Source organism: Chaetodon trifascialis, chromosome 4 (assembly GCF_039877785.1).
Source record: "Chaetodon trifascialis isolate fChaTrf1 chromosome 4, fChaTrf1.hap1, whole genome shotgun sequence".
Taxonomy (NCBI): domain Eukaryota; kingdom Metazoa; phylum Chordata; class Actinopteri; order Chaetodontiformes; family Chaetodontidae; genus Chaetodon; species Chaetodon trifascialis.
The window spans coordinates 21596160-22426159 of NC_092059.1; the positions used below are offsets into that span (position 1 = coordinate 21596160).

The 830000-nt window shown below is 41.7% G+C and overlaps 34 protein-coding genes, 1 long non-coding RNA gene and 3 pseudogenes across 50 annotated transcripts in view; 19 read left to right on the forward strand and 19 right to left on the reverse strand.

The window, feature by feature from the left end:
- Positions 1–5293, forward strand: part of meltf (melanotransferrin) — a 6804-nt gene extending 1511 nt beyond the window's left edge. The window contains exons 4-16 of the mRNA XM_070961319.1: positions 203–388; positions 468–624; positions 1329–1396; positions 1521–1705; positions 1958–2123; positions 2386–2528; positions 3265–3361; positions 3447–3641; positions 4021–4174; positions 4287–4354; positions 4448–4635; positions 4739–4931; positions 5165–5293. Coding sequence (XP_070817420.1) covers positions 203–388; positions 468–624; positions 1329–1396; positions 1521–1705; positions 1958–2123; positions 2386–2528; positions 3265–3361; positions 3447–3641; positions 4021–4174; positions 4287–4354; positions 4448–4635; positions 4739–4931; positions 5165–5232 — 1868 coding nt within the window. The 3' untranslated portion in view covers positions 5233–5293. The remainder of the gene's footprint in view (positions 1–202; positions 389–467; positions 625–1328; positions 1397–1520; positions 1706–1957; positions 2124–2385; positions 2529–3264; positions 3362–3446; positions 3642–4020; positions 4175–4286; positions 4355–4447; positions 4636–4738; positions 4932–5164) is intronic.
- A 3029-nt stretch (positions 5294–8322) lies between these two features.
- LOC139330698 (protein NCBP2AS2-like) lies at positions 8323–8772 on the reverse strand. The gene has a single exon (XM_070961753.1). The coding sequence runs from the start codon at positions 8770–8772 to the stop codon at positions 8467–8469; it is 306 nt and encodes a 101-aa protein (XP_070817854.1). The 3' UTR covers positions 8323–8466.
- On the forward strand, positions 8581–11560 carry fkbp2 (FKBP prolyl isomerase 2). The gene is made up of 2 exons (XM_070961752.1): positions 8581–10032; positions 11079–11560. Exon 1 carries the CDS (start codon positions 9580–9582, stop codon positions 9994–9996), a length of 417 nt encoding a protein of 138 aa, XP_070817853.1. The 5' UTR covers positions 8581–9579; the 3' UTR covers positions 9997–10032; positions 11079–11560.
- An 11668-nt stretch (positions 11561–23228) lies between these two features.
- On the forward strand, positions 23229–25494 carry ncbp2 (nuclear cap binding protein subunit 2). Its single transcript, XM_070961102.1, has 5 exons — positions 23229–23367; positions 23649–23735; positions 23946–24040; positions 24230–24368; positions 24966–25494. The coding sequence occupies exons 1-5, from the start codon at positions 23293–23295 to the stop codon at positions 25062–25064; spliced, it is 495 nt and encodes a 164-aa protein (XP_070817203.1). The 5' UTR covers positions 23229–23292; the 3' UTR covers positions 25065–25494.
- A 30493-nt stretch (positions 25495–55987) lies between these two features.
- Positions 55988–162379, forward strand: LOC139330459 (contactin-associated protein-like 4). The gene is made up of 24 exons (XM_070961380.1): positions 55988–56303; positions 77316–77426; positions 95834–96027; positions 103239–103386; positions 106083–106286; positions 114365–114540; positions 115016–115162; positions 117007–117274; positions 117767–117916; positions 120501–120672; positions 127339–127445; positions 132730–132849; positions 133060–133260; positions 134442–134604; positions 137534–137661; positions 138350–138520; positions 141874–142092; positions 147273–147512; positions 150226–150450; positions 152216–152349; positions 153615–153702; positions 158180–158395; positions 158944–159015; positions 159976–162379. Exons 1-24 carry the CDS (start codon positions 56219–56221, stop codon positions 160170–160172), a joined length of 3936 nt encoding a protein of 1311 aa, XP_070817481.1. The 5' UTR covers positions 55988–56218; the 3' UTR covers positions 160173–162379.
- Positions 162380–195404: 33025 nt separating this feature from the next.
- On the forward strand, positions 195405–197698 carry LOC139330111 (methyltransferase-like protein 27). The gene is made up of 5 exons (XM_070960850.1): positions 195405–195521; positions 196100–196228; positions 196792–196927; positions 197184–197276; positions 197469–197698. Exons 1-5 carry the CDS (start codon positions 195405–195407, stop codon positions 197696–197698), a joined length of 705 nt encoding a protein of 234 aa, XP_070816951.1.
- Positions 197699–243409: 45711 nt separating this feature from the next.
- Positions 243410–255603, reverse strand: cp (ceruloplasmin). Its single transcript, XM_070960851.1, has 24 exons — positions 255506–255603; positions 254220–254464; positions 253911–254123; positions 253150–253323; positions 252981–253072; positions 252446–252608; positions 252190–252328; positions 251925–252064; positions 251206–251346; positions 251051–251095; positions 250732–250946; positions 249934–250084; positions 249615–249827; positions 248443–248647; positions 247812–247951; positions 247575–247703; positions 247206–247312; positions 246976–247031; positions 246717–246788; positions 244418–244509; positions 244182–244321; positions 244030–244086; positions 243749–243854; positions 243410–243648 (listed from the first exon to the last, which is right to left on the reverse strand). The coding sequence occupies exons 1-24, from the start codon at positions 255601–255603 to the stop codon at positions 243623–243625; spliced, it is 3159 nt and encodes a 1052-aa protein (XP_070816952.1). The 3' UTR covers positions 243410–243622.
- Positions 255604–256866: 1263 nt separating this feature from the next.
- Positions 256867–263396, reverse strand: tm4sf18 (transmembrane 4 L six family member 18). Of its 2 annotated transcripts, XM_070960009.1 has the most exons (5): positions 263313–263396; positions 262940–263163; positions 259779–259847; positions 259028–259170; positions 256867–258120 (listed from the first exon to the last, which is right to left on the reverse strand). In XM_070960009.1, the coding sequence occupies exons 2-5, from the start codon at positions 263117–263119 to the stop codon at positions 257922–257924; spliced, it is 591 nt and encodes a 196-aa protein (XP_070816110.1). In that variant the 5' UTR covers positions 263120–263163; positions 263313–263396; the 3' UTR covers positions 256867–257921. The 2 variants fall into 2 exon arrangements, with proteins under 2 accessions (XP_070816110.1, XP_070816109.1); XM_070960008.1 differs by lacking the exon at positions 263313–263396 and having other exon boundaries at positions 262940–263303.
- Positions 263397–265968: 2572 nt separating this feature from the next.
- Positions 265969–276046, reverse strand: LOC139330293 (glutathione hydrolase-like YwrD proenzyme). 3 transcript variants are annotated; one of them, XM_070961127.1, is made up of 12 exons: positions 275841–276046; positions 275324–275477; positions 275092–275245; positions 273913–274119; positions 272082–272234; positions 271910–271997; positions 270477–270648; positions 269431–269587; positions 268713–268895; positions 268439–268523; positions 267939–268034; positions 265969–266460 (listed from the first exon to the last, which is right to left on the reverse strand). In XM_070961127.1, the coding sequence occupies exons 1-12, from the start codon at positions 275938–275940 to the stop codon at positions 266315–266317; spliced, it is 1695 nt and encodes a 564-aa protein (XP_070817228.1). In that variant the 5' UTR covers positions 275941–276046; the 3' UTR covers positions 265969–266314. The 3 variants fall into 3 exon arrangements, with proteins under 3 accessions (XP_070817228.1, XP_070817232.1, XP_070817231.1); XM_070961131.1 differs by lacking the exon at positions 275324–275477 and having other exon boundaries at positions 275082–275245; positions 275841–275976; XM_070961130.1 differs by lacking the exon at positions 275841–276046 and having other exon boundaries at positions 275082–275245; positions 275324–275463.
- Positions 276047–276095: 49 nt separating this feature from the next.
- On the forward strand, positions 276096–282283 carry tm4sf4 (transmembrane 4 L six family member 4). The gene is made up of 5 exons (XM_070961337.1): positions 276096–277257; positions 278106–278195; positions 279761–279909; positions 280879–281065; positions 281546–282283. The coding sequence occupies exons 1-5, from the start codon at positions 277087–277089 to the stop codon at positions 281561–281563; spliced, it is 615 nt and encodes a 204-aa protein (XP_070817438.1). The 5' UTR covers positions 276096–277086; the 3' UTR covers positions 281564–282283.
- A 4125-nt stretch (positions 282284–286408) lies between these two features.
- Positions 286409–288680, forward strand: LOC139329878 (transmembrane protein 69-like). The gene is made up of 3 exons (XM_070960483.1): positions 286409–286507; positions 287364–287408; positions 287513–288680. The coding sequence occupies exons 2-3, from the start codon at positions 287364–287366 to the stop codon at positions 288299–288301; spliced, it is 834 nt and encodes a 277-aa protein (XP_070816584.1). The 5' UTR covers positions 286409–286507; the 3' UTR covers positions 288302–288680.
- Positions 288681–289264: 584 nt separating this feature from the next.
- LOC139329877 (mitochondrial adenyl nucleotide antiporter SLC25A24-like) lies at positions 289265–667981 on the reverse strand. Of its 2 annotated transcripts, XM_070960481.1 has the most exons (11): positions 667966–667981; positions 299120–299355; positions 297658–297784; positions 296926–297013; positions 294261–294372; positions 291877–292035; positions 291427–291579; positions 291204–291311; positions 290811–290978; positions 290531–290681; positions 289272–290438 (listed from the first exon to the last, which is right to left on the reverse strand). In XM_070960481.1, the coding sequence occupies exons 2-11, from the start codon at positions 299297–299299 to the stop codon at positions 290257–290259; spliced, it is 1428 nt and encodes a 475-aa protein (XP_070816582.1). In that variant the 5' UTR covers positions 299300–299355; positions 667966–667981; the 3' UTR covers positions 289272–290256. The 2 variants fall into 2 exon arrangements, with proteins under 2 accessions (XP_070816581.1, XP_070816582.1); XM_070960480.1 differs by lacking the exon at positions 667966–667981 and having other exon boundaries at positions 289265–290438; positions 299120–299648.
- On the forward strand, positions 301412–655889 carry LOC139329891 (EEIG family member 2-like). Of its 3 annotated transcripts, XR_011602110.1 has the most exons (12): positions 301412–301663; positions 305090–305210; positions 306009–306038; positions 306425–306541; positions 307586–307632; positions 308481–308575; positions 310967–311068; positions 313104–313338; positions 313434–313570; positions 314061–314130; positions 314438–317251; positions 655878–655889. XR_011602110.1 is itself a non-coding variant. In XM_070960511.1 (11 exons), exons 1-11 carry the CDS (start codon positions 301518–301520, stop codon positions 314478–314480), a joined length of 1143 nt encoding a protein of 380 aa, XP_070816612.1. In that variant the 5' UTR covers positions 301412–301517; the 3' UTR covers positions 314481–317596. The 3 variants fall into 3 exon arrangements, 2 of the variants coding, with proteins under 2 accessions (XP_070816612.1, XP_070816613.1); XM_070960511.1 differs by lacking the exon at positions 655878–655889 and having other exon boundaries at positions 314438–317596; XM_070960512.1 differs by lacking the exon at positions 655878–655889 and having other exon boundaries at positions 310970–311068; positions 314438–317596.
- Positions 317651–321855, reverse strand: henmt1 (HEN methyltransferase 1). The gene is made up of 9 exons (XM_070960513.1): positions 321772–321855; positions 321354–321466; positions 320842–320976; positions 320492–320674; positions 320194–320380; positions 318971–319220; positions 318685–318787; positions 318371–318522; positions 317651–317987 (listed from the first exon to the last, which is right to left on the reverse strand). Exons 1-9 carry the CDS (start codon positions 321853–321855, stop codon positions 317887–317889), a joined length of 1308 nt encoding a protein of 435 aa, XP_070816614.1. The 3' UTR covers positions 317651–317886.
- Positions 328169–329624, forward strand: LOC139330115 (trace amine-associated receptor 13c-like). The gene is made up of 2 exons (XM_070960853.1): positions 328169–328335; positions 328811–329624. The coding sequence occupies exons 1-2, from the start codon at positions 328169–328171 to the stop codon at positions 329622–329624; spliced, it is 981 nt and encodes a 326-aa protein (XP_070816954.1).
- LOC139330116 (trace amine-associated receptor 13c-like) lies at positions 332482–334043 on the reverse strand. Its single transcript, XM_070960854.1, has 2 exons — positions 333877–334043; positions 332482–333409 (listed from the first exon to the last, which is right to left on the reverse strand). The coding sequence occupies exons 1-2, from the start codon at positions 334041–334043 to the stop codon at positions 332482–332484; spliced, it is 1095 nt and encodes a 364-aa protein (XP_070816955.1).
- LOC139330117 (trace amine-associated receptor 13c-like) lies at positions 359197–360621 on the reverse strand. The gene is made up of 2 exons (XM_070960856.1): positions 360455–360621; positions 359197–360010 (listed from the first exon to the last, which is right to left on the reverse strand). Exons 1-2 carry the CDS (start codon positions 360619–360621, stop codon positions 359197–359199), a joined length of 981 nt encoding a protein of 326 aa, XP_070816957.1.
- Positions 383857–391259, forward strand: LOC139330118 (trace amine-associated receptor 13c-like; annotated as a pseudogene).
- Positions 413716–415269, reverse strand: LOC139330121 (trace amine-associated receptor 13c-like; annotated as a pseudogene).
- On the forward strand, positions 423714–425162 carry LOC139330123 (trace amine-associated receptor 13c-like). Its single transcript, XM_070960860.1, has 2 exons — positions 423714–423880; positions 424349–425162. Exons 1-2 carry the CDS (start codon positions 423714–423716, stop codon positions 425160–425162), a joined length of 981 nt encoding a protein of 326 aa, XP_070816961.1.
- LOC139330124 (trace amine-associated receptor 13c-like) lies at positions 433092–440563 on the reverse strand. The gene is made up of 2 exons (XM_070960861.1): positions 440397–440563; positions 433092–433896 (listed from the first exon to the last, which is right to left on the reverse strand). Exons 1-2 carry the CDS (start codon positions 440561–440563, stop codon positions 433092–433094), a joined length of 972 nt encoding a protein of 323 aa, XP_070816962.1.
- Positions 443563–450324, forward strand: LOC139330125 (trace amine-associated receptor 13c-like; annotated as a pseudogene).
- Positions 469513–470934, reverse strand: LOC139330126 (trace amine-associated receptor 13c-like). Its single transcript, XM_070960862.1, has 2 exons — positions 470768–470934; positions 469513–470323 (listed from the first exon to the last, which is right to left on the reverse strand). The coding sequence occupies exons 1-2, from the start codon at positions 470932–470934 to the stop codon at positions 469513–469515; spliced, it is 978 nt and encodes a 325-aa protein (XP_070816963.1).
- Positions 484114–485575, forward strand: LOC139330129 (trace amine-associated receptor 13c-like). The gene is made up of 2 exons (XM_070960864.1): positions 484114–484280; positions 484762–485575. Exons 1-2 carry the CDS (start codon positions 484114–484116, stop codon positions 485573–485575), a joined length of 981 nt encoding a protein of 326 aa, XP_070816965.1.
- LOC139330130 (trace amine-associated receptor 13c-like) lies at positions 497010–498454 on the reverse strand. The gene is made up of 2 exons (XM_070960865.1): positions 498288–498454; positions 497010–497823 (listed from the first exon to the last, which is right to left on the reverse strand). The coding sequence occupies exons 1-2, from the start codon at positions 498452–498454 to the stop codon at positions 497010–497012; spliced, it is 981 nt and encodes a 326-aa protein (XP_070816966.1).
- On the reverse strand, positions 531834–533286 carry LOC139330132 (trace amine-associated receptor 13c-like). The gene is made up of 2 exons (XM_070960868.1): positions 533120–533286; positions 531834–532647 (listed from the first exon to the last, which is right to left on the reverse strand). Exons 1-2 carry the CDS (start codon positions 533284–533286, stop codon positions 531834–531836), a joined length of 981 nt encoding a protein of 326 aa, XP_070816969.1.
- On the reverse strand, positions 556565–557839 carry LOC139330133 (trace amine-associated receptor 13c-like). The gene is made up of 2 exons (XM_070960869.1): positions 557673–557839; positions 556565–557375 (listed from the first exon to the last, which is right to left on the reverse strand). Exons 1-2 carry the CDS (start codon positions 557837–557839, stop codon positions 556565–556567), a joined length of 978 nt encoding a protein of 325 aa, XP_070816970.1.
- Positions 622885–629723, reverse strand: LOC139330682 (fibronectin type III domain-containing protein 7-like). The gene is made up of 13 exons (XM_070961727.1): positions 629670–629723; positions 629469–629484; positions 629036–629287; positions 628176–628436; positions 626713–626976; positions 626265–626528; positions 625641–625895; positions 625264–625521; positions 624560–624814; positions 623812–624066; positions 623206–623466; positions 623076–623105; positions 622885–622916 (listed from the first exon to the last, which is right to left on the reverse strand). Exons 1-13 carry the CDS (start codon positions 629721–629723, stop codon positions 622885–622887), a joined length of 2457 nt encoding a protein of 818 aa, XP_070817828.1.
- Positions 630736–640367, forward strand: stxbp3 (syntaxin binding protein 3). Its single transcript, XM_070960807.1, has 19 exons — positions 630736–630810; positions 632004–632053; positions 632241–632322; positions 632447–632523; positions 632650–632722; positions 632963–633063; positions 633485–633630; positions 633916–634009; positions 634264–634388; positions 634515–634613; positions 634701–634758; positions 634855–634920; positions 635308–635388; positions 635731–635866; positions 636263–636369; positions 636478–636576; positions 638389–638474; positions 639118–639266; positions 639694–640367. Exons 1-19 carry the CDS (start codon positions 630765–630767, stop codon positions 639795–639797), a joined length of 1779 nt encoding a protein of 592 aa, XP_070816908.1. The 5' UTR covers positions 630736–630764; the 3' UTR covers positions 639798–640367.
- On the forward strand, positions 642315–648857 carry ankmy1 (ankyrin repeat and MYND domain containing 1). Its single transcript, XM_070960871.1, has 20 exons — positions 642315–642509; positions 642613–642759; positions 642848–643042; positions 643316–643360; positions 643434–643672; positions 643847–644063; positions 644296–644457; positions 644557–644630; positions 644835–645375; positions 645457–645641; positions 645745–645916; positions 646111–646251; positions 646363–646470; positions 646744–646851; positions 646941–647063; positions 647391–647492; positions 647677–647833; positions 647970–648039; positions 648184–648338; positions 648570–648857. Exons 1-20 carry the CDS (start codon positions 642315–642317, stop codon positions 648731–648733), a joined length of 3300 nt encoding a protein of 1099 aa, XP_070816972.1. The 3' UTR covers positions 648734–648857.
- On the forward strand, positions 650376–656013 carry LOC139329890 (E3 ubiquitin-protein ligase RNF14-like). The gene is made up of 7 exons (XM_070960510.1): positions 650376–650782; positions 651034–651164; positions 651395–652375; positions 653424–653502; positions 653873–654085; positions 654429–654601; positions 654759–656013. Exons 1-7 carry the CDS (start codon positions 650629–650631, stop codon positions 654897–654899), a joined length of 1872 nt encoding a protein of 623 aa, XP_070816611.1. The 5' UTR covers positions 650376–650628; the 3' UTR covers positions 654900–656013.
- On the reverse strand, positions 659846–678630 carry zmat3 (zinc finger, matrin-type 3). Its single transcript, XM_070960479.1, has 6 exons — positions 678479–678630; positions 670601–671343; positions 670370–670510; positions 669142–669308; positions 668811–668914; positions 659846–666178 (listed from the first exon to the last, which is right to left on the reverse strand). The coding sequence occupies exons 1-6, from the start codon at positions 678600–678602 to the stop codon at positions 665970–665972; spliced, it is 1488 nt and encodes a 495-aa protein (XP_070816580.1). The 5' UTR covers positions 678603–678630; the 3' UTR covers positions 659846–665969.
- A 1272-nt stretch (positions 678631–679902) lies between these two features.
- pik3ca (phosphatidylinositol-4,5-bisphosphate 3-kinase, catalytic subunit alpha) lies at positions 679903–706016 on the forward strand. Of its 2 annotated transcripts, none has more exons than XM_070960437.1 (26): positions 679903–680300; positions 680736–680804; positions 685152–685258; positions 685506–685674; positions 686192–686318; positions 686694–686903; positions 687386–687480; positions 687639–687794; positions 688267–688512; positions 689060–689145; positions 689791–689896; positions 691781–691933; positions 692055–692189; positions 695117–695241; positions 695572–695653; positions 695869–696033; positions 696361–696464; positions 696588–696759; positions 697541–697647; positions 697785–697906; positions 698372–698450; positions 698583–698753; positions 699033–699150; positions 699673–699824; positions 700351–700513; positions 700615–706016. In XM_070960437.1, exons 3-26 carry the CDS (start codon positions 685203–685205, stop codon positions 700720–700722), a joined length of 3207 nt encoding a protein of 1068 aa, XP_070816538.1. In that variant the 5' UTR covers positions 679903–680300; positions 680736–680804; positions 685152–685202; the 3' UTR covers positions 700723–706016. The 2 variants fall into 2 exon arrangements, with proteins under 2 accessions (XP_070816538.1, XP_070816539.1); XM_070960438.1 differs by having other exon boundaries at positions 697547–697647; positions 700615–703299.
- Positions 706017–707032: 1016 nt separating this feature from the next.
- kng1 (kininogen 1) lies at positions 707033–712219 on the reverse strand. Its single transcript, XM_070960872.1, has 8 exons — positions 712154–712219; positions 711332–711478; positions 710650–710763; positions 710335–710410; positions 709015–709184; positions 708802–708912; positions 708614–708709; positions 707033–707347 (listed from the first exon to the last, which is right to left on the reverse strand). Exons 1-8 carry the CDS (start codon positions 712217–712219, stop codon positions 707033–707035), a joined length of 1095 nt encoding a protein of 364 aa, XP_070816973.1.
- Positions 712220–714616: 2397 nt separating this feature from the next.
- On the forward strand, positions 714617–752049 carry lamp3 (lysosomal associated membrane protein 3). Its single transcript, XM_070960101.1, has 7 exons — positions 714617–714677; positions 715371–715475; positions 722335–722417; positions 750006–750131; positions 750848–750920; positions 751039–751209; positions 751910–752049. Exons 1-7 carry the CDS (start codon positions 714620–714622, stop codon positions 752047–752049), a joined length of 756 nt encoding a protein of 251 aa, XP_070816202.1. The 5' UTR covers positions 714617–714619.
- LOC139329722 (uncharacterized) lies at positions 741704–745426 on the reverse strand. Of its 2 annotated transcripts, XR_011602094.1 has the most exons (5): positions 743349–745426; positions 742734–743196; positions 742557–742641; positions 742094–742469; positions 741704–741780 (listed from the first exon to the last, which is right to left on the reverse strand). It is a non-coding gene; the product is annotated as an uncharacterized lncRNA (long non-coding RNA). The 2 variants fall into 2 exon arrangements; XR_011602093.1 differs by having other exon boundaries at positions 742734–745426.
- Positions 752050–753149: 1100 nt separating the features above from the next.
- On the forward strand, positions 753150–761757 carry mccc1 (methylcrotonyl-CoA carboxylase subunit). Its single transcript, XM_070960641.1, has 19 exons — positions 753150–753458; positions 754066–754109; positions 754493–754632; positions 754776–754871; positions 755089–755210; positions 755426–755573; positions 755664–755785; positions 755909–756020; positions 756464–756545; positions 756634–756761; positions 756836–757019; positions 757326–757435; positions 757559–757775; positions 757912–757998; positions 758915–758964; positions 759054–759191; positions 759883–759990; positions 760085–760156; positions 760246–761757. Exons 1-19 carry the CDS (start codon positions 753403–753405, stop codon positions 760381–760383), a joined length of 2154 nt encoding a protein of 717 aa, XP_070816742.1. The 5' UTR covers positions 753150–753402; the 3' UTR covers positions 760384–761757.
- Positions 761758–767387: 5630 nt separating this feature from the next.
- On the reverse strand, positions 767388–815620 carry atp11b (ATPase phospholipid transporting 11B). 8 transcript variants are annotated; one of them, XR_011602104.1, is made up of 32 exons: positions 815302–815620; positions 806953–807069; positions 805791–805880; positions 803296–803376; positions 802819–802926; positions 801217–801345; positions 799408–799511; positions 797481–797528; positions 797132–797196; positions 796654–796735; positions 796409–796559; positions 794625–794822; positions 794363–794521; positions 793801–793988; positions 791331–791399; positions 791087–791160; positions 790479–790582; positions 789708–789889; positions 787729–787932; positions 787017–787170; positions 786680–786782; positions 786443–786588; positions 786199–786258; positions 785526–785653; positions 785061–785199; positions 784422–784445; positions 782896–782961; positions 782525–782628; positions 781168–781333; positions 776245–776381; positions 773086–773249; positions 767388–767783 (listed from the first exon to the last, which is right to left on the reverse strand). XR_011602104.1 is itself a non-coding variant. In XM_070960305.1 (32 exons), exons 1-31 carry the CDS (start codon positions 815326–815328, stop codon positions 776294–776296), a joined length of 3444 nt encoding a protein of 1147 aa, XP_070816406.1. In that variant the 5' UTR covers positions 815329–815620; the 3' UTR covers positions 773126–773249; positions 776245–776293. The 8 variants fall into 8 exon arrangements, 6 of the variants coding, with proteins under 6 accessions (XP_070816403.1, XP_070816405.1, XP_070816399.1 ...); XR_011602105.1 differs by lacking the exon at positions 776245–776381 and adding an exon at positions 779941–780026; XM_070960305.1 differs by lacking the exon at positions 767388–767783 and adding an exon at positions 779941–780026 and having other exon boundaries at positions 773126–773249.
- Positions 815621–830000: the final 14380 nt, after the last annotated feature.

Here is an 830000-nt window from a genome sequence, read left to right on the forward strand (position 1 = left end):
AGATAAAGCAGGCGTGTTCTGAGTTATTACACCTGTTGCTCCAATGAGGACCTCTGCGCTGCATGTGGGATATTTCACTGCTGCACTTTGATCTCTGATAGTAAGAGCACAAAGTTAGATTGTCATACAGTACATTGGTGTCAAGGTACTGACAGAACGTACTGTCATATGTGTGTTAACACCTGTGCTGTCCTTGCCACAGTTACTGGAGCCTCCTACTATGCAGTTGCTGTGGTGAAAAAAGCGAATTCCGGCATCAACATCAACAATCTAGCAGGAAGAACGAGCTGCCACACAGGGAAAGGCCGAACAGCCGGCTGGAAAATGCCGATAGGATACTTCATAGACCAGGGCTACATGTCTGTGGAGGGCTGCAAAATCTCACAGGGTAGGAAACATACTTACTATACATGCATACACGTACATAGATTGCACATACAGAGAGCTGTGATTGTGTGTGTGGTCAGGTGTGGGACGTTTCTTCAATGCGAGCTGCATCCCTGGAGCAAATGAGGCTGGTGACCCTCCGTCTCTGTGTCAGCTGTGCAAAGGAGATGGTAAAGGACAGCACATATGTGAGAAGAGCACTCAAGAGAGATACTACAGCTATGAAGGAGCTTTCAGGTAACTCACATTCATACTTTATATACCTTATACACACAGAGGTGAGAGGTCTGCAGGACATTATATTTCCATGTGGAGTGGATGGCATTTCATCCTCTACATAGGATTCAATTATGACTCCTTTTTAAATCGGAGCCTTCAACAGTTTATTAATTATGCAGCTTTATCTAAATGAAGGTGCAGAATGTGTCCCACTTGCTTACTATATGTACATTTAACATCATACAGTATAAATAAAGTTTCAGGGCTGTTTTACGATAAAGTGCTGGTGCTCCAAAAGTTTAAAGTTCTGTTGCAAAGATATTTTTGCATTCAACAATTGTAGCACTGAGAAAAACGTTTATCATAATGAATAATTTGAGCTAAATGCTAATACTAGCACGACAACATCCTCACTGTGACAATGCTATAACATGCTCACATTCTTAGTTTAGCGTCTTCGCGTGCCTGTCATGAGAGGAAGAGTCAGGGAACAAAAGTTTTAAGATTCATTGTCTGGAAAGTTCAATGACAAATCACCAATAGTTGTTGAAATCTTTAATTCTGGACCAAAGTCATGGACCCTGCCAGCCGACATTGCTATCGGCAGAGTCACACAGCCAGCAAAACACATGCAATCACTTTGAAAGGAGCTTGTGTGAAATTGTGCAGGTAGCTTCATTGCGCCTTTAATTCTTGTCATCTTTTTGTTTTGATCTCTGTAGGTGTATGGTTGAAGATGCAGGAGAGGTGGCCTTCATCAAACACACGACACCAATCGATAACACTAACGGTAACGTCTGACTTAGTCTGTAATTATTTGGTTGTTACAGTAACTGGTGACCCGTTCAGCCACTTTATCAGAGTCAGTTAGCTTGTCAGCATGTCTGTTGGCTAACAACTTCTTATTTTGCCAGGTCATGGCGAAGCCTGGGCAAAACCTCTGCTGTCATCGGACTATGAGCTGTTGTGTCGTGATGGCAACAGAGCTCCCATCTCTGAGTGGAAAACATGCCACCTGGTCCGCATCCCATTTCGTGGGATTGTGGTCGGCAATGACGTCACTCCCTCTGTGGTGTATAACATGCTGGCGGAGGGCTTGGTACGTCCACTCAGATCACTGTGTTAACACCTACAAACACGACTCCTCCTCGTACATCAATAGCACCTAAGAGTCATTTTCCGCCTGTCACCTGAGTGGAATAAAAAATGTCATAGTTTCATTACCCTGGACAAAATAATCTTCATGTACAGTGTTATGTAGATACAGCCAAGCAATCTGACATTTTACACATTATGACATACTGTGAGATTCTATTTGTGAGGTTGATGGAACGTCTCTTGCTGTCTGCAGAAAAAGTCGAACTTCAACATGTTTTCGTCTACGGAGTACGGAGGAGGAACCGTACTCTTCTCTGACTCGTCCGTCACGTTTCAGGGGTCGGAGTCAGAAGACCCCAAGAAGTGGATGGGTCAATTATATTACAATGTTCTGACAGCCATGGACTGTAAAGCTGAGGGTAAAACATCAGTCAATCTATAATCTAATAATATTTGAAATATTTAAATGGTGCTCAAACATGAAAATGACTTTGTCTTGAGCAAAAGCAGCTACTATCACAGGTGAAATGCAACTAACTTATGAGGAGAAACAGCACTCATGGCTGTCTTGGCAGCTTCTGTATGATTTTATTTATTTGGTTTAAATCTTGTCTGGGGAACTGGGCTAAAGACTTACCTATCTACCTTTTCTTCTTTTCCACCCATCTGTCTATATCTCAGATGTTCTGCGGTGGTGTGTGGTGTCCAGCGGCGAGCAACAGAAGTGTGGTGACATGGCTACGGCTTTCCAAAGTAAGAGCCTGACTCCAGCCATCAAGTGTGTCTACGGGGACTCTGTGACCGACTGCATGAACAAAATCAAGGTAACAGATGTTTCAAGAACAGCTGCGGTGGTATTCAATTCAAATTAAAACATGAATTGCTCTTAATATTTCAGGGAAAACAGTCCATCAGTGCTGGTATGTGATATCTCAGATTATCACACTCAGATGTTAGAAGGATAACAACATGCAAAAGATTCAACTCAGAAATCACCAAACGCTGTCACTGTCACAAGAATAACACATCAGTGTACGCTTGATTAGTTTGTTTTTAAATGATGTGAAGTTTATTTGAAAGTAATTATTTATTTATCCTACAGTCATGCTCGCAGCACTGTGGGGCTGCACTCAGGCACAGCAGTGCTTTGAACTAAATGCTAATATGAACATATGATCAAGCTCAGGATGACAACGCGAGCATGCAAATGTTTATGTGAGGAAATGTTTTCCCAGATTCACCATCTTAAGCCTGCTAACATTTACAACCCCGCTTTAAGATTTGACTTGAGACATCAAGGCAAAGACTTGTGACTGGAAAAACTTTGTCCCACCTCTGCCACAGACATATCTTCAGTATTTCTGTAGTACAATTTCCTGTTAACCATCAGCCATCATATACTGTGTGCCTGTGATAAGATTATATCAGTCATATTGATTCATCCATCAGGCTTTAGTGGTGCATAGAAATCTGTCACAGCTAAATAAAAAGACCAAATGATGGCTTTTTCTAGCAGTTCTGGCATCTCAGGCTCTGATCTTTCTTTTCATATTTGTGTAGAACAACGAGGCTGATGCTGTCACTCTGGATGGGGGTGACATCTACACAGCGGGCAAAGAGTACGGCTTGGTCCCTGCCACCGGCGAGAGCTACACAGGTAAAAGCACAAAAGCTGAGACAAAAGCACACAGTCACATGGTTTTGTTTCAAAGAAGACAGATACAAGCTTTATTTGTCTCCAGAGGACCGCGATGGTTCCATGTACTATGCTGTGGCGGTGGTGAAAAAGAGTAGCCAAGACATCCGTAACCTTGAAGACCTGCGTGGCCGCCGCTCCTGTCACACGGGATTCGGTCGCACAGCTGGCTGGAACGTTCCTGTAGCAATGCTGATGGAGAGAGGCCTGATCAGCCCAAAGGACTGTCAGATACCCCAAGGTCAGTGTGTGTGTGCGTGGGGGGGGAAGCTGTGTGCTATAGTAGTTTGAAATCATGGTGGTCAAGTACTGGAAATCGAGAAAATGGAAGAAAGCATTGCAAATGCCCGCCACAATTTCCCAGATCACAATGACCAAGGACATTTTATATTTGTTTATGTGAGTTATTTAAAACAGAGATGAGCCACATAAAAAGCTGGAAGCAAAGAATGATTCATTTGAATAATGACTTGAACTGTTAATGTATTATTGGACTGATTGTCTGTTGATTTACAAATTAATCAGCAAATTGCGTCAGCAGTAGTTTTTGTTTAGGGCTCAAAGCCTGAAATTTCCTTTCAGTCTTTAACTTTCTATGTCCTGTTTCCCATGATGCTTAGCGGTGGGAGAGTACTTCAAGCAGAGCTGCGTACCAGGTGCCAATCAGCCCGGTTTCCCCAGCAGCCTGTGTGATCTGTGTGTGGGAGACAGCTCAGGACAGAACAAGTGTGAGAAGGGAAAAGACCTGTATGATGGATACGACGGCGCCTTCAGGTACTGAACACTGCAACGTCCTAATGAATGATTTAGTAACTCTATGGCCTCCAGAAGAAAAGTTAGTAAGTTAGAACTTATGCATCATGTGTTCACCTGTCTGTCCATTCAGGTGTCTGGCAAAGGGAGATGGCGATGTGGCTTTTATTAAACACTCCACTGTCTTCCAAAACACAGATGGTAAGCCAAGTCACTCCAAGATAAAAAAGAATATTCCCCTTAACAGAGTCTCATAGCTTTAAGGGACCTAATCATCTTTGTGTGTTTGTTCAGGTCACTCTAGTGAATCGTGGGCAGTGAATCTCCTGTCTACAGATTTCCAGCTGCTCTGTTCTCAGGGCAGTAAAGTCGAGGTCTCGCAGTACAGACAATGTCACCTGGCCAGAGTCCCTTCCCACGCTGTGATGGTGCGGCCTGACACCAACATCCACGCTGTCTATGGACTCCTGGACCTCGCACAGGTAAGAGTGTTCATAGACTAACTGGAATGCAGGAAATCAGTTTTGTTGGTGAGGTTTGGTGATTAATCAATTAATCTTAATCTTTGTCTGTGGTTCCCTGTAGACATATTTCGGCAGCGATACAGCTTCCGGTTTCAAGATGTTTGACTCGCAGGGCTACACGGGCACAGATCTCATCTTCAAAGATTCCACTGTTCGTCTCGTGGGTGTTGGTGACAGGAAGACCTACCAGGAGTGGCTGGGCCAGGGCTACATGGACTCACTGGTTGAAATGGAGTGTAACTCATCAAGTGCAGGTAAAGGATTGCATAAATCATTCCTTACGATCCAATGCCAATCAAACTGACTGCTGCTGTTAAGTTTGAAATAGATTTTTTTTCCTCTCATTATGTAAATCATGGATCTGTCTTCATCCACTGCTCAGTGAAAGGAAGCTACTGCCAACTTTTTACATAAACCATTGCATAAAATGGCCACTTTGTCAGACTGTGTCAAAGTGTTTAATATTGTCCAATTTCACTTCTGACAGTGATGTCCTCTGCGTGGCTGCTGCTGATGGCCCTGTCCAGCTTCATGCTGACCAACGTCTGGATGTAAAGACATACTATGACACAAGCATTCAGCCTCTGTTGCTGCTCCCTTCCTCCCCCATTATCTTTATCCCTCCCCCCTCACCTCTTTACATTCCCCGTGCCATTGCCCTCCTCTCTCTCCACGCCTGGCTCCTCTGTCCTCTTTTCCTCCCATTGTCTCCAATTTTCTCCCAGGAATCTTCAGCTCAGCCTTACTTTTCTGGAGACCCACTCCCTCTATCTTTGAATATGTGTTTTTTTATATATAATTTCTGCCTGATTGTGGGTTATTTTATGATACGAGAAGATGGTGTGTTGGACCTGCCTTTGGATTTAAATGGCGCTGAAGCAAACAAAGCATGATGTCTCTTGTTTTAGTGGCAGAGAACAGAGTTAGTTGCTGAAGGACTTTAAACTAGTGTGACTCAGACACGTTGAAAGGTGTTGATGCTGTTGTGTTTACTGAAGGTGAGCTGCCATATCAGTGTGTCTGCTGCCACCTGTTACATTGCTTTAGTAGGATAGTGCATCCCTGTCTCTCCAAAGCTAGTTTTGCAAAGAGCAATCTGATTTTGAACCGCACATGAGCCACAGATAATGTTTTAGCTTCTGCTCACGTTGAAAAAATAGCATTTTAAAAAACTGGACAGAAGCATTCATTCTCAGAAATGCTGCATAATTCATAGAACACGTCAGCATGTGTCGAGGTAAAGAAATGTAAATAACTGGGAACTGCTTCAGCAGCAGATAGTGAAAATTCTTCACCGTGTTTCACACCGTTTTAGCATCTCGGTTTCTGCATTTGAACACAAATGGAGTGAAGAGGTCTGACACACAGGTGAGGTTCCATCAGATTAGAGGCGGACGTAGAGAAAACTGTGGTTTGTGCTGGAGAGTAACTAGTTGTTTGATTGTCTGGATGGTTTTGAGTCAAAGAGGAGTTTGTGTCAGTTGAAGAAAGACTACAGGCTTTCATTTCGTTGTGTAATTCCAACGTTTAAAGTTAAAGAAGGTAGTTTTACTTGTGTTATGTTTATCTTAGGGTATGGAAATTGACTCCAGGTTGACTTGGGAAGAGATTTAGCTTAAAATCTTTACTTATCCAAGAGTTTAAAGGAATAATTGAGGGAAAAAAAACCCCTCTGTCAATCCAGAAATGTCTCTTTCTAACCAGTTCCTGTCATATCTACTGTACTTCCTGCTGCTCGATGCGGTTTCCTGTTTTAAAATGTCGATTTGGGTGTGTATTTTCCTATGTTGAGAGATTTATTTTTATATGAAGTTCAGGTGCCATATCAGTGTATATGTACTGACTCATGCTGTCAGAAACGACTGCCTCCTCTTCCTCCTAATAGAGATTTATTTCAATGTGAAATGATAAAACATGTAACTAATATTTAGTTGCCAGGCCAGTGCGTCTGCATAAGTATTACTACATAAACCTGCCAGCTGCTTTTTGCTTGTTCCAACGAATAAAAGTGTGCGTTGCAAAACACGAGCTGTTCTTTTTATACTTGATTTTCTGCAGGTCTTTCAAACTGTTTCTCTCATCTGATCTGTCACTTCAGCATTCTTTACAGCTACTAGAACTGTTTTATTTTCTGTTTGCATCAGAATAAATGATGGCTGCACTTCCTCAGACACAAAAGGTTTTATTTTCATCTTTTTTGGAGCAGAAATCTGATCTCCTTTCACACCTTTCTGCACATTTTACTGATGCTTCTTGCTGCTCCATTGCTGCTGTAATGCTGCAAATTCCCCCACTGTGATTAATAAAGGAGGATCTTATCTTGTCCACACGTGGAATTTCACTGTTTATTTGTACAAATAATAAGACCACCAGTAAAATGTGTTCTTTTATTGTTTTACAGTAGTCAAAGTAAAGCTGCAACGAACAATTCTTTTCATAATCAATTAACCTGCCTGGTATTTTCTTGATTAATCCATATAACATGAGAAAATGGAAAAAGCAAAACCAGTGACGCCTTTCAGCGATCACATCTTCTATTTTGTACGAACAGTCCAAAACTCAGAGACATTCAATTTTCTAAGATACTGAGAAGCGTGAAAAGCCGAAACCATCAAATGTTTGCTTGAAAAATGACTCAAACGATTCATTAATCACCAAGATGGTTGTCAAATAATTTTCTGATATTCACCTCATAGATTTATCACTGCAGCTCTAAGTGACAGCACTTGGGTCGAGGCCAGAGTCTGAGGATGGATGAAATATACTCAGTCATTGAACATGTTCTTTGCCACCACAGAGACCAAATGTCAGCAGGAGCAATAAAGTGTCTTTATCTGTGTTTCAATTCTTTACAGTGTTTCATGTCTGATGCTACTTTTCTCGTCCACACTTGCAGTCACACAGACAAACAAAAAGCTATGCTCTAATTTAACTATCTAAACTTGGAAAACATGGCCTGAGTCTTTGTCTTTCTTAAACTTGCTTTATGCCCGGAAATGTAACCTATCAGTGGCACAGAATATCTACTGACACTAACAGTCAAAGTGCTGTGTTATACATTATAATCTTTATTTATACAGTCAACACAAAATGGTAAATTCAGTCTCTATACATACCACACCTCTCTATATATTTACATTTAGGGCCAATACAATTATTTACCAGGTAACTTAATGTACAAATCCATAAGAGCTCTTTGGCAGGATTTGGTGTCAAGTGTGTAAATGCTCATCAATTGAAGGGAAATTTAAAAAAAAAAAAAAAAACAGCTTTATCAGAACATCGTCAATTGAACTGTGTGTTTTTACATGTGAGGAGGACATCGTTAAAAGGAGTCTGTTCTCCTAAGAAGGTTTTATTTATTGAAATTACAAGTCATTGCTTTAGAGAGCTGGACTTGACCTCCACATGAATCCACAATTACACTTAACATCTCCCAAGACACTTCCTACTTCTCAACAGGCTTTCTGAAAGGTTCAATATTTCTGTGTGTTCTCAGCTTTGTGGATACAGTGAAAATATTCAATGATTAGAGTTCACCATAAATGGTGTGACCACAGATTCCAGATCAGTGCAGCCCTCTTCACATTATTAAAACCAGTGATCACTAGGTCACTGGCTGAGGCACACCGTTCAAACATCACCTCAATTTTTTCTACTTTAATAACTATTCAACCGGAAGTCGGGTGAGGTTATAAAAACATGAGATGTTGTCAGCTTGTCAATAATCAGCCACGAGCCAAGTTGGACTCCCAGTTTCTTTAGCCCGCTCCAGCCAGCCCGTCCTCTTTACTTCTTGATCTGTCTGGAGCCGTCCTTCCAGCCCTCCTTCACTTCATTCACAAATGTGTCTCTGACCCTCCGGAGCCGTCCGCCCACCTCTCCCATGTCACCCGGGACTTTGCCGACCTCCTCCCGGACCTGCCGAAGCGTCTGAGACCGCAGGACCCGCTTCGAAGCGTCCTTGCCGGCTATCTGAGCCTTGGTGATGGCGTAAGCTGTGATCTGGGCCGCCCTGCGAATCGGCCGAGATTCTGCCAACTTCTCGACGACGTGGAGGTTGTTGATGAGGCTAAATAACAGCCGAGAGAGCATTCTGTCGATTGTTTCCCACAGACCCCCGCTGACACGTTAGCTTAGCAAGCTAGCAGTCCCGTTCAACTCCCGTGTGTTTCAGTCCTGTAATGACACCAGCGTTCACCGTGAGTTAGCTGGAGGATATACATTTATCGACAGTTGCTTATACTGCCATTATATTGCAGTTCTGGTATTAATTTCAATGACAATACATAAAAAAGTAAACTTACTGCAGCGGAGCCGGGTGACCGCTAACTTACAAGGAATGACTTAGGAGACAGTGAGGTGAAATTGAAGTTAGCTTCATATTCATAGAGAGAGCGAGGCGGGGACACTTCAGAGACAATTCAGTTCCTCAGTGTTTTGATACTACTTTAGTACTCCTCTAGTAAATGACACCTCTACTTCAAAAGGGCAACTTTTTCACACGTTGAAAGTTAGCGGATTATGAGTTAAGATATTTAAAACAAGTTGAATTAAAGTTTCACAAATTTGGAAAGGGATTTTAAACTGCTTCTATGATGCTCAGCTCTAAGTGATGTAACAATTAAACGCAGTAGAGAAATTCATTTTAATTTACGTTTGACGAAACCTTGCTCCTACGAATCTGAAACTAACTTCAGCTGTGTGATAGACTTTTCTCCGGACGTTTTTGTTGGTAGCACCAGCCGGTGAAATTCGTCCGGGTCCGCATCGTATGTTCATCCGCTTCCGGTAACTCATTTCCCCGGCTGACTTCCCTTATTCATCCGCGTGATTTACTCCCTGGGCATTTAGCTCAGTCTTCTCCAAACGTGACAGCTGGAAACTGAGTGGACTGCAACCATGCGTGTGTTTCTGTTGTTGGCCGTGACTGTGCTCTCTCTGAGTCCGGCGGAAGTGAGCGGAGCCGAGAAGAAGAAGCTGCAGATCGGCATCAAAAAGCGAGTGGACAACTGTCCCATCAAGTCTCGTAAAGGAGACGTGCTGAACATGCACTACACGGGCAAGCTGGAGGACGGAACCGAGTTTGACAGCAGCATTCCCCGCGACAGGCCTTTCACCTTCACCCTGGGCACAGGCCAGGTGATCAAAGGGTGGGACCAGGGCCTGCTGGGCATGTGCGAGGGCGAGAAGAGAAAGCTGGTCATCCCCGCCGAGCTGGGCTACGGAGACCGGGGAGCTCCTCCGAAGATCCCCGGAGGAGCGACGCTTATCTTCGAAGTGGAACTGCTCAGCATCGAGAGGAGATCCGAACTTTGATGAAGAAGAGATGGCAAGAAAGCCAAATGTCAAAACGTAAGTTAATTACAGATTTGTACCTCCGAATAAGCTTTGGATGCGCGGGTTGATTCACGGTCCCGAGGGCCAAAGTTAGCAGCCCGGACCCTACGAACCTGCGGTACTCCTGCATGCATTTTTACTGGAATAAAATCTAGCCTCAGGTTTCCTGTGAGGTCCTGCGATTAAACCCTAATTAATGTAGGAACACACACCATGTAAGATGAAGAATAAAAGTCTTAAAAGTACATCTGTTCTCAGAATTACTCTTCAGTTTTCGGTAATAAAGCAGGATCCACCTCGGCGTTTTCATAAAAGCAACCCCCATTTTTGATACTATTTATGGTCTGCATTTTCCAGCAATACCCATCATAATATTTACTTGCAGTCATTACTTCTCTTTGTAGGCGTTTTTATCTTCTCTTTGTTGCGTTTTATTTTTGTTATTATTGTCCCTTTGGATTCAAATTGCCTTCACAGACAAGAGTTTTTCATTAACAAAGACCACGCTGATATGGAATTATAATAGTGTCATGTTTAGTATGGATGGAGGAGAGCATAGGTGGTGAATGATAAGGATCTCCACATAAGGATGAGGGGATGAGGAGTGAGGGATGAAGGAGTAGGGTGTGGGATGAGAGGGTGAAGGCAGAGATCCGAGCTATGGATGGATGGAGTGGTGCATGTTTGTTGTCTGTTTTTGCTGTTATTTTATTTGATCACATTGTAGTCGCTGTCATGTGTGCTGTTCACTGCTGCTGCTCGACATGAAGAGCGGATCAGTATTGAATATGTCAGTAATGGAACAAGAAGGACTGGCTGCAGCGAGCCAAACAGCTGCAGGCGACAGGAAGTGAGAAAGGGGCCTGTTTTAGCTGAAACCTCTGGACTGTATCAGTTTCAGTTTTCAAAGGTTATCCTGCTCTTACTAGATGTTCCATTAACATGTCAAATTAATATACTGAATTGCAAATACAGTGACAAAGCACAGAAAGAAAAAAAAAAAAAAACTGTTCCACCTGCTGTTTTTAATGATGTGATTGCTAAGTGTCACTTTGTTCCAGGTTCCAGGAGCTGGCTGCAGCATTACGTGCAGACATGTGACATCTGATGAAGGCGACATGGCAAATATGGGAGAAGAGTTGGCAAACCTGTGTCAGAGCCACCATCCTCCTTTTGCCCGCGTTTAAACTGGTTATTGTGCTGATTTGTTGAAATGATGTTGTTATATGATACAAGAAGTGACTATGTCTTTCCTAAACGTTAGTAGAATTGACAGTGAGCAGCGAGGGCCAGTATTTGGTCGTGAGCTGATGAATGCTCATGCCCTGCCGTTTCTTCTCACCTCAGTTTAATTTTCTGTGATTTCTAACTTCATTCATATCTTTACATTGTTTACACACATACACACACAAATTAAGTTGTTAATTGTTAACAATTAGAATTGTTGTTAGTTGTTAATTAATTAATTCAGAAGCCAAGCCGGGGACAGTTTAGGATAAATCTTTTGTTTATGTTTATGATAATAAAATGTTGACCTTACTGGAAACTTTGCTGTCTTCAGTGGTTTTGTTGGACAAGAAAAGGACAGTTTGCCTTTGCCTCATTTATGTGTATTTTATGGACCTTTTTGGTCTTTGCATTAAGGTTGATGCCTCTTTATGTCTCACATATACTGTTCATTAGTTCTGTAGTTGCAGCCTTTAAAGCCAACACAGCGTCACAGCAGGTCTGTGAACACTTTTGACCTGAAGTCTGATTCATGCACTGAAATATTCTGCTAATTACACCCTGCAAATGTACTATACACATTATCATGAAGGTTTCTCAACCTACCATTGCATGCATACGGAAAGGGACTGATAATGTGTGGATAATGCCAGTTTGGACTTAGACTTTACTGATCCCAACTGGGAATTTATTTTGTTGCAGCAGCAGGTTAAACATACACATAAACATAAAATGTATACTATAAAGAAGAATAAGGATGAGAATAAAACTAAGAGAAATGAATGTTCCTAAAAATAAATATATAACTAAGTATATCAACATATAACAGCAACAACTGTTAAAATATAACTAAAGCTTTTTTGCGCCACGGACCGGTTTCACGTAAAGTAATAATTTGCTCGACCGGCATAGAAACGAATAAAAAATACAACTCAACATTAGCCTGAATGTAAGTAACTGTTATAAGTGGTGGGAGCCCTGCGCTTGTTTCTTCATTGCCTCATTTGCCAGCCTGTCGCCACATATTACGCAGAGCGGGTTTGGTGCGCGAGAATCAGCTGAAGCGATAAAGCCGTGTTTTAAGTAGGACTGCTGATATTTTCTCTTACATGCAGCTTTTTTTTCGACGTTCGTTTTTTTTACTCAACTTTGCCAACTTGTGGGCTTACTTTTTAATACCGTATCACTTAAGTACCGCTGTGTGCGGGGGAACAGGTGGATGCACACGCCATGCATATGTGAAATTCCTCCCCCGCTTTTAACCCATCCATGGTCAGTCGTTCCTCCGCTGCAGACCAGGAGCGGTGGGCTGCCAGCCGACCGGCGCAGGGGACCAGTTCCTTTGTCGTCACCATTGGTGAGGTCACCTGACTTTCTATAGTTGTGCCACCTGACTCAGGTGGTTATATTAAATAAGCCTTTACCACACTTAACCTCCTTGCTGTTGACTTCCAGTCAGTACCTCCATCACACAAGTCTTGCACATGAAGTAAATAAACTCCAATCCCAGGCTTAAATCGAAGATTTACACACGTGAAAAACGTCCCACGGCAACAGCAACGAATGGACGATTGATGCCCTGCAGAGGACCAATCAACTACTTATAAAAGAAATATCTACAACACAAGAAATCGGGAAAAAATCCCCAAAATATAAGAATGTAATAATAATAATAATAATAATAATAATAATAATAATAATAATAATAATAATAATAATAATAATATGTAGAATAATAAAATATCAGGCATTTTAACAATATCGAAAAATATATATTAGTAAAATATCTAAATAATCTCAGCAAAATAGGCGAATTTCTAAAAATATATTGGTAGAGAGCTGCTGATTCAGCTGTATTGCATTATACTGAGAAGTGTTTGTGTCATTTAGCTCACCTTCACTGATATAATATCAACCATAGTGTCAACCACCTCCTGTATTCTGTATATGTTGCTCAGATGCCTGTCGGCCTGTTTCAACATGCTGGCTTTCAAAACTGTTCCCTTTGATATTTTGATAAAATCAGATTTTTGTTGCATGAAGTATTTATATAATAATGTATTAATTGATTTGAGGGCATCCAGCAGGGGAGGCCAGTTAGGTGGATGATGTTTTTGAAGCATCCAACCAGACCTGCTGCACAGGCATGGTCACTGGAGCCCGTGTGTGTGGCAGCTGCACTTGGACTGTCTACAGGTACCAAGGACGGGGCGCCATCACACCTGTCTGAGTGCGCGGAGCCTCCGTCACACAGGTCCTGGGTGCCTTTCTCTTGTCTCTTTTTCTCTTTTTGCCCTGTAAACAGAAACAGACCATCTGGTGTCAGCTGATGAACTCTTTGCAGTGACTGTGTTTCTTCGCTCTCGTGCACTGATGTGTGAGCTCAATGTACTTGTACTCACTGACTACAAAGCCACACCCACACCCTGTCAGGATGACACCGGCTTCCTCAATGAGCTAAATAACTTCTTCAGAAGGTTTGAAGCTCTGAACAACAACCCTGCGAGGAAAGCTACCCCCCACCCCGACGAACAGGCACTCAGACTCGAAACCACTGCAGTGCGGAGAGCCCTGAGGAAGGTCAACGCACAGAAAGCTGCAGGCCCTGACAACATTCCAGGACGGCTGATCAAGGAATGTGCAGACCAGCTGGCCCACGTGCTCACAGACATCTTCAACACCTCACTGAACCAGGCTGTTGTCCCCCCGTGCTTCAAGTCAGCCACAATAATTCCAGTGCCCAAGAAACCAGCCATCACATGCCTAAATGACTTCCACCCCGTAGCACTCACATCTACCATCATGAAGTGCTTTGAGAGGGCGGTTAAGGACCACATCATCTCCATACTCCCCCCATCATTCGACCCGTTCCAGTTCGCATACCAGCCAAACCGCTCCACTGAGGATGCCATCTCCACTGCTCTTCACCTGAGCCTGGAGCACCTGGAGGAGAAGAACACCCACGTACAGATGCTGTTCCTGGACTTCAGCTCAGCATTCAATACGATCATCCCCCAGGACCTGGTATGCAAATTGGAGCCCCTGGGTTTCAAAACCTCCCTGTGCAACTGGCTGCTGGACTTCCTCACCGACAGAACCCAGTCTGTCCGAGTGGGTAACAACACATCCAGTGTCATCTCCCTGAACACCGGCTCCCCCCAGGGATGTGTTCTGAGCCCTCTGCTGTTCACCCTGATGACCCACGACAGTCGCCCCAGGTACAGCAGCAACCACATCCTGAAGTACGCGGACGACACGACACAACGAACTGGCTTACAGGGAGGAAGTGCAACATCTTGTGGACTGGTGTAAGGTGAACAACCTGGCTCTGAATGTCGACAAAACTAAGGAGATCATCGTGGACTTCAGGAGATCCAGACCCAGCCACACACCCCTCCGCATCAATGACACAGCCATGGAAGTCGTGAGCACAACCAAGTACCTGGGGGTACATATCACCTCGGCTGGTCACTCCACACCTCCTCCCTGGCAAAAAAGGCACAGCAGCGCCTGCACTTTCTGCGGTGGATGAGAAGAGCCTCCCTTCCCCCTCCCATCCTGACCACCTTCTACAGAGGGACCATCGAGAGCCTGCTGACCAGCTGCATCTCCATCTGGTCTGGGAGCTGCAGGGCCTCAGACTGGAAGTCTCAGCAGAGAGTGGTGAGGACAGTGGAGAAGATCATAGGGACCCCGCTCCCCACCATCCAGGATATAGCAGATAGCCGCTGCCTATCCAGAGCCCACCGGATCCTCTCTGACCCCACCCACCCCCAGCATGGACTGTTCTCCCGCCTGGCGTCTGGCAGAAGGTTCCGCAGCATCCGCTGCAGAACAGCCAGACTCAGAAACAGTTATGTCCCCCTGGCCATCAGACTGCTAAATGCCAAATAACCCCCCCCCCCCGTACACACACACACACCGACCCCACAGACAATATCTGAATATCTTTCTGATCTTTCTGATGGACAAATATTTCTCAGTGCACTTTTTCATTATGGACAATATTACTGTTATAGACAATATTTCTGTGCAATATAATTATGGAGGGATGGTTTTTTAATCACCTCTTATTTGTGCAATAACCCCCCCAGCTGCTATAATGTTTCTGTTCCCACAGTTTACATACTGGTTGTTCTGTTTTTCTGGTTATTCTCGTTTTGCTTCATTTGCTTCATTGTTTTATTCTGTTTTTGTTTCCACAGTTTACATACTGGTTATTCTGTTGTGCACTATTTATTTATTCTGCTGTTTACATTCTGTTTATCTATTCACTCTCTATTGCACTCATTATTATTTAGCTCTTGTTGTTTTCTTTAGTTATATAGACTATATTTTTAATTTCCATCTCTGCTGTAATCCGGAAGCCAAGCAACGACATTTCGTTGCCAAAATCTCACTGCTGTGTTTTTTTGTGCAATGACAATAAAGGAAGTCTAAGTCTAAGTCTACTTACATAGTTTTCCCCGCTGGTCCACTCCGGGTGTTGCTGGGCGTGGAGGAGTCGTTCTCTCTTGGCCTGCTCGTAGTATTTGGCCTGCTCCTCCTCTGACAGAGACTTCCACTGTGGACAGAGGACAGCACGGCGTCAACACACACGCACATACCAGCATAAGAAGTCAAACATACAGGAGCAGCACACTTACTCTCTGACCCAGAACTGCATTCACAGCCGCGCTCCCTCTTCTGCTGACGTCGGCCTCCATGTTTGGCCTCTGCTCCTTCATGAAGAGCATGAAGGCATTTGGCGGCTTTTTAATGTACGGCCGATCGTCCTGCTGCTGGATTTCACGCTTTCTCTTTCTATGGGACAAAAACAGAGTGAGGGCTCATGGTACTGCTGTGGAAATGTTAAGAGAAGCACAATAATACAAGACATGTAAATGTAACCTTGTATGTGCTGTGCTGTGCATTAAAGCCATTAACAGACACTGATTCAACAACAGCTGATAGAAGTCAAATATAAGAGGACTGTGATTTGATGATGAGTCTGGCTTGTTGATGGTGACCACAGCCACAGATCAAGGACAGATCAGAAAAAAAGAGAAACATCCATTTTGATCCAAACTGTCCAAAGCAAACTTACTTTGAGTTGGAGGTGATGGGCGTAGCAGCAGCAAAGGCAGATGGAGGGCAAACCTGTGGGAGCTCATACAGCAGCTCTCCATTCCTACACAGAAAAAGAGAGACAGACAGACGTATTAGACAGTTGAAAGAGTGTGTGTGATGATGCAAACTGAAGCTCAGTCTCTGTCTTCACTTGTGTGTATCTTTGCATTGATGTGTGTGTGTTACTCACAGTTGTCCAACACAGCGCAGGTTTTGGGTGAATTCGTTAGGGAGCCTCACCACTGGTACATCGTTATTCTGGTGACACAAACACACACAGAACAGGTGATTGGACGAGCTGCAATGGTGTCATCTGTCCACCAGGTGTCAGGATTTCCCCTCCCTGTAAACTCTAAGAACTGTTTGAATGAGCTGCTGTGACATCTGTGGAGTGAAAACACACATGGAGAATCTGCCCCACGCAGGTTTACAACCATAATAAGTCTGAATGTTTCTGCTGGGGGTCACAGAGGTCAGAGGTCAGGAGTGTGTTTTCATGTGAAGGTCATGTGACCACAGCGCCAAAAGCTAAACCAGTTGTTAATGCAGCGTGTTTTGGGCCTTCATCTGTATCTGCATGTGTATCAATACAGGTATTGATCTACTCCTAATGACTTCATCTATATTTAGTAGCTTACCTGTCCCTGCCTATAAGCCTGATGGTAGGACAGGTGACCTGGCTGCACGATGTTGTTTGGGAACAGTGGTGGTCCATAGTTCATGGTGGGAGCTTCCATGAATGGATTTTGGTGCTCAACCACCTGAGGAACTGCTCCTGGGGGGAAACACCCACCATATCCTCGACCCTGATCCTGCACAGGTTCAGGGGAGATGTTGAGTTCCAGCCCAACAGGAACAGGAGGAGGAAGTGTCGATGGAGCAGGTGGAGGGTTGGCCATCAGGTCATAGATGGCCGCCTCCAGAGTGGAAATCACCTCATCCCACTCCATCTCCCCGACAGCACGGTCGAACTCTGCCCTGAGATCCATTACAGGAGCAGAGACGATTGTCCCGCTTCTACCTGTCCCTGATCTATTCCAGAAGGCACTGTCTGGTTGACTGGTTACTGGACTCCTGTCACACACAATGATAGAAAGCTGCTTTTTAGACACTTGACACTTTGATGGAGAGTAACATCATATCGTACAGAGCATTTTACACTCATTAAGTTCAAAACATTTATGGAGCAGGTACAGTTACATATGGATTTTACATGAATTTAACTCAGCAACATATAAAGTTGTTGAATTTAGCTTCAAGTGGACCAGCTGCAACATTAAAATGCTGCTTACATGTTTATGCATCAATAACAACACTCCAAAATTATAATTATGTCATAACGTGAGTCTTTGAAAGGATGATGACAACTTTTACTTTTAACACTATTTTTACATTTCTCTACTTTTAGCTCAGTGAGATTTGAAGGCAGCTGGAACATTTACTTGTATAATGAAGTATTCTCACATTACAGTATTAGCAATTTTACTTGTGTAGAAGATTTGAATATCAGTGACGGTTTTACAGTCAGTACAGTTTTGAGGTACTGCTCCATTTTCTTCTACTTTATATTTTTATTCCACCACATTTCAGAGGCTTAAATTTTACTTTCCATACTACATTTATGTAACAGCTGTAGTTACAAGTTGCTTGGCAGATTAACGTTTAACATAAAAAAAGTAATGATTAATTTATAAAATATAAAGCATTATTACAGGTTTAACTGGATCTGTTCCCGCATGTGAAAGTTTGACAGTTTGTGCTGTTGAAGTACTTACTGAAAAGATTTGATGCTCAAGGATCGCTCGTTTGGTTCTCTGATCTTGTCTCGATACAATGATTTCTGTGTTGGCGATGTGAAAGCTGTGAAATCATCTGGTGAAATGAAGCGGCTCTCTCTATATATACACTTGGTATAGAATGGACATCATGATGTCATGTGTTCTGTCTTCTTATTCTGATTCTGATTCTCTGAGTCCATTCTAAAGCATCGCCTGACAGCCAGAGTTCATTTGTAGTGACCATTATCAATGTCCCCATGTCTCTCCCCAATGAGAAAGTCTTGATTTCAGTCCATGTGCACTTTAAAAGTTGTCCACTCTGAGCAGCGGGGGCAAATGTTCACACTAAACCTTCATTATATTCAACACTTCATACCTGAGCTGCAGCTCAATGTGCTGAACATAACATTTCATAAAAACAACAACTAAATGTTTAAAATAGTGCTGTCAAAAATATCGCGTTATTAACACGTTAACGCAAATTAATTTTAACGGCGTTTAAAAAAAAAAAAAAAAAAAAAAAAAAATCATCGCGCGATTAACGCTCTTTGTGACCTAGTGAACTTGTAGTTTTTTATCTGTGGCCGCTGCTAGTAACGTCACAAAAGCTACAGGATCCGATTGTAAACCAGAAACAAAACAATAGGCACGCCCCTCGCACGTGTTTGGCCTTGCCTGCTCGCGAGCCGTGAAAGAGTAGGCTACCGGTTTGTGTGGATGTCAAGCGCGAAATGGATGCGAACAAGATTCTGAATGGAAAGTTTAGTTTCAAAAAGTTGCCAGATGGGTCGACTGACAAGACCAAAGTTATCTGTGTGTATTGTTGGTGTGAACTGAGTTATCACCGCAGCACATCCAGTCTGAAACACCACTTGATGGCCAAACACACGGCGAATTGTCAAAACCAGGCGACAATGGATGTCTTTCGACAGAGGCATATGGATACCGCAACTAAGAGCAAGCTCACTGCAGCCATAGCCAAGAAATGTTCATTGTTTCTGGAGAGAAATAAGAGGCTGGGTTGATAAGCCTCTGCTGAATAAACAGAAGAGCGTCATAGTCTGACTGCTTGTATGTTCAGAGGAAACTTAAGAAAGGAAAGTTTAAGCCATGGTTTACTGCACTATAGCCTGAGTCCTAGTTTACAATGATGTGCAGTGTGCACTTTGTAACTTTATCTTGTATCACCCTGTTTTGATCCCTTAGAAAGGGTTGTTGAAGGGGCTTTTTTTGTAACCAAGTATTTATTTTTTTTGTCATCTGATTATTGACAGTGTTAAATTGTGTGAGATTTGATTCATTCAAATGTGAATGACTGCTCAAAGTGAGAATGTTAGTGTGAAATATGACACTACACGTTTTCAATAAAAAACATTTGCACAAAGCAAGCCTATCCACTTTTCCACGTTGATAGGAGTATTAAAATTATAATTGATGGGGACATTTAGAATAGATAAAAATGTGAGATTATTTTGCGATTAATCGCGAGTTAACTATGACATTTATGCGATTAATCGCAATTAAATCGATTGACAGCACTAGTTTAAAACACTGAAACAGACAGTCAAACAATTTCTAACACAATAAAACAGAGCAGAGCTAAAACATTTCAGGGAGATTTAATGGGAAACTGACCACACCATTTAATTATGAGCCTCAAGCACATTGAGATGTTCATTAACGCCATTTTCAACAAGCTGCATTTATTTGCCTCCATAAAAGTGAAACGTTTGCTTTTATAATACATCTGTGGACACAAGCACGTGTAACACCTGATGAATCCAATATTTTACATCTAACAGAGGCATTAAACAGTTTTAAGATGAAGAAATACATTTCAAAAATAAACTTGAGTCAAATAATGTGCAGTATGAAGAAGCAGCTCCTCTGTATGGAGGCACAACACTTTCAGGCCATGAATTGGTGTGCTACAAAGCAGACCTGGTTTGCTTTAGAACACAAGAAACATGTCTAGAGACACCCTCTGATCACAGGCTGCAGGGTCAAGAGATCAACCTTTATTATGTTAAGAGCTGCTTTTTGCTAATTATCATTATGAGGAGTAGCAGTGGAGGAAGTCACAATATTTATTGAAACATCCCTAAAAAAAACTAAAACATCATTCTGATTTAATAACTTAAAGATGGAGTACTATTAAATGTATCATGGACATGAGTCTGTGATTAGAAAGCTTTGTAGTTCATGGTTATATTTGGTTTCAGAGAAACAAAACACTTTGCATATTAATAGAAACTTTTTCCAAACTTTTCTTCTGATATGAAGTCACATTTTTCTGTTTTCTGCAGCTAAATTGCATGAACAAGATTTTTGACTGACTTTTGAATGAATGAGTCGGCAGGCAGTGTAAATATTTCACTCATGCCAAGCCGGCATCATCAAATAGTCAACAATTCATTTCTATCAATATTAATCATGTCAAACTCTGTGTATATTTATTTGCTTTCTAACTCTATGTGCAAGTTTTTACTTGTGTTAAACTGTGTGAGAAACACACAAGGACACAAGTAAACAAAATTTGCTGTTTCCAGTGAGAATTTAAAAATTTAAAGCATCTCTGAACACACACACACACACACACACACACACACACACACACACACACTACAAGCCAAGCCAGGTTCATGTACCTTCCTTTCCCTCAATACACATCATGTGTGTTTTTCCTTCTGTGGAGTTCTTGCTGATGGAGAACTCCAAAGTTTGTGTCTCCTCTTCCACCCAGCCACGTACCTGCGAAGCAAGAAATTCTGAATTCATTTAATTTCCTTGAAGATCTTCTTAATCAGCCCACATAGAGACACATATATGGTAAGAGCTATGTTGTGTAACTGCTTGTGTTGCAACCAGGGCGAGGTAGGCCGTGGTGACAGCGCGGTCCTTGAAGCAGCAGTACGCTCGGCCTTATTGAGGGCGACACAAAGAGCGCCACTTGTGGAGAAATCCAGCTGATGACAGAACCTGTTGGGGAGAGAGAAAATGATTTGAGACTGTGACTCTTGGTGAGCATGATGTATGTGAATTAATCTGGTGTGATTCTGATCTGAATCCATAGTAGGCGCTAGGGTCTGCCAGCTGAGGGAAGTGTTGCTGAGGTCACGGTGTGTTCCTCATACCACATCTTGCTGTCAATGCGGATGTCCCAGTGCTTGTCCACCATGATGTCGTCATCACTCTAGTACAGCATACGCAGGCTCTCCAGGTTGGCAGGCTCTGTGCTCATCATGCTCAGCCTTTGACTGACACCTCTCATACAGCCCTGCAGAGACAGTGTGGTTGTCTTCATATTTCACTGTGTAACTCTCATTTTGACTAAATCAGGCAGTGGTGCAAAAAGTACTTCAATCAAAGTATAAATACAAAAATGCAAAACAACCCTACTGAAAATAAAAGCATCACAAGCAAAATGAACTTGCATAAACACAAGTAAAATTCCTTATTATGGAGAATGTCCTCTTGCGACATTATCGCTTTACTATTATTGATGCCTTCATGTGTTGGCAGAATTTCATGTTGTAGCAGTTCTGAACTTATTCGTAAACTGTTGGTTGGTTTAGTCTGCAACAATATGTCATAGTATATAAATCATATGTTTTGAGTGTGGATATTATGCACAATATCAAGTTTTAAACAAATGTAGCTGTAAGTGGAGTGAAAACTACAATATTATTCTCCCTGAAATGTAGGGTACAAGAAGAAAGAAGCATACAATGGAGGTAAAGTTAAAGTACCTTAAGTTGTAGTTACACATACTTGAATAAATGTGCTGGAATCAGGCAGGAAGAGAGACCTACACTGCTTCTTTATTCATCCCAATTTGGGAAATTATTCTGTTGCAGTAGAAATTTAAACATACAGACAAAAACAAAATATGTACAGCAATTGTTTAAAAATGTGGCAAAATATATAAACAAGAACAACAGCAGTTTGTGAAAAATATGACTGAGTGTAACTCTCAATCTCAACTCAATAGTTATATAATATATATTATGATGTGTAATGCATATGATATCAGAATGATAGACTAAAAATACAATACAACTCAGTATATAAACAAGAAGATTGGTTCAAAATGAAAACACTGACTGCGAACAAAAACGACAAAGTTGTAAAACAGCCTCATTGACATTAGTGTAAAAGAACATCTTAACCACATAAACAGGAACACAACATCCAACTCAACATTAAAGTTAACGTGAGAGGAGCAGGTAGCTGGTTGTAGCCTCTCCTACAGCGGACACAGTGTTCTTGTTTATAATAAATTTAGTGTGACACCACCCCCGCTAACGTTGCTTTAAGGAGCCGGAAAGATAAGCTAGCATGTTAGCAACGTTGGTTTGCTAACGACTGTATGCTAACATCTTATGATAACGAGCCATGTGCTGGCGTCATAATACTGCGACTCCCTGGTTAAATATCACCAATAACTAGACAAGACAGTACTTTTGATATACCAAGAGAAAACGTACATTTACAAAAAGTTACAAGTTTACAGAGCTGGATTCAGTGTGTTTGGGTGTAATATTAGAGGCAAATAATATAGAAAATATTAGAGGCAAAAACAAGAAACTGAATACATTAAAAAAAAAAAAAGATCTATTAATGAATTTGATTACAGATCAGATGTGCTGCTCCATTTTTCTGTTGCCATTATGGGTTAGTTTATGTCTTCTCTGACCGTGAGGTATTGCTAGTTTTCTCATGAGCTCTGTAATTCACTATAAATAATCTGACAAATTTGGTACATCAACAATGTAGTTCCTGCATTCAAAATAAAAAATAGAAGTACTTCATGAGATTAAATGTGTGCAAGTTTCAGAGATAGGAATGAAAGAGTGTCATTATGATGGGTGTAGTCATGTTTTAATTCTGGACTCTGACAATTTTTAGGTCTCAATTTGTCATGGTTCCAGCATTTATTATTATTATTTTTTGTATTAATTAATGAGTTATCAATATTTTACATCAAACAAAATCAATAGCTCAAGGACATACCAACAGGGGACGCTGCTCACGTCGGCGTCAACACGTTCCCTCCGGAATTCTTTAAAGGACGGACACATGACCCGGAAACGCCATCAACGCTTTTCCGTAATGCTTACTGTCGAATAGCCGCTGGACGTCGTTTCGTGATTTCTTTAAAATGTCTGTGAAGTTAAACGCTTTGAACAGTGATTCTTACATTGATATTAGTCAGTACAGAGACCAACATTTTAAGGTAAGTGGGAAAATATTCTGCAGAAATATTTAAGGAACTCAGGGTTTTTAAAGTCATTGTTAATGTTGTAAGGTAACAGTCAACAACCGCTGGCTAGCAACAAAGCCGACACTCATGCTTTGTATGGATCGTTTATTTCCTTCTAACCTTAGACTTGAAATCTCTGAGAGGTGCTGTCTTTGATTTCGCACAGTGAATACCAGTAAGTTGGCCAGTGTCCTTAATGTTAGCTTCCAGAGAGGAATGCTTACCCTTATCTTTGACGTTACCTGTGTTTCCAGGGAAACCGCTATGATCAGGAGAAGCTGCTGAAGCAGAGCCACACTTTGTATGTTGGGAATCTCTCCTTCTACACCACCGAGGAGCAGGTAGGACACACTTCTATTATTTCTGAGCACATCATCAGTTTGAGTCCTGCATCATATCTGGAAATTCAGGATCTTAATTTTGTGAAAAATCCAGTTTTGCCTTATGAAAAGATCTGTTTTTACTAGTTTTTCATCTTTTTTGATGGCCTGTGACTTTAGTTTCTGGTCCTCAAGTTCTCACTTTTGTCTGTTGTCTTTAAAAATAAACAGGTACATGAATTGTTTTCAAAAAGTGGAGATGTCAAGCGTATCATCATTGGTCTGGATAAAGTCAAGAAGACGGCCTGCGGTTTCTGCTTTGTAGAGTATCCTTTTAAAATTAAAATTTGTTTAAAAAATATTTAACAGCAAATGCACCTCAATATCAAACCCACAATCTTCCTTGTTGCCTGGTTACTAACCAACATACAGTACATTGTTATGAGTGCAAATTTGACCACAATAGGCATGAAGAGTGCGTGTAGTGTGACAGACCTTAACCCCTGCTGTACCAGATACTACACACGCGCAGGCGCTGAAAATGCCATGCGCTTCATTAACGGCACAAGGCTGGACGACCGTATCATCAGGACAGACTGGGACGCTGGATTCAAGGAGGGACGGCAGTACGGCCGTGGCAAATCTGGAGGACAGGTGAGGATTCTTGTTTGTTTTGAGCGCTTGTATGAGCAGAGAACTTGTTCCAGCTGGCTGCTTGTGTCATGGAGTTCAGGGTCTTTTGACCGTTTTGTCTGTCCTTCACATCAAAATAGTTTAGGCTCTTCTGCAGTACAGCATTTTTGGAAATCTACATAAAGCCCAGCATGCTATGGCATTTGAAAAATTACATATGCTGAAATGGCTTTCAAAAAAAATCAATGCTGTAAATCATGACATTTTAATACGTCAGCATGATATTTAGAAAGCGATACAACTTCTAAAAGAAATTGTGCATGATTAACCATGGCCTTTGAAGAGACGGCATCACTATAAGGTGGCATTTAAAAAATGAGTGCATATTATGCTGTTAACAAATACAACGTAGATAATCATGTCCAATTTTGTTGTAGTGGTGCACAGGGAGCCTTCTAGGAGAGTGTAAATAAGGAAACATAAATAATTAAGAGCTGCCTTATTGTGGTTTGGAGGGGCGGGGTTGGGGGGATACTATAGAATAAGACTGCTCCACTAATATAATTAGAGACGTGTGTGCACTCATGCCTCCAGGTTGTGTTTTTGTTTCTTCTGTAGGTGAGAGATGAGTACAGGCAGGACTATGACCCAGCCAGAGGCGGCTACGGTAAGCTGGCTCAGCAGCATCGACCCACAGAGGCACGTAATACTTTTTAGACGAAAGCACACAGCAGCAGTCTGCCTGGACTACACGGAGCCCCACCCTCAGACCTGGACCAGATTAATTCTCCATCAATACTACAACAGATTGTTTGTCTCAGTGTTACCATGAAACACTCGCATCGACCACTGGACCCCCGAAACAAGCAGCTGGTATTTCTTTCTTTTGGAGGCTTGTTTTCTGTTCTGTCTGCCTCCACAGTTACTGTTTGATATTTAGTGTTGATGTCATCATCCTGCATATAGACAAGTGATTTGGAAAGGCTCTAATAACAAGATAAAATGATCTTGAATGTCCATGTCAGGATAAAATGATGGTCTGGGGAAGTAAGAGGAAGGAAGCATTCTGTTGTAATCTTACTGATTTCAGTGAATGAAACTTTGTGTTCCAAATTGTGTATACTTTTTTTAAATAAAGATTTTTTTTTGGACACTTTTGACAATTTGATATGTTTTTCTTAGTAATATCGAAGGGTCTGATCTGAATTTTGTGAATGTCATTCAACTTCGCCTTTACAGAGCAGAATACAATTACTTTTTCCTGTAATGTATCAGATCAGTGGAAACAAGCTTTTAACAGTTGCATGTTCTAACACCTAGCAGACACAGCACTCTCTCGAATTATTTTTTATTTTTTGATTAACTCAAAAAATATTGATTATAGTGGCTTTAAATCAACTGGGATCTTGAATAGTTGTGTATCCTGAAGCTATCCTGACATCTGTCTTCCCTGGGTGAATGACATGTATACTCTTTATACTGGCAGCGGTTTGATGCTGTGAAAAGATGCTACAGCCTTCTCTTGCTGACAGATTACTGGTAATCTGTGGTTCACAGATGCATTTAGAACATCCATACAGCACTCTGCGAAAGCGAACAAGGTGATAGTTATCCAAGGAGGATTGATTCTAGTCCAAATGGACTTATTTGTAGAAATTTTAAATCATTTTGCCTCTCATCCAAGGAGGACTGAGTCATGGGGAGTCCCAGGTATTTAACCTGCGGGTCCTTCCGAAGGTTACTGATACCACTTGGGTCGTTAGTGCTCCTCGCTGTGACACAGCAGTCGTTAGAGCTGTGGAGTCACCTCAGGCCAAGTGTAAATGACAGTCGTTGGAGTTGTCACATGAAGCCAAATGTGAAAAGTAGTTAAATCTCCTGAGGAGGGATGAAAGGACACCAATGTAGGTGGGGGATAAATTGTGTCATAAACCTCCTTCTCTGCTGAGGGATGGTTACTCTACTTTTATGTAAATAGCCTCCCACACCCCTCTTTCAAACCATCTGACTTTCCTCTCCAAGATGTGTATGTTGCTGTCTTTGATTGAGCATCCCTTATCTTTCAGGTGCAGGTAAACTGCTGAGTCTTGACCCATGTGTTTATTGTAGTTTACAGTACATTCCCCACAAGGTGACTGTTGCATATCTTGGCTTATAAACCAGGTATTTCATGAGAATGTTCAAGGCTCAGATGCTATGAAACTTGTCCGGGATTTGAACCCGGGATCTCTCATACCCGAAGTGAGAATCATACCCCTAGACCAACAAGCCCTCCTTCACAGGCACTGCTCTCTCTATAACCAATCAGGTTCTCTGTAAAGCAGATGTTGGGGTTGGTGTAAATTTGAAGGCTTGCATAACAGTTATACCTTACCACTCTCCAAGCAGTGAAGCTGTTGTCACTTCATGCAATGAATCCTTGCTGGCATTAAATACCTCTGCTGAACTGTAGCTATGATTTTCACGTGCAAGATTTTTATGTTCCAGTCTCGATGCAAGCATACTGCTGTCTGCCATCATAGTTAGTATGCAGAGTGGTATCAATCCCTGTCACCTAACTCTTAGCAAGAATCCAAATTTCAGGCAGGTGGGCCATCAGCCGAAGGTACTATATATTGGCACTGGGAAAGTCTCCAAGTTTTTTAATTTTTTAAAATCTTTTTATATATATTTCTTCTGTAAATATCAAATGCATGTGGTTGTATGCTTTGTGATCTCTTAATTGCAGGTGGAGCTGTCACTTTGATGGACCAAATACCAGCTTTTGAGAGATTGCAAAGTTTTTTTTTTTTGCAGCCAATTAATTTTTTCTGTTCCTCAGAAAGAATTATAATTATACAGGTGGCCATTTTGCTGAGCAGTTGGTCAGGGCTCCATTCCTGTACAATCCTCTGTAATAAAGAACATGGCATCTTGGCAATTTATAAGGAGTCAGCTGGTCTCTTATTTCAAAGTGAGCTACAGTCGTGAAGTGAGGAGCAGAATACTGCACAGGTGAAATTGGCTCAGCTTCAGACATATTTTTACATTATATCCCCACCACTGATTCCTGCCACCAGCTACTATACATCACACACTCTCAAGGAGATTTTGAAAATGAACACAAGATGGCAGAAGAGGAGGTGGAGTTCCTTGGAATAATTAGAGACAGAGAGATGTGACAGTGACTGCAATGGGAGAAGCTCCTAGTTCCACTCTGAGCCTGTTGTAACCTTTATTAGCACCAGAAGCATTCACACAAAAGGGGTCACCCAGGAGTTTATCTCAATACCTCTTGCACACAAAGTGAGAATGATGTCAACCATCAAGCCATCTCATTTGGGTTTTCTCATGTCCTCCAGAAGAGCATTCCAGTGAGGGGTACTTTTACTCCACGGGGTTCTTACACACTTCACTTGCCACAGCACATGTAAAGACTGAAGAGCAGCAATTAGAAGAAAAGTTAGTTTGACAAAAAGCATTATTATAATTGTACTGGTTCTATCATGAAACCAAACCCCTGCCCCGAGCTCATAACGACTCATTTTCTAAATCAAGTTTGAGCAACTGCATGTTTTGGCTGAATGCGGATTGTGATTGTGAGTCGTCATATTTCTACAATTGGCTATGTTTTGTCAGTATTGACCTTTACTGCCATCTACTGGATTGTAAGACATATTGAATGTACTCTGTCAGTATCAAACACACAATCTCGCAATGTTAACAAAATGTGCCACCGGCCGCCAGGTGATTCTGATCGACTCCAAAGTTTAAGGGATACTTCCTTGGCCCCTGCTGCGGCCTTCCACCAAGTTTCATGGAAGTTGGGCCACTAGTTTTTCCATAATCTGGCTGACAAGCAGACAAACAAACCAAAAAAAGGAACTGAAAATTCAGTGGAGGTTGTAATTAGCTAAAATTATTGACAAAACAGTTAAAATAAGAATCTAAAATTAAACAAATTAAAAAAAAAAACAACAACAACAAAAAAAAAACTGTCCACTTTTCTGAAGTACTATTTAACACCCTCATTGAGGTCATTCAACAAATGAACAAGGTGTGATGAATGGCAGATTTATAAGGCAGTGTTTGTCTCCTTCGCACAGCAAAGGTGTGCACAGGAAATGTAGCACAGACAAGGTGGACACTGCCAGCACTGTTTCAGGCCCTCTGATTATGCTACAGCTGGGTCAGAAGGAGCTTTTTCCTCAACACCTGAATGGATTGCAAAAGGATTTCATTCTGCCCTCAATACCATAAACACCCTGCCCATGATCCATAAAAGCTCCATACATCCAAATGATGTGTATTTGCCATTGTGTGAGCCTGGAGATTTATCCATTTCCATGCTTCTGCTGTAAAAGAGGTGAAGCTCACTGAAGGTCCCGATGTGCCCCACATTACACGGTTCTTGCGGATTTACGACATTAGCTGTTATCATAGTCAGGTTCAGAGAGTCAAGTTCAAGTTGGGTCAAGTGAGAATTAGACAGTGCCAAGGCCAGAGCCAGAATTAATGAGACATTATGCTAAAGAGAGAGCTGTTTGGAAATACGGAAAGAAATAGCAAAATCCCCTGCTTTGTCTCACTGAGACACTCATAACTAAGGCAGCCTGTTATTGGCTGGTTACAGATGATGCAGATAATGATCCACCATTACGATGAATAACAACTCTCAATCTCAGCCTTTAGTGTGGTGATACTCCCCAACTTGGTCATTAATTCATAATAAAAGGTGCTTCGTGGGTAAACTGACTGACTGGGATATTTCAGAGTATAGTGTGCTTCCAGCTTTGTGTCAACAGCTTTGGAAACATCCTTTTCTGTTTAAATGTGATGCTTTCACAGTGCAAAATGTCACATCTTCTGACTTTGGTTGGGTAGAACTTGGAAGAACTGCACAGAGCCGTGACCTCAACCCCATTCAACATGTGCAGGATGAAGTGGAATGCTGACCGTGAGCCAGGCCTTATTGCTCAACATCAGTGGCTGACCTCACTAATGCTCTTGTGGCTGAATGGGAGCAAATCCCTGCAGCCAGGTTCCAAAATCTGGTGGACAGTCTTCACAGAGGAGTGGATGCTGTAGTAGCATCATGCTTGTGGATTTGGAATGAGATTTTCAACACTCGAATGGGTGTAATGTTCGGGTGTCCACAGGCCTTTTACCTATTGGTTAGCTTCTTGTACTTTTGGCCATATCATGTATATAATTCCAATTTAATATCTGATATTGCTGAAAAGTTTTATCTGGAACAACTTTACTCACATCCAAGCCACATGAGTACATTTGGGATTTCACAGTGGTTCATCAGTAGCATCATAGTGAGAGGTCATAATTCACATTTTTAATTCTCACCAGCTTGTAAATTAGTGTTATTTTTTACCCAGTGAGGAGACAATGTGTAACGTTTAGTAAATCTAAGAATTTTGGATTCGGACCCAAGACCCTGTTAGAAAAACCAGCATCATTTCCATGCTGGTCTATGCTGGTTTATGCTGGATTGATGCTGGTTTAGCTGGTGAGTCAACATAGCTATGCTGGTACACCAGCATGCTGTTGCTAATGATGCTGGACCAGCATAACCAGCATGGAATGCTGGTCACCAGCATCAAAACACAACATATGCTGGTATAACCAGCATATCCCATGCTGGTTTTGCTGGTGGCTAGCTTTGCTGGTCTATGCTGGTTTTTCTAATAGGGAATCTGGCAGCGAGGCAATGCCATCACGCTGCTTAAGTGCAGGGAAAATTAGTGGAGTCAGCCTCAGGTGCTGCCTGCAGCACCGCCAGGCCACACCTCCACTGCAGACACAGAGGGAGAGAAAAAAACACAGAGACAACTAACAGAATGACAGAACAAAATCACAATCACACACCACAACACAATGATTGTGTGAGACACTCTCGAGCAAAACCAGCTAATAAATAATATTAATATGAATGCAAAATTAGTCTTTTTGGTAATATAAATTAGCAGGAAGGAATGTGCCTGTGAATATTCTCATTCATCCAGGTCATTGTAAGCTTCAGGGCATTCATTCGATCGCAACTGGACTTTGTCAGTTTGTCTTGGAAGATGTTTCGCCTCTCATCCGAGCAGGCTTCATCAGTTCATGCGCACCGGACTAGATAGGACAGCTCTAGTCCAATGAAATGGTGTTAGGTTCAAGTATTTATCCTCTGAGTGAGGCCAACCCCCAAAACCAAGGATAGTATCACTCTATTGTGAGGCAAACGATCCCCCATTAAGGCGGGGTAGGGTGCGACCCTTGGGTGTCAACGACGGAACGGAGCAGGAAGGAACGTGTGACTGAAAGCTCTTTGCTAGAGTATGTAGAGCAGGTGAGAGCACTGCAGGGAGGTGACGCGCTACACTGTCATTCATCGAACTGTGGAAATCGTGATATATTAAGGCAACATTATCATTCTACTAGTTGCTAATGTTACCTCAAGCCACGAATCTCAAGTAGAGATGAAGCGAGGGCTGTGGTGGTCTGGTCAACTCACTTTCTAATTTCAAACCACCAGATTTTTTTCATTTCAGACATCTTTCTTCACATATGCAGCAGTACACTTACTTTAATGTGTAAAATCAGTGTGTTTAATTTAGTCACCCAAACTTTGTAATTATAGTATTATGTTATAGTTAGCCGCCTTGGAAAAAGTCATAGTTTTTAAAGACTAATGCTTTTGACTGGGAGTTTTTGCTTTCCATAAGTATTTTTATTAACATTTTATCCATTTTCACAGATAAATCTTGTGGATGGGAGGAGGAAGACATGTTTAATGTAATTTAGATAATAAAGACAGAAGCTAATGTTCTCAAAACAACATGAGGTCATTATACATTATAACCTGAGGCCACTGATTGACAAATACTTCCATCATCGCTCTACAGTGTCAGGAGAAACATTAACCTCTTCGATATATTATTTCCTCCAGGAGAATATCAGCTGTCGGCATTTCAACCAGTCCAGTGACTAAACATGCAGATTTCCTGTTATTGAGGGGGATCTCATTAAAACAAAGTAATTCACTCCTCTGTGATGGCCAGTTTGGAAACACATCTACGCTGAAGAGCTGCAGCGTGCCCATAAAGAAAGTAAATTAGCGAATGGTAGCTTGACATTTTGTGGCCAGAGGGAAAGTGTTTGTGGGAAATGAGGTGCTTTATCTGGTGGCATGTGTTACATTAAGCCAAAATGTGAGCATCAGGGTTGGTCTAGATCGCAGCTGAGGAGTGCTGTGTGATTAACGCTGAAGAGGAATCGCCGACAAGGATTTGACAGGTAGCAGCTTGGGGTCAAGGTTTAAAAAGCCTATCCTTCAACACTGTTGTACAGTGTTTCATCATCTGTGGTTTTATTTAGTCTGCTTCATATGTCATCCCATACACCATGACCAGGTGATGCATGAACATGACAACACAAGTTTCATGTCATTGAAAATAATGACAAGACTTCAAGCCAGCAGTATAAAATTAACATCAGGGGACAGAAAGAAAGAATCATGATTACATGAAATACCTTCCCCGCTTTGGAGTGGGCAAACTGCTTTTATTCAGCTGTCAAGGGACTTTGAAACACGTAACCTTCGAATGAACAAGCGTCCTGTTGCATTTCCACTTCGGGTGTGTTTATTCTCACTCTGTCCCTCAGTAGGTTTGTGTGGCGGATCAGGCCTCTGTCTGTCAGCAGGTGATTGACTAAGACAGAAGATAGTAACCGCTGGAACAGACAGGTGCTGCGTGGAGAAATAAGCACAGCTGGGAGGGTGAGTGAGAGAGGAGGGAGGACGGGGGAGGGAAAAATAAATTACAATTCTGAGGAGAAAACCTCTGACTAATGGAAAATAGCCTGGTGCAACATAAAATGCATTAAGAGTGAACAGCAAGCAGTTGTGTTATTACCAAGGATTACAGGGAGATGACATTTTTAGAAATGACTAATTGTCCAAATTGTGCAGCATTTATTTCCTTTAAGAAGGACTAGTTACTCCAACTACAACAGTGGGTTGTTTGTAGCTTTGTAGTAGCCTGCATGGTGTTTGTCGCTGCCTGCCAGGCTTTCTGTTCCCACCCTGTGTTCATCATAATAAAGGCAGATTTACCACTCACAACTGTGACCTCCTCCCGTGTGGAAAACTGAGTGTAGATGAGTGTAAGTTGCAATTCCAGGATAGATTCATACTCGTCTGTTTGGAGAGCACTTCTAACTCTCCGCCATCTTTTTCTCTGTCGTGTTCCGGCTGAGAGACGCTGTCTGTCATAGCTGCTGGACTGGTGATGCTCAAAGGTCATTATGGCTTGTAGACCTCTTGGTGGGAAGCGCTGGCCCTAATATCACACTCCACAACACTCTCAATACCCCGCAGCTTTCTGGTGAGCTTCACCTCATCCTCGGTGCTCAGACGGCGCCCCAATACATGTGTTCCTCATGCTCATTCACTGAGCATCAATGTCAGCTGAGGGGAAACACAAGAGTGAAATTTGAATACACATACCTCTGAAACCTGAGTGGCTTTCTAGTGACAGACTTGCTGGCAAGCTCAAGGCTTAAAATGTCTGCCCCAGTGTTTCTCCTCTGATACCTCGGTGACGTTAAACGCGTCGCTGTAACTGTAATCTATGTGCAGACACAATTGTCACGCTTGAGCTCATCTTGCTTGAACCACAAAGTACCTTGGTCCCTCCAGCAATCATGTTAAGGCTAATTGAACACAGTTGTGATTACAGGAGAATTTTTCAGTCTGTTTCAGTTTAGTACAGTCCATTTCCTGCCTCTGATCGATCTGCCTTCGTCCTCCCAGTGGTGCTGATGACTATCTTTGAACATCAAATGCACACAGTAGCTCACAGATTCAAAAAGCAGGTATGACCCTTCTGTCGAGCTTTCTATCCCTCCCCTCTGGGTAAACACCACTGAACCATCCATCACTGAAGAACAGAGAGATATTTGGAATAGAGAGATCTTTTCTTCTGACAGAAATGGGATTTTACAGTAAATCTCAACTGAAATCCTTTTGAGAAATGGGAGGATAGCGCAGGATGTCAAGGTAGCTTCCATTTCACTTACACTCGCTTTCCCTTATACCTGAGGAAAACATCCCATTCGCTGGTATATTATTCTGTGTTTTACGATTAGGTCAGATCAGTCCAGCAAAATTACAAAATGTTCTCACATACTTGTGTCTTGGGTACATCTAGTGATGCCAAAACTGTAACGGTACTGCTGCACTGTACTGCAACTTTATCTGCGAAGGAGATTTGTGTCTCTGCCCCAAAACAATGGAGATGAATGGATTTTCAACAACATCTCTCTCCAAGATCTCATCTTTGCGGTGTCCATCATTACATTGAATAATCCACTGATGGTCCACACTCATCATATTCAATGGAGACAATTTTTTGGATGAAAAATTGATTGAATCAAAACTGTTCGCAGCTAGTTCTGTTGAATATCCGCAGTAACTACTGGGGAATGGTTTCTGGAAAGATATGTTCCTGTTAAAAGTTTTTTTAATCATTTGTTAAGTTATGTCCCTTGCTATATTGTCCTTCAGTTCTCTTTCTTTCACCACAGGCAGAACAGGCAATGATTTCATACCAATGCTTAACGAGGAACTCCACACCAAATAAACTCTTGCACTCTACTAATCACAAAGATTCTTGTTGTCATATGATGTTAATACAAATGATTTTGAACAGAACACACATTGAGTGCAAAAACTGCCTTTTCTGCTCAGTATTAGCTTGTATGTGTCTGCTTGGATTTTAAGGTTTGATTCAGCTGAATTCTCTGGCATCTACCTAACCAGGACAAAACAGGCTGTAGGGTTGATGTTACCATCAAGCAAGCAAAGGCAGCAGGGACAAGACATTTTACTAAAGAAATTTTACTCATCTGGGAAATGCCGGCTGCAGCTTTATAGGCCCAGCCTGAGCCACCGAAGTGTTGTAAGTGGTCCACAGTCACATTAGTTGCGTCATTTTTGTGTATGTAAGTTGTTTTCCTGAATTGTCTTCCAGCTTTTAGGTGATTAAAAATATGAGGTCTTTGTCAGTGTATGTTTGCCAATATTGAGTAATAGATAAGTGAGAGAGTATTGCATGCTGTTGTAGTCTGGCTTGTTTGGTGTCTAGTGCTGTTTATGGTGCTAATGCAACTGTCACAATGTTAGTTTTAGTGACTTTCACTGGTGGAAAATCTTTGTGGTCACAGGAGGTGACAAAATAAAAGAAACCAGTCCATCCAGAGAAAACTGAGCTCACCACCAACAACAGAGCCTCTTCATCATTTCAACCCTGAAACGCCTCTTACTCATTTGTTCCCCAATCTTCTGCTCATCCATGGAGAAGATTAGATAAGACTGGTGCTGTTGGTGGGATGTTGCTAGCCGCCTCTCAGCAGGCCGGGGTCTTCCTTATCATCCCCTCAGGTTAGCCGCTGATGTCCAGGCCTGGGCTGCAGCTGACAAATGAGCAGAATCCTGCAGAGCCAATGTCATCCATGGGTTCATGTCGTACCTTGTCAGCCCCCATCTGTGCAGGATGCGAGACCTATATTTATCCTCCCTTGAAATGTCTGTCATCTTTCCCTCTGTCAGTTTGTGTGTGTGTGTGTGTGTGTGTGTGTGTGTTTGTGAATCCACCTGAATCTCTGACTGTCTTTTTTCTCCTTGCCGACAATATACTGGGGCACCCGAGGCCAGTTTTTACATTAGACTCTTGCTTTGAGGGGTGACAGCAAGCTTCGTGCAGCAAATTGGAAATACAGCAGTTGTGAAAACGTGCTTATTTGAGTTAAATGAACAAACCTAATATGAAGCTATAGCCAGTAGCTAGTTAGCCCAGCTTAGCTTAGCTAAGGGGGGACTGGTACCTGGTGCAAAATCCACTATACCTACTAATTAGCAAATGTTAGCATGCCAACATACAGTAATGTTGAACATTATGCCTGCTAAACATCAGCATGTTAGCATTGTCATTGAAAGCATGCTGACATTAGCATTTAGCCCACTGTGCCCATAAGCATCTATACTTTTGGCTGTAGCCTCTCAGACCTGCTGGCGTGGGTTGAGACTTTTGAGTGTGGTTGAAAATAGCATTTTTGCTTTATGACTACCACATACACATGCTCACATTCTCACTTGTTAAGGGACCTTTTTTGTTTGTTAATGTCTATTATTTTTTCAGTAATGTTCTGTCCAGTCCTTCTCCTGCAGCTCTGTCTCCTATAAGCTGTTCTACACAAGCACCTGAGTATCAAATGTGGTCCCAGAAAATGTTATCAGTCCACCTGAGCACATGACCAGGGCTTCCTACAAAGGAAATATGAGAGATTGAGTCCAAGTCCAAATTTTCACTTTGAGCAGTTTAATAAATACAGACCTAGGTTTCTGCAGAAGAAAATGTTGATTTGTTACCGCATGTGAATGAAATGATGCTTCTGTCACACCAGATAAATAAATAGAATAAAGTAAAAATAATACTCCAGATCAAATAACTCAGTGCTTGGCATCCCGCAAAGAACATATGGCCACTGTCAACTCCTTCTCAAACAAGGAATCTCAAACGTTCTTTTGATCCCTCAATGGGTCTTTTTGCAAGAAAAAAAAAAAAATGGAGTTCTGGAAGTATTTTTATACTTGTGAAAGTATAAAAAGTCTTTATGTCGACATGGTTTTACATTTGAATTTTAATTAAAGGTGGAAGGTATTTTCTAACAGTTTTTCCATCTTTTGTACTGATGACTGAAACAGTTTCATGCTCCAACTGTCAGTCACTTAACAATGTCTGTAGTGGCAATCTAGCTTTAAAAAAGCCACTTGAGGGAATCTGAAGTAATTTCCAACTCATGGTGGTGTGTAAAAATGAGGTCCTCCATGGATATGAGTTTTACACTTTATTCACTTACAACTCTTTAAAGCAAAAAACACCTACAAAAGGCCAGGTGCTAAAGACTTAAAAATGAGCTCGTACAAAAGGACAAAAATGCTAAAAATGTGACAAAAAACCATTCAGACGTCTCACACACACACAGACAAGGTTGAAAAGCTGTGTGGCTTCCCTGATCCTGATTCCCTCTCCTGATTGTGTCTCCCTCCTCTTACCTTAGTGTGCCTGATAACCACCCATGCCCACAGGTGTACAGGTAACCCCTAGCAACCATAGTGCCTCACCAACGACACACCCACATTCATTCACCCACACAAATCCAAACTGGCTATGTCTTTGCATAGAATTAATGAATCCTTTACTTCCAGAACAATTTATATAGAGGACGATTGTAACACTGTTAATGCAAGTTGTTCTAATGTTGTACAGGCCGTGTTGCAGAAAGACCAGGACCTGGAGCATTATCTGAAGTCACTCTTTTTCTTATTACAGCTGTTTTGTTGTTGCTGGTTTGTTAATTCAGTTTTTCTGTAATCCTGTGTGCTCAACACAACACTCAAAGTAAAATCTCTGTTTGGCTAACAGTACGTTTCCTAGATGAATTACTGTGTGCTACGTCCTCTGGGACTGAGTATTGTTCTTTAAGTGACGATACATTGTTTGTCCCCAGCGTGAGGAACCAGTATCTCATTTCAAAGTTAGTCTGTACTTTGTGAATCCCCTTTTCTTGTACTGATTAATGTTTACAGTGGCTTTGGTCTAGCTGTCATGTAATGCTTATGTTATTGTCTGTCTCGATTTGTAATCATGTTCAATGTGCTCTCAACTGTGTTTTTTAAAGTGGCACAAGTGCTTCCAGTAAAAATGTCCAAGGCCAACTGCTGTCTTCAACCTTTACTGTGTGTCTGGATCACTGCATGGCTGTGATCTACACGCACAACAAAGGCAAGAGACCACTGATTAGAAACGCCATGATACCAACATTTAATTACTGTATGATGTGTGAAATGCAGAATTGGTCTTCTGTTCATCATCTTCATTCTGACTCAAGCAGAGTTGCCTTCCAGCAACATGCAGGTTAAACTCTGAATAATTTCTTTTGAACAATCTTTTAATTAAGTAGGTGAAATTGAATGCTATTTTTAGACGTAACGTGAAACATTTTCCCTGTGGATTATAAAAAAAAGACAAAAATCCATTTTCAACCAGAGTGAAAGCTAGAAACTCTCTCGTTACTGTGTCGCCCAGATCAATGAAGCAGCTGTGGGGATATCATCTTGCTGTGGTTAAATGGATGTTATGCCTCTCTGGTTCCATAGAAACAGCTTGCGTACAGTTATCACTGTATAAGGCACACACTTAAAAATGTAATTAATACCAGCTAAATGGAAGGAAAACTGCTATCTGTAGGAATCCCGAAAGAGCTGAATCCCCAATATCAGCACCATTAACTGTCTCTGGGGGAGGAGCGCAAGAGATTCAGATTGAACTGTCCGTCTGACACAAAGCACTCACTTCACAGTGAGGGAAGTCAAAGAGCTGTAGCTACTGCTTGTTATTTGGGATTTTTCTCAAGCACCTATTTTGGGGGGGTTCATATCAGACAATCAATGTTTGTGATGTTATTAGTGATGATGTCATGCATGCAGAGTCGAGCCAGCAGGCCGCGAATCAGCCATCCTCAGGAGGCGTGTTGCCTGATTGACAGCAGTGAGCCATACTTAGAAAAGAATGACTCCTGGATAATAAATAAATAAATAAATAAATCATAGATAAAGCTGAGGAGAAGTTCAGAAGAGGCTAGCGTTTTCCTGGAAGATGAACAAATCGATTTAAGAAAGGTGTTGGTAAACCTGCAATATCAGAATGTTTCAAGGATGAGCCAGAGGAAACATGAATACTGATATCACTTTTATAGACTGTTGTTTTCTCTTCTCTTGTCTGACCTTGCTTTATAAATCCAGTCTCATAAGTAACACCTTGAGGCTGTGTTTGTTTTCATTACAAGGGTGACTGGGCAGAGATGTGAAGCAGCTCTCAGCTTACTGACAAAACCCTTACAGCCCAGAATATTTCACAATTGCCCAGTGCCAGTTTACACTTGGATTATTGGACATCAATAATATAATAATAATAAATAATAACTGATTGCCCACAGGTATGAAACTGAGTGTTGGACTGGGCTTCTGCATATGAACAGTGTATCTCTTCCTTCCACTCAGTGCATGCTGGGATAGATCTCCAACTCCATGTGACCCTGAACAGGAGTAAGTAGGTTTGGAAAATGAATGAATAAAACATAAAAGGGATGTTGAGGTTCTTCCAGGAGAATGCGGCAATGGAGACACTGAATATTTTTCCAGCCAAATGACCTGCCAAAAGCTCTGAGAATCTAGCAGCAGATGTTGTGAATAAAAAGTTAGAGGAAGAGTGCATTGATCACTTGGTTGACTCCATTTGGTTTGCAAAATAAATAAGAGCACGTGGGGAAAAAAACGAGGACTTGGAGATTGTAGAGTGGTTCAGGAACAGCTGCGAAGCAAAATGTTTCATTTAATTTAGGAGCGAATTAAAGCATCATATCTGGAGTCGAAGCTGGATAGGCCACACTGCCTATTACTCCCTTATCACTTGACCCTGCCAAATGATTTGCTGGAGTTGAATATGAGCACACTGGAAAATGTTTAAAGTGTTGATTATTTGATGTTATCTTCATATTACTTTACACAGGGAAGCTTTGCTGAGCACACATTCTGGTTTTCAGCAAAACTGAATACAATTTTCCAGCAGTGGGAACAAACCTGGGAGCAGTCCAGACTCTCACTATTTGCCCCAGAGCAAGTCCAATTATGATGATCGGCACGACCACCGTTATAAGGTCTGATATGAAATTTCATCAGCTCCTATCAGCTGAACTCAACCATAAAGGACACTGGGGTGAAATAAGCTCCATTTTCTATCAATATTCACACAGTGAGGCACACTGACACATAACTGCTGAAAATCCTGGAGTTAAATGTACTGTGCTCTAAAATTCAGCCATGAATATTGCATTCTGGCTAATTGTATATCAAAATATGTGTGAATGGATTCCCAGACCCAAACCTGCAACTATCACAAACCCCAAAGCCCACCCCCACTCATCTTTTCCTCTTTTCACCCCCCATCATGTACATGTAGCAGTGGTCCCCATCCTTTCTTGTCTGGCTTTCCTCCACAGCCATGTCAGATGAACTCTTCATGGACCCTTTCACTGATTTCAAGCAATGGCATTTCACACAATTGACTCTATGGAAGTGGATATTGTAATGGATATAGCATTTTTTTCATACAGTCCAACTGTCAATATTTAAGCTGGTCGCAGCACCACTTGGAGTCTCAGAAGCTGAATGTTGCAGCGCTTTTTGGTGTCACTTTTTAAGGCACTGGGTAGACCTTTACTGCCATTTACAGCGCAGACAGTGCGCTTATGCCCAGCACCTCAAATCATGCAGTGTATAGAGCAAGAAGAGTCTGCGTTTGAAAGAAGATGGGGTGGTTTGATATGTCAAGCACAGAATTTTCATCCAGGAGACCAGGGTTTGTGTCCTGTGTGAAACCAAAAGAGGTTGGTTGATTTAAGTGAAGTATTGTAATGTAATGAAGCATAATGTGCATAAGTAACAAATGAAAACTTCTGTACTTATTTTAAGTCAAACCATGATCTTTTCCTAAATTGGACACATAACCATCTTCTACAATCATCACAATGGACCTGTTCAAGTGAAAATGATTTTTTTTATGTTGCTATCATTTTGTTATTAGATACCAAGGCGTTTACATGCTTGTATGAGCTGCCTTTCCCTCAGATATACTCAAGCGAACTCATCATGTCTACATCACGGTTCCACATTTTGATTTGATTTTGATTTGATTTTATTTACTTCATGCTTGCAGTGGAGCCAGGACTCCACTGAAAAAACGCAGAAATTTACAAGACAAACATTAGAAAGCAAAAAAACTACAAAACAATTTCAAGATTAAAAAAGCTAAATGAGTAACTAAAATATTTCAGGGCAGTGAAAATCGAGGGCAGTTAGCAGTCATGGTGGCCATGCCATGTCGTTTTATTAATATATATATATATTTTTTTCGTTTAAAAAGTGTCATTATATAGCCTAACTGCTGTGTGTAGCGTTGAGTTTCTCAGCCTGCTGGTCTTGGCCATGGGTTCAGCCAGCTTGTGCTGGTTCCTCAGTGTCTTGGCGGTGCAGTTGCCTCGAGTTGGAGGTAGCAGGTCATGCAGAGGGTGTTGCTCATCATGCATGTCCCTGATTAACTTCACTGCAGCCTCCTCCCTCCTGATCTGGAGTGATGGTAAGGGTTGTGAAAAATTACCAGCTCTTCTTCTGATGATTTTGCAGGCACATGTCTGGGCCCGCTCCAGCTCTGCTTGTTGTTTTTTTGAGCAACCCACCAAGAGCACTGAGCTGTATTCAAGACATGGCCTGATGAGAGTGGTATAAATGGTGATGAGGTCATCTGTAGGTAGACCATATCTTGCCATGACAGTGAGATAATGCAGCCGCTTAGAGGCGGTTTTTACTGCCTTCTCAATGCGTACATCTCCAGTCAGCTTTTGGTCCAGGTGGTATCCCAGATATTTTGTTGTTTCCACAACAGGTACCACCTGTCCCCCCAGCACCAGTGGAGGAGGTTGTGGGGGGTCACGTGCAAAGCATATCCGAAGTTCAACCGACTTTTTCCCATTTAACATCATGTTGTTCTTTGCTGCCCATTCGTCCAGCCTTTGTGCCTCCAGACCAATTGATGTGTCTGTCTTGATGTCACATATGGGGATTGCTCTCGACAGCCCAATGTCGTCCGCATATCCCACATCAAGGGTGTCCTCAAACACAGTATCCCAGGTAGCCATATAGAGGAGGAAGACATATGGGGAGACTACACCCCCTTGTGGCACCCTAGATGTGACTTCAATCCAGGGGCTGTAGGCCCCATTTGCTACCACTCTTTGTCTCCTCCCTGTGATGTAACTGTGTATCCAGGCTGTCAGAGATGGGTGCAACTTTAAGTCCAGTATGTTTTTCATCAGGGTCCCATGGTCAATTCTGTCGAACGCCTTTGACATATCTGCCAACAGTACTCTCACCATTGTTGGTTTGGAGTTAGTTTCAGTGAGCCAGGTGTGCATTGCTCTAACTAAAGCTGTTGTGGTACTGTGCTTGGGCAGATATGCATACTGATTTTTACACACGTCGAGCACTGTGGGCATAAGCTTCTTTAAAACGAACCGTTCTACACAAGAAGTTAGAGAGATGGGACTGCTACTGCTGCTTCACAACATCTCACCCAGTCTGTAATGGGATGTTCAGATCACGGAGGCCTTAACACTGCACACAAGTGCACTCATCAAAAATTGAAATAGAAGAATTACATGACATACTGCATGAACTGGGATTCACAGCATATGAACCTGATGCCTTTGGGGTTCGCCTCTCCTCTCCCTTTGCCCCTCCCCTCATTTCCTTTTTGGATGTCTCAAATTTAACTTCTGGACCCATGGCTAGAAAGGCCTCCCAAGACAGATATGTCATTTCTCATTGAAATTTACATTAATATCAATTGGTTGAAATTAAGCAATTTTTTTCAAGAAAAAAAATCTGTTACATGGCACAACAAAAACAATATCTCCTCATCTTACCTTGACTGCAATAGCACCATGGCTGTTGAAGAGGGTGACACATAACATCCACCCTGTCTTTTGTCATCCTCAACCTTAAATATTCCCTCAGCAAGGTTAATGTTAATACACTTTAAATAGTTAAGCAGACTGCATGTATGGTGCCAATACATAATGTTAGCTCTCAGACATTTGACACCACCAGTGAATAGCCAATTTGTGTACACCTTATCATCACTACTGCATACAGGACGTGGACAGATCAGCCATAAATATTACTGACTGAAGACTGACCTCTGCACTTATCAATCACCAGCTTCTCATCATTACATCAACTTACAGTGTTGTTTATGAATATGAGTGTAACTAAATGTGACTCATTTTAAACAATTAGATATATTTGCATTCAAACTCTACAAAAGATATGTAGATCACATAATTATTGGCCGATTGTGTGCTCTACATATCTTTTCTGTGTTGAGGCAAACATTTTGGATGCAAACTCTGCTGCCCTCTGGTACTTTTAACAGGAAGAGTTTGACCAAACTAACTCAGAGCTCAACATGGCAGTTCTCCTAATTATGTTAGGTATCCTAATTATGTCTTTTTCATCTTTGTTACAGGTTGTGCATTTTCCCGGCTGACAGATCCCCAAGCAACAAACCACTCCACCATGGGAAAATCCCTATATGTTTTTTTTTTTTGACAACACACTTTCCAACAATATTGTTAGCAGTTGGCCCACTGGTGCTTTCTTTTTGCCAAATGCTTGTTACACAGTGGACAGAGCACAGATGCAGCACCATGAAGTTGGGAATCAGTTCAATGCTCTGGGTACACTGAAATATTCTCCTTATATTTGCCTTGTTAACATTAAGATTAAGATTAAGATTTCACTTTATTAATCACCGCACACACATGATACAGGGAGAAGACTGCACACACGCCATGCTTCGTGAAATTATTTTCTCTGCATTTAACCCACCCTGGGAAGTCTTCCTCCACGGCAGACCAGGAGCAGTGGGCTGCCAGCGGCGCCCGGGGACCAGTTCCTCTTTGTCACCATTGGTCAGGTGGTGATCTTCTTGCATGTTTTTAGTGGGGGTATTTTTATGGAGGATACCCCAGGTGAGCACAGGGAGAACATGCAAACTCCACACAGAAAGGCCCTTTTTTCCCCTTGAGCAGCAGGCACTGAAGGCATGGTGGAGGACACGCCACCAGCGCCCACAGTGGGATTCAAACCGGGACCTTCTAGCTGTGCTGTCTTTATGTTCTTTGCCACTCTCTCGTCTATTACTTTGCACAGCATTGGTCCTTGTGTGCTTGCTCTTCACCTTGACATAATCTTACCCATCTTTATTAGCTGTCTCCTCAAGGCTCCCTCTTTCATGGACTTTTCTTCCTTAACATAATATCCCAGAATAAATTAATCTAAATCAATCTTAAGAATATTTATTTCTAGCTTTCTAAAAAGCTACAGTGCAAATATGAGCTTTTCTTGAATCAACCACTATGAAATCACACTGTAGATTGCAGTAATGACTGCAGGATTTAGCAATGAAAAAAGTCTTAAATATTAGGACATTGTTGGTTATGATGGAGACAGGCTTCTGGGAGCTCAAAGTTCATTGTTAACAGTACCTGTATGAAGCACCTCTGTCCAGTCAAGTGTCAAGTGTAATTGAGGACCAGTGCTCAGGTTAATATTTACCTCACTAAAACCATGAAAAATTAAAGACTTGATAAAATCTCTACCCCCAGATTTTTTGCTAGAGGTCTGTACTTTTCTGTCTGTGGCCTTGAAGTTAATATAGAAATATATTAAATTGTTACATTTAGGCAGAATTTGGACTCAATAACTGACACGCAGACAGGGAGAACGAGCAAAACAGGAAGTTACTGAACAGGCAATGAGTGCAGACTCCAGGTACACAGGAAATTTGTGGCTGGGAAGTCCTGAGAACAGCAGATTAGGCACAGGGTAGTGAGGTGGAGAGCAGCTCAGGGATGCGCTGGAGTGCATAGAGCTCAGGTGGTGTGAGTACAGCGTTGAAGGCATGCAGTGGTAGAGGCACAGGTGAAACTAAGTTGTGATGGTTGAGAGCTTGAGGCTCAAGGCAGGTGGAGGCAAGAGGTTGGTTGGCGTGGTGGCAGAGATGCTGGAGCTGGAGATTGGTGCAGGAGAACTTACTGAACAAAAGGGGGAACCAAAAAAAAAAAAAAAAACAGGAGATCAGGCACTGGTGATTACAATGAGAACATGAGAACAAAAACTAAAGATTCATTTATACACATAGGCAGCACTGATAAACGAACAATACCACTAAGCATCAGAAACAATCTGCTGAGTCCTCTGCAGTCCACAGTCTTTATGCTGTGCTTGACTGTGATTGTGATTATGTTCATAATTTTCACTAATATGGGCAAGTCAGCACAAAGGTGTCATAAAGAGTCTAGGAGACACTGGTGAAAAACACAAAATCAGGTACACAGGATGCAACAGACATAAAGAATCTGGCAAATAGTAAGAGAAAGACAGGGCCTTAAATACACAGGGGAGGGAAGACTAACAAAGAACAGGTGAAAACAATCAAACAATCACACAGGTGAGAAAATAAAGCAAAACACAACACGGGTGGTAACTTTGATATGAAAAAGGAAATAACAAAACCAAAAATCCAAATAATGACAGAAAGCAGTGAAAAACAGCATTGGTATTGTGTCATTCAGACTCTAATTTATTGACATTCCCAAATGAAAACTCTGTGGTAAAGAGCCAGGGCATGAAGGTGAGCTGAACACACTCTTACTGTCAACAACTGAGAACAAAGACATCGCTGGATCAATTAATTCAGTTTTATTCGTATAGTGAAAATCGCAACAGAAGTTGTCTCAGGACACTTTCCATAAAGAACTGATAGCAGCTGCAGTGGATGTTGGGCAGGGCCATGGCAGGAGACATAACCATAATCTACAATCCAGGTTCAACCACTATCCATGGGAAACTGCGAAATGAAAAAGAGACTCCGGTGAAGAAGCTAAATTTGTAACACCCCTTGGTAGGACATGAATGCATACAGATGGAAAGCAAGAGAAGAACAGGGGAGCTCAGTGTGTCATATCCCCTGGCAGTCTAATCCTATAGCAGCATAACTAGGGCCAAGGCAAGCCTGAGCCAGCCCTAACTGTAAGTTTTATCAAAAAAGAAAGTTGTAAGCCTTCTCTTAAATGTAGGGTGTCAGCCTCCCAGAAAAATGTTGGGCTTGTATGTTGTAAACATGTTTATTTCTGCTGTAAAGTTGGGCATTTTAATATGGTGATCTATGGGGAAGGCTGCACGGTGGCGCAGCAGGTAGTGCGCGTGCCTCACAGCAAGAAGGTTGCCGGTTCGATCCCCGGGTCAGGCGGGGCCTTTCTGTGTGAAGTTTGCATGTTCTTCCCGTGCATGCGTGGGTTCTCTCCGGGTACTCCGGCTTCCTCCCACAGACCAAAAACATGCTCATTAGGTTAATTGATGACTCTAAAAAATTGTCCGTAGGTGTGAGTGTGAGTGTGAATGTTTGTCTGTCTCTGCATGTGGCCCTGCAATCGGCTGGCGACCGGTTCAGGGTGTACCCCGCCTCTCGCCCATTGTAGCTGGGATAGGCTCTATGGGGATTGACTCTCTGTTGAAGTGAGCCTCATGTGGCCATTCAAGGAAATGCAGTTTTTGGTGCGTCCATGTTTGCGTCATTTCTGCCTCAGCGGTTGCTGCTTGATAAAAACAGAATGCAATCATTTGCAAGCCAACTGTGTTTACCAACAGCTGTTTAAGAAAAGTGTTTGTGAGCCCATGTAATGATATCCTTGATGCAATTTGTTTGTGATTGACCAAACCTTTTGAAGCTGCCCCTTTCACACCCAATCATTTTAGCTAGCTTGCCAAAGGTAGTGGATACAGCAAATGGTTGAATATATTATGCCAGTTATCTATTACATTTTGCTAGCCGATTCAACCATTTATTCATTCCTTTTAGCTATCCATTTTTATCCTTTATGTTGAGCTAGCTAGCCTATTTCAACCATTTATTTGTTAGGCTACTTTTAACTAGCTACTTTAACCATTACTTTTAGGTATCTCAACATTTAGTCATTACTTTTTGCTGTTTCAAACATTAAAGCTATTCATTACTTATAATTAATTACTTTTTTAAATTATTTCAAACTTTTTTTTTTTTTTTCCCCAGCTAGCTCTTTCAACCAAACATCCATTACTCCATGGTAAATGTAGAAGTACACCCTGGGGTACAAATAACCCTCATCAGGAATCACTCAAGCATAGAAAGAACATGCTGAAATGCACTCCAGTGCCATTTAAAAGCCAACGTTAGCCTACTTCTTGTGTGATTCAAACAAAGGGCATGGCTGTACCCAGCTCATCTATTGAAAATGTGTTACCCAGAGAGTTGAAGAAAAAGAAAAAGCAACGCTGAAAGGAAAAATCAACAATAGTAATGTGAACAAATGAAGAATTAGATGCCCAGTGGGGAGCAGCCATTACTGGACTCACTGTTGTGAAATCTAATGCTAACTTTGATGCTTGATAAGCAAGAAACAGCATTGTGTTGATGGAGGAATTTCTGTGTGTGTGTGTGTTTGTGAGGGTATGAGAAAGCTTAACTATGTGAGCATGCATCTGTTTACATATTAATGCAGGAGGATTTCAATATCAAAGTGAAGCGGATGTCTGGGTAAATGAGGCAATTATTTTCACTGACTCCACTGAGACTCATTTGCACTATATGCTAACTAGGGCCAACAGCAGGTAAGAAAGGAATGAATACTAACAGTAGATGCTATTTGACACAGCAACTTAATTCTGTCCCTGAGATAGAGCTGAGGAAGACTCTATTTAAACTTTGCAAAACCTTGTAGAAAACAAAGATATGAACTGTTTTGGGGATAAACACGTTTTGTGTGCATATTATTATGTATAATTATCACCCACCTGTATAGTTCCCCTCAGCTTTATTGAGCGTTTTGGCATCTTTCAGTTCATTGTTTTGGTTTTATAGTGAGCAGCTTTACTGTTTCGATTGACTCTCACTGCTCTCATTTGTGTTGTATTTGGCAACATGTAGTTAATGGTTAGCCATTGAATTCAGTTGTTAAAGAGCCAGATATTTCTGTCAGAAGTCAGTGGAGACGCAAAAAGAGCAAAAGAGAGTAAATACTGGACTTAAATTTGTCAGGTGGAGAAAAGCTCAAAATTAATGTTGCTCTCTGTCTGCTGGATGTGAAAATAGGCAACTCTTTGTTAAAATGTTCACCTTACATAGGCCTATTTCAATGTCGTGTTTCTGCTTGTTGCACTACTTCAGATAAAGATGCCCAACATTTGAACTTCTCTTCAATTTCTTTCAAAAACATTGTTTTATTAAAGAAACAAAAAAACAAAAAACAACCTTTTGTATGTTTCTATTCTGGATAACAATTCCAATTTTGTCTTCATTGTTTGTCTTTGTTTATTTGCTTGCTTTGTTGTGTGCTCTTATTGTTTGCTTCCCTGTAGAGTACATTGTAACATTGGGAGGAAAAGTGCAATATAAATATTCATTATTTTTTCATAGAGCTCTGAAAAAATTTGTTCTTGACTCCTTCCAGGACTAATGGTCTGTGGCCTGCCTGACCTCTAACCTCTTTGCAGGAGCAGAAAGAGTTTCTCTGAGGAAAATCAATAAATTATCAGCATCTTCATTCAGCCTTCTTCATTAGGTGAGACAAATCATTCTGCACAATAGAAACAGAAAATGTCTCTCTGTTGAACAGGAAACCATTTAACAGTCAACAATTAAAGAAAGTTGTTGGGTTTTTTTTCAATCAGCAGCGGCAATAGGTTTCATGATAATAGTGACTCTTTTCCTTCTTGTATTTTTCACTTGGGCTCATCACTAAGCCAGGAAGCTTTCACTTCTTTGCCTTTGCTCATTGAGGTTTGACTCTCCCTCTGGAGGAAATCTGCCAGAGTGTTAGCATGACTAAAACTCGCAGTACAGAAACCTGTACAAATGAGTTCATTTCGACGGACAGATCCGACATGAACCCAGCACAACTTACTGTCTCTGCACCTCCACGTCATGCCGTAGCCTGTTTCCTCCTGTCACCAGGACTTATAACTCTACAATTTTTTTTTTTTATTATTCCTTTCAACTCTGGTCTCTTTGCTGTTTCCTTTTAAGCATCCCTTTGAATGAAAAGCACATTTGAAATGGAATTCATGCAGCACATACTCATTAGATAAATCAGAGAAGTAACTATATTAACAATAATATTACATCTTTGTATTCAAAGCAGAATGGGGAGTATTTTCATGTTAATATTTAATAAGCGTCTCTGAGAGCGAATGAGTCAGCCGGCTGAGATGAGACGATGTATTTTCACAATGTGTGAGAAATTACTTTTCTCACACCTCCACTGCAGAATGGTTTCGCATTCTGTGTGATTGTAAGGCAATTTCATCAGATCTTTCAGATATGGCAACAAATAATCAAGAGGACAAATAGCACTGGTCCAATTTTTCAATTTTGCTTTTCACAGGAGGACGGGATGGTGATGGTGGAATTATGTTCACATATATGGCACAATGTAAGACTGAGAGAGGGAGTGCTGCTTTTTGAATTTTTTACAAGCGTTTTCTCTACCTCACAAGTGTTTTGTAGGGAGAGGAAGAGCAAAGTCCTTGAGGGACCAAAGCTGGTGAGAGAAGAGGGATAATTACAGACACAGAAAGACAAAAAACAAGAACTTTCTTACTTCACTTTTGATTTGGAGAGATGTTTAAAATGTCCAACTTTTTATGGACACAAACATCTTCTCCAATAGTCAGGCCTCTTAAGATAATGTATAGTTGTGCAAGATATTGAGGGGGAAGCTGGTACGATTCTTTTCAAGAGGCTAAATGTGTGAAAGCTTAACACCAGCTGAAAAATCTTATCACTCAGTGATATTGTAAAAAGGCCACTTATTGAGAAGGCAGGAGAGTTTTATGTTTTATGGCTTTGGTTGGTTGTGTCATTGATTGTTATTCCACCAATCATGTATAACGGAGGTGACTGCAGTGCAGGGAGATTGTCGGCACCCAACATGTGCATGCAGAGAAAAATAACATTTCATAGTTTGGCTCTGGGGCTTCAGTTGCCTTATGTTGTTGGTGTGCTGTCCATGGTGTGCATACAAGAAAAGTATGTAATAAATGGCCTTTATGTCAGATATAGAGTTTGAGAGACAAAAAAGTTATTATTTAGATTTTCACTTATACTACCAAGTTTTTTCCCACTTCTATTACTATTTTCCCACTACTATTACCCTATGACAGAAAAAAGACTAATAACAACAAGGTTAAATATCACTCCCTCTCGCCTTGTTATTACTGGCCTAGAATGCTGTGTATTTGTCCATATAACAATAAACATTAAAATCAAAAATGTGATTGTGATTGTGTAATAACAATAATAATCAGAATCATCATCATCATCTTAAAAAAAAATAAATAAAAAATATAGCATGTTTTTAAAATATTGATGTATGTCTACTGTGTTTGTGCACATCTTACACCATTTTCTGCTTTTTCAGTTATTAGAGAGCACATAGTTCATTGATTCCTCTACTGTCAGTAAGTGGAACACTAAGAGGCTGCTCTGTGTGTGTGTGTGTGTGTGTGTGTGTGTGTGTGTGTGTGTGTGTGTGTGTGTGTGTGTGTGTGTGTGTGTGTCACTCCCACCACACTCAACCCTCACTCGTATAACCTGCTGTCTGTCTCTCTTCTTCTCATGTAATTTCCATCTGAATATAGTGCACAATTCAACAAAATTTACTGAAAATCTGCAAAAGAAAATGCAAATTAATGTGCATTTTAGAGTCTGAACTCATCAAGAAAAGCTTGTGGTGCAAATTTCTTCAGTCAGGTGCCAGTAAAACCTCAAATGGTGCAAAACAATGTGGAAAATGGAATAGAGATGTGTCATTTATGTTAATTCATGGTAAACATTTCATTCTCCTTATCACTCCACACAGATCTTAGGTTTTCTTCTGTGCCTTCTTTCCTCTCTTCAGTGGATGTCTATATATGTTTCATATATGTCAGGATTTTTACACCAACTTTTCTGCCTCATCCAAGCATAAAAAGAGTTTTGTGATATTGCAAAGTTGTTGTTTTGTTGTTGTTGTTGTTTGGTTTTTTTTTTTTTTTTTTTTTTGCCATTTCCATCCAGCTGTTTCATGTGCAAATTGAAAATGCACATAAAAACATGTGGATGGAACCACATGTAATATTCTTCACCGTCCCTCCTTAACAGCCTATGAACATGTGCCACCTCTCATTTGTGCTGCCAGATATCATTCCTTAGCGTGCATGCTTTGTTGAATATGATAATGCAGCAGCTTCATCAGTGTTGGCAGCGCACTGCATCAGTGGGGAAATGAACCAGTTGCTGTGCTGCTCATTCTGGCGCACCACTGAGGTCTTGTTAGTGTTCATTTGTGGAGTACAGTAAAGCAGGAAAATGGAGCCATGCACGGTGGACTTCAGCCAAAATAAGCCTCTCTGCACCTGTGTGATCATGCATATGCAAATCTCTTGACTTTCTCCTCTTTCTGTTGACATTATGTTGATTTTCTAGGTGAGGTGAGACTGTGATGGATTCCCTAAAGCTTCCAAACGTAAACCTGATATTTCTGCAACACTGTTTTAAAGGTGGTATTTGATCATTCAGAATGGTGCCTATCACTCACTGTGAGTCCTTCTCTTTTGTGTTTAATACACTGTCCTCACCAGAAAATGAGTTAATAGTTCAAACGCTGACTCGAAAATAAACTATGTTTAGACTTTGACAAACAACCTGTTGGTGTTGTGTGAATAATGACCGAAGCAAAGGTTGGAGTGTCTTAGCTTCGGCTTCCGACTACTTCTTCTGACTGGCTTCTAACACCAAACACAGTTTGCAACTCGTCTCCTATCAGTCATTAGCTGTGTTTCCATCTATCGTCCGACGAATTTCAAGCGAAATTTTGGAATTATGTTAAAAGAAAAGAAGAAGAAGTAAATGCAAATTAGGTGTGTTTCCAGAAACTGGTTTTGAGTGAATAAACTGGGCCACGCAAAACACTGTTGTATCAGAAATGATATAAGCTACGTTATGCATGACAATAATAAACAGAGCAGAAGAAGATTGTTGAAAACCCGAAACAACACGAGTCCCCATCTAAGAGAAAAACTGACAGAGGTCTGCAGGAATGTCTTAATGTGGGCAGGTTGTAATTGTTCTTTCATGTCACCCAGTATTGGCCATGTTTCATGCTGTAAAGATTAGGAAGATGGATGTAATTTTATTTCTTACAGACCCAAAGCAATCTCTCACCAAGCTACAAACCCTTCTGAATAACTATAGCATAATATCAGGCTACAAGATAAACTATGAAAAAAGTGAAATGCTTCCTCTAACTAAAGTTGACCAAACTGATCTATGCCGAACACTCCCCTTTAAATGGGCACCAGATGGGTTTACTTATCTGGGTATCCAGGTGGATAACAATCTGAAAAACCTCTTCAAATTGAACTTCCCTGCACTGATCCAAAAAATAGAAGGAGACCTCAATAGGTGGATAAACCTACCCCTCACTCTGTGCGGCAGAATCAGCTGCATAAAGATGAATTTTCTGCCAAGAATATTGTATTTATTTCAATCACTCCCCATCCCAGTCCCAAATAATGTCTTTAAAACCCTTAACAAATACATAACCGAATTCATCTGGAATCATAAAGTACCTAGACTAAGTCTAGAGAAGCTATCATGGGACTACAAGATGGGCAGCCTCCGACTACCCAATTTAAAATTCTACTATTGGGCAACACAGATTAGATTTCTCTTACCCTTATTTGGACAAGACCCTGCTCCCTCTTGGACACAAATCGAACTGTATGATCTTGATGAAGAGGTGATGTCATTTATAAATGGGACCCCAAAAGTATTACGAGTAAAACCAAGAATCCACTCACTATCCACCTGATCAAATCTTGGCACGAAGTTCATAAAATCATTGGACTAAATGTTGATTTATCACCCAAAACTCCCTTGTGGAAAAATAAACTCATACCAATGTTCTCTGACAACAACATTTTCAAGCTATGGCATGATAAAGGAATAAGGTACTTCGAACAATGTTATAATGACGGGATCTTTATGTCCTTTGAACAGTTGAAAGCTAAATATGATCTATCCAACAAGCACTTCTTTTGTTATCTACTACTGAGAACTTTCCTGAAAAAAAAAGTGGGGTGAACAAATGACATTGCCTAAGTTGACGACGATGGAGGAATTATTCCACAACATCAAAGGCCCAAAACACTTTATTGGCCAGATGTATTTAACAATGATGGAGGAATATCCCAAAAAGAATCTACATAGATCAAGAGAGAGATGGGAGTCTGACCTAGGCACTACAATACATGAGGACCTATGGTCTAAGTTATGTCAAAACAGCTTATTTACCACTATGAATGCCAGATTCAGATTGGTCAACTACAATTTTCTTCATCAACTTTACCTCACCCCTCAAAAACTGCACTGATACAACCCCTCAATATCTAACACCTGTTTTAGATGCGGTATTAATGAGGGTACAATGCTACATTGCACATGGCAATGCACCTAAGTGACCGCATTTTGGCACGACCTATGTGACACATTGACTAAAATCATGGGCACAGCGATTCCGTTGGACCCGGGATTTGACACATTAGGAAATGTGTCAAATTTGAAACTGAATCAGAACTCCAGGAAATTTACTGGCATAGCTCTTACTGTTTCCAGAAAATGCATCGCACTTACCTGGAAGCCAGACTCCTCCCTCTCTATATCAAGATGGATATCAGAAATGAAAGCCTGTTTACCCTTAGAGAAGATCACATATTCCATAAGGAATAAGTATGACATTTTCTTGAAGATCTGGCAACCTTTTATTGAATATATGGAAACATTGCCTCTAGCTGCTGTGGACTCTCTATAAACCTTTTACTGGTGCAATCATAACTTAGCAATAATGTCCAGGTACAGTATTAAGGATATCTTAATCTCATTTAATTTTTTTTTTCTTTTTCTTTTGTGTAGACCTACCTTGTTTATTTTATTTAATTTTATTTAATTTTATTTTATTAGTATATTTATTTGTACTTATATATATATATATATATGCTGCACGGTGGCGCAGCAGGTAGTGCGCGTGCCTCACAGCACGAAGGTTGCCGGTTCGATCCCCGGGTCAGGCGGGGCCTTTCTGTGTGAAGTTTGCATGTTCTTCCCGTGCATGCGTGGGTTCTCTCCGGGTACTCCGGCTTCCTCCCACAGACCAAAAACATGCTCATTAGGTTAATTGATGACTCTAAATTGTCCGTAGGTGTGAGTGTGAGTGTGAATGGTTGTTTGTCCTTGCATGTGGCCCTGCAATCGGCTGGCGACCGGTTCAGGGTGTACCCCGCCTCTCGCCCATTGTAGCTGGGACAGGCTCCAGCCCCCCGCAACCCCGAAAGGGATAGGCGGTATAGATAATGGATGGATGGATATATATATATATATATATGTGTGTGTGTGTGTGTGTGTGTGTTTGTGTGTGTGTGTGTGTGTGGGGGGGGGTAATTATTTTTTAATCACATCTGTATATTCCTATTATTATTACTGTATCATTTACATTTTTGCCTGTGGGAATGAGTTGTATTGTTCTGCATATTTGAAAATTTCAAAATAAAATATTCTAAAAAAAAAAAAAAAGATTAGGAAGACGAAGACTGTTATGGGAATATGCAGGAAGATGATGACAGTGGAAATGGCTTCTTCTTCTTTCTCATCTTCTTCTTCTTCTTTGGGTCAAAAGCTGATCAGTCGTGGGTTTTGTTCGCCATGTCAGAACTTATTCAGCAAAGGTTTTTCCATCTATCATTATCACTTTCTCAGAAAAAGAAAAAGCCACCTCAAGGGAGCGTAAAAGCTTTTTTGTGAAATTGAGGACATTTTTTTGACATCGTGCTTTTTGAATGCTATATTTCAAAATGTGCATAAAAACACCTTGATGGAATGTCAATGTCTGTTATTCAACCACAGCCTTTCCAGAACCTGAAGCAAGTAGTTAGATGTTTCTTAGCCTGTCATTACACAATACTCATACCACACTGAAGTTTTATTGGTCACTGTTGTCATTCCTAAGAGATCCCCTTGTTGCATGAATACATTTGTGAAGTGAGTATACATGAGGCTCTAAACACACAGTTAGTATGTGTTTGTGTTTATGTTTGTTTTTTCTTCCAGCAATCCAACTACCAGGACACATCCCTCCACAGAGAAGGACTGTCCATGAAAACACAAATAAGCACAGAAACGACATGAGACTGAAGCCTCAAGTTAGCTTCAGCTAAACTTCAGAATGTGTTTTTGTATTTTTGCAAGTGTCACAGTGCCAAACCAAACACACTATGCAGGTCTGTCATTTTTTCTATCCTGTCAGAACAATAGATTTGTAGTTCTGTATGTGTTGTTAAGCTAAGGTACTATTGCACCATGGAGCCCAAGCCTTTGGGACTAACTTAATTTTGCAAACTGAATATATTTATATTTATATTTTCCTTGGAGGGTTCCGACAACCCCACCCCACCCAGTACACCCCTCCTCAATGCCTAACTGATGATTTCGCCCCCTGAGGTGGGAAATCAATCTCTTTTGTGTTGTGTCCTCCTCTAGAAAGACCCTCATCAAAGGGAGACTGTGCTTGCATCCTGCAATACATGACCTTGATAAGAAACAGCATGCAGTTGAGAGCAAGGATCAAAGGTCATGTGGCTGAACAATAGCAAGGCTAAACGACTGCTGCTCCCACTGCTGACCTTCACAGAGAACAACAGAAGTCCCATTGTTGTTTCTTGGTGGTTTGAAGGTCAGTGGTGGTTAAAGGGTATTTGTGGATGACTGACATTTGTGGGTGTTCATCTAAAGTTTGCAATGTCTTTGTACTGGCCGATGTAGGACCCAGCGAGCTTTTGAAACTCAAGTCCTTACTCACTGAATATATAAGAAAAAAGTACATACATAATTATAAAGGTGTTTAGGTCCTTTCTGCCAAATATTCTAATTGACATCAGAATGAGTGATGAGGTGTCAGACAAGAATATTCATTAATCTGAGGTCTTCATAAATATTCAGACTTTATGGTTGTCAAAGGTGTCTGTATTTGGCTGAAATGCATTGCAGCTGTGAGGCTGCAGGGCCAAATACTTTAACTAGTTATGCCATGAAATCATTACCTTTTAGGTTTGCATCATATTATTGTGCATCTTGAGGGGAGGATTTATAATCAGCTGAATTTTGTTACATTTCTGTGAATTTAAAATGAAATCAAATTGAATATAAACTATGCTATAAATATAGGTATTTACAAGCCAAGAAAGTGCTCACAGTTTTCCAGACAAACTTAGGAACTCATAGCACTTTGTAATGGCCTCAAGCAGTGATTCAGTCAAGTTTAAAGTCCCCCACCACTCAAAAATTTGCATTGCCACTTCACTTGGATGTTTGACCTTCACTGTGCCGAATGATGTATGTGCAGAGTTGGACGCAAAATACCCTCAGACAATTGTAAAGAGAAGCAAAAAGACAGATGGAAAACTACTACAGACAGACACTAGACAAGAGCTGCAAAACGGCCACAAAGAGACATAAAAAGTACTTTTAGAGTCGATGTCTTGCTTCTATTTTGGAGGGAGGTCCTCTACATGTCTGTGCGCAGGGGCCCATCATAATCTGTCCATGAGTCCCATGCTAAGAAATGTCAGACTCGTGTTGCTTTCAGATGATTGAGACCTATAGCTAACAGCCGCATTAAGAGTCAGAAACCGAAACAGCAATCAGCCACATGCTGTCCCTGCGCTGTACTGACACCAGTGCTGGGACTCCCTCCAGGAACTCTGAGCTTCTTCAGGACCTGAGTGCGGGAGGCGGTGCGCTCTGCTGGACCCGCAACAAAAAATCCCGCCCTCCTCTTTTCCCTCCATCACTTGGCGGAGGGCTGGCGGTGTGAGAGCATCCTCCCTACCGGCTACCGGACGGCCTCTCCGCACAGTGGCAGCAGGGCTTCTGCAGCGCAGGGCAGCGCAGCGCAGCGCACCGGAGCGGAGCTGGAGGAGAGCAGCGAGCAGGGGTAAAGAGGAGAAGAGGAGGGGCTGGAAGAAGGACGGGACTGTCTCCGTCCGACAGGCGGGATTATACTCTGCAGCTTCCCGTCGCTTCAACATGCCTTTGGGGAGTAAAGGACTCGCTGGGATGACTGCGCTGCTCGCCTCGCTGCTGCTCGCCTCCTGTGGGACAGGTGGAGAAGGTGAGCGGCTCTGTGCGCGGGATGTTGAGCGCGTTGCTCTGTTGAAAGGGACCCCCGTGGTTTATTGTTGCACTAAGGCACCAGTGGCTGTAAGGGAGTGCGCTAACAATGCTGGGGGGCAGCGGTCGCCTGTATTTGATCGGTTGTGTCATCAACTTTGGCTGTTGATGCGACTTTTAAGTGTCTACATGATGAGAGTCAAAATCATCTCATGGAGACGGAAAAATTAAGTTTTTTTTTTTCCTTCTCAGTTCTGTGTTAATATAACAACTAATTAAGTGGTCAAACATGATTAGCGATACTTTCATTAAGATTCGGTATCTATCTTGATTAATCAAGAGAATCCAGACTATTCTAGGACTGGGATTATTTTCATTTTTGATTAATCAGCAGCTTCACTAATTAATCATGTAATCTATGAAATGTCAAAAACTGTGAAAGAATTCTAATTACAATTTCCTAAAGCACAGGATGTATTTCAGATGTCCTGTTCTGTCAGAGCAGCAGCCAAAACCCCAAAAATATTCACTTGTGCAGTGCACTTGTGTACAGTGATGTACAGCAGAGAAAAGAAACTGTGATTTCAGCAACTGCGCTTGAAAAAATTGACTTCAACTATTATCAAAACGGTCCTATTAATGATTGCTTAATTTTTTCCAGCTGTAGCCTTTTGCGCAAAAAAGTCTGACTTTCTTTTTTTTCAGTTTGTAAGAGCTCTCTCTTTCAAAATAAATGCATGCAGCATGAAAGAGGGAAATTAAGGCAGCAGCTGCAAGTTGGTTTTGATCTGCGCTGCAACGTGTTTCTCCAGATTGGGAAGAGGTGCTGTGGCTCATGCAGTTTATTCTGTGAATTAAGTGAATTAAACAGTTGGCTGGGTCTGATCAGACCACCGCGGGGGCTTGTTGTTGAAAGGGAGCACACATCCTCTGGGGATTTACGGCTGTCAAGTTTTAAGAGACAGTGACTCCCACAAGTTGTGTTCTTATTTTAGCATTTCCAGCATTTGATGTTTTCTCATGAGGGAGAGAGAGAGGGTGGGAGATAGTGGTCTGGAGATATGAGAGAGCTGCACGGGGGGGATGCTGCATCTTTTTCAGCTCCAGTTTTACACTCAGAAAAGATCCCAAAAGTGGGATCCTGGGTAAAGGGATGATTTCTGGAGTGAAATGAAATGAAAAAGTTGCTTATTTAGCTGTGTGAGACCACTGGTTTTAAGGAACAAGAGAATCTGCCTTGCAACAAGTCCCAGAGCCTTTGTTTTCCTCTCAGGAGGTTTTAATGAATAGTTCCAGTTGCTGCACTGTTGAGGTAGTGAAATCCGATGACCCTTCCTCCCCACTGCATACTGTACTCCCCCGGACTGATGCTGTAAATAACAGCAGCCTTATCCATCACATCCCTGCAGGCACATTGACAAAGAAATCACTAACAAGCCTGATGGATCAGAACGTTTGCACACACACGTTGTTAATCAGCTGATTGAGTGGATGGATGGATGAATTATGATGGTGGATGTGGAGGACAGAAAATAGGAGTGGATGCATTCATAGATATTGTGGTTTCTCAACAGTCTGCCCAAGACCAACAGACAAATCACAAAAGCTGAGTTTTTACAGTATCACTCCACTGCACTACATACATTGTGCTCTGCAGGATACTGTATATCAGTCAGAGCCTTTATCATCCACTTAATGATCTGTCCCTGTCCAGATTATGCCTCCTAAGCAATGGAAAGGTGTCAGCTCAGGAAAGAACTGTATCAGTCATCCTGTTTTGTACATGGAGGACAGGAGGTTTCTGTCGTTATCACATCAATCATCTTGTTATAGTGCCTCTCTTGCCCCCCCCCCCCCCGTCTCTCACATTTATGCTTACTGTAGGCTGTCAGTATAGTTCATCACAAGTGGATAGCTGAGCAGCTCTTGAACCAGACGGTATCCAACAATTTCTGTAACTTTCTGAAATCGTCAGACCAACGTTAATTCAGGGCCACTTCATGCAGTGATTGGGCAGCTGTGTGGAGGTGAGAGAGCTGGCCGGGTGTGAACTTCTCTCTGGAACTCTTTTCTTTCATTAGTTCCAAGTATTTTTTCTCACTTTTCATGTGTACAAATGCTAAGTGCAACACTGTGAATGCCTTCCAGGAGAGACTGTCTGACAGTGTGCACCATTATCCCCATGTTTCAACATTTATTGCATCTCCTACCTTCCAGCGTAATCCAGCCTAAATGCTTTTGTAGATCCCAACCATTATCCTAATTTCACCTTAACCTGATTTCTAACCTAAGTCCAGAAGTATAAAACCACACACAGTTGTTCCAGTTTAAGCTGCAATGTAGAATGTGTTTTACAGACACTACAAAAGCAAAGACAAACAGTTTCAGGTGAGAGAATATAGGACAAATCCAGCGAGTCTTCATACCTAAATGACAAAATAGATTGTCAGTGCCTTGCAAAAACACTCTATTGGTCAATTTGGCTCTTTTATGCAATCTGCTGCCTCTGTGGTTAAAGTTTGGTTAAGTGTATTCAGCTAAAACTCGGTTATGGTTAGAAAAAAATCCCTTCATAGGTAAAAGACCCAAAGAAGCCACCTGTTGGTCAGACCCATGGTTAAGTCATATGCTTTGAATGCCCACATGTTCACTTGGACCTCTTTCTAAGTGGTTTTGAGCCATTATAACAGCGTCATGCTCCTGCTGCCTAGTGACAGAGAAGAATAATTACTTGCATGACTGCAAAAGGCCACATGTCAGAAAAACACAAGTCGTTCTAAGCATGTGAGCAAATGACCAATGTTGTCACTCTCAACACATTCTCATACCTCACACCATCATCTTCATCATCACCAGCTTCAACGTTACTGACCCCAGTGGGAAATTTGCCCCTCATATCCGCATACTCTCCTCCTCCTTTGTTTTGCAGTTATCATCTGTACCACCTTACCACAAGCAGTGTTCAGGTAGACACATTTACTCTGCATTTCTCTAAAACATTACAGAAAGCACAACCTTGTGTTCATTTGGTTATTGCAGCAGTGTATCAGCAGGGTAACCTCAGGAGCGTCTCATCTCTCAGATGGCTAAGACTGTGGGTTGGATAGATGTGTTTGATTATTGACTAGCTGAGGCTGAGGCTGAGGGGGAGTATTAAGGTGCTGTTATTTTCTCAGACTGCTGGAAATTCATCTCCCCCAGTCCACAGCCAGACAGAGAATAAGTTGGGAAGAAATATGCTGGGAGAGGAGTTGATTTAAATTTGGGCCGAGCTCCCTGCTTCATATGCGAACAGCCCTGTCTCATCAGAATTTATTACTTTTCAATGAGCTGGTGGTTTGCACTGAGAGAACATAAACCTCTGAATAAAATCAATTTGGTGTAAATGTGTGAGACATTTTCTCTGCAAACCCTGCTGTCCTTTATTCTTCACGAGAGGGTGGTGTCTTAGAGAACCACCATAAGGAAAGCAAAGTAGTGCAGGATAAATTGCCCTTACTTTTCTTCTTTAGTGTCATTTATGAAAATGTGTTTAGTAGAAGTGGAGTCATGAAGAGGTTCTGCTAAAGTCAAGGTTACAGCAGCAGCGGCTGGTGGTGTGAGCCTGGAGCTGCCAGTCATGAATCTAGATTTATTAATCCAGGGACAAGTAGTTAAGCGATAAAAGTGACAGAGAACTGCAGTCCATCCATCTGCCTTTGTGACCTGTGGGATTTTGTGTTTGCCCAAGGCCGGCTCCCCAGTGAATGTCTGCCTCCCTAAAAACAGACTCATTCATCAAATGGCCCTGTCATTATATCAGATGACTTGTTATCGGTCCAAGAATCAGCCACATTCTGCTGAGGTCACTATTCACTGTCACTGTGCGAGGAAAGTAGAAAGTGAGGGCATCAGCTATTAGCAAATATGACTTCATCACCTCTTTGTGTCAATCTGCCTTTGATTTACATGTAACACCAAAATATTAAAACAGTTGATATCCAACACATAAAAACTTTACCAATTTTTTGTTCTGTTCCAAACAGCAGAGATGGTGAGAAACATCTCTCAGGGAATAATATGCATATATGCTAATACTTAGTAAAAGTAACACATTTTAATGTTGTAGCTGGTGGAGCTGGTACGTTTTTTTTTTTTTTTTTTTTTTTCCACAACAGCTACTAAATGGACCTTTTTGTGAGGTTGTTCTCTCAACTGCTCAAGGCCCAAGGTCAAGATTGAACTTTGAACCTCATAATCAACAATATATGTATTTCTATACTCAATCATGATACTCTCACCTGTTACCAATGAACCTGTTTACCTGTGGAATGTTCCAAACAGGTGTTTTTGGAGCATTCCACTGCTTTCCCAGTCTTTTGTTGCTCCTGTCCCAACTTGTTTGAAACATCTTGCAGGCATCAAAGTCAAACGTATATTTACAAAAATCAATGAAGTTGATGAGGCAGAGCATTAAATATATTGTCTTTGTGCTGTTTTCAATTGAGTACATGTCAAAAAGGATTAGCAAGGTATCACATTCTGTTTGTTTAACTGCCAAGGTGTCAGAGGATGAACTGCCTTTGTAGTCTGAGCAGTAAATATGTGTGAAAGCATCTACAACATATTCAAAAAGAAAAATATGACAATTCCAAACAATATACTCCAACTAAGGTCTCTTTCCCTCTCCTCTATGTCTAGACTGGCTTTCCAGTTTTATAAAATCTAGTTTCTTCTCAAAATGATCCTGTGGGATCCACTTTGAGCCACATGTTTTTCTCCTTCATTTACTTTTCATGCGATGTTACTGCTTGTAGATGTAGCTACTTGCCAACCCTCCACATTCTCCTAAAGGTCCCATTTTTCAGTGTCCCCTTTACCCTGTCCTCCCAACAGCAACAAAATTAATCCATAAATTCACTAAAACACCTCAACAGCCTCTGAAATGAACAGTTTTCTGGGGGAAGATTCCCAGATGGATACTGTTTGGTTTCCTGAAGTATGCTGATCAGAAGGGCTGTAGAACTTCTTCTTAACTGGAGCAGACTGATGCGGTCCTTCAGCCAAAGTAATACATAAGATGGCCAAAATTACATTCATGATTTAGGGCACAGGTGGTCAGTGGACAAAGTTGAGCCAAAATCCATCCATCCATCCATCTATCCATTTTCTCCCGCTTATCTGGGGCCGGGTCGCAGGGGGAGCAGTCTGAGCAGGGACGCCCAGACATCCCTCTACCCAGACACTTCCCCCAGCTCTTCCGGGGGGATCCCGAGGCGTTCCCAGGCCAGCCGAGTGACATAGTCACCCCAGCGTGTCCTGGGTCTTCCCCAGGGTTTCCTCCCGGTGGGACATGCCTGGAACACCTCCCTAGGGAGGCGTCCAGGGGGCATCCGATAAAGATGCCCGAGCCACCTCAGCTGACTCCTCTCGATGCAGAGGAGCAGCGACTCTACTCTGAGCTCCTCCCGGGTGACAGAGCTCCTCACCCTCTCTCTAAGGGAGCACCCCGCCACCCTGCGGAGGAAACTCATTTCAGCCGCTTGTATCCGGGACCCCGTTCTTTAGGTCATGACCCAAAGTTCATGACCATAGGTGAGGGTAGGAACGTAGATTGACCGGTAAATCGAGAGCTTCGTCTTTCGGCTCAGCTCCTTCTTCACCACGACAGACCGATACAGCGACCGCATTACTGCGGCCGCTGCACCGATCCGCCTGTCAATCTCACGCTCCATCCTTCCCTCACTCGTGAACAGGACCTGAGCCAAAATATTTTAAGTAAAACAGAGAAAGGGCACATCATTTCTATTAGTGTGATGGGGAAGAACTACAGCAAGAGTTGGTAGAACAAAAATGAGTAGTGTACAAAAAATGAGAAGAAGTGGAGGAGTTTGGTTCAGTGCACTGTGTGGACATTCGTTGTACTTGACCTTCGTCTTTAAGCCGTGCAGTGACACTCCCAACTCCTTCTCTCATTTCACCCATCAGTGGGTTTTCTTTTTTCTTTTGTGTGTGTGTGCGTGCGTGTGTGCGTGTGTGTGTGTGTGTGTGTGTGTGCGTGTGCGTGTGTGTGTGTGTGTGTGTGTGTGTGTGCGCGCGTGCGTGCGTGCGCGTGCGTGATGTCACATTCATTCGCCTAACTCCCCTCATCTCACCTTCACACAGCTGCAGCTCTGTGGTGCACAGCAATACAAGTTTCAGCAAGAAGTCCCGCTCTCCTCTCCTGCCAGCGGGGTGGCATTACTTTAAAATGATTTTTCAATGCAATTACCTTTTCTTTGAAGAAAACCTTGCGGTTATGAAATAGGTTAAGTGTTTCATTTGAAGACATTGTCATTTTCTTCATGACAATTATCCCAATCCATGAGCAGAACTAAATTCATGTGAACTGTATCAGCACAATGGCAGTTTCTTCTCGGTGGTTTCAATGTTAAATGGCCTGTCGGGATGAAAATACTGTTTCTAATATGACAATAATGAAGTTGGCGTCCACGTATTGATCTGTTTTGTTTTGTTTTTTTCAGCTTTGATTGTTAGAGTAAACCGATAAGTGCACTATTGTGGTTTCTACCTCAAAGTGAAGTCTTTGCACTTGTTAAGTTAGGGGCGCTGCCTTTGTTCAGGAAAGGAAATAAACCAAATGAATCATTAAATCAATGATCAGTCTCATTAAAGGGAATTCTTTTCAATACACTGACGTCTGTCTTGCCTAAAAGAACACACTCAGACTGCTTCTTGGTGGTAAATGAGGAGATTTATTTAGAGTCAAATGTCTACTAACAACTAAATTAATGAAGGTTTAATAAAGAAGACATCCAATGAGGAAAATAAACAACTGAATACAAGATCTTACAGGGACACCTCACATCAAAAATACATTTTTTCTTCTCTTGTGTGCAGTGTTGTTTATCCATCTGGATCGCTTTGCCGTGAGTTCTGGTGATATCGGCTAGAGATGTCTGCCTTTTCTCCATTATAATGGAACTGATGGCAGTGGGCTTGTGTTGCAAACAAAACAAACCAAAACAGTTTGATCGCAATACAATAAAAAATTAACAGTACAACCAATACCAGCAAGGTTAGCCTAAATTAAAAGCCAAATTAAAATGATAGTCTTTAATTGTCTTTAGCTTCTTTTGAAAAATTCCCATGGACTTAGTTGTTCTGTCATCCAAGGGGAAGGTGATCCACAGTTGAAGGTAATTAAAACAGAAAGCAGCCTTACCAGATTTCTTATGGGACAATTGAGGGCAGTGGAAGATCTGAGAATCCTTGTTGGGGCATTAAATGAGAGGCAGTCACTGATATACAAAGGTGCTGGATTATGTAAGCCTTTATAGATAAAATCAGTTCTAAAAGATACAGGTAGCCAGTGCAGTGATGCGAGCAGAGGCGCAATGTGATGTCTTTTTTTTTGCATTGGTTGCAATGCTGGCTGCAGTATTCTGAACAAGCTATAATTTTATTAAAGTCTTTTTAGGGAAACCAGTAAAAAGAAATTTGCAATAATGTAAATGGCTTGTGATAAAAGAGCATAGGCACATTGTTGTCAGTGCTATGATAGTTTGATAGTTGGGCGATAATATCAGCACCTGTTGTCCTACTAAAGGATCTTTGTGATCAGCTCCACTGTCTGTCGCCCCTGTGACAGATTCTTTTTAACTGACAACCAACAGCTGTTAAGGTCATTCGTGAGGTACTTTTCCTTGTCTTTTCTTAATTCTTTAAGGAGCAAGCTTGTAGTCTAAGGCTCATTACAAAAGGGGCAAGAACCTATAGTGGGCCCTTATACAGCCTGTAGACTGTATTGAGATGCAAGACAGTTCCCAGGAGGAACTTTTATGAGGAAGGAGAAGGAAGGGCAGAACAGAGAGAAACAGGGATTACAATGAGGTGTGCTCTTTCAGCACAATGGACTGTGCCACGGATTTATCATTAAACATCGACCTGCTGATATGTAAGCAGCACACCTGCCGATCAGCGGTCAGCGGCATGGATTCAACCAATATTTTTCTCAAACCTCAGGTAGATAAAGGATAAAGAAGTAAGGAAGACTTAACTGGCAGGGCAGGAAACCAAGGATAGCAGGCAAATGAATACACAGTTTGACATTCAGTGGTGTTGGATTTCCATACAGTCTCACAGCCATATAGATGACACAATCAGGCCACATAATCAACTCACACAACAACAAACTAGAGGTGCACAAGTGATGTGTGGCCTGCTGTTACTACAATAACAAAGCAGACTTGGCGGTCTCCAACACAATCAGCAACAAGCAATACTATGTTTGAAAAAGACCAGATGCCTATGCCATCACAAATCATAAATATGAAAGAATTTTCCAATGATATTTTCATCCAGCAGCTGTCAGTTTCAGTCGAGTCAAGCAAACATGACATTGAATGTATTGTACCCTACATAAAATGTCCTAAATGTCCAATATCCAAAAACAAAGTTTGAACACAAACAAGCACCATCCTCCTCTCCTGCATCTTCACAAACATTTCAGCCACCTTCTTGTTATCCCTCTGTATGGATTGGTAGGTGAGGTTTGAGAGTCTGGCCTCCTTTCACAGATAGTTTTTTTAATGAACTTCAGGTGGCTGAAACTGCATCCCGCATTTGCACTGGTTGCTTGTAGTGTTTTGTAAGTACAATACAAAATAGTGATGTTGGGAAATGCCTTTTCCATATTGTTGCCAATAATGAATTGCAAAACAGCTTTGGTGGTGTTGAGCGTTATTTCCAATTTGCTACACATAGCACAGAAACTAAGGGGGTGGCATCAGCAACAATACAAACAGGCTACAGTTCCCCCGCTGGTGCAGTTTGCTACACAAGGCGAGAACCCCTTGGCAGTAGCAGGAGCTCGTCTCTGCTCTGCAGAAGACACAGACATGGTCCAAGTCAAGTCTTATTTTTTTTGTCACTGTCAAGACACACAAACAAACTTTATTCAAAATAGTCAATTAAATCACAAAACTGCATGTTCAGTCAGGCAGGCTGGACTCTCTGTAGCTGGAGACAACCGTGGGCACAATACAGGGTGCCCATCATTCACCATGAACAGTTACAGTGCACCAGCAAAAACAGTGAAGAAGAAAACCACAAGTTATTACACAAGGATGTAAAAAAAAAAAATGCAGCTTTCACAATGCTAAAAAAAATCAAAAATCTGCTTATTGGTCAATGTTTCATGAGGAAGGGAAAGCTTACAAATGATAGAACTGACAAGTGAAATTGGCAAAATAAGAGCCAAGATGTAATAAACTTGAATTTTCTTTGAAAGTACTACATGCACTACTTAAAAGGCTCATCCTTACATATACACAGTATCACATCAATCAATTAAACAGCAAATTGACATCAGATTAGTTAGAAATACAGTAAATAATTATCTAACCTGCCACTTTGACCTTCCGCCTTTCAGATTTAATGACTGTCTTCATATTTGTTGGCTTGAGGAGTGGAGTGGAGCAGTAGGAGCGGGCCATGTAAGTGCCTCTTGAAATAAATAGTAATTATAACATCAGGACTTCTAATCACGCACTGATACTCTTCTGACCTCCCTCTCTTTCTGAAAAGAGCTTTATGTAATGACACTGAGCAGAAGGCTCACCACATACCAGGCACCATCAAGCTAATATTCGTGAGATCTTACTCCCGCAGTTTTGGTCATGACCCCATTTTCTTTTGATAATATTCTACTTGGGGCAACCATGCAAACAATCAGATGTAGTTTAAGTCTTGTTATTGTAGTTAGTTATCATAACCATGAAGCCATAACCATGAATGAAAAACTACTAAAAGAAAGAAAGAAATCCCGTATTCTACATTTTACAACAAGGCTGCATCAGTGATAGTTATTATTTAGCTGGAGAAGAGGCCTTGGGGAATTGAGCAGTTTTTGAATTGCTGGATCTTATCCAAGTAAACTCTTTCCTTGCTCACAAATCAGCAAACACAACAGAATATGAATCAGTAATATGAATCATGTAGATACAGTGTTTCAGTCTTGAACTTTGAACATAGAGGAAATGATTTTCACACAGTGCCTATAAAACTCAGCATTTATTGTTTTACAACAGCGAATAAAAGTATTAAATGTGACTCTGTTCAACAGAAAAATACATAAGACATGTTTGTATAATTAATCATCCAATAACAGGACACGTCTACACCTGCATTTGGAGCGGCTGAATTTTGGTGGCAAAAGCTACACCATGAAGACTCTCACATTCCAAAAAACTCAGAGAAAAGCTGATTGGAAAGCACCGATTCTGCTGCAGGAATGAGTCCCAAAATGCAGAAATGAGTTGGCACTGTTGCACATCCAGTTCCCTCATCTCAACGTCAGTGGGTCATTTAAATAGTTCTTGCTTAGATGCCTTAATTAAGGTCCGTGGATAAATCAAGCTTTCGTCAGGTTTTCATGTTTTGTTCTGTCACATAAAACACTAAAGTAATCCAAACTCATGAATTTTGAAGCTTTTGTGTATTGAAAAAGGTGGTTACTTACAGATGGCTAAAAGACTACAGAGGTCGTCTGGGACATTAAACGTTGTTACACCAGACATGGAAACTCATCTGCTCCTCAGTCCACCTTTGGACCTTCATTCTGTTTATACTCACATTCTTGCAAACTGTTCCAACTCAAACTTTCTAACTTGTAGATTTAAAAATTTAAGGGAAGTGTGTATAGTATAGTGTCGTAGGAAACTTATGGTGACTGAATTGTAATTCATTATATAGCCTAAAGTTTGCTTTTTACTTCAGCATGATTGAGTTTACGCTTCAGCCATCATAATAGCGGCCTTCATTTGTGAACATTATCTTGCTGAACAAAACATGAGTTTATCCTAAATTTTTGTTTTGCATAGAGTCACAATGTAAGCAAAGGGAGGAGGTTGGGGTGAATGGATAGGTCAACAAAACATCAAAACAAGAAGAACGCTGCTGTTTGTCTCCGGTTTTCCCACCAACAGCCAGCGTTGGTTTATTTTAACCGTGACTGGTCGTTAGCTGACCCTAACCCAAGAAAGGCTCTTCCCTCAGCCAAACCAAGTAGTTCATCATCCATCATACAATGCATTTATTTTTCCGTAGTGATTTGCAACAGTTTTGGAGTGTACAGATAAATGTACCATCCAGCCAATGCAGACGTCAGATCAGGAAATGCTTATACATGTCATCCAACAATTAGGGGGACTTTTTTGAGGGGGGCAGTTTACCCACTCTGTCCTATAAAGTCTACGTGGCTCAAGGTTCAAGGTCTGCACAAACCTTTTTTGGCTTTCAGAAAAGAAAGCAATGCCAACCCGAAGTGCTGCAGGCAGAGTAGACAGAAAGGAGAGCACAACAATTTGTAGTGTTTTTTTTTTTTGTAACAAAGTGACTTAATGTCTTCTCAATGACAGTGTCTGCAAAGAAAATAATGCCATTCAATTCCTTCTCCTTATTTTGAAATGCAAATATGATCCGTTAATGAAATGCTCATCACATACCACACACATCTCCCCGAGTCCATTAGCAGAAGTGATGTAACCTGCAGCAATCCACCCGAATCTGCATCACCCTGACATATTTTCTGTAAATGATTCTGAATCTTATCTCCTTTACTATTGTGTTTGCGTTCATGTTTTTGTTGCTGGCCTCAGCACTCAGCATGTGTGCTAATGTGATGAGGGCTAAATCGCAGACTCTAGATAAATGTTTTAATTGCGGCTTCGTCTCTGTGCAGTTTTCTTTTGATCAGTTAATTCTGCTCATTAAGAGTGCCTCCCATGGAGCCACATATTAATGTAGTTAGCATGGAAGGAATTACAGCATTGTTTTCAACCAGTTTCACAGAGAAAAATTATGTGCAAGTGTACAAGTGTACTGTAAATGTAATGTTATTTTCTAACTAGGGACGTCTTAGATAGTGAGAGTCAGCAGAATTACTGGCCTGCCTGGCGCGTCACCAGCAGACAGATGAAGGGCTGCAAATGAAGAACAAATATTTTGCTCATTGTTAGCAGTCAGCCGCCAGCAGAGTGTCTTAGTTAAGCTGTCAGAGTGTCAGGCTCCAGTCTGCAGCCAAAGCAGGCACAGGATTCACATCAGCCTCAGCCGCACTGCTTTACCAGGCCAACCACCGCTTTGACTTCCACAGCCACAAAATACCAAAAAGTATGGATGGCTCAACACAACACTTTTAGGTGACATCTCACAGACAGGAACTCACAAACTGAGAAGTTTAATTATGAAATCTTTCCAAAATCAGTCACAGCTGACTTATAGTGTCAAGCAGTGTTAATTTTGACAAGGATTTAGTTTTAGTGGCTTGCTGAAAGTGCAGTTGGTTAAAAGTCACGTTTTTATCTTGTTTTGTTTTAGTCAAGATTTAGTAAGTGGAACTTAGTCTAATTTTAGTCTATGTTTTAGTTTCATGTTTAATGACACTGTGATGGATTTTGCTGAAGGATGTTTCTCATGGCTGTAGTTTTGTAATTTCAGTGAGAAGTAAATGTACCTTGGACTGTGTGTTTAGTCACCTTGGCTGAGGATGTGTTACTGACTTGTTGCTGTACTTCTTTCATATTATAGAAAAATTAACTTCAAAATTTTGCCATTAAAAGTGCAATATAACAACTTTTCCTTCACAGGTCATGTTTACTCTTTACCTTTAACAGAACAATCCTTTGTGGCCTCTGCATGTTTGGCTGTGCAAAACAATCTCATGTGATTGATTGTTGATATGATTGATGTTATAGTAATATATGAGTTATTGATGTCACAGTCAGCCTACAACGAATTATAGGAAAGGTCAGTCTGCCTTATTATGTTTAGTTTTGCTTTGTGTTTAGTTACTGAGGTTTTCTTCTAAATTCTACGTCTCTAACTCAAAGATAAAAATAAAAATGTATTAAATGAATCATTAAGGCAGATTATCATAATCATCACATCATGTTTATTCACTTTACACAGAGCTAAAAAGTGATACCAAATTATATAAAATGTTCACCAAATGAGTCAGTGTCTATTTATGTCATAGATGATGTTTTATAAGAAAAAACACATCATCATTGAGGAAGATGCATGCAGGCGGTGAGAAGTTGTACTTGCACTTGCAGATAAATGATTGGTTAAAAAGGAAAATTGAATTTTTTGGCTAATATTTTTTCATTAGGGGCACGGGGCAATCGCGCCGAGCACTGGTCACTGCAGCTATTTTGTACATTGTTGTTACTTAGGCATGAAATAAAAGGACGTCAACAAACAAAATTTCCCTTGACAAAAGTAACAGTCAAGTGAATATTTCGTCTCTTTTTACATCAGAAATAAACCCTGGTAACCAGCTACTTAGAAACATGACTGCTGCCATGCTTGTGGCCCAGTGAGGCTGAAATGTTAATTGCAATTATTTTTTATGAAAATCAGATCAGAAGGCTGAGATTCGACATTTTGTTTTTAGGAGGGACATACTGGTCTGCTTAATGGTCAAATGGACACAACACATTTTGGATGGATTGATATTCATGATCCCCAGGGGATGAATTATGAATCTAGAGTCAAAATTTCAATTCGTCCAATACTTTGGTTCATGACCAAACACTTGCAAAACTAATGACATTCATATAAGCCTCAACAGTAATTTAGATTTAGTCCTAATTACCAAATTAAGATGTTGAACATTATAAAAAAAATATAGCTGCTGCGCATCATGTTTACATTGTTATTGTGACCATTTAACTCCAAGCACTTCTTACCAAAATTCAGCCTCAGCATGGCTGTAGACCTATTGGTCCTCAGAAGCTGTGGTGAAGTAGATTTAAAGAATGACCAAAGGGTCTTGTGAACATGAAGGTCTGTCATCCTATAGCAGAAGGGTTTATCATGGTTTGAGCTGTAGCTTGAGATGTATGGGTCATTTGTGTTACCATGGTATAAGCAGGACATTGACAAGCTGCTTACCTAAAATACATTTTCATTACTTTTAACTTTTTCTTACAGCAGGCACAGTGAACCAGATTTTTTCTTGACATTTTTGCAGTGACGTCCTTACTGAGACACTTAAACACAGAGAAGACAAGACCTGACACAGATGACATTGTGCGGTCATACGTGTTGTGGCACAAAGATATTTTGGTCTTCTGTCCCAACACTGTGTCACATTAAAATCACAAAATATAGAGTTTTACACCACGAGACAGAGCTCTGTTACTCATTGTCAGAATCATTACTAAGTGTCAGCTATCTACATCCTTCAGATTTGTTTCTCTAGGTACATGTGGGACCTTATAGATTGTCATGTTTTGACCCCTTTTAGTTTGAGTTTGTGCGTCACCATCTCAAAAACCATCCAGAGGACAGGACAAACAAACAAAGTGTCCAAAAATAAACTCTAATTTTTTACATCCATTATCACGAAGACAACAGAAGCACAAGTTTTGATGCCAAGTGCTTAAGGGCATGTTTGTAGTTTCAGGCAATAAATCGGAGTTTGAATTCATCGTTAGATATGAGTTATGTTAGTGTTATCTTTTTTGGAAAAGCTGCTTAGTGTTGGCGGAGGCTTGTGCTCTTGTGCACCTTTTAGTTTCCAGCAGTGTTTCTACAGGCAAACAGTCACACAGTGTAAAGCAGATGAACCTTTGTCTGCTGGCCCCTCTTCTGTAAAAGGTGAGAAGTTTGTAAAGAGACACAAACAAACCAAACACGGACGGCTGTTTTCACTTGGCGGTTAGATTCTTCTTACTGTGAGAGACAGAGAGAGAGAGAATGAGATCACGCCGATCAACAAGTCGACTTTGACTGTCTGGGCACTTACACTGCTCTGAGAAGTCTTTTTTTTTAAGTTTGTTGAAGTGATGGATGGCACTCATCAGTATTCAGCATCTCTGGATCTGTTGTCGTCCCTCTGGGTACTCGGTTATTTCACTAAAATAGTAAAAACTGGATGGTGCACTGCAGAAGGATATACTTGGACTGTCCTGTGAACGTGTGCCTTAAGTGCAAAACACACTGGCCGCTTCACAGAGGGCTGTGATATGACTCACATCAATTGCTGCTTCATGCAAACAGAAGTAGTCAAGGCACAGAGGCTTATGGAAGCCCTAAAAGGCCATGGATCAACATAATTTTTTTTTGCTCCGTTTTACCGTGATAACAACATAATATTCCACCGTTTTATTGTTATAACGAGTTAATTTTCCAGTGTGGTAGGATGTCAAACCAACCCGCCAAAAGTACAAACAAACACGTGAACATGCTTACCATGCACCGGGATTTGATTCTGGTTCACCGATGGGGGTGCTGTTGCATGGATGGCCCTGGCCCGGGTAGCTAGAGAGCTTTACACCTTGGTGTGGAGCCTCCTGCCTGCCTGGGCTGGGGTGGTCCCTGTGTCAGCGACCCCGCAGTCATGGACCATGATTCCTCTCGGTGTGCATGGCCCCCAAAGGCAGCTTCTTCCTCACCTCGGTTCTCGGTGCCCAGCCATGTCTCCTCAGCAACAGTTAGTGTATGTATGTGGGTGTGTGTATGTTTGTGTGTGTGGGTATGTATGTCTGTCCGTATGTCTATGTATGTGCGTGATTGTGTATGTAATTGTGTATCTGTGTGTATATTTGGGGGGTGGGAGGTTTCGGGTCACACTGTTCTGTAATGTTCTGTTTTTTTTGTTTTTACCCCCTGTGAGGCACTTTGTATTACTGTAAACGTATGAAAAGTGCCATAGAAATAAAGTTGATTTGATTTGATTTGAGAGTATATGCTTGTAGTACTGTATGTCTAAAACCATATACCCCCAACTGGATATGATAGACAGGCTGAAAAGGGTAAGTTTAAGGTTTTTAGGTTTCCACTGCAGTAGTTTTGGTCAATATTGCAATGCATTCCCTTCGGCTGTCAGTCTCTTCTGTTGCAAAGAATTTAGTAACCGTGCATTCGTTGCAGCTCTGTCGTAGAAATACCTTGTAGTTACATGTTTACATGTCTGACAAAGCCCCCGTCAGTGGCTGGCACTTTAGCAGCCTTTTACCTTCATTCTCCTCTAAGCTTTCTCTATTTGTGCTTTACCTTTTTCCTCACAGTCACCTCTTAAATGTCACTACTCCTCCAAGGAAAATCAGCCTTGCCTGTTCAAACACCTCTGCTTCTTTCATCCAGCGTTTCTGAGCCAAGGCCGTGCTCTCATGACACATTATCCACTGAGGTTTTACATTGCTCATTTCACCTCTACACTAATTCAACTGTATTCTGCAGGCGGTGCCCTGCTATTATCCACAGCTTGCTCTGTGCCTCTGGCAGCCTTTCGCCTGACTGGATGAAGATGACGAAACAGCAGCATTTTGAATAGTGTTAGGACCAACATTTACACAGGTTGTTTTCTTTAGTCGGAACTGGGTTTTTGGTGTGCTGGTAGATTGAAATAGCTCATTTAAAGAGGCTCGTTGAATAGAATTTTGTGAGATTAGAAATCGTCTGAGCTCTTTGCTCTTCTGAACAGCAATTATCCAAATATAGCGAAGCAACCAAAGGCTCAGAAGGCCGGTCAAGTGTTGGACTTCTTTGCATGTTTAATTGATGTGCATGTTGCTGTGGCAATGAGCAATTTGAAGAGTTTGGAGTGTGTTATCTTTCATTTTGGCCTTACGAAAAAAAACATAAGAGCAAAAGTGTAAGGTGGATTAAATGACATGTTTAGCTGCTTTCAGATTTTAGATTAGATTGCTATTTACAGTAGCCTAATAATGAAGCTGAATGTGGCAAAGTTGAGGAACTAGGCAGACTAGTAACTAAAGCTTTAGCGCTCTTAACCTTTAAGTAGAATTAAAGAACATATATAAATTCTAAGAAATATAAGATGAGAACCTGAGAGAGGGCTGAGTGTTCCCACCCAAAGCAGGTCCACTGAGGGAAACCCACAATCTCCATGCAGGCCAAGTCCACTTCCCCAGCTCTGTCTGCAGACTCACATTCAGAGTTAAAGATACTGTATATGTGAAAAATGAGGCAGCTTAGGAAAATAAACAAGCAGTCCTATCCGATGACCCTGGACAATCATGAAGGATTCTGACAGGAAGGAAATCGTTTTCCATATAAGCTTGGGACAAGTGTCCCCTTTGCTGAGGCTATAATGGCCTTAAAAGACACAGACAGTGAGGGATTTCCACATCATCTGCTGCAGTCTAGTCTAACTTAGGCAGACTGGCTGGCCTACGGTGACAGTAAAAAGGCACTGTTGAAATCCATGCGTTCTTTTTTCTTTGGAGCTTGAAAACAAGTCATGCAGTGTTTTTAAGTTGAAGGAAGGAACGAAAGTGTCAGAGATAAAGTAGCACAAAATGTGCAAACAGATCCCGGCGCAGGAGAGCAGCCTCACTCACCACCGTTGCTATTGAAATGGGAAAACCTACAGATTCAACACTTCCTTTGGCGTCCAGAAACATGGCTTTTAGAGGTCTCGAACCCTAACAGAGAAATTGACACAAATAAGTGACATTTTCTTGGAACCCTGGAGCGACTGGGTACTGGGTATGACATCATATTAAATGAACCTTGTCAGAGACTGAGAAAGCACCAACAACAGGAGAAAAAAATGCAGACTCATTATCTCTCCGCTGACAGAATGAATTTCTTGATATATGTGGTGCCCACGGATTAGAAGCCATTCTTAAGGAGAGGAGGGAAGCGACATATTATTGTACAATATGTGATGGTCAGCCTGACACATCTCACAAGGAGCAGAATGTGATTATACCAAGGTATGTTTGACAAACAAGTTGAAGAATGGGAAAACTGAAGAGCGGTTTCTCAAATTCAAAGAGTTTGAGAAGAAGACGGGAAAAGGAATAGCTGAGATGTTGGTGAGCACATGTTCATGTTGCAGAGCGCTGTGGTCAGGGCTGTGATAATGGCTGTTTTATGTCAGGAAAAGCAAGAGAGCTGCAGGCTGCATGTTAGAGCCAAATCCATGAGCAACTTTCTCTCCATGTGCATCACATGTCCTGAAGCTACTTGGGGTTCACGCAGCCCAGTCATGCCCTGAAATAGGTTATACGCATAATTTAGTGTAAGCCCCCCCAAATTGGCACAATTTCCATTGCAAGGTGTTCCCTGCATCATCTGTCAGATATGCACAGGAACGCACATCCAAAGATGTTGCGTCTGATTGATATTGCTTAATGCCCCAGACAGTCTGGTCCCCAACTGCAGCCTGACCAGAGGTCAGAGATCAGAGGCAAAATGATTGAAAACATATATCCAGTCATATCCACTGCCATTTTGCTTCTCACATTGTGTGATAGATGTGCTGGTGAGTCAAGTGCATCATATCAAAAAATCTATACTGCAACTTTTCTGGATCTGCGTCCACGGAAATGCAAATCGCAGCTCCAAGGTATCTGTGGAGACCTGTGCACACTGCTGTGCATCATCCTCACATTACAAATGACCGTGATGGGGGGTGAGGGCACATTCAGCAAAATGAAACTTATTAAAAACTATATGTGCTGCACGATGAGCCAGGGAAGGCATAATGGACTTGCCATCCTCTCCACTCAGAAAAAAACTGGTCCAAAGACTGGACTTCAAGGACTTGCTTGCTTGCTTGCATTTGTACCTAAACACTAGTAAGCAGCACATCACAAGTCATACTGTAAGATGCAGCTGCAGAGATGATTACAATATAATAAGCTGTACATGTGGATAAGCCTCTTTTGATGTTATTATTGCAATCATTTCAGCTGACTGTCGTATACTCTATATATTAGTCCAATTCTGCGCACAATTTGACCAATGCTTTGATTAATGAATTCTTTGAAGAGTAAACTCTTTTGTTCACCGATGATTTGATCTCATTCCCTTCAGTGAGGGTTTGATTTTACTTTTCTCTAATCTCTCACTCGGTGGAGGGTATTCTTTCTCTCCTTTTGTTATAACTGTCATGGTCTAATTAGAAATATTTCTTTCTTTGTGTTTTGAAATAACTGACTTGACCTTTTGTGCTTTATCATCATATTGAGTATGGGTGTGCAAAGAGCATGGATGGGTCTGTAACACCGGATTTGGAAATGGTCATTAGAGATTCCTTCTGTGCTAATGGCCAAGAACTTTTCTGAAATGACCCGTGTTTGTGTTAGGGCTAAGGGCAGGTGGGTGGCGGTCCTGTGGCTGGCCTGCCTCGATGTCCTGAAATCAGCCCCATTGTCCTTGATTTGATCCATTGTCCTTGATTTCAGACTCAAGGACTTCAAGTGGTAAATCTGACACTGTTACCATTGTAAACTGCGTATGATCCATGTGGAAAGCTTGACAGATGTGGCAGCAGTAAGTATGAGGGCTAGGATTTAACGAACAATCAATAGATGTGTCTTTAGCCCTTTTAGTCAGGAGGATTTCACCTAATTCTGACTATTTTCCCTTTCTTCACTCTCTGAGCATTGCTATCAGTCAGCATGTCGTCAGTATCAGACCACGGTCCTTGAAACCATGACACAAACCAGAGATCTGACTGGGATGTTGTCAGGAGTTTCCTTTCTTACTGGGAGCAAACATGCAGCAGTTTGTTTGGCAAAGACCTGCATTTTAAGGTTTTTTTTTGCATCTGAAAACAAAACATTAACCAGAGTTTTGAAAATTGAGGCCTGGGAGGACACTCAATTTTATTTTTGACACATGTAAATACTGATTAAGAAACACATCAAAGGTGATCAGAGGAGAATTGACAGCAGTGATGGTTATGGTATTGTGCACTGCCGCACAAAGCCATGAGTTTCCTGCAGGTTCCTCCCTGTCTGAAGATGCAGTAAACGACCTGAGCTTGAATGGAAATGCACAGACAAACTCTGAAGTGCCTGCAGAGGAGAGTTAGAGCAGGCAGACTTAGGTGGACATCACAGGCTATTCAAAACTGTCAACAGTCTGTGGTTTATAGTCTCAGGTAATGAAAATCCCTCTGTGCTTGAAATGAAGTCCAATAATGTTGACAAAGTAATCTCAGGTTGAAGCCTTGTTGTCAGAGTAGGGAGACAGCACCGGGCATTTCAGAATGCAGTGTGAATAATTTCAGCTGGTTGTCTTCTCAGTGGTGGAAAAAAACAACCATTAAAAAAGAGATTTTAGATTACACTTACGTAGTAATCTCAGAAATAAGTGAACATTTCATAATTAGTTAATAATCAGGTATTCTGGGGAAACAGCTTCCCCGTGGATAAATGACAAAATTAGTCACGGCTCCTGTTTCATAACTGCTTTTTTCCAGCTACAGAACAACAGTAATCATGTTTGGCACAGCTCTCTTCTCTGTGTTTTTGCAGTTTTTAAGCCATTGAGAAGTGGCCCTGACTGCAGTAAAGCATAGAGACACATTAACAATAGAGTGTGCTGATAATCAGAAGTCTGCATGTTGTTTTGTGTTCCACTGAAAGAAAAATGTATTTAAAAGTTAGAGAAAAACAGAAAAAAATACTTGTTTATAGGATGAATTCTTTGTTCGGTTAGCTTTTTTTTTTCTTATCAAGCAATAATGCTGTCATATTTGACTCGCATATCAGTGCTTTCCAGTAAAAACTGTCACACAGTGAAATATTGAACACTGAACGGACATTCTAAAGTGTCTGATAATATTTAACACTGGAAAACTTGTATCCTTTATTCTGATATCTCATGGTTTCATCAACATAATGTGTGCATGCATCTTAGTCATCCATAACCGATACAATGCTTCATGTTCATGTGTCACAGTCAATTTGTACCCTTGACATATAAACGTCAAAGTACATGAGGCATGAAAAGGTCTCCACTGGCTTTTTATTCTCACTGAAACCAAGTTGTCTTATTCTTATTCTTATGTGTTATGGGTACTCAAGAGAGCATCAAGTTTAACCTTTCCATTAGAATAAAACTTCTTCACTTCCCTCAGTCTGCTTTTCCCCAGTATTACAGTGAGATAACACACTGAGAATGATTGGTCCATTTGTTCAATGAAACATCCATGTGCCTGGATATTAATCCCTGTCTTTTCTGCTTTGTAATTGGTTAACAGAGGCATGTGACAGCCCACTGGTGACCAATCTGCCGCCATCATCATTCAGAAGCTCCTCCCAGCTAACTGGCAGCCATGGGCCGGTCTTTGCTAAGGTCAACAGGAGAGAAGGTGAGGAATCATTCATTGCTATGTCCATTGTCCAGCCTAAATATTTAACCACTGGCACTGACGGCACATTTCGAGATGGATTCATACCCTGAACATTGTCATGAATAATGTCTGAGCTGATCCGGGCACTCACTGTGGTTCATGCAGGCGTACTTTGCTTGGTGTAGGATTTTGTTTCAGTGTCTCATATTTAGAGCTCCCCTGGAGAGCTATACACCTCGCCAAGCCCGTTGAGTTTGAAAAGTTTGAGTGAGTTTATTGCCCAGAATTCATTAGTCAGACTTAATCTAACATAGCCATAAAATTCTTTGACATAAATGTCTTATTAGCAAAAGAGGCGGCGCCTGTGATTCAGTGGTGATGAATTCAGGTTTCCCTCGCTGCAGATTAAGAGACTATTTTCTGTGTGGCCTTTCACTTTGTGGGACGACCTCATTTGACTGACCACACACATAAAACACCCAGCAGACATTTACTTGGGTAAACACATTTAAGCATTTTGATTTACAGGGAAAGGCCACACCTATCTGTTCCAGCCATCATTTTAGATTTTACTTTATATTGTGTAATTTTACTTCATTTAGAGGTTGTTTCCAGAAGTCCAGTCTGTGGTTTAAACCAGCCGCACAAAAACATTGTTTCAGTATGAAGCTCCATGGCTGCATATGTACAGTATGGTCCCTGTATCTTGTGTGCCCACATGGTGCAGCACATTGCTGTTGGCCTTGCAGCTACACACACACCTCTGACATTGGCTTAGGTTGGACATTGTCCTCACGTACCTTCCTTTGTAAATTTGTTCTTAATTTTTGGTGTTTCTGTGTTTGGTAATGTACTTGATTGGGCCTTGCTGGATTATCAAATAAGATGTTTCCACTGGAGGAACTTTCTTAGCCCTCAAATCTGACCAAATGACAGTTTCTCTCTCTAAATTATGTAGTTAATTTCATCTGTTTGTCATAAGATTCCTTGACTTTGTTCGCAAATGGCATCTGAACACAGAAAATGAATTTTGAGATTTTTAAAAGAAAAAAATGTGATGTTTTATTGAACTTGTGTACACCCTTGGTCTTCCCGGTCATTAAAAATGAATGGGTAAGATTACAAGTAGCGTATAAAATAGAGGTGTGTGTGTGTGTGTGTGTGTGTGTGTGTGTGTGTGTGTGTGTGTGTGTGTGTGTTTGTGTGTGTGTCTAAATTCATTTCTGTGGCAGCACAGTGGCTGAGGCCTCAGATTATTTTTTTGACCAAGACAGTGATGAGAGGGAGAGGGGAGGAAAATGACATCGAAGATGCTTTTGAAGAGGAGGTGTCAGAAGATGAGGATGACACAGAATATGATGCAGACAAAGAGACCACGGATGGGGAACAATCCAGTGTAGAGGATGCTCCTGCTGTGGTTACATTCCAGTCAAAGAATGGGACTTTGTCCTGGTGTTCATCCCCACCTGAGAGGAGAGGTCGGCTGTCAGCAGAAAATGTCATCAAGAATACTCAAGGGTCAAGGTATACCATATCCTGAATGACGTAAAGTCCTGCTTCAAACTGTTCCTGACAAAGGAAATCCAAACAATAGGCATGAACATGACCAACCTGGAGGAGAGATGGATGTACAACAACGCCTGGGAGGAGGTAGACCGATTGGGCATTCAACCCTACGTGGGTATCTCGATTCTGTCTGGTGTCAACAGATCCAAGAATGAATCCACCGTCAGCCTATGGCATAAAGATTCTGTAAGTAAGTAGGAGTTTGCAATCTTTCGAGCCACAATACCCCTGAAGACTTTTCACTGTCCTGGGTGTTGCATTTCGACAACCGAGACACAAGAGAGTGAGAGATGTTCGGGCCTCAGAAGCAAGAGCCACCAGGAAGAGGAAGAGGTGCAAACTGTGTGCACCAAGAGATGTCAAAACCAGCCTTTTTTTGCTTTTCATTTTTTCAAAAGGACCCAGAGAAACAGAGAATAAGATTTGTTTTTGCTTGGGCTTGATTTTGTTCGCATATATATATATATAATTTCATTTTGTATATATATATTCATGGATTTATAATCAGCTAGAGGGGAACGGTCAATTTTGACTGGGAAGACAAAGGTAGTTAACAGGAAACGAAGACAACAGGAGGGCTAGGGGACCAAGAACCTTTTCAGTAACGATAGGTCCAACTGTTCCCTGCTCCAGAGCTGCTACTTTCTGATGATTCAACTTGTCTCTAGTTTCATTCACAACATAAGGAGGGACGTGGTGCCACCAGTACTAATTTTAGGACATGGATATGTCTTGGGGTGGCACGGTGGCGCAGCAGGTAGTGCGCGTGCCTCAGAGCAAGAAGGTTGCCGATTCGATCCCCGGGCAGGGCCTTTCTTTGTGAAGTTTGCATGTTCTTCCCGTGCATGCGTGGGTTCTCTCCGTGCACTCCGGCTTCCTCCCACAGACCAAAAACATGCTTCTTAGGTTAATTGGTGACTCTAAAATTGCCCCTAGGTGTGAGTGTGAGTGTGAATGGTTGTTTGTCTCTGTATGTTGCCCTGCGATCGACTGGAGATCCAGGGTGTACCCCACCTCTCGCCTGTTGACAACTGGGATAGGCTCCACCCCCCCCGCAACCCCGAAAGGCGGTATAGAAAATGGATGGATGGATGGATATGTCTTGGTATTTATTGTTAAAAACAAAGGCTTTGTTTGTTTGTTGGCTTCCCGACTAGCGAAAGAGAGAGAGAGCAGGGAACAAGAGAAAAAAAGCTTTATTTGCTAATAGTTTCATTTATCAGAGATAAATTATTGTCTAACAGTAAATTGTTTCCTGCAGAGACAGACATTGTTGAGTTTTCAGCCTCCTTTTTCATCTCTGTACGTCTCCTTTGTGTTCATTCATTAAATCCAACTCCAACATTAGAAGCATGCCACAGTAAACAGTAAGAGAACATTGTTGTTTCCTCATGTGTCAAAATTGCATTTAAAATACCTTTTTAATCCACCATGGGTCTACTAATCTTCACATTTCTTCAGATGTGGTGGGAATGGGAATGGAAATGTGCCAAATGGACTTTACATTTTCATTCCATTGATTCCACAGTTCCTGGAAGTATCTGGTCAAAAAGGGCTAAATGTAAGAGCTTCCTCAAGCTCTATAGTTAAAACTCCTCTCTACCCTTTTCTGCTACAGCTGTGACCTTTTACTTTTTCTTCACAGCTGTGTTTCAAAGCAGAAACACAGTGAGGGGTTTGGAGTGCTGGCTATCCTTAAAAAAAAGTTTTGCCTGGTGCACCTTTAAACTTTCTGCACTCGGTCAGTTGTTGACATCAGCTGTCAAGAGGCACCTTCAGGCCAGTGAAATGCTAGGATCAGTCTGAGAAAAAGCAGTGTCCCTCGACTGAATCTCCCTCTTTCTAATGAGATGTGTTCTGTTCTGTTCTGTTCTGGTTTGTTCTGTGGGCTGCAGTGGTGCATTTTCCCCTCAGTGCAGGAGAGAGTCTTTCTACAGGACGCAGAGCACAAAACATCAAAGGCAAACCTCAGCTGGATTCACACAGTCTGAGATGTACCTCTGTGGTGGCTATGGACAGAGAAAGGGAGGCAAAAATAGACAAAAACAGACAGACAGACAGACAGACAGACAGACAGATAGATAGATAGATAGATAGATAGATAGATAGATAGATAGATAGATAGATAGATAGATAGATAGATAGATAGATAGATAGATAAAAAGGACAGCAGTTACTTCCAACCATCTGTATTGTATATAGAAATGCATTGGAATTATATTAGACTAGTACATCAAACCCTTCACAGGGCCACCTCCTCTTAGTAGGGATATAAATCCGAGTTGTGATTCACCCACTGCAATAAAAATTCAAGAGGGAGCTCTCTACTGGCTGCTGATGTGGGGTTTTGTGAAGGGCTATCATGGCTTGTTTTTGAGCTTTCTTGAGGGAACAGCTTGCAGATTTCTTCATTTACAGAGCCGAGTGGCTGACTGTACTCAGAGCAGAGAATCATGAGGGAGACTGGGATTTCTTTCGCTTTCACTTCTACTGTAAGAATAATCTGACCAACAAATCGAAGATAACCTGGCAGAATATTGTTTTCTGAGTAATTTCCATTACGAATGCTGGACAGTGTTTTCCTGTAAACACATTCCAACACACTGCAAGAAATTAATTTGAGAGAGGAATTGTTGTCCTCATCTCTTGGGTCTGTAGACACCGCTGAAATATAAAGCCAATCATACAGCTGGACCAGCTCCAGCAGCCTACAGCAGCAGTTCCCAAAGTGGGGTGCCATGAGGACAAGGCCAGGGTGCCACAAGGTTTATTGTCCAGTTATTTTGAGTTTTTTAATAATGTTTCACCACATTTGAAAGTTTTACATTAATAACATTTAGTATTATGTTTTCCAACATCAAAAAAAAACAAAAAAAAACAAAACCATTTTCAACATTTCCACAATTAATGACTCAGCGATGCCAGCTGTCATAGTAACACAACACACTTTATCAGGAGCTCAGCAGTCAGAAAAATAAGGACAGTCAGAGCAAGCGATGGATATATTGGAGCCAGTAAAATTAGCTCAGAGATACATCTCAATCCTCAATCCAGTCTGACACGACTGAATCTGAGCCAACCGGCGATACTAAAATCTGACTGACAGGCTGAGCATTACTTGGCTAAAAGGGTAATAGACAGGTCATCGTATAATTGTACATTCACTGTGGTATTGCATGTTCCCAGCATCATATGAGTGATCTGGCTTTCTCATCCCTGGTATACATGAAAGCAAGACAAGAAACGAGCTGTCAGTGAAGTCCGCCTGCAGGTTGTTCTCCATCACATCAGAGAGTTGCACTCTCTCATGTTATGTCCTGTTAAAATGCCTGCAGCCTATTCTTGTTCTGTTTTATTTGTTCAACCTTGTACACCATATAGGCTCATTTAAATTTTAGAATACAGAAATACCATCAGCACACAGTATATAGCATAACTACGTCTTGTGCATATTTCTGTCAGGACAAGTTCAGGATAGATCTCAAATTTTCTTGGGAACCAGAAAATATCTTCAATATGTGTCAAATATGTGTGTTTGGAGGAACTACAGAAATAGCATCCTTTTGTTTTGCGTCTGATTGTCCCAGCTTGTGACTTCCTCAGGATTCTACATCAGTGACTCTTGATATTCACGGTTTAATCCCATCACAGTGATGCCTCCACTATAGGTATTGTGCCCTATTATGGCTGGACGCTGTAAACAGAGCCAACAGCAACAGGAGGAAGCACCAGCCCTGCACTGGCATTAAGTGTCATCAGTCCACGGTGGATAACAATGTGCAAAGTGGACAATTAGCCTTGACACGGAGGTTGGCAGGGGTGCACTAATAGCCGCTCAGGTTTAGAGGCCAAGGAAGCATAAGCTCACAGCTGATGGTCTCAGCAGAGTGTTGAAGATGAGATTTTTTTATTTAATCAAGAAATGGCAAAATGAACTGATGTTGCTTCTGCATCATCAGTGTATGGCACCTGAAAAGGCAGCTGGCAGAAAAGAGCATGAACAGTCGATTGTGATACAATGCACCAGTTGCTAGTTTGGGCAGTTGCCTCCCCCATTCTGCTTAAGTGTGCTATTCCTTAAAATATAAAATAATGAGGCCAGTCATGCTAAAAATCTCCTGAATACTGACAACCTGGTTTGCACACACAGATGGGTGCAGATTGGATTAATAGGTTAGAAAAAGTGCTCTTTATACAAGCTGATCAGTGCTGCTGCAAGCCTTCAGTGTGAGGTCAGGAGCAGGAGGGAGTCTGCAGTGGAGGGTCCGAGACCGGGGCTCCTCCGTCCCCTGGTCTGGTGGGACAGCTGCTGTTTTCACTCTAAGCAAGATGAAGCTACAAATGGCGTCAGTGGAGAAACTCACAATCCACAGACAGACCTTGATCTGACATCAAGTTGATAAAATCTACTGACTGGATGTAACTGTCTCTTCTAAAAGGCGCACGCTGTTGGATGCTTAACTCTCCATTCTGCTGCTCATGTGATCTCATTTGTTTTACTCTCCCCTTTGCCTCCTTGCTCTCTCCTCCCACCATCACCTTCCCTCTCTTCATCATTTGCTCCTGTATTTTCAGACCACGTCCTGCCCTACTACTCTCTTGTACTCCTTGTCAAAGGTGAACCACTCATATGTGGGCTGCCAAGAAAACATTGGGATAACTCCATTCCATCTTATAGCCAAATGTTAATGACAACATTTAACATTTATCGGCAAATGTTAATGGCAGTATTTAACATCTAAACGGTCTCTGTTTTTCAGTGGGCTGTACTGATAATTGCACATTAGAACCACTGTAATTATGCTGAAATAGGCTTGGAACACTTCATCAATCCCCAGTAATCATTTTCTGGAAGTACTAATTTAGATTTGAAAAGGGGATTTAAACATTAGCAGAGGGCTGTAGGTTGAAATTAACCATGCGGAGGGAACCGTATGAGGAATTGATCTTTGTGTGATGTTTATGCGCCCCCTCTGCCTCTCCAGGTGCCCATTTAATGCTGCTCTTAAACACCATATCTAGTTAAATTCCACAGCTCCTCCGCTTAAATCCTCTTAATCTGAGGTAGTCACTCTCTCCATAAATCTAATTATAAGGGTAAATATTGCCTGATTCCTTGACAAAATGCAGCGAAAAGCCTCTCACCTTAGCTTTCTGGCTATATTGCCTTAAAATCCCTCACTCAATTTACTGATTATAGCCCGTGTTGTAAATCCATGAGAGCTCCTTAAAAAACACTTTAACAGATTTTTATGCTGTGACTACCCAACCGTTTTACTGCTGTTACTGAACCATCATGTCTATTTTACCAATACTGAGTCACATTAATGAAATATATTACAATAAACTTTATATATAGAACACTTTAAACCAAAAATGGAGCTCAAAGTAGTTTTTAAGAGAAATGAACAGGAAAAACATAAAAGGAAGAGCAGGCAATGCAAACAACTGTCACATCATTTATCAAATGAGAGAATAATGTATGAATGAATGAATAAACACTTTTAATGCCTTGTGAAACTGCAAGTTTCATTGAGTTATTCTTCTTGTCATCAACCCCCTGTCAGTCAGTCCCATTATTTCAATCCTGCCTCCCACTTTTTGTTGAAATTCCCCAAAGTCAGCATCTCCAGGGGCTGCTCCTAATTTTGCTCTGTGTCAGTTTGCTCAGACTCCTAAAACTGGTTTCTTTGCTGTTCCAGCTGTCAAGCTCTGTATAATGGACATGACCTCGCACACGCTCCAGTGGCCTGCCATGTAAAAAAATGTCCCTGTTAGGACTTGCTTCTTATTTTGATCTGCTGCTTCCCATCTCTGAGAATGTTAATATGGCTTTTCCATTGCTGTGGTCATTTATATATTTAGCTGTGCATTATCTCCCAGGTTGTCAGAAAAGCACCTTAAGCTCCACCTAAAATCCACTGCAACTCCAGTATATGACTCTCCAACTCAAATCAGCTTAAAGCACTTTTAAATCCCTGCAAGCCCACACAGACACATTTACAAATCTTGACCTGGTTATACTGTCTGTCACTCTGCCGGGCTGTCTGTGTCTTACTGCCTCTCTTTGAGACCCACTGACTTTTGGAGATTTTTCCTCTGTTATCTGGTATCCTTTTCCCCATCTGTCCTGTTTTTGTCTTCCTGTCCCCTTTGGTGTCTTCACCTTTCCATCAATGGATACTGTGTGGAAAAACGGTGCATCAGTGTTAAACAAACATTACTTTTATTTGGCACGCACATCTGCTCTCTCTAGTGAAGCCATTGCCCTGACAAGAGTTGTGTCAGCCTCTATTTCCCTGTCGACACTTACATGGTGGAGACTGGAATTAGAACTGAATAGATAGACATAATGTGCTGGAAGTTGTGTTCTTTTACTGTCTTATTAAGAGAGACGAAAGCTGAAGTTAATCCTCATTGTGGAGAAGGCTCCGTCGGACGCCAGGAGGGACTCGTCCAGCTGTGGTGTTACAGAAGCGGACTGATAGCTTGAAGGGTCTCGCTGTGGTCCAGCCTCCATTAACACTTTGTGGTAATAGAGAACAGATTGGATTGCTCCACATATTTAAAAAGTCAGCAAATATGAGTGTACTGTACTGTAATATACTGTAAATATATATAGCCCATTAAACACAAACTGACTGTATCAAAATGCAATATTGTTGATGAAAAAAGCAATTAAAATGTATTTTTTGTCATTGCCAAAAATAAAAGTTTTAGCGATACATAAAACTTGACAGCTAACCCTTTGTAAATTTGGATTTTACCTTATTTACATATTTACATTCATCATTATGTACTTCAATTAGTAGTATTCATGCAAATGAGCTGGAAATTATCTTATTAAGTTAAACTAAGCAACACTATTTAGTGGCAGAGATGTATTGTCTTTTTAATAATATCGTTTAAAACTTTCCAGTTTTTGAACTGCATTTTAATCCAATTTCAGTGGGGACAAAATTTTATTTTACCTCCTCTACTCGTCACACTCAATGAGTCATATATAACCTAATGCTTTCCCAGTTAGTTCAGCTAGCTAGATTGCTACAGTTGTGCAACAGTTATGGTGCAATCTGGCTGCAATTCAGCCATGCCTAATTCTCCACTTAGTCAACTCTTGAATATGTTACACAATAGTTAGGGCTAACGCTGAGTGAACTCTTGTCTGGTTTGGGCTTTGTGGTTCACAGCATCATGTGGAAAATAGAGATTTTTACAGCTTATTGCAGAAGTGCTAGAATGCATTCAGCTGGGAAATTGAAAATCTTTAACCCCAGTGAAGAACAAACCAAGATAATGCAGAATATATGTGGTATTTCTTTTTATAGTATAAAAAACCTGCATGTGGCTTAACATCTTGAACCTCAGGTTGTTTTGCCATTTATCTACGATTATTACATAGTCACGTCATGTTTAAGCCAGTCTTACCAAATCAGGATAGGTTAGGCTGCTCATAAATGTCAGCATAAGTAGTAGTTCCCTTATTATATACACGTGCTATACATACAAGGGTTGAAAGGCTTAAAGTAGAAGAGTTCCGGTTTCACAAGCTCGCATCTTGTGTCAGGTTTTGTTCTTTTCTTAGATAGTGATCCATACAGGGATCAGTATTAAAATCTGCTCCACATTTAAACTAATCCCAGTGGCATGTGGAGGTTTCCCAGTTGGCTCCACAGATGCAGATTCTTTTTTGAGTTAAGAAGATGTTAGGCACTCAGATGGTGCTCTTATCTGGAGAAAATCAAGAGCACTTGTAAAACACTTGTGGTTTCTGAACTGGCTGCTGTGGGAACTGAACTTGTTATCTCTGAGTTTCTGTTCCATCTCCCACCCCTGCCACCATAAAAAAGTCATAATCCAGCCTTGACACCACTCGTCCTTGGCCTGTATCCACTGTGCCAGGATGAAGCATCCAAAATAAAATTCCCTTTGATGCTTTCATACTAGCCCAAATAAATCCATGTATGATTTGCAATGATGACACATATTTACTTCTTTTGAGGAATGTACTAATTTTAGAGGAAACTTGTTGGAAAACTTAAGTAAATGAGAACATGGACGGCAAAATCCCCTCTGTACACTCAGCAGATTGGCAGAGGATTGACCTTTTAGCAGAAAACTGTATTTTATTGGCCCCTGGATGAATTCATTTTAATAATAAAACATTCGGCACTCAATACTGCAATTTACTTAAGTTTATTTTAAAAGCTGTTTCTGTTGAGCAACCATCAGACTTCAATTGATTTTAGCTCCCAGCACTCTCTCTAACAGCACATCCTCAGAAAACAAGGTCGCACTCCAAAAGCTTGTGGTTAGAGAGACCTTTTATGAAATCCATAAATTCATGATTGTTGACTTATTCTTTGATCAGCTAATTTTAGACTAATTAAATATTTCCAAGTCACCTTTTACAACCCTAGTCACCCAAAAATTACTTTTATATAATATTAATTTGCAACAGCAAATATGTTTTTGGACAACTGTATTGCCACCTGAATTTCAAGGAGCGCTAAACCAAACTTGCAAACCCAAAGGTTTCTCCGAAACAAAGGGTGACTAGCCCTCCAAACCTTCTCAAGACTCTTCACAAGTTAACTATATTTAAAGAAAAAAAACAAAGAAGAGTTGTGTCAGGCAGCAGTGACCTTGTTGTAGTATCCATATGTGATGTAAACACCACAGAGCTGCATCACCACTCTGTAACACCCCTGAAAGCCAGAAGGAAGAGAAAACATTAAACATTCATTAGGATTTCAACATTAATTGTTCATAACACCATAAAGCCTGTACATGAAAATGATGATAAACCTTACATCTATTAGCGATACATAATGTCACCGTACCTCATTCAGCACCTCCACCTCAGTGGTTCTCATCTTAAAGAGGACATTGTATGTCTGCTGCATGGCTCAGCTTTTAGACTTGGCCAGTCACACAGCTGCTGGCAGGCAGATGAACCACAGGCTGCAGCACTGACTCAACAGGCAACAGGCCCACAGTGGATGCTTGGAGTGGAAATGCTTTGCCACATTATACCATCCATCCATTATCTATACCACCTATCCCTTTCGGGGTTGTGGGGGGCTGGAGCCTATCCCAGCTACAATGGGCAAGAGGCGGGGTACACCCTGAACCGGTCGCCAGCCGATTGCAGGGCCACATGTAAGGACAAACAAACATTCACACTCACACTCACACCTACGGACAATTTAGTCATCAATTAACCTAATGAGCATGTTTTTGGTCTGTGGGAGGAAGCCGGAGTGCACGGAGAGAACCCACGCATGCACGGGAAGAACATGCAAACTTCACACAGAAAGGCCCCCTGTTCCAAACAGGTGTTTTTGGAGCATTCCACAACTTTCCCAGTCTTTTCTTGTTTGAGTCATGTTGCTGCATCAAATTCAGAGCTAAAAACTCATTTTTATACAAATTCTAAATCCTTGCCATAAGTTGTCATCACACAATAGCATAATCAGTTATTTAGTTATTTCTTCAAATGAGCAATCCGTTACTTTTCAAATATTACAGCATTTTCCTGTTTCTTTTGCTGCCATTAACTGAAGAATTGAATTGAAACACAATGAACTGAAGGCTATACTAGCCAGTGTTTTATTGTTTTCTAGAGGCTGGCATAGGCTGTACCTATATGCCTCTGTCCAGTTTGCTAATCGTGAGCAGCAAAAGGGTGCACAGGTGCGAATTGTCAGGTGGGCTACTAGGGTACTAGGGCAATTGGAACAATATATTGGCAATATGCCACTTGTTTTTTGGGGGGCCAATTTTTGTGATTTTAGTTTGCTAATTTAATGTTCTGCCTCTGAAGATCAAGTGGGAGCTGCTGCTCAGCTGGCAGCTGACAGGTAGAGAGCAACAGTGGGGGAAAACGTGTTGAGTCCTACAGTACGTGCCAACAATGTGGGAATGTGTGCATGTGATGCATTTTCAAGTGTCAGTTAATTAAGAAACAAGCATCCAAATCCAAGCATCTGCTTGGACCCCAATCATTGCCACTCACAGCTTCCTATATTTTCTTTTCTTTTCTTTCTGTCTGTCACCATACACCCCCACCTGCTCCTGGTGTCATCTGTAATAACTGTTGTTTTAATAATTGTGAGCAGCACAAGCCTTCCAGATGGTTTCCTATAGTATTTACTACAAGTATTACAGGAGTAGTAACCTGATTAATCTGCATTGGTATGTGGTGGCAGAGAGGTTTGGACCACATTCAGCCTCTCTGTCATAAACAGAGTAAAGTTCAAATGCAGTTTTGGACCAGTAGTGGCATTTCTTTACTGTATTGTTTTGATCCTGTCATATTGTTTTGCTGACTTTATGATGATGTCATGCTGTTGTTTTCAGTGTTGCAAGAGCAACATGAGTTTATTCTCAGAGTGTCTTGCACGCTTTTCCTCTGGATTGATGCCCCTCCTGCCCATGTCTCCATGCTCAGAGCACAACCGCCCCTGTGGCTGTTTGGTTGGTTGGTCTTCTGATATGGTCGACCCCAAAAGTCGCGGTCTTCTTACTTGTTAATTCATTGTGCTAATGTGCCAATTTTAATGTCCAGCAGTGCAGCGATGCAATGTTCCTGACCTGTTTTTAACCTCAATTACTTCCCTGAGTGGGGAAAAGGCTTTGGTATCATTACAGACAGTTAGGTAGAGAAAACAAGGAGATTTACTGGATCAGAACTGACAGGCATGCGTGACAGAAGCTATTGTTTTGGTGATCAAACAAGTGATGTGTGACCAACATGGTGGATTTAGTGAAGAATGTTTTCCACTCAGATGTCCCTATATACACTCTACTCGCCTTCATTTGGACCCTTTCTGCTTTCCTCTCTTCCTAATGAGCATAGGTGTCTACCTCTCTTTGTTTCCTTCGTTCTTCCTCTTCTCCTAATTCCTCCTCTGCCATCCTGTAGATGTCAGTTTATCTGCTTCTCTACCTCCATCACTTTTACTCTATTTCTTTTGTCTGTGTTCTGCACTTCTCTCATCTCAGCAGCAATGAGTAAAGGTCAGTGTGCCAGCTCTCTCCTGTTGTGCTGTCAGTGTTCATGTCTGTTACTGAGGTACTTATTAGCTCTGGCCTTTAGCTGCTGCCCTAACGAGCAGGCAGCACAGCAATGAAACAGCTGGTGGAGGAAAAAAAAAGAAATAAAAGCAGAAGCCAGAGGAAAGAGGATGACCTCAGACATTCAACCCAAAGGATAGTGCATCCATCTCCCATCCATAAACCTGATTTTAAGCATTATAGAAACAAAGGTAACAGAAAGAAATCAAGCACTAAAGTCACAATGACATGAAAAACAATTTTCAAAGTGACAGGATAACAGCATGATGCAGTTTTGTGAAAGCTGTTTCATTTCCTTCCCAAAGGCAGCTGAGTCATATGCCAGAAGTTCTTCTCCTTTCATGCATTTTAATGATGATAACTGTACTGTTTATCAAGTTTTAAACAGTATTTACCCAAATTAAATTAAATCTCAAACTCAAAATTCCAAGTGATCTGAATGTACACACATTTATAAGTGCATAATACACAAACATATTATTGTCTGATGATTGTCTGATGATTGTAATGCTCATTCCATACCAGATTTTTATTTTATTTTTTTAATGAATAAGATGTTGCTCACCTTAGATCATTACCAACAGCTCATGATACCAAGTTTTGGGCTCAAAAGCAGGACTCTGGCAGGTAGGTTTAACATCAGAGTTTACTGAGTCAAACAGGCAGCCAGAGGGTGGCAACATGTACACAATCAAAGCTCGCAGAGTCCAAACAGATAGGCAGGGTTGAGAAAACAGGGTGGGCAGGACACAGGTGAGGAAGCTCAAATACTTTTGCTAAGATGCTTCAATGGACAATCAGGCAGAGAGTAGGTGGAAATACACTGATACGGTATATGTATCAGGACACTAATAGGTGAATGGTGTACAGGTAGGTGAAAGAATCAGGTCACTGGAATGACAGGTGAGTTTGACTAACAGACGGAAAAGCCTTTTCCATTTGGAAAAGCACAGGTAATAACATTAATTAATGTTCTAGTAAGCTGTGGCAGTGAGCCAGCATGAGCAACACCAGGACCCTGAAACTGAAGCAGCTAAATAGAATTCAGCCATCATTAATTTAAATATGTATGCGTGTGCACTTCCTTCTATGACTTGTCAAAATGGCTACAATAAAAAAGCCGATGGGTGGGCACGGAAGAAGTGTGCCAAAAATTAAGAGTCGGGCAAAAAAAGTGAACTTCTTCTTGAGAATAGTGCCAGAGGGAAAAAGTTCTGTGTCAACCTGTTCTCATTAGTGTCAAATCCTGATGCTTTGTCACGCCCCTCTGCATCTCATACAGATGCACGGTGCCTTTAGCATCCATATAAGAGCACCAGGCTTTCAGCAAACTCCACTGTTGACCCATCTGTGTCAACGTTAGACACAAAACAACTGCTACAAGTTCTCATCCCAGCGATGCAAAAAACCTCTCCTGCTAGAAGACCTTCCTAACAAGCAGTTAATGTGGGTTTCTGAAAAGATTGTTCCTTTTTTGTGTTTCACAGGACATGAATCCTGGTCTCCTTGGAGACAATGTGTATGACCCATCACTAAACCCAACCTCCAGCCCTCTAAGGACTTTTTTCCTCTCTACACTATGTGACCTCTCTATGAGCATGTTTTATTGCTCCAGATGGGTTTACAGTGGAGTTAGCTGAAAGCTCACTACATACAGGTGCTAAAGCTTATCCTGTGTGTCTGTATGAGACGCCAGGGGTGGGACAAAGCGCCAGTATTTGACACTCTGGGAATGAGACCAGACTGTCTGTACGATGGCTGCTTTGGGACATCTCAGACTCAGCTTGTCAAGGTCAGCGAAGCTGTACCCTGCCAGTGTGCCGTGCACTAAAATTTCTTTTGTCCACTGAGCTGAATGCAAAGTTTAGATTGTCACACAGCTCACAGTAATCTGGGGATTAGGCACACTGTGAATGTCTGTGTCAAGTTTCATGGCACATTCATCCAGTTCACTGTAAAATGCCATTTACAATTTACAAAAGCCCTTCTGTCATTTTTTTCTATTTGCTTGTTTTGACCAACCAACACTCCAAAACCTAAACATGTTCAGTTTGGTGTCATGAATGTATAACAAAGAAAAGCAGCAAACCCTGACATTTATGAAGGTGCCATGTTTTCCTGAGAAATGACCGGAACCATGAACAGACACGTCAGCTGTATAAAAAAAATATCTGACCCACTGCACATATGTGGAACAATCCTAATGGGGTTCATGGTCGGCTGTGTGACTACAATAACCGTATAAGTAGCCTCATAATAAATGTGATGAGACGAGGGAGTGTGACTGCTTCAGGCTGCGTGTCTGGAGTGTTGTGGTATTGATTGTATTGGCCTTGTGTCAGCATGATATCACCTTGGCAATGCAATCTCAAGTGTTCTTTAAACTGGCTGTTTTATCATGTGTGTGACTCTGTGTGTGTGTGTGTGTGTGTGTGTGTGTGTGTGTGTGTGTGTGTGTGTGTGTGTGTGTGTGTGTGTGTGTGTGTGTGCTCTGTAGGGGAGAAATCCCTCCATCTGCTTTTCGGGTGCCATGGATTTGCTTTGTCCTGACTCAGCACTTGTCTTAAACATGCACGCACACACACATACACACACACACACACACACACACACACACACACACACACACACACACACACACACACACACACACACACACACACACACTTCCCAGTATTCAAAGTGTTGTTATCTTGTAGCAGCCTTTTCCATCACCTCCAATGTTTCTTCATTATCAAGTTCTGCTATAGCTCTTGATTCTCTCTCTCTCTCTCTCTCTCTCTCTCTCTCTCTCTCTCTCTCCCCCTCTCTCTCTCTCTCTCTCTCTCTCTCTTTTCTTTCTGTCTCACACACACACACACACACACACACACACACACACACACACACACACACACACACACACACACACACACGCACACACACGCGCACACACACGCACACACACACACACACACACACACACACACTCCTTTGACTAGGGGTTGCCAGCAGCATCCAGAGCAGAAATGAAATTGCAGCTGGGTGAATTTTGCCGATGTCGCTGCAAAGCTTAGCTTCAGTTCAAAGGCACAACTTTCACTATCGCCTCCATTTCTTCCTCTGCTGTCTCTCTTTCTTATGCATGACACAAACCACTCAGCTGTCCTTCCTCTCGCCCTGTCCGTCCCCATCCTGACTTTCTGCAACAGGTTCAGCATCTCTGAATTAAAGCACATCCTCCAAATGCAGTGTGGTATGTTGCAGGAAAGAGTCCAGCATGGTCCTGAAAGTTCCTCGTTTGCTTCCGGTTTGGGCTGACCGTGACTTCTCAGTGAGGTTAATTCAGAACTGGGGACTTCCTTTTTCCGAGTCAAGCCATTTTGTTACTTGCTTCTCTTTTTTGCTGAGTCGTCAACATTAAATACCATGTACATTTATTTCACTTCTTAAAAAGATGAGTGTGCCAAAAGATTGAATCAGAAATTGGAGCGTAAGACATTAACTGGATAGAATCAAGATGTTTAACTGGAGCTTCCAGTCAGTTTAAAAAAAAAGAAAAAAAAAAAACAAAAGAAAAAAAAAGGAAATTATCAGGGTTTATTTTGAATGTTTAAAATTGAGTGAAAAGATCTAAATTGACACAAACCACACAGGACTCACCTTTACCTACACACACAATGGTTTAGTGTGTTTAATCAGCATTTGTGCTCAATGTTTCTCTTCACTTTCTTAATACATATAAGCTTTACATGTAATTAACAAAATCTGAAATGTTTCAGCTACTTCACAGTTTTTCTATCACTGAAACCCTTATCAAAAATATACTGTAACTCACTGCAGTGATACAATTCAACATATACTACATGATCCTTTGCATTACAGAAATTTTTTTGGAAAAAAAAAAAAAAAATCAAAGTAGTGTCCAGATGTGCAAAGCTAATAGACACATCCACTCAGACTCAAGGCAGATGTTGCTGAAGAAGCATCTTCTAAATGCTGACTTGAAGGGGGTGCTTGTGTGCAACATTTACAGTACACAAGTACAAGTACAGTATATTGTATTATATATTTCTAATTAATTAAGATCACTTTATAAAGACCACTTCTTCACTTTAAATCTACTTTGACTCAGTGTTCTAAGCCAATAAAACAGCATTTTACAAGGGGGTGAACATGTTTAGATGCATGATTTTGACAAGCTGTGCGTCTGCTGATATTTAAAAGCTGAATTTTTCAACATATCAACCTGTATTCCAGAGAGGATAAGAAGAAATCACACTTTACATTGTCTGTTTATTTATAGCATTCAGTTATTTTCAATACAAAATGTTAGAAATGATCAGTCACACTGAACCAGGCAAAGGATTATTGTAATTCATATAGTGGTGTCAAAATGTAATTATTTTCACCATGGCAAAGAGTTTGCCATTGCAGTGACAGACATCCTACGCGGTTGTTCAGTGAACACAGTGTGAGTTCAGCTCACACGTCCCTGGATGTCCTCTCTAGCTGCTGCAACAGCTGTCGCCTGGACAGCGAGAGGATGTTACCCCGAAAAACATAGGAGGAACGTCAGCTCTACAAATCACTGGTGAAAAGACAAAAGCTTCAGCTCAGTGATTTAGGCCGTATCAGCGTGGAAACGTGATGGAACAAGTTATTAAATAATTTCTTAGCATATTCCACATGGCCTCTGAGCGCTGGCACCCTGGCAGCCCCATAAAAACCAGAGCAGACACATTAAATGGCGGGACATATCTTGACAGTTGTGGAGAGTCATCAATTGCTTTAAATACCATCTTGGTGCTTCACAGTCTAATTCATTTCCTTCAAGTGTTTGTGACTCAGATATATCCCACTTAATGTCTTTGATGATGAGGATTTATTATTTGTCATCATGAAACCAGTCTTTGACAAAGTGCAGGGCTTTAAATCTGTGAGCATGTAAGTGGACTTAAGAAATGGGATAAACTATGTTTTTTACTATCTGAAGATTCTCAAATGTCATCTGGGTCATGGTTAATTACAGAGGGTCTAGGGCCTCTCATCCAAGGGGCTCCTTCAGTTCTAACTGGCTGTAGGAATTTAATTTCTTTGGGGTCACTGTCAAAGTCATTGATACCACCTAGTTCGCTAGTGCTCCTTGCTGTACTGGCAGTTGGCAGAGTCACTGGCGGCGACACGAGGAAATGGTTCGTGGCTGTCATTTCATACCATTCTAAGGGTGTTCATCCCAAAATGGGAGAAGAAAATGATTTCAAGTATCTACAGCTAATTCCAGTTAACCTACATTCGACCCTCCTTGGACGTCTAACGTATTTTGCAGCATTTCAACTAAATTGCTGGGTTTTCTTCTGAATGTGCTGACTACTAATAACTTCACAAACATGAGTGGAATTGCCTCTCCAGTACCTTAATTCTTGTCTTTGACATTCCAGTCATCCACAAACTCCTCACCGCTAATCTATGGACATTACTCAAGCACATAAATAAGCAGTTTGCATTCATGTACAAACTGGGGGATTTATTATGGCCGGATTTACAATCATAGCACGGAGTATCCACCATAAACTCACAGTTTTAAAGTTTGATTTCAAGTAGATTAAAATGTAATGAATCATATTTTACTTCCACAATTTGCCTCTCGATCCTCGCTGTCTATTCTGTCACCTTCGCTGGCCTCTGTATCTCCTCCATCACACACTCAGATACACTCTGAAACACACACACATTATTACATGAAGTGAAAGGTGGTTCTGGTCATTAACACACATCCTTTGTCTCTGTCCCCTGTGCAGGAGCTGGGGGTTGGTCTCCTCTCGTGTCAGACAGATACCAGTGGCTGGAGGTGGATCTTGGGAGGCGGACCCAAATCACTGCTGTTGCCACGCAGGGACGCTACGGCAGCTCTGATTGGCTAACAGGTTACCTGTTGATGTTCAGCGACACAGGACATAACTGGAGACAACACCGGCAAGAAGACAGCTTAGGGGTAACTCTAAAAATAGAAAAGAAGAGCACAACTAATTTTTAATTGCAAATACACTTTTAAAGAAAGTGGACACCACCTGGACCTTACTTCAGCAACATCATGAGAAAATGTCATTTAAACATTATTTGCCAGCATAAAATACTGACTCTGAACACATCATTAAAATGTTCACTGACCCTCTTGCTGAACACTATTTGCTCAGGGCAACTAATGCATTATTAAAGTTTATGGTTATGTTTAGGCACTTAAAGCACTTGGTTGAGATTTGGGAAAGAGGGTGGCCTTGGGTGAATATTGAAAATCAATAGTGGCTCAAAATATATTTACATTTGATCAGAATCACCATCTTTTCCTAACCTTAATCAAAGTGCTTCAGTTAAGAAAACCTCAAAATCTTGAACAACCAACATTTAAAACGACCACCAGCCTCATAGCCGGTGAACATAACCCAGGCAGCAATTACATATCCTATCAAATGTAATTCAGAAAACATTAGTAGTACATCAACATAATTTCTAGGAGACAGGGCTGCCTATACTGTACGCGCAAAGCTATTTGAAAACTTCATTCAGGTTTATTTCTAACTGATGAAAATCTGATCAGTCTGCAGGTGTCACATAATGTGAAATTATCTGCAGGAAACCTTCGCAAAGCAAATAAAAACATGTTTTGGTTGGCCTATAGTTTCTTTCTCTAACGATTTCAAGGCACCACAAAAAAGTTTGGTTTTGCGCTGAAATGTGCTGAATTCAAACAGAATGGCAGAAGAAAAGTGATCTAAAAACTGAAAATATTCTGCAGTGGACTCCATTAGCAGTTATGTGGATTTAAAAATACACACTTATATACCAACATTATGTATTTCAACAGCTATGAAGACAGTCTGGGCAGGAGTTCAACTCAGAATGTGGTTCATACAAGTTAAAACACATTTGGCCTCACTGTCATAGACATAATGTACATTTCTGTGGGGACTGGTACCGCCTGCAGCGCCAAGCCTGCTCACCAGGAGCCTTTCACTCTCTATTAATAATGGATAGAACAATGAAAGGAACCTGGGCAGGGCTCTGTCGACTGCACGGAGCTGCTGTCACACAGTTAAACCTCTGCTGACAGGAGGTTGGGGCTGTTGTTAGAAAGACTGCCTGGTGCACAAAAAGCCACAGCTTTGATTCCTGCAGCGGCAAGCGCGTCTATCAGCAGTCTCCAAACAAGTTGCCGATGGAACGCTTGCCATCTCCGTCGTGAGCTAGTCCGGATAAGAGTGGCAGCTCAGTGCCTAAAATGTAAATGTGAGACATGCATGTGGTGACTTAAATATTCTGTAGTGCAGCTGATACGCATGTATGAAGGCCCCGTCTGCAGACTGAGGAGAGATTCACAGCAGAGGCACTTTTCCTTTAGGTCTTTTCCAGCCTTTTATAGCATCTTTAGAGCTAATGCCCATCCTATGTTGTGGTAAAGAGACAGAATACTAGACTGCAGAATGACTGATCACCACCAAGCTAACTGCTGTATGTCAGGAAGCCATGCAGACTCAGAGGCAGTCAAGCATCTCCTCTCTCCTTTATGGAAGACGCTACACCCTCCTTGTTACTGTAGCAGCCTGGAGAACAGCTTTTGATTCCGCTTTGACAGGATACGATTTTCTCACAGTGAAGGATACAAACTCTCTGAAGCCTGGGAGTCATCACTAAAAAGAGAGAACAGGGTGTGACTTCTTGCAGCTTAAAAAAATGTTGATTTGACACTCAGCATGAAAGGTGATAAACCCAGATCAGCTCTCACAGTGTTTTTTAAAGCTCCATATATTAGTCAGGCCAGCTTAGTGTGTCGGTTAAGGAGGAGATTTGACTGCAAAAACAGCTGTATCAGTCAGCTTCTCAGCTTAGATGCTTCATCTTCTCCTTTTGCTCTCCATTGCTGGGGAAAAATGAGTGCATTTACTCAAGTACAAGCCTAACTCCAAGAAAGTTGGAAAGAAAATTTGTGTAAAATGTAAATAAAAACAGAATGCAGTCATTTACATACAAACTGTATTTACCAACAATAGTTTTATGTAGAGTTCCTGAGCCATGTAGTATCTTCATACAATGTGTTCACAAAGTGGTGAACCTTTCTCCATCCTTGCTTGTGAACGACTGAGCCTTTCCAGGATGTCCCTTTCATACTCAATCACCTGTTACCAATGAACCTGTGGAACGTTCCAAACAGGTGTTTTTGAATAATTCCACAACTTCTTTAGTTGCTCCTGTCCTAACATGTTTGAAATATGTTGCTGCATCAAAGTCAGAATAAACAGATATTTACAAAAATCATGAAGTCAAATATTAAATATATTGTCTTTGTACTGTTTTCAACTGAGTATCTGTCAAAAAGGATTAGCAAACTTTGACAGTGTGTTTTATTTATGTTTTACAAAGTGTCCAAACTTTTCTGAAATAGAGGTTGTACTCAAGTACAATTTTGAGATACTTGTACTAAGTAATTCAGAATAATTCCACCCACTGTGCTACTTTATACTTCTAATCAACTACATTTAAAAGACAGATAAATACATTATTGATTTAGGGCTGCATGGTGGCGCAGCAGGTAGTGCGCGTGCCTCACAGCAAGACCTTTCTTTGTGAAGTTTGCATGTTCTTCCCGTGCATGCGTGGGTTCTCTCCATGCACTCCGGCTTCCTCCCACAGACCAAAAACATGCTCATTAGGTTAATTGGTGACTCTAAATTGTCCTTAGGTGTGAGTGTGAGCATGAATGGTTGTTTGTCTGTATATGTTGCCCTGCGATCGACTGGCGACTGGTCCAGGGTGTACCCCGCCTCTCGCCCGTTGACAGCTGGGATAGGCTCCAGCCCCCACCCCGAAAGGTGGTATAGAAAATGGATGGATGGATGGATGGATGGATGGATGGATGGATGGATGGATGGATGGATGGATGGATATGTCTTGGTATTTACTGTTAAAAACAAAGGCTTTGTTGTTGGCTTCCCGACTAGCGAAAGAGAGAGAGAGAGCAGGGAACAAGAGAAAAAAAGCTTTATTTGCTAATAGTTTCATTTATCAGAGATAAATTATTGTCTAACAGTAAATTGTTTCCTGCAGAGACAGACATTCTTGAGTTTTCAGCCTCCTTTTTCATCTCTGTACGCCTCCTTTGTGTTCATTCATTAAATCCAACTCCAATTATAATAATAATTGGTGACTCTAAATTGCCCCTAGGTGTGAGTGTGAGTGTGAATGGCTGGGATAGGCTCCAGCCCCCTCGCAACCCCAAAAGGGATATTCGGTACAGAAAATGGATGGATGGATAATATTGATTTATTTGACAGCTATAACCACCACTTTTGAGATTTTTTTCCTTTCATATAAAACATTGGATCAGTACAATGTATTGTTAATAAATAAATAAATAAATAAATAAATAAATAAATAAATAAATAAATAAATAAATAAATAAATAAATAAATAAATAAATAACAATAAAAAATATTAATAAAGTAAATAATAATACCCATGTACTTTTCCCTCAGTAACTAGGCAAACAGTTACAGTTTTTTGTACTGGAGTATTTTTACAGTGTGCTGTTGCTACTTTTACACCAAAAAAGGATCTGAATACTTCCTCCAGCACTGCTTGTTTCAGATGTCTATGAGTTGTTAGCAGTTCCACATAAGACTGCTTTTCCCTTTAGACTTTAGAGGAGGAGGTGGTGTAATTTACTAATTCATTTATTTATATGCTTTTAATTTGTTTTTAAAGCAATATCTTTCCATTCACAAAAAAATGCTTTTATTTTGACCCATTATGTTGTTGATTGGTTGAAACAAAAACTATTAAGATAAAGAACAAGATCATTTTTACAAAATACATCAGTCCCAGACTTTTGAACAGTATCACATTCCCACAGCATTTGTACATATGATGTGACTCTTAATTAGACGAGCATCTCCAGCGAGTGCTATCTGGCCTTTCACCAACTTTCCACATCCTACTTGAGTCCAGTGATACCAGCCTGAGCTCTTGTCCAGACCTCGCTTAGATCCATACTCCAAGACCCTATTAAAGCTTGAAAATCAGATGATATTTTATTAATACCCTCTTCACACATCTCTTGGTAGCAAACATTCGTCCCAATAGGAGGTTTCTTGAGGCTTCTTCAGCCTGATTCCTAAAAGCAGAAACTGCACTCCTCAGTTGCAGGTCCCTGCACCGAGGTGTTTGTTTTGGGATTGATATTTTAATTCTAAATTCACGGTTGGGCAACCTACTTTCAAAATGTAATATAGGACATATTACTAGTTACTGCCATTTGGAAGTAAAGGATAAGTAAAGTAAGTAAAGTAAAATATACTACATGTCAAAGTATCCTCGGAAGATACTGAACCCCAAACTGCTCTCACTGCCATAGCTGTGTGAGTGTGTGTGAATGGTCAATGTTCGTGATCAGCAGGCCTAGCCACCATTGTGTGAATGTGTGTGTAATAATGGGGTGTTTTCTCTGAACGATGAGGCAGGCATCGGTGTAAAGAGACAGTTGGCAGGTGACCATGCCCAGATGCTCAGACACAGACAAAGACACACAGCAGGAGAGACAGAAAACACACATGACACAACAGGGAGGGGAAGCAGAGGAGACGCAGGGAGACAGGCAGGAGGACACTGCCCAATCCTCACAGTGTGTGTGAACGGGTGACTGCAGACTTGTGTTGTAGAAAGCACATTGAGTGAAAAGCGCGATATAAATACAGTCCGTACAGTGCCATTTATTTTTAGAATGTTACCCCCAACATTGTCTATATTATTACATGGAATTACATTAATAAAACAGGTGGTTTAATTTAAATGGCCTGAGAGGCCTAATGAGGTAAAACTATCCAATATTTCACAAAAATGCAAAAATTAAAAATGGATCTTTAGAACTCTTTAAAGGAGGTGCTAACCTTAACTTTGGAACAGCTGGACTAACATAGCGACCTGTATGTGAAGTAGGGCACTCAAAATTGGACAAAAATGACATTTGATTATTCCTTTTGATAAAACACATATGTTCAAACCATTCAGTCACATATTATTGGATCATGGACCCTACGTTCTCATGTATTCCTGCGTAAGTGATTAATGGGGATATCTGTTTTTGAAATTGGTTCAGTGCTGCTTCCAATGTAACCCCTCCAGATGTTTGTACACCATCCACTCAAAGTGTTTGTCTTTACCACTGACAGGCTCAGATTGCGGTTCTAAGTGTGTGACATCATGGAAAGGGTCCATACAGAGATACCTTTTTGTTAAAGAGTAAGCCTCTTTTTGTTTAGAGAGAAACAGCCACAATATCTCTCTCACACAAGCCACCAGACTCCATTTACAGAGACAGAAATTCTATCATTGCAAAACAATGAAGGAAATATAAGGACATGTCTAAGTGTTTATGATTGTATTTGTTAACTATAGCTCATAGTACACACAGCAGTGATTATATACGATACATGATTCACATGTTGAGCTTTAGGGTTCATTCTCAACCTTGAAAAAGTTGCTCAACAAATAATGCTCAACTCAAGGTCCACTTATGAGATTTTTTCTGAGGCTTTGTGGGCCGCTATCAGCTGACAGAGTTAGCCTACCTATTATGCAGAGTAAATATGTTATCACAAGTGTAGTTTTAATAAGTTCTTCATTGATTAACATTTTGGCATTGGGACCTCACTTGCCCAATGTTAAATTGTTTTTAAATGGAGGGAGAGCTGCCTCCATTACTCCCTCAGTGGATTACAGAGATGATGCAGGTGCTAAAATGAGAGAAGATGACAATAGAAAACATGTCGTCTGTGGCACAACTGGAAATTTAACTTAAACTGGGAGTCTTTGACACATAAATATGGTCACAAATATAAAACTCTCCACAAAAGCTTCCGGAAAACCTCCATCTCGGTAAAAGGATTCTGCCGACATCAACACTTCAGCAGTTATAACATTCCATTACAAGCAACTAAGAGGTTTCATCTCAAGTGAATGCAGCATGAAGTCACACTTGTGCCCTTGTGTAATCCCAGCAACAGTAACTGTATGTTGAAATTAACCATGTCGACTCAGTGAAAGTGGAGGTTCAGTGTTTGAACTTGCGTGTTGCAGGTGCATCCGGCTGCTCCACTTTTACTTAGCACTTTTGCTTGTAATGGAGTATTTTTACACTTTTGTATTGGTACTTTTACTAAAGTAAAGGACCCAAGTACTTCTGCCACCACTGTTCTGTGATTCTTTCTCGTGCCCTCCTCATCCTCCTCTCTGCCTCATTCTCTACCCTCCTCTCTCTCCTTGACTGAGGTCTTGTCAGAGGCTACTCATATTTCAAAACATGCTTGGGGAAGTAAATGAGATGCCACTCTCCTCAGCCTCCTCAGCAGGAAACAGAGCCGTTTGTTGAGCTTAACGCTTCGCTGGCCAGCCGGCTCAGCCCTTCAAAGCACTGAAGACGGCACTGAGATCACAATTATGCAGAGGCAGGGAAGCCAATTTCACTCACATTGCCTCATCAGTACATGACACACACCCTCAAGTAGGGAGGGCAGACACAAGCAAAGCACATGCACTCGAATGCAAACACACACAAACCACAAATGCATGGCTCACAGATGCTGATGCTCTGGGTGTGCTATTTGTGTGTCATCCACTGAATCCCACTGAAAAATGGAGGCCATTAGTCTTTTTAAGAGAGGTTCGGTGCGGAGACAGAATAGGTCCCAGTTATTGATCACTGGACACAGAGAGGGAGAGACGTTATCAGCAGTGAGGATCAATGGCCCCTGTGAGCTCAAAGTTTGGAAATCCAGGAAGACTGTCTCTGAATCAGGAAGGTTGGGGAGAGTTTTTCTCTCCTCTCCAAACGTTCATTTCAGCAAGAAGTAATGCACCTATTTCTATTAAGGATCCCTTGATTACAAACAGGAGCATGAGTAGAAGGTGATAATGGAAGATTTTAGCATTTAGCCTCTGGGATAGCCACTAAACCTCAAAAGAGAATACTTTTCCACAGTAAGCAGTTTGATAATGAGCATCAAAATATATAGAAAAAAAACCCTCTCTAAGCTACTTGAGGGCAATTTACAACCAAGAGTTTGCCATCAGAGCTTCACTGCTGCAGCAGCCATAAAAACATGGATGGCTGGATGTATAAATGAGGCAAACCAACATGTTATTCTGCTGTTTCAGGCTTTTCCAGGTAACAGTAATGCAGACACTGTGGTCCTGTACAAACTTAAACAGCCGGTGATAGCCCGCTACCTCCGCCTCATTCCTCTGGACTGGAACCCCACTGGGAGGATTGGACTCAGACTGGAGATATATGGATGTCGATATAGTAAGTTTCTGTATTTGAATTGGTGGGTTTAGGCTGGTGCTAATCCTTAATTGAAAACAACAACAACAACAACAACAACAAAAAGATTATAATCATGCAGTGACGTATCTGGATTTTTAAATTTCTTGTTCAGAATTATTTACCGTAAAGATTTTTACACAATAATAAATTGTGTAAAAATGCTAGAAATATCAATAATTGTGTTTTTAGGCTGTGAAGAAATCAAAGAATCCTGCACTCAGCTCTTGAAGCTGTTTCAGTCCTCAAATCAAGTAAAATTGGACAAAATTTAATTTTCCCTGATGAAGGCCTGCAAGAGCAAAGATACTAATCTGAGTACAAGTGGTCGACAGTGTGTGAAGATTCTTCAATCACCTTTGATGACAGCCAGAGCTTCTGGGGTCATCTTTTATGTGCTAAACATAACATTGCTTTTTAATTGGAGCTGTGAGGTTTGAGAAACAGAGGTAACACATTTCCTCATATCTTACGATCCTCATGAAATGTGCTTTCACAACAAAAAACATTTAATTACTCTCCCCCGTCTTTTTCTACTGGGCTGTAGTCATTAGCAAAAAATAGACCATATGGTTTTACAGTGGTGTTCGTAGGGGGCAATGGGCTCACAGCTCATTAGAAAAAGTTTTTTCAGAGAGGAATAAACAACAATAACAAACAATAAAACAATAAAAATACTGTCATGAACCTGAAAACATGGGCTGTTGTTTGTGAGGTTTACCTTGTCCACGCTGTAGGAAAACACGTCTTGCCACCATCACTGCTGGGTGGAGCCTTTGCTGTTAGGGAAATGGGTACAGTGCGTACATTTAAAGATATGTACACAGAGAGTACACTCGCCTTTTTCAATCAAACTGACATAAAAGTAATTTCGACAGAAGACACTTTTTAGTTAATTTCTAACTCGTAGTTTTATCTTCAAAATCTACCAATTTCCCTCATAGATTTTATTTTTGGAACCAAAGCACTGGGTTCAGGTATTATTGGACAAATTTGCAGCAAATTGAAAACACATAATAACTTCCATTTGCACTCACTTAATAGCCTGTGGGGGGAGGATATGAAAGGTCACATATCAGACCCCTTATGGCTCATTTTGGACAGAATACAGTCCTTGTTAAACTGTATGAGACTGTATGTTATTATTCATTGCAAAATAGTCCATCTGCTCCACTGGTGGATGGCTAAACTGTCATAGTTCAAGTCTGACCTGGAGCCTGCAGGAACCTGCCACCCTCATTCACATGTTCTGGAGCTTAACACATACTGGCAAACTATTTCTGATATTTTTCCAGAGGTCACTGACACGCACACACAACCTGCAGCCTTTACAGCAATATTCAGGCTGATATCTCAGCAGAGAATCTTTAATTAACAAAGCTAATAGTAACAGTTTGGCTTTGGAACCTGACTTGCCTGATGTTAAATTCCTTTTAAGTGGAAGGAGAGCTGTCCTCCATCACTCCTTCAGTAGATTAGAGAAACGATGCAGACTGCAAATTTTACTTAACATGGAAACCTTTTGTCTCCTTTGTGGGAGATTTGCACTCATCATCATTTCTGCATTCCTTAAAGTTACCCCATCAGTGTGATATTACTATGATTTTTTTCTATTATTGCCTTTGTACTTTACATGGCTCCGATTGATTTGAAAGGTTCTCTTTCATGTTCTGGGAATGAGGGTGAGATGTGTGTGTGTGTGTGTGTGTGTGTGTGTGTGTGTGTGTGTGTGTGTGTGTGTGTGTGTGTGTGTGTGTGTGTGTTGGGGGGGGATCACAGAGGGAGGGTAGACTGTCAAGTTTCAATTTCAGCACAGACATGACATTCACATGTGGAATAGTCATATTGGAGTTAATGTAATGCAAAACAACAAATTAAGTCAAACACATCGTGCAACAGCTTTTTGTACTGCTTCATATAAGGAAAACGTGCAAGGTTCACATTTTCCATGACTAATCTAGAAGAGAAATATGTCTTATATTATATAAATTTGTCCAATTTCAGTGTTCTTGGATAACCATTTGACGGCTACCATTAATGAGTGATAAATGAATTTCTTTAAGATAATATATTTGGGCCTTTAACATTTTACATTAACCTCTTAAACACATGTTGGTGAATATAAGCTCCTACTTTTCAGCCAAACATTGTTCAAACTGAACAACTGAGAACTGAAAACAACTGAGTTTTATTTTAAATTCTAGACACCAAAACTGTCAGGCTGAATTTTGGGGGGATCTGTATAAAGTTATGTACAACACATCTAAACTACTTTCATTTGATGTGGTCTTTGGTTTGAATATTTCACATAGCTTCAATGAACAGCTAGAACAAACCAACACAGAACAGATGTGAAACTGTCAGATAGTGTGGAATAAGATTTTTCTAATCCTGAATCCACTTGATGGCAGAAAAAGGAAAAAAGCCAGATGCTACATGCTAAGTAGCTGTACTACCATCTATATTCAGTGACATTAGTAAACTGCACAGCACACAGATGAGATGATTTGGACTCATGGCTGTCGGACAGTTTGTTTTAGCACTCTATTGATATTTGTCTCTGTTTCAACCTCCCTAGAAAATAAAGCTTTTAAGGTATAATTTCACATTAAACTGTTAAACCGTTAACTGTTGTCTGTATGATAAAGCTCTTCCTCCTTCTTTCTGCTGTCCCGAAGCCTCTGATGTGGCCAGCTTTGATGGCAGCAGCAGCCTGATCTACAGGCTGAGCGTGAGGCCGAGCTGGACATCGATGGAGGTCATCTCTCTGAAGTTTAAAACCCTGAAGAATTCTGGGACGCTGCTCCATGCAGAGGGACAGAGAGATCACAGCCTCACTCTGGTGTTGGAGAAAGGACGGCTGCTGCTCTACCACCAACAAGGTACAACGTTGTTCTTCCAGTATTTACTTGGGTGAGATGCTGAACATCAAATTGCATTTTAATTGTGTGGTCGTCATTTTCTCACTTAAGTTTCAAGTCCTACTGGTTTTATGATTGACGTACTGCGCAATCATGGACTGTTTTACACCTGGAACATCAAGTTTTTCAAGGTTTGTTTGGTTGAACAAACAACAGCACTAGTCGACTTCCTGAGGACAAAGACTGAAAACCTGTGATGCAGGTTGGCTGAAACTGGATATTTAAATTGAATTCAGTATTTTCAGACTTCTCTTGGACAACTTGTTTGGCAGTCTCTGCAGCTGTATCTGTCTGTTCACTCATAGTTCCTTGCTTTGAGTAAATGTCAGCTAAACGCCTAAATCGTACTGTGTAATTATGCACTCAGGCTCCAGAGTGTCCACCATCCTGTCTGTATGTAAGGAATTTAGCATCGAGCACATTTCTGTCCCCACAGTGAAATTGGGGGAGCTACAAGTCGATCTCCGTCCATCTGCTGGTTTGTCTGCCTGTTTGTCACATGTGATTTCAAAGATGCTACTGATCTAATTTTGAAGAAACTCTGGGAATTATGCTTCTTTCTGCTTATGCTGATTAGCTTAATGCAGCGTTTATTTGTTTATCCATATGTCCCGAGCAATATCTAGAACAAATCTAATCCTATTTTGGAGAATTGGTGTCGCTCACCATTGCAGCTATTATAGATCAGTGCAAGTAAACATACATGCTGTTGACTCATGTGAAGCATCATTTGTTGGGGATAACATATTGTTTTTTCATAATTTTTTCCTCAGTGTTTTCCCTCCACTCATGTCCTCACTTTCCAACTGACATCCTCTCTCATATTCTCTCTTTAATCTACGATGGATGCTAGTAACGTGTGTTAAGGGTGAGCTCTGTGGAGCACAGTGGGTTAGCACAGCATAGCGTGATCCACGGCCTCTGCTGGCACAGAATGGGGCACTGTGCAGATTGTGGGAGGAAACGTGTGTGTTTGTGTTGCTGTAAACGAGGTTAAAGCTGAGGTGTTGTCGGACTGCCGGGCTGTTGCATTATCACCATATGGCAGATCTCTCATCAACCATGCCATCTGGCTGATGGAGTACTCTGCCTCTCTGCTCACCAACCGTTCCTCTCCTCCCTTTGTTTTTGTTTGAAGGTGTTCCTTAAATGATGACATCTCGAAAATGTAATGAGGAAAAAGAGGATTCCATGGCAATGCTCAGCCAAGTATTGATACATTTCACCATGTGGACAGTTGGAGAAACAGAAGTATAACGACCATCATTAAAGTGCTGGCCTGAGTTTGCAGTGGCAAGGAAGGAAAATCCGTCACATGAGACATTTTTGCATGTTCTTTCAATGAATTTGAGCTTGGCAGAATTGTTCCTGGATATTTAGCTTGTTTTCCTGATGAATGATACACTGCACTAGCCTCCATCTTGCATGTCTGATTAAGTCATGTATAAAACTACAAAGTTTACAGATTATACACTCCACTCTGTTGATGCTTAGTTATTCTAAAGGTGAAGATGTGTGGCAGCTTATTTAGTATTTAGGAGTCGAATTTATGACTTTTTTAGATAGTTGACATGAAACAAATGGGGATTGAGATGAAACAAACGTCCCCTGCTGGATGCAAACTTAAATGCTGTTTTTGAGCTGCCATTTCGTCATGAAAAGTAGTTGGCAGAAGTTGCTGGAAATGTTGATTGTTATATTACAGCAACGATGACATTTCAAGGTTGGAGTTACAGTGAGTCTATACAGTGAGTTACAACAGCTGCATGTTTGAAGAAAATTTTCTTAATTCAGTACCTTTAATATGTGACCACACATGCTGAGGGCTGTTTGACTGAACGGCAGCCGGCAGCATGAGCGGAGGGAGGGGGCTGTTTGCAGCGTGTGTGAGTAGTGATTGACAGATGTCAGACACTGCCTCAGGCGGTCTTCTGGCTCTGATTGGTTGTTTTGTGTCGGGCGTGGTGGATTCTTGCAAGTTGCTGTAGGAGCAGTAGGTGGGACCAATGGAGCTGGGCCTTTTTCACAGATCACATGTTTCATGTACTGCTGTCTGGGCATAGGGACAGTTTTAGCAAATATGACAAAAAATTACTTTTATGCATGTTACCTACTGCAGCTTTAATACCTCTTTCTCTCTACTTCCTTTCATCCTCCACACTTGTCTTCACCCTCCTCTGTCACTCCCTCCCGACATTCCTGCTATAAAAACAAAATTTTGTCCGACTCCTTCTAGTTGGGAAGCGGTGGGAGAGTATTCATTCCCTGGTGGTATTGTCTGTCTGTCAGCGGTAGAGAGGTGTTATCTGCAGAAGCCATCAGTCTGACATCAGCTCCCTAAGTGACGCCTGTCAGCTCCCTGCTAGACCTGAGCTGATAGTCAACAAACTGCTCAAAGCGCTCTGGATGGCCGGGAACGAAAATAAACACGGTTCGGGATTGTAAAGGAGCAGAGATTAGATTGAGCTATGATAATCCAGTGATACAGTCAATAGTGAAAAAAAGCATCCTCTGCCTCAATCACAGTGCTGTCACTGCATGTTTCTGTCTCTGCCTCTCTTTGTTTCGCTGCCTGCCTGTCTGACTGCCCCCTTTCTTTTTCTGCCTTTTCTATTTTCTACTCTCTCCTTATTTATCACAGCTTTTCTCATATGTCGCCCCATTTCTGCCCCTGCTAGATATTTTTTTTACAGAGGTGATTCTTTTTTCACAAATGCATGCTCTTTGTCTTTCTCTCTCCTCTCTTTCTTTCTCCCTCTCTTTCACAGACTCACACTCACACTCTCCCAGGAGTTTGCACTCGGTAGACAGTATAATTTAGATCAATGGCTCGGAGCACCTACCCTGAGTCACAGCGTGCTCCTCCACAGTCAGCTGTTGGCTAAGAGAAGAGAAGCTCAAATGAGGGGAGCAGAGATGAACCGAAGATTTAGATGCATTATCTCCATAGTTCCACACTGTTAGCTATTCTCCAAGGCTTCTTGTACTTATCTCCCCCATTTGGCAACCTGATCCTGTCTGTCCCAGGCCTCTCTTTAACAGTGATGCATGTCGCATCATGAGGAAAACAAGCTGGCTGAGGAACAGAGGAGCAAAAGATGGCTAATGACAGCTAACACCAAACATTAGGGATATGTGTAGCGCATGTATAAACACAAGCATAAAGAGCTCTGTCGGAGCAGATGTGTTTTTTTAGAGACAGTGTAACAGCCATTAGCATAAATTAATGATGAATGAAAGCAAAAGACAGACAGCAGTACAGTGGACCAATAGGCAGACAGACTGGAGAGCAAACAGATAAATGATAGAGTGAGACGCCCTCTCTATCTCCCCGTGGCCGTCCTACCAGTTGGAATAAATTGACTCATTAAGATTTATGTCCGCTATCCAAAACCATCTCATTTCCTCTCTGCTTTACATTTATCAAAATGTCAGTTTGCTATAATGTATCTCACTGCTTCATAATTCAGTTCAATTCTGAACTGTCACTGGGAAGCTGTAATACAGGGCAGTAAATACACTGAGGGCTAGTGTGTCCTGCTCCAGTGCGCTCTGGACGAGCAGCGTTAAGCATTGCTGACTAAATTAGGATGGCATCAGAGAGGCGTGCAGGGCAAGCTGCATGTTAAGTGAAATTCTGTCTTTTCTCTGTATTCATGATAAGTACATGCTGTGGCTGGATCCTGCTTGCTGGTTGTGTTTTCAGTGCAATGAAACACCAAATATTACAGATTTTACAATGACAAAATATCAGCATGATCACAGATGTTTCCACCAATCGCACAGAGCAGCAACAGCCACAGCTGGATCATCCCAGAGACGTCTGTAGAACATTGTTGAAAAGAGATGAATTTCGCTGGACGAAGCCTGCCAGTTGGCAGCGAAAACTGAAGACAGTGAATTGTGGTGATTACTGTTGCATTTGCTTACTCTAGTCCACTTTTTCTGCAGTGATTTACAGGGAGCCTCCAGGAGTTTCTGTTGTAAACAGCCTCATAAGACTCTCAGCCAGCAGCCTATGTGTTTCCAGAGGAGCGTGAAACTGCTAAGATAGCCATGGGACTCTTACTGTAACACACTCTCCTGCTCCTGAGTGCAGCAACAATACAGCTTGCGTCTCAAAAAAAAAAAAAAGATGATGAGCCACGCACAGATTCACAGTCAAGAGGGAAATGTGAATGATTGGCCACTCTGGCTTCCTCTGAAGACAGTGGGACAGCGAGAGAGAAGCTGTGTCCTTTTGTGTATGTTTTGGCCATTTTTCAGCTTTATTTTTGATGGCAGATAATCAAGAGGCAACAAAAGATAAAAGGAGAGAAAGGATGACCAAAGGTCCATGGTGTGACCCAAACCTGATACACTGTGATTACATGATCAGTGTCTCAGGTTACCAGGATGCACACTGACACATTTTAACCAGATTTATCCAAACTTCATCCCAGTATATCAACAGTAGTTTGAGCTGGAGAGACAGAGACACCTGACAGCAGTGGCATTCATGCCATTAATATCGCTGTGCTGTTTTTTTTACAGTTTGCTTTATGATGCTATATGCTTTATAATAAAATCAGTTTCCAGCTTTGGCTAAAGCTGAGACTTGGTTCAGAGACAGTGCATTAATTTAACAGTCAGTCTGTATTTGAAATAGTTGCACCACGTGGCGCTGAAATGCCGAAACAATTGTAACAGTCTGTCTCCTGATAAGACCTGTCATTGTCGTCCTTCATAAACAGATTTAGAGCTTGAGCAAAGAGCCATAATGGAATAGCAGACAGAATATGATAAGGTGATATTGCCCCAGGGAGCTGTCTGGAACGGTAGACTCCTGGAAAGTGGAAACTAGTGTTCTGCGCACACTCCTCAGATTAAAGACAAGAACACTCAGTTATTAGTCTACTCAGTATGGATAAATCAAGCATTTATTGCCTCACACCGTTCTCACAGCCATGCAGGGAAGGAGAGGAGGAGTGAGGGAAATTAAAACTGACAGACGCTGAGAAAGGGAGAGGGAGCTTCATGAATGAAAGTTACGTGTTTCTATAATTGTTTGCACTCAGATTTCTTGTATTGATCACTTGCTCTCTTTTTCCACCTATTAAATGTGTAACCAAATATGTCACTTCGTTAAATTGCCTAATCATGAAAGGAATAGTTTGGGGAAATGCTCTGATCAGCTCTCATGTCTGTGTGTCAAGTATGGAGCTGGAGCCAGAAAATTATTAGCTTAGCTTAGCATCAAGACTGGAAGCAAGGAAATAGCATGGCTCCATTTAAAGTTCCCAAATATTTTCACAGCACGTCGTTTTAAGTTTGACTTTAACTTTTTACATTAAATGAATGATTAAAGATTGCCCTGTGATCGGTTGGCGACCAGTTCAGGGTGTACCCCGCCTCTCGCCCGTTGACAGCTGGGATAGGCTCCAGCCCCCCCACAACCCCGAAAGGGATAGGTGGTATACAAAATGGATGGATGGATTAAAGATAAGTTTATGCTGCCAAGTCTCTGTATGAGAATATCACCATCTCTAAAGCTCAAGCATGTTGGCAAGCATGTCCCAGCTGTGTGCAACGGTTTCTGTTGTTATGTTGTGTTTTCTGTATTTGCAGATATCAGTGTAGATTCTCAGTCATCCAGGTCTTAGTTATATAAGGAGCGTGATTCCTGGCTATCTTGGCTTGGTTGTGGTACCGTGAAGACAACCAATTAACAATTAACAACCATTCACATTGCTGGTACACTATCAGCTCAGCATTGCAGGTTTCAGACAACTCCAATTTGTGCGCCAGTGGGTAAGAAATCAAAGAGTAAGTATTGGTCTGTGTGTACTGGCCTCCTGTATATCTCAATGTGGAGGCTCCTGTCCTCTTCAGTTTGTATGGCACAGTCCAAAGAGGTCAAGCTATTGTTCCTGACATCCTCTGGTGTGAACTTGATGTAATTGTCCACTGAGTTTTGACCCATGTACGTCTTTGGTTTGATTGTTAAGGTTGATGTCTTGGAGCAGTTGTTTCCTTATGGTTTCCAGAGAGGTCACATCACAGGACACCGTGGTTTCATCTGGGTCCAGTTTCAATCTTCAAACCTTGCTCACAAAGTCCATGGAGTTTTGGATATGGGGAAGCATGTTGGCAACCAAGGGGGCTAAGTTGCAATGTTGTAACTAACAAACTTCATGCTTCTGATAATGGGCCTGAGAGGGGTTCTTTGTGAATGTTAGGGAACCCTTACATGCCTGTATCTCCAGGATAGAGGCAATGATATTGTTCATGATTGATGGTTTTCTCCTTATGTAGCTTTTGTAGACATTCTATGGCCATTTTCTTGTATCCACTGGTGGGATCTGGTTTCAGTTTTTCATATGTATTAGTGGTGACCATGGCATGGTTCACATGGGTTCATGTCCCATGTGAAACCAAAAGTGAGATTTGATTTTTGTAAGTGAAGTAATGTAATGCACGCAATTGAATGTACATAACTAAAATACTTTTTTAAAGCCCAAACATGGTCTTTTCCTAAGCCTACCCAATTAATTTTGGTGCCTTAACCTAAACATATTTAACCATTTTACAATGTTAACCATGTATTTTTTTATTGCTCTCAGCGAGCTTTATTTTGAAAGAGTAACTGGAGTAACTTGGGAGTAAGAATGTGTTGACTTTCACTGTAGAACCTAGATGTAGGCTGGTTGGTATGAGTCTTTGTTGTTGTTGTCACATTGAATAATTGGTGGTTTCTGTTGTCTGCTAACTCTGTATTCTGTATTTGCAGCCTTTTTCAAAATGCTGTGCAATTATTGTCAAATAGGTAAAGATGTTTTCTTAATTTCCTTGTGTTTTGTCTGTTTCCATGTGTTTTCTGGCATTTCAGAGCTCTGAGAGCCAATGTATGAATCACCTTCTGGCAGCACCGTACTTGCAGTAAAGCCCCTGAAACTTTGATTTAAAATAATGAGACATTGTAATAGAGTAATAACACCACTGTTGTTAAGATTAGTTCACTATAAGCCTTGCTTTCACTAAGCAATTTTATACATCTTCCTGAGAAAATGAAGGCTGACTGGTGATCCAGTCCATATGTCACCATTTCTATCTGCATTCATGTCTGCATTATAGATTAAATGAATGGATGAACTCATTCTTTTTCTCCTAATGTTGTCCTCACCCCCTCTACCAGATGCCAGTGAATGTGCTTCTTTCCTCCCCAAATTTCCATAGGTGGTGTTGATCATTTGTTGATGAAAATTTGACACAAATGCAGTGTGTCCTGTGTTGTTTGTAGCTGCTGGGCTCTGAGGGACAAGGAAAGCAATCCAGTTTGCCCCAGCAAATCTATCTATCTATCTATCTATCTATCTATCTATCTATCTATCTATCTATCTATCTATCTATCTATCTATCTATCTATCTATCCGTTTCCTTTGAAGAAAATGTCCTTCATAATTAATTGCTCTGTATCTCGCTCCTTCTGTTCTAGCTCCTTCTGTCAGCATAAACTTTTCCTGTCCCACCACATTAGGGGGTGCAGAGATGGATCCACCAATTTGGACCCTCTGGTGTTGGTTCTGTCATTAATTATGTCCTGCTGTCATTTTGCAGCATCATCATTTATTGTGGTGGGTCCTCCTCCCTCCTAGCATACAGATATGTGCAGTCTAATGAGAGAGGGTGACCTCAGTGGCCTGCGCCCTGTTTGAAACAAAGATTTGAAATCCGCCTGAAGCTGCAACATTTCCACGTCTTTTACTTTTGACAAATCCAAAACGAAACCTGCCTTTAGGTTTTACTGCTCCAAGACGCAGGAGGTATTTTACAATGATTTCTTCAGGCATGTTTGTCCTTGTTAAAAATGCATCATGGAGCGGGACGTGAAGAATGCTGACTTTGAGTATTTTGTAGGTACCTCAGTAAAAAATCTAAGCTCCTCAGCAGGGAGTGCACATAAGAAGATTCCTGCATTAGCTGGAGTCGTTGCGCAGCTATCAAATGCACCATCATGGTAATGTAATTGATTGTTTTTCACACCCTCACCTCTGTTGCAGGTGTGAGTTCCCCGTCAGGTGGGCAGCGTCTTGTTTCTCTGGGAAGTCTGCTAGATGACCAGCACTGGCACCATGTGAAGCTGGAGCGGCTCAGCACTCACCTCAACCTCACCGTCGATAAAAACACTCATCAGGTGCACATTCCACCTGAGCTCAGCCACTGGGACATTCACCAGGTAAGGGACACTTTTTGGCACACAAACACGTGCATGTACTTTAAAAGGTGTGCTGCATTTTAAAGTGATGTTCTATTCAGCATCTTTTTAGTGCCAAGCACGAATTTCCTGTAGTTTGTAGTGTCATTCTTGATGGAATATTATACGGCACTCCAGCTGCCTACAGTTTGGATTGAAGTTTTCTATGGTACATGTAGTTTACTGGTCCGCTCCAAGGCACAGCTCTCCTTATTTCATTTATTGTCTAAGCTGCTCCTTAATTAAATCTTAATTAAATACCAGACTCAAGACAGTCAGTTTTCCTGACCAGTAGTAGTGAAGACTGTTGGACATACTGAGTCTATCAATGAAGAGACCGTTTCTATTGGTGTTTTGTTATACTCTATCCGCTGTAACCTATCCACTTTAACCTTTGAGGACAGGATGTTACTTATACATTTGTTTTTACATATGTCACATGTGTTGCGATTTGCAGCTAAGTCTCGGAGCTGTCCAGAGCCATGGACTGCAGAAACCCATCCTGTCCAACAGGAACTTCCATGGCTGCCTGGAAAACCTCCTCTACAATGACGTCAACCTGATAGACCTGGCTAAAAAGAACAACCACCAGGTCTTTGTCATGGTGAGTTTCAGTATCTTTGGAGCATCATTATGGAAATCTGCCATTCAGTGGCCATCAGAAGGACAAACAAGTGACTGTTGAAGGTGAAGTAAAAGTTTTCCACAGTGTATACAGTGATTCCCAACCTTGTAGGCTTGTGACCCTTTATAGAAAAGTTTTCTCTTTACATGATATTTATATATTGAAGTTCAGTATTTATAATGTATCTTCATTATAACATAACATTTTGGTCTTGTATCATTATGCACTATAATGGTACTTCAAACTGTGTCATGATATGTTGTGTCTATAGTATGTTGCCTGGTGTCAGTGTCAGATCTTTTACTTAAGTGAAAGTACTAATACCACACTGTAAAAATACTTTGAAAATGTTACTTAAAGGTATGTAGTATAAGTATAATCAGGGAAATGTCCTTAAAGTATTAAAAGTAAAAGAACTCAATGCAGGAAAATGCAGCCCCATTAAACTATTATATTTCATATCATTAGATTATTATTACTCATGTTTTAATATAAAAACAGGATTTGACGGTTACAGTTGATTGAGGTAGTGCTCATTTTTAACTATAGGACTGCAACTTCATTACGGATTAATCTGCAGATTTTTAAATGTCAATCAACTACTTCAGAATCAGAATTCCTTTATTGATCCCCGAGGGATCGTTGCAGTGCTCCTTACACTGTTGGCTGTTGGGTGTTTTTATTTATAGCAAAACATCATATTTTATAAGCTCTTCATATGGTGTGTGCAACAATCTTAATATGTAAAGTAAGTTGGAAATAAAGCTGTTAAATAAATGTAGTGAAGTAAAAAGTACAATATTTCCCTCTGAAACGTTGTGGGGTAGAAGCAGGAAGTGGCATGGAAAGAAAAAACCTCAAATAAAGTGCATGTACCTCAAATATGTACTTAAATGTACCTCTTAATCGCACCACTAATTAACTATTTTTAGCCCATTTGTTTTTCAGTTATTAACATCCTTTATTGGCACTCTAATCAAATGCTGCCATAATGAGAAACAAGTGGACTGTTTTATTCATTTCAGGCTTTTTCTGCTCCTCCTTCCACTGCTTTCTCATCTTCGTTCATTAATGTCATTATTATGCTGATGGTCACTGTCATGGTTATTATTGTCATTAGCATTATTTTCATCATCCTCTTTATTTTTATACCAGCCATCACCATCATCATCGCTATTAGCATTAACATAATCTCTGTCATTATCATCACGAATGTCATCATTTGCGCATTTTGGAGTTAGAAAGCCCAAAGCGAAAAACTACAGAAGACAAGAAGAAACTTGAATCAGGGAGGAATGAAGGTGGAGTGAAAATGAAGGGGAGAAACTGGCTCTTGCTGATGCATATTAGTCTTCACAGAAAAGTTTCTTTCATATAAATGTAATGTTAGCATGAAAATGAGTATTAACCATATTATTTATCCATTGTGCTGAATGTCAGTAAGTTATTCAGTTTCCGTGATGGGTTATGGAAATTTCAATGATGCTAATGCCTCCGAACTTTGGATTGAACTGCAATGTTTCAGTATCAGTTTATCCACTTTATCATTTCTCCTTCCCGAAGCCATGCTGCAGTCATGAGATGAGAGACAAGTGGGTGCAAACCCTGTGTGACCCTTCAGGTTGCTTCGGGCATCTTATTTAAGCTGCTCGACTAATATCAATATGGTAATACAGCTGTCCTTTTTCAGAGGGCTGCTGATCAGACCTCTGTGACACCAAGTCAAACCGAATCAGCCTGTGCAACCAATGAATATTCATGTTTTACTCGCTCTTTATAATAATTTCTCTCTCTCTCTGTGCTTTCCCTCCTCTCTTTCTCAGGGCAATGTGACCTTTTCTTGTTCTGAGCCACTCTCAGTCTCTGTGACGTTCACTGACTCCCAGAGCTTCCTCCAGCTGCCGGGACTGACGGCGTGGTCGTCGCAGTTGGTCTCTGTGGCACTGCAGTTTCGGACGTGGAACAAGGCGGGGCTTCTCTTGACCTTTGACCTCCTGCAGCAGGAGGGCACAGTCTCACTGTACCTGAGTGAGGCCAGACTCCGCCTACAGATCAGTAAAGGTGGCAGGGCCTCGCTGGAGCTCAGCGCAGGTCGGTCCATTGAATCTGTTGTTCAGTTGCGTGACAGAGGTGTCATTAACATGTGTGATAGCTCAGATTCATTTCTTGACCTTGGAAACAGTCTCAGCATTGTCTTAAGATCCACATAGTAGTTCGCTGGGGCTTTGACCCACGTGTCACAGTTATCCTCAGAAGATAGTTTGCTGTTATTCGGTCACATGTTATCCTACATGGTCTTTTGTGGGGAAAAGTCATAACCCCTGTCTGCACTGGGAGGCTGTGAGATGTGTTTGGAAGCTCCAGTAAAGTGAATGTCGAGTTTTTTATTTTTTCAGTGCTTCAGGCTAATTATAATCTTGAGATTTAATGGCCACTCAGTACTGCACAGTAATAGCTATAACTAACAAGTGTATCCCATACACACCTCCACTCAGGCTAAAACACCTCCACTGATTTTAAGGAACTAAAAAAAGGAGTTTAATTAATTTTGCCTTTATGCTCATGTCTGTTTTTTGCACAAAGGCTCAGGTCTGAATGATGGTCAGTGGCATTCTGTGCAGCTGAACGCCAGACAAGATCATCTGAGCATCACGGTGGACAAAGACGAAGGAGCCACCGCTCACACCAGCATCCCACTTCTTCTAACTGCAGATAGTCAACTCTTCTTCGGTGGTAATGAAAGAATACATGCATCGTGTGTATTGTCTGTTGTGTGTGTGTGCATAGGTGTGCATCTGCAAGTAAAAGCCTTCAAGTGTTTTATATTGCAGCTCAAGTATTTTGCTGTGAAAGATGAGAAAACTGCTGACATGGATATTTAAGGACTGGTTAAAATTCATGGAGGTACTCAGGTATTAATTATCATCTCCAGATCTCCTTTGGAGGTTTAGTGCCACCCAGAGAGGGATGAAGTCATAAAGCTGCTTAGTCTCTCCCTCTCTGCTCCCTCCTCCTCTTTCCTCTCTCTTTCTTTGATGTTTCCTTTCTTCAAGAGGTCTTTTTCCTCTACGTTTTTTCTCGCCACTCTCCTTTTTGCTTTTTGCTCTTCCCTCCTCGATGCATCCCACTGTCTCAAATCACCTTCCCCTTTAATTTTTTCCTCAAGCTCTCTTGTCTCCTTGTCCCCTCTCTAGAGTCTGCAGTGCCTGTATGTTCTCCATATATCCAGTCAAACTCTTGCACACTCACATACAAATAAAGGCTGTAGATACAAAACATGAAAACAAAAAAATAATTAAAAAATACAGTGAGTTTAACCCCAATATTGATGAATCATATGAATAGTGATGATCCTGTGAGTAAGTGAAACGTTACTGATGCAACTCTATGACTCAGTTCTATGACTTAGTTTATTGACACAACTTTTCAAAAACTTGTTTAGCTGCCAAAAGGAAAACACCTCCAACAAAAATTCAAAGTGACAATAAACAGTGACTCATCATTCCTCCTTCCTCTGCTGGGGGGTGTCGAGCTGTGCAGCTGATGGGCTGCCTGTAATTAGAGCAATGCAGAGCCCGGAGCAGGAATGCTGTATTTGGCCACAAGATGCCACCATCCAAGATCAACCTCGAGCATGAATGACTGATGGATAAGACTCAGAGCTTGTTCACATGCATTCCTGAAGAATGGCTTAATGTGACAGCCACCGTGCACCAAGATAATGAAGGAGAACAAAAACGCTTATGAACTTAAAACTTGCTTAAGAGTGGATTGTGCAGCGATCGTGGAATATTAATCCTCTTGCCCACATTGAATCTTAAATGCAACACTGCTGAGGGGAACAGGAGCAAGGAAAGTTTTCCCTCTGCAGGGGACTAGACAGCAGCTTGATGCAGTCTTCAGAGAGGAAATTAGTCCACAGCACTGAATTGATCTCTTTTAACAGGACATGCTGAGAGTAGATTGTTAAGATAATGCTGTGAATTATATAGTGTCTGTGTCATCCTGTATCACAAGTGTGTCAGATGGCTATGAAATGAATGAACCCAAATGCACAAACCAGGGAAATCAGGGAAGCAGTTAAAGGTATTTATTGCAGCATGTAGAATATGACAACTGAAGTTAGGGAAGGGGAGCCATTGTAGAGATCCAGGGACTGGAGCTTGATTGAGCAGAGTGAGGCTGAAGAGATTCAGGTCCTGAGAGGTTCCAGGGGAACTGGATGTATTTGGATCTGAGACAGGCTGGCACAGCAGCTGACTTAGAAAGGCGAGGGAGTGGAGGCAGGGTTGGAGTCAGGAGCCGCAGGATTATGAAGACGTGGAGAACAAAGTTAGTCACGGGAATGAAGAACACAACTGAAGCAAATCACAAAGAGCAGCATACACAGCCGGAGCAGAGTAACATTAACTGGTAGACAAGACTACGATCTGGCAGGGTGGAGACAGCAGAGCTAAGTAGATGCAAAGGTCCTGATTACAGTGATGAAGTGCAGCTGGCACACCTGCAGACAATCACACAGACCCTGTTGACTCCTGACATTAACGTGCGTCTTGGGTGATCCAATCACACTTGGACGGCGCTAAATACAAGTGCAGACGACCGAGACACACTGGGATCCATCCATCCATCCATCTTCTATGCCGCTTATCCCTTTCGGGGTCGCGGGGGGGCCGGAGCCTACCTCGGCTGTCAACGGGAGAGAGGCGGGGTACACCCTGAACCGGTCGCCAGCCGATCGCACATACACACATTCACATTCACACCTAGGGGCAATTTAGAGCATGTTTTTGGTCTGTGGGAGGAAGCTGGAGTGCCCGGAGAAAACCCATGCATGCACGGGAAGAACATGCAAACTTCACACAGAAAGGCCTGACCCGGGAATCGAACCTGTGAGGCACGCGCACTACCTGCTGCGCCACCGTGCAGCCCCACACTGGGATCCAGTCACATAAACCACTTACAAAGGTTATCTGAGACACGTGACCACATAGCTTTTGTAGTGCAGTGATCACTCAAGATGTATGTTAATGCCCGGTATCAACACGGTCATAGACTCAAGGGAGACGAGGTTTCTACAGTTCAGATGATGCTCCAGGGTCAGACGTAACAGAGTGAGGTCTGAGAGGAAAAACGTTCAAATGTTCTTCATGGTCAGGAAGGATTTCACACTGGGATTTAAAAATAAACCACACAGAATAAGTTTAAATTAATTCAGTCGCATGTTTATTGATCCTCCCACTAAGAAAACAGAATTAAAACAAACACAAAGCTGTAGCTCAGCAATCGATCGATTGTCATGTGTTTCCCTCCTCAGGTTGTCCGGTTCAGGACAGCAACCCGCAGTGCAGGAACCCCTTCGAAGTGTTTCAGGGTTGTATGCGTCTGTTGATTCTGGATAACCAACCTGTTGACCTGATCAAGGTGCAGCAAAGGCTGCTGGGAAACTACAGCCACTTGCAGATTGATATGTGCGGCATCATCGACAGGTCAGTCTCGTTTTCCTCACTGCTGTTTAAGCCACACACCCCGCAGTGTCTGAATGTGAAGCCATGCGGGCGAACATTCAGATTGTATTCCTCTGACACGGTTTCTCCTTTTACGTTCTCAATAAGATACACTTGGAAATTTTTATTTCATTAGTTGCTGTCCTCTTTGAAGTCAGTTGAGAACCCACTTACAGATCGAGGCAGGGGGCTCGAGATGTTCACACGTTCCATTTGTTGACCAAACAAGGCTAAATAACTAGACTTGGCAAATATCTCAACATCTAGACAAGGGAATAATGATCTAAAGGATAAGTCTGTTGGCATTCTATATCTTTGTTATTATCTGCAAATCCCATGAAAAAAACAAACAAAAGCAACAATTAATTGATTCACGAAGAAACACTGACTGTGTATCCAAAGCCTGCTTATCCCTCTGAGCCAAAAGCTATTGAAAATCTATAAGTGAGCGCACACTTTTATCATTTGCTTTCATGTTCCAAAGTTACAATAAAAGTGGTCTCTATGGTTTATTTTCAATTAATCATATAGACATTGTCCTGCTGCTGTAAACACTTGCTAGAATACCAGATCCTCAGCTGAAAAAAGTCTCCAACAAATACACTTTGTACTTCTACTTTTTAAAAAATGAAAGTATGTATATTCATGAAACATTTGCATTTCCAAAAGTAACAAATGGTTTTGAGGTGTTTGGCTGTTTGGAGACACAACAACACAAGGGAGTAATCGAGGCAGACATACTAAATAGCCACCAGGACATAACTAGGACAGAGTATATTCACCTTCCCCAGACAGATGAAATCAATAGAAGACATGGCACTGATTGGCTGGCTGAGTGGCTGTCAGTGTGGACAGAAGCTGCTACCTTGGACAGCTTCCTTTTCCTCTGCTGCTGGCTGCCTGCAGGATCAGGACGTTGGAGAGCGCTGCAGCTTGCAGTCTGCACCCTCTTTTCAGTGTTTTCTCCAATTGCAGGCATATTTGTATCTTTTAAAACCCATTCGTGTCACAGAGGTGTATACGTGTGCTCTGTAATGGGTGCGCTGTGTGATTTTTGCAGTTCTTTTTTTTCACAGTTCTCATCACAGGGCACTCAGCACTCAAACAGACAGGTAGACAGAAATATAATACGCATTCACTTTTAAAGTGGTGAGGTGAATGAAAGGTGAATACCAAATATTGCTTTTAATGGGCGTCCTCTTATGTTATGATTAAAGGGATGTCAAAATACAGCATCTGACATCGGGCTGTCAACCTTTTACTCAAGGAAAAGTTCTTATAACCCACCCTCCTCCCTCCACACACAGTTATGTACGTTTCCAAGTCTGAACCATCTCTCTGTTTATCACTTGTTTATAAGATAGAATGAAAAAGACCATATTGGCAAATCCTTCCCTGAGGCACAACAAAAATCAGGGACGGGAGCACCAGTATCCATTTATTAATCCAAAACTCGTGGCCACTTGACACACCGGCTACATTTAACTGCATTACTTGCGAGAGACTGAGAGATGTTCTGACGTGGCACACAGCAGAGGGTCCTTTCATGTAATGATGAAACCAGCTGAGGTTGCGTTGGACTATGAAGTATGGAGATAATATTAGCTCAGGCTGCACGAGACTACATAAAAAGGAATGTGAAAATACATCCAGTCTACCATCCAATTATTTAATTGGCTTCCAATGAGGCTTAACGTGCACACAGTTGCTCTTGGCTGTCCCTCAGTATTGAATACACCAACATTGCTCCAATGTGTGGGGTTGCAAGAGATGCTGCTAGCTAAGTGAGCTTCAGAGGTAAAGAAATGCGGTTTCCATAGAAGTCTCCACAGTTTCAGTTTTGGAAAATATAAAAATTGTTGGACAATTTGACCTCAGATGAGTTTTTCTTTCGGACACACTTGCTCTCTAATGCTGCAGTGTCTCTGAACGTAATACTCCCTCTGGCCAACCTCTCTCCTCACTGTATGAGTCTATGTTTTTAAGCGAGATAGAATAAACTGTCAGAAGGCAGCAATTCAGACGTCTTTGCTTCTGTCCCTTTCCTGGCAACTTAACAATACAGCTGATCAAAACACACACACACATCCACAAATAAAAAGAAACACAGGTCACCAAGAGGTCTCCCCTCTTGGTGTGTCTGACTGTCTCTGTATCTGTCAGCCAGTGACTTTATGACATATCTGTTGCTCACACAAACCTCTTATCCTTTACACTTCTGTAATTCCCAAACTCACTCCTGTGTGTGTGTGTGTGTGTGTGTGTGTGTGTGTGTGTGTGTGTGTGTGTGTGTGTGTGTGTGTGTGTGACCAGCTGCAGAAGAGACTGAAAGGATAAAATTACATACCTTTCCTCTTTCTCTCTCTCTCCCATGCTGTTCAGCAGACTGCAGTTATTTGAAGTCTTTGTACGATATCCCAGTCTACCTGTCGAGTAATACTGTGCAGATTGGGGGGGAGGCGCTATGCTGTGTTGGTTTAGCCAGAGGCAGTAATAGAAACCAGGGAGATTGGATGCAAGCTCTGTGATCCAAGCTATGTTATAGGACACTGTCACACTGCACCAGAAAGTTTTAGATAAGCTAAAAAGTCTCTTTGCTCAGTTAATCCAGTTGTCCTGTGATCTAAGCTTTGGTGCAGTACGTGAAGCTAGGAGCCCTCCAGAGATTTATGAAGGAGAACTTTTAGCCCTGAACATATTTATTGTAGATTTAGTGATACAGGCTACAGTGCAAGTCACCATTTGACCTAGAGTCTGATTCTCTCTGTTCCTGTTTGAGGCTGCATGGGGCAGGACGCTGCGGAGCGCAGGATGTTGAGACAGTGACACCGACACTGGTGGAAAAAGTTGCCCACTGTGGCTGCAGATGCCTCTTGCCAAGAAAAGTTGAATTTTCCCAACTCTGGCCAAGTCCAGTGGGAATAGGGGCAAAGTGATTCTTGAAAAAAATGGGTGCATGCACAGGCATTTATCTAGCTACTCTTCTTGTCTGCTCTTACAATGAAGATAAAGTATTTTCTCCAGGCATTCATTCTGGAGGCTGCATGGGAGAAGAACTAGCCTGATGCTAAATTGTGTTTTTTTTTTATGTGCTTGGTCTTCAATTAATTTCCAGATGAAATTGGGTGTAATAGTTTCATCACAATGTTGACAGTTAGTCATCCTGGGTATTGGACAGGAAGTGGAAGAAATATAATGATTGGTTATAACATGAACCAAGTTTCCCTCATATTGCCTTCTAATGATCACACTTCTTCTTTTTTAAAGTCACTTTTGCGGTAAGAAAATTGATCATCCATTGACTGACCGCCATGATCTCAACCCCTATTATTATTTAATCCAAGTTTTAACACAGTTTCTCTTTCGGTCTGTCTCCTGCTCCAGACCCGGACATCATTTCCTCACATTCGCTGTCCTCATTGTGGCTCTCTTCAGCCATCCTTGCCTCCACCACGCTCTGTCTCACCTCTTCTTCACACCGTCACCGCTGCTCTCTCCTTCCGTCCTACACCACCCAGGCTTTCTAAGTCCTAAATCCTCTGAAGGCACCTCCTTTCTTTCATCTTTTTGGAGACCTAGCTTTGCTGGAGGAAGATTTTGTGTCAGTGTTTGTATGCTCTCTTGTATTTATACCTTTGTGAGGGCTATTGTGAGTTTTAGACCTTGAGAGTAAGGACATTTTGCTGAAGGATGGGGTAATGGTTGGGGATAGAAATGTTATTATGATGGTGAATGTTAGGCTCAAGGCAAGGAAATGCATGGTGTCAGGGTAAGTGTAGAAGCACAAACATATATGTGTGTGTGTGATTGTGTGTGTTGACAATCTGGTTTTTGAAGAGAATGTTGTTGTTGAACTACTTTTCACTCCTGAGAGGCAACAAATATATAATTCAATTTCACTTCATTTCAAACAAAGCTTTTCATTTGTAAATATTTCTATTTTAAATTTATGATGAGTACTGCAGTACTTGTTTTTTCCCTCTTCTTTTCTCTTACTTTATTGCTGTGCAAACACCAAGGCAGATTCATTGTATGTGAAACCCTATTTGGCAGTAAACCTGAGAGTAGCCTATGCATGGACCAGTGTTTCTGACTCACCCAATTATGTTATTTTATCCACTTTGCACGCAAACTCTGCTGGAACTGTACATTCATGTGCAAGCCTATGCATTGAAAAAAACATTCTCCTTATTGGGTGTTTATATCAGAATCACTGCTGATGCTGTACATTTTACCAACGTAGCTGCAAATTAGCTTATTAGTACTCAACTACAGTCAATTTCATTGCAATTGGTCCCAGCTAAATATGCAATTAATTAAACAGCTTTGTAGCTAACTTCCTAATTTTACAGGCTGCCAACAGCAAAGGACCTCCCCTCACCTCCACTGGCACCATTTCAAACACTACAAATACACTCTCATCCTGTGTGAAAGTCTATGAGCATCATCCACGGCACTAGCTGGATGGATTGCCTTGTAACAGAACAGGGTGGAATTAAGTGGTTTCTCCACTATTCTAAGGATGAACTAGCCAGTTAGCATGATCAGTGATAGTCACAGATGAGGAAACTCACCCCTTCTCATCTCAGTCCCACCCAGTGGCCCAATTCGGAAAGAGGGAGGGGAGAAGGCGTGGAGTGGGTTTGGCACAGCTAAGTCAAATTTTCACCAATCACAGCAGCTCCTCGCCTCACCTTTAAGAACGCTGCTGGCAAGGCGCATGGCAAGTTTGGAGGATGACTGAGACCCCACAGGAAAGTGTCCGACGCCCAAACTTCTCCCAGGAGGAGACTGACGTCACTCATGTCTCTTGACATCCGTTTGTATTACTTTGCACATCCTTTTGTATATACTGTTTATTTTTTCTCAGTATATATATATTGTTTTATATTCTGTTCTATATTTTGTGATATATTTTGTTTATATATATATATATTCTCAACATAAATATTTTGTTTTTATATTTGCTTTTTATATATATAGTTCTCTCTCTTTTCTTTCTTTTCTAATTTTATTCTAATTCTTTTCTTGTAAGGAGCACTGCAATAAAAACAATTTCCCCTCGGGGATAAATAAAGGATTTCTGATTCTGATGTCTAAATATGAGGTCCTTAGAGGGTAAATCCTCGGCCTCCTCCTCTTCATCCTCCTCAAAGCAATGATGTACTCCCTCTTTGTAGATAACGTTAAGCATTACAATGATAGCATTTGTATTTGGAATGAAATGACGTGGGTAATAGCGGACAACGATCATCACTTACGTTTTTTCCATGTGTCTGTCTCTCTCTGTCTCTCGAGTACTCTGAGATAGATGCAGTATATATGCTCTGTAGGACGCCACGGCTGTTTCTGGCTGGCACAGCGACGTTAATTGATTAGTTTGCATCCCTGATTCACCTGTGTACATTCGGTCACGTTGAGTGACCATTATATTCAAAATATATAAATTTAGGTCTGACTGTATGTGCTGACTCAGATATTTGCATTGAATTGCGGCTGTTGCTAATTATCAATCGCAGTGAAATGCCAGACACTTTGGAAACCTGACTGTGAGGTATTGGTGACGTGAGCGCACGACTCCGCCGGGTTTACGAAAAACCACTTGCCTGGCGGTGTGCCGCTGGCGCACAGAGTTGACCAGGTCTGGGGTGGTGGGCTTTCAGCGCACTTTTACGCTGCCGGCGCAGAGGAAATGGTCGAAAATCCCAATGCGCCGCCTCATTATGCCGACACCTCCCCCTACTGCGCCGCAACGCCCATCCTGGCGCACCTCTGTACGCCTCGGTTTACCAAAATACCAAGTGCGCCGTGCGCCTGCCTGTGCTGCGCGAAAATACCAGTGCGCCAGTGGCGCAGCCTGCGCCCCTCCGGCGGCGGAGTCGAAAATAGAGCCCAGAAAGTCAAACAAATTAACATCATTGTATAGGACACATTGATAAACAATACAGCAGCTGCCAAGATGGTGCCTGAACAAGACAAAATATCTAAATTACTAAAAGACGGGATCTTATGGATTCTGCTTTTATGTTGTGTCTATCTAAATGAGATAAGAGCTTGGTAGTGTGGAGATTGGAAACTGATTAGAAAAACGTGTCTTCTGTGTATCTCAGCAGATGGGAAATTAAGGAATGAAAGAAGGTTCCATAACTCGAAAAAGATGGTGTTTGTTGTGTGGCCCAAAAACATGAAAATAAATTATAAAATGTGACTTTGTTCTTTGAGAGATGGTCTTTGTGGGAGTTCAAAAGGTTTGTCTCTGGCTGATGCTCTGTTAGTTAACAGGACTGACAGACGTGTTTCAAACCAGCTACTTCTACAGCTGTGCCCCACTTGACATGAAAAGAAGGTTTGGGAAATTTTCTTTGAAAAAATTGAAACTTTGTTTGTTGTTTTCAGTCTGCTTTCATTCAAGTCCCTCCTACACACCTGCTCACCAAAACAGTCAGGTGTGCTGGAGGCCTGTTGTTCCTTTTCATATCAACATCCTTGAAAAACTTTTTAAGAGAAACTATAACTTTTGACAGACAATCCCTCTCTCTCTCTCTCTCTCTCTCTCTCTCTCTCTCTCTCTCTCTCTCTCTCTCTCTCTCTCTCTCTCCCTCCCTCCCTCCCTCCATCCCTGTCTCTGTGTCTCTGTCTGTCTCGCAGGTGCTCTCCCAGTCACTGTGAACATGGAGGCAGATGCACTCAGTCATGGAGCACCTTCCACTGTAACTGCTCCAACAGTGGCTACAGAGGAGCCACCTGCCACAGCTGTAAGCAACCAGCAAATGGGCATCTGCAGGTCTTTAAAATGCTATAAGTCTGAAATATGATGATGAAAATAGACGTGATTTAAGTGTTGAAATGTGGTCAGTAATTTTTAATGGTCTTACTGTCAGCTTTAAGGACAGGATTTTGTCAAATTAGTCCATTTTAATTAAAGCTGCATGAATTCATTTCTTTTCCTCCATTTTTTGGCCATTTGTGGGTGTGCAACATGCCATAAATACAGTACTGACAGCGACAGAGTATTATCAACTGCAAGTTGGTGAATGTGTTAGCAAACAGATGCCTATTTACATATTTAGCAGACATACAGAGTGAATGTAAATACAGCATTCATTCTGTTTTATCTCTGTTGTGGTGCCAACCTTTTAATGAATTTCTTCTCAAACACTTAAATGTAAATAGCAGCGATGTCTTCTTGATTCTTCCTATGTGTAAAGTTATGTTGCAGTATATGCTAGAAGTTAATAGATAAGGAAGTGCATAAAGAATTTCAAGCTCTACACACAGTGGCTTTAAATCCACCGTGCTCTCCTTTATTTTGAACTAGTAGAAAGTACATTCAATTTGAAAACTAAGCTGTAACTTTTAACCCAACACATAATTGAAAAATGATGGAGAATTCATACAAAGAGCTTGTATCTCGAGACAGTAGAATTTTGGTTAAGATGGAGAACTCTGACTGACTCTGTTAGCATACAGTACATGATGACAGCAGTGACACATTCATTTCATGAGCTACTGCTCTGCTTTTCTTCAAATACAATACAGCTGAGGACATATTTAACTGTAATGAAATTATTGTTTTACTCATGCTAAGAACGCTACAGGTGATTAAATGTTGTTTTTTTTCTGCTTCTTAAATAGCTGAAAAGGAATACAAAAAAATACAATAATGTACAATGTAATAATGTCTCAGTGCAACATTTTGATATTCAGCTGGATATGAAATGTTGGAGAAACATTGAAGAAAATGTGAATGAGGTCTTAGATTAAGAGAGAATAGGATTAATACTGTATTCTAGACATGTTCTCATTGCATCTGCTTTCATAACAGTGCGACCCCATATCCCTTAACACTTAATTTCCTTTTGTTTTTTTCTACTCCATTGTTTCAGAACTTTAATTGGCCGTGTTCAATCGGGAATAGACTTAACAGATTGGTGGTACTTTATTATGCTGAGTAAGTTAGACTTCCATTTAATTTAAAGTCTTAAACAGTCTTATTTTTGGCTGTCTGACACCTGCAGATGGCCCGCTATCACTGGTCGTCTTATTTCATTTGTTCATTTTAAATGTGTGCATATTTTTGTGATGTATGGGTCCAACTCTGGCCCACTTTGTAAAATTAGGTGACAAGCTGCTTTTCGCTCAAGTCTCATTGGACACAATGAGGTAAAAGTTCATCCTGAAATCAAGCACCCATCAGTCAAACTGTATCACGTTGTCACAGACAATGAACCATTTCAACAATGTGAACATCATCTGCTCTTTAAAGTAAAGCAAATGTAACTAGAATGAAGTGATTTCTGATATTTGGGAGTCTGAACACTATACTGTATGAAAAACATGAACGTGATCTCATCTCATTTTTCTCAACAATTCTCAGAGGAAAACTATTTATTCTACAGAACAACTGATGTAAAGAATGGCACCAGGTGGTTTGCAGAGATGCATGTCTTCAAAGAAGCATAATTCCAGTTTAAGAGTTTGCTGTAGCAGCTCTTTGAGGCTGCACTCAGAAAAATACTGAAGTCAGCATGCTAATATGCTCAGAATTACAATGCAGATATGCTGCCGTTTGTAATATTAAAATACTTATAATGATTGTTCACCATATCAGTTTAGCGTATTAGCATGCTAGCATTTGCTAATTAGCATAAAACACAAAGGTCTGGGATCATCGATGTCATCAGGTGACAGTCCATGTCCCTAGGACCAGTCTGTGAAGCATCCAACCTCAATGCCTGTCCTGTGAGTGATGAGCACATTAAGGTGGCAGTTCTCTCAGGAGAACTTGTTCACGAGTGATGGTAAAATAGAGTCTGAGATGGACAGGCAGATAAGTGCAGCGTAAGCAATGATGTGGGCATTGTGTCAGACTGCTGTGGAGAAGGCAAAGCTTTTGATTTACCAGTTCCATTACTCACCTATGGTCATGAGCTGTGGTAAGTGACTGAAAGAATGACACTGTGAATATGAAGGGCAGAAATCAGTTTTCTCACTTGGGTAATTAGGCTCAGCCTTCAAGATAGGATGAGGAGCTGAGACATCCACAGGGAGCTTGGAGTAGAGCTGCTGCTCCTTTGCGTCAAAAGGAGCCAACTGAGGTGGTTCAGGCATCAGATCAGGATGCCTGCTGGGTGCCTTCCTTTGAAGGTTTTATGGGCACATTCAACTCAGAGGACACCCCAGGGTAGACCCAGAACTTGCTGGAGTGATTATATATCTCATCTGTCCTGGAAAGGCCTTAGGATCCTTCAGGAAGAGCTGGAAAACATTGCAGGGAAGAGGGACAATTAGAATACCTCACTTAGCCTACTGCCACCACAACCTGACCCTAGATAAGCAGAAGGAAACGGACGGATGGATGGAAAATCAGTAGGATTCATCCTCTGAAGACCACAAATATCTGTAGAAAATTTCATTGCAATCCTCCCAAGAGTTGGTAAATATAATGTATAATTTGTGAGAAAGAACCCTGAAGTTAATTACTGAATTTTTTTATCAAATACTTTTTAAGAATGTAGGCTGTTATATTTAGTCTTGACAGCAAATAAAATGTAACATATGAAACAGTTTTGTTGTAATGAGTTCTAAATATTGCTATATGGGTCAGAGCATTTGAACTAGAACAAAAGGCTTCTTGTTAGCCCCCCCTGGCATTATCAGAAAAACAATAGAAATGGAAAGGAGAGTAGGGTAGAGAGATCAAACCAAAAAAAAGAAACGAGGACTGGAAGAAGTCATACAGAGAGAAATATAAAGAGAGCGTGAGGATAGGAGCAAGAGGAAGGCACACAGCACGAGATGAAGGCAGAAAGCATGTCAGAAAAAGAGAGCGAGTCCTGAGGCAGACTGTTCTTTCTACATAAATGGATTTCAACTTAGAGACTGCCTACAGTGTTTTAGGTGAGTCAAATTAGAAATTAAAGAGATTCTGGCTTTGATTATACTGCCAAGCATTGATTGAATCTTTCTACGCTTTGGTGGTGTGATCAGCTCTAGGCTGGATCAGGGCCAGTTCACCCCTCCAAACACACACCTCACCTCTGTGTTTGATTGTTCTATTTGGGTCAAAACCTTTCTCGAGCTGTATCAAGGGACTGTCTAGGTTAAAGTCTTCAACTGATATGAGAAAAAGAAAAAGAATTGTGCGTGTTCAGTGTGAGGGAAACTTTCTTCCACTCTTCATAGACTGACTCCTGTGGCTTCTTTTCCTGAACTACATTGTAGGGAGTGTGTGTTAGTCAGTATGTGTGTGTGCTCCTGTACTGCTCATGTTGTTGGGACATAAATTTGTTGACCTATTGTGGAGACTCACCTCACTTGTGAGGACAAAATGCAAGGCCTCATAATGTAAATCATTCAATTTCAGGGTGAAGACTTGGGTTAAGTTTGGGTTAGGCTAAGTCTCTAGGACATGAATCTAAGTCTATGTAATGTCTGTACACACACTGTAGTGTGTGTGCGTGCGTGCGTGCGTGCGTGCGTGCGTGCGTGCGTGCGTGCGTGCGTGCGTGCGTGCGTGCATGTGTGTGTGTGTGTTCTACAGAGTAAACATTATGTAACCGGATGGCTTTGTGTAATTTGTTTTCAACTATTTTAGCTCCATATTTACCATTTTTATTGTTACATAACAGTTTTTAATTGATTGATGCCTTTTTTAAATTGTTAATCTCATTCACTGCTTTTTTTCTACATTTATTTAGAATACAGCACTAATGCTAACAGGGTGAGGGATGTGCTTTCCTCTGGCACACAGGAATGAGTCTGATTCAGATTGTGCTCATCAATTTCAGTTCATATCAAAACCTAGTTGTGATTTAGTTGATTGGGAGACATTTACAATCATTTAGAGGGCATTTTATTATTTTGGTGATACTGGTTCAGACAAATATGAATATTGTCTGTCTTGTGATGAATGCACACTGAATGTAAACATGCTTTACTGATTTACCAGGATTACCATGATGATTGCAACTGGGTAATTTCCGGTCATATCAGATGGATTGCTCAATAAACTGTGGCAGCGTACTGCTATATTTATGTAAGCATCGTGTGTGTTCAGGCCGACCACTGAAGTTGCTCTCACGTTCCCTGTTTTGTGTCAGATGTCACAATATCATTGACTTATTGATGCATCATCTGTCTCAGAACCAGATGATTAATAACATTCAGCCACATCATAAATGTGTTTTATAAAGTCTCAGAGTTCACCATTACGCTACTTGCTCCCTCTACTACCCAAACACTTCCTTATGCAATTGAAACTCTGGATTTATTATCATTGTTCTATTATCCATTATTCTTTATTTGGATGCCCATTAGCTCCGTTAGGGTGGTCGCTCATCTCCCTGGGTCCACACTAAAACAATAACAAGAGAAACAAAATCATAAATGACCAATTACACAAGAAAGGCCAAATACAATCATGAAACAAGTCAGAAAAAGGAGGCAATAGTAGCTTACAATAAAAACAAAAACGAAATTGAGACAAATAATTAGCAACAAAAAGAAAATTAAAAGCAACCAAAACAGCAATAAGTTACATCTGAGTGAGAATCATCAATTTTTGTTTAGGCTGCCACGACCTTTTGGAGGAAAATCTCCTTTTTACGTGTCTAACGTTGGCAGGGAGCAAATTCCTCCCTAACCTCTGTGTTCATGTATGTTTGCATCTATCAAATGCTGTGCAATTATGTGCTAGTGCAGCGCGTCTGCACAGTCATTGGCAGTAAATGATCAATTTCTTTGATAGATGTGTCATCTGGTTGAAATGAAGCCAGTGATGTGGATGGAAGTGTAATAATCTCAAACTTTGCTTTTCAGAACTGATGAGATCGATGATTCTTCACAAATCCTTGGTTCCTGTTTAATTTCAAATGCAGAACTGGTTCTTGTGCTTTGTAATGCAGAAAAACAGATCTGATTATTAATCGACCCTCCGTTCCATCTATCGGTGCTGCCCTCTGCTATGCGTTTGACACGTTGGATAGTTATTCAAGTATTGTTATTGTTGATATCTTTTTATCACATTGCCTTTCACAGCGACATACGAACAGTCATGTGAGGCGTACAAACACAAAGGGAACACGTCAGGACATTATTACATAGACGTGGACGGCAGTGGACCAATCAAACCCCAGCTCATCTACTGTAACATGACAGGTAACACATAAAGATACACATCTACACACACACACACACACACACACAGCTTCCAGTGCATCACACAAGTCAACTCACTAAATCTGTTCACCTTTCATTTCATGCAAATTCCACACAATTGATTTTTAGTCTGAATGATTGGAAGAGACCATCTTTGGCATCATAATTTATTCTGTCTTTCTCTGCCTCTTCTTTTTGTCTGTCCAACAGAGGACAGGGCGTGGATAGTGATCCAGCACAATAACACAGAACTGACCACAGTGCATTTGTCCGCAGAGAGAAACCAATATTTAACCCACTTTGACTACGCTTCTCGAGAGGAGCAGTTAGCAGCCATCATCAGCCAGTCAGAGCACTGTGAGCAGGAGCTGTCTTATCACTGCAGGAAGTCCCGCCTCCTCAACACACCAGGTAAGACTTGAGATCTCTGATGTTTTCTATGGGTCTAATGGTGCATGGTGCACAAATAAGACAGAAGTGCTACTAAACAGCATCTTACTACCTGTTCACTTGTGGTTATGCGGAACAGCCATCTTGGATTTTGAGATCAGGGTTGATGAGGCTCTTCTTACTTTCTGAGTCAGAAACCTGAGGGTCCAGTTTTCCCAGTTGAACTTCCCAGTTCAAAGGGAAATACTGTCAGTTACTAAGTTTCTTTGTTACTGCTGAGCACTGAGTGTGCTTGTGTGTGTTTGAGATGGAGGAGGATGGTGTGCTGGAGTGATGCTGTTAAAGTGAGGCAGAAAAGATCTTTGTAAAGCAAGTTTTTCTGCATCTGAGGGATCTATATCAGGAACAAGAGAGGAGTCATATGAATTGCTGATTTAGTCAAGTTAGTAACTAATTAAAACATCAATTACATTTCTGTTGTGTATTTTCTCCTCCTCACTCCACTGCAGCAACTAAAAGTTTATCTGCACCATGACTTCATTCCTGAACTGAATCATCATTTGCTTCAGTGTCTGGGTTCTTGTTTTTATTCTGTCTTTAAAAAGGACTTAAATACAGAAGAAATTGTGTTTGCAATGGACAGGCTCAAAGTAGGCACTCATCTTTTTGCCATGTTCCTACTTTTACTCATATACAATAAGGGTAAAAATCAAATACTTGAGCTGTGAAGCACCGCTGTGCACACTATAAAGCCAACTTATCACAATGCTTGTGTGGGAGACGTGTCTTGATAGAGTAGCCATTATCTGTCCAATTTGAGCAGGGCAAACAGCAGTGATCTACGGTCAAAGCTGAGCAGCAAGGCTGTAAGAGTTCAGTGAGGAGCAGCTATCGAGGAGTGTCGGTTTATGTTGAAATCCTGAAGAGATGGGCGTTGTTAGACAGACAGATAGAAGAAGATGAATAGAAGGGGGGAAGGAAAGGGACAGGAGGATCCACCTATGTGCCATTTGATATGCAAGTGCTGATACATCACCAAAATGTGTGATGACTGACAGGTCTCCATTTGAAACATTTGCTTTTCAACTGTCGGTCGCTGTGGGATTCATGGTCTCTTTGTTGATTCATGTGAAATTCTTCTTTTTTTTGCAGTATAAAAAAGGATTAGTAGTAAATGGTGTGTATTTGTGTGTGTGTTTCAGAGGGTGCTCCTTTCAGCTGGTGGGTGGGAGGTCCAGGTCCAGGTCAGGTCCAGACGTACTGGGGCGGGGCTCTGCCAGGCAGCCGGCAGTGTGCCTGCGGTCTGCAGGACAGCTGTATGGATTCAAATCACTACTGCAACTGTGATGCTGACTACGACCAATGGTACTGTTCTTTAAGATGTCCCTGAGTACTTACTGTATAACACACATAACAAACTGTTGTGACGAATTAGGAAGTTCTCCAGAAATATAATGAATACACTATCACTATCACAATTTAAAAAAAAAAAAAAAAAAAAAACTGGAGTCACAGGGAGATGGTCTGGTTACCAAGTGCAGGACTGTCACACCAGAATCCAGGGTTCAGGTCCAGACTGTGTTCGGTTCAGGCAGAGAAAGATCCTCATTGCTGCTGACTTTTTTTAATATTAACCATGCTGTCAGAGCCTAAACACAACCACAAAAAAGCTGAACAATACTGGAGTCACTATGAGTGCATAGTGGATTGCAAAGATTGCCCATTTTGATGGGAAACATATGAAATACACTACCATTGAAGCAACATTTTTCAACTTGCCATATGCGTTTATTAACAATATTTCCTCATTATGTTAATAAAAAAATGTAATCAAGTCTGCATTATGTTTCCCTCAAAACACATTTGCTCTTGATAATTTCTTGGAGGCTCCCTGAGGATGAATCCTACTGAGGTCGGTGATACTCTGACTTTTTCTCGAGTGCCACCAGTGGGTTGACATTTTATGCTGTTCATGAAACAGCTTCTCAGCTAATGAATGGATCAAATTTGTTACAGATGTTCATTGTATCCAGATGATGCATTTTAATCACTTTAGTGATCTGCTGACTTTTCCTGTAGTGCCACCAGTAGGTCAAACATTTCAATCTATTGGATGGCTTGGCACACACTTTTTCAAGGGAGCCCCAGCTTATGACCGAATACCTGCAGAGCTAATGACGTTGCCATCAACCTCTGCTGTACTTTGAGTTTTGTGCTACACAGTGACTCAACTTTCGTGTCTATAAAAATAACAATTTGGTTGGACCAGCTTTTAAAAGAAACATTTTGATGTCTAATGGCCAGAAATAAAATACTAGAGTGTGAAAATGGATTTTGAAAAGACACCTGTTGCTCCCGAGTCTCTTCAGGGAAATGATTCAGTGAAATCTGTTGTATTGCTGTAATTAAGCTGCTAATATGATTGGAGTGTGAACCATCATGTCCTGCCATACTGGACAGAGAAGAGCCATGAGACAACCAGGACAGATCCCAAGATATTTAAACATTTTTCCCCATGTTTGATCCAATCCTGTGTTTAAATCCTTTTTATCCAGGCTGTAAGCAATTCTGTATTTAGGTCACCTTTCCCAATCAGTTCTGCAGTTAGACCCATTTTCCAATATTGTAACCAATCCTGCTACTGTCTGCATAGCCAAAGGTCCTTCTCTCTATTATCTCCCTGCCTAAATCTGTGCGACTCCTACTCTATTTTTACAGACTCTCTCCTGCCGTCAATATCTCGTCAGCTTCACCGGCGCTCTGTGCGCCCACAGTCCTAGATTTATTTTTTGACAAAATTTCACAGCAACCGAGCTGACTGTCGGGATTCAAAACACTGCTGATTTCAGACAGTGTGGTGAATGTGCAGATGAATCACTCAGCCTACGTTCATTCGGAAAACGGTTCCACAAAACATCGGCTGAGACATGTTGTATCAGCTGAAATGCTTGTCTTCATCTGAACGTCTACCTGTAAACCTCAGAGCGCAAACAAACAGAGAGATCGAGTGCTAGTCATCTAAATACAGCCTGTCCCACTTTTTCTCACACAGTTTAGTTTGGCACAAGTTTTACGCTGCTTCTGTGCATTCAGCTTTCTAATGTTGATATCTTCGTCTTCACCTCCCTCTCCTGCTGCTCTTCTTCATTTTGCTTTCCATTGCCTTCTCTCCATCTTACTTTTGTAATAAACCTCTTCTTCTTCTTCTTCTTCTTCTTCTGCTTCTTCTTCTTCTCCTCCTCCATCCATTTGTTCATCTTATAATCCCTGTTCTCCTCTCCTCTCTCTTTCCCTTTTCCTTCCTTTCATTGTTCCTTTCTTCTACATGTTCACCTCCTTTATCTTCTTCTTCTGTTCTCATCACATCCATTCTTCCTCTCTTTCTCTATGGCTCCCATCCTTCTTTCTCCTCTCCTCTTCGCCTTCCTCTGCTTGTCATCCTCCTCTCTCTCATCTTTCTCCTTCTTGACACCTCCTTCTCTTTTCCTTTTGTTGTTTTCCATCTTCTCCATCTGTCTCCATCTTTCTCCTTTCTTCCCCTTTTCCTGTTTTTCTTCTACTTCTATTCCTTTATCATCTTCTCCTGTGCTACTTGCTTCTCTCCCTCTTCCTCCTTTTCTTTATCTTTATCCTTCTCCTTCCACTCATTCTTCTCCTTCCCCACCTCCTCCTGCTGCTGCTTCTTCTTATCCACCCTTTATCCCTCTCCCCTCCTTCTCCATCATCCCTTCCACAACTCCTCATTTTTTCCCCTTACCATTTTGACTTTCTTCATTTGCTTCTCTTTCTTCTCTTTATTTCCATCTGGCCTTTTTTCAACTCCTTCTCCTCCTCCTCATTCCTCTTGTCCTTTTCTTCTTCCCCATATTCTTCTTCTTTCTCTTGTCCTCATTTTTCTTCTTCCTCTCATCTTTATTCTTATGCATTTCTCCTTCTCATCCTCATCCACTTTGTTCCTCCTGCTCCTCATCCATATTCTTTCCCTTGTCTTTCTCATTATCCTTCTTTTTCTTCCTCCTATTTTTCACTTTCACTCCACCTTCTCTTCACTTTTCACCTCTTCCTCATTGTCCTTATCATCCCCTTTCCATTTCTTTCATCTCCCTCTCCTTCTCCTCTTGTCTTCCTCCTGTTCCTACTCCCGTTTCTTCCTTTTGTCTTTGTCTTGATCGTTCTCCTCCTCTCCTTCCTCACCTCCTCTTTTTTGGTCCTCATCATTCTCCTCCTCTTCTCTCGCCGTTGCCTTCTTTTTCATATCCCTCTTCTCCCTCTGCTGCTCCTCCTTCACCTGCAGGGCTAATGACTCAGGCCTGCTCACCCATAAGGAGACCCTCCCAGTTCGGTCTCTTGTGCTCGGTGACCTCCAGCGACCAGGTTCAGAGGCTGCCTATAGAGTCGGACCCCTTCGTTGTCATGGAGACCGTATGTCCCTCTCAGTTCCTGGTTGTTGATTTGATACTGGTGTCCATGTTGACATTTTCTCCATGTGTATTGTTGCCTCTTTCATTTTGCTATTAAACATATTGAGGGATATTGGCATTGTTTTAATGGATATTATTCAAAGAACTGGTTTTATTCAACTATACAGTGAACAAAACTAAAGGAATCCTTTTATCTAATCGTCCCCCTGCCATTTCATTTGTTAATGTAAAAGTAGGCTGCAGCTAATTAAACTATAGTTAATTAGCAGACCAGTAGCTAAAATATGACTCCCTCTGTGCTCTTTAATAACAACTTCTAATGAATAGATGTATAATAAACTAACCTAAGTGATATATTTTACCGTGTTTTAATTGGCTCTAATTTCAGCCTTCAACTTAATGAGCAAATAAATAAATAAATAAACATCTTGAGAGATAAATCAACATAAATGAGATAGCATAGCTGGAGTTATGCCTTTGTTCCTGGCTAATTAGCTGAACAGTTGCTTCATTTGTTTACTACCAGATTTTCATTATACAGCCATCATGAGATTTCTTTCAGTAAGCTTTGTTCCAGAGTAATATATCCACTTTTGAGAAAGAAAGATTTACATCCGTTTATATTACAAAACCAAAGATAAAGAAGGATATGAAGCATTTAGGAAGTGGGGCCTTTGTTTGTGTCTCAGACAACTTCTGGAATGCTGCGTTTTTTGACAAGGAGACATCCTACCTTCACTTTCCCACCTTCCACGGGGAGCTGAATGCAGACATCTCCTTCCTGTTTAAAACACCATCCTCCTCTGGGGTCTTCCTCGAAAATCTGGGCATCAAGGACTTCATCCGGATCGAACTCAGCTGTGAGTGAGAACTCGTCTCAGTCTCAGTCTCATTATTATACAAATGTTTTCTGGTTTGGTTCTAAATAGCTGGTGCTGAAAACTGTGCGTTTGGCTTATTGTTACTAGAAGGCTGTTGAAGGGGGTATGTTTGTCTGCACTCACCTTAAATCTGAGTTAAACACATGTACATTCAAACAGGATTTTGTGACATCACAACTAGTGGAAGTCATTCATGGTCCAAGAGACAACCCACACAGGCGTGATGTGGAAACCTCCAGGTCACAGATGCTGAAAATTGACTTTTAGTGGAGCAGAAGACAGCTTGTGTCCAGAGGTTAAACTGAAAAAAATGTCCATAGATTTTGTATTTTTCAGTGAGAGAATAGTACATGTGTGCCTGCAGAGGATCTTTAATGGTCAAATGACAAGCCAACTAGCGGCTGTAGGCATGATCACTCAAAATAATGTCGAGGTGGATTGATGAGTCAACATGATATCAATGTTAACATGAGAGAGTGCTATTTGCCCCCTGTTTTCTACTGACAGTCAATGTGGGTTGGTCCCCTAACTTTAATGAAGTAGCACAAACTACAATGATTCCAGTGAACGTGCTCATGTTTGTGGTGAACAGTGAACTGAATGAATCCATTCACAACTAATGAACTTGAACGTTGTTAACTGCCAAGAGTGTTTACAGCACCTGATGTGCCTGACAGCAAAGGCATGTCCTGCCCTTCACTGCCTCTGATTGGCCTACTCTGATATTCTTACCCTAACAGTCTCATTCCTCATGCCTAAACCTAACTAACTACATCAACAAAGACAACAAGTACTAGCCCGTCAGAGGCAGAGTAGGGTGGGTCATGACTTCACCATCCTGGGAAAAAAAAAATTACTGCCAATTCAGACGCATCTATGAATATTTGAGTTCTATGAACAGATTCAGTTGTAATTTTTATGCACACTGTGCTGGTTGGGTCTGAAAAAACAAGTCTGAGCGTCAGCCACATCAGCAACAAATTTTAAACAACACATTCAGGAATGTTGATCACAATCGTTAACTAAGAGTCAGACCAGAAATTCCTCCATCCAAATTAAACCCATAGCATTTTGTAATGGACTGTTTACCTTCATTTCCCAACAAGTGGACAGACTTGTAACTTACTAGACCACATTGTAGCAGATCTGCAGCCTTGCAGAAAATGATGCTTTAATGTTAATTTCTTTGATGTGAATAGAAAAGAAGTCTGTAGCATAAAGTCCAAAGAATGAATGTCATAGTACTGGGCAAGCTGTTCAACACAAGATGTGTGGGATATAAAGCATAGTCTATGTCTCTTTTTTACTTTCTCTCTGAACACACACACACGCACACACACACACACACACACACACACACACACACACACACACACACACACACACAGAACAAATGGTGTCCGTCCTCCTTGGGGAAACCCTGGCATTGTTACATCAGAGGGTCTCTTATCTGGATGCAGCACTGTTACTGCTGTTATTACTGTATGACAGCTGCCGTTGAGATGACTACCTATCATTATTACTGCTGTGAACATGACTGGAGCCGGGCTAGAGAGCAATTTTCTAAATTAAGTTACGCCTCTGGATTTTTCTATCAAATGACTCAAGATTCCCACGGCTTTCCCTCCACTGTCAGCATCATCCATGAGGGATGATGTTGTGTCCGTGCACAGATGTCACCGCTCTGCTAACTCCACCCCTAACTGTGGAGCGTAGGCATGCTGGCAGTGTTATGATGGATGAAAGGACTCCACGTGGCCTTCAGCTCACCTCTCTTTATTATAGGTTAAGTTTTTCACTTAATAGAGCTGTGTAAATGCTGTTAAGATTAATGACTACAGCATGCTAGCCTAGATTAGGTTTGGAGGTTCAGTCCCACTGGGATAGCATATACTTACAATGTATATCTTGAGAAGAAAGTTGCAAAACATTCAAGTTTACTATTACTGCAGGTTTACTAAAGTAAAGGTAGAATCACAGTTAAGACTCTACAGCTGCATTATCGGCTCTCTGAGGCTGTACTTAGGCACAGTGGTGCTTTGAGCTAAATGCTTGTGTCAGCATGCTAACATGCTCAAATGCAGTTCCACCAGTCTGATTTTAAATAAAACAAGACTAAGACTACTGCCATACTGACAGATTTGCAGGACTGTACTACAATGACAATGTCAACAGGCGGACAGCTTCATGGTAATCCAGTTGACCAGCGAATGCCATAACTTTCCATCAGAGTCCATCCATCCAAATGAGATAATTAAGGCAATGATAGCTAGATTACAAATACACACACTCACATGAAGACACAAAGTGATGTAAGTCTGTAGCTACAGCCTCTTTCTCTAGCCTCAGGCTGGTCTCTGAATCATCTCAGATCCGTGTCCGTCTGTCTGTCCATCCGGCCCACAGATGGACGGGTGGGACGAAGTCACTTCACACTTCTGCCAACATATGATGATGGAAGAGCATGACTGACTAATGAGTTCAATGAAAGATGGCACAGAATGGAGCCAATCTGAGGAAAATGCTTCTCCAATGAACAATGTGACAAAAACACACCTGCATTTTTATCCCAGTCCGGAGCATTACTACCACTGAAAATATGGTTCGAAAACAAAATGAGATTTCTCGTAAGAAAAATGTTATTCCTCAGACGCCTTTTGTTAAATTCAGCAAGATATTTTTTTCAAACAAAGACAAAGAAAGTAACACCTTGTACTCCTCCCGCTCCACTCACACAGTTAACCGCCCATGAACAACTGACAGGACTGGGTCTTCTTACTTCTGCCATAGACTGTTCCTCATTGGTTGGATGGATTCCACACATTTCACTTAGAACATCAGACAAATGAGGCAACTGCTGGATCTGAAACATATTTTCTTTCTTATCTTTGGTGAGCAAATTCATTTCTATCATTCATAAATAAGTGTTAAAGTAAATAAAACTGACTTAACATAGTACCACAGCTTTGAGTGTCAACATCATTACTCACAGTGCCATGAAGGATTGTTTTAAGTGTTTCTCTCGGCGCAAAGATGGGGCTGCGACGTCTTTGGAAGTGACATAAGGGATTTGCAATGTCTCAGTCATGAGAGGACATGGTTATCTCAGAGTGTCAGGGAAGGTTTGTTAATCAGCCGGTTAGAGTTCAGAGGGAACAAGTCAAACTGTCAAGCTGTGACAGTCACCCAGTCATCCAAATGCTTCTCACATATTCTGTGTTTACAACTGCCTCTGTCTTTTATGGATTATCTCCCTCTTTTTTACCCCCCAACAAATTAATTTTTCAATCTTACCTCACCTGAACTGCTCTGATCTGTGCTCTCCTCTCCAGCCTCCTCAGAGGTCGTCTTCTCTTTCGACGTGGGTAACGGCCCACTGGAGGTGCGAGTGGAGACGAGTAGCCCGCTGAACGACAACCGGTGGCACAGCGTGCGAGCCGAGCGGAACGTGAAGGAGGCATCGCTACGTGTCGACGGGTTCCCGGCTGCCAAGCAGGAGGCTCCTGCCGATGGACACATTCATCTGCAGCTCAACAGCCAGTTATTCATCGGTGAGAAGCAAGAGTGTGAAGCTGTATGTGTTTTTCCAAAATGCCTTCAAAATGTTAGACGTGAGGAAAATTCAGTGAGAGAAATTAAAAGGCTTAGTAGCATTAGGATTTTGGTTTTAGGTAAGAAGGGTTAGTTTGAGGTTATAGTAAGAATTAAGATGAAGCATGTAGAACTGAGAGTTATGGTGTTTGAACAGTCACCTCATTAGCAGCTGAGTGCTGGTGATAATTGATGCCACATCTTATCCTTTCTTATCTGAGACCGTGACTCTAACGACACACGCACACACAGACGAGCATGCAAATGTGTAAAAACAAGGGCTCACTGTGAAAAACACATTTTTGAGGGAATCAGGAGATTACAGTCGCAATAACTCATCCTGAAGCAGGCAGAAGTTGAGAGAAATTAAATCTCGGAGGACTTTTTTTCTCTTACACAGTAAATTCAGCAATTTCTGCCCACTTTGCCATTCAGTTCATATTAGGCAAAAGTTTTGCAATGCAGGGATAAAAGTTTTGCACTGCACCACAGAAGTCCCACATGAGCAGCTGTGGAGTTTAGGAAAGCAGGCAGCTGCATTCGTCTCATAACAGCAAACCTCATACTCAGAGTGTGAACAAGATGCTGATACTGAGAAAAAACATGTGGCGCCATAGTGGAAAAGGTAGACACTGGGGCCATGCTGTTTAAACACTGGACATTAATTAATAAATAAGCTGACTTTTGGTGTACTGACAGAATAGATGACGCAGTGACTGTATTGGTGTGTATAGCCTGTGAAGCTGCTTTTGTGTCTTACAAGAGCCATTAAAGGAAGAATTGTTTTGCACCCTTAACCAGACAGTGTTTATCTGTAATTCCAACGAGCAGTTGAGGGATGTGTACAGTAAGCATTTTGACTCTCATATCGTATTCTAACTTCACTTCCCCGTTTGTCTCTCAGCCCCAAGCCCATTTATTCCTACTGAAGACATACATCTTAAAAACAGGTCACAAGTATATGGTTTTATACTTAAAAAAGCTGGGAAGTGTAGATTTAGCAAATCTGATTTGTCGTGTCGAGGAACTGAATAAACCCAGAAGCAGGACTCAGAGGAAAGAAAATGCAGGATATTCACAGTTTATTGTGCACTCAAAAGTTGACTGTTCAGTTTTTTGAGCTGAGCCAAGCGGGCGTTGGAGAGTGGAAGTGAGGATCACAGGTAGGCAGAGATGGAAAAAGAGTTTGGCTGGTTTACGGCAGTGGGTCCAGGTGTGGTATGGCTAGAGGCGGTCTGAGGCAGAGAGGGAGAAAAATCAGCTTCAGAAAACATCCAAGAACACAGGAGAATCCAACAGAACAAAAAAATCTCAGAGAGAACACAGAGCCAGAGCCAAGGATACTACCACTTGAGTAAACGGGCGATCTGGCAAAGAGTGGAGCGAAGAGTGAAGGTTATATGCAGTGGTAGTGATTGCTAGACGGGCCACAGGTGTACAGGTAGATAGGCAGCAGGAGGAACCAGGTAACCACACCCAGCTCAGCACACACACAACCAAGCCACTCAGGGAGAGAGCGACACACAGGAAACATAAGGAGGGGGAACACATAGAAATTCAGTTGAAAAACACAGGCAAAAAGCCACATGCTGACAGTTTTTCTCAAGGGTCTCAAGGGACAATAAGACAAATATTGAATATCACCAGCCCTATCCATCAAAATCAAGTTAAACTTGAATGAATGGCTGCAAGAAACAACATTTTTCCTCGTTTCACAACTAAAGGTAGATTTTGGGTCATTCTGAGAAAATAAACTTTACTTTGTTTCTCTCAACTTCATCAGTTTAAACTCTCTTATCTTCACTTCATCTCTTCCACAGACCTTCTGTTTAACATCATCTTTTATCTGTCAAACTGTGTTTAAATCCCATCTTGTATTGTGATGATTTATCCTTCTGCAAATATTATGGACATTCGTTCATTTGCAAACAAACATTTTGAGGAGAAAAACAACCAACAAATAATGATGAGATTGGTGCGATGCAGAGAGATAGAGGTGTGCATTGATTGGCTAGCTGTGTCAGGCTAATAATCCTCTCTGAACAGCCGGGAGAAGTGACCATGAGTCGTTCTCATTATATGGGCAGAGCTGTCCTGGCTTATGTTTACTGGCGGTGAAGAGGGATTCATATATTTGAATGGAAATGTGATGGGATTATGAAATAGACTGCTGTGGGAGAGTATGTTTGTGTTTGACAAAGACTTGATTTACTGCAAAGCAATACGCATTTGGGTGTCTCTGCTCTCTTGTTTTGGAAACTGAAGGGCTGTGTGCTCCAGAAATTGTTATTGTTAATCCACGATATTATCAGCCTTTTGTGAAATCATAATTCACAGCCCGGTAAAGACATTTATATTGCTATGAATAGCGCGTCCCATTTGAAATCAATAAAATTGCCTTGTATAACTTAATAAGACAGAATATTCCATATCCAGTTTGAACTGATAAACCTAATATTGCCATAAGTGATTATATATGATGTAAAGTTATTCTGGCTCAACATTTTTTGCCATCAGAAAGAATTAATTACATATTGTGTAACACTGTGCAAACTGTTGTCAAAGTATTACTTGAACAGACAGTGTTCATGACCTCATGTTTAGTTATTTGGGTCAAATTAAAAATGCACGGTCAGTTTAAGTGTCCAGGGATTACAAATTACATTTACTCTTTTTACCATAAGGAAGCCATTGTTTGCATCTTAAACCCTGCTAAACTGTGTTACAATGAAACAAAGGAAGGAGCCAAATCAGCAGATGCAGCAGAGAGGAAGCTGCTGTTGTATCTGTGGCCACAGGAAGGCAGAGCTCCAGGGAGATGGCACTGCGCACCCAGCTGACACTCATGTATGAAAATCATACATGTAAATGCATGTGCTCGCTGGCTGAGTGTCAGAGGTGTGAGGGGTTGAACCCAGGCCAGGACCAGCAGTTAGTAAACAGTACGTAAAATTTACCACAGTGCAATGCAATTAAGGATGACATCACTGACGTCATTGATGGCATTGTGGGTTAGGGTTTAGCATTGCTGCAGCTCTGGATAGTTAAAAAAGTTTGCACCTACTTTAATGAACCCCTGAGTTGATGCACCACCTGGCACGCTCAGTAACCCGATTCAGACACACCCACCATGTTCCACAACCAACAGGTGCATGCTGGGTGTAGCTGAAACACTCGTCAACTCTAAATCGTAGACACGTCTTTGTGTTGTCAAACATGGTGATGTTTTGTTTTTTGTTTTTTTCCTGCTGGTAATTTCATATTAACTCTCTCAAGCTCTTTTTAATTTCTGTAGCCTAATAATGCTTGTTGCACCACTGTGGTGCCCATGACCTCATTTCTATTTATTTTCCATCATTTTTGTGTATTTGTCGTTGTGTTGTGTTGTCGTCTTCTGGTTACTGGTAAGAAAGCGGTTGTATATTTATAATTGATAATCAGTTGAACACAGGCTGTTGGTTTGGACATCAGGACTCTGGCTCTGTGTATGTTGTTTTGCCAGTATCTATTGACATGAAGTGTAATTTATAGCCTAAAGATGTTCTTATGTATTATATTATATTCTATATATAACATTCTGGTACTCCATCCCTGACAGCAGTATGTAGCCTCTGAAGCAGCTTAAGCGTCTGACATTCTCACAGTCATATGGAGGGTTTTTCTTTTGACTCCCACAGGACTTCTTGCTCTAGTAAATCTTGTCCTTTGTTTTTCTCCCTTGGTCAGAGGTTCTGTCCCTCAGGAGTCATTGTTCTTTTAGCCGAAGTCCTCCAAGGATTTGATCTTTTTTTTTTTTTTTTTTTTTTTGCATAAAATCCTTTTTCAATATACTCTGCATTCTAGCTTCTGCTGGTTAAACCGTTGTTTACTAGGAGTTCGCGGTGCATATGTTTCATTTAGTGTAATCAAACTTTTTTTCTTTTTGAGTCGTTCAGACAATGTTTAATTAAATTTCTCGCTCTTAATGCTCTTAATGTGTTGTCTGTGTCTAACGTGTGCAGCAGAAGGAGACTCGGGCCTCACAGAGGTTTGTGATATGAAAAGCTGCTCTGGCTGTGCATTCGAAGCTTTTCCAGACTCAAACTGTGAGAGTAACACCCTGCCAATTCCAGTGTGCGAGAACAATAACAACTGTCACGCATGCATATAAAATAAGACATTGCCAGCTTGGAACTCCAGGAGAAATGTAATTTTGCCAAGTCTAAACTCTGTGAACAGTGTGAGGTCGCTACACGATATTACAATGATAATTGTCGGGTGAAAGGAGGAAGAGATTCTTCCTCTTGCCTGCTAGTGGAAAGGATGAATATCAGAAACCAGATGGCTCATCAGCAAGGCAGTTAGCCAGTCAAGACAGCAGTGATATAAGTAGTGTCTCAGCGACTCAGTGCCCTGCAGAGCAGACATGGTCTTGTTGTGCTGCAGTGGTAACATGTGGCTGTCAATCATAATTTACTAAAGGGAAGACAGATATATTGATTTACAGTCATAGAGAGACAAAATGAGAGGAGAAGCATGATCATTGTTGCCAGATTGGGTGGTTTTCTGCAAAAATTGGCTACTTCTCATTTTATTGTTCAGGTAAAATTTGCTTTTAGCCAGCCAGCCTGTGGCTGCCATAACAGAACTGAACAGAAAATCCAGACTGTAATGTGCCTGAGTTTGTGTGTTTGTGTAGGTAAAGTTTGAGAATGCAGTGGGTGTATGGTGTGGAATTCATGTTTGTATCTGTCAAATCTGATGTTTTCTGTCCAGTTTGATGCATGTATATGTGTAAGCTGAGGTTGTATGGAAGCGAGGGAAACAATTTCCCTCACAGAAAGACAAATAAATCTAAATTTCACTAATCAGAAAGTCAGTGGTTCAATCCCTGGCTCCTGCAGCGTCAATGGTTATCAGCCCTGATGTTCAGGTGGCACCTTGCATGGCAGCCTCTGCCATCAGTGTATGAATGTGTGGGTGAATGCTGAATTGTGTTGGAAAGCACTCTGAGTGGTTGGTAAGACTAGAAAAGCGCAATGTAGATGCAATCCATATACCATCCATTTACTTGATCTCAGTCAAATCCGACTCATGTCAGCTGAGAAAGAGAAAGCTAGTACTAGTGTATCATGTGCACAGTATTTGTTGTTCTTGGCAGGAGGCACTGCATCCAGACAAAAAGGCTTTCTGGGCTGCATCCGCTCTCTGCAGCTGAACGGCGTCACTCTGGACCTGGAGGAGAGAGCGAAGATCACCCCGGGGGTCCGACCTGGATGCCCGGGCCACTGCAGCAGCTACGGGTCGCTCTGCCAGAACCAGGGTCGCTGTGTGGAGAGAGCCAGTGGTTTCTACTGTGACTGTGGCCAGTCCGCCTACACTGGATCCTTTTGTCATGAAGGTAGATACACACACTGGAGACTCCCTGCCAGTAAATACACAGATCCAAAGACCAAAGCCCTGACTAGAGCAATGAACATATTTTAATGTCAACAAAACACATTTTTGCTGCTGCTTACAGTTCCACTTTTCAGGCCACTGGTAACTCAAACTTTTATCATAGCTAAAGAAGCTTACACCAGATCTGTGAGGTTTTAAGTTCACAAGACATTTTAAGATCCAACACCCTCCAGACAGATCCAATTATATTTGACAGACAGATATACACACTGGACGATGAAACCTGAGAAAAACATAGTCTGATATCATCTTAAAAGTGAAAAGAAGTCTCTACTTCAATTTCAAATTGGCTCATTTAATTTCTCGTCACTACAATTGCCTTGACAATTTCACTTCCTAGTGCATAATTTTGCATATGGTCCATAAAAGTGTGTGTCTAAGGAAGGCAGATGCTGTAAAACCGCTCCGGAGATCATTCATGGGGTATACAGATTGACAAAGAGGACCATAAGCTGGACTTTAAAGATAACATTTATGCTCTAAATATCATCATTATAAGCCCTGTATAATACTCCTATAAGATTAAGGGACCTAGGACGTACCTGGGTGTGACTATAATAGAAAGATTTTAGTAGCTAATTACAATAACAACAATATTATTACACATAGGGTATTTTCTGTCTCGTAATAATGAGTTAATACCCCAGTACCTTCATCATGATGCACTACACCAACACCTACTTTTTTGTAGTAATTCCTTCATGAGGTATCAGTATAATAAATGTTCAGATGGCAGCGTATTCTCCTGCTTTTTATTCCCTTTTATTTCGCTGGCTCAGTCTGTGTATCCTTTTCAAAGGTTCTGCAGATAAAGAGAAGAAGATTTGTTTGTCAGTTAGATATGGCAGTCACAGGCAGTGATGCATTAATCATGCTCACAGAGGAATAACACACCTACAGTTAGGAATGCCACATCGACTACGATGGAATGTGAAGGTCCTGGCACAGAAATGTCTCTTTGTGACATATCTTTAGCAATTATTTAAAATTCTTGAAAAAGTAATATCTGACTCACCACCCCTTGTTGTTTGTGAAACTAATGAGAAACAGCTGACAGTTTGCTAAGCCCCAACCCCTCATCCCTGTCAGCTTTTCACTTTGGCACACATATTTAGTTTACCGCAGTGGCAGATTCACGACTCAAAGTTTCCGGTAATTTCTTTAAACAGTGACAACTGTTGCTAGCTGATTTCATCAACTGTAGCTAGCTAGCTTATTAAGCTAACATCAGCTCCAGAACTTGTTGCCTGCCTCTGGTTGACTTTTTATGGTTTGCAGCTCAATTTTAAAATGAGAATCTTGTAAAAGTGTCTTAAATATGCACCTTATCATGTGAAAAGATAAAAGGCAAAAAGTCAGCATCCTCAGCAATTGATGCACGTAGAAAATCATTAAAATACAGACACAGCATTGTTCTTATACTGTAGAACAAGTTAGGTCTGCTGTTATAAGTATAATGAGAAATGTGAGATCAGACTATTCTTTTGTACTAAGATAACCATACTGAGCTGCTTAGTTCACACTCTTGGAAAAGCTAGATAGGTTAGCTTTATTGACCAGTGTGTTTGTCTAATTTAACACAGTATATCTTGGATATTGAGTTTTGCTAGGGTTGCTGCAGTTGAAATTAGTTAAATTTAACTAAATCCAACAGAGCTGCTAACTTTGGCCCACACCCTGCAGCAACCAGGACACACAATGGGGAAATATTGCACAGCATGGAAATACTGGTCATGCATGAGGTTTTAATATAACCTATAAGTCCACAAAATCTCAAAACTTTCAAACAAGCAACTAGGAAAAAAAACTACAACAAGGTGACTTGAAATGCAAGTGCAAGTTTTGATTTGTGTGTAAGCTGACAAGCTGAGAGGTTTGTGTTAAAACATTACTAAACACAACTTTGTAATGACCCATCATGCCCTGGTGCTTTAATGAGGAGAAAGCAAAGATCAGACATCTTTCTGAAGAGGCTCCTTCAGCAGACATTAGACTGACCCCGACTGTCTCGTTCACTGTCTGCACCGCTTGGCCTCTCAACACTCGTTTTGAGTGAGTCATAATGAGCCATTCTGTCCTGAAGGTCAAGCATCAGGATTATCTTAAACGACTCTTGTAGCCCACCATACCACTGTGTCCGCAATGTGATGAATCAAGGGCTCTGTGGGTAGTGTTAAAAGTCAACATGATGTCACACTAAGTCAATACTGTAGAAATATTTTGTGCCATGTTGTTGAAGGAATAGTTCAACATTTTAGGAAATTCTTTCATTTTCTTGTGAGAAGATCAATACCACTCTCTTGTCTGTTCTGCAATTAGCACCCGGTTAGCTTAGCACAACAACAACTTTAAAAAAAAAGAAAAAATCTATATGTGAAGACCAAAGCGTAAAAACATCAATTTGTGGTTTTACAGGGGGTTATGTGCGGGACTATTTCTTGGCTGGTCACAGTGACTGGAGTTTTGATGTCATTGTCAAGTTGCCAAGCCAAGAAATAGTCCTGTACATAACGGATATTGTCTGCGTTGGTGGTGCAGCCAGCGACTGGTGTGTGCTTCATACTGAACAGACACGAGAATGATATCAGTCTTCTTGTTTTACTCTCAAGAAAGCCTACAAGCATATTTTCAAAAAATATAACTTTAACTTTCAGAGGTTTCAGCCAGCTTTAAGTCAACTACATCCATCACCTACATCCTCAAGGAGCCCTATGAACTGAGCAGGAACAGCAGTGCCTTGCCTTCCTCCATTTACTCTGATATGACACTGAGAGGAGAAAACATCTCCCTCGGCTTCAGGACCATTCAGAGCCCTGCTCTGCTGCTGTACGTCAACTCTTTCTACAGGGAATACCTGGCCCTGCTTATCAACAAACATGGTGAGGACACTGAATTACATTTTCTTTTCTTTTCTTTGGATTTAACAAGATTGGCCAAATTAAACAACTTTTCTTATCTTATCCATCCTGCAAGTTCATTTTCCTCTCCTCTCCTCTCCTCTCCTCTCCTCTAGCTCTGTTTCTTTCTCCCTCTGGATTAAGTGTGCTGTCCTCTGCTGCCGCCTTCTCCGTGCAGCCAGGCTAATTGTTATGCACAGTGTCAGGTTCAAAGAAAACATTTGGAGCAGTTACTATTAAATGATAATTCTGTTTTCAGCAGGATTTTTCCTTCTCTTCTTCTTGCCATTGTGATTATTTATTGTGTTCAAATTTTCATCACTCGCCTCGCTGCAGAGCTCCACATAGCTCCAGCAGGCAGGAAGCAATTCCCGCATTCCTGCATAGCATAATAGGATTTATGATTATCCAGTGTGTGTAGCTTGTAAATATAGCTGATATTATATGTTATTTCAATTAGCGTGAAGGTTGAGTTGAAGTGTTGGAGATTTCTTGTGTAATATTGAATACAATTGATTGTCATTATCACAGCAAAAGGCAAACTGAATCCTTTGGTGAAAATATTTGGTGGTATCCTTTCAGCTTTTTGAATAACTGAGTGGATACCAGGTTTTGGGATAGTTGATTAAGTCAGGTATCCACACTCTTGCTGAAGTATCTAATTCAATCAAAGAGAGGGCATTCTTTTCTTTTAAAATGCGTTTCTCATATTTTTCTCATTGGCTGCAGCATGAGCCTCAGCTACAGCTAGAGACTATACTGTCTAAGTCACTTGCTGAGGGCATGCCCTCTGCAAGACTGTTTTTATTATCAAGATGTGCTCTTGTGATAAGAGATTTGCTCCCTATTAGTCTGTGTTGGAAAAAGAAGTAGCATAGTGAGTCATAATTAGAAAAAGAAAATGGGAAAGGACATTAAGTATGTGTTTGGATTATTAATAAAAGATTATTTCCTATCATTATGGCTCATCGGTAAACTCTGCAGACATCTAGCATTGAAATTATCTCCGCAATGTGGAACTTTAACATTGTAAAAAATTGGGAAATTAATTTGATATCATAGAATGTTATTCATGGAGATAAAGTATTAATCCTTGTAGCATGAAATGATTTGTATCTTCTTAATTCAGCAGCTGCTATCTTAGAACATCAGATATCTGGATGAAATGTTCTTTCTTTGAAGGAGTGAATACTCTGAGATGGTCAGAGCTAAGAATGTGGAAATGTTGGAGTAACATGGCTAAAGTGCTTGGTTAATTATCAAAGAGCAGTTACATTTTGTCTTGGGTCTTTAACTTTGTTTGCACCTGTCAGCAGCACTCCAGAGATTTGAACAGATTATCTTTTTATCGTTTCACAATATGTCCTTTATTGTTGGCTCGTTGTTGTTAAGTGTTCTATTTACCTCTACAGTTTTCAGCAACCTCTTGTATTAGATCTGTTTTATATCTCAAGGTAATAATCATTATTCAGTGACCTCTCTCTTGAAGTCAGATCGCCCTTTAGGTACAAATAAAGCTATACTCTTCTGTAATGTAATAGGTATAATCTGAGGTTGCACCACTATGTGATGGATACAGAGTAAAAGCACTTTGGCTCCTGGAGTATATAAGATAAGGCTCTGCTGGTATCATAGCTTCTCTCAACAAGCATTGACAAAGACTGGACATTTGTCAATGAACTCTTTGATTCTGTATGTGCTTGCATTAAGGATTGTAAGACTGTTTCGTTGTTTTGTGTTTGCAAAGATGAGCTGGAATTGAGGTACAAGATGCACAGCAGCAGAGATGTTGAGGTGTTATGGAGCAGAGTCACGAACTTGGCTGATGGACACCTGCACACAGTAACCATCAGGAGACTGGCAGACACCGTCTCTGTTCAGGTGAACACACAACACATAACTCACACTGTGTCACACAGATCACTGCAAGGAGGGATGTGTTCAGACATAAACACTGTGAAGCAAAGAAGAGGAGGAAGTCTTCTGTGATTTATTTCAGATGCTCGCTCAGCCACACATTTAAATTTTAATTTAAACAAAAACACCTGATAATGAGAGGAATCTGCAGGCAGTCTGCACAGGGACACTACTGGGGCTGACATTTGTTGTCATATTATTAATTGACACTGCTGGCCAATTCTTATGTTATGACCCCACAGATCACTCCCAATGCAAATGAATCATGCATACAAGGATATACTTTGTACTTATGTTCCACGCTTTCATATTGTTATATAATCCAAAATGGGACAATCCCCGTATCCCTGCATTCTTAAGTCCAATCACACCAACAACAAAAGACAGACAGACAGCATCCTGAAATGAAAATGAAAGTCAGGTTGTCTTGAACAGATTCACACAGACCAATCCAGGTATTTCAGTTAAAAGGTATCAGCTATAAATCCAGATGTTGTTGTTGAAAAAACATCCTTCTGTGCTCCGTTAAAACACTGAAGTCAGCAATTAATGATATGAAAATGAGCATCAGAGAGCAACAATCTTCAAATGATATTATAATAGACTGGAAATGTTACTAAATTGTAAAGAAAAGATCAATCCCCTTAGGCGTGCCAGAGGAAATGTTGCCTCGGGCCCCAAAATGTCCAGAAACAACTGCGACCACATGAAAGCTTTTGGAAACCAAATAGAATAAGATTCCATAAATGCTACATTTCCTGTTTTCAAGCTGCTCTCTATTTCTCTGCTTTCTGCAGCTCCACCTCAGTCTCAGGTTGATTAACATTAGCAGATGTCTTATTGATAAATGATTCACTGAAGCCCAAATCCCTGTGTTTGCAGGTAATACATTACACCCTCTCTGTTTTATAATACAGGGTGTCTCATTCTGAGGAACTGAACACCTCAAAACCTGCACCACTTAGACTTCTCTGCTCAGCTACTGTGAACCACTGCATCTCAAGGGTCAATTGGTTTCCAGCTTTGGGGCTGAATCTCATTTGAATATGTAGGGAAAAGCAGAGGTTGAGCCTCCTCTGCAGCCATTTGTTGAAGTTTCTTCCCAGAGCAGCACTTATTTAAACACTTAACAGTGACAAACTGTCAAGGGCAGATTTCTATTGTTGTCAGTCGTTGCTTCCCACTGCTAAGCTTTTACCTTCACGGATGTGACATACATTATCTTTCAGATCGACCAGCATGCCAGAGAGGACTTCAACTTGACATCTGATGTGGAATTCAACAGCATCAAATCGCTCATTGTGGGCAGAGTGCAGGGTAAGAGCGGCTCTCTTAGTGCAGACTCTAGCACTTTGACAGACTCATTTGAATAACAGCGCTGAGATGTTTGGCCTCATGCGACAAAACACTGGTCTGAAGCTCTCTGCAGTTTTCTGTTTTTCACGTTGGGTGGACGAGTGGGAAATCGGCAGTCTCTGCAACAGCTGTGGTGCTTAAAACAAAACAAAAAAAAAAGAACGAAAAAGATGCTAAATAAGAACACAGTCATAAATGACTAAAGGTGGAGTTGTTACATGGCATTAGATGCATTTTAGAGCCACATGGGTAAGTAAAGTCTTTGTGCTAATGATGTTTTTTTCACTTATTGTTTTTCACCAAGTTCAGAAAATACAGCATACGTTGGTGAACTTTCCTCTGTGTTATTGAGGTGGTGAATAATTCAGTCTTTATGTCTGTCTAGCTGAGCAGGGCTTCAGACAGCTGTAATGGTAATAACTTTGGAAAAGGTCCTTCACTTTGTATGGTAATGAGAAGAGATTGAAAAGAACAAATGATTTAGAAGATTGGAGTCAGCACCCTGTGATTCAGCATAACAACCAATAAGTCTCAGCTGCTGTGGGTGGGGTCAAATGAAACCAGGAAGTCAGACAGTACAGTTCACTCTCTCTGTCGGACTGAACATTTTACTTTCAAATCACTCCTCTGCAGGACTGATCTGTCCTCGCCAGGCTTCTCTTAAAGGGTAAAGGCTTTGTATCACAGTTACAGCCTTTGTGTTTCCCTTTGTTACATCTAATATTTACTTTTGGATAACACAATTTGAGACAAAGTAAAAAAGCTACACACCCCCATCCCTAAACGACTGAATGTGTTCATTGCCAGTGACTCCCAAAATGACATATATCACCGTTGGAGAGTACAAGCAACAGGCGCACTGGACCTTCTTCGTACTGGATTTTCATTGTCATGTGGTTTACGTTGTCAAAAGGTCGTAGTTTGCTCAGCTTTAAGCACCAAAGGTTAGGTTTAGGAAAATGATGAAAATGACAGTGATGGTTTGTGGCTGATAAGACCTACAGTACAGCTCAAACATGATGGTACAAGTTAACAAAGGTGGAAGAAGTTTTCCATACGAAAGTAATGGCACAAGGACCGTCCCAGGTGCTGAATGATTACAGTGCATACCACATGACCACAATGTCATTGGTTCAATTCCAGCTTTGTTGCATGTCATACCACCCTCTCTTCCCGCTCGTTCCCTGTCTATCTCTTCAATATCAGTCTCCTATTTTTATGGATTATTATAGATTTAGCATCCATTAACGTTGGTGACCGATGCTACAAGAAGTTGGTACTGCTTCACAATAAATCATTCATTCATGTGTTAGTTTTTTTTTTAACGGATGTCTACCTGAAAAAGATGCCACCAAAACTCAGCAAGAATCACGAAAATATCTCCATCCATCCATCCTTCATTTTCTAACCGCTTATCATGTTGAGGGTCTTTTGGCTCTGGAGCCTGTTATACCACACATTGGGCGAGGGTCAAGATATGCAGTGAACAGCTTGACAATCACAGGGCCAACTGGCTCTTAAAGGATGCCTGATTCTGCTAAAAATAAGGGTGTTTTTGCCAATTTTTTGTTTCATTCTGGTTCTTTCTCAAGTAATATACCAGAAATAGAAACCAGGAATCCAGAAGAAGTAGAATCAGAATCGATAAAATTGTTGAATGTCCCAAACCTCGGCTGAGAGGATGAACAGTTTTTGAACTACAGTAATGAATACATTTACACATTCAAAAATACTATCTATAGGTCTCATGCCCTCCAATCAACTCCAACCACCACATGGTGCACATGTGAGAAACAAGTAAAATTGATGCCATTTTTACTTCAGCTCCTTAATCCTTTAAAAAAAAACAAAACAGGTCATGTTAGTATGTGACCCAGCCTTCTCTCTGCTGAGCCAGAGGACTCAGGCAGTCATATCAGTATCAGAGAGGCAGCAAGATAGTTGATATACTGTCACTCCCTGCCAACGCTGTCATCCATCAGCCTAACTAATGGACCAGGAAAGAATGGAGAGACTGAGAGGCTCACGGACAGGAAGAGAGAGAGATGATGAAGAGAAAGGGAGAGTTGGAGGTAGAGAGCAGCAGCTGGGCGGAGGTGGACGGTAATCTTCAGTTCACGGATACAAGCTCAGTGCTGTCAGTGTGGGGTTTGACATCCAAACTTCCAATCATCTGTCTTGGTGAGGGCAGAGATTCTATTCAACACTAACACTCTACATTCTAGGATCTCCTGTGCTTCATTTCAGTTGTTTCATTGCAAATGTTTGGTTCTTTTTTTGGACTATATTCTTGGATCTAGGTAGAGATAAAGTGTGTCTTCTTTAACAATGGAGAAAAAGTACAGTACACTAATGCAGTGCTCTTATTTTACATCTGTTACTTAAATCTCTAAAATCTCTAATCTCTATTAACTATCTCAATAATCCCCCACTTCTTGCAGGCTGTTCAATAAATATCCATATTTCACAAGATACATATTTCAAAGTTGAATTATTTCTGCTCGAAAGATTTAAAACTAAATCAAACCTGATCAAATACGTAGCTAATAAACAGCCCTCTCCAGCCAGGCCACTCTGTAGTGTCCCATTAATGCGGTGAAAAGAAGTATCTGTCAGGTTATAATGATGTGCTGGGTAATCAAACTGCACTGCAGGAATAATTATAGTTCATGCTGACATTTATTGAGATTTTCATTTAGCCTGTGCCATCACAAATAGTGATGTTATGAGTACATTAACTGCAAGTGACACACAGTTTTGTTATGGCAGGTGAGAGGCAATCCAGTGACAGACAAAAACTCAAGTTTTACCCATAAAAATATTGTCTCTGACATTCAGCACAAACACGTAAAAGCATAAACATTTTGATCTATGCATGTAGATCATAATATCCTGCCGGACAGGCTTATTAGAAATCATAACATCAATTTCCATAATTATGCAGACGATACCCAGCTATATCTCTGTAAGCTCAAACGACTACAGTTCTAGCAACAGCTTAATTGCATATATATCAGACATCAGCTTGTGGATGACTCAGAACTTCTTACAGTCAAAACAAGACAAAACTGAGATCCTTGTTATTGGAGCAAAAGCTGAGAGAGAAACTGTCTGAACACCTAAATCTATGTGCACTACACACCAAGGAACAGATCAAAAACTTGGTGTTATCATAGACTCAGACCCAAATTTTGAACATCACATTAGAAACATGTCTACGGTGTCCTTCTATCATTTAAGGACTATTGAGTCAGAGGATACTCATGGTCCCAGGAGGATAAATCCTAATTTTTTTGATGACCCCCAAGAACTTTCTCTCATTACACTTTCACACTGAAACCTGGACTTGTACACAAGAAATCTAATAATGTAAAAGGCAGATTACCATGAAACTTGCTCAGCATATTCATGCTCCAAAGGGAATAAATCCTTTTGATTTTAATGACCCAAATGCCTCCCCTCCAGCACCACCGTTACTGTTAACACTCTAAAAATAGAAAAGTAGCTGTTATGTAGCTTGTTTCACTCACTTTCATATTGTAGTGTGGCTTGAGACTTGCTTTATATATTAAAACCGCTACTTATGGTGTGTGGCACTCAAAAACTAGCTTCTATTTCAACAAAACAGGTCAACATCTTGTCTCCTTTTTCGATTGTGTTTTCCAACACAATGACAGAACACATCCCTAATCATTCATTTGAATGAGGTGGATCCGTTGGAGTCTTCCAGCAAGAGAGTTGAACCTCCTCCTTTAACTGGATTTTCTGTATTGTATATTATTGTCTCACTGGCACCCAAAAACAACAAGCCCCCACTTAAACAGCCCCTGGCATTTTTTTAACCCAGTTTTCCATCTGAACACCCACTAGGAAAGAGAAGGTGCTGATCTCCTTACTCAAACCTTTGCAGGAACACAAGGAGTAGAAAACCGATCGGAGGATCAGCCGGTCTCCCCAACAGTAATGTTCAAAGATAGAGGAGATGTCAAGTGCGAGTATTAAGTGCTGATGCAGAAGTAGTGCAACCTCTATGTACTGTGGCATGACAAAGGGAAAGGATACAGAACATGTTTGATGCTGGACACTGTGATTCATGTCCTCAACATGAGCCATTGATGTTTAGATTTTAAATTTAAGTAGGACCTCCAACAAGCGTCTCAGTTGCCTACAGTTGCCGTTACCTTAACCGTAGCAGACATGAATGTTCTAGGAACAATTTTTCAATATCCTCCACCCTCAGGGGGAGGGTTGGAAAACTCAAAATGGATATTAAAATGATCAAGACATAGATAGATAGCCCTTATCATCGCATACGTGGTCTCATCAAGATAGATGTTTATCACTGCTGTATTTTAATTGTGTAACTGTAACTTGCTGATAACAAATGCATCTTCTCACTCTGTCTCTTTTGTGTGTGTGTTTCTCTCTCTGCGCTCAGAGTCTGATGAGTTGGATGAAGAGTTGGCCGGGTTGGCCTCTCTTGGTTTCAATGGCTGTCTGTCAGGTGTTCGCTTTAACTCCATCAGTCCTCTGAAGGCTGCTCTGCTGCACCCTGACAGCCCTGTTAGTGTCACCGGTCCTTTGGCCCAGTCGAGCTGTGGTTCGTCCTCTCCAGCTAATCCCTACGCTGCAGAAACCACACGCTCCTTATCAGGTACAAGGATCCGACTCAGCCCTTATGTCTCATACTATACTACAGAACATATATGTCATTAGCTAACCACCCAAGCCTCTCCCAGAGTGGGAATCTGTCTGGTGTGCCTGCAATATTATTCTTAGGGCTCTTCATTAGACTTTTTTATGGGCTCATTAACCATCGTCCTCGGTAAGCAGGCAGAGCATTGGCACTACAGCAGATGAGATTAGTCAGACAACTGTAGTGAAGTCCTTTGAGGCTGAGCTGAGGTTTTCCACGAGCACTTTTTGACTGATGTTCTCTCGCTGACTCTACCTTCTCCTCATCTGTCCCCATACACTCCTTTACCTCATCTTTCTTATTTTTTTTTATTCTTTTTCACATTCCTTTCTAGCTTCTCATCTTTCTTGTCCCCCACTCCCTCCTCCTCATCTCTGCCTAACCCTAACCTCGTCCCCTAACCCTTTCTTCTCTGTGTCTTTTTCTGTTAATGTTTTTGCCTTTGATTTCTGGACCCCATTTCTACTATTTGATCTTTTTTCCCCTTTCTGTCTTACTCTCTACAGACCAACCTGGTTCAGTGGATCCAGGTCAGCCTTTAGTCAACACCATCAGGAGTGACTCAGCTCTAATCGGAGGTAATGAAATCCATCATGGCACTCAAAACTTCATATTTGGGAAGATGTGGCTTAAAAACAGTCTGACATTGTAAAGAGAATCTTTGAGGGTGAAGAAAAAAAAGGCAGAGGGGAAGAGGGGAAGCAATGGTTTGGCTGTTTAATGATAAGATTTTGGGCCTGAATTCACACAATGCATGAAAACTTTGCTGACAAAAGGATTTCAGATTTTCCCATTTCCATTTTTAAACCACTTTATTGGAAGATTCAACTCAGTCAAGCACTATTTTGTCTCCCAAGTTTGCTTTAGAAATCAAACTAGAAGATTTAGTGATTTCAATTTGGGGTTTTTTTATACCGAAAACAAAACTCTGGAAAAATGCTACAGGTAGGATGCATAATCCTCTTTTGGGGAATGGAAATCACAAAGGAAAACCCCGTAATCCTTAGTCACAACCTTGTGCTCACAGCAACTGCAGTGTTTTTACAGTTTTTAATGTGGTATTTTAAACTCAGATGAAATGTCAGGAGGGTGAAGATGCTAAACCAACAGTGTCTCAAAACAACACCCATTAAGATACCAATGCTCCTCTGCAATGTCATGCACGGTGATACTGGATGCAGTATTTACAATGTAACAGAGGACAAAAATAGTCTGAATTAATCTTAAGACTTTGTTCTTTAAATGTAAATAGCTTTTTTTCAATAATATACATTCTAAAAGAAACAGACATAATCATAGAAAAGAAATTACTCAGGGTCAGTCTGTAAAACTGCTCCATAGTGCTTCTGCAGGTCAAAACCTCCACAGGGTACCCTTAACGCACAGATATGAGATATCAATCATTCCATCAATGTAGCTTTGCCAAGAACATAAGCAGATTTTGCAAAATTAAGTATTCCTTGAAGAAATCAGGTTACCTGCATTCATGCATGTGACTCTGAAGCAAAAGTCATCTCTCTGTATTTTTGTGCTTTAAGGGGTAATCGCTTTGGTGATCTTCGTCACTGTGTCCGCATTGGCCATAATGGCCAGATTCATCTGCAGCAGGAAAGAGACGTATCGAAACCAGGAAGTGAAAGCAGCTCAGCCTGAAGATGGCCACGAGATCCCCTTCAGCAGCCAGGCGGACTCTCAGGGCGCTCCCGGTGAAAACCAGAAGGAGTATTTTATTTAGCAGGAGCCCTGACCTCCAGCTGACCTGACAGGACAGAGTGGGAGGATTTACCAAGAGCTCAGTGCTTTACTAGACACAGAGCGCCTCAGCCGCTGGCACCAGTGACTGAACAAGATGTGAGGTCAAAAACAGAACAATTCATGATTTACTTTCCTTCCGTTCTGGTGTCACTTTGAGGGTGTCAGTATTTAAAAATGTAAATGATTATTTGTGTGCTTATACTGTAACACTATTTCTCTGCCATATTGAAATGTTTAAAATAACTTATTAAAAGGCAATGTGCAGAATAGATGTGATGATCCAAACACAACTTTGTTCCGGTTGAACTACACTTTTGGACTCGGTGTTCATTTCTAAACAAAACTTTTTCTATGAGGATGATGTGAGATGTCAGAGCCATATACTTTGTGTCATAATGCGGGAAGACTGGAGGACATCACATCAACACAAAAGAGCTCAGCCATAGCACAGTCCCAGAATCAACTAAAATCCATCTGTTATAACTGAACAGAATTTCAGCACCTGCTGTATATATAAATACAAAATTAAAGTCAATGGAAAAACTTAACTTCCACACTTTATCTTTGAGTTAGTCAGGAGGCTTCTATGTTACTCGCTGTGCTTTATATCATGAGAAAATTAAAGATCTACACCAAGTTTTTACATTCACGTCCTGCCTGTTCACCTGCCGTGAGCAGCCAGCATCAAAACTCTTTCAACAGTGAAGTTTAAGGCAGCGTGGACTATAAAACGCAGACTGTCTGTCACTTCCTTGGCTCTGAAAACATTTAATGTGTTTTTGCTGAAGCACTAATCTGTGTTTGCCTGACAGGTAGACGAGAAGAGATAATCAGAACAGGAAATAAAAAGAATTGAAGAGAAGCTGACAATGAGACATAAATAATGCAATGAAAACCAGCCATCCAAATATTCATATTGGATATTTATACTCCACTGTCTCTGCAATAGTTTGGATCAAGGGTGGGTTTTAAGAGGAGAGAGGTAGAAAATGCGATTTTCCCATCTCAGTATGGGTTTATGCTCAGTGATTTTACCTCATTACTGCTGACTTGAGGTATTTGTTCTTTGTTTCTCTCACACAACTCTGTCTCCACGATGTTTCTATTGTTAAAATAATAATGTGCAACATTTTCATATGAACATGTCTCTTTTGATACTCTTTAGCACAAAATAATCCCACACAATAGCGATATATACACTTCATGAAAGCGCTTACATTTGAACACCTGCTGCCTGGCACCTCTTTCTCTGAAAATTCCTGTGGCGCATTTAAAGCAATTCATTTTATATTTCCTGGGTGGTTAACAAGAGCCACGATTGCCGCCGTGCATGAACAATGAAAGGAGTGCCACAAAGCTCAACTAAGAAGTCCCAAGGAGACTGTTTGACAGGAAATGTAGAGCAAAAACACCAGACACCAGCTCAGTGTTGAAGATGTTCATGTAATTGACCACTTTCTTGACTCGACTTGCCCGCCCTGCTGACCCGACACATTACTCGTTACAGAAGTGCTAAGACAAAACTGTGTTACCCTTGAAGATGACCGACCATTCATCCAAGATGCCTCATTAGTACGAATAATTTAAACCTTCTGTGGCTCTACTGGCTCAGAACAAATCTTAAAAACTGCCTTCCAGACTAAACACAGTTTCAGTTGGGTGATCACATTTAGATCTGACATTAACACGTAATCTGTAGATCCCGTCTTGATAAGGAAAAACACATAATGCAAGGTGTATGTGCACACAACATAGATTTAAAAATGATGGCTGTCCGTGGCTGTTATCTGCTATCCTCATCTTACTTTTCATTATTATTACTGTACTACTATAATATTAACTAACTGATCAGGAATCAAGACTTAAGCCAGGTGTAAATATAAAGGCCAGTGCTGAGATGTCATTAGCCAAATCAAGAGTTTTCATGATTCATACATTGACTGGTGTCATTTGTGACTTCCAGATCATTATTAGGCATTCTTTCACTCTGATCAGTGTCCACATAATGTAGAAATTGCACAAGGAACTGTGCTCCAACAAAACGTCAGGTGGGTACCTGGCCTCAGTAACCTCCTGAAGTCCTGAATGCACAGAGACATACACTTTGCTTCTCCAAACTAATGTCAGCCAGCCAAACAACTGCTTCTCAACTTTTTCCAGATTAACCTAATTTAACAATTCACCGTGCTTATAATAAGTTAATTGGGAAATTTGTAAAAACCTGCCTCATTGAATGAAAGTCACAGCAATATGTTTAAATCCACCCACTACTTCATTTAGCTGTTAATGTGTGTTAATGTCATGTGCCTGCTCAACACTTACAGTTACAGTTTGTCAGTCGTTACCTTCTTGTTTAGACAGCAGTAGCAGTGTTGTTCCTTTAATACAGTATGTGTTGCTCACATGTGAAACAGCTTGTGCATTAAACAGTATGGTGTTTACATTTATAAACCATGCTCCTATATGATGTGACCGCTGTCTGACTCTGCATGTCTTACTGACAGCATGGAGACTATGAAACTAACAGATCAAGGTGTTTACACGAGTCAGTCACAGAATCCCAGTACCAGTGTGCATGTAATCACAGCCTCGTGGTCATCTGTCAAATCCCTCTCAACAGCCTGCACATAGATTTGTATAGCAGGAGTTTTCTATTTTAAAAACTGGCTTTTCAGCTGCTGTTTTCTGAATGTTTGAGGAGTCATGTCCATTTTTGACTGGCAGTGGTTACTTTGTGCTGACAGGAGCCGGTGGAATTAAGCTGAAGAGCTGTAAGAACAAAGTAAAGATGCTGTATTTGTGAATAATTGTAATTTCAGTGATCTCCTTTGAAAACAATCTAGCCTCTTCTTTATTATGATGGTTTGCTTAACTAGCAAACTCACTGCTCCATGATAATAAAACAGCTTTTTTCAAATACTGAGACGTGTTTGATTTTCAGGGAAATTTCCTGTTGTGTCCGTTTCTTGAGGCATGACAAAATAATGCAGATTGATGCAGACACCTTCCACAGTATATGCAGTATTTGGCATGTGTTATTGATGGGCATATGGCAGGCAGGTGCAGTCTTAGACATTATAATAAAGCCAAAATGCAGCACTGGCTTAATCTGCAATCTTAGCTGTAAAGAATGACTCAGTGGGCATATTTTACCTATTTTTATCAGGTTTATTATTTTAACTGTTGAATTATTCACTAGAGATCTTTTGTGTGTGTGTGTGTGTGTGTGTGTGTGTGTGTGTGTGTGTGTGTGTGTGTGTGTGTGTGTGTGTGTTTCCGCATGTACCCCATCAAAGGAGTGTTTGAGGGTTAGCATTTGATTTCAGGGTTATGGTTGGAATTAGGGAAAGGTCTCGGAAATGCTTTACGTCAATAAAGGGCCTCAGATTTTTACACACTGACCAGTATTGCTTTGAGGAGGCCTCTCATTAATTTACAGCCATTTTTTAGCCCTTAACCCTCATCCTAATTACCACATCTACATGTCTATCCCCATTCCATATCCTTGGCCTAATTAACCTTAAAACTCACTCTTAACCCTCAAACAGAGATCATAAGATCAAGATCGTAGCACAGATTTTTTCGACATACACACTTCAGCAGTATACAGTGTGCTGTATTTGACAAAGGTCCAGCAGAAATACGAAGCACAGATGTGTATTTCTTATGAATATGGTGGTTGTTGTCTACCAGCTGGTTGTTGTTACTGTGAGTCCAGTTGTTGGAAGCAGACAGTTCAAACATGAAAAGCTTGCTGTGGGCTCTGGTGGTTAAAGAAGTTAAAGGGTAATACGTTCCCTCCTGGGTGCAGCTGAGGAAATGAGATGATAGGAGCTGTGCAAACCCTCTTTCAACTGGCATAACAGCTACTTAACTACTCCTTTCTAGGCGTTTATTTGTCTTTTAGAGTCTGAGTCTTTGATCAGTTGAAGTGATGTGCAGCTTTTTATCTGCATCAGCCTGCTGGTGGAACCCATTATGACTGATGGGGCTGCCCTTGATATCAACTGAAATACTGAAAGTGTTTTTGCCACTGACATATCGACTCAGATTGTTATACTTAGTGTCTGACAACTTTATGGAAAGGATCCCAACAGAGATAGACCTTGTTGCTAAAGAGAAATATCCTTTTTGTTTAACCAAAAACAGCAGCTGTATCTCTCTCCTCAAAGCCACCAAAATCCATTCACAGAAACAGTCATTTTATCATTGTAAAACACACTTCATTCAAACTCAAAAGAAATAAAACTCACCAAAACCACCTTGGTTTGTTTTTTCACCATTCCAACGGTTCCAGCTCTGGTTTTGTTGAAATAAACCTTTAATTCACTGAGTTAGATGTGAAAATATTGGGAGGAGTGTGAGGGAGGTCGGACATCAGAAAGGCAGGGAGAGAATATTCGCACCGCCTGCAGCGCTCTCTCTCAATGCTGGACCATTTACCAAAATTGTTCTCCCCTTTTTGGACACAAAAACATGGAAAATGGGCCGATGTTGGAACATACAGACATACTGTTTGATGCCTGTTGTCATATACTGTATATACAATACTGAAAATAAGGTACTGTACATTCTGACCTGCCTGTTGGATATGCCAATAATTGCTGCTGAGGGCCTCAAAGTAAACTTTCACGGATTGTGTGCAAATTCAAATCCTGTTGTAGAGAAAAAAGGATCATTACAGTAGCAGAAAATGCAGTGGAAAAACAGTGTTTCTAAGCAGCTGAGGTCTTTTATTTCCCTGTTAAATGAAGCTGAAACACAGCAACACTTTCCCTCTCTACAGCAAATTAAATTAGCATAAATTTACATTACAGATTGTTTTTTTCTCCTAAACTTTTCAGGGGAGGGTTTTCTTTATGCACTACATGACATTATTGATGGGTATTAATATTCTTCTGTCTGCAGAGTGGAGATAAAGACGGCTGACTAAATGACTCAAACTGAAACATCCAGGAGATGGAAATGTCAAAGTAATTCTTTATGATGATGAAATTCCCTCTCTGTTCCAAAAGATTCAGATTCAGAAACACCCCTGACACTGGAAATGAAGCCAGCTTTGATTTTGTAGTAAGTTACACTGTACAACAGAACTGAAACAAATTAAGCAGCTACTTTTTTTTTTTTAGCATTCCCCTCAATAGCAACGAATATAAATCTGATCTAAGCTTTGGCAAATGATTCACTCAATACAATTAAATCTTCAAGAACTAAACTCACTTTTAATGAAGGCATAAAACAAACCTGGCAAACACACAATCAAACAAAGTATGCAAGTTAGAGCACTTCAGGAAACTTCAATTTCCCAAATCAATGTGAATTTTTCACTTTGAGTATTTAGCAACTTGGATACACCAACTACACACCACACCAACAAAATCTGTTTGAATATACTGTACACCATATTAGATGCTGTTCATCATTAAATATATATGAATCAGGACTTAAACATCAACATGTCATCTATCAGATATGAAAAAAACGTTTTAATCTTAATCCACAAGATGCGGTAACTTTCAGGCTTTAAAGTTCAGCAACATGTCAATTTTTCACAGGGTAAGAAACAAGGACTCACACTTCTTTGTAAGGAAATCTGGCTTCAGTCCAAATTGATGAAAAGCAATGAAAGGCCGTGCACACACACAAACACACACACAGGTGTCTTGCGAGTAGACCTGTGTTCAGCTGGCTGGAGCTACACAACACAGCGCTGCCAAAAGCTCTGCCAAAATCAAGGACCAGAACTAGCTGCTTAGTCAACAATGGAAGTAAGTGCTAATTTATTGTTGTGCTAGCTGCTGATGTTAATATCACTTGTGGACTTCATGTATTTGTTTACAAGATTAATTACTCTGTTTCCTGTGGGGATTTGATGGTTCTGGCATGAAGCACAATTAAACTAGCTTTCATTTGACAGTCTATACATGTATGAATTGAGTGTGGTTGTTACAGCTAACTCTTAGTCTGATTTATAATGACTATCATTGAGGTTGCACAGTGTCCAAAATGGTTTCCACAGTTTCACTTTTTACCCCGATACTGTACAACATAACGTCAGTAAATAGCACAAAGCATGTTCACATAGCCGATCTGAAGCTCATATATATATTAGAGAAAAACAAAAGAATTAAAGAGACAATAGATCAAACATTGCTGAATACTACAGCTTTCTGTGGACAGAGTGCTGCTTCCTGAATTATAATCCGCTCTTAGTTTCAGTTCATCACTCCTGACTCAACACCAGAGCTTCATTTGGAGCAAAAGGTAAACCTGCAGCACCCCAAGAGAATTCTGATTGAGCTTTTTGATTTTAATAAAGCAGACATACCTGCAAAAACTTTTTACTATGTTTGCTTGTTATCTGCATGAGGTTAGAGCCCCCCACTTTAAAGAAGACAGATTCAAAGTGGACATGTGGCACAGAGTGAGATGACATCCAATTATCCTGTAATGGAACCATGGGGAGTACAGGTCTGACAGAGCGTCCATTGTAACTGGAATTAGGAACAATTTAATTAAATATCCTCTGTATGTCCCCCAGGTACTTAAAATCCTATTCAGTGGGTCATTTGAACTCAGGGAATGATCACACTAAATGAAGTGGACACACTGTGTGTTTCTAGATCTTTGACCTTCACCCTTTGCTCTACTTTTCTACCCTCAGCAGCCTTCTTATGTGACCTGTGTTAATACCTCCTCATGATATAAATAGTGTGTGACTGAAGGAGATGTTGAGTGGGATGAATGATTTTGATAGATGCTGTTAAAATTGAGAAGTTGCCCACAATTCTTGAACTTCTAATGTATAATGGAGCAGTAAATGCTAGTAGATGTTACATGAAATCAGCTAGATTTAGCCTGTGCACCAGGGTTGCTACTTTTCTGAGTCTTATACTTTGGTAGATTAGACTGTGTAGGAGGATACAAGGGAGCATCCAGGCTGACATGAGGGGATTGACCTGATTTGTTATCAGCCACTGATGCAGCACACCTGAGAGACAGATGCCATCAGGGTTGGGTTGTGCCACGCTGAAATGATCCTGCAAAGGTGAAACGTTTGTTTCTTTGCACAGTGTCCAAAACGGTTTCCACAGTTTCACTTTTTACCCTGATATCGTACAACATATCAGTACAACATCATACAACACTTTTGGAATTTCCCCTTGCGGGACAAATAAAGATATATTGAATTTGTTTTCAACTGTCATTCATCTTCCATCCATCCATCTTTAAAATGAAAACCTGAAAGGCCTAAATCAAGAGAGGAGCAGGCTGGACAAAAGCTAAAAGAGTGTTACGGCCGCCACCGTTCTTGTGTGTGTTTGTTTGTGTGTGTGCTCTTGTGCCCTGCGTGTATGTGACTAGAAAAAGGACTCCTCCTCCAGAAGAGGACGGTGATTGGGGAGGAGACAGCCGGTGTCCAATCCCCTGCAGATTTGTCAGAGCTCTGCTCATACATAGTTATATTGTTTGTTAGCTTCAATACGCTTAGGGGTGCTATTCCCTTTTGTATTTTGGTTTTCGTTTTTCACCTGTATTGTAAACCCTCATTTAGGAGGGTTTAATTTCCATTTTCGTTTTGTTTGTGATTCAGGTTAGCTCTCCTTTTTGAGAGTTCTCTTTTGGTTATGATTATTTAATTTGTTTGAAAAGCACCCACCTGCTCTTTTCATTGTTTTTTTGTTACTTCCCTACTTAGCGAGCTGGGTCGTAACAAAAGCTACTAACACTATCATGCCTCATAGGCACCCTTGGCTCCTGGAAATGGCATTTATATAGTACTAAACATAATCACCGCCTGGCTTATGATCAGAGGCACATGAAATAGATGCAAATATTGAGCAATTAATGAAATGAAATGCATCGTCAGTGAACATTTTACTGATACGTTCATGATCAGCATTCTTGCAATGTGCCAGATTTGTTAATTAACATTTCCTTTATTATGTCAATAGAAACATCCACAGGAGAGGAGCTTCATATCTGAAGGCTCTGACTCCCACTCTACTTTTGGAGACTCTAGGAACCACAAGTGGTCTAGTAGGGTAATAGAGTACCATGAGCTCTTTAAGATATTATGGCATCTGACCATTAAGGGCTTTGTGAGTGAGGAGAAGGATTAATTCTATTCTGGATTTTACAGGGAGCCATTGCAGAGACACTAATATGGAAGAAATATGATCTCTTTTCTTAGTTCTTGTCAGTGCACCAGCTACACCGTTAAAAGCTCATTGGGGCAGCCTGATAATAAGAAATTGCAATAATCCAGCCAAGGAGTAAGTAATGATAGACTAGTTTTTCTGAATCTAAAGTTACTCCTAAAATTTCTGAATTTATTCACAACTGCTCTGGCAAAAATTAATATTAGAACAGAGAAAAAAATCAAAGTCCTCATAGTGGAGCAGTGGCCATTGGGGGGGAGGTTGGCACGTTAGAGGGTTACCTATAAATTTCCCACAGGAGCATAATGTTTTGTATCAACAAATGTAGTGTGTGAAAGAGACAGTGAATTTTCAGAATGGTAAGCAAACTGTTTAAATGGGGCTCAGACTTGTCCTCCTGTCCTCCTTCCTGTCACCTCCCTTCTGTTTGTTCATTCTCTCCACTCTCCTGTGGTTAGTATGCACAGGAGCCGCTCTCCCTCTGGATCTCATCAGGTGGTGCAGAATGCTGTGATCTGATCATCTCCAGGTATTTTATTTACCCAGTGGGAGTCATTCGAGCCTCTCGTCAACAGCTCCCTGGGCAGAGGACAGAAAAAGCCAAAAATCCAGAGCAGAATTATTGCACCCTGGCATTGCCCTAATACACGTGTAGCTATTTATAGAAGTTTGTTTTTTTTTTTCCAGCTTTTATTATTCTAAGTAACTGAAGATGAAGAAACTTTGATGGGGAACTGTTTATATTGGAAATTACCTGTAGTGTTGTAAAAATCTGACAACAAATGTTACTTCTCTTTAGTGATTTATTGCTCTTTTTCATTGTTTCTTACAATGAAAAAGTTACTTGAGTGGTGCCGTAATAAAGAAGTGGGTTGAATGTTAATAACAGATGGAATCTGAGCCTGCTGCTGTTAGGCCCTCGGGGACTTTTCATCTGATAATCCATCTACAAATTAAACACTGTCTACTTGACATGGAGAGAGGCTTTTGGATTAGTTCTTTGAAGTCTGAAATGTGGACCTCTGTGCATTCAATGCATGTCATTGCTCGCTTTTGTTCCTGAGATGCAGTCATTCTAATGTTCTTTTTCACTCCAACAGCACATTCCTGCGGGTTCAGCTTCACTGCATGCAGTATTTCAAACTGCACTGCCGTCACAAATCATTCTACAATCCATCAGAGCTTCCCTCATATCTGCTGTCATTTTTGAATAATCATTGCGTATCTGTATCACCGCATGCTTACATGATTCAACATTACCCAAATACCATAAGGATTTCTCTAATGTGACATGTGGGCTCGAGCATTCCACGGCTCACTGGAACGATAATTGAATTTAACTCGCTGGTCACTCAAGGTTGGTGTCAAGTGTTATGAATAGAAGGGCTCTCGCCTGAATGAAGAGAGTTGATTAATGCTTCTCCATGCAGATGAAACAGCAGCAATCAGCGGTAAGAGAGGAGGCGGGTGGAGAGTGCGCTGACTCTCTGCTGCTGTTTCCTGCTGCATTCTGGAGGTGGGCTAGATAATTACCGGCAGCCTGCTCCCTGATTAGTGATCTGATGAGACTGCAGCGCTACGAGCGGGAACAGCATCGCCACCCACCTGATTATAAACGACATGGCAGTTCTCCATTGTCAGTTTGTATCCATCATAATCATTCTGGGAAATGTATGAAGCATGACGATGTGGCTTTAATGGTGGCAAAACATTGTGCAATGTTTAAAATTACAACAGAGGAGACTTTTAATCTTCTAGCAGAGTGACTTTCATGTGGACCCCATTCCCCTTTTTATTGCCATTATTCACTGTTTCATCATGTGCAGTATGAAGAGTATGTTCTGTGTGCAGTTTGATTCCATGAGGCCAAAATTAAGCAGGAACCAGTGTTGGGTCAGAGGTTAGACTGCTCCTCAGAGCTACTTTTGTCTCTGCTACTTTTTTGTGTCTTTATAATATAAAGACATATCACTGGTGAGGATCATCGACTTTATTAGTAGGGAGCAATTCTTCACCTCCTCGCCACCTCCACAGTCTCCTCTCTGCAGGCGCAAGAGGATTTAATATTCATAAGTATATCTACTATGGTGCTACTAAGGACTTTTACTTGCAATTAAGTATTTTCACAGTGTGGTATTGCTACTTTTACTAAAGTAAAGGACATGAATACTTCTTTCTCAACTGCTCCAGCTACATATTAAGTATCACTATCATCCACACTGGGGTTCAACATGTGATAATAAATGAATTTCTCTGAAATGTTTTTCAACATCCCCTTTGTGTCTTATCACAATGGCAGCTAAGTGTGAGGAAGAAGGCTCATAGGGCTGATGTTTGAAGCAGTGGTTGGTTTTTGACATGATCTGCACACCGTGGACTATTAATTAGGAACATTGCTACATCCTGTCCCTGCCCGGCAAGCGTTCACTCCGTCAGCGATCAGATAAGAGTACAGGCATAGATCACTAGGCTTTGCTGCTCCACTGATTACATCTTCAGCAGCATTATGCAGAAGGAGCTCCATAAATAAAAGCAATCTGGCGGACACAAAGTCTCTAAACACCTCATGTTTTATTGATATTCTGCATGAAACAGTGAGAGTTTATCCCTCAGACCGTTCAATGCTTCAGTTCATCTCTCAGGATGTCAGCAGGACCTCAGTCGCACCTCCTCATCCTCGAAGTGTCTTGACAGATGATGGAAACTGGATGTGTTGCAGTAACATGCAATGTGTGAAAGCCATGTGGTTGTTTGCTTGTGATACATACAAGCAAGAGGTCACAAAGAGTAGCTGTAGCATCTGTTTCAAGACTATTATAAAGTCTGAAGGATGTTAACATTGTGTCTTAAAGCTGCTTATTATAAAACTTTCGCAAGCAAGGACAGGTTTGGTCGACAAGGAGCAAACAACCTTGTAATCCTCTGCAACACTTTTGTGAACTGGAGGAGAGAGTAGAAGTTGTGACAAACAGAGGTGACAGTGTGAATGACTGCATTCTTTTTTTCATGAAAAGTGTCTGATGTTCTTACAGAAAGCAAAACAACAAGCCGAATGATGATATCCCACTTTCTGTGTGCTGCAATGTGTGTGACGGTGAGCTACTTCTGGTTCATTTTAATCTTTTGAAAAGAGTACTGCAATAATTTGCATTTCTCGCTCATGTTTCCAGAAAGAAAGACACAGTTGAATGACTTCTCGCTTTTTAAAAGCGACCCTGCAAATGTAACTAGTATGTAAGTTTAACTGCAACTGAGACTTTGACTGTTTATGTACATTCAAAAATATGAAAACATGTTGCATTTGTGCCAGTGGGTCTAAGTTTTGCATTTACAATGCGTGGCCCATTTTTAATTTACATTAAGATAATGTGTGCTTTGTTTCATTGTGCTTGGTCATACGTCTTACTTGTTCTCTGGGGGAAAGAATTATTAGTGAAATTCTGTGACTTTTTTTTTTTTTTTTTAATTAAAGTATCTTTATTCTATTGAATGTTAAATGTCCAGGGAAAATCACATTTTTTGATGAAAATACAACACAAATAAAACAAAACCACAGTACAAAGGAGTTACTGACATTTTACTGAAAATTAGCGTTTGATATTGTCGTTATGTCAGAACATGAGCTAACAACAAACTACAGACTATAATATTGTTCTTTCCAAGCAGCAGGAATATTCTCAGGTCAAGCAGACTCCCTCCAAATCATATTAATTGCAACCATTTCCCAATGCTGTCATGTTTTGCCAGCAGTGTTGCAGTAATGAGTGTTTAATTTGCATTTAACACATTTAACACCAAAATTAAATGGTTTTAGTTACCTTGCCTTAAACTCACATAAACTGAAGTACTTTTGTATATGTTATATTGTCCTATATGTTGATTTCTCAAAAACAAAACTGCCACTGACAGAAGTCCAAATTGTGCTTTCTGCATCCTCAGGCCACAGAACTGCAGTATGAGTGCGTCCTCTGAGATAGCTTTGTCATATACTGTTAGAGTTAATGTGACTGGCTCGTCTCTCCTCAAATCTCTCATTTAGTCCATGGCATGAATCCCAGCAGATAAACCTGCGCTCTGGCACAGTCTATAGCCTCTTGTTTGTTGCTGCCATACAGTGAGGCATGTCCTGATCAAACAGGACCTCTATTTTTATTCTCTCCAAAATCACTTCCTCAGCAGGTTGTCATTGTTTCTCTTCCTTCCATCTCTTTCAGCTTTATCTTTGATAACCATCCTGCTAAATTAATTACTTCAGTGCAATGCTAACTGAGAGAATCCAAATGACAGTCACTCTATTAGCAATGCACACTCAGGTAGAGGACAGGTACTGTAGCTTGTCTGTTTGAATTGCTTTCACGAAAGGGACTGTGTGGGTAGTTTACTACAACTCAAGCAACATTGAAGATCTGCCCTGTCATTTGTGTACTGCAGCTTGAAAACAGGATATAAATCATACAAACATACCTAAGAACTAAGTTTCTTTTTGACGGTCAGAACACAGTCTCCACTCTCAACCTCTGCTCCTGTGTTTAACATTGCTGTGCTGATCACTAATGGCCCTCATAAACACCACCAGCCTATGTCTTATATAAGCTGCAAACCTGAAAATCTAATAATCATAAAACCCAAACCCCAAAATAAGCTCTGGGTTGCCATCTATGAGTAAGCCTTCCTGTGACTCTGGCCAAGTCTTGTTTAACCCATATGCTTTCAAAGCCAGAAATGGCATGGAGCTGATGCGTTTAAATATTAGTCTGTGTAATCAATTTACAAGAGATTTTTACTAAATTCTTGTGTCACAGGCTGCCCCCGATATCTGGTTCAGAACAGAAACCTGGCTTCAACAGAGTATGCATGAATTTGATGTTTCTTTGCAGAACTATAACGTGTACAGAATAGACAGAGTTGGAAGTGGGTGGTGTGGCTATATATGTGAAGTCATGTTTATCTGTGACTGCTTTATACTGTAAATATAACACATTATTTTAAATGTATTACTCTGAAAGTTGACTTATCTAGAAATCATTAAATGTAGTGGATGTATACAGACCACCCTCAGCTGTCTGCAACTACTTGCTCAGTACAGTGGCTCAGAGATTCTGGTTCTAGGTTACTTTAACCTCAACGGGTTGACAAATGATTCAAATCTAAAACAGATGTGTAAAAATCTCACCTGACAGATTAGATTCTGTGTAATAAAAAAGGCAGAATTACTGACCATTAGTGACGACTGAACTCTAGCCTGCGTCAGAAGTGCCAGACAGGAAAGATCAAGCTCTAGAATTGTTTTCAAAAGAAAATCAACCTGTGATTAACAGGATAAAGAAGAACAAGAAGAGGAATCGGAGGGACAATCCCCTTTATTCATCGCACAATTTTACACACTCATGCACACATACTCCATGCAATTGGTGAAACTTGTCCTCCGCATTTATCCCGTCCTGGCCGTCCTTCCTTCGTGGCAAACCAGGAGTGGTGGGCTGCCATCCAACCAGCGCCCGGGGACCCAGTGTTAGGGGGCTGTACAGCCGGTTGAAATAGGACCCAGAGATGCAGACCTGAAACAGAGGTTGTGTGAATCAAAACAAATTTATTAATAAAAAGGAAAACAGAAAACACGCTCAACGAGCGGATAATCAAACAAAAGACGCACTCAAACGGAGTGGATAAACAGAAGGAGCACCGACGAAGCGGGTATGACACGAGGCATGCGTGGAAGCGGCAGGCAGACACTGAAACAAAGGAAAAACACAGCTCACTTAGAGACTGGAAAAATGTGGACAACAAAAAACGTAAATCTGATTGAGAGAGAGAGACTAAAGACATGTACTTAGGAACCATATGACCAAACATCGACAAGGAGATCGAGGAATAATCCAGCCAAGGAGAGGAGCAGGTCCATGCCTTAAATACTCTCCCTGATCAGGGAGAGTGACTGCAGGTGAGTAGCAGTGGGAGGAGCTGGCAGCAGGTGAGGGGCTGCCCAGCCCTGGATCCAGGGGTAGACAGACAGACACATACACAGGGAAAAAGGGAGAGGAGACACACAGGGAGAGACAGGAAGCCGGGATCGTAACAGTACCCACCCCTCAAAGGTCGCCTCTCGGCGGCCTAGCAGGACGATCTGGGTGTGTCCGATGGAAGTCATCGATGAGGGACTGGTCTAGGATGAAAGACCGGGGTACCCAGGAGCGTTCCTCCGGCCCGTAACCCTCCCAGTCGACTAGGTACTGGAAACCCCTGCCACGACGTCTTACGTCCACCAGGCGGCGGACAGAGAAGACAGGATCCCCGTCGATGAGTTGGGGGGGGGGGGGGGGGCTCGGCTGGAGGGCACAAGGGGCTAGAGGAGACCGGCTTTAGCTGAGAGACATGGAAGGTGGGATGAATCCTCATGGAGTCAGAGAGCTTCAGGGTGACGGCTTGAGGGTTGATGACCTTGATGATGGGGAACGGACCGATGAACCTGGTAGACAACTTTCTGGATTCAGTCTTTAATGGGATGTTCTTTGTAGATAGCCAAACAGACTGACCTGGCTTGTAATTAGGAGCTGGAGTCCTGTGGCGGTCAGCAGCACGCTGTTTCACCCCCTGTGTAGAGAAAAGAGGTGGCTGATAGCCAGGAACCTGGGGCTGAGGCTTGGGCTGGTAGCTGGGAACCTGGGGCTGAGGCTTGGGCTGGGGCGCTGTGCCTCCCTGACCACTCCCTTGATTTCCCAGGAGAGGGTAGCGATGATGCGTTCCTGAGGAAGGATGCTCACAGGTACCCCAGAGTCCTCTGAGGGGGAAAAATGCCCGGAGAGAGCGTCTGGCTGCGGGGACCAGGGAAAGGTCCAGTGGCTCAGGAGGTGTGGCGGAGACTCCATTGTCTCCCCCTGTGGGAGGAATAGCTGAACGGAAACAGTTAGCGTGACACAGAGCGCTCCAACCCACAATCCTTCCCTAGCTCCAGTCGATTTGTGGGTTGTGTTTCTTAAGCCAGGGATGCCCAAGAACGAGGGGTGAGTGTGGTGAGCGGACAACAAAAAGGGAAATCTCCTCGTGGTGGTTACCAGAGATGGTTAGTTTGATGGGTGTGGTACGGTGTGTAACCTTGGCCATAACCTCACCATTAAGAGCGTAGGCTTTAATAGGCTCTTCCAGCTTCTCCAGAACGCAGCCCAGGTCGGCGGCCAAGTGCTCGTCCAGGAGGTTCTCCTCCGCGCCAGAGTCTATGAGAGCCAGACAAGAAACAACCTGCTCTCCCACACCCAGAGAGGCTTGAGCTTGCAGCTTGTGAAATTTGAGGGGTTGAGAGTTGGGGTCGATAAGGCTCGTCAGTACCCCCAAACATATTGACGAGCCCTGCCTTTTGGGCCGAATGGGACAAGCAGGGAGGATATGGCCAGTTTGTCCACAGTACATACACTCACCCGCGGCGATCCTCCTCTGGCGTTCCGCGACGGAGAGCTGTGCCCTGCCTAGCTGCATGGGTTCCTCTCTGTCAACAGGCGGAGGCGGAGAGACGGGGAGCTGGACAGTCTTGGGCTCCGGGGGAACGGTCGCTGATCTCTGCCAAAGGAGTGGCGGCTGAGCAGGGGGACGAGAAGAGCGGCGCCGAGACTGTTCCCTCCGGTGGTTGTCTGTCTGGACTGCCATGTCGATGAGAGCATGAAGGTCTGCGGGTTTCTCCCGGGTGGCGAGTTCCTCCTGCAAAAACTTGGAGAGTCCATGAATAAATACACCCTGAAGGGCGGTGTCATTCCACCCGGAGTCGGCGGCAATGGTGAGGAATTCAACGGCATAATCAGCGGCGGCTTGGGAGCCCTGAGTAAGCCGAAGTAAACGGCTGGAGGCATTACCCGCGTGGTCAGGATGGTCGAAGACTAATCTCAGCCTCCTCTCGAAGTCAGAAAAAGTCAACGAGCTAATGTTCACGGACGAGTTCAGTGCCTCTGCCCACGTCAACGCCTTGTCTCGCAGTAACCCAAATATATTATAAATATATATATATTTAAATATATATATTTATTAATAAAAAGGAAAACAGAAAACACGCTCAACGAGCGGATAATAATCAAACAAAAGACGCACTCAAACGGAGTGGATAAACAGAAGGAGCACCGACGAAGCGGGTATGACACGAGGCATGCGTGGAAACGGCAGGCAGACACTGAAACAAAGGAAAAACACAGCTCACTTAGAGACTGGAAAAATGTGGACAACAAAAAACATAAATCTGATTGAGAGAGAGAGACTAAAGACATGTACTTAGGAACCATATGACCAAACATCGACAAGGAGATCGAGGAATAATCCAGCCAAGGAGAGGAGCAGGTCCATGCCTTAAATACTCTCCCTGATCAGGGAGAGTGACTGCAGGTGAGTAGCAGTGGGAGGAGCTGGCAGCAGGTGAGGGGCTGCCCAGCCCTGGATCCAGGGGTAGACAGACAGACACATACACAGGGAAAAAGGGAGAGGAGACACACAGGGAGAGACAGGAAGCCGGGATCGTAACACCCAGTTCCTGTTTGTCACCATTGGTCAGGTGGTGATCTTCTTGCATGTTTTTAGTGGGGGTTTTATATAGAGGATACCGAGGTGAACACGGGGAGGCGACAGTGTTGCCACCGTCCCACCGTGCCACAGACGCCATGTTGACAGAAGTATACATCAAACCCCTCTAATACCAGATGTAGAAATGACATTGAAATAGTTAGAATAGACAGATCAAGGCCCCGATTTAATTATCAATGATGTTCAAGATGTTGCACAAAGCTTGACTTTTAGACAACTCAGAAAGAAATATACTCCCTCCTTTAGAAAAGCAAAAATGTATCCATTCCTTTTTAGGTTAAATCTAATAACTGCTTGGTAAATAAGTTATCATTACAGCACACATTTTACTCCTGCTGGGAATCAGTTGGATACGGTTTACCCAAGGTCTGCTCTTAACAGTCAGCCGTCAGCTCATGTGCCTTCCTGAAACTGTACCTCTCAGCTCACCCTACAGGCCTTCACTTTCCCAGTTGTTAGTGAGGCACTTCAAGCTATTGATTGCAGGAAAGCCACTGGGGAGGAGAAACTTGACCCTTACTTTTTAAAGCGATGTGCTCCATTCATTGATGAACAAATTACTTATCTATTTGATCTCTCCATTTCTACAGGAGTATATATCAGGTCTGGAAATCTGCACATGTAGTCTCATTGCATTGACCTGGGGCCCGTTGCACAAAAGTAGGATTAAGACATCCAGGATAAGTGACTGAGTTGGGTTCAACCAATCCAAAACATGAGTGTCCAGGCTTAATTGATTGCACAAAGACCAAGCCAGGATGAGCAGACACCGATTCAACAAGCCAAGTGAAACCTATCCTGGATAATTATGTGCACACGGCTTCCTAAAATAGACCCCGCCATCGATCATAGATTCACCGATTCACCATGGCAACTAGAGCGGCGCACTTTTCCCCGACAGAGGCAGAAGTCCTCATGGAGGCTTAGGAGGAGGTGAAGGACCAAATTAAAAAGAGAGGCAACAACGCCACAGTTTTAAAACGACAGAAAGCATGGCGAAGTATTCCAGACATGCATAACATGCATGACTGCTGACTGAGATAAGATAATATAGAGATAATATAGATAATATAATATATTGGTTTGACCCAAAGTCCTGTAAATGGTTTCCGGGCTGCCTGTCTCACAGACAGCAATGTGTGATTTTGGAAATGATCGTTCTCTATTTAACAGTGTCAAAGGGGTTCCACATGGTTCCGTGCTGGGTCCAGGCTTGTTCACAATCTCTGTTATTCTACTATTGCCCTACTGCATTGCTATTCTAAATGTAAATTTTATTTTGCAATAGAACATCTGCTTTTCTTCAGAATTCAGAACTGAAAGGGCTGGAAATCATGTAAAGGTACGTAACATCTACAGCAATGTCTAAAGCCATTAGGAGGAGAAGAAGAAGAAGAAGAAGTAGAAGAAGAAGAAGAAGAACTTAATAACTACATTATTAATCACAACTAGTGCTGTCAGGCGATTAAAAAAAATAATCTAATTAATTACAGGATTTGTAATTAATTAATCTAATTAATCGCATTTTAATCTCTAATCTGCTAAAGGTCCCCAAATAAAGAATTTGAATTCTAGGACATTACAAAATTGTAGTGCATGACTAATCAATTGAATACATCAAGAAGAGAAGATTTGATATCCACATTTTTATTGGTGAAGTGTGCTTCATAAATGAAATTCAGATGACGCTATCTGAAACGCCTCTTTTAGGCCCTCGTCTTCCACGATTGAAATCGGCCTGCAATCAGCAGGAACCCACTTTGCGATTGAGTTTGTCAATTTTTCTGTCGTGGCTTTGCTCATTCGTTTTCCTAACTCAGCAAGTGTGGGTTGGCGGAGTGATCTCACGGTAGCACTAGCGGCACTAGCAGCAACTACATGTTTAGCGTTTAAATGATAATTCAGGCTGGAGCTGCTACGGTGATAGGAAAATTCTTTTTTTACAGAAGGTACAAATCACTGCGTTCTTGTTAATAGTCCCGTCTTTGTTCTTTTTATAAATAAACTTGCCGTTCAAAGGTCCAAGTAGGCTTGCCTCGCTCTCCGGTGTCGCATCCATGTCTGTTGTCACCCTGCTTTTGACTAGTGGCGCAGGTAGGATGCGACCTGCCGCTGCAGCCTACGGGTCACTCAAAGGGCCAAATTTAAAATGCTTGCGCATTGACTTGCCACTCATGATTAATTGCATTAATTTTTATAGCACGTTAATTTGCAGCGTAATTAATTAATCTAATTAACGCGTTAAACTGACAGCCCTAATAACAACACATGCACATGCCATGCTTTTGAAGAACAACCACACATCGTGCACATGCTTCAGTGAAATTATTCCTCCGCATTTATCCTATCCTGGTAAGAGTTTGAAAGAGTTATGAAAGAGAAGGGGAATTCTGATTGGTCTGTAGTTGTTGATCAAATCAGGGTCCAGATTATGTATCTTTAAGCCCTGTTTTCAAGGATGAAAGAACAATTCCACTCCGCTCCATAAGAGAGCTGTTTGATATCTGTAGCAACAGTGGGCTGAGGATTGGAAAAAGGTTCTTAATAAATTTTGAAGGAATGGGATCAAATAAACAAGTAGCAGGCTTGGAGGAAAGTAACAAAATAAAGCAGTAAATGTAATGTGTAATATATGGTGCTCCATATAAAACTGCTTTATAAAAAGATTGTAAACTTAGAGGGCATAAGAAGTACCTCAAAGGATGTAAAAACAGTGGTGTTGGATTGATTGGATCTAGCATTAATGATCCAGAGTCATATATCTGAGTTATGTCCCATCTCTTCTTGATTCACACGACTCTTGAGTTCTATAATTGTAGCTCTTTTAACATCACAGTTTTCTCTAATTATGTCAGGGATATGGGTGTAGTTGTGGAGTGAATGTCACCCATACTATAGGGATGTTTTGGGACTTACCAGCAATTATTTGGGGTTTTATCAGTTAAATGGGTCTAAGCAGGCCATGAGCCATCATGACTTCATTGCTTGTTGAGGTCATGATGGAATGTGGGTCAGACAAAGTTAAAAGCCATATAGTTGATTGACAAATTGAACACCAGTTTCTTGGTCCCTTTCCAGTTTGGATATATTCCATTAGTTATAATACAGGTCGTGCTCAGTCCAAAATGAGTTGAAAATGTCTGGCCTGATTATATAGACGTTTTGCAACCACTGATGGAGGCTAAAAAGAAACGTTCAGAGCTGGTTGACATGTGTGACACGGCGTATATTCTCTCTTGCAATGCACCGAGGGAAGAAACGGCGTGCATGTCGCAACCATCCCCTAAACTGTTCTCCTGTAATATCTTCACATGCAGCGTCCATTGCATGGAGCAGGGACCTCTGATTTTGAGCCTGATGTTCATACACTCTCCACCTCCAAGTGGAGAAAAACTCCTCAATAGGATTGAGGAAAGGAGAGTAAGGTGGTAGGAACACCATGACCATCCTTGGATGAGCAGGCCACGGTGGAAATTCACATTGTCCCACACAATGGCATAGTTTGGTAGGTGAGGCCCTATGAGACCTCTCTCATTTTCAGGGATCAAATCAGAATAAAGGCGTTCCAAGAAGATGAGGAGCTTCTGTGTATTGTATGGGCCAAGACTGGGGATGTGAGTGGCCACACCATTCTCAGAAATGGCAGCACACATAGTTATATTGCCCCCTCGCTGGCCTGGGACATCCACCATGGCCCTGTGGCCAATAATATTACGGCCACATCTTCTGCCCTTGGCCAGGTTGAAGCCGGCTTCACAAAGATGTGAGGGGTCCTATTTCCTTCCAATGCCATTATAATTAAAATACGGAAAAAAACTAAATCTTCAAATAAGTCATACAGAAGAGACGCTAGAGTAACACACAATTACATAGGAGTGTTCTATGTTCTTCTCCACAAGTTCAATATATTACTGGCCACTACTCCAGTGGTTCCAAACCTGGGGTACATGTACCCCTAGGAAAAGGCCCATGCAGAGGTACTACAGGGGGTATCTGAGAGAAAGGGAAGGGGGAAATTATCAATGACTAGACTTACTGAAATGTTACAGAAAACCCACAGTATTAGATTTGCTTGGGTGGCACTAATTGCAGCTCCTTGACCCCTTTTCTTATTGTATGTTATATTCTTCAAAATAAAGATTCTAATGATAATTGTATCACACAGTAAGCTGCAGTTTTCTGTTGCAGTTTTTAGGCAAAATGTTGAAGTCAGATAAAGCAAATACTTGGATTCAGAAATCAGGTAAAGGGGGTACTGAAGCCAAAAAAGTTTGGGACCCACTGCTTAATTGTAAAAAGGTTGTAATATAGACAACCAGTAACTGACTACATTTACATACTGGTACCGCAGCTCTTTCACTCTCACTCAACTCACTCATTTCTCTCAAATGGAACCCTGTACAGTTGCTTCATGGTCATCTGATGCTTGTTCACGATCTGGTCTATTGTGGAGATGCTTATAGAGTTGACATTTTGGAATATGGCATTGTCTTGTAGGATTGCAGTACAGATCTGTCTCAATGTGATGGCATTATTTACCATCACCATGTTACAGATCTCTTGTTCTTGCTGTTCATTGAGAAGTTTTCTTCTGCCACCCGTGCAAGGTTTTCGTCCAATCCTAGACATAGAATTCAAAGGACAACACTATATTACCATTTATAATGTATGCCTTATGTATTTCTTACAGAATGAGTTACCATTGTAATTGTATTGTTGTTTTACTTACAGTAACTTTACCAGGATTCTAATGCATCACTGCACAGTGACTGGAATACTACTGTAAATTGTATCATCAATAATTCCATAGTTTATTTTCTCCAATATTTTTCTTGTCATTTTTAGTATCATAACATCACGTTGAGGTAAGATATTACTGTAGGCCTATAACACACACACACACACACACACACACACACACACACACACACACACACACACACACACACACACACACACACAGGTAAATGAGTAAATAAATACATTTCTTGCTTTATGCACAGTGTCCTGTCCTATACAACATATAATTCCATCATTGACTGAGTACATACCTGTTTTCCCTGCGAAAGGTTTGCATGATGGAGGAGTCTGTAGAGCAAAGCACATTAGACTGCACTCGGTGATCTACCTCTGCTATTGTGAGGCGATGGTTGATAACATGGTCTATAATTGTGGCCCGAATTTCATCCGGAACAGCATGGTGTCTTCGTGCTCCTCTGCCTCTTCCCCCTGTTCCACCACCACGCACCCTTACTCCTCCTCCTCTTCTTCCTCTTCCTAAAGCAGGCAGTTGCCCTTGTTCATTTACTTGGCCAGATAGGTAGGTAAGGTAAGTAAAAATTTGTTGTCTGTGTCACTCACATACTGGTGTGAACTGTGGTATGTTTCAGGCAGTTGGGCTAGTAAAATGATCAGAAGGATGAAAACAGAGAAAAACTTTGGCAGCATTGTAGAATTGTGCAAAATGAGTTCATTGTTTACTTTGTAGTAGTCGTAGCAGTCAGGCCAACAACCGTCATAAAATAAAATAAGGTGCTGCAGTCCAACATTCAAGGGCTGGAAACCAGGCGTGTGCTTTCCAATGTCGCGGTCATCCAGCTTTGGAAAAAGGTACAAATGTATGGTTTCACTCTATGAGGAAAGTGGAAACAAGTTGTGAACACAGCATTGTGATATCATCACCTTCTAAGTTGATATATTGAAACTATTACCAAACATTTGCAAATTTATGCAGACGATAATGACGGAGCAATATTAGCCTTAATTTGGAGTTGTGTTTCTAACCACCTGGTATATGTAAGTCCAATATTCACTGTCTTTTATCTCTGTTTTGGTATATACCAACACCTGAGTAAAATACTTGGCTCATAAACTGCTAAATATTCCAGTATGCTCACCAGCTAGTCTCTAACTGCGTCTGTCTGTTTCTGTCAATGCTGAAGGTGTTTAATAAATTTGAAGGACAGAATGTGGCACACAGCCAGCTGTGGACAACAAACAGAGGAACAATGTTGATGTGTCTGCAAAATCCTGAATACATTCAGTGACACCTGAACAGTCACATTAATAGTTGTATTTTGATTAACATTTCAGTAGCTTACGTTATATATGCAATACTGATTACACTGTTTGGTGCTGAACACTGGATGTCTCTTAGGCATACATTACATACAGCACAGTGAAGCAGAAATACAGGAGTTTGAACTCCAAGCTAAATCACTGGGGCATCAATCAGCCCATATAATCATATTTTAGGAGAAGCACTTTGAAGTGAGATTTGGTGAAAATTGGGAGCCAGTAAAAACAGAAAAATAAAGAAAAACGGGCATGAGGTGGTGAACTTTTAAGAGTTTTAACTTTGGTTTTGAGAAGTCTGAAAACAGGGAATTCCCGGGACATACCAGGAATATATCACCCTATTCAAAAAGGTCACAATTTTGTCACTAGTGTGATCATGATAAAATGTTATAATATATCAAATACACCTTGCTGACATTTAGAAGCGCAATTCTGAGCTCCTAATATTTTATTATTGCTGTGAACTTTCAATATTTGTTTATTCCTGTCTGTTCTGATCTTTGTAAAGCTGTGGTATTGGTGGACCAGATGTCAGAGGAGAAGGTACAGATAGCAATTAATAAATATATAAGTCAGGGTGAGTTTGTGTGGTTCATTTGTTCAGACATAGAGGCACAGCTGTAGAAGCAGGCTGGCCCAGGTGGGGCTGAAAAATACAATTTAATTTCACCATCAGGCAGATTGAACGGTAGCTGCAATAAACACTACTCCTGCTCCTTTCCTCTGTATGCAGAGAAGAAGGTCACATCAATATGTATGCACAAATGCCGCAATTGAATGTTTCCTTGCTCACCAGCACAAACACCTGTCGTGTCGCTAATGAAAATGAAAAAGGATGATTTCAGTATAAGACATATTGTGAATTTAATGGTGGATTAACTGTTCGCCCTCTCTACACAAACAGTAGAACTTATAACAAGGATCACTTCCACATAATACAAGACTCAGCCGATATGCCCACATTGTTAACACCATGTATTGTTAAAGCCCCAAAATAGAGCAGAATGCAATTTGAGTATAAATCACAGACAACAAAGTATGACCTACGCTTGCTTTGTAATGTGACCATGATGTCGACATGAAAGTAACCACATTTCATCATGTTTAATCATGTTTAGAATATCCAGCATTTGAACATCATGCATAATGGGGCATAATGCTGAATAATGCACCCCCATCAGTTGTGGCAAACTCGCAACCTGGCAGTTGCTCTGTGTTTTTTTATTAATTAAATTTCCATTACAAAACTGGATCACGATGCTGTATGCCCTTCCTTTTTTTTTGTTTTGGCAACCAGAACGATATCGCTTCAGGTAAGAAAACAGCAATTGAGCCTATATCCTGGCCCTGAAGAGCAACACCCTTTATTCTCAAAGTTCTAATCTACATACCAAGGTGCCTCCAAAGATGAATGAGGAAATACTTTGGTTAGCAAAGTGAACTTAATCCAAGCCCTCAGGTAAGGTCTGTATATTGGGTAATGTTACTATTTCTGTCACCTTCCTAGACACTACAGATGTAAATCCAGCATGTTTACTGTCACAGGCTGGTTTAGGACCCAAGAGCTACATCAACTGAACCCGGAAATCTCTGAGAGTCTCAACAGAGGGAACCTTGATGCTCAGTTAGGAGCGAACAGCTGATCCAGGAAATGCCTGGTGAACCAAACAGCAAGCAGTTCTACTGAATCTTGAATCCAACAGGGGCAAGGCTAGAGATGTAGTCAGAGACAGAAGGTGAAGGTAATTACCTGAGGTGCGGAGAACAGGCAAGCTCAGGGACAGGCGAGGTCGATACTGGGAGATCAATCCGAATAATAATAACGCTGGAGAGTTTTGCATTAAGGTGAAGAACAATCTGGCACTGTATGAGTGGAGGGGAACTGCTTAAGTATGGTGCTGATTGGTGATGAGTCCCAGGTGTGCGTCAGGTGATTTCAACAGGTGGGCGTGGTTGAAGGGTGCTGGCTGAGCTAGTGAGCAGATGAGAGGGAGAGTGGTAGCAGGTAAAGAGCTGACAAGTGGGACAGTTTACATCTTATATTCTTAATATATTATATTATATTATATTATATTATATATTATATTCCTTGTAAATAATGATGTTCATTACTGTTCTCTGTCTCTATCAAGTAAATAAATAAATAAAATGTAAAGTCACGTTTTATATTTCTAAACTAAAAATAAAATTCATTTTTGCTAAGTTAAAGACCCAATATCTCCTTGGTGTTTGTTTCCACTCTTGTACTTCTTTGATTGTGTAATTAAGTCAAAATGTTGAAGACAAAGAAGACATAAAATCTTAACTTCAGGAGATGGCTATGACTCAAAAGGTATTGAGAAAACATTAACGAAAAGTCACATGTTAGCTAATGCTGCAAACATTAGCTAATGTTAGGCTAACTAGCTTCGACTTTGCAAGCGGAATACAGGTCATCTTAAATGTGTTATGTTGCAAAGGATTGAAGTGGAAAGGAATTATTAACAGCTGATAGCAAACTGATACTATGTACAGTCTAGTCTCTAGTCTGTAGTCTACTCAGTTTCTCCAGTTATTAGAGCAACACCGGCTCTCAAAATGGAAAACATATACACCAGCATATTGCTGCTGCCATTATGATTTTCATTACAAGACATGAGGTTCTCTTCATGTTATGACAGGAAGTTTTTCAGAACATATGGTAAATGGTAACCCAACTGCATTCACCTATTCACACACACATTCATACAATGGCTGGGTGAGCAGTATCATACTGATGTGCACAGCATGGCACAGCATCGAGATTCTGAACTCCAAATCTCTCTCGATGCTGTGCCATGCTGTGCACATCAGTATGATACTGCTCACCCAGCCATTGTATGAATGTGTTGGAGTTCAGAATCTTGATACTTCAACATTTAGACTGCTGAGGCCAGGGATCAAACCATCGACCCTCGGAGAGGTGGGCGATTGCTCTACCTCCTGAGCCACGGCTGACCCCATATATCCCTATTATAACATGAAACTCATTTTAACTTGTTAGATTACAAAGCTTTTTCCTTGCTTCACAGCATTGTGTATCTCAATAAATCAAGAATCATTTACTGTTACAACAGGATAATTTAATCATAACAAGAAGGTTCAATAATTTTTGTTTTTTGTTGGACACAATATGTAGCAGCAGAGTAGCTGTGGTAAAATGTTTGCAGTAAAAAGTTTTCATCAAAAGAATTAAGCAAGTGCTCAAATCTGAGTCTCACTGGTTCTCGCAGTTATAATGTGCTCAGATTAACCAACACTATTCTATGATCAGTCTGTCAGCTAAGCATTTTCATACACAGCACACTCATAGAGTGTTTTCCTTTGCAGTGTGACAGCTATGGATCCTAAACCATCTACTTTTTGCTGCAGACTCATCATAATCACCACCCACACTGACTTTACCCCACACAAAATCAGATTTGTAGGTGTATCAAGATTCTAATGACAAACGGTATTTATACCCATCCATGTTGGCAACATCCAGCCTGTCGTGCTGTGCGTCAGATCCCTAAACTCGTCTGTGTAATTATTCAGTCTCTGCTTCTGTAATACATCAGTAATGCTGTTTATGGCCCAAGGTCAGAGCAGAGGGGCCAGGGAGCCAAGCCTGTGATGGATTAATAGTTTCCACGGCTTTGAACTCTCAGAGACAGTGTCAGACACATGTCAGCAAATCTAAAAAGGCCCCTTTTTTAGACTCTAGACACTTGAGAGGGAAATATGGCTTCAGTGCTTCACTTTTCAACCAGCAAATACAAGGCTAAATCACATCACACTATTGTTAGATAAGGTAGGGTAATGCATGTGTGAAAGAACACCAACACTTCAAATTTGTTACTTTTTCAGAAATCATAATCCATCTATATGATTACCTGAAAATGAATTCAGGTCAGTGTTTTAACAGGATACTGATAAGACTTTTCATTCATATGTCATTATTGTGCTTGTTGAGGGTTTAGAGCACTGATGCAGTTCACCCATGAGTGATTATGCCTTGCACTTCTTTTAATTTACAACTTAATACCTAATCATTCAGCCTTGTTCCATCTCAAAATCCAGATTAATTCTTGTTTGTGCTGCTCATTACTCACTAAATAATCAGCCTCATTGTGCCTGAAAGATGTTCAGAATGCCATGAGAGATCTCTTGGCATCAACCTTGAACTTGAAAGCAAAGTTGTTTTTGCTTTGGGCTTCTTGTTCAGCCGCGGTTCAGTTCAATGCACATACAAAATAAAGGAGCTTGTTACCTCCGCCTCCAACATTTCCCTCTGTGGATCGTGGCCTTGCTGCAGTTTAAATTTGTTGTTTGCAGCTGCAGTCTCCAGGGTGTTAACCTGAGTTGGCACAGTTCAGTGCTCAGTAGGAACAGATGTCGAGGGTTTTGAGGTTTCTAGAATGTTCTGTGGCCATGAGCTTTAGTTTTGAATGTGGACTCAATACACATGATGGAGGACAAACTCTTCTGAATAAAGTGGCCTACAGTTCATATTTCTTGAATGTATCATCCAGCTTGCTTGTTTGTTGTTGCCTGGACTCTTTCACAGTGCAGATATTCTAATCCCACATTTACATCTGGTGCATTGCTGTCTTGAATGGTCCATATAAGCCGTGGGGAATAAAGTATTTGATACCAAATAATTTGCCAGATGGCTGCTTGCTTAACCCTGCATCCCAGCTACACCTGCCAAGCTTTCTGTTCTTACACAGCATGTTTTCATGATAACTGTGAATGGGCAGGGAAGTTGGTTTGGTTACCAACGGCTGGTTAATTGCCTGAATGATCATTGATCTGAATGTCTGATGAGGTCAGAAATTTTGGTCAGTGGCTCCAAGGTCAGATTTCAGATTGTATGCCTGTTGTCAAAAGTTTAATTCCAAAAATGCTGCCTTTCCCTCTGTTTGGCAGCACTGAGGATGCAGTTGATTTAATAAACTTTATTGAAATTGTCAGCGGACAAAAACCACTGTACTTGATAAGTACAGTGCAGCTTTAGTAAATTTTGAAAGGTCCTTGATTTCAGACAGAGATAGACAAAAGCAGCTGCTCGTTTCTAGCAGCTGAATGTTGATTTTGCCAGCTGAATTGACTGTTGTTGTTGGGAGAGTCTATCAGCTGTATTTAGCTAGTTATTTAAGCTAACAATTTCACATGTTGGTTGCAAACACTGTATCATGCTAACTTATTGATGTTTCCAGCTTTTACAAGACTAACCTACATGTTTAGCAAACCTAATGCTAACTCTGATAGAACTTACACAAAATGTCTTGATCTCCTGCCCGCACACACTAAACAACATTAAAATGCAAATTAACTTGTATTTCCAGTAGTTTATTGACCAAGTACTTTTATACTTCTGCTTCAGTATGTTTATCAAATGATTATTTTTGCTCCTACTTTTACTTGAGCAATTTTTGTGCTAGTAATTGTGGTTTTACTTGAGTACACATTTTCAGTACTCTACCTACCCACCATAGGTTACTACTTAGGTCATAAATTTCAGTTTAAGTTACAGCAGATAAACACATATATTATATTATCCATTCCTTAAACTTTTGCTCTTGTACTTTGGGTCTTCACAGACTCCACTCTCAAAACTCTAAGTATAGCCCTATGCACACTACTTCAATGTGGAGAAATGGGAAGCTTGACAGGCCTGCCATGCCTGGTTAGGGTTGCTAAGCTATGACTGAAAAATCACTGTTCGGGGAAGGGTTCAGCAAATGGTCAACAACTTTAGATAACTACACTAAACACCAAGCAACTAATTCAATCTGCTTGCTGCCACATTTCTATAAACATTATTTATTTAATGCCCACACATATTTCATTTTCTCTCCGATTTCGTTCCATAGATATTAAATGAGGGCCAAATTGTTTGCTTTCCTGGCTACTTAACACAAAAAAGGAAATGCAAGTCAATTATTTGGTTAGTTCTTCATCACAATTACAGCCTCAAAAGGCTTAAACATCACTTACATTGCAACACATTAAACAATATATGAAAATGACAACTCACATTATATCCTTATTGGGGAAGAAGAAAGTGTTCTATTAAGCCATGATGAAGAAAAGAAGAGGAGGAGACCTGTGAGGAAAAGCCTCACAGAATTGGAAGTAAGCCTACTTATTTACACAGGCCTTTTTTAATAATGTCAATAAATGAGAGGCAAGGTGAGAGGTTGTGTGGGAAAGTTTCCCTGTGATTTTTAACACTAGCAATCTCAGCTTCGGAGTCTCAACGAGAACATTATATTTATACCCAGACGCCTAAAAGGGAGAATGACACGTTTACAAGCTGTGTTTCATCCTGACAATTTTTTTCCTGTTCTCAGCTTTATTGGAGAGATAAGACAAACCCTCCATGAAACGCTTCGACCACCAAACGCATTTACACATTAGTGTCCCTTTGTGATGTTTATAATGTCAAGTTTTTCAATCATTTCATTTGGGCAGAATAAAGTGATTGGATGGGTGTATTGCACTGAATCTGTCCGCCCTGCTGTTAAAGATCTCATCCTGGTCTCTGTTTCTGTTTCTCTGGCTCAGACTCAAACTCCACCCCACTGAGTTTCACTTAAATGTCCATGCACAGGGTACAGTGACAGCCAATGCGATAACTATTTCTCTATTCGGCCAGCACACTTATCAAAGGCTAACTGCCTGGCCAAGGTGATAAACCTAGCCAGAAGATAACTGCTCAGTGTGTGAGTTATGAGTTTGACTACTGTATTTATTCAGTTGACTGTCAATATGTGTCTTGTTTTCATAAAAGAGAAACGTTTTTACATTTAATTCTTCCTGTTAAAAAAAAATGATGCATTTTTTTGTGCAAGCCATTTCATTAGTGCTATATGTTACTGCATAGAGTATGGGCCAGAGCACACACAATAAATGGTAGTTTTATGTCAGACAGTTAAAAGCAAAAGAACGTATTTCACATGCTCCCATCCCAGCTATCAACTTTGGACTAAGTCTAAGGCAGCTAATTGAGGGTAGATAAGTCCACACACTGCAGCCAAATTGCTTATTAACTCATACATTTGTTTCCAACCAAATAACCCACGACTCTTAGTGTAGCCTTATCTATTAGGCCCACAGGAAGGTGCTGTGCAGTGTGTGACTATTAAAAAGAAATGGGGAAATGTCAGCTGGTGAGAGGTTAAGCTACTTGGCTCAGCAAACTGTTCCGGTGATTCTTCAGATGTAGAGTAAATAAGAACTCAAAGGTGGAACATAAAGCCATGCTGTCTTTTAATTTCAGTGTGGCGTGTGTGCCCCATAATGATTTAGTTTGAGCCTGTTGGAGAGCAGATTAAACACTGAAGGCTGCTGTTTGTGCAGTAAAGATCTCAAGCTGCTTCACTCTACAGGCCTTTTCTTTGAGCTCTGGCTGAGATGATTGTCAGTAGTATGATACTTTGCTGACAGAAACTCCTAATGTATCATTCAACCACTAATGTCTGGTCAGTGGCGTGCTGGTCGTTTCAGCTGATACTGCCTTCTTTTTACATTTGCCACTTGTGAAAGAGGGAATGACATCAGGGGAGCCCTCAAAGGAGCCTGAGGAAAGGGAACATGGAGCAAGTGTCTTTCTTTCACCTTTGCTGCCACTCACTGGTCCTCTCATCTCTGGTCCCTTTCCTCTTGTAACCCACGAGGGAGGGAGGGGTCATAGGTGGCGTTCTGCCTCAGAGCGCTCGCTTAAACTTCATTATGCAGATTTCCTCCATTTTGGGATTCTAATGCCTCATCCTCCATCTCCCCATTGAGTCTGGAGTCAAATCATTAAAGGTTGGCAAAGGGGAATGATGTCAGGGAAATCAGTATGTCAATGAATCTCTGGAGGCTCATTCCTGGTCTGGCCATTTGAGGCTGTTTATCACTCAGATGCACACACAGGCTAATCACTGTAGAATGAAAACTGACTTTCTCAGTAGAAGCTAATAAGCTTAAACTTTCTGGGTTAAATATAAACTTAGCAGCACAGTGGGTCTCCTCAAATGTTTATTGTTGGAAATAACAGATGTCTTAAATCACTAGTGGTATATAACCAATGCTATGTTATTGATTCAACATCTTGAATCAGTGTAGGTGGCTATAGGTGGCCCAATCAGTACCGCACCACAGCTGACAGTGCGACTTCCAGCAATGCTGGCTATCAAATGTTAGTCTCCCACTGACACCACGAGACACAACCCCAACGCCTCAGGAGCTTTTCCCACAAATATGTCCAAAATAGTTGGGAAAACTGTAAAAATTATTGACAATATGTGCATCATTAAAGTTATTTAATATTTGAACTAAATGACAGCACATTCTTACTAACATGACAGCTAGTTTCATTCACAGAAGCATCCTTATTTGTCTTTTAAATAGGTACATACAGCGTGTTCTTCTCAGTTTAGCTGAGAAAGGCTCAGTAGATTGGTGCTTTATCATCTCCAGCTGAGATTTCCTTCAGCGAGCGTGAAGTGAGCTTTTCCTGCCTGATTGTTTAACAGCTCTGCAAATAATTTAACAAATGACCGCAATGTACAATTCACATGAAGAATCACTTATTTGGTCTGTTGCACAGTGAATATGTAACCAGTATGATTTTACATAATTAGGACAGGATATGATTGTATTGTGTTGTAATTACATGGTTTTCCTTTTTTGGAGTGGGAAAGAGTAGCAGGGATGTGTGAATAGCAATGGCCTCTTTTTGGATTTGCAAAGGGTATTGAAAAACCATTCCAGGCTTTTATCACTATGGCTTCCACAACAAACAATATGAATTGTGTCAAATTTTAGGCAATATTGAATATCTGCACATTTCAGCTTTGTGTTAAGCAGGAGTGGGTGGTAGAAAGGAGAATGTAGACGAGGGAAGGAAAGGAGAACAGAAGAGGGCAGCAGGGAATGAAAGAGGTCTGAGGATGACAGGAGGCATGGGATCACCACCATTAACACCATTATTGCTTATGTTTTTTATTCTGTATGGTTTTTGTCTGTTGATTTAGCCTGAAATTCCTTTTAGTATTCGGTAACATTTTGGTGAATGAACGTTGCCCACAAACGGAACAGATCAGGCAGATTCAAGCAGCCAGTATAGCCCATCAAAAGCTGTGTCTGACCACTTCTCTAACTTTCTGAAAACAACAAGCTGACGTTCATGCGAGTGATCACATGGGTGCAGTATGTGTAGGTTAGAAAGATGTCAGTTTCAAAACTACTTCTTCACTTCACAATGTGCTCAAACAAGTGCAACACTATGTATGCCCTTCAGAACAGACAGTCTAAAAATATGCTTTATTCTCCCCGCCTCTCTTTGCCCTCCAGCTTTTCAACCGTTCCGTTATATTTTGTCTATATGTTAATCTTTATGAGCTTCCACAAAGTCATTTCTTGTCTACCTGTTGTCCACACAATACAAGAACAATAAAAAGACGACAAGCACAACAAAAATGCACAATACAAGCCAAAGATCAAAAAACAAGTGAACTGACTTTAACATAGTTTAAGACTTTGTGTTGAGATTTAATGTCAGCAGAACGTCTTCCGTGCTGCCTTCACACAAAGCCATCACCTGCACTCTCCTGAGTCTCCTCCAGGGTTTACTGTGCTGTTAAACTGAAAACACTAATGTCAAACCAACAAAGTGTTGGGTCTCAAATGAGGATTTAATATCAGGTTTGACAGGCTTATTTCCCCATGGAATCCCTGACTTGTCAAATCCCTGCTTATCCCTGTGAAACTAAACTATGAAACTAACCACACTCGATGGTCAGTGGCAGGTGTTGGGGGTGGCCTCTCTGGAAGTCAACAACAATCTCCTTGGTGTTGCTGACATTCAGCAGGAGGTAGTTGTTTCTGCACTACATGCACAGAAGGTTGACGTCCTTCCTGTAGTGGGTCTCGTTGCCCTTGGTGATGAGACCCACTAGAGTTGTGTCGTTCACAAACTTCACGATGTGATTGGTGCTGTAGGTTGTTGTGCAGTCGTGTGTCAGCAGGGTGAAGAGCAGGGGTCTGAGCACACAGCCTTGGGGGGCCCCTGTGCTCAGTGTGATGCTACTTGAGGTGTTGTTGCCGACCCGTACTGCTTGTGACCTCTGACTGAGGAAGTCCAGCAGCCAGTTACAGAGGGAGGTGCTGAGCCCCAGTTTGTCAAGTCTGCAGATTAGTTGTGGTATTGTGGTGTTGAATGCTGAACTGAAGTCTATGAACAGCATCCTCATATATGAGTCTTTTTTGTCCAGGTGGGTGAGTGATAGGTGAAGGGCAGAGCAGATTGCATCCTCTGTGGATCTTTGGCTCAGTATGCAAACTGGTAGGGGTCCGGGGGGTGGAGGGGTGGATTTTATGTGTGACATGACTAGCCGTTCGAAGCACTTCATGATGTTTGGTGTCAGTGCCACAGGGCGGTAGTCACTGAAGCAGGATGGAGCAGCTTTCTTCGGTACAGGTATGATGATGGCGGCCTTGAAACATGATGGAACAATGGTTTGCCTCAGTGAAGTGTTAAAGATGTCCGTGAAGACATCCGTAAGCTCCTCTGTCCTGACAGTCCTTCAGCAGTTCTGTGGTGCGGGCTTGTAGTCCGTGGTGGCCTGAATGCCCTGCCATAGGCTCTGTGCATCTCTGCTGTCCTTGAAGTGGGAGGCTATCTTGTGTGTGTAATCCTGCTTTGCTTTCCTGATGCCGTGGTGTAGCGTAAATACTTTGGTAATCTCATGATCCTTATTGCACATGCCTCTTTTCAAAAGAATGTCCTTCACAGCGAGTCGTAAAGATAACGTGACTGGTGAAGACCAGCTCTGACAACAAACAGATACTTTTGTCTCCTCTCTTCTCTGTTTATGATGCTCGTTACATCAGTTCCACGCATAATGACAACACACACATACATGTTGTTTATCACATGTCTAGATCCTGCATGAACTCTGTCAATCTGAGACCAGTGCTGCATTGTTTTATATGTGACCTCAATAAATACTTTAGCTGTGAACTGAAGACCGCTTCAGACCGCTCTTGGGCTTCTAACAAAGAATCAGGGCTAACAGCGGGCAGGTTGGCTCTCGCTGTTCTCTGGCCAGATTCATCCCCGGCTCTCAAGGCATTGTCTCTGGCCCTCAGCAGCCCATGGACGTCCCCTGTCAGGCATGGCTTCCGGTCAGCCTGAGTGATGATGCTTTTTGTGTGGGTCATATCATCGCATCGCATCAAAGCAGTCTTGAAGAGCAGAGGAGGCCCCCTCTGGCCACACTCTTACCTGCTTCTGAACCGGTTTGGTGAATTTCACTCTCGGTCTGTATGCTGGCATTAGCATAACAGTGATGTGGTCAGAGAGTCTGATGTGGGGGAGGGGGGTGGCTTTGTTTGCTCCTTTGTGAGTAGTGTAGACCAGGTCCAAAATGTTATTCCCCCTTGTTGGGAAATCAGTATGCTGGTAGAGTTTTGGGAGGACAGTCTTGAGATCAGCAATGGTTAAAATCCCCGACGAGGATGATGAAACCGAATGATTATTTCATCCTCATTCCACAACTTTCCATGCACAGGCATACTTACGAGACAGCAAAGTTTTCATTTGATTCTCTGTCTATTCGCAGATGTGGAAGTCAATATCCAGAAACCATTTAGCAGATGGTGTGGCAATATCCACAAGCCACCTCAAAAACAGAAATCTGTTTTTCTTCCCCAACTAATAAGCTTTGTGACCTCAGCCTCAGAGATTTTTTGAGCCTGTCTGTGCAGTTGGTATGATGACATGCGCAATATTGTGTCTCTCTTCTGCCTTTTGATTGATATCTCTGCATGTTGCTTCAGATTTTATGGTATTTTCTGTCCCCAACTCTCCCTCCTAGATGTCCTGTTGTCTAATGGTTCATACTACACAATATTTCTGTTTCTTTTTTTATTTTGACCTCTTCATGTCACTGTGCTTGTTCTCTGTAATACTCGCTGGCCGTAACGGCTAAATTTTTTAAAGTCTTATCTTGTCTTATCAAAATGTCCACTGAAACCTGCCAAACCTTTTTTAGTCAACTGTCAAGTCTTCGGGGCGTGATAGTGTCACAATCTCTCCCTCATCTGCATACCTGCTCAGCCAGTACACACCTGATGCTAATCACAATCAGTGCCATATTTAAGCAGCTTCCTCACACTCCATCTTCGCCAGATTGTCCTTAGCTCTCATGCAAGACTCGGCAGCATATACTTTCGGACAGATTCCCCGGTTTTGACCCAGTCTGCCTTTGACCTTGTCTGTTCTCCTGTTTCCCAGTAAAGACCTCTGTTTCTGTGACCCCGACTACGAGTTTCGTCTTGCCCCCTCTGTACCACAGTATCTGAGGGACTCACATTGTGTCGGTGCTGCATTTGGATCCTGGTATCGAAGTCGAGGGCTCAACATGTCACGCTCTACCAGAACTATTCAAGATGTGGGGAAGGTACTGAAGTCTCGCAGAGAATGTGAACAGGAGAAGTTGACTGCATTCTTTGACAAATGGGCAGGAGACTATGAAAAGGTCAGTTAAATTTCAAAAGTTATCTAGAAGTATTTGTTTTGTTGATTTGATTTAAGATCTTCTTGCAGTTTTGGACATTAGTTAGGGACTGTTCAAATAAAGCAGTGAGGCTTGCTCACATTCATCCTCACAGAAACTGTTTTAACCACTACTTTTACTTTTACATTGTGCATTCTTGCATTGACTGTGAACTGTTTTGCTTTGCTTTTGTACTGTTTCTGTTTTGTTTTTTCAGTCTTTCTTTTTTGTTTTTGCAGTTTCCTTGTTTTTGCACTTGTTTTGCTTTGTTGTCGGACCTCATGTTGTCCTTTTGCACCTTATGTTGCCTGCCTTGTTTCTGCTGTCAATAGCATGCATGTCACATCTTGTCCACTTGACAGTGGATCTCATCAGGTGGATCTCTCTCACAAACATACAAAAACACAATTGCTCTCCTCTGATTCCTCTTCATCTCCACAGTCTTATGACAACTTGTAAATGAAGCAAATATTTCAGATAACTGCTGACCACAGCATATGATGGGCTGGTATTGATTGAATGGTTTAGATGTCTTATCTTGAACATTGTGTCTTCAACAGGATTGCAACATGTTGGACTACCAAGGACCAAATCTGGCTGCAGCTTTGATTTCCTCCAACTTCAGTGGGAATCGAGAGGCAGCCCTGGTTTTGGATGTCGCCTGCGGGCCTGGACAGCTACCTAAATTGGTGAGTCTGCAGATGTAAAACTCTGCTACTATTCTTTCAATGAGTCCACAACTGATAATCATCAATACACAGAGACTGTAATGTCAGAGCAAAAATTTCAAATGTCAGGTCATACACCAGTGTTAAGGACCTTGTCCAGTAATGAATATATTAACCTTCCCTTTCACCCAGCAACCTCCAACTCCTCAGCAATGTAGCCAGCTTTGCTTTGTCCTGAAAACTACTCACTCTGTGTGCAGCACGAAATCAGATTGTAATGAATTTTTTTCGACAAATTTCTTTATCAAAAAAGTTGTTTGCATTGTAAATAGATGCTTCACTTGTTCTTTTGTTGTATTTCGACAAAGAAGCTTTTGTATTAAAGTGCACTTGCTATTACCACAGTAACCATGGTTGTCAACAAATCAGCCAGGACTGAAGTCTTGTTTGTTTGTTTGTTTGTTTGTTTGTTTGTTTGTTTGTTTGTTTGTTTGTTTAAAAAGACAAAGAATGTCAGACTGAATGACTAAGTGATAACAAATACTGAGTCTTATCTTGTTTGTGTGTTCCTCGGCTGTACATAGATGTATGAAATGGGCTTCAGGCACTTTGTGGGGATTGATTGCAGTCAAGGAATGCTGGACGAAGCAGCTAAAACTGGTCTCTATGAGGACCTTAAACTGGTCAAACTTGGAGCTGAACCGCTGCCTGCACAAGCTGGTAAAATATGTACACATTTATACAGTCATATTATTTGCATTAATGATAAAATGTAAATAATATCTTTGTAATAGTAGTAGTTAAAAAAAAAAAGTCTAACTCTGATCATGTCCTTGTGTGGAAACTCATCTGCTCTCTTTTTTCTTTATTTCCACTCCAATCCTCCTCCACCATTGCTGTTATCTGTCTTCTTCTCTACTCCCTTTGTTTCTTTCTGCATTATCCCTCCCTCCCTCCTCATCTTCTCCTGGTTCAGGTACAGTTGATGTGGTGGCCATGATCGGCGCTCTGCAACCTGATCTTGTACCGTTCAGTGTTTTGAGGGAGTTGTGCAAAGTCACTAAACCAGGTAACCAGTAGCAGGTCCAATCAGGCTTTGTGTTGCTGTACTTGTGCACACTCACTTTCTTTTTATGTGCGTTCCTGTCTTCAAGTTATTTTCAAAAGAATCCCTGGGATTTGATCATCACATCAAATTTCCACAGGTGTTGCAACGCTCACCAAAACAGAGACTTCAATGACGTTTTGTCTTTTCTTGCAGGTGGCTTGATTTGTGTCACAAAGGCTCAACACAGTACTGATCCTCAAGGCTTCACTGGTGTTTTGGAGAGAGAGTTCAAGATCCTGGAGGATGAGGGACTGTGGCATCTCATAGATGTCAAGACGTCTGACCAGTACATTAGAGATGCGAGTCTGATAGGCAAGAATGATGAGCAGGATTTGGGATTTACCTGTGGTAGAGCATACTTGTTCAGAACACCTCTCATGTGATCCTGCAGAACGGAAAGCATCAGAATCACTGGCCCAAAATTTTCACATCCCACAATTTAATAATTCAGAAGTGGTAAAACAACTGAAACAATGAAGCTGTCATTGTACACATCTTAATCAAGTATGTTCGATATATTTCTCATACTGTCAGTTTTTCCTGGTCTGTGAAATAAACATTGATGGAAACTATACAAACAATGCTTCATGCCTATAATATGCTTCCAACAGAACCAATGGAGCCCTAACTGTCATGTTCAAGCATTCAGGCCTGTATTGTTCTCTTGGTGTACCCACATATGCATTTCTCCTTGTCAAAAAAATGGTGATAGATAACACGTCACACATCTCATGTTTTCCCCCATTTCTGTTGACCAGTGTCACTATGTCATTGTAACACCTGTCACGCTGATTCTTCAACAACAGACCTTGTCATTCCACCTCCTGCCTTTGTCAATCACCTGACACCGCTGTTTTAACTCGTGTTTCCCGTAGATATAAATCTTGACCTAAGGTCAACTGACTGTACATGTCACACTTGATAGATGTTAATAGCTTAATTTTATCATACACTTCATGTGTGTGTAAGCATTTACTTTTGCTGTTTCTGCATTTATTTGTTTAGGTTTTCCATGACTCCTGTCTGTATGATTTAGCAGTATAGAGCCAAAGTGTGTTACATCAGCCAGCTCCTTTTCTGCTGCTGCTGCCCCCCCCCCATCCAGCCAGTGCACACCTGAGACCAATCTCAACCTGTGCCATGCTTAAGTGGCTCCCTCACATTCACTCTTCGCTAGATTGTTCTTAGCCCTTATGTGAAAAAATCTAACCAGTGGCTGGAAAAGGCTGGACTGAAAGATAGCACAGAAGCACTAATCATGGCTGCAGGACCCCAGGTGCAGGCTGTGCAAAGGTGCTCCTGAGACAGTTCAGCACATAGTAGCTGGAAAAGGGTACATGGAATACCATCAACAAGTGGCAGGCATAGTGTACAGGAACATCTGTACTGAGTATGGGTGGGACGTCCCAAGGTCAAAATACAAGACACCACCTAAGGTGGTGGAGAATGGCTGAGCCAAGATCTTGTGGGACTTCCAGATCCAAATTGACAAGATTGTGGTTGTTAGCCAACCAGGCATCGGGTTGGTAGATAAACAACAGTAGAAGGCAGTAGTGATAGACGTATTCCAGGAACAAAGTCCGTCCAGAGGAGAAGTCCTAGGAACAGCTAAGATACTGCGCAGAACCCTCAACGTACCTGGGTACCCGAGTTTGGGTCTGGAAACAATTAGCACACGGCTAAATCATTGGTGATAGCGTCTTTTTACTGACTGATACAGTCAAAGCTAGGTTAATGATTAAAATGGCATTTGGATAGAAAGGTACGAAGTTAAACATTACTTTCACACTGTTAAATTTAGGTAAAACAATACACAATTGTTTATATTAGTAGTAAGAGTGAAATTTTCACAGATTGTTGACATAAAAGTGTCAGAATCTGGAAACAGCGACATTCTTTATGTAGGAAGTAGTTGTTTGCTGCTACATTATTGTTCAAAATCCAATTTTAAGAAATGTAAGAAATTTTAAGTGCAGTACTTGAGTAAATGTGCTTGGTTACTTTGCAAAACTGCGTTTACAAAAGAACAAAAGAAGGCAAACTTTTAAATCAAATACACCAAGATAATCATGTGGTTTGGTTATAAGCACAGACACCAGTGGAGCAGCATGGATCCCCCACCATTTGCCTGACATCCACGCTTTGTTTGATAAATTAACCTGGGGTAGAGAATGAGGTGGACAGAGGAACAAGCACTGATGTCCAGTGCAATGTCATTACACCTCTAATCTTATACAATACACTGAAGCGAAAACCCTTTTCCTCTGTCGAGCCCAGTAATGTTTTCTTTGTCTTTCTTCTGTGGAGTTAGAAAATACTGAAACAATCCTCTTTCAGGTAGGCTGACACACCCATCCATCACAGAAAACAAAAAGATTCCACATGCCCTAACATGCACTTGCAATCAGACTGCAGAGCCCATCTGGTATGATGTCTTATGTCCAGGGAAGTCTGAATCACCTTCAACTGTCCTTATTTCTGCTACTGGAGAGCCCATCTGTAAAGGAGAGAACAAATGAAAACACAGAGATGTAAATACATAAATGCATTTAAAGCAAAATGTTGTCCTTAATACAGTTTGTCAAAGCACAAATACATTAAACTTGTAAACTCAAAATCTGCTAAAAGGAGCAATCTGCTGATTGCTGTCACTCATTGGCTAGGCACCAGGACATCTGATGTCACATCTGTCAAACAGTTGGAGACTGAAATTTCAAAGACTCTAACACTTACTACATGCTTACAAAACATTTGAACACTATGCACAGTCAGATGCAAAGTGGCAGATATCAAAACAAATCAAGACCAAATAAGGCTGTCACTGATCATCTTCATCGATTGGAGAACTTTGCTCGAAGATCTTCTCTGCATTCTGTTTTCCTGCAGAAGGGAGACAAATGGGTTGATGCTACTTCGCTCCTATGTCATTTAACTGTCTGGTTGCCAAACTGCTCTTCCCATGGGAAAATGGAGATAGAGCAGACTCATCGGGTTTCAAGAGTTCTCTCTTCAAGAACTCTTCAGACTGCTGGTGACAGAAAGGCAATAATGGAGGAATACAGGAAGGCAGAGTCGTCAATCTCTCATGGCAAGCACAAGCTGTATTGTTTGCAGAGTACTCAGCTGCAACTTTTCAGCACAGGAACACTTTCTTGCATGTTTTCAAGCTCTTATAGGGAAAGACATTCATACTTGTCTGACATCATGCTGCCAAACTGAAAGCCATCCAATAGGAAGACAGAGCCATTTGAAGCACCAGCGGATGCCAAAGATTTCCTCCTCTTAAGAATGACATATTTACTTCTTCTGTTCTTTTAACCATCACTGACCCAAATGTCTTTGGTTGAAGTGGAGCTGATATTTTGTCTCAGTTCACCTGTTGGAACAATTCTTGTTTAAGAGTTAGATTACAATATCTATGTTTTCACTTGCTTTAGTGGAGGGGTGGTGGAACTTTTTCCAATTAAGGGCCATTTCAATTGCAACACCCTTTGAGGGCCCAACTCAGTGGCACCCCCAGAAACTTTTCATATGGGTGGCACACACCGGGGGAAGGGGTCACTGGGCAGCACCTGAGAATCTTATTATGTGTATGTGATAGGAAGAGGGGGTTGCTGACTTGGAGCTGCGGACATAAGTTGTGTCAGGGTGGCCTTGGCCCGCTTGCCCCCCAGCAGCACCCCAGGTCATAATAGGTCATAATAGATTTTGGAAGTCTTGAGCAGAATCGCACCTTTGCAATAGTCAGTTTTGAACTTTGCAGCTCAGTGATTTCATGTTTTAGGTCGCCAGACACATCACATCAGCTGGTTCCACATTAAATGGTGAAACAAATGTTCATTTCCTTTTGTTTACTTTTCATGTCCTGAAACCTCTCACCAAATGGCTGAAGGAGTTGTGTGTGTGTATATACACATGTACACATAATATGTATATATAACCTTGGTAATTCTGTGACAACGCCGTAGTACAGACAGTGTGCTGTAGACAGGGAATGGCCAACCAACCTTGATGGTTGGTCCGCGAAGTAGAGAGAATGGAGTTGGAGAAAGACAGACTTTTTCACTCAATGCCAGGTCTTGGCAAGCTAATCAATGATTACTCTCAGGATGGATTTGGCCTCATCCACGGGTGAGCATAATGTTAGATATGCGCATTTTCTTTTCCAAGACAAGGATGCCGTTCATCACCAGGTCTTCTAATAGAACCCCTTGTTCCAGCCATGAGGCTTTCTTTATGTTGTTGTGACAGTGATACAAATGGAAAGAAAACTCAAAAGCAGTCTGCAGGAAGAAGAGCTAATTTGGTACAGACAACTAGAATGTGGGATTACTAACTACTTTTGTAACAGTATAACAAACAAAAAAAAAACAGTCAATTTCTACAGTTCAGTGACATATAAAAAGCACTTCTTGTACCATCGTCTCTTTGCTTGACCCATGATGACAAGGGTCAATGGAAAAGATGGTTTTGGGGCTACAGTGAGAGGAAAATAAAAGCAGAGGGTTAGCTGTGATGCCTATCTGAGTCCCCACAGAGTGGTTTGAGTGTAAGGCCAGAGGTGAGGACTGTGGCTCAAGATGAAACTGGGACTTGGGGAGAAACCTGTGAGAGTGTAGGGGTTTTGTCAGAGCAGAAAAGGCTGAGAAGCCTCAAGCTGAGGAGTGGAGGTATACAAGAGCTCCACATTTGAGCAACAGCTTCTGTCTGATTTATGCATGTTTGCAAATAGAATGAAATGTACATTTCCAACTGTAACTTTCATTAATACACAGCACAGTTGAGCCCTAATGGGCTGAAGTCTTTGTATAAAAAATTCCTGAAAGTTGGTTGAAACTGCAGGGCTGCACGGTGGCGCAGCAGGTAGTGTACGTGCCTCACAGCAAGAAAGTCGCCTTTCTGTGTGAAGTTTGCATGTTCTTCCCATGCATGCATCTCTCCGGGCACTCTGGCTTCCTCCCACTGACCAAAAACATGCTCATTAGGTTAATTGGTGACTCTAAATTGCCCCTAGGTGTGAGTGTGAGTGTGAATGGTTGTATGTCTCTATATGTTGCCCTGCGATCGGTGACCCTGGCGACCGGTCCAGGGTGTACCCCGCCTCCCGCCCATTGACAGCCGAGATAGGCTCCGGCCCCCCCGCGACCTCGAAAGGGATAAGCGGCATAGAAAATGGATGGATGGATGGATGCATGGTTGAAACTGCCACTGTTTTTATTATTCACCCTGTGAACACCGCACCCTGTTTTTATTTTATTTTTATTGTAAAGATTTTCAGAATAATCCAGTTAATACAGTTAGATTTCTGCTGGAGACCATATCTTCATTATATAAACTGTGTCCAGTGCTTCCAGTTGATAATTCTCTAAACTCCCAGTGACCTCTTTCAGATCATCAGTTACTTGTTAATGGTCACTGATACATTGTTATTATGAAAATATTAATCATAGCCGCGTTAAGACTTGTGTGCAAAAGACTTTTTCAAATCCAAAAAGTTAGAAAAGGGTGGCACTTAATGTGCTACTTCTTTTGCATAGTAGAACAAAAAATGTTTGTGCTGTTAACAGCTGGGAGCAGCTAGCACCTGCTCTTCAAGAAGTAATTTAGCAGAACTTTTCAATGCAAATCCAAAAACACAAAATGAACAATAGAATTATATTCTATCCTTATATACTAATTATATAATAATATATATTTGTGTAATTTCCATCCGATCGTCAAATTTCCATCCAATCCATAGTGAAATGACTATAATATGTGACTTGACGTTTTTTGGGGTTTTTTTTCTTAATAAGGTTAGTTACCTGCAGTTTCAGCTAATTTTTCTGCTTTGTCCAGATTAACAAAGATGTTTAAGGCACTAACTATGTGCAAACTAAACATTTTCAACTTTGGTAAACATCATTTGGAGCAGGTTGCTGTACCTTGTGGAACAACAGACATGCTCCTGGACTTCTTCTTCTGCATTAGCAGAATTGAGTGTTAAATTGGAAATCCATGAAGCACAGCATACAACACAGCGGGCCTCTGTGTCACTTGTCAACAAACAGGAGAATATGGGAGAATAACAGGAGAATATGGCTCCATTCTGTGAATGAATCAAAAAGACAGATGAAAATACAAAAGCCAGTTGGAATAGATTTATTATAGATTGTGCTGTCAAACACTGAGGCACATATATAAATGAAATACCTGGAGAGGTGGCAAAGTGGCATGATTGATAGCAAAAACACTAACACAAAAGCACAGACATGCAGACACATAAATGGACAGGTAAAAAATGCACACACAAAAAGTCATACATACATATATATGGTATACACACACATTCTCAAAAGATATAGAGTCCTGTCACTGGTGTTGATATGGCTTTTCTACCGCCTGCCTATAAGAATAATGATTGGGCTGAGGCAGATACCTACACACCCTGCTCATCTCCGTGTCTTCATACACAGTACATTCATCTTCCCTGCTGAAGATTTCAGGATTATTTCCTCCACGCAGTGTAATCATGTCTGTGCCTGCAGAAGAGAGACGAGTTGGGTCTTGTGTTTGTGTATGATTTGGTACTTTTTTTTTCCAGCTGTGGGTGAAGTGAAGAAAACATTACAATTTCAAGTAACGTGCAGTTTCAGTGGAAGCCTGATTAACCATTGTGTACTTCTGACATTCGTAGTAGATATCTGCAAAACAGGTTTCCATTGATAGTAATTTTGTTCTAACTGGTCGTTGGTTTACCTGTCTGTACAACATCCTCTTCAGTCAACACAGTAGCTGCATGTGTGTCATCTGTGGACTTTTAGCTCTGCATTTAGCGTGCTAATAAAACATGTCGTTAGCAAGATGTTGAGTTTCATCTATTTGTTATTTCATTGTCTGTGTGCACTCCAGACTGCATGGCCATCAAGCCTCTCAAATTCTTTGATTTATACTCCATCAAGATGTCTTCACAAATTAAAAATGATGAACCTGATCCAAAATAGACCTATAGGAAAACCTACCTGAAACCCTATGTGCATCAATTAATGGAAGACTGAATCTGAAATGGACCTGAGGATGTTTATGCTCTAACAAAAATGTCCTTCACTTCACAGTTCTCACATTGCTAATTTTTTTTTTTTTCTCCTGCATTTTTCAATGCACCAAAGGATTAGAACTAATAGCCATTCTGCTCTGATCCACTTGAGTATTAAATATACTGACATGCAGCAATACAGCAGGTTCCTTCCTGACCTGATATGACTAAATAGAATTCGGCCCCGCCTATCTGACCATCAGAAGGAACCAGAATATCCAGTGTTTTGTTGCATTACATCACAGAATAATAGCACTACGAACATTAAAAATGTTTCAGCTGTGGGTCTGGCTTTTTGGCTGCTATTGTTGCTGCAGTCTGCTGTGTTGGCTGCGGTGGTCAGTGTGACTGTGGGGTCTGTGACAGTGACTGGCCTGCTGGCTAGTTAGCTACCCCTGCAGACACTTATGGAGCTTCTGTACCCTGCAAATGTTGCACTTTTACGATTTGTCATTAGTTTTTACCAAACTACCAATATTTGAAATCCACACAGGCAAGGTAGACCTGTCCGATGCATACTGGACATTTTTGCTGAATCAGTCTGACATCTGGGTATTGTTTGCATACTTCAGATTTTGCTTTTGTTCAGGTACTGCATACTACATGCAACATTTTGTTCATGTTGTGCAATAACCTTTGCAATAATCTGTGTATACTACCGGTACGTAACAGTCTGTAAATACTATTTACAATTTTTTTAGGATGACGTTTTTCTTTCTATCCCACCTTTTTCTATATACTTATACAAGTACATACTGCTAATATGGTTTTGTATACATCCTGTGTGTGTGTGTGTGTGTGTGTGTGTGTGTGTGTGTGTGTGTGTGTGTGTGCGTGTGCGTGTGTGTGTGTGTCCTGGTTCCAGGCTCTGCTCCTCCTGCACACCTGCCATCAATCATCTTGGTACCTCTCTCAGCTGCCATTCATCACTTCATCAGCCTTCCATTGTACTAACCCAAGCTCTTCTCTCTTGTCACTGGATCATTGTTCCAACCACCGTGTTAGTTATCTTCAAATGTAGTTTGCCTTGTGACTTTTGTGGTTTGTGTGTTCTCACCTGTTTTTGCCCATGTTACTTAGGATCGCCTCCCACCTGCATTTTTGCCTACTATCCTTGCATCTCTCCCACCAGCCACGCTCCACTTCACCACATTCCCCCTGTATTTTATGATAAATGTCTTTACTTCACCTTACCGTTTGTCTGTGTCCTGCAATTACTTTAATGACTGCAACCACTTCATAATAGGTTATAAGCAATGGAAATTCCAAGCATATAAAAGCAACACATCGGAGCTATATTACAGTGATTATGTAGAAATCATTACTATCTGATAAAAACATTTTTGAAGGAATGTTTACAAACTTCCTGCATGCTGAGACTTAAAATATGTGACTGCTGCAAGATTAGATGGTGGAAAGAAGAGAGGGAGATGAACTAAAACTGGAAACTAAACCTAGCACTTAGGGCATGCAGTAGAAATTTGGTTTCTTGCTCAATGATTGCTTTAATGGCAGTAAGAAACTCAATCTGGGGTACGAAATGAAACACTGAGATGAGTCGCAGCAGGTATCTACCATCAAATTCACCAGCAGTGTGCCCTGTAGACGTATGACTCAAATCTTCTATTGTGAAATGTGCTTAAGAACACAGGTAAAGCAAGATCAAAGCAGTATTCCTGGTGTGCAGCACAGCACAGAATTCCTTTGTGCTTTCTTTGAAATTCTGTTGCAATTGGAAAAAAAATGAGAATTTACAAAGAGCCCAAACCAGATATCTATTGGTATCATTCTAGGAAGAGAGAAAGATTTGTATAGGAGCTGTGAAAAACAATCTGTTTTTATGTGATTACTTTCTAATGCATGAATTCAAAGGGTATTGAGTATTACAGAGGCTGACTGTGAGCAGCTTAGAGAGAAGGGAAACAGAATATTCAGTGAGTTTAATTTAGGAAAACAAAACTGGAACACATTTTGTTGGACTCAAGGTTATATTTTAAAGTCCCATTCCTGTGCTCATTTCCAGGTTTGTACTTTTATTCTGGGTGTCTGTAACCTAATGTTTGCTTTGCTAGTTGTATACAAGCTAGCAAAAAGTACTAAAGTAAGTAAATGGTCCCTGTCAGTTTTGATATTGTAAATGATGTTTTGAATTAAAGTAACTGCTGCATTTATATGTTGCATTTTACTGCTGTTGATGTTTAAGGTTGAGTTAATTTTAACTATTTTGTTGGGTCAATTAATGTAAAGCAATACATCATATTCTATAAGATCAGCATGAATTTGTGGCATCGCTGTCCTGTGAGAACCACGTGTGTAACAGCCTGCTTTCATCTTTCATCTAAAATCAGTTTTAAAGAATCACTAAATCTGGATGTCCATGGTTTTTACTGGACAGGAAGGGCATGGAAATGCGTAAACTGAAAAATAATTAGTAGCTGAAGCTCTCAGACAAATGCAGTGGAGTAAAAAAAAAAAAATGAGATGAACGGTGTAAACTTGTATAAAATAGAAATGCACAATTAAAGTAAAATCACCTTGAATCAGTACTTAATAATTATTCTTGACTAAATTGTTCCAGTTCACCACTGAATATGATACAGGACATGTTTGTATAGGTAATTCAAACTGTGACTTCAAGTACCAGTCAGTTCAGTGGCCTACATTTACCGCTGTCAGGTGATCAGTAATATTGATGGGATCAGAAGTAGGACAGATATCAATGAAAAATATTCATTATCCTAGTGACAGTAATCTGAAGGTTAAATGCTCTCTAAGTCATGATGCCACTGGTCTGTTTCTGCTAAATGACCTATCGTGACTTGTGGATTTTCTCCAAGACATCACTGACCCTTTCATCATAACTATGAGCCTCCTTTTGAGAATTGTGTTCGTAGTATATGGTCTTATATGAACAAAATCTAATCAAAATGACCATTAATCACTTCACTTCTTCAGTTGTTCAGTATACATGTATTTATGTTTAATGTGATACATTTTCCTGTAAAAGTTGTTAAAGAAAGCTTTGTAAAAGGATTTGAAAAGCACAGTATGTTTATTTTTTCTTTTTTCCTTGAAAGCTCACTCAGGCATACTGCAGCTTTTAACATGCTTTGATGTACAATGATGAAAGCGTTTTTTAAAATTATGCACTTTTTGGTCACTCTATGGTATTAACATTTAATAAACTTGTAATGAATACATTAAATCGCAGCTCAAATACTAGCCTACTGCATGTTGAGTTACTTTTTATGAATGCAAGTGAATAAAAATAGAAAGTCTTTGTTGTCACTGCACACAATACGATTAAATCAGGAGTGGTACTCCTGATCAGTGCAATAAAAACACGCAAGGAAACACCACAAAAACAAAACAGCCTCAGGAACCATCCAAAACTGATAACTCTGGTTCTATAATGATAAAGTAAAATAAATTAATAAATACCATGTAATGTAATGTATAATGTAATCACACTGGAACAGGTGTATTTTATTTGTGTGTGTGTGTGTGTGTGTGTGTGTGTGTGTGTGTGTGTGTGTGTGTGTGTGTGTGTGTGTGTTATATGCAGATAACCTTTTGTCATATCATAAGCAGACATAATTGAAATAATAGAAATGAAAAAATCAATTTAGCTGATAGGAACTTTAATTAACTGAGCTGACTTATTTATCAAGAATGAATGGAAAAAGATCATTTGAAACTCTTCACTTTGAATGCTCAACGAAGCTATATCCCACATGGTAACATATAGCTAGCATAAACTGACAGAATATGTTAAAAAATTATAAATGGTATACTTTGCTTTAGGCTATTATCTGCTGGTTAAATGAAATGTCATAAACAATTTAAAATATGTTCACTGTAGTAATCAAGTTTTGTTTGAAAGCCTGTAGCCTAAAAAAAAACACAACAATTTTAAATTAGCACTGTGCTATCTTGTGTTCCGCTAACATCTCGCCCCAACCCTCCTGGACCTTGACATGATGGGTGGGCTTTCTATCAATGCAAGTATATATTTTGCCAAATAATTTGGAAATGTTCAACTAAAATATTTCCGGTGCTCTGCATTGCAGATGGATTCTCCATTGACCAGGAACCACAGCAGTGGAAGACAAAAAGTCAGGGTACGTACATCAAAATCCTCTCTACTGTTATGGTCTGAGATGTTGGCTGAACTCCAAATGCAGACCGCAGACAATGGAGGATTTGAGACAGAAGGAAAATATATGAAACTGTAGTAAAGCACAAGGATGAGCAAAGTGGCCCAGAATAGTTACCAGGTTAGTGAGTACATCACTCTTTCAAAGACTGGTGAGGAGATGCTGGTTTTTGTCCTGTGGTTGATGAGTGTGTATTGGCTACAGCTGTGGTGGCTGATTGGAGCTGGGAGCAGGTATAGGTGAGCAGAGATTGCAGGCAATGCTCAGTCCACACACACACACACACACACACACACACACACACACACACACACACACACACACACACACACACACACACACACACACACACAAGCAGAGACTGACGTGACACGGAGGGATAGGGGAACGCAGGCAAACACAGGGTAAGGGAGGAGGAAAGAGGCTTCCTGACATCTACATCACCTGCACGCACATGCATGCTATGCCGCACACTCCTATTGGTTGTGTTCAGCTCCATACAACCACCCACCACTGTCATTTTCAAACACAGCAATAATTCTGTCTGCTTTATGTGGACATTGTGTCTGAGGTTTGTCTCCATTTAGCCTGTTTCGTTACACTTTAACATAATAATGATCAAATAACCTGCCTACTGTCTGCCCTTCCTTCAACTGCTCCCATGCATTCACACTAGACACACAGCCTGCTCTGCACTCCCTGTTCCTCACCCACATCCCCCCAGACACACCTGCCAGAGGAATGCACTCCTGAATGCACTCTTCTAGGTTATTTCTAGTGTTGTAAAACACTACAGCTATAAGGCGATATCAGTTAGCAGATATTTACTGCAATTTACACTTGTCATATCCAAGTTTAAGGCTTTTGATATGACGTTACCATGTTGGTAAGGCTCCTGTTTCCACTGTAACATTAGAAACAGCTTGGTTAACCATGTGTTGCCATGTTGTCTTTAGCTGTCCCACTTTTTCTATGGGATTTTCAGTAGCTAATTTGCAATTAGTGCATGTGCAAAAATGTAATGACCTGTTACATTAGCAGCCTTTTTACCTGTAAATGAAACGGTACCCAGTTTTATATAGCAAGGAATGCCAAGCTCTTCATACAAGGGGTAACAATTTATTGCATATAATAAGCCTGTATATGACTATAAAAAGCTAACTGGAAGGATTGTGTGGGCTTGCACTGGGAGAGTCCTTGGAGGGCTTGGTGTAATTTTGTTGGCAGCTTTTGGCAAGAAGCTTCAGAGACAGCAGGTGATCTTCGTCTTTCTGGACAGGTTTTGTCTCCCAGAGGAGAGGCTTTTTGAACAGGTGGTTGCCTGGGTGGAAAAGGTTGGTGACAGTCCTTGCTGCCCTTTTCTTCCTGCCAGTGGCATTAGACTCGTCAATGAATGGCTGCTGACAGCTTATGACCTGCTCAGCAGTGCAGACAACACTCTGCAGCTCAGCATTGAAGCCAGAGGTGGCCTGCTGATTGATAGGTCTGGAGGGCATCTGAGAATCTCAACTAATTATGATTAATGCCTCGGTGTCTGCTGGATCACAAACTGCAGATGCGTGAAATTAACTTTAATTACTCAGTTTGTACAGTTCAGTTGTTTTTGTTTTGTTTTGCTCTGATGGAACACTGACTGAGCTACTGTGTGGATGAGCTAAATACATCAACCGTTTCAAAATGGCTCAGGGTGTGCATTTAAATGTACTATGTAAATGAAACATAGATACATGGTTTATTATTAGTAATAACAACTGAAGTCATGCATATTTTAAATTTATATTTTACATACGTCATCAACATCGAAGTCCTCCCCCCAACCAGTAAAATGTGCTTTTCTTATTTTTACTTCACTTTGATGTTTGACCTTCACTGTGCAGTGCGATTAGTGCAGAGTGTGACACAGAAGTCTGTTTTCAGTTTAAGGTTTAAGCATGTGTGTACGTGCCATATGCACTTTACCTATATTTGAAGTGGAAACCTCCAGTCCACATCCACTGAGAATGGACTGTTCAGCAAAGTGGGAGCTCTCTCTGAAATACGCAGTATTGGCATATTCATAGATTCCCGATTGTAGGCCTAGATGTAATCGTAATTGAACTGTTTTGGTGGAGAAACACTAGCAAAGACAAATTATTGTTCCAAGCATACCATCTTTATATGTCTCGAATCATGTATGAAGAGGATTTTTAAATATTTGATGTATCTGGACAATGTAAGAGGCACCTTCCTGGTGCTGCTAGACTGCTAGAGAAACAATCTTCTCCTCTTTTTCCATTTCTGTCCATATCTTTCTCTTGGATGTTTAATGTAAGCTGACAAAGCCTGACCTCTGTTTCTACCCTGCTGATTCAAATGCTTATTGTGTTGCTCAAAATCTTTATGCTCTTAACTGGCCCATCCTGGTATACAAATCCTATACTTGGTTGTCTACATGTCAAACAGCCCTACCTTATAAATGGCCTCACTGATGTGAACATGATAAATACTCTTTTAAAGCCACATTAAACTGCATCATTTCATGGTGGCTGGCTCAAAGTTGCATGTATCACACTTAATGAAGTCATAGGATCTCATGTAATATTCATGCGTTCCTCTCACATTCAGCCAGCTTTATCAAAATACCCTGAGTGACTCTTCAAATTTTCAAATACCTGCGCTCTCTCTCTCTCTCTCTCTCTCTCTCTCTCTCTCTCTCTCTCTCTCTCTCTCTCTCTCTCTCTCTCTTGTTTCGTTGTGTCTTGCTGTCAATTTTCTTTTGGCTGATCAGCAACTTGAATCATCATGTGTTCATTTAATGTCAGTTGCTGACGACTGTATTCTAATGAGTGACCTTGTGTCCCACAGCTACATTCATAGTGAAGGTTCCGAAGACAAATTTCCTGACTGGACATTCAGGGTCAGATTTATTTTTTTATATTATATATTCTTATATTATATTTTTGCACCGGTTATTTAGAAGGAAACATGGTGTTCAAACACACCATGTTAAATCAGTAATCAGGGCTAAATACACACAGGTTACCTGCACAAACTCAACGAAAACCTCAGGGGACATTTCTGTGACGGCATTTACTTTGTTAATGTGGCCTTCAGTATTTATCTTTTGTTGGAATTCCTTTTTTGCTTTTTTGGTTTTGTTTTTTTTCCTCAAAGCTGAAATGGAAGTCATTAAAGACATTTGGCAGATTCAGAGGGCTCAACAGCTACTGAGCATGGACATCCATTACTTCTCGGTTATATCCGGAGATAATCCCTGTGGGTGACTCAGATCACATGAAGTCCCCAATGTTATTCTGGTCCACTTCAAACAGGACGTTTGCCAGAGTTGTCTCTGTGTGGATCCTGTTAAACATCCCACCAGCATGTTGTTTTCTAGCTGCAAGAGAGGGACAACTGTCCAGAAATAAAGCAATGCCACTTAGTAGAAAATTTCCATTTGCACCTGAATTTAAATTAAGTGGTTAAGCTGTAGATAAATCCAATTCAAAGGTCCAAGTTGCATGTTAATGGCAGGGATAAAATTGAGTTTATTCTTCAGTCCAATAGAACTGACTATAAAGCTGACTATGGCCATTATTTATCACCACCCTATTTATTATTTCCCACCGGGGTTTTGCATAGCTGTGCACTGCATACTCCCAACTTTTCACACCATGATACAGTTCAGGGTCCAGAATTTATGTTCTCCACTGCTTGAGTTTATATAAACATATTTCAGGACGTTATGGTGCACTGCTTTATGAGAGGAGAGGTGCATTGTGGGGAGATGTGAGCGTTGTTTACTATTGTGCTTGATACGCTCGAAGCAGAGTCCCATGGAAAAGGAGCAGCAGTAACAAAAGTAATTTACAGTGATGAAGAACACTCTCTCGGTTAATGTTTTGGAATAAATGCTTCAAGGCAACGGTGTGGACCATTTGTGAAGTTTATCTGTGGATTTATGGACAGTTACTGAAGTTGAAGGCCTTCCCTTAAAGGGTTATTGTCATGCTACATCAGGTGAAGTTAGTGTCAGCCATCTGTGCCATGGAGCTTATTCAAATATACTCCTGTGTCTCTATGAACTAGAGTTGGAGAATGTGCTCTCTATTGTCTATTTGGATTTTACTATATTTACTGCATGGGAAGAGGACTTCCTGGTCTTGTTCAAGATTTGTCAGCATTTTCTGAAAGTGAACATGTGTATATGGAGTTTGAACTCACTGGAAATACAGTCCTTCCTACAAAAATAGATATCACAGTATAAAATATGGACATGTGGTTTGTTTACATTGAAGCAAGTAAAACCCAGTCCCCAAACTAATTAAGCCTAACCCCAATCAAAATTTCTTTCCTTGACTTTAGCCAAATTTAGCCTAAAAAACTTTCTTACCAGCCTTTTCTGGGAGTTTGCAGTGCATGCACTTCATAACAACAGAGCAAATTCCATCTTCTGAGGAGGTTTGAAATTCTCACTTTTTATACAATAGGTGGCAAATACATGAAGGTCACAGCATGGTTTGGATTCCGCAACTAAAACACCTGGTTAGGGTTCAGGAAAGATAGGTTAAGGTTAATGAAAGGAGGCATCTTAACTGCAGGTCTTTAACAAGATACAAACTCTGGACTCCAACATGAAAGTCAGACATGACATCACGCTCTGGGACTGAACTTTACGTTGTGAGGTGTAGAAAAATCCAATACAGACATTCTTTGACGTTCTCCCTCTAAAAATACCGGGCTGTTTCATACGATGTGTGTGAATGGCCCTGAGGATTTGTTTGGAAACATCACTGCACCATGTCAGCGAGGCAGCTTCCCTCACAGGATCGAGCTAAAAAGCAAAAACGTCAATATTGTACACAGTAGATGTTTCAATATTTTGTCTCTCACTTAGCCTGACTCAAAAAGCAGGTGAGAATCTGAGTCACACTGTACCTGCTACATTCCTGTTTATGTTCCTATTGATAATGTTAATGCATCAAACAGCCCCCTTTCCATTTTCTACATACCATAATACTTCCAGGTGATTAGTATTTGGGAATTTTGGAGAAATATGTTTCTTGTTTTTTTCTCAGTCTTTTCTTATTTATTCTTATTTATTTTTTCTTCTTTCTTTTTTTTTAAACTCTTTATTATCACTCAGTAGATTCTGTGTGTAGTTACTGTTTGCAGAATTGGTCTACTGCACCAATAACATTCATTCCTTTCATCTCTTACTCTCCTCGGGGAGGACTATTGGTTGACACTTGCATGAATTTATATTCAAATGAAGCCTAAACATTTTTCTTAATATGCCCCTGATACAGATTTGAACTAAACCATTTTTCATGTCCTAGAGAACTTTAGAAAAACAAAGAAAAATTGTGGCGAGGGTGTCAGTGGTGAAGAGAGTACTAAACATTCGATTAACATGCTGGGTATTGCTTTAGATTACAACCCATAGTGTACAGTATCATTCTTCCCAATTTACAGTGGACATTGTTGTTAATTGGATCGCTTCGGGTGGACACTGCAAATAGTTTGCACTGTGAAGCTATTACAATCCAGCAGATGGCAGTAATGCAACAGTTGTGGATGCATTTGCTATAAAACTCAACTAAGACAACCATCGTCACTGGTCATTGATACATATTTCTTGTCTACTCGTTTTTTTGTCAAGACATTTGACACAATAAAATAACCTACTATGAAAGATGTCCAAATAAAGAAGACATTCAGCAGCTACTTTGATGTTCCACAACCTACAAAGAAATACCAAACTGACTGAAGAAAAGACTGTTCTCTGAAAAGTGGCTCCAAGATGTGGAGATGTTTAGATGTTGAAGCTAATGATGTGGTGCAAGATATATTGTTCAAATCCACATTTCGCGGACCAAACAGGTGCATTTTATACAGGCTCAAAGAGTTTCAGTTGTCCATTATTTGATACACACAGACAGAAACAAGCATATGAATGTAGCACATCAAACTACTGCTAACAAACAAGCTACTCAAGCTGGAGAGTCCAGTCGGGCATCCTATGTCTTTCAATGCAATTTTAATTTTGACATTGTACAATGACTCTTAGGGAAGTTTTGTAATGACTATAGTGTTCTTATCCTTTACTGTTCATGACAGTTACACTGTGACAGGACATACCAGAAGAAGAATTAATGCTGTATAGTGCAGGCCATAATCTGAAGTTTTACCACCTGGTGTTTGTGTCTTAACTAGACATGACTTATTGTAGTGTCCACTTGTCCTCATTATGCCCTTGTGATTCAGAGCGCCATCATACAAGATAAGAAATGACCCCCAAAAAAGCAGATAGTACATCGCTGTGGGCAGGCAGATTAATCAGCGCCTTCCCCAGAATTCTCTGATAAGAAGGAAAACAGTCAAGTCTACAAACACACGGAGGGTGAACAATGAGGAGCTCACATATGATTATAATTGGACAATAAATCCTTTGACTTCTCAACATGGATTTGTCTGATTTCTTTGCTGTTATATGGGCTTTCCATAGTTGATTAATCCCTCATTCGCTTGACTTTAGTGCCACTGAGAACAAAAAAACAAACTCATAGAAGACACGACTAAAACAGCAGCAGCAAGATTGAGTGTAAGTGTGATTCCAATCTTGAGCTTTAGTACTTATTCATCCCAACATTATGTTTCATATCCTGAAGTATAATATATGTGACAGAACATTAGAATTTTATTAGGAATCTGTCTGTTACAGCTTCTTACTTGTAGATGATAATAGTGCATTTTTTGTTTTTGTTTGTTTTCAACAGATAGCAGCCTAAGATAGGGTCAGATATGCATCAGCATCCCAGCATCAGAAGAAAATCAGTGTTTGGCTCAAGGACACTTCAGCAGGGTAGATCCTTGTCAAGACAAACATATATCTGTGTATCTATATATACTGGTAGGCTATGGTACAGAACCCAATAGTTATTGTAGGTAAAAAAAAAAAAAAAAAAAAATCATGGCTAACTGTGGAGGTGTATTTAAAATCTAGTCTCCTGTTTTTCATGCAAAAACATAATTTGGAATAATGCACCCCACTTTTTTTCACCCTGCTGCTTGCCTGGCAAACTCACAGCGATGACAGGTTTCTGGGAAGTCACTGCTCCCTTACAGTTACAGCCCACATGTAAAACCACCTTCCCCAGGTTTTTACATTTCTGTTTGTGCATGAATTAAAAGATCAAGATAATATTTTATTAGTGAGCATCAGAAGTGTTGGTAGCAGATTTCTGAACCTTGGATAGAGCCAGGATTGCTGCTTCCTAATGCTGCCAGTCTTTATGCTAAGCTAGTTACCTCCTGAACCCAGCTTCATACTTTGTGGACCATGGATCCACAAAGTATGAAAATTGGGACAAATGCTGTACTGCAATAAAAATGCCCCCATAAACCACCATTATAAAAGAGAGATCTGCAAAACTATTGACATGACACCTCCAACTGCGAACCTGGTCAGTTATTACTCTTTGTATTATGAGAGTATTTTTTACTTTCCCAGAGCCTAAAAGTTATTGATGTGTATCATGGCATCCCATTTGTGGCCCAAGCAGGACTGGGTTGTCAGGATGAGTGAGAGAAGAACTCACACCTCTACAGTCAATGCAAAAGCAAACCAGGTTTTGAAATAACTTTTTGAGTTATGTCTTATTTTGTTTCAAATTCTTATAATACATCCATGTAATACACAGATATGAGAGTGTTATCTTCTGTAGTCTTCTCACAGCAACAAATCATATAAGTGTATTTCCCATAATATGGAGCTATTCCTCATTAAGATATCATGGTTATTATGCTTGTCCTCATTCTTTCCTCTCCCAATGTTTGCGCTTCTTGATCACCATATTGTGACCATCTTCGGGTGCAGAAATTATTACAATTTCCATCATCTTTTCACTGACACCAACTATGCTCTATGCAAAATTTTGGTAGTATGTTCAGCCTTGTGCATGGTCATTTCACTGTCCAAGACAGAACAGTGTCCACAGTCTTTTCTGTAGGACATCCAGCCAGTTGTCAGAAAAACTTAAAGTGTTCAGGAAGAAAGATAATTTTCAGCTCTCTACTCCCAAGACTCTCATTTAAACTAGCACACACACTCACACACATAGAAGGAGTTTGGTTTGATCCCTCCAAGGGAGTAATTAGAAGTTGGCCCAGTCCATCTGGGAGCCCCCTCAACACTCCCAATTGCACACACCCACCCAGCAGCAACAGACAGCACAGCACTCGATTGCTGCTGAATGAGTCACCAAAACATTTTAAGGGGAACTCAGCGGCATAAGATCCAAACAGGAGATCTCAGGATAAAAGGTCAGCTCATACTCCAAGACAGCTCCATCTTTCCCAGTCCTCAAAAAAGGTCAAGCTCTCTCCATGTCTCCTCAGCAGTACAGAGCTCAGGGAGGGAAACAAGGGGTCATGGACAGGGTATAAGTACCTTAGACTGGTTAAGGGTGAGTTCTGATTATTCTGCTGTCAGTAGAAGGTGCAAAGATCTGATTTAAAAAAAATAAAAAATAAAAATCTCCTGGATAAGCCAGGGGTCATTAAAGTTCCTCTACAGGGACACATTCATTCAAAAATCCTTTTTTGATGGTGCTATAGGAAAGAGCTGGTCTAACCTCATTAGTCCATTATGATCCCATGACCGAACCTTATCTGTCAATGACATCTTGGGCTTGATGGAATTACCACTACAGTACACTGATCTGGCTGATAGGACCCTGATAAACACACATAATATAGATGCTGAATAATGTGTTGTTCAACATCTAGAGGCAACAGAGACCATGTTTTAATTGATATATCCACTAATGTCTCTGTGTTTTAGTCACTGAAATGGTGCAGTTGTCAAATGTATTCTGTATTTATTCTGTATAGAGATTTATCTTCCTGCCAGTACATAGCTAATGTGTAGACAAACTGCTGAACTACTGATAACAGTGACTTTAATGTATCTGCAGTTAGTTAGTTAGTTAGTTAGTTAGTTAGTTAGTTAGTTAGTTAGTTAGTTAGTTAGTTAGTTAGTTAGTTAGTTAGTAATCATCCTCTTAGAAATTCTCTTTGTGTCTGTGGCAAATGCAACCACAACATTAAAGGCATTTTAATTTCAGACAGACGTTTAGCAAAAAAGTGCTCCACAGTAACATCACCAACAATCTCGAATTAAGTACAACAAAATGCAGGTGACACACTTGATATAACCAGGATTTGTTGAACAGAGCTATACCAGAAGGTATAAAGGTTTTGCAGGCAAAGGCGGTACCCTCTATCCTCGTATTCATTGTTGTCATTGTGTGATACATCACTGATGATTATAACCTCTTTTACCTCTACTCATGACCCACAAAGCAGTTTCACACTGTGTTTACCTGCACACTTGCTAGACATATAACAACCTTATTGAGTTCATCCTGTTAACTACAAACAGTGCAAAATATCAACCCACAAAACAGAAAGTGAGAATAAGTTGTGGAACTTTTAATTAACACAGAAGCCAGCTATAACTTAATTAGTTGTACATATACATAAATACTGAGTGCTGAATGTCTTGTGTCTTTTGGGTAGGACAGTGAACATAAGAAGAATGTTAGCATTCAGGGAATATTAGTGTTCATTTTGTTCATGAAAACTATGATAAAATAATTCGCTAACTTATATATTTTGGCATATACATGTGTCCTTCACATTACAATCAAAAATAATTTGATTTGCCATCAGAATGAATTTGGACGTATCCCTTAAACTGATCAGAAAAAATAAAATGATGAGATTATTAAACCAGATGCTTTCTGCAAAACTTGTGTTTTTCATCAGATGTTAAAATCTCATGTGAAGTTTCACTAAAATGACCACAAATTTTTGGTTTTGGCTTGTTTGACTGAAATGTCTAATAAAATCTGATGACTGAAAAAGCTAAAACAGTCTTCACTGGCTTTTTCTTGTTGTTTTCTTTGACTAAAATGAGCCTAACTTGCCCAGATGTGAAGTCAACTGAACCTTGACAAAGAAAGAAAAGAAAAAAAATAGGTTAAGATTGTGTAATTATGATAAAAAAACTAACAAGGACATTTCAAGCATGAGACAAGTGAATGAAGTAAAGATAGTTGTTTATTATGACAGATGATCTGTGATAATTATGTCTTATCAGAAAGTCTTTGGCGCTGCTGAATGGCACTTTGGCACTCTACAGGGAGATGTTGTAATCAAGGAGCATCTGCCCTGAGCAGGAGCAAGATAATTCACCCCATGGAGTCCATATACTGATGATGGTGGTGGTGGCTGATGATTCTGCTGAGGCTGATGGGGATGAAATGATGAAGCTGAAGACTGACCGACCGAGAATCATATTCAAGTAGACAGCAGCGAGATGATGTCACTGTGCAATTGCATAGATATGACCAAGTGATGAGAACAGCTGATATCTCAATTGACAGCTCCAGACAATGATGGCAAAGAAATTGTGAGTGAGCCTGCATGAGAGGAGTGAATGCTGGATGGTATGAAGAATAAGCTACAGGGCTTAGCAGAAGAATAGTCCTGACTGAACTGTCACTTGAGCTTCAATGACACAGAACTTCAGCTAATTAGAAAAATAGCTGACAGAATTAATGCTAGTGAATGTATGATGATGATAATGGAGTGAAAAAATGTATTTTTCCTTCAAGGGGGATTAATGAAATAAAACAACACAAAAACCTGCAGTGAAACATAAATTATTGTCAGATATCCACATGCTAACATCTTGCTATACTGAAGGTTTAAGCTGAGAAAAATTCAACGTTATCATCCTTAAAAAGCTCATATGTTTTGCATTTGTAGAAGAACAGCACACCTATAACACTTTCAAGAGGCTCAGCAGTGAAACAGCTTCACTATTATCCAATAATTACTTCCTATCCTACAGATAACTTCACTGACCGCGCTCACTGATGTAAAAGAGACAGAAATTAAATGTCTACTCCTTATTGACCTGCTTCTGTAGGGTCCTGTTTGTTTCCTTTGTCCCTGTGTTGCATGGAGCGGCTGGGACCGAGGAGGGAGGAAATAAAAGCTTTTCTGTTCCTGTCTGTCAGCTTTTCCTCACAGCTCCAGTTGGAACTCCCAGATCTCGCCTGCAGCTGTTGCTTTTAAACACAATGCCAGTGTCTCTCCTCTGACAGGAGCCTTCTTTACCATGTTATATGGAAACTGGTTTCACTGTGGAAAGATAAAAATAGGGTTTGTTAGAGGAACATGGAAACAATAAGCACAGCTACAAGCAGAGAAAGCTAACCCTAACCCTTCATCCACAATACAAATACAACAATAACATCAGAGAAATAGCCTTTAGTTTGAAACTGACACATTTAAAGCAATTTATTCTCATGCACATAGTCCAAAACACACAAGATATACAGCACTCACAGCGTATGTATTTAGAACTGGGACACAGCAACCAATTAAGTTGTAGCTACTGTGTTAATTAAAAGTTCATGACTTGATAAATGTTTTGTCGTCAAGCTGTCAAATAATGATGAAAAACAACATTTTTACTGATTAATGTGCTGCAGTCATAACAGAAAATAAACTGTGGCTACATGCTATTAAAGCCAGACAGAAAATAATCATAATCATAGCCATTTATAAATGTAAGTCAAACTAAGCTATGTATTTCCCTTTAACACTGCTCATAATGAGCTGTTTCCATTAGTGGTTTTTCAAATGAATTCTTATGCACATTAACTGGGAATAATGTAAATAGTGTGTTTTCCATGTGAGCCATGTTAAACAGTTCACAGGAATTGTGCAAAATAGGCTGAAACTATCCGGTTTTTTAGTTGGGGGTAGTTTAAAATATGACAGAATAATAGATGTCCCATTTGTTAATGTCCTGGCCTGTCCGTTGTATAATTTGTTGACTGTAACTTTGGTGTGCTGTCATTGTTTTATGCACTGTAATCAGGGGGTCACTTGCTCGCAATGGCTCCCCTTTCAAAAAAAAAAAAAACCTTATGATAACCAAAAATAAATAATAACACCTGACCTGTTTATAATAAAAGAGAATGACCGTTGGCAGACATCCTTCAACAGAAACATTGTGTAACAGGGCCATGACACGGCGAGGAAAATGAAATGTAAAATATTCATAAATTGTGGTAAAGTCCCTGGGAATCTATCCTGATAGAAAATTGCAAAGCCTTGCCTGGCAGTCAAACCCGTGGCCTCTCACATTCTCTGCACCTCTTCTACTCCACATAATTCATGTTGCATTTTCCAGTAGCTGCCTTTTGCCTCCCATGTAAGTGCTCCCTATATTTCATCATATTTTAGCCAGAAGCCAGGGAAGAGCACAGAGATGAAGGTACCTTGAGCAATTAGGATGCTTTGGGGTGCTTTCTGGCACGGAAGTGTAATTTCAGCAGAGGAAGTTTAGCGGAGTGTTGCTGGCTGGACAGAGAAGATCCTGACATGCCGGGTTCAGAGTGAATGGAGCTGTACCAGACTCTGTTCTGAGAAATCAATATTCCTGTAGCTAACTTAATGACGGTTTCCTCCAAACAGCACACCAAAAACTCTCCAGCATATCACAGAGACAAAATAACAGTGTTTGAGCCCTTCTATAAAACCGATGTTGAATTCAAATGCTTGTTGCTGTGAAACCATCGGGCAGAAGTTTGCCACATCAAACGTTTCCAATGAATGTCAATGAGAAAGGGTTATGAAGTGGTAGTTGCGAGACCGCTCAAGGCTGAAGAGGATGGCGGCGGGATGGCAGACGGTGTGTGTTTTCCTAATGTACAGAATAACATTAAACTCTACAGAATCACCGATACAGCATGATAATTTTGTCAACTCTCTCTCTGGCTTCTCCCTGAGCTCCAGCCATTACAGCAGCGCACAATCACATGCATGAATACATCTGACTACAGTCAACGATACAGTAAATTCCCCTCACTGTGAGCGTCGCTGAAAGATTTGTTTAACATGGCAGTCAGTTCTGCTTTTCTGTGTTGTTCTCATTAGATGGGCAACGGAAACAGAAAGACGAGCAGACAGATTGACAGGTTTCATTAGAATGTTTTGTTAGGGGGCTTATAATTAATCCTTCTGAGACCACTGCAGACTATCCTCTTGACCGATGGAGAAATGAAGAAGTATATGGACTGAATGCAGATACATACATTATGCTGTTGGAAAGTGTGTCCTTCCACAGAGAGTCACTGTGCAGACTCAGAGGATGAGCTTGTGCTGTGATTAAATATTTGCTGCTTTAAAAGAATTATTTCTCTTTCTCGCTCGGCGTAACATGACAAGGTCTCATAAAGGCATGGTGATCACATTGCAGTGTAAGAGACAGACACAGGAGCAGGAAGGATCCAGTTCTTAGCTGCATGGTGGCTTTATCAAGACTGTTTCACCAGAAAAACAAGAAATGTTCATCTGTCCCGCAACCTGCAGTATGATGATGAGGACTTACAGGGTATGTGTGGATAATGACTGCTGTCTCAGAGCAGCAGTGGAGGATGAAGCATGATGTTTTTATTTGTGCTGCAAAAGCATGTGAGTTTGAGATCAGACTTTTTTTCCATTTCCAAACCCAACTTTCACTGCACAGGTGGCAGATCAGACCATAAAAAGGAACTTCACCTGTTTTTTTTCTTTGTTTTCTTTAACTAGTGGGTCATTCCGTGTTATTTTGATGATAACTTCTAAAGGTCTCCACATTTTTAAAAACATCAGTTTGTTTAAATGCATTAAGTTAAAGACCAGGGGCTTTCAGAAAATTGGATCACTTTTCTTGAAAATGCAAAAAAACATGATTGTACTTGAAGGCATCAAAAGAGCCAGAAACCACTATCCTTATCTGAAAGGAGCATTTTATATTCTGTAACAATATTATTTACTTTATTCTGTTAGACCTCTTCATGATGTTCTTATTTTGAAATGTAATCTAGTTTTTCATGAATAAATATGTCACATTCCCCGTCTGTATTTAATGACTATGTGACCAACTTTCAGAAATGTTGAGAAGTTTTATTCTTTTCAGGTCTTGTAAAGTTTATTTTCATTCTGATATATACAGCAGCACTTGAAATGTAAAGAAGAAATACGAGGTGGGTGTCCAGTAATGAGCATATATAACCCACAAGCATCATTAACTGCCTCCTGTTGAGAAGGCTCAGGACAGGGGGAGTTATTAAATGTTTTAGTGGAAAGGTTTTTCCTGTTTTTCAGCTTCCATGTCAGCCCACTCTTGTTATATATACAGGTGCATCTCAAAACATTAGAATATCATGGAAAAGTTCATGTTTTGCTGTAATTTAATTCAAACAGTGAAACTTTCAAATGTTTTAGATTCATTACACATAAACTGAAATAAACTCAAGCTTTTTTTGTTTTAATTTTGATCATTATGGCTTACACATCATGAAAATCAAACATCTGGTATTTAAAAAATAGAATATTTTGTAAGATCAATCAAGACAAAAGGATTTTGAATCCAGAAAAGTCAAACTTCTGAGTATTAAGTTTTGACATTTATGCACTCAGTACTAGGTTGGGGCTCCTTTTGCACAGATTACTGCATCAATGCGGCGTGGCATGGAGGCGATCAGCCTGTGGCTCTGCAGAGGTGTTATGGAAGCCCAGGTTGCTTTGATAGCAGCCTTCAGCTCATCTGTTTTGTGGGATCTGGCATCTCTCATCTTCCTTTTGACAATACCCCATAGATTCCCAGGTCAGGCAAGTTGGCCAGCAAATCAAGCACAGTAATACCATCATCAGCAAACCAGTTCCGAGGAGTTGTGGGACTGTGGGCAGGTGCCAAGTCCTGCTGGAAAAGGAAATCAGCATCTCCATAAAGCTTGTCAGCAGATGGAAGCATGAAGTGCTCTAAAATCTCCTGGTGCACGGCTGTGTTGACTTTGGACTTGATAAAGTGGACAGTGGACCAACACCAGCAGATGGCACGGCACCCAACTCATCATTGACTGTGGACACTTCACACTGGACTTCAGACAACTTGGATTCTGTGCCTCTCCACTCTTCCTGCAGACTATGGGACCTTGTTTTCCAAATGAAATTCAAAATTTACCTTTGTCTGAAAAGAGTAGTTTGGACCACTTAGCAATGGTCAGGTTCCTCTTCTCCTTAGCCCAGGTAAGACGTCTCTCATTCAGGAGCGGCTAGCAATGTGACACATATGTGTGTGTGTAGTTCTGATGAGGTTGTCTGCAGCAAGCCAAATTAATTGACCCATTCAAGTGTAGGACAGGTGTGACATGTCCAATCAGAGTGCTCAATGTGCAGGACATGAATGAAACAAGACACTCAGATCAAATTAATCCATGCAGAAAAATAGTCGTTCAGAGGGAATCTGTGATGCTAGAGATATGACATCCTGCTGAGTATCTGAAGACATCCTGGCTAGTTTAATTTGACATTCTGTAAAAGTTGTCTATTCTCAGACACAGATTAGCAGGACAAAGCACAGGCATTATGCTGAAGACCCCCCCCCGAGGTCAACTTTATCCTGTGTCCTCGATTGAGGCTCATCTCTCTCAGGTCTGCTTCTCTTTAATCAAACAACAGCAGCCATGAATCCTGTTTAAGGGCTGCAGCAGTGAAAGTGATTTTGTCTCCAGCGTCTGAGTAGCCTTTGTCTCTTTCTGTCTTTGTCTCTTCTTTTTGACAAAGGACCAAACAGGATGCAGGATAAAAATGCTGCTCCGACAGAATAAGTGCTGATACTGTAGATGTGAAAGGTCAGCAGTATGGACAAGCGGAGGAGGGTCATTAGGAGGGTTTCAGAGCCGTCTGCCTGTCAAAGTCATTTCCTTTGACATGGGATCTTATTCTTCAGGGAAACCAAGACAGACTCATGAGCAGACCTGCATGCAAGCAGATCAACAAACACAGTGCAAGACAAGCAGGAAACCACTAAGGCGAATACAGAAAAAAATAGAGACATACATGTGAACACACAGTGGGACACCAGCCATAGAGAAAGTGATATGTAAGCAGACCATCAAAAAGATGGCAACAGTTTTTTTGGATGATGCTGACAATATTTCCCTCAAGCTGTGCCTTTGTGCAGAAGCTAAAAGATTATGATGAATGGACCATGAGTTTTCAGAAGGAAAAGTACTTTTTATTTTTTATTGCCATTGCTAATCTACAGCATACTGAGAGGAAACGACAAGACTTTCCTGGTGGCTTTCTCAGATGCTTTAAAATGACCTACCGTATATCTAGTGACTATTCTCATCAAATAGAACCACAGCATTGGATGTATGTTTGCCTAACACAGGGGCTGAAAAAATGATCTCATCTTGTTCGCGCAGTTGTGCGACGATCCAGCATGACTCATTACTGTCCCAATGTCCACTGGCAGGGAGTGTCTGTTCTTCAGCAGCCATAAAGTGCCAAGGTATAGCTTTTAACAAGCGGTCAAAGTAGTGCAGCCCTCACTAAAGAGAGGAGGGGGTTTGAGACACCACCTGTCCCCACCTTCCAATGCTGTGTTAAAAACTATACAAGCTATAGTGGAGCCATCCTTCACAAGGAGGAGGAGAGTCACTGAGCGGCTGGGAACACCAATCTTCAGTGACATTTCAGTAGCCATGTGACTTTAACGTCTCACATCATGTGCTGATTATGTGACCTGTTTGTGTGTATTCTTTATCAGAGTTACTCCCTGTCACTTTTTACAAATGATGATGGTATTTGGATGAACTCCAAAATGTCTTGTTGATTGTTCTTTTTAATGGTCCAGTGATTTTGATTAACCTTTTTAACATAAATGTGAATTTCATGCTTCAGAGATGCAAGTTGCTCTGGCAAACACAGTGTAATAATAATGTGTAAAGATAACGGAATGGAAAATGGAGCCACACATCAGCCATGAGTGTGACTCGTGGGTCACGCGTGTGGCTGTCATACCGGCTAGAATGGCAGTGGATTATCTCCAGCAGGATGCAGCTGCATCCGTTGGGGGAGAGGAAGGCGGTCAGGACTGGCGGGCAAACAAACGCTGTGGATGTTCACGCTGGAGACAACAGACCACACTCCCTCCCCTGCCAGCGGTCAAAGCTGGTTTCTTTTAACCTTGAAATCAAACCTTCCCTGAATTCAATCAAGACCAAAATCTTTCTCTGCCTTGATGGAGCACTTTAAGTTAAATGAACCAGAGGTGGCAAATCAGCACTGGTGGAATGTAACTGAGTATATTTACTCAAGTATTGTATTTAAGTACTTATGCTACTTTGTGCTTCCACTCAGAGGGCTCTTGTGTAATATTGTGTTTTTTTACTTCACTACATTTATCTACCTTACAAAACATATGAAAATGTACTGTACAAACACAGACACAATTAGTTGCTTAATTGTATTTTGTTAATCATTTGTCATTTTTCATGCAGCTCGTCAAATGTGAGGATTTGCTGCTTTTCATTTTCATTTCATTAATTTTGATTTAGTTTAATTTAAAATTCTGGACCATGGCTTGGACAAAACAGGTTGTCACTTTTGGCTCCAGGTAATTGTAGATTGGGGTTGAGCAGATTAAACCATCATGAAAATAATAAGCTCCACCTCAACCATCTACATCTGTAAAGTCAGGCTTTTACATTAATGCACGAGTTATAATAATGATATAATACATGATAGTATGATAGTCAAAGCTGCTGTTTTCTGCATTGAGTACTTTTACTTTTGATATTTATACTGATTATACCTGCATACTTTTCCTGAAGTAGCATTTTCAGTGTGGTCAGGATGGGAAAGGATCACATGTTGCTGCCCTAAGGTCAGCTCCCCTCCTCACCCCAGAGCTCCTCTTCCTCTCCCTGATAAGAGTAGACTAATAACCCACTGCCAGCTCATAAACACACTTTATTCTCTCTGGAAACTGGAATCTTGCCACAAGTCCATTGTTTTTCTGAAAATGAAACCTATTGAAGGTAAGGCTCGGTAATAGTGGAGTAATACTGTAGCTGTGTGATCTATGAGGTACCTGGTATGGAGGGGAGGCTGAAGAATGAAAGCGCAAAATAATACACAGGACCTTGGGAGGAAATCAGTTGCATCAGTTGGCCATTCCTCATACTGTAATTACAAAGTGATCGTTGGATTCCCAGCACTATCTGGAATCTGACCAGGGCTCACAGGAACATGAATAATGGAAGTCCTAAAGGAGTCTCAATTAGATTTTTATATTGGGGGGGAAATAAATGATTCACATCTTAATATCTTCAGTGCTAAAGAGGCTTTTGGAGATCTCTGACAGATATTGTGTTATATTAGTAATAAGTTATTACCGCTTATTCAGCTGCAGCAACTTGGCCCTAAAACCATCAGGATTCACTGTCAGAGACAAAGTCAGAGAGGCATGTTATTGTAATTCCACCACATCCATTTATGTTTCATTAAACAGCTTTATATACAGTGCATGCCAACGATGGATGAGGGATATGAAGGGCATAAATAATAAAGGAGCAGACATTGATAGTCAGACGAATGTATGTGTGTGTGTGTGTGTGTGTGTGTGTGTGTGTGTGTGTGTGTGTGTGTGTGTGTGTGTGTGTGTGTGTGTGTGTGTGTGTGTGATTTATGGGGTGCTCGCGAGCACACCTCACTGCTCTTAACCCAGGGGGAATGCCAGAGGCCAGATGAGTTGAATGTGTTGACATGCAGTTAAGTCCACCAGAGGGTTCATTACAATGAGGAGACAAGCCCAGAACAGACAGGCTTTTAGTCCATGTCAGCATGGGTTACTTTCATACATCAAAGGGCCTCTGTCTACTATCAAGAGGGATGTTCTTGGATAGAATAGAAAGAATACAGAGTCACTGTTAATTTGCGTTTGTCTCATTAATATTAAAAACTATATACATCTTTGTGTGATCTGACCCCTTTTTGCTTTATTCAGACACATCGCTTTGTTCACTTTCGGATATCATCAGAATACTGTTGAGATAGCTGACAGTCCAGGTAATCAAAGAGCACAGAAAGAAGCTTAAACTAATAAAAACAAAGTTAGTCTCAACTTGTGGTGAATCGCTAAGTATGCACAAAAGAAACAGGTGATGCAGGAAATTGGACAGCCCTGACCTTATTTTACAACTGAGTTAGTCTATAGGTCACTGTGATATTATGAGTGCCCAGGTTTGTATTTAGTGTGAAGGTGTTTGAATATTACAAAGAGTCAAAAATGCATTTGCAGACACTAATCCAGAGGTTTCTTTGTGTCAGTTTTTGTGACCTAACCATATTTTATATATCATCTATTTGAATCAGGCAACGACAGAAGAATGAATGATGAGTTTAAGTTTTTCATCTTCTAGCTCTTCATACCCCAAATCTTGTATAGGCTACTTCACAGGACATTAACTCTAGATGCAAACATGAATGTTGAAAACACTGTACCATTACACAAAAAGTGTCTTGCCTCTGTTGTTCCACGCAGACACACTTCGATTGAATGTATATAATGCTGTTACAGTATAATAATTCACTATTAAAGGAACCAACTCTGAGGTTTGTGTTAGTCTGGGTTTTAAAAAATAAACCCTGCTTTCTGTTCCAAATGCTCCTCTACAAAGGCAACAGTGTGCAACACAAGCTAACAAGTTATCTAACATCTGCTAACCCGCTAACATCAACAAATGACCACCACCCCACAAGAGTCCAACACAAAGGCCAAAGTCAAACCTTTACTACATTGCTGCAAAGCATATAAAATATATTATGATTTTGTATAGTGCTTGCTAACATATAAGAATGACTCTGCCACTGGATGTGACAGCTAATGTTGTACATACTGCCACCTGCTGTACTGGAGGGAAATGTGGCAAAGCGGGAAAGAGGGGTAAAATACATGACAATCCCAGGAAAAACAAGGGTTGTTATTATTATTTTTTTTAATTAAAGAATGTGATCTGAATCTTGTCGCTCCTGTCGTTTTTACATTTTTAAACTAAGGAAGTGATTCACAGACTCGGGGAATTGAGGCTGAATGAGGAGAACATAGAGTGAATAGTAAACTCCTACAATGAGCAAGAAGTGTCTGGACTCTAAATGTTTGATCAGCTCATTTTAATTCTCTCTGCATCGAGGGCAAAGGTGCTAATTTTCTCTGATATTCTGGCTTGGTGAGTGACAGCAGATGGGTGTGTTACTGAGGTAATGAGAGCGATCCACAAAGGTCATCCTGTTGATCGACAATGAATCCACTAAATTTTTTCACATTCAGCTGGATCAATACACAGCTGGAACAGAGAGACACTGGGGCTACAACATTAGAACAATACTAATACAACAAGCTAAACGTAACCAAGAGAAGAGTCATATGTGTTATACGCTCCTGAATTATGTGTTCACCATTTCACTTGCTGTTGTAGGTTTTGCTTGCTGAGTCATTAGAATGCAGGAAATTAACTGTCTAATACTCAGATTTTCCTGGAGGACAACCATGACCCCCCGCATAATACCACTGATGAGAGTGAACTAAAAACAAATTGCAGGCCGGAAAGCCAAAACAATGAGCTGAAAGATGCAGTAAATCTCTAAAACTGCAAAGTCGGGTGACAATTTTCTGAGGATGTACCACTACAGGCAACCTATTTCACATGTGTTGTACAAGCAATCAAGATCCATTTCCCCACTGTGGGACTTATAAAGGTATATTTTATCTTATCTTATCTTATCTTATCTTATCTTATCTTATCTTATCTTATCTTATCTTAATATAAATGTATTGATTATAGTTGTTTTGAGATTGAGAGAACAGTCAGACACTGATACACAAAGAAGAATCATTTGTACACCTGAGTATTCAACTCAAAAGTGAGTATTCAACAAAGCCCTAATAAACTAAACAACGTCATCTGGAGCTAACCACACTCACAGAGATGAATCATGGTAGAGTTTAATTTTAAGCATATAAATCTATTTGATTTTATTTAAATACAACTGCATCAGAAAAACAAAATTAAAACCAAATCAAAAGCCATTTCTGGCAACATTTTTCCTTACCCTGACAAAAATAGAGGATAAGCAAATACAGAGATTTGTAGATCAAATTAACTCTATTATTCCTTACAATCCTCTAGTATAGATTTTCTTGAGTCAAGGGCAGCTTCACTAAAAAGGATGAGTGCTCGTTAATGAAAAAAAAGCCTTCAGGGATGAGCCAAGGACAACTGGAGAAAGCTGCAATTTCCAAGTGGGAGCATTTCTATCAGAATGGCTTCTTAACTGCAGATCATCAAGGAAAGTTACACAGTTTCTGATAGTTTGAGGAAAATACTGTGGAAGCTGGTCGTCATCTGTAAAATGAATGTTTAAAGAGTTTCACTCTCAATTGAATGAAGGTTTCAGCATAAAGTCAAAAAGTTTGTCTTTATTGGAGCCAGGTCAAGGTTGGTTTGGGCACGTTCAAATCTGAATGAAAATGTATATATATATGTTTCTTTTTTCCAGGAAGCAGTTGATTTCGATTCACCTCCATGTGATTCGTTATTTTACCTGCAGAAACTTGTAAATGATGATCCAGCACAGTGAACATCATGTCTGCATTTATATTTTAAAATTCATCTCTGTTGTATAGCAATCCATTGCACCTGTCATATCAGTCGGCACTTATGCCTGCATTGCAATGTAATGATAGTAGAACATAAGCACATTTCAAGTCTCTGCCAGTGGATTTCCATACCAAACAAAGGCTGCAGAGATGAAACGTATTCCGAAAATGAATGCACACCTTGCAATTGTATGTGCTTTGATGTAAACAGGCTGAAATATGCAACATTGCTGGTACAGCATATAGCTTTGGTGGAGGAGTGGTTGGAGAATGTGGAACTGATGTTTACTTGTAGAAGGAGCATGGACTCCTTCAACCCTTGTAGCAGGATACTGTCAGTGCATTCAAACACCCACACAAGTCAGCATAACAACCACAAATAAAGCTGTTTTCTGAGTTTACAGCACGATAGTCAAGGTTTGGTTAGGTTTAGGCAGAAAAATGATTTGGTTGTGGTTGGGGAAAGATCACGTTAAACAGTGAAAAACATTGGTCTTCTGTGTCAAAGGGTGATGTTTTGTCGACCCACCCAAGCACCCTGACTACCTCCCTCGATGGGCTCCATAACAATACTTTATTTCCACCTTTGCTCTCAACGGACAGTAGTCATTATTGCTAAGGCCACACGGTGGATTTTGTCTTTTAAAAATGAATAGCATTACTGACCCTATTATTTTTCTTGAGAAGGCAGTCTTGACTTCTTTGTGTGTAGTGTATCTTGTTTTTAACACACAGAAACTTTGGCAACTATACTAAATAGAATAAACATCTTCATTAAGCATATGCGGTATTGAGTTTGAGTCCCTGAGTCTAGACAGTCAACAGGTGGTTGATGGAAACTCTCAGTTGAATCTCCTTAAACATGCTGGAGTTCATTGTGTGTGGTGGGCTGTACAATAGTGGGTCTTCAAGACAGAAAGACAGTATTTGAGTAGTAAAGAATGGTGTCCAAGGACAAATTGGATTGAAGGAAACCCACAGGTGGATCATCTTGGTCAAATATGGTGATGTCAGAACAATGACTGACAGTGTGGGAAAGTGGAAGTGACAGAGAAGATTAGAAGAGGAAGAAACAGCATAAATTCATAGGGGAATAAAAGCAGAACATGAGAGGATTTAGAAGCTAAAGAGGTCACATCAAAATGTGTTGTGCTGAAACTGAAATCAAAAGTATGTTTCTGCACAAGGGGTCATGCAGCAGGGACTTCCTGTCCAATTCTAGCTAATGTAATGTCTTCAGACGCTTAAAATGAGGTGGTTTAGGGTCACTGTGTTACCAGAGACACAGAGGTGTTGATGGACATGCAATATACTGTAAGGGTGAAATCAGTTATCTGACACTCTGTCCAACCAACAGACTGCTTTGCCACCCACCATCTGCCCTCCAGTCTGACTAAATCAGCTGTATCATCCTTTCGTTAGCTCATTGTTCATTCAATCCTTTTTAATACTGCAAATCCTCTGCACTCAATAGTTTCCATTCAGTTTGATCAGGCTTAGGGCAGAGGACAGAAATGATTTATGACTTTGTGACTTTAAACTGCTCACGACAATGGATTCATAATTACTTTTAAGGTGGGCTGAAAGGTTGCCAGTGACCCGAAACAGAGCAACCATTTCTGGAGAAACTGGCTGAAACTGATGGGGTGCTGAGTGGTATAAGGTGGTGCTTACACCAAGTAGAGCTTAAACATAATGGCCTGTTAAACATGCAATTTGTGAAAACTGATAGCTGCTAATGAAGCCTGTGTGTTCTAAATTAGCTGAACAACATGCAGCAAGTGAAGCCTTTTATAGAAAAACAAGAGGAAAGACAAACAGGACATCTGACAGCAGTGGATGTTCAAGTCTCCAGGGAGTGTTAATCTGCTGTTATCGAATGTTGCTGAAAAACTTGAGTCTCGAGAATCAAAGTCCCCAGATTCACAAGCACATTGTTTCAGAATTTGACAGCATCAAACAAACCCAAGGTCATTCAATCACAGCAACACACAAGAGGTGTTTTTCTTTTTTCTTTTTATTTTTTGTCACCAGGAGAGTCAACTACAGAGAATATAAATGTCAGACTGCATAGATGTCCTTGGCTAAACTCCATTCGAACTGTCTATTTTAGACAAGATGACCAGCTGGCACTTCAACAGAAAAGGAAAAAGCAAACTTCAAACAAAATTCCTGCTGGACTTCCAATTCCCCAGGCAGTCACTTTGCCTTTTCCTTTTGTATGTGTCATTATAACTCAGGATAACGAGAACTAAGTCCTGTCAGGAAGACTGCTTTAATCAATATTTGTGCACTTTCAAGTTGTAGTCTCACTATAATAATCTGGCATCAGCTTCTGTAAAAGAGAAAACTCTCCACTGTATGTGTAAATGTTTGTTGCTACAAGTGCTGCTCTTGTCTTTATCTAAAATTAAATCTTTTCATTACACTGGGTTGAGTATGTCTGCACCAATCTGCTTAAAAGCCTCAGTTCTTAACATTTCTTATGAAGAGTGAAATTAGCATTCTACTCTCATATGTTCTGTAATCATCATCCAATTATCACAGCACCTCATGTGAACAAGGTGACACACCACAGGCATCATTCTCTTGTAGTCTGACTATGTGGCCAAAAGTATGTGGACACTCAAACATTACACTATAGCATTGCCTGTCTCCCAAAAACAATTATCCTCCCAGTTTGAACAGTTGGAAAGAAGCACAATGCCTCCTGGACTTGTGTTTTTGCAAATATTTGCATAGTCCTAAAATGTTTGTACTGAATGTAATGCATGCCCTCTCTGTCAATATTCATTTTCAGCATAATTGATGTTTTTATGGGTATATTTCGGCAAGTCAAAGTTGGTTAAGGTGAGGGGAAGTTTTTAGTTTTGGATGAATATTTTAAGTCAGCACTGACATGAAGTGTTAGAAAGGATGTGTTTTCTTTTTCAGTATTGAACTAAAACCACCTGTTTCCAAGGGGAAGAATAAACTGTCAAGTTACTGTAAAGAAAGCTGCGACAATGCAGGATGTTCACGCAAGCCTCAGGTGTCCTGGGCTTTTTCAATCTCACTATCTACCTCTACGACCTCCCTACAATAACTGTGCAGAATGTAACACTTCCAGGATGGGAAAACTGCTGCCAGTGAAGGTAATCTTGGCAGTAATTACGTCTCTTCCAAAAAATATATAGCAAAGCCATTTAGTAGTGTTTAAAGGTGATTTGGGAGATTGGGAGGGTAATTGATGAACATTTATTCCCAAAATCTTTGGCCTTGGCCTTTTGGACTTGGCTGGAGGCATTTGTGAGGTCACCCACAGATTCAGGCCTGACTCACAGTTGGCTTCATCCCAAAAGTGTTGGTTGATGTTGAGATTATAGGCAGGCATGTTTTTCCACACGAAAATGGAAAAAAAAAAACAAAAACAAAAAAAAAAAACAGTTCTTTGTCGAGCTGGTTTTGTGCAAGGGGGCATAGTCATTTTGTCCATTTTCAACCACCACCAGATGAAGAAGCTCTGAAGAGAAGTGTACTGCTTCACCAAACAACTGCTGTTACTACTGCTGAAAGATCAAAAGTGATCAGATTCTATCAATAATTTTCAGGTGGTCTTTTCTTACTGTGAATTGTTTTTTTGTTTTTTTTCAGGTTACATTTAATTTTTTGTGTACTTCTATTTCGAAGTTGGTGTTTTGGAGGTGCAGCATCCTTTAGAGCCTGGTCATCTATGGATGTGTCTGGCTCTCATTGGATAATTGGTGACTGGGCCTTCTTGGAGAGTGTACATGAGGCTGTGCTGTTAAACATTCTTTATGTTCCATGTTAGTTAAATAAAGATTCTTCCAGTTGGTCAGCTAGCTGAGTTGTCTATGCACAGCAGGCTGATGTGGTCCAGAAATTCTTCTCTCGAGCCTCCAGCTCCCCCTGTGGGAACCTAATATATTCCCAGGCCAGATGTAATCCCCGATGTGCTGTGGGTCTGCCCCTAGGGTCTCCCCTCAGATGGATGTGCTCAGAAAACATCCAAAGGGAGTCTTTATCAGCTGCCTGAAGAATCTCAACTGACTCCTTTTCAGCTGAGCTTCCTTCAAATATCTGAGCTCTATGACTCAGCCCAGCCTCCCTGCGAAGGGAACTAATGTCAGTCACTGATATTGTTCTGTCAGTCAGTACAAAATGGTAATGATCATATCTTCACCTTCATGCCATCTCCTGCATCACTTCCCTCGCTGCAAGACTACAAGACAGTTGATCTTCTTCACTTGGGGCCATGACTCCCGATGTTGCCTAATCTATCCAGTTGCTCCATATTCAAATGCAAATCCCTCTCTCATTTTAAAGCACTGGACACCCTTTTAGAATCATTTTTCAACATGCAGGGTCCAATAGTTTTCTATAAAGAGCCCATTCTTACCCCCAACATGTCAAATCACGTAGTTGGGTTCCTGTTCAGTGTGAAACCAGTGAATATCAATTCCTTTTATAAATTAAGTAGCATTATGCACATAACCCAATGTATGTAAGCAAAGAGTGTAACTAACATACGTATTATAAGCAAAATCATGATTTCCCAAACCTTATCCAGTAGGTTTGTGCCTAAACCCAATCAAAGTGCGACAGCTTCATAATGTTAATAACACCACTATTATTTATCTGCATAAGCTTTATTTTGAAAGTGTAACTGGATGTTGCTAAGCAGACATTGCAGACTTTTTATTATTGCTAAGTTGACTGTAGAGCCCTGCATACTGAAAAATGATCCTGAAGGAGCACCTTCAGGATCAAGTGACAAGTGACACAGGTGGTCCTGACTGCTGTGATGAGTTGAGAGTGAAAATGTGTGCCCAGCAGCAGTTGTAGAAGTATTCAGATCTTTTACTTGAGTATTAATACCACGCTGTGAAAGTAAGCAAAGTGTACTGAACTTAAAAGTACCCGTTAAGCAGTGGAATGGTCCCTGTTAGTGTTATATCAGATGTTTTGGGTGTATATTACTGCATATCTGTGTTGAATCTTACTGCTGTAAATGTTTAAGGTTGAGCTCATTTTAACTACTGTATATATTGCTAGGACAATGCATGATTTTCTAATCGTGATCATCAACTGCCAATCTGCGGGCCGCATCAGGCCTGCAAAATTTTAGTACATTCAGAAAGAAAAAACGCATTACTCACCAGTGGAAGAGGCCCAGTCCCACCTGACAGTGATCATTAAATAGCTAGAAGAACCTCTGGCTAGAAGAACCTCTGGCAAATGACCGTAGTTCATAGATCACTCTACTCTCGATCATTCTACAGAACTGGGCACTGACTGCCTCTTTAGCAGAGGCTAATAAAAATAACATCGATCTTGTAAGGAAGTCAAAATATTAAACAATTACCTGTTAATTAGACTTATATTTCTTATAATAATTATTTGAAAATCTGGCACAAGCAGGGTCTGCTTAGAAAAATGTAGTGTAATGTTTACTGCACTGTTGTCCAGTGAGACACACCTATCTTGAAAGTAAACATTCACGATCTCAGAAAACAATGTGTAGCAATGCCTTTTCCAACTAATCCAAGAGGGCTTTTAAATAGTTTATTGAGGTGGAGAAGCAGAGTAGAGAGTTTTCTCAATGGAACACTTAATCTTCAGTCTATCCGAAAAGTTGGAGGTTCATGATTTTCACCGGACAGGAAGAAAAATTTGAATCTGAAAAGTAACTGGTGACCAAACCTGTCAGACATTCAGTGGAGTAAAAAGCTCTATGTTTGCCTCTGAGGTATGGTGGCGTAGAAGTTAAAGGAAATACTCAAGTGAAGTTAAACTACCTCAAATTTGTACTTACAGTACTTGAGTAAATGTTACATTTCACTAGTGACAAGGAAATTGACTTGACATCGATTACATTGTGGGAGACCTGCAGCTTTTACAGCTCATTTAAAAACAGGTGGAAAAAAATGAACATGAAGCCAGTCATTTTTTGGACTGTGAACTTCAAAATTCAAAATTGTGAACTGAATGTCAACTAGTTCATTTTAATCCATCTGAACTGAGCTTTGAGCTTGTTCTTGTAAGGCTTTCACAACACAGCTTGAGACAAAATGTCATACACTTTAGCAGCGTTTACAGTTTGGTTATTGAAGAATGTGATTAACAGTTCCAACTGGCTCTTATAATATACGCAATATGTTTCCAGGCAATGTTTTGTAGAGCTCTTGAGTAACTGTATGTCCATCATCGATGGAAAAGATCAAGTATTGTCTTTAAAAAATAACAGTTAAACACAATGTGTCAATTTATTTGCTTTCACACCTAATTCAATGACAAAGGAAGAGAGTATGCCAAACCGAGGCAAAGATGGTACTTAATGCCCAACAACAGATGGCTCGCACACAAACTGCAAGCGGAGAAGCACAGAGACACAGGAATGGCTGAGTGGAAGAACAGATTCAGGACAAAGTCTCCAGCTTCCTGACAGATGCTCGTGGGATTAGGGTGATTATGCATTTCAACAGTGGATGGATTTTATTGCAAACTGTTGCTGTGTGGTTTTATCCATCAACTACCCAGACTCATACCTGGCCTGAGGGGATTTTTCATTCTGCTGACAGGTGGCTGGTGTTTTTCTTCTCATGGGAAAGCAAGGAGATGATAATATGGTGTGTTTCATAGGGTTTATATATTCAGAATGAGAGCCACAGAGATTACCCATGCTGTCCCCTGACATCGGACCTGCTCTGTTTCCATAGAAATGAAACAAGTCCACATGCCTGTCTCTTTCCAGCCTCGCCAGGGGTGGACAGGACCTTTCTTCTTCTGTGGTGCAGGAAGGTTGTTTGGTAGTGAATCATCATTATCACAGTCATCACCATTATGGTTGGTCTCAATTGGTCTCTGACCCTGAAACTGCAAACTTTTAATCTGCAAGTGTTTTGTGTGCATTGTATTACTGCACCTCTAACCCCTGTGTACATAATGTTAGTGGTTTGTCACACGACTGTCAACTTTCCTTGTAAAAATTTTGGATGTTTTTGGTCATGTATTTTAACTTTAAAGCCCCTTAAAGCTTAAGAGGCTTTAAATCTGAAGGATTTCTCAAATAAATCAATACTAAAATAAATAAATATTACGTGACTAAATAAGAAAAAACGTGGGGGATAAAACATCCATCCTTTTTTAACACTATAAACTGTACTTAGTCAAGGTTAATCAACACCAAGCGGGGGTGGTTTAATTGACAGTGCTGGCAGCACAAGAAAACAACCCCACAACTGTCATCACATTTTGAGTCAAATGTTACTAGATTCTGACTGGTGCACGGAAATACCTGACATCACCTTGTTTCTCACTGAGCCCCACCCACTTCAAACCAATCAGAAAAGCAAGGACAAAAGCACAAGTCTCTCATGTGAAGCAAGCAAAAAGGTTCAAACTGATTCACAGCAGAAAGCTTTTAATCAAAAGATTGTTCTCTGCAGATTAGAAAATAATAATAAGAATAACTGTCAGACACGCTACACACCTATCCACCATCCTACATCCATATGGATGTAAATCCACTGTGCTGGTCTAGGCATCCACAATGCTGAAATGTGCTGAGCAAGACACTGAATCACTACCACCTCGAGGACTAATGCCTGCCAGTTCAGTGGTAAACAAAAAAGAGTGGACAGAAAATATGGTTACAGGAATTACTGTATAAATATTTTTCTGGCTTTTAAATTTGTATATTTTTTTATGCAAATGTGGCATTTTTCAAATAATTAGTATTTATCCCAGAAGGCTTGGGTCACATCCATACTGTCTACCATAGAGTTTTTCTTCATACTGTACGAGCAGATGGTGCCTAATTCTCCATAAGGTGCCTTTAAACCTGCAGTGTGGAACTCTTGTCTCCCTGCTTTCCCTCCCAGTGTGAAAAATTTGCCACACTCACCAGATATAAAACTTCTGGTATACTGCAAAATACAGAGATTTACATGGCTCATTTGGCAAGCACTTGAAAGTAACGGATGTTCAATTATATGTAAAAACCTGCACTACCGTTTTAAACAGTATTGAACTGGTGTACAGGTTTAGATTTTAGCAAAACACTAATATGAATTGAGCTTGCAACACCCAGATGTTCATTTAATAACACTGAAATCTGGCTAAAACAATCTCCCCATAACTCTCCTCTGGCTCGTTTTTTCGTGAGTAATCAGTTCTTTCAATTAATGTGAGGGCATTCATTTTCCCCCTCTAAGTGCTCTCACGACAAGCTTACAAGGAAGCTAATCTTGGTTAAAAGTTTCATGCCAATTCATAAACCAAACTTTCTTTCAGAGGCAAGTAGCACAGCCAAATCTGCTGTGGCACCTGTGTTAAAGGCAAGGAGAGAGGTGTTAGTGTGAGTAATGTGTTTTGGATGGATGGATCTAGAGACAATAAGTTGTTGAGGCATTGTGAAGCTCAGGTGGCCCCCTGACCCCTTGGACCTCTGCCCAGTAAGCGTGTTCAGTAATCCATCCATGGTGTTTTGGACTAACAAACTCAAATCAGCCCAATTTTATTAATCGAACTTGACTTGCATATTTTTCAAATGGTTGACTACATCCAGAACAATTGGCTGCCTCCATAGTGTGAAGGCTCACAGGAAGCACAGCCTTCAATAAACATCTGCTTTGTTTGGTTCTTAAATGTGCAACTTATTTCTTGCTCACAGCATGCTGTAGAGCTCACACTGGGCTGATCTGAGTGTGAGAGACACAGAGAGAAAGGGAGAGCATTTGGTAAAACATGTGGTAAGAAATCCCTTCACATCATATTACGAGCCAGTTTAGCTCTTACATTTGGAATTCACGCCTGTCTCCATGCTCCTTTTAACGCCTCTGCAGTTATCAAATCATTAATTAAGCTTATGTCGAATCTACCCAGAGAGCCTGGCGTGGGAGAGAGATACATCTGCAGGCACCACCAGCCATCTGCTTCCAACATGATGATGTTGCAGGCGATCTGTCCTAATAGGCCCTCTGTCCAGGCAGAGCCAGCATTTGTTTCAGCAACAAACTGACAGGACTGATTCAGGGCCTGAAACTGGATAGTCTGCATCAGAAAGCATCCCACTATAAAAGACCATAGAGACACCTACATGAAATGTAATTACCCACTCAAAAATAGATGCACAGATGTACCACAACATGCACATAATGAGCCCTCCGGAGAGCTGATTGCATACCTTTAAATCCACTAAATTAGGTTCTTATTTCTGAGTTTAACACTAACACCTCTCTCCTTTAATTTTAAATTAGGTTCTGATTTCTGAGTTTAGGTTGCACTTTGCTCCAATTCAGCCTAAACTACTTGAGCACATTAGAGTGGGCGCATCCTGCTCTCCCATTGGCCTGGAGAGCCAGTCTGTCTCCTTTATTGGCCACCTGAATCTGCACTTCCTATAAACCAGTGGAAGAGCAGGTCAGACTTATAATCTGCATGAAACAACAAACTCAAGAGGACTATGTGTGAAGGTTGAAGCAGAAACTGTGAATTTTGCCAGTCAAATGGATCACTGGTGAACTGATGAGATGGATATATTTTGGATATGTTAGGTGGGCCTGAGAGCTCAATGCACTGCAACCTATGAAAACATATGCAAATAGACAAAACACAAGGTGTTCACCAGTTTGACAAGACATAAGCAGCATAATGTAACTGCAGGAAAACACGACAAAATACAGAAACATGTGTAGATAATTAATACTTAAAAGATCAGTTTTGGATGGAGTACTGCTTCAAATGAACATGAAATCCATGTTTTAAATGTACAATCCAGAGGTGACTGAACGATACAGTATAAAGGTATATTGTTGTAGAAAACCTCTCACACTTAGACTCAGAGTTAGACTTAGACTCAGCACGTGTACACTGTAATTTATCTGTTGTAAAACAGCTGTGTTTGTGTTCACTGGACTTTATACTGTTAGAAAATATAGACACACATTTATGAATAACTTTTATATCACAGGAAAAAAAAACATATGTGAATGTACATACGTGATGAGGGACGCTAACCTGTACAGTCACTTTTGACTATTTTATTGGCACAGATCATTGCTAGCGAGAGGCTGATATTTAACTGCAACACACACACACACACACACACACACACACACACAGACACACATACACTCTCTCCATCATGTCACCAAAGACTGATCATACAATAATAATTCTACAATACTTTAAATCTTTTAAGAAAAAATGATACTGTAATACTATAAAAATATTGTATACAACCCAACAAACACAAAGCTGGATGTGTAAACCTCATCAACATCAGGCTATGTTGTACCCATATGACAGTGTGCCTGGGCTGCTCTGGGCCATCTATCTAGTATGGTGGAATGGGCATGTTGTGTCGTACGTCCAGCGCATTGCTGTAGGGGCCAAGGGTAGCATGTTGATGGACAGCACCATGGCGGTTAATGGCTGTGCACACAGTGCACACAATGTTCCCTCCTCACTGGCCACAAATGTCCACAATCCATTCATACCAGTGTTTTCCATTGAGCACACCTCTGTCCAGTTGGCTCTTAGAAATGTCTATTTACATGTGGTGTTTGTGTGTCACTTGAACATGAAATATTCTTTTTACATACATTTTGCACAACAACATAATATTCCTTCAAATGAGTTTCCTTTTGCAGGCGATTTGCAGAGGTTTGGCTTTTGTGCTTGTTCTTGGACTTCTGCAGAGCTCTGAGGTCACGGGTTTTTCAGACAATGTCTGTAAACAGAGAAAAACTCTTCTAGATTATAGTATGTATTTCTGGCATATCTTATTTGGTTTGCTTTCTAAATATCTTCTTTTCAAGGTCCACTTCCTTTCATGAACACGAGCACGTGAACTCTGCCAGGTGTTGGCAATCTGGAACTTACTAAGTGGAATTAGAGGGAGGGAGGAAGCCTTGGGATTTTTTTTCTTTGTGCTTGGTATTTTCATTTTCCTGTCAGCTCTAGCAAGACTAACTCCACCTTGAATATGACACTCTTGAGTTATTGCACAGTTAGATGGCAAGGTAAATGAATACTGTACAGCTACAAACTTCATTTGGTTACCTAACTTGACTGCTTTAATTGTCTTTTCACACCCATCTGATATGTAGGTGGTTTTGACCAGGAGGTAGCCTATTTAAAGCTGCTATTTGATTCATGTGCCTGTTTTGTCTGTAGGGCAAGATTACCCCTCTTTTTCTTAAAGTAATGATGGCTTTCACTGTGAATGTAGTCAAGTTGCAAAATACTACAAAAAAGCTCTTAACCAAATTTCTGGGCTTCTCTTCTCAATGATAGTGCCCTAAGTTTCCCAAAACTGTTGGCTCCAGGACTGTGGCTGACAAAGTTAAGCGCTAAAGTTGAGCCATGTCTAAAAATGGGCTTGACAAACTCAGTCTGGCATGTCTTAACATGCCTACAGTACAGATGATATACCCATTTTATCTGGGTATCAACATTGGTCTTTCCTCTGCTGACATTTTCGAGCCACACTTGAGGTTTTTACACCTCTAGTGGTCAGCGTATGACAGAATTGTCCATTTTTCATCCATGAAACTGTTGTGTTTCTGGTTTGCATGAACATCAGAGCCTCCCATGGTGTTTGCATGGATTTCATGCTTTTTATTTTGTTGTGTAAAAACTGACCTGTCAATCAGACAGCAGTGTCATGCTCAGCTGGCCTCAACAGCATCTAAGAAGAGATGCACAGTATTTTGGCCAAGCAGATAGACTCAGGTAAAGTCACCATAAGTGAGAGCGAGTGTCAGGCAAAGTTTCACTAGTTGTATGTGACAGAGCTGTTAGCACATCATTGAGATTCAGTACAGGTTTAGATCAGAACTGGCATTATTAGTACCATTTCATGGTCTGAATCTTTTAAATTCCATTTCCTTGCCAGCTAATGGAGGACTGCAGGTGGCTGCTGAGACACTGATCTGAACTCAGTACAATGCGTGTGTGCGTGCGTGCGTGCGTGCGTGCGTGCGTGCGTGCGTGCGTGCGTGTGTGTGTGTGTGTGTGTTCAGTGATACGTAATCCTCACAATCTGAGAGCCCTTTTTAAACAATGGAAGAAGGGGCAAAATCAGAATAAAGTGGCTGCTCGCAAGCCTGTCAAACTGCATATTTATTTAAAAAATGTATTTGCAGCTTTTATCTGAGTCTGAGACATCCAAAGTGACTCATTGCACTGTCTATTTATGGGATAATTTACAGAATACTAAACTGCATTATCGAGCACTTTCATCATGACACTAGACTCCAGGAATCACAGAGAGAGCTTGCAGGATATGTGGCAACCGTCAAATGGAATGAGTGACTGAAGTAGTTTCTCATCAGCACTATTTCTCCTATTGGTACCAGTTCCCCATAAATGTCCCTCAGTGGGACACTGACTGGCTCAAAGTTGCATCACCTTGAAACCCCATAAGTCAGTGTACCTGAGGTGATTGTGGATGCCTTGTCCGCAGTGACACCTGCTGGAAGAATAAAGGAACAGCATGAGAGAGTCTTCAACTGACCTGCTGTATCACAGAGGGTGAACCACACCAAAGTGCTCCTGCATTGACAGTATTTCTGTTATTGTGTACATGTTTGTAGAAAGTCAGACCATCACACTGCATGAAACAGTCACAGTCCAGCACCTACAGAAGGATCTGCGTCAGCGACATCTGAGCTGCCTCACACTGATGACTGTGACTGTAACAGACAAGCTGTGCAGGTCACTGAGTGCTACCACTGCTCAATTCCAGTGCATTGAAGTCATTGTTCTGCCTCCTACTGGGGAGCTGAGACTGAACCTTTGCTTGTCTCAAAGTATGATTCCTAGAGTTTAACGCCCCTTAATAAGACAGGTCCTACAGATGATGTAAAAGTGCTGCTTTAGTTGATATTGTAATTGTCAGATTTCCTAACATTTGCAATAAAATAAAACTGCCCAAACCAACTGACATGCAGTGAACCTGAGCCTTTTTAGGTGCCCCTGGGCATTAATCCAGCCTTTTTATTTACCAGAGTTAGGTAAATACAAATATCAGAATATTTAAGTATTGGTCTTGAAATCTGGGCCCAGAAAAACTTTGGGGGCATACTTGGCTGACTGTCAATATTCAAAGGCTCTTCCCTTGTAGGTTCATAGTTATTCATAGGTCATAGTTATATCGCTGCAAACAACAATGTTCACAAGCGTGACTTGCTATACTCTCAGGTTATAGTACCCTCTGCTGCCTGACTGCTGTCATTACAGGCCACACATATACAAAACTTAAATTTGACTTTGAGGTTTTCATTTTTCTTTATTTTTTCAGTAGTCTTACAGTCTCAATTGTCTTATAAAATATCAAGTAAGAAAATTCCAAAAATGCGTATTTTAATATAAAATGACACTTTGGTTGTTACTTTTTATTCTAACTGTAGTAATTATATCAGCTTTGCAAAGAGAGTTCAGTGAATTGGGAAACTGAAATTAAATTTGATCCGGTCTCTGTTTTTTCTCTGAATCCATTTTCCTCAAGTGTTCAGCCAAAGATTCCCTTCTTCTTTGCTGTCAAAGAGAAACAAAAATGTTATGTCCAGAGCATTCTCATTATCCTCCATTACTGTTTCTCTCAGTCCAAATTTGTCTCCCTGCCCTGTTTCCTTACCTTTTTCAGTAACAGTATACATCGCCTCCATGCCACCTTTTATGTGGTCAGTGACGTGACAGTGGAGCAGCCAAGAACCAGGATACTGAGGACGCATCTTTACTGTCTGAACAGGAAGAAGATGGGAGCACGGGAGCACCACATGAATCACTTTGATTCATTTTTAGTCATGTTATTCATCTCAAGCCTTCAGAGACATTTATTTATTTATTTATTTATTTATTTATTTATTTTCAAAGAGAAATAAAATCAGATGAGAAGAAGATTTTTTGAGGTTTTACCTGGAAGGTTGCTGGAAACAGCTCATATGCATCTGTACGATGAGGACCTCCACCCAGCTGAAGAGAGGTAAGAGTGGCTATTTGTACAACATTGTATTTGTATAATTTGTGATGGTGTAGTCAAGTACTGCATGTTTGCATATTTCATATACCTTATATTCCACACTGTGTGCGTGCCAGTGTACGGTGTGTATGTCCACATCATTGCCCATTGCCATCAAGTACCAGTACACCTTATCACCCACCTCCATGTTCAAACCATTCAGATTGGCATACATATAACCATTAATGCCTGAAAAGCACACAAACACAAGCTTCACATCCTTAGATGAAGAAACAAAAATCTGTCAAAATGATGCTGTTCATTTTGTGTGTATGTTTATCTCACTGTGCATCTTGTTGCTCTCTATAAAGGTTTCATCGTCCTTCAAGTTTGTGCGAGGAGTCCTGATGTGGGTCCTGATATTTTCATCCAGATACCTGGAATAACAGCAATGTTGATGACTTGCAAATATTGCCATAATCATAAATGAACAGCAGCTTTTTTTTCCCGGCACTGCTGCAAAAAGATATCCACACCACACACAGAGCTATACAGTGTACTCTGACAATGATGTGTACAGTTGGCTTAGTTACTGTAGCTTATTCCTAATACTAGACTCAATGATTATTTAATTCAAAAGTCTTGCTCTTAGTCTTTCACACCAAATCTGGAAAACACCACAGCTAACACTGTTCATAAACAGATTGATAACATGTTGTAGGTGATTGTAATGTTCATATGGACATCGGTAATGATAGCCATAGTGCTGTGTTTATCTCATTATTAGATTCAATTGGCTTTTGTCAGAGTATACATGAACCCACTCACTGTTTTAACCACATCCGCAATCTTGTTCTGGTATGTGGCACTGAAACTGAATATTTAAAAGTCTTTCTTCAGAATCTTCTTTTATCAGGCCCTTATTTAATGACATTTGAATTCCTATTACTTGACTCATTTGGCAAAATTTTCCTACACTGGATGTCTGTCAGAGTGCTGTAGCTATATTTGAGGAAGTGATTCCATTCAAGGCCTCAATATAACCCCTGTTAACCCCATGCTAACTTTAGTCCCTCCCTAAATGATCATCTGGTTGTTCATGCTGCAGGCTCACTGCAAATGACACTCGACTCTACTGACCCCGTAAAAAAGAAAAGATAATAAAACAGAGGAGGTTCACTCCATGGTATACCCCCCAAACCCACAAATTAAGCAAACATTACGGAAACTTGGAAGGAAATGGTATTCCACCTTTCGGGAATAATCTGGCACGATAGTCTTAATACAGTAAGAAAAGGTACCCCACAATGGCAGAGTAGCCTTTTACTCATAAAAGCAGCCCCTGGTTTCTTTTCAGTGCTGTAGCCAAGCTGACAGGGGGTCATAACTCTGGTGAGCCATGTGTTCCTTTAGCCCTCAGTAGTAAGGACTTAATGAGCTTCTTTAATGTTAAAATTCAAACTATCAGAGACAAAATTCATCACCCCCTGCACTCAACTGGTATTGACTTATTTCCAAACACAGGAACCCTAGAAACGACTGTAAAGCCTGATATAGTATATGTAAAGAAACAAGTTAGACACAGTAAGTGGGCTATTTAGAATTTACGGTGAATCGATGTCACTGCTTTTGTCTCAACGTTCATTTCAATGTTCGTCCACAGGTTTTAAGAGCAGGTTTAAAACTTCCTTTTTGGCAAAGCTTATATTTATTGCTGGCTCAGGTGAGACCTGACCCATCCCTCAGTTATGCTGCTATAGGCTTAGACTGCCCGGGGATTTCTCATGATGCATTGAGCTCCTCTCTCCTCCTCTCCCTCTCCATTGGAATGCACTCTTATCCCATCAGTGCATACTACTAAATGGACATTTCCTCTCCCCCACAGTTTTGTGCTTCCTCATCCTTCTCCTCTCTCCTCCTTTCACTTTCTGCAGGTTATTTTGGCCTCTGGAGCTGAAGAGTCTGTAGTAGTAGTAATAGTTAATAGCAGTATTACCTCTATGTGGATATGTGGATTTTGCATTGTGCTAATGTAACCCAACCCAACCAGTTGAGGCATATGGCTGCCCACCCAGAGCCTGTTTCGCTCTTCCTTGCCACTGTTACCAACGGCTGGCTGCTATCAGGAACATTGGCCACCTCTCTGTGAAAATCATGGTGTTGCTGTCCATAATTTATTTACGGGAGATGATCTGCGGCTGCAGTGCATCCATTTTGTTTGCCAGAGACCGAACATTGGCAAGGAAAATGCTGGGTAGAGATAGCCAATGAGCAGTTTTGGCTTAGCCCTCATTTAATATCTTGACACCCACTGCAAGCACCAGCCAATGGAGCGAGGTTGGCAGCCACCGATGTCTTAGCGATCTCTGGTCACCAATATAATTTTCCTGGTTATGAGATTCGATTTTCCAAAGTTCCTGTCATCTCAAGGCAACATAAGCAAGACTGTTCAGAGTAAACAGACAGACTGAAGAATCTGGAGAGACGCTGAACCTCTTCAACCAAGATGGCAGCGCATGGTCTGTACACTCAATATTTTTCACTGACCTATTTTCTACTGACAAAACTATCCCAATGAAAAATACTGATAGACAGTTGAGCAAATTGTTATTGTGTGGGAGTGTATTATCAACTTTTTACTTACCAACTCTCATTTTCATCAAAAACCAGGAAAAGCAGTGCAAACTCTTCTACTTCCTTCTTCAAACCAAAAGTTCTGGAAGCAGTTTATAAAACTGTACATTAGCACTACAGTATATTTGTTGTGTCATGCAATACAAACTCATCTATCTGCACTTGAAATCACACAAGCACACTGTGTACAGCATAAACTTAATAAGTAAACTAGTAAGCAAACTAGTTCAGAGTAATTCTTTATTAATGTACAGATGTACATCACGCACCTGCCCCAGCTACGGCGACAGATCACCAACGGACCAACCAGACCGCTGTACAGGTCCTGGCAGACAGAAAGGCACCATAAGGTTCTGAATGCTTCTCTGTGTGTGTGTGTGTGTGTGTGTGTGTGTGTGTGTGTGTGTGTGTGTGTGTGTGTGTGTGTGTGTGTGTGTGTGTGTGTGTGTGTGTGTGTGTGTGTGTGTGTGTGTGTGTGTGCGCGTGTGTCTTAGCATACCTTGACAACATCAACAGTGGAGTAGTATGCTGACACAGAACACTCTTCTTGCTCTGTAGTTGGTCCTGTATTCTTTGTAACATACCAGTAGTAGGTGTGAGTCTCACCTGGGAAACACATTGTAGTTTTTTTTAAGGTTTTGAGTATTATGATATATTAAGAAAAGTTACACACAATGTTGTAGAGCTGTGTGGAAGGACAGATACGTTCAGAGACCAACAAATACACAGGAGCCATACATGTTTTAGTATTATTACACAGTAATAATTAAATAAATCCAATGTTAAAACAAAGTATTTGGGGATTTTCTATTTACAGTATTTCTTTATTGACTGCCTCCCTGACACCTGGTGTTCTTCCTTTCTGTACCTGGTTGGGTGTGGTAAACATCAGGGGTCTCTGTCTTGACTCCGTGGGCATGGATAGAATACGCCCTGGATGCCATGTTTTTAAAAACCACCTTCACCTTATCGCCCACATCAGCATGAATCATTGGACCTGGGTGAAGGGAAAGAGCTCCAATTACCAACACAAGTCAAGCTTAACAAAAACTTTTATTTTATAGTCACAGTTTGTGCATTTATGCTGCTCTGCTGCTCTGCCTACCCATAATGCCAAGGTGTTCCATATCGGCTGTTCTCTCCACCTGCTTGGTGAACTTGTCACTGGTGAACTGGCGATAGACTACTTTCTTGTAACGGGAGCCTATAAACCCACCCTGCTGATCCAGGAAAACCGGAGCAGGACTGCAGAGGGAGAAAGAAAGGCTTATTTTGCAGAGGAATACTTAAAGGTTGGTGTGTTTGCCATGTTGCACTGCCCTGTTTCTACAGTAGCCCAGAATGGACAAACCAAGCCCTGGCATCAGAGAGCACCATTCACATTTTTCGACATGTGCTGCTAAATACTTTTCTTCATCGTGTACTGCCATGCCTTAACTCTTGATGCAACTATGGTTTTCAATGGGGCGAGAGTCAGGACAGCCATCATAGCCTTCCCGATGTAAGTGGCAAGCTCCGGGGACATGCCCCCAGGCTTAGTGGCCATAGTAGAGACAGCTAAGGACAGCGGCACTGCGAGGTTCTGAGCTGCAGTCTGAGTGGCATGAAGGCATCCTCTCACCACTAGATCTCCTCTAGATCTTCATGACTGCACATAAGCTCTTTTAGGGTGAAGCCTATTCAAAATAGAACAGCTCAGACTCACTGTAGTGTATCATGTGCAGGTGGTACTGTACCTGTCTTGACCACGGAACATCTCAGTCTCCCAGGTGCGGTTTGGAGAGTAGTCCCAGTCTGTTTCCATGGCAGCGATGTAGTAGGTTTTTGAGTGGAGCATAATTTCACCTTGACGCTGAAAGAGGCTGCACTTCTCTACGGTGTAGTTGGCTCTCATCCCACCACGATAATGGTTCACTGTAGGAGACACCACTTCAAACTGACCTGAAACACACAAACATTACATGTGTGAAAATATACAATGCACATGCCAGGCTTGATCATAAGCCCAGACATCAGTCAAATGTAAGTTAGTTTGTTCTTCTCGCCAACCTGTGTTCAGTTATTCTTCTGTATCATAAAACCTGCTAAAACCTTCTCCAAATCCTGGTCCATCTGTCACTGTGAAGGTTTGACTAAAAAGCATTTTTACATGTACTACGTAGGCAGATTTCATAATACAAGCTAGAGGAGTGCACATCTCCATCAGGTGTGGGGGCATGTGAGTTTAGCAGTTACCTGTCAAGTGAGTGAGGAGTCAGCAGTCAATGACAGTATAAAACAGAGCAGTCAATTAGATGAAAATAAAAAATGACAAATCATTGCAACCATGAGAGGTCCTTGAGCATACGGTCATAAATGTCAACAAAAAAAAATATTAGGCTTTAGGGTTCATATTAGTTGTGGACAAGTACACACAGGTACAGACACAAACACACGTTCCAAGTCTACGCCTGGCGGAGACAATAACATGTATGAAGGTTCGAGACTGTACTTGGACAGAGCACTGCTTTGAATTGATATGTTACTGTCATCATGCTAATATGCTGCCAGTGACAATGACAACATGCTGGTGTTTAGAAGGTATAAGGTAAAATATAGCAGTAAACAGTACAGCCAAGGATGCTGGGAATGTCATTAGTTTTGCAGGTAGTTGGTCAAAAACCATGTTGGACAAATTTTTTTGGACCTGATGATGGCGAAAAGTCAGGGGGTCACCAAAGTGATTACAGTTGATCTTGACTGCAACGGATATCTGTATCAAACTTCCATCCATCCATTTTCTATACCACATATCCCTTTCAGGGTTGCGGGGGGGCTGGAGCCTATCCCAGCTGACAACGGGCGAGAGGTGGGGTACACCCTGAACCGGTCGCCAGTCGATCACAGGGCAACATTCAGAGATACATACCCATGCTGTCTGGCTGCATGGTGACAGTATGTGAGATGTGAGGGAAGACGCTGATGGAGTCCCGTCTGTTCTGACGGTAGATGAAGCGGTTTCCCTGGAAATAAAGGCTGTTGATGTCGGTCTCTGAACCCAGTCCTGACAGGTGCCACGTTACTTTGTCCCCATTACACATAGTCAGACCTGGGAGGTTCCTGTACACAAACCCATTGATGGCTAAAAGAGAGACACAGAAATAAAAAAGTTTTTCTTCATCACGAAGGACTTTAGTTCAATCTGATCCTCCTGATGATCAGTGTGCGAATGTGTGTCTGCTACACACCGTGCATCCTGTTGCTTTCCATAAAGCCCTCATCCTCCTTGTTAACGGTTGTGGGAGCTGTGGCAAAGGTCCTAATGTTGTCATCAAGATACCAGCTCAGGTTCTCATCAAACACTGTAGCCATGAGGTGGAACTCTTTGTCATAGTTCTTCTACATGAGGAGAAGTGAGACAAAAGAAGAGGAAACGTGTCACACTGTGGTTTCACTAATACCTTTTTTCTCTTACAAACTGGTTATAGTACTTATTTGTCATCTCAGCAAGGATTTGTAGTCTTTATGTTTCTTGAATCAGCACACAAGTATGAAGCTCAGCAATCTTAGCAGCAAAAACATAACAGCACTCACTATGGCTCCTTCCCTCTGTCACAGGGTGTGTGTGTGTGTGTGTGTGTGTGTGTGTGTGTGTGTGTGTGTGTGTGTGTGTGTGTGTGTGTGTGTGTGTGTGTGTGTGTCCCAACCCCCCAAATCAGCTTTATACTGAAGTCAGCACATATGGTGCCATCATGTTGGTCCATGATTCATAGTTGTGTTCATGGACATATGGAATTATCCAGCCATGACCGGTTCTTTTCATTTGAGTCTTCAACTTCAGTACAAGCAGTTTTAAGGTTTTTAACTTTGTACTGAGATTCTCATGTGGCCCCCTTCCGCCTTCTTCCTTGAGTGATGCAGTACTTCTGATATCACCGTTCATACTAAGATCATATTGCCACAAACCAGATATGTATTAGATTAATGTAATCTGTTCAAACACTCATCATATAATTCTAATGCATATAATATATATTGTTTCTGACCTGCGCTCCTTTTTTAAGAGATCCTTCTCGACAGACAAGGAGTGGTCCAACCAGCCCAGAGTTGGTGTCTTTAACAGGGTCAACTCCAGAGTAGTACAGATAGGTCAGACAGTCAGCTTCACCCTGTACTGGACCAGCACCCACTGGCACCGTCCACTCATAGGTGTGCACTGTCCCAGGTCTGACCAGAGCAGCAGGGGGAGGGGTGACCACTCCTGAGTACATACATTTCCAAAAAGAGATATAGTTATCATTATAAGTTGATTTTTGTTAGTGTGCGATTGCTTAGACTGGTACTGAAATTTGGGGTTTAACTGACTTGGTAGTTTTTTTAGCTCCCGTAGTTTCTGTTCTGTATAGGACTCTGAAGAGAGGAAGAGTAGAAGAGAAAAGACAGCAACACATAAAAAAGGATGAGGAAGCTCTTCATGTATCATATGAAACAATGAGCGCAGCATGTGTGCATGTATTAACCTTCCAGTTCATTGTGATAGAGCGTGCCGTCCTGTTCCACACTGTACTGAACACCATGTGGTTGTATGCTGTAAGCCCGGCTGGCCTTGTTCTTAAACACCACTCTGATCGTGTCCTTTTCTTGTGCTCGCAGCACAGGACCTGCAGATGTGCATGCACACAGACACACAAGCACACACAGGGTTGTTGGTTTATTTAATTCAGGACAAAGGACCTTTAGCTCAGCTGTAGAATTTAGTCAAGTTTGATTGACATTATAACCTTTATATAGTGAAAATATTCTAGTTGTGTGATTGGCCTCACTTGGATAGGGGAGCAAGACTAACTAATCTCCTAGATCACAGTGGTGACTTGTAACTAAGTAAATGTACTCAAGTACTGTACTTCTAAGTACTTTGGCTTTATTTGAGTCTTTTTAAACTTTCTGCCTGTACTTCACTACATTTCAGAGGGAAATAGTCTACTCCACTACAATTATCTGACGGCCAGGTTACTAAATTAAAATCATCAACAATATACAAGTACAGTCAAAACAATTAGCACATTAATGTGTCATGCAAAAACATTTTATGGTTTCAGTTTCACAAATGTGAGGATAATCCTATCCCTCATTTTCAGGTTTAGACACTTGTGTGGAAAAAATTGTGACAGTTTATTTTTTGTAAAGGATACTGAATACTCTGAGAACGTGCTACCAACCCCAGCCCAGCCTGGTTTACCCAGAATTCCAAGGTGTTGCTCCTCTGGCGCACGCAGCATCTTTGTTGTAAAGGTGTTGTCAGTGTATTCCACATAGCGAACCTTCTTATAGCGACTTCCAATACGGTTTGGACCTCTGGTTACAAACATGTCTGCTTCACTACACACACACACAAACAACAAATACAAATTATCAATGGAAATGGTGTCTTACAGAAACATCAAGACCCACCAGGAGCCTTTCTGTGAAAATGTGTGTGTGCATGTGTGTATACAGTAACCAACCTATCAGTAGGCAGCGTAGGGGCATAGTCCCAGACATCTTCTTCAGCAGCAATGAAAAATTGTCTGAGCTCACCGTGTGGTCGGGGTTTATGGACGTTGGGGAAACACTTCTTGATCTCAAATATAGCCTGCATTCCAGCTGCACAAAAACACGAACACAAACGACACTAAACAGAACTGACAGAATGTCTCATCTGAGTCAATAACTTTTGTGAAATGGCCGACCTCATGTCAAGAATGGGGGATGTGAGCTCACCCATCAGATGGTCATTGACAGTGCACGTCAGCAGCCAGTGTCCAGGGTTGTCAGCCACCATTTCTGCTGTAGTGGTGGAGGCGGGGAAAAGACTGACCGTGTCTGTATGGTGGTTCTCTGTGGTCAGGATCTGACCATGGAAATGAACTGAATGCATGTCCACCTGTTGTAGACAGATGACGTTTAAGGTGGGTTTAGACAAGGTGCTTAATATGCCTAACACCAAGACATGATGGAGGCTTTTTCCGAACAAGGTCTCACATGTTCTCAAAATACTTTTTCAACTATTAATAGGTGTGATTGAGAGAAACAATGTAATTTTGACATTAAGATTATTAAAGAACATTGGTGAAAGAGACGGCAACAGACTTTTAGCTATAAAAACAGCAAGTGTGAGATGCATATTTAAATTCATCACCACATAAGCATAGCTTAAAATTTGAGACGTGAAAGTTAAACGTTACACATGCAATTTTAAAAAATCCCTCCGCCGTCAGAGATACTGGTTAGTAGTAAGAATAATAATGACACTTACCTCATTGCCTAAGCCAATCATATGCCAGTGAATCTTGTTGCCTTGGCACATGCTCAGTCCGGGCAGGTTGCCATAAAGTAAACCATTTATACCTGCAATCCACACTCAGAGTTAAAGGTATTTGTATGTGAATGTGGATATGGGTGTGGGTGTGGGTGCTCCCCCTCACCATGCATTTTGTTGCTCTCAATGAAATCCTCGTCCTCCTTCAGACCTCTGGCAGGATTCGCAATGTGCGTCCGGATGTTTTCATCGAGGTACCAGCTGAAGTTCTCGTCTGTCACCATGAACAGCAGAGCATACAGATAGTCTCCTGACCTGTCTCCATGTAAGTCCAGAGTTCCTACAGAGGAGAGGAGAGGACATTTCCAGATAATGTGCATTGATGTACTGACGAGTAAACACACTTAAAGACCCTAAAGAAAAACTTTTCCTTTTCCTCATTTAACATCTTATTATTGGTAGAATTTATTTATTTGTCTCTCCTCACTGGTTTGAAGAGAGCAGGGCTTGGTCAGGAAAAGGTGATGTCACATACTTTCATGCAGCAATCAGGATTTCGCAATGTTTGAATGGGGTTTTGATGACAGTTGTTTGGTCACTGATCTGTTAGATCAGCTGCATTTCTAACTCTTGTTAAATAAATCCTAAATATAATAAGTTTGGTTATTACTTATTTAGTCACGAATAATTAATGCCATAAAGAAATAGTTTCCCATTGCTTCAAAGTTTGTCATAAAAAGTTAATGATGGAAAATTCACTTCTGTTTTATCGAGCTATGTTTTGTTCTTACACACCTGTTGATCCACAGGTGTGCAAAAGTTCAGCCCTTTTAACAAAATGGAAATGGAAACCTCAAAATTATGCTCAAGTGCAGTCCATGAGTAAATTAGTTCCAATATGAAATATCATATTAGAGGTCTGGTTACCTTTCTTGCAGACGGTGAGCGGCCCTATCAGTCCTGAGTTGATGTCTTTAGGTGGGGAAACGTGGGAGTGGTAGAACCTGGTCATGCAGTTGTTGTCCTCAGATGTTGGGCTGTGGCTGTCTGGGATTGTCCACTCATACGTCACCGTTGCACCAGGAGCCACTGCATCATCACGCTTCAGCTCTGGACCAGTACTGTCTGGGTATAAGGCTCCTAAAGAGACAGCACATAAACACAGAGACATCACCTCTCTCAGTCCGTGAAGTCTGCCCATACACTGATCTGTGCATCAAGTCATGACGCCCTCACCCTCATTGCCCTTGCTGTAGTTCAGCCCATGTGGGTGAATGCTGTAAGGTCGGGACGCTGAGTTTCTCAGGTGGACGATCACTGTGTCTCCATGCTCGACCATCAACAAGGGTCCTATGAAGCCCAGCCAGTCTGACTTCACCACCTCTGTCCTGTAGGTGGCGTCGCTGTACTGCTTATACACAGCCTTCTTGTAGGTGGGGCCAATCCGCTGGGGGCCCTTTTTTAAAAAGACTGAGGCTTCTCTACAGAGAGCGAGAGAGAGAGAATGATCTGACTTTTGAAAAGCACAGATGAAACACATTTTGCTAACAATGGCTCAGTTCCATTAAGACCCCCAGTTAGCCATGACAAGTGAGCCTGCATACACAGTACCCGGACCCTGCAACTCGCTCACCTAAATAGAATTCAGTCCTTTTTGTTTTTTGTAACAACTACACCGGTGCTTTTCCTGCCATGGCATGCCTAATCATCTAGACAAAGACTGTGAAACTGCAGTAGGTAAATGAATCCAGCCTTTATTTATTTATGTGCTTTCTTAGTGTGACATGTTAAAGTGACTTCTGTGAATTATCTTGAAACATGTCTGGGGAAAGATTTCCATCGACTACACGATACTGTGATGTATTCTGCTGGTCTAATGTGTGTGTGTGATGTCTTGTGCTGGCCACAGTGCTTTTACAGAAAGGTTTAAAAGTAGAAAATCAAATGAAGAATAACAAACTGATTAAACAGGTAAAGGTTAAAAGGCAAAAGTCCTTTTGCACACAAATGACAGTAAACAGAATCTATAGAAAACTTTGCTGTCCAAAGAAAATCCCTAAATTTGGTGGTACTGAATTTTTCTTAGATAAACTAAAGTGCATCATAAACGATTTGGAAACCAATCAATTTTCACAGCAAAAAATAAGGTTGTTTTTCATACATTAAAAGCCATTTGGATATGGCTTTTAGTCCTGCTAATATGAGTGTTGACTAAAAAGGAACTGCAAACACATGGGACTTAAAAACGGCAATACATGGAGGCGACTTGTGAAATTGAAGATCTAAGCAGTCTAGGATGATCATTCAAAATGCTGAACTATCCATGGATTTTAATTTAGAGCTTTAAATGAAGACCAGTTGAGGAATTGAGGAAATTGGAAATTATAAACAGAGTGTAAACACTTTAACATTTAAGGGGAAGCCAGCAGACAGAACATAGTCTTTTTTCAATGAGCTTCAGGAGGGCTGATTGACTGATTGACTGCAACATGATCAAGACAATGTCCTGTCTTTGTACTTACTCATCCTCCTGCAGTGTGCGGTTTTGAATGATGTTCATCCCACTTGGGGCGTAGTTCCAAGACACCTCCTCTATCCTAAGGAAGTACTCTCTCCTCATCCCAGACACACATGCTGCTGCACAACACAGCAGCAACACCAACCGAGGCATTTTGAAGATACTCCACCACAAACACCAGCAAGTCCACAGCCAAAATGCCAACGAGGAAGACAAGTCTTGATGTGAGTTCAGTGAACAAGCCGATGATGATGATGATGATGACAAAAAGAGCAGACCACTGACAGACGTTTATCAGTCTCTCTGCGAGACTTTAGACCCTCTGTGAGTCTTTATAGTCCCTCGGCTGACTGACAGCTGACGACAACCAAGCAGGGCAGAGGGTTCACTGACCAACAGGCAGGCTTTGAACCAAACTTTCTATTTGATCAAAAGGTTGCACTTGCATAAGAACAGAAAATGTTTCACTCTGCGTCATCCAAGTTTGATTGCCCAACCATAAAGAGGTCAGAATTAAGTTACATTTATATCAGAGTTCATGTTATGTGTTTTTGATTGGAACATAAAAAAGCAGATCTGTACCACAGTGAAAACACTTTTGATCCAGTCAGGTCTGCTGTTCAATGTTCACTGCAAAAAGCTGAAAGAAACAGTGATTCCTGATTTCCTTGCTTAGATTTGAGTGTTTCACTGTGTTGAATTAATCCAGACAATCAGCCTAACCAAGTAGCTTATTTACTTTAACACTCAGTTGAATTGCTTCCATCTGCCTCTTAAAACAATTATGGCCAATTAATTCTACTTTCAAAACTGGTTTATTAGTGTTTAAGGTTTATCAAGCATTTTTATTTCTTACTTACTTACTTAGACAGAAAGGGAAATATTCTCCACACAGCTATATTGTGATATTGTGTGATTGTGTTTGCTGAAAAGTAACTAATGGGTCAGTTTGGGTCCTTATATGGATCAATACCAGGCAACTCTGGAAATTCCAGGACAGATACTTTAGTCCAGGAATTGATTACAACATACTGTGTACTACACACACACACACACACACACACACACACACACACACACACACACACACACACACACACACACAAACCAGCATTCTGACCTATCATACCTAAGCTAATATTGCATTTGTGTCAGAGGCCCTCCTCTTATGACATTTACAGAAAAAGCTCAGGGGAGGTGCAAGAGGGGAGTCAGACAGGCATACACTCATACTTACATACACATCTACTGTGTCTCTGCCGCATGTAACATACTGTTAACCACCAAAAACTTTTTGGGATTTCAGAGCGCAATTGCTGAATGTCTTGAGAATGTCCTGACTATGAATTAAACACTCAGTGGATATACTTAAAATGGAAATAGCTGGGGTTTTTTTATTCAAGGCAGCAAAAACAAACATACATTACAAAAATATGTCACTAAAATATATATAAAATGTCTGTTATAACACTGATCAACAATCTGAAAGATGCAAAGAAACCAATTTATAACAAAATGCTCTGAAAATGAAAACAAATGTACAAACACACACACATGCACACACACATCTGCTCATAATACTTCGGTAATCCAACACAGTGTATAAACATTGGAACCACAAGAATAAAACTGGACAGAAAGGACACTTGCTGGTTCATCAAGATAATCATGTCAGCCAAGATGCTGGTGAAAAACTTAATTACTGGAAATGACTTCTAGCAAAGAAGCCATCAACAATGACTGAGCTGATGTCATTTCCAACATTATCAAACAATATGTGTCCACCATCTTACAGTAAGTATACGAGTGTAATTATATTGATTTAAATTCTAGCATCATCTGTTTATGCAATACAAACAGTAGTGTGGCTGTTGGGTTTATGAAGGTATACAAAGTATACAGTAAACAATGATAACAAAGACTGCTTTGTTGTTATTGCTTGTACATGTTGGTCTGCTTAGTCTCCTTTCACCAGGGAGAAAGTAACCCTCTCTATGTTTCTACAGAGCATTCAGGACACATACACACAACCGCATTATTGTGGACTAATGACCTGTTGCCTTAGACATTTTGAGACGCGCTGCAGCAGAAAAACTAATCATCAATGACTGCAAAGTGATTTTTGCCACTTTAACAGTTAAAATCAAAAGCCTGAAAATGTAATAGTTATGCTGACATGGCTGTCAGATGTTCATGATACTGCTATGGTAAGTGTGTCTATTGTAAGTATAAAGGTGTGTTGTACACACATACACACACACACACAGCACTGGGCAATGAGGCTGTGTGTGCAGACTTCTGTGTATGCATGTGTCCATTAATGTCCCGTGTGTGTGCATACATATTGAAAGTGTGAATTTTTGTGTGAGCACATGCTCTTGTGTTTCAGCAGGTGAGTCGACATGCACCTGTGTGTTCATCTAAGCATTGAGACTGTACTCCTGCTTATAGCAACAGGGCCGGCAGACAGCGTTGACTAAACCATTTCCCAGCTGTAAGAGGCAGATGATGAACTCCAGCACAGCTAGGCCCAGTAACACACACTGCAGAGTCACATTCCACTCTACGATATGAACCGGCTGAATACACTGTGACCAAGTCTCTGGTTGTAAGAGATACCTGGAACAGAGAAAGATCAGTCAGTAACAGCCAGAGTGAGGCATAAACAATGTAAAAATGTTGGTAGAAATGCAGCTGCTGTGTGTGGCATTATATTCTTAAAATGCTCTGCTCAAATACTAATGGGGTAGAGATGTCTGTAAGTGTACGCTGATGACTTCAACGACATAAGTAAGCAATAATGCATGACAAGGTGTCCTGTGATGCACAAAAAGAACATATAAGGTCAAGGCAAAGTCCATTATTTTCTATATTAGGGCACCTTGTTGTCTTGTATCACAGTTATACCACAACCATTTGCCACAGGCAAAAGACGGAACTGAGGAAATGTTTAAAGTTTTAATGTAGTCAGTTTTACCTATGGTTTGATCTGTTTCACCAGTACACATTACACAGCATGAAGCACTGGCGCATTTTTGCTATGGTTATTTGCAGTTCAATATACTTTGCATACTTTACATACTTGTGTGTCAAGTTTGACACTGACCTGTGACCATCAGACTAGCAGTTATAAGACAACTGCTAGTCAATCCTATACAGAGTAGCGGAGTACTGCTATAACACAGTAAAACAGGTGAATATCAAATTGAAAAATATCAAGTTGACACGAGTCCTTTAGCTGGACTGAAGTTGGTCATTTGGTTGACACTGTATGCACTGAAGACACATAGTTTTTAATTGTTAGCTGTTTCAGTCTTTTGTGATCATATGATGAACTTTTATGTATGGATAAAACAAGCAATTTCAAGATGTCACATGGCTCTGGGAAATTATGATGTACTATTTTTTGACATTTTATAGACCAAATGCTAAATCATTATCTGGATCATTAGTTGCAACCCTAGAAGACATGCATACTGTATGTGCACGTTCTCACACCACCATGCATGGTACAGTGTCTCCCTACCTGCCCCCCTGGTCTGCAAAGGGGTACGACCATCCCAAACGGGTGAAGCACTGGGGACCCTGCACCAAGGCAAACCCTGATATGATGAAACAGTAGCCAGACCCTACCAGACCGACCACAGCTGCCAACACTGACCCGCACATCTGGAGAGCAGCACAGACACACAAGTGATTTTAGAAAGGAACGTGCGTGTGTCGTGTATAAATATAAGATGTTTAATATATCCATTTCATAGATAAGTTACAGAGGCAGCTGCTATACCCACACACACACACACACACACACACACACACACACACACACACACACACACACACACACACACACACACACACGTACACATGCACAGCTGCAGCTGTGCATGTGGCTTGAGTGATGTGAGCCAAGCTTACTGTGTTGAGTGTTAACTAACAATGGAACCCTTGTTGAATTGTCATAGCTGGATTAGCATTAGCATTCCACCTCATAAGGACACAGTGTTAGGTGGTTTAGTGACAACTGTGCAGTATTATTTCCCAAGTGGTGAAGAAAAAAACAGGAAAATAGAAACACTATGAAGAGTCACAAAGCGTCAAAGACAGTTTTGGGGCAGAAAATGTCATATATTGATTTAAGAAAAAGGAGAATACCAACTGCAGCTGAAAAGCAGACCATAAGTAAAGGTCAACCAATCAGAAATAAAAGGATCAGCTCAGCATTTTATACCTCCTGTAGATTTTGAGTATTATTGATGGTTTGGTGAGTCCCTTACCATTAAGCTCTCATTCCAGCAGCAGCTACATTTTCCCAGAGTGATGAAGACCACACCTGGAACCAACATCTGGAAGCACAAAAAAGAATAATAATAATCACCATCCTTGTTAAAAGCAGGATTGTTCAGTTGGATATAACCTAAAAGACTTTTCACCTAGGAAGTAAACACATCGATAGTGACACAAGCAACATGAGGCTTTAATGTCCATAACACTATAAGCAAACATTTGATGGATTTAAGTTTGGCCTGAGGGTGTTGTCACTGTAAAAGTCAAGTTGTCACTGAAATCCGATGGAGTTTGTTTTTTATATGGGTCCCATTTTAGGATATGTAAGACTCAGCCATGTTCAGCCTTATACAACAGATTAGGCTCAGCTTTCAGCAGGCTCAGAAATATTTTGTCTGCATCAGCTGTGCTTAAGCCTTGCTGTGCTTTGAATGGAAGCACAGGCTAACAGTACGGTATGTAGCATGTCAAATAACATGGCAGAGGGTTAAAGTGCATAATGAGTGAACAGGGAGTTATTATGGATGCAGCCTTCAACTATTAGCATGCTATGTTAGCATTAACATAGAAAGGAGATTTGAAGATATGATCAACTTAATTGTTGCATAAATTCAAATTTTGACCTGTTGGTCCAATGATCACCAAAGTCATTAAGATTCATCCTCTTGGGGGCCATATTTAATGAAAATTGGTCACATAAACAGTCTGTTCTGTACCAACAGCTTAGGTACAGTGCAATTATGAGGAGAGAGAGAAATAATGGGAATTCCACATTTGTTTGTTTCAGGGTTGTATTCTTTTTCCTCTCCTCCTCCCTGCCCCAGCAGCCAAGGACTTTAAATTGCATCATAACAGTGGGAGGGAAGTTCCCAAGGCTTTACACACACACACACACACACACACACACACACACACACACACACACACACACACAAAGATCATAGGCATCGTTACATACACATCCTGGATGTCCTCCTGAAAGCGCTATCTTTTAGCAGAAGCAGACAGAGAGAGACTGACAATGCTGAGGGAAGTGCACAGCGAGAAAGGAAAGGAGGAAAAAGGAGGGAGGAAGAGTGAGGGAGAGGAAGACAGGGAGCTAAAGATAGATTTCTCTCAGAAGGTTTCAGTTTGCTCTTTGACTCTTTAGTGTTCTCATTTCCACAAAGAAAAGAAAAGCCCAAAGAGAAAAAATAAGGACAGCAAGACAAAAGTAATCGTAGCTCCTGTGTTTGCAGAGAGGTTGTTTTTCCAAGTAACAGATGCAATAAGAACATAAGAATACTTTATTTGAAGCAAGAGCCAAGCCATTATTTGAGATAGGCTCTTAAAGGGTTTTTTTTCCTAAATTCCCCTGATTTGAAAGGTATCATCATGTCTGAATAGCAGGCAGTTTGCTGCTGTTTGATGTTAAGACAAACTCAACACATACTTCACATTAGGAACATTCCAGAAGTTCAAGGCATGATAGCTTCACTTTTAATGTGAAACACCTGCAAGAAGCATCATTTTCAGTATGTGAAAGGAACATTTTAAGTCTTGGATTTGGATTTCTCGTCTTAATAATTCCTTTTATCATAGTTTTGCATCCTCTTCCAGTTTTGAAATGCTTGGTCTCCCATTTCTGTGCAGATTCATCAGCTCAAAAAATAAAGATTTCTAACGAGCCGTTTGGTACATTATGCCTGTTTTGACAGCTTTACACTAAACTTCTGCACAAATGAAGGATTAAATTGTCTTTCCTCTCCAAAAGAAAGACAAATATTTGTAGATGTATACTTTAAAAAACACTATTAGGCCAGATGTTAAAGTGGGAAAAGACACATGTCTGTCCATCCACTGTTTAATTTACTTTTCATGTACCAATTTCTTTGCAGTCTGTGTAAAATATTGAATCTATTCTAGATAGATGATCTATTTCTTGTCATGTGCTAAGATGCTCACCTGCACAGACAACAAACAAAGCACAAAAGAATCTAAATATTATAGAAAGTGAAGCTTTATATACCCAAGAAAAAAGCCCTGCTGGTCAACAAGGTTAATTTTGTCTGAGAAAGTACAATCTCTCCTCTGTTCCTCCTTAAAACCAAACTAAAAGAACAGCTCCTTTCTGCTCAGTCAGAGCATAACCCCATCAGATCAGCAGCATGTAGAGCAGACAGATTAACTGTGAACGCACACAACGCTCAATTGTTCTCAATGAACAACTGCAAATACACTCACACTGAGCAGTGTTGAAGGGGAGACATCTGACATTTAACCAATTTTTCATCTAAAATCATGTTTTCCGGAGCCTAAAGTCTATCATTAAATCAAAACGGTGGGAAAAAGAATGTAAAAGCATAAATGAGCATTGGCCGCATATGATAAACACTAACTAAGAAAAAAAGGCTTCAGTATACATACTAGTACACAATGTATCAACATGTACCATAGTCTATCTCAATTACCATTGAATAAAGGAGGTGATACGAGTTTTCAGTGAATGTGGCCTTAAAAGTACTTTTGGTGGAAAGTTTAGTGTCACATGGCTCACATACTGGCAAAGAATCTCATTCATTCTATAAACAGCCGTAAAGACAATTACTCACTTTGGTTCCAGATAAAAAGTGAATCTTTTACTTTTAATCTTTTAATTACTTTTAGTTTCAGTGAATTTCTCTGAGGTCCACCACATGATACCAGTGACCTCAGTTAAACCTGCATCCACATTGTTTTACCTTCCTCTGCCAGGCAAAATAATCCAATCATCCAATCCGATTATTTGTTTGGAAAGATGCTGCCACATTGCAGCAATACCAAAAAGTTCCACTCTTGTAAACAACATACCATAATGGTGTACAAACAGAAGCAATAGTCTGACTAATAATGACAGCTTATTGTCATATTCTTCTGAATTCCCCTGAATCAACACTCATAACATGTTGAAATAAACAGCCAAAACCTGCCACAAACACAGATTCTAAACTTTGAGTAAACATAAAGTTCATATTTGTAAAACAACAGGTCTGCACAACTAACTCACCCTCTGACAACGCACTGAAGTGGAAGAACATGGAGGAAAGGATGTGCACCAAGTGGATCTATAGCTATTATGTTTCAAGTTTTGAATTATAAATCATTTTTGTCTAAAATCTTGTTTTTTACTCACCAACAGTCCCCCTCCTCCAAGTCCACCAAAGTACCAGGTGTAGCTGGCCAGGCGGCCCTGCTGGATGTAGGTGATTTCTCCCATAGGAAACAGCAGAAGCAGGTTGGCCAGGATACAGCAGAGGGCCAGAGGCAGCAGGGCCAGACCCAGAGACCTGGCGAAACCCACGGAACAACACATTGCTCACCCAAAAACACTCACAACCGCCGGCAGAGAGGAGAGAACTGGAATGGATCAGGGAGAGCAGAGAAAGAGAGAACGAGGGGAGGGAAGGGTCAGAGCAGCTGGGGAGCCAGGAAATGAAAACTAGTGACGAAAGTCTGCTGTGTGCATGTGTGAGTGTGTGTGTGTGGAACAGATTCTCCTTCCTTACAGGGGGAGTTCTGCAATGACACAACGTGCGCCAGGAAACGCACTCACACTCACAGGAAGAGGCTGACCAACGGCTACACAGAGCTCAGCCAGAAATATGAAAAATCCCACGAGAGGGAGAGAGAGAGAGAGAGAGAGAGAGAGAGAGAGAGAGAGAGAGAGTGTGTGTGTGTGTGTGTGTGTGTGTGTGTGTGTGTGTGTGTGTGTGTGTGTGTGTGTGTGTGTGTGCGCGCGTGCGTACGTGCATTTCCCACAGCCTCTTAGCCAGCAGGGCCTCATAATACAGCACTCTAAAGAATTAATTTCCCCTGGAATGACTGAGTCACTGCAACAGGTCGACATGTTTAAATACATCAGCTTGTTTATTCCTAATATAGCATTTCCACATGGGGTACACACAGTATGTACCTTTTTCTTAATGACTACTTATTTTATTGATTATTATCATTTTGTCTATAGGATTGTTAAAAAAAATCAAAAAAAAATCTATCATGCTATTGCTTGTGCTGTCCAAAAAAAGTACTAATCTGTACTATACGAATAGCATTATATTAGAGCATCTTTTCACTTACAAGATAAAGAATAGGAGAAAGAACTCCAATGTCAAATCTAAAACCCACAAAGTATCTAGTAAACAAACAGATTGGTAGTAGCACAAAATGGAAATATTTCCTCAGAGCTGCACCTAATTTTAGTACTTGAGTAAATGTGATTAGTTACTTTCCAACATTTGCAAGGACATTGCTGAAGTATTAACTAGACGGTGATAAACATTACAGTCTATTAATGCTTTTGAGTGGGAAAAGACAAATCTTTATGGCAGCATTTATATAGTCTATTAAATCTGAATTAAGTGTTAAGACCTCAATGATTTAAGATTTTTTCACAAGGAACAATCTGATCCAAAATGTTTCATAGAAGTTCCCGAATTCAGCGTAGTGCCTATAGGTAAGGACGCCTCTTTGTAGGTCAGGATGATACAACAGCTCAGCAGGTCTATGTGGGGCAATAGGGCACAACATGACTCCTAATAGTGCTGTGTCAGAAAGGCTCTGTATGTGTACATATGTGTGTTTCAGGGGCCCAGCATGTTGTGAGCTTTTAATCCAGCAGGAATGCAGCATATCCAGATAAAGTGAGCTGTAAGCTTGAACTGCCACTAACTAACAAGCTGCTTCAACCAGTGTTAATTAAGGCAGATTATGTAAACCAGAGTGTGTTCGGGTGACAGAACACATGGCTCTTTATAGCAGTAAACGGCTGGTACCAGCTGGGCTTTGGAACCGTAAGGAGATCAACTAAGAAACAAAGTCCAACATCATGTTTCTACATCAACAGATTTGTGTTGATCATGTTTGAGCTTCCTGCTCCAGGATACAAGTGGTTTTCAAGCTGTTTACCAACTCACCCATATTTTCAACATCTTTTTTTTTTCACACAATCCAGGCCACTGCATATACTGTGATATAATTTATCCTGTCTGTCTGTCTCTATATTTATCCTGTCTGCGTGGTACGCTGAGAGGCGTCTCCCGACAGCTAAAAATTCGCTCAAAGATAAAACTCGTCCAGCGTGCTTGAAAGCATGCAGCAAAGAGCTGTGCCAGTGGAAAAGGCCATGCAGTCATCAAAGTGAAAACACTCTGGAAGTTTAATGCACTCTGTTAGTTTCATGGTAATCTGCATGATAAACTGTGGGATATCCTTAGCTGACATTTTGGGTTGGAGGTGACAGACCATTGCTCAGTGTCTGAAATAGAAATGGGTTTCCTCTGGGCTGCATGAATGTGCTCAGGAAATTTAATGGCAATGTGCCCATTAGACTGGTTTTTGATGGTGGTGCTGGAGGAAAGGTCAAAGAGGCAAATAATACAATGATTAACCCTCTTAGGGATTGACTATATTGTGAATATACATAGCAAACAATAAAATCCAACCACTAGTTGTTCATATGTCTTCTACAAGATGTACAACTTTACACTAAAGCACGCAAATAAACAAATAAACAACAACAACAAAAAAAACTATATAATATCTATAATACCATAATTCCTAACACTATAAATCACTCCTGTTAAAACATTGAACTTTTCTTTATGTATGAAGATATTTTGAGGCTCTTCATCAGGTACAGAGGAATCTGTAGAGGCCTATAAGACTATGAACAGAGAACCTTGACAACTAAACATCATTTGAAAATATTAATTTATTTGTCATTTATAAAAATGTACAAATTCATGAATAGATCCAGCACATTTCTTAGATCATTTGAAATACAGACTGTTAAATCAGTTTATTTCTAAAAGCACATACAAACATACTTTAGGAAAATGTTCCACTGACTGACCTGAGTGACATTCTTACATTTTCTAAACTCAATTTGTTTGGAAAAATGTTGCAGCTACAATTACAATTTATTGATAAAGGAGGACTTTATACTGCATGTAATGACATGATTCTCACTTCTAGCAAACATCAGATCAGCAGCAATTAATTAAAGAGACTAAAACACTAAAACAGATAATTATCTTAATCAAAAGACAGAGCTGAGGAAGGCCATCTTTGGTATGTAATGTAGTGTCACACAAAGATTTGTTTTCCTATTTGTTGTTCTGCATTAAGAGAGCAAACAAAAGATTCTCTATCTTATAAATGTGGAGGGACAAAATGACTGTGGTGCCAATGATTCCATCACAAACTAATTATGAAACGTGGTGATTAGTTTTAATTCAAACTGTTAAATGCATGTGAACTGCAAACATACAACAGATTCAATGCCTTGCTTTGATGCTGTGCTGTGACTGTGTTATAAACCTGAGTTGCTGTCAAGTTTCTACCTGATAATGAATTCAAGCAGCTAATTAATGAAGTTAATATTAACTGTGACTTATGTCACAGCCAAATATTTATTGTGTGAGCTCTACATCCCATATCTAGGAATTTGCCTACAGAAAGCTTTGGGATCAATTTATCTACGGGAAAGACGAGAGCAGGTCATATCTGTTTAGTACCCCTGAGCGCATCCATCCCCTCTGGGGTCTGATCCCGCCCACAGCACCCTGGATGGATGATCAGCTTGACTGACAGATGAGTTCCACCAATCCCCCATGGTGATGATCTGTCCCCGCCCAAACTGAGACCTGTTGTGGCCTGTGTGTTTCAATGAAAAGAAAAATGAAAAGAAATGCACCGATCCATGAAACTGTCCCATCTTTTATCTGTCACTGATGCACACTGTAAACCAAAACATCCTGCGTGTCATTAGCATGCTAAGATCATGAGATGAAGGCCTGTGGTTTGATGGTGCTCACAGAACAGGGCCTTACAGTTAGGCAGTAAAGAAGGTACACACAGGTCTATTCTCAAGTGATGAGCAGACAGTACATGTGGTTCCTTAAATTTACCATATTTTTTAATGAATGAATGATGTTAAAATCAGGAGTGTCATCACTTCAATCCCACATGAGACCAGTCCAAACAGGCCAGAAGTTTGTAAAAAGGCTCACAATGGCTTCACTGCCAAACTTGAAAATGAAGGGTAGTTGAACATAATTCAGACAGTTAGGAAGAACAGGTTCATTCTACTTTCCATTTTTCTATAACTGATACCCTGAAATAATATTAACAAATATTAATAAGAATTCATTTCAGGAATTCGGGCTGCACGGTGGTGCAGCAGGTAGTGCGTGTGCCTCACAGCAAGAAGGTAGCAGGTTCGATTCCCGGGTCGGGCCTTTCTGTGTGAAGTTTGCATGTTCTTCCCGTGCATGCGTGGGTTCTCTCCGGGCACTCCGGCTTCCTCCCACAGACCAAAAACATGCTCATTAGGTTAATTGGTGACTCTAAATTGCCCCTAGGTGTGAGTGTGAGTGTGAATGGTTGTGTGTATGTGCCCTGCGATCGGCTGGCGACCGGTCCAGGGTGTACCCCGCCTCTCAACCGTCGACAGCCGAGACAGGCTCCGGCCCCCCGCGACCCCGAAAGGGATAAGCAGCATAGAAAATGGATGAATGGATGCATTTCAGGAATTCAACATTTTACAGTTAATTTCATTAAAGGTGCAACATGCCCTAGAAAATCAGTACATCACTGCAGCATTCATTTTGTGACAGAGTTGTCCTTAATAAATGTCCAGGAGGACTAGCAGCCATAAGCTTCCTCACTGCTTTATACACTGTGTGTTACTGAGCTGGCAGATGGCAGAATCACACCAAATATGTTCACACTCTTCAGAAAATCCAGAGAGAAAGTTGAGGTCATCCAGAATTATGCCAGGGTAGGGAAGAGGAACTAATGACAACATCCTGTTTGTAATAGGAAGCTACAAAGTCTATGGGAAGTACAGTCTAATACCACTGATTTATGACTACCAGCTGTTTCAGCTTTGTCTATGAATGTCACTAGACATCAATATAACAATGAATGTAACCCCTGAACTTCTGAGTATGCTACATGTAGCACCTTTGCAAATTTCAATGACATCTTGCACCGCTGCTTATTAAGGTCATGTTCCCTTTTTTTTTAGTTTTCCATTTATATTTTATGAATGAATAAATGAGCCGACAATACCCTTAGACAATACCATGCAGCCACTCCAAACAGTAATGGTGTAAATAAATAACAGGCACCTGTGATTGGCCAGTTGACTTTGTGGCCCCGTCTTCTCAGCTCCTCAGCCACCTGCTGGTCAACCCCCTCCTCCAGATTAACCAACCACTGATCAGCTAAACATACAGAGTGTCCAATCAGAATATGATTTTGATCTTTAAGGCTTTATGAGCAGCACACAAGGTTGACACATACACTGTCTTCTTTTAACAAAACCCCAGAATTCTCATCTTGTGTACAGGTTCAGATAGAGTTTACAATGTGATATAACAATGGAGAGAGTTCATCTGACCACCACCCTACCATGTGATGAGGGAGGCAGGGACATCTTCTCTGGCTGAAACATGAAACATGAACAGTTTTCTGTACTATGTACTACTACTATCCTGTGACTATGCAGAATATGTGTGTGTGTGTGTGTGTGTGTGTGTGTGTGTGTGTGTGTGTGTGTGTGTGTGTGTGTGTGTGTGTGTGTGTGTGTGTGTGTGTGTGTGTGTGTGTGTGTTTTGGGGGGGCATACTTTTATGGTCATACTGTACATAAACTCTTGGTGCATCCAAAGCTTGTTGCGGATTCATCCCAAATTCCAACATGTTCAACAACACCTAAACACAAGGGCAACATCAGATAATAACTCACTCACACTCACAATAACATAATACTCTCATAACATTAAGTAAAGCAGCGTTTAGCAGACTTAAAAAAAAAGATGAAATACTCAAAAAAAAAGAGAGATCAGCGTTCATGACATACTAAGTTCATTTTCTGCACCTCAGTCTGCTCTTACAGCTTACCTGGACATGTCCTTGAGGTTGCATAAAAGCCCCCATCACCCCCAGTGCAGCTAGGAGTTGTGGCTTTTGTGATTTGGTTGCACAGTCGGTGAGAAGTGCAGGTATGATGGTGTGATACGGCCTCTTCCCCCCAGCGACACAATTAACATGGTCATGACGCAGAGAAAAGCTGGCACCCCGATTCTGAGAGATTGTATATAATGATACACATCAGACACCAACCTTTGAATCTCCTCATTTACTTCTATGCTTTTTTGTTTTAGTGTGTTTCTTGGAAGCATATTATCATGTGACCACAGACAATGTGTCTGTAAAAGTTTAGCCTGTAATTTAAAGAAAAAAAAAAAAAAAAAAAGTTTCCAGGACATAGAGACATATTTACACAGACACACACAAAGCACAAGCACACTATACATTCCTGGTCTTTTAAGCTAACGTTAGCATGTAAAACAGGATTATAAAATAGGAAAATTTGCAACCTCTTTATCCACGCCTGGTGTTTTACATGTTCTTGTTTGTCTTGGCTTCAGCAAACATAGACTGCACTCAGTTTGTCACCAAATATTCCCACACTTACACTGCTCACCTAATGTCACACTGAACTCTTCATCGAATTCCAATGATGTTGCGATCTACTCTGCAGTGATGAGACAACAGTACATCCCTACCTCACATGCACTCAAATGCACACTCATACCGTTTTTCTGACCCCTCAGACCTGTAGTGAGAATCCACAATCCTTTGGGACCAGCCCACTCCCAAAGCCCATATAGGTGCTGTTGACAAATGAGCAGGCATTGCCCTGACGGTCAATCACACAGAAATAGACTGTGTCACCTCCTGCCATCAGGCCAGGCTCCACTCCCTCCATGGCCCTACAGACACAAACACAAACAACAACAAAAACATGCATGAACCATTATTGTTGTTGCTGTTTTACTTTAGGAAAATCAGATATTTTAAGTATTCCTTAGAGTTTTGAAATGCACTGCCAGATAAATAATGAGGCAAGGTGGTCACTACTTATAACTAAATATAAATACTATATGTAAATTGGAATATAAACATTTTTATCATATATAGGAAAATAAAGGTCCCAAGCAGAAGCACATTGTCCCAGCTGCCAACTTCACATATTAGAAGTACCGGCTATAACTTAGATAATGTTTATGATGGTTTGCTTTCCCACTTCCTGCCCTCTCACAGCGCTGCCAGACTCTACGCTCCAAGCACAACAAAAAACCTCTCAGCCTGTAGTGCCACATATCCCTAATAAACCACACTCTTTGTAATTTAAGGCTATTATAATTAATATAAATGATGTATTACTATAATATAAAACAACAGCAGCATTTAGCACCACAGAATATGTGTGTGTGTGTGTGTGTGTGTGTGTGTGTGTGTGTGTGTGTGTGTGTGTGTGTGTGTGTGTGTGCGTAGGTGTTTACTGTATGTGCACATTTACAGATCATTATGTTGCTTTATACTTTTATTGTCTGTCTATTTCTCATAGTAATAATAAATCTAAGTTCAAAGTCTACAGTAAATACACACTGTTGCCAAAATAAACACACACGCACACACACACACACACACACAGAGCAGACAGAACAGTGGTGTTGGGACAGTGTCGCATGAAGGGATCGATCTAAGGTCAGTGGGAAGTGACAGTCTACAGTCCTATCTAAAGTCAACAAAGCACCACTGGTACGCAGTGGTACTAACAGACATACACCCTCTTACACACACAGAAAACGCACACACCTGTCCATGGAGATGTGCTGCGCTCGCTGATGGCTGTAGCTCTTGTCCAGTAAGATTTCCAGAGGGATGGTCACATGGTCTGGATCACCCAGATAACGCAGAGCATCTGTTAATGCCAAGCGCACAGCCTCCACCAGTACATGGATGTAGTCAGAGCTGTTATGGCCTTCAACTACAAACAAACACACACAAACACGCACACACACACAACCAATGAACAATGCTTAAATTTTGATGCAACAGATGAGTACAAAAATTTAGTATTGTTTCACTTTGAAGCAACAGAGGAAAGGATGACAGCAACTCAAATACAGCTGATAAATAAATGACTATAAAAACTTCATTATTACGTGATTTCATACATTTCATGTCATTTTTAGTGAACACAATCTAGTGTAATTTTCAAGTCAACATGTCATCGTCCAAAGCTCTAATTGCTGTGCTGGTCATCCCTCCACTTGCCAGAGATGAGTTTTCAGTCGGTGTGTTCAAACATACAGTGCTGTGTGTGGCAGAGGAATTCAAAGTTCTTTTGCTATAAACACTAGTGTGTTCTTTGTTGGGACCAGTTTGAGGTGGCATTCTAGTCCAAGATGAATCAGAGCGAGTGTGAGACGTATAGTGATTCATGTGTGATTCATGTCCCATGTGTCCAGAGACTGAGTCAGCTGTCACTGGCACTGGGTTGGTATCCTGAGGGCTGTCATTGTTCCTGATTGAGGATAAAAGCTAATGGAATTCGAATGGAGTCATTACACCAAAGTCGACTAGTTTTGCCATAATAGTGACGAGAATGAGAGTTTTTGTGAGTGAATATGGCTTTTTTCACATTTGGATATGTGACTGTGGGAAAACCACAGGTGTAAATACAAAAAAGCTGAGTTTCAGCATCCTGGTATTGTGCATGTTGGCTCACTGTTACACTATCATGGCTCACAGGGACACTTATGCTGCAATCCATTGTACTCATAACTCCAAAAATAATTACCTCCAGCATGGAAAAGTGCAGTGGAACAGTGATACTAGTCAGATTTCGAGGCAGAAACTCAGGAAGGATCCATCTAGCCCAAGTTTACTGACACAAATGCACCTGATGTCACAGTGAGTTTTACTTTAGACAGTGTTTGTGTAGTAAAACATGCTGTAACAACTTTGTACTTGCCACTTTCATTCAGTGGATTTGTGCTTGATTGAAATCTGAAGCTAAGATGCATGTGAAGTTCAGAGACTTGTCATACAAACATCAGTTTGTTGTGGGTGTCCAGGAGCCAAGATTTCTGCTGTCACCCAAACACAATAAGGGAGGAAGGAATTTTGTTTTTATGTGGTGCTAAACATGTTGCAAATATTGCACATTAATATCTATATTTGAAATTCTCTAGTATGACACCATGATGTATCTCTGCTGGTATGTTCAGCATGCCAGTGAATACCTTTGAGAGGGAAGTTCTCCAGGATGTTGAGCAGCAGCAGGGCAGCCAATCCCTGACTGTTAGGAGGAGGCTCCCACAGACGCACACCCTGAGCACACAATGGAGTCATTCCTTCCGCTGACCATGTTATCAAAATACAGATACAATAAACGACCATAGTCGCTGACCTCACCTTGTATTCTGTGCTTATGGGGGTGATGACCTCACTGTCATGGCTGCTGAGGTCATCCAGGGTCATGATTCCTCCATTTTGGCTGATGACATCAACAATGGCTTGGGCCACTCTTCCCTGGTAGAAAGCTGGCTTGCCACGCTCACCCAGCTCCTGATGACACACCGGTCCATCAATCAATCTAACTATCAATCAATCAATCAATCTATCTATCTATCTATCTATCTATCTATCTATCTATCTATCTATCTATCTATCTATCTATCTATCTATCTATCTATCTATCTATCAGCTGATCTCTTTGCATTTTGCTTTTCTGCTTTGCGTCCATATTTCAAAACCACAGTACACAATGCAAAAGGATTAAAACTATCATGTTTTATATGACGTAATGCGGCACGAGTCTAATTTGAAAGATATGTGGGTGACGTCTCATATCTACCAGTCCAATCAATGTTATCAAATGAACAGGACGCTGTGTGTGAATGTGTGATTTTTCACCACAAGGAAGTAACACACATTGTCATCGCTGAGGAATGACCATTATGATGCCATGGAAACCATCCATCAATGAGGCTGAGGTCAATGCTATTGTTTCTACTGTCTGAGGAACATGTGTGTGTGTGTGTGTGTGTGTGTGTGTGTGTGTGTGTGTGTGTGTGTGTGTGTGTGTGTGTGTGTGTGTGTATGTGGGGGCATTGGGGAGTTATCATGGGAGTACTTGGCAGTGTTCCTGCATTACTACTACTACTACTACTAAGCATATACCACTTTTGTTTGCTTGTCATAGGTATAAAAAGTGCAAAGTACAAACAGAGGCAGTGTATTTAGCCATTGTTTGGTACATTGTAATAATACAGAATTTGTGCTGCAGGAATGGTCTGTAGATGGTTTGGTACTTTGTCCACAATGAAATATTGACATTTGAATTAGCTGTCATCAAGATCTGTTGTACTATACTATAATATGGAGCCATTACTGTAGCAAAAATATACATAAATATGAGTGGAGAATTGTGTAAGAGTATCTCAATCATTGCTATATTTATGCCAAGCCAAAGATCTGTGACTTCATGTGACGATTTACAAATGTGTGAGGAGATTTGTTTGTTTGGCTAACTATACAGTCTACACATCACCAGTCAGTGGCCACACCAGTAATTTTAAGCGTGATGTTGGGCTGCGATTGTGTATCATTTTTCCAATCTACTTTAGATGTAACCAGGAAAATAGGTGCACTGAATTTGATATACTTACTGTTTATTATTAAAGTGTTTCTGGGGACAGGTGCCAAAAAGTGATAGCCCACCAAAAACTCATCTGCTTTAAAGATAAACTGTTTTTAAATTAACTGTTTTACATCAATGCTCTAATTCCTCTAAAACATTTTTTTGTTTTTACTATGACCACCTGTTCTTGTTTCCTTCTCCCCACTCCTCTCTTCCGACCATTTTATCTTTGCATTCCAATCATCGCTGTCTGCCCTTCCTTGTCCTGCTTTTACTGCCTACCCTCCACCCTTCCCCTTCTAGTTTCCTCATTTACTGTCCTTCCTACTTTGCCTGCTCAAGCACGATGTACACTCATCCGTCCCTCTGTCTACCTTGTTTTCGTTCATGGAGTCTAACACTTTCATGTGTTCAGGGTTAATTACCCACTATGCCCCTGGCTGCATCCAACGTTTTTCCATATAGAAGGTTAAGTCAAGTTTAGAAAAACAACTTCTGGGAGGATGTGGAACCAGTGCGCTGGTTTATCTGTGGCTCTACATTGTTCTGTTTCCTTCTTGTCTAAATAACACGAGTTCAGGAAAAACTCTTTCAAGGATTTACCTTCATAGTCTGGGCCAGGGCAGGGTTTCTGAATACCTGTCCACACCTGGGCGCATGACCATCAATCAGCAGGTCTCCACCTAGTTCCTTCCCAGCATCTCTCAGAGCAGACACCCAGTTCGCCCAGTGGTGAGCTGCTACCTCGGCAACAGGAAACCCCACCTCTGCGAGCTCCACCGCCCCGCTCAGCACCTCCTGCAAGGACAGCTATGGAAACAGGGAGAGGAAACACATGCTTATTACCTCATAGGAAAACTCACTGAGCAGGAAGTGTGAGTCATTGTTTTGAGATGAAATGTGTGTGTGTAAAATTAAACTAAAATTGGTTTGTAATTTCCTTTGAGGGCTTTCCAGACAGAAAAAAATCTAATAATTGTTATCAATTAGGGCAAGACAGGGGACACTTTTTCTGATGGGTCATAATTCCCTTAATATTCACTACTCACTGTTTTCAATTCAACAGTTTCCAAGACACATTCTGACAACAGAAAACAAACAGTGGTGAACTTTTAGAGAACATTTATCTCATCCCTTTATACGTGAGCAGGCACCACTGCTGTGATAGCAGTGTAGTGTAATGAGAGTATTTTAATTTGAGAAAAAATGAGTCATATATCTAATTCAAAACATTTAGAGCATGTTTTTGTGGCAAAACTATTTTTGCTGATTTCTCCTGCCATGAATCATCCTCCCTCTATGAGTCAAGAAAGACACTTTTTTTTTTTTTTTTAAATTTTGAGGGACTCACACCAGAGTTGAACCTTTACTGCTGTTTTAGATTACTGGACTGCTATTATTAAAGTCCAGTTGTAGCTGTACTGATATCATCACATTAACTACATTTACTTTGTATTTCAAGAATTCATGGGAATTAGAAGACTAACAGTCTGAGACCCACATTTTCCTGGATCTGTAGAAACTATAGATGGTGAAGATACTGTTGTTTTCACAAAAAAAGGTCCACAGAGCCCAAAGATAGTTTGTCCACTCTACGCTACTTTGGGCATGTTTGTGTTGGTGCTGTATGTCCATGTAGTTCCTTTTGCAGTGTTTATATTTAGGTAGTTTATTTCATGTAAATATGTTAGATGGCCCTAATGGGCTGCCTAGGTGCTGCAAAACACACATTGCAGTTCTATACAAATGGATGAACAAAGACACACACAGACAGTGTCAAACCTTGTGACTACCGAACAGCTGTACAGTATCACACCAGCATGCAGGGGCCCCTGGTACTGTGACATTCAAGGCATCAAAGGGTGAAGGAGGGGCCTCTGCACCGTAGCCACATTCTTCCAAGAAGTCCAGGGTTTGAGCCCTGGGTGAACGACCACTGAGGACACAGAGAGAGGCTCTGTGAATCATTCTGAATTATGAAGAAACAACCACAGTGAGAGAGAAGAGTCTCCACCTGCCGTTAATCGCTCTGATGTCTCCAGTGTCTCCACTGTAGAACAAGCAGAAGGCATCTCCACCAGGGCCAGTGCTGCAGGGCTCTGTTACCGCCAGCGCTGCTGCTATGGCAACTGCAGCATCTGCTGCATTACCACCACGCTTCAGGATGTCTGAACAGAAATACACATCCATGTGTGATTAAAAAACATTTTAGCACAAAACGATTAACTGATTAATCGAGAACACTAGTTGTATGTTCTTTAATGAATATAAGCTACTGTCACACACAGTATGGGGTCTGACAGCACTTATGTGCTGTGTAAGTATGAAAACAATATCTTCTGCACCAAGTCATCATAGTGTTTTGGTGTTTAGGTTAATATGTCCAGGCCCACCCAGCACTTTCAATCTCTTTCTCTCGCTAATGTTCTGTGTTTCTGTCCTTCTCCTTCGTGGCAGCTGTTCTAATCGTTCAGTAACTACTTCTTTAGCTGTTTAGCTCGAGATTTCCATGGCAACTGATTTGCACTCACCCAGTCCTATACTTGAAGCGAGCGGCTGGCTGGACGCCGCACAGCCGTGTAAACACACCACAGGTGACCGACGAGAGGAGAAAGTCAGATCGGTATCCATCCCGCCTTAACTGTCAGCGACTGTTTACAACAGCAGGGTAAAATAAACAGACAAACTAAAACTGTGCGGGACTTTTAACTCCAGATCGGTTACTCGGGGATCGATTGTGTTTGGCTCAACTAGGAAAGGCAGCAAAGACAAGCGGATGCCAGATTACATCGATTGATGTTTCAGCATCAGAAATGGCTTTTTGTTTGAGGATTTGAAAACTGAAATCTTGCAGCATGTTTATTCTTATTCTTCGGCTTCTTTCTCCTTATATTAAGAGTCATTTTTATCATTCAAGAGACCTTTTGTTACTGTACTGTACTTTGTGTTTAATGGCCACATGACTCAGCTGGGTGCATGTGTATGTGTTTGTCTTTTCCATCACACAGAGAGCAATTCACAATCAGTGATTTTATGATGGATTCCTTGTTTAGCCCAATTAGTAACAGACGTGGTAAAGTGATATCCAGGCATAATTGCAGTCATTTGATCTTCAATTTGTTCTTCTACTAGTTTTGTTTTGTTTTGTTTGACAGTTTCAATGTGTTGTTATTATGGATTAACTGATGAAGATGAAGAAGTCTTTCTTGTTACTCACTAAACCAGTGGTAGGTGCAGGTCAGCCATGAGGGCTCTGCTGGATCGATCAACTGTCCATCATTTCCTCTTCTGTCTCCATGCACACTAAACATATGGTAGATCATTAACCCCTGCCTTCACTGGTGTGTCTGTGTGCACAAAACAGTGATCTCACTCACAGAGACAGGGTGGGTGGGGTGGCGGGTATAAAGGCTCAACTCTAGCACCAACCATCCTAAGAAACAGGACAGGTGAGGCAGACAGGATCATTCAGGGGATTCAGTAAAGTGGATAGAGCTTTTCAAAGGAACAACCAAGGTTGAGTTGGAAATTGTGTTGGGAAGCTGCAGGTGAAGGGTTACTATTCTCGGGCATCTCACACCCAACTGAAGTGGAAAGGACCAAGACTGGACCAGATTTAAGTCTAGACCTCAGTTTCAGAACCAAGACATCCTTACCTTGTCAGTTTGATATAATTCAGTTAAAAATATCAGGATAAGCAGAGTCTTGAAGCCCACACGATATTTTTAAAACCCAAGGAGTTGTACTAGCAGAGGAGGTTGAAACATCAGTGTCAGAATGTGTTCAGGCAGTTTTGCCAAGTGTCTGGGGATCACTCTGATGCCTCTGTCGATTGTGTGTGTGCTGTGTAACATCCTGCTCTTCTTCCCTGGGGGAAAGTCTGTGGAGAGTGAACACATCACAGAGCAAGTCTGGTATTTTGGAGGCATCCTGGGATCTGGAGTGCTGGTGAGTATGTTAAAATTACAATGCAATGTCTGGTGAAATCCACAATGCCACTATTGATTGATTGAGTCCAGGATGCACTGTGCCTAATATATGTTGCTTTTATCATCGTTGAAAACAACTTTTCTGGATTCTTCTGAATTTTGTACAGTTTTTCAGATTTTATAAGTTGCTAATATAGCAGACGTACAGCATATTGTCATCATTATAGCATCCATGTAACTCATGAACACAGTAAATTGTGAACACAACAAAAATTCATCAGGGCTGCAACTCACAGTTATTTTCATTCTAGATTACTCTGCAAATTATTTCCTTGATTAGTTGATTTATTGTTTATTCAATAAAATGTCTGAAAAAAAAATGGTGATCCAAAGGTCAGATTGCTTGTTTTGTTCGATGAACAATCCAGTGCCTAAAATTATTCAGTACTCATCACAAAAAAGGCAACTGAAGAATGTTTTTGCCGAAACTAACTGTTTCAGCTCTAAAATGTATACACCCAGTTGTGCATCACCTGAAAGAATTAAGGATTTCATGAGATCTTGTACAGTCCAGCTAGTTCACATTAAAAATTTTGGAAATACAACAGAAGATTATCATAGAAATGCTTCCTAAAGAATCTATGCATCAGCCACTATGTCTAGAATTATAGATGGGATTTTATCATTCTGATTGCATATTTGCAATGGCAAATGGCACATTTAGGTGTTGAATAATACTGGTTATCTTAATAATTAATAATTAATTGGGACGTTCATTTCCTCCTGCAAACAGCAGAGGAACAAAGGCTTCATCTGCTCAGCTGTATCATGTCTGTGTTTGTGTGTGTGTGCATGTTTGGGCCACAGATGATATTTCCAGCTCTGGTCTTTCTGGGTCTGAAGAACAATGACTGCTGCGGTTGCTGTGGCAACGAAAGCTGTGGGCGGAGATTTGCGGTGAGAAGATGTTTCCCTGTTTAACTTCTCGCCATACTGAAATGATTATTCACAGCTGTGGCTTTCAAAAGTCAGAGGACAGGATGATTAAAATGGGTCCCATAATAATTCTGCAGAAACAAAAGTCTAATGTAGTAAGTATTCACATGCCTCAGTATTCCAGGGCAGGCTTAATAAAACACTGAGGATTTGATGTTAGCCTATTTTAGAAATGCAAACAAGATGGTCTGATGGCTTAACAATCGAGGTTGTTTGCAGGCACATTATCAAAACACTAAAACTGAAGCAGTTAAATGGAGTTCAGCCATCATTAATTTTATTATGTCCATCTGTGCTTTTTCCCACCGTTACGTGTCAAAATGCCTTCACTAAAAAGGGCCTATTAAACTAGCCTGTTGCTCATGCAATGAGCTCAAATCACATGACGCCCAAGAACCCAAAAAGTCTTTGTTCTGTGTACATCCTTCACAAAGCCATCGATTAAAAAATAGCCATTCATGCAAAAGGACATTTAGCCAGAGAACAACACCTGCACAGGAAGAAGAACTTGTGAAAGGGCTGCCATGCTTGGGCAGCTCATCACTTTTGATATTTGCCACCAAGAACATAAGGTGAATGGCAATTATTTGTTGCCTTTGCAAGTCTTTGCATTTAATTGGTGTTCATTTTGAATTGAAAACAATTGGATTGAGAAAATCAAATTTGGGTTATCAGATTATGAAATACCATTTGCACTGTAAGTTAACCTAAGTTAAAACATTAAAAAGTTATGGTTTATTTTGCTCTTATTATTATCAGTAGCTTGTTTGCCTTTGGGCCACATTGTTGTCTTTATATCAAGTAAACAAGTAAAGTGACTTCTTTCTGAAAATAGATTTAAAAAATATTAAATTCATGGGCCTCGATGATATATTCATGTGTTGCTGTGTTGCATTTCCACTCCACTCCCTACCTCCACTTTCACCTGTTAACAGTTAAGTCTAATGACTGTGAGCATGTCAAACAAACACAATGACACTATGTACACACCCTGCATGATTTACACAGCAATAAATGCCACACACACACACACACACACACACACACACACACACACACACACACACACACACACACACACACACACACACACACACACACACACACACACACACACAGAAATTGATGACATTTCCATCACCGTAACAAGAAATTCCCCAGATGGGAGTTTCACATGACTTTAACACACAGAGCGTGTATTGTTCTGGTTCGGACACACATACTGATCAATACTTCAGGAATGTGTAGGTGTGTGAGAGTGTGTGTGTGGTCCAGCAAAGAATCAGCAAACAAAAGTCTGTCAGATTACAGTACACACACACACACACACACATACACACACACACACACACACACACACACACACACACACACACACACACTTGGTGCACCATCTTGGTGCTCTCTTCATGACCCTCAGCCTGTTCTCTGCACACCCAGAGAATAACTTCATTGTTGTCACAAAGGTTCAAAGAAAGATTGTTAAAAGTATTGATTCTCAATAACTGTTCTCTCTCTGTGTGTAGATGCTGAGCTCCATACTGTTTGCAGCTGTGGGTGTTTTGGGGGCTGGTTATTCAGTCATAGTTTCTGCTGTAGCCATTAACCATGGACCGGAGTGTGTGGTTTACCGAAACAGCACAGACAAGTTGTGGAGCAGTCCGTTCTCAAATGGGTGAGACACACAGCCCTATTAAGTCTTAAAACACTTATTCTAAATACCATTGCAAAGATGGGACATGTAGCTTACTGCAGTGACAAACCTAAACCACATTTTCAGTGCCATGGAAATCAATCAACAAATTTGAATTTTACTTTTCATAATTAGTTTTTGTGAAAGGAATAGATAGGCATTTTGGGGGCTGCACCACTCACAGGTATGTGCAATAACTGTGGAGCAAAAGCTGGGAGTCTGCAGCTCTGGTGGCTGACAAGGACCAGGGCCGGCTACCTGGCTCTGTTGCTACGCTGGTTCAAAAATGTTATTATAGCCATAAAATAATATGAATATTGGGGGGACCAGATCTAGTTATTTTCTGCATGTGTTGTCAACCAATGAGGGCCACCAGTAAAAGCCAAACATATTCTACCCTTACTACCATCAGTAACAATAACAAAAAATATTTTTCATGAAACTATGTATTATAAACTATGTACCACCCCAGGGTCCTCATGGACCACATGCCTCTGGTCTTTGTGCTAAGTGAAGCTAACTGACTCACACTTCTAGCTCCATAACCCACTTAACTCACAGACATGAGAGCGGCATTAATCTCTGAAAATAAGTGAAAAATTGTATTTCCTAAAGTGTCAAACTGTTTCTTTAACAGACTGGTTGTGGATGTAGAACAAAATGAAGGAGAGTAGCATTTTCCCATTCAAAGATGCACAGACACAAGGGGGCTGTTCCAGCTTTGGCTGGACTGACTGATGTTTCTGCTGTTTTTGTCCAAGGTCCAGTTAACCACTGTAGAGCTCTCCACAGCTCATTATGTGATGTCTTACAACACAGCAAAACAACAACAAAAAGCTCCCAAAAATTTAAGCTGTATACCACTTTGCTCACTCACTAATCAACCTGCTCTGCGCAGGTTTAAAGTGTCTACACATAAAAACATATCTCTTTTTCTCTGTCTCTTTCCAGTGACTACCTGTCCAACAAAACTGCCTGGTCGATTTGTTTAGAGCCTGCCGGTGTGGTGTCCTGGCATCTCTCTCTGTTCTCTGTGCTGCTGGTCATGGGTTTAATCCAGATGGCGCTGTGTGCCGTGCAGGTGGTGAATGGCCTGCTGGGAGCTCTGTGCGGAGACTGCTGCGGCTGCTGTGGAGGGGTCAGTATCTAGACTGAGATGAGATGAGTGTAGTTTAGTCTTTTTATTAAAAGAACTGGATGCATTTGAAGGGAAATGTGCACATTTCAGTTACTATATTATTATTATTAACATTGCAGCCATAAAAGAAACACAGGTGTGAGAAAAGATATGACTGTGAGGAAATAGATATTTTTTCTTTTGGATTCTTTTCCAGAAAAACACTGATCAAAACTGTAGATAAAGGAAGTTTAAATAAGCTTGCTTACCTGGTAGAACACTTTATTTATTCAAACAATTAAAATGTAATTGAGATTCTGTATATTGGCCATTTATTTCAAATTTCAAACTTAGTTAATGAGTTATTGTAAGATAACTTTTATTTACTAACTAAGTGAATTATGCAACTGCTCATAGCTTTAGGATTGGTGTTAGTAAACAGAGATGGACTCCATTTTTAGAATAAAACACATGAAAATGTTGATAACGTTTGTCTTTTAGAGTGACGGAGCTGTCTGAGCACTTCCTGCAAGAGTCTGAAGACGGCTGTTTCCTGTGTTTATTCTGAGGATGACAGCAGTCTCTTGCTTTATATCATGTTTCTGCATAAGAGCTCATTGATTACATTGTGTGTATTAAAGACACTGGTGAAATGACAGAGCTCTGCTTTAAAGGGCTTCCCTTTTACTCTGCAGCAAACATTAATTCCTCCATTTTATCTTCTTAATAAATCTTTTTTTTTTTTCCGCTTTAACTATTTTCCAACACTAAACACTGTAGTGAATAATGTTCTTCATGTGCATTTATTTGTATCAGTTTTTGAAAATAATGAATAAATATCCTATTTTTGATATATGAGATATATATGAGAATCAGATGGGAGCACAAGACAGCATAGCGTCATGTTACTGCTTTGCATTATTTTTGCTCTTTCTCTTTTCAGATATTTCTGTTGCATGACTGCCCCCTGCTGGGCATGTAGGTGTTGTAAGCATGCGTATGATGGGGGTTTAACAGGTTGTAGAAATAGACTCACATGATTACAATCTTACATCGTGTATCTTGTCATCAGTAGTCATAATGAATGTGTTTAAGTGTTTTTGTTGCATCGTTCACTGTAGGGGTGGATGTAACTGTCACTCAATCACCTTTCTTTCATGCAGGCTTACACATGTAGACCTCCTCATGAGGCAGTAACTTGTCTGATGTGTTATTAAAGTATAGTAAAGTATGACTTTCTGCAAGTCTATTGATGACTGATCTGATCCCATGATGTTTACTGAAGAATTTGTTATTTTTTACTAACATCAGCAGCCAGCGGTAATTACAGTACTAACAGTTCATGGACATTAAATATCACTGGGTTAAAAATTGACCCAGCATGGGTCAATATAGACGCAACGTCGTGTTGTTATGATGTGCATTTAACCCAGGACCCATGGGTAGAACACCACACAACAGAAGGATTGTTTTGATCCAGTAACTCAGCAGTAATGGAAGTGTAGCACCAACACTGGCTAAAGTTTACCCAATGTTGGGTCGGTGCTATATTGACCCAGGCTGGATCAATGTTTAACCCAGTGAATTTTAATGTGTGCAGAAAAAAGTAACTTATGACAGTTTATTGACATTTGAAAAACCACAGACTCGGCCTAATTTAAAGAAGTAAAAGTCCTCATACCACACTGTGAGAATAGTCCATTACAAGTAAAGGTCCTGCATTCAAAACCTCTGTTGAGTGAAGTTATCAAAGTATTATCAGCATAATGTGCTTAAAGCAGGGTTAGGAAAAGTAAAAGTACTCATTGTGCAGTAAAATGATCCCTGTCAGTGTTTTACCATAATATCTGATGTGCTTGGATAAACATTACTGTTGCTGAATATTTTACCTTTAATGCTTAAGTACATTTTGACTACAGTACCATACTTAAAGTATACATGTAGACACACACACACACACACACACACACACACACACACACACACACACACACACACACACACACACACACACACACACACACACACACATTTACATATGTATAAAGTACTTATACTTCTTATACTTCAAAATTCCAAATGGACAGGCATCAGGAGTGACTGGTGAATTTTCAATTTTATTTAAGCTATGGTGACTGCAGATTAGTGACATTTAAAGAAGCAGCCATCACAGTTAGACCCTTGGATAACATAGTCCATCTTTTGATTTACAGTCATTCCAATTACTTAAAAAATAGTATTAATACAGTAAACTATAGTAGTAGAAATAATTAACTTGTGTATAACTTATCATAGATGCTAAAGCTGAGATGGCTGAAAGAAAACCTTTAGACAGTGGACAGTTTTCTTGATATGTATCTGTTTGAATTATGAAATGATTCAAGAACAGGCAAGGCATGGTGGTGCAGCAGGTAGTGCGCGTGCCTCACAGCAAGAAGGTCGCCGGTTCAATCCCCAGGGCCTTTCTGTGTGAGGTTTGCATGTTTGCACTCCGGCTTCCTCCCACAGACTAAAAACATGCTCATTAGGTTAATTGGTGACTCTAAAATTGTCCTCAGTGTGAGTGTGAGCATGAATGGTTGTTTGTCTGTATATGTTGCCCTGCAATCGTCTGGCGACTGGTTCAGGGTGTACCCCGCCTCTCGCCTATTGACATCTGGGATAGGCTCCAGCCCCCCCGCAACCCCAAAAAGGTATAGTTGGGTATAGACAATGGATGGATGGATGGATGGATGGATAATTCAAGAACAAATGAGAGTAATTTTCTGACTGACTTGTATCATCTACATAAATGATGTGTGCATCTGTCCAAACAGAGCTATGTATTTGTCATTGTGTGATGGTGTAACAGTTGGTTTGCCCGAATTACAAAATTGCAACTCCTGTTAAAGTAAGACAAGGAAGGAGAAACTACTTTTTATTTTTTCCTCACTGAGAAGAGACAGAAAGTGACCTTCCTAAACCTGCTATTTCGATTCCAAAAAAGTTGTGAAGCTGTAAAATGTAAATAAAAACAGAATGCAATCATTTCCAAATGAACTGTGTTTATAGACAGCAGTTTGACAAAGTGTTCCTGAGCCCATGCAGTAATCTCCTTTATACAATCGTGTGTTCACAAAGTGGTGAACCTTTCTCCATCCTTGCTTGTGAATGACTGAGTCTTTCCAGGATGCCCCTTTCATACCCAACCATGATACTATCACCTGTTACCACTGAACCTGTTTACCTGTGGAATGTTCCAAACAGGTGTAGATGGAGGTAGGTAGAAAAAAAAAGAAGAAGAAGAAAAAAAAAGGTATTTTAGCTCCCTGCAGATCTTCCTCTCAGGCTGCACATGACTCCAACAAGCTCCGCTAATAAGAACATGAGCTTAGCTTATATCAGGCTGAGAGCTGCTTGTAATGCTTATCATGGTGAGAGAATGGGAACAATTGCAGGCAATAAGACTTAGATAAGTCTTTCAGTGTTAATCTGAGAAAGTCAGCATACTGTACTGGATAGTTCCCTGTCAAACAGTCAAGATACTACTGAGGCCACACAGAGCTGATCAGCAAACAAACCATTAAAAAAAATAGCATGTATAGTTACAGTAGACAACTTTAAGATATGACTGTGATCATAGGAGGCAACTCGAACGGAAAAAACCCATACCCTAACCCTAACACTTCCGAGTCATGACCAAGTGGTTTTTGGCTCCTAAACCCAACCAAACCTTAACCACAGCACTGTCAGAACATAAAACTGAAAATTGAAAGGTAAAGTTTGAACAGAAAAAATGTGAAGAAATGTGATATGTTAATACTCAACTGAAAGCAGCGCAAAGACAATATATTTAATGTTTGACCTCATCAACTTCACTGATTTTTGTAAATATCTCCTTATGAATTTGACACAGCATGTTTCAAAGAAGTTGGGACAGGAGCAACAAAAGACTGGGAAAGTTGTGGAAAGCTCCAAAATATATTTGTATGAAAGAAAACTGTTGACTGGATCAGTGGCCAACTGTCCAGCACCATGGGGTCCAAGGGTGGGTTCAGAAGCCCCTCCAGGCTCTGGAACAGCAGCTTAGGATACTGTGACAGGACAGCTGAGAGCATGACAAAACAAACCATGACTGCTGAGCAAAGGTGACCCCCTGCTTCAGATAGACACATGATAGACTCACCATCCATGGGTGAGCCAGGAAAAAAAGTCTGCGCTTGTATATGCAACACTTGAAACTCGCCTTTGTCACAACACAGGGAAATGTGTTTGTGCATCTACAACAGTGTGCTTTCTTGACTCTATCAGCCATGTGTTGTACTGTACATTTTATGTCTTGCATGTCACCATTGTAAACACCTCTAATTTTGTGTTACCTTGCTTATCAATGAAAATGCAAGCCTTGTGAAAAACAACAGTTCTATTTATCTGTTTGTTTTACCAAAGCATAATCTCTGTCCACAGTATTTCAGTAAGGAGACAAGAACTGCTGTGATGGCAAATGGTAATACCTCAAAGTGGAAGTGACTCCCTCCCCTCTGATGGCCCAACAGTGTCGTCCAACCTAGCTGACACTGAAATCTATAAGCACAAGAAGAACTGATGTGTGTTTGACTTCCTCAGGCAGACATTGTAGAGTAAACTGAGAGTGATACTTGTGAAAATATGGATTAAGCTGAACATTTTTTAAGGGTTTTAATTTCGTTTCTTACACATGTGTGTACAGTAAATGACTGTCTGATGAAAAGTTTTTTTTTGGGGGGGGGGGGGGAGTTTTACTTTGCTGATGATGCTCAATGAGACTTTCCCCTTTCGTCTTCACCACAATGGCTGTTGCTGCTTGATTTTCTTCACGTTCTCATGACTTTTTTTTTTCATTGCTCTTTAGATTTTTGTTTGTGTAGGCCTAATCCAAAGAAAATTAATTTCTCCCATTGTGTGTTTTCATCTGTCTTGCAGCAAAACGAAGTGACTGATTGGGCTGAGTCTACTTATTAAAACGTTATTTTAAATCTCTCTATAACATTGAATATTCAAGGCTAAATAAGCATTATCTAATCTGTTTCATCAGCGCTGAGTGGGTATGATTTGATCACATTTCATTGTCTATGGTCGACTTCAGTATCACACATGAAGATGACCGTGAGGAGTCGGGTATGATTCATAAATGAACAGTGAGTACTTTTCTTTTATGGTAGCCAAAGACGAGAGATCAACCATCTCCCATCTCTCTGCTTAAGCTGATCTTTGATAAAAATTAGTAACAAGAGGAAACATTTTGTTGAATTATTCATATTTTATTATTAGGCTACCTTTGCTTCTGTTTAGAGTCACTGTATTCAAGCGGAACTGTATTTCACGGACGCCCTTGGCGAACACGGAAGGAATACATCGCGTACCAATGTGTTTCCTTCCACCTACCGGGTGACCCCGGGATGAACGAGAAAGTGTAAAGTGTGATGTTTTCAGCTTGAAACAGAGGTAATTATGTGGTGTGTGTTTCTGGGATGTGGTTTCATATTGTAGTCAGATGCTAACACAGGCCCGAGTTGTGAGTGTTAACTGTTAACTCGGTGATGTTGTGTTTGTTGATTAGCGTAGCTAGTTAACGTTAGCCACTCTGCAGTATAAGCAAGCGCTACAGATAGGTTTCTCACGTTATCTATTACGTTTTGTCAATCTGAGCTGGGTCTACAGCTGTAGTCAGCTGCCGCAGACACTTCGGGGTGTTGGTATGGCTGAGAGAGAAATCTGAGCCGGTGACGATGAACCGAGTAAAGACTGCTGGTTTGACTGGTTTCTGTACCTGGTGTACTGGGTCAGGGTCTGACTTCTGTTCACATGTTTCTTCTGTGTGCATTTTCGTGTGTGTCTGTTGGGAGGTTGGCAGAACATTTGTCTTTGAAAACATTTGAACATTTTTACAACTTGTCTGTTTCCTGTTATTATCAATTTTACCCTCATTTACATTTGATATTAATTCTGGAGTTGAAACGATCACCTGATTGATCTCCAGCATCATTTCACTGGTTCCAGCTCTTCAGATGTAAATAGGTTTTGGTTTGCTTTCACTATAATGATTATGTTTGGCTTCTGAACTCAGACAAAATGTGTCAGCTGGTTCTTAAGGAAACCATGATGGGCATTTTTCACTATTTTCTGACAATTTATAGACGATCAATGATTGATCAAGAAAATAATCAGGAATGTCACAAATCAGTAATGAAAGTAATCTTTAGTTGCAGCCCTAATCCATTTGAGTTTCCTTGTCTTGTCAGTTAACCTTTATTTATGTGTTTTGCTCTGTCTCATCTGATCTGTTTACTCTTTTCATCAGATGTTTTCTATTATATTTAGAAGAAGCACCTTTGCAGCCCAGAAGGTAACAGCCATTTATGAGTCCCTTTCTTCAAAAGCTCATATTTCTAATAAGTTATCTTTTAATACTAAAACATATTCTAAATTTTAATATGAATGTCTTTTTAGGTGTGGCATTGGGCAGGCCCTCCACAAAGATGCTGGACATCAGCCCTGACTGCAGCCTCTGATGGTGGATCCACATCCCTGCAAACCTGCTGGGCTTCAACAGCAAGGTCTCCATTTTCAGAAGGGGACAATGGACGAGTTAAAACTCACGCTGTCCTCGGTTTCAGGAGGATTGACCTCTTCCAGAGGATGCTGCCTCATGCAGCTCCGTGTTTATTGAACAAACAACATTTCCACTCCTCTGCTGGGAGGCTGAAGAAGCGACCACAGCCTGAACCTCCCCCAAGAGAGCTGGATCTGCTGCGGTATGACATGAGGGACTTGGTGAAAAGTCCCAAACCTGCCCTGTACCTGGGGTTTGCAGGGCTGGTCCCCTTTGTTGTCCCCACACTGCTTATGGCTATGACTGAGATCTACTGTCCGGAGTTAGCGTATGCTCAGGTAGCTTATGCTGCCGTCATTGTTTCCTTCGTGGGTGGAGCTCGCTGGGGCTTCGCTCTTCCTGAGAGCAGCCCAGCTAAACCTGACTGGATAAACCTGGCCAACAGTGTGGTTCCCTCCCTGGTTGCATGGGGCACCATGTTGATGAGCGACAGCATTGTTTCTGCAGCCGTCATGGTGACCATGGGACTTGGAATCTCATTGCATTATGATCTGGCTCTGCTGCCCACTTACCCCAGCTGGTTGAAAGCCCTGCGCTCCATCATGACCACCATCGCATTTTTTTCTCTTCTTGGTACTCTCATAATCCATGGAATATACCCAGAAAAGAAGATGTTCTCGGATTAAATATATAGAAATAAAAAAAAGTAGAAAGCCATCCTGTTTTTATTTTGGTGGTCATATTTTAACATATTTTACTTGATACTGTCTCACACAGGCCTGTCTGGTCTTGATCTGTGTGGTTTTCTAGAAGTTGTGTATTTTATACATCATGCCAAAAACTGGCCTCTGTAAAAGCAGAACAGTAGAGTAGAATTAACATCTACTTTGCACTGACTGTATTTTTTCCCTCATCAGGCCTTACATTAAAGCCTCTGTGTGGAAGTTATATGTCACTGTACCAAGTTATTCCAATGAAATAAGTTTGAGTGATTTTTATTTTTTCAAACTACCACCAGGAATCTCCAAAATCAGATTTTTCAAATGCCTCACATTAAAGGAACTGAACAAAATAGACTGAAAATGTGGAGCAAGATCTTTCTCATTGAATATCAAATAAATGCACCATTATTCATGAGCAGTCATTCAGTGCACATTATCAAGTTACCAGAACCAAAAAATGATTCCTCCTGACAGCCAATTGTTACATGGAGTGAAAAGAAACAGAGGCTGCAACCAAGAAATGATCTGTTTTACTGATTGCTTTCCTTCTGCTGAATGACCGGCAATGTTCTTTCAGTCCCTTCTTTAGTCCAAGGTTGCAAATTAGCAGAGCCACTGTTACTGCATCCTTTTACGTGATCAGGATCAAACAGCTAAAGTCAGAAGAATTAAACATCACAGAGGAAAAGGCATTACATAAGACCTTAAGTGGAGTAATCTCTACTTAAAGCCTCGGGGTCAAATGCGCACCATCAAATGGCAGAACACACGAGGCGCGAGTGAAAGCTTGTGCTCAGTTTGGCATACATTTTGGTTTACGCAGCAAGTTTTCAGATTTATGAGGTTTGAGATTACAGCAGACTCACTGCTTGCCTTGAGATGCTGTACTACACATTTCTGAATTCAATGAATGTACTCAAAACGTCTCACTTTTGTATTCAAATGTTTTATTCATGTAAACACCAGCATCTAATTAACCAAATATTGAAAAGAAAGGCAAGAAAAAGTGGAGGGTGTAGAAGTCCATGGACAAAAAACACATAAGGCACATTACTCCCCTGTTCACCAAACTCACTGAAAATGTGCAATGATGACATCATATAGAAAAGAGACCTTTGTGGAACTGACCACACTTGGGTATAACCCATTTTAAAAAGACCCAAAGTGTCTCCAACAGAGTGTGAATCACCGATGAGAAAATACAGTATTGCACCTCACAAGGTTCCTCAGATATGTCAGTGAAACAGCTCCCCACTCACAAGTAACATCTTACACAATATTCTGGGAAACTACATGATGTCTGGAAATAAGTGGAAGATATGAATTTTCAACCTTTGGTCTTCTTTTGGTAAAGGTAGCAAAAAAAAGTGTGTTTGGATTGGTGCAATAAGGTGCCTTTTGGTCAAATATGAAGAACATGAGACATTTATGGTGTGGTTGCATAACAGGACCCATACTTCAAGAGAGCGATATAAAAAATTACATTTCTACCCAAAGCAACAATTCCAAAAAACAAAATGTCTCAAATGAAAATTAGCCACTAACCAGTGTTTTTCTCATGTTCTAATTTGTAATATCCACCTCTTTGGTTGATTAGACTGAAAGTCAGTTGATCCAAACTGGGCCCAGATGCTGACTGTGTGCGTAAATCTGCGTATAAAAACACTGTAGAAGTCTTATTAATCATTAGCAGCCCTTTGTGATACTGCAGGATTTCTTTTTCTAGAACGGCTCAACAGTTCAGCCAAAGTGCTGCAATCACTTCAAGGCCTTCTACAACATCTCCATCTGCAGCAGTTTGAGCCCAGACTGTGGTGACCTACATGTAAACAAGCTCTTTATATGACAGGTTGACATAAGACAAAATGTTCCACATCCTCTAACTCAAGGACAAACATAGGGACAGATGACGCTGCTGCCTACTTCTGAATACCCAAGCCAGACCGCATGTACTCGTACACCACGTAGCTGATGCTGACAGCCGGTATGACCTTCATGAAATTGGGTAGGATACCACGGTAAAGTCCAAAGAAGCCTTCCTTCTCCAGAATCTTCTTCACCATCAGGTTCATGGGCAGCTGCTCGGTGCCCTCAAGTGAAGCTGAGAAGAGAAATGAAAAATTAATGTAAACCAGGTACCTCTGGTCAAGAACATGGAGCCCTGTGTAAATGCCAGCATTTGCTTCCCTGTACCTTGTGCCTGCATCCTGGTGCGGATCAGAGCCAGGGGGTAACTGGCCAGCTGGCCACACGTGCTGGATATAGTACCACAGCCAAGCAGCACCAAAATGCCGGGGTTGGCTGTGTCTTTGGCGTAGTGGGACAACCAGAGGTTCTTCAAGCTCTGGTGAGGACAGGGCATGTAAGAAAGGAGTATTATGTTTCACAAAATCAAAAGAGTGGCATGTATAATACATGAGAAATGGAGGTTTTAATGACAAGCGATGCATATGGAAGCAGTATTATCACGTACCTCATACACTGCCAGATCTATGCCAGCGTAGGGGATGATGCCCAGAATATTGGGGACGTAGCCCTTGTAAAATGCTTTCACTCCCTCCTTCTTCAGGATTTTCTTGGTACAGTCAAACATCCCAGAGTACTGTCCGGTCTTCCTCAGGGTCAGACGGGTTTTCAGCACCTGAAAGGACACAGGTGATCAGTGAGGCCATTCATTCATATGTCCAAGTCCTGCACTGCACCTTTAAGGGCTTTAGGTTTCTATCCTGAGTGTTAAACATTATTTACAGTTTAGACTGAAAGGGGCAGGATTTTTTAGACATTCTGTCTAACCTGACAGCTGTACTCAGTCATAAAAGAAACCACGCACACAGATCCACCTGGAAACACCTCCACCTGTGCTCACCTCCATGGGGTAGATGGCAGTTTGTGCTGTGGCTCCAGCCAGCGATCCAGCCATGAACCTCTCGTGGGTCTTGATCTTCCCTGGTTCACTGGACAGCAGCTTCTTATACTAATGAAACACATCAAAATGACTCTCAAATAGTCATTCAGCAGTGACAAAAGGACTGCTGGTGTCAGTACTAAACGGCCCGAGGTGTATACTGTAACCAGTGCAAAGGCTTTACCTGCTCATACGCCATAAACTTAATGGCAGTCTCAGGGGCGATCTTCAGTACGTTGATACCATTTCCTCTCCACAGAGACGTCAAGCCTCCTTCTTTTAACATTTGCTTAAAACCACCGCTCAGGCTGATTTTATTGCTCTTGGAGGCATGCACCTGTAGATGAAAACACAGAGCAAATGTTAGCCATTCGTTTCAAAAGGGAATACATTTATAGTGCATTAAAGGCAGCATATAAAATACTGAATTACTTTGACTGTTGCCTCATTATCTATAACAGCTTTTCCACATTCTATCATCATTCTGTTGTATGGAAGAATTATGTTGCATTGGCCTTTTACAGAGTAAATTTCATGACCGCCGCAAGCAAAAAACATTCAGAATATTATTCAAAATGTGATTTATGGCGAAGGCCCGACAGAGGGGATATGACAGCCAACAGCTGACACACACCTGCATGAACACCTTCATCCTGTCCAGCGGGGCAGTGCCGGTACGGGACACGGCGCCTGCCATGGCCCCCGCTGACAGCTGCTTCCACCACAGACCGGTCGTCTTCTCCTCCTCTGTGAACTCATCTGGGATGGCGAGGCTGTCGCCAATGTCCAGCACCTACACACAACACAATATGATGACACAGCAAAAATCAGGAGTGAGAATCTGACTTTCGCTGGAGCTTCGATCGGTTCAAATGTCATTTTCAATCCCATGGAAGCCTGTGAGTGAGACTCCTTTAAGTCAACTGCACAGTTTCGCCTTCAGCTTAATGCCTGGCAGGACCAGACAAGCACCATGTCCTTTCCGAACATCTTACATAACTACAGCTCCATGCGGTGAGATCAATTACATCACTGCACGGCACATTACAAAGCCTGTTGTTTCAGTAACATAAAACCAGAAACACTTGTAAGACTATGCACCTCTAATCTGAACAGACAGTGATATGAAGGCTTGTATTGATAATAGTGATGTATTTATTGCAACGTATTGCCTTGTGCACAGACCACGTCAGTCTTTTCTGTCGAAGCATTACATAAAAGTGCAACACATCAACAACTTTTTGAGGCAACATGCACATTATCACTTTATGGTCAAGTTGAGACTGGAAAATAGAATCAAATCTGTCCTCATGTCCTACACCAGCATCTGTACTGTGTAATAAAATGGAAAATAGTATCGCAACAAGACGTCCTACCTTCATAAATCTTACAATGTTCTGACTAATCAAGACTCAGAGATGTGATGATTTATTTCGAATTCTCAGGGGATTTTGTGGCTGTTTGACTCATTGTGCAGAATATTATGCACACCTTACAATATAATTTCATTCTGCTCCACCACCGACTACCTCCTCAAAGTCGGCGTTGAATGAACGCCTTCCTCCCGTAGTCTCAACAAAGACCGAACACTATAAGCTGTCGTACTGCATCAGAGCAGCTCGGGTGTTTACGTTGTTTCCGCACCTGTGTATTGGCCTAGAAACGCTCCACAAAGCTCCCTCAGAACTTGTCTGTGCGACGTGTGTGTAAAGTGGAGCCCACCCTGTAACAGACCTCTGAGGGCAATACTGATGTCAACATTTGAGAGACATTTTACAGCTGATAAAGAAACTTATATGTGCCCCCTAGTGGACAAAGAACATAATAAAAATGCTGTTTTAAAATTACTTCAAACATATTTTCTCATTCCTTTACTGCAATTTCTTGTAATCTATAACATACATCTTCTGATACTGACATACTATATACACCCATGCTAATATTCAGCATCTGTGATGTGATCTAATGATCTGTTTCTACTAAAAAGACAAATAAACCAACTTTTTCTTCATAACCTGGACTGAGAGGCTGAACACACGAACCTACCACGTCCACCTCCACCTCATAGATCCCCCCATCATCTTCAAAGTCGATGAAAAACCAGTTCCTCTGTTGCTGGGGTGGCAGCAGAGCCATGGCCATCTCAAGCCTTTGATAAAGCTGCTGATCCAGTTCGATACAGTACCCCCTAAACTTTAACTCTCAGACTGATCGGGGTCGAGGGTCTGCAGATCTAATCCAGCCTGAGGGCAGAAAAGCTGAATCCAGAGTGGCCAGTAACCATCTGCGTGAAAACTGGAGACAGTGGGAAGCTCTCGCTGCCATAGATGTCACCACCAATGCCTCATGTGAGCTGCCTCGCTCCCATCCTCTTCTGGACTCTCTCATCGAGCCGTCCCAATCCCACTGAGTGAGCTAATCCTACTTTAGGTCAGACTCAAATTAGCTTATCTCTGCTTCAGTTTAGCAGCCACAGGTTTATTTAACCTCTGAGGTTGTGCCAGTGAAGACAGGCAGCAAACGTCAGAGATTAGCCATTGACTGGACCTGGCTGTGTCTCTGACATGCAACCGTAGCGTGTTTTTCTACACGGCCAATAATATATCACCAAAATTTCAGCTAAAAGGTCTGAATGTTCTTTATTAGGCTGACGAGCAGCGAAAAAGTTAAGGGATGACATACTGTATTTAACATTAATGTTCATCATTAATTAAGAATATGTTTCTTTGCCACTTCTAAAAAACTTTTTCCAAGAAAAGGTCAGCACATTACAAACTCTTGCTTCTCTCTTCATGCTCTTTCTCCACCTCCCTCCCTCCCTCACTCCTTTCTTACCTCTTCTCTTGCAATGAATGAGTCTAATCTCTCTCACTCACACACACACACACACACACACACACACACACACACACACACACACACACACACACACACACACACACACACACACACACACACACACACACACACACACACACACACACACACACACACAGCCCTGCCCTCCCCTCCCCTTACCGTGCTGTGCTTCCAGTAGCGGATAATCTCCTGCAGGTTGGTGGCTGGGTTGAACAGGAAATGCTCCCTCCATTCATTCCAGTCCACAGTCATGGTGCCATCCACATCTATACTGTACAACAAGGACAGACACACAGACAGACGGCACTGACAACGAGACGAGTGAAGTAACTGGGCCCACTTATTGGCTCCTATGGCCGAAAAATGACTTATGATTTGAATAAAATGGACTTTTTGGTATTTTATTGTTCAAAGGAAACAGCTGGGGACACACAAGCAAACGTCACCAATAAGGGATAGAGGATTAGGAACAGCGCTGATACTCGAGTCCAGATCCCATTCACTTTCAAGACTAATTAAGTTCCTCCTTTCTGGCCAGAAAGAGTGAGAGACATTTGCCTGATGGCAACAGATAGAGGTGTGGCAGCATGCAAACAAGAATTGCGTCACAACACATGAAGCCTGAAGTCATCTGAATTGCCACCAATTCTAGCAAGTCCAATTTCAGAATAAACTGGCATACAAAACAGCCAAGCTGATATATTTCTCATCACATTTTTGACAATCTGACAGAAATTCCTAAAAATACAGAAATTATGTGTCTCGTCCAGCTTTGCTCTCATCTATCATCGGTGCTTGTCAGACCTCAGCATTCATCTTTCATTCATTTCCTTCCCTCATGTCAGTTAGGCTGGCTGGCACTCATCAGTTCCTCTGTGGTTTTCGAACAAACCTTTTCTGTCTGAATCACAGTCATGTGATTGCCGTCCTGCTTCACTTCTCTCTCTCAGGCCTCACTGTCATGTGTGCTCCTGCATCCAACTTGAGGTATGCAAATACAGAACGTACAGTGGAGCTCACTGCCTGAGGCTGACCTGCTGTACTACAGCAGTTTAGTTCAGCAGGTTTGAGAACTTTTCATGAGCATGACCTCCATACTTCTGTCTGTGAACAAAGTGTTTCAATGGTGGAGTGATGATATATTTATTATTAAATATAAATGATCACTTTGGCATCAGACTGCATTTATGAACCCAGAACAAAAGCAGGAAACCAAAACACATTGAATATAGCTACAGGCCTGTCCCAGCTCTTTGAATAAAGCTCTCATATCCAGCAGTACGTGTTTGTTGAAGCCTCAGCTGAGGAAGCCTGTCATACACTGATACGCAGGTAATTCAGGTGCAACAACTCGTCTGGCATTCCGTGAAGACCCGCCCTACTCCGCCTCTGATTGGCTTAGTAATTTAGGTTTAGGCAACAGGAGTGGTGAGATGGTTCAGGTTAGAAAAAAGATGTCACGATCTGAGCCAATCAGAGGCAGGGTAGGGGAGGGTCTTATTTGTGAACACAGAAGCACTTTGAAGCACTATCGGATGTAAAAACATGAATTATGCAATAGCAGCACATTTTGTTGGATTTAACCATCTTATTTCCTCTCTTAGATATATTCATAATTGATAAGGTATCATCAGAGGTCATTTCAATGTCTTCCAGTCCAGCAAGGAACACTGTTGGACTCACCCGAGGACCCTCATGGATTGAAAAGAGATGACCTGAAGTGTTCTCTGTAATGTGCCTCTGTTTATTGGATGTTAAGATAGTATGAGGCATGACACCTGCTCTTTTTGTCACTTTGAAGTTACGTGATTGGCTGCAGATGCTGTCACTGTGTTTTCTTAAAAAGACATTCGCTGAAGGTCCCTAGATGATGTTTCTGCGTCTCACTGTGACTGTGGCCTGAGGGCCAAAATGTCCTCTCAATGACAGAACTGACACTTTTCTGCTTTTGTTATTTGGTCATTAATAGCTGAACATTTCCCATGTAGGATCCTGGTAGACGTGCGGATGATTAAACACAAATAACGGCCAAAGTGAACAAGCTACATTTTACATTTTCATGAAGAAATTCTTATGTGTTTTATGTGTGAAGCCAAAATGGGCAATTATTTCGCACAACTATAGCACTTACAGAAGGATTCCTAAGCTGGTGGAGGAAGCTCTTCTGCTTATCTGCACAGGCTTGTTGCTTAAGTAGAAAATGCAGGGAAGTCACCGGTACACTTACAAAACTGGGATTGCATCAAAACTTGTGTCCTTGGCTTTGATGGTGTTAATGGAGCAAATCATTTTCTCTTATATTACCGGCCTAACAGAAAAAATGTGTTTAATGGTTCAATTTAAAATCAAACATCAGAGCAAACTCTCCCCTTAATGATCATGTTCCATCATGTCTGTACACTCACTGACTCACACATCTTGCCGGCTCACTATCATGAGCCATCAGCCCACTTCCCAGCCGAAGCACAGACTGAACTGGTTATCAGTCTGCCACACTGGGCCCCACCTTCAACATCTTTCTTTCACTTTTAGCTCGGGTTCATGGGGGTTTAGTCTGGGTCCACGAGGGAGAGGAACAGAATCACGTCGTGAGTCTGTAGAGCACAGAAAGCACCACAGAGCGACCTTCCTCAATGAACTACACGTCCAAACTATTTCATCGTGTAGCTGCAGGTTTTTCCTCCAACCAATCAAGAGCACGCAGTCTGACCAATCAGCTGTCTGAAGACTGAGATCAGCTGAAGAAATGAGTCAAGTCTGGTGTGCTGCTGCTTGGTTGGAAAGAAAACTCTGAGCCACTCGGCCCTTTGTGGAGCAGGAATACCTTTGCAGGATCTTCTCTGCCTCCTCTTTGCTGATGTCCAGCCCCAGATCAGCAAGCGACTGCTTTATCTCCATGAAGTCTACTCGACCTGTTTGAAATAGAAACACAGTGGTCCTGACACTCCTCACATGGCGCATTTCCATTACACAGTTCCAGCTCTACTCAACTCGGTTCTACTCTACTTGCTTTGGTTGAGTTTCCATTACAATTGAGTACTTCATAGTACCTCCTCAACGTAGGTGGGGTCGTCATACCACGGCTGCGTGAAACTGCCATGACGTCAATTTGTACGCGATGCAAACAGAGCCGACCTCGTCGACGGACCACGGTGAGATTTTACGAGCAGCCATTTCCCTCGAGTGAGAATAAAGAATAAAGTCAGCGGTTGTTGTTGCCCGGCGTTACAATGGAGGGGGCAGGATTGTTTTTCCGGTGTTGGACGTCGCAGACCAGTGACGACACTCTCCGGCCAATCAGTGGCCGACAGGCTGTTGACGTCACACATATAGTATCGCATCTACTCTACCTCGCCAGAGTAGGTACTAGTAGCTACCCGGTACTATTTTTAGTAGGTACTAAAAATAGTACCGGGTACCAGGTACTATTCCTAATGGAAACACAAAACAACCGAGGAGAGTAGAGTCGAGTCGAGTCGAGCTGCGCTAGTGGAAATGTGGCAAAAGATAAATCCCCCAAACATTACTGCTATACATTTATTTCCTCTTATCATACCGTCATTGTTCTTGTCCAAGCTCTTGAAGGTGAGCCGTAACTTCTTCTCATGCTCCTTCAGGTACTTGGTGAACTCGCTGAAGTCGAGCTCCTCGTCCTTGTCTTGGTCTCCAGAGGAAACTATTTTCTGAAGGAGACACAGAGCATTAGCAAAGCGGAGTCCTCGTGGGTGAATGAGGCCAGTGCCTGTTAATTACCTCTTTATCATATCATTATCACATGATTGCATGTATAGGCGACGCTCCTGTTCTACAACACCTGGCTACACTGCAGGGTGCTCTGCTTACCTTTTTCCTGAATCATACTTAAGGCATACATCAGGCTCGCTGATGACCCAGAGGAATGTGAGATTATTTAATCAGCGAAGGTGGGACCTTCCTCCTGAAGTCGCAGCCCACAATAAAAGCTCAACTACACCTTGAACTTTGAGACAGTTTGAGAAATTGTGCCATTTCTTCACCCACTCTGCTGTTATTTCTCGAGAGAAGCCAGACGAATGAGACTCAAACGGAGGTTCAACGCTTTCCTGAAGGCCACTTATGGCTATATTTGTCCAAATAGCTTCTTTCAATCTTTGTGTGTGTTTTTGATCTGTCAAGAATGAACTTCAAATGAAAGTGTTAAAGTCCTCTTGGCCAAGAATCCATAAAGTGCAGAGAGAGAGAGAAAAAAAAAACACTTGAAGATACAATTTCATGACAACAGGGCAAACTGCATCTGCCCACGAAGATCATGTGATGTGATCAAAAGCTCCAGAACTGCCCCAAAATTAACCTCGTGATGAGTTTTAGTCCTCACTTCTACAGAAATGTCTGATAATAAGGCAGCAATACAAGCCTATTACTGGACACAGGGCATATTTACACCGGCTCAGGGAACCACTGACATGACAGTCAAGTGGTGTCGAAGATGCAGCTGATCAATGAATGACAATTCTGTTAATGCTTTTATCATTTCGTTTATTTCTCCAGCAGAAATGGTCACGATACACTGGTGCCAGCTTCTCAAACTTTTAGGTTAGCTGTGTTTCTCTGCTTCACACCATCATAAACTGAATATCTGAAGCCTCTGGACAGCTGGTCGGACAAAACAACACATGTGAAGCTGTCATCTTGGGAAGCTAACAAACCGTGATGAGCCTTTTTCAGTGTTTCCTGACACTGTGCAGGCTAATCGATTTATCAGCCAATCAAAACTACAATCGACTGATTAAACGACAATAAAAAATAATTGTTAACTAAAGTAAAGCAAACAATAAAGTATCTGTATGTCAAAGTGTACTTAGGGACAAGGCTTGAATGAATGTAGTTGTACTTGTCCCTGTGAGGCCTGTAATAAATATTTAGGGTTACCGAGGGCTGATGGAGGCTCACTTCCTTCAGGAATGCAGCGCTACACTGAGCACTTGTGAATGTCTCTGTAAACCTTTCATATGCGCTGTTGACTGTGTCCTGGACTCTACCTGAGCTGCTCCTGCCGTAGTCTTGATGCCCATCGCAGCGAGGCCTGCCTTCAGCTCGGACACATCCACTTTTCCATCCTTGTTGGTGTCCAGCTTGGCGAACAGCTCCTCGTACGTTTTCGTCGCATCTTCGGCGCACTGGCAGTCCGTGAAAAACAGCTTCCTTACGGCTTGATACATATTTGAAGTGAGGATGAGAAGTCCTGGCCTGCAAACACACACACACAAACAGATTCCTGCGGCTGGCACTTCTGGTTTGAAGCAGTGGGATCGTCCCGTGTGATTTCAGAGAGATTTCCGCAGCAGCGCTTGGAAAACTAGTCGCAGGAAAGTCCTCATAAGTTGTTGTCGAGTCAAGTCCGATCTCTCAGTGACAGAACGTAGATTTACGGCGGACAGTTTGCGGATGAGGTAGACTGGCAGCTCGGAGCGAAAGGGTGGGGAGAGCCGGTTTAGTTTGCCTCAGAAGACCTCCTCTTTTACTACACACACACATACACACACACATACACTAGACACACCCTTCATCAAGAACAACACAGTCTCTCAGTTTTGTCATTTCATGGTTCATGTTTCCATGAAAAAGCTACTTGAATCGTCATTTTCTTCTAACGCTCCTCTTCTACTTCTCCAAGCTTTTAGTTTCTGCTTTTTCAAACGTTTGTTGAGGTTTTGTGGCGTACCGCTCCCCCACCCCAATTCTACCCCTCGCGCCATGCACGCACGCATACGTGTTCATACATAGATCACCGGTATAGATATAGTTCCTGCTACTAATGGGCTCCATACTGTGCACTCGATGCTGGCAGTCTGATTGAGTTCAGTGAGTCATAGCCACAGGAATCTGACAGCTGGTCCAGGCAAAACATATCCAAAAAAACTTTTTAATTAAGGGGCCGCTGCCTAAGGCGAGGCACAGACCGTGACATGAGAGGGAGGCAAAGAGCTGATGCCCCGCAGCCACTTTAAGGACACACATTTGGAAACACTGTGCAGAATGATGTAGGATGATGCATATGTTGAATAAGGTTGTTTTTTTTGTGTGTGTGAATGTACTATAAGAATCATATGGTACGATGTTCAACAAAGTTGTACCACATGAAGAAAATGTGATGAGTTATTTATTTATTTATTTATTTATTTTTCTTTTACCTAAAAAAAATAATTAATGATCAAATGACACTGGCTCGAAACGTTCAGTTCAGGCGCCTCGACTCGACCACTAGGTGGCGTCAAACGTTACATAACTGCAGCTGGTTTCACTTTGTTGTTGTTACATTGTCCAATGGGAGCTGCTATTGTTCTGATTGACCGCCAGGGGGTGACGGAGAGTGGGGCGGGCTTCTTTGAACCCCAATCAAGCTGGGAGCTGTCATTAGTGTACATCCGTTTATTCCATGCTTTAAAATAAAAGAGATGTGGACTCGTTTCAGTCAGAATGTGATAAAATTGACAGAAAATCAGATTTTAACAAAACTTCAGACCTACACTTAAGTTTTCAACCCCTGAAAACACTATGTGTTGTTGCATTACGAAGTTAGAAGGTAAGAGGTTAACAATGGGGGAGAACTTGAACATAATATATTTCTGCATTTATTACACTAGAGAGATAACTTTATTTCCCTAATAATTAAAGAGACTTAAAAAAAAAAGTGACAGAGGTACTGACAGAGGATTAGAGGTGGATGACGCAGACAGCTAAATGTAAAAGTGCATTTATAAATTGCTTTCAAGCTCTCAGGTTAACAAACACCAGTACTACATTTATTGTGTCTCACTGGTGGAAGAAGCATTCAGATCTTTTACTTAAGCAAAACTGACAAAACTACAGTGCAGAATTACTGTACAAAATACAGTACAAAAGTATCAGGTTCAAAATACACTTAAATTACAAATGGCCCATTTCAGAATCACATACTGGTATATCATATTGAAGGACTTTAATTACTGGTGCATTTTAATGTTGCATCTGATAAAGACTGGATGAATTTTAACGTGGAAAAATGGAAAGTTTATAAAGATATGTAATCATTTGTAGCATTAGTTGATCTGCATTACAGCCTTCATCACTGCAAATTATGAACAATAACACAGACAGCATCAAGACCTATTTGCGAATGTCTGCTTTTGCATCAGAAAGTATAAACGTGGTATCAATCTGTTGCGCAATAAATCAGTACTACAAACCTGATTTTAATATGCCATGGAGTTTAATGCACATGCTTTTATTTTGAGGACCGGGAACAGGAAGTACTCCATTTCCCCGTCAGGTGCTTTCACTGATGGCTGTTATCGTCATCCCGCAACACAACACTGAGTCTGTACTACAATGCAATGGTGCTGTAATGTCAGCGGCGGCCGAGATTAGAGCATCTTCACAAGAGCGTTGAATCTGTTTATGGATTTAATGATGATGAAAAAGAAGAAATTCAAGTTCAAGGTGGATTTTGAGCTGGACGAGCTCTCGTCGGTCCCCTTTGTTAATGGTGTCCTCTTTTGTAAAGTCAGGCTGCTGGACGGCGGGTTTTCGGAGGAGTCTTCTCGGTAAGAATGTTTGGTCTTAATACAAAAGCGCTGAGTGAACCTGCCGTCTTTAGCTCAGAGGCTAACGTTAAAGTAGCTCAGGAGCGTTTGCTCAGTGTTCGCCAATGTTCGCTCGCTAACCAGCTAACAGGCTAAAAGCTAGCTAATGTCGGTCAGGGGTCTGACACTGTCACGGCACAGTGGTGTTTTGATTCTTTGCATTCAGCCTTTCCCTCCAGCCAAAGCTGTTTTAACGGAGTGCGTTCGTGCTCGGCGTGAGTGTCGTCTGAAGAAAAAATAGATTAGCATATGTCTCAACAGGGGCTTAGTAAAGCCATTAATTAGTTGACATTTTCTTCAAGTACGTGACGACATGTGTTTCATTTCACAAGCTAACTTCCTTGCTGGTTGTGGACGTCTGTCCTTTGATTAGCCACCTGGTTTGTCTCATAACTCTTATGACCTGGTTTGTCTGTGGTCCCTGATTGGTCATGATGTTATGATTTACGTGGAAGGTGTCAGATTGTCCTGCTTTGTCTTGTTCTTCATTATAACTAATGAGGCAAATGTGAGGACAATGCACAGTTGTGAACTCCTTACAGTCACTGTAGGACAAGGCTGTCGCAAGTGATTTCTGTCTCATAGTTTGACAATATTGTCCTGCGTAAATAAATAAGAGGAGTGTAATATCATGGCTGTCTTAAACGATACTTTATTTATTTATTTATTTAATAGTTTATAATGAAAGGATGTGACTCTACAGCCATTGGTTCAGATTGTCCCTGTGGTCCACAGAGGTGTCCTGATTAGAGCTGCAACACCTAATTGATTAATGTCAACTATTTCTTAAATTTCCAGCTCTTTTGGTAATCAATTTATCGATTTGGGTAATTTCTTTAAGGAAAAAAGGTCAAAATTTTCTCTGATTCCACTTAAATGTGACTATTTTCTGCTCCTCTATGACAGTAAACTGAATATATTTGGGTTGTGGACAAAATGAGACATTTGAGGACGTCACCTTGGGCTTTTGGGAAACACTGATTTACATTTTTCTTCATTTTCTGACATTTTATAGACCAACCAACAAATCACTTAAATGAGAAAATAATCAACAGATCATGATAATGTTATTATTACTGTCCAGCTAAAACGAGTGAAGACAAGTCATCTCCTCTCTTATCTGTTTGAGTCTGGACTCATAAATTACAGTTAAAAGTGGCTTTAATCACTCGTAGCCTCATAGACTACAAATGGAAAAGCAGGTAGGGCTACAAGTGAGAGGTATTTTTATTATTGACTATTTTCTCGTGTAATCCATCAATCCTTCGATTCTTAAAATGACAATTTCAGTTTCCCAAAGACCAAGGTGATGTTTTCAGTGATTTCTTTGCAGAATATGGTTTATGTTTACACTGACATCGATGTTAAAAGGAAATAGCAGATGGGATACCAAATAATTGGCCACTAAAGGTTGAGACATACAAAGACCGTAATCTCCTCTGTAATCTGTTGGGTTTGTGTTCATAAATTAGACTTGGAATTGACTAATAGACTAGAATTGGACTAACGGAACAGCATTTGTTTTGGAGGGAGGCTGCAGAGATTAGATGGCTTCACCCTGTTATATAACAAGCCCTCTGTTTGGTCTGCAGTAAGTAGCTCTTATAAAATGGCTTTATGGAAAGACTCAGTGTGTTGGACTCTGGGAGTCAGGATGCTTCTGAGGTCATGGCATTAAGGTCATTTTAATATAGCTGCAATTAGCTTTGTCATTTTCTTCACATGCAAGCAGCCTGTGCAATTAGATGAAAGTGAATAAATGCTGGAAGAGGTTCTTTAATCCAATAACCCAAACAGTGAAGTTCATATGAGTGAAATAAAAAAAAACATCCTGCTCTCGCTCTGAAATTTTGTCGCAAGCAGAATTTGTAGTCACAAGTCTGAGTATCGTTAAATTGCTTTTTTTTTCTGCTGCAGTTTGATTAGTTAGAAAACCTTACAAACCTTATTTCCTCTGACACTCTTTGAGTCATCCCAACTGTGAGTGTAAGGGAAGTGCGGACTGTTGTTTTATGAGCCTTTCTTTTCCTTTGGTGCGGCCCGTCACCAGGACTGCACCATTGTTTCCAATCAAGACAAGTTCTCTTTTATTGAAAGTCTAACTTTTTTAGGACAAATTCAGACAAAACTCTGCACCAAAATCATGTAAAAAAGATTTTTCTGTCTGATGGTGGTGTTTACGCCTGAAGTGACTGCAGTTGCCTTTTTAAAAGGAGAGCAGCTGTAGTTTTAACAAGATATCTGACCCATGCGCAGAGATCAGAGAGGCGACCTCTTCTTGTGCTGAAAAGCTGACTTACTGACGCTCGCTAATAGCATTTTGCCTCTCTGAGACGTGCTGTGAGTTACAGTACATGCAATTCCCGACGCACACAGTGTCCAGTTGGCTGGGAGTTTCCTCTCCGACTGTGGGAGTTCACTCTCGGAAATGTATCAACCTCAGGATGAAGTCAGCATTTGTTAAACGTTGGTCACGCATCTGCTGCATTTTATTTATGTGAGGCGAGGTTACAGCGCACGACACGTTCCTGCATATTCAGTCAGTCTTAACCGTCTTAGCAGGGATCTGCACACCCTGTAAATGGTTTAAGTCTTATGTCATCAGCACTCTTGTACGACTACATTTTCTCTCTGTATCCTACAGTCTTATCTCTTTTTTTGTCACCGCGCACATGCAGGCACTTGTCAATTCTTTTTGAGTCATTGCACCATTGTAATTTGTACTGTATTAGAGAGGAAAACCATCAGTTCTGCTTGCACTCATTTCCAGCAAAGTCCATCAGAATGAATGGCGTGTGGGCTGCCTTAACAGAAGGGAGATGGTTAGGTGAGTGGGAGAGGAGAGGATGCCAGCGAAAGAGAGGCCATCTGGGGTATCGTAATGCTGCCCACGCAGAACACGCTTTCCTCTGTCACTTCATCCCATTCTTTCACTGAGAGGAGGCTACACCTCACTGTCATTTTAAATTCTATTTATTGGCAGAGGATGTGTGCACGTGTTTACCCTCATGCCAAAATGAGCTACACCTGCCGCCAACCTTTGGATTCAGCCATCGAGTGAATCATGAAGTGAAAACAGGCCTGTAATTCATTAGCTTGTTTATTTAGTGGCCAGAAAAATTAGAGGCTAAGCACATGGGCTTGTATTGGCAACTTGAATCAGTAGCCTTAATTGGGGAGGAGATGAAAGGATTATTAATCCAGTAGTCATAAGTGGTGCTCGGAAGGGGAGGGTGAGGGCAGGGGTATTCAGTTGGTTGTAATATGACAACTCGCAGTTGTAAATTGGCATTTGAGAGCTCAACATGCACAGCAAATGCATGATATCTGACCTGACGGAGTGCTTCAAGATGGTCTGAGCCTTTATGGTTTTCACTTCACTTCCAGGGAGCCAGTACAGGCCAACTGTGTTCGATGGAGGAAACGGTTCTCTTTCCCCTGCAAGATGAGTGCCAACGCAGGCACAGGTGTACTGGACCCTTGTGTGTGTCGCGTGTCTGTCAGAAAGGTACAGTATGCGGCCACTGAGCTCCACATTTCAGACTTCAGAACATATGTACCTGGTGTTGTGGATCACAATCTAACGTTTTGCATGTGAGGGTTCAGGTGAGGCTTTTATGCCAAACTAAAAGCCATTGTGAGTGTAGAAACAGGACAGCCATGAAGAGAAGAGTCTCATCCTTGCTTGCACCTGGCTTATATTCTGGTATTGGTTACACAGACATTTATGAGGCAAATTGAAACTTGAGCTTGAAATGTGAACTCTAAAACAGCCGTCAGCATTCTGAGGAAAACAGACTCATCACTTGTGAAATCTTGAACCACTCATCCCTTTGCTGTCCTTTAGCCTCTAAACATGAATGTGCTCTGTACTCTAGTTAATTGTGTCATAAAACAAGTAAATAGTTGTTATTTCTAGTGTGTGCTGCCCTTTTCGGTTAGACACCAAGCAAGCCAAGTACCCAGAAAAACCCTTGATATTTAACCCTCAGCGGTGTTTCATTAAGGAATTGCTTTGCTGTTGGAAAGCAGCATGATTGGAATATTTTACAATTACAATCTCCTCGTCCAGTTTTAAGATAGTAAGTTAATATTCTTATGTTAAATAACATGAATAAGGACACATTCACTTTGATTTGTACAAAGCCAAAACGTTTCTTTACACTTCCAACATACAAGTATGTCAGTACAGTCGGTCTCAAACCCATTTGAAGGGTGGATGGTGATCAGAACTTTTTTAACTTAATTATGCTTAAATGTTTTTCAGGGATGTTTTAATGCAAGTCTTTCTGCTTCTCCTCTTCAGGAGCTGAAAGGTGGGAAGGCCTATGCAAAGGTAAGTCCTCACATACTCATGTTATCCAACCTCCATCCCCTCACCCAGCCTCCAGGTCACCTAGATTTACACTAATCATTCATATTTATGCATCTCGCCATGTGAGCCTGCAGCCAACAGATGGCCTTCGCTGCCTGAAGGTTGGCTCGTCATGTCGTGTGCTCTCGCTTTCATTGTTTGAAAGTCATCATTTGCTGAGCCTCTTCTTGTGGATCTCCTAGACTAGATAAAAGCTAAATATTCAAATTGGAAATGAAGTTTGAAGTTTCCTTCACGCTCTGACCGCTGTCATTTTATACCCAGAGATTGTCACAGTGCTGACTGGGCAAAACATCAGTCTCCTGAGAGAAAATGAAGTTCACCCAGTGTCATTCTCTCTCCTGCAGCTTGGTTTTGCAGATCTGAATTTAGCAGAGTTTGCCGGCTCAGGGAATACAACCCGCAGATGTCTGCTGGAAGGCTACGATACCAAAAATACTCGCCAGGATAACTCCATTCTCAAGGTAACATTGAAGCAGCCGCACCAATCTGATGTGACTGTGGTCAGAGGATACCTTGGTGTTTCATACCAAACAGTTGGTTTCGGGTCTGGAGGTTTCGGATTGCTTACCAAAACAATGGCTCGGTTCCCAGGTAGTGCATTAGACTGCAGCCAGAAATAAACCTTTATCAAAGAGAGACATTTACTGTGGAGTAGGCAATGCAGAATTGGGGCTTACCACAGCTTTCATCTGCTTCATTTCATACTAATGTAATAATAATACACTTTTTGTTTAGCACCATTCGTACAAGAAATGCACCTCAAAGGGCCTTACAGCAGAGAAGTTCTGTCCACCAAGTGCTTCAGAAAAAAGACAATGAATATAAAAACAGGGATGGAACATGAATGTAAAATAAGATGGAGTATGAAATCCACTTGATAATAACAGTAAAGATGGGATGAAAATGGAACAAAGAGAGTGTCTAAAATAAAGTAAAAAAAATAGAGAACAAAGAATGCATAGAATCAAGTAAAATACAACGCTGTAAAAGAAATGCATCAGTGTGAGGCAAAGCCAAGAAGTTTCAGGCCTGTATCAGGAAAGTCAAAGGCGAAAGTGAAGAGATAACTTTTTAGCTTTCTTTTAAAAATATTCAGCGTGCGGCTTCCCCGATATCTATGGGTAGTTTGTTCCAGAGTTTTGGGGCATAAGTGACAAAGGCTGCATTCCCAATTTTCTTTCGGCTGTTTCTGGAAACCTCCAGTAAACCAGCAGCAGATGGTCGCAGTGCTCTTGAAGGCAAATAGTGAACTAGAGGTTTAGCTGTATAGCTTGGTCCTCACCATTAGGAGCTTAGTTCTCCATTGACTTTTGGATTTGCATATTACACTTATTACATTTTACACAGTTGGAATAAAGTGCAACCATGCTTGAACCAAAACACTTTCTGTTTCTTTGTTTGTTTGTGTGTTTGTTTGTTTGTTTCTTCTAAAGAATCCATGCTAATGGGAATAGTTGAGTGCAAGTCAAATTTGAACCAGTGAACAAGTCTCTTTCTTTTCATAGGTTGTCATCAGTACACAGCTCATGTCAGGGGATCCCTGTTTCAAAACGTAAGTCAAAGTATCACTAGTCAACTTCAATATGGTGCTGAATCTGCTTTGGTCTGCACTTCATGCTGTATGAGGTCAGTCAGGGTTGGTGTCAGCTGACTTGACACTCTTAGCCATATGATTTGGATTGGATTGGAAAACCTGTTCAGAGGTGGACATCTACAGTCTCCTTGACTCCCCTTTAACGTGATGTCCTCTTTGTGTTGTTAGGGCAGCCGTAGCCATTAATAATTACACGGTAAAATGCCTAAAAACAATCTTTTGCTGACTGCAATTGTTTGGAAGCTGTTCCACGATTGCTGCCGTAGGCGTGGTGCTGACATCTGTCAGCTCTGTGCTTTGTCAGACTTGGGAAAGTTTCATGGGAACCAAACAATGTAGAATTATGCAAGCTTAAATAACTTTAAGCTAATCAGATTCTCACATGTCAAAAGCACTGATTGATTTCATCCCGCAGGTCAAATACAGTACTATAAGCTGTTGTAGTCCTAGTTCCTGTAGGTGAAATGTACTTTTCAGTCAAAGTATGTATCACATACCATAAACACAGACAGAGAGAAGCGCTGTTTTACCCCAGGGCAAAATTTGACCTAAAAATGATTCAGCAGCCTTTTTATTTATGCCGCAAGCTGCACTGCAGTCGTATATATTCACATTTGGCCATAGCTGGATGCTTTTCTGAATGCTAATATTTTATTACCTAACTTCATGAGCTTTCCCTTGGTGAATACTTTCGTCTTTCTGACCTTGCTTTGCATTTTTCCTCTTTCTTGCAAATCATTTGAATAATTAACACATCGAAATCCGAGATAGGAGACAGGGTCTTATTGTCTTTCCGCTGTCACCAGGCCTCCGTCCACAGCCACAGTGATCGGGATCCAGGGTGATGGAGAGAGCCTGCTCGAGGAGAGGAGGGGAGGAGACTCACAGAAAGGCTGTTCTGGTGAGAACAGTCACGCTACATTACACTCCCTTGCTCTGCTTAGTCATCCCGTTGGCTTTTCCGAACACTTACAGTACAGCCGCCCGATGGAGCACATAGTGTTTGGTTTACTGTAACAGGATCCCTGTTTTCGAATCTGCTCTCATTTGCTGTGTTAAGATCCTGCTGATAATTGGTATAGATGTACAGTGGAATGATAAAGACACATCCCTAATAACATTCAGGTAATCAGCCTTGTAATCACAAGGCTGAAACTGATTTTCATTTGGCTGAGATCCCAAATGGTTTTGTAAGATCGCTGCACATGAGCAGCTTTGGTCAACTCATCAACTCTGTTGTAGCGTGAATTGCTATTCTGTGTGGCTTTGTAGCTAAAGCAAAATCAACCAACAATCATGGAAACAAGATGATTGATTCAGAGTAACCAGTTTGGCTGCTTTTACAATTTTAGCATGGTGATAATCCAAGGCCTAATTCAGATTATGGGAGGACATCAAGTAGTCATTTCTGATAGGGCGCTCTGGCATATTGAAAAGATCATTACTTTACTGCATCTTTGGCACTTTGCAGCAAATAAATGTACCTACATCAACTACAAAATTAACAAAAGCATAACCTCTGATTTACCTGCCCTCTTGACATATTCCACCCCGCCCCTGAAGTGCTGACACTGAAACCACACCGAGCACTCGCTGCTGATTCAAACCAACCTTTACCTGCTGCTGTTTTACATTATTAAAAGTTTTAAAAGGTGCAGACAAATTTTGGTACATTTTCTGTACTAATTTGTTGACGTACAGATCAAGTAAACTTGTTAGGAAAGCTGTGGGTGACGGGCAGGCATAGCAGGTGGGTTGTTGAAGTCAAACCTCCAATACAAGCACTAGTTTGACCGTGCTGTCCTGCTGTCCATGCTGAAAAGCACCGGTGCATTTTGTGCTGTGATTGAAACAGTTACTGTAGCTTTATGGAAATTAACCTGAGTGCACGAAGCAGTCACACTAAATATGTTTATCTCCCATCCAGCACTATGAAAATATTTCTCTTGCAGCTGCTTTCATTCTTGTTTCACCCCCCTCTCTCTTGTTCTGTGTGTGCTCATGTGCGCAGTGTTGAATGCTTGTTCCCCCTGGAAGCTTCAGAGTGTATTGCTGCTCTTTCATGTATAATTTACACTCATCCTCTTTTAGATTACCTACAATCTGCTCTGACCCTGTAGGCTCTTACATGGTTAAAAATAGGTCTGTGTGCAAGTCTGTCTAGGGGAGGGGTTGTGTGTTTGCATGTGTACACCACATGTGTGTTTGTCTGCTGAAGACGATGCTCTTTCCCATCAGCGTCATCATGTCTTGGTCGTGCATGTTTGTATTGGATGCATAGGTCACTGGAACCTACAAGCTTCCATAAGAGGGCCAAACATTGTCTGTATCATTAGAATTATATGGTATGTTAATTTTTGCACTAAATAATAATTTCAGTTCTACACAAAAATGATAAAGATTTGTAATATTTGTCATTTTTAAGGGATTTTAAAAGAACAGGGTAAGAAATTTGTATTTAAACCACCTGCTTCTGTCAGTGACCATCACTTACTGGTTAATTTACACGAAAGTACGCATTCTGGTTAGTTTTACTTGAGTTAATGTGACATTCTTGCCTTTTCACATATCCTTGGAATATCAAAAAACAAGATTTTGAAACAAAACTGCTATAACTTTGCTTTTTGGTTATATTTTTCTATATGTTGGAGATAATTTCTTTTAGTTGCAGAGCCACCTGAACTCTGATGTGTTTTTTTTATCATGGGCAAAATTTTCCAATTTTCAATGCCAATAAATGGCTTTTGTTTTTCTTCATAAGTTGTATGTGTATTAAACTATTATGCTTATACTATGATAGTGGCATAAAACTAGCATTAAAAAGAGCTATGGTGAGTACACGGCTTGGCCCTTGACAGGTTTTTTGCTTGTTTGCAACCAGTTTCTCTCTGACTCTTTGAGGAGGCATATGAAAAGCTGTACATGCTTACAGAGGCCATATATTCATTTCTAGGTTTCTAGGTCATTCTGTTTTGGGTGTCTACCAGAAAAAATTAATATGCTTTTACTGTTCAAAAAACACATGACTGTTATCATACTGTCCATCACTGCAACAAATCTAATGCTAGTTGAGCTAGCGCTGCAGTATAAACACAAGAACAGTTACTCTGCTTTGGGCTTTGTAACTTTGCAGACATTTTGAATGCATAGAAAGCTATATGACATAATAAAGGAAAGGGGGAACCCAAAAAGCACAATATGGCCTCTATAAATTATGCCCATTTTTAGCAACAGACTTCTGTAGAGCTTTCAGGCTTTCATCATCCTCTGTCTGTCTTTTCTTCTAATCCAGCAGAGATTCGAGAGGGGAAGTGTCCTGTTGTTTCTGATGAGCTTGGGGGCTGCGGTCACTCCCGAACATCCAGCTACGCCAGCCAACAGTCCAAACTCTCAGGTAGGGGCACCCCACATTTAGAAAATGTAAAGTTTTTTCAGATTTACTGTTCTTGACCTGGTGTGGATGGCAGGCAATCAGGACCAGTACAAAGTACGAGCTGGCTTGGTGAGTGGCAGAATTACAACTAGTTAACAGCCTCAACTACATAACACTCGTCTTTCACGCTCAAAAAGCGTTTTACTGGAGAAAATGTGTGTACAGTCGAACTGAAAAAGCTTTCGACAAAGGAGAGGGGAAGTAATAGAATTATTTTGCAGCGACACTCCACCAGAGCAGTTGAACCTAAGGCCTGAGTTTCCATCACAGGCAGATCAGATGACTGGAATAAAAGATCAGAGGAAGTACAGAGATGCATGGAGAACAGCTCTAATGACCCTCTTATTCTGAATTAGAAAACATGTATCAGTCTTGATGGATTTATTTGAACCTCATATTAGTGTATGGTAAATTTGCTCTTCCATGGCTGCAGTGAACAGACGCCTCGAAATTTGTCCCGGCTTCCTGCAAACACGACGAGTGAGTGAGTGAGTGAGTGAGTGAGTGAGTGAGTGAGTGAGTGAGTGAGTGAGTGAGTGAGTGAGTGAGTGAATGAGTGTCTACTGAACTGCTAAATCTTTTAACATCCTGCAAGTTGCAAATCTGCTTCACAGCACAGTAAAATGGGTTTTGCCAGAAAAGAAACCCTAATACTTTATAACATTAACATTCACTGATTTCTGATTAATTAATGTTTCCTTCTACATTTGTCTTCCATTAGTAAAGCAGTTATTGGATTTTTGTGTGCATATATCAAAATGATGCCCTTAAATGTAGATTAGACCACTGCTGCTATCACTATATAGATGTATAATATAGATGCATGTGTAACATTATGAATGTACAACCCCATTTCCAAAAAAGATGGGACATTGAGGAAAATGTGAATAGAAACAGGATGTGATGATTTGCAAAGCATGGAAACTCCATATTTAATTGAAAATAGCACAAGGACAACATAGTAAACGTTAAACCTGAGAATTGTCATTGTTTTTGAGACTGATATCCTCATTGAGAATTTGATGCCAGCAACATGTTTCAAAAAGTTACAGCAGTGACAGCAACAGACTGGAAAAGTTGTGAAATGCTGAAATAAAACAGCTGGTGGAACATCTCACAATGATTTAGGTTAACTGGCAACAGGGTAGTAACATGATTGGGTATAAAAAGCGCATCCCAGAGAGTCTTTCTGAGGAAAAGATGGGGAGAGGTTCAGCACTCTGTGACAGACTGCACTGCCAAGTAATGCAACAATTTCAGAATGTTTCTCAATGTAAAATTACAAAGAATTTGGCGATCTTATTGTGTACAGTACATAATGTCTTTAAAAGACTCAGAGAATCTGAAGAAGTCTCTGTACACAAGAGAAAAGGCCGAAAACCAACATTGGATGGCCTGCTCTCCCTCTGGGCCCGTGGGCCAGTAGAGCAGAGAGGGCAAAATGTGAAGAGCTGCTGGTTAGAGAGGAAAGGTCTGATAAATCTGAGAGCATTTTAGCTCATCAGATCATTGTTAAACTACGCAGCGACTTCACTGTCGGCCCAGTCTCACCTTGCTCACAGCATCATTTTCACCAGCATTTTCACAGAAAAAGCTTTAAAAAAACAAAAGCAGTGAAGCTGGTTGAGAGAGTGCCAACATTGTGTGCAAAGCTGTCATGAAAGCAAATTGTGGGGATTTTTAAGAATAGAAAATATGTAGCATATTGTGCTTTAACACTTTTCTGTTTACTACATAAATCCCTGTGCACTATTTCAATGTTTTGATGTCTTAAGTATTAATCTACAATGTAGAAAATAATAAGAATAAAGACAAACCTTTGGATGACGAGGTGTGTTCAGTCTACAGCTTTAAAGGTGACATGTCAATGTTGTGATCACAACTTGTCTGCTGCCTGCAAGTAACCAAAAAAAAAAAAAAGAAAAATCAGTTATGTGCACTGTTAAGAGCTGCTACTGTATTATGATATTAGAAAACCGTTGCCTGTCTTTCTCAGGCTACAGCACAGGTCACTCCCGCTCCTCCAGCATGTCAGAGTTCAGCCACCGGAGAAACCATTCAGTGGGCAGCGCCTCAACGGGCATCGGCAGCATCCCAGAGCCCAGCGAGGACCAGGACAAAGAGTCCAGACCCTGTCCTGCTCTGCCTGAGCACCCAGTCCCCACCACCACCACTAGCAACCCAGCGGGTACCCCAGTGCGGAGTGCCTCGTCCTGTGAACGACTCAACAGGTGAATCCTAATTTATGTGGCAAGCAGAGGAGCACAAGGAAGTGGTCCTGTATTTAATTAACAGAAAAAATGACTCCCCTGTATTCTCCTCCTAGACACCCAGTGAAGCAGGACTCCATGGAATCCCAGCTAAAAAGGATGGACGACACACGGGTGGACGCTGATGATGTTGTGGAAAAGATTCTCCAGAGTCAAGACTTCACACCCAGCCTTCTGGATTCCAGTGCTGAAGGTAGTAAGGTGCCTTTAGATTTCCTACATCTGCAGGTTTTTTTGTTGTGTGTTTGTTCCCAGGCAGATTTCCCCCAGCTTCTGTTGTCTCTTCAAGGAAAGGTTGAAGTTACAGCGATGATGATCAACTAATCAAATAATCTACTCATCATTTCAGCTCTACAGTTAAACAAATCTTACTCAGTTCAATCTTTAGTTGCAGCCCAACTCTGGAGTGTCACTGTATGTGTTACATGCACAGCTGCTTTTATAACACAATGATTCACTTGACAATATGGCGTTACTGCATGAGTTAGTCTGAGTACTTTGAGGAGTAAGGCATTGTTTTTCTTTTCAAGGTCTCATCTAGCTCAAAGCTAGGAAAAGCTGCTGTCAATACATGATTATTTTTAGATTGCCTAGCAACTGGCTGCTCCTCATGACAAGAATTACACAGAAGGGTGCGGGTGCTCTCTGTACTGACCAAATGTTACTACAACTGTCTGTTTCAGAGGAAGGCTTGCGTCTGTTTGTTGGCCCTGGGGGAAGCACAGCCCTTGGAAGCCATCACCTTCCCACCAGGTGAGCCTGGGACACTCGCTGAACTGAGGTCATATGAAACAACGTAATAACATTTACTGAGAGGGTGCTGACCTCGTAGACTTTTCTGCTTTCTTGGTAATAGGGATCATGGGGTGTATTTCAGAAGGCGTTGCTAATTAGTGGCTATCATTAAGACTAATGAAACCAGGTCCAAATGTTCCAAACTAAATGTTCTGTGTTACACATTTTAACATTTAAAAAAACAGGGAACATGCATTGTGAGTGTGTCAGCTCTACTGAGTGGTTTCATTGAGTTCCTAAATTTAGTCTTTTCTCATTATCCCAGGGTTGGTGCTGGAGCATATGAGCAGGTGGTGATGAAGCGTTAGACGCGCAGCCTCTCCGAGGTGGACTGACACCGCTTACATCGAAAAAACTGGAGGCGAGGCTGCATCCATTTCAACCTGCATTCCTACAGCACACATTACCTGATCTGCACGGCGTCTGATCTGATGCTCTGTGAACAGTTGACATTACAGCAGCGCCCTCCTGTGTTCGTATCTCCTACGTGACGCCGTAGCTCCCTGATAAGATTTATAAGAGCAAGAGGCGGACAGTTATCGTCTCAGTGTAAGCATACAGATGTGAATTAAGAGAGACAAATCTTTTTGAGGTCAGCTTCTTGACTCCGCATCCATACCCGCTCGATTTAAACAGTGAGGAACTGGATGAAAATGAGTCAATGTCGTCTTCAGTGAAGGACGACCAGGACGAGCTGTGTGTGTGTGCATTGTCAGAGCAAACTGAAATCTACAGAAGAGGAGCACGCAATGCGTTTTCAATACATTCCTTTTGTCTCTGTGTTTGTTTTGGACTTGTGTCTCAAACAGGACATTCTATTTAATATCTGCCTATAAGCTGCTATAAAGCTTTAGCTGTTGGCACTCTGACAGTTGTTGGTGTTTTGAAGGGGAGTATATTTTATTGTGCAGACGAGGTATCAGACTTGAACTCTTTGACATGTGAACGTGGAGGCTGTGAGTGTGTGAGTGTGTCCACTGTGTGGGAAGACCACTTTTATTCGTAGTAACAGTTATCCTGGATGAGTGGACGGATGTGCGATGTTAATACTTGGAAAGACAGAATTGAAGAAAATGGCAGTTTGCTTACTTGATTGCATCGAGGTCCTTGTTCTTATTTCTTTGGCACTCTGCTGAGGATTGTTTTAGAAGATTCCACAGTACGAATCTGCCCTACAAAGGCAAAAGGTAACAAAGTTTTTTACATTTTCTTCGCCATATAATCAAATATAATGTTTAAATTCTTTTAAAATTTGCAGATACCAGAAATTACTAATCCAATCCTCAGTCACTGCATTCTTTGTTTTGAGCCCTAGAAGCTATTGAAATGCCTTCGCTAAAGGCAAAACTAAATTTACTCACTGAGGAAAATTGAAATGAAAAATCAACATTTCGTCAACCCGACATCTTTGTAATTCAGTTTCTTATTCCACATAGCTAAATGAGGTAGTATTTAATTACAGTAATGATGGCAATAATCCAGCTAACCCTCAGCTGTTTTAGCAGATCTCAGTAAAAATCCACCTTTGCTTTGGAGTGAAATGTATGAACTTCAGTGTAATTAAGCTACATAGTTTCAAATCACATATTTAAATGTATTTTATTGATTTTGATATATTAATAGATGTACAGATACCCATCGAAACAGATCAGTTACTTCCTATCATCTATTGACTATAAATAATCTAAATAAAGTTTATTTTCTTAAACTAGTTTAAAAGCAAAGCTGGAAGAATACATTTTCTTGGTACACACTGTGTTTTCCCCTGAAGATCATCCCAACACTAGTTTTTTTTTCCCCATAGTATTATGTATGATTTTTGAGGTAAAATAATCTGTTTGAAATGTAAAAATGAAGCTGTTACAGCTTCTGTCTGTTTTTCTCTGCTTCTCTGCCTTTGTAGAGCAGTAAGTACCAAATAGGGGCTTTTATGATGAATATCACTATAGAAGGACATATACCTGATGCCCTGCATTTCAGCTATGTATCCATTGTATACTTACGCTTTGCAACACAACTACATGTGTCTGAGCTGTCCTGTTGACCGGGAAGCTTACATTAGTGAAGAAATGGAAGATCCTGTAACGTTATAACAATTTTGTTGATGTGCATCTGATGCTTACTGCAGTTTGTTTCATTGTACAGTGAAGGACTAGTTAAGTAATCCACTGCCATGAAGAAAATACTCAACAGCAGCTGTCCTTAAAAAGACCTGAGGTAATAGTTTTGTGTGTGTACATCTCCTAACATCAAATCAACTGTTAGAATTGAGAACAGCCTAATAGCCAACGCAGTCAATGCAGGATCAGTGCTACAAGCAGAGATATAATCGAACAGTATAGTGAATCTGCAGTTTTAAAAAGCTGTTAGTCTCATGCATGTGATGTATTTCTAGCTCAAGAGGAGATTAAATGCACCATGTATTCAGTTTATTATGAAATTAGCCAAAGTACAAAAACACACTGCTGTTACCTGGGAACTGTCAGGCCTATGCATAAGGAGATTAGACACATTGTAACTAGTGACAACAGACTACAGTATCTGAAATCTCCTGTCATAAGCCATAGTAGAGGTATGATACTTCCTCTTCTGGATGAACTGTATACATTATTATCAGTATCTGCACAGGTGTCATCAGTGTATGGTGTTTTAACTATACGTGTGTGTTCTGTTTGTGTGTCCGTATGTTCTGCATGAGTACAATGTCCTTTTGTTAGTCTGCAGAACTTGACGCATCGTCATGGTTTTCCTAATTTGATATTGTGCCATCTTTTAATCTCAGTATTTCCACATGGAAGGAACAGTTTCGCTTGCCTACTTAGCATGCTCAAAGTCATTTAGTTCTCATTACTTCACGTTGAAAGCAGATGTCTGCACAGTGTATGATGTAACTGCAAGTCAGTGTTCTCATTTTGTGTTTTTATTTTTGGCACGGTTTAAATGTCCTCTGTTACATCACATGGAAACGACATCGTCTTTGTTTTGGAATCTTTCATTGCTGATACTGTGCCATATTTTTGCTAAATATTTGATTGTTAGGGACAAAAAAAGTGTTCTCACATAGTTAAGAGTGTTGAGTGTGAGTTATGGCCACCAAACATCAACTATTGGAAATTGTTTTGTGTGTTTTTTGGATAAAAATCTGTTGTTTTACCTGTCTGACACAGGTGTGTTCATCTTGGTACCTAACATGTTGTTACAAACATGGTTTCTTCTTCTCTTCTGTGAAGCTGTTGTCTATATGAAACTGTACTATGGATCCTCCTGTAAAGTGATGTTCTGCACTGTTCTGACACTGTCCAGTGTTTCCTGTTACAGAGTTGTCCTTTCGACCAACATTTGCTTCCTTAACAAGTGTAATGGATGCTTTAAATGTTTACCTTGCACTGTTGAATAAAACCATCGAAAACCTTCAGCGTGTATTGAGTGGACACAACAATCACAACATGAACATTTCAGTAAACTCCTTTCACACACCAACTGATGTTTTATTTTCACTGGTCTGCTGTAAGACATTTGTTTCATACTCTAAACAAGCCATCAACACATCCAAAAGTAAAGCTTTCCACGGTGCAGCTTGGGCTTTTATTTATTCATTGCAGCTTGGGTACAACTTGTACAGTCCAGAAGTCACTAAGGGAAACCATGTGCTCACTCAAAATGGTAAATTTGAACAAGTAACCTACTTGTGCCAACAACACTGCATCTTCCAAATCAAACATTTGCCTCCCAGTCTCCCTCTTGCTCAGCACTGTGGGAACACTGACTGGCCTCTCCATATCCACTGTCCTCCACATCATTATCCTCCTCCTCTTCTTCAATGTCTAAAAACACAAATGAAGGACCAGTGTCACAACCACAGAAAACCACTCAGTTATATTCATTGGATAAGCAGAAGAGCAGGAAATAAGCACTGCAAAGTCAGCCGATGATGCATTTCATGCACTCAGCTGAGCTGTAGAGAATTGCGACTGTGAAAACCACATTTTGCTGAAAAGTTCATTATTCTGAAGCATTGGTGACATCTGGTGGGCAACATTTGGTAATGCAGTTGTACTGGAAGATCACATAACAGTGAGTCACCACTTGAAGAGTAATTTGCCCATTGATTTTAACATCTTATACAACCTTCCTCTCTCACTAAAGATCTTTACATGTTGCACATATAACAGATGTTGTGTTTCAGTGTTAACAGTACCTTGCTCCTGCAAAAGCACAGCAGAGCCGTCCTGGCTCAGTTTAACATTGGGCTCATCCATCAGGAGATGTCTGAGGTTACTGAGACTTCCACTCAGGGCACTGACTTTGGGACAACAGGACCACAGCACAGCCAGAGGTACAGACACACTCCTTCCAGAACAGACGAAAAAGGATGTTACAATGTGAGACCAGTACCTCTACAGCCAGTCAAAAGTACAGACGCCACAGAAATAAGGCCTGTGTTTGTTATCTGCATGACACGTACTGCTTTCTCACTTACTGTTCTTCATCATCTTCCTCAAGGAAACACACCTGTGCAGTATGCAAGACTCCTGTTGTCCTTTCCTGTTGGTCCAAAACACATCTTCATCCTCTCCTTCCTGAACCTCCGGCACTCCTCCGCTACACTGCTCCACTGGATTATTATTTTTTTTTTTTTTTTTTAAAGAAAAAACATACTGTCAGCATTTTATGTGACAAATCACACCAAATACACTCACTGACCATTTCCATTTTAGCCAAAACCGAGACCATTTCTGGTCACTTTCTGCAGCTTTTAATATTGTTCTTTTTATATTATCAACCCAACCATACACACAACAGTTTTCAGAACTCTCTGGATGTTCACCTGTCTGTTTCTCCTCCATCTCCATGCACTGCTCTGATGCTCTGAGACATTCCTCTGCTCCTTCCTCAGTCTGGGACAGCATATAAGCTTCATCCCTCTTGCCAGTCTTCTCCTCCATACACCTTCTCTTCAGCTTTTCTGCCCAGTACAACACCTCACTCACCAGGACCCTCCGCAAGATGTTGTTGTCACGCAGGCTGGGGTAGTTTATACTATACAGCTGATACAGAAACAGATGAAAAGACACAGATTACATTATCATAGACTCTGTTTACATCTGGCATTAGCATGCGTCTTGGGTGACAGACACAGATGCGAATGGCGACGTGTCTTGGCTGTCCCATAGAAACTTTTACTGGCCTAGACCCCTGAATCCACAATACACAGGGACTATAATACGCTGTATCTCAAGAGCCGAATATGGTGGCTAATCAATAACAGTAAGTCAATTATCACATAGCCAGGTGGCTTTAAAAGGGGATTTTTCTGCCTGTAACTCAGATCCCAGTCTGTTGAACAGCTGCTCTGACCAGCTAGTTTACTCATCCATAATGAAAATTTTATTTTTACTTTGTGTTAATTGCAGACTTTTATTTTTAAGGGGGCTGCGCCTCAGACTTACAGTGCATATGCAGACTGCAAGACTGCACATGTTGTAGTTACAGATGGTCAGCAGCAGAGGCTGACAAAGGTAATAAAGTGCTGAACATCCATTCTGACAAACTTTTTTCTCTGGTTTTTCATACATGACTTGCGGGGGGGGGGTATTAAAAGATACAAGAGATTTCAGTATAATATGTTTTGAAAAATAGTCTGAAAGAGTGCAGACTCTGATGCTTTGTATTGAAAAATGGGTATTGACCTTTTTTAGCCATTAATGGGTTTAGATGAATGACTGAGGAAACATCTCCTGTAACAACCAGCTGAAGACATTACAAAAAAAAAAAAAAAGGCGAAAAGATGTCACCTATTTCTGTCAAAATACACGAGAGTCAATGTTTTAAGCTCCCATCTTGTTTTATGTTACTTTGGCCTTTAATTGATAGTGAAACTGGAGAGCAACAAGAAATATGGCGAGAGAGAAAAATCATCATGAATCGGACACATGGTGATTACAACTTATGCATCTTCAAAGACTGGGCCCACATGACACCCGACTCAGAAATGACTGACGTATAAAGAAGTCTACTCACTAGTGTGTATGAAAATACATCCTCTGCATCATCGTCAAACAACGTGTTGCAGCTCTTTCTCCCCCCGAGCCGGTGAAACACACCAATCTGGGAGCAGAAGCCCACTCTCTCGTGCTGGCCTGGCGGGGCCTTTCCAACACCAGTGAACTCCACCTCATAACCGTACTGCAGACACACCTTCAGAGCCCTGAGGAGGGATGTAATGTTAACAGAACTGTTCAATCTTATTGTTCATTGAAAGCGCTGGCATGTTTGAGAGCGGAAACAGACTGAAAATGAATCCGTGAAAACATCATACCAGGACTGGAACTCCGCTCTGGTCCACTCAAACTTGTGGTCACTGTGTCTGAAACCTGCCAGTACAGGTAGAAGGGGGTTGAACTCAAAGTTTGGGGTGCTGACAATAACTGCCACTGGGGTCATGTAACCAAACACCACCTCAGAGAAGCGCTCCACATCATCAAGAGTGAGGTGCTCTATGCTGCAGACAACCAGGGAGGAAATATGGTGATAAATAATGGCACAGAGGGACACAGACAAACAGAAAGATGGAAACCACACAAATAGAAAGACAGAGCAAGGTAAACATGGAGAAAATGTTAAAAAAAAAAAAACTGTTAAAAACTTAACAGCCAACCAGCCCCTTACAGCTCAATACTGGTCACCAGATCAAATCCTCTGAGGCGCATGTCTTTTTGTGTGACTGAGCCCTGGTAAAGCTCAATGCGCAGCTGGTCATAACTTGGCTGCAGATAGTCAGTTGATACAGGAGCTAATCCATGCCTGAAGGAACATACAAGCAGACTGTACTCATAATCAATAAACACAGTATGAGAAAACACAATACACACAAGGTACTTGAGGGGTGAGAGATTCTGCAATGCTTTGATCATCACTTGCACAAACATTCATATTTGAGAAGTTACAACCAGCGAAAAATTTGCCTCATTAAACAACTGAAACAATGTATGACCTGAACTTTTTTTTTTCTGACCAGAAGATTATTTCTCTGTTGTGGATTCATCAATAAATAGACAGATCCACCACAATATGCAACACATTGATATCAGAAGAAAGCTCTCCAGTTTTAACCACATGCCCGCCCCTGAGTGAGTAACAGTGAATACTCAGTCACATCTTTGATTTCTAATCATACATACATCTTTTTTTTTATTATGGCACCATTGAGGTCCACTCCAACCAGGAGTTCAATCTCACGGTGAAACTTGAGTTTTTTGAGAAGGCAGCACTCACTGCAGCCCAAGTCCACCACCTGAGGAGAGACATTCCACACATACACCTGGACAACAGTCTTATTCATGTGAAAGTTATCACGGCAAGTAACCCAAACCACTATGAAGGTAAAGGTCAGCTCATGTCTTGATTTGGGAAAGGCTAAAGTCAGGTTAGCCTGTGTTAACTGAAGGACGCGCATGAAAAAGTTAAAAAGTCAACCGAGCTAACGCACGTGATGGTTTAGCGTTTGCATTCATTTATCGTGAAACTTTGCTCAAACAAACTCTGGCTTTGACGCTAAAGTCATAAATCCGTTTCTCATGAAAACAATAGCTAATTTACCTTTTTGGGTTTATGCCTTTTGACAAAATCGATGACAAACTGATGTCTCTGTCTGTGAAGCGGCGGACTGAACACTGGAGTCATCTTTAGTCAGCGTCTCTACCGCCGCCGGACAGCAGAGGGCGCTGTTGTAATTGAATTTCACACTTTTTTTTTCTAAGTTTGGACGACAAGACGATGGTTGCAAAAAGGGGAAGACTTGTGCAGGGTAAGAGCAATTTTATGTAATGTAAATGTACATGTATATGCGTGTGTGTGTGTGTGTGTGTGTGTGTGTGTGTGTGTGTGTGTGTGTGTGTGTGTGTGTGTGTGTGTGTGTGTGTGTGTGTGTGTGTGTGTGTGAAATAGCTCTCCACAAGACTACACAAGAACATGAGGTCAGTGAGAAGATGAAACACACAACAGATCTCTCTTTCTCTCTTTCTAAAAGTGATGGTAAGCTTTCTAGGTTGGATCCTCTGATGCTGATTGGCTGTTCAGTGTTATCTTCATTTATTTATTTGTTTCCATCCATAAGTTGTTCAGTGGTGTGTCTGTCCAAGGTCAAGTTGAGTATGACAGCAAGGCTGATGGGTCCTGTGATGTGTCCTGTTCCACTTGATTCCAGTCTTTAACAATCTGCCTATAATTTTGTGTTCTCTGCTCATATCTTCTGTACATATTCTCAGCATAATCCCATCTTTTCTTGACAATCCTAAGAACTGACGCCAGAAAGCCTCAACTTTGTAATTGGTTAGTAACCCTGAAGGTTACATCTGTAGAGAGAAGAGCAGAAGAACAGCTGGCAGTGCTTTTCCCTGAATCATGAGGCAATTGGGTCACAGCCATCAGTTAGTCCTCTGGTCATACATGGGACATACAATTAATTTGATCTACAGATTCGTTTACACATCCTTCCTTCCACCTACTGGTCTTCATTGTGTGTGTGTGTGTGTGTGTGTGTGTGTGTGTGTGTGTGTGTGTGTGTGTGTGTGTGTGTGTGTGTGTGTGTGTGTGTGTGTCTCAAGGGTCTGTCCAAATGCAGTGGAAGAGATTGAAAATGGCTCCCAAGACTGGATGGCCTTGTGGTGGGATCCGGGTCTAGGGAGAGAAAATTTGTCACTGAAGACAAAGCACTTGAAATTGTATTCACTCTTCTTTGCACTCAAAACAGTCTCATAGACCAGCTGCTCATGCATAATCACAAATCTGAAGTCATATTTTTGAATAATGTGTGAAATCTTAACTTCATAATGTTTTATATGGTCACAGTGACCTTTGACCTTTGAGCTTGTGAATGTCACCCTGGGCATTGTCTTATCCATAATAATACATTGTAAGTCATTTGTCAATTGTATTTTCTGTATTAATCTGAATCTGTAAAGTTATTAAATAATGTAATGGAGTAAAAAGGTACTTTCCACCGCTGTTGCAAATGTATTTTACATTATGGGAGCAGCCCCCCTTTCCCAATAAAATGAATTAAACAAAACTGCTTAATGCTGTCTCTACACCACGCCCTAGAAAAAAAATACTACGTAGTAGTGACCCATGGCGGCGAGATCAAAGAGTGCAGCAACTCTCTAACTCAATGTGCTGGCGGTGACTTATGGTTTTGTTGAAATGTAGGTTTTCCATGTTTTTTTTTCTCTTAAACCTCTTTTTGGATGCTTAAAAAGCAGCTCGAATTCTTATTGAGAACGTAAAGATGAATCTTTGGATCACAAAGTGACGAATGCCCAAGAGAATATGATCTTCCCTGCACTGAGAAAATCATGTCATCATACAACAAATAATGAGCAGTATTGCATGGCAGCCTGTTCACACCTTGATAGATAATGATGTCTACAACCACAGGGGGCATGCCTCCAATCAAAGGTGTTAAGAAAACACATTTTAACATAAACACATCGTGCACATCTCCTCATTAAAAACATGATGCAATAGTTTGGAAACGGGGAAAGTTGTATTCCCAAAATAGTATTAGTGGGGCGGTTAAGCTCATATATATCTATATACCATGAACTTTGTTTTCAGACGTGGAAACACTTCTGAATTGACCTCTGGAACTTGTCAGAGGCTGTACAAATTTCGGTTTGACAAAAACATATTTTTTTCCACTTTTTTGCAGGTACAAAAACAGTATATCAAAAATAAGAGTTCTGGAACCCTCTAGTCATCATCAAATTGCTTTAATAGGTGGAATCAGCTGTATATGATATGTCAATTGAGTTTCATGTCATACAAACACCTCACACAAAGTCACAAACACAGACTCAAAAATCAGACTATTTGTGTTAAATTGGATTGAGTATTTGACATCTCTTAAAGTTAACATAGCCTAGCTGTAGTAAATAGTGCCTACCCTACAATGACATTATTAGTGAGGCCTAACAGTCTCCTGAGCATGCGCAAAGGGCAGTACACTTCAGAGCAGCCTTTTTGCATGTGCAGCGCTTCGTACACCCTTTCTTGCAACCACAATGGATCAGTTCGTAGCAGCTCTTTGAGGCTTCTGGAAGGGTGGTCCACAGTGGCTGCCATCCCATTTCTTCTTTCACCCAGCCCCAATCAGAGGGGCTTGGCAGCTGAGGGTCAGGTTCCAAAGCTTTGCACCAAACATTGGCCTGATAGGTGGCCCGTTTGATGTGTTGCTCCAGTGCAGCCTTCGTTGGTGGCATGTTCTCCAGAGCCCTGGATTTCTGAGTGAAGAGCTGTTTTCTAGCTTCATTTACCTCTGTGGTTTCACTTGTCCTGTCATACATCAGTACGACAAAGCGCTCCAACCGTGACTTGGACAGCTCACTCAAATCACCCTGCATCTGCAGGAGCTCATCGAAAGCCTCAGTCACTTCAGGGAAAGCCTTCCAAGTCTCCCGTGCTGTTTTCTTTCCTCTTCCAGCAAATGCTGAGACTGTGTCGCATCCTGTGAATGCGTGGAACAATGGGAGAGCAGCACAGGTGCTTGGATCCAGCTTGTTGGCTATTTCATGAACACTAATATATCGAAGTTTGGTTCCACCACCAAGAGCAATCCACATTTCCTCTGGCTTGATCTTCTCAAACATGGCCACAGCCAGGACAACAACATCAGTGTCAACAGTACGAATAGTCACCTTCTTGCAACCCTTCTGAACAGCATCTGACACATGCAGAAGCAATCTTGTGTCTGCTTCCTCGTGAGACACATATGGACACAAAGCCATGGCTGAGCAAGTGAATGTCTTTATTAGAACAAAACTGCCATTTTAACAAACATATATATTATTATAATGGAGAATAATGGGATTAAAAGTGAAAGAATGCAATGCTGAAGTCAATAACCCGTCAAGGTCACCAGAGGTCAAACAGAAAGTGTTTCCACGTCTGAAATCAAACCTTTGGGTATATATGCTTTATTCATAAAATGCACAATTGGTTTGCTTAATCGCCCCACTATATGGGCTACTTAGTATTTCAGCCACATAATCCAAAATTGGGTTACAAAGTCAAAATCATGGATCAATGCAAAGGAAGTGGACAGCAGACCACAGTGAACATGAGCCACAAATTTAAGTTTGTAACTTAAAGTACAGACACAACACTTGACTGCTATGGCTCAGTTCATTTTAATTACTGAAATGTTGTTCTATTATTTTAGATTTCCCATTGCCAGGAGAAAAGTTTGCTGTTCTTTTTTTTCTGGCGTGTTACATTAACCATAACCAATGCACCGGAAAACAGGGAACAGCAGAAAACAGCGTGAAGACGTGACAATATAATGGTGATCACTTTTTTTCTATCTTTAATTAGATGAAGATGGTGAAAAGGAGTGTAATGCTGCTGGATATTCAATTGATATCAGACAATGCTAACGTCTGAAACTTAAATGAGCGCCATCAAAAGGGGTGAAAATTAGTGCGTCTGTCCATCTGGGTGTTATGTTTCCATCACTGCAGAAAAACAGAATGCAGTTTCACTCTTATTTCTGCTGATTTCACAGCACTGAGGCTGTGATAATCAAAGCCACCTCAAGTCTTCTAGAGTGCCTTGAGCACTGAGTCAGTATGTCAGGCACTTCAACGCGTCGCCTCTTTCGTGGAGAGGAGAAAGTTTTTAGTTTTATTTAGTGGATCATTCTTGTCTACTTATCTGTTTAGCTGTCTTCTATTTTCTGTCTACATTACCCCCTTCATCATATTTTGCAAAAACACAGAGTGTTATATCACTGCCATGCTAACAACACACAAATGGACCTCCCTTTGAGACCTGACGGACCTGATTTGCTGAAACACCTGTTTGACTGCCTAAATGACAAAGTTTTGTATGGCTCATGACTCATTAAACCTAAATGAGAGTAAGATGGGAATTCTTTTTTTTTTTAATCTCCAAGTCTTGGTAAAAATCTAGTCTGTGACCTCAGACCACTGTCTGACTGTCTTGGCAGTTTAATTGATAAACATAATCAATGCTTTTACTTCTTCTGGATAATTGCAATGCACTATATTTCGGGCTTCACATGATCCCCAACAGGGATGGTGGACACATTTGGGGACTGCAAGGAAGGAAGCCAGACCTAGAGGTGTATTTGGCGATGAAATTATTAAATTGAAATGCTTCTCTGTGGTTGGCCGACAGAACCAGGGACACAGGAAAGGTGTGATGAGAAACTTGAGCCAAAATCCAACCATCTAAAGCAGCAGTGAGAGCAGACACAAGCAGTTCTGAGGTTATTCTACCTCTATGGAGGGCTAAATTTCTGACCAAGAGCAGTCATCAGCAGAGCAAGGAGAGGTAAGGGGAGCTGATTGTAACAAAGGGTTGCTTGGATTAGCATTCTAGGATGAGATGGGAACAAAGAGACACTCTGGCTCACTTTTACCCCCACTGCTACTGCTGAGCTATTCCTTGTGTTATGATTGTTATGATTTGTTGCATTTGTTTGGTGTATCCGGGATGCTGTGTGTGTGTGTGTGTGTGTGTGTGTGTGTGTGTGTGTGTGTGTGTGTGTGTGTGTGTGTGTGTGTGTGTGTGTGTGTGTGTGTGTGTGTGTGTTTGTGTGTGTGTGTGTGTGCTCTGCTCTCTCTGCCCTTATTACAGGTTGGGAGACGTGATTGGTCAGTGCTGCTACTTAGGGGAGGTCGGTGGACCGTCTCCCTCTCCTGCTTATCCTTCCGCTTCCAAGAGACGGCTTTGTCAGATGGTGTTGCTGCCGCTGTGGCCGGTAGCTGAGATTGTGTGTGTTTGTCAAATGTTATTGTTATTATTGTAAATACTATAAATATAATATTAACATTATCCTAATGAGGTGAGTCGTATAGTAGCTGTAGGGGAGGGAAGCCGTTTAAGTTACTTGATTTTTTCCTGTTTTGGTTAGGGACGATTAGAGTTTTGTAATTCATTTTATTTTACTTTGGACAGGTAAGATTCAACAAAATGGAAGTCTTTTGTTTGTTATTTTGACCATGCCCTGCCCAACGCCATTGTTACTTGATTAAATAAATAAAAACCTTGTTAGATTGCAGAAAGTTGTGACCGGTCTTTCTTGGGAGCTGGGAGGAAGAGGGGAGCCTTTTTGTGTTGTGTCCTGGTTCCCCTAGTCTGGGGCATAACACTTGGCTGACGAATTGTTGCTGAACCAGCACATGATTCTTGGTCTGGTGTAAATAAGTGAACTAAATGAGAAGGAAAAAAAAATGAATGAAAAATGAGAAAGCCATCCTAAAAACTTATTACAAGTCTGCTTGGGTAAATTCTATGTTCAAGACAGATCAATAAAATCTGCATTACCACTGTAGCACAAGGCTAGGGGTTGTAGCCTGCTAGGAGATGCAGAAGAACTGCAGTTTGTTTCTGTCAAACTTGCATAAGAAAAATAGAAAGAAAAAAGGGCTGTTGATAAAGCGTTAGGTCTATGTGAGCCTTGAAACAGAGGAGTAAACAGACTGGCAGGGGAGATAACCTGGGAGTATGGTTCTGCATCAACCAACCAACTGAGCCATCATCTTTTTTAGTTAAAAGGTCCTGTCTCATTGTGAGTAGGGGCAAATTAACGGAAGAAAAGACCTAGATATCATAATAATATAAGTAAAATCTAAAATGAGTCTCTAAAACAGACTCATTTAATAATAGTTGGAGATAAATGTAAAATAAATAAGTGTATAAAAAACTGAGGTTGCAAGCATTGAGAAATGAGAAGAGGAACAGTTTTTTGTTTTCTTTGTGCTTATGTATTTGCTTTGATATTTGTAATATTTCTTGTCAAAAAGCAAGCTGATGGGAGGACGTGTGGAGAAGATGAAGGGGAGGAGAGAGCTGATGGGTAATAGGAATGACGAAATGTAGAAGAGATAAATATCTCATCTCATGAAAAGGTCAATCAGAGGGCTGCTACACCTCTGCAGCTCTCTGTTCAGATCCACAGTCACTATCTCTGATGATGGAGTCAGTGGAAACAGCTGATCTCTGTATCCCTCCACTCAACACCTCCTGCAGGTCAATGTCTGTTACTCCTGAGACCATGTTCATCAAAACACTGCTGTCCTGTATCACTCTGCTCACAGTGACACTCAACTTGTTGGTCATCATCTCCATCTCCCACTTCAGGCACAGACACTGTTCTTGAACTATAACAGCTAATAGTGTGTATGAGTTTAATTCATGGTTGGAAGCTTTGTTTATTTTATGCTGTTATATATGAACAAGAGCGACTCTTTCTCTGAGTCATCATCTATACGGCTGTATTATTAAAAGTCGAAGACAAGCCAGAAATCTACTTTCACTTGTAAATGAAAATGTTATTCTCATTGTTTTTTTGTGTAAAATGTGTCACAATTGCAACAATCATTATGAAAATCTTCTTAATAATATCACCAAACTACAGTAGTAATTGGTTCATAAACTGTTGCTCAGTGATATTATAGAGCTTTATGTGGCATGTAGGGTATGTAGAGTTTGGTTTTCACATTGCTGTGTTGACAAGAGTAAAATTCCATGTTTTGTCTGTATTCTCACAATGATTGCTGTCCTTTAAAATCATTTGCACTGAATATGAGGCACTAATCCTAATCTCCCCCTCCAGGCAGCTCCAGACACCCACCAATCTCATCCTCCTCTCCCTGGCTGTGTCTGACTTGCTGGTGGGCCTTACAGTGATGCCATCTGCAGTCATCCTGCTGCAGTCCTGCTGGTTTCATCATAAAATCGCATGTGCTCTTATGTTCATGTGTGGCTTCATCATCATCTCTGCCTCTATTGGAAACATGGTGCTCATATCAATGGACCGCTATGTGGCTATTTGTTACCCTCTGCGTTATTCTTCCATGGTAACACCAAGCAGAGTTAAAACCTGCGTGTCTCTGTGTTGGACCTGCTCTGTTATCTACAATGTTATAATACTGAAAGATTACTTGGCACAGATAGATTTGTCTAATTCCTGCTACCAAGAATGTGCAATTGTCATAAACTACATTTCAGGGGCAGTAGACTTGCTTCTCACCTTTTTCGGCCCTGTTACTGTGATCATAGTTCTCTATGTGAGAGTGTTTATGGTGGCTGTGTCACAGGCACGTGTCATGAGGTCTCAAATTTCAGCTGTCAAATCAATTACTGTGACTGTTAAGAAATCAGAGATGAGAGCTGCTAGAACTCTTGGTATTGTCCTTCTTGTGTTTATACTTTGTCTGTGTCCATACTACATTCCTTCTATAACAGGACAGGACACCACAGCTGGTGAAGAGTCATCAGCTCAACGTTGGCTGTTCTATTGTAACTCCAGTTTCAATCCTCTGATCTATGCCTTTTTCTACCCCTGGTTTAGAAAAGCAATTAAACTCATTGTCAGCCTTCAGATACTGCAGCCAGGTTCCAGAGAGGCCAAGATCATGTTGAGATAAGAAATATAATGTACAGAGACTGACCAAACACAGGACAGAAAAACAGAGAAGACAGAAAAAAAGAAACACATTCAGGATGTAAACCACTATACTCTGAAACAATCATTGTCAGGGAAGATGGAGGTATAATTTGGTTTGGAAAAGCTACTGAATATTCAGTTGTGCAGGAATAGTCTTGTATTGGATCAATATGGATATATGGATATATGTGGCATAATTTGTTTAAAAAGCCTAACACAGTAGATGCCAAAATTGAATTAATTATGACCTATGTTCACAATAATTATTATCTGTGCTGCTGTGTTCTATCCAGAGTACACAAAGCTCAGACAGAAGGCATGATTTGGAACAGAAGTAGTGTCTCTTATCCACAAGCTTGTTGTCAGAACAAACAAAATTTCTACTTTATTGTAATGGTCAAGATGTCAAATCAAATATGATGCTGAAAAACATTACTATGAAAATTGTTGCTGTAACATAAAAGACCAAATGATTATTTTCACAACATGACTGTACACTGACACTGTCAAGACATAAATTGTCATGTTGAATTGATAATTTGCGCACTTGGCATTTTGGTAAACCAAGGTGCACAGTCACGCCAGGAGGGGCGTTGTGGCGCAGTAGGGGGAGGTGTCAGCGTAATCAGCCGGCGGATTTGGATTTTCGGTCCATTTCGGTCCACACCGGCAGCGTAAAAGAGCGCTGAAACCTCGCCACCCCAGACCTGGTCAACTCTGTCACCACTGTGCAAGTGGATTTTCGTAAACCGGTGGAGTCGTGCGCCCACGTCACCAACACCTCACAGGCAGGTTTCCACAGTGTCTGGCATTTCACTGCGATCAATAATCAGCAACAGCCACGATTCAATGCAACTATCTGAGTCAGTACATACAGTCAGACCTAAATTTATATATTTTGATCAGTATCTCATCTGACCACATCGCAAGCATGTTTGGCACGCATAATGGTCACTCAACCTGACCGAATGTACACAGGTGAAACAGGGATGCAAAATTATCAATTAACGTCGCTGTGCCAGCCAGAAACAGCCGTGGCATCCTACAGAGCATATATACTGCATCTATCTCAGAGCACTCGAGAGACAGAGAGAGACAGACACATGAAAAAAACGTAAGTGATGATCGTTGTCTGCTATTACCCATGTCATTTCATTCCAAATACAAATGTAATCATAGTAATGCTTAACGTTATCTACAAAGATGGAGTACATCATGGGCGAGGCTAGCCCTTTTTTTTAAAAATTGAAATTCAGCACCCCAAAAACCTGGAGTAAGAAATGTTGTTATTCTAAAAATTTAATTCACATTTGACAGGCTTAGATAATGTCCAAAACTCAATCCATAGTTTGTGGTTTAAATCTATATTTTAAAAATGAAAATGAAAACACCCCCGCCTAATGGTATCATCCTCTTTTCACTAACGTTACTTCTCTTCAAAGTTACCTGCAGTTACCGCTCTAAAGGACCACAGTCCGTTGTACAGCACAATACAGACACTCTGAGAATCCGCTTAGTTGTTGTTGTGAATGAAGTAAGTTGTTCCAAAGCTGTCTCACTCTTGTTTCCTTTTAGAGTTGTTCAGATTCCGATACCAAATCGGCGAGTAACGTTACTAGAGGTCAGGCACCGTTTACCAGTTAGCGTTAGCTCAGTTAGCACCGTTAGCTGCATTAGCTCTGTTGGTAGCACGGCTACAGTCGAACTGCAGCGATCCGAAACAAAGAGCCGCTACAAATAACCAAATAACTGAACTTCCGGTCAGTCGTCATGGAGACACGAAGCTTTGCCAGTGCTGCAGCGTTTGGTCCAGAGTGAAAATAAACGTGTGTACGAGCTGAAAAACGAAATGACATATCACTGTATACCACCAGTCTGTGTGAAAACATTAAGTCTTGCTGCTGCACACAGGCAGTTTTTATTTATTCCTAGATTTATCTTCTTCTCAGTTGTGTGTGTCTGACTATCAAACTAGACAATAAAATAAATACATGTTTTTCTTTTGCTGTATTTATTCATTTTTAATTTAAATCAAGGGTTTAACCTGACAGGCCTTACAACAATAATAATCACAACACACACACACATATACACACGGCTATTTATAACACACTGGTATGTGATGGGCATGGTATGAGATGTGTGAAAGATAACGCCTTGCATTTGTCTGTCATTTGACAGATGTGAAAGTAGGTTAGAGATGGCCATTTGTAAATAATCTACAGAAAATGTAACAAACACATATATTGTGTTGTGCATATATACAGTATGTGATGGCTTTGTGGCATTAAAGTTTTCATTGAAATTTTCAAAGACTTGCACGTCTTTCCAGTCCGTTTTTTTTTTTCCCAAAAGATGATGCTCTTCTCTCATAAATGTCATAATGATTATCCAAAATTATCATTAACATCATTGCTTTGAGGAGGATGAGGAGGAGGCCATCTAAGGACCTCCTCCTGGGAGAATTTTGGGTATCGGACAGTCATCCTTGAAACTTGCCATGTGCCTTGCCAGTGGCATTCTTAAAGGTGAGGCGAGGAGCTGCTGCGATTGGTGAAAATTTGACTTAGCTGTGCCAAACCCACTCCACGCCTTCTCCCCTCCCTCTTTCCGAGTTGCGCCACTAGATGGGACTGAGATGAGAAGGGGGAGGAGATGCGCCAGTCTGCGCTGCCACGCCAGCAGCGGAGTCAGAAATAGAGCCCTATGCGTTAAAAAGAAGAAGAGAAGGAAAGTCATACCAATGTGCCTTATTGGAGTGATGCAGGGACAATGAACCAAACAAATTGACACAAAGGGACATTATTGTCTCTGGATAGGTAGCAGATAGCTGCTGCCTATCCAGAGCCCACTGGATCCTCTCTGACCCCACCCACCCCCAGCATGGACTGTTCTCCTGCCTGTCTTCTCTGTTTTTCTGTCCTGTGTTTGGTCAGTTTCTGTACTGTACATGATCTCAACATGATCTTGGCCTCTCTGGAACCTGGCTGCAGTATCTGAAGGCTGACAATGAGTTTAACTGATTTTCTAAACCAGGGGTAGAAAAAGGCATAGATCAGAGGATTGAAACTGGAGTTACAATAGAACAGCCAACGTTGAGCTGATGACTCTTCACCATCTGTGGTGTCCTGTCCTGTTATAGAAGGAATGTAGTATGGACACAGACAAAGCATAAACACAAGAAGGATAATACCAAGAGTTCTAGCAGCTCTCATCTCTGATTTCTTAACAGTCACAGTAATTGATTTGACAGCTGAAATTTGAGACCTCATGACACGTGCCTGTGACACAGCCACCACAAACACTCTCACATAGAGAACTATGATCAGAGTAACAGGGCCGAAAAAAGTGAGAAGCAAGTGTACTGTCCCTGAAATGTAGTTTATGACAATTGTACATTCTTGGTAGCAGGAATTAGACAAATCTATCTGTGCCAAGTAATCTTTCAGTATTATAACATTGTAGATAACAGAACAGGTCCAACACAGAGACACGCAGGTTTTAACTGTGCTTGGTGTTACCATGGAAGAATAACGCAGAGGGTAACAAATAGCCACATAGCGGTCCATTGATATGAGCACCATGTTTCCAACAGAGGCAGAGGTGATGATGAAGCCACCCACGTACAGAAGAGCACATGAGATTTTATGCTGAAACCAGCAGGACTGCAGCATGGTGACTGCAGGTGGCATCACTGTAAGGCCCACCAGCAAGTCAGACACAGCCAGGGAGAGGAGGATGAGATTGGTGGGTGTCTGGAGCTGCCTGGAGGGGGAGATTAGGATTAGTGCCTCATATTCAGTGCAAATGGCTTTAGAGGACAGCAATCATTGTGAGAATACAGACAAAACATGGAATTTTACTCTTGTCAACACAGCAATGTGAAAACCAAACTCTACATACCCTACATGCCACGTAAAGCTCTATAATATCACTGAGCAACACAGTTTATGAAACAATTACTACTGTAGTTTGGTGATATTATTAAGAAGATTTTCATAATGATTGTTGCAATTGTGACACATTTTACACAAAAAAACAATGAGAATAACATTTTCATTTACAAGTGAAAATAGATTTCTGGCTTGTCTTCGACTTTTAATAACACAGCCGTATAGACGATGACTCAGAGTCGGTCTTGTTCGTATAACAGCATAAAATAAACAAAGCTTCCAACCATGAATTAAACTCATACACACTATTAGCTGTTACATTTCAAGAATTGTCTGTGCCTGAAGTGGGAGATGGAGATGATGACCAACAAGTTGAGTGTCACTGTGAGCAGAGTGATACAGGACAGCAGTGTTTTGATGAACATGGTCTCAGGAGTAACAGACATTGACCTGCAGGAGGTGTTGAGTGGAGGGATACAGAGATCAGCTGTTTCCACTGACTCCATCATCAGAGATAGTGACTGTGGATCTGAACAGAGAGCTGCAGAGGTGTAGCAGCCCTCTGATTGACCTTTTCATGAGATGAGATATTTATCTCTTCTACATTTCGTCATTCCTATTACCCATCAGCTCTCTCCTCCCCTTCATCTTCTCCACACGTCCTCCCATCAGCTTGCTTTTTGACAAGAAATATTACAAATATCAAAGCAAATACATAAGCACAAAGAAAACAAAAAACTGTTCCTCTTCTCATTTCTCAATGCTTGCAACCTCAGTTTTTTATACACTTATTTATTTTACATTATCTCCAACTATTATTAAATGAGTCTGTTTTAGAGACTCATTTTAGATTTTACTTATATTATTATGATATCTAGGTCTTTTCTTCCATTAATTTGCCCCTACTCACAATGAGACAGGACCTTTTAACTAAAAAAGATGATGGCTCAGTTGGTTGGTTGATGCAGAACCATACTCCCAGGTTATCTCCCCTGCCAGTCTGTTTACTCCTCTGTTTCAAGGCTCACATAGACCTAACGCTTTATCAACAGCCCTTTTTTCTTTTTCTCTATTTTTCTTATGCAAGTTTGACAGAAACGAACTGCAGTTCTTCTGCATCTCCTAGCAGGCTACAACCCCTAGCCTTGTGCTACAGTGGTATTGCAGATTTTATTGATCTGTCTTGAACATAGAATTTACCCAAGCAGACTTGTAATAAGTTTTTAGGATGGCTTTCTCATTTTTCATTCATTTTTTTCCTTCTCATTTAGTTCACTTATTTACACCAGACCAAGAATCATGTGCTGGTTCAGCAACAATTCGTCAGCCAAGTGTTATGCCCCAGACTAGGGGAACCAGGACACAACACAAAAGGGCTCCCCTCTTCCTCCCAGCTCCCAAGAAAGGCCGGTCACAACTTTCTGCAATCTAACAAGGTTTTTATTTATTTAATCAAGTAACAATGGCGTTGGGGAGGGCATGGCCAAAATGTAAATGTAAATGTAAATGTGCTTTATTTATACAGCCCTTTACAACAACCTTTTGGTGAACCAAAGTGCTTTACAATAAAATGAGTAAAAACAATGAGAGACAATAAAACAATAAAACCAAACAGAATGAAATACAATAAATAACATACAATAAAACAAAGTTAATGTTATCACGCTACTGGGTTGTGAAAGCCATCCTGAATAAATAAGTTTTTAATCTAGATTTGAAGAGGCCCAGATCAGAAGCCAGACGTATTTCAGCGGGGAGCTTATTCCAGAGCCTGGGAGCAGCAATGGAGAAGGCTCGGTCACCCCAATGTTTGTATTTTGACCTGGGCACTTCTAACAAGAGTTGGTTGGATGACCTCAAGGCTCTACCAGGCTCACGAACAGTTAAAAGCTCAGATAAATAAGGTGGTGCGAGGCCATTAAGAGCTTTAAAAACGAACATTAAAAGTTTAAAATCAATTCTGTATTGGACAGGAAGCCAATGAAGGGGGTTAAGAACAAGAGTGATATGCTCTCGTCTGTTTGTGTTGATTAAAAGACGGGCCGCAGCGTTTTGCACAAGTTGAAGGCGACTGAGAGAAGACTGGGAGACGCCGACATAAAGTGCATTGCAATAGTCTAATCTTGAACTGATTAGCGCATGGATGGCTTTCTCTAAGTCGTGACGGCTTAAAAACATTTTAACTTTGGCCAGTAGACGTAGCTGGAAGAAACTAGTCCTGACAACATTGTCAATTTGTTTGTCAAACTTCAGAAGACTGTCGAAAACCACTCCCAGATTTCTGACGGTCGGACTGAGTTTTGAAGACAAGGTGCCAAAGCCAGCCGTCATGATATCCCCAAACACAATGCATTCTGTCTTATCATCATTTAAGTGAAGAAAGTTTTTTGCTAGCCAGTGCTTAACACAAGCAAACAAAGAATTCTTTGCAATGTGACTGTTAGGCTTCATGGGCAGATAGATTTGTAGATCATCTACATAACAATGAAAAGAAAGGTTGTGCCTTGCAATAATTGACCCAAGTGGTAACATGTATAGGGAAAAGAGAATAGGGCCAAGAATAGAACCTTGTGGGACCCCACAGGAGAGGGAAGCACTGGAAGAGGACAAGTCACCAACCATAACAGAGTAGGTTCTGCTGGATAGATACGATATGAACCACTGCAGAGCAGTGCCGTGGATACCAACATAATTGCTCAGGCGTGACAGGAGGACTGAGTGGTCCACCGTGTCGAAGGCTGCCGTAAGGTCAAGCAGTACTAGGACAACAGGGCATTTGGCATCCACAGACAGCGCAATATCGTTGTGCACCTTTAACAGTGCAGACTCAGTGCTGTGTCGAGACCTGAACCCAGATTGAAACTTTTCAAGCACAGCACTGTTTTCCAGAAAGGACTGTAATTGTTTAAAAACAACCTTTTCTAGGACCTTAGAAAGGAAGGGCAGATGAGAAACAGGTCTAAAATTTGATAAAACTGAGGGGTCAAGATTGGGCTTTTTAAGAAGGGGCCTGACCACAGCATGTCTAAAAGCAGCCGGGAAGGTTCCTAACCTAAGGCAGGTGTTAATAAGAACCAGAAGGCTTGGCCCCACAGTATTAAAAACAGATTTTAGCACTTTGGGAGGGACAATATCCAATAAGCAATTTGTAGGTTTTTAAGGATTTCACTACATCACCTAAACAAGAAAGAGAAACCAACTCAAACTGGTCGAGTACAGCAGAGTGAGTTGGGGCAACAAGCAAGTCCTTATTAACACTCATGTTAAAACTTTTACTAGTGTCTTGTCTGACAGAGTCCACTTTGTCAACAAAATAACGCAGAAACATCTCATAAGTGGCGGTTGAGACATCAGTCACAGCAGAAATGGATGGGTTAACAACAGCATTAATAGTATTGAATAAAACCCTGGGACAATGATCGCTGCTAGAAATAATATTAGAGAGGTACTGAGATTTTGCTTCCTGTACAGCCCTTTGATAGTCAGTAAGGGAATTCCTTAACATTTCCAGTGACACATGCAGTTTGTCCTTCTTCCATCTACGTTTGGCCTGCCTGCAGCGTTGCCTAATAGTGCGGGTGGTGTCGTTCAACCAGGGATCCGTTCTTAGCTTGGCAGATTTTTCCCTGAAAGGGGCAATGGAGTCCAGAATCCCAGTGCAAGTGGAGTGGAAGAAGGAAAGAAAATTATCAGGACAGAGAGTGGAAGCCAAGCCATTCGAGGCAAATAACTGTGAGTCCTTGAAAGCAGCAGTAAACTCATCAGCCGTGTAGGAAGTGATGATGCGCCGCTGACAAGATGGAACAAGAGGTTTGCTAACTGACTGGGGGGCTGACAGTTCAAAAATAACCGGGAAATGATCTGAGATTGCAGTCTCAGCAATGTCTTTGATGGAAACTGAAAGCCCAAGCGAAATAACAGGGTCCAAGGTGTGCCCAAGATGGTGCGTTGGTTTATCCACTGATTGTGTCAGGTTAAAAGTTTCCAACAGGCGTTTGAAGTCAGTGGCGAGTTGGTCAGATGGACAGCAAACATGAACATTAAAATCACCGCAAATCAGGAGCTTATCACATTTTGGGAGAGTATCTGCCAAAAACTCAGAAAACTCATGAATGAAGTCCTTGTTATATTTCAGAGGGCGATAAACAACACCGCACAACACAGGACTTGTGAACTCCACCACAAACAGCTGCAGTTCAAAAGAGGAGTATGCATCTGAGGGAAGAAGCCGGCATTTAAAACTGTCATTGAACACAGCAGCAAACCCACCCCCTCAACCCGAAAGTCGTGGTGAGTTGAAGACAGAACAGCTGGGTGGGAGGAGCTCAGAGAGGGCGCTGTTTTCGTGTGGTTTCAACCAGGTTTCAGTCAAAAGGAGAAAATCCAAAGAATTCGAAGTAAAAAAGTCATTTAAAATGAAAGTCTTATTTACAACAGACCTAGGGCTCTATTTTCGACTCCGGCGCTGGCGCGGCGCATTGGTATTTTCGAGCGGCGCAGGCAGGCGCATGGCGCATTTGGTATTTTGGTAGACTGAGGCGTACATAGGTGCGCCAGGATGGGCGTTGCGGCGCAGTAGGGGGGAGGTGTCGGCATAATGAGCCGGCGCATTGGAATTTTAGACCATTTCGGTCTGCGCTGGCGCCGTAAAAGTGCGCTGAAAGCTCGCCACCTCAGACCTGGTCAACTCTGTGCGCCGGCGGCGCAAGTGGATTTTCGTAAACTGGCGGAGTCGTGCGCTCAAGTCACCAGTACCTCACAGTCAGGTTTCCACAGTGTCTGGCATTTCACTGCGATCAATTATTAGCAACAGCCGCGATTCAATGCAACTGTCTGAGTCAGCACATACAGTCAGACATGAATTTATATATTTTGATTGGTATTTCATCTGACCACGTCGAAAGCGCGTTTGGCACGCGTAATGGTCACTCAACCTGACCGAATGTACACAGGTGAAACAGGGATGTCTGGTGATCTGTGACTCAAATTGCCTGGTGACAAACGTGTATGCCACTTTCCCCGGGTCGGTACACGACTCGTTCATCCGGCGAATTCTATCATTCAATTCAATTCAATTCAATTCAATTCAATTCAATTTTATTTGTATAGCGCCAAATCACAACAGAAGTTGTCTCAGGACACTTTCCATATAGAGCTGGTACAGACCAAGCTCTTTTATCTACAAAGAAACCAACAATTCCCCCATGAGCAAGCACTTGGCGACAGTGGCGAGGAAAAACTTCCTTTTAACAGGCAGAAACCTCGAGCAGAACCAGACTCTGGGTGGGCGGCCATCTGCCTCGACCGGTTGGGTGAGAGAGGAAGAGCAAGAGAGGGAGAGTGAGACAGACAGACAGACAGACAGACAGACAGACAGACAGACAGACAGACAGACAGACAGAAATGCAGTCAGAGAGAGAGAGAGAGAGACAGAGACAGAGACAGAGACAGAGAGACAGACATGCAGTCACAGTAACAGTGACAGTGGATGTAATAACAGCAGTAGCAGTTGCAGTGGATGTCAGGCAGGGCCAAGGCAGGAGATGCAGCTGAAATCCACAATCCAGATTCAGCCACTGTCCATGGGAACCTGCAAGACGACAGGGGGACACCCCTTTGGATGTGTGGCTGCTAGGTAATAACGATTATCCACTGAAAACGTGATGACGCCATATATCACACCGTCAAAAAGATGGCAGCGTGGTTTTAACGGTGTTTTCAGCAGTGCTCGGTCAGTCATCGAACACACACTGCGATCAATAATTAGCAACAGCGACGATTCAATGCAAATGTCTGAGTCAGCACATACAGTCAGACCTAAATTTATATATTTTGATCAGTATCTCATCTGACCACATCGCAAGCCGTGGCATCCTACAGAGCATATATACTGCATCTATCTCAGAGCACTGGAGAGACAGAGAGAGAGACACACATGAAAAAATGTAAGTGATGATCGTTGTCTGCTATTACCCACGTCATTTCATTCCAAATACAAATGTTATCATTGTAATGCTTAACGTTATCTGCAACGATGGAGTACATCATTGCTTTGAGGAGGATGAGGATGAGGATGAGGATTTACCATCTAAGGACCTTATATTTAGACATCAGAATCAGAATCAGAAATCCTTCATTTATTGATATTAATTGTTTTTGTTGCAGTGCTCCTTCCAAGAATATAATTAGAAAAAAAATAGGAAAGAAAGAAAATAGAGAGAACTATATAAAAAGCAAATATAAAAACAAAATATTTATATTGTGTGTGTGTGTGTGTGTGTGTGTGTGTGTGTGTGTGTGTGTGTGTGTGTGTATATACTGAGAAAAAATAAACTGTATATACAAACAGGTGTGCAAAGTAATACAAACGGATGTCAGAAGACATGAGTGACGTAAACCACTATACTCTGAAACAATCATTGTCAGGGAAGATGGAGGTATAACAGTCTTGGTTTGGAAAGCTATTGAATATTCAGTTGTAAAGGAATAGTCTTGTATTGGATCAATAGATCATGTGGCATAATTTGTTTAAAAAGCCTAACACAGTAGATGCCAAAATTGAATTAATTAAGACCTATGTTCACAATAATTATAATCTGTGCTGCTGTGCTCTATCCAGAGTACACAAAGCTCAGACAGAAGTAGTGTCTCTTATCCACAAGCTTGTTGTCAGAACAAACAAAATTTCTACTTTATTGTTGGTCAAGTTGTCAAATCAAATATGATGCTGAAAAACATTACTATGAAAATTGTTGCTGTAACATAAAAAACCAAATGATTATTTTCAACACATGACTGTACACTGACACTGTCAAGAAATAAATTGTCATGTTGAATTGATAATTTGTGCTTTGTTTTTCTTCCCTGACACCTGCATGACTTTATATCAATGTGTCCTTAAATAACACATTCAGCACACTCTTTCTCACCAGATTTTTTTATTCTTTCTTTTCCGGGATTGTTAACAAAGGACTGTCAGTGTTTGCAAAATGATGACTGACATATTACATCATAAAGAAAATAAAATGTATGGTTTTAAAAAAATCAATAAGTTCTTTGTATGTCCAGAGAGACCAGTCCTCTTCCACAGAGTCAACACATTACACCACCATGTTCTACAGTAGCCCAGAACAGACAAAAGGCATTTTACATTTCTCACATTCTAAGCAGCCAATGTAGGAGAGGGTGAGGTGAGGGGAATTCAGTTACTTTCAATCTGACCTAACCACTAGATTGCCACTAAATCCTAAGAACACGTGTTCTTTGCACATACTGGGCTCTATTTTCGTCCCCGCCGCTGGTGGGGCGCAGGGTGCGCACCCCACGCAGTGGTATTTTTGTGCAGCGCAGGCGGGCGCACAGCGCACTTGGTATTTTGGTAAACCGAGGTGCACAGTTACGCCAGGATGGGCGTTGCGGTGCAGTAGGGGAGGTGTCAGCATAATCAGCCGGCAGATTTGGATTTTTGGTCCATTTTGGTCCACACCGGCGGCGCAAAAGTGCGCTGAAAGCTCGCCACCCCAGACCTGGTCATCTCTGTGCGCCAGTGGTGCACTGCTGGGCAAGTGGATTTTCGAGTTGTGCGCTCACGTCACCAAGACCTCACAGGCAGGTTTCCACAGTGTGACCTACTTGTCAGATTGCTCTCATTTTGTACGCGTTAATGACAACTCCTCTGTGCTCGCTAAAGTCAGCTTTGGAGTTCCGCAGGGTTCTGTGCTCGGACCAATTCTATTCAACTTATATATGCTTCCTTTAGGTAAGATTATCAGGAAGCACTCAATAAATTTTCATTGCTATGCAGATGATACCCAGCTATATTTATCAATGAAGCCGGAAGAAACCAGTCAGTTAACTAGACTACACGCATGTCTTCAGGACTTAAAGACCTGGATGACCTGCAATTTTCTGATGCTAAACTCGGACAAAACTGAAGTTATAGTCGTAGGCCCTAAACATCTTAGAAAGTCACTTTCTGATGACATAGCAGTTATGGATGGCATTGCGCTGGCCTCCAGCATCACTGTAAAGAATCTGGGAGTCATCTTTGACCAAGACATGTCCTTTCACTCCCATGTAAAACAAATTTCAAGGACTGCCTTTTTTCACCTACGTGATATCGAAAAAATCAGCCGTATTTTGTCTTGAAATGATGCAGACAAACTAGTCCATGCATTCGTAACTTCCAGGCTGGATTATTGCAATTCCTTATTATCAGGCTGCCCAAATTCGTTGCTGAATATTCTCCAGTTGCTCCAGAATGCTGCAGCATGTGTTCTGACAAAAACCAGGAAGAGAGATCATATTTCTCCAATACTCGCCACTTTGCACTGGCTCCCTGTAAAGTTTAGAATAGAGTTTAAAATTCTCCTCCCTACTTACAAAGCCATAAATGGCCAGGCACCTTCTTATCTTAAAGAGTTCATAGTACCTTATTACCCCACTCGAATACTGCGTTCTCAGAATGCAGGTCTACTAAAGGTTCCTAAAGTCTCAAAAAGCAGAACAGGAGTCAGAGCTTTTAGCTATCAAGCTCCTCTCCTGTGGAACCATCTTCCAGTCTTTGTCCGGGAAGCAGACACTGTCTCTACATTTAAGAGTAGGCTTAAAACTTTCCTTTTTGATAAAGCTTATAGTTATGGCTGGCTCAGGCTGGTCCTGGACCAGCCCCTAGTTAAGCTGCTATAGGATTAGACTGTCGGGGGACCTCCAAAGATACACCGAGCTCCTCTGTCCTTCTGTCCCTCTCCATCTGCACGCTTTCATGTCCTACCACGGCGTGTTACTAACTTAGCTCCTTCCCCGGAGTCTCTGTGCTTTGTCGTCTCGCAGGTTCCACAGTGGCTGAATCTGGATTGTGGATTGCAGCTGCGTCTCCTGCCTTGGCCCTGCCTGACATCCACTGCAACTGCTACTGCTGTTATTAAATCCACTGTCACTGTGACTGCATGTCTGTCTGTCTCTCTCTCTCTGTCTCTGTTATGTGAGTACACACACCAAGACCAGAGGAAGGTGAACTCTCAGGGATGGCTTGAGAGAATTCAAAACTAAGGCAGGTAAATTCAACAGAAGGTTTATTAACAAAAGGTGTCCACAAAAACGGGTAAACGAAAAGCGAGAGCACAAAAACACTCTGCAACGTCCAACTAAAGGTGTCCTCCAAAACGGGAAAAACTAAAGGCGAGAGCAAACAAACACTCTGCACAGAGCAACTAAAGGTGTCCACAAAAACTAAAGGCGAGAGCAAACAAACACTCTGCTGGAAGCTCCAACTCCTCTCACGACCGAGGCTAGGCTGGGCTGAGGGCTTATCCACAGGGCAAAAGGCTCCTGGAAGAGGGCAGACAAAAACACAGGTCAGAATGGACCGGACGCACACAGAAGTAAAGTCTACTGACAGAGGAAAGACAGACTACCACGGAGGTAAGCAGACGAGTACTGGAGGGAAAAGCCTGGGTTAAATGCAGCTGCTGATGAGCTGATGATCTGCAGGTGTGAGAGGAGGCAGGCAGGTGGAGCTTGACTGGCAGGTGCAGCCTTATTGCACGGTCCTGGACAGACAGGGGGAGACAAACAGACAAAACACACTGGGGAAAACAGGGGAAAATGACACAAAAGGGAGAGACACACTGCCAGGTCCTAACAGTCTCTCTCTCTGACTGCATTTCTGTCTGTCTGTCTGTCTGTCTGTCTGTCTGTCTGTCTGTCTGTCTGTCTGTCTGTCTCACTCTCCCTTTCTTGCTCTCCCTCTCTCACCCAACTGGTCGAGGCAGATGGCCGCCCACCCAGAGCCTGGTTCTGCCCGAGGTTTCTGCCTGTTAAAAGGAAGTTTTTCCTTGCCACTGTCGCCAAGTGCTTGCTCATGGGGGAATTGTTGGTTTCTTTGTAGATAAAAGAGCTTGGTCTGTACCAGCTCTATATAGAAAGTGTCCTGAGACAACTTCTGTTGTGATTTGGCGCTATACAAATAAAATAAAATTGAATTGAAATTGAAATTTTTTGAGTATTCATCTCAAATGTCCCAGAAATTGTGCATTTATGTGTGCAAAAACCAAATTGTTGCGGTGTGCAAAGGTGGGGTGGGGGCCAGGGATTTCTTGCTTGGAGCCCCAAGAGACCCTAGCAACACCACTGATGCTGATGATACACAGCTGTATATTTCCATGTCTCCTGATGACACAGGGCCACTCGATGCCCCTTTTAACTGTATTTTAGACATCAAATCCTGGATAGCAGAAAACTTCCTACAGCTCAACCAGGACAAAACTGAAGTTTTAATCATTGGTCCTGAGGCCCAGAGGGTGAAACTTTTACCAAAGCTGCAAACATTGTCTTTACATCCATCCAATCATGTAAAAAATCTGGGGGTCATTTTTGACACTGAGCTCAATTTTATTCAACACATTAAATGTGTTACAAAAACAGGATATTATCGTTTAAAGAATGTAGCCAGAGTCCGCCCGTTTCTCTCTCAGGCAAACACAGAGATGCTGATGCATGCTTTCATCTCCAGTCGTATTGATTATTGCAATGCCATGCTTTCTGGTCTTCCGAAAAGAAATATCACAAGTTTACAGCTTCTACAGAACTATGCTGCATGTACCCTTACGAGGTCCAGAGGGCAGGCACATATTACATTGGTTTTAGAATCACTGCATTTGCTCCCTGTGTGTTTAAGGATCGATTTCAAAGTTCTGGTAATGGTTTTTAGATGTCTTAGGGGTCTTGGGTCTTCTTATCTTTCAGAATTGCTTTTACCTTATGCACCCTCGCGGACCCTGAGGTCCTCTGACACCGGCCTTCTATCTATTCCCAGAGTAAAGACGCAAACGCACGGTGAGGCATCTTTCCAGCTTTATGGCCCCCGATTGTGGAACAGCCTGCCAGAGGACCTGAGGGCCGCAGAGAACATTGATACTTTTAAAAATAGGCTCAAGACCTACCTTTTTAATTTGGTTTTTAACTCATGTTCTTAATATAGTTCATCTGGCTTTTAATGTTCTTCTTATACATTCTAATAATCTATACTTTTATTTTGGCTTTTAACTAAATGTTTTTAAATGTATATTAGCTTTCATTGATGCCCTTATATATTTTTATTTTAAATGTTTTTATATTTTTATCCCATATATCCAGTGTTTCCTCAGTGGGGGCCCTCTGCGCTGGGGGCTGTTATCAGCTGGTGCTGGGATGTCTCTTCTTGTGGGGCACACTGGGTGGGGTGGGGTGGGTGGGGGCTCTGTGGCTCTGTGGTGGTGCTCCGCTGAAGTGCTGTGGGTCTACCTGATTTTTGTTGGAGTGCACCCGAGCTGTGGCGTTTTGGCCTGGGCTGTGGGCAGCCCCCAGTGCTAGCAGTGCTGTTTTTAGCTTCAGCTGGTTCCTGTGTATTCCGCCAGTGTGTGTGTGTGTGTGTGTGTGTGTGTGTGTGTGTGTGTGTGCTTGCGTGCATACGTGCATGTGTGTGTACGTGCGTGTGTGTGTGTGTGTGTGTTTGTGTGTGTGTGTGTGTGTGTGTGTGTGTGTGTGTGTGTGTGTGAGAGAGGGAGAGATTGAGAGAGAGAGTCGTGGGGTGGGGGTCTGGGGGTTGCGGTGGGGGTGGGGGGGTGCTTTTAACATGTAAAGCACTTTGTGCTACATTTTATGTATGAAAATGTTCTATAAATAAACATTGATTGATTGATTGATTGATTATGTCTCCCAATTACCCAGGTGAAATGAATTCATGCATAACATTTGTTTGGCGCTATGACAGACAAGACATTTGCTGTGTTGTCCGTTTCTTGTCTAAAACCTGCATGTCTACGTTTTCAGAATTGTCTGAAATAATTTTCAAACAAATTTGACACAGAACTTCCCTAGGCTACGCCTTGTTCGACGCCACTGGCAATACGCCAGAGAGTGTAGAGCACTCCAACAGGACGGACACAAACAAGCCCGTATTTCTGATTTGTTCATCAAGAAGAGAGTCATTTGAGGTCACGAAAATTTCCAGGACAACCATGACTGACTACCAGATGAGATGATCTGTAATTGCTTAATCTGTGCCGTTGAAACTGGAAAATGCAAACGAGCCGCCTTTGTCATTTGTGGAGAAGACACCATGGAATCAATGTTTCTTGCCAAACTTTAAATCGAAGGTTACTTCTGCATGGTTACTGAGCAAGACGAGTGACCAAGTGTCCACACCTAACTGTTCAGCACAGAGTTGCTCGACTTCACTGGGCGAGGGAGCACAAAAGATTACAGCTTGGGCACTGGTGACATGTTATCTTTATGGAAAAGAGCCGCTATATCCTTAACCATGCAGATGGATGACGACAGGTTCTGCAATTACCTGGTGAAAACCTTTGCGATGACTGCATCCATGAAACCCCTCAAGGTGGTGGCGCCTCAGTGATGGTATGAGCCGGTATTTATAATGGAGGAAAGACACCATTGGTGGTGCTGGATGGAAACGTCAAAGTCATTGTGTACAGAGACATCCTAGAGAACAATACGTCCCACATGCAAGGCGAGTCTATGGGAACAACTTTCATCTGCAAGACGACAACACTAGAGCACATAGGGCAGCTGCAGTGAGAGAATATGTTGATGCAGAGGAGGTGCAGCAGATGCCATTGCCACTTGCTCCCCGATATGAACCTTATTAAGCATACCTGGGATGCCTTAGGCCAAGCCATCAATGGGAGGGAGAATATTCCTCAAACTCTACAGGAGTTAGCACAAGCTCTAACTGAACAGCAGGATGCCCTGCCCACTGACAACATCAACAAGCTTGTGGACAGTATGCCACTACGTCTTAATGCACTGTTCCGTGTCAGGAGTGGCCATACTTGATATTAGTGACTGTGTGACATTGGAAAGAGTAATATTGGACGTTCATATGCGTGAAATCTTCTCCAATATGTGTTTCCTGTTAAACTGACCAAGGCTGAAGAATTTAAACAAAGCCTTAATCCTATTGTTTCAATATCCCAAATTTTATTGTTATTATTATTAATTCAGTTTTGAGAAGATATACACTTTCTCTGTCATTGTCACAACCATTTCATGGAAAGAGGTAAAAAATATTTTATTCCAACTTTAGGAGCAACAGTGTACAACAGGCTTGTCCCTGTGACAATTGTATGATGATATAAATTCACAGATATTTGCATATTTATTTATTAAGGATGTAACAATTTAAAGAATCAATATAAATTCTGTATACACTAATTTATAAATACATGTTTTCAAGTCATTTTTCTTTCTTTCTTTCTTTCTTTCTTTCTTTCTTTCTTTTTTCTTTCTTTTTTTTTTTTTTTTTCAATTTTGCAATAAATATCATATCATGGACTTTAAATCGGCATATTATCATACCGTGCATTTTTAGTATCATTACATCTCCACCATGCAGTATATTTTCCTTCTGGTGTACGATGTAACTACTCACATGACATCTTTTTAACAATACCAAAAATGAATAAAATAAATTTTTGAAACATTAAATCATCCTACGGAGCCCCTATAAAGTCCTGAAAAGGTATATTTTTTTATCTTGTGCGAACAAGTTATTATCTTGTGCGCATAAGATAATTAAGTTGTGCGAACAAGTTATTATATTGTGCGCACAAGATAATTAAGTTGTGCGAACAAGTTATTATCTTGTGCGCACAAGATTAATATATTGTAGGAACAAGTTATAATCATCTTGAAACAATTTAATATCTGCATAGTAAAGGCATAATAGGTACGTTTTGAGTACTACCTAAGTTGTGTTTATAGCTTTTAAGAATTTGTTGATTTCTCAAGTATTTTTGAAACATGGCAGCATTTTATTGCTTTCTTTGACCAGTCAGTTTGATATGTTTTTGGTGGGTTAGCTGGTTGAAGATAGTCTATGTGATTGTCGTCTTCAGTTTTCTTTTAGATTATTTTCGGTAAGTTGGGTGCAGCCGTGAAAACTTTTGGTTCTTTGCAGATCTTATTTGTAGCAAAAACCCACTTCAGTCAGAAAAAGGTGCATTTTGTCCTTCTGTCCTCCCTGGAATGCTCTTGGGGCAAAGCCCAAGAGTAAATCAGTTGATATGGGGAGATGTCCAACAGGTAGAACCCAGTGCCCGGAGATCTGTGATGCGACAGGCTGGCCTGCATTAACATCCTACTCAACACCTGTGCAGAGCTCTCAAACCAGCTAGTGTGCAGTTACAAAATCGGTTTGCTCTACTACTGCAGGACCCCGGATCCCTAACTAAAAACCTGGATAACTTCTCGGACTCACAGAGAAGGGTAAGGCCTGACAGGAAGTCAGAAGCTAGAAAGCTACAAGGAAAGCTACTGACTGGTCCTGAGACTCTGATTGTTGGTGATTCTGCTATTAAAGATGTGGGAAGAATGTACAACAGAAACACAAAAGTGTTGTGCTTTCCTGATGATACAGTCTCCAACATGACCGACAAAATCCTCAGTATTGTTGCAGAAATTCCAACTCTGAAATACCTTGTACTGCACACAGGGGCAAATGATATTGTGAAACAACAATCTGAAGTGCTCAAATGAGATTTAGGTAAACTGCTAAATACAGTGAGCTCTCTGAATGCTGAAGTCTTCTTCAGTGCGCCTTTACCACCAGTCAGAGGAGGAGGAGAGAGATTCAGCAGATTGTTGGCAGTAAACAGATGGCTTTCAACTGCATGTGATGTCCACTCAGTGCATTTTATTGACAATTTCAACTTTTTCTGGGACTGCAGACATTTTTTCAAAGGAGACGGACTTTCCCTAAACAAGTCAGGAGTAAACCTTTTTGCCACCAACCTATCTTTCTTCCTGCGTCACACTGTTCCCACTCCCAAGGACAAGAGACAAGAGGAATCCAAACAAAAGCAGCAAACACCAAAACATGAAGGAAAACCAACTCTCCCCCCACCTGTGTGCTCTAACCATGAGGGATGCCAGAGCAAAAAAGCAGATGCCTCATGTCCTCCACCAGAGGCCACTGCTCGTGAGGATTCATTGACTCCAACCACTAAAACTCCACCTAGGCCACCATCTCCAACTGCTCAAACTCCATCCAACTCATCATCTTCACTGGGTATCCCATCACCCTCCTCCCCCCTACTGGAGTTTACTGACCAAATGAACAAACTTGTCAGTGCTGGTATCAGGCTTACTCCTCGCCCATCTGGGATCCTGTCCCCCCAAATTCCACCCCACCCCCTCCAACCACTCTGTCCCCCTCCACCACCACAGCGCCAACGGGCACCCCCTCCACCCCCTCCTTGGCTTGATCTGAACCTACTCCAGTCCCCTAGTAAGAGCCCAGCACAGCCACCTATTTGTGTTGGTAACTGATGTGTTCTGGGTCCAGCTTTTAAGGCAAATGTTATGCCTGACTTTTCCAAGGAAAAGCCAGGGCCCATTGTGCCGGAAGCTTCATTGATTCATGTCTCAATAGGTAGGGGGAGAAGATCGGTCCATCTCTCCAGAAACATCACATCATCGAATTTAACATGTATTCCATGTCAGCCACAGTATGTTCTAAAACATGGGAATGTTAGACTTTTTAGCACATTTAACTTAGCTCTTTTAAATGTTAGGTCTTTGGCAGGCAAATCATTCTTAATCAATGACTTTATCAGTCAGTTTGAATCTTTTAAATATGTTGCCATTCAATCAAAGTTTCCCTGTCGATCAGTCTTCATAACCATCTACAAGCCCCCTAAATACAATGCAAAGTTTTCTGATGAGTTTGCCAATCTACTGTCTGTTGTTTGTATTGATTTTGACTGTGTTGTGTTAGTGGGTGACTTCAACATTCATGTTGATAATCTCAAAGATGGATGTGCTAAAGAACTTTTAAACATCCTGGATCATTTTGGCCTATCTCAGCACGTAACACATTCAACACATAACAAAGGGCATATATTAGATTTGGTTATCTCCAAAGGGCTTAATATCTCTGAGGTTGTGGTGACGGATGTTGCTCTTTCTGATCACTACTGTCTCTGTCTGTCATTTAAAATGGCCACACCTGCTATTCTTGACAAAAGTGGAAAAGAGGTAATCAAAAAGCGTTATATTAATGATAATACCTGTGCAGTCTTCACTCAGTCTTTTATACCATCACCAACACTGCCCTCAGCTTCAACTGATGACCTTGTAAATAATTTCAGTTCCAAAGTTATGACTATTATTGACTCCATTGCCCCATTTAAGACCAAAGTTCTGTCAGGAAGGAAAAAGGCACCTTGGAGAAATACCACACTGGTCAAAGTCCAGAAAAGAGTCTGCAGACTGGCAGAGCACAGGTGGCAAAAAAACAAACTCCACGTTAACTATGAGATTTACAAAAACTCCACACCTATAACCATGAACTAAAGAAGGCAAGGCAAGCATTCTTCTCAGAGATTATCAACAGAAACTGTAATAATGCCCACACTTTGTTTTCTGTTGTGGATAGACTGACAAACCCCACAGCATCAGTCCCTCCTGAGCTGCTATCCAACAAGTCATGCAATGATTTTGCAGCCTTTTTTTACAGATAAAATTTCAAGGATAAGACAAACAGTGTGCAGCTCCAACTCAGGCAAAATGATAAGTCCATTTGTGCCTTCTTGTTCTCCAGTTAATCTAGCACATTTCAACCTTCGGGATCATACAAGGCTGACAGAAACTGTATCACAGTTAAAATCCACAACATGCTTCCTTGATACTCTGCCAACAAAGTTTTTTAAAAATGTTTTTAATTGCATAGCTCCAGATGTGTTGCAGATAATAAATAATTCTCTTCAGTCCGGTCAGTTTCCCCAGGCCTTGAAAACTGCAGTAATAAAACCTCTCCTAAAAAAGACTAATCTGGATGCTTCAGTAATTAGTAACTACAGGCCAATATCAAATCTTCCCTTTCTAGGAAAAATTATTGAAAGGGTTGTTTTTCAACAAATGCATGCTTTCATGATGCAGAACAATATTTTTAATGCATTTCAGTCTGGATTTCGTCCACACCACAGCATTGAGACTGCACTTATCAAAGTTTTAGATGACATACATCTGAATAATGATGCTTCCAAAACCTCAGTCTTAGTATTATTAGATCTCAGTGCTGCCTTTGATACAGTTGATCATGACATACTTCTTGACAGACTGGAAAAGTGGGTGGGACTAACTGCACTGTACTACACTGGTTCAAATCCTATTTACAAGATAGAGACTAACTACTTTCTGTCAATTGGTGAGCATGTGTCTGAATGAAAAAATATGATGTGTGGGGTGCCACAAGGGTCCATTCTCGGACCACTTCTTTTCAATATTTACATGTTGCCCCTAGCTCAGATTATGGAGCATCATAATATTTCTTATCATACTTACGCAGATGATACACAACTTTATATTTCTGTGTCATCACATGACTACAGTCCCTTACTTTCACTGTGTATTCATCAAATCAATGAGTGGATGTGCCAGAATTTTCTCCAGCTTAATGCAGATAAAACAGAAGTGATTATTTTTGGTCCCAAAAATGAAAGGTCAAAGATCAGTGCTCAACTTAACTCCATGTCACTGACAACAACAGATAAAGCCAGAAATCTTGGTGTAATTATTGATTCGGACCTGAATTTTAACAACCATTTAAAGCTGATTACCAAATCAGCCTACTACCACTTGAAAAATATAACCAGAATCAAGGGATGTCTGTCCAAAGAAGACATGGAAAAACTGGTTAATGCATTCATTTTCAGTAGGTTGGACTATTGCAATGGAGTCTTTACCGGCCTAAACAAAAAATCAATTAGGCAACTACAGCTGATCCAAAATGCTGCTGCATGAGTCCTTACAAACACCAGAAAAATGGACCATATCACACCAGTCCTCAGATCACTACATTGGCTTTCTGTGAGTCAAAGAATAGACTTTAATATCTTACTGTTGGTCTACAAAGCATTAAATGGTCTAGGACCAAAATATATTCTAGATTTATTAACTCCATATGCGGTATCCAGACCCCTCAGGTCATCAGGGACAGGTCTTTTGTGTGTTCCCAGAATGAGAACCAAACAAAGTGAAGCAGCTTTCAGTTATTATGCTCCTCACCTGTGGAACATTCTCCCTGCACACCTGAGGTCTGCACCCAGTGTCAGCTCATTTAAATCAGGGTTGAAAACATTATTATTTGCTACAGCTTTTACTTAAAGTAAATGTATTTGCTCAATGGTTTTAATCATTCTAAATGCTAAATTATTGTCTTTTACTGGCTTCTGTTTTTAATTTTCCTTTAATTGTATTTTATTTTTAATTTTATATTCTCTTCTATTTTCTTTCTTTCTTTCTTTCTTTCTTTCTTTCTTTCTTTCTTTCTTTCTTTCTTTCTTTGAAATGTGTGATTTTAATGTATTTTTATGCTTCTGTAAAGCACTTTGAATTGAATTGTGCTATACAAATAAATTTGCCTTGCCTTGCCTTGCCTTAATATCCACTATAGTTTGAAATCATGGTATGACAGTTATGCACACATTGGAATAATATAGCTGTAAGGTATTCATTTGAATTTTAATATTGGTCATGGGGCCTGCCATATTAGCCTCAATGAGCGAGCACAATTTGCTCTACAACATCGATCTGTTTACTCTTTCACTGTTAGGGAAATGGAGTCTTCTTCCTTTTGGATTTTCTTCGTGAAAGGAAGATTGAGGAGGCCATCATCGCGAAAATTGTTGAGGACAATGTAAGTTTGGTTTAAATGGATAAATAAAAACTCATGCAGACATACAAAGACCTAAGAGCATGTCAGAGAAAAATTTTACGAATGAAGGAAACTGCCCATTTCTTGATGTGGATTGTTGATGGGGTTATTGTACTATACAAATTCTTTACTATATCCTATATTAATCCCTCTAAATGTTTCCTTGTTGCAGATTGATACCACTGTGATTCCACTTATGTCAGATCATGATCTTGCCAACTACGTACCCCGTTATGGTGACAGAATTGCAGTTGTGGCCTTTTGTCGTCAACATCAGTCATCAGAGGGAGACAAGATGGACAGAAAAAAAACACTTGCTAGAGAAAGTAAGATCAAGACTCTGCAACTCTTCCACAAAGAAAAAACGCAGAGAAGACCTTTCACACAAACACATGGGAAACTCTTATGCCAAGAAGAAAACCAGGAGAATTGAATTAGGCTGGATGAACTACACCCAGATAGCAAAATACAGTGATTCAACGTTGAATTTTGGTGAAATTGGTTATTTTTGGTTGAAGTTGAAAAATCTATGTTTATTCAATATTTAATTAGAGCTACCATTTCAACATTTGAAAAAATGTTGTTGAATCAGCATTATAAAGATGCTGGGTTTTCAATGTTGAAATGTCAACATTAAATAGACATGGTTTCAATGTATGGCATGCTGTGGCTGTGCACCTGTGCCCCCGACCACGAGACTTGCTCTCTCCTGAGACCAAACCAGTTCAAACCAGTCAACAGTTGGCAGCGGTTGGCAGCTTTTAGCGGCTTTTATTTATCTTCGAGTGACAAAAGAAGACAAACTGGTAAGTCCTAATGAGAACTCAATGTATTTTCACCAGCATGTCAACTTTGTGAATTATTACCATGAGGTTGTAGCTTATTAGCGTCGTTAGCATTAGCTAGCGCTAGCATTCTAGATAACGCTAGCTAACGCTAGTGTGTCCATGTGCAGAGGCTACACTGAGGGTTCAGGGTTTCCCCCAGTGTATTATAAGCCTGGCGGGCCACCAGGCTTTACTTGCCCCCTGCCAGGCTAACGCTACGTTCCCACCAAACGCGATGAAAATTATTTAATCGCACTCCAAATGAAATCGCGTCGCGCCAGACGCTCCAGTTTTGACGCTGGTACAAAAACCCCTTGCGGCGTCATCACGTTGCGCGACAAGCCCGCCCAACAACAACATTTCTTCCGCCATTTCATTCTCTCGTCGACCACGTCCGTACGTCAGCACGTCGATGACGATCTCAACACTGATAGGCTGTCGTGGCGCGAAAGTTCATCGCGCTGCGCATCACGTCCATTGCGTCGCCCGGCAAAATGACGCTTCAAATCGCGTATGCTTCATGCAATTTGCCTTGCATGAAGCATATTTAAAACCTACAGATGAAGGCTGAAAAGTGGTGTCATGGTCCTTTAATTAATAACATTGTTGCAATGTAGAATCAATGTAATTTCAATGCATTTATAAATGAATAAATATTGATTCTATGTTCAGATTAATTGACAATTCTACATTGTTTCAATGTTGAAAATGATGTAGTTGAATAAATATTGAATCAATGTTTAGACTGATTGAAAATTCAACATTATTTCAATGTTGATCATAACGAGCGCTTTCAATGTTACTTTCAATGTCTGACATCAATGTTGATTCAATTTTAAGCCATGACCATATCTCAATGTTGATTCAATGGATTTTTGCTTTCTGGGATGGCAGAGAGCTTGTTTTTCCAAGAAGGGAAATCAAGTATTTTGGGCTCAAAAATCTTCAATCTGACATGCGGGACATCTGTCACAAGCCAATTGATGAAGAGTTTACCATTGAAAAGTTATATGAAGAAACTAAGGTGAAACTACTGAGAATATAGCTTTGCACCAGGAAGCTGGAGAAGATACACAGTTCTCCTAATCAAACAGATGACATCGTCATCTCATCACCTGAACATACACCTGATGAAGATGAACAACCTCTTCCAGATGACATTCAACAGACCAGTGAAGAGCAAGAACCAACTGTCCTTGTGGTTTTAGATGAGACATACTTTGAAGACACAAATGTTGTGCAAGAACCGCAAGACCTGATGAACCAAACACTGTATGCTATGAGTGAGCACAATAAATGGAGAGAGGAAACAGGAAATGGGACAAATGCTGGTTCAGAGAATGGCTTAAATGTAAGTGACAACCAGACTGAGGACAGCTTTAATGAGGTTTTCATAGGGGCAGCCTTTCTTGAGAGTGAATCTGGCAATCATGATGATACCATTCCAGTGGAGGATATATATATAATCCTGCTGTGGTTGTTGAAGTAAGAAGAGGGTTTTGTCTCACTGACCTAATAAATGCATTTGGTGATCCAGCAATTATGAACAGAGAAGTGTCAATCAAAATGAAACTTCCTAATGGATCTTTTGAAAAGGGAGTAGGCTCAGGGGTATTCCGAGACTGCTTGTCTGAATTCTGGAATGAGTTCTACAGCAGATGCACTGTGGGTGTCAATGTTAAGACCCCCTACCTCAGACATGAGGCTGGCTTGCAGTACAATATTTCCCCATACAACTTCCACTTCCATTCTTGGAGGAAGCCTTGTATGGCACAACCTACAGCAGTATCAGAGAATCTTTCATGTCCTACATATCAAAACCAGAGAGAGAAATCCTTGAGCAGGCACTACAGAACTTTGGATCTGTTGATCAGGACACCCTCATTGATGTTCTAGATTCACATAAATGCCATCAGATTCCAACTGAAGAAAACATCTCTGTACTTGTGACACAGCTGGGTTACAAAGCCCTCATACAAACTCCCATGTTTGTAATTGAGTGTTGGAGGCCTGTTCTGAAGGGTCTTGCTGCAGCTTTGACACCACAGAAATGAACAGAGAATGTACAAGAGCAAGTTCCAACACCAAAGCGTGTGAAAGACATCTTGAAGTTCCCACTGTCCATGAATGCAGCACAGAGATGTGTGGCCAGACACCTGAAGAAATATGTTGGGGAACTGGGTGAGAATGGCTTACGGCTCTTCCTTCGCTTCTGTACTGGGGCTGATCTTCTGTTTGGAAGTGACATCACTGTCCACTTCATTGAAACCAGTGAATTTCAGTGTTGTCCTCAAGCAAACACATGTGGATGCTATCTCATGTTACCAATTAATTATCAGAACTATCCAGACCTCCGCAGTGATTTCAATGCGATTCTAAACAGCTCAGTATGGGTGATGGATATAGTATAAACCTCAAATTGCTCAGTAGCCGTGCATGCGTCTGAGATGTTGACGTTCACACTTCATGCTTGTTTTTCATAATACAAATGGCACAATTGAGCACACAGTGTGTGCTTTCACTGAGACGTTGTTCACTTTGGTCAGTCAATTACATTATGTGGAGAAGCCAATCACAATTTACTTGCATTACAATAATGAATGCTGATGTATTTTGGTTGCCCTGCACAATATTTAAGCAATGTGGTGATGCCTCTCATGTTGTGTTCCTGCTGTAACTTGCCTTTGCCTCAGCAGACTGTCAAGAGTAAAATAAATAACTTTGCAATAATAGCTTTGTACCATTAAGCAAAAAGTTTGAACGGATGAAGTTGAAGAATTTCAAAGTATGAAGAAAAAACAGTTCAGACTGAGGGCTTGCACATCTGTTCTAAAGATTTTGATTTTGATATTACAGCTGTCAAGAAGTATGGTACATACAGCCATTTGAATTGTACTGGTCTGCACTTTTACAGTTTTATAGTTCTCAGTAACATCAAAACCAAATGTCAATAAGTGAGGCCTGGCTTAGCATTCCAGTCAAAACATTTTCAAAGTGTAAACCTGTCTTCTATGCCAAATAATTATACTGTAAATTACTTTATTATTTACAAAGCACATACATGTGGACAAAGTTTTGTTTTGTTTTCATTTCATTTATATTTTGTTAAAAACATCCTACATCTGTCAGCCTTGAATAAAAGGTCAAGAATGCAGTTTTTATATTACAGAGTCAAGTAATGTTTTCAACAAAATTCTGTTACAGGTGTAGGTTTGTAAATTATTTTTGTAAAAAGAAAAAAAATGAAAGAACTGCAGTGTATGAAAGCAGTAACTTTTTTTTTTTTCATTTGCTGAAGTATATGTTTTAAAAACATTTTAGGTTTGTACAGACACAACAATCCCATAAAGCTTCATGTTTACTGTTCAAAGTGAAGTGTTGAACCATATTAAAGCATTTTCAAATTGACCCTCTGGACTCTGTTCTCAATACAGTAATAGACAAATGATAGTGTTGTTCATGTAATACAGAAATGTGAACAATCGCTTTTTATAATTCACAGCAGACAGCACTTTCAATTTCCTGCATTTCTAAGTAGGCCTAGAGTTATTTATTTAATGCTATTTCAAATAAAACAGATCACTGTGTGAATGAGTTCTTTGCTACTGATGACACACGGGTGAGAAAGGTATAGCTTGTAGGCTAAACTACAAAAAAAATATCTAGTTATCACTGAGTTGTATGTTGATGGCATTCCTTAGTGTTAAATATAGGTCAATAGCTTCCAGAGGGCTTTTACAAGGGAACTGTAAGCCGAGTTCCTCCACAAGTATCATACAAAGATCAAATATGTCTTCATCGCAAGGAACACAACTGCGAAACACACATTGTCCTTTGCACAAGGCTCCTCTTGATCAAGTGGCATGGCACAGTCCTCAGTGTCCCATAACTCTGGGGTGGAGTACATCACATTTGGGATTCTATATGGCACATTTGGGTTGGACGTAGGTCGGATTCGGTGCGCATTCCAAACATCCTTAATGTTATTCAGCTCTTTCTAAAAACAAACATAAAATGTCTACTTTAGTGAGCAAAATGAAAACATACTGGATAATCACATTCATGGCTGAGTAAGTCATAGTCATGAGTCATTTTATTGCCTGATATAATGTTTTGCAATAGTCCTTGTGTGACCACATTAACACCCAATAATCATACCTGAATTATTCCCATTACTCACAGCTGAAGTATGGCCTTGTCCAGTAAACCTCCATCAAACTCTCCTTCATCCCGTAGCTCCCCAAGGAGCTGTATCCAATATTCCATACCCTCTTTCCGGAGGATTCCCCACCAACTCTCAATGCGTTGGTTTGCTGTACTCACTCCAGTGAGGTATTTTCGGTCTCCCGACAAATCGTCTCCATGGGTTGTGCGTAAATGTCTCTGCAGATCTCTCACAAGGCTGTTTTCTGTGCCACGGTCAGTGTGCACAAGTTTGGGACAGCTAGTGTATCTAAAGCTTCTACAAAATTGCTGCCGATAACTCTCGGGTCACTGCTGGTTTTGTAGGCATTGAGCCACATTATTTTCCGGGAATAGCCGTCTATACATCCATTAATGCACACACCAAACGGTTTTAACTTGTCATATGAATCGATGTGCCAGAGATAATTGGGTCCCTTTGAGAAGTACTGTCTCCTTTGAAGTCTCCGCTGCTGTCTGTATGTTGACCTCTCAGGATCCAGCTCAGCTAATATGATTCTAACTTCTTCTTTTTTTGCTTTAAGGCCATTTTGTCGGCACTTCGTAAACATCCATCTATAGCCATGCATCTTGCCCGGACCCTGTAATTGTTCCTGGACGAAGTCAATGACACGGTCTAAATCTGCATAGTCCTTCCGCCGGCTGAGTCTATTGTCCTTCAGTATACGCAGCAAATGATTTCTGCTGATGATAATCCCGTGTCTACGTGCAAGAGCAACAAGAATTTCATTGTATGACATTCCAAGGTTAAAATAAAACTTGATTAGCTGAGTTCTCTCCATTATATGGTGGCTATGTGCATGTTAAGTCGTTAGAGACGCATGTGAATATATAGTAAATTATCTTGTGCGCACAAGTTACTATCTTGTGCAAACAAAATCCATATCTTGTGCGCACAAGATAATTATCTTGTGCGCACAACTTAATTATCTTGTTTGCACAAGTTATTATCTTGTGCGAACAAGTTATTATATTGTGCGCACAAGATAATAACTTGTTCGCACAAGATAAAAAGATATACCTTTTCGGGACTTTAGGGGCTCCGTATCATCCCTCTTTGTAACCATTAGCACTGAATAAATAAATAAATAAATAAATAAATATATATATGTGTGTGTGTGTGTGAGTGAGCATCCGGGTGTGTCTATCTTGAGCTGAAATGAATTATAATTTTCATAATCAATGAATTATTGTTTATTTTCCCAATTAATTATTTGGTCTATAAAACATGATTGAAAAATAGTCCAAAATCGAAAGACAATCAATGAACTATAATTTAATAAAAAAGTGACAAATATTAATAACCTGAAACTATCAAATATTTGACAGCTTCCCTTGACAATGACCAAAGAAAATAATCACTTATTAAATTAGTTGCCTATATGTCTGTCCATTGCCAGTAAACTGTGGGTAAACATTTTTCATTTTCTGATTGGTGTGGCGTTTGACCCCATGTGGTCAAAGTCAGATGTACGTTCCCGATTTCTCTTTTCTTACAGGAAAACAAAACTATGGCCAACAGCAGCCAGTCCCGGTTTGGGTAACAGTAAAGCTGTTATTGAACATAACACACCAAGACAATGTGGTACCTAAATGTTTTGTTCCTGCTTTAAATTTTACACAACCAGGATTTATAAGTCAACAATGATCAGAGCAATGACAAATGTTATTTCAAGCAGTATTTAATACCATGTACAAAAGGAAAAATGTTCTCAACTATAGGCTACATAGAAATGCCAATTTCTGCTCTACCAGTGTTGATGCATTTATATATCATAACATTATGCTTTCACTGTGTTCTTTGAATATTATTGTGAACTGAGTGTGCAGTTGGGAAAACTAAATACATTTACTTCACCATGACTTAGACTGACTTGTATAAAATACGTCAGTTTATGAACTGTAAAACATTTATTTCGACATGATCTTGGCCTCTCTGGAACCTGGCTGCAGTATCTGAAGGCTGACAATGACTTTAACTGCTTTTCTAAACCAGGGGTAGAAAAAGGCATAGATCAGAGGATTAAAACTGGAGTTACAATAGAACAGCCAAATTGGAGCTGATGACTCTACACCAACTGTGGTGTCCTTTCCTGCTAGAGAAGGAATGTAGTATGGACACAGACAAAGTATAAACACAAGAAGGACAATACCAAGAGTTCTAGCAGCTCTCATCTCTGATTTCTTAACAGTCACAGTAATTGATTTGACAGCTGAAATTTGAGACCTCATGACACGTGCCTGTGACACAGCCACCACAAACACTCTCACATAGAGAACTATGATCACAGTAACAGGGCCGAAAAAGGTGAGAAGCAAGTCTACTGTCCCTGAAATGTAGTTTATGATAACTTTACATTCTTGGTAGCATGAATTAGACAAAATTATCTGTGACAAGTCATCTTTCAATATTATAATGCTGTAGATAACAGAACAGATCCAACACAGAGACACACAGATTTGAACTCTGCTTGGTGTTACCATGGAAGAATAACGCAGAGGGTAACAAATAGCCACATAGCGGTCCATCGATATGAGCACCATGTTTCCAATAGAGGCAGAGGTGATGATGAAGCTAGACAGATACATAAGAGCACATGAGATTTTATGCTGAAACCAGCAGGACTGCAGCAGAGTGATTGCAGACGGCATCACTGTAAGGCCCACCAGCAAGTCAGACACAGCCAGGGAGAGGAGGATGAGATTGGTAGGGGTCTGGAGCTGCCTGGAGGGGGAGATTATGATTAGTGCCTCATATTCAGTGCAATGAGTATCAGATCACATCTATTATCGTAAGAAAATAGACAGAATACAGAAAGTGAAATTTTACTATTACAGACACAGCAATACGAAAACCAAACTCTGCATAGCCTACATGCCACATAAAGCTCTATAATATCACTCAGCTCCACTGTTTATGAACTAAATACTACAGGAGTGTCTTGGTATTATTATGTAGATTTTCATGGTGATTACTTTTATTGTGGCAGAAAAACAGAAAAACCCAGTGAGAATGACATTTTCATTTGCAAGTGAAAATAGGCTTCAGAGGACACGTTTTAACTTTGGTCTTTTCAGCATAGAACAGCATAGAATAAACACAGTTTCCATCCATAAATTAAGTGTATGAAAAATATTAGCTGTTATATTTCAAGGAAAGTGTTTGTGCCTGAAGTGGGAGATGGAGATGATGACCAACAAGTTGAGTGTCACAGTAAGCAGAGTGATACAGGACAGCAGTGTTTTGATGAACATGGCCTCAGGAGTAACAGACATTGACCTGCAGGAGGTGTTGAGTGGAGGGATACAGAGATCAGCTGCTTCCACTGACTCCATCATCAGAGATAGTGACTGTGGATCTGAACAGAGAGCTGCTGAGGTCTAGCAGCCCTCTGATTCACCTTTTCATGAGATAAGATATTAATCTCTTCCACATTTCGTCATTCTTATTGCCCATCATCTCTCTCCTCCCCTTCATCCACACATGTCCTCCCACCAGCTTGTTTTTTCCACAGCTTAGAATCGTCAAAAACAAATGTATCATTCAGTCGCCCACTCCATTGTTGTCCTCCCAACAACTATCACGCTCTTTCAAACAATCATGACTGTGATTGACATCCCTCGCACCCTGTTCTCCGTCTTTGTAAATCTTTATTTAGTCATTGCTTTGACTATATCTATCAGACGTTGATATGAATTTACATTACCAATGATGTGGCACCGTGGCGCAAGCAGGTAATGCGCGTGCCTCACAGCAAGAAGGTTGCTGGTTCAATCCCCGGGCGGGGCCTTTCTGTGTGAAGTTGCATATTCTTCCCGTGCATGCGTGGGTTCTCTCCGGGCACTCTGGCTTCCTCCCACAGACCATGCTCATTAGGTTGATTGGTGACACTAAAGTGCCCCTAGGTGTGAGTGTGAGTGTGAATGGTTGTCTGTCTTTGCATGTTGCCCTGCAATCGGCTGGCGACCGGTTCAGGGTGTACCCTGCCTCTCACCCGTCGAAGCTGGGATAGGCTCCAGCCCCCCTGCAACCCCGAAAGGGATAGGCGATATAGAAGATGGATGGATGGATTACCAATGATAAATTGAAACCCCCCAAAAAGTGAAATAACTTGCTAATCCTTTTTATCATACTCAGTTTAACAGTATCAACACAATATAATTAATGTTTTACATCATCAACTTCACTGATTTTTGTAAACACTGTTTACGCTTATTCTGAATTTGACACAGCAACACATTTCAAACAAGTTGGGACAGGACCAACAAAAGACAAAAGTTGTGGAATGCTCCAAAAACACCTGTTTGGAACATTCCACAGGTAAACAGGTTTAGTGGTAACAGGTGATAGTATCATGAATGGGTATGAAAGGGGCATCCTGGAAAGGCTCAGTTGATCACAAGCAAGGAAGGAGTGAAGTTCACCACTTTGTGTACACATGATTGCATGAAAAATATTATAACATAGGCTTGGGAACACTTGGTAAATGTGTTGCCAGTAAACACAGTTCATTTGCAAATGGTTGCACTCTGTTTTTATTTACATTTCACAAAGCTTCAACTTTTTTGAATTAGAGTTGTATTCTTGGATCGATGATGTTCTTGTGATGACCATCACATCAGCTCATCATGCGATGATCATTTAAGCTGTGTCTTGAGACTGAGATATTGTTAATTGTATAATATGTATATGTATACTGTATGTAGATGTGGCAAAGGGAGGAGGTGCGGTACCAAGTTATGTAAGGAAGGAACACTGACAACACCACCTGAGGAATGGCACCCCAGGAAATAATACCTCAAAACGCGATGGTAAAAAAAAAAAAAAAAACTGGTAGGACACAGGTTCGCTTCTGAAACAGGACAGAGACATTTCTGAATAAACCAAATATTCTTTATTTAGTATCCACAACTAAACAGGCAGGGACTGGAGCTGCAAAAGAGGAAAGAATTAACAAATTGAAATAACGTCAAATCAATAAGGGGGGTTAGAAATACTTTTATTACAATTACACCATCTAAAAAAGGCCTTAACAATACAATTTTAAAAATCAGCAGATACATAGTAAAATATCTAAAACCCAGTCCAGCATAAACTAAGCAAACTAAGAATACAGTGGGCAGAGGCCACTAGTGGAGAGGCAGACTACACTGAGGGGTGCCTAGGGGTGCTACCACTACTCACCTCAGTGAAACACAGCAAACACATCCACACAGCCATTATAGTGTAGTCAACAATTGTGCCCCAGTGCTTTCACTCACATACATTAGGTGAAGGAACCTCACCAGGGGTGCCTAGCCTCCCCAACAAAATGGCACTCCACCTCACTAAAAGAAAAGATCTAACAAAATTAATAAATATAGCAACCCAGTTACTTTAATATTCAAAAGATTAACTCAAAATGAAACAATACCAAAACAAACAGTAACAAAGACAAAACAATACACTAAAGGCAAAACAGGGCACTATGGGCAAAACAGGGCAAAACAGCAGCAAAGCCAAAAGGAAGCCTATAAAGTAAAGAAACTAAAGTTAATGTGGTTCACAACACTGTATAAAATAGAGGCCATAACCCTACTCACCACCTTCAGTATGGGGGTCACTACACTGTGGGCCATCCAACTAAACAGGATGAAAGAGGAGGATCAACTATGTGCAGAATAAAAGGGTTACTGTCAAATAAAATGGCTTCCTCACATACCTGCCAACACACAAAACAATAGCAGCCACCATGTGCACCAGGAGCAGGAGTCAAAGGGAGTGATCATCTGCTCACTGGTGCTTTATATTATTAAAATACTTTGAATTGCCTGGTGTATGAATTGTGCTATACAAATAAATTTGCCTTGCCTTGCCTTTATATAGCCTGATATCTAAACGCACTCACCAAATCAACCATACCTTTTTCCTTCCTTTTAGCCTCTAACAAATACCAGTCAATCTCAGGCCACACAAGCATCCATGGAGCCACCTCTGGATAAACTACCATTGGACTTACATTCAAATTGAATACTCCAAATTCTTTTGTGATATTATTCGCTTCTCTAGCAAAGTTTTGTCTCTGGCTCCTCCCATCCTCCCAGCACTCCTGCAAGACTCCCTTCATGGGATGAGAATCATTGTGCCCCTGCAAATTAGCCTAGTAGTTCATCATCAATTGCCTTCTCCTGATTTCTAAAGGCATTTCACCCAATTCTACCTGTAGGGCAGGAACTGTTGAAGTCTTAATTGCCCCACTACACACTCTCAGAGCCTGTGCCTGAATCACATCCAGTTTGTTTAAGAGAGACATAGCTGCTGACCCATAAGCCACACTGCCATAATCAACCACAGACCTTATCAATGCTATATATAGCCTCTTCATTGCTGAACAGCTTGCACCCCATTCCCTTCCAGTCACACATCTCATAACATTTATTACCTTTTTGCACTTTTCTTCAATTCTCCTGATATGTTAGCCATGAATCAAAAAGAACTCCGAGAAATTTAAATGTTCCAACTCTTTCTAAAGTTTCCCCACACATCTTCAACTTCATCCCTTCCTAAATTCTTTTCCTGGTGAAAAATACTGTTTGTGTTTTTTCCACTGAGAACCTGCACCCCCAATCATACCCCAACTCCACCACTTCATCAATTGCACCTTGAACTTTCCTTATAGCGTGCTCCATGTTCCTTCCTCTTTTCCAAAAGGCCCCATCATCTGCAAAAAGTGATTGACCTATATCTGCTGGCACTTTTGAAAATACATTGTAGATCATGATGATAAAGAGTAGTGGTAGGGGCTTATCACACTCCCTGGAGGTGTACCATTTCCAACTGTATACTGACCTGACATTTCTGACCCAATGCATACTTGGATTTTTCTTCCGAATAGAAAATCCTTTATCCAGTTTGTAGCAGAACTGGCCTCTAACTGACCTTCTCTTACCCTCTCTGCAATACTCCAGAGAAATGGAGTTGTAAACCAGTCTAACTGGTTGAGTTATAGACCACCTGGTTTGCTTACAAGGAAGGTGTTAATTTCAGAGACAAGATGTCTGGCCAAGAGGAATCTCCTCCATGTTTTCTTCTCGGGGGAAGCCAGAGACACAGACACCTCAACATCAAAGGTTGCCTTCTCCTCACCTTCTCCTCACTATGTTTCTCATGGCAACGCTAATTCTCTCCTGATAGGCTATCAGGACCAACCATGAGAGATCAAGACAATTAAACTGTCTGGAGAGACAAATGACATGCCTCAGAGGAATCCACAAACCAGATAGGGCTGATGGGTTGTAAATTGGACCTTCCCGAAGCAACTTCTGGCATAGGCTGTGTGCTTTTTCTCAATACTCCAGGATAACCAAACTTCTATGTTACACTTAACTTTTGATGTTTTCACCTTACAGGACTCATTGTACGCATAACATTGGTGTTTTCCCAGTATCTCTAACCTGAAGTATGACAAAGTTGTGATTTTAAAGGTTTTATAAAGTTTGTCTGAATTTTTACCATAGAACCATACTGCCATCCAGAGGTTCCTAACCGTCAGATTGAACATGCTTGACTTGACACATTTATCAATAAGTAACCGTAATAGTGATACTCATTTTGGCAAATATAGTCTGCCTTTCTTTATTCCTTTATCTTTATTTTTGTATTAGTTATACATTGAGTCATTATACATGTTGGGATGAAACTGTACCATGATTACCATTTAATGTTGTCACCCAACCATAGTAAGTGCCTAATGCATGCTGTAAACAATGTTGAAATGTCATTGAAAATTTGTCATTTAAAATATATGTAGTTGACCATAATGAGAAGCAGATGAGCCCCTCGTATGAGTCATTAATTAATTCAAGCCCCATGAGTCGAAACTACACTGCGCGCGGCAAACCGTCTCATGTGTTCGATGGCCTGCCCTTTTGACACGCCGTGGAGCGACCATTAAAAACTGCGTGTCGTCCAGTTCAACTCAGTTCTGTTTTATTTTTCTTCTTTCTAACATCTAGTTACTCTCAGCTGAGTTCTTTTTCCTTTCTTCTTTGTCTTAAGTTTTGTACAGTCGTTTTGCTCTTTAAGTTTTTCATCTTCGAGCTACTCAAAGCCATCCCGAGTAGCGTAAGTTATCTTCAGAAGACGTATTCTTATAATTTGCCATAAGCTTTCAAGTTAACCTTTTTTTTTAGCCAAACGTTTTGTTTTAAAATCAGTAAAATTTAGGCAAGTAATACTAATTTTGTAGCCTTCTTCGACCAGCCATCGAAGAGACTCTTAATTTGTACTATCAGTCTAAAATAATCCATCACGGACTCAACCGAACCAAACCCTGCAGCCAGCTGTTGATCCTTGGTCCGGCTAACAACCATCCGGAGCCATCCCTCACCTGTAACCGACACCGTAGAACCAGTTCCAGAGATGTCACCGTTCAACATCAGCTCTTCACCTTGGTGTGCCTGGGCCTTCCACCAGACCACCAAGCAAACCGAGCCACAGACGAACATCTGGAATGTCTTCGAGTTAGTTCGGAGCAGGACTCACCGGGACGCCATCAATCAAGTAGGCACGCTAAGCGGGTTTGAATAAGAGTTGGTCCGTGAGGTTGAGAGATGGTCAATTTGTCCAAAATTCTCTCCATTAATCGTTTAATCCCTTAACTCTACGTTCACGTCCCCATTATTCCCTTTCAACTACTTCTCACTATCGCCAACTTATTTACCATTGTGTTGCCATAAGTTTCTTGTGTGTTCTGTCATATCACCTCATATCTTCTGTTGTATTATTCATGATATATCACTCATTATCCATAATTCTGCTTAATAAATGATATTTTGATTTAAGTCCTGGTTAGACAGTGTCCTTTTGAACTGAATATCTACGATCCCTGTATCCAGAATTTACACTTCAGGTTATCAAACTGGTTTACCGTTAGTTCATTCGTTAGTATTTTATCAGCGTTATAGCAGTTAATTTCTGCAGTCCTTCTTATCTGAGGAAAGTGGTGCCCCGTCATTTTATCAACAAATGCAACATCAAATTAAGGTAGTTCCCCTACAAGTTGAAAACTCTCCCACCAACACCCATCTTGTGTATTTTTATCAACAACCCCTCCTTCCACATCATGTCATAGTCTTTCTCAATATCAAAAAATACTGCAGTAACTGAATCTTTATTTGCCTCAGCCTTCCTTATTTCAGACACTAACCTTACCACTGTATCCATGGTATTCCTGCCTTTCCTGAAACCACTCTGATAGCTTGCCAAAAGTCCCCTTTTTCAAGTTCATATGACAACCTTTCCGTTATCATCCTTTCCATTACCTTGCACATATTTGATGTCAATGCTATTGGCCAATAACTAGTGGGTTTGGAAGGATCCTTGCCAGGTTTTCTTATTGGAATCACTACTGCTTCTTTCCAGGCTCTTGGTAAGCTTCCCTCCTCCCACAGTCTGTTAAAGCTGCAGCACCTTCACTAATGCTCCTTTCCCCAAATACTTTAACATGCTGTCACACACCTGGGGCCTCATGTGCAAAGGGTGCGTACACACAAAAACGTGGCGTACGCTCTTTTTCACAGCAAAGTTCAGATGTATCAAGAGTGAAATGACCGTGGAAATGTGCGGTGCCTCACGCCAACTTCATGGCTGGCGTACGCACGTTTCTACAGCTGTTGATCCTTTGGTGACATTAGAGGTGATGCTGGGATGTGCACATCAGAGACACATGAACAATTAACAATGATGAGCAATTAACACACCCACGTGTCTGCAATTACATGAGTGGATATAAAAGTATGCGCAAAGTGGTGCAAAAAATACCGTTAAAAACAATGGCTGCTTTAGCAGTATTAGAAGATATTGCAAATGGTGCAATACGAAGAGAGCATGTGGTCAGAGACAGAAAGGATTTACTGGCACATGATGACAACTGGCTCATCAGCCACTTTAGATTCCAGGGCAATCCTCCTGGAACTGTGCACAGAGCTGCAGCCGGCCTTGGAGCGCAACACAGCGAGGAGCCATGCGCTGCCTGTGCCGATACAGGTGCTGACCACACTGGGGTTCCTAGCAACCGGGGCATTCCAGAGGGAGCTGGCCGACCGATCGGGACTGTGCCAGTTGACCCTAACAGTCATGGATTACCTTTCCCCAGTAACAAAGTCATTTAAAATGTCACTTACAACGATGTCATCCCTTTTAAAACATTCAGCGGAGGGGACAAGAACCCAAACACTTTGTTCAATACAGCTGGAGTCAAGAAACCAATACCAGCCACCTCACTCACAGCTCAAACCATAACCACGACCATAAACCAGCCCAAAAATGACAATTACAATGTCCTTAAACAATCCAGTGTTGCACTATTTCAATGCCAGGTGATAGTTATACCATATGTATTTTTTTCTGTAGCCATCTCTGCTTTGACAAGACTTCATAGCCTGACACTTATTGCAGCTGGACTAAGCCCCACTGGTGGCCTACGGCAGCTTTCCTGGGGAATCATCATCAGTAATGTAGCAAAATAGCACACTGAAAATTTACATTACATTACATTACATTGAAAACTGTTAACAAGGAGGGTGGGCCTACGCTGCTCCACCAGTAGATCATGGCATCAAAACTGCCAGGTGCAGGGATTAGATTCCCTCTGTGCCACTGCTGGCTATTGTTCATAAAACTGTCTTGTTTTCTTCTTGTAGTTCATGGAGAGGCTTTACTTTAACCTCACCTTATTTAGCCTTTACAAGCAGTATGTTAGCTACTTCTTACTTTTCAGATTACAACTTTTCGCACCCTTTCCGTTCAGTGAAATCTCAAAAAATTTGGTGTTTTGGAATTTTTCTGGCATGTGTTCCTTTGTGGGCTGAGAAAATTCTTCAGCTAAATAAACTGTTTAGAAATCCTCCATCCTATTAGTACTGTTGCAAAGCTGAAAACAGGGCTAAGGTGCCATTTTTGAAAAGCATATTTCTCACAGGACAGTGACTGTACAAACATATAATGATCTTATAGAATATGATGCATTGCTGTAGATGAAAGTACAGCTAGCAGTAAAATGCAAACACGTGAATGCGGCACAGGGTCAATATCAATGCAAAAACATAAGAAGTTATAATAAGCTACATATCACAGGGTCCATTTCTCTGCATAACTACTTTTACTTGACGAGGCAGTTTGATTTTTAAACATTAAAATCATTCTGAAAATGCAGGATTTCATATATCTTAAGACATGAAGCTCAAGTTTTGAATGTAGGTCTTTTCCTTTGCATGGACTATTTTCTTAATACTTCTTCCACCATTGTATGCACATCCAGACAGGCGTTGCCTGCACAGTTATCAATTGTACAGTGGTAGAGGAAATTTGTGGATTGCCCTGCCAGCCCGTACGCCTTTTAGCTGCCTAGCACGTAACCTTATTCAGGCTTATTTTCTAGCTTGAAATGCTTTTGCTTAAGTTTGTGGATATAATTTCCAAGCTGTTCTCCCAACTTTAGGGCTGTTTTTTGAGTTTAGGAGAATGCGTTTCTTGTTTGTTCCCATTGTTACTTTTGCATTAGTTTTTATTTTTTTTGTTCTTGTATATAAACCGTTTGTGTTTCAACGGCTGCCTTCGTTTCCGTGCTCATTGTCTGGTTTAACAAGTAAGCATCAAGAGTTAAAATATACATTCACACTATCATATTTTGATTTGACTGAAGCCTTTAAACCAGGACAGACCACTCAAAGAATGACAAAGTTGTCAGTATAGAGTGTGTTAAAGGAACTCAGGACACTCTACCTCATGCTAACTTATCCGGAGAGAGTGCCACAAACTTAGAAGTTCATTTCAGACACGTTTAAGAGTTGAAGAGTCAATGAAATGTGAAAGATGTATCTAAAACCATCCATCCATCCATCCATCCATCCATCCATCCATTTTCTCCCGCTTATTCGGGGCCGGGTCGCAGGGGGAGCCTGACTTCCCTCTCCCCAGACACTTCCCCCAGCTCTTCTGGGGGGATCCCGAGGCGTTCCCAGGCCAGCCGAGTGACATAGTCACCCCAGCGTGTCCCGGGTCTTCCCCGGGGTCTCCTCCCGGTGGGACATGCCTGGAACACCTCCCTAGGGAGGCGTCCAGGGGGCATCCGATAAAGATGCCCGAGCCACCTCAGCTGACTCCTCTCGATGTGGAGGAGCAGCGACTCTACTCTGAGCTCCTCCCGGGTGACAGAGCTCCTCACCCTTTCTCTAAGGGAGCGCAGCTGGGATGGAGGTGCTGACTCTCATCCCAGCTGCTTCACACTCAGCTGCGAACCGCCCCAGTGCATGCTGAAGGTCCTGGCTCGAGGGAGCCAACAAGACAATATCATCTGCAAAAAGCAGAGACGAAATCTGACGGCTCCCGAACCGAACCTCCACCGGCCCCTGGCTGCGCCTAGAAATTCTGTCTATAAAAATGATGAACAGAGCCGGTGACAAAGGGCAGCCCTGCCGGAGTTCGACATGCACCGGGAACAGGTCCGACTTACTGCCGGCAATGCGATCCAAGCTCCTGCTCTGGTTGTACAGGGACTGTACAGCCCCCAATAGAGGGCCTCCAACCCCATACTCCCGGAGCACCTCCCACAGAATGACGCGAGGGACACGGTCGAATGCCTTCTCCAAGTCCACAAAACACATGTGGACTGTTTGGGCAAACTCCCATGAACCCTCAAGCACCCTGTGGAGGGTATAGAGCTGGTCCAGTGTTCCACGGCCAGGACGAAAACCGCATTGTTCCTCTTGAATCCGAGGTTTGACTATTGGCCGGATTCTCCTCTCCAGTACCCTGGAATAGACTTTCCCAGGGAGGCTTAGGAGTGTGATCCCCCGATAGTTGGAACACACCCTCCAGTCCCCCTTTTTAAAAAGAGGGACCACCACCCCAGTCTGCCAGTCCAGAGGCACTGTCCCCGTCTGCCACGGGATGTTGCAGAGGCGTGTCAACCAAGACAAACCTACAACATCCAGAGACTTGAGGTACTCAGGGCGGATTTCATCCATCCCTGGTGCTTTGCCACCGAGGTTGCGAACTACCTCAGTGACTTCAGCCCCGGTGATGGATGAATCAACCTCCAAGTCCCCAGTCTCTACTTCCTCTACGGAAGACATGACAGTGGGATTGAGGAGATCCTCGAAGTATTCCTTCCACCGCCCGACAATATCCCCAGTTGAGATCAACAGCTCCACATCTCCACTGTGAATAGTGTTGACAGAAAGTGCTTCCCCTTCTGGAGGCGCCGAATGGTTTGCCAGAATTTCCTCAAGGCTGACCGGTAGTCCTCCTCCATGGCCTCCCCGATCTCCTCCCAGACCTGAGTTTTTGCTTCTACAACCGCCCGAGCTGCCGCGCGCTTGGCCTGCCGGTACCTGTCAGCTGCCTCAGGAGTCCTATGAGCCAGCCAGGCCCGATAGGACTCCTTCTTCAGCTTGACGGTATCCCTTACTTCTGGTGTCCACCACCGGGTTCGGGGGTTGCCGCCACGACAGGCACTGCCGACTTTACGGCCACAGCTACGGACGGCTGCATTAACAATGGAAGTGGAGAACATGGTCCATTTGGACTCAATGTCTCCAACCTCCCTCAGAATCTGGTCGAAGCTCTCCCGGAGGTGGGAGTTGAAAACCTCCCTGACAGCGGGTTCCGCCAGACGTTCCCAACAGACCCTCACGATACGTTTGGGTCTGCCAAGCCTGTCCCGCTTCCTCCCCTGCCAGCGAATCCAACTCACCACCAGGTGGTGATCAGTTGACAGCTCAGACCCTCTCTTTACCCGAGTGTCCAAGACATACCGCCGAAGGTCAGATGATACGACTACAAAGTCGATCACTGACCTCTGGCCTAGGGTGTCTGGGTGCCACGTGCACTGATGGACACCCTTATGCTTGAACATGGTGTTCGTTGTGGACAAACTGTGACTAGCACAGAAATCCAATAACAGAACACCACTCGGGTACAGATCGGGGAGGCCGTTCCTCCCAATCACACCCCTCCAGGTATCACTTTCGCTACCCACATGAACATTAAAGTTCCCCAGCAGAACAATGGAGTCCCCGGTCGGAGCACTTTCCAGTACCCCTCCCAGGGACTCCAAGAAGGCCGGGTACTCTGCACTGCTGTTCGGCCCATAGGCCGAAACAACAGTGAGAGACCTATCCCCGACCCAAAGGCGCAGGGAAGCGACCCTCTCACTCAGCGGGGAGAACTCCAACACATGGTGGCTGAGCTGGGGGGCTATATTAAGCCCTGTACAACATAGCCTCTAGGATCATTCAGGTGCTCAAACTTCTCCACCACGATAAGGTGTCGGTTCAAGGAGGAGTATCTAAAACCACAATCTCTTAAAAAAATGAAATTGATCATGAAGTTAAAACTACTTAAACACACACAGAGCAGAATGCATACTCACGGACAACTTCTCTTGGTAACTAGTTTTTCTGTAGTTATGTGTTTTCACAGTAACCTTTGTTTTTGATCCTGACCACATTAGACAACCCAACATTCATGTTCGTCCTCTTGTTTAAAATTTTCCAAACCTGCACAGAAAATTTTGTAAGTTTTACTCTATTTGAGTAAAATTTTACTCCCAAAAAGATAGTATTTGGTCCAAGTCCAAAAGGAGTAAAATTTACTCTCATCAAAGAGTTAAATTTTCAGTTATTTCTGCTCTATCTAGAGTTCATATTTTACTCCACAAGATTAAAATGTACTCAATTTAGCATAAAGTGAGAACTTTAACACCATTTCACTCAATACAGAGTTGTATTTTACTCTGTTCAGAGTAGTAACTGCCTCATAAGAGTTCTATTTCTACTATTAATAGAGTTGTATTTTACTCTGTTCAGAGTAGTAACTGCCTCATAATAGAGTTCTATTTCTACTATTAATAATGTTGTATTTTACTCTGTACAGCCAATAGATAGGGTTGACGGCTCTCTGTGATGCTATCCAGATGCCCCTCAACACTGGTCCCAGTCTGTGACAAGAAAACTTAGTCTTTTTCAATTAGTCTTGCTATTAAAAATTAATCTGTTGCAGTTAAGGGCCCCATCATCACCACCAGAATCACGTTTTAATCCAAGTTAAAAAGTGACTCATCGCCAAAACCTGAGTCCTTGGGCAAACACGCCTCAAGCACACCTAGGTCTGGTTTCATTACAAGAAATGCAAACGCATCCTCATCAACTTCAGTGTTGAGATCATCATAGACTTTTAAGTCCAAGGTAGGAATTTCAAATTTCTTGGAAACTGTTAAGACAAAACTATAACACAAGACTGATATTCGGTTGTGCAATTAATCTTATTTTTATTAGAAGGTCACACATCAGCGTCACTTTAGATCTGAACCACTTAACAACGATCTTATACTATACAAAAATAGCAGATGGGCTTTGGTCCGAACCCTTGGAACAATCAAAAGGCCGGTGCCAGAGGACCTCAGGATCCGCGAGGGCTGGTATAATAAAAACAGGTCAGATAAATAAGATGGCCCAAGACCGTTAAGACACTTAAAAACTAATAAAAGCACCTTAAAGTCGATCCTGAAACACACAGGGAGCCAATGCAGCGATTCTAAAACCGGTGTAATGTGCTCCCGCCCTCTGGTCCATCTTTGTTATATTTTTAATATGAGGAATAAAACTAAGCTCAGAGTCTAAAATGACGCCCAGTTTCTTAAAAGATTGTGATGGTGTAAAACCTTGTAGTTTTGGTAAAAGTGTCTCTCTCTTGCCTTCAGGACCAATAACTAAAACCTGTGTTTTATCCTGGTTGAGCTGTAGGAAGTTTTCTGCCATCCATGACTTAATGTCTAAAATACAGTTTAAAAGGGTATCAATCAATAGGCCCCATGTCATCAGGAGACACGGCAATGTAAAGCTGTGTATCATCAGCGTAGCTATGGAAACTGATGCCGTGTCTCCTGATGACATCCCCAAGGGGAAGCATGTAAAGATTAAAAAGTACTAGACCTAAAATTGACCCTTGGGGTACCCCACATTTCATTTCACGGGTTCCGGAGGAACATGTATCCAAACTTACATAGAAACAACGGTCTGTGAGATAGGAGTAAAACCATTTAAAAACAGTACCAGAGAGGCCCACCAGGTTTCTGAGTCTATTTAATAAAATGTGGTGATTTACTGTATCAAAGGCAGCACTTAGATCCAGTAGCACCAGGACTGTGAGTCTTTGTGAGTCCGCATTACACCTGATATCATTTAAAATCTTTAAGAGGGCTGTCTCGGTACTGCGGTTCACTCTAAAACCAGACTGATATTTCTCTAAAATGTTAGTATTTAAAAAATAATTTAGTTGGTTAAAAACCAGCTTTTCTAAAATCTTACTTAAAAAGGGTAAGTTGGATACGGGTCTATAGTTATTAAGAATGCTGGGGTCTAAATTGCTCTTCTTCAGAAGGGGCTTCACCACTGCCATTGTTTTACTGTTTTATTGTACGATTTGAGTTGTTCACGGAGTATTTCATAGTGAACTGTGAGTTTGTTTTTTCTCCACCTTCTCTCTGCAATCAACGTGCAGGTTAAAATCGTCAGTTATTAAAATTCTGTTATAAGTGGTGTGTATGATTGATAAAAGCTCTGAAAATTCACTGATAAAAGCAGAGGAATGATGGGGTGGTCTATAAACAATGATGCAGAGAACAGGAGGACTGCTAAAAACAAAGGCGTGATACTCAAAAGATGAATAATTGTTAAAAAAGACTTCCTTTGACAATAAAATATTATTAAAAATTGATGCAGTCCCGCCTCCTCTCTTGCCTCCCCTGGTGGAGAATAAAAAGTTAAAATTTGGTGGGCAAGCCTCAGTGAGAACAACTGCTGCCTCTGTGCCAAGCCATGTTTTTGTTAAAAGTAACCCATCTAACTTGTTGTCTAAAATCAGGTCATTTATGATAAAAGATTTGTTTAAAAGAGAGCGCACGTTCAGCACAGCCAGGTTAATGTTCTTGCTGAACGTGCGCTCATGATCACAGGGAGATAAAATGACCGGGAGTATGAGGTTATCCCTGTTAAAAGCACTCTGTCTGTGAGTCCGGGGAAAACGTCTGCCTGTAATGGTTTGTATAATAAAGATGTCCGGTTTCGGTGGTAATGACAGCTGTGGACTGTAGGGGGGGCTAGTGAGTGTAATAGTATTGTGAACAGCTAGTGTGGACGGAGAAGAGAAATTTGGGGAGGGGGTGTGACAGGTAAACAGTCAGTCTCGTGGAGCATACTGGACGGCGTGGTGAATATTAGCAGTTAGCATTTGGCTGCCGAGCCTGTTGGGGTGAACTCCGTCGGCCCTATAAAAGGAGGGACGGTTCCAAAACAGGTTAAAATTGTCAATAAAACCAACGTTAAAAGCTCTGCAGGTGGACTGTAGCCAAGTGTTTAGATAAAGTAGCTTGCTGAAACGCCATGCTCCATGATGAGACAGTGTGGGGAGAGGACCGCTGATAAAAACGGACTTACCACAGTTGTTTAAGAAGTTAAAAAGGTTGTTAAAATCCCTTTTGAGCAGCTCAGACGGCCTCTGAGCGGTGTCAACGCAGCCCACGTGTACTAAGACACGGCTTATGGAGGATGGAAGTGACCGCAGCAGACCTGGAAGTTTCTCCAGGATAACTGGGACTGCATTGAAAAAGCGAATTCCCCGGATTATTGAATCGCCCACTACTAAAGTGGTTGGAGGGAAGAGCGGATGAAGTGGTGGAGGTTGTGAGGTCCCGTGGCTAGATGATGCGTGGTCAGCGCTGTGCGTCCGGACAGACGGGTGCGATGTAGGGGATGTTTTGTCGGGCCTGAGAGAGGGATTCCCCGCTGGCTCCGGACGAGGAACACCACCGGAGCGCCGGAGCGCCAGAGCACGGCCTCCTTCAGGATCCGACGTCGGGCAGAAGAGGTCGCGGACCGGGATGAGGACCGTTGAGAAGAGTCCCGCGGAGCCGGGGTGAAATTTTGCTGTGCTCGCTGGGGTGTGGGGCGAGTTGTTCCCCTAGGTGCGTTCACCGGGACAGATGGGAGCGGTGGAGATCCGCTGAAATCATTTAAAATCCTGGGAGGTGAAGAAGAAGGCTCCAGGTTCACAGCCAGTGGTGGAAATTCGTGTGAGTCCAGGATGTTAAAACGATTTTGAAGCTGGATGTCACAGGTTGAGGGAGCATGGAATGACAGCCTCTCCCTCCTCTTGCGGTCGCCAACAACCACCCAGGTGTCCGTGTGTAAAGGAGTGGAGCTGACTGGGACCTTGGGTTTAGCCCCGAGCTGGAACCAGGGGTCCTCAGGAAAGGCGGATGTAGTGGAACCAGCGGTCGGTGCGGTAGAGCCAAGTATTGAGGCAGTGGTGGTGGCAGCCAGAGCAGGAGCAGCAGCGGGTGGAGTGAAGCCTGCGGCCAGGGGCCGTAGTTGCGCGCTGCGTGGAGTCAGTAGTCGAGTAGGGAGCCGTGGCCTCAAGGTCTTTACCGGAAGCAGAGACTTGTGCAGGGCCGAAGAGGATAGTGTCCAGGTGTCTCTCAGCTTCCTGGATTTTGTAGAGAGTGGAAATCCTCTGCTCCAGCTCAGCGATTTTCTTGCCGAGGGCGAAACAGCTTTGACAGCCAGATGGCGAGGTAAGTGGAGCCATGGCTAGCTGAGCTGTGCTCAGCTAGTTTACTTTTCTTGAGATCGAGGCGTCCGATTACAGAAATTAAGGCCCACTGCAGCTGACTACTTTGGTACCGGCACGGTGGTGGTGGTCCTGAGGCTCATGGGGACTTCTGCCTTGGCCAGTGACAGGTTGCAGATGTCAGTGAAGACCTCAGCCAGCTGTTCTGCACAGGCTTTAAGCACGTGGCTGGGTATGCAATCAGGGTCAGCAGCTTCATGGACGTTCACCCTGCCGAGTGCAGAACGCACGTCATAAGTGGAGAGCTGGCTGGTTGTGTGTTGTCCTGGTCGAAGCGAGTGTAGAAGTTGTTGAGCTCATTGGGGAGGGAGGTATTGCTGGTTGATGAGGCTGTCTTTTTTGGCTGTGATGGCCTGGATGCCCTGCCACATGTGGCAGAGGTCTGCGTTGTTGTGGAAGTGCTCCTAAATCTGTAGCTTGTGAGTGTGTTTAGCTTCCCTGATGCTCCTCCTCAGGTTAGCTCTAGATGAGCTGTAGGTTGGTGTGTCACCAGCTCTGAAGGCAGTGCCATATTTCTTTAGTTAGGGCGTGGACCTTACTGTTCATCTAAGTCTATGAGTCAATGTCTATGGATCCATGGAGTCCAGCGTGGCCCGGGTGGCGAACAAAGTCCATTCTGTGTGTTGGAACTGGTGCTGGAGTGTGGTGTCCGCTCCCTCTGGCCATACTTTAGCAGTCCTCACTGACAGCTTCACACATCTGATGAGTGGTGTGTACTTGGGAAGTAGGAACAATGAGAGGTGATCAGATTGTCCCAGATAGGGGAGGGGGTGGCTTTGTAAGCCTCAGGAATGTTTGCATAAACATGGTTCAGGGTTTTTTCTTCTCTGGTGGGGCAGGAGACATTCTGGTAAAATTTGGGTAGAACAGTCCTCAGGTTGGAGTGGTTGAAGTCTCCAGCAACAACAAAGGCTCTATCAGGGTGTGCAGTTTGTTGTTTGTGGTAGCAGCATGCAGTTCTTTCATTGCTATTTTAGCATTAGCATCCGGGGGATTTAAGCTGTAGTTATCACAGCGGATGTGAACTCTCTAGGCAGATAAAAAGGCTTGCACTTGATCATCAGATATTCCAGATTAGAACAACAGTGACTCCCAGTGATAACAGAGTCTGTACACCAAGTTTTGTTCACGTAGATACACAGTCCTCCACCCCTGATCTTACTGCAGTGCTCTGTCGTTCTGTCCGCTCTGAAGACGCAGCGTCCTTGCAGCTCATGTTGTCTGGGATGCTTTTGTTAAGCCACGTTTCAGTGAAAATCATGACATTGCAGTCCATAAACATTCTTTGTGATGTGATCCGAAGTCATAGCTTGTCCATTTTGTTCACCAATGACTGAACATTGAGGAAGATACTGGGTAGCGGCAGCCGGTGCAGTGTTAGCCATAGCTTTGTCCGTAGACCTTTGTTTACGATCTCGACATTGCTGATGGTTGCTTCTGGTAGCTGAGTCACTCTCCTTCACTGTCCTAGTGATCTCTTGGGGGAGCGGAATTTTGTTGAATACACTACTTGTGCATCAAAATCGTAAATCCAAAAGTTGCTGTCTGGTTTAGGAACTGTTCGCAAAGCGGTACTGAGCGAACAGCAAACCTGTAAGAAACTATATCGCGAATTGTAGTGAGATACTGAGCCTTGCATTGTGCATGTGCCACCATCTTGATTGAATGGGACTCGAATGGGACATGACACCCGACTCAGAAATAATTGATGTATAAAGAAGTCTACTCACTAGTGTGTATGAAAATACATCCTCTACATCATCATCAAACAACATGTTACAGCTCTCTCTCCCCCTGAGCCAGTGAAACACACCAATCTGGGAGCTGAAGCCCACTCTCCTGCTGGCCTGGCGGTGCCTTTCCAACACCAGTGAACTTCACCTCATAACTCTACTCCAGACACACCTTCAGATCCCTGAGGAGGGATGTAATGTTAACAGGACTGTTCAATCTTATTGTTCAAAGCGCTGGCATGTTTGAGAGCGGAAACAGACTGAAAATGGATCTGTGAAAACATCATACCACGAATGGAAGTCCGCTCAGGTCACTGTGCCTGAAACCTGCCAGTACAGGTAGAAGGGGGTTGAACTCAAAGTTTGGGGTGCTGACAATAACTGCCACTGGAGTCATGTAACCAAACACCACCTCAGAGAAGTGCTCCACATCATCAAGAGTGAGGTGCTCTATGCTGCAGACAACCAGGGAGGAAATATGGTGATAAATAATGGCACAGAGGGACACAGACAAACAGAAAGATGGAAACCACACAGATAGAAAGACAGCAAGGTAAACATGGAGAAAATGTTTAAAAACTTAACAGCCAACCAGCCCCTTACAAAACTGGTCACCAGATCAAATCCTCTGAGGAGCATGTCTTTTTGTGTGACTGAGCCCTGGTAAAGCTCAATGCGCAGCTGGTCATAACTTGGCTGCAGGTAGTTAGTTGATACAGGAGCTAATCCATGCCTGAAGGAACATACAAGCAGACTGTACTCGTAATCAATAAACACAGTATGAGAAAACACAATACACACAAGGTACTTGAGGGGTGAGAGATCGGGCAATGCTTTGGCCATCACTTGCACAAACATTCACATTTGAGAAGTTACAACCAGCGAATAATTTGCCTCATGAAACAACTGAAACAATGTATGACCTGGGGCCTCATTTATAAAACATTGCGTAGAATCCACACTAAAAGTGTGCATACGCCCAAAAGCTGAAAATGGCGTATGCCAAAAAATATTCGGATTTATAAAACCATGCGTACTCACACCTGTACGCAATTTTCCATTTATAAATCACACTCCACCTGGAAGATTGCACAGGTGGATTCACCTCACATCCCGCCCCCGACACACCCACATTTTACCATGAATGGTCAATGCAAAGTTCCTCATGAATGTCTTTGCATATAAATATGCCTGCTGATCAATGGCATTTTACATTCAATCATGACAGAGAAAAGAAAAAGAAATTTTACGGAGACTGAAATCGAGGTGCTTGTGGGTGAGGTGGAGGCCAGAAAGGATATTTTCTTTGGTGGTCACAGTAGTGGCGTCACGAATAAAATGTGCGCGCAAGAGTGTGCCACATTGAAGTGCACCTCCTCTGCGCTCTGCGGGTTGGTAAAGGGGGTGAGGAGCAAGCACTTTAGGGGGTAGCCACTGTCACCTGCAAGGTATAACAGAAGAGTAATTATAAATCAGGCTTTAATGGGTAGAATCTATACAATGGTGTTTATGTAACTACCCAGGAGCCAGCCATCACGCGCAGCGCCTGCCTGCAGTCTACTCCCTACACTACTGTGCATCAGGATGAATGAGTCACGTGTTGACCCAGGCCACCGTGCCACTACATTTGTCAAGATCATGTCCGAGGTACAAATAATTTGTACATTGAGTGAATGCACATTTTTTCGGTTCACATAAGCAAATTGATTTTCACTCTGAGCCCCTATAGCAATGTGAGTGCAATCAATTGCGCCGATTACATTTGGGAAACTGGACATTGCTGCAAATTGCCTTTTAATGTTGGCCTGTTCACCTGCAGTGTAAGGAAACCTGATGTATCGACTGGTCATTTTTATAATGCCATCCAAAACGGCTGGCATTATGGTGCTGAGGGATGGCTGTGATATCCCAGACCTAAGGACATAATTTAACTGAATTATATCATACCCAAAAGGGGCTTTAGACTGACAATGTAACATTATATAATATTAATCATATCAAACACTTACCTGTCGGCTAGTTCCCGCTGAAAGGAGCCAGTCGCCAGAAACCCCAGAGTGGTCAGCACCTGGATATGTGTGGGTAGGATGATTAAAAAAAAAAAGAGGATTAAAAATTTATTATAAAAAAAATTTGGAACAGGTCCTTTAAAATCAAGGGGTGAGCACTGTGTTTAAAACCAAGGAGGCAGACAAGGTGTCATGGTCTGGGGTTTTGTTCAGCCATTTTGTATTTATATTGACCCTTTTTTCCCTTTGCTTCAGCTGGCTCGGTGCGGAGATGCGGGGCCGTTCGGCTTGGGGGCGAGGCACACGAGACGCACCTGCTGCTCATTGGCAATTAGCCAGCTTATGCTCCATTCACAATCATCCCTGTGCCAGACTATTCCTCAGTCCAGCGTGTTCACCCGTGTCTCTCGTCCTCGAGCCTTTCTCTTGTCCATAGCCTCGTTATTGTGTATTGGAAGATATTTGTGCTATCCGCCAGTTTTGTTAAAGGCGTGATTTCTGTTTCAAGCATACGTAAGTCTTGTCTCTCCCTTTTTGGAGTTTTTCTGTTTATTTGATTACTTTGGGTTTTCTATAGAAGTTATTCCTCCGCCAGTTTTGTTTTGGGCGTGTTTTCTGTTACAAGCATCTATAAGTCTTGTCTCTCCCTTTTGGAGTTTTTTTGTTTGTTTGTTGACTTTGAGTTTTTTCCCTTCGTGGTGCTTTTTAGTTGTACTTTGTTTTCTAATAAAGTCCAGATTTGAGACTCTGCAATTTGGGTTCTGGCCTTGATTACTCGCCGTAACACAAGGTTCTCAATTAAAACGAGATTGTTTTTTTTTATTGCAGTCCGTTTTTTTGTGTCAAGACACAATGATAACTTTTCTTGTTAAAATAAAAATAAAACAACAAGTGTCCTTAAAAACTGTCCTTAAAATGCGCCAACAGTCTTTAATGGTGACTTAAAATCCATTAAAGAAACAGTCCAGTCCAGTCTAAGCAGGAGGTTAAAAGGATAAAAATGACGTCCATCGCCACACCACGCTCGGGTCTCCTCCTCGGGCTCCGACAGGAGAACGGACCACCGGCTGAGGACCTGAGGCGATAACCACAGCGGCAGTGGGGGTGCACAACACAGAACAATGGAAAATGCCTTCCTTACTGGTGCCAGAGTGCTACTGTAAGTCAGTCAAGGTACTCATGTGGCCGGGCAGAGCTCCTCACTCTGCCGCTGCCTGAAATCGCGTTGCAACACTCTGGCTTCCCCTCAGCTGTCGCTGGCACCTTGCGGCTCTCTCTCCGTCGGTGTCCTTCGAGGCGGACTCTCCACCGCTCACCGTGGCAGTATCGTCGTCTCCTTACTGCTCGCTGCTTGTTATCTCCACCGCCTGTTTTTTCCTGCCCGCGTCTGCCTTGCTGCACCGCTTTGCCTTGCTGCACCTGCCCTCTCTTGCTGCACACTTCGGGGGGATCCTCTTATGCCCCTCCTCCTCGCGTCTGGTATGTGGCTCCCTGCTCCGCTCCTCCTCTCATTGGTCAGTCGCTGTGGAACGTGCTTCACAGGTGTGGGTTATTACATACTCACATAATCGCCTGGCCGGAAGTAAAACAAACTCAAAATCAGTTCACGTAAAAACCATGCAATAAACATAAAATCACCACAAACCAATAAAACAATAAAACCATGCAGGAGAAATATAAAACCATATAGAATAAAAACAGAATAAATACACCAAAAAAGAATAATTTACACTTTCGCCGTGTGACATATGCACCGGGATGGCGCTGTTCTGGCAGGTGGGTCTATCTAACACTGGGTCCTGTTCAGCACATAGATCCAAGAGCACCGCTCTAGGGAATCTAAATCAGCTTATTAGCCAGTCATCATCATGGGCCAGGAAATCTCCATGGTCCCCAAAACTTCTCTCCATCCTGATCCTACCATTTGCGTGATCTTCCAGCAGTGCCAGCGCATCCATTGTGCAGCATTACGCACGAGTGTCACGGCACTATTTATATGCTTACTCAGCAAAGTGAATGATTGTTACACACCTTGTCACAATTAATACTAATCCATCAGTGCCATCCACCGCTCTGTATCATTTGAAGATGGAAGTATGATATATGAACATACAGTAGTAGGCCTAACGGCTAACTAAAGGAACACATCTATAACACTGCAGACTTGGGTGTTTATGATTACGCGGGTCTATAAGTATGATATGTGATGACATTAAATGTATGAGATCAATCTGGCTTCAGTTCACCACCTCACGATCTGCACCGCCAGTTCCCCATGTCTCCAAAATGTTCGTACGCAAGCATCAAAGTTGGCGTACCGGTGCGCACATTCTCACGTTAAGTTTATTTTTTATAAATCACAACCTTTGCGTAGGAGGTTGCGTACGCAACTTTCAAGCCCCTTTTTGTGGGTAAGCAAGGCCCAGAACTTTTTTTTCTGACCAGAAGATTATTTCTCTGTTGTGGATTCATCAATAAATAGACAGATCCGCCACATTGTGCCACACATTGATATCAGAAGAAAGCTCTCCAGTTTTAACCACATGCCGGCCCCTGAATGAGTAACAGTGAATACTCAGTCACATCTTTGATTTCTAATCACACATACATCTTTTTTTTATTTTTTTTTATTGTGGCACCATTGATGTCCACTCCAACCAGGAGTTCAATCTCACGGTTTTTTGAGAAGGCTGCACTCACTGCAGCCCAAGTCCACCACCTGAGGAGAGACATTCCACACATACACCTGGACAACAGTCTTATTCATGTGAAAGTTATCACGGCAAGTAACCCAAACCACTAAGAAGGTAAATTTCAGCTCATGTCTTGATTTGGGAAAGGCTAAAGTCAGGTTTGCCTGTGTTAACTGAAGGACGCGCATGAAAAAGTGAAAAAGTCAACCGAGCTAACGCACGTGATGGTTTGGCGTTTGCATTCATTTATCGTGAAACGTTGCTCAAACAAACTCTGGCTTTGACGCTAAAGTCATAAATCCGTTTCTCATGAAAACAATAGCTAATTTACCTTTTTGGGTTTATGCCTTTTGACAAAATCGATGACAAACTGATGTCTCTGTCTGTGAAGCGGCGGACTGAACACTGGAGTCATCTTTAGTCAGCGTCTCTCCTGTGATGTGTGCTGTTCCACTTGATTGTGTTGTGTTCTCTGCTCATATCTTCTGTACATATTCTCAGCATAATCCCATCTTTTCTTGACAATCCTAAGAACTGATGCCAGAAAGGCTCAACTTTGTAATTGGTTAGTAACCCTGAAGGTTGTTACATCTGTAGAGAGAACACTGCATGAAAAACCAAATTTTCGACCCGTAAATCCCCGCGAATTTCGTTGATTTTTGGCGATTTACGGCAAGTTTACGGGGAACTTCGCCGGCGGGGGGCGTGGTTAATCGCGCCTTCGCGAAGGTGCGAATAGCTCTAATTAGCACATGAATGCTACCGACATTGATCTACTCAGGTTGGCCTGCTGACTTCACAAACAACCATTGGATGATTCCACAGGCATTTTAAAAGGAAACCATCATGTGATTGGATAGCAACTCCAATCACATGAGTGAGTGATCATGTGATTGGATGACAACACTGCTGCTATTGGTCATCTGTGTGCCACAAATAATAATAATAATAATAAATACATATTAAATTCAGATATTATATAATAAGTTAATATATAAAAAATAGAAAAAGAGCAGAAGAACAGCTGGCAGTGCTTTTCCCTGAATCATGAGGCAATTGGGTCACAGCCATCAGTTGGTCCTCTGGTCATACATGGGACATACAATTAATTTGATCTACAGATTCGTTTACACATCCTTCCTTCCACCTACTGGTCTTCATTGTGTGTGTGTGTGTGTGTGTGTGTGTGGTGCGTGTGTGTGTGTGTGTGTGTGTGTGTGTGTGTGTGTGTGTGTGTGTCTCAAGGGTCTGTCCAAATGCAGTGGAAGAGATTGAAAATGGCTCCCAAGACTGGATGGCCTTGTGGTGGGATCCGGTCTAGGGAGAGAAAATTTGTCACTGAAGACAAAGCACTTGAAATTGTATTCATTCTTCTTTGCACTCAAAACAGTCTCATAGACCAGCTGCTCATGCATAATCACAAATCTGAAGTCATATTTTTGAATAACGTGTGAAATCTTAACTTCATGGGCTGCACGGTGGCGCAGCAGGTAGTGCGGGTGCCTCACAGCAAGAAGGTTGCCGGTTCGATCCCCGGGTCAGGCGGGGCCTTTCTGTGTGAAGTTTGCATGTTCTTCCCGTGCATGCGTGGGTTCTCTCCGGGTACTCCGGCTTCCTCCCACAGACCAAAAACATGCTCATTAGGATAATTGATGACTCTAAATTGTCCGTAGGTGTGAATGTTTGTCTGTCTTTGCATGTGGCCCTGCAATCGGCTGGTGACCGGTTCAGGGTGTACCCCGCCTCTCGCCCATTGTAGCCGGGATAGGCTCCAGCCCCCCGCAACCCCGAAAGGGATAGGCGGTATAGATAATGGATGGATGGATCTTAACTTCATAATGTTTTATATGGTCACAGTGACCTTTGACCTTTGAGCTTGTGAATGTCACCCTGGGCATTGTCTTATCCATAATAATACATTGTAAGTCATTTGTCAATTGTATTTTCTGTATTAATCTGAATCTGTAAAGTTATTAAATAACGTAATGGAGTAAAAAGGTACTTTCCACCGCTGTTGCAAATGTATTTTACATTATGGGAGCAGCCCCCCTTTCCCAGTAAAATGAAATAAACAAAACTGCTTAATGCTGTCTCTACACCATGCCCTAGAAAAAAAATACTACGTAGTACTACTAATAATATGTAGCGGTTAATGCACATTATGCGTCAATATCAACTGAAAAATGTTGCAAATACAGTTGCTGTTGCTGTCTGTGTCACTTGAAACAGGTTGACAGAGTGGATTTGTTTGGAATGACTCAGCATTACTTGAACCACATGACCCATGGCAGCGAGATCAAAGAGTGCAGCAACTCTCTTACTCAATGTGCTGGCGGTGACTTATGGTTTTGTTGAAATGTAGGTTTTCCATGTTTTTTTTTCTCTTAAACCTCTTTTTGGATGCTTAAAAAGCAGCTCGAATTCTTATTGAGAACATAAAGATGAATCTTTGGATCACAAAGTGACGAATGCCCAAGAGAATATGATCTTCACTGCACTGAGAAAATCATGTCATCATACAACAAATAATGAGCAGTATTGCATGGCAGCCTGTTCACACCTTGATAGATAATGATGTCTACAACCACAGGGGGCATGCCTCCAATCAAAGGTGTTAAGAAAACATATTTTAACATAAACACATCGTGCACATCTCCTCATTAAAAACATGATGCAGTAGTTTGGAAACGGGGAAAGTTGTATTCCCAAAATAGTATGGGCTACTTAGTATTTCAGCCACATAATCCAAAATTGGGTTACAAAGTCAAAATCATGGATCAATGCAAAGGAAGTGGACAGCAGACCACAGTGAACATGAGCCACAAATTTAAGTTTGTAACTTACAGTACAGACACAACACTTGACTGCTATGGCTCAGTTCATTTTAATTACTGAAATGTTTTTCTATTATTTTAGATTTCCCATTGCCAGGAGAAAAGTTTGCTGTTCTTTTTTTTCTGGTGTGTTACATTAACCATAACCAATGCACCGGAAAACAGGGAACAGCAGAAAACAGCGTGAAGACGTGACAATATAATGGTGATCACTTTTTTTCTATCTTTAATTAGATGAAAATGGTGAAAAGGAGTGTAATGCTGCTGGATATTCAATTGATATCAGACAATGCTAACGTCTGAAACTTAAATGAGTGCCATCAAAAGGGGTGAAAATTAGTGCGTCTGTCCATCTGGGTGTTATGTTTCCATCACTGCAGAAAAACAGAATGTAGTTTCACTCTTATTTCTACTGATTTCACAGCACTGAGGCTGTGATAATCAAAGCCACCTCAAGTCTTCTAGAGTGCCTTGAGCACTGAGTCAGTATGTCAGGCACTTCAACGTGTCGCCTCTATCGTGGAGAGGAGAAAGTTTTTAGTTTTATTTAGTGGATCATTCTTGTCTACTTATCTGTTTAGCTGTCTTCTATTTTCTGTCTACATTACCCCCTTCATCATATTTTGCAAAAACACAGAGTGTTATATCACTGCCATGCTAACAACACACAAATGGACCTCCCTTTGAGACCTGACTGACCTGATGTGCTGAAACACCTGTTTGACTGCCTAAATGACAAAGTTTTGTATGGCTCATGACTCATTAAACCTAAATGAGAGTAAGATGGGAATTCTTTTTTTTTTTTAATCTCCAAGTCTTGGTAAAAATCTAGTCTGTGACCTCAGACCACTGTGTGACTGTCTTGGCATTTTAATTGATAAACATAATCAATGCTTTTACTTCTTCTGGATAATTGCAATGCACTATATTTCGGGCTTCACATGATCCCCAACAGGGATGGTGGACACATTTGGGGACTGCAAGGAAGGAAGCCAGACCTAGAGGTGTATTTGGCGATGAAATTATTAAATTGAAATGCTTCTCTGTGGTTGGCCGACAGAACCAGGGACACAGGAAAGGTGTGATGAGAAACTTGAGCCAAAATCCAACCATCTAAAGCAGCAGTGAGAGCAGACACAAGCAGTTCTGAGGTTATTCTACAATGGAGGGCTAAATTTCTGACCAAGAGCAGTCATCAGCAGAGCAAGGAGAGGTAAGGGGAGCTGATTGTAACAAAGGGTTGCTTGGATTAGCATTCTAGGATGAGATGGGAACAAAGAGACACTCTGGCTCACTTTTACCCCCACTGCTACTGCTGAGCTATTCCTTGTGTTATGATTGTTATGATTTGTTGCATTTGTTTAGTGTATCCGGGATGCTGTGTGTGTGTGTGTGTGTGTGTGTGTGTGTGTGTGTGTGTGTGTGTGTGTGTGTGTGTGTGTGTGTGTGTCTCAAGGGTCTGTCCAAATGCAGTGGAAGAGATTGAAAATGGCTCCCAAGACTGGATGGCCTTGTGGTGGGATCCGGTCTGGGGAGAGAAAATTTGTCACTGAAGACAAAGCATTTGAAATTGTATTCATTCTTCTTTGCACTCAAAACAGTCTCATAGACCAGCTGCTCATGCATAATCACAAATCTGAAGTCATATTTTTGAATAATGTGTGAAATCTTAACTTCATAATGTTTTATATGGTCACAGTGACCTTTGACCTTTGAGCTTGTGAATGTCACCCTGGGCATTGTCTTATCCATAATAATACATTGTAAGTCATTTGTCAATTGTATTTTCTGTATTAATCTGAATCTGTAAAGTTATTAAATAACGTAATGGAGTAAAAAGGTACTTTCCACCGCTGTTGCAAATGTATTTTACATTATGGGAGCAGCCCCCCTTTCCCAGTAAAATGAAATAAACAAAACTGCTTAATGCTGTCTCTACACCACGCCCTAGAAAAAAAATACTACGTAGTACTACTAATAATATGTAGCGGTTAATGCACATTATGTGTCAATATCAACTGAAAAATGTTGCAAATACAGTTGCTGTTGCTGTCTGTGTCACTTGAAACAGGTTGACAGAGTGGATTTGTTTGGAATGACTCAGCATTACTTGAACCACATGACCCATGGCAGCAAGATCAAAGAGTGCAACAACTCTCTTACTCAATGTGCTGGCGGTTTTGTTGAAATGTAGGTTTTCCATGTTTTTTTTTCTCTTAAACCTCTTTTTGGATGCTTAAAAAGCAGCTCGAATTCTTATTGAGAACATAAAGATGAATCTTTGGATCACAAAGTGACGAATGCCCAAGAGAATATGATCTTCCCTGCACTGAGAAAATCATGTCATCATACAACAAATGAGCAGTATTGCATGGCAGCCTGTTCACACCTTGATAGATAATGATGTCTACAACCACAGGGGGCATGCCTCCAATCAAAGGTGTTAAGAAAACACATTTTAACATAAACACATTGTGCACATCTCCTCATTAAAAACATGATGCAATAGTTTGGAAACGGGGAAAGTTGTATTCCCAAAATAGTATGGGCTACTTAGTATTTCAGCCACATAATCCAAAATTGGGTTACAAAGTCAAAATCATGGATCAATGCAAAGGAAGTGGACAGCAGACCACAGTGAACATGAGCCACAAATTTAAGTTTGTAACTTAGATTACAGACACAACACTTGACTGCTATGGCTCAGTTCATTTTAATTACTGAAATGTTTTTTCTATTATTTTAGATTTCCCATTGCCAGGAGAAAAGTTTGCTATACTTTATTTTTTCTGGTGTGTTACATTAACCATAACATTGTTTATCCATGTCTGTGTTGTCTGCTTTGGTGGTGTTTTATTCTGCTGTGTAAGTGGCAATTATTTCATTTCTGTCTGATAGATATAGTCAAAGCAATAACTAAATAAAACATTACAAAGATGGAGAACAGGGTGTGAGAGATGTCGATCTCAGTTGTGATCAGGGGCAACTCCCGACAAATTTCCCTAGGGGGGCAACTGTTGCAATGATGGCTAAGATGACCCATTCAATGAGTAAAATAATAATAAATAAAAGTCAGTCACTTTACAGTGTTACAATGTATTGTTTAATTTGGTTTTCCTGTTCAACCACTAGATGGTAACACCAGACATGAATTGTACATACTAAACAGTATTTTTGTATAGTTATATCAAGTTAACTGTCTCAAATACAATAAATTAGGTTCCACAATAAAACACTACCACCATGGCATCAGCAGATACATTGTCACCTACTAGTTTGCCCATGAAATCACTGTTAGCACAGTCTACAATTTATAGGCACCATGGATGTCATAGCAATAATCAAATCAAATCAAATTATACTATCATCAAAACTGTAATTAATCAAATCTTAACAGAACATGTTCAGTATATACAATTTGGCTGGCAATATGCAAGCAATACAACTATTTACAATTCAACATTTGGAGAGCACAACATAACACAACTCACCATTTAATAACACACTCACTCATCACTCGACAACTGAACGGTAATTGCCTTAATGAAATGATGGAGTTGCAGTTGCTAGCCATGTCGATCTTACAGTATCCCGAGTCCCGACAGTGTGCGCTGTAAATATCTTTTTTTTCGTGCACTGTGTGTATAGTCCGAACACGCATCAGTGCGTATGAATAGTCTGCTGCGAAATGTTTAAATCCGGTCCCAAATCCTTCACACTTTTCCTGTCCACATCCAGCATGAGACTGATCTTGCCATCCGATTCACAGCTTCTGATTGGAATTTTCCGGTCCACCTTAAAAGTGTCATAACGCCTGTAGGTGGCGGTATTCAGTCGTTTTTCTAATTCATAAACTGAGACCATGAAACGTTGTAGGACGATGAAAAGAAAATCAACCCTTGATTGCAACGGTATTTAATTAATCTAAAAACATGCATGCATGTTCTATAAAAGCTTTGCTATCGCCGAAACAGGGACTGGTTGGCCATAATCAGCAACATACATCTGACTGGTTTCTTTAGTGATCTGGCTAAAAATCAAAACCACGTTGAATAAAAAAGTTGACATGTTAAACACTTTTATTGATTTGATTTTATTGCTTAGGACATCAGCGCTCCATGGCATGGTGTCACTCCAGTAGTGGTGCTTGATTGACATTTAATGCAGCTCTAGCCTTAAGATGTTCTTCAATTTAGCCACGGAGATCTCTTTAACTGTATATCCATATTATATGATTAACAATATCTCTTAGAGTAGCTTAGATTAATATCTCTCTCAGCTTACAGTATTTACAAAAATCAGTGAAGTTGTTAATGTAAAGCATTAATTATATTCTGTTGATACTGTTTTAAATTGAGTATGTTAAAAAAGGTGAAGCTAATTTTTTCACTTTATTTTATTTATTTTTGGGGGAATTTCAATTCATCATTGGTAATGTAAAATCATACAATGTCTGATAGTCAAAGCAATAACTAGATAAAGAATTACAAAGACAGAGAACAGGGTGCCAGAGACGTCGATCACAGTCGTGATTGTTTGAAGGAATGTGATAGTGGGGGACTGAATGATACATTTGTATTTGACGATTCTAAGCTGTGGAAAAAGCAAGCTGTTGGGAGGACGTTTGGAAACGATGAACGGGAGGAGAGAGATGATGGGCAATAGGAAATTACGAAATGTAGAAGAGATAAATATCTCATCTCATGAATAAGTGAATCAGAGGGCTGCTGCAGCTCAGCAGCTCTCTGGTCAGATCCACAGTCACTGTCTCTGATGATGGAGTCAGTGGAAGCACTGACTTCTTCATCAAAACACTGCTGCCCTGTATCACTCTGCTTACTGTGACACTCAACTTGTTGGTCATCATCTCCATCTCCATCTCCCACTTCAGGCACAGACTGCTCTTGAAATATAACAGCTAAGAGTGTGTATGAGTTTAATTCATGGTTGGAAGCTTTGTTTGTTTTACGTTGTTATATACAAACAAGACAAGCCACAAATCTCAGTACTTTCATGTGTAAATGAAAATGTTATTCTCATTGTGTTTTTGTGAATAAATGTGTCACAATTGCAACAGTCATGATGAAAATCGCCTTAATAATATCACCAAACTACAGTAGTAATTGGTTCATAAACTGTGTTGCTCAGTGATATTATAGAGCTTTATGTGGCATGTAGGGTATGTAGAGTTTGGTTTTCACATTGCTGTGTTGACAAAAGTAAAATTCTATATTCTGTCTATATTCTCACAATGATTGCTGTGAGTTGATAAAATTTGCACTGGATATGAAGCACTAATCCCAATCTCCCCCTCCAGGCACCTCCAGACACCCACCAATCTCATCCTCCTCTCCCTGTCTGTGTCTGACTTGCTGGTGGGCCTTACAGTGATGCCACCTACAATCACCATGCTGCAGTCCTGCTGGTTTCAGTATAAAATATCATGTGCTCTTATGTAACCGCGTGGCTTCATCCTCACCTCTGCCTCTGTTGGAAACATGGTGCTCATATCAATGGATCGCTATGTGGCTATTTGTTACTCTCTGCGTTATTCTTCCAAGGTAACACCAAGCAGAGTTCAAATCTGTGTCTCTGTGTTGGACCTGTTCTGTTATCTACAGTGTTATAAGACTGAAAGATTATTTGTCACAAATAGATTTGTCTAATTCCTGCTACCAAGAATGTGCAATTGTCATAAACTACATTTCAGGGACAGTAGACTTGCTTCTCACCTTTTTCGGCCCTGTTACTCTGATCATAAGAAAGCAGAGATGAGAGCTGCTAGAACTCTTGGTATTGTCCTTCTTGTATTTATGCTTTGTCTGTGTCCACACTACATTCCTTCTATAACAGGACAGGACACCACAGATGGTGTTGAGTCATCAGTTCAAGGTTGGCTGTTCTATTGTAACTCCAGTTTCAATCCTCTGATCTATGCCTTTTTCTACCCCTGGTTTAGAAAATCAGTTAAACTCATCGTCAGCCTTCAGATACTGCAGCCAGGTTCCAGAGAGGCCAAGATCATGTTGATTTAAGAAATAGAAAAGAAATAGAAAAAAATAGAAACTGACCAAACACAGAAAAACAGAGAAGACAGAAAAAAAGAAACACATTCAGGATGTAAACCACTATAATCTGAAACAACCATTATCAGGAAAGATGGCATTATAACAATCTCGGTTTGGAAAGCTATTGAATATTCAGTTGTGCAGGAATAGTCTGCAGCTAGTATGTCAGCTAGTGAAATGTTGCTCACATTAGCTACCTGCATTTAGAATATAACCTGCTATTATTTGACCATCAACTAACTACAGCTGGTTACATAAAATGCCACTATTGACTAGAGTCATGAGAGGTCAGCTCATGAGTTAAAATGCCAGCGAGCGTGCTTGAGAAACACTGAATGGGTCTGTACTCTGATGTACTGTACGGATATGGGGTTACAGACGTGCTGACGTGCTGAGGTAAGCGTATCGTCTCACTTCCTGTTTCTGGTTGCTGCCTTATGAGTAGTGTGCGTTTGTCGCTCTTGTTCCTCTGAGTGTAATTTGCTCTGTGTTTTGTTACAGCGGCCTCTTATCCGCGCTCTAGAGTAACATTAGTTCTGCTCAAGCACCCATAAGTCTGTTTATTTAGCGACCGTCAATTTTATTTGTCTACGCGCTTGTCTGCTCTGCTAGCTATACCAGCTTAGCCTAGCAGCTAGCGATAGCTTCTCTCTGTCCCTCTCCAGCTCTCTCCTGCCCAGTGTGTCACATGTTTAGCTACTCCTCTGCCTCCTTTAGTGATACTGGTACGTGTAATAAATGTAGTTTATTTGGTGAGTTGGAGGCGAGGCTTAGTGAATTGGAAGCTCGGCTCCGCACCATGGAAACAAAACCATTAGCTATAGTTAGCCAGGCCCCCGTAGCTGGTGCGGACCGACCAAGTGCAGCTCCAGCTAGCTGTCCCTCGACAGCTCCCGAGCAGCTGGGAAACCAGGGAGGCTGGGTGACTGTTTGAAGGAAGCATAGTCCCAAGCTGAAGCCCACAGGTCACCACCAACCGCTTCATGTTTCTAACAGGTTCTCCCCACTCGGCGACACACCCGCTGAAAAACCAACTCTGATTATTGGCAGCTCCATTTTGAGAAATGTGAAGTTAGCGACACCAGCGACCATAGTCAAATGCCTGCCGGGGGCCAGAGCGGGCGACGTCGAATCAAATTTGAAACTGCTGGCTAAGGATAAGCGTAAATACCGTAAGATTGTTATTCATGTCAGCGGTAATGACACCCGGTTACGCCAATCGGAGGTCACTAAAATTAATGTGGAATTGGTGTGTACATATGCTAAAACGATGTCGGACTCCGTAGTTTTCTCTGGACCCCTGCCAAATCTGACCAGTGATGACATGTTTAGCCGCATGTCATCGTTCAATCGCTGGCTGTCGAGGTGGTGTCCAGCAAACGGTGTGGGCTTCATTGATAATTGGCAGACTTTCTGGGGAAGACCTGGTCTGATTAGGAGAGACGGCATCCATCCCACTTTGGAGGGAGCAGCTCTCATCTCTAGAAATCTGACCGATTTTATTTATGAACCTAACCCCTGACAACTCAGAGTTGAGACCAGGAGGCAGAGCTGCAGTCCTACACGCTTCTCTGCGCCTCCATTAGAGCAGTTACCCACCCAACACTCCATAGAGACTGTGTCTGCCCCCCGACCACGTAAGCTAAGTAAACCAAAAGTACAGAGAAGAGGAGTTGAACATAAGAATCTAATTAAAATTAGAACAACCTCTGCAATAGTACAACAAGATAGGAGAATTAAATGTGGACTCCTTAACATCAGATCTCTGTCCTCTAAAGCTGTTCTAGTAAATGAGTTAATATCAGACCATAATGTTGATTTATTTTGTCTGACTGAAACCTGGCTGTGTCCTGAAGAGTATGTGAGCCTAAATGAAGCTACTCCTCCGAGCCATATTAATACCCACATTCCTCGAGGCAGTGGCAGAGGAGGTGGAGTTGCAGCCATTTTTGACTCAAGCCTTTTGATCAACCCTAAACCTAAACTTGACTATAACTCATTTGAAAGCCTTGTTCTCACTCTTTCTCATGAGAAATGGGAAACAGTGCAGCCACTTTTATTTGTTGTAGTATACCGCTCTCCTGGTCCTTACTCCGAATTTATAGCTGAGTCCTCTGAGTTTCTATCAAGTTTAGTCCTTGAAGCAGATAAAGTAATTATTGTAGGTGACTTTAATGTACATGTCGACGTTGATAATGACAGCCTTAGCACTGCGTTTATCTCAGTATTAGACTCAGTTGGCTTCCACCAGAATGTACATGAACCGACTCACTGTTTTAACCACACCCTCGACCTTGTTCTGACATATGGCATTGAAATCGAAGACTTAATAGTCTCCTCACAGAATTCTCTTTTATCAGACCATCATTTAATAACTTTCGAATTCATATTACCAGACTACCAGCCAGTAGGCAAAAATTCTTATACCAGACTCCTGTCTGATAGTGCTGTAGCTAAATTTAAGGATGTGATCCCATCAGCATTTAATTCAATGCCATGTCTCAATACAACAGAGGAATCTTATGCTAACCTTAGTCCCTCCCAGATTGACTACCTGGTTGATCGTGCTACAGGTTCATTGCGTATGACACTTGACTCTGTTGCTCCCCTAAAAAAGAAGAAAATTAAACAGAGGAGGTTAGCTCCATGGTATACTCCTCAAACCCGCAAATTAAAGCAAACTTCACGGAAAATAGAAAGGAAATGGCGTTCTACCAATTTGGAAGAATTTGGGTCCGCCTGGCGAGACAGTCTTAAAATATACAGGAAAGCCCTCCGCAGTGCCAGGGCAGCCTATTACTCTGCACTAATAGAGGAAAATAAGAACAATCCCAGGTTTCTCTTCAGCACTGTAGCCAGGCTGACGGAGAGCCATAATTCTATTGAACCATGTATTCCTTTAGCTCTGAACAGTAATGACTTCATGAGCTTCTTTAATGATAAAATTCTAACTATTAGAGACAGAATTCATCAACTCCTGCCGTTAACAGGTACTGTTTTGTCTTCAAACACAGAAACCATAGAAACTGTTACTCAGTCTGTCGCAGTTTTAGACTGTTTTACTCCTGTTGACCTTCACCAACTAATTTCAATAATAGCATATGTATTTCATCATCAAAATCATCTACCTGTATTTTAGATCCTATCCCGACTAAGCTGTTTAAAGAAGTATTACCTCTAATTGACTCTTCAGTATTAGACATGATCAATCTGTCTTTATCAACAGGCTACATACCACAGTCCTTTAAAGTAGCTGTGATAAAACTGCTACTGGAAAAGCCTACTCTTGATCCAGGGGTTTTAGCCTACGAAAGACCGATATCCAACCTTCCCTTTCTCTCAAAAACTCAGAAAGCAGTTGCCAATCAGCTGTGCGACTTTCTAAACAAAAATAGTTTATTCAAGGATTTCCAGTCAGGATTTAGAGTGCATCATAGCACAGAGACAGCACTGGTTAAAGTTACAAATGACCTTCTAATTGCATCTGATAAAGGATTTGTCTCTGTACTAGTCTTATTGGATCTTAGTGCTGCATTTGACACCATTGACCATGGTATCCTATTGCAGACACTGGAACATTTCATTGGCATTAAGGGAACTGCGCTAAGCTGGTTTAAATCCTACTTGTCAGATCGCTCTCAGTTTGTACGCGTTAATGATGACTCCTCTGTGCTCACTAAAGTCAGCTATGGAGTTCCGCAGGGTTCTGTGCTTGGACCAATTCTATTCACCTTATATATGCTTCCTTTAGGTAAGATTATCAGGAAGCACTCAATAAATTTTCATTGCTATGCAGATGATACCCAGCTATATTTATCAATGAAGCCGGAAGAAACCAGTCAGTTAACTAGACTACAAGCATGTCTTCATGACATAAAGACCTGGATGACCTGCAATTTTCTGATGCTAAACTCGGACAAAACTGAAGTTATAGTAGTAGGCCCTAAACATCTTAGAAAGTCACTTTCTGATGACATAGCAGCTATGGATGGCATTGCGCTGGCCTCCAGCACCACTGTAAAGAATCTTGGAGTCATCTTTGACCAAGACATGTCCTTTCACTCCCATGTAAAACAAATTTCAAAGACTGCCTTTTTTCACCTACGTAATATCGCAAAAATCAGGCATATTTTGTCTCAAAATGATGCAGAAAAACTAGTCCATGCATTCGTAACTTCCAGGCTGGATTATTGCAATTCCTTACTATCAGTCTGCCCAAATTCGTTGCTGAATATTCTCCAGTTGCTCCAGAACGCTGCAGCACGTGTTCTGACAAAAACCAGGAAGCGAGATCATATTTCTCCAATACTCGCCACTTTGCACTGGCTCCCTGTAAAGTTTAGAATAGAGTTTAAAATTCTCCTCCTTACTTACAAAGCCATAAATGGCCAGGCACCTTCTTATCTTAAAGAGCTCATAGTACCTTATTGCCCTACTCAAACACTGCGTTCTCAGAATGCAGGTCTACTTATGGTTCCTAAAGTCTCAAAAAGCAGAACAGGAGTCAGAGCAATTAGCTATCAAGCTCCTCTCCTGTGGAACCATCTTCCAGTCTTTGTCCGGGAGGCAGACACTTTCTCTACATTTAAGAGTAGGCTTAAAACTTTCCTTTTTGATAAAGCTTATAGTTAGGGCTGGCTCAGGCTTGTCCTGGACCAGCCCCTAGTTATGCTGCTATAGGATTAGACTGTCGGGGGACATCCAAAGCTACACCGAGCTCCTCTGTCCTTCTGTCCCTCTCCATCCGCACGCTCTCATGTCCTACCACGGCGTGTTACTAACTTAGTTCCTTCCCCGGAGTCTCTGTGCTTTGTCGTCTTGCAGGATCCCATGGACAGTGGCTGAATCTGGATTGTGGATTTCAGCTGCGTCTCCTGCCTTGGCCCTGCCTGACATCCACTGCAACTGCTACTGCTATTATTACATCCACTGTCACTGTTACTGTGATTGCATGTCTGTCTCTCTGTCTCTCTCTCTCTCTCTCTCTCTCTCTCTCTCTCTCTCTGACTGCATTTCTGTCTGTCTGTCTGTCTGTCTGTCTGTCTCACTCTCCCTCTCTTGCTCTTCCTCTCTCACCCAACCGGTCGAGGCAGATGGCCGCCCACCCAGAGTCTGGTTCTGCTCGAGGTTTCTGCCTGTTAAAAGGAAGTTTTTCCTCGCCACTGTCGCCAAGTGCTTGCTCATGGGGGAATTGTTGGTTTCTTTGTAGATAAAAGAGCTTGGTCTGTACCAGCTCTATATGGAAAGTGTCCTGAGACAACTTCTGTTGTGATTTGGCACTATACAAATAAAATTGAAATTGAAATTGAAATTGAAATTGACTCGACTCGAGACTTCTGGGCTAAGCTGGGAGCCAAACTCAAGACCCAGGCTAACTCCATTCCCAGCCACCAGGAGCTGTGGATCGCTGTGGGGAAGGGCAACCATGGTGGGAAGCTCCTCTCCTGGTCATATCTACCTCAGGATCTCCAGCTGTCCAGCAGGTTCTCCGTCCTGGACGAGAACAGGTCACCTACTCATCCCTCCACCGCTTTTAATTGACAATTTTAACCTCTTCTGGAACCGCGGGCCATTTCTTAGCAGAGATGGAATTCACCCCAGTCCACGTGGTTCCCGTGCCCTGACTGCAAATATCTTTGCATGCCGTTACTACAAACAGTCGAAACAGTCACGCATGACAAATTATTCCTGAATTGCACCTGGACACCACAACAGTCACTGGGCACAACTCTTCCTCTCTGTCGCTGTCACGCCCCAGTCTGCTGACGAGTGCGCCCTGCTGTGAGTACACGGACACTTCCTGGTCATCAATCCCTGTTTTAATCACCACTAGACACACCATCAAACAGACCTCTAGAATAAATCGTAATAATCTCAAGACTGTACACAGACATAAACCACCAATGAATCCACCCCTCAACACCACACTGCACATGGCACTTCTAAATGTCCGGCCTCTTTCAAACAAATCATTTCTTATCAATGACCTGATGTTAGATAACAATATCCAATGCATGTTTTTAACTGAGGCGTGGCTCGGCACAGATGGTCCAGCAACACTTATGGAAGCATCCCCACCCAACTATATTTTTTTTATACTCTTCCAGGACTGATAGAAAAGGTGGGGGAACAGCAACCATCCTCTCCACAGCAATAGATTTTAAGAACTGTACATTTGATGAATATCCATCTTTTGAATATAATGCATTTGCTTTTAACAGCCCTCCCATTCTATGTATGACTGTTTACAGGCCACCTAAAAGATGCTCTTTTATTTCTGATTTTTCTGAAGTCCTTTCAATCATCCACACCAACTATGTTTGACCCAACTCAGGGTGAGGAGAAAGAGATAGAAACCTGCTACCTAACCACAGTGGTCACCAGCAACATCAACTACCTGAGCTTTGACATCATACAAAGATTCACAGAGCCTGAAGACGTGCAGTCAGTTCAAACCAGATTTATTCGTTAAAAGCTTCGGATAAGACACAAAGGATGTAGAGTCCCTGTGCAGACAGAAAGGACAGTTAGTCAGGAACACAAAAGACAATTTTATTTTATGACACTCTCCAAAATAATTCTAAAACAATTAGAACAGAATAGGCAAAGTAATAAAGAGAGTACAAACAGCCCCAACCAAACCACCACGTGTGCACCCCCCACTGCAAGCCACAGCAAACACTACAATAGTAACTCTAATATGGTGAGTAAAGTGACCTCCACCTGCTCCGCTTACTGCACCACATGCAATGAGGGGTGTTAACACTACAAGTTCTCCCCACCGGGTTGCCCCTACAGGAAAGAAAGACAAAAACAACAAAATACAATTATCAACTTTCAGTTGGTTCGGGTCACAATTTGAATAGACACCAACACAGTCAGGGAGTCTAACAGTCCAAATAATAAAGCATAAAAGGCATTTAAAACAGTTCAATAAAATCTTGCTGCCCAACAATGGGAGCCCACGTGGTAGGCCCAACACACAGGCAACACCACCCAGTAAAGATGGCTTTAAAAATCGCGCAGTGTAGATGTTTCTGGTAGGCAAAACAGCAGTCTGGCACTATTCTCGGTCAATTTGAGGCCCTGCATGCAGTCAGCACCGGAAAGATTGACTGGCTCTCTGTAGCACAAATGGGACAGATGCCAACCCTCTTCTCCTGCACACCAGGGAAACTGCCACACCATCCACCCAGCTTCAGACAGACAGAGAGAGGGAATAATTAACTACACCTGTGTTTATAAAAGCAGGAGGCTCTCAGCCCCACCCACAAGGGGTGGTGCTTTCAATCTGGTCTGAGGTAGTGGCCCTCACATATGAAAAGATTATATTATCTTAGGCGATTTTAACATTCATGAAGACAATCAATCAGACTGTTTTACCTCAGACTTTGTAAACATGTTGTACTGTATGAATTTCAACCAACACATCACCTTGCCAACCCACAAAAGATCTTGTAATAACCCACAGCTTATCTGTCAGTGTCTCCTCTGTTGTGGATGTTGGCATATCTGATCATTACTGCGTATATTTTACGGTCAGTTGTTTTATAAAACAGGATATTCCACAACAAACCGTGAGGAAACGCTATCTTACCCTGGAAATGGCTGCAAATTTTATTCACCTTTTACATGACATTCTGGCCAATATTTTACCCACAACTTGCGTTTTAGATCCCATCCCCACTTCCTTTTTTAAATCAGTTTATGGCTCTTTGGATGAAGATTTGCTCAACATTATTGTTCATAACTGTTCTCTTCAGAGGGGTGTTTTCCCATCCTCTCTTAAAACTGCAATAGTCAAACCCCTTCTGATGAGAAACAATCTAGATCCATCAGTTCTCAGTAATTACAGGCCTGTATCGAATCTGACATTTTTAAGTAAGATTTTAGAAAACTTAGTTTTTAATCAGCTGAATGATTTTTTAAACTGTAATGATATTTTTGAAAAATATCAATCTGGTTTTCGGGCCGAACACAGCACAGAGACGACAGCATTAACGAAAGTTGTGAATGACCTAAGGTGCAATATGGATATGAAGAAACTTTCTGTTCTTGTTCTGCTTGACTTAAGTGCAGCATTTGACACAGTTGACCACCTAATTCTCCTGGACAGACTTCATACCCTGATTGGCCTCTCTGGTAATGTTTTTAATTGATTTAAATCATATCTTACTGGCAGAGAATTTTTTATAAGCATGGACGAATATTCCTCAAAAAGCTATGATTGAAGTGTGGTGTCCCCCAAGGCTCAATTTTAGGTCCAACTCTTTTTAATCTTTATATGTTGCCACTGGGGGACTTCATCAGGAGACAAGGCATTAATTTCCATAGTTATGCTGATGACACACAGCTTTACATAGCCATGTCTCCTGGTGACGCTGGGCCAATAGATGCCCTTTTAAAATGCATTTTAGATATCAAGTTATGGATGGCAGGTAACTTCTTACAGCTCAACCAGGACAAAACAGTAGTTGTCATTGGTCCCGAAGCACATAGAGAAAAACTTAATTTAAAACTCAAAGCCCTGGCCTTTAACACAACTGAGCAGGTAAAAAACCTTGGTGTTATTTTAGATTCAAAATTAAATTTTAATGCTCACATCAAAAGTATAGTCAAGAGTGGTTTTTATCATTTCAAGAACATTGCCAGGGTGTGGCCATTTTTATCTCAAGCCAACACAGAGACACTAATGTACACTTTTATCACCTGTAGGCTAGATTACTGTAACGCTCTTCTTTCTGGTCTCTCTAAAAACACATTACACCAATTTTAAAGTCTCTGCACTGGTTACCTGTCTGCTTCAGAATCGATTTTAAGATCCTCTTAATAGTTTTTAAAGATCTTAATGGTCACAGAGAATGTGGACATTTTTAAAAGCAAACTCAAGACCTACCTTTTTAGTCTGGCTTTTAACTAAATTTTATTTATTATTTTTAACCTTTTAGTCTGGTTCTTTGAATTTTATTTATTTATTTATTTTATCTTTTTAGACTGGTTGTTAATTAAATCTTATTTATTTGATTATTTTTACCTTTTAGTCTGGTCTTTCAGTGATTTTTTATGATTTATCTCTCTGGTGTTTCCTCACTTGAAAGTGAGTGATGATGATGATGAGTGTGTGTGTGTGTGTGTGTGTGTGTGTGTGTGTGTGTGTGTGTGTGTGTGTGTGTGTGCGAGCATGCGTGCATACGTATGTGTATCTCTTGTGTCTATTATTTGTTGTATCGCTTCTTATGTAAAGCACTTTGGGCTGCTCCTTTGTATGAAAAGTGTTCTATAAATAAAGTTTGATTGATTGATTGAATAATAGTGTCATTGTCACCCAAACAGGGGCTGGTTGCTGTAGGCCATAGTTTTGATTTCCTGTCAGAAAAAGCCAGCTATCAAAATCAGTAACATACTGTATATCTGACTGGTCTCTTTAGTGGTCTGGCTAAAAATCAAACCACATGGAATAAAAATACTTGTCAATGTGAGATGAAAATGAAAAGCTTAAGCACAATGATTCCCTTTTACTTGACTGATTTAGTCAAAGGAAAAATAGGCAACAATTTCAAAATGTGTTATTTGTTTCATTCATTTTTAAGAAAAACTGTCAGTCATCAGATGTCAGTCTCATGTTCTAGTATATATTTGCCACTTTTATCTATAGTAAATTGATACTCTTCGTTGTGTTTTCGTAACCTTAGAATGAGTTCTTTATATCTATAGATGAAGCGGGCCTCTTCCACGCCATGCTGCACCACCATGTTTTTACAGTAGCCCAGAACAGACATTCCTAACACTGACTCTGAGGGCCTTTTCACATTTTGAGCAGCCACTGTCAGAGGGGGTGAGGTGAGGGGAATTCAGCTGGTTTCAATCTGCAACCTCACTGCTAAATGAAACTAAATCCCACACACTTGACCTTTAATAGATGTTCAAACACCTGGCAAAACAGATAATCTTCGGACAATAAATTGAAGAAATGAAAGTTTATTTTCTTAAACTTGTTTAAAAGAACAAGAAAGCTGAAAGAGCACATTTTCTTGATAAATACCATGAGTACAGTTTCTGCTTTTTTTTTTTTTTTTTTTGCTTTTTTTCAGGTATTATGTTGTTCATATGTCTATGGTTTTTTTTAGCAATGATTTTTGGGGTAAAATAATCATTCTAAAATGTAAAAATTAAGAATTTTGCATCTGTCTGCTGTGAAATTTGCAAGCCCTTTTTTCTCTCAAATTCACTCCTTCTGTCTGTTACTGTTTGCCTTTGAGGAGCAGTAAATACAGAGTAGGGCCTGTGGTGACTTTCATGATGGAAGGGCATGTACTGAATGGTCAGTATTTCAGCTACACTGAAAAAAATGATTTTGTGGTGTAGTAATATTTATTAGGTTAACTGTCACAGTTTTTACTTTCTAATTGTAAGTATCAATGAGAACCGGAATTATTCAAGTAAAAACTACATATGTCATTCATGTAATAAATAAACTGTGCGGGAAGAGTAATTTTTACGATGTATTTTCACATAATATTCAAAGGTTTCATAGCCATTGCACATGAACCTAGAAATACCAAGTAAGTTTTACTAGCGTTGCGTATTTTGAATTCGCGCATGCGTCTTGTGATGCGCATACAGGACGCATGCGCTTCGTTACCCGCCAAAATACAGGAAGACGACAACGGCAGTTAGGTTCAATGGAGGAAGGAGCGGCTAAATCATCTTGAAGGTAAGTCATTCAGGGTTTTTCTTGTATATGTAACGGATCGCGGTAATTTGAATACTGTACCAGTTGCACAATTTAGCGCATTTAGCGTTTATTAGCGGTCCAGCACAAGTTGCGCGACGTGTCCATACGCCGGTGTTTGTGTGTGTGTGTACGTCCGCCCGCACGCACGGGAGAGAGATAGCAGGAGGACGGGCTGCTAGCTAACCAGCTAACATCTTTTTATATATCTATTTTATATCTTTAGATCTGAAGCCTCATTGTTTTCTATTCTGATTCCGTTTACACTGTTTAAATTTTGATTCTGTATCATTACAGCTGTCTCTCAATAACGTGTCCTCTCAGCAACTACAGCAAGCTGTGTCACAAGCAAAGCCATCTGGCTATTCAGGTAAAAAAAAAGGTGTGTAGTGCTTTGCACTTCTTAAGATGTAAGAGGTTTACCATCATCACAGAATATATATTTTGAATTTTGAAGTTATATGTTGCGCCGCATAAAATATGATATATACAAAAACTGAAAGGACAATCTGATGTTATATCTATTCTAGTGATATGAACATAGCCCAAGAAATGCTGCTTCTCCATTATCCCTGGCATTAAAGTAACTTTGAGTATGATGCCTTATTGATTGGATTTCTTTGTATTTTACAGCCTCCACCAGGAAAGTTCTCCTGCTCTTCAGGCTACGTATACAAACAGTTCCTGAACTTGTCCTTGTGCCTTTAACAAGCTACCTCAGACCCATTTTACCACCCTAAGATGAAATTTCTGTCATCTACTCGCCTCAATATTGATAGAAGGACTGAAGTTTTATCAACATTCATGCTCTTCTGGGAGTTTGCCGTTTCTCACAAAACTGCAGTGAACGGCAACTGGGCTTCAAACGTCCAAAAAATATGTCATGAATCAAAAAAATGTCTCCATACTGCTCATCTGAAGTAATCCAAGTGTCCTGCAGCTCACGCATTCCTTGATGCTCTGATAAAAACATCTCAAAATTGTATTTTGGCTTTGTTTGCTGTATTTGATGTGAAGCTTGATTTGAAGCTAAGATACCGCTCACTGCAGGTGAGTGGAAAAAACGTCTCTCAAACTCACAGAAGAACATGGATGTTAACAAAACTTCACCGATCCTATGGACAAAGGGGTGAGTAAATAATAACAAAAATTTCATCTATAGGGTGAACTATACCTTGTTGTTGTTTTGTCATGCAAACGTGTTGGAAAATGTTTTATTAACTCACTTAAGAAAAATAAAGGTGTTGTTAAATTAAACATTTGCCTCATTTTTTTTAAAGTCATTGTTTCAATAAACAAAAACATTAAGAAGACATTTTGACAATTTAAACTGCAGAAAAATTATGTAAAATGTTGCTTAAATATAGTCCATAAATAAAAGTTAGAAAAAGTATTTAAAAATTACATTGAAAAGCCATTGATTTTAGGTGAGATTTCAAAGTAAAACTTACAAAGAAGGAGAGAGTAAAATTCAATGACCGTATTAATAATCATCAGGAAATTATCTGAGGTTTGCTAGTAAAAAAAACTTATATCATTAAGTAAAATTTACTTGATGATTGCCCTCACTGAATTTACTTACAGTTTCTAAGTGCAAAAACTTTCCTAGGTTTTCTCAAGTAAATTTCACTCCAAATTTTTTTCAGTGTATGTGAAATCACATCTAAAGGATATCATCGTCTTTGTTTTGGAATCTTTCATTGCTGATATTGAGCCATATTTTTGTTGGGGCAGCACGGTAACGCAGCACAGTGGCGCAGCACGGTGGGGCAGCAGGTAGTGCGCGTGCCTCACAGCCTCACAGCAAGAAGGTCGCAGGTTCGATTCCTGGGTCGGGCCTGAAGTTTGCATGTTCTTCCCGTGCATGCGTGGGTTCTCTCCGGGCACTCCGGCTTCCTCCCACAGACCAAAAACATGCTCATTAGGTTGATTGGTGACTCTAAATTGCCCAACATGGCCCCTAGGTGTGAGTGTGAGTGTGAATGGTGTGTGTATGTGCCCTGCGATCGGCTGGCGACCGGTCCAGGGTGCCTCTCGCCCCTTGACAGCCGAGATAGGCTCCGGCCCCCCCTGCGACCCCGAAAGGGATAAGCGGCATAGAAAATGGATGGATGGATGGACAAAAAAGTGGTCTCACTGTATAGTTGAGAGTGTTGAGTATGTCATTTATGGCTACCATATATCAACTTTTGGAGATTGTTTGTGGGTTTTTTTGGATAAAAATCTATTGTTTTCCATGTGTGATATAGGTGTGTTCATCTTGATCCCAAACATGTTGTTACAAACATGGTTTCTTCTTCTCTTATGTGAAGCTCTATATGAAACTATACAATGGATCCTTAATTAATTTTGAAATTAGGGTTAGTTATATTAAGAGATGGAAGAAATTTGAGTGTATTGTGTTTTGAAAAAAAGATTGTTTGAAAGAGTGCAGTATTTGTTGTCTGCACTGACAACTGGATATTCATCTTTTTTCAGCCATTGACTGATTTCGATGAATAAATGTATTACTTAAGAAATTTATGAAGAGACTGTTGCAACAACCAGCTTAAAAGATGTTCCAGCAACAAAAGTGTTACCTATTTAAGTATACTACATTAGAGCCCATATTTAAAGCTCACACATTTTTTTTTTTATTTTGTTATGCTATTATTGCCTTTACTTGATAGTGAAACTAGAGAGCAACACGAAATATGGGGAGAGAGAAACAAAAATCCTCATGAATCGGACACATGGCAATTACAGGTTATGCATCTTAAAAGACTGGGCCCACATGATGCCCAACTCAGATCTGACTGAACTATGAAGAAGTTGCAGTCAACCATACTCCAGACACACCTTTAGAGCCCTGAGCAGGGATGTAATGATAACTGATTTCAGTTTCAATCTTATTGTTCATGTAACCAAAAACCACCTTAGAGAAGTGCTCCACATCTTCAAGAGTGAGGTGCTCTATGCTGCAGACAAGTAAACATGGAGAAAATTTAACTGCAAAACATTGAGCCTGAACTGCAAAACAGCCCCTTACAACTGAGCCCTGGTAAAGCTCAATGCGCAGCTGGTCATAACTTGGAGCTAATCCATGCCTGAAGGAACATACGAGCAGAGTGTACTCAAAATCAATAAACACAGTATTAGTTAACACAATAAACACAAGGTACTTAAGGGGTGAGAGATCGGGCAAAGCTTTCATCATCACTTGCAACCTCCTATAAATCATCAAGCTGGGAAGTAGATGTTATTGAAGGCAAATAACTCTTTTCCTTCACAAACACAAGTGGAAATAATTGCACTTCATAAGAATAACAATTCATATGCTTTGCACAGTAATCACCCAAAATGGGAATTGTTTTAAATAATTTGTTTGGGAGCCCTGCAAGAGACATAACTCATGTGTAATTTGGAACTGAGAGCTTAACGTTTAAGAAACCAATTCTTGAGATCAAGTTTGTGTTTTAAGAGGTTTTATATGGCGTACACAAATTCAGACTTACCTTGGCTCTCAGTCTTTTAATTAATTTTAAAAAAGGGACACAATACAATATGATTATATTCTGTAATTGTTTTATAAAATTGTATTGTCCACATGAATGATTGCAAGCAAATAGTATTTAAAAATATGTGTTTATGAAGTTTCAGTTATCATGAAGAGTTGTCTGATGTACTGTATGGATATGGTGTAAGTATGTTAAGTGCCTTGCATACATCTGCTGTTGCAATTGATTTTTATTTTCACTATTGATTTTTTTTTTTTTTTTTTTTTTTTTTTCAGATTAAGCCATTAATCATTTAGTCTTTGAAATGTAAAGAGGAGAGTGAAAAATGTCCATCCCGCGTTCTTACATGCATACGTAGCTGGGTATTGTCTGTGTAATTATGGAAATTGATATTATGATTTCTAATAATATTGCCAAGTGGTGACATATAAAGACTGAAAAGATCTAGGCCAAAGAGAGAGCCCTGAGGGACATTACATGTCTATTTTATTGGAGAACAGATCAGTCATATAACTGTCAACCAGCTAGATAAGACCTGACCAGCTGTTTCAGAAAGACCAACCCAGTGTTTAAGCCAGTCCAGCATCAAATGCAGCACTGAGATCTAACAGGACCAGTACAGACAGCTTTTTCCCATCACTGATCATTCTGAGGTCATTCACATCCTTGACTCGAGCTTTTTCTCTATTGTACTGGGCCCTAAAACAAGAAAAAAATAAAAAATAAAAATGAATTTTTCACTCCTCCTTGAACTGCCACCTTATCGTGGTGGAGGAGTTTGAGTACCCGAATGATCCTAGAGGCTATGTTGTACAGGGCTTAATGCCCCTGGTAGGGTCTCCCAAGGCAAACAGGTTCTAGGTGACAGGTCAGACTAAGAGCAGTTCAGAAAGCCCCTATGAAAGACATCAAATCAAGGAAGCGTACGTCGCCCGGATTGGCGTCACCGGGGCCCCGCCCTGGAGCCAGGCCTGGGGTTGGGGCTCACAGGCGAGCGCCTGGTGGCCGGGTCCCGTGGGCACAGCCCGAAGGAGTGACGTGGACCCGCCTTCCCGTAGGCCCACCACCCGCAGGAAGGATCAGGAGGGGCCGGTGCTATGTGGAATGGGTAGCAGTCGTGGACGGGGGGCCCCGACGACCCAAACCCTGGACAACGACTCTGGCTATGGGGACATGGAATGTCACCTCACTGTGGGGGAAAGAGCCTGAGCTAGTGCGGGAGGTTGAGCGGTACCGGCTAGAGATAGTCGGGCTCACCTCCACGCACAGTCTGGGCTCTGCAACCCAACTCCTTGAGAGAGGCTGTACTCTCTTCTACTCTGGAGTTGCCCGCGGTGAGAGGCGGCGAGCTGGTGTGGGCTTGCTTATAGCCCCCCAGCTCAGCTGCCATGTGTTGGAATTCTCCCCGCTGAGCGAGAGGGTCGCTTCCCTGCGCCTTCGGGTTGGGGATAGGTCTCTCACTATTGTTTCGGCCTACGGGCTGAACAGTAGCGTAGAGTACCCAGCCTTCTTGGAGTCCCTGGGAGGGGTACTGGAAAGTGCTCCAACCGGGGACTCCATTGTTCTGCTGGGAGACTTCAATGCTCACGTGGGCAGCAACAGTGACACCTGGAGGGGTGTGATTGGGAGGAACGGCCTCCCCGAACTGAACCCGAGTGGTGTTCTGTTATTGGATTTCTGTGCTAGTCACAGTTTGTCCATAACGAACACCATGTTCAAGCATAAGGGTGTCCATCAGTGCACGTGGCACCAGGACACCCTAGGCCGGAGGTCAATGATCGACTTTGTAGTCGTATCATCTGACCTTCGGTGGTATGTCTTGGACACTCGGGTAAAGAGAGGGGCTGAGCTGTCAACTGATCACCACCTGGTGGCGAGTTGGATTCGCTGGCAGGGGAAGAAGCGGGACAGACTTGGCAGACCCAAACGTACCGTGAGGGTCTGTTGGGAACGTCCGGTGGAACCCGCTGTCAGGGAAGTTTTCAACTCCCACCTCCGGGAGAGCTTCAACCAGATCCCGAGGGAGGTTGGAGATATTGAGTCCGAATGGACCATGTTCTCCACTTCCATTGTTGATGCAGCCATCCGTAGCTGTGGCTGTAAAGTCGGCGGTGCCTGTCGTGGCGGCAACCCCCGAACCCGGTGGTGGACACCGGAAGTAAGGGATACCGTCAAGCTGAAGAAGGAGTCCTATCGGGCCTGGTTGGCTCATAGGACTCCTGAGGCAGCTGATGGGTACCGGCAGACCAAGCGTGCGGCAGCTCGGGCGGTTGTAGAAGCAAAAACTCAGGTCTGGGAGGAGTTCGGGGAGGCCATGGAGGAGGACTACCGGTCAGCCTCGAGGAAATTCTGGCAAACCATTCGGCGCCTCAGGAGGGGGAAGCAGCTTTCTGTCAACACTGTTTACAGTGGAGGTGGGGAGCTGTTGACCTCGACTGGGGATATTGTCGGGCGGTGGAAGGAATACTTCGAGGATCTCCTCAATCCCTCTGTCATGTCTTTCGTAGAGGAAGCAGAGACTGGGGACTTGGAGGTCGATTCATTCATCACCGGGGCTGAAGTCACTGAGGTAGTTCGCAAGCTCCTCGGTGGCAAAGCGCCGGGGGTGGATGAGATCCGCCCTGAGTACCTCAAGTCTCTGGATGTTGTAGGACTGTCTTGGTTGACACGCCTCTGCAGCATCGCATGACAGACGGGGACAGTGCCTCTGGACTAGCAGACTGGGGTGGTGGTCCCTCTTTTTAAAAAGGGGGGCCGGAGGGTGTGCTCCAACTATCGGGGGATCACACTCCTCAGCCTCCCTGGTAAAGTCTATTCCAGGGTACTGGAGAGGAGAATCCGGCCGATAGTCGAACTCCGGATTCAAGAGGAACAATGCGGTTTTCGTCCTGGCCGTGGAACACTGGACCAGCTCTATACCCTCCACAGGGTGCTTGAGGGTTCATGGGAGTTTGCCCAACCAGTCCACATGTGCTTCGTGGACTTGGAGAAGGCATTCGACCGTGTCCCTCGCGTCATTCTGTGGGAGGTGCTCCGGGAATATAGGGTTGGAGGCCCTCTGTTGAGGGCTCTACAGTCCCTGTACAACCGGAGCAGGAGCTTGGTTCGCATTGCCGGCAGTAAGTCGGACCTGTTCCCGGTGCATGTTGGACTCCGGCAGGGCTGCCCTTTGTCACCGGTTCTGTTCATCATTTTTATGGACAGGATTTCTAGGCGCAGCCAGGGGCCGGAGGGGGTTCGGTTCGGGGGCCGGCAGATTTCGTCTCTGCTTTTCGCGGATGATGTTGTCTTGTTGGCTACCTCGAGCCAGGACTTTCAGCATGCGCTGGGGCGGTTCGCAGCCGAGTGTGAAGCAGCTGGGATGAGAGTCAGCACCTCCAAGTCCGAGGCCATGGTTCTCGACCGGAAAAAGGTGGCTTGCTCCCTTCAGGTTGGGGGAGAGTTCCTGCCTCAAGTGGAGGAGTTTAAGTATCTTGGGATCCTGTTCTCGAGTGAGGGAAGGATGGAACGTGAGATTGACAGGCGGATCCGTGCAGCGGCTGCAGTAATGCGGTCGCTGTATCGGTCTGTCGTGGTGAAGAAGGAGCTAAGCTGAAAGGCGAAGCTCTCGATTTACCGGTCAATCTATGTTTCTACCCTCACCTATGGTCATGAACTTTGGGTCATGACCGAAAGAACGAGGTCCCGGATACAAGCGGCTGAAATGAGTTTCCTCCGCAGGGTGGCGGGGCGCTCCCTTAGAGATAGGGTGAGGAGCTCTGTCACCCGGGAGGAGCTCAGAGTAGAGTCGCTGCTCCTCCGCATTGAGAGGAGTCAGCTGAGGTGGCTCGGGCATCTTTATCGGATGCCCCCTGGACGCCTCCCTAGGGAGGTGTTCCAGGCATGTCCCACCGGGAGGAGGCCCCGGGGAAGACCCAGGACACGCTGGGGTGACTATGTCACTCGGCTGGCCTGGGAACGCCTTGGGATCCCCCCGGAAGAGCTGGAGGAAGTGTCCAGGGAGAGGGAAGTCTGGGCGTCCCTGCTCAGACTGCTCCCCCTGCAACCCGGCCCCGGATAAGCAGAAGACAATGGATGGATGGATGAATTTTTCAAACACACCGTGGTCACAGAGGAAATCTGTAACAGGTTATATCAGGATCCAAGTGCAGCGCTGACTGAACTGTAAAGCATGTGAGTCTCTTGTTCCTTTGTTTGGAGCAAACGCTGGCTTCAGGAGTAGTTTGGTTTGGCAACTAAGAAACAATCTTATTAATGATCAGGTTTGGAAGGGGCAAGAGGAAAGACTAGTCGTAGTCTAAGTCAGCAAGCAGAGGTCTTTACCAGAGGATAGGACGGACACAAACAAGCCCGTATTTCTGATTTGTTCATCAAGAAGAGGGTCATTTGAGGTCACGAAAATTTCCAGGACAACCACGACTGACTCCCAGATGAGATGATCTGTGCCGTAGAAACTGGAAAATGCAATCGAGCCGCCTTTGTCATTTGTGGAGAAGACACCATGGAATCAATGTTTCTCACCGAATTGTAAATCGAAGGTTGCTTTAGCATGGTTACTGAGCAAGAAGAGTGACCAAGTGTTCACACCTAACTGTTCAACACAGAGTGGCTCGACTTCACTGTGCGAGGGAGCACAAAAGATTACAGCTTGGGCACTGGTGAGATGTTATCTTTATGGAAAAGAGCCGCTATATCCTTAACCATGCAGATGGATGACGATGGGTTCTACAATTACCTGGTGAAAACCTTTGCGATGACTGCATCCATGAAACCACTCAAGGTGGTGGTGCCTCAGTGATGGTATTGGCCAGTATTCATAATGGAATAAAGACACCATTGGTGGTGCTGGATGCAAACGTCAAAGTCGTTGTGTACAGGGACACCCTGGAGAACATTACATCCCACATGCAAGACGAGTCTATGGGAACAGCTTTCATCTGCAAGACAACAACACTAGAGCACATAAGGCAGCTGCAGTGAGAGAATATGTTGATGCAGTGGGGGTGCAGCAGATGCCATTGCCCGCTTGCTCCCCTGATATGAGCCTTATTGAGCATGCCTGGGATGCCTTAGGTCAAGCCATCAATGGGAGGGAGAATATACCCCAAACTCTATAGGAGTTCGCCCAGGCTTCAACTGAATAGCAGGACACCCTGCCCACTGACAACAAGCTTGTGGACAGTATGCCACGACATCTCAATGCACTGATCCGTGTCAGGAGTGGCCACTTGAGATTAGTGACTGTGTCACATTGAAAAGAGTGATAATGGACATTCATATGCAGGCCCGGAGTGGCTAATCGGGAGTACCGGGACAATTCCCAGTGGGCCGGTCTGATGTTTGTGCCGCGAGGGCCGGTATTCACTTTTTTTTGGTTCATTTTTTTATTGTATTTTTTTTTGGGGGGGGGGGGGGGGGGCTGGTGTTCAGTCATGGCACTGGGTTGATCATGTATTCTGCTACCGCTGTCCTGGGCCGCCTCCGCCTCCTTTGGCAGCGCTTTTTTCTTTTTCTTTTTCTTTTTTTTTCAGATGCACCCTAACATAAGAATTAAAAAGAGGAAAGCTCTGGAAACAGACGCAGCCAAATGTGCTAACTTTGGCAACTTTTTCACTAAAACGAGCTTGCGGTTGGAAATGACAAATGAGGACGACGAAACGGGTACGGCAAGATGTTGAACTTTGCCTGCAAACCACCGTTCAAGTTAATTAATTATCATGTCAATGAGTTGTGTAGCATTGTGGCATATAACATAACGCTATTTAAATTATAGTATGATGCGACGCCACATAACTGGGAAACTTTGTCTTGTAGCCCCTCAGAGTCAGAAGCAAGATCCAGCACCAAGCACCAGCCATGAGCCCACAAGTCCAGAGTGGGCAGGTAGGATTGCTCGTTGAGTGAATATTATTACAATTAATAGAATGAAGAGTATAGTGTAGACCTGCTCTATATGAAAAGTGCCCTGAGATGCTAGATGATTCAGCACTGCATTAATGAAACTGACCTGAATTGATCAGAAGGCTTTGTAAAAAGGGGAGATTTGTGCTGAGAATTATGACCATTTTTAAAATGTGATTTAGTGTCGGAAGCAGAGCCAGGAGCCAGTCGTGATGAAGGGATTGCTTCTGTCAGTATGGAAGGAACAGGTGAGCTGTTGTAAGAGAGTATTTGAACAAGCAAGCATTAGTTCCAATATGACCACTTTCTATGCCCAAACAAACACTTATTTGAACAGAATATAGATTCAGATATTGTTGAAAAGGATATGTTGTAAAGAATAATGTTGAGGTTGTGTATTCATGTTGATATAAATCTACATTGTGAAGCAACCCTTACTTGCACTGAACTGGAAATATTTTAGAAAAATATGCTGAATTACAAGGATTTTCGTTACAGTGTGCTATTGTAGACTTAAAACGTAAGGTTATAATTACATGATTTTAATAATAATAGGTTGCTATCTAAAGTGGGCCAGTCTGAGGCATGAAACTCCAGGTCTGAAAATGAGTCTCACTCCGGCCCTCTTCATATGCATGAAATCTTCTCCAATATGTGTTTCCTGTTAAACTGACCAAGGCTGAAGAATTTAAACAAAGCCTTAATCCTATTGTTTCAATATCCCAAATTTTATTGTTATTATTATTAATTCAGTTTTGAGAAGATATACACTTTATCGGTCAAGAATGAATCTTATTGTCACAATCATTTCATGGAAAGAGGTAAAAAATATTTTATTCCAACTTTATGAGCAACAGTGTACAACAGGCTTGTCCCTGTGACAATTGTATGATGATATAAATTCAGATATTTGTGTATTTATTTATTAAGGATGTAACAATTTAAAGAATCTCATGATATCTCAAAAACCATAGATGGGTGGACTTGACAAGCTACTCAGAGCTATAACACAGTTAATGTTATGACCAGCGAATGGGAAATGAAAAGTGTTGCAGCTTCTTTTCCAATCACAAACTGCACTCGCCATACCTGAAGTTTGAAGCAGAAGCATTTTAAGTTAAGAACAAATTTTAGAGCAATATAAATTCTGGATACACTAATTTATGAATAAAGGGCATGTTTTCAAGTCATCTTTCTTTCTTTCTTTCTTTCTTTCTTTCTTTCTTTCTTTCTTTCTTTCTTTCTTTCTTTCTTTTTGTAATAAATATCATATTATTGACTTTATATTGGCATATTATCATACTGTGCGTTTGTGGGATCATTACATTTCCACTATGCAGTATATTTACCTTCAGATGTACCACAAACTACTTCCTCACATGACATCTTTTTTAACAATATGAGAAATGAAGGAGTAAAATAAATCTTTGAAACATTAAATCATCATTCTGTGTAACCATTAGCACTAAATTAAAAAAAATAAATAAGTGTGTGTGTGAGAGAGTGAGCATCTGGGTATGTCTATCTTGAGCTGAAACGAATTACAATTTTCTTTATCGATGAATTATTGTTTTTTGTTTGTTTGTTTGTTTTTCCGAATTAATTATTTGGTCTATAAAACATGAATGAAAAACTTGAAAGACAATCAATGAACTATAATTTAAGAAAAAAGTGACAAATATTAACATTTAGCAACCTGAAACTATCAATTATTTGACAGCTTCCCTTGAAAATGACCAAAGTAAATAATCAATTATCAAATTAGTTGCCTATATGTCTGTCCATTGCAAGTAAACTGTGGGTAAACATTTTTCATTTTCTGATTGGTGTGGCGTTTGACCCCATGTGGTCAAAGTCAGATGTACGTTCCTGAGTTCTCTTTTCTTACAGGAAAACAAAACTATGGCCAACAGCAGCCAGTCCCGGTTTGGGTAACAATAAAGCTGTTATTGAACATAACACACCAAGACAATGTGGGACCTAAATGTTTTGCTCCTGCTAGAAATTTTACACAACCAGGATTTATAAGTCAACAATGATCAGAGCAACGACAAATGTTATTTCAAGCAGTATTTAATACCATGTACAAAAGGAAAAATGTTCTCAACTATAGGCTACATAGAAATGCCAATTTCTGCTCTACCAGTGTTGATGCATTTATATATCATAACATTATGCTTTCACTGTGTTCTTTGAATATTATTGTGAACTGAGTGTGCAGTTGGGAAAACTAAATACATTTACTTCACCATGACTTAGACTGACTTTAGACTGTTTATGAACTGTAAAACATTTATTTCAACATCATCTTGGCCTCTCTGGAACCTGGCTGCAGTATCTGAAGGCTGACAATGAGTTTAACTGCTTTTCTAAACCAAGGGTAGAAAAAGGCATAGATCAGAGGATTAAAACTAGAGTTACAATAGAACAGCCAAATTGGAGCTGATGACTCTACACCAACTGTGGTGTCCTGTCCTGCTAGAGAAGGAATGTAGTATGGACACAGACAAAGTATAAACACAAGAAGGACAATACCAAGAGTTCTAGCAGCTCTCATCTCTGATTTCTTAACAGTCACAGTAATTGATTTGACAGCTGAAATTTGAGACCTCATGACACGTGCCTGTGACACAGCCACCACAAACACTCTTACATAGAGAACTATTATCACAGTAACGGCCGAAAAAGGTGAGAAGCAAGTCTACTGTCCCTGAAATGTAGTTTATGATAACTTTACATTCTTGGTAGCATGAATTAGACAAAATTATCTGTGACAAGTCCATCCATCCATTATCTATACCGCTTATCCCTTTCGGGGTTGCGGGGGGCTGGAGCCTATCCCAGCTACAATGGGCGAGAGGCGGGGTACACCCTGAACCGGTCGCCAGCCGATTGCAGGCTGTGACAAGTCATCTTTCAATATTATAACGCTGTAGATAACAGAACAGATCCAACACAGAGACACACAGATTTGAACTCTGCTTGGTGTTACCATGGAAGAATAACGCAGAGGGTAACAAATAGCCACATAGCGGTCCATCGATATGAGCACCATGTTTCCAATAGAGGCAGAGGTGATGATGAAGCTAGACAGGTACATAAGAGCACATGAGATTTTATGCTGAAACCAGCAGGACTGCAGCAGAGTGATTGCAGACGGCATCACTGTAAAGCCCACCAGCAAGTCAGACACAGCCAGGGAGAGGAGGATGAGACTGGTGGGGGTCTGGAGCTGCCTGGAGGGGGAGATTATGATTAGTGCCTCATATTCAGTGCAATGAGTATCAGATCACATCTATTATCGTAAGAAGATAGACAGAATACAGAAAGTGAAATTTTACTATTACAGACACAGCAATACGAAAACCAAAGTCTACTTAGCCTACATGCCACGTAAAGCTCTATAATATCACTCAGCTCCACTGTTTATGAACTAAATACTACAGGAGTGTCTTGGTATTATTATGTAGATTTTCATGGTGATTACTTTTATTGTGGCAGAAAAACAGAAAAACCCAGTGAGAATGACATTTTCATTTGCAAGTGAAAATAGGCTTCAGAGGACACGTTTTAACTTTGGTCTTTTCAGCATAGAACAGCATAGAATAAACACAGTTTCCATCCATAAATTAAGTGTATGAAAAATATTAGCTGTTATATTTCAAGGAAAGTGTTTGTGCCTGAAGTGGGAGATGGAGATGATGACCAACAAGTTGAGTGTCACAGTAAGCAGAGTGATACAGGACAGCAGTGTTTTGATGAACATGGCCTCAGGAGTAACAGACATTGACCTGCAGGAGGTGTTGAGTGGAGGGATACAGAGATCAGCTGCTTCCACTGACTCCATCATCAGAGATAGTGACTGTGGATCTGAACAGAGAGCTGCTGAGGTCTAGCAGCCCTCTGATTCACCTTTTCATGAGATAAGATATTTATCTCTTCTACATTTCGTCATTCCTATTGCCCATCATCTCCAGTGGCAGCTCCTGACAAATTTCTCTCGGTGGGGGGGGGGGGTAACTGTTGCTTTGATGGCTAAGATGACCCGTTCAATGAGTAAAATAATAACAAATAGAAGTCCATCCATCCATCCATTTTCTATGCCGCTTATCCCTTTCGGGGTCGCGGGGGGGCTGGAGCCTATCTCAGCTGTCAACGGGCGGGAGGCAGGTTCACCCTGGACCAGTCGCCAGCCGATCACAGGGCAACATATATACACAAACAACCATTCACACTCACACTGCTGCGCCACCATGCAGCCCCAAATAAAAGTCAGATAACTAAATTTACAGTGTTACATTGTATTGTTTAATTTGGTTTTCCTGTTCAACCACTAGATGGCAACACCAGACATGAATTGTGCATACTGTACAGCAGTGGCAGCTCGTGACAAATTTCTCTGGGGGGGCAACTGTTGCAATGATGACTAAGATGACCCGTTCAATGAGTAAAATAATAATAAATAAAAGTCAGTCACTTTACAGTGTTACATTGTATTGTTTAATTTGGTTTTCCTGTTCAACCACTAGATGGCAACACCAGACATGAATTGTACATACTAAACAGTATTTTTGTATAGTTATATCAAGTTAAATGTCTCAAATACAATAAATTAGGTTCCACAATAAAACACTTCCACCGTGGCATCAACAGATACATAGTCATCTACTAGTTTGCCCATGAAATCACTTTTAGCACAGTCTACAATTTATAGGCACCATGGATGCCATAGCAATAATCAAATCAAATCAAATTATACTATCATCAAAACTGTAATTAATCAAATCTTAACAGAACATGTTCAGTATATACAATTTGGCTGGCAATATGCAATCAATACAATTGACTATTTACAATTCAACATTTGGAGAGCACAACATAACACAACTGTTGTGGTTTGTATGCTTTGGGCTGTTATTTTGGTAGGTTCATGGACTTTTATTTTGGTGACACTGGTTCCTGGCTGGGTTGTTGTGGGCTAACTTGTCACCTGCTCTTCCTGAGGCACCCTTCCCCCCTGCTGCGCTGAGGAGTGATTGAACACACCTGTTCCTGCTTTACCATCAGTGTCCCTTCTTAAGGCCTGCAGAGACACTCCTCGGCGCCAGAGTATCCTGATAGCTTGCGTGTGCCTCCCGTCTCCCACACAGCCCAGCACTCTCCAGCCCTTTTGGATTTTTTGTACTTGTTTGTGCACTCCCTGCCCCTGTTGTAAATAAATCTTTGTTCAACCTTTTCCGTTTCCACTCCTGGGTTCTGTTTCGTGCACACACGTCACAGAATACTCTGGCCAGCATGGACCCAGCGGATTCGGATCCGGTAAGATCTGCAATCGCCAGACAAGGACTTCGGCTGGGACAACATGAGAATATGTTACAAGGTATCATGGAATCACTCCAGACCCTCAGCAACCAGGTCTCCAACCTCTCAGACCAGCTCATTCCCCCTGATCACAGCGTCTCCACTGAACACGCCACCGTGAGTACTGCACCCCCTCCCCCTCCTGCACCATCCTCTCCACTCTCAGGCAGACACCAAGAGCCCTTTGTCCCCACTCCTGAGCCCTACACTGGTGAGATTGGAGGGGCCAATAGCTTTGTTTTACGTTGCTCTTTAGTGTTTGACCAACAGCCCCTTAGTTATCCTTCTGACAGAGCTAAGATTGCTTATGTTATTAACCTGCTCAGGGGTAGAGCTGCTCAATGGGCCACAGCTCTGTGGGAACAGGGTTCTCCCACTCTCTCCACTTTTGTTAATTTTTCCAAAGAGCTGTGTAGAATTTTTGATCACCCTTTGCAGGGACAGGAAGCTGCTAAACGCCTATTTTCTCTCGTGCAGGGTTCTAGATCAGTGGCAGAATTTTCCATTGATTTTAGAATTGCAGCCTCAGAGAGTGGGTGGGGGGAGCGTGAGTTAATGGGAATTTTTCTTAGCAACCTTTCTGGTGAGCTAAAGGATCAGTTAGCTTCCAGGGATGAGCCCGAGGCTTTAATTTCATTGGCTATTCGCATTGACAATAGGCTTAGGGAGAGGCGGAGGGAGAGAGCTCAGTCCAGCCCAACTAGAGGCCACAGGCCAGCTCCTTTTTCAGGGCCGCCAGTTCACCACAGTACTCCCCTTCCGTCTTCTCCGGCTCCCTCACTCCCCAGTCCATCCTCGGAGGAACCCATGCAGGTGGGCCGGGCTCGCTTACATCCCAGTGAACGTCAGCGGAGATTCAACCAACGGCTCTGTATCTATTGTGGCCAGGCGGGCCACTTCATAGCCTCCTGCCCCCAGACCTTAAAAGACCGGGCTCACCAGTAGAAGAGAGCGCCCTGGTGAGCCAAACCTCCTCAGTCACAAGCTCTCCTGCACGCATAACTGTTCCCTCCCGCCTTCTCTGGGGTAAAGAGTCGCTGCCATTAAAAGTTTTAATTGATTCTGGAGCGGATGAGAGCTTCATCCATGAAGAACTGGCAGCCCAACTCAACCTCCCTTTAGAGCCCCTTGATTCTCCCAAGAATGTCACTGCACTAGATGGTAGATTGATAGCTGAAGTTAAGTTTCGCACTGCCCCTGTCACCCTCATTGTTTCTGGTAACCACAGGGAAGACCTGCAACTGGTTGTCATTCCTTCCCCTCATGTTCCCCTGGTTCTCGGGCTCCCCTGGTTACTCCTGCATAACCCCCAAATTAACTGGAAGACCTCCAGTATAACCAACTGGAGCCCCCATTGCCATTCCCATTGCCTTCGTTCAGCCAACCCCTTCGCCACACGCCCTCCGTTGGTTCCTCCGCCTCCCCTGGACCTCTCCTCAGTTCCGTCTGAGTATCACGACCTGGCTCCGGTGTTTAGTAAAGAGCTAGCCCTTTCCCTTCCCCCACATCGTCCCTATGATTGCTCCATAGACCTCCTCCCTGGAGCGCCCCTTCCCTCCAGTCGTCTGTACAACCTGTCTCGCCCGGAGAAGGAGGCTATGGAGTCCTACATCCAAGACTCACTGGCTTCAGGTATCATCCGCCCCTTGTCCTCGCCCTTGGGGGCAGGTTTCTTTTTTGTGAAAAAGAAAGACTCCTCCCTACGCCCCTGTATTGACTTTCGTGGTCTAAACAACATCACCATCAAGGATAAGTACTCTCTCCCCCTCATCGACCCCTCTTTCGAGCCCCTGTGTTCCGCTACCATCTTCACCAAGCTCGACCTCAGGAACGCCTACCATCTCATCCGGATTAAAGAGGGGGATGAGTGGAAAACAGCTTTCAACACCCCCCAGGGCCATTTTGAATACTTGGTAATGCCATTTGGACTCACTAATGCCCCCGCGGTTTTCCAGGCCCTCATCAATGATGTGCTGCATGACATGCTAAACAGGTTTGTGTTTGTTTACCTTGATGACATTTTGATTTTTTCCCGCACCCTGGAAGAACACAGACAGCATGTTCGTCTTGTTCTCCAGAGGCTTCTTGAGAACAAGTTATATGTGAAGCCAGAAAAATGTGAGTTTCATTCAGCCTCCGTGGGTTTCCTAGGTTATGTCATTGCCAGGGGCCAACTTCAACCAGACCCAGCTAAGATTCAAGCAGTTACCGATTGGCCCATCCCTACCACCCGCAAGGAGCTCCAGAGATTCCTCGGCTTTGCCAATTTTCTACAGGAGGTTCATTAGGGACTACAGCAAGGTGGCAGCCCCCCTGACCAAACTCACATCCACTAGCTCCCCCTTCCGGTGGTCTCCGGAGGCTCAGCAAGCCTTCACCCGGCTTAAGGAATTATTCACCTCAGCCCCCGTCCTTAAGCACCCTGACTCCTCTTTGCAGTTTGTGGTGGAGGTGGATGCCTCCGACACCGGAGCTGGTGCTGTGTTGTCGCAAAGAGATCCTCAAACTAACAAACTTCACCCCTGTGCTTTTTTTTCCCGCCGTCTGTCTCAAGCAGAGAGGAATTACGACGTGGGTAACAAAGAGTTGCTGGCTGTGGTGTGGGCTTTGCAAGAGTGGAGGCACTGGCTGGAGGGCACTTCTGTTCCTTTTCTGATATGGACAGATCACAAGAATTTGGCCTATCTTCGTTCCGCCAAGAGGCTTAATTCCCGCCAGGCCAGATGGGCGCTGTTCCTGAGCCGTTTCAATTTTACCCTGTCCTACCGCCCAGGTTCACATAACACAAAGCCAGACACCTTGTCACGGCTTCACGCCCCTCCCTTAGACTCGGAGAGTCCTGACCTCATCCTCCCTCCTTCCTGCTTTGTAGGCTTGGCATCCTGGGAGATCGAGTCCGTCGTCAAGGAGGCTCAAGTACAGCAGCCAGATCCCGGTACAGGTCCCCCCAACCGGAGGTTTGTTCCAGATTCTGTCCGGGCCCAGGTCCTCCAGTGGGCTCACTCGTCCAAACTCACTTGTCATCCCGGCTTCCACAGGACCCTTGCATTCCTCCGCCAGAGTTTCTGGTGGCCCAAGATGTACCGGGACACACGAGAATTCGTCGCCGCCTGCTCTGTCTGTGCCCGTGGTAAAACATCTCATCAGCCCCCAGCGGGACTGTTACGCCCGTTACCCGTGCCTAGTCGTCCCTGGTCCCACATCGCCCTGGATTTCGTGACCGGACTACCCCCGTCTGAAGGTAACACAGTAATTCTCACAATCATTGATCGTTTTTCCAAGTCAGTTCATTACGTGCCCCTCCTTCTGCCCTAGAGACTGCTCACCTCCTCTCTGTCCATGTATTCAAGTTGCATGGTCTCCCTCTCGATGTGGTGTCTGACCGGGGTCCCCAGTTTGCCTCTCAAGTCTGGCGAGAGTTCTGCAGGGCTGTGGGGGCCACCGCTAGTCTCTCTTCTGGTTATCACCCCCAGACTAACGGCCAGACAGAGCGGGCCAACCAGAGTCTGGAGGCTGCCCTGCGTTGCGTTGCCGCCCATCATCCGGTTTCTTGGAGTTCACAGCTCCCTTGGATTGAGTACGCTCATAACTCCCTCGTGTGCTCAGCCACAGGTATGTCTCCATTCATGTGCTGCTTGGGCTACCAACCACCCCTTTTCCCCAAGCAGGAGTCGACAGTAGCCGTCCCTTCGGTCAGTGAGCATTTGAGGAGGTTGCGAGAGGTGTGGAAATCCGCCAGGGCGGCGCTCCTGCGTACTGCAGAGAAGAACAAGCGGCTTGCCGACACTCACCGTTCTACTGCTCCTGAGTATCGTCCGGGCCAGAAGGTGTGGTTGTCGTCACATGACCTTCCCCTGGACGTCGAGTCACGTAAGCTCTCCACGCTTTGTGGGCCCATTTGAGATTCTGAGAGTCATTAATCCTTCTGTTGTGAGACTCAAGTTGCCTGAGTCGATGAAGATTCACCCTTCGTTTCACGTGTCGCTGCTGAAGCCTGTCCACACCAGTGAGCTCTCCCCTCCAGCCATCGCCCCGCCACCCCCCCGGTTGGTCGACGGTCACCCTGCTTTCACGGTGTCTCGGATTCTGGACGTCCGCCCCCGGGGTCGGGGGTTCCAGTACCTCGTGGACTGGGAGGGGTATGGTCCCGAGGAGCGGTCGTGGATTTCCAGGGGTCTGATCTTGGACGACTCTCTTCTCCGGGACTTCTATGCTGCTCATCCTGACAAGCCTGGTAGAACGCCTGGAGGCGTTCGTTGAGGGGGGGGTACTGTTGTGGTTTGTATGCTTTGGGCTGTTATTTTGGTAGGTTCATGGACTTTTATTTTGGTGACACTGGTTCCTGGCTGGGTTGTTGTGGGCTAACTTGTCACCTGCTCTTCCTGAGGCACCCTTCCCCCCTGCTGCGCTGAGGAGTGATTGAACACACCTGTTCCTGCTTTACCATCAGTGTCCCTTCTTAAGGCCTGCAGAGACACTCCTCGGCGCCAGAGTATCCTGATAGCTTGCGTGTGCCTCCCGTCTCCCACACAGCCCAGCACTCTCCAGCCCTTTTGGATTTTTTGTACTTGTTTGTGCACTCCCTGCCCCTGTTGTAAATAAATTTTTGTTCAACCTTTTCCGTTTCCGCTCCTGGGTTCTGTTTCGTGCACACACGTCACAACAACTCACCATTTAAGAACTCACTCACTCATCACTAAACAACTGAACGGTAATTGCCTTAATCAAATGATGGAGTTGCAGTTGCTAGCCATGTCGATCTTGCAGTGTCCCGAGTCCCGACAGTGTGCGCTGTAAGTAAGTCTGTATCGTCCGAGCACGCATCAGTGCGTATGAATAGTCTGCTGCGAAATGGTTAAATCCGGACAGTCGGGTCCCAAATCCTTCACCCTTTTCCTGTCCACATCTGACCGACGAAAAAATGGAGTTTCACGTAGAGAAACAATCGAGTTTTCCTTCACCACAGTCACCATTCTTCCTCCACAGTCTCCACTAGCCATCTTTTCCCTTCTCTGGAAGTAGTGACGGCTGTGGCGCAAATGCTTGCTGATGGACTTGATCGATTAGATGAATTGTCCAATCACGCTAACATTAAAAAATTGGAAAACAATGCCATTGGTCTGGGCGCACAGAGGTGCGAACTAGAAGTGAATTTTCTTTCTGCTAGCTCTCATAGACTCTGGTATTACCAGCGCCCTTGAGTAGGAGGGCTTTATATCGAATGGCAAATCGCAAGTCCATCTAGGGTGTTATGTTTCCATCATTGCAGAAAAATAGAATGTCGTTTCACTCTGATTTCTGCTGATTTCACAGCACTGAGGCTGTGATAATCAAAGTCACCTCAAGTCTTCTAGAGTGCCTTGAGCACTGAGTCAGTATGTCAGGCACTTCAACGCGTCGCCTCTATCCTAGAGAGGAAAAAGTTTTTATTTTTATTTAGTGGATCATTCTTGTCTACTTATCTGTTTAGCTGTCTTCTATTTTCTGTCTACATTACCCCCTTCATCATATTATGCAAAAACACAGAGTGTTATATCACTGCCATGCTAACAACACACAAATGGACCTCCCTTTGAGACCTGACGGACCTGATGCGCTGAAACACCTGTTTGACTGCCTAAATGATAAAGTTTTGGATGGCTTGTGAATCATTAAACCTAAATGGGAGTAAGATGTGAATTCTTTTTTTTTATCTCCAAGTCTTGGTAAAAATCTAGTCTGTGACCTCAGACCACTGTGTGACTGTCTTGGCATTTCAATTGATAAACATAATGCTTTTACTTCTTCTGGATAATTGCAATACACTATATTTCGGGCTTCACATGATCCCCAATAGGGATGGTGGACACATTTGGGGACTGCAAGGAAGGAAGCCAGACCTAGAGGTGTATTTGGCGATGAAATTATTGAATTGAAATGCTTCTCTGTGGTTGGCCGACAGAACCAGGGACACAGGAAAGGTGTGATGAGAAACTTGAGCCAAAATCCAACCATCTAAAGCAGCAGTGAGAGCAGACACAAGCAGTTCTGAGGTTATTCTACAATGGAGGGCTAAATTTCTGACCAAGAGCAGTCATCTGCTCCAGAGTCAGCAGAGCAAGGAGAGGTAAGGGGAGCTGATTGTAACAAATTAGCATTGGATTAGCATTCTAGGATGAGATGGGAACAAAAAGACACTCTGGTTCACTTGTACCCCCACTGCTACTGCTGAGCTATTCCTTGACAGAGGAATAAAATCTGCAATACCACTGTAGCACAAGACTAGGGGTTGTAGCCTGCTAGGAGATGCAGAAGAACTGCAGCTTGTTTCTGTGAAACTTGCATAAGAAAAATAGAGAAAAAGAAAAAAGGGCTGTTGATAAAGCGTTAGGTCTACGTGAGCCTTGAAACAGAGGAGTAAACAGACTGGCAGGGGAGATAACCTGGGAGTATGGTTCTGCATCAACCAACCAACCGAGCCATCATCTTTTTTAGTTAAAAGGTCCTGTCTCATTGTGAGTAGGGGCAAATTAACGGAAGAAAAGACCTAGATATCATAATAATATAAGTAAAATAGGAGTAGTACGTGTGAACCTTCTAAATAAAAAAGACGCCCGCTCTAAAACAGACTCATTTAATAATAGTTGGAGATAAATGTAAAATAAATAAGTGTATAAAAAACTGAGGTTGCAAGCATTGAGAAATGAGAAGAGGAACAGATTTTTGTTTTGTTTGTGCTTGTGTATTTGCTTTAATATTTGTAATATTTCTTGTCAAAAAGCACGCTGATGGGAGGACATGTGGAGAAGATGAAGGGGAGGAGAGAGCTGATGGGTAATAGGAATGATGAAATGTAGAAGAGATAAATATCTCATCTCATGAAAACATGAATCAGAGGGCTGCTACACCTCTGCAGCTCTCTGTTCAGATCCACAGTAACTATCTCTGATGATGGAGTCAGTGGAAACAGCTGATCTCTGTCTCCCTCCACTCAACACCTCCTGCAGGTCAATGTCTGTTACTCCTGAGGCCATGTTCATCAAAACACTGCTGTCCTGTATCGCTCTGCTCACAGTGACACTCAACTTGTTGGTCATCATCTCCATCTCCCACTTCAGGCACAGACAGTTCTTGAAATGTAACAGCTAATAGTGTGTATGAGTTTAATTCATGGTTGGAAGCTTTGTTTATTTTATGCTGTTATATACGAACAAGAGCGACTCTGAGTCATCGTCTATACGGCTGTGTTATTAAATGTTGAAGACAAGCCAGAAAAATACTTTCACCTGTAAATGAAAATGTTATTCTCATTGTTTTTTGTGTAAAATGTGTCACAATTGCAACAATCATTATGAAAATATTCTTAATAATATCACCAAACTACAGTAGTAATTGGTAAATAAGCTGGGTTGCTCAGTGATATTATAGAGCTTTATGTAGCATGTAGGCTATGTAGAGTTTGGTTTTCACATTGCTGTGTTGGCAAAAGTGAAATTCCATGTTTTGTCTGTATTCTCACAATGATTGCTGTCCTCTAAAGTCATTTGCACTGAATATGAGGCACTAATCCTAATCTCCCCCTCCAGGCAGCTCCAGACCCCCACCAATCTCATCCTCCTCTCTCTGGCTGTGTCTGACTTGCTGGTGGGCCTTACAGTGATGCCACTTGTAATCACCATGCTGCAGTCCTGCTGGTTTCAGCATAAAATATCATGTGCTCTTATGTACATGTGTGGCTTCATCATCACCTCTGCCTCTGTTGGAAACATGGTGCTCATATCAATGGACCGCTATGTGGCTATTTGTTACCCTCTGCATTATTCTTCCATGGTAACACCAAGCAGACTTAAAACCTGTGTGTCTCTGTGTTGGATCTGTTCTGTTATCTACAATGTTATAATACTGAAAGATTACTTGGCACAGATAGATTTGTCTAATTCCTGCTACCAAGAATGTACAATTGTCATAAACTACATTTCAGGGGCAGTAGACTTGCTTCTCACCTTTTTCGGCCCTGTTACTGTGATCATAGTTCTCTATGTGAGAGTGTTTGTGGTGGCTGTGTCACAGGCACGTGTCATGAGGTCTCAAATTTCAGCTGTCAAATCAATTACTGTGACTGTTAAGAAATCAGAGATGAGAGCTGCTAGAACTCTTGGTATTGTCCTTCTTGTGTTTATGCTTTGTCTGTGTCCATACTACATTCCTTCTATAACAGGACAGGACACTACAGATGGTGAAGAGTCATCAGCTCAACGTTGGCTGTTCTATTGTAACTCCAGTTTTAATCCTTTGATCTATGCCTTTTTCTACCCCTGGTTTAGAAAATCAGTTAAACTCATTGTCAGCCTTCAGATACTGCAGCCAGGTTCCAGAGAGGCCAAGATCATGTTGAGATAAGAAATATAATGTACAGAAACTGACCAAACACAGGACAGAAAAACAGAGAAGACAGAAAAAAAGAAACACATTCAGGATGTAAACCACTATACTCTGAAACAATCATTGTCAGGGAAGATGGAGGTATAACAGTCTTGGTTTGGAAAGCTATTGAATATTCAGTTGTGCAGGAATAGTCTTGTATTGGATCAATAGGCTTTTTAAACAAATTATGCCGCATGATCTAACAGAGTAGATGCCAAAATTGAATTAATTAAGACCTATGTTCACAATAATTATAATCTGTGCTGCTGTTTTCTATCCAGAGTACACAAAGCTCAGACAGAAGTAGTGTCTCTTATCCACAAGCTTGTTGTCAGAACAAACAAAATTTCTATTTTATTGTTATGGTCAAGTTGTCAAATCAAATATGATGCTGAAAAACATTACTATGAAAATTGTTGCTGTAACATAAAAGACCAAATGATTATTTTCACAACATGACTGTACACTGACACTGTCAAGAAATAGTCATGTTGAATTGATAATTTGTGCTTTGTTTTTCTTCCCTGTAACCTGCATGACTTTATATCAATGTGTCCTTAAATAACACATTCAGCACACTCTTTCTCACCAGATTTTTTTATTCTTCCTTTTCCAGGATTGTTAACAAAGGACTGTCAGTGTTTGCAAAATGATGACTGACATATTACATCATAAAGAAAATAAACTGTATGGTTTTAAAAATATCAATAAGTTCTTTGTATGTCCAGAGAGACTAGTCCTCTTCCACAGAGTCAACAGATTACGCCACCATGTTCTACAGTAGCCCAGAACAGACAAAAGGCATTTTACATTTTTCACATTATAAGCAGCCAATGTAGGAGAGGGTGAGGTGAGGGGAATTCAGTTGCTTTCAATCTGACCTAACCACTAGATTGCCACTAAGAACACGTTTTCTGCACACACTGCGCTCTATTTTCGTCCCCGCCGCTGGTGGGGTGCAGGGTGCGCACTTGGTATTTTGGTAAACCAAGGTGCACAGTCATGCCAGGAGAGGCGTTGTGGCGCAGTAGGGGGAAGTGTCAGCGTAATCAGCCGGCGGATTCGGTCCACACGGGCAGAGTAAAAGTGCGCTGAAAACTCGCCACCCTAGACCTGGTCAATTCTGTGCGCCAGTGGCGCACCACTGGGCAAGTGGATTTTCGTAAACCGGTGGAGTCGTGCGCCCACGTCACCAATACCTCACAGGCAGGTTTCCACAGTGTCTGGCATTTCACTGCGATCAATAATCAGCAACAGCCACGATTCAATGCATCCATCTGAGTCAGCACATACAGTCAGACCTAAATTTAAATATTTTGATCAGTATCTCAACTGACCTCATCGCAAGCATGTTTGGCACGCATAATGGTCACTCAACCTGACCGAATGTACACAGGTGAAACAGGAATGCAAAATAATCAATTAACGTCGCTGTGCCAACCAGACACAGCCGTGATATCCTACAGAGCATATATACTGCATCTATCTCAGAGCACTCGAGAGACAGAGAGACAGACACATGAAAAAAACATAAGTGATGATCGTTGTCTGCTATTAACCATGTCATTTCATTCCAAATACAAATGTGATCATAGTAATGCTTAAAGTTATCTACAAAGATGGAGTTCATCATTGCTTTGAGGAGGAGGAGGAGGAGGCCGAGGATTTACCATCTAAGGACCTCCTCCTGGGAGAATTTTGGGCTTGAAACTTGCCATGCGCCTTGCCAGTGGCGTTCTTAAAGGTGAGGCAAGGAGCTGCTGTGATTAGTGAAAATTTGACTTAGCTGTGCCAAACCCACTACACGCCTTCTCCCCTCCCTCTTTCCAAGTTGCGCCACTAGGTGGGACTGAGATGAGAAGGGGGAGGAGATGCGCCAGTCTACGCTGCCACGCCCCATCGGCGCCGCGGGCCTGACTTTGCGCCGCACCTGCGCCACGCCAGCAGCAGAGTCAAAAATAGTGCCCTATGAGTTAAAAAGAAGACGAGAAGGAAAATCATACCAATGTGCCTTATTGAAGTGATGCAGGGACAATGAACCAAACAAATTGACACAAAGGGACATTATTGTCTCTGCATAGGTAGCAGATAGCCGCTGCCTATCCAGAGCCCACCAGATCCTCTCTGACCCCACCCATCCCCAGCATGGACTGTTCTCCCGCCTGGCATCTGGCAGAAGGTTCCGCAGCATCCGCTGCAGAACAGCCAGACTCAGAAACAGTTACTTCCCCCTGGCCATCAGACTGCTAAATGCCAAATAAACCAAATGAACCAATGAAATAATGATGAACCAGATTTTCACCCTATGTCAGAATGGGCACCAGGAAACCCTTACAGTGAATCAGATGATGAGTTTGTGTAATCATGGTTTGTTTTCATTGGAATCTGTATTGATGATTTTACAAAATTGAGATTTTGATGTAATTTCTAAATATGCTCTGTTGACACTTTGTGTCAAAAGGGAGGAATGTAGGAATTAGAAGACTTTCTTTTTTCCAGGAATCAGTCAATGAATTGTACAAGTTTTTGTGGCCTTTTCTTCCTAAGGTGAAGGAGAGGACAGAAGGACATTTGATGAGGGAAACAGGATGAGGCGGGGAAAATTTAGGGTACAATTCATTGTGCCTGAGAAATTTATGGTATAGTATGAACCCTAGGAAAAAGGATGAGTGCAATCCTCAAATGGTCATTGTTTTGGGGGAATGATTTACCAACACCAGGTGTATGTGATAACCAGTTGTCCTGTTGTTGCCAGACAGCATAAAAGTCAAGCCATTGTGGATCTGCAGAGAACACTCTGCATGAGTCTTCCCTCCATGCTGCATGTCTTAAAGAGACCTGATTCATCACACCGAGTCTGTAAATCTTCAGAGAATTAGTAATTCTCAACGATCAGTAGGGAGAATTTCCCTTACAAGTCCATTTTTCAGCTTTGCCCAACACCTGGTTGTCTAATGGTTAGACAGAGACCTGGGGCGCTATTTTCGACTCCGCTGCCGGCGCGGCGCAGGTGCGGCGCAAAGTCAGGTCCGCTGCGCCGATGGGGCATGGCGGTGCAGACTGGTATTTTTGTGCGCTGCGCTGGCGGCGCTTCTCCTCCTCCTTCTCATCTCAGTCCCACCCAGCGGCACAACTCGGAAAGAGGGAGGGGAGAAGGCGTGTAGTGGGTTTGACACAGCCAAGTCAAATTATCACCAATCACAGCAGCTCCTCGCCTTTAAGAACGCCGCTGGCAAGGCGCATGGCAAGTTTCAAGGATGACTGTCCGATGCCCAAAATTCTCCCAGGAGGAGACTGACGTCACTCATGTCTGTGTGTGTGTATATTGTTTTATATTTTGTTCTATATTTTGTGATATATATATACACACACACACACACACACACACACACACACACACACACACACACATACATACATACATATATATATATATTTTTTTTTCTCAATATAAATATTTTGTTTTTATATTTACTTTTTATATATATATAGTTCTCTCCCTTTTCTTTCTTTTCTAATTTTATTCTAATTCTATTCTTGTAAGGAGCACTGCAACAAAAACAATTTTCCCTCAGGGATAAATAAAAGATTTCTGATTCTGATTCAGATGTCTAAATATGAGGTCCTTAGATGGTAAATCCTCGGCCTCCTCCTCATCATCCTCAAAGCAATGATGTACTCCATCTTTGTGGATAACGTTAATCATTACTATGATCACATTTGTATTTGGAATGGAATGACGTGGGTAATAGCGGACAACGATCATCACTTGCGTTTTTTTCCGTCTACTCTCTCTGTCTCTCGAGTACTCTGAGATAGATGCAGTATATATGCTCTGTTGGATGTCACGGCTGTTTCTGGTTGGCACAGCGATGTTAACCGATTAGTTTGCCTCCCTGTTTCACCTGTGTACATTCAGTCAGGGTGAGTGACCATTACGCGTGCCGAACGCGCTTGCGATGTGGTCAGATGAGATGCTGATCAAACTATAGGTCTGACAGTATGTGCTGACTCAGATAGCTGCATTGAATCGTGGCTGTTGCTAATTATTGAACGCAGTGTGCGTTCAATGACTGACAGAGCACTGCTGAAAACACCGTTAAAACCAAGCTGCCGTCTTGTTGACGGTGTGATATATGGCGTCATCAACCACGTTTTCAGTGGTTAGCCGTTATTACCTTGCAGCCGACCCGGGGTAAGCGGCATATACATTCGTCATCAGGCTATTTGAGTCACAGATCACCAGACATCCCTGTGTCACCTGTGTACATTCGGTCAGGGTGAGTGACCATTACGCGTGCCGAACGCACTTTCGATGTGGTCAGATGAGATACTGATCAAAATATATAAATTTAGGTCTGACTGTATGTGCTGACTCAGATAGTTGCATTGAATTGCAGCTGTTGCTAATTATTGATCGCAGTGAGATGCCAGACACTGTGGAAACCTGACTGTGAGGTGTTGGTGACATGAGCGCACGACTCCGCCGGTTTAGGAAAATCCACTTGCGCCGCTGGCGCACAGAGTTGACCAGGTCTGAGGTGGCGAGCTTTCAGCGCACTTTTACGCCGCCAGCGCAGACCGAAATGGTCGAAAATTCCAATGCGCCGGCTCATTATGCCGACACCTCCCCCCTACTGCGCCAACGCCCATCCTGGCGTACCTCTGTACCTCGGTTTACCAAAATACCAAATGCGCCGTGCGCCTGCCTGCGCCGCTAGAAAAAATACCACCGCGCCGGTGGCGCAGCCTTGCGCCGGCGGCGGAGTAGAAAATAGAGCCCCTGGAGTGTGTCTTGCATCCACTGTGAAATTTGGTGGAGGATTGGTGATGATCTGGGGCTGCTTCCGCAAGGCTGGAATTGGACAGAATCACCTTTGCGAAGGACGTATGAATCAAGCCATGTACAAGGTTATCCTGGAAGAAAACTTGCTTCCTTCAGCTCTGACAATGTTCCCCAACTCTGAGGATTGGTTTTTCTGCCAGGACAATGCTCCATGCAACACAGTTAGGCCAATCAAGGTGTGGATGAAGGACCACAAGATCAAGACCCTGTCATGGCCAGCCCAATATCCAGTCCTGAACCCCAATTGAAAACCTCTGGAATGTGATCATAAGGAACATGGATGTTCACAAGCCATCAAACATAGCTTAGCTTCTTGAATTTTTGCACTAGGAGTGGCATAAAGTCACCGACAGCAATGTGACAGACTGGTGGAAAGCATGCCAGGACACATGAAAGCTGTGATTGAAAATCAGGGTTATTCCACCAAATATTGATTGAATAATTGAGGGAATAATACCACAGAAATAATACTTGTAAACCCACACCCCATGAGCCAGATACCATTCTAATTGAAGACTCTGCAGCCAAGATTGTGAAAATACCAAAAACTGAAAATCTAACCATGAACTTGATAGACATGCCCTGTGGTCGACTGACTGTTGAACTTAACATACTTTTGGTTTTCTGCCATATAAATGCTGTTGACATGCTTAATCCTACCCCTTGTCATTTAATCATCAGCCTACATCAAAGGGCAGGTTATTCCTTTCAGAGCACATGTAGACCTTTACCTCATTTTCATTCCTATTTGGAGCCAATCAATACATCTATCTTTGAACCCTTTGTGTGTTGCCTTACATTTTTAAGAAGAGAATGAAAAGAGGTGGAATCAATCAAATCAATTGAGATACAATCTGGATATCATACTTTAGAAACACTGAATGGGTCCGTACTCTGATGTACTGTATGGATATTGGGAAATATATGATATGGTGGAGGAAATGTTTAGAGCACTTCATGTGTTGTGTTTTATTTTGTGATGGGGTGTTGTGTGCGGAGGGTAGGAGCACGGGACACAGGGGTTCTGGATCATGGAAGAGAACTGATGTTCTTTATTGGCTCACAGTCATCACAGGCTGCTGGCTTCATCACCTTGCGGTAGCAAAGGTAAGATATTCTCATAAAACACTATGTTTAAGTGCAAAAAAAAAGGAGTACAAAATAATAATTTATCTCTGAAAATAATAAATTACAAAATATATAGTGTGAAAATGAAATAATATCCACAGATGGCTAGCACTGTTTCCACAGAACAGTGGACCACTTAAACGTAGTAATCTAGCGGATATTAAACTCAACATTCACATAGAAAACAGGAGCGTTCACTTCTCAAATCCACGCTAAAATATACCTGAACTTCTTTATTTACATATTAGTTGAACAAATTAGCAGAGTAAAAGTTTCTGACAAAAATGCGGAGAACCAGCATAAACCATGCTTACCTTGCGACAGCAAAAGTAAAATATTAAAATAAGATGACAGCCCCCATAGAGCAGGCCTGAGCAAACTACGGTGTCCTTTAAGAAACAAAACCACTACTACAGCTACTTTAACATCACAAAGGGGCCCCTTGTGGGCACATTCCAGCTACTGCCTTACATTTCCTTGCTGTGTCCATCCTGGTGGCAACAGGGACGTCTGGTTGTACCGACCATCATTTTCCTGTTGTCACTGTTTTCCAGCTCCAGGTCAGTGGGAACAATTTCACTGATCATTTAAATATTTCAAAATATCTTTGGACTGTCTGACCAACAGACTATGGCGTGGCCGTTTTTCACTTTCTTCTTAACATCCATCCATCCATCCATCCATCCATCCATCCATCCATCCATCCATTTTCTATGCCGCTTATCCCTTTCGGGGTCGCGGGGGGGCCGGAGCCTATCTCGGCTGTCAATGGGCGAGAGGCGGGGTACACCCTGGACCGGTTGCCAGCCGATCGCAGGGCACATACACACACCATTCACACTCACACTCACACCTAGGGGCAATTTAGAGTCACCAATCAACCTAATGAGCATGTTTTTGGTCTGTGGGAGGAAGCCGGAGTACCCGGAGAGAACCCACGCATGCATGGGAAGAACATGCAAGCTTCACACAGAAAGGCCCGACCCCGGGAATCAAACCTGCGACCTTCTTGCTGTGAGGCACACGCACCGTGCAGCCCCTCTTCTTAACATTTCAAAAACTAAATGATTAATGGCTTAATCTGAAAATATAATATACAATATCAGTACAGTACATTAGACAACTCTTCATAATATCTGAAACTTCAATAACTTAAACATAAGTTTAAGTTTGATTGGTAATCACTGACCAACATAATACCTGAAAAAACAAAAGAATACCGAAATTGCAGATACATTTAAATAATCTTGTAGGAATTTGAGGGGAAAACACAGTATGTGCAAAGAAAATGTGTTCTTTCATTACTGTACATCAGTGTGCAGGATTTAGTGGCAATTTAGTGGTTGGGTTGCAGATTGAAAGCAACTGAATTCCCCTCACCTCACCATCTCCTACAGTACAGTGGCTGCTTAAAATGTGAAAAATGCAAAACTTTTGTCTGTTCTGCACTGCTGTAGAACATGGTGGTGCAATATGTTGACTTTGTGGAAGAGGACTGCTCTCTTTGGACATACGAAGAACTTACTGATATTTTTAAAACCATACAGTTTATTTTCTTTGTGATGTAATATGTCACTCATCATTTTTTAAACACTGACAGTTCTTTGTTAACAATCCCTGAAAAGAAAGAATAATAATAAAAATGGATAGAACACAGCAGCACAGATAATAATTATTGTGAACATAGGCCTTAATTCATTCAATTTTGGCATCTACTCTGTTAGGCTTTTTAAACAAATTATGCCACATGATCTATTGATCCAATACAAGACTATTCCTGCACAACTGAATATTTAATAGCTTTTCCAAACCAAAAGTGTTATAACTCCATCTTGCCTGACAATGGTTGTTTCAGAGTATAGTGGTTTATCTCCTGAATGTGTTTCATTTTTTCTGTCCTGTGTTTGGTCAGTTTCGGTACATTATATTTCTTATCTCAACATGATCTTTGCCTCTTGAGAACCTGGATGAAGTATCTGAAGACTGACAATGAGTTTAACTGCTTTTCTAAACCAGGGGTAGAAAAAGGCATTGATCAGAGGATTGAAACTGGAGTTACAATAGAACAGCCAAATTTGAACTGATGACTCGACACCGCCTGTGGTGTCCTGTCCTGTTGGAGAAGGGATGTGGTATGGACACAGACAAAGTATAAACACAAGAAGGATAATGCCAAGAGCAGCTCTCATCTCTGATTTCGTAACAATTACAGCATGAGATTTGACAGCTGAAATTTGAGACCTCATGACACGTGCCTGTGACACAGCCACCACAAACACTCTCACATAGAGAACTATGATCACAGTAACAGGGCCGAAAAAGGTGAGAAGCAAGTCTACTGTCCCTGAAATGTAGTTTATGATCACTATACATTCTTGGTAGCAGGAATTAGACAAATCTATTTGTGAGAAGTAATCTTTCAGTATTATACTGTAGATAACAGAACAGGTCCAACACAGAGACACACAGGTTTTAACTCTGCTTGGTGTTACCATGGAAGAATAATGCAGAGGGTAACAAATAGCCACATAGCGATCCATTGATATGAGCACCATGTTTCCAATAGAGGCAGAGGTGAGGATGAAGCTAGACAGGTACATAAGAGCGCATGATATTTTATGCTGAAACCAGCAGGACTGCAGCATGGTGATTGTAGGTGGCATCACTGTAAGGCCCACCAGCAAGTCAGACACAGCCAGGGAGAGGAGGATGAGATTGGTGGGTGTCTGGAGCTGCCTGGAGGGGGAGATTAGGATTAGTGCCTCAAATTCAGTGCAAATTGTCAAATGATCAACTCACAGCAATCATTGTGAGAAAACATACAGAATATGGAATTTTACTTTTGTAGACAGCAATGTGAAAACCAAACTCTACATAGCCTACATGCCACATAAAGCTCCAGAATTTCACTGAGCTACACATTTTATGAACCAATTACTAGTGAAGTTTGGTGATATTATTAAGGATATTTTAATCATTGTAGTGGGTACTACCTTAATTTGATGTTGCATTCGTTGATAAAATAACGGGGCACCACCTTCCTCAGCTAAGAAGGACTGCAGAAATTATCTGCTATAACGCTGATAAAATACTAACGAATGAACTAACAGTAAACCAGTCTGATAATCTGAAGTGTAAACTCTGGATACAGGGATCGTATATATTCAGTTCAAAAGGACACCGTCTAACCAGGACTTATATCAAAATATCATTTATTAAGCAGAATTATGGATAATGAGTGATGTATCAGGGATAATAAGACAGAAGATGGGAGATGATATGACAGAACACACAAGAAACTTATGGCAACATAATGGTAAATAAATTGCCGATAGTGAGAGGTAGTTGAAAGGGAATAATGGGGACGCGAACGTAGAGTTAAGAGAATAAACGATTAATGGAGAGAATTTGGACGAATTAGCAGTATCTTAACCTCACGGACCAACTCTTATTCAAACCCACTTAGCATGCCTACTTGACTGATGGCGTCCCGTTGTGCTCTGCTCCGAACTAACTCGAAGATGCCCAGATGGTCGTCCTTGGCTCGATCTACTCAGTGGTCTGGTGAAGGCCAAGCACACCAAGGTGACGAGCTGATGTTGGACGGTGACGTCTCTGGAACTGTGGTTCCAGTGTTGGTTACAGATGAGGGACTGCTCCGGACGGTTGTTATCCGGACCAAGGATCAACAGCTGGCTGCAGGGTTTGGTTCGGTTGAGTCCGTGACGGATTATTTTAGACTGACAGTACAAATTAAGAGTCTCTTCGATGGCCGGTCAAAAGGGCAACAAAATTATTATTATTCGACTAAATTTACTGATGTTAAAACAAAACGTTTGGCTAAATAAAAAGGTTAACTTGAAAACTTGCGGCAAATTATAGAAACACGTCTTCTGAAAAATGAATCACGCTACTCTGTATGGCTTTTGAGTAGCTCGAAGACGGGAAAAACTTAAAGAGCAAAAACGACTGTGCAAAACTTAAGACAAAGAACTAAAAGACATAACTTAAGACAAGACGGAGTAACGCGCACTCTGAGTAACGCGCGCACCGTGACTAACGCGCGCACTGTGAGTAACGAGCGCACGCACTGAATTCATGCTGCGGCTGCAGACATTTAAACCTCGCTAAAGGGGCGTGTCTAATGGGCAGGCCGTCGAACATGTGAGACACTTAGTGACGCAATCGCCTCAAGGAGCTGAATTAATCAATGATTCATACGAGGGGCTCATCTGCTTCTCACTATGGTCAATCACATATAATTTCAAAAACAAATTTTCAATGACATTCCAACATTGTTCACAGCATGTATCAGGCACTTCCTATGGTTGGGTGACAATATTAAATGATAATCCTGGTACAGTTTCATCCCAACATGAATAATGACTCAATGTATAACTAATACAACAATAAAAGAAATAGAAAGAGATAAAGAAAGAAATAAAGATAAAGAAATTACGAAATAAAGAAATGCAGACGATATTTGCCAAAATGATTATCATTCTTATGATTATTCCTTAATAAAGGTCTTATAAAGCACAGTCAACTTCAAACCCTACGAACCCTTAGATAATAGGAAGGCTCCATTGCAGAGCCTCAGGCAAATCTTAAAACAAAGTTAGATTCACAGCTTGTCATGGGACATGAGAGAACATGGGCATCATATAGATCATGGGTTTAGCCATGTGAATATGTCCATTGTTGAGTTGTACAGAGATGCAATTGTCAGGTATACCAAGAAACAAAGTCCTCTGGCTTAAAAACAGTTCATTTTAAGGTTGGCTACTTTGCAACCCATCAGCAGACTCGGTTTGGGGATTCAGTTGAAGCCTGGCCTTTGTTCTTCCCAGCCGGCTTTACTTCCTTAGGGCTATTGGGGGACCATTAGCATTGACATGGGACATCCTGTTTCTCTTCAAAATCACACTTCATTATGAGCATTCTAGATGGTCTATAGTTCAATCAGTTAGACTGGTTTCCAACTACGTTTCTCATGAGAAGTCAGAGAGGATAAGAGAAGGTCAGTTAGAGGCTAGTTCTGCTACATATCCCCCACTCGATTTGATGGTCGCTGTCCAGGGAACTTCGGATCGCTGAAAAATTAAGCAGAACAGGTCGCATGCAGCAGCATTTGAACAGAGTTGGTATCCGTTAAGGTGTTCTATGAATCTACAGAGTTTTATACTGGCTTTCGATGGGACTACATGAGGCAAAAAGGAATAACCATCATGTACAAGTTCTAGAATGGCAGAGACTACATTTGGTAACTTTATTATGAGCTTAGGGTACACTTGAAGAGAAAGAAAAACAAACAAAAACGCGATTTTAAAATTTTACAGGTAACCTAGGGATATGGGGGAATCCCACTTGCAGCTAAACTGTCCACTGAGGATCCGATGTCACACAACACACCAACATTAATACGTCAACTAATTGTGTGTGAGTATAGTCAACCTGCACTACAGAAAAGAGAGAAAGAGAAGAACAAAATACATAAAATTTTTACAGATTGAAGTACATCTACAGATCAATTGACCATATTCAACCAACTGTGCTATCTGACAAGAGTCTGATGCTGAAAAGAGTGTTGAAGGCAACAACTGCTGTTAACAAACCACCAATAAATTGTTTGTATCTCTTAATTGTGTCCACTTAATTCTGATTGAGTGATAGGGAACTTTTGTAACTGCTGCAACGTACGGATTGTATCTGCTGTTATACCTTTTAATTAGGATCACTGAAATCGTCATGGCATAAACTGTCCCCCACTTGATTCCTAGTCAAATGGATGGAATTCGAATTGTTGGAGGTATTCGGACAGAGATGTCTAATTCAGATTTCTTCTATACTACTGGTACCTTAAAATTGTTAATCCTTCTTCCCAGTAGTCAACGTTATATAATGTAATTTAACTCTTAATTGAGACTCTGGCGTCCCCGTTCATTCCCATGGGGGTTTTGTGTGGTTTTATCTGGTTGCTGGAATGGTCTTGTACTACTGTCTCAGAGAATTGCCAGCTGATAACTGACTTGTCAGCACGTAGGGCCAAGACCGTGTCCTCAGCATAAACACCACTTACATCAGCGTTGCTGACCACTTTTGGACAGTCTTTACTGTCAGTGGCAGTGTCATTGAACTTACACAGCAAAGTGTCTTGTTCGGTCAACAGTTCTTGTTGTGGCCAAGGTGATGTTGGGGTGACATCTGGAGCCACGCCTGATGTCTCATCATCCCTAGTGGCCTCTGGTGGTTCTGGGGGAATGTTATGCCTCCCAGCTTCAGTGTCAAGGGCATAGCATTGAGCCGTGTCTTGCTGGATAAGAGAAAGGGGCAAAGGTTCGCGGACCTGTGCCCAGAGCTTCAAATGTTTAAGATCAATTAGAGGTTTGAAACGATCAAGGAGGTCATTACTGACGAGGAGCGGAATGGTGTCCAGCGGAGACACGTACACAGGGTGAACAGGTCATTGGGCCGATTGTCATTTGTATCAAAGCCAGATTTGTCAAAGTGATACTGGTAGGACCGTATGGTTGGACTTTCAGGGAGCAGGCTTGTAATTTCAAGTCCCTGTTTGATCGACGGGCAGCAGCCTGCAGTGTGTTAAAAAGTGCTGCTGACATTACGGTGATGTCGGCCGCTGTGTCAAGGCATGCTTCGTGCCTCAGTTCACCTTCAAGTATGGTTGACAGACACAATTTTTGTGCCGCACCTTTTCGGGTCAAATCACACAAGAACTGGAGACAGGGTGATCCACCTTGGAGGACTGAAGGGTTTTCGTTGGTAAGTTCTTTGGTTGGTTCGAGTTGAACCATCAAGGCTGCGGTAGGGGGCGTCGTCTCTTCCTTGTCCGACTCTGTAACTTGAACTTGAGGGGGCGTGAGTTCAAGTTTATCAGGGTTTAGGTACAACTCTGCCGTTGCAGCTTCAAGTTGAGGGGTTTGATCCACCTGGGAAGGCAGATCTGTTTTTATGGAAGAGATGGCAAAGATGTTAGCCTTTCTATTTTCTTTCTCACGCATGTTTTGAATCAGTTGTTTAAGGATGTCAAGATCATCCTTGCTGAGGTGATCTAGATGAGACTTGCTTTTAGCATTGTCGTCTTCCTTTTCTCCTTGGGACACATTGTGTCCTGGAGATCAGTTTTCCTGTTGTTTAGGATTTCGAAACTCGCGTCGGCCATTTTGCCGGTAGCCATGGGCTTGGTAATTTCCATGCCAGGTGGATGGAAATTTGTTTTGCCTGAAATTGGACTGGTGGCGATTTGCCCAAAACCGTGAACGGTTGGGTCTGAAACCAGATTGTGATGGTTGAGAATAACCATATTCAGACTCCATTCGTCAAGGTGGAGGTTCCTTGTGATCTTGCACATATCGGCGATTTTGGGAAGAGAACGTGTTGGATTTTTGTGTTTCACCAACAGAAGTTCCTTCAAGTTCCAAGGCTTCAGTTCCCAGACTCAAGATCGTGCTGGGTTCTGGGTGTTTAAGGGTGCTTTGTCTCTGCTTTGCAAACCCCATTGCAGCTAATTCGCGTAGATGGCGACTAGCGCAGGTGCGCGGACAAGCTGCGACACCAAGATGATGGCTAGTGGTGGGATGGAGGTTTTGGACAAAGAGCGTTTTGAAGTTAAGATCTTCCTCCATCCCTGGCTCGTTTCTGGAGCCGAAATAAGCCTGACGTAGACGGTTGTAATATTGTTGAGGTGACTCTTGTCTTCCTTGTTTGACTGCAAGAGCAGCTGTTAAGCCTGTTTGGGAAAGAGGATCAGAGAACTCTTCCATCAATATTTCGCAGAGCAAGTCATAATCATTTCTGACATAGTCAGGCTGTCTCTCAATGAATCTGCTGACCTCTCGGTTAGATGTCACCTTGATTAGATAGATTTTATCATCGACAGTGGCACCTGGAAACTTACGAAGGTAAAACTCGATGTCTTTGAGATACTGGCTGGTTTGATCTGAACCACCAGGGTTTGGTTCAAACCGAGCTATGTTGCGAGCGATCTTATCTAAGTCTCTATCTGTAGGCCCATGCGCCATATAGTTAGAGGTGGTTGGATTAAGACGCTGAATGGGGCTCCCTCTTGCACGGTTAGATGAGAGCCTCCTTGAATCATAAACTGATTCCAGTGGAACTCGTGGGGAGGAAACATCAATGATTCATATAAGGGGCTCATCTGCTTCTCACTATGGTCAATCACATATAATTTCAATAACAAATTTTCAATGACATTCCAACATTGTTCACAGCATGTATCAGGCACTTCCTATGGTTGGGTGACAATAGTAAATGATAATCCTGGTACAGTTTCATCCCAACATGAATAATGACTCAATGTATAACTAATACAACAATAAAAGAAATAGAAAGAGATAAAGAAAGAAATAAAGATAAAGAAATTACGAAATAAAGAAATGCAGACAATATTTGCCAAAATGATTATCATGCTTATGATTATTCCTTAATAAAGGTCTTATAAAGCACAGTCAATTTCAAACCCTACGAACCCTTAGATAATAGGAAGGCTCCATTGCAGAGCCTCAGGCAAATCTTAAAACAAAGTTAGATTCACAGCTTGTCATGGGACATGAGAGAACATGGGCATCATATAGATCATGGGTTTAGCCATGTGAATATGTCCATTGTTGAGTTGTACAGAGATGCAATTGTCAGGTATACCAAGAAACAAAGTCCTCTGGCTTAAAAACAGTTCATTTTAAGGTTGGCTACTTTGCAACCCATCAGCAGACTCGGTTTGGGGATTCAGTTGAAGCCTGGCCTTTGCTCTTCCCAGCCGGCTTTACTTCCTTAGGGCTATTGGGGGACCATTAGCATTGACATGGGACATCCTGTTTCTCTTCAAAATCACACTTCATTATGAGCATTCTAGATGGTCTATAGTTCAATCAGTTAGACTGGTTTCCAACTCCGTTTCTCATGAGAAGTCAGAGAGGATAAGAGAAGGTCAGTTAGAGGCTAGTTCTGCTACATCATGATTGCTGCCATTGTGACACATTTATTCACAAAAACACAATGAGAATAACATTTTCATTTACACATGAAAGTACTGAGATTTGTGGCTTGTCTTCGACTTTTAATAATACGGCTTTATAGACGATGACTCAGAGAAAGAGTCGCTCTTGTTCGTTTATAACAGCATTAAATAAGCAAAGCTTCCAACCATGAATTAAACTCATACACACTATTAGCTGTTACATTTCAAGAACTTTCTGTGCCTGAAGTGGGAGATGGAGATGATGACCAACAAGTTGAGTGTCACAGTAAGCAGAGTGATACAGGACAGCAGTGTTTTGATGAACATGACCTCGGGAGTAACAGGCATTGACCTGCAGGAGGTGTTGAGTGGAGGGATACAGAGATCAGCTGTTTCCACTGACTCCATCATCAGAGATAGTAACTGTGGATCTGAACAGAGAGCTGCTGAGCTGTAGGAGCCCTCAGATTCACTGGTTCACGGGATGAGATATTTATCTCTTCTACATTTCGTAATTTCCTATTGCCTATCATCTCTCTCCTCCCCTTCATCCACACACGTCCTCCTACAAGCTTGTTTTTTCCACATCTTAGAATCGCCAAATACAAATTCATCATTCAGTCCCCCACTCCATTGTTGTCCTCCCAACATCTATCACGCTCCTTCAAACAATCACGACTGTGATCTCTCGCACCCTGTTCTCTGTCCTTGTAATTCCTTATTTAGTTATTGCATTGACTATATCTATCAGACATTGTATGATTTTACACTGATAATGATAAATTGAAACCCCAAAAATACATAAATAAAATAAGTGAAATAACTTGCTAATGTTTTTTAACATACTCAATTTAAAACAGTATCAATGCAATATAATTAATGTTTTACTTAATCAACTTAATTGATTTTTGTAAATATATACCTATTTTGAATTTGATGCAGCAACATGTTCCATACAAGCTGGGACAAGACCAACAAAAGATGTTGTGGAATCCTCCAAAACACCTGTTTGGAACATTCCACAGGTAAACAGGTTGATTGGTAACAGGTGATAGTATCATCATTGGGTATGAAAGGGGCATCCTGGAATGGCTCAGTCGTTCACAAGCAAGGAAGGAATGAGGTTCACCACTTTGTGAACACATTACTGTATGAAAAATTTTATAACATAGGCTTGGGAACATTTTGTAAATGTGTTGTCGATAAACACAGTTCATTTGCAAATTGTTGCACTCTACTTATGTTTTACACCGCGTCCCAACTTTTTGGAATCAGAGTTGTATTCTGGGATATATGACGTTCTTGTGATGACCATCAGAACAGCTCATCATGCGATGATCATTTAAGCTGTGTCTTGAGACTGAGATACTATTAATCATATAATATGTATATGTATATATACTGTATGTAGAGATGGAAAGTGTCTCCATGGTTAAATTAAAGAATATCTTTAGGCTAGAGCTGCATTTAAATGTCAATTGAGTACCAATATTGGAGTGACATCATGCCACAGAGCCCTGATGTCCAAAGGAGTGTGAGTTTCAATAACATTGTTTAACATGTCAACTTTTTATTCCATGTGGTTTGGGTGACAACAAAGCTTTTATAACACATGCCTCATAGTCTTTCTTTGTGAGACAATGTCGCTTTTCCCTTAACTTTTACACAAGCAGAATCTTTATTTGTACTGGTTGAGGTAGTGAAAGACTAGATTCTACCAACATTTAGAACACCCAAAAATATATGTCAAGCATCATTAAATGCTATGTACAAATGGAAAAATGTTCTTGTACATACACAAAAAAGGCCCAGTGCCATTTTTAGACAGAAAGCATCAATTAAAGGTTTGTGTCTCTGCAATCCAGACAACCTGAAGTTCACTAGTAAGTAAAACTGTTTATTTTTACAGTAAACTGTCACAGTTACACTACTGACAATCTGAAACAGTAGAACCATGATGGGAAATTAGGTGGAGAATATGAGAGTGGTTGGTAAATTTCAAATACAAAATAATAATATACTACACAACTCCATACAGTCTCATTAGAATTAAGCAGAAAAGAGTCAAATTCAGACAATTAAACACAATGACCAACAATGAGAAAGAGATAGTCACCATTGTGGGTGCAACAAGCAACATTAGGCTACAGAAATGAAATTACTGCCGCTTCAACAGCAGAATAGAAAAAAGCAGACAACACTGATGTGTAAACAATTTAAACTCCACAGCAGCTGCAGCCACAAACAAATATATTAAAGCAAAGAGAGCTGCACCATTTTTGCACGCGAGATTGCACAATGCTATGTTGTTGAAGGCATTCACAGCATTGAAATATTACAATTAATATATCCAAGGGGGTTAGTGTGGTGGCCCTATACTCTGGATAGTCCACAGAACACAGGGCCGATAGTAGTTCAAATTAAAATTGTCCACAATGCCGGACAAGGTGTCAATTGTCAGGAATTAATGGATGATGGGCAGGCCAGGACCATCCAATGAGCAGCCTCTGTGGAGTCCGTTGATTCTTGATTATGGACACTTCAATTGGCATTATCTCACTCATGCTATGGTCACTCACCAAAGAAAATTAAAATGAAGACAATTAATTTCCATTTTCATGCATTTTGCAGACAAAATCTAAGATTTTTGACAAAACTCAGTTTACATTTTGACTTATATATTAACAATCAATCATCCAGTATGGTTCTTGTACAATGGAAACCTTGGCCACTAGTCCGGTTACTGCAATGAATCGAGAACCTTGGAAGCAGGAGATATGTCTTTGTCATAGAACCCTTTGGCTCAGGTAAGAGCCTGAACACTGACATTATGCCAAGATAATTAAAAGTCAAATTTTGTACGGCTGACAAATAGTAACTTCACAACTTTGACAGTGTGTTTAACAACAAGACCAGCTACCTATCCAGCCATGTCATTGTCCCCAAATCAATATCAAGATTTACAAGCAAATGATAGGCCTGAATGAATGTACTTTTAGATGATGTACATTAGATGATCGCCCCTGTGAAGTATCAGTAAGTTCACAGGCACAGCGTACTCGTGGGGACAAAAACACCCTTCCAGTTTGGATCGACCATAAAAACCTGGAGTACATTAGTACAGCTCAAAGGCTCAACTCCAGGTAGGCTCGGTAGTCTCTGTTCTTTACCCGATTCAACTTCGCCATGTCCCACTGACGCAGATCTCGGAACATCAAGCCTGACACCCTGTCTCACCAGTTTCAGGAGAGGGAGGAGAGAGCGATGAAGGTCATGCACATCCTGCCCATCTCTTAGCCCCCATCACCAGGGAGATCAGGGAGAGAGTGTAGTCTGCCATGGAGGGCCAGCCCAGGTCCAACACCTGCCCCCAGGACCGGTTATTTGTTCTCTGAACCTGCAACCTGATGTCCTCCAGTGGGGGCACTCCTCCAAGCTCACCTGTGACCCTGGAATCCAACGGGCCCAAGACCTCCTCCACCAACTTCAGATTCTGGTGGCCCTCCTTGGAAGAGGATGTTGTGGGATTTGTCAACACTTGTTCCAATGGGTAAGCAGAGCAGATGAACCAAGAGATGGAAACCACATTTTAATGCATGGCATCTCAAAACTCCTCCTCCCAGTCATGACAGATCTTATTGGTCCAGTATGCACACAACACCCTAACCATGTCCGCCACCAGTCTCTCACCCTTCCAGTGCACCTATGGGTTCCAGCCCCCACTCTTCCCTGCACTGGAAAAGGAGGTCTCCTGTCCCTCCAGGGATTCATCCACCACTAGGTCCAGAGCCAGACCTCTGCTAACGTTTCCGCTGCATGGGCCCATGGCATTGAGGTTGAGTCTCCCCCGCTCCACGAGGACCCACCTAAAGTCCCACGTTTCCCAGGTCAAGCGGTGAGAGAGAGTCCTCTCATGCCCGCTGAGCCACCTTATCGGATCATCAATGGAGGTCCTGCCTACTCTGTACGTCGCCTGCTGCACTCACGTCATCGGGCTGGGGTCATCATATTCATAATAAATGTATATTTACAAAAACCAAAGAATTTCATATCATAAAACTTTAAATATATTGCCTTGTATTGTTTTCAATTGGGTATCTGTCAAAATGGATTAACAAATTATCACATTGTATTTTAATTAATGTTTTACACAGCATCCCAACTTTTTTGAAATTGGGGACTCAGTGCATCTTTTGCAATGTAAAAATCATACAATCTCTGAAAGATATGGTTGAGGCAATAACTTGATAAAGAATTCCAAAAATATGATGTAACTGAGTTGACGATTAGGAACGAGCTGATGGGAGGAAGTGTGTGGAGAAGAAGAGGGGGCAAGAGAGGGTGGGACACAATAACATAAGAGATAAATCTGTCATCTCATGAAAAGGTGAATCAGAGGGCTGCTACACCTCAGCAGCTCTCTGTTCAGATCCACAGTTACTATCTCTGATGATGGAGTCAGTGGAAGCAGCTGATCTCTGTATCTCTCCACTCAACACCTCCTGCAGGTCAATGCCTGTTACTCCTGAGGCCGTGTTCATCAAAACACTGCTGTCCTGTATCACTCTGCTCATGATGACACTCAACTTGTTGGTCATCATCTCCATCTCCCACTTCAGGCACAGACACTTTCCTTGAAATATTACAGCTAATAGTGCACATGAGTTTAATTATTGGATGAATGCTTTATTTATTCTATGCCGTTCCATGTTCCAACTTGAAAACATATCAGTATTTTTACTTGCAAATAAAAATGACCTGGTGCAACCAGAACAACCTAGAGCTCAACACTCTAAAGACAGTGGAGATGGTTGTGGACTACAGGAAAAACTCAGCCTCACCTGTCCTGATCACCCTTTTAGATCCAATTCCCACATCACTTTTAAAATCATTTTATGGATTCTTCAAGGAACAGTTTTTAAACATTATGAATTGCTCCCTTCAGACGGGTGTCTTCCCCACAGCTTTTAAAACAGCTGTGGTAAAGCCGCTTCTGAAGAAGCTCATTTTAGACCCCAACGTTCTTAATAACTACCGACCTGTATCCAACTTACCATTTTTAAGTAAAATTTTAGAAAAATTGGTTTTTAACCAAGTCAATGACTTTTTAAACAGAAACAATATCTTTGAGAGACATCAGTCTGATTTTAGGATGAACCACAGTACCGAGACAGCACTTTTAAAGATTTTAAATGACATCAGGTGGACCTTGGATAACAAGAAACTCACAGTCTTGGTTCTACTGGATCTAAGCGCTGCCTTTGATACAGCAGACCATCACATTTTATTGAATAGACTCAGGCACCTGGTTGGCCTCTCTGGTACTGTTTTGAAATGGTTCTACTCCTATCTCACAGACAGATATTTTTATGTAAGTATGGATACTTGTTCCTCAGGAACCCATGAAATTAAGTGTGGGGTCCCCAAGGCTCAATTTTAGGTCCAGTTCTTTTTCATTTTTACATGCTTCCTCTTGGAGACATCATCATGAGACACGGCATCAGTTTCCAAAGCTACGCTGATGATACACAGCTGCACATTGCCATGTCTCCTGATGACACAGGGCCAATAGATACCCTTTTTAACTGCATTTTAGATATCATGTCATGGATGGCAGGGAATTTCCTACAGCTCAACCAGGACAAAACAGAGGTTTTAGTTACAGGTCCTGAAGGCCGGAGAGAGAAACTTTTACCAAAACTACAAGATTTTAAACCAAAACAAACTGTTAAAATCCTGGGTGTGATTTTTGACTCTGAGCTGACTTTTATCCCACATATCAAAAATGTAACAAAAATTGGCTTTTATCAGGTTTTATTTTCAACTCCGCTGCCGGTGCGGTGCAAAGTCAGGTCTGTTTTGCCGATGGAGTGTGGCGGCGCAGACTTTGGTATTTTCGTGCACTGCGCCACCGGCGCATCTCCTCCTCCTTCTCCGAGATGCAAACACTTTATTGCCGCGACAACAAAGGGAGAGATATCCAGAAGCACACAAGGTGTAACTCTGAAGAAGTCTCTGACCTACAATGGTCAGTGCTCTGTCTTTTATACAGTTCTGCTGGAGGTATTCCCCGCCCTTGGGGCATCTTTTCTTTTTTTCTAGGCTCTTCTATTTTTTACACCATTAGGTACTTTTTGGCTGCTATCTCCTCTTTTCTCATCTCTATTCCTCTAATTTTACACCATTAGTTTTGACTTTTCATGGGCTCTGTTTTTTAAAAATAACATCAAATTACAGTTTATTATCATGACTGCATGTAAGCATAAGGACATGTCACATAGAGAATGTATTAAAAATACAGCAAAGTATATTAAATCATCCCAAACCATTATTTGTTAAAGCACGGTAAATCATAGTTATGATTATAAGACCATTTAGTTCTTTCATGATTATAACAAATGTCAAACATGGATTAAATACAGTAAGGTTATGTAAGGACACGCAGGGTTATATTAGGTCACAATCATCCTGGTCTGAAACTAGTCAGAACCGGCGAAGACAGCTGTCGGGACACCTGCAAGACCATGGAAAACCCCGAAGATTCATGGTACAGGTGCCCTGCCCTCATATTTTTAGCTGCACAGTGTCACTGTTGCACATCACCATATCTGCACAGCAACCTCTCTTCTTATCTTTGCACTGTCATCTTGACCTTTTATGCGCTCTTCCTTCACTCAAGCAAACAAGCAATCAATTTCTACTATCATATCAGGCTCCACAGAGCTACTACTATTGTTTAACATTAGCTACAGTGTTATACTTGATTCTTCACATATCTGATAGAAAAATTATACTACACAAGGCGCATGGCAAGTTTCGAGGATGACTGAGCCCGCGCAGGAAAGTGTCCGACGCCCATTTGCACATTTGGATTTTCCGCCCGTTTCTCTCTCAGGCCAGCAAAGAGGTGCTAATGCATGCTTTTATTTCTTGTCGTTTAGATTATTGTAATGCCCTGCTCTCTGGTCTTCCTAAAAAGAGTATATCAAACCTCCAATTACTGCAAAACTCAGCCGCACGCGTGCTGACAAAGACCAGAGGGCGGGCCCACATTACACCAGTCTTACCAGTCACTGCATTGGCTCCCTGTCCGCTTCAGGATCGATTTTAAGGTTCTATTACTAGTTTTTAAATGTCTTAACGGTCTTGTACCCTCTTATTTATCTGCTCTGCTTTTACCATATCAACCCTCACGGATCCTCAGGTCCTCCAGCACCGGCCTTTTATCCATACCAGCACAAACACCCACGGTGAGGCGGCATTTAGCCACTATGCTCCTCACCTGTGGAACAGCCTGCTAGAGAGCCTCAGGACTGCAGAGACTGTTGATATTGTTAAAAGAAGGTTAAAAATGCACCTTTTTAATCAGGCTTTTAACTGACCTTTAAATTCTTCTTACATTTTAACATTTATCTTATGTTGATGTCTTTTATTTTGCTGTTTTATATTTTGTATTATTTTACCCTATTTTATCTACTTTACTTATTATCTTATGAACTTCTCTTCTTTTAACTGTTTAATTTATTTTCTAATTCCAGTGTTTCCTTGGGGGGTCCTCCACACTGAGAGATGTGTCTGATCTGTTGCTGGGGGTGCTGTCCTCGGGCCCCCTCGGCCCGGCTGGTGGGGGGACTCCCTACCTTGGTGTGGGGGTCTGCAAGTCTGTCAGGGTCAGGTGGGCCCAGGTGCAGGTGCCCCCTGTGCTCACAGTCCCTGATGACTCCTCTCGGTGTGGACGACCCCAAAGGTGGCATTCTCCTCAATCCTCAGTGCCTTGCCATGTCTCGTTACCCCTGCTACTGTCTGTGGTGAGAATGTCTGTGTGTGTGTGTGTGTGTGTGTGTGTGTGTGTGTGTGTGTGTGTGTGTGTGTGTGTGTGTGTGTGTGCGTGTGTTCGTGTGTGTGTGTGCATGTACACACGTGAGGGTGGGTGTTTGTACATATGGAGGGTGGGAGGGATGGAACTGAACATCAGCTCCCTCATCAAGAAAGCACAGCAAAGGATGTACTTCCTACGGCAGCTGAAGAAATTCAATCTGCCAAAGACAATGATGGTGCACTTCCACATAGCCATTATTGAGTCCATCCTCAGTTCCTCCATCACCATCTGGTACGCTGCTGCTACAGCCAAGGACAAGGGCAGACTGCAGTGCGTTATTAGGACTGCAGAGAAGGTGATCGGCTGCAATCTCCCATCTCTTCAGGACCTGTACACCTCCAGGACCCTGAGGCGTGCAAGAAAGATTGTGGCTGATCCCTCCCACCCCGGACACAAACTCTTCGAGACACTCCCCTCTGGCAGGCGGCTGCGGTCCATCAGGACCAAAACCTCACGCCACAAGAACAGTTTTTTCCCGTCTGCTGTCAGCCTTATCAGCAAGGCCCGGAACCCCCCCGACACTCTTCACACTCTACCTCTGCCTCTACTTGTCATTGACATTGCCATAACTTGATAAGATAAGATAAGATAAGATAAGATAAGATAAGATAAGATAAGATAAGATAAGATAAGATAAGATAAGATAAGATAAGATTTGTACTTTATTGATCACAGCACATACACATGCTACAGGGAGGAGGAGACTGTACACACGCCATGCAATGTGAAATTATTTTTTCCGCGTTTGACCCGTCGTTCCTCCTGGTCTCCTCCGCGGCAGACCAGGAGCGGTGGGCTGCCAGCTGCCAGCCGATGCCGGTGCCCACGCCTGGGGACCCATCCTTTTTTTCGTCACCATTGGTCAGGAGGTGATCTTCTTGCATATTTTTAGTGGGGGTTATTTAAGGAGGAAACCCCGGGTGAACACGGGGAGGACATGCAAACTCCACACAGAGTGGAGTTTCTCGACTCCACAAGGAGTTTCTCGAGCAGCAGGCACTGAAGACATGGTGGAGGACACGCCACCAGCGCCCACAGCGGGATTCAAACTGGGGACCTTCTAGCTGTGAGGCGACAGTGTTACCACTTGTACCACCGTGCTACCCTATACTATGCATTACATTAACGCTCAGCTTGGACTTCTTTCTGAAAAAACAGACTTTGTTTCTGAAAAACAGACTGTGCTTCTGGAAAAAAAACAGACTTGTGTATATATATTTATGTTGTTAATTTTTTTACTTTTTAGTAGCTTAGTAGATGTGTCATGTACCAACCTCGCCAAAGCAAATTGCTCATATGTATAAAATCATACTTGGCAATAAAGCTTTTTTTGATTCTGATTCCCATTCTGAAACGTCATTGTCATTGGTTTTTCTGTATAACCCTGCCAAAATAAAAGTAATCTTTAATATAGAGCTTCATGTGGCATGTAGGCTATGTAGAGTTTGGTTTTCACATTATCTGTGACAGTAACATTTCACTTTCTGTCTGTTTTCTTAAACAATCTCCCCCTCCAGGCAGCTCCAGACCCCCACCAATCTCATCCTCCTCTCCCTGGCTGTGTCTGACTTGCTGGTGGGCCTTGCAGTCATGCCGGCTGAACTCATCCTGCTGCAGTCCTGCTGGATTCAGGACAAAATCTCATGTGCTCTTATGTACTTGTCTGGTTTCATCCTCACCTCTGCCTCTGTTGGGAACATGGTGCTCATATCAATGGACCGCTGTGTGGCTATTTGTTACCCTCTGCGTTATTCTTCCATGGTAACACCAAGCAGAGTTAAAATCTGTGTTCTCTGTGTTGGACCTGATCTGTTATCTACGTTTTAATACTGAAAGATTACTTGTTACAAATAGATTTGTCAAAATCCTGCTCTCAAGAATGTACAATTGTCATAAACTACATTTCAGCGGCAGTAGACTTGCTTCTGATGTTTTTCAGCCCTGTTACTCTGATCATAGTTCTCTATGTGAGAGTGTTTGTGGTGGCTGTGTCACGAGGTCTCAAATTTCAGCTGTTAAATCACATGCTGTTACTGTTACGAAATCAGAGATGAGAGCTGCTAGAACTCTTGGTATTGTCCTTCTTGTGTTTATACTTTGTCTGTGTCCATACTACATTCCTTCAATAACAGGACAGGACACCACAGGTGGTGAAGAGTCATCAGCTCAACTTTGGCTGTTCTATTGTAACTCCAGTTTCAATATTCTGATCTATGCCTTTTTCTACCCCTGGTGTAGAAAAACAGTTAAACTCATTGTCAGTCTTCAGATACTGCAGCCAGGTTGGTGAGATACCAAGATCATGTTGAGATAAGAAATATAATGTACAGAAACTGACCAAACACAGGACAGAAAAAATGAACACATTCAGGTAAACCACTATTCTCTGAAACAACCATTGTCAGGGAAGATGGAGTTATATAACACCCTTTATATGGAGAAGCTATTGAATATTCACAGTCCTCCACATTGAATGAAGCGCAGGAGTCATCACTATTGTATAGAAAGGAAAAAAAGCCTACATTATGTGGCATAAATTGACTGAATAGTCATGTTATTAATAATAAGTTGTGGTTTTCTTTCTTTCCTGACACCCACATCAATGTGTCCTCAAATATCAAATAATGACTGTTAAAACACTTCACTTTGTTAATAAGCACAAAAACATGCAAATACCTGAAGAGCTCATTACAAAACACCCAGAAAAGTCTAATGTACTTTTGTTATGTGATTGTAGTTCTAGTCAGGGTGGGAAATCACCCTGTTAAAATGTAAACATCACCGAGGCACTGACAGATAAATGTCACTTGCCATTCAAATGGTAATCATTATTTTGTATTTGAAATCTACCAACCAGCCACATATTTTCCAAGCATCTGGATGGGAAATTTAAGATACAAACAAAACGTTTAGGTCTGACATTGTCTCACACAGGAAGTCTATGAGGCACGTTTAATAATCTGTGTGTGACGCTGCGCCGAAACTCCACAGAAGATTACCACTTTTATCCAGTTTTTACTTGAAGATCTATGGTATGCTTTGAGATACTCGTCGTTTTTAACCCTATGTTCTTTTATAGTCAATGGTTTTAACAATCGGTTGTTTTTATCCGGAGTCTTAAATCATCGTCCACAGACAGCTCTGCTGCTAGCTTGTTCTTAACATTGTAGCTAACGTTAGCCAACTGGCAAGCTACCACCGCTGCTGGGAGAAGGCTAACAGCTACAGCCAGCCAGTTTGGTTATCAGAGGCCGGTACAGCAACAGGCTCGGTCTAAGCCTGTTCTTCCCGCTACCACCGGAATCATCTGCAACATTACATACCACGCTTCCACTTACCTCACCATCTGGCTGCAACGGCTGCATCCACCTGATTGAGACCATCTCCGAGTTGGAAAAGAGGATATCCATCCTGTACCAGCTCCGAGAGGAGGAACAGATACTGGACTCCCTGGTCACCATGAACCATGTTGCCACCACCCGAGAAGTCGCTGACTTGGACTCGACTGTCCCGTGTCTTGACACCGTCGTTGATCCGTCTTGAGACTTCTGGGCTAAGCTGAGAGCCAAACTCAAGTCCCAGGCTAACTCCATTCCCAGCCACCAGGAGCTGTGGATCGCTGCGGGGAAGGGCAACCATGGTGGGAAGCTCCTCTCCTGGTCATATCTACCTCAGGATCTCCAGCTGTCCAGCAGGTTCTCCGTCCTGGACGAGAGGGATTTCCCTCCACTCAGCAGGCAACACATCCCTCCATTGTCTCCGGGTTCCGACAGGTCACCTACTCATCCCTCCACCATTTTTAATTGACAATTTTAACCTCTTCTGGAACCCCCACCCAACTATATTTTTTTATACTCTTCCAGGACTGATAGAAAAGGTGGGGGAACAGCAACCATCCTCTCCACAGCAATAGATTTTAAGAACTGTACATTTGATGAATATCCATCTTTTGAATATAATGCATTTGCTTTTAACAGCCCTCCCATTCTATGTATGACTGTTTACAGGCCACCTAAAAGATGTTCCTCTTTTATTTCTGATTTTTCTGAAGTCCTTTCAATCATCCACACCAACTATGTGTGACCCAACTCAGGGTGAGGAGAAAGAGATAGAAACCTGCTACCTAACCACAGTGGTCACCAGCAACATCAACTACCTGAGCTTTGACATCATACAAAGATTCACAGAGCCTAAAGACGTGCAGTCAATTCAAACCAGATTTATTCGTTAAAAGCTTTGGATAAGACACAAAGGATGTAGAGTCCCTGTGCAGACAGAAAGGACAGTTAGTCAGGAACACAAAAGACAATTTTATTTTATGACACTCTCCAAAATAATTCTAAAACAATTAGAACAGAGTAGGCAAAGTACTAAAGAGAGTACAAACAGCCCCAACCAAACCACCACGTGTGCACCCCCCACTGCAAGCCACAGCAAACACTACAATAGTAACTCTAATATGGTGAGTAAAGTGACCTCCACCTGCTCCGCTTACTGCACCACATGCAATGAGGGGTGTTAACACTACAAGTTCTCCTCACCGGGTTGCCCCTACAGGAAAGAAAGACAAAAACAACAAAATACAATTATTAACTTTCAGTTGGTTCGGGTCACAATTTAAATAGACATCAACACAGTCAGGGAGTCTAACAGTCCAAATAATAAAGCATAAAAGGCATTCAAAACAGCTCAATAAAATCTTGCTGCCCAACAATGAGAGCCCACGTTGTAGGCCCGACACACAGGCAACACCACCCAGTAAAGATGGCTTTAAAAATCGCGCAGTGTAGATGTTTCTGGTAGGCAAAACAGCAGTCTGGCACTATTCTCGGTCAGTTTGAGGCCCTGCATGCAGTCAGCACTGGAAAGATTGACTGGCTCTCTGTAGCACAAATGGGACAGATGCCAACCCTCTTCTCCTGCATACCAGGGAAACTGCCACACCATCCACCCAGCTTCAGACAGACAGAGAGAGGGAATAATGAACTGCACCTGTGTTTATAAAAGCAGGAAGCTCTCAGCCCCACCCACAAGGGGTGGTGCTTTCAATCTGGTCTGAGGTAGTGGCCCTCACATATGAAAAGATTATATTATCTTAGGCGATTTTAACATTCATGAAGACAATCAATCAGACTGTTTTACCTCAGACTTTGTAAACATGTTGTACTGTATGAATTTCAACCAACACATCACCTTGCCAACCCACAACAGAGGCCATACATTAGATCTTGTAATAACCCACAGCTTATCTGTCAGTGTCTCCTCTGTTGTGGATGTTGGCATATCTGATCATTACTGCGTATATTTTACGGTCAGTTGTTTTATAAAACAGGATATTCCACAACAAACCGTGAGGAAACGCTATCTTACCCTGGAAATGGCTGCAAATTTTATTCACCTTTTACATGACATTCTGGCCAACTTGCGTTTTAGATCCCATCCCCACATCCTTTTTTAAATCAGTTTATGGCTCTTTGGATGAAGATTTGCTCAACATTATTGTTCATAACTGTTCTCTTCAGAGGAGTGTTTTCCCATCCTCTCCTAAAACTGCAATAGTCAAACCCCTTCTGACTTCTTTTAATCAGCTGAATGATTTTTTAAACTCTAATGATATTTTTGAAAAATATCAATCTGGTTTTCGGGCCGAACACAGCATTAACGAAAGTTGTGAATGACCTAAGGTGCAATATGGATATGAAGAAACTTTCTGTTCTTGTTCTGCTTGACTTAAGTGCAGCATTTGACACAGTTGACCACCTAATTCTCCTGGACAGACTTCATACCCTGATTGGCCTCTCTGGTACTGTTTTTAATTGATTTAAATCATATCTTACTGGCAGAGAATTTTTTTAAAAGCATGGACGAATATTCCTCAAAAAGCTATGAATTGAAGTGTGGTGTCCCCCAAGGCTCAATTTTAGGTCCAACTCTTTTTAATCTTTATATGTTGCCACTGGGGGACGTCATCAGGAGACAAGGCATTAATTTCCATAGTTATGCTGATGACACACAGCTTTACATAGCCATCTCTCCTGGTGACGCTGGGCCAATAGATGCCCTTTTAAAATGCATTTTAGATATCAAGTTATGGATGGCAGGTAACTTCTTACAGCTCAACCAGGACAAAACAGTAGTTGTCATCGGTCCTGAAGCACACAGAGAAAAACTTAATTTAAAACTCAAAGCCCTGGGGTCTCATTTATAAAACATTGCGTGGAATCCATACTAAAAGTGTGCGTACGCCCAAAAGCTGGAAATGGCGTATGCAAAAAAATATTCGGATTTATAAAACCGTGCGTACTCACACCTGCATGCAAGTTTCCCTTTATAAATCACACTCCACCTGGAAGATTGCGCAGGTGGATTCACCTCACATCCCGCCCCCGACAGACCCACATTTTACCATGAATGGTCAATGCAAAGTACTTCATGAATGTCTTTGCATATAAATATGCCTGCTGATCAATGGCATTTTACGTTCGATCATGGCAGAAAAAAGAAAAAGAAATTTTATGGAGGGTGAAATCAAGGTGCTTGTGGGTGAGGTTGAGGCCAGAAAAGATATTTTGTTTGGTGGTCACAGTAGTGGCGTCACGAATAAAATAAAAAGAAATGAGTGGCAGCACGTCGTCACCGCAGTGAACAGTTACAGTGCCACAGAGCATTCTGTGGCAGAAATTAAAAAGAAGTGGTTGGATTTGAAGGTGGAGGCCAAGAAGAAAGTGGCATGGCACCGTCGAAGCGCATCTGCTACTGGTGGGGGCAAGGGCGCACCCAAGCCTACACCGCCGGACACCAAGATAGCCTCGATCCTTGGTATGGCCAGCGTGTATGGCATAGTGTCAGAGAAGGAAGGAGACACCGATTTGGCAGAGACCACAGAGGAGACTGGTAAAGTACAGTTTTATCTGTTTATTAAAGTAAATATTTTAAGACTTGTGAAAAGGTAGTTGACTTCTTTGTGTCCCCAGTCATTGTGGAGTTGGAAGCGGTGGGTGACGAGGAGGTTCCGGGCACGGCGTGTCCTGGCACCGTGGCTGAAGGCCTGGCTGTCCCAAGCACCAGTGCGTCCCGACCGCATGGCACACCTAGAAGTGGTCGGATCCTGACAGACGCTGTCCTTCAAACACAAAGGGACACCATCAGTGCCATTAATGAAGTCCGTGACGAGCTCCAGCAAATACGCACAGTGATGGGCAACATGTGTGAGGTCATGTCTGACATTGCCAGCTCCATTAAAGATCTTGTTAAAAAATGAAACATACTTGCCGTCTTATTTAAAACGCCGCATGACACCTTCACGGAGCCTTGCTCCCTGCTGAAATTCCTCATGTCGGGGAGGTGGTTGTGGATCGGGGTCCTCGTGGTGTGGGGGAGGGAGGCCATGCGGGAGGGGAACAGCATTCCCCAGTGCCACATTGTGCAAAACTCCAAAAGCCATTATTATTTTACACACCTTTGTAGGGTAATAAAGCAGTCTGCCCCCCGAGGCATCCAAACACCTCCACCGAGCTTTGAGGAGACTGATGGCTCTCTCCACGACGGAGCGCGCGCGAGAGTGTGCCACATTGAAGTGCACCTCCTCTGCGCTCTGCGGGTTGGTGAAGGGGGTGAGGAGCCAGCGCTTTAGGGGGTAGCCACTGTCACCTGCAAGGTATAACAGAAGAGTAATTATACATCAGGCTTTAATGGGTAGAATCTATACAATGGGGTTTATGTACTTACCCAGGAGCCAGCCATCACACGCAGCGCCTGCTCCCTACACTACTGTGTGTCAGGATGAATGAGTCATGTGTTGAACCAGGCCACCGTGCCACTACATTCGTCAAGATCATGTCCGAGGTACAAATAATTTGTACACTGAGTGAATGCACATTTTTTCGGTTCACATAAGCAAATTCATTTTCACTCGGAGCCCTTATAGCAATGTGAGTACAGTCAATTGCGCCGATTACATTTGGGAAACCGGACATTGCTGCAAATTGCCTTTTAATGTCGGCCTGTTCACCCACAGTGTAAGGAAACCTGATGTATCGACTGGTCATTTTTATAATGCCATCCAAAACGGCTGGCATTATGGCGCTGAGGGATGGCTGCGATATCCCAGACCTAAGGACATAATTTAACTGAATTATATCATAGCCAAAAGGGGCTTTAGACAGACAATGTAACATTATATAATATTAATCATATCAAACACTTACCTGTCGGCTGATTCCCGCTGAAAGGAGCCAGTCGCCAGAAACCCCAGAGTGGTCAGCACCTGGATATGCACCGGGATGGCGCGGTTCCGGCGGGTGGGTCTATCTAACACTAGGCCCAGTTCAGCACATAGATCCAAGAGCACCGCTCTAGGGAATCTAAATCGGCTTATTAGCCAGTCATCATCATGGACCAGGAAATCTCCGTGGTCCCTAAAACTTCTCTCCATCCTGATCCTACCATTTGCGTGATCTTCCAGCAGTGCCAGTGCATCCATTGTGCAGCATTACGCACGAGTGTCACCGCACTATTTATATCCTTACTCAGCAAATTGAATGATTGTTAAACACCTTGTCACAATTACTACTAATCAATCAGTGCAATCCACCGTTCTGTATCATTTGAAGATGGAAGTATGATATATGAACATTGTGCATAGAGTAGTAGGCCTCAAAAAAGGAACACATGTATAACACTGCAGACTTGGGTGTTTATGATTACGCGGGTCTATAAGTCTGATATGTGATGACATTAAATGTATGAGATCAGTCTGGCTTCAATTCACCACCTCACCATCTGCACCACCAGTTCCCCCTGTCTCCAAAATGTTCGTAAGCAAGCATCAAAGTTGGCGTACCGGTGCGCACATTCTCACGCTAAGTTTATTTTTATAAATCACAACCTTTGCGTAGGAAGTTGCGTAGGCAACTTTTATGCCCCGTTTTGTGCGTAAGCAAGTTTTATAAATGAGACCCCGGGACAAACTCACGCTAAGTTTATTTTTATAAATCGCAACCTTTCCGTAGGAAGTTGCATACGCAACTTTTATGCCCCGTTTTGTGCGTAAGCAAGTTTTATAAATGAGACCCCTGGCCTTTAACACAACTGAGCAGGTAAAAAACCTTGGTGTTATTTTAGATTCAAAATTAAATTTTAATGCTCACATCAAAAGTATAGTCAAGAGTGGTTTTTATCATTTCAAGAACATTGCCAGGGTGTGGCCATTTTTATCTCAAGCCAACACAGAGACACTAATGTACACTTTTATCACCTGTAGGCTAGATTACTGTAACGCTCTTCTTTCTGGTCTCTCTAAAAAAAGCATTACTCCACTACAGCATCTTCAAAACTCAGCAGCACAAGTTGTGACGAGGACCAGAAAGAGAGCACACATTACACCAATTTTAAAGTCTCTGCACTGGTTACCTGTCTGCTTCAGAATCGATTTTAAGATCCTCTTAATAGTTTTTAAAGATCTTAATGGTCACAGAGAATGTGGACATTTTTAAAAGCAAACTCAAGACCTACCTTTTTAGTCTGGCTTTTAACTAAATTTTATTTATTATTTTTAACCTTTTAGTCTGGTTCTTTGAATTTTATTTATTTATTTATTTTATCTTTTTAGACTGGTTGTTAATTAAATCTTATTTATTTGATTATTTTCACCTTTTAGTCTTTCAGTGATTTTTTATGATTTATCTCTCTGGAGTTTCCTCACTTCAAAGTGAGTGGTGATGATGATGATGATGATGATGATGATGATGAGTGTGTGTGTGTGTGTGTGTGTGGTGTGTGTGTGTGTGTGTGTGTGTGTGTGTGTTGGAGCAAAGGATGACGGGGTAACAGGGATGTCTTAATTCCTTGACATAAACATACACACAGATTAATGAAGCCTTGGGTGATTGTGAAGAAGGGGAAAGATTGCTTATCGATCCATATCAAAATTTTCATGCTAATCCCATCCAGGAGACAGAGTGTCTGGTATCAGAGTTAATAATCTGATTTCTAGGCTGTCCAGGACAATTCCAGCCAACGTGAGGGCCTAATCACAGCGCCGTCTTCCCATCTGAGAGCAGCTGCCTTGGCCCTGCAGCACGTCAACCCCCCTTACCCCGCAACCCCCAACACCCCCCTCCCCTGGGCCTCTGGCCTCTGCCACTGACTCGGACAGTGATGGAGCATATGATAGAAACATGTTGACAAATTAAATTTTTTAAATTTCAGAGCAGATTTGCAGCAGAGGGATTGGTTGGTGAAGGTGGTGGTGCTAAGTGCTGGAAAAGCAGTGCTGACCTTCATCTGGGAGCGTGCTCATGGGATTCCTCTGCATGCGCCCTCCCTGTGTTGTTTGACCTGGAGACAAATCCTGTGCTTGCAGATCTAAGGTTGTATCTGGGTGAAGTGATATTACGACTGGGTCAACTTTTTTGCAATTTTAAAACAGCAACCAAAAGGTTCTCAAAAACCTGCAAACCTTCCAATTCAAACAAACAAATAACGGACATTCCTAACACTGACTCTGAGGGCCTTTTCACATTTTGAGCAGCCACTGTCAGAGGGGGTGAGGGGAATTCAGCTGGTTTCAATCTGCAACCTCACTGCTAAATGAAACTAAATCCCACACACTTGACCTTTAATAGATGTTCAAACACCTGGCAAAACAGATAATCTTCAGACAATAAATTGAAGAAATGAAAGTTTATTTTCTTAAACTTGTTTAAAAGAACAAGAAAGCTGAAAGAACACATTTTCTTGATACATACTGTGAGTACAGTTTCTGCTTTTTTTTTTTTCTTTTTTTTCAGGTATTATGTTGTTCATATGTCTATGGTTTTTTTGGCAATGATTTTTTCTCTGCCTTTGAGGAGCAGTAAATACAGAGTAGGGGCTGTGGTGAATTTCATGATACTAGGGCATGTACTGAATGGTCAGTATTTCAGCTACACTGAAAAAACGCATTTAGCGTTTATTAGCGGTCCAGCACAAGTTGCGCGACGTGTCCATACGCCGGTGTTTGTGTGTGTGTGTACGTCCGCCCGCACGCACGGGAGAGAGATAGCAGGAGGACGGGCTGCTAGCTAACCAGCTAACATCTTTTTATATATCTATTTTATATCTTTAGATCTGAAGCCTCATTGTTCTCTATTCTGATTCCGTTTACACTGTTTAAATTTTGATTCTGTATCATTACAGCTGTCTCTCAATAACGTGTCCTCTCAGCAACTACAGCAAGCTGTGTCACAAGCAAAGCCATCTGGCTATTCAGGTAAAAAAAAAGGTGTGTAGTGCTTTGCACTTCTTAAGATGTAAGAGGTTTACCATCATCACAGAATATATATTTTGAATTTTGAAGTTATATGTTGCGCCGCATAAAATGTGATATATACAAAAACTGAAAGGACAATCTGATGTTATATCTATTCTAGTGATATGAACATAGCCCAAGAAATGCTGCTTCTCCATTATCCCTGGCATTAAAGTAACTTTGAGTATGATGCCTTATTGATTGGATTTCTTTGTATTTTACAGCCTCCACCAGGAAAGTTCTCCTGCTCTTCAGGCTACGTATACAAACAGTTCCTGAACTTGTCCTTGTGCCTTTAACAAGCTACCTCAGACCCATTTTACCACCCTAAGATGAAATTTCTGTCATCTACTCGCCTCAACACTGATAGAAGGACTGAAGTTTTATCAACATTCATGCTCTTCTGGGAGTTTGCCGTTTCTCACAAAACTGCAGTGAACAGCAACTGGGCTTCAAATGTCCAAAAAATATGTCATGAATCAAAAAAATGTCTCCATACTGCTCATCTGAAGTAATCCAAGTGTCCTGCAGCTCACGCATTCCTTGATGCTCTGATAAAAACATCTCAAAATTGTATTTTGGCTTTGTTTGCTGTATTTGATGTGAAGCTTGATTTGAAGCTAAGATACCGCTCACTGCAGGTGAGTGGAAAAAACGTCTCTCAAACTCACAGAAGAACATGGATGTTAACAAAACTTCACCGATCCTATGGACAAAGGGGTGAGTAAATAATAACAAAAATTTCATCTATAGGGTGAACTATACCTTGTTATTGTTTTGTCATGCAAACGTGTTGGAAAATGTTTTATTAACTCACTTAAGAAAAATAAAGGTGTTGTTAAATTAAACATTTACCTCATTTTTTTTAAAGTCATTCTTTCAATAAACAAAAACATTAAGAAGAAATTTTGGCAATTTGAACTGCAGAAAAAATATGTAAAATGTTGCTTAAATATAGTCCATAAATAAAAGTTAGAAAAAGTATTTAAAGATTACATTGAAAAGCCATTGATTTTAGGTGAGATTTCAAAGCAAAACTTACAAAGAAGGAGAGAGTAAAATTCAATGACCGTATTAATAATCATCAGGAAATTATCTGAGGTTTGCTAGTAAAAAAAACTTATATCATTAAGTAAAATTTACTTGATGATTGCCCTCGTTGAATTTACTTTCTAAGTGCAAAAACTTTCCTAGGTTTTCTCAAGTAAATTTCACTCCAAATTTTTCTTCAGTGTATGTGAAATCACATCTAAAGGATATCATCGTCTTTGTTTTGGAATCTTTCATTGCTGATATTGAGCCATATTTTTGTTAAGGACAAAAAAGTGGGGCAGCACGGTGGAGCAGCAGGTAGTGCGCGTGCCTCACAGCAAGAAGGTCGCAGGTTCGATTCCCGGGGTCGGGCCTTTCTGTGTGAAGTTTGCATGTGTGCATGCATGCGTGGGTTCTCGCATGCATGGGTTCTCTCCGGGCACTCCGGCTTCCTCCCACAGACCAAAAACATGCTCATTAGGTTGATTGGTGACTCTAAATTGCCCCTAGGTGTGAGTGTGAGTGTGAATGGTGTGTGTATGTGCCCTGCGATCGGCCGGCGACCGGTCCAGGGTGTACCCCGCCTCTCGCCCCTTGACAGCCGAGATAGGCTCCGGCCCCCCGCGACCCCGAAAGGGATAAGCGGCATAGAAAATGGATGGATGGATGGATGGACAAAAAAGTGGTCTCACTGTATAGTTGAGAGTGTTGAGTATGTCATTTATGGCTACCATATATCAACTTTTGGAGATTGTTTGTGGGGGGTTTTTGGATAAAAATCTGTTGTTTTCCATGTGTGATATAGGTGTGTTCATCTTGATCCCGAACATGTTGTTACAAACATGGTTTATTCTTCTCTTATGTGAAGCTCTATATGAACTATACAATGGATCCTTAATTATTTTTGAAATTAGGGTTAGCTATATTAAGAGATGGAAGAAATTTGAGTGTATTGTGTTTTGAAAAAAAGATTGTTTGAAAGAGTGCAGTATTTGTTGTCTGCACTGACAACTGGATATTCATCTTTTTTCAGCCATTGACTGATTTCGATGAATGAATGTATTGCTTAAGAAATTTATGAAAAGACTGTTGCAACAACCAGCTTAAAAGATGTTCCAGCAACAAAAGTGTTACCTATTTAAGTATACTACATTAGAGCCCATATTTAAAGCTCACACATTTTTTTTTTATTTTGTTATGCTACTATTGCCTTTACTTGATAGTGAAACTAGAGAGCAACACGAAATATGGGGAGAGAGAAACAAAAATCCTCATGAATCGGACACATGGCAATTACAGGTTATGCATCTTAAAAGACTGGGCCCACATGATGCCCAACTCAGATCTGACTGAACTATGAAGAAGTTGCAGTCAACCATACTCCAGACACACCTTTAGAGCCCTGAGCAGGGATGTAATGATAACTGATTTCAGTTTCAATCTTATTGTTCATGTAACCAAAAACCACCTTAGAGAAGTACTCCACATCTTCAAGAGTGAGGTGCTCTATGCTGCAGACAAGTAAACATGGAGAAAATTTAACTGGAAAACATTGAGCCTGAACTGCAAAACAGCCCCTTACAACTGAGCCCTGGTAAAGCTCAATGCGCAGCTGGTCATAACTTGGAGCTAATCCATGCCTGAAGGAACATACGAGCAGAGTGTACTCAAAATCAATAAACACAGTATTAGTTAACACAATAAACACAAGGTACTTAAGGGGTGAGAGATCGGGCAAAGCTTTCATCATCACTTGCAACCTCCTATAAATCATCAAGCTGGGAAGTAGATGTTATTGAAGGCAAATAACTCTTTTCCTTCACAAACACAAGTGGAAATAATTGCACTTCATATGCTTTGCACAGTAATCTCCCAAAATGGGAATTGTTTTAAATAATTTGTTTGGGAGCCCTGCAAGAGACATAACTCATGTGTAATTTGGAACTGAGAGCTTAACGTTTAAGAAACCAATTCTTGAGATCAAGTTTGTGTTTTAAGAGGTTTCATATGGCATACACAAATTCAGACTTACCTTGGCTCTCAGTCTTTTAATTGATTTTAAAAAAGGGACACAATACAATATGATTATATTCTGTTATTGTTTTATAAAATTGTATTGTCCACATGAATGATTGCAAGCAAATAGTATTTAAAAAATATGTGCTTTTGAAGTTTCAGTTACCATGAAGAGTTGTCTGATGTACTGTATGGATATGGTGTAAGTATGTTGAGTGCCTTGCATACATCTGCTGTTGCAATTGATTTTTATTTTCACTATTGATTTTTTATTTTGGGGCTGCACGGTGGCGCAGCAGGTAGTGCGCGTGCCTCACAGCACGAAGGTTGCCGGTTCGATCCCCGGGTCAGGCGGGGCCTTTCTGTGTGAAGTTTGCATGTTCTTCCCGTGCATGCGTGGGTTCTCTCCGGGTACTCCGGCTTCCTCCCACAGACCAAAAACATGCTCATTAGGTTAATTGATGACTCTAAATTGTCCGTAGGTGTGAGTGTGAGTGTGAATGGTTGTTTGTCCTTGTGTGTGGCCCTGCAATCGGCTGGCGACCGGTTCAGGGTGTACCCCGCCTCTCGCCCATTGTAGCTGGGATAGGCTCCAGCCCCCCGCAACCCCGAAAGGGATAGGCGGTATAGATAATGGATGGATGGATTTTTTATTTTTTTTTTTTTTCAGATTAAGCCATTAATCATTTAGTCTTTGAAATGTAAAGAGGAGAGTGAAAAATGTCCGTCCCGCGTTCTTACATGCATACGTAGCTGGGTATTGTCTGTGTAATTATGGAAATTGATATTAGGATTTCTAATAATATTGCCAAGTGGTGACATATAAAGACTGAAAAGATCTAGGCCAAAGAGAGAGCCCTGAGGGACATTACATGTCTATTTTATTGGAGAACAGATCAGTCAAGACCTGACCAGCTGTTTCAGAAAGACCAACCCAGTGTTTAAGCCAGTCCAGCATCAAATGCAGCACTGAGATCTAACAGGACCAGTACAGACAGCTTTTTCCCATCACTGATCATTCTGAGGTCATTCACATCTTTGACTCGAGCTTTTTCTCTATTGTACTGGGCCCTAAAACCAGAAAAAATAAAAAATAAAAATGAATTTTTCAAACACACCGTGGTCACAGGGGAAATCTGTAACAGGTTATATCAGGATCCAAGTGCAGCGCTGACTGAACTGGAAAGCATGTGAGTCTCTTGTTCCTTTGTTTGGAGCAAACGCTGGCTTCAGGAGTAGTTTGGTTTGGCAACTAAGAAACAATCTCATTAATGATCAGGTTTGGAAGGGGCAAGAGAAAAGACTAGTCGTAGTCTAAGTCAGCAAGCAGAGGTCTTTACCAGAGGATAGGAGAGCAGGTGAGGTCAAAGGCAGGCTGGTTGGATAATGGGAAATCTGTCGGAGAATAATTGCTGGAGAGTCTTGCATCAGGGCTAAGAACAATCTGGCAAGGTATGGTAGTGGATGAGTTACTTAAGTCTTGCACTGAATAGGTGATGAATCCCAGGTGTGTGATTGAATAGGTGGGCGTGGATAGCTGGTGAAGGTTGCAGACTGAGCAGATGAAACAGAGAGTGGCAGCAGGAAAGGAGTTGACTGATGTGACAGAAATCATTCAGTTTCTTAAAAACATTTTTTTCTAAAATCTTACCCAGAAAAGGCAGGATGGAGTTTGGTCTGTAGATGACAGACCAATCTAAATTTTCGTTTTTAAGCAGTGGTTAATCTACTACTAATCTAATCTATTTTTTGAATATTCACCTCAAATGTCCCAGAAATTGTGCATTTATGTGTGCAAAAACCAAATTGTTGCGGCGTGCAAAGGTGGGGTGGGGGCCCAGGGATTTCTTCCTTGGAGTCCCAAGAAACCCTAGCAACACCACTGATGCTGATGATACACAGCTGTCTTTCCATGTCTCCTGATGACACAGGGCCACTCGATGCCCCTTTTAACTGTATTTTAGACATCAAATCCTGGATGGCAGAGAACTTCCTACAGCTCAACCAGGACAAAACTGAAGTTTTAATCATTGGTCCTGAGGACCAGAGGGTGAAACTTTTACCAAAGTTGCAAACATTGTCTTTACATCCATCCAATCATGTAAAAAATCTGGGGGTCATTTTTGACTCTGAGCTCAATTTTATCCGACTCATTAAATGTGTTACAAAAACAGGCAAACACAGAGATGCTGATGCATGCTTTCATCTCCAGTCGTATTGATTATTGCAATGCCATGCTTTCTGGTCTTCCTAAAAGAAATATCACAAGTTTACAGCTTCTACACAACTCAGCTGCATGTGCCTTTACAAGGACCAGAAGGCAGGCACATATTACATCGGTTTCAGAATCACTGCATTTGCTCCCTGTGTGTTTAAGGATCGATTTTAAGTTTCTCATAATGGTTTTTAGATGTCTTAGGGGTCTAGGGCCTTCTTATCTTTCAGAATTGCTTTTACCTTATGCACCCTCATGGACCCTCAGGTCCTCCGACACCGGCCTTCTATCTATTCCCAGAGTAAAGACGCAAACGCACGGTGAGGCATCTTTCCAGTTTTATGGCCCCTGATTGTGGAACAGCCTGCCGGAGGACCTGAGGGCCGCAGAGACCCACCTATTTAATTTGGCTTTTAACTCATGCTCTTAATATAGTTTATCTGGCTTTTATTGAATGTTCTTCTTATACATTCTTATAATCTATACTTTTATTTTGGCTTTTAACTAAATGTTTATATGTGGTTATTTTAGCTTTTATTCATGCTCTTATATATTTTTAACTTATATGTTTTTCTACTTTTATCCCATATATCCAGTGTTTCCTCAGTGGGGGCCCTCTCCGCTGGGGGCTGTTATCGGCTGGTGCTGGGATGTCTCTTCTTGTGGGGCACACTGGGTGGGGTGGGTGGGGGCTCTGTGGCTCTGTGGCAGTGCTCCACTGAAGTGCTGTAGGTCCTATGCCTGAATTTAGTTTGGAGGACACCCGAGCTGTGGCGTTCTGGCCTGGGCTGTGGGCAGCCCCCAGTGCTAGCAGTGCTGTTTTTAGCTTCAGCTGGTTCCTCTGTATTCAGCCAGTGTGTGCGTGTGTGTGTGTGTGTGTGTGTGTGTGTGTGTGCTTGTGTGCATGCGTGCATGTGTGTGTACGTGCATGTGTGTGTGTGTGTGTGTGTGTGTGTGTGTGTGTGTGAGAGAGAGAGAGAGAGTTGTGGGGTGGGGTTCTGGGGGTTGGGGTGGGGGTGGGGGGGTGCTTTTAACATGTAAAGCACTTTGTGCGACATTTTATGTGTGAAAGTGGCAATACGCCAGAGAGTGCTTGCACTCCAACAGGACGTACACAAACAAGCCCGTATTTCTGATTTGTTCATCAAGAAGAGGGTCATTTGAGGTCACGAAAATTTCCAGGACAACCACGACTGAATCCCAGATGAGATGATCTGTGCCGTAGAAACTGGAAAATGCAATGGAGCCGCCTTTGTCATTTGTGGAGAAGACACCATGGAATCATGAATCATGTCCACACCAAACTGTTCAACACAGAGTTGCTCGACTTCACTGTGCGAGGGAGCACAAAAGATTACAGCTTGGGCACTGGTGAGATGTTATCTTTATGGAAAAGAGCCGCTATATCCTTAACCATGCAGATGGATGACGACGGGTTCTACAATTACCTGGTGAAAACCTTTGCAATGACTGCATCCATGAAACCACTCAAGGTGGTGGTGCCTCAGTGATGGTATTGGCCAGTATTCATAATGGAATAAAGACACCATTGGTGGTGCTGGATGCAAACGTCAAAGTCGTTGTGTACAGGGACATCCCGGAGAACATTACATCCCACATGCAAGACGAGTCTATGGGAACAACTTTCATCTGCAAGACAACAACACTAGAGCACATAAGGCAGCTGCAGTGAGAGAATATGTTGATGCAGTGGGGGTGCAGCAGATGCCATTGCCCACTTGCTCCCCTGATATGAACCTTATTGAGCATGCCTGGGATGCCTTCGGTCAAGCCATCAATGGGAGGGAGAATATAGCCCAATCTCTATAGGAGTTCGCCCAGGCTCCAACTGAATAGCAGGACACCCTGCCCACTGACAACAAGCTTGTGGACAGTATGCCACGACATCTCAATGCACTGATCCGTGTCAGGAGTGGCCACTTGATATTAGTGACTGTGTCACATTGGAAAGAGTAATAATGGACATTCATATGCAGGCCCGGAGCGGCTAATCAGGAGGACCGGGACAATTCCCAGTGGGCCAGTCTGATGTTTGTGCCGCGAGGGCCGGTATTCACTTTTTTTTTGTTCATTTTTTTATTGTAATTTTTTTGGGGGGGCTGGTGTTCAGTCATGGCACTGGGTTGATCATGTATTCTGCTACCGCTGTCCTGGGCCGCCTCCGCCTCCTTTGGCAGCGCTTTTTTCTTTTTCTTTTTCTTTTTTTTTCAGATGCACCCTAACATAAGAATTAAAAAGAGGAAAGCTCTGGAAACAGACGCAGCCAAATGTGCTAACTTTGGCAACTTTTTCACTAAAACGAGCTTGCGGTTGGAAATGACAAATGAGGACGACGAAACGGGTACGGCAAGATGTTGAACTTTGCCTGCAAACCACCGTTCAAGTTAATTAATTATCATGTCAATGAATTGTGTAGCGTTGTGACATATAACATAACGCTATTTAAATTATAGTATGATGCGATGCCACATAACTGGGAAACTTTGTCTTGTAGCCCCTCAGAGTCAGAAGCAAGATCCAGCACCAAGCACCAGCCATGAGCCCACAAGTCCAGAGTGGGCAGGTAGGATTGCTCGTTGAGTGAATATTATTACAATTAATAGAATGAAGAGTATAGTGTAGACCTGCTCTATATGAAAAGTGCCCTGAGATGCTAGATGATTCAGCACTACATTAATGAAACTGACCTGAATTGATCAGAAGGCTTTGTAAAAAGGGGAGATTTGTGCTGAGAATTATGACCATTTTTAAAATGTGATTTAGTGTCGGAAGCAGAGCCAGGAGCCAGTCGTGATGAAGGGATTGCTTCTGTCAGTATGGAAGGAACAGGTGAGCTGTTGTAACAGAGTATTTGAACAAGCAAGCATTAGTTCCAATATGACCACTTTCTATGCCCAAACAAACACTTATTTGAACAGAATATAGATTCAGATATTGTTGAAAAGGATATGTTGTAAAGAATAATGTTGAGGTTGTGCATTCATGTTGATATAAATCTACATTGTGAAGCAACCCTTACTTGCACTGAACTGGAAATATTTTAGAAAAATATGCTGAATTACAAGGATTTTCGTAACAGTGCGCAATTGTAGACTTAAAACATAAGGTTATAATTACATGATTTTAATAATAATAGGTTGCTATCTAAAGTGGGCCAGTCTGAGGCATGAAACTCCAGGGCTGAAAATGAGTCTCACTCCGGCCCTCTTCATATGCATGAAATCTTCTCCAATATGTGTTTCCTGTTAAACTGACCAAGGCTGAAGAATTTAAACAAAGCCTTAATCCTATTGTTTCAATACCCCCAATTTTATTTAAGCCTGACTACAGTTTGTAAAGGTTAACTGTGATTTCATTTTCATTGTGAATATGTTTGGAAGAGATCGGTTGATTCAGTTTTGAGAAGATATACACTTTATCGGTCCAGAATGAATCTTATTGTCACAATCATTTCATGGAAAGAGGTAAAAAATATTTTATTCCAACTTTATGAGCAACAGTGTACAACAGGCTTGTCCCTGTGACAATTGTATGATGATATAAATTCAGATATTTGTGTATTTATTTATTAAGGATGTAACAATTTAAAGAATCTCATGATATCTCAAAAACCATAGATGGGTGGACTTGACAAGCTACTCAGAGCTATAACACAGTTAATGTTATGACCAGCGAATGGGAAATGAAAAGTGTTGCAGCTTCTTTTCCAATTACAAACTGCACTCGCCATACCTGAAGTTTGAAGCAGAAGCATTTTAAGTTAAAAACTAATTTTAGATCAATATAAATTCTGGATACACTTTTTTCAATTCAATTTATGAATAAAGGGCATGTTTTCAAGTCATCTTTCTTTCTTTATTTATGTTTGAAATAAATATCATATTATTGACTTTATATTGGCATATTATCATACTGTGCGTTTGTGGGATCATTACATTTCCACTATGCAGTATATTTACCTTCAGATGTACCACGAACTACTTGTCACATGACATCTTTTTTAACAATATGAGAAATGAAGGAGTAAAATAAATCTTTTAAACATTAAATCATCATTCTGTGTAACCATTAGCACTAAATTAAAAAAAAAAAAGTGTGTGTGTGTGAGAGTGAGCATCTGGGTATGTCTATCTTGAGCTGAAATGAATTACAATTTTCATTATCGATGAATTATTGTTTTTTGTTTGTTTGTTTTTCCAAATTAATTATTTGGTCTATAAAACATGAATGAAAAACTTGAAAGACAATCAATGAACTATAATTTAAGAAAAAAGTGACAAATATTAACATTTAACAACCTGAAACTATCAATTATTTGACAGCTTCCCTTGAAAATGACCAAAGTAAATAATCAATTATCAAATTAGTTGCCTATATGTCTGTCCATTGCAAGTAAACTGTGGGTAAACATTTTTCATTTTCTGATTGGTGTGGCGTTTGACCCCATGTGGTCAAAGTCAGATGTACGTTCCTGAGTTCTCTTTTCTTACAGGAAAACAAAACTATGGCCAACAGCAGCCAGTCCCGGTTTGGGTAACAGTAAAGCTGTTATTGAACATAACACACCAAGACAATGTGGTACCTAAATGTTTTGTTCCTGCTTTAAATTTTACACAACCAGGATTTATAAGTCAACAATGATCAGAGCAACGACAAATGTTATTTCAAGCAGTATTTAATACCATGTACAAAAGGAAAAATGTTCTCAACTATGGGCTACATAGAAATGCCAATTTCTGCCCTACCAGTGTTGATGCATTTATATATCATAACATTATGCTTTCACTGTGTTCTTTGAATATTATTGTGAACTGAGTGTGCAGTTGGGAAAACTAAATACATTTACTTCACCATGACTTAGACTGACTTGTATAAAATACGTCAGTTTATGAACTGTAAAACATTTATTTCGACATCTTGGCCTCTCTGGAACCTGGCTGCAGTATCTGAAGGCTGACAATGAGTTTAACTGCTTTTCTAAACCAAGGGTAGAAAAAGGCATAGATCAGAGGATTAAAACTAGAGTTACAATAGAACAGCCAAATTGGAGCTGATGACTCTACACCAACTGTGGTGTCCTGTCCTGCTAGAGAAGGAATGTAGTATGGACACAGACAAAGTATAAACACAAGAAGGATAATACCAAGAGTTCTAGCAGCTCTCATCTCTGATTTCTTAACAGTCACAGTAATTGATTTGACAGCTGAAATTTGAGACCTCATGACACGTGCCTGTGACACAGCCACCACAAACACTCTCACATAGAGAACTATGATCACAGTAACAGGGCCGAAAAAGGTGAGAAGCAAGTCTACTGCCCCTGAAATGTAGTTTATGATAACTTTACATTCTTGGTAGCAGGAATTAGACAAAATTATCTGTGACAAGTCATCTTTCAATATTATAACGCTGTAGATAACAGAACAGATCCAACACAGAGACACACAGATTTGAACTCTGCTTGGTGTTACCATGGAAGAATAACGCAGAGGGTAACAAATAGCCACATAGCGGTCCATTGATATGAGCACCATGCTCCCAACAGAGGCAGAGGTGAGGATGAAGCTAGACAGGTACATAAGAGCACATGAGATTTTATCCTGAAACCAGCAGGACTGCAGGATGATGATTAAAGCTGGCATGACTGTAAGGCCCACCAGCAAGTCAGACACAGCCAGGGAGAGGAGGATGAGATTGGTGGGGGTCTGGAGCTGCCTGGAGGGGGAAATTATGATTAGTGCCTCATATTCAGTGCAATGGGTATCAGATCACATTTATTATCATAAGAAAATAGACAGAATACAGAAAGTGATATTTTACTATTACAGACACAGCAATATGAAAACCAAACTCTACATAGCCTACATGCCACATGAAGCTCTATAATATCACTTGGCTCCACTGTTTATGAACTAAATACTACAGGAGTGTCTTGGTATTATTATGTAGATTTTCATGGTGATTACTTTTATTGTGGCAGAAAAACAGAAAAACCCTGTGAGAATGACATTTTCATTTGCAAATGAAGATACGTTTCAGAGGACATGTTTTAAAGTTGGTCTTTTCAGCATAGAACAGCATAGAATAAACACAGTTTCCATCCATAAATTGAGTACATACAAAACATTAACTGTTACATTTCAAGGAAAGTGTCTGTGCCTGAAGTGGGAGATGGAGATGATGACCAACAAGTTCAGTGTCACAGTAAGCAGAGCGATACAGGACAGCAGTGTTTTGATGAACATGGCCTTGGGAGTCACAGACATTGACCTGCAAGAGGTGTTGAGTGGAGGGATACAGAGATTAGCTGCTTCCACTGACTCCATCATCAGAGATAGTGACTGTGGATCTGAACAGAGAGCTGCTGAGCTGTAGCAGCCCTCTGATTCACTTGTTCATGAGATGAGATATTTATCTCTTCTACATTTCAATCATTCCTATTACCCATCATCTAGATATTTGTCTCTTCCACATTTCATCATTGCTGTTGCCCATCATCTCTCTCCTCCCCTTCATCTTCTCCACACATGTCCTCCCACCAGCTTGTTTTTTTCCACAGCTTAGAATCATCAAATACAAATATATCATTCAGTCCCCCACTCCATTGTTGTCCTCCCTACATCGATCACGCTCTTTCAAACAATCACGACTGCAATCGGCATTTCTCGCACCCTGTTCTCCATCTTTGTAATTCTTTATCTAGTTTAGGTGATAGTATCATGATTGGGTATGAAAGGGGCATCCTGGAAAGGCTCAGTCGATCACAAGCAAGGAGTGAGGTTCACCATTTTGTGAACACATGATTGCATGAATAATATAACATAGGCTTGGGAAGACTTGTAAATGAGTTGTCTGTTAACAGTTCATTTGCAAATGGTTGCACTCTGTTTTTATTTACGTTTTACACAGCATCCCATCTTTTTGGAATTAGAGTTGTATGCTTGGATAGATGTTCTTGTGATGACCATCAGAACAGCTCATCATGTGATGATCTTGTGATATTGTCAATCATATAATATGTATATTTTCTGTATGTAGAGATGGACAGTGTGTCTATGGTTAAAAAGAGCATCTTTAGGCTAGAACTGCATAAAATGTCAATCAAGCAACACTAGTGACATCGTAGCCCTGATGTCCAAAGCAGTGTGAGTTTCAATAAAAGTGTTTAACATGTCAACATTTTTATTCCATGTGGTATGATTTTTAGCCAGACCACTAAAGAAACCAGTCAGATGTATGATACTGATTTCCCTTTTCTCCCAGGAAGTGAAAACTATGGCCAACAGCTGCCAGCCCCTGTTTGGGTGACAGCAAAACTTTTATACAATATGCCTCATAGTTTTCCTGTGTGACACAATGTTGAACTTAAATGTTTTGCTTTTCCCTTAACTTTTACACAAACAGAATTTTTATTTGTACTGGTTGAGGTAATAAAAACACAAAATATATACACAAAAAAAGGCTTGGTGCCATTTATGGACAGATCCTCTGTTGACCTGTTAGGAGGGGTGAACGTTGAGAGAAGGTGGCAGTTTGAGTCTCATACCACTGGAATTAATCACACGTTCAATAGTATAAGGACCAATAAACCGGGGAGTGAGTTTTCTGGAGTCCACTTGCAGGGGGAGGTCCTGAGACGACAACCAGACTTGTTGACCGACCTTGTATTCGGGGGCAGGGATCTGGCAACGGTTGGTGATCTACTGGTTGCAAGCGGCAGTCCTGGTGAGGGCGGCACAGGCTTCTCACCAGATTCGGGGGGCGCGGCGAAGATGGGCTTGCACAGAAGTTACGGCTACTTCTGTTTCCTGGCAGGGAAATAGTGAAGGCTGGAAACCATTTGCAACCATGAATGGTAACATACCTATGGCGGAGCTGACCAGGGAGTTGTGAGTGTACTCACTCTGTCCAGTGATCATACATTAGCCAGGAGAATGGATGGTATGGCTGGGCTAGCCGCTAGCCTAGCCCGGATACCTCCGTGCTTGCCCCTCTTCTGCTTCCTTGCACACAGCTTTTGACGCCTCCTTTTTGGGGGAGGAGTAGCATACGAGTCCGGTGTGATCGCAGATCGAGCTCCCTTAGCGTCTCTGTTGCATAGTCCAAAATGTTGCAAATCTTTCTTTTGTGGATGTCTAGCAGAGCCTTTCGGCTGTACTTGTATTCCAGCATAGGCAGAAAAAGACGAACACAAAAAACTTTCGAACAAACACTTTTTTAACGAACAAAACACTGCACGGTTGGGATAGAGAGAGGTCGCAGTGTATACACGTGGGAGATGCGAGGAGTTCCCTGTTCACCACGCTGTAATTTCTCTCAGCAGGGGTGAGGCTCAGGGATGGAGCTTCCGAGAGTGTTGAGAGAGGATGGCCCCAACTCCTGAATCCAAGGCGTCCACCTCGACCACAAACTGCAGTTGAGGGTCAGGGTGTACTAGCACAGGTGCACTGGAAAATATAGTCTTTAATTGATTACAGGCGGCCTCAGCCGCAGGCGACCACACAAAAGAGCGTTTAACTGAAGTCAGTTGAGATCAGGGGTTTGCCAAACTACTGTGCTTAATAAATCTCCCGTAAAAATTGGTGAACCCCAGGAACCTTTGGAGCTGTTTGTGTTCGTAAGGTTTGGACCAGTCCAATACAGCCTTAATTTTGACTGGATCCAGCTTGAGCTGACCTTTCTCCACAATGTAACCCAATAAGGCAACAGAAGACACATGAAATTCACATTTCTCGGCTTTTACAAACAATTAGTTCTCCAACAACCTCTGTAAAACAGTTCTGACATGCACAACATGTACGTTAATGTCTTTTTTGAAAAAATCAAAATGTTGTCTAGATGGAGACGAAGACAAAAGAAAGACATCCCTTTATTTGTCACACTATATAGAACATGCACGCATGCCATGCTTGGTGAAATTGTTCCTCTGCTTTTAACCCATCCTGGTAGTCCTTCCTCAGCGGCAGACCAGGAGCAGTGGGCTGCCAGCTGACTGGCGCCAGGGGACCCTGTTTCTTTTTCGTCACAATTGGTCAGGTGGTGATCTTCATGTATGTTTTTTAGAGGGGGGTTTTATTTTATGGAGGATCTCCCAGGTGAACACGGGGAGAACATGCTAACTCCACACAGAAAGGCCCCTTTCCTCGAGATAAGAGGCAGCAGGCACCGAAGGCCCCAGATGGCAATCAAACCTGGGACTTTAGTGTTGCTACTCTCCCGCCGTGTCACTGTGTTCAACACGTCCCTAAGGACGTCATTAATGAGTGCCTGAAAAACTACTGGAGTGTTATTGAGGCCAAAAGGCATAACTTGGTATTTGAAGTGGCCCAGATGAATGTTGATAGCAGTCTTCCATTTGCCCCCCTCTGGTATCCGAACCAGGTGGTAGGCGTTCCGGAGGCCCAACCTAGTGAAATCCACTGCGTCATGGAGGGGGGCGAAAGCAGAGTCAATCAGAGGTAGAGGATATTTTTTCTTAATAGTAATGTCATTCAAACCTCTGAAGTCGATGCAGGGTCGAAGAGTCTTATCTTTCTTTTCAACACAGACAAAACCTGCACCAACTGGAGAGGAAGAAGTGCGAAAAAGGCCTGCCACCAAGGACTCCCGGATGTATGTCTCCATGGCCTCCTTCTCCGGTTTGGACAGGTTGTACAACTTCCTAGTAGGTAATGGGCACCAGGGAGCAGGTCAACTGCACAATTGTAGGGTCTGTGTGGGGGCAAAGACAGGTCTCTATCCTTACTGAAAACCTGCTTAAGGTCATGATAGGCACCGGGGACAGCTGAGAGGTCAATGTGACTGTGAAAAAACTGGTAACCTTCCCAGATGGTGCAGGTGAGGGTGGCGGCAACTGCAGACGGTGGCGAAGAGTGGATGGGTTGAGGGTGGCCATCTGCTTCTCCGCTCTCTCCCTGCGCCTCTCCCTGACTCTACTGTCTAGCCTCATGGGTGATCCTATTAGCTCCTCCAGCGAACTAGTTTCATCCCGAGCTGTTAACTCGTCTTTAATTTCATCAGATAGTCCCTTTAAGAACACCCCTTGAAGAGCACTCTCATTCCACCCACTCTCCGCTGCCGGTATGCAAAAATCTAGGGTGTATTGTGACATTGAACCCCTCCCTTGGACGAAAGACAGCAGCGGATTAACAGCTTCCTTGCACTTAAGTGGGTGGTCAATTGATTATCAGAATACAGAGCAGGATTGTTGAAGGAAATGGCTCGAGACCAGGCTGCGACTTTATCTACGCACAAGCTTATAATGAAAGCAATACAGGACTGATCAGTGAAGTAATGCACTGTTGAAAATTAAATTACACTGATGAAGAAACTGTGCACAAATCCCCAAATAACCGGAATACCTGTTAGGAGTGGGAATGTAGGGCTCGCAAGGCAGGACAGAGGAGATGACGGATGGAGCAGCGGGAGGCTCAGTTGGAGGTGGAGGTGGTGGAGTGGCTGAAGCAGGGAGGTGAGCGAGTTGCATAGCAACCATCCAACCGCCGAGCTGAGCAACACTGGTGGTGAGTTGCTGTAGTGTTTCCATAACCTGGCGTAGAGTTGACTCATGTTGCCCCACTAAAGCACCTTGAGTGGAAAGAATCTGTTTAACCTTATCCAAGTCTGCTGGGTCCATTTTGGGCCAGATAATTCTGTTATGATCAGTAATTTGGACCAACAGTAGTGGAGCCGGACACAGGCAAACAGTATGAGATGCTTTAATGAAAAACAGAGAGTTCAGCAAGCTAAGGAGTAACAAAAAGATCCAGCTCCCCCAAACACTCAGCGGAGGAGGAGATGGGAGTCGGCTGTCCATGGGGAGACTGGCGAAGAACAAAAGGGTGGCTGCTTACACACAGGTGATAGAAATCAAGAAACACGGCGAGGCACATCCGAGCAGACCAGAATTATTTGCGGCGCGGTGGAGGGATGACCAGGATTTTATGGAGAGGTTGATTACTGATGATGAGAACCAGGTGTGCCTCCACTGAAGACCAGAGAAGGTGGAAAATTGGCCAGCCCCGCTTCTTGCCACACAAGCTGCAAGAACACCACAAGAGGGAAGGGGGACCTGGAGAGAGGACACCACAAGAAAAAAACAAACAAGACAACAAACAACAAACCCCAGACCATGACACAGCCAAGGCATGTGAAATTGTATTCACTCTCCTTTGCACTCAAAACTAGGCCAGCTGCTTATGCATAATCACAAAACTGAAGTCATATTTTAGAATAACGCATGAATTCTTATCTTCATACCTTGAGTTATGGTCAAAAATATGTTTTATATGGTCACAGTGACCTTTGATCTTTGAGCTTGTGAATGTCACCCTGGGCAATGTCTTATCCATAATAATACATTGGAACGTATCTATCACTTATACAGTCATGGACAACATTATTAGACCACCCTTGTTTCCTTCAATTTCTTGTTCATTTTATGTCTTGTCTTATTTGACATGCTTAAGCTTAATTGTATTCCCAGGGTATATAAGAGGCCATTTCATGTCATAAGCAGCACTGCACATGTAAAGACCTCAAGTGGTTTCCTGCTTACATTCAAACGATAGCACAACTCAGAAGTTGTCAGCTCTCAAATAATGCCTAAAACAAAAGAATTATGTGAAGCCACAAAGGCAGCCATCTTGGCACTGCTGGAAATTGGCATGAGTGAGAGACAGGTAGCCAAAAAATTGAAGATCTCCAAGACAGCCGTTCATTACACCAAGAAAATGCAAGCCGAACATGGTACTACCAAATTGCTAGCTGGTCGAGGCAGGAAACGTCTTTCTACCCCACAAGAGGACCATGCACTCATCCGTTCCTGTGTCAGGAATCATTGTCAGACCTCCAGGGCACTGTCGAGAAATGTGACTTGTTCAGCAAGGACAGTTCGCACGGAAGAAGCCCTTCATCAACGAAAGGCAGAGGAAGGCCCAGTTACTCTTTGCGAGGGATCAAAGATTGGACTGTTGATGATTGGGCTAAGGTTCTCTTCAGTGATGAATCCAATTTTGAGTTGATGCCCACTCCAGCCAACTTACTGGTTAGGAGGAAGCATGGAGAAGCCTGCAAACCAGACTGTCTTGCCCCTACAGTAAAACATGGGGATGGGTCGGTGATGATCTGGGGTTGTTTCAGTATGGGTGGAACAGGGCAAGTGCAATTGTGTGAAGAGTGAATGAACCAGGTCACGTACAGGGCTTGTCTTGAAAACAGTCTTTTTCCATCAGTTGATAAACTCTTTCCTGCCTCGAATGACTGGATTTTCCAACAAGACAATGCCCCTTACCACACGGCAAGGTCAGTTAAAGCCTGGGTGGAGAACCAGAACATTCGAACCATGCCTTGGCCTGCTCAATCACCAGATCTAAATCCCATTGAAAACCTGGGGAACATCATCAAACTCAAAATGGAGAACCAAAAACAAAGCAAATTTGTTTTGAATTTTTGCAACAGGAATGGGCTGCTGTGACAGCAGAACAATGTCAGAAGCTGGTGGAGAGCATGCCAAGACGCATGGCTGCAGTCATCAAAAACAATGGTTATGCAACCAAGTACTAACTCCGGTGTGTATCATGTGATTAACAGACAGAAAAGAACACATGGAATGCCTAAAAGCACTGTTTTTGGCAGTACAATGCCATAGCTATTGATGTAAGAACTTAAGTGATTTTGGTTATTATCAAGAAAACCATGGAAAATGGCTAGATATCAGCTCTTAAATTAAACTCTTATGAGCTATTTTTTTGTTATCATTATATTTGTCCAAACAAATGTACCTTTAGTTGTGCCAGGCATTGAAATGAACAAGAAATTGAAGAAAACAAGGGTAGTCTAAGTAATGGAGTAAAAAGTTACTTTAGTTACACTGTTGTAAATGTATTTTACATTATGGGAGCACATTATGCATCAACATCAACTGAAAAATGTGGCAAATACAGTTGCTGTTGCTGTTTGTCCCACTTGAAACAAGTTGACAGAGTGGATTTGTTTGGAACAATTCAGAGCTACTTGAATCACATGACCCATGGCGGCAAGATCAAAGAGTGCAGCAAATCTCTCATTCAGCACGCTGGTGGTGAGTTATGGTTTTGTTAAAATGTTTGTTTTCCATGTTTTTTTTCTCTTAAACTTCTTTTTGGATGCTTAAAAAGCAGCTCTAATTCCTATTGAGAACGTAAAGATGAATTTTTGATCACAAAGTGATGAATGCCCAAGAGAATATGATCTTCCCTGCACTGAGAAAATCATGTCATCATATAACAAATAATGAGCAGTATTGCATGGTAGCCTGTTCACACCTTGATAGATAATGATGTCTACAACCACAGGGGGCATGCCTCCAATCAAAGGTGGAGTGTGTTTATGTTAAAATGAATGAAAACACATTTTAACATAAACACATCGTGCACATCTCCTCATTAAAAACATGATGCAATAGTTTGGAAACAGGGAAAGTTGTATCCCCAAAACAGTATGGGCTACTTAGCATTTCAGCTACATAATCCAAAATTGGGTTATGAAGTCAAAATCATGGATCAATGCAAAAGAAGTGGACAACGGACCACAGTGAACATGAGCCAGAAATTTGAGTTACAGTGAAAGTTTAACTTACAGTACATACACAACACTTGACTGCTATGGCTCAGTTCATTTTAATTTTTGAAATGTTTTATCTATTATTAAATAGATAAAATTTCCCATAGCCAAGAGAAAAGTTTGCTTTTCTTTTTTTTTTCTTGTGTGTTACATTAACCATAGCCAATGCACCGGAAAACAGGGAACAGCAGAAAGCAGCATGGAGACCAGTGACAATATCATGGTGATCACTTGTAATCGTGAAAAGGAGTGTAATGCTGCTGGATATTCAATCTGATATCAGACAATGCCAACGTCCAAAATTTATGTGAGTGCTAAGGGGTGAAAATTAGTGTATCTGTCCATCTGGGTGTTATGTTTCCATCATTGCAGAAAAATAGAATGTCATTTCACTCTGATTTCTGCTGATTTCACAGCACTGAGGCTGTGATAATCAAAGTCACCTCAAGTCTTCTAGAGTGCCTTGAGCATTGGGTCAGCATATCAGGCACTTCAACGGTGTGTCTCTCTCCTGGAGAGGAGAAAGTTTTTAGTTTTAATAACTGGATCACTGTTGTCTACTTACCTGCTTAGCTGTCTTCTATTTTCTGTCTATATTACCCCCTTCATCATATTATGCAAAAGCACAGAGTGTCACAACACAACACACAGCTGGACCTCCCTTTGAGACCTGGTGGACCTGATGCACTAAAACACCTGTTTGACTGCCTAAATTATAGTTTTGCATGGCTTGTGACTCATTAAACCTAAATGCAAGTAAGATGGAAATTCTTTTTTTTATCTCTAAATCTTGATAAAAATCTAGCCTGTGACCTCGGACCACTGTGTGACTGTCTTGGCATTTTAATTGATAAATATAATCAATGCTTTTGCTTCTTCTGGATTATTGCAATGCACTATATTTTGGGCTTCACATGATCCCCAACAGGGATTGTGGACACATTTGGGGACTGCAAGGAAGGAAGAATGAAAGAAATGAGCTCCAACTGACAATTCCATGCAGTCCAGTCAATATGGGGGTTATGGTGGTTGTTTCAGTTAGGGATAACCCAGACCTAGAGATGTACAGTATTTGGGGATGAAATTATTAAATTGAAATGCTTCTCTGTGGTTGGCAGACAGGACCAGGGACACATGAAAGGTGTGATGAGAAACTTGAGCCAAAATCCAACCATCCAAAGCAGCAGTGAGAGGAGACACAAGCTTTTCTGAGGTTATTAAACAATGGAGGGCTAAATTTCAAACCAAAAGCATCTGGACCAGAGTCAGCAGAGAAAGGAGAGGTGAGGGTAAAGGTTTGATTGAATTAGCATTCTAGGATGAGATGGGGCCAAAGAGACAGTCTGGCTCACTTGTACCCCCACCGCTACTGCTGAGCTATTCCTTGGCTGATGGCAGCTTTCTGAATTGTTGCTGAACCAGTACTTGGTCTGGTGTAAATAAGTGAACTAAATGAGAAGAAAAAAATGAAAAAGCCATTCTAAAAACTTATTACAGGTCTGCTTGGGTAAACTTTATGTTCAGGACAGATGAATAAAATCTGCAATACCACTGTAGCACAAGGCTTGGGGTTGTAGCCTGCTAGCCTGCTAGCTGCTCTCAAAAACTCTTGAGAAAGCAGTTGCCAATCAGCTGTGCGACTTTCTAAACAATAATAGTTTATTTGAGGATTTCCAGTCAGGATTTAGAGTGCATCATAGCACAGAGACAGCACTGGTTACAAATGACCTACTAATTGCATCTGATAAAGGATTTGTCTCTGTACTAGTCTTATTGGATCTTAGTGCTGCATTTGACACCACTGACCATGGTATCCTATTGCAGAGACTGGAACATTTCATTGGCATTAAGGGAACTGTGCTAAGCTGGTTTAAATCCTACTTGTCAGATCGCTCTCAGTTTGTACACGTTAATGACGACTCCTCTGTGCTTGCTAAAGTCAGCTTTGGAGCTCCGCAGGGTTCTGTGCTTGGACCAATTCTATTCACCTTATTTATGCTTCCTTTAGGTAAGATTATCAGGAAGCACTCAATAAATTTTCATTGCTATGCAGATGATACCCAGCTATATTTATCAATGAAGCCAGAAGAAACCAGTCAGTTAACTAGACTACAAGCATGTCTTCAGGACATAAAGACCTGGATGACCTGCAATTTTCTGATGCTAAACTCAGACAAAACTTAAAAGTTACAGTAGTAGGCCCTAAACATCTTAGAAAGTCACTTTCTGATGACATAGCAGTTATGGATGGCATTGCGCTGGCCTCCAGCACCACTGTAAAGAATCTGTGAGTTTTCTTTGACCAGGACATGTCCTTTCACTCCCATGTAAAACAAATTTCAAGGACTGCCTTTTTTCACCTATGTAATATTGCAAAAATCAGGCATATTTTGTCTCAAAATGATGCAGAAAAACTAGTCCATGCATTCGTAACTTCCAGTGTGAATTATTGCAATTCCTTACTATCAGGCTGACCAAATTCGTTGCTGAATATTCTCCAGTTGCTCCTGAACAGTGCAGCACGTGTTCTGACAAAAACCAGGAAGAGAGATCATATTTCTCCAATACTCTGCACTGGCTCCCTGTAAAGTTTAGAATAGAATTTAAAATTCTCCTCCTTACTTACAAAGTCATAAATGGCCAGGCACCTTCTTATCTTAAAGAGTTCATAGTACCTTGTTGCCCCACTCGAACACTGCGTTCCCAGAATGCAGGTCTACTTATGGTTCCTAAAGTCTCAAAAAGCAGAACAGGAGTCAGAGCTTTTAGCTATCAAGCTCCTCTCCTGTGGAACCATCTTCCAGTCTTTGTCTGGGAGGCAGACACTGTCTCTACATTTAAGAGTAGGCTTAAAACTTTCCTTTTTGATAAAGCTTATAGTTAGGGCTGGCTCAGGCTTGTCCTGGACCAGCCCCTAGTTATGCTGCTATAGGATTAGACTGTCGGGGGACCTCCAAAGATACACCAAGCTCCTCTGTCTTTCTCTCCCTCTCCATCTGCACGCTTTCATGTCCTACCACAGCGTGTTACTAACTTAGCTCCTTCCCCGGAGTCTCTGTGCTTTGTCGTCTCGCAGGTTCCCATGGACAGTGGCTGAATCTGGATTGTGGATTGCAGCTGCATCTCCTGCCTTGGCCCTGCCTGACATCCACTGCAACTGCTACTACTGTTATTACATCCACTGTCATTGTTACTGTGATTGCATGTCTGTCTGTCTGTCTCTCTCTCTCTCTGTCTCTGTCTTTGTGTCTCTCTCTCTTTCTCTCTCTGACTGCATTTCTGTCTATCTCTCTCTGTCTGTCTCACTCTCTCTCTCTTGCTCTCCCTCTCTAACCCAACCAGTCGAAGCAGATGGCCGCCCACCCAGAGCCTGGTTCTGCCTGAGGTTTCTGCCTGTTAAAAGGAAGTTTTTCCTCGCCACTGTCACCAAGTGCTTGCTCATGAGGGAATTGTTGGGTCTCTGTAGATAAAAGAGCTCGGTCTGTACCAGCTCTGTATGGAAAGTGTCCTGAGACAACTTTTGTTGTGATTTGGCGCTATACAAATAAAATTGAATTGAATTGAATTGAATAGGAGATGCAGAAGAATTGCAGTTTGTTTCTGTGAATCTTGCACAGAAAAAGAAAAAAGGGCTGTTGATAAAGGGTTAGTTCTTTGTGAGCCTTGAAACAGAGGAGTAAACAGGGGAGATAACCTGGTAGTACGGCTCGGCATCCACTGAGCCATAATCTTTTTTAGTTAAAAGGTCCCCTCTAATTGTGAGTAGGGGCAAATTAACAGAAAAGACGTAGATATAATATATAAATAAAATAGGAGCAGTACCTGTGAACCTTCTGATATAAACTCAGACGCCAGCTCTAAAACAGACTCATTTAATAATAGTTGTAGACTTCCGACAGAAACTGAATAAATAAAAGTATAAAAAAACTGAGGTTGCAAGTATTGAGAAATGAGAAGAGGAACAGTTTTTTGTTTTGTTTTTGCATATTTGTCTACTTTGATATTTGTAATATTGCTTGTCATGCGGTCTCAAATGTCAGCTGTCAAATCAATGACTGTGACTGTTTAGAAATCAGAGATGAGAGCTGCTAAATCTCTTGGTATTTTACCTCTTGTGTTTATACTTTGCATGTGTCCATACTACATGGTGTACTTGTTCGTGGTCATATTGAGACATGGACGGTGCGCAAGGCCTAAGAGGACGACATTCAGATAGGTGTGTAAAAATGGTGAGGCTGTCTTTGCTTTAATATATGTGTTTGTGGCTGCAGCTACTGTCAGGTTTATATAGTTTATCCATTTCTGTGTTGTCTGCTTTGGTGGTGTTTTAATCTGCTGTGTATTTCATTTCCGAGTCCTTGCTTGTGAACGACTGAGCCTTTCCAGGATGCCCCTTTCATACCCAATCATGATACTATCACCTGTTACCACTGAACCTGTTTACCCGTGGAATGTTTCAAACAGGTGTTTTTGGAGCATTCCACAACTTTCCCAGTCTTTTGTTTCTCCTGTCCCAAAATGTGAAATGTGTTGCTGCATCAAATTCAGAATAAATTTATCCATCCATCCATCCATCCATCCATTATCTATACCGCCTATCCCTTTCGGGGTTGCGGGGGGCTGGAGCCTATCCCAGCTACAATGGGTGAGAGGCAGGGTACACCCTGAACCGGTCGCCAGCCGATTGCAGGGCCACATACAAGGACAAACAAACATTCACACTCGCACTCACACCTACGGACAATTTAGAGTCATCAATTAACCTAATGAGCATGTTTTTGGTCTGTGGGAGGAAGCCGGAGTGCCCGGAGAGAACCCACGCATGCACGGGAAGAACATGCAAACTTCACACAGAAAGGCCCTGTCTGACCCGGGGATCGAACCAGCAACCTTCTTGCTGTGAGGCACGCGCACTACCTGCTGCCAGAATAAAGAATAAAGAATAAATATATATTTACAAAAATCAATAAAGTTGATGAGACAAAACATGAAATATATATAATATAATAAATATAATAAAAATATTGTGTTGATAGTGTTTTAAATTGAGTATATGTTAAAAGGGAATAGCAAATTAACAGATTGTATTTTTTGTGTGTTTTACACAGGGTCCCAACTTTTGGAATTGGAGTTTCAATTTATCACTGGTAATGTAAAATCATACAATGTCTAATAGATATAGTCTAAGCAAAAACTAGACAAAGAATTACAAAGACAGAGAACAGGGAGCGAGAGATGTCGATCGCAGTCGTGATTGTTTGAAAGAGTGTGATAGATAAGGAGGACAACAATGGAGTGGGGGATAGAATGATATATTTGTATTTGATTATTCTAAGCTGTGGAAAAAACAAGCTGGTTGGAGGACATGTGTGGAGAAGATGAAGGGGAGGAGAGAGATGGTGGGCAACAGCAATGACGAAATGTGGAAGAGACAAATATCTCATCTCATGAAAAGGTCAGGCTGCACGGTGGCGCAGCAGGTAGTGCGCGTGCCTCACAGCAAAAAGGTTGCCGGTTCGATCCCCGGGTCAGGCGGGGCCTTTCTGTGTGAAGTTTGCATGTTCTTCCCGTGCATGCGTGGGTTCTCTCCGGGTACTCCGGCTTCCTCCCACAGACCAAAAACATGCTCATTAGGTTAATTGGTGACTATAAATTGTCCGTAGGTGTGAGTGTGAGTGTGAATGTTTGTTTGTCCTTGTATGTGGCCCTGCAATCGGCTGGCGACCGGTTCAGGGTGTACCCCGCCTCTCGCCCATTGTAGCAGGGATAGGCTCCAGCCCCCCGCAACCCCGAAAGGGATAGGCGGTATAGATAATGGATGGATGGATGGATGAAAAGGTCAATCAGAGGGCTCCTACAGCTCAGCAGCACTCTGTTTAGATCCACAGTCACTATCTCCAATGATGAGGTCAGTGGAAGCAGCTGATCTCTGTATCCCTCCACTCAACACCTCCTGCAGGTCAATGTCTGTTACTCCTGAGGCCATGTTCATCAAAACACTGCTGTCCTGTATCACTCTGCTTACTGTGACACTCAACTTGTTGGTCATCGTCTCCATCTCCCACTTCAGGCACAGACACTGTTCTTGAAATTTAACAGCTAATTGTGTGTATGAGTTTAATTCATGGTTGGAAGCTTTGTTGATTTTATGCTGTTATATATGAAGAAGACCAACTCTTTCTCTGAGTCATCGTCTGTACAGCTGTATTATTAAAAGTCTAAGACAGGACAGAAATCTCAGTACTTTCATGTGTAAATGAAAATGTTATTCTCATTGTGTTTTTGTGTAAAATGTGTCACAATTGCAACAATCATGATGAAAATCTCCTTAATAATATCACCAAACTACAGTAGTAATTGGTTTATAAACTGTGGAGCTCAGTGATATTATAGAGCTTCATGTGGCATGTAGGCTATGTAGAGTTTGGTTTTCATATTGCTGTGTCTATTAAAGTAAAATTCCATGTTTTGTCTGTTTTCTCATAGTGATTGCTGTCCTCTAAACTCATTTGTACTGAATATGAGGCACTAATCCTAATCTTCCCCTCCAGGCGGCTCCAGACACCCACCAATCTCATCCTCCTCTCCCTGGCTGTGTCTGACTTGCTGGTGGGCCTTACAGTGATGCCATCTGCAGTCATCCTGCTGCAGTCCTGCTGGTTTCAGGATAAAAGCTCATGTGCTCTTATGTACCTGTCTTGCTTTATCCTCACCTCTGCCTCTGTTGGGAACATGGTGCTCATATCAATGGATCGCTATGTGGCTATTTGTTACCCTCTGCGTTATTCTTCCATGGTAACACCAAACAGAGTTAAAACCTGTGTGTCTCTGTGTTGGACCTGTTCTGTTTTCTACAATGTTATAATACTGAAAGATTGCTTGTCACAGATAGATTTGTCTTATTTCTGCTACCGAGAATGTACAATTGTCATAAACTACATTTCAGGGGCAGTAGACTTGCTTCTCACCTTTTTCGGCCCTGTTACTGTGATCATAGTTCTCTATGTGAGAGTGTTTGTGGTGGCTGTGTCACAGGCACGTGTCATGAGGTCTCAAATTTCAGCTGTCAAAACAAATATTGTGACAGTTAAGAAATCAGAGATGAGAGCTGCTAGAACTCTTGGTATTATCCTTCTTGTGTTTATACTTTGTCTGTGTCCATACTACATTCCTTCTATGACAGGACAGGACACCACAGGTGGTATTGAGTCAACAACTCAAGGTTGGCTGTTCTATTGTAACTCCAGTTTTAATCCTTTGATCTATGCCTTTTTCTACCCCTGGTTTAGAAAAGCAGTTAAACTCATTGTCAGCCTTCAGATACTGCAGCCAGGTTCCAGAGAGGCCAAGATCATGTTGAGATAAGAAATATAATGTACAGAAACTGACCAAACACAGGACAGAAAAACAGAGAAGACAGAAAAAAAGAAACACATTCAGGATGTAAATCACTATACTCTGAAACAATCATTGTCAAGGAAGATGGAGGTATAACAGTCTTGGTTTGGAAAAGCTACTGAATATTCAGTTGTGCAGGAATAGTCTTGTATTGGATCAATAGATCATGTGGCATAATTTGTTTAAAAAGCCTAACAGAGTAGATGCCAAAATTGAATTAATTAAGGCCTATGTTCACAATAATTAGTATCTGTGCTGCTGTGTTCTATGCAGAAGGCACAAAACCCAGACAGAAGGCACTATTTGGAACAGAAGTAATCACTCTTATCCACAAGCTTGTACTACTTTATTCTGATGGTCAAGTTGTCAAATCAAATATGAAAAGCATTACTATGAAAATTGTTGCTGTAACATCAATGACCAAATGATTCTTTTCACAACGTGATTGTAGACTGACAATGTCAAAAAATAAATTGTCATGTTGAATTGGTAGTTTCTGCTTTGTTTTTCTTCCCTGTCACCTGCAGGACTTTATATCAATGTGTCCTCAAATAACACATTAAGCACATTCTTAATGTTTCACCAAATGGTCCTATTCTTTCTTTCTTTTTTTTTTTTTTTCCAGGGATTGTTAACAAAGAACTGTCAGTGTTTACAAAATGATGAGTGACATATTACATCATAAAGAAAATAAACTGTATGGTTCTTTGTACAGTACAGTATGTCCAGAGGGAGCACCCCTCTTCCACAGTCAGCATTGCACCACCATATTCTACAATAGCCCAGAACAGACAAACGGCCTTTTACATTTTTGACATTTTAAGCAGCCAATGTAGGAGAGGGTGAGGTGAGGGGAATTCAGTTGCTTTCAATCTGCAACCTAACCACTAGATTGCCACTAAATCACATTTTCTTTGCACGTACTGTGCTTTCACCTCAAATTCCTTCAAGATCATTCAAATGTAGAGAACATTTTCAGGTATTATGTTGATCTATGATTTTTTCACAATGACTGGGGTGTTATTGATGTTGCAATGGGTGTTACTGAAGTTTCAGATATCATGAAGAGTCTGATGTACTGTACGGATATTGTGAAATATACAATATGGTGGAGAAAGCATTCATAGTACTGACCTTCAATTTGACTGTTTTATGTGAATTTGCATACATCTTCAGCTACATTTCATATTTATTTTCATTATTGATTAATCTTTTTTTTTTCTTTTTTTTTTTTTCTTTTCCAGATTGAGACACTAATCTTTTAATTTTTGAAATGCCAAGAAGAAAGTGAAAAATGTCCACCCCATAATCTGTTGGTCAGACAGTCCAAAGATATTTCTGGAAAACAGTGAAAACAGGACAATGATGGTCGGTACGATCAGACGTCCCTGTTGCCACCAGGATGAACACAGCATGTAAATGATGTGCTATGAACATTTCCTCCACCATATCATATATTTCCCCATATCCGTACAGTACATCAGAGTACGGACCCATTCAGTGTTTCTCAAGCACGCTCTCTGGCATTTTAACTCATGAGCTGACCTCTCATGACTCTAGTCAATAGTGGCATTTTATGTAACCAGCTGTAGTTAGTTGATAGTCAGATAATAGCTGGTTAGATTCCAAATGCAGGTAGCTAATGTGAGCAACATTTCACTAGCTGACATAGATGGTCATTGGGCCTGCATTTAACTCAAATTAATTGCAGTTATTACTGTTTGCTTAGGTTATCTTTGCGTATTAGATTTGTTTTTAAAGTTAGCAACAGGCCTTGTTCAGACTGCCACTGCAAATCTGTTTTTGGCATATGCAGATTGTATTGTATAGTATTGTAACAAAAAGATTCAAAACGAAAGATTGACAAAGAATGACTGAAATAAAAAGATTTGAATAGGAAAAGGAGTGTACAGACTTTGAAAAGAAATTGAAAGATTCAAAATAGAAAATATTCAAACAGAAATATTGGAACAAAAAGAGTCAAACAGAAAGAATCAAACAGAGAGATTAAAAATGATTCACAAACAAAGGTACAAACAAAGATTCAAAAGATTGGAATGAAAAGATTGAAAAAGAAAAATAGCAACAAAAAACAGAAAGAAACAGAAAGATTCAAAAAGACTGGAATAAAAAGATTCAAACAGAAAGACTCAAAAAGATTTGAATATAAAAGACTCAAAGAGAAAGATTCAAAACGATTCACAAAGAAAGATCCACCAAGAAAAATTGGAATAATTCTTTTATTCAAATATTTTTGACTTTCTATTTGAGTCTTTCTTTGAGAATTGTTTTGAATCTTTCTTTGAAACTTTCGTTGTGAATAATGTTGAATCTTTCTTTGTGAATCTTGTTGTTCCAATCTTTCTTTTTGAATCTTCTGTATCCAAATCTTTTTATTTCAGTCTTTCTGTTTGAATCTTTTTGAATCTTTCTTGTTGAATGTTTTTATTCCAGTCTTTCTGTTTGAATCTGTCAGTCTTTCTGTTTGACTCTTTTATTAAGTCTTTTTCAATCTTTCTGCCTGAATCTTTCTTTGTTCCAATCTATCTTTTTGAATCTTTTAATTCCAACTTTTCTTTGTGAAACTTTTGGAATCTTTCTGTGTGGCTCTTTTTGTTCTGATGTTTCTTGTTGTATCTTTGTCCTTGAATCTTTTTATTCAAATCTTTTTGAATATTCCTGTTTTAATCTTTTTATTTGAATCTTTTTTAATGTTTCTTCATGAATCTTTTTGTATGTATCTTTTGGAATCATTCTGTTTGGCTCTTTTCGTTCCTGTCTTGCTTTTTGAGTCTTTCTTCGTGAATATTTTTGAATCTTTCTATTTGAATCTTTTTTAATCTTTCTTTGTGAATCTTTACACTTGAAACTTTTTGTTCCAATCTATCTTTTTGAATCTTTCTTTTTCAATCTTCTGTATTCTAATCTTTTTGAATCTTTCTGTTTGAATCTTTTATATTCAAATCTTTTTGAGTCTTATGTTTGAATCTTTTTATATCAGTCTTTTTTTAATCTTTCGGTTTCTTTCTGTTTTTTGTTTCTGTCTTTCTGTTTAAATATTTTCATTAGAATCTTTTTGAATCTTATTAAAAGATTCAAAAAGATTTGAATAAAAAGATTTGAATAGAAAGATTTGAATAATAGGATTCAAACAGAAATATTAAAAAAAAAGATTTAAAAAAAAAGATTTGAAAAGAAAGATTTGAATAAAAAGATTAAAAAAAATTCAAGCAAAGATTCAAAAAGATTCAAACAAAGATTCAAAAAGGAAACGAAACAGGATCACCGGGGCAGGGCTCAAGTCGTGTAAAGCAACAGTCCAACAAATGACCAGCCTGCACAGAGAAACGGAACAAAAAATATTTTATTTATCATCAGAGTCTGAAAGAAGTTTTATTTTGAAAATCAGGTGCAACTGCCTGTGCCTCTGTACACGTACACAAAAAAAGAAAGCTGCATTTAAGAGACAATATCAGCTATGTAGCTGCCAAGTATTAGGACCCAGAGATGCAGAAACCAGAGGCAGGGATTGATATCAGGTATAAATTTATTAACAAGCGAAGAACAGAAAACACGCTAAACGAGCGGAAAAACAAACAAACAAAAGGCGCACTCAAACGGAGTGGATGAACAGAGGGAACACCGACGAAGCGGGTATGACACGAGGCACGCGTGGAAGCAGCAGGCAGACACTGAAACAAAGCAAAACACAGCACACTTAGTGGCTGGAAAAAACGAAGGACAAAAAATGACTTTTTCTGACAAGAAGAGGAAGACAAAGAGACTCGTACTTACGGACCAACAACTAGACTTCGATATGGGAATGAGGAATAATCCGGCGACGAGGAGGAGAAAGTCCATGACTTAAATACTCTCCCTGATCAGGGAGAGTGACTGCAGGTGAGTAGCAGTGGGAGGAGCTGGCAGCAGGTGAGGGGCTGCCCAGCCACGTTGCCAGGGGTAGACAGACAGACACACACAGGGAAAAGGGAGAGGAGACACACAGGGAGAGACAGGAAGCCAGGATCATAACAATATCAGCAGTCCTACTTAAAATACGGGTTTATCACTTCAGGTGATTCTCACACACTAAGCCCACTCTTCGTAATAGTGGCGGCAGGCTCGCAAATGAGGCAAAGAAGCCTTCTTACTGAAGAGTGTTACGACTGCGGTCATAATTTCTGTTAGTTCTTGTGTGTTTCCTTGTCTGTGTTATATAATTTTCTTTATGTAGATTGGAGTGTGTCATGGCTGCACGGTGGCGCAGCAGGTAGTGCGCGTGCCTCACAGCAAGAAGGTTGCCGGTTCGATCCCCGGGTCAGACGGGGCCTTTCTGTGTGAAGTTTGCATGTTCTTCCCGTGCATGCGTGGGTTCTCTCCGGGTACTCCGGCTTCCTCCCACAGACCAAAAACATGCTCATTAGGTTAATTGATGACTCTAAATTGTCCGTAGGTGTGAGTGTGAGTGTGAATGTTTGTTTGTCCTTGTATGTGGCCCTGCAATCGGCTGGCGACCGGTTCAGGGTGTACCCCGCCTCTCGCCCATTGTAGCTGGGATAGGCTCCAGCCCCCCACAACCCCGAAAGGGATAGGCGGCATAGATAATGGATGGATGGATGGAGTGTGTCATGGCGGAGATGTGATTGGTCAATTGTTTCCGGTCTTGGCTGGTGGATTGGCTGTTTCCGGAGGTGCCAGCTATAAAAGGAGTTGGAGGCCGGCGGTGGGACAGTAGCAGGCATTCAGTATCCCAACTGGCCACATGTTTCCTAGTAGGGGTGGGCTGCCAGTTTTGTTAACTTATTGTTTTCTCCTGTGTTGCATAGTTAGGGAGGTAAGTTTCATGTCTTTTGGTTCTTTTATTTTGCTAGGTAAGTTATATCCTCCTCAGTTTGAATTGTTTTGTTTGTTGTTTTGGCCTTGGTCCATCCTGAAGCCATTTGTTCATTAATTTTCTGTTGGAAATAAATATTGTAATAACTGGTGAAACTTGCTCTGGATCTGTGGCTACTTGGGACTTGGGAAAGATGGGGGGCTCTTTTTCTGTTGTGTCTGTGCATCCCTAGGCCAGGCATAACAATGAGAAACAAGTGCAGGGCTCCCACTAATTACAACAACTACATTCAGCATAATGGTGAGTTGTATTTTTAATAATTTGTTTTGATTTGTTTCAATGTCGGTCTGTCAAATATTGCTTTACGTGAAACTGGTCTGTGGCACAAAAAAGTTTGGGGACTGGTGTTACACAGAACCCCCAATTTTTTTGGAATTGGGGTTTCAGTGTATCTCTTGCAATGTAAAAATCATACAATGTCTGGAAGATATGGTGGAGGTGATGTACCTGGTCTCAGGCGAATGGTTCATTCAGACCCCATGAAAAAATGTGGAAGAAGAGGTGATACCTGGCCCGGAGGAAGCCCGCGGCCCCCATCTGGAGCCAAGCCTGGACGGAGGGCCAGCGAGCGCCTGGTGGTTGGGCTTGCCACGGAGCCTGCCCGGGCACAGCCCGAAAAGACTACGTGGTGCCCTCATCTTCATCCTGTAGGCCCACCACCTGTAGGAGAAACCGAGGGGTCGGGTGCGTTGCCATATGGGTGGCAGTGAAGGCTGTGTTCTAAAGGTCTTGGGTACCTCAAGGGGCGGTAACCCTCGAACACCGTGGTGGACACCGGTGGTCAGGGAAGCCGTCCGACTGAAGAAGGAGTCCCTCCGGGATATGTAATCTCGGAGGACTCCAGAGGCAGTTGCAAGGCACTGGCCCGATGGGCAGCGGCTTCCGCCATAGGGGAGGCAAAGCAGCAGGTGTGGGAGGAGTTCAGAGCAGCCATGGAGAAGGACCTTCGGTCAGCACCAAGGTGTTTCTGGAAAACCATCCGGAACCTCAGGAGGGGGAAACGGGGAACCATCCAAGCTGTGTACAGTAAGGATGGGTCACTGTTGACATCAATGGAGGAGGTAGTTGGGTGGTGGAAGGAGCACTTTGAGGAACTCAGACCAATACGCCCTGTATTGTAGAGGCAGAGCTGGAAGCTGATGGGGGATCATCATCAATTACCCTGGTGGAAGTCACTGAGATAGTTAAACAGCTCTGCAGTGGCAAAGCCCCGGGGATTGATGAGACCGTCCAGAAATGCTGAAGGTTCTGGGTGTTGGGCTGTCTTGGATGACACGTCTCTTCAACATTGCATGGAAGTCTGGGACAGTGCTTAAGGAGTGGCAAATTGGGGTGGTGGTCCCCTTGTTTAAAAAGGGGCCCAGACAGTGTGTGCCAATTACAGGGGTATCACACTACTCAGCCTCCCTGATAAAGTCTACTCCAAGGTGTTGGAAAGGAGGGTTCGGCCAGTAGTCGAACCTCAGATTGAAGAGGAACAATGCGGATTCCAACCTGGCTGTGGAACAACGGACCAGCTCTTTACTTTCGCAAGGATCCTGGAGGGGGCCTGGGAGTACGCCTATCCGGTCTACATGTGTTTTGTGGACTTGGAGAAGGCATATGGCCAGGTCCCCTGGGAGATATTGTGGGAGGTGCTGCGGGCATATGGGGTGAGGGGGTCACTTCTCAGGGCCATCCAATCTTTATATGCCCAAAGCAAGAGCTGTGTTTGGGTACTTGGCAGTAAGTCGGACTTGTTTCTGGGGGGCGTTGGCCTCCATCAGGGCTGTGCTCTTTCACCAATCCTGTTCGTGATATTCAAGGACAAGATATTAAGGCGTAGGTGGGGGGAGGAGGGTCTGCAGTTCGGTGTGCTGAGGGTCTCATCGCTGCTTTTTGCAGATGATGTGGTCCTATTGGCATCATCGGTCCGTGACCTCCGGCACTCACTGGATCGGTTCGCAGCCAAGTGTGAAGTGGCTGGGATGATGATCAGCACCTCTAAATCTGAGGCCATGGTTCTCAGCAGGAAACCGATGGATTGCCTACTCCGGGTAGGGAATGAGTCCTTGCCCCAAGTGAAGGAGTTCAAGTACCTCGGGGTCTTGTTCACAAGTGAGGGGACAATGGAACGTGAGATTGGTTGGAGAACGCCTTGGGATGGTAGGTAAGAGGGGGTGTCAATGTCAATGGGAGGGTGGTGGGGCTGCTGGTGGACAGAGTGCAGCAGGGTAGCTCTGGGGAATAAGCTGTTGCTTGCTGGTGCAGGAACGGAGGCTCCTGAACCTCCTACCAGATGGTAGGGGGGCAAACAGTCCATGGTTGGGGTGGGAGCTGTCACTGCTGACGCTGCGTGCCCTTCTTAGACACAACTTGTGCTGGAGGTCCTCGATGGCAGTTAGCTGGGCACCGATGATGTACTTGGGTGGTTTCAAGATCCGTTGCAGGGCCTTCCACTCGGACACTGTGCAGCTGCTGTACCATACTGAGATGCAGTTGGTCAGGATGCTCTCAATGGTGCAGTGGTAGAAGTTGACCAGGATTTGACGAGCCAGATTAACTTTTCTCAGTCTCCTCAGGAAGTAGAGGCGCTGTTGAGCTTTCTTTATCTAGGTGAAGGAGATGAGGGTCCAGGAGAGATCCTCAGAGATGTGACGCCCAGGAACTTGAAGCTGGAGACACGTTCAGCGTGAATGGGGGTGTGACTGCAGCCTTTGGTTTTCCTGTAGCCCGTGATGAGCTCCTTGATCTTCTTGGTGTTGATTGTGTTGTTTCCATTGCACCACATTGCCAGCTGCTGAACCTCATCTCTTTAGGCTGACTCGTCATTGTTGTCAATCAGGTTTGGAAGGGGCAAGACAAAAGACGTAGTCAAGGTCAGTGAGCAGAGGTCTTTAATTCAATTCAATTCAATTTTAATTCAATTTTATTTGTGTAGCGCCAAATCACAACAGAAGTTGTCTCAGGACAGAAAACCAACAATTCCCCCATGAGCAAGCACTTGGCGACAGTGGCAAGGAAAAACTTCCCTTTAACAGGCAGAAACCTCGGGCAGAACCAGACTCTGGGTGGGCGGCGATCTGCCTCAACCGGTTGGGTGACCGGTCGAGGCAGATGCTCTTCTTTATCAGAGGATAGGAGAGCAGGTGAGGTCAAAGGCAGGCTGGGTTGATAACGGGAAATCTGTCCGGGAGTAATTGCTGGAGAATCTTGCATCAGGGCTAAGAACAATCTGGTAAGGTATGGTAGTGGAAGAGTGACTTAAGTCTTGCACTGAATAGGTGATGAATCCCAGGTGTGTGTCTGGTGATTGAATAGGTGGGCGTGGATAGCTGGTGAAGGTAGCAGACTAAGCAGGTAACAGATGAAACAGAGAGTGGCAGCAGAAAAGGAGTTGACTGATGTGACAGAAATCATTCAGTTCTTTAACAACATTTTTTCTAAAATGTTACCCAGAAAATGTTAGGCAATGCTTGGTTTCCCCCTTTCCACTGCGTTTTCCCTGTGTTTCCTTGCCCCCTTGTGGTCTTGTCTGTCTTTCCCTGTCTGTTCAGGTCCGTGCTGTGGACTGCACCTGCCTGCCCAGCTCCTCCAGCCCTGCCTCCTCTCACACCTGCAAGTCATCATCTCATCTACACCTAATCAGCAGTTGTGTTTAACTCCAGCTCAGACCACCAGTATTCGTCGGATCGTCTGCTTGTCTCAGTGGTACACCCGTCCGTTCCTCTGCCAGTCTTCTGTTCTTCTGTATTTCGTGTCGGTTCTGACTTGAACTTTTTATTTTTTCAGGAGTTTCCACCTGTTGGTAAGCCTTCAGCCCAGCCTAGCCTTGCCTGTGAGAGGAGTCTGTTCGTGACCTACTAGAGCATTTTATGCTCTCGCCTTTTGTTTCCAGTTTTTGTGGACACTCTCTGTTAAATCATATTTTGTTTGCAACCATCCTAGAGCATTTTGTGCCTTTGCCTTTTGTTTCCCGTTTTTGTGGACACCCTTGGTTAATAAACTTTTTCATTGATTCGACCTGCCTGTTCTCCTGTGTTCTCTCTGAGCCCATCACTATGAGTAATCTCCTTCGGGCCCAAGTGTGTTCGCACACTTAACAGAAAAGGCAGTTTGGAGTTTGGTCTGTAGATGACAGACCAATCCAAATTGTCTTTTTTAGGCAGTGGGTTAATTAAAGCGATTTTAAAAGTTGTAGGAAAGGTGCCTGTGAGCAGTGAGCAATTCATTGTTGTTAAAACCTCCAGTGCGAAACATTTAAAAAACTAATTGAAAAAGGTTCCGCTGCCCAGCGTCCCAGAGGTCCCACTGCCCAGTGTCCCAAAGGGGTTCCTCCTTCGACGTCAGGCTCCAGATCGGCATCGCCTACACCAATGGACTCCCTGGGTGCGGTCTGTAAAATCCTCAAAGTTCATCAAGAATAGGTTCATTTGAGGTCACGAAAATCTCCAGGATGACCATGACTGACTACCAGACGAAATGTTCGGCAATTGCTTAATCTGTGCCGTAGAAACTGGAAAATGCAAACGAGCCGCCCTCACCGTTTGTGGAGAGGACACCATGGAATCAATGTTTCTCACCAAACTGTAAATCGAAAGTTGCTTCAGCATGGTTACTGAGCAAGACGAATGGCCAAGTGTCCACACCTAACTGTTCAAAACAGAGTTGCTCGACTTCACTGAGTGAGTGTTATGTCCCAGACCAGGGGAACCACAACACAAAAGGGCTCCCCTCTTCCTCCCAGCTCCCAAGAAAGGCCGGTCACAACTTTCTGCAGTCTAACAAGGTTTTTTTTATTTATTTCATCAAGTAACAATGGCGTCGGGGAGGGCATGGCCAAAATAACAAACAAAATACTTCCATTTTGTCGACTCTTACCTGTCCAAAGTAAAATAAAATAAATTACAAAACTCTAAACCTCCCTAACCCAAAACAGGAGAAAACAAGTAAACTTAACCGGCTTCCCTCCCCTACAGCTACTCACCTCGTTAGGATAAAGTTAATATTATTAATAGTATTTACAATAATCACAATACCCGGTAACCAACACACACAAACTCAGCCACCGGCCACAGCGGCAGCAACACCATTTGACACAGGTCTCTTTTGGAAGCGGAAGGAGAAGCAGGAGAGGGAGACGGTCCACCGACCTCCCCCTTAAATAGCAGCACCGGCCAATCACGCCTCCCCACCTGTAATAAGGGCAGAGAGAGAGCAGAGCAGAGCACACACACACGCACGCACACACACACACACACACACACACATACACATACACCCTCTTATGCCCAGGATGACACACAGCATCCAGGATATACTAAACAAATGTACTAAATCATAACAATCATAACAGTGAGGGAGCACAAAAGATTACAGCTTTGGCACTGGTGACATGTTATCTTTACAGACAAGAGCCACTATATCCTTAACCATACAGATGGATGACGATGGGTTCTGTGATTACCTGGTGAAAACTTTTGTGCGATGACTGCATCCAGAAAACAACTCATGCTGGTGGCAGCTCATTAATGGTATGGGCTGGTATTCATAATGTAGAAAAGACACCATTGGTGGTGCTGGATGGAAACGTCAACGTCGCTGTGTTGGGACATCCTGGAGAACACTGCCTCCCACATGCAAGATGGGTCGATGGGAACAACTTTCATCTGTAAGATGACAACGCTAGAGCACAAAGGGCAGCTGCAGTGAGAGAATATGTTGATGCAGAGGGGGTGAAGCAGATGCCATTGCCCGCTTGCTTCCCTGATATGAACCTTATTGAGCATGCCTTGGATGCCTTAGGCCAAGCCATCAATGGGAGGGACAATATTCCTCAAACTGTACAGGAGTTAGACTAGGCTCTGACTGAAAAGCAGGACACCCTGCCCACTCAGGAGTAGCCATAGTCGATATTAGTGACTGTGTGACATTTGAAAGAGTAATATTGGACATTCATATGCATGATCTTCTCAAATAATACATTGTAATAATTATAATTAATTATAATAAGAATACAGTAATAATTCAATACCCAATACAGTTTGTAAAGGTTAATTGTGATTTAATTTTCATTGTGAATATGTTTGCAAGATATTGATTAATACAGTTTTGAGAAGATATACACTTTATTTGTCAAGAATGAATCACATTGTCACAATCATTTCATGGAAAGAGGTAAAAAAAACAAACATTTTATTCCAACTTTATGAGCACCTAAATGTTGTACCTAAATGTTTTGTTCCTGCTTATAATTTTGCACAAACAGAATTATAAATCAACAATGATCAGAGCACCAAAAAATGTTATTTCAAGCAGTATTTAATACCATGTACATAAGGAAAAATGTTCTTGAATATACATAAGAGAGTACAATTTCTGTTCTATGAACATTGATGCATTTTTATGTCACAACACTGTGCTTTCACTGTGTTCAATAAATATTATTGTGGACTAAGTGAGTGTAGAGTTGAGAAAATCACATACATTCATACTTGACCATGACTTAGACTGGAAACTGTAAAACGTTTATTTTGACATGATCTTGGCCTCTCGGGATCTTGGCTGCAGTATCTGAAGACTGACAATGAGTGTAACTGCTTTTCTAAACCAGGGGTAGAAAAAGGCATAGATCAGAGGATTAAAACTGGAGTTACAATAGAACAGCCAACTTTGAACTGATGACTCTTCACCAACTGTGGTGTCCTGTCCTGCTAGAGAAGGAATGTAGTATGGACACAGACAAAGTATAAACACAAGAAGGATAATACCAAGAGTTCTAGCAGCTCTCATCTCTGATTTCTTAACAGTCACAGTAATTGATTTGACAGCTGAAATTTGAGACCTCATGACACGTGCCTGTGACACAGCCACCACAAACACTCTCACATAGAGAACTATGATCACAGTAACAGGGCCGAAAAAGGTGAGAAGCAAGTCTACTGCCCCTGAAATGTAGTTTATGATAACTACACATTCTTGGTAGCAGGAATTAGACAAATCTATCTGTGACAAGTAATTTTTCAGTATTATAATGTTGTAGATAACAGAACAGGTCCAACACAAAGACACACAGATTTTAACTCTGCTTGGTGTTACCATGGAAGAATAACGCAGAGGGTAACAAATAGCCACATAGCGGTCCATTGATATGAGCACCATGTTCCCAACAGAGGCAGAGGTGAGGATGAAGCCAGACAGGTACATAAGAGCACATGAGATTTTATCCTGAAACCAGCAGGACTGCAGCAGGATGATTTCAGCTGGCATCACTGTAAGGCCCACCAGCAAGTCAGACACAGCCAGGGAGAGGAGGATGAGATTGGTAGGGGTCTGGAGCTGCCTGGAGGGGGAGATTATGATTAGTGCCTCATATTCAGTGCAATGGATCAGATCACATTTATTATTGTGAGAAAACAGACAGAATACAGAAAGTGATATTTTACTATTACAGACACAGGAATATTAAAAGCAAACTCTACATAGCCTACATGCCACATAAAGCTCTATAATATCAGTAAGCTCCACTGTTTATGAAGGAAATACTACAGGAGTGTCTTGGCATTATTAAGTAGATTTTCATGATAATTGCTTTTATTGTGGCAGAAAAACAGCAAAACTCTGTGAGAATGACATTTTCATTTGCAAATAAAGATACGTTTCAGATGACATGTTTTAAAGTTGGCATTTCAGCATAGAACAGCATAGAATAAACACAGTTTCCATCCATAAATAAAAAATAAATAAATAAAAATAAATAAATAAATAAAAATATTAGCTGTTATATTTCAAGGAAAGTGACTGTGCCTGAAGTGGGAGATGGAGATGATGACCAACAAGTTGAGTGTCACAGTAAGCAGAGCGATACAGGACAGCAGTGTTTTGATGAACATGGCCTTGGGAGTCATAGACATTGACCTGCAGGAGGTGTTGAGGGCAGGGATACAGAGATCAGCCGCTTCCACTGACTGCATCATCAGAGATAGTGACTGTGGATCTGACTGTGGAGCTGCTGAGCTGTAGCAGCCCTCTGATTCACTTGTTCACGAGACATTTATATCTTATCTTCATCTCTTTCATCATCTTTTCTGTGATGGTCCCTCAGCCTCCTCCTCTTATCAGCTTGTTTTTTTTTTTGCCTCCAAGCTCCTTCCTCATCTCTTCCATTGCATCATTCTTTCCCCCGCCATTGTTGTGCTCCATACATTAACACAGACCTCTCTCCTTATACATCTTTGTCATTATTGCTTGTAGTGTATCTTCTCAATACACTACAAGCAATAATAATCTGATATAGCCTACAATAAAGCTGCTGTTTAAAACATACATAATCATAATGTGATAATTTGCTAATCCTTTTCAACATAAATTGCATTGAAAACAGTGCAAAGTAAATTTCTGTCATGTTTTCATTAACTTCATTTATTTTGTAAGTAAGTTTATTCAGAATTTTATACAACGAACACATTTCAAACAAGTTGGGACAGGGACAACTAAAGGCTGGAAAAGTTGTTGTTCAGAACACACCTGTTTGGAACATTCCGCAGGTAGACAGTGTAGGGGTATCAGGTCATTAAACTTTTAGGTTTAGTGTTGCACTCAATATCCTCCTGACTACCAGTAGTTCAAATTTGTCTTCTGTGGAGGGCATTTTTAAACCTGAATATGCCCCACCCACTGCATACTACTGAATTAACTCCTTTTGCTGTCTAGAGAGCACATTTAGGGCTTTTCACTGGTACCAAATGTGAAGGGATGAAGTCTGCTAGTCTGTTTCCTGTTTCCGCTTGCTCTGTGACTAGTACTTTTATGTCAGCTAGAGTGAACTCAACATTGGAGGAAGGCTCCTCCTCAGGTATTGCCTCCGAGGGGGAGCCGAAGTACCCTCTCCCTTGAAGAGAGACAGAGAAGCATTCAAACAGGGTTATACCTTTGGGTCTCCATATAATAATTTGCCCCATGCGGCCAAAAAGATCGGGCTCACCAGCAATGGTGGGGGTATTTGTGACCCCTTCTGCCCCTAACGCCTCACCCAATCTTAAGTTATGGTTAGAAAAATGAGAAAATCAGTTTATATGTAATGTCTACTCACCATAATCCACTAGTACTGGGCTATCCATGGCTGAAACTGGATAAATCATAAGATCGCCACCTGGAGCTCCTTTGCCTCTCCCTTTGCCTCCAATCATCTCCTTTCCTTTGTCAGAGACTACTCTGTTTGTAAGCTTCTGTCTCATTCAGATTTTCCAGTGTGCCACCTGAATCAATCTGTGACAAGATAAGATAACAGAACAGGTCCAACACAGAGACACACAGATTTGAACTCTGCTTGGTGTTATCATGGATAAGTAGAGTTGCCTCCCGTCCCGGTTTTCCCAGAATTGTTCTCTTTTTTTACCAGCTGCCCCGGGAAAAAAAAAATCTCTCCCGGGACACATTTTGTCCTGTTTTTTAGGAAAAATGCAAAAACCTAATTTGAGTTCCTTTGTTCTGTAGTCTAGAAAGGTCCCCTGTGCTTCTGTGGTTACTTAAAATTGTCTCTGTTTGCTTCCCGTCTATGCGTACGTCATGCGCACACGCCCCAGCGCTGAAAGCGGCTCACGCAAGCTAAGCAGGGAGGGAAACTTGACAGAAGAGAGACAGAGCAAGCTGAATTACCAGGCGTCCGTCTTCTTTTCACCAAGTCTTGGCGTCTTAATTTGAAATGGGAGGAGAGACGACTGACGAGGAAGGAGAAGGAGCAAATTCATGTAAGCCACCAGCATGAAAAAAACGATATACTTGTTACAATCCTCACTGGGTGACACTTTCAGAGTTTGAATGGGTACGGCCGACCCAGGAAGACCATTTTTCTGCCACTTCTGTCTTGTGTCTGGCAAAAATCTCCATAAAATATGAAGGAAAAATGCTTTGGAAATCCACGCGAAAACAAAAAAGCATCAAGTTCTGGTATCAAACAAACAAAAACAGGCAGCCATTGCAACTTTTATGACCAAAAAAGGTTCACCAGAAGAAGACAAGATTGCAGTGGCAGAGCTTACCAGTGTGTACCATGGAGTGAAACACGGCTGTGATGTCTCTCTCTGTGTTCTAGTGTGTTGGTATGGCTGCTGAACTCAGATGTCTCACGGCTGGGGTGACTCATCAAAATTATCAGCTGGTGCAGGCCTACATCTACCCTGGTGTGCGTAGCAGTCAGTATCGTGTGTGTGAGATTTTGACCCTTGAACGATTAAATGTATTAACATGACCTTGTTTCTGTCTCCTATGTCCGAATTTCATGTTAATTTGGTTAGTCTGAACTGGTAATAATGCCCGAGCCCTCCGCCCCAAACATTTGGTCAAGTGTCCCTTTTTTTCACAAATCCAAGGTGGCAACCCTATGGATAAGTAACACAGAGGGTAACAAAAAGCCCCATAGCGGTCCATTGATATGAGCACCATGTTCCTAACAGAGGCAGAGGTGAGGATGAAGCTGTCTAATTCTTCAAGCCAAGCCTCGCCATCCTCTCAGAGGATTGCATGTGCTTCTCCGGCAGCCTGTGTGCCTTCGCTTGTGGCACATTGCTGCCTCTCACAGGTAGGGGTGAGATTGCAGTTTAGGCCATTCCTACTTCCAAAGTTGTAATCCTGTGGAGGTGATGAAGTCAAGGACTGCTTTCACCGTCCTTACCTGGTTCTCTTTGTCGCCACTGAGCTGTTATGTCATCCCTGATGATAAAGCAACATTCAGATAACCCGATGCCCACTGTCAACTCTACCTCCCTCCTTAGTCCCCTGTTAGCCATCTGCCATCTCATTACCCTCCACCCCAACATGGGCAGGCACCCAAAGAAAACCTATCATGCCTCCGGCCTGCTCAATTCTGTACAACAGAGAACTTGAGGGGCCACCCCTACCTTTTCCAATTCCAGCTTCTCCACTCATTTACACATATTGAAAATGAGACTTTTTTTAGACTTTTTCCCCACCCCCCACTCCCAGGTAACAACAAGTACATATTTTGCTGGGTGCTCTCCTTGATGTGCCTGCAGCTTAATAATATACTGCATCAACAGTTTAGTCCTTCAAATTCACAGAGGTGTTTCACCCATTTCAACAAGCAAAGCTGGAGTTGGTGTTGTTTGGAGTGCCCCACAACATATTCTGAGTGCCTTTGCCTGAATTAAATCCAACCATTTTAAATTTGACTCTGCTGCTGTTCCAAAGCACACACAACCATAGTCTAGTCTTGACCTTATCATGGCCCTGTAAATCATTAACTGAGTATCCCTGCCAGCACCCCATGAGCTTCCCGACAGAGAACGCATTACGTTCACCACTTTCTCACATTTATTCACAATATTATCCATCCATTTTCTATGGGGCTTATCCCTTTCGGGGTGGCGGGGGGGCCGGAGCCTATCTCGGCTGTCAACGGGCGAGAGGCGGGGTACCCTGGACCGGTCGCCAGCAGATCGCAGGGCACATACACACACCATTCACACTCACACTTACACCTAGGGGCAATTTAGAGTCACCAATTAACCTAATGAGCATGTTTTTGGTCACCTTTTGGTCTGTGGGAGGAAGCCGGAGTGCCCGGAGAGAACCCACGCACACTGCATGAAAAACCATTTTTGACACGTAAATCCCCGCGAAGTTCGTTGATTTACGGGGAACTTCGTCGGCTCCGAAAATCGTCGGAAACGAACCATCTGTCGGCGGGGGGCGTGGTTAATCGCGCCTTCGCAAAGGTGCGAATAGCTCTAATTAGCACATGAATGCTACCGACGTTGATCTACTCAGGCTGGCCTGCTGACTTCACAAACAACCATTGGATGATTCCACAGGCATTTTAAAAGGAAACCATCATGTGATTGGATAGCAACTCCAGTCACATGAGTGAGTGATCATCATTGGATGACAACTCTGCTGCTATTGGTCATCTGTGCGCCACAAATAATAATAATAATAATAATAATAATAATAATAAAAACACACTAAATTCATAGATTATATTTAATTATTATAATAATATATTAATTATTATTATTATAATATATATTATTACTATTGTTGTATTAATAATTAATATATTAATAATTAATATATTAAAATAGTTATTGTATTGTTATATTTATGTATATATAAAATATAAATGACATACATATTTTATTTGATTGATGATTCATTGATTTATTTGGCAATCCACCTTCTACACTACCACACAGTAGAACATAAAGAACACAGTTGACAGAAACATTTTGAAAAAAAGTCTTTAAGGAAATCGTGACACACACATTAACAAGGATCGACCAAGGAAATTCAGTGACTACTGGGAAAAAAAAGCAAGGAAATGTGCAGAGGGCTTCACTGATAAGAGTCTCTGGGTTGGGCCATGCCGCTGGTCCATGGTGCATGAAAAAGAGTCTAAGGCCTCTGGAAATGCTTCTTTGCTGCCTCTGGGTCATACTGAGTTGGTGCCTGTTGCTTTGAAGGGGACTCGATGCGAAGCCTCTTGCGGTGTGTCACCACATACTTTGGGTCGCTCTCCAGCCGATCTTGCAGTGTCTGGCAGAGTTTGGAGAGCTAGGACACTCCTTCTTGCTTCCAGCAGCTGTAAATACAGGTGTTAATATAATATTAGTACTGCTAAGAAACAATAACACATGATAACATATGTGAGCATGTTTGTCAAAAACAATGCAGATAATAAATAAAATTCAGCCCATTTTTACATTGTTGTGAAAATAAAGCGGCATTCATGGGACTCTTACCTGCTTCCTTCTTTGTCTGCTGCGAGCTGAAATCTTCACAGTTGCTGCCTGAACTGAAAGAGCTGGCTGGGCATACCTGAAGCTCCTCCACACCATCTCATAATATGTCTTACAGGCCGCTGGAAGAAAATATAAATTGGTTTGAAATAATTAAGACAGGCTTCAGTAAAAACAACAACAACAAACAACAGAAAGGGTTTAAAAGACTGCTGTCCACACCATCCATGTCTGGACTCCCAGTTAAAGTCACCATCAAATATGATGTCACCGTTTCGTTGTGGGGCGAGTTTAGTCTGCAAAACACAAAAATTACAGGTCATGCAACGTTTACGTTTACTTATATTCTGCAGAATATTTCCTGTGTATTTCATTAACTTACCCCTGCTCAGGTTCATATCGCCTGTCGTGTCCGTCACTATTGTGCAGACGTCGCACCTTTTCCTTTAAAATACAAAATACATTGTAATGTTAAATGTAACGTGAATGATTACCAGCGATTACCAGATTACCAACCTGCGACCTTCTTGCTGTGAGGCACGCGCACTACCTGCTGCGCCACCGTGCAGCCCCACAATATTATCAATATGCTTTTTCCATGTTAATTTTTCATCAAAATAAACACAGAAAAATTTAAATTCTTTTACCTTCTCAATAGCTTGTCCATACATATACAGTATAAACCCTGAAATTCATTTTTTTTGTTACCAAAAACCACATACTTAGTTTTTTCCACTGACACTTTAAATCCCCATTTTTCACGCCATTTAACAATCCTTTTTGGGCGTCCTGCATTCGCTCTGTTATGTGTTTAATATTTCTCCCTATTTTCCAGACTGCCCCAGACTGCGAACAGGGATACTCCAAGTCCTTCTTTATTAGCCATGGCTTTCTTAATGTCTGATTCTAGAGAAATCACTGAGTCCATGGTGCTCCTCCCTCTGCAAAACCCACTTTGCCTTGGGGTAAACCAACCCTTCCTCTCCAACTTGTATACTAATCTATCAGTGACCATCCTTTCCATAACTTTGCACTACACTGCTGTCAGAGCAATGGGTCTATATGACCCCGCCTTTGAAACATCTTTCCCTGGCTTTAAGATTGGGACCACCACTGCCTGCTTCCAGGAACTAGGAAGCGTTCCCTCCTTCCATATATTATTTACCAGAGACAACATTTTGACGTGCCGAGGTAAGCGTATCGTCTCACTTCCTGTTTCCGGTTGCTGCGTTAGTAGTAGCGTGCGTTTGTCGCTCTTTCTTCTCCGAGTGTAATTTGCTCTGTGTTTTGCTACAGCGGCCTATTGTCCGCACTCTAAAGTAACATTAGTTCTGCTCAGGGCTGCACGGTGGCACTACTCCGGCTTCCTCCCACAGACCAAAAACATGCTCATTAGGTTGATTGGTGACTCTAAAGTGCCCCTAGGTGTGAGTGTGAGTGTGAATGGTTGTGTGCTTGTGCCCTGCGATCGGCTGGCGACCGGTCCAGGGTGTACCCCGCCTCCCCCCCATTGACAACCAAGATAGGCTCCGGCCCCCCCGCGACCCCGAAAGGGATAAGCGGCATAGAAAATGGATGGATGGATGGATGGATAGTTCTGCTCAAGCACCCATAAGTCTGTTTATTTAGCGACCGTTAATTTTATTTGTCTACGTGCTTGTCTGCTCTGCTAGCTACACCAGCTTAGCCTAGCAGCTAGCGATGGCTTCTCTCTGTCCCTCTTCAGCTCTCTCCTGCTTGGTGTGTCTTATGTTTAGCTACTCCTCTGCCTCCTTGAGTGATACTGGTACGTGCAATAAATGTAGTTTATTTGGTGAGTTGGAGGCAAGGCTTAGTGAATTGGAAGCTGTAGTTAGCCAGGCCCCTGTAGCCGGTGCGGACCAACCAAGTGCAGCTCCGGCTAGCCGTCCCTCGACAGCTCCCGGGCAGCCGGGAAACCAGGGAGGCTGGGTGACTGTTCGAAGGAAGCATAGTCCCAAGCTGAAGCCCACGGATCACCACCAACCACTTCATGTTTCAAACAGGTTCCCCCCACTCAGCAACACACCCGCTGAGAAGCCAACTCTGATTATTGGCAGCTCCAAGTTAGCGACACCAGCGACCATAGTCAAATGCCTGCCGGGGGCCAGAGTGGGCGACGCTGAATCAAATTTGAAACTGCTGGCTAAGGAGAAGTGTAAATACCGTAAGATTGTTATTCACGTTGGCGGTAATGACACCCGGTTACGCCAATCGGAGGTCACTAAAATTAATGTGGAATTGGTGTGTACATATGCTAAAATGATGTCGGACTCCGTAGTTTTCTCTGGACCCCTGCCAAATCTGACCAGTGATGACATATTTAGCTGCATGTCAATCACTGGCTGTCGAGGTGGTGTCCAGCAAACGGTGTGGGCTTCTTTGATAATTGGCAGACTTTCTGGGGAAGACCTGGTCTGATTAGGAGAGACGGCATCCATCCCACTTTGGAGGGAGCAGCTCTCATCTCTAGAAATCTGACCGATTTTATTTATGAACCTAACCCCTGACAACTCAGAGTTGAGACCTTGAGGCAGAGCTGCAGTCCTACACGCCTCTCTGCGCCTCCATTAGAGCAGTTACCCACCCAACACTCCATAGAGACTGTGTCTGTCCCCCCGACCACATAAACTAAGTAAACCAAAAGTACAGAGAAGGAGGAGTTCAACATAAAAATCTAATTTCAGCACGCAAACGAGCCTGCCTTCATCATCTTCTTCTTCTTCTTAAACTACTGGTATCCATCTCAGCAGGCTGGGTTCACGCAGACAACATATTTTACTCCATTTTAAATGCTCTGACAGTTTGACTGTGGCCTGCCACCTCCTCAAATGACCAGGTGTGCTCATCACAGGTTATTACCAGTCACCAACCACCGTCCGACCTCCTCTCCACACCACTGTTGTCATCCCAATCAGGTATTGTCTCACCAGCTCCCCCTTGTGCTCAGGTGGTTTCAAGACCAATACAAGTTCTTCCACTCAGTGCTTCTCTGAAGTCCGAATTTGTTCCTTGCCCATCCCTTACTCCTTTAGATTTTAAGAATAGGAGAGGGCTGGCTCTAATTCACTTAAATATTAGGAGCATTACTCACCATGAGAAGCTGGATAAACTGAAAATTTTAATAACTCATACAAATCCTGAAATTGTGGTTTTATCTGAAACTTGGTTAAGATGCACTGTAAGTGATCCTGAGGTGGCCTTGGATGATTATAACCTATTCAGAATAGACAGAAATACCAGAGGAAGAGGTGTGGCCATTTATTCAAGAACTCGTTTTACTTGTACTCTTCTGAAAGCAGTCTCAGTTCACAAATCTTTGGAGCTCTTGGCACTGAAAGTGTCACAAAATAATTCTATTGTTGTGGTTGGTATATACAGACCACCTACTGCTCCCTCTTCTGCTATTAATGAGATAGCTGACCTTTTGGCAACTTGGCATTAATGACAACTGTCAAGTAACATGCATCAGGAATACCAAAATAAGAAAACAATGTCCTCGTATGGTATCCAGAAGAAACTTCAAACATTTCGATGAAGTAATGTTCCTGAATGATCAAGTGATATTCATGACACTGCCAAAATGTCAGATGTTGATCAAGCCCTAGACCACTGCTGTAAACCATTCAACTTAATAGTTAATAAGCATGCACCCTTTAAAAAATATAGAATACAGAATAGGTCAAGCCCCTGGTTTTCATCAGAAATTTCCTCTCTGATTAAAGAGAGAAATAAAGCCTGAGCCCTGGCCAGGCGTACTGGGGACTCTGGTCACTTACTTTCTTTTAGACAGCTTAGAAATAAATGTACTTATGCAATAAGAAAGGCTAAATCTGATTATTATTTAAATCTTATTCCAAAATCTTATTCTAATGCTGCGAATTTCTGGGAGGCAGTAAAATCTTTTAACCGCAAGTCTTCTGTCTCATCCCCTCCTCTCACCACAGCACTGGGGTATTCTATATCAGACCACAGGGAGATTTGTGTTGCTTTTAATGATCATTTTGCATCTGCTGGTAAATTGTTCGACAACTTTTATACAGGACCACCACTCTCTACTACTGATCCCACCGCCCATATTACGCCAACTCCTTGCTTTTCACTGTGGCCTTTTTCTATCGATGAAGTAGCTAACACACTTCTTTCCTTGGATTCCAAGACATCTGTGGGAGAGGATAAACTTGACCCCTTCTTTCTAAAAGTTGCTGCTCCAATTGTTGTCAACTATATTACATACATTTTTAACCTTTCAGTCTCAAATGGCACAGTTCCTAAGGTTTGGAAAGTCGCTTATGTAACACCTTCGCATAAAGGCAGTGGAACTGCTAAATTAAATAACTACAGACCTATTTCTTAATTATCTTGCCTGTCAAAAGTCTTGGAATCTCTTGTCAAAAAACAATTAAAATCTTTCATCTCAACACATTGCATCCTCAGCATGCATCAATCAGGATTTAGGGAAAGACATAGCACTATTACTGCAGCCACCTTTGTTTTAAATGACATTATTACAGCCTTAGATAGGAAAAAACACTGTGCAGCTCCTTTTATTGATCTTTCAAAAGCATTTGATACAGTGGATCATGTACTGCAGTGGTCCCCAACCTTTTCTGCACCAAGGACCGATTTAATGTCAGACAATATTTTCACGGACCGGCCATTGAGGTGTGGCAGATAAATACATCAAAATAAAATGATACAACCGTCTGACCCTCTGCTTTCTTTATACATTAATGCTCTGCCCCCTAATGCTCTCTGGTCGCTATGGCAACGTTTAAGCATGCCTTCAAAATATGATACAGATACACCACAAAAATTAGTGAAAAGTGCATGAAAAATCTCACTCAACTTAACGCTCAATCAATGGGAGCCCTGAGCTTGTTTCTCTGCAACGAGGGAATGCAGGTCTGCAAGTGGCAAAGCAGTTTTGAAGGCTTCATTGCCTCATTAGAGAGTCGATCACCACATATAATGCAGAGAGGGCTTGGTGCGTTGGAATCACCTGTCGCGATAAATCCATATTTTAAGTAGGACTCCTGTGTAGTGTAACTAGGGGAACTACCTTAATTTGATGTTGCATTCGTTGATAAAATGACGGGGCACCACCTTCCTCAGCTAAGAAGGACTGCAGAAATTAACTGCTATAAGCTGATAAAAATTACTAACGAATGGACTAACAGTAAACCAATCTGATAATCTGAAGTGTAAACTCTGGATACAGGGATCGTATATATTCAGTTCAAAAGGACACCGTCTAACCAAGACTTATATCAAAATATCATTTATTAAGCAGAATTATGGATAATGAGTGATGTATCATGAATAATAAGACAGAAGATGGGAGATGATATGACAAAACACACGAGAAACCTATGGCAACACAATGGTAAATAAATTGGCGATAGTGAGAGGTAGCTGAAAGGGAATAATGGGGACGCGAACGTAGAGTTAAGGGAATAAACAATTAACGGAGAGAATTTGGACGAATTGAGCATCTCTTAACCTCACGGACCAACTCTTATTCAAACCCGCTTAGCGTGCCTACTTGACTGATGGCGTCCCGTTGTGCTCTGCTCCGAACTAACTTGAAGACGTTCCAGATGTTCGTCCGTGGCTCGATCTGCCTGGTGGTCTGGTGGAAGGCCCAAACTCCAAGCTGAAGAGCTGATGTCGAACGGGGCTTCTCTGGAACTGGTTCTGCGGTGTCGGTTACAGATGAGGGACTGCTCCGGATGGTCGTTAGCCGGACCAAGGATCAACAGCTGGCTGCAGGGTTTGGTTCGGTTGAGTCCGTGACGGAGTATTTTAGACTGATAGTACAAATCAAGAGTCTCTTCGATGGCCAGTCGAAGAAGGCTACAAAATTAGTACTACTTGCCTAAATTTACTGATGTTAAAACTAAACGTTTGGCTAAGCAAAAAGATTAACTTGGAAACTTGCGGCGAACTATAAGAATACGTCTTCTGAAGATAACTTATGCTACTCGGAATGGCTTTGAGTAGCTCGAAGACGAAAAAAAACTTAAAGAGCAAAAACAACTGTGCAAAACTTAAGAAAAAGAACTAAAAGACGAAACTAATCGTAACGTAACATAATCTAAACAAAACTGAGTAACACGCACTGAATTCATGCTGCGGCTGCAGACCTTTAAGCCTCGCTCCTGGGGCGGGTCTAATGGGCCGGCCGTCGAACATGTGAGACGCTTTTGTGACGCGCAATCGCCTCAAAGAGCTGAATTAATCAATGACTCACACGAGGGGCTCATCTGCTTCTCACTATGGTCAATCACATATAATTTCAATAACAAATTTTCAATGATATTTCAACGTTCTTCACAGCATGCATCAGGCACTTCCTATGGTTGGGTGACAACATTAAATGATAATCCTGGTACAGTTTCATCCCAACATGAATAATGATTCAATGTATAGCTAATACAAAAATAAAAGAAATAGAAAGAAAAAAGAAAAAAAGAAAGAAAGAAATAAGAATAATGAAATAACGAAATAAAGAAAGGCAAGCTATGATTGCCAGAATGATTATCATCCTTATGATTGTTCCTTAATAAAAGTCTCATAAAGCACAATCAACTTCAAACTCTACGAACCCTTAGATGGTAGAAAGGCTCCATTGCAGAGCCTCAGGCAAATCTTAAAACAAAGTTAGATTCACAGCTTGTCAAGGGACATGGGAAAACATGGGCAGCATACAGATCATGGGTTAGTCATGTGCACATATCCAGCGTTGATTCATACAGAGATGCAATTGTCAGGTATACCAAGAAGCAAAGTCCTCCGGCTTACAAACAGTTCATTTCAAGGTTGGCTATTTTGCAACCCATCAGCAGACTCGGTTTGTGGATTCAGTTGAAGCCTGGCCTTTGTTCTTCCCAGCCAGCTGTACTGTATTGGATCCTTAGGGCTATTGGGGGAGTGATTAGCGTTTGAGTGGGACACCCTGAATAGGTGATAGGCATTAACCTTTTGGCTCTCCTTTTTCAACATGTGAGAAGAGTACTTCACTGAGCCAGACATACTGTCTCTCTCTTTGAAATCTGATTGCATTATAGATAGACCAGGTGGTCTACTATTCAATAAGCTGACGGGCTTACACCTCCGTTTCCCTTGAGTATCACCAGAAAAGGAGGGAAGGAAGAGGTCAGTTGGAGGCTAGTTCTGCTACACCTGGTACTGTCTGTTAAATGCAGCTTTCTTTCTCTTTGAAGTTGTAGGCTCATCCTCTGCCTCCTCACTGGACCTTTTTCCCTTTGCAAAGATACTTTTTAACATTGTCTGTTTTTTGCTCATTTTGCTAGCTTGACTGTAAAATTTCAGCGGCAACGTGTCACATGACCGAGATGTACCGGAGAGAAGCCTCATTTTTCAAAATAAGGCATCGTTCAGATTCAGATAATAAATAAAACAGAAATAATGTAAGTTATTTAGTCTTTCTGTGCGGCCCGGTACTGAATGACCCACGGACAGGTACTGGTCCACGGCCCGGGGGTTGGGGATCACTGATGCAAAATACTATATAAAATACTTCGGAGTCTCAGGTTTGATGACTTGGCTTTTAAATGGTTTCAGAGCTACCTTAGCGACAGACAGCAGTGTGTGTGTATTGGGGATAGTAAATCTGAACTTGTGCAATTAGCAAAAGGTGTCCCACAAGGCTCCATCCTGGGGTCTCTTTTGTTCTCACTTTATATCAATGATATTACCTCAGTTGTCACTGGGAGTAATATTCATTTATATGCAGATGACAACATATTGTACTGCATTGCAAATGATGCACACTCCGCCTTAAACTCCCTCCAAAAATGTTTTTCTGATGTTCAAGTTGCACTCAATAATCATAAACTTGTTCTCAATGCAGACAAAACAAAATTTATGTTGTTCTCCAGATCACAAAATATAACTCTTGACAGCTTCATCATCTCGACCAGGAATGGTGCAAATATTGAAAGGGTGACGGAGTATAAGTACCTCGGTATTTGGATTGATGAAAAGTTAACCTTTTAAGTGTCATGTTTCCAAGCTTGTGTCTTCGTTGAGAATGAAAATTGGTTTCTTTTAAAGAAACAGACCCTCCTTTCCGCTGCATTGTAGAAAGATGCTTGTTGACTTTTTTACCGGTTTTAGATTATGGTGATATTTTATACATGCATGCCTCTGCTGCCACTCTAAAGCCCTTGGACTCTGTTTATCACTCGGCCTTGAGATTCATCACTGGAGATACTTATGACACCCATCACTGTGACCTTTATACTAAGGTTGGGTGGCCCTCTCTCAGTGTAAGACAGGAAAAGACACCAGGTTTTATTTATTTATAAAGCTCTTATGGGTCTTTTACCTTCTTACATTAGTTCTATGCTCTCTTTTAATGTGGGTTCTTATCATACTCGGTCCAGTGATTGGATCATGCTGCAGGTGCCAGCTGTTTTTACTGAACTTGGAAAATCCAGTTTTTCATATTGCGCACCTGTAACATGGAACAACATGCAGAGCCATTTAAAGCTTTCCTCATTTTTATCCATAGGGAAATTCAAATCCTTAATTGTTTCATGTTATGCTTCTAGGTGCTCCTGTTTTACTTGATTAATGGTTTGCATTTTTACTGTTTTTACTCATCATTGTTGCTTTTATTTATCTTATTTATTTTAAATGGGTCCTTCTTCTATGGCTTTTATTGCTCTTCCTCTTACTCATTTTTATGTAAGTTTTATGTCATTTGCTTTTTCCATGTCTAAGTGCTTTTGTTTTTATTGTTTTACTCGGCTACATTGTAAATGAGGTCTCTACCTCAATGTATTTTCCGAGTTAAAATAAAGGTTGAATGAATGAATGAATGAATGAATGAATTAATTAATTAATTAAAATTAAAACAATCATCACAATAGTACAACAAGATAGGAGAATTAAATGTGGACTGCTTAACATCAGATCTCTGTCCTCTAAAGCTGTTTTAGTAAATTAATAACCTGGACAGCATTCTCCTTACGGAGACGTGGTTTGGCACTGACGCACCTGTTGTTCTCACCGAGGCTTCCCCACCCAATTTTAACTTTTTATTTTCAACCAGGGGGTGCAAAAGAGGGGGCGGTACTGCTTCAATCACAAAAACCAACATGCACATGAACAAAGTCAATTTTAACAGCTACTCATCATTTGAATACCATGCCTTCGTTTTTAGCAGCCCACCGATCCTCTGTATAACTGTCTACCGACCACCCCAGTATTCTGCTTCTTTTATTAGTGAGTTTTCTGAGCTCTTATCAATTATTCATACCTCTTTTAACAGAATTTTAATATCCGGTGATTTTAATCTACACGTGGACTTTCCCTCAGACTTAATGTCCAGAGAATTTTTAAACGTTTTACACTGCCTTGATTTTAAGCAACACGTGATGCAGCCGACCCACAGCAGGGGGCGCACCTTGGACCTCGTTATATCTTATGGTCTGTCGGTTGGTGCGCCCTCTGTTGTGGACCTGGCTGTGTCTGACCACTTCTGTGTGTTTTTTACAATCACCAGTTTTAATCAGCGGGAGGCCCCTGTGAGAACAGTGAGGAAACGCTACCTAACTTCTGAAGTGGCTGGAAATTTTATCCACATCTTACAGAGCACTCCTGCCGAAATTTTACCAGCACCCTGCGATTTTATCACTGACAATTTTAACAATAAAGTGAAGTCAACACTGGACTCAGTGGCTCCACTTGTTATCAAAACAATCAAAACAAGACCCACACCTCCGTGGAGAACTGAGGAAATTAAAAAACTCAAAAGGGAATGCAGGAGTGCTGAAAGGAGATGGAGGAAATCAAAGTTGACAGTTCACTATGAAATACTACATCAACAGCTCAAAATCTACAATAACAGTCAAACATGCAAGAATCTCTCACTTCCAAAACCTAATCCATGACCATAAAAATAATCCCAAATTCTTATTCTCCACAATTGATCTTTTAACAAACAAAAATTTCAAAAGATCCTCCAAGACACCAGATAACGCCCTCTGCGAGGATTTTGCAGACCACTTCAGAAGAAAAATCAATGACATAAGATCCAGTCTTTTATCTCAACAGCTTTTAACACCTGGATCATTGCTTGGACCTGTGGAAACACTGGAGAGTTTTGCCCTGGTTGATGCAAGGACACTGAGTCGAGTTTTCTCCCAGGTAAAGCCCACAACCTGCCATTTAGACCCAATTCCCACACCGTTTTTTTAAACACTCTATGGTTTCTTTGAGGAACAGCTACTGAATTTGGTCAATTGCTCTCTCCAGACAGGTGTCTTCCCCACCTCCTTGAAAACGGCGGTGGTGAAGCCCCTCCTGAAGCAGAGTGATTTAGACCCCAATGTTTTAAATAACTACCGGCCTGTATCCAACCTACCATTTTTAAGTAAAAGTTTAGAAAAACTTGTTTTTTATCAAGTAAATGAATTTTTACACTCGAAACATATTTTAGAGACTCATCAGTCTGGTTTTAGGATGAACCACAGTACAGAGACAGCACTTTTAGAGATTTTAAACGACATCAGGTGTAATTTAGATAATCATAAACTCACAGTCTTGGTTCTACTGGATCTAACCGCCGCCTTCGATACAGTAGACCATCACATTTTATTAAATAGACTGAGGAACCTGGTCGGCCTCTCTCGTACTGTTTTTAACTGGTTCACGTCCTACCTCACTGATCGAAGTTTCTTTGTAAGTATGGATACATGTTCCTCAGGAACCCATAAGATAAAGTGTGGGGTTCCCCAAGGTTCAATTTTAGGTCCAACTCTTTTTAATCTTTACATGCTGCCCCTTGGGGACGTCATCAGGAGGCACGGCATCAACTTCCATAGTTATGCTGATGATATGCAACTGTACATCCCCATGTCTCCTGATGACACAGGGCCAATTGATGCCCATTTTAACTGTATTTTAGACATCAAGTCATGGATGGCAGCAAACTTCCTACAGCTCAACCAGGACAAAACAGAGGTTTTAGTCATTGGTCCTGAAGGCCGGAGAGAGAAACTTTTACCAAAGTTACAGGATTTTAAACCCTCAAAATCAGTAAAAAATCTGGGCGTGATTTTTGACTCTGAGCTCACTTTTATTCCACACATCAAAAACATAACAAAGATAAGTTTTTACCATCTCAAGAATAAAGCCAGAGTCCGCCCGTTCCTCTCTCAGGCCAGTACGGAGGTGCTGATGCATGCTTTTATCTCTTGTTGTTTAGATTACTGTAATGCCCTGCTCTCTGGTCTTCCCAAAAAGAGCATGTATAACTTACAATTATTACAAAACTCAGCCGCACGAGTGCTGACGAGGACCAGAGGGCGGGAGCATATTACACCTGTTTTAAAATCGCTGCATTGGCTCCCCGTGCGCTTCAGGATCGATTTCAAGGTTCTTTTACTAGTTTTTAAGTGTCTTAACGATCTTGGGCCTTCTTATTTATCTGCATTACTTTTACCCTATCAACCCTCGCGGACACTGAGGTCCTCCGGTGCTGGCCTTTTAACGATATCACAAATTAGAACTAGAACACACGGGGAGGCAGCATTCAGTTATTATGGCCCCCGATTGTGGAACAGCCTCCCAGAGAGCCTCAGGGCCGCAGAGAATGTTGATGTTTTTAAAAAGAGGCTCAAGACCCATCTTTTTAATCAGGCTTTTAACTGACTCATTTAACTATTTATAATTTCTTAAGCTGACTTTTATTCTCATATTTTCTAATATTATATTATATATATCTTTATTTTTTATTTTTATTTTTTATTGTGTTACTTCAATGTTTTATTTCAATTGTTTTAGTCATTACGTATGGTCTACTTCATACATTCTATTGTTTTATCCTCAGTTTTAGCTTCTATACCTTTTATCTTATTTTACTGTTCTAGCCCCTCATTTTCCAGTGTTTCCTCCTGGGGGCCTACCACACCGGGATTTGATTCTGGTTCACCATTGGGGGTGCTGTTCCGTGGATGGCCCTGGCCCGGGTAGCTAGAGAGCTTTACACCTTGGTGTGGAGCCTCCTGCCTGCCTGGGCTATCATGGTCCCTGTGTCAGCACCCCCGCAGTCATGGACCATGATTCCTCTCGGTGTGCATGGCCCCCAAAGGCAGCTTCTTCCTCACCTCGGTTCTCGGTGCCTAGCCATGTCTCCTCAGCGACAGTTAGTGTATGTATGTGGGTGTGTGTTTGTTTGTGTGTGTGGGTATGTATGTCTGTCCGTATGTCTATGTATGTGCATGAGTGTGTATGTAATTGTGTATCTGTGTGTATATTCGGGGGGGTGGGAGGTTTCGGGTCACAGTGTTCTGTATTGTTCTGTTTTTTGTTTTTACTGTAACGTACGACAAGTGCCATATAAATAAAGTTGATTTGATTTGATTTTATTTAATTTCCACCCTCTGATACTGCACATCTGATCTTATAAATGTTGCACAACCTCCTCCCGTTTTTACCCCTCTATCTTGTCTGACAGTTTCATATCCTGGGACAACAATGTCTAAGCATGATTTGAGCCAAGTTTCTTGAATGCACAAAATCTCTGGTAAAGCTTTAAATTCATCAACAAATCTCTTAAATTCCTGCCCATTTGCCACCAAGCTCCTTGCATTCCATTGCAAGATGTAAAACAGCAGCAATTTAACAATCATCTTCAATTATTTCCATGAGCTTTGCCAGGAATGAAGCACTCAACAGGCCTGTTAAGCAGATGGCGAACTTTCATGGCACTCAATCGCTGGGCTTCAGATTTACAGAACACAAGTATATTTCCATTCAACAACCTTTTCACATTCAGTACACTCCCCATTTTATTTTTTACTCCTCCGACAGGCTGAGAGGGTTTAAGGCCTTGTCACTCTTATCCTTAAACTTGATAATAATCTTAAACCCACTCTCCTCTTCAGACTTCATTTTTCTCATCTCCTGAGCCCGCTCACTATCACTCCCATTCTCTGACCTGTCTCGTTTCTTCGTACTTTGTTGTTGTTTTAAACTGTAATACGCCTGTCTTGTACGCTGTGGTCTACCATCCGCCTCGGTTCAATAAGGATTTTATGGACTTTGTGGCAGGACTGACTGTGAATTATGACTGATTCTTAATTGTTGGGGACTTTAATATTCACATCTGCTGCAAGTCGCGTCCCCTGGTACAAGACTTTCTCAATCTCATTGACTCTTTTAATATTACTCAGTCCGTATCTGAGCCAACTCATGAAAAGGGACACACACTGGACCTTGTATTGTCATTCAGTCTGGAGTTAAATGTCACTGAGATTGTTGACACACATGTTTCTGACCACTTTGCTGTTTTATTTAACATTACGCTGCCTCACTCCCTTGTTAAATTGTGCACCACGGACCGCTGTGACCCTTTTTATGTGACAGTTTTCTGTGGCATGTGAGGGAGGGAGGTTTTTTTTTTTTCTTTTTAGGGCGCCAGCCAGGTCTCTCTCCTGACATATAAGATGTTTGATTCAGTCAGTCAGTTAAGTCCTTACCTATTATTATTTTTCATATAACCCGAGACATTTCTTTTTCCCCACATCAACATACACAAAGGCAATACATTTGACCATGCACACCTTCACTCATGAAAATAACCTGAGCAACACCAAATCACAACAGCACAAAATATTATAGTTAACACAAACACTGTATTTGTGGATCCCAGAGTCACAGCGTGGCAGTTAAGACAGTTCAATCCAATCAAGAAAAAAAAATAAATAAATATATATATATATATATATATATATATATATAAAGTCTTTTCCCAAAACAAAAAACCCTTCAGAACAAAGCAAAAAAAAAAAAATCATAAAGAACAAAAAGCGCCTCAGTCCGAGTGATAGAAAAAAAAAATGACTCGGTACGTGAGTGGTATTAGTCACTGTCAGTCTTTGAGGTTTCCAAACCGCTCTGGAGGGGTGGGGTTGCTAACAGGTTATGGCAAAAGGGACGGAGATAAGAAGATGCGGCAGGAGTGGATGCCTGGATGAGGTCTGGGTCACAACGGAGATGTGAAGATGTGAATGAGTCAATGGATCGCCGGTTGAGGTCCGGGTAGCAACTGCAGACGGTGCGGGAACGTGGCGGCACGAGAAGTGAGGATTAACGGCTCACTTTTTCTGTACAGGAGTTCCGATGCTTTGTTTTGCACTATCCGGCATCAAACTAACACTGGAGGTGGAGATTTTTTTTATAAAGCAGCGCCATCCAGCCTCTGTGAACCGGTGCCGCACAGTGCACCAGGGAGTGGTTATGAGGGCGTGGGCAGGCTGTCACAAGACGTGCAGAGAGGAAGTGGAAAAAAGATCATCTCAAAGTTTCCTTAGACATCCTAAAAGAGAGTCTTTTGAAATATCAAAAAGCTGTCAAAGTTGCTGAAAGTCAGTTTCTATCCAATCTTGTGACAGCTAACAGCCATAAACCTCAGTTTCTCTTTAATACTTTGAACAATCTTTTAAACCTCTGTGATCACAATGCTATTGTTCCTTCACCTAAACTGTGTGAAAATTTCCTGAAATTTTTTAATGACAAGATCTCTGATATTAGGTCCTTTTTTATGCTGTCTGCATCAGATCCTGCTGTTTCTCTTATCTACCGTGCTGTTTTTGAGAGTTTTAAGCAAGTGTCCCTTTCAGTTCTAACTGACATTATCCAGCTCCTCAGACCTTCCTATTGTCCTCTTGACAGCATCCCACCCCGCCTTTTTAAGGAGTTTTTCCATACCATTGGCCCCTGTGTTTTGGACCTGATAAATTCATCTTTGATGACCGACTGTGTTCCAGCTGCCTTAAACATGCTGTGGTCCAGCCCCTCATCAAAAAACATAACCTTGACCAAACAGTTTTATCGAACTTTAGGCCCATCTCCAGGCTTCCTTTTCTTTCTAAGGTCTTTTATTGACCCTAATGACATCTCAGAGAAGTTCCAGTCCGGGTTCAAGGCACGCCATAGTACAGAAACTGCACTTTTAAGAATTTTAAATGACCTTCTTTTGACAGTTGACTCTGGTAACTCTGCTGTCCTGGTCCTTTTAGATCTGTTGGCTGCCTTCGACACAGTGAATCATAATATTCTTTTGTCACGTTGAAATACCTGTAAGGGTATTAGGGGCAGTTTTGAAGTGGTTTCAGTCCTACCTCTCAGACAGGAGCCTTTCTGTCCAGCTGGGCCAGTACTCTTGGGCCACTTCCCCCCTAAGCAGTGGAGTGCCGCAAGGTTCTGTTTTGGGCCCCCTCCTCTTCATGATACATATATGTTGCCTTTGGGATCCATATTTAGAAATTCTGCTGGATGGATATGACAGCGTCATTGGCACCCTTAAGTCTTGCTGTCATCCTTATGCAAGGAACCTTGATGTTATTTTAGACAGTAACTTTAGGTTTGATAAGCAGATATTATCCATCGTCAAAACGAGCTTTTTTTTTTCAATTAAGGATGTTGGCAAAAGCTAAGGCATATCTTCCAAGAAATGTTTTTGAAAGAGTGATTCATACCTTTATTACTTCACGTTTAGATTATTGTAATTGGTTGTTTGTTGGCCTTGACCAGACAGCACTGCACCACTTGCGGGTCGTTCAAAATGCTACCGCCCACCTGCTGACTGGAAAGAAAAGGCGTGAGCACATTAGTCCTGTCCAGAGCCTCAGTGACACCCCCTAAGCTGTGGAATAGCCTACCTCTTCATGTTAGAGCTGCACAGTCCATTGAGCACTTTAAAACACTCCTAAAAACATATCTTTTTTACTTTCTTTTGTTCTAAATTTGTTTTAGATTGACTTCTTATTATACCTGGTATTGTTTTATTTATTATAGTGTTTATGATATATTGTGATTTTACTACGGTACAACACTTTGGTCGACTGAGGTCGTTTTTTTTAAATGTGATTTATAAATAAATCGTGACTTGTCTTGATTCCTGACTTGACCTGAAGCCAGACAAGTACATAAGAGCACAAGAGATTTTATCCTGAAACCAGCAGGACTGCAGCAAGATGATTTCAGCTGGCATCACTGTAAGGCCCGCCAGCAAGTCAGACACTGCCAGGTAGAGGAGGACAAGATTGGTGGGGGTCTGAAGCCAGGGGCAGGGCTTGCAGACATTCAAGCCAGGCAGTGGCTTGGAGCCCACGGCCACTACACTGAAAAAGTGATTTTTCGCCCCGTAATTATTACTTCAATTGTGTATATAATTCTACAAAAAATATAATTTCAGTGCTTTTACTTTAAAATGTCAGTTTTCCTGTGGTGTGTTGGTGATTTGTAACAAGGTATCCTCTTTTTGAAGTTGGAAAGTACTTTCAATGTCCCAAACGAATGCATTGTTTTCCAGGACCCTGAGGCATGCAGGAAAGGTTGTGGCTGATCCCTCCCACCCCGGACACAAGCTCTTTGAGACACTCCCCTATGGCAGGAGGCTACGGTCCATCAGGACCAAAACCTCACGCCACAAGAATAGTTTTTTCCCGTCTGCTGTCAGCCTTATCAACAAGGCCCGGAACCCCCCCGACACTCATCACACTTCACCTCTGCCTCATCTTGTCACACTGACATTGCCATAACTCTATGCATTACATTAACACTCAGCTTGGACTCCTTCCTGAAAAAACAGACTGTGTTTCCGGGGCGAAAAAAAAAAAGTATATATATTTATTTATATTATTATAGTCACCTCGGTGTCAGAGTGGACCCTCACCTGACCTTTGAGGTCCACATCAAGCACCTTTGAAAGACTGCCTTCTTCCACCTCAGGAACATTGCAAAACTCCCCACACTCACTCTCTCCGACGCTGAAAAACTTGTCGATGCCTTTGTCTCCTCCAGGCTGGACTACTGCAATGCACTCCTCATCAGGATCCCCAGCAAGAACATCCAGCAGTTGCAGTACCTTCAGAATTGTGCTGCCAGGATCCTGATGAGGGACCATATTATGCCTGTCCTTAAGTCTCTCCACTGGCTTCCTGTCCAGTACAGGATTGAATTCAAAATTTCCCTGCTGACCCACCAGTGCCTCCATGGCACTGCTCCCCCCTATCTTAAAGAACTCCTCAACCCCCAATCCTCCTCACGCCATCTTCGCTCTGGACAGGCCAACCTCCTCCAGCCTCAGAGAACAAGGCTTTGAATTATGGGCAACCCTGCCTTTAGCACAGCTGCTCCCAGTCTGTGGAATGCTCTCCCTGACCACCTAAGGGCACTGCAGACTGTGGATTCTTTTAAAAAAGAAAAGAGCATTAGACAAGCATTTGCATAGACTGCAAATTTGAAAGTTATTTTTGTTTGTTTGTTTTGTTTTAATTCCGTAGGCCTATATGCAGCCTCGCTCTGCGCAAATTTTACTTGTTTTTATTCTGATGTTGTTTTTTTTACCCATTTTGCAATGTAGCACTTTGAGCTCATTTGATATAAAGTGCATTATAAATTACATTAATTATTATTGTATTGTATTGTTATTGTTATTATATTGTTATATTTTTTACTACTTTAATCACTTATTTTTTACTAGATGTGTCATGCACCAACTTCACCAAAGCAAATTCCTCATATGTGTAAAACCGTACTTGGCAATAAAGGCTTTTCTGATTCTGATTACAGACACAGCGCAAGCGAGCGCACACACACACACACACACACCCACACACACAGAGAACACACACATACAGAGATCTGCGACAGACAAAACGCTGGAGTAGTAATTAGTAATTACTAATTAGTATTTAGTAAATTAGTAATTAATTTTACACATCATTTTACATTATGTTGGTAATAAATTAATTTAAGCAACAAAAAACTGAGGACCCACTTAAGAGCCGGAAGAGCCAGCTCTTTCAAAAGAGCCGAGCTGTGGGAACCGGCTCTCTTAGAAGACCCGGAATTCCCATCACTAATATCTAGATTGTATTGTATTGTAATGTATTGTATTGTATTGTGTTGTATTGTATTGTATTGTATTGTATCGTAACAGAAAGATTCAAAAAGAAAGATTCACAAAGAAAGAGTGGAAAAAGGATTGTATCAGCATGCTTTATAATTTGGTTTATTGTTTTAATTGAATGGTTTATCATTTTACTTTTTTTTCTACTTTGTTAATTGGCAGGGGGTTTTGGTGGGATTTATTTGAGGGTTGAGTGTTGTTTTATGTTCTATATTGCTTTTGGCCAATTGGGTGTGTGCAGGTGTGGCGTGAGTGTATTTTATTGTGTGTGTGTGTGTGTGTGTGTTTGTGTGTGTGTGTGTGTGTGTGTGTGTGTGTGTGTGTGTGTGTGTGTGTGTGTGTGTGTGGTCAAATTGGCCATTTTTCTTTTAGTTTGTGGCACCCATATAGGCCAACACTAATTGTGTCTTCTGTTGTACATTTTTTTATTGTTTGCTGTGTTTTGTTGATGTAACTAGATTTCACAGGTGGTGTGTTTCTTTTCTTTGGATTCGTCCTTGTTCCTTTTTGGTCCGTCCTCCATGGTAAGCACCCCTCCACTTTACTCCTCAGGCCCCTACGCACAGTAGATGTTGGACCATCGTTGCTTGGTCATTTTATAATTGCAAATGGTTTATAGCATTTATATTGTTGGCAATAAATTTTGGTACAGTTACTTTGGATTCTGGTCTCTGTCAATGGCTGTGTCCCAATTGAGGGGCTGCATCCTTCAGAGGATGCATTTGAAGGCCGATTACGTCATAGCGCTGCACAAAGGCTGTCCCAATTCGTCCAAATTTGAAGAGTCCTCCAAATGCAGCTGACAAATGCGTCCTCCTTTTCCCTGTTTTCGGAGGATGCATCGCTACTATCCTTCGCGGCCTCATATATCCCAAAATGCTTTGCGCACCGACCGTTTTTTTTTAACAATAGGGACCAACAGCACCAGCAGCACCATTATTATTGTTATTGTCGTTATTATATCGAACAATAATTTTGTTTGTTGACGTAACAGAAAATATGCTTTACATGTCATTTTGTGAGCAAGGAGCAGATTCAAAATGACCACCTGTTTACAGGGGCCAAAAACACGGCCACACTCGGATGGAGGTAACTGTTGAGGCATAAATGAATAGCCCATTTGTTCTTTATACATACTGTATTTGTATGTGAAAGTTACATAAAGGAACAAATATAATCTTTGGATCACATCAAATGAATGTTGTTTTTGGGTGGGGGTGGGAATTATGTCTGTCCTGATGTCACTGTTTGTGAATGTGTACATATCTGTGATAATGTGATCTTGTGTGTTTACCTTTTGTCATGCTTCACTCATGTTTAGAACAATCCTGCAGAAAATGGGATTGACAAAAAATGATTGACAGGTGCTGATGTTTTTTTTACATTTTTTTTTCTGTTTGATTACGTTCTGTGTTGTTAGATTTAAATTGTTACTTAAAAATATTGTGTTCTAAATTAAAATCTTATAACCTCGTTACATTATCTATTCCATTTCTTATTTACAATATAAGTAGACTTTTGAACTACTCTTCAGTGACAACACAATTATTTTATTTTTTCTGTGATATTTACAGATATTTTCAAAGATACAATATGAATATTTCTATTTACAAGTGGGCATTCTTAAAATGTACAGAAATGACTATTTACAGAGATTTTCAGATTTACAGAGAACATATGAGGCTGGGTCCCTGGTGGTGCTGCAAGATTGTTGAAGCAAACATTTTCCTGTTCCGACACCAGTGACCATCAGGGCTGCTTGGAGGCTTGATCCTCACATGGCAGCCTTCGATTGCTCCAGCAGTTTTTTTGAAAAGCTCTGTGTCTTGCCAGCCCTGCAAACCTCTGAATTACTGCCGCCAGGTCTTCTGTGGTCTTAGGGAGGTAGATGACCGTTGTGGCGAATGGCCACCACCTCCTCAGTAACTCGATGGACGATGCGGTGAACAGTGGAGCGAGGCATCCCAAACACCCTTGCCACCATAACTGGAGGATGTCCCACTCGCCAGCCAGAAGAGACAGACCAAGGTCTCTATTGTGGCACCCCATCCATGTCGCCTTTCCTGGTGGAGAAGCTCCAGCAGCACTGCCAGGGACTCTCTGCTCAGCCTAAAATCTTGTCTGGTGTCATAATCGTTGAAAAACAATTGCAGAACAGGAACACTGATGTTTATGCAGCAGTACATTGGCCTTACCTGGATGGAGAAAGGAGGGTAAGAACAGGAGGATTAAACAAGAGCAACTGAATTTTAGTTGATACGAAAACTCTATTGAATGTTAAAGCTTAGACCAATAATGCTTCATTTCTCCATCTATTACACCTTGGCTTCTCAATATGGTTCTGATGTTTAATAACACAACATTTTAATAGGCTATTGAATTAAGTCAGGGTTATTTACAGGGTTTGTACAAATTTAACTATTCAATTCAAGCACTTTTCAGATCTTGAAAACATAGCATTAAAATTACAGCATACAGAACCCTGTATCAAGACTCATGGTTAAATGACATATATGTCAGTCCATAGTTTATATGGCAAGGGTTTGTCACTAAACGGTATTGTTCATTAACGGGTAATGTATGAACTTTAATATGGGTTAAAATAGCCGGTTAATGTTACCTGCCCACGGCGCTCTCCCAGCCGGAGATAAACGAGCCGCCGGTGTCACAAAACGTCTGGCTCCATTGTCGTCTGTCATCGGTCTGTTATGTCTCCGTCGTCTGTCGGTTATGTTTCTGTTTCATCTGTTAAATTTTTGTCTCCGTATGTGTGTTTTTCCTGGGTTAGGAGGGAAGAAGTTATGACGTTGTGACGCAATCAGGAAATGCTGCGAAGGCTAGACCGTCCCATTTACCGATGGTTGATGTGGCCCACAGATGTGGCCCTCCGTGGGCTGCGTAGGAAGGGTCCTCCAAAGGATGCAGCCCCTGAATTGGGACACAGCCAATGTGTCATCGAACCTGTGAGCCTCATTCTTGGTGTCCCTGGTAAGGGTGAAATCACCCATTCCTCGGGTTGACATTACCCTGGGTGGCGTTGTCGACAATACATCACCATCTCTTGGTATATCTTCTGTGTCCAACTTGCCACATAAGGCTAAAAGTAGCTCTTAGTGACAGCATTCTTAGAAAAATCTTAGAATTCCTCGAATTCTAAGCTTATTCTTAGAATTTTCCCTTGATAAGATAAAAGTTATTAACAAAGTGTCTTCGGCCTTAAGAGAGCTCCTAAGGTGAGAAACTGTTAGGAGGAGGGAGGAGGACTTTTAAGAAGCCTAAGAGTGTCTTAAACAGACAAGATGGAGGAAAGACTGAGAGGAAGGAGAAATATTCTCCGTACGTTAAAGGACAGCGATTTAATAACAGGTGTAGCAGAACTGGCCTCTAACTGACCTTCTCTTACCCTCTCTGCAATACTCCAGAGAAATGGAGTTGTAAACCAGTCTAACTGGTTGAGTTATAGACCACCTGGTTTGCTTACAAGGAAGGTGTTAATTTCAGAGACAAGATGTCTGGCCAAGAGGAATCTCCTCCATGTTTTCTTTTCGGGGAAGCCAGAGACACAGACACCTCAACATCAAAGGTTGCCTTCTCCTCACCTTCTCCTCACTATGTTTCTCATGGCAACGCTAATTCTCCCCTGATAGCCCCATGGGCAATCAAGACAATAAAACTGTCTGGAGAGACAAATGACATGCCTCAGAGGAATCCACAAAAATCAGCAGATGCTGATGGGTTGTAAATTGGACATTCTTGAAGCAACTAGGGTATATGCTTGTGTGCTTTTTCTCAATACTCCAGGATAACCAAACTTCTATGTTAAACTTAACTTTTGATGTTTTCACCCTACAGGACTCATTGTACGCATAATATTGGTGTTTTCCCAGTATCTCTAACCTGAAGTATGACAAAGTTGTGATTTTAACTGTTTTATAAAGTCTGTCTGAATTTTTATTATGGAACCATACTGCCATCTAGAGGTTCATAACGATACGCTTGACATGATGCATTTATTAACAAGTAACCGTAATAGTGATAATCCATCCATCCATCCATCCATCCATTTTCTTCCGCTTATCCGGGGCCGGGTTGCGGGGGGAGCAGTCTGAGCAGGGACGCCCAGACTTCCCTCTCCCCGGACACTTCCTCCAACTCTTCCGGGGGGATCCCGAGGCGTTCCCAGGCCAGCCGAGTGACGTAGTCACCCCAGCGTGTCCTGGGTCTTCCCCGGGGCCTCCTCCGGGTGGGACATGCCTGGAACACCTCCCTAGGGAGGCGTCCAGGGGGCATCCGATAGAGATGCCCGAGCCACCTCAGCTGACTCCTCTCGATGCGGAGGAGCAGCGACTCTACTCTGAGCTCCTCCCGGGTGACAGAGCTCCTCACCCTATCTCTAAGGGAGCGCCCCGCCACCCTGCGGAGGAAACTCATTTCAGCCGCTTGTATCCGGGACCTCGTTCTTTCGGTCATGACCCAAAGTTCATGACCATAGGTGAGGGTAGGAACGTAGATTGACCGGTAAATCGAGAGCTTCGCCTTTCGGCTCAGCTCCTTCTTTACCATGACAGACCGATACAGCGACCGCATTACTGCAGCCGCTGCACCGATCCGCCTGTCGATCTCACGTTCCATCCTTCCCTCACTCATGAACAGGATCCCAAGATACTTAAACTCCTCCACTTGAGGCAGGAACTCTCCCCCAACCTGAAGGGAGCAAGCCACCTTTTTCCGGTCGAGAACCATGGCCTCGGACTTGGAGGCGCTAACTCTCATCCCAGCTGCTTCACACTCGGCTGCGAACTGCCCCAGCGCATGCTGAAGGTCCTGGCTCGAGGTAGCCAACAAGACAACATCATCCGCGAAAAGCAGAGACGAAATCTGCCGGCCCCCGAACTGAACCCCCTCCGGCCCCTGGCTGCGCCTAGAAATCCTGTCCATAAAAATGATGAACAGAACCGGTAACAAAGGGCAGCCCTGCCGGAGTCCAACATGCACCGGGAACAGGTCCGACTTACTGCCGGCAATGCGGACCAGGCTCCTGCTCCGGTTGTACAGGGACTGTAGAGCCCTCAACAGAGGGCCTCCAACCCCATACTCCTGGAGCACCTCCCACAGAATGACGCGAGGGACACGGTCGAATGCCTTCTCCAAGTCCACGAAGCACATGTGGACTGGTTGGGCAAACTCCCATGAACCCTCAAGCACCCTGTGGAGGGTATAGAGCTGGTCCAGTGTTCCACGGCCAGGACGAAAACCGCATTGTTCCTCTTGAATCCGGGGTTCGACTATCGGCCGGATTCTCCTCTCCAGTACCCTGGAATAGACTTTACCAGGGAGGCTGAGGAGTGTGATCCCCCGATAGTTGGAGCACACCCTCCGGTCCCCCTTTTTAAAAAGAGGGACCACCACCCCAGTCTGCCAGTCCAGAGGCACTGTCCCCATCTGCCACGCAATGCTGCAGAGGCGTGTCAACCAAGACAGTCCTACAACATCCAGAGACTTGAGGTACTCAGGGCGGATCTCATCCACCCCCGGCGCTTTGCCACCGAGGAGCTTGCGAACTGCCTCAGTGACTTCAGCCCCGGTGATGAATGAATCGACCTCCAAGTCCCCAGTCTCTGCTTCCTCTACGGAAGACATGACAGAGGGATTGAGGAGATCCTCGAAGTATTCCTTCCACCGCCCGACAATATCCCTAGTCGAGGTCAACAGCTCCCCACCTCCACTGTAAACAGTGTTGGCAGAAAGCTGCTTCCCCCTCCTGAGGCGCCGAACGGTTTGCCAGAATTTCCTCGAGGCCAACCGGTAGTCCTCCTCCATGGCCTCCCCGAACTCCTCCCAGACCCGAGTTTTTGCTTCTACAACCGCCCGAGCTGCCACACGCTTGGTCCGCCGGTACCCATCAGCTGCCTCAGGAGTCCTATGAGCCAACCAGGCCCGATAGGACTTCTTCTTCAGCTTGACGGCATCCCTTACTTCCGGTGTCCACCACCGGGTTCGGGGGTTGCCGCCACGACAGGCACCGCCGACTTTACGGCCACAGCTATGGACGGCTGCATCAACAATGGAAGTGGAGAACATGGTCCATTCGGACTCAATGTCTCCAACCTCCCTCGGGATCTGGTTGAAGCTCTCCCGGAGGTGGGAGTTGAAAACTTCCCTGACAGCGGGTTCCGCCAGACGTTCCCAACAGACCCTCACGGTACGTTTGGGTCTGCCAAGTCTGTCCCGCTTCTTCCCCTGCCAGCGAATCCAACTCACCACCAGGTGGTGATCAGTTGACAGCTCAGCCCCTCTCTTTACCCGAGTGTCCAAGACATACCGCCGAAGGTCAGATGATACGACTACAAAGTCGATCATTGACCTCCGGCCTAGGGTGTCCTGGTGCCACGTGCACTGATGGACACCCTTATGCTTGAACATGGTGTTCGTTATGGACAAACTGTGACTAGCACAGAAATCCAATAACAGAACACCACTCGGGTTCAGATCGGGGAGGCCGTTCCTCCCAATCACTCCCCTCCAGGTGTCACTGTCGCTGCCCACGTGAGCATTGAAGTCTCCCAGCAGAACAATGGAGTCCCCGGTTGGAGCACTTTCCAGTACCCCTCCCAGGGACTCCAAGAAGGCCGGGTACTCTACGCTACTGTTCGGCCCGTAGGCCGAAACAATAGTGAGAGACCTGTCCCCAACCCGAAGGTGCAGGGAAGCGACCCTCTCACTCAGCGGGGAGAACTCCAACACATGGCGGCTGAGCTGGGGGGCTATAAGCAAGCCCACACCAGCTCGCCGCCTCTCACCGCGGGCAACTCCAGAGTAGAAGAGAGTCCAGCCTCTCTCAAGGAGTTGGGTTCCAGAGCCCAGACTGTGCGTGAGCCCGACTATCTCTAGCCGGTACCGCTCAACCTCCCGCACTAGCTCAGGCTCTTTCCCCCACAGTGAGGTGACATTCCATGTCCCCATAGCCAGAGTCGTTGTCCAGGGTTTGGGTCGTCGGGGCCCCCGCCCACGACTGCTACCCATTCCACATAGCACCGGCCCCTTCTGATCCTTCCTGCGGGTGGTGGGCCTACGGGAAGGATCATTAATTTCTATTTTAATTAATTTCAATCATTGTAGACAAATGATGATTTTAGATGATGTTGCAATCATCAAATAGACAGTTTCCCATAGACTATATATAAAATACACAGAACCATATTAAGAAGCCAAGGTGTAATAGATGGAGAAATGAAGCATTATTGGTCTAAGCTTTAACATTCAATAGAGTTTTCGTATCAACTAAAATTCAGTTGCTCTTGTTTAATATAAATACACATCAAAGAGTAACATGATGTTCTTTTATTGAATAAGGATAAATCAAAGCATCAGTTCCTTTCCAAACTGAAGTCACACAGTGACTCTACAAGATAGAAAGCACAGAATCAAAGCATATTATACAACACAAGAATAAATACACATTCAAAGGTCTGTATATAATACACCCCACATGTCTGCACACTGAAATAAATGCAGGACAAATCCGTACACAAGAAATGAACAGACAAATGAATGGATGCAGAAGCCTGCAAGCTTGTATACGGCACAAACATAAGAGGCCAAATCAATCTAACTTGATAAGATCAACTTTATTTATCCCAAAGGGAAATTATGTAAGAGATAATGCCCGACGAGGTGTCCATTATCAGAAATGAATGGACGACACGGAGGCGTGAACCGTCCAACGCGAAGCTCATGGTCACTTATGAAAGAAATAAATATTAAATCAATTATTAATACTTTAATGTTGTTTTTTACCGTTAAAATTGTATGTTTTTTCACAAGAAGTGGACTATTTAATATCTCTCGTTGTGACGCGTTGCCAAGGTAACTGGCTCTGGCCACAGAACCTGCAGCTTGGTCGGCCGCAGCTGTTATATTAGGCCTAATCAGTGGAGGGAAGTGAGATGATTGCGTAACGTTATGTTCCGTGATACAAAGTATCATTTCAGAGGGCAAGTGCACCTCTTACCGCTTGTGTGTGTCCAGAGGATGATGCGGCATTTTGTTTCAAAGAATCAAAGTCCACAGATAGTTTCCTACTGTAAATCGTTTTTATTGCAAGAAATGTTATCCACCATTGACTCAGATCATTAAATGTGTATCAAGCAAGTAAGTCTATCCTAAATCGTTTTTATAAATATTATCCACCATTCACCCTGTATCAAGCAAGTAAGTAAGTAAGGTAAGCAAGACAGTTTCTGTTACCAACTAGCGTTTGAGCCAGCGCAATAATTTAGAACAATCAGGCTATTTGACCAGAACTTTTTTATAGGTGTCCTACACCACTTTTTAACGGACACCCTACAGCCAATCAGAATCGAATATTCACCCAGACTATGGTATAACAAGGAGTTATACGGTCTGATGGAGTTCCATTTACAAAATTTCACTTACAATTTCATAATCAGAGAACAACTACGTTTTCGGAGATGTTAATCAACTATTTGGATTGTAATTGTGATGGTTTCAGCGGAGCAGTGAGTGGGTATTTGTGCGCTACTTATGCATTCAGGCAGTCTGCAATACTTTGCCACGCTTTCTCTCATTGTTTTATAACTGTGGCGGTGTTGCCTTTCTTTTTAATTTGGTCCTTCGCCCCCTTGTAAGCCTCCATGAGGACTTTTGCCTCCGACGGGGAAAAGTACGCCGCTCTAGTTGCCATGGTGAATCAGTGAATCTGTGATCATGGCGGGGTCTATTTGAGGAAGCCGCGTGCACATACTTATCCAGGATAGGTTTCACCTGGCTTGTTGAATCCGTGTCTGCTCATCCTGGCTTGGTCTTTGTGCAACCGATTAAGCCTGGAGGCTCATGTTTTGGATTGGTTGAGCTCACTTTTGTGCAGCGGGCCCCAGGACAGACATAAAATTCCCACCCCCACCTAAAAACAACATTCATTTGATGTGATCCAAAGATTATGTTTGTACTTTGGTCTTTGTACAAGATTTGGGTTCCTTTATGTAACTTTCACATACAAATAGAGTATGTATAGAGAACAAATGGGCTATTCATTTATGCCTCAACAGTTACCTCCATCCGAGTGTGGCCGTGTTTTTGGCCCCTGTAAACAGATGGTCGTTTTGACCACGGAAGTCAATAAATTCCTCCGCCTGCTCCTTGCTTACAAAATGACATATAAAACATATTTTCTGTTATGTCAACAGACAAAATTATTGTTCGATATAATGATAATAATAATAAAGAATGTTGCTGGTGCTGTTGGTCGCTATTGTTAAAAAAAACAATCGGTGCGCAACGCATCTTGGGATATGGCAGGCTGCAAAGGATAGTAGCAATGCATCCTCCCAAAACAGGGAAAAGGAGGACGCATTTGTTGGCTGCATTTGGAGGACCCTTCGAATTTGGACGAATTGGGACAGCCTTCGCGCAGCGCTATGACGTAATTGGCCTTCAAATGCGTCCTCCGAAGGATGCAGCCCCTCAATTAGGACACAGCCATGGTATGACAAAAAGGCTCAAGGGGTACACAAGACAAAAAAGGTTGGGAACCACTGATGTGATGAGTGATGTTGGCCTGTTAGCATTAGCCACAATGCTAACAAGCTAATGCTAACATGAGGTCCTATGAACTTGTTGGTGCATACAGGTTTGACTTTTGATGTCGGGTTGTTGTGCTAATAAGCTAATGATTAGCATGCTAATGCTAACATGCTAACCTATGGTAAAATGATTCTTGAATGCATTCTAATGGTGTTTGAGATCTTTTCAATGTCAATTGAATGTCAATGTCAAGTAACAGACATGCTAATGTTAGCTTAACATTAGCCACTGTTAGCATTGTGGTTAACGCTAACATGAGGTCCTATCAACAGGTTTAACTTTGATATGAGGTTGTTGCACTAATATGCTAATGTTAGCTTAGCATTAGTAGCTGTTAGCATTGTCATAACGTACACTGGCAGTAGCCCCCGTGGCCCTTTAAAAATTTCCCCAGGGGAAATTTTGTCTAGTTTCACCCTACAGTCACATGGTGAAAATATTCATTTGGTCTTTAATATGACAACAACAATTTCAAAACAATGTTTTTCAGCGTCATATTTGATTTGACCACACATTTTGTTTGTTCTGACAACAACTTTGTGGATAAGGACTAATACTTCTGTTCCAAATCATGCCTTGAGTCTGGGTTTTGTACAGTCTGGACAGAACACAGCATCACAGAAAATTGTCTGGAAAACCCATCCTTTAACTACATACTGAAACAGCAATGTGTCAGGATAGGACTTTTTTGTGTTCAATGCCAGAGAATACATCAGTAGCTTACAATGTTAACATAGGCCCCAATTAAATTACTTGGGATGAACTCTATTTGGCTATTCAGTCAATTTATGCCACACAGTGTAGGGTTTACTTTCTTTCTATACATTATTGAGACAACTCCTGCACCTCATTCATTGTGGAAAAAAGTTCAGTTTTCAAGTGCGCTGTGGGCAACTGCATATTCAATAGCTTTTCAAAACCATGAGTGTTATATAACTCAATCTTCCCTGAAGTATAGTGGTTTACATCCTGAATGTTTCTTTTACTGTCCTGTGTCTAGTCTTTTTCCATACATTACATTGCTTATCTCAACATGATCTTGGCCTCTCTGGAACCTGGCTGCAGTATCTGAAGACTGACAATGAGTTTAACTGCTTTTCTAAACCAGGGGTAGAAAAAGGCATAGATCAGAGGATTGAAACTGGAGTTACAATAGAACAGCCAAAGTTGAGCTGATGAATCTTTACCAGGTGTAGTGTCCTGTCCTGTTATAGAAGGGATGTAGTATGGACACAGACAAAGTATAAACACAAGAAGGATAATACCAAGAGTTCTCGCAGCTCTCATCTCTGATTTTTTTACAGTTACAGTATTTGTTTTGACAGTTGAAATTTGAGACCTCATGACACGTGCTTGTGACACAGCCACCATAAACACTCTCATATAGAGAATTATGATCACAGCAACAGGGCCGAAAAAGGTGAGAAGCGAGTCTACTGTCCCTGAAATGTAGTTTATGATAACTTTACATTCTTGGTAGCAGGAATAAGACAAATCTATTTGTGACAAGTAATCTTTCAGTATTATAACATTGTAGATAACAGAAAAGATCCAACACAGAGACACACAGATTTGAGCTCTGCTTGGTGTTACCATGGAAGAATAACGCAGAGGGTAACAAATAGCCACATAGCGGTCCATTGATATGAGCACCATGTTCCCAACAGAAGCAGAGGTGAGGATAAAGCCTAATGGGTACAAAAGAACACATGAGATTTTACCCAGAGAGCGACAGGACTGCAGCATGGCAATTGAAGGTGGCATCACCGCAAGGCCCACCAGCAAGTCAGACACAGCCAGGGAGAGGAGGATGAGATTGGTGGGGGTCTGGAGCTGCCTGGAGGGGGGAAATTATGATTAGTGCCTCGTATTGAGTGTAAATGACTTTTAGAGGACAGCTATCATTGTGAGAATACAGACAAAACATGGGAAGTGAATTTGTACTTTTGTCAACACAGCAATGTGAAAACTGAATGCTACATAGCCTACATGCTACATAAAGCTCATAATATTACTCAACCCAAACTAGTCACTACTATGGTGTGGTGGTATTATGAAGTAGATCATCATTACTGCTATTGTGACACATTTATACAGAAAAAAACAATGAAACTGACATTTTCATTTTCATATTAATGTTCAGAGATCTCTGACTTGTCGTACCTTTTTAAAAACAGTCAAAAACCTTGTACATAGTAAGATCTGAGAGATAGAGTCGGTTTTGCTAGCATAAAATAAACAAAACTTCCATTCATGAATTAAACTCATACATACTATTAGCTGTTATATTTCAAGAAAAGTGTCTGTGCCTGAAGTGGGAGATGGAGATGATGACCAATAAGTTGAGTGTCACAGTGAGCAGAGCAATGCAGGACAGCAGTGTTTTGATGAACATGACCTTGGGAGTCACAGGCATTGACCTGCAGGAGGTGTTGAGTGGAGGGATGCAGAGATCAGCTGCTTCCACTGACTCCATCATCAGAGATAGTGACTGTGGATCTAAACAGAGAGCTGCTGAGGTCGAGCAGCCCTCTGAATCACCTTTTCATGTGATGGGATATTTATCTCTTAGGGTCCTAATTTCCATCATCTTTTTTGCCCTTCCTCTCTCTCCTCCTCTTCATGTTCTCCACACACATTCTCCGATCAGCTTGTTTTTCCCCAGCTGCAAATCACCAACACTTCAGTTACATCATTCACTCACTGTAAAATATACATAAACCAGAATGTGACAGACACTCAATTGAAAACAATACAAAGTAAATCTATTTAAAATAAAAGCAGAATACAATCATTTGCAAATGAACTGTGTTTACCAACAACGGCTTTCGGAAGTGTTCCTGAGCCCATGTAGTAACATTCTTTATACAATCATGTGTTCACAAAGTGGTGAACCTCTCTCCATCCTTGCTTGTGATCGACTGAGCCTTTCCAGGATGCCCCTTTCATACCCAATCATGATCAATGATGAACCTGTAGAATGTTACAAATTGGTGTATTTGGAGCATTAGCAAGTTATGACATTATGTTTCATGTTTTGCGCAGTGGCACTGTGGTAGTCCTGCAACAACAGTGACAACACCCACATTCTTCTTATAAGCTGAGTTACCACAACTTCCATAAAATAAAACTTTAGGCTACTCGTTGAACTGATAACATTATTTTTAAAAGAGATGTCAGATTAAACTAGGGAATAAAGACACACCATTGTGGGTCAGTGTTAACATAAATGTGTATAAACAGTTTTTCCAGTAAGTGTTTCAGTGGTGAAGTATTCTGTTTCTACTCAATAGCCTATTAATTACTAACTACTAATATTTTTAATATCAGAATTCATGATCTGGAAAGCAACGAACAATTATGAGGTGCACATTTTAATTTTTCAACAGTTAAGACATACTGTATAGGCCAACTTTGAAAGAAGGTGCCAGAGTGTATTTTAAAAAAAGCATCAAAATAGAGCTTGTTTGAAAAAAAAAAAAAAATCCTTGGAGGATTTCTTCAAATCCTATAAACGCTGCTGACCATTTGTAAAAAACCTGAACATCTGGACTACTAAAACATGCAAAAGACACTGACTTATTGGAGAGAGGTCAAGGATCCAGTGGGATAGAGTCAGGACCAGGCTGTGGTGCACTTTTAGACTACCCTGACGGGGTGTAATCAGAATCAGAATTCCTTTATTGATCCCCGAGGGGAAACTGTTTTTTGTACAGTGCTCCACACAAAACAGAATTACAGATTAGAATAAAAAAGAGAGAAAGAACAAGAAGGAATAAATATAAAGGCAATATTAAGAAACAGAATATTAATACTAAAGATATATGTAAATAAGAAATATACAACACAAATTAAGAAATATACAACACAAAATATGCAACACAATGAAATGTACAGTAATAAAAATAAGTAATATACTGAGTATATTGGATGTGCAAAAAAAAATGTGCAAAATGGAATCAGATGTCCATCCATCCATCCATTATCTATACCGCCTATCCCTTTCGGGGTTGTGGGGGGCTGGATCCTATCCCAGCTACAATGGGCGAGAGGCGGGGTACACCCTGAACTGGTCGCCAGCCGATTGCAGGGCCGGAATCAGATGTGCAAAGTGAAATTGTAAAATATTCAACAGAACAGACCAGACAGTGACAGTGAAGTCCAAGGGCCATTCAGAGGGAGGAGTTGTACAGGTTAATGGCCACAGGTAGGAATGATTTCCTGTATCGTTCAGTCCTCAGTTTTGGTGGTATTAGTCTCTTACTGAACGTACTCCTGTGCCTGGCCAGCACATCATGAAGTGGGTGTGAGACATTGTCCATGATAGTCCTTAGCTTATTCGGCCCCAGTGTTGCTGACCACTCTGTCCGACACACAGTGTTGCAGGCGCACATACTGTTTTCTGCCAGTCAGGTAGTCCACAATCCAGGACACCAGGGGGGCGTCCACCTGCATCGCTGTCAGCTTGTCACCCAGTAGAGCTGGACGAATGGTGTTGAATGCACTGGAGAAGTCAAAAAACATGACTCTCACAGTGCTCGCCGGCTTGTCCAGGTGGGCGTAGACACGGTTGAGCAGGTAGATGATGGCGTCCTCAACTCCAAGTCGGGGCTGATAGGCGAACTGGAGGGGGTCCAACAGTGGCTTGACCAGGGGCCGGAGCTGTTCCAGGACGAGTCTCTCCAGAGTCTTCATAATGTGGGAGGTCAATGCCACAGGTCTGTAATCCTTTGAGTCCCTGGGCCGTGATGTCTTTGGCACAGGAACGAGGCACGACGTCTTCCACAGCATGGGGACCCCCTGGAGACTTAGGCTCATATTGAAGATATGTTGAATAACTCCACACAGCTGGGGGGCACAGGCTTTGAGCACCCTGGGGCTGACACAATCAGGGCCTGGAGCTTTGTTAGAGTGGAGTCTCATCAGCTGTCTTCTCACCTGGTCAGCAGTGAAGCATACTGTGGAGGTGACAGGTGGGGGAGGTGTGGTGTAATCCTCAAATTGGTGAGTGAGGATAGTCTGGCAGTTTGAGGAGGTGTGAAGAGGGCTCACACAGGAAGATGGGGGGGGGGGGGGGGTGAGAAGGAGGAGAAGGAGGAGAAGGAGGAGGGGGAGAAGGAGAAGGAGAAGGAGGGGGGGAGAGGGGAGTGGTTGATGATGGTCGTCCAGGACATACAGCAGCGGAGTCAGAGGCAGCATGAGCCAGCATGAGCTAAATGTTAATGAAATAACTTGCAAGCATAATAATAAAACTTAACTGCAACAGTACAAAATAATATTATGCACCATGACTATGATGTTGACTATGATGATACTACAAAGTATCATACAACCTGGCTGCACCACATTAATGAGAGACAAACTAAAATAAATCAAGATTGTATTTTGTGCAGTAACTTAGGTTTTGTAATATTTGGTTATACAGATATATTCGATATATTAGTGTTTTGCTGTTGCATACTTTGTGTAGTACATTGCAGTCAATTGTATTATATAGCCAATATTAAAAATCGCAAAATTGCCTGAAGGGCCTTTACAATGTGTACAGCACACAACACCCTTTATCCTGTAGGTCATTGATTCAGATAAGGAATTAAGGTTTCACAGGACAGGTGACAGACTGTGAGTGTCCGTACATGTTAACATTGAATAAGATGTCAGATAAATGTTGCCAGTGTAAACTGAAGTGGTCATACCTGCATATGCACAGATACGAATGCATGCAAAAGCATATTCATTACATAAATAATGTATGGTATTGATCAAGGGCTGCGGTAAAATTCCCGATTGTATTAAAGTAAATTTTGGAGCTTGTTTAATTTCTGTAAATTTTGTTCCAGGCTCCTTTAATGTTGTGTTTATTTTTGTAAAATGATTTCAGATTAGAGTTACTTTCCTGATAATTGTAGTGTAAATTGCTCAAATGGGTAAATCATTTTACCACCCCACCCTTTAAAAGTGTGTGTGCATGTCGGAAACTGAGGAGGAGAGAGACAGAAGGACAGAGACTCGGAACATGTTTGTGTAGGCAGTGCTTTTGCATGACTTCTTCTGTGTGTGTGTGTGTGTGTGTGTGTGTGTGTGTGTGTGTGTGTGTGTGTGTGTGTGTGTGTGTGTGTGTGTGTGTGTGTGTGTGTGTGTGTGATTTTATGTAACACTTGTCTTTTCAGTGGCAAGGATTATCTGTCCTCTCCCAGGCTGCCTCCTCCACACTCTCAGCTCCTTGCAGATAATATCTTCCCCTTCAGATTGCAAAAAGATAGACGTTCTCCACTCTCTCTTCATTCTGTTTGCTCTAATACTTGTCACATACCATCTTCCATATGGTTTTATATACAAACAAAAAAAGGTACAAATGCAAATCGTGTGTGCTTTATGTTGGGTGATTTGTAAATATTGCACATGCAAGACAGATAAGGGACACTGAAAAAAAAAAAACAATTTGCTTGCTGTTCATTACCAGAAAGAACATTCATGTTGTGATTTTCATGTCCCTGTACACTGTAGATCCTCCTGTGCACACATGCCACACACTGGTGACACTTCAAGTGAAAGTCTTTAATGAACATTATTCTTTACATTGATGACATGGAGACTAGATATTTCGTTCAAAAAACAATTCAATTTCTGCATGTTGTTTGCAATAAATCTAAACATTTATGTAAAATAATTTACGATAGTGCCTTTTTACGTTGCAGCATGCAGCTATGTCAGAATGTAAAGCATCTGTTGAGGTCTGTGCTTCCAGCAGAATACACAGCATGAGACCACATCATAATCTAATCTAATGTTTTACAACATCGGTTTAATTGATTTTTGAAAATAGATGCTTATCCTAAATTTGATAAAAACAACACATTTCACACAAGTTGGTACAGGAGCGAGAAAAGACTGGGAGAATCGTGGAATGCTCCAAAAACACCTGTTTGCAACATTCCACAGGTAAACAGGTTCATTGGTAACAGGTGATAATATCATGATTTGGTATGAAAGGGGCTTCATCGAAAGGCTCAGTCATTCACATGCAAGGATGGAGTGAGGTTCACCACTTTGAGAAACACTTGATTGCATGTATGATATTACTTCATGGGTTCAGGAACACTTTGTAAAACCGGTGAATAGTTGCAAATGATAACGTTGTGTTTTTTTTTTAAGGATTTCCACAGCATTCCATGTACATATGTGTGTGTATGTGTGTGTGTGTGTGCGCGCGCACACATGCGCGCACATGCGCGCACATGCCTGTGTGTATCCATATACACACACCATGCTCTGGGTGAATATTAGATTTTTATTAGCTCCATAGTGTCTGTTAATTCTTGATAAACCCATCCATCCATCCATTTTCTATACCGCCTATCCCTTTAGGGGTTGCGGGGGGGCTGGAGCCTATCCCAGCTGTCAGCAGGTGAGAGGCGGGGTACACCCTGGACCGGTCGCCAGTTGATCGCAGGGCAACACACTAGACAAACAGCCATTCACGCTCACACTCACACCTAGGCGCAATTTTACAGTCACCAATTAACCTAATGAGCATGTTTTTGGTCTGTGGGAGGAAGCCGGAGTGCACGGAGAGAACCCACGCAAGCACGGGAAGAACATGCAAACTTCAGAAAGGCCCTGCCCAGGGATCGAACCGGCACGCGCACTACCTGCTGCGACACCGTGCCGCCCTCTTGATAAACCTTTTCTGAAAAGTTCACAACTTCTCAAATCATGACACTCAGCTGGTCCTCAGCTGGACTTGGAGGAGCAACAGTAGCCTCTGCAAATATGTACAGTTCTTTATGTTTACTTTTCATGTCCTGAAACCACATTTTTGCACACTCACCAGTATAGTCAGTTGTCATAGCAGTCTTTTGATCTTGACAAGTTGGAAAATCCACAAAGTTACCCTCACCCAGCTGCACTTGCCAGAGTCAGGTCTGCTTCGCCGATGGGACGAGGCAGCACAGACTTTGGTATTTTTGTGAACTGTGCTGCTGGCGCAACTACTCCCCCTTCTCATCTCAGTCCCACCCAGCGGCGCAACTCGGAAGGAGGGAGGGGAGAACGTGTGGAGTGGGTTTGACATAGCCAAGACCAATCTTCACCAATCACACCAGCTCCTCGCCTCACCTGGTGAGGAGCATGGCAAGTTTCAAGGATGACTGAGTCCGCGCAGGAAACTGTCATGACACCCAAACTTCTCCCAGGAGGGAACTGACGTTCTGGTCCGGGAAGTCCAGGCTCGCAGTGGCGGGATCTACGGCCTCACAAAATTTATTTCAATACTGTCTATCTGTTTAGTGTGGAAAGTTATTGATTGTCAGATGTTTTTTGAACTGATGTAACCGCAAATACTCACTTAATGACAAAGCTGGCCAGCGAGGCGCTCCCTCCTCTCCCGTGCTCTCTGCTGCTTTCCCAGTTAACACGGCATATGCAGTTCAGCCTCTCTCCATCTTAAGTCCCTTAATGTGTCCTCCATGAGTTCATAGTGACATCCACGTCATACAGCCATGTTGTGTTAATTGCAACATGACATGAAAAATGCACCATGGTCCAGAAATCTAAAACGCATTTTGAGAATCCCAAATGTGCATTCGATGACTGACTGAGCACTGCTGAAAACACAGTTAAAACCACGCTGCCGCCCTGTTGAAGGTGTGATGTATGGTGTCATCAACTACGTTTTCAGTGGATAGCCATTATCACCTAGCAGCCACCCATCCAGAGGGGTGTCCCCCTGAAAGACTGTAGGGATGCTAGAATTCGCCAGGATGAACGAGTCATATGCTGACCCAGGGAAATTGGCATACATGTTTGTCACCAGGCAATTTGAGTCACAGATCACCTGGATATTGATGGAATGGACCCCTCTTTGGTTCACATAAATGTGGGCTTGGGTCTCTGGGGTGTTGCAGGGAAAATGATGTGTAGACTGGAGGAAACTGCATGTATAGCCGAGCAGACAGTGGACTGACTGATCGCCACCACCGAGGCACGATATGCCACCCAGTGGCGAAGAAGGTCAGAGCCGCTGTCACCCTTACCACGACCAGGACAGCACAGCTGGGGTGCGCATCAGAGGCCACGATGCACGCTACCACGTCGACGACCTCCCTTGGCAGATGTGATTTATTCCTGTGACATGCAAAAGAGTAGATGATTAAAGATGCAATGATGTACTCCATCTTTGTAGATAACGTTAAGTATTACAAGGATAACATTTGTATTTGGAATGAAATCATGTGGGTAATAGCAGACAACGATCATCCCTTACATTTTTTCCGTGTGTCTGTCTCTCTCTGTCTCTCGAGTGCTCTGAGATAGATGCAGTATATATGCTCTGTAGGATGCCACGGCTGTTTCTGGTGACGTTAATTGATTAGTTTGCATCCCTGTTTCACCTGTGTACATTTGGTCAGGTTGAGTGACCGTTACGTGTGCCGAACGCACTTGCGCTGTGGTCAGATGAGTTTCTAATCAAAATATATAAATTTAGTGTTATGCCCCAGATTAGGGGAACCAGGACACAACACAAAAGGGCTCCCCTCTTCCTCCCAGCTCCTAAGAAAGGCCAGTCACAACTTTCTGCAATCTAACAAGGTTTTTATTTATTTAATCAAGTAGCAATGGCGTCGGGAAGGGCATGGCCAAAATAACAAACAAAAGACTTCCATTTTGTTGAATCTTAAAAAAATAAAATACAAAACTCTAATCCTCCCTAACCAAAACAGGAGAAAAATCAAGTAAACCTAAACGGCTTCCCTCCCCTACAGCTACTATAAGACTCACCTCGTTAGGATAATACTAATATTATATTAATAATATTTACAATAATCACAGTTGACGAACACACACAATCTCAGCCACCGGCCACAGCGGCAGCAACACCATCTGACACAGCCGTCTCTTGGAAGCGGAAGGATAAGCAGGAGAGGGAGACGGTCCACCAACCTCCCCCTTAAGTAGCAGCACTGACCAATCACGCCTCCCAACCTGTAATAAGGGCAGAGAGAGCAGAACACACACACATGCACACACACACATACCCTCTTGTGCCCAGGATGACACACAGCATCCAGGATACACCAAACAAATGCAACAAATCATAACAATCATAACATTAGGTCTGACTGTATGTGCTGCTGGATAGTTGCATTGAATCATGGCTGTTCCTAATTATTGATCGCAGTGAATTGCCAGACACTGTGGAAACCTGCCCATGACGTATTGGTGACCTAGGCGTATGACTCCACTGGTTTACGAAAATCCACTTGCCCAGCAGTGACCAGGACTGGGGTGGCGAGCTTTCAGCGCACTTTTATGCCAGCGGCAGGGACGAAAATAGAGCCCAGTGTGTTTCCCTTTGTCTTGGTCGCATCATCCCCTTATGTGTGGCTTTCTTTGTTCCCTGAGATTTCTTGTGAGTATTCCTAGTCAATTCCTAGTTATTGCAAGCCAACAATAATCCAAACTAAATGGGGTGTGGTTCAGTAATATCAGTAGTGTTCATGTGGTTGCATGGATGTGATGTTGTGATGGGTGTTGTGCAGTAAAGTAAACTAAAGTTTAACCAAACCAAGAAGGTGCAAGCGTGGTCAGGATCTGAGAGAGAGAGACACGCACACACAGGCAAGAAGCTGGGCCTTTTTTTATCCTGTGGAGCACTGAGCCCGGGTGCTCCAACAACCACAATCAGGTCCTCCTGGTCGCCACTGCAATCAGCTCCCACCTCAGAGACAACACAATTAGTCACACCACACAAACATACAGGAGCTGTCACATAAGACAGCTGGAGATGCTGCACCTGGGCAAGGCTGCTGGCCCTGACGGCATTAGTTCCAGAGTCCTGAGGACTTGTGCCAGCCAGCTGTCTGTGATCCTGGGACACCTCTTCAACCTGAGCCTGAGCCTGCAGAGAGTTCCGGTGCTGTGGAAGACATCCTGCATGGTTCCTGTTCCAAAGAAGAAATCTCCATCTGGCCCCAAAGACTACCGACCCGTTGCCCTTATATTGCTTATGATGAAGGTGCTGGAGAGGGTCCTGGCCCACCTCCAAACACAAATCATCACTCGACCCTCTACAACCCCATCTAGGTGTGGATGACCATCATACACCTGCTGCAGCATGCTCACTCCCACCTGGATTGTAGCGGCAACACAGTGAGGATCACTTTCTTTGATTTCTCCAGTGCAGTTAATATCATTCAGCCACTGCTCTTGGGTGAGAAACTGCGAGTGATGGGAGTCGACGCGCCCACAATCTCCTGGATTACGGATTACCTGACAGACAGACTATAGTTTGTCCGACTGGGCAATGTTCTGTCTGAGATCGTGGAAAGTAGTACAGGTATGACGCCAAGGCAGGACTCAAAAGCAGAGTGGAAATAATAAGACAGTTTATTTCACAAAGCACCAACAGAAAACTCTCAGAGGCTGGATTCAGTGCGCTGCTGAGGAAGAACAGTCTGCGCTGGAGGGAAACTTGAACAGCGGAAACACAAAACTCCAAAAAACTGGGAAGGCGCATAGGCCGGCGATGACAGGAAACAAGGCTGAAGGAAAACACTCAGCTGAAACAAAAAACTCTGTTAGGGGAAAAATGCACACAGGCAGACAAAATAACACGTACTGGAGGAAAAAACAACTCGACAGCACTGAAGAACAAAAAATCACCATCAGAGAAAAACAGGCACTCAGGCAAAACAAAACACACTCGAGAACTGAACAAAGGCTTAACTCAGTGGCGGGAGATACGTGGCAGGGACCAGAGACCATCAACCATACGAGACTCACATGGGGAAGAACCATAATCTTCTGGCACCTGAGAGTGAGAGAAGGGCGCTTAAGAGAGGGAGCTCTGATCAGTGAAAATTAATTGCAGGTGCATCTGGCTGCTGCTTAGTCTCAGGTGAGGTCAGCCCCGCCCCTGCCACGTACCAGCCCTGGAGAGACACAAAACCAAAAACATAATCAAAGCAAAAAACCCAGCCATAACAACAGGGGCACCACAGGGGACTGTTCTGTCTCATTTTCTCTTCACCTTGTACACCTCAGACTTTTAGTACAACTCTTCATCGTGGCACCTACAGAAGTTTGCGGATGACTCAATGGTGGTGGGGCATATAAAGGATGGAAGATAAGGGGGAATACAGAGCAGTGGTGGATGATTTTTTGGAATGGTCTCGTAGAAATCACCAGGGGCCGTATTCACAAAGCTTCTTAGCGTCCTCTACGAGAGCTCCTAACTTAGCCTTAAAATTCCGAGCAAGGAAACTTATGTGACCCAACTCAGGGTGAGGAGGGAGAGATAGAGACCGGCTATGTAACCACGGTGGTCAGTAGCAACCTCAACTACCTGAGCTTTGACACCATACAAAGATTCACGGAGCCTGAAGACGTGCATTCAGCTCAAACAAGATTTATTAATTAAAAGCTTGGTATAAAACACAAAGGCTGGGTGGAAAAGAAAGGACAGTTAGTCAAGAAAAAAAACAACAACTTTATTTTGCAACACTATCCCAAATAATTCTAAAACACTTAAAAAACGAGTAGGCAGAGTAGTAGAGAGACTAGGCAGGGTACTTACCATGGGGAGATTCTACAAACAGCCCCAACCAAACCACCACATGCGCACTGCAAGACACAGCAAACACTACAATGGTAACTAAATACACCCCAACACAATCAGGCCCTTTAACAGTCCAAATAATCGAGCGTAAAAGGCTACTTAAAACAGTCCAATAAAATCTTGCTGCCCAACAATGAGAGCCCAAGTGGTAGTCCCAACACACAGGCAACAACACCCAGTAAAGATAACTCTAGCAGGTAATACAGCGCAGTACAGATGATTCTGGTAGACAAAACAGCAGTCTGGCACTATTTGGGAAGGGGAAATGACAAGTCAGTAAGAAAAAATGATATAAATACCTTAGAGGGGATTAACCCTCCTATCTTAGCAATTCAGTTTACCTCGGACAATTTGGGGCCCTGCATGCAGTCAGCACTGGACAAGATTGACTGGCTCTCTGCAGCACAAATCGGACAGATGCTAACCCTCTTCTCCTAAAAGTGTTAGTTAATACATGAGACTACATATAATATAACAAATGCATTCCTCTCTCCCCAAATCCCCCATACCTGCACACCAGGGAAACTGCCACACCATTCACCCAGCTTCAGACAGACAGAGAGAGGGACTAATTAGTTGCACCTGTGTTTATAAAAGCAGGAAGCTTTCAGCCCCACCCACAAGGGGTGGTGCTCCCAATCCAGCCCGATCCCCAGGTAGTGGCCCTCACACTTAGCTTAAGAGTGAGGATGTGTCAGGATGTGTCTGAGAGCAACTCTGAGCAAGGAGGGTACAGAAACTTTTATCTTAGTGAGGAGGTGTGGCTGACCCCATTGCTAGGCATGACACAGTCTTCTAAAAGCTGTGATTGGTTGTTACAAAAAGGGGGAAAAAAAAAAAAAAAAAAAAAAGCGCTCTAATAATGAATGGACAGTAAAATCAACCACTGGACTTTCGACTTTGTAGTCGTATCATCTGACCTTCGGCGGTATGTCTTGGACACTCGGGTAAAGAGAGGGGCTGAGCTGTCAACTGATCACCACCTGGTGGTGAGTTGGATTCGCTGGCAGGGGAAGAAGCGGGACAGACTTGGCAGACCCAAACGTACCGTGAGGGTCTGTTGGGAACGTCTGGCGGAACCCGCTGTCAGGGAAGTTTTCAACTCCCACCTCCGGGAGAGCTTCAACCAGATCCCGAGGGAGGTTGGAGACATTGAGTCCGAATGGACCATGTTCTCCACTTCCATTGTTGATGCAGCCGTCCATAGCTGTGGCCGTAAAGTCGGCGGTGCCTGTCGTGGCGGCAACCCCCGAACCCGGTGGTGGACACCGGAAGTAAGGGATGCCGTCAAGCTGAAGAAGGAGTCCTATCGGGCCTGGTTGGCTCATAGGACTCCTGAGGCAGCTGATGGGTACCGGCGGACCAAGCATGCGGCAGCTCGGGCGGTTGTAGAAGCAAAAACTCGGGTCTGGGAGGAGTTCGGGGAGGCCATGGAGGAGGACTACCGGTCGGCCTCGAGGAAATTCTGGCAAACCGTTCGGCGCCTCAGGAGGGGGAAGCAGCTTTCTGCCAACACTGTTTACAGTGGAGGTGGGGAGCTGTTGACCTCGACTAGGGATATTGTCGGGCGGTGGAAGGAATACTTCGAGGATCTCCTCAATCCCTCTGTCATGTCTTCCGTAGAGGAAGCAGAGACTGGGGACTTGGAGGTCGATTCATTCATCACCGGGGCTGAAGTCACTGAGGCAGTTCGCAAGCTCCTCGGTGGCAAAGCGCCGGGGGTGGATGAGATCCGCCCTGAGTACCTCAAGTCTCTGGATGTTGTAGGACTGTCTTGGTTGACACGCCTCTGCAGCATCGCGTGGCAGACGGGGACAGTGCCTCTGGACTGGCAGACTGGGGTGGTGGTCCCTCTTTTTAAAAAGGGGGACCGGAGGGTGTGTTCCAACTATCACACTCCTCAGCCTCCCTGGTAAAGTCTATTCCAGGGTACTGGAGAGGAGAATCCGGCCGATAGTCGAACCCCGGATTCAAGAGGAACAATGCGGTTTTCGTCCTGGCCGTGGAACACTGGACCAGCTCTATACCCTCCACAGGGTGCTTGAGGGTTCATGGGAGTTTGCCCAACCAGTCCACATGTGCTTCGTGGACTTGGAGAAGGCATTCGACCGTGTCCCTCGCGTCATTCTGTGGGAGGTGCTCCAGGAGTATGGGGTTGGAGGCCCTCTGTTGAGGGCTCTACAGTCCCTGTACAACCGGAGCAGGAGCTTGGTCCGCATTGCCGGCAGTAAGTCGGACCTGTTCCCGGTGCATGTTGGACTCCGGCAGGGCTGCCCTTTGTCACCGGTTCTGTTCATCATTTTTATGGACAGGATTTCTAGGCGCAGCCAGGGGCCGGAGGGGGTTCAGTTCGGGGGCCGGCAGATTTCGTCTCTGCTTTTCGCGGATGATGTTGTCTTGTTGGCTACCTCGAGCCAGGACCTTCAGCATGCGCTGGGGCGGTTCGAGTGTGAAGCAGCTGGGATGAGAGTTAGCACCTCCAAGTCCGAGGCCATGGTTCTCGACCGGAAAAAGGTGGCTTGCTCCCTTCAGGTTGGGGGAGAGTTCCTGCCTCAAGTGGAGGAGTTTAAGTATCTTGGGATCCTGTTCACGAGTGAGGGAAGGATGGAACGTGAGATCGACAGGCGGATCGGTGCAGCGGCTGCAGTAATGCGGTCGCTGTATCGGTCTGTCGTGGTAAAGATTTACCGGTCAATCTATGTTCCTACCCCCACCTATGGTCATGAACTTTGGGTCATGACCGAAAGAACGAGGTCCCGGATACAAGCGGCTGAAATGAGTTTCCTCCGCAGAGTGGCGGGGCGCTCCCTTAGAGATAGGGTGAGGAGCTCTGTCACCCGGGAGGAGCTCAGAGTAGAGTCGCTGCTCCTCCGCATCGAGAGGAGTCAGCTGAGGTGGCTCGGGCATCTCTATCGGATGCCCCCTGGACGCCTCCCTAGGGAGGTGTTCCAGGCATGTCCCACCGGGAGGAGGCCCCGGGGAAGACCCAGGACACGCTGGGGTGACTACGTCACTCGGCTGGCCTGGGAACGCCTCGGGATCCCCCCGGAAGAGTTGGAGGAAGTGTCTGGGGAGAGGGAAGTCTGGGCGTCCCTGCTCAGACTGCTCCCCCCGCAACCCGGCCCCGGATAAGCGGAAGAAAATGGATGGATGGAGAAATTAATGATGCTTATGTTTTGTGTTAATGTTTAAATAATGACCGTGGATCTAGTTGAATGTGATAACAATGTGTAGTGGACAGTGGAATAACTATTGGTTTCCATTTGTGATGACTGCTGACTGAGATAAGGGATGAGATTAAATAGATCCTGGAATTTAGCCTGGTTTGGAGCAGGCTAGCTCCGCAGAATAAATCTCCATGGTAATTTATCCCATAACATATCCCACTTTCCGCTATCCTGCTTTTGTGGATAAATTGAGCCAGGATAACCAACATATCCCGGCTTAATCCCTTATCCTAGTTTTGTGCAACGGGCCCCTCACTTTTTGTGAATGTGTACATATCTGTGATAATGTGATCTTGTGTGTTTACCTTTTGTCATGCTTCACTCATGTTTAGAACAATCCTGCAGAAAATGGGATTGACAAAAAATGATTGACAGGTGCTGATGTTTTTGTTTTTTTGTTTTTTTTTCTGTTTGATTACGTTCAGTGTTGTTAGATTTAAATTGTTACTTAAAAATAGTGTTCTAAATTAAAATCGTATAACCTCGTTACATTATCTATTCCATTTCTTTTACAATATAAGTAGACTTTTGAACTACTCTTCAGTGACAACACAATTATTTTATTTTTTCTGTGATATTTACAGATATTTACAAAGATACAATATATTTCTATTTACAAGTGGGCATTCTTAAAGTGTACAACTATTTACAAAAGATCAGAAGAAATGACTATTTACAGAGATTTGCAGATTTACAGAGAACATATGAGGCTGGGTCCCTGGTGGTGCTGCAAGATTGTTGAAGCATACATTTTCCTATTCCGATACCAGTGACCATCAGGGCTGCTTGGAGGCTTGATCCTCACATGGCAGCCTTCGATTGCTCCAGCAGTTTTTTGAAAAGCTCTGTGTCTTGCCAGCCCTGCAAACCTCTGAGTTACTGCCGCCAGGTCTTCTGTGGTCTTAGGGAGGTAGATGACCGTTGTGGCGAATGGCCACCACCTCCTCAGTGACTCGATGGACGATGCGGTGAACAGTGGAGCGAGGCATCCCAAACACCCTTGCCACCATAACTGGAGGATGTCCCACTCGCCAGCCAGAAGAGACAGACCAAGGTCTCTATCGTGGCACCCCATCCATGTCGCCTTTCCTGGTGGAGAAGCTCCAGCAGCACTGCCAGGGACTCTCTGTTCAGCCTAAAATCTTGTCTGGTGTCATGATCATTGAAAAATAATTGCAGAACAGGAACACTGATGTTTATGCAGCAGTACATCGGCCTTGCCTGGATGGAGAAAGGAGGGTAAGAACAGGAGGATTAAACAAGAGCAACTGAATTTTAGTTGATACGAAAACTCTATTGAATGTTAAAGCTTAGACCAATAATGCTTCATTTCTCCATCTATTACACCTTGGCTTCTCAATATGGTTCTGATGTTTAATAACACAACATTTTAATAGGCTATTGAATTAAGTCAGGGTTATTTACAGGGTTTGTACAAATTTAACTATTCAATTCAAGCACTTTTCAGATCTTGAAAACATAGCATTAAAATTACAGCATACAGAACCCTGTATCAAGACTCATGGTTAAATGACATATATGTCAGTCCATAGTTTATATGGCAAGGGTTTGTCACTAAACGGTATCATTTATTCACGGGTATATTAATTACCATGAACTATGGTAGCTATGTATGAACATTAATCCATCCATCCATCCATCCATCCATCCATCCATCCATCCATCCATCCATCCATTTTCTTCCGCTTATCCGGGGCCGGGTCGCGGGGGGAACAGTCTGAGCAGGGACGCCCAGACTTCCCTCTCCCTTGACACTTCCCCCAGCTCTTCCGGGGGGATCCCGAGGCGTTCCCAGGCCAGCCGAGTGACATAGTCACCCCAGCATGTCCTGGGTCTTCCCCGGGTTCTCCTCCCGGTGGGACATGCCTGGAACACCTCCCTAGGGACGGGTTCCTGACAGCGGGTTCCGCCAGACATTCCCAACAGACCCTCACGGTACGTTTGGGTCTGCCAAGTCTGTCCCGCTTCCTCCCCTGCCAGCGAATCCAACTCACCACCAGGTGGTGATCAGTTGACAGCTCAGCCCCTCTCTTTACCCGAGTGTCCAAGACATACCGCCGAAGGTCAGATGATACGACTACAAAGTCGATCATTGACCTCCGGCCTAGGGTGTCCTGGTGCCACGTGCACTGATGGACACCCTTATGCTTGAACATGGTGTTCGTTATGGACAAACTGTGACTAGCACAGAAATCCAATAACAGAACACCACTCGGGTTCAGATCGGGGAGGCCGTTCCTCCCAATCACACCCCTCCAGGTGTCACTGTCGCTACCCACGTGAGCATTGAAGTCCCCCAGCAGAACAATGGAGTCCCCGGTTGGAGCACTTTCCAGTACCCCTTCCAGGGACTCTAAGAAGGCCGGGTACTCTGCACTGCTGTTCGGCCCATAGGCCGAAACAACAGTGAGAGACCAGTGAGAGGCTGGGTCCTGCGAAGGATGCAGCCCCTGAATTGGGACACAGCCCATGAGTACCCCCTCACTCATACGTGTTCATGATTCTCCAAAAGTAGAACATAACACAACTGAATATTCAATGCAAGTCATTTTATTTTGGGGTAGTACGGTGGCAGTGGTAACACTGTCTCCTCACAGCTAGAAGGTCTCCGGTTCACGCTGGTGGCGTGTCCCCCACCATGTCTTCAGGGGCCTTTCTGTGTGGAGTTTGCATGTTCACCCGGGGTTTCCTCCTTAAAATAACCCCCACTAAAAACATGCAAGATGTGGGCACCGGCATAGGCCGGCAGCTGGCAACCCACCACTCCCGGTCTGACACAGAGGAACGACGGACCAGGATGTGTGCATGTGTTAATCTTCATCTTTATTTCATCTTCTTAATTTTTTTTTTCTTCTTGAATCTTCTTAAATTGAACAATTAATATTCATTATCTTCTTTATCTTCATTTAACTCAAATTAAACATAAAATTAAACATAAAATAAAGTTGCCTTCAAGGCAATAAAAATGATAGATATAAGTAATAATATTATAGTAAACGTTTGTATTGTTAATACTGTATTATTAATACTAATATATTATGATTTTATTCCATGGTCTGGGTGAATACTCGATTCTGATTGGCTGCAGGGTGTCCGTTAAAAAGTGTTGTGGAAACCTATAAAAGAGTTCGGGTCAAATAGCCTGATTGTTCTAAATTATTGCGCCGGCTCAAATGCTAGTTGGTAACCGTGGCAACAGAAACTCAGAACAACTTACTTGATACAGAGTGAATGTTGGATAATATTTATAAAAACGATTTAGGATAGACTTACTTGCCTGATACACATTTAATGATCAGAGTGAATGGTGGATAATATTTCTTGCAATAAAAACGATTTAGGAAACTATCTGTGGACTTTGATTCTTTGAAACAAAATTGCAGAGCTTGATGATGAGCTGATCATTTGAATCAGGTGTGTTGGAGAGTTTGCCACGGCAACTTGAGGTGGTTGCCATTGACGATAGGGGCCCCACCCAGGCTGAGGCAGACAGAGGCAGACAGAAATGTGGAGAAAAAGAGGCATTTTCTGCCTCTGCAGTGCTCTCACATTTGGGCTTATGCTGACAAAACTGTAGCTCCTATCAGAAAAAAACACAGACCGTCATCGCTGTCAGGACTTCCTGAACGATTCAGTGTGATTTCGTTGTTTCTACAGTCAATATTTTGCAGACACTTGCGGGGTCACAGGGGTCCGTTCTGCTTCTCTCAGAAAATCTTTGTATTGGAGTCAATGAGGAGCAGAGACAGACGTGACCGCACTTAGAGGCTGCTAATTCAAATTCTGTAAGTCTCTCTGATTTTTTGAGCACATTGTGAGAGACAGAACAAATTTGTCAACAAATGTGGAAAAAATCATGCCTGTATTGCCTACAGCTATTTCGCCTTGTGGCCCTAATTACAAAGCTGAAAAAAAAAAAGTCTCGATGTAATAATTTGTGCTTTGCTTTTTGTCTCCTTTTTGACACTCACAAGGCTTGATATCAAAGTGCCTTCATATACTACATTATTAAATAGATACATTAAATACATAAAAGAATGCACTTTATTAACTCCAAGCGAGAGCATACCAGTACCTGAAGAGCTCATTTCAAAATAAAACAGAAGAATATAATGTACTTTTGAGATGTGTTCATAGTGTGGTATAGTACAGCCTTAATTCTTGGAGTTGAATTTGTCTGCACTGCATAAAAACTGAAACATTTCATTGATAGCTTTCTGTCTAATAAATGGCACTGGGCCTTTTTTGTATATACAAGAATATTTTTCCTTTTGCGCATGGTATTAAACGATGCTTGAAATATATTTTTGGATACTTGTTGGTAGACGCTGACCTTTTCAACCTCAGTCAGTAGCAATAAAGATTCTATATGTATAAAATTAATAAAGTTGGACAATTTATCCATGATAATTTTTTTTTGCTTGCAGTCGACAGATGTTGAGTTGCAATCAATTAATTGTCAAAGGACAGAAAAACAGGCAACCATTTTATAATAAATCATTTACTTAATAGATTTTTCCAGAGAAACTGTTGAATATTTGATTGTTTCAGGTTAATAAATGTAAATCTTTGCTGATTTTATTCAAATGGACCAGTGTTTAACATTTACAGGGATCTTTGTTGTGAAACATGTTTGCATGTTTCTTCAGTAGCAGGAGTTATATGTCCACCATAGCTTCTCCTACACACTTGGAAAAGGAAAGCTTAAGTGAAGGGCATTCCATTGGTTGCAATCTGCAACCTCACAGCTAGATGCCACTATATCCTACACGCTAGTCCTTTAAAGTATAGTAAGATAACAGTCCTTATTTATTATTTTATTTTAGTCAATTTCATATGCATATTTTATGGACAAAAATAATTAATTGTTGAAAATAATTGTCTGATTAATTTATGATGAAAAGGATCATTAGTTGCTGCCCTAGATAGATGCAAGTACACATGTCACATAACATAGAGAGGTGATTTAATGTTTCAGTGACCTAGACCCAACATCACAGACTGGATCTGGGGATATGGAATGTCACCTATACAGCAGGGAGGGAACCAAAGCCAGTGTGAGAGGTGGAGCAGTACCAATTAGTTACAGCTGGGCTCACCTCTACACATGGCACTGGGTCAGGAAACAACGTGAGGGGCTGCACTCTCGGTTTCCAGAGTTCCCCAGGGTGAAAGGTGTCAGGTAGGTCTTGGCTGACTGCCACTGTGTTGTCCATGTGGTCTTTGACTCCAACCCCCAGAAGAACTTCTCATGCATCTGAAGGGAGCTTGAGGAAGTGGAATTCAAGTAAGCCATTTTCAGATTCTTTATTGTTGAGGCTACTGGGAGTTGTGGTCAGAGGGTCGTTGGTGCCCGTCAATCTAAGAACCTGCTGGTGGACACAGATGATGAAAGAGGCTGTCAGGCTGAAGAAGGGAGCCTTTTGGGCTTGGTTTTCCTAGAGGTTGCTGAAGCAGCTGACAAGTACCAGGATGCTAGGCTAGGGCTTCAGTGGTCACCAAAGCAAAAACCCTTGTTTCGGGGGAGTTCAGTTGTTTATATTTGGTAAGTTTCCCAGGACATTCTTAGAATCATGTTCAAATGTTTATGGTCAATGTAACATTCCCAAACCAACCTCACAAAAGCAAATTCCTCGTATGTGTAAAATCGTACTTGGCAATAAAGCTTTTTCTGATTCTGATTCTGATTCTGAAAACATCCTAATAACTAAACGAGGTGGCATTTTTTTAGAGATAATTTTGACAACGTTCCCCTGAGGTTCCCTGCTGGTAGCCTTTTTTGTAACCCTCCCACAATGTTCTAAGACTCTAGTGCAAATGTTTTTCGTCAATGTAACATTCCCAACACATTCTAATAACTATATGAAGTTAAACTGAACTGCATTTTGGGGGGGTAAATTCACACAGTTTTTTTTTTGTTTTTTTTTATTCCTAACCCAACCTTCCTAACCTAACCTAACTATAGCTATTACTCATCAGAGGTGCTGAAGTCCCCTCACTAACATTCTAATCGGGTGATAGATAAAATGAATGGCATGAATCCTTTAGCTTGTAAGCCAGGTCAAAGCCTCTCATCTGCACTTTTGTATCATCATCATCATCATAGCAGCCCCTCTTATCACCACAAGTAATCAGAGCCATACGATTAGCACCTGTAATGATAAATTGAAAGAGCTGGTAGAATATACCAACGATCCAACTGGGAAGCCACACTGCACCATCTCAGGTGTGCTTGGACAACTAACCTTTATTCATCTTCATGAATCCCAGCTACACTGACCTCCTGCAACCAGCTGTTACGACAACACATGCACAGCTGCTGCTCTGCTCTTTCTTGCAGCTGCTCTTTAAATGTACAATAACATTTATTATTCTTCAGCAATACTGATCAACAATCAATAATCCATCAAACAATAAACATCAATTGCCCAACTACAACAACACAAAAGCTATATATACAAGTTACTACCCTAATGAGCATAAAGGCAGCAAGCAAGCATGTTGCATCACACATAGACCTGGCATGCAAACTCAGCTTAGAGTCCACCAGCTGTGGTTCCGCTCTTTTAACTGATGAAGGCAAGATTTAAGAAGGTTAAACAGCAGGTTGGTCCTCATAGGCAGCAGAGGAAAACAGCTGAAAGTTGACATTGTTGAAATAGTGCAGGGCTTAGAAGTTATCCTTCTCTTTCTTGAGGAAAATGGTTAATCCGTGTCTTCCTCCTGCCAGGAGCACCAATTATTATATCCTTGATAACATCATGTGAATTCCCTTTAGTCTTGGTGGTTAAATCAGTGGGAAGACAGGATTTGAATACAAACCAAATCTGGCACTTAGGTATGACTTGCAAGGCATGATGGGATTTGGCAGTTTTCCTTTGTTCTGACGTTGTTATCAGGCTTTGGTGCATGTAGGCCTTTATTCAGGCTTCTGGATTTACATGAAGGCCTTTGCTCATCCATGTGGTGAAGTCCCAGCATTCTCTCCTTTGGTCTGAAGAGTGGGATGCTAGCCACAGCCCAAGAACTAAACAATTTGTTTGAGTGATGTTAATCTGAGCGTTGCATGGTCCACATCTAACAATTCTATTTCTCTGGTGATTATACATTAAATCAGGCATGTCCAAACTATTCCACAAAGGGCCGAGTGGCTGAAGGTTTTCTTTCCAACCAAGCAGCAGCACACCAGATTTGATTCATTTCATCAGCTGATCTCAGTCTTCAGACAGCTGATTGGTCAGACTGCATCCTCTTGATTGATTGGAGGAAAAACCTGCAGCCACACGGCCTTTTGTGGAATAGTTTGGACATGCCTGCACTAAGGAAAACATACTTTTGAATTTTATAATCCATTTCTGCTGTACTCTGCCAATAGTTTCCCCTAAATCATAAACACTAGTTCTGGTGGTACGGTGGAGCAAGTGGTAACACTGTCACCTCACAGCTAGAAGGTCCCAGTTCGAATCCCGCTGTGGGAGCTGGTGACGTGTCCTCCACCATGCCTTCAGTGCCTGCCGCTTGAAGAAAAAAGGGCCTTTCTGTGTCGAGTTTGTATGTTCTCCCTGTGCTCACCTGGGGTATCCTCCATAAAAATACCCCCACTAAACACATGCAAGAAGATCACTACCTGACCAATGGTTGACAAAAGAGATTGGGTCCCCGGGCGCTGGTCAGATGGCAGCTCACCGCTCCTGGTCTGCCACGGAAGAAGGCGACCAGGATGGGTTAAAGGCAGAGGAAAAGTTTTACCAAATTGCATGGTGTGTGTTGCATGTATGTATTTGTATGACAAATAAAGGGGATTGTCCCTCCAATTCTTCTTCTTCTTTAAAATAAAGCAAAACTTTACATGCATGAAACTGAAAGTATCAAGTTTTCAACAGTTTTCCTTGAAAATTAATTAAGCAAATAATTAATTATATCAAAATCGTGGCCTATTTTTCTGTCTTTTGACAATCAATTAATTACTGCAGCTCAACATTCTATTGCAGTCTATTGCAAGTAAAAAGGAACCATCATGGGTAAACTTTTCAACTTTTAAATTTTGCTTGAACAGAATTTTTATCAGTATTGACTGAGGTACTGAAAGGCAAAAGTCTACCAAAAAATGTTATTGATGAGTTTTGCCTTTCTGCTCCTGATATTCCCACACAATTAAATTTATTAAATTTGCACATTAAATTTAGAAAATCCCAATAACACACCTAATTGGATAATCAAAACTCTGTATAATCCAAATTAAAACATATTTTTGGTCCACATTAAAATTCATTAAGCTATTTATTACCTCTGACCTATTATTTTTGCAAATAAAAGTTTGTAATTAATCACTTTATTCTTTTAGTGCGTGTATACAGGTATGAGTTGGGGCTTGGGGGGCCTGGCTTGTCTTGGACACAGGCAAGGGGGGCTTTAAGGAAACAAAGGTTGGGAACCACTGCCTTAGAGCACCAATCAGGTGAAATTCGATAATCTTCCATGGCACACCTGATTTCTCACAGCACACTTATTGGCCGCAGGACAGTGGTTGGGAAACACTGGTGTAGACTGACAAGAATACTGTGTTCAGTGGGGCATATGTTGTGTAGAATGACATCAGTGTGTTCAATTTCAGTTCAAAGTAATAAACATCAGTAGTTTCATTCATTTGTATTTGTTCAAGAAACATATTTTTTGTTACACCCATATCTTGATTATACTGAATTTTCTTTTTAAGTAGATTTTATACCAAAAATCTAATAGCACTTATTTTTCAGTGTGATCTAACACAGCTAAATGGCAAATATTAGCCATATATGCTGTCTATTCTTATTCGATTCTATTATTCTTATAATTGGGATAAAGTAAATACAGACTAACTGGGGAACAAAAATATGAACACCACAGGAGGGGTAATACATGCATAAAAAATAGTAAAATAAACACAGAAAAGGCTCAGTGCCATTTATAGACAGAAAGCCATCACTGAAAGGTTTTCTGTGCAGTACAGACACATTTACCTTTACTAGCTGAGGTTGTACTATACCCAAGCTCATTAAATTCAGTACATCTGAAATAAGGAAACACTATGAACAAAAGTACACTATATTCATCTGTTTTGTTCTGTAGCAATCTCATCAGGTATCTGGATGTATTTGTGCTTGGAGTTGAGAAAGTGCATTGTTTTATCAGTCACTTTGATATAGAGCACTGGAGGTGTCAGGGAAGAAAAAAACAAAGCACAAATTATTCACCCTTTGTTCTGCATTGTGCCTGTGCTGCACTGTCACCCTATAGTCACATGGCCTTTCACGTTACAACAATTTCACAGCAGTGTTCTTCAGCATCACATTGATTCTAAATAGAATAGAAATTTTAAAATTTTGTTTGTTCTGACAACAAACTTGTGGGCTACTATTGTACTACTCTGTTACAAATCATGCCTTCTCTGGTTTTTGTGCACTCTGGACATAACACAGCATCACAGTTCAAAAACTGTCTGGAAAAGTCCTTTAATCATATCCTGAAACAGTACTGTGTCGTGGTTTATAAGGACTTTTTGTGTACAATACCAAAGAACATATCAGTAACTGATACTGTTAACATTGACTTCAAATAATTGAGCTCTTGCATTCACTTTAAATGGCTAATCAATCAATTTATGCCAAATAATGTTTTTTTCCATCGATCCAATATGAAGACTACTTCAGCATCTCATTCATTGTGGAAGACTGTTCAGCTTTGAAGTACACTATAGGAAACTGAATAATTAATAACTTATAATAACCAAGGGTGTTCTAACTCGATTTCTCGCACAAAGGATATTTCAAAGTATAGTGGTTTACATCCAGAATATTTCTCTTTTTTCTGTCTTGTGTTGTTTTAGTTTATCCACGGTATATTGCTTATCACAGCATCATCTTGGCCACATGGGAACCTGGATGAAGTATCTGAAGACTGACAATGACTTTAACTGCTTTTCTAAACCAGGGGTAGAAAAAGGCATAGATCAGAGGATTAAAACTGGAGTTACAATAGAACAGCCAAAGTTGAACTGATGACTCGAGACCAGCTGTGGTGTCCTGTCCTGCTATAGAAGGGATGTAGTATGGACACAGACAAAGTATAAACACAAGAAGGACAATACCAAGAGTTCTAGCAGCTCTCATCTCTGATTTCTTAACAGTCACAATATTTGTTTCAACAGCTGAAATTTGAGACCTCATGACACGTGCCTGTGACACAGCCACCATAAACACTCTCACATAGAGAACTATGATCACAGTAACAGGGCCGAAAAAGGTGAGAAGCAAGTCTACTGCCCCTGAAATGTAGTTTATGACAATTGTACATTCATGGTAGCAGGAATTAGACAAATCTATTTGTGACAAGTTATCTTTCAGTATTATAACACTGTAGATAACAGAACAGATCCAACACAGAGACATGCAGGTTTTAACTCTGCTTGGTGTTACCATGGAAGAATAATGCAGAGGGTAACAAATAGCCACATAGCGGTCCATTGATATGAGCACCATGTTCCCAACAGAAGCAGAGGTGAGGATGAAGCCAGACAGGTATGAAAGAGCACAAGAGATTTTACCCTGAAACCCACAAGACTGCAGCAGTATGATTGCAAATGGCATGACTGTTAGGCCCACCAGCAAGTCAGACACAGCCAGGGAGAGGAGGATGAGATTGGTGGGGGTCTGGAGCTGCCTGGAGGGGGAGATTATGATTAGTGTCTCATATTCAGTGCAAATGGGTATCAGATCACATCTATTATTGTGAGAAAACATACAGAATACAGAAAGTGAAATGTTACTGTTATAGAGAATATGAAAAACAAACTCTCCATAGCCTATATGCCACATAAAGCTCTATAATATCACTGAGCTCCACAGTTTTTGAATGAAATACTACTGTTGTTTGGTGGTATTATTAAGTAGATTTCCATCATGATGCTATGGTGACATATACTATCCACTGTTATATGTCAAAAAAAAGTGTCTGAACCTAAAGTGGGAGATGGAGATGATGACCAACAAGTTAAGTGTCACCGTGAGCAGAGCAATACAGGACAGCAGTGTTTTGATGAACATGGCCTCAGGAGTAACAGACATTGACCTGCAGGAGGTGTTGAGTGAAGAGATACAGAGATCAGCTGCTTCCACTGACTCCATCATCAGAGATAGTGACTGTGGATCTGAACAGAGACCCCTTCACTCATTTATTCTTGAGATGATATTTATCATGTGTTCAGATGATATTTATCATGTGCTCTTCATTTCTATTATATTTCCTGTTGCCCTCCCTCTCTCTCCTTCCTTGATCCTTCCCACAGGCTTCCTCCCATCAGTTTGTTTTTTCCCCAGATCCTAATCATCAACTTTTCCATTACATTAATCACTCCCTCACTATAGTGTTGCATGGGCATGTGTGCACATGCAAGCACTCTCTCTCCCTCTCTCTCTCTCTCTCTCTCTCTCTCTCTCACACACACACACAGACATTGCATGTATGACGGATGGATTGTATATATGTTTGTTTGTTTGTCTATGTACGTGTGTGTGTGTGTGTGTGTGTGTGTGTGTGTGTGTGTGTGTGTGTGTGTGTGTGTGTGTGTGTGTGTGTGTGTTGTGAGGACCTAGTAAGAAAACAAGAGGTTCTCATTGGATGACTTCAACCTGCTCTGGCTTCTTCTCAGTTATGTAAACTGTGGGAATTAGCCAGTCTAGCCAGTCCAGTTTTCAGTCTCATTGGGTTCTAGTGAATAGGTACTCCTCACCTGTAACTGTGAGAAGACTAGGATTGAGTATATTATTATATATTATAATATATATTATATATTTGTTAGATTAGTACACTAATTAGTCTAGGGTGGTGAGACTCCAGTGTTCAGCTGCCTTTATTCAGGCTGTGGTGGGTAAAAAGCACATTGGTAAAGACTGGTAAAACTAAAACTGGATTATTATGGCTTCTATTATGTGTAGGGGAATCAGGTCATTAAACCTTTGGGTTTAATGTTTGCACTCGTTAATATAAAAAGGGGCACCAACCGTCCTCAGCTCAGGAGGATTTCAGAAGGAAGGTCCTGAGCCTTGGTGTCGGTAGGGTTAGGGGCTCTTTCAATGGATATTTGATCCAGACAGATGGGTTAAGGCTGGCTGCAGGACTTTAGCCCAAAGAGGTTGTCGGCTGTATGGCAAAACTTCTTGGTTAATAATAAAGTTGAGAATACTTAGTAACAAAGAAGTCAAACAAAGAAGAAGTCAAAGAAGAAATGAGCGCTTGCTGTACACTGCGGGGAGTATACCATCCGGCGCTCCAAGGCATGTCTGTGACGAACAGACCTTCGCACATTTAGACTGATTTACAGGGGAACGCTGTGATTTCATCCTATAGAGAGAATTAATATATTATTATTATTATTATATTTAATTTTTATTAATTATAATTATTACATTATTATATTAACTAATAATTGCGTGCGATGGGCTCATCTGCTTCTCACTATGGTCAATCGCATTGTCTGAATGATGAATTTTCAATCACATTTCAACATTGTTCACAACACATATAACACACTGATATACATAAATCAGACACATTTTGTTGATTAATGACAGCATTCTTCAATACTAATACGAATGTATATGATAACTAATAGCATAACTAACTAATAGAACAAACAAGGAAAGGCAATTATAACTGTCTTATGTCAAGTATCTAAAACCTAACCGCTAGTTGGCAGTATGGTTCCGTGGTAGAAACCCAGACAAAAATGATTATGGGAGTGAAGATCATAGTTTTGTCATTTTACAAGCTAGAAACACGGGAAAAACATTGAAGAAGAAGAAGAAGAAGAAGAAGAAGAACATACTTTTTATTATCATTATATCACATATACATGCACCACACATTACATGCACACGGCATGTTTTGTGAAATTAATTCTCCGCGTTTGACCCATCCTCGGTCTGTCGATCCTCCGCAGCAGACCAGGAGCAGTGGGCTGCCAGCTGACAGCTGACAGCAGCGTCCAGGGACCCAGTTCCTTTTCGTCACCATTGGTGGTGGTGATCTTCTTGCATGTGTTTAGTGGGGGCATTTTATGGAGGATACCCCGGGTGAGCACGGGGAGAACATGCAAACACCACACGGAAAGGCCCCTTTCCTCGAGCAGCAGGCACTGAAGGCAGGGTGGAGGACACCCCACCAGCTCCCACAGCGGGATATGAACCGGGACCTTCTAGCTGTGAGGCAACAGTGTTACCACTTGATGCCATACAAGTTATGAGTTTGGTGCTGTGGGAACATCCAAAGTTGAATCCAACATACCATTTGCATTATCCTGATGTGGTAGCAGAGAAAGCACACAGACACACAAAACAGTTTGCTACAGGAATGTCTGATTTACAACATGTCAGTACTATCTGATTCTTGAGACCTCTGGAGGCATGTTAATTGTCCATCCTGACAGTTTTAATGCCTTCATCTGGTCTGTCTGTCTGTCTGTCTGTCTGTCTGTCTGTCTGTCTGTCTGTCTGTCTGTCTGTCTCACTCTCCCTCTCTCACCCAACCAGTCGAGGCAGATGGCCGCCCACCCAGAGTCTGGTTCTGCTCGAGGTTTCTGCCTGTTAAAAGGAAGTTTTTCCTCGCCACTGTCGCCAAGTGCTTGCTCATGGGGGAATTGTTGGTTTTCTGTAGATAAAAGAGCTTGGTCTGTACCAGCTCTATATGGAAAGTGTCCTGAGACAACTTCTGTTGTGATTTGGCGCTATACAAATAAAATTGAATTGAATTGAATTGAATTGAATTGAATTGAATTGAATTGAATTGAATTGAATTGAATTGAATTGAATTGAATTGAATTGAATTGGTGTGGAGCAGGAAGAAAGATTAGCATCTCCATGAAAACCAGTTTAAGTGATAGATAACCCTTTGTAGTTGAAATGTACTTCCACCCCCAGCTATCCTGAAGGAATGCGAGACAGAAAGGTTAGATAGAGGGCTCTTGTTCTGCTACATGTGGGTTCCTTCATTCAGGCACCCTCTGTAAAACTACTGGAACTGGGTACCAAAAAACAGTTGAGGAGAACATTGAGGATTGCTGACCATTTTACAGTAACATAGTAATTGAGGCAAATAGATTGAAGGATACTATTAAAAGTATTCTTAAAGCAAATTTGAGGTGAGACAACCAGAAATTGAGGCAGTAAAACAGAAGACTGAGCAGGAAAGATTGAAACTAGAGCAATTTAAACTAAATTGAAGAAGGTAAGATGCCATTCCATGAAGTGAATGGCATCAGGGTAGCTGCACATATTTTGTTTCTCAAGTGGACATTGTTAGTAACTTAAAGTTACTGGCCAATGATAAAGACCCAGACGCATTCTTTTGTATGTTTGAGCATCTTGTAGATTGCAGGAACTGGCCAGATGAGGACTGCACCTTGATGTTGCAGTGTGTCTTCACTGGTAAGGCACAGGAAGCATATGCTGCTTTAACGTTGGAGAAATGCAAAGATTATGGTAAGGTTAAAGCTGCAGTCTTGAGGGCCTATGAATTGGTGCCAGAAGCCTATAGACAGCGCTTTAGGAATTGGAAAAAATCTGACAAACAAACCCATGTGAAATTTGATAGGTATTTAGTTAAGCAGTTTAATCGCTGGTGTTCTGCCTTTAGTGTTGATTCATTTGAGAAACTGTGTAATCGTGCGGTTTTGGATTAGTTTAAAGAATCTGTACCTAGCCATATTGCCACATATATAAATAAACGTGAAGTAAAAACCCCAGAAGCTGCTGTACTTGCGGACAAATGTGTTTTAACACATAACCATATTTTTGAAAAGCTCAGATGTTTGCTGGTGAGTCAGAACAGAAGTACAGTACAGTACAACAGAAGTACTTATGGGAACGATGATGGTTTGTAACTACTTTCAAGGACACTGGAAAAAAAGAATGTCCATATTTAAAGGCAAAGAGGAACCTGAATATGCCACCTAAATCTAGTGTGTTGACTATGCCAGTTGCCTCTAAACCAAGTACAATACCTTCTTTCAAATGCAACCTAAAATTATGTGTGCAGCCTAGATTGCTGTGGGTTATGCTCATTCATCTCTGATGGGCAGTGATACAAAAGTGAAGGTATAGATACTGAGGGATTACAGTGCCCTAAATACTTTTGTTTGACAGTTGGTCTTGCCTTTTTCCCCACAGACAGACCCGGGATATTGTGTGCTGGTCAGAGGAATGCGTGTGCACAAAGTGTTTTTGTCCACTGACTTAGGACAGGGATAAGTGGCATTTGGTGTACGCCCAGAGTTGCCTGTTGAGGGGCTTGATTTCATTCTAGGCAGTGACATTGCAGGAGCACGTATGGCCTGAGTTAAAATGCAGTGAAAAATGTGTGTTTTCCCTGCCTGATGATCTTTTGTCTGTGTCCCATGCAGAACTGAGGAAAGAGCAGGAGCGTGATCCCTCTTTAAAAGAACTGTTTGATGGTGTTTCCTTGTGCCAGGTGGGGGATTGTCTCTGGCATATTTTCTCTGGGATGGTCTATTGATGAGGAGGTGTGTTCCTTATGGGGAGACCATGTCGAGTGTGTCAGTGGAGCAAGTAGTTTTGCTTGTTAAGTAAAGACAGTCAGTCATTAAAACAGCTTATGACAATGTAGCTGGACATATGGGAGTAGCGAAAATTTACAATCGCAGTCTTCAGCACTTTTTCTGGCCACATTTTAAAAAAAAGATGTATCTATCTACATTAAGACTTGTCATATCTGTCAATTAGCTGGAAAACCAAATCAAACCCTGTTTTGGGGCATAGAGTGCAGGGTCCTTTGGCTATAGTACAGGAATGGAAGTCCTCCAAACCAGAGCAAAGGAAACCTCATTCAACCTTTAGGCCATGTAATGATTTTTGTAAGGTTAATGCCATTACAAAACCACTCCTACCCTCTACCTAGAATGGAGGACTGTGTTGATCGGGCTGGGGTAGCCAAGTATGAGAGTAAGTTTGTTCTCCTTAAGGGATATTGGCAGGTTCCACTTTCTAAGCATGCACAAGAGGTTTGTTCCTTCACTACTCCATTTGGCCTCTATTGTTATGGCTGTGGTCTCGAGTATTTGTTTTTTCTCCTTTCTTACTGTGTCTTCTCCCTCACTCTCACTCAGCAGGTTGGAGCAGGAGAGAGGCAGGTCTGATCTACTCAGAGAGCGAGCTTCATGAGCCGTACCTGCCTCTTATCAGCTAATCAACTCGGCTTCTTGAGCCACCTCATGCTTGACTTGTTCCATGTCGCATGCAGCTCGCTACAGAGTGATCTCTCATCTCTCGTCTCACTCCTCCTGCCTCTGGCGTTCTCCTGAACTGTTGTATGAATCACTGTGAGTTTCATGGTTGCCTTTTGTTCAGCATTTTTGTAGACAACCCTTCCCAGTATATGGTGGAATTTTGAGTTTATTTTGTTACTTTCCTACAGTTACTAACTTTGTCTAGTCTTCTTTGTTTGGAAATTTTTCCCCATTGTGGTGATTTTCCGTTTCTGCTCTCTAGCGTACGTTTTCCCTGCTGAAGGTGGTTTTTGGTTTGAACTTTTGTTAATAAACTCTGGTTTTCAACATCTCTGCAACTGGGTCCTGGATTTCCTTTGCCTTAACTGTAACATCTATAGTTATACTGTGATACTCTTTGGGTTGCATAATGCACCTGCCACCTTTCAGCGGCTATTGAATAAGGTTATGTCGGATTTGCATGGCTGTGCAGTGTGCTTGGATGACGTAGTCATCTACAGTGACACTTGGGACAAACATCTCAACAGGATAGAGGCATTGTTTGAACAGCTTGTTTGGGCTCATTTGACAGCTGACTTTAGTAACTTGGCCATATTTGAGTTTGCAAGAGCCACAGTGACATATCTGGGGAAAGTAGTGGGGTGAAATGTGCCCTGTAGAGGCAAAAGTTGCAGCCATCGAAACATATCCAACTCCCTCCACAAGTTCATGCGTTTTCTTGCCATGGCTGGTTACTGTCGTAGTTTTTACCTCAATTTTTCCTCAGTTGTAGTCCCTCTCACAAACTTCCTTAAATGTGATTCTAAGTATATCTGGCCACTTAAATGTCAGGTGGCTTTTGAAAGTTTCAAATGTCTGCTGTGCTCAGCCCCAGTACTTGCTGCTCCCTGTTTGGGTGAGCCGTTTCAACTATAGATGCTAGTGGTGTTGGCGCAAGTGCAGTTTTGTTGCAAGCTGATGCAAATGGTGTTGTCAAACCAGTTGGTTACCTTTCCAAAAAGTTTAAGTTATATCAGTTAAATTACTCTGTAATCGGGAAGGAGGCTCTGGTTTGGGTTTGGGCCTTACAACATTTTGATGTGTATGTGGGGTTGGGTGCTCCCCTTGTTGTCTGTACAGACCACAACCCCCTAACATTGTTGAGATCACTTTCCAACCTATATCAGCAGTTGATGAGAAGAGCATTGTTTTTGCAGTCCTACCAGTTGGCTGTACACCACATAAAAGGTACTGATAATCTGGTTGCTGCTTATAATAAATATTAAGTTAAATGGTCATATCTGGTTCACTTTCTTGTCCTGCCTTTGACCTAGGTGGTGACAGTATACATACAGATATGATTTCTAATTAATCCTAATGTTGCTAAATGTCTGCTTGATTTGCAAATAAGGCACTGTTTGTTAACATGTGTAATGTTTGTTGGACCGTTTGGGAGAAAAAAGTAAATTTAAAAAAAATGTAAAAGAAAACCGCTTCTTAACAGGTATAATGCATTGTAGAAGTTAATCAGATTTAGTCTGTATTCACCCCCACAGAGATCCAAGCAGACAAAGTAAGTGAAAACATCTGTATAATGTCTTTGTGTAAATTACATTTGTATGTTGGGTACTGGTCAATTAAATCACTAAAATCTTTTAGCCAATATTGTTGTAAATGAAACTGCAGCAGATACTGTACCTTGTGTTCAAATTACACATCAGGTTTGGATGTTCTAAAATTAACTTCACGTGACAGAAAAACACTTTGCATACTAAGGCGAAGTGAGCCAAAACAGTCAACAAGCGTTCATTGTGTGTACTGTAAGGTACAAACTTAAATTTCTGGCTCATGTTCACTATGGCCTGGTGTAACCCAATTGTGGAATATGTGGCCAAAATACTAAGTAGTCCATACTGCTATGGGGATATAACCTTTCTCTGTCCAAATTATTACATGTTTTTAATGAGGAGATGTGCACGATGTGTTTATGTTAAAATGTGTTTTCTTAACACCTTTGATTGGAGGCATGCCCCCTGTGGTTGTAGACATCATTATCTATCAAGGTGGGAACAGGCTGCCATGCAATACTGTTCATTATTTGTTGTATGATGACATACAATTTTCTCAGCGCAGGGAAGATCATATTAGCTTAGGCAATTGTCAGTTTAGAGATGGTGTTTGTGTGTATGTGCTGCAGCACAATATAAGCTGATCAATGTACATGTAAATCTGCCACAAAATATCTCATTATTTGACATTGTTTCATTGTCATGACCCCTAGCAATAAAGAAAGAAAGAAACTACAGACTATGCCTGTCACGAATTTGTAAGCTGAGAGTTCATCTGTAGGATTTCATTAAGAATTGAGATCATAAGTCACAGCCATCACTGCTGAATAGCCACTGTAGCCTGGTATGAAGCTCTTGGTGGACACAAATGTCTAATTTGGGGACTCTGTGCCAAATTTGTGGCCTCTGTGCCTTTTTTGGCATATTGTGGGTGAAGACTGGCAGTGGTAGACAAAACTACATAGACTGAGGTGGGGTGGATAATAAACTCCAAAATGCTGCCCAATGGACAAGCTGATGCATTGCCACTGTCCTCTCATGGCAATGTCCAATGACATATCCTTTTCCATTGCTATTGGATGCCCACTGTCATACCCATTGAGATGACTTTGAATACACCAGCAATCACTGTCTCATGGATTTGGAGAAGTTTCATGATTGTGTCCCCTGGCAGGGCTGTGGAGATTGCTGCAGAATTATGGGGTACCTGGGCTGTTGCTATGAGTCAAATGTGTTTTCAGTGAGTGTTGACCACTGACAGGGTTATCCCTTAATCCCGACTCCCTGATTTGCATTGACTGATTTGGCTGATGTTCAAGTCTAAGGCCACAGTTATTGGCCAGGAAACACTGGATTGCTTCCCCCCGGAGAGTTCAGTCTGGTTCATGAGTGAAGGTAAAATGCAGCTTGAGATGGACAGGCAGATTGGTTTAGTGTAATGCATCCCCCACCTATGATCATAGGCTTTGGGTAGGGACCAACAGAATGAGACTGTGGACACAAGCACAAATGAGTGTCCTCCACAGGCCAATTTAAGTGGTTTGGGCATCTGATCAGGATGTCTCCAGGGTGTCTTCCTTTGGAGGCACATCCAAGTGGTAGAGACACCAGTTTAGACCTGGAACTCATTAGAGCTCATACCAGGTCTTTGGCAGCATGCATGAACTGTTTTTTATTGACTTGCGTTTCTTACCTATTTAGGTGAAACTAATTAGACCTTTGTTATTTTATTAGACTGAAGACTGAGTCTTGTGATTGTATATAGCGTAATTAGACAGCGTAATTCCACCCAACTTCAACCTGAACAGAGGTCTAATCAGCCACGATAACTGAAAACACCTGTCTGGGTGTGTTGGTCCTTAACAAGCAGTTTTCTTTTAAGCAACTAAAACAACCCACATTCATTTGGAATCGTGTCTGTGTCCACCAAGTGCTTCTACATGGACGCTGCTTTTGTAGCAATCTGTAGTTGCTGTCTGTCTTGCATGTGTACCTTTGTAAGTTGAGCTTCTATCTCCTGTTGGGATTGTGTCAACTGTCCTGATCGTGTTTGGTCAAGTTGAGCCTTAACTCTGTATTTTGGATTCTGTGGTGGTAGAGCAGTTAGACCTTTCCACTGAGACTGTAGATCAGCCATGAGAAACCAACTGGATGAACAACTGTTAGCCAGGATCGCCTTAAAAACTGTATGCCTCCTGTTGTCTGCCAACCATCAAGAGGAAGGAAGTTTTTTTTTCTTGTTATCATCTCACCATGTCACCTTGTATCCTCATTCCTTGTGTTCCTGCTGTTTGCCCCTGCCTTCTGTTTTTCCCTTGTTTTCCCTCCCTCAACCTCCACACCTGCAATCCATCCACTCATCAAGCTCCTGCAATATATAGATACCCCAGCTCTGTGGCCCAGTCTTTGCCAGATTGTTCAGTTTGCAAGTGTGGTACCAATGATATGGCCAAGCTGTAGGTATTTTCCTTATGTCTACCTGGCATTTGCCTTATTTTGTTTTATTTTGTTTCATATCCTTCTGTGATTCCTGCCTGCCTCGTCAACTATCCTACCAATCTATTCTCTGGCTAACAACTCTTTCCGTTTCTCCCACTTCACACTAACTGTGGATTAGCTCTCCCAGTCCTCCTTTTTATCTTTTCAATAAAACTATAATGAAGTGTTGCAAGCTCTAATTCAGCCACACCCCTCATCAGCTTTACTGCTTCCACCTGCTGCTGCCACCTGCTCACCATCTCCAATCAAGCCAGTTTATATGCAGCTTAAGCACTCACTCTTTGCCAGATTGTCTGCGCTCTCATGCCTGACTCTCCAGCACTTGTTCCTGGGCTGCTTATCTGGTATCGACCCCACTCGCCTCCGACCTTTGCTTCACGTCTCAGCCCCGGTAAATCCACCAGCCTTCTGTTCCCAACTACGAGTATTGCCTGCCCGCTTTCTGCTCCTCGTCTGCCTGTGGCTGTTTGGTACTCAGCCTGTAGACCCACTGCGTCAGCTTCATCTCACCAGCTCCTCTCCTCTGGTACCGTCAGCCTCGCTGACTCCATCCCAAGGTCCGGATTCACTCCCAGCCCTCATCAGAATCGCCTTCCAGGAAAACTTCCAACTGCGGTGAGTTTGCGCTATTTTCCCTCCAACATCCTTGTTGAGCCTTTTGAGAACTGTAGACAATTACATGTTCACGAGCCCCTCTGCATTCCCTGCCTGCCCCATTGGTCTTGTGGTAACTTGCCTGCCTACCACACGGGAGACCTGGGTTTGAATTCTGCCATACCTGCCTGCTCGATTCTGATTCATTTTGTGGCTAATTATGTTCCTGCATTTACCTGCTGAATAAAGACTGTACTACTACCTGGTTCATTTGTGCTGCTATTGGGTTCACTCTACACCCGTTACACTGATCCATCATTTCTCATCTCTATTCTTTCTCATTCTCTTTTCTTCCTCCCTGAAACACATGAGTACACCCAATAGGATGAATTCTGCTTAAAGATCCATTACTGTGATAGAGTGCTGGAGTATGCTTTTTTTGTAGTGTTAATAAATTAGACTTTTTGGAAGTATTTAATGTGTCCACTCTCACTGATTCCTGTTAACTCATTGCATGACTTAAGGTACGTGGTTTTAAAGAGTTGCACAGTTGGTATACACATTCAAAAGACCGAAAAGGTGCGCGTTATCAAATGTGGTGGGCCAGTCTGGTCCAAAATGCCAAGGCCGATTTCTTGTCCCAGTCCGCCCCAGCATGACATCCACTCATCAACCAATCTTCAACTTTTAGCAGCAGAGCGCTATAATTGATTAGTTAGCTAGCATGCAAAAGCTTGGTACCTTGGCGTATCTTTGGGTATTTACCACTTCAAACCATGCTTGGTTTCCTGAAAATACTGTGGTTACGGGCCCCTTGGCTATAATTTATTCATTTTGATGAAAATGAAGAACATGCAAACTTCACACAGAAAGGCCCCGTCCGGGGATTGAACTGGTGACCTTCTTGCTGTGAGGCCCGCACACTACCTGCTGCCCCACCATGCCATGTTTCCTTTGTCTTAAATTGTATTAAATTAATTCTCTATGGATTTTGGAGCATTTTTCAGTCATATAGACCAAATAATGGTCTAACAATCTATAATGAAAATTGTAATTAGTTTCAACCCTAGACAGACACACAAACATACACACTGTTGACTCAGAGGAGTGTTTTAATGTTTCACAGATTATTTTATTCCGTCATTTCTGTGACTGTTAAAAAAGATCTTTCAGCGTTCACAAAACAAGAAGTCACATTGCAGATCATAATGAAAACATACTGCATGGCTTTAAAAATATTTCTTGATAAATTATCAGTTTATTTGTTTACGCTACCTTTTAAGTTGAACAATCATCCAGAGAATCTAACAACCTATGTCAAAAATAAAACCATTTTTGATAAATATAATTTCAGCAATACTTTGTGAGGCAGCTATAATTCCACATGCTTCTATTAAACCAGACACAGTTATGACAATGTATATATGCTATTCCTAAAAACGATTCATAAGCATTCAAATCTAAAGGTTCTCCTCAGGTTTGATCATAATTTATTTGACATGTAAGATGTACCCCAAACAGAATAATTTGTTATAGCTGTGTAGTTGTAATTACTTTGTTTTTACAATTTTCCTTAAAGTTCTTTGACATTGAACCAGTAACAATTCTGCAATGGACGCTACAGAATAAAGACAAACATATGACCAATCTGATGATATTTCTGCTGAGTCCAGTGTCCACATAAGTGGATCTATGGTGTTTCATTAGGATGCACCAGTGGTCCTGCACATAGGCTTGGAGTAGTTGCTTTGGTTGAGGGTGTTTTTGGCTGCCAGCCTGATGCAGTAGGTGGTCCTGGGCTTAAGGTCAGTCTCTATATAAAAATCACCTTCCATGGTCCTCACTCTAGGTAGCTGATTAGCCTGCTGCTCTCTCTGTTCCTCCTCAATTACAAGTGTGTACTCGGTTGCATCCTTCACTGTCTTCCACTTCACATACAAGGAAAATTCACTTACTGTTACAGTGAGCACTTGGGGGATTTCAAGACCTGAGAAAGAGAGAGAGAGGTAAGAAATTACCTGTTGTTTTATAGTGCAAGCCTCTGACCTATTGTTATGATAAAGTTTTTGCAGTTTATTTTTTGGGAATGTCTTTAGGTTTAGGATGAAGGAAACAGGGCTGTTACTGACACACTTGGAGGGGTAGTGAATCATTAGCATTCGATTTTGGACACACCACGAGGACAATGCCAAAGGCAAGACATTTTGGAGACTAAAAAGAGAGACAGAGAAATCACACACCACCATGAACTGTGTATGTACCCATTTTAAACTGAACATGCACATTCAAGAGCGGGCTGGCTCACTGCACAGATGGTACAGCTCCCTACGTCCAGAGAGAGTTTGCTGTGTCTGAGTAAACTGGATGTAGAAAGCAGGAACTTTGACCTGGCAGTGAGTTCACTAAACACACACACACCCCTCAGATAGGAAAAGTTACATTCACCCCACTGACCCCTGTGCCTGTAGTGTACGAGTCCTTTTCTACAGCAGTCATAGATTGTGTTGGCCCTTTGCCAAGGAGTTTTTGTTGACCATAATGGATGCTCCAAAGAAGATGTTTTAGGCTGAATCACTATAATGATTTCAGGTTAATGTTTCATAACACTGTCTCTAGGTTATGTAATAACATTACGCTTACCTTTGTCTAAACGGCTAAGGACTTCAGTGGCCCGGAAATCTCTTCTTCTGCGAGTTCCTACTGGACCTGGGAAAGGTGAGAAATACTTGTTACCAAATGTCAGAAACTGTATTTTAAAATGGCAATATGGACAGAACAGTGATTAAATGAAATACAACAATACTGTCACATAGCTGTTGAGTAGTGAATGCACTGCATAGTTTCCTGTGAGTGCAAGTCAAATATCTTTTCTGTGATCCATTTCATTTCTATGCCATCCTCCATTTGCTTCTCAGTTTAAGTTGCATTCCACAACAGGTGCTATTGTGCATAACTACTTTCATATAGTGCAAGATGGACCATGGCACCATGGTGATACCCTAGCTTACATCTGTAATTTTGTTTATCTGGAACAGAGCAAAGAAAACAATTGCCAGTATAAGATTATCATGTGGTTTCCTGATTGTTCTCATTTCTTTCAAGTTCACACTGATCTTTTTAAAGCAAACCAAGCTACAGTACATTGACTCACAGTAAACTCATTAATTGGACAGTTTTGGAATTTGGGATGGATGTTATCCTGCATCATCAGCACTACGTGGACCCATGTGGGGGAATCAAATTCTGGTGACTGACAGCAAGTCATGCAAAACTATAATGAACCTTGTGTGTTTACCTTGTGTCACCTAAAGACCCCAAAGAAAAAGTCATTGATATTGTTTCTGAACCTTATAAATATTATCATATTTAGTGATGAACAGAGAAACTGTACAAAATAATAACCATTTTGTACGACAGAATTATTAGGGGAATGTTAGCATGTGCTTGCTATATTTCACTTGCGTCAGTCATTTTTTTGAACAATGTTTAACGAGGAACTGTTGATGTACTCAAGAGCATTTATGTTACCATGGTTACTTAATGATCTTGAGTAAACATCACTTAGGCTATTTATGTATTATATATTTATGTATTATCCATTATAAGACAGTCAAATGAAGTGGACCCCTGTGTGGATCGAGACCCTTCTTTTCAGAAAGTATGGACCTGGTTGTTTAGTCTACACCCGAGTTTGACAAAATGCTTTCACACTAGCCCAGACGAACTGAACCAAACAGGAAAATGCACCTGCAGTATGTTTGAACTGAATCAAATAGTTTTGGTGTGAAAGCACCCCTATGCACTCGTGCACCATTGCACATTGAAGTATTAGATAAAATAAAAACAATGTGGAATACACTCTTGTAGCAACAGATAGAGCGGGATTATTAAAAGATTATTTTGTAGAGTCCTTGATAGTACTGCAGACATTTTCACCCTGTGTCTGACCTGTAATATCTCGGGTAGGGATGCTCTCTCCCTCTGCATTGCTGGCTGTCACTTCAGTAGTGTTAGGATCGAAGTTGGTCTGCTGGCAGGAGAGCCCACTGGTGCTGCAAAGCCTGACACGGCCTTCCCCTGACACACTGTAGACAGTGTACCTTGTGGCAAACACTGATGCATCCCAGGAAAGCATGGCAGACTGTCTATCACCAGTGTATTTCACATTCTGTGGAGCACAGGGGACTGGGAAAGAAACAGTGGAAATGCTGTCATCAGCACAGCACTGAGGGATGTTAAAAGCACTGTGAGTGAATAACACACTATAATGAACATTTTAAGTGTATGTTGATGTCAACAATTGTAATTTATCATATGAAGGCATATTTAAATTCATCATTTTTTTTTATTATTATATTGTCATTCCTTATCTGATATACACATGCCTCCACTTATGGGCACCCAAAAGAGTTATAGTTGTTGTTGACAAATACATTAAAAAATTGTTGACAAATACATTAAAAAAATGGTTACAGTCTGGTTACAATTTCATATAGTGTGTTTTTTAATATTTAATGAATGTACATGTACTGTTTAGAAATGCCAAAATAGGGGGCAAAGTGCCAACTTGTATTTTCTACAGATAAACCTAAAATCAAAAAGAAAAAAAAGGAATTTTCGTATTAATATCTAAAGATCTCTAAAAATGCCCTCTGTTTAAAGGTAGGGAGGGGTGCAATGTAAAGTTACCTGTGACTCCAGTAAAGGCACTGGACGGCTCGCTGACCCCGGCTGAGTTTCTTGAGCGTACAGTGAGGTTATAAGCTGTGCTGCAAGGCATTGGGAACTCAAAGTATGTCCTGGACACCCAGTAAGAAGAGACCTCCATCAGGGTCTGTGGGTTGTTTTGGATTCGACCAGTTATCTCTACAAGGTACTGAACATCAGAACAATTGGCGCTGTCCCATGATGTCATGGCCCAGTGAGATTGCTCTATCTTCTGCATTCGGATGTTCAAAGCAGTTGGTGCACATGGAGCTGAGAAGGAAAAAGACTAGAGATTAATAGTGTACTAGCGTACCACCTCAATAATACCCCAGATTTTGTCCCATGAAAAGACACCTTCAAAGAACAAAATAACTTCCTGGTAGAATAGACTGATTTTTACAACATCTTTACCTCATGATTAGATGCACTGCATTGCAGCTATTGCACTAAATGGCAGGGACATAACAACCACTTGGTTGAGTAGTTCTTGACCTTGTTATTATATTATACCTGACAAAACTATACTTTTATATGCATGCAATATAGTTAACAAAAAGAAATTTTGTTGGTATGAAGCCTAAAGCCCTAAAAGTTTGTTTTTCCCGAAAACCAAAAATTATTGGATGTACGTAGGACAAGAAAGAGACATGTTTTTCCACATTCTGTTTATGTACAGATGTAACATTTACCTGCTCCCGCTTCCAGAGGTTCACTGTACGAGCTGTTGCAAACGCCATTAGAGGCTTCAACAGAGAAATTGTAAATGTCACCACATTCCAGGCCTTCGATGGTGCAGGAGGTGGTAGTGCTGTCACAGTAGATTGCATCTCCATCCATAGATTGGGCACAGGCAAAATACTCCACTGCGCCCTCACAGGCATTCCAAGACAGGACGGCAGAGTTGGTCTCACAATCAATATCCACTGTGAGACCAGAGGGCTCACAAGGCACTGCAAGAAAGAGAGAAAAGACCACCTGTCTGAGGTTCATGCAGGAAGCTCATCTGCAGTTTCTACATTTTTTTAACGTTAACTAGATACTAAACAGGGAAAGCTCTATACTGTATATCAATAAAGTCTAATGAAGAGAGGTGATGAGTTCAGTGTAAAATCAGAGCACTAACTTCAGTGTGTCTCTCTAGAAAGTAGCAATTAGACATTGCATATTATGATTATTATTCATGAGTCATTAACGGAACATTAACAGAGAAAAGCTACTTTCAAAAGCTGCGGTCTCCTTTTGAAATTCTGCCCAATAGAAAAGAAAAATGAAGTGAAACCACCAATCTGAAATCTGGACACCACTGCATTTGATTAACAGACTGCTGACTGATGATTTAATTGTCTTATGGTTGTTTTTCTTATACTGTATGTGCCCATGAAAAGCAGTATTTATGCTGAATGGATTATTCCGATGAAATAAACTGAAGTAAATTAAAATTTTATTGTGTCTCTACCTGTTCTGAAGGACGAAGTGCTGGGCTGACTGGTGCAGTTCTCTCCACTGGCCATGACGCTTAAGTTGTATGACTGTCCGCAGTGCAGATCAGCCAGAGTACAGTTGTTCACTGCAGTGTTGCAGCTCACAACATGTCCATCACTTCCTGTGGCCGTCAGTAGGTAGGATGTAGCCACAGGGGAGTGTCCCCATGTCACTGTGGCTCCATTCTCCTCACATGATGGTACAACTGTCACATTGTCGGGGGCACAGGGTGCTAAAGTGGATAGAACAACCAATGTTTATTTAGATGCACATTAGCTGCTGTATCTTCCCAGGGTCCATATTAAACCCAATAAATCATAAACAGTATACATACATACAGTATAACCTCATCAACATGAAATACAACACTTAGAAACACATAGACAAGCTACAATGAAACACCAGCCAGTGTTTAGTATGCACTGAAGCAATGTCAGTTGCATCCATCAATGCTGTCGTACTAACAAAGCCTATATGGTCACAACATCAACTGATTCTAGCTCCACATTTTCTCCCTGCTCTCTTCCCTTGCCACATACGAACTCCTCTGTCATTTCAGATCCTGCTATGCCCTCCTGCCCTGCACATCTCTTCCCGCGTCCCTATTACAGTCTACATAGCCCTTGCAGTACACAGTACACAGTACACATGTATATATAGGTCCATTTCCTCTCATTACTCCACCACATTTTAATATGTGCTTTCAACTTATCTGCCAGCCTGCCTGATGGCCTGCCTGAATAAGTTTACCTTACCTTCCTTTGTCTGGTATTGACTTTTGCTTTCTTCTGACCACAAATAAAACTGCAATTTTAACCTACTTGTCTAGTCTCTGAGTCATACTTTTAGGTCCCACCCAGATACAAAGATACTAAGCCATTACAGACAGCAACTAATCCACTAATCCTGCTCAGTAGATGCTGTGTCATCAATGTTTTAAAACTACAGTAGATACATGAATTAGTGATCAATCCCTCCAGTGCTGTTGGAGAACAGTTATGTATGTCAATATTGAGAGTTATTTATGTAGGGTTCCACTGAGCTTGACTTCTTTGACCTGATTAACTGGGTCTTCATTTATGAAGATATTAAGAGTTGGTGTGGCACTCAAGGAATAATACATACACAGACAGACACATTCAAAGATAATTTTTTCCCCATATATCAATTCAAGGAGTGATAAAGTGAATCAAACTATACTGGTAAGAAAAATACCTGTTTTTATCTTCTTTGGTGGGCTTCTGAGGCTGCTGCACTTATCAGAAGAAGCCGATACTATGATGCTATAATGCATGCCGCAGCGAATATCCTGGAGTTCACATGAAGTGGAGGAGCTGTTGCAAGAGATGAGGGTTTGGTCGTGGCCCTCTGCGGTCACCAGGTAAAGGGGTGTGTCTTCTGTCAGCTCCCATTCAACCAGGATCGTGTCACTGTTGCATTGTGTTACTGCACTAATAGATGTTAGAGCACAAGGACCTACAGGACAGGATGCGTATGGCAAAAAATGAGCTTCAGAAAAGCAGGAGATAATGCTTGGATCAAAAATGCATTGGAAAAGGCCACTTCAAAATAGAAAGACCAAGTAAATCCTATATTGCAGAGAATCCCAAAGGATTTAAACACAGCTGTTCCCAGCCTAAGCAACTGGACCCCTCAAATGGGTCACAAGATTAATTTGAGAGGGGATACAAGATGATTATTGCGTCAAAAAAAGAAGAAAACAAACATTGCTTTGCTGTACAATTTGAAATTTATTGTTTGTTTTTAATAAAATCTTTTCTTTTTGTGAAACACTGAATAGTTTTACCAAAAAAAAATATTTGAAATGCACAATCTGAAATGTTTAGAAGGGAAAGAAGCATCAACATGGTATAATGCTTACTAAAGAACTGTCCTATAACCTTTAAAAGAAAAGCACTACACTTCCAAATTGGTGTGTTGAAATAGATTTTTGTTGAATACCTGTCTCAAGTTGAAAGGTGGTGCTGTCATTATTGTGGCAGTATTTGTTGATAGCAGTGACATGGAAGGTGTAAAGTGTCCCACATTTCAGATCTGGGACGTTGCAGGGAGAGGAGGTGGTAGTGCAGCTCGAGTTGTGGCCTCCGATCTCTTGAGCCAATACAAAGTAGCTGAGGGCTCCTTCTGAGGCGTCCCACGTCACCCATGCAGAGTTCGATACGCAGTCCAAGCGGCCCTTAGTGTTCCTGGGCACACATGGAGCTGTGGAAGGTGAAATGAAAGGAATGAACATGTGGATTGAATACCGACAGAATCGTCACAAATACATCAAAGACATTAGGGTGATATATTGCAACAAACGGCAATTGAAGCTCCCCCAAATGGAGTGTCATGTTATCCCTCTTGGAGTGCACTAAACTGCCTCCCCATATTGAGACAATATAGAAGGCAGGAGAATACTCATGGGGTTTCAGCAACTTGTGTCAACAGTACAACTTGTTCAAAGGTTACTGACATCAGAGCTTGGTTTGAGCTACATTGTGGTGTGTGTTTGCTTTGTTTGCTTGAATTGTCACATTATTGCTCATACTACAGTATATTCCCATACTTATCTTGTTCCTTCCTTTGTTTGAAGACATTATCCAGAAGCAAAGGTGTGGTAGGAACCATGTTATTATCAAAGATGTATGTATGGGAAATGAGAGTAGTAGCAGCAATAGTCATACATATAATAACACACCCAGTTGTTAATAATAGCAAAGATAAGATAGAATAAGGATAAAGAAGAATAGAAAAATAAAGAGAATACATAAGATGGAAAATATAATCCAATGAATAATAGTAACAAAATAAAGTTCAAAGTAGACATCCCAGTGTGCTCCTCTATTCACATATTACATTTTTATCAGCTACTTAAATTCAATTTTGAGTCTGATAGCTGCTACTTGCACCACACAAACCCAACCAAACCCACAAATGATCACTTTTATGTTTCTTTTGTGTAAGGATTAAACATCCAGCATGTTAGTGAGCTTTAGAGGTATTGGTAGAGACAGTAAAATACCCACAGTAGGATAACAACCTCCTGGCACCAGCTCTATGCTTACAGTAAAACACATGAGAGTGATATCAATCTTCGAATATAACTTGTAAAAAATATGTAACAAATATGTATCTCTCAAAATGTTGATTCAATTCTATTCAATTCAATTCAGTTTAATTCAAATTTATTTGTATAGCGCCAACTCACAACAGAAGTTGTTTCAGGACACTTTCCATATAGAGCTGGTACAGACCAAGCTCTTTTATCTACAGAGAACCAACAATTCCCCCATGAGCAAGCTCTTGGCGACAGTGGCGAGGAAAAACTTCCTTTTAACAGGCAGAAACCTCGGGGAGAACCAGACTCTGGGTGGGCGGCCATCTGCCTCGACCGGTTGGGTGAGAGAGGGAGAGCAAGAGATCTGTTGCTCTTTAATATAAAACCGCAGAAACACATGCAGAAAAAGCGGTTGTATCTGCAATAACACTTACTGCCTGCAGGTGGTGCAAGTGTTAAATTTGTGTCAGCTAGTACTTTTATTCCTATAGGTGGCACAGGTTGGCATGTTTAGAACTAGTTTACTGATAACTGCATCACTCCTCCTTGTGAAGAATGAATGAATTCCTGAGTTGCAATGCCATTTCCATTGTATCTTGACACTGTCAAACTGCTATGTTGAAATGTGTTTGCATTTGAACAAATGGGTGACTGAATGAAGTTTACCTGAGGAAGTCTCTACCACAGCACTCGGTTTACTCTCACAGCCGTCTCTTACAGACAACACAGTAACATTATAGTTCTGTCCACATGGCAGATCATTTATGGTGCAGGTAGTGCCACTGGAGTTACAGTGGAGACTTTCCCCAGTGTTGCTGACTGCCACCACAAGGAAGTACTGGGCAGCAGGGTTGGGGGACCAGGACACAGCCATGGCACCATCAGCACATCGTGCATCAACAGCCACACCCTGGGGTGCACAGGGGGCTGTGGAGGAGAAAGAGAGGAGAGGCAGAGACAGGCAAAGAGGCGGGTTAATACAGTATACTGTATTTCCTTAAAAAAAAGCCAGAAGTCAAATAAAAGCTGTATCTCAAATGGCTAGGTGTGTGTTCAACACAAACAAGTAAAGGCCAGCTCCTAATACAGCCCAGAGAAGAAAAAACAAGGGTGGATAAACTTCCGGTGCCTGCTATATAATGTGTATGCTAACTAAGGATAATGTCCATCCATCCATTATCTATACCGCCTATCCCTTTCGGGGTTGCGGGGGGCTGGAGCCTATCCCAGCTACGATGGGCGAGAGGCGGGGTACACCCTGAGCCGGTCGCCAGCCGATTGCAGGGCCACATGCAAAGACAGACAAACATTCACACTCACACCTACGGACAATTTAGAGTCATCAATTAACCTAATGAGCATGTTTTTGGTCTGTGGGAGGAAGCCAGAGTACCCGGAGAGAACCCACACATGCACGGGAAGAACATGCAAACTTCACACAGAAAGGCCCCGCCTGACCCGGGGATCGAACCGGCAACCATCTTGCTGTGAGGCACGCGCACTACCTGCTGCGCCACCGTGCAGCCCCTAAGGATAATGTAATAAATTCAATAAATTTAACAATATGGTCATGCTATTCTCAACACCTTGTTGTTTTGGATTACTCATCTAAAGTTTCATGGTCGTCTTTCAGTCACAGCTGGTGTTTGTTTGTTTATGTCTCAGCTAAACTGTATTTTGTTTTCAATACCTGTCTGCATGTAAGCCCCATCACTCTCCATACTGGAACAAGACCCATCCTGGCTGAACACGCTCACATTGTAGGACTGTCCACACCGCAGGTTGCTCAGATCACAGTGGGTCATGGTGTTGTTACATTCAAGCTGGTGGATTCCATCTTCTGTCACACCCACCACAAAATAGTAGAGTGCTCCACTGGCTCGTTCCCATGTTACTGCAGCAGAGTTTGAGTGGCACTGTAGGGAAGCCTTGACATTGGTTGGCTTGCAAGGTACTGGGACAGAAAAAGAGGACAGACAAGCAGTGAGATGACACAGTTCCCGTGCCTTAATAATATGTATGAGAAATGAGATAATTCACATGTCAAAAACACGTTGATTGACCTTTAAAAAGAGACTCTAGAGATTCTAAAATCCTTTCACAAGTGTAACTAAAACAGAAGGTCAAAAAGAGCAGGGTTTGTGGTTATACTGTAAGATATTTCTTTCTTTTCCTCAAGAAAGAAGGATTGGTACTTGGATTGTTGAATGAGGCATTATATCTGATTGAGATTGTTTTTAGAGATCAGAAAGATTAGGTTTCTATCGCCGGTTACATTTTGGATCTGGTTCCAAACCGGTTAGAATACTAAGACTAGAGATTATTAGAATACTAATATTAAGATCTGTTATTAGGTAATATATATTCTGTCTTGAAAAACTTCAGTTTTAGGTCTTTAAATTCTAAGTGAAAATGAAATCTAAATGGATTCAATTAGGGCTTGTGAAAGTACATAAATAAATGCAACGTGATTATGGTTGATCAAATGCAATCAAACTCCAACCCTAGACATCTGTGATATTCAATTGCAATTTCAGCTTTTTTCAATAGTACAGCTCAATATAATAGCAAACCATCGGTGGTAACTGTACCAGAGGCAACAATGGTACCCTAATATGGTATTTCAGGTTGCATCTTTTGATATTTTGCTGTATCGGAGATGACGAAATAAAAGACTGAAACTATTCTACCAACTTGGAACAAGATCCAAAATGCAACTGTTAGGATGCCCCTTTCAGATGTTTCGCTGTTAGACCTACAGTAATTCGTGCCGTCAGCATACCAAATGTATTGTTATTTGGGAACAGCATCATTACACTATTGACTTTAAATTTGTAATTATAGAAACAGAAAAACAGTTCAGCATTCAACGCATGGAAAAAGACACTTGTCATCCTGAAAAACTGTTTGTGCTTACCTGACTGCAGGTTGAGGTATGTGTGGCTGTTGTCACACCGTCCATCCTGAGCTGTCACTGTCAGGTTGTAGAGCTGGCCACAGTGCATGCTGGGTAGCTGGCAGCTGGTTGCAGTGCTGTTACACATGGTCTTGTGACCATCGGGCCCAAAAGCTTGCACCACGTAGGAGGACACACCCTCTCCTTCTTCCCATGACACAACACCTGTGTCATTACTGCACACGATCTCTGCTGTTACGTTCAATGGTACACATGGCACTACAGACAGATACATAGATAGACAGGTATGAATGAAAACAAGTATAAATAAACTTTTAATATAACATACCTTACAGCAGCAGTGAAGGTTGCAGTTTAGGATAAATGTAAAATAAATGTGCCACATTATTATGATTACAATCTAATCTTGACCATACCTGTGTTGAGCTCCACAGCAGAGCTTCCAGCGCTGCTACACGTCTCATCCGAAGCACTAACAGTGATGGAGTAGTTGAGGCCGCACAGCAAATCGCTGAGAAGGCATGTTGTCTCGCTGCTGTTGCAAGTTGATGCATAGCCGCCGTTTCCCTGGGCAACTGTGGTGTATGATGATGAGCCTTTGCTGGGCTCCCAAGAGACCGCCACAGCACCAGACTCACAAACCACGCGGGCCTCCACCTGCTGCGGTACACAGGGCACTGCACAGAAACATTAATTTTGAATAATGATTCAGGGTCAGTATAGGTCCAACGACTGTCCACACAAAGCCCAGCCTGTAACATATCTATCATGCTGCCAGGCCTCAACCTCTTTGGTTATCCTCACCTGCTTTTAGCTGTGTCACTTCACTCTGCGAGACATTGCATACACTGTTAACGGCAATCACACTGATGTTGTAAGTGAAGCCACACATGAGGTCTGTGAGGACACAGGACTCTGAGTCTGTCTCACAACCAGATTCGTGTTCTTCCAGACCGAAGGCTTGGAGAATGTAGAAGTCAGCCCCTCTGCTGGGCTGCCACTCCACTCGAGCTATGTTGGTAGAGCAGTCCACAGTAGGTTGAACATCCTCAGGAGGACAAGGCACTGGAGGAAAGAAGGGGAAGTGAAAAGACGAAACAAAACTGAGGAGGTTCTCGTTCAATGTCGGTTGCTAGTTGTGTACTTTGCCAGATGCAGAAATGTTTGTTTATTGACTTAAGGGCTATCTATTAAACATTGAATTACCTGACTTTGAGTAGCAACTTAACACCAAGCTAAAAAGCAAGATTTCATTCAATCAGTTGTATGTCTGACCTCAACCCACCCTGACATCAGTGTCAAGGATGGTTTGAAGTGTGCATGTGTGTGCAAGGCGCAGCATAAAGAAAAATAAATAAATAAATGATATCCATTAAAGAAATATCAGGAGTGTTACAGATTCAGTTTTTTCTGTTTGAAGTGAGTTTCACCTGGATTTTATCTCACCACACATCCAAAAGTTACTGGTTCAAAGTGATCACAGAAAAAGAGGTGATTAAAATAATTTTTGCATTCAAATTAGCATTTTTACAAACCAGTTTTCACCCACATTATTTTTGACCCATGTTTTCAAAATAAGCATGAAAAAGATTTATTGAAAAAAAAAAAATCCTCACCCCACAAGTGGAATTTAAATTGACTGATTAAATATGCGTTTCATGAGAGCTCACCTGACTCCACCTGCAACCTGTCGCCTGGAGGGCTGCTGCACTTCTCGTTTGACGCCACAGTGATCACATTATAGATCTGGCCACACTGCAGGTCCCGGAGCTCACAGTTAGTGAAGTTGGAGCTACAGGTGGAAACATGTCCACTAGAGGAGCGAGCTGTTGCAGTGTAGTTCAGGGCACCCTCAGCATAGTTCCAGTCCAAGAGGGCCGAGTTGGTGAAGCAGTCCAGAACCACAGATCCAATGTTAGGTGTGCAGGGAACTGAAAGAGGGAGGGAAGAACTTGAGGACTGGACTAAGACTTGACACATATTAAGAGCAAGTCCAAATATTATGACATCTAAAAGAGATTCATGTCCATCCAGTTGTTGTACCTGATTTGAACATCGTAGCTGGGCTGGGTAAACTTGAGCAAATATCATCCTGCGCCACCACCTGGACAGAGTAGGACTGGCCGCAGGTCAGGTTGCTCAAGGTACACATTAGATCTGTACTCTCACAGAGGGACATGGCTCCCTGCGTGCTCTGAGCCAACACTTTATAAGACAGTGCCCCTTCGCTGGCACTCCAGGACACGACAGCCTGGTTTTTAGAGCAGTCTATCTTCACAGCCACATCAGTGGGAACACAAGGTACTGGAGAAAGGCAGGAAGGCATTGTAATAGGTTTCATTATCCGATTGTGTAGCCACAAGATGTTTGAGATAATCTAAACAAGCCTGAGAAATACCAAACCGTCATTTTAAAGGTGCCTGATTCAATATATGGAATTAACTGAGCATCAACAACAATCACAGTTAAGGCAACAGTAAGACGAAACTGGTCCCATTCTGGGACCCTTGCAGATGTCTATGTCCCATATATCAGTTCCTGTAAAAATAAGACACCTGTTACCTGTGGACCGTCACTACTAACTCAAATAATTTTGTGTAGCCTGAATGATAATGAGAAATGGGAAATGAGACCATTTTTGAGCCTAAGTTTGAGTTTTGTATGCACAAATTAATTGAAAAAATAACATAAAAGTTAAATGAACTATAGTGGTGCTTGTTTATAATGTCTGTAAGAAAAATTAAAAAAATACTACATATATAAATGAAAATATGCAGATTGTGTAAGAACAAAATCTTTAAAAAAATGTTCATGTTCTGTAAGACTTTACAGATACTCGAGATATGTTTTGATATCTTAATAATAGAAATAAATTCAAAGTCATTTTAAGGCCCCTTTTTATCTTATTGAAAACTGATCTACACTTACACTTGTTTGAGAAGATTATTAGATTAGACTGTCTGATTGAGCACGAGGGATTTTCTTTGAACTTTATTTAGTAACACATTAAAGCCACCTAACTATTTACACACCTTCTATTTGCAGAATTAAAAATATCTGAAAGAAGTATAAAGAAAATGGATCATAGAGGTCTAAAAAATAAAATTACGCTATTGTCCTGAATGTCTCACCTGACTGCAGTGTGTCGGCCTCACTGGGGTCCGACTTGCACTGCTCGTTTGAAGCAACGACCGTCACTGTGTAGTTCTGTCCACAGTGGACGTTGGGCATGCCACACTGCTCGCTGTCAGACCAGCAGCTGATTGACTGGCCGTCTTCCTGTGTTACTGTGGCGATGTAGAACGTTGCCCCAGCTGAGCCGGTCCACGACACCACAGCAAGGTTAGAGAGGCAGTTCATGAAGCTGGAGACACCAGTGGGTGAGCAGGGCTCTGAGGGAACGATGGACAATAGACTGGATGAGAAAGGAAGGGCATTAGAAGAATTACATAGAATATAGTTGGTGATGCCTGACTTTGGAATGAGCAGAAGGGCCTATGTGCAGATCTAAGTTAATATGTTACAGGGTATAGTTTTTTGCTATTGCACATCCATTTGCAGATGTGTTTCTATACTTATTGTGTTTCCTGAGGTCTCTCCCTCCAGAATAGAGGGTGGTGTCGGTTACACAGATCTTATATCCCTCTGAGAAGAATTTGTGATTTGGGGAGAAATTTGATAAGGTCATGAAACTAGTGTTTTAGGATGTATGAAAAAGGAATCTACCTGAATTAAGCTTGGAGGGCTGACTGGGGTGGCTGGTGCACTCGGACTCTACTGCCTGAACAGACAGCCAATACTCTTGGCCACACAGGAACTCAGAAATGAAGGTCCAGGTTTCAGTGGTGCTGAGCTGTACTTTGTGGCCACTGTTGGTCTCTGCAGTCACTATGTAAAACTCGGCAGTTTGACTGGCATTCCAGGTCAGGGATCCCACCTTACAAACAGATTACAATACAAGTTTAATCTCACTATTTATACTACTACTACTACTACAACTACTACTACTACTAATAATAATAATAATAATAATAATAATAACAATAATAATAATAATTTGTATAGCACCTTTTAAAACAAAAGTGTTCCACCGAGCAGGAATGAAGACAGAATAGATTGTTTAATATTTCTGGGGGGAGTTTGAGAGAAAGATTTTGTTGAAAAAAAAAAAGGTCAAATATTCACCTTCATAGCACAGTTCAGAGATGATTTCAAGTTCTGAGGAATACAGGGTGCTGAAATCAGATGACAAAAGTTTTATTGTGATGAAGGCTGCAAATAATGTGGCCTATAAAATGTCAGAAAATACAATAAATGTGATGGTGATGTCACCAGATGCTTTGTTTTGTCTGACGAACATGTCCAAAACTACACATAATACATTTACATTGATATAAAATATAGAAAAATACCAGATCACTACTTTGGAGGCCCTTGAACTAGAGAATATTTGGCTTTTTTGTTTAAAAAATGACTTAATTCCTTATCAAAACTGTAGCAGATTAATATTCAGTTGATCAGTTAATCATTTCATCTCTAAATTTCCTTTGGCATTTGCTTATTCATGTTTATGTGTGGCCTGTAAAATTCCCTCTTAAAACTTTGAACTTTTCACATAACATTTGAGAGTAGTTTGATTTCTTGGGATGCACAGTGCAAAAGCTTGTTTACCCATTCGTATCGAAGTGCTGCTGCTCGGCATGCTGCTGCACAGGTAGTCGTTGGCAACAACATGAATGGTGTACTGCTCGCCACAGTGCAGGTCATCCCAGGTGCAGCTGGTGGTGTTGGTGGTGCACATGTGGGTGTGGCCATTCTGTCCTACTGCAATGGCCATGTAGGACTCCGCCCCATCACTCTTGGCCCAGCTGACCGAGCCCAGATTGTTCTCACACTGTGTAAAGCTCTGCACATCCTCAGGCACACAGGGACCTGAGGAGAGAGTGTGTTATTGCATCATCATGAACTTACTGTACTGTACACCACATCAGTCAAAAATCTAAATGAGGAGCATACCTGTCTTGAATTCTCCAGGCAGGCTCACAGCGCTGTCACATTGATCATCTTGAGCTTTTACAGTGAAGGTAAATAGTTGTCCGCAGGGCAGCTCAGCCTCTATTGTTGTTTCATTGGTTTGGAAAGATGTGACAAATCCCAGGTCTCCTGTTGCCATCACCACGTACACTGATGCCCCTTCAGCTGCCGACCAATCCAACACCACCGTCTCATTGTCACATGACCCAATGACTGTGAGGCCAGCTGGCTGGCAGGGTTCTGGAGAAGGCGCAGTTAGACAATATCGTCACACGATGTCCTTAGTGAAATTTTATTTCAGTTCAGTGACCTTTGCTGCTGAATTGCAACTTCTGATGTGCTCATTCCAGTATCGTAGCAGTGTTGGGCTCTGACTAGCAATTATTTTCTTTTGATCAATCACTCATTTGTTCTGTAAAATGTCATAAAATAGGATTATTTTAGGGTTAACCCTAACTCTTAAAAGCCTGCTTGTTTTGTTCAACAGTCTAAAACCTAAAGTTAAACTCAACAAATCAATAAATTTGGAGTACCCCCCCCCACACACACACACACACACAAAAAATCTCATACTAAAGTTGTCGCTGACGAATTGTCTGGCAATTGACTCATCAATTAATCAAGCAATCATTTATCAATTATTCACTCCAAAATGGACTGAGAAAATTACTAAATTACTAATGCAGGATGAATAAATTATACAGTAGCTGCAGAAAGATGACATATATTTTGAAATTAATAATTGTTAATATGGAAAATATGGAGGTATGGATTGTGTAATCCTTATAGAATTGTTATAATTAGTTTTGAGTACTTTTGGTCCCACAGTTTTAATGAAATGAAGAGTAGTGAGACCCTCTGTCTGTTGCATGCAAAATGAGAGCAAATTAATTAATTAGAAACCCAATCCCTCAATCAATCCATTACCTAACTAGTTAATTAATCGATGATAATGGGCCATACCTGTCTGAAGCTCCACAGTGCTGCTCATTTCACTGTAGCACATGTCACTGTATGCAGTTACGGAGAATTCATAAGTTTCTCCACACTGCAGTTTGGAAAACTGGCAGGTGGAGTTGGTAGAGTTGCACTTCAGAGTCATTCCCCTGCTGCAGGTGGCAGTGGCCATGTAGAGCTCCACTCCCTCTCTTTCCTCCCAGTACATGTTGACCGTGCTCATCCCACACTGCAGGTCCGCTCCAACACGCACAGGTTTACACGGCCCTGGACAGTAAACGGTATGAATCTAGAATCAATAGTCTCATTCACTTGACTCGACTCGATGTGAAGTTGCTCAACTCACGTGTGCTGAAGGTAGCATTAGTGTGTGCTTCAGTCTGGCAGTGGTCGGTGATGGCTGTGAGGCTGACTTTGTACATCTGTCCACACTGCAGGTCCGTCAGCTCACACTGGTGCTCTTCGGTCTCACATGAAACCCAATGGCCATCTGCTCCTACAGCAGTCACCATGTATGAGTTTGCTCCTGTGGCCGAACTCCAGGAGACTTCGGCTGTGTTGTTGTAGCAGTCTACACTAGCTGCCACGTTTCCAGCTGCACAGGGAGCTAGAGACAGAAGGGACGGAAAGACATACAGGACATGGATGCAATTTCTGTCATCACACTGATGCAGATGCACTGCTTATCATTGCAGTTTGAAAAATCTCTCTTAAGATGGAGTGTTGATCTCGCTTTTGAACAGTTGCCTGCTCTGAGGGTTGCTAGAAGTCACTCGCATCAAACTGTTTATGCGTTACATCATTGCAGAGTGATTTGCATATAAAAGTGTGTGTTGGAGAAAGATGTACAATCAAGTAAAAAAAAATCAAATCTACTTAAATAAGAAGGCTGACGAATGTGCACCTCATTCGCACTTATGTCAGTCATTTGCAAGGTCAATCCATAGAGCCACAGCCAGCAAGGATGAGTACACATTCACTGAAGTTGCCAGATTATTCAATAAACCCCCTTTTTTTTCTAATTTTCTTTTTTGAAAAACAGGTCTTAAAGTCTAGCTTTTAGAAACTGGTAAATCTGGTAAGAAAGATACAATGTGTGTATGTGCTCCTGTTAACACCAGCCCAGACTCTTTGTGCATACAAGTCAAAAAGATGAAAGATGAAACACACATTTTCTGTTTTGGACAGAGCATCCTCTCTGCTGTGTAATAGATTGTGTTTTGTATTATTTCTTTATTTTTTGGGGAGCACATACGTCAGTGGCCCTGTAGTGCAGAACACATGGGAAACCCATAAAACACAACAATTCACCAAATACAATAGCACTGATGAGACTCAACACAACTAGATCAGATAGGTCAATGATTCCTTGTTCTAAGTGGACACACTGTCTTGCAGTCTCTGACAAATGGAAGTAGCAGCTTTTACTGTGTTTCCACTCAGAAAATATAGTCTAGCATGGAGTCACATGGAGATATTTTCACCTGAAATGGCTAACAAATAGATTCACTGACATAGAAATTGCAGGCAAAGGTGTGGCAAAGAGGATTCAGTAAATGAACGCTCCATACCTGAAACCAGCAGGACAGTAGTGGACATGCTACTGTTGAGCGTCTCTCCGATGGTGATCACACTGGTGTAATAGACGATTCCACAGTGGAGACCTTCCACGTTACAGAAAGTTTCGTTAGAGGAGCAGGAGAGTGAGTGGCCATTGCGCCCCGCGAGACTAGCCTCGTAGCCCACCGCACCAAAACTGGCCTCCCACGACACGGTTCCCATGTTGTTCTCACACTGCACATTGGTCTGCACGTTGTTGGGCGGGCAAGGCTCTGAAAGCAGAAGGAAAGGGAGATCAGGCTGCAAATCTTTATGCAATTATGAATCTTCATATTTTGAATACTTTGAAATGTAATGTTTACATCATCAGATACTGAAAATATGCCAAAAATGAAGCACAGCACAAGTTCAGGCTAGCCACAGAGGTCAGGTCAACATTCTGGCTCGATAGAATAGGCTGATGGCTCAGCTGATCTCAAACCATCCCACAGCAGCTGACAGCTCAGCTGATCCTCTGCTTCGCACCTTATTGGCACATCTCAAACAGAGCACACTTTTTAAGCTGTCATAGCCTCCTTACCCTCTGGAAGCCATTTACAACCTACCTCCACCCCAGCTCCATCTTTATGCTGCACATTTATGCTATATTTGACTTAATCAATGTTGTTTCTGTCTGAAGAAAACTTTTTATTGCAGTTTCCCAAGTTGAAGTTGACACTCTCATTTGTCTTCTTTTGTCCGACCAACGCCCCAAAACCCATTGATATTCATTTTATTATTATAAGGGACAGAGAAAAGCACCGAATTTTCACAGGTTTGAAAATTTACTTAAAATACCAAAATAGTTGCTAATTATTTTCCGGTCAATTTATCCAGTTCTCAAATCCCAACCAGGAACCAAGCAGGTGCAAAGATGGATCTTCTTTCCAACAGAGAAAGAATAAAAAAAAAAAAAAAAAAAGTTCTCTCAACGTGTTTTCTCACCTGTCATAATGATAACCGTTTCGGTCGAGGTGGACACGCCTTGGCACACATGATTGTTTGCCGTGACATTGACGCTGTACATCTGGCCGCAGCCCATGTTGTACAGGGCACAGTAGGTGTCGCTGGTGTTGCAGGAGACCATCAGGCCCTGCTCTGTCACCCCTTCAACTGTGTAGTAATCAGCACCAGCAGTCATGTCCCACAGCACCTGGCCGATTGACAGGCTGTACTGAGTGCTGATGTGCATGGGGATGCAGGGCTCTGGAAAATAGTATGGAGGAAAGTGTTGAAAAACAGCTAAACTGCCATACACACACACACACACACACACACACACACACACACACACACACACACACACACACACACACTCTTGCACCTCTAGTGTTTTTATTCTGTTCTAGTGTTTTTATTCTATTTCTAGTGTTTTTTTATTCTATTTTTATTCTATTCTTTTTTTTTTAAGCTGCTACCTCTATTTTATTCATATTTATTTTTATATGTATATATTTTATTCTTTAATGTTTTGCACTGTGAAGCGATTATTGCGCTGTGAAGTTGAGTTGGCACCAAGCACAAAAAATTTCATTACTGGTGACGATGTTATATTGTTACAAGTATATGACAATAAAAGAATCTTGAAGGAAAAAATAATAATCTTGATGAGTAAATAACACTATGTTATCTGTACATTTGTAGGTAGATGAAAGAAAATATAGAGTTCATGAAATTCAAATACATTATGCAACTATCTTACAATGAATACCGTAAGTACTCTAAAAGACTTTTCCAGTAAAAGTAAGTGGGGATGAAAGAAAGACTAGAAATTCCTTCTCCCCCTCTGGGAAGAAAGGATGGTCCATTAATATAAAAATAAAACCTGTTCTGTAGTACACTTGTCAAGAATCCAAATTCAGGGTAAATCAGTGTCATTGTAAGACATTTGCTTTGATAAAATCTCAATCAATTTTAGTGTAATCTACAGTTCTGTGACCAGATTTGTCACATGGGGAAAAGACCCAATTACTATTTCATTAAAAATGCTGGGACTGAACTGAAATTTTTTTTTTTTTCTTAAAACTGGCATTTCTCCAACAGAAACCAACTCGTCACAGAGAAATCTCTGGAAACAAGTGCAATTTTTCATCATTCTAGTGCTATCCAGATACTGAAACTCAATTGATTTGTATTGGAAATGGTTTGAATTAACTTCAATTCAGTCAGAAATTTTTCATATTTTTTAAGAAAACAAGACTTTTAGGGGTCAATAACAGATATAGTTTGCATCACCACATTTAATGAAGAATGTCTTCTTTGATAGGACCAAAGGGCAGAATGAAACGTAAGGTTGTTTTTTTTTAAATACTCTTTTTTGAATTTGTGTTCCTTCACTCACCAGTAACCAGCTGTGGTGTCATGTGAGCAATGCTGCTGCAGGTCTGTCCCACAGCTTTGACAGAGACAGAGTAGCTCTGGCCACAAAGCAGCCCGTCCAATTCACAGTGGGTGGTGTTGGTCTCACAGGTCACATTGTGGCCTGATGCGGTGGTGGCCACAACCATGTACATCAAAGCTCCATCACCTGGGTACCACCTCACCATTGCCGTCTCCGTGAAGCAGTCGATCTCTGCCTTGATGTGTCTCGGTTTGCAAGGAACTGAGAGGACAATTATGACAGTTATGACCATCATCACATTAGTTTTCTTTAAACATATTGTTACAAAAGACAGACAAGCTTATACAGTGAGTGTAGTTTATGTTATTAATAGATTGTCTATAGGATTAACATGAAAACAGTGCAAATGCAATAAGGAGAGATGACACATTTTACTAAAACTTTAACACTAACAGCAATATCTTAAAGAAAAAGCACACATTTTCATTTGAATTTAGATTTTAGAAAGGGTAAATCCTGGTTTTAGCAAAAGTAAAATGCATTTTTTACATTACCTATTTAGATATTGAAAGGGTTTTTACATTCCTGAGAGATCAAAGAATCTTCTCAACTCCAAGAAAAGCTATAAAACCCATTTATTTCTAGTATAAAATATGAAAGCAACGATAAAAATAAGCTGCTGACAGCAGAGGGGTCTATATTTTGAAGCTCACTGCTGTACAGTATCTGTCACATTAGTGCATTCATTTCCGGTCTGGTCTGATTCCAGCCTCCATCCATAAAGATGCACGTATGCCACTTGACTCTCTGCCCCACCTGAAGGTGTGTCAACCATAGGAGTGGACGGGCTGTCACAGTATCCATCAGAGGAGACCACAGAGACATGGTAGATCTGACCACAGCCGACTCCTGTCACACTGCAGGAGCCCTCGGTCGTGCCCTGGCAGGTTGTGATCTGACCATTACTGTCCTGCACTGTGGCGATGTAGGAGTCGGCTCCTGGGCTCTCAGACCAGGACACAAGCAGAGAATTGGCTTCACAGTCCACCACAGAGGAGATGTTTGCAGGGATGCACGGCACTGGTGAGAAGAGACAAATATAACGGTCCAGGCAACAGCTGGGAACATCTGGCTTCTGGAGTGCATGCGACCATTTGATCCATTTAAATACAAAACAGGCAACTCAGAAATACAAAAAACAATGTCCTTAAATTAGTTTGTGGGGATGAGCTGGCAGTGATGAAAAAGGCTAATCTCAAGAGTTATTACAGCTCAAAACACGCTAAACTGGATGAGCTGCCGGGACAAATGCTCTTGGATAAAGTCTGCGTTCTTAAGCAGAGTTTGGATGTCCAACAAGCAGCTTTCATCAAAACCTGACAGAGACAATGTTCTGCATGCAACAGGTACAGATTGCTTTATATTGACCATACAGACATGTAAGTGTATTCATCTTCTCATTCAACTCTCACCAAGAAAGGAAATAGGATTTTAGAGAAATTTGTTGAATGTTGATCTGTAGGCTAAATAACTGTACTTGAACATACTTGTAAATAATAGTATTTGAGAATTCAGCAGTGAAAGTGTCACATACCAGTCTTGATTGTCACACTCTCGCTTGGTTTGCTCTTGCAGTCTCTGTCTTCAGCCATCACAGTAGCTGTGTAATGCTGTCCGCAGCGCAGACCCGTCAGATCACACTGGTTCGTACTGGAACTGCACTCGTCCACATGGCCATCTGCACCCACAGCCCTCACCCGGTACAGATGTCCAACTCCCCTGCTATAGTCCCACGACATGGAGGCCACATTGTCGCTGCAGCTGAGACTGGCTTTGAGGTTCTGAGGAACACATGGCGCTGAGGGGGAGACGTCAATACAGGAATTTATTTCTCCATTTTTTCATTTCAATCCTGAACATTGTAGCTGTAGGACTGTTTTTTTCTGTGTTCCCAATTCTTTCCACCATTTCTGAAACAATGTGGATACACGTGTGACATGTACTGTATTTACTGTACCTGTCCTAACAATCTCCCCTTCGCTCTGGGAGCTGTTGCATGTTCGTCCCTCAGCCATGACGAGCAGAATGTACATTTCTCCACATGGCAGATCAGTGATGTCACAGCCAGTATCCGATGTGGTGCAGCAGGTGGTGGCACCTCCGTTTATCTGCTCCAGCGTGGCCGTGTACCTGACTGCTCCAGGTATATCTGACCACGAAATGCTGGCCGTACGATTGTCACAGCCCACTGAATTCTCTACATCCTCAGGAGGGCAGGGAGCTGGGAAAGCAATTGTCATTGGTACAATTTCAAATGAACTTCATAAGTACCACCCTTGTATAGCACAAAGCTCAGATCTGTACTGATATTTCAACAACTAAACTCAGACATGGAGAGAGACATTCATTTCTGTCTGCCAAAGCATCTTTCTTCGTGCTACTACTTGTTGGGAAAGTTCCAATTCAACCCTGTAACTTTAACTCATTGTAACAATGGCAGGAGGTCAAAAGTAAAATATTCATATCTATTCTTTAACACATAACATTTCAGATCAGATTTCCCCAGTGTGGGATCAATAAAGGCATATCTTATTTAATCTTATTTCGTAGTACTTATCATTCAGATCGAATCTGAAACATCATGTTTTAATGACTGCATAGATCAAATAAGTAAATAGAGCTATATTTTAATATATTTTATCTTTTATTGAAATAATAATAAATAACCTCCTGTTTTGCTTTTTTACGTTTTTTTTACGAGTTGTTCAACTTTCATTGCATTTTTCATTTACCTGTCTCAGTTGTGACAGCGTTACTGGGTGCACTGAGGCACTGCTGGTCGAGGGCCTTGAGAGTGAAGGTCAGGTTTTGGCTGCACATCAACGGCGGCAGATCACATATCCCGTCTGATGTGGAGTTACACTCAAATGTCTGGACGTTACCCTGACTGTCTGTGGCCATGACGACATAGTCCTCAGCCCCGGCAGACTCCTCATACATCACCCAGGCTGAGTTAGTAAGGCAGTCGATCTCCACGTCAGACAGGCGAGGTATGCAGGGGACTGGAGGTTGACCAGGAACAGGTCAGAAAATAAATTTAGTGATCACAGTCACAGATTTCTCAAGGTAACAGGGATCAGTGTCTTTTTTGTTGCCTTAAAGAGATTTTTTAATTTCTGCGTACTGAAGTAATTATGGAATTGAAAAAGGATTTTGGAGATTATACTCGTTGGAGAGTTAAAGAAATAATCAGACATTTTGGGAAAAATTACTTTTAGGCTTTTTTGCTTAAATCTAAAATATCATTGATCCTTACCTGTCAAAATCATTTCTGTGTGGCTGTCTCTGCCCACACATCCATTCCTGGATGGTGAGATGGTGACGTTGTACTCTGTGCCGCACTCCAGTGTGCTAAGATCACAGCCGCTGGTTGTGCCGCTGCAGCTGTGTCGGCGGCCTGTGGCATCAACCGCCGACACTGTATGCGTGACCTCCGCCATGCTGTTATTCCAGGTTACAGATACAACACCAGTGGCACAGTTGACAGTGGGAAGGAAGGTCGTGAGAGGACAGGGAGCTGAGAGGAAGGGTGGGAGAGGAGGAGAAGTTGAGGTGAGGATAAAATATGAGAAGCAGAGGACAGAGAAACTCCTTCAGTCTTTTGAAGCTCCTTCAGATCTGATTGGATACACTGAATAATTCAAGGTTCAAGGTTTTCACACAGCAATAGCATTCAATTAGCACAGGGACAAAGATAGACATACTTTTGTTTGTTTGTAAATAAATGTACTCTAACTTGGAGCTTTACCTACCTGTAAGGACCTGCTCTGTGGGGCTGTGGGAGCTGTTGCAGGCCTCATCTTGGGCCACCACTGTAACATTGTAGGTCAGACCACACTGCATGTTGCGTACCACACAGTGATGCTCTTCTGTCTTGCAGCTGCTAATGTGACCTTTGCTGCTCACCACGGAGGTGCGGAACTGTACAACATGACCTGTTGACTGCCAGGTGACATTGAGGACACCGGACAGACAGTCGAGGTTATTCTGTATGTTCTGTGGCACACAGGGAGCTGGAGAGAGAGCAAAGAGAGTTGCAGAAGTTTAGGCGACACTTATATTAGTATTATACTATTTGTAGAATCAAATTCCAGTGGTTACTGTGTAGGGTTGTTTCAGACTTGTGTGATCTAATTTCCGATGACTTCAGATTGTTGAATTATTGAATAGTGACATGTATTTATGTTGACATAACTGACTTGTTTTATTTTGTTTGAGGATTTTTCTAGGGTCATAAAATATGACAACAGGCATTCAAAGCTTCATTCAGAAAAGTTTTTAGAATTATTTAGGCATTTCAAATATTTTGTCCACCCCATTTACATGTGTGGAGGAGCAATAATAAAGTATAATCAGTGCTTGTCTGACAGTGTCACCTACAATTAAATATCATAAGTTTCCAAGTCTAATTATTATGGCCAGGAAAGTTGTGTTTGGATTCAGTGTAAATGTAATTTAGTGGAAGCTTTATTGGTCATTTTTATGTGATTATACCATCTTTAAAATTATTCAGTCATAAATAGAATAAGATGTGTAGTAGTATGTATTACTGTCTGACACGTTTGTTTGTTTGGATACTACTATTAGGGGGCATCAAAGACATCCATTTTTAAATCCTACCTACAATACAACGAGGGTAGTTAGGGAGATATGTGAAACCTGAAGAAGACATGAATAAGAAGAAATATTTAAGAATACCATGTCCTCAAGTTCTTACAGTATTCTGCTGTATGTTAAGTCAGTATAGTCTGAGATGCTTTAACAGTAAATATATAGTTTCAAGTGCTGGTAGAAAAGACAAATTATGACCTGGCTTTAAATACCTACCTGTATGAATCATTTCAATGTTACTCTTGGCCCCAATGCACTTGTCATCAATGCCAGCAACATAGACCTGGTACTGTTGTCCACAGAGCAGACCAGATATCTGGCACATGGTGCTGCTGGTGTTACAGGACCAGCGGTGGCCCTCTGCATTCTCAGCCACAGCCATGTAGGAGACTGAGCCCTGCGAGGACTGCCACGACACCGAGATGTCATTTGATTCACAGGAAGAGTCAACCCTCAGCCGGGTTGGAGGGCAGGGCGCTGGAGAAGTGACAGAGGAATGGTGAGTCAGATCACTGACACGCATTAATACAGCGTGTATAATACATTTTGGTTTCTGACTTCAATAAAATGGCAGAAAGATTGCCGGCATAAAAGTGTCTCTTTTACATGATTCTTTTTACTTTAGTTAGCAAGCGAAGACAGGAGTTGAAAAAAGAAAGTTAATCCACTAAATACAAAGGATGGTAAAAGTAATTTAAATATATGAAATTCATGAAAGTAAACATTTTAAATAATTGTCTTTAATGAACACACGGACAAATTTTTCGATAAAAGTGAGAGATGGAACAATCAGCTCAAGGAACTGATAAAAACCTAAAGGTTAAAATAATGGATGAACAGTTAAAATAGCAGGCCAAAAGTAACAGATAAATAGTTGTAATAGTTTGCTAAAAGTAATTCATAAACAGCTGAAAGAGTAACAGTTCCATTTAATGAATAAACAGTTAGTACAATAATTAGCTATCTAAAAGCAATGGGTAAACTGTGGCTGACAGTAACTGGCATCCAAACTGAATAAAGTAGCCTGAGTTTACCTGTGTTGATTCTGAGCCAGTCCTGGGCAGGACTGGGGCAGTACTGTCCCTGTCCACTGACGCTCACCCTGTAGCTCTCCCCACAGTGCAGGGAGCTGATGTTGCAGGAGGAGCCATTGGTGGAGCACGTCTGCTGGTGTTCGATGGCAAAGGCATCGGCCGAGGCGTTGTAGTAGAGGATGCCTCTGCCGGGCATCCAGGACACGACGGCTGTGTTGGTGTCACAATCCACGGAAGTCTCCAGGCCACTGTGGGGACAAGGACCTTGGCAGAGAGGGATGAAGAGAGGAAAAGTAAACACAGAGACACAGAGTCTTTGGGTGTGTACAGTAAAACTGAATCCCTGTAAAATACAAAGCAGCTGGACTTTGTCAAACTCAGTTGCTTCATGGTTTTATAAGAACTTTTCATGATCCTGGCACTTAAAAAGTGCATCCTGTAAAATATGACTCTTTAGCAACATCTAGTGGCAGCAATAAGAAACATCTTTCTTCATAGCCCTCAATGCAAATTTCAAGCTCACTGTAATCTATCGCGGCTAAATGATAATAAAGCAATAAACAATGCAACAACAATAAAAAGAGACAGGGACAGATTCTCATTATGTTGTTCAAAGAGCCAGTAAAAAATATAGACTGCACCTTTAAGATGCAGTAAAGCCCTTGAGTTTTGTATTTATTCAGTTTTGTATACTGCTTTGCATCTCCACAAGTGACATTCGCAAGTGATCTGCTTCAGCTTTATTACCTGTGGTGGCGCTGACAGACTCGCTGATCAAACTGATGCAGGAGTCATGGCGAGCCATCACTGTAATGGTGTAGTCCTGCCCACACGCCAAGTTAGGGAAATTACAGTTGGTGTCAGTGCTGTTACATTCAGAGTTGTGGCCGAGATTTCCCCGAGCATACACGGTATAAGATGTGGCACCACGTGCCGCATCCCATGTAACCACAGTGATACCAGTCTCACAGTCCACTCGTACTGTGAGGTGGGTGGGAACACATGGAGCTGGTGGAGAGAGAGAGAGAGAGAGAGAGAGACAGAGAGACAGAGCAGCAAGACAGAGGTCACTTTCAGTCCAGTATTCTGCAACTACTGAACACAATGCACCACTGCACCACTCAAGTTTATAGTACATTACAAATTTGTATTTTACAGTTTTGATTAGTAGTGGAAAATAATTAAGTACACTTCCTTACTTAAGCACAGTAAGCATTTTTCACAGCAGCCATTTTATTTAAAATGCTGCATACACATAAACAGTATATATACTGTATATATCAGTAACATTAATAAAATTGTCAGATTAATCTTAAACTTCATAATATGTATGCACATCTACTGAGGAAAATTTAAATTTAGTATCTGTGAGTACAAAAAGTTTGGATCTTGATGGTTCTACATTTGTGTGTCATGTTATGTCATGTGTTGATAAACAGGAATTATCCTCCTCCCTTTTGTATAATAATTCACTGAATCTGAAGTTTACACCTTTAATGTTTCATTATTTTCATCGAGAGGTCATTTTCAGTCACACTGGCGTGCATAGAATTGTACTATTTCTGTCTGTGATAATACTTTATTGTTCCTATATGTCCTGCTTTTGTGCAGACCATGAATTAACATTTGTTTTTACAGTTACAGACCTTCTAAATTATTCTTGACTCAATCTGAGATATTCAAATTCGGCTGAGCAGCCATGTTATGCTGACACTCCCTGAGCAGCTAGCTGTTCTTTACTAAAGTATTAGTACCTGTGTTGAGCCTCTCTGCAACAGCTGGCTGACTGCTGCATGTATCGGTGTGACCGACCACACTGATGATGTAACTTTCCCCACAGGTCAGCTGGTCGAAGGTGCAGTTGGAGCTGCTGGAGTTGCAGGTGGTGACAATTCCTCTGCTGTCCACTGCTGACACCACCTGGGTTTGGTCTAGCCCTGAGTTTCCCCAAGTCACTAATGCCTTGTTCGTGCTGCACTGCAGATTCACCAGCACCATTTCTGGTTTGCAGGGGGCTGAGAATGAAGATGTGGGTAAAATGGGGGTAGAGTATAAGAGCAATTCATGAATGATAAGACAGGATGCAGAGACATGAGGTTTACATAGATTAAGAGGAGCATGGAGTTATTTTGCTATGGTGCCTTAAAATCTGCTTCCTTTTCTTGTTTCAATAACTCCCACTAGTGGTCGCCCATGCAGCAGTAGCTCCTTGTCCCCTTAGTAACTCTCCAATTTAATGTACTGTTATTCAAGTGAGAACTTGAACTTCTTCACCTGACTGCATCCTGTAGTCAGAGCCATCAATGGTGTCACAGTCGACTGATGATGTAGTGACGACGATGCTGTAGCTGAGGCCACATATTAGGTTCTGGATGTTGCAGTTTGTGTTAGAAGAGGTGCAGGTTGCACGGGTGCCGTCACTGCCAATGGCGATCGCAGTGTAAGAGTCGAGGTCGCTGATACTGCCCCTCCACTGCACAGCAAAGGAGTTGTCACTGCAATCCACGTCTGCTGCCACCCTGTCAGGCAGACAGGGAGCTGTGGGAAGCAGTAAGAGCACAAGAGGTTTGATTCATGATTGAGTCATTCATTCATTCATTCATTCATTCATTGGTTTTGAGCTTCAAAAGAAAAAGAATCACCGAGTGCAACCCAGATATCTACAGGGAGAAGCAGGTGTTATTTACCTGAGTCAAAAGTTAAGGATGCTCCCGTGCTGCTGTTGCATGTCAAACTGGAAGCAATCACAACCGCTGAGTACTGGTGTCCACAGTCCAGCTTCACTGAGCAGGATGTTGTGTTGGAAGAACAGGAAACTACATGGCCGTGGGTACCAGTCACTGTGGCTGTGTAGGAGATAGCGTTGATACTCTGCATCCAGTTCAGCGTCCCCAAGTTGGTGCCACAGTCAGCTCTGGCAGTCAGGTTGGTCGGAGGACACGGAGCTGGCAGGAGAGTTTGGAACAAATCATTCTGTGTTTCTCTGAGAAATACACCAAATTGTCTGTATTTACATACCAAGCTGGGAGTGAAAATTATACAGGAGTGTAAGAAGAGAACTTTGTTGGATGTGGACACAAGTGAAGACAATATTTTCTTTTTACTTCATGGACAATGAGTTTGTAGTTAAAATATTACTAATCAAATAAAATATCCACATGCATACTTTTTACAAATGCGCTATTGATTAACTTTAAGCAAGAAAGCATTGACCCTGACTAAAATATAGAAAGACAGATTATACAGATTATCTTTGTGTCAAGAAAATGCAAAAAGAGCTGAAACAATTAGTCTATCAATCAGTCCATCAATAGAAAATTAACCAGCAACTATGTTGAAATTTAATTCATTGTTTGAGCCATTTTTGAAGCAAAAATGACAAACATTCATTGTTTATAGTTTCTCAAATTAAACTGAATATCTTTGGATTTTGGACTGTTGGTCAAATAAAAAAATGCACTGTCATGTGCATTTTTCAGTATTTTCTGATGTTTTATAGACCAAATGATTAATCAATGAATTGAGAAAATAATCGTTAGCTGCTGCCCTCGTCACCATACTGGATAAATGGATAACCACTGACTGATTTAACAGCTCTGCATTGATGATCCAGATATTAACCTGTTTCTATTTGTGTGGGCTCGCTGAAGACGCTGGTGCACTCAGTGTCTCTAGTAGCGATTGTCAATGTATACAACTCGCCACACTGCAGTCCGGTGAGCACATGAGACGTCTGAGTTGTGGAATGGTTGGCACTCATCCCACCAGCTTTTTGAGAGCGGACGAAGTAGTCAACACCACTTTCTGGACTCGGGTCCCAGCTTACTGTGATGTCATTGTTCATGCAAGTTGTCACCCCCATCACACCGGTCGGAGGGCAGATGACTGAGAACAAGAGAGACGAAGAGAGAGATGCTTTGAAAATGTTGTAAATAAACTGATTTAGATAGAGATTTTTGCACCTGTGTGATATTAGTTCATATGATTGTAGTAGAACAGAATAAGAATAATAAAATTGATAATTATTTAACAGGTTTTTGGTGATAATCAAGATAAACCATAGAAAAAAAACAATAAGAAAGGACGAAGAAATACATTGACATTTGGGAAATACACTTGCATGTGGAGAGTTGAATAAGAAAATCGATACCACTCTCACGTCTGTGTGCAGGTGGAGTGACTAGCTTAGCTCAGCATGAAGACATCAGCTAGCTTGGCTCTGTCCGAAGTTTAAAAAACATACTCCAACTCAATTATAACCACATTTCTGTACAGCAGCTGGGCACAACAGCTTTTCTTGAATCTTGTGCCTCATTACATGCAATAAACGGAAAACCTCTTGTTACTGGATTACAGTATTCCTTTGTTGTTGTTTGCCCACTGCCAACCTTGAATAAAATGTTCTAAATTACCTTCTTTTGTTGTGTTTGGTGGTGATTCATTAACAGTGAAATCAGATACAGACAAACTCAGCTGCTTGTAACTACAGTCTGAGCACCGCGGTGTGTATGCACTGAATCATTGGGCTGATGGATAAAATGCTGAACAATAAGAAATGGATATTGCACATAACTCCCTCTACACCCAAAAATTGTCCTATTAACATTTCTATTTTTGTACAGATTAAACAAATATGTTACTTGCTGAGCCTTAGAGGAGTTGGTAGATACACTTTTGAACTTTGGAGAGAGCCAAGCTACCTCATGCTAGACTGATCTCCTCCTGGCTCCAATCTCGTATGAGTGTTTTGAAACTTCTAATCTAACAAAACAAGTTTGAAAAAATGTCAGACTTTTCCTTTGATATCTGCATCTTCATTCTCTGACCTGACTGGAAAGTAAAAGGCAGGCTGGGTTCGCTCATGCAGCCCCTCTCGATGGTGACCACCGTGACTTCGGCCGTCTCGCCACAGTGGATGTCAGTGAGGGAGCAGCTTGTTCCATTGGAGGTGCAGGTGTTATTGTGCTCGTCCACGGTAGACGTTACCGCTGTGGCCACATAGAGATCTGCTTGTAGGGCAGCATTCCAGCTCACATGGCCCACGTTACCAACACACTGCAAGGACACATCAACATTGGTGGGAGGGCAGGGGCCTGAAAGACAGAGAAGGAGAGAGGGAGTCAAAATGGATGAGCACTGTGGCATGTAGCAAACTAAATCAATATTTGATAATAATACACTAATCACAAGGCACACGTTGTAAGAAATTAAATTAGCTGCTAAGATCCAGCAGTCAAGTGTTTTCTTGGAGTCAGCCTCTAGTGGTATTTAGAGGAACTTGATCAGCATTCAATACGAATGATCAAGACAGAGCATTTGGGTTCAAGTTCTTTAACCTTCAGAAAATCACAGCCTTAAAACATGTGCTTTATAATATTTTCAAATATAATAACATTGGGTGTTTTACTGAGAACAAAACTAATTTTCATATCAGAACAAAGTGTGTAAAAGTGCATTTTTCTGGATCCACCTCACCTGCAAGGTAAGTGAGTGGGTAGCTGTCAAAGCCCTTGCAGCGACTGGAGAAGGGGGTGACAGTGATCACGTAGGTCTGGGCGCAGTGCATGTTGGGTAGGTGACAGCTCGTGTCGTTTGTGGTGCACTGTTTGACATCGCCGTCTCTGCCGTTCGCCATCACTCTGTAGGAGACTGCACCGGGACTGTGCTGCCAGCTCACTGCTGCCGTGTTGTTGTCGCACACCAGGGAGCAACTGACATTCATGGGAGCACAGGGGGCTGATGGGGAAACAGAGGGAGAAACACCATGGAGTCTTAAAGTGAAAACACAGTTGTTTACTTACACCATATTTGATTCTTTAGGAACATTTTGCCCGCTGGATTCTTTTCCAGATTATCACTGGGAGGAGGAGAGATAGACGCTACGATATCTTGTAGTTCTCGCATGGAAATATGTTGAAATCCAGTCTTATCCAGCTGCATTATCATTCAGCAATAATAAAACTTGACTTTGTTTGGGAAGTGTGCATATTTTTGCACATGTAAGTACCACTGCCGCTGTGATTATCTTCAATGCTACCGACCGTTGCCAGCTTCAATCATACACTGTGACTGTAGGGTATTAATCACATGTAGTGTCAGTTCTGTCATTATGTTGTTATTTTGTCATTGAGGTGGAGATAGGTTGCACACATTACCTGATGATGACCATGGTTGTTGTAGCCCTTCAGTTCACATGACTGTTAACAAGAAATTTAGCTAAAGTCTAGTTTTAGCTAAGATACACTTACCTTGCAGTCAATGCAACATCCATCCATCCATCCATTATCTATACCGCCTATCCCTTTCGGGGTTGCGGGGGGCTGGAGCCTATCCCAGCTACAATGGGCGAGAGGCGGGGTACACCCTGAACCGGTCGCCAGCCGATTGCAGGGCCACATGCAATGACAAACAAACATTCACACTCACACTCACACCTATGGACAATTTTAGAGTCATCAATTAACCTAATGAGCATGTTTTTGGTCTGTGGGAGGAAGCCGGAGTACCCGGAGAGAACCCACGCATGCACGGGAAGAACATGCAAACTTCACACAGAAAGGCCCCGCCTGACCCGGGGATCGAACCGGCAACCTTCTTGCTGTGAGGCACGCGCACTACCTGCTGCACCACCGTGCAGCCCGTCAATGCAACAGTATGTTAGAAATATGAATGTGTTTTTTCCACCGTTACGGACATCCTTCTTCATTTATTTTACAGCAGAAATCTTGAAACCTCATTGCATTGTGTCATTTATCACAGTGCTATCAAGTCTGAAATATTTTTTTCCCAAATTAATTTGCTATTCCACTGCATTGCCATGTAATGATAATGCAGCATTGACAAAAAGAAGTATTCACATCTCTATACCAAATACATTGCTTGGATCCACAAAATGTCAATACTTTGTAGTTAAGAAGATACAACTTGCAAATACACTGGTATAGAATAGAGTAGAGCTCTGGCTACTTTTCACCCTCATCCGCACAGACACACATACACACACAAACACACACACACACACACACACACACACACACACGATATATGTCCATCACCCAATCCTCGCTCTCTTACCTGTCTGTATTTGTGTTACAGCAGGCACACTGCTGTTGCACTGCTCAGCCACACCTATCACTTTCACATCATACATGCGACCACACAGCAGTGTGGGCAGGGAGCAGTCGGTCTGGTTGGTGCTGCAGGAGGCCATGTGGTCTCCAGAATGGACCTGGACATAGAAACTCTTTCTTCCCAAAGTCTCGTCCCAGCTCAGGAAGGCAATGCCGGTCTCACAGGAGTATGTGTGCTCCACGTTAGCAGGGGTACAGGGTGCTAGGTGAGAGACGAGTACAGATCAGTTCCTGTGCGCCTCATACTTGAGTACCTTCTGAATACCTCATATGACCCTGCTACATCAAGTTGCCCCCAAGGTGGGCCTGACCCCGAGGTTGAGAAACTATGGTATGTATATCATTAAATGAGCACCTATCATATCATAGCATGCACACCAACTTTTGCAAGCAACATCCTCAACACAACAATAGTCTGAATTATAACTGACCTGAGACAATCTGAAAAGTGGAACTGGGTTTGCTCGAACACTGGACTCCTTGTGCAACAGCCTGGACAGAGTAGGTCTGTCCACACTCCAGTTCATCCAGAACACAGCTGCTGTTGGTGGAAGAGCTGCAGAATGTCGAGTGTCCCAGGCTGGAGGTTGCATTGACCATGACGCTTATGGCATCCTCATCCTCAACCCATGTCACCAAGGCATGATTGGAGACACAGTCCAGGGAGTGGTCCTGGATGACTGGCGCACAAGGGGCTGGGGAAGGTATAGTCACACATTACAAACTGTGTTTTAGAAGAATGTTTTGGGTGAGACACAGAGGACAAAATCCTCTGTTTCTTTTTGCTGCAGACCCTCATCAGAATAAGTTCTTTGTCAAGATGATAAAAATAAGACCATTGTATACAGTGGTCACGTGAGAAATACATTTGTGGTGTATTTTTGCAAACTGGGGGGAATTAATATTCTGCAATTAAAAATATGCATGATTCTATGTTAATTGATTATTAGGCCAACATTTCAGCATTTCTCCTCCAGAATTTTATTCCTGACAGGAGAAAGATTGGAACAACATTTGGATGTGTTTAAATAAATGAATTCTGAACACTTAACTGAGTAAATAAAACCTGATTAAAATTTACAGACCTCTTTTTTTATGTCTGATTAAAAGATTCTGCAAATGATGACACATCAGTATTTCTGAAACCCTTCCTCATATCTGCACATGAGCACCATCATTTAGCACAGCTGAAATCACACACAACTGTCCTCCTGCTGGAAGCACTGATTGCATTGAGAGGCTTAAAATACCATTTACAATCTCAATGAAAACAGGATAAAGTCAAAACCGTCTCTCATGTTAATCTGAAAATGCCTTTCCTAAATGAATCTCCACTCTTGTTTCCAAGTAAATCTAAAAGTAGAGTCTCTCCGCTGTCACTGTTTTTTTACCTGTCATTATGTTGGTTTTGGCGAGTATGGAGCTGTTGCAGCCCCCGTCCCCTGCCAGTACAGTCACAGTATAGTTCTCCCCACACTGCAGCTGGGTCAGCTCACAGGTTGTGCTGGTGGAATTACAGGAGTCAACATATCCGCTGGCCTCAGCAAGGACTGTGTAATAATTTGCTCCAGCGCTGGCCCCCCAAGTCACCGTCACTACACCAGTGAGGCAGTGCAGAGTGGCGCCCACATTTGTAGGGTCACAGGGTGCTGGAAAAGGGAGGGGAAGATGGGCATTACAACTACATTTATGTTATGTCTTGATAAAAACCATTATATTCAACTTAAGGAATTCAACCCCAAAATATATTTTGACAGTTCTGATGTGACTACAGCATCAGCTGAATGCTAGCAATGTCTCCCAATTCATAAAGCAAATCAGTCTTTAAAATTACATCAAGGTACAACGATACTAGGTACAAGGACCAAAACCAACTATGTGTTAGTCTGCCTCTGTATACTTTCTGACTTGCCTCCCCTGTTTCTCTCACTCAGCCACTAGTCCACTGGTTCCAACTGAAGATGTAAATCTTGAAAACATAGCACCCATATAGAATTTTAATATCCTTAAACAGCTGGACACTGTGGTTTTCAGTCAACATTACTCATGCAGGAGTAAAAAGTAAATTTGTTGGGGTCTATTTTTAACAGTGGATTAATACACTTTGATATGCTAGTGAGTATTTACGAAAACAGAGGAATGAAAAATGTTCGTTCCACAGAAAACACTCGCCAACAGTCTCAATACATTGTTGGTTTTGGTCTTTTCATGGGAGTAGTTCATAATAAGAAAAATAGAGGATATCAGCCTTACAGCCTTATCCTTTAATTTTTAACTAAAATGTACATTTACCAGTTCTCACTGAGATCACAGCACTGTCAGAGCTGTTACACCTGTCGTTTAGGGCCACCACACTGAACATGTATGTCTGAGCGCACTGCAGGCCAGGGAAGAGGCAGCTTTGGTCAGCTGAAGGACAGGATGAAGAGAAACCTCCCACTCCCGTCAATGTGGACATGTAGGACGCTGCCCCAGCAGCTGCATCCCAGGATGCCTGCAACGTGTTAGTGGAGCACTCCACAATGCCTTGGACGTTCACAGTAACACAAGGAACTGAGGGGGAAATGATGTTGGTGGTAAAAGGGCACTCAAGGAAGAATGAAGAAACAGAGAATCATTTTACTGTCGATTGAGATCGTGTCCTTCACTTTGCTGCATCTGCATATGGCATTCTGCTCTGTGGTGAACTGACCAACTTACCAGAGTTAACTATTTCTGGGACACTGCTGCTTCCTTCACATGTGCTGCTGATGGCTTTGACGGTCACAGTGTACTGCTGTCCACACTGCAAATTAGTTATCATACAACTTGAATCCCCTGTCATGCAGTGAAGTGCAGTTCCATCTCCAGCCAGGGCGGTGGCGCTGTAGTTTACTGACATGGATCCAGGCTCCCAGTTGATGGTTAGCATGTTGGTGCTACAGTTCAGGGTGCTGAGCACACGTTGAACAGCACACGGAGCTGACACAGGAAGCAGGGTGTGAGACTCAGTGGCAGTTTGATTACAGAAGAACTGTAGTAGTTGCAGAATTACTTAAAACTGTGTCAATAGTTTTGGCCATTTCGGGGCAGAAGAGCACCACAGCTCATACACAATACTGAAATGTCATGTATTGACTAAGAAAATAGCTATGCAGATATACCCATGATGCATATTGTAATTCGACTACACTATGCTCACATAATACAACAGTACTGTCAGGTTTCCAGGTTTAATGATTGAGTATGTTTTGCCCCTGTGAGATTTCAGGAATTTCCAGCATTGTCTCTTACAGCACAAGAAACATGGGTGGATTGTTTCAGGTACAAAATTAACTGTAGTGGGCAGCCCATTTAGTAGCTATTTTGGAGCTTTCACTTGCATCACACAATCTGTCTCAGCAGATAGACTAGATGGAGCATCTTCCAGAACTGATACTACATGGATTTTTCATTGATATTACATTGATATTACTGACAGCACAAATGCTCTCACCAGTTGTATACATGACCGGCTCGCTGTCAGGACTCTGACAGTCGCCATCCGACGCTGACACAGTGAAGGTGTACTCCTCGCCACATTGCAGACCATTCAACTGGCAACCAAGGTTCATTCCTGCGTCACAGGTGACTGTGTGTCCACCTGTGCTCACTGCTTTGCCAGTGTAGGATACTGCATTGGGGCTGCTGTTCCAGGTTAACATGGCAGAGTTATTGGCACAGCTCACTGAGGCGTTAAGCTGAGAAGGAGGGCAGGGTGCTGCAGAGGAAGGACACATAACAGATCAACTTATTTCAGAGCTACAACACACTTCCAACACTGACAAATTCCTGCTTGTTTTTACCTGTCCGTAGGATGCCCTCAGAGCTTTCATTGCTGTTACAGTTGTCGTCAATGGCAGTCACCCTGACACTGTAAACCTGGCCGCACATTAGGCCCTCCAACCGGCATGAGGTCTCATTGGAAGAGCACAGCAAGCGCTTGCCATCTTTATCTGTTGCAGCTGCTTGGTAGGATAGGGCACCACGGCTGGCTTGCCAAGTTACTTGCACAAAACTCTGACCACAGTTTCTCATCGCCGTCACATTAGTGGGCACACACGGTGCTGAGAGAGAGAGAAAACCTCAGATCAGCTCAACAACAGTAATTGTATTCAGACTTACCTGATGCATAATAATTTTCATTTATGACTACACTTGATAAACCCCTCATGGATGCTTAAAGACTAAACAAAAACAACATTTGCAATGGGCTCCCTTACCCTGCCACACAGGTAGGACTGAGGGTTGGCTGACACAGGTGCCATTGAAGGACATCACTTTCAATGTGTAATCAAGTCCACACTCTAGTGTGTTGATCCTCAGCGCTGGCTCTGTGGTGTTGTAGGACATTTGCTTGTCACTGTTTGAGATCATAGCTATGTAGCCTTCTGCGTTACTCGATGCGTTCCAGCCAAGGGTCAGTACCTGTGACCGACAGTCTAAGGTGGCGTTCACCTTGGGCCCACAAGGAACTGAACAGAGAGAAGAGAGAAAGGTGAGGGCTGGTATCCAAGAGTGACAGCTTTGTTATTCTTAGATTTTCACTGTTAGTGGGGTAAATAAAGTTTGATCTGAGGGTAGCACCAGAGTCATGTTTGCTAAGGGTTTGTCCTCTGTGTGGTGGCCATTTTGGAACTTCTCTGACTCATCTTGTCAGGCTCATCTCTGCACTGCCTGATTTACCTTTCATCAACATATGAAGCACGTTGTCAACCTCTGCTGAACTTAAACCTTGATTTTTTTGACCACTTGGATTCAGCTCTACAAGCTGCAAACACAACATTATCACTATTATATAGTGACATGAAGGGAAGAATCACATGTCTCCTACCAGACTCCATATAGATGGCCTCAGAAGGCATGCTGGGGCACATGCCATCATGGTGGCAGACAGTTACAGTATAAAACTGGCCACATTTAAGGTTGGGTATCCTGCAGCTAGTGTTTGTGGAGCTGCAGCTGAGAAGTCCTTGATCTTCATCCACGATGGTGGCGGTGTAGGAGTTCATTCTGGGCTGGCCATGCCACGAAATCAAAGCCTCATTGGCTGCACAGTCCAGGGAGGCCATAACATGATCCGGTGGGCAAGCAGCTGAAGTGAGGCAAAGGGACAGATGAGTATCAGAATGAAACAAAATATTATTAGATTTTGGACACTTGAAAATGAAATGCTGATAGAGAATTTAATCATGAAATTCATCAACTCCACATGCATGTATATAACAGTAACATTGCCCTGTCCTACCAGACAAAGTTTTAAAATTTTAAACCTTACAACTGACTCAAAGCTTCCCTCAGATGGAAGACGCGTGTTCCTGCATCTCCTTTTGGAGGATACCCAAAGGATACCCAAGCAGCTTCACAGTAAAATAACCCAGAAAAAGACAAACAAAAAAACAAGTAGCCTCACAGTACCTGTCTCTATGGTGATCATCTCGCTCTTAGAGCTGTTGCACAGGAAGTTGGAGGCGATGACGTACACCGTGTAATTGGTGCTGCACTTCAACCCCTCTATCTCACAGGTCAGATTCATGGAGTTGCAGCTGTGAATGACGCCATTACTGTCCATCGCCATGGCCACGTAGAAAATTGCACTGCCGCTGCTCCAGGTCATCATGATGGAATCGGCTCCACATTCCTTCACTGCTGATACATGCTGAGGAGCGCATGGGACTAGAGGACATATCAGAGTGAGAATAAATTACCCTCTCACCTCTCAACCTTCAAGTCCATCCTGACATTAACTCAATCACTCACTCACAACCATAGCTGACTGATGCCTTAAACTTTGCTTTGTTTTTAAAACTAGGGTGACAACATAAAATAAGTATTCACATGCAGATATATGAATACTTCTTCTACTTTTTCTGATATCAAACAGCCAGGCCCTAACAACTTTTCCTCACCTGTCTCTGCCACTGGCCCCAGTGTCCTCGGGCTTGCACATTCATTGTCAAAAGCTGTGATGTAAATTGTCAAGTACTCTCCACAATGGACGCCCTCTATGGCGCAGCTGTTGGACATTGAGCTGCAGTTGTAGCGGCTGTTGTTTCCCTTGTTGCCAAAGGCCTCCACAGTGTAGCGCAAAGCCCCCTCAGCAAGGTCCCACTTGCTTAGCAGAACATCTGATCTGCAGTCGGCTGACGTTTCCAGATTCTGGGGAATGCAGGGAGCTGGAAGCAAATAAATTCAAGGGTTAGCTTATTTTACTTTATTCTTAAAAATGCTTGTTTTTGCAATTTCTAGATTTATAGAAGAAAATAACTGAAAATCACAAGCTTACAAGAGCTGAAATAATATTGTACTTTTCCAGAAGGGCAGTCATCAATGTCATTGAATCAGATTTTAAGAGTTTCCACCAGAGGGCGCTCACATGATAGTGGACAACCATCTCAGAGCCCAGTTCAGCTATTCACTGAGCAAGCACTAATGTTTTGAATTGTGTTGTACAAAAGTTGTAGCAACTTTCAATTATGGAAATTATATTACTGTGATGTATTGTGACCCTTTCTCACTGGTTGCACATGTTTGTTATAAAAAAAAGAGAGAGATTTTTCTGTCTCAGATTTTTTGTACTTGAATACTTTACTTAGAGGCCGGAGGAGACAAAATGATTACATAACTCACAAGACAAATAAGAATTAGCAAAAAGTTACACAAAGTTAAGCTTTGTTACATAAAATAATGTGTATATGTACCACAACTGTGGAGATAAGGTAGTCATACCTGTGCGAATGTCAACAGTGGAGCTAGTCTCACTTCTGCACTCCCCTGTGATGGAGTAGACCGTGAAGTAATAGTGTCGTCCACACACTGTGTGTGTGAAATAACAGGAGTTGTCATCAGTCAGACATTCCTGGACCATTCCCTGAGTAGAGAAAATCACAAAATATTTCAAACATGCACTAAACTACAGACTCCAGTAATTCAGCATTCCGGGGAAAATGGATATGGATTCTTGTGAAGGGTAAAAACGTCAAGCTGCCCTCCGTTTGCCAGGAGAGATGTCAGGAAGTCATAGCTCCCAGCCAGGAAATAGTTGGGCATATAGTTATGCCTCCTATATAAACACCTCCTGTCATTATTTCACATTTTTGAACAGTAAATTAAGCAAACAAGATATGATGTGTTAATTTGTTAGCTTTAGAGGTGTCAGTGGGTAGATTTTCTGCTCTTGGACAGAAAGCTAGCTATGTCTCTTCATTTCCAGTCTTTATGCTAAGCTAAGCTAAGCTAAGTCTCTGTTTCAAATTTAACGTACAGGCATGAGAGTGATGTTGGTCATCTCTCGTAACTCTCAGTAAGAGTGCAAATTTGCCAAAATGATTTTTATTCAAGATTGATTGATTGATTCAAATTTCTTACAAAAATGCATCTTAGATAAAAAAGTTTTGCTGCAAACATTTTTGTTCCAGAATACAGTACCTGAGTGTCCACTGCGCTGGCCAAGTAGTGGTCTGTATTGTTTGTGTGCTCCCAGGAAAAGACAATGACGTCACTGGAACAATCTCTCAATAACTCCAAGTTCTTGGGAGGACAGGGAACTGAAAAAGAAATAGATATTTATATATTAATCAAAACAGTGTAAACCAGTTTTCACCATCAATCCCATCCGCATCACAGAGATAGATAGATAGATAGATAGATAGATAGATAGATAGATAGATAGATAGATAGATAGATAGATAGATAGATAGATAGATAGATAGATAGATAGATAGATAGATAGATAGATAGATTAAAAAAAGGCAAATGGGGTTAAATATCAACATCAAATTCAAGTGGCTCAAATCCCTTTTCAGGTTAAAATGCCCTGATGCTGAAGATTACGCGCCTGTGTTGCTTTTCACTGTACGAGGTGTCAGGTTTAACACAAACACAGGCTCATTCTTAGTGGCCTGAACACAACACAATATGATATAGACAGTGGAGCTCAATGGGAGACCCAGTTTTCAAAGTTGACATCTATAGTGATGCACTCAAATAAATGTGTGAATTTAGACACCAAACAAAACAAGTGGGTGAAAAAAGTTGTAAACAGCAATTCCCAAATGACTGCTGACTGATTTGACCACAGTGATTCTTACCCTGAGGTAAAAACAAATAAAGATTTTAACTTCACAGCCCAATTTTGAAGTCCAATCCACAATGCAATCTTGAATCTAATTATCAGTTTAATATGATTTTAATGTCAGAAGTCAAATGTGGATCATATTCTGTGAATATTAGAACTATACAGAGTAAAAACTTTACTATTAAAAGACTGAATCAAAATCATGTAAAAATGACGCTGTTTGCTTTTGCTTGTGTCTTTAGGCTGTTGCGAAAAGGTTCATCACCAGATTAAGTTGTTCAATATTTTGTTTCAAGTATTAAATGGCTGTAAACATCACAAGTCACAGATACTTGTCATTAAATCATACTCAACATCATCCAAGTTCGGACAACTTAGTGGTGGCCCCAGGGGTGGGGTCGGACAGAAAATCTCGAGCAGGCTGTCTCACAGAATAGAGTGATATGTGAGATGAAAGGATTAAGAGTTTGCACAAAATACATGACAGGGTGGAGCGTTCTGTCAGCCAGAAATTTAATATCCTGGTTAATGGTTGATTGTCTTCTGTAAAATAATTACCAAATCCAAAGCAGGGTTCTGAGTTTGTGTTTTGGTCTCAAACCTTGGTAAAGTGGGATGAATCTGCACATATTTCCAGTCACTCTGAAATATTGTTTTTCTAAACTGATGAATCTGATAATGAGACTGACAAAATCAACAGATGTGTGAGGTTTCATGGTCTCAGCTGAGTTAATAGATAGGACAAACACATGAAAAGTCTGATCCTGAGTCAGCCAATGTATAATACAAAGCAATTTTGGTGGCTAATCATGTTTCATGTAATTGCAATCAGTCTTTCTGAATGAATGATACACTTTTCAATTTGGTTCTACATTAGCATAAATATGCTTTTCAGAAATAATAACAAATGCAATTTCTGGAAAAAAAAAAAAAAGTATGATTCAAGTATACAGTCATTTATATTGGTGACATGTAACTTAACCATCACTGCTCAGAAAAACGATGAACTTTGGTACAATGGATGCAACTGGGCCAAACTCATATTTTAAAGGGCACTCCACTGATTTTATGCACATGATGCTCAGTTTACTTGTAATGAGGAGTGCTGCTTACTCAAAACCATCTGTATTGTATCTCCTGGAGCTCTGGAGAAGCTTTCCACAGTCTAGAAAATAAGCCTGATGATGTCACAGTGATGTCATCAGTGTTAACTCAGTTTAAGATTGGAAACTTCAAATTTATCACAGAAAGCCACTGTTACAAAGTTTAATAATAATAATAATCAGCATCACAATAATAATAATAATAATAATAATAATAATAATAATAATAATGTGGAAGTGCACAAAGCTTCTATTTTACATGTGCTGTGGACATGTCCAGCACTTCAAATTTGGTTCAATCAATCAAGACTCTGACTTCTCCTCTTTTGAAAGGAGGTGGATCATTTTGCTGTGCACAACAGCTAAACAGATACTGCTGAGTCACTGGAGGAAATGCCATCCAATCCAAAAGAAGAAAGGTTTACAAAATGACTCAGCTGAGTTTTTATGGGCTGGTCACACCCTCTTTATTGAACTTATTTTGGAGGCTTTGGAGAGGATGTCACTATGTATGTATACAGGTGTGTATGTCTGATAGTTCATCTTCAGTGACCCTTGTTTTTTTCTTTGTGATGATTGTGTCTCACCGGTCTGAAAAATAGCCGAGGTGGTGTTCAGAATGTTTTTGCAGCTCTCTGACATCGGTGTTACATGCACCGTGTAGCTCTGGCCACAGCTCAGGCCAATGATCACACAGCTGGTCCTCTGACTGGTGCACGTCAGCTGCGTGCCATTTTCGCCCACCGCCGTCGCCTTATAGGAGTCCGCTCCAAACACAGCCGACCAATGCACCATAGCAGAGTGAGTGGTGCAGGTGTAGTCAACAGTGACTGATGAAACTGGTGTCAGCGCTGCAAGGAACACAGTGCGTTAGAGTATTATACACAAAAAATAAAATTGAATGTAGTGGACTGTCAATTTATATATTTTAAATCAGAAGCTGTCAGCCAAGAAATACTGATGGGGTGATTGAAGTATCTCATCAAGACCCATTTTGTCCATGGATCCTGATTGGACTTGATTTGCATTATCTCTGATAGGCCCAACTTGACAATATACTGTTAAGTTTTATATCCCATATTTAATCAAATAGCTTAAAATAATCATCTTAGATTTCTGTTTGTTCTTAGGGTTTGTGTTTTCATGAAGATCTCGACAACAAGTAGGTTGTCAGGGTACCTGAATCCTTTCCCCCTAAGGATCATATTCTGCATGTCTGAAAGGAACACCTCAGAGAGAATAGCCGACCTAGATCCTAATCACTGAGTTATTGATATTGGTTTGGCTCTGCCGACTCACTGTTGGTGGTGTATGTGTGGTCTCTGGACTCGCTCGGCACCAGGAACATGTTGAATGAGGACACTGATATCAGATAGGTGGAACACGGGAGGATGCCATGAACATCCAGCTTGGTGTCTGACACATTGTACACAGATGGCGGGCTGGTGGGTTCGTCACTGTCCCGGATGGTGACTTGGTACAGGAGAACGTCTTCCACCGGCTGCCACGACACCCTTGCTGTATCCCGGCCAGTCTGTGTTGCTGTGATGCCCACTGGAGGCTCCACCACTACAGAGAAACAGAAGGATTTATAGATGGGATGTCATTCAACTTGATAATGTATGTCAGCCAATACTCAGTGTATGACTGAATTTCTTTTTATGTACTAGTTTGAAACCTATTTCTGTGGCCTCCTTGATTTCAAGAAGCCAACAGGGCCACTGTTACCGTTCAGTTTACAGCCAATGCCAAGTTCAGCAATGTTAAAGGGTCAGTTCACATAAATGACAAAAATACATATCTTCTAATTTAGTCAAAGCAGTGTCTTGATTTTTGGTGAACTGACAATTTGGAATCTGTATTAGAGTCACTACTGTAGATAGAGGGTGTTGTTTTCTGCACAGATTATAAAGCCCTTTGCGGCTAATTTGTGATTTTCGTTATTAAACTGACTTGACTTGACCCCATATTTAATATGACCTTGACACTCAAGTCCCACCTGAGGATCAGTTTATAGCAGCTGTAGTAACTTAAATCAGCAGCACCAAATGGACAGTTTTGGCACTTTTAGTACTTCGTACTTGTTCTGGGGGTGTAATATTTTAATGCCGTTTAATGCTACATTCATACGTTCACTTTAGCTGTAGTCACTGTCCATAGAACACAGTAAACCATAATAACTTGACTCTGTGTGATCTTTGTAACTATATGTAGCTTTTCCAGCCATGAAGCTAATTCATTAACCCAAATAAATAAATTTGCATCAATGATTAATAACTAGAATATCATCTGAACAATTTCTGTTAAAAATCTGAAAATGAGTAGACTGAGTAATATCTCCTTTTGGTCATCAATCATCTACGTGCATTAAGTGAACTAGCAGGGTTTTGAGGTTCTGCTATCAACATGCAGATCAAGTGATAAACTGATCACTCACAGGTCGTGATGGTCCTCACTTTGCTTTTGTCTCCAAAGCCGGCATGGTTAACTGTGTAGATGTAACAGTCGTAGTTCGTGGAAGGATGCAGGTTTTCCACCACTGCGGTCAAGCTGGTGTAGGTAAGGTTGAGCGTCTCTTTGGTGGTCTGAGAGCGCACCAGCAGGTAGTACTGGTCCGCCGAGGGTACTTCAGTCCATTCGACCATAATCGAGGTACTTGACAGTGCCTGGCCATTGACTATCTGCGATGTGTCGGGGACTGGGAGAAAAGAGCAGGAGGAGAAAGCATCGTTTAGGATGCTACATAGCTGCGTTGCGTCCGTGCGTAATTGCGCGTTTTTGCGCGTAAAGACACGGCCAGAATACACCATAATTTGATACATCTTATGAATACTTTCGGGTTCAAGTGACTCTTTTGGAGCTCCCTTTATAAAGAATCGTTTTAAATTCTGTGTAAATATGATATATGTTTATAAATGTATGTCACAATGTGAACCCTGAGATCCCAGTGATTCCAATTGCTAGCACATTTTAAGAGGTGTTACAACTATTCTTTGTAAATGTTGTGTTAACCGTCTCCCTTCTTTACCTGTGGACGCCAAATCTGTATCCACACAGACCACAAAGTAGAACTGAAAGACTTTGAGAGTCACATTATATTCGGTTCCTGGTCTCAGACCGTTGACATCCTTCTGTGTCGCGGTGGCTGGCAGGGTCACCACAACCGGTGCAATGTTTGTATTGTTTTTCACCCGAAGGTCCAAAAAATAGTTTGTTGAGCCATTATATTTTTTCCATTTTACCAGAATCGACGAGGGGCCTGAGGGCGTCGCTGACAAGATGCTGCACCCTGTAAGGAAAAAAAAAAAAAAAAAGTTATTTGAGGTCACTGAGCAATAAATAACATCGCCAACACACACACACACACACACACACACACACACACACACACACACACACACACACACACACGCAGAACTTTGGATACTTGCCATTATTTTATTTTTTCTGAACAAGACTGGGTAACTTCCATTTAGTGTGACTTCATTAGCTCCAGTGATCCAAGATAATATAATATAATATAATATAATATAATATAATATAATATAATATAATATAATATAATATAATATAATACACATTTCTTTCCAAGTTATGCCAACACACATCTTGGGTCTAAAATACTATTTAAACTGAATTTCTTGGTTTACTTACCTTCTGCGCTGTAAGGTATCTGTAAATCACAACAAATAAATCAATAACATGCAATGAACATTCTAAAGCTATATCCATACAGTTGAGTTTTAAAGGTTTTAACATAAAACATGATATTTACCTGAGTTAGAGATACCAAAGCTAACGAAAAGCCTATGGCTCCCAACAATCCCATCTTTGACATTGAGTGCGGGATAACAATCAGTTTAGTATACAAGGGAGCAAAATACAAAAGGTGCTCTGGGCTTCAGCCCAGCATGCATGGGAACCAATCAGTATTCCCCAAATGGGGCCAGACTGTCCCACCAACAGCCCCAGGCAATCAGGAGGGAGGGATGGAGGGCAGGATGGATGGATGAGAGTTCGGTGAATTTACCTGAAGTCACAGATGAAAAGCTCTCTCTCTCTCTCTCTCTCTCTCTCTCTCTCTCTCTCTCTCTCTCTCTCTCTCTCTCTCTCTCTCTCTCTCTCGCTCTCTCTCCTCTGTGTGTGTGTGTGTGTGTGTGTGTGTGTGTGTGTGTGTGTGTGTGTGTGTGTCACACTGACTCTTATGTATCTCCCAGTTTGTATAATAAGGGAATTTTGTCTCATAACTGATTAGTCTGTTTCATTGTGGAACTGTTTCCAGCAGCATAAATGTGTTCCTGTGCATCCTACAGTATGTTGCTCTTATGCCTGCAATTTGCAAACTTGAACAGGTCTTGTCTTTGTTTGTTTCTGAACAGCGGTGTTAGATGTACAAAATCTCTAGTGAAACTTTCAAATGCATTTATATTATGAAACTGCTGTAGTACACAATAACTCATTTTATCAGCTTGATACTTAATAACCTTTCCTAATTATCTTCATTTTCTGAGAACCTCTGAAATCTGATGACATGTTTCAGAAGTCCAGTCTGTTTGTTCTGTTGGGGTCGTAGAGAGTAAAATATGATTAAACACAATAGATTTTAATTGGCTCTAAATCAACGGTTGATGATGACAGTACTTTTTATTCAATGTATCCAAAGAGCACACACACACACTTGTATGTGACAAAGAGAAGGGTTACCAGTAAGTATTGTGTTAACGTTTTGCAGTCAGATCTCAACAACTAAGGTTGTGTTAGCTCATCATCTCATCATTTACTGGCTTGGCTACAATATAAGACAGAGCATTGGACATGAGAACCTTGAACATCAGATCCTCACAGAGAAAATGGAGAAAGACTGCAAAGAAATATTCAATATTGTGACATCATAGTCCAGACTCATCACCAAACTGCACTCACCTATACGAATCAATAATGTAACACAACGGACTCAAGGGAAAAGAAAGGAGGTGATCCACTTTCTGGTCCAGTGATTCAGTTCAAACGGACCCCAGGTGCCTGACCAACTTTGATCTTATCGCAGCAATGCCATAACTTTTGTATTCAGGGGCCACAGTTAACATGTTGCTTCAACTCTCCTGACCTACTAACACAACCTGTCTCCCATGAATAGAATCATCACTCAGCATCAACCCATACAGGAGCAAGCTGAGTAAAAGCTGTCCAGACATTAAACATGTCATCCTTTCGTTTTCTGTCATATTCTTTATTTCTCTCTTTCTTGTCAGAGGTCTGTATTTTATTTCTGTCTCTTTCCATCCTCATCCCCATCCAAGCTACTGGAAAAATCTGAAGGCATGCTCCGGCTTCACACATGGCCATGTTTCTGTGTTCACTTTTTTTTTCCATCCCTTTAACAATACATGGGAAAACAGTGAATGACCTGAACCAAAGAGATAAAGGCTTGGGAGGGGCCGCCCAAGCAAAGGAGACAAGTGACACTGAAACCGAAGTCAAGAATGCAAACTTGGGAATTGGGACTCCATCTAAACGGGCTGTACTTGTACTTGTGTACAAAACACATGATGCATAAAACTGTTAGTTGCGTCTCTTGTAAGCTGTTAGCTTGTAAAGGTTTGGTAATGGACTTTGATGAACTATGTTATTTTCCTCCATAGGCTAATCCCTCAGCTGGCTTTAAGTAGGCTACATGCTGGGCTGAAAAGGGCCTTTTATCACAGGAGAATAAAGGCCTATCACCTCCAAGCTCTTCGTCGGTATTAGAAAAAAGGAAGTCAACATGAAAGTGGATACAGGCCATGAAGCTGCCAGGAAACCTAAGCTGCCCTGCTTAAACAATACAGCAATTTTAAAGCACTGCGAATAGGGACAAGTGATGTGAGCCTCTTGATATTTTATTGTCTGTTTATGTGGCTGTGTGCTGGAGTAGATGCTGTTAAAGGTCGCAGGTATTGAGCATGTTATGATGCAACTTCCCAGAAACGTCTCAAGTCATTTTAGTCATAGCCCAGTCTGCACCTGCTCCAAAAAACGATGTTAAGACAATAGTCATCAGAACACAAATAGAGTTGACTGGATGCGCAATCAGTTTCACATGCAATAAATTCAGAGAATCTCCAGAAGGAGGATGAAAAAGAAACATCTAATAGCTGAATAGTAAAGTCAAAGCAGTGTCAGCACTGATTCTGTGTTGTGCAAGTCAAAACACTTCTAGACGTCTTTATCAAAAGTCGGTTAAATATTTTTCTCACCTGAAAAATACATCTAATCCCTGTTTGGACCACTTTGACAGTGTGAAGCAGGGTCGAAAGACACACTGTAGTACAAGTAATTTAAGTGCTATTGAAACAATGATTATGTGCTACCTAGACATCTAAAAAACCTTTCAGTTTTCACATTAATGTAGCCAACTTTGAATCTAGATGTCTTGATGTCAGATGATGTCAAATCATCTGACTAATGCTTCCTGGGTATTTGTTCAGTGACATGGATATGGTTACTGTACTGATGTCATTTTAAATCTGTTTGATACTAACAAGCAACTAGTTTTGAGAAGCTCTGGACCCATTGGAGCCAATAGGTACAAGTGATCTTTCTGAGGTGTTGTTGATGTGTTGTGTATGTGGGCATGGTGTCTTTCAAAGGTGGTACATTTGGGACCATCTCCAGACTTGGATACTGTACTGTTTTTTACATTGCATACCACATACAGTATTACATTCATATATAATACAGCATGCTTTAGTGGTTTGTGGCACAAAGACACATCACTATACAGCACAGAATGGGATGGGCAGCATTGCTTTTCCAGCTCAAACTGAATTACATTGCAGTTTCTGGTCAGCTACTGATCTGTTGTTGTTGTTGTTGTTGTTGTTGTTGTTGTTGTTGTTGTTGTTGTTGTTGAGTGGAGTATTGAATGGTAAACTATTGGGGGATGTGTTGAGGTATACAGATTGAAGAATTTCTTGATGTTGTAAAATAAAGCTTTTTTGAACATTCATGCTATTTTCTCAGTACCTGTACACAAACAAAATGAGAACCTTTTGTGTTTTGAGGGACTAAAGCCAACTGAAACCTGTGTTGTGAAAAGGGGGCAGGGCAGGGATGGGTGCCCTGTGAAGCTGGTGGATATCCTGAGGTCACGTTGGCACCTCTGCATTCAATTATCTTTCCCCTGCACCTTAATGACTTACCGTGACATCCATTGCCATGAGCATTAAAATGTGAAGCTGAGTGCTCCAGTATTTTCATGCATATGAGTTCCTGTGAGCTCATTGCTTTTCTTGTTGCTACTGGGAATAGTGATTTACGAAACAATTCTAAGGATCCTCGTGTGGATCAATATATATTTGTCAACCTTTGAGACACAATTTGGCTCTGCATCAGAGATTGACAATGAATATATACACTCCTGTATGGGTTATGATCACAAAGAAAGCCTTGAGCTGCTTTTACTCATGAAACTGCTCCAAATTCTAATATTTTTCCATAGTAAGACATGGGTTAGCCTGCAAAGCAAGTTCATCTGGTATTCTTACTTATTTGACTGACACATCTGACACAATTTCTTCCTGTGCTTCTTATCAAAAACACCTACCACAAAACTATATATGTACAGTATGTGTAATGTCAGCATAAGGTTCCATGTCATTTAATTACGGTGGTGTGAGGAGTATATTATATACATATGAACAGACAGACAGATTTGTAATCAGTTTTTATCAGGAGGGATGACCCAATGGGAGCAACCACACATTGCTACTTGTCACTGTAACTATGAATTTGATGCTAGGATGTAGGCTACACTATAATATTGAATATTTTATAGTCTTTATTCAGTATAGAGAATTTTTTAAATTATAGAGACTCTATCAGCCCCGACTTGGAGTTGAGGATGCCATCATTTACCTGCTCAACCGTGTCTATGCCCACCTGGACAAGCCGACGAGCACTGTGAGGGTCATGTTTTTTGACTTCTCCAGTGCATTCAACACCATTCGTCCAGCTCTACTGGGTGATAAGCTGACCACGATGCCGGTGGCGCTCCCCTAGTGTCCTGGATTGTGGATTACCTGACTGGCAGACCACAGTATGTGCAACATGTTGCAAGCACACATACTGTGCGGACTGGGGTAAGAACACTGACGCTCTCTACATAAAGGGCCAGAGTTGTCTCTATTTCCTGAGGCGACTGAGGTCCTTCAACATCTGCTGGACTATGCTCAGGATTTTCTCTGGGTCTGTGGTGGCAAGTGCTATTCTCTATGCTGTTGCACGCTGGGGCAGCAGGCTGAGGATGGCAGACGCCAACAGACTCAACAAACTGATCCGCAAGGCTAGTGACGTTGTGGGGATGGAGTGTGAGTCTCTGACGGTGGTGTCAGAGAGGAGGATGCTAAATAAGCTACGGACTATCATGGACAACATCTCACACCCACTTCATGATGTACTGGCCAGGCACAGGAGTACGTTCAGTGAAAGACTCCACCAAAACTAAGGACTGAACGCTACAGGAAATCATTCCTGCCTGTGGCCATCAACCTGTACAACTCCTCCCTCTGAATGGCCCTTGGACTTTTCACTCATCTGTTACATATTTGACTAAACTTTGCACATTCGTTACTTGCACATTCATTTGTAATACTTTGCACATCCGTATACTGCTTTGCACACCCGTCTGTATATACTGTTTGTTTTCTCAGTATATATATATTGTTGTATATTCTGTCTATATTTTGTGGTATATTTTGTTTTATATATATATCCTCAATTTAAATATTTGTTTTTATATTTGCCTTTTATATATATAGTTCTCTCTCTTTTCTTTCTTTTCTAATTTTATTCTAATTCCATTCCTGTAAGGAGCTCTGTAACGAAAACAATTTCCCCTCGGGGATTAATAAAGGATTTCTGATTCTGATTCATAGGTCTAAGGTGAAACTGCCAGAAGGAAGAGCAGGCCCAGTTACAAAACCATCTCCTATTTGCTGATTTTTCCATTGTCAGGGCCACAGATTCAAACTTGTGCAAACTTCAGACAGAAACAGGTCAATGAGTCGACATATTCAACTAAACAACCCCTCTGTCTCGTTGCTCTCTCTGCTTCTAGGATGGATGGGGACAGGGCATGGCATGTTAACAGGGGGGATGCATTTTGGTCATTTTACTAACAATGGGGATGACCCCCCTGCATTTGAAAATGGACAAATGTGTGGCCTTGGTAAATGTGCCTAAAAAAACAATACAAATGAACAGCTACCAAAGGGTTAGACAACAAATGAACAGCATTAGTGTTATGACCAGATTCATCATGTCTGCCATGTTTGAAAAGTTGTTTTCTATCATTCCAGGAACACTGACACACAATTAGATTTAATTTCATGGAAACGGCTTTTCTGCTGAAACCATGAAGTGCCATAAACACCCCTTTTTTTATTTGTAATCCTGTTGACCTGTGGACCTCAGTACACACATCTATTGTGTAGATCTCCTCAGGGATTCTTTATATCCCAAGCTGTTCACATTGGTCACTGGGAAATTACAGGTAATTCATCCAAATCTCTGATTGGCTGTCTGACTTGTCCCAGTAATGAAACTATACACCTTTGCACGAAAGTGTCCGAGCAGAATATAGCTTATGAAAAGCTAAAGCACACAAGCTGAACACAAAAGATCTTCCAGCCAGGTCTCTTTCTTTAAAGCAGCAGAAGGACGTGGTGAGTGTGTGCAGACTAAAATTGTGCCCACTCATCCTTGAGAAAGAAAGAAAGAAAGAAAGAAAGAAAGAAAGAAAGAAAGAAAGAAAGAAAGAAAGAAAGAAAGAAAGTCATATTGGCTGTATCTAATTTTCATGGCAAAGAAAATCCCTGGTGAAAGTTTCAACAGCTCAGTTACAGACAAGATTTAGATGAAAAAATGTAAAGGTTGATGTCCTCCCTTTGATTTTGTAAAGCATGTCTATGTGAAGAACAAACCAGGAAACACAAAAATGATGCTGGGAATTCTTTATTAACTGTAATATGCATCAGGTTTACACAACCACAGTGACACATATTGCAAACAGTTAAAGTCTTCCTGAGAACAAGCAGCAGCACAGTGTGGACAGTGCATGCTGCAGGGTGAGACACAAAGATCACTGTCTGCCTCTTATCCTCAGGAGGCTTCCTATTTAGGGCTGGAGCTAAAAAATGTGTTTCAATTTGGTCAATTCAATTAATAATTCTTTAAATGAAGGGGCAAAATGTTTCATGGGTGGTTTTAAATGTCTGTTGGGGCCCTGTTACTGATTCGCCAATTGATTTTCTTTTTCTTTTTTGATAAGATCATTTGTTTGGAGTCTTTAATAGCTCAGGGATAAGGTAAACTCCAAATCCAATCCAAAGTAGCTTGTTGCACCTTGAGTCATTATAGAAATTTAGTACTGGTTCTTTGTGGATCAAATGTTTTCATATGAGAAACTTTTTTTACATTTGCTAAATCTATACCATGATTTTACTCTTGTCATTTGCTTGTCAGTCTCTTTGTCATACTTAAGTGCTTGATCGTGTTTGCTGAGGGCACAGTGATTGTTTTGCTTGGCACTGATACATGAATATCTTTTAAAGGCAGCTTGACAACACTGAACAACATCTAATTTCATCATGTTATCACCTATGTGTCATGGCATGTTTATTTCTGATCAATAGTTGTTTATTAATGGTTTGTTTATTAATATTGTTGTATTATTATTGTTCAGTTTGTCTATTTAGTTATCAGCATGGCTTCATTCCAGTAGAGCAGAGATGATGCAGAAGGAGGAGGAAGATGAACAGGATGGGAGTGTTTGTTGTATCTGTGGAGAGGAGGCTGTAAAGACAAAACAACAAAGATTCAGCTTGCAGGAATTCTATATTTACTGTAGTACTTTACTAAAATTTGACATCTTAAAACAGCAAAGCCAGGAATCGGTGATGGATTTATTTTTATGCAGAACTGTTAAAAATGCAAGTAATGTTTCATTGTGACCAGCAGAGGGAGACATCAGTGAACAACAAAGTCTGACCATAAGGAAAGATGTATGCTCACTGACATGACCAAGCTGTATATGTTATCATTGTCTGCAATGTCAAGCTTACACTGCAGGTCAGATGTATTACACTACAGTATGATGACCGTACATTTACTTACTCTGTACTAGTCCACACTTCTCTTCCCTCTGTAAAGCACTGGAGAAAAACAGGTTGAAATGATATTACAAAAATCATACATTTGAAATCTTTTGCTCACTCACCAATAAGTGTCAGTGTGTGGTGTCAATGATTTTAACTTCAAATAGCCTTAAAGATATTTATGCAGATTAAAGTTCAGAATGTTAACATACTCACCCATGCCAACGTTACTCCCTGAGCAAGTGACTGAGAGAGCAGAAAAAAAGAAAATGTTGTCATCCATATTAATCCATGTTTCAGCTGCCTTACGTGTTATTTTACTCTGCAATCATCTGAAACGGTATACCTGAGTACAGTCTCTGCGGGCAGAACATGACTTTACTGCCCTCTGGTGTGACTGGAGCTACCACTACATTAAAGGCATCCCCACACTGGATGTTGTCAACGTCGCAGCTGTTCTCCCCAGGAGATGCAGTGCAGGTGTAGTTGTTATTGCTGCCCACCATCTCTGTGATGTAGCTGTGGCTGCTGCCAGCGCTGCGCCAGTACACCCGCACAGAGTTACCAGCCAACCTGTAGAGCCTGACACCTGACGGACAGCAGGCACCTATGAGGGAGAGAGATAAAAATCCAAGATATGGACTATATTCGTTTTTTTCATAGATAGATAACATGAACAAACATACGTATCTTTTAGTTTTTGTTCTTGAAGAATTGTGAGCATTATCCTGACTAGTGTTTAAAACCACAGATCAGACTGATCCTCTGCCTTTTTCTGTGTTTTCTTATTAAGTCATATGACATACACGCTGGCCTTGTCTCTATCTGCAAACAAAATATTTGTTGTGATGAGTAATTCACTGAAGTTTACTAGTGGAAAAACAATCTTCTGGGTATACATACTCTTTTATAAAATCTTTCCTTGTCATTGGCAGAAAACATTGTCACTCACTGGATGAGAAGCCCTGATAGGTGCAGTTTGAGCTTCGCCCGCTGTGGCTGAACGCCTCCATGGTGACGGTGTAATTTGTCCCACAAGTGATGCATCCCATCAGGCAGTGGGAGTCCTGAGTGTGGCAGCGGGCGTGACCACGTGGTGATGTCAGAGAAGTGATGAATGAATGCGCCCCTTTGGAGTGAGACCATGAGACGTTGGTCATCGCCTGAGTCACCTGATCCACTGTTAGATTCACCGGGCAGCAGGGCTCTGGAAAGGAAGATGATACATGTGGATACATGGCTAATATGAGTGTGGCTTGTACCAGAAGTTGTCAGAAATTGTTGGGCTCATACTGAAGTGTCTATAATGAAAATGAGAAAGCTGTTGACAAGTAATAATAGAGCATGGGGCCAAATACATATCTGACTGAAAAAAAAGAAGAACATTGTGGATGTAATCGGAGGAGACTTGGTTTCGTCTGACATGTCTCTTAAAAAAAATGAGAAAGCTTTGACCAAAATTTGAAACGCCCCCTTTGTCCATTAACATGCACTTTTGATACAGTCCCTAACGTTTCCCCTCAGTTTCCCATCTTCTGTCACCAGGATTCATATTGGATCATGAGGTAAAAGTAACATGTGGATCTTCAGCCAAGCTTTACTTGACACTACACAACTAATCTGGATTAAAAGGACTACTTACCATGTCACCATCTGTACTTTTTAAATGAATCAATCAATCCAAACCTTTGACCCCTCACCTGTTTCCAGAGAGTCAGAGTAGCTGGGTAAACTCTGGCCTGCGGCACTGGTCGCTGTAACGCTGACATCATAGGTGGAGCCACAGTGAAGGTCACTGATGTCACAACTGTTTCCGCTGGTGGTACAGGTGTGTACGCCATCACCTCCTGACGCACTCACAGTGTAAGTAGCAGCGCTGTTGTTTGCTGTCCAGCTGGCACTGACGCAGGACGAGTTTTTCAGATTGAGCATCAGATTGAGTGGCATGCAGGGAGCTGATGGAGACAAGGGAAAGAAGGAATTCTGATAATAACTAATAATGACTGTACCTTTGAGGGTCCTACCTGCAGTTCATGTTTGAGGAAAAGAGGTGGAAATCATAGCAATCATCCAAAGCAATTATTGACAGTTATTCACAACTCATAATTTCTGGTCATTTAAGGAGGCAATACATTAATAATACAAGATATACAAGCTTTTAATATCCATGCTTTTTTACAATTACACACTCACTTTATTAGCTACACCTGTACAATCTGATGAAATCCGATAAAACAGCTCTGCCATGAATTCTACTTCCTGATCATTCCTTATGTAAATAAGGTGGACAAAATATTAGAAACACCTGTAAACACAAAATAGGATTAGCACCTGTCTGACTGAAAATGTTGTAATGAAAATGGGGGTGTTAACAAATGAAATGTAATATCCCCAGGTTATTTACCTGTGTCTTTGGTGTGAGCTGTGCATGCATGGTTGCATCCACTAATTTCATTGCAGGGTGTCACCACCACACTGTAGGAACTGTCACAGGTGAGGTCAGAGAGGGCGCACACTGGTGCCGTGTCATTACACAGGATGACCTCTGAACTGTCTGCAGCCCGAGTCTGGTACAGCTCTGCCCCCCGTGAGGCCGTCCACATGATCTCCAGAGTGTCAGTGTTCACCGCTGAGACGGAAACACCCTCAGGACAACAGGGCACTGAAAGACACAGGTGATACAAACAACTTAACATTATAATGATCAGAAGCAGGAAGAGAGGAAAACCAGCCTCTCAATGACTCAACATCTTTGAACATGTCACCTCAGCTGCTACTTACAGGTGGTGTAGTTGAGAACCTTTCCTTGAGGACTTCTGCCAGCCCGGTTGAGAGCAAACACAGACATCAGGTATGTGTAGCCACACTCGCAGTGGTAGCTACAGTTGTTGCTGGTGGTGTTGCAGGTCTCCTCGCTGCCGTCGCCTCTCTTGATGAAGGCTGTGTAGCTGTCAGCGTGAGACACCTCCTCCCATGTCAGTGTGCAGTTTCCTTCTGACGACTCCACTAGAGCCAAAGACTCTGGTGGGCAGGGGTCTGACAGGACAGTACAGGACAGGAGAGAACAGGACAGGACAGCAGGAAGGTTGGTCACACTGGTTTACTGACTTGATTAAATTCAAGACTATTTCCATAAAACTGCTCCCTGATTGTTCATAATGTCCTAAAACAACCAGATAGTTACCTTGTTATAAACAGTACCTACGGTATCTATCGGCAACTACATACACACTGACACATTTCTGTAGTGTCTGTTGTCTGTATCACTTCCCAACCAATTTGATCCAACTGATATTTGTGTAGTATTAAAGTTAAAATCAGTATCTGGAAAAAAATAAAACAACAAAACAATATCAGCCGATATAGCTATGTGGCTCTGATTAGAATCCAGTCTCTACCACTTACATGTGACGAACACCACGGGGTTGGACGGGTAGCTGGGCCCGGCCTCGTTCGAAGCAGTCACCTGGACGGTGTGAACCTCTCCACAGCTCACTGCCGACAGGATGCAGGAGCTGGAGGTGGAGTTACACGTGAGGTTCTGGTCACTCGTCACATGGTACTGAATGGACCCATAGACCTCCTGATCAAGTTCCCAGGACACAGAGAGTCCGGCCACACCATTACTGATCACCACAGAGACGTTGACGGCAGATGGTGTTGGGGGTCCTTTTAACACATAGCAAAAACAGCCAATGATCCATCAAGTGCACATTAAAACACATGCACAACCACTCAAAAACATAAGCAGAAACATACATGATGAACATTCCAGTGTGAATTTAGATTAAGATATGCAGATAGACAACATGTTGATCAAATAAAAAGTATAAAAACACAAGTGTCTCCTTACGTGTTGTCTGGTTGACATACAAACTGCCCTCTCCCTGTCGGCCCTCAAGGTCCCAGGCAAAACCCCTGATGATGTAGAGAGAGCCAGCATCCAGGCCAGAGATGGTCATATTGGTGTCGGAGGTGTTGCGCTTCATGTCAGTGTTTGAGCCCAGCTTGTATATGGACAGGCTGTACTGCACAGCATGAGCAACAGGGGCCCAGGATACAGTGATGGTGTCATTGCTGGGGGAGGAGGTGGTGGAGATCTGAGGAGGAGGCAAAACTGTGGAGGAGAAGAAAGTTTGGCAAGTTTTATAGAGGTTGTACAAGACCACCATTAACAAGCCACGAAGAAGCACAATCAGTACATGAAAGAGAGAATTTGAATATTTATTGGATGGTAGGAAAACTCTGTGGGGTGTGGTTAAAGTCCCCAAGATTTTCTGCTTGTCCGGACTTTAGACAAATTAAAGACCCTGAAAACTTTTTTTTTTTTGGTCAGTCAGCCACTTACTGTGAGTGATGTGATCCTACAAGTAGAGAGTATTTTCTGTGTGAACACTTTTAGTAATTTCAGAGTCAACATTCATTTTTTTTCCTCCTGGCTCTTCCCACTTGTCAAAGTGGGTGTGGTTTAGTTGGAAAAGGTGATGTCACATATTTCAAAGCACCAATCAGGACAGTAGTCACAGATGCCAGCAGTAATGTCAGAATTTGACCTACAACCCCGGCTCTGTTGACAATTACAGTATGAAAATTACTGTTTTTATGTTGTTTTCTGACTAGGAGTTTAGCTTAAATGTGTCACCTAAAGAAGAGGAAAAAATCATCAGGCCACGAGTTTCTAACACATGACTGGAAAGTATGTTTTTATACATACTGAAGATGTAAGGATATACAAATTAATGTATGCTTTATTTCATTTGAATCAAACATATTATGCATCCTACGATTGTGAAATAAAATTAAATCAGAGATGAACAGTGGTAAACAAAAAGTGGTGAAACTGTTACTTTTTTCTTCTTTTTTTGGCACATGTGGCTCGGATTTCTCCTCCCAGGGTGGAAGGGAGGTGAGAGGTGAGGCTATACTCTCAAGATGAGGTCAACTCATTGTGTTTGACAGAAAATCGTCAGGTACAGTTACCACAGATGCAGGAGAGGCCCTGAGGGGTCCTGATGCATTTACTGGGTAAGACAAACCTGGATTTGACTGAAGATGATATGTGTATACATTCACTCCCAGTACTGTATTGGCTCTGCTAAGGCCACAAAGAGGCAGATCAGATGACCTCTGCAGGGCATGGGGACAGATGAGAAAATTACTCAAAGTTTCTCCGTGAATGTCTGACTCATTTCTCTTATCCACCAGCTGTTGGTTGTTATTTTACCATTAAATTCATTTGTGAGGTTTAGTTTCCAAGCTGTGGAGTGGAAACATATTCTGCACACAAATAAAGATAAATGTGAAAAACAGCAGTACCTGTTTTTGCAGTCACAGGAGCAGATGGCTGACTGCGGCCTCCGCTGTTCACAGCCATGATGCTGAGTGTGTACTCAGTGTACGGTGTGAGGGACTTAATCTCAGCGGGGGAGGAGGACACTGTGTCTTCTCTGTAGAAGCCATTGCTGTTCTGGGTTCGTATGATGTAATGAGTCGCCCCGGTCTTCAAGCTGAACCCGACCATCAAGGTATTGCTGTCCTTCGACTTCACTGTCTGGATGGGGTCCATCATCTCAGGGGCTAAAATAGTCACAGTCAGTTCAGGTCAGAGACGGCATCCATGAAAAGGTCACATACTATAAAATGAGGGACGGCCTCCATATTCTCAGCAATCCATCTTAAACCCTATAATTTTCAAAGATTAAAATGAGAAATATCATTTTATTTTTTTCTCCATCTTCCTGGGTAAATTTTAGAAAACCACACACTCAACAAAACAATAAAAAAAATCTTCTTCTCAAGATATTTTCACGGTACTTAAGGGGGACTAACTCTTCTGTGGTCTTCGGCTCAGTGTAGTGTATACTGACATCTGCCCATCATCAAGGTAACATTTAGGTATTCAAATTAACATTGCAATAGTAGTTGTTATTCTTCATCCACTATTCATTTTTCAGACTCTTTTTAAAGTTAACAGTGAATTATTGCACCTAAAAAAGGCAGCATAAAACTGTTCAAATAAAACTTTTCAATTTAAGACAAAGTCAAACACAACACCAGAATGTACAGTAAAACAATTAGCTTTTGAAATGAAAAATAAAACAACAGTGAAGTACTAAAGGGGATATTATGTCATTAAGTGTTTAAACAGTTCAGGTATGAACAGGAGTGTACCTCACCTGTGGATGACTCAACAGCTGCAGTGCTCAGTGCTATTTGGGAATTATCCAGAGCTTCAACTGTGAATGTATAATCAATGTTCGGGGCCAGAGAGGTGACGGAGCCCAACACTGTGTTTGGACCAAACGTGGCGAATGCAACAGGGCTGCTTGGTGAGCTTTTGGGGGCGACGGTGATCTTGTATGAAGTGGCTCCAGCGACCCTGGTCCATCTGAGAATCACGGTCTTGGATGATGCTGAGAACATTGATACTTGGATAGCTGATGAAAGAAAGAAGCAGAGATTATTAAAGCACTTGTTTATTGCTCTTGTTATGGATTCTTTTACACATAAATGTATAGTAGAACCAAGGTTTTGTGCCCCTTCATTATCATATGTGACAGTGAAATAAACATCTGTAGTGAATTTATGGTAAAGGAGAACATACAGTACCTGTTTCGGCTACAGCCTGCAAATTTAGATGGGAAAATATCATTAACAATAATTGTATGTAATTACATCTAATCCAAGTTACTACTAACCAGTTAACCACTTTTATGTTAGTTTTGCGTATTTACTTTTCTCAACAGAATGTTTGTGCCTGAATTTGAATAATCAACATGCATATAATATCATTCTATTAGTCTACTGTACCTGTGAGCATATGCCCAGCAAGACAAACATCACCAGCCACTTCATATTGCCCATTCTTCACGTCTGTCTCTTAAAATACTCCTCTCACTGTTTCTCACACTTTGCAACTTCTGTAAGATTTTTCAAAATGCTTCACTCTCAACTGTTTTAGCTTTTCTTTACCATATCTGGTGACTGGTCAGGTTGAAATACTTGACTCTGGCCACTCCCACTGGAGGCAAACACCCAGTCACAGTGAAGCACAGAGGTGTACTATGAGGCAGATGCACGTTGGGTAGCATGAGCCGCAAACACCTGTATAGCTAGAGGCACGACATTCTATATTCAAGGATGTAATCAAGATACCTCAAAATGTGGATCCAGCAAAAGATTTGGATTTCCCTACCCAGAGGCCTCAGATCACTCCCTGCCACTTTGAGGTGTGAAAGGTATAAATGCACTTTTAATTGCAGAAGCCTATTTCTGCCATGAGAGGACAAACAGATTAAATGTTGGGAATAAAGATACTCAAAATACAAAGTAAAAAATTTTGGCATAGCCTTCTAAATAAGTTATGAACTAAATGTTATCACAAATATCTAACTCAAAACCTCACATTTGTGACTTAATAAGTCAAAACTATGGCTATAATTTTCATTTAGTGAGTGAGAAATTTGAATCATTATCTCATGTTTCTTTTAATATCTCAATATTAGGACTAAGTAAGCCCATGATTTTGAGAAAAATCAGTTTTAACTAAAATCTCGTAAATTTGAATTACTGAATTTGAAATGCTATGACATACATATGAGATTATAAAAGTCAAATATTTGACTTTTTAATCTCGGAAAAGTTGGATCATAATTTCTATAATTGTATTAATTGTTAATACATTATCAACAGTTTTCCCTTTCACTGGTGACTTTCACCTCAATTCTAAATTTTAGATAGATTGCTAGATCGGCTGTACGGTGTCGAAGAAACACTTAATACGGAAGTTTTATCGTACTTCTAAAAACTACAATGGCGCTCCGTCGCATACTTGATGACGCAGTTGACGTCAGAGTGTGAGGACATGGGACAGGAAGAGAGGCGCGGAGGAAAAAAAAAAGCAAGATGGCAACTGGCTCGGATCACGGGCTGAAAAGAGTAGTTTGGAAAAGTAAGTTCATTCCAATTAAAGAGTGGTCGTTTAATTAAATTTTAATTAAACAGCGGGATAATTCCATAACGTAAAGGACGATTAAAGTCGTGCTGTGTTTTTATTAAATGTTTCTTCCTTTGTGACTTTGCATCTTGGAATGACAGTGACCGTTGAGTTTCTGCTGTTTATCGCAACGGAAGTTGACAAACTTTGATTGGCCGACGTATCGCTAGTTGTCACGTTGATAACGCAGGCGACATTTGGGTCAGCACTTGTTTATCGTTACTTTACTGTCCGTGACTCTTGTATCCCTCTTTTGGAGAAGTGCTCGGAGTGAGGTCACGCAGTGTCGGAGCCCCACCTCATATGTGCAGGCTAACGTTAACTGACACGAAACGAACGTCAACTTTTCCGAACATGTCTGGTATCCAAGTGTGTTTCTCTTCTAACCTCCATTTCCTGTGGTGCTGCCCTCCGTGGTTGAGGTTCGATGGGGGTTAGGTGGTGGCTAAAGATGTCGCACAGATGACTGCTTGCTGTTTGGGTTGATTTTAAAATAAGTTAAAACTTGAGGCTAAGTTACACTCATAAACGTTACGTTCATCTTTTGTTGATGTTGATGTGTCGATTCAACTTTATCCTCCACAAATTATAATCCCAGTCCAATATGACATTAACCTGAATGAACATCAGGTAAACCTAATGTTGTCTGACGATAAATCAGATAAGAGACAGACACTTCACCTGCCTTGATTTCTACACTATTTTATTTCATAAACTGGAGAGTGTACGCAGACTGACATGCTTTCTTTGTTAAACTGACTTACACGCACACACATCTCTAAATACAGTTGGCATATCATGCAAGTCTAATGGAAAAGTTAATTCACTACCACTCATGAACACTGCTGTGACCTGATTTATTGTGATTTTTCCAGTCATTGACAAGACAAATTTGTAGACTGTAAGATGATGAAACACAACAGCAAACAGTTCTGTGCTTATGTTATTACCAGCCTAATAAATGTATTTATACTTTATAGTTTCTGATGCATAGTTGAAGGTACAATCACTTGATTTTCTGTCTAACTCAAGTCTTTAAACACTAGAGTCAAGCGACAGTGACACTAACAGTGTATTCATGAGCAGTGACTTTTGTCAGGCTCTGGTCAGTGTTGTTTCTCATCACTCATGTTCTGTGTCTCTCACAGGGATAAAAGATACAATTATTGCAGACTGCAGAAAATCTGAAGTATGGAAGGTAGGACAGTACCCTCCAGATTACAGATCCAACTGTTATCTGATTGATTCCACTTATGCACTGTGACTCAAAATAGAATTGTAATTTCTCATTTTTGCAGTGCCACTACTTTTCATGTGGTGCTTCACAATCTTGAAACAATTTATAGTGATAATTTGACTGACTGCTCGTTTTATCTTCTTCACAGATATTGATTCTGGACCACTTCACCACCAAGCTCCTGTCATCATGCTGCAAAATGTCAGATTTGATGGCAGAAAAAATAACAAGTAAGCGATGTTTCCATAACAGTGAAACATTTTTTATGTAATATTGGAAATAGATTAAGCTAACTGAAGTGTGTATGTGAATGTCTGTTGCACCTCAGTCATAATAAATACTTTGTTTCTTCAGTCGTGGAGGATCTGTTCAGAAGCAGAGAGCCTGTTCCAGAAATGAAGGCCATCTACTTCATGTCACCGACCGCTAAGGTTTGCCATTATAACTCTTTAATTATCACATTGCATTTGGATTTCTGCCAAATGAAATTAAGTTTCACTCTGTTGTTTTTCTGCCAGACTCTGTTGTGATATGTTAAATTTCATTTTGTGTCATAGTGTGTGGAGGCCTTTATTGCTGACTTCAAGCTCAAACCCAAATATAAATCGGCATACGTTTACTTCACTGACTGTAAGTAACTTATAAATCACTACTATGATCATAAATAAGGCTGTATTGAATAGTTCAAAGCTTTATTCATGACGTTGACATTTGTTTGCTGTCTGCACTCAAGGGGATTGTGGGTATTAGCAGGGTCGTCTAGCAGCAATAAGCTTAAGGGTGCAGTTATTATTTTGATAGTATTTTATGCCTCTATTGGAAGAGCCTGCTGTCCACATGTATTTATGTCATATCTTTTTGCTCCCACAGACTGTCCCGACGACCTGTTCAACAATATGAAGCTGTTCTGTGCAAAGTACATACGAGTCTGTAAGGAAATAAACATGTGCTTCATGCCACAAGAGGCACAAGTGAGTAGTTGCTTTTATGCTCTTCTGTATTTTCCCATTTCCTCTTTTTTTTTATCCAGACTCTTACTTGCTAACTGAGACAAACTTCACTTGTTTTAGTGTCTTCAGTGTCATGTTACTACTGGGACAAAGAGTGAATCTTTAATGGGTGTTGGCTGCTTAAACTATGACGTAATGATCTTACAAAATGTGTCTCATTTTACTGCCTTAAGAATCAAACTGTTTTTTGAAAACCAAAAAGGTCTTAAGATTAGTTTTGTGTTGTGATTTTTACAAAGTAAATCAAGTTTAATTTATTTTTGTTAATAATCAGGCATTAGTTTTGGAATCAGACTAGAAATGATCCCTTATTATAAGATTGCATGCACACTGTTCACTTAAACAATAGTTTTTTTACACAGGCGTGTTAAATGTTTTCCAGGTGTTCACTTTTGATAATCCGAGGGCTTTCCAAAGCATCTACAGTCCCCACAGTCAGGACAAAAAGAAGACACTGGAGACACTCGCAGACCAGCTCGTCACACTCTGTGCCACGTTGGACGAGTACCCAGGGGTCAGATACAAGAAGTAAGCCAGAGCAGATTTAGTTTCTCTGCTTCAAACACACCTCAGCCCCAAAGCAGAATGAGACCTTTCGTGAGAAAAGCTTGAACTCAGACCATGGAATATGTTACCTAACTGTGGCAGAAAACAAGCAAGAGCGTGTGCAGTTTTTACTTTTTTACATAAAATGTGATTTTAGTTTAGTATAGATACATGTGCACATTCATGTGTACGCTTAAACCAGTACATGTGTGATATGCATTAATGTGACTGTGACGACTGATGGGGAACAATTTATGTCATAACTAGAGACAGCAACATGGAGAACGCCAAGACGTTTGCAGAGCTGGTGGACAGCAAGCTGGCCAGACACTATGAGCTGGATGACAGTGGCAAAAAAAAGGTGAGACGCCTGCCGAACAAAGAGTGTTGACAGAATAAATGAAGCTCTAGCCTAGGAAGTAAATGAGTAGTATTACAGTATAATTTTCCACTGACAGCTCAACACAAGGCGTAATCTGAATGAAAAAATATTTCTTTGCCTTAAGAAGATTAAATTAATATTTTCTTCACCAGAAACTTGAAGTTTCTGTAAATACTAACCAAAGAAGAAAGATGAAGTGTTATATTTAACGCGTGTTTCCCTTCCATCACAAGGGAAAGACCCAGGCCCAGCTGCTGATAGTAGAGAGAGGCTTTGACCCCGTCAGCCCCATCCTGCATGAGCTGACCTACCAGGCCATGGCTTATGACCTCATTGATATTCAGAATGACACCTACAAGTAACACAAGCTTTTCCTACTCTATCTCACTGTATTCACATGTACATAATGTACTCACTGCACATGGCACCATAGAGATGTAGATTTCCAGCTGAAATCAATCATCTGGTTATTGTTTTTGGCCAGGTACAAGTCTAAAGATGGCTCAGAGAAGCAGGCCCTGCTGAATGAGGAGGACATGCTGTGGGTTAAGCTGAGGCACAAGCACATCGCTGAGGTCTCAGAGTAAGTGTGCAAGATCTGGAGGATGCAGGTGGTCCATTCCTGTCTTCCTCACCCTAACCCTAACCCCATTTTTTTTTCTTGCAATAGACAAATCCCCAAGATGGTAAAAGAAATATCTGCAAGTAAGAAGCAGCCAGATGGGAAGGTACAGTACTTTGGTTTCTTTTGATGTATTTCACTGATGAGCCGTCAATCTCATACTTAAACCGCATATCTTGAGCCAATATGTGACTTTTTTCAGATCACAATCAGCAATTTGGCTCAAATGATGAAGAAGATGCCTGCATTCCGTAAACAGCTGACTGAGGTATGCAGTTCCGGTGCAGTTAAATTGCTTTTGGAGAGCTTTCTCGTTTGCTCTTACCTTAAGCTTATCTATTCAACTCGAGGTTGAGATTTTTAGAATTTCTTCCAGGGTCAAATGGGACTTCAACACTAATATTACTTGCTTCCTACAATTATGGAGCTAAGTGATTATTATGTTGTGGTTGGGTGTGGTGCCTCCAAAGCCTGGAATTATGTGGGGTTGACCTCATCGTGTTTCCAGCAGAAAAAGCAGAATGGAGAGTCATAATTTATTACCTCTATGATAGGCGTCTTTCTTTAAAGGAAATGATTTTGAAACTAAACTAACAACAGTACATCAGCTTTCTGTTCACATTGTGCTTCACTTTTCTCTCTGTCCGAATTCTAGAAGACTGTTCACCTGCAGTTGGCCGAGGACTGCATGAAACATTTCGCAAACAATGTGGAGAAACTCTGCAAAGCTGAACAGGTCTGTCTGTGCTCCGTCGTCTGTTTTGGTGGAACAAAGGCAAAATGTTTTTACCACTCAGCCCTTCATGAACAAATCAGTGGGTGGACCGCGGTTCATTGAGGAGGGATAACATGCCATGTGGAAAGCCACATGACCGCTAGCATCTTCTCTAATGAAGTGTACTTGAGTAAAACACTGATCTCTGACCACCTCTTTAGGAGACTCAATAAAAGTGTGTTAGTTGTACAGTTCAGGTTCCAGATGTGAAAGATGTGGAGCTTATAAACACGTATTTAAAGGTGCAAACACAGTATTCCCAGCCTAAACAAATGATTTAAAGAATGGTTTACCTCTGTGTAGGATCTTGCTGTGGGGTCAGACGTGGACGGGATAAAGGTGAAGGATCCCATGAGGACCCTGCTGCCTGTGCTGCTGCACCCATACAGCACCCACGACAAGATCAGAGCTGTGCTGCTGTACATCTTCAGCGTCAGCGGTACACCAATCTTCTCCTGCAGCAGACTGGTCTCCCTTCACTGTCTGTTCACAAGCATTCTGTAAAGGCTTATCTTGACTTGTAGCCATACCGTACATCCAGGGAGCTTTCAGAGTGACCAACAGACAAGTAGAGTGTAAGCCAGTGAGAATCAGTCAGCCAGAATATGAACAGTCGGCCTGTTTTTCCAGAGAGAAGTTCTTGGGAATTACTAATCCCATGAGTTGTTTTAATTTTGATATTTTGGATTACGTCATGCAAACACGTACACAATATAAATGATTTCATTTCCATTTAAGACTGTTGGATAATTAATTATTTGACTAAGAGGATGCAGCACCAATAAAATGTCATTAGATTTTCATTCTGCTTTGTTTGCTTGCTGCGTATAAACAGGAACAACAGACGAGAACTTAAGCAAACTCATCCAGCATGTAAAGATCGAAGACGAGCGAGAGTTTATCCTGAACTGGAAAGAACTCGGGGTCCCGATCATCACATCGGTACGTTTTAAATTCTGTGTGTCTTCATGTTCTTGTCGCGCTCGTCTCTTCAGTTCTGTCTTTCAGTCTCTGAATGCTTCATATTGTCTCTTGTACTCTTGTTTCTAGCCTAGTTTCTTCTCACGCAAACCTACAAGACGGGATCGTTCCCAGGAGCAGACTTACAATCTTTCCAGATGGACTCCTGTCATAAAAGATGTAATGGAGGTCAGTGAGAAAGGAGATGATCATATTGTATAATGTATTTTATTAGCAGCTATCATTTCTGCATGCAGTTTGCACACAGTTTTTCAATACCTCTTTCCAGGTCTTTATTTTTTGTTTTTGCTTAATATGAAGTTTAGCAATTATGGATCCCATAATGAATTAAGTGGCATAACTCCAGAGAATTTAAACTAGGTATAGACAGAATGTAGGATCCTGGATTTCCATCCAGGATGGGAAGGTAAAAGAAAAGAAGTTCTGGCATTAACCTAAGTTTTGTCTTACATATCTCAACATGTAGCTCGATGTAGGTCACTGTGCTAACCCAGTCCCCCTCTGAATGGCATTCGTGAGAAAATTGATGAACAGAACTATAAAAGCACCACAAAAGACAGCTATCAGATTCAGGTCATCTGATAAGCAGTGTCACATATATGTTTGTGTTGTTCTGTACTGCTTCATCCATTTGTAAAAGACATCATCTTCACATCCATAAGGCTCAATAATCCACCAGTTGTGTGTTGATCCCTGGGGATGATCCTTCTGTTTCAACAACAACCTCCTGTACTGATCCTCAAATGCTTTTTTTGTATGTTCAATGTGTTCCATATAAGAGGACGTTGTGGTTAGGCGAGATCATGTTTTGTGTTAAAACAGGTAGGATGTCACCGTCACCTGCTGCCTTGTTAAAGTTCAAGAACTGTAAAAAGAGACACATTGCGCACACAGTATTCTAATTTACCTGTTGACTCTATCTTGTGAAGAAGTTTGCTTGTGGCTGTTTGTTTTGAGTCTGTTCAGTTGAGCTGTAAGGCATAATGAAATAATATATCAGTTCTGAGGCTGTTTGATTTAAATCCCTGCTGTGGAGTCCATTTCTCAGAAATGGGTGGAGAAGTAAGAGGCAGAGTAACTCCAATAGTCTTTGGTCATAAGATAGTTCTGTAATTCCACAGAAGTGAAATTACATTTGGTGGCATCATGTGATGCCCTTGAACATGTCAGAGGAAATTCTTGGCTACAAAGAAAGTAGAGTTTGTCTTTTTAGAGACATTTTTTTGGAAATGGGATTTGTGTATGCTGTAGGTGTGATGTTAAAAACAGGTTAATGTGGATTCAAAAAACAATCTGGCAGATCAGAAAGAGAGCAAGTTCTGTTGTGTCTTCACCTCATTTTCACCTCCCTTTCCTGTTATGGCCTGAAAGGCCATTTTTGAGCAGTCTTTAACCACCCGAGCACCTGGCTTCCTGTAAACAGTTTGAGCTTGCAGCAGGAGACACAGTTTTTCGATGTGCAGGCAGCATAAAGTCTAGTTGACACATCAGTTGAAACCAGTCTGCTCCTTAAAAAAAAAGTGAAAAGCTTTAAGTGCCAAAACAATCAGACTTATCAGGTTAGAACCACAATTAAAAGTCTTTGAGACGAGCTCAACAACAGATTTGTTGCTGATTCATGTGGTAGTTAGCAGCAGACATTGTCAAGTAGTTATGTGCTTTCTTCATAGTCCTACTTCTGGAATTTGGTTCTTGGTCACAGAAAGAGAAGAGTAGCACCTCCGCCTAAAATCAAAAACTGCTCTGTGGTGATGGGACGATCAATCACAACTATTTGCTGGACTTTGATCATTTTGGTACTAGCCCTGACCACTGAGCCGCTGAACTCCGAAACTGTCAATTCAGCTTTATGTGCATGTGAATTTAAGTCTCATTAAGTACAAGCAAAAGTCAACAGTCAAATCTATGATATTGGATTGCCAATGAGATTTAGTCTCTATGGGGCTTCTGCAAAAGTCATTAAAAATCTGGTTCTTTCAGGACGCTGTGGAGAACAGACTTGACACCAGAGAGTGGCCGCACCAGTCCGAGTGTCCTGCTGCCTGGAACGGCTCCGGGGCCGTCAGGTACAGAGGGTTTTTATGGGTGGTAACACCAGAATTAATGAATTCTGTCGTAGATGAGCTGACTTTTACATCCCAATTACAAACTTTATGTCAAAAGCTTTTGCATGAGACTGTCAAAGCCAACACTTTTGCCTTAGGTGGTGCAAATAATGTTTTACAAGGTAGATGAAAAAAACAATAGCAATGTCTTTCTTTACGATGTCAGTCAGTCAATAGTGAGAGGCAGATGTCTTTTTAATTTTCATCTGAAGAAAATACATGACAAAATGATCCTAAGGAGATATTTCACACACAGAAAGTTGAGATGTGCTTTCACAGACAAATGCAGACAGTGAAAGAATGTGGTGAGTTAGCGCCCCCCAGTGATCATTTCTGCTACTACTTTCACCTCCAGCTGTTTGATGTTTGTTTGTTTGTTTGTTTGTTTGTTTGTTTGTTTGTTTGTTTGTTGGTTTACAAATAGACATGATCTGGATCTCCTTTTGAAATCTAAAGTGGTTCCTGAGTATCCATCCCTCTCTCTTTCCCTACCTGTCTTTCCAGGGTGTTGATTTTGTAGTTTATTTCCATGACTTGAACACACAGTCTCACTTTCTCTTTGAAATTTAGTCTCAGTAAATTTCTGTTCTGGCCTGCTCCACAGTGCCCGACAGAAGCACAAAGCCAGTGCTCAGGACGAACGCCGGACCGGCTCACGCCTCATCATCTTTGTTCTAGGAGGAATCTGCTTCTCTGAGATGCGCACTGCCTATGAGGTCACCCAGGCAGTGAAGTCCTGCGAGGTCATCATCGGTGAGATTACACAGATAACTCCTTAAATCACTTCTTTCTCTCTCTGTTTGAATTGTAAAGCAATTTGTTGTCACTTTAAATTTCCAGAGGATTTGTTAATTACAAAAGGAACATTTCTGTATTTTTTAATAAATCCAGTTGGTGGCTCACTGAGCTGTGGCCATTCAAATAAATAAAGCTGTTTTTTTGATACAGTGTTATAAACTTCAGTTGAATTGGTTGTTGGGCTGGGAAACACTCACTGGAAAAAAAGCCTCTGTCTGTTTTAATTTCCAGCTCTTTTCCTCCACCTGCTGGAGCCAGGCAGAATTTTCCATTCATTTTCTATGCTGCTTATCCCTTTCGGGGTCGCGGGGGGCCAGGCAGAATTGTGAAAGTGTTTTATGCTCTAATGTGGGGCATGATGGTTCTTTTACTTTGATTCCAGGGTCTTCTCACATTTTGACCCCGACCAGTCTCCTGGATGACATCAAGGCGCTGAGCAAAGGCCCCATGGAGACTTTCACAATAGACGAGCGGAGCAACGCCTGAGAGGTCTGGCCCTCCAACTAACAGTTCCCCAGACGCCCCCTGCCTCCATACATCTCGTATCACTCAGCACAGTGCACTCACCTCAACTTCCTGAATGAAGACAGAAGGGAATTTACCTTATCTTTATGTTTTAATACTGTTTCAGGGGAAAATTCTCTTTTAATTCGGTCATCTCCAGAAGCAGATTTTCTTCTTCAAGAATATGTGATGGTATAGATCGTATTAAAATTGAACTTAGCGCATCCTGCTTTGAGCATTTTAAGTAAAGCTTGTCTAATCTGCTTATTTGTGTTTGCCTTTGCCCATAAAAGAAAGTATTGGTTTTGTTCCATTTGAAGGATCTCTGAGACACTTTCAGGGACAGAATGGTTTTGGAAAGTAGTGCAAAGCTCATGTATATATTGTATGTAAGCACTGAGTCCCTGCGATGTCATTCTGACTTTTTTGTCACTGTGTACAAACACTTAATGTAATTTTGAAGAGTGTTTTTAACATAGAGTATTTACATTTTTCTTGAACAACTGACTAATAAATGGATGAAGTGGTTCAAATGTTGTCTGAGTTCCAATTACAATTCTAGTTAATTTTGCCTTTTTTTAAGAGCTAAAAATATAGATAATGTGGAAATGCAGTACAGAAAATGTAACGAAATTACAGAAGAACCTGAATGAGCAGGGTGTACCTAAAAGTACCCAAATTAAAACCTGATCCTAGATACTCAACTCGCATTGACCTCAGTCAACCACACACGAATTACTCAGGCATGCTGCATATGTCTGCATCGAGTAACTGATTTGCTCAAAGAAGGATGGTAAAAGCACTTCAGCCTGGTCCATCCAAACAGCAGTAACTTAATATTCATAACAAAAAGCTCTTTTGTCAACAGATGCCCAGATGTTCAATAGATGAGTCCACACAAGCAGCCAGCATCCAATAAGCGTGCTGAACAGACAATAGGTGAACCCAAGATATGATGAGGCTTCTGTAATGTTCTAGATCAAGTCTGCCCTACTTTCCCGATAGGATTATGTTTTAGTTATCTGTCAACTGTACACAATTCAGAAAGTGCTTAGCTGTTTACAGTATAGTTTTGACACACTGGGAATGTAATGGCAGTTCAATCAGCAGAACAGAACTGCTGTATGTTGTGTCTGCAGAGCATATCAGAGCTCATCACGTGATTAAACTAGAGAACAGGCTGACTTTTACAGTGAGATTTAAGCAGGAATCACATGAAATTCATTATTGTTGTACTCTTTTAGTGATAATACATTTGTTTAATAAGCGCAGCAATTTGAATGCAGCTTTTACTTTGAATCCACAATGATTTCTGCATTATAAAATTATAAGATGGTTATTCATTGCTGAGGGCGTGTCTCCAGAATATGTTGTTTATTTATGTTATTTCTCAAATTTACAGGATATTAATACAATAAAGAAGCTGTGAGGATCATTACAGACTTTCCATGAATTTGAAATTGATTTATTATTTCTAGTTTTTGTTTTTTGTTCTTTTGTTTTAATTTCTTTATTATTTTCTTAAATGCAGCATGTAGCTGATGTCCTCCTCCACCACCAAACTCCTGCAGGCTGAAACCAACTAGTGCAGCATGAGTAGCAGATGAAGTGTCAGGTGACACAAGCTCACACACACACTCAGAGGCTGGCCCTGCTCCAATGACTCTAAACAGAGGAACCCTTAACTTAACAAGGATTTCCCTGCTCCCTGACAATGACCTCCTTTCTTGTCATTTTTCACTGCTGTTTGTGTTTAATCATCCCAATCAGCCTTCAGTCTGGCTCCTTGTTCTGTCAGGGGTCTCCAAATAGGGATAAATTGTATAAGGTTCATTTGTGGCTATCATTTAATTTGGCTCAACAAGGCTGTATTTGTTGTAACCAAATTGTCTTCATTCGTGAATGCTTAATTTCTAATGTATAGCAGCAAGGAAGCTGTGTCCAAAGCCAATTTTTATTGGGGCAAAAAACTCCTTGGTAAGTGACTGAGTAAATTTAATTTGTAAACTGAGTCTAATGAGAATATAAGGAAACCAGACACAGGTGATTTGAAGGACACTGGAATCACGAACAAAAAGGTATTAAATGGGCTACATTTAATACCCTTCAAAGCTGTGGTATTTTGATGAGTGGTTAATCTTAGACGTGTGTGTTTGTATTTGTAGAATATTGTGCCGAGATCATACGCTTTAATCGGGGGACAAAAATAATTTTGCGCTATAGAAAAAATAAATAAATAAAATTGAAAAAAAAAAAAAAAAAAGAAAGAAATAAAAGCACTTGCAACTTTTCTCACGCTGTCTTGCGTTTGCGCATGTGCGAGAACTCCACCCACCCAGGAGTCTCCTGTCGTCATGGCAACCTGCACTTACAGCAAAGTCAAAATTCAAATCTGACCTCTGACACTTGAAGTTTAACCTCGAAACGCCGCAGCTAGCCCTTCCTGTAACTCTAAACTGTCGTCGTGCTCATGTGAACTCAAGTGAATCATTTCAACAAATGCTGTCGACCTGCGCAGGAGGTGCGGAGCCGGGGGCAGGGAGGCGAAGCGACCGCCGCGGAGGAGCTGAAAGCGGCGGAGAGAAACGACAAGGGCTCGGTGTTCAGGAGTGGCCCGACGGATCCAGATACGAGGGAGAATTTGTGGACGGGTTTAAACACGGCAGGGGAAAGTACACCTGGAGAAACGGAGAGGTAGTATAATGGATGTGAGTTTCAGAAAACGCTTATAGAAAACATAATAACATTTTTTTAATTGTGTCCCATCGGTTTTTCCTGATGTCCCTGCTCTGTGCAGTACTATAAGGGCTCTTTCTACAAAGACTACAGGCACGGGGATGGACTCTATTGCTGGCCTACAGGCCATACATTCACTGGCAAGTTCTACCTCAACAGAAAGGAAGGATATGGACAACAGATGTTTCCTGATGGAGCCACCTTCCAGGTAAACGGGATGGATGACAAGCATGTGGACAGATTTGTTTAGTCTCTAAATATCAGTCAGTAGCAACAGGCCTCTCCCCTCCTCTCAGGGTTTGTATCGTGCTGACCAGAGGTTTGGTCCAGGTGTGATCAGTTATTCAGATGGGCGTGAGGATGTGGGTCTGTGGCTCGGACAGCGCCTGCTTAAGCTCTGTGTCTCGGTAGCGGACGCCTTCAGCCTGAAGAGCTTTCCTGAATATGCTGCCTACATAGACCCAGCTGACGCCACAGATTCTCTGACTCAGGTACATGCTTGGCTGCTGTCTCACCCACAGGTGAACAGGTATACCAGGCTAAAGCATCTTCATTTTCACATATGTATCGTTGAAAAGCCTCAACCAGTTTTGACTCAGTCACAAATTTGCAAAACATCTCTTCTAACTACCAGAATATACCAGAAAGACTTTCATTGCACCTGTGAAATATGTGCTGTCTGACATTCAGTGGATTGTCACTAAATATATACATTTGCAAAAGATCCTCAGTTGACTTCTGTCCTCCTCTCTTCTCCTCACCAGCCTCCCACTGGTGGTCTACAGACAGATGCCCGGATGGACTCTAAGGTAAAGTGCTGTTTATTATATGAGCTTTTTGACTTAACTCAAAACAAATCAGCTAATTCCTCTTCCTCCTCAGGTGGATATGGATGGAGATCTGCAGTCAGATGAGAATTTTATCCTTCCCCCGGGCATTGAGAGTTACTCAACAGATGGTGACCACTTACCGCTGCCCCCTGGCCGAAGAAGAGAGTTGGATCAGCACTTTTATGGCGAGCTTTGGGAGCCAGATGCATATCCATACCAAGGCTATGAGCGAGATCCACTCTCCACCCTGGCCTTACAAGCCCGCATGGAGGCTCACATGTACAAACACAGGTCATACATCAAGAAAGTGTTGCATGAGTATTGATAGGAAAACACATTGTAGTGGCACCAGTATTGAGTGAAAGAAAAAGACATAGACACCATGTACATGTATGACTGCAAGCACACTGCAAGCAAGCTGGAATAATGTGTTTGCTAATATATTTGTGTGTGTGCGTCCCTCAGAATACAGGCTGGACGTGTAGGCTGGGACGTGGCAGCTGTTCGCTCTCTGAACAGGGAAAGTTTTGGTCTTAAAGGACCTTTGGAAGTCAGTTCAGAGTTGCTGATCCAGCACGCCTCCCAAGGGGAGCTGCAGGCGGTGTCACAGATCCTCCAGACCGGTTTGGTCCACCCTGATGTAGCAGATTCACAGGGACACACTGCACTCATCGCTGCCACAGTAACACATTATTTGTTTTTTTTTTTCCAACGTTGTTTATTGATTCAGGTTTTTGCTCTTTAATTGGAATCCAGTCAATGCTGAAAAAAACTACAATGGACTCAGATAATCACCGATTACAGTTACATCAAAATAAATAGATTAGATGAAAGATCCAAAGGTTTGTTATTGTTGTTCGTTTCAGTCTCGTGTGACTCTCTGATTGTTGTTTCATGTTTCTTGTACCTGTCAGGTAAACTGCCATAATGATGTGATCCATCTCTTGTTGGATATGGGTGCTGATGTTGACAAGCTGAACTGTGAAGACATGTCTGCGCTGGCCGTGTGTCATGTCCTCTACTATCCTTTTCGGTCTCTGAACACCACTTTTGCTGAACTACTCACCAAAGCTCAAGTAAGATTCTACCTAATGTTGCATTTTTCTGTGTTTGCTCATCACTTCTATATCCTGTGGTTCACATATGAAACAGCTTGCCCCGTGATGTGTCATCAGGTTTTGAGGTCCCCATCCACATGTGAGAATAATCGCCAAAACAACCAAGTGGACTTCACTATAGACACACCTGGGTTTAATTACAGACCTGAGACTGTTAATCCAACCCTCAGCATCCCGACCAACCAGAGTCACCTCTCTGACCAGTAAGAATGTAGCAGATGTCACCTCTCTCAAATATTATTCTGCAGAAACTATATATTGTATATCCTATTACACACAGGTGCCACTATTAAGAATTGTGTCCCTGCTAATGGATTTTTTTGTGGTATTTTCAGGACAGCAGAACTACAGCACATCTTACATCACAGCAATAAAGTGTCGAGTGACAGTGAGCTCATCACTGAACGCTGGTCTGGCCGGAGTGAGCCTGAGACGCCCTCAGACACTGAACACCTACCGCAGGAGGAAAGAAAAGAGACAGAGGGAGATGGATGGGAAGGAGAGGGAGATAGTAGGAGGAAGGATGAGAAAGAGTGCAAAGGGGAGGGAAGAGAGATAGAGAGCAGATGTAATCAAACTTTCAAAAATGGAGAGAGTGAGGTGGGAATAGGATTTAAGAGGAGAGAAGACAAAGAGGAGGATGTTTTGCTTGGTGAGAGGAGGGACACAGAGAGAAAAGAGAATATGGGGTTGAGAGAGGAGGTGGAGGAAGATGTGGAGAAGAGAGTAAAGAATATTGATGAAGAGGATGTAATGGAGAGAGGAAGTGAGGGCGTGTCAGGTGTGGAGCACTCAATCCAGGTGTTGGATGGTCACATCGCAGTGGGCAGTGTGCACTGGAAGGAATGTCGAGCTGAGGCGGCGGGAAGAGTTCAGGTATGAAGCACAGAGATCCGTCCAGTGATTGGTTGAGAGCTGCTTGAACTCACTGCTGTCTGCTCCACTCTCTGTCTGCAGCAGGGCAGAGACAGAGAGCTGACCCCAAAACCGACCTTTGACTCCACCTGCCCCATCAGCAGCTACAGCATCCAGGTCACAGAGGAAGCGATGCAGCGCTCCGCAGAAGCGCTGAGTCGCACCGGGATTCCTCAGCGTTCTAACACACAGGAGACTGTACGCAAAATGGCTGCCATGAAAATCGAGTCAGTCCTGTCATGTGCTGTTGTGATTGTTCTGTTGTGATGATACAGATTTTGTTGGTGCGTCAGTGTGTTAATTTGATGTGTTGTGTGCCTGACTGACCAGACACCGTGTGCGTTTGAACACCCTGAAGCTGTTATTGGAGCGGGGAGCTGACCCCAACGCATCCAGGCTCCCCATGCCCGTCCTCTTTTTAGCCATTATGGCGGCTGACACTGAGGCCGTCAGGAGGCTGCTGCTGCGTGGAGCTCGCACTGACATTCCCCTTCCCCCTGAGGCAGGAAATTATTTTTTGCACTTGTGAAAGGAATCTTTTTGGTGGAAACCATCATCAGTTTATTCAGGTCCTATCTTTTGTGATCAATTTTTGTTAAGATTTAAACAAAATTACTGAGAAGAAAACGCCTCAAAATTCAAACCCCTTTGCATCATTTCCACAAACTATGAAACTCCTCTCGTCCTTTTTTCTAGAGGAAGGGTCTGTATCCCCTGCATGTAGCTGCAGCACTGCCGGGTCCAGCAGGTCCCAGAATCACGGAGTTGCTGCTCCACGCTGCCACTGACCCAGACGCACGGGCATGTGACCAGAATGAGATCTATGAGCCAGACAAGGTGTGTTTCTGTCCTTTAAGCCTTCTCAGGTCTTCAGTAGTAATTGTTGAGGTGACAGCTGAACGGGTAAGAAAAGACTTTCAATGTTAAGAGGGTTGTTTTTTTTTTTAGATTTTCCTGAAGGCCCAGGAACCCCCGAGTGCCGTTGAGATGCCACTGCTCAATGAAGGAGGCCGAACAGCCTTGCACGTGGCCTGCCAGAGAGACAGTGACTACCGGGTCGGTGCATACATGCATGCACACGCCCACACCTACACACACCACCACTGATGAGACATGATGCTGGTGACTGTTGTAATCTGCAGCATGTTGACTTTATTCATCTAAGAATATGTGTTAGACACACACACTCTGGAATGAGCCCAAGGTATCTGTTGTATGTATTATATTATGTTTGCTACGCTTTACTACCACATCTCTTTAATTTATTCTAGAATATGTTAGGTAGTAATCTGGCTAGGGATATATTTGTGTGGTTGTGTTTGTTTGCAGAATGCCAGTAAGGTGGTGGCCCTGCTGCTCTCCCACAGAGCCAGCACAGACCTCCTCTGGAGTGGACACTCACCTCTCTCCCTGGCTATAGCGACTGGGAATGAGCTGGTACACCTCCTGATCCCTACACAGACACACACTTAAGCACAAAACCCGTACTTCTCCATGTCCTGGACCTGTTTCATTTCTCTGCCCAGGCAGTGGAGGAGCTGTTGAAAGGGGGTGCAAATCCCAACACACCCCTGTCTTGCAGGGTGGGCAGTGCCCTCTGCGCCCTCGCCAACATCAACTACCACTTTGGTGGCAACAGAGCTAAGATGGTACACACACAAGCACACACACACAGACAAATATCCATAATTATAGGTGAAATAGAGGCATTTCATTTCACTGTCTGCAGACAGGTGTGCAAAGACAGGTTCTTTTAGAATGTGAAACACCCAGATCCAAAGTCCCCCACAATTAATTGAACTCAATTGAAATTTATTGAAACATTCCCTCAGTGCTGCAGTTTTCAAAATAGAAAAGAATCATTTACAGTAAGATTTATGTGTGTGTGTGTGTGTGTGTGTGTGTGTGTGTGTGTGTGTGTGTGTGTGTGTGTGTGTGTGTGTGTGTGTGTGTGTTTTTGTTTTTCTTTGATGTAGCTGGACATGTTAGCTAAGGCTGATGCTGATATCTTTATGCCGGTTATGGTGGGCGATGTTGTGGGAACTGCAGTTGATTACGCATACCACTCCTTCAACCAGGTAACACACCAACTGTAAAAACACTGCATGCTTTTCAGTTAAATTCAGTCAAATCCAAAAGCCTTGTAGGAAATCATAATTTTGTTAACATTATGAGGTTTGAGGTCCAATGGAGTATACATTTGCACTCATACATTATTACTTCATCTGAACAGCTGTCCATATGTCATATCTTACCGTGTAGGATGTGCATATTGCCAACACTCCCTACCACGCTCTGAATATACGGGACAGGGAAATATTCAAAGCACGGCGCCAGCTGCTGAGGATGATGGGAGATCTGCAGAGACGAGCTGCTGGCCAGAGGGAGCGAGAGAACTTAGAGAGGGCACAATTGAGTAGTCAGTACAAACACATGGCTATTATTTTGTGTATTTGAGTATGGCTGTAAATCACAGTGTGTGTGTGTGTGTGTGTGTGTGTGTGTGTGTGTGTGTGTGTGTGTGTGTGTGTGTGTGTGCTGTGTTTATGTAACAGGTACCGGTAGCACAGAGAGGTTACCCCTCCCCAGCTGTGAAAGCCTACCACCCATAACAGAAAAACACAGGTACCTGCACACACACTCATGTAAGGCACCTTTGTGTTGTCCTTTTGTTTTTCTGTTTCCTCTTAAACTTTAGTCAAGACAGTCATAGGAAACAGATCATTCAGGAGCCTTTTTCCAACACTCTGTGTGTGAATCTTTTTTTAGGAAGCCAGTTTTTAAGTTCTGCTATCAGTGCGGTCGCTCTGTGTCTGTGAAGCTCACTGCTTGTAGCCGCTGCCACAAGGTCTTCTACTGCTCCAGGACCTGCAAACTGACGGCATGGGATGAACGACACAAGGACGAATGTATCCGGGTGTCAGGTGGGAAGCCCAAACAACACCAGCCCCCAAACCCTACCCCAGGAGCACCAAAGCTCAGGCCACAAATATCAATAAATAAGCTTTTAAATGAATTGACAGGGTGTAACTTTGCCACTATGGTTGGAATCAGTGATATCTGTGGGATACATTAAATAAATATTCATTTGGTTTTATCTTTTGGATTACCAGAGCATGTTAATACTTTTTATTTATCTGTCTGTCACAATCCAGCATCTGCTAAAGGCTTCCAGAAGAGTGCCGTGTTTAAATCCCAAAGAGCCCCCAGGACCCTGACTGCCCTGTTGAAATCCAAAACTGTCCACAAGCCCCTGAGCGTGGCAGAGGAGGTCTTGGAGAGCCACGTCAACCCGAATCAAAACTACAGCTACAACTGATGGGCACTAACATTTCACACACTGAGTAACAGCTGAAGTACAACTTTTTCTTCCTAATATAATAATGTACTTCTGTTACCTAATTTTTTCTCTGATCCTGAGTCTGAACTGTAATATACTGACTGAACCGTGATGACAATATTTTGTGCCATAATCATTTCTCCTGTTTATAATAGTCATCGCCTAATAACATCTGTCCCTATCTGTGCTATTGCCAAATATATGTGTATATATACATACATACTTGTACCAGATTTTTGCATATGACGTCTTTTACATACAAACGATCTGATTATAACACTATTAACAGTAGTTTGACAAATGAAAATAAAATACAATCTCAACTGAAGGCTTTAAACTGCATCTCAAGGTCTTAACAGTGGGAGGCTTCTTAGTTGCCGTGGAGGTGGTCCAGTTGAGTGCATTGGTCCAGTGCCAAAATGATACCTTTTCCACTGGGTAACTAATGGTATTTGCTGTTGGTGTTTATGATACTAAGAGGTTGACTCATACTGCTTCAAGTGAGCCTGTGAATGTTTTATAGCACCACCACCATCAGGCCATGTTTTCCACTCACACACAACACATATTAAAATCCATTGTAATGAGCATATTCATCCCCTGCACAGATAAACAGAATGAATCATTTCCTCTTTTTTTTTGTCACAGATTTCCCTGGGAGAGCCAAACACTCAGCTGTAAAGGGCTCAGCTGTAATGGCCTTTCCTGTAGCACCACCCCCAGGACAAATATTACACCTGCATCATAAATAGGTTTGAAGAAAAAAAAACAATAAAAGTGTATTTTGGATTCACTTATCTATTGTGGTGTGGAATGAATGGCTCCTTATGGGCGTGCAAGCAGGGTTTAATCTGACATTTTCTGCAGGTTATAAAATGATCTACTGAATGAGGAGGTTGTGTGTACCTGAAGGAAGAGACTGTAATTGGGCCTTATTTTCAGTGGTAGAAGAAGTACCCAGATTACACATGTGCAAGTACAACAATGTAAAAATACAATAGGTCCTGCATTTCTAATCTTACTTTAGTGAAAGTATAGAAATATTACAAGCAAAATGTAAGCAACTATTTTATGTGCTCTTCGGTATTTTAGTCCAGTGAGTTCAGCAGGGGTCAGAAACACAAGATACATTTGAAGGATTGTGAGATAATTAATGGGGCAGGATAGGTATTAAAAAAGAAGGGTTTACTCTGTAACAAAGCATAGAGCTTTGCAATATTGTGTGTTTTTTATGTAACATCTGAATCAGAAAATAACCAGTAGCCTAACTACAACTGTCAAATAAATGTAGTGGAGTACAAAGTAGGCCTAGCATTAAATGGAAATACTCAAGTAAAGTAGAAGCACCTCAAAACTACTTTTAGTACTTGAGTGCATTCCACCACTGTTTGTACTCTGCACTGAAATGGCTATATATGTCTTAATTATCTAGATTATTTTTTACTGTAAATGCAAAACTCCAATAAATGTCTTGTTTTAGTTCGGATGTGTCAGATCTTCACACCAACACCGCAGTGGTTCTTTGCGCAAAGAAAGGTGCGTTTAACGTGATGACCTTAAACGGCTCATGACTAATATTGGTTTGTTTTGCATAAGAGTGGCACTGTAAACTGACGTTGCTGCCGTTTGCTGAGCTTTGCGTCAGACTCACATGAGTCAACAGAGGGACGGACAACCACAGAGACGAGCAGGCTGGACACAACAAACAAGATTCAGAGAGGACCTTTTAAACAGTCAGTCATTGTTCGCCGACTTAAACACCTAAAGGCAACTCAACTCCAGCAGGAAACAAACTGATTCAATTTCTTCGAGGGAGCAGCCTCACAAACAGTGCGAGGAGCAGGTGAAGTTTGTATCAGAGCTCGCCTGGAGTCATGAATGCGGACGCGGAAGAGCAGGAAGACGAACTGCTCGCCCTCCTCAGTATCTTTGGCTCGGAGGAGTTCGTCCGGGATGAGTCGAGGGCTGCCGGAGAAATCCGGGTATCTGCTGAGCTGCCGGCGGAGTTCACGGTGGCTCTGAAAGAAGGTAAATAAGCCGAGTGCAGAGACATCACGTTGCTATTGACAGGAAAAGAAATATGATTTATACTCTGCAGAATCTACATTTGCATGAAATGTTTAAAATTTCTTTTTAAATTAAGAATAATAAAAAAACCTGAAATAAAGCTATATAATTGAATAAGGTTAGTGTCTGCCCCCGGCTGTGTCAGACAAAGAATGCTGAAACCAGAAATGCTTCTTCAAATACTTATCTTTCTTATTGTTTTTCCTCCTGAGGTGAAACACTGAGGCAGTATGAGATGTCGTTCCTCCCTCCTCTGCTTCTGACCTTTGAACTCCCTGAGGACTACCCATCCTCCTCCCCTCCCTCCTTCAACCTCACCTGCACTTGGCTGACCCACACACAGGTAATCAGTAAAAACAATGTGGGTCACTTAAACCATTACTGGTTGTATTTACAGCCTGTCTGCCAGCCTGCCAGTGTGTGTCATGAATACACACACACACACACACACACACACACACACACACACACACACACACACACACACACACACACACACACACACACAGATGAATGCAGATTGCAGAGGCTCAATAAAGATTACATCAGTGTATTTGCCCTCTCTCCCTGCAGCTCTCTGCACTGGGTGATCAGCTCTCTGAGCTCTACCAGGCCACCGGAGGCGCTGTGGTGCTCTTCACCTGGGTACAGTTTCTTAAAGAAGATGCTCTCAGGTTCCTGGACATCCATACTCTGCTGGAGCTCCCCTCTGATGAACACAGCTCCCAGGATGCTGCACTCTCAGAACCAAAGAATAGTCAACACACTTCTGACTCAGAACCCACAGATACTAAAAGTTGTAATGTCTCAGATCCACGTGAACCAGACCTTTCTGCACCTTCAACCTCAGAGTGGAGTGGCACAGACTCTCAGGGAGATGTGGCATTAGACTCCTGCAAGGCTCATGGAAGTAATTCAACCTTCCACCAAAGCAAAGTCAGCCAGGATGGTCCAGATTCAGGGCCAAATCAAAAGGCTTCTAATGATTTTAACCAAATATCACAGGCATCAGATGTGAGGGATGAACAGACCCCCCAGACCTCAGAGTTTAAGGCCGACCACCAGAATGATCTGTCATCAGCAGCAGACAAATCAAATCCTCTTCCAGTCACTCAGTCTGATCAAAGAGACCAGGAGGATTTCTTACATGAGGGGAGTGTCTCAGCCCCGTTATTGCTTTCCTCCAGCTCCTCAGGCCCACTACATAACAGTGATCAAGGAGCTGCTTCTCTGCCGATCCACCTGAGAGAACCCCCTCCAAATGGAGACCAAATCCCCTCTGGTCTCTCCCTAACTCCATCACAAGCTCTCCTGTCCCAGCTGTTGATCTATGACGCAACCCAGCGACAGAAGCAGTTTGCCACTACGGTGTTTGACTGCGGTGTGTGTTTTATGGGCTCTCTCGGTTCAGACTGTGTGCAGCTGCCTGATTGTGGCCACATCTTCTGCCAGGCCTGTCTCGCCCAGTTCTGTAAGCTCCAGATAAAAGAGGGGAATGTCCGCGGTGTCACCTGTCCTCAGGCAGACTGCACCGCCACTCCTACACCTGCACAGGTACAGTCCTGACCTGTCTGTCTGCTCTCTCTGCCAACTGCACTTCCTGAATATCTGTCTTGCATTGTGTGGCACCGGGATGCCGGCCAAGGAAGAAAACATTAGTTTGTTTCTTTAGAGCTGTGCTGAAAGAAGTACTTTTACTGAGGTAGAAGTAGGAATACTACAATTTGAAAATATATGACAAGTAAAAGGCCTGCATTCAAAATGTTATTAAAAGTATCAAAAAGTGAAATGACTAAATAGGCAGAATAGAGTTTCTATTATTATATTATGTTATTGGATCATTATTCTTGATGCATTAACATTTGAGTAGACTTTTAATGCTGCAGATTAAGCTGCAGATTTTGCCTCCTAAGACCCGAACTCTTGCATGGCATGCATTTTTAATTCTTTTTTATTTGGGCTTTGTTATATTTGTATTAATTTTTTATATTATTATTATTATTATTATTATTATTATTATTATTATTATATTCTATATTATTATTAGTATTAGTATTAGTATTAGTATTAGTATTAGTATTAGTATAATGCCCTCATATGTGGACACCAGGCCCCTGTAGAACAAAATTGTCGTCTAGACGACAACACTAGGTCTAGACAACCCAAAATCTGATGTCCACATATGTGGACGCCAGATCCTAAGAGGTTAAGCTACTTTATATGTAGTGTTGGGCATTTTCATCTATAACAATTAGTCAGCTATAGCTGTTAAAATAAATAGACTTGAGTAAAAGAATAAAAATGTTTTCCTCTGAAATGTAGTGGAGTAGACACATGAAGTAGCTACATATACCTCTAAATTGTACTCAAGTACAGTATTTGAGTTACATTCCACCACTGGCGATATTATATGCACATATTTAGACAAAGACCATTACATCTGCAGTAAGCTCCTATCTGCAGATTGCTGTAGCTCAACAAAACACAATGTTGTCCACTAGGAAAAGAAACCACTTCCACTTCCATTTTCATCTCGATGAACTTCCCTGACATACACTGTCTGTTTCTGCCCTCTCTGCTGCTGTGTTGTGATGTTTGGTAGGTGAAGAGTCTGGTGGGGGAGGAGCTGTTCAGCCGCTATGATCGTCTCCTGCTGCAGAGTACTCTGGACTGTATGGCTGGTGTGTTTCGCTTTCACTATATTCATGCCTTTAAACAATAGAAAGACCAGAGAGAAGGACATAGCAGCATCTCTCAGGATGTCCAAGATTCTTTATCATTGGTCACTGCACAGGAGTCTATTAAAATGTCTCTCTTTTATTTGTTTGGTTCATTTCATGTATGTCAGCTGTTAAGGCACATTCACAATACAACCAGATCAGCAGCTTTTCTTTAATCAAAAAAAGTCAGTAGCTTTCATGCTGGTTCATTGAGGAGAGGGTCTGTTTGTGTGTGTGTGTGTGTGTGTGTGTGTGTGTGTGTGTGTGTGTGTGTGTGTGTGTGTGTGTGTGTGTGTGTGTGTGTGTGTGTGTGTGTTTTCCCTCCTCTTAGATGTGGTGTACTGTCCTCGGCTTTCCTGTGGTTCGGCCGTCATTCAGTCCAGCAACGCAGCGATGTGCTCTGTGTGCGGCTTCGCCTTCTGCGTCTTGTGCAGAAAGACATACCATGGACCAGAGGACTGTCAGGCCAAGAAGAGCGTGGAAAAACAGAGAGAAAGCGACACACAGCAAGGCAAAGGCAAAATAGACCTGCCACAGTCACAAGGTACGCAAGTGTGTGTGTGTGTGCGTGTGTGTGTGTTTGTATTTTTGTGTTAATTAAGAGCCTTAATTTTTTCTTTTTTTTTTTAATGTGTTCAGCACACAGACCATTTTCATCCCTCACAAGTAGAGCAGAAAAGAATATTAATCAGCAGCTGTTTTGCTCATCATTAAAGTCATTTTTCAATAAACATTCTCTACTTCCACTGTTCCAGTTTTCTGTTGTGAGGATGTGCTTCTTGTCTTTGTCGTTGTGCTCATAAGTTTAAAACCTTTTGGGTTTTGAACTGTTTTCATAAAAGAGAATGTCACTGAAGCTGCGCTCTGTGCTGCTGTGTGTGTCTCAGACGGGATGAAGGCTCTGTGGGATGACTATGCCAGTGGCAGTAAGCAGAGGAAGCACCTCCTGGAGAGCAGATACGGCCGCAATGTATTGCTGGTCACTATGGAGAAGTATCTGAGCGAGGACTGGTTGGTCTTAAATTGCAAGAACTGTCCTCACTGCTACTCCAGCATACAGGTATTTACTTATTCACCTGCTTTGACTGACTGGCACACATGAAGACATGAAGACGTAAGCTTGTGTTTAGTCATGTGTTTACAGAAAGTAGCTTTTCTGGCTGTCTTAGACTGCTGTATGTTTGCTAATGCATACATTGTTGTGTTTTGTGTTGCAGAAGGACAGAGGATGCAATATCATGACGTGCTCTAGGTGTAGACAGCGATTCTGCTGGGTCTGCCTTGACAGACTGTCAGTTGGTTCAAGCTCACACTTTCAGGACAGTCTCTGCTCTCTCTACGAGTACAACCCGACCTAGTCCTATAGCCACTGACCACCAGCCACTAAGGGAATGGTGTCAACCAATTTTGCCCGTTTGCACGCTTGAAAACGCACATGAATGCAAACATATACAAAACAGTGGTGTGGAGCATGATTTTAAATGATCATCATCCTAGCACAGGTTGAACAGACGGCAAACAAATTTAGTCAGAGTTAATACAAAAAAGCTAAGCACACAAAAATGTCATATTTCTGTCTGCCAGAAATCCAACTTTTCCAGCTAAATATTTACTGAAGCACAGTCATTCACAAATTGGCATTGCATGTCATACTGCGTCATGACCAGCAGAAGGCGATAAATAACAAGATGTCAAGTAACTTTACATGCGATTCCCCTCTGGTTCTATCAAAACATGCTTTATCAGTCAGTAATCAAACATACAGTCAAACAGCGCATTAGTAAAAATTGTTATTTGTTTGCAGCTCTGGATGCAAAGATGTAGAAGTCAAAGTGTTTATATTGAAGCCAAACTTCTTCTCCTGTTACCATTAGGGTACCTAGTATGCAGCTGATGATTGTTTTCATTTTCAATCAATTTACTGCTTATTTCTTCTATAAACCGATCAATCATTTGGGCTGTAAAATGAGCAAATAGTAAAAAAAAATCCCATCATAAGTTCCCAGAGCTGTAGGTGACATCTTCAGAAGTCTTGTGTTCTCCATAACAAGAATCCATAACCTAAACATAGTCCTCTCACTCTCACATCAGACCAAGAATGCCAGCAAATTTTCACAGTTGAGAGGCTGAAATCACACCAGCTGTGGCGGCACAGCTGGTGTGATTTCCCATTGTGATTTCCCATTGGAAGATGATCCCTAGCTTTACCTAATATCTTAGCGTGGACAGGAATGATTGAAACTGGGATACAGTGGTCTTAAAACAGATGTGGGGCGGGAATGTAAAGTGGCAGGGGAGCAATGGCACTTTCCCCACTTCCTCCTTAGAGCTATGAGCTATGAGTTATATACAGCTATGAGATAAAAGTGCACTTTGACATTGTAAAGGATAATCTTTTCAATAAACTCCACATGGGACTGTAACCACAGTGGCTTTGTAGCTTTAATTGTTCTTTTTTAATTGGTCTTGTTTAAAAAAAAAAATTTTAAAAAAATCAGCAAACATTTGCAAAGACCACTGGACGATCTTTAAGACTCAGACTGGTAAACTAACAATTTATACAGGCGTAGGTGCATATTCAGTCCCTATTCTTCAGACATGCACCATATATACACTTTCTAATTCCTTTCAAAGGACACCCTGCAGATATTTATTGGGCATTTTGCATCCACACTCTGATTGACTTCCTGTTTTTGAAACGATTCCCTCCCTTCCTCCACTGTTCTGTCATAACAGTGGAACAAAGACCGCTGTTGCATGTCCCCAGGCAGTCTGAGACATGATCGGAAATCTACAGCTGTCCTTCATATTAAGCCAAAACATACCGGCTCTCCCTACTGCAGTCTGTGTGTGTGTGTGTGTGTGTGTGTGTGTGTGTGTGTGTGTGTGTGTGTGTGTGTGTGTGAGTGAGTGAGTGTGTCTCTTCCAGGAAAAATCCAGTTTCCACACAGGGGTCATCACTTCCTCATAAATGTCTAAACAACTGTTTGTCTTTCTGACCAAGGGCCTGGAGGACTGGAACTCGGGACTGGGCATGTTTGTGGCTGTCAAGCCTTTGCTGGTACAAATATAACAGAAATTAGACAATTTGAAAGATGTTGGACAGAGTGATGAACCTAATTATCATCTGAATCTGCATCAGCTCGTTGTTGAGCTAACACAGCTCTCACAGCGCCATTCTTGGCCTCAGCAGGCAGCTGTTTCAGTGAAAACGCTCTAAAAACTCACTGGACACTACCTGCTCAGACAGTTAGCGACGAGCTGTTATGGTTTGCACCTAATGTTTTAGATAGGACCCAAAGATGCAGACCAGAGAGAATGTAATAAAACGAACAAAATTTATTGATAACAAAAAGCGCACTGTAACAGAGTAGAGAAAACTAAGGGAGCTCCGTAGAGACGGGTCTGCCTGCCGCCTGAAGCAGAGAAACACACCCTAAGCGGCGGTACATAAAAGGAACATTAGCACACTTGCGAGTGGAGGAGAAAGATAAGTACAATACTGAACACACGATCACGCCAGGACTCGGGAAGAAGGAGTCTGGACAATGTCTGAACAATGCGGGAACAGGTCGGAGAGAGCTCTCCCCCTACGTTTACGCGTAGCACGGTATTTTGGAAAACTGATATTTTAGCCCCTCCGTTTTCAAAAATAACATCGTGTACACAAAAATGTTGTCGTTCACATGAACCCGGATAAATACGCCGTCGAGCGCATCATAACTATGCCAACCTACGGGCGCAACATAGGTGTAAACATAGGTCGCTCACACGACAGTATTTTCAGTAGCATGATGTGACGTTTCAGAACCTAAAACACCGTTTAACCCTGTTTATACGCCAGCACATAACCGGCGTTTTCAGAAATCTCCGCTTTGGCCGGAGTTTTTAAAAATGATCGTTTTCCGTGGAGAGAGAGAGAGAGAGAGAGAGAGAGAGAGAGAGAGAGAGAGAGAGAGAGAGAGAGAGAGAGAGAGAGAGAGAACACACCTCCGTTTGTGTGTAAATAAGAGGCCAACCCGGATGAAAACATATGCTTCTTCCCTAACTGTAAACGTAGGTTCCGACCTGTTGCCTAATCAGCGTCATGTGCCGCCGGTGCGCTCAGGGGAAGGCGGGGCTGGCCAGGTGTAGAAACACACCCAGCTACACAGACAGGGGGAAGACAAACAGACACGATCTGCACTGGGGAAAGGGAAAGAGGAAACACAAGGACCCCTGCAATCACAGTGGCCTACTGTAGAAACATGGTGGGGCAACATGGCAGACTCCATGGAAGAGAACCTGCTCCCCCTCTAGACATATTCATTGTAATGTAACAAAAACAACGATATTTTCAGAATAAGAAAACATAATTACAAGTATTACATTCCATCTCTGCCAATTGATCCCCCAGAATCCTTCACACTGGACCTTTAAAAGAGTCTATGGGGATTCAGGAAATACCACCAGAACAGCATGTTTTTAAATGATCTTCTGGGTTTTTCCAGATATAGACTAGCTGGTTAACTATATCTTTGACAAATCTGTGGTTACCTCTGTGACCTGAATGTGTGCTAACACGAGGCTACTTAAAAATCAGATATGGTGAAGATGGTGGAGACCACAGAGCTAAAAGTGAATAATGGACTTAAATTCACAGGTTCTCCATACCTTCTCCAGAACAATCTTGGCAATAAACTGAAAGACAACACTCCGGTCATTAAAAGGCTTTTAAATCCAAACTAAACCACATGGGGCAGAAAGCTGCATGTATGGCCACATGAAACCCCATCGATCGTGGAAGGAAAAAACCTGCAGTGATATCAGTGATCGGGTCGTGGCCACAGGGACAGCATGCACGAACCCACAGAAAGAAGTGTGGCAGCGAGCAGTGTTTTGATATCTCATTGAACTTTTTGACCACGTACAGATATATGAGCTTTTCACTGCTAAATCTGACTCAGGAAAACACCTGCAGTAAACCAGTTGAGCCCGACCAGATAGGTGTCAGACCAACAGAACTATTATCACTGCAGATGTTTTGACATGTCATTGCAGGAAACACATAGATGTAACTGTGCCTTCTATTTAGCTGAACTGGTTTAACGGTCACAGGTCAGAAGGCCTAAGTGATGATGTTACTCAATGTCTCTTCAAACTCATAAAGGTGCTTTCAGACCTCTGTCTCTTTGATATACTCTTAAGGCCGGTTGAGTAATTGCATGGCCCCATTCTGGCCATACATTTGTTCAGATACTGATTTTATTGGATAGTTAAAGAAATAATTGTGTCCTGATCAACTACCATAGTTTTCCAGTTAACAAATCAGACCAATCGAAAGCTAATAAAACAGGTGGTGGTATAATTTTATCAAATGGCTCCATAGGAAGGAATCATACTGATGTCTGAGTGAAGTGACAACTGTCAATCAATCTACTTTTACTGCCTGTTTAAAGCACTTTTGCTTATTGAGCCTTTGTGGACCACAATTGTGAACTGGTCCTTCAGAATTGAATAAAACAGGTGCTGCACTCTAAACCAAACCAGCAGCAATCCACCTGCAGCTTTACACTACACAAATTATGCAGAGGTCATTAAAATCAAGCTGCAAAAATCCCATGCAATATTAAATATTAATTGTAATTAATGAGTGTGAATCACTTTTAAAATGTAGCCCTGATAACTGTGCATCTATGTACAGAGGATTTTGAAGACAAGGGCAGAAATCAAACCTTTGATCCAGCAGCTTTGTGACTGATTGTTGACTCCTCTTATTGCTCGTTTGAGAAGGAAACTGTCTGATTTTGCCCCAACACTTCCAATAACTGCACCATTAGTACATATACATTCATCAAAAGTGGCAGTACTGAATAATTAGGAAGCTGGACAGACATCTATTGTGCCAGTACTCCATTCTGGTGAGCACAGGCCCAGTGGAAGCTAGTTGCAAATAAATACGAGTCATCCAGTGGCAGAAATCCAAGCTTGTGGATCCTCACTAAAAACAAACTTAAAACTGAGGCCAGTGCACCACATTTCTGGCAATCTGCTCATTAGGTTTGTGCGATATCCTGCTGACAGGCAAACAAACAAACTACTAGAGGCACAAGAACAGCTTTCTTGCCAGAAGTGATTTCAAGAATAACGAGTGAAGCCTGGCTATCAGCACAGTGGAAACTAGGCGATGTAGGGCATCTTCTCCCTGTGAGCCAATAACAGCATCCGCTAACAGAACGGTTATTTCCCCCGGAGCGGCACGAGCTGAGCTGTGGAGGAGAACACACGAGACACACATTCACTGCAATAATCGTCAACTCAGCTTGGTTCTTAATATCATCTGCACGTTTATTCATCTGTCAGAAAACACACACACACACACGGCCTCAGAAATCAGTGCATCAGTCATCCAGGCACCCATTCAGTCAGTCAGTGGTATATTGGCAACATTGTTCAGAGGCACTGAAAGTGTGCTGAGGTTTTCACAGAGAGTACAGGAGTGTATTCTGTCCTGCAGGGGCACTGCTAGGGGGTTTGGGGCCCCTGACAATAGATGGAGGTGAGGGGTCCTGAAGATTGAATCAGTCTGTAGACCAGGATACATGGGCTTTTCTGTGTAGCAGCCTATTCTGTATGTTGCAATTGAGCGACAACATTAGAAATCCTTTCAGCTGAAGCGGACAGGCACATACAGTACATGCAGGCAAACGGACAGTTTAGACAAAAAAATACGCCTGTTCTCTTTCTGACCGAGAGTGAGACGAAGAGATTGATAGCATGACCATATCTGTGCCTTTATATGGCACTGGAGCCAGGAGGCGATTAGCTTAGCTTAGCATAAAGACTTGAAACAGAGGGACAGAGGTGGCCTAGCTCTCTGCAAAGTTAAAAACATCTGCCACACAGCATCCTTAAATCTCATTAATTAACATATTGTAGCTTGTTCTTTTTATCCAAACAGAAATGTAAAAACAACCAATTGTGGTCTGTGATAATAAATTCTTAAAGCTAGGGCAGGAAATGTACTTTAGATTTTTTTGCTGTTGTTGTTGCTATATTTGCTGAAATTCTCTTTATATCCTGACAACAATCAATAAATCGAAAGGTCTGAATTTCAAAAAAAAAAGAACAAAATTCAGTATATATATATAGTATAAGCACAAAACTAACAGATGAGATCACAAGCAAACCAGATTCATGTGATCTTAACAGAGCCAGGCTAGGTGTTTCCCCCTGTTTCCACTCTTTATGCCAAGCTAAGCTAATCACCTCCTGCCTCTACCTCCACACCTGCACACTGTACACATGAGAGTGGTTTCAATCTCCTCATCCACTGGTAATCTCTGTTGGGATGTGATTGTGACCAAGAATCCATTTTAACAGTGGATGGTCCTGCGCTACTGGTTGAGAATGGTTACCTCATACCACTATTCCCCACAACAGCTCGAACGAAGAAGACTTTCAGATAAACAGAAAAGTGATGAAATAATAATTGGGAATCAATTTTCTGCAGACACCAGAATTTGGGCACTCAAGCAAAAAAACTTTCTTATGACTATTTGTCACTGTCATTTGTGTGTTTTTGATTTATAACTCAACTGTAATAATGAATTATCTCCATTTTTGTCAAAATCAGACCAGCTGTGTCTAATTTCATTGAAGGAATGGATAAATATCTTTTGATATAATAATTTGAGGTGAAGCATTTTCACCGGTTTTAGTGTTTTCCCCTTTAACCTCACAGTGTTTCCCATCTACCCTGATCTGATCAGTCCAACAGCGCAACACATGGATAAACACAGAATTACAAATATGATACACATCCATAACAGCTTGAACGTCTCACCTTGTAAACATTAGAATATAAAATACTGAGAGGCAAATAATGACAATGGTAGCAAAGCCTTCACTTGAACTGAACAACATATGGTAGCATAGCTTTCTTTATAAACACAAGTGTATTTTTATATTCAGTGCAAAGTTCTTTCCAATGCCCTTTTGCAGATGCAGCACAGCATCATATAAATCTCAGAAAAACCTTTTTGAACAGCATCCTCACTGTCACATTTTCTCTCAGCAGTAGAAACATCTCACCAGTTATTAAATATGACTTTACTCATGCACAAAAAAAAACAGATACAATTTATACAGTTCAATACGTAAAACTTTGTCATTTACAACAAAGCACTGGAGTTCAACTTATAGGTTATGGTGCTGAAACACATCAGCATTCAGATAACAGCATTGGTTAATAACAGTGAAACCAATAATCAGCAGTATATTATAGTTACCAACCGTTATATTCTGGAACGAGTAAACACAGTTCAAACAAAACAAACAGAAACATATTAAGCATAAGCATTAATGCAATATAATCAATTTCAGTGAACACAGAGCAAATAAAAGTGACAATTACCAGAATATTAAACCTGTAAACAGTTAATGGCCGTATGTAGATGCCTTTATTTTCCACAGTGGTTTCTCCATTTTGTTGGCTTTGGGACTGCTTATTTGTGGAACCAATGAAGATCCTTAGATGCAGAATGGTATTACACCGCAACAATAGTCATCCAAAACATAGTCTTGTATAAAAGGAGTCTTTTTACCAGTATCTTGGCATGTTTTAGCCCATTAACTATAAAATGGTTATTTATTTTAGGCTATATTATCTCTTTCTTGTATCAAGTACAAATACTGTTAGACTGACACTTTTTGTTGTTCCCTTGGGTGAAATGTCAGTTAACATAAACTCAAAATGTAATCTTGTATAATAATGTATAATCTATGTATAAGTCGTCTTGTGTCCTCCTTCACTGACCCATATAATAGAGGGCCAGTGCTTTTTTTATGTTTTTTCCAAAAATTTGCCGTTGTGCCCCCCCATTGCCCACTCTCTGTACAGTGAATTCAATTCAATATGCCTTTATTCATCCCACAAGGGGAAATTTCAATAATACAACAGAATTGTGTATCCAATTGCCTCCAATTTCTCATTTAAGTAGACGGTAGGCGTGGTAGCTTCATTATTTGCCCAGTGATGCCCAGTAGTATGGTGGAATGACACCACCTGGTGAGCATCATGGTAGCCATACTGTATGTTTACAGTGCATGTCACATAACCACAACATGGTTAGGACAGGGCCTGAGTCCTATCCTGTCTGCTTTTTCACTATCATCTGTCAAAAAAATACCACCTGGCCCCTGGTTTTCAATGTCTCAGCTAAAATGATTACACACAACCTGTAGATCTTGTAGAACATGTAGGAATATGCAACAAGTGAGCACAACAGGAACTACAACATGAAGGTCTTAAAACAAGGTTTTGACACAGGGGTTCAAGATGGGGTCTTGTGTACATATTGCCAGCCAAAATGTTTGGTAAAAAATGGTTTAGAGACCTAAATATATGACTGAAGAGACAAAAAAAAAATGTTTTCAGGCTACTGTCTTCTCCTAAAGATGGTGTTTTGAGGCTGATCCATTCTTATGATCTCATTTGCGCCAGTCCTTTGCAGTTATGCATTGGCTGAAGGTGTTCATTAGCTGCATTGGAGTGTGACTCTCATTTTGAATCCAGAAGCCTGTCAACATAATAAAAGGTTATTCTACCTGTTCTTTCATGTAATACAAAGCGTGTTATTTTCAGAAGGAGGACGAGTGCTATTAACAGACCGCAACTTGGTCTAAAGAAGAACTCCTCGACTAGCTGTGTCTCACCAACAGCTTTGGTTCCAGCTCTGCTTTCATCAGCTCCTCTTTGTTCCTTTCTGATTAAACCATGCAGCACAGTGGGCTACAAAACAGCCATCATTTTATTTCCTACATTGTGTTGGTCTCTCCCTCTCTGGCTGTCCCTCTCTCACATGTTTAAACCTCTAAACACCACAGAACTCTGTCCTCCCACTGCTTTTCTCCTGAGTGTCCTCATGTCTGTGATCAGGTGTGTGTTAGCGCTCTGGAGACAAATAAGATGTGAGCAGCTGCCTCTCCCCACAGCTTCCTAAACCAACCACAGACAGCGGCAGGATGCTGCTTTCATTTCACTTTACAACGCATCTAATAACGTGACCCAATCAGGCCTTTGACTGATTGAAATATGTGGGAGTGTGTGTGCATGTGTGTGTGTGTTGTTCTGCAGGAGAAGCCGGAAAAGCAAATGTAAAGTGAAACAGCAAGGTTCTTCTCCTCTTTTAAACTACAGATCTACTCTATTCTTGTTATTCTTGTATATTGTATAGGTGAACATGTTAACATCTGAAAATCTAGATTGAAAATCCTTTTAAGTGCAACAAAAAAATGATTTTTGAGGGTTACATAAAATTGTTTTTTCTATTTAAAGGATTAAAGCAGAAACAATCAAGGGTTTTGTATTTGAAACAATAGGAATATTATGTTTTTGTTTTTTTTTAACCCTGTAGCTGTCTTCTCTGAGGGCAATGAAGATCATAGCCAATGTTAAAGGCACAGTGCAACTTTTTTAGTCACTTCAACTGTATGGCTCCAAATGCCAAGTGACTGCACTGTGCTCTGCTCAGCACCACTGAACTGGGACAGAAAATCAAAACAGAAACAGGAAATCAAATTTGATTCCAATTACATAACCGATCTTGTCAGGATGGGTTAAACACGGAAAAACAACTGAACCTGGGTCATAAGAGGTAAAAATAACAGCAACGGCAAAGAAATCTGTCTGCACATCCACATCAAATCCATGTCATTCCTTTGCAGCTTTTCCACACTGCAGTAAAACCTGGTTATGTCCCCTCAGGGAATCAAGGTTGATTAGGAGGATTAAACGATATGTCTTGCAACCCCAAACATCCACGAGCTCTGCACATGTTAATTTGCCATTTGCAAACTAATTAGAAGTTTGGAGTTAAAAGCTTTCGGCAACACATCACTATGAGTTTCCAGCGTGTTTGCAGATTTCTTCTCACAGTGCCAGTTTGGCTATATTGTGGAGACAAAGATTCAGCTTGTACTTTGAATTAAAAGAAGCACGTGGTCCTCCAGCACAGTCAAAATGATGACGAACAGCTTTTACAGATGGATGGTACCAGAGTTACCTTACCAATGAAGAAGGGCATAACCCAAGGTGGTAGGGTAGGGAGGGCACACACACAAACATACAGTGCTGATGGGCAGACATTCAGTCAGTGCACACTTTGTACAAGATTCCTGATAATAATTAAATAGATTATGAGTATTTACAATATATGCTAGGCTAACATTAACCAAAGAATCAATAGCGTCCATTTATTTTATATTATATTTACATAATGTAATTTGAGAATATTTACATAATATTTGTGTGGATTTAATACGTAAGAAGGAAGATGACAGAATATAGAAAAACCCAATCAATAGTACAGATTGGTTTCCACTATATTTCCAAAATGGCTAGCCAAAGCTTACTCTTTAGCTTAATTCTCTACTCTATTCTAGCTCTACTACTAAAGGCACGAACAAGGCTAGCCAGGGTGTAGCCTTCAGCCCCACACACACCAAAGGACCGCTAAGAGGTCAGCTAAGGCTAACAGATTCATGTAACACTGTTTCTACCATGTCATGGTGTTTGTTGTGCTTTGTTTTTTTCAATTGGTGAGTAGTGCTTTGGATTCTGTCACCTGTATTAGGTTAGAAAGATGTTGAATTTGCTCTTTTGTGCCCTGTGTGGCTTTAAGGTCACCAAGTGGCCCTGAAGTCCCTGCTGTTGGGCATGTAAAAAATACCTGTAGGGCTGATTCACACACAAGAATTGAAAAACAATTCTCAAACTAACACTTTCCCGAGTGATTGTTCTGACCTCAAGTGTTTGCCTCAGTGCTTGAGTCCTCCCTCAACCAATTTTTCTTGACATCTTCCTCATTTTGCATTCTCTCGTCATGCCTGGACCCTCTGCATGGTCCAGTCTTTTGGCTCACAACTAGTTCTTTCCATGTAGCCTGAACAAGCTCAAGATTTACTTGCAATTCATTTGCATGTACCTGTCTCCTGAGTCAGAATGCAACCCACTCAAAGCCTTGGAGGAGAGTATAATATTACAAAAGGTGGTGGGTCAAAAATGTGTGTGTCTCGAGACATCAAAAATTCACCATTTTCTCCAATGCACAGCTTGTTCTGTGCACACATGTTGCAGTGTGCTTCACTATACAGACTGAATTTCAAGCGTAATACCCAGATTAAAGAAATCCATCAAATCCAATTATAGCTTCATATGGTAGAGCATTCTGTCAAATGTAAGGATTTAAGTGTTTGATCCATATATCAAATGATTTGCAACAAGATCTTGAGGCCATTAGAGCTAATTCCTTAACTTAACACGCCCCTCAAACACAGTGCTGTATTTGCTTTCCTGCGCTTTGGTCTTGTACTGTCTCTCTGGCTATTCTGTCCCACTCTAATCTCAGTCCACCCCCCCCCCCCCCCCCCCCCCCCCCCCGTGTCTCTTAGCTGTAGCCGAGGTTCTCCATCTCGTGGCGGTATCTTAACTCCGACACTTTTGCTTTGTGCTGTTTGCTCTCCAGATGCTGCCTGAAGTCTGTCTCCTGCTCGGCTCCACAGTTGCACATGGAGCAGTAGAACTGTCCGCTGGGAGTCACGCACATGGCCAAGTCCCGGGGGATGCGCTGCCTCGGTCTGGGGTTGTAGTACGGCCCTGCGGGGGGGAAGAGAGGAGCAAGGACGGAGACAAAGTTAGTTATAGCTACACATTAAGCTGCTGATTCATACCAGATTTATCTATCATGACAGCTGTAAGACTACTTCGATACAAGACTAATGGTTGGCAAAGATGATGTGAGATGAATTGCTGCAACTAACTATAGTTTATATCATAAATTATCCATCTTTTTTTCAATGAATCCATTATCTGTTCATCATAATTTCCCAAATGGTTTTTAGAATCAGATAAAACAGAGAAAAGCAGCCAATCCTGGCATCTGAGATGCGGGAACAAGCAAATGTTTGTTTCAGGCTAGCAGCGTGACTCTATGGACAGCCATGCTGGTCTGTCAGTCGGTCAGCCCACCAATTTGGTGGCTGAAATATCTCAACAACAACTGGATTGATTGCCGTTACATGTGGAGCAGATATCCATGGTGCCCAGATGATGAATCGAAATAACTCTGCTGTCTGCCTGACTTTTACTCCAGCACCGCCATGAGGTTCACTTTTGTGATTTTGAGTGAAATGTCTAGTATAGTATCAGATGATTGGATGGATTAACATGAAATTTAGTCCTGACATTTGTGTCTTCCTCAAGATGAGTTGTAGTAACTCTAAACTAATATGATGAACATGGTACTTACACCTGCTTCAATTCAGTATGCTAACATTGTCACTGTGAGCATATTAGCATGCTGAACAGTGCTGTGCCTAAGTACAGCTTCACATAACTGTTAGCATGGCTGTAGACTGCTAGTCATCTGGGATTTCAGCTAGGTGGATCATTTGAAGAAGAGCATTGCTTGTTTGTGTGTGCATGCCTGCCTCTGTGTGTGTGTGCGTTAACACAGCAGAAAAATGAGAAGGAGATAGGGAGTGAGATAAAAAGACAGAGAGAAGGCAACCGCAGGAGAGAGTGGAAAGCTATTTTAGGGATTGTCCATCAAGAAAACTGATTAAATCAGCAGAAAATTGTAGAGTGTGTGTATGTGTATGTGTGTGTGTGTGTGCGTGTGCGTGTGCGTGCGCGAGAAAGACTGGATGAGAAAGAGAGAGAGAGAGAGAGAGAGAGAGAGAGAGAGAGAGAGAGAGAGAGAGAGAGAGAGAGAGAGAGGAAGGGAATTGGCTCTGCTGTGTGATTTATCCTGCTTTGTCTCGAGCTGAGGTGCTACTGTTTTTCTCTGTGGAAACAAAGACATGTAGAGAGAGACAGCAAGAGAGAGAAAGTTGTTTGACGTCAGCAGAAAGTCTGACGTTACCAACTCTGTATCTGTTTTCACACACACACACACACACACGCATGCACGCACGCACGCACGCACGCACGCACGCACGCACGCACGCACGCACGCACGCACGCACACACACACACACACACACACACACACACATGTTGTGTTTATATCACTTGTGGGGACATTACATAGACTTACATTCATTTCCTGGAGCCTTACCCTAACCCTAACCATAACCACTATTTGTCTATTCCTAACCCTGTACCTAACCTAACCTTACCTAACCCGTAACCCTATCCTCAGTCTGCACCCTAAAATTTAATGATTGACATGAAGGGGACCTGCATTTTGTCCCCCCATAAGGGAGGTCAGTCCCCACGATTTGACTGTGTAAACAGATTTTTGTCCCCACAATGTGATAAATACCTGGTAACACACACATACACACACACACACACACACACACACACACACACACACACACACACACACACACACACACACACACACACACACACACACACACACAAAGGCGAGAGCAGACACTCACACAAACACCCAGAAAACATAGTGGAGTTAAGCCCAAAATGTTATCTGCTAACCTTTACATCAGATGAACCCCTGCAGAATGTGTGCAGCCATGTTACCCTCAGTGATGCAGTGGTGTAGCTTAATGTCAGCTTTTCCAAAACATCAGAGGGGGTTGACAAGTGGGTGCTCAAATGACAAGCGCTTTGGGTGAAAAAGTTGAATATTTACAAGATTATTTCCTAGATTTTCTGCGCACAGTGCACACATTCTGACATGCGTGGATGGAAGAGCTACTTCATTTTTTTCATGAGTTCATAGTGGCAATCTGGACAGCAAAATTGACCTCCCTGTATATACACATATGTGCAGAGGAAATTATGTATTACATCACATTTAATGCAGGGAAAAATAAATTCTATGCCACGACAGGCGAGATAGCTGTGCAGTCGCTCACCATGCCGCACAATTTTAGCATGCACCATTAGATTCTGTAGCAATTTGGGGCAGCAAATGGAGTACTAGAGTGTGTCCAGAGAAGCAAAATTTTCTTTAAAGACAAACCAAAGAAACAGCCAGTGCCACCAGGAACAGAGGAAGAGTTGACTGCTGATTGTTTCTCTAATCTCAGTCTTAATATGTGGTCAGATGTGATTCCCGATGATTGCAGTGGCTTGTTAGCATAGCTAATATACATAGTGTTTCTTGTTTCACCAGTAAACCACACCAATGTGTTGGGTTAATATGTTGTACTGACATAAAAATTATTTTTGTATTTGTATATTTACAGTTTTTTAACATTAACAGTTCAAAAATTGTATACAGGTCCGTGTCAGTGGGTATTTGTTTTTAATATTTTACCTGGCATGGATGCAGGTAGCTGCGGGCTGCGACGGTTTTTCACCAGTCTGTACTCACTGCCATCTTTCCTGTTTCTTCTTGGGGCTGCCTCATTGCTGCCTTCCCTGAAACAGCCAGAGCCAGAGTCAAAATCCCTTTCACACAATCCAAAAGGTGAGTAAAACACACAGCTACGTGTTTCCAAAAGTTTAGCTTAGTTAATTTGTGAAATAGCAAAGCCCAAATCAGCTATGTGTTTAAGTCTAGTCATTAATTTAATTTTTCTCAAGTAGAAGTCAAACCACCCAGTTTCCTTGATAACTTATATCTGTATAAAATATATCATATTTACATGTTAATGGAGTTCTGTTGTGCCTCAGCGAGCCTCAGTTTCTTGGCGTGGTTCTTGCCCTGGTAGTGGGCCTGTGCAACTGCCAGTGAACTGAAGGAGGCGTCACACAGTTTACAATAGTCATTCTCTGTGGCCAAGATCACCCGGGTCGCCCCCTTATACAACCCCTGCAGAGACAAGACAAAGCAATGTAGTGTTTGTGGTGCAAGGAATTAGGGAGTAAACAGTGAGACAGATAAGAGAAAGGCATTTTTAGGTCTGGTGGGAAGAAGAAAAGAATTTCTCGCACAACAAGATTTACAACAGGAAAATATGCAGGGAAGAAAGTTATTAAATCTTGGGGAAAATCACATCCATGTGCTGTAGACCAAAATAGTCATGTTATTAGTTTGACATATCTAAAAGATTATGAAAACAGGAGACACTTGCAAGTTATGTGCATCATTTTTACACTATTAAGACTCAAGTATAACACACAAGTCTAGTAGTCCTTCAACAGCATTGTAAATCCTTACATGTGCAGTAACTGATTTTTATGGTCACCTGGGGGCAGTAGAAACAAGTTGTGAAAATCTTTTTTCAGTTCCTTATTTACATGTCCAGCTGTTATGGAGTAACGTTATTATTCATTTGGAGTTGCGTCTCTGGTCACCTGGCAGGTGTAAGTCCAATATTCACTCTCTTTTCACTCTGCTTTTAGTCTCCACCAACTCCTGAGAGAAGTATCTGGTTCTTTAGCTGCTAAATGCTCTAATGTGTTCACCAGCTAGTCACTAACTGTGTGTCCGTCACCTGTTTGGTGCTGAGTGGGGAGTGTATAGTGGCTTTATAGAGCTTTTTCACTGAAAACAGCTGCCTGCTATGTCTGAAAATTACCCTATTTCTTTGTTTGCACTGCGTAGTAAGGCATCATCTTCAGTGTGACACAAACACACAGAAACAACGAAGGACATCCTTTTGAGACCCTTTCACTGGCAATCAAACAGTATTTGTCTTGTAATGTGCAGCTAGAATGTGTGGAGACAGTACGCTGTTCAGTGGTGAGTGGATGATGTGAGTCTCCAGTGTTCAGATAAAGCACAGTGACTCTGCAGTTCCCCACCGCCTCCTCAGAGGGAAACGACCTCTCTCAGCAGACTGGCTGCCTCAGCAGCAGTACACCCACCTACTCAAGTAAAACTGTAACGTTTAGGTAGGTTGGTGCTGAGTTGCTAAGTTTGGATCTGACCTGCCTGCCTGCGTCACTGTCGTTGGATCCTGAGCTGAGGGCTGTCTGGCCAGCCGCCTCAAGGACTTCTGGGATCCTGATGGCTGGAGGCTGCTGACTGCCAGCATAGAAATTTCTTAACTTTTTGCTGTGGTTCTTCCCCTAGAAAGGCAGATAAGGAGATAGACATCTGTGTTTATGTATGTATTTTAATACTTTACGTGGTTTGAACATGTGTGAATTTCAACCGACCTGGTAGTGAGCCTGTGCCTGCTGAGCAGAGTTGAGGGTAACATTGCAGAGTTTACAGTACAGAGGTTTACACAGTTCCCCCAGCCCCAGAGAGTCCTCCTGCTCTTCCACACCCAGCGGAGAGCCTTCATCCTGAGGCTGCTCGCTGGCTGGGGCTGCCTGACCCGGGAGAGGACCAGGGATGAGGCAGGACACCGGGGCAGGGATGAGGGCTGGTCCTGGGGGCCTTGGGAGCATCTGTGAGGGATCTGGGCCTGGAGCAGGAGGGGAGGACAGGGGGCTGGGAGGGAGGGGGAATCGGCTGGCTCCGGGTGTCACTACAGGTGGGGGCACCAGTGCATGTGCATGGTTCAGAGGTGGAGGCCCCAACGGTTGTGTGAGGTCCATGGTTGGAGGCACTGTTGCTTGTGTGTGATCTACAGGTGGGGGCCCCAAGGTGTGTGCCATTGGTGGAAGCCTCAGTGGCTGAGCTGGGGCCATTGGAGGGGGGCCTAAGCTGTGTGGTGGGGTAATGGGGGGAGGCCTTAATGTGTGAGTTGCAGTCATGGGAGGGGGCCCTAGAGTCTGGGTGGGAACCATAGTTGGGGGTCCAATTGCCTGAGCAGGAGCTATGGGTGGTGGGCCGAGAGGCTGTGTTGGTGCCATTGGTGGAGGTCCCAGCTGGTGCAGAGAGTCCATGTGTTGGAAAGGCTGCTGGGGATGGCTAAAGAGACTCAGAGGAGGCTTCAACATGGTCTCTGGGCCTGTTGAAATCAAATCAAAAAAGAAAATTCAGTGACCCTAAGTCACTGCTGATTCAGACAGACATGAAAGAACTATATATCCAACTGCCATTCATGATATTTTTTATTTCTTATTTTCACAGTAAGTACTACTACTACTACTACTACCTCATTTCCAATAAGGTTGGGATGCTGTGTAAAATGTAAATACAGACAGAATGTGATGATTTGAAAACACTGAAACTACATGTTAAACTGAAAATAGCACAAAGACAACGACAGATCAAATGTTGAAAATAGAAATCTGATAATGTTTGAAAATTATATCCTCATTCAGAATTTGATGCCAGCAACATGTTTCAAAAAAAGTTGGGTCAGGGTCATGTTTAGCACTCTGTTGCATCCCCTCTTCTTTTAACAACACTCTGTTTTCCCATTACTGCTCCAAACATTTTCAGTGGGTGATAAGTCTGCAAGGACTGCAGGCAGCCAGTTTAGCATCCAGACTCTTTTACTACAGAGCCATGCTGTTGTAATATGTGCAGAATGTGGTTTGGCGTTGAAATAAGCAAGGACTTAGATGAAAAGATGCCGTCTACTTAGCAGCATATGTAGCCCCAAAACCTGTAGATATCTTTCAGCATTAATGGAGCTTTCACAAATCTGCAGGTCACCCACGCCATGTACACTAATGCACCCAATAACATCACGGATGCTGGCTTTTAAACTATGTGCTGAAAACAAGCCGGATGGTCCCTCTCCTCTTTAGCCTGGAGGACGCGGCGTCCATGATTTCCAAAAAGAATTTCAAATGTTGACTCATCAGACCACAGGACAGTTTTCCACTTTGCCTCAGTCCTTCATAAAAATGAGCTCTGGGTCAGAGAAGGCGGCTGTGTTTCTGGATCTGGATCTTTACGGTTTCCTCTTTGCATGGTAGAGTTTCAGCTTGTATTTGTGGCTGCAGTGATGAACTGTGTTCACAGACAATGGTTTTTGGAAGTGTTCCTGAGTCCATGCAGTGACGTCCACGACAGAATCGAGTCTGTTTTCAATGCAGTGCCATCTGAGGGGCAGAGGATCACGGCCAGCCAATGTTGGTTTTCGGCCTGTCCCTTGTGAAGAGAGATTTCTTCAGATTCTTTGAATCTTTTAATGACATTATGTACTGTTGACAAATTCTTCGCAATTTTAAAAATTATTCTTAAATTGTTGCATTATTTGGCAACACAGTTTGTCACAGAGTGCTGAACCTCTTCCCATCTTTTCCTCAGAAAGACTCAGCCTCTCTGGGATGCTCTTTTTATAACCAATCATGTTACTACCCTGTTGCCCGGTAACCTAATTCATTTTGAGATGTTCAGCCAGCTGTTTTCTCTTAGAAATTTCACAACTTCTTTTGTTGCCACTGTCTCAACTTTTCTTGAAACATGCTGCTGGGATCAAATTCTAAATGAGAATATCATTTTCCAAACAATGACATTTCTCAGTCTCAACATTTGATATGTTGTCTTTGTGCTATTTTCAATTAAATATGGATATTCAATGTTTTGCAAATCATCACATCCTGTTTCCATTTACGTATTACACAGCGTCCCAACTTATTTGGAAATGGGGTTACACATTCAAGGAAACAAGAAAGCATTCAGAGAGCGTATTAAAAAATAGAATATATTTTAGCCTGTTGGTTGGTCAGTCCGGAATGAAATAGCTCAACAACTATTGGATGGAATTGTCATGAAATTTTGTACAGTCATTAATGATCCACAGAGGATGAATCCTAATGATTTTGATGATCTCCTGACTTTTCATCTGGTGTCACCAGTGTGTCAAATTATCTCAACAGATGGATTGCAAAACTCTGTGTCAGAAAAAATTCTTTCTTGGTATTTTGTTGTGTACCAAATCTGGTTAAGATGGTATGAAAGTTTTAGGATGAGCAGTGGAAAAAAAGTCAAAGAGAATCCACTCATGTCAACATGGGTATGATCTCCTCAATGTCTTGTGTAAAAAGGGAAGTGGTTTCTAAATGGCACCAGAAACCAGGCCCACATTGCTGATCATCACACCAAATTTCACTCTGTAAATATGTTTTTAAGAATCCTACCTCCTGAATGACAAACCATTTGTATTGGATTATACTGATGCTTCAGATACTGCAGACCTAAGTGGATATTGTCTGTTCACAGATCATCAAACAAACACTGAAAAGGAACATGGTGAAATTCCAGTGATCACTGTACAGCGACATAACGGAAGGCATCATTTCTTTGGAGGCCTGAGGCAGGAGAGATGTAAAGCGATGGGCGAATGGAAACACATTCTCGGACAGAGGAGTGTCACACTCCAGTAGGCATCAGAAAGATTAGGCTAAGCCTGCAGCGCCTGCAGTCATGCATGCAGGATGCTACATACACATGCATGTGCACAGACACAAACACAGAGGCAGTGACAATAAAATCCTCAAGCTTCTCTGATCAGAAGAGACCACAGCCTGAAGTGTGAGTGCTCAAATAGGTCGATGTACTGAAGTGTGTGTGTGTGTGTGTGTGTGTGTGTGTGTGTGTGTGTGTGTGTGTGTGTGTGTGTGTGTGTGTGTGTGTGTGTGTGTGTGTGTGTGTGTGTGTGTGTGTCTGTGTGTCTGTGTGTGTGTGTGTCTGTGTCTGTGTGTACATACATGGTAGGCATGGTTGTGTATGTATAAGAAAAACAGAAAGCATTGTGCTTTTTTGTATATGTTCATTTGTGCCACTTTAATGCTCCATTGTGTGTGTGTGTGTGTGTGTGTGTGTGTGTGTCTGTGTGTGTGTGTGTGTGTGTGTGTCTATAGCTGCATATATTGTCAGGTCAGTAATAGGCCAACAGCTGTGACAAAACTCACTGTGCTGGAAGCTTTTATCAGGAATCCAATTGGACTCCCAGTGGCAGTGATTCGCAGACCCAAAATAACACCCTGGAGTGTTTGTGTTTCCGACTGCTGTTTGCTGTCAGTCTGTCTGTCTAATTTGTCTCGCTGCCTGTCTGTCATCTGGCCCGGCTGACCTAAGGAGAAAGGTATGCTGGACAAGGCACTGACCTTACTACAGTCCTGTCAAATGCAAGATGACACGGTGGCAGATTCAGCAGGACCAGATGAGCCGTGAATAAGTAAATATCAGATTCACTACTCATTAGCACTGTGAGTGTTGTTTTATCTTGTCCTGCTCATGAAAGCTTTTACATTTGCTGTTTTTAGGAGCACCTGGAGCAGCAACACTGGTGTATTTGTAACAAACAGCAGAAGTGGGTTAGTATTGGCCATTGTGATTGAACAAAAAAGAAGAAAAAAAAAGCTGCTCTAACAGATCCTCAAACCTCAAGCTTCACTAGCTGGAAATTGAGAGAATAAGAGGTCTCAGACACACTTAAAGCAACACCACAGCAATGAGTTCAGTAGCAAAGATGGAGACAAAACAGGAAAAACATGGTCTTATCATTATAATAAACACACAAAATTCAAATAAACCGATATATTATTGCTACTGACAGGCTAAAAGAGGGCCCGAAATGTATTGTAATATGGCTACAAGTGCAGAGAAATTGTGCTTCTAATGTTCATATTTTTCACAACATCCTCGATGCTGAACAGTTACTGTTAACTCCATCTAAAACCAGATCCACATTCTGCATGTCAACAGTCTCATCAGCAGCAGCCTCATAAGAACCCTTCAACCCTGATTGAGACAGCCTGCACAGCAGTCTGGAAACCTCAGCACTGCAGCATTTATAAGCACAAAGGACAGCTGACCCTTTTTGCTTATTATCCAGTAAGCAGATCAGAGATCATACCGTGCCCCCACACAAGAGATGCATATTTAACTGCATGTGCATTTACTGTACATCAGTTCTAATATAAGGCAAGCACAAAGACACTGCTGTTTTATCATCACTGCCTGGCTGCAAAGTATTTTCTCTTTCCTGACCTATTCTTCAACTCTTGATGACACTACCTCAAGTAAAAGTACTTTGCATCTTGATATTATGAAGCCATTACTGTGTCTAAAAGCAAAACAGGCACCAGACAGAGACTGCACATGAACTAGGGGCTGATTTTGTTGGCATGATGGTGAACAAAACAATCTCATTCAACAACATACAGCATTCTTCCAAATCAATGTAGCTGAACAGCCTCTTTAAGAGAAAATTCCCCTCCACTTGCTAGTGTCACACAGAAGTCTTTATATATATATTTCAACATGAACTCCAATCGTACTATCTCTGCATTTCAGACCCTCTGTAAGGTTAAACTGACAGACCTCCATGCCCTCGTTCCTTACAGTCCTGACTCAAAGCCTCACACTTCTCAGGTTCCACCATTAAAGCGAACTCTTAAAACGTGGCCACATGCTGAAGCCCTTGCAGTAAACCTGCTTTTTCTGTTTTGTTATTGAACGGCTTTATTTACCAATGACTCCTTGTACATGTGGGCATAGTCAGTTTGATTCATTCCTTGCTCCCTGAGAGCTATATAGAAATGACATTTATTTGTGGACACTGCATTTACTTACTATAGCTTCTTAATAATAACAAGAACAACAAAAATAATAACAATAATAATGCTGTTTTGTCCTTGGGAAATTGAGCTAAATTATGATGCTCTTTTGATCACATTTGCGATCACATTTTGGTTTTTCTAGCAGGGGAGAAAATATGATCTTTATTCAGCCCAGGTGACAGTGTAGGAGAGCAAAATGTGCCCTTATTGAGGAGACACCCAATAACACTCACAAAAACATTAATTATTGGCTATGAGCGTGCAGATTATAAACAGAAACCGCCATTCCCCCCCATTATGATACAAAACAGGATCCTCTCACAAGGACATCACAGCAGAGCTGTTAATTACACCACTGCACACGATAAAGAGAAGACTGGTGCTGATTTCTTGATGAAAACAGAGATGCAAGGAAGCCAAGACTGTGTTGTTTGTTCTTTCATTTTGGCTATTACTGTTACATAGTTTTAATGTGAGCTAGATAGGCCAAGGGCAGTTCTGTCCTCCTCCTCAGGGGCCCAGATCCAGGCCCACAAAGTGCAGTCTACAGAGCTGCAGCATATGTGCATGTTGGACTTGCTGGAAAGTAAAAAAAAACAAACGTATTTTGCATTTGTGTTTTTGGGGAGGAGTGGTATCACAGGTCACTCCTTCCTGCAGCCGTCAGACTGTACAACAGAAACTGCTCCAAGTAATCGGTACAATAATATGTATAATAATCTGTGCAATAACCTGTGCAATACTACCAGTACATAACAGTCTGTAAATACTATTTACAATTTTTTTAGGATGACGTTTTTCTTGTATATACTTGTTGTGTTTAACTTGCATGCACTTGTTGTCTTACTATTCTATCCACTTTATTGGTGCTACTGTGAAATTGGAATTTTCCCTCGTGGGACAAATAAAGGAATATTGAATTGAATTGAAGTAAATTGACACAATCAGCTTTGAAAGACAAAATCAATCTGTAATATTGCTCTAACGCACAAGGCAGCAAGTGATCAGTAGGTTAACAAAAAATATTTTCTGGAAAGATTGTAACTAAATTGAAACAGTCTCAGAAGTGATTAATTAGTTCAGCACTGTTTTTCACTGATGTTTTGTGCTTGGCTCAAGATTTCTTGCTTTTGAACCAAGCCACTCACACACACACACATAGACACACACAGACACAGACACACAGACACAGACACACACACACACACACACACACACACACACACACACACACACACACACACACACACACACTGTCCTGGAGCCTGATCATCTCATGGCCTCCACTGAGAATCTCTAAATAGGCCAAGTGTTCATTTTCTCTAGAGTTTCCTTGCCTTACTGTGTTGTGTCACATCAATTATAGAGCAATAAGAAGCACATGCCTCCTGCACTTATTCCATCTGCTTCACTGAGCACCGGACGAGCGCAGAGAGCAGCAAAGACCAGATACATCTTACTGTACCATTACAATAAAGCTTACATAAAGATAGCAGTGTTTTCCTTTTAAGACTCGAGTCACCTGGCCGATGCACTGGGCTGTTATCACTGTATCACTTAGTAATAGTCTATTCCTCCTTGTAGAAAACACCTTTGTTGACTAAGTGATTAATACCTGATTGTATAAAAAGTCAGAAATATTGACAGAAGCATGTCACAAGTTACCAGGGTAAGAAATATATTTTTTGGCTGCTGAAATGTTGGAAAATTCAATAAATAATAATCTTAAACAGAGAACGGCAAGCAGATCCTCAGCTTTGATTAATTGCATGCAGCAAATGTTTGCTATTTTTACTTTTTTTGATGACTTTAATGATTGATGGTTTACAAAAATAGTCATCAAAAGCTCCCCATTGACTTCCAATCAATTACACTAACTTCAATCTCGGACTTTATGCAGTCTATGCGACTTCAGATGACAGAGGCTGAGTAACATCACAGTTTAATGGCAGAAATTGTACCAGGTGGCTTGATCAGCCTCATGCTACAAATCTAGATCATTTGTGTAGCTGTATGACCATGACACATGCTGGCCTGGAGTGCCTAAAACCAGCAGCAAAGCCTGTTTTGGCAGTGACTGTGTAGGTGCAGCAAGAAACACCGACTGTGTAATTGCCACATGCCACCATCAGCTGTGCAGGAGAAATACTGGTTGTTTCATCAATGCAAAGGCTGGAGTGAATGGAGCAGCAGCGATTCAGTTTCTATTTCTTCACTTGCTCTGACAACAGACCACTTGATTGATGGCCATACTCGAGAGATGAAAGTGAACATTGCATTGAGGCTATACACTGTTTCAAATTACAGTCAGACACCAGGTCAGTCCTGGAGTCTCCCTGGAGCATGAGATACAGAGCTCTCCTACAGCACAGGAGACCATTAGTATCTCGACAACCTCAGATTTTGCATTGCAGCATCCATAAACTGAACAGAATGATGGCTAGTGCACTCCCTCTACATGACATGATGATGGTAACAGCAATAGCGGGTCAACCGGTTTCAACATCCACCTTCCCCTGTGCCGTCTGCAAATGTCTCTGGTTATATTTTTCTCCATCCCTGCACATTAGCGCATAAGACTGCTGACAGATGGGAGATCATTTATGGCAAGCCTCTCCTTACCTGGCAATCGGGCAAGATAATGGCTGCTGTCACCGTAGCTGACAGGCGGCGAAGTGTAATTTCTGCAGTATTCTGCACTCTGGTAGTACGCTGCATCACCGTTCTTCAGCTGCAGCGCCATCATCGCGGTCACATCCCTTTGCCAACTTCTCCTCTCCAAAACCCGGGCGGTCAGGCAGGATGACAGTCCCTACCACACGCTCAGACACCGTGGCTCTCACCGGAGGGGTGTCTTCCAGAGGAGAGCGAAAATCAGGAAGAGACAGTTTGCAACAACAAATCTTAATCCACAACATGTAAACACATTTCGTTTGTCTTTTCACAGTAAACGTCGACAAACATGTTCTCATTCGCGAAAGTAGATTATTCACGACATTAACCCTGCAGAGGTTCTTCCAGCACCCCTCTCCTTTTTGGTACAGTCCATTTCCGATGCCACCGCTGCTGATTTGCATGGGTGGCAATCATGACACATTGTATAAATATGTTACACCTCTGAGGTATATTCAGATCACCCGTGCGGGCTATTTGTGAGTCTCAAATCTGTAGGAAAAATAGCCGACCAGGCGTTGTGATGAAAATGTTGATTAGATATGGGCAAATTAAATTAAGTGCAACGATAATTTCAATGGAATTTAGACAGTAGAGACAGGATAAAGAATTTAAAAGTAAAGTTGCAAGAGGTAATAACAGCTCTTCTTCTTCTTCCATTCTTCTTCTTCTTCTTCTTATTATTATTATTATTATTATTATTAATGGACATATCATATTATAGCCGTATACAGTATAGTATATTGTACATTATGAACATTACTTATTTCAGTATGTTTCGTATTTTTATAAAGCTAGAAAGTGGGCTTTCAACTATGTATATAGTTCATATTAATGCTTTATTTTCATACTGTGTCAATGTTTTTGTCCGTATACGGCATATAACACTGCTATACATGCTTATATTTCATGTTTATTGTATTTATTATTCATACTTGTGGCTTATACCTACGGTATGTTTATAAAATGTTCAGTACTTTATAGTCAAAATGACGTGTCCTTAAATTTATTATTTTATTCTACTTATTTAATTGAGATTGTCCCATGTTCTTATGTTCAGTCTGTCTCTTGTGCTGCTGTAAAGTGTGAATTTCTGTCCCTGGACATCAATGATGTCTCATCTTATTTTCTTATCTTACCAAATAGTGGGCTTTTTAGAAAAAACAAGCAGGTGTCACGCCCACAAATATTTTTGGTATCAAATTCAGTGTCTTTTGAGATGATATTATGTGGTCCTGCAATAACATCTGAATAAAAAAATATGGTCTTGTGGTTTGAAACTCAATCGGGGCGACGTGTTACACCACTAACCCATCACAGCGATGATTCACACACAGTTTCACTCTCACAGTATGTGTGTGTTTGTGTGTTAGAGGAAGGGAGGAGGGCCCCAGACAGACAGCGTGGCTGCTTTGCCGCAGCAAGTCTAATGTCCAGTCGACCAGCAGCGCAGCTGCTCACAACATCCTCAGGTCCAGCCCTTCTTACTGGATATTGTGGACATATTTTCTGCATCTATACATCTTACAGCCCACAAGACGAGAGGATTTATTTTCGGCGCGGAGTAACGGCTCCTGTCACGGATAGCTGGCACAGAGGCTGACAGACGTCAGATCACAGGCTGCTTTGCCCGGCACCGTGAGCCACCAAGCGGCCGTAGGGACCTGGAGGGGCTAGCTAGCTGGAAGGCTAGCTAGCTGGCATTAGCCTGGGAGAGCCTCTCTGACCAGCATCCTGAAGTACTTCACTGCGTTTACGCCAAGTCAAAGGGGTAAGCTATAATGATACACGAGCTACAAATGTATCTCTTAGTAGACAAATGGCTTATGCTTACTGTTGGTAATATATTTTCCAACAAGGGGATGACAGGCTCATCGTTAGCCGTTAGCTGCTGAAGAAGAAAGCTTGCTAACGGTAACCGTTCCCAAACTGGTGGACGCCAACGTTAGTCCAAAGAGATGTTTGTCGTGAAACAGGGCCGACATGCTTAGACTTGTTGTAGACCTTTGATATTTCAGAGTTACATACACCCGTATGTCATTATACCGGGAGGTCTCACAGTGCTGTGGAGCTGTCATCTCAAAGCTGTCATTCCCAAACACCCAACGTTAGCTAATCAACTGCTAGTCAGCATGAATCAGGCTATTGATGGAGATTGTGCGTGATGTTGTTTGTGTTTTAATCTCCTTTCCTCCTTCTGTGATAGCGTGAAGATGGACTGAAACATGAAGGGAGGAACTGTCCCATCATCACAATAGGAGGGCTTCTCTCTAAGGTATGCATCACAACTTTCTCTCTCCATCTCCAGGCTTCTGTTGACTGTCTTTAAAAACACTGCATCCAGTGTTGTCTGAAACGGAAATCGATCATGGTTTGTATCATGTGTCTTTTTTTTTTTAAAGCCAGTTTATTGTGTCATGGTCAAACCTTATGTTAACCACAAACACAGTGTATTAGGTGTTGTAGAGACTGAGCATGTGTTTGATCCCGCCAGCCCGTCACCTCGAGCCTACACAACTAGCCGTGCAGTTGTGTTTGAGTATTCAAAGCAAGCTTGTGTCTAGGCCAATGTTTCTCCACTCCCCACATCCTGTGTTGTGAGGAAGCTTCCTCTTTTGTCCTAAAGTGCTTAGCTGCATCCTGATCAGGGTCACAGATCGCAGAACTGCTCAAAGGGTGGTTTGTTCTAACTCAGGGTTTTCTGTTTTTACTTGTTTTTGTACATATTCAGTGCTACCATTGTTTGTTGTTGTCCTTTCTCGTTAACATTTTGCCGCATTTTTGTCTTAGTCACAACACTTAACTTGAAGTGGGTGGACAGATTTACATCAGCTGGATTGATGGCTTAATGTCAGAATTTCAGAGGATGCTATCCTTTATTTTTCCTCTCAGTTGCACCTTGTGCATCACCAGGGCATCCACCCGTTCACCCCTTGATGCTTAATTTGGTCAGTTTTGAATTTTCCACAGTGGAAGCTTTGCACCTTTCCTTTGCAGCTTCCTCCACCTGGTGTGTACTTCAACTTTAAGACTGACAATCTTAACTATGCTTGTTGCTATTTTTGTGGCCATTTCTCTGGTTCTGGTACAGGAAGGTGATGTTCCCTTTGTTAATCATACCTGCAAAGCTCTGATCGCCTTGGTTGCTTTTTCAACCAGGGAAACAGCTGTCAGTGGGCATTACACCAAACTTGTTTCAGTTACCGACAAAAGTTGATATGTGGGTGGAGAATCAGAGGCTAAAGTGCTCCAATGCCAGCAAAGAGATTTGAAACAACCATCATGCCATGGATATGCCCTGTGGTGTCCTCACAGTTTTTCAAACCCCCAAAACATTTCCAAAGTCTGGTGCAGGAGGGCATCTTGCCAGGTGCCTCAATCACTCCATCTGATCTGGGACCCAGGGGCAGTGTTGCTGGGTGCCTAGACTCCTAATAGATGGGATAAGAAAGTTGTGTTGGTATTTTAAAACAAATTCATGAGTTATTATACTAACAGATTTTAAATGTTGGTGCTTAATGGTCTGAAAGTCCAGGTATATGTGATACAATGACCTTTAACTTATTTAAGTGCTCTATCTTAGTGATAAAGGCTTCTACCGGCATGACCACCATATCCTTTTGCTATTTGTTAATGATTGTTTTTCTCAGAGAAAGCAACCACCACCCCAAGTTGAAAAGATAAGATATTGTTTAAATGCACCAACAGTTCCTTGATCTGTTCATAAATGTGTTACAGTAATGTAGTTTAAGAAAGATAGAGTAATCAGTGATGTGTTCTTTAAGGATTTCATTATCTTATTCTAAGGACGGTTTGTCTCATTCTCCTTAAATTGTAATACAGACCTAGTCAAAGGGAGGAAGCACCAAGAGAGTACATGCCAGTGGAGTGCTGTTTTGAGATGTGTTTTGTCTTCTTGATTATTAGTACTGGCTGTTTAAAATATCTTTTTGTACTTAAGATGTTAAGATGATGTAGTCTAGACAGCTAATATAATATATAGCTAATAGTATTTTCCACAATTGCAAAAGCTTTTCAAATGAAAAAGAGCAGCATAACACTCTCTGTTCTGTAATGAGTGAAAGAAGTACATTGGCCCAATGAATGATAAGATATGTGAGAATAATAATTTTTGGTTTTCTTCTCATCCTGATTGCATCTCTTGGAATTGTTTATGGCCATAAGTTGACTGAAGGTAAAATTAAGGATTCATGTTGTAATTTTCTAAGAGCCCACACAAACACATTCTTTCCTATTACTGTGTCGCTATCTGAGGTTGAGTCACTGTTGTTTCTGTGTTTATGAGAGGTGGACCTGAGACATCTGTCTAAAGTGGTTGTGGCACTGAAGTCCCCTGTAAAAATACAGCTATAGCTAGTGTTTGGCTAATGTTGGAGGTTTCGGAAAAAGCCAATATTGAGTACAGATGCTGTACTGTACTTGGTCATGGCTGACATGTCATTATCTTTTTTTGTTGGCTTGGTGTGGATCACTTAATAAGTGTCAAATTGTGTCAGATTCATGTCAAAATAAGAGTTTCATGTTTCAAGAAACAGAATTTCCAGAAGGAAATCACATTTAACCTGTTTTGGATCTGCATTTTATTCCATCTTCCACCACTACAAAGGTTGTTCTCCATAAATAAAACCTTCAAACTTTGTTGTAGAAGATCTGTTTTGATTGCCTGAAAGCCATCCAGTGCTCAGCTTTAGGTTTATGAAATAAAATGAAACAAAAGACACTGACATGATGCCTATGTATAAAAAAAAATCACATCCAACAAAAAAGATGTTTTGTATAGAGCTGCCAAACTGAATTTCAACTTAGATCTGCTGTAATTCTCATTGGATTGCTGAAAATAAACTGTTGGCATTGATTCAGAGGTCTGCAACCAGTAGAGGCCTCTCAACCCTTGACCAACCATGGTGGAATGGACAGTCTAACTGGCTTTGGTGTGAAAGATAAGCTCACATCCCTATAACTACAGCCTTACTGTGTAGTTATTATTATAGGACTTCTGTTATCTTATAGTTGGTGTTGGTGTGGATGTGTTGTAGTATTGGGCATAGTCAGAATTAAATTGAATATTGATTCTTGGTGTCATGACACAATTATGTGTATAAGTGGTGTAAGAGATGTGTAGCATTATTGATGCCCAGATGTAAGAGGATGGGTTGAGAAGTTTTGTGATAAAGGATTTGGATTTGATCACAGCATTAGAGTACCAGTTTGGCGCTTGACCTGGCTGAGTCCCCCAAAAGGCAGTGACTTCATTTGTCTTTGCATTTAGTGTCAAGTGTCAAGCCAAGAACTGCTCAGCAAAAGAGTACATCAGAGTCTGAGTGGGAAAGGAATTTATTCAAATTGGATTGGATCTGAAGAGAAAGATGGGTCAATATCAGATGGATAATGGGCTCATGCACATCTCCCCACATCTGTCAAGCAGTCCTCGGGATTGTGCCATGTGGTAGTGCTGAGTTATCATCAGCAAATTATATTCCAGACTGGATTTAGACCTGCTGAGAAATTGACTTGAATTTTTTACAAGATGCTCTAAATATAGCACTGCTGTTGCAACAAGCAATATGACTTGACCCCAACCAGAAACATTTAGTTCATCTTGACAGAGATGTTTCTTTCCAGAGACCACTGGGAAATTGTTTGTCTGTCTCTACGTGAGCTAATTGTTCAGTGTGATGAGAGTGGAAAAATCAAGTCATTTCGTTGAAGTTAAAAGTACACATCTAACACCAGAGTTGTGAATGTGCCTACAGCCATGTGTTTCACATTTCTTTCACTTTAAGGATAAGTCGATGTCTTCCAGCCTTTTCTTTTGCACATGCATAAACAGGCATGCACATCTGTACCTTTTTGAGTCCATGCATTATGCTATCTGCAGTGACCCACTTAAAATGCATGTAAAGTAATGTTTCTGATGGAACATGAGTTAAATCTACATACCAAAAAACTTCTGGACTGTAAAGTGCAGCCTGTTGATAAGATACACAATGCCAGTTCTACACACACCAACAGTACTCTGCAGTCAGTCACTCACTGTTCTTGTTTTAGTCCCGCTGCTGTGTGGCTGACTGAACATGCTTGTTCTCCTTAACTCAGTGGACACAGCTGAGCCTTAGCCACAGCGAGTAGGCAGGACTGTGTAGCTCACAATGAGCCAAAAGTCACCGGATTTGTCATTGGGCAAATTTTTTTAAATAAGATTGCCAGATCTAAAAACCAGGTTGTGGTTGCCTAACTGAGTCAGAAAATTTATACCTTTGTTGTTTAATGGAGTTTTTAAAGTCTCAAGACACATAAACAGTTGGTAACACTGTTGGGTGGTTTCATGTGCACCCATCAAGCAACCTTGAAAGCGGAACGCATGCACCCATGAACAGTTTGTGTCAGGTGGTAAACCCTGCTTCTGACCAATTTACTAATCAAACAGCATTCTCCTTAGTCTGTACAGAAGCATCAAGTAAACGGTATTTGATAAACAAACCACACCTCAGTTTTTTATGTTTTTTGAAGCATCGCAACTAGGACATTCTGTAAGTTGAACAGTGCGTTCAGTCTGTGCTTTACAGTTTTCTTATCTTATTTATTTTATGTTATTTTGCAGGTTGTGCTCTGCAGCTTAACTGTGTGACTGAGCTGGGAGACAGAGAGGAAGATGCCTCCCAGGCCGTCCTCAGGGGAGCTATGGGGCATCCACTTGATGCCTCCCAGGTATGACATGGTGGATTCTATTGTGGACACAAATACACTTTGTATTTTTGACAACTATTAGCCTGTAAATGTCAGATTTTGCCAAAAACTCAAATGCCATTGTATTTATTTCCTATATTGTATCATGTATTGTGATTGAATCCTTATTTAATGTCAAAAAATTCTTAACAGTGTGAGATCGTAGCAAGGGAAAAATATAGAATTCATTACGTCATCAACATTGTGTAATGATGGTGTTTGACTGCAGGATCCTGGTGGACTGCCTACTGCCCAATGGGATGATTCTGACCCTGGAGTGTCTCCGTGAGGCCACGCTCATCACCATCAAACATGAGCTGTTCAAGGAGGCCAGGAAATATCCCCTCCATCACCTCCTACAGGAGGAAACGTCCTACATCTTTGTCAGTGTTACGCAGGTAAGAACCCTCTGTGTCAGTGAGAGTATCTGGTAGACAGAGGAGTCCATCTAAATGAGAAAACACGATGGAAATTCTATTATTGATAGTTTGATTGGACAGACATTGGACAGACATGGACAGACATTTGTCTGAAGCTGCCAAAGCTCTGTAAGTAGGTGTTACTGAAAAGAAATATGTCTCTGGAACTGATCAGATAGTGTACTTTAGATAAAACCAATCTGTTCCTGCTCCCTGAAAATAACAGGGAGACCCTGCCTCTGCTTTGTTGTGAATGGAAGGCTCACAAAAATACATAGTTTGCATCTTTCTTGCCATTCTACAAAACAGAACACATCTTACTTCTAGAAAGCTTCCCTGTGCTTAAAAACACACTGTGCTTTGCACTTTTCCAAAACATCCATCCAACCTGCAGGAAGGCTATCAGCTCTTACAGCAATTCACCTTTGGCTTTCGTGAAAAAAAAAAAAAAAACGAAGTGGAACAGTTTGAACGCGGTTGTTTTTCCTGCCTTCAGGAAGCAGAGCGAGAGGAGTTCTATGATGAGACCCGGAGACTGTGTGACCTCCGACTCTTTCAGCCCTTCCTAAAGGTTATTGAACCAGTTGGCAACAGAGAGGAAAAGATCCTCAATAGAGAGATCGGTGAGAGGTTCTTCTCCTCTAACAGCATTGGTTCAGCCGTAGCCAAGGTTTTTTTTTTTATTTATTTTGTTTGTTAAAAATATGATTGTTTTCATGTTCCGTTAAATAAATAAATATTTTTATTAAGAGAAGCAATATTGTTACTAAATTTGAAGAGAAGTATTATTCTTAAATCTGATACATATTTGATGGGAATGAAAAAATTTACCTGAGTTAATCTTAAGCTTGACATTATAAGCAGAACTTATACGCAAGCTCCTTATGTTTGTTTTGGTTTGTTGTTTTGCTATGGAAAACATTATTTTGCTGTCTCTAACCGGACCAGTCTAGACAAAAAAAACCCCAGCTCACTGGCTCTTCTTTCTATTCGTCCAGGTTTTGCCATTGGTATGCCTGTGTGTGAGTTTGACCTTGTGAAGGACCCCGAGGTTCAGGACTTCAGGAGAAACATCCTGAACGTTTGTAAAGACTCTGTGGAGCTGAGAGATGCCAGTGGGCCCCACAGTAGAGCTCTGTATGTTTACCCACCCAATGTAGAATCCACACAGGAACTTCCCAAACACATCTATAGCAAACTGGACAAAGGTAGGCAACAGTTTTGGTCTGTGTTTTGTTCAGTGTGGACCAACCAGTGTCACAGGAAAAGAGAAAAACAAGAATCTTTGAACATAGGAAATGTATGATGTCTGATCAGGCCTCTGAGTGTTATTTTTGAGACAATAAAACACAAAAAAGCACTTAAAAACAACAGGAGGTCAACAGGATGCAAGAAGTTAACATTTTAGTCTCTCATCAATACTTAATGGCTGCTAGCCTCAACAATGGATAGGAACTACAATAATGAGCACAGCAATCAATGAATTGATTGAAGTGCTATTAGTGTGATGCTACTGTATTAAAACAATACTTAGAAAGGAAGCACAGTACTCAATATAATACCCTCAGCCCTCGGGATGATTGAAGGTGGGTTATTGTTTCCTGGTTGCTGCTCGAATGAAATTAGATTTATTGATTCTTTTTTCTCAGCCTCCCTGTTGATCTGTTTTTCCATCTGTCTCCTTTTCTAGGTCAGATTATTGTTGTGATTTGGGTGATAGTTTCTCCAAATAACGACAAACAAAAGTATACATTGAAGATCAACCACGACTGTGTGCCTGAGCAGGTGTGGTGAATGTGCACTGAAATTGACATTGAACAGACATTGGATCAGCCATGAGCCGCACTGCATAGCACCTGCATTTTTTCATTCAGCGTGACGACATTGAAGGTTGTCACTACCATAGTCTAATGTAGGCTGTCTGCATGGTTCTTGTCCTAAAGGTGATAGCAGAGGCCATTCGTAAGAAGACACGCAGCATGCTGCTGTCCCCAGAGCAGCTCAAGATGTGTGTTCAGGAATATCAGGGTAAATACATCCTCAAAGTTTGTGGCTGTGATGAGTACCTGCTGGAAAAGTACCCCATCAGCCAGTATAAGGTAAGAGACATGTGGGCAAAAATCTGTTTAAAGTAGTGAATATTTTGGCCTTAAATGGCTAATCTGCTGGATCAGGCTCAGGGCTGATTCAGACCTGTTTCATGAATCCATGTTAGGATATATCTAAAGCCTGGTCCATTTCAGGTCCTTTATTTATTGTAAGCATTGTGAATATGACAACACAACACATTCACATTCATTTTCGTTACTTTAGTCAAAACACTGGAACAATATCCTTCTGCACAGCGACGTGAGCCCGCGCTCTGGAAAAATTTCATGTGAGCCAGATCAAAGTAGAAGATGCTCAAAGTTTCACTGTTTGCTTGACGGTCAGTCGGCAGCTACTGGAAAATGACCATTTGGCATCATTGATTGCACTTACGCACAGCGTAACTCTGTCAGCTCTGTGTACTTTTGTTCTAACTGTCCTCCTCTGCGTCATCCCTCTCTCTGTCTGTCTCTCCCCCTCTAGTATATCCGAAGTTGCATCATGCTGGGCAGGATGCCTAACCTGATGCTAATGGCTAAGGACAGCCTGTACACCCAGCTGCCTACAGATAACTTTGTCATGCCGTCATACTCTCGACGCATCTCCACGGCAACGTCCTATATGAATGGCGAGGCGGCTGCCAAGTCGCTGTGGACCATCAACGGAACGCTGCGAATACGAATCCTCTGCGCCACCTATGTTAACGTCAATATACGTGACATAGACAAGGTGGGGGATGCAAAGGAATATGTCAGTTTCTGTGCTGATCAGTCAAATTAAGCCACATGTCCTTGACTCTGATACTCTGTTCTTACACGGATGGCTGGAGAAGAGCAAGAGGAATAATCTTTTAGTAAAAAATGAATATATTAGATGTAATGTAGGCCTTTGAGCCATATCAGTTGACTGTTTTTGCAGTTGTGCGCATTGTCCCATCGTCCAAGTCCCCCACTTCCTGTGAAAACAAACACTCATTGTCCAGGTTTCATGTGAACGGAGACCTTTACGAAGAGAAAGTAGCACTGGTACCTCATGTTTGTGTGCTTCGTGTCCTCCTTTGTGCAAATGTAACCACTCTGAACAGAACTGCCTGACTGCATGCTGCTGAAGTGTAATGATCATTTAACTTGACAGCTGTTAGGTGCTATTAATCGTGCACTTCTGAGGCAAGTTGTCCCACTGAGCAATCTCTTAATAATGTAGTAAAGACATATCATGTTTTTTATCTATGTTTTTTCTGTTTTTCTTTAATTTCGCATCTCTTGTGTTCTTTTAGATATATGTGAGAACAGGCATTTACCATGGCGGTGAACAGATGTGTGACAATGTCAACACACAGAGAGTGCCCTGCTCTAACCCCAGGTAAAGTGCCCTGCTCATTACAGTGCCATTGAATTCATTACAGCCGCTATTAAATGTAGGACCCTTTAGCTACGATAATAGCTTTAGTTGCTTTTCGTAATGTAAACAAAATATGTGAGCACAGTTGTCGTGCAGTGAAAAGTAAAACCAGAAAACATGGGATTCAATAAAATGCTACAAATCAATTCCGGTAGTAATGGTGGAGATAACTAAGACTTCCATTCACCTTCTCTCTATTTCATTGAAATACTTGTGTGGGCAATTTACTCTGCTAATTGACTTGAAGCAGTCAAAGGCAGGAGGGTAAAGTTAACAGTTTAGTGCAGGCTAGTAACATTAAACTGCTGTATTACATTACTGTTGAACCCAAGCCTTGGTCCACTCTTATACCCCTGGAGAGCTAAAGGGAGTACTGTCTATACTATATACGCCTGGTGTACAGTGTTCATATCCAAGCAATTTTGGTATTGATGTATCTGCTCTGTGTCACTCTGTGCCCTGTATTATAGCAGTGCAGCTTGAACAATTAGTTTTCTTTCACTGGAAGCACTTTAGGGTGCCGTGGTTGTAGCTCGCCCTGTGGGCCTCTATTTGAGATTGTTCTGTTTCATAAATCTCTGTGTCTCTTTCATTCTTTATCCACAGGTGGAATGAGTGGCTCACCTATGATATGTACATCCCAGACATACCCCGTGCTGCCAGACTCTGCCTCTCCATCTGCTCTGTCAAGGGCAGGAAGGGAGCCAAGGAGGTAGGATAGAAAGCACTGACATGGGGGAAATGACTTGGCAGTGTGACTTGAGTTGACATGAAGTGCAAAAACAGGAAGTATCGTAATAGACCATTTATATATCAGTCCTCTGTTTGATGAGAAATTGGCATTTTTTGATTGAAACACTCAAATCTATGACAAGGCACAGCAAACCAAAAATGAGCTCATAATGGTAGCCAAACTAAGACCTGATCATACAAATACCAATAACAGTGTTATATTCACGATAAGCGGACAGGACTACAGTGGTCACAGTCTAAAGATGCCAGAAAGCAGAAGATCTCCATGTGTCTAAATCTTTTAACACTGTCATGCTTACCCATTCTGGAGGAACTTACACGGCATAGGTACTGTGTGTGTGTGTCCGTGTGTGTCTGTGTGTGTGTATGTGCTGGTGTTGGCACATAAGCCTAGCCTACACTATGTGTCAGTCTGTCTGAGTATATGTGTCCAAGGTGAATGGGAGCTGTGGTGTCGTCTTTGGTTCTGTTTAATTACTAATCAGCCGTGGGCGCTGTGGTGGCAGAAAACATCAACAGAAACACAATCAGCAGAGGGGACCTTTCCATTCACGTTAGAATACTGTATGTTTTGCTTTTGCAGGTCACATTGATGGCACGTTGAGAGAGGGGCAAATTGAAAAACAGAATACACTGATAATGCAGAATCAAAATCAGGGCTGTAAAGTTCTGAAATACGTTCAATTTAAAACTTGATTGATGGTTTGTGTAGCATAATATTCATATCCTCTAGATCCTTACATCAGATTTACAATAAACAGAATGACTGTCTGTACATTTTACTCTGTGTTTAGAAACTGTGGTGTAAAACTGTTGTCTGTGTTTTTGTGCACTGGGTCTGATACTTGTAACAGACACCCACACTGATTGATTTTTGTTCCATCTCTCTGTGGTGGAAGAGAGAGACAGGTTTGTGTGTGCGTGTGTGTGTGTGTGTTTGTGTGTTTGTGTGTGGAGTGTATCAATGAATGACTTGGATATTGTAACAGACACCTGGGGTGAGTCTTGTCTCATGCCGCACCATGCCAGGTTGAGGTCAGGTTAGCGGATGCTCTTTCATGCCCCACTTGAATTAAAGATAAACACTTCTCTACAGCAGCCTTTTTGTGCCAGCACTTACTATAAATAGGTGCATTTTGACTGGCTGTCTGCATGTAACTCAGTCTGCCTCACAATGTTGCCCTTTGTCACCTGGTTCCATCGCTGCCCCTTAATGAAGACTCACTCTGCAGATCAAGATGTTATCTTAAACATTTCCTTAACCTTTGTGAAGGCTTACATGGCAGCTTTTGGCAGAGCACAACAAAACTTATTTCTGTTCGGGCATCCATATGCTGCAACACATTAAACTTCCTCTATGTGCCAAACCAAAAATACTAGTTGACCTCTGGAATGGGGAAACACTGAATGCCCCGAACAATGGAGCGTGTGTGATCAGTTTTGGTTTAAGTTTCGTTGGTCACTGGGAAAGTTGATTTTCACCGGTTTTGAAGACCTGAAATGAGTTCCACTGGACTGACCTTAGCTGTGACTGTTAACCTGTTAATGTGTTGTCTGGCTTTCACTTGGCTTAAGCACCTTTTTGTTTTTATCCTAACCATTGGCTAACATATGAGTGAGTCAGGTTGTGTTTTATATAGACTTCTGTAACCTTAATGAGATCACATACTTCTACACTGTGAGTCCCAGAATATGTTGGTGTTAAAACCATCTTTGATTCAGAATTATGCACCAACTATCTATGTTTTTTCCCATGAGCGTCTCACACCGAACTTAATTACATTTGCAATCACTGGCTTTGTCTCTTTCCATACTTGTCTGCCCCCCCCCCCCCCCCCCCCAGGAGCACTGTCCACTAGCTTGGGGTAACATTAACTTGTTCGACTACACTCACACTCTGGTGGCCAACAAGATGGCTCTGAACCTCTGGCCTGTCCCTCATGGCCTTGAAGACCTCCTCAACCCCATTGGAGTCACTGGATCCAACCCTAATAAGGTACTCAAATTCAGCAATTCATATGGGGTCTGTATCAGAGATGGGGCATAAGAAAGTAACAGATTTGAGTGATATTGTCATTCACCCAATGTGATAATATTCTTTAATCTCTCTTGTTCAGGAAACCCCTTGTCTGGAGCTGGAGTTTGACCACTTTAGTAGTTCAGTTAAATACCCAGATATGAATGCAGTGGAGGATCATGCAAACTGGACCATCTCGAGGGAACTGGGATTTAACTACAACCTCTCTGGACAGGTAATGACCATCTTACTAGCTGCTAACCAGTGGACGACTGGAAAGACCCAACAACACAGTGGGTTCAAGAGTTGTGGTTTTTAAAATTGTTTATTAATGAAGATGTTTGAATTTCATTCGACCCCTTTGTGGCGTGAGATATTTTGACATTGATTTATTAGGTCGTAATGCATGGTGTGCAAGGCTTTACATATAATGATCCAATCTGCTAAGTAAGCTGTGATGGTAGTGTGTAAGTAACATGAACTGATATATGTGTTATGCAAGACACCATATGTAATTACAGGTAAGTGTTGAGTCTGTTGTGTATATAATCTGTGTAAGTCTTTATATTAGCAATATTCGGTCAATAAGTGATTTGGTAAATATGGTTCATTTTTAGCGCAACAATTAGCGATAAAAAGGAATTGTTGACTTAAACTTTGTGAACTGAATTGGTCCCATGTGACTCGGCAGTGACACTGTGAGCTGTTCAGTTATTCATGGTGGTGTTGGTGGTGGTGTCTTATCAGATTTCTGCATGATGTGTGGCATGAGAACCTGACTTCTGATGTGATAATGTGACTTGTGGTTGGAGTTACTTCGCCATGTGAGAGGATATGTTAAGTTATTTATGATATGTGTGCATGTGGCTGCACGGTGGTGCAGCAGGTAGTGCACATGCCTCACAGCAACAAGATTGCCAGTTCAATTCCCGGGTCGGGCCTTTCTGTGTGAAGTTTGCATGTTCTTCCCGTGGGTGCGTGGGTACTCCGGGCACTCCGGCTTCCTCCCACAGACCAAAAACATGCTCATTAGGTTAATTGGTGACTGTAAAAATTGCCCCTAGGTGTGAGTGTGAGTGGTTGTTTGTGCCCTGCAATCGACTGGCGACCGGTTCAGGGTGTACCCCGCCTCTCGCCCGTTGACGGCTAGGATAGGCTCCAGCACCCCCCACAACCCCAAAAGGCCGGTGTAGAAAATGGATGGGTGTGTGTGTGTGTCAAATGTGAGTGTGAGTGTGAGTGCCAACTCAGTGGGTGGTGTGATGATTATTTCACCTGGCTTGATCCTGACCAGATAATTGTTTGATCTTGTCTGAAACACAGTTAATCTAAATGAACATTGTATTTATACAGGCAGAAGCTGTACATGGTTTTGTTAAGAAGATAATTAGAATACATGATACAAAATTTGTGCTCTTGGCAAAGGGAGAAGCTCAAATTCAGGGTTTGAGGGTAATGTCAGTGTTGTTAACAACTTGAGCCAGATGTTGTGTGATGTTCACAGCATCTGGCTGCGTCACGTTCCAGCTGCACTCTGGCCCCTTTCGCAGTTTCAGCATCTACAACTCTATAAAGATAGAGTTCTTTCGCTGGCATTTTTTGTGTTTTCTGCGCATAAATACACATTTGCAGCTCATTTAGATGCATTAACAGAAGCTTTAGGGCTCTGTTGACTTCGTCTCTGTTATCACTCATCATCACAATAAAACAATGACTGTATCTGCTGTTCAGCAGCTTGTTACCGATTAACGGTCAACATACTATTTATTTATTAGTACTTGTTCTGTTGTCTGATGACAGAAATGGAAAACTATGCAAATCAGAGCAACAACTCGTGATATGTGGCAGCATGAAAACACAGTGACAGTGAGCATAGAGAGAAACGGGACTGAACAGAGATTTTACAAGCCATTTTACTTAGTGCAAAGAGGAAAAGCTAGTTGTAAAGATAAAGTCAACAAAGGAAGTGCAACATTAAAAAATCATTTCAAGTCAGTAACAGTGAGTACAGGCAACTGAATACATTACAAGTATGCACATACAATATGCATATGCAAATGAATTTCATGCTTCAGGTACTACAGCATGTCCAGATACAGAAGAAAACGGACTATATGAAAGAAGCACTGCACTGATAGTATGTGACAACTGGAAAGCAGGACTGTGGTTATTTTAGCTCAGTTCTCTGTGCACTGATTTAGAACTGTGGTCAAACTGTTGACCAGGACCATAGTGGACATAGTTGAGTAAATGAAGAACAAGTATAGTACAAAAAAGGATTCAGAGCAAATAGATGTGCATAATGTTAATGTGGCCTGTTTTACAGGTCCATCAGATAATGTGCGTTGTGAGAGAGCTGGGCTGTGTTGATTTATATATCAGGATAGTGTAATGTGATGTATTAAGTAATTCCTTCCTCTGTAACTTGAGCTGTTTGAGAAGCTTCCCCAGCAGTAATGGGTCTTAATGGAGTACAACTTTTAAAGATCCAAGTTATGTCTGTTGCTCATGATGAGTGCGTGGCTGAATGTCCAGACAAGCAAGTATTTGTTAGGTTACTGCTATAAAGGAAGTAAGTATGTAAAGCTTTATTTATATAGCACTTTTGAAAATATAGTTACAAAGTGCTTCACACACAGGATGATATGAACAGCACAATGAGACACAGACCAGACAACAAAGCCCAGATTGGAGATCTGTAAAAAGGATTGCCTATAAAAATGTGTTTTTAGGAGCTACTTGAAATAGTCCGAAGATTCAGCAAATCCGATTCAGAGGCACGATCGCCTTTTGTTTTGCCATTGGATCACCATGCAAGAACAGGAGTAATGTGGGACCGTCGGCTAGTTCTAATTGAACAGCCTGGCAGCTGCATTCTGAGCTGACTGGGAACGGTTTAGACAAAGATGCTGTGATGCAGGGAAAAAGTAATAAGGGAAGCTCTAACAATAGCTGACAAAGCAAATAACACTGCTGGTGAAGGTATTCGGTTACAATATGAGTTTTATTTTGTTTTATTGTATCACTGTATTTTATTACAGAGCAAATGTGGGGAGGCATCAGGAGCTCATCCAGTAACTTGACAGCCAACAGGTTCATTATAGTATGGCTGGTAATGTAATCATGCAGTGTTTAGAGTACTTTCTCTGTGTTGTGTTTCAGAGCAACCGTGTGGCCAGAGATCACGCCCTGACAGAGAGCGACACCGAGCAGCTGAAACAGCTGAGTAACAGAGACCCTCTCTCAGAAATCACTGAGCAGGAGAAAGACTTCCTCTGGAGACACAGGTAACCTGCCAACCAGCAAACATCACACTATTCTGCTTCACCACATAGCACTAAAAGGATGGCTTTATGAAAAGCCATAGATGAGATAGAACGACAGATTTCGCAGTTCAGACTCGTTGGTAAATTTACTGAATGTCACTTCAACCCAGATTCAGATCAAGCTTAATCTTGAAGGTTAATGTCTGAAACATTTGTTCATTTTTAAATCACTATTCACTTTTTGTTCAAAAAAGCCAAAATACATTTGTGGGATCATCCATATTCTGCATGCTGCATCCTGAAACTGGGATGCAACACACAGTAGTTATCCTGTTTCTCTTTTTCCATCAGGCACTACTGCATGAACATCCCTGAGATCCTCCCCAAGATCCTTCTTGCTGTCAAGTGGAACTCCAGAGATGAAGTAGCACAGGTAAATGACATGCTATTTCATGCCTGCTTGTTATGTAAACGGGTCCTCAGAACAGAGAAACAGTGTCACAGAGTAGAGGTTCGTTTATTTGCATAATTGTCATTTTTTGATAAAATGTGTGTACTTAGTTGTAATTGTGTAATATCTCTCTCTATATAGATAAATATATGGAAAATAAGTATGAATTCATATTTCTTGGTTTGTATGTTTTCCAGATGTACTGTCTGTTAAAGGAATGGCCCTCTATCCGTCCTGAGCAGGCCATGGAGCTGCTGGACTGTAACTATCCAGACCCCATGGTCAGGCACTTTGCTGTACGCTGCCTTGACAAATACCTGACTGATGACAAACTATCCCAGTACCTCATCCAGCTCGTACAGGTAGGTCTGACTGAGAGCCAGGGCTGTTGAGTTCAAGAAACTGATTGACAGAAGAACCGAGTAAAAAGGAAGACATTGAGGAGCAAACAGTACTATGACTTGAGTGTGCTGTGAAGTACATTTCCTCAGCCTGAGTGTCCTTGGCTGTCAGTCTTATATCAGTTGGAAAGCAGCTTTTGTTTGGCCTGTTTTTGTGTGTTGAAGTCTTTCCGATCTGTGATGCCTTAGGTTGTATAGTTTACAGAGGTTCCATGGTGGGGAGACATCTTAGAGTCTGAAACGATTAATCTGAACCCTCTCTTTGCATCTCCTCCTCTCTTGCTCTAGGTTTTAAAATATGAGCAGTATCTTGACAATCCGCTGGCCCGTTTTCTCCTCAAAAAGGCCCTGACCAATCAAAGGATAGGGCATTTCTTCTTCTGGCATCTCAAGTGAGTCACCATCCGGATTGCTTTTTCTTCATAGTTACATATCTTCCTTTCTCAGTGTCTTCCTAGAAAGCTTCTCACTTGCAGTAAGTCTGTGTCTCCTTTGTCTTTGTGGCTTCCTCACAGGTCAGAAATGCACAATAAAACAGTGAGCCAGAGGTTTGGGCTGCTGTTAGAGGCCTACTGCAGGGCTTGTGGCATGTACCTCAAACACCTGAGCAGACAGGTAGAAGCCATGGAGAAGCTCATTAACCTCACTGACATCCTGAAACAGGAGAAGAAGGATGAGACGCAGAAGGTAAGGAGGCTGAGTTTTTGTCCTTTACACCTCAAAACTCCACTGTGTAATATATGGGACACATTGTGGTTATGCTGGCATTCACCATGATTCATTTTTTCCAAATTATTGCCATTCAAAGTTTGAAAAATGACCAGCCTGGCAAACTCTGTAGTTGTGATAGAAGCAGCATTATAAGGCTCCATTCACTGATAGCCTGTGTCGGCACAGTGTCATACACTGCAGCACTCCACAGATGTTATGTGGGTTTATATTCTGTTTGACTTAAAAACACAGTGCTCAGTGTTTGTAGATGTAGGGGCACGCAAGCCTCGCTTAGCTTTGTTGCTTATAGTATCAAGTCCCTAAGTACAATAAGCAGCAATGACACAGCACAAAACATGCATACCCACACAGCAGAGCAGGATTTTATTTATTTATATTTTTGTCACAGCTCATAATGTGATGCTTTTATCAGTGAAGTCAGGTTTCATCAGTGGGTTGTTCAGTTATTGACCCTGTTCTAAAAGCATGTTTCTCCAAAGCTGACACCACACATAGAATTTTAATTATCACCCGCACATCAGATTTTTGGTGGGATCTGTGTTGTGTTACTCACTCTTAATCTTCCAAACATATTCATTCAGCTATTTGATGTTTTTTTTGTAACGTCACACAAATGCAGCCATTTTTAGAAGATTTCTCTGTGGATACGTGTGTATGTGGGTGTGGGCACACACACTTAATGTGCAAATGCACGTATGTGTGTGTGTTGTTGTGGCTGTGTGTGTGTCTTGTGGAGGTCCAGATGCGGTTTCTTGTGGACCAGATGAAGAGACCGGACTACATGGATGCTCTGCAGAACTTCACGTCTCCTCTCAACCCTGCACATCAACTGGGAAACCTAAGGTTGGAAGCAGTAGTGAATGAGCTGTGCGTGTGTGTGTGCATGTATGTGTGTGTGTGTGTGTGTGTGTGTGTGTGTGTGTGTGTGTGTGATTACTGTTGTTAATAACTTGTAATAACTTGAATGAATTTGTGCACAGGTTAGATGAATGCAGGATCATGTCGTCAGCTAAGAGACCGTTGTGGCTCAACTGGGAGAATCCTGATATCATGTCCGAGCTGCTCTTTCAGAACAATGAGATAATCTTCAAAAATGGAGATGGTAACACACACACACACACACACACACACACACACACACACACACACACACACACACACACACACACACACACACACAACCTGTTTAACCTAATTTTCAGCCTCTGTTCCCCCAAACGTAGCAGAAACTGTTCTATCCTCTCAACACGTCAGCCTGTAACAACAAATCGAAAGCACTATGTGCTTAAACTGATGTCATAGCATTTAACTCTCAGTTTGCACAGGGACACTAGTTGACCCTTACTTACTGTGCTACAGTATATAGCAAAGCAGCATATTTCCCTGTCCCAGTTCTAAATGTTGACACAAACTGTTAAGTGCTGTTTAGAGGCTGCAGAGCTTCGTGGTAATGTTTGTCTTCTGTAATCACACTAACTCGTCCTTGCTTTTTTTATGTGTGTAATCTGTCAGTATCCCAGGATGTGATTAACTTCAACTGTCCTCATTGTGTGTGTTTGTGCTGCAGACTTGCGGCAGGATATGCTGACGTTGCAGATTATTAAAATCATGGAGAATATTTGGCAGAATCAGGGACTGGACCTGCGGTACTACTCTCTCCTCTTATCTTTTTTAGGTTTCTCTTTCGCTCTGTATCTTACTGCTTCACTGTCTTTATTATCTGACTCTTTCCTGCCTCAGTGCGTGGGGCTAAGAATATCTGCTTTATGTTTCTCCAGGATGCTTCCCTATGGTTGTCTGTCATTAGGAGACTGTGTGGGTCTCATTGAGGTGGTTCGCAGCTCCCACACCATCATGCAGATTCAGTGTAAAGGAGGCTTGAAAGGAGCCCTGCAGTTCAACTCAAACACTCTGCATCAGTGGCTCAAGGACAAGAACAAGGGCGAGATGTGAGTTCTTCTCTCCTGCTGTTATTTTTTCAGCATCTCCGTGTCATTAGACAGTACAGAACAATGTCCATTAGAGTGCAGAAATTGTACCAAAAGAAATGTCTTAGGGAAAAACTGTTGGTGTTTAGAGTTACAGCCCATTTACTTTTGCCAGCATTCAGTTTCATGTATATGCTTTGTTTCATTTAACACATTCTCATTTCTAATTTCTGTTTAGATGCAAATTTAATGGTGTCACTGCTTACTTGGGTGTGTGTGTGTGTGTGTATGTGTGTGCAGGTATGACATGGCCGTGGATCTGTTTACGAGGTCCTGTGCTGGCTACTGTGTAGCCACATTTATCCTTGGAATAGGAGACAGGCACAACAGCAACATTATGGTCAAAGATGATGGACAGGTAACTTGTATATGCACATACACAGCATACAGTTTTGGTCAGAGATGAACAGGTTACAATTTTCACACAAGCTATGAATACACAATTTGAGATATGATTGACATCTAACCACATACATGCAGAGCTCATTTAAATAGATGTATGGTTTGGGGTCAGTGTGCTTTTCATTGATGTTGATATATGATAGCCTTGCACCTACATGTTCCTGGCTACTGGAATTATGCTTCTGTGGTCCTTCCCACATAAATGCTGCCCACTGACCTTTATAATCTTGTTCTGGGGTATTAATGAAGTTATGACCTGTCAGTTGTTCCAGAAATATTTGTAATTTCCTTGTTTTTCTTGTGTTTTTTCTGTTTCAGTTGTAGAAATGGATTTTATTTGTACATTTGGCTAATAGACTTTTGTTATTTAGCAGTACACGTGATAAAATGAGTAAGTTCAAGCGAATAGTAAACACTGAATGGCGACTTGATTTTGGAGGCTTACTCCTGCTTTCCTTTTTGTTTTGCTCTCTTCCAGCTGTTTCATATAGATTTTGGCCATTTCCTGGATCACAAGAAGAAGAAATTTGGCTACAAGAGAGAGCGAGTGCCCTTTGTGCTGACACAGGACTTCCTCATTGTCATCAGTAAGGGATCCCAGGAGTGTGCGAAAACCAAAGAGTTTGAAAGGTACTGCAGCATCTTCTTTTCTCTCATCTCTCATCTGCAACTCGTATCAGTCAGTCAGTTTGTTGGCTGGTCCACCTCCAAATCTTTTTGGTTTCTATTGTTGGATCGTAGGTGTGTTTTTCTTTAACTGGGTTTAAATGATGACATTGTTATTATCATTGTAGTCAAACTTGAGAGCACATAGTTGTACATGGTTTTTATTTTTTATTTATATTTTTTTATTACGTCAGTACAGTCTTTGTCTTACCTCACTTCCCTCAGTTAGGTAAGTTCAGTCAACTTGTCTAACTGGCTCAACCATGAGAAGCTCTTTGAGAACTCTGCATCACATAGCAATTGGCTTATATCCTTCGTGTCTGAAAAGGTGATTTGCAACATGCGATAAATTCTAAAGTCAATCATGACTTCTTTTTTTTTCATCTAATACTTCCATACTTGCAACCCAAGCATGAGCCGTGCAGGATGAGGCGGTTTGTGAGCGGCAGTCATTTGTCTTTTTCACATTCCCTTTTCCATCTCCCTCCAGGTTCCAGGAGATGTGCTATAAAGCCTACCTGGCCATCCGGCAGCACGCTAACCTCTTCATCAACCTGTTCTCCATGATGTTGGGCTCTGGCATGCCTGAGCTGCAGTCATTTGATGACATTGCCTACATTAGGAAGACACTGGCCCTGGAGAAGAGTGAACAGGTAATAATGCTTTCCTCATATTTGACTTTCTGACACCTCTGTAAGATTATTTCCTCCACTTATTTGTCTATGTTTTTTACATTTTTTTGTCTCTTGTGCAGGAGGCGTTAGACTACTTTATGAAACAGATGAACGATGCTCACCATGGAGGATGGACCACCAAGATGGACTGGATATTCCACACAATCAGACAGCATGCACTAAACTGATTTCCCGCACACAAACAAAACTCATCAGTCCCGGACCACGGAGCATTCGTTTGAGTTCTCCATGACAGCAGACGTCACAAACAGCTCACTCATCATGAAAGTTTGCAGCTTGATTTTTTTATTTTATTTTTTTTAAACACCAGCACTGTTTCTGTTTATTTAAACGAGGTTCCTCTTTTTCTGCATTTTCTTGCCATGATCATCTTCCTTTTCGTGTGGTCTTGATGATGTCCGCACAGTACCCTCTGCAGCGTTGTCCTCATGTCCCTCTGAAGATGTGCCCTACCCGGCTTGTATCTTTGGCTATGATGCTTCCGTTGGGTAACCTGCTGCACTCACAGGAAAACAACAAATTGGACAAAATGGGAAGGAGTGTTAAAAAAAGATGTCTGCAAGTGTGTAAATGTAGCCACAAAGTACAGTAAGTTCATCTCGCTGCCCTTCTGCTGTATTAGTGCTGCACTGTGGCTCCACCCCAGAAAGGAAGTGCATGGGAAACTTTTTTTTCTTTTTTGACTCTTATCACTGCTGAGAAGATAGGGCACAAGGAACTGTCTGATTAACTTAGAATCTAGAGGTGGAACTCAAATTTGTTGTACAGTGCAGGGTTACTGGACTTCCACGGCACAGTCTTGCCCTGAGCTGATTTGGTGTCAGCTTTTAACCCTTAAAACTGTGGACGGGTCTCTGGGTTGTTTTGCACAGCTCCTCAGTCTCTCTCGGCCTCAATGAAAAAAGTGCTCCACCCTCAGGAACATCTGTGGGTGGTGCAGCGTTGCATAAACTTCAGGGTGATGATGCCTCTCCTTCAAAAAACAGCACTTAGAAATACCAGAATAATATACAGATTTATTATGACTTTTTAAATTTATTTATGTATTGTAGTTTATTTCGGTTTTTATGGCCTAACTCGACTCTCCAGAAACACACCACTGTTTGTGTAAATAGATTTTTTCCTATTTGTGTTTACCTTTCTGCTTCCTTCTGTCTTCTTTCGACCAAGAGTGCAACAGCTTTTCCCTGTTTTAGCAAGACTGCTGATGAATTTTAAAGATTCATTTGTTCAGGAATACAAAATGGCAAGAGTCAAAGTGCCAGTCCTCACATTTTATGAAGAATGGGACCTATTTTAAGCCTCTGGCTGTCTGCTCTGACGGTGAGCAGAGGCCCAGGGGAATGTCTTCCTGTTGATAAAATGCCTTGGCGTCACAGCACAACACTCCACAACAGCGCACACTGTTAAATCCTACAAACTCTTCCTAAGCCAGCTGTAGTAAGTAAACCCTTAGCACTACCAACATGAAAAGCATGAGAAGCTGGCTTTGCCCTTCATTGTGTATATTTGTATTTCTATCCATGTTAGGTTGATGGTCTTAAGCATGCCCCCGATTAGAATGTCTTTAAAATGTTGACTCATGGACAACATTTCAACATGTTTCTCAAACGCTTCTGACTGAGCCCATCACGCTGCTGGTGTTTGAACCACACTTCCTGTTGCCCGCCGTTATTAAAGCCATGCTCTGCACCTTTTTGTCAGAAGCTTAAATTTTAGAGATTTTTCAAAACAGAAACATGCGAGCATGTGGCGCTTTCACCATTTTAAAGCCAATGAAATGGCAGCTTCAGCTTCTTTGGCGAACCAAGTGAAACTGCACAAGGGTGAGATTGATTCATGAGAGGCATTTGAACAGATCTTTCAAATTCAAGCTACTGTGAGCCACCAGCTAATTGGACAGTGTGGTTTTATATGATGGATGGGGTTGGCTAAATGTCACAATCACATGTCATTGGATTAAATTGTGTATATGTCTCCATGTTTAAGAGGAATCATCAAAGATATTTGAATAATTTACAGAAGGAGAAAAGGGAAGGATTTTGATTTAAACTGTATCTGTAAAGTGACCATAGCTGGCTGGGCTCTGAGGATGGGTCACTGTGAATTTTCGCAGAAATTATTGTTAAAAAAAGGTTTTTCTATTGATAAACAGAGAATTGAGAGGCAGTAAACCTTTTAAACTTCTTTGCCAATTTAATTAAGAAACTCTCATACAGTGTGCTTTGCTGAGGAGAGAATGACGTATTTTACAGGAAAAGGTGCCTCAGAGCAGCCTCACTCGCAACAGACACCCTCACAATGTACCTAGAAAGACATTTGGATGTGTGCATAGCAAAATTATTGTCTTACTAACCCTACAGCGTGAAACTCCGTCAGTCAGCAAAACAGAAAGTCTGCACTTTGCCAGTTCAAACGTTGATTGTATTGAAAAGCCAAAGTTGTGGTCTGTTCTGATGTGGCACGTGTGTGTGATGTCTTATTGCAGCATTAATGGATAGAATGTACTTAATTGCTGATATGGACCTTAGGTGCACTCATCTCTTCTTTTCTGCATCGCTCATGTTTCCTTTCTAATGTCAGATGCGGTGCCGCTCAACGGACGACAGGTTATCAGCAGAGAGCTCTTCTGTTCGTCACTGTTTCTTTTTTTTTCTCACCGTGCCAAATCAGGCATCACTGAGGCCTGTGAAAACTAATGCTGGATGTGCATCACACAGTGAGGCATATCAGTAACAGACTTTAAAAAGAAAAAAGGAAAAGGGTTCAGAATTCTAGTTCTCGATGCCTTTTGGTCCAAAAGGACTCTGTAAGAAGAACCTTAGCCTAGTGTGCATGTTTCTCAAGCAGCATAACCGTGTGTATGATGGACATTTTGAAGCAGCATTAAAGGACCAGTGTGTACAATTAAGTGGCATCTAGTGGTCAGGTTGCAGATTGCAACCAAGTGAACACCCCCCCTTGTCTCATCCTCCCCTTCCATGTATGTAGGATAACCAACGGCAGTCGCTAAAAAACGCGAAAGGCTGGGTTCAGTTCAGTTCGGTTCAGTTTGTCCTGTCTGGGCTACTGTAGAAACATGGACAAGGACCCGCTCCCTCTGTAGATATAAAGGGCTCATTCTAAGGTAACAAAACACAATTCGTATTTTCAGGTGCTTGCACACTAATGAAAACATAATTTTGAATATTATATTTGATTTCTGCCAGTAGATCCCCCTAAATCCAACACACTGGACCTTAAAGCTTAATGTATGTACAGTTACAGTCAAACCTCTTTGTTAATGGGAGGCCTCATGTGTGACAAAGTTGTAGTGTTGTTATCTTTACTATCCTTTCCCATGTATTCTCCAAACTGATGGATGTGAGTGTGTCTGTGTGTGCATTAATTGTCTCTCTGTACAGGTTGCAGAGCTTCATTGGCAGGCTCCAATGAAAACCCACACTATGTATGTATGTCCATGTGTCTGTGTGTTGACGCTTAACTGTTGAGGTGATGGTGTCTCTAAATGTTTTGTAAGCCTTTTTTTCCTGATGGCTTTTCTGTGCCAGAGGAAGGAAAAACAACAATAACAAAAAAATGCTGAAGTTTTCCATTGTTTGTAAGGAAACAAACGAGGGGGAACGAGGGGAGAAACTTTTTTCACACATCAGTTGTACATGTTTTACTTGAAATTTCGCGAATCATAACCACAGCTGTATTTTGTTGCTTTAAAGTGAGGCGGGGGTGTGGTGTCTAGTACTGCTTGTGAGAGTGTGTGTGTGTGGATGTATGTGTGTGTATTTTGCTGTACGTAAGCACCGAAGGTTGAAGCATTGTGTACAGGCTGTATGTTTGATACTGGTAGTGAGTCTTATTGATACCACAGTCCTGAATTTCAAAGTGAATCCTCCGCTACTTCTTGAGCTGATGAAGGACTAAAGTTGTGCTTGAGTTCACATCTCTAAGATCAGGTGCAGCAAGAACTGTGATGAAGTCTCGCACAGGATTCGATAAGATTTAATAATCTCATATTTTCATCTTCAGCCTCAAAATCCGAAGAACGTCCGGCACCTAAGTGATAGTCCTCACATCATCGCAGAGCATGTTTGTTTCTTCTGGTCCTCAACTTTGGCACTGAATTAGTTCTGCAGTAATTGTTGCACTAGCTTGTCCTCCCTGACGTGAAGGCTTTGATGGTACACATGCTTTATCCCTTTTAGCTGTCAAAAAGCTCAGCAGTGAACACACAGGCCCAGACTTTACAAATCTGCTCATCACAGGATCGGCTAAACTGGCTTTGTCCATTTTTGTTGCTAAGCCACCTTGTCTGACTGCGTAGATCAACAATCTGCAGAGATTGAGTGTCACATAATGATGCACAATCATTGTACCTGCTATTTTACTCAGTAAATTGAAGTATTGATCTTATTTGAGCCCCTTATATGTGCAGAGAAATACTGATAGACTTTAGTTTAACAGAGGAGGGAAATCCGTTTTTCCTTCATTGGCTCTGCAGTTTGCCCCTGCTAATACAATCGTGATCAAGACAAACAGTGGACATAATGACATGAACACTCAGAAAATATGATGCAATTCAATGCAATATCTGTGTAGTAAATTACTACTTTTATGGAACATTTGGCGTCTATCTTTGATGAGTGCTGGACAAGTTTTTAGTCTAAGGTGTTTTACTGTGTTACTGTCAGACAGGTGTTCACGTTATTGTGTCCACCAGCTGTATGAACACAGACCCTGATATTTAGTGAATCTGGCTGCAGTCCTTCATCTGTGTTTCTGTGTGTAAAGCAGTTAAAAACAAACTGTCAGAGCCTTCTTTTAACACAAAGTATGTTTTTAGAGCGCCTTCAAGGCGAATGAATGTGGAGAGTTTCAAGCTCCTGTGCTTGGAGAAAAAAAATCTGCATTGGTATCAGTGAGAAAATATGACTAATCATTTAGCTTATTGATCATTTGCAATCATTAAATGTCCCAAGCTTTCACTTTGAAGAGAAATATTGACTGAATGGTCTGTGGTTTCACCTTCTGTTCTGTATGCAGTGCTCTAAACTACATTTTCGTTTGTCACTAATCATTTCCATGCTGTCAGAACTTTACTATGAATGAATGTACAACGGGCCACTGTATTGGTTTTCCACAACCTACCTGCATGAGATAGAGGAAAGATGAATATTCTTCCTGCTCCATGTATTTTTTTGTATGTTTTTTTATTTAGTCTGCTAAGCAGCCATCCAGATGTTTATGAATTGATGCCTTAAGTTTGCTCCCTGTAGGAACAGTTTCTCGGAGAAGTTCCTCCTCACAATAACCTGCGTTTTTTATTTATGACTGTATATTGTGTTTCCTTTTGGCTCCTGGTCATAAAGTAAAGGTTTGTACCCTGACTGACTGACTGACCGACTGACTGACTGGTCATCTGTGTGTTCTGTGAAGTTGTACAAATAAATTTGTTAAACATTCACCCAGCTGTGTTTGCCCGTGCACTGTCCTCTCTTGCAATTTGACTGCAAAGAAGGCCTCTTTGCAAAATCTTTCTTGATGTCATGTTCTGGGTCTCCCTAACCTTGCAGCTCCGCCTGCTCTGTCTCTGGTTCCTGTCTCCCGTCCCCTTCAGGGGTTTTCACTGTGTATGCATTTTAAAGGTGGATTCCTGAGAAGAGAATTTCAGGATATGATGTTTTTCTGGAGAATACCAGGACTGTCAGGGATTACTCTGAATGTCACTTCACAGGAAATTGGCTTGGTGTTATTGTTCTAGTAGGTTAACACATATGTTGTGTTTTCAGCCTGTGAAAGTGAATCTGATTCATTTGTTTTTTTAAAACAAAACAATATTAAAAAGCCGGAAAGATCAATTTGGGTCAATGAAAGTGATTTTCAAGTTATGGGATGCCTGTGCGATCTCTGTATAGTCTGAAAACCCAGCTGAATATTGTTTGTTCATGTGGAAGTAGGTGACAACAGGAAATGTTCATAGAACGCATTGACAGGAATTATTGAGTCGCATTGTACGTTCACGCATGACACCAGCAAAGTTTGTTTTATTTTCTTTCAGATTTTCCCTTTGACACATTTCCAATGTCCTGTACTTTTATCCATTTTCTCCCATATCTCATAAATGGACTCTGGGGGCACTTAATCACTCATGACTTTTGATTTCCTCAAAGGAAATCTACCAGCAATTAATGTAACAGTACAGAGCTCTGTCATCATTTCAGCCCTTTTTTCCAGTGCTTTCTGAGGAGTTACAGGACCCAACAATGGGTTGCTCTCTCTTTTCTTCCACCTAAACTGGGTATTTTATTAACTTTTTTATGATTTAAATCTGCATAATACTCCCAATGTTCCCTCTGAAAAATCCCTGCAATGCAACTCAACAGAATAGAGGACTAGTCTACAAAATAAGCAAAAAGCATCTGTTCAGAGAGTTTGACAGGTGAAATTATGAATATGAATGTGCTTCCCTTGAGGAAAAATTTATGCCTGCAGGTCTTTATCACTGAAGGCCCCATCCACTGTAGGATGTGGGGAGGTCTCCTCTATGGTAACCTTCGTAGGAGCTGCAAAGCTTGGACTGAAAGCTTTCCAGGGCTTGGATGGGCAGTGGAAGGGACTATCATTCACAGCGTTGTCAGGGGAGGTGGACGGTTTGGATGTTGCGGTGTCCTCTTCAGAGGATTCTTCTTTGGCTGAAGCCTGGGTTGGGGGCGGTGTGGTGATGGAGGAGGGGGGAACGGCCATCATAAAGTGCCTGAGCGGAGACCAGCCTGGAGGACGGCGCTTGGTCAACACCTGAAGAAAAGAATACAGTGTTCAACATGCAGATGAATGGGAAGGTTGGTGAAAGACCTGACCTTCCTCACAACATTTTCTGATTGATACTTAATGATCTCATCGGGACATTTGATTGGCTTTTCACTCAATCCTTTTTTTTTACATTCTGTTACATATTTCATCAGAAGCCTTATTTGAGTATTATTTTAAATTTCCAACACACAAAGCATCATCTATTTTAAGTAAATCTTACTCTGCATGCAGCGTCACTGATACTGATGCTGCTCCTTTATTATATCATGTAAAATTACTCAGAGCTGACCTTTCAGCATTTTGGATTTTGTTTGCAACATAAAGTATTATCTGCAAATCACTTTCAACAAATAGCTGTCCAGCAGGTCTCTGCATCTTAATTGGTTGTTTATTCCAAGCATTGAATATCACAGAGGAAGTAGTGTAGTCTTTTTTTCTGGTCAGCATTTATAAGGGTTGCAGTGGCGTTGAAGTCAGAAGGAGGCCTGTGATTGGAACATTAGTGACTGCCTGGTTAACTGACAACAGTTAACAACTAGCCGATGAAGACGACTGAAGACCCCTGTATTAAAACCAACAGAGTCAAAATAAGAGACAAATTTGGACTTATCAGATGGTCAAAGGAATGCTAATGTTGCTCACTGCATGCTGGATGTTTAAATTGTTTGCTTGAGTGTTCATGATGACAACGTAGAAGCTGAAATATGTCAGGACTATCAGCTTGCTGTTGAGTTCTGTCCCCAAATGACCTAAAACAAATCAGCCATTGCAGCTTCAACATCCATCCTTGCTGTGAGGCACACGGACTACCTGCTGCCCCACCGTGCCACCAGCTTCAATGTCAATTTTTCTAATTTAGCTCAGCAACTACAAACTAACTATAAATAAGCCCCACAGGCCTGGTGAGGATTATTCAATGTGCCCAAAGCTATGTGTTAGTCTTCCTGCTTGCACTAACACTTTCAGCATTAATACATTATTAATGTGGGGTTTACTTGTTTGAAAATTCCTCAGCCATGACCTGAACGGCAGAGTAGAAAGTTTAAACTAAAACTTTATTTATGTACGTTTACAGAGCATTAGTGCGTAGCAGTTCAAAACTAGGATTTCATAAGTTTCACAAGTACAAAAAGACAATAAAGGAATTTGAATAAATGTTCACCACAAACAAAAGTAAGAACAAACCAGAGCGAGGAAGCTGAGGGTAACATTATTGGATTTCTAAAAGAAAATGTGAAAAATGGGTCTCACCATGGGCAGTAGACCTGGTTCGCATTCTATCTGGGCCTGGGGGGGCTCAAGTCTCCACGGTGCTACATCTACTGTAGAGTTACAGTTGGCAAACTCCTGTGCACATGAAAACACACAGAGGCACATCAGGGCGATTAAGCCTGGAAGAGATATGCCAGTGGTAATATGTGTGTTGTTTTCGTGTTAACCTTATTCTCTTCATCAAGGACGCACAGATCGTTGAGGTCATTGTGTTCGGCCTTGGCACAAGTGGTCTTCTGCATGTCAAATTTCAGCTTGAACCTGAAACCTGCAACCACCTATAGAGACACACACAGAGAGAGCATGTAGAACAGACACTGGAGGTCTCTCCACCTGACATTCCTCCCACAGCCTCTCTCCTCACACCACCCAGCCTGTACCTGTCGGGTGGCGTGGCCGATGCTGTTCAGGGTGAACAGGTGGGGAGAGTCGGACATGGAGTTATATTTGGAGATGGAGGCGGAAAGAGGACCCTTAAGGTCCTCTGAGTTCACATCAATCTCCTCTGGGCAGCCCAAACAGGAAGCTCTCTCTGGAGTGATGTAATCATCTGGAGAGGAGAAGCATTCTTTGAAGTAACATTTCATAGATTGTGTCAAATCTTAAAACTATGTATAATTATTTGAGCAGGAGAAAATCTAGGGAAAGACTAGCTTCACTCTTGGAGGAAGAGAAGTGTTTATGTTACTTCCAACGTCTTGTTTCGAACCACAACTTTTCTTTCTTTAAGGCGAGGCTGAAGCAGGCAAACACTCAATTAATGTTCCAAGCTGAGCCTTAAAAACATTCTGGAAGTTGTATGGAGAAAACATTGAATCTGTGGACTGCAGGCTAACGGCGATCTGCTTTGACAAACAGATTAAAGTCTAGACTGTCACTGCCTTTTATGGTGTGACAAGTTAATATTGTGTTCTCCTTATCTGCAGATCGTGTGGATATATTACACAACTGGCCCCCTCTGTATCCCCTGCGCCTGTCAGTGTACATTTTCCTCAATGACTCACTGTTTTCTTAACGAGAAACATGCTTTCCTCTGAAAAACAGAGTAAATCAATACACCAAAGATTCATGCTCTAAGAAAACTCTCCAAATATGATCAAATTATGCTTAAAAACAGATGACAATGTGGACATTACTGGTTTAAGTTGTCTTCTATGGGATGAGACCTGAAAAGGGTCAGTAATATGTCTTAAATGAGGTCTCATGTTGAATAAAGGTGTTTATTGTGTTTACTGAGAACATTTTGAACGTGTTCATTGTTCATATTTCCAGCAAAGCAGAATCACTTGTGCCATTAAGTGTCCCAGATTCTTTCCCACTGTAAACACGAGACAAGGCAAGTGAAGGGCTTGATCTGCACTCTTGATAATATTTATAGGAATAGTTTGAAGTTTTGGTTAACATGTTATTTCAGGAGTTAGATGAGAAGATGTACGGCAAATATGAAGCGACAGCCAGTAGATACTCAGCTTATCTTAGCAGAAAGACTGGAAAAAAGAGGAAACAGCTATCCTGGCTCTGTCCAAAGGTAGCAAAATTCATTAATATTAATTTATAATTAATGTCATCTCATCTGACTCTCTGCATGAAAGCCAATAAGCATATTTCCCAATTCTGCTGGTTGTACTTTTGTCGTAATTGCTATAAAAAACAATAATCTGATGCTGGGTTCATCCAACCAGATTCATTCATTCACTCACCAAGCATGCAGTCCACCTGACTCGCGTGTGCGTTGTTATCTGACATGAAGACGGTTGCATTGCATGAAATCGGCTTCTGTAGGAACAACAGGATGCATGGCATTTGATTTGTGTTATCAATGCTGTACAATTCAGACCTTTACATTAACTATTGCTCCCAACTTGAAGTAATACAGTGTCCTCAAATGTCTCCCAGTGTTTGATTACTCAGATAATCTACAGCTTTCTTCAAACTTTAGTATTTACATGAGAGATTAGGATTCTTTTTCTGTTCACAGACATGAACGAGGGGTAGTTTCAGCTCATCATCATTACCTTGTCCACATGCAGATAGGCACACGTTGTCCAGTGTGCGGGGCTCTCAGCTGGACACTCAGTCCTCCTGCTGGTGAACTGCAATGAGTACACCCAGTGTGTGCCATTCTCTGACTGTAGACACACACACACAGAATCAGTGCATACGTATGATTATGGCAAAAAACACAAGCTCATAAAGTCATATTGTTAAAACCGGTGAGACACAAAGGTAGAAGTGGCATGAAAAGGATTTCATTTTTTTGTTAATATTTTTTTTTTTTTCATTTCAGTCTCTCCAGTGTGTCTATGGGTCCTGTGTTTGTGTTATAATAACAATGGAGTGGAGAAATGAAATTCCCAAGGGATTAATGCAGTCATTCTTCTTTTAAGCAGTACCAAGCAGTAAAGAATGAAAATGTTTCGTATCGCATTAAACCCTTATTTCTATTACATTTGTTGTGAGGGTTAGGGTTAGGGTTAACCCTTACTCACTTCTTTACACTGTGCATTGACAGTGAAAAGAAGCACTGTCGTCTGTATACTTTCACTGTATATCATTTCCCCCTTTTACAGATGTGACAATGAGCTTACAGGAACCACTGAAACAGCAGCAAATCAATGCAATGATAAAGCAACACTGTGAAAGTATCTATTGAGACAAAGCAGGACAGGTGAATAAGCAGAAAGACAATCACTGCACCTTGCTGCCTCTCAGTATCTGAAAGAGGGCCAGCTTGTGTCCGGAGCTCAACTCCTCGTTGAACTTGTGCACAGCACTGTGGACGGCCTTCTCTACGAGTGGGTCATCACAGAATATCAGGACGCTTTGGTGGTCCCCCGCTGCGTCCTGGAGGAGTAGAATTACAAGGAAAACAGGAGCAGAAGGAAATGCATGTATATGTGTGTGTGTGTGTGTGTGTGTGTGTGTGTGTGTGTGTGTGTGTGTGTGTGTGTGTATTTATTTATTTATTATAGCTGATATTTAGTTTTGCTTCATTGTGAAGGGCCACAAGCCAAAAGGATAGGAATACATAATGACACATAATGACCCTGTCGCTGCCACACAAATTATGCTTGTAATCGAATGGTGGAAATAAGTAACTAGGTGCAGTTTCTCAAGTACTTTACTTAAGCAGTATTGTCATTTTTTAACATCAAACTTATTCTTCCTCTCCATTTCAGAAGAAAATACAGCCAGACTACCATTTTATATATAATCAATATGAAAATCTTGCAAAATGTGATACATTTTACAGTAGATAAGCAGTAAGCTACAACATTAAAGTGCTGCTTAAATGACACTGCATCAGTAGTAATATTCTATTATATCATGATATAATAATCTAATTTCATTATGAATACTGCTACTTTGATACTTTGTTGAGAATTCTGCTCTTCTATTTAAGTACAGGACCTGAATACTTCTTCCAGCACTGCTGTAACCCTTTGTAGCCTAACAGTTCATCTGTTGTCACAGTGTAATTTAAGTTTGAAGCTTTGATTTTGATTTCTTTCTCCTTACCTGCCCAAAGACTGAGTTGTGGAGGCACATCAGGCCCAGCACACACAAGCCTACACTGCTCCTCATCATCCGATCCTGATGGAAATTTGGCTCTGCTCTGCTCTGCTACAAGGGGAAAAAAGAGGTAAATATTACAGCAATTGATGAACGCTTTCAGCATCAGTTTATCATTAATATGAGTGCATTTCATGTTCAAATGACATCTTAACCCTTTCAATTTGCAGCTCGATCAAGCTCAAATTTCTAATTATGGATGAAAAAGAAGCACAGCTATTATTTTCAAGCTTGCCAAACACACTGAACAGTTCCTTACTGCAAAGACTTTTTGCTTACAGTTTCTGCAGATGGAGGCCAGCTTTCAATCCTGCCGGGCTTGAAGTAGAAAAACACGATTGCTTTCCACACAGAGATGGACGACTTACTAAAGCACTGCTGAAACTGTAGGTGGCAATCCTGAGAGAGATGATGACACACTGATAGAGACTTACCCAGAGGACAGGAGGGCACAGAGGACACACACACACACACACACACACACACACACACACACACACACACACACACACACACACACACACACACACATTAATGTGCAAAACGCCCAGTCAATAAAAGGAGAGTAAATGTTTGCTCTTTTGTTTGCCCTCCTACTGCTCGAGTCAATACAACAGCCACTGTCAAACATTTAAGGAGATGTTTTAACATCCCTCATTAGTGGCTTTGGAGAGCAAATGCTCTCTTTGCGCAAAACACTCAAACTCACAAATGAAAACATATAAGGAGTTGATTTTTACTCATGCTATGATAGCAGTAAAATCCCAAACTGTATGTGTTTAGGGGCTAGTGTGTGTGTGTGTGTGTGTGTGTGTGTGTGTGTGTGTGTGTGTGTGTGTGTGTGTGTAGGTGTGTGTGTGTGTGTGTGTGTGTGTGTGTGTGTGTATGTGTGTGTGTGTGTGTGTGTGTGCGTGCGCGTGTATGTGCTCTGTGTGTTTGTGTGTTTTAGCTGGTACTTTGTCCCTGTCGACCTTTAGCCCTATACCACTCTGATATCCCCACTGCTGATCTGTGAAATAAAGATAATTGTGCTCCATATAGACGCATCATGCAGACATTGGCTTTACTTTTGCAGTTTCTGTACAGGATTATATCAAATTCACCAAGCACAGTACAACAAGGTCAGCCCTGCCTGTGAACTGATGACATGCCCAAATCCTTCATGCGTCCCTGGCTCCAACATGCACGGCTCTGTAATGATAGATACAACGTAAGTCCCTACATTTATCTCTGAGACTGCAACGACAAAAAGAATTGTGACTGTGGGGAAGTCTAGACAAGAGCTCATTTATAAGAGCATAATTCTGTCCTCTTGTGGTTCCACGTGCGCCAAGACATACTGTGATGTTAGGCAGCACAGCTACGTGTAGAAACACTACAGAGCAGTGGCTCCCAGCATGGGTTACTGGCAGGAGAGGAAAGTAGATAACACAAGAGCAAGAGTTAAAGAGGATCAATACTTCTCGCACATCTGTCTGTTAAAGCTACAGTACAGCCAGCAACTGGTTAGCTAATCAGCTGGCTGTAGCTTCTTATTTACCTTCCAGACATGAAAATGGTATCAATCTTCTAATCTAACTTTGTGGTTGAAAGTGAAGATGAGTATTTCCCTCATTGTTGAACTGTTCCATTTAACTGGTCACAAACAGTAGACATAAAAATGCAACCTGTGACAAGGGCTCATTAGCTGGAAGGTGTGGAGTCGCTGCCATAAACCACAGTGTATAAACCGTAGAGAGGATTTGAAGGGCCGTGCATAAACAATAACTTCTTTAAAGGATAGTTTCACCAAAACACAATTAGAGGTAAGTGATTTTTTTTAGGTGAACTGACACTTTAAAGATAAGCAAGGGTGAGAAGCCACACAAAGACCGACCACTGATGAGGGGAAAAAGAAATAAGAGGAGAGGAGGATATAGTAAAATACATCCAACAATATCCCTGTAAACCTCCAGGCCTCCAAAAAAACCCAACACTGGACCAAGTTAATTGCGTATAATTCTCAGCATTTGTTTGAAGTCACATGGGTTGAGAGAGACAAGACAAATTTTTCATTTATGATGCAGACTGACTTTACACAGTAGGCAACTGAATTGGACTTCATTTTAACATTGCAGCAGGTTTTGTAAAGTTAGAGTGACGTGTGGGAAACAGTGTTAGATTCAGCAGCCTTTCTCACAGGCTGAGAGGCTCCGCCGACCCTCTGTTTAACTGTCATGACATTACCGTCAGAGGTGTCATTTCAGTGCTGGGAGAGGCAGCGGTCTCTACAACCCCCCTCCTGTCATCCTTCACTTCCTTTGCACACTTCATTTACATGTTGAGGTGTTGAACAGTTTCACAGTTACAAGCCAGACCACAGCAGCGACACACACTGCACTCATCACTCTGCTCTTTTCTTTACTGACTACGATGCTGAGGGGTCACACAAGCGGAGGGTCTCTTGTCCTCCTGGCTGCTATTATTTCAGGTAAGTTTAAAATAAGATAAGATTGAAATCTCACCTCAGCTTCAGATATTGAGCTCTCTTGGTTGTGTTTTCTGTGTAACACCCCTCCCACCCATTTCATTATTTGTCCCAAAAGTGAAACAAACTTCTGTTCAGCATTATGAAAGGATGAAAAAGGGAACAATTTTTCATTTTTAGCACCAAGATCAACACTTCTATGTTACCAAATGATGTTTTATCATGTAATGTGTTTACATGAAGGAGTGAACCTGTGAGTGGGACATTTCAAATAATTGTTTCTTTATGTTTAATAACGTTAAGTGAGATTAAACGGCGGGCCTCATATTCCAGTTTTAGCTTTTCTGTAAAGAGTGGTGTTGTCTTGTACATGTATGGTATGAGTGCCGTCTGTCTCATAATGAAGCTGCTCTGGCTTCCTCTCTCACACAGCTATCGTCAGTTTAGTGGTCCTCAGTGGTCGCCCACTTTCTATCTTTCTCAGTCTGTGGTTTAAAGCAAACAGGTGGTAGTCCACCCTGCTGCTGCTGCTGCTGCTGCTGCTGCTGCTGCTGCTGCATATAAACTCCATCTGAGCAGAAACTATAAAGGATCGCTGGTGGCAATAATTTAATGGTTTTGAAGCCTTTATACGTAACAGTAAAAAAACCTGGTGATGAGCAGACATTAAGAGTGATATGTCTCTTCCTCCACCAGGTGTCCACCTCCAGAGACATGACAGCTCCGTCCAGCTCACCTCTGAATCTGAGGCTCAGATTTACCGGCCCATCCTGGAGCCCTCTGAGACCACTCCTCAAATAGGTACACACCAACATGAGACCACATTTATTACAAACATATAGACAAAAACACTGGCTTCTGTAGCCCATCTGTTGTAGAAGGTATCACAAAAATGCTGGAGAAAGGCAGCGAATAGTGATGGAAAGAAGCTGCAGCATCAGAGCATAAATGCAGTGATTGGCTTGATTTTTTGTGTTGCTTTTTGAAGATGGTTGGCACCGTGAGTAGATGAAAACTCATTAATGTGCTTCATAACAGGAAAGCTGTGAAAGCTGAGGCAGGTTTAATCAACACATGTAGTCCCATCTCCTGGAGTTTACATTGATAAAGGCAACAGCAAATGTTCAAAAGCAAATACTTTTTCATTAATGTAATGAGGAAATGTTAATTAATGCACCTGGCAAGATGCAAAAATGTTGATATTGAACACGTTCACTGGCATTGTATTTCATTTGCTTTCAAAATGGGCAATCTTTGCAATGCACTATGCACTAATAGTGACTCAAGCATTGTTCAGCTTTTTTCTGATTGCGTTTAGGCTCTGACAGCACGGTTAATATTGGAAAAGTCCGCAGCAATGAGAATCTTTCTCTGACTTTAACCAAAGTGCTATTGTTGCCTGAACCTGAACACAGTCGGGACCTGAACCCTGGATTCTGGTGTCACAGTCCTGCACTTTGCATGCCTCCTATCTGCCCACACTGCAAAAAAAGAAAAGTTGGGTCAACTCAAAATTTCAAGGCAACAAACTTCAATAAAATTTTAAGTTGGACAATTAAACTAAATATTTTAAGTTTTGCTTCTGAGTTTGCTCAACTCTGAATTTTGATTTTTATCAACTCAACAGTAAGTTCTGCTAACTAATAATTTCACATTGTAATAACTTTTAATCCTTACTTCAGCTAACTTTCCCCTAAGTTGGACTCACTTATAATTTTACATTGTAATAACTTTTAATTGTTATTTGTGCTTACTCTCTCCTAAATTCTAACTTAATATTTTACATCGTAATAACACTTCATCCTTATTTCTACTAGCTGTCCTGTAAATTGTACTAACTTATAATTTTACATTGTAATGACTCTAATGTAAGTTCTTACACAGAATGCACTTTAATTGGGTTAAGTTAGTATATAGAAGAATTATTCAAGAGGAATTTAAACTTGCACACTGCAATAGTTTATAATGTAGCTCAAATGTGTAATTTAGAACCAATAATGTATAATCAAATGTATAAATAATTACAGATGCAACATATACATTCAGAACATTTGTTTTATTTAAACTGTACCAACATCAAAACCCTTCCAACAGGGCCAAGTACATGCAAACTAATGAGACCCAACTGTCCCAGTAGTAGCTGTTTACTTGTGCTACATTGTCTACTTTTAAACTTTGAGATTGAATAAAAGATCAAACACGAGTCATGAATACAAGACCATACAGAATCAGTATGATACACAACTATGAATCTATCCATTGTCTTCCACTTATCCGGGGCCAGGTTGCGGGGGGAGCAGTCTGAGCAGGGACGCCCAGACTTCCCTCTGCCTGGACACTTCCTCCAGCTCTTCTGGGGGGGATCCCAAGGCGTTCCCAGGCCAACCGAGTGACATAGTCACCCCAGCGTGTCCTGGGTCTTCCCCGGGGCCTCCTCCCGGTGGGACATGCCTGGAACGCCTCCCTAGGGAGGCGTTCTATCTAAAGCAATCTAAAGCAATGAATCTAAAGCATAAAACATGGTATTGGCTGGACAGAAGGGAACTTTTAGAGGTGAACAACTCCAGATCCAGAACTTGTGGATTCACTGAAGGATTTTGTTTTTGAGAGATCTGACCCTTGCAGAGAGGTCTGTACCAAGTTCCATGAAAACCTTCTGAACAGTTTCAAATGTGTACCTGAGATCTTTTGGGTTCTTGAGGTTTAAAGTATAGATCAGTCCAAAGAGGTAAGCAAAAGCAGTTGGCAGGTCAGGGAGATCTTGAAGGACAATCTCTTCTTCCACAACAACAGCATCACAAGTCTTTCCAAGAAGAGCTAGATGAATTGAGTGTGAAGTGGAATGAAACTTTGAGGGTAAATTAAGAATAACCCAGTAAACAGCTGTTATTTTATGAATTTTCTTTGACGTGCCTAACGGGTTACACAACTCAAAATCGTCTATGTATAGACCTAATGCAATATGCAGCTCCTGTTCTCCAAAATTATGCTTAAAGTAAGAACCATCTTGAAAAGTCTTGTAAAACCCTGGAATAGACTCTTCACTGAAAACAATTTTTTTCAAGAAACTCTGCTCTGTTCAATAAAAGCTCAATAACCTGATTCACAGAAACATAAACAAAGGCTTTTCTTGAAGTCCAGTCAAACAATAACTCAGTTGGTTCAATGATGGAGAAATGCTCCCTGAAATATTTGTTTCTCCTATAATCTGTTGATAATGTACCTTTTTCTGATGTGGTAACAAGTACTGGATTTTTTTCGAACACAATGTTACTTATCTCTTGAATAACTTCTTCCTCAACTTCATTATTATGTTTCGCAAATACCTCCTTGGGAATTTCAGTTGTATGAAACTTGGAAAGGGATAAAATATCATTAAATTCATCTATAATTGCCTGTATTGCATGTTTTGACACATGTAGCAGACATTGCATGCGAAGAAAAAGGGAAGCTAATCTGTGCTCAAGTATTTCAGAGTCTACATTGTGAACACAATCAAGTTCAAGTTTTTCTGTGGAATCTAATCTAGGACTACTTGTCAATGAAACACCAGCTTCAGGATCAACATTACATGGCTGGTCTGTGTGATTAGACTGAAAATTGCAAACAACCCTGACTGGTGTCAAAAAATCTCTAAGATTATGGTTTTTATGAGTCCGTGATGTATCACCAGTAAAACTATTAAGGCGGTTGGTTTTAAAGCTGCACCCTACAAATGGGCAACACATTATCTCTCTGCGTCTAAGGTGATTGCACAAAGGAATTAATACTTTCGTTTTACAGGAAATGTCCTTGTATTCATACAACCAGCACTGAAATGTTAAGGTCTCTTGCCTTTGGACAGTCCTGTGCAATCTTGAAAGATGTGATTTCAAAGCACTAATGGTTCTAAAAGTGCAACAGCAGTCCCTGTGGATGCAAGGCAAGGTTGAACCTCTGTGATGCAGTCGATAGTGTTTCAGCAGAACAGCTTCAACGGCGTGGGTGAACTTGCACAATTTGCACTGCATTAATTTCAATCTGAAAAACAAAGATGACAATTTGCTGGGGATTAGTAAAGCAGTCGGTAAGAATTTTAAACATTTTATCAATTCAATGACAATCATGTAAACAGTAGACTAGAGAGTATAGTTGACAAGACTAACAATATAATATTCTGTCCCATTTTTAATTTTTAATACATTTTGCTGTTGTGAAGATGAATTTCAATTAACTTAGTAATTAGGGAGACTAGTCAACCAACCAGGACAGTCACATAAGTCAGCAGTCAGTATAAAATTGAGCCAAATGCATGCATTTCAATGTTTTCAAACACCGTGATTCAGTATAACCAGGACGAGGAATGGAAATTCAAAATTAAAAATTTAACTTAAATGAAACTTTTTTTGAATCCACAGATACACAGCAACTTATGGGTCTAGGTATAGTATGACCAACACAATAATTGACAGGCTACAGGTGAATTGGTCTTTCCTGCCCCTACACTATTATGATAATATTAAATCTGATTTGAATTACCCTGCATCTTATTATTTTAATACTTAAATCCTAGTAGCGTGGTGATTTATTTAACTCAGTCTGACGTAACGTTAAACATTAATAGGTAGGTATGTGCATTTCAAGCAAAAGTACTATTCGATTACCACAGAGCCCCCACCCTCTCTCTGCGAGCGCACCCCACATACACACGTGCGGAGACACACACACACACACACACACACACAGAGAGAGAGAGAGAGAGAGAGAGAGAGAGAGAGAGAGAGAGAGAGAGAGAGAGTCGATGGTCTGACCGTCACACCCCCGTAAACATACCTGAGAGAAAGCATTGCTGACGTGAACATTTTTTAATATGCCCGCCTATGTCTGACGACTGCACCCGGGTTCTTCGCTCTCATACGACTATGCATGGCTGTCGTAGACTTGTAATATGTAGGCGACATAACCTCACAGAGTTTTGAAATAGTTTAACACGGGACTCTGTCCGTCGTCTTCGGTTTGTTTCTTCTTCTACAGCGGCATCGAGCCCATCACTAAAAGTATATCATTAAATGCTATGCTGCCCTCGTGCGGAAGACGCCAGTAACACAGATCCCCCCGCCCCAGATATGAACTATTCGATTATTTATGTGTAGCCTGTTTGAATAGAGAGGCACACAGCGAACTACGGTAACCTAATTTACTGCACAGTGGATTGAGCCACAGCATGTTGCTAGCTCGGTTCTCTCTGTCCCTACTACCGTAAAACAGCCTGCTCACCTGCTGCTGTCTGGGAGCAGAGACCGAGCATGACTGTTATTGCCCTGTAAAATAACATCTTCAACATTTATGAAAGATGAAATAAAATGTCGGCTAACGTTGAGACCACAATTTTGAGTTGAGCATGAATTAACACAATACCAACCAGTCAGACGACAACATGCCGTCATATTTGAATAAGATTTGCCCAGACAATGCTAATGTTACTGGCTTAACTGACTGCTGCAGCCCTGCTAGCATCAGTTAGCAGCTAACTGCTAAGGACTGAAAAGCTTGTTTAAATGTTGAAAATGTGTAGGTCACTTTCTCCATTACAACACAACTCAAAATAAAATTCCCGTATGATTTAACGTTAAAATAAATTAAATTAAAGGTTGTTTAAAACTTACCTGTGCAGACTTCAGCCAGAGGCAGCAGCACTCCAGCTCCTTGCAGCAGCACACAGCCACGAGACTTGAAGTGAAAAATGCCAACTCGTAAAGTTGGCTTTCCCGCATTTCACAACAAAGAAAAATGAGTTGGCAGAACTGTTGTCCCTTGTATTGAACCACAACGTAAAGATTTAAGTATTAACAACTCACCAAATTATTTTGGAGCATACAACTGTCTTGCTTTGTTCTGCTAACTCAGATTATTGTCTTAAATATCAATAATTTATATTTTTAAGTTTTAGCAACATAAATTACTGTTTCAGGCCAAAAAAATACAAGTTTTGCAGTGCAGACCACCTCCCTGTGGCTCCAGAATGTTACATAAACTGTAGAGTTTCATTCACTAAAAGCAAACTGTGACTGTATGACTGTGAACATAATCTAGCCAGCAATTATGTCCATCAGCACAATATAATTATGAATGCAGATTAGTTGTATATAAATGTAATTTCTAGGAGACAGTGTTGCAGTACAGCTGCCTATAGAATTTCAAATAGCGGCAGTAATAAAATTGGTGTGTATATCTGTTCCTCTTTAAAAGAGTGAAAGCAACAAAATGAATCATTTAGAAGTTATAATATCCATCCATCCATCCATCCATCATGTATACCGCCTATCCCTTTCGGGGTTGCGGGGGGCTGGAGCCTGTCCCAGCTACAATGGGCGAGAGGCGGGGTACACCCTGAACCGGTCGCCAGCCGATTGCAGGGCCACATGCAAGGACAAACAACCATTCACACTCACACTCACACCTACGGACAATTTAGAGTCATCAATTAACCTAGTGAGCATGTTTTTGGTCTGTGGGAGGAAGCCGGAGTACCCGGAGAGAACCCACGCATGCACGGGAAGAACATGCAAACTTCACACAGAAAGGCCCCGTCTGACCCGGGAATCGAACCGGCAACCTTCGTGCTGTGAGGCACGCGCACTACCTGCTGCGCCACCGTGCAGCCGAAGTTATAATATATAAGATAAAATTGAGTAGTTATGTCCAGTCTAATAATACATTTATTATGTGTTTGGTGTGTGTATTTGCATATGTATTTGCATTTTTTTTCATTAACTTTATTTGTAAAACGCCAGACACAGTCATAAAATACACACAAATAATGTAATTTCTTTTCTTTTTAATCATTCAGTGAACTTAAATGGACAGCTCTAGAACAGCTCCTCTAGATATTTAAGTAATGGTCTCCAATGAGTATAGAACCTGTCAGACGAACCTCTGAGTGAGAAATCAATCTTCTCCAACTTCAGGAGACCTAAAACGTCACATAACCAGACTTTAATTGATGGTGGCTGCAGAAGTTTCCAGAGCAACAGAATTCTCTTACGAGCAATAAGAGAGGTGAAGACCATAACGTTGTTTTGGGCATTTGTGGTGCGGTCATCTGGAGGCTTGCCAAAAATAGCAATATGTGGAGTTGGAATCAGATTTATGCCCAGTATATCTGAAATTGTTTTGAAAAATTGTTGCCAAAATTCAGACAACTTAGAGCATGCCTAGAACATGTGAGTAAGGTTGCATGGAGTCTGTAAGCATCTACTACAATTGTCATCAAATTTGTCTGGATAAATCTTTGACAGTTTCTCTTTACTTTAATGCAGCCTATAAGAAGACTTTAAACTGTATTAGTGAGAGTCTAGCACTGCTGGATGACAAAATAACAGCATCTATAGCCCTCTCCCAGAATGTCTCAGAGAAACTCAGTTGGAGTTCTGACTCCCAGTTCATCTTAATCTTATGTAGAATGGATTCACTGGTTGAAGACAGTAAATTAGAAAAATAAGAGCTATGGCCCTTCAACAGGGTTTTAGCTTTGAGAGCCAGGTCCATCCCGCTGGGAGTAGGTATCTGTGGGAATGATGTTGTGTGCGTTTTTGCAAAATGTTGCAGCTGGAAATACGGGAAAAAAATCCGATTTATGAAGATTAAAGGTAGATAATTGGTGCGTCTGTTTTGTGCACAGGGACCTACATACTGAAAAACCAGGTTGGGGAACCCTGCATCAAAGCCACAATGGGGGTAGAGTACATCGTCATTGAAAAAAAGGTTAGAGGATGCGACCGGCTCAACACTCTGTGTGTGTGTGTGTGTGTGTGTGTGTGTGTGTCTGTCTGTCTCCTGCCTCTGTTATGCTGTATAATGTCTCTACCTGCAGCTACCATGTCCAAACACAGAACATGAGTCATCCATTTTTCTATTTCATTGTTGTTTTCTCTGTATGCATTTGTGTGTGTGTGCGTGCATGTTTGTGCACATGCGCGCACGTGTGTCAGAGAATTCTGTGAGAGCTTTGACGCTTTGATGGATCAACATTCTAGAACCTCTCCATGACCTTATAAGGCAGGCAGCAGTTGGTGACCATCAGAAACAGCCTTAGAAATGAAATGCAGCTTGACTAGGCAGGACTTGGTTTTCATTTTGGAATATTATATAATTGTATTTTTTTTTTTTTTATCATTGTAAATGTCAAGACACCTACGAGCCTTGGAAGAGGATCTCTCTTGTGTAATTTTTCCCAAGGGTTCGTCCAACTTTATGTCTCCAATGGGGTTTTTTGGAGGTTTCTCCTTGCACATTGGAGGTTGAGTTGTGACATGCTTTATTTATAATTGTTTCTATGGTATGTATTTTATTTTACTGTATTTTATTGTACTTTATTTTAGTTTTTTTTGTGTGTGTGTGTGTGTGTGTGTGTGTGTGTGTGTGTGTGTGTGTGTGTGTATGAGTGTGTTAGATATTCTGGGAGAGCTCTGATGGCTTTGATGGATCAACATTCTAGAACCTCTTCACAAACTTATAAGGCAGGCAGCAGCACCACACCATCAGAAAGAGCCTCAGGAGTGAACCGATTTTTTGACCATTCGTGCCCCCAAATAATGGCTGCGACGATAGGATACAATTCGCATATAATGGAGGAAGGGGAGAGTGACGTGAAACTTCCAACTTGAACTCACTTGACAGGTTTTTGGAGGTTTATCCTTGCACAATGGAGGTTGGTGTCGTGACATACTTTATTTTTTGTTATGTTTAATTATGTTTCCATGGTAAGTATATCATTTTATTGTATTTTATTTCATTTTAGATACTGTGTATGTCAAGACACCTGCATGCCTTGGAAGAGGGTCTCTCTTGTGTAATTCTTCCCAAGGAAACTTCCAACTTTAACTCACTTGACAGGGTTTTGGAGGTATGTCCTTGCACAATGGAGGTTGGTGTCGTGACATACTTTATTTTTGTTATTTTTAATTATGTTTCCATGGTAAGTATTTCATTTTATTATGTTTTATATCATTTTAGTAATTGTAAATGTTGAGACATCTGCAAGCCCTGGAAGAGGGTCTCTCTTGTGTAATTCTTCTCAAGGATACTTCCAACTCAACTCACTTGACAGGTTTTTGGAGGTTTCTCCTTGCACACTGGAGGTTGAGTTTTGACATGCTTTATTTATCTTATTTATAATTGTTTCTATGGTATGTATTTCATTTTACTGTATGTTATTGTACTTTATTTTAGTTTATTTTGTGTGTGAGTGTGTATGAGTGTGTTAGATATTCTGGGAGAGCTCTGATGGCTTTGATGGATCAACATTCTAGAACCTCTCCACAAACTTATAAGGCAGGCAGCAGCACCACACCATCAGAAAGAGCCTCAGGAGTGAACCGATTTTTTGACCATTCGTGCCCCCAAAGAATGCCTGCTATCACGATAGGATACAAATCGCATATGGTGGAGGAAGGGGAGAGTGATGTGAAACTTCCAACTTGAACTCACTTGACAGGGTTTTGGAGGTTTCTCCTTGCACAATGGAGGTTGAGTTGTGACATGCTTTATTTATCTTAATTGTAATTGTTTCTATGGTATGTATTTCATTTTACTGTATTTTATTGTACTTTAGTTTATTTTGTGTGTGAGTGTGTGTGTGTGTGTGTGTGTGTGTGTGTGTGTGTGTGTGTGTGTGTGTGTGTGTATGAGTGTGTTAGATATTCTGGGAGAGCTCTGATGGCTTTGATGGATCAACATTCTAGAACCTCTTCACAAACTTATAAGGCAGGCAGCAGCACCACACTATCAGAAAGAGCCTCAGGAGCGAAATATAGCTTGAGTGGAAAGGACTTGGTTTTAATTTTGGAATGATGACTTGTAAATGTGAAGACACCAACAAGCCTTGGAAGAGGGTCTCTCGTGTAATTCTCGTGGTTACCAAGGATACTTCCAACTCAACTCACTTGACAGGTTTTTGGAGGTTCTCCTTGCACACTGGAGGTTGAGTTGTGACATGCTTTATTTATCTTATTTATAATTGTTTCTATGGTATGTATTTCATTTTACTGTATTTTATTGTACTTTAGTTTATTTTGTGTGTGTGTGTGTGTGTGTGTGTGTGTGTGTGTGTGTGTGTGTGTGTGTGTGTGTGTGTGTGTGTGTGTGTGTGTTAGATATTCTGGGAGAGCTCTGATGGCTTTGATGGATCAACATTCTAGAACTTCTCCAGAACCTTATAAGGCAGGCAGCAGCACCACACCATCAGAATTTTTGACCATTCGTGCCCCCAAAGAATGGCTGCTATCACGATAGGATACAATTCGCATATGGTGGAGGAAGGGGAGAGTGATGTGAAACTTCCAACTTGAACTCACTTGACAGGGTTTTGGAGGTATGTCCTTGCACAATGGAGGTTGGTGTCGTGACATACTTCATTTTTGTTATGTTTAATTAAGTTTCCATGGTAAGTATTTCATTTTATTGTATTTTATTTCATTTCATTTTAGATACTGTAAATGTCAAGACACCTGTATGCCTTGGAAGAGGGTCTCTCTTGTGTAATTCTTCCAAAGAAAACTTCCAACTTTAACTCAGTTGACAGGGTTTTGGAGGTATGTCCTTGCACAATGGAGGTTGGTGTCGTGGCATACTTTATGTTTGTTATGTTTAATTATGTTTCCGTGGTAAGTATTTCATTTTATTGTATTGGAAGAGGGTCTGTATTGTGAAATTCTTCCCAAGGAAACTTCCACCTTTAACTCACTTGACAGGTTTTCGGAGGTTTATCCTGGCACAATGGAGGTTGGTGTCGTGACATACTTTTTGTAAGTATTTCATTTTATTGTATTGGAAGAGGGTCTGTATTGTGTAATTCTTCCCAAGGAAACTTCCAACTTTAACTCACTTGACAGGTTTTTGGAGGTATGTCCTTGCACAATGGAGGTTGGTGTCATGACATACTTTATGTTTCTAATATTTAATTATGTTTCCATGGTAAGTATTTTATTTTATTTTATTTTATTTTATTTTATTTTATTTTATTTTATTTTATTTTATTTTATTTTATTTTATTTCAGTTTCCTTACTGTAAATGTAAAAACACCTGCATGCCTTGGAAGAGGGTCTCTCTTGTGTAATTCTTCCCAAGGAAACTTCCAAGTTTAACTCACTTGACAGGTTTTTGGAGGTTTATTCTTGCACAATGGAGGTTGGTGTCGTGACATACTTTATTTCTGTTGTCTTTAATTATGTTTCCATGGTAAGTATTTCATTTTATTGTATTGGAAGAGGTTCTGTATTGTGAAATTCTTCCCAAGGAAACTTCCACCTTTAACTCACTTGACAGGTTTTTCGGAGGTTTATCCTGGCACAATGGGGGTTGGTGTCGTGACATACATTATGTAAGTATTTCATTTTATTCTATTGGAAGAGGGTCTGTATTGTGTAATTCTTCCCAAGGAAACTTCCAACTTTCGCTCACTTGACAGCTTTTTGGAGGTATGTCCTTGCACAATGGAGTTTGGTGTCATGACATACTTTATGTTTGTTATGTTTAATTATGTCTCCATGGTAAGTATTTCATTTTATTGTATTGGAAGAGGGTCTGTTTTGTGTCATTCTTCCCAAGGAAATTTCCAACTTTCACTCACTTGACAGGTTTTTGGAGGTATGTCCTTGCACAATGGAGGTTGGTGTCGTGACATACATTTTGTAAGTATTTCATTTTATTGTATTGGAAGAGGGTCTGTATTGTGTAATTCTTGGAGGTATGTCCTCACTTGACAGGTTTTTGGAGGTATGTCCTCACACGATGGAGGTTGGTGTCATGACATACTTTATGTTTGTTATGTTTAATTATGTCTCCATGGTAAGTATTTTATTTTATTGTATTGGAAGAGGGTCTGTTTTGTGTAATTCATCCCAAGGAAACTTCCAACTTAAACTCACTTGACAGGTTTTTGGAGGTCTGTCCTTGCACAATGGAGGTTGGTGCCGTGACATACTTTATGTTTGTTATGTTTAATTATGTTTCCATGGTGAGTATTTTATTTTATTGTATTGGAAGAGGGTCTGTTTTGTGTAATTCATCCCAAGGAAACTTCCAACTTTCGCTCACTTGACAGGTTTTTGGAGGTTTATCCTTGCACAATGGAGGTTGGTGTCATGACATACTTATTTTATTTCATTTTTGTTCATGTAAATGTCAAGACAACTGCATGCCTTGGAAGAGGGTCTGTCTTGTGTAATTCTTCCCAAGGCAACTTCCAACTTTAACTCACTTGACAGGTTTTGTCAAGTCCTTGCACAATGGAGGTTGGTGTCATGACATACTTTATGTTTCTAATATTTAATTATGTTTCCATGGTAAGTATTTTATTTTATTTTATTTTATTTTATTTTATTTTATTTTATTTTATTTTATTTTATTTTATTTTATTTTATTTTATTTCAGTTTCCTTACTGTAAATGTAAAAACACCTGCATGCCTTGGAAGAGGGTCTCTCTTGTGTAATTCTTCCCAAGGAAACTTCCAAGTTTAACTCACTTGACAGGTTTTTGGAGGTTTATTCTTGCACAATGGAGGTTGGTGTCGTGACATACTTTATTTCTGTTGTCTTTAATTATGTTTCCATGGTAAGTATTTCATTTTATTGTATTGGAAGAGGTTCTGTATTGTGAAATTCTTCCCAAGGAAACTTCCACCTTTAACTCACTTGACAGGTTTTTCGGAGGTTTATCCTGGCACAATGGGGGTTGGTGTCGTGACATACATTATGTAAGTATTTCATTTTATTCTATTGGAAGAGGGTCTGTATTGTGTAATTCTTCCCAAGGAAACTTCCAACTTTCGCTCACTTGACAGGTTTTTGGAGGTTTATCCTTGCACAGTGGAGGTTGGTGTCATGACATACTTTATGTTTGTTATGTTTAATTATGTCTCCATGTTAAGTATTTCATTTTATTATATTTTATTTTATTTCATTTTAGTTCATGTAAATGTCAAGACAACTGCATGCCTTGGAAGAAGGTCTCTCTTGTGTAATTCTTCCCAAAGCAACTTCTAACTTTAACTCACTTGACAGGTTTTTGGAGGTTTATCCTTGCACAATGGAGGTTGGTGTCGTGACATACTTTATGTAAGTATTTCATTTTATTGTATTGGAAGAGGGTCTGTATTGTGTAATTCTTCCCAAGGAAACTTCCAACTTTCGCTCACTTGACAGGTTTTTGGAGGTATGTCCTTGCACAATGGAGTTTGGTGTCATGACATACTTTATGTTTGTTATGTTTAATTATGTCTCCATGGTAAGTATTTCATTTTATTGTATTGGAAGAGGGTCTGTTTTGTGTCATTCTTCCCAAGGAAATTTCCAACTTTCACTCACTTGACAGGTTTTTGGAGGTATGTCCTTGCACAATGGAGTTTGGTGTTGTGACATACTTTATGTTTATTATGTTTAATCATGTTTCCATGGTAAGTATTTTATTTTATTGTATTGGAAGAGGGTCTGCATTGTGTAATTCTTCCCAAGGAAACTTCTAACTTTCACTCACTTGACAGGTTTTTGGAGGTATGTCCTTGCACGATGGAGGTTGGTGTCATGACATAGTTTATGTTTCTAATGTTTAATTATGTTTCCATGGTAAGTATTTTATTTTATTTTATTTTATTTTATTTTATTTTATTTTATTTTATTTTATTTTATTTTATTTTATTTCAGTTTCCTTACTGTAAATGTAAAAACACCTGCATGCCTTGGAAGAGGGTCTCTCTTGTGTAATTCTTCCCAAGGAAACTTCCAAGTATAACTCACTTGACAGGTTTTTGGAGGTATGTCCTGGCACAATGGAGGTTGGTGTCGTGACATACATTTTGTAAGTATTTCATTTTATTGTATTGGAAGAGGGTCTGTATTGTGTAATTCTTCCCAAGGAAACTTCCAACTTTCGCTCACTTGACAGGTTTTTGGAGGTTTATCCTTGCACAATGGAGGTTGGTGTCATGACATACTTTATGTTTGTTATGTTTAATTATGTCTCCATGTTAAGTATTTCATTTTATTATATTTTATTTTATTTCATTTTTGTTCATGTAAATGTCAAGACAACTGCATGCCTTGGAAGAGGGTCTGTCTTGTGTAATTCTTCCCAAGGCAACTTCCAACTTTAACTCACTTGACAGGTTTTTGGAGGTTTATCCTTGCACAATGGAGGTTGGTGTCGTGACATACTTTATTTCTGTTGTCTTTAATTATGTTTCCATGGTAAGTATTTCATTTTATTGTATTGGAAGAGGGTCTGTATTGTGAAATTCTTCCCAAGGAAACTTCCACCTTTAACTCACTTGACAGGTTTTTGGAGGTTTATCCTGGCACAATGGAGGTTGGTGTCGTGACATACTTTATGTAAGTATTTCATTGTATTGTATCGGAAGAGGGTCTGTATTGTGTAATTCTTCCCAAGGAAACTTCCAACTTTCACTCACTTGACAGGTTTTTGGAGGTATGTCCTTGCACAATGGAGTTTGGTGTCGTGACATACTTTATTTCTGTTGTGTTTAATTTTGATGTATTTTGTTTTATTTTTATTTTTCTAAATGTCTCGACAACAAGCCTTGGAGAAGGTCTCTCCTGTGTAATTCCTCACAAGGAAATTTCCAACTTTAACTCACTTGACAGGTTTTTGGAGGTATGTCCTTGCACAATGGAGGTTGGTGTCATGACACACTTTATGTTTGTTATGTTTAATTATGTCTCCATGGTAAGTATTTCATTTTATTGTATTGGAAGAGGGTCTGTTTTGTGTCATTCTTCCCAAGGAAATTTCCAACTTTAACTCACTTGACAGGTTTTTGGAGGTATGTCCTCACACGATGGAGGTTGGTGTCGTGACATACTTTATGTTTATTATGTTTAATCATGTTTCCATGGTAAGTATTTTATTTTATTGTATTGGAAGAGGGTCTGTATTGTATAATTCTTCGTAGGGAAACTTCCAACTTCAACTCACTTGACAGGTTTTTGGAGGTATGTCCTTGCACAATGGAGTTTGGTGTCATGACATACTTTATGTTTGTTATGTTTAATTATGTCTCCATGGTAAGTATTTCATTTTATTGTATTGGAAGAGGGTCTGTTTTGTGTCATTCTTCCCAAGGAAATTTCCAACTTTAACTCACTTGACAGGTTTTTGGAGGTATGTCCTCACACGATGGAGGTTGGTGTCGTGACATACTTTATGTTTATTATGTTTAATCATGTTTCCATGGTAAGTATTTCATTTTATTGTATTGGAAGAGGGTCTGTATTGTATAATTCTTCGTAGGGAAACTTCCAACTTCAACTCACTTGACAGGTTTTTGGAGGTATGTCCTTGCACAATGGAGTTTGGTGTCATGACATACTTTATGTTTGTTATGTTTAATTATGTCTCCATGGTAAGTATTTCATTTTATTGTATTGGAAGAGGGTCTGTTTTGTGTCATTCTTCCCAAGGAAATTTCCAACTTTCACTCACTTGACAGGTTTTTGGAGGTTTATCCTGGCACAATGGAGGTTGGTGTCGTGACATACTTTATGCAAGTATTTCATTGTATTGTATTGGAAGAGGGTCTGTATTGTGTAATTCTTCCCAAGGCAACTTCCACCTTTCACTCACTTGACAGGTTTTTGGAGGTTTATCCTGGCACAATGGAGGTTGGTGTCGTGACATACTTTATGCAAGTATTTCATTGTATTGTATTGGAAGAGGGTCTGTTTTGTGTCATTCTTCCCAAGGAAATTTCCAACTTTCACTCACTTGACAGGTTTTTGGAGGTTTATCCTGGCACAATGGAGGTTGGTGTCGTGACATACTTTATGCAAGTATTTCATTGTATTGTATTGGAAGAGGGTCTGTTTTGTGTCATTCTTCCCAAGGAAATTTCCAACTTTAACTCACTTGACAGGTTTTTGGAGGTATGTCCTCACACGATGGAGGTTGGTGTCGTGACATACTTTATGTTTATTATGTTTAATCATGTTTCCATGGTAAGTATTTCATTTTATTGTATTGGAAGAGGGTCTGTATTGTATAATTCTTCGTAGGGAAACTTCCAACTTCAACTCACTTGACAGGTTTTTGGAGGTATGTCCTTGCACAATGGAGTTTGGTGTCATGACATACTTTATGTTTGTTATGTTTAATTATGTCTCCATGGTAAGTATTTCATTTTATTGTATTGGAAGAGGGTCTGTTTTGTGTCATTCTTCCCAAGGAAATTTCCAACTTTCACTCACTTGACAGGTTTTTGGAGGTTTATCCTGGCACAATGGAGGTTGGTGTCGTGACATACTTTATGCAAGTATTTCATTGTATTGTATTGGAAGAGGGTCTGTATTGTGTAATTCTTCCCAAGGCAACTTCCACCTTTCACTCACTTGACAGGTTTTTGGAGGTTTATCCTGGCACAATGGAGGTTGGTGTCGTGACATACTTTATGCAAGTATTTCATTGTATTGTATTGGAAGAGGGTCTGTTTTGTGTCATTCTTCCCAAGGAAATTTCCAACTTTCACTCACTTGACAGGTTTTTGGAGGTTTATCCTGGCACAATGGAGGTTGGTGTCGTGACATACTTTATGCAAGTATTTCATTGTATTGTATTGGAAGAGGGTCTGTATTGTGTAATTCTTCCCAAGGCAACTTCCACCTTTAACTCACTTGACAGGTTTTCGGAGGTTTATCCTCGCACAATGGAGGTTGGTGTCGTGACATACTTTATTTCTGTTGTCTTTAATTTTGATGTATTTTGTTTTATTTTTACTTTTGTAAATGTCTAGACAACAACAAGCTTTGGAAGAAGGTCTCTTGTGTAATTCTTCCCAAGGAAATTTCCAACTTTCACTCACTTGACAGGTTTTTGGAGGTATGTCCTTGCACAATGGAGGTTGATGTCATGACATACTTTATGTTTGTTATGTTTAATTATGTCTCCATGGTAAGTATTTCATTTTATTATATTTTATTTTATTTCATTTTTGTTCATGTAAATGTCAAGACAACTGCATGCCTTGGAAGAGGGTCTCTCTTGTGTAATTCTTCCCAAGGCAACTTCCAACTTTAACTCACTTGACAGGTTTTTGGAGGTTTATCCTTGCACAATGGAGGTTGGTGTCATGACATACTTTATTTCTGTTGTCTTTAATTATGTTTCCATGGTAAGTATTTCATTTTATTGTATTGGAAGAGGGTCTGTATTGTGAAATTCTTCCCAAGGAAACTTCCACCTTTAACTCACTTGACAGGTTTTCGGAGGTTTATCCTGGCACAATGGAGGTTGGTGTCGTGACATACTTTTTGTAAGTATTTCATTTTATTGTATCGGAAGAGGGTCTGTATTGTGTAATTCTTCCCAAGGAAACTTCCAACTTTCACTCACTTGACAGGTTTTTGGAGGTATGTCCTTGCACAATGGAGTTTGGTGTCGTGACATACTTTATTTCTGTTGTGTTTAATTTTGATGTATTTTGTTTTATTTTTATTTTTCTAAATGTCTCGACAACAAGCCTTGGAGAAGGTCTCTCTTGTGTAATTCCTCACAAGGAAATTTCCAACTTTAACTCACTTGACAGGTTTTTGGAGGTATGTCCTTGCACAATGGAGGTTGGTGTCATGACACACTTTATGTTTGTTATGTTTAATTATGTCTCCATGGTAAGTATTTTATTTTATTGTATTGGAAGAGGGTCTGTTTTGTGCAATTCATCCCAAGGAAACTTCCAACTTTCACTCACTTGACAGGTTTTTGGAGGTATGTCCTCACTTGACAGGTTTTTGGAGGTATGTCCTCACACGATGGAGGTTGGTGTCATGACATACTTTATGTTTGTTATGTTTAATTATGTCTCCATGGTAAGTATTTTATTTTATTGTATTGGAAGAGGGTCTGTTTTGTGTAATTCATCCCAAGGAAACTTCCAACTTTAACTCACTTGACAGGTTTTTGGAGGTATGTCCTTGCACAATGGAGGTTGGTGCCGTGACATACTTTATGTTTGTTATGTTTAATTATGTTTCCATGGTGAGTATTTTATTTTATTGTATTTGAAGAGGGTCTGTATTGTGTAATTCTTCCCAAGGAAACTTCCAACTTTAACTCAGTTGACAGGTTTTTGGAGGTATGCCCTTGCACAATGGAGGTTGGTGTCGTGACATACTTTATGTGTGTTATGTTTAATTATGTTTCCATGGTAAGTATTTTATTTTATTGTATTGGAAGAGGGTCTGTATTGTGTAATTCTTCCCAAGGAAACTTCCAACTTTAACTCAGTTGACAGGTTTTTGGAGGTATGTCCTTGCACAATGGAGGTTGGTGTCATGACATACTTTATGTGTGTTATGTTTAATTATGTTTCCATGGTAAGTATTTCATTTTATTGTATTGGAAGAGGGTCTGTATTGTGTAATTCTTCCCAAGGAAACTTCCACCTTTAACCCACTTGACAGGTTTTTGGAGGTATGTCCTTGCACAATGGAGGTTGGTGTCGTGACATACTTTGTCGGACAGATCCCTGCCTTCTCCCTCTCAGTGACTAATTTTAAAAGTTGATAGTCACAGTACATTGTCAACAGAAATGGCTGCAGATCCAACACTCATCTGACGCTTTCTGCATGTAAGACAAGGGACCACTCAGCCACTTTGGATGCAGACCGTGAGTAAAATTGAAAGAAACAATGGATCGCAGCACAACACATGGTATGTGAAACTCAGTTCATTCATGCTGTGAAGTTTATTCTTGCTTGGACACAGTTTATGCTGGTTACTGCTGCATATTGGATGCACATGGATACTGTGGCTGCTGATTGATGTCATTATCACCATATTGCTCAAATCTAAATTAACCTGTGGAATGAGTGGATCAGCTGTTTCCTGAACATTAAAGTGGCAAAGTTGGATATGGATTTTTGATGCCTTTGCTGCTGTTGCTCAAGTGTGGACTGTGGACTTGGTGTCAATATTGGATGCTGCATGTATGAAGGAAATTATGTGCCAAAACTAAGCAAAAATAAAAGGGGTTGGATGTGGATGTTTGATGCTTTTGCTTCTGTTGCTCAATTGTGGACTGTGGATTTGGAGACAATAGTGGATAGTTCTAGTATGGAGAAAGATATGTGCCAAAACTAATTTGAATGTGGATTGTGACATTTGCGCTCTAAATGTTGATGTGCACATTGCTGGATGTCAATATGAGTGGGTCAAAAGCTGGTTCGAGTGTGAGTGAATCAAAGGCTGGTTCAAATGCAAATGAAACTGTCAAAAGGAAAATCATTGTCACTGAAAAAGCTTTGGGGTATAAAATTGACCATCTTCAGAAAGACCGTAAAGCAAGAGTGAATAAAATGAAAAGTGTCATCAGTGCGTTAAAGGAGCTCATGGAGAATGATGATAACACTTCACAAGTGCAAACTCAGTTGGACATTTTGAAGCATTTACATGGGGAGGCAATTTTCCTGCACAAGTCATTGATGGAGGAGGAGGAGGAAATAAGGAAAAAGAAAGAGAGCTTTGAGCTTGAAGTGGAAATTGCAGCCGCTCAGGCTAGGTTGGAGGTTTTGAGAGTCTCAGGAAGCAGTGTGAAAGGCAGCAGATGTAAGACATTGGATGGTATCGAATCTTACATGGCCAGAGGGGCTCATACTGCTCTTAATGCTGAGGCTGATTCATTTGTGCCCAGTGGCCAAGGAGTATATGACAGGCAAATCACATCAAGGTCTTGTCTGACAAAGCCTGATGAAAGGAAAATCACTCTGGATGTTGCATCTCAATTGGTCCAGCCGAGGCCGCCTGAGCTTGGGATGGCTCACAATGAGAGTACTGATGTTTCAACTTCTCAGTTTGCAGCCAGTACACATGCCCAAGTACCAGTCAGTGACGATGGTAACACCATGCTCTCAATAATGGCAAGGCAAAATGAAATTTCCGCCCCTCTGGCACAACAACACAACATCTCTCATTTGCCACAAAGAGAAATCCAAGTTTTTGATGGAGATCCACTTCACTACCATGCATTTATGAGAGCCTTTGAACACAATGTAGAGGAGAGAACAGGTGACTTCAGAGACTGTCTGCACTTCCCGGCACAGTATACCAGGGGGCAACCACGAGAGCTCGTTTGAAGCTGTCAACAAATGCCAGCAGACAGAGGCTATCAACGGGCAAAGGCTTTGTTAGAAGAACATTTTGGAAGTGAGCAAAAGGTTGCTTCAGCTTATATGAACAAAGCACTGTCATGGCCTGTGGTTAAAGCAGAGGATGCCAAGTCTCTCCAAGCGTATGGTCTCTTTTTGAGAGGATGTTGTAATGCGATGAATGATGTACAGTACATGTCTGAGCTTAACATGCCTGCAAACATGCTGACAGTGATAAAGAAGTTGCCTTACAGGTTAAGGGACAGGTGGAGGACAGTGGCCTGTGACATTCAAGAAACACATCATCGTAGAGCTACTTCCCCTGACATTGTGGCTTTCATTGAGTGTCAGGTAAAAATTGCAGTTGACCCTGTGTTTGGCAATATACAGGATGCTCCAAAGACAATGCAAAGCAAAGACGGTAGCAAAGATCACTATCAACGTCGCACACAGAACCAAGGAAGTAGTTTTGCAACTACAGTCACATCAGTTGATGGAAGAAAGGCTCATGTGAGAAACGAAGGAGCCTCACTGGACAAGAAGATGTGTCTGTACTGCAAAGGTAAACATGCATTTCTCTTGGGAAAGAGGGCGCATAATGACAAGATCGCTTTCCTGAAAGAGCACGGAGTTTGCTTCGGATGCTTGTGCATAGGTCACATGAGTAAGGATTGCAGGAGGCGACTGTCATGTGAAGTATGTGGAGCTAAACATCCTAGCATGCTGCATATTCAACCAAAAAACAAAGAGCAAGATAAAGGTCAAGCAGTGGCAGCAGATACAGACACAGCAGTGGGCAAATCTCTAGTGGCAGTTCAAAGTAGTGGTCTCACTGGGGCCGGCGGTCATGACTGCAAGCTCTCCATCGTGCCAGTCAAGGTCAAGTCGAAAAAAGGTCATAAAATTGTGGAAACTTATGCCTTTTTGGACCAAGGGAGCTCTGGCTCCTTCTGCACAACAAGTCTGATGAATAAACTGAATGTTCCAGGAAGAAGAACTAAGATTCTCTTGCGCACTATGGGCCAGGAAAGGGTAGTTGGGACTTGCATTGTATCGGATCTGGAAGTAGCTGGTCTGGAAAGTGGCCTCTTCTGTGATTTACCGGATGTCTTTACACAGAAGAAAATGCCTGTGTGCAAGAGCAACATAACACGTGAGCAGGATCTGGTTAGATGGCCATATTTGAGAGGGGTACATCTACCTGAAATTGATGCAGACATTGAGCTTTTGATTGGCTTGAACCCTCCCAAAGCTCTGGAACCAATAAAAGTGATTCCAAGCGAAGATGGAGGGCCATATGCTGTTCAGTCCATGTTGGGATGGACTGTCAATGGGCCAATGTCTGGGGAAGCAGATTTGGAGCAACCCAGCATCACTGCTAATCACATCTCTGTGGTAAAATTGGATGAACTGTGGAAACAGCAATTTCAAATAGACTTCCCTGAATGCAGCAAAGAAGAACAGCTGGGTCCATCAAGAGAGGATCGTCAGTTTATGGACATGGTGAAAGGTACTGCTGAGCTGGTGGACGGTCATTACACCATTGGCTTACCTTTGAAGAAAGGTGACGTGTGCATGCCTGATAACCACAGACTAGCAGAGCAACACACCTTGAGTCTTAAACGAAGATTCCAGAAAGATGCCTCATTTCATGCAGATTACACTGCTTTCATGCACAACCTTATGTCTTGCGGTTATACTGAGAGGGTGCCCGCCAAAGATCTGGCAGGTATACATGGCAAAACTTGGTATATTCCACATCATGGCATATACCATCCACAAAAGAAGAAGATTAGAGTGGTATTTGATTGTACTGCATCTTTCCAAGGAACATCATTGAACACACAGCTGCTGCAAGGACCCGATCTTACCAACTCATTGATCGGAGTCATCACCAGATTCAGGAAAGAACCTGTTGTTTTGATTGCAGACATTGAAGCCATGTATCATCAGGTGCGTGTGCCCGCTGAAGACTGTAACCTGTTAAGGTTTCTCTGGTGGCCCAATGGGGACTTCTCTCAACCCATGGAGGAGTACAGGATGCGTGTCCATCTCTTTGGCGCAACATCCTCGCTGAGCTGTGCAAACTGCTCTTCGAAAGTGTGCGGAGGATAACAGCGACTTTTTCAGTCAGTATGTGGTAGATACTATCATGAACAACGTGGATGACTGTCTTGTCTCAGTGTCTTCTGAGGCTGAAGCCATTGCTCTATATCATGATCTCTGAGACATTTGTGCCAGAGGTGGCTTTCAGCTAAAGAAGTGGATAAGTAACAGTCAAAATGTGCTGGGTGCAGTTCCTGAGGAGGAGAGGGCAATGGATGTAAAGGAGATGGATCTGGACCATGACGCACTCCCAGTTGAGAGAGTACTGGGTGTGCAGTGGTGTGTAAAATCAGATGCATTCAAGTTCAAAATTTCAATCCAAGATCGACCTTTGACCCGTAGAGGGATCTTGTCTGTGGTCAGTTCTATTTATGACCCTCTGGGAGTGCTTGTGCCAGTGGTGCTTAAAGCTAAATTGATCTTGCAGGATCTCTTTAGGAAAGGCCTCGGTTGGGATGACATTGTACCTACATCCACGGCACTGGAGTGGACAAACTGGATCCAAGAGCTCCACCTGTTGCAGGATTTTAAAGTCAGCAGATGTTTAAAGCCTGTGGACTTTGGCACTGTGGTTTTGGCCCAATTACATCATTTCGCAGATGCAAGTGAGGTGGGCTATGGAACAGCTACCTACCTGCTTTTGTACAACATCAATGCAAGGCCATGCAGCGTCCTTATTATGGGAAAGGCAAGGGTAGCTCCCTTAAAACCAGTTACCATTCCCAGATTGGAGCTAACAGCAGCAGTGGTAGCAGCGCGTATGGACCGAGTGTGGAGAAAGGAGCTGCAGATGACATTGCTTGACTCTGTATTTTGGACGGACAGCACCTCAGTGCTAAAGTATGTCAAGAATGAGATCTCCAGATTTCGAACATTTGTCGCCAACCGGGTTTCTGCTACTGTCAGAGGAGCAATGGCCTACAAATCCAGGCAGCCCAGGAGAACTGTCGGAGCAGGATGATCCTGAGGTTAAGACTAGCATTGTGGCTAATGCTGTCACGGCTGAAGAAGTTGACTCAGTGTCTCAATTGATTGACCGTACCTCATCCTGGAACCGTCTGAAAAGAGTGATGGGTTGGGTCTTGAGGTTCAAGAACACACTCTTAAGTCTTTGGAGGAAGAGGAGGGAGGTCATGGCACTGTTATCTCACTCAAGGACAGATGAGAAAGAACAGAAGAACGTTCTGAAAAGGAAGCTGCAAGACATCAAAAACTTGCTCCATGTTTCTCTGACTGTGGAAGAGTTGAGAGAGGCTGAGCTGGAAATAATTGGATTTTGCCAAAGGAAAAGATTCCCAGAGGAGTTTTCCAGTCTCCTAAAGAGTCACACCGTGAAACAGACAAGCCACATTTACAAACTAAATCCAGTGCTTGATAATGGCGTCTTGAGAGTCGGTGGAATAGATCAGCGATGCCTGAAGACTTGAAACATCCTGTCATATTGGCCAAAGATCTACATATCTCATATCAGGGCTACGGCAGAAATATTGGATCACTGGGGCCGGTGTGGCCATACGAAAGATCTTGGTAAAATGTGTGGTGTGCCGACGGGTTCTGGCAGTGCCTGGCAGCCAACAGATGGCAGACTTGCCACTCAGTAGGATCTCTCTGGATGAGCCACCGTTCACTGCAGTGGGAGTGGATTGCTTTGGTCCATTTGAGGTGAAACGAGGAAGATCTAAAGTGAAAAGATATGGCGTAATATTCACCTGTTTAGCTTTAAGAGCTGAACATATCGAAGTAGCTGCATCATTGGAGACTGATTCCTTCATCAATGCCTTACATTGCTTCATAGCAAGACGAGGTCAAGTTAAGGAAATCTGCTCAGACAACGGAACCAACTTTGTTGGCGCTGATCGAGAGTTGAGAAGATCTTTGGAACAGTGGAATCAGTCTCAGATCCATGAGGAACTCCTACAGAGAGGAATAAAGTGGAAGTTCAATCCTCCTAGTGCTTCCCATCATGGGGGAGCCTGGGAGAGACTAATTCGCCCGATCAGGAAAGTCCTCAATTCTACTTTAAGAACACAAACTCTGGATGATGACGGTCTTCACACTGTGCTGTGTGAAGTTGAAGCTATTCTTAATAGCAGACCAATAACGAAGGTATCCGCAGATCCTAACGACCTAGAGGCCTTGACTCCCAATCATTTTCTTCTCCTCAAAGGTCAGCCGTCTTTTCCACCTGGTGTTTTCCAAAAGGAGGACTTGTATGCCGTCTGCAGATGGAAGCAAGTTCAATACATGTGCAATCTGTTTTGGAAAAGATGGACAAGGGAATATCTACCATTGCTTCAGGAGCGCCAAAAGTGGAATAAAATCAAGCGCAATTTCATTCCTTGGGACATTGTGCTCATTGTGGATGACTCAGCACCCCGCAACTCCTGGATCATGGGGAGAGCTGTCAAGGCGGTTCAGGACAAAAGAGGACTTGTTCGACAAGTGACAGTCAAGACCAGGACGAGCTGTCTGGACAGGCAAGTCACAAAGATCTGTCTGCTTCAGGAAGCTGAGGACACCTGATGGATTACCTTTTGACATGGACTTGACTAGGACTATGTATGTGACTTGAGGAATAGACCACTCTCAATCTGGGCTTTATAAGTTCTAGAACCCCTAGCCCAGATACAAGTGAAGACACTGGGAGTACCAGCTTATTCATGGACATTGAAAATGTTTTGTCATGTTTGTAAAAAAAAAAAAAAAAAATGAAGAAAAGATGTCATCTCATTTCCAAGTATTGTATTGGTCATTCTGAGCTGCTATTATTCTGTAATTATTATGGTATAATAATTAGGGGCCGGAATGTAGGAGCAGGGATGTATGTTCTCACCTTGTCACTGTGTGTGGGTGTGTCTATGTGGAGGTGTGGCTGGGTGTGAGTGTCACTGGGACTGAGTGATTGCTTGATTAATATCACCTGCACCTACTGGGGGATCAGTTTTGTTTGTTACAGAGTGAGGGTGAGGCATGGTGCCTATATTTCTGTTGACCGCACGGCTATTGTATCCAGAGTCCATTATTGCAATTATATCAGCAATTTTAAAAGTTGATAGTCACAGTACATACTGTGTTGGGTTGTGTGTTTTGTGGTGTCTCATTCAATGTGCAGGGTGTAATATTCTATGTATGTACATCCTTTGTGCAGTTTGCTTTAAACCCATTTAAAGAAAAACCAAACTCACAAACTAAACTATACCTGACTTACTACTCTTAAATGCCAGGAGAGAGACCTGGCTGGCACCCCTCATAATAATAACAACCATAACTCAAAAAGAATAAGTCAAACTGTCACGTAAAAAAGTGGCACCCCAGATGGGACCCATTTAAAGGAAAAAATCGTTGAATGAAGAAACAAAAATTTTTGTTTTTGTGTCAAAAACAAAAAACAAACAATTTATTGCTGGAACAAAGGAACAAAGTGAAACAAAATGGCTGCCAGCTCAGATTTCCTGTCGTTTGAAATGGAAGGAGGAACCGTGGAGACTCCACCCTCAGATTCTTCAACTTCAGGGCCTCCTCTGGAGTTGCCTACTGTGACACACTCTTTGTTGGACCTGGATCTTTGTACATTCTCTGAGGTTGTCAATCCGGTAAATTCCCAAAATGCTGCTAGCACAGACAACAGCAATGCAAATGGAGGACATCAGCCTGGACATTCTGCATCTGATGGTTGTGCATCTGGCTCAGGGATTCCACTGCAGCTCCGAGGAATTGTAGAGACCCAACATCGTCGCCACAGGGAGCTGAAGGAAAACATGGAGCAAATGGCAAAAGAAATAACAACTCACACTGAACAAGGGACCAAAGCACTCACCGATCTGAATCAGGAACAAGAAAAAGAAATTGTCAAACACATGGATAAACAGCTTGAATATCTGAGAACACAGTTCAATGCTGCCCTTGGTTGGAGGTTAAAGCATCATCACACTGACCTGCTGAAGGATCTCTTCTCAGTGCTCACTCCAATGGCGGATACTGTAACTCACCTACAGGAGGAGCTATCCCACTGCAAAAACACAATACATTCACTGTCTGAGGAGATAACGACAGCCAAAGTTACCCCTAGCTTTGGCCATGCAAGCGTTCAAACTCACCCTGAAATTTTACATGATGGAAAGCCTCCACCCATGGCAAACCGCCCCAGGTTACAGTCCAACTTACAGCCTGGCCTTCCAGAGGACAACTTTGGGTCTCCTGGAGGATCCATTATTCATGGAGAACAAAAGAGCAGATTTATAGGGAAGAGTCCTGTAAAACTTCAGTTTCCAACATTTGGTGGACCTAATGATATAGCTGACCCACTCCAATACCTGGAAAGGTTTGAGGATTTTCTGGCTCTCAATCCACTCACAGATGAGGAGCTCATTGCCACACTGCAAAATGTGCTTCATGGGACTGCAAGGGATTGGTGGGATGTGGCTCACCATAAAATCCATACCTGGAAGGAGTTCTATAATCAGTTCCGTGCTGCCTTCCTGTCAGAGGATTATGAAGATGAGCCTGCAGAAAGGGTGCGCAACAGAGTTCAGGGCGAGGGTGAGAGCATCAGAGACTTTGCTTACATGTACCAGTCACTATGCAGGAGATGGAAGTCAGACATTGAAGAAGAAGAAATTGTAAAGCTGATTTTGAAAAATATTAACCCCCCAACTGGGCTGCACGGTGGCGCAGCAGGTAGTGCTTGTGCCTCACAGCAAGAAGGTCACAGGTTCAATTCCCGGGTCGGGCCTTTCTGTGTGAAGTTTGCATGTTCTTCCCGTGCATGCATGGGTTGCTCATTAGGTTGATTAGTGAGGAGTAGCAGACTTAGCTCTGTCGATGCTCTTGTCCGCCTTGGCCAGCAACTGGAGAAGGACCGGGAAAACCAGCTGCAATATGAACAGAGAAAAAACTTAATGAAGAAACCATCCAAGCCTGCTGCTGCTGAACCTGTTGCTCTGCCTCATAACAGAGAAAACTCCATGCGACCAAACCAATCCAGCCATAATCGAGCCCCCCAAGTGTACTGTTGGCGCTGCAAAGGAAGTCATGCACCAGCTTCTTGTCCACACTGGAGGTCTAACAGAGCTTCCCCTCCTAAACCGTCACATCAGCAACCTGCCAAAACATCATCCACCCACCAAGAAGGTCATGCTACCCTTAGTTCACTCACTCATCCAAATTACCTGGGAGCAACCTCACCTGAAAATACTACTTCATTGCCACCTGGAAGCCTGCTTCCCTCCCAGTTGATGGTGCCTTTGAACATCCATTCCTGGAAAGGAACCGCCATCCTGGACACCGGTTCATCTTACACATTGATAAATGAAAATGTATGGTCTGGAATGAAAGCTCCACAGGACATGCTGAAGCCCTGGACGAGGGGACCCTTGTTCCTGGCCGATGGAGAAGGGAGACAACCATTAGGATGGAGTGAAATTACTCTGATGTTACAATCCCAACCAGTGACATTACCCTGTGTCATCTTGTCATCCTGCAGTCTTGCTTTCCCTGCAGTATTGGGACTGGACTTCATCTTCCATTCTGGCCTCCAGCTTGATGTCTCTGAGAACCGTTACTGGTTTAAATCCAACAAAAAGCGTCAGTATCAGTTCTTGAGAGAATCAGCAGCAAAGCCAAATGCTGGTCTTCTGCCACAGCTTGCCTTCTTCTCTGCTGTAGCTCCTGTGAACCTGGTTCCTCTGCCTCCTTGCCATGATCTCCTACAGGCTGCAGTCAGCAATGCTCACCTGGATGATTTTGGGAAAAATCAGTTGATGCGCCAGCTACAGGAAAACTCTGATGTCTGCACAGACACACTGGGATGTACTAGTGTTCTTACCCACAAAATCTTACTCACTCACAAAGTTCCCATCAAGCAGAAGCCCTATCGGGTGTCACCATCCAAGCTCCAGATCATCAAGGAGCATGTGGAGGAGATGTTGGAAAAAGACATCATAGAGCCATCTACCTCTCCATATGCTGCTCCCGTTGTCCTGGTGCCTAAAAAACAGGATCCAAAACCAAGGTTCTGTTTGGATTTCAGAAAAGTGAATGCAGCTACGCACACAGATGCCTACCCCTTACCAAATATCCAGGAAATACTGGAATCGTTGGCTGGAGCTGTGGTGTTCACTACCTTGGACCTTAATAGTGGCTACTGGCAAGTCCAAATGGATCAGGATAGCCGGGAAAAAACTGTCTTCATCTGTCCCTTTGGCCTGTCCCAGTTTAAGGTAATGCCGTTTGGACTCAAGAATGCTCCCGCTACTTTTCAACGTCTGATGGAACTTGTCCTTGGAGACCTGCAAGGAAAAAAGTGCTTTGTATATTTGGATGACATAATCATCTATTCTGACACATTTGAACAGCACCGTTATGACATCCAAGCAGTTCTAGACAAGCTACAAGAAGCTAACCTGACTGTAAACATGAAGAAGAGTCAGTTCTTCCGTACCTCACTGAAGTTCTTGGGCCATGTCGTTTCCTCTGCTGGAGTAGAAGTTGACACTGATAAGACAAAGGCTGTACAAGACTTCCCTGTCCCTCAGAACCTCAAGGAGCTTCAAAGGTTTCTTGGGATGGCTGGATGGTATCATCGCTTTGTGCCCCGGTTCTCTCAGCTGACTGAACCACTCAACGCCCTTAAACGGAAAGGAGCCAAATTCATTTGGACACCTTCATGCCAGGCAGCTTTTGAAGCCCTGAAACGATGTCTGGTTTCTCCACCAATTCTGGGTCATCCTGACTTCAGCCTCCCATTCATCGTTTATACTGATGCGAGTGATGTCGGCCTGGGAGCTGTCTTGGCTCAACAAACTGGGTTGGGTGCAGAGCAGGTTCTCGCCTTCGCCAGCCGTACCTTGAATCAGGCGATCAATCAGAGAAATTATTCTACCACAGAACAGAAATGCCTTGCGATTGTCTGGGCCTTGGAAAAGTGGAGGTATTACCTAGAGGGCAGACACTTCACAGTGGTGACAGACCATTCGTCCCTTGTTTGGGTTTTCAAAACCCAAAAACCAAGCACGCGACTCATCCGGTGGGCGCTCCGCCTCCAAGAGTTCTCCTTTACGGTAGAGTGCCGTAAAGGGAAGTACAATACTGTACCAGACGCTTTGTCAAGAGCTCCTGTGGATAACTCTCAAAACCAGTCCCCCACTTGTGCTGTTGTGCTACGTTCTAAGAGGGACACCTCTAAAAACCTCCAGGTCACTGATGAGGACATTTGGAAAGCCCAACAGGACGATGATGACATCCAAAACCTATACAGCAAGATCATGGAAACGGGAGAGGTAGTTGAAAACTCCACAGCAAAATACACTGTTCTGGAAGACAAAGTATACCGAGTGGTGCAATTACCTCACAAAACCATTTACCAAGTATACATTCCTTCATCCCTCCGCCAGCAGCTGCTTCATCATTATCACGGCAATCCTCTTTCCGGCCATTTTGGGAGATACAAAACATATAAAAGGTTGCAAGCCGTTGTGTATTGGCCTAAGATGAGCATTGATGTGAGAGATTATGTGCAATGTTGCCAAGTCTGCCAGCTGTACAAACCTGAAACACGGAAACCCCCTGGGAAACTTCAACAAACAGTGGTACATGGACCCTGGGAAATGGTAGGGGTTGACTTCATGGGTTCTTTTCCTCGCAGCTCCAGTGGCAACCTCTACCTCCTTGTCTTTGTGGACTATTTCACCAGATGGGTTGAATTGTTCCCCCTTCGCAAGGCCACAGCAGAGTCTGTATCCCAGATTCTGGCCAAAGAGATTCTGACTCGCTGGGGTGTGCCAACTTACATCCTCTCAGATCAAGGTTCCCAGTTTGTGTCATCCGTCTTTGAGGAAACCTGCAAGAGGTGGAACCGCAGGCAGAAGCGGACCTCACCGTACCATCCATAGACAAACCTGACAGAGAGAGTTAACCGCAACTTCAAGGCCATGATTGCTGCATTTGTGGAGGGAAAACACAAGAGCTGGGACAAATACCTACCTGAATTCCGCTTTGCATTGAACTCAGCAGTGCATGAGTCCACAGGAGTTACACCTGCCGAACTCCACCTCAGTCGCCTGCTGAAAGGTCCCTTGGATGCTGAAGCCCCCAGTTAAGCCCCCAGCTATCTGACCCTGACGCACCCGCATATGCTACAGCTAACCAGATAGCACAGTTCCGGAAGCTTGTTAGCGACAACCTAGCAAGAGCAAAACAAAGGCAAAAACAAAACTATGACAAAGGGAGAAGAGATGGGAATTTCACAGACAATGATCGTGTCTGGGTCCGTACTCACCCTTACTCTAAGGCTGATAAGTCCTTTTCGGCCAAGCTGGCGCCACGGTGGAAAGGTCTGTATCGGGTCACCAGAAAAGTCGGGCCTCTAAACTTTGAGGTGGTCCTGGAAGAGACCAGGGAGGACCTTCGTATTGTCAATATGGCTCAGCTGAAGCCATGTTACCCTACTGCTGAGGAGGTTGACAGGGAACAGCGTCGCCGGATCCTCAAAACCTTTGAAGAGGAAAGTGATGAGGAAGATTTCCCTGGGTTCCATGCCTCAGAGTTGGACAAGGATAAAAGAAATGGGAGCACATGAAGAAAAGGAAAGATAAAAGAAAAAAAGCCTTCCTATGTTCAGGCTTCTCTCAGGGGGGAAGGAGTGTGACATGTAATTCTTCCCAAGGAAACTTCCAACTTTCACTCACTTGACAGGTTTTTGGAGGTATGTCCTCACACGATGGAGGTTGGTGTCATGACATACTTTATGTTTGTTGTGTTTAATTATGTCTCCATGGTAAGTATTTCATTTTATTGTATTTGAAGAGGGTCTGTTTTGTGTAATTCATCCCAAGGAAACTTCCAACTTTAACTCACTTGACAGGTTTTTGGAGGTATGTCCTTGCACAATGGAGGTTGGTGTCGTGACATACTTTATGTTTGTTATGTTTAATTATGTTTCAATGGTAAGTATTTCATTTTATTGTATTTGAAGAGGGTCTGTATTGTGTAATTCTTCCCATGGAAACTTCCACCTTTAACCCACTTGACAGGTTTTTGGAGGTATGTCCTTGCACAATGGAGGTTGGTGTCGTGACAGACTTTATGTTTGTTATGTTTAATTATGTTTCCATGGTAAGTATTGTGACAACCTGGATCGCAGCACCAGGATAGTTACACCTTAAACACACCCCAGATACACCCACAGACACACCCATCCACGATTCACTCACCCATTCGTTCGCAGTTCGCGCCTCCATTCAGTTCACTCCCATATCCCTCACTCTGTGGAGAGCAGGAGAGGAGAGTGTGGGAGACGTACCGAGCAGCACGCTCAGCGCGGTTTAAAACTTGAGTAAGGCCGTTTAATCCCTTCTGGACGTTTCATCCTCCGCTGTCTGTTCATCCTCTGGTACACGATCTCCGCCAACGCTTTTCACACCCGGATCGCTTCCATCCACTTCTCAAAATCAGCTGTTCACTGAAGCCAGTCACTCTTCCTCAAACCAGCAGCCAAAACCCCGACTGGACTGACTGACTGACTAACTTCAGTAAGTGAACTAATACTCTTTTTTTTTTTTTTCTTCTTCCTTTCAGTTTGCTTGAAGGTTTTTTTCTTTCTGCCCTGTTCCTGTTCAGAACTGACTGTTATAACTTGGAACTGAACTGAATTGAACTGAACTTTATTTCTTTATGAACTGAGTCGTTTTTTTTTTTTTTTGGTTGAGCTGAAGGAAAACCCGGAGTGGAATTTTAAGTTGATTGCCTTGAGTTGTCTGTGGACTGGATTGGGATTTTGTGGGTGTCTTGTAAATATTGGTCATTGTGGTTCTTGCATTGTTTTGTGGGGGTTTTGGGGATCTTGTACAGCACTTACAATACATTTTCACTGTTTTTTTGCAACATATACTGTGTTGGGTTGTGTGTTTTGTGGTGTCTCATTCAATGTGCAGGGTGTAATAATCTATGTATGTACATCCTTTGTGCGGTTTGCTTTAAACCCATTTAAAGAAAAAACAAACTCACAAACTAAACTATACCTGACTTACTACTCTTAAATGCCAGGAGAGAGACCTGGCTGGCACCCCTCATAATAATAACAACCATAACTCAAAAAGAACAAGTCAAACTGTCACAGTATATCATTTTATTGTGTTTTATGTTATTTCAATTTAGTTACTGTAAATATAAAGCCACCTGCATGCCTTGGAAGAGGGTCTGTTTTGTGTAATTCATCCCAAGGAAACTTCCAACTTTAACTCACTTGACAGGTTTTTGGAGGTATGTCCTTGCACAATGGAGGTTGGTATCGTGACATACTTTATTTCTGTTGTCTTTAATTTTGATGTATTTTGTTTTATTTTTATTTTTGTAAATGTCTAGACAACAACAAGCCTTGGAAGAGGGTCTCTTGTGTAATTCTTCCCAAGGAAATTTCCAACTTTAACTCACTTGACAGGTTTTTGGAGGTATGTCCTTTCACAATGGAGGTTGGTGTCGTGACATACTTTATGTTTGTTATGTTTAATTATGTTTCCATGGTAAGTATTTTATTTTATTGTATTGGAAGAGGGTCTGTATTGTGTAATTCTTCCTAAGGAAACTTCCAAGTTTAACTCACTTGACAGGTTTTTGGAGGTATGTCCTTGCACAATGGAGTTTGGTGTCGTGACATACTTTATTACTGTTGTCTTTAATTTTACTGTATTTTGTTTTATTTTTATAAATGTCTAGACACCAACAAATCTTGGACGAGAATCTCTCTTGTGTAATTCTTTCTAAGGAAACTTCCAACTTTAACTCACTTGACAGGGTTTTGGAGGTTTCTCTGTGCACAATGGAGGTTGGTGTCGTGACATACTTTATTTTTGTTTTGTTTAATTATGATTCCATGGTAAGTATTTCATTTTATTTTCTATTATTTCATTTTAGTTCTAATGTCAAGACACCTGTATGTCTTGGAAGAGGGTCTGTATTGTGTAATTCTTCCCAAGGAAACTTCCAACTTCAACTCACTTGACAGGTTTTTGGAGGTTTGTCCTTGCACAATGGAGTTTGGTGTCGTGACATATTTTATTTCTGTTGTGTTTAATTTTGATGTATTTTGTTTTATTTTTATTTTTGTAAATGTCTTGACAACAAGCCTTGGAGAATGTCTCTCTTGTGTAATTCTTTCTAAGGAAACTTCCAACTTTAACTCACTTGACAAATTTTTGGAGGTATGTCCTTGCACAATGGAGGTTGGTGTCGTGACATACTTTATTTCTGTTGTCTTTAATTTTCCCGTAATTTGTTTTATTATTCTTTTTGTAAATGTCTAGACACCAACAAGCCTTGGAAGAGGGTCTCTCTTGTGTAATTCTTCCCAAGGAAACTTTCAACTTTAACTCACTTGACAGATTTTTGGAGGTTTGTCCTTGCATAATGCAGGTTTGTGTCGTGACATGCTTTAATTCTGTTGTCTTTAATTTTCCCGTATTTTGTTTTATGTTTGTAAATGTCTAGACACCAATAAGCCTTGGAAGAGGGTTTCTATTGTGTAATTCTTCCCAAGGAAACTTCCAAACTTGAGCTCTTTTATTGGGCATTTGGATGTTTTTCTCTGTCCATTGGATGGGGTGTCATGGATGACATATATTTTCATGTTATGTTGCCCCCCCCCCCCCCGCTCCCTCTCTCTCTCTCTCTCTCTCTTTCTTACCCAATTGATTGATTGGTTGAAGCCAATGGCCGACCACCCAGAGCCTGGTTCTGCTTGAGGTTTCTACCTGTTAAAAGAAACTTTTTACTCACCACTGCTACCAGGTGCTTGCTCATGGGGGGATTGTTGTGATAATCTATAATATAAATAAAATTGAATTTAATTGGAATTGAATGCTTATGATTTTTAATTGTTTTACTTTTATATTCCCTGTCATTTTTAATGTCTTCTAAGGTTTTAAGGTTCTTCTCAAGGGAACTTCCTAATTTGGAAGTTGTTCTAGGCTTGTTTTAGGCTTTTTTTTGTATTTGTCATTTGTTATTGTTAATGTCAGGACACCTGCAGGACTTGGATGACAGTACTTCTTTTTTCTCATTCAGTCCATGTACAGTAATGTCCCTTCTGTGTCTGTGTTGTTAAGTCTTTCTGGCTCTTCCTGTTCCAAAAAGGAGAATCTGATTATGGAAACAAAATGAGACGCTCCGTTTTTCCTTTAAGTGTCTTTGAACGAGCCATTTAAACTCTAATGGATGTTTTGTGTTCATGTGATGTTCTTTAATGAACACCGTTCACCATAATCCTTAGACCATCATCACTTAAACTTTGATAATTACTTCAGAAAACAGTGTTGGAATTCACAAAGAAGCCAATTTATGATAACACACAAGCATGCAACCAGATCTGAAGGAGCTGTAGTTTCCTTGCATACTAAAAAAATGTGTAATTTCTTTAATAGTAATATGCCAAGCAGTCATTCTGGTGTGTAAACCAGTAACACATTTACATTTTCAGGAAGACAGAAGAAAGAATTGTGAGAGAGATTTCTTTGAGTTACAGAAGCCAGTGAAACAGAAGCTAGCTCAGAGGTGACATGGGTACTTCAGCTCTATGTAGATTGGCTTCCTGGGCCTGAGGAGCGACAGTAACTGTTCCAGCCATATTCTGGCGTTTCCCTGCCTGCTGCAATGCTATAAATCACTTTCCAGCATTGACATATATTGAGTTAAGAAGTGTTGTAAAGTCAGGGAGCTAAAGCTGAAAACTTTTAAGACAACAGCACATAAGGAGTTCCCTCAGCATTGTTCGTTTGATCACACAGGAACATCATGTTTTCTGAACTAATGTTTGTGTGTGTGTGTGTGTGTGTGTGTGTGTGTAATTTTCTAGTATTTCAGCACTTCTTGCAGAATGTGCATGTATGTCGGGTCAGCATCTCTTTGTGAGCTCATTTTAAGTAAATGAAAGTGAACACTGGCTGATGTTGATTCATGTGACATATTTTCATGTACGCTCATACTCTCACATGTCAAACATAAGTGGTGCGTGTCAATACAGTCACAGTTTTGGCAAAGGTTTAAACCCGAGAAGAAAACAGACTGGTCTCTTGATATTGAGCAATATTTCTCTCTGTACCTTCAGAATGGATGGTTTCTCAACTTGGAGCCCTCCAGGGTCAGGACCAGTGGCCTCTGTGGCCAACAAGCTGCTGTTCTCTCTCTCACACTGCCAGACAATGCTACCAGCCTGCAGCTCACCTTCACACAGGTACAAAGCACATTAGTCAGTAAAGCCCACACGTTCCTCTCTGTGTGAAGTTTTTATGTTCTCCCACAATCCAGAGACATGCAGGCAGCAGCGGACTGTAACCAGGTAACTTACATACAGGTACTTTACTTAAGTGCAAATTCAAAGTACTTGTTGGAGTTAATTGGAGTATTTCCATTTTATGCAACTTAATACTTCCTAGACACACTTTTACTCAAGTAAAGGACCTGAATACATTCTCCACCATACATGCAGGTTAGGTTAACTGGCAACTGTGAATTCATTAGTATCAGCCTCTCGACATGGAAGCACCCTAGATTAGTACACATGTCCAGTTTGATGCCTGGGAAATGTTCAGAAATGCGGTCACAATGAAAGTAATAGAGGCGAGACATGCAGGCTTTCTTCTGTCACTGCTAGTTGAAAAAAAGGTCTTTGTGCATTTGTCTACAAAAGTGAAACAAATGAGAAAAAGAGAGAACATGTTTAAGTTTGTATTTTGCTCTTTATGGAAAAGAAAAATTCAAGAAATATGATGAGAATAATATAGGCAATATTCAATCCACCATATGTCATCGGAACATCAGCATCAGTGGGTCCTCCAGGTTCACATCTCTATCAAAATATCTACAACAAATGATGAAATGATGTTTGTTTACATGGTGGGTGTCTTCAAGGATTTCTGAATCAGGTTCAATCCATACTTTTGTCCCCAGGAAAATAATCTTTTCTACGTCACCACACTGACCTCTCATGTGTCTCCACTGCCCATCTGCCCAGGATGTGCCAGTAAGACCACATAAAGAGACAGAGAAAGACAGACAGACAACATACAGCTGGTAATTCTGATCTGGAACAATAACACTGAGAATCTAACTGTCCCTGCCTACCATCCTTTTCCCCACAGATAAGACTTATTCAGGTTTGGTGGCCCATCGCAAGCTGTTCACAGCAGCTAATGGACAGAGCTTCAAGTGCAAATCTGAGAGCATGTTTGTGATGTCGCCGGAGCTGCAGATCAAGCTGGTTCCTCTGCAGGTACAGGCCTTCACTCTGCCCAAAGGACAGTATGGAACAGGTGCGTATACTTCGCAAGTTGAAGGCTTATAAATCCCTTTATTGGACAGGTTACACCCTTCTCTGGTCTTCATACCAAGTCAAAGCACACAGACAAATAAATAATTATGAGCAGCAACTTTGCAAGCTTTCTCGTGCATGAAAATAGATTTTTGATTGTTTTCTAAAGCTCAGACAAGTTCTAGTATTAAAATGCTTTTGAAAAAGATCTACAAAAACTCCCTGATAACATTAGTTTTGAGAAACTAACCAGTCTGTTAGCTTCAGCACAGTCCAGTAAGTTAAGGGAGTCAATTAGGGAATATATCTCAATTTTTGAAAACAGGATACTATAAAACTAAGGTTGCAATCCATGCGTTATATCGGGTTTAATTGCCTTTATTTTTTCTGGGCCAGAAAGAGGAAGTTAAGTCATATAAAAGAAATTAAATCGGATAGAAAGCCTGACTGGTGACCCTTTTTTATTGGTTGAGAAGATAGATCCGAAGCCCAATGAGAACCTGCTGCAAAACAGTATAAGCCTCCTCAAACTAAAGCTAATGCTTAAGTGATGCTCTGCAGAATTTTAAATGATGGAGGACAATAACTTTGCTCTAAAAACAGTGGATTTACTGTATCTCTGCATTGCAGCTTTCTGCAGAACAAGATACCTGAATGGTTAATGAAACAACATTTTGCTCTCCTCCCGTCTTATGTTTCAGAGGTGGAGTGTTGGGCTGACTATAACAAGCGAGTTATTCCTATCTGCTTCGGGGCCACAGTGGTGGGTCTCATTCTGATGGTTGTGCTGACATACCTGTTTGTCAAAGACCGCCGCAGACAAGGATACGATAGGCTCTGATTTACTCCAGCTCAAAGAATATTTCATATTCAGTGACTGTTATGAAAAGTTCTCAAAATTGCCCTCCAAAAGATGTCTAGTGTCTATTCTACATATAAATGTGAACAATGTTATAGCAGTTATCTATTTGACTTCTTCTTCCTTTGATTTTCTTTAATTACTTCTTATTTTTAGATTATTTCATTTTCTATTATAATCTTCCATTCTCTTTGGAGATACTGTATGAATGATACTGAATTGCAGAGCCTTTATTTGCAATAGCAATATCAAGAACCATCAGACATGGTATTGTTTATTGCGAGTTATCATAATATAACTCTTGAATATAAATGGCTGGGATACAGTTAATTAGTTCAAGTTCTGCAGCTTCATCACAGTTTATCAGTCACTTTTGCTTGGCTGCGGTATCTTGGCTATCCTGAGCAATAAGATCTTTGAATAAAATACATTTTGTCTTCAACTGTAAAGGTAATACCTAACTCAAAAGTTACAATATAGCCAGTATAGTAGTTGAATGCTTAATTTTTCATCTAATTTAATCACTGATTTTTTTTTTGTGTGTTTTTTTATTCAAAAACAAATAAAAATAAATGAACACTTTATTTTATTGCTGTGTGATTTTTCTTTTTTCTTGCACGGTGGCGCATCAGGTAGTGCGCGTACCTCACAGCAAGAAGGTCGCCGATCTCCCGGCGGGGCCTTTCTGTGTGAAGTTTGCATGTTCTTCCCGTGCATGCGTGGGTTCTCTCCGGGCACTCCGGCTTCCTCACATAGACCAAAAACATGCTCATTAGGTTAATTGATGACTCTAAATTGCCCTTAGGTGTGAGCGTGAATGGTTGTCTGTCTTGTGTGTTGCCCTGCGATCGACTGGCGACCGGTCCAGGGTGTACCCCGCCTCTCGCCCGTTGACAGCTCCAGCCCCCCCGCAACCCCGAAAGGGATAGGCGGTATAGAAAATGGATGGATGGATGGATGGATGGATGGATGGATGGATTTTTCTTTACCTTGACTCACCACCTGCATGAGAGAAACACTGCCATCTGCTGGTGATTTATGGTAACTGCTGCTACCTCCCCGCCTCCATATCTCTCTTTCTCATTGGCTGTCGACGGTACGGGTACTTGGAAAGGCCATAAGTGATAATACAATAATGAACTAACGTGTGGCTGCATTTATGAGTGCCAATGTACAATTTCAAGGCCTCATCTACTTCTTTCTGTTTAAACTGAGTATTTTGCTGCAGTTAAAATATAACCAAACGGTGTATGAACTCTTTAGTAAATCACCACTTCGCCTTTTCCTCCTCAGCTGGTCAGTCCGTTAGCTACCTAGCAGCTAGCCTCAGTAGCTATGGCTGCAGTTATTCTGAGTTTCCCAACTCTGCAGGGTCTGAGGATATTTACACAGTGAGTACATCAAACTGTTACATGACTGCTGAGCTTTTGTCTGAGACAGGCTTCCCCCTCCATCCAGCTTTTAAAACCCTTTTTTAACGTTAGCTTACAGCTATCAAGTTTGCAAGTTGGCCAATGTAAACGCCACCTCAGTGAGCTAACCTGACAGATCAAGCTAACGTTACTTGTCCAGCTATCACTGTTACACTCCTCATTGTAAATTATCCGCTGATGCTCTTGATTGTTGACCTGGTTAAAATCACATTCCTTCTCCCGTCAACATCAACGTGTTGATGAAATGTTTGTCATTGTGCGTCAGACAATAGGTCAGATAAGAGCTGAGCAAGGTTAAATAAAGGTAGCGAACTGTCAGCTAGCATTGCTAATGCTGCTGGTATAACGTGCACACAGTTGTGTGTAACACTACACTGTGTTTAACCAGCCTTCATTCAGTGTCACATTCAGCTCACTTATTTTTGCTGGTTTTGCTGGTTACTGTACGTACTATTTCATAAATTAGCCACCATGGGACACCGCATTTCGTCCATGTAGCATCTGCTGTGCCCTTCACAGACATGCAGAAACTTGAATGGTACTGAAGTTGTTCTCCTCTCCTCAGAAAATTGTCATGGACCAAAAGAGGTGTGAGGCTTGTTTCAGGAGGTGAGTGAAGGAAATCCTAACAAAAAGTTCTCTGTTGTAAAGTCAAATTGACAAGATTCCTAATCTGTTTTCTGTCATACCCGAGATGTTTGAAAACATAGCAAAATGCCCCTCACATGTTTCTTGGAGCCTAACATGACAGATCCATGTTGCTTGTTTTGTTCAACCAACTGTCCAAAAACCTAAGATACTAATTTTATAATGACATAACACAGAAAAAAATTTCTAATCTTTACTCCAGCAGACCTTTGATAATGATGGTTGTGAGCCTTTTCAAACCTCTTGCACCACTGATTTAGTGAGTGAGTAGTGAAGACTGTTGTTTGAAAAGCTTTGCTGTCATTTAGGACATAACTCAGTAACGTGTCCTGTGTCCTCTCCAGGGGTGGGAAGGATAGAGAAGGTGCTGATTGCCAATCGAGGAGAGATCGCATGCCGCGTGATGCGCACAGCCAAGAAGATGGGCGTCCGCTCTGTGGCAGTGTACAGTGATGCAGACAGACACTCCATGCACGTGGCCATGGTGAGATGCAGCACAGCTCTGTCTTGTGTAGGGCTTCGTGATTGTCTGTGTCTCTGTCCTCACTGTCACAAACACAGTGAGGTAGTAGATGCTAAAGTGGTCTGATGTTCAGTTGGTCTGTTTCCGCTTTGGGTTCATTGTAGGCAGATGAAGCCTACCATATTGGCCCTCCACCCTCCCAGCAGAGTTACCTCTCCATGGAGAAAGTTTTGGAAGTGGCCAAGAAGTCTGGATCACATGTGGGTAATCCTCTACTGGTTGTGAACGTTTTGTGGGGAGTTGTGATGCTGTTATTTTTCTTAATTCTTCTTAAAGGAGCTACTTCAACAAGGAAGTTTAGATTATGATCTTTAGATCTTTTTAAATATTCTTCCTGTAGAAACATTTGTCTTTGACAGTGAAGCTCTGACATTGTCAAATGTGATGCTTCAGATAATGTGTTTTTTGTGTGTGTAGGCGGTCCACCCTGGTTATGGCTTTCTGTCAGAAAACACAGAGTTTGCAGAGGCGTGTAAACAGGAAGGCATCATCTTCATCGGGCCACCTTCGTCTGCCATCCGAGACATGGGTATTAAGAGGTAACACACGTATATACAAAACAGTATATTCTCTCTCAAATGATCATTTTATGTTTTTTGCGACCTGATTCGAAACGTTATTGGCCCCTGTGGAGGAATTAGTGTCACTGTAGGAGCAACAGATGATGAGACACCACACAGAACTGCAGAACAGAAACATAGAAAAGTTAGGAACCAAAGGGAGTTGACTTTTATTGCTTTGTCTCCTTTTTCAGCACATCCAAACACATCATGTCAGCTGCTGGGGTACCAATCATTGGCGGTTATCACGGAGAGGACCAATCAAATGAGAGGCTGCAAGCAGAGGCTTCTCAGATAGGATACCCTGTGATGATTAAGGCCGTCCGTGGAGGAGGAGGGAAGGTGAGCAGAGGTGAAAAGACCTGAATAACTTTGACAAAGGAACCTCCGGAAACAAAAGTTAACTTTGTGTGTGTATGTGTGTGTGTTCAGGGGATGCGTATTGCCCGGTCAGACTCAGACTTCTTGGAGCAGTTGGAGTCGGCGAGACGAGAGGCCAGAAAATCCTTCAACGATGACGTCATGCTGGTTGAGAAGTTTGTTGAGGACCCCAGGTGATATTCATGCGTTCATACCACGAACCAGCCAGTTCTGCTGCCTTGTTTTGTTCATTTGCTGGTATGCTCACATGAAAAAAGGTGAATGTGTCCTTTTAAATTTGTGCCTGTCACCTGCAGACATGTGGAGGTTCAGGTGTTCGGGGACATGCACGGTAATGCTGTCTATCTGTTTGAGAGAGATTGCAGCGTCCAGAGGAGACATCAGAAGATCATAGAGGAAGCACCAGGGGTGAGTGAGTGATCGTGGTCACACAGGTGTATCACAGAACTAATACAGACTGACAGGGAATTGGGAAAGGCGCTATGAATTCTGACATTCAAAGTATTAGCTTGTAGGTCGTGGAAAATGTAAAATGACTCCGTTTGAACATCTGCAGCCCTGGTTACCAAACTGTTCCTGTCATGAACGAGTTCAAACAGGGAAGTAGAAATCTATTTCTCCTGAATCCGTAAATGTACATTCTATAAATTAGCTTTAATCCTTTATTCATGTAGTGTCACAATAATCAGAAAAACGAGTTCCCAACTGGGAAAAGTCCCAGTCCACCTGGGTTGGTAGAGTTTCATGTTAAATGAAGCCAGATATTAGAGCCACGATCAACTGAATTTGTTTCTGTCAACAGTCGAATGTTTCCCTGTATTTTCACTGCATTCGTATTTGTGTTTTTTCAGCCTGGTATTAGCCCTGAGGTCCGGAGGAAACTTGGAGAGGCAGCAGTCAGAGCAGCCAAGGCTGTCAGCTATGTAGGCGCAGGTGAGACACACACCCACACTCAGCCTGACACATCCCACACACCTCACACAGAGGCTCCTGACATCTTACCGTTTGTCCTCCTGTGTAGGTACGGTGGAGTTTATAATGGACGCGCAGCATAACTTTTACTTCATGGAGATGAACACCAGGCTGCAGGTGGAGCATCCCGTCTCTGAGATGATCACTGGGACAGACCTGGTGGAGTGGCAGCTCAGGGTGAGAGAGCAGGGAGGGAGAGGAAATACACAGCTTTGATTTCAGCCACGCTGATTACTCTCAATCTCCTCCAGGTGGCAGCAGGTGAGCGCCTGCCTCTCCTCCAGGATGACATCATTTTAAGGGGACACTCTTTTGAGGCTCGAATCTACGCAGAGGACCCAAACAACGACTTCCTGCCAGGGGCGGGGCCTCTGCTGCATCTCTCCACCCCTCCACCCGACCAACACACACGCATAGAGACTGGAGTCAGGGATGGTAGGAAGTCTCCGTCTTACCCTCTGTTTGTGTTCACGTGAATGGGTTTCCAGTCTTCATGTAACCTGTAATGCTTGATATCTCACAGTAGCTGCGCTGGCTGATGACGCACAAAACGGCAAATGCCGTGCAGAAACCACAGCAATGAGTGCTGACTGCTGTCTGTCCATTGTTGTTCTTTTTGAGAAAAAAGTAGAAAACATGTCCATGCTTCAGTCTGTGTAGGTAATGAAGGATGAGCAAGGGCCAAATAAAGTTAATTGAAAAGCTTTATAGCTGATGCAGTGTCTGTGTGTGTGTTTTCAGGGGACGAGGTGTCTGCACATTATGACCCAATGATCGCCAAGCTTGTGGTGTGGGGAGAAGACCGATCTGCTGCCTTAAAGAAGCTGCGGTACTGTTTACGACAGTACAATGTAAGACTCAAACACTCACGTGATTCTGTGCATGTTATGCAACTGAACTTACCAGATAAATACAGTACGTAGTGAACCCTAAGCCCCCATTACCTCTGTCCTGTCCGTTGCTGCCATCCTCAGATCGTGGGACTGAACACTAACATCGACTTTTTGCTGAGTCTTTCGGGCCACCCGGAGTTTGAGGCTGGAAATGTGACCACCAGCTTCATCCCTCAGCACTATGCTGACCTCTTCCCCGCTCCCAAGACTCCCTCTGGGGAAATGATCTGCCAGGCGGCCCTGGGCCTGGTGCTGCAGGAGAGGAAGCACACACTGGAGTTCACACAGACCTCCACTGGTGAGAAGATGGCAGTTATCAGGACAGATGGTTTATAGCACGTTTTGACCTGAAAAAGTACTGTTGTACTGAGTGTGTGTGTGTGTGTGTGTGTGTGTGTGTGTGTGTGTGTGTGTGTGTGTGTGTGATTTTTCAGACCCATTCTCCCCATTTGGCTCCAGCAGCGGCTGGAGAAGCAACATTCAGTTTAACAGGAACATGACGCTACAGGTCAGAGACAAAAGTGAGTAACAGAATGTGGTGAGCCTTTATCGCCCCCTAGTGTGCAGCAGGCAGGGAAGGTGGAGGACAGACAAGAGGAGGAGAAGACAAATGGAGAACCAGAATTTTGATCCCCGGGATCAAAGGTGGTGAGACTGCAGAGAAGCCGTTTCTGTCAGGAACTTGAAGTCACTACAGAGTTGCAATGACAGCCATTGTGAATTCATTTGTTCTAAACTAAAATCACTACTCTCTACTAAAATCAAAGATATTCAGTTTGGACACAAGCAAAAAGCAGCAAATCCTCATGTTTGACTCTGGAACCAGCAAATAGTTAGTCAAGTTAAGCCATTTTCACTGTTGTTGATTCATTTTCAAAGGACAGGGCTAATTTCAGTTATGACGTGGGTGATGGGAAATTCCTTCTTTTCTTTCCAGTGCAATACAAAACACACTGTTCTGGCTTCCCCCCTACAACGCTCCAATAGATATTCAATAAAAAAGGAGGAATATACTCAGCATGAAACATATAAACTGGGATTCATGTATGTACATTGGGCTTGTCAATCAAAAACTTAATTCACTAATGTTTTCAATGCTTTAGAGTTATAGATTGTCAGGGATGACAGTTCAACTACGTGTGCACTGCTTTAGTTGTACTAAGCAGATGTTTGAATAATTAAGTTCAGAGCTAGATGGTCTGTGACAGTTTGTTAATGAACCCGTATTCATTATGCAAGGCTTGTATTAAAAATGTCACTGTGAGGCCAGAAATAAATCCCCTGGCTGCTGCTGTGTCGCTGTGATGATGACGTCCAGCTAGAGCCTCTGCATTTACTTACTTCACTGTCTCCCCTCGTTTGCTTCAGTCCTCCTCTCAGACCTGTTATTACCATTTAGAACAGACAACAGCTCATGTCGTGTGTTTGTGTCCGCAGAGGTTGATGTGGTCGTCGTGTACAACAAAGATGGAAGCTACACGATGCAGGTGAGCTGGAATACGCCCTGCATCCTCCGTCATTAATCAGTGTTCTCATTTTTTTGGTCAGTTGAACACGTCTCATGCATACCTTTCAGATTGGTGAGGAGGTGTACCATGTGACTGGGGAGGTGGAGATGGAAGGTGGAGCGTCATTCCTGCACTGTTCTGTAAATGGGGTGAAGTCTCGTCCCAAACTGGTGATTCTGGACAACACGGTGCACCTGTTCTCCATGGTATGCTGCTCCCACTACTGCTGACAATGGACACAGCTGAGTGTGACGTAAAGACATGTTTACATGCATTATTTTCCTACTTATGGTGTGTACGACACAGATTTCCATTTTACACGTTTCCTCTGTCAGTGGAGCAGAGTCATCATCTGTCATCTCGGTTGCAGAGTGATCGATGTGTGTTTAAGGTAGCAGCAAAGAAGCAGTGTTTCTTTTAGGGCTGCAGCTAATGATTGTTCCCCTTTTTGTCTTGGGTAATTGATTAATTGTTTGGTCCATGAAATGCAGAAGATTGTGAAAGATGGTCATCACAGTATCCCAGAAACCATCACCAGCCCAAGACCCAAAGATACTGCATTAAATGTTTCATGACAGAAAGCAAAACAGTGAGTGGACTAAGTCTACATTTACTGCTGTTTCTGTGAGCCTCAGCAATTTGTACAAAATGCGTATGTGTTCATTAGCGTGTTTACAGTTGATTTATTGCAGATTCACTTTCACAAATAACACGTGACATAAAAGCTGCTAATCCACATTTTCTCCAGTCAGTTTATAGAGAGCTGCGCTCCACCTGTCGCTGCACAGACTATCTCTATCTCCTGCCTGTGGCATGTTTTCACAAATCTGACATCAGGGGGAGTTAAAGTCGAATCAAATCCTCTTACCTTCTGATATCTTTACATCTTTTGTGCAGGAGGGAAGCGCCGAGGTGTCTGTTCCTGTGCCCAAGTATCTGGCCGGTGTGAGCGGCTCTGGGGCCCAGGGCGGAGCTGTGGCCCCCATGACTGGAACCATCGAGAAGGCGAGTTTGGCTGTGTTAGCGTGTGATTAAAATTGGCTGTCGTTAACGTCTCTCTGCCCAAACAAATAATAACAATCAGTTGTATTGTGTTCAGGTGTTGGTGAAAGCCGGAGACAAAGTGGCTGTAGGAGACCCGCTGATGGTCATGATTGCCATGAAGATGGAGGTGAGGGACTCCACCTTTACCTGTTGGATCACAGGTACACAAACACACACTCTGCTGCCTGTGTAATAGTTTTTATTTTGTCTTCGCAGCACACGATCCGGGCGCCCAAGTCAGGCGTGATCAAGAAAGTTTTCTTCAGCGAGGGCTCTCAGGCCAATCGGCACGCTCCTCTGGTGGAACTGGAAGAGGAGGCAGAGGAGGGGGAGGGGGAGGGGAGCAGCCAGTAAATAGAGTCAAACACACGACACCCACGAGTACACGCTGACAGGTCGGAGAGAGTTACTGTGACAGCTGGAGGGAAGGAGAGGCGATCTGAACCACGCTGGTGTCCAGCACCAGATTAATATTTCCTAAAGGCAGGACCTGAAGCATCGGCTGGGGTGAGTTCGGCTCAGTCTGGAAGGGATGAGACAAAAGCTTTGACCCATGGGACCCAAAATGCTCTTAGGAAGGTGAGAAACAGGTGCTGGCTTTGACTCATGTGACGGCGGTGAAAAGGCTCATGAATCACATGAATCTCTAATGTACTGTTGCCTTCTACACATCACAATATTTACATTAATGTCGTTTCTGCAACTTCTCTCTGTTTCTGCTTTTCTTTCTTGTGTGTTGCAAAGTTTCATTTTATTCGTCTGTCCTCCCTGTGTTGGTTTCTGTCAGTGGTGTGGGGTTAGTTGAATTGTTCATTCCCAGTTGAATGCACTGGGATGGCAAGTGAGAAATTAGACAAAACACTTGCAGACTTTTGCCATACGTGGCTGTAGGAACTGTTACTGATGACTGTAGGGGGGAAACTTGACATTTACATGAACTTCAAATAATTCGGATGAATACGGTCAATCTTCATCAATTGTAATGCTTAATTGCTGGTTTGTGTGGGGAAAAATGCCATGCAATTATCGTCACTGTGCAGTAAGAGCCATGACATCAAAGCAGTTTTCTGACAGGATATTTTAGCCGTTTGGAAACCTGTCCCATTAGTTGTAAATATCAGATGCCCTGCCAGTATTTAAAATCTGCATCGTCACTACGCCTAAAGCAAGGCTGTTTTTCCTGGTCATTAAAAATGGACACTGAAGCTACATCATGACCCCCACTGGACAGTGATATTTGTAATTGGGGTTTGTTGATGTCCAGTTTTTCAAAATCCGCTCAGTGTCCCTCCAGACTGACTCCAAACTCTTCACCTATTACCCCTGAGGTTTGTCCTCACAAAAACAAGCAGAGCAGAGGAGATTGTTACATTGCACTAAGGAAAAAATGAAAAAAATTGAAAACACTCCAGAACTATCTAATGATTCCCAACTCTGATTTGAAAGTAACCCTTAAACGATGAAATGTCGGTCACAGAGGGCTTTAAACGGACAGATGGTTTGTTTCTGTGAAAATCCGCCCTCAGGCTGACTGATTTACCCCACAGACGACATGTGATCTCGACCTGCTTATGCTCATTGCTCTCTTTTTACTAACTGGTTTGTTATGAGGCCTTGTAGAGTAAAACTGATCAACACTTGTGTTCATTTTCAAGATTTTTTTTTTTTTTTTTAAATGACATTGGACTGGTGAGATACTGTAATAAAAATATTTCAATGTATGCGCACAGCCTGGTGTCGTACTTCATCAAGTCAACACATTGTGTTTGAAGGTGTGTTGCTTTGGGTCACACTTTTATTCATTTACTTTTACTGGTTAATGTGACCTCTGTTCAGTGTGTTGTTGTGTCCATGCTGGGATTAATTGACATCTCCCTCGTCCTCTTAAAATGCTTGCTATACACAAATATGAGTTTACTGATGATTTAAACAGCCCCCGCAGTTCAGCAGGCCAACCTGGCTCGTTCTTGCCCCCTTGTGGCCATATGGGGAAAAACAGTGGGTGTTTACCGCCATCAGTCGTCAGGTGGCAGTAATGAGCCCATTACGCCTTAGCGCAACATAATTAGCCGAAGAAGAAGACGTTACCCACCAGAAACGTAATTGGATGAACGACGCGCAGGTGAGACTGAAGTAACAAAAGCGTTTTTGAAACAGAACTTTTCGTTTTTAAGAGGGAAAAGACTGAGAGGAAGCAGACTGACGGGTTAGTTTCGGTAAATTTGTGTGTGTCGAACAGCCCAGGTAAGAGTCAAAAAGCAGCGTCATGTGGCCAGGAGCTGAGTATGCAGACTAAAAACACTTGATTTTAAAGTAGGTGTGTTTGTTGGACATTGTTGTCTCTTAATGCACAGAGGAGAAGCTGGAAAAAGTAAACAGAATATTACAACGCAAATAAATAAATAAAAATAAAAATATTTTTGTGTTAATGGGAAATTCATTTACTTTCCTTCTAAGTTCAGTTTGATGTTAATGTTAGAAATTCCTCCAAGTGTAAAACAAAGTTTTAGCTGGTATATTCGGTATGTAACTGGTTTGCAATACAGAAATGTCTCACTGTTATGAATCTGCTGACTGTTGTCTCATCTTAAAGCTGTCAAATCTAATATTAACTATTTTCATTGTTAATGAAATTCATTTATTATGATCATTAATTAACCAGCTAAGCGTTTGCATGTTTTGTCCAGGAAATCAGCAAAGAGTTAAATAATAACAAAATAGTAACCAAAACAAAATAAGAAGTTGCCATCTTTGTACTCTGTAAGCTCCTCGGAGATGCTCAGTCTGACTCGTACATTAATTGCTGCTCTCTGCTGGATACTAAGTGCTGATTGTGTTTTCTCTCCTTCACTGACTACATGAGATTTCTTTGGAGTTGTTCATATGTGTGAACTGCTGAGTTAATGTCTCGCATAAGAGCACTGAAATGGATGAAGTCACTCTCCACAAGCCCGTTTCTTAAAAATGTATTTATTTCGTAAATAGATCAGCATCTTCATAACAATCAGCGAGTAGATTTACAGACAGGAGGAGGGAGGACAGACAGACAGACACCAACAGGTACCGGCCAACAGAAGACTGATGATGGTGGTTTATTAATCGTCTGCTGCAGCATGATTTACTGATGAGACAATAAAACTGATTTCAGCAAACCGTCGAGCACCGACATGATCTGCGGCCTGGTGTGGCGCCGGCTGCTGCTGAGTCACAGGACACACTGCTGCACACAACTGACCGCTTGACATTTTATTTAGACTCCCCTTTTTAGCTGATTTGATCAAAGAAACCTTAATTTGATTCCAGTCTGCAAACCGCGGCTGAGTTTTCCCAAAGCATCTCTGCACTGACATCACCCGTCAGCTCTTCAAAATGTTTTTCTTCCAAACTTCCTGACATTACTTGAAGATTGTTTGATCCTTATATAGTCTTTTTTTTAAGTACTCAGGTACGTATGCATAGTCAGTATCACCTGTAAATGGCGCTCAGCACAGCCCCAGTTTGGAGAAGCACACCAACCGCCATCCACCTCCAAAAATCTGAAGCATCCCTTTAAGAAGGAATCCAATTAAACTTAGATGGTGCTTCTGATGGACGACATGGTCATCATCTGCAGTGGAGGCTTACTAAAATATTAAATGGCCATTTTTTCAAAAATGATGTGGCCGAGTAATCTCCTGTTTCTAGAAATATCCCAGAGGCCTCGTGTCTGAACGCTGCTGCTCTTTAGTAACGACGCTTCCACGACATCAGTGCTGTGATGCTTTGGGGAATCAGGTTTTGGTTGTTATTAAAGTCACGTCTGATGTTAAAAAAATAGAGCATCTGTCTGATGATATCATTCGAGTGCCGCTTGGGCCCCAATAACATTTGATATGTTGAGAAAAAAAAAAAAAAGTCTGTACCTGGACATACAGTCTGGGTAGAATTCTGGATGGTGAATGCAGAGACCCAAAGTGTTCAAAATGATAAATACAGATCAAAGACATTGTCAGATAGTTTTAGAGGTTTTTAGACTGTACATCATCCTGCTTCTATTTTTGATCTTTATATATCCTGCTAATTAGACCTTTAATATGACAGTGTCTTATTGTGTTTTGAACTCTTCGGGTCTCCATAGATGAGCACAAGGGGGCATCAGAAATGCACCAACACTGCAGGTGTTTCTGCACATCCCCGCCTTGTTCGCCTTTGGCGGGGAGGACTTGTCTTCTCTCCTCTGCCATCTGCTCTGACATTGTGTAATAACTCAGCAGGCTCACAGCTCTGATGCTCCCAGATCCTCCTGAATACTGAGGTTATTGCTGAGTCCAGAGAGGTGGGTGGAACAGTTTTGGTTTCTACTTCCTGGCTGAATCTGGCACATCACATCTTCAGGGCTGGGTGATGGTTCCACTTTGTCATCTACTGACCTTCAGTGGAATCACTCTGACGTTAAGATGCTATTATCTTTTCCCAAGATTTTTATCAACTTGTGTGTGGTTTTGCATAAGTTTGCTGTTTTCTACGCATCAATGTTGCCTGTCAAAAGGAAATCCTGTTCAGTCTGTGAAAAGCATCTTTTGTGGCTCTGGAGGAGCTTTCCAAACTCTGTCGTCCTCATCGGGGTTATCTCAGCTGGGGCTGGAGACTCGTGTGCAGTCGGAAAAATGTTGACATTTCGCAGGCAGAGGGGGAAAGCTGCAGGATCCATCACTTAAATCTGGACGCCTCTGCCTCTGCAACATCAAATCTGACCTTTTTAAGGTATTAAAGGGGTATTCATGGATTTAGTATTGCATGTCCATAAAGTTCCATAGAAAAGAATGGTCAAAATGAATGCACCAGAGGCAAAGACTTCCTGGATTTAAGTGTCTTGTTTCAAGCTCCGAAAATACTGGATCTTCTCAGTGGCATCTTAAGAAGCACTCTGGTCTGTTCCACGTCTTCATCTGTCTAACTCCACGGCCCTCGCCTGTACTGAAGTTTCTGTCGAATTGTTGAGATCAAAAGCTCAAGATGACATCACGGTTGATTTCATAGCTCCCTTCAGAGCCACAGACAACTCTTTCCACAGGCTGAGGAGTGATCTCCATGACAAGTACACTGAGCTTTATGTGTAAGTGCCCCTTTAAACAGCATTAACATGTATTTTTCCACATTACAGGTACCAACAGGTGTATCCAGGTAGACATTTTTCTAGCATGTATGAGCTCAAGTGGTTAGAAAGACCTGTTGGGTTGCAGCATGGAGTGATCTCAATGGAAGTGTCCTTTTAAATGTCCCATAACAGACTAACATTGAGGCTAGCAGCTGACAGCGACCAGCTGCACAGTCACCTTTCAGGTCAGACAAAAATAGCTTTCATGGAGGCTCAACCCCCTGATTACATCTAATCCTACATAAAACATCTAGGAAGTTGCTGCATTCAGAATGTGACACACGTACATATTGATATGTAAGAAAAGTTCAACACAAACACAGAAAAAAACATACTGCAATAATAAATAGACTTTCATTGTCACCTGTATGAACAGAAAGGATACAACAGGCCCAGGTACGCGTCACACAACGTGAACTGTAAAGAACACAGGATATTCAACGAAGTGACAGAACCATTATTGACTCTCTGACTTTGAGCTGCTGTCTTTAAACAGACTCATCAGATGATGTGTGTGTTCCCTGTGAGCTGAAGCATGTACCGTCATTGCTGTGTGGATGTCAAGTTTAAAACGGTTGTCTTGAAAGGTTTCTACATTGCACTTCTGTCAGCTGTCAGTCACCTTCTGGACTGAATTCTCCTGAAATAGAGCCGTCAAACATTTGACCTTCGACCTGCATGTGGCCAAGGAGATCATAGAAGAGCTCACAACAAGGCTGCGTACCGTACTTCCTTCAACTAGCCATACACACACACACACACTTCATGAACATGTGGACAGAAACACACATGACAAACAAAGTAACAGCAAAAACATGATTCAGATGATTTCAATGGTGAGAGGAGCAATGATTTGAGACACACAAAAGAAAAAGAACTAAATGTGAGTTTTCTGTGTGCAAACGCTCTGATCTTTTCATCTACTGAAGCTGAATTATACTCATCTGAGATATCTACCCTCTAAAGATAGAGACATTCTGCTGTCCGGGTCGACCCCCATCAGCCACGGTTTTGAAAAGCATCTCGCCATTCAAGCCATCATCGCGTCGCTGAAATAAAAATGGTACCGATCTCCGATCCAATACGCAGGAAATATTTTTAAGCAACTGTGAGTGGGATGATTCCACCTCCACGTCTGTTTGTACAGATGCTTTATAAAACTCCTCAGAATCTCCCCTGAGCCTCGTGGTCTTCAATGCAGAGATGCCTTCGCTAGCCGGGCTGAATGAGAAAAGGCATTTAAAGGGAACAAGCTTCCAAACACAAAGTGACAACAGCGACAGGCTCACACAGCTTCTGTCTGCAGTACCTTCGATAATCTATCAATAATATAACCTCTTGAAAGTGTATGGCTTTTCAAACAGACCCCATCTGGCCTCCTTCTGAGTGGCGTACCGGGGAGGCCGAGGCCTCAACAGTCACACGAGAAAGCAGCACGAACAAATAGAATAGTCTTCTTAATAATATAAGCTTCTATACAATCAGGCACAAAAATAAACATCTTTTGAACTCCAGTCAGAATCCTTTGGTCTTTGGTTCCATGGTAGAGATGACTCTCCTTGCACTGTATTGAGCGAGTACTGTCTGTCTGACGGAATCAAGTCTAGACGTGATCAGAACCGGCGAGGCCCTGATGGCTACAGGACCCAGAGCGGTCCAGCTTTTTCCCTTTCCATCTGGAGGAGAAACAAAGACGCAGCGGGGCCGACAGCATAAAGAGGAAGTTTATGTAGCGGTTTAAGGAGGCAACATGATGTTTGGGTTGTAGCCTCTGAGATGTGCTCTTAATGCAGTCTGAGTTCAAAGATCCTCTGTCCTGGTGTTACATGGATGATCTACAGGCCACCTCAGCCCTGTGCTGAGGTCAGTCAGCATGTCCAAACCAGCTCAGCTCAGTCACAGTCCTCAGGCCGCGATGCACTGAGCAGGACTGACGCCTGACATTAGCTTCTGGAGCTAACCTGGTGATCAGGAATCTCCATTCTGTGTCTTCAAATGTAAGACTTACAGTACGAGGTCTTGTTTATGTCAGTTGCAAGAAGAAGTACGTTTGGCAACTGAACTGGAAATGAATAATAAATAGCTGCGTGACAGAGGGCAGCACCTGTGAGCTGACTGTCTTTTAAAGGGTACTGAATTTAAATGTGGCGTCTTCAGATTCTTCAGACAACCTGTAAGCAGCAGAGATCTGATCGTTGTTGCTGCTCATGCCATGTTCATGCCATGCTGATTTGCTCCACAACTCAAATTTCCTTGCCTTCCACGCTGCAGCTCCCATCTGACGTCCTTCTCAACCTTTGCACTAAGAATTGATCACTGGGGGGAAACAAACAGGTGAGGGATAAAGCAGCCTGCTGCACCGAGCCGAGTCCTTCAGTTTCACATAATGCTCCCGTCTGTGTCCAGCTGAGAACGCACTGACTTTAAACTGAAGCAGGTTCAGAAAATGGTGTCATGGGGGTGGGGTGTGATTATGATTCATAGCGGAGCAGCAGCTCTCCCCCAGCTGTGTGTTACAGTCAGAGGCCCTGGGAGTCAGCAGTGGGAGGCCTCGATGGGCGACAGCGTCAGGATGCTGCGATCGTTGGAGTAGAAGTTCTCCGTGTCGCTCCAAGACCTGAAAACAGGCAGCAGTGACTGAGGGTTAGGACACTGACGGAGCGAGTGTGTGTGTGTGTGTGTGTGTGTGTGTGTGTGGGGGGGGGGGGGGGGGGGGGGGGGGGCTCAGCTGTCACTGGGTAACACACTGTTGTTCAAAGGTTTTGCTGCTACAATCGACACAACCAGGCTGGAAGGAGCAGAGAGGAGCGAGGGGTGAAGAGTGAAGAGTTAGTAATGGGTGTGATGATGTTAGTGTGAGTATCCAAAGTCTCTCCTCATTCATTCATATTAATCCAGGTCCATCAAAGTGCACCTGGTTCATAAAGCAGGTACAATGACAACAGGACATTGTACTGCCACTGCTGTTCTGTACTGCACTTGTAGAGTACATACAGCTCATCTGGATCACACACAAAAAAAACAGGCAGGGAATGAAAACAACATTTAAAATCCAGCTACATCCACTATAATCTCTCATTTGCTTTATTAGTGTAAAAAGCAGCGGTGTGGGACCATTGTTGATGTCCTTAGAGTGCTGGGAGATGCAAATGATGCCCAGGCTTTGGTACTGAGACAGTCTTAAGGTTTAGCTTTAATAAAGCTGTGCAGAGGCAGCTCATTAGCTCTGAAGTGCTGCATGTCTCTGCTGTCACACCTCAAACATGGCAGGAAAGGTTTGCTGCAAATGCTTCTTAAAACACAAATCTGTCCCTTTACATGTCTTTACACTGCACGTCATTCACGAGGAGGGAGGAAGTGAGGTGAGACTTGGGCTACTCAACTCATGGATGGAAATAAACACCATAAAGAGAAAGAAATCATGATGATAAACAAACATTCACGCTTCATATAATCACTTGTGAGAAAACCAGGGCTAGTATCTGATATCTGAAGTTCAGCCTGCCATTTTAATAGCTTCACTTTATTACTAGAAAAATAGGTATACTATCTTCCACAACATTAAACATATGCATATATAAAATCTGCACTGTATTGTATAATCCTGTTTAGAGACGTGACGCAAGTACAGTCCTTTCTGTTAGCTTAGCGAGCTGGATCTGCTTTGGAAATGTCGAACAAAGATTGATCTGGTCTCATCCATTTGTAAAACACTCAGAACATTTCCAAACTAAACGGCCGGGGTTTGGGCTGGACGTGAAGAAAATACAACATGGATCCATCATGAAAGTCACAGCTTGCAAAGGCCGCAACAAACCTACCAACACTGCTGCCACCACCGCCACTCTGACTCACATCAAAGTGGTCATTGATCAGAGCTTCACGCCTCAAAGCGGCATCAGCTGGGTGGAGCAGAGAAACTGTGGTTCAGCATCCTCTGACTTCAAACAGGGCTTCCTTTCTGGCCGCCTCACCTGATCTTCACATGACTGCACGAGCAGAGCCACACGTGTGTGCGCAGCTAAAGAAACATGCTAAATAGTTTTAGAGCTGGATAAAAGTCGAGAGGAAGACCTCAGTCACTGCACCTGTCTGTCCACGTCTTCAGATATTACTTTTTAAGTTCTAAAGGTCAGCTGTGAAACACGCAATTGTCCCGAGCTTTAATTCAACGCTGCTCTCTGAGATGAAGACAACCGTTTTAAGACCTGGTGAACAGGAAAACAGGGCCACCCGTGGACTGTAAATAGGCTGATGACTCAAATGGCGGTTCGACTGTAGGCACTCTCACGTGCTGCATCACCAGATCGGCTGTCTACCAGGGCTGAGGTCAAACTGAAGCATCTCAGTGCTAAAGCCATCTCTGCTCCGTGGGTTACGACAGAACACAGAGGACGTTAACACCAGAACAGTGTTGGAATGAACCCAAGAAAAGAACAGAACAGGCAGAATTCTGACAAGACGAAGCTCACGAGGGATGTTAACAGCACATGAATAATTAATCTGGAAGGTCGAACCACATTATGCAAATTTCAGATACACAAGGTCGAGGACATAGTGAGGACAGGAGGAGACAAGTGCAAGAGGAGGAGTGTCGAGGGGGCACAAATACATACAAGTTTACATCGTATACAAAGTACCAAAGGCAACAGCAGCCCCCATGCAACAAGACAGAGTCTGGGCATCCTTGTTATGTAGCCAGTAGTGACAAGACAGGTGGAGTTCTACACTGTCATATGAACTGGTGGAGAAGGTAAACTCCACCCACCGGGAGCACCCCTGGTTATAAAACAAGCACGCCCTCAAAGTTGGCCTCTTCTCAGAAGCACATATAAGGCTTCAGGATCCAGTAGAAAAGAGTAATACATACAGGAAATAGCAAAAAAAACAAACAAACAAAAAAACCCCCCGAACAAACAAAAAAGACTCTCTGAGATTTCCCAGCAGCCTCTCTGGTTTAGGGTGTGGCCCCCTTGCTCGAGGTGAAGAGGAGAGGAAAAGGAATGATCGGTGCCAGACAGCAGCTGAGTTTCCATCCAAGGATTTATTTCCTTTATTAGCTTAGAGCGCATTAAGTCAGAGAATGAACCGACGTTACAACTTTTAGTCAAATATCCGACAGTCGCTTTGAAAGAGGACTTGTAGAACTATGTTTGCTCAGTGGTTCTGTACATTTCGTGCCTGTTAATTGATGCATCCAGACAATATCATCAAATGTTTTTATTTTCAACTGCACAAATCTTGATGTTCAAGATGCCTTTTTGGAAACTCCAAAACAAAGGCGTCACATTTAAAAAGGTCAGAATAAAATGTGTTTAACATTTGGATGGAGGCGCAGCTGCTGGGATTTGACAACAACACGTGGTCGTGTAGGTCGTTTATTCTGAAAAACATCTTCAACTCCTGACATTCGTGTCCCTTCCCACTTTGACGCCCCTCGCCATGATTCAGCTGTGGTGAGCATTCAACAACAGGCCAAGTCAAGCAGCCAGCTACAGTTGGGCTTCCAGTATATAACAGATAAATAGTTGATGTACTATATATGTTTGTTAATATTCTTGCTATATGTCCCTTCCAGTCATTATGAGTGTTATATTGGACTGGGTGCATATGTTCCCTTTCCCCTATGGCAGTATCGTAGCATTAAGGCCAGATGTGGGCTGAGTCTTACTAGTCTTTCATACATTCTTTCTGCTTTGTTTCCTCAAACCCAGAAGGTAAAGAAGAGGGAGGGGAAGGAGGAGGGGTGGAGAGAAGGAAAGGAGAGGTGATATTAAGGGAAGGAGATGAGAAATAAAAAATAAACCTCCACATTCAGCCCCAATTCTATGAGTTGATTGTGTATTTACAGTATAAAGCAGATCACAGCAGAGCATTTTATGATCACTGTTTATGTTTCTCCATCTGGGAGTACAAATTGACTGCTGTTTGCTCAGTCGGAAGAATCCAATCGGCGGCTTCGTGCCAAGGTCAGAAAACAAATCAATCATTCCCACAGGAAGAAAGTCATCTAAATTGAATCATGCATTTAGTGGTAATTTGACGCAGAAGCAACAGGAATAGCTTCCTTTCTTCCAGTGAAACGACCATGACAACAACTGAAATAGATCATTTCATGGACGCATATCCCACCCACCACTGTTCAAAGGAATAATGAAATGTATTAATCTAAGATGATGTCTAAGATGTTTTTCTTTTTAACACAGGCCTGGCACTGAATCAAATTTGTTACAAAGAGATGCCATTAGAGCCGGTCACAATTTCATGTCTCTATACGAGATGACTCAAATGAGTGCTGTCACCCCCAGGCCTGACTGACCGGGATGAGCCAGTCCTCCACTCAACCACAGAGAGTCTGCAGGTTGCTGTCCAGAGGGGCTGATGGGAGGGTGGGGAGAACAGTGCATCTCTTATTTGACCCGCATGCTGTCATTACCTTTACAAACACGCACACACACAGTCATGAAGGAACAAACATGCGTGCCCACACTCAATGCAAGGTCCACTGCAAAAGACTCACACACAAAGAACAAGAATGCTACATCTTCTTTACTGATGGAATCAATACTGAGGGGCCCATGTTGTCTTGGGGAGTATTGATTGCTCAGCAGAAATGGTCAATCAGGTCAATTAATCAATGATTCCTCTGCGTCACTGGGATTCAGACACAATAACACTGAATCTGCAGATTGGGCGGCCCAGCAAACTGTGAACTCGGCTCACTTGTCTTTAAAGCTGCACTTTAAAGCATCAAAGCTGTTGATGCTTTATCATTCTTTATCACAAAGGGGAGCTGCAGCAGAGAAGAAAGTTTTATCTGCACTTACTGGGAGGTCACTGAGCAGTAAACTGACATCATGTTTCATTATTTATACCCCTCCCTGCCACTTAGGCGCACCAAAATGCAACATTGCAAAGTACAGCTTCAAAGTTCAGTCGCCACAAATTCGGTGTTGAGATCAAATATAATTCAACCAGCTGACCATTATCTGGCCTTATCTCAAGTGCAGAAGACCTCAAGTGAACCAGAAGACCTTCTGGACAATATACAAGTCAAGCTAAAGCTAATAAGTCAACTTAATAATTGACATACAGACAAATGTTAAAGTGCATTACAGATTAGACAGTCTTCCTTGAAAACTGACTAATCAGGCTAACTCCCATTGGACAACAACCTTTGAATTTAAGGGAGCATTAAGCAGAAACAGAGGAGACAGACAGGACGGACAGAAGAACAGATCATAGCATAGATGATTAGGACACAGACACATGGGCTAATGGACAAACCCGCACTAATGTAGGGGCTAGACAAGACAGGTTACATAGTGTAATACTGAGACCGATTAGGTGCCTTTACATTGCACCAGGTCTCCATCGTAAGAGCCTTAAGAAAAATGCTGGAATCCAAATTCTCCCTGGCTAAAGTGCCAAACATCCACATCTGCATGCTATGTAGAGGGCATGGTCATCACAACCTACTCAGTCATTGGTCTCTTTGATTTTGGTTACAAGGTGTACTGATATATCTCTGACAGTCCACTATTGTGGATATGAGACTGAACACACATTTCCGCCTGGTTCATCAAAATGTTCCGACTCCACACTCTCCCAACATACACTTTGATGGATATAACAAACTCATTATACCAGCCAATGAGTGCAGAACTCCTTGTCCGGCTGCTGTCCCAAAGTTATGCTAAGCTGCACGCTAAAACCAGTCTCTTAGACTGTCTGAGACCCTGCTCCCCCACAACTGTTTACTCAACTACAGATCTGAACAAGAAAGACTTACAGTAGGGTTGTAGCCACATTAAGGGCTAAAACAGTCACGCTTGCAGGCCAAATTTTTGTAACCAAGAGGTGGTGAGGGCTCATCAGGATGCATAATCATTGTTTCTTGCCGTCGTGGTCCTCCCCACCTGTTGCTGTGGCTGGATGTGTGGCAATGGTTGGCGGTGCCCCGACACTGCCCGGTCATTTGCTCCAGGAAGTGGGCCAGGCGGGAACAGCCGCTCTGCCCATGTTGGTAGCAGCACAGGGACTCCACACAGCTGAGGGTCTGCGCCTGGGGGGTTGATAGAGACTGGGGGAAGGAGAAACAAGGTGGAAGGACCCAGAATGTGCCGAGGAAGGAAAGGGTGAAGTGAACAGTTGGACAGTGGTATGGAATAAAGGAAATAAGAAGAGGGAGAAGTGAGTGGAGAAAGAGGAGAGAAGAGAAGAAATTAATACCAACAGAGGTCCACTGTCACATTCTGACAGGATGATGGACGACTGGGAGAAGACATATTGCATGCTGTCACAGGAACAATGATGTACAGGGAAAACATTCAATACATGCAACACAAAGGGCTGAAATGTTGCAAATAAATACATAAAAAAATACATAAATCATAAAACCTGTAAACAAAGAAAACATGAAAAAACTCAAAATCATATAATAAAATATTTTCGGGTACTTATAAAGCAGATTAAGTCTGTCCATATTTGGAAATCAAATCAGACTGAACAGCTAGTCAGGCTTAGCTATATCCATTAGATCTTTTGAAATACAACCTTTAACTGGTCAAGTTTACTGCAGAGGCTTTACAGGTTTTAGGCTTTTATAGGTTTCTGATCAAACTTCCAGGCTGCTTCTGTTTTGACAAAAGCACTGAAAGCTCCAGAGCTGCCATATGTATTAGAAGCAAGACAGCATCCTGAAGATCTATCCTCATCTTTTCCTCTTCATATACATGAAAATAAAACTACTAAATGTCTGTATTAATGTAAAAGCTGACCTGTGGTGCAAAGAAACCCCTCGCTGTCTAAAAGTATATATAATCAAACTTTTCAATGGTTTCAGTGATGCAGTGGTAGACAAAGCTGAATGAGGCTGCTGCCTAGAAGCCTGCAGGATCAGGTGGCTCTGTTAACCTGAGTCAGCACCCGAGGGAGAGACAGCATGTGATGGAAAAGAGAGAAAGTGAAGAGTAGAGAGACAAAGAGTGAACAGAGTGTGAGGTTACACTCATGTAGACTGCATTCCGTACGCCCCCTTTCTACAGCTGCACAACTACACAACCCAAGAAAGTTGGAACGTTGTGTAAAGCATAAAACAAAATGGAATCATTTGCTTATGCTTTTTGACATATACTGAACTGAAAACTGTACAAAGACAATATATCTAAACCTCTTTTTTGTAATTATATTCTCATTCTGAATTATTCAACATGTCGTTTGAAAGGTGGTGCTGAATTTGATGCTAGTGACATGTTTCAAACAAGTTGTATAAAGGATATTACTTGATAGTTTTACTTTGAAAAACCACTGTCAAAGTTTGTTTGCAAATGACTGCACCCTGTTTTTAATCACATTTTGGACAGCGTAGCACTTTCTTTGGAATTGGGATTGTATTCTGTAGCTCAATGATGATGTTGCTGCTGTTGGATTTCTCTGCGGCAGAAACTGGAGACACTTCTAGCATGAAACCAAACTTCTTGGCTGGTAACAGCAAAACACAGACGGGACAAACTGAATATGGCTTATTCCTCTGGCGTCAGGTGTCCCTGGGTAATAAATGCATGGCTTTGATCTTTAAAACATATTGATATATTCCTGTTGAAATGGGTTTGTTTCTGTAGTTATGGTCACCCTCCACAGCAAAGAGAGAAGTTGAGAATGTGGAGAATGTGATTATTCCAAACACACACTCAGTCCAAACCACAGTAAAAGCAGTGACAGCAGCCAAGCCACCGCTGTAGCCATGGATGCTGATGTATCCTGGACTCGTGTTTATCTGTTAGTGATGTGTCCTTGGCGTATCTGTGGTGGTACGACAAAATGGGTGATAAACATTGTCAGCTTTTCATTAACTCTAAGATGACTGATATACCTGCATTAATCTACTGGTAACCAATCATATCAATCTGTGCAGCAGCACTCAGTCGTTGCAGGGCTTGTAAATCAGAAGCAATGGGAGGCAGAGCTGAGACGCTGTAGTTTTCAGTGGTAGTCATGTCACAATAAAACTTGATCTCCAGTGCTGTTTATGATAGATGGACGAGAAATAGTATCAACTGAACTAGCATTTGACCTTTGCTCTGTTTGGTGCATGTACTTTTTTAAATTAAGGAGCAGCAATACAAAGCCCAGACTAAAACCAGGCTAAACCTTATGATTAATAGTCTTGTAAACGGTAGTTTTCTGAGAAAGCGTTGACTGAATCGAAGGCCAAAGCCTCAACAACAGCTATATGGATGACATCATCCATTGGCTGATTTACTATACTGGCTACAGAGTTCAGCTGAAGTTCATGTTCACTGTTGGTTTACACAACTAAGACAGCAGAGGGTCTTTGGCAAGGTGTTTTTGGCGACTGAATATTTAATGTATGTAATGATCTTGAGTTTATAGTTTGATACTATAGTGCCCATAAAGCACACTCTAGATGTAGAGAAAACAGAACACTCAGTCTTAAATCACAGAACAAAAGAGAAAACAACTTAAAAAATACTTGAAACACAAAAGGGATCACATGACACACCAAATGCTTACAGGCAGACAACTTACATGACTCAGGCTTCAATATGGAGTATTATTATTCTTATTGACTGTGGTGGGATTAGATGGTTGGTCAAAAAATACAGCAACGACGATGAAGTCAGCATGCCAACAGCATTCTCTCTCTGTAAACTCTGAACCCAGACCTGATCAGTAACAGTGAGGGGTGAACTGAGACACGAAAAGGAAAGGATGGGGACGATCATGGTTGGGTAAGGGAGGGTGAGGTCAGTCATATCTGTGTAGGGAAGGATGAGATTATTCATGGAAGGGCCGGGATGGATGGGTTTGGGTGGGAGGGGATGGGGGGCATTCATACAGGAAGTGAGACCGACAAAGAGACATACAGTAATAGTATTTTTACAAATGAAATCAAAGGGCAGTGTGGGGGCAGCTGTGACATATAGCCATGGGTCAATGACTGAATTGACTGCAGCTGTTAGGGGGTGCACAGGGTTGGTTGGTCCTCAGGCAAAGCCATAATGCTGGGACAGTGAGAGTACGAGGGGGACAATGGGAGTGAAGTATGGTACTACCTAGGGGAGCAGGGGTCTGGGCCGGGGGCAGCAGGGGGAGGATAAGCAGCTAGCAGGTGCCAATTGTCCTCCCCTGGGCTCCGCTGGGCTTTAACAGGGTCATATTCTGGGCCGACTGAACCCTCACCCTCTTCCATCTGAAGGACACAAGATGCTTACAATGAGCCCCGCTGGCTAGTCAAACAGCTCCTCAGTCAGCCCGGTAGACTGTTGGTAGGTCAGACTTTGTCATTGCAACATAACCAGGAAAGCCAGCTTATTCACTAACCAATTGCACGGCAAAAATATCGACAGGAGTCTTCAGTCTTGTATAAAATCTTTAAATTTTTCCAAAAACAAGATGACATTGTCTTGTTTCAAACGCAGTTTCACTAGTGCTTTCAAGATTTTAGGAATTTTCTGCAAACAAGGACACATTTTGAAAAGGCACTTGCCTCAAAAACATTATTTGATTATTAAAATATTATTTGTGAGGCGACTTTCATTTGGGAGAGATGTGAAATCATCTCACACCAATGCCATTACTTCAGATTGTGTTTTCGTACATCCAGAGACTCAATACAAGACTAAAAGACTGCAGTCACAGTTGATATGTTTTTAAATGCTGCTTATTTACCAAGCAGCAGATTCATTATTCAGTCAGTAAGCAAGCAGTCAGTCAGTCAGTGAGTCAGTCCAGGCTGCACTGCAGGGGAGGCAATTAATTCAATTCCTGCCCCTCCCTCTTGTGTCCTCTATTACACTTCCACATACAGCATATTGTAACCAAATAAAAGCTGGTTCCCTTTTTAAAGTCCTTCACAAGTGACCTCACCGAACATTTTCGACACTGCAACAGAACTGAGGGCTAATTTTTGGATTACAAGGCAAATAAAAACAGCTGTCTCCAGCTTTTCCGCATGAGACGCCGACGTGCCTCCCAGGTCTTATTCCCCTGCGACAGATCTGAACCTCATTTTAACTGGGACTGTGAGATAATCATAAATCACTGCTTGGGAAGAGGTCCTTAAGAAAATTTGAGCGGGGTGATGAGGTCACCGGAGAAGGGCTTTAATTTCTCACAAAAGCAGAGACAGTCGAACACATTGGCGAGAAGGTAAGCTCACAAATAGCTGTAAAATTGAGCAACAAATGAGCAGAAAGAAGCAGCAGGCACAAGAAAGATGTCCTGAGGGAAAAGGATCCTTCTAGTGCAGATAAGTGCCAATCTATTCGTATCCAAACCAATTAACCTGCTGCGGAATCTATCAGAGCTACAGAGCAGGCAAACAACAGAAAAACCCAGGAGAGCTCCCTGGGTTCGTTAGTGATTACTTCCCTCTAATCTAATTAGGAAAAAAAAGACTCTGAGAGATACTGGAATGCTTTCAACACAGCTGAATAATCTGCATGATAACAGCACATTAACATGAATACAGGATTTGATTTTGAACCCAGGAGGAGCATCTGGTGTAGTTCTACCAATTCAACAAACAAATCAAACTTAAGAAAATGGGATTTGTTTGTGTCCTCCCTTAACAAAACATACACAACACTTATGACCAGTCAGGCTACAGTTTGCTTCTGCTCATTGAGTCTGTAGGATGGGACCAACATCACCTAGCTAAAGGTAGTGCACTTAATCCTACCTGTGTAGAAGCACCACAAACTACAGCCTTCTAATGAAAAATAAACAAAACATTAGAACCTTTGTGAAGGTTTGTTGCAGGGCTGCATAGGCTAATGTAGGCTATTACTTTTAGCATTTCGCTAACTAGAGCTACAGAACCATCAGAATGAACCATATAGCTGTAGGGCTAAAGATGCATGTAGCAACATTTGCCTTGAAAAGAAACTGACCAACTGTAGCTGCAACTAAAACAGATTTATTTATCAATTAAACTGCTGATCTTTTCTCTAAAAATTGTTCTGTCTAGAAAAGCAAAGAAAAGCCTCAAATCATCCCGATTTGGGTTTGGAGAATATTAGACCGCAACTGAAAAGTTTTCTGTCTTTTGACTAAGTGCTTGACTGATGGTTGTACCTCTAAATCACAAACAAAATACTGACAGAAGAATATTAATATTCACATGATCTTGGACAGCTCCATGAAAGCAAAGTTAAAACTCTCAAAAACATTTTCACTGTTCATTCATCAAAACAGAGCTGTCCAAGATCAAGAACTATTTCTGGCTTCTGGTCCAAAGAGAGCTCACACTGTTCTTAGATTTCCCTTGGAGGCTGTTCATAGTGATATCTGCTATGACAGCACAAGATCTTCAAGTCATCAGTCTAAAATAACTGTGATAATAACAGAGTCTGCCATGCATCTTGACAAGATAGCATCATGCTGCTTTACGAGGCAGCCCAAACCGGTCCAAGAGTCTGTCATGCAGCTGTAATATCAGTTCTGTGGGTGTGGTAAAACCATGCAGGGAGAGGGTGTCTCAAGTGTTGAATCCAGTTTGAGGCTGTTTGGCTGGACGTATGTCAAGAGGACGGACCATGCTATAGATGACAGGGTGATTCGACGGGCTGCACCATGCGGCTCTGTCATGTGTCAGCGTGGCATGCCAGACTGTGGTTGTTTGACAAGACCACTAGCTGACGGTCAGGAGGCGGGTCTGACCAGGTGCTCTGGGACTACACTATCAGAATAGTGCCTTATAAATGACAACTTAGGGACCGCAAACATGGTCACTGATTGACAACATTGCTATCACATTATGTGCCAGGGAGGAATAAAAAACAATTCAATGAGGGTTCCCATGTGGTTTGACATTCATTCATTCACTCATCCCATTGTTCATGCAGTGTGGAAGTAATGACAGTACCATGCTGAACCAGGCAGGAGGGGTGGAGCTCTCAGAGCACATTCTCTACGTCAGCCTCTCACAAAAACGCATGCAGCGACTGAAATGCTTGTCATTTTATTTTGCTCCAGATATGTTTATCTCCCCCCGATCCCAATCACAGAGAATGCTGATTGGCTTGTCCAGGGCATGCAGCACAGACACAACACACACGAAACTGCTCCAACATTAGCAGCACACATCTCTTGCAGTCAGTGTACTGCCAGTGTCAGAAACAGGCCTCAGGAGGACTAAATCAAGTCCAGACCTGGGAGAAAGAACATTTCAGTGTGACATGAACGATCCTAAACAGGAGCACTTGTTTCAAAAAGCAACATTTCTATTTTTTAGAGGCTGTCCGTGTTGTGCTGTAAATAAAGTTTTATCTCAGCATCTTAACTTGTGCATCAATACCACACCAGGCCATACAGAGCTAATGAATCATTTCCTGTTCCTTTCCATGTGAACATGCAATGCAAAAATATATATTACTGAATGGTCAAAATTTAGACCTCTAATAACTTCATGGAGTCACTGATTTTATAACTTCTAATAGCTTAATGTTGGATGTAAGACTTGTGTCCTGAGAAAAGGGTAAGAAATCATACAGAAGAAAGAAAAACCTCAAAAAAGGCTGAATATTTGAACTACATATTGTATTTTGAAATAAAGTGAAGTGAGCAGGAACACAGGATAAGCCAGTATAGATGGCTTAATATTCCAAAGATATACAGAAACATCCCAAAAACTACTAATATAGAAACCTTGATTTTGAAAAAAGCCCTCCTGTGATACTTTTGTTTTCTCTGAATTGATTTTTAGATGTATTTTAAGCCCAGGCCTGAATCGGTCTCATCTCCTCTACCTAATTTTGCCCAGCTGGCTCTTGGCTCTGGACAGAGGTTGCAGAGCGATGAAGTCATCACCTATCGCCACACGGTTGGAATACATCTATGCCAGAAGAATACACAGAGAGGATAGGAGGAAGAACACACAGACACACATAGAGGTTAGATATCACGCTCTCACACACTCGCATTTAAACACACAATTCATACTTTCAGAATAACACACACACACAGACAAAGACAAAACAGGACAAAGGTTAAAGCAGAAGCAACAGAGGGAACACACAGGATTGGACAAGGAAGCTCCTTGTTTTCTGATTAACCAGAGGAGAGTTTTGAAATGAGGAAGGTAGGAACATAAACAGTCTCCAGCTGGATGAATCAATACAGCAACAGCAGGGGTCTGCTGAGAGATGGTCACACACACTCTGTGTTTATGCATGTGTGTGTGTATTGGATTAAAAGGAGGTCATGCGGTCTGTGTCTGCAACCGAACACCATCCCGTTCCTGTAAAGAAGTGGGTTACTCAAGACCACAGAGGCTGAGAAAACAGTGAACTACTGAAACAATGTAGCACACAGTTATTTTCTCTCTGCGTCTAGAATTTGAGTGACTGTGACATTTTAGCTTGTTTTCTCCCCCAAGGCTCTTGTCACAATACAGGAAGTATAATTTCCATTTTAGAGATACAAGTAGGACTACGTATGAAATCTAACCCCGTGTCTAGACTGTGAGTGTCACATGAGGCCTGTGCTCGCATGATTTCACCTCCAGAAAAAGGATGCGATCTTGTCTTTGGTCGCTAAGTCAAAGTTAGCTAAAATAATGCATGTGGCAGCAAAACTAAGCTAGAACTGAGAACAGAGATAAGACAACTTTGGAGAGGGGCAAAACATCTGCCATTCCCAGAGTAGATATGGCAGGGTGGACGCCCAGGACAAATGCAGGATAGTATCAAAACGTGTTTCTTTAAAAATCTATTGAAACAGCGAGAGCTAACACTGCACCTTGGATCTGGGCCAGCAGGATGCAGGTAAAACCCTGGGAAACCTCTGGGAAGTAAACAGATAAATGCAAGATGAGCCTCTTTAAATCCCAGCCAAGAACCTGTACTTTTGTCCAAAGAAGCATAATCTACTTTCGAGGAACAGCTGGACTTCTTTACGAACGTTCCCAGACAACAACCTGTAAAAGTCTTCTCTGATCACAGGTTCTTACTTTCGGGCCCTCCTCCCCATGTTACCTGACTCTTCTGTGTGCTGGTGGGCAACAGATGTCTGTAGAGGACCTTCTTCACCACATCAGGAAAGAGGCAAGTTATGACGATGATGATGATGGCGAACCAGGCTGAACCGCTGGACAGCAGCTGCACGAATACAAAGTACATGTCCTGGGTGTGGAGGAATGGCCTGGAGGGGGTGGAAGAGACACAATCGTTACATATTGCAGAAGGAAAGGGACATATAACCATTTTTATGTCTTTTATCAGTGGAGGACAGCATCAACGGGTGAGCTTATCTGAGAGGGACAGTAATATTTTGGCTAAATGAGCACCAGAACTGACTGAGGTAATAGGCTTTAAGCTGCAGACACAACTGAAGCATAGAGGTGAGCAGCCAGGCTCAGCTCTCTTCACTGTAAATTCCCCTCTCACTGGCAGTTGGAGTCGTGCTCTTTGAATGATTTTATGATTCCCTGGTACCACAGAATTTAATAACCTGTGCAGATGTCAGACCACAAATATAAATTACAGTCCAGTATTATCAGGACGGCTCCAGTTCCAGCCTGTGAGTTGACAGGACTGGGTCAAATGGCTGAGATTCATCTGATCAATCCAACAACAGCCCCAGATAGTCAAGGATGATTCTTATAAAGCCTCAGTGATTTATCTGCCAAGAGACTGAGCTGGTGTATGTTCTGGAAAACAGCCTGTTCCATCCTTAGCCTCACCATCAGGTTGATAACACATTTAATAGATTTGGGGGAAGGCAAAAATATTACTATTACTTAAAGGAAATTCAATATATTTCAGAGGGCAACTTCTGTTTGATGATTTTCTCAAAGCAGACACTCTTAATGAGATATCACTGAAATTTTAATGAGCACTACGGTAACTTGAGAAGAGTATCTTAATTCTGTGAGCGAAAAAAGCAATCATCCAACTCCTCGACCAGTTTGTTGAGAAGAGGTTTTCAGAGAGCCAGGCAAAAATATGTGAATACAATATATACAGAAACATATGCAGAACATGAGATTTGCTTTGAGTCGTGACAGTTTTTTGGTCCGTTTATCCTTAGATGTAAAAAATGTGCGTACTGTATCCCCTGTCTTTAAGTCATATGGTATTTAGATGGGAGACCTGTGTTGTATATATATACTCAATGCTAATACTACTATACTGATTTTCCATCATTAACTATTAGTCATTTATCACTAGCATGAAAGGATGTGTTTGCATGTCAGCCTCAGCAGGTCATTCTCTCTGTAAAGTCAATTATTTGATAAGTGTTACGTTGAGGAGGGAGACTGTGTAATGTCACAGCAAAGCATTTTCTTTGAGTGTGAAAGCAACGCCCTGTACAAAAAAACCCTCTTCTTACCAGATGATGCCACCATAGAAGAGAGAGAAGATGAAGTAGAAGGCAATCGAACCCCACGTCACAAAATGGTTCATCCACGTCCAGAAATGAGTCTCTAAAGCAAGCTGTCATTACACACACACATACACAGAAAAGAAAGGTAGGTGTAAAACACAGGGGACATGACAGGGACATGCAGGGCATCAATAAACTACAGCAATCTGCCTCTGAGCTGTAAAGAAAACCATGACCTCAAACTGACAAATGATGATCTGCTGCTAATGGCCACTGACATCATCCTAACACTTCACAACACACTGTATTTCGTATTGGGACAGCAGCAATAAAAACAAAAAAAATGTTGTGACAAGATAAGACTGGGTGTAAATTACCTTTAACGTGACAGTGATGACCATGACAGTGAAGACCAGCGTTCCAAACGTCCAGTTTCCAAACATCTATAGAACAGACATACAACTGTTAATAAAACTGTCCGCAGCATCACATTACAATTATAAAACAATCAGTGGCTGTGTTTACATGCGTCTACTCAGTTACTTGCAACACAACAAAATGGTGAGATCATTACATGGTTGACCTGTTTATATGCGGCTTTGATACCTTGCAATTTGTCTTTCCTGTTGTCAAGAATGTACTAATTCAACTTAATGTTCCTCCGCTTTGACTCAGCACCATTAGGCTAGAACAGGGATGCAAATTATTCCAACATAATCTCCGGCATTTTGTTGGCATTCCACTGCAATGAGTAACGGATGCCAAAAACACCAGTCGCAGCTGCTGTATTTGATACTGACTGACTGTGTTGCCAGTGAAGTATAGTATCATAAATGGTTCGAGTCAAACCATAAATCTGGCCAAAAGGTGGAGTCTGGACAGGCGGGAAGAGGTGAGCAGTGAAGTGCTTGAGTGGAGGAATGGAGAGAAAACTCCTAAAAGGCATCGACCTCATTGTGCAGGGTGAGTGGTATTACGGTGCCTACAATGAGGCCTTGGCCTCCGACTGTGTGAGAAACTCCACTGCTTGCCTCCACTGATCGGTTGTGAGCTGTGGGGGGCATTGTTTTGTTGCCAGCCAATTCAGGACCCTGCTGGAGTCTGAAAGCTGAAAACCAACCATCAGAAGACCGAAATGTAGCCACAAAAATCACTCCAAAGCAACAACTCTGAGCCTCCTGAAGTTATATTGTTCAAGTTCTAGTTTATTTACTGTATTTTTATTTATTTTTTTTTTAATCAAAGTCCTTCACAAACTCTGCTTTGTGGCCTCCCTTTGTTGGTGAAATTACCAGTCTTTTATGATTTGTTTGCATGGGCCACCTCCAGCAATAGACTCTTTAAACATCACCTTTCAGTCCACTAATGATGGTGGCACTGGTGACACTTCTCATAAACCTTGTCCAGATTTGTCACAAAGTACGAACTGGCCTTTGTTCTTCTAACCAGTCGTAAATATTTACATGTGTTGGTCTATCAGATGAATCTACAGTATATAACTGCACAAGATGAGCATACATTTGAAGCTGTGGTTAACAGTAATGATAAACCTGTGTGTGGATTTGCAATTTCAGTGTGTGTTTTTAAAAAGAAATTGAAGTTGGAAGGAATCTGTTTTTCAACAGAGGGTTACTAATACTGTTTTCAAGCAAGAGGCAAGATGGAACTGAAGGCTGACCACTCAACTAACTTCAGAGGAAAATGGAGGAATCAAAACTGATCCCCAGATTACCAGAATCATTGGGGCTCAGTGAGAAATATACTATAGAGCATAGCATAGGTATGACAATTCCTCTTTTTACATCATTAGCAAGACAAAAATATACTGAGGAATCATCCTCATTATCCTTTCATTAACCCCCCCCCAGGGAGACATGGATTCAACTGTAGAGCAGACTCTTACCAGCTGCCTGTTAGCTCGCAAGATCTGAAGACATGCACAGCGTGAAGGCAGAAGGAAAAAAGAGCAATCAACAAAAGATCGAAGAAAAAGACAAGCGAGCGATAGGAATGAGTGCCTTCTGAAACACCAAAACTCGAAACGATATAAAGTAGGAAACAGATTCACAGACAAAGAGGATATGATCAGAAGAAAGGGTTAAATTACTGCAACTGACTCATTAAAAAGTGAATGACATACATGCTGCCATAGTAATAGAGACAAATACAGTGCATTAACAGGCTATTCAACAAAAAGACAGAATGAGGAGACAAGAGCAAGATTTAGAGGAGTGACTGAAGAAAAGACCTGCAGGCAACCAGCCCCATCAATAACAACAACAACAAATCCCAACATGCTCAAACACACACACACACACACACACACACACACACACACACACACACACACACACACACACACACACACACACACACACACACACACACACATTGCTGTTGTCCTGCATTTCATTTTAACCTACCATTCATTTCCTAATGCAACATTTTCCTAATATGGTTTGGAAAATTCCCAATTTCTTTGCTGGGAGTTCTACTGTAAACATACAGTACATAACAGACACACACACAGCCAAAGACACACCTGTCCATTGCCCATAAGTGAGGTGTCTTCTCCCATCAGTATGTAGGATCCGAAGAAGAAGACAAAGGCGTGGCAGAAGCCCAACAGGGTCCAGTACAGGAACGTCCGGAAAGACAGCAGAGAGTTCTTGCTAATGTCCCTGTTGGACACAAACATTTTTTCATGATGCTTTAAAGCGCACTTTCAGGTTTCACAGTCATGAACAAGTTACGTAAAAGCTGAAGAAAAACTTGAGTTGGACCAAAATGTATGGACCAAAAAGTATGAGGATGGCAACAAACTCAAACTTGTTTTGATCTTATTTAAAATGTTCTATCAAATTCCATCTAGCCATCTTTGCATCTTCAAAATTATGCATTTGGATGGTTTATATAACAAGATGTTATGAAAACTGATGAAAGCAGCTTTCCAAATTCAGTCAACGCTAACCCACAGTGTGCACCGACAGATTACATTTAAACTTACCTGTACAGGCCGGGTTTATTCTGCAGTATGTGTGGATGGACCAGCTGTTCAAACAGACTGTACACCAGGATGGGCAGCGAGGTGAAGCAGATGTTGTACAGTGTCAGATAAACACTGTCATATAGAGTCTGGGATGGACAGAGACAGCATTTCATTTAATATCAACCCGTTATCTTAAATTGATACATATAACTCATCTAATCTGATGAGTAAATGAGTCTTAGACATATTATGCTACAAATAATTTATAGGACTGATATCATTTTGTCTCAGTCCACAGTAATAACCTTAATAACAGACTAAAGCTTTAGGAAACAATTAATGGTGATAACAGTTTGATAGGTTTGAAAGCTATGTTGCATAAATATTTGAAGAGTTGAAATGCAGAATGTGAGATCCACTGTTTAAATGTTATGACTCCAAGCATTCAGCAAAAGTCACAACTGAACCTCAACAAAGCTCTTGCCTGCTGAACTCTCTGAAGACTACAACTGATAAAAAATGTAAAATCAAACTAGGTATCAAACTGACTCGTTTCAAGATGAGTCTAGGAAAGAAACCTTCAGAGAACGCATTCCATGAAGACAATGAAAGACTGTGCAATGTTAAAACCACAACCAAATGCACAATGACATATGAGAGAGTGGAGAGATGGCGAGATAAAGAGACTTACTTGTTGTGAAAATAGACAGAAGAACTGGTATAAAAACTGGGGCGTGATAAAACACACATTCTAGAAAAGACAGAGTGAAGGAAGGAAACATTAAAAACACTGAACGGAGGTGTGGTCAAACACAGTCTTAACAGCGGATGTCAGATCTAACTTCTGCAATTTAGTCCACTGGATTATCAGAAGTACTCATAAAGCTTGTGCAGGTAAGGCTGAAAAGCATTCTGTCATCATATCCAAGCCTCACCTTGTAGAAAAAGTACTGTACAAGCGTAGCTATTCGAATGTAGTAGAAGTGACCGTGGACCAGCAGTAGTTTAGCCAGGAACTTAAACCTGGCAATTGCATAGTCACTGTTCCTCACGGCCTGACGACCCTCCTTCCCCATGATACCTGAAGAAACACACACCAACATATTGGAGGACAGTCTTCAGAATGAAATGTAAGACTTAGGGACCATAATGTGGGTGTGGTGAGTGTTTACCTATGCCCACGTGAGCTTCCTGTATCATACTGACATCATTGGCTCCATCCCCAATAGCTAGTGTGATGGGTTTCTCTGGAGATGTTTTTAAGAGACGCACCACCTGGACAGGACAGAGTGACATTAACGTCTAAGTTTAAGCTTGTTCTCTGAAGATCCATCACATGAACATGAACCATGAGCAAACACATGGAGAGCGGCACATTTTCTTTTCATCTGTCAATAAGGAAATGACACCACTGAGATGATGGTGGGACCATCCAAAAAGTCATTTTAAACATGAGGCCATTGTATTTGGGTGGGTGGTGTATGTGTGTATATAGCAGAGGACAAATACCTTAGCTTTCTGGAGCGGGGCCATGCGGCAGCACAGCACAGCCGAGCAGTTTTTACACACTTCCATAAAAAGCTTCTCGTGTTCCCTCAATGCTAAAGACAAGCTGGCCCCATCCACGACTAACCCGTGCTGTATGACGTGGTCCTCCTTTATCCTGGAACAAAATGGAGAAAAGAGTTGGAGAGGACTGGACAGAACTGCTACCATCTCATGATTTTACTGGTATGTTACATAGATGTTTCATTTACTGCACATTTGTCACATTCTACTTTTACATAGTGAGTTCGTGTTCTAAAGATTTGTCCCTTAGCAGCACATTTGAGCTCCAACAGCCTCAGGTTTGGTTGCTGATACAAAGTATGCCGTAATAATATATACAAACAAACTTGAGCAAATGTTCTTGCTTTGCCTTTGCCCACGGCCTTTATCAAAGTAACCAAAGCCCTTAACCAATCAGGTCAGCCTATTCAGATTTTTTACGCCGTTTCTTATGAAACTGCAGCATTTTCAGCCTGCTGGCTTCTTAATTTGCGTGTGGAAACTTCATTTCCAGAAACTGCCCTCCAGAAAAACAACACAAAAACAGTAACAAAAAGAAGTTAATCAAATGATCTGCATCCAATTAAAACCAAACTCTCAAACTAATAGTTGAAGAACTCCAATGTCATCGGAATACAAGGTTTCCACACAGCAGAATGTCACCAACACTCACCTCCTGGCCAGTACACGGAGCTGCTCGGCACACTCATTATCAGAACGCTGCTGAAGAAGCTCCAGGATGTTCATGGTTCTGTGGAAATGGCCACAGGACAGGCTGACGCTGACTGCCGTCTCATGTTTGTCCCCTGTCAGCACCCATACTTTGATCCCCGCCAGCCGCAAAGCCTCAATGGTCTCCTGGACTTTGTCTTGGAGTCTAAGAGAGAGAGAGAGATGTATCATGAATGATATAAAATGTACTATAGATGCAAAGCTTCCAGTGATTAGAACTACATTAGGTCAATCCCCAGGTAACATAAACCTAACGAAAACCTTGTTTTAGACTTGTGGATGAAGTCCAAAGCTAAGGGGTGTGTAAACCTGATGTTGAAATTCTGCGGGCGTAAGGCGGTCAAGCTCTGGAGTCTTGGTAGTACACCATGATGTCCATAATTCAATACACCTACTGGCAACTACACATTTCATAAAGCTCCTTTTATCATGCAGGTCAAGTCTGTAAGTCAGGACAAATCTGCTTCAACACACACAGAAAACAAAAACAACTCATATGTTAAATAGATGGTTGTAATTGTGTGTGTATGTTCGTGTATAGAAAGCACACAAACACACACGTTTTTGTTTGTCTTACAGAATAATTGTCCTATTTCTGGCCATTGTTAATATTCTTAAAGAAGAAATGAATAGACGATGAATATGATCTAATATTCCACGCCTCATTATTGTTACACTGTTCATATTACGCTCAAACACGGGGAATTTTTGTCATGTCTTCCGTAATGGAGAAGATCTTTTGATGGTGACCATGTGTGCCTGAGGAGGAATTCAATCCAGATTCAGACACAGAACAGCAGAGAGGAGAGAGAGATATAAACAGAGTGGGAGAAGCGAGGGGCTTATGTGAGCAGCAGATGGTGAGCGGATGCAAGCGCATATCAACATCCAATACCAGAGAGGCTCAGTGAGGTGACGTCTCTGTCCTTCTGCTGACTATACATTGTGTGTTTGTTAGACATTGCCCTGGCCACTGTGTTATCTGTTTTTGGCCAAGCATTTCTTCCTATTTTATAGTCCTCCCCTTTGTAACTCACAAAGCTGTAACACTTATTTACTGTAACATAATCTTTCCTTTGCTCATCTATTCTTCAATTTTGCTAGATTTTCAAGTGACAGAACATTTCAGAGGACCAAGAGTCTACTCCCAAGCTAGTGGCTCTGTGAGGCTCCACCTAGCCACAGCAGAGCTTTTAACTAAATGCTAAAATCAGCATTAGCACAAACCATTAAGTGTAGCTGAGGCTGATGTCATTAGTTCCGTAAGTTTGGTCATGAACCAAAGTATTGGACAAATGAAAACTCTGAACTTAGAATGATTCTAGATGAAAAGTCAGAGGTTGACCAAAGTTATTAAGATTTATCTTCTGGAGACCTTGTCTATCTGGACCAAATTTAATGGCAATCAATATAATAGCTGTCAAGACATTTCACTAAAAACAAAAAAATCAAGCTGCTGGTGGTGTGAACGGAAAAGTCAAAAGATCATAAAAGTCAGCTGGTTCACCTCTGGAGAACATACATTTCATGCCCATCCATCCAAAAGATACTTTGTCTGGAGCAAAGCAGTGGACTGATGGCACATTCAAGCATACAACCATGACGTTAGCATGGCTAAAAATGTACGAGGCAGTAAGATCTCAAACTAGCACTTTACATAGATTGCTGTCAAAGCTAACGATGCAGAAATGAGACATATGTTTTATTCCAACACTAACTATATGTTTTTGCTCACTGCCAGTGGCGACAGATGATTTAAAAAAAAAACAAAACATCCTTCTTACATAATTTTACATCTTACTGCGTGTTGAATATCGCTGTAATTGGTTAGGTGAAGTGGACATATGCATAAGGGGATGAGAACTAGTTTTCAGCAGGGACAGCACCAACATATTCCAATTTATTCGTTAGCCTCCATACTTGTCCTCAACCCCTGTTGCTCCCAGCAGCTGCAGGTCTCTCTCGATGTAGCTGAAGGCCTCCTGCAGTCTCTCCTCCCTCTGCTGCAGCGCAGTGCGGGCAGCATTCAGACGCCTGTCCACATCAATGTACTCCTCTGGGCTGAAGTGGCGACATGCTACCACCAAGGTCCGCAAACCTTTCTATGATGGCAGGAGGGGGGTGGGTGATGGGTAGGGAAAAAGAGAATAAATGAGTCAGAATATGAGTGAAAAAAGGCAAGAGAGGAGAACATGAGAAAGAAAGGAAGAAATAAATATAATGATATCAAATGAGTTTGTGTACAGAGGAAAGGCAAATGTGAGTAAGTCAAGAAGATGTGGATGAGAGAAGGAAAAGGAGGCAAACCAGAGAGAGAAAGAACAGAAAAACAAATTAGCAAAGCATGGCTTTAAATCACAGAACCAGCCTGAGGGGTAGACGACCACAAATCAACCCAGTCCAGAGCACAGACTCCTGGGTACTGACATCCGATGACATGATGTGGGGGGTGGATATGTGTGCGTTTGTGTTTGTTTGTGTTTATGTGGTGAAGAATTTACAGTCTAATGGGAACAGCGTGTGACAGAGTCAAACGTAATCACTACAATGCCGGGAAAGGCCAGGCCTACACATACAGAGACATAGAACCTTGTCTCTGTGGATCAAGAGGCATTTCAGAGTCAGACCTTTGAAGGTTTCATCATTCATCATAACATTACTACACATTACTGTAAGAGAGTTATTTCTCACCAATGCAAACTCGTCGACGTGCAGTCTTGTCTTTTCTATCTCACCACCGGTAGCGAAAGGCAAGATGGCCGACTCTGCGCCCTTGGTGAACAGCACTGTGCCTCCTGGAAAGTCAAGACAGAAAGAAGACGACGTAGTAGGTTAATATCCATCCATCCATTGTCTATACCCGACCGGCTGGAGCCTATCCCAGCTGTCAACGGGCGAGAGGTGGGGTACACCCTGAACCGGTCGCCAGCCGATCGCAGGGCAACATATACAGACAAACAACCATTAACACTCACACTCACACCTAAGGACAATTTCGAGTCACCAATTAACCTAATGAGCATGTTTTTGGTCTGTGGGAGGAAGCCGGAATACCCGGAGAGCACCCACGCACGCACGGGAAGAACATGCAAACTTCACACAGAAAGGCCCTGCCCGACCCGGGGATCGAACCGGCGACCTTCTTGGTCACTTGCACTACTTGCTGTCCACCGTGCCGCATAGGTTAACACACACACACACACACACACACACACACACACACACACAAATATATATAAAGAAATATCAATTTGTTTTTTGTCAAGCTTTTATTGTTTGGGAGGTGCAGGTGAAGTTACCTGAGGGTGTCTGCAGTATGACGCTCATCCTCCTGCGGTTGGCATCAAACTCTAACACATGGAGCAGTTTATATCTGACACAAAGAGCAAAGACAGACACTCATGTTAACTTTCTTGGGACTCACAGACTGTCCTGACCATTTCTTTTTCACAGGCAGCTTGAACAACCATTTTTTGGTCTGCAGGCTACAAGTCTACCTTTTCTTGTACGGGTATTAGTCATTTAAGAGATGGACAGGGTTACCTCTCTGGCTTGCCAAATGTTTTGATCTCCATAATATCTCCATTGCTGCAAGTGAAGGCCACCCCGATCCTGCGGGAAAAACGACGGTTAAAACTGTAATTCTGGACATTTTGACCTGTGAAACACTGGGTTAAAGTTTGGATGGTTTTGAAGGTAACTGGGCTTTTAAAAGATAGGAAATTAAATATTTAGCAATAGTACGCCCCCAGGCCATTCAAGTGCTAGGACTGTGTGGGCGCCTCCAAGTACACCTATTTTGTTGCATGCATGTGCAGCAGTGCAAAGCGCAAATGGTCTGGGTCAGCAACAATATAGATCAGAGGGTGCGGTGTTTGATAAATACCTCCAAGCCAGTCACATTGTTAAGCAACAGGCACTGATATTTTTGTACTGGTTGCAATATGTCTAAATAATGGCCTGTATGAAATTATTCATTATCATGCATTGATTGGAAGTGGGAAGTTTCATTGTATTTTTTATTGTGAGGAATTGATGTAATTGCAGCTGCACATGGAGTCTGTGGTCAACACAGCAGTTGCCAGTAAAGCAGTTGTTGAACAACTTGCTCTTCAGGAAATCATACTGTTGTCTGATGGTGATGGTGACAACATGCCGTGAACACAAAACAGCAGGAAAAGGCAGATGGTGTGCACGATGATGATGATGAAGGAAATTAATACAATGTTGCTGAAGCTGTGTATATGATGGCATCAGTGCCAGGCTGTTTCAGTCTTAATTCTACTGTATTTCACGTTGTAAATGGTTATAACACATCTTAAAATGTGACAACAGCATTTGCACTGCTATGGATTTCAAGACTGAAACATGAAATCGCAGTGCAATCCGAAGTCTCATGCATACACAATAGAACACCAAGTTCTAATGGACCCGTCCGTTGTGTGTAGATGTACAGTCACTTTGTATCAGCCTGGTGTCACTTCTAAAGGCATTGTGCTCTGGCTCAGCGCTCAAATCAGACTGCAGGCTGCAGATTTGTGGCCATACTTGTCGTGCTGCCTTCAGGTGGATTCAGAGATTTAATTAACAAAAGGAGGAGCTTTTCCACACAGTATGAAGCAGCTGTGGACAACAGACAGTGTGAGAGTTACTCACTCAGGATACAGCTTCAAGATATGTAATCCCTATACATTGTTTTTGATTACTGAGGAGATGGTTTGTCTCCCTTTGGTTTAAAACAGCACAGACACACTGTCTGCAGCTCCGTGCAGCATGGAGGCACTGGGTAATGGGTGCAGGCCCTCACTGCTTGACATAATTTAATTTGATGGTGTGAAAACTACAATGGCCAGGATCACTGACTTCATGCATCATGAATCAGGACAGTTTTCTAAAACAACACAGTCTGACAATTTAGATGGGTGCTACACAGCCACATTTCTTAACCATTAAATTCTTCATTGCTATGTTGGAGAGCTGGAAGGGTTTCAGAGCTTCAGCATCTTTAGCTGCCCTTTATCAAACTGGAGTAGTAAAATATGGGCATTTTCTATTAAGGTTTCTTCCCTTTTGAGTCATTTTCCACACAGACCTGTTTCAGGGTTTTCTACCACTCCCTCTATATCAAAGTGCTGCCTACACTATATTTCAGTGACAATAAAATGAACAAGTGAGCGAATAAGAGCCACTTTATATTTGGCCTGCAATCCAACCACCACAAGTATCTGAGCAGAATTTAAAATCATCAGCCAGGATTCACATGGGTGCAAAAGTCAAGAAACGGCGCATGTATTATGTGCAGTACCTTTAGGCTAAACTACAGACCAAGGTGTTCTTTTAAACCTATAATACATCACAAATAAATAGCAGCTATCACAAGTTTTGTTTTCTTGCATCATTGAGGGCCCACACAGACAATGAAGTAAAGACTGGAATGTCCACATTTCTTCAGTTAGCATAATCACACACCCATGCAGTATGGTGAAACCACAAGCTTTTAAGAAAGTACTGTGGAACAACACCGTGCACATGGGGATTGGGAGTTTCTTCCACACTTCTTCCCTTATTTCCTCAACATAACCTAAATTTTCACAGACCACTGGATTTACAGGTTCCATTCAGATTTTAGTTGTTGACTTTGACCTTCACCACCGGATAAAGAGACGACAGGCTCAGGTCCCTGTTATTCCCACATATCAAAACATTCTGTGCCATTCCTACAAAGTAGCACACACACTCTCCAGGCTTGAAAATCAAATGTTGCTGAATTCCAGTACAAAATACGAGCATTACAACAGATGGAGTGCAGCTTTTTTCAACTGTGCAACTGCTCCTAATCATGTGAAGCACAGATCAAATGGCTATGTACTGTTTTAGTGGTGATGGGAAACAGCTGGGATAAAGACCAGAGCACCTTTGCTCTAATCAGCCAGCTTAACTGGTTCTCCAGCCCGTGCACTATATGAAATTTACTGGAGAGAAGTCTCTTGAAGATGCTTTAATGTAACCATACCTCTTTGCTGCCTCCACTAAAGCTTTCTCGTCTGGTGAAGAGGCGTAGTATTCCATGTGACTGGAGGAGAAGCCGTTTGCATGGGCGAATGGATCTCCTCCACCAACCAGACAGTCTGGCTGGTCGTAGCTGATCTGAACCGTGTGACACAATGACACCGCCTTGAGAAATAATACTTCATCACCAATCTGGATGGAGAGACCACAGGGAGGGATAAGGGAGGAAGAAACACCATCAGCTCTTATTCCATACAGTGACGTGCTATGTGTCATTGTAAACATAAGTGAGATATGATTCACTTCATGAGCAAAGATTAAGCTTGAGTGATAGCAGATGTTGATTAGTGCTTACAATGCACATATTTTATGTTTGCAGATCATAGTCTAATTGTCTATTAATTATATGAATGGCCTCAGGTAAAACGCCTTTCCTGACATTTGAAGGAAATTTGTTCATATAACACGGTTTGCTGGTTTAACGGCAGCAGCGCTAACAGTGTACAGCATGTATAGTATGTGTCTGCCAACAGAGCATGAATGTAATGCATATACATGTGAGTTACCAGGTGAGGCGTAGAACCATCTGGTGTATCATCAGTCATTCCCTCAGGGACCAGCTTGCCGTTAACTTCCCGGTACTTTGTTCCGTTAATTGAACACTCACGGAACTGCATCTCATTTTCCGTTAGGGTGCCCGTTTTATCTGTGAACACGTACTCCACCTCGAAACAAACATGTGAAATGATGAATGAAATTAAACACGTGCTTAAATACAAACAGTTGAATTCTGAATGAATTAGGTGTTCCTGCACTTCTCTTCCGTACCTGCCCCAGCTCTTCATTCAGGTCCGAGGTGTTGACCTGAGCCTTCTGATCGCTCTCCTCATGGTAGAGGTCCAAATCCCAGCCAATGAAAAAGGAGCCCAAAAACTTCTGCATCTCCACAGTCACATAAAGCGAGATGGGGATGATGAAGTTATAGAGGACCAGAAATGCCAAGAAGTCCGAGATGAACTTCAAGATCTAAAAGAAGGATGAGAGTACATTTATTAGAATGAGACACAGGAAGAGGGCCATACGCGATGAGCACTAAAGTGAGTCGTGAAACAAGATAGGAAGATAAACAAATGTCAAATTAGCTTAAGGTAACAAATGAAAACAGGTTGAATTGCTCTTGGAAGCACGATGGTGAGGAGGAGGACGATGGGTAGAAAAGAGGAAAATAAGGAAAGTGTGTAAAGAACTTAAGTGCCTCTATTGCTGTCATCTGAATTACAAGTGGACTTTTTAAATGTCAAAAAGAATTAGATGACTCAAGTGAGGGTCCATAAGAAAGGTTTCATTTTAATGTGAGTTTAGTTTTAATCTCAGCCAGGTTTCATCACACATGGAAAATACAAAACTGCACTTGGCGATGTTGTAAAGCACAAGGTCATGGTCAAATAATAACTCAATGCACCTTCATTTGGAGAATTAACCAGTGTAATGTACAAACTTTTGGTCTGGAAAAAAATGATTTTGCACTATTGGGGAAATTTTGCAGTTTCCATTCAGGCTTTTTAATGCGACTGATTATTGGAGAAATTGGAAGAAAAGATTCTGATTACAAAATAAATGTGCGTAATACACATCTAAGGCACAAACACACAGACTGATGGTGCTTCAGCACTGATGCTTATAAATCAAAACAGACAGGATAATTCATTCCCATTAAGGAGTTAATTACTTTATGTGACAGGAAAGGAGAGTGAGGAGAGGATTCCAGACTGAGAGACAGAGCATGGAAGTTCATGAAATATTAGATCTGGAACTGAGCTCTGACTAACTTACTAAACAAAATAAAGAAATGAAACTCATAAAATCAGCCTATTGCTGGTGTCTGGGGTCTTACCAAAACATACTGCACCTGTCATGGAATAGTACAAATATAATATGTCGTAGTACTTATCCTTTCTTGACTCGGACATTAAAATTTTTAGACCTTAAATTCAGATCATTTTCAGACTTCTAAAGGACCGGCAGATTCCTTGGAGAGATGAGATGGCTGTGACGTGGAGACAAGCAGTCTCCAGGCCACACACTGTAACAGGGCCAGCAGGTTTCTGGAGCTCTTGATATACTAAATCTAAAAACACAGCCATTGAATTGTTGTAGGTATTCCTGCCTCTCTCTCCAGGGAAAAGGGAAGCCAGTGTACAACTGTGATTTTTTTCTTCTCTGTCACAATACATAGAGGGCTGCTGTCCTCTCTGACTGATTAGTGCTGACAGGTTGGCTGATAGGCTGGCAGACCGGCCCTGTGAAAGGCACTTCCTCTATTATACCTTGTCACAAGATCTAGAGACACTAAAAGCGCCCCACCAGCACCCTGCTAGGACTGTATGTGCGTGTATATGCGGATTCAAGCTCAATTTTTATATCTTAACTACCTCTCTATTAATCTGTATCTGCTGTAAAGAGAAAAAGCCCATTCATATTTGTTGAGGAGATGAAGTGAAGGGACGTCGACTAAAACCTTTCCTCATCTTATCTGTGGGGCTGATAGCCAGCACTACTTACAAAATCAAATCAGTGAGAATGGATTGACGCCTAATGCGATGCAGACTAACCGGACTGCTGTTCCTCTCTTGTTCAGTCTTTTGGTTGTAGAAGGGCTCATCCCATTTGTCCTCAGCCTGCCAGGCATACTTCAGGATGGTGCTGAGGATGGCCTCGAACAGCAAGATGCCCAGGTAGATGATAAGGAAGGTATTCATGGACCTGGCACACGAAAGCATTTCAAAGTCGAATGTTAAAACTTATCCTTAAAGCCACAATATTTTGCTTACTCTGAGAGGCAACAGAACAAGCTCACTTCTCCACTGCAGAGCGTTTCTGGGACTTGCACTTATAGTTGAGGGCCATCTTGGACTCCATCCCGGTGTAAACTGCCACACCTTCAACAGCACAGTTAGTTAGTTAGTTAGTATTACACTGGGCTTGTGGGACATGAAAACATTAGACTGCTGATGGACTTGCACATGAATTCATTACACAGAGACAAATTAGTGAAGCATTGGGACATTGCAAGTAACCATACTCAATTCAGTTCACATAATCAGCCATATGCTGAGTGGCCTGTCCCGTAATGTCCAATGAGCTAGGCTTGCTTGTGCCACAGATGTGACGTGGCTGTGTCACCTCTCTATCACGCCTCCAATATTCACTGGAAGCGTTTCTGAGGCAGCCTGTTCTTGAGCAGCTACTATATTTTGTCTTTCTTTCTCTCTCAATTCAAATGGAAACTTCACATTGGAAGAAATCATTTACCACCCAACTCATGTTTAACTCACCAAAAATCTCTTTGGTATTTTTCAATCTGGCTCCTCGCAGCAACAAATTCTCTGGGCCCAGCGGTCTGACATATTAGCAAACAGAAGCAACATAAATACAGAGAAAGATGAATGTGGCTGTAGGATTTTGGCACAAACAAAGTATACAGAACACTTAAAAATAAACTTAAACACTCAAAAACAGTCTATGAGGCTCATGCATCTTCTGTATACATTATGTATTGAATCATTTCTATTTAGCTGCATATTTATTCTTCGCGTCTGTTTAGTTGTGTCTTCAGCTTGTCTTGTACACCTTTAATTACTAATCTCATTATTAGTCAAAGTAGTTGGATAAATCTGTTCTTACCTGACTATCTCCTCTCCATGCTGAGTCACCGTAATCCGACCAACAAACCTGGAAAACACCAAAGGCATTTTAGTTGAGGGGCAAGATGGAGAGAGTAGCAACATCCAAATGCACACAGGAAATGGGCTACTTTCAAAAAAACATCCTGCAAAAGCCAAAAAGCTTTCACATGCATTTCAATAACCTGGTTATTGTAAAAACCTGTGTTCATATGCAGCTGGTCATCAATCATATTTCTCTCCAATCATTTGGCTTATCTTAAATGTGTTACAGGACTGTCTCTGCAGAATGCACAGGTTCTCTTCAAGGCATTTTGAGAGACAGAGCACATAGAGGCTAGGCTCTGTGGTGAACAGCCTTTCTTGCACATTATGTCCAAATTAACAAAAATGAAAATGACATATTGAAACTAGGGTTGAAAAGACTTTTTGAAGCATTTCCAGAAAATTTCCAAGGGAATTAAAGATCTGGAGTATAACATAGTTTATAATTTGTTCAAACATTCTGCTAGTTTTTGCTAGCTAGCTGTTACCATGCGGGATGTAGCTTGATCAAGCATGCTAACTGAGTTAGCGCACAGCCCACATTGTTGGCTCAAACATTCAAAGTACATCTTCACCTTATTTAACTTACCTCGGAGAGGTAGCTAACCTGCCAAGGGGCACTTTTCACATTATATGTGTTTGACAAATAAATGTTCAATGAGTTCAAATGAGTCAGTTCACATTAAGTTCAACACAGCTAAAATGTTGATTTTTTTTTCATTTCTATTAGAAGGGTTTACAATTCTGTTTGATTATGATATGATAAGAGGTTTGTTTCTATCTGCATATGACATGGTCAATATAGCCTGAGAAAATAACCCCTATATTCCCATGGAAAGTTCCCACCTTCAATATTCACAGAATTTTACTACGCCCTTTCATGTTTACTCACACTTATCTATGGCTGTTACAAGCTGCTGTTAGTTAGTTAGCTCAGTTAGCTGTGCAGCTAGTGGCCCTATTAGGTGACTGAGTCTGCCCAGGCCGGGAGCTCTAAGCAGTGGGCGAGTATTGGTGTTAACACTGCACTGAACCGGGCTCAGCAGCCTCCCAGTGAAAATGGCCGGACAGCCTCTGAGACCAACAGAGGCCAGTTTGCCAACAGGGAATACAGCACAGAGGTGATTTATAGCTGCTCCAATCAGGATTCTGACTACTGGGATGACGAAGATATGGCAGGCGAGAGGAGCGAGAGGAAGGTTGGGCATCAGCAGAGCCAGAATACTTTTACATCTAACCATGAATAAGGGTTTATTTTAACCAAACCAGAGTTGGTGATAATTGGAACATTGGAAAGACAAATAAAGATGGTTTGTTTTTTATTTTATTTGGTTTCTGTTGTTGTTTGAATGAATGGAGTTAGCATTATGTTGGTAATGTTGGTTAATTTTTTGAGTGTGAAAAACCAAAAGTTATGTCTTACATATTGTGCCTTTAAGTCAGTAAAGCCAGTGAGTGTTGAGAGAAAGAGAAAGCAACCGAGAGGGGGGAAGGAAGAAAACTGCCACCGAATCAAACTGCCCGATCTAAAAATACACTGATCGATCCTGGAGTAGCCAGCAGAGACAGACGAGAGGAACAGCAGCTGTTGAAGAGGTGATGAAGCCACTTCTCCCTATAACCCATTTAATAACACATCTCTAGCAGGGCAATTCTACCATGTATTTATCATTGTGGTTTTTAAAGTGGGCTCTGGAGACTTCAAGGGGTTCTTAGGAGATTCCAGCAAATTAAATGAGTTATCTGCACAATACTAGGATTCCAATTTCTAATGTTCTAACGTGTTTAGCTGGGAGGATCCTTAGTTTATTGCATGTGACTTCACCCTGGATTTTTTGTGGTCTGACCCTGAAGGGGTGTGTGTTCACGCAGGTAAAAATCACCTGTATAGGTCAGCTTCTGGTTGCTGACACTCTACCACAGCCTGCAGAGCCTCCAGTTGGGACACTGATTGACACACTGCTGTCTCCGCCACAGAGTAGTGAGTCTACAAACAAACATTACATACACAACACATGATACAGTCAAATGCTGATTAAAGGGAAGCATTGTTTAAAATTGGACAAAGATACTTCAGTTTATAAGGGAGAAGTTTTCATAAAAAAGTGCAAACTTGTGAACAAATAGACTGACAGAACAAAAAGCTTTCTATTGATAAACAGCTGGTTGGGTCAGTTGCTGCCGGCTGCACCTCAACTCTTAACCTGACCATACGACAGAGGGAGAATGTCATTAAGCACTTGACTTTATATTTATGTGTTTGGTCAATGGTACTTTTTATATATATTTATATATAATAGTCCTGTCTATTCGAAACCTTTATTTGAGCAGCTTTGTTGTCCTTGTTTTTAGCTTTTATGTCTAATGGTGTTGAAGTACACTGAGAGACATGAAGTCAAATTCTTGTATAATTAAGCTGACTGCATCTGTATCAATACATACATACATACACACAGATGCATCACACCCATCATGTTCCATCCCAACATTATCAGTAGCTTTGACAGCTTTCTAATCTTATGACCTTATTAAACACCCACCATAATGTATTCTGACCCAGAGGTGAGCTTTTTTTCTGCTTAACTTGCCGTATATATTTAGTAAAATTAACCTGATCCACTAATACTGTAGCTATAATTTAATTGTAGCTACAGGCTCCTATAATTTTAGCAGGCTCCTTAAGGTGAAAAAAAGAGAGATGATGATAGGTGCACTACTGGTGCTATTCTAGTATCACTGTAACAACACAGTACAGCAAAAAACCCAATTTCTAAAGATATCAAAAGGTGCAAAACTGGTAAAAACACATTTCTGGCCCAACACTAAAACCCATCATGCTGTATAAATAAACTTTAGCAGACACAGCACCAAGTCCTTAGAGAGACAATTAAACCACATAGCCTCTGGCCAGCCTGGGGACAGGAGAGGAGAAGTGAGGAGAGAGGAGAGGAGAAGTGAGAGGAGAGGAGAGGAGAGGAGAGGAGAGGAGAGGAGAGGAGAGGAGAGGAGAGGAGAGGAGAGGAGAGGAGAGGACTTGCTGAATACAAAAATGACATCCAAGTCATTTGACAACCTTTTGTAAAACATGCATACATCTGGCAGACACAGGAAATGGCATTACTCATGACAGATGGGCAGGGGTCTGCTAACCAAACTCTATTTGCTAACCAATTAAAAACTAACGGCTGGTTTCACACAACTCCAGTGATCAACAGCTGGAGTAACTACAGCAACTACAGAAATGCAGCAGCAAAGAAAACATGGATTTATTTAAATACATGGATTTAAACTATCAAAATAACCAGTTTTGTAAATGTGTTTCATTTGTCAGGCCTCAAGGACAAACACAATGTGATGAAAAACACTGAATCTTTTTCTGAATCTAACTTTTGTTGTTTATACTTCACAGGTCACCTTTAAGGCTGCTGGCTTGTGCAGTTTTTATTCTTAGGATTGGTTGTGGATATGCATTTCTTCAAGTTTTCACACCACAAACTCAGACACACCACAGATATTCTCCCAAAGGCGACACACACACACACACATACACACACACACACACACACAAACACACACACACACACACACACACACACACACACACACACACACACACACACACACACACACACACACACACACACACACACACACACACACACACACACACACACACACACACACACACAGACCTTAAGGTTGGTCTCTCCATCGAGACTGGCTGTGGTGATGTGACAGGTGCCATCTGGACGATCTGACGAGAGCAACACCAGGTCAACGGGGAACGTCTCATCTTTAGCCACTCGAACAATGTCCCCCACCTGGATGGAGAGGAAGAAAGACACACACACACAAATACACACAAAAGTTAAAGTGCAAGCTCTCTATGAGCTCTTTATATCTATAGAGGGAGCAGGAGTGGTCCTGGTCCTCCTCCATGGAATCCATCATTGAAGAGGACCAGGGCCACTGTTTCTACAATAGGTCACAACAGACCTTTGGCAGCCACCATAGGCTCTCTTGCACCCTTGGAATGGGAGGAGTGAGGCAACAGGTATTCAGATGGTTGCAGTGTGCAACCTCACTGCTTGATGCCACTAAATCCTACACAATGGTCCTTTAAGTAGATCTGCACTCTCTCTTTGTCATGCACTTACTTTAAAAAAAAACTATCAACTAAATTGTCCACAGGTAATCAAAAAACTAAACTTGACCAGCAGACAGCAGCATCTGCTTGTTTGTGGAGATTCAGTATCAGAAATGCTTTTTTTTGTCTAAGCTGACTGGAGGGGCGTGTTGGTGTCTGCCTTTGATTGACAGCATCTGTCTAGCTGCAAACTGACGTCAGTGCACTTTTCCCAGATGAGTGTTTCTTTGGGCACTCGTTCAGGATAAGACGTGTGTTCATGTTTGTTGCTTAGATAAGACGGAGAGTTTAGCAGGAAGCACAATATGGGTTATTGTTGTAAATCTGTGGTTCTTGTGTTGTGCAGCAGGAGGCTGTCTGGCTCAGTGTGACAGCCTGCTCCACCTCGGACAGAATGCTACTCACTGCTAACCAAACCAAAAAACACAGATCAGAAATTTCTCCCTTTTGGATTCTGACTTTTTCTCAAAGGAGGATATTTGATTTGCAGAGCAGATATGTAGCAGAGAGAAAAAAGCTATTTAATTTCAGTTTGACTTTAAATAAAATGTCTCGCTCCTGTTGACAACAAGTCTCCTGACCGTGACTGGCCAAACAGTATCAAGTGTGCGTCTGACTTAAGGGCACACATCATTAGGTATCGTTGCGTCGGCTCCAGACACAATAGTTATAGTGTCTCTGACCTCAGAGGGTTTGTGTGAACCACCATGTTCTGAGTTACAGGCATATCCAGGCAGCACAGTCACGCCATCAGTGACAGGAGAGGCTGGGCTGTAAATATGCTGTCCAATAATGCAAACATACACACAAGAACAAACAAACAGCAGCGTTTGTGTCAAACACCATGAATAGCCCAGTTTCTTGCAGTCCTAACATGTGAAACTTTGCACTGACGGTATCTCATATGATCTTTCTACACTGACTAGCTCCAAAGACACACCACTAGCTCCAGGAATTTAACAGCCAAGCTTAAATTAGTCATGACTGTTGGCTATGAGCTGCAAAGAGCTATTTTTAGATACCTTTATGTATAGTTTTTCCCCAGACACAAACACAATAATTTGCTTTGGTGAAAGTAACATCCTGTTCTTAAAGAGTAAAGTTTGAAACTGGAACAATAAAGTCCCTTTAGGTTTTGCCATCTTACCCTGATGTTCTTGGATCTCGTCTGGACCAGACTTCCACTGCGAACCACAAACACCGGAGCCCCATTCACCTCGTTGTCCGCCTTGTGTCTCAGCCAATCCTCGTAGCCCTATGACGATATTCATTCAATAACCGATCACATGCAGCAAATGACCTTTGCCAGCTTCACAGTGGAATACAGTGTGATCGATCAGCAGTGGAGGTGCAGTGCTGGCATGACTAATTATTGATCGACTCAAGTGTCTAATGGCTGTTTAAGTTATTCCAAAGACATCTTATGTCAATGCAAAGTTTATCACTGGTTAGAGGATAAAACAGCATATTTTTAACATTGTGACTGAAGTTTTCTCAATTTGAATTCAACTGAACACTGCAGATGAAACCAACACAAGTCATTGACCACAATAAATCTCACTTAATAATACATGTATGCTAGTTCTCCATCAAAGAGGAAGCTATCATGCACCTGTGTTCTCACCTGTTTTATGGCAGTTACTGTGATCACAAAGAAGAGAGGCAAACCGCTGGTGACTGGGGAAGTTGGGGTGTCTATCATCAACTGGAAAGACAAATACAAAGGCGGGGGGGTGGGGTGGGGTGGAGATTTCAACAAATTGGAAGTGTAGCAGAAAAAACTGACACCAGAGAATCAGTAAGAGTGAGTGGGCCCCGTCAGAGAGACAACAAGCGAACTAGAAAGACAACAGAGAGAAGTAGTGGCTGATGTGCCAAACAGGAAACCCCTACGCTTCCCTCAAAGGTAAACTGTCAGTTCAGAATCACACAAAAGGGAAACTAAAAGCTTCAGAAGCAAAATTTACAGTAGCAGACACATCTTGTTCAGAAAGTGGTGAAGCCAAGGTATTATTCCCTGCTAACGTTAAACAAAAAATCAAGTGCTATGTTACTTTTGATTCATTCATTCATTTCCAAACATTTTTTGTCATTTCTTGTTGATGTGATTTCTTAATATTCTTATTTTTGGGCATGACATGCAACAAAGGTGCATGGCTGGATTTGACCCGGGGACGTTGTGGTTTTATGGTAAGTAGGACGCTCTGGTTTCTATAAAACATTTTTGCAGACATACTAGTTTAGAGAAGAGCAGAACACGGTAGCACAGTGACTGCCCTCTTCGTGTTCCTGTCATTACTTCCTGGATTACATTTTGACACGCTGTTAACATGATGCACAACATGCGTCATTTCGTTACTACTACTAAGTAAAAACCTCTCTTAGAGGGTAACCACGCCCTCAAACACTGCGAGAAACTACCCTGAAGCATATTCAAATCAATGCACTGGAGGAGGCATGGCACTGTGGCTTAAGGCTGACACGTTTTCCAACAGTCAGTGTGAGAGGGACAACACAACTGAACTTTAAATCCAAACACACACACAGTGCATACAGTGTCTTAAACACAGTATGTGCTCTGAAAATCACCAAATTCATTATATGGCAATAATCTATGTGATTTGATATACAGTGCAAAAAAAAAATAATAGTGTGGAGTTCCACCTTAAAAGTGAAGCTCTGCAAAAATAAAATCCAATGGAATAATTTCATCACACCTCTGCTTTCATTTGATGACATTTGTTTTATATACACACACACACACACACACGCACACACACACACACACATATATACACACACACACACACACACACACATATATATTCAGTAATGTATCTTACTCATTCAACCCTTAAATCAAGATTTTGTGCATTTTTCGTTGTGTATGTGTGTGTGTTTATGTGTGCGTGTGTGTGTCAAGGCCACCTGTCTGCTCCAATGTGAGGAGGTTATGTAACCTTAAAGTAATGCACACTTCCGGCGTCCCTCAGAGAGAGACAGAGTCTGTCCCCATCTCCTACGCAGCATGTTTTGCCTATGTGGACACCAGCGACACCATGAAGTGCAAAATCCCACCACCGCCTCAGGATGGCATTATAACTGTGTGTACTGTGCGGTAGTAGTGTTGCATTCGTATTTTTCCAACTTTCTGTCCAATGAACATACTGATCCAAACCATCCAAACTGATCTTTTACTGTTCTTGATAATTTTCTTATCCTGCATCAGGACAGGGGGGTGCCATTAAGTTTGAGTACTGTGCAGATTTAAATAAAATAAATCTAGGTACAAGGTACTCACATCACTGTTAGGCCTAAAGCATACATACAATGGCTTTAGGCCAGTGAGTCTGAATGTAAAGTGATTTTTCGTGTTCACACGAAAAATCCTGCAAGGCCCTTTAACACACACCAAAGACATATCTATATTATAATATTTACTTGGTTTGAAAAGGAAACAGCTATCTAGGAATCCAAATAAGACCTTCCAAAAAGCGGTCAAATTGGCCATCAATAAAACATCATGTTCATAACGTCAAGATGAAAAGAGGCCCTCCTTTCAGTGATTTGAGATTAACTGACTTCAGCTTCTCTGACAAGTTGAGTGGGTGAAAAGAATGACTTTCCAGACAGAGTCAAGTCGATTGCTCTGGCTTCACTACACAAGCCCAAATAAATCAGGAGAAGCCGGAAAATTTGAACGCCACATCCTACTTCAGCACGGGATGACGGATGCATAGTGAAGGCCTAACACCTCGGGCTGGCTGTGAAGGCACAGATATTAGTAAATGTGTGGGTGTAATGTTTTAATACACAGGCAGACCTGTCTCTCTAGAAGGCCATGACTCACTCTCACACAAACAAACAAACACACACACACACACACACACACACACACACACACACACACACACACACACACACACACACACACACACACTTGCATTTAGGGTGGGAAAACCGAGGTCATATTAGGCTCGTCACCATCTGACTGAGGAGAACAAGCACCTGCAGACAAGACCTGTGTGTGTGTGTGTGTGTGTGTGTGTGTGTGTGTGTGTGTGTGTGTGTGTGTGTGTGTGTGTGTGTGTGTGTGTGTGTGTGTGAGAGTTTTATTACCTGTACGAGGAAGATGATGAGAAAGTAGAAGTTGGCTATTCTTCTGAACTGCTCGAACAGATTTTTAGGAACAAAATTCCAAATTGTGTACTGAAAAAGAAAGAAACAACAAAGTAGAGCTTACTTAAGCAGAGTATCAAAAGAAATCCTCAGGATGCTAGAGGGAACTGCATTTAAGAACATGTAAAATACATGTAAACAAATACACGAGGCAGGAATAATGAGCCTGTGTCTGACTGGCAGTATTCAAACAGGCACATTAAGATAACAAATAATACGAAGTAGTCATTAAAGGATACCCTGAGCACAGCGTTCTGCAGACGACTGCTGTTTAAAAGGCTGTTTTTGTTTCACTCTCGTGTTTCAGTTCATTACTTCCTGTGCAGCATGGTCTGGAAAGAACAACTGATGGAGGAAAAAGTTGCAGTGACACTTTTTTCTTTTTTTCTGCACTGAGCTGAGCTTTGACAACCTGTTTTTACCTTCCCGGAGGTGAAACTCATCGCATTCGTACACAGCTCCATCAAGAATAAGCCACTGTCGATCACTTAATCAGCTGCCTAATCAATGACAGCCATCACTGTTGGTGCTGGGCAGCAGCCTCTTTGGATTATTACCTGTCTCTCCAGTCAATCTTCCAACTGATCTATGAATCCTCTCACCAACACAAAGGGGTTGGGGGTTTTTTGTCTGAGTTGATCCTGTTATGTACAAATCAAGCTTCAGCCCTTATCTCTCTCCCACCACACCAGAAATCCACAGAAAGCTTTTTTTAACACTGGTTCTGCTCAGTGCAAAACATCATGGTTCACAGCTTTCAAAGAAGGGCCTAAACCATTTCAACAATAAATAAATAAATAAATAAATGGTGCTCTCGTCATCTGTCTGTTTTGCAGGTGCTTTTGCAGCGATGGCAGAATTCAACATGATTGTGGCAGTTATGAAAAAAAAAATCTGGAGATTCATATTAGTTAAAACATTTTTCAAGAAACAACTTTCTCTTTTTATTATGCCGACAATAAACTAAAAAATTACATCTAGTCAAAAAAGAAAAGAAAAAAGACATACTGCCTCATTGTGACTTAATAACATGAAGTCAGGCAGTGATAACACCATGGAGAAAATTCACATACTGAAGCTAAAAACATTTGCCTCCATTTACCTTGGAGGAGATGATTCTGTTGTCAGCAAAGCGTTGTGGTACGTAGTGACCATGCTGAGGGAAACGGTTTGCTACATAAACCGTCCTGGTCTCGCTCTGATGAGGGGGGTCAAAGCCCTGAAGGAAGGAAGGAAATGAGAGAAGAGATGGAGAGGGGTGGGACAAAAAGAGGGGACAAATGTGGAAAAGGAGGGGAATAAAAGAAGACAAGAGGTTACTTCCATAAAAACAGACATCCCTTATGCTGTAGAAGACATCTCACTTATGTTCTCTTTGCACAACTAAATAAACCACTCAGTCATTTTACTAATTAGGACAGAGCTGCTGAACTTTAGGGCAAAGTGTTGTTGACGTTTCATGTACCAAGTGTGGAGTGTAGAACTGAAGCAATTAGTTGATTAATTGATTAGTCGAATAACAGAAATGGCTCCAACTGTGCATACCAGCTTTTTCAACTGGAAAAATTTGTGCTTTTTGTCTGTTTTCTATAATTCTAAACTATATTATTTGGGGGTTTTAATCTGTTGGTTTGAACAGTTTGAGCAGCAGTTTGGTATATTTTACCTTGGGCTCTGGGAAACTGTGATGGGTTTTCTTTTCTCAATTTTCCAAGATTTTTAACTAATTCATTGAAAAATTAGCATGCATTACTCAATAATTAACATGTTTTTTGGCTCAAGTTCAAGATCATTGTACACAAAACCATGTGTTTTAAACAAGTTATCAAGATAACTATTACTGCTGAGTAATAGTAACAGAGAACAAATAAAAAAACAATACTGCAACTGTCACAACATTTTATGATATTGCAGTAAATCATACACTTGGTCACACAGAGGCAAATAAAAAGTTAATCAAATAAATTATCAATTAATCAATCATTGAAAATTTGTAATTTAAAACATGTAAAAACAAATAACTGCCAGGAAAATCCAATTCCCTTTTCTCTGGCAGATTATTTAAATTTAAAGTAAATATGAATTATAGGCAATTAATGTAACAGTCCAACTTTATTTTATAGCAAGTCATTTTCTATTGTTGGAATTAAGCACAGGCATGACTAACCCTGACAGCCTACACTACACTAAAATCCACCTGGGGCAACATTCTCTGCCTCTATTCAATGCGGTTTGTTACTGCCTAGTTTAGCTTGTAAAGCCATTTCTCTATGAACTTTTTTGTCCAGTGCAGCAGAAGTTAAGATCCCAGAGTGAGAAACAGAAATACTGCCAGACACTACACTGGTGTGTTACATCATGCAAGTACAGATGAAAGTATACACCTATAGTGTAAGAGCTTAAAGCAAAGCTTAAATGTGTGTGTATGAAAGCAAGACAACTTACATAAGAAACATGCTTTTGGCCCACAACAAAACAGAAGCTCTACGCCAAAACACGTAATATGTGCGCAATAAAAAAGGGTTTCAATATGCCACACTACCTAAAGTGTGGATGGAAACATCTGGCACAGATCAACGCGTCCTTCAGCACAGTTTAGTCGGCAGCCTTGCCACACGCTCTTACCTCTAACCACAGACATGAAGTGACAGTATAGGAGCAGCTGACTAGCTGTGGTCAGCTGTATTTATTTATCTAGCAGGAGCTTTAAGAGGAAGCATAGTGACTGAATTTTATGCAAACGCTCAGTATGTTTTTAAATTGACATGGAAATAAGTTGTGGCTATATCAGCATAGTTTTTTTTTTTTTTGCATCCATTCATCTGGAGACCAAAGCAACAAGATGCGCTTTTCTTGTATTTGTCTTGTGTGTCACACGCTACCTGACAGCTACACTAAAAAGGCTAAAGCAAGTGCCTACAATCATTTACAAATGTGGCATGACGTATGTCCAACACACACCCGTATGCGTACACAGAGCAATGCATCCGGGCCACGTCACTCACTCCCACGCAGATTCACCTCTGTTCAGGGACACATGTGAACTATTACTGCCTTACTGTTCTTTCACTTTCTCAAGCTCTACAGCTGCTGCTGCTTTCTTACTGTTTATTAAATAAGGGCACCACACTTAACACGGAGCTGGAAGGACGGACGATGGCATGTCAGCCTACTGCAGTGTTTACAGATTGATATCAAGTTCTCACCTGAACATATATGCTTCTTTTCACAAGGGTCAACACATATTCCTATTTTCATGGTTCTGAAAGCACTCAAACTTTGCACAAACAGTGTCCTTTCCATCATCACCTGGCATACGATCAGCGATCCACATTTAGGAATGAAAACAATCAGGATTTTCTATTTCAGTTGATCCCTTCTTTTCCATTTGGCTCACAGCTGTTAAAAGGTGGCCCATGTGAGATCTCTGTACCCTCCCTGCTTTCTTACTCCACACGCCCAGATTTCTTCATTTCCAACCAGCAGCCTTTCACCCAAACCAACCCCACCTCAGGTAAAATCACTTGAGGCAATTTATCAGATTGAACTCTTTTTTTTTTTAAACATATGCAGTAGTACTCACCAAGACCAGTAAACAGAATTTGATGTGTAAAATCACTGGAATTCCCCTTGAACATACAGAGAGACTCAGTAGGACAGTTGGATTTAAAACCACAATTTAACTAAACATGAATCACACCAGGCAAACCAGTGTTTAATGACCAAGTTAGTCATGGCAAACAGCAGCATTTCTCAACTCACTGTAAGTACCTGACAGAGGAAACACAGCCAACAAAAGGAAGTTCTCACAAAGTGAGAGTAAATGAATAAGCATTGGTTAAACTTTTTCTGCGTCCTGCAGTGTTTAAATTTAGTTAAAAAATAGCTTCACAATCCCTGAACATTTAATCTGAAGTTATGTGAAGTCACATGTAATTATTTGTGAAAAAGAAGAATGCTAGTATACCTTTCTTTTAATCAGTCTTTGAACACAGCTCTAATCATCTATATCTTAAATGGGAAGATCACCTGAGCATGCAAACCATGACAAACCTTTTAAAGCAACATCCTGCAATCGTACAGCTGCACATACAGTACCGCATTCATAGCTTAGAGTTACCCTCTACAACTAGAGTTGACTGCTGCAGGAAACAGGAACCTGCCCAATACTACTACTGCTTATTTACACTGGCTGCTGAACAGCTCCCATGAGGCAGTTACATTTAGACAGACTTGCAGTAATACAGGATTGTAAATCAACCTATATGACCCGGCAGTTGCAGACACTCATGGGCCAGGAAGTGAGTTTTGTAAGATAGATATCTCCACATCTAACAAAGTCACTGTTGAGTCACTGGGATTGATCAATGAACTATTACATCCCTGCTGATAGATTACAGTAAATTTGTACTTAAGCGTGGTTAACATCTTACTTTATATGCCTTTGCATAATTACTGTATGGATTCGTGATGGTGGTTGTTGGAGGGGACTATTTCCTCTCTTTACGCACCCAGTTTTTCAGACAATCTGAGAAGTCAGAGATTCCAACTCACCACATCAATCTGCCATCAGTTAAGTTGCTTAATCATTAAAACATTTGCACACAGTAGCTTGGTGGCTGAGTACAACCCTGCTTCCAAAAACACTGGGACGCTGTGTAAAACAGACATATACTCAGTCGAAAACAGTACAAAGACAATACATTTAAACACAGTCAGTTTCCAAATGACAGCATTCTGTTTACACGGCGTCCCATCGTTTTTTGGGATCATACAAAACTGCTCATTCTAACCGTAACAACGATGAGGCCTTGTGAAATTAGGGGAAGAACCTCACCCAATGGTTGTGAAAGCACTACAATGCAGCTTTAACATAGTGATTATTGTTCGTGCTTTAGGATATGGCTGAAGCCACTTCACATTGAAAACACCTTTAAGAGTTTCCAGTTCATCTAGTTCAACTGGCGAGGGAGCTACCAATAAAGGACAATAGTACAGACTGCTTTCGTCCAGGGTCATTCAAAGTTTATAGAAATACAGCAGAAGACCAGCATTGGCTGGTATGTCAAAAAAATTCCTATTGGGCCACATCTGATGTAGCTTAAATGTTTTTCAAAGGAATCTTGTAGAATCTACACAGAATCACATTATTCTTCACATGATTTGGATTACGAATGTCAGTGCTGCATAATCTGCGATGGGTTGCTCAACTGACATCTATCTGTCCATCAAATCAACATTAACAAGTGATTTTAACCCCAAACGATAAATACACATAGAAATATACAGCGGTCTGGCAGCGGGATTATTTGGAGGATTACTATTATGGCATAAAACAGAGGTGGTAAAATGTCACTTTTTATTAGGTAGGTAATGCCATGGATATTTCATAATCAATTACATATTAAGAGCATTTATTGGCCCTCTGTTATGGCCTATCCTGAATCACCGGCCTTAGCTTTATGCTCCTTTTGAGGCAGTATATTTTCAAGGGATAGTTGAGGTTCAGTTTTTTTGAGTGGGGTTGTACGAGATACTTTCACAAGTACATCGGAGTACCGTCACAGAAGCTATGCAATGCACTGCTGTGGACAGGGTCAGCAGAAAATGTACTTCAGCCACCTAAAAGAAGGCACATCTAAAATAACCCATAGTAGTTCAAGTCTACGCTTTATTAACAGTATATATCTGTGAGTGAGTTGAGCAAGATGACATGAGGAAATGAAGCGGTATTGTCAAGTTATCAACCAAAACCTCAGACACCCCCACAAGGGAGAAACAAGGAATTACTGCCGCCCACACACAGACCATCGTTGTGACCAATGAGTGAATCTTTGGATTCCAGTTTTCAGTTGTACACTACTGCCCGTGTTTGTGTAAATGACTAATAACAGAACAAAAACACTTTCCAGTTTTATACTGCACGATAAGTATGAATTTAATATCAGTGATATTGTACGTATGATATAAATTAACAGAGAATTGCAAATTTAAAGCCTAACCCATGTTTTGTAAAGCAAGAGATGTTATGTCCCTACAGTTGACCATTATGAACAAACAAAAGAAAATGTTTGCCTGAAAACACTTCTTGTTAAGGTGTGGATGGTGCCACGAATGACCTTTGCCAGGCACATGTCTGTTTAAGTGATCGACTGTACTACTTGTGGTTGCTTTTGTAGATGGTGATATATTTTACATGTTTTATAGGGCTATAATTGGTTGGCTATGACACATGACATTTTTAACTTTCAGATGTTCTTTTACAGCCTGAGGAACAACAGTAATGATGAGCCAGAGACCTAACCTGATGTCCAGGGTGTTACATTTACTTATTTAAGACTGCATCCAGTCGGAAATAACAGATTGAGTAGAAATATTGGAAAACTGCATAGGGCTGATGTCATACTTGGCTGATGGATAGGCATGACTGGCACATATTAGGGACACTTAGCTATTTCATTAAGTACATCAATGAAGTGAATCCAAGTGGAAAACATTTCACAGGTTTTTAGCTCCACAATTAAATTGTTGCCAGTCACAAGAGAGAAGATGGATATAACAAGTAGCAGATGAGTTGAAGAAGGATTTTAAAGCTTTCAGACCAATGAGATTGTGCAAAGAAGCTGATACTGAATATCAGCTTCTGACTGAACTAAGGTTGGGGTATCCAGATCAGCCATAACCTAAATGAAAAATAACAGGCCTCCTCATTTTAAAATGAAAAGAATACTGACAGTATAGCAACATTTTCAATGTGGCTTTCTTGAAAACACTCTTATCCCCGAACTCTTGTGGCCCCATCAATTTGTAGACCGACAGGTAATTACTCCCTGCATAAGACCTACAAGTCCCACAGTGCCTTGGGGGAATCATTGCCCTGAACAATGGCTGTGCGAGAGACAAATGCATCACAACCAAGGAAACGTACTGAGTCACATCATAGCCTATGCGACATTTAATCAAATGGGATGAGCTAATCAGAGAATCAGAGATGGACAGAGGGAGAGAGGGAGTTGAATAAAGAGCAAGTGCTTAAGACAGAAAGACTGCACCACAAAGAAGGAGAGAGAGAGCAAAAGGCTGAAGTCAGATGCAAAGGGTGCTGCTTTTGATGGTATTGCTGATGACAACAGCAATACTAACATCACTACAGACATGCCAATCAGATATCTAACTACATGAGGTATGAAATGAATAGCCAGAAGCAGAGCTCCAGATGAGAAGGAAGTTGGCAGTTTTATCAAGGGTGGCATGAGACAGTTAATAGTCAAATGTTTTCTGATTTATTATAACAGATCCTGAATGAGACAGTAAAAGTGTGTGTTAGCTCAGCAGGCTAACATGCATAGTACATATAATGTTAGAAATACCAAAAAACATTTAGCCACACATAATCATCTAGATTTCCCATTTCTTACATCACACAGCTATAGTTTCCTTTTCATTTCCATTTCACTCCGGCATAATAAATCAGCTTGCTGAGACTCAAACCTGATTGAGAAGCAGATAATGCATCAAAGTGTGCATTTAATGAACTCCGCTTTTGTTTTTTCAAAAAGGCATCATGGTTAGCTTTGCTTGATAAGGCAGTTGCAAGCAATTAGTATCTTGAAAACTGTCGCATTAAAACATCCATAATCCCACATCAGCCATACCAAGTCTCGCTGCAGAAAAGATGTACATTTGCAAAATGTGCCTTTGGGAAATCAGATTAAAAATTCAAACAATTACAATGTATCACTAAAGTTATGAAAGGAACAATGTGAATTGGAAAATAGTAACTAATAATATATACATTGCAAACTGTGATCTCCACAGGAATCACAAGGAAGGAACAAGTTTAACGGGTTGGTGCAACTGCTGCTTGTACTGTAGGTCTTTTCAGATGTAAATGCAGTATACTGCTGATTGAAGAAGACTGACATTAAAAAGCTGCCACACTTTAAAGCCGGCCTCTCCCACCTTCTTCTCCTCCTCCTTTCTCATTCTTAACGTGGACCAGAGTCACCAGAAAGACACTGATAAGCAACATGCAAGGGAAGAAACTTCACTGCATTACATTCCAGCTGATATCAGGGCCAGACAAATGCCCCCACAAACTTATGCATTAAGCCAGTTGTGTTAGGATGCATTTTAATTAGGCATTTAATTAACTAGGCAGGTCAGATAAATGGGAAGGGTCAAATTAACTGCTATCTCAAACTAGGAGCAGGCTGTCGTTTTTATGGAACTCTTGTAGCTACTCTTAAAAAAGCAAAAGCCAAAGTTAACCTCTGACAACAGAGAGAAAACTTTTTGGTACAGACTGACAAACTTGTAGCTGAACAAGACACACTCTAACCCAACCCGAAGTGCTACGGAGAGCTCAGTGAAAAGGACATGGGAGCTCAGAAACCTTAACACTGATTAAACTCACTTGCTGTGAGGTGACAGCTTGGCCAACGTGTGGCTGATCACTCATTCATTCATTCATTCATTCATTCATTCATTACCATGGGTATGAGCCCTCACACGCTCACACACCCCCTCCACCAGTCACCCCCCTCTCATTCATACTGGATGTTGATGCAGGATCTTCTTTAAACTTTCATTTGTACTTTGACAAACAACTGCTCCAGCTAAACATATGACTCCGCCTGTCAATGCGCCAACACACAGCCATGTTTGTAGGCAAACAACAGGTGATTACAGCATATACACGATGCTCTCCGAGCATATGTTAATCATTCAAGGACGATGAACGTTAAAGTTAAGCGAGGAGAGATTAAAACCAGGAAATGAATTACAGCAACACTGAGCCGATCCCAAGGTGTTACCAAAGTTATGACGAGAGATGCCACGATACATTACTATGTTCGAGGGTTGAGAATAATATCTAATTAGCTTTTAAAGTTAGTTTGTTGGCTCTCTTGCCATAAATAAGTAAATGTGGGGAAGAAAACAACAACTCCGCCTGAGAGTGGTGTAATGTGGCTAACTAACGTTAGCAAACACTTAGAATTAACGCTAACTGCTAGTGGAAGAGTTAGCAACACTTTAACTTTGCCAAGTTTTACATCGTTAGCCAGCAAGCTAGCGTTAAATGGATAACAGGCTGTTAATTTTTTTTACAAACGATTCAGAGAACTTCAAATAAGCTCTAAACTCCAATTTAAACTCAGTCCCGGTCTGTTTGTTGCTTCGGTCTCAAACTGCTTCGTCGGACCTTTTTCAGCTAATTACCGGTGGCTAACTGGGATAGAAGCTAACACAACCTACACCTGACTGTCAACACCTCACGACAGTCAACAATGTTTTAGACACATCGGCAACAGCTAGTTAGATTAGCGTGCTAAAATATTAGCCAAATAAAGTTCAGACAGCTTTCCGTGTGCTAAGCGATGTAGGAAGCAACTGCGGTTGTGAGACAATGAGGGCTAGCGTTATGAGAAAGGTAGGAGATCAGTTTTACCAGCTGCTGTCGTATCCACCGTAGCATCCTTGCAAAAAATACGTTCGAAGTAGCCAGCACAGTCGCTAGCCCAGCGCTAGCAACTAGCTACTCCAACAAAACCGTCCCGAACCATAAATATTTCCCCCCGAAGGCAGCTCTTCTCAGTCGCATTACGCGACACATTCATGCAGTGCGACTGTGCAAAATAATAAATCCGGTCTTTCCCATCCCGTGCTAATGTCAAACAAATGAGCCCTGGTAAAAGTGACAGACGGCTGGCCACGGAGTCCCAGCGAGCTACACTACATCTCTGGTCTGCCACGACCCGTTTCCCTCTGCCAGCACACAGCCCTCAGCAGACAGAGGCTGCTCTCTAGCGGCCTATCAACGCCCCCTGTCTGTCTACATTCAGTTACCATGGGTCGGTTGGATAGATAGATAGATAGATAGATAGATAGATAGATAGATAGATAGATAGATAGATAGATAGATAGATAGATAGATAGATAGATAGATAGATAGATAGATAGATAGATAGATAGATAGATAGAGTTCAGTTTGCTGTAGAGGTAGAGTATCTGAGGAACATTTTTACCAAGGCCACAATAAGATGATCTGAGTGTCAGTGATCATTGAAGCCTACAATGATAATAACTATGTAGTTTTGATGTTACACTTTTTCTGCTTAAGTTTGTCTGTATTTATTGCAGTGGTGCTATTAGATTGCAGTGTTCACTGCTTTGCCAGTTGCTCATACTGTATACAGTGAATAGTGGTAATGCAGGGCTCTGAGTCATATCTAGATTGCTTACTTGGCACTTTTTAAACTGGTGAATGCTCTTTGCCAACAGAGTGGAGACTTAAAGTGGATTTGCTTACTCCAAGTCTGTTATGAATATCTTAAGCCAGAGAGAATTTGTTTCTCATCTCCTGGAGTAAGTCCTTACTGAACATGAGCTGAAAAACTGGTCCCTATCGCATTAATCTATTGTCTCTTTTATCCTTTTCTTCTAAATCTCTCAGTGATGCTATCCAGTCCCCCTGTTGTTCCCGAACGTCTCTTGTAAGGCATCTCACATAAAGTGAGGTCATCCAAGTATTAGTGGCTCTCTCCCAGCGATGAATCTTTTCCTGTTCCCTCCCTCCTCTGAGACTTGGCTGCAGCACATCCTAATCAGTCACTAATGTAATAGACAATAAATGGATAGCACACAGGGAGGACGAGAAATCTAAAATCTAAGTACGAGGAAGGTTTGGCTTCACTGTGTCTTTCAAAATTGATTCAATATGCTACGCATACTGTATGATTGAAAACGCTGAAGTGATGTCCCCATCAGTGGCAAGAGACACAAATGATAATGATCCTGTGTAATCAATGTGTTCCAGCAGCTACATTTGAAGCAGAGTAGCTGCAGCTGCCCAGCAGTAAAGTCTTTTTTCACTCTCTCTTTCCGGCATCCAGAATGAAAAAGTGAAACATACTGTATTTGCATGTTTTTTGCATCATTCTCAATACCCTCGCAGTTGTTCCTTAAGGTGCTTGTGTGACTCACCACCACACAAGACCTGTTCCCACTGGCCTCTCCATCATGAAAGCCTTTTTTAAAAACCAGGAAAAAACAGTAAATCTAAGCCAAATGCCACCAACACGCATTTATCTCCAGGATTAAGACAGCTTAAGGCCACTCTGTGAGTCAGCAGAGTAAGGCACTGAGTGTGCGACAGTGTTCGCAACATCTCGGGTTCAAGTCTCACTCATCTATGACATACAATAGCCAGTGCCACATGCCTTTTTGTGTTTTTTTTTCTACTGTATATCAAGCCAAAGCAGAAATGTCATAAACTGGTTTTAAAAAGACAGCATTACGTTGCAAATCCTGTGGGTAATCCGCTATCTGTCTGTATTTGTATGCGAGTCCTGAGCCCAGTGGTCCAACCCATGTGACTGTCAGGGTAATCTCTAGGTTACAATGATTTACATAACGCCACTGCAGCAGCAGCAGCAGCATCTGGGAGCTCCCACCTCACATCTGGATTGGATACATTATGTTAGTCTTGTGAGAGTGTGAGCTGCTGGCAGGGATGTGCATGTTGTTGGTGTGGAGATGAAAACCTCACATTTCTAAATGTCATCTTTTTCAGGGACTGAGAAAATCCTTCTCAGATGACGCTGCAAACTCAGAAGTAATCTCCAAGAATTTCAGCCTGAAAGTAGTGATGTTTCTTTAGAGCAAGACCAAGCTTCTCCTATTCAGTACATGTTGCACTGTCAGAAAAAAAAAACTCTGTTTCAAGTTTACTGTAAAATACTCAGATTCAATACTTTTGTTTGCACTCTCCAGAATGTCCCCCTATTTTTTGTCTTGAAATAATACAACAATAATGCATCAGTATTAGCTCATGTCATATACTTTCGGCTTCATGTCAGCAGAAGTGAGATCATGTACTGTGGTCACGCACAGTTGCTGCCAGTTAAAATTCTGCATTTTTAAAGCACACCTTCATTCCTCAGACAGGGGACTGCTGGTCAGTGATCCACAATGCCCTTGATGTCTGCCATGGAAATGGATGCTGGCAAGGTACCAGATAATGTCTGGCTGCATTCCCAGCTCTGTATTGAATTTAACTTCTGTTATACTTCTATCTTACAAATGCTTGTCTTAATAAATGTTGCAGCCGAACAGGTTGAATCCATTCCCCAGACTGCACAGTAGAAGTCTTGCATGTGTGGCCTATGAGTTAAGTGTAATTCATTTTAACTGTGTATGTAGAAAAATTATTAGAGTGTATTAGATTCTGAAGTTCTGCTACATACATCAGAATATTACAAACAATATCTAAGCTCATATTTATCATACTGATGTACTACAGCAGTAAATTGGACCAACTTTTTATTAGTAAAATACTTAGTATCAACTTACAGACCTCTAAGCTATGACAAAATTCTTGCATCTTTACTGTTTGGCACTGAAACCTGCATTCTTGTGTTTAGGCAACAGGAAGTGGAACCTGCAGTCCTCTGATGTGATTCTGAAATGTGGCTGTCAATTTTAACTGATTAAAATCGATAGCAGTCCTGCTTAGTTGAATGCACTAAAGCTCACACAGGTTTATATATGAGGCAAGTGTTGCTTCTTGACACCTCCAAACAATCCCCATCAGACATGCAGTAAAAGAGAGGCTATTCTGAAGAGACAGTCTCTTCTCTTCTCTTCTCTTCTCTTCTCTTCTCTTCTCTTCTCTTCTCTTCTCTTCTCTTCTCTTCTCTTCTCTTCTCTTCTCTTCTCTTCTGGTCAGTGTAATTCTCAGTATCGGACTGAGCTAATCCATCAGGCCTGTTTAACCATGCTGTGGCTGATCCCCTTGGTAAATACACCAGCGCTAAGTGGCTTTCAATCATTACTACCAAGTATCTCTAATAGTACTAATAGGCTTAGGACAAGTTCTCCCTCTCTCTGCCAATACCCCCTCTTCTATGTAATGGTTGCTTGCTCGGGCTTTGGCTACTACTTTGTATGTGTGTATATTAGCGTCTGTCTTGTTGCATTAGCATGAATATCTGTCTCCCTGTGAGGACTCCAGGGAGCCTGGCTGAAACACCCGTCCTGCCTCTTAGGGAAATAGAAAAGAAATGGATTGGCTTTCAGACGAATCAATACCAATTGACCATTAGTCCCAAAAAAAATAAATAAATAAATAAAACACTGCTTCCCAATCAGGACAAGCATACATAGAAGAAGTGGTTTTAGTGTAGTTTTTCAGATGCTGAACAATGGACTTCAAGAGAAGCAGCAATGGATATTAACTATATTCAAGAAGCAACACTGTATTAATAACAATTGTTATAAATTCACCGGTTGTACTTTTTAATAAATCAGTGTTAGACATCTGATTTGTGGTGTGAGTCTCCCTCTTAAGGACAAACTGAGGTGTTACAACTACAACAGCATTGTACTGTAATGCAGTTTGTAAAACCCAACACAGTAAGACATTAAGAGCATAACATTGCATTTGGAAGACTCACATGCTTTTTAGATATGTGTGTCAGTGTGTGTATGCATATGTGATGCATATGTGTGCGTGTGTGACTCAGCTTCCAATCAGCTGCACACGATTCCTGGAGGCCGTTGGTCACAACTGTGTGAATCACTGCAGCTCTATTTTGTGTGTGCGTGCGTGTGTGTGTTGTTCACTGTCTAGGCACTGCATGTGTGTGAGACAGAGTGTATGTGTGTGGCCAGGTGGGTGGTATTGAGTTTCCTAAGAAGCTACTAATTCTTCACCTAACACCCTGACCTCCTTAGTCCATGACCCGCGGAGACAGAAGGAAGGCATCTCTTCATCCACTTCACTGGAACCGGTCATGGATGACAAATCGTGAGTGTGTGTGTGTGTGTGTGTGTGTCACCGTTGAATGAACTTGAATCTTTATAAATAATCCATATCCAGTGCAGAGGATTTTTCCTTTCACTGAGAAGAGGCAGACGAAGGGCCAGGAGGAAGGCGGTGCAGTTCTTCAGCCAAAATGCAGCTAGAAAAACATGCTGTCTCCCCTGAAGTTTATCTGTTCAACCAGGAGAATGCAGAGGAGGCGAGCAAGAGAAGAAGAGGGACAATCCTATCACTCACAGCACCATGTGAAACTCTTCACATAGGCTGAAACTGGAGAATGTTGATAACTTGGGAAGTTATGTTATTTTCTCTCCCCCACAATTTTCTTATATGCAGTGGTTTATATCTGATAAGATTGGTGTAATTTTGCAGCAGCTTATTTTCTCATCTCTTAGATTTACCCCATTGCAACACATTTCTCAGTGATGCAGTTTGTTGTGCATCTAAAAGATACTGAATCTCAGAGATGACTCATGATTGTTGGTGGTACAGTCTCCAGACAGTATGCCATGCGGCAGCTGCTGCAGCACAACCCCCCCACTGAGCGCCTAAACTGCTCTGTATCTCATGTCACACAGTTCCCTCTCGAGGAAGATGTGAAGGTATACGTGTGTGGGAAGGGGCTGTCCCTGCTTTCCTGCTTTTCCGATCTGCTTCATTTCTACCAGGACAAGCAGCTGCTTGAAAATGCAAACTCTCGCCTCTCCATCATTCTGACACACACAAGCACATTTTCTGAGACACTTGGTTCAAGAGGGTAGAGACAAAATCCTGTCTATTAACTCATAGATAGAGGAGTTGTAATAAGAGACATGCACAATGTTCAGAGGTTTAATTGATTAATATGTGTAAGTGGGAAACATTCAATAGTTTAGAGCTTGAAGTGATTTAATTTGCACAGTTTGCTTAAAAAACTAACCAAAGCTCCCTGTTGAGTCTTATTAAATCAGTGTCATATTCAGTGTTGGCCTTTTAGTTACTCAGAAAACATTGATTCCGGGGCTTGAGACAAATATTCTAACTTGCAGGAGCTTCAGAGAAACCTTTAAATTAGATTTCCAATGGAAAAAACAAAAAACACAAAGGGGAGGCCAGTTGTGCAACTGGGCCACTTCTATGTGAAAAAGATTTGCTTGAGTCATCGCTGCATGAGAGAAAAAAGCACTCCACCCTCTGCTGAACTCTCAACCCATCATCTGTTTTTTGATACATGCAGGAAAGCCGAACTCAGTCTCCTTTCCAAACTGTTCTGACTAAAAGGGACTTACGAGCAGAGCACACACACAGTCTGACGAGAGACACTGAGGGCTTCAGGGAGGACCTGCACACATAAAGGTGTCTGTAAATTAACTGATAAACCCTTCCAAGGTCTCCACACACTCATTCTCTTCTTGATTACGTGTGTGTGTGCTTTGTATGAAGTTACTGCAGTAACCTTTTAGCTCAAAACATGCGTCTGCCTGTGTGAGTGCATGGGAGTGTGTGTTTGATGTTGCTATGGTGACGTTGGCCCCCACTGACCTCGGCCTTTCCGGGCCCCTATCCTCTCTCTCCCTCTCTCTCTCTCAGCTTGTCTCTGACTGAGCTGCAGCTGGTTCGTTGTGGTGTTTCCATATGAGTTCAGACATGCTCAGTGGTATCTGGTTTGTTTTAGGAGACAGCTAGCTTAGCGCTAAGTTGTGCCTTCTTAGTCAGTGGTGACTCCTTCCCTAAAGTAAAGTTCATCTGAAATATAGTTGAGTAGAACAGTATAGTAGCATGGAGAACTCAAGTAAAGCATACATGCATATCAAAATTGCATCAAAATTGTACTTGTATGTAGTAACTTTCGACCATCGGAATTTAGTGGGTCCACATAATGTTCAGTGAGTAAACACTGCATAGTTAAGACAGAGAAAGCATTTTTCTCTAGATCTTTCAGTGTTTCCCAGAGTGAGGAGAGCTGACACTCTCTGCCTGTTTGCAGAAGGACAGGAACAGTTTTGTAACACTTTGGTCAACTGAGAGTAAAGCCTGCGTGTGTGTGATGCGATTTCCAGCCGCGTCACAGGTGTGCATGTGCAACTGTACGTTATGTGTGAATGTTATCAGGAAAACCTCTGGTTGAACTCTCGATGGATTGCACACATTCAAACCAAGACAGCGGGCGAGTGTACAAGTGCATGTGTGTGTGAAGGGTTGTTGATGGAGACTTACAACATCTGCCGTCCCTATCTTCATCACAGTGCGGTTTTTATGACTGAATAATGCTAAAAATAAACAAGCATTTCATAGTGTATAGTGTAAAATACATGCTACAGCATCAACGTCCCCTCAGCCTTACAGGCCCCTGCAGCCTCCATGCCTGAGGCGTCAAACCTGTCTGTCCATCAGTGATTATAAGCCTTCTAATAGTTTGCTCTGTTAAAATGACAGGCCTTTCATCTGTCTGTCTTCCCTCTCCAGCTACATGACTTTAATGGCCCTGACATCATGTAAGCCGCAGCAGCTGGCTGTTTGAGTGCATGAGTGTGTGTAGGTGTGTGCGTGCGCAGATGAGCGGGGATCTGTTGGTACCTGCATGATGGTGTGGCTCTAATCCATGTTTGTTCTGCTCCAGCACCAGGAGAGAATGTCTCACACACACACACACACACACACACACACACACACACACACACACACACACACACACACACACACACGGCACACCTGCAGCCTCACACACAGACTGACACAGAACTCGAAAGGGTTGTTTCTCCACATTCATGATGCATAAAAAGTGGAAGTAGTTGATGCATCCTGTTTGTGCAGAAGTTTGTATCATCAGACGTAGCGATTGTGGTCTTTAGGAAACTTGCTTGAATGTGGTTTATTGGCAGCATACTATGTTTGTAATGCAGTTTCACTATATAACACAGATACAAGCCAATACATTTTCTAAAGGTTCTGTATATGTAATTCATTTTTACATCATTTTTATGTAGATACAGATATAGATTATGAAGATATACTTAGAGATATTGAAAGTTTATGTATTTACAGTTAATCTGAGCTAATAAAACTTTCAAAATCAAATGTTTGTTTTAATTGTCAAAAGTGTGCTAAATTTAGCGCATTTATGCAATACATATATTTTTTAAAGATGGTAGATACAAAATAAGGCTCCTTAAAATTAATTTCATCAGTTCATTCAGGTGTGTTTTCTCCACAGATGTTTGAAACCAACATCAAAAAAAAAAAAAAAAAACTGTTGACAATCACTGTTAAAGCCTGACTCTGTGTCTGGGAATTGAGACGTACATACCACTCAGTCAGTGGGCTAATCTAAGAGAGAGGCAGACAAGAGGGGGTGAGACCACCAACATAGTTAGCAGGTCTATCTAAAACTGTGTGTGCGAGAGAGAGACGTTATCTCTGCACAGCTTTGATATGAGATGGAGTTTGAGCTGAAGTGGAAAGATTTGCACAGTTCGTTTCACAACTTCTCTTATCTGCGCTGACTGAAGTAATGCCTGATACTACCGTTACTACTGCTACTGTGCGTGTGTGTGTGTGCGTGTGTGTGTGTGTGTGTGTGTGTGTGCGTGTGTGTGTGTGCAAGCATGTACAAAATTGGACAATATCAGTGTGTAAATCTATGAAATATATGCAGAGAATGAGTGAAGGAACACATACTTTAATACTGCTACTGCTGGTAGTACCACACAGTAACCTGGTTTATATGGGTTTTAGAATATGGATTCTGAGCTTTGCAAGTTCAGAAGGTTTGCATGTAAAATCCTGATTCTGTGTGTTTGCAGATTCTGAGTGTTTGATAATGCTTGAAGGGACAATGGTGACCTTTCTTTGGTTAAACTGGCTCCAAAAGACAAACTAAAAGCCAAGTGTTGGGGTCAGATTTGTTTCACAGCGCTGTCTGGACAGATCACTCAGCTGTAACCTGACCATATTTGGAAGGCAGAGTCAAACTGAATGACACTTCCAGGTCAAATCTAATTGTGGAGTTTGCACATAATGGAGGGCTTGTGCTCACTCAATAATCTGGTGATTTGTAAACCTCTGGACCTTGTTGCACCAGCTTTTTGTAAACTCAAACTTAGTCTAATTATGATATATCACTAAACCAAAAAAGCACAAATTAGTTTGTATGCAGAGATTAGCTGCTAATACATTACTTGTTTAGACTAATGAGTAAAAGATGGAATGAAGTTATGGTTGACATGTCTGACCCTTAGTAACAATGGACTGGGAAGTTTTTAAGTAACTATTGTAACACTAAACAACACGATTACGAAACAGTGTGCCAATAAAGTTGAATTGGATGACCAAAGAAAGATTTTTATTTCTATGAATGAATTGTTTCCACTCAAGCAGGCCAGCTAATTGTGGGTGGTGGATGTTTGCAGATGTGAATGTTCAGAGAGAAGACAGAGTGCTGTGTCCTAAGTGCTGTATAGCTTTCAAATGGTACCTCTGAGATAAGGGCTCATTTTGAATATGGTGTCAACTATGGTGGAAGGAGGAATAGTCTCAGATGTGGAAGTATCTGAAAAAGTGGTCCTCAGTAAATTGAATACACGAGTTAAGTGATCAAACGATGCAAATGTTCTATCAATGTGAAGATGCTTTACGTTGTGCTACAGCTAACTAAGGTAGCTGTCCAAGCAGCCCAGTAGTAAATCACTAGTTTCCAAACCAGCAGCTATGAAGAACATGGGAAGGACATTTACATAAATGTACTAGTGAATTTATGAATGGCTGGTGTCCCCCAAAGAAAGAGGGGTAAAGGGAGAGATGGGCTGTCAGCTGCCTGCTCTGTTCCTTCTGCTACATACGGAGTCAGGTGTGTGTTGGAGGCAGGCAGACCAGCATGTTTATCTGAAGCCTGTATCAGGCACAGACCAAACATTTGCTTTACCTGCTTCTCACTGTTTATCTCTTCTTCTCTCTGTCCCTCTCTCTACCTCCATAGCTTTTCTTCTGAAGAGGCAGCATGCTGCTTAACGCCCACAACTATCAAAGACAAAGCAGGGAAGTGAGGGGGACAGGGGCTTTTGAAAAGTGTCGTGGCATGCACGTGTGTGTGTGTGTGTGTGTGTGTGTGTGTGTGTGTGTGTGTGTGTGTGTGTGTGTGTGTGTGTGTGTGTGTGTGCTTCAGAGGCCAAGTCTTCCAGTGGTCCCTCTTCTTTATGAAAGTACCGTTTTATCTTCAAGCTATTTGCTGTGATTACTTGATGTCCTCACTCATGTCCTGAGTGTAAAATGAAATAGTCTTGAGTGAAAACAAAATAACTGTGTAACTATAGTTTTATAGTTTTACATGTTTTCTATATTGCTACATTTCTACCTTTTTAATATCAGTCTAAATTCTGTATCATATCTTTTTCATAAAGGACTAAACTAAAGATACAATTTGCATTATTGTGTTATTTATAGTGACTAATTGTTTACCTTTAGCTACAGATATCAGTAGTTTCACATTTAGGAAGGACTTTTCATAATAAAGTGGTCTTCTTCATGTCATCTTGAACATTTGAATATCATATAAACTTGTTTGTTTTATTTTCAACGTCACTCATATCTGTGTAATTATTGCATTGGCTGTTCATTGATAGGTAAGAATCCATGAAGTCATAAAAAATAGTGACTGTGATGTTCTAACTGAAGAATTTGAAGAAAGAACCTTAATGCAAGAAATCACATAGTATCTGAACAGAAACTGTTGAATAGGTTAAGATGCAGTGTGATTTATAGCATTCCATAAAGTTTAAAATCCTTGCAAATGGCCCCAATATTCTGTCTCTGCCATCAATAGAGTTCTATTAGTTGTATGTAAACCTTTAACCTTCTGAAAACACGTATTGTCTCTTTGCCTCCAGTGACAAGCACCTTAACCTTGCATGGCAGTCACAAAACAAAGACCAACAGCAACCTGAGAGCTCATCAAATGCACTTTTTGAGTCTAAATCCCACCTTTAAAAGTTTCTCTCACACAGTTAGATACAATTTTCCATTGTACTGTCTTGGGGTTCCACAAGTTTTCCTTCCAACCACTAGATGGCGATACATCCTCAGCAATGAACCCTGAGCAGGCCCGCCTCATGACAAGAACTGTGCGGGGATGTACTTCACTGCTCAGTTCATCATGCTTTCTTAACCCTCTGACTATCTTCAGAAAGTCTGACGGAGTCTTTGGACTGAGAAGCTCAAAATGAATACAAAAATACAAAAGCACTGAACATTTTCATTTCATGAGAAATGACATCCACAAAATTAGACTTTAGAAACATACATTATTGGTTCTGTTGGCACTGACACAAACAAAAACGATGAAGAAGTACTTCCAGACACTCACATTTATCTTGTGCTGTCCTTCAACTAGTATCCAGGTGTGCATGTGTGGCACTGTGTGTTTGTGTGTGTTTCCCCAGTGGTTACATCACTCCTCAATCTGTCACTGTACACCTGTAGGTAACTGCTGTCTTCACATATATGCACACACACATGCAAATACTGTACACTGGAAATTCTCTGTCCATGTTTACCTTCTGTTTGTCTGAAGCAGCTGCTGTCTCTTTGTCATGACGTTAATCCCAACCCAAAATGGAAATACACACACACGCAACACAGCACCCGAGTCTATTAGACCATCCTGCCTCGCCTTTTTCAAATTGAGTAAATATTTGCCTCTAAAGGCTTCAAAGATCTTTGCTGCATTTTTGTTTAATCTATTGTTACTTAAAACCTCTTGCACAGAAGAACAGGTTGACTCTCATGTTTTACAGAGACAAAGAGAGGGAAAGAAAGAGAGGAAGAGCAGGAAAAAGGCTCATCATTGTCCTGTTTTAGACATGTTGATGAGTGTGTGTGTTTGCTAATGTTTTTGGTTGACTTATTGTTTAAAGGCATTCACAGATGTAACTTTTTTAAAGGTGGGTGTAATTGGTTTTAGGTCAACAGACACCAAAATCATCCCGCTGACTGCGCTTTTTCTCTATTGTAATGTAATAATGTACACTATGTACAGAACTGTGATGTACCGTGCCTGGATCAGCAGGAACAGTGGGGAATCTTACATTTGTCTCCAGCTGACTCACGATTCGGAACTACGATTCTGTCTCTAAGCTTTTCCAAAGAAATTCAACCTGTTTTGAAAATGACCTTAGCAGGAATGACTGGTTAAATGATGTTCTTGTTTGTGGAAATTTCGTGGGGACAGCAAAAAAATAAGTGGAGCTGCAGTGGAAACAGGTGCAGTTTTTACACTCTACTGGGAAAAATCAGAAAAAGTTATTTGTGTGACATTTTTCTGTCCTCATAAACTCTGTTGCTGCTGTGCACAAAGAGGATATTGCTAGTGTATGTGTCCCTTCTCCATGTCACTTTTATTAAAAATAAGTAATCAGATGAAGAATCAATAGCAGCCCTTTGTGGAAGTATAACACAGTTGGGTGTAAGTTGTTAATTGTGATAGTAAGTAAATGGTTCCAGTGTGGTGCTGTGAAAGCAAACTGCTTTTGTGCTGTGAAGCAATATACAATACAGACAGTAACAGTCAACTTGAATAAAATTCACAACACTGATTTTATAATTGTTAATTAAATTCAGTATATAACCTGCATTGATTAAGTTGGCCACTTGGGGGCAGCAGACAGAAACTGCAAACACCACACTGACTTATTACCGCTTTGCAAATTTAATATGGCTAAAGTGTTAGCAAACAGTTACCTGTTTACTCATCCATCAGACACGGAGCAACGCTAGTATTAATTTGGATTCATGTTTCTGTCTAAATGACGAGGTAATATTCAGTATTCTCTTCTGAGATCTGCAATTGGTCTCCACCACAGACTGAAGGATGTATCTGGTTCTTTCTGCTGTTTGGTGCTGGGCAGGTAGAAGCAGGTTTATCAGAGAACAGAAACTGAAAACAGGTTTCAGTTCAAGCTGGAAAAGAGGTGGATGTGATGAGATTGATCCACAGCAGCAAAGTTGAGGGTTGTAAAACCGAAACAATAAGCTTAAAGAGGCTAAAATGCTCTGCAGAGCTGAGAGTTGTGTGATTTCACTGTGAGTGATCCATTCCCCGTTACAAGCTCTCATCTGATCCATTGACAACAAGAAATAGTGATTTTAGCAGCTTGAATGTCTTACAGTTATCCTAAAATGTTCTGCAGCAAAAGCATGACACACACACACACACACACACACACACACACACACACACACACACACACACACACACACACACACAAACTAGACTATTTCCTCTAAAGTGCTGTTCCTGTATCAGCCCACTGAATGCTTTACTCCCCAAAAACTTAATTTCACTTTCCAAAATGCTAATAGTGTGGACGGGGAGACGGATCTGGAGCCTGTGACAGCCAACAGGAGGAGAAATTAGAAGTGGTGATTAAAGATGATGGTTGTTAAGGAGAGAGAAACGTCTCCCTCCCTCTCACTCTGCCTGTCTCTCTCTCTCTCTTTGCCTGTCTTACTCGCATCTCGGTCTGGCTCTACTATCAGTGGGAGCTTTTACTTTGCTTTGCATGATAAATATGATGGTTGTGTGCGTGTGTGTGTGCGTGTGTGTGCGCGTGTGTCCGACAAGTCCAACAGTCCACTCCAATGCATGAGTGGCTTGGAGTGTTGCCAGCATGTAAAACCTAGCAACAAGATTTGACTTGGCCCTCTAAGAGGGAGAGAGAGAGAGAGAGAGAGAGAGAGAGAGAGAGAGGGAGAGAGAGAGCTGGCATGTGCACAGTATGGACATATGGATCTTTGTTTGTTCGTTTTGGACCATTTAGTCATTCTGTCACTCCAACTGGACTACTTAGTGAATTGGTGCTACTTCTGGTTCTGAATTACACACACACACACACACACACACACACACACACACACACACACACACACACACACACACACACACACACACACACACACACACACACATGCACAATCACATTCACGAGCCAAGCCTTGACTCTGCTGCTTTACAGTCTGTTACTGTTCACATGGCCTGAATGAAATGAAGAACCTTTTCCAATCAATCCTTTTAACCAACATGTGTGATCCCTGGCTCACGCCAATGTGGCCTTCAAGCTAACAGGGCCCACGCCAAGTCAAGTCAGTTTACAGCCTCTGGGGCTTTTCCTGACCATCAGCATTGAATTGGCGTTGAGGGTAGGCAGCTCCAGCACTGATTTCCATCCATGTCTGAATCCAATATAATACACAGCGTTGATTTAAAGACTGGTCTCTCTTTACCTCTGTCTCCAGTCGCATTATTTTCTTGGTTTGATAAGGAGTCTGACAGTTTCTAGATGTACTTTGCCAGTTTTGAGCCAAAAGCTCTATATGACAAAAACAAAAACAAAAACAAAACATTCAAACTTAACATACATGCTTGTAAGTTTAAATGTGTTAGCATGATTGAAACAAAGCACTTGACAGATTGTTGAAAATCATTTGAAATCTCAACCCCTACACCTAACTGAATCAGTGGCGCTATATCTGAATACCTGAACAACTTTGTCTCCAGTCAACATTGCCCATGTGTGCTGAGGTGAGAAAGTAAGCAGGATTTAAACTTCTAATTCAAGCAGCGATGTGTCAGGAAGGGCAAACTCTCTCATCTCTCTTTCCTTTGGTATCAACGTTACAGACTGATCTGGATAATAAAGAAATGACTGCTGCATGCCGTTTAAATCAAACATCTTTAAACATCTCTGTATAAATGTCCTTCCCTCTCACAGTGGACAATCCATCACTTCCTGCCATTTGCAAACCCTTCCTGTCTTCATGTTTCCTCAAAGCCTTGTGTAGAGCTTTGCAGTGCTATCAGCATTTATGGTCCCCCTGCTGCAGTCTTGCTCACAGCAGGGTTGTTGGTTAGTTTATGTCACCAGAAACAAACCTTTTAAATATACAGCCCTGTCTGAAACAACCTGGCTGCCCTGCCATTCCCTCTGCTGGACTGCACAAGACTTAAGTTGAGAGAGCTTCTTGGTGCGTCATGTAGTCAACATGGCAGCGTGTCAAACAATCCCCCAGGGTTCCTAGACCAGCTTCAAACCTCTGCAAGAATTAAACCATTTTTAAATTAGCCCCGTTCAGAAATACTCTAAATCTGTCATGCTCTAACGTGGTGTCACATTCCCTCAGATTACCATCATTACAGTAATTAATGCTTTAATTTCTGGGTATGTTTTGAAATGAAACCCAAAGTGCTGTGATTTTAATGTAATATGGGACTAATGTGGTGTGGAACATTTGGTAATCTGGCTCCCACATGCCTTGGATCTGCCGAATGGGTTTTATCTGCTGTAATACGGTTCAAA

What these genes read in the sequence shown, in the direction of transcription:
- LOC139330698 (XM_070961753.1), bottom strand. Translation starts at nt 8,772, where the DNA reads ATGCTCTCTCGGCTGTTATTTAGCCTCATCAACAACCTCCACGTCGTC.
- fkbp2 (XM_070961752.1), top strand. Translation starts at nt 9,580, where the DNA reads ATGCGTGTGTTTCTGTTGTTGGCCGTGACTGTGCTCTCTCTGAGTCCG.
- ncbp2 (XM_070961102.1), top strand. Translation starts at nt 23,293, where the DNA reads ATGTCTGTGAAGTTAAACGCTTTGAACAGTGATTCTTACATTGATATT. An exon ending in ACAGAGACCAACATTTTAAG is followed by an intron (nt 23,368 to 23,648) that starts GTAAGTGGGAAA and finishes CTGTGTTTCCAG; the next exon opens with GGAAACCGCTATGATCAGGA. An exon ending in TCTACACCACCGAGGAGCAG is followed by an intron (nt 23,736 to 23,945) that starts GTAGGACACACT and finishes AAAAATAAACAG; the next exon opens with GTACATGAATTGTTTTCAAA.
- LOC139330459 (XM_070961380.1), top strand. Translation starts at nt 56,219, where the DNA reads ATGCCTTTGGGGAGTAAAGGACTCGCTGGGATGACTGCGCTGCTCGCC. An exon ending in GATGCTGACTACGACCAATG is followed by an intron (nt 134,605 to 137,533) that starts GTACTGTTCTTT and finishes CTTCACCTGCAG; the next exon opens with GGCTAATGACTCAGGCCTGC. An exon ending in CATCCGGATCGAACTCAGCT is followed by an intron (nt 138,521 to 141,873) that starts GTGAGTGAGAAC and finishes TCTCCTCTCCAG; the next exon opens with CCTCCTCAGAGGTCGTCTTC.
- LOC139330111 (XM_070960850.1), top strand. Translation starts at nt 195,405, where the DNA reads ATGTCACGCTCTACCAGAACTATTCAAGATGTGGGGAAGGTACTGAAG. An exon ending in ACCGCTGCCTGCACAAGCTG is followed by an intron (nt 196,928 to 197,183) that starts GTAAAATATGTA and finishes CTCCTGGTTCAG; the next exon opens with GTACAGTTGATGTGGTGGCC. An exon ending in GTGCAAAGTCACTAAACCAG is followed by an intron (nt 197,277 to 197,468) that starts GTAACCAGTAGC and finishes CTTTTCTTGCAG; the next exon opens with GTGGCTTGATTTGTGTCACA.
- cp (XM_070960851.1), bottom strand. Translation starts at nt 255,603, where the DNA reads ATGAGGAGAGAGTACTTCCTTAGGATAGAGGAGGTGTCTTGGAACTAC. An exon ending in GGAGCTAAAAAAACTACCAA is followed by an intron (nt 250,947 to 251,050) that starts GTCAGTTAAACC and finishes GTATGTACTCAG; the next exon opens with GAGTGGTCACCCCTCCCCCT. An exon ending in CACACAGTGTGGAATATAAG is followed by an intron (nt 244,087 to 244,181) that starts GTATATGAAATA and finishes ACCTCTCTTCAG; the next exon opens with CTGGGTGGAGGTCCTCATCG.
- tm4sf18 (XM_070960009.1), bottom strand. Translation starts at nt 263,119, where the DNA reads ATGTGTTGTTCCGTGGGTTTCGCCAGGTCTCTGGGTCTGGCCCTGCTG. An exon ending in TTGGAGGAGGGGGACTGTTG is followed by an intron (nt 259,848 to 262,939) that starts GTGAGTAAAAAA and finishes TTGTGCTTCCAG; the next exon opens with ATGTTGGTTCCAGGTGTGGT. An exon ending in GCTGGAATGAGAGCTTAATG is followed by an intron (nt 259,171 to 259,778) that starts GTAAGGGACTCA and finishes GCTGCTCTCCAG; the next exon opens with ATGTGCGGGTCAGTGTTGGC.
- LOC139330293 (XM_070961127.1), bottom strand. Translation starts at nt 275,940, where the DNA reads ATGGATACCGATCTGACTTTCTCCTCTCGTCGGTCACCTGTGGTGTGT. An exon ending in ATCAGAGCGATTAACGGCAG is followed by an intron (nt 275,246 to 275,323) that starts GTGGAGACTCTT and finishes CTGTGTCCTCAG; the next exon opens with TGGTCGTTCACCCAGGGCTC. An exon ending in CCATAAGCACAGAATACAAG is followed by an intron (nt 271,998 to 272,081) that starts GTGAGGTCAGCG and finishes TTGTGTGCTCAG; the next exon opens with GGTGTGCGTCTGTGGGAGCC.
- tm4sf4 (XM_070961337.1), top strand. Translation starts at nt 277,087, where the DNA reads ATGTGTTCAGGCAGTTTTGCCAAGTGTCTGGGGATCACTCTGATGCCT. An exon ending in TCCTGGGATCTGGAGTGCTG is followed by an intron (nt 277,258 to 278,105) that starts GTGAGTATGTTA and finishes TTTGGGCCACAG; the next exon opens with ATGATATTTCCAGCTCTGGT. An exon ending in AGCAGTCCGTTCTCAAATGG is followed by an intron (nt 279,910 to 280,878) that starts GTGAGACACACA and finishes GTCTCTTTCCAG; the next exon opens with TGACTACCTGTCCAACAAAA.
- LOC139329878 (XM_070960483.1), top strand. Translation starts at nt 287,364, where the DNA reads ATGTTTTCTATTATATTTAGAAGAAGCACCTTTGCAGCCCAGAAG. An exon ending in GCACCTTTGCAGCCCAGAAG is followed by an intron (nt 287,409 to 287,512) that starts GTAACAGCCATT and finishes ATGTCTTTTTAG; the next exon opens with GTGTGGCATTGGGCAGGCCC.
- LOC139329877 (XM_070960480.1), bottom strand. Translation starts at nt 299,299, where the DNA reads ATGTATCAAGCCGTAAGGAAGCTGTTTTTCACGGACTGCCAGTGCGCC. An exon ending in CTTGGACAAGAACAATGACG is followed by an intron (nt 297,014 to 297,657) that starts GTATGATAAGAG and finishes TATTTCAAACAG; the next exon opens with GTCGAGTAGACTTCATGGAG. An exon ending in GGATGAAGGTGTTCATGCAG is followed by an intron (nt 291,580 to 291,876) that starts GTGTGTGTCAGC and finishes TTTCATCTACAG; the next exon opens with GTGCATGCCTCCAAGAGCAA.
- LOC139329891 (XM_070960511.1), top strand. Translation starts at nt 301,518, where the DNA reads ATGGATTTAATGATGATGAAAAAGAAGAAATTCAAGTTCAAGGTGGAT. An exon ending in GTCGCGTGTCTGTCAGAAAG is followed by an intron (nt 305,211 to 306,008) that starts GTACAGTATGCG and finishes TCTCCTCTTCAG; the next exon opens with GAGCTGAAAGGTGGGAAGGC. An exon ending in CCAACAGTCCAAACTCTCAG is followed by an intron (nt 311,069 to 313,103) that starts GTAGGGGCACCC and finishes TGTCTTTCTCAG; the next exon opens with GCTACAGCACAGGTCACTCC.
- henmt1 (XM_070960513.1), bottom strand. Translation starts at nt 321,855, where the DNA reads ATGACTCCAGTGTTCAGTCCGCCGCTTCACAGACAGAGACATCAGTTT. An exon ending in AGAGCGGAGTTCCAGTCCTG is followed by an intron (nt 320,381 to 320,491) that starts GTATGATGTTTT and finishes ATCCCTCCTCAG; the next exon opens with GGCTCTGAAGGTGTGTCTGC. An exon ending in AGAGAGTTCTGAAAACTGTT is followed by an intron (nt 318,788 to 318,970) that starts GTGTGTATGGTT and finishes ATAATAATCCAG; the next exon opens with TGGAGCAGTGTAGCGGAGGA.
- LOC139330115 (XM_070960853.1), top strand. Translation starts at nt 328,169, where the DNA reads ATGGAGTCAGTGGAAACAGCTGATCTCTGTATCCCTCCACTCAACACC. An exon ending in ATCTCCATCTCCCACTTCAG is followed by an intron (nt 328,336 to 328,810) that starts GCACAGACACTG and finishes CTCCCCCTCCAG; the next exon opens with GCAGCTCCAGACACCCACCA.
- LOC139330116 (XM_070960854.1), bottom strand. Translation starts at nt 334,043, where the DNA reads ATGGAGTCAGTGGAAACAGCTGATCTCTGTATCCCTCCACTCAACACC. An exon ending in ATCTCCATCTCCCACTTCAG is followed by an intron (nt 333,410 to 333,876) that starts GCACAGACAATT and finishes CTCCCCCTCCAG; the next exon opens with GCAGCTCCAGACACCCACCA.
- LOC139330117 (XM_070960856.1), bottom strand. Translation starts at nt 360,621, where the DNA reads ATGGAGTCAGTGGAAGCAGCTGATCTCTGTATCCCTCCACTCAACACC. An exon ending in ATCTCCATCTCCCACTTCAG is followed by an intron (nt 360,011 to 360,454) that starts GCACAAACACTT and finishes CTCCCCCTCCAG; the next exon opens with GCAGCTCCAGACCCCTACCA.
- LOC139330123 (XM_070960860.1), top strand. Translation starts at nt 423,714, where the DNA reads ATGGAGTCAGTGGAAACAGCTGATCTCTGTCTCCCTCCACTCAACACC. An exon ending in ATCTCCATCTCCCACTTCAG is followed by an intron (nt 423,881 to 424,348) that starts GCACAGACAGTT and finishes CTCCCCCTCCAG; the next exon opens with GCAGCTCCAGACCCCCACCA.
- LOC139330124 (XM_070960861.1), bottom strand. Translation starts at nt 440,563, where the DNA reads ATGGAGTCAGTGGAAACAGCTGATCTCTGTATCCCTCCACTCAACACC. An exon ending in ATCTCCATCTCCCACTTCAG is followed by an intron (nt 433,897 to 440,396) that starts GCACAGAAAGTT and finishes CTCCCCCTCCAG; the next exon opens with GCAGCTCCAGACACCCACCA.
- LOC139330126 (XM_070960862.1), bottom strand. Translation starts at nt 470,934, where the DNA reads ATGGAGTCAGTGGAAGCAGCTAATCTCTGTATCCCTCCACTCAACACC. An exon ending in ATCTCCATCTCCCACTTCAG is followed by an intron (nt 470,324 to 470,767) that starts GCACAGACACTT and finishes TTCCCCCTCCAG; the next exon opens with GCAGCTCCAGACCCCCACCA.
- LOC139330129 (XM_070960864.1), top strand. Translation starts at nt 484,114, where the DNA reads ATGAGGTCAGTGGAAGCAGCTGATCTCTGTATCCCTCCACTCAACACC. An exon ending in GTCTCCATCTCCCACTTCAG is followed by an intron (nt 484,281 to 484,761) that starts GCACAGACACTG and finishes CTTCCCCTCCAG; the next exon opens with GCGGCTCCAGACACCCACCA.
- LOC139330130 (XM_070960865.1), bottom strand. Translation starts at nt 498,454, where the DNA reads ATGCAGTCAGTGGAAGCGGCTGATCTCTGTATCCCTGCCCTCAACACC. An exon ending in ATCTCCATCTCCCACTTCAG is followed by an intron (nt 497,824 to 498,287) that starts GCACAGTCACTT and finishes CTCCCCCTCCAG; the next exon opens with GCAGCTCCAGACCCCTACCA.
- LOC139330132 (XM_070960868.1), bottom strand. Translation starts at nt 533,286, where the DNA reads ATGGAGTCAGTGGAAGCAGCTGATCTCTGCATCCCTCCACTCAACACC. An exon ending in ATCTCCATCTCCCACTTCAG is followed by an intron (nt 532,648 to 533,119) that starts GCACAGACACTT and finishes TCCCCCCTCCAG; the next exon opens with GCAGCTCCAGACCCCCACCA.
- LOC139330133 (XM_070960869.1), bottom strand. Translation starts at nt 557,839, where the DNA reads ATGGAGTCAGTGGAAGCAGCTGATCTCTGTATCTCTTCACTCAACACC. An exon ending in ATCTCCATCTCCCACTTTAG is followed by an intron (nt 557,376 to 557,672) that starts GTTCAGACACTT and finishes CTCCCCCTCCAG; the next exon opens with GCAGCTCCAGACCCCCACCA.
- LOC139330682 (XM_070961727.1), bottom strand. Translation starts at nt 629,723, where the DNA reads ATGGGCAATATGAAGTGGCTGGTGATGTTTGTCTTGCTGGGCATATGC. An exon ending in TCCTGTGACTGCAAAAACAG is followed by an intron (nt 626,977 to 628,175) that starts GTACTGCTGTTT and finishes TCTCCTCCACAG; the next exon opens with TTTTGCCTCCTCCTCAGATC. An exon ending in CCCCGTGGTGTTCGTCACAT is followed by an intron (nt 625,896 to 626,264) that starts GTAAGTGGTAGA and finishes CTGTCCTGTCAG; the next exon opens with ACCCCTGCCCACCAGAGTCT.
- stxbp3 (XM_070960807.1), top strand. Translation starts at nt 630,765, where the DNA reads ATGGCAACTGGCTCGGATCACGGGCTGAAAAGAGTAGTTTGGAAAA. An exon ending in GATGGCAGAAAAAATAACAA is followed by an intron (nt 632,323 to 632,446) that starts GTAAGCGATGTT and finishes TTGTTTCTTCAG; the next exon opens with TCGTGGAGGATCTGTTCAGA. An exon ending in GGGTCCCGATCATCACATCG is followed by an intron (nt 636,370 to 636,477) that starts GTACGTTTTAAA and finishes TCTTGTTTCTAG; the next exon opens with CCTAGTTTCTTCTCACGCAA.
- ankmy1 (XM_070960871.1), top strand. Translation starts at nt 642,315, where the DNA reads ATGCTGTCGACCTGCGCAGGAGGTGCGGAGCCGGGGGCAGGGAGGCGA. An exon ending in CTGCACTCATCGCTGCCACA is followed by an intron (nt 644,064 to 644,295) that starts GTAACACATTAT and finishes TGTACCTGTCAG; the next exon opens with GTAAACTGCCATAATGATGT. An exon ending in AACTACTCACCAAAGCTCAA is followed by an intron (nt 644,458 to 644,556) that starts GTAAGATTCTAC and finishes ATGTGTCATCAG; the next exon opens with GTTTTGAGGTCCCCATCCAC.
- LOC139329890 (XM_070960510.1), top strand. Translation starts at nt 650,629, where the DNA reads ATGAATGCGGACGCGGAAGAGCAGGAAGACGAACTGCTCGCCCTCCTC. An exon ending in CCACTCCTACACCTGCACAG is followed by an intron (nt 652,376 to 653,423) that starts GTACAGTCCTGA and finishes GATGTTTGGTAG; the next exon opens with GTGAAGAGTCTGGTGGGGGA. An exon ending in TACTCTGGACTGTATGGCTG is followed by an intron (nt 653,503 to 653,872) that starts GTGTGTTTCGCT and finishes CCCTCCTCTTAG; the next exon opens with ATGTGGTGTACTGTCCTCGG.
- zmat3 (XM_070960479.1), bottom strand. Translation starts at nt 678,602, where the DNA reads ATGATGGCGCTGCAGCTGAAGAACGGTGATGCAGCGTACTACCAGAGT. An exon ending in ACAGTGACGCAGGCAGGCAG is followed by an intron (nt 669,309 to 670,369) that starts GTCAGATCCAAA and finishes TTGTCTCTGCAG; the next exon opens with GGGTTGTATAAGGGGGCGAC. An exon ending in CAACAGAACTCCATTAACAT is followed by an intron (nt 668,915 to 669,141) that starts GTAAATATGATA and finishes TGGCTGTTTCAG; the next exon opens with GGAAGGCAGCAATGAGGCAG.
- pik3ca (XM_070960437.1), top strand. Translation starts at nt 685,203, where the DNA reads ATGCCTCCCAGGCCGTCCTCAGGGGAGCTATGGGGCATCCACTTGATG. An exon ending in CTGGATCCAACCCTAATAAG is followed by an intron (nt 691,934 to 692,054) that starts GTACTCAAATTC and finishes TCTCTTGTTCAG; the next exon opens with GAAACCCCTTGTCTGGAGCT. An exon ending in AATCAGGGACTGGACCTGCG is followed by an intron (nt 698,451 to 698,582) that starts GTACTACTCTCT and finishes ATGTTTCTCCAG; the next exon opens with GATGCTTCCCTATGGTTGTC.
- kng1 (XM_070960872.1), bottom strand. Translation starts at nt 712,219, where the DNA reads ATGAGGAGCAGTGTAGGCTTGTGTGTGCTGGGCCTGATGTGCCTCCAC. An exon ending in TCAGGTGGACTGCATGCTTG is followed by an intron (nt 709,185 to 710,334) that starts GTGAGTGAATGA and finishes TCTCCTCTCCAG; the next exon opens with ATGATTACATCACTCCAGAG. An exon ending in TCGGCCACGCCACCCGACAG is followed by an intron (nt 708,913 to 709,014) that starts GTACAGGCTGGG and finishes GTGTCTCTATAG; the next exon opens with GTGGTTGCAGGTTTCAGGTT.
- lamp3 (XM_070960101.1), top strand. Translation starts at nt 714,620, where the DNA reads ATGCTGAGGGGTCACACAAGCGGAGGGTCTCTTGTCCTCCTGGCTGCT. An exon ending in TGCAGCTCACCTTCACACAG is followed by an intron (nt 750,132 to 750,847) that starts GTACAAAGCACA and finishes TTTTGTCCCCAG; the next exon opens with GAAAATAATCTTTTCTACGT. An exon ending in CATCTGCCCAGGATGTGCCA is followed by an intron (nt 750,921 to 751,038) that starts GTAAGACCACAT and finishes TTTTCCCCACAG; the next exon opens with ATAAGACTTATTCAGGTTTG.
- mccc1 (XM_070960641.1), top strand. Translation starts at nt 753,403, where the DNA reads ATGGCTGCAGTTATTCTGAGTTTCCCAACTCTGCAGGGTCTGAGGATA. An exon ending in GTTCACACAGACCTCCACTG is followed by an intron (nt 757,776 to 757,911) that starts GTGAGAAGATGG and finishes GTGATTTTTCAG; the next exon opens with ACCCATTCTCCCCATTTGGC. An exon ending in TGATTGCCATGAAGATGGAG is followed by an intron (nt 760,157 to 760,245) that starts GTGAGGGACTCC and finishes TTGTCTTCGCAG; the next exon opens with CACACGATCCGGGCGCCCAA.
- atp11b (XM_070960298.1), bottom strand. Translation starts at nt 815,328, where the DNA reads ATGCTACGGTGGATACGACAGCAGCTG. An exon ending in GCAACAGGGGTTGAGGACAA is followed by an intron (nt 787,933 to 789,707) that starts GTATGGAGGCTA and finishes TCTCTCTCTTAG; the next exon opens with ACTCCAAGACAAAGTCCAGG. An exon ending in TGCGAGCTAACAGGCAGCTG is followed by an intron (nt 782,962 to 784,421) that starts GTAAGAGTCTGC and finishes TCTGTTCTATAG; the next exon opens with ATGTTTGGAAACTGGACGTT.